The sequence below is a fragment of the Elephas maximus genome, chromosome 8 (genome assembly GCF_024166365.1).
Source record: "Elephas maximus indicus isolate mEleMax1 chromosome 8, mEleMax1 primary haplotype, whole genome shotgun sequence".
Taxonomy (NCBI): domain Eukaryota; kingdom Metazoa; phylum Chordata; class Mammalia; order Proboscidea; family Elephantidae; genus Elephas; species Elephas maximus.
Window position 1 is genome coordinate 21,359,887 of NC_064826.1, and position 1,153,433 is coordinate 22,513,319.

The 1,153,433-nt window shown below is 44.6% G+C and overlaps 13 protein-coding genes across 17 annotated transcripts; 7 read left to right on the forward strand and 6 right to left on the reverse strand.

Moving 5' to 3' along the window:
* Nucleotides 1–7,805: 7,805 nt before the first annotated feature.
* GARIN1A (golgi associated RAB2 interactor 1A) lies at nt 7,806–20,198 on the reverse strand. The gene is made up of 5 exons (XM_049894019.1): nt 20,046–20,198; nt 17,924–18,108; nt 16,519–16,768; nt 11,066–11,184; nt 7,806–8,004 (listed from the first exon to the last, which is right to left on the reverse strand). Exons 1-5 carry the CDS (start codon nt 20,196–20,198, stop codon nt 7,806–7,808), a joined length of 906 nt encoding a protein of 301 aa, XP_049749976.1.
* A 6,004-nt stretch (nt 20,199–26,202) lies between these two features.
* Nucleotides 26,203–28,373, reverse strand: HILPDA (hypoxia inducible lipid droplet associated). Its single transcript, XM_049894239.1, has 2 exons — nt 28,193–28,373; nt 26,203–27,125 (listed from the first exon to the last, which is right to left on the reverse strand). Exon 2 carries the CDS (start codon nt 27,065–27,067, stop codon nt 26,867–26,869), a length of 201 nt encoding a protein of 66 aa, XP_049750196.1. The 5' UTR covers nt 27,068–27,125; nt 28,193–28,373; the 3' UTR covers nt 26,203–26,866.
* A 49,520-nt stretch (nt 28,374–77,893) lies between these two features.
* IMPDH1 (inosine monophosphate dehydrogenase 1) lies at nt 77,894–96,042 on the forward strand. Of its 2 annotated transcripts, none has more exons than XM_049893951.1 (15): nt 77,894–78,139; nt 82,458–82,559; nt 84,607–84,655; nt 87,334–87,435; nt 87,575–87,649; nt 87,927–88,133; nt 88,285–88,372; nt 89,901–90,100; nt 90,894–90,984; nt 91,176–91,271; nt 93,117–93,260; nt 93,340–93,484; nt 93,782–93,925; nt 94,038–94,121; nt 95,294–96,042. In XM_049893951.1, the coding sequence occupies exons 1-15, from the start codon at nt 77,976–77,978 to the stop codon at nt 95,313–95,315; spliced, it is 1,713 nt and encodes a 570-aa protein (XP_049749908.1). In that variant the 5' UTR covers nt 77,894–77,975; the 3' UTR covers nt 95,316–96,042. The 2 variants fall into 2 exon arrangements, with proteins under 2 accessions (XP_049749908.1, XP_049749909.1); XM_049893952.1 differs by having other exon boundaries at nt 82,461–82,559.
* Nucleotides 96,043–125,352: 29,310 nt separating this feature from the next.
* On the forward strand, nt 125,353–134,272 carry PRRT4 (proline rich transmembrane protein 4). 2 transcript variants are annotated; one of them, XM_049893784.1, is made up of 5 exons: nt 125,353–126,004; nt 126,088–126,192; nt 126,861–126,972; nt 129,431–129,435; nt 131,926–134,272. In XM_049893784.1, exons 1-5 carry the CDS (start codon nt 125,353–125,355, stop codon nt 133,755–133,757), a joined length of 2,706 nt encoding a protein of 901 aa, XP_049749741.1. In that variant the 3' UTR covers nt 133,758–134,272. The 2 variants fall into 2 exon arrangements, with proteins under 2 accessions (XP_049749741.1, XP_049749740.1); XM_049893783.1 differs by lacking the exon at nt 129,431–129,435 and having other exon boundaries at nt 126,861–126,980; nt 131,926–132,161; nt 133,196–133,533.
* A 5,031-nt stretch (nt 134,273–139,303) lies between these two features.
* Nucleotides 139,304–173,769, forward strand: RBM28 (RNA binding motif protein 28). Of its 2 annotated transcripts, none has more exons than XM_049893811.1 (19): nt 139,304–139,544; nt 143,867–144,025; nt 144,332–144,426; nt 144,815–144,890; nt 145,478–145,570; nt 146,342–146,413; nt 147,236–147,413; nt 147,583–147,725; nt 149,142–149,214; nt 151,422–151,531; nt 154,655–154,728; nt 156,142–156,277; nt 157,179–157,243; nt 160,121–160,279; nt 162,070–162,219; nt 162,526–162,600; nt 163,751–164,007; nt 164,592–164,691; nt 166,536–173,768. In XM_049893811.1, the coding sequence occupies exons 1-19, from the start codon at nt 139,427–139,429 to the stop codon at nt 166,668–166,670; spliced, it is 2,268 nt and encodes a 755-aa protein (XP_049749768.1). In that variant the 5' UTR covers nt 139,304–139,426; the 3' UTR covers nt 166,671–173,768. The 2 variants fall into 2 exon arrangements, with proteins under 2 accessions (XP_049749768.1, XP_049749769.1); XM_049893812.1 differs by having other exon boundaries at nt 139,441–139,504; nt 166,536–173,769.
* A 30,993-nt stretch (nt 173,770–204,762) lies between these two features.
* On the reverse strand, nt 204,763–208,197 carry LEP (leptin). Its single transcript, XM_049894168.1, has 2 exons — nt 208,054–208,197; nt 204,763–205,122 (listed from the first exon to the last, which is right to left on the reverse strand). The coding sequence occupies exons 1-2, from the start codon at nt 208,195–208,197 to the stop codon at nt 204,763–204,765; spliced, it is 504 nt and encodes a 167-aa protein (XP_049750125.1).
* A 189,602-nt stretch (nt 208,198–397,799) lies between these two features.
* SND1 (staphylococcal nuclease and tudor domain containing 1) lies at nt 397,800–893,938 on the reverse strand. Its single transcript, XM_049894741.1, has 24 exons — nt 893,622–893,938; nt 864,780–864,929; nt 857,596–857,716; nt 850,375–850,453; nt 847,189–847,349; nt 845,680–845,771; nt 844,744–844,902; nt 843,149–843,255; nt 838,776–838,866; nt 825,797–825,910; nt 712,552–712,641; nt 669,639–669,739; nt 609,235–609,345; nt 591,925–591,997; nt 560,252–560,393; nt 500,161–500,270; nt 414,226–414,414; nt 408,234–408,375; nt 405,145–405,268; nt 404,238–404,307; nt 402,949–403,062; nt 401,192–401,395; nt 399,181–399,225; nt 397,800–399,095 (listed from the first exon to the last, which is right to left on the reverse strand). Exons 1-24 carry the CDS (start codon nt 893,697–893,699, stop codon nt 399,030–399,032), a joined length of 2,733 nt encoding a protein of 910 aa, XP_049750698.1. The 5' UTR covers nt 893,700–893,938; the 3' UTR covers nt 397,800–399,029.
* On the forward strand, nt 462,289–464,616 carry LRRC4 (leucine rich repeat containing 4). The gene is made up of 2 exons (XM_049894746.1): nt 462,289–462,375; nt 462,552–464,616. Exon 2 carries the CDS (start codon nt 462,652–462,654, stop codon nt 464,608–464,610), a length of 1,959 nt encoding a protein of 652 aa, XP_049750703.1. The 5' UTR covers nt 462,289–462,375; nt 462,552–462,651; the 3' UTR covers nt 464,611–464,616.
* Nucleotides 893,939–926,285: 32,347 nt separating the features above from the next.
* PAX4 (paired box 4) lies at nt 926,286–930,233 on the forward strand. Its single transcript, XM_049893534.1, is given in 10 exon segments — nt 926,286–926,408; nt 926,715–926,930; nt 927,459–927,534; nt 928,112–928,237; nt 928,456–928,538; nt 928,888–928,957; nt 929,322–929,377; nt 929,627–929,768; nt 930,102–930,172; nt 930,174–930,233. Coding segments are annotated over 10 exon segments (1,020 nt in total). The 5' UTR covers nt 926,286–926,288.
* Nucleotides 930,234–935,928: 5,695 nt separating this feature from the next.
* Nucleotides 935,929–942,006, reverse strand: FSCN3 (fascin actin-bundling protein 3). The gene is made up of 7 exons (XM_049893535.1): nt 941,980–942,006; nt 941,487–941,828; nt 939,799–940,495; nt 939,339–939,457; nt 937,087–937,246; nt 936,449–936,619; nt 935,929–936,134 (listed from the first exon to the last, which is right to left on the reverse strand). Exons 1-7 carry the CDS (start codon nt 942,004–942,006, stop codon nt 935,929–935,931), a joined length of 1,722 nt encoding a protein of 573 aa, XP_049749492.1.
* Nucleotides 942,007–942,187: 181 nt separating this feature from the next.
* On the reverse strand, nt 942,188–946,735 carry ARF5 (ADP ribosylation factor 5). Its single transcript, XM_049894747.1, has 6 exons — nt 946,598–946,735; nt 946,010–946,090; nt 945,564–945,673; nt 945,054–945,125; nt 944,204–944,329; nt 942,188–944,088 (listed from the first exon to the last, which is right to left on the reverse strand). Exons 1-6 carry the CDS (start codon nt 946,662–946,664, stop codon nt 944,002–944,004), a joined length of 543 nt encoding a protein of 180 aa, XP_049750704.1. The 5' UTR covers nt 946,665–946,735; the 3' UTR covers nt 942,188–944,001.
* A 7,695-nt stretch (nt 946,736–954,430) lies between these two features.
* On the forward strand, nt 954,431–962,007 carry GCC1 (GRIP and coiled-coil domain containing 1). Its single transcript, XM_049894742.1, has 2 exons — nt 954,431–955,842; nt 956,661–962,007. The coding sequence occupies exons 1-2, from the start codon at nt 954,811–954,813 to the stop codon at nt 957,954–957,956; spliced, it is 2,328 nt and encodes a 775-aa protein (XP_049750699.1). The 5' UTR covers nt 954,431–954,810; the 3' UTR covers nt 957,957–962,007.
* Nucleotides 962,008–1,100,992: 138,985 nt separating this feature from the next.
* ZNF800 (zinc finger protein 800) lies at nt 1,100,993–1,131,213 on the forward strand. Of its 2 annotated transcripts, XM_049894745.1 has the most exons (6): nt 1,100,993–1,101,627; nt 1,102,033–1,102,154; nt 1,107,454–1,107,549; nt 1,116,384–1,116,527; nt 1,118,660–1,120,349; nt 1,121,570–1,131,213. In XM_049894745.1, coding segments are annotated over exons 2-6 (1,992 nt in total). In that variant the 5' UTR covers nt 1,100,993–1,101,627; nt 1,102,033–1,102,093; the 3' UTR covers nt 1,121,571–1,131,213. The 2 variants fall into 2 exon arrangements, with proteins under 2 accessions (XP_049750702.1, XP_049750701.1); XM_049894744.1 differs by lacking the exon at nt 1,121,570–1,131,213 and having other exon boundaries at nt 1,118,660–1,121,199.
* The last annotated feature ends 22,220 nt before the right edge of the window (nt 1,131,214–1,153,433 follow it).

The window sequence follows — 1,153,433 nt, forward strand, 5'->3', positions numbered from 1 at the left end:
GCCTAACAAGGAAAGAGGTTATGTTTTGACCAAGGGGTTGGGAGAACAGACAATTTGGACATGGCCTGATGTGATGGTTAATTTTACATGTCAACTGGGCTAGGCTATGGTGCCCAGTTGTTTGGTCAAACACCTGTTTAGATGCTGAAGATGAAGTAGTTACATATGATGAAATCAGTTGGCCTTAAGTAGATTATGCTCTGTAAATGGATGGGCCTCATCCATTTAGTTGAAGGCCTTAAGAGCAAGAATAGAGTTTTTCTTAGGGTGTGTTCTTCTTCCAGACTATAAATAGACATCTTGCCAGAACTTCTTCACTCTCTTCCTATCACCTGACCTATGGATATGGGGACACACAACTGCAAGAGTCCCCGGCTTTTTGTCTAACCTACAGATTTTGCACTTGCCAGCCCTGTAGATAAGGCAGGACTATGGCAGGGGCTCAGCTGGCTGGAGCGGGAGGCTAGATCATGAGAGGTATTGGAACTTGATCCTGTAAACAGGAGAGGAATGTAGGCAAGAACTCTCACCTGGACAGATGGTCCATAAGAGATTGGAGATGAGGACCAAGTGGGGGGTGAGAATGGACGAGGCAGACTGTAGCTGGCTGGGGTGGGGCCGGATGGACTCTGGAGAGCCAGTGATAGCATGGCTGGGATTGTACTGGAAAGCAACTGATGCTGACAGGGACTTGTTGCCCTGAGAGCCAAGAAGAAGGTGAGAGAAGAGCAAAGGAGCCTAGAAGAACAGCCCTGTACGAGGTGGGACTAGGAGGTGGAGGTAGCAAAGGAAGCTAAAAAGAGGCTCTCTGTTATAGGGTCTCCAAAGCCAAGAGAAAAGTGTTAAGGACAAAGTCAGCGCTGCAACATGGGAGTTCTCAACCCTATCAAACTCAAGTCCCCTGTTCATGACGAACACTTTGTAACATCACTTCACCACCCTGAAATTAAAGTTCATAGTGGATATCATCTATTATACATATAATTTTTTAAAATCAATATGCTGCCCAGTTGTAATACAAACAAAAAAATTTATAGTAAAACATATATATTCCATTGTGTAAATGCACTTGCATGATCCCACTAGAAATACTAGAAGTGATAAAGAAATATAATCAGATGCTTGTACCCAGAATGCAACTGTAAAGGTATATGGAATTGGCCGCTCTAAAAACCGTAAAACCCCACGACAGATTACTAGATGGAGTCCAAAATACTCTGTTGGGTAATAAGGGAGATGGCATTATTGTAAAGTTAATGAATTGCCTGAGGTTAGCCTGCTCAGCTAAGCGGTCAGGAGGTGCAGATCCAATCCATTTGGGTCTCAGCCGTGGTGTGTGGTGCCACCTGGTGGAAGTTATCCACTCAGTGGCATTTAGATTTTGGGTCCTGTGGCTCTTTGTGATTTCCAGGACAGCGGCAGTGATTCCAGGAACTTCTGGTTACTGGGGGCCCATTTCCTCAGCCTGATCTGGGGAATATACTAAACCCAGAGGAGCGGTCCCCAACTTCCAAGATTAGTTGCCTGCCTTTCCCCTCCAAACCCCCATGCCTCAGGTGAGTCCCTACTAAGAAGGGGGTTTGGTAGGGGGTGGGAAACAACAGCCAATCTCATATTATCTGAATTTTCTGAGCCTGCAACAAAAGATCTCAGCGATGACAGCTGAAAGGAATGGGCCATCTGGTGGCTGATGCTGGAAGAAGAGGACCAGAGGCCATTGTCCCACTGCCCTGTGGAGTTTGAGAGACGCAAGCTGCCCAAAGCCCCTGCCTATCTATGTTCATGTTGTTGTTAGCTGCCTTGAACTCGTGGCCACCCATGCACGACGGTCCTACACCAACTCCATGGTCATACTGTTCTGATCCATAGGATCCACTGGGTTTTTTAATTGGTGGATTTTTTTGGAATCGAACCTGGGTCGACCGAATGGAAGGTGAGAATTCCACCACTGAACCACCAATGCCTCCCACCCCCCATACTCATGTTATTAGTTGCCTTCGAGTCAGTTTCAACTCCTGGCAACCCCTTATGGGCAGAGTAGAACTGCTCCATAGGGTTTTCACATTTTGGAAGCGATCGCCAGGCCTGTCTTCTGAGGTGCCTCTGGGTACATTTGAAAGGACAGTCTTTCCGCTAGCAGTCAAGCACTTAGCCATTTCCACCACCCAGGATTTGTGAATCACTTACACTGTTTTGGGCGGTACTTTCTCATTTGTGAAGTGTGGACAATAATAACAGCTATTTCAGACAATTATGAGGATTGCATTAGATTGTAGGTTTGGAGACACTTTACGAGTGCAAAACATTTACAGATGGAATGTCCTGCGTGAGTGCGTGTGTGTGAGAGAGAGACAAGCCCATATCACTAGTTGCCGCATTCTCCAGGGATGGATTACCCAATAAGCAAGGTACCCAGGGGCTTACTTGTGTTTACTTCCTAATCTGTAGTGCACAATTTCACATGGGTTTCACCACGTCTTTGAAAACCACGTGAAACTGTGCACTACAGATTAGTAAGCAAACTCAATTAAGCCCGTGCTTACCTTGCTTACTGTTAGCCCGTACGTACCATGCTTGCTGGTTAATCTGCCACTGCTTCTTGCCCTTCTAGATATGGCCCTTGATTGAATGAAGGCAGGAATGGGTATTTCAGAAATTCCTTTCCTTCTTTGTGCCAGACAATGTGCTTAATTGGAGACTTGATGGGGCTATAAAACCAATTTAAAAGAAACCATCTATGACTATTTCTTTGCATTTCCTGTGCACATGGTATGTTTCTGTCACTTCTGCAATTATTAAAATCGACAAGCATGTTTTGTGTGGGCATCATTAAGACTTTTAGTGTTACTTTAATAAAATTTATCCAGATACCCAATGGAGAAATTGAACTGATTTATTCTAAGTCAAGCAGGAATGGGAGAACTGCTCCTTCTCAGAACAGCTCTAGCTTATATTTCTGATTGTTTCAAGTTATAGTTCCTGTAAGTGGCCTCCACCTTAATAACCTTAAATGTTCCCTTTAAATTAGGAAGCATTACCATTCTCGGTGATTGTTTCCTCTTTCGAAGCCATGGCCTTGGATTTCTCGACACTGACCTCATGTGGCTTTTTGATGATTTCTAAATCGATTTTTTCGTGGTGCTAAGAGCTCTTTGGGAACCGTTGGTAGCCCCAGGATGCAGGTCGGAGCCACGTAACTCTACTTATTCCATTTCCCAGAGTCTCTGTTCCCCTAACCTGCCTTCTCATCAACACCAACAGAGTCTTAATTGACCAGCTGCTTATTACTTAAGACTTACAAGGGCAGTTGTGAAACGTTAGTCTCATTTCCATCACATTTTAAATGGGCCCATCTTGGTATTAGTCCTTGAAGACATTTTCTCTTTTCCCTTCTCCGAATTTCCTTTTGTTAGCTTTAAAATGCCTTTTATGTTATTTTGGGGGTTATTTCTGCAAGTGTCATGTCCTGGTGAGCCTTAATTGGCACTGGAAAACAATGTTCTGTTTCTTTTCTCTTTGAAATGGTTGTGTTTATTGGCCATTAAAAACTTTAACCATCCTGTATGCGGTACTCTGTTCATCTAAGAAATAGTCTCTGGGAAATCAATTTAGGTGATGAGGCTGTTCTGCAAAGGCTGTAGTTTCTTCCCTTATTTGGGGTGAGGCACCACATGGGCAGCCAAGGCTGGCTATGACAGAAATAGACTTAGTTAACAACTTTTAATTGAGTGTCCAGTAGGAACCAGGGACTTTGCCAGGTCTGGAAGATAAGAAAATGAATAAACACACAGATGGTTGGTACGTTTGTATACACAGCATCCACTTTTCTGGTAATAGCCCCACATCAATTAAACTTCATGGTTATGCGGTGGTAAGCACAGAAAGTGACCAGCTTAAGCCAAAGGGAATTTATTGGAAGACTCTTGGGGGCTCTCGATGCCAGCTGGAGGCTAAGGGAACCAGAGAGGGGAATAGGCAGGAACCGAAGTTCTCAAACTCCAGTAGAAACTGAGTCAACCTGGTGAAAGGCAGGGAAGGTCAGGACATCTCGGTGTCACCCACAGGAATATGGTTCATCCCAGACCATACCTGCTAAAGGCTGAAACACACAGGTACACATTGCCCTTGAGTGGATTGCCTGGAAACTAGGCTGGGCTGAGACTGCAACAAAAGTTCTCACTGATGACAGCAGAGAGAAATGAGCAGGCTGGGGCTGACGCTGGGGGAAGAGGACCAGAGGCTATCGCCCCACTGCTTGCTGGACTTTGAGAAGCACAACATGCCCAAAGCTCCTGCCTCTATTCATATTGTTGTTGTTGTTAACTGCCGTCGAGTAGGCCCCCAACTCATGGCAACTCCATGCACAAGGGGGTCAGACCTTCGTGATACATAGGGTTTTCTTTGACTAATTTTTTGGAAGCAGATCTCTAGCCCTTTCCTCCTAGTTTGTCTTAGTCTGGAAGCTCCACTGACACACGTTCAGCATCATGGCAACGCACAAGCCTCCATGAACAGATAGTTGGTGGCTGTGCGTGAGATGCATTGACCGGGAATCCAACCCAGGTCTCCCTCATGGAAGGCGAGAGTTCTACTACTAAACCACCATTTTACATTCCCGCCAATAATTCCAATTTCTCCACATCTCCACTAACCCTTGTTATTTTGCGTTTTTCTGATAATACCCATCCTAGTGGGTGAGAAGGGACAGGAACACTTTAGAGTGAATGGGTACCCAATTAATAATGATAGTTGGAGGACAGGCATGAATTGAGAAGTGTGGTCTGCCTTTGCATTAGTCCAAGTTCACCTTCTAAATCTCCCTCACTATTACCTACAACTCTCAGTTGGATTTTAATATGGCAAAAGGAAGTTTGTTTTGTTTTTATTTTTACTGGAGGCAGTAAGAAACCCACAAACACTAGGCATCCTCTCAGCTCAAATGTGTTATGCAACCCAACAGAGCTGGAATTGCCTGCTCAGCCCACCTGAGTGTGCACAGGGGAAGTCAGTCACATTCCTTCTTCCCATCCCACAATGTGTCAACTAGAGGAGAGTAGGCCCTCCAGCTCCTAATTGCAGACCGAAAGATTCAACCTCTCCTCAACCTTCGTGTCCTTCCTATGTCTTCAAAATAGGGCGTTGTATTAGTATGAGCTTCCTAGGGCTGCCATAACAAATTACCACAAACTAGGTGGTTTGGGGCAACAGAAATTTATTCTCTCACAGTTCTGGAGGCCAGAAGCCTGAAATCAAGGTGTCAGCAGGGTCATGCTCCCTCTGAAGGTTCCAGGGGAGAATCTGTTCCATGCTTTTGCTTTTAGTTTCTGATGTTGCCAGCAATCCTTGGCGTTCCTTGGCTCGTAGACAAATTACTACAATCTCTGCCTCGGTCATCACATGGTGTTCTCCCTGTGTGTCTCAGTCTGTGTTTCTTCTCCTCCCCTTATAAGGACACCAGTCATATTGGATTAGGGCCTACCCTAATGACCTCATCTTAACTTGATTACACTTGCAAAGACCGTATTTCCAAATAAGGTCACTGTCTTAGTCATCTAGTGCTGCCATAACAGCAATACCACGGTGGATGTCTTTAACAAAGAGAAATTTATTGTCTCACAGTCTAGTAGGTTACAAGTCCAAATTCAGGGTATCAGCTCCAGAGGAAGGCTTTCTTTCTTTGTCGGCTCTGGAGGAAGGTCCTTGTCCTCAATCTTCTCCTAGTCAAAGAGCTTCTCAGGCGCAGGGGCCCTAGGTCCAGAGGACATGCTCTGTTCCTGGTGCTGCTTTCTTGGTGGTATGAGGTCCCCCACTCTCTGCTTGCTTCCTTTTCCTTTTATCTCTTGAGAGATAAAAGGTGTTGCGGGCCACACAGCCCAGGGAAACTTCCTTTACCTTGGATCAGGGAGGTGACCTGAATGAGGGTGGTGTTACAATTCCACCCTAATCCTCTCAACATAAAATTACAATCACAAAATGGAGGACAATCATATAGTACCGGGAATCATGGCCTAACCAAGTTGATACACACATTTTTGGGGGGGACATAATTCAATCCATGACAGCCACATTCACAGGTTCTGGGGATTAGGACTTCAACGTATCTTTTGTGGGGACACAAATCAACCCCTAACGGTATTTTTCCCAAACCCTCCCTAAAACAGGTAAAGTGTCTCTCTGTCTTGCTCTCTCTATTATAACTGATATTAGCATGGTGTCTGGCACCCAACAGGCACTCAATAAAAACTTGTTGAATATTGTGGTGCTCAATACTGGGGGAAGCCAGCACAACCTGTACAAGGCAAGGTTATGGTAGCTCCACAGACACATCCAAACTCCCCGAGGGACTGAATTGCTGGGCTGAGGGCTGTGGGGATCATGGTCTCAGGGAACATCTAGCTCAATTGGCATAACATAGTTTATAAAGAAAATGTTCTACATTCTACTTTGGTGAGTAGTGTCTGGGGTCTTGAAAGCCTGTGAGCGGCTATCTAAGACACTCCACTGGTCTCATCCCTTTGGGAGCAAGGAATAATGAAGAAACCTAAAGACACAAGGGAAAGATTAGTCCAAAGGACTAATGGACCACATCTACCACAGCCTCCACCAGACTGAGTCCAGTACAACTAGATGGTGTGCGGCTACCACCACTGACTGTTCTGACAAGGATCACATTAGAGGGTCCTGGACAGAGCTGAAGAAAAATGTAGAACAAAATTCTAACTCAGAAAGAAAGACCAGACTTGCTGGCCTCACAGAGACTGGAGAAACCCTGAGAGTATGGCCCCCGGACAGCCTTTCAGTTCAGTAATGAAGTCATTCCTGAGGTTCACACTTCAACTAAAGATTGGACAGGCCCATAAAACAAAATAAGACTAAAGGGGCACGCCAGCCCAGGGACAGGGACTAGGAGGCAGGAGGAAACAGGAAAGCTGGTAAAAGGGAGCCCACGGTTGAGACGGGAGAGTGTTGACATGCCGTGGGGTTGTTAACTAATGCCATAGAACAATGTGTGTACTGGCTGTTTAATGAGAAACTAGTTTGTTCTATAAACCTTCATCTAAAGTACAAAAAAAAAAATTGTGGTGCTATTTTCCAAGTAAACATTCTCTGTTTGTCTAGAGGCTGCCCAAAGTTCCCATCCCCATCACCACCCCCAGTACACACAGACACCATGTCTTCCAGTTTGCTTCTGTTAGGCTCTGGGTAGGAACAGTCAAATCAATCAGGACTCCTGGCGGCAGGGTGGTCACTATCTTGCTTAGCAGAAGTCATCATTAGCAACCAAAGTTTGTATGACCCATAGTAAGCCTTCATAGCTTCTACACTAATACATGGAGTGGGGAGGTGAAGGTTCTACTTCTTGCTTAAGACAAATAGGGTAACACAAAGGTACCTCCTACTTGGTCTCACTATTTTTGGGCTTATAGCAACCCTGCCTCTGTTTTCTTGGGTACCCTCCCTCCCCTTGGAAACAGGAAAACAGTCCTTCCCACTGGACCGGATTTCTTGGTTTTGTTTGGCTGCTTTGGGGTTTCAATTGAGCACTTTTTTTAAAACTTATTTTCCCAAAGAGTGAGTTCCTTCTCCTAACCGCTCTTCACTCAGCCTCAAACCTCCCTACAGCATAACCTACTACAATGATGGATGGGCTCACTAGGAGGTTTATTGGTAGAAGTACAGAAGCACCTTGTTATAAACACCATCTTGCCTCTCCCAGGTCATTTGGCCCACAATGGGAAAGAGCAATGAAAGACTGTAGCATATGCACTGAAGCCAAGGGAAGGTCACTCTGGTTTAGCTGGGTCTCAGGGTCCCCAGAAGTTCTCTCCTAGGGAACTGGCTACAGGTGCCTCAAAGAAGTGCTCATTCGAGTTCTCTTGTTCCCAGAGGCTGTGGCTCAAGGTGGCTCTCATGGGTATGTTCGAAGTGACTGGAGTCACCACCGGGGAGGGTGTCTTGTCATTGCTGTTGAAATTGTCCATTTCAATGGTCATGTTGGTGTTGCTGTTGGAGCCCGGGGATTTCAGAGTCATTGAAAGCAACAGAAGAAAAATAAAACATTGTTAAAAATGTAATTTAAAAAGCTGTTTTCTAGTCTTTACCATCAGGAGTGCCTTGGATGTGAATATGGAAATGATGGGCAGTGATGATACTTACTTAAAGAACATAAGGTATGATAATTCTAAGATGCCTTGAGAGGAGAAAGCCAAGGAGGAAAGAGGCTGGCTCTGCTGATGTGTATGGAACAGACACCTCTCCAAACCTTAAGCATTGCTTTTATACATTGAGAGCCTAATGAACTATGACTCAAAAGCAAAATCTGAGTCCCCTGGAATCTGCCTGGTACCCATATAACCTGCCAGTCTAAGTAGAAAGAAAATCTTAAACCAGTTCTCTAAAATAATAACAGCTTTAAAAAAAAGTCACAATCACTTAGTGTGTCTAAAAACAAAACAAAATAACAACAACAACAGTGGGGCTAAAAACAAAAAATTCTGATTACAAATGGGACACATGTTTATATTTAAAAGAAAATATCAAAAACACCAAAAAGAAAATATCACTCACACTGTTACTATTCAGAGATAAATGCAGTAAGGGTTTTTTTTTTTTTTTTTTTAAGTGAAAATAATTTTAGCATATTGAGCTAGAGACTGGCAATATGGCTGAACAATCTAAAAACCTCCTTGCTACAAAACACTTAGGAATGCTAGGTCAAATATAAAAGACGTAATTTCAAATGCATTGCTGAGCTCACAAAAAGCAAAGGAAACTCTGAAGGGCCCAAAATTAAGAGTAACGTAGAGACCATAGAAGTGAGTGTGAGCTGAAGCTGGGGCTGCTCTGAGGGACTTGCCAGTCTTGGTAACCTAGGGCTTGGGTTTTCACAGCCACATGAGAAAGGAGGTAAAGTCTTCAGTCTGAGCTAGGTGGGGAATTGACTGAGATATTTGCATGCATTCAGGACTTCAAAGCTACACCCTCAGTAAAAAAAGTACACCAGAAAGAAATCCATCCAGTGCCACAAGGAAGCTCATCTGTATCTGCCTAGGCCCTGGGTTCTAAGGAGAGTCTCTCTAAAAAATTCTTATCTTTGGGCTTGTCCTCATGGTGGTTTGAGGTCTGAATTTACACATGGTCCTCAAACTCCCAAGCTAAGAAACTAATATAAATAATTTCTCCTGAGCTAGTAACATCCCTGAAGCATTTGACAGAAGCAAACCTAAAATGGTTCTGTGGGGTTACCCACCTCAAATCAGGCTAGCTTGAGTTCCACAGATGAAGACCTGTTTGAAATAAGCTCATGATCAAAAATTACAGCTATAAACAAATACCTACAAGACCCATAAGCATCAGTATCTGTGTGAGAAGAAGCAGATAGAAGCAAAAGAGTAGAATTCAGCCAAATATTATTCCTGAGGAATCTGTTAAAGCAAGAGCTTCAAATAACCAAAATAACTGGATAAACAGCACTATAAGAATTGGTGGTGAGCATTAAACACATCTTTGTGCAGAACTAAAGAGGAGAACTCCTAAATCTACAACAGCCAGCCAATGGAAGTTCGGCAGGCCAACTTGAGAAAAGCAACAGAAACTCTGAGGTGACAGCAAGGGGTTCTTGGAAAAGTCTGAAGGATCTGGGTCAGTGTGTGTTTTATGAACTCTGAAAACCTGCCAGAAACTCCCTGGCAGGACAAAGCCTTACACTAAGGAAAAATCACTGGAAGGGAATTCAAATTGAGCAGGAGAGGGACAATAGAAGCAAAGAGAAATTGGCAAGGGAAATACAGCTAGGAATCTCAGAAAGTATAAAGCCATAAACACTTTACAAAAACAACGCTAGAGGGAGCGCTAGAGCTAAGCTAGAAAAGCTAGCCTGACCCATCCCTTCTTCCCAAAAGTTGAGGGAAACCTAGTTCAGTGAAAATTAGGGTCAGAAAAAGATCACAATCAAATCACGTACAAAGTTTTGTAAGAAAGAAAGAAAATATGGAACATAATAAATTCTTACAATGAAAGCACACAAGGAAGATAATGAAAACTACAACCCGGCATTTCAAAATAGGCTAAAAGAAATTAAGAAAATGATAAAAGATACCAAAGAACAACATAAATTAGAATTTAAAAGATTTATAAATGAAGTGATAGAACTGAGAAAATAATTAGAAGTTGTTAAGAGATCAAAATTTTTACTAAAATGAAGTCTAAACTAGAAAGAACACAAGAGAAAACAAGCACAACACACAATGCCTTACGGGAAGTAGAAGATTAAAAGGACAAGAGTTTAAAAAATACAAAAAAGAGAAAGCGACAGGTAAAGTAGACAGGCAAAGATGATCCAACATACAAATAATAAGAGTATCCAAAGAAGAATTTGACTCGATGGCATACAATGACAACAACAAACAAGAAAAATTCAAAAATTTAATTCAAGAAAAGTATCTTGGACAAAAAAAGAGTTAGAGAGAGGCGTGAAGCCACATGTAAGGGCACGCCATGTACCTGGGAAAAAATGACCAATGCTGAGGCATATACTAGTGAAACTACTGTACTTTAAGGGAAAAAGGAGAGGGAAACAGAAAACTCCTTTGGCTATTCAGGCAAAAAGACCAAGTCACTTATAAACAAACAAACAAAAAAACAAACTCATTGCAGTATAGTCAATTCTGACTCATAGCAACCTTACAGGACAGAGTAGAACTGCCCCATAGTGTTTCCAAGGCTGTAATCTTTACTTAAAGGAATCTTGGTGGTACAGTGGTTAAAGTGCTTGACTGCTGCCGAAAAGTCGCTGGCTCAAAGCCACCAGCCACTCCATGGGAGAAAGATGTGGTGGTCTGCTTCCATAGTGATTTACAGCCTTGGAAATCCTATGAGGCCACTATGAGTTGGAATCGACTTGATGGCAACAGGTTGGTATGGGTAGTATATAGAGGTATTAGTATAAAGGTAACCATTTGTACAAACTTTCCTAAATACAAAAATAAATAGCGGCAACAAAAAAGAAAGGATAAACCATTAAAAAAAAATCTATGCTGTGGGAAGGGGTGCTTATAGTACACACATGGCTGCTGGGAGCTGGGACTGTTCTGAGAGGTGCAATGAACTTCCGCTGGTCTGTTCTGCTGTCAGCAGCCTGAGGTTTTCACTGGGCTGGGATGATGACAGGAGGCTGTTTTCAGGCTGTATGGAGAAATTCAGAGTCAGGTTACCAGGTTGGCTCACTCACGCTTCTTGGCCTCCCAGGAGCAGAACCTTGAAGGGATTCTTGGGATCACACCTGGGTGTTATGGACTGAATTGCCATCGCCCCCTTCTTCCCCACCCCACCCCCCACCCCATATGCTTTGAATTCCTGGCCGTTGTACCTGTGGATGTGATCCTGCCTGGAAATATGGTTTTGTTTGGAAATGGAAGTCCCTGGGTGGGCACAGATGGCTAAGTGCTCAACTACCTGAAAAGTTGGTGGTTTGAACCCAGCCAGAGGTGCCTCAGAAGAAAACCCTAGAAATCTGCTTCTGAAAGGTCATAACCTTGAAAGCCCTATGAAGTGCAGTTCTACACTACAACACATGGGGTCTCCATGAGTTGGAATTGACTTGACGGCAACTGATTTTGGTTTTGTACCTGTGGATGTAATCCTGTTTGAAAATAGGGGTTTTCTTTTGCTATGTTAATGAGGTCACACCAGTGTAGGGTGGGTCCTAAACCCAATAACGTCTCAGTTATGCAAAAGACCAGAACAGACTCAGAAACACAGACAAGGAGGAAGATAGACACCATGCGAGGATCATCTACAAGTCAAGGCATGCCAAGGAACCAAGGAACACCCTGGTTTACTGACAAGAAAGGAATCCACATTGCTGAGACCTGATTTGGACTTCTAGCCTCCAGAGCTGTGAGAAAATAAATTTCTGTTCTTTAAAGCCACCCACTTATGATATTTGTGTTACAGCAACACTAGGTAACTAAGACACTGGATTTCATAGCCTAGCCCTGGGAACCTGTTCCTTACGCATTAAGCCCCAGAATCATCAGACCAAAAACAGGGCCCCTGGCAGGATGACATCCTCTGTGTAACGGGCTGCTGGGGCTACTCTGTCCAGAGTACAAGAGCTGAACATTAAGAATCAGAGCAGCTGAGCTGTGAAATAGTGGTTAATCAATGTATCAGACTTTAAAAGTTGGTTGTAACATAACTAAAACATGTAACTTAAATGAAAGGATGGACATGTTTAGATTTTGAAATCTGAAGGTTTTAGGTAACCCAGTCTATCAAGCTCTTCCTTTCTGTCTTCTACACTGAGCAAGGCCTGGGAAGGCTTTCTATGCATCAAAAAATGCCTTACTTATACACTGCTGGTGGGAATGTAAATTGGTACAACCACTTTGGAAATCCATCTGGCGTTATCTTAAGCAGTTAGAAATAGAACTACCATACAACCCAGAAATCCCACTCCTCGGAATATACCCTAGAGATACAAGAGCCTTCACACAAACAGATATATGCACACCCATGTTTATTGCAGCTCTGTTTACAATAGCAAAAAGTTGGAAGCAACCAAGGTGTCCATCAACGGATGAATGGGTAAATAAATTGTGGTATATTCACACAATGGAATACTACGCATCGATAAAGAACAGTGACGAATCTCTGAAACATTTCATAACATGGAGGAACCTGGAAGGCATTATGCTGAGCGAAATTAGTCAGAGGCAAAAGGTCAAATATTGTATAAGACCACTATTACAAGATCTTGAGAAATAGTAAACCTGAGAAGAACACATACTTTTGTGGTTATGAGGTGGGGAGGGAGGGAGGATGGGAGAGGGTTTTTTATTGATTAATCAGTAGATAAGAACTGCTTTAGGTGAAGGGAAAGACAACACTCAATACATGGAAGGTCAGCTCAAATGGACTGGACCAAAAGCAAAGAAGTTTCCGGGATAAAATGAATGCTTCAAAGGTCAGCGGAGCAAGGGCGGGGGTCTGGGGAACATGGTTTGCAGGGACTTCTAAGTCAATTGGCAAAATAATTCTATTATGAAATCATTCTGCATCCCACTTTGAAATGTGGCATCTGGGGTCTTAAATGCTAACAAGCGGCCATCTAAGATACAGCAATTGGTCTCAACCCACCTGGAGCAAAGGAAAATGAAGAACACCAAGGCCACACGACAACTAAGAGCCCAAGAGACAGAAAGGGCCACATGAACCAGAGACCTACATCATCCTGAGACCAGAAGAACTAGTTGGTGCCTGGCCACAATAGATGACTGCCCTGATAGGGAGCACAGCAGAGGACCCCTGAGGGAGCAGGAGATCAGTGGGATGCAGACCCCAAATTCTCATAAAAAGACCAGACTTAATGGTCTGACTGAGACTAGAGGAATCCCGGCGGCCATGGTCCCCAGACCTTCTGTTGGCACAGGACAGGAACCATCCCCGAAGACAACTCATCAGACATGAAAGGGACTGGTCAGCGGGTGGGAGAGAGACGCTGATGAAGAGTGAGCTAATTATATCAGGTGGACACTTGAGATTGTGTTGGCAACTCTTGTCTGGAGGGGGGGATGGGAGGATAGAGAGAGAGGGAAGCCGGCAAAATCGTCACAAAAGAAGAGACTGAAAGGGCTGACTCAAGAGGGGGAGAGCAAGTGGGAGTACGGAGTAAGATGTATGTAAACTTATATGTGACAGACTGATTGGATTTGTAAACGTTCACTTGAAGCTTAATAAAAGTTAAAAAAAAAAATGCCTTAGATAAGCTGAAACCCAAACCCGTTGCCACTGAGTTGATTCTGACTCATAGCGACCCTATCGGACAGAATAGAACTTCCCCCATTCAGCTCCCGGCAGTAACGTTTACGGAAGCAGACTGCCACATCCCTCTCCCTCGGTGCAGCTGGTGGGTTGGAACCGCCAACTCTTTGGTTAGCAGCCGGGGTACTTAACCGCTGTGCCACCAGGGCTCCTTTAGATAAACTGAAGGCGAAAGCAAATTCTTGGGAAAATGTTTGCAAGAAAATTGCAATAAAGATTTATGCTCTTGATGTACAAGAGCTTTACTTTACAAATCAATTTAGGAAAACCTAAGAATGCCAATAGAAAAATGGTCAAAGAACACAGATAATGCAGAAAGAAATTATATGTAAATATATATGTAACAATGTTCAAATGCATTGGAAATCAAAGAGATGCCACTTCTTACCTATCATAATTAGGACATTTATCAAAAGCTTGTACTACTCAGTTATGGTAAGGATGTAGTTATACAGATACTCATTTTAACAGTCAGAGTACAATGTGGCATGACCTTTACAGCAAGCAATCTGCCAGTATGCATCAAGAGCCTTAAAAATGTTTATGCCTTTTGAACTACTAATTCTATTTCTAAAAATCTGACGCAAGAAAACCATGCTAAATGTGGACAATATATATAAATGCTTGTGTTAGCATTATTTATGATAAGGACAAATTATAAACAACTCTAAATGTCTAATATTAGGGGAATGGTTATGTACATTTTAATTCATTCACGCAATTGCGTAGTATGAGATTTACAAAGAGCTTTTAAAAGACAAAAAAATGCTTAAAATATAAAGTGGAAAAAGCAGGATTCATAAATGCCTATATACTTAATGTCCTCAAATATGCAAATTAAAATTAATTTAAAAAGAGAGGCTGGAAGGCGATATGCCAAAATGTTAAAAGTGATTGCTTCTGCCTGGATGGATGTGGGGCTGATTTTTCTGTGCTTTTCTGATTTTCTTCAGCGAGGGTTATTACTTTAATAGTACTGAAAAAGAAGACAGTAAGAACCTGAAAACAGTTTTTTAAGTGAGCTAAGTACTTCATAACTCTTTTTAAGAGAGCTAAATGAATTTGCTTTTTACTTTGTAGACCTCAGAAGTCCTGGTGGTGTAGTGGTTAAGAGCTACGACTGCTAGTTCGAATCCACCAGGCGCTCCTTGGAGAAACCCTAGGAGGCAGTTCTCTGTCCTCTAGGGTCACTATCGGCCCGACTCAAGGGCAACAGTTTTGTTTGTTTGTTTGTTTGTTTGTTTTGTAGACCTCAGTGTGGTGTGTGCATATCACTGACTTTTTTTTTTCTTAGTAATATTTCACTGTGTTTTTGGTACAAGTGTACACAGCAAATTAGATTCCCATTTGACAATTTCTATACAAATTGTTTAGTGACATTAGCTACATTTTTCACAATGTGTCAACATTTCTCTTTAATTGTGTTCTGGTTGTTCCGTTTCCAGGACTCTAGTTTCCGTGCCCCTCATCTTTGCTTTAGAATAATTGTTGACCTTTTGGTCTCTTACAGATGTTTTTTAAAATTATTATTTATTTATTGTGGTTTAGATGAGGCTTACAGAGCAAATTAGTTTCTCATTAAACAATACACGTATTGTTTTCATGACATTGGTTGCCAACCCTATGACATGTCAACACTCTCCCCTTCTCGACCTTGGGTTCCCAATTACCAGCTTTCCTGTCCCTTCCTACCTTATTGTCCTTGCCCCTGAGCTGGTGTGCCCATTTAGTCTCATTTTGTTTTATGGGCCTGTCTAATCTTTGGATGAAGGGTGAACCTCAGGAGTGAATTTGGTACTAAAGTTAAAAGAGCGTCCGGGGGCCATATTCTTGGGGTTTCTACAGCTTCTGTCAGACTGGTAAGTCTGGTCTTTTTTAGTGAGTTAGAATTTTGTTCTACATTTTTCCCCAGCTCTGTCTGGGACCTTCTATTGTGATCCCTGTCAGAATAGTTGATGGAGGTAGCTGGGCACCATCTAGTTGTGCTGGACTCAGTCTGGTGGAGACTGTGGTACTTGTGGTCCATTAGTCCTCATATAGATTGTTTTTTAATAGAACACTGTACTCATGGGTAACACCCTTTGTTTTGTGTGCCAATCTATTATTTCACTAAAAGGTGATCTCAGGGGATAGTTTTAAGATTTAAAGAGTATCTCAGGGCGATAATCTCAGGAAGTCCTCTAGTCTCAACTGGTCCACTAAATCTGGACTTTTTAAGAATTTGAGTTCTGTTCCATGTTTTTCTCCCATTCTGTCAGCATCCATCTATTGTGGCCCTGATCAGAACGGTCAGTAGTGGTAGCTGGGCACCATCTAGTTCTTCTGGTCTCAGGGTAGACGAGGCTGTGGTTTGTGTAGGCTATTAGCCTTGTAGGCTAGTTTCTTCTTTGAAACTTTGATTTCCTTCTTTCTCTTTTGCTCCTAACTAGTAGATACCAATAGTTGTATCTTGGATGGCTGCCCGTAAGCTTCTAAGACCCCAGATGCTAATCACCTCACAAGGATGCAGAACATGAACTTTGTGATGCCAGTTGACTGAATTGTCCCCTCAGAATATCACTGACACTTAAAACTAAGAAGTTTGTTCTTCCCCCCCACAGCACTGTACCTTAATACCCATCGGTCTTTACAGTATCATATGACCTCCCTTCCCATCGACCGTTTCTGCTAAAGATTATGGAGAGGCCCACTTACTATTGTCTCAGTGGAGCTGCTGGACACCTTGGGCACAAGGCAATGAGTGAATTGGATCCTGGGGTCTTTGGTGGTGATGGACAGGCCTTTCTGCAAAATTCTCACCAAGCGGGTCCAGAACTGAAACACGGCCTCAGGGTGTTTTTCGTGGAGCCTCAGGTAGTAGATCTTTTCAGTCACAGTCCTCACCCTCAGGATGCGCTGAAGCCGGTCACAGATCTGTAGCTCCACGTACTTCAGGGGCAGAATCCTGAACACAATTGGGAAATCCATAGCAGAGCCCAGGATTTTAATCAACTCTGTTGGCACCTACCTAGAGCCTGACTCTGCTCACAAGCCTCCCCTCTCTGCTTGGGAGACCCCAAGAAAGAACGCTCACAGGCTGAATTATTATTAATCTGTCTACATCAATAACAATGGCTAATATTTGATGTATAATACCTCACTGAATCCTCACAACAATCCTTTGATGAAGGAAGGATAGGTATTCATTCCATCTCACAGACTGTGAAACTGAGGCTTAGAGAAACTAAGTGATTTGCCCAAGTTTAGATCTCATTAAGTAGAAGCTGGATCTACAGTTTTCTGACTCCATTTCTGGGCTTCCTTCTGTCCTCTCAGGGCTTTTCTGGCAAAGATCACTGTATTGAAAGGGCCAGGAGAAGGATGGACTACCCGCCTCCTTTTCTCCTACCCAGTACCCAGTGCAGCTGAGTTGATTCCGACTCACAGAGACTCTACAGGACGGAGTAGAACTGCCCCATAGAGTTTCCAAGGAGCGCCTGGCGGATTCGAACTGCTGACTTTTTTGTTAGCAGCAGTAGCACTTAACCACTGCACCACCAGGGTTTCCACCTTGTCTCCTAGACCTCCGGTGTTTTTTTTGTTGTTGTTGGTCTCAATCTCAATACCTTGAAATCCAGTCTGACTTTCACAATCTTCTCCTTTTCTCTGGAAATTCTCTAGACTGTATTGATACAATAAATGTAAACAAAGGAAGCTAAGATCCTTGAAAACTAGGCCCCACCAGACGAGGACTGTGACCTGCAATAGCCCCAGCTCTAAGCACAATGCTGGGTAGATAAAACAAACAAACAAAAAAAACCAAACCCACTGCTGTTAAATCAATTCCGACTCATAGCAACACTATGGGACAGAGTAGAACTGCTCCACAGGGTTTCTAAGGAGCAGCTGGTGGATTTGAACCACCCACCACTGCGCCACCAGGGCTCCGCTCCGTACATAGTAGATGCTAAATAAATATTTGTTGAATGAATGAATTCTACATAGCGCATACACTAAAGAGCACTGTCCTTCCTTTTTATCTAAAACTCAGCTGCAAAACAATGCACAGACCTGTCAACCACCCCATCCTCTTCCTCCCGGCTTTCAAACCTTTCTTTACCTGCTGAGGGTGATGACTGGGGCATCCCCAGGTTTTCTCCAGGTGGAAAAAGGACCCCGGGGCCAGGTGACCTGGGCCATCAGGAGGACATTGGGGAGTGGCAGGGAGGGCACCGAGGAGGTCACCCCAAGGACCACAGTGGTAGATCCTCCAGAAACATTCATCCATTTCCCGGGCTTAGTGACCTGGAAATCAGCCCCCAGATACACAAGTCAGAGAGAAGAAAAGCCAAGGGTGAAAGGATACAGGTGCTGGGAAGGGGGACTACACTCTGGTGCCAGGTTTGGAGCATCTGCTTCTTGTCCCTGTGTGGCACACTGGGCTGGCCATGACCTATTAGCGATCCTTTCTGTAGGGCTCCCCAAATCGCCTCTAAGCTCACTGGCGACAGGAACCCTGTGCCAGATGTCTTTGTGTCCTCTCTATTACCTAACTGTAAATGGATGCACTAGCAAGAAAGAGCCGAGTGGCATTGAAATTTTATTCCCCCACCCTTGGGGAGAAGCCAGCATCAGTTTCTAATGGCCTGGAAGGAAAGTTGTGCGAAGAAAGTTGCAGACGGGGTGGAGAATGAGGTAAGAGCTGTTGAATGCGAAGGCCCAGATGGCCCTCCTGGAGTGAGATTTGGGAGCTTCCTCCAGGATGAGAGAGGGCCTGGGTCGTCACTGGGCTCTCTTTCTCCACCCCAGGGGCTGTGGCAGGACAGAGAGAGGGGACACAAGGTGCTGGGTACTCAGTCTTGGTTAAGACACCCCTCACTGTCCAGGCTGGCGGAGAAGCACTGGAGCTATGGTCTCTGAGGAACCACAGGGACGAGGGTAAGGAACTTACAGGGGGTGACTCCCTGTTCCCAAGACCAGAGAGCCATCCCCCCAATGTCCTAGACTTTGTGAGGCCATTGGGACCAGTACACGGCCCCTGGTGGGGCTGGGGGCAAGGGAAAGCCCCAGGAATGACTGTAATAGAATGGTCCACAAGTCCAACCAGACGGTGCGTCAAGAAAAGGAAATTTTGAAAAAAATTATATTTCTTAAAGCCCGTATTGTGGAATGAAATGCATATCCAGTATAAAACATAGAGAGTCCGACGGTGGTACAAACAGTTAAAGTGCTCATCTGCTCACCAAAACGTTGGAGGTGTGGGTCCATCCAGAGGTGCCTTGGAAGAAAGGCCTGGTGATCTACTTCTTAAAAATTAGCCATTGAAAACCCTACGAAGCACAGTTCTACTCTGACACAATGGGGTCGCCACGAATTGGAGTCAATTCAACAGCACATTTTTTTGTTTTGCAAAAGAGCACAGGTTCAGAAGTTCAAGCAGGACCACTAGAGGGAGGCAGGCAGCACCCTGGTAAGGCTGGATACGTATTAAAATGACCATGTCACACTTTCTGTGGCTCCATGCTTCTCCAGGCCACAAATGCTCACTTCCACCGGTCATGTCATCACTCTTCTGGGTGCTGGAAGAACCTAGGCGTGGCTGATTTACCCAGTGGCCCTGCTGTTACACAAGACTGTTTCCAAACCGTCTCGGAGAGTGGAGGTTGGATTTCAGAGCAGGGATTCAGGTAGCACCCTTCATTCCCTGTAACCATCCTGTTTGGACTAGTCCCAGGAAGGGTGCCTATGGACCCTACCCGGAGAGTAAGATCTGATTTCTTCTTTTACAAGGTATTGTTCTATTCCCTACCTGTACTTTTGGTGCAGGAGTCCCTGGGTAGCGCAATCAATTAAGTACTCAGCTACCAACTGAAAGGTTGGTGGCTTGAACCCACCTACAGGTGCCTCAGAAGAAAGGCCTGGCGATCTCTTTCCAAAAGGTCACAGCCTTGAAAACCCTGTGGAGTGCAGTTCTGCTCTGCACACATGGTGTCACCATGAGTCGGAATTGACTTGATGGCAAGTGGTTTGGGTTTTTTTGGTTTACCTTTGATGCAGGTAGCTCCATGATGCTGTAGACACAGACTGAAGTGACCGTGGGACCGAGACTGTCTGGTTTTCTCTAGCCTTAGTGGCTTCTTTTTCCTCCCCAGGGCTTTCAAAGGCCACACTATCTCTTGCTAACCCCTGGGAATAGGTTTTGGGAAGGGAAGGAGAGCTGGCCCTGAGCTACGCAAGGGTACCTGAATAAAGTTGCTTTCAAACACCATAGAGTCGGAGAACAAGTTGAATTCTGGAGAATGAATCAGTTGACAAAGAAGGCCATTTTCCACCCCAAGTTCCACTCCAGGGCCTGGTTCCCTGACCTCAGGCGGGAGGCCCCTGATCCTACTCATTTGTACTTGGGAAGAATAGGCTGCGGGACATCTCTAGGGCTCCATGTAGACCCAGCCCAACTTCAAGGTGTTGGTGTGACCACTGCTCCCCACCCCTCCACCGCCCAACTCCCTTCCTTACTCATGGGCTGCCCCCTCCCCAGGGAACGGCCTGTGGGCTCACAATGGCTTGAATGACATCAAGGAGTGTGATGCGTAACAAGAGGGAAGGGAAAAAAGAAGAGGAGAGGAGCGATTGAGGATAAGCAGGACTCTCCTCCTCCTTTCCCACTAGCTACAAACCAGCAGTCATGGAGCCTACCTCGCTTTTCAAACATGCAACCTTTCCCCAAACGCCAGCAAAATGGCTCCTCTGAGGTTGTGCCAAGATAGCAGGAAGCTGGCCAGAAAGGTAAGGTTCTCTAGGAAGGCTCTTGGGAATCTCACAGATTTTCACCCTCTCCCTTGCGGTAAAGCCTCCCAGAAACACTCTCTCTGGAAGCATGAATTGTTCACCCAAAGCCCGTCCCTGACTTGCCAGAGGAGTTAAGGGCAGGAGAGAGCCATTTATTCCAAATTTCCCTGCCCCATCTCATGATGAGCCCTTTTTATTTATTTTTTTAATACTAGACTGTTTTATTTATTTATTTATTTTAATACTAGACTGTTTTACTTATTTTTTTAATACTAGACTGTTAACAATGAAGAGGCTTGTTCATTTCAGAATAGTGAGAAAAGGAGAAAGTAGTGACACTGTTGTATGCTGGAAACACCTCAAAACAAGTCGTGACAGCCAATTGTTAAAGTTTTAAGAATTTTGTGAGCTAATTAAGTAAATATCTTTATTAAAAACAAAGGTAATAAATATCCCAAACTCATCACTTTCTAACTATTCTTCTGCTCTTGAGGTTATTTGCTTCTATTGTGTCTGCCTAGTAGAAATCGTATTGAATGGATTGCTATGGCACCCCTCTTCCCAGGATACGTTCAGTAACTCCATGTTGGTAGCTAGCTTGAAATCTGCTATGTGGGGAGTTACTTACGCCACGGAAATCAACAAATGTACAGATCAGGACTTGGTTTACTGTTTCATTGACTATCTAAAGTGATGAAGAAAATGTTAATGATACAGCTTCCACTTAAACATGTCTCTAGCTATTATAGTTCCCTGGGTGGTGCAAACAGTTGGCACTCAGCTACTACCTCGAAGTCTGGCAATTTGAATCCACCTAGCGGTGCTGCAGAAGAAAGGCCCGGCAATTTGCTTCCATAAAGATTACAGCCAAGAAAACCCTACAGAGCAGTTCTACTCTGTAACACATGAGGTTACCATGAGTTGGAATCAACCACAACAGGTTTGGGTTTTTCTGTAGCTATTACATATCGGGCACAAAAAATCTGAGGAAATAATTCATCCAATATTTGAAAACTATTATGTGATTTAGCAAAGATGTTGCCCGTGTCATCGATGAACAAATGAAGTTACAACATACATATTTGTTATTTCACTTTGGTCTTATCAATGTAAATATCAGCCAACATTCACATTGCTCTTCATGTAGCAACTTTTTCGTCAGTTGCAACCATAGGTTGTCTAGGAATACTTGAATTTGACAAAAATCAATAAAAACTTCCACTGAGAATCAGCTGACTGTATGAAATTTACAATAAAAAGTATTATATACCCCAGACAGCATTTTAACTCAGTACTGAAGACACTCCTAAGCCTCACCTTCAGCCATAGATTAGACAGATCCATAAAACAAAATGAGACTAAAGGGGCACATCAGTCTAAGGGCAAGGACTAGAAGCCAGGAGGGGACAGGAACCCAAGGTCGAGAAGGGGAGAGTGTTGACATGTCATGGGGTTGGCAACAAATGTCACAAAACAATATGTTTATTAACTATCTAATGAGAAACTAATTTGCTCTGTAAACCCTCATCTAAAGTACAATAAAAAAAAATCTAACAAAAAAGTATTATATGTACACATTGTATGTATAAATGTATTTTCCCTTGCAGAGCTGGTTGCTAAACACTTACTAGTACAACATTGTAGTGACACCAACTCCTCTCCTCCCCCAACTATCTCCTATCCTTGGTACCAGAGCCAGAAACTATCAGTAAGGACCTGTTCTTCAGGTTTCAGGTTTCATGAGGTTGGGGAGGAGTGAGGTGTTTGTTATCCCCCTCAGACTATGGCTGGACAGCTACCAGGCTCCCACCTTGTAACAGGTGTTCTTCTCATGGTCCAATTTTTCACATTTTTGTGCTTGCTGATGATCTGTTTCAAATGGTCCCCAAGCATAGTGCTGAAGTGCTGCCTAGTGTTCTTAATAGGAAGAAAGCTGTGATGTGCCTTACAGAGAAAACACGTGTGTTAGATAAGCTTCGTTCAGGCATAAGTTATAGTGCTGTTGACTGTGAGTTCAATGTTAATGAATCAAAAATATATATTAAGGAAAATGTTTTTAAACAAAAACCCATGTAAAATAAGGTTATGTATTAATTGGTCCCTGGGTACAAAACATGGGAAGCTTGAAATACCTGGTTTCTTGGTTATCTAGTGCTGCTACAACAGAAACACCAAAAGTGGATGGCTTTAACAAAGAGAAATCTATTCTCTCATAGTTTAGGAAGCTAGAAGTCCAAATTCATGGTTCCAGCTTTCTGTCTCTGTCAGTTCTGGGGCAAGGTCCTTGTCATCAATCTTCCCCTGGTCTAGGAGCTTCTCAGTGCAGGGACCCCAGACCCAAAGAATGAGCTATTCTCCTGGCTCTCCTTTCTTGGTGGTAATGAGGTCCCCCATCTTTCTGCTCACTTCTCTCTTTTATATCTGAAAAGAGGACTTAAGACACAACCTAATCTTGTAGATTGAGTCCTGGCTCATTAACATAACTACCTCTAATCCTGCCTCATTAACATTTTAGAGGTAGGATTTACAACACATAGGAAAATCATATCAGATGACAGAATGGTGGACAATCATACAATACTGGAAATCATGGCCTAGCCAAGTTGACATACATTTTGAGGGGACACAATTCAATCCATGACATTCCACCCCTTGCCCCCCAAAATTCATGTCCTTGCCACATGTAAAACATATTTACTTATAGCCAGTCTTAAATCAACTCTAAGTCCAATATCCAAAAAAATTCTTCATCTTTGAAATCCTGAATACAAGTAATCTGCTTTCAAAGTACAAATGTGGAACAGGCACAAGCTAGACATTTCCGTTACAAATGGGAGAAATTGGAGGGAAAAAAGGGGTAACAGGCAACAAGTAAGTCATCAGAACAGATTACATTACCTCTCAAGCCTTGAAAATAATCCTCTGTTCTCTGAGACCATTTAGGCAATGGCCCTGCCCTACAGACTCTGGGTGTTTGCCACTCTCTGGATTCTAGGTGGAGGCCTCTTAGCCCTGGGCTTTAGCTCTGTCTTCCCGGCCCACTGGAATGGCAACTCTGCTCCCTTGAATTTGGGTGGCCCCAGAGGCCATGGATCCAGCCTTTGAGACCCCAGATGTTGTGGCCCTGCCTTCTGAGACTGAGGCAGCTCTGCTTCCTGTGTTCCTTGTCTCTTCAGTTTCTGCTTCCTGGTTCCGTGGCCTCTCAGTCCCTCAGGACTTAGAGCCCACATCTGCCCTGCTGGAGCAAGTGTTCCAAAGCTCTGTAGCTCCACTGATAAGCACCTGGAGGCACCACACTCCGCCAGTAAACCTTGGCTGGAAGGCCCTCAGCTCTCTTGCTCTGTGGGTCAGCAAGCCTAGCTCCACCAGTAAGTGCCTGAAGTTACCCCACTCCACCAGGAGGTCTCCTGCCAAAGGCACCCATCTCTCTCTCCATGGGTCAGCTCTAGCACTGTCTTGCGCTGGTCTCCAGGTTTTGTTTGGTTCTTGCCATCTGTGCCATCTCCAGTGTAACAGCTGTCCTCATTTCCTTCTGAGTTCTCACCAGAATTGTCTTTGATATCCATAATTCTACCAAAAGTCTCTTCAAGGCAATCTAGGCTTTTACAATTAGGTACTTTAAAACTTTTCCAGCTTCTATCCATTCAGTTTCAAAACAGCTTCCACATTTTAGGTATCTGTCAGAGCAGCAGAAACACTGGTGGCATAGTGGTTAAGTGCCACAGCTGCTAACCAAAAGGTTGGCAGTATGAATCCACCAGGCACTCCTTGGAAACTCCATGGGGCAGTTCTACCCTGTCCTATAAGGTAGTTATGAGTTGGAACTGACTTGGCTCAAAGGCAGTGGGTTGTTGTTGTTTTTTTTTTTTTTTTTTTGGTCAGAGCAGCATCCCACTTTTCCAGTACCAAATTCTGTCTTAGTGATCTAGTGCTGCTATAACAGAAATACCACAAGTGGATGGCTTTAACGAACAAACTTATTCTCTCACAGTCTAGGAGGCTAGAAGTCCAAATTCAGGGTGCCAGCTCCAGGGGAAGGTTTCTCTGTCTGCTCCAGGACAAGGTCTTTGTCATTAATCTACCCCTCGTCTAGGAGTTCCTCAGCACAGGGACCCTGGGTCCAAAGGACACGCTCTGTTCCCAGCAGTTTTTTTTGGTGGTATGAGGTCCCCCTGTCTTTCTGCTCAGGTCTTTTATCTCAAGAGATTGATTTAAGACACAACCTAATCTTGTAGATTTGAGTCCTGTCTCATTAACATAACTGCCTCTAATCCTGCCTCATTAACATCATAGGGGTAGGATTCACAACACATTGGAAAATCCCATCAGATGACAAAACGGTGGACAAGCACACAATACTGGGAATCATGGCCTAGCCAGGCTGATAGATATTTTTTGGGGACACAACTCAATCCATGACACCTGGTAAACAGTATTAATGACTACCAGGGTGTGGAATAAATAAAAGTGATGCCCGAGCCACTGAGTTCTAGGATAGTGGCACCTAACTTTAAAAACATACACTGGAAGCAAAACTGGTTTAGCAGTAATACTTGTGGAAGAAGAGGACACTATGTTCCATTCTTACCCTCCAGCAAAAGCAAATCAAACTCATCATACATAAAATGACACACACACCAAGAGAAGAGTGCAGATACGTTTTAGTACAAGCAGAGGAGTAAATTTGTTTGCTTGGGTAGGGAATGGAGGAGTGGCAGATACAAGGAAACAAAAAGTTCATTTTTCAAAAATTTTTTGTGCTTTAGGTGAAAGTTTACAAATCATCTATCATACAAAAAGTTATACACACCTTGCTATGTACTCCTAGCTGCTCTCCCCCAATGAGACAGCACATTCCTCCTCTCTACGCTGTATTCCCTGTGTCCATTCAGCCCGCTCCTGTCCCCCTCTGCCTTCTCATCTCGCCTCTAGACAGAAGCTGCCCACAGTCTTATGCGTCTACTTGAGGCAAGAAACTCACTCACCAGTGTCATTGTCTATCTTATAGTCCAGTCCAATTTCTGTCTGTAGAGTTGACTTCGGGAATGGTTCCAATCTTAGGCTAACAAAGGTTCCGGGGGCCATGACAGTCAGGGTCCCTCCAGTCTCAGTCAGACCATTAAGCTTGGTCTAAAAAGGCTCATTTTTGAGTAAAGGCCAAACTGCTTAGATCTGAGGGAGAGAGCAGAAATAATCATGTGATGTATGGACATTTTACCAGTTGACGTTGAGAATAACCAGAATCAAGCAGTCAGTCAGGTGGGTAATTAAAAGGCATTTAAAAGTGAGAAGAAAAGGCAAGGGCCTACCGGATAGACAATCCTTTCCCCCAGAGATTGGGCTGGATGAGATCATCATTTCCTTCTTTAGAGATGGACAGGGTCATGAGAGGACTGTAATCATCCTGGTCTAGGCTCAGACACTGGTTGACACAGAATAGCCCTAACTGTCCCGCCCCTAAATCCAGAGGTTTATTGACTTTATGTTTTTTAAACAAAGTGTTGTAAGCTCTTTCCTGTTTAAAAGTTTTAAGATGTTAAAACTCATATCTAGGAATGAAGCTCATTCCCTACCACTAATTTCAAGGACAGAAGTCAACATGACACAGGGTGAAAACATGTTCAGCTTTATTGCATTAGAAAATTCATTTAAGCCACACGGTGGCCATTACGCCCATGTCTTCTGCAGGCTTTGTGTCACCCTACCACCCCCTTCAGACCAATACACACACGTACACACTATGTTGGAAGAAGGACTTAAAATGTAAACCATGAGAATGCTCCATCTCCCTGTCTTCATAGCTGACCCACATACCCCTCCAGCTGTCATCTAAACCCAGAGAAGTCCTCATGGAAGAGAGGCCCAACACCAAATCAACTGACCACAAGACACTCAAGTCCAAAGGCAGCTCCTGGACGATGTTTGAGAGTAGGGGGAAAACATCACCATCTCCCAACAGCTGAAGTTGCAGCACACACCCTCTGTGAGAGAAGTCGGAATCACACTGCCCAGGACAGCAAAACATACAGCAGACCCTGGGGAGAAGACTGAGATCACTCCACTCCACAGCCACAGGTAACCACTCAGATCTGTGGATCAAACGACTCTTTTCCAGGGCAAGGAACATCCAGACAGAGAGGTCATTCAAGGTGCTAGTCACAGTCAGTTCTCTAATAACACTGATACTCTGAGCTTGCCTCCTAGGAACTGGGACACCTGGTGGGATGAATTTAGACTAGTGTTGTTCCAAGGTTATGGTGGGTGGTGGGAGGGCTTACTGCAACCCCCTGGGCTGAGATGGATGGTCTGGAAGGCCTTTGCGGGGCTCTGGGCTGGCCAGTTGACCTCTGGTGGTCCAGGAGCTCCCAGGTGAGGGACCATCCAGTAAGGCCTCCAGTGACTCCACCAGTCCAAAGAAGATGGAAAGCAGGGTCAGCACCACACCCAAGAAGTAGAGGTTCAACATATGCTTCATGACTGAAAGGATCTCACTCCTTTACAGAGCTGCCAGAGCTGCCTTCTGCTTCTGGATCCTAAGGAAAGAGAGGAGAGGTTAATCTACAGCCGTTCGGGATACACAAGCATCTGGCCCTGACAGTTCTCTCCCTGTGGAGCTAAGGGAAAGGCTTGGTAGGCCAAGGAGGCAGGTGCCAGTAGGCGTTCCTCCACAGCAGAATCTCTGAGTATATTGACATGGTACACTCCAGGCTGTAGGGCCAGTCTTGCTTCTTGGATGAACTCAAGAGCATGCCTATGAAGTTTTACTTCTCCTGAAGACTTTGTTCTTGCCAGGAGCAATGCACAGTCAGGGAAGAGTAACCTTTCTGAAGAACAGACCCAGTCCTTTGGTTGGTGGGGAGGGGAGATAGAAGAACATGCTCTTGAGAAAGCAAGCTGCCTAGAAGTCTCCTACATCTCAGGCAGATCTGAGTTAACCAGAAACTTTTTTAAAATTGTGGCAAGAATACAGGTAACAGAACATTTGCCAGGTCTACAATCTTCACATGTGGCATTAGTTACGTTCATCATGCCGTTCAATCATCACCATTAACCGTTCTCAAAATTTTCCACCACCCTTAACAGAAGGTCAGTGTCCCCTACACATTGTGTCCTTCTTTAACCATAAACTTTTTGAAACTCAAAATAACCTTAAGAGGATCAAGTTCACTCACTCCACAAATATACCCCGAATACCCATAATGTGTTGGGCACCCTGGAAAGTTCGGGGTAAACTCTGTAGATATGAATCTTGCCCTCATGGAACTTACAGCCCAGAGGCGAGAGAGGCAAGAAAATAGGCGTGACCATACCACACAGCACGCTAAATGCAGTGACAAGGACACGTTAAGGGTGCTTTGGGAAGGCAGGACACGGACGCCCAGCACGAGCGAGGACGGGGTGGCCTATGTGGACCCACAGGCTCAGAACTCTAGTTAAGGCTCTCCCTGGAGAAAACGGGGGCGGGGCCCCTGGCTGACGGGGGACCCCGAGAGGAGCGGGTGCGAGGAGCGAGCTGCAGCCAGAGAAGGAGCGTGGCCGGACTGGCTTGCAGCCCGGGGGATGGGGGCCGGGAGCCGGGGAAACCCACAAAGCCGCTCACCTCGTGGGGGCAGGGCTCAGAGTGGCTCGTTCGCTGTAACAGCAGGTCGCGCAGGAGTCGGAAAGGAAGACGGCCAACGTGCAGGGCCGGATCTCTACCGAAGGAGCCCTGGGCACACAAAGGCACCGGCTGCAGGGAAGCCTCGTCCCAAGCTGCCCCGCTCCGCCCACTCGCTCCCGGCCCCGCCCCCGACATGCGCACGCGCACTGCAGCCCGCACGTAGGCAGCCCCGCCCAGAGGAGGGGACGGGCTGCGCCTGCGCGTGGCCGCCGGGGGCTCGTGGGCGGTGGGGTTTCTACGCGCGCTGGCGTTGCGCTCCTGAGTCACTGAGGTCTGGGGTGGGCGTGGGCGTGCGTGTTAACGTGCACGGCCGCTGCCTGCTCTGGGAAACGTTTGACGGAATCGGGAAGTACATTCACCCCAGGCCAAGTCGGTGGAAAGTACCCTGAAGTCAGATGAAGGCGGAGCAGCGAAGATGGTTTCTTCACCCACCAGAGGTTTCTTCACCCACCAGAGGTTTCTTCAGGGTACCAGTGGCCAGACCGCTACCACCCCCATGCTTACCCCGTTTCAGGAGCTGAAGAAACCGGAGCGGACTTTGTTTCACTTCTTCGGGGAGTCAACGTACCAGACACCACTCGCACGCCCTGTTCCAAGCCCCGACGTATAACTCCTCATGGACATTTCTGGAATGGTGAGGGAGGCCTCTGTGAGAGTTTGCCTTGCCTGCTGTTTAAGAAAACGTGAAATGGTCATCCAACCCTGGAGTCTGCTCCTAACTGCGTGTGGCAAGTCACTTGCCTTATTGGGCCTCAGTTTCCCCAACAAACGTGAGAGCATTGGCAACGCCATGATGTTTAAGGATGCTTTCAGCTTGAACTAAAGAGCTAGAAGGTCAGGGTCCAGCCTTATGCCCAGATTGGGGACTGGGAAGCCTTACTAAGCGCACTCATCACTGACACACATCCCCCCCTCTCCACGAAGGCAATGTAGAGGTCCCGTCGTGAGAGCACAAAAGGGGGATCTCAGAAAATAGGGTCCTGGGAAGACACTGGGGCTGGAGAGGCGCCCTGCAAAGGAACATCCACGCCGCGAAGGGAAGACTTGGTGGCTTCGCTGCCTTCCTCCTGGGGGGAGATGGGGACTCAAGGCAGGTCGCTGAGCTCTGGGACCAGCGGTGCCGCGCTAGGGCAAGGGCCTGGGCTGGATGGGAGAGAACCAGGCGTTCCCACCGCTCTGCAGTCTCTGGGCTGTGCAGAGAGGGACTGAACCTTCGGGAAGGGAGGAGCCAAATCGCCTCCACTGCGACCTTTTCCCTACATTCCCTGCTCTCCGAAGTCTGTAGAGGGAGGATTGGATGGGGACTTGCCAGCCAGCAGTCAGGCGCTCTGGAACTAGCTCTCTTGGTCAGCCTGCAGGAATTTTTCGTCTTTCATTATATCGGAGTTTTCTCTGTATTTTTGTTCTTGACTCTGTGACCCTTCTCTCGCACTATTAGGAGCGGTTCAGGCTCTGACATCACACTGCCAGGTGTCCCAAGCGCCGCCGCTTGCTAGCTGAGCACCTAGGGTGATTCCTTGAACCTCTCTGTACTTTGGTTCCCTCAAATGTTAAAAAAAAAAAAAAAAAAAAAGATGTTATATGGGATAGTAACAGTGCTTACGTGGAAATCCATATAAAGCACTGAGGATAGTGCCTTGCACATAGAAAACATTCCAGAGTGTTAACTTTGTATCATCTGCTACAACACTCCCAGAGGACAGACGTTGCTTATGATAGCTTATGTTCAGTGAATGAATTCAGGAATGCTACAGTAACTCTTTGGACTCTGCTTATTGTGAGCTCTAAATTTATATTTTCTCACAGTTGGAGGGAAGGAATGGGCATCTCTCCAATAATTCCCTATTCCCATAGTCACTGCCATTGTCTAAGCATCGTCCAGGTGGAGATAACCAGGGTTTGAGTGAGCGTACCCTTGTGCTTCCCCACCCATCAACCCACAAATACTGTCAGCTCTGGGTAAGCACTGACCCGTTTGGAATGGGATTCTAGCCTTGTTTCTACCACCTTGACCAAGTTAATTAACCCCTTTGAGCCTTAGTTTCCTTATCTGTAAAAGGGGGAAAATAATATGTAAAACAGAGAGTTGTGAGGAATTAGAAATAATGCATGTAAAGCATGTGCCACATAATAGATGTTCAATAAATAGTGGCTGTAGGGTCGTTATGAGTCGGAATTGACTGGACGGCAACAGGTTTGTTTGTTTAATTAATATACAGGTAGTGCCTGACTTTTGACAGGGTTTCATTCTGACATTTCCATCGTAACTTGGTTCTGATGTAAGTCAAGTACTTTTTTTTTTTAGTTTTAATTATTATTACCTTTTATAATCAGTATCTTTATAAATCTGATCTTTATTTACCTTTGGGGGTTGGAAGCATTACATATAAACTTACAGCTTCAACACTGGGGCTTCCTGCTTCTCCAGTAATATGCACATTATGTAAGCACACACACACAAAAAAGGACCACCTTAAGTGCGGCTCAAATATGTTGTAAGTCAGGGAATACCTGTACTAAGAAATACACAGGCAAGTTCTCATCCTTACCTGGTTGGGTAAGGAAGACCTAAAAAAGATAACAACCGAAGGCATTATAGGGTTATTGTTGTTTGTTGCCATCAAGCTGGCTCTAACTTCTAGTGACCTTATGTATAACAGAATGGAACAGCACCCAGTCCTACACCATCTAAGTGATTTTTAGTATGTTTGAGCTCATTGTGGCCGCTGTCTGAATCCATCTCTTTGAGGGTTTCCATTGGTTTTGCTGACCCTCAACTTTACCAAACATTTTGTCCTTTTCTAGTAATTGGCCTTTCTTCATAGTATATCCAAAGTAAGCAAGATGAAGTTTGCCATTCTTGCTTCCAAGGAGCATTCTGGTTTTATTTCTTCTAAGACTGATTTGTTCATTCTTCTGGCAGTCCATTGTATATTCAGTATTCTTTGCCAATACCACAATTAAGATGCATCAATTCTTCTGTCTTCTTTTTGACTCGATAGCAACGGGTTTTTTTAGCTTTAGAAATTAGTCGAACTTGAGTTTGAATCCTGCTCTGCAATTTTCTAGCTATTATCCTTGGACAGTTTAGGTTAACCTCTGATTGCCTCAGTTTCTTCATTTATAAAATAGGAGTAATAATAGTTCTTACCTACTAAGACTGTTATGAAGATTAAATTAAATAATATATATAAAGTACTTAGTGTATAAATAAGTGGTAGTTACTAATCCAATTAGCTCCTAAAGTAGACTATGATTAATGTACTACAGTGCTTGGGAGCCCAGAAACATGAGAAGAGAGAGAACTGAGTGGCAGATCCAAACCAAATCAAACTCGTTGCCATCGAGTGGATTTCAACTCATAGTGACCTTAAAGGACAAAGTAGAACTGCCCCAAGGGGTTTCCAAGGAGCACCTGGTGGATTTGAACTGCCAACCTTTTGGTTAGCAGCCATAGCTCTTAACCTCTATGCCACCAGGGTTTCCTGAGTGGCAGACATACAAAATAATAACATCACTGGGGTGACACTCCTTGGAATTCCTTGACCTGGAATTTTAGCATTAACCAGGATTATAAAGGAGAGTGGAAATGAAACAAGCATTTACCTAGCAACTGACATGTGGCAAACATTTTGCTAAATGCATTACATATATTATTTAACAATTCTAACAACCCCGTGAGATAGGTATTATTACCGCCTTTGTTAACCATGCTCTTTCCACCAAAGAAGAAAGACACTTGCTTCACCTAGTCTTTTACTCATCCTTCATATCTCAATTCAAATGTTTGCTCTGGAATCCTGTTCTGACTCTCAGACCCTTGTTACAGTTTCCAGTGTTGTTGTTGTGGGCTGTCAAGTCAATTCCGACTCATAGTGACCCCAGTGACAGAGTAGAACTCCTCCATAGGGTTTCCTGGGCTGTAATCTTTATGGGAGCAGATTGCCAGGTGTTTCTCCTGCGGAGCTGCCGGGGGCGGGGGGTGGAGTTTGAGCCTCCAACGTTTTGATTATCAACCAAGCACTTAACTGTTGCTCCATCCGGGCTCCTTACAGGTTCCAGTAGCATGATGCATGCACATTTCCCTCACAATTTGTTACGTTATCATTAGTTGTATTAACGTCTGCTTCTCAAAAGCTTGACAACTTTAATGAAAGTAGTGTCTGGGTCTGATTTTGTTTTCATTCCATCCCAGCAGCTACCACCATATAGTAGACTTAGTTTCATTAAATATTTGCCAGTGGAAGGAATAAATGAACAAATGATTATCTTATCCAGTGTCTTTAGTGAGTACTTATTGTACCACCAAGAGAGGATAGATGGGAGCCCAAGACAAACCCTCTTCAGGCCGCCTCCTTGGGAAATCCATACTAACAAAGAAAGATTCTTTATGAGCTACCCTGTCCCCAAACTCCTCAAGAGAAGTGGTTCCACAGTCAGTCCACAGCGGAGTACCACACTAAGAATGCACTATCTTCACAAACGTGACCTTACGATCCAGTGTCCCTTTAAAGAACGTCTCTACATTGCTGTTCAATGTAAAGTGGGATGCTCTCTATGGAAATCAATTTGGCAATATCTATAAATAGGATTCATATGGTCTTTAAGCCAGAATTCCACCCCTAGGAAATAGAAATTCCTCCATGTAGAGAACGAAGTATGTACAAGAAGCAGTCATTGCAGCTCTGTTTGTAATGGCAAAAGTTGGGGAAAGACAATAGCATGTTATGGACTGAATTGTTTTCACCTCCCGCCAAAAGATAGGTGGAAATGCTAACCTCTGGTACCTGTGAATGGGATCTTATTTGGAAATAGGGTCTTTGGAAATGTTATCCTTTAACCTGAGGTCATACTGGAGTAGGGTGGGTCCTAATCCTATGTGAGTGGTAGCCTTATAAAGGAGAAGACGCATAGACAAGATGGCCTTGCATCTGTAGGCCAAGGAACCCCAAGAAATACCTGGGGCTACCAGAAGCTGGAGAGACGACAAAGACTTCCCCTAGAGCCTTCTGAGAGAACATGGCCCTGCCAACACCCTGAATTCAGGTTACTAGCTTCCAAAATTGTGAGACAACAAATTTCTGTTCTTGTAAGCCTTCCCGTTTGTGATGCATTGTTACGGCAGCCCGAGGAAACTGTGTTGGTGAGGATGTGAGAAATCGGAACCCTCATAAATTATTGGTGGGGATGTAAACTTATGCAGCCACTATGGAAAACGGTTTGACAGTTCTTCAAAAAGCTAAACGTAGAGTTACCATATGGCCTATCAATTCCAGTCCTAAGTATATACCAAAGAGAATTGAAAACATATATCCACACAAAAAATTCTACACCAATGTTCGTATCAGCATTATTTGTAATAGGGAAAAAATGGAAACATTTAAAATGTCCATTAACTTATGAATGACTAAACAAAATGTGGTGCATCCATACAGTGGAATATTATTCAGCCATAAAAAGGAATGAAGCACTGATATATGCTACAACATAGATGAACCTTGAAAACATTATGTTCAGTGAAAGAAGCCAGACACAAAAGGATACATATTATATGGTTCCATTTATATGAAATGTTCAGAATAGGAAAATCCATAGAAACAAACAGATTAGTGGCTGTCAGAGGCTGGAGGTTGGGGATGATTTCTGAGTGACAGCTAATGAGTACGTGGCTTCTTTTTAAACCAAACCCATTGCTGTTGAGTTGATTCCAACTCATAGCAACCCTATAGGACAGAGTATAACTGCCCCATAGGGTTTCCAAGGCTGTAAATCTTTGCGAAAGCACACTGCCACATCTTTGTCGTGTGGAGTGGCTGGTGGGTTTGAACCGCCAACCTTTTGGTTAGCAGCTGAGCACTTTATCGCTGCGCACAACTCTGTGAATATACTAAAGAATACTGTATTATACACTTTAAAAGAGTGAATTTATGATATGTGAATTATATCTCAATAAAGCTGTTATTTTTAAAAAATGAGGGCAAGTTAAAGACATCGTCAGTTGGCAAACAAAAATAGAGAGTTAACCACCATAGACCACCTGAAGCAGTCCCAAGGAGGAAAGATGAACAAACATTTAGAAAACATATGGATAAATCTGAACAAATTATAACGATTCAAGAGTTTTTCATATTAATGATTAATTTGGGAAAGTAACCATAACAAGATGAACTTAAAAAAATTGGAAAACATTAAGATGGGAGCGGTGGTGCTCAGAGATAAAGTTGACGAAGTCCTTTTATTTGGGAGGAAGGTAGAGATTAATTAATTTTAGACTTCTTGAGTCTTCGTATTAAATTTTTAGCTATTCCTCTTCCCCTTCACTTGCTGAACAATTTGGTCTTCAGGCCATTAAGTAGAGCAGAGCGAGGTGTGTGTGGTGAAGGGGACAGTTTGAAGGGGAGGACTGGTGGCCTGGAGTGGACTAGACCCTCAATGGCTGAAACACATAGTGTATGCTCAGTAAATATTGGTTGAATGAATGAACGAATGGCTCACTCACCCACTTCCTTCTGGACCCTGACCAAATGTCATTTCTCAGGCAGCCTTCTTCATCATCGTATATAAAGCAACACACCACCCCAGCCCTTCCTATCCACACTCTCCCCATCCCCCTTACTCTTCTTCATTTTTCTTCATAGCACTCAATGCCACTGTCTTAGTTCTCTTGTGCTGCTATAACAGAAATACCACAAGTGGATGGCTTTAACAAAGAAATTTATTCTCTCACAGTCTAGGAGGTTGAAAGTTCAAATTCAGGGTGCCAGCTCCAGGGGCAGTCTTTCTCTCTCTGTCGGCTCTGGAAGAAGATCCTGTCATCAATCTTCCCTGGTCTGGGAGCTTCCCAGCTGAGGGACCCCGAGTCCAAAGGACTCGCTATTCTCCTGGCTGTTGTTTCTTGGTAGTATAAGTCCCCCTGTCTCTCTGATCGATTCTCTCTTTTATATCTCAAAAGAGATTGACTCAAGATACAACCTAATCTTGTAGATCGAGTCCTGCCTCATTAACATAACTACCTCTGATATTGCCTTATTAACATCAGAAAGGTAGGATTTACAACACAGGAAAATCACCTCAGATGACAAAATGGTAGACAGTCACACGATACTGGAAATCATGGCCTAGCCAAATTGACACACATTTTTGGGGGACGCGATTCAATCCATAACAAGCACCAAACCTATTTTATAATTACTTGCCTATTATCTAACTTTCCCTACTAGAATGTGGACAAGGACTTGGACTATTTAATCAATTACTGTATGTCTAAATCTAGAACAGCAGCTGACGTTTAGTAAGTAGGTGCTCAACAAACGTTTGTTAAATGAATGAATAATATTTTTGTATATCTGAAATATTTCATAATATTTTTTAAAAGAACAGAACAGTTGCCCAGTGACTGATTCTATGTATTTATATTTGTTGTGCAACAACATTCTAACATTGGTCATCTCTAGGGGATATGATTCTGAACTTTTTTCTTTATTTTTTAAATTTTCTCCCAAATGAATCTGTTACTTTTACAATCCGAGAAAACACCACTAACAGTTTATAAACTACAGAATTTACTAACATTTTATAAATTAATTACTTGAGCAACATTTTGACAACAACAGATGTGCAACAAAGGGGAAAGAGCCAAGCAAGTTGGGATGGGGAAATTGGGCCAGGAGCTGGGGGCAGTTCATGGGAGGTGTGAGTGGAGTGAGAGGGCTGTGGTATTGCAGGCACAAGAGGAACATGCCCCATAGAAGGCAGGGCCAGCCCTGAAAGATGGGCAAAGGGCACCCACTGTCCTGGGGCAAGTCACTTCTCCAGGCCTCAGCTTTCTCATCTGTGAAACGGGCTGAGGGATAGGAGCTGTCTTTAAGCTTTTCTGCTTCAGAGGTGTGTGGTTCCAGAATCCGCCCTAAGAAGCTGCGGCGTGGGCTGGGAGACTCCTAAAGGCACAGCAGGCCTCTGCCCCAAGGCCCATTTGGGAAAAGCCTGACGTAAAGTACAGGAAGACAGTATTCAAAACTATAAGTGACATGTAAATTAACCATGCCTGAGGTTGTTAGGTGTCACCTAGTCTATTCTGACTCATGGCAACCCATGTGACAGAGTAGAACTGCCCCATGAGGTTTTCTTGGCTGTAATCTTTACAGAAGCAGACTGCCAAGTCTTTCTCCCACAGAGCTACCGGGTGGGTTCAACCACCAACTTTTCAGTTAGCAGCCGAACACTTAGCCATTTGCGCCACTGGGGCTCCGTCTACGCGTGATAAGTAATATGTGGATACACATATGAGGCATTGGTGGTTCAGTGGTAGAGTCCTCACCTTCTGTCCAGGAGACCCAGGTTCAATTCCCAGCCGATATACCCGATGCACGGAAACCACCCATCTGTCAGTGGGGCCGTGTGTATTGCTATGATACTGAACAAGTTTCAGAGAAGCTTCCAGACTAAGACTAGGAAGAAAGGCGATCTACTTCCAAAAACCAGCCAATGCTCTCACAACTGTCAGACCTGCAACGGGTCATGGGGAAGGTTCAGGATCAGGCAGCGTCCGTTGTGTGTGGGGTTGCCATGAGTCAGGAGCGATGAGAAGGTTGCTAACAATAACACAACACACACACATGGATGTGGACTGACAGGACATACCTTTAAATATTAACATTTTTCTCTGGACAGAGCCCTTTTGTTCATTACCGTAGTCACAACAGGCACAGTATCTGGGGCTTACAGATTTTTCAAGGACTCTCAAAACTATTCAAGATATGGAAAACCAAATATATTGGCTCCAAAATTTAAAACAAGGCAAAAATAAAAATTAATAAACAGTTAATCAAAGGTCTACAAAATATGACATTATGTCAATTAAACAGTTGCTACTCAGTCACTTTTAGTGTGGGCTGTGGGTGCATTTCCACGTGATAGGGTCATCCTATCGTAGGTGTGTCTAGGGCCTGCAGAAATTCTTAAAGTGGCTCTGTCTGGCTGGTGGATTATGGCTTAGTTGTACAGTGTCTTGTAGTTTCAAATTTTCTACTATGAACATGTATTGTAAGAAAGAAAAACAACATTCACTTCCAGCTGGGTTGTGCTCAAAATGGGGTTACTCAAAATAATGGGCCTGCTGCGTACTTGGAAGTGTACAGCCCAGGAGGCTCTGGGTGTGTATGTTAGGGCAGGTGCGTGTACATTGGGACATGTGTGTACACTAGGAAACTTGGCACCTGTCAATGGCTCAGAGCTTGTTGATGTTCTCATTGTCTGCCTGGGCCTGGGCGTGGGTCTTTTGTGGCCTCCTGGTGCAGATCTCTTAAGCAAGGGGCATGTGACTGTTGACGTTTTCTGTAGCTGAGACTGTGCACTGGGCTCATCACTGCAGGAAGTTCAGGTGCTTTGGTTGGATTAATGAGTCACCCAGAAGTGGTGGACCTGAGCTGACTGCAGCTCCCCTAATTTTTCCAAGCCAGGAAAGGGAAGTCCCCCTCTGAGCTCAGAGCCTCGCACACCTGAACAGCCTCTCCCCACAAAGGGGTGCACTGTGAAAAGTCACCCTTATCTCCTGAGGATGAGGATTCATTATGAGATCCCTTTACCCCCATTGCCTTCATGCTGATTCCAGCTCATCCCAACTCATGGCAACCCCATACGTGCAGAGTAGAACTGCTCCATAGGGTTTTCAAGGCTGTGACCTTTGGAAGCAGATCACCAGGCCTGTCTTCTGAGGCACCTCTAGGTGGGCTCGAACTGCTGGCCTTTCAGCTAGTAGTTGAGTGCTTAACCATTTTTGCCAAAATCTGAAGGAAGTACATTCTCCATTCTCAAGCAGCCTAAATGTAATTTAAATAATTCCAGGCAAAATGAAATTACTTGGCATTTCAGATATCCTAGGAACCCTGTTGAGAAAGAGCATATGGTTTTCATCAGACTTTTTGAAATACTGAAAATATCCTGAAACCTCTAAGGGTCTGATGGCCTTTTTAATGTGGATAAGGGCTGATTTCCTAACTCTGAAGGGGAACAGAGGGCAGGGTCTGTGAGCTCCACATGAAGAACGCAAATTTGCAGATACCAGTAAAACAAAAGCAAGATTTAATGCCATTGCCCAAAGACCTTCAAATCCAGTGGCAATAAAAAGAGGATCGTGCCTCAGGAAAGTTGGGGAGTTACAGCTCTTACCATTGCAAGGAGGCAAGGTACAAAGCTGGTCATGTGAGTAAGGTGGTACTGGGAGCCAATGTAGGGGTCCCAGAAGCCAGCAGATCCCTGAGGAGACTGAGGCCCCTCATCTAGTCAAGGAGAGGAAGGAGCTGTGTTGGTGGCTTCCAGCAGGGGAACAGCAGTGGCACAGATTAGAGAGCATGTCTGTTATGTCAGGCTACCCAAAAGGGCCTTTTCTTTGTGGAGTTAACCGGGGGGGGGGGGGGTCCCTAGTTATCTAGTGCTATTATCATAGAAATACCACAGATGGGTGGCTTTAAAGAATAGGAATTTATTTTCTCACAGTTTAAACCCAAGCCAAACCCATTGCCATTGAGTTGATTCCAACTCATAGCAACCCTATAAGACAGAGTAGAACTGCCCCATAGGGTTTTCAAGGAGCAGCTGGTGGATTCCAACTGCCAAACTTTTGGTTAGCAGCAGAGCTCTTAACCCCTGCATCACCAGGGCCCCTCTCACAGTTTCAAACAAAAAAAAAAAACAAAAACCCATTGCCATCCAGCCAATTTCAACTCATAGCAACCCTATAGGACAGAGTAGAACTGCTCCATAGGGTTTCCAAGGAGCAGCTGTTAGATTTGAACTGCCAGCCTTTTGGTTAGCAGCCTGAGCTCTTAACCACTGCATCACTAGGGCTCCTCTCACAGTTTAAAAACCAAAACAACCAAACCACCTCACCACCAGGGCTCCAAATTCAGCGTGTGGCTCCAGGAGGAGGTTCTTGTCTAGTCTAGCTTCTAGTAGCCGGCAATCTTGGGAGTTCTTGGGGTTGTAGATTCATCGCCTCAGTGTCTTCAAGATGGCCTCTATCTTCCTTGGTATGTGTCTAATCTACTCTTTTTATAAGGCAGAAGTGATTAGGTTTAAGACACACCCTACACTGATATTGCCTCATTAACATAACAAAGGAAACCCTACTCCCAATTGGGATTGTCGTTGTTGTGTGCTGTCTATTACATTCCGACTCATAGCGACCCCATAGGACAGAGTACAACTGCCCAATAGGGTTTCATAGTCTGTAATCTTTATGCGAGCAGATTGAGGGGTTAGAATTTCAACACATATTTTGGGGGACACAATTCATTCCATAAGAGGGGCTAAGGTAGTTTGTCTGCAGTGATGGCCACCAACAATTCCCCCATCGCTGTACCTTAGTGCTGCTCCTCTCGTCAACGGAGGACTCTATTTTCCCTGCCCTTGAATTCAGACTGGCCTTGTGACTTTCTTAGATCAATACAACATGGGGGATGTGCTACTGTACTAGTTCCCAGCCTAGGCCTTAAGGGACCTGGCAGCTGCTGCTTTTGCTTTCTTGGACCCCTGTGTCACCACACGGAGAAGTCCAACTACTCTGCTGGAGAGAGAAAGAGGCTGAGCCAGCCCCCAGCTGTTCCAGCCATTCTGGCTGAAGTGCCAGACATGGGAGTAAAGCCATACTGGAACCTCCACCCCAGTCCAGCAGAGGCGAGCCCTACGTGCTGAGCCCAGCTTAAACTGCTGACCCACAGAATCATGAGCAATAAAACTGCTTGTTGTTTTAAGCCACTAAGTGATTTGTTTCTTATTACTAAGGCTGAAAACCCCGGTGGCGTAGTGCTTAAGTGCTATGGGTGCTAACCAAAAGGTCAGCACCAGGCGCTCCTTGGAAACTCTATGGGGCAGTTCTGTTCTGTCCTACAGGGTTGCTATGAGTCGGAATCGAAAAATTGAAGGCAACAGTTTTGGTTTGGGGGTTAATGCTTTTGCAAGCATCCAAACAGTGAGCAAGGGCCCCACACCCTTGCTCAAACCACGACTTCTTCAAAATTATACAAATTCAGCGTGGTTACGCTATTAAAATTCAAACACCATATGTCTATAACTTCAAACGACTACATTACAACAATTTAGCATCATCTTGCTTAGAACATTGGGCTTACTGGCTTCCACTAATTTAGGGATGGCCTAGTGATCAAAAGGAGAAAATTTGTCTTTGCTTGGGGGCAATTGTAGAGAGGATTTCCCCAGGGACAACTACAAATATAGATCCTTTAAGATGGAAACCACTGTCTTCAACTAATAAATTGGGGATATGCTCTTTTTTTTTCTTCAGATAGCCCATACACGCATATAGTACAAATTTGAAAAAGGTCAATGAGGTATAAGACAAAAGAGGCAGAGACAGGAGGAAGGTGGCTGCAGATATGAAATGACAACACCAGGGATCCTTGTGGTGTTCAGTGTCTTGATTGTGGTAGTGATAAACCTACATGAGTAATAAAATTGTATAGAATGTAATATATACACCTACACACACACACACACACACACACAGTACGAGTTAAAAGTGGGGGGAAATCTGAATAAGATCCATGAATTGTATCAATGTCAATATCTTAGTTGTGATATTATGCTCTAGTTTTTTTTAAAGTTACCATTGGGGGAAACTGGGAAAAGTGCCCAAGGAATCTTTCTGTATTATTTCTTACAATTGCATGTGAAACTACAATGATCTCAATAAAAAGTTCAATTAAAAAAGTAAGTTGACAACTGGATAGCCACATGCAAAACAATGAATTGGATCCCTACCTCATACCATATACAAAAATTAGCTCAAAGTGGAACAAAGATTTAAACGTAAGAGCTAACTATAAAACTCTTAAAACACAGGTGTAAAACCTCCTGATCTTGGATTAGGCGATAGGTTCTTAGATTTGACACAAAAAGTGCAAGAAACAACCAAAAAAATAGATAAATTTGACTTCATCGACATGTGCCTCAAAGGACACTATTAAGAAAATGAAATGACAACCCACAGAAAGGTAGAAAATATTTGTAAATTATGTGTCTGATGGAGCAATTGTATCCAGATTATATAAAGAACTCTTACAACTCATTAAAAATGGGCAAAGGATCTGAATAGACATTTATCCAAAGAAGATGTGAAAATGACCAATAAGCCCATGAAAAGATGTTCAAGATCATTAGTCATTACCCTTTGCCATTGAGTAGATTCCCACTCATAGTGACCCTATGAATTAGGGAAATGCAAATCAAAACTACAATCAGATGCCACGTCACATCCCTTAGGATGATTATAATAAAAAAAAGATAGACCAACAATTGTTGGCAATGATGCGGCAAAATTAGAACCCTCATACGTTGCTGCTGGGATTGTGAACGATGCAGTAGCTTTGAAAACAGTTTGACAATTCCTCAAATTAAACAGAGTTACAATATGATCTGGCAATTCTACTTCTAGGTATATGCCCATGAAAAATAAAAGCATATGTTCATATGAAAACTTCTTCATGTTTCTCAATTTTTCCTTCGTATGGTTCATCTCTTTGTCCCTCTCTGCTGCATTCTGTGTAATTTTTTAGATTTTCTTTTTTGGTTCACTAATTCTGTCTTCCATTTAACCAGCTCTTTATTTGCGCATTGACTTTTCAATTTTAATTATTATAGTTTTCATTTTTAGATGTTCTATTTGATTTATTTTTCAAATCTCCCTCATCTTTTTCAATAGTATATGATCCCTTTCTCATTTTTTTAGTTTTGTCTTGTTTTTCTTTAAACATTTTAAAAACTCCTACTTTTTACTTTATACCTAATAATTCTATTATCTGAGGATGAAAGGGGTCTAATGCTGCTGTTTACTGGGTGTCTTAGTTATCTGTGCTGCTATAACAGAAATACCACAAGTGGATGGCTTTAATCAAGAGAAATTTATTCTCTCACAGTCTGGGAGGCTAGAAGTCTGAATTCAGGGTGCCACCTCCAGGGGAAGGTTATCTCTCTGTCGGCTCTGGAGGAAGGTCCTTGTCATCAGTCTTGCCCCAGCCTAGGAGCTTCTCAGCACAGGGACCCCAGGCCCCGGACAGACTCGCCTCCTGCTTCTTCATTCTTGGTGGCATGAGGTCCCTTATCTCTCTGGTCACTTCTCCATTTTATATCTCAAAAGAGATTGACTTAAGATACAAAATAATCTTGTAGATTGAGTCCTGCCTCGTTAACATAACTACCTCTAATATTGCCTCATTAACATCAGAGAGGTAGGATTTACAACACATAGGAAAATCACATCAGATGACAAAATGGTGGGCAATCACACAATACTGGGAATCATGGCTGTCATGGATTGAATTGTGTCTCCCCAAAATATGTGTCAACTTGGTTAGGGTACGATTCTCAGTATTGTGTCATTGTCCTCCATTTTGTGATTGTAGTTTTATGTTAAAGAGGATTAGGGTGGGATTGTAACACCTTCACCCTGGGTCAGATCCCTGATCCAAAGTAAAGGGAGTTTCCCTGGTGTGTGGCCTGCACCACCTTTTATCTCTCAAGAGATAAAAAGGAAAGAGAAGTGAGCAGAGAGACATTGGGACCTCAGACCACCAAGAAAGCAACACTAGGAGCAGAGCTCATCTTTTTGACCTGGGGCTGCTGTGCTGAGAAGCTCCTAGACCAGGGGAAGATTGATGACACGACCTTCCTCCAGAACTGACAGAGAAAGCCTTCTCCTGGAAATGATGCCCTGAATTTGGACTTGTAGCCTGCTAGACTGTGAGAAAGGTGATCCAACCGAATGTGGAAATTATAGAACAATATCATTAATATCACACGCAAGCAAAATTCTGCTGAAGATCATTCAAAAATGGCTGCAGCAGTATATTGACAGGGAACTGCCAGAAATTCAGGCTGGTTTCAGAAGAGGATGTGGAACCAGGGATATCATCGCTGATGTCAGATGGATCCTGGCTGAAAGCAGAGAATACCACAAGGATGTTTACCTGTGTTTTATTGACTATGCAAAGGCATTTGACTGTGTGGATCATAACAAACTATGGATAACACTGCGAAGAATGGGAATTCCAGAACACTTCATTGTGCTCATGAGGAACCTTTACATAGGCCAAGAGGCAGTTGTTCAGACAGAACAAGGGGATACTGATTGGTTTAAAGTCAGGAAAGGTGTGTGTCAGGGTTGTATTCTTTCACCATACCTATTTAATCTGTATGCGGAACAAATAATCCGAGAAGCTGGACTATATGGAGAAGAACGGGGCATCAAGATTGGAGGAAGACTCATTAACAGCCTGCATTATGCAGATGACACAACCTTGCTTGCTGAAAGTGAAGAGGACTTGAAGCACTTACTAATAAAGATCAAAGACCAGTATGGATTACACCTCAACATAAAGAAAACAAAAATCCTCACAACTAGACCAATAAGCAACATCATGATAAACGGAGAAAATATTGAAGTTGTAAAGGATTTCATTTGACTTGGATCCACCATCAACAGCCATGGAAGCAGCAGTCAAGAAATCAAAAGATGCATTGCATTGGGCAAATCTGCTGCAGAGGACCTCTTCAAAGTGTTGAGGAGCAAGGATGTCACCCTGAAGACTAAGCTGTGCCTGACCCAAGCCATGGTATTTTCAATCGCATCATATGCATGTGAAAGCTGACAATGAATAAGGAAGACCGAAGAAGAGTTGACGCCTTTGAATTGTGGTGTTGACGAAGAATATTGAATATACCATGAACTGCCAAAAGAACGAACAAATCTGTCTGACAAGACGTACAACCAGAACGTTCCTTAGAAGCAAGGATGGTGAGACTGCATCTTAAATACTTTGGACATGTTGTCAGGAGGGATCAGTCCCTGGAGAAGGACATCATGCTTGGCAGAGTACAGGGTCAGCGGAAAAAAGGAAGACCCTCAACGAGGTGAATTGACACAGTGGCTGCAACAATGAGCTCAAGCATTAACAATTGTAAGGATGCCACAGGACCGGGCAGTGTTTCGTTCTGTTGTGCATAGGGTCGCTATGAGTCGGAACTGACTCGACGGCACCTAACAACAGCAACAACAGACTGTGAAAGAATAAACTTCTGTTGATTAAAGCCATCCACTTGTGGTATTTCTGTTACAGCATGTCTTAGTCATCTAGTGCTGCTATATGAGGCCCCCAGCTCTCTGCTTGCTTCCCGTTCCTTTTATCTCTTGCAAGATAAATGGTGGTGCAGGCCACCCCCCAGAGAAACTCTTTTTACATTGGATCAGGGATGTGACCTTAGTAAGGGTACTACAATCCCACACTAATCCCCTTAACATAAAATTACAATCACAAAATGGAGGACAACCACACAATACTGGGAATCATGGCCCAGCCAAATTGATACACACATTTTTGGAAGGACATAATTCAATCCATGGCACATCAGCACTAGATAACTAAGACAATGGCCTAGCCAAGTTGACACACATTTTTGGGGGACACAATTCAATCCATAGCATTCCACCCTTTGGCCCCCCAAAATTCATGTCCTTGCCACGTGTGAAACACATTCACCGCATTGTTTCACAGCAAAAGTCTTAAATCAACCCCAAGTCTAAAATAAAAAAAAATTCCTCTTCATCTGTGAAATCTAGAATACAAGTCATTTGCTTCTGAAGTACAAAGGTGGAACAGGAACAAGCTAGATATTTTCATTACAAGTGGGAGAAATTGAAGGAAAGAAGGGTTAATGGCACCAAGCAAGTCAGCAGAACGCATTACATTCACTCTCAAGGCTTGAAAATAATCCTCTATTCTCTGAAGCCATTTAGGCAATGGCCCTACCCTCCAGACTGTGGTTGTTGGCCACACTATCTGGATTCTGGGTGGAGGCCTCTCAGCCCGGGACTTCAGCTCCTTCTTCCAGGTCCAGTGGAATGGCAACTCCTCTCCCTCAGCTTTGGGGACCCCATTCTCCTAGACAACATGAGTGTTGACCCTATCTCCTCAGCCCCGGCAGTCCCTGTTCTACTGCCCCTTGGGCATGGCTGTCCCACCCCTTCAGCTTTGGGCAATGGATCTGGCCCCATCCCACTGGTGTTCCTGAAAGGTAGCCACACACTCTGGAACTGAGTTGGTGAAGATCTGACTCTTTGAAACCTAGGAGGCTATGGTCCCACCACTAGAAACTCCAGAGGCCATGGCTCCAGCCTTTGACACGCCAGAGGAGAGGTTATGGCCCTGCCCTTTGAGACTGAAGCAGCTCTGCTTCCTGTGTTTCTTGTCTTTTCAGCTCCTGCTGCCTGGTTCCTTGGGCTCTTAGCCCCTAGGGCCTCACTACCTGCATCTGTCCTGCTAGGGCAAGTGTTCCAAAGCTCTTTAGCTCCACCAATAAGTGCCTGGAGGCATCCTGCTCTGCCAGTAAACTTCGACTGGAAGGTACTCAGCTCTCTTGCTCTGTGGGTCAGCTCCAGTGCTGTCTAGTGCTGGTCTTCTGGTTCTGTTGCTGCCTTTTCTCCACTACTGCCATTTCTCTGCTGCTGCTTCTCACCATCTGTGCTGCCTCTAGTGTAACAGCTCTCCTTGCTTCCTTTAAAGTACTCACCAGAATTGTCTTTGATGTCATAATTCCAGCAACAGCCTCTTCAAGGCAATCTAGGCTTTCACTATTGGGCACTTTAAAATTCTTCCAGCCTCTATCCATTCACAGTTTCAAAAACTGTTTCCACATTTCAGGTATGTGTTAGAGCAGCACCCCACTCCTGGTACCAGAATCTGTCTTTGTGATCTACTGCTGCTATAACAGAAATACCTCAAGTGGATGGCTTTAACAAACAGACGTTTATTCTCTCACAGACTAGGAAGCTACAAATTTGAATTCAGGGTGCCAGTTCCAGGGGAAGGCTTTCTTTATCAGCTCTGGAGGAAGTTCCTTGTCATTAATCTTCCCCTGGTCTAGGAGCTTCTCAGCAGAGGGATCCCAGATCCAAAGGATGAGCTCCCCTCCTGGTTCTTCATTCTTAATGGCATGAGGTCCCCTGTCTCTCTGGCACTTCTCCCTTTTATATCTCAAAAGAGATTGACTTAAGATACAAAATAATCTTGTAGATTGAGTCCTGCCTCATTAATGTAATTGCCTCTAATATTGCCTCATTAACATCAGGGAGGCAGGATTTACAATGCATAGGAAAATTATATCAGATGACAAAATGGTGGACAATCACAATACCGGGAATTATGGCCTAGCCAAGTTGACACACTTTTGGGGGGGGCACAATTCAATCCCTAACACTGGGTATGCTGACATTTGCTCATGGAGGCTTGTTTTTATGTTTTTAACTTTTATTTATTTACTTTTGGGCTTCACTTATAATTTAATGTGGGAATCTTGTGCAGCCTAGTTTAAGGTGTAGCTCCTCCAGAGAGGTGTTGGGCAAAGCTTCTTCAAGGAACCATCAACCCCCTACTAATTTTTGTCGATGTGTTTTGTATTGTGTTTTCTCAGACCATGCATAGTATATACATTTTACTCTCAAATACACCTGAGATCTAGCGTTACTGATGTTAGATATCCAATAAGTGACCTCTCTGGGTAACCTAGAACCTTTACTCAATCAATACACATCATCTTTAAGAGGGGTTTAAAGAAGTGAAGTCAATGCTGAATCTTTCAAGTAGACAGGAAAAGAGATATTGGAGACAAAGTTTGGTCCTTCTGAGACCCTTAAATCAATCTCCCCAAATACCTCCATTTAATTCTCCTACATGGGGCTCTAGGAGAAGGCCTGTAGCATGTGGTAACATTTGCTGACTGAATGTTGAATAACTGAGTCACTGCAAGTCACAACTCCTTGATTTTTTGTAGTGAACTTCCCTCTATTTTGATGTGACCAATCCCCAATCCAAGGCTGGAGAATAAGTTCATGAAAACACTGATACAGAGAAATGAGGGTAGGTGAGAGTGTTGGGGTGGTATGCAATGGACAGTTCATTTCAGATTAATCAAAATGAGAGAATAAATAAGCAAAAGAACAATGGCCAGACCATATATGACAATAGAACTCTGACCCACAACCTGCAGTAACCAGCCCAGGAAGTCAAACAACAATTCCTGTAACATTGGGCCGAAATGGCCAGGGCTTGATTAATAACTGAGAGTTTCCCTAATTTTTGCCCCTGCTTCCAACATAGGACCAACTGGAGAAAGCCAAATATGCTCCCCAAGCAATCATACAGGATGCCCACTGCTAGTTATCCTGCCTCCAGCTTCCCCAGGTCAACAGCCTCCAATCAGGTCTTACCTGAAACCTTCCCCATTTTTCACTATAAAGCTTTCCCACTCTCCTGCCTGCCTTTGAATCTCTGCCAAACACAAGTGATGGTGGCTGACTCCCTTGTTACAGTAAGCTCGGAATAAATAGCCTTCCTCTGTTTCTCGTTTGGGTGTCCTTTGTTGATTTCCACAGAAGAAAGCTTTCTGTACAGGGTGTACTTGAGGTTGAATGGTGAAACAGGTGAGCTGATCCAAAGCTTACACAGAAATTGGGAAAAGTAATAGTTGACATTTATAGAATGCTTACTGTGTAACAGCACTGTTCTAAGTTCTCTCCATAGATCAACTCATTTCATCCCCCCAACAGCCCTGAGAAGTGTATACTATTATGATCCTATTTAAAAAACAAACAAAAAAACAGTTGCCTTAAATTCTGACTTATGGCAATCCCGTGCTGGAGTACAACTGTGCTCCAGATTGTTTTTTGGGAAGCAGATCACAGGCCTTTCTTCCGCGGCATCTGGACGTAAACTGCTAAACTTTTGGTTAGCAGCCAAGCGTGTTGACCATTTGCACCACCCAGGGACTCCACGATCCTATTGTACAAATGTGGAAATCAAAGCTCAGAAACAGTAACTAACTGGCTAATAAGTGATGGAGCTGGAATTCAAGCCCAGGCAGTCTAGCCCCTGAGTCCACGGGCTAAGTAAGCTATTATGCATCGTGCTTCAGTTGGACCTAGGTTCCTATACCCAGAACTGCATGTTGTTTTAAACCAGGTATTGCACATACACTGTGAGCCAGGCCCTGTGCTAAAAGTGTTCCATGTTTCGTCTCATTTAATCTTCAAAGTCATCCTAAGAAATAGTGTAGTAATAATAATTAAACACTTTACAGATGAGGAAACTGGGCTATGAGAAATGACAGGACTCACTGAGGGTAACACAGCTCAAGAAATGGCCCAGTCAGACTCAAACCCAAGGACCATCCATCCGTCCATCACCACTGAGTCTATTCCAACTCATAGTGAACCTATAGGTATGGGTGCAAAAATGGGTGCCAAAATCTCAATGCTTCCTCATACTCCCTGCCATACTTATACCTTACATGTATATATCCTGTCACCGTGCTTCTTAGGAGTGGAAGGGGGCCATCAAAGGAGAAAATTCCTTCTTGGCAATAAGCAATCATTTTATCAAGAAAGTCTTGAGCTGGGGAAGTATCCCATTTTCAGTGCAAGTACCTGGATGATACTGTTTGCCTCAGGAAGGAAGGAAAATCTAAGTGGGGCACTCCTCCCGCTTCAAACCCAGGTGTCCAACAATCCCTAGAGGAGGCCAGGACCCCAGCGTGGGTCTCACCATCTGCTCGCTGAGGCACCGTTCACCACTGTTCACAGATTGCCTGCCTGCTCTTTACTCCATCCCTGGTGGTACCTGCAGCCCCCGCCCCTCGTGCACGACCTGCCCGGGACAGGGGAGGTTGGTGTCACCACTCCAATGGACCTCCTGCCCTACCAGACCATGCAGAATCCTTAGCAATGTTTTTTGTACTATTGTTACTCACGAGTCATAATTCCCATATATCACTTCTTCTTTTCCATTAATTACTACTTCATTCTCAGAAAAGTTATTGATATAGGTTCATAAATACTAATTACCACAATAGTGTAGCTAAAACACCAGAAAATCTGACAAAATCCGTGGCTATAAAAATACTGGAAGCAAAGAAAACAACAACACGTGTTTGTAGTGCCTGCAGACGAAACCTTGATTCCAAGTGTCATTGTAATTGGGCAATAACGACAGCTCTGAACACAGAGCATTAGAAGGTTCAAAAGGTAAATTAGCATAGAGTTTTAGCCTTGTCGATGTTTTGATACATGTAAGCTGGGCTTACAAAAAATGTTTTTGTCGTTATAACCCACTACAGGGATATTTTTATTAAAAATAATAAATTCTGCTGAAATGCTGTGCGAAAATTTTATAGTGGTGTCACCCCCTCTGACAGTGTCGCCCAGTGCAGCCTGCACCCCCAAGCCTCCCTACGGATACCCCAAGAGGAAATGACTTGGTAATTGCCTGCTGGCGAGGCTGAGCCCCACCCTGGCCCAGAGCGATGCTCCTCCTTCCTGGCTGACTCAGCCGGAAACTGCCCTGGCTGCCCCTAAGGAGAAGGGGCTCGTCCTCACCTTTACCCTGGAGCTGAGACATCAAGGCAGGGAGGGCACTTGCAGGGCAGGAAAAGGCCAGCAAGTTTGGAGGTGATTTTTCTGTAGCAGGTCTACCCCGTCCCGTACACAAGGACAGACTCCAGTCTCCTTGGAAGCTTTCTTCTCAGGTCCTGGTCAATGGGGATGCGGGGTAGTCTTCCAGCGCCTACCGGTCCTTGTCTTAGACTATCCTCAGTGTGGAGGGGCTTCCAGAAGGTGACAGTCCCGGAACTCAGTGAGGCAGCCAGTCACTTTCCTGAGGATGGCTATAGGACAGCCCAAATCCTGGTACAGATTTTGGTAGTACAAGGTATATTTAATAAATTAGTTATCTAGTGCTGCTATGGAGCCCTGGTGGTATAGTGGTTAAGAGCTTGGCTTCTAACTAAAAGTTCGGCAGTTCAAATCCAGGTTTGTTTTATTTTGTTTTTTAAGTGCTGCTATAACTGAAATACCACAAGTGGGTGGCTTTAACAAACAGAAATTTATTTTCTCAAAGTTTTGGAGGCTAGAAGTCCAAATTCAGAGCACTGGCTCTAGGGAAAGGCTTTCTCTCTCTGTTGGCTCTGGAAGAAGGTTAGCTCCTTAGGGTAGCTAACCAAAAGTTCAGCAGTTTGAATCCACCAGTCACTCCTTGGAAACCCTATGAGGCAGTTCTACTGTCTTATAGGTTTGCTATGAGTCAAAATCGACTCGATGGCAACGGATTTGGTTTTTTTTTTTTTTTTTTTTTTTTGGTTTTAGAGTGGCAAGGGGCCCTGGTGGTCCAGTGGTTAAGAGCTCAGATGCTAACCAAAAGGTCAGCAGTTTAAATTTACCAGCCCCTCCTCAGAAACTCTATGGGACGTTCTACTCAGTCCTATACGGTCACTATGAGTTGGAATCAACTTGATGGCAACAGGTTTGGGTTTTTTTGTTTTTGGGTTTTGGGTTTAGGGTGGCAGAGCATAGCCCAACTTCTTGGGGTCAGAGGGAAGTCATCTATGCAACAGGTGTCCGCCTGGCCTGTGCGTGTACCCACCTACTCAGTCACAGGCTGCAACCAGGACGTGAGTGGTCAGGAAGGAGGTGAAAGGTCTCTGTTCGGCTAAGCCTACACTCATATCCATGAGATTAGCAAACCTGGGCTAGGCAGGTAGGGCCAAAGTGACTGGGTCTTTCCCAAAAGCAGAGCAGGGCAGAGGTCGTGCCCTGGTCACAAGCAGGTCAAAGACTGAGCAGCCAACTGAAGATTCCAGTGGCTTCTCTGGGGCAGTGTCTCTTTGTGGGACAACTTCCATCCTGACTAACTTTGCTTATAACAATTTTTTCAGAGGTGGTGGTGTTGGCAAATTAGGTAACTCAGTCCCCAGCATGAGGATAGGGATGGCATCAGAACTGGCCTGGAACATCACGTCAGAAGCCACCATGGGGCATTAGGAGTATGTTGGAACAGGCTGTTCTCACAACCCCCACGCTAGTCCCCTGTCTGGCACGTCTGGGAACTCCACGGTGTTCAATAAGCCACGTCATCTCCTCAGCCGTGGTCAGAATTCTGGTGTCGGGCCCTCAGGTAGAAACCAAATACCATCTTTCCTATCCTCCTCTACACTTAATTTTCTGATGGGGACAAAGTCTCCAAGCCTCTCAAACTCAGAACAGTAGCAGCGCCATGGTGCTGTGTCACCTCTGACCCACTGCCCCTGGCACTGAGAGGACAATACAGGTCCTGGCCCAAGCCAGACTTTCTCAACAGGGCTGCTGGAATCCAAAGTATGCCCCTGGCTAGTAGGACAACCAAGGCAAGGCTCCAGAAAGGTTGTCTTCTGAGTGGAACATGATGGGCGATTAGTGTGTGGCCCATACTGTCATGGTATACAGCTTCCCTCACACTCACACACCGCACACCAGGAAATGGTCTTTACACGTGGTGGGAGCTCAGTAACTATTAGTTAAATGAAATTTTTTGGCTAAGTTTTGGATGTGAAACCATGCCCTGAGCCTTCACACAATCATACCATCACCACCGCCAGTTGCTGTCAAGTCAGCTCTGACTCATGGCGACCTCATCTGTGTCAGAGTTGAAATATCCTCCATAGGGTTTTCAATGGCTGATTTTTTTTTGAATTAGAGTGCCAGGCCTTTCTTCTGGGACACCTCTGGGTGGACTCAAAACTTCAACCTTTGGGTTAGCAGCCAAGCTCATTAACTACTTGCATCACACAATTGTGAGGTGTGTCTAGTTCCCAAAATACAACATGCTCTTTCATTTCTGGACTTTTTCTTGGGCTCTCCTGTTTTCTCTACCTGGAATGCTCCCCACCTCCTTCACCTGGCCAACTCCTCCTCGTCCTTCAGGTTTCAGCCTAGATGCCACTTCTTCCAAGGAATCTTTGCTGACCTTCTAAGTTTGGGTTCTACGCCTCTCCTGTGTGTGTTCCCATAATACCTGTACTTTCTTCTTGTATTAGTGTATATCACATGGAATTTGTAATAGCCCCTGTTACAGGTTGAATTATGTCCTCCAAAAATACGTGTTGTAAATCCTAACCTCTATACCTATGGTTATAATCACATTTGGCAATGGGTTGTCTCTGCTGTGTTAATGAGACAGGATTAGTGTAGGGCGTATCTTGAGTCAATCTCTTTTGAAATATAAGAGAAATTTAACAAGCAAAGTGGTGGTGAGATGGGGTAAGATAGATGTCAAGACACATGGAGAGCTCAAAGGAACCAGAAAGCAGAAGCTGAAGAGACAAGGACCTTCCCCCAGAGCCAACAGAGAGAGAAAGCCTTTCCCTAGAGCCAGTGCTCTGAATTTGGACTTCTAGCCTCCGAAACTTTGAGAAAATAAATTTCTGTTTGTTAAAGCCACCCACTTGTGGTATTTCAGTTATAGCAGCACTTAAAAAACAAAATAAAACAAACCTGGATTTGAACTGCCGAACTTTTAGTTAGAAGCCAAGCTCTTAACCACTACACCACCAGGCCTCCATAGCAGCACTAGATAACTAATTTATTGAATATATCTTGTACTACCAAAAGAATGAACAAATCTGTCTTGGAAGAAGTACAGCCAGAATGTTCTGTAAAAGCGAGGATGGTGAGACTCTGTCTCACATACTTTGGACATGTTATCAGGAGGGACCAGTTCCTGGAGAAGAACATCATGCTTGGTAAGGTAGAGGGTTGGCGAAAGAGAGGAAGACCCTCAAGGAGATGGATTGACACAGTGGCTGCAACGATGGGCTCAAGCATAACAATGATTGTGAGGATGGTGCAGGAGAGTATTTTGTTCTGTTGTACACAGGTTAGCTATGAGTCGGAAGTGACTCAACGGCATCTAACAACAACAGATAACTTAGACAGCCTGTTTCCCAATCTTTATTAGTCCATAAGCCTTGAGGATAGTAGATGCTCACTATATATTTATGGGATGAATGTGTTAGGGACATTGCTTCGTTTTCACTTTCTCCCCAGAAGCTAACCTGGAGTTCACACACCTGCCAGATGAGTCATAAGACTTACCTCTTGCAGACAGAGTTCTATTTTATAACAGCCTTCAAGTCCAAAGAAGTTATTTTGAAGGGTGAAAGCTCAGACACCTTGACCGGTGTGGGGTCCTACCTCCTGCAAATAACACCTTGGGAAGGTGGCTTCTAGAACCAATGGCTGAGGCGAGATGAGACGAGATGATGGAGAACATTAGGCCCTGAGCATCCCTTTTGTCCAGCGGCGTTATGTCCAGTGATAAGATGGGCAACTGGGAAAGGAGGGGATGTAGGCCTATTGAGTCGGCACAATACTGTGGGGTGCAGAGGGCCTCTCAAGGGCTGTAGCTGTCCATGGAGGATATGCAGAGAAAGGAGAGTGAGTTATTCTCTTTGCTTTATTGTTCTGTCCGTTTATTTTGTGCTGATTTAATCAGTTGCGTTACTGTGATTGGTTATGTATGTATGTATGTATAACGTGCTTCAGGTTGAGGATTGAGCAGGGGCAGATGGTTAGATAGTGTGTGTGGTGTGTGCATATGTGCCTTACACCTTCAGTCTGTCATGGAAACGAAAGAAGAAGGCGAGTGAAGAGACACTGACTATCTGTTCTATACCAGGTGCTTTACAATTCTTATCTTGTTTAATCTTCACAACCCTGGAGTGCAGATTTTTCCTACCTTTTACGGATGAGGAAACTGAGACTCGGGAAGTTAAGTAACTTGCCGAAGGCCATTATAATAACTTGTGGTCCTGATAAAACCCAAACCCATTGCCATCGAGTCGATTCCAATTCATAGGGACCCTAAAGGACAGAGTAGAACCGCCCCATAGAGTTTCCAAGGAGCACCTGGTAGATTTGAACTGCCGACCTTTTGATCAGCAGCCATAGCTCTTAACCACACCACCACCAGGGTTTCCGTGGTCCTGATAGTAATGGTTACTTTATGTCCGCTCTGTCATTTCCAGATTGATCCCTAAGTGAGCGTTTAGGGTTTGGCATCTGGGACATGGCACGCAAGAGCTGCGCTGATTGAGCCCAGGTCAGAGGAGTGGTTAAGCATTCAGGTTCCGGGGTCAGATTGACCAAATTCCAGTCCAACTCTGCCCGTTTCTATGTGACTTTGGTATTAGGGTGGTGCCCTTAGTGTGTCAGTGACTTCTTTCAAAAATACAGTAAATTTCTGTTTATTAAGTGGGCAGGTCCAAACAACTTAATAAGTATGTTTTAACATAAATTAGGAAACCCTGGTGGAGTAGTGGTTAAGTGCTACGGCTGCTAACCAAAGGGTTGGCAGTTCAAATCCGCCAGGCGCTCCTTGGAAACTCTATGGGGCAGTTCTACTCTGTCCTATAGGGTCGCTATGAGTCAGAATCGACTTGACGGCACTGGGTTTTTTTTTTTTTTTTAACATAAATTAGCTGTTAAAATAAATAAACAAATTGAAAAAAAAAACGATTTTCTTTCTTTCTTATATTACCACAGTTACTTACTAAGGGCATATCTGCTCCTGTTGGACACAAGCTCTTTAACCTTGAAACCAGATTGGACACCACCACGCTCGTTTTCCCTTCCGGATGATTTTCATGTTGAAAATTCAGCTCTGCAAAGATATGACGTCATTGAAAGGAATGTAGCGCCATCTATTGTAGAAACGGTGAACTACCTTGAGCTAGTAATTCACTTGGTGTCCCATAGATGTCGATACTGACGTATTTCGCTAAAATTTTTCAAATATCTCGGGGAACCGCTATGAATTCACTATGACGACCTATATGCAGTTTGGGAACGGTAGAATTAGGGCCTATCCAAGGCCAGTTGGGCACTTTACTTATCCTTTCTCTGCCTTGGGTTCCTCACCTGTTCCTGTGTGCTGTGGAGTGGATTCCGACTCACAGCGACTGTATAGAACAGAATAGAATTGCCCCAAAGGGTTTCCTAGGCTGTAATCTTTTGGAGAGCAAATCTCCAGGTCTTTCCTCCCACAGAGACGCTGGTGGGTTCGAACCCCTGACCTTTTGGTTTGCAGTCAAGCACTTGGCCATTGCGCCTCCAGGGCTCCTTTCCTCACCTTTAATATATGGATAATAAACGCCTAGCTGATGAAGTTGAAATGAGTGGTGTTTATAAAGCCCCTACATAATGGCTCTGAACACTGTACATTAGAAACACCTGGATAATTAAAAACACATGTGCCTGGGACCCTCCATGCAGAGATTTGGATTTAGCTGGTTGGGGTGGGACCCAGGCACGGATGTTACTCTTTAAAATGGCCCAGGAGATTTTAACGTGAAGCCTGGGTTGAGAATCATGGACCTAACCCAGTGCCCAGTGCCATGGAGGTCGATTCCGACTGATAGCGACCCTATAGGACAGAGTAGAGCTGCCCTGTAGAGTTTCCAAGGAGCGTCTGGCGGATTCGAACTGCCGACCCTTTGGTTAGCAGCCATAGCACTTAACCACTACACCACCAGGGTTCCATATCTAGCACATGGTAAATAGACGATTTTTTTTAATGAAAAAAGTATTTTTATTACGATTAGGCAGAAAGAACACAAACCCAGGTATCTGAAGACCTGGGTTCTAGAACTTCTTTTCCATTTACTGGCTGTGTGATATTGGGCAAGTCATTTGTTGTTGTTAGTTGCTGTCAAGTCAGCTCCAACTCATGGCTACCTTATTATTACAGAATGAAACGTTGCCTGGTCCTGTGCCATCTTCATGATCATTGGTATGTTTGAGTCCATTGTTGTGGCTATGTGTCAGTTCATCTTATTGAGGGTTTCCCTCATTTTTGCTGACCCTCTACTTTACTAATATTTTTCTAGTGATTGGTCTTTCTTGATGACATGTCCAAGGTAACTGAGCCAAATCCTCACCATCTTCAATTCTAAGGAGCATTCTGTGTTAGCTGGGGGATTTTCACTGACTAATTTTCAGAAGTGGATCACAAGACTTCTTCCTAGTCTTTCTTAGTCTGGAAGTTCCGCTGAAACTGTCCACCATGGGGAACCCTGATGGCATAGCTTTCAGCATCATAACAACATGCAAGCCACCACAGTACAACAAACTGACAGATGGGTGGTAGGGGCAAGTCACTTACTATCTCTTAACCTGTATTCTTCCATGTGAAATGAGGATAATAACTTGTGTCCAGACTTAACTCACAGGGTTATCATGATTTATGAAGTAATGTCTGTGAAGCTGCTTTTTAAACTGTATGGCACTATACCACTATAAGGCATTATTGGGAAGTTGAATATACAGTCTCTTTCCTCAGAGTAATCCAGAAAGGCATCTCAAAACTCAGAACACTTGGAGGCCACTGCCCTTTGCTGGTCCGTGTACCATGGAGAGGCCCTGACACTCACAGCTGAGAAGGTGGAAAAGGAGGGCCCCCATTTACTCTCTACCCCTTCCCAGCCGCCAAAGGCCAAGAGCCGGCCTGCCTACGGAGTCACTGCTTGATGTTGTTAGGTATTGCCGAATAGGCCCGAGTCACAGAGAAGGTATGTATAACAGGATGACACCTTCTCAGTCCTGCGCTGCGCGATCCTCACAATCGTTGCTGTTTGAGCCCACTGTTGCAGCCACTGTGTCAATTCATCTCATTGACGGTCTCTCTATTTTTCGCTGACCCTCTACCAAGCATGATGTCTTTCTCCAGTTATTGACCCCTCCATGAAGACACATCCAACGAAAGCGAGATGAAGTCTTGAAACCCTTGCTTCTAGGGAGCATTCTGGCTGTACTTCATCCAAGACTGACTTGTTTTTGGCCGTATGGAGTCGCTGCAGTACTGGAAAGTTCCAGAAGGGGGCAGCCTTGTCTTAGCGCCAGACATGGGTTTGAGTCACGGCCCACCACCACTCACTGCCGTGGAGTCGATTTGGACTAACAGCGATCCCAGAGGATTAAATCTCTACGGAAGCGCACTGCCACATCCTCCTGCGGAGCCGCTGATGGTTTCGAACCGCTGACCTTTTGATTAGCAGACTATCGCTTTAACCATTGCGCCACCAGGGCTCCTTTATGGGTTTGAGGATAGCCATGTAAGGTCAATTTGCTTAAAAAAAAAAAAGTGAATATTTTTAGATTTTTATTAAAATTTTTGTTAGCCACTGCACCATAATACATAAATTCGTTATAAATGCTAGATTAAAGCCAGCTGAAATATTATTCAGCCACAGAAAAGAATGACACACTGCTGCAAGCTACAGCATGAATCACTAAAGCACTGTTAAGTGAAAGAAGTCAGATAGAAAAAGTCACATATTGTGTGATTCCATTTAAAAATATATATTCAGAACACAGATGGGTGGTTGCCAGAGCTGGGGAGAGGGGCCAAGGGGGAGAAACGGCTTAACCTAAGGAGTTAAATTTGGAGTAAGGGAAATGTTTTGGAACTAGAGGTGTGGTGGTTGTGCACCATTGTAAATGTACTAAATACCACTGAATGGCTCACTTTAACATGGTTAATTTTGGGTCCATAGTCTCAGGGGACATCAAGATCAATTGGCATAACATAGTTTATAAAGAATATGCTCTACATTCCACTTTGATGAGTAGCATCTGGGGTCCTAGAAGCCTGCGAGTGGCCATCTAAGATACATCTATTGGTCCCATCCTACCTAGAGCAAAGGAAAATGAAGAAAACCAAAGACACAAGGAAAATACTAGCCAAAAGGATTAAAAGACCACATGAACCAGAGACTCCATCAACCTGAGACCAGAAGAACTTAGATGGTGACCAGCTACCACCAACAACCATTCTGACAGGGATCACAACAGAGAGTTCTAGACAGAGCAGGAGAAAAATGTAGAACAGAATTCAAATTCACGTAAAAAGACCATACTAACTAATCTGACAGAGACTGGAAACTATGGCCCCCAGACACTCCGCTAACTCAGAACTGAAACGATTCCTGAAGTCCACTTTTCAAACAAAGATTAGACAGGCCCAAATAACACGCGTGAGGAATGTGCTTCTTAGTTCAATCAGATATATAAGACCAAATGGGCAGCTCCTGTCCAAAAGCAGGATGAGACGGCAGGAAGGGACAGGAACTGGACAAATGGACACAAGGAACCTGCGGTGGGAAGGGGGAGCATGGTGTCACATTGTGCGGATTGCAACCAATGCTACAAAACAGTATGTGTATAAATTTTTAAATGAGAAATTAGCTTGAGCTGTAAACTTTCACCTAAAGCACAATTTAAAAAATTAATAAAATGGTTAATTTTATGTTATGTGAATTTCACCTAATAAATTAAAAAAAAAAATTAAAACCAGAACCACAATGTAAAAAGTGTAAAAGACATTAAAGCCGATTTTTCTCTCTTAAGGTTCTTTGGCAGTAGATTTTAGCAAAAAGCTTCTCTAGATTTATTTTCACTCACCATTTTGACTTAATTATTACATCTAAATTCATACTTAGCTAATATTTCATCCACGCAAATCAGGGATGTGTGTGTAATGAAAACGATAACAATGAGTTACTTCAATAGTTAAAAGACAAAGCACTAGTTTTAACCAATTAGCAGTAACACTTCATCCTGAACATAGCCCAAGGTCAAGGGAAACCAATCCCCGGGCCCCCAGAGCTCACGCTCTGCTCTCTGTATTTCTGTTTAGCTGCAGGTATCATGATGAGGTGGTGCAGTGGTTAAGCCCTTGGCTGCTAACTGAAAGTTCGGTGGTTCTAGTTCACTAGCTGCTTCATGGAAGAAAGATGTGGCAAAAGATTAGAGCCCCTATGGGGCAGTTCTGCTCTGTCCTGTAGAGTCACCATGAGTTGGAATTGACTCCACAGTCATTTTTTTTTTTTTTAGTTTTATGATGATGGGAGGCTTTGGTGGTTCAGTGGTAGATTTCTCACCTTCCATACAGGAGGCCCCAGTTCAATTCCCAGCCAGTGCACCTCAAGTGCAGCTAACACTCATCTGTCAGTAGAAGCTTGAATTTTGCTGTGATGCTGACCAGGTTTTGGCAGAGCTTCCAGACTAGGACAAACTAGGAAAAAAGACCTGGTGATCTACTTCCAAAAAGCAGCCAGTGAAAACGTTATGGATCACAATGGTCCAATCCAAAGCTGATCGTGGGGACTGGACAGCATTTCACTCTGTTGTGCATGGGGTTGCCATGAGTTGGGGGCCGACTCAACAGCGGCTAACAACACCAGCATCATGATAATACTAGCTACCATTTTTAAGCTACTACTGTGTGCGAGGTACTTCATTTACAAACTGCCACTCTTCATAGCATGTTAACAGAGGTCATTATGGTCCTTATTTTCTGGATGAAAAACCAGCTCCAGAATGCCTGCCCATGGTTGCACAGCCGGTATGGGGAGAATCAAGTGTTTCAGCCAGGGCTTCTGCCTGCCAAGTTCATGGGTACTCACTCCCTGTGCTACTCAGCTTTCCTAGTTCCAGCTGAGACACTGTCTAAGGTCTAGTTCAAGGCCCAGGCAGGACTATGTAGAAGAGCTTTTCTAGAAGTCAATTCTGCAGCTCCCTGGCCCATACCCTATGACCTGCCCTATGGCTTTATGAACCTGAGGCTGGGTGGGGGGGCAGTTACTGGCACATCCTCACAGAGGTGACGGGCCTTGCTCGTAGTCACAAATCAAAGGGAATTAGGGCAGAGCTGGAATAAGACTACAAATCTAAGGAGTGGAGTAAGGGGCAGCAGAGCTGGGTTTTCAGTCAGTTGCTGGACCTTAGCCGGAGGTGCATTTATAATGTAGTTATACATTATAACCCCATGTGGGCTCTTCCTCAGTCCAGGAAAAAGGCAGCTGTGTGGCCTGTCTATGTAAGTGCTAGGCCTCTGTGACAAGGCTTCCTGTGGCAACTGTGAAGAAAATCAGAAAAACAAAAACAAAAAACCAACTTGTTGCCATCGAGTTGATTCTGGCTCGTATCAACCCTATAGAAGTGCCCCATAGGGTTTCTAAGGAGCAGCTGTGAAGGGGGGATTGAAAATCTGGGGCATGACTCATCCTTGGAATAATGCAAAGCTTAATATGGACTTTTTTACACTTAGTGTTGCCCTGCACCTTCTAAAATAATCAACAAGCATTTGTTATGCATACAGAAGACAGTACAACTGTTCACCGAATGTTTCCTCCTCTCTGCCTTGTGGCCATAAGGTAGGATTGCACTCTGTGGTCTCTGGTCCCTTGGTCCCTCTGGCTGGGTGTGGCCATGGGGCTAGTTGCAGCCAAAGAGATATAAATGGAAGCGGTGGTACCACTTCCAGGCTGGTCATCGAATTGCCTGTGTGAGACCTTTGAAGCTGTCTTTCCCTTTCCACAGGAACTGGCAGTGTTCCTGACAGTGGCTGCAACATCAGCCTGAGTCCTGGAATGAGAATGTGGAGCAGAAACCCCATCTGTCCCACAGTGGACATGCAGAACCAACGAGAAATAAACCTTGGTTATGTTAAGCCACTGAGAGTTGGGTTTTGTTGTTGTGGTTGTGCCTACTGCAACATAGCCTAGGCAGTCTTGCCCAAGACAGCATATCTATCAACCACCCAGCACTGAGTTGTTTCTGCTCATTCCAACTCCTAGTGACTTCATGTGACAGAGTAGAACTGCCCCATAGGGTTTTCCTGGCTGTAATCTTTACAGACGCAGATATCCAGGTCTTTCTCCTGCAGAGCTGCTTGGTGGGTTCGAACCGCCAACCTTCCGGTTAGCAGCCAAGCACTTAACCATTGTGCCACCAGGGTTCCTTGTGCTCTGAGTTAAGGCAGAATAAATGAATTGTTTGAGGAGCACAACGAGCAGAAGAAAAAGAATGGATTTTGACAACAGATAAATTACAATTAGATATCAGCTCCGTCACTTCCCGTCTGTATGACTTTAAGCAAATTTCAAAACCTTTTTCATACACACCCATTAAAAAAAAAATGGCAAAAAAGCAAACAGACAAAAAACTGACCAAATGCTGGCCAGGATGCAGAGCAGCCGGAACTCTCTACGTTGTTAGTTGGGATGAAAAATCACACAGTTACTCTGGAAAAATGTTTAGAAGTTTCTTACAAAGTTAAACATACATTTACCATATGACCCACCAATCCCACTCCTATTTATCTAAGAGAAATGAAAACCTATGTTTTCACAAAAACCTGAATGTGAGTGTTTATGGCAGATTTAGTTATAATTGCCCCAAACTGGAAACAACCCAAACATCCTTCAGTTGGTGAATGGATAAACAATCTGTGGTACATCTATATAATGGAATATTATTTGGCAATAAAAAGAAAGGAACTACCTTCCTGCCAAAAAATATTATTGAATCACAAATGTACTATGGTAAATGAAAGAAGTCAGACTCAAAAGGCTACATATTGTACGATTCCATTTGGAGGACACACTGGAAAAGGCAAAGTTATGGAAACAGAAAACAGATTGGGGTTTCCAGGGACTGGGCCGCCATGTGTCTTGTCAGTTTGCCATATCGTGGTGGCTTGTGTGTTGCTGTGATACTGGAAGCTTTGCCACCAGCACTTCAAATACCAGCAGAGTCATCCTTAGTGGACAGATTCCAGCAGACATTCCAGACTAAGACAGACTAGGAAGAAAGACCTGGTAGTCTATTTCTGAAAAAATTGGACAGTGAAGACCTTATGAATAGCAGTGAAACATGGTCTGATATAGTGCCAGGAGATGAGCCCTTCACAACTGGGGAAGAACTGCCTCCTCAAAGTAGAGTTGACCTTAGTGACGTGGATGGAAGCAAGCCTTCAGGACCTTCATTTGCTTATGTGGCATCACTCAAAATGAGAAGAAACAGCTGCAAACATCCATTGATAATTGGAACGTGGAATGTACAAAGTATGAATATAGGAAAATTGGAAGTCACCAAAAATGAAATGGAACGTGTAAAGATTGATATTCTAGGTGTTAGTGAGTTGAAATGGACTGGTATTGGCCATTTTGAATCAGACAATCATATGGTCTACTATGCTAGGAATGACAAATTGAAGAGGAATGGCGTCACATTCATCGTCAAAAAGAATACTTCAAGATATAACCTGAAGTACAACACTGTCAATGATAGGATAGTATCCATATGCCTACAAAAAAACTGTTGCCATGGAGTCAATTCCAACTCATAGCGACACTATAGGACAGAATAGAACTGCCCCACAGAGTTTCCAAGGAGTGCCTGGTGGGTTCGAATTGCTGACCTTTTGGTTAGCAGCCGTAGCATTTAACCACTATGCCAACAAGGCAGGCCAATTAATACAACTATTATTCAAATTTACATGCCAACCACTAAGGCCAAAGATGAAGAAATTAAAGATTTTTTACCAATTTCTGCAGCCTGAAATTGATCAAACATGCAATCAAGATGCATTGATAATTACTGGTGATTGGCTTGTGAAAGTTGGAAACAAAGAAGGATTGGTAGTTGGAAAATGTGGCCTTAGTGATAGAAACTATGATAGAGATTGAGTGATAGAATTTTGCAAGACCAATGACTTCATTGCAAATACCATTTTTCGACAACATAAATGGTGACTGTACACATGGCCCTCACCAGGTGAAATACACAGGTAGCAAATCAACTAAATCTGTGGAAACAGACAATGGAGAAGCTCAACATCATCAATCAGAACAAGGCCAGGGGCTGACTGTGGAACAGACCATGAGTTGATTTATAAATTCAAGTTGAAGGTGAAGAAAATTAGAGCAAGTCCACAAGAGCCAAATATGACCTTGAGTACATCCCACCTGAATTTAGAGACTATCTCAGGAATAGATTTGATGCATTGAACACTAAGGACTGAAGAACAGGCGAGTTGTGGAATGGCATCAAGACCATATACATAAAGAAAGCAAGAGGTCATTAAAAAGACAGGAAAGAAAAAAAAGACCAAAAAGGAAGTCAGAACAGACTCTGAAACTTGCTCTTGAACTCCGAGTAGCTAAAGTGAAAGCAAGAAATGATGAAGTAAAAGAGCTGAACAGAAGATTTCAAAGGGTGGCTCGAGAAGACTAAGTAAATTATTGTAATGAAATGCACAAAGACCTGGAGCACTGGTGGCACGGTGGTTAAGAGCTCAGGCTGCAAACCAAAAGGCCGGCAGTTTGAATCTACCCTGCTCTATAGGGTCACTAAGAGTTGGAATTGACTCGATGGCAATGAGTAGTAGGTAGTAGAAGTGCAAAGACCTGGAGATAGAAAACCAAAAGAGTAGAACACACAAGGTATTTCTCAAGCTGAAAGAATTGAAGAAAAAATTCAAGTTGCAATATTAAAGGATTCTACGGGGAAAATATTGAATGCTGCAGGAAGCATCAAAAGAAAATGGAAGGAATACCCGGAGTCACTGTACCAAAAAGAACTGGTTGACATTCAACCATTTCGGGAGGTAGCATATGACCAAGAACCAATGGTACTGAAGGAAGAAGTCCAAGCTGCACTGAAGGCATTGGCGAAAAACAAGGCTCCAGGAATTGACGAAATATCATTTGAGATGTCTTAACGAACAGATGCAGCGCTGGAGGTGCTCACTCGTCTGAGCCAAGAAATTTGCAGGACAGTTGTCTGGCCAACCGATTGGAAGAGATCCATATTTGTGCCCATTCCAAAGAAAGGTGATCCAACAGAATGTGGAAATGATCAAATAATGTTGATAACACAAGCAAGTAAAATTTTGCTGAAAATCATTCAAAAAGGTTTGCAGCAGTGCTTCAACAGGGAACTGCCAGAAATTCAATCCAGATTCAGAAGAGAAGGTGGAATGAAGGATATCGTTGCTGATGTCAGATGGATCTTGGCTGAAAGCAGAGAATACCAGTTTTACTGACTATGCAAAGACATTTGACCGTGTGGATCATAACAAATTATGGATAGCATTGTGAAGAGTGGGAATCCCGGAATACCTAATTGTGCTCATGAGGGACCTGTACATAGGCAGAGAGGCAGTCATCTGAACAGAACAAGGGGATACCATGTGGTTTGAAGTCAGGAAAACTCTGTGTCAGGGTTGTATCCTTTCACCATACTTATTCAATCTGTACGCTGAGCAAATAATCCAAGAAGCTGGACTATATGAAGCAGAATGTGCCATGAGGAATTGGAAGAAGACTCGTTAACAACCTACGAGATAGAGATGACATAACCTTACTTGCTGAAAGTGAAGAGGACTTGAAGTACTTACTGATGAGGGTCAAAGACTAAAGCCTTCACTATGGATTGCACCTCAACATAAAGAAAACAAAAATCTCACAACTGGACCAATAAGCAACATTGTGATAAATGAAGAAAATATTGAAGTTGTCAAGGATTTCATTTTATTTGGATCCACAATCAACGCCCATAGAAGCAGCACTTGAGAAATCAAAATACACATTGCACTGGGCAAATCTGCTGCAAAAGACCTCTTCAAAGTGTTGAAAAACAAAGAAGTTGCTTTGAGGACTAAGGTGAACCTGACCCAAGCCACAGTATGCATGCAAAAGTTGAACAATGAATAAGGAAGACCGAAGAAGGATTGATGCCTTTTAATTATGGTGTTGCCGAAGAATATTGAATATATCATGACTGCTAGAAGAACGAACAAATCTGTCTTGGAAGAAGTGCAGCCAGAATTCTCCTTGGAAGCAAGAATGGCAAGACTTTGTTTCACGTACTTTGGACATGTTACCAGGAGGGACCAGTCCCTGGAGAAGGACATCATGCTTGGTAAAGTAGAGGGTCAGCAAAAAAGAGGAAGACCCTCAAGGAGATGGATTGACACAGTGGCTGCAACAATGGCTTCAACCATAACAATGATGGTGAGGATGGCACAGGACCCGGCAGTGTTTCATTCTCTTGTGCATAGGGTCGCTATGAGTCGGAACCAACTCGAAGACATCTAACAAAGACAATCATGTAGAATAAAAATTTACATGTAAATAAAAATTTTAAAGATAACTAAAATACAGACACACAAAAAAAAAACAGGCCACATATTGTAAGATTCCATTTCTATGAACTGTCCAGAATTGGCAAATCCATAGAGACAGAAGATAGATTAGCGGTTGCCTAGGGGCTGGGTAAGGGGAGAACAGGGAGTGAGTGCTAATGGATATGAGGTTTCTTTCTGGGAGGAGGAAAATGTTCTGGGATTAGATAGTGGTGATGGTTGGTTGCATAACCTTGTGACTATACGAAATACCACTAAACTGTATACTTTAAAATGGTGAATTTTGTGGTATGTGAACTATATCTCAATTTAAAAAGTGAATTAAAACTTTTTTTTTCCAACCACAGCTTCCTCGTCTATAAAATTAATATTCCTACTTTGGAGGGTTGTTGTGTGAGATGAATTTAATAAAATAGAGAGCAGAGCACAATGTTCCTACTGGGTGCTCCATTAAGGCTGAGCTGTCTTCCCAGGATGCCAGCTCTGGCTTCATCACTCGTGCCACCTTGGAAAAGCCAGTTCACTTCACTGAGCCGCAAATTTTTCTTTTGCAAAATGAAGGCCTGGGACTAGATGAACCCCATGATGTCTTCTGATTCAGCAAGGACCTCTTTAGTGCTCCTTGATTTATAAAATCACCAGGAGTAATTGTTTGTGTTTGTGTCACTTGACATTTTTCAAAGCACTTTCAAGCAACTTACTTCATTTGTTACCTTGCATAGTGTTTAGTATACTCTATCAAAATGACCATCCAATCGCTATCACTAAATTGCACACCTTAAAAAAGTTGAATTGGCAAATGTTGTGTTATATATGGAGCCCCAGTGGCACAGTGGTTAAGCGTTTGGCTGCTAACCAAATGTTGGCAGTTTGAATCTACCAGCCGCTCCTTGGAAGCCCTATGGGGCAGTTCTACTCTATCCTAGAAGGTTGCTATGAGCTGGAATCAACTTGATGGCAATGGATTTTTTTTTTTGAGGAGGGGTTATGGATGTTACTACAATATATTTTACAAAAAATTTTTTTTTTGAATGACAATCAGTCTCCAGAGAAATGAGCAATAAACCACCAGGAAATGGGAACATCAGGTGCTGAGGTGTGTCGGGAGAGGAAGTGGACCGCACACCTGCACAGCACACCTGCACAGAGAGCTGCTGCAGAAGCCCCGCCTGTGCCAGACAGAGGAATGAGATCCCTGCCCCTCCCCCTCTAAGGCCCGGCCCAGGTGCCAGCACTTGGGGTGACAAAGGCACTCAGTGGCTCATCACAGACACCCGCCTGCCTTCTCCCCACCCCTGGCAGGCTCCAGTTTTTAGGGGTCACAGAAACCCACTCTTGCAGGTCACTGATGACATAAGCTTTCCAAACCCAGTCTGAAATCTCCTTCCAGGCTAAGGAGAGTTCTTGGTTTTGCTGGCTGAAAACTAAACAGGGCGGTGTATCCACGGCCTTTCAATCTGCAGGCGTGATGCTCTTTTTTCTTTTTTTCAGTGCGTGTAGGGAGAGGGAGGAGGCCCTGGGTGGCACAGTTAATGCACTGTGTTCCGCTGCTAACTGCAAGGATGGAGGTTCAAATCCACCCAGAGGCACCTTGGAAGAAAGCCCTGGTAAGCTACTTCCGAGATATCTCAGACACCGAACACTCTAGGGAGCATAGTTCTACTCTGACACACACGGGATCAGAACGAGGCGGGACTGACTAGACAGCTACTGGTTTGGTTTTTGGTTTAGCGAGACAGAGCCCTCGGGCACCTTCTGTCTCTTTCTCTCAGGCACACACACTCACTCACACACTCTCTCATAGGTCTGCCCGGCAGCTGGCAGCTGGCAGCTGGCAGCAGGGTGGGATTGACCAAGGCTTCTACAGCACTGGTGGGAGACAGTGGAGACTTTGTAGCCGCTATAGTGGAAGGTGGACAAGTGGGGAAAAGGTGCAATGACAGCGCACATCATCCCACAAGATCTCGCCCTGGCTTGGGGTTATCAGGCCTATCTCTGTACCTCCAGAGGTAGAGGAGTTGCTGTCCCATCCCCACCCCCACCACCAGAGTTGCTTTTTCCCCAACCTTTGTGCCTTGGCCCTCCCTGGTGTCTCCGGGGTGAGCTGCAGACAGACGCTCCTGAGGGAGAGAAAGAAGGCAGTGCTGTGGATACAGCTCCTGTCTGCAGGTAACCAGGAGGGGCCTGCGGCCAGCATGGGGCCCTGGGGACCGCCAAGAAATCCAAGGCTCCAGGCACTCACACAGACCTCAGGGCTGAGCGGGGGCCTGAGCCCCTGGGCCAGAAGGCTCAGCACAATTTAGTCTTGGCAGCGGGTCACCGAAGCTGACTCCTGCTGCCCTGCGGCCCTCCCGCTAGGGCTGCCAACAACCCTAATGGCAGGGTCCCCTGAGGGGTGCCACAAGGGTGGCAGGGGGAGATCCAACAGGGTGCGGGAACCAACAGGGTCTCAGCTGAGAGCAAGCCTTGGGGAGGTGGGAGGTGGCGCTCCCAGATGTGCCCTTGGACTGATGAGGCACATGGGAAGTGAAGCCTGGGGTGGAGAGAGGCTTGGGAGAGTGTGGTGGGCCAGGACCACCACTCCTGCAGCTGGGCCCCCACTCTTCTCCTCCCTCCCTCCAACATCAGGTCTTCATCCCTAGGAGGAAGCCCCTGCCCACCTAGTTCACCCCGCCCTCTGTTCTCACACACAGCACCTGCTTACGCCTACAACCTCTCACAGGGGCAGGAGGGGATGGGCTCTTTCCATATTTAGAGCCCAGCTGCCCCCCCACAACCTGAACAGAAACATCTTCCCCTTCCTGCCCTCATGGCACCTGGGGACTGAATAGCACCCGTGGCAGCAGCTCCGCCAGTCTGGGCAATGGAGTGACGAGGGTGGGGCCAGCCTAGTGCCCTGGGTCCACGTGGCAGCGCTAGAGCCCAGTGTTCCTGCTCTTAAGCTTGGGCAAAAGGCAAGAGTGGGTTGGGGTGAAGGCCGGGTTTGTTGTGGCTCTGATAATGTCAGGGCCTCCCAAGCAAGTGAAAAGTGTGCTTTGCACATTGCTTACATTTTTCTCCTGAGGCCAGGCTGGGAAACGACTAGAAAGAAAGGCAACGGAGGGTGGGCAGAGCTGTGAGACAGGCTTTTGGTGCCCTCTGTGCCCTAGGGGTGAGTGAGGGAAGGGCGTCTCAGCGGGGACCCAGGGTAGAGGCTTTGTGGTCATGGGCGGAAGGAGCCGTTTCCTGGACCGGGAATCCCCACCCTCCCACCCCATCTCTCCACCAACTGTGCTTGACACCCCCCACCCCCCACTCACCCGCTCTCAGTGAGCTGCAGAAGCAGACAGCAGCAGGGGGAAGCAAGGAAGCCTTCAGAGGTTGAAGCCCTGGAGGCCAGGGCTGGGAGAGGAGTGGAGAGGAGAAGAGTAAAGGGGCTCCTCCTGCTTCCTCTCTCCTGCCCCCATCACTTGGACATGGTGGCTAGTAGGGTGGGAGTGAGACCCACTTCTTCTCATCTGACCTCACCCACCTCCCCAGTGTTGAGGCACAGAGAGAAGAAGCCAGGGAGGCCCCAGGCAATCCTCCAAATCTCACCCCCCTTGTCAGCTCCTCTGGCCTGAAACATCTCCTTCTTTTTCTTTCTTTTGCCCCTCATTCTCCTCTTCACCTTTTCTAACCCTGCTCCAGGGGGATTGCGTTCTCCCAGTCCCTGTTTCCCTAAATGTAGACTGGAGAGGAGGGACACCAGTTGCCGAAACAGACTCTGAGCAACTGAATTTGTGTGTGAATTCCCCGTGGACTTGTCCCCGCTCTTTCTCAGATCTGCAGTAGCCAATCCCTTTGTCTCCTCAGAGTAGGACAGGGAACTCCCAGCTGTTCCTTTCACCCTGCCAGGTGAGAGCCTTCCCAGCATCCCCTGCACTCTCAACCCCCAAACACCGTCTTTCCGGCACTTCCTTCCCCTACTTCCTGTGCTGCTGGATTCCTGATTCACTACAATAAAAACAATGCGTCCAGAGCTATTCAACTTTCATTGTACAGCAAGGCTTTCTTACCCCGCTAGTCTGTTAAGGGATGTTCCCATATCAATTGTGTGTTTGTTCTCTTGAGAATCCGATTCCATTTTCTACTAGCCTCTCTCTCCATTTCTTGCTTGAGGGGACATGTGTGTTTAGGTTTCTACAGGGTGTTATTTCAAATACAGAGATAGTGATGTTCTGGAGCCCTAGGTGGTGCAAACGGATAACCTGCTCGGCTGATAACTGAAAGTTTGGTGGTTTGATTCCACCCAGAGGTACCTTGGAAGAAAGGCCTGGCAACCTTCTTCTGAAAAATTAGCCATTGAAAAACCTATGAAACACAGTTCTAATCTGTACACATGAGCTGCCATGGGTTGGAGTCGACTTGGTGGCAACTGGTTTTTTGGATGTTCTGGAATCGAAACAGCTGGATTCAGGGCAGAAGGAAGCTTTGGTTTGGGTGATGGCCCTGAAGGTGGTAGATATCACCACAAAGGGGGCAGGAGGTCCATGGCTCAGGTGAGATAGACTACCCTGGGGAAAGGCAGTGTCATGGATTGAATTGTGTCCCCCAAAATATCTGTCAGCTTGGCTAGGTCACAATTCCCAGTATTGTACAATTGTCAGTCATTTTGTCATCTGATGTGATTTCCCTATGTGTTGTGAATCCTATCACTATGATGTTAATGAGATGGATTAGCAGCAGTTACATTGATGAGACCTACAAGATTAGATAGTGTTTTAAGTCAGTCTCTTTTGAGATATAAAAGACAGAAGCGATCAGAGAGACATGGGGACCTCATACCACCAAGAAAGCAACGCCAGGAGCAGAGCTTGTCTTTGGACTCAGGATCGCTGCACCTGAGAAGCTCCTTGACCAGAGAAAGATTGATGACAAGGACCTTCCTCCAGAGCTGGCAGGGAGAGAAAGCCTTTCCCTGGAGCTGATACCCCGAATTTGGACTTTTAGCCTACTTTACTGTAAGGAAACAAATTCTCTTTGTTAAAGCTGCTCACTTGTTGCATTTCTGTTACAGCAGCACTAGATGACTAAGACAGGCAGGAGCCATCACAGGGACGTCTCCCAAGCTTTCTGTGCTCTAGTGTCCTCATCCATCACACGGAGATAAGAATACCTGCCTGAGCACCCCGCGGGCTTCACCCAGGAAGCCCTGCTCGTTGCCCCGAAACCTCCCCCCTCATTCCGCCTCAGCACATGGGAACCAAAAAAAACCAGCTGCAGCTGAGTCGACCCCAGCTTGCGGCAACCACACGTGTCAGAGTAAAACTATGTTTTAGGGTTTTCAGCGGCCGATTTTTCAGAAGTAGATCCCCAGGCCTTTCTTCTGAGGCACCTCTGGGTGGACTCAAACCTCCAGTCTTTAGATCACCAGCCACGCCCATTAACCATTCACGCCACCCAAGGACTCCTTCAGCACTTTCACCCAGGCTGGATCTCCTTATTGGAATGTCCTCTGTGGGCTCCCTTCCTGCCTAAATCCTGACTCTCCCTCAGAGGCCCGCTAGCCCTTCCTGCTTTGTGAAACCTCCCCTGGTGACCCCAGCTAATAACATTGGGCCTCTTCTTTCCACTTGTATAGCACTCACAGTGGCGCTAACCAAGGAGCACATAATTGTCGTGTACCAAGTGTTCCCAGCCTCGGCACTACTGACATCTTGGGCTGGTTAATTCTTTACGGTGGGGGTTGATCTCTGCATTTTCAGATGTTTAGCATTATCTCTGGCCTCTCCCCACTAGATGCTAGTAGCACCCTTCCAGTAGCGACAACCAAAAACTGTCTCCAGACATTGCAAATCAACCCTGGTTGAAGGAGGGGTATGAGTCAGAGTTGACCTGATGGCAGTGGATTTTTTGTTTGGGGGAGGGGTCGCAAACTTGCCCTCAGTTGAAAACCACTGCCTTATATTGTTCCTTAGCTTTTAATGTTTTGTTTTTCTGGCTGGATTCCTTTGTGGGACCTAACGTGCCTTGCACGTTGTGATACATGTCAGGTGCTCTGTAATTATCTGTTGAGCAAATCAATACATGATTTTGAACTTTGAAAGTACAAATAGAAGTTGTTATTATATCTACCTTTAGGCCCAAATTACTTTTATGGGGTCCAAGCCAAAAAAACCAAACCCATTGCCGTCTAGCTGATTCCGACTCATAGCGACCCTATAGGACAGAGTAGAACTGCCCCAGAGGGATTCCAAGGAGCAGCTGGTGGATTTGAACTGCCAAACTTTTGGTTAGCAGCTGTAGCTCTTAACCACTACACCACCAGGGTTTCCTTTTATGGCTTAGAGATATTCATATTTATTGCTAAAAGGTAGTCCATTCTCTTCCCACAATCAGATTTTGAGGAACAATATAATTGAGAGCAAGGAACCTTGCTATGTCCACTGCAGAAACAGTCCCATAACAAAAACTATGCAACAAAGGGCTCAAACATAACAACGATTGTGAGGATGGCACAGGACCAGGCAGTGTTTCCTTCTGTTGTTCTGGCCCCTATGATCCGGAACTGACTTGATGGCACCTAACACCAACAACAACAAAAACTATATTCAAGCTGAAACCTACTTATTTCAAATGATTTTTCTTTCTCTTGTGATCTGAATTACAAAAGAATTGGAACCATTCTTCGAAGGCCATTGCAATGGAGTGTTATTTGTATAGGCCTCTCTGCTAATGGTGTCAGGTCCTGTAAGAAGGAAGAGAAAAGCTACTGGGAAGATAATTTAAAAAAACGATTAAGTGTCTCCCCTACTCCAGGAAGCCTCACCTGCTTTCCTTCCAGGATGGAACATCTCCCTCCTTTTGACTTCTAGAGCTCTTTGTGCTCCTCATGCTAGCTTCCCAAGGCCGCTGTAACAAAGTATGGCAAAGCGGGTGGCTTGAAATGACAGAAACTTCCTGCCTCGAAGTTCTGGGAGATAGAAGTTCCAATTAAAGATGCTGGCAGACCCTTACTCTCTCCAAAGGCTCTAGGGGGAGATCCTTTCTGTCTTTCCCAGCTTCTGGTAGCCCCAGGCGTTCCTTGGCTTGCAGCTGCAGCTATCTCTGCCTGTATCTGTCACGTGGTCTCTTCCCTCTGTGTCTGCCTCTGTGTCTCTTTAATCAGTCTGATGAATTGCCTATGCATTGGCTTCTGGAAGTCTGGAAGATGAGGGTGTGCAGACAGGCTAGCAGCTAGACCCACCACCACCCCTTCATCCTACAGCCCCATGTTACTAAGTGGGCCCCGGGGTGATTCAGTGGCAGAGTTCTCACCTCCCATGCTGGACCTGAGTTTGATCCCCGGCCAGTACACCTCATGCTCAGACGCCACCCGACTGTCAGTGGAGCTGTGCATGTTGCTATGTTGTTGAGCAGGTTTCAGCAGAGCTTCCAGACTAAGATGGACTAGGAAGAAAAGCCTGGCAATCTACTTGCAAAAATCAGCCAAAGAAAACCCCGTGGATCACAATGGCTCAATCTGCAACCCGCCATGCGGATGGCGCAGAACTGGGCAATGTTTTGTTTCTTGTGTATGGGTTGCCACGAGTCAGGGCCAGCTTATGGCAGACAACAATGACAATCCTATATTTGAATCGTTTTTTTTTTTTCAAGCCAGAAAGGACCTTCTGCACCTTCTAATCCAATACCCTCATTTCTTAGATGAGGAAACTGAGGCCCAATGAGGACACATAGCTCTTTCATGGACAAAAGCCTGACATGGTTCATTGTCCTAACTTCCTTAGGAAAATTAAGTAGTTTTTTTTAGTTCTGGTTTCTTCAAATAGTGCGTCCAGATCAGGGTTTTTCAGCCTATTGACATTGGGACTGGATAATTCTGTGTTGCAAAGGGCTTCTTGCACAATGCAGCACATGTAGCAGCATCCCTGGCCTTTACCTACTGTTGTCGTCAGGTGCTCTAGACTCAGCTCTGACTCATAGCAGAACACACAGCAGAACTCATACAGCAGAACGAAACACCACCTGGTTCTGTACCATCCTCACAATTGTTGCTGTGCTTGAGCCCATTGTTGCAGCCACTGTGTCAACCCATCTCATTGAGGGCCTTCCTCTTTTTTGCTGACCCTCTACCAGGCATGATGTCCTTCTCCAGGGACTGGTCCCTCCTGATAACATGTCCAAAGTACGTGAGATGAAGTCTCACCATCCTTGCATCTAAGTATACCATTCTGGCTATATTTCTTTCAAGACAGATTTGTTCGTTCTTCTGGCAGTCGGTGGTATATTCAATATTCTTCGCGAATACCATAATTCAAAGACATCAATTCTTCTTTGGTCTTCCTTATTCATTGTCCAGCTTTCACATGCATATGAGGTGATTGAAAACACCATGACTTGGGTCAGGCGCATCTTAGTTTTCAAAGTGACATCTTTGCACTTTAACACTTGTAGTTGTTGTTGCTGTTAGGTGCCATCGAGTCAGTTCCGACTTATAGCGACCCTATGCACAACAGAACGAAACACTGCCCGGTCCTGCGCCATCCTTACAATCGTTGTTATGCTTGAGCTACTTTTTGCAGCCACTGTGTCAATCCACCTTGTTGAGGGTCTTCCTCTTTTCCGCTGACCCTGTACTCTGCCAAGCGTGATGTCCTTCTCCAGGGACTGATCCCTCCTGACAACATGTTGTGGTGACTCTGTACACAATGGAACACTTAACACTTAACAGGGGTCTTTTGCAGCAGATTTGCCCAACACAATATGTCGTTTGATTTCTTGACTGCTGTTTCTATGGGCATTGATTGTGGATCCAGTAACACCACCACATGCCTATCCCCTCCCATTTCTGTACCTTACCCTCCACTCCCCATACCACCTTGTAACAACCAACAATAACTCCAGACGTAGCTGTCCTTGGGGCAAGGGAGGGGGGTTGTTGCAAAATCGCCCCTGGTAAGAGGCACTGGTCTAGATATTAAAGGTAAGTAAAATCCCTTCATATAAGGCTGAGGCTCTTGAGTTATCCCATCTTAATGTGATTGTTTTAATGAATAGCTTCTAGCAATCTCATTTGTAGCCAACAAGCTCTGGAGAAAAGACAGAGCCACTCCAGTGAATTTGCAAGTGCTGGGTCTCGTCAGTACTTGGGCCCACTCATTACATATGTGTGTGTCATCTTTTTATTATACCCTACCTACTTCCAGAGGCCTTCGGAATGGTCCCTGACTCATTTCTTTTTCAGAACATATGAACATGTTCTGTGTATTGCCCAGAAGCTGGGCTCTTTCAGGTGGGGAGGGTGTCTTACTTGTCAGAGCCCTCCCCGTTGTATTCAGATTGTCTCTCTGCCTCACTGTGCATTAGGGCCCACAATAGCAGGGACAATGACAATCTTTTTCACCACTGTACTCCCAACATCAAGTACCCTGTTGGCACACGGGAGGGAACCAGTAAACACTTATGAAATGAACATACAATAGAAATGATAATATATTGTATTTAGCTGTGGGTCAAAAGTACAGAATGTAGCTATAGCTTACTTAGTTTACAATAATCATTGCTTCTGTTTATTAAGAACATATATCGGGAATTTTACATGTATTAGCTCACTGATCTCAGATAAATATTATTAATCCATCTGAAAGATGAGAACCCTGAGACTCAGAGTTTGTAACTTGAGTGATTGTACAGTAAAGCCCATATTTGGACCTAGGCCCACCTAACTGCAGGTCCTAGTCTTAGTCTGCCTTGATATACTGTTGGTGTTGTTAATTGCTGTTCAGTTGGCCCCCGACTCATGGCGACTCTGCACACAATGGAACAAAATGCCACCTCGTCCTGGACCATCCCCGTGATCAGCTGAGGATTGGACCATTGTGATACATAGGGTTTTCACTGGGTGATTTTCAGAAGTAGATCACCAGACCTTTCATTAGCACAAAAAACTCAAAACTAATACAATAGTTCTAAAACTGAGGTTATGGATTGAACTGTGTCCCCCCAAAATATGTGTCAACTTGGTTAGGCTACGATACCCAGTATTTGTGTGGTTGTCCTCCATTTTGTGATTATAATTTTATGTTAAAGAGGATTAGGGTGGGATTGTAACACTCTTACCCAGGTCACATCCCTGATCCAATGAAAAGGGAGTTTCCCTGTTGTCTTAGTCATTTATTGCTGCCGTAACAGAAATATCACAAGTAGGTGGCTTTAACAAAGGGAAGTTTATTCTCTTACAGTCCAGCAGGCTAGAAGTCTGAATTCGGGGCACTGGCTCCAGGGGAAGGTGTTCTCTCTCTGTCAGCTCTGGAGGAAGGTCCTTGTCATCATTATTCCCTTGGTCTGGGAGCATCTCAGCACAGGAATCTCAGGTCCAAAGAACGTATCTGCTCCCAGCACTGTTTTCTTGGTGGTATGAGGTCTCCATGTCTCTATGCTCGATTCTCTCTTTTATATCTCAAAATAAATTGGCTTAAGACACTATCCAATCTTGTATATCTCATCAGTATAACTGCCCCTAATCCATCTCATTTCATCATAGTGATAGGATTTACAACAAATAAGGAAATCACGCAAAATGATGGACAATCAATACTGGGACTCATGCCCCAGCTAAGTTGACAGATATTTTGGGGGGACATAATCCAATCCATGGCACCTGGGGTGTGGCCTGCACCACCTTTTATCTCTCAAGAGATAAAAAGGAAAGGGAATCAAGCAGAGAGGGGCAACCTCATACCACCAAGAAAGCAGTGCCAGGATCAGAGTGTGTCCTGTGGATCCAGGGTGCTAGTCTGGGGAAGACTGGTGAGAAAGTCGGCAGACAGCAGACAGAGAAAGGCTTCCCTTGGAGGTGATGCCCTGAATTTACACTTTTAGCTTACTTTACTGTGAAGAAATAAATTTCTCTTTGTTAAAGCCATCCACTTGTGGTATTTCTGTTCTAGCAGCACTAGATGACCAAGACATTTTCTTTTTTTTTTTTTTTCATTTTTCAAATGTAACACATGCTCATCTTAGAGAATTTAAAACATATAAAAAAAATAGGTAAGCAAAAACAAGAGGAATAAGATCACCTCTAATCCTACCGCAGAGATAATCACTGTTGCTATCAAGTTGACTCCAACCCATGGCAACCCCATGCGTGTCAGGGTAGTACTGTGCCCCATAGGGTTTTCAATGGCTCATTTTTTTTAAAAACTTTCCTGGTCCGTCTTAGTCTGGAAACTCTGCTAAAACCTCTTTGGCATCATAGTAACAGCCTCCACTGACGAAAAGCTGGTGGCTGGGAATCGAACCCCGGTCTCCTGCATGGAAAGGGAGAATTCTCCCTCCCCTGTTTACAGTCGTAAGCCTGCAGGTCAACTCTTTTCTTGTGTAGGAATGATTATTTCACCAACAGGGACCAGAAAAATGACTATTACTGTGCACAGTTTAAATCAGCCCACCCTTACCTCTTTGAGATTTCTGCAAGGACATAGAAATAATCTTATTACATAAAATCTTGTCCATCACAGCATTCACAGTGACAGAATTTCACTGGTGGCCGGGAGGCCAGAGAAACTGTTTTAACCTTGAATCTGGGGAGTGGGTGTGTATGCGTACAGGAAAACATTATCAGTGACATAAAGTCCAAGCTCTTATCATTGCATAAGTTCAGTTTCCTTTGATATTTGCTGAAAAGCCTGGCCCATAACTCTCCCTCCTTGGAATGCATGTCAGCAATCCCTAATCGTTCAGTGTTTACCATTTGTTCTGCAGATTGTCAGATTTAAAAAAAGTATAGGTCCAAAAAAACCCTTTGCGATCTAGTCGATTCCAACTCATAGGACCCTAAAGGACAGAGTAGAACTGCTCCATAGGGTTTTCCAAGGAGCGGCTGATGGATTGGAACTGCCACTGGTGTAGTGGTTAAGGGCTAAGGCTGCCAAGCAAAAGGTTGGCAGTTGGAATCCACCAGGCGCTCCTTGCAAACCCTATGGGGCAGTTCTACTGTCCTATGGGCTCGCTGTGAGTAGGAATCGACTGGACAGCAATTTTTTTTTTCTGTCCCCTAAAGTAGATTGCCTGAGGGTGAGGACTCTCACTTTTCCTTTCCACCTTTGCTAGTTCAGTCACTGCTCACAGTGATAATAACGATGATGAAATAGGAAAAGGCGTGCTTTCTCGTTAGCTGACAAACAAGTTAGAGCACGTTTAAGTATTCAGCAGCACTCCCTGGTTATGGGGTACTCCAGAAGAGGCGAGACAAGGCCCCGTCCCTTAAGGAGCCTACAGCCTTGTCTGTTACTTTCTCAGGTGGTGGCAGGAAAGAGCGGTGTAAAATCGGGAAGGTGGAGTCTGTGGAGGCCCCGAGAGGCAAAAGGAGAGATGGACGGTCCCCCCTCCGATCTGGCCCTAGTAAGGGAGGTTTGCGGCCGGCCGGTAGGAGGCGCTCCAGGGGACCATGCCACCGCTCGGACGCAGCCCCGGGATCGCACAGAACACAGCCTGCCCCTCGAGCCACTCTGCGCTCCTTTCCTCCCCTAGCTTTCCTCAGGCCGCGCCAGGAGAAGGTCCAGACGGCGGCGAAGGGGCGGGGGTCCTTCCCAGTTCCGCCGGCGGTGACGCCTTCCCACCTCCACCTCCAGGCATCCCCTCGGTGACTCGGAGACCGGTGAGGCGCGCCGCGCCCGGGAGGCCGCGTCGAGGGGCAGGGAGGAGCGACCGGCCCGGGCAGAGCCAGGTCGACTCCGGCTGGCCCACCCCCGGCTGCCCCGCCCCCGGCCCGCCCCGGCCCGCCCCGCCCCGACACGTAGGCCCCGCCCCCCGGGACAGGACTCGGCGGCAGTCACTCCCCAGCGGGGCCCGGGGAGCCTCCAGGCGGAGAGGCTCCCGCTCGCCCTGAGCGCGGCCTCCGCATGGAGGGGCCGCCGCCACGGGGGTCGGGGCCGCTCTCGCCGCCGCTGCAGGAAGGCGGAGCCGCCGCGGTTCCGGAGCCCGGAGCCCGGCAACACCCGGGACACGAGACGGCGGCGCAGCGGTACAGCGCCCGCCTGCTGCAGGCCGGCTACGAGCCCGAGAGGTGACGCCTAGGGCCGAGCGCGGGGCGCATCCGGGGCGGGCGGCGAGGAGAGCGCGGCGGCTCCCGGGCCACGGCGGAGGAGGGAGGGCAGGCCACGCACTCTTGCCCTCTCGCCGCTTCACCTCTAACTTCCTGAATCGGGGTTCAGACGCCACGCACCCGTCTTTGGTTGAGGCTGTAGGCGGGCACTAGGCAAAAGGCTTGGCGCTGCGTTGCACGGGGGTTGGAGGACAGGGAACAGGTCGTAAAAACTCTCCCAAAAATCTTAGCCCTGGGTGGCACCTCTACTACACACCCGACGACACCTGCTCCAAGTGGCCCCAACTCCTGAGGTTCCGGCAGTGCTTGGAGTCCCTGTCCAACTTTGCGTACTCCTTCTTAGCTGTTTGCTCACAGAACTGTCCTCAGTGTAGGTGTCCAGATGCTTCGCCTCCTCTGGGCTGAGTAAGGACACCACCCCCCTACCAGCGCCGCCCACCTCAGAGGCTCTCTGAGGCTCGGCACCCGCCCTGGGGTCTGTAAGGGAATGAGGGTCACTGGAGGAAGAGTAGGGGTATTGACCAGGGGCCCTGGGGGACTGGCTGAAAAGGAGACAGCGGCTAATCTCTAGATTGTCTCGCGGCCTGGAACGCAATCTACTGTCCCGGTCCAGAGGATTTGGACTTCTTTCGCTGGCCCATCTGCTGGTGCTCAGCAGCTCGGCGAGGTGACCTGACAGCTGGGCCTGGGGGTGGTCGGGGAGAATTAGCCAGCAGCTCGTGCTGGGGCTGGTGCTTATGTAAGAACTTTTAACGGCTTAGCGGGCTGCCTGGTGGACCTGGCCCCCCCCCACCGTCCCCCGCAGGCTGGCTCTCTAGAGTGGCCTAGGTTTCGCCACCCCTTATCCTTCCTGCCGTTCTAGAAATCCAGCTACCGTGACCTGGAGTGCTAGGGAGGCGGCCCCAGGAGCTGAGGGAGCAGCGGGGCACTTGAGGGTTGAGGAGGCAGTGGCTTGGTTCCAGCAGATATTGGAAAAATGTTATCCCAGAGTTCGTGCCGGGGCCACAGAGGGGCATCCTTCTCTAGATTCTACTTCTATATCAGTAGAGCTAACCTCTGTCCCCCACCCAGGCTCGGAAGAGCCCGTGTAAGACCCTGGCCCCAGCCAGGTGGTATAATGAGATTCAAACCTGCCAGCTAGGCCTCCACCTGCCTCCGCCAGCACAGAGCTGTGGGAGGGGGACAGTGTTCCATGATAAGTCCTGGGTTTGAGGCTAGTGCCATTGCTCCCTAGCTTGAACTTGGGTGACCTGTGTCCCCCAGATCAGCAACACCAATGTGATTGCCTCTTCTCCCTCAGCCCTGCCCCCATCCTCACCCCCCCCCCCCGAAATGTCTTGAAATCTTGTTCCTTCAAACATCCCCAGACCTGATACAGACCTCTAGGATCCCTGCCTGGACCTCCATGCCCCAGTAGAGCACTGCTCCCCGAGTACCTGGGGAAGGGTCTAGAAGGGGCCAGAAAGGGCTTAGGTCTGCCATCACCCACTACTGCCCTCACAGCAGCTAGGTGGGGAGCCTCAGGGGACTGGGCCTTCCCCTGGTTGCCTGGGTGTCTCCTCCCCAAGGAGGAAGCAGCTGGGAAAGATCAGGAAGAGGGAGGAGGAAAGCCGGGGGATGGATTAAGAGTCTCTGGAAAAGGACAGCCTAACCCTGGTCTGAGCCCACGGCTTAGGGTCAGGAGGATGCCCTGACATGGGCAAAGCAGGAGGGGGTGAGGAGGCAGGCAGAAGAGGAGGAGTGGGGCTATGAGGCCTGTAGTCACTAGGGAAGTGAGCCCCCAACTCAGCATGGCAACCTCCTTCCCCAGGCCCCAGAGTTCTAGGCTGGAGCAGATGTCACATTAAGGTCACCAGAGATGGCAGACTCAGCTCTGCCCTGGTGGAACCCTAGCCATTCCTGACCCACACTGTAGGGGAGAGTGACCCAGAGCAGGTACCTTGGGAGACCACAAAGGTTTGAGGGCAGCCATGCTCTGTCTGCAGTTGCCATCACAGCCCTGTCTTTCTATGGCCAGGAAGGTGCCCGGGGCAGCTCTGAATGGCCAGGGACTTCCACTGGCTGCTCTTGCTGCTCCAGCTCTGGGTGGCAGTGAGAGGTCCTAATGCTGGTCCCTCGAGATAACCCCGTAAGCACAGGCCCCTGGGTGGGTATATGTGCTGAGGAGTCAGCGGAGCTTCCCAGGTGTCCCTGGCAAGCTGCCCAGCCCCGCTTAGCAAGACCCTCACTTGGCCATCTCCCTCCGTTCCAAGGCCTCATCAGGAGCCTGCCTTTGGAGTCCACTGGTGGGGAGGGGAACTTGGACTCTGAAGGGCAGGTGGTGTCTGTGATGTCCCTGTCCCCCACAGTGATAGTGAAGCAGACCTCTGTGAGTGCCCTCTAACACTGTGCCTCACTTCCAGCTCTGTGGGAAACCTCCCCTCCCCTCTGCACACAAATGGAACGGTCTGTATTTTCCTGGCAGGGTCTCGGGGGCATCACCGAGGGAGGTTGGGCATCCCAGGGAGCCTCTTGGCTTGGAGGCCAAGGCTCCCCTGGGCCCAGCTGCCACCACACTGCTGAGAGGTAAACAAACCCAGCCTCCCAGAGCTGGGGAGGGAGGGAGTGAGCTCCACAGGCAGCCACCGTGCCAGGAGGCCTGTGTCCCTGCCCTCTCCTTCTGTCACCTCATCAGTGAGCAGTGGGAACCACAGGAGCACCGAGAGAGGAGTCCGTGGGGTCTGAGTAGGAGGTTGCTCTCTAGCTTTTGGTCAGGGTAGCATTAACAGACCTGGTCACAATGGGCAGAGTCTCCCCCAACACCCCACCTTGCCCCCATGTGAATCAATTTGCTCCCCAATCTTACCACCCCACGTACAGAGCTGGGTATTGCTGGGCACACAGACCACCAAACTTCTGCCTGGGGAAGTTTTCAAAAGTTCCCTTGCCTCGGTACTAACTTGCATGCATACCCATTAGTGTAAGCCAGGCCTGTGTCCATCCCGTCTTCCCATCACACTCACCTTCCAAATAAAGCTACACTTGCCTTTCTGGAAAGAGCCCTGGTGGCAAAATGGCTAAGCATTTGGCTGCTAACCAAAAGGTCAGTGGTTCCACCCCACCAGAACCGACCAGCTGCTCTGTGGGAGAAAGATGTAGCAGCCTGCTTCCGTAAGCATTACAGCCTTAGAAACCCTATGGGGCAGTCTGCTTTGTCCTATAGGGTCACCATGAGTAGAATGAACCCCATGGCAATGGGTTTGGTTTTTGGTTTTTGCCTCTCTGCGGTTAAAACCTCTGCCATCCACACTCCTTTGTGAGCTGAGGACAGGGCACCCGCAGGAAGCCCTGGACCAGGAGTCAGAAGCAGCAGCCCCTACTCCTCCTTATGAGCCCTAGGCTCTGTACCTGTAAAGTGGAGGGACCTAATAACTGGCATTTAATAGATTGTAAACGTGGAAACACTGATGGCTTAGTGATTAAGAGCTATGGCTGCTAACCAAAAGGTCAGCAGTTGGAATCCACCAGGCGCTCCTTTGAAACTCTATGGAGGCAGTTCTACTCTGTCTTATAGGGGGGTCACTATGAGCTGAAATCGACTCGATGGCAGTTTTTTTTTTTTTTTTAGTAAATGTGATCATTTATGAAAAATGCTTCGTAAACTTCACAGGGCTCCAAGGCCACCCAAAGGTCAGCGAGTGTCATCGCTGAGAATGCTAGCCCCCTAGGGATGATGGGTGGGGGGAGTGCCGGTGAGCGAGGCTGCAATGCCTGAGGGTCCACCCCTAGCTCCTCTTGGGAGGGGGGCTGGAAGCCCAGCCCAGGTCCTAAGGGCTGGTCCCTGAAAGGAGCCCGGGGATTATCTTGGGGAAAGGCAAACGCGCTAGAGGTACCCCTGCGGGCGGGGAGCCTCAGGTCGGCCGGCAGGATGCCTGGGACCGCCTGGGCTGGGAGAAAGCCTGGGGCGCGCTGCGGGGGCCCGGGAGGCGGGCCAGCAGGGTGGGGGCGTGTCCGTCTTGGCCCGGCCCCCTCCCCCGGGCCTGTGGGTCGCGGTGCCACTGCGGCCGGGCGTGCGCGCGGCAGGGCTCGCTGCCTTTGTGCGGGTAGCGCGGGCGGCGGCGGGCTCGGGGAGGGGCGGAGGAGGGCGGCGCCCGGCCCGCCCGTTGCCGCAGCCCCCGCCCCGGCCCGGCCGGCCCGCGGCGGCAGCGTGGCCGCGGCGTCAGCAGCAGCAGCAGCAACAGCAGCGGCGGCGGCGGGGCGGCCCGCGCGGAGGTTTATGTCGGGCCGCGGTGTCTCGCAGCAGCATGGCGGACTACCTGATCAGCGGCGGCACCGGCTACGTGCCCGAGGATGGGCTCACCGCGCAGCAGCTCTTCGCCAGTGCTGACGGCCTCACCTACAAGTAAGCACCGCGGCCTCGGCCCACCTGGGTGCGCGTACAGAGGCAGCGCGGTCCCCGGCCTGGCCCTGCACGTGCGCGCGCCCCTCGCCGTCCCTGCGAGACGCCGGCGGTCCCTGGCCCGACTCGAGTGGCTGGGCGGAGGGGGCTGGGCTGGGGAAGGAAGGCAGCTCACGCCGAGAGAGGGACGTGGCACAGTGACATCGTGGCCCACGGTGCCATGCGCTGTTCCCAGCCAGGTCCGCGCCCGGCCTGCCCCCTTCCTCCTCCTAGTGGGCATCTTGGCCGCATGGGGGGGGGCGTGAGGGGATAGGGGGCTTCGGGCGCGTGGGAACTCGAGGTGTGGGAGCTATGGGGAGATTTTTCCCAGACCTTCGTCCAAGGCACCTCTTGCTCCCAGTCGCCCCACGAGGGCAGAGGGGGCCCAGCAGCCCAGCCGAGGCTCGGGTGTTGCCCTCAGAAGAGGTCCAGCTGGGTGGATGGGATGGTACCCTTTTTTCTCTACCATCCAGACCAGCTCTCCACCTGTGCCCCTGGCTGCCCATAGTTTGGCACTGGTGCCCCCTTGGGCATGAGTATTCTGTGATTTCTACCGCTGAGCCCACCCCAGGTGGGATTTGGGAGGAGGGTGGGGACCTCCCGGTGTGCCTGTGGCTCAGCTCGCCCTTTCCCCGGGCCCTGGGCCAGTTGTCCTCCTGGCTGCAGGCCTGGCATCAGCCCTGCTCCTGGCTGCAGGACTGTGTCCATGCCAGGAAAGGGCGTCTGAGCCCAGGGCTGGGGCAGAGAGGGGATGCTGGGAACCCAGCGTCTCCTGCCCTGTCTCCTGCCAGTCCCTGACCCAGTCTTCCCAAATATCGGGGGTGCACAGCCACTCCTGAGAAGCATCTCCTTGCCTGCACATAGCTGGGCGTAGGCCAGGTGAGGGGTGGATAGAACACCTGGAAAATGACAAGAGGTCCAGAGGCCGAGCCCTGATGAGCCTGAGGCCTCTTGTAGACAGCAGAAGAAGGCTTGCTGAGGGGCAGGGGCCCTGGCCCAGAACTCTTCTTTCCTTGGGGGTCTTTGGTAATGGTATATTTTTCGTTGGAATCTGTTAGGGAAATGCCCTAGCGAAACCCTTGGGAGTTTCTCTAGGCCTTGGGGCAGATGAAAGACCTGACCCCTCCCGTCTGGGCTGTAGCCTCTCTAAGGAACCCTCCCTTTCAGCCCATCCACTCTGCGTGCTGGAGCTGGCTAGCTCAACGCCAGACCCAGCCTATCTTTTCCTGCCAGCACTGGGGGTGCCCGCACTTTGCTCGGCCTGGGTGGGAGGGTTCCACAGTGAGGGGCATTTGCCTCTGGGTGTATCTGTCCAATGGGGCAGTTCTCCTCTGTCCTATAGGGCTGCTCTGAGTCAGAAGTGACTCGATGGCAATGCGTGATATCTGTCCAAGGCTGTGATTTCAGGCAGGTGGAGCCCGTCAGGGCCCCTGGGCTCTGGTGCTGCACCCTGACACACCCATGTAGCCCTGTTCTCCCTGGATCCTGGGGTTCGCTGTGACCAGGGCTCGCCCTGGTGCTGGTAGTTACCTCACCTTGGCTGGGGCCCCAGTGTCTGGGTCCTAACTGTAAGGTCTTTTTCCTCCCTTCACCACCCCAGGCAGCGTCTGTTGGCTGCTCCAGTTCAGCTCAGCAGACGTTTCTGGGTGCCTGCCGTGTCCGCACATGCTGCACTCAGCCGCTGACTTGCGGTCCAGGCCATGCGGTGTCAGGCCACAGAGCCCGCCTCAGGTTCACCTGTGTTTACTCACCGTCTCCCCCATCAAGATTGGGAAGTTTGCAAGGGCAGGCCCTTGTCTGCTATGAGACTTCCACCCCCATGAGGGAACTTCTGTGTCCCTTGACAACACTGAGCCCTGAAGCAATGAATGTTTGGGGCCTTCTGCCGTGGTAGGTGCCCCAGGGCCACAGACCCTCTGCTGTCCCTGGAGGAGCACAGGAATCAGCTGCAGTTGGGGCCTCTCTGCCGGCTCCCTTCCCCACCCAGTAACACTTGTTCTTCTCTTGCCAGCGACTTCCTGATCCTCCCTGGCTTCATCGACTTCATAGCTGACGAGGTGGTGAGTGCCTCTTTCTCTGAGGGGTAGCGAGGGGCGGGTATAGGTGTGGAGGAGGTTGACTTCTCACTCGAGGGCAGTGTGTGGGGGAGACCTTTCTTGGAAATGCGGCAGATGCATTGGTTGCTGCCGGAGAAACAAGAGCAATGGCCTGAGCCTCATGGGGCAAGGCTGCAGTGCGCGTGTCCTGAGTGGGGGCGTCCGGCACAGGGCGGAAGAGCTCTCCGTCACTAAGGATCCCACAGTGGGGTCCCCCAGAGAGGGTGGGCTTGGGTGTGGCAGCCTTATAGAATAGACCAAAGAATTGGGTTTTGTCTGAAATCCTGAGCAAGGACATGATAGAAGCCAGTAAATTATGGAGATTTGTATAAGGTGCACAGACTTGTTCACTGAATCACAATGTACAAGAATGAGCACAGAGGTTTAAAGGAACTAGGGTAGCGCAAACCGTAAACATGCTCAGCTACTAACCAAAAGGTTCATGTTCACCCAGAGGTACTTTGGAAGAAAGGCCTGGTGATCTTCTTCTGAAAAATCAGCCATTGAAAACCCTATGGAGCCCAGTTGTATTCCTCTGACACATGTGGGGTCTTCATGAGTTGGAGCTGACACCGTGGCAACTGGTTGGGCTTTGGCTCTATGTGAGGAAACAGTGTCTTGCTTTGCAGGAGGGGCTTAGCAGTGAGCCAGATAGCAATTTCCTTTATACAGTGAAACCTGTGAGAGCTGGAACTCGACGAGACTGCCTTGTTTTTCAGGGTCTCACAAGTTTTCCATCTTCAACAGGGTGCAGTCTTATCACTTTTCTATTGCTTGTTTTTTAATGGCAAATACTTAATTTTCCTTCTCTGGCAGGTTTCCGCCCTTAGCAGGTTTTACTGTATAATTAACACATGATAAACTCAGAGAGGCAGAGGGCAGTACTGACAGGTATAATCACTTCAATCAATTCTATCATAAATTCATACACTTCTAAAAATAGTTCATTTCTTTCTGGTGGCTATTGTTGTTGGTATTTACTCCTGTCAGATTCTCATGGAAGGCTGGAGTGCCCATTTCTGTGCTGGGGAAGCTTATTTTCAGCCTCTGTACCCAGTACTGACAACAACCGATTTTTAGGGGGAAATTTGGGCTGTTCTAGATTTTTCCCTTAAGACAGCGATCAGGGAGCCTTCTTGGTTCAGCTGCTCAGTTCAATGAAGTTTACTGAGCATCCCGGCTTTGTGCTGGACACTGGGCTGGGTGCTGGGAGGAGAGGGAGAGACAAGATCCCTGCCTGGCCGCCGAGGGTCTGTCTGTCCTGTCAGCCTCTGTCAGGAAGGCTCTTCTGTGGGATGATAGGGGAGGAGAAGGTGGAGCTTTCTAGCCTATGGGGCCATGATTCTGAACAGGATCTGTGGATGGACTTCAGGGGCCTTCGAATCTCCAAAAATTATACAGGCAGTCCCCGACTTACAACAGGGCTCCGTTCCAATGACACCATCTTAAGTCGGTTCTGATGTAAGTCGAATGCCTCAATTTTTCTTTTAGTTTTTATTATTACCGCCTTTTATTATCAGTATCTTAATAAATCTGATCTTTGTGTTTAGGAGTTGGAAACATTGCCTATAAACTTAAATATGTTTTAATACATACATGCATTAAAAAATACATAATTCATAAAAAAAGAAAAGGATGGTCGTGAGTGCAGTTCATCGTAACTTGGATATAAGTCAGGGACTACCCGTATATCAAAGTCTGCATCAGAGTGTTTTTGGGGATAGGATCTACAGCTGTTGACCTGAATCACAGAGGGGACTGTGATCTGGCTTTACCTGCCACTCAGATGCAGAAAGAAAAAGAAAAGCCAGTTGCTGTCCAGTTGACTGACTCATGACAACACCATGTGCGTCGGAGTAGGACCGTGCTCCACAGGGTTTTCATTGCCAGGCCTTTTTCTGAGGCACCTCTGGGTGGACTCGAATCTCCAACCTTTCCATCAGCAGCCACACACTTAACCGTTTGTGCCACCCAGGGACCCCCTCAAATGCAGAGGACTCCCTCGTGTGTATTTGCAGTCCTGGCCTCTCCCTGGAGCTGCAGACTCTCATTCTGGGGATTTCCTGGATATCTACTAGGCTTACACCTTGGAGAGCTTTTCCTCCCCGCCTTCCTGCTCCCAGTCACCATCATCTCTCCTGGTCCGGTGTGGCAGCATCCTAAGTGGCCTCCCTGCCCCAGCTCTTGTCACCTACACTCGCTCTCCACAGCGAAGCCTGAGTGACCTTTTGAAAGCATAGATCAGATCATGTCACTCCTCTGCGTAAGACCCTTCAATGGCTCCTCAGCTCAGAAGAGAATAAGAGCCCCTCTCTGTGGCCCCTGCCTGCCTCTCACCCCTTGGCTCCCGCCTCCCTCCCTCCACTTTGCTTCCCAGCCTGTCTTTCTTTTAAAATCCACCAAGCTTGTTTCCACATTGGGGTGCTTGTATTCCCACTGCCTGGAGGACCCTCTTGTACAGGTGGTTCGTGTTTATCACCTTTCTTTTCTGTTACGTCAGCTCCGTTATAGAAACCAGGGACCTCAGGTGCCTGTCCACGGCTCTATCCCAGGGCCCACCTGTGCCTGATACATGTAGGAGCCTAATTAATGTTGTTAAGGGAAGGACAGAAGCTTTCACCAGGCTGTGCCTCCATCCGCAGGACCTGACGTCGGCCCTGACTCGGAAGATCACGCTGAAGACGCCACTCATCTCCTCGCCCATGGACACCGTTACGGAGGCTGACATGGCCATCGCGATGGCCGTGAGTCAGGGCCCGGAGGGGGCGCTGTGCTGAGTGGCTGGAAGAATTGGAATCATTGGCAGGGTCTGCAGGGTGACAGGGGAGGCATGAGATGGACTGGTTGGCACCCCGCCTCTGACCACACTTCCTTTCCCTGCAGCTGATGGGAGGTATTGGTTTCATCCATCACAACTGCACCCCAGAGTTCCAGGCCAATGAGGTGCGGAAGGTCAAGGCAAGTATGGGGCCCTGTCCCCAGAGAGAAGATGCCACCTGGTGGCCCCCATCTCACCAACCCCCTCCCTTGCCAGCCCTGCAGGTTGGCGCATTCCCTGGCTGATTGGTTGGGGGTACAGGGCTGAAGCCTCACCTGCCTACTGGCCCCTCACACTACTAAGGGGCTTGACTCTTGACTCCTCTCTGGCACAGCCAAGCACCCTCTGCCCTCTCTGTTCAGACCACATGCTCCTCTAGCTTCCTTCCAGCGTTTTCCTTCTCCTGTCTGCCCACAGAAGTTTGAACAGGGCTTCATCACAGACCCTGTGGTGCTGAGCCCCTCACACACCGTGGGTGACGTACTTGAGGCCAAGATCCGGCATGGCTTCTCTGGCATCCCCATCACGGAGACTGGCACCATGGGCAGCAAGCTGGTGGGCATCGTCACCTCCCGAGACATCGACTTCCTTGCTGAGAAGGACCACACCACCCTCCTTAGTGAGGTGCCCATGGGGCAGGGAGAGGGTGGCTGGGGCACAGCTAGGGCCCAACACCCTGGGGCCTTGGGCTGGTGCCTGTGACCAGGGACCAGAGGGAGGCCTGGCTCCCTTCTCTCACCTGCCAACCTGCAGGCAAATGTTCCTGGCCCCACAGGTGATGACACTGCGGAACGAGCTGGTGGTGGCCCTGTCGGGTGTGACGTTGAAAGAGGCAAATGAGATTCTGCAGCGCAGTAAGAAAGGTACAGGGGAGTGGTCAGAAGGCGCCCTGTATCCCGAGCCCCGTCTCTTCACAGCCCCATGGGCTGTCCCAGCAAACAGAGTGCACCTTGGGGAGGTTTGACAGGCCCAGGCTGGAGCACGATCCCTAAGATGCTTTTCCTGACCTAGGAAAACCTGCCCCTCATTCAACATTCTCACAGTATCTTTCCCAAAACACTAAAAAGGAAAAACAACCCATTGTCGTTGAGTCGATTGTGACTCGTAGCGACCCTACAGGACAGAGTAGAATTGCTCCACAGGGTTTCCAAGGCTGTAACCTTTACAGAGGAAACCCTGGTGGCATAGTTATTAAGAGCTACAGCTGCTAACCAAAAGGTCGGCAGTTCAAATCCACCAGGCGCTCCTTGGAAACCCTATGGGGCAGTTCTACTCTGTCCTATAGGGTAGCTATGAGCCAGAATTGACTCGATGACAACGGGTTTGGGTTTTTTTCGGAATCTTTATGGAAGCAGGCTGCCACATCTTTCTCCCTTGGAGTGGCTGGTGGGTTTGGACCTCAGACCTTTCGGTTAGCAGCCGAGTGCTTAACCGTTATGCCACCAGGGCTCCTTTCCCAAAACATTATCAAAAAAACAACCAAACCATTGCCATCAAGTCGATTCTGACTCATAGCGGCCCTATTGGACAGAGAACTGCCCCGTAGGGTTTCCAAGGAGCGGCTGGTGGATTTGAACTGCTGACCTTTTGGTTAGCAGCTGAGCTAAAAAAAAAAAAAAAACACTGCCACCGAGTCAATTCCAGCTCATAGTGATTCTATAGGACAGAGTAGAACTGGCCCATATGGTTTCCGAGGAGCGCCTGGCAGATTCAAACTGCCGACCTTTTGGTTAGGAGCCATAACTCTTAACCACTACGTCACCAGGGTTTCCTCCCAAAACATTGGTCCTGTGAAATGCTCATCATGAACAAAGGGTTCTGTGGTCTTAGAAGCCTAAGAAATGCTGCTTTGTCTGTCCCTTATCTTTTATAAAGAATTGTACTTAAGCTTATTAAAGGCTCTGAGAAGTCCTGCAGTTAAATGCATTTGACATTGGTGCTGTTTTCATCATATTTGTTAGGTCCCTGTGGGGTACTCTGGGAATGGGAATGCTCCCTGATCTATACTCGAGGGTTATTTGGAGGTGGCATCAGGCAAGGCACATGCTCCCCTCTGTGGGACAGCCTCACATTTGTGCCCTGGCTAGGAGTGTTCAGACCACTGTGGCCCAGCTGGTGGAAAAGAGGCAGGAAGAGCTCAGGAGCCCTCTTGGCTGGGAGGTTTCTTTGCTTCCTGTTCCTGGGAAGAGGTCCAGGTCCCTAGAAGTGCTTCCTCAGTGGGTGCTGTCACCTAGTGGCTGGTTTGGGCACTTCAGGGGAATCGTCAGCAGGGTCCATTTCATCCCCTGGCCCTCCTTCCCTTGCTCCTCCAAACAAATAATACTCCTGCCTTCCTGGAGGTAGGGGACAGAGAAGCCTGTGCCTTCATCTTGTCTCTGCCTTCCTCGGCAGGGAAACTGCCCATTGTCAATGACCGCGATGAGCTAGTAGCCATCATTGCCCGCACTGACCTGAAAAAGAACCGGGACTACCCTCTGGCCTCCAAGGACTCCCACAAACAGCTGCTGTGCGGGGCAGCTGTGGGCACCCGAGAGGACGACAAGTACCGCCTGGACCTGCTCACCCAGGCCGGTGCCGATGTCATAGTGCTGGTAGGGCGCCCCCTGGGGACGGCCATGGGGAAAGCCCAGAGGGGAGTCAGTCAGCAGAGTAGAGGCTTATGAAAACCCAGGTTTGCCTCTGAGCAGTCGAGGAGCCTCCCTCTGTTGCTCTCAAGTCAGAATTAGGAGGACCACCATCACTCTTGACAGCTCAGAACAAACGGGCCCCCCTGAGGGCCTTCCTCGCTCAAAAGCTGGCAGTAATACAGCTCCCGTTCAGTGTCTTAGGGAACTTACCACTGGCCAGGCACCAGGCTAAAATCTTTCTGTATTTTAACTCATTTAGTTCTCAGCCCCTTGAAAGGTACAATTATTAGTCATCCGATTTACGAGATGAAGAAACCGTCTCAAAAAGGTTAAGTCAGTTTCTTTAGTCAGTGAATGGGTGGAATCAGGGCATGACCCCAGGCGGTACTCCTGGCTGGGAAGGTGGATCCTTACAACAGGTGTGTCTGCTGCAGTTGTTTTGTGCCATCAAGTTGATTCAGACTCCTAGTGACCCCATGTGACAGAGTAGGACTGCACCTTAAGGATTCCAAGGCTGTAATCTTTTCGGAGGAGGGAGCCACTGCAGCTGAGTGCTTAACTGCTGTGCCACCAGGGCTCCTGCCACAGTTAGTGGTGCTTAACCCCCTCACTTTGAGAATCATCTGACAGCTATCCAGCATCTCCTCCCTGAAAACAAAGAGCATTGTCCTAAGAGTTTTCATGATTTCAGAGTCCCCGTCCACTAAAGGATCACCTCCCGCAGTGAGGCTCCTTAGCTTGCTGTCCCCTCTCCTAGGACTCGTCCCAAGGGAACTCGGTGTATCAGATTGCCATGGTGCACTACGTCAAGCAGAAGTACCCCCACCTCCAGGTGATTGGTGGGAATGGTGAGTCCACGCCCCTCTCACTCCTGTCCTTGCCTGTCACCGTGCCACTCCTCTTTGTCCTTCATATCCCTGCATGCTGGCATTGCCCTGGAGTTGGGGACAGGCTAGATGGGCTTTGGTCATTGTGGGGAGTGCTAGACTCGGGTCCCAGGGCATCCCATCCTCACATTGTTCCTCTCCCCCACTGACAGTGGTGACAGCAGCTCAGGCCAAGAACCTGATTGACGCCGGTGTGGACGGGCTGCGTGTGGGCATGGGCTGCGGCTCCATCTGCATCACCCAAGAAGGTAGGTGCCACTAGGAGAGCCAGTGGTGGCCAGTTTGAACACCCCTTCCGGCCTCTTATTCAACGAATTTGTATTAAGTGTGCACTCTGCAAGGTGACTTCCTGGAATGGTGGGCTCAGGGGGTGACCCAGGCATAGACCCTGCCCTGTGGACACCATGGGCCAGGCAAGGCAGGTGTGAACAGGTAAGGCTATTGTGGGTTTTGGGTGTATGCCAGCCTACTTCGCAGGGTCTGGTCCACGCGGCCCAGTTGGGAGGCCCCACGCCGGTGTGACTGCTTTTCTGAGTTGCTGGTTGGAAGCCAGCTGGGAGTTTGGATTGGATTTGTGGTAAGGTACATACTTAAGACATGCACATAGCATGGCCCTAAATCTATGAGGGTATTATATACCCATGTAGTGTGGTGGAGTCCCTGGGTGGCACAAATGTTAACATGATCGGCCACTCCGAAAGGCTAGAGGTTCGAGTCCCCCCAGAGGCACTTTGGATGAAAGGTCTGGCAATCTACATCTGAAAAAGCAGTCGTTGAAAAACATATGAGGCGTGGTTTTGCCCTGACACGCGTGGGGTTGCCGTGAATTGGAATCGATTTGACAGCACCTGGTTTTAGTGTGGTGGTTGAGGGGGGGTTCCCCTCCGGCATGAGGCCCTTCGCGGGGTGGGTCCTTGAGCATGGAATGGGGAGGGTGAGACCCTGACATGTGGCCCCCTCAGTAGCTAGGGGAACATACCCTGGAGGCTAGTGTCTGACGTGGGGGCTGGCTGCCTGGAAGAGGTAGGCCCTGGCTTGGCCCGCGGGGTGTGCCTGGCCCCTCTAGCGAGGGCCACTTCTCCAGAATGCTGAGTGACCCAGTGGGTCTTCTCTGTGCAAAATACCTGCTCTCCCGCTTGGGCTACAGAGCTTCTGCTTTTAGTCATTGCCGACCTGCCCGTTAGCTGACCTCTGTGGTGGAACGGGGCCCTCTCTCACTCGCTCACCAGATATTTGTGGAGTGCTGCTCTGTGTCAGTTACTGTTCTAAGCCTGGGGATCCAGGGAGGACAAAACAGACAAGAGGCACACCAGAGAAGGTCCCTTTTCGGGTTTATTCAGCTTTATATCCATCCCTAGATGTGTGCTGCTTCCTTAGAAGTTCCTCTTCAAACCTAACACTTAAGCATCTTAAACAGTTAAACGTAGAAAATGCAAACGTTCTGGGAAAACCAATATCCTTAACAGTCCTTAAGGGGACCATCAGTCCCTAACCCTAATAATGGTTTTTGCAAATGAAAGCCTTGAATAGGAATCTGTGCAGCTGAGAGCAGGTGAGGCTGGGGCTACCAGGCCTGAGCTGGTGCATTGGTCTGGGGACAGCTGTGCTACACTCTGAAGGGCAGCACTGATCCTGTTCGCGTCAGAACCCCTGTAGTGCTGTCATGGGTGGTGTGACCCAGGTTTCTGCGGTGACATTCACCTGGAGGCATTTGCTGTCATCTACCTATCTCCTAGGAGTCCCTGGGGGACACATCATTAAGCGCTCAGCTATTAACTGAAAGGTTTGGTGGTTTGAATCCACCCAGAGGCACCTTGGAAGAAAGGCCTGGCAACCTACTTCTGAAAGAAGTCAGTCATTGAAAACCCGCTGGAGCACAGTTCTATTCTGACACGCGTGGGGTTGCCATGAGTCAGAGTTGGCTCTGTGGCAACTGGTTTGGTACCTACCTTGTACCTCAGAAGCTTCATCCAGCCCTGCCCCTTTTCCCCAGGGTGAAAGTGGGACACGGGGACAGGGTTGACCTGGCCCTGTGCTGCTGTTGACGCATCTCTCTCTTGTGCCCTCCTTCTCTCCCTTCCCCCCACCACCAGTGATGGCCTGTGGCCGGCCCCAGGGCACTGCCGTCTACAAGGTGGCTGAGTACGCCCGGCGCTTTGGTGTACCGGTCATAGCCGATGGTGGCATCCAGACTGTGGGCCATGTGGTCAAGGCCCTGGCCCTTGGAGCTTCCACAGGTAGGTGGGGTGGGAGCTGGGAGTGGGCAGGCCAGGAGGAGGGCTCCAAGGCTGAGGCACTGACCCTCATCCACTCCAGTGATGATGGGCTCCCTGCTGGCTGCCACCACGGAGGCCCCCGGTGAGTACTTCTTCTCGGATGGGGTGCGGCTCAAGAAGTACCGGGGCATGGGCTCGCTAGACGCTATGGAGAAGAGCAGCAGCAGCCAGAAACGATACTTCAGGTACCTGCCCTGAGCCCCAGCCCAGGCTGATAAGCCCTCAACCCTCAGGGCCCACACAACATTGACTTTCTAAGGTGGCACCCAGTCCCCACTTTATAGATTGGCACAGGGCATAAGTAGCCGACCTCAGACCAGCACCTGGGTCCCTGACTCAGAATTCATGCTTTGTTTAACCCTGTAGTCCAGGGAGTGGCTGCTTTGGGGGAGCCTTCTGGGTAGTATCCCCTCTCTCCTTAAGAGGTGGGGAGGGGCCCTCTGAGCCATGGGCTCTGGCTCAGGGTCCCCGCCTTCCTGCAGTGAGGGGGACAAGGTGAAGATTGCGCAGGGTGTCTCTGGCTCCATCCAGGACAAAGGCTCCATCCAGAAGTTCGTGCCCTACCTCATCGCAGGTATCCAGCATGGCTGCCAGGACATTGGAGCCCGGAGCTTGTCTGTCCTGCGGTGAGTGCTAGGGAGGGGAGCACCTGGGAGGCTTGTGGAACCTTACTGCTTCCTCTCTGTCTCTCTTTTCCACCTTTGTGGCCCTGACCTGCTCCGCACACCTTCCTGCCAGGTCCATGATGTACTCAGGAGAGCTCAAGTTTGAGAAGCGGACCATGTCAGCCCAGATTGAGGGTGGTGTTCACGGCCTACACTCGTAAGTGGGTGGCACCCTTGCCCCAGCTGGCTGGGACTGAGTTGGGCAGGTGGGGTCGTGTCTCAGAGGCTACGCTGAGTTCCAGGAGCCCTATGCACCACCTCCTCCCAGGGTGGAGGCTGCTTCAGGGTGCCACACCCTCTCCTACAGGCCCCAGCCTACCCTTGAACCCTGGCCCTTAGCCCCATGCAGGCAAGGCCCCCCCCCTCCCCTCGGGCTTCTCCCCGAGCAGGGCACGGGAGTTGTGGCCACTAGCCCTACCAGGACTCAGGGCCCTTGCTTGCTCGGAAGCTTGGTGAGAGTGGAAGGGGGCTGTCAGTGCTGAACTCTTACTGGCGGTGGCACCAGGCAGGCAGCGGAGGCTGGGGGCCTGGGCCCTCTGGCGGGGAGCAGGGCAGAGAGACAGGAGCAGGGCCAGCGCCGGGGTGGCCGTGGTGGGGGGCAGAGCGAGCTGCAGCAGTAGTGACAGGCACGCGGCCCGCCCTGGCTGAGAGGGCCCGTCTCCCCGGCGTAGCGGGCGTCTAACCTGTGTCTCTTTCTGCCCCACCCTCTCATAGCTATACCCTTCTGCCGTGTAAGTAACCGCGCTGCCCGGGCCAAGCGTAGAGTAGAGCAGGGGCAGTGTGGGTGGGATCTGGGCATGGGCGGTGGGCTGGGGGCAGTGCTGGGATATAATCATGGGACGTGGACCCCAGGATCGGGGTCTCCCACCCCCGCTCCCAGCACCACGGTGGGGGATGCCAGCAGTGCCCCCTCGTCCAGGTGAAATGCAAATCCCCTTCCTTCTGGGGTGCAGAGAGGGGCCTGTCATCACAGGCTTGAAATGGCCTGTCTGGGACAGGACCCAGGACCACCGGAGGCCCAGGCAGCAGGGGGTGGGGAGACCCAGAGCAGCAGAGGCTTAGCTCCTGGGCCTGTGTGAGGCTGGACGTGCCTTCCTGAGCTGGCTCCACACTGGGCCCTGAGGCTGCTCAGCTCCATGTGCCTTTCTGCCCCGGCCCAGCTCCTCAGAGAGCCCTAGCCCTGGTGGGACAGAGGCACGGGGCCTGCTCTCTGCCCTCCCCCACCGCCCATGGCCCAGGCAGGGGCTTCTGTGGCCCTGGACAAGGGGATCTGGAAGGGAGCTGGGTCCGCATGCCCACACCTGATGTCCTGTTGCCTTGTTCCCACAGTTACGAGAAGCGGCTGTACTGAGGACGGCGGTGGAGGCCGAGGCAGCGGAGGGGGCATACCCCCCGGTCCCCCTTCGGGCCCAACCTCCCTCCATAACTGAGTGGCCCACAGATTTGCACTACAGGTTCCCCAGCTCCTGTCCAGGGAGAGAGGAGGGGACAAGGGGTCCCGAGGGGCTGGTGGTGCTCCCGGGGCACCCCCGCAGTCAAGATCGCTCCTAGGCCAGGCTGCCCTGGGAGCCCTTAGGGCCCCCGCTTCAGCACCCTAGGCCAGCTGCCAGGCTCTCAGGCCTTGTGCCTGCCTCAGGTCTTTCTCGCTGCAGCCTGCTCTGGCTGGCTCGCACCCCAGGCAGGTGGCCCCTCCTGGCTTCTCCTGTAGGGCACCCTCCCTTCCCAGGAAATGGTGCTGTCCTGGCCCTGCCTCTGGCCCATCCTGGGCTACCGCCCCCTCAGCCAGGTGGCACTTCTGGGCTCCTGGCCCAGGCCAGGGGGAGGTCTCTGCCCCCTTCCCCTGGCCCCCAGGCTATCCTGGGCCCTGCTCCTCAGGCCACTCCCCCATCCCTGGCCCTGGGGAGGAGGCCACCCTGACCATGGCCGCCTGCCTGTCATTCCTGCCCCCCACCATCCGCAGGTATACCATTCCTGCCCTCTCCTCTCAGCTGCAGTCGAAGGCTTTAACTTTGCACACTTTGGGGTCACGTTGGCGTCATTGTATATTAAATAATCTGAATAAATCAAGCAGGTCTCAATGCCTCAGCTGTCCTGTCTCTGTATCTGTCCTTGTGGGCCGTGATCTGGGCCTCATCAGAGTCGGGCTGAGGGAGGTGCCAGGCCCAGCCTCCCCAGGAAGGTGATGAGGGCATCCCGGGGTGGTAGTGCAGGTGGGTCACGTGGGGCGGGAGGCCTCCCAGGCCTGGGCACACATGAGCATCCCTGCCCATTGCCAGCCAGCCAGCAGCTCCTGCAGGTGGGTGGTGTTGCAGAGGGGGGTTGTCATGGCTGTAGGAGACAAGCAGGGGGCCCTCACAGGTGGCTGCCAGAAAGGCCCACTGCGGCTTCGTAACGCTAAATGGTGCAACTGGGGCACAGGTGGAAGCAGAGCAGGGCTGTGGCCCTGACCGTGGGGCCCAGGGCCTGAGGGCCCATCAGCTGAGACACCTGTGGCAGGAGGCAGAGGGGTGAGCCCCTGTTCATGTTCAGCGCAGTTCTGCTTTCTGGCCTTGGACCTCTCATGGCAGAACAGCACTGCCACCTGGGCTGCAGGGTACCCCTAGAGTTGGGGGTCCTGGGGCAGTGATACTACCTTCCTGTGCTTCTGTTGTTGTCATTGTGCAGTGGGCACAGAATGTCGTCATGAGGCACAGATACCACTCAAACAGCCATAAGCAAGGAGGATGGCCTGGGAGGCGCTGGCAGTAGGAATGAGCAGAGTGAAGAAGGCCCTGGTCTGGGGGGAGTGAAGAGTTAGGACATCCCCATGACTATGAGGAGGGGCTTCCGCAGCCCATTGTTGCACAAGCCATGCTGATACCACCCTCCCCCAGGCCCTTCCTGGTAGCACTTGGTCAGGGGCCACATATCTACAGACAGTGTCTGGGGCTAGCCTTTCATCATGGCGTCTGCCAGGGGTGGGAATGAAGGAGCTGGGAGGTGGGTTCAGAGCTGTTGCAAAGTGAATGAGTCATTGGGAGCCCTGGGAGGCCTTGAGCCCTGGCTGAGCACCTAAGGGCGGTGACCCACTGCGGGAAGAAGGAACCAGGATTCCAGTAGATGATCCCAGGGTATGAGAGGGGATGGACCACAAAGCGGCCATGTTTTGTGGTTTGTTTTGTACATCTGTTTACAAAGCCATACAGGAAGCAGCTTGACCACCAAGTGAGATGGAATAATCGAAGGTTTTAGACAACGCTAAGTCACTGCATCAAGGGTGTGAGCAGCTTGAGGGGAGAGCTACTAGCTGAAAGGTTGGAGGTTCAAACCCACCCAGCCGCTCCACGGGAGAAAGACCTGACTGTATGCTCCCATAAAGATTACAGCCCGTGGGGCAGTTCTACTGTCACATGGGGTAGCTATGAGCCCAGATCAACTTGACAGCACCTAACAAGTGGAATGGGTTACCATGTAAGTAGTAACAGCACCCCGTTCCTTGAGACATGTTAGCATTATCTGGCCCTTCTAAAAAAAAAAAAAAATTTTTTTTTTTTCTAGAGGGCATTTGAGCATTGCCCTCCTCTCACTTTCGCGTGTATCAGAATCACCTGGAGAGCTAATAACTCATCCAGAGGCCCAGGCTCACTGAGTAGGATGGGGCCTGGGCTGAATTTGGGCTCAGTCCCCCAGGTGCTGATACATAGCAGAGTCGGAGAATCCCTGCTTTAGAGGAAATTAGGGTTTTGAAAAGGGATCAGACTGGTTTGAACCCCTGCTGAGAATTTGCATTTCTAACAAGTTCCCAGGCAATGCTAATGCTGCTGGTTAGGGACCAATTCTAAAAACTACTTGTAGGTATGTGGTTCTCAACATTTAACCATACATAAGAAAAAAAAAAAAAAAAAGAATCACCTGGCCGGCAGTTCGACTGTGTCCTACAGGGTCTCTATGAGTCAGAATCCACTCGCCAACAGATATTCTGATTCTAGTCTCTTCTGGCTAATCTATTTGTCTAATCCTGCTCCTGTATCACTCTGTTTTAAATACTCTAGCTTTATAGTTCCATTACTTATTTGGGTGAGTTCACCCTCATTAATTCTTTTCAAAAACATTTTGGTTAATCTTGTACATTTAATATTCAGAACTTTAAAATCATCTTGCAATTTCTATTAAAAATTCTATTGAAATTTTGATTAGAAATGCAACAAACTTGTCTTTGAGAATCGTATCTTTAAAATACTGAGCGTTCACATGTAGGGACATATCTTTCCATTTATTCAGCTCTTCTGTAATGTCTATCAATAAAGTTCCTTTTTTAAAAAAATCACCTGGAGATCTTGTTAAAATGTATATTCTGACTCAGTATATCTGGGGGCAGAAATGCAGATTCTCAGCAGGGGTTCAACAAACTGGTTCAAAGCCCTGGAGGAAATCCAGGAATCCAATCCCATGATTTCTGAGGCTCTTTCCCAAGCTGCGCTCTAAAAATTTCAGGAGACACCATACCTAGCCCACCGCCTCCTTGTGAGGATTATGTGAGAGAAAAAGTGGAAAGTTACAGGTGTCGGAAACTGAGTCTCATCAGGTCCCATTTGCATCCCCATGGCACCAGGAATCAGGTCTGGAAATAAGTGCAGGTAGGGTTGAGCCTAGACAACACCTTACTCTGGGCTTAAGTCCAGCCACTGTTGGGAAGGCCCAGGTGGGACAAAGGGACAGATAATCTGGGTAGGAAGGCTACATCAGTTGGTCATTTGGGACAAACGCAGATCACAGGCTCTGTGGCCAGCAGAATGAAGGTCCCCCAGGCGTCCCCTCCCTTCACCCTGGCACACTCACCCAGCGCCCTGCAGTCCAGGCTGCCCACCACCAGGCTGTCCAAGCCATGGCCCGGCAGCCGCAGCATCCCGCTCCCCTGGTGCCCCAGGTCTCGGATCACCAGCAGCAGCATCTGTGTGAAGGTGTAGCCGCCCAGGGAAAGGGCGTGCGCCACCAGCGACCCACTGGCCAGCGGCCCAGGCGACTGCAGCAGCGCCAGGAGCAGGGCAGGGGGCCCCAGGCCCTGGTGCGAGCACAGGAAGTGCCCCAGAGCGCTCTCGGCCACCGGCATTTCGGAGCCGCGGGCCAAGTACAATTCCAGGTACTTGGCCTGGGCGGCTGGCCGTGCACCCAGCCAGGGCAGGAGCAGACGCAGTGGGGGCAGGAACGGGGGGGGGGGCTGGGTGGGCCTGGTGGGCCCGGCTTTCTGTACAGGCGGATGGAGCGGGAGAGGTGGGTCACTGTCACCTGTGGGGAGCAGCCAGGCCATCCTTATCTCTGGGGCTCTGGGGGCAGGGGGAGGACAGATGGGGAGGTGTGGCAAGTGGCCCTAGCCTCTGTTGGCTGAGAACAGGGGCTCTCAGATGGATCGGCGCCGGTAGTTAGGAGGGGCCGCACCAGCCTCCGGAGGCCCCTTTTAGCGTCTATGGTCTGGTGCCAATCAGGAAGTGGGCAGGCGGCCTGGAGGAGGGTCAACACCCGCTGGGTCTGATTCGGCTTCCCCCAGCCCTGTCTCCACCCCTTCTCTGCACTTCCAAACGTGGGGTTCAGAGAGGTCCAGCCATGAGGAGGGTGCCGTGGGCCTGAGTAAAGGGGTAAGTGGAGAAGTGCGGGGCGGGGGGTGCGGGGAAGGACGCTTCACTTCCCTTCTCCCTACTCCCAGCTTTTTGTTCTCTCAGGATCACTCCTGGCTTGCAAGGGCCTGATCTCACCCACAGCCTCTTTGGGTCCACCCCTGCCTCACACACAGGTGCCCTCGTTAAGGGACAGGATGGGGGCGGGGCACAAATTCAACCCCTTCTCTTTCCAGCTGAGGACAGTTTGGAGGCAGAGATCTGGTCAGATGTTCAGGGTCACAGCATCCAGCCCCCTGCAACCTACCTGAGGGCCAGCTGCTAGCCCTGGACACACCCTCAACCTCTCAGCTGACTCCTCATACCTGCGGTCCTCTGGACAGGCCCCGCCCTTCAGGTGCAGGAGTCACCGCCATCAACCGCCTCCTCTTGGTTTACCTTCAGGATCAGCTCAGTAGGGAAGGTGGCGGGGTCAGGAACCCAAGAGACCTCATCAGTCTCTGATCCACCCTTCTTAATCTCATTGGTGACATCAGCTTCTGGGCTGAGAGCCAGGGTGTCTGGCTCCGAGCCAGCCATGCCCCAGCCCAGCTACAGCTGAGAGAGTGCCTGGGTAACATGGTGCAGTATAGCTCCCACCCCTTGTGCCTCAGTTTCTCTTTTTGTGATCCTAAACAGGGAGAGAGTAGTGTCCCCCAGAGGCACCCCAACAGCCTGTTGCCCCACCTCAGAAGCTCAGCCCTCACCTTTCAGAATAGGTTGACCTCAGGGTAGCCAAGCCCAGCGGCTGTCTGGACAGGAATCAGACTCTGGAGTCCTGGTTCCCCAAAGGAGTACGTCTTTCTGCTTCTCCCTCCTCTGTCCAGTGGTTCTCTTTGGAGGATCCAGGGGGCTTGTTTGACAAGCTGCAGGCAGTCACTCTGGGTGGGTGCGGGGATAGGAAGACTCTCCCCAGAACAAGCCAGGAAGTCGGGTGAGGGGCATCGAGCCCAGAGGGAGGAGCGAGTCAGGAGGGGGTGTTGCATAAGGACCTTGGTGTGACCCCACCCTCCCACTCCCAACTTTAACCGCGGCATCCTCACTGCTCCCTCCCTGTGTCTGCACTGCGGAGCCTGAGCTTCAAGAAGCCCACACTGCCAGGAGTCCCGCCCCCTGTCCTCTTCCCTTCTGCGCGAGGAAGGACATTTGCTCCCACCCTCCCCGTGGTCAGCGTGCTTCCAGCTCCTTGCCATGTTGCTGATCTCGGGGAAACTCGAGGGATGAAAAGGAGTGAAGACCTTTTGTGGTGGAGATGCTGGGGAGAAGCGGGGTGGGCAGAGGGGTGATCTCCCTTCTCCAGTGCGGGCCTCTGTGTCTGCTGAGTGCCTTGGAAGCAGTGCCGCACTGCCTCCAGCAGATGGCGCCAGGGCACAGCGACCTGAGGGACCCCAGGGAGCCTGGAGTGGGGCAGTTTCCCGGGCAACAGGCTGCATTTCTGAAAGCCCTGCTATTAGCAATCATGGGTGCCCACATCCATAGTAAAATTGGCTTTTGGAGAAAAGGAGGAGCTTGAGGGTAAAATAATCCAAGTCTCAGAAAGGAAAAAGGTTGGCTGGGAGTGAGAATCTTCTTAAAGACCCCAGTTTTTCACTGCCATTTGTGACTACTCTGCACCAGCCTCTGATCTGGGCCATCTGTCCACAGCAACCCTATAAGGCAGTAAGAAGTGTCCCCAAATTACGGATGGGAAAAGTGCGGCTCCGAGATACAGAGTGATGTGCTCGGGTCGCCAGCTGGTAAAAGGCAGACCAGGTTAGGAACTGGCCAGCTTGGGTGTCCTCCCCTCCCTATCACTCCACCTCCTAGGTGCAAAGTGTCCAAGCCCTCCAAGTGCAGCTGACCACGACAGGAGCTGGGATGAGTCTTGTTGGTAAGCCAGGAGCAGTGGGAGTGGGTGAAGGGAAGTGAGCACAAACCCAGCCCCTCCCAGTTGAGTCCTTTCCTTGCCCAGCCTGGGCGGGGAACCCCGCTGAGCAGGATCTCCCCAGACCATGCTTTGGGGCTCCCCTCTGTCAAAGGACCACAGAATCAGAGGGAAGGAGGGTTAGGGATTCTGAAGGTTATGTGAGCCCCTGAAACTAAGAACAGGAAAGATCTCTAAGAAGGACACGAAGCTGGAGTCCAGGACTGGATTCTGGGAAGGGGAGAGGCGGGACAGGACTGGGTTTTAAGGATCGTCCAGAGAGGAGGCCGACTTCAGCTGGGCCAAGGGGCAGAGATTCAGAGGATTCAAATTCAGCTCAATTATCTAATTTCTATTTACTCAGTAGGAGTCCCTGGCTGGCGCAAACGGTTAATGTGTTTGGCTGCTAACCTAAAATTTGGTAGTTCACATCCACCCAGCAGCTACTCCGAACAAAGTCCTGGCGATCTACTGAAAAATCAGCCATTGAAAACCTCGTGGAGCATAGCTCTACTCTGACACACACGGTGTCAAGATGAGTCAGAATCGATTCAGTGACAAATGGGATCTCACCCACCTACTCAGCGTCTCCAGCTGGACATTGAACAGGAATCTCACACTTAATTACTACAGACTTCTGACTTCCCTGACCCACCTCCCAGACCTGCTCCTCCTGAGGTCTACCCCATCTCAAAACATAGCAATTCTATTCTTCTAGTTGCTCAGATGAAAACAAAACAAACTTGACGCCTCTTTCACACCCCGTGTTTAATTTTTCAGCAAATCTGTTGGCCCTGCCTTCGTAATACATCCCCCATCAGACCTCTTCCTCCATGTCTTCCCCAACAACCCAGCCCACGTCATCACCTCTCTGGCCTGGGTACTGTAAGCCTCCACTGTGTCCTCCCTCTAGAGTATTCTCCACAGGGCAGCCAGGGTGAGTCTTCTAAAATGTAAGTCAGAGCGTGTGATTCCTGTGCTCAGAATCCTCTAGTGGCTTCCCATCACGCTCAAAATGAAATTTAAAGTCTTGATGGTGGCCTCCTGGCCCTTCATGATCCAGCCCCCACTGTCTTGGACCTGATTTCCTGCCCCTCTGCTCTCACCTGTTCCCTTCTAGCCATGCTGGCCTCCTTGCTGTCCTTGAAGGCCCCTACCAAGCAGGTGCCCGGTGCTTCCCCCAGATACCCCTACTCTTCCTTGCTCACTTCCCTTAGGCCTCATTCCAGTGGCCTCTTGCTAGAGACTTTCCCTGCCACCCTGTACAAAGTAGCAAACATGCCTCTCTCTCACGCCCCCTCTTTGTACTCCCATTTCCTGCTTGATTGTTTTCCATGATGCATCGCAAACATACTCTCTGGTTATATGTATATTGTTTGTTTTTCTCCTTTTTTTTTTCCATTGCTTTGTCTTCATCCTCTAAAACTATGTCCCTCAATAGATACTTGTTGAATGACTGACTGACTGAATGGATACATCAAATACATGTTTGTCACCTAATAGGTACAGTAGGAGTCCCTGGCTAGTGCAAAGGGTTAAATGCTTAACTACTAACTGAAAGGTTGGTGGAAGAAAGCCCTGGCAATCTACTTCCAAAAAATCAGCCATCGAAAACCTTATGGAGCACAGTTCTACTCCGACACACTGGAGTCACCATGAGTCAGAATCAACTTGGCAACTGTTTTATTGTTATTTAATAGGTACAGTCAGTGTAGCAGTGCTGAGGGTGCAAAGGTAAATGGGACACACGTCCCCTTGGGAACTCAGCACCTGGTAAAGCAGATACCATTTCTTTTTGTTTGTCGGCAGTAGGTGAGGATACCACAAGACTGGCTGGCCTTTGAGTGTTTGCTATTGCTGGATGCCATGTTTCCATGGGTTCTCTCAGTTAAGGCAGCCCTGTGAAGTGGGGACGGTTAACATCCTCCTTCCCAGAGGAGAAAACAGACCCAGGGAGGCAAAGGTATTTCCCTAAGGTCGCCCGGCTACCCTCCTCACTGGCTCTCTAGCCCCTAAGTCCCTACTCCTCTCACTCTCCCAGGGCAGTCCAGAGAGCCAGGGTTGGAGAAGGAAAAAGAAGAGGTGGAAGACAGCCTTCCCAGGGTCACCTTCCTTGGGGGAGCTTCATGTCCAACAGGAGACGTAGTACAGGGCTGAGCTGGCAGGAGGCTGGGGACAGGGCACCTGGCCAACTCTGCTGGCCTCCGCCTTTTACTCGTATGTCCCTCCCCTCTGCTGCCTCGGGGGCTGGGAGGTGATTGCCCCCCCCAATCTCTCCCCCTCCCCCCCTCCAGCCTGACTACCCAGGGCTCCCTTTCTGGCTCAATCAGGCATGTAACCCCCAGGCTGACAGGCGTCCGGACGCCAGGGCAGCTGTGGCTGGCCAAGGGTGAGGTCACAGGCTGAGCACGCTGTGTGGCCCCTCTGCCCCATCCCAGGCTTGCTCCTTGATCTGCCAGCTGCAGGGTTCCCCTTAGCCCTCCCTTCTGCAGCCCTACTCCATCCCAGCAGTCTCCAGCCTCTTCTGGGGAGGCCCAGTGTATTGTTAGCCTCCCATTGCTGCTGTAACAAACAACCACAAACTTAGGGGCTCAGAACAACACAGATTTATTAGCTTACAGTTCCGGAGCTCGGAAGTCTCTACAGAGCACAGCTCTACTCTGATGCACAGAGGGCCGCTGTGAGTTGGGGCTGCCGTAAGTCTGGGTTGCCGCGAGTCAGGGTCAACTTGGCAGCAACTGGTATTCTTTCTCTCTCTTTTTTTAAACCCTCTGAGCATTTATTTACCTCTTTTTACAGCAACTGGTTTTTTAGAGGGCCTCGGCCCACCTTAGGAGCCCTGGTGGTGCAGTGGTTAGGTGCTCAGCTACAAACCAAAAGGTCGAACACACCAGCTGCTCTGTGGGAGAAAGATGTGGCAGTTTGCTTTCGTAAAGATTACAGCCTTAGAAACGCTATGGGCAGTTCTACTCTGTCCTATATATAGGGTCACTATGGAGGAAACCCTGGTGGCGTAGTGGTTAAGTGCTACAGCTGCTAACCAAGAGGTCAGCAGTTCGAATCCGCCAGGCGCTCCTTGGAAACTCTATGGGCCAGTTCTACTCTGTCCTATAGGGTCGCTAGGAGTCGGAATGGACTGGAATTGACAAGATGGCAGTGGGTTTGATTTGGCTTTTTATGAGTAGGAAGGAAACCCTGGTGGCATAGTGGGTAAGAGCTATAGCTGCTAACTGAAAGGTTCGCAGTTTGAATCCACCAGGTGCTCCTTGGAAACCCTGTGGGCAGACAGTTCTATTCTGTCCTTTAGGGTCACTATGAATTGCAATCAACTCAACGACAATAGTTGTTGTTTTTTTTTTTTTTTATGAGTAGGAATCGACTCGATGGCAGTGGGGTTTTTTGGGGGAGGTGCCCACTTTTGTCCCTTTCTCCTCCTCTGCACTCATTCAATGAGTCGATATTTGTTAAGCTCCTTCAGCAAGCCATTTTCTACTTTCCCTCTGCCCCCTTCATAGTCCACGAAGGGCTGGGCAGGAGCAGTGGCCCTTACTTCTCCCTGGCAAAACGCATCCCTCACCTGGTGCCAGGATGGAGTGGGCTGTCTTCCCCTCAGCTTCTCCACATCCACCTTGAGTTTCCTTACCACCTTCTCAGGTCCCACCCACCCTAAATCTCCGTGGTCCCACCCTCCAAGCTTCTCCTGTCTTTGACCCAGCAAATATGGCCTCACACCTTTCCCCAGAGGCCAAGCCAGGAAAGAATAAAGTGGGTCCTCTTCACAACTTTCCCCCAAGCAGTCTGATTCAGGTATGCCATTAGTATTCCAGGATTTGGGACGGAGTTCCATACACGGTTTATTTCACCTTGTAAAACAGGAAGCGTGTTTTAAGCAAGCTGCTCCCATAGCCCAAGGCACTGGTATTTCCTGTTGGCCCCCTTACCCATGCCCTTCTTCCTAGCTGGCTCCCCTACCAGGCAACCTGATCAGGGTCACACCTGTGGTGGCGGCAGGGCTCCGAGTGCAGAACGTAGCCTGCGCTCCCCATATCACACTTCCACCCGCTGCCCAGGAGAGAGGGCAAGAGAGGGTGGGGCGAGGAGGGTGAGAGCAAAGGGACCCAGGTCACTGGAAGGGCTTGCTTGCTTGGTTCCTCTCTCCGCCCAGACCCACCCAGGCACAGGGCATCCCCTGTGCACCAGAGCACAGATGTCCTCTGCATCTCCTCCCTGACCAGCCCCTCCTGAAGATGATAAATGTCAGCAGCCATTTAGTAACCCTGCTGTTTACATAATGAGGGCGGCAGAGCTCAGAGGAAACAGGGAAGAGGGCCAAGATGAGGGACCAGAGATTGCTACCGGGTTTTCTCTATTGGCTTTGGCAGCAGGGGGAGCAAGGCCTGCAGAGGGGAGCTGGTGGGGGGAGGGGGACCTGAGGTGGCTTCTCCGTGGACACCCTGACTTGGCCTGCTGAGGGGCTGACTTGGCACCTCTGTTGTCACCCTTGGCCTGCAGACTCTCAGCTGCTCCTCTCTCTGATCTCTGAGGACCTGAGGGGTGGACACCTCGCCAGGGAGGCGCGGGCTCCCTCCCAGTCAGAAGCACTCAGGGCAGCAGTTCGCAAGTCTCTGCTGTAGAACCAGTTGAGAGCCCCACACTTGTGGAAAACCTTCAGGCTGTCGAAAGCCAAAGTCCAGCTGGGGTTTGCTCCTGTGGGAGGAGGGGCGGGGATCAGGGTGTCCTCTGAGTCTGTGTATGGTGGTCTGGGGGGTCTGTGGCCCTGCTGGGAGGGGCAGGACTAGGGGCCTCTGCTCTAAGCAGGCTAGAGACTTTTCACAGGGACCTGGGAACCAGGACAGTCTTCCCTGAGGCCTTTTCTGCCCTAAAAAACTTAAAACAGCTTAGCCTTGCAGATGGCATCACAGCTCCTACCAGACACCAACCTCCTCATCTCTAGGTGCGGCTTAGAGTGCACCTTGTAGCCCATTTTCTGTAGGGAATCCTCCCTCAGCCACTTGCATCTCTGGCTTGTCCCCGCTCCTCCCCACCTACCCTGCTCAACCCCCTCCTATCCCCTCTGTTTCTGGCCCCCAAATTCTCCGTGGCCTCCATTCCCCCAAGTAGCTTAATTCCCCCCACCCCTCGGAATCATAATACCATAGTAATGATATTGGCATACACTTCGGTAGCATTTCTGTGTCCCAGGCACTGTTCAAAGCCCTTTGTTTATGTATTAACTCAATGGCCCTGATAACGCTGTTAAAACTGGTTACATCAAGTGGACTCCAAGTCCTGGTGGCCCGCAGAATAGAGCTGCGTCCCACAGGGTTTTCAATGGCTGATTATTCAGAAGTAAATTACCATGCCTTTCTCCTGAGGAGCTGCTGGGTGGACGTGAACTTCCAACCTTTAGGTTAGCAGTTGCGCGTGTTAATCATTTGCACCACCCAGGGACTCCGCAAGTCTATGAGGGAAATGAGGGAAGCACTATCATTATCCCCTTTTTGCAAGCCAGGAATCTGATGCACTGGGAAAAGGTAAGGCTGGGCTTGGTCTGAGGGCTGTAGAAACAAGGAGATAAAGACCCACAGAGCAGCTGTCCTTGTCAAAATACGACAATACTGTTCTTTTAATTACAAAGTAATGTGTGCAGCAGACACGCCTGACCCTTGCCCTGTCCAGCCCTGATCCCCAAGAGCTAAAGACACTGAGATGAAAAGCAAGAACGCACTGGAGGGACCCTCTGCTGGCCTTTGCCAGCTCCAAGCCCCAAGAACCAGCGGCAGAGGGAAGAAGGATGGGGGGCAGGGACAGGGCAGGAATCTGAGGTCCCAGTCTTTATTCCTCAAGCCCCACCCTTGCCCCTCACCACTCTGCTTCTCCTGATGCCTGTGTTTCTTCCTCTCTCTTGGGAAGCGTAGGCAGTCACCTGCAGGCATGGGCCCTCTGGGTGCTGGGGAAGGTGTTCCGACCTGCCTGGGAGGGCACAGCCCCACAGAGCTGAGCTGTCCTCACCCAAGGCCTGTCCTTTCTCCCCAGTTCCCGCCATGGCCCTTCTATCCTGTCTCTGCTCCTTCCCCTCCCCCCCAATTTTGTTTCCTCGTGCTGCTGTAACAGAAATACCACAAGGGGGTGGCTCTAAAGAACAGACATTTATTTTCTCATGGTGTAGGAGGCTCGAGGTCTGAATTCAGGGCACTAGCTCTAGGGGAAGGCTCTCTCTCTGTCAGCTCTCTGTAGCCCTGTCCTCAGTTCCTTGGTGATTCTCAAGTGCCATCTATCTTCCCGTTTGTGCTTTCTTGTCTCTATTTCTACACAGCTCCTTATAACTCAGAAGTGAATAGGTTTAAGACAAACGCTACACTGATCAGAGTCCATTAGCATAACAAAGAAATCCCTATTCCCAAACAGGTTTACATCCACAGGTAGAATTTAAACACATATTTTTGGGGACACAAGTCAGTCCTTAAGGAGTTCCTGAGTGGCACAATAGTTGACTACTAGCTGAACCACTCAGAGGTGCTTCAGAAGACAGGTCTGGTGATCTGCTTCTGAAATGCCACAGCCATGAAAACCCTATGGAGCAGTTCTACCCTGCACACACGAGATCACAATGAGTTGGAATTGACTTGAAGGCAACTAACAACAGCAATTCAATCCACAACATACACACAGACACCTACTGCCTCCCAGGCCCCAACCAAACTCCACTCTCTGGTGGCTGGTGCTGAGTTCCAAGCTGTTGCAGGAGAGGGCTCAGCCCTGGGGGTATCCCTGGAATGGACCCACCCTCTGCCTCATGAGAAGAGGCCGAAAGTCCCCTCTTGAAGTAGTGAAGGAGGAAAGCTGAGCTCAAAAGGCTAGAGGAGGGAAGTAGAAACCCGGAGGCCCTGTGGGGAAGAAGATGTTCACTTAGGGCCACCCAGGGAGTTGAGAGGACCTAGTCTGGGGCCAGGGAGATGACAGGATTCTTGGAGGACGGAAGCATTTAAGGTGTTGAGACACCCACCTGGGTGATTTGTTTCTAATCCAAATAAGACATTTTTTTTTTCTGATTAAAAAGTAATATATAGGGGTGGGAGGGAGACAGAAGTTTTTGTTTGTGGGGCATTGAGTTTATGTTAATGGTGGTAGAATATTTTGGAAAAGTATCACAATAATGGTGGCATGACATGGAAAATACAATCAATGTCGTTGAATTATAAATGTGGAAGTTGTGCCGGCCAATGTTTTGATGTGTATACTTTCACCACAATTAAAAACAAAAAGTAATGTATGTTCAGGCAAGAAAATTAAGAAAACATCGAAAAATATGAAGAAGGAAATAAAAACCATTCAGTATCTTAGCAACCTAAGATAACCAATATTAAAATTTTAGTGTATTTTCTTACTGTCTTTTTTCTAGGTATATACATATAAATATAACATATTTTATTTTGCTTGGATCCACAATCAACGCCAATGGAAGCAGCAGATAAGAAATCAAACGACGCATTGCACTGGGTAAATCTGCTGCAAAAGATCTCTTTAAAGTGTTAAAAAGCAGAGATGTCACTTTAAGGACTAAGGTGCACCTAATCCAATCCATGGTGCTTTCAATCGCCTCATATGCATGTGAAAGCTGGACAATGAACAAGGAAGACCAAAGAAGAATTGATGTCTTTGAATTATGGTGTTGGCAAAGAACATTAAATATACCATGGACTGCCAGAAGAACGAACAAATCTATCTTGGAAGAAGTACAGCCAGAATGCTCCTTAGAAGCAAGATTTTGTCTCATATATATTTTAGACATGTTCTCAGCAGGGACCAGTCCCTAGAGAAGGACATCATGCTTGGAAAAGTAAAGAGTCAGCAAAAAAGAGGAAGGCCCTCAATGAGATGGATTGACACAGTGGCTGCAACAATGGACTCAAGCGTAACAACAATTGGGAGGATGGCACGGGACTGGGCAGTGTTTCGTTCTGTTGTACATGGGGTTGCTGAGTTGGAAGTGACTCGACAGCACCTAACAACAACAACGTATAAATGTTTTTTTTTTTTTTTTTTGAGAGGTAAAAACTTTTTTTTTATTTTAATTTTTTATTGTACTTTAGGTGAAGGTTCACAGAGCAAACTAGTTTCTCATTAAACAATTAATACACATATTGTTCTGTGACATTGGTTGCCAACCTCACAATATGTTAACACTCTCCCCTTCTGGACCTTGAGTTTCCCATTACCAGCTCTCCTGTCCCCTCCTACCTTCTCGTCCTTGCCCCTGGGCTAGTGTGCCCATTTAGTTTTGTTTTGTTTTATCGGCCGTCTAATCTTTGGCTGAAGGGTGAATGAACCTCAGGAGTGACTTCATTACTAGCTCTAACGGTGTCTGGGGACCATACTCTCAGGGTTTCTCCAGCCTCTGTCAGAGCAGTAAGTCTGGCCTTTTTTGTGTGTGTGTGTGTGAGTTAGAATTTTGTTCTATGTTTTTCTCCAGCTCTGTCTGAGAATCTCTATTGTGATCCTTGTTAGAGCAGTCGGTGGTGGTAGCCGGGCACCATCTAGTTGTGCTGGATTCAGTCTGGTAGAGGCTGTGATAGTTGTGGTCTGTTAGTCCTTTGGACTAATCTTTCCCTTGTGTCTTTAGTTTTCTTCATTCTCCCTTGCTCCTGAAGGCGTGAGACCTGTGAAGTATCTTAGATGGCTGCTCACAGCTTTTAAGACCCCAGACACTACTCACCAAAGCAGAATGTAGAACATTTTCTTTATAAACTATGTTATGCCAATTGACCTAGATGTTCCCCAAAACCATAATCCCCATAGCCCTCAACCCAGCAATTTGGTCCCTCAGGGAGTTAGGACGTGTCTACGGAGCTTCCGTGACCTTGCCTTGGACAAGTTGTGCTGGCTTCCCCAGTATTGTATACTGTCTTACCCTTCACCAAAGTTACCACTTACCTATTGTCTATTTAGTGTTTTCCCTTCTACCACTTCCCCACCCGTAACCATCAAAGATAGTTTATTCTGTGTGTAAACCTTTTCATGAGTGTTTATGGTAATAGTATCGTACATATTTGTCCTTTAGTGATTAACTTATTCCACTCGGCATAATACCCTCCAGATTCATCCGTGTTAACAACATATAAATGTAACATAATTATGATACTATTATATATATGCTTTTATACCCTGCTTTTTCCTCATTATTATTTTTGATGTTGTCTATATTTTAGTTTCCCCTGGTTTGAAAAACCAACATTGTAACGTGAGTATTTTTCCATTACTATAAATCTCTGAAAACTTTATTTGTAATGGTTGCATTAGGGTTGTACCAAAGTTTATTTAGCTGTTTCCCTATTGTTGGACCACACCATACCATCCAGTGTTTTGGTATTATAAATAATGCTATTGTGAATATTCTTGTACATATATTTTTCCTGAATATCTGTTTTTTTTTTTTTACATAGGTTTGGTGGCTAGAAGAGAAATTATTACATCAAACATTAAGAACTTTTTAAGTTTCTGGTTGTTGTTGTTGTTAGGTGCCGTCGAGTCAGTTCCGACTCATAGCGACCCTGTGCACAACAGAACGAAACACTGCCCGGTCCTGCGCCTTCCTTACAATCGTTGTTATGCTTGAGCTCGTTGTTGCAGCCACTGTGTCAGTCCACTTCGTTGAGGGTCTTCCTCTTTTCCGCTGACCCTGTACCCTGCCAAGCATGAGGTCCTTCTCCAGGGACTGATCCCTCCTGACAACATGTCCAAAGTATGTAAGACACAGTCTCGCCATCCTTGCTTCTAAGGAGCATTCTGGTTGTACTTCTAAGACAGATTTGTTCGTTCTTTTGGCAGTCCATGGTATATTCAATATTCTCCGCCAACACCACAATTTAAAGGCGTCAACTCTTCTTCGGTCTTCTTTATTCCTTGTCAGCTTTCACATGCATATGATGTGATTGAAAATACCATGGCTTGGGTCAGGCGCACCTTAGTCTTCAGGGTGACATCTTTGCTCTTCAACACTTTGAAGAGGTCCTCTGCAGCAGATTTGCACAATGCAATGCGTCTTTTGATTTCTTGACTGCTGCTTCCATGGCTGTTGATTGTGGATCCAAGTAAAATGAAATCCTTGACAACTTCAATCATTTCTCCATTTATCATGATGTTGCTCATTGGTCCAGTTGTGAGGATTTTGTTTTCTTTATGTTGAGGTGCAATCCATACCGAAGGCTGTGGTCTTTGATCTTCATTAGTAAGTTCTTCAAGTCCTCTTCACTTTCAGCAAGCAAGGTTGTGTCATCTGCATAACGCAGGTTGTTAATGAGTCTTCTTCCAATCCTGATGCCACATTCTTCTTCATATAGTCCAGGTTCTCGGATTATCTGCTCAGCATACAGATTGAATAGGTATGGTGAAAGAATACAACCCTGACACACACCTTTCCTGACTTTAAACCAATCAATATCCCCTTGTTCTGTCTGAAAAACTGCCTCTTGATCTATGTAAGGGTTCCTCATGAGCACAATTAAGTGTTCTGGAAATGTTCTGGTGCCTGTTGTGAAATTACATTCCAAAAGTTTGTACCATTTTAAATTAAACTGCCCCAGCCATATATATAAATGCTCACTTCACACCTTTATTAGCACCAAGTACTATGGGAAGAGAGAAAAAAAGTTGCCAACTTGACAGGTGAAAATGGTGTCTAGTTCAATGCCCCTTCTTTGACTACCACTGAGGTTAAGAGTTTTTTGTTTTTTGGGTTTTTTTTTTTTTTCCATGCATTTACTGGCCATTGCTCTGTCTCTAGTGAATTGTCAGTTCATCTCTAAGCGATCTAAAGTCAGACTGCCTGGAGCCGAATCCTGGCTCTGCCACTTCTCAGCTATGGGAACTTCAACAAGGCACCTAACCCCAGTGCCTCAGTTTTCACGTCTAGCTGTAAAATGGGAACGATGTTGTGAGGATTAAATGGGTTAATGCAAATTGAAAAAACTATGCAGTTGCCATCAAGTTGATTCTGACTCATGGCGGCCCCATGTGTTACAGAATTGAACTGCGCTCCATGGGCTTTTCACGGCTGTGACCTTTTGGAAGCAGGTTGCCAGGCCTTTCTTCTGAGGCACCCCGGGTGGGTTTGAACAGCCAACCTTTCGATTAGTAGCCACATGCCTAACTGTTTGCACCACCCAGGGACTCTGATGCAAACTCAGCAGTCAGTAAATCTTGGTTATTTTTGTTAGTTTGATTGCAAGGAACAGAGCCTCAGTTAAGTTAACTCAGCTAAAGGACAGTTTGATGAAGGGACATACAAGGATAGGAACCGGAGCCTTGTGAGGAGCGGGGACAGCTCTGTCTGCTGTCTGTCCTTCTGTCTCTGTCTTTCTGTCTCCAGTGCTCTCTCCGCTAGTAGGCGTCCTCTACTAACTCAGATTTTCTGGCTTGCTCTTAGAGAATATGTACAGAACATGTTCTAGTACAAATAGGGGCAGAGAAGCTGGAAATAGATACATTTCAACAGGTTAAGTTTGAAGTGCCTATTAGAGCTCTAAGTGGAGACACCTAATGTCGATGAATGAATACATACTATCCAAAAGAGAAGTTTCCTCCCTGTAGCCTTCTTCTTTTTCAAAATGTTGAGTATTTTTGCCTGATATTCTCCCAGATGTGCCTCAATATTATTATCTTAAAACTAAAAGAAAATCTCATTAATATTTTGATTCACAGTACTAAACATGTAATCAAGTAGGCAAGAATTAATGACCTTATAAAATATTGAGTTCTATCCGGAAACAAAATTTGTTTCTTCATTCATTTTTATGGGTTGAATTCTGTCCCCCCAAAAAGATATGTTGAAATCCTAACCCCTGTACTTGTGAATGTCACCCTGTTTGGGAATAGAGTTTTTCTTTTGTTATGTTAATGAGGATATACCAGAGTAGGGTGAGTCCTAAACCTAATCGCTTCTGAGCCGTGACTTATAAAAGGGAATATAGACACAGAGAGACACACAGAGGGGAAGAGACCGTGTGAGGAACACTTTACAAGCCAAGGAATGCCAAGATTGCCTGGGACTACCAACAAGGAGGGACACCCACCCCTACAACAGCCAATGACCTGATTTGGAATTTTCGCCTCCAAAATTGTGGGACAATACATTTCTGTTCTGTAAAGCCATCTATTTGTGGTATTTTTGTTATGGCAGCACTAGCAACCTAAGACATTCATCAAGGCCTCTTTTATATCTCCCAATAAAGTTTTGTAGTTTTCTTCACATATGTTTATTTCATTTCTTAATAAGTTTATTCCTTTCTTAATGCATTTTTCCTATGTTGAATAGGATTTTTCTCATCAGCTTTATATAGGGAAGTTATTGATGGGAATATTTAGCTTTAATTCAATGATTTTTTTTTCCCTAATGGTTTTTCCAGCTGTTTTGCAAGATAAACACGTTTGGCTTCTGTTTTACTCATTTCCAGTATTTCATGTTGTTGCTTCGTGCCATCGAGTGGATTCCGACTCAAAGCGACCCCATAGAACAGGGTAGAACTTCCCCATAGGGTTTCCAAGGCTTTAATCTTTATGGAAGCACACTGCCACATCTGTCTCCCCAGGAGGGGATGGTAGATTTGAACCACGGATCTTTTGTTTACCAGCTGAGTGCTTAACCATTGCACCAACAGGGCTGCTTCTAAATATTTTATATTTATTATTGTTTCTCCCCCTGCACCTGCTACTTCTCTTTTTTTATTCCTCTTCATCCTTCTGCTTCTTTTATCTCCTGACTTATTGTATTGGCTACTACTTGCAAAACAAAGTCAAATGTCACCATTGATGGCAGAATCTTCCTTTGTTCCCAAATTTAATAGGAATTCCTCTTGTATTTCACCGTTAAGTATGAGGTTAGCTGCTCTTTTGAAATGAATTTTTATCCATGGAGACAATAGCCTTCCATTTTTAATTTTTGAAAGTTTAAGTTTTTATCCAAGATGAGAGTTAAATTTTACCAAATGCCTTAATTGACCTATAGACATAAGGAATTATATTAATGCATTTAAAATATTTTCTTGTGAAATGTATCATACATTCAGAAAAGTTCGTAGAAATATAAATTAAAAAAAAGCATATGTATTCTTTTAAAAAATAATAGAATGAACACCCAGGTATCCACCTTATCAAAACCTGTCACTGTCAGGTCGATTCCAACTCTTAGTAACCCTGTGGGACAGAGTAGAACTGCCACATATGGTTTCCAAGACTGTAACCTTTATGGAAGCAGGCTGCCACATCTTTCTCCTACAGAGAGGCTGATGGGCTCGAACTGCAGACGTTTTTGATTAGCAGCAGAGCACTTAAACCACTGCACCAAAGGGCACCTTATCTACCCCATAGGTTAAGACACAGAGCATGACCAGTATCTTAGAAGCTCCCAGAGTTCCCACCCCAGTCATAACCACTTCCTCTTTGTGTTCTCTATGCGAGGGACTGACTCTCTTGACTTTTAGGCTAATCCTTTCCTTGCTTTTGTTTATGGTTTCACCACATATTTGTGTATTCCTAAACAATACTAAGAAGCAAGCATATCCTGTGAAAAGAGAAGACAATTTTATACCACCAGCAAAAGAAACGCTGAACACAACTGCTGGCCTTGGGGTGGCTTTAGCTTCCCTGAGAGTTTGCAAGAGCCGTTTCTGGGCATGGCGGTGGGCAGGGACATGAGCAATCCTGGGAAACACAGAGCTCACTACAGTGAGGACATCTGGCAGGGCTGTAATGCTGATCAGAGCTCGAATGTCTGGCTGGAATATGGTCAGTGCAGTGGGTTGTTTTCTGTGTTTTCGGCTTTGGGACTCACTCCTAGCTCCCTCCCTCAGGGGTGAGTCAGAGCAGAACATTTCTGTAGGGTGAAGAATTTAGCTTTATCCAAAGTAAGGCGGACTTTGTCCTTGGTTCCTGAGAATAACCCTTGGAGTAATTGAGTTATCTGGTTCTGGGACTTCCAGGCCACACGGGAGGATTTGTGCTGGTGAGTAGGGGCTGGCCAAACCAGAAAAGACTCATCTGGGAGGCTGATATCGGCTAGGCTGAGGAAGCATGATTGAGCCTGTCATGAAAGACTGGCTGATAAAAGCCCTAAACACAAGACTCAGAGAGCTGCCTGGTTGGTGAAAGTCATTCACACATCTAGGAGGGTAGTGCGTTCTCTGAGGCATGGAAACTCTGTGTTGAGGACCCCCCCAGACCTTGCCTGTGCGTCTCTTCCTTATGATGACCCTGATTTGTAACCTTTTGCTATAATAAATCTGTAATGCTAAGTCTAGTACGCTCCTTGAGTTCCAGTGAATTATCAAACCCAAAGGAGAATGGGGAGCCAGCAGGTGAGAGTGAGGGTGTCATGTGGACTCCCAAACTTGCAACTGGTATCTGCCTATTTGGCAGCCTAAAAGGATGGTGAGATCCGCTCTAGCTCCAGGTGACTAGGGCCACAGAGAGAGAGTGCCACATGGGCATCTCGCATTAGAAATGATTGCAAAATGGGAAAGTGAGGACTGGATCAATCTCCACATTTTGGGGATGGGATTCATGCTAATTCTTACCCACGAAGTTATCCAGGAAACTTCTCAGGTCAGGCAGCAGGGATTGGAGGGGAGAACGGTAGCCTCATAGCACATGGTCAAGACAAGGCAAGTACAAATAAGAATCTGGGCCAACCTCACCCAGACATTCCAGCCTAAGGTCCCAAAGAAATACACTTGGATGTGGGAATCTTGGTGATGAGTCGTCAACATGTTCACCTAAATTAGTCACATTGCTCCAGTTTGGAGTGGTAGCCCTTTACATGTGGTGTGCAGCAGATGTCCTGGGACATCCCTTCACCATCTTCCAAGGAGCCTCCCTGGCCTCTCCTATGATGGATCTCCTGTTTCCTGAGTTCCATGTCTTCCACTTTCTTGATTTACTCTGGTTTTGGTGGAACATCTTCTCTAGTAGCTTCTTCAGAACTATGCATGGGAGATAATTTTGTTTTCCTAATTTCTTGATTGATAGCTTGGATGGCTATAAATTCTAGGTGAAAAGTCCTTTTTCTTAAGAATTTTGAAAGATTTGCTTTTTTTTTTTTTTTTGGCTTTTAGCTTCCAGTGTTACTGTTGAGAAACCAAAGCCTTTCTGATAGCTGATCCTTTGTCCATTACTTGTTCTTTCTCTCTGGAGGTTTGTAGATTCTTCTCTTTAATTTACCGTGGTGTGAGTTTGTTTTTATTTGTAGTGCTGGGGACTTGGTGGACCTACCCTTATGATCCAGCAGCTCACGTCGTTTAGTTACATTTTCTTGAATTAGTTCCTTGATGATTTCCTTTGTTTTCTCTTTTGGGAACTTCTATTCTTTTGGTGTCGAACTCCAGGAATTGTGCTCTAATGTTCCCTTTTGTTATTTTTTCTCTCCTAAAATGTCCAACTCTTAGTATGTTTGCTTTACTTCCTAGGGAGATTTAATCAAATTTATCTTCCAATCTTTCTGTTGAAGTTTTGTTTCTATTGTCATAATTTTATTTTCTAAGACGTCATTGTTGCTGTTGCTGTTGCTGTTCCCCAAATGTCCCTTTGCAAAGCATCCTGGTCTACTTTCATGAGTGCGGCATCTTCTCTTATCTCTCTAAGGATATTAACAATGTTCTTTTTGAAGCTTTCTTCTCTCTGCATAACCAATTAGTTACTTTTTCTGATTGTTGTGTCTCTCTCTTCAGTGTTAGGTTTTCTGGATGTCTGGTATCCTTGGCTGCCGGCTGTGATCAGAAACACTGAGCTCACAGGTTGGCTTTGCCACTCTAGGGTGATCTAACTGAGCTATTTGGGAGAATCCTTTATGTCAATAACTTTAGTTCTTTCCTCTTGGGCTGATGAAATACCCCAGAGTAGAGGCTTCCAGTCTCCTATCTGGAGGGCAAAGGTCTGGCTGCCAGCACTTTGGGAGCCCAGTGGCAAGAGAGCACCCAGAGCCTCTGCATTCAGCATTCCACATACTGTGGGCACTTAACCCCCATGTTTTCAATATTTCCAATATGGTACCTCCATTCACAACTGTGTCTGAAGCTTCCCTAAACCAGAAACCTTCTTCAGAGGAAAATTCTCCAAACTGGGGTATCGGAGGGGCAGTTACCCACTGACTTGGGGTTAAGGAACAGATCTAGGGATCTAATGCCCTTTCGTCAATAGATTCTAACTCACAGCCCCCCATGTGTTTTAGTTATCTAGTGCTGCTATAATAGAAATATCACAAGTGGATGGTTTTAACAAATAGGAATTTATTTCTCACAGTTTAAGAGGCTAGAAGTCTGAATTCAGGGCACCGGCTCTAGGGAAAGATGTTCACTCTCTGTCAGTTCTGGGGTAAAGTCCTTGTCTCTTCTGCTTCTGCTTCCTGGTTCCTTGGAGAGCTCAGTGTGGCTTGGGATCAATCTTCCCCCATCTCTTCCCTGATAGCTTGTTTAATCTCTTTTATATAGCAAAAGAGATTGACTCAAGATAACCCTACACTAATCCTGCCTCATTAACATAACAAAGACAACCCTTTCCCAAATGGGATAATAACCATAGGTTAGGATTTAAAACACATATCTTCAGGGGACACAATTCAACCCATAACATTCCACCGTTTTGCTCTCAAAAATTCATGTCTTTGCCACATCTAAAACACATTGATCCCATCACATCATCCCAAAAATCTTAAATCCACTCCAAGTCCAAAATCTTATTTCTGAAACATCTAAATCAAATAAGGGTGAGACTTTAGATGTATTCCACCCTGGGGCAAAATTCCTTTTCATCTGTGAACCTGTGAAATCTAAAATATAAGTTATCTGTTTCCAAGGCACAATGACAGAACAGGCACAAGATAGACATTTCCATTACAAATGGGAGAAATTGGAGGGAAAGAAGGAATAACAGGCACTAAGCAAGTTCGAAACCCAGCAGAACAAATTACATTAGCTTTCAAGGCTTAAAAATAGTCCTTTCTTCTTTGAGACTACCTGGGCAATGACCCCACCCTCCAGACTCTGGGTGTTGGTCACGCCCTCTGGACTCTGGGTGGAGGCCCCTCAGCCCTGGGCTTCGGCTCCACCTTCCAGGTCCTGTGGGATGGTAACTCAACTCCCTTGGTTTTAGGTAACCCCATTCTCCTAGTCTATCTTAATGGTGACCCCACCCTCTCAGCCCTGGTATGTCCCATTCTTTTGCCTTTTGGGCATGGCAGCCCTGCCCCCCTCAGCTTTGAGTGCAGACCCCACCCTCCTGGCACACCTTAACTGCAGCCCCACACTCCAGATTCTTTGAAACATAAGAGGCTGTTGCCCCCACCCTTTGAGATCCAGGAGACCATGGTCCCACCCTTTGAAATTGAGAAGGCCCTGCTTCCTATGCTCTTTCCAACTTTATGCTGATCTCTGAGCTGCTCCAGGGATGGTTCTTTTCTTTTCTTGGAGGACAACAGATGCAGCTCCTTTGATCTGTTTCCTGCCTCTAGAATTCCAAAAGGCAGACAGTGTTCTTTGCTTTCGTTCTTTTCTGTCCCCTTCAGTCTAAGCTGATGGGTTTTCTGCTGTGGTAGTTGGTTAGATCCATCAGTCACAGGTTTAATCTCTTTAAAAAAGCTCATGTAGCCACATTGTCATGAATTGAATTGTGTCCCCCCCCAAATTCAGGTCAACTTGGTTAGGCCATGATTCCCAGTATGGTGCGGTTGTCCTCCATTTTATGATCTGATGTAATTATATGTTGTAAATCCCAGCCTCTATGCCTGTGGTTATGGTCCCATTTGGAAGTGAGTTGTCCGTTACGTTAATGAAGCATGATTAGGTTATGTTAATAAGGATTAGGGTGGGATGTACCACTCTTGCTTGAGTCATACCTTTTATCTTACAAGAGATAAAAGGAGAGAGAAGTGAGCAGAGAGGAGGTACCTTCTACCACTAAGACAGAAGAGCCAGGAGTGGAGCACATGCTTTGGACCCAGAGTCCCTGTGCTGAGAAACTCCTAGACCCAGGGGAAGATTGATGCCAAGACCTTCCCCCAGAGATGGCAGAAAGAGAAACCTTCCCCTAGAGCTGACACCCTGAATTTGGACTTCTAGTTTCCTAAACTGTGAGAGAATAAATTTCTGTTTGCTAAAGCCACACACTTGTGGTATTTCTGTTACAGCAGCACTAGATAATGAAGACACATGTCCTTGGTGAGCATTCTAGGACAGGTGTCATTAGTTCCTACAGCAGAATTTTTCAGATCTTTATGTTCTATTTTCATTTTGCACGCTTCATATTTTAAGTCCATCTTTTTTCTCTCACATTTTACTATAAGCAGTAAGAAGAAACCATGTGGCCCCTTTAAGATCTTGCTTAGAAATCTCATGAGCTAGATATCCAGGTTCATCACATACAAGTTCCACCTTCCACCAAACATTTGAACATAACTCAGACAAGTTCTTTGCTACTGCATAAAAACCACCACCCTTCCTCCATTGCCCAATCACAGTTCATCATTTTCTTTTAAAACCTCATCAGAAGCACATTTAACATTCACATTTCTAGCAGCGTTCTGTTGCTGGCACCGTATGTCTTCTCTAAGACAATAATTTCTCTGTAGCTCTTCTCACTTCCTTCTGAGCCCTCACTAGAATTGCCTTTGAATCCATAATTGTACCTACAGTCTCTTCAAGGCAATCTAGGCTTTACTATTACTATTAGACACCTTAAAACTCTTCCAGCCTCTACCTATTACCCAACTCTAAAACCACTTCCACATTTTAGGTATCTGTTAGAGTAGCACCCCACTCTTCTGGGACCAAACTCTGGCTTAGTTATCTAGTGCTGCTGTAACAGAAATACCACAAGTAGATGGCTTGAACAAATGGAACTTTATTTTCTCACACTTTAGGAGGCTAGAAGTCTGAATATGGTGCACTGGCTCTTGGGAAAGGCTTCATTTCTCTGTTAGCTCTGGGAGAATGTCCTTGTTTCATCAGCTTCTGTTTCCTGGTTCCTTGAAGATCTCCATGTGGCTTGGCATCACTTTTCCCCCATCTCTGCTCTGCTGGCTTGTTTATTCTCTTTTATGTCTCAAAGGAGATTGACTCAAAATACACCCTATACTAATCCTGCCTCATTAACAAAACAAAGACAACCCTTTCCCAAACAGGATCGTAAACACAAGCACAGAGGCTAAGATTTAAAACACATGTTTGGGGGGACACAATTCAAATCATGACACCTGGGGACACAATTCAAATCATGACACCTGTGTCGGAGTAGAACTCTGTTCCATAGAGCTTTCAATGACTGATTTTTCAGAAGTATATTGCCAGGCCTTTCTTCTGAGGTGCCTCTGGGTGGACTTGAACCTCCAATCTTTCAGTTAACCGCCAAGTATGTTAACTATTTGCACCACCCATTAGAGACTGCTCTAATGCCCTAAAACCAAATCAAACCCATTGCCATTGAGTTGATTCTAACTCATAGCGATCCTACAGGACAGAGTAGAGCTGCCACATAGGATTTCCAAGGAGAGGCCGGTGGATTCAAACTGCTGACCTTTTGATTAGTAGCTGAGCTCTTAACCACTGCACCAGCAGGGCTCCTTTACTGCCCTAGTCCTCCTTATTTCAGCACCCTCTTCACCCACAGCTCCAGAGGTACCTTGGACTGTCATTTTCTGTGCTTCCTGATAACCTTGTGATGTAAATCAAGTTGGCTTTTGATTTTCTCCACTGCCATTTTGATATGTGTCTTTCCTTGGGGCTGCTAAGGCAGTGACCACATGGCTGTCTCAACAAGTCTGTCACTGTGGTCCCCTTTCTGTACTTCCCATACCTGTGGGCTTATATCTTGATTTAAAATATTCTTTACTGAAGTTTTGGGAAGGAGCAAAATTAGATGTATGTATTCCCTCACCATTTTAACCCAGAATCCTAACTTCCCTTTTCAATATATTTTTGAATATAATTCCTGGGATAAGCCCTACTTGGTCATGGAAGATTGCTGTTTTAATGCACTCGGGGTTGTTTTTTCCTCTTTCCATTTAGAAGTCTTTAGTGAACATAATTAGCAGGAAATGAACCTTTCTATGAGGAGGATTCAAGGAAAATGTCTCCAGCAGGATAACTTTAAGAAGTATATTAGAAAAAAACAGAGGCTAAATCACAGTATGCAGCCTCCAGGCAGCCCCTAAAGAGACCCTACAGTGATGCCTGAGGATGCAGACAGGGGTGCCCTTTGCAATGTTTTGCTTAGGGAACCAGAATAAGTTCCAGGCTGCACCACTGACATATCAGTTGGTGGCCTGATTTCATCTTACATCATTTGGGGCCTCTGTTATAAAACAGTGAGTCCTGCATGCCTTTATGAAATGCAACCCATTGCCCAAAATGGCCCCAAATCATTCATTCATTGATTATTTATTCATCAAATATTCATTGAGCAGCTACCATGGGCTAAGTGCTCAGCTAACCAAATAAAACCAAACCCATTGCTGTGGAGTAGATGCTGACTCATGGTGACCCCATGTGTATCCGAGTAGAACTGCACTCCTTATGTCTGACTCTTGATGACCTCATGTGTGTGAGAGCAGAGCTGCACTCCACAGAGTCTTCAATGGCTGTAATCTTACAGAAGTGGATTCCCACTGCCAGCCTTTCAGTTAGTAGCCAGTAAGAAGCCCATAGCAAACTGTTTGCGCTACCCAGGAAAGTGTTATGCTAGCTCTCGATAGTTGCTTTTATTCTCAGACAGAACCTGCCCATGGTAACTCTTTAATTGATCCCTCCACCCCAGAGAGCAGAAAGGGAAGGGTATAGATGAAAAGGGGGTTTTCAGGGCTACATCCAAGGCTGTAATGTGGTCTCAATAATTCCTCCCTCTCCAGCCTATGATGAGGAATAAACGAAAGACCTACAAAGAAGCCAGCACAGTGCTTACACACAGTAGGACGTCTGGTTTTTGAGGCCAGCTTTATATGGTGCATGGGGCCTCAGGTGTTTTATGTTCTGATATTTTTAAATACTAGCATCTTAGATGGAACACTTGAAGGGATTTAGGGACTCAAAACAACATAAATAAGCCAAAAACAAAACAAAAAACTCCAAACCATAGGGTTTCCGAGTAACAGCTGGTGGATTTGAACTGCCAACCTTTTGGTTTGCATCAGAGTTCTTAATCACTGTGCCATGGGGGCTCCATAAATGAGCCAGCACTCCTTAAATCAGCCACTACTACAGTATAACAGGGTCCATGAAATACCCAGTGACTGCCTGTTCTCTGCGTTGTGTTCAACTCCAGTCAGCCTTTGTTTGCCTGGCCGCTCACGTTCCCATGAGGCTGCAACTTGTCTTTGAGTTTGCTGTTCTCCTCGTAGGTCTTATTGGAAACAAGTTGTAATCTACCTCTCACCAGCACTTTCGCTCACCATTCATTCAGGCAGACATTTCAGAACCTGTATTTTTTCAGAGATCAGTCTAACGAAAGAACGAAAAGAAAGGTTACACACAGATTGACATTTGGCAGTTCACCTGTGAAGCCGTTGGAGGTGCCCTTGTGTAGCAGTACAACTGGTGATGGAAAGGGGAGGCAGAAGCTGGGTTCATACTCTGCCAAACTGTGTCATCCTGGCCTTATGTGTTAATTTCTGGAGTCTCCATTTTTCTACCTATAAAATGGGCATAATACCAGACATCTGCTGGCTTGTGGGGAGGACTAATGAGATAAGCGCCCGTTATGCTTCAACTCATGGTAACAAAAACAAACCTGAGGCTAACCAGTCGATTCTGACTCATGGCGACCCCATGTGTTCAGAGAGTAGAACTGCTCTATAGGGTCTTCTTGGCTTGTAAGCTTTACAGATCGCCAGGTCATTCTTCAGCGGTGGCTCTGGGTGGGTTCGAACTGCCAACCTTTAGGTTAGTAGACCAGCCAAAAGCGTTTACAAATGTAGTGAGTCTTATCGCTCAGGTGTCATCCTGGGGCAGGCTGGGGGGTGGGGTAGGGAGTGTGTGAGTGTGTGTGTGTGCGGTGCGCGCGCGCGCCTGCGGGTGAGCTTTCTGGGGAGCGTGCGTGTGGCTGTGCTCTGGGCGGCCCGAGCGTGTGTGGCTGCCGGTGCGGGCTGAGAGCGAGCGCCCGCGCCCGCAGCGGTGACCGGCGCGGCCGGGTGACTGAGCGCGGGGTTCCCGTGCGCGCGCGCCCGCCCTCCCGCCGCCGGGGTGTGGGGCGGACCGCGGGCGGCGGGCTGCGGGAGGAGGAGGGGATCGAGGGGGAGGGCCGCCAGCGCGCAGGGCCGCGGAGCGGGCGGGCGGCTCGGAGCCAGGAGGCGGCGCCGCGGGGAGGAGCGCGGCGCGGGAGAGCTCTGCGGGCCGGAGCCGGCCTGGCAGCTGCGCCAGCCGAGGGGCGTCGGGGACTGTGATCTGCAGTTGGGGCTCCAGAGAGGACAGCGAGACTCGGAGGAGCACTGCCCAGCCGGGCGCCAGGGCGCCACGGTCGCTCCTCCTCCGAGGACTCCGCCAGGAGCCGGCGGGAGGGCGCGAGCAAAGCAGGTCGGCGGGGCCGGGCTGGGGGCGTGTGTGTGTGTGTGCGTGTGTGTGCGTGTGTGTGTGTGTGCGCGCGCGAGCTTGTAGGGGCGTGCATGTGGAGATGACAGCGTGTGATGTGTGTCTGTACAGAGTGTGTGTAGGGGGTGTGTGCCTCTCTGTACATGCTGTATCGGTCTGCTGTGAGGCGTGTGTGTGTGTGTGTGTGTGTGTGTGAGAGAGAGAGAGAGGGAGAGAGACAGAGACACGAAGAGGGAGAGGAGGCTGGGTGGGAGCTCATGAGCTTGGATCTTAACCCAAGGAGGACAATGTGTGTGTGTGTGTGTGTGTGTGTGTGTGTGCGCACACGCGTGTGCACAGGGGTGTGTGAAGGGTGAGTGGGTGAGTGTGTCACCGGTGCTAGGTGTGGCTGTGTGTGTGATGTAAGGGTGCTGGGTGCGCGTGTGTCCCTGGCTTACTCTCCCCTTCCCCCACCAGATGTGTGTGCAAGGGGGATGCTGGAGGTTGTTAGGACAGTAGGGCAGCAGTCCCTGCTGGCTTACCCGCCTGGGCTTCCTCAGGGAACCTGAGATCTCCAAGCTGGCCTTCCCCAAATACTTCTAGGGTCTGGGGAGGGGAGGGGCTGAGGGGACAGGGCCCTACTTGCCTGGGGCACCTAGCTTCTCTGGTCAGAGTTTGGGCTGCGCACCCAGCTCTGCAGTCCCTCACCCCTACTCTGCCCCTCCCAGGGCCTGTATCCAGTGGTCTGAGAAAGTCCCAAGGCCAGGTCTCAGACTGGGACCGGAGTGTGGGTGCAGGAATAGGCTGAGCCCCATCATTGAGGGTTTGCTTGTTCGCAGTTGTAGTTCACAGGGTGCAGGGCACAGTCTGCTCCACCTCAATACAAATCTGAGGATGAAGGAAGGATGGGAGGAAGAGGGGAGGGAGTCAGTTGAGTAATGAGGGGAGCTGGGTGGAGTCAGGCCCCAGCACCCAGGCTGAGTAGGTAGGTGGCAGGGGTTTAAGGAGAGGGATCCTGACCTGGGCTGCAAGGCAGAGATCCATCCTGGGGTCTGAATGTAGAGTCAGCCTTTCACCCTCTCCTTGGGTGGAACTTTTCATCTTGTCCCCTCCTTCCCCTCCACACCCCAGCTCTCTGAGATCAGGAGCCCCTTTCTTTCTGGGGCACTCAACCCTGGAAAGGGATGAGGGTAGCAGCCAGGGCTCATGGGGCCTCTCCTTTCTCCAGGACCCTCGCGCTCAAAGGTGCTGAAGACCTGAGCCCCCTGCCCACTGAGGCCAGGACTGGCTGGCTCGCCCTGGAGGTGTGGGGCCATGGCAGGTCGTGGCTGCCTGGGGCTGGGGATCTTCTGCTGGGCCCTGCTGGCCGTCCCTGTGGGCCCCCAGCTTGCCTCTCCCGTCCCTGGTGTCCCTCTCACCACCCTGGGCCCCCCACCCCAGAGTGAGGTCTCAGTGCTGTCGCTCAACCTGGGACTTAACTTCAAATTCCACCTTCGGAGACCTGTTGCTGCCTGGGGCAGCCCTGTCACAGAGACCCAGCGGCTGTCCCCCAGGCTGGGCCAGGAGCTGGAGGAAGAGGTGGCCAGTGGGTTGAGGACGGACCCCCTCTGGGAACTTCTGGTGGGCTCCCCCAGGAACTCTCCCCCAGAGTGGGGCTCTGCTGAAGGCAGCTCTCTGCCCTGGGCCTCCTCCCTGCCGCTGGTGTCCAAGTCCCCCTTCTCTGGGCCCCCGGGCCGGCCCACGGCTCCCTATCAGCCCCGGATGGGCACTGTGACCTGGGGCACTGCCCTGACAGCGACGGCGCCTCCATTCAGTGCCCCCAGGCCCCACCAGAGTGAGCTGGAGTTGAAGTTTGACGTGGCACTGAGAGCGGGTGCAGCCCCCACACTCGGGCACCGGACGCTGCCCCTGCTGCCCAGCCTGCGGGCCAGCCTGGCGGAGATTGCTGGGCGCCTGGGTCCCTTTGGTGAGTACCGTCCGCTTCCAAGGGGAGCTCCTGCTGGACGGCCCTGGCAGCAGGTGGCAGCTTCAGCCGGGCTCCTTTTACAGGGTTCTTTGGCACTACTCAATCCCCACTCCGGAACTTCTCAGGCCCAAGCCCCCAGAACGCAGCTACACCCCTAAGCTTTGCCTCCGGAGTTTCAGAATCTCCAGGTGAGTGTTCATTTCAACAGACATTTATAGAGCACCTCTGCATGCCAGGGGGCAGTGATGGTTTAGTGGTAGAATCCTCACCTTCCATGTGGGAGCCCTGGACACCTGGCCAGTGCATCTCATGCGCCGCCACCATCCAGCTGTCAGTGGAGGCTTGTCTGTTGCTATGATGCTGAACAGGTTTCACTGGAGCTTCTAGATTAAGATAGACTAGGAAGAAAGGCCTGGTGATCTATTTCTGAAGATCAGTCAACGAAAACCCCATGGATCATGATGGTTCGATCCTGTTGTACATGGGGTCCTGAAACTTGACAGCAGCCAAAAACAACAGCAGCCAACAACTTGACAGCAGCCAACAACTGCATGCCAGTTCCTGTGCTAGGGGCCTAACCAGTACGTTCTTTCTTCCCTGACTCAGTGGAGGCCTGCATTGCTCTCCCAGGTTCTGGCACACTGGCCACTGCTCCGGTGGGAAGCCAGTCCTGTTTTCCATGCTCGGTCTGGTTTAGTTCTTGCTGATTTAGCTCATGGTGTGCATGCGGCTACTATTCCTGGGACAGTGACTTCCTTAGGTCCAGCTCTGGCAAAGGACTGGATGTTCTCTAAGGCCCCAGAGGCCCAGCCCAGCTGGAAGGATGGTATTCGAACCCCATGTGCTCCCTTTGTAGGGTCCTTTGGCACCTCTCTGTCCCCGTCCCTACACCCCCTGGAGAGGAAGCTCTCAAGCCCAAGCCTGCTAGACCCAGCTGCTTCCCTGAGCTCTGCTGCAATTGCAACAGAGTCCCTGGGTAAGTTTATTGCATTTGAACTCAACAATCATTTATTGAGCACCACGTACTACATGCTAGTCCATGATCGGCGTTCTGGGACCCTTTTATTTCACTGCCATCGTAATCCTAATCCCTGTTATCTTCCTCCTCACCATGGAAATGTATCTTCATGGTCTGAGAACAAGCGTGGCCAGGGGAGGTAGCCCGCAGAGTTAAGTCATGGTCCTCTGGGAGTTTTGCAGTCACAGGCAGAGCAGAGTGTAGAACATGGATCAGGGACACACAGCCACAGTGCTAACCCCACCCTCCCTCCAATCGGCCTGCCCTGCCTCTCCACTCCCATCCCAACCTGAGCGCTCTGTCCTTTGCTTCTGATCTGACATGACGTGCTATCAGCTAGAGGCAGAGCTGAGCCCCTCACTGGGAAGACATTGAAGAGGAGGCCGTGAGCAGACAGGTGCCACCCTCGTTCAAGGAAGGTGTCCAGAACATGCACGTAGACAGGCAGTGGTGCAGAGGATGCCATGGGCTTTGGAATCTTGCAGGCCTGGCTTTGAATCTTACTTACTAGCTGCCTGGCCCTGGGTAGGTTATTTAACCTTTCTGAGCCCAAGTCTTCTCATCTATGCAGTAACCCAATGGCTGTCAAGTTTACACCAACTCGCGGCACCCCGTGTGTGCCAGAGTAGAACTGTGCTCCACAGGGTTTTCAATGGCTGGTTTTTTAGAAGTAGATCACCAGGCCTTTCTTCTGAGGTGCCTCTGGGTGGACTTGAACTTCCAACCTGTCTGCTAGCAGCCAAGCTGTCTGCACCACACAGGGACCCCTTCTACACAATAGGGTTTAATAACAGCAGCAATTTTGCAGTTATGATAAAGCTTTCAGATCATGTAAGCAAACTCCTGGCATGATGCTGGACACAAATTAGAAGTTCACTAAATGGAGGCTGTTAACCTTGCTTTTTCTCCTACTAGTTCCAAGTACACTTCCGGACCCCACCTTTCAGACACCCCAACCCTGGGCCCCAGGATGCAGGGGAACATCTTGTCCCCACCAGAATACAACCCAAGGGGGAGAGGGCACAGCTGCTGTGGGAGAGCTTCTGACACGTGAGGCTGAGGGAGCCAGGCCGAGGGACTCCAGGCCCTGCTTTGCTTCTGCAAAAGGTGGCTGACTGTGGCTAGGAAACCTCTCAGGCACCCCACACTGGGAGCCAGCTCAGCAGAGGAAACCACTGGCACCCCAGCTCCAGATTTAACACAGCAATCCCACTGGCTCCAGCGTGGTCCTTGCAGCCCCTCTGCATGTGGCCAAGGAGCCTGCTGTCCCTGTGTTCCCCCAGTGAGCGGCAGTGGCAGGTTCTGCTGTTGGGGGGTGGGGGAGGCTCTATGCCTCAGGGGAAGGATGCCGGGGGCAGTCTGTCAGCCTGGGTGATAGCGCTGGCCAGGCAGGTTTAATGAGTCTGGACAGTGTCAGAGGCAGCCCAGTTCCACAGGCTGGCAGCCCCGCTCTCCCTCCCCTCCTCACTGGCAGCTGCAGGAACCCAGCCTCTTTCTGGCTGCTCCTCTTGGATCAACCCAGGAGAGCCTTGCTCAGTCAGCAGTGTGCATGTGGGGAGACGGAGGTATGCCACACAGTTAGGGGACAAAGGAAATCTCTCGGTGTCTCCTCCAGAATCTTTCCATAGTAGGTGAGGTTAACCTTTTGCCCCTGGGGCTTCGCTTGCTTTAGGGCCCCTTCTCCAGGTGCCTGTGAACAGAACTTGGATTCAGCCAGGACAGTTGTTAACGTATTGAGAGACTCCTAGACCAGTTGATGAGTACCCGCTGCCCTTGGCACTCTGATGCTCCCCTCCACTCCCCAACAACCACTGAGGCTGGCATGTGTTCTCATTGGCTGATGCTATGCCATTCCTGCTGTTAAATATTTCTCATTGGCTGATGCTATGCCATTCCTGCTGTTAAATATTTTACCCATCCTTTGATCTGGGTAGCTGGCGGATCTTCAGGCCTGGCTTTTTCACAGAGCGAGCCATCCCAGGCCCCGCCCCTCCCCAGTCAGCTCCTGCCTCACCAATTAGATTACTCACATTGACATCCCATCTCCGCCCTCGCCAGAGATCCTGGGGAAGGGGAACCAGAGATCACTATCTTCCAGGGGAAACTGAAGGCTCCTTCTAGCAATGTCTCAGATGGGGAGATGGGAAACAGATCAAGTGGACCCATCAAAGACAGAAACTGGAGTTTTTTTTCTCCCTGTCCCCACCCACACCTGGCCCAGACCTGGGCACTTGGGCCCATGCGCTGAGCCTTGGAAGCGGTGTTCCTCATCCAGAATGCTCTTCTCTGAGGCCTAGGCCCTGCCTGTGTTTTGTCTGGAGTCCCTGGGTGGTGCACATTGTTAAGCACTTGACTACTAACTGAAAGGCTGGTGGTTTGAATCCACCCAGAGGTGCACTGGGAGAAAGGCCCGGTGATCTGCTTCCAAAAGGTCACAGCATTGAAAACCCATGGATTGCAATTCTACTCTGCAACATGTTTTGTCTACTTTCGAGTTTTGATTCATTTCCTGGCTTCTTATGAATGTTGAAATTTGCTCTAGTTGCCAGAGTGCTTTGGGACAGAGATGAGAAATGGGGTTCCCTGTGGCCCGCTGGTGCAAAGTGGAGTTGGAAGAGGGCGAGTTGGGGCAGACCTCTGAGAACTACACTTGTCTGCAACCCATCATGGGGATGGTGCAGAACCTGGCAGGGCTTTGTTCCGTTGAGCATGAGTTTGCCATGAGTCAGGGGCCAACTTGACTGCAGCTAACAACAATAAAGAGGTCTTATCACAGACAGCAGTTTTTAGTTAGTTAAATCAAGAACAAGTTTGAGGCCAGACGTGGTCACACTCACACAAACACAAACTGATGATTGATCAGTGATGAACATTAGCCAATAGTAAGACTGTACCAAACCCATTGTTGTTGAGTTGATTCCAACTCATAGTGACCCTATAGGACAGAGCAGAACTGCCCCATAGAGTTTCCAAGGAACAGATGGTAGATTTAGACTGCAGACTTTTTGGTTAGCAGCTGAGCTCTGAACCACCACAGGGCTCCTGGCCAATGATAACGATGCCAGTAACAGTCATATATTGAACACTTATCATGCACCAGGCACTCCAAAAAGCTTTGTACAAGTTGTTTCATTTATCCTCCTAACAGCCCTATGCAGTAGGTCTCCTACCCATGTCAGATTTGAAGAATGTGATGGAGCTGGGACCATGGCACACACTGCCATTTTTGTGCAACTGGCAGTAAGCTGGCTGTATTTTAAATTTTTTGGCCCCACCTCCTCTGCCCTCCCCACGTGTCCAATTACATCCTCCCCTCCCCTCACTCCAGAGCTGCTTTCTGGTCCCTCATTCCTATTCCTTGTTCTCAGGACTGCTCTGTTAGGCATGACCCCAGCATGAGCTGACACTGCCTGGGGTGGGGGTGCTCCTGGAGTCTTCTTGTGTCCCGCTGAGGCATGCTGGGACATGGCCAACAGAGCAGGAGTCTAGTTGTCAGGAGACCCTCCCTCCCTCGGCCTGCATCTGCCTCTAATCCACCTTCCCATCCTTCCCAGGCTGTCCCCATCCCTCAGCTCTCTTTCTCCCTCCTTTCTTGCCTGCAGCTGCAGGTCTGCTGAGCCTGCAGGTAGGGTAGGTAGAGGTTCAGCTTCCAGCATCTTCCCTGGCTGCCTGGCTATGGGGAGAACTAACTCTTGGGTCTAACTCTCTCTCACTCCCCTCTTGCTCCAAGAGAGTAAAATCAGGGATCTTACTCCTCACCCTGTCTTAGTTGACTCTCATTTCCCCAAGGGAAAACATTAGAGCACAGAGTTGGGCTTGAGGCCTGAGTTAGCAAACCCCAGGGTATCTGAGGGGCTCACTTGGATGGCATTTTATCCCACTGTGATCTCCCCAGTTGCCCCTTCCTGGAATTCAAGGGGAGCCTCTTGGGAGGTTGTATTCAGTCCAGGGGAGTCTATCTCAACGTCGCCATCTGTAAAATGGGCTAAGGAACAAAGGGGTATCTATATAAACAGCCTTTGACCAATGGGTTTGTGGTTGAATCAGGATGGAGTCCACAGCCATGGGGAGGCCAAGGGGTTGAGAGTGTAGCAGTCAGGAAAGCCAGTGAATAAGGAGAAGTTGTACTCTCCTCTGAGTGCTGTGGACAGGAGTGGCTTACCTCTCCCCTGCTCTGTGTGTGTGTGTGTGTGTGTGTGTGTGTGTGTGTAGGGCCCATTCCTGGAAGAGACAGGGAGAAGGGGGAGCAGATGAAAAGGGCAAAGGAAGCTTCTCCTGTCAGTATGGTTGGAATTTAGGGGTACAGAACAAAAGGTAAGGAAACTAGAATGAAGAGGTTTTGGAATTGTGGAAAGGGGTTCAAACTGGTGCTCAGATCTAGTTGTGGCTCTGCCAATCTGTGACCCTGGACAAGCCACTTGGCCTCTTGAAACCTCAGTGCCTTCATCTGACAAATAAGAGGATTCATTTATTCAACTAATATCTGCTGAAGGTGCCGTTTTAGTCACAGAGGTTCAGAAGTGAACAAAACAAACACAAATCCTGGTTTTCATGAAGCTTCCCTTCTGGTGGGTGGATGGTAGAAGAGGGGGCTTCTACAGTTCCTTCCAGTTCTAGAACTCTTTGCCTTTTTCGGAAAAACTCTTCTCAGCAGAATCACAGAGTGATGCAGGGTAATGAACAATATATAGGGAGCTGAAGGGGGGTGGAGTGGGAGATAAAACTACAGCGTGAGTGGTCTGGACCAGGGAAGGAAAGGTGAGAAGTGGAGGGGTCAGGTGCATCATATTTAACAAATGGCTCCAGGATGCTGAGGGCTCCCTCTGATTGGCATACAGGCTACCTGATGAGGGCGGGCAGGGGGAGGGCTGCACAACTGCCTCAGCCGGTTCTTTGTCCACAGTCCCCACCATCCCCACCTCTGCCACCTCGGGCCCAGATGACTCCTCTCCCGCCAGCCTCGGGAACCCGTCGGTGCAGCCAGAGTGTGGGCCGGAGTCTTGCGGCATCAGAGGATCGCCTGGTCCGGAGGCGCAGCCCCCTGCAGCGCCGCTGCGGCTCTTCTTGCTGACTCTGGAGGCCGACTGGGCGGAAGCCAGGGCTCGTTGGGGGCTGGCCTGGGAGGCCCACGTGTACGGGGTGGGTGCGCTCTTCGGCCTGGTGGCTCTGCTGGCGCTGCTGGCTCTGGCCCTCTTGCCCTGGCGCTGCCCGCCCGGCGCGCCCTGCCTGGCGCTGCTCGACCTGCTCCTGCTCTCGGCTGGGACCACACGGGCCTTCCCGCTCTTCTACGACGCTTACGGGCACCGCGCCCGACTGCCTGCGCTCGCCTGGCTGCTGCTGCAGGACCTCCCGCTACCCTGCCTGGCCGCGGGCCTGGGGCTGGCCTGCCTGCTGCTGGCCCGGCCGCGTTCGCCCCGGTGCCCGGGCGGCTTAGCCGCGCTGCTGCTCCTGGGGCTAGGGCTGGCGGCCGCTGCCGCCCTGGGGAGCGCAGTGCACCGCCCACTGCGGCCCCTGAGGCTAGCTGCCCGCGGCTTGCACGCCCTCATGGCCGTCCTGCTCTCGGGGCTCCTGCTGGCGCTTTCCTGCTGGCGGGGCCGGCGGCGGCGGGCCGGGGCGCCCCTGGGGGGATCCGGCTTCAAGGGCGCCACCCCTCTGCGGCAGGCGCGTAGTCCTTTCGCCCCGCGGGAGTCCTGGCGGCGTGCGGCGCGCACCGCGCCGGTGGCGGGCACCTTCGGGCTGCTGAGCGGAGCCCTGCAGGGCTATGAGGTGCTGCACGCTCTGGGCTATGGCGGCCAGCCAGGCCTGGAGGGGCCCTGGCCCTGGTGGGCCTTCCAGCTGGGCTTGCGCCTGGGCGAGGTGGGCGTCGCGCTGCCCTTGGCTTTACTGGGCCTCTACCCCGCGCTCTGCAGCCCTCGCGTGCCCCCTCCCTGCTGGGCCAAGCTCTTCCGCCTGTCCCCGGGTCACGCGGCTCCGCTGCTGCCGCGTGGCTGGGGCACTGGGCTCCCGGACAAGGAGCTCCCGGGTAGCGGTATCGCGCGCGGCGAGGCGGAGCTGCTGCAGCTCTGCGCTCTGGCTGGCCCGGGCCCAGACCTCCTCCTCCAGGGAGGCGGCTGCCGGGGGTTCGAAGGCTCGGCCGCCCACCCGGCCCCTTCGCCCGCCTCTTCGCCCTGCAGCGACTGCACCGTGGACCTCCAGCCGCCCTCCCCGATCAACCTGCGGCGCAGCATCGAGGAGGCCCTCTGCAGCGAGGCCCTGCTGGCACCAGGCCTCTTCCAGGGCCCTGCCTTAGGGGAAGCTCTGCCTGGCCTCGACCTCTACCGCACGGTCTCGCTCGGTGCCAAGGCCGGAACCGCGCCCAGCGGAAGGCAGGAGGCTCCTGGATGCCCCGCATCCCCAGAGCCGCCCTCCCCCGGGGCCTGGCCTGCTGGTAGCAGTGTCTCCTCAGGCTCCCCGTACGGACTCTCACGGGACAGCTCGTCCATGCTGCTCTGCTCCAGCCCGGACAGGCCCCCTCGCTGTCCTCTCGTCTGCATCCTCGGCCCCCCGCGACCCTCAGCAAGCAGCCCCAGCCTCCCGGCCTCAGGGTCCTATCAGGCCCTGACTCCCCCCTCCCGCGACTCCCCAGAGCCTGTCCCTGAGCTGCAGGCTGAGGAAGCCTTGCTGCAGGAGCAATTCCTGGACGCCTGTCGACAGATCGACGAGCTTAGCGTCGGCAGCGACACCATAGACCTGTGAAGGGGCGGCCCCTCGCTGCCCCGCCGTGCGCCCCCTTCTGGCGCCGCCCCGCCCGAGACCTGCACACTGTAACCCTCTCCAGTCCCGCCTGGCTCGCTCTCCCCGCCTCCTTCCTCATCCAGGGGCCCTGGGTGGGCGATAGACGGGGCGGTCAGCAGCCAGGCTCTAGTGACTGGGGTTTAGTGCCACCTTCTCTGGAGCCCTGGGCGCGGATGCCCGAAGCTGCAATTCTGGGCTGGCAGGGGTCCCACTGTCCTTGGCATTCACCAGCAATAAATCTCCAAGGTGCTCCACTCCTGACCACCCCTCCCCACTCTGGTGCTGAGAGAGAGGGGCTGTCTTCAGAAGACCTCCTACCTGCCTCAGTTCCCACGCCCAACTCCACCTGTGTGAACGCAACTCCCTGTCCTCCAAGTGACCCCTCCCCACAGAGGGGCTTGTGGCCCACCTAGGAGACATTACAGCAGTTGGTGGGAGGGGAGTGCTTTCAGAGTTAATTTATCAATAAAATATTTTCAGAGGAGAAAGCTCTGACCTTCTTGGAAAGGCTTAGATGAGGTGACAGTGCCAAAGGTGGAAGAGAAGCTGCTTTTGGGTGGGTGGGTCCACCTCAGACCCTAGCAACCTGGACTCCTGACAGGACAAAGGACTCTTGTCCTGTGGCTGTGATTAGTGAGGGTCCTGGGAGAAGCCCTTGAAACACCCTTCTGACTCCCTGGAAAGTGGCTTTTTGTGGCAATGGAACACAGCCGCTGAGAGACAAGGCAGAAGCTCCAGCCCACAGTGGAAATGCCTGAGTTCATGGGAGCCTGGCTTCAGTTCCTGGTGGACAGCTGGTGAGGCACTAACCAGTTGCCATGGAGTTGACTCTGACTCGTGATGACCCCATGCGTGTCAAAGTAGAACTCTGCTCCACAGGGTTTTCAATGGCTGGTTTTTGGGAAGTAGATCTCCAGGCCTTTCTTCCGAGGTGCCTCTGGGTGGACTCAAAACTCCAAACTTTCAAACTTCAAAGCTTTGATTAGCAGCCAAGTGCTTTAACTGTTTGCGCTACCCCTCCCTGACTAGGGACTCCCAGAACCAGCCCACTAGTTAGTCCTTAATGGAGATGTTCAGCTGGGATCTCCAGCACCCCCCCTGCCAGCTTCCCACAGGTTGGGCTTTATAAAGAGAAAACTACCTTACTACCTTCTTCACCACCAACACGGTCTCTTTGAGGTCAGGCTAACCCCCCCGCCACAGCATTGCCCCCCATAGGCACAGGTCCTCCCTGGAGAAAGCCTGTCTCCCTCAGTCCCCAGTCTCCAGCCCCCAAAGCAGAGCTCACAGTGCAAAGACCACGAAGACATCAGCCACCATGTGCTTCGTAGCCCCTCCACTGCCCAGAGCATTTGGCTTTGAGCTCTGGAGCGTGCATTTGTCACCTGGAGAAAACAAGGTAAGTTCAGAGTGGCACAAAAGCAGGTGTAGGTGAGGGTTGAAAAGGAAAGCCTGGCAGGGCTTTGGCAGATGTCCTGCACATCACAGGGAACCCTGCAGGGCATACACACTAGGTCTGATGTGGAAAGACAGGAACTCAAGTAGGTTTTCTTCCAACTCTGCCCATCAGCTTGTCAGGCTTTGGGAAGGGAGCTGGGGAGCCTAGGGAAGCAGGCTGGGAGGCCTGGAAGGGGTGGGGCCTAGGCCAGAGCAGGTCCAGGCACCGGGTTAAGAATGAAGGCCCTGCTGTCTCTGTGGAAGAAGCTCTGCCTCGGCTGAGAGGAGCATCCAGGGCCTGGGGGATGGGAAGGACAGTCAGTCACGTTTGGGGGAGAGCGAGGGTCATAGTGCGGAAGAGAAATGAGAGGAGGGCAGTGCAGGCGTAGGCAGGCAGAGGGATGGGGCTGGAGGCTCCTCCATCACCTGGCTCGGCTTGCCTCAGAGATTCTTGCTGCATCGTCACTCTCGGCTGTGGCCCAGAGAACTGCCAGCCTCCTAATTACAGGCATTTCTCACTGGCGTAGTGGCTGCCTCAGCACTGCTTTGTGTCACACAAGGACTGCTTGCTGCTCTGAGAGGTCTCTCCTTTTCTTCCTCACTTGCCCTTCCATCTGCCTCTCATCCACCTCTCCTCACACTCAACTACTCTCTGCCATCTTGTCCTCAACCTGATCCTTGCCAGCTGCTCTCTCTTCTACGCTCTCCCCACCAGGTCCTTGGGTTCACTCACACACCTCTCCACAAAGCAGTTTAAGCCCCACCCCGCTCAGGACCAGCCTGTCTCTTTCTCTGTCTGTCTCTCTCTCACACACACTTCTTTTCTGTCTAGAAGCTCTGAATGGGGCTGGTTAGGGGGAGTGTGTGTGTGTGAGGGGGTATTATAGCTCTGTGTTCACCACTCCCAACACCCCTTTTGCGTTGAGCTCCAATTTCCCTTAGCACTTTGACTTCTTGAAGAGACCAAGACTTTGGTTAAACAACCCTTCCCTTTTGTCTCATGCCTTGTCCTATACCCAAAGCAGGTTTCCCAGAAGGCGCCCAGGTAGATTCTAAAGCACAAACTCCTCTGTTCCAATTCTTAGTGCCGTGGGTGGAACTGGGAGACAAACTCACATTAACTCATTCGATTTCTTAAAAAAATATTCGAGTGCTTAAAATGTGCTAGGTGCTGGGGACGGAGGGGCTGACACCAGCTCTGACCTTATGAAGTCAAAACAATCAATCACATAAGTAACTAATTACAGTAACACACATAATTAATTGCAGCTGTGAGAAGTGCTAAGGATTAGAAGTATGTGATGTTCTGAGAAATCTTGGCTTGAAAAGGGATGGGGCCTGGGAGAGGCCGGCTGAGAACAGCCCAGGCTTCCCTTTCTTCCCTGGCTCCTGTGCAGTGATGGATGAGGGGCAGCCGGCAGTTTATTTCCCCTGGAAGCCACGTTGCTGGTGTGGGCAGGGCACACTGGCTCCTGCTATTTAATAAAGAACGCTGCGTGTGTCCTGGGTAGATGGATGAGCAAATATTCCTGATTGAAGAACCACGGGCCCTCCTGGAGATGAACGGATGTGAAGGGGTGGAGCTGAGGTTGAGGCTGGAAGATTGAGATGGGGAGGCAGGCCTGAACCTTGAAGAGGGGAGGAAGGGTCAGCTACTCTGTGGTCCTCTCCTAGGAGCCTGAGCTCTGCATGGTGGATGGCTACTGCCCCCTGATGGGCACAGAGACGCAGTTTGGTTTTGTCCTTAGAAGTTTGGGTCCAAAGCATTTAGAGCTTATCATTGTGGGGGTGGGGGGGTGGGTGTCACAAAGGGGTGTTGAAACAGCCTTCTCAGGGTTCTTTTCCCTGTACGTGCTGTGCCAAAACTGGGCAGGCCTCGTCACAGCTAGGGCCCTGAGGCTTGCAGTTTAGCCTTTGGGGACGGAATTTTGATTCCTTGGGGTGGGGGGAAGGGAGTGAAGGGAGGAGAAAAAGGAAGGAGGAATGTGGAATCCCAAACCAAATTTATTCACATGATCTGTTCCATTTCTTTTGTCTATTTTTCTCTCTTTATCACTGGATAGGATTAACCCAGTGGCCTTAAAAATCTGTTTTTTTTATTTCAATGCTTCCACTTCTGAGCTATGCATTTAAAAATAACAGTAGTTTTTTTTTTTCTAAAGCATGTATTACTTAACTGGAGCTAGGGATTTACAAATCTGATGTTTAGCGTTCCCTGCCCATCCGCCCTAATTATTATCAACCAGTCAGACGAACAAAAAACCCCAAATCTGTTGCCGTCAAGTCTGACTCGTGGTGACCTTGTAGGACAGAGTAGAACTGCCCCATAGGATTTCAAAGGAGCAGCTGGTGGATTCAAACTGCTGACCTTTATGGTTAGTAGCCCTAGCTCTTAACCACTGCACCGGTAGGGCTCTAACAAGTCACTCATCCCTCTAAAATGTCTTGAAATTGAATGAGGTTTTGGGAAAAAGGGAAACTTAGGTTAAGAGCCACTGCTGCTAACCAAAAGGCCAGCAGTTCAAATCCACCAGCTGCTTCTTGGAAACCCTACAGGTGCTGTCCTGTCGGGTCGCTATGAGTTGGAATCGACTCAATGGCAACGGGTTTGGTTTTGAGTTTTATGTGCTCAAGCAATTACCATTTAAAGTAATTATTTCAGAAATGCAGTAGGTACTTTTAGACATTCTGCGGAGTTTGGCAATCTCCCACACAGATCGGTTCCTGAGCCTGATGTGATGGCAAACACTCTCTGTATTCCAGGACCACTGTACACCCAGATCCCAGCCAGTGGGACCCCTCAGTCTTGAGTCTGGGAAGCTGACCTGAGGGAAGATCTTCCCCTGTCCCCTGAAGAACCTGGGTGCTAGGTCTCTCTATGTGTATAAGCTGGATGTTTTGTGTTTGCTTTGAGTATGTCAGATGTAAAATCCTAGTGTGCACACTGTGATTTATTTATAAGATTCTTTTGGTTAATACAGAAACCCTGGTGGTGTAGTGGTTAAATGCTACAGCTGCTAACCAAAAGGCAGGCATTTCGAATCCACCAGGTACTCCTTGGAAACTCTACGGGGCAGTTCTACACTGTCCTATAGGGTCGCTATGAGTCGGAATCGACTCCACCGCAGTGGGTTTTGGGTTTTTTGGTTAATACCTGTCTCCCCCACTGGACTGTATTCTCCATGATGGCAGGGACCAGCTTTAGTTCATCAGTTTTCTCCCTTCAATGTCTGGCACATAGTAGGAGTAAATATTTACCAAAAGGATGATTGTGTCTGATCTATGTCTCTGTGTACTTTAGTGTCTAATTTTTTCCGTAAACTGTTATAGGCTGAGCGTGACAGATGTCTCATGTTCTCTGAGAAGAGGAGACTTGTCTGAATGATGTATATGGTATACTCGTGTCTATGTCTGTACCTTCTGGCTGCTTTTCCTGCCCTTAATCTGGGAACTACTACGAGTCGGAATCGACTGGAAGGCAATGGGTTTTTCAAGTCTGGGAGTCAGAGTTCAAATGGTTAACACGCTCAGCAGCTAATTGAAAGGTTGGAGGTTCAACTCCATCCAGAGGCACCTCGGAAGAAAGGACGGGTGGTCTGCTTCAGGAAAAGGCAGACATTGAGGTCCCTGGGGGGTACAAATGGTTTGCAATGGACTACTAAGCTAAGGGTTGGTGATTCGAACCCCCCCGGCGGCAGAAGAAAGGGCTGGAGATGTTTCTGTAAAGATTACAGCAAAGAAAACCCCTTGGAGCAGTTCTACTCTGTTAACGCGTGAGGCTGCCATGAGTCGGCAGGCGTTTTGGTTAATCTGGGAATCTGTGGAGACACTTCAGAAAATTTTTATTACTCGCCCTTTAATGAATGATTTCCTCTGCCCATCCTGGTGAATTGGTTCATCTCTTGCAGGTGAAGTTTAGAAACTAGCGACGCCAAGTTTTACCACGGAGACGCCGTCGGAGCGCGGACTGGAGGTGGAGCCTGGTCGGAGGAGCTCCGCCCCGGAGCGGCTTTATCTTTTTATTCCGGAACGTTTCTTCCGCATCCCACTACGTTTTCCTCCGGACTCTTGTGAGCAACGAGCACATGCACTTCCGGTGTCTGCGCGCACCGTGGCGTGGCTGGCCTGTGGCTTGACTCGCGGGCGCGGGCGTGTTTCCTTGCGGCCTCACGCGGCTCGGGTTGCCGAGTCTCATGGCGGGGCTGACCCTGTTCGTGGGCCGCCTCCCGCCTTCGGCCCGCAGTGAGCAGCTGGAGGAGCTCTTCAGTCAGGTGGGGCCAGTGAAGCAGTGCTTCGTGGTGACTGAGAAAGGTAGGGGGCGGCGGGGAGGCGGTCGAGGATAGGGCTGGGGTGGCCCGGGAGTGGGACGCGGGCGGAGACATCCCCCAAACTTCTGGGTGGGACGCGGGCGGAGACATCCCCCCAAACTTCTGGGAGTCCCTTCTCTCAGGGGCAGGTAATTATATGGTAATTATTTTCCTGCTCTAAATCTGAGAACTACTATGAGTCGGAATCGACTGGAGGGCAATGGGTTTGTTTTTTAAATCTGGGAATCAGAGTTTATTTGTTCCACAATTGAGTACCTACTATGTGCCAGGCACCGTTCTAGGCCCTGAGGATATACCAGCAAACAAAACCAAACCAAAAATCATTGCTATTATGTTTTCAAGGTGGGGAAAGCAGTCAATAAACAAAATAGTGATAATGGTGATAATTGCTAAGGAAAAAGAAATCAGGGAAGAAGGATAGGGAGTCTGCATTTGTATGTGTAGGTGCGAGGGTAGAGAGGGGGAAGAGTGACAGTATAGATTTTGTACAGAGAATATATGTGTGTACAGCATAGCCAGGGACGACCTGACTAAGGTGAGAGAGTGGGCATGCAGAGGAACCAGCAAGTTAAAGGATACCAGCAGGAGCGTGCCTCGTGTGTTGGAGGGATAGCAAGGAGGCCAGGATGATTGGAGTGGAGCGAATGAAGGGAAGAGAATTAGGTGAGTCAGAGGGGCAACAGCGTACTGGATCACGTAGGACCTTCTATGCCATTGCCAGGATGTTGGGTTTTACTCTTGAATTGGGAAACCATTGGAGGGTTTTGAGCAGAGAGTGGTATGATCCGACTTATGTTTTGAAAGATTCTCTTTAGCTGCTGTGTTGAGAATAGGCTGTTGGAAAATAGGACAGAAGCAGGGAGACCAGTTAGTAGGCTTTTGCAGTTATCCAAATGAGAGATCATGGTGGCTTGGACCAGGATGATAGCAATGGAGGTGGTAAAAAGTGGTTGAAATATGGATATTTTTGAAGGTAGAGCTGAGGGGATTTGCTGATGGATCAGATGTGGGGTATGAGGGAAAAAGGCTTTTGTCTTGAGCCACTGGAAATACTTGTGGAATACTCCTATGTGCTTTATATTCTCATCACATCACCATGAGGCAGGGTTGACATCTTTTAGAGCAAACGAGAATTGGAAGGGTTTTAATTGTAGAAGCGTTCCTTTCTCTTCCCAGGACTATCAAGGGGCACCCAAGATGGGAACCTGATGTGCCCAGACCATATGCATGGCTTCCTTTCACGTCTCCAGGCTGTCTCTGTAGGTGGCTGCCTCTTTGCCTCTCACCAAAACAAGTGGTAGGAACTGGCATCTCTTAGCCTCTGCATAACTCCCACGGTATCTGAGTATGTGAGTGGGCAGGCTAACCACCACCCCACCCACCCACCCACACACACACACACAAAAACCCACAGTATCTGAGTATGTGAGTAGGCAGGCTAACCACCACCGCCCCCCCCCCAAAAAAAAACCCACTGCCATTGAGTTGATACCAACTCATAGCTACCGTATAGGACAGGGTAGAACTGCCCCATAGGGTTTCCAAGGCTGTAAATCTTTATGGGAAGCAGACTGTCTCATCTTTCTCCCCAGAGCAGCTGGTAGTTTCGAACCACTGACCTTTTGGTAGCAGCTGATTACTTTAACCACTTCACCGCCAGGGCTCCAGCAGGTTGACAGCATGCTAATAATTACCCAATCCTTAGCTTCTATTTTGTTAGTTACAGAAGTTATAGTTAGGGCCATCAACATGGTTCAGATTACCATACAAGCTGTGGCACCTGCCTGTTTTTTTTTGGCATTTTAGGCATGTGTGAGAGAGTGGGAGTGCTTTACAGCAGTGCTCCTTAAACTGCCGATCGTTACCCATTAGTGGGTCATACATGGGCCATGGCTAGAAGTTTTTTTTTAATGAACTAGGGTAGAATAGAAGGGATACATCCACATATGGTAAGAGAGTAGTATTCTCAAAACATTTATTTCCGTTTTGTATAGGGAATATTTGTGTGTGCTGAGATTTAATGTAAATTCCATCCCTTCTTGTGGGCTCTGGTCAAATCAGTTTGTGAAACACTGCTGTATAGTGCCAGGTGGTTGTGTTCCAGGGAAGGACTGGGCATTGAGTGGGAACTCTGCTTTGGGTCCTCAGAATCCAGGCTGCGTGTAACCTTATACTTTGTACCTTGTCTAAATCCTTAACAAAACCCCTTATTCCCTTTTTATCAAACTCTCCACTTTCCTACCTAGACATTCCAAATGTTTTGGAAAGAGTGCTGTGTTTAGTGGGCTGGGAGGGAGGGAGGTGAGGGTGAGTTCTTACTCGGTAGTAGTGACTTGGGTATGTCATTAGCCTCTCTTTAAGTTGGGGTCATTTCCCAGGTTGTGAGCATTCAGATAATGCATGTGAGTGTGCTTTGTGCAGACACAAAATGCATGGTACTCATCGTGCGTATGTGCTTTCATTTAGACGTGGAACTTCTTCGCATTTCAGCTGCGTAATTTTTTGGTTATCTTGCTCGGGAGGGGCCTTGATTTTTATTATTCTTGTTTTCTGAAAGATGAGTGGGCAGGCTTTTGAGAGAAAAGAAACTGATCTCCGGACACCAGTATGCGCTCCTGGCGCCCAGGCCAACTCTAACCTGCCTACGTGGATCCGTGGCCTGTATTACAGAGCTTGCACCTGAAGCAGATTCCAGGGTAGTTGAACAAGCAGCCGAGCATATGAGCTCTGTTTCTTCAGGTAGCAGGCAGATTACAGTCTGTCCTTTTCCTTTTTGATAAGTTACTTAAGATTTTATTACACAGAAATGTTCAAAAGCATACCAAAAGAGACTGAAGGTGGATTACAGTTGGTACTTGCAGCTGTTCATCAGCTTGTTCCTAATTTCTTCTCTGCAGCCATTATATTTGTGGGGTCCTGGGGAAAGGGCAGAGGAGCCCTGGTGAAACGGTAGTTAAGCGCTTGGCTGCTAACCAAAAGGATGGTGGTTCAAACCCACCAGCTGTTCCGCAGGAGAAAGACATGGCGTCTACTTCCATAAAAGATTACAACCTAGGAAACCTTATGGGGCAGTTCTGCTCTGTCCTGTAGGGTTGCTATGACTTGGAATCCACTTGATGGTAACAGGTTTGGTTTTTTTTTTTTTGTTCGGTTTTGTTGTTGTTAGGTTCCAACTCATCATAGTGACCCTGTGCACAACAGAACGAAACACTGCCCAGTCCTGAGCCATCCTTACAATCGTTATGCTTGAGCTCATTGTTGCAGCCACTGTGTCAGTCCACCTCGTTGAGGGTCTTCCTCTTTTCCGCTGACCCTGCACTCTGCCAAGCATGATACCCTTCTCCAGGGACTGACCCCTCTTCACAACATATCCAAAGTATGTAAGACGCAATCTTGCCACCCTTGCTTCTAAGGAGCATTCTGGTTGTACTTCTTCCAAGACAGATTTGTTCTTTCTTTTGGCCGTCCATGGTATATTCAATATTCTTCACCAACACCACAATTCAAAGGGGTCAATTCTACTTTGGTCATTTCTTCTTCGGTCTTCCTTATTCATTGTTTGGTTTTAGAAAGGCTTAATTTGATGTTGATACCTGTTGGTAATATGGTCATAGCATTGGCAGACTCCTGAAACAGTGTTTATTGTTTGTTTTCTTTGGTCAGGGACTCAGGCATTCATTGCTGATCTGTTCTGAGGGGCAGCTGCTTTATTATATTCTAATTTTGAAGCTACTTTAGCTGTCTTTCCTACCTTCTTCTTTGATGTTGAATTCTTCTTTGGGGGCCTAATATATGTTATGGATCCTCCATGTTCTTGATGTTATCAGGAAATGGGCAACAAGAGCTAACATTGGAGGCACCAGATTAGAACAGAGAGGAAGCCAACAGTTTCTGAGCAAAGTGGGGAAGGGGACTCTGAGGTCAGCCTAGCTTCTTTCCCTCCTGAGAATTCTGGCAAACCAATAACAGGATGGCCTGTAGTATATCTGCTAGTTTGTCGTTAGCTGCCATCGAGTTGGACTGTTGTGATTCATAGGGTTTTCATCACCTGATTTTTGAAAGATCACCAGGCCTTTTTTCCTAGTCTGTCTTATTCTGGAATCGCCACTGAAACTGATTCAGCATCATAGCAACACTCAAACCTCCACTGACAGACAGGTGGTGGCCATGCTTAAGGTGTGTTGGCTGAGAATTGAATCCAGTGCTCCCTCTGCTAGCTTAGGCTTTGAGAATTTACTGGTGTGGGGCTCTTACTTCACTACTGGCTCTCCTTCTCCCCACCCTCTTCTGCCTGCACCGTTCTAGGGAGTAAGGCATGCCGAGGCTTTGGCTATGTCACTTTTTCAATGCTGGAAGATGTTCAGAGGGCCCTCAACGAGATTACCACCTTCGAAGGCTGCAAGATCAACGTGACTGTTGCCAAGAGAAAACTGAGGCACAAGTCCAAGGAAAAGGGGAAAAATGGTGAGTTTCTAGTAACTGAAACGGTCTTCCCCCAGGGTGAGACAGAGCAATAGGATAAAGAAGGGGTCACTCTGAGAACGTAAAGCTTCCCTAATTTCTTTTTTGCTGGCCCAAATCATCCAGTGTATTTTGTTCCTCATGTTAGTCCTTTGTTTACTTCTGAAGGCTGGAAAACCTGGTGCTCCTGGGTGTCGCCACACTGAACCCTGTGGTAAATGCCCTCTGTGGCTAGTAGCTTTCTCCCTGTGAGGCTGTAGTGGGTGGTTTTGAAACACAGACTTATTCCATTGTCCCTTTTTTTCTTAGAAAATTCGGAGTCCCCAAAGAAAGTGCCAAAGCCCAAAAAAGCCAAAATGGCAGATAAGAAAGCCAGATTAATTATTCGGAACCTGAGCTTTAAGGTAAGTGGTGGAAGAAGACTAACATGGGATGCTCGTTGGTGGCACTCCTCACCAGGATGACATAATGGGGCTTAATTCCTTCCAGGCATGAACCTTAGCCCTGCTGAGTTCAGAAAATGGACCTGTATAAACAAGAGTTAATTAATGACACTTAAGTGTAAAGATGGATTCCTTTTTTGGAGGGGGGCGTGATTTTGGAGAAAGGTAGGGGTAAAAGAGCTCTCTTAGATACAAAGTAAGATGTCCTCTTTCCAGAAATGTTTGGTGTCCTACTCTCAAAAGTAAAAAAGGAGTAAAAATATTCAGGTCCTTCCTAATGAGCTAACTTGGTAGTTGATGTTTCTGTTTGTTGGCTGTGATTATATCTTTCTTTCCCTTTTGGCTTCAGTGTTCAGAAGATGACTTGAAGACAATATTTGCTCAATTTGGAGCTGTCCTAGAAGTCAACATTCCCAGGAAGCCAGGTACTAGCAAACCTGCATTTGGTCTGGTTAGATTAAGGTTACTTAATAATGTCTTTTTCCACATTACCCTCAAACTAAGTGCCATGTGAAATAGAAATACAAGTGTAAGGGAACGTCCTTGTCGTAGTGAGGATATTGGGCTGGAGATATGAAATGGATGAGATTAAAAGGGTTATTTAGCATTATATTGTCCTTGAACTAAGCACCATTTGAAATAGAAATACAAGGCCCATGTCACTATCTTGGTGAGCCTGAGATGATATGTAAATATAAACTGTCTGGCACAGTGCTTGACAAGTAATAACAGCTCAAATAATTGTGCTTATTCCCCGATGGTAGTTTTAGTTAGATCAGAAGTAGTCTTAGAAGACTAGATGCAGTTTGAGGAAGTACATTCCTCTCCCCAGACCTGAGTCACTTGTACTCAGCAGGAGGACTAACCTATTGCTTTGTAAAGGGGCTGGCTGGTTGGCAGGACTTGGGCCATCTTGCCAGCCTGAGTGGCTGTAATTTCTTTCTAAGTCTTAGTGTTCTATTGGCTCCCCACCTGCTGACTCTAACTTCTTTGTATGTATGTCTGCACACAGATGGAAAGATGCGTGGCTTTGCTTTTGTTCAGTTCAAGAACCTCCTAGAAGCAGGAAAAGCTCTCAAAGGCATGAACATGAGAGAGATAAAAGGTAAGCTTTCTGTACGTGTATCACTGACCCAGATATTCCTGGGGTTTGGGTGAATTGGCACAGTAACCCACTTTGTACATTTTCAAAAGGTAAGTGTTTAGACTGTTGAGCCTCACTGCTAATGTTGAAGCTGTTGTAGTGTAGTGTTCCTGGTGCTTGATCTTAGGGTTACACTGGAAAGAACCTGTCCCAGTGTTCTCTTCCCTTTCTGTGGTGATGAGTGTTCTTTTAAGTTGCTGGTGAAAACTGTCCCTGAAATAGTCACTGATGATGCAGGTGGGTGTTTAGGGGATGTGGGATTGTACATTCCTCCTTCGTTATGCTCACTACTCAGCATCCACAGGCTATTAAATTAACTGTGAGGCTACTCTAGGTATTGATTTACCGTGTCTAATTAAGGGATTGGCTTAGAGACTTTAACTTCTGAGTAGGGTGCAGATTATTCCAGAATGCCTGTTTTGCTTCTTGCTTATGTAACTGAGAACTTGCTAATCTAACTGGAAGCACTGTTCTAATTCTTTGTTTTTGAGTCTGTCTGTCCCAGTTGTTACGGCTGTGTAGAAAGGCAGCATTTCTGTTCATTGATGAAGTGGTTAAGGGTTAAAAGGATAAGCAGCTACTGAGAGCTTTAAGGACCTACATTCCCTGAGTCGTCACTTCCCTTGTGTCCGCTGGTTCCATTACTGCATCTGGTGAATAGGAAGCCATTTGCGGGAGATAGGGACGTTAAAATGAGGAAATTCTTTCTGAGGCCACTTTTCTGTCTGACAGGGCGGACAGTGGCTGTGGATTGGGCCGTGGCAAAGGATAAGTATAAAGATACTCAGTCTGCTTCTGCCTCAGGTAAGATGTGGTGCGGGTGAGAGGAGTTGTATGCTGGGGCGAGGGTGTGGAATGTGTGAATACAACTTTTGTGTCTGTGCTGAAGGTGTAAGGGAACGTGCTTGTCAGTGAGGATATTGGGCTGGAGATGTCAAAAGCACAAGATTAACCAAAAGAATGAGACTCAGGAGTAGTAGAAACTCTGAATTTCTGTTGGCTCGGAAATGAGCCCGGGCTGTTTGTCAATTCATATGGTACTCTCTCGGTCTCCCGTCCCAGGATGTAGACTCCTCTGAGTCTAAGTGCGCTCCTGGGTGTGGGTGTGATGAGGAGTATGGCTGAGTTCATTGTTCCCGCAGCTTCCTGTCCTTTCCCAGCTTTTCCAAATAGGGAGTGATGGGACATTAAGAACAGGGAAACTTAAAACTTGAGTTTCATTAAGAAACCAATTGGCTTTTAAGTCGCCAGGATCTCAGAGCACACCTTGCTGAGATTCAAGATCATGGCTGGGCTCCAGGGTGGACGTCGTGCTGCCCTGTGTACAAGCTGTAGCTAATGGGGGAGGCTCAGTTGCTGCTCTCTCACTCTGAGCCAGATTGACCTTCAGAATTCCAGTGAATGGGACAGATTCCAAAGGGATCTGAGTGATGGGAGATTTTGTTGTTTATTTTTTGCTTTTATCCCACGTAATTACTCTTATATATATTATATATAGTAAGAAATATATGAGATTCTGTAAAACCAAAGGAACTAGGAACTTTTGTCTTTTGTTAAAGTATTTGTTAAAATAACCTTGTTTTGGACGCTAAGAGAATTCATTGCTTTCTTCACCTCCCTCTGTAGGTGAGGGGAAGAGCCCTGAGCCTGAACAGCAGGGATCAGGTAAAGAGAAGGGAAGAGAGGAAGAAGAAGATAATGATGATGAAGACGAAGGTGATGTTGAGGAGGAGGATGATGATGAAGATGAAGAAGATGCGGAAGAAGAATCCAGGGGGACCAAGCCTGTGCAGATTCAGAAGAGGTAAGCAGCTCAGCCTGTTCTGAAACAGTGGAAGATCCAGGATTGTCTCTGAGAGGGAAAATGATCACGCCGTTTCCCTGCCTTCCTCAGTGCAGAGTGACATGTGTAATGAAGTCCAGGGGGCCCCTCTGTCAGCCCAGGTCCTTAGCTGTGAACTGTGCCATTCCAGAGCTGTCAAGAGAGCAGCAGCTGCAGACAGCAGTGAAGAGAATCATTCCGACAAGGACAGTGACCTGGAGCAAAGAGATGGTATTGATGATGGAGAGGAGCTGGCTCAGAGTGACATGGACACTGAAGAGAGGGAGGATAAAGGTTTGCCTGCGGTCTTTGTAACTTCTTTAACCGTGTTGCGAGAAATGAGCACCAGTTCAGTATGAGCTCCTTTTTAAATAGGACCTGAGAGTGCTCTATTAAGTTTATGTTTCAGTGCTGAAAATGGAGCTGTGATATTCCTTTCTTCTAAAGGTTTTTTGTTTGTTTTTGTTTTTAAAATGAGTTCAGAGTGGTGTTTGAGGGTTAAGAGCCTTTCCTAGGGAATTGTAAACCTAGTTAAATGCTGAGCCACCACTTTCTCAGTTATCCAAGTTGAACGAATAACTGGATAAACAGGGTATTGCATCTTAACAGCAAAGGGATTTTAAAGTGTTTTGAGTTCAGATTGGGGATAAAGGACCTACTGGGGCATTTTGTAGAACTGTCACCAATTCCTATTGTTACCTTTACTGAGAATGTTAGGGGTAAACTCAACTCATTTATGGAGAAAGGCAGGTCATTACAGAAAAAGCAGTGGCCAATAGCTGGCCTTTTAGTTTGGGTGGAGATTTTTACTCAGCTGTCAAGTTGATTGCTGCTTCCATTTTTTTTTAAGAGTGGCATATGAGAAATCTGAGGAAATAAACTCACGCTGCCAGGAAGAAATGATACATACCTTAGAAGTGAAGATGCCTTGACACCGAAGGGACTATGAGACCTTGCATTGTAGAACCCAGATTTGGTTGTCTCTGAACCATTCTTTTCACTTAAAAAAAATTATGGAACTACTACATGATGATGAAAGAAAATTAATACAAAAAATAATCCCGTATGGAAAAGTAGTACAATACAGAAAGTAAAGGTTCCTTACCAGTCCCCCAACAACCTCCCAAAGTAACTTGTTTCTTAAGTATCCTAGAAATTTTCCTTGTGTATGTAAATATGTATCTCTTCTTAAAAAGAAACAAGCCTCCCTTACCTCCATCTGATCCTCACACATCACCTCCCCTCCCCAGAGACAACCAGTGTTACAAGTTTCTTGTGTATCTTTATATATATTAGCAAACACACACACACACATGCATACGTATATACAATGTAGTATATTTTGAATGAACCTGTGTATATTTTTTTCTCCTTAAAGACTACATGTTTTAAATTTCGAAAAAGTTTACACTCTCCCAGCAGTATATGGGAACGTCTTTTTCCCACACCTTTGCCATAGTGGATCTCATCAATCTTTTTAATTTTTGCCCATCTGTTAGTGAAAAATAATACCCCATTACTTGTGCAATGCTTCTCTAATTATGAGAGAGTTTGAGCCTCTTTTCATATGTTTAGTTGTATATTCTTTGTCCATTTAAAAAATTTTTTTTCTTATTGACTTAGGCAAGATCTGTAGAGACTTAAGAAGTTAGCCTTTGGCATATGGCCTGCACTATTTTATTTTATTCAGTTTGTTGTTTTTTACTTTAGATGCACAAATTGCAAAGCAAAAGAAGAGAAAATTACCATCTGATGTGAATGAAGGGAAAACCGTCTTCATTAGGTATGTTTTTCTACCCTGAGAGAACTGCTGTTTGGGTTGCCTACATAGGTTTCTTCATTTTTTTTTTTTTTTACACTAGTCTTGTGAACTACGCCAGAAAGTCAGATGCTTCTAAGACCATTAGCACATCTGATCCCAGGAACATTGCAAACAATGAGAAATGTAGGAGATTCAAAAGTATACACAAGAGAGAATTAGCAGGGGTCTGGATATCTTGTTCTCATTTAGACTTACCAGTTGGCCCCTCAGCTGTTAGAAACGTCTTACTTCCGGCCTTAGTTTTAGGAGGCTGCTGAGGAGGAGTGATGCTGCTTGTGCCAGACAGTGTTTCTCTTCATAACTAACCTGCCTTCTCTGTTATCTTCCAAAGCAGTGTGCAGAATGAAGTAAGGCACCCCCTCTGCTTCCGGGAAAGCTGGGGGTGGGAGTGGGGGCGGAGGCAGGTTTAATTTTGTGCTGCCATTGCTGTGTTAGTCCTATTGACTACCAGAGGTTGGTATTTTCATCGAGTCAGGGGATTGTCAGTTCACCTCAAGCATGCCTGTTCTTCCTTTTTTTTTGAGGACCAGTGTGCAATGTGTGTGTGTGTCATGGGGTCTTATCTTAAGAGGTTTGTATTTTACCCTGTTTTAAGGTAAAATTAAGATTATTTTATCATGCAAATAATTTTTGTTCATTATAGAAAATTTAGAAAATAATTGAGCAAAAGAGGAATGAATGAATAAATAAATACATTTTAAAAAATTAAAAAATCACCCTTAAGCACTACTCAGAGAATGCCCCCACACAGGCCCACAGCGTAAATACTTACAGGGATGAGTTTAGACTCTCCATGCTGTGCTTTAGACCGTTCTCTCAGCAGCAGGTCGTTCCCTACTCTTTTTACCGTGTTATTTGGAACTGCCATATAAATCACTTTGATTCATAGAGAATTCTGCCTAATAGGAAGGAAGAAATGTCACGCTCAGAAGCCTGTGACTGCAGTACCAAGGATCCCATTCCTTATACATCTTTATACTAAGAAAGAACATGGGGAAATAAAAGGGTGGGAGGGAGAGAACTACGTACATTAGGAGGCAAATTAGAAGGAAAAATGTAGCTAGGAAGCATCTTATTTCAGAAACCCTTTTTTCTGGATTACTCTGAGATAGAATGATTTATGGGGTTGTTAACTGAGTAAAAGGGATGTAAAAGGATAGCTATATATTAGGGACTGTTTTTCTTACTCCTGGAAGGATCTGCACAGCTGGAGAAATGAGGAATTTTGACCTTGTGCTGAAATTTAAAAGAACAAAATCTCCTTCCAACATTTCTTAATCCCATTGAGAGAAATACGTAGTTTTATTTTTTGTACGAAGCTAGTAAACTTTACCACGTTTGCCTATGAGTTTTTATTTTGAAGGATTTTTTGACTTTTGTAAAATGTTAATTGAGCTGCGGATTTCAGAGCAACACAGAGGAGAAGATGGCTAATCTTGAGAGAGAGAGAGACAGAAAGATAGGCAGATGTTTTTTACTTTTCTTACTAACCTGCTGTGAGTCTTTTGGTTGTAGTAAAAGAAACTAATTTTGGCCAGTTTAAATAAATAAGAAGGTTTGTTGGATGAATACTGGGTGGCTCACCAAATCAGAGGAATTGACAAAGGACGATCTTCAGGAAGGGGAGGAGAGGCTGGGCAGTTCTGCGACCCCAGCATAGGAGGCTGTGGGTCTTCTCTAGGGGGAAGGCCCCACCTTTTTAATTTTTCTTAAAGTTATAATATGTTCTGTAAAGTGCATTAATCTAAGTGCACAGCTCAGTGAAATTTTTCATAATGTGTATACCCACAAAACCCCCACCCAGATCAAGACAGAGACCAACATTTCCAGCACCCCAGAAGTTTCTTTCAGGTAGGGCACTGCTATTTTGAAGTAGATCTACGTCCATAACTTCTGGCCTCTCTAGATGTCTAAGTTTCAGATTCCTAGGAGAGAGAACTCTGATTTGCAAAAGAAGGCCAGTCACGTGGCCACAGAGCAGAGTCATGTAGCAGAGGCGTGGCCACTGAGAGCCACCCTATGTATTGGCGATGTTCCTGAGCAGTGGAGGGTGGTTTCGAGTAAGGGAGCCACGTCAGTTGATGTCTAACTCGCTTAACTTGTGCCGGAACCCAGGATCTCACTTTTTAAAATGACCTTTGTTGTGACTTTTTGGTTGTCTTCCATAGAAACCTGTCCTTCGACTCAGAGGAAGATGATCTTGGGGAGCTGCTCCAGCAGTTTGGGGATCTCAAATATGTCCGCATTGTCTTGCATCCAGACACAGAGCACTCTAAAGGTATTAACCATCAGCTGGTCAGACCCTAAAAGGGTAGGGGTCACTGCCATGGGCATTGACAGGGTTACGTGAATGTACTGTGCACTTCTGAGGGGCCCATAGTCCGTCTAGCCTAGGTCTCTGTGTTCCGCAGACGCACCAAGGACATTCTGAGGTTGTCTTCCATGGCGCTAAACTCAGATCTCTAATGGTGCTGTCAGCCCTAATTTTGTCTGAGCTTTGTAAGCTCTTGCTTATTTACTTTAGGGTAATGAATTCCATTTGTTCTTTGAATATCAAATGTGATAGCGTCTCATGGGTGTTAATCATTCCACGTTGCTTGAAATTACTGGGATCTTTTTCAGTTGCTTTTGTTAGAGATGGAAACTGACAGAGAAACTTGGTTGCAGTGGCAGTGGTCAGAAGGAAGACAGGGTAGCAGGAGTGCTTCCTTGTATTCCCCCTCTCCCAAGGCTCTTTCTCTTGAGCTTCAGGGGGTGACCACTCCTCAGTCTAGTGTAGCGTCTTTCAACCCCTTCGTAGTCTATGATCTCATCAACTCAGTTGTTTTTTTCCTAAAGCAGTGAGTCCTTAATTTTTCTGATTCTTGATTCCTTTGAGATCTAGCAAAAGCTATGAACCGTCTAGCTAAATGCCACTTCAGAGGGCTTGCGGGGTCTCTGGAGCCGTTCCATGGATTAAGAACCTCCATTCCAAAGCTGCTCATTTGCCCTTTGTTGAGACCTGGTTATATTGGTTTTTACCTCAGCCAACCAGGATGTAAATAAGGCTATATGATGGAAAGAGCACTGAACTGCTTCCTGGAGACTGGGGATCTAATCCAGCCACACCACAGACCAGCTGGGGGTTTATGCACATCGTTGGCCCACTGTGGGCTCCCGTTTCCTATCTGTAAAATGAGTGATTCAACTAGAGTAATAGCTAACGTGCCTTCAGCTCTAATATTCAGTTACACTCCTTGGACCTTCTCCATTTTCATTACGTTTTTCTAAAAATGGGCAACTTGAATTGCATAGAATCTCTAAGTAGTGGTAGTCTATTGCTTTACTTTGATGATACCCAGCATCTTTGGTCCTGTTCTGAGTGCTGTGGCATGTTGGGTTGATCTTCTCAGGATATAGTCTACAGTTGACTTGCTAAATCTCTTTCTTACTATCTTAATGTTAGCTGAGAGTTAATGCTCTTAATAAGCAGAGTTTTAATTGTTTTTTTCTTAAGGGATTGTCTTTCCCTAGCTCACATGAATTTTTTCTGACACTCTTTCTGCCTACTCACACAGCCTTGGGCTCCTCCTGCAGTTCATCCCTGTCATGGTGCCATTTCACTGCCTGGAAGAGCTAAATGTCAGCTGCAGACTTTTAGAGAAATACTAAGACTAAACCCAGTACTGACCCTGGAAATTCCAATGATAAAATTCTTACCCATCTTCACATTAGATAAGTGGTCTAGTTGGCCTGTTGGAAACATTTTTTCCCCCCATATTTCTTTCTTCATTATTGCTTTCCCCCTATTGAGTTAATGCCAGGCACTGTGGTAGGTGCTAGGAATACAGAAATAGCCAAGAAATAAGGTCTTCTTCCTGAGCCATGCAGTCTGTTTGGGAAGATGCCTCCTGATTAGTGCTATGATGGAGCTGTGAGCAAAGGACGATGGGACACAGACGTGGTAGCACTCGGGCCTGTCTGAGGAGGAGGGAGGGCTGCACAAGCTGGTGACCCTTGGGGTGGCCTGCCACGTGTGTCCTTTTATTAGTCCTCACTGTTCATTCTCAGAGGGCAGAAGAGTGATACCCCAGTAGCTCTGGGAATAATGGCATTGTTTTTGTATATGAGAGAATATTTAAAGTTTAAAGAGATACTGACAACATATGAAACTTGTATTTCTTATTTTGGAGTCTATTGTAAGATAAATGTCAAAACCTTTTTTTTTTTTTGCTTAAAATAGCTGCTTTATCTCAATAGCAGAGTTAGGATGCATTGATTGCCCTTGCATCTTACCAGCCAAGAGGTGAGCCTTCTGGAGATTCCAGAGCATGAGCCAAGTGCTGAGCTCCTGGCGTTTTGGGCCCTGCTGTGTTCATGTGATAGAGGCCAGGGACTTCACCCCAAGAGGCAGAGCTGCCCTTCTCTGATGACTCCACAGTGACTGTGGTGACAGTGAGGTCTGTAATTAATTTCAGGGTTGAGTGGTTCCTGCCTTAGCCCCCAGTAAGCACTCAGCAAAAGATACTGCTCTAAGTGCGGGGTTATAATGTGCTGTTTCCTGGGGATATCTTTTGTTAAGGAGAGAGATAGTGTCTTAGTTAACTAAAACCCTTTGCCATTGAGTTGATTCCAACTCACGGCGACTCTACAGGACAGAGTAGAACTGCCCTATAGGGTTTCCAAGGAGTGGCTGGTGGATTCAAACTACTGACCTTTTGGTTAACAGCCAAGTTCTTAACCACTGTGCCGCCAAGGCTCCAAAACCAAGTTGTCTTATCTCGTGCTGCTCTATCCAAAATACCACAAGCGGGTGGCTTTAACAAACAAATTTATTTTCACACAGTTTAGGAGGCTAGAATTCTGAATTCACAGCGCCAGCTCCAGGGGAAGACTTCTTCTCTGTTGGCCCTGGAGGAAGGTCCTTGTCTGTTTTCAGCTCCTTCCTTTGCAGTCTTCATGGGTTTTGGCATCTGTCTTCCCTCATCTCTGCTTGCTTGCTGCTTGCTTAGTCTGCCGTTTTATATCTCAGAAGAGATTGATTTAAGACACACCCTGTACTAATACTGTTTCATTAACATACAAAGACAACCCGTTTCCAAATGGGATCATAACGACAGGTACGGTAGGATTTACAACACATATCTGAGGGGGAGGGAGGGCACAATTTAATCCATAACAGATGGTGAGATTAAAGTTCTAAGAAACACTGGAAAAGATTAAGGAAGTAATAAGATTTCATTGAGAGCAGGTGTGGTATCTTAGTCTTTGAACCTTTAGGGCCTAGCATAGTGCCTGTCACATAGGCGTAATACAAGGAGCCTGCCTCTGTGTCAGGCGGCCACCATTTCTGTAGTATTATCTTCAGCTTCCTGGTGGGTCAGGGGAGTTTGGGATCTCACCTGTTTTTGTCTCTGTGCAGGTTGTGCGTTTGTTCAGTTCCTAACTCAGGAAGCAGCTCAGAAATGCCTTGCAGCTGCTTCTCCAGAGACTGAGGTAAGGAAGTACGACTTAGACGGTAATGGCTCCTAGAGGCAACAGCTGATGTTTATACAAAGCTTTATTATTATTATTACTGCCAGTAATAATAATAAAGCTAACGCTTATTGAGCACTTAGTGTGTGTGAGGCACTGAGCTAAGTGCTGTACTTGTATTACCTCGTTTAATCCTTACATCGGCCCTGTCAGGTGGCTACAAGTATCATCCCGGTTTTATAGATGAGGAAACAGGTGTAATAATAGTATCTACTATTTATTTGTCATTATCTGTGTGTCCGCATCTCTTCTGGGCAGATGATATGAAAGACTGGACGAGAAGGAATTAAGGCCATCTGTCAGGTGAAGTAAACGTTTGAGAGCAAAAGTGTGTGAGTGATGAGGAATTTTAGGGTACATTCTCTAAGATAAGATGTAAGTTGTTTTGGGATGATACATTATCCTTATTGCTGTTATTGCTTAAATTTTCTTGAGTAGAGTTAACACTCTACCATTTCATCAACTTTCTGAAGAATACTAAAGATTTGCGTGTTCACAGATGATTTTTCGGAATTTGGGCCTATTAGGAACTCCCATAAAATAAATTATTCACTGCTGACCACCTGTAAAAATGGTTTTGGGGCAGTGTCTGACCTCCTCCAACCCCACAAGGGGGAAGGAGAACCAAGATCAACAGTGCAAGGCTGACTTCCATGTGGTAGAGGCCAGACAGGCCTCCTCTCTCTGCCATCTTTACAAATTCTGACACCAACGGCCCCTTCGTCAGCACTCTCTGAGTTCAGTAATTTGTTGCAGTGGCCACAGAGAACTGGAAGACCATACTCAAAATTATGGGGTTTATTTATAAGGAAAGTAACAGTTACAATTTAGGCTCAGGAACACTCCAGATACAGTTTTTCCATGAGGACAGCCTCTTCCCAGCCATGCTTACAGGCATGCCAGTCCCTGGCCCTCAGTCTCTGCCCAGAGGCATTCAGCTTTCTCCCTCCATCTCCTGCTGCCCAGTCTCTCCTTCCTTGGTGGGTAGGCTCCTCCTCTCTGCTCAGGAATTGGCTCTCTTTTAAGGCAAAACTGACCAGTCCCCTTGGTGGGCCACAATTACCCTATCACACAGTTCTGCCCAGTCACCTGGGTGGGAGTTAACAAGACCATGGTTAGAAAGTCCACACAAAAGTAATCAAGCAGTTTTCTATTGCACCACACCACATGAGGTACATATGTGGCCGTTTGCACAGCTCTCCTAAATGTCATGAGGCTCAGTAACCCACTTGTGGCCAGCTGAGCTGAAACATCCTGGTGGCTGGGTTCCATAGCAAAATCGGGGTTTGCTGTGTTGTCCTTGGTGTTCTTTGTTAGGTGCTTAGTTTCTACTTGTTATGTATCTTAACACATGGGGTTTGCAATGTTTTGCAGGGTGGTGGGCTTAAACTGGATGGTCGTCAGCTCAAAGTTGATTTGGCAGTGACCCGTGATGAAGCTGCAAAGCTTCAGACGAAGAAGGTGAAGAAGCCAACTGGAACCCGGAATCTCTATCTGGCCAGAGAAGGCTGTGAGTAGTGGAGGGTGAAGTGAACCAGGCAGGCTTCTCAGCTGCTGGCCCCGAAACCCAAATGTCCTCTTCAACAATGCTGTATTGTTAATCCATGTTAGCCTTTCTTTTAGGAAACCATTACCTGGTTTGTGGATTAACCTGTCCTGATCTCATGTCTGCTGCTCACCTTCCAATCTTTTCATTAGCAGATTGGTGGGGCAAAAAGGGAGGACAAACTCAAATGATCTTTGCACGTTATCATTTCTAATCAGAGGTTTTCTGAAGGAGATGAAAATTGTGACTGAAATTACTCTTTGGTTTATTCGTGGATTTGAAATATGCACCCAATCTCCTTCCCTTAATGTCAGAAAAGTGGTGAGAAATTAGCTCTAAGCACCCAAAAAAAAAAAAAACCCCATCTCCTAGGTCACACCATATCTGTCAGCTCACCTCTGCACAGCAGCACTGGCCTTTGGTACTAGGCTTGTATGTGGGGATCTGGTTGTTTTCTAGGCTGGCTCCTCTCACCGCGTAGTAATGGCCCCAGGTGCATGATAAGCAGCCAAGGGCGGTTTTGGGTGAAACTATTGGCTCTCCAAATTCCTAAAATGCCCTTATTTTCCCAACCTCCTCTAGACCTTTCCATCTGACTCTGGGTATGTACATGAATCTTCTTTGAAGGGAGGAGAACAGAAGCTAAATCACAAAATGTTCAGAGTTACAGTCCTTGAGAGCAGCTCTGAGCCCAGAACTTAGCCCTGTAACCTATTTCTGGACCAACCCAAATGCCACCGTGTCCTGGCCAATATAGTCCTCTGGGCCCTGTGTGAAAGAGTTTGCGTCACTCAAATCACATTCCTTTTGTTGCTCAGTGGAAATTCCCTTGGTGATGTCTTGGCCTTTTTCCCACTTTCTGCAGTGATTCGTGCTGGGACGAAGGCTGCAGAGGGCGTGAGCGCTGCTGATATGGCCAAAAGAGAGCGGGTGAGTAGATTAGGCCCCAGCCTTCGGTTTCTGCACGCGATGGATAAAGAGTTCAGCTGCTAACCAAAAGGTCAGCAGTTCGAATCCACCAGCTGCTCCTTGGAAACCCTGTGGGGCAGTTCTGTTCTGTCCTGTAGGGTTGCTATGAGTTGGAATTGACTCGAGAGCAATGGGCTTTTATTATGAGTCAGTCAAAAGTAGTTATTGAATATGGGGTGCACTAAAAAGAAAAAAACTAAACCCATTGCCATCAAGTTGATTCCAACTCATAGCAACCCTGTAGAACAGAGTAGAACTGCCCCATAGAGTTTCCAGAGAGTGGCTGGTGGATTTGAACTGCTGTCCTTTTGGTCAGCAGCTGAGCTCTTAACCACTGTGCCACCAGGGCTCCATGGGGTGCGCTAGATGGTATGAAATACCAAAGAGCCAAGTATAAGCACAGATCCTATTTAAAGGCTTGTTAGACAGAAAAATGCATAGGTGATAACAACAGCTAATCCAACATTCCACGTAGCATTATCAGAGCATTATATGCCAAAATAAGAAGGAGGTCTTATTCTTTCTTTCCCTGATGCTCAGCAGTAAGTGTTCACCGAAGAGTATGCTGTTGGAGCGTGTCGTAAAGACTAGAGACATGGGCTGCGTGTAACCAGGTGTCAGTATACACGCAGAACAACATCAGAAAGTAAGATCAGTGTGGGCTGCAGTTATTTGGGAAGGAAGTAGATTTGGGCCTTGGAAGGTAGCTAAAATGTCAGTTTTTTTTTTTTTTTTTTTCGGTTGCAGGGTGGCTGGTATCTGGATTATAGGATCATTTTAGGAGAATCCTTATCATGAGAGTTTTCAATTCATGGCATCAAGCTGGAGTTTTTACTGTTACCTGATTGCATTAAGTTCCTTTGCTGTTTGGTAGTGTTAGTTCCCAGTAATTATTTTTACCATGTAGTTTACCTTGAAAAAGCTAAGCCAGTCTAGAATGGTAAAGATGCATAACCACGCGCAAAATTAGCTATGGAACCCTAAGGTGCAGAAGATGCTGTGCAGAGGTGAGACTGTGCTGACACCAAGAGACCATGAGTCTTTTTACACGTGCACAGGTTCTAGATGGATGTTCTCAGCCTTTTTGATAGTGTCTAGAAATCACGGTACTCGTGGGGCATTGCCTGGCCTTTTCTGATCACAGTGACATATTTCATTTTTTCACAGAAATAGTTTTGCTTGCAAAAGCTCACTAGATTGTTGATATGCATTGCAAATTCACAGCGGGCACAGATTTTCCTGTGTGGGATGTCAGACTGTTGAACTTCGGCACGATGGTCTCCACGTTTCTCTTTAATATTCATTTCCAGAGGAGTTGTGTATTCCGTGATAAGTTAGTACCTCTACCAAACAAGAAGCAACTGGGGTAACAAGACTTGATTAATAAAAAAAAAAAAGAGTTTTTTCTATTAACCTTATTTTTTAAAAATGAATCAATAGGAGAATTTGATCCTTTTGTCTCAGAGTCAGGTCGCCCGGGCCCAGGGTCTCGTGGCAGCACAGTTGAGGCGGTGCTCTGGGAGCAGAGTGCATTTCCGTGATCAGGGACGTTCCTTTGCCTCTGGGTGGCAGAGTGGAGATGAGACCATATCCTCTCAAATATTCTTTAAATAAACTCAGTTTCCTTATGGAAGGACTATATAATTGGTTTGAGTTGGTGGGTAAATAAAGGGTTGGATGTAGATGTTAACTATAGTGTTATTTACTGTTTGCCTGGGGCCAGGTTTTTTTTTTTTAATTAATTTTTATTGTGCTTTAAGTGAAAGGTTACAAATCAAGTCAGTCTCTCGTACAAAAATTTATATACACCTTGCTATACACTCCTAATTGCTCTCCCCCTAATGAGACAGCATACTCGTTCCCTCCACTCTCTCTCCTCGTGTCCATTCGGGCAGCTTCTGACCCTCTCTACCCTCTAATCTCCCCTCCAGACAGGAGATGCCAACATAATCTCACATATCTACTTGATACACAAAGTTCATTCTTCACCAGGATCATTTTCCATCCCATATTCCAGTGCAATCCCTGTCTAAAGAGTTGGCTTCAGGAATGGTTCCTGTCTTGGGCTAACAGAAGGTCTGGGGACCATGACCTCTGGGGTCCTTCTAGTCTGACCATTAAGTCTGGTCTTTTTATGAGAATTTGGGGTCTGCATCCCACTGCCCTCCTGCTCCCTCAGGGGTTCTCTGTTGTGTTCCCTGTCAGGGTAGTCATTGGTTGTAGCCAGGCACCATCTAATTCTTCTGGTCTCAGGCTGATGTAGTCTCTGGTTTATGTGGCCCTTTCTGTCTCTTGGGGTCATAATTACCTTGTATGTTTGGTGTTCTTCATTCTCCTTTGCTCCAGGTGGGTTGAGACCAATTGATGCATCTTAAACGGCCGCTTGCTAGTGTTTAAGACCCCAGATGCCACTCTCCAAAGTGGGACACAATGTTTTCTTATGGGGCCCGGTTTTGAGCTAGGGATTTCATGTATATGATCTCATTTAGGTCTCATGTCAGTGCCGAGAGATTGGCATTAATTACACTTGAATCTACGGTTCTATTTTGTAGATGAAAAATTGAGGCTGAAAAGTTTTTATGTAACTTGTGCAGTTAGGGCTGGATTTCTCATGCAGGGCTGACTGCTGAGCCCCTGATCTCACCGCCCGCCCCCACCATGCCTCCTTGAGCCTTTCCCTGTGTGGGCGCCCGCTGTGAGGCTGTAGGCTGGGCGAGTCCCTCCGTCGCCCGTGCGTCTGGTCGTTGGATGGGGGTCGTGGTTCTTTCCTTTTGGAGAATCAGGAGCCTCCCTTTTTCGAGGGTAGATCGTACTGTTAACCATTTGTTGTTCTTTCAGTTTGAGCTCCTGAAGCATCAGAAACTCAAGGACCAGAATATCTTTGTCTCCCAGACCAGGCTCTGCCTGCACAATCTCCCGAAGGCTGTGGATGACCAGCAGCTCAGGAAGCTGCTGCTGAGTGCCACGAGAGGGGAGAAGGGCGTGTGCATCAAGGAGGTGAGTCCTGCCACCCAGATCTCACACCCCCGTCCTGGGTCAGGCTGGCCATTTAGTCCAGCCTGCGGTGCCAGCAGTGGTGCCAGCATCTTGACAGTCAGTTCGGCTCTGGACACTGTCAGTGTGCAAGGCTGAGTTTGACGGGTTTCATCTTTTTGTTTTGTTTGTTTTAAGAACTGCCTTTCACATTTGATCATAATTCAGCAGAATGCTACAGCCTCTGCCCTTGGTGAATTAATTTAGCAGGCATTTATTGAATGCCTGCTGTGTGCTCAGCATTATACTAGGTGCTGTAATGTCAGTTTTCTTGCAAAGGAAATAATCTGTGTGCTCTGCTCTTTTGAAGAGCATTTTACACCAGTTAGGCTCTTACAGTATAGAAAGGCTCATCCGGGCCCCAGGGTGTTCACAGGGGGCCACACAGGTCTTCAGCAGTTGTCTGAGGAGAGCACTGGGTCCACGCAGAGGCTTAGCTTGACATAGCTCGTGCTACACCACACCCTCTGCACGCCTCCCTCTAGCACTCATATTACACTGTCACTGCCTGTCAGTCATTCCTTCCGGCCATACCCAGCCCTTTGAGGGCAGGTGTTGTCTCCGTGCCCCAATCACTATTTATTGAGAAAGTTACAGAGCCAGTCCTAGCAGTCAGCTTTGCCAGTCTCATCACCATAAACTTTTCCCAATCCCTGAAGCCTCTACAAAATGCTCGGTGTTGGTATTTGGGGAATTACGTGAGAGAATGTAAATGGAACAGCACATATCTGACACTCTTAGTTAACTGCCCAGAGTGTTCGTGGCATAAAGATCAGTTGTGTAATCTCTCGTATCGACATCCACAATACTTACTAGGTGGCTACACATTAAAATTAAAAACCTGTTGTAATTGAGATAAATTGATGTGCTTTTTACAATACTTGCATCATATTGAATTTTCTCTAGTTATTTCATATGTGTAAGATTAGTGTCTCAGCAAGGTAGTTAGCTCCTTGAGGGCAGGAGCCTCCCTCTCTGCTGCTCTTGATTCCCCCTCAGCACATGACACAGTTCGAGACCCAGAGCAGATCCCACAGACCCCAAATGCCACATCCACATGGCCCCCATACTTGGGCCTCTCCGTGATATGGAAACAGCAGCTCCCAGGAGTAATAGCCTATAAATGATCAGTTTTCCCAAGATATGCCACCATGCCTTGGGGCCCCAGGTTGCCCATCACATTAGGCTGAAAGACTTAGGGAAAATACCGCACCGGAGAGAATCTGAGCTCCGAGCAAAGATGGCTGAAACGTCTTTCTGCATTTCTGAGGCTGTGTGCTGTGCAGGTTCCTCCCCATGCCTGAAATGTGGTCCTTATCTAAAGCCATCAAGCCTCTTCCTCAGCAGCTTCTTCTCCAGGGCATGTCTTCAGTACTCCATCCTCAGAGAGAACTTGTTATACAGAGTAAGGTACCACGTACCTCTCAGCTCGTATGTATGTGAAAAGGTAGCTGTTACAATTTTCCCTTGGGAAGGTTATTTTCCTTGTATGCGTATTTGTAAGTCTGTGTTTATGTCTGTATTTGTAAGCTCTTTGAAAGCAAGACAATATCTATTGAATATGGCTGGTGCCCTCAGTCAGTGTATTGTTACGACGAGCACTAAGTGTCATTCCAGCACAGTTGTGGTGGTGACGATACAGATGAAGGTCCTGTTTCAGTGACCTGATTTCTTACTGAATCCACTGAAGCAGTTCACGCCCAGGCAGGCTTCTCGTTCTGTAATGATGGATTCTATTCTTCTTCTCCTCATAGTGTAGGGTGATGCGAGACCTGAAAGGTGCTCATGGGAAAGTGAAGGGCCAGTCCCTGGGCTATGCCTTTGCAGAGTTCCAGGCACACGAGCACGCGCTCACAGCCCTGCGTCACATCAACAATAATCCAGACGTCTTTGGGCCTCAGAAGGTGAGCCTCCTGCAGGGGGAGGAGAACTGTTCCCTAAGGGCAACTTGCAGAAAACTCCCTCCTTCCTATCGGGTGTCCCCTGACATCTGAGTGGTGGGAGAGGAGAGTACCAGGTCAATGGAGGGAAGGAGCAGGTGATTCAAGGTGATAAGATGATTAGAGGAAACTTTACACTGGAAGGACTGCTGGCGAACTGGCCTCTTCCTTCTGGGAGAGGAAGTGAACGTCGACTTCTGACTTGTAAAAGGGGGCAGTGGTGGGGACAGCTCATTGTCTAATGAGTGACGTTCCGTCTCCCTCTGACAGAGACCGATAGTGGAGTTCTCTCTGGAAGATCGAAGGAAGCTGAAAATGAAGGAACTAAGGATCCAGCGCAGCCTGGTACAGAACTGTAGCGTTGTTTGTTTTTTGAAGACCATCTAAACCCTTCTGTTTGGCTCAGTGTGTGGCTCTGCTCTCTTGGAGAAGGTCTCTGCCTCATTAGGTTCATTTGTTGCCCATTACTCCCAGTTCCCTAGGACTTTGCCAGCCACCCTCTCCTCTGTGGACCCATCTTGTGACAGCTCCACAGGAGAAGGCACAGGAAGGAGCCAGGAGAATCAGACTGATGGTATTACCCATCAGCAGTTCGCGTACAGTGTTTGGTGATGGCGCATGCCAAGATTAATGGCCAAGATGAAGGTTTTCTGTTGCCTGCCAGTTTTAGCTATCCATTCTGTAATTCTCTCTTCATCTTGGATGTCTCTAGAAGTGTGATGACCGATAGATTTGTACTGTTTTAATCTAGTGTGGTATAGAAGAAAGAGCAAGGACTTTGGGGACAGGCACGCTCATGTTCAAATTCTGGCTCTGCCCCTTTCTCGCTGCGTGTTCCTTGGCAAGTTTTACCTCTCTGCACTTCAGTTCCTGGTTTGTAAAATGGGATTAGCAGCCTCTGCCTCACATGATCGATGTGAGGATGAAGTGAGGTAATGTGTAAGGTGCATAACATACTGCGTGGTCAGCATGAAGTAGATACTCATTTGTTGACCCATCTTCCCCCAGGACATGTAGGACTAGATGATTCTGGATACCACACCGCTCTTACATTTATGACTCTCTTTGATAGTCTACCTTAACTTGGGTGCACAGCGACCTTTTGTAGTGTGTACTGGAGTGTGACCAGTAGAGGAACAGTTTCATTGGTTAATACAGTGGCCCTGGGGTGAAGAACCTGGATGTGGTCATTGTTCAAGGTGACTTTATTACACTAAACATCGAATCGTTTGCTGATTCTAAAGCTATCGGCTTTTGAGTCTTGGGCTATACTTCCCCATATTACTTACAGGGCGGGAGATGGCTGTCTTGTGTCCCCCAGCCTATAAGCATCAGTTGCTATGGCAGAGCTTGTGAATTGCTTGTAGTCACTTTCCTGTTTGGGGGAAGAATTCCCTTTCTATCACCAAGCTCACATGAAGCTCATCTTCTGCTTAGTGTTCCCATCAAAGAACCCTCGTGCAGAAAGCAGATGGCAGTCTCTTGTTTTATGCAGCAAAAAGTGAGATCCAAGTCCGCAACCAGTGAGCCCCAGGGGGAGCAACACAAGCCTGGAAAAGACCAGCAACAGAAGGCATCTCGAAACCACACACAGGGGCAAAGCAAAGCTTCCCCAGAGCAGAAGGGGAAGACAGGGCTGACCTCGTGGACGGGGTTCCAGACCAAGGCAGAAGTGGAGCAGGTGGAGCTGCCTGATGGAAAGAAGAGAAGGAAGGTCCTGGTGCTCCCCTCACACCGAGGTCCGAAGATCAGGTGAGTTGTGGCAGGACAGCACAGCACAGTGGGGGCTTCTGAATGGGGGCAATTGGCTTAGCCCCTCTCCTCTTTGTGGCATTCGTCCAGAGGAAAGCGATGCTTTAGTGCTGTGCCGGGCCTCCAGGAAGGGTTAATGCACATATGTCCTTCTCCCAGCACAGCTGTCACTCTGGGATCAGATGGAGGAGGGACGGGTGGTGAGGGGCCTCCAAGGAGCCTGCCAGGGCAGCTTTTGCCACCTTCTCTGTGAAGAACTTCTCCTAGTCAGACAGTCTGTCTGTCAGCTGAGTCCCTCCCATTAGAGCTTTCCCCACAGTTTCTGTTTGGGGCAGCAGGCTTGGGCTATGTACAGAAGTAGATCTTTAAAAAATATTTGTTAAATAAATGAAGGTTTTTGAGAATCCCTTGAGGTTTTAAGCCAGAAAACAAGGACACAAAGGTTGAGACTTAGGATGGCCTGTTGCAGTGTCTCTGTTTAGGACTCTTAGCTTCTCAGGACTTGGAGCCAGTAGGACACAAGAATTTCACCTTCTGGGCCAAGAGAACCTCAGAGTGAGCACTTAGTGACTGTCTTGTTTTAGGTTGCGGGACAAAGGCAAAGTGAAGCCTCTCCCTCCCGGTAAGCCAAAGCCCCAGAAAAACCAGAGGAAGCAAGAGAAACAGAAATTATCTTCCAAGCAGGTGAGTTCCATCGGCCACAGACTTTGGGTATGGCCAGGCTTCACCGGGGCTGGCAGCCGCCTCTGTACCGCGGTTAGCTGAGCAACAAGAAGGGGCTTCTGGCCGGAAGCCGCATGCAGCTCTGCAGCGTTGTAGAGGATGCCAAGGTCACAGTTAAGAGTAGAGAGAGCAGCAAAATGAACCTGCGTGTATCTGTTACTGTGCTTTGACGATTATCTTGTTTTACCTGCTTCCCATATGTGCTTCCCATCATAGAGTAAATTAACACAAATCCCACTTCATGTGTCAATACCCCAGAATGCATCTCTTAACTGATCAGGTCTTAGAAAGCTATTGTGCCATTATAATATATATAGATATTGATCATTAGAATTTGTACACAGGTCATATTCATTTTTCCTCAATGCCTCAAACTCAGGATTCAGACAAAGCCTACATATTACATTTGGCCGTTATTTCTCTTAAATCTTGTTTTATTTTATCCTATCCACCCTCACCCCTCCCCCATTTCCCTGCTTTAATTTGTTGGAGAAACCAAGTCATTTGCCGTTTAGAGTATTGTGTTTTCAATTGGCTGCTTGCTTCCTTGTGGTGTCACATAACTTGTCCCCATGACACCCCACGACCTGAGTCTAATCACACTGCTTGATTAGATTCAAGTTCAGTTTTCTCAGCCAGGATATTTCATAGGTGGTGCTGGGTGCTTTGCGTTGCATCATATCCTGAGGCATGAGATGTCCGGTTGCCCCTTTAATAGTGGTGCTAAGATTGATCAGTAGGCCTAGGGGTTGTCTACCTTATCCCTCCATTTATAGTTTCTACACCTACCTTTCTTCTGATAGTCTTAGCCACCATCAGTGATCGTTACCTGGATTCCTTACTGCATTGTGGGTTGCAGAGTAATGGCTTTCTAATTCTACCATTCCTTTTGCATTTTTTACTAGAATTCTAAATAGAAGAATTTCCCTTGTCAGCTATTTGGTTACCATGAAATATCATTTGCATAAGAAGGCAGGATAAATGCTTGATTCTTTCCCTTCTTCGGTTTTCAAAGTAATGATTTGGTGCCCTTCTCCTATGAGAACCAGTGAGATTTCTTTTTAGTGCTATGGATTCTTAAGTTTTTATAAACTTGATGTGTCTCAGTCAAATGTAGTCATTCTTCTTGCCCCATCCCAGGCTGGCAGGAACCCTTCAGGCTGGCTCCTGAGTCCTTCTGACATGACCCTATTTGTCACTGAAAGTGTCCTTGCTTTCTAGTATCATAAGATATACTAGAGTGGCTCAACTTATATAGTTCTTCCCAGTCCTGGAATCAGCCAGGTTTCCAAGGAGCCCTAGTTCCTCTCAGTAGAAAATGGTGGTCCTACATTATTGACTATTTGAGATAAATTTTCTTTCCCCTTCTCTAGGCTGTCTTTGAAAGGTCAAAGAAGCATTAGCTTCCCATCCTATCACAGGTTCTGTGTCTTGGAAGTTTCTGACCTCTGTTGTACCGTACAGCAGAGCTCTGTCTCTGAAATCGCGTGAGCAGTGCTTGGTGAGGGCAAAGGCAAACATGGATGTCCAAACACTGGGCCGACCAGTCTGCTGGTGAGGCTGAAGTGAGCATTTGGGAGGTGGAGGGGAGGCCTCTGGAACAGCCCAGCAGTGCTTTAGTGGGGCTTCTCCTGTGCATGCTGATCTGACTTCTCACCTGCAGATGATTCCTCTGGAGTCTTTGTCTGAGCATCGCTGCCTGGCAGTCCATCTCTTCCCGATGGACAAGATCTCTGTATCTGCTTGCAGGTGGGGTGATATTTAGTGCTTGAAATTGATTGCCTTATGTTTCCTTTCATTTGTAGGCACCTAAGAAAAAAGCTAAGGGAAATAAGACAGAAATCCGCTTCAACCAGCTGGTCGAACAGTATAAGCAGAAACTATTGGGACCTTCTAAAGGAGTTCCTCTTGCAAAGAGGAGCAAATGGTTTGATAGTTGATGATGCTAGCGGACTGGATAAGAAGCTGTGTTGTGTGCTTCCTGGTAAAGCTCCCAGCCGGCTCCCCTCCTTATGTCTCTGAGGGGAAGAAATCCCGAGTCCATGGCCGCTTTGTCAGGAGGCTCCCAGAGCTGTGCACACCTGAACTGCCACAGCTCCTCCGGCATGTGGTTAGTTAACCACAGAGAGGTGCCAGAGAAAGCCAGGATGCTTCTTGTGTATGGTCCAGTCGATGGTGTGGATCTGTGTGGAATAGGCCTATTTTATCCCTTGCCGCTCACATAGAAAGAATTGTAAAAAACATTCTTGAGGATGGAATTTGTAAGGTGTATATTTTGATAAGCATCTTCTCTGAAGGAAATATTTTGTGGTTTTTTGAATAATAGACTATCTCTCATTTCTAATATGTGTGAATCCTTTGTTACTTATGAACGTTTTTGACATTCTTAATTCTAATGTGGTTACATAGTCCTGTATGCGGTACCATAGGAACGAACTAAATAAGAACCCAGAACAATGATTTCCAACCTAATCTCTGAGGGTGGGAAACACATGGGAGGTAGTTGAGGGCAGTGGAGCCTTGCAGAGAGCAACACCTGATAATTGCTTGCCTGACGAGTGGGTAATTGTCAGTTGATGACTAGAAATCAGTTACAGTGGTCCACGGACAGTAGCCTGGCTGGTGGTGACCTGCCTTTTCCCTCGCAGAGCACCTTCTAGTGAGGGCATAGGTGGTGGCTGAACAAGCAGTGAGCACGGGGTCAGGGCTCCAGCCTGCTCTGCTGTTGCCTAGTGGGTGGCCTTGAGCCAGACCCAGTCTCTCCAGGCCTTGGTCTTTTCATCTGTAAAGGGTTTGACTAAATGTTTTCACAGGTTCTTCCCAGCTCTAAGGAGCCCAGGTGGCACAGTGGTTAAGAGCTCAGCTGCTAACCAAGAGGTCGCCAGTTGGAATCCACCAGCCACCCCTTGGAAACCCTATGGAGCAGTTCTCCTCTGTCCTATAGTGTCACTATAAGTTGAAATAGACCCGACGGTAATGGATTCCCAGTTGTAAATTTTTTCCTAATTCATTCTTACTCCGTTTCTTTCGCTTTTTAACATTAGAAAGGGTAGAGGTGGCATTCTTTGCTTTTGACAACTTCAGAGATGTCACAGAAGCTGGGAGGGATGGTGAATGAATGAGAGTCAGGGTCTAAAATGATCATGGTAGCCTGGAGGAGTGGGCTGAATCTGATGAGATGAAAATCACTGGGAACAAATATAAATTCCTGCACTTGGAGCCCACAACCTACCGCACAAGTTCTGGTGGGAGAGTCTGTGTTGGTCAAAGTCACAATATGAAGCAACAGCCTGACCGCCACCAATGTCATAGGAGTGTTAGCCTATATTAGTAGAGATGTGATGTCACCAGTGAGTGAGCTGCAGGGGCTCTGAGCCAGCAGCCCACACCTGTAAGACAAGTGGTGTGACCAGGTGAGCAAAGGAAGTGAAAACCATGTCACCAGATACAAAGCTGGTCATGGGTTGCCCATTGTTGAAGCTGGTTGTGGTCATGCTATACTCTTCTCTCTGCTTTTGTGAACATAGGGAGCTTTCCATAATAAAAGGTTGAGAAAGAAAAGTCAGATGAGTAACTGAAGGAAACTGGTGCTGACTCCCTGAGCAGGGAACTCTTGGAGTGTAATAGCTGTTGGTAGAGCCTAGAAGGTTTTATGGAGGCGGATGAATAAATGCCACAGGAATCAGATTTGGCTCAGTAAAAGGAAGAACTTGTGAGTGTAGATGCCAGAGGGGCATGAGTCTCATCTCAGGAACAGTTCAAGTATGGGTGTGGGGAGTCCGTGGTATTTTCCAGGGGATTTCAATACCAGGGATTGGGCTGGAGGACAAGGTAAGGTTTGCCAATTCATTAACTCTTGTCCCCAAGATAATCCTAAAGTTGTGCCTCATATCCCACCCTAGTCCCTGGGGCCCCTTTCTGGAGAATATCTGACCATCATTCTCTGTGCATTGTCCTTCATTAAGTCAGCCCCTTGGCTGAGATGGCTAAGCTCCTGGTTAAAACCTCCAGTGGCTTCTTTTCTCACTTTGATGGAAATTTAGCCCATTTCACATATCATGCAGTGCGCTAGGTTCCCCAACCCTCATCCACCTCTCCTACCTTGTCCTCACCCGCTCTGCCCTCCATTCATTTTGGCCAGGTAGGGCTTCCTTCAGCTCTTCAGATGCTTTACCACCTCAGAGCCTTTGTATGTGTTCCCTCTACACCGACCACCTCCTTGTCACTGAGCTCTCCAACGAGCTGGCTCATGCCCCTGCAGCCTTCCCTGACTAAAGCTGGGCTTTTCTTCCCCTCCCCTGTCCTCCCTATCACAAATCCTGTTACCCTATTTGTTTTCCTTGTGGCACTAGTCTCTATCTGAAATGATCTGTTTGGGTCCGTCCCTAGTTGGAACGTATGCTTTGTGAGAGGGACTTAGCACTTTTGTTCATGGCACCCAGTACTGAGCCTGAGTAGGCATGAAGTAAATATTTGTTGACTGAAAAAGAATAAGACAGAGAAGGAAGAAACAATACTTTCTGGGAAATCAGTAAATGCTCAAAAATGCCCTCGGTCAGTTTAGAGAGAAAGGAAAGACGATGAAAATATTTAAACCTTTTGGAGAGGAGGGAGCTATTGGGCAGGGCTGTATCTCCGGGGTCACCTCGAGAGGGAAGGGTGACTTGGGGAGTTTCAGACATTCTTTTGATAGCCTACAGCACATCTGTCCTGCGTGGCCTCTACAACAGGAGGAAGAGTCTTCACTAAGATGACAGGACATCCACACCCTGCCTGTCAGTTGATCTCTTTTCCCTGGGCCCACTGTGTTCACCAGACCAGACATTTTTTCCCCTAGTTTATACAAATGTATTTAATCGAATGTTCAAACAACTATCTTGAGAACAGGTAATAGTTAATGTTCACTCAGATTGCTTTGGCAGTCTCTTAGATCCAGCTATCAAATTTCTTCTCACATTCATCAATTGGTCTCAACCCACCTGAAGCAAAGGAGAATGAAGAAAACCAAAGACACAAGGTAATTATGAGCCCAAGAGACAGAAAGGGCCACGTAAATCAGAGACTACCTCAGCCTGAGACCAGAAGAACTAGATGGTGCCTGGCTACAACCGACTACTGCTGACAGGGAACACAGCAGAGAACCCCTGAGGGAGCCGGAGAGCAGTGGGATGCAGACCTCAAATTCTTATAAAAAGACCAGACTTAATGGTCTGACTGAGACTAGAAGGACCCCAAAGATCATGATCCCCAGACCTTCTGTTAGCCCAAGACTGGAACCATTCCCAAAGCCAACTCTTCAGACGGGAATTGGACTGGACTATAGGAGAGAAAATGATATTGGTGAGTAGTGAGCTTCTTGGCCTAAGTAGACACATGAGACTATGTGGGCAGCTCCTGTCTGGAGGGGAGATGAGAAGCTGGCTGAATGAGCATGGGAAATACAGGGTGGAGAGAAGGAGTGTGCTTTCTCATTAGGGGGAGAGCAACTAGGAATATATAGCAAGGCATATATAAGTTTTATATGAGATACTTGGCTTGATTTGTAAACTTTCACTTAAAGTGCACACACAAAAAAAATGCCTTCTGACAGCATTAACAATCTAGGATGTTAAAACAGCATTCAATCACTTGGGAAGTTAATGCCCAGTTCTTTAAAAGAATAACATGAGGACAAGTCGTCCTCTTTCTCAACAACCAGCTTACCGATGTGGTGTCTTCCTAGGGGAGACCTTACCGTGGGTTCTTTATTGATGTAATGAGAGTTGTGCTCACTTCTAGTTCACTTCAGAGCCTCATGTTCCATGAAATGGGGTTTTTTGAAAGAGCGTGAAGTTTGAGGTACAGAGTGCTGGGTTAAACAACAATGAAAAATGCCTTTAACATCCAAGACTGAAGGCCATCAGTCCAAAGCATCTCCAGTAACATTTTCCTCTTAGATTGGCCAGTAGCTTGACTCAGAGATAGTTCCTTTCAATAAAAAACCTTAAGATTGTGCGCTGGCTGTTCCTGTGCTTTTCTTGGCTACTTGGTAGTTGTGAAGAACCTGCTTGGATCCAGGATCTACAATCCCACCTCCTGTAGTCAGTCAGCCCCAAGGTTTGTGCTTCAGCTCCAGAAATGATCATCATGGCTTCCTTTGTTACAAAGTTAGGGCCTAGGAATTCATCCTTCAAAATACTTCCAAAAGTTGTTTGATAAGTGTTTGCTTTGAGAAGAGGCTTCTCAACTAAAAGATCAGAGCCTAGAACCTCAGGGCTCCAGGGAGCCCCTTTTCTTCATGTATTTGGCCTTCAGTGTCTGAGAGGCAAGAAGTCAATCGTGCTGCCATGAGTGCTGACCACCGGGAACCTGCAGTCTTAAGCTGTTCAGCTGACCTAGTAGTCAGTTCTCTCACATAAATAGCAACTCTGCCTGTGCAGTTTGGGAAATTCCTGAAATTCTCCCTTGACTGCTCCCTCATGGAAATACGGTATAATCAGATGAGGTGGTGCCCCAGATGAGTTTGTATTGTGGCTCATCTCTGGTGATGCTCAACTCCTGCTTCCTCTGACTCAGCCTTACCTGGCTCTTTGCGGGTCAGCATGAGGTGTCTCTCTCAGGAAAAGATTTCAAGCTTTCCTTTGCCCAAGGTTGATTGGTTTGGAAGATATCCACGTGTTGCTTTTTATGGTTCTTTCATTTTTGTCCTGGTACCTCTTCCTCTGCAGTGTTATTTAGTGTCAGTGGCCTGAACGTGGGGTGAGTTACAAGTACGGTTTGTAGTTACTTTGGCTACTGATTTCTGAACTGGGTAGCACGGTAGCCATCAGTCACCAGGGGGCCAAGAACTTGTCCCACCCTCACATAACACCATCTAGCAGAGTTCTGGGGAGCAAAGCCGGCCTCCTCAAAAACCCAGCCCCCCACCCAGCAAGCAAAACAAAACCCTGTGCCTTCATGACGTTAAGTTGTCTGGGAGAGGATTGGCTTACGGCAGGCAGGGAGTTCTAGAGAACCGGCATTCCCCTTGGAGCAAGCACGGTGGTGGGCACTGAGCACATGGCTACCAAACTGTGGTGTGCTGGAGCCTGGTCATAACAGCTCACAAGTGCCAATTGCTGAATTTTCAGGACCTTTGCAAGCTGGTTGTTAAACACAGCCATAGTATATAATTAAATTACAGAAACGTATAATCAAATCAATTATATTAAAAACAGTTAAGACCGAGTTATTGGGGCTGAATACTGGGGACCATGGTCTCTGGGAACATTTAGGTCAATTGGCATAACAGGTCATAAGGAGGATGTTCTATGTCCTTACTTTGGTGAGTAGCGTCTGGGGTCCTAAAAGCTTGCAAATGGCCACCTGAAATACGTCTGTTGGTCCTATCATGTTTGGAGCAAAGGAAAACGAAGAAAACTAATGACACAAAATATCAGTTCAAAGGAATAATGGACCACGTGAACCACAGTCTCCAGCAGCCTGAGCCCAGAAGAACTAGATGGTGCCCGGGGTGCCACCACTGACCTCTATGACAGGGATCACAATAGAGGGTTCCAGACAGCAGGAGAAAAATACAGAAAAAATTCAAATTCACCAAAAAAAGCCCAAAAACCAGACCTACTAGTCTGACAGACTGGAGGAACTGCGTAGACTGTGGCCCGTTGACACTGCTAACTCAGAACTGAAGCCACTCCTGAAGTCCACCCTTCGGCCAAAGATTACACAGTCCTATAAAACAAACAGTAACACATGTGAGGAATGTGCTGCTTAGTTCAATCAAATATGTAAGACCAAATGGCCAACTGCTGCCCAAAAGCAAAGAAGAGAAGGCAGGAAGGGACAGGAAACCTGGGTGAATGGACACGGGAACCTGGGGTGTGAAGGGAAAGGGGGAGAGTGTTGACACATAGCAGGGATTGCAACTAATGTCACGGAACAATTTGTGTATAGATTTTTGAATAAGAAACTAATTTGTGCTGTAAACTTTCACCTAACACACACACAAGGTAATAAATACTCATTACTTCCTAATGTATTTCTCTGACTTAACCGTTATCAATGCTTTGAGGTTACGTCTGTTGTGTTTACATGATGGAAATGCTGTACAACATGTGCTACTTCACATCTCTTCCCAACTCTGTTCAGTGCCAGTCACCCTGGTAGCTTGAAATCAGCCATGGAGAGAATATTTACACCACAGAAATTGGCAAACACTACAAATCGGGGTTTGATTTATTGTTTTGTCAATTGTCTGGACTTAAGAAAGTGATGAAGAAAATGTTAGCTGTGTAGACTAAAACATCTGACGTGTCTGTAGCCTATGTTATAAATAACAAAAATAAAATTGAGGTATTCTTCCAGAATTTAAAAACTCTTAACTGATTTTGCCAAGTTGCTCACATTAGTGATGAGCAAGTGAAGTTGTAACCTATGCCTTTGTTGTTTTATTGTCTTACTCGTTGAGTAAATGAAAATGTCAACCAAATCCATGTCAGAACCCCACTCATTTGTCAATGATACGAGCAACTTCTTTGCTGAATCAGATAATAGTCAAACATTTATTTGTATTCTGATTTTGTCAAAACATGGTTGGACTGCAACCCTCGGTTCCTTATCACTACAAAAGTTGGCGAAAATCAACAAAACCATTCTGTAAGAATCAGTTGGTTATACAGCATTACAATAAAGAGAATTGTATATTATAATTGGTAAACTGAGGGCTGCAACCCTTTTTATTGGTAACGTTTATAATAAACGACATGGATGCATATGTGTTGTTGTTAGGTGCTATTGAGTGTTTTTTTCAACTCATAGCAACCCCATATGACAGAGTAGAAGTGCCCCATAGGATTTTCTTGGCTGTAATTTTTATGGAAGCAGATCACCAGGTCTTTTCTCCCACGGAGCAACTTCGTGGGTTGGAATTGCCAACCTTTCGGTTAGCAGCCAAGCTCTTGACCAGTTGCACCACCAGGGCCCCACTTGTTAAACACTGACACACACACACAGCTTTATCACAAGCCCTTTGCCTCCTCCTCACACAATCTTTGGCTGGCAAAACCTTTTTAAACTGCTTCCTGTAATCGGTAATGCCCAATTTTTACCATAAACTATAATTTAAAAATGAAGCCCTTTCCTTACCCAGCTCCTTTCCCTCCTGCCCCAGGGCACAAGAAACCAGTCATCACATTTTGTAGTTGGTTTTTTTTCCTTCTCTCTTTGTGTTAAATAAAAAGCCAAATACGCTCATATGTATATAAATAGGTGAAAAGAAAGTTAAAGCAGCAAATACATTTGTGATTTCCTTGGCAATAGCCAGGGCTCGATATCGTGGCTTTGCGTTGGGGTTGCCAACACTGAAAGGGTGTGTTGGCTCCACATGGTTTTATAACAGCCTTTCCTGGAATCCTGCAGACATCTTCATTCCCCAGAGGTCAGATAATGGCTATTTATTTTCCATAGTCATGAAAATCCCTGGGGAGAGCCATGGCAATTTCAGGAGGGCTATTAAAGGGACATTAGGATTGAAGTGGCTGCTCAGGAAATCACATACCCGCGATCCCCTGTCTGCAGGGACAGCTGCCAGCAGGAGCGGTCCTCTAGCTGAATGTGGTTGTGGCCAGCGCCCACTCACTGGAGCGGGGGGCACAGGGAAGGGGACAGGTCCTTGGAAGAGCTGTTTGCTTCTGCTGCCTTACTCTCTGCAGGGGGGTGGGCTCTCTTAACAACAATAGATAATAATTGTAGCTGTATTAGTCTCCTAAACGAGTTACCACTGAGTCAACTCCAACTCTTGGTGACACCATGTGTGTCAGAGAAGTGTGCTCCATAGGGTTTTCTTTTTTAGTAATATTTTGTTGTGTTTTCGGAGAAGGTTTACACAGCCATTTAGGTTTGTATTCAACAATTTCTACATAAATTGCTCTGTAACACTGGCTACATTCTTCACAATGCATGAACATTTTCAATATGTCTGTTCTGGTTGTTCCATTTTCCTTAGGGTTTTCAATGGCTGATTTTTTTGGAAGTTGCCAAGCCTTTCTTCCGAGGTACCTCAGGATAGACTTGAACTGCCAATCTTTTAGTTAGCAGCTAAGCATGTTAACCATTTGCACCATTGAGGAACTCGGTCACTAGTAAGCACTTCATAGTGAAGGCAGTGAGCTGGGAGAGCCCTAGTTTCAGGAAATACATGTGCTTCTGGGGCAACAGCTCTGTGGTGATGACTTCCAGCCCCCCAGCAGCTTACACACTTGGGAGGCAGTTGCTGCACACAGGGGACAGGCAGGGGCACAGGGGGTCCCAGCGTCCTGCTGTAGCGCCTCTGGGGTTTGAGCCCCTAGGTGAGATTTAGCAATCCAACAAAACAATAGTGGGGTCTTAATAAGGGACCAGTGTCCTTCCTTCCGTGGAAACCCTGGTGGCATAGTGGTTAAGAGCTACAGCTGCTAATCAAAAGGTAGGCAGTTAGAATCCATGAGGCACTCCTTGGAAACCCTATAGGGTTGCTATGAGTTGCAATCGACTCAATGGCAATGGGTTTGGTTTGGTTTGGTTTGGTTCTTCCTTCCCAGGGAGGCAGTGAACGAATCTGACAAAACGGGGAAAGGGAGAGAAAGGCCAAGGCTGCTTTAGAGGGATTCCAAGTTCTGGAGGGCAGGAAGCGCAGAGTTGGCTGGGCCAGCTGCTGTCTCAGTCGGTGCTGATGAGCAAGGAGGAGAGAGGGACTGTCTATTCGGCACCCCCCTGAGGCTGAACTCACCCCTGCCCACCTTCCAATCCACCTTCTCCAGGAGCTGCAGAGAGGCAGGACAAAGGTCAAGGGACAAAGATGTGGCCTTGGACAAATCACTTGGACCCTCTGGTGTTCTTTTTGTTCATCTGTAAATGGAGGGGATAAGGCCCACTTCGCGGAATTGTTACTTAAAAAAAAAAAATCTTAAAACTAAACCAGTTGCTGCCAAGTTGGGTCTGACTCACGGTGGCCACTATAGGGCTGTCAGTGCCTGATTTTTCGGAAGTATATCACCAGACCCTTCTTCTGAGGTGCCTCTGGGTGGACTGGAACTGCCAACTTTCTGGTTAACAGCTGAGGGTGTTAGCTGTTTGCCAACACCCAGGGATGCCATAATTTATTTAGCCAGCCCCGTATTGGAAGGAAATTTTGTTGGTTTCCAATCTTTTGTTATTACAATCTGTTGTAAAGAAAAAGCTTGCTCATATGTCACCTTGTGCACGTACAGCCCTTACTCTCAGTTAAGGGGAAAATAATGAGAAATCCTTGCTTGGCTCCAAGGGAGCAGTGCTTTATTGTGGAGAGAAGAAAGAAAAGCAATGGGTGGCATTAAGAAATAAAAAAAGAAATAAAGGCATTCATTTTTTCCTGATTATGAAAATAATAATACATGCTCAGTAGAGAAAATCTGAAAAATGCAGAAGAAAATGTTTTAAATATTAAAACCACCCATAAATCAAACTCCAGAGGAAAAGATAAAGATTTGACATGCCCTTTTCCCCTGCAGGTAAGTGTTTTTATAAGGTTAGGGTTATGATATGCAGGTAATGGTGTGCCTTTTCTCTTTACGTATTTATTGCAAATATTTTCCATGTCATTAACTATTTTGAAACTGCCACCTTTAATGGTTACATAATTTAACATTACATGGACGTACCATGATTCTCTTGCCGTTGGACACTGAGACAGTTTCTAATCTTTCATTATTATAAGTAATACAGCGATGGACATCTTTGTAGATAAACATTCGTCTACATTTCTAATAGGTTCAAGACAGATTTCTAGGAAAAGAATTATTGAGTCAAAGGTTATGGATTTTTGAAAGTCTACATAGCACCAAACTGCATTCTAAAAAATGTACAAATTTATACTTTCCACAGCACTATGGGGGGAGTAAAATTTTTACTGCACCCTTGTCAATGTTGAGCACTAGCATATAAAATATTGTTAATTTAAAAGGCAAACCTTGCCATCTTTTATTCTGAATCGATTCGATTTCTAGTGAAGTCGAACATTTTTTACATTTACAGTCATGTGTATTCTGTGAATTCTCTGTCCGTGTTCTTCACCCCATTTTCTGCTGGGGTTTTAGGGTTCTCCTTAAATGTGAAGAATAGTGGCTAGGTGTCTTTTTGTGGCTATATATTTTTTTTTTATATGCCCCAGTTTGCTGTTTACCTTTTTGTTTCCGTAGAAGTGTTTCTGATACAAGTTTAAAATTTTTATGTATGAAAATTATTGATTTTCCTTTTGGATTTTTCCATTGCCTTTATGCGTATAAAGCCCTTACTGTTTTGGAAAGCATATACCTTTTTTATCCATATTTTCTTTGAGTTTTTAAAATGATCGTAAGCTTTACAGTCAGCATCTCTGGGTGGCACAAATGGCTAAGCACTGGACTACTAGCTGATAGGTCGGCAGTTCGAACCCAGCCAGAAGCGCCTCGGAAGACAGGCAGGCAATCCGCTTCTGAAAGGCCACAAGCCTTGAAAACCCCTTGGAGCAGTACTACTCTGCATGCATGTGGTCTCCATGAGTTGATATAGATTTGACAACTAATAAGCTCTACACTTAAGTCTTCCGTTTACCTGGAATTTATTTATTTGATTACGTGGTATGAGAGAGAGTATAATTCCCCCCCCCGCCCAAGAGTTAACCTATTGTCTCCATATCATTGATATGGAGACAATAGGTTAACTCTTGGGCGGGGGGGGGAATTATACTCTCTTCTCCCGGGATTGGGCACGAGATTCTTGCCCATTAAGGTCCATCTGTGTGTATGACCCACCAATGTGCTTGTCAATCCTTGCTTCAGTGCTAGACTATTTTCAACTATTTTAAGATCTGACAGGGCAAAATTCCTCCTCATTCATTGTGTTTTCTTCCTAGTGCTGCCGTAACAAAATACCACCAAGTGGTGGCTTTAAAATACAGAGATTTATTTTCTTACAGTTTTGGAGGCTAGAAGTTTGAATTCAGAACGTCAGCAGAGCTATGCTCTTCTCTCTCTCTGGGCTTTAGGGGGACGATTCTTGCTTGTCTCTTTAAACTTCTGGTAGCCTCAGGGGTTTCTTGACGTTCCTTGGTTCTAGAGGAATCCTCACATGGTGTCTTCCCACTGTGTGTGAATCTGCTTGTGTCTGTCCTTTTTATAAGATGCCACTCAGAAGGGATTAGGACCTTAACTGATAACAAAGGAAATACCCTATTTCCAAACAACTCGCATTCACAGGTACAGGAGTTAGGATGCCAACTTGTCTTTTTGGGGGACAAAATTCAATCTGTAACATTTGTCTTCAAATTTTTGTCTTAACTCTTCTTGCCTATGTATTTCTTCTGAATAAACTGTAGGATAACTATGGCATGCTTACCAACAACAACACAACAGATCTCCTTGGACTTTTACTTGGAACTGCACTGGAATCTCCAAGTTAACGCTTCAGCACGTTCAGTCTTCCCAGTTAGAAATGTGGCATGCCTTTCTATGTAATCACATATTTTAGGTGTTTTAGTAAAGCTTTTAATTTTTAAAACATACCTTCCCCACATTTGTTGGTGAAGTTAATCCTGGGTATTTTTGTCGTTGCTGCCGATGTGGCTGAGTGGATGGCTTCCCCATCATCCCACCCCTATTATATTTCCTAACTGGTTATTCCTAGTTGATGAGGAAGCTATTGGATTTTGCATCCAGCTACTTTATTCAATTCTCCTGTTAGTTCTAATAGCTTTTCAATTTATTCTTGTGGGCTCTCTGGAGCCCTTTGCACAAACCAATTGAAATGAATAATTAACTCTCCAGCTGAATTAATGGCCTTCCCTCAATCAGACCTCTTGTGAACTTGGCTGACAGAGAAAAATGTGTAAATGCAATGTGAAAAGGGGTCTTGGAAAGTGGTGGTAGCCTCAAGAATGTTCGTATTCTCTAACTCACTCCTAGAAATCCATCCTAGGAAAAGCGATCAGATCTGTGGACAAAAGAATTGAGGTATCAAGACATGTATTGCAATGTTTATTGGTAACAATGAAAACTGGAGACAACTCAGATGACTAACATAGGTAGGTTGGTTAAGTAATGTTGGAACTTCCATACATTGTTTTTACCTCCTAGGGAAACTTAGGACATGTTATCAGCAGGGACCAGTCCCCAGAGAAGGACATCATACTTGGTAGAGGGTCAGTGAAAAAGAGGAAGACCTTCAATGAGATGGACTGACACAGTGGCTACAACAATGGGCTCGACGGTGGCGCAGGACCGGGTGGTGTTTTGTTCTGTTGTACACAGGGTTGTACGAGTCAGAACGGACTTGATGGTGCCTAACAACAACAGAGAGTCTCACTCTGCCCATTCTAGCTCAGGCCCAGACCTCTCCCTCACACTTCAGCCTCACAAATCCAGCTGCCTGCAGACAGCTCATACAGCATCTCAGAGGCCATCTTAACCTCTCTGTGCCCTGCTGGGGCTCATCCTCTTCTTCTTGGGGAAACAGACTCGGAGACAGATTTGTGTGAGGAGTTTATTGGGTCGGGGGTGCTCTTGGGAACAGCACCTGTAAGGGGAAGCAGGATTGGGCAGGAGGAGACATTGAGCTGTGATGCAGTCACAACAGAGGCCTCAGCAGGTCCTGCAGGGAGCCCTAGAGGTGGGATGGCCCTTCAGAGTTGTGCTTGTACCCCGTCCCCCAATCCACCAGTTGTTGGATGAGGCTGCTGTGGAGAGGGGGCATAGTTTTGGGGGAGGAAAATTCCTGAAAAAGGACCCAGCTGTGAGTAGCCAAGACCCCCCTCAGGGATACGGATGCCTCTATCCTGAAGGGGGCCTGGGTGGTGCACCGCAGCATTAACTACCCTCCTGGAGGTGGATTAAAGATGGCTGCGATTAACTGAAACACCTCTCAATTTACTGCTTGTCCCACATTGTCTGTCCTGGGTGGTGGCACCACAATCCACCCATTGTTCAAGGTAGAAACCTCGAGGTAGACCCAGGCTCCTCCCTCACCAAGCCTGCCAACTCTACCTCCTGAATAAGTCTTGAGACTGCCCTCTCCTCTCCCTTCCTGTTGCGACCACCATGTTAGCTCAGACCCTCCATCTCTTTACTCTGACAGGTTCCGTGGTTTCCAGACTGGCCATCTCAAGCTCCATCCTTGGCCAGGGAGAATGAGGATGCATGCCACTAACATGCATGTCACCCTCTCCCTTGCTTAAACCCTCATGGTGGCTCTCCATCAGCTGTAGGATAAAGGCCCAGCCTTAGCCTGAGGCACTAAGGGCTCTTCCTAGTTGGGGCCATGCTTACTTGGCCAGACTTTTCCTGCTCTTTTAACACACTTCAGACCTCAGCAATATAGAATTCTTGTAGCTTTACCACTCATGGGGATGTTTTCCCTTTCCACACCTTCTCTCCAGAAAGCCCCCTTCCTCCTGCCTCCTCCCAGATTCTCATCTCAGATATCACCTCTTCCTGGAAGCCTTTCTCCCCCCTCAACCCCAGCACCTACCACACATGCTGGACTGGGCGTCCTTGAGGGTGTTCATTGCTGTCATTATACTTATATAATTAGGTGTTCTGCGTTGTCTATTTTCTCACCCACACCAGGAGCTCCTGGAAGGAAGATATTATCTAAACCCTCTTTGTGACTCCAGTAGAGTGGTATTTTAAAAATAATAGTGATAATAAAATTGATAATAATAATAGCAGCTAATACTTTCTGAGTGCTTGGTATGTGCCAAACCACTGTTCTAAATCCTTTCACATGTGTTAGTTTGTTTAATCCTCACTCTAAGAGAGAAATTCTATCATTATCCTCTATGCTTAGTACAGATGAGGAACCTGAAGAGGTTAAGTCACCTACCCAAGGCATCTCAAGGTAAATAGGAGAGGTAGGATTTGGGCCCAGCAGTCTGCTGCATAGTCTGGGTGCTTAAGACTATGCTAACAAGGTAGTGGTCGGTCAATGGTAGAATTCTCTCCTTCCATGAAGGAGACCCAAGTTTGATTCCCAGGCAATACACCTCATGCACCCACCACTCATCTGTCAGGGGAGGCTGACATGTTGCTGTGATGCTGAACAGGTTTCAGCAGCGCTTCCGGACTGAGATGGACTAGGAAGAAAGGCCTCGTGATCTACTTCTGAAAATCAGCCAGTGAAAACCCTGTGGATCACAGTGGTCCAATCTGCACTCGATCTTGGGGATGGCACAGTGCCAGCAGTGTTTTGTTCTGTTGTGCATGAGTCAGGGGCCAGCTCAGTGGCCACTGACAACAACATTGGCTCAACGTATGTGGATAGATGTGGCATGGTCTTTAAAACAATAATAATGAAGCATTTACCATCACAGGGAATGGCTTATCATACACTGTTAAGAAAAAAACAGCACTAGACAAAGTAAAAAGTACAGTGTTATTTCAACAGTCTAAAGAAAAAGAAAGCTGAGAAGACTGGAAGATGATATGGTAAATATTATTAGCGGTTGCCTCTGGTAATGGGCTCAGGCATGGCAACGATTGTGAGCATGGTGCAGGACCGGGCAGCGTTTCGTTTGTGGGGCACAGGGTGGCTATGAGCCGGAACTGATTCAACGGCACCTGACAACAACAGCTGGGTCATGGACCATCAGTAATTGTTTTTCTGTTTCCTTATATTTTCCTGCAGTTTTCATATTTTCTCCTATGAGTACTATCATTGTGATAAGGAGAAGGCTTAAAACAAACCCTGAGGGCTGGGACGCTACTGCAATCTCTTTGCTGCCCAGAAGAGCCAGGCCAGGGGGTCTCTTCCCGGGAACACTCAGTTGGGGCAGTGCCACACCTCCCCTCGGTATGTCACACCCCACTAAACGGGGAGGGATAAAGCTGCCGCAGGGCCAGAGTTCTGCTGGGACTGGGGTGCTGGGCGTCCTCCATGACCCACCCCAGGTGCACTGGACAAGGTAAAAAGGGAGGGGGGAAAGGCAGGTGAGTGGCTGATCTTGGCTCATCCTGCACCACCTCCCCTCTGCTCTTCTCTGTGCCCCAGCCCGGCATGTGCCAGGTCCCCTTCTGTGTAGCACAGGGGATACAGGGAGGGGACACAGCCGGTCCCATCCTCCTCCAGTGGGAGGCTAGGGGAGATCAGAGAGCCAGGGGACAGGAATGTCTGACTTTGCAGGGGTGCCGCAAGCAGCACAGGAGGCCTGGCTGACACCCCTTCTTCTCCAGGAGGCTTCCCTGCGAGGCCCTGCCAGGGTGAGCTCCCTCGGCCACCTCATTACTGCCCAGCCTCTCTGGCCTCCTGGAGTCTAGTAGCTGAGGCGAGCCAGTGGGGTAAACCACCAGGAGGAAGTCAACAGATAAGTCACTTTAATAAAGTCGATACGAAATAAGGCCCATGCCCCTCCTTCCACATCACCAAACGTAGTGAAAGACCAAATGTCTCTTAAGCACAAACATCTGCTTGGCAGAAACAACGCCCAGGCACTTTTGGGGTTCCCTGGCCCCCGGTGAGTAAGTGTGGAGATGGTTTTGTGAGCTCAAGGAACAGCCAGACTGGAAGGGAATTTAGCCCCCAAACTAGACTGGTGGTGCAGGCTAGGGCAAGTCCTTTCTTGGTTCAGTTCCAGCCCCTGGTGCTGGGGAAGTGTGATCCTTAAGGGTGTGGGTCCGCTTGGTGGGCCATGATTCTCAGCGGTTTGGCAGTTATGATGTAGTTTGGCAGTCATATAATGATGTGATCACCTCCATGATGAGATTTGATATAATGTGATCACCTCCATGATGGGATCTGCTGTGAGTAGCCAATCAGTTGAAAGAGATTTTCCTTCGGGGTGTGGCCTGCATCCAATATAGGTGGACTTTCTGGCAAGGCTCAGAGGCTTTTGCTTGCTGTGGATCCTATAGCTGGATCTTGTTCATGTGACCATCGGTTCTTGGGACTTGAGCCAGCAACTTACGTGCTGTCTTGCGTGCTGATCTTGGAATTCATCGGTCTTCAGAGCCTGTGAACCAGAGGCCTGCTGTCTGACCTGCCTATCTTGGGTTTGCCAGCCCCTGTGGCTATGTGAATCAGGAGACGCCTCCAGCCTGAGTCACGGGCTTGGGACGTTCCAGCCTCTACAACCATGTGAACCATTTCCTTGATATATATATATATGTATCTTTATTTATACACTTTACTGGTTTTACTTCTCTAGAGAACTCAGCCTAAGACGAGAAGAGTGGGGGCTTCCAGGTCCTGAAGGAGACCTCACACCAGAGGAAGGATTGCTGGGCTTACTCTAGGCCAGGAAGGGGAGGGGGGGCTCTGGTGTACAGGGAAGTGAAGTAATACCCCCCAGGCCCAACCTGCCATTGACCTTTATCATTTACCTTGACTACCCAGACCACAGGGAGCCCTGGTGGCACAGTAGTTAAAGCACTTGGCTACTAACTGAAAGATTGGCAGTTTGAACCCACCTGCCACTCCATGGGAGAAAGATGTGTCAGTTTGTTTCCATAAAGATTACAGCCTTGGAAACCCAAAGAGGCAGTTCTACTCTGTCCTATAGGGTCACTATGAGTTGGAATCAACTGGATGGCAATGGGTTTAGTTTTGGTTTTACTCAGACCGTGGGGCCAAACAGGGGGATTCGGGGCCCCAAGGCTGTTATTCTTCTAACAAACATTATTGGTCTTCCTTAGGCCCAGTTGATTAGAGTAATACTAGTATTGTGTCTGAGGTATAGTGTTTGGTGGCTATAACATTAGTGGCTGCAGTATTAGTGTGTTTAGTATTTAGTGCCTGTAGTGCTCAGTGGTTGTAGTACTCAGTGGCTGTAGTATTTCGTGCCTGTAGTATTTACTGCCTGCAGTATTTAGTTCCTATAGTATTTAGTGCCAGTGGCATTTAGTAACTATAGTATTTAGTGTCTGTCACATTTAGGGCCTGTTGTATTTAGTGGCCATAGCATTTAGTGGCTGTAGTGTTCAGTGGCTGTAGTATTGCCTGTCGCATTTAGTTCCTGTAGCACTTAGTGCCAATAGTATTTAGAATCTCTAGTATTTAGTGGCTGCGGTGGTTAGTGGCTGTTGGATTCAATGCCACCGTATTTAGCGGGCATATTATTTCATGGCTGTAGAATTTAGTGACCTTCTGGAACTCTGTGATGAAGAATGTGCTCTGAATTTCCTTTGTTGCCTCTGAACAAACTGTCCTCCCAGCAGTCCTTCTGTCTGCCCTGTCAGTCGAGCTGCTCCCTTAGCTGGTGTCCTTGGCTCATAAGCAATTTTTCAGTCCCTTGGCACAGCTTCATTTAAAAATGCACTTCTTTGCAGCACCCGAGAGATTTTTCTTCAGGTTTTCAAAGTTCAGCTGTTTCTGAATCATTTCATATAATTCTCTCCCCCTCCACCCCCTTTGCTCCCAAACTGAAGTTCTTTTGAAAGTGGAATCTGTGGATTTTTCCATTCCCTGCCTCTGTCTACAGAACACAAGAAGTGATTTGGCACAAGCTTTGTGACCAGATGTGGCAAGTGCTTGTCAGAGGGGTCACTGGGAGTGGCTCTGAGCAGGTGAGAAGAGGGCAGCCAGCTGTGACTTCAGCCCCAGGAGGTGGCAAGAAGGTGTGGTCATGGGCTCAGGTCTGGCCCTGGCAAGCAGGGTTACCCTGGGGTCTCTCTGAGCCCTAAGGTCCTGACTTAACTCTGGAGACACCAATAGTCCCCGCCTCTGAGGGCTGTGGTGAAGCTGAAAGGTGGTCGGCTATGGGAACATGCTGGGCGCAGTGCCCAGCCCTTCCTAGATGCTCAGTTAGCTGATGGGGGACTAGCCGTGCTCACTGGGGGAGCAGGCCTGTGCCCTGGTGTAATCTGAGAAGCCAAAGGAAGCCTCTTGCCACCTATTCTCCACCAACAAGAAAGCCACCCACTGACAGCTGAAATTCCACCGTTAGGGAGTTGATTGCGAGAATATCTTCTTCCTTCTCTTACCTTAAATTAAAAATCTGGCTGGAAGGGGGCCATATCAAGTCCCCAACTCACTGGCTGAAGCTCTTTTTATCAATTCCATTTAATTCTACAAACATTTCCTGAGCACCTACTACCTGCCAGGCCCTAGGCTGGCTACAGCTAATCTGCATTTGAGTAAGAGAGACATGGTTTCTGCAGCTTGAACTTCCCACTGTCCTTTCACTCCATTGGCCCCAGCAGGGGAATTTCCTGGGTCCCCATTTGGGTCCTTGGAGGAATCAGACTTTTTTCCATTTGAGATCTGGTTGGGCCTCCTCTTTTTTGGTGAAAGCGGCCTTTGAAGCCTCCTGCCTCAGATTAGCCCAGTTGCTGTGGACAGCTGCTACAGAACAGCGAGGGCTGGTCCCACTGAACCAAGAAGGCCGTCCTGGCTGCTCCCCATTTTCCTGGTTTCCCTTTGCCCTGTGATTTGGGACATGGTCTGCAGGTTCTGACAATTTCAGAGTCTTATGACAACTTAGGAATTGCAAGGGCAGCAATCGAGCCTGGTTCCTGGAGTGGTTTAGATTCTCGATCAAACCCTTTAGCCGTTTTGATTAAAATAGAGACGTTTAACATCACTGCCCCACAGCACCCTCCAGCTTGACACATTAGTCACCCTTTCTTGCCTCCCCTAAGAATTCATGCTTTGCTTTCTTTTCTCTGGTGCCCTCTTCTCCCTCTCTCCCTCCTTCCTCCATTCCCCTTTCTCCTCTGCTCCACATCTTGCCACAATCCCAGGAGGCCCCAGCCTCCATGGAAATGACCCGTCCCACCCCTGGCCTCTCAGATCCTTGGCCTCCTGTTCTCAGGGCCTCTACCCCAGCCCCCCAACTCCAGCCCTCATCCCCATGGCTGTGCTGTGGGCGCTAGCCTCCCAGGCCCCTGCCCACTGCTGGAATGCTTTAGTCTTGGTGCTCTCTGACCACATCCCACTCTTGCTCACCAGTTCGTTCACCTGTAACACACCCATCCCGCAGTCTCTTTGGAACCTCTACCCCATGGACGTCCTCACTCTGTCCCCATCCCTCAGTTCCCACTGCCCCATGGACATCCCCACTTTGTCCTCATCCCTCATTTCCCTCCCTTGCCAGCTCAGGTTCCATGCTACAGCTCCAAACACTAGGTACTCAGATCCTAAATTCCCTCTGCCCACTGTCCTTTCCTTATAGGCACCTGGCAAAAGCCCGAACCGGGACAAACACAGCCAAGGGCTTTCCGATAGTACAAGGCAGGCCGCGTCACTGTAGCATCACTGCCTCCATCCGGCCCATAGCTGTGCCCAGCAATCCTACCACGCCCGTTTCTCCAGTCAGCTCTCACTGTCCTCCTCAGACTCTCATTGTAACAGGATGAGCTGGGCGTCGTTATCCCCATTTGGCTGATGAAGAAACTGGGATTCTGAACGTTCGAAATTGCCTGGGAACACAGAGCTGGGGGCAGAATCGAGGTTTCTAGACTCAAGTCTTCTTTGACTATGAGAAGTAGCGAATGTCCATTTCAGGCAAGACCCCTTATTTCCCTGGTGGGACAAGGAAGGGTGTTTGGCAAAAAGGAGCCCCTGAGTAAGTTCACACTGGTGGGATCAGCTCCATCAGCCCCCTTGCCAGGAAGTTACCCTTTGCAGCATCCCAAATTGCCACCGTGGGGCAAGTTGCTCACCATAGGGGGTGGGCTGCTGAACTTGGGAACATTCTGGAATGCTGGAAAAGGAGGCAGAAGAAGATATCTTGGGTAGGTGCACTCACTGGAAAGGAGCAGAAGTGGGGCCACTCGGCGGGGGGGGGCCCATACCTGGGGTCTCTGTAGTGGGCCCTCTGCAGGTCACTGCTGGCTGGGCCTCCAGCTCCAGCCCACCGGCTCTGAGGACCATCATGCTTCAGCAGGAAGCCCAGATGTTCCTCCAGGGTCATGTCAGGTCTGAAGAGGGGGCAGATCCCTGACGGTGGCTCTCGGGCAGCTGTTCTGACCTGCCAGCACCTACCAAGAGGTTGATGGCTGGCTACACCTCAGAGACTCAATGTGGGGGCACAAGCAGAGGCTTTGTGCCAACATCTACAGACGCCGAGCCTGGACAGGCTGGCCCCAGTGTTTCAGGCTCCATTCTCCAAAGGCCTCCCCTTCCCTACAGGATAAAATCGGAACCCCTCGGCAGAGCTCACAGGGCTAGGGGTTTAGCAAACAAAAATACAGAACACCCAGTTACATCTGAATTTCAGGTAAACAAGAGATTACTTTTTATGTCCCAGATAAACAACAGTTTTTTTTTTTTAGTATAGGTAGGTCAAATATTGCATGAGACACACTCAAAGTTCAGACAGCTAGACTTCTCTGCCCATGTCTGAGGGAGGACAGCAATTCATTCAAAGGAAAGAGTTATTAATGGTAGATTTTTAGCCCTGAGTGTAGGGTAATCTTTTTGTGGCTATAGGGTCACTATGAGGCAGAATCAACTCGATGGCAATGGGTTTTTGTTACAGGTAGGGTAATCTTTTTGTGGCAGAGATCTTTCAATGATCCCTTTCAAATCTTACTGCTCAAGTGAAGAAGATGGTTTGCTGTATTCTGTCATTTTATCATTATTCCTTGGTGTGGCAGCTGACAATGACAGTCCGTAACAGTAACAGGACCTGCTCACAGAGACAGAGTGAGAACCAAATGAGTTAAATGTAAAGCTGGGGACCTGGGGGTGCCTGGTATGCCTCTCCCCCTTCACCCCATCTGCTCTGCTGGGGCATTGCTGACTCAAGGGAAGAGGCAAAAGAGAAAGGAGGAAAAAGGCAACAGACAGCAGGACTACAATAAAGGGCAATGTGCTGAGTGGTTGGAATTGTTTTCCCTAAGCCTTTAAACCAGTTCACTCTGGCTTGAGCCCCTGCTGAAAATTTGCATTTCTACCCTCAAATGCACCGAATCAGAATCTACCTGGGGATCTTGTTTAAAATACAGATTCTGATTCAGTATATCTGGGGGCAGAAACGCAAATTCTTGGCAGAGGGTTGAACCAGAATGAACGGGTTCAAAAACCCTGCTTTCCCCAAATCCAGTAAGAAACAGCACAGCGCTGTGCCAACCAGCCCAGAGGCGGCACAGAGTGCAGAGAAACAACAGTGGGGCACCGACCCAGGAGATGGCACCAGAGAGAAGCCAGAGCCCACTGGGTGGGGACAGAGCAGGGGTGACTGTGACCCCTGAGGAAGGGGCCATAGGCATGTCCTGCAATGATAAATCCCCAAAGGACAAAAAGGAAAGGACTAGGAGCAGCTAACGATGTCACGATGATTTGGGGGTGGGGTGGCCCCTCTTCAGAGGCCTTTAGTCCAACTTGAGTCCGTCCTTGTGAGACTCTGAACGGTCTTTTCTGGGAGAACAGGGCGGAATGACCCTGTGTTCTCCAAAATGAGATAACGTGGGCAGGAAGGCCCCCCCACCACGAACCACCTCCCCACTCTCCAGAGGCAACTTGGCTAATAACCCTTATCGTTTGGGAGGCTGAGGAAGCTCCAGGCCCTGTGCTGAGGTTTTATGGGCGTGACCTCACTTCATTCTTAACCAACCCTGAGAAGCAGGCACTAGCACCATCCCTTACCGCAGCCCAGAGAGGATGAGTAACTTGCCCAAGAACACACAGCTGTTAAGTAGCCCAGCTGGCACTTGAACCCAGGCATCTGGCTATTGAGTCCAGCTTTTAACCCTATACCAACCTGTCTCTTGCGGCTCAGATATGGCTTCAGACTCCTTCTCAACACAACACTCCAGATAGCCATCACCCATAGACTTCAGTTGGCACATGAAACAAAATTTGTGTTAAAAACTTGTCATATTGGCTGTTGGCTCCAAGGCAAGGTATTGTGGCTGCTCTGTGATTTACCTGGGTATCTTCCGATTGAATACACTTACTTCTGGCATCACAGAACATGAGATCTAGAATAGACCTAAGAAACGCAGTCCAGCATATTGATTTTTCAGATGAGGAAACTGAGGTCCAGAGAAGTTAATATGTTTGCCCAGGGGCACACAGCAAGTAAAGTGTCAGGATTAGGATCTGGGTGTCTGGCGCCCCAGTGGGGGACACTGGTGCGCTCTCCCGCATCGCTGTACTCCTCCCCCGAGCCCAGGAAGAAGGCCCTGATCTTGACGTCATCATCTGGCTTGGCCCCAGGCCGTTCCCAGGCCCAAATCTTGCTCCCTGCCCACCTGCTTCAGCCGCGCTTGGGAATCCAGAGGTAGCAATTCCGGTGGCCGCGGTTCCAGGGCTGGGCGGCAGGGGGCAGCAGAGCCGCTGGAGAAGTTCGCGTCCGGAGCGTGGAGCCTGTGAAGGAGGGAGAGGCTCAGGGACCCGGAAAGAGCGAGGGGTTCACGGGCCCGGTGGGTCAGTCCTGCCGGAGACATCTTGGCGTAGGCGCCCAGGTTTGGGGAGAGGATGGGCCAGCGTCTGTTTGGCAGCCACCAAACACAAACTGTTCCCTGGTTCCCATCTAGCTCTGTTTGGGCGAGCCCTCAAGCTGCCTTCTCAGACCCTTGGCCCTTTAGGGCGTAGGGCCACGAGTGTGACAGTCACAAAAATCCCTCCCCTCCCAGACCCTGCTTTTGTTTATAAGAACAAACCAGTTGCCCCTGGAGTCGCCTCTGACTCATGGCTGCCCCATGTGTGTTAGAGTAGATCTGTGCTCCATAGGATTTTCAATGGCTGATTTTTCAGAAGCAGATTGCCAGGACTTTCTTCTGAGGCATCTCTGGGTGGACTCGAACCGCCAACCCTTCGGTTAGCAGCCGAGCTCATTAATTGCAGTACTCAGGAACAGCAACTGGTTTTAATACTGTAAAAGGATTATGGCACCTTCAGAGAAGATGTGTATTTTGGGCAGCGGGAGGGGAGACAGGGGCACCAGGACAGTGAAGACCACCTTCCTGTTTCTCTCACAGGAAGAAGCCTCCTCTTGCCTCTGTGCCTCCGACTGCCCACCGGGCTATGAGCTCCTCCTTTTTGTTTCTCTGGAGCCTGGCACAGTGCCTGACACACTGTATGTGCTTAAGAAACGTTTGCTAAACAACTGTCTTCACCCCAGCTTCTCCCATACCATAATTACTCTGCCTGACACAGAACCTGCCAGGACTGGCCAAAGGGCTGCCGTTTGCACCCCTCCCCCCCAGCACCCCCACCTCCTGGCAGCCCAAGGTTGACCAGAGTACGGGGCGGGGGGGGGAGCGGGGGGCACAGGATTCCACTAGAAGCGTTTGTTTTTCGTAATCCCGGTTCCAGCTAGGGATTTGGGAATTCCTTAACACCCAATGCACGTCTGGGGTGTAAACATTAGGCCTGCCAGCTTCCCAGCATGTCTTTTAAAGACATGTATCACCTAGCACTACTGGCCTGGGCTGTGCAGGGCGGCCCCAGACCTCCAGGCTGCTCGACGGAACCCTTGGGGCTGCCGGTTCTGGGCCAAGGCTTCATTCCCCTCCCAGGGCTCCTTGCAGGTCTCAGGTGGCCCCTGACGCAGCAGCTGCTTGTCCTCCCTCCTGGGCTGGAGACTCATCTGCATTCGCCAGTGCCCAGATTAATCCCTATTACCCTCCCCACTGACTGTGCAGGAGCTGAGCAATTTCTCCGGCCCCTGCCCCATCCCCGGGGAAAACACAGCTGAATGTTCCCGAAGCCAATGTCCTCACTAAGCAAGATTACGGCTGTGGCGGGTTCTAGGAAAAGCGAGGCCAGCGTATATTCTTTGGAGGGCAGGACAGCACCGAGGGATCCCACAGCTCTCCAAACAGGGCAGCTAGAGTGAGGCCTGCGAGACAGCGATGCCGTTTGAACAAGCAGAGACTGGCAAAGTATTGGGCGGGAGGGTCGAGGAAGAAGGAGAGCCTTTTTTGCTGGAGATTTTATTGATTTCTCTTCTCTTTGAAGTTAGACTTCAAGTGGAATCAGGAGGGAAATGCGATAAAGAGGAAGGGAAGGAAAAAAGTGGAAACATCAGGTGAAATGGAAGGTGTGTGCTTTAGAGATCTGCAGTAGGACCTGCTCCATGCCCAAGCCCACACCAATCGCAGGAGGCCAGGGACCACCTCACCCTTAGGGACATGTTTTGCTAGAAGACAGTAACATCCTGGCAGGTGGGGACCATGACTGCTGTATCCTGGTGCCTCATACAGACTCTGGCATGCAGTAGGTGCTCAATAACTACATGCTAGGAAACTCAGGTGGCGTAGTGGCTAAGTGCTACAGCTGCTAACCAAAAGGTTGGCACTTCAAATCCACCAGGCGCTCCTTGGAAACTATGGGGCAGTTCTACTCTATGAGTTGGAATCGACTCGACGGCAATGGGTTTGGTTTATTTTTTTAGGAGCTATTCAGGAGTCTGTGGATGGTACAATGCATTCAGTTTTTAACCAAAAGGTTGGTGGTTCAAGTCCACCCAGAGGCACCTTGGAAGAAAGGCCTGGAGATCTACTTGTAAAATATGGGCCATTGAAAGCCCTATGGAGCACATTTCTACTCTGACACACAGGGTTGCCATGAGTTGAAATCAATCTGAGCACTACTGGAATCAATTTTTAGGAGCTAGTCAAAGCACTTTGTGCATATTAATTATCTTATCCTTTCACAAGTCTATGAAATAGATACTATCATCACCCCCATTTAACAGATGAGGACATGAATGTACAGAGAGGTTAAGTTTTTTGTCCATGGTCACACAGCTGGAAAGCAGCAGAACTGGGATTCCAACAGCAGCACGCCGATTTGAAAAACTATGCTCTTATTCACCATGCACCTGAGAAAGACAGAGTGAAAAGAAAGAAAAATGGGTTAGAGACCCTGGATACCATTTAAATCCAACTCCTTGTTTTATCACCTAATGGCTAGAGAAGGGAAGGGACTCACCCAAGACCCCTGGCACGAGACAGCTCCTAGCAGAGCTTGGATTATAACCCACATTTCCAGACTTCCAGTCCCAGGAGCTTTCTACTCCACCAGCTGGTCTTGGAAGAGAACATCCCGTGCCTTTCAGGGTTTGTAAACTAGCTGTCTTAGTTATCTAGTGCTGCTATAACAGTAATACCACAAGTGGATGGGGTCAACAAACAGAAGTTTATTCTCTCACAGTCTAGTAGGCTAGAAGTCCAAATTCAGGGTGTCAGCTCCAGGAGAAGGCTCTCTCTCTCTTTCAGCTATGGAAAAAGGTCCTTGTCATCATCCTTCCTCTGGACGAGGAGCTTCTCAGTGCAGAGACGCCAGGTCCAAAGGACATGCTGTTCTCCGGGCTCTTGTTTCTTGGTGGTATGAGATCCTCTTGTCTTTCTGCTCACTTCTCTCCTTTATATCTCAAAAGAGATTGTTTTAAGACACAATCTAATCTTGTAGATTAAGTCCCACCTCATTAACATAACTGCCACTAATCCCATCTCATTAACTTCATAGAAGTAGGATTTACAACACATAGGAAAATGGTAGACAATCACACAATACTGGGAATCATGGCCTAGCCAAATTGATACACTTATTTTTTTGAGACACAATTCAATCCATGGCACTGGCTTTCTAACTGTATTAGCGTCCCTCATGCTTGAGAAACCAGTGGAAACTGCCTCTTTTCTCCTTCCCCTCCCATTCCCTTGCTCTGGCCAGGCAGGTTCCACAGGGAAGACCAAGTAAATTCTTCAGGCCTTGGCAACTCAGTCCCGCAGGAAGATGTTGAAGCTGCAGGTCCCTGGGGATGGTGGGCAGGGGGTATCCCTGAGGGCAGCAGCTGAACCTACCCCCAGGAACCAGGGGTCTGTCTGAGGCCCTGTCCTGGGCGGCCCAGGCTGGGATATGTGGGTGTCCAGTGCAGATTTTCTGGGGTTGGATTGTGGCATAAACTCCCAGTTCTTTGACAACCCGCATACTTAACGTTTACTGGGTAATTTTTCTCCCAAGGTATTTATTCTGGACCCTAATCTCTGGTATACATCAGTTTTGATTCAACGTATTTAAAACTCATTTTTCCCCTAAAAAAAAAACAAGACAAATTGAATCTGTTGCTTTCCATATGGGGCTTTTTGAAAAGATTGGCGCTGGGATGCCCTGGGGTCCTAGAATGATGACACTTGATTAGTCCTGGCCTTCTTTCCCACTTAATGGGGGTGGGTAACTGCAGATATTCCAGCTGGGAGAAGGTGTGATTGGGTTTTTCTTCTATAGGGGAAAAACAAATCCTATCAGATGGATGATTTTCTGGAGTCTTTTTTTTTTCTCCGCTGCCTGGCAGGGCTTTCCAGAAGCCTCCCACAGCACACACACTGCCTGCTTGCTCAAGGAGGGAAGCTGGTAGTCTTTCCCCAGGAGGGAGTGCAGGGTGCGCTGACCACCCCTTCTCTTCTGGCTCAAGTTGGCATTAATAGGTCCTGCCCCGTTCACCTTAGACCACAAAGCTGGGAAGGCACACTGACCTACTCAAAGCCCAGCATGGGGTCCGGGGTCTCATGCACACAGTAGGTTTCGCAGAGCGCCGCTGGGGCTGGGTCACTTCCGGTCTAGCCTATCTGGTCATCATACATCCCAGGACGTCCACCATGAGTCCTAGGGCCAGAGGGGCGGTGCCAAAGCCGGAAGGGTGGGACCGGGTCCGCTCTTTGTTACCAATGGTGCCCTAGGGACATAGGCGGAGCGCCCAGTTGAGAGAGGGTTCCCTGGAGGCTTCTAGGGGCAGGGCAAAGAATGGGAGGGATTGCCCATTTTCCCAAAGCCTTTTCCTCCACAACAGCGGGGACAGCTGACACAATGACTTCTCTGGCCACTTGGGCTTTCTTTTTTTTTTTTTTTTTTTGTTGGTAGAGTTCGTGAGTTGCGTGGAAAGCAAGGAGGACCACCAGCTCTCTCTGTGAGGCTTCTTCAGTGCAGGCAACCGACACAGACACAAGGGGTGGTGGGGAAGAGGATGGTCCTCAGAGGGGAAGCCCCCAGCATTCCAGGCTGTAGTTTCCATCCGGGTTTTGAGATGAGGCCTGAGGATGGGAAGATTTCCCCAGCACTCCAGGCCTTACCAGACTAGCCTCTTCCTCTCTGTGACCAAAGCCCAGCCCCTTTGAGAATTGTTCCACAGAGTTTGAACCATGGGTGTGGGCCCCTAGGCACTTGCACTAAGGCAAGTACTGCTCTCCAGGGAGCCGGGCTGGGCTGTACCTCACGGATCTGCTTGTGGGTGAGTCCAAGTGCCGGTCCACTGGGCTGGGCTCGAGTCATGCTCTTGGCCGCCCTGTATTTGTGTTTTGGTCCTTCCAAGCTACTGTAATTTGGGTACTGCAGTAATGAGAAGTGGAGCTGGAGAGCTAGACCTGATTAGCTTTCAGCAGTGAAGCTTGATCTTGTTCGACAAAGTCTTGAATAAATGCTTGCTATTTTTTTTATTATTTTCCCGCTACCCAAGGCAACTGACCTTTAGCCAGTCGTTTAACCTCTTTGAGTCTATTTCCATATCTATAGAAAGTGAGTATAATACTATTTGTCCTTCTCCACCCTGGTTGTTGTGGGGCTCAAATACAATAACGTGTGAAAGCCTTTTATAGAGGGTAAGGTGGTGTTCTACAATAAGGGATCATTATTACCCTCATGGTTATTGTAAAGCGACCAAAACGGTCATCCCTTATGACATAAAGTATCGGCAACATGAGCTCCATTATAAGGAAGAAAAAAAAACCAAATAAACGGCACAGTTTTCTCAGTGGAAAACAGTGACCCCAGACAAGGCAAAGAGACCAATAAAAAAAACCGCAATGAGAGCAATGGCCATTTGGATGATTTAATATCAAGGTCTGATCCAGTACAACCAATAACCAAAATGTTACCCATTCTTATAAGAAGCAGTTCTCAGAGTCAGGGATAATCACTCTACCCTTTTCTAAGCCTGGTGTCAAAAATGATTTTTTGTTTGATGCTGTGTGGCTGAGGGTAAGAGCCAGCCAGAGCTGGTGTTGATCCTCAATATGAAAGTAAAGGGTCAAAGATGAGTCTCCTCTTTCCCTCTCTCAGAAAGACATCCAGATCAAACAGGGCTCTGGAAAGCTGCCAGGAACCAGAGATATCAGAACAGAGAAACTTAGAGCATTCCTGGAGAGGTTGTTTCTGCCCTTCCAGAATCCGTTCCTCCCTCTTTTTGGTAATAGAACCTTCTTTTTCTTTGGGAAACTACGCCTTCCCCATTCTCATTTCAGTTGAGTCAATCACTTCCCCAGTTTTTGGGACAACTCAGATCTGACCAAGTTAAGTACTGCATCCTTCTGGCCACAGTGATTGGTTCAACAAGAGGCATGTGATCCAAGCCAGGCCAATGAGACTTAGCTCTGGGACTTTTGTTGGGATAATTAGGCATTTTCAAGCTGGTAGGTATAAACCTGGAGCTTCTAGTGGTCACCTTTTCCATCACCTAAGAATGTGTGGTCCTTTGGTGGTAGCAGGACCTGCCATATGGGAGACTCAGGTTTGATTTCCAGCCAGTGTACCTCAAATGTAGCTACCACCTGCCTGTCAGTGGAGGCTTGCATGTTGCTATGATACCAAACAGGTTTCAGTGGAGCATCCAGACTAAGACTAGGAAGAAAGGCCTGGCAATCTACTTCCCAAAAGTCAGCCATTGAAAATCCTGTGGATCATCATGGTCTGTTCCTATTGTGTATGGGGTAGTCATGAGCAGGGGTGGGGGGGGTCCACTTGAAGGCAGTCAACAACAACAATGAAGCCAATGTTGAAGGAAGTTTAATTCAGGTTTCTATCACTTGCAAATGAAAGAGTCATGATCAGTACAATCCCTAACTGGTAGGCATCAGGCTCTGCTTGAATGTCTCCAGTGATGAGGAGCTCACTGCCTAACAAGACAGCTTGTATTAGTTAGCTTTTCCTGCATACCGAAATGTACCCAAACTCAATGGCTTAATATAACAATCATTTATTATTTCTCCCAATTCGGTAGGTTTGCTGGGTGGTTCTTCTAGTTTTAGCTGGATTGGCTGGGGGTGGATGGTTTAGGATGGTCTCACATGACTAGGCCCTCTGCTGGATGGCTGGATCCTGTCTCCACATTGTCTCTATCCTCTGGGCTTGGTCCAGTCGGGGCTTGGTCGCATGTTGACCAAAGGGTTCCCAGCAGCAAGAGAAGCCAAGCCTCAGTGTGCAAGCACTTTTCCAGCCTCTGCCTGTGTGCCATGTTTGCCATTGTCCCCTTGGGCAGTCCAGTCCCATGGCCAAGCCCAGAGCCACTGTGGAAGGGGACCATCTAGAGGATGGATACCAGAAGGCGTGGTTCATGAGTGCCATCACTGCCACAATCCACCTCTGACCCTTCTCCTGTTAGGCAGCTCTCGATGTGAGATTAAGCAAAAATTTGCCTTCTGCTTAATTCCCCCCGTTGATCCCATTCCTCCTCCAATCTTGTCCACGTGACAAAACTTTAGCAGCTGGAGTTGGTTTGTGTTCATCTAAGTGGGCAGACTGTCCAGGATCCTGCCTCCCCTTTTTTGTTCCTAAAATTTACAGCCCAAATGCAAAGCAGATGTGGTGGTTCAGCTCTTAAGTTGGGCACCGATTCAGTTAACAAATATTTGTTTTATACCTACTGTGTGCTGAAGTTCGTGAGGGGCACAAGTGGTTAAGCACTGGGCTACTAGCCAAAAGTTTGGTGGTTCAAACCCACCCAGAGATGCCTCAGAAGACAGGCCTGGCAATCTGTTTTCAAAAGATCACAGCCATAAAAACCCTACGGAGCACAGTTCTCATGGGGTTGCCAGGAGTCTGAATCAACTTGACGGCAACTGGTAATGGTATGTACCAGAATTTGGCCCAGGTGCTGGGCACACAGTACTAAACAAAACAGACCAAAAGGAAGATCACTGCCTGCCTGGATTGGGGCGGGGGAGGGAACTATCAATAAACATATTTACAAGCAAAGGGCAGGTGAGGGAGGGCAGATGGGTGGGATTGAAAGAGCTCTTCACCCAAGAGAAGTAGCAGGACAGGTGACTAACAGAGGGAGCTTCAGGTGAGGTGCGGGAAGGCAGGCAGGACTCTAGGTGAACCCTGGAGTCACTGTCCAGACCACTCCTTACGTTGCGTGTGTGTGTGTGTGTGTGTGTGTGTGCAACCAACCCAGGCTGCAAGCTCCTTGGCATGAGGGCAGTGATATAGGCAGCAAGTGCTTTTCCTAATGGCTGCCCCTCTGATGGGGAGGGGCAGGGTGGGATGGCAAACCGAAGGCAGCTGGAAATATATGTGTGTGTGCGTTTGGGGGCAGGGATGGGGTGATAAAGACAGGTATGTATAATGCCTGGGTATTGCAAGCCTGAAGGCCCACATTCTAATCCTTGGATGTGAGTCTTTGGGCAAGTCTTTCAAGGCCTCTAAGCCTCAGTACCCTCATCCAATAAATGGGATGAATAGTAAATACCTTACCGTGCTTCACCAAGGGTGGGAAGGATCATAAACTGCTCCATCCCGAAGTATGGAGCAGGGTTTCTGTATTGTTTCCATGAGCTCCAAGTAATTACTGGGCTGGAAAGACCAGTTGCAGATTTGGGGTTAGATGCCAAGTCGAAGGCCAAATGAGGAAGAGAAGAGGGGGCTCCCAATCTGTGTCTTAGGCCTGTGGGGGTCAGGGTTGGGGAACAGACTCTCCTTTCTGTGGCTCACACTGTACCTGCTAGTTAGCCCAAAAAAACCAAACCCGTTGCCATTGAGTCAATTCCAACTCCTAACGACCCTTATAGGACAGAGTAGACTTGCCCCCATAGGATTTCTAAGGCTGTAATCTTTATGGGAGTAGACTGCCACATCTTTCTCCCGTGGAGTGGCTGGTGGGTTCGAACCTTTAGGTTTGCAGTTGAGTGCTTACCACTGCACCACCAGAGATCCTTAAAAACAAAATTGCCATCTAGTCAATTTTGATTCATAGTGACTGTATAGGACAGAGTAGAACTGCCCCATAGGGTTTCCAAGGAGCAGCTGGTGGATTCGAACTGCTGACCTTTTTGGTTAGCAGCTGTAGCACTTAGTCACTGTGCCACTGGGACTCTGAGTCCTCAGATAAATCCACACATTTTTTAAACAGAGAAGATTGAGCTGTGAGGGTTGGTGCTTCCTTGGGAATCAAAGCCAAAAAGTGGGGGGAGGGTGTCAGTCATCACAACTTCAGGGTTGGTTTTCTGATTCGTGATACCTCTTGGGGACATTTTAAAAATATATATAATTTATTTTATTTTGGTCATTGAGAGTACATACAGCAGAACATACACCAAGTCAACAGTTTCTACATGTACAATTCAGTAACATTGCTTTCATTAGTTGAGTTGTGTAACCATTCTCACCCTCCTTTTCTGAGTCATCCCTCCCCCCTTAACAAAAACTCACAGCTCTCTGGGTTTCCTATCTCATCTTTTGAGTTGCTGTTGTCAGTTTGATCCCATACAGATAGATCTTAAAAGGCCACAATGTTCAAGGCAGACATTCTTTATTATCTGAGCTAAACTACTGTTTGGTTTTACGAAGACTTCAGGAGATACTGTTGGTTTAAGGTTTAAAGGTTATCTCAGGGCAATAGTTTCAGGGATTCTTCCACCCTCCATGGCTCCAGAAAGTCTGTAGTCTGTGAGAATTTGAAATTCTTTTCTACATTTCCCCCCTTTTGATCAGGATTCTTCTCTAGAGTCTTTGATCAAAATGTTCAGTAATGGTAGCTGGGCTCCATCCAGTTCTGGTCTCGAGGCAAAGGAGACAGTTGTTCTTGGAGGTGATTAGCCACACCTTCCATATCCTCCTCCTATTCCTAACTTTCCTTCTTCTGTTGCTGCAGGTGAACAGACACCAATTGTTGTACCTTGAATGGTCACTTTCAAGCATTTAAGACTCCTTCTTGGTGACATTGCCTGAGATGAGAACTGGCCTTAGACAGGAAGTCCCTGTCTATGTTCAACAGCATTCAGCGCTCTGGGGCCTGGCTTGAACTGAGAGCCCAAAGGTGGGAGCTCTTGTGCCTTCTGAGCGGGTCTCTTGGCCTGCCTCCCTCCCAGTTCAATCCTGCATGCACCGAACTTCCTGGAGCTTGTCTATAGGGTGTGTGCGGGGCGGGCGGGGGGGGGGGGTCGGGGGAGGGAGGTAGGAGGTGAATAGTGGTTTGCTCCTGGCCCTGGGGGAGTCCCTGGGCTGGTGCAAATGGTTAATGTGCTCAGTTGTTAACCAAAAGGTTGGAAATTAGAGTCCACCCAGAGGTGCCTTTGAAGAAAGGCCTGGCAGTCTACTTCCAAAACATCAGCCATTGAAAACCCTATGGAGCACAGTTCTACTCTGACACACATGAGGTCTCCAAGGGTGGGAGGGTGCCGAAAGCCTGCTCCGGACTGCTGCCAGATCCGAGACCTCGGGGGCAGAGTTCAGAAGGTGAGGATAGGGGTCCTGTTTTACAATACCTGAAAGGGGGAAAAGAGACAGGTATCCAAGTTTCCTTCAAAAATGGTCCCAGAGCTTCTCTCCCTCCACCGTCTATCTACTGGGGGGACAGCTGCAAAGCCGCAGCACCACCAGGGCCCCCTGGGGAGGAGGTGAGGGGTGGGGGGAGTTGGTGTCCAATCAGCCCCTTGGGGCTTATCAGAGAGGGACAGAGCTGGAGCCCTGGTTTCTGCTCCTTGGGCTTTTCCTGGGAGCCTCAGGACTCGCCTCCCTGCATCTTGTAGCTGGCTAGTGCTGTGCTCCCCTCGTTTAATCTGTTAAGTCTCTGTTTTAATTCATTGTTTCACACCCACATCAACAGTCGGCTGTCCTCCCAAGGCCCTGGGACATCTGCCAGACAGTGAAATCAAACGTGAAGTTAAATACATCTCAGCTCCACATCTTTGTCTCCTCTCCCGCTTCCCTCCGCCGCCTCCTTCCTTCCCAAGGATAGGGACGCCCAGGCAGTGAAGGGGGTAGGCCCAACCCTGCTTCCCTGAAAATGCTTAATGTGAAAATTTTCTCCCCAAGTAGAGGGCTCGTATAATGAGCTCTTGTGTTCCCATTGCCCGGCTCTCACATTTATCAACAGTTTGCTGCTCTGGTTTATCTAACCTTTCGCATCTTTTATTTTTTGGCTGAAGTATTTTAAGTGAATCCCAGACATTATGCCTTTTCACCCTAAAATTCTTCCGTTTGTACCTCTAACAAATCAGGAAGTGTTTACAAATAATTCACTATTCTGCCAACATCACACATAAAATCAACAATAATTCATTATCATCATCTAATATGGAATCCATATTCAGATTTTCTTCATTGTCTCAATGTTGTATTTTAGAATTGGTTTGGGTCTATATCTTTGAATTGAAAAAGAAGGGGGTTTGCTGAGAGAACGAAACTTCCAATAGAAAGTTTAACATTTTAAAGATTGACATTGTCTGTAGGTTTCCTGTAGCACTTGCTTACGTGTAAATAACGGGCTTGTTATGCAACAGTCTCAATTCTTTTGGCTGCTGGTATGGATTGAGTTGTGTTCCCCACAAAGATATGTTGAAGTCCTAATCCCTGTACCTGTGAATATGACCTTGTTTGGGAAAAGAGGGTTTTCCCTTGTAAATACTACCAGTTAACAAAGTCATACTGGAATAGTGTGGGACCCAATCCTGATTCCTTGGTTATTTGGCTGCTCAAGGAAGTGGCTGGCATTTATAAAAGAGGACAGATGAAGGAAGAGAGTCACACGCACAAGGGGAAGACAGCCTATGAGGATCTGTCTACAAGCCAACGAACGCCAAGGATCACCAGCAGCCATGAGAACCAGGAGAACGGCATAGAACAGTTCTGCTCTCTAAGCGCCCAGAAGGAATCAACATGACTGAGACCCTGGTTTGGACTTCTAGCCTCCAGAACTGTGAGAAAATGCATTTCTGTTCTTATAAGCCACGTACTTTGTGGTATTTTGTTATGGCAGCTCTAGGAAGCTAAGACAATCACCAGACAATAACGGGAGTCTGAATGGTGCTGGCCACTGCAACCAGGTCTCAAGGACTCAAGGTCTTCCCAAGCTAAGTTGTAAACTTCATGGGCCCCCTGAGAGCATGGGATGTTGTGGTGGGTATAAAAATGTTTATTTTTTTAATTGTTTGTTTTATTCTATTTATTTATTTTGTTAGGCATCTCTCTGCAGGACTATTGTTCCCCCATTCTTTCCCCATGTGGTTCACATGGGGCTGTCCCATCCATGGCGACAGGGGTGGCCATGTAACCTAGGCCTGGCCAATAAGAGCTTTCCTTGAAACTTTTGCTAGAACTACTAGGAAAGAAATGCTTTCTCTTGTGACCATGGGCACCAGCCAAGGACCCCATAAGTGTGGAGATGCTGGAGGACATCTTTTGCACCCCATGGAGACAGAGAGGCTGCCTGGGAAAGAAATAAGTGCAGAGGAAAGCAAAACTATGAGATGGACCAGGTCTGACTTCTTAGCAACGTGGGCCAATAAACTCTCTCACTTTTTAAAGTGAGGTTGCCTGTGTTTTTGTCACTTGCAGCTAAAGGTGTCCCAACTGGTATGGCAGCCAGCCTCTTCCTTGAGCTTGCAAGTAATTAATTTAGGCTGTACCTCTGAGTGCCCCCTTCTGCAATCTCATCTCATTCAGGAGCTTGGTGGCCCTCCCCTTCCCCATCCAAGCTTGTCTGCAGGAAAGGACCCACAGCTGTCATCTAAACCAAAGGGGAACTTATGTGCTCCTGGTCCAGGACCAGACCTTAAAGCCATTTCTAATTGTGATGTGAAGGGAAGGAAGGAAGGTTACTCTGCTGGGTAACTGTCTCATTTAATCCTCAAAGCAGCCAACAACCCTGGGGGTGGGCTCTTTCTTTTTCTTTTCTCTTTTGATTAATCAATTTTTTTTTTCAATTCCATTTTTCTTGTATTAGTTTGGTCTCTTTCTCTATATGTATATTTTACTGTATTATAGAAATTATAACATCTTTGATTTGTTGTTATTGTTGCTCAGTGCTATTTAGTCACTTCCGACTCATAGCAACCCCATGTAACAGAGTAGAACTGCCCTACAGGGTTTCTTTATGGAAGCGGACAGCCACATCTTTCTCCCACAGAGCAGCTGATGGGTTCAAACTGCCGACCTTTCGGTTAGCAGCCGAGCTCTTAACCACTGCATTACCACGTCCCTGATAATGCTAGAAGCTTGGATCACTTTAACTCCATTTACCCCTCTTACTTTTGAGTTATAGTTGAGATGTAATTTATATAAAGTGGGGGTTGGTTCTTGAAACCGCCCATGGAAATGACTGCTTTTGTAGAGTTGTGGCTTTGCCAGCCACCCATGTCCCCCCGAACCCCACTGGCCCAGGGACTTGTGTTGAAAGAATCATGTCCTAACTGCACTGAGAGACAATTTTCTGTGTTCTGTGCCCACAACAAGAGAAGCTGTCTTTTTGACTCTATGCACCTGGCTAAGTCTGTTAATGGGCTGTGTGGTTTTTTTTTGTTTGCTTGCTTTCTGTTTTTAAACAATCTTGCATCTCAAGGCCAGTTTGTAGAACTCCGTGGATTCCAGTGCAGAATGTGCTCACGTCTCCAGCTCTGTGCTTTGGGGGTGATCCTTTCGCCTGAATAACTGGCCGCTGGCTGTGGCCAAGCCTGGGGCGGAGCTGACCCCAGCGGCAGATGGAGGGGAGCCAAGCTGAGCCCTGTCACACACAATCGGCTCCTCTGAAGCCCCTCCACAACAGCGACAGAAAACAAAGCCTGGGGGCAAAGTTAATTTATTTGGATTTTTTTTTAACAAACAAAAAATACATATATTTATGTATTTTTAAGTTACAAAATGAGAGAACCATTTACATTTGTGAAGTTTCACACTATGAGAATGATCCATGGTGGCAGGTTTTGTGAGAAAAAGGCTTAAAACACCTCAGCCTGACTTGGTGGCCACAGTGATTTAGGTCACGTTTACCAGAGCAGGCCTGAACCCGTCTGTCATGTGAGTCTCTGTTCTAGAACTTTCCACTTGACATTCTTTCAACATGCAAATTCTTTGTCTCTCAAGCCTTCTTCAACATGCCCCCTTTCCTCTCATCTCTCCTACGTCTGTAAGTCACTCTTCACACCTTCATGTTCATAGCTTAATACACCAAAGTTTCCAACAGAATAACCTTCTTCCTCCAGGCAATTCACAATGCTCACCTCCTCCAAAACCTGCCTCAAAACTCTTCTTTTCCAGAAAGCACTTCTGGTCTCTCCTGCTACAACCCTGTTTGTGCCACTAGAGAGCATTTCTGGGGGTCAGAGCACCTGGGTTCTAGTCTTGCTTCTGCCACCTGTGGGCTGTTACAGTTTTAGATGTTTTGTTATGTTTAAATTTTCAGTTATCCGGCTTCAAACGGATGTGGCTACACAGTAATAGATGTGAACGTGCCTTGAAAAGTAAAAATGCTAAGATGTGCAAGCGGGGTTGGTCTGTGGGCCCCTGGGCACTGCCTCCTCAGTTCATACCTTTCCCATCTGCTGCTGAGGGCACTGTGCTTCCGCTGTTTTGGTTGCCAGCATTTGCAGACCCGTGAAGTGGGTTTACCGTGTACAGTGCAGGTCCCTGAGGGCAGGACTGGCTCATCGGGGCTATATATTGTGAGCTTCTCTCGCCCATAGCACCAGTTAGGGCTGAGCACACTGGAGGTGCCCAGTCAAAGTTTATTGCTTTGATTCAAATTTCTTTGGAAAGGTCCACCACCCCATGTGATGGCAACATCACCGTGGATGGTGGAAAAACTCACGTCCATCCCTCTGGAGCCAACCCCGCTGTGGGATTGTGATCCTGGCGGCCCGGCCTGGGGTTACGGCTCAGCCAGCAGCGCTGGCCCAGGTCTTCAGACCACAGACCCGCTATGTGTGTCTCCTTCCCACTGGATCAAAATCCTTCCAGAATGGGTGGGAAACATGTCCTTGCTTTGGATGAGCCAATCAGATGAGAACCACAACGTGGAATGCAAATCCCAATAGGAACACTGCCATGTCTAACCCCGGTGTGGCTCTAACATGACCATTCAGAGGGCTACACTGAGGGCCCCAGCTCTGGGGACCACTATTTTGAGTGTGGGACCCTGACTCCCTGATAAGAAAGACCACTCACTCTTGCTGGCAGTTGGGGAAGGCCAGAGCTCACCACTGCCCCAACAAACAGCCTCTGCTTCGGCTCTGCCCCTCCAAGGACACCTGGCAAAACACCACACCCCCTTTGAAGGGTCATCTCCTTTGTTATTTCCATGGAAACTACCCTCCTATGTGGCTGCAGACCATGAGAAACTGACCTCACCCCATCCCAAGAGCCCACCACACAAACTTACTCAGAAAACACGTGTTCCACCTTGTGCACACAGCTGCATATCACATTTGACAAAGTCCATGTTCTCCTTTTTAAAATAACCTGGCCTTAGAGATTCGCTCGAGGCGATGCCATTACAAACACTTGGTATCAGTCACAGTAGAAACAAAGCCAGTTGTGAGACACTAACTTGAGTGCCACCTTCAGCTGGCTCTTGCTTGGCAGATTATCCCGAGCCCTGGCTAACCCCAGACAGTCTCGGTCCTATCCCATCCACAATAAAATGCATAAATAAATAAATAAACGCTTCCAACTTGTGCTGTTGAGGAGTTTCCAGCTGAGAGGGTATCCAGAGGGTGCTCCCAGAATTCTCAAACGGAACCTCCATCCAATTGCCCAGAGGCTCTGGACCCCCCGCCCCCCGCAATCCCCTGGGTCACTGAAGCAAGCAGTGAGAGGAGAGATGGACTGAGGAGGGGACAGGATGACTCCTGCTGATGGCTGAAGACTTTGGTGAGAAGCACAGATAAAGCCCATGGTTTGCTGGATGGGCCTCCCTTCCCAGTGAGCATGGGATCATGTATATATATCTTTGGTTTCAAGCAACATACCTTGGAGTCTTATGCCTTTGGCAGGGTAGCTTAGAGGAGTGAGAGAGAATGGACTAGAGTCCTAGATCAGGGAAGTCCACACAAGCTTGCTTCTCCTGGAGACACATGGGAGCTGGGGCTTCTCCCCTTGATGCTAGCCCTTGGGGGAAGAGAGGCCAACTGCGTTTCAGCACCCAGGGCTGAGGTCCAGCTGCCGCAGCATGTCCTGCAGAGACCCCTGCAGCCGGCTCAGGGCCACCACCTCTGTGGAGTAGAGTGAGGCCTCCAGGACACCACCCAGGCTCTCCAAGGTCTCCAGGCCACTGGCCCTGGGGAAGGGGCAGCTCTTGGATGCAGCCAGCAGGTGGAGAAGGTCCCGGAGGTTCTCCAGGTCGTTGGCTATTTGGATCACATTTCTGGAAGGCAGACTGGTGAGGATCTGCTGGTAGATTGCCAATGTCTGGTCCATCTTGGACAAATTCAGGACAGGGTGGAGCCCAGGAATGAAGTCCAATCCGGTGACCCTGTGTTTGGAGGAGACGGACTGCTGTGCAGAAGGAAGAGGGAGGGTGAGAGCTCAGCAAGGAGGGGAGAAATCAATCCTGCCGGGCCCTAGGGCCTTTCCCACGAGGTAGAGGGTCATACCTCCTTCCCCTTCCTTGTCAACCCAGATCCTGATTTCCTGAGCCCAGGTGACTGCTGAGCCTCTGGCCAGCCTCACAGACTCCTGTCTTCCTGCCCTTCCCAAACCACCCTGCCCTTCACTCACAGGCCAACCTTCTTAAGTCCTTCCCTTCTCTGAGTGGTCTCTGCTGAAGAACCCCCAGGAGTCCCTGTTTCTTATTTAGCTCCAAACCAGTTGCCGTCAAGTCAATTCTGACTTATGGCAACCCCATATGCTACAGAGTAGAACTGCTCCATAGAATTTTCTTGGCTGGATTCTACTGAAGCAGAACGCCAGGCTTTTCTTCCACGGTGCCACTAGGTAGGCTTGAACCACCAACCTTTAGGTTTATAGTTGAGCACAAACCATTTGCACCAGCCAGGGACCTTTATTTAGCTCCAAGGTCCTCCTTAAACCCCCACGCTACCACCTTCATCCCCGGTCATCCTCATTCCCTTCCACCCTGTGCAGACTCCTCCCTCCCAGTCAGGTTCTCTCTGCCCAGATCTCCATGCAGTTTCACCTCATTAGGGATCAAAGCTGTACCCCCTGCAAGTGCCCTGCCTCCCCTTCTCTGCTCCCATAACTCCAGGTACCAGGAGAGCTTCTCCCTTCCTAACTGCCCACAAGTGACATACTCTGGATCCATCATGAGCAGCCTTGATGAAGGACTGTTCTGAAAGCAAGGAGACTTAGGAGTTCTTCTCTATGAAATGTCCAAAACTGTATTTGCTTCTGAGCTGTCCCTGCTTCTGGACATCTAGCTTCTCCTGGGCTTCCCAAGGCAACTGTTGGACACCCACAGTGGCCAGGAGATGCAGAGGCCTTCGGATGGCTCCATGCAAGATGAACAAGCTGGGGGCCACCAAAACCCACAAGTGCAAACTCTGCTGAGGGCACACACTGTTCTGGGCCCCATGCGGGTGGGGTGTTCTCACCTGCTTTACCTAACTTAGGAGTCCCTGGCACAAATGGTTAACATGGCTGCTAACCAGAAGGTTGGAAATTTGAGTCCATCCAGAAGTGCCTCAGAAGAATGGCCTGGTGATCTATTTTTGAAAAATTAGCCTTTGAAAACCCTACAGAGTGCAGTTCTACTCTGATACACACGGGGTCTCCATGAGTCACAGTTGACTCAATGGCCACTGGTTGGTCTGCTTATCTAACTTAAGTCTCCTAGCAACTTTGTGAAAACTGTATTATATTTCCATTTTCTCAGTGATGAAACTAGGGCTTTGAACTGGTTGTGCCCGGTTCAGTCATGACCATTGCAGTGAAGCCTGAATGGATCCGAATTTTTAAAATGTGGGTGAAGCAGAACAATAAGTAGAAGGGGAAAAATTATGCGGTAAAGCCCTCCTAGAAACTTAATCTTCCTTTTAGAAAACAAGGGTAGTATGCGCATTGCATCGTAACCAAATCTCTTCCCGCAGAGTCTGACACAGCAGTGCCCTGCTCAAAGATGGTGGCTGAGGCGGCTGACTGTGCCATTTTGAACGTGTGTTGCTCTTCACAATCCTGGCAATAATCCAGTCTCCTGCACTGGGCTCCTGAAAGGGCTCACTACGCCTCTTCTGAGTCTCCCATTCCAGGGCTTCGACCCATAATTTTTCTGGTTCTGCTTATTGTGGGCGCTTCACCCAAATTTTAAAAATTCAGGTCTGTTCCGATTTTACTTTGTCGGCCGTGACTGAGCCAGTTCAAGCCGGTTTGAAGCCCTGGATGAAACCAAGGCTTAAAGACATCAAGAAACTAGTTTAAGATCTCGCAGACAGAGAACAGAAGTATGAAGATTCACACTTAGCCACTGGCGTCGAGTCGATCCTGACTCATAGCGACACTGTAGGACAGAGTAGAACTGCCCCACAGGGTTTCCAAGGCTGTAAATCTTTACAGAAGCAGACTGCCACATCTTTCTCCCCCATCCCACCATCCACTGGTGGCTTCAGACTGCCAACCTTTTGGTTAGCAGCTGAGCACTTAACCACTATGCCGCTAGGGCTCCTCTCATGCTTAGTCTTCTTAATTCCAAATATAGACTTTATCTGGGAAATGGCTGAAGGTTTAGGCCTGTTGACCCCAGAGAAAACACCGTTGTAGGGGAAAGAGCTCAAAAGCTGTTTGCAAATACGTAGAGGGTAGCAGATGAGAGAGGTAGGCCCCTTCTTTTCTGTGACCTTGGAAGCCAGCACTAGCAGTAATGGGAAAAGGTTTGTAGGGCCAGAGTTCAGCTAAAACTAGGAGAAACGGCCAATGACAAGTGTACTCTAGAGACGGGATGGGGGGTGCATGGTGAGGTCCAGGGAGGATGCTGCTGGGGGCCACCCATGGGAAGTAGGACCTTTATGGCTCCCTCTGGTTTGGCCACTAGGATTCAAGGAAACCAAATCAGAGAGAAGAGGAGTGAAAAGGCAGGAGACAAAGGGGGGAGGAGGTTATTGATGAAGCAGTGAGGTGTCAAGGCCACCACAGACTTTACGTGTCACTGTGCCTGCCTCTGCTAACCTCTGAGTGCAAACAAGCACGTGTGGCCCATGATGTCAGAGAGTCGTGTGATTTTTAACGGAAACGTGGCAAAGTTAAATGCTTTCAGGGTGGCTTAAAATGATGACCGCTTACACCTGAATCCCAGCAGGCAAACAGCTGAGAGGACAACCAGAAAGAGCGGAGCCTTGTGCTTCCAGCAGGTGCCTGGCATTTAGGAGGTGCTCAATAGATATTTCTTGAACAATCTGGTTCCAGCCCTGCTGGGAGCCAGTGCTGGGCTGGGGTAACTCAAGATCATTGGGCGTGGGACCCCCAGACTGTCCCTACCGTGTGTGAAATGTCACTGATCCTGGTGACAATGGTCTTGATGAGGGTTTTGGTGTCATCTTGGACTTTTCGGATGGGCACAGCTTGAATGTAGGCCAGAGAAGGCCAAAGCCACAGGAGGTGGCACAGGGCTCCACACCGCATTTTCCTCCCCAGGATGTGCTTCTTGGGCCTGAAAATAGAAGGAACCAGACATTGCAAGGGCTGGCATCTCAGAACACACCCATGTGCTCTGTCAGCAACCACATGACTGGATGTGGATAACACGAGATTCGCGTTCTGTCCTGGCTACCTTCTCCTCAAAGCCAAAGACAATTCATTATCTAGAAATACGTCAATGAAATGCTTCCTCTTGGAAAGAGGCAAGGCCTGATCAATAAAACCACAGGCAGTATCCTGTAGACTACAGAGCAGTAAGCCAGGGCGCGATCAGGTGGAAGCTGTGGTGACGATGTGGACTTGATTGCATGGCTCAAGGTAAAGAAAAGAGGCTTTTAAGGTCTGGTCTGAATCCAGTCATTTTTTAGCTGTGTGGTTTTAAGTGTATGATGTAACAACTAACCACTCCACCTCATCCCCTGTAATATACCCATCTTCCAGATTTATGAGGACCAAATTAGATAATGCACGTGAGAGAGCTTTAAAAGGTGTGAAAGTTACCCAATTATTACCCTATTGTTAAAGATTATGTTTCTTGGCTTCTCCATTCCTCTCTCACTGCAGCTGCCAATAGGTCCATGACTGCTTTCACCACTTGCTTTATTGCTCCCTTTCTGTCCCACTGGGAGCAATCTGAATTCAACCAGCATTTATGGAGGGTCCAGTGATATGTCAAAAACAGTGGCAAACCAAAAAGAAAAAAACCCATTGCTGTTGAGTTGATTCTGACTCATAGCAACACTATAGGACAGAGTAGAACTGCCCTATAGGGTTGCCAAGGGGCGACTGGTGGACTTGAACTGCTGACCTTTTGATTAGCAGCTGTAGCTCTTAACCACTATGCCACCAGGGCTCCGATACAGTGGTTGGTACCAAGAATATAATGGGGAACAACATTACAAGTGGCTTACAGTTTAATAGGAGAGACAAGTCAACGGACAATTCCAATACAGGAAGAGAGAGCTTTACTAGAATTACAAGTATGAGATATCATGGGAGTACAAAGGGGGCTCCTTGGAAAAGGTGTCACCTGAGTTGGGTATTAAAGACCGAGTAGGCATTAATAAGAGTAGAAAGGGAGCAGCCATAGGCGGCAAAGAGTTTAAGTAAAGGCGTGGGGGCAGAAAGAACATAACATGCCCACTCAGAATGTGTGAAATTTTCAAAGTCATGGAACCATGAATTCTAAAATTAACAATATGCAGATCCTTGATTAAACAAAAAAGTTTTAATGAGATACATGAGGCAAGTGGCAATAAAGTGAAATGTATGTGAGTCTATAGCCAATGGTCCATGTTAAATATGTGTGCATGAGTCTGAAATAATAACAAAATGTAAGTAAATATTAGGATGAAGTCTCTTGAGATGGTAAAAAACTAATCTCTGCTTTTTGTGCTCATCTTTATTTGGGGCTTGATAGAAACAGGTAATATATTTTCTGTCCGAAAGTATAATTCATTTTCTGGCAAATCATTAAAAAAATAAGCAGTTTGTTTACATAATATTTATAACCCTTGATCAAGGGTACTTTTTTTTTTTTTTTGGTGTGAATTTTATAGAAGAGGAAAAAATGAGGCTCAGGAAAATAAATTAACTTACCCAAAGTCAAACACATAAGTCATCCCCAGGGCTGCCTGACCCAGGAAGGCTGGGTTTTCCACTCCACCCCACCCACCAGTTTCTTCAGCCTTTCAAGAGAGCCTGGATTCCCAGTCAAGGGCAGCTCCTGGGAACATGGCACTGGAAACAGATACCCTGCTCCAGGATGCAGCTGTGGAACTGTGTCCCCATCTAAACTTCAAATATGAAAAATACTAAGTGTCTTTGTTATCTAGTGCTGCTATAACAGAAATGCCACAAGTGGATGGCTTTAATAAAACAGAGATCTCTACTTTCGCAGTCTAGAAGTCTGAATTCAGGGGACCAGCTCTGGGGGAAGGCTTCCTCTCCCTGTCGGCTCTGGGGTAAGGTCCTTGTCATCAGTCTTCCCCTGGCCTAGGAGCTTCTAAGCGTAGGGACCCTGGGTCCAAAGACATGCTCTGCTCCTGGTGCTTCTTTCTTAGTAGTATGAGGCCCCTCTCCTCTTTGTTTGCTTCTTTCTTTCTTTCATATCTCAAAAGAGACTGACTCAAAATGCAATCTAATCCTGTAGATTGAGCCCTGCCTCATTAACATAACTGCCTCTGATCCTGCCTCATTAACATAACTGCCTGTGACCCTGCCTCATTAACATCATAGAGGTAGGATTTACAGCATGTAGGAGAATCACATCAGATCACAGAATGGTGAACAAACACACAGCACTGGGAATAATGACCCAGTCAAGTTGACATGTATTTTTTGGGGACACAACTTAATCCATGACACTAAGTTTCGGGAGGGGGGGATACTCAAAATGTTTTTGTGCTTGTTTTCTCTCTTAAAAAAATTAAAACTCCCTCTAAGCCAACCAGCAGCTTGCTGTCGATTCCAAGTCACGGCGACCCCGTGTGCGTGAGAGCAGAACAGTGCTCCGCAGGGTTGTCCGTGGCTGATTTTTCAGAACTAGATCACCAGGTCTTTCTTGTGAAGCACCTTTGAATGGATTAAAATCTCCAGCCTACTGGTAGGAAGTTAACCGCATTAGCCATTTGCATCACCCAGGGACTCCAAAACTTCCTCTATTAACTACTCGTTACTGACCCCACAGGACAGAGTAGAAATGCCCCATAGAGTTTCCAAGGAGCGCCTGGTGGATTTGAACTGCTGACCTTCTGGTTACCAACAGCTGATCTTTTAACCACTGCACCACCAGGGTTCCAAGTAAAAATGCCACTTTAAGGACTAGAGTGCCCCGATCCAAGCTCTGATGTTTTCAATTGCCTCATATGCGTGTGAAAGCTGGATCGTGAGTAAGGAAGACGGAAGAAGAACTGATGCGTTTACATTACGGTGTTATTGAGAAATATCGACTGTTCCTGGACTGCCAGAAGAAGGAATAAATCTGTCTTGGAAGAAGTATAGCCAGAATGCTCATTAGAGGCAAGGATGGGGAGGCTTCATCTCACATACTGTGGACATGTTATCAGGAGGGACCAGTCCCTGTGAGATGGATTGACACAGTGGCTGCAACAGTGGGCTCAAGCGTAATAACAATTGTGAGGATGGCACAGGACAGAGCTGTGTTTCGTTTTATTGTGCATAGGGTCCCTATGAGTCTGAAGCACATGATGCACACACACACACACACACACACACACCCCTAAGTAATACACCAAATGTTTGCAGAATGAAGTTCAATAGTACAATCTTAAAATTCCGTGAAACTTTAGCAGAGGTGGGTGAGCGCAGTGGTTAGGCCCTGAGGCTTCAGCAGCTGGCCTCTGTCTTCATTAGCTGCCTGCCTCTGGGCAAGTTACTGAACTTCCATAAAACATCAATTCCTAGCTGTAAAATGGAGCTAATAGGAACATCAGGCTCAAAAGGGTAAGTAAGATGAAGCCAGTAAAACCCCTGCCCACTGTATGTGTATGTGTGTGCGTGTACATGCATGCATGCGTGAGTGCACACAAGCAGGGGAAATGGGCAGCAAATGTCGGCTGTTTTTATTGTAATTACTGGGCAGGGCTTGGGAAGCTTAGGCAACACTACCTGTAGCCGCCACTGAAACAAGCATTAGGCCCATTGCCTCCCGTGGGCCATCTCAGCAGGGCACCCGGTGTGTCTGGGTCGCTACGCTGCGGCCCAAGATTGAGTTGGTGTACTTTTCTAGGATTCACCTGTTAGTGACACAAGAATTTATTCCCAGATTAGCTCTAGTCGTGGTCACTCTCACACAGTGGCCACCCTCTAATACCTGAACTGGAAAGCGGTTTTACAGGCCCCTCTATCTCCTCTGATTGTGTGTTTCAGTGGGTGCTGACAATAAATGCAGCTCACTGAAACATGGAATTGAGAAGCTGCTGCCAAGTCAGTCTGCATAAGGGGTAAGGAGAGCATCGGTTTGGCGGGACCCACGGAGAACCACCCATGGGTTGCCCTGGTGGCGCAGTGGTTAAGAACTCAACTGCTAACCAAAAGGCTGGCAGTTTGAATCCACCAGTCGCTCCTTGGAAAACTTAGGGGGCAGTTCTGCTCTGTCCTATAGGGCTGTTGTGAGTCAGAATCGACTCAACGGCATCGGGTTTGGTTTTTTTTGTTGTTGTTTTATGGGGGACCACCAGAGTGGGCAGAGGGAATTGATAACAGGTCCATCTGAGAGCAAACTGATGGGGAGAATCTGCCCACCAACACACAAAACACCTAACACGCATACTCATACTCACATTCACACACAATACATACAACACGACACACACACACATAACCTTTGTCATAGATGCTGCTAGTTGTCCCCAATATCTACTCTTCCTTTCTTTCCCAGTACCAGAACTTTCAAGTTTTAGATGGAGATGTGGCCATTCAACAGGAATGCTACATTTCCCAGCTTCTCCCAACTAGGTATGGCCGTGCGGCTCAATTTTGACCAATGAAATATAAGCGTAAGTGTCACATGGCAGCTTTCAGGCTGCTGCTGTGAGCCTTTGCTACTCCTTTCCACTCTTTCCTCCACCCTGATACTTGGTGGCATGTGGTAGCCAGAGTTCTAGTGCCATCTTGGAGCAGGAGGACAAGGGTCTCATTCTGAATGGTGGAGTAAGGAGCTGAAGGAGCCAAGGGCCCTGAGGACTTTGTGGGTCAAAGATGCCATCCCAGCCTTGAACTACCTATCTTGGGACCACTGTTATTTTGGGTCTCTGCTAAATGCAGCCAAACATAATGCTAACTAATTTAGCACGCCACATGGGCATCAGAACAGAGCAGATGTCAAGTCTTTTTGGTTCTCCGGGGAGATTATCTTGCCACAAACTGAGTCTCCAAACTTTCACCTGAGTTGCGGTACCTGGATGGGGCCTGGCCATGCCCCAGAAGGGGAAGGGGATAGTTGGGAAGAACAGGGTTTAGGGCCTGGAAAGGGAGGGATAATTCAAGATAACAAATACAATTTAATCTAGCATTATGCTTGACACATCACAGTTATACTCAAAATATATTTGATAATTGACAGCTAAATGTATTTACCACCCATTGTGGGCGAGGTACAGAGATGCAAAAAGACATGGAAATAGGAAAGGAACTCAGGAGTGGGAAGGGATGGGATAGGAGGCTGGTGGTTTTCCCAGGAAGCCTGAGAGCATATCAAGTATATCAAATCAGTGCAGTGGATCCTCGGTATAAGCGGAGAATTGGTTCCTCCTCCTGTACGAAAACCCCTGAATGCTCAAGTCCCTTATATAAAACAGTGTAGTATTTGCATATAACCTACAAACACCCTCCCATATACTTTAAATCTCTGTAGATTACTTATAATACCTGATACAATGTAAATACTATGTAAATAGTTGTTACACAGTATTGTATTATTTAGGGGATAATGACAAGACTTAAGTCTAACAAAGCTCAAACAATGAGTGCTGGAGAGAGACTGATGCTTGTGAAATGGCTACGCCTACTCATCGCTTCATTCGCATGGATTCAGCGTAGTGTTCAGCACGTAGCAAATTCAAGTGTTGCTTTTTTGGAACTTTCTTTCCCCCCCACCCCAGAATATCCATGTTTTGGTTGAATCTGCAGGGCCGGCTTTGATTTTGTCAATTACTTACACTATTTGTAAGATAAAATAAAGATTTTACATATACTACTTGTAAAATAAAATAAATATTTTCTTTGAGTATTTGTATTAAATAAAATATAGAATAAAACTGTGCTCTCAAGGAACTGGTTTGAGAAGCAGATATTTATATAATTAATTACAGTGCAAGGTAAACGTTTAAACAGGTGAGATGCCTTGGGTAACCCAGAGGAGGGAGTCACAGTGCTTAAAATGATGAATGGTAGAGTTAAGCAGATCTATGTCTGAGCTGGAAACCCTGGTGGCATAGTGGTTAAGTGCTACAGCTGCTAACCAAAGGGTTGGCAGTTCGAATCTGCCAGGCGTTCCCTGGAAACTCTATGGGGCAGTTCTACTCTGTCCTACAGGGCCGACAATGAGTTGGAATTGACGGCACTGAGTTTGGTTTTTTGGTTTATGTCTGAGTTTGGAGTCCCTGGGTGGTACAAACAGCACATTTAGCTGCTAAAGGAAAGGTTGGAGATTCAAGTCCACCCAGAGGCACCTTGGAAGAAAGGCCTGGTGATCTACTTCCAAAATATCACAGCAATTAAAAACCCTGTGGAGCACAGTTCTACTCTGACACACATGGGGTCACCATGAGTTGAAATCAACTGGACAGCAACTTGTTTTGTGTTTGAGTTAGAGTATAGGACCTTGGGAAAGTTAGCCAACTTCTTTGAGATTTAGTTTTCTTAGCTGTAAAATGGGGATGATAGGAATCTTAATTCCCACCAAAACCAAAACCAAACCCATTGCTGTTGAGTCAATTTGGACTCATAGTGTCCCTATAAGACAGAGTAGTACTACCCCATAAGATTTCCAAGGAGCGGCTGGTGGATTTGAACTGCCGACCTTTTGGTTAGCAGCCATAGCTCTTAACCAGCGCCTCACCAGGGCTCCACAATTCCCACATGCGGCTGTTACATGGATGAAATGAGACAATGCATGGAAAATGTTACCTCTGTGTCTGGTCTGAGGAGTCCTGGTGGCACAGTGGTTAAGCACTCGGTTGCTAATTGAAAGGTTGGTGGTTCAACTCACTAGCCGCTCTGAGTGAGGAAGATGTGGCAGTCTGCTCCCATAAAGATTACAGCTTTGGAAACCCTATGCAGCAGTTCTACTCTGTCCTATAGGGTCACTAAGAGTCAGAATCAACTTGATAGCAATGGGTTCTGGGTTTGGTGCCTGGTCCATAACCAACCCCAGTGAATGTTAGCTGTTACCACCGTGATTTCCAGTTAAGGAACCAGGGAGGCTTCGTGGAGGAGGCAGCATTTGATAAGGGCCCTGAGAGTGGGTAGGGGTTGGGGCAGCCCTGGCAGACGGTGCAGAGGCAGAAGAACATAGTTGGGTCCAGGGCCAGGCAGCTCACAGTTGGCATGAGAGGTGTGCTGGGCACTGAAGCTAGAGAATTGTTGGGTTGGGGTTGTTGAGGGCTGTGAGTACCAGGTAAGAAGTGAGACCTCCTCTGTGGAAGCGAGAAGCACAGATGTCTCCCAAGCTGATGGTTTCAGCCTGGCTGACAAGAAGGCTGGAGACAGAAATTGGGAGAGACAGGAGAGGTTTGGGAATGAGAAGGCTTTGGGCATGCTGACTGGCTGCACTGGAGAGACCTGCAGGGGGACAGCTGAATCTGGACTCTGAGTTCAGAAAGAAAGGGCTGTAGAGATGGTCCCCGGGCGCCCTGGTAGGACCTGCCAGCAGGAGACAGTGGAGAGGGCAGAGGGGGAGAGCAGAAAAGGATGCTGTTGGTGGTCAACCTGAGCCGTGTAGCCTTTTCTTCAGGAAGTTCCCCAAAAGGTTTTGAACATTTAGGAGTTGTCATTTCCTACGAGTTAAAAGATAAACTGCTGAAATGTTGGTTCAACATCCTGTCTCTTATTTTTTCTGTCCCTTGTTCAAGCAGAGCCTGGAGGGGGCAAGGGAGCCCTGGTCAGGGGAGGCTGCAGAGTGGGTGGACGGTGTGTATGGCAGGGGGAGGGACTCAGGCTGCTGGTGTCCACCCTGCAGCCCCCCCTCACCACGCACTCTCCTCTGTTGTCCCTCAGGGACACCTCGCTCACTAGCTCTTGCCTCAGGTGTCTCCCGTCTCCTCTAATGGAGACTCCTGCCATCCCCACCATCTCTGCCATCATTCCCCACCACGGACTAACCAGAGAAGAAAAGAGAAAATCCACAAAATGGAACCCCCAGGACAGCAATGGATAATGAAATGTAATTGCAGAAATGAGGCTCATGGCCTGCGGAAGAGGCTCCTATAATGGTGACACCACCCATCCATTACAGTTTCATACTTTCCGATTCAGCTGGGCCCTGGGTGCTGGCCACACTTTTGCTCAGGTTTAGCTGCCTTCCCTCCCCTCCCCAATGCAAACTTCTGCCTATAGGCCCGCCCCACCGCTGCCTCCTCACTCACTCTCTACAGACCAGCTGGCTTCCTGCTTCCTCAAGAAGCTGGTGGCTCTCAAAGTTGAGCTTCCTCACCTTCCCACCGCTCTGACACTTCTCTCTCCCACCCCAGAAGCTGAGGCAGATGAGATAGGGCATCTTTGCAAAGTTGGGGCTGTGACAGAGCTGTCTGGATGCTTGTTTAGATCCAGGCTAGAGGGTCTGCTGAGTATAGGCCAGGCCCACCCACAGCCTTCCGGTGATGGTGGGGGAGGAGGGGTCTCTGGGTCACAGAGGTGTTCGCTGGTGCGGGCTGCTCGCCTGAGCTGTCCAAACTCCTCTGACAATCTTCTCCTAGTGGAAAGGACTGAGGTTAGCAAGGCTCCCACCGTACTCTCCGTCCTCTTCTCTAGGCATCAGATTTTCTAAACCCCTCTCTCTCTGGTAGCCTTTTGCATGCTAGTATTTTTATGAATTAAATTCAGGTAATATGGTTATTTGCCATTAATTACAAGGAAAAAGCTTTGGATGGTCTAAGACCTCTTGCTATAGAAATTCTTCCTGTGGGCTACCCTCCCAACCTACCTTCTCACCCTTCCTTCCTTCCTTCCTTCCTTCCTTCCTTCCTTCCTTCCTTCCTTCCTTCCTTCCTTCCTTCCTTCCTTCCTTCCTTCCTTCCTTCCTTCCTTCCTTCCTTCCTTCCTTCCTTCCTTCCTTCCTTCCTTCCTTCCTTCCTTCCTTCCTTCCTTCCTTCCTTCCTTCCTTCCTTCCTTCCTTCCTTCCTTCCTTCCTTCCTTCCTTCCTTCCTTCCTTCCTTCCTTCCTTCCTTCCTTCCTTCCTTCCTTCTTCCTTCCTTCCTTCCTTCCTTCCTTCCTTCTCTCCCTTCCTCCCTCCTTCCTTTCTTCCTTCCTTCCTTCTCTCCCTTCCTCCCTCCTTCCCTCCCTCCTCCCTTCCTTTTCTTCATACCTCCAAGATGAAAGGGATATGGGGATGAGGAAAGGACACTGCCTGGTTCCAAACCTTCTCTTTGATTCCTGACTTTTGGATTCTGGGCCCTCATGAGGCACAGCTTTCTAACCTCAGGCTACAGTGTGCCATACTCTTTTCCACTTAGCCTCAATTGGGTAGCTTTTGACTTTCTGAATGTTTTTCACCCAAGAGACATAAAGATACACACACGTAAGTGAAACAAAACCCATTGTCTTCTAATCAGTTCCAATTTACGGCAACTGCATGTGTTACATAGTAGAACTGAGCCTACGAGGTTTTCTTGGTGTTGCTGGGTGGGTTCAAACCTCTAAGCTTTCAGTTAATAGTAAAATGCAAACTGTTTGCACCACCCAGGGACCTTAAATGAAACAAGCGTCAGTTACAAACTTCACCCTTACTATGGGTGGTGCATTCCGAGAGTCTTGATTCTTTCTTTCTTTTTATTTATGTTAGTCTCAATACACATTTTTGAAAAACACTAGGCTAGCGTGAGTGGTTTCTCTTATTTTCAACCAAGGGCCTAATTTGAGAAATCATGTTAACATACCTAACTGGTAGCTAGAGTGTGGGCATGAGGATTATATTCTTCCTGTCCACCAGAAACTACGCCTAGATCTGACCCATCGGGGATAGCAAATAAGTTTCAATTTCTGTGTCAATCTGGTCAACTGGCAGTGGCTCCCTGAGAGCTGTGTGGAGGGGAATCTGAAGCTCTATCCAGACCCAGAGGGACAGGGTGCCATGATCCACTAGTGAGGTCTGCCTGGGGCAGCGTGGTCCCTGGTGGTACAAACAGTGAACACGCTTGGCTGCTAACCAAAAGTTTACCCAGAGGCACCTTAGAAGAAAAGTCTGGTGACCTACTTCCAGAAAATCAGCCCTTGAAAATCCTGTGGAGCACAGTTCCACTCTGACACATATGGGGTCGCCATGAGTTGGACCTGACTTGATGGCAACAGGTGGCCAGGTGCCGGAGAGGTGGGTATGCCATTCATTCCACCATCCACCAAGGGCCTGGCATGGAGCAAGTGCTCACCAAAGACTTGTTGAGTGAATAAATGAAATATTTTCCACCTCCCGTCCTCATACTCTAGCCAGGTCAACCTGCATGATGGCTCTCCTACTCCCACCCTAGAATTCATGTTTGCCCAGAAAGAATTCTTAAGAAGCTTTTAAAATAAAGAGATGAGATACTTCAGTGTCCAGGTTTCCCAGGGACCTTGGTATTCTTCCTGAGCCCCTCTGTATCTTCCAGCACCCACATGGGCCCTGATCCCCTTCAGCTTCCCAGGCTCTGCTCCATCTTTGCTGTCACCCCCAGGGGCTCCCTGCCTTGGACCTGTTCCCAAACCTGGCTCCTGCTCCTGTGCTGTGGGTCTCCTGACTTCTAGGAGACCTCTGCTCTGCCCTGTGGCTTCTCTCCTCATCCTTGGCATCCCAACCTGGAGCACCCTAGAGAATAAGCACATGCACACAGATGGGGCCTCCATCTTACATGGTATCAGTGAAATGTTGGCATCAACACTGTGCAGTTCAATGGATGGCATTTATAAGGCCTTTCTAGCCATGGTCTTGTAATTCCCACCAAAAGATTGGGTGGGACTATGCAAATAAGGTGCTGTGGCCCACCAAAAGGATCAGATAGCTTGCTAATAATACAAATAAGGGGCATAGCACACTTGTGGGGTGGGACCATGCAAATAAGGTGTATGAAACCCTAACCAGGGGATTGGTCAGTTTTACCACCCGGCTAGGCTTAAAATGAGCCATCCCAGATGCAGAAGGGGGGAACCTGAATACCACCCAAAAGAAGAGACAGGAGCGGAACGCATCCTTTGAACCCGGGATCCCTGTCCTAAGAACCTCCTAGACCCAGGAAACAGAGAGCTGTAACACCGCAGATGGTGCAAGACAGTGAGAAGCGGCAGTAACCGAGGCAGAGGACCAGCAGCAGCTGAACCGGAAGACCAGTGTGGACTAGCCCACCCATACAGTGAAGCGGCTATGGTTGGGATGCGGACCTGTGGAGTGAGACAGCTGAGTGTCTTCAAGCCGAGGCTTACTTGTGGAGTGCGGTGCCCCCAGGGACTTATTGGTGGAGCTAAAGAAATTTGTAACACTTGCCTGAGCAGGGCAGAGGCCCTGCTGAGGGGCGGAGGGCTGGAAAGAGAGGCCTACCTGTAGGCAGGGCTGAGAAGAGGCTGTCCTGATCAAAGAACTACCCTGAGTCATTTCTGATTCTGAATTGTAACCTGCTACTTCCCTAACAAACCCTATAATCGTGAGGATTGTCTGTGAATTCTGTGTGACCATTGCAACGAATTATTGAAGCCAACAGAGAAGCAGAGAGTGCCGTGGTAGGGATGGCTGGTGTCAGAATTGGTAAAAAAGTTAGTGAGAGGTGGTCTATCAGGCCTCCGCTTCATAGGAATCCACCTTGGGCTGTTGATGCTGATAGATTCTCCTCCCTCTTTGTGAAGTTAGAGGAGGAGGTCAGGAAACGTCTCTGCCACACCACCATTTTCACATGCTGAGTATAGATTCCATCCCGGGGGGCTAACAAACGGAGCAGGGAAGACTATAAAGGCAGTTTTCACATGTCTCCACACACATCATGAGTGCCGTATTCTGGAGCTCAGGGGCCAAAGTGTTGATTGTAAGGAGAAGGGAAAGAGGGCAGCCACCTCTCTTGCTGTTTCAGAGGCAACTGTGCGGACATGAATGTCAAGGCTCTCTGCTCAGGCCAGGACGGAGCTGCAGCCACTGGAATTCTGCCCCTGATGGGACAGGGCCTACTGTCTGCCTGCCTGCCAGAGAATTTGGCTCAATTTTCCATGAAATCACACGCAAACCATTCAAGGATGCACACACCACAGGTCTTTACCTCCCTGGAGTCCCTTTCTCTCTCCCTGATCCCCACGCTCCCCTGGGTGACATTTAGCCTGAGGGGAGTGGTGGACAATGACCAGGGTTCTATGAGGACAGCTCTCCCAGGCAGCCACCTTCGAGCCTGCATGGGCCACTCAGCCATGCAAGGCATCTGCCTGGGGCCGATGGGCAGGAATTCGCTGCAATCTCCCTGGCTCTTTCCTTGGCACTTGGAGCCATTTCCTGGAACAGAGGGGGAGGAAAATATTTCTCCAAAATACCAAGAAGAGTTATTTTGGGCATAAGATGTACAAAATACGAGGACGCTCCTTTGGCCAACATGGACATGTTCCCCTCACCCCAGTGTCCTCAATATGCTTGAAAAGGAAAGAACCTATATGCATCCGCTGTTTTTCACTCCTGGCTGGAGTCCCTGGATGGTGCAAACAGTTAACATACCGGGCTGCTAACTGAGAGGTTGGCTGTTTGAGTCTACGCAGAAGCATCTCGGAAGAAAAACCTGGCAATCTACTTCCAAAACTCAGCCACTAAAAACCTTATGAAGCACAGTTCTACTCTGACCCACACGAGCTTGTCATGAGTTGGAGCCAACTCAATGGCAGCTGGTTTTCTTTCTACCTACAAGAGATAAGTGGTCAGCCTGGCCTTTCCATTCATGGGTGGAATGGGACAGGCTGGGCTGTTACAAACCACCCTCCTTGGATGTTTGGTTCTGCAAACCCTCCTGGTAGGAAAGAAATGGGGTGCCCCTTCCCCCACCAGTCCCGGCAAACCACTGCCCATCTCAGAACTCTATTGAAGGAACCCACCAGAGGCAGCAGAGGTCAGTTTCTACTCTGCAAAGGGCAGTCCGCGAGCCCGTGCTCTTGGGTGGCTCCGCCAGTCCCCTGCCTGCCCAGCTTCTCATGGACAGCACATGACCTGGTCCCTGCCCTGTCTCCCCTGACTACCAGCTTGTCAGCAGGAATGAACCTCATCCTCTCAAAGCTGTTATTCTCAAACGACAACCAGGCCACTTGTCTCTCTCAGAGGAATGCATATAAGGAATCCAAAGTTCCCCCATCTTTAAACTGTTAGAACAGGAGGGTAAAGGCTACCATTGGGAAAACAAACAAACAAACAAAAACCCAACCAATTGCTGTCCAGTTGATTCCAACTCACCGTGGGCGACCCCATGTGTGTCAAAGTAGAACTGCACTCCATAGGGTTTTCAACGGCTATGACTTTTTAGAAACAGATTGCCAGTTCTTTCTTTTGAGGAGCCTCTGGGTGGGTTAGAAGAACCAACTTTTCGATTAGTAGTCCAGGACTCCCGATGGTGCGTGGTTAAGTGCTCAGCTGCTAACAAAAGGTTGGTGGTTCAAATCTACCAGCCCTTGCACAGGAGGAAAATGTGGCAGTCTACCTCTGTAAAGATTACAGCCTTGGAAAACCTAGGGGGCAGTTTTACCCTGTCCTGTAGGGTCACTGCGAGCCCGATTCGACTTGGCAGCAATGGATTTGGATTTGGTTTTGGACTGGACTGCTTAAAAGTCTGTACCACCCAGGGACTCCAAAGCAAGCCCCTAAGGGGAGGAAGACTCACCTGGAGCCCACAGGCTAGAGAGGAGGTAACAGTGAGGAACTTGTGGGGAACAGGCCTTTCCCATGAGCCGCTGCTCTGTCGCCTCAAGAGGAGCCCCATTTCAGAAGAAACCCCATTTTATCCATCCTGAAGAAGGCAATTTGCACAGCTGAGGGCAGCCTTGGGGAGTCCAGGCTCAATTGCACTGGGACATTTGGGTTCTTCCTACACTTTTTCTTCCCCCTCTGCTCTGTCTTCATCCTTGTCCTCAGGCTCTAACAGCCTCTCTGCGTTCAGAGGTCGGAGGTCAGACCCCGCTAGAAACTGAGTCCTGAATTCTGATCCACAGAGCAAAGCTATGTCTAGTGCTCAGAAACCGAAGCTGGTACCCGCGACCCCCTCCAGAGTCGAGGGAGGGTCCCTGATCTTTGAAGATGTGCTCAAAGCAATTTCCAAAGCATCTCAGCTCTGCGGCAACAGCGACGCTGGCGACTCGACAGTCTCCTGGGGCTCAGCTGACCCTGCGCTGCCCCAATCCAGCCCAGCCCTGAATCCAACTCTCCCACTTCCCGCCGCCTTGCCTCTGGTGGAACTCGGGGCAAAGTTACCATAGTCCACAACCAAGCCATCGCCCTGCTCCCAGCCTGCCTCTGTTTCCCCAGGTGGGGTGGGGGTGCCGCGTCCTGCCCAGAAGGGAAGGGAGCACGCGCCGGCCTTACCTCGCAGCCTCCAGCTCCGCTATTCCTCCGGGCTCCATGCCTTCCCGCAGCTCTTATAGCCGCCCGCGCGCCACTTGCGCAACCGCCTCGCCGGCCCGCACCCAGTGCCAGCGTCTGCCCCGCCCCGGGACCGCAGAGGACCGGCCGGTGCGCGCCGTGGGTGAGTGGTGGCCTCAGGGAAGGACCCGGAGGCGCCCAAGCCCCTCGCACCCTCGAATACGTCCCGGAGGACTGGGGACCCCTGGCAGGAACGAGAAGTCCTCGAGGTCCGGTCAAAGGTGCTGCGATGTTGTGGCGCCGGGATAGGCTGGTGCCTTCGAGCGGCGCGGGCAAGAATTGATCTTCTGGGGGCTCGGGCTGCTGCCCCTGGACACTCGCGCCCTCGGGTGTCTTGGCGCTTCCACGCGCTTAACTCCGACGGGCGCGACACTGGGGAGCGGGGGACTGGAGAGGGTGGCTCGCCGCTCGCCCAGCTCCCACACCCGGGATGGGGGCGCTCCTACCCGCACCCCCGCCCTGGCGCGCAGGGAACTGGGGACCCAAGGCTCAGGGCATGTGGCCTCCCATTGGCACCGCCAGAGACATGAGTTTCCAAGTTAGGAGTCCGCTCCAAGGCCACACGCAGGTCGCCCTCTCCGGAGGCTGGAAGGAGCACCGGGCACTGAGGCTTTGGGGGCGCTCCGAACGCCCCTCGAGCCTTCATGCTGAACGCGCTATTCCGTGTGTCTGCCTGTGTGCCAGACGCGTGATATTGCCACACCACGACCTGTGAGTAGGTGTTATCCTGTAGCTTCAGGGATGAGGAAACTGAGGTGCAGGGAGGTTAAGTGACTTCCCCCAGGTCCCCCAGCTGGTAAGGGATAGAGATGGGCCAGAAACCCAGACACGAACAACGAAATCAGGCCCAGTCCCGTCGCGTCACCACAGCGAAGAGCAGCTCCGAGAACAAACCGGTCCTTTAAGAACCAGAACATCCCTTCAGGTTATATCAGCTACCCCTTGCTCTGGGGCCGACTACAATTCATGGCGAACCCATGTGTTTTAGAGTCGAACTGCCCCATAGGGTTTTCAATGCCCTGGTGGCACAAGGGTTAAGCCTTCCACGGCTAAGCTAAAGGTTGGCGGTTCAAGGCAACCCAGCGGCTCCGAGGGAAAAAGACCTGGCGATCTGCTCCTGTAAAGATTACAGCCTAAAAAACCCTATGGGGCACATTTACTCTGTCACATGGGGCCAATATGAGTTGAAATCGATCCCGCGGGCACCTAACATAACAAGTCTTTTTTTTTTGCTAAAATATTTTAAAGTAAATCACACATGCTGTAACATTTAATCCCTAAATATTTCGGTATGCCTCTCTAAAGAATAAGGAAGAATTTCTACAAAACCACAAGACCATTGTCACACAACAGTAATTTCTTAACACTGTGAAGAAGCTAATCTACATTCAATTTTCCCTAAATGTCTCATAAAGGTCTTTTATACTTACTCCGTGTGAATCCAGTTGTTATTAAACACTTAATAAGTATTTACTGAAGGAAGGGAGGAGGAAGGAAAGGAAATTGAGCTATATATTTAAGAAAATCAGACATTTTTAACATTGAATATAATTCATAATTATACCACTACCAAAAAGGGAGAAGCCAACTGAATATCCAACATAGAAAATTAGTATAATTATTGAAAAGCCACATTAGGGCAATCCACAGGCATTAAAAATATGTTGTAAAATAATATTTAATGATACAAGAAACATAATTATATTTTGTAAATTGGAAAGAATCATACCCACACAGATACACACACTCATATCAAAATAAAAGGTAAGTAGGATTAAGAATGATTTTTAATCTCTTCTTTTTGCTTTTCTGCTTTTAAGAAAATGTCTACAGTGGAATTAGTTTATAAAGAAAATTTTTTTACATCTCACAGAAATGGTGGTTTTTCTTCTTCATTTTTTCCCTCCGTGTACAGGCTGTAGCACTCACTTGGTGCTGATGCTGAATGTAACCAAGCCTTTCCTTATCCCCAGCATCTTTGTAGCATTAAGCAAGGCAACAAAAGCCAGTTGCCATCAAGTGGATTCTGACTCATGGTGATCCCATGTCTGTGACAGTAGAACTGTGCTCTATAGGGTTTTCAGTGGCTGATCTTTCAGAAGTAGATTGCCAGGCCTTTCTTCCAAGGTGCCCCTGGGTGGACATGAACTTCCAACCTTTCAGTTAGCAGCCAAGTAGTTTAACCATTTACACTTATTTGGAGGGGCTTTGGCTTCCTTGTCTTAACATCACCTTCTTTGGGACCATGGGGTGGGCTGGGTCCTGGGGCTACTGCCCCAACACTAAGCAGCGCTTGAGACCATATTGCGAAGGTATGGACTGCTGTCTGTCCATCCATCACCTATTTTTTGCATTTGGTGTATTTTTAAAATATTATTTTATTTTTAAATAAATAATAGATGAGGGGGGTTAAAAAAATTCAAAAGGGGCAAAAAGATATGAAAACTCAGTGTTCCCCCAGTCCTCCTTCTCACCCTAGAAGTAACTGTTGTTACCAGTTTCTGGTGTATTCTTCTAGAGGTATTATTTTTCTATTCTTCATAAGTATATATATTTTCTTCCAAAAAAAAAAAAAAAAAACCCTACACAAATGATGTCATGCTATTCACATTATTGTTCCTATACCTTCCCTTTAATTTTTTTTTTTTTTTGGAAAATTTCAAATATCTATAATATACTTACGAGAAAAAAATGGCGTAGGGCTGCATAGCCAATTATTGTAAGTACTGTCAATAAGTTGTACACCAGTAAAAAGTTGAATTGTCAAAAGTTCTGTGATATATTTACAACAAAGGCAAAAAAAGTAACTGTTGAGGCTGCTTATGTATAACCAAACACCTCATGGGATTTGGTTCCTTGGTTTGGAGGTTTAGGGTCATGATTTCATGGGACATTCCAGTTAATTGGCCTAATAACGTGTTTAGTGCTTCTGTTCTACCTCCTAGTTCATTGTATAGTGCCTGGAATCTTAAAAGCTTGCAAGGGGCCATCTAAGACACAACAGTTGGTCTTTATTTGTCTAGAGCAACAGAGGAATAAGGAGAGTCAGGAACGGGAAGAGGTGTGCAGTATATGGCTAATTGTCTCCATGAATAACTTCCTCCTTTGCCATGAGACCAGAAGAACTAGATGGTGCCCGGCTACTATTACTGAACATTTGACTGAAGATTCTATAGAAGAATGTTGACCAAAAGGGGGAAAACGCAGAAGAGAATTTCAAATTCTCATGGACTCCAGGCTTACTAGAGCCATGAAGGCTGGATAAACCCCTGAAACTATTGCCCCGGGATAATCTTTAAACCTTAAACCAAAAATATCCCCCGAAGTCTTCTGAACCAAACAATAATTTAGCTTAACTAGTAAAAAATGTCTGCCTTGAGCATTATGCTCTTTCAAGAACTATCTGTATGGGAGCAAACTGACACCAGCAACTCACAAGATAAAACAGGAACCTTAGGGCACGCTGAGTTTATATTAATGGAGGAGGAACAACTCAGAAAAGCAGGGTGAGAATGGCTGCACAACTCCAAGAATGTAATCGACACAGCTGAATTGTACACATAGAAACTCCTGAACTGGTGTATATTTTGCTGTGTATATTCACAACTATAACAACAAAATAAATAAAATTTTTTAAAAAGTTGAAAAAAATGGCAAAACAAATCTCTATGTACCTGTCACCTAGCTTCAACCATTATTAATCTCTTTTTGTTTGCTTAATGTATCTAGAATATCATTTCTTAACAGTATGCGTATAGTCAGCATAGATTCCATTTTATGGATACACCATAATCTATCTAACCATATTGTTGCAGACATACTATTGTAATTAATATATTTGAGTATATTTATTGGAGCTCTGTGTGAGTATATCTGTGGGAGAAATTCTGATAAGTAGAATTGTTTCGTCAAAGGCTGTGTGAATTCAAAATAGGACTATATTGCTAACTCTCATTTCTTCGGGATTGTAGCAATTTACATTTGCAATTGGCTGCAGGTAACAGTGACTTAAGCAACAATAGCATTTATTATCTCTTAAAACCAGAAGTCTGGAGGTGGGCAGGTGCCTTTGCTCAGTGAGATCATCAAGAATTCTGCTCCTGAATCTCAAATTCTCATGGATTCCAAACTTTCTGGAGCTATGGAGGCTGAATGAACCCCCGAAACTATTGCTCTGATAATCTTTAAACCAAAAATATCCCCTGAAGTCTTCTTAACCAGAAGATAGTTTACCTTCACTAGTAAAGAATGTCTGCCTTGAGCATTATGGTCTTTCGAGATTTATCTATATGGGATCAAATTCACAAGAGTAACTCAAAAGGTTAGTTAAGAACCTTAGGGGGCAGTGAATTTGTGTTAATGGGGGAGGAACAACTCAGAAAAGCAGGGTGAGAGTGGTTGTACAACTCGAAGAATGTAATCAATGTGGTTGAATTGCACGAGCAGAAACTGTTGAATGGGTGTATGCTTTGCTGTGTGTATTCTCAATAACAACAAAAAATAAAATAACAAACAAAACTCAGTACTGCTCTGACACACATGGATTGCCATATTGTCACTGGTAGCGTGCAGTAGAGGGTGGGAGAGGCGCGAGTGAAGATGGGAATTTGCTGGTGAGAAGATGGGAAGGAGCTCTGAGAAAGTCATAGGAAATAGCAGGTGCCTTGGAGTTTGGCAGACTGCACAAGGTTGAGGAAAGAGGCCTACAAGGAATGGAGCAAGAACAGTGACTTTTCCCTCCCTCTAATTATTTAATTACCCAAATAATCATGTTCATTGCAAAAAATTAGAAAATGCAGAGAAGCAGAGCCATGACAAAAAAGTCATCCCTAATTCCTCCACGCAGAGGTAACCCCTGCTAATATTTTGCACTGTTTTGCCCAGACTTTAGAAACATCTGACATCCTGGCTTGGAACTCAGCCTGGAAACCCTGAAGGAAGAGCTGACAGCCAAGAGGTTGCTCCAGTAGGCTCCTGCCCTAGGCTGCACACTTTCTCTCACCTGATCTCCTGTTGGAGGGGAAGGACTTGGCATGATCCTTGGTACAGCTGGACCCTCTCCAGGTACCGGGGCTGAACAGGCATTTGGGAAGATACTGTGGACATGCAACCAGAAGCCTCGAGCCCTGCTGAAGCCTGAGCTTTGTTAGACATCACCCAGCCCAACATTTGTCCCTAAAGATGGGTTTTACCAGGCTGGTTGCATAATCGCTGATAGGCAGCTAGAGTACAGCTTGGTGAGGATATACCTCTTTTCCTGAAGTTAGAGAAGAAGGAGGGCTTCAGGTGCAGACCATAAGTCAATGAGAAGGCGTGTGTACCCGCCTTGTATAGGGCACTGTGCATTAGTATAAGGCACAGTTTACACCCTCGAGGAATTCAGTCTTCCAGGAAAACGTGGAAACAACTCCATGGACTCCTGACTGTGGCAGCAATGTCTACCACACAGGTTATAAGGCATGGTGTTCATGAGGGCTGGCCCTGTTGTTGTCAGTTGCCGTCGAGTCAATTCCAACTCATGGTGACCCACCTGTGCAGAGCAGACCTGCTCCATAGTGTTTTCAAGGCTGTGACCTTTTGGAAGCAAATCACCAGGCCTGTCTTCTGAGGCACCTCTGGGTGGGTTTGAGCTGCCAACCTTTTGGCTAGTAGTTGAACACTTAACTGTTTGCCACCCAGAGATTCCTGGGGCCTCTTATTAGTGTGCGAGTTACTTATATCCTCTCTGCCTCAGTTTCTTCATTTGCAACAATAGCATCACAATGCCACCTCATGGGGTTACTTTGAGGATCATATGGGTTACAAGTAAACCACTGGGTAGGCACTCTATAAATATTCATGATTAGTTAGAGCAGGGCCACTCCAAGCACTCTGCCCAGTCGGGGGAGTCCAGGGGGCTCCCTGGAAAAATTTGCCTGGGCTGAGCACTTCGGGGGGAAGGAGTCCATTTGTGCTGCTCAGCGTTGAGAAATGCAGGGACTGGAAAGCCCATCTGTCCTGCTTTTACACAACCACCAGGCTGGGTCCTGCTTTGTCCCATCATGGCCCGTGACGGGGCTGCAAAGTTGGAAGATCTGTTTGCCCAGGGCGGGGGACAGGCCACCAGGAGCGTTTCTCCTGTCACACATTACTTAAGCGGGTTGCTGCACTGTGCCCTGCAGAGGAGGCATGGCTGAGCAGCGTGCCTGTCAACCCAGCTCAGGAGACCCTTCTGAGCTGGGCTTGCTCCTGGTGGTGCAGCTTCCACCTGAGCATGTCTTATGTGAGAGTCGCTGTCCTGTGCTTGGAGGTGTTCTGTGTCACTTAAAAAAAGTGTCACTGTCCTGTGCTTGGAGGTGTCACTTAAAAAAAAAAAGTATCATTTATTCTGATTATGCCAGGAATGAACATTGCTTGTGGAAAACATCCAGAGGAGATAATTTTAAATTTCTTATAATTTCACTACCCTAAAATCACCAATGTTTATATTTTTGGCATATAACTTTTTTCTTTCTTCTTTGTGTCTGTCATTGTTGTTAGGTGCCTTCATGTTGGTTCCTACCACAGTGATCTTACGGGACAGAGTACAACTGCCCCATAGGGTTTCTAAGGAGCAGCTGGTGGATTCGAACTGCTGATCTTTTGGTTAGCAGACGAGCTCTTAATCACTGCTCCACCATGGCATACATATATATTTTTCTTATCTATCAGAAATAGGACCATACAGTACGTATGGTTTTGTTGTTGTTGTTAGGTGCCGTGGGGCCAGTTCTGACTCATAGAGACCCTAAGTACAACAAAACAAAACACCACCTGGTCCTACGCCATCCTCACAATAGCTGTTATGCTTGAGCCCATTGTTGCAGCCACTGTGTCAATCCATCTTGTTGAGGGTCTTCCTCTTTTTTGCTGGCCCTCTACTTTACCACCCATGATGTCCTTCTCCAGGGACTGATCCTTCCTGCTAACATGTCCAAAGTCTGTGAGATGTACTCAACATCCTTGCTTCTAAGGAACATTCTGGTTGTACTTCTTCCAAGACAGATTCGTTCGTTCTTTTGGTGGTCCATGGAATATTCAATATTCTTCGCCAACACCACAATTCAAAGGTGTCAATTCTTTTTCGGTCTTCCTTTTCATCATCCAGCTTCTGTGTTTGTTTGAGGCTATTGAAAACACTATGGCTTGGGTCAGGCTCATGTTAGTCTTCAAGATGAGATCTTTGCTTTTCAATACTTTAAAGAGCTCTTTTGCAGCACATTTGCCCAACGTGATGAATCTTTTGATTTCTGGACTACTGTTTCCGTGGGTGTTGATTGTGGATACAAGTAAAATGAAATCCTTGAAAACTTCAGTCTTTTCCCCATTTATCATGATGTTGCTTGAATTTCTGACAGTTCCCTGTTGATACACTGCTGCAATTGATTTTGAATGATCTTCAGCAAAATTTTACTTGCATGTGATATTAATGATATTGTTTGATAATTTCGGCATTCACTTGGATCACCTTCCTTGGGAATAGGCATAAATATGGATCTTCCAAATGTCTTGGCATAGATGAATGAGCACTTCCAGAGCTGTATCCATTTGTTGAAACATCTCATTTAGTATCCCGTCAATTCCTGGAGCCTTGTTTTCTGCCAAGGTCTTCAGTGCAGCTTGGATTTCTTCCTTCAGCACCTTTGGTTCCTGATCATAGACTACCTCCTAAAATAGTTGAAAGTTGACCAATTCTTTTTGGCATAGTGACTCTGCATATTCCTCCCATCTTCTTTTGATGCTTCCTGTGTCATTTAATATTTTCCCCGTAGAATCTTTCAATATCGAACTTGAGGCTTGAATCTTTGCTTCAGTTCTTTTAGCTTGAGAAATGCCAAGCATGTTCTTCCCTTTTGGTTTTCTAACTCCAGGTCTTTGCACATGTCATTATAATACTTTACTTTGTCTCCTCGAGCTGCCCTTTGAAGTTTCTGTTCACATCTTTTACTTCATCATTTCTTTCATTTGCTTTAGCTACTTGACATTCAAGAGCAAGTGTCAGAGTCTCTTCTGACATCCATTTTGGTCTTTTCTTTCTTTTCTGTCTTTTTAATGACCTCTTGGTTTCTTCACGTATGATGTCCATGATGTCCTTCCACCCTTGTCTGGTCTTTGGTCATTAGTGTTCAATAAGTCAAATCTATTCTTGAGATGGTCTCTAAATTCAGGTGGGATATGCTCGAGGTCATACTTTGGCTCATAGGCTTTTTCTAATTTTCTTCAATTTCACCTTGAACTTTCATATGAGCAATTGATGGTTTGTTCCACAATCGGCCCCTGGCCTTGTTCTGACTGATGATATTGAGCTTTTCCATCATCTCTTTCCACAGATGTAGTTGATTTAATTCCTGTGTATTCCATCTGGTGAGGTCCACATGTATAGTTGCTGTTTATGTTGGTGAAAAAAGGTATTTGCAATAAAGAAGTCATTGGTCTCACAAAATTCTATCATGCAATCTCCGGCATCATTTCTATTACCGAGGCCATATTTTCCAACTATCAATCCTTCTTCTTTGTTTCCAACTTTCACGTTCCAATCACCAGTAATTATCAACGCATCCTGATTGCATGTTCGATCAATTTCAGACTGCAGAAGTTTGTAAAAATCTTCAATTTCTTCATCTTGGGCCTTAGTGGTTGGTGCGTAAATTTGAATAATAGTCGTATTAGTTGGTCTTCTTTGTAGGCATATGGATATTATCCTATCACTGACAGCATTGTACTTCGGGATAGATCATGAAATGTTCTTTTTTGATGATGAATGCAATGCTATTCCTCTTCAATTTGTCATACCCAGCATAGAAGACCATATGATTGTCTGATTCAAAATGGGCAATACTAGTCCATTTCAGCTCACTAATGCCTAGGATGTCAATGTTTATGAGTTCCATTTCCTTTTTGACGATTTTCGATTTTCCTAGATTCACACTTCCTACATTCCACATTCCTATTATTAATGGATGTTGCAGCTGTTTCTTCTCGTTTTGAGTCATGCCACATCAGCAAATGAGGGTCCCGAAAGCTTGACTCCATCCACATCATTAAGGTCGACTCTACTTTGAGGAGGCAGCTCTTCCCCAGTCATCTTTTGAGTGCCTTCCAACCTGGGGAGCTCATCTTCCGGCACTATATTAGACAATGTTCCGCTGCTATTCATAAGGTTTTCACTGGCTAATTCTTTTCAGAAGTAGACTGCCGGGTCCTTCTTCCTAGTCTGTCTTAGTCTGGAAGCTCAGCTGAAACCTGTCTGCTATGGGCGATCCTGCTGGTATTTGAATACCACTGGCATAGCTTCCAGCAGCGCAGCAACACAAAAGCCCCCACAGTACAACAAACTGACAGATTCATTTGGGACATAGTGTTTTACAAGGTGATATTTCCAATTGTCTTAAACTTTCTTTTCATGTCATTAAATATTCCGCTGTGATATAATTTAGAATGGCTGCAGTGTGTGGCTATCCCATAAATTATTTAACCAATTCCCTATTGTTGAACACGTAGCTCACTTTCGATGATTTTTTCCTCTCATAAACAATGCTTATACACATAATCTTGGAGATAAATATCTGCAAATATCCATGCTTATTTCTTAAGGATCATTTTAAAAGCTGAGTCGGTGGGTATGCAGATGGTTAAGGCCTTGGATAGCTATATCACAAGGGCTTCCTGGAGGAGAGCCATAATTATCACTCTCCTATGTGTGGCTCAGAAACCCTGGTAGCGTAATGGTTAAGAGCTATGGCTGCTAACTAAAAGGTCGGCAGTTCGAATCCACCAGGCGCTCCTTGGAAACTGTACGGGGCAGTTCTACTCTGTCCTGTAGGGTCAGCTATGAGTCGGAATCGACTCGACAGCACTGGGTTTGGTTTTTTTTTGTTACGTGTGGATCAGAGTCCCTGGGTGGTGAAAAAGGTTAATGTGCTCAGCTGTTAACTGAAAATTTAGAGGCTCTAGTCCACTCAGAGGTGCCTTGGAAGAAAGACCTGGTGACCTACCTCCTAAAACCAGCCATTGAAAACTCTAAGGAGCACAGTTCTACTCTGACACACGTAAGGTCCCCATGAATTGGAACTGCCTTTTTCCCCCGCCCCTGGCAATTGGTTTGCCTTCAGACGTGAGAAGGCACAGCCACACTAGTTGGAGGGAGGTGGGCAGGTCCCACCAAGCACCTTGGAAATTTCTCCAGAGCTGAAGGAAAGTAGCTGGGACAAGAAATATGCTAGAAAATGGAGTCAGCCAATGGGCAACCAAGAAATTGATCGCACTTTGGAGAGTCAGGACAGTGAGTGCACCCACCTGTGAGTAGGAACCCTAGGAGGGCTGATGGAACCACGTGAATGTGAATTTCCAGCTCAGAAACCTGTTTGTAGCTTTCAAGGGAGCCCAGAGTTTCCCTAGGTGAGGAGCTGGGGAAATCCATGCCTTCTGCTGGGCTGTGGTCTGTCTCTCCCAGCAGACTGGGCTTCCCAAGGGCATGAATGAGTCTCGTTCATCTCTGCATCCCCACATCCAGCCCAGTGATCAGTAGATAATTGTTGAGCTGAAATGATAGACTCCACCCACACCTGCGGCCCCTGCACCTCTTCCTCCTGCATTTCCAGATCCAGGCAATGACATCTTACTGCCTGGCGAAGTGAACGTTGGAGCAACTTTTCTGAAGGACATCTGGGCGATGTGCACCAAAGGCCTGAAACTGCACACACCTTTGGACCAGTGATTTCACCTCTAGAAAGACTCTAAAAGCAATCCAAATCCTCCATGCACTTACCGCTGCCTGCCTTTCCTGCATATTTCCCATCTTTTCCTTTACGGCCTGTCACTAGAACCACTTCCTTCTCCCTCACATCCTGGGCTCCCTGGCACCCTTGACTTTGGGAGGAAGGCTATTCCTCCCCTCACTACCCAGACTCCACTCCTGGAGGACAGTGAGGGTACCATCGCCTTTAGAGAGCCTGCCCTGCCCCGTTTATGTACTTGACTTATCAGAACTTCCAAACCACCATCTACCTGAGGGCAGCAGTCAGAATCCACACTCGTTTCATCTTCAGCCCTCTCTATATCTAGCAGAGTGCAGAACAAATAGCAGGTGTTGAATGTTTGATGGGCAGGCACACTTGGCAAAAGGAAGTTCTTCTAAAGCCTCTAAGTCACACCCTGCAGCACTGTGGAAACTCGTTCTTCTGCCTGCTGATGTTGGCATCAACCGTGGGCTATGGAATGACACACCTGTGGTGCTAGTAGTAATAGTAGTAGTAATAGTGGTGGTACTACTAGTAGTAGTGACAGGAGTAGTAGTCGCAGCAGCAGTGGTATTTTCAATCCCACCTTTTAGAATCTGTCTAAAATTTAGATGAGAGGATGGAATTTGGGAGTGTTGAAGGGCATTGGCCAAAGGCACGAAATGGTCTAGAACTCGTGATCTGATTGTAAGTTCAAGGCTCATTCCCTGAGCCATATTGCTTCATATTTATGTTGTGTTACAAATGTGATTCTTTCCTACACAAAAGAATTTATTTCTTTACAGTAAGATCTAGTATGCGTGACTTTCAAGACATGCAAAGAGGTCCCCTGGTGCGTTTTGGGCAGGGCTTCAGACTGGTTCCTTTCTGGTTTGAACCCCTGCAGATAATTTGCATTTCCAACAAGTTGCCAGACGATGCTAATGCTTCTGGTTAGGGACCAGTTCTGAGAACCACTAGTAGAGCAGTGGTTCTCAAAATTTATTACAACGAAAACCACCTGGGGATCTTATGAAAAGGTAGATTCTGATTCAGTGTATCTGGGGTAGAAATGCAAATTCTCAGCAGGGGTTCAAACCAGAATGAACCAGTTTGAAGTACTGGTTTTGGACAGGTATTCCCATAACCCGTTGCCATCGAGTCGATTCCAACTCATAGCAACCCTGTAGGACAGAGTAGAACTGCCCCATAGAGTTTCCAAGGAGTGCCTGGTGGATTTGAACTGCTGACCTTCTGGTTAGCAGCCACAGCACTTTACTACGCCACCAGGGTTTCCAGATAGGGATTAATGAACTGAAATTTGACTCAGAAGTGCCAGCACCCTGAAATGGGATTTGATACACTAAAGGGAAGAAACTGCAGTCCTGATACCTCCCTAAGCCTGGGGGAATAGGCAGGCCCTTGCACCCTCTTTTTCATGCTCCTCAAAGCAGCATCATTTTTATTTATAAGAACTGAATTTTTGCTGGTAGCATAGTTAATTACTGATGGCCAGTTTGCCCTTTTGACAAGGGACAGTCATTGAGACAGTTAACCTAGGCTGAGCAAAGAGGGTGGCAGAAGACCCTGGGAGCACAGGTGCAGCCAATACTGCCAGATGGGTCACGTCATCCCGATGTTGGAAATGAGAACGCTGAGGCTGGGAGAGCTTAATTAATCTGCTCAAAGTCACCCATGAGAGCCCTGATTCTAGTCCTGGTCAGCCTGACTGCGAAGTCAGGGCACATTCCTTGTCATGGGGCTTCTTACCTGGCTGCACCTAGAGATTCCTGGCGCCCGAAGCCCAGCCTAACCCAGCCCAGCCCAGCCCAGCCCAATTCAATCAGAACTGCAGGGCTTGGGCCGGGAGCAGTATCTCTTAAACGCTTCTAGCTGCTTTAAGGAGCAGCCAAGGTGGAGAGCCCCTGACCTGAGCAGCCCTTGTCTCCACTCAGCTCACAGGGACCTCACAGAAGTGGCAGGGGCTCTCCACCCTACCCCTATTAAAACCACCCTAGACCAATGAGGTAGAACCTCTAAGATGGAGCCTGAGTATTAGCTTATATACGTTTAAAGCTCCCCCATTAAAAACAAACTCGTTGCCATCTGACTCATAGCAACCCTGTAGGACAGAGTAGAACTGCCCCATAGGGTTTCCAAAGAGAGGCTGGTAGATTCGAACTGCCGACTTTTTGTTAGCAGCTGAACGCTTAACCACTGGCCACCAGTTCTCCCCAGGAGATTTTAAAGTTAGCTACTGTCTTAGTTATCTAGTGCTGCTATAACAGAAATACCACAAGTGGGTGGTTTTAACAAAGGGAAATTTATTTTCTCACAGTCTAGTAGGTTATAAGTCCAAATTCAGGACGTCACCTCCAGGGGAAGGCTTTCTTTCTTTGTCAGCTCTGGAGGAAGATCCTTGTCCTCAATCATCCCCTGGTTGAGGAGCTTCTCAGGCACAGGGACCCCAGGTCCAAAGGATGCACTCTGCTCCCGGTGCTGCTTTCTTTGCGGTATGAGGTCCCCAACTCTCTGCTTGCTTCCCTTTCCTTTTATCTCTTGAGTAAGGGTGGTGTTACAATCTCACCCTAATCCTCTCAACATAAAATTACATTCACAAAATGGAGGACAGCCACACAATACTGGGAATCATGGCCTAACCAAGTTGATACACACATTTTGGGGGGACATAATTCAATCCATGATAGCTACTGTTGGGAGCGGGAGTTCGAAAGTTCAGCCTCATCCCCTCTCTGGGCCATCCTCACAGGCAGCCAAGCAGGCCCTCAGCATTAAGGGCGAGACAAGGGCCACAGGGTCCTGCCCACTGAGGATTGCCCGTTTAGCTGTGGGGAGGAAGGACGCAGGAAGAAAACAATCAACACTCACCCACCCAGCCTGCAGAAAATGCCGTCATAGGCTCAGCGAGAATGCCTACTCTCACGGCACTGAAATGTTTCCCGGCAAACTCGGGGACAAGTTTACTTGACATAATCTTTCTTCACAGATAAAGCAAAGCACGCAGGTTTTTAGAATGACATGAATGGGGTCCAGATGAATGAGGCTCACATGGGAACAAAGGGGACCTGGCAGACAGCAGTGCGCAGAGCCTGCACCTCCACCTTGAGCCTATTGTGCAGGGCTTTGTATGCAGGGCAGAAAAGAACTGCTGAATGGAATTACTGTTCTGCAGGGAAAACAAAGGAAGTTTGACACTCAATGCATTAAAGTGAGCAGGTGAACCCGGAGCAGGTGAACCTGCAGCAGGTGAACTCAGGGCCAAGAGCCCAAAGAGGGAGGCAGGCTGGGGGCTGGAGCATGGGGGCTGTGAGGCGCCTCAGTCCAGGGTGCTGAGCCTGTTTCTCCAGGTGCCACCAGGCTCCTGGAGGAACTGACCTTGGTTGACCTTCTCAGGACCAATGCTTCTCCACCCTCCATTCCCACCCCTGCTGAATGTGCCTCCTGGACCACCCTCCTGATGGGCCTGGGCGGGGCCTGAGAGCCTGGGAATTTCAGCTTTGGCCCTCCTGTAGTGCCTGCTGGATAAAGCCAAAAAACCAAACCCATTGCCAGATAGTCGATTCCAACTCATGGTGACCCCATGTGTTTCAGAATGCAGCTGTACTCCACAGGGTTTTCTTGGCTGCAATCTTTACAGAAGCAGATAGCCAAGCCTTTCTTCCGTGATTTGAACCACCAAACTTGAGGTTAATAGCCTAGTCACAAACCACCTGGGAATGTGACTGTTTGACCCCAGGGCTGATCTTCAGGCCCACAACAGAAGATCTGAGAGATGAGTAGACTTAAGCTGGATTTGATGTTGTGACCCTGGCAGAAATCCAAGGGTGGATGGTGATCTTTTAGGAACCTGCAGTGCTTGGGTATTTTCCTGGGCTGGGCTAGGCTCTTAGCAATGATTGGTGGTCACTCCAACCACAGAGCCCCTGATGCCTCTGTCTTCCTGCCCTTCCGGGGCCTCATCCTGTATCACCCCTGCCTTCACACACGCGCACACACACACACACACACACACACACGCTCTGGGTGTCCTCTCTCAGCTCCCTCATGGGGAGGAAGGCTGTTCTGGGACCCTGGCCTGGCATGGCTCCAGCCTGCAGCTTTTTCCCTCCCCCACCCTCCGAGCCTGGCTCATGGCTTCTGCTCCGCTCCGATTAGACTCTAACCCACTGGAAGCTGCAGCCAATTCTGCAGAAAGTTCAAATCTTTAGGGACTTCATAAATTAGCCTTTACTGCTAAGTGTTCTCCAGAAGAAAGAATTGGGGGGTGGGAAGGTTGCGAAGCCCAGCCCAAACTAAAACCCACAGCAGTGGAGTCGGATTCATAGCAACCCTACAGGGCTGAGTAGAACTGTCCCACAGGATTTCCAAGGTTGTAATATTTACGGAAGCAGACTGCTACATCTTTCTCCTGGGGAACTAGTGGGTTTGAACCATTGACCTTTTGGTTAGCAGCTGCGCGCTTTAACCACTGCGCCACCACCGCTCCTGTAAGCCCAGTTGCTGCTTACTCTTCCCCAGCTGAGTGTTCATGTTGCAAATAAGGGCAGAGCCATCCTGGGAGGGTGGTAATGGGGTGAGGGGTTGATTTGGGAGAGCCGATTGGCTGAGGGGGCGCCGGGTGACTGGCAGGTGGGGGTACAGGAGGGGGCAGGGACAGTTCAGAGGTGCATGTGCTGTGACAGCCCTTGTTTTGCGTTAACAGATCCTGAGCAGGACCTTGAGCTTTTACTGTGTGTTTGTAAATGTGTGGGTGCGCTTTATTATATTTATGATAGGAAGCTCAGGGCAGGGTCATAAATTTCCGCACAGGCGTCTGTCTCTGAGCATGTTCTGTGACCCTGTCTGAGTGTCTTGCACATGTGTGTGTTATTGCACCTGGTGTAGGTGTCATATACCAGTTGCCGATGGTAGATTCCAACTCCTGGCTATCCCGTGGGTGTCTGAGTAGATTGCCAGGCCTTTCTTCTGAGGTGCCTTGGGGTGCCAAACTGTCCTTCATCAGCCATGCGCATTAAGTGTTAACCATTTGCACCACCCATTTGCAGAGGGGACAGGAGCCCTAGTGGCACAGTGGTTAAGTGTTCAGCTGCTGTCTTAGTCATCTAGTGCTGCTATAACAGAAATACCACAGTGGATGGCTTTCACAAAGAGGAGTTTATTTTCTCACAGTAAAGTAGGCTAAAAGTCTAAATTCAGGGTGTCAGCTCCAGGTGAAGGGTTTCTCTCTCTCTCAGCCTTCTCATCAATCTTCCCCTGGACTAGGAGCCTCTTTGCGCAGGAACCCCGGGTCCAGCGCTCTGCTCCTGGCACTGCTTTCTTGGCAGTATGAGGTCCCTTGTCTCTCTGTTTGCTTCTTTCTTTTATGTCTCAAGAGAGATTGCCTCAAGACACAATCCAGCCTTGTAGATTGAGTCCTGCCTCACTAACACAACTGCTGCCCATCCTCCCTCGTTAACATCATAGAGGCAGGATTTACAGCATATAGGAAAGTCACACAATACCGGGAATCATGGCACAGCCCAATTGATACACATTTTTGGGGAGACATAATTCAATCCACGACAGCTGCTAACACAAAGGTTGGCGGTTCGAACCCACCAACCGCTCAGTAAAGATTATAACCTTGGAAACCACATGGGGCGGTTCTACCCTGTCCTATAGGGTCCCTAGGAGCTGGAATCGACTCAAGGGCAATGGACTTGTTTTTTTTGTTTGATGAAGAGGGGAGGAGTGTCTGCAGGCCCCACCTAGTGTGCAGAGGCCAGGGTGAGTTCAACTGGTTGATATCCCAGGGAGCACAGAGGGAGAGGACACTGAAGCAGGAAAGGTGCATTCACAGAGGCTGGTTCTCTTGGAAGCAGGGAGCAGGCCCCACTTCTTCCCCATACCCATCCCCTTCTCATTCAGGCTGGACCCTTGTTCACTACTCATCCTTCTGGATGCTGTGGCTGCAAGCCTGAGCTCTGAATGTGCTATACACCCCCTCCCCGCCCCCCCACACCACCACCCATGCCTTTCTTTTGCAGGTCTCTCTGCCTGGAGCACCCCACCCACTCCTTTTTCATCTGTCAAATTTCTTTCATCCCCAGGGATGGCGCCCCCTGCAGGAAGCCTTCCCCAGCCCTCCAGGAAAAGGGAATCCCTCCTCAGCTTGCCCCAGCATGCCTCTGTCACAGTGCTTACTGCACCCCATTATAATCACTCAGTCTCTGTCTCACCATTTGGACCGAGATCTCCTTGAGAACAGATTGCAGCTTTCCTGCCTGTCTTCCCACCTCTTGCACAGCTGTTGGCAGAAAGTGTGCTTGTGAAATAAAAGACCGTTGGGTAACAGCACCTCCTATCTGCATAGGACTTTTCCTTTCACCAAGCACTTTTGCATACATTGTTCTTGCCCATCCCCCCAGCCACCCAGTGGGGCGGGAGAGACAGATGTTCTTATTCCCATTTTACTGGTGAGGATCCTGAGGTTGGAATGGTTAGGGGCTTGCACAGGTCTCCTGACTCCTAAGTCCCTTGCTACCACACCAACTCTGGCTGCATTCTGGCCCAGGGGAGGTCTCCCCACCTTGGGGTCAGGGTCTACAGAGCTAAGGTAGCTGTGGCCTGGGGCAAGCAGGCTGGGGGCAGGGTTGAGGGGCATTACCCTAAAGCCCAAGTCCCAAACAGTTGGCTGTTAGAAGGTATGTGTCAGGGGCAGGAGGGTGGTGTAGGTTATGTTGTAGAAAGTAGATGGAGGGGGGTGCTCATGGTCCTGGGGTTCTAGGCTCCTGCTCCCTTTGATACCTTGGATTGGCTTGCATGTCCTCTCCACATTCAAGCTCAGGGATCCACTTTACTTTTCCCTGGACAAGGGATAGCTGGGATCCTTGGGAGCCTCCTCAAGACACAGGAAAGGGAGGCAAACTGCTCAGTCCCAAACACTGTTTCAGCTGCCCCAGGTCCCTTTGGAATGATACAGGAGTAAAATGGATGGGAATATGTGTGGGAAGATGGATGAATGAGAGAATGGGTGGATGGGAGGATGGATAAATGGGAAAATGGGTGGATGGATGGGTGGGTGGATGGGAGGATATATGAATCAGTGGATGGATGGATGGATGGGAGGATGTATGATTGGGTGGATGGATGGATGGGAGGGTGGCTGGATGGGTGGATGGATGGATGGGAGGGTGGCTGGCTGGCTGGCTGGCTGGCTGGCTGGATGGATGGATGGATGGGAGGATGGTTGGATAATTAAATGTGAATGTGTGGATGGGTAGATGGGTGGATGGAGAAGTAGCTAGGTAGATAAATACAGATATAAAGACATTAATCCTGGCAACTAGTAACTTTTTAGTCAGTACCAGGCTGAAATATTAAAAAATACAGAATGACAAAGCCAAAGGCAAACTTTTCCAACTCTAAATTTCCATACGTGGAAAATGAAACCCAGAGAAGAATGACTTCCTCAAGATCACACAGTGGGTTACTGGTAGAGGTTCTATTGCCTCCCAGTCTGATGGCTGAGATGGACACAGGTATGAGGTATGTCTACACTAGATGAGGTGAGGCTAAGCTGCAGGAGCCAACTAACTCTGAAACCTCAGAGGCTTTACCCTCTGACGCTTATTGTATATTCATGCAATTTTTTCAACTCAGGTTGAAAAACTCAGGAGCCCTACTGACGTCCTGCACTCAACAGGCAGCCTTCACAGCCCCGAGGTAGGAGAAGAGAGTGTTGTGCATCCGTGCCGACTCTATACATGTTTCAGCCCAGAAGCAACATCTGTCTCTTCTAACAGAGAGGGCCGGAAATGAGACTGAGCACAGGGATATTTGGTAGGAAAGAAGTGTTTCTTTGTGAGGATCTCAGTGTTTCCTTTTCTACATCTTTGAATCAAAAGAGTCCTTGAGGATATCTTGGAACCCCAAGGATCTCCCTTTGGCCCTTGGACTCTCCAAGTGGAATGACCTCTTTGCATGGAATGCCACCATCCTTCGCTGTGGCCGAACTTGGAAGTGCTTTTCTCTGTGTGAGGATTTGGAAGAGCCTTCCTTTCATCACTTCCACCTAAACAAATGAAGCCAGTAGAGAGGTCAACAGGAGCCTGAGCCCTCCTCTGGCCATACTGCCTGAGCCATTTAACCCCACTTTTGCTTTAAGCACAGCAGCATCACTCCAGAGAAATGCCATGTCTGCTTCCCACCCTCTCACTGTTACTCATCTTAGGACGTTGGCTTTCTATATGTTCAGGCTTTTAACACTTGTTCCTTCCAGGCTGTGGTTTGTTAATAGATATTGATCAAGTGTTATGACAGATAGATGACCTTTATATGTTTGCATCATTTATATTTATATATAAACACAGACTGTTTCCTTCAAGGCTCCGTGTCTGTAATTAGAACAAACTGTTACCAGGTAGTCAGCTGGGTTTGAATGGCTTGACTCCCCAAAGGCATTAGTAATTGACACACACTTTTTTAGTGGCACCGTGTTATTTAAATACATTAAGATAGGAATCTTTATTAAAATAACCAAGGACGAAGAATAACACACTCATTTAAAATAGGATATGTAGTTGGAGCTAGACCTGAAGAAATATGAGCACCTAGGCACAGACTAATATTTTTGATATTACGGCTTGTCCATCCTTTGCTTGGTTTAATCCTGGTTATACCTTAGGCTTAGGTAGAATTAATTGGCTCTAAATCTTTTGGTTTTCTTAGATAGGTGCCAAATCTGGTTGGTTTTGTCAAGAGTCCTGGTGGGCAGCTTCTCTCCAGCGTTGATATCCGGTGTCTAATTAAGGACCTTCTCCTGACCCCTCCAGCTCCTCTGAAGAAGGCTTTGGTTCCTTTATAATCTGCAGAGAGGAAGAGAAAGGAAAGTATAGTGAGTGTGATGTCTGCAGAATGTTTGAAACTTGGGAACACCTTTTTCTGAATCAGCAGAATTTTCTTTCCCTGAACTCCTTTCTCAGCCTGAGCTCTTTGCTGAGTTTGTTATCACTAATCTCCATTGAAAGTCCCTTAACAACCAGGTCCCTGATAAGATGAGATTGTAAACTGACCCCTAATGTCATCTGACTCTGCAAAGTCTGCTCTTTTGTAGGTACAAAGCAGGCCATCCCAGAACATGACTTTGTAAGTACTTTTAACCCAAAGATGACGCAGAGGCACAAAGGGACTTCGACCTGAGCATCCCCGTGTGCCCAACAAGATCCCAGGGGATGAGGGAATAGAACAGTGCCGAAGGATCTTGCAGTCAATTTAGGGGTGGACTCACCAGGAGTCAGGTGCAAGGCACCCTAAATGTCACAGAGCTAACTCAGTGTGGCAAGATCCCAGCGTGACACGGTTCCTCGTTCCTGGTACAGACCACCTGTGAGTGAAGCCTTGTTCTCTGCGGTTTAAGCCCATGCTCAAGTCCAAACTCCCTGTCAGAATCCAGAGCAGGTGTTAGCTCCTGTTCCCTCGCAGGTCACCCAGTGCTCCTGCTCAGTGGGGAGCAAAAAGACCGGGAGGGGAGGGGGTTGGAGTTGAGTAAAGCGTGGAGCTGAGCCCACTTTCTGCAGACATGGTGAGGAGGATTGGGGGTCAGGAGATGAGACACTACCCTTCTGGGTTTTGCTGTGTTCTTGCGTGGTGTCATTCTTGGGAGAGTCCAGCCGGTTGAATCCTGGGCATTTGGGAAGCTGTTGGAGCGGTCTTTGGCAGGAATGAAGCTCTTCTCCCTAGTAAAGCTGAACCAAGTTGGTTAATAAAGTTACCCAATGCTGTTCCTATCAAAAGTGTCCAAATTACACCTCAACTCTGTGGCTGCAGCTGCACTGGGTGGTAGGGTAGAAACTGCTTGTGAGAGCTGGATATGTAGAAGGTGTTAACATGTAGTGAGTGCTTGCTAAGAGCCAGCTCTCTCCTAAACCTTACTGTACTTCATCAGGGAGCACAATGTTCTCCAGAGAAAGAAGGGCTCACCCTGTCTGGGAACAATCAGGAGGGAGAAGAAGACAACTGAAAGGCAGGCCTCAGCGCCAAGAGGCACTCATCCACAGTGCAGGTCACCTGACGAAGGAAGACTCTGCCCCTTCAAGTACCACTGACCCTGCCCCCTAGGCCTTCTACCTCCACTAGAGCCAGGCAAGCAGATCTATCGCCAACCAGGATGGGCCCAGACTGGCTTTCCTTCAGGAGGGATTGTACACTGAGCACTGTGCCACGTGCTTCTCATTATATTTTCTTGTTTTATCCTCACCATAATCCTACGAGAAAGGGTGTTACAGATTTAATTGTGTCTTCCCAAAATCCGTGCTGAAATCCTAACTCTTATGCCTGTAAATTCAACCCATTTGAAAATAGTTTTTGTTACGTTAACGTGACCATGCCAGTATAGGGTGGATCCTAAACCTAATCACTTCCAAGTTATAAAAGACCAGAATGGACACAGAGACACACACAGGAGGGTGGGGGCTGGGGGGAGGGAGGACACATGCCGAGGATCACCGGCAGTCACCAGAAACTAAGAGAGGCCCATAGAAGGAATTGACATGGCTGAGACCCTGATGTGGTCTTTCAGCTCCCAGAAGTGTAAGAAAATACATCTCTGTTCTTTAAAGCCACCCACTTGTAAGCACTAAAAAACTATGTTGTTGTTAGGTGCTGTCAAGTCGGTTCCGAAACAGTGATCCTACATGCAACAGAAGGAAACACTGCTCAGTCCTACGACTTCCTCACAATCGTTTCTATGTTTCAGCCCATTGTTGCAGCCACTGTGTCAATCCATCTCCTTGAGGGTCTTCCTCTTTTTTGCTGACCCTCTACATTACCAAGCATGGTGTCCTTCTCCAGTGATTGATCCCTCCTGATAACATGTCCAAAGTACATGAGATGAAGTCTTGCCATTCTTGCTACTAAGGAGCATTCTGGCTATACATCTGCTGAGACGGATTTGTTCGTTCTTCTGGCAGTCCATGGCATATTTAGTATTCTTCGCCAACACCGTAATTCAAAGGCATCAATTCTTTGTTCTTCCTTATTCTTTGTCCATCTTTCTCATACATATGATGTGGTTGAAAATATCATGGTACGGATCAGGCGCACCTTAATCCTTAAAGTGACATCTTTGCTTTTTAATGTTTTAAAGAGGTCTTTTGCAGCAGATTTGCCCAATGAAATACGTCATTTGATTCTTGACTGATGCTTCAATGGGCATTGATTGTGAATCCAAATAAAATGAAATCTTTGACAACATCAATATTTTATCCACTTATCATGATGTTGCTCATTGGTCCAGTTGTGAGGATTTTTGTTTTCTTTATGTTGAGGTGTAATCCATAATGAAGGCTATGGTCTTTGATCTTCATCAGTAAATGCTTCAAGTCCTGCTCATTAACAGCCTGTGATATGCAGATGACACACCTTTCAGCAAGCAAGGTGTGTCATCTGCATATCACAGGCTGTTAATGAGTCTTTCTCCAATCTTCATGCAGCATTCTTCTTTATACAGTACACCTTCTCAGATTATTTGCTCAGCATACAGATTGAATAAGTATAGTGAAAGGATATAACCCTGGCACACACGTTTCCTGATTTTAAACCACACATTATCCTCTTGTTCTGTTCAGATGACTGCCTCTTGATCTATGTACAGGTTCTGCATGAGCACAAGTAAGTGTCCTGGGATTTCCATTCTTTACAATGTTATCCATTATTTGTTATGATTCACACAGTTGAACGCCTGTGCATAGTCAATAAAATACAGGTAAACATCTTTCTCATATTCTTTGCTTTCAGCCAGGATCCATCTGACATCAGCAGTGATATCCCTTGTTCCACAGCCTCTTCTGAATCTGGCTTGAATTTCTGGCAGTTCCCTGTCAATGTACTTGCGCAACCCCCTCTTTTTTTTTTTTTTTTTTCTGTGCTCTAAGTGAAAGTTTACACATCAAGTCAGTCTCTCATACACCTTGCTATGTAACCGTAGCTGCTCTCCCCCTAAGGTGACAGCACACTCCTCCTCTCCACCCCATATTCCCTGTGTCCATTCAACCAGCTCCTGTCCCCCTCTGCCTTCTCATCTCGCCTCCAGGCAGGAGTGGCCCACACAGTCTCGTGTGCCTACTTGAGCCGAGAAGCTCACTCCTCATTCAGTTTCATTTTCTGTCTTATAGTCCAGTACAATCCCTGTTTGAAGAGTTGGCTTCGGGAATGGTGCAACCATTTTTTAATCATGTTCAGCAAATTTTACTTGCGTGTGATATTAATGACATTCAATAATTTCCACATTCTGTTGGATCACCTTTCTTGGAATGGGCACAAATTTGGATCTTTTCCAGTCTTCCAAATTTCTTGGCATAGACAAGCGAGCACTTCCAGAGCTGCATCTGTTCGTTGAAACATCTCAACTGGTATTCCATCAGTTCCTGGAACCTTGTATTTTACCAGTGCTTGGACTTCTTCCACCAATACCATTGGTTTCTGATCAGATACTATCTCTTGAAACAGTTGAACATCGACCAATTCTTTTTGGTACGGTAGCTGTATGTATTCTTTCCACCTTCTTTTGATGCTTCCTACATCGTTCAATAGCTTGCCCACAGAATCCTTCAATATTGTAAATTGGTCCTTGAATTTTTTCTTCAGTTCCTTCAGCTTGAGGAATGCTGAGTGTGTTCTTCCCTTTTGGTTTTCAAACTCCAGGTTTTTGCACATTTCATTATAATCCTTTGCTTTGTCTTCTCAAGCCACCTTTTGAAATCTTTTGTTCAGCTCTTTTGTGTCATCATTTCTTCCATTTACTTTAGCTACTCTACATTCAAGAACAAGCTTCTGAGTCTCTTCTGACATCCATTTTGGTCTTTTCTTTCTTTCCTGTCTTTTTAATGACCTTTTGCTTTATTCATGTATGATGTCCTTGATGTCATCCCACAACTCTTCTGATCTTCCATCATTAGTGTTTAATGAGTCAAATCTATTCTTGAGATGTTCTCTAAGCTCAGATTGGGATATACTCAAGGCTGTACTTTGGCTCTTGTGAACTTGTTTTAATTTTCTTCAGCTTCAGCTTGAACTTGCATATAAGCAATTAATGGTCTGTTCCACAGTCCGCCCCAATGTTGTTCTGACTGATGATATTGAGCTTCCCCATCATCTCTTTTCATAGATGTAGTCGATTTGATTCCTGTATATCCCACCTGGCAACGTCCTCATATATAGTCACCATTTATGTTGTTGAAAAAAGGATTTGCAGAGAAGAAATCACTGGTCTTGCAAAATTCTATCATGTGATCTCTGATGTTGTTTCTATCACCAAGGCCCTATTTTCCAACTACCAATCCTTACTTTCACATTCCAATCACCGGTAATTATCAACGCATCTTGATTGCATGTTTGATCAATTTCAGACTGCTGAAGTTGGTAAAAATCTTCAATTTCTTTGTCTTTTGCTTTAGTGGTTGGTGTGTAAATTTGAATAATAGTCGTATTAACTGGTCTTCATTGTAAGCCTATAGATACTATTTTATCACTGACAGCATTGTACTTCAGGATAGATCTTGAAATATCCTTTTTGACAGTGAACGTGACGCCACTCCTCTTCAATTTGTCATTCCTGGCATAGTAGACCATATGATTGTCTGATTCAAAATGGCCAATACCAGTCCATTTCAGCTCACTAACACCTAAGCTATTCATCTTCAAGCATTCCATTTTATTTTTAACAACTTCCAATTTTCTTAGATTCATACTTGTATGTTTTCCATTCTGATTATTAATGGATGTTTGCAGTTGTTTCTTCTCATTTTGAGTCATGCCATATTAGCAAATGAATGTCCTGAAATCTTTACTCCATCCACATCATTAAGGTCAACTCTACTTTGAGGAGTCAGCTTTTCCTCAGTCATATTTTGAGTGACTTCCAACCTGAGAGGCTCATTCTCCAGCACTATATAAGAAATGTTCCGCTGCTGTTCATCAGGTTTTCACTGGCCAATTTTTTTTTAAGAAGTAGATCATCAGTTCCTTCTTCCTAGTCTGTCTTAGTCTGGAAGCTCCACTGAAACCTGTCCACCAAGGGTGACCCTGCTAGTATTTGAAATACCAGTGACATAGCTTCCAGCATCACAGCAACATACAAGCACGACAAACTGACCAATGAGTGGTGATGCAAACTAAGACAGAGGGTAATATTTTTACCCCCATTTTACAGATGAGAACACTAAAGCACAGAAAGAATGATAATTTGCCCATGCTTCCACAGCCAGAAGGTGGTAGAGCCATGTTCTACACATGTTCAATCTGACTGCAAGGCCCTGGTCCTCCCCTGCCAAGGTTCTAGCCTCACAGCTAGATGACTGTGCACATCTGGGCTCAGAGGGTCTTAAGAATTATGGATGGTTGTCAATCGTCCTGCGGAACTGATCGATAAATGGACAAGAGCAAGAAACTGGAGTGAAGATCACTCAAGGGTGAAGCCTCTGTGTCCTGCCCGCAGCAGCCCCACTGCATGGGCAGCATGCAATCTCAGCCCTTCTGCAAGTTTTTGGAGCAGAGACACCTTCCCTGGGAAGCTACATCAGTGAGAAACCACTGCTCCACTGATTATCCAATAAAGGCCTTTTCCAGAACATTGCTACAGATTCCTGCAGCTCTATACAGCCTTACACCTACATGTCATTTTCACTTCAGCTAAAGCTTTTAAATTTACAGTCTCGGCATGGGGACTGAATTCACATCTATCTCGTCAAATTTCTGTCAATGTTAGAGGTTTTTTTGTTTTTCTTTTAAAGAGTCCTTGAAGCTGTCTAAGGCTCCAGAGGGCCCCATTCTTCCCACATACAAAACCGATTCCTCTGATCTCATCCCCAGAATATTTTTTTTCAATGAAGGGAATGGCTTTGCAAGAAGCCATGCATATCTGGGTAGATAAACAAACACTCTTATTTGTAGGGTTTGCCAATTTCCATGGTGTAAACACTTCTACCATAGTAGATTTCAAGCTACTAATGGTTTAGCAACTGGCTGACAAAATTCCTGAATAGTTTATACTTGATTCTCAGGAGCCAGTTTGATTCTGATCCAACACACAGAAGCCCATTTCATAGATTTTACTCTGGGGCAGGAGTACAGTCTGGGATCTTAATCAAAATGATATTGATTGGCCTTTCCAAGGCTCAATCCCACCATCTTCTTTCCATTCTCATCATGCTGTAATCTCCTGAGCACAGGCCACAAATCCAAGTGCATCTAACTCATGCTTCTGCTAAACCTTACCAACTTAGAAGACTTACCCATTTGGTGAAAATCAGTTACCACGTTGGCCATGTGAGTTCTCATGTGGCCTGGGTCTGCATGGGAAAGGTCAAAAGTTAATCAAGAGCAAGTCAGCGTCAGGTGGGCAGCAGGTATTAGAGTTGTCCAAGCATGTGGTACTTTGTCCAAAATTGGACATCTCTTCATTTTTTATTCAATGAAGGCTGTGGAGGCCCCCAACCTATGGTCAAGGTGGAGGTCAAGGGTTTGCTCTCCATGTCGTGACTATATGTGAGGAGGCTCCATCCCAGAGGTAGAATTGAGAAGATGGCACAGGTCCAGGCAGTGCTGCCTTCTGCTATATCTAAGGTTGCTGACTCTCTGGCAACTGACAATAATGATAACAACATGGTAGGCCATTGAATATTCATAATCCCAAGTCCATGGCCAGGATGTGGCATTTCAGAGGACAACAGATCTGGGAGCAAATCTTGGAGAAAACTGGGCTTGGATGTGACATACTCCAACAAATTAAATGTTAAGTGGGAATTGAAGCAAACCTTGGCCCTGGAACCTGACAGTTTCCAGCATGGTGAAGGGAAGGAACTCTCAGAATTGGAATGGTTTCCTTACCTCCTTCCCTATTGTGCCCCCTGTATCAGGCCAAGCTTGGTAGGGAAGGAAGAAGACACAGTGGGAAGCAGGAGGAGGTGAAGGACCCCCACTCCTCTGCCCCATGCACGTTCCTGTCATCTTCTCTCCTTTGCTGTCCCCTCCCCTCTCCAGGTTATTCCCATGTCCTGAAGAGCCAGGTGAAATGGTCACAATAATGCTGATAATATTTATTAGAGCTGATTTAAGAAAAGAGTTTAGCTCATTGGACCTTTGGGAAAGACCTGAGCTGGCTCTTTGTTTGGTAGGATAACAAGCTTCAGTGAAACTAGCAGGAAGGCTTAGCCCACTCCACTGCCATCTTTTTATTTTATGTACTAAAGATGTCGATAATAATAATAATAATAGCTCCAGTAGTGGAATTCACCTTTTCTCTGGCACTAGAAGGCCTAAATGGTATCCTCAGGACCTCCTCTCCCTTCTAGGGCTTCTCTGAGCTCAGGAAAGCTCAGGAAAGCACAAGACAACCTCACACATTCACTTATCCTTGGGTTCTTAGACTAGTGTTCTCCCTAACGTATGATGGCATTCATCAATGAATTCAATAATGAGTTATCTTTCCTTTCACTCATGATTTCGCTTTACCCATAGGCCTATTGGTAGGCATAAATAAAATTAAAATAATTATAGCTTAACATCTACTATGTGCCAAATCCAAAAAAAAAAAAAATTTTTTTTTCAAAGCACTTAGTATTTTATAGATATTATTTCCAAAACTAATAACAACATTACAAGTGGGAATTACAACTGCCTTTTTGTAGACGAGGAAGCCGAGACTCAGAGAAGTTATGGGATTTGCCCATGGTCAGTAAGGGTTATCCAGGTTATTTGGATGCTAAAGCTCACATTTGTCTACTTTGTTATTATGTTATGTAAAACATTGCATCAGTCAGCACTAATTAGGTCGTGCTGCAGTAACAAACAACCCCAAAGTCTTAGTGGCTTATAACAATGAATTTTGATTTCATCCTCACATGTGCTATATTACCCACATGTATCACACGGTGGTGGGAAGCTCTGATCCACAGTGTCTGAGGACTCAGGCTGATGGTGGAATAGCCACCTGGCTGTTGCTGGGCCCCATGGGAGAAGGAGAGGGAGCTCTGGAGGGTCTAAAACTAGCAATTAAATACCCCGTCATTGAATTGACACATGTGGCTTTTACTTACAACTTACCAGCCAGAACACTACATGGCTCTTCCAAACCACAAGAGGGAAGGAAGTGAAATCCTACCAGACCACAGAGAACAGAAGGTAAACCGTGAGTAGCATTAAAATTGGCCGTGAGTATTTGGCACAGGGCTTAGGCTTAGGTGCTCCAAACCCCAAACCCACTGCCGTTGAGTCGATTCTGACTCATAGCGGCTCTATAGGACAGAGTAGAACTACCCCACAGGGTTTCAAGGCTGTAAATCTTTATGAAGGAGACTGCCACATCTTTCTCCTGTGGAGCGGCTGATGGATTCAAACCACTGACGTTTTGGTTAGCGATGGAGTGCTTTAACCACTGTCCCACCAGGGCTCCTTTCTTAGATGCTTGGTAAACACTGTTTTACACTTCCTGCTTTTCCCCAGCTATGATCAGATTTTGGTGAAACCATTCTTTTTGGGCCCAAAAACAGGAAACGCTGAATGAGCCCTTCATCTTGTCCTCTGTTGAGCACTCTCTTCACTAGCTTGCAATTGGATCATAGGATGCTGGCAGAAGCCCACATCTGGATCAGCTTATTCCAGAGCCTGGGCCTCCAGTGCTTGATGTCCGACCACGTATCTAGCAAATGCTGTTGCAGATGATGGGTGACATTCACATGTAAGTCACATGACACCTCCCATGGGCATCCCTAATGGGTCTAGGGCTACGGGCTGTAACTCCACAGCTTTTTCTTCGGTACAGGGAGGCCTCAGAAGGCAAGGGAGTGACAGAGGCAATCTGTAGGGATATGGCAAGTCTGCTCTAATTGATAAACAAGCCATCAATCATTTGAAACCTCAGTAGTTTATCATCAATAGCAAATTGCCTATGACACACCTCATAAGTGCTCCAGGCATGCAGTGTGTCAGGACACTACACTGAAGAGCTGCTGGTCAAGACGATGCCAGAGACACCAGCTGTGAAATGAACAGTCATGGCAATTAACTGGTGGTTTTTTGACATGGTGCCAAAAAATTGATTGGAGAGAACATTTTGTCCATCCTGGCTGATTTGGCCAGTAGTGTTGGCATTGTGTGGACCTTGCCTCGGTATTAAGAATGTGAGCGTAGCATCAAGTGTCTGACCACAGAGTGCTAACACTGGAAGGAATCTCCCCAGATCTTATTTATACATTCCCCCCATGTTACAGATGAGGAAACCAAAGAGCAGCCAGGTTAGAAGATTCGCTGCAGCACACACAGCACGATGGTTGACTATTGTTTCAGAAAAGAGGTAATGTGGGCATGTCTTCACCCACAACATTTTTAACATTTTCTGGGGTGATTTCAGAATCAACAGGCCCACTGAATAGCATTGCATACTTTCTAAAAGTAGACAAAAATTTGAGAAACACCCCATGGTGCAATTACTCGTTGCTTAAACTTGCTGCTGACTCATTTGCCCTCCTCCACTTCTTTACCAACAATGGACTGGGCATCCTCTTTTACACTGGCTCTTCCCCAGCTTGTCCCAGCCTCCTATGCCTGGCTGGGAAAAAGGATGTGGTGATGTCATCTCTGTGCGCCCTCATTGGATGGTGGGTGGGCCTCAGGGGAGGTCTGGGTGGGACGCCCTTGGCACACGTCTGCACCTCCTGCCCTCTAGCTGAAGGAAGCCACCTGGGCCCAAAGGAATCTGTGGAACAAGGCAGCCCAGGGCTTAGGGTTTTATCCCTTTGAGAAAACAAATGCCTCTACAAACAAACAAATCCGCTAGCCACACTAAGGGTGTTGGGAAAAATAGTCCTGTCCAAAAATAGTCCTTGGATCAGGATTCTCTGTGCTTCCACTCGACTGTGATTTATCCTTTTCCATTCATTTCAGGTTCCTGTTTCTTGAAATGTCTTTCAATTGAGACAGGCGATTTTGTGGTGGTCCCCTTCCTCTGGCCCTTTTCTCATGTCCAGTCTCATTTCTCATGTTCCAGAGACCTTAAAGACCCCCTGCTTCTGGGCCTGTGAGGGAAGGAAATCCAGAACAGTTTTGTATGGCCCTGGGCTGACAGACAAAGACTGTGGCCAAGATCTAGGCTCTCTACGGTCATTGCCCAGTCTAGGATTTGGGCAGCTATCCCAGACCCACAGGCCCAGATGCAGGCGGCAGCCCTTGGCGTGGACAGAGAGCTCTTAGGATCCAGGCCAAAAAGTCAGCCCTTTGCCCCAGATGAAGCACATGAGACTGTCCCTCCCCAACACAACACACCTCTTTTCATCTCCCATGGGCTTACACAGCCAAAGATGAAGAAATTGAAGATTTTTACCAACTTCTGCAGTCTGAAGTTGATTGAACATGCAATCAGGATGCATTGATAATTACTGATAATTAGAATGCAAAAGCTGGAACCTAAGAACAAGGATCGGTAACTGGAAAATACGGCCTTGGTGATGGAAATGATGTCGAAGATTGCATGATGGAATTTTGCAAGAACAACAACTCCTTCATTGCAAATACCAAATTTTTTTTCAACAAGATAAATGGTGACTATACACGTGGACCTCACCAGATGGAATACCAAGGAATCAAATCGACTGTATCTGTGGAAAGAGATGATGGAAAGCTCAACATCATCATTCAGAACAAGGCCAGGGGCAGATTGCAGAACAGACCATCAATTGCTCATACGCAAGTTCAAGTTGAAGCTGAAGATAACTAGAACAAGTCCATGAAAGCCAAAATCAGCCTTGAGTATATCCCACTTGAATTTAGAGACCATCTCAAGAACAGATTTTTCCCACTGAACACTAATGACCAAAGACCAGATAAGTTGTGGAATGACATCAAAGACATCATACATGAAGAAAGCAAGAGGTCATTAAAAAGGCATGAAAGAAAGAAAAGACCAAAATGGATGTCAGAAGAGACTCTGAAACTTGCTCTTGAAAGTTGAGTAGCTAAAACGAGTGAAAGAAATGAAGTAAAAGAGCCGAAGAGAAGATTTCAAAGAGCAGCTCGAGAAGACAAAGTAAAGTATTTTAATGACTCATGCAAAGACCTGGAGTTAGAAAACCAGAAGGGAAGAACACTCTCTGCATTTCCCAAGCTTTGGAAGAACTGAAGAAAAAATTCAAAACTTGCGTTGCATTAATGAAGAATTCTGTGGGCAAAATATTGAACAACGCAGGAAGCATCAAAAGAAGATGGAAGGAATACACAGAGTCACTATACCAAAAAGAATTGGTCGATGTTCAGTCATTTCAAGAGGTAGCATATGATCAAGAACCAGTGGTTTTGAAGAAAGAAGTCCAAGCTGCACTGAAGACATTCATGAAAAACAAGGCTCCAGGAGTTGACGGAATACCAACTGAGATGTTTCAACAAACGAATGCAGAGCTAGAAGTGCTCACTCATCTATACCAAGAAATTTGGAAGACAGCTACCTGGCCAACTGACTGGAAGAAATCCATATTTATGCCTATTCCAAAGAAAGGTGATCCAACTGAATGTGAATATTATCAAACAATATCATTAATATCACATGCAAGTAAAATTTTGTTGAAGATCATTCAAAAGCAGCTGCATCAGTACTTCGACAGGGAACTGCCAGAAATTCAAACCAGGTTCAGAAAAGGATGTGGAGCTAGGGATATCATTGCTGATGTCAGACAGATTCTGGCTGAAACAGAGAAGACCAGAAAGATGTTTACCTGCGTTTTATTGACTATGCAAAGGCATTCAACTATGTGGATCATAACAAATTATGGATAACATTACGAAGAATGGGAATTCCAGAACACTTAATTGTGCTCATGAGGAAGCTGTACACAGATCAAAAGGCAGTCATTTGAACAGAACAAGGGGATACTGCATGGTTTAAAATCAGGGAAGATGTGTGTCAGGGTTGTATCCTCTCACCATACTTATTCAATCTGTATGCTGAGCAAATAATCCAAGATGCTGGACTGTGTAAAGAAGAACAGGGCATTGAGATTGAAGGAAGACTCATTAGCAACCTGAGTTATGCAGATGACACAACCTTGTTTACTGAAAGTGAAGAGGACTTGAAGAACTTACTGATGAAGATCAAAGACTACAGCCTTCAGTACGGATTACACCTCAACATAAAGAAAGCAAAAATCCTCACAACTGGACCAATGAGCAACATCACGATAATGGAGAAAAGATTGAAGTTGTCAAGGATTTCATTTTACTTGCATCGACAATCAACACCCATGGAGCAATAGTTGAGAAATCAAATGATGCATTGCATTGGGCAAAACTGCTGCAAAAGACCTCTTTAAAGTGTTAAAAAGCAAAAATATCATTTTAAGGGCTAAGATGTGCCTGACTCAGGGCCTGGTGTTTTCAATCACCTCACACGCATGTGAAAGCTGGACAATGAATAAGGAAGACCGAAGAGTTGATGCCTCTGAATTATAACACTGGCAAAGGATAGTGAATAAACCATGGGCTGCCAAAAGAACAAACAAATCTGTCTTGGAAAAAGTACTACCAGAATGCTCCTTAGAAGCAAGGATGGAGAGACTTCATCTCACATATGTTGAACATGTTATCAGGAGGGATCAGTCCCTGGAGAAGGACATCATGCTTGGTAAAGTAAAGGGTCAGTGAAAAAGAGGAAGACCCTCAATGAGATGGATTGACACAGTGGCTGCAACAATGGGCCAAAGCATAACAAGGATTGTGAGCGTGGCGCAGGACCGGGCAGTGTTTCATTCTGTTTACATAGGGTTGCTTTGAGTAGGAACCAACTCCATGGCATCTAACTACAAGAACAACAACAGAGAAGTATTTGGAGTTTGGTGAGGGTAGGGGAGGAGGGGGAATGGAACAGTAGGGTGATTTCTTGGGACAACTCTACCCCCACACCCACACCAAATAAGAGAAGGGGAGGAAAGGCCTACACTGAGAGCATGGGTTCTGGGTCAGTCTGAGTACCCTCCCTTCCCTGGCTTTGATGCACTGTTGAAAATATTTTGTGAAAAGTCTTGCTCTTCCCAGTCCTTTTTTTCATGGGCTTTGGTACAAAGGTACAAACACACGTGCATACTGGCTCATGCATACACACATGTTCATACACACATGCACATATGTGCATATCACTCTACCATATGATACACATACCAGTCGCCCCTTCTTTCTTGGCCACTAGGTTTGGATTTTGGAAAACACTAATGGTAGAAGAAATCACAGTTGAGGAGTTTAAGACTTTAGGGAAAAGTAGAGTTTGGGGAACAAAGATTGGGAATGAACTAGAGAAAATCTTTACAACTGGTTTTACATTCAGGAAAGAAAACAATCCAGGAACACACTGAATAAAAAACATTTTTGGATTTATCATATGCTGCTGGTGGAAGTGTGAACTGGTGTGGCCAAGCTGGTGGGCAACTTGGCAATGTGCATACCTAGGATCTTGTTAGAAATGCAAATTCTTAGGTCCCAGAGCAGAAAAATATAAGGAGTCATATAATGAAAGTCTTGCACTCACCATCCAGAAATAGCATAGACTATTATTTTGTTGGAGGGCAATGGTGGTTCAGGGGTAGAATTCTTGCCTTCCACGTGGGAGACCTGGGATCAATTCCTGGCCAGTGCACCTCATGGGAACCCACCACCCATTTGCAGTGTCGATGTGAGTGTTGCTGTGATGCTGTACAGGTTTAAGTGGAGCTTCTAGACTGAGATGAACAGGGCAATCTACTCCCAAAACCCAGTCAATAAAAACTCTATGGAGCACAACGGTTCAATCCACAACCAACCTTGGGAATGGCACAGGACTAAGTAGCATTTAATCTCATTGTGCGTGGAGTCACCAAGAGTCGGGGGCCAACTCAACAGTAGCTAACAACAGCAATATTTTGCCACATTTATGTCAGATTATTTTTGAAAAGAAATAAAACCTGAAGTCCCCTTTACACACCTTTTTCTCCCTCCAAAGATAAAACAATTATCCTAAAATTGGTGAGTGTTCTTCCTATGCTACATGTATTCATCCTTTACCAAATACGTATTACCCGTCCGTTATAGCTGGCAATGCTTTGAGTGTTTAATTTACACAAATGTCACACTGGAACTTGCTTTTGTTCACCTAACATTATGTTCCCAAGATCTATCCATGTTGATGGATGTAGATCTAGCTCATTCCTTTTAACTGCTGAATAGTATTAAACTGAACACATGTCATTGTTGTTGTTAGGTGCCATTGAGTGGAACTGAACACATAGACCACAATTTATCTACTCACCTACTGATGAACGTTTAAGCTGGTTGCAATTTTTTACTGTCACACATGATTCTGCAGTGAACATCCTTGAACATATTTTCTCTAGGGGGTACCCCTAGAAACAGCGTTGGGGAGGTGATGTGCACAATTGCAGACCATCTCCTCCAGTACACCCCTGGCTCTGGGACCTGGGAATCTGCATTTCTAACAAGATCCCAGATGATGCCGATGGTGTTGGTCCAGGGGCCACACTTGCAGAACCACTGCCCTAGGAGACTGAACTGAACACAGAAGCCTGGAGTTTGGGGAGGGATTCCTGAACTGTGTGAATGACCTGCAACCTTGACCTCAAAAATCCACCTCCTTAAAAGGAGCTCCCCAGCTAAGGAGGACAGTCCAACAGGGTGGGACACACTATTCCCTGGAGTCTCTTGAGGGAAACGATCATGTCTTGGGGGGAGCTGTTAAGGACTGAATTGTGTACCTCCAAAAGATATGATAAAGTCCTAACCCCTGCACTGGTGAATATGACCTTGTTTGGAGAAATAGAGTTTTTCTTTGCAGATGTTATCAGTTAACTTAACAAAGTCGTACGAAGCAGCAGGGTGGGTCCTAGTCCCAATCCCTTCTAAGTGGTGTTTCATCAAAGGGGAGAAGAGGCACTGAAGGGAAGTCACACACAGGGAAGATGGCATGTGAGGATCCACGTGTAAGCCAGGGGACCTCTGCGGCTACAGAAGCTGAAAGAGACAAGGGAGGCTCTTCCCTTAGAGCTGACAGAGGGAGGGAGCCTCACCCTGCCAATGCCTGGAATTCAGACTCCTAGCCTCCAGAACTGTGAGAGAATAAACTCCTATTCTTTAAAGCCACCCGGTTTGTGGCTCATGTTTGTTCGTTAGTTTGTTATGGCAACCCCCAGGAAAGAAATAAGGGATGGAAACGGGAAAGGAGAAGTGAGAGAGAAGGGAAGGATAGAGAGGGCGGGAGGGAAAGAAGAGACAGTGGGAAACAGAGAATGTTGACGGTGGGGGTCGGCATCTTCCAGGGCTCTTAGGTTTAATGCCAGACTGGGCAAAAGTGAAGGCATCAAATGATAAGTGTCTATTCCCCTATGATTGACATGGTGGCTTTTTTTCTGGGAGCTCTTTGGTACCCCCATCTTCACCTTCCTCAGGGCCTGCCCCGATAAGGCCAGCTCTGGAGAGAATGGCGGAGGCTCTGCAGACCCTGCTGGGATATGAAAGATTATCCTCAAGGAGAAAGGCAGGATTAACACGAGGCAGTATTGCCATACACACTGGTGATATTATCGCGTTGGTATATAGGCTTATATGTCATTAGGATTATAGGGTGGTAATAAACCCAGGTGTGTTTGACATTTCCATTCAAATTGTACTTTGAGGAAACCTATAGGTTTTCCTTGCTGGTAATTTCTCTGACTTCATACTCCCAGAGCCTGGGATTCCATCTCAGGCTGTTGCCTTCCCCACTTGGCTGCCACACCCAGGAGCTTTTTCCCATACCCTCAGTGGCTCCGCCATTCAGAGACGCCTGAAGAGCCCCAGTCCTTGCCTGCCTTTGAGTGGGAGGTGATGTTGGGAGAGGGGCTTGTAGCTGAGAGAGAACGTTAGAGATAGAAGGAATCCAGAACATTCCTTCATTTGACAAATGCAGACACCGAGATGCAGAGAAGGAAAGAGACAGCACAAGGACACTCCATTAGCATGGCCCAGCTTGAGTCAGACCGGGAGTCAGCTACCAGCAACAGAAGACGCCTTGCCCAGGTTCTGCTGCCGACAACCTGAGCAGTCAGGGGGTGGGCATCAGCCATCTGGAGACATTTCACATTTTGCCCCACTCTCTCCCCCTCTTCCCTTTCTCCATGGACTTTCTGTTGACTCTCTGTGCCACCTCCATCTCTTTCATCCCTGCCGCAAAGGCCCAGATGCTGCACAGGTGAGCACAGAGGGCAGCGATGGGAGCATGATAGCCCCATCTGCCTTGGCTGCTCTATCTTGGCCAGCTCTGCCCCTTCCTGCCCCAATCTTGTTGGAAAGACCTTGGCTTCAACTCTCCCTGCCAGGTCCTTCCTGCACAGGTGTGGGAGAATGTGGGGGTGGGGGGCTGGCGGCTGCCCTTTCCCACTGCAGACGCACGCTCAGGTTCTCAGCACACCTGTTCTCTGTTGGGAGGGGGCAAGCAACTATGGCTGATTTCAATACAATACCTCATTGATCCAGTCGGACAGCTTCGTTAACTGAGCTGATAAGTTAACACATGCTCACAAATGTAGAAACACCCGGCGATGTACAGACCACCAAGCAGGTATGCCCACGGCTCACAGTCCCCAGACGGAGCCAGAGTCTTCCTCTCTATGCTCGGCGCCATTCATTGCACTTGCACTGTTTCCTTGGCTTCTCTCCACCACCCTGGAAGGTGGATGTTATCACCACCGTTTTACAGATAAGGCCACGGAAGCACAGAGCGGGTGAAGGATTTTCCCAAGGTCGTACAGCTAGTAAGGGAGCAGCTGCGATTTGAATTGAGATCTGAACAATTCCGAACTCTTTGCATTAACAATGGTAAAGAGAACCTTTTCTGAATAATGAAATAATAGGTCCCTGGGAGGGGAGGATTTCAGTTGCAGCTTGAGGGATGTGAGGGGCTCAAGAGAAGGGCTAAGGGAAGTCAAATGCCTGGGACATGCCCCCAGTGACTCTCTTTGAAAGGTGTACTAGACCCAGGAGAGCTGCCTGGGGTGTTGATACCCTCACTCTCCCCTCCTCCCCGCCACCCTCTCAGGCTCTGCACTCCTCAGGCTTTCTTGGACTCCAACTTTGTGGGGAAACATCTGCAGAGCTTGTTCTCCCGCTTCAGCGTCCGGCCCAGAATCAGACTCAAGCCTCCCAGTGACAGCTTGAATGGATTTCTTGGGGGTGGTGGGGTGCACTACCCATCATGACCACACGGTGTCACTCTTGAGCTGCACGCACATTCCCAACCCACATGCTGGCTTACAAGGCAAGCCAAGACCTGCTCTGCGGCTTGGTGGGCGTGGGAGGGACGCTGGTGACAGTAGGGTAGCACCAGGGCAGAGGCTCCAGGTCACAGATGTCATCAGCCCTGAAGCTGCTGTCTGTCGCCATTCTGCCTGCTTGCTTGCGTTACCTCACACCCCACAGTACTGCTCCGGGGGGGACTCAGGGCACCCGGCTCTCTGTCCCGAACTCTGTGGACTACGCCAGCTCACTGCTGCCTTAGCGTTGTCTCCTGTGGCTTCCGCAGGGGGAAAGGCCCTACCAGCCACCTTGTTCCTTGGGGCTGGGGCTCTGGAGTGGCAAGAGCCTGATGCCAAGGCCTCTAACAGGTAAAGGGCTTGGGGAGGCCTGACACTGCCCCTCACCCTGGGTCTCAGGCTCAATGAGCCACTAGGGTCAAGCCAGAGGATTCCAGACTGGGAGGGGTGCTGGGCCAAAAGCACGGAGATGCTTGCCACCTCTCTCAGAGACAGAAAATGAGATGGGGTCCATCTGCCCCTCCCTGACCTGTCCTGTCCTCACTGCAGCTGCCAGCAGTGATCCCACCCCCACCACCAGCCACTCAGCACCCGGCAGGAGGGACAAGTAATCCACACGACCTGTGGCTGTCATAACCACCCCTTCCCCTCTTAGAAAATGAGGCCCCATTTTCCTCTAGTTTGAGTCTCTCCATATTGTCTAGATCCCCTCTGTCCTTCATTCTCACCTTTGGAAAATGTGCCTTGAGTAGGAACCCTGCCCTTGTATGGGACCCTGCCCTCTACTCTGTCCCCTGCCCCCCTGGGGGCCTCTCCCTGGGGTGACAGCTCAGACTTTCCTCTAGGCAGGCGCCTTGCCCTGTCTTCTCTGGGGTTAGCAATCCCACCAGCTCTCCTTAATGGGCTCTGAATCTGAGGCAAGCAATAGAACAGGCTCTGCTGATCTTAAACAATAAAGGAATTTATTTGAAGGATTTAGTTCACAGGATGAAGGGGCAGTGGAAAGCCAGGCCAGGGAAGGGCAGACGCCAGGCAATTGAGGGGACGTGGTGGCGGAAGCTCGTCAGCAGCTCGTCAGCACAGCTGCCAGGAACAATCAGCATCAGTCCCTTTGTTCCCAATCTTGTAAGCCTCTGGCGCAGGACTCCAGCTCCAGGGCTGTCTTGGGGTCTTGTGTCTGCCCAGTGGGTAGCGGAGGCCAATACACCTTGAGTGACAATTCCACCAGGAGCTCAGGGCAGGCCCATCCATGGATGGAGGACAGGATGCAGGAGAACCAGTCCCCCCATGGTGGTCTCCCCTGGTTTTATTGAGCCACCCCTTCCTTTTCTACTTACCTGTGGGGTCTCCCACTGGACATTGCCCCCAGTAAATGGTTACAAATGTGGGCTTAACACTCTGAGACACAGAAAGGTTCAGCACTTTATTAAAGGGCACCCAGCAACTCTGAGGGAAAGCCAGGAAGTTCCAGTTTCACCCATTGCTCTTGGGTTTGGTGTGTGACTCTTCTGCAGCCCTCGTGGTCTCCCCGTGGACAAGGCCTCCCGCGGATACTTTTTGGGGTAAGGGCTTCCTGACTACTGTTGAGAGGAACAGCAAGCCCAGACCGCAAAAAGACCCAAAGGAGACAGCTGCCCTGCTCAGAATGGAGAGCCCAATGGTCAGGGAGGCGGAGCCAGGACCTGGGAGAAGAGAGGAGAGAGATGAGAGCCCAGGAAACTTCTACATCAGGAATTCTAGCTGTAGTCCCTCCCTCCACCCACCCAAAGTCACAACCTGTCCTAATCTGGTCCAGGTGGTAAAGGGGAAGCCAGAAGAACAGGGACAACTTAAGGTGCCCAGCTTAAGGGGCTACTGGAATCTATGTGTCTCCTATTTCTCAAGTCTTCCCACATTCTCTCTTACCTTAGAAAATTTTCCAGTCTCCTGCTGGGGCTGGGGCTCAGTTACACAGCCTCAACTGGGGAGTCTTTCCGATGCCTTGGTGCTTGCCGAGGGAGGGTACACATGGACCCAGACAACATCCTTGGCACCTCAGCTCCCACTGGGGACTCTTCCAGAGTGACAGCATACCCAGAGCCCTGTTGTGGGTTGAATTCTGTCCTCCCAAGAGGTATGTTGAAGTCCTAACCCCCCGTACCTGTGAATGTGACATTATTTGGAAAGAGAGTCTTCGCTGATATCACTAGATAACTTATACTCATACTGGAATGTAGCATGAGTGGTGTCCTTATAAGAAGAGAAGAGAAACACACAGAGGGAAGACGGCCATGTGAAGATGGAGGCAAAGACTGAGTGGTGCTGCCATAAGCCAAAGAATGCCAGACCTTCATCCCCACCTGTCTGCTGGAACCACTCAGTCAAGGTCACCATCATGTCCATGTTGCTAAGCCCAGTGGTTGATTATCAGACCTCCTTTCACTTGACCTGTCAACAGCAGTGGGCACAATTGGTCATCCTCTCCCCAGAAATGCCTTCTTCCCTTGGCTCCAGGAATGCCTCCTCCCTGTTCCCTTCCAACCCTGCTGGCCATTCCTTGTCAGGCTGGATCTTGAGTGTGGGACCCTGCTCACCTCCTTGACCCCTTGAACCTCCTCTCTTCTCCCTGTACATTCAGTCCTTGGTGATCTCATCCAATCCATGGCCTTGAACCCCTTCTCTGTTCACACGACCTTCAAAGGTACACCTCCAGCCTTGCCCCTCCTGAGCCCCGGACCCATGACTGGTGCCTCCATGACATATTTGTTGGGATGGCTCGTGGACATCTCAAATTCAACACTTGCAAACCAAGATCTTGATTCTCCCTCAAACCATGCTAAACCTGTTGCCACTGAGTTGATTCTGACTCATAGCGACCCTATGGGACAGAAGAGAACTGCCTCATAGGGTCTCTAAGGAGCGGCTGATGGATTTGAACTGCCAACCTTTTGATGAGCAGCCAAGCTCTTAACCACTGGGCAACCAGGACTTCTCAAACCATGCTACCCCTCCAAAATCTCCACGTCAGGAAATGGAAGATCCTTCGCTCAGCTTTAGGGCAAAAACTTGAGTCCTCCTTGATTCCTTTCTCTCATACTTCACATCTAGTCCATCAGCAAACGTTGTTGAGTTGATCCTTAAAAAGGCTCTAACCCTCTTCTTACCCCCTCTACATGGCCACCCTAATCCAAGTCACCATCTCACCTGCTTCCACTCCTGCTCTTTACAGTCTAGTTCCACATAGCAGCAAGGGTGATCCTTTAAGAAGACACAAGATCAGTCTTGTCTCTCCTTGAAGCCCCTCCCCAATATGTTCCCATCTCACTCAGGATAGAACCCACACTTCCCACCGTGGCTGATAAAACTGGACCTGCCCTACCCTGTCCTGTTCCCACCCCTGCTACTTTCCACCTCATTCCCCCACCCGCCTCACTCACTTCTCTCCAGACACACTGGCCTCCTTGAGGCCCACATGCCATCGATGCCTCTGCCTCAAGACCTTTGCACTCGCTGTTCCCTTTATCTGGAGGCTCTTCCTCCCAAACCAGCAACACTCTAGAACTTTCCTGGCCAACCTGTCCCAGTCTGGGCATTCATGGCTAGAGGGGGTCACCATAGGAGGGGTTCATTTCCTCTCCACCCCCAACTCCTACTCTTCCAAACTCTCCCCTCCCACTTCAATGGGAGCAAAATTTCCCTGAAAAGGGAACAGGAACCCAGAGTCTGAAGCACTCTCCCGCTGAGGTGTAAATGGCTGATATCTGGGCACTTCCTCCAAGCTCACTATGTTTTCCTGAAGAGGAACTGAGGAAGGGGAAACAGGACTTGGAGCCCTGAAGTGGAGGGTGGGGATGGGCCAGCCATGCAGGAGGAATAGAGGGCCGGGGGAGGCCACAGGGACCTGGGCTCCAGGAGCAGAGCTGCACTAACCCAAACAGAGCCTTTGTGCAAATTAGAGAAAGGGATTCCTGCTCCCAGATGGGCGTGCTTGGCCAGAGCCCACAGCTAAGAGCAGTTCCAGCCCCTACCACTCCTTGGCTGGCAACCCTGTCCGAGGCTGAGCAGACCTAGCCAGTACCTGTGTCCTGCCTGAGTCAACTGGGACGCCCCCCCACTTCTGGTCAGTCCCCAGCCTCTGCCTCCAAAGGCCTCTCAGATTCCTTCTTCAGGCCCTACCAGAAGCCTAACTGGCACAAGGTCCTGGTCCCCGCCTGCACCCTCTGTGATAAGCAGTGTACTTTGCTGAAATTCTCCCCATCTTAATGTCCGAGGCCTGGGCAGAGGTCTTCAGCCTCCTCTGGCTCCAGCTCACCCCACACAGGCTCTGGGAGCAGGGTCTGGAAAGTTTTCCTCAGGCGGCTCCCAGCTGATGGGGAGAGGGGGACCCTGTGCAGCATCTATGGTCCATTAGGAGGGGGGACAGGGGAGGGGTTCTCCCTGGTTCAAATGTCTGCCTGGCCCTGTCCTCCCAGCTCTTCTGCCAGGCACCCTCTGCTCAGACAGGACCAAGCCCACTAGGCCCCCAGACCCCACACCCTCCTCCAAGTCCAACCGCAGCCCCTCTGCTTGTCCCAGGAAGGCAGTCTCCTCCCCCTCTTCAGGAGTCCTCTCCTCTCCCTGTCCTAGGATCTCCTTATCATCACCCTCCTCCCTCCCCTCCTTATCCAGCCCCAACCTGCTCCATCTCCACCCACTCCTCATCTTTCCCAGAACTGCCCTTGGAGACCTGAGTCTGCCTGCAGAGGGACCTCTGGGCCGTTCCTTTGCTCCATGAGTTGTTCACCTGGCAGACGCGGACTCAGTGCCTGCCACACGCACACGCCACAGGTGCCACTATGTGCTGCGGAGGCAGTGGTGAGCCCACCTTGGACCCTGCACTCCCTCCAGTTCTCAACTTAGCAGTGAATGTGGTCATGTCCCGTGGGAGCCCCAGCCCCTCACACACAACTTGTCGGCAGGGAGCTCATGGACCTCTCTGTAAGGCCGACTCCTTCCCGGCAGCCTCTGCGGCACAAACAAGGTTGTGGGGGTGCCTTGGTGCGAGGAAGGCAGGGGACTCCTCCAGGCAGGGTGGGTGAGGCAGGGACACTGCACTGTGGAGTATGGGTGGGTTTGGATTTCTGGGCTGGGAGGAGAGAGACAGAACAAAGCCCCAGGCGGACACATGCTGGGTGGGGGGCTGCTGTGTAGGTGCAGGAAGTGGAGAAGCAGAGAACAGGTGGAAAAGAGTCTAGGGTGGTAGCTTGGTCTTGGGTGCCGGTGAAGAGTTTGCATTCCCCTGTAGGCCACTGGGCCTCTGAATGGTTTTCGAGGAGGGAGAGGCTTTCAATGAATCTGAGAGGCAGCGGGCCTGACCCAGGAGGATGCAAGGAGGAGACAGCAAACACAAGGACTTCATATACTGGCAGTTCCCCTCCAGGAACAGGGACTGGGTCCCAGCGCTGAGAACGACAGAGGTGCGGCCACCGGGAAAGTGAGGCAGGTGGGCCACACCCCAGGGCAGACCAATTTCATAAGCTGATGTTGACAGCCCACCACCTACACAGGACTTCCCAGGTGTGGAGTGTGATCATGACGTCGGTGTGTGAAGGGGGAAGGGACAGGGGAGCAGACACAGAAGAGGGAGGTCCCCGTATTGACGGTCTTGCTGCCCAGAGCAACCTCCACTGTGCCCTGGCACTACTGAAGCAACCCTGTCCGGGCGGAGGGGTCAGCAGGGCAGGCCGGCAGGAGGGCGATGTGGGTTGTTCAGACCCACTCACGTGTGGCTCGGGCCACGCCCACTCCAGCGGCTAACCGTGTGGCCTCCAGCGGCCAGGAGCACAGGTAGAGGCTGGCACAGGTACAGCACCTGGGCAGCAGTCTCAACTCTGCCAGCCGGGTGGGTGACCTTGGGCAGATCACTACGTCTATCTCAAAGGGCTGCCCTACCGCCCCTCAACTGTAGGATAGGAGAGTTCCAGACACTCAAAGGGGAACGTGTCCCTACCATGCTGAATGGAGCCTCCATCCTCCCAGCCCTTCCTGCCCAAAACTTAAGGGTCACCCAGGCACCCCCACTTCCTCACCCATTTCTAATCGGCCTCAAGTTCAAACTCCTAAGTGTCTTTTCAGTCGACTTGTCTCCCCCTCCACTAGCCCTGCCCTATATAAGGCCACCCTGCACCGTGACCTGGTTGCTCACACTGGCCTCCTTCCTGCTCACTCCGTCCTCATTCGCCCCTCCAATCCACTGGCCCCCTGCAGCCACATCCATTTTTAAAAACGCAAATCTGCTCATGTCCCTCCGCTGCTTAAAAAAATCCTTAAGTGGTTTCTTATCACTCTTAAAAGTAAATCCAGGCATGACCACCTGTTCCTGCCTGGCTCCCTAGGCGTGTCCCCACCTACTGTCCTCCTTCTCATGGTGCTTCCAACTCCTTGGCCATGCTAAGTTGGCCTCAGGGGCTTTGCCCTTCGCCTCTGCCAGGGGCACTGTCCCTCCCACTGCTCCTGGATAACCCCCTGGCAGCATGCAGCACAGAGCTTCATTATCACCCCAAGAGGCCTTCCCCAGCACTCAAATTTAACCCACCCAAATTTGACCCAAATTGCTCCTCTGTTGCAAAGCAGCACCCTGTGCTTCTCAGCACTTACTCTCCTTCTGTGAATATTTTTTGTTTCATTTCTATCTGTCCCACTGGACATGACATGAGGACAAAAATCTTGTCTGTCTTGCTAAGAGCAACACCCATAGTTAGTGTTGAGGGAATGAGGAAAGAAGGGATTGAGGCAGGAAGGAAAGGCCGGAGGAAGGAAGGTGGGAAAAGGAGAGGGAGGGAAGGGCTGGAGGCAGGAAGCTGGAGGTCATCTTTGGGACCAGGGGCTGTAATGATTCCAGGATTCAGGTCACCAGGAAGGGTGATTCATCAGCCGCCACAGGGAAACCCATCCTACACAGCCAGTCCTTCACCACCTGGGGACAGGGGCAGGGCAGAGACACAGGCCCCAGGCTTCTTGGCTGCCAGTAATGAACTCTGGACTCTCTGTCCCCTGAGTCCTGGTCTTGCTGCGGGGGTAGGGACAGAGGAGGACAGGGATTCTTCATGCAGAGGGAAGCTGGAGGGTGACCAGAAATGTGACCGAGAGGGGAGCTACGCAAAGGTGGCTAAACCTCAGGCAGGACCAACAAGCAGGGGTCCAGTGAGGCGTTTCGGCTCCCACCTCAGAGCCAAATGGGCAGATTGGGGCAGGGTAGCTGGCAGAGGCCCTATCACAAGTGCTGATTTTGGCCTCATGTCTCCTTCAAAGAGCCATGTTGCTGCCACTCACAGAGGTTGCTTCTCCCTGGCCCTCATATGTGGCAGTGGGTGCTGCCAGCAGCAATTGGCAGCTGGGCCTTCCCTTTAAGGGCCATGTGTTCCCCTTGTAACTGCTAATACCCCAGATGACCATCTGTTCCCGGAAAGCTCCTGTAGGGGGGCTCTTCAAATGCTCCTCCAGTCTGTTCCTGTGTGTACAGAACTCCTGCTAAGTGGTCAGTGTTTTTATATTGTGACCACATCACTTGATGAATCACCTTTTATACCATATTTCTTGATTTGTCACCTACTTGAAAACAAGTTGGATGCCTGATGGTGCAGTGGTTAAGAACTCGCTGCTAACCAAAAGATCAGCAGTTTGAATCCACCAGCTGCTCCTTGGAAATCCTATGGGGCAGTTGTACTTTGTCCTATAGGGTCGTTATGAGTTGGAATCTACTAGAAGGCAATGGGTTTGGTTTTGTTGGATTTTTTTGGTGACAACAAGTTGTCCTTTTCTCCATTTAGCATTTATTTTTTCCATAGTTCGTAGCAAATAGAAATAACTCCTATTCAAGTTTTATTCATTAATCTGTAGACCAGTATTTATATTCTTTGTATCAGCTGGATAATAATATTTTCCAGATCTCTTGTAACTTCTTATTGTCCTCCCAGTTTCATTAGCCATAAAATGAAACCAAATAGAGTAACAGTTGTTCAATTTAACATCTGAATCTTATTCTTGTTCAGGAAATAATTTAGATAAAAATAACTATTGTACATCCTGGTATGTGAATTGGGATATTGCTGTTTATAGAATTTCATTCTATTAATAATTTTGGAGTTTCCAGACTTCTTTCTTTCTGACGCTAATAGAAATTCAACCACCCACTCCCACTCCACCCATCTGAACTTGCTAAATCTGGGAATTTAGATTCTGAGGTGAGGGGCTTCCGAATCTGACAGCTGCCACGCTTCACTGGGGCTCTCCAGGACCTAAGCTCAGGGAAAAAGAACCTTTTCCCAAAGGTCAAATATTCACGTGTGCAAAGAACCATCTCTCCCCTAAGTCGGGACCAGACCTTGGAGAGAAGAAGAATCAACACAAAAACTTGTACGTGAATGTTCATGGCAGCACTATTTCCAATAGCTAAAAGGTGGAAATAACCCAACTGTCCATCAGCCAATGAATGGATATCCGTACAATGGAATATTATTCAGCTATAAAAAGGAAAAAGAGCCCTGGTGGCTCAGTGATTAAGTGCTCAACTGTTAACCAAAAGGTCAGTGGTTCAAACCCACCAGCCACTCCACAGGAGAAAGATGTGGCAGTCTGCTTCTCTAAAGATTAAAAAAAAAAACCGAACCAAACCAAACTTGTTGCCGTGGAGTCAATTCTGAATCATAGCTACCCTATAGGACAGGGTAGACCCGCCTTACAGCCTTGGAAACTCTATGGGGCAGTTCTACTCTGTCCTACAGGGTTGCTATAAGCCAGAACTGTCTTGACAGCAATGGCTTTGGGGTTTTTTTTTGGTTATAAGAAGGAATGAAATACAATACATACTACAACATGAATGAACCTTGAAAACGTTACATTGAGCGCAAGAAGTCAGTCATAAAAGTCCACATATTATATATGATTCCATTTATAAGAAATGTCCATAATAGGCAAATCCATGGAGACAGAAAGTAGATTAGTGGATGCTTAGAGCAGAGGGGATGGCATAGAGGGCGGTGACAGCTAAAAGGTACAGCGTTTCTTTTTGAGGTGATGAAAATGTTCTAAAATTGATTGTGGTGATAGTTGCACATAACTGTGAATATACTAAAAACCATTGAATTTGTAAAAAAAAAAAAAAAATTTTTTTTTACATGGGTGAATTGTATGATATGTAAATTGTATATCAATAAAGCTGTTGTAAAAAAAAAAAAAAGGAAAGAATCAACACAAAATGTTACAGACATTGAGCGTAATCCACCCTCAGTGTTGTCCAGGTGGACCCTCTGGGAGTGGTACACAGTTGCTATGCATAGGGCAAGAATCTGCAAAGCCATGCAGAGAGTTGTAGGGTAAGAGCTGAGCAGAGTTAGCAGAGGTCACCAGGGCTGGGAGGCAGAGTTCCAGTCCAGCAAAAAGTAGTGAGACTTTGCTAAGCACTTCCAGCATTGAGGTGTGACCCCAGAAAGCCCATACCTTAGGACTAATGACCATGTCCTTGGGTAAATGCCATACTCTAGACCAGAAAAAACAACAACAGCAAAACCACCAGTCTTAACAAAGAAAAACAAAAAAAAAAACAACTAAGCTTGACAGGATCAAGATGACCCACCTGTAATTTCACTGTCCACTAAAGCAAAACTCCAAGGTGTCACCTTGAAGACTAAGGTGTGCCTGACCCAAACCATGGCGTTTTTAATCACCTCATATGCATGTGAAAGCTGGACAGGGAATAAGGAAGAGGGAAGAAGAATTGACACCTTTGAGTTATGGTGTTGGTGAAGAATATTGAATATACCATGGATCTGACAGAAGAACGAACAAACCTGTCTTGGAAGAAGTACAGCTAGAATGTCCCTTAGAAGCAAGGATGGAAAGACTATGTCTCACATACTTTGGACATGTTATCAGGAGATTTCAGTCCCTGGAGGAGGACATCATGCTTGTTAAAGTAGAGGGTCAGCGAAAAAGAGGAAGACCTTCAACGAGAGGGGTTGACACAGTGGCTGCCACAATTTGTTGTTCATCCTCACAATTGTTGCTGTGCTTAAGCCCATTGTTCCAGCCACTGTTTCAATCCATCTCGTGGGGCTTGGACTTCTGCAACAATGGGCTGAAGCATAATACAGATTGTGAGGATGGCGCAGGACTGGGCTATGTTTTGGTCTGTTGTACATAGGGTCACGATGAGTCAGAACCAACTTGACAGCACCTAACAACGAAAGAACAAAACTTAACAGTCTTTAAGTTGTTGTTGTTGTTAGGTGCTGTTGAGTCGATTTCAACACCCTTTATATGAAGAAAATATAAACTAGACTTCCTACAATGGATCATCCATAATGTCCAACATACAATAAAAAATTATTAGACATTAGAAGCAGGAAAATGTGAGCCATAATCAAGAAAAAAAAAAAGGCCAATAGAAACAGGCCCCCAAATAACAGAGATGTTAGGATTAGTAATTAAGGACTCTCAGTCAGCTATTATGATGTCCAAGGATGTAAGAGGAAAAGACAGACATGTGAGTGAAGAGATGGAGGAATTTCAGCTGGAAAAAAGAATTTCAGCTGGAAAAATTAATAGTAATAATAAAAAAAAGGTCCAAATGGAAATTATAGAACTGAATGGTACAAGATCTAAAATTAATAGTTCACTGGATAAGCTTAATACCACATTAGAGTCTACAGAGTCAGTGAACTTGAAAGGAGATCAGTAGAAATTATTTAATCTGAAGACCACAGAGGAAAAATGATTTTTAAAAATGAACAGAGACTCACTGACCCATGGGCCAATATCAAGCGGTGGAGTGTGTTGCAGATATTTTCTCCCACTTTGTGACTTTTTATTTTTTCACTCTTATGATTCATTGGATGACCAGAAGTCCTTCCTTAATTTAATAGTTTAATTTGCCAATCCCCTATTGTTTGTGCTTTTTTGTATCTTGTTTAGAAAATCCTTCTCTACCCAAGGTCATAAAGATAGTTTCCTACATTCTAAAAGTTTTATAATTTTTTCTTTTACATTTAAGTGTTTAATATATCTGGAATTTTTGTGAAGGATGTGAGGTTGAGGCATGGATCCAATTTCATCTTTTTTCATATAATCAACTGTCCCCACACCATTTATGGAATAGTCCAATCTGCCCCTACTATTCTGCAGGACCAATCCTCATCATAAATCAGGTTTCCAGGTATTCAGTGTTTGTTTTTGGGCTTTTCCTTCTGTTCCCGTGATCTCTTTGTCTATTCCTGCACCATACCACACTGTCTTAACTACAGTAGCATTATAATAAGCCTTGACATCTGCTAGGGCAAATCTTTCCTGACCAGTTCATTTCCTACCTATGGTGTGTTTTAAAGTTTTTAGCCAACACATAAATTGCTTATATATTTTATAAATAAATATAAATTAAAGGTAAAAAATATAGCTAGAGTAAAATATTCAGCTACATGGAAATGTTCAGGAAACATAGGTTTAAAAATCAGGCTATATCCAGGGAAAACTGTGAGAGACAGAACTTGATGGGACTGCCATGTTTTTCCAGGTCTCCTAAGTTTTCTGTCTTTGATAGAGTCCAGTCTTATCACTTTTGTATCTCTCCTTTTAGTGGAAAATATTTGAGTTTTCCTCCTCTGATAGGTTTCCACTTTATACAGGTCCTGGCTTTCACAGGTTTTACTGTGTGTGTATATACATATGGGCAGGATATATTTCCAAATATTAACAATGATATTTTCATAAGTGCTTCTTTGCCAGTTTTTTTTTACATGTTGCTATAAAAAATTAGCATAGTGTGCTTATGAAAATACTTCTTGGGGGAGAGGGCGAAGTTGGCAAACAAACTAGAAGGCATGCGTTATTTTAATAAAATACAGTATATACATGTGTATATACAAAAGATATACATATGAAATACGTATATTTTCACATATATATAAATATTTGGATATATTTCCAAATATTAACTATGCTTATCTCTTGTTGGTTAAATTGTGGATTTTTTTTCTTTATTTCTTAATCTCTATTTGTCAAATTTTCTACTATGACCTCGTATTATTTGCTCAGAAATGAACGCACTCTATGATCATTTTTAGGTACTGATGGAGTAGCAGTTGGGACAATAGGAGAGCTAAGGAGATGCCCTGTGAAGAGAGGGGCAGGACTTGTCCAGGTTGGGTGGTGGGCCGTGAGGGACAGGCCGGAGGCCGAAAGCTTGAGATTCCACAGCCGGGCCTGGGAGAACAGAGCCAGCAACAGAAAAAGCAATCAGGAAGAGGAGCTAGATTTTGGGTGAGGTTAAGCAATGTCATATTAGGATTCCAACTCATAGCAACCCCATGTGACAGAGTAGAGCTGCCCCATAGGGTTTCCTTGGCTGTAATCTTTACAGAAGCAGATGGCCAGGTCTTTCTCCCGCAGAGCCGCTGGGTGGGTCCAACCTCCAACTATGGGTTGGCAGCTGAGTTCTTAAGCTAGACATGGTGAATCTGAGGGCCCAGTGGGCCATGAGACTGCAGTCACGGAGTGTCTGAGTTGGAGTTGGAGGGTTCTAGTGGCACTGGGTTGGGTTAGTGGCCTTCCAGAGAGGAGAGGCAGGACGCCCCCAAGGGAAGAGGGATAGGGAGGGCGCAAGGAAAGCCGACCAGTGCTCTGCTAGGGGCCTGGGAGGAAGAGCGGCCTGGGGAGGAGCCAGTGGGTAATCCGGAAGTCAGGTTCAGAGTGTGTCAGGGTGCCAGGCTGAGCCCCGTCAGAGAGGAAGAGGAGGAGAGGAGGAGCCCTGCCACTGCACGTCGGGAGTGCAATACCGTGGGCTCCTGAGAAAGGACAGGAGCAGCCATTCAGAACCCCAAGAGAGCCAAATCCACAGTCAGGGCTTGAATCCAGCAGAATCCACAGTCAGGAGTGGGGGTAGGGGGGAAGGAAGGGGAAAATAAAGCCCAAGGTGTTTCTTTTCTCTTTAGCTTACCAGTCACGGTCACGGGAAGGAGAGCAGAAAGAAGGGGGCAACAGCTGAGGAGGGTGGTGGTTGAGAAGAGCTGCATTATTGTTGGGAAGGAGGCGATGTAAGGGGAAGTGATTAAAGGTGGAAGAAAAAGCAAATACGATTTTTAAAACGAGTCAAGGGGGCAGGAGACCACGAAGGCAGGTGAAGCCGCTTGGAAGCCCTTTGAAAGCACGGGTACATTTTGAGGATAGTGAGTGAAGTTCCCAGAGGCTGAGAGGGGAGGTTTCTGCAGCTAATACCGCACCACACAAAGCATACCGCACCACACAAAGCTCACACCACAGCGGACACCGTTCTTGGTACTGTGCGCTTGTTCCCACAACAGCCTGAGGCTGCAACTCCTCTCTCCCCATTGTTACAGAAGAAAGTGAGGCACAGAGAGGTGAAGGAAAACGCCCAAGGCTGTACTGCTAGAAACCGGCAGAGCCAGGTCGGCTCCAAAGTCTTGTTGGTAACCGCTACACTATGGCATCCACGCAAGAATTTAGCTTTCCCACATACTAGCTGGAGTCTCTGGGTGGTGCAAAAGGTTAATATGTTCAGCTGCTAATCAACAGGTTGGTTGTTCAAGTCTGCCCAGAGGTACCTTGGAAGAAAGGCCTGGCAATCTACTTCTGAAAAATCAGCCACTGAAAACCCTATGGAGCACAGTTCTGCTCTGACACACATGGGGTCGTCAGTCGGACTGACTAGAAGGCAACTGATCTGATCTGGTCTTGTCTGGTCTGGACACACTAGCTCCTTGATCTTGGAAAGGTGAACTTGCCTCGAGGACTGTAGTCCCGCCGGTGTGAAGTGGAGAAGCAACCTGTGTCCTGCCCTGCCCACCATGTCACCGTGCTACCAGGGCGGACAGGAAGGCCTCTGAGTGCTAAATGTGAGTCAGAGGTAACTGGGGGTTCTTCTGATCACGTGTCTTCTCGAGAACCTAGGAGGATGTTAACCGCTGTGGGTTGGAGCCTGTCTGTGAGGTCTGCGAGTTGGGGGACAGAGCAGGGACCCCGGGCTTTGAGCCATCTGGCTTGGTGCCTTATGCAGTTATGCTCAGGTGTGCCAGGAGAGGCAGACAAGAAAGAGGAAGTGCAAGGAAATCTCAGAGAGAAAATGACTTGGTTTATGAAGCACCTGCTGATCCAGGCATGTGAAGGGCACTTCCCTAAACCCGCTCATTTCCTCCATCCTTAAAATACAGCTGTCGGTGGTTCCCATTTCACAGGTGACGAACCCAAAACTAAGGCTCATGGAAGAAACTAGCCTAAGGCCACATAGATAGCAGTGAGTCTCAGGGGCAGGGTTTAACCCCAGATGTTCGAGGCCAAAAGGAGCCCTGGTGGCTCAGTGGTTAAGTGTTCCGCTGCTAACCAAAAGGTTGGTGGATCAAGCCCACCCGTGGCTTTGTGGGAGAAAGTTGTGACAGTCTGCTTCCATAAAGATTGCAACCTTGGAAACCCTACGGGCCAGTTCTACCCTGTCCTACAGGGTGGCTATGAGTTGGAATAGATTCGACAGAAAGGGGTTTAGTTCAACACCAAAGCCCACGCCCTTCTCAGTCTTCCCCTTGGCCTCTTAGGTTAGGACTAGTGGGATTACAGAGGGTTTGGAGGAGGGGGCTGGTGGGTAAGGGGATCTTAGAGGTCCAGAGGCAGCTTCCCTGACATGACCAGTTGGGAAGAGGCAGACTGAGAAGTGGGGGGCACATTCTCCACTTTGATTGTGGCCCTAAAACAAGGGTTCCTCAACACTGGGATCACAGACCCCTTTGGCAAGCGAATAAAAACTGGACTGTCATCTGGAAGGACATCCAAAGTTTTCCATATGATATAATCAACCAGTCCATGCAGGGACTGAGCCAGGGACTGGCTCTGACAGTGATACTCTGTGAGCCCCCCGAGTCCGGCTCGTGTCTGCCTGAAGCCACCCTGGTAATAATATCGTTCGCTTAATGCTCAGCACGTGTGAGTGATTCGTGCCTGAGCACACGCTGTAGGCGGCCCCGACAACTTCACCGCTGAAGGACTTCTCCCCCGGCTGCTGGGGGCTCCGCTGACAGATTCATCCTTCCCAGAAATCGTCCTTGAATGAACAGTCACCTCATCCAAGGTCATGTCTCCTTCAAGAGCAGCCCAAATCTGTGAGCGCCCTGGCCCCTACCCCGGACAGCTTGGGAGGGCCTCAGCCTCAGCGCTCCTGTGAGGTTGGCTGAGGTCTTCGTGGGCCTGCTCTGTAGCTCCATTTCTTCTGCTGCTTCTTCCCTTCCCTTCCCTCCCATGGTACCCATGCTGGGGGCCTCCCTAGTAAACCTCCTGCATGTCCAGCTCCCTCTCCAAATCAGCTTCCTGGCACACACACTCTACCTCAATCAAGACAGCCTGGCAAGGGAAATATAATCTGAGTATTGCCATTCCCATCTTGCAGGTGAGAAAACTGAGGCTCAGAGAGATGGACACTTGCCCAAGGTCACATGATAGCAATGGCTCTGTCAGGATTCAAAGCAAACCCCATATTCACTGCACCCCTTCATCATCTGTGAGGGGGCCACCCCAAGTGAACCTGCCAGGAAGGGTAGGGGAGGGCGTGGGTCTCTGAAATGGAGGCAAGCCCAGTGGTCCTGGAAGGGCTGGACCACCTCTGGGCTCCCCTGTGGTGTGGGTGCCTTCAGGGTTGGACTCGTTTCCAAGCTGCCCGAGTCCAGCTGATAGAGGAAGGGCAGATGGAGGCCTCAGGATGGAGCTCTGACAGGACAGGAAGGGGGTGCCCACAGGTCACGCCTAGCCCAGAGAGGCCCCTCCCCCGGAAGGCAGCCTGCTGTTCCCCATGGTGCCCAGACCTGGGTGTGTGCCCTGACCCCGCTGCTTGCTAGCTGCTGGTCACTGCTCCACACTGGGCCTCATTTCCCTCAGGAGGGTGTCTCAGGTTTGGCCACAGGGCCCTGCTGAGTCAGCATTCTCTTCCTCCTTGCTGCCACCTCCTGAGAAAGCCTTCCCCCTCTGAAGCCCTGCCTTCCAGCCTTCGCATCCCACCCTCCCAGTGCTGCCCCCTCCTAGACACTTCTCACACTCACAGAGACTCGAGCCCTGGCTCATTCACTGTCTCCCGTCCACTCTGTGCCCTGGCTTCATTTAGGGTGACCTCAACATCCATCACTCATCCATCAATTTGTCATGCTGTGGTGGCTTGTGCATTGCTGTGGTGCTGGAAGCTATGCCACTAGTATTTCAAATACCTGCAGGGTCACCCATAGTGGACAGGCTTCAGCAGAGCTTCCAGACTAAGACAGACTAGGAAGAAAGGCTTGGCAACCCACTTCCAAAAATCAGCCATTGAAAACCCTACGGATCACAAGAGAATACAGTGCTGGAAGATGACCCCCTAGGCTGGAAGACATCCAAAATACACAGTGGCTGCAACAATAGATCCCAGCATACCATGGGGGTGAGGATGGCACAGGACCGGGCAATGTTTCCTTCTGTTGTACGTGGGGTCCCCTACGTGGGGTCCCCATGAGTCAGAGTAACTAACAACGATAAGATCCACAATGAAGGCTCATTCATCAGGCAGTCTCCTTGGCCCTGGACCCCCTCATCGCCAGCCCCTCACCTCCAGCTCTCCTCGGCTGCCCATACCCATGGCCCTCCCCCAGCCGGTCCCCCCACTCTCCTTTCTCCCAGGCACCCAGGCCAGCGCCTCCCTGCACCCCACATGCCTCATCACCTGACCACCCTCCTGTCAGCTCTCTAAATGCCCTAAGTGGGGAGCAGGGCTGAGGCCCCCACCACAGCTCAGCATTGTTCCCACATTAGAACATACTTCTTGTTGTCCCAACATAATGTCCCAGCAGCCCAGAACACAGATTTTTGTAACCATCAGAAACGTGGCAGAGCATGAAATCAGTTACATAAGCTATGGAGCTTCAGCCAGTGTGCCTTCTGTTTGTTTTGTGACAAAAATGGAGAATTTTGCCTAGAGGTAGAAATTTAAAACAAACTCTGGTTGCCATCCCTTGGAGAGACCTGAGTGTTGGGGCAAGTTGGGGTGTGTTGGATTGTGTCTGGGCGTGTCAGAGCATGTCAGGGCGTGTCCTCCCCCACGGCTTTCCCACAGCATGGCCCACACCTAGGACCTGCTCAACTCCTGCCTCACTGTCTGCCTACCACACCCATCCATCAAAACCCCCACCCCACCGCCCCGTTCCACCCCACAACACTCCTAGAAAAAATAATTACATAATCGCCAAACTGATGCCACAAGAAATCAAGGTCTTTAATCTCAGCCAGGTCTTAGCACCCTGTGACAATCCTCCCATGTGTCCTCAGTTCTCTCAGCAACGGTTTTGAACTTCCACAACTCACACCCCCTCCCACCAATTTTACCAGACAGCCTGACTTCCTTGACCCTGTGAAAAGCCAGGCTTCCAGGCATGGCCCGCTGTGTCCCCCTGCCCTCAGCTGATTTGGCAGCATCTCACCCACCCCTACCCCTTCCCTCTGGTCACAGACCGTGGGCTGTCCCTCTGCCTGCTCACAGCCACTGGAGATTGATCCCCACTTCCTTTCTCCCTGGGACCTTGTCCCATCAGTAATGCCCTCTTGCTGTGCTCATATCCTCAAGTTCTCCCTCTCTCCTGGCCAAGTCCCTGGAGCCTATTAATATGCTTGGAACACACACTTCCTTCACTCCCAGTCTCTCTAGGGCTTCAGGCTCTCTTTCCTCCCCTTCTCAGCTAAGTTTTTTGAAGGAGTAATTTGTAGTCTCACATACTAACACTAACGGAGGAAAAAAAAATGATACAAATCAAATCCAGCAGAAGAGTAATTAAAAACAACAATATAAATGACAAAGTGAAGTTTATTCCGGGGATGTGAAGACTGTCAATGTTAAGAAATGAATTAATGCAGTTTATTTCATGAATACATTAAAGGAGAAAAATCATATACAGGTAGTCCCCGACTTGTGATGTATTCGAGCACTTAGGACTGTCTGTTTTTCTTTTTTGTACATCTTATTGTTAGTAAAGGATCCCTGGTGGTGCAGTGGTTAAAGCGCTCGGCTGCTAACTGAAAGGTCAGTGGTTTGAACCCACCATCTGCTCCTGGGGAGAAAGATGTGGCAGTTTGCCTAGGTAAAGATTTACAGCCTTGGAAACCCTATAGAGCAGTCCTACTCTGTCCTAGAGGGTCGCTATGAGTCAGAACCGACTCCACGGCAGTGGGTTTGGTTTTCGGTTTTTTATCGGTGCAGCGTGCAATTTGCTGATGTTATCATTCTCAGGTGTTGAGTCACAGGTGTTCAGTGTTATGATTTACTGTTCAAAACACTGCCATATAGCAGGTTATGACAATAATAATGACTATCAAAAAGAAAAAAAGTGAGGTATTGAAATTATGTCAGAATCAACTTAGGACAGAGGTGTCGGAACGGAACCCTGTCCTAAGTCAGGGACTACCTGTAGTCATTTGATAAATACCAAAAAGGCAGTGGATAAAGTCCAACAGACATTAAAAAAAAAAAAAAAACAAAAAACCCCTCTTAGTTGACTCATTCCAAAATGAGACAGAGAGCAAATCTAAGCCAGGAGCTAGTGCCATATTTAAAGATGAAACCCTAACCTATAAATGCACAAGGGTGTCCTCGATTAGAGCTATCATGAAGTATCATTTTGGAAATAAGTTCTAGCCAATGCAATCACAAAAGAAAAATTAAGTGATATAATCATTCAAAAGAGAGAGTAAAAAATCTGATTGAATCCATAGAAGCTCCAGGAGGATCAAGTGAAAATTAGTATAATTCATAAGAAGCTTTAATAAGGCAGGTGGTTACAAAAGAAATATGAAAACTTTAATAGCTTATTCTATATAGTGGCAATTACCAGGGAAAACGGGCTGCAGTCGCAAAAGCAACCAAAATATAAAACATCTGGGAAGAATCTTAACAAAAGGAATGCAGGACCTCATAAAGAAAAGCTATAGTACTTCACTGGATAACCTGAATGAATGGACAGTCATGGTGGGTTTCAAGACAAGAAGGCTCAGTATTGTAAAAATGTCAGTTTTCCCCAAGCTAATCTATGCATTTCTCATAATTGCAATCAAAATCTCAATTTTGAGTTTATGGGTAGAATTTGGTAAAAATGAATCTAATATTAATCTGGATGAATAAATTTGGGGGAATCCACAAGAAAATTGGGGGAAAAAACCTGAATGAGATCGGGGACACTCGCCATATTAAATATGAAAAAATGTATCTTAATCCTATAGTAACGGCAGCAGTAAGGAACTGGTGTCAGAGCAAGCAGACGGATCAAAGGAACAGAACAGAAAATCCAACTGGCATTTCAAGTCAGTGGGGGAAAAAGTGTGCTATTCAAAAAACTGAGGCTCAGAGGGATGGACAATTGCCCAGGTTCACATGAGAGCAATGATATGATAACATGAAGACTGTTTTCTTCTGATTTGACTTACTGAAACATAAAAATTTTCCATATAGCTAAACTGCATATAACTGAAATATTTACAGATAAAATGATATGATATCTGGGATTTGCTTCGAAACAATAGGGAGGAATTGAGAGGGGTATAGACGAAACAAGATTGATGTGTGCTGATAATGGTTGAAGCTGGATGACAGATACTTGGGAGTTTACTAGACTATTTTGGAGCCCCTGGGTAGTGCAAATGGTTAACTTGCTTGGCTGCTAACCAAAAGGTTGGCAGTTGAAGTCCACCCAGAGGAACCTCCAAAGAAAGTCCTTGCAATCTAGAAAATCCAGCCACTGAAAGCCCTGTGGAGCACAGTTCGACCCTGACACTCATGGGGTTGCCACAAATCAGAATTGACTCCGTGGCAACTGGCATTACACTGTTCTTCCTTCTTTTATATATACTTGAAATTTTCCATAATAAAAAGTTTTTTAAATTATATAAATTAAACATTAAAAACTGGGAAAACATTTACAATGTGACACACAAAGGTCAATGTCCTTAATATATAAATTGTTCTTAAAAAGCAAGACCAATTTTGACCATCCCAGTAGGAAAATAGGCAAGGTTTACAAATAGTCAATGATTGTATAAAAAGATGTTTAGTCTTGAAAATAGTCCCGATCATTAGCCATTAGAGAAATGCAAATTAAAACTACGATGAGATTCCATCTCACACCAACTAGACTGGCATTAATCCAAAAAACACAAAATAATAAATGTTGGAGAGGCTGCGGAGAGATTGGAACTCTCATACACTGCTGGTGGGAATGTAAAATGGTACAACCACTTTGGAAATCTATCTGGCGTTATCTTAAACAGTTAGAAATAGAACTACCATACAACCCAGAAATCCCACTCCTCGGAATATACCCTAGAGATTCAAGAGCCTTCACACAAACAGATATGTGCACACCCATGTTTATTGCAGCTCTGTTTACAAGAGCAAAAAGCTGGAAGCAACCAAGGTGTCCGTCAACGGATGAATGGGTAAATAAATTGTGGTATATTCACACAATGGAATACTACGCATCGATAAAGAACAGTCACGAATCTGTGAAACATTTCATAACATGGAGGAACCTGGAAGGCATTATGCTGAGCGAAATTCGTCAGAGGCAAAAGGACAAATATTGTATAAGACCACTATTATAAGATCTTGAGAAATAGAAAAAACGGAGAAGAACACATACTTTTGTGGTTACAAAGGGGGGAGGGAGGGAGGGAGGGAGAGGGCTTTTTATTGATCAATCAGTAGATAAGAACTGCTTTGGGTGAAGGGAAAGACAACACTCAATACAAGGAAGGTCAGCCTAATTGGACTGGACTAAAAGCAAAGAGGTATCTGGGATAAAATGAAAGCTTCAAAGGTCAGCGGAGCAGGGGCTGGGGTCTGGGGAACTTGGTTTGAGGGGACTTCTAAGTCAACGGGCAAAATAATTCTATTATGAAAACATTCTGCATCCCACTTTGAATTGTGGCGCCTGGGGTCCTAAATGCCAACAAGCGGCCATCTAAGATACATCAATTGGTCTCAACCCACCTGGAGCAAAGGCAAAGGAAGAACACCAAGGTCACACGGCAACTAAGAACCCAAGAGACAGAAAGGGCCACATGAACCAGAGACCTACATTATCCTGAGACCAGAAGAACTAGTTGGTGCCTGGCCACAATCGATGTCTGCCCTGTCAGGGAGCACAACAGACAACTCCTGAGGGAGCAGGAGAACAATGGGATACAGACTCCAAATTCTCATAAAAAGACCATACCTAATGGTATGACTGCGACTAGAGGAATCCCGGAGACAATGCTCCCCAGAACTTCTGATGACACAGGACAGGAACCATCCCCGAAGACAACTCATCAGGGATGAAAAGGACTGGTCAGTGGGGGGGAGAGAGATGCTGCTGAAGAGTGAGCTAATTAAATCAGGTGGACACTGGAGAGTGTGTTGGCAACTCTTGACTGGAGGGGGGATGGGAAGATAGAGAGAGAGGGAAGATGGCAAAATCGGCATGAAACGAGAGACTGAAAGGGCTGACTCAATAGGGGGAGAGCAAGTGGGAGAAGGGAGTAAGATGTATGTAAACCTACATGTGACAGACTGATTGGAATGGTAAATGTTCACTTGAAGCTAAATAAAAATTAATTAAAAAAAAAATCAGCATAGAGTTTTAGCCTTGTAGGTGCACTGATGCATTTAAGCTGGGCTTAAAAAAATGTTTTTGTTGTTATCGTTAACTACAGGGATATTTTTATAAAAAATAATAAATTTCTGCTGAAACACTGCAAAAAAAAAAAAAAAAGATGTTTAGTCTCACTAGTAACCAAAGAAACGTGACTCTTTCCTTAAAAAATGAGATTTAATTTTCAACCTACACAAATAACAAAGATTAAAAAGGATGACGATGCTTACAGCAGGTGACGCACCCAACCCACTGCCGTCGAGTCGATTAGAGTAGGTCAAAGTGGGGGGAAATGGGCCCACTCATGCATTGATGGGGGAAGAGGCAATAAACTGTTTCAGCTTCTCTAGAGGTATTTTGGCCATGTATTATCAGAAGCCTTTGGAGCCCTGGTGCTGCAGTGGTTAAGAGCTTGACTGCTAACCAGAAGGTTGGCAGTTCGAATCCACCAGGTGCTCCCTGGAGAAACTCTATGGGCCAGTTCTACTCTGTCCTATCGAGTCAAGATTTACTCAACGGCAATGGGTTTTATCAGGAGGCTTTAAAATATGCTTACACTTTGACTCAGCAATTCAATTTTTAAGAATTTTACCTATAGAAATACTCCAACAAGTGTGCAAAGATGCTTATACCTGTGTTTCATACAGGGAGGGAGGGATGGAGGGAGGGAAGGAAGAGGAATTCGTACATGTGGGATTGGACTCTGCTCTATCACCCCTCAGTGCACTGAAACCTGGCTTCCTCCCTGGATGCTCCCTTAAACCTCCTCCCACCAAGGTCACCACTGACTCTACTATACACCAAAAGCAAGGGACTCTTTTCAGCTTCTCCCTCTCTAGCAGACCAGACCCTTTCTGATACCCACTTCCTGGTAGCCATGACAACAGTCCTGTCCTGGTTCTCCTCCACCCTCCGTGACCAGTGTTTGTTTCCTTCGTAGATGCCTTCTATTTGTCTACCCTTAAAGACAAGCATTCTCACTACTCATTTATTTGAATATGTAAATATTTACACTTGGTACAGAACTCAACATGCAAAAAGCCATGTGACAAAAAGCAAGTCTCCTTCCCTTCATTGTCCCTCAGTTTCCAGTTTTTATTCCCTGAGGCAAGTATCGATATCTTTATCTTGTGTGTTCTTCCAAAGATAGTCTGTATCTATACAAAACATACGTTCTTATATTTTTTTAAATGCAAATTGTCATCGTATGCTACACACTGTTCTATCCGCCTTTTCCACTTGACAATAGCTCTTGGCCATGCCAATAACGTATGAGTGCCCCCAGCCTTGCCAATGTGCTTTATTCAACTTCATCTTTGCCTAGCTAATCACAAAAAATGACATCTCACTGTAGTTTTAATCTGCATTTCCTTCATTATAATTGAGGCCGAATATCTTTTCATTTTTCACATCCTTTGCCCATTTTTCAATTGGGTTTTTTCAATTTTTTATATCGATTTGTAGTGATTCTTTATATAGAAAAAGTAGGCATTTTTCTGCTATACGTGTTGCAAATATCTTTTCACAATTTATCGTTTGTTGTTTGATTTTGTTTATATGTGCTTTTTTTTTCAGTGCAGAAGTATTTTGTGTTTACTTAGTTAATTTCTTTTTCTTCTACAGTTTCATGAATAGAGAGACCTTCCCTACTCCAAGATTACACTATATTTTTTTTTTAATAAGTTTTATTAAGCTTCAAGTGAACGTTTACAAATCCAATCCGTCTGTCACATATAAGTTTACATACATCTCACTCCCTACTCCCACTTGCTCTCCCCCTCTTGAGTCAGCCCTTTCAGTCTCTCCTTTCTTGACAATTTTGCCGGCTTCCCTCTCTCTCTATCCTCCCTTCCCCCCTCCAGACAAGAGTTGCCAACACAATCTCAAGTGTCCACCTGATATAATTAGCTCATTCTTCATCAGCATCTCTCTCCCACCCGATGACCAGTCCCTTTCATTTCTGATGAGTTGTCTTCGGGGATGGTTCCTGTCCTGTGTCAACTGAAGGTCTGGGGAGCATGGCCGCCGGGATTCCTCCAGTCTCAGTCAGACCATTAAGTTTGGTCTTTTTATGAGAATTTGGGGTCTGTATCCCACTGATCTCCTGCTCCCTCAGGGGTCCTCTGCTGTGCTCCCTGTCAGGGCAGTCATCGATTGTGGTCGGGCACCAACTAGTTCTTCTGGTCTCAGGATGATGTAGGTCTCTGGTTCATGTGGCCCTTTCTGTCTCTTGGGCTCTTAGTTGTCGTGTGGCCTTGGTGTTCTTCATTCTCCTTTGCTCCAGGTGGGTTGAGACCAATTGCTGCATCTTAGATGGCCGCTTGTTAGCATTTAAGACCCCAGACGCCACAATTCAAAGTGGGATGCAGAATGATTTCATAATAGAATTATTTTGCCAATTGACTTAGAAGTCCCCGCAAACCATGTTCCCCAGACTCCCGCACTTGCTCCGCTGACCTTCGAAGCATTCATTTTATCCCGGAAATTTCTTTGCTTTTGGTGCAGTCCAATTGAGCTGACCTTCCATGTATTGAGTGTTGTCTTTCCCTTCACCTAAAGCAGTTCTTATCTACTGATTAATCAATAAATCAATAAAAAACCCTCTCCCACCCTCCCTCCCTCCCCCCCTCGTAGCCACAAAAGTATGTGTTCTTCTCAGGTTTACTATTTCTCAAGATCTTATAATAGTGGTCTTATACAATATTTGTCCTTTTGCCTCTGACTCATTTCGCTCAGCATAATGCCTTCCAGGTTCCTCCATGTTATGAAATGTTTCACAGATTCGTCACTGTTCTTTATCGATGTGTAGTATTCCATTGTGTGAATATACCACAATTTATTTACCCATTCATCCGTTGATGGACACCTTGGTTGCTTCCAACTTTTTGCTATTGTAAACAGAGCTGCAATAAACATGGGTGTGCATGTATCTGTTTGTATGAAGGCTCTTGTATCTCTAGGGTATATTCCTAGGAGTGGGATTTCTGGGTTGTATGGTAGTTCTATTTCTAACTGTTTAAGATAACGCCAGATAGATTCCAAAGTGGTTGTACCATTTTACATTCCCACCAGCAGTGTATGAGAGTTCCAGTCTCTCCGCAGTCTCTCCAACATTTATTATTTTGTGTTTTTTGGATTAATGCCAGCCTTGCTGGTGTGAGATGGAATCTCATCGTAGTTTTAATTTGCATTTCTCTAATGGCTAATGATCGAGAGCATTTTCTCATGTATCTGTTGGCTGCCTGAATATCTTCTTCAGTGAAATGTGTGTTCATATACTTTGCCCACTTCTTGATTGGGTTGTTTGTCTTTTTGTGGTTGAGTTTTGACAGAATCATGTAGATTTTAGAGATCAGGCGCTGGTCGGAGATGTCATAGCTGAAAATTCTTTCCCAGTCTGGAGGTGGTCTTTTTACTCTTTTGGTGAAGTCTTTAGATGAGCATAGGTGTTTGATTTTTAGGAGCTCCCGGTTATCGGGTTTCTCTTCGTCATTTTTGGTAATGTTTTGTATTCTGTTTATGCCTTGTATTAGGGCTCCTAGGGTTGTCTCTATTTTTTCTTCCATGATCTTTATCGTTTTAGTCTTTATGTTTAGGTCTTTGATCCACTTGGAGTTAGTTTTTGTGCATGGTGTGAGGTATGAGTCCTGTTTCATTTTTTTGCAAAGGGATATCCAGTTATGCCAGCACCATTTGTTAAAAAGACTATCTTTTCCCCAGTTAATTGACACTGGTCCTTTGTCAAATATCAGCTGCTCGTACGTGGATGGATCTATGTCTGGGTTCTCAATTCTGTTCCATTGGTCTATGTGTCTGTTGTTGTACCAATACCAGGCTGTTTTGACTACTGTGGCTGTATAATAGGTTCTGAAGTCAGGTAAGGTGAGGCCTCCCACTTTCTTCTTCTTTTTCAGTAGTGCTTTGCTTATCCGGGGGTTCTTTCCCTTCCATATGAAATTGGTGATTTGTTTCTCTATCCCCTTAAAATATGACATTGGAATTTGGATCGGAAGTGCGTTAAATGTATAAATGGCTTTTGGTAGAATAGACATTTTTACTATGTTAAGTCTTCCTATCCATGAGCAGGGTACGTTTTTCCACTTAAGTATGTCCTTTTGAATTTCTTGTAGTAGAGCTTTGTAGTTTTCTTTGTATAGGTCTTTTACATCCTTGGTAAGATTTATTCCTAAGTATCTTATCTTCTTGGGGGCTACTGTGAATGGTATTGATTTGGTTATTTCCTCTTCGGTGTTCTTTTTGTTGATGTAGAGGAATCCAAGTGATTTTTGTATGTTTATTTTATAACCTGAGACTCTGCCAAACTCTTCTATTAGTTTCAATAGTTTTCTGGAGGATTCCTTAGGGTTTTCTGTGTATATAATCATGTCATCTGCAAATAGTGATAACTTTACTTCTTCCTTGCCAATCCGGATACCTTTTATTTCTTTGTCTAGCCTAATTGCCCTGGCTAAGACTTCCAACACGATGTTGAATAAGAGCGGTGATAAAGGGCATCCTTGTCTGGTTCCCGTTCTCAAGGGAAATGCTTTCAGGTTCTCTCCATTTAGAGTGATATTGGCTGTTGGCTTTGCATAGATGCCCTTTATTATGTTGAGGAATTTTCCTTCAATTCCTATTTTGGTAAGAGTTTTTATCATAAATGGGTGTTGGACTTTGTCAAATGCCTTTTCTGCATCAATTGATAAGATCATGTGGTTTTTGTCTTTTGTTTTATTTATGTGATGGATTACATTAATGGTTTTTCTGATATTAAACCAGCCTTGCATACCTGGTATAAATCCCACTTGATCAGGGTGAATTATTTTTTTGATGTGTTGTTGGATTCTATTGGCTAGAATTTTGTTGAGGATTTTTGCATCAATGTTCATGAGGGATATAGGTCTATAATTTTCTTTTTTTGTAATGTCTTTACCTGGTTTTGGTATCAGGGAGATGGTGGCTTCATAGAATGAGTTGGGTAGTATTCCGTCATTTTCTATGCTTTGGAATACCTTTAGTAGTAGTGGTGTTAACTCTTCTCTGAAAGTTTGGTAGAACTCTGCAGTGAAGCCGTCCGGGCCAGGGCTTTTTTATGTTGGGAGTTTTTTGATTACCGTTTCAATCTCTTTTTTTGTTATGGGTCTATTTAGTTGTTCTACTTCTGAATGTGTTAGTTTAGGTAGGTAGTGTTTTTCCAGGAATTCATCCATTTCTTCTAGGTTTTCAAGTTTGTTAGAGTACAATTTTTCATAATAATCTGAAATGATTCTTTTAATTTCATTTGGTTCTGTTGTGATGTGGTTCTTCTCATTTCTTATTCGGGTTATTTGTTTCCTTTCCTGTATTTCTTTAGTCAGTCTAGCCAATGGTTTATCAATTTTGTTAATTTTTTCAAAGAACCAGCTTTTGGCTTTGTTAATTCTTTCAATTGCTTTTCTGTTCTCTAATTCATTTAGTTCAGCTCTAATTTTTATTATTTGTTTTCTTCTGGTGCCTGATGGATTCTTTTGTTGCTCAGTTTCTATTTGTTCAAGTTGTAGGGACAGTTCTCTGCTTTTGGCTCTTTCTTCTTTTTGTATGTGTGCATTTATTGATATAAATTGGCCTCTGAGCACTGCTTTTGCTGTGTCCCAGAGGTTTTGATAGGAAGTGTTTTCATTCTCGTTGCTTTCTATGAATTTCCTTATTCCCTCCTTAATGTCTTCTATAACCCAGTCTTTTTTCAGAAGGGTGTTGTTCATTTTCCAAGTATTTGATTTCTTTTCCCTAGTTTTTCTGTTATTGATCTCTAGTTTTATTGCCTTGTGGTCTTAGAAGATGCTTTGTAATATTTCGATGTTTTGGACTCTGCAAAGGTTTGTTTTATGACCTAATATGTGGTCTATTCTAGAGAATGTTCCATGTGCGCTAGAAAAAAAAGTATATTTTGCAGCAGTTGGGTGGAGAGTTCTGTATAAGTCAATGAGGTCAAGTTGGTTGATTGTTGTAATTAGATCTTCCGTGTCTCTGTTGAGCTTCTTACTGGATGTCCTGTCCTTCTCCGAAAGTGGTGTGTTGAAGTCTCCTACTATAATTGTGGAGGTATCTATCTCGCTTTTCAATTCTGTTAAAATTTGATTTATGTATCTTGCAGCCCTGTCATTGGGTGCATAAATATTTAGTATGGTTATGTCTTCCTGATCAATTGTCCCTTTTATCATTATATAGTGTCCTTCTTTATCCTTTGTGGTGGATTTAAGTCTAAAGTCTATTTTGTCAGAAATTAATATCGCTACTCCTCTTCTTTTTTGCTTATTGTTTGCTTGATATACTTTTTTCCATCCTTTGAGTTTTAGTTTGTTTGTGTCTCTAAGTCTAAGGTGTGTCTCTTGTAGGCAGCATATAGATGGATCGTGTTTCTTTATCCAGTCTGAGACTCTCTGTCTCTTTATTGGTGCATTTAGTCCATTTACATTCAGGGTAATTATAGATAAATAAGTTTTTAGTGCTGTCATTTTGATGCCTTTTTATGTGTGTTGTTGACAATTTCATTTTTCCACATACTTTTTTGTGCTGAGGCGTTTTTCTTAGTAAATTGTGAGATCCTCATTTTCATAGTGCTTGACTTTATGTTAGCTGAGTCGTTACGTTTTTCTTGGTTTTTATCTTGAGTTATAGAGTTGTTATACCTTTTTGTGGTTACCTTATTATTTACCCCTATTTTTCTAAGTAAAAACCTAACTTGTATTGTTCTATATCGCCTTGTATCACTCTCCATATGGCCGTTCAATGCCTCCTGTATTTAGTCCCTCTTTTTGATTATTGTGATCTTTTACCTATTGACTTCCATGATTCCCTGTTATGTGTATTTTTTTTTTTAATTAATCTTAATTTGTTTTTGTGATTTCCCTATTTGAGTTGATATCAGGACGTTCTGTTTTGTGACCTTGTGTTGTGCTGATATCTGATATTATTGGTTCTCTGACCAAACAATATCCTTTAGTATTTCTTGTAGCTTTGGTTTGGTTTTTGCAAATTCTCTAAACTTGTGTTTGTCTGTAAATATCTTAATTTCTCCTTCATATTTCAGAGAGAGTTTTGCTGGATATATGATCCTTGGCTGGCAGTTTTTCTCCTTCAGTGTTCTGTATATGTCGTCCCATTCCCGTCTTGCCTGCATGGTTTCTGCTGAGTAGTCAGAACATATTCTTACTGATTCTCCCTTGAAGGAAACCTTTCTTTTCTCCCTGGCTGCTTTTAAAATTTTCTCTTTATCTTTGGTTTTGATGAGTTTAATGATAATATGTCTTGGTGTTTTTCTTTTTGGATCAATCTTAAATGGGGTTCGATGAGCATCTTGGATAGATATCCTTTCGTCTTTCATGATGTCAGGGAAGTTTTCTGTCAGGAGTTCTTCAACTATTTTCTCTGTGTTTTCTGTCCCCCCTCCCTGTTCTGGGACTCCAATCACCCGCAGGTTATCCTTCTTGATAGAGTCCCACATAATTCTTAGGGTTTCTTCATTTTTTTAAATTCTTTTATCTGATTTTTTTCCAGCTATGTTGGTGTCGATTCCCTGGTCCTCCAGATGTCCCAGTCTGTATTCTAATTGCTCAAGTCTGCTCCTCTGACTTCCTAGTGCGTTGTCTAATTCTGTTATTTTATTGTTAATCTTTTGGATTTCTACATGTTGTCTCTCTATGGATTCTTGCAACTTATTAATTTTTCCAGTATGTTCTTGAATAATCTTTTTGAGTTCTTCAACAGTTTTATCAGTGTGTTCCTTGGCTTTTTCTGCAGTTATCCTAATTTCATTTGTGATATCATTAAGCATTCTGTAAATTAGTTTTTTATATTCTGTATCTGATAATTCCAAGATTGTATCTTCTTTTCGGAAAGATTTTGATTCTTTTGTTTGGGGGGTTGGAGAAGCTGTCATGGTCTGCTTCTTTAAGTGGTTTGATATGGATTGTTGTCTCCGAGCCATCACTGGGAAACTAGTTTTTCCAGAATATCCGCTGCGTCCAGTCCAAATCCCTGCGGGACGGTTCCCCAGCTCGGATGCTGCTCTTTCTGCTCCAAGACCAGTCACTGCCTCCCGGGGACTTCTCCTACCGGCTGCGTCCCACACCGCCCGTGGAACCGGCTGGTCCCCCTCCCGGGGTTAGTTCAGGGGGGTGGAGCCGCTCTCTGTGCTTGTGCCGTACCTGACTGGTACGCTGGCTCCAGGCTCTGGAAACAATCGCTGCTTCCCCGTATTAGTTCGTTCTCCGTCTCTAAATCTGTGTTTGTTGTTCAGGGTTCGTAGATTGTTATGTATGTGATCGATTCACTTGTTTTTCCGTGTCTTTGTTGTAAGAGGGATCCGAGGTAGCGTCTGCCTCGTCCGCCATCTTGGCTTCGCCCCTCTACACATATATTTTTAAATGCCTCATTTTTTTTTTTTTCCTAGTACTTTTATCTTCAGTTTTAACTTATATTTGCTCCATGTGAATTTATTTTGACGTAAAGAGTGAGGTAAGGATCAACTTTCTCCCCAGATATGTCCCCAGCAGTCCCAGCCCTATTTGTTGAACAGTTTTTTCTCCTCTGATATGAAAAGCCATTTCAAATACTAAATTCCTGGATGAATTCGGGCCCATTTCTGAGCTCTTTATTCTGTTCCATTGATCTGACTGGATATTCTCCAGTACCTCTCCATTTTAGTTAGGTTTTCACAGATGGTAGAGCTGGTCTTTATGAGAATTTTCCAGCTATTCATGCATGTTTATTTTTCCATTATGAACTTGGGAATAAACTCTTCTGGTTTCAAGAAAAAAATCAGGTATTTTTATTGGGTGGATGTTAAGTGTAAAGCATAATTAAGGAAGAATTTACATCTTTTAACACTTAGAGTCAACATCTTCCAATCCAAGAACAAAGTTTTTTATTCCCATGTGGTCAGTTCTTGTACTGTAGCCCTCAATAATGTTGTAAAATTCTTCAAATGGGCCTTGTAGTTTTATTGCTATTTCAATTTTTTTTCCTTTCCATCGTATTTTTAAACTTCTGTATATATATGTATATAAACCAAACCCATTGCCGTCTTGTTGATTCCGACTCATAGCAACCCTGTGGGACAGAGTAGAACTGCTCATAGTGTTTCCAAGGAGCGACTGGTGGATTCGAACCGCTGACCTTTTGGCTAGCAGCCAAGCTCTTAACCATTGCACCACCACCAGGGCTCTATATATAACTGGTTTGTTACCTATGTGTGTGTGTGAGTGTGTGTATACACACATACACATATATAACAAACCAATTGCTGTTGAGTCAATTCCAACTCACAACAACCCCATGTGTGTCAGAGTGGAACTGTGCCCCAGAGGGTTTTCAGTGGCTGACCTTTCAAAGGTAGATCACCAGGCCTGTCTTCTCAGGTGCCTCTGGGTGGTAGAAGCAGTATAAGTATACAAGAATACTACTTATTTGTCATATTAATTTTGTATCAGCAACGTTATAGAATTCTTACTATTTGCAATTTTTCTTTTCAGTCTCTTGGGTTTTCAAGTTATGCAATCAGATCACTTCACATTAATGATAAAATTTTACTTTCTGTTTTCGAATTTGGTACTTTATTTCTCTCTTGTTTAACTACTTTAGTTAATACTTCATCTAACTGCTCCTCACTCTAATGGGAATCCTTCTATGGTTTTATCATTAAACTCGATGACAGCTTTGGTTTGCAGTAAGTAGAAATAGAAAAATTATCAAAACACATGGATAGGTATATCACAGAAGATGAAACAGAAATGGCTTATAAGTGTATGAAAAGAAGCCCAACTTTATCTGGACCATTATCAGCTTTCCCTTTAAATGCTAAAATCCAGATTTTTGTCCTCGCTCCACTGACTTTCCCAACGGATGCCCTTTCTGGACCATCGCTCCAGGATTATCTTTTCCCTAGAGCGTCTGATTTGTATATTCAGTAGCCTCCTAGACAATCCCACTGTGTTTCCTGCAAACATCTCAATCTCAACACATTCTAAACTGAGCCAATCATCAAACCTCTACCCCGTCTTAGTGAAAGACATTGTCCCTTTTTCAGGAAGACCCCTGCCATGAGCCCTCTGCCTTGGGCTCCAAGCTGGATGGCTCTCTGGGCTCTGCCAAGCTGTCAGCCTGGGACTTCTCCCCACTGCTCTCCAGGTCGGAGCCACTGTTTCTGGATTTTCCATCTGCGTTTCTTACCTTCCTCCTTCATTCTGGAGGAGCACATCATTAGTAACTCCCTTAAAGGAAGTGCTGAGTCCTTATGTATCTGAAAATGTCTTTATTCTACGCTAATACTTGATGATGCAATCCCTGGGTGGGGCAAACACTTAGCGGGCTCAGCTACTAACCAAAAGATGGGAGATTCAAGTCCACCCAGAGGATGCTCTGGAAGAAAGGCCTGGCAATCCACTTCAGAAAAATCAGCCATTGAAAACCCTGTGGAGCACAGTTCTACTCTGCCACACACAGGGTCGCCCTAGTCGGAGTCAACTCAACAGCCACTGGTGTTTTCGTTTTCGCTTTTATTTTTTTTGTTAAATCCCTTTCCCTCAGAATTTAGAAGGCCTGGTTTCTCTACTTTCTAAGATCTGGCATTGCCACCAAGAATTCTCATGGCACTGTAATATTAACGCGAATGTTCTATTTTCTCAGGATGTTTTTTGGGTGTTCTCTTTGGCCCTGATATAATGATGTTTTATGCTGTGGGTCTATTCTTATTCTTTGTGCTGGGCACTTGGGAGACTCCAGTCTAAAGACTTCAAACCTTTAGGGTTGAGCAGTTTTCTTGTATTATTTGTGTAATAGATTCCTCCCCTCGATTTTCTCTTGTTCTCACCTCCCAGAACTTCTATCAATCCAATACGAACCTACTGAATTGATTCCCTTTTCATTTTGATTGTCTTTTCCATCTCTGCCTTGTTATTCTACTTTCTGGGAGATTTCCTCAGCTTTATCTTCCAATTCTATTGAATTTTGATCTTCTGCTTTCTGAGAGATTTGCTTAACTTTATCTTCAATTCAATTGAATGCTTTATTTTGACAGCGGTTTAAAAAATGCTTTCATTTCTAAGAGCTCATTCTTGTCCCCTGAGTTTCCTTTTTAGTACTCACTGCCTCTGAGTGGACATTAATTAGAGGCTTTTTTTGGTTTGTTTTTAGTTCTTTCCTATTTCTTACATTATTCCCATTCCCTCCGGGGTCTTCTTTTCTCTTTGTTTCTCTCAGGCTCAGTCATGTTGGAGACTCTCCTTGGGGGTAGATCACCCTTATCTATTCATGTGTTTAAGAATAAGACACTGAAAAGTCACGTGGGTGCTGTGTGTACATGGGTGGGATTCTTAGTGGCTAAGCTTGGCTTTTGGGTGCTCACAGGAGCTGGGGACTGCCACCTGCCTGTTTTCTGGGACTACTCAATTTTCTTGAGGCGAAACCTCCAATCTCCTGGCCTCCCTGACTCTGAATATTTTCTGTCGGTGGGGTGGGGGAGTCAGCTGTTACAGAAGTGGACTCACAAATCATCCCCTTATTCTGGAACCAGGTCATTCTTGCCTTCTGCCACACCCTGCCCCTTGGGAACCACCTCTCAGAGTTTCTGCAGAGGCAAATAAGCCCTTTCTTTTCCACAAAGTGAGTAAGTGCTCTTTTTGAGCACTCTAAGCTGATGCTTCCTCCCCTCTTCTACATAGCCATTCCATACTCCTCCCTACTCTTCTAGAACTCTGGAAACTTGCCATCTGCTGGTGGCCTCTCTCATGTTTTCTTCATCCTTGTGTGTTTATAGTTTCATTTGTTTTTAATTCTGTTTCTAATTTAGAAGGATGTTGGGAGAGAAGGAGATAAGAACATGTTCAGTCTGCCATTTCATCTGTTTCTCTGTTGGGTGAGCTCCCACATCATCTTTGTGTGCCCAGGACTGAACACAGTGAAGGCACAGGTCAGTGGTCTGTAAAATAGCCATTGCACGGAATTGAACCTACTGGCCTCCCTGAGTCCCTCATGCTTACTACAGTGCCTAGATTGGCTAGGATCACAAGGGGCACAAAGATCATGCCACACACAGACCAGGGGAAGGGCTGGGAGATATCCTGTCTGGAGAAGAGAAGGTGGTGGTGGAGTAGGGGAAGGTACATGGGGCTTATGGCCATCTTCACATATCAGAGAGTCCAGTCCCTGGGTGCTGCAAGCAGTTAACAGGCTGGGCTCCTAACTGAAAAGTTGGAGGTTCAAGTATATCCAGAGATGCCTTGGAAGAAAGGCCTGGTGTTCTACTTCCAAAAAATCAGCCATGAAAACCCTTTAGAGACAGTTCTACTCTGACACACATGGGGTTGCCATGAGTAGGAATCGACTCAAAGGCAACTTAATTTTTTTACTGGTGCACATACCAGAGAGATCTCATGTAGAAAAAGATCCACACTTTCAGTGAGGGAGGATGAAGGATAGGAGGGTGGAGGAGGAGAGGGTAGAAGACACTCAAGGAGAGATTTAGCTCCTTCTGTGTGTTCACGTGTTAACAGCCAGCTCCCTGATGGTGGAACAGCCTACCTGGAGAGGTCATGAGTTCCCTGCCCTGGAAACACTCAAACAAAGCTGGACAACCAGCTATTAGAGTTTCTGTAGAAGAAATTCAACTCATTGGTTGAGCTCTTTTTTCTTTTTTGACTCTACCAGAGTTAAAACACTCTCTTTTATAGCAAATATTTATAATATCCCCATACTACCCTGAAAGAAAGCAATAGGATAGAGACTACTTTTTTAAAAGTATATGTACATATTTAATCAATATAATTCCCTAATTGTTATATAAAATAAAAACAACGTAACGTACAATATAAAGATCTGTGCTTCCATGGTTAAATGGTCAGGCATGATCATGGCTGCTAGGATGAGACTGTCAGATGCTGGCCCTCCACGTACGTAGAATCATCACTAACACAACTGTGCAGATGCAGACTTACATAGGCATGTTGTTTCAGTGGCTCAATTACCATGGGGAGCTTTGCTTCCAGGTGTGATTTTCCAAAATAGCAAACATCTCTTAGTAGAGTTCTGAAGTACAATCGCCCTTGATTTACATGCAGAAACATTCCTAGAAAGTTCAATTGTGTTTATGTGTAAACCAGAGTTCAAAGATAATTATGAACAAGTTTTCTATGTTTGGCTAGACATTTGGAAGTCGTGGGAGATGCAGGACATGTGTTGGCTATACAGAACTCTTTCATGTCTTGCACAAGGGCAGGCATACCTGGTCACCACTTACTGAATGTCAGTAGCACTCCCCCAGTCATTGTGACCATCAAAAGTGCCTCCACATATTTCCAAAATGCTCCAGGGTCACTATTGCCCTTGCTGAGAGCTGCTGCACTAGATGTTCACTGACGTCTCTTCAGGATCTCGATTCTTTTAGGAACTAGCAGGAGGGCAGATGTGCTTGCCATTCCCCAGTCTCTAGAACTGTCTGGTCTGGTGCACAGAGCAGCAACTGCCACTGAGGGCATGTGTGGGGGCTTCCTTCTTCCAAGCCAATCCAGAACAGCCAAGGTACCAACGGCCCCATTACCCATCATTCCCCAGTCTTCCTAGCTACCCCTACACCCTTGAAGGAGGTTTCCTTCATGGGTATAATGGCCCCTGCATTTGACTTTCCTGAGAACAAGGGCATGAGATCTTGACCCCAAAAGGATGGCATCACTGGCGCTCTCCACACTACCCTTGATGTCCTTTAGCTGGCCAACCCCTAAACCTGAAGGAGACCAGACACCTTCATTCTCCTTGTCTCCTGGGCCAATGAAGCTGGAAAAATGTAAGCTGTGCAGGGTGCTGGAGCCACTGCAGATGGGGCTCCCCTGCTGCCTTACCGCCCCTTTCCACTCCCAGAACCTCCCTGTCTCCTCAGACTGCCCATCCCATGTCCTCCTCCTCACTCTCAGCAGACGACCTTGCCTTTTGCACACAGACAAAGTCGATGAGAAGGACTTAATGCCCTTTCCTCTGGGAGATTAATTCCTCACTCTGTGCTCTGAATCACATCTCTTCCCAGTGCCTCTGAGGTGCTCCGTAGTTTTCCTCACCCCCTCTGCATCTTTAGCCACTTTTAACTCCGTCCTCTCAACTCAGACACTTGCTCATCTCCTCAACCTGAAAAAGGAAACACAACCCCCTTTGTCCTAACTCTGTTTCAAACCACCTTGTCTCCTCCTGTCTGTCCCAACAATATTGTAGATTAATCTGTACTTCCTGTGTCCTCTTTCTCAACACCCTTGACACCCTGCAATCTGGTCCCTCTCCCCACCACGACACTGAAGCCCCCCAGGTCGCTAATGACCTAATTATCAAATCCTGTTTTCCATCTTCATCTCCTACTTAAATTCTCTGCGGCATTTTCCTCCATGAACCAAGCTTGTGCCCTATGCTCTTCACACGCCTATAGGTGCTGGCATTGCCCTTACGGTAGACTGACAGCTGTGTTCTTGCCTCACCCCTCAGCCTTATTTAGCTTTGTATGCTCAGTGCCCAGCACGATGTGGGCAAGTACTCGATGATTATCAGTAAAATGAATGAATAAAGGAACGAGCAGATGGATTGATTAAAAAAATCATGCCCTCATCCACCTCTGATCATTCCCTGGGCCAAGTTTCTCAAATCTTAGTGTGCATACAAATTATCTGGAGATCTTGTTAAAATTTAGATTCCGATTCAATTTAGGTCCAGGGTGAAGCCTGAGAGTCTACATTTCTAACAAACTCCAAGGTGATGTCAATGCCGCTGGTCTGTGGGCCACACTTGGAGAGGTAAGGCTCTCTGCTATGCCAATGGTGTCTAAACTTTGCTGAATATTACTCACCTGGGGGCTTTACAAATCCCACGCGCAGGTTTCACTCCCCACTAATTAAATCTGATATCTGGGGCCAGGCAACGGTATTCTTTAAAGATGCCCAGATGGTTCCAACGTGCAGCAAAGGCTGGGAGCCGCTGCCTCTGCCACCTCTCATTACATCAGCAGTTCTCCACCCTGGCTGCACATTAGAATTGCCTGGGAGATTTTAATACCGACTGGTGCTGGGGGCCCCACCCCAGATCAATTAGAGCGGAATCTCTGCAGTTGGGCCTGAGCACTTGTTTAAGCTCTCCATAACCAAACCAAAAACCAAACACAGTGCCGTCGAATCGATTCTGACTTATAGTGACCCTATTCGGCACAGCAGAACTGCCCCATAGAGTTTCCAAGGAGCGCCTGGTGGATTTGAACTGCTGACCCTTTGGTTAGCAGCTGTAGCACTTAATCACTACGCCACCAGGGTTTCCAAGCTCTCCATAGGATTCTAACATGAGCCGGGGATGCAAGCCATTGTTTCTAGGCTTCTCCTCCAAGAGGTGGCTGCACGTTAGAGGGACCACTCATCCAGAATTCTGAAAGATATTCAGAGCATAAAGAGTAGGTGTAACGTCAGACTGAGTCCTTGTTCTCTAGTTATGTGTTTGTTGTATAATCTTGGAGAAGTTAATTTAGCCTCATCTCTAAAATGAGATTAAAAAGACATTTAAAATTACTCCAATTTTAGTGGAACTTTCTGGAAATCAAGACCCAAGTGGAATTTGGAAGAGCACCCCCACAGGAGCCTGTCCTCATCTCTCTGATATATGGGGACCACCTGTGTCCACACCCATCAGCTTGGCTTCATAGGCCCAGTCCCCTCCAGAAGTGGGAGGAAGCCTCTCACACATGTGAGCTCCCTGACACAGGCCCAGCTGGGAGCAGATGACTCAGTTACAGCTAAGCCCACAAGGGGAAGCCAGAAGAACTTCCACTCACAGGCACAGCGAGAGGTGGCGTCAAACCAGACCCTGCAAAGCAGCCTGGCCTGCAGCCTGGATGCCACATAGCCAGCCCTTTGCAGGGACAAGGGACACCTGCTGTTTCCAGCACACACGCAGTGCTGCCACCTGACCCTCGCAGTGAGCCTGCGTGTTTGCACCAGACTCCTCTACTGTAGCTGACTCTGTACATCTCCAAGGCACTGTGGGAGAGCACAGAGTGAACATGCAAAACTTAGGTTCAAATCCCAGCTTACTCTTGTGGCATCTTTATATTAAAAATTGTTTGTTACTTATCTGAAATCAAAATTTAGCTGGGCATCCTAAATATTTATTTGTTAAATCTGGCAAACCTATAAACCAAAAAAACCAAACCTATCGCCATCAAGCCGATTCTGACTCATAGCGACCCTATAGGACAGAGTAAAACTGCCCCATAGGGTTTCCAAAGAGCAGCTGGTGGATTCAAACTGCTGACCTTTTGATTAGCAGCCACAGCTCTTAACCACCGCACCACCAAATGCTCAGGCCTGGTGGGGGCAGGTCCTGGAGGGGTGAGGGCCTGCCTGGCTGAATTGGGATCTGAAAAACAGATGGCAAAATTATACAAAGGCTTTGGTCCCTAGGGCAACTTCTAGAAATGCTATTATCTGCATGTTTCTCCCATGGAGCGGCTGGTCAGTTCGAACTGCTGACTTTTCGTTAGCAGCTAAGCGCTTAACCATTGCTCCACGGGGGCTCCTTTTTCTAGAAATAGGCTTTGGCAAAGCGCAGCCAATTCCTGGAGCCAGGTAAAGGTTGGGGCTGGGCTGGGGGCTGCGGGAGGGTCCTGACTCCCACTCCCTGCATCCCACCCCTACTCACCCCAGAGGAGCTAAGTCTGCTTGACTCTTCCTGCCTCTCCAGGAATGAAAATGCCCTCCCACCACCTGCCTGCGATGTCTGGACCTACACCGATGGAGCCTCTTCCTATCATCCTGCAGCTGGAATCTGTGAATGCTCACAAAGCTGAGTCTTAGAGCTCATCTACCTTCTCTTACTGCTGAGAAGTCTGAGCTCAGAGATGTACATGCTTGTCCAAAGCCACACAGCGAATGAGGGGCTGGGCTGGAACCCAGGTCTCCCCTGCTCAACCCCATGCTTTGGTCCTCACCTTGATCTTCAGAATAGAAATGCAAATGGCTTAATGTACAAATCCATTCACCAGCCCCACAATCCGGGATTAAATCTGAGAGGGCCTTAGGTTCTTGCCAGGTACATCCCCACCTCCACAGAGAAGCAAAGCTGCAGAGAATCCCACCCTGGTGGGGGGAAAGGCTTTCCAGGTCTTCTGGAAGACAGCGTTGCTAGGGCCACCCTGCTCCCAGAGCCTGCCTTTTGGAAAAGGAGCAGCTGTTGGAGGTACCCTCACTGAGGGGCAGCACGCAGGGGAAGGAGAGTGAGCCATGGAGTCTGGAGTCTGGGCTCCACGCCTGATCTGGAAGGTCTTGGCAAATTACCTAGCCTCAGTTTCCTCGTCTGACACGTACCTGCCTCAAGAGCTCTGTGAAATGAAATGAGGTCAGGCACAGGTGGCTCAGTGAGATTGTGGGCTCTGCTACCCCACAAACACCCACGTCTCTGTCCACCTAGAGTGGGGCCGGGCCCTCCTTGTGCTCTTGAATGGTTTGCTCTTCTACTCCCCCTACCCCCTTGCTCTCCCTGCCCCCCAGGCTGACACCTGGCTGCGGGGGAGCTTGGCCAGGAGGTAAGGGCATTTGGGTTCTTCTCGGCCTCCCAAGGGTCAACAGTGACACCCTTCACTTTGTCTCACCAGACTCCTTCCCACAGCCCCTGAGGGGCCCTGGCAGACCCTTCATTTCTATTTTCCTGTCTTGAGGAGAAATGACCAGTCCAAAGTCACACACCAGTAAGAGGTAGACTGGGTCAGCCTCATCTTCCTCTGGCTCCAGCCCTGCGACTGGAGCCCCTGGGGATGCAGAGGCACTGCCACAGGGTTCCCCTCGTGCTGAAGCAATGCCCTCCAGTTGCCCCAACATCACTTTCAGAAAAGCGGCTAGAGGACACCTCCTAACAAGAATACCCGTGAGGCTGCAGAACCCAGGCTGCCCTCAGGCATGTGGTCCCCGGCTGGCTCATGTGCCCTGGGACTCCACCTGGGCAAGAGGGCACAGTGACCTTTTCCTCTCTCACTCCAACCTTGGAGGAGCTCAGTCCCCTCTGGGCCCGGGTTGGGAAGACCACGGGCAGTGAGTGGACAGGAGTCTCTGCAGGACTCTTTGCAGGTGGGAATACCTGCACTTCTTGGCCCCAAGAGTCAACTTTAGGATGGTTTCCATTTTGCCACAGACCTTCTGTCCTTCGTTTGAGAACACAGGGCTGCCAGCTATGGGCCTGAGCTGAGGGTGAAGATTGGGTGGCCTTGGCCATGGGGAGCTAGCTGTTCGTTACACACGCCTCCCATGGGCCTCTCACTGAGAGTGGTGAGCCCCTGATTCTTGACGGTTGAGGGCCTGAGACCCTGGCAGCAGGATACCCTGGCCAGAAGGCAGTAAAGTTTCCACCTGGACCTGAGGTCAACCTTTCCCAGGCCCCAGAGCACCCCTGAGTCTCCCATGAACCCGGGTATTTCAGTGAACAAAGCAGCCACTCTCCTGGCTATCTCTGATTTCAGATGCTAATGTAAGGTTGAAGGAGCCCTGGTGGTGCAGTGGTTAAGCACTGGGCTGCTAACCGAAGGTCTGCAAGCCACCAGCCACACCTCAGGAGAAAGAAGTGGCAATCTCCTTCCATAAAGATTTACAGGCTTGGAAACCCTATGGGGCAGTTCCGCTCTGTCCTCTAGGGTCGTTATGAGTTGGAATCGACTTTACAGCAATGGTGTATTTTTTTTTTTTTGTTTGGTTAAAGTTTCCAGTACCCTCAGAACAAGCAGACTCCTGTAGGGAAGACCATATCAGCTTCAGCCGATCCCCATTATGCAGATGGGGAAACTGAGGCTCATCTTGCTTTAGCAATCAGCATGGGTGATGTGAGAATTTGGTCCTTGTGCTGGGAATGGTGCTGCGTCAGTTGGCTCCCTGCTGAACACCTGAGCCCTAGGACCAGGAGAACCTCTGGTCCCTGAGGCCTGCATTTAGGCAAGGACAACTGCAGAGGACTGGGCTCTCCCCTACCCCAGTACAATGTCATATGCAGGCTTCCCACCTCCCCTGGCCCCCACCTTCCCTTGCTGTCCTCCCTAGGGTCCCTGCTGGCATAGTCAGGGGAGAAGCCTGGCTCAGATCTACAGGGTAAACGTTTCTGTACCTGTGTGACCTTGGCCAGCCATCCCCTGAGGCTGCAGCCAGATATTTTTACCCAGCTGAGCACTGAGGGAGCCCCAGGGGCAACAGACTCTAGGGAAATGAACAGGAGTGGGCCAAGAGGATGGCAGTAAGATTGTAGCTCCCAAAGAACCAAATTTTGGCTGCAAAGACCCTGGGGAGGCTACTTTCCTTGAGTGGAAGGCACACCCCTTGCCGTTTGCATGTTTTGCCCACACTACCACCTCCTTCACCGGGTCACACACAGCTCTGCTTGTCATGGAAATGAACTCATTTGGGAGAACAGCTGTGCTGACTCCCCTTGAGACCCATGGAAACTCAGAATATCATAGGACCTGGGCTTAGGATTCCACACTGTAAGAAGAGAGTGCCACCTGTCTGGGATGGTTGGCCCTCCATTCTTTGTCCCCAGCCTGGGGGTTCTTTGTCTCCTTTCTCTGGAAACTCATCAGCAGACAGACCAATGGCTGCTTCAGAGAAAAGGCCATTTCCTGCTGACGTGTGCCTGCCTTCTCCAGGCCCCAGGGCTTCTGCTGAGAGGCACCCCCCTCCCTAAGCCCAGACCCCCTCTAGGACCCTGGGGTCAGGAAGACAAAGACAACACCTGGCTTTGCCCTGGGCCAGCTATGACAAGGTCCAGCTGATCTCCACTGCCTGGGGGAGAGTATGGCTAAGAGAACGGTGTCTGCATCCCAGGTAGGGGAAGGGGCTCAAGGCTCAGTGTGCCAGGGGTCTACAAAGCAGGGTGGGGTGGATGAGAGAGGTGATGTCTTCTTGGCTTCCTTCACCCATCCCTGAGTCAGCTGGACACCACACAGGCCCTTTCTGCTCTTCCTGCAAGGGTTGGGATGACAAGGAGACACCTGAGCCAGGGGGAGAGAGCTATCTAGGGCAATATTCGAGCACCATGGCTAAAGGAGCACAGGAGTGGAGAGACCCACAGGTTGGTTTGCTGTATGTGAATTCCAGCTGTGGTGGAGGTTCAGGGTGGGGGTTCTTTCAGAGGTCTCAGTGTGGCCACAGCCCATGGAGTGAGTCTATAGGGAGCTCTGTCATCGCAAAAATCACTTCTGGGGCCTTTTGGGCAGCCCAGGCCAGGCAGCAGCCCTAGCGAGAACTCACCTACCCTTCACACCCAGAGCCCCTGCAGTCGGGAGGGCAGACATTATCTGTGCCCCCTGGCTGTGCAGAGGTGCCCAGAGGGGAGCAGGATTCATCCATCCGCTTCCCCCGCCATGCACAGCACTGGATTCAGGGAAAGAGAGGAAGGGGGCTTTGTGGGTGTCCAGAAGGGGAGGTTAGCCTTTTGGGGAGGGAATCTGGCTTTATTCACTTTAATGAGCTGAGATGGGGAAGGGAAGCTTGAGGCAGGGCCCTAGCAGTCTGGCTTCAGAGCCGATGCCCCTTGAAGGAAGCCAGGCTCACGGGTGACGCCAGTCAGCCTCGGAGATTTTGCAGGCTGGTCTCGCCCCTCCTCGCTTCCGGCCAAAGGACAGAGGTCCGGGATGCGGAGGCGAGCACCGGACTTGTGTTGGGGAGGGAGTGGGGAGGGGCGAGGGGTGGTCTATGGTCAGGTTCTGAAGCTAGTTAGGAGCAGGAAAGGCCGGGGTGGGATGCTGACTCTCAGAACCCGGCTCAGCGCTGGCAAGGAAAGAGGCCAAGCGGGGCGGGCATGGAGCTGTCCGGACCCTGGTGCTGAAAACGGAGAGAGGCCACGGAGGAGGCAGAGAGCAGCCGGCAGAGTCCGAGCTCGCCCCGGAGCGAGAGGGGGCGGATGGAAAGGGATTTCCCAAGGACCCCCCTTTCTACTGACGCTTCAAGGAGATAAGGGCACAGGGAATGGGGGCAAGAAGATGGCCTGAGCTTTGCGAAGTGTGTAGCTGCCCAAAGCTGCGGCCGGCATGGCGAAGGCCGGCCACAGCCAGGATGGGGGTAGCTCGCAATCTGAGCAAATTGTGGGGGATGGGGGTGCAGGGAAGAGACCCTGGGCTAGGCCCGTCCATCCCCTTCCGTCCACACTCAGGAAAAGGACCCCGGGTGCACGTAGAGAAGGGGTGCACGGGTGTTCTCACGCCTATGGCACAGACGCGCGCACAGCGGGCTCCCGTGGGCGCATACAAACCCCATGGACACACGGGGCGCGCTCCCAGAACCGGCACACACCAAGCACATGCAAGCAGTACCGAAACGCGCCCCACACACGGGAACCTGCTTCCCCCGGCTGCCGAAGCTCCCGCTCCAGGCTCGCACCCGCACAGCCCGTCTGACCTGAACGTCCCTCGGGTTTTGACTTCCCGGCTTCAGATGGCGTCCCCAAGGGAGGCATGGCCGATGGGAAGCCCCTGGGTCTGATCTGCAACCCCCGAAAGGTGTTGGAAAGGGGCAGACAGGGAGCTCCTGCTCCCAGAAATAGAAGGCCGAAATAGACAGAGTGGGTAGGTCTCAGACATCCCCGTCCCTCGTCCCAAACTAGTTCTGGTACCGGAACATGCCAGGAGTATAGACCGGAGTGTGAGCGTGCGTGTCCCTCCCCCAAACCGAGGACACCCGGAGGACCAGCACGTACCTGTGCTTGGCGCGTCCCGCGTGGAACCCCTCAGCAAATCCGGACCTGCTGGCTTCTCTCGGCGAAGGTGGGTGGGAGTGGGGGTTACCCCACCTGCCCTCCACTTTGTCTCTGCAGGTTTGCGGCCGGCGGAGAAACTCCTTCACTGTCGGCGGGAAGTTGCCGGTGTTGTGGATCAGGGAGGGAGCGCCCCACGTTCTGGGGTCTCGCGGGGGCTCCACGCCCCCGCGTTCTCCTGCCTCGCCACCTGGCCGGCGCCCTCCCTCCGGCAGACTAAGCTGAGCCAGCGCGGAGAGCCCGCCCGGCCGCCCGGAGAGTCTGCCGCTGACCTGCATTGACGTCATTGCGTCATTAGGTTTCCCCTGGAAACACTGGCGCGCCCGAAATAGTAACACATTAATTCAGGCCGCGGAGGCAGGAGACTGTTTGTAACCCTGCGGCTCACTCCGCGCGAGTGAGGGCAGCGGCGGCCGCGCACGGCTACTATTTTGAGAACAAAGGCAGGCAAAATATAGACGCCCGGAGAGGGTGCGGGGGACGCCGAGCCCCTCTGTTCGCACGAACGCACACCCACCCGCACACACATGTGCACACCATACCTGGGTCTGTCTATGCCGGCGGGCGTACCCCGCACTCAGGCATTTACAGGGACCTGCGGCGGTGTGTGCGCCCAGATCCCAGGCGCAAGGACCTGGCCAGGTCACGGCCCTTGCCCTGCTTGGGCAGAAGGACGAGCCGCACCCACCACCCTGCCTGGCCCCGCAGGCCGGGCGGCCAGGCACCTTCCTCCATACTCCTATCCCCACCTACAGGAGGCTGCGGGTCGCCCAGGGGGCTTGTCTCCCTGTCGCGGGAGCACGAGCCCTTTTCGGGCCCCGTCCGGAGTCCGCGCAGGGGATCTTGCAGGGCTCCAGCCGCGGCTGTGACATCCACGAAAAGCGGGCTGGCCAGGCCCCAGTCAGCGCCCAGCGCTCCGTGGCTTCGAGGGAAGAAGGCTGATTCTGGACGGAAAGACCAAGGGTTGGAGTGGCTGTCGCTGGCTCCGGGATTGCTTGGGCTGGGGAGCTGCCGACTTTTCTACTCTGCACCTCTTTCCCGCTTGCGGCCACAGCCTGGGGCCGCAGGTAGGCGCTGGAAGGGGTCCGCCAAGCAGAACACCTGGCTTCGGAGGCTCCTGACTAGCTAGCTCCCCATCTTCCCTGATCCGGCCAGGACTCAGTCTCTGGCAGGGGAGGAGAGCACGCCTCGAATAAAAATAGCCAGCTCTGCAAGGTGGGCTGGCCCGGGAGGGAGGCGCAGAGCCGCAGAGCGGTGAAGGGAACTCCTAGGACTCAGAGGGCGCGTCCCGTGGCTGAGCGGCTCCCTGCGCGCCCTGGGTGTTGGAGGGGACGCGGAGGGGGTCACCTGAGAGGGGCAGACTCGCCTTCATCCCAGACGCCGCGCAGGACCCAAGGAATCCGGGGAAGGGCGCAGAGGGTTCTATGTTTCGTCCACCCTGGGCTGGCATCGCCTCTACTCTCTCTGGCCCGAGGATGGGTGTATGTGGGATTTGAGGACACGTCACCCATGTTTTTTGTCTCTGCCTGTGCCAGCGCGCACACTTCAAGGCCGTGACTCGGCTCACAGACACCCCTAACTCCAGGTATCCTCCTCTTGGTCTTTGTTCCTTGTTGACCACAGAGATGATGAGTAGGCAAGCGCACTGGCCTTCACGGACAAGCCCAGATCTGGACAGGTAGGAGCCAGTCCCAAAGCGCAAGCTCTGGGAGGACAGCCTGGCCCTGCCCCTGTGGGCTGCGGGGTGTTGTCTCCGCAGGCACCTGTCCCTCCTCAAGCTGCAGTGGCCTCATCTGTGAAATGGGGCCACGAAGCCCATCCCACAGGGCTGTCCTGAACGTTCCACGAACGTGCGGGAGAAACGGCATATCCTACTCTGACCCCTGTGCCTTTGGATGGTTTTCTCTGCAGTGAGTGAACCTATACTCCCACCATATACACACTCCCTGGGGACGTATTTGGGGGAAACTGAGCAAAGAACACTTGGAGAACAGTGACATCTGACATCAAATGCCGTGGCCCACAAACAGATGTCATATGTGCCCTTTCCCCCCACATTCTCAGCTTCTGATCTATTCCCCCCCCCCAAAAAAAGCTGCCCTGGACCCATTCCTGCTCGCATGAGTCAGTAGAACTGTGCTCCACAGGGTTTTCAATGGCTAATTTTTTGAAGTAGATTGCCAGACCTTTCTTCCAAAGCAACTGTGAGTGGACTCCAATCTCCAATCTTTCAGTTGGGAGCCAAGCCTGTTAATCATTAACCAACTGTTAACTCTCTGCACCACCCAACCTCCCCCCACCAAAAAATTCCAACCCCCCCCCAAAATAGAAAAAAACCCACCACCGTCAAGTTGATTCTGACTCACAGCAAACCTAGGGCTCCAAAACTCAAAAGTAGCTCCTTAAAGCTTCCAGATTCAAGTCCTGCTGTGGTGGGGTGGGCCGGGGGAGGGGGTGTCCTGGCTCCCTTTTTGTTCAGGCTTATTTCCTAGCAGGACATGCATCAAGACCCACCCACAGCTCCTGTCACATTCAGTGGCCACGGTCATCATTACTTGTGGGTTGCCCTGCTGGACCTTGGCCTTGACCACGTGGCACTGGCCTCTATTCCCCAGCTAAGCGCCTCCTGACACAGTGCCTGACACAGCAGCTGACATTAATGTTGGGGACCCAAAGATTGATAGTCCCTCTTTTGGGGGCCCAGACCCACTGCTTCCATCAACCTCCCCATGTCAAAGTCTGCCCAGCCACATGGACCAGGTCAAATGCCACCCCCTCCATGAAGGTCTCACTGCTTCTGGGGTTATGTGCTCACCATTCTTCAGACCCCAAGTCGCCGAGAACTGCTCCCAGGGCTTCAAGCACGTTCTGCCTGGAATTTTCATCCTCTGTATGAGCAGTATATTTCCTTGCTCAGAGGAAGAACTGGGTCTTACCCATCTCGTGTGCCCGATGTGGGCTCAGCTCTGCCCAGCACAGCACACAGTAGGTGCTCAGGAGCTGTTTCCCTACCTAATCACCAGGTCTGCTCGTTCTCTCAGCCGAGGGCCTGGACCAAGCTACAGAGTGAACTCTGATGGTGATATCATTGCAGACCTGGGCTAAGAGAGACCCCTGCCCTGACCCAGACCACCCAGCCCCAAGTATGGAGGCTCTGGAGAAGTGTTCTTCCTACCTTTTTCTACCTGGGAGAAAGTGCCCAAAGGTTCACATCCACACAGCAGCTCCTCAGACGAAAGTCCTGGCAATCTACTTCTGAAAAACCAGCCACTGAGTCCCTATGTATGGAGCACAGTCTTACTCTGATACACATGGGGTCACCATGAGTCAGAATTGACTTGAACGGCAACTGGTTTTTTGGTTTGGGGGGAAAGTGCGGTGTGTTCCTGGCAACCTAGGAGGATGAGGGGGACAAAGAGGCTCACCAGGGTCAAGGCTACAAAGCTCCAGATCCACTGTTTGGCAACAAAGCCTGTGTCTTGCAACCATAGGACAGACCCCAGCTTCACTGGGGTCCACAGCAGTGTCTGCTACTCAGTGAACAATAATGAACTGGAGACCTGGAGCGAGGCAAGCAAGGGGCTCTGGGCCAGCCAGGGAATGTGTGGGGGCCAGCCAGGGAATGTGTGGGAGCCATCCTGAGCTCTGGAATATGGAACACACCAGGCCCTGAAAAACTATTCCTTGCACACTCTGCTCCTTCTATGGGCCTGCTCTCTCTGTGGCCCAGCCCCATCCTGGACACATCCTCCCCAGACTGTCTCAGCCCCCCTCAAAGGGACTCTGTTTCACTCTCTGCTTCATATATTGGTGGAAAGAGATCATTAGGCAGGGTTATTAGCCCAGACACAGAGATCCGGCAATACCCTCAACTTAGGCAGAAATTGGCCCCACCAACAGGAGTCCTGTGCCCCTCAAACCTGGAGCTGCTGGTGGGCAGATGGCAGAGTGGGCTGCTGTCTTGGGATTTGACCTCTGGCTGGCTGGACCTTGGTGGCCACTGGCCCTCTCCTCCCAGCAGGCCTCTGATGACCTCATAGCCTCTCTAGCTGCTGTACCAAGCAAGAGTGCTACGGTCCCTATGTAACAACATCTTTCATTTGGCCATTCACAACCTTCATTGGTCCAGTTCCACTTTTCCCAAATCGTTCCTCTCCCAGTTCCTGTTCCCTGACCACTGAATGTTGCCCCAGGCCCCGGTCAGGCTCTGCTCTAACATTTCCCACCTCGTGGGTCCAACCTGCCCCTTAGAGGCACCACAGCCCCATCAAGTGCTCCCCAGTCTCCAGACCTGCATCTGCAAGGCCTCACCATCCTTACTCCTGCCCACTTTCCACCACACTGGTGCCCCCGCCCCTCAGCCATGATCTGCCTTCTCAGTTCCCCGCTTCTAGTGCCTGGGAGGGAGTTAAGGATTCCACTCTGCAGGACCTTGGTTCAGGTCCTGCTTTCTGACGCAGGCATGATTGCGCTTGCCGCTCTTTGGAGCAGAGGTGGAGGTAGCTGGGCAGCAAATGATCACATTTGGAAAACCTGCCAAGGATCCAGTGGCACAAAGTCAAGGACTAGATTCAAACTGAGGGTAGCATGGTGCCAGCTCAGCTGGTGTGGTCAAGTTTTTGCAACCGGCATTCAGAGGAGGGAGTGCTCTGGCAGGCTGCAGAAAGGCAGTGTCACTAGCATGAACCCCAAAAGACAAGTAGGACCTGGGTTGGGAGAAGGGAAAGACAGGCTGCCCATCACCATGCAGTCAATTTTGACTCATAGTGACCCTATAGAACAGAGTAGAACTGCCCCATAGGGTTTCCAAGGAGCAGCAGGGAGATTTGAACTGCCGGGCTTTTGGTTAGCAGCCACGCACTTAACCGCTGTACCACCAGGGCTCTAGTGGGTTACCAGGGCTCCTTAAAAGACAGTCCAGGTAGGAGCAATTATATAAAGTAGGCTTTTAGCCTGGCTGCACATTAGAATCACCTGGGAGTAAACCTGGGGCTCAACCTAAAGAGAACGTAAAGATTACTCTCAAGAAATTCAGATTTAATTGATCAGGAGTGAGGCCCAGTATTACGGATTTAATTGTATCCCCCCAAAATTTGTTTTGGAATCCTAACCCCTATACCCGGGGATGTAACCGTTTGGAAATAGGGTTAATAAGACTGTTAACCAGTGTAGGGTGTTGTCAGGGATTGAATTGTGTCCCCCCAAAATCTATGCCTGCGTTTATAATCCATTTGGGAATGGGTTGTCTTTATGTCAAGGAGGAAGGATTAGTGTAGGGTGTGATTTGAGTCAATCTCTTTTAAGACATAAAAGAGATTAAAACAAGCAAGCCAGCAAGCCGAGATGGGGGAAGAGCCATGCCAAGACACCCGGAGATCTCCAAGGAATCAGGAAGCAGAAGCTGAAGAGATAAGGACCTTCCTCCAGAGCCAACAGAGAGAGAAAACCTTCCCCTAGAGCCGGTGGCCTGAATTCGGACTTCTAGCCTCCAAAATCGTGAGAAAATGAAACTCCGTTTGTCAAAGCCATCTACCTGTGGCACTTCTGCTATAGCAGCACTAGATAACCAAGACAGGGGTGCTCTAAACCTAGTCACTCAGGAGTCACAAAAAGAGCAAATTAGCCACAGACACATCCTTGGGCGCACACACACATACACACCCCCCCCAAGACAGATGCCAAGTGAGGATTGCAAAGGAATGGCTACTGACAAAAACCGAACTGACACAGCTGAGGCCTTGATTTGGACTTTTACCCTCCAGAACTGTGAGAAAATAAATTCCTGTTCTCTAAAGCGACCTACTTGTGGTCTTTCTGTTACAGCAGCAGCGGGAAGTGATGACGCCCAGGCACTGGTACTTTTTAAACTTGCATTTGTACTTTGTGACATATTGACAATGAGGTACCATGCTATCAGAAATAATTTTCAATTTGTTGTATTGTTCAGGGAACTGCAGAGTTATGGCTTAGAGGGAAGGCTCTGGAGTGCTCGCAGCTGGATTCCTGGCTCCTCACTCACTGACCATCTGACTCAGAATGATTTCCTGAACTCCCCACGTTTCTTGCTTCCTCATCTGCTGGCTGGTGACAGTAATAGGTCCCACATCTCACAGGGGGCTTTGTGGGTCACATGAGATAGGGTGTTTGTGTACTGAGCACTAACATGCTGGGCACTGGCAATGGTTAACGGCTCCCAGACGGTGTTAACGTGCAGCAGAGGTTGGGAGACTCCAGCATAAAGCAAAGGCAAAAACAAAACAAAAGACTGTGTGGAAACTCTCCTGGGTGTCAGGGAAAATCCACATCAGAGGGAGATGAAGCTGAAAAGTTAGGTCAGAGCTATATTAAGGAATGGTTTAATGACAGGGTGAAATGTCAGGACTTCACCTATTAAGCAAAATAGGAGCCCACAGGTTGCGGTTTGAGGACAAGGAGTGACATGAGGAATGGAATACCTTGGGAATCTGGGTGTGCAGCCTGGCTTGATGGAGGAAGATGGAGCCAAGGCTGGGATCAGGAGGGCGGAGAGCAGTCAGTGGAACCTGCAAAGAAGGGATGAGAATGAGATGAAGCGTGAAGCCAGAGTCAACAGGATTCGGAACCTTCGTGGTGTAAGAGCTTAGAGAGATTGAGGGAAGAAAAATAAATATAAGTTTTTAAGTCCAGGAGAATAAGAAAATAACCCCTGTGTCAGTTAGGATTATATTTAGCTGTGAGTGTCAGACAATTCAAATCATCAGTGCCTAACAAAGAAGTATATTTCTCTACTAGAGATATCAAGCCTGGGCAGGTTTGATAGCTGTCCCACAAAGTCCTCAGAAATCCCGGTTCCTTCCAGCTTTCTCATCCACCATCTCGTTTCAACTCTACCCAGCTCTCCTCACCTGCTGTTCTCACCCCTGCATTACCTGCGACGTCCTTCACTCGCTCCACTTTTGTGTGGTTACCTCCCACTCAACCTCCCAAACGCAGCTCAGACATCACAACTTAACAGGAAGCCTTCCCTAGCCCACAGATCAATTAGGTGTCTCTCCACGGCACACCCACCATGCCCTGAGCCTAGCTCCCTTCCTGAATGTATCACATTTTTAGAGTTTTACAGTTGTTTTGGGGTTTGTAAGGAGCCCTGGTGGAGCAGTGGTTAAGTGCTTGGCTGCTAACTGAGAGGTTGGAGGTATGAACTCACCAGCCACTCTGGGAGAGAAAGATGTTACAGTCGACTTCTGTAAAGATTGTTGTTGTTGTTGTTAGGTGTCATTGAGTTGGTTCCAACTCATAGCAACCCTATGTACAACAGAACGAAACACTGCCCAGTCCTGCACCATCCTCACAGTCGTTGTTATGCTTGAGCCCATTGTTGCAGCCACTGTGTCGTTCCTTCTCGTTGAGGGTCTTCCTCTTTTTTGCTAACCCTCTTCTTCACCAAGCATGATGTCCTCCACCAGGGACTTATTCCTCCTGATAACCTGCGTCCAAAGTATGTGAGACATAGTCTTGCCATCCTTGCTTCTAAGGAGCACAGCTTTGGAAACCCTGTGGGGCAGTTCTACTCCATCCTAGAAAGCTGCTGTGAGTTGGAATTGTCTCGATGGCAAGGGGGTTGGTTTTATGAATTGTCTCCCCAGTGAGCTCCTGGAAGGCAAGCACAGAGCGGATTGCTTTGTAGCCACAGTATGTAGCACAGTTCCTAGGGTACAATTAGCACCCAAATAAGTGGGCAGCACGTAAATGAAGGGGTCGGGGAAGATGAGACCAGAGGCATTTATTCCTCTGAGACTGGAGGACAGGACAAGAGAAAAGAGGTGGAGCTGGATACTTTCAATGAGGTTTTATGGAGTCAGGTTCCCACTGAGGCTGTTTCTTGGCATTTTTAATTATCAAGCTCTAGTGAGGGGTGGTTTAACAAAAAAAAAAAAAGGGAGTTATAAATGGGATCTTGGTAACAAGACAGGGTGGGAGGGTGCAGGTGAGATTAGAATGTCTCTTTCCAAAGCCAAAAGCCAAAAAACCAAACTGGTTTCCACTGAGTCAACCCCAACTCATGGTGACCCCATGTGTGTCAGAGTAGAGCTGTGCTCCATAGGGTTTTCAATGGCCGATTCTTCAGAAGTAGATTGCCAGGCCTACCTTCTGAGACACCTCTGGGTAGACTAAAACCTCCAACATTTTGGTTAGCAGCAGAGTACTTCACCCGTTTGCATCACTGAGGGAACATCCTAACCGATAGGAGGAAGTGGAGGAGGGAGAAGCAACAATAAAGCCAGCATTCAATCTACAAATTAACTACAAATCTCAGCTGGAATAAAAATGGGGGCTGTCAAATTTTGAGTAGGGCCTCAGGGCTTTTTCTTCCTCCCTCCCCAATGGAATCAGCTGTCAAGAAATCAAACATATTGCAACGGGAAAATCTGCTACAAAAGACCTCTTTAAGGTTTTAAAAAGCAAAGATATCACTTTGATAACTAAGGTACGCCTGACCTAAGTCATGGTCTTTTCAATTACTTCGTATACATGTGAAAGCTGGACAATGAAAAGGGAAGACCAAAGAAAAATTGACACATTTGAGTTGTGGTGTTGGTGCATGGACTGCCAGAAGAACGAACAAATCAGTTTTGGAAGAAGTACAGTCAGAATGCTCCTTAAGAGCAAGGAGGGAAAGGTTTTGTCTTGCTTACTTTGGACACGTCATCAGGAATAACCAATCGCTAGAGAATGACATCACGTTTGGTAGAGTAGAGGGTCATAGAAAATGAGAAAAACCCTCAATGAGATGTGTTAGCACAATAGCCTCAACAATGGGCTCAAACATGGAGATGGTGCAGGAACAGGCAACGTTTTGCTCTGTTACCCAAAAGGTCGCTATGAGTAGGAGCTGATTAGATGTCAACTAACGAACAACAACTCCCAATTCAAGTCAATCCAATTGAGCAAGTATCGGCTGATCACCTATCGTGTGCTAGAGTATTCTCTGCTGCAGTAGCCTCGGTATTGGGGGTGCAGCTATGGATAAGATGAGCACCGACCCTGTGCTCTTGGGTGAAGGAAGACAAACATGGAGTAGGCTCAGTAACTGCAGTATGATAAAGATGGTTTCAGGAGACCTCTTGGTCTCCTGGGTCCTGCCTTCTGTCCATCTCTGATCTCAGCCACAGCTGTGGTGGTCTTCTTGTTCTGTGTGAGCCGACTCACCCCTTGCTGGCAGCATCCCCCTTGAAGTCTGCCCTGTCAGCTTTTCCTTTTCTGCCTCAGGCTCTTTTCTAGCTCTGTGAAAGCCCACTCGGGAATGTGGAAGGAGGGTCGTGGAGGAGTCAGCCTCCTTAGAACCCTGGCGACGTCAATAATAGTCCTTCTACTGGCTTTTTTTTTTTTTTCTCTAAAACTTGCTTTTTATTGCTCAACATTGTACTTTTTAGATTCAACCATGTTCATGTGGGTAGCCTTATTGTATTCCATCATATGACTATGTCATAATTAATTTACACATTTGCCTACTTCTGGATGTTTGGATTGTTTTGCTCTAGAAAGCAGTGCTCTATGAATATTCTTACAGAATCACCTGGTAGACAGGGGTGTTTTTCTCTCGGCTATATCTGGGAGTGAAATTGCTGAGTTGTAGGGTGTGTGCCTGGTCAATGTTGCTAAAAAAAAAAAATGTTACTAGGTGATGCTAAACTGTATTCCAAAGTGGGAGTAACAATTTTGTTCCTACCATCTTACGAAGACTTGATAATTGTCAGACTTAAAATGTTTATCTACCTGGTGGGAGTAAATGGTATCTCATTGTGGTTTCATTATGCACGTCCTCCTCTGTTTCTCTCTCCTCATTGCTTTACTCTTGGTTTATGGGATCACATCCCAAATACAAGGAGCCTTGATGGTGCAATGATTAAGTGCTAGGCTGCTAATTGAAAAGTTGGCGGTTCAAACCCACCTTACGGCTCTGCAGGAGAAAGACCTGGAAATCCTCTTCCACAAAAATTACAGCCAAGAAAACCCTATGGGGCGGTTCTACTCTGTCACATGGGGTCACTATGAATTGAAATCAACTTAATGGCAACCAAGAATAACAGCAATCCCAAATACACGAACTGCTCCCATGTCCTTGACTCAGGCTTTGCTTCTGGGGGAACCCAAACTAAGACGAAGCAGTGGTAAGGTGCTCAGAGAGGATATAACAAGGGGATTTAACCTGATTGATGGGTCAGAAAAGGCCTCCTTATGAAGTGATAGGTAGGAGACCCCCAGAGAAGGGGTGGAGGGTGGGATGGGCACAGAGACTAGCATGTGCAAAGGCCCATAACCTGTACTAAGCCTGATGTCTTTGAAGGGCTGAGCAAAGACCACTTGGCTGGAGTGGCCTATGCAACAGAAAAGTGAGATGAGGTGAGACTTGGCTGGATGGGCATATGTTGGAGAACGTTGCAGACATGGTAAGGATCTTGGACTTCATCCTAGAGCAACGGAAAGATTTTAAGACTTTAAGTAGTCATGAGACATAGACAAGGATCATGTTGGCTGCAATGTGAAGAATGGATGGGGGCAGGAGAGACACGGAGACAGCAAATAGTTCAGAGGCTGATAAAATAAACCAGGGGAGAATGGACACAGTTCATGACAGAGGATGGAGAGAAGTGGGCAGACTCAAGAAGTAGGACTTGAAGCTCTGGTGTTTAATTAGCTGTGGGTGGTGAAAGGGATGAGTCAGGGATGAGTCTTGGGTTTCTGACTCAAAAAACCAGGGATTCAATGTGTGATGGTTAAGATTGTGTGTCAACTTGGCTGGGCCATGATTCTGAGTGTTTTGGCAGTCGTACAGTGTTGTGATCACTTCCCTATTGAGATTTGATATGTGATCACCCCCATGATAGGATCTGGTGTAGGTAGCCAACCAGTTGAAAGGGAGTTTCCTTGGGTGTGTGGCCTGCATCGAATATAAGAGGACATTCTGGCAAGGCGTAAGGCCGTTTTTCAACTGGCTCCTGTTCATCTGACCTCCAGTTCTTGGAACTTGAGCTAGCTGCTTACCTGCAGTCTTACCTGCTGATCTTCGGATTCATTAATCTTAGAAGCCTGTGAACAAGTGACCTGCTCTCTGACCTGCCAATCTTGGGTTCACCAGCCCCTGTGGCTACGTGAATCAGGAGAACCCTCTATCCTGACCCATGGACTTGGCATGTTCCAGCCTCTACAACCACGTGAGCCATTTCCTTTGTATAAATCTCTCTCTCTCTATATATATATTTATACGCTTCTCTGGTTTTGCTTCTCTAGAGAAGCCAGCCCAAGCAAGATACAATGGAAAACACTGGCTAAAGCATGAATCTGGAAGAAGGCGAGTTTGGATTTTATTGTGTCTGAGGTGTTCCTGAGAATACCAAGTGGAGAGATTGTGGAGACAGTTGGAATTCCCAAAGGGATGGTAAGTGACAAATCCTAGTGGCTTTGAAGGATCTTTCCTCCCTCTCTTAGTTTCCCAGGGCTACCATAATGAAATATAACAAAGTGGGTGGCTTTGAAGAACAGATGTTTATTCTCATAGTTCAAGAGGCTAGAAGGTCAAATTCAGGGCTATGCTCTCTCTCTCTGTCAGTTCTAGGGGAAGATCCTTCTTTGTCTCCGCTTCTGGTAGCTTGAGGCATTTCTTGTCATTCCTTGGGTCCCCACATGGTGTCTTCCTCTTGTGTATGACTCTGTTTCCATGTCTGTCCTTCTATTTTATAAGATGCCACTCAGAAAGGATCAAGTCTACTCCATCTTACTTCAGTATGACTTAACTGATAACATCTTCAAAGAAATACCCCATGTCCCCAGACAATGCCACATTTACAGGTATAGGAGTTAGGACTTCAACATCTTTTTTTAGGGACACAACTCAATCCACAACACTCTCTTTTTGTAAATTAGCAGCTTGATGGCTCAGCAGGTCTCCATAAGCTCATGGGAAGACCAGGCTCAGCTGGCTATTGAGCTCAGAGGTGGTCCTTTCTAACCTGACCACTTCCTGGACCAGGGAGCTGCCACAGTTACATGTGCACAGATGTTCCTGCCCCCACTCCCATAAACAGGAAGTGGTAAAGGAGCAGAGTCCTTCTCGACCAAATGGTTCCAGCATTGTCTTTAGATGCATCTCCATCAGTATCTGTGAAATCTGTGAAGCCGACTCTAGGAAGAAGACTAAAAAAGGGATCTTTATTTAGCCTGGGAAGAGAGGGAGTGAGAGCTGCGATGTTGCTAGGAATAAATTGCTGCTCTTATCTTTTCCTCCTCCAGGAGGCCAGAGGAGGTGAACTGGGGATACAGTTAGAGTACTGGCTCTCAATGGGGTGGGGGGAGTGGTGGGGAAGCTGATGATTTTGCCCCCGAGGGACATTTGGCAATGTTTGGAGGCATTTGGGGGGGGGGAGGTGTTACTGTCATCTAGTGGGTCAAGGCCAGGGATTCTTCTAAACATCCCACAATGTACAAGGCAGCTCCCACAACAAAGAATTATCTTGCTCAGAAATTCAACAGTGCTGAGGTTGAGAAAGTCTGAGTTAGGAGGATTTTAGTTACTTAATTTCTTTCAAAGAGCTCTGGTGGTACAGTGGTTAAGAGTTTGGCTGCTAACCAAATGGCTGGCAGTTCAAATCCATCGGCCACTCCCTGAAAACCCTATGGGGCAGTTCTACTCTGTCCTATAGAGTTACTATGAGTGGGAATGGACTCAAGGGCAACGGTTTTTGTTTTTCTTTTGAAGCAAAGAACAAATAGTCACTCAGTCCACTTTTTAAGGGGGGGAAAAAAAAACAAGTTGCTATGGAGTAGACTGCGACTCATGTTGGCCCACCTGTTTGCTTGTTTGTTACGGGTATATATGATTGGGAACAGGAATTGGAACCAGACAGCTGTCAGGACCCCAACTTTTTATCCCATAAAGTCTTTGCTTCTCTCTATTTGCCTGCTCCCGCCTCCTCTCACTGCTGATTGGCCAAAGCTTTTTAAGTTCCAAGGGAGGAGCTTCATAGGCTTGGCCAATCTCCACTGCTTCTGCAGAGACAGCATATAGACCACCTTCTGGGGCTCTGCCCAGGCTGTAGATGGAATGCCCCCTCGGTCAGCAGGCCCCCACCCCCCACCTCCATTCAATTACAGGCCATTATTGTACAGGGAATAGTCTAGACATTTTCCCTGGATAGGAAGCTATGAGTAGGGTAGTATGAGTTAGAAGGAGATATTGGAATCAAAGGCATCATGATGGATTTTGACATTATATTGATCTTTCTATATTGATCTTTTTGTCAGCTTAGCAAAAATAGGGGCTGAATACAAAGTATGGCTTTACTTTTTACTCCAAACTTGCACTGTACAATATGGTAGCCACTAGCCATACCTTGGAGTCCCTGGGTAGTGCAGTTAACATGCTCAGCTGCTAGCCAAAAGGGTGGAGGTTTGAGTCCACCCAGAGGTGCTTGGAAAGAAAGGCCTGGTGATCTACTTCCAAAAAATCAGTCATTGAAAACCCTATGGAGGCCCCAAAACAGTGAAATGGGGAAAAGATAGTCTTTTTAACAAATAGTACTGGCATAACTGGATGTCCATCTGCAAAAAAATGAAACAAGACCCATACCTCACTGCATGCACCAGAACGAGCTCAAAATGAATAAAAGACCTAAATATAAAATCTAAAACGATAAAGATCTTGGAAGGCAAAATAGGGACAACATTAGGAGCCCTAATACATGTCATAGACAGTATACAAAACATTACTAACAATGCAGAAGAAAAAGTAGATAACTGGGAGCTCCTAAAAATCAAACACCTATGCTCATCCAAAGACTTCACCAAAAGAGTAAAAAGATTACCTACAGACTGGGAAAAAAAGTTTTTAGCCATGACATTTCTGATCAGCACCTGGTCTCTAAAATCTACATGATACTGCAAAAACTCAACTGCAAAAAGACAAATAACCCAATTAAAAAAATGGACAAAAGATATGAACAGACACTTCACTAAAGAAGACATTCAGGTACCTAACAGACATATCAGGAAATGTTCACAATCATTAGCCATTAGAGAAATGCAGATCAAAGCTACAATGAAATTTCATCTCATTCCAACAAGGCTGGCATTAATCCAAAAAACACAAAAGAATAAATGTTGGAGAGGCTGTGGAGAGATTGGAACACGTATACACTGCTGGTGGGAATGTAAAATGGCACAACCACTTTGGAAATTGATTTGGCGCTTCCTTAAAAAGCTAGAAATAGAACTACCATATGATCCAGCAATTCCACTCCTTGGAATATATCCTAGAGAAATAAGAGCCTTTACACGAACAGATATATACACACCCATGTCCATTGCAGCACTGTTTATAATACCAAAAAAGGTGGAAGCAACCAAGGTGCCCATCAATGGATGAGTAGATAAATAAATTATGGTGTATTCACACAATGGAATACTATGCATCGATAAAGAACAGTGATGAATCTAATCTGTAAAACATTTCATAACATGAAGGAATCTGGAAGGCATTATGCTGAGTGAAATTAGTCAGTTGCCAAAGGACAAATATTGCATAAGACCACTATTATAAGAAATCGAGAAATAGTTTAAACAGAGAAGAAAATATTCTTTGATGGTTATGAGGTGGGGGGGGATGGAGGGTGGGAGAGGGGTATTCATTAATTAGATAGTAGATAAGAACTACTTTAGGTGATGGAAAAGACAACACACACTACAGGCAAGGCCAGCACAACTGGACTAAACCAAAAGCTGTTTCCTGAAAAAACTGAATACTTCGAAGGCCAGCATAGCAGGGGTGGGGGTTTGGGGACCATGGTTTCAGGGGACATCTAAGTCAATTGGCCTAACAAAATCTATTTAGAAAACATCCTGCATCCCACTTTGGAGAGTGGCGTCTGGGGTCTTAAACGCTACCAAGCAGCCATCTATGATGCATTAATTGGTCTCAACGCACCTGGATCAAAGGAGAATGAAGAACACCAAGGACACAAGGTACTTACAAGCCCAAGAGACAGAAAGGGCCACATAAACCAGAGACTACATCAGCCTGAGAGCTAGACGGTGCCCGGTTACAATTGATGACTGCCCTGACAGGGAACACAGCAGAGAACCCCTGAAAGAGAGCAGGATAGCATTGGGATGCAGACTCCAAATTCTCGTAAAAAGACCAGACTTAATGGTCTGACTGAGACTAGAAGGACCCCAGTGGTCATGGCCCCCAGACCTTCTGTTGGGCCAGGACAGGAACCATCCCCAAAGCCAACTCTTCAGACAGGGATTGGACTGGACAATGGGTTGGAGAGGAATGCTGGTGAAAAGTGAGCTTCTTGGAACAGGTGGACACTTGAGACTATGCTGGCATCTCCTGCCTGGAGGGGTGATGAGAGGGTGGGGGGGCTAGAAGCTGGCAAAATGGACACGAAAAGAGAGAGTGGTGGGCTGTCTCATTAGGGGGAGAGCAATTGGGAGTACATAGCAAGGTGCTCACTTGTCTATGCCAAGAAATATGGAAGACAGCTTCCTGGCCAACTGACTGGAAGAGATCCATATTTATGCCTACTCCCAAGAAAGATGATCCAACTGAATGTGGAAATTATAGAACAATATCATTAATATCACACGCAAGCAAAATTTTGCTGAAAATCATTCAAAAACAGCTACAGCAGTATATCGACAGGGAACTGCCAGAAATTCAGGCTGGTTTCAGAAGAGGACGTGGAACCAGGGATATCATTGCTGATGTCAGATGGATCCTGGCTGAAAGCAGAGAATACCAGAAGGATGTTTACCTGTGTTTTATCAACTATGCAAAGGCATTCGGCTGTGTGGATCGTAACAAACTCTGGATAACACTGTGAAGAATGGGAATTCCAGAACACTTAATTATGCCCTTGAGAAGCTTTTACATAGATCAAGAGGCAGTTGTTCGGACAGAACAAGGGGATACTGACTGGTTTAAAGTCAGAAAAGGTGTGCGTCAAGATTGTATTCTTTCACCATACCTATTTAATCTGTATGCTGAATAATCCGAGAAGCTGGACTATATGAAGAAGAACGGGGCATCAGGATTAGAGGAAGACTCATTAACAACCTGCGTTATGCAGATGACACAACCTTGCTTGCTGAAAGTGAAGAGGACTTGAAGCACTTACTGATGAAGATCTAAGACCACAGCCTGCAGTATGGATTACACCTCAACATAAAGAAAACAAAAATCCTCACAACTGGACCAGTGAGCAACATCATGATAAATGGAGAAAAGATTGAAGTTGTCAAGGATTTCATTTGACTTGGATCCACAATCAACAGCCATGGAAGCAGCAGTCAAGAAATCAAAAGACGCATTGCGTTGGGCAAATCTGCTGCAAAGGACCTCTTCAAAGTGTTGAAGAGCAAAGATATTGCCGTGAAGACTAAGGTGCGCCTGACCCAGGCCATGGTATTTTCAAGCACATCATATGCATGTGAACGCTGGACAAAGAATAAAGAAGACTGAAGTAGAGTTGATGCCTTTGAATTGTGGTGTTGGTGAAGAATATTGAATTTACCATGGACTGCCAAAAGAACAAACAAATCTGTCTTGGAAGAAGTGTGGCCAGAACTCTCCTTAGAGGCAAGGGTGGCAAGACTGCCTCTTACATACTTTGGACATGTTGTCAGGAGGGATCAGTCCCTGGAGAAGGACATCATGCTTGGCAGAGTACAGGGTCAGTGGAAAAGAGGAAGACCCTCAACGAGGTGGATTGACACAGTGGCTGCAACAAAGGGCTCAAGCATAACGACGATTGTAAGGATGGCGCAGGATGGGGCAGTGTTTCGTTCTGTTGTGCATAGGGTCGCTATGAGTCGGAACCGACTCGACAGCACCTAACAACAACAACAGCAAGATGTATATAAGTTTTTGTGTGAGAGACTGAATTGATTTGTAAACTTTCACTTAAAGCACAATAAAAATTAAAAGAAAGAAAGAAAACCCTATGGAGCACAGTTCTACTCTGACACACATGGGGTTGCCATGAGATGGAAATCATCTTGACAGCAACGAAAAAAACTGGAAAGCCATTTTTTTTATTAACTTTTATTGAGCTTCAAGTGAACGTTTACAAATCACGTCAGACTGTCACATGTAAGTTTACATACATCTTATTCCGTACTCCCACTTGCTCTCCCCCTAATGAGTCAGCCCTTCCAGTCTCTCCTTTCGTGACAATTTTGCCAGCTTCCCACTCTCTCTATCCTCCCATCCCCCCTCCAGACATGAGATGCCAACACAATCTCACGTGTCCACCTGATATAATTAGCTCACTCTTCATCAGCATCTCTCTCCCACCCACTGTCCAGTTCCTTTCGTGTCTGATGAGTTGTCTTCGGGGATGGTTCCTGTCCTGTGCCAACAGAAGGTCTGGGGACCATGGCCGCCAGGATTTCTCTAGTCTCAGTCAGACCATTAAGTATGGTCTTTTTATGGGAATATGGGGTCTGTATCCCACTGATCTCCTGCTCCCTCAGGGGTTCTCTGTTGTGCTCCCTGTCAGGGCAGTCATCGATTGTGGCCGGGCACCAACTAGTTCTTCTGGTCTCAGGATGATGTAGGTCTCTACTTCATGTGGCCCTTTCTGTCTCTTGGGCTCTTAGTTGTCGTGTGACCTTGATGTTCTTCATTCTCCTTTGATCCAGGTGGGTTGAGACCAACTGATGCATCTTAGATGGCCGCTTGTTAGCATTTAAGACCCCAGACACCACATTTCAAAGTGGGATGCAGAATGTTTTCATAATAGAATAATTTTGCCAATTGACTTAGAAGTCGCCTTAAACCATGGTCCCCAAACCCCCGCCCTTGCTCCGCTGACCTTTGAAGCATTCATTTTATCCCGGAAACTGCTTTTGGTCCAGTCCAATTGAGCTGACCTTCCATGTATTGAGTGTTGTCTTTCCCTTCACCTAAAGCAGTTCTTATCTACTAATTAATCAGTAAAAAACCTTCTCCCTCCCTCCCTCCCCCCTCGTAACCACAAAAGTACGTGTTCTTCTCAGTTTATACTATTTCTCAAGATCTTATAATAGTGGTCTTAAACAATATTTGTCCTTTTGCCTCTGACTAATTTCGCTCAGCATAATGCCTTCCAGGTTCCTCCATGTTATGAAATGTTTCACAGATTCGTCACTGTTCTTTATCGATGCGTAGTATTCCATTGTGTGAATATACCACAATTTATTTACCCATTCATCCGTTGATGGACACCTTGGTTGCTTCCAGCTTTTTGCTATTGTAAACAGAGCTGCAATAAACATGGGTGTCATATATCTGTTTGTGTGAAGGCTCTTGTTTCTCTAGGGTATATTCCGAGGAGTGGGATTTCTGGGTTGTATGGTAGTTCTATTTCTAACTGTTTAAGATAATGCCAGATAGATTTCCAAAGTGGTTGTACCATTTTACATTCCCACCAGCAGTGTATAAGAGTTCCGATCTCTCCGCAGCCTCTCCAACATTTATTGTTTTGTGTTTTTTGGATTAATGCCAGCCTTGTTGGAGTGAGATGGAATCTCATCGTAGTTTTAATTTGCATTTCTCTAATGGCTAATGATCGAGAGCATTTTCTCATGTATCTGTTAGCTGCCTGAATATCTTCTTTAGTGAAGTGTGTGTTCATATCATTTGCCCACTTCTTGATTGGGTTGTTTGTCTTTTTGTGGTTGAGTTTTGACAGAATCATGTAGATTTTAGAGATCAGGCGCTGGTCGGAGATGTCATAGCTGAAAATTCTTTCCCAGTCTGTAGGTGTTCTTTTTACTCTTTTGGTGAAGTCTTTAGATGAGCATAGGTGTTTGACTTTTAGGAGCTCCCAGTTATCGGGTTTCTCTTCGTCATTTTTGGTAATGTTTTGTATTCTGTTTATGCCTTGTATTAGGGCTCCTAGGGTTGTCTCTATTTTTTCTTCCATGATCTTTATCGTTTTAGTCTTTATGTTTAGGTCTTTGATCCACTTGGAGTTAGTTTTTGTGCTTGGCGTGAGGTATGGGTCCTGTTTCATTTTTTTGCAAATGGATATCCAGTTATGCCAGCACCATTTGTTAAAAAGACTATCTTTTCCCCAATTAACTGACACTGGGCCTTTGTCAAATATCAGCTGCTCATACGTGGATGGATTTATATCTGGGTTCTCAATTCTGTTCCATTGGTCTATGTGCCTGTTGTTGTACCAGTACCAGGCTGTTTTGACTACTGTGGCTGTATAATAGCTTCTGAAATCAGGTAGAGTGAGGCCTCCCACTTTCTTCTTCTTTTTCAGTAATGCTTTGCTTATCCGAGGCTTCTTTCCCTTCCATATGAAATTGGTGATTTGTTTCTCTATCACCTTAAAAAATGACATTGGAGTTTGGATCGTAAGTGCATTGTATGTATAGATGGCTTTTGGTAGAATAGAAATTTTTACTATGTTAAGTGTTCCTATCCATGAGCAAGGTATGTTTTTCCACTTAAGTATGTCCTTTTTAATTTCTTGTAGTAGAGCTTTGTAGCTTTCTTTGTATAGGTCTTTTACATCCTTGGTAAGATTTATTCCTAAGTATTTTATCTTCTTGGGGGCTACTGTGAATGGTATTGATTTGGTTATTTCCTCTTCGGTGTTCTTTTTGTTGATGTAGAGGAATCCAAGTGATTTTTGTATGTTTATCTTATAACCTGAGACTCTGCCAAACTCTTCTATTAGTTTCAGTAGTTTTCTGGAGGATTCCTTAGGGTTTTCTGTGTATAAGATCCTGTCATCTGCAAATAGAAATAATTTTACTTCCTCCTTGCCAATCCGGATGCCTTTTATTTCTTTGTCTAGCCTAATTGCCCTGGCTAGGACTTCTAGCACGATGTTGAATAAGAGCGGTGATAAAGGGCATCCTTGTCTGGTTCCCGTTCTCAAGGGAAATGCTTTCAGGTTCTCTCCATTTAGAGTGATATTGGCTGTTGGCTTTGCATAGATGCCCTTTATTATGTTAAGGAATTTTCCTTCAATTCCTATTTTGGTGAGAGTTTTTATCATAAATGGGTGTTGGACTTTGTCAAATGCCTTTTCTGCATCAATTGATAAGATCATGTGGTTTTTGTCTTTTGTTTTATTTATGTGATGGATTACATTAACGGTTTTTCTGATATTAAACCAGCCTTGCATACCTGGTATAAATCCCACTTGATCGTGGTGAATTGTTTTTTTGATATGTTGTTGAATTGTATTGGCTAGAATTTTGTTGAGGATTTTTGCATCTATGTTCATGAGGGATATAGGTCTGTAATTTTCTTTTTTTGTAATGTCTTTACCTGGTTTTGGTATCAGGGAGATGGTGGCTTCATAGAATGAGTCGGGTAGTATTCCGTCATTTTCTATGCTTTGAAATACCTTCAGTAGTAGTGGGGTTAACTCTTCTCTGAAAGTTTGGTAGAACTCTGCAGTGAAGCCATCCGGGCCAGGGCTTTTTTTTCTTGGGAGTTTTTTGATTACCGTTTCAATCTCTTTTTTTGTTATGGGTCTATTTAGTTGTTCTACTTCTGAATGTGTTAGTTTAGGTAGGTAGTGTTTTTCCAGGAGTTCATCCATTTCTTCTAGGTTTGCATATTTGATAGAGTACAATTTTTCGTAATAATCTGATATGATTCTTTTAATTTCAGTTGGGTTTGTTGTGATGTGGCCCTTCTCGTTTCTTATTCGGGTTATTTGTTGCCTTTCCTGTATTTCTTTAGTCAGTCTAGCCAATGGTTTATCAATTTTGTTAATTTTTTCAAAGAACCAGCTTTTGGCTTTGTTAATTCTTTCAATTGTTTTTCTGTTCTCTAATTCATTTAGTTCAGCTCTAATTTTTATTATTTGTTTTCTTCTGGTGCCTGATGGATTCTTTTGTTGCTCACTTTCTATTTGTTCAAGTTGTAGGGACAGTTCTCTGATTTTGGCTCTTTCTTCTTTTTGTATGTGTGTATTTATCGATATAAATTGGCCTCTGAGCACTGCTTTTGCTGTGTCCCAGAGGTTTTGATAGGAAGTATTTTCATTCTCGTTGCATTCTATGAATTTCCTTATTCCCTCCTTGATGTCTTCTATAACCCAGTGTTTTTTCGAGAGGGTGTTGTTCATTTTCCAAGTATTTGATTTCTTTTCCCTAGTTTTTCTGTTATTGATCTCTAGTTTTATTGCCTTGTGGTCTGAGAAGATGCTTTATAATATTTCGATGTTTTGGATTCTGCAAAGGTTTGTTTTATGACCTAATATGTGGTCTATTCTAGAGAATGTTCCATGTGCGCTAGAAAAAAAAGTATACTTTGCAGCAGTTGGGTGGAGAGTTCTGTATAAGTCAATGAAGTCAAGTTGGTTGATTGTTGTAATTAGGTCTTCCGTGTCTCTATTGAGCTTCTTACTGGATGTCCTGTCCTTCTCCGAAAGTGGTGTGTTGAAGTCTCCTACTATAATTGTGGAGGTGTCTATCTCACTTTTCAGTTCTGTTAAAATTTGATTTATGTATCTTGCAGCCCTGTCACTGGGTGCATAAATATTTAGTATGGTTATGTCTTCCTGATCAATTGTCCCTTTTATCATTATATAGTGTCCTTCTTTATCCTTTGTGGTAGATTTAAGTCTAAAGTCTATTTTGTCAGAAATTAATATTGCTACTCCTCTTCTTTTTTGGTTATTGTTTGCTTGATATATTTTTTTTTCCATCCTTTGAGTTGTAGTTTGTTTGTGTCTCTAAGTCTAAGGTGTGTCTCTTGTAGGCAGCATATAGACGGATCGTGTTTCTTTATCCAGTCTGAGACTCTCTGTCTCTTTATTGGTGCATTTAGTCCATTTACATTCAGCGTAATTATAGATAAATAAGTGTTTAGTGTTGTCATTTTGATGCCTTTTTATGTGTGTTGTTGACAATTTCATTTTTCCACATACTTTTTTGTGCTGAGACGTTTTTCTTAGTAAATTGTGAGATCCTCATTTTCGTAGTGTTTGACTTTATGTTTGTTGAGTCGTTACGTTTTTCTTGGCTTTTATCTTGAGTTATGGAGTTGTTATACCTTTTTGTGGTTACCTTAATATTTACCCCTATTTTTCTAAGTAAAAACCTAACTTGTATTGTTCTATATTTCCTTGTATCACTCTCCATATGGCAGTTCTATGCCACCCGTATTTAGTCCCTCTTTTTGATTATTGTGATCTTTTACATATTGACTTCAGTGATTCCCTGTTATGAGTATTTTTTTTTAATTAATCTTAATTTGTTTTTGTGATTTCCCTATTTGAGTTGATATCAGGATGTTCTGTTCTGTGACCTTGTGTTGTGCTGGTGTCTGATATTATTGGTTTTCTGACCAAACAATATCCTTTAGTATTTCTTGTAGCTTTGGTTTGGTTTTTGCAAATTCTCTAAGCTTGTGTTTATCTGTAAATATCTTAATTTTGCCTTCATATTTCAGACAGAGTTTTGCTGGATATGTGATCCTTGGCTGGCAGTTTTTCTCCTTCAGTGCTCTGTATATGTCGTCCCATTCCCTTCTTGCCTGCATGGTTTCTGCTGAGTGGTCTGAACTTATTCTTATTGATTCTCCCTTGAAGGAGACCTTTCTTTTCTCCCTGGCTGCTTTTAAAATTTTCTCTTTATCTTTGGTTTTGGCAAGTTTGATGATAATATGTCTTGGTATTTTTCTTTTTGGATCAATCTTAAATGGGGTTCGATGAGCATCTTGGATAGATATCCTTTCGTCTTTCATGATGTCAGGGAAGTTTTCTGTCAGGAGATCTTCAACTATTTTCTCTGTGTTTTCTGTCCTCCCTCCCTGTTCTGGGACTCCAATTACACGCAAATTATCCTTCTTGATAGAGTCCCACATGATTCTTAGGGTTTCTTCATTTTTTTAAATTCTTTTATCTGATTTTTTTTCAGCTATGTTGGCGTTAATTCCCTGGTCCTCCAGATTTCCCAGTCTGCATTCTAATTGCTCGGGTCTGCTCCTCTGACTTCCTATTGCGTTGTCTAATTCTGTAATTTTATTGTTAATCTTTTGGATTTCTACACGCTGTCTCTCTATGGATTCTTGCAACTTATTAATTTTTCCACTATGTTCTTGAATAATCTTTTTGAGTTCTTCAACTGTTTTATCAGTGTGTTCCTTGGTTTTTTCTGCAGTTTGCCTTATTTCTTTTCTGATGTCTTGAAGCATTCTGTAAAGTAGTTTTTTATATTCTGTATCTGATAATTCCAGGATCGTATCTTCATTTGGGAAAGATTTGATTCTTTTGTTTGGGGGGTTGTAGAAGCTGTCATGGTCTGCTTCTTTATGTGGTTTGATATCGACTGCTGTCTCCGAGCCATCACTGGGAAACTTGTTTTTCCAGAAAATCCGCAAAAAAAAAAATGCAGTCGGATCCCTATCAGAACTGCCTTTGGATTATAACCACCACCTTGTTCCCTGTAAGGATGAAAGTCTGAGATTTGGATCATATATGCTTGGCTGTAGCTGGTTCTGTGTTTTTAGTCCAATTAGGGATGGATTTTTGGTCCCTGGGTTTTTTGTGGTTCCTTCTCTCAGGCCGGAAGAATGGGTTAGGAAAAGACCAAAAGAAAAAAAAAAGGGGGGGGGGAAGCAAAGCTGCCGCGGAGCCGGAGCCATTCTCCCTCTGGCTCAGGAAATTCCAATGTTAATGAAGCCGCCTGGGAAGGGTGGGGGAGGGATCAGAGAGATGGGAGAGTAGCACCTCAGAATATAGCCAGAGTTGCTTGTCTTGCTTGGAATGACTATTTTATCTGAGATTCCCAAGGGGCGTGTCGCCTATGTGTGCTGGCTGTGTGGAGATTGCCCCTGGGGGTCTGGCCCACTGAAGCCACGGTCAGATCCTCCGCTGCCAGTCCAAAGCCCAGCATCAAGGTTCCCCTGCTGGGATGCTACACTCCCGGCTCCAAAATCAGTCACTGCCTCCCGGGGACTTCTCCTACCACCAGCCGTGTCGCCGTGCTGCTGCCGTGGACCGGCTGGGCCCCCTCCCGGGGTTAGTTCAGGGGAGTAGAGCTGCGCCCTGTGCTTGCACGGTGACAGCGCCCAGTCAAAAGCCCGGCGCCAAGTTTCCCTGCCTGGGACGCTGCACTCCCGGCTCCAAAACCAGTCACTGCCTCCCGGGGACTTCTCCCACCAGCCGCGTTGCCACGCCGCCAGAGCTGACCGGCTGGGCCCCCTCCCGGGTTCAGTTCAGGGGGGTAGCGCTGCGCCCCTTGTTTGCGCCATCACAAGATTTATGAGTTCAGTTCCCCTGGGCCCAGAAGCCCGGCGCCAAGGTTACCTGACTGGGACACTGGCTCCAGGCTCCGAAAACAGTTGCTGCTTCCCCGTATTTGTTCGTTCTCTGTCTCTAAATCTGTGTTTGTTGTTCAGCGTTTGTAGATTGTTATGTATGTGATCGATTCACTTGTTTTTCCGAGTCTTTGTTGCAAGAGGGATCTGAGGTAGCATCTACCTAGTCCGCCATCTTGGCCCCGCCTCCTGGAAAGCCATATTTAAATAATTTAAAATTAAATACAATTAAAAACTCAGTGTCTCAACTGCACTAGCCACCTTTCCAGTGCTCCGTAGCCACGTGTAGCTCGCGGCTACCATATTGCACAGATATAGAATATTTCCATCATTGCAGGAAGTTCTATTGGACAGCACTGCTCCAGAGGAAGATACTGACCAAACTGGAAAGGTCAGACATGAATGGAAAACATAGTTTAGGGTCACCCCTAAAGAGAAATCTGAGTCTCCTTTCATTCCTTCGGAGCACTTACTGCTACATAGGTGTGAAATACTGTGAGCAACTGTGTTTGTTCCAGAGTTCATGCTTCTGTTTTGCCTGTTCGCTAGGGATTAGATGACTCTGCTCACTGAAGCAAGAGCTTAGAGAATAATTTTACCTGAGGAGGATTGCTGTAACTCACCCATTCGGAAGAGTGCTATAAATGTTTAAGAGTAAAGAGTAGTTGAAGAGCTGTGAATAGTGCATAATCAGCTTTGCAAACACCATAATAGTAGATGACACACAGAAATTTACAGCTCAGGGGAACAAGAGAGTGTGACCAGGTTGTTTGCTTCACTGACATGCCTTTAAGAACTGATGAGGCCTTTTTTTCTCAGCTTCCAGCTCTCTCTCCCCCTCCTCTTCTACCCTCTTCTCCCTCTGTGGTCATTAGTGCTGTTCCTAGCAGGGGGTAGAACTTCACTTCCTGTCCCTTGGGATTGGATGAGCCCATGTGGCTAGTTCTGGCTGGGGAGTGCAAGGGCCTTGTGCACTTCTGGGTCAGAGCATTTAAATGCTGTTAGGAGACCATCTAGAGGCCTCTTTCTGGCACATCAATCAGCAACATTCAGGATGGTGGCTGCTCCACCATCCTGGAGCCCTGAGTGACACCAGTCTCAAGGCCCCTGTCAACCCCTGGTGGAGGTGTACCCTGAGCTTGAAATAAACCTGTTTTTAGACACTGAGATTTTGGGATTGTTTTGTACTGCAGCGTAATCTAGCCAATCCAGCCTGGTGCTTTTCACATATTCATACTCCCACTCTAACATCTATGACGTTGCAATTGTTTGTTTTCATTTCATTTGCTTCCTGTTACTTAGAAAAACAAGGGAGTTGAAACGTTTCATACTTGTGCCAGTCACCAAACTTGGATGTTTACTTGACTAATCTTTTTTTTAAATCTCTTGGGGCTCTTGATAGAAGAAGAAGGGGCCATTCACTTGCTGAAAAGGAGACATTTCCTCCACAACCTGGTTAAGTACCAGCTGTATACTTGGTTCCTTGCAGAAAGACTTGCAGGCTGACAATGTCTTTAGAAAAGAGACTCATAGTGGTTAATGACAGCAGTGGGTCCAAGATGAAGAATAAGACACTCACGTTAGCCCAGGAGGCAGAAGTAGCCCTTCTAGGGAAAGGACATGCAGCCACTTGGCCAAGAAAGGCTACATTCATTCCTTTATTAGTAACCATTCATTGAGCACCTGATATTGCTCTGTCCAGAGGGAGCTTATATCCTGGTGGGGGTGACAGACAATAAACAAGTAAACAAAATCTAATAATGAATAATAATTATAGTGAATAATAATGAAGGAAAGGAACTGGAAATGAGATGGAGTAACTGGGGGAAGGAGCAGACAGGGAAGGTCTCTTGAGTGAGACTTGGAGAGAAGGGAGCCAATCATGCAAAGAGCAGAAGAGTCTTCTAGGCAGAGAAACTCCTAGAAGCAAAGGGCTTAGCATACACACTGAATGGGGGTGGGGTGAGATGGGAGCCAGCACAGCCTGAGAGTTCGATGGGGGGAAAAGTGAGGGGAGATGAGTCAGAGAGGTGGGCAGGGCCAATCAAACCCATGTAAGGACCTTGGGTTTCATTCTGAGAACAGGAAGCCGTTGGAGGAGACTGAGTGGGGGATGATGTCAGGAAACTTTTTCCATAAATGGCCAGATTGTTGTTGTTAATTGCCATCTCAGCATACAGATTGAATAGGTATGGTGAAAGAATACAACCCTGACAACACCTTTCCTGACTTTAAAATAATCAGTATCCCCTTGCTCTACCCGAACAACTGCCTCTTGATCTATGTAAAGGTTCCTCACGAGCACAATGAAGTGTTCTGGAATTCCCATTCTTCAAAATGTTATCCATAATTTGTTATGATCCACACAGTCGAATGTCTTTGCATAGTCCATAAAACACAGGAAAACATCCTTCTGGTATTCTCTGCTTTCAGCCAGGATCCATCTGACATCAGTGATGATATTCCTGGCTCCACGTCCTCTTCTGAAACCAGCCTGAATTTCTGGCAGTTCCCTGTCGATATACTCCTGTAGCTGTTTTTGAATGATCTTCAGCAAAATTTTGCTTGTGTGTGATATTAATGATATTGTTCTATAATTTCCACATTTGGTTGGATCATCTTTCTTGGGAGTAGGCATAAATATGGATCTCTTCCAGTCAGTTAACCAGGAACCTGTCTTCCATATTTGTTGGCATAGACAAGTGAGCACCTCTAGCGCTGCATCTGTTTGTTGAAACATCTCAATTGATATTCCATCAATTCCTGGAGCCTTGTTTTTTGCCAATGCCTTCAGAGCAGTTTGGACTTCTTCCTTCAGTACCATCAGTTCCTGATCAGATGCCACCTCTTGAAATGGTTGAACATCGACTAATTCTTTTTGGTATAATGCCTCTGTGCATTCCTTCCATCTTCTTTTGATGCTTCCTGCATCATTTAATATTTTCCCCATGGAATCCTTCACTATTGCAACTCGAGGCTTGAATTTTTTCTTCAGTTCTTTCAGCTTGAGAAACACAGAGTGTGTTCTTCCCTTTTGGTTTTCCATCTCCAGCTCTTCACACGTGTCATTATAATACTTTATTTTGTCTTCTTGAGAGGCCCTTTGAAATCTTCTGTTCAGTTCTTTTACATCACCAATTCTTCCTTTTGCTTTAGGTGCTTGACTTTCGAGAGCAGGTTGCAGAGTTTCCTCTGACATCCATCTTGGTCTTTTCTTTCTTTCCTCTCTGTTCAATGACCTCTTGCTTTCTTCATGTATGATGTCCTTGATGTCATTAGAAAACTCGTCTGGTCTTCGGTCACTAGTGTTCAATGCGTCAAATCTATTCTTCAAATGGTCTCTAAATTCAGGTGGGATATACTCAAGGTCATGTTTGGCTCTCATGGACTTGCTCTGATTTTCTTCAGTTTCAGCTTGAACTTGCATATGAGCAATTGATGGTCTGTTCCACAGTCGGCCCCTGGCCTTGTTCAGACTGATGACATTGAGCTTTTCCATCATCTCTTTCCACAGATGTAGTCAATTTGATTTCTGTGTGTTCCATCTGACGAGGTCCATGTGTATAGTCGCCGTTTATGTTGGTGAAAGAAGGTCTTTGCAATGAAGAAGTCGTTGGTCTTGCAAAATTCTGTCATTCGATCTCCGGCATTGTTTCTATCACCAAGGCCATATTTTCCAACTACTGATCCTTCTTCTTTGTTTCCAGCTTTTGCATTCCAATCGCCAGTAATTATCAATGCATCGTGATTGCATGTTTGATCAATTTCAGATCGCAGCAGCTGATAAAAATCTCCAATTTCTTTATCTTTGGCACTAGTGGTTGGTGTGTATATTTGAATAATAGTTGTATTAACTAGTCTTCCTTGTAGGCATATGGATATTATCCTAACACTGACAGCGTTGTACTTCAGGATAGATCTTGAAACGTTCTTTTTGACTATGAATGCAACATCATTCCTCTTCAAGTTGCCATTCCCAGCATATTAAACTATGCATTGCATTGGGTAAATTCTGCTGCAAAGGTGTGCCTGACCCAAGCCATGGTATTTTCAATTGTATCATATACATATGAAAGCTGGACAATGAATAAGGAAGACCAAAGAAGAATTGATGCCTTTGAATTGTGGTGTTGGAGAAGAATATTGAATATACCATGGAGTGCCAAAAGAATGAACAAATCTGCCTTAGAAGAAGTACAGCCAGAATGCCCCTTAGAAGCAAGGATGGAGAGACTTCATCTCACATATATTGGACACATTATCAGGAGGGACCAGTCCCTGGAGAAGGACATCATACTTGGTAAAGTAAAGGGTTAGTGAAAAAGAGGAAGACCCTCAACGAGGTGGATTGACACAGTGGCTGCAACAATGAGCTCAAGCATAACAACGATTGTAAGGATGGCGCAGGACCGGGCAGTGTTTCATCGTTCTCTTGTTCGTAGGGTCCCTATGAGATGGAACCGACTCGACAGCACCTAACAACAACAACAATTGCCATCTAGTTAATTCAAACTCATGTGTGCAGAATAGAACTGCTCCGTAGGGTTTTCAAGGCTTTGATCTTTGGGAAGCAAATCAGCAAGACTGTCTCCTGAGGTGCCTCTGGGTGAGTTCAAACCACCAACTTTTCAGCTAGTAGTTGGGTGCATAACCATTTGTGCTACCCAGGGACTCCTGAATGGCCAGATGTATAGATATTTTAAGCTTTGTGGGACCAATGGTCTCTGTTGAAACTACTCAACTTTGTGAAAGTAGCACAGACAATACACAAACAAATGAGCGTGGCTGTGTTCCAATAAAGCTTTATTTGTGGACAATAAAATTTGAATTTCATATTTTCACATCTCACCAGATATTATCCTGTACACTTTTCCCCTGGCCATCTAATAATATAAAAATAAGTTTTAGTTCACAGACTGTACACAAACAGGCAGCAGACCAGATTTGGCCCACAGATTATAGTTTGCCAGCTCTTGGTTGAATTACTTGTGCAGGATGACAGTTGAAGAAATCATTTAGGACACTTTTGCAAAATAACCCATCAAGAGGTGATGAAGGCTTGACTTACGTGGTTGCAGGGGAGATGATGAAAAAGTTTGGGGATGTATTTTGGGGCTGAGACACAGGACATGCTGATGTATAAGATGTGGGGGTGAGAGAAGGAGAGGAATCAGAGTGCCCCAGTGGTGCTGCTGTTTACCAGATGGGACTCCTAGGAAGGAGTAGAGGGGTCTGTGGAGGTCCAAGGACTGGAGAGAAGACTTTGGACTTGACTATATTTTCTTTCAAGGCTTCTTGATGGTGCAAATGCACAGGACTCATGCATTTTTTGCTCCATATCTGCTCTCTCCCCTACTCCCAGTGGGGTGGGGTAGAGGTGCCCCACTTTTACAGCACACCATAATGAGTAAGGATTCCTAACAGTTAGAAGATAGAAGGACCCTGGGCTCTCTATTTAAGGGTGACCACATTCACTCACATAACCCAGGTCCAGCATTCTGGTTCGGGGGTTCATAATCTTTTGCTCTATCATTCATCTTTAATTTTGTTGTACTGTGGTGGCTTGCATGTTGCTAGGTCTGGCAATCTATTTCCAAAAATTAGCCAGTGAAAACCCTATGGATCACAATAGAATATTGTCTAATATAGAGCTCAAAGATAAAACACTTAGGCTGGAAGGCATTCAAAATACACAGTGGCCATAACAATGAGCTCAGGCATATTAATGATTATGAAGATGACGCAGGACCGGGCAACGTTTCATTCTATTGTACATGGAGTTGCCATGAGTTGGAGCTGACTCAACAGCAGTTAACAACAACAGCAATCTTTTGCTGCACCTTAGTAACAATCACTTTCCCATTTTATTCCATGTTGCACCATGGGCCCTACTCCAGATTTCTAAGCATAGGCCTGGCAAAGACCTAAGGCAGGTAACATAGGATTCCAGCCTATGTATGTACTATGGTCTATTTGTCCTCCTTCTTTGGAGGAACATTTAGATTGTTGCTGCACTGAATGCCGGTGAAGGCGTCTCCCCGTACATGGGTTGGCCAGCTGTGGAGCTGCTACCAAATTGCCAACAAAGCTATTGGACTAGTTTATACTCTGGCTAGCACTGTGTGAGGGCACTATTTCTTCACACCAATGGCAACATGTGATTGTTAAAATTGTGTGTCAGCTTGGCTGGGCCATGATTCTCAGTGTTTATATGTGATCACCCCCATGATGGAATCTGCTGTGAGTAGCCATGCAGTTGAAAGGCAGTTTCCTTGGGCGTGTGGCCTACATTCAAATATAAGTGGACATTCTGGCTTTTGCCCTTTCTGGATCCTGCACGTGCCTCCCGTTCATCTCACCTCCTGTGCTTGGGACTTGAGCTAGTAGCTTATCTGCCCATCTTGGGATTCATCGATTTTCACAGCCTGTGAACAAGAGCCCTGCTCTCCGACCTGCTGATCTTGGGTTTGCCAACCCCTGCAGCTACATGAATCACGAGAAGCCACTATCCTGATCCTTGGGAACATTCCAGCGTCTACAATTGAATGAGCCATTTCCTTGATGTAAATTTTTCTGTATATACGCTTTACTGGTTTTGCTTCTCTAGAGAACCCAGTCTAAGACACTGCCCTTGAAACTGCCAGACTTTAAAATTTTTACGTAGCCTCCCCTATCCACATGGCTGTTCAGACAAAACCAAACAACATCAAAATCCACATTCAATTCATGCGCAAGACCAAATCTAAAATTCATTGCCCCCTCCCCTCTTCCCTACTACCATCCTTTCACCCCACCGCACCCCCCAAAAAAACATTTCTGTCCAGTTGATTCTGACTCCTGGTGACCTCAAGTGTTACAGAGTAGATCTGAGCTCCTTTGGGTTTTCTTAGCAGTAATCTCTGTAGAAGGAGATTGCCAGGTCTTTCTTTTGCAGTGCCACTCGGTGGGTTCAAACTGCCAACCTTTTGGTTAGTAATCAAGTACAAACATTTTGCACAGGGACCCTTTCTCTCACCCAGGCCACAGCAAAAGCCACCAACAGGTCTTGCTCCCTTTTAATCCATACTCCACACAGAAGTGGAGTGCTTTCTGAAAATGACACATTTCAGAAATTGAAACAAGAGAATAATGTAATAAAACACCCACGTGCCCACTCTATCAAATACTCAGCTTTATCAATTTTTTTAAGCACCTTCTTGAATTTACTTCCCATTCACGTTTTTATACCTTCCCTACAAATTTATGTAGTAATGTAATTATAAATAATACATAGAATTGTTTTGCATATTTTAAAACTTTTTATAAACAGCATCATATAGTAGTATGCATTCTTCTGCAACTTGCTTTATTTAGACATTGTGGTTTTAGATGCTTCCACATTGATATATGTAGCTCTTATTCATTTGCTCTAACTGCTGCAGTGGCTTCTGTTAGGTGGATGCATCCTGATTTATCCATTCTCGTGTGATTCTGCTTACTCATTATTACAGTGTGGGGTGAGTGTTCCTGTACACCGGCTCCTTACGCACATGTATAATAACTTCTCTAGGAAATACACCTGTGAGGGGAATTTCTGAGTGTAGCGATATACTGCTTGGCTCTGCTAGGTTTTGTTGAATTGTTCTGGAAGGTGCCTATAAAGGTTGACATTCCTACCAGCAGTGTATGAGACATACCATTGTTCCACATCCTCATCAACATTTAATATTAATATTAAATACTTGACAATACAACCTTGATGTGTATTTAATACGTAATTTCCTGATTATTGTTGATGTTAAGCAGTTTTTCAGATGCTTATTGGCTATTTGAGCTTCTACTTCTATGAAATGCCTGTTTGTATCATTTGCTTTTTTTTTCTTTTCTAATTGTGTCTTTAAAAAAAATTGATTTGTAGGACTTTTTAATATTTTCTGGATGCTCGCTTGCTGTTGGTTATTTGTATTGCAAAAATTTTCTCCCAATTTGTGTCTTGTCTTTAACTGCCTTCATAAGATCTTTGGTTGTAGAAAAGTTCAGATGTTAACAAGGTCAAATTTATCAATAATTTTCTATAGTTGAGAGGTTTTGCATCTTGTTTGATAACTCCTTCCCTTCCCAACTAGAGCTCACAAAGATGCTCTACTATGTTTTTTTCTAAAAATTATAAAGTTTTGCTTTTCACATTAAAGTCTTTGAGCCACATAGAATTTTTATATGGCATCTATGGAGATTGATTATCCCATAAAGATTATCCTTTATCCCAGCATCATTTATTAAACAGTCCTCTTTTTTCCCACTAATGTAACACCACCTCTCTCATAGATCAAGTTTCCAAATACGAGTAGGCTTTTTTCTGGACTATATTCTAATCCATGGGGCTATATTTCTGGCCCTGGATCTATATCACACTGTCTTAGTATAACTTCATAATGAAACTTCTTATCTGGTATGGAAAGTCCCCCTTGTTATGCCTCTTCCCAATTGCCTTAGCTGTCTTTTTCCTTTTGTTCTTCTACATTAATATTAGAATAGGCTTGTCAAGTCCCACAAAAAAATCTGCAAAAAATTTTCATTTGTATTGCATTGAATTTATCGATTAAATTGAGAGGAGCTGACACCTTTAAGATAGTATCTTCCAGCCCATGAATATTATTCATGAACATTTAAAAATTTCCATTTATTCAGAGCTTCCTTCATGTCCTTCAATAATATTTTGTGATTTTTCCCCTGTAAAAATCCTGTATATCTTTTGGTAAATTTATTTCTAAGTATCTTAAAGCTTACTGTAGTTGTGAATAAGATGTTCACTTTTTCTATTATATTTTCTAATTAGTTATGACTTGTATGTAGAAATTGTATAAGGCTTTCTGTGTTGACCTTTTTCAGCCATCTTGCTGAATTCTCTTGCTAGTTCTGTTTGTTTTTCTGAATATTTTCGTGGTAAAGAATTCCTGAGACTTCCACTTCTGGAAGCAGTGTCCTAAATACTCTGATGAGTCTTACTGCCACAATTATGTGTATCCTGCTGACAACATAATTCTTACTGCACAGCTGAGATTGCACATAATAAGTGAAATCTCCAAGGATCAAAGTGAGCTGAAACCAAAGTGCAAAGTTTAAGCACACAAGAAAGATGGGTTGCCTTGAGTGCAGGTGTCCATACATACAAGTGTGGCAAGATAAACTTTGCAAGACTAAACTTGGGGCCAACAGCAAGGGGGAGCCAAACACAAGACTTCTACAATAAACTGGGACCCTGGAAGATAGCTAAAGAGGCCCCACGTTGGTGCATCCTTTGGAATCCAGAAACAATAAGTAAAATATTCTCTGGAGAAAACAATCCTCAGTTAAAGCTCACAAGATTCCCACAGATTAATATCTGTCAATGTGAACTCAGAATCAAAAACCACCAAACACACAAGGAAACAAACTCCCATGAGTGAGAGTCAGGGGAAACAGCTTACAACAGAGTTAGGTCCCCAGGGATATCAGATTTTTGAATCATCAGATAGAAAGCATAAAAAAAAACTATGTAAGGAACATATAATAAAAGATTAAATTTTAAAAATGGGTTAGCAACAAAAGATTATCAAAGTTGACTGTGAATAACTGACAAACACATAGAACTTTTAGAAATAACAAAATTTTTTTTTAATAAAAAGGTCAGGATGGGGTGAATAGTAGATTGGACCCAATTGAAGGCTTAGTTGAAGAGAGAATTAGTGAACTGGAAGATAAATCTGCAGGTATTACCAATAGTTCTGTACAGACTAGGACATAATCCAATCAATCTATCCACTGCCGTCGAGTCTATTCTGACCCATAGCAACCCTATAGGACAGAGTAGAACTGCCCCACAGAGTTTCCAAGGAGCACCTGGTGGATTCAAACTGCTGATCTTTTGGCTAGCAGCTATAGCTGTTAACCACTACACCGCCAGGGTTTCCGACTATGACATAGAAACTATGAAAAAGGTTAAAAGATATGAGATAATTTGGTATATGTCTAATAAAAGTCCCCAGAAACCCCATTGCCGTTGAGTTGATTCCAACTCACAGTGACCCTATAAGACAGATTAGAACTGCCCCATAGAGTTTCCAAGGAGTGGCTGGTGGATTTGCACTGCTGACCTTTTGGTTAGCAGTGGAGCTCTTAACCACTGCAATACCAGGGCCCCAATAAGAGCCCCAGAGGAAAAAATAGAGAGAATGGAGGAGAGACAGTAATTTAAGAGATAATGGCTAAGAACTTTTTTTAACTGATAAAGACATCAATCCTCATCTATCCCAAGCAGGATACATTAAAATATATCCAAGAATTCTTCTACACTTTTCCATTCGAAAGATACAGCCTAATTCCTCCCCCTTGCCCTGCTTTGATTATGGAATTGACTCAACGACTTCCTGTCTCTTAGTTTTTCTTTTCTATTTCCTATTTCTTTGTTTTCTCCTTCTTCCTTCTTACAGATTTCCTCAATCTGACCCTCTAAGTCACTCCTTGAGCCTATGATTATTCTCTTTTGCTGTTTATTTTAACTATTATATTTTGCATATCTAATATTTTATTTGAATTATTATATTTTTCATACCTAATACTATGTTTCTACTTGGTTTTTAAAATATATTTTCTTATTTTATTTCATATTGCTAACACACTCCTTTAACTTTCTATGCTATTAGGTGAACTACAAAATTTTGGTCCATCAATTCTAATATTTCTGCTTCTGATGGAATTTGAAGTCCAATATGTTGTTTTTCTTTTGATATATTTATGCTCCTCAGTTTTCATTTTCCCCTGGGGCACTGGCTAATCTGTCAGGCTACGCAGAAGGCCGGCCCCCTGTGATTGTCAACGCCAAATAGCTCTGTGGGTATGGAGTGTGGGGCAGATGGGATTTAGGATGGGGAGCCCCAGATATCAGGAAACTTGAGTCCTCACCCCACAAAATAATTTCTTGTGTCAGGGCATTACTTTTGTGACCCCTCTCCAAAGGAAAGCAGCGTCAGGAAGCAACACTTTTAGATAATAATCCACCAGCCCTGGGGGTTTGAAGAGTAAGGGCTGGGGAAGAGAACCCAAAAACAGATAGTCCCTGTTTTTCTCAGCTCCTCACAAGTGTAGGGCATCTGGTTTTATTCCGGAGGATCCCCAGATGAGGGGTCTGAGTCACAGCAGATGTGCACAGAACAGGTACATTTTCCCTAAAGTAGCAGCAGAGAAGAACACCACTGGTTCCAAGGGGTTCCTCAGAACTTTCTTGGTGTTCATATAGTTCATATAGTTCCTCTGGCATTGTCCCTAGGAAAGGAGCCAGAAGTTGTGCTAGTTCAGCATTCTGGTAAGAAACAGAATTGCATCCTGTTCTCTTTTCATGGATGAAATAACTTCTGTTTTGCCTCTGAGTGTATTTATGATACATCTTTTTTTTTTTTTTTAAGTTTCCTTTTGCTTTCATAGTCTCTGTCTCTGCCAGCTTGCTTTTAAATGTTGTTTCAGTCCTTATCTCTCATGTTAGAGGCTTTCTTCAGCCCTTGATCATCCTTGGTTGTCTGTTCATGGTCAACAGTAAGAGGCCACAAAACGATTGGAATCTCTGAGCATATGGGGGGTCGGGGAGGCTTGTCGACTTTGAGCTTCTTCGTGGAGTCATCTGCACGGACTGCATCAGTGTCTTTATGTCTTTCTTCTCGGGCGCCTCGTAGGGGAGGCTAGGCAGTTTCAACATTCATGAAACATACATTAACTTAAAATATATATATATAATCTTCATACTCTCATTCTTGGTTTCCTCAGTCCAGAAAATAATCCCCTGATTTCTGCTAGGATGGGAAGGTTATTGCTCAGTAGTGTGGGATAGGGGGAGGGCTGAGATCTAGGGTCTAACCACTTCCTAAACAGCTTTCAATCACCCCTAGTTACCCCACCCTTCATGCCAGTCCCAGCAGTACCAGGGCTGGCATTTCCTGCACCTTTTGAGGGTGCTGAAGGGTAGCTCAGGTGGTGCCCCACTTAATCATTGTTGATTTGGGATATGGCTTTCTCAGATCTGCGAAGTCAGGAACTTCTTGACCATCTGCTTCTGAGGCTCTAAAATTTTACTGATGTTAACTCCTTTTTCATTTTTCTTGTCTTTGTGGGTTTATGTCTAGTTTTTAAAGCCCTTTACCATAGCTTCAATGGCATTTCAGGAGGGAGCAAAATTAGATGCATGTGTTCAATCCATCATCTTTACCTGGGGCCTAAATTTTCTATGTAAAATATCATACCATCTACACCCAAGAGCAGCTCGTTTCTTCTCTTTTCAGTTCTTACACTCCCCTCCCCCCCTTTTTTTTCTTGTCGTTTTTGTATAGATCCTCTAGTTCAATGCTCCATAGAAGGGATGGAATGCTTCCAAGGTGCTCCCTGTGTTGTGTTTGCTGTAGGTTTTGATGGATTCCCTCAATCAGATTAAGAAAGTTTTCATTTTTTTATTACACGTGACGGAAAATCCCACAAAAGAGCAGGTTAAACAAGTTGGAAGTTATTTTTCTCTCATATAAACAGAATTTGGGTCAACAGTCCAAAGCTGCTGTTGTGGATTGAATGTGTCCCCCCAAAAGCTATGTTGAAGTCCTAACCCCTCATTTGAATACAACCTCATTTGAAAATAGGGTCTTTGAAGATGGTCTTAGTTAACATGAGGTCCTACTGGCATAGTAAGGGGTCCTAATCCAACATGACTGGTATCCTTATAAAAAGGGAAGAGACTCAGGGAAAACAGCCATGTGATGATGGAGACAGTTACAGGAATGATGAATCTACGAGCCAAGGAACACCAAGGATTGTCAGGAACCACCAGAAGCTAAGAAGAGGCAAGGAAGGATCTTCTCCTAGAGCCTTTGGAAGGAGCATGGCCCTACTGACACTTTGAATTTGGACTTCTACCCTCCAGAACTACAAGACAATATATTTCTTTTGTTTTAAGCCGCCCACTTTATGGTACTTTGTTGCAGCAGCCCTCAGGAAATTGCAGCTCCAAAGTCCTCAGAAACCTGGGCTCCTTCCATTCCTTTCTCCTCCATCTTCACTGTGTGCCTCACATCTCATGGCCCAAGATGGCTGCTTTAGCTCTAGACATCAAGTCTGCATTCCAGGAAGGAGGAAAGAAAAAAAAAAAAAGGGAATACTTCCTTCCTTTAAGGCTGTTTGTCAGAAGTTGTACAAACCATTTCTATTTACATCCCATTGGCCAGAACTGACTCATGTGGCCACACCTAGTGAGTCTGGGAAATGTAGCTCTTTATTTTAGACTGTTACGTGCTCAGCTAATCTGATTAGTTTCTAGTCTTTTCTATATCTGTAATAATACTAATATCACTGTTCATTCATAGTATAATTTGTGCCTTTTCTCATTTCTCAACCAGACTTTATTTTGTTGATCCGCTCTATTATTTTGTTTTCTACTCTTGACTTTATTGTTTTCTACTCTTGACTTTATTGTTTTCTTCCATTTTTTAAAGTTCTTTATTTTTTTGTTGTTGAGGATATACATAACAAAACATACACCGATTCAACAGTTTCTATGTGTAAAATTCAGTAATACTGACTACATTCTTCGAGTTGTGCAACCCTTCTCACGTCCTTTTCTTAGTTGTTCCTCCCCCATTAACATAATCTCACTGCCCCCTAAGGTTCCTATCTAATCTTTCCAGTTGCTGTTGCCAATTTGACCCCATATGGGTAGTTCTTAAAAAAGAATAATGCTCAAGGCAGACACTTTCTACTATTTAAGCTAAACAATTGCTTGGTTTTGAGATTTCACGGGATATTTTTGGTTTAAATTTAAAGATTATCTCAGGGCAATAGTTCCAGAATTCCATCTAGCCTCCATGGCTCCAATTTCCATTTGTTTTTTCATTGTTGTTTTTTTCTTTTTCTTAGCTCTTTGAAGTAAACACTTAACTCTTTTAGTATTAATCTTTTTTGCTTCTTAATGAAGTCATTTAAGGCTATAAATTTATCATTAAGTACCACTTTAGCTTCATCCCATACGTTCTGATATCTAATACTGTTATTATTATTCAGTTATAAATACTTTCTAGTTTCTATCTGATTCTCGTGTCAAACCAAAGTTACTTAACAGCATGTTTTTAAGTTTTCAAAAATGTGAAGGTAGTATTTGTTCATTTGGTTTATTTTTACTATTTTTTTGATCTTTTTTTAATTTCACTGCATTTTTTTCAGGGAAAATGGTTTGTAAGATATTAAATTTTTGAAATTCATTTAGAATGTTTCTTGTGTTCTTGGAAAGAATGTATATTCTCATTTTGTTTGGTACAGTGTTCTAAATGTATCTATTGAATATATTATTGACTATCTTATCTATCAGTTTCTACAAGAAATATGTTTAAATATCTCCATATGATTATGGTTTCATCAACTCCTCCTTGTAATTGTAGTTTTGACTTTATATATCTTAGCCTATGTTGCAAGACACACATAAGTAGGTGAATTTTAAATCTTTGTGGATTGCTCCTTTTATTGTTACATGATATCCTTCTTTATCCCTATCAATACCTCTGCATTGAAATCTACTTTGTCTGATATTAGCTTTGCTATACCAACTTCTTTGGTGAGTATTTTCATGACAAACCTTTTTTCATATCTAATTTCAGTCTTTCTGTATGGTCTTGTTTTAAGTGGTCACTCAGAAGCAGCACAGAGTTGGACCTGTAAAAATTAAATATAGTAAAATTAATCATTTACATTTGATTTTAATTGTTGTTGTTGCTATTGTTAGGTGCCGTTGAGTCAGTTCAGACTCACAGTGACCCTATGTACCACAAAATAAAACACTGCCTGGTCCTGCACCAAGCACACAATCGTTATGCTTCAGCCCATTGTTGCAGCCACTGTGTCAATCCATCTCATTGAGCGTCTTCCTCTTTTCCACTGACCCTGTACTTTACCAAGCATGATGTCCTTCTCCAGGGACTGATCCCTTCCAACAACATGTCCAAAGTATGTAAGACGCAGTCTCGCCATCCTTGTTTCTAAGGAGCATTCTGGCTGTACTTCCTCCAAGAGACATTTGTTCGTTCTTTTGGCAGTCCATGGTATATTCAATATTCTTTGCCAGCACCACAATTCAAAGGTGTCAATTCTCCTTGGGTCTTCCTTATTCATTGTCCAGCTTTTGCATGCAGATGATTCAGTTGAAAATACCATGGTTTGGGCCAGGTGCACCTTAGTCTTCCAGGCGACATCTTTGCTTTCCAACACTTTAAAGAGGTCCTTTGCAGCAGGTTTGCCCAATGCAACGCGTCTTTTGATTTTTTGACTACAGCTTCCATGGCTGTTGATTGTGGATCCAAGTAAAATGAAATCCTTGACAACTTCAAACTTTTTCCATTTATCATGATGTTTCTTATTGGTCCAGTTGTGAGGATTTTTGTTTTCTTTATGTTGAGATGTAATCCATACTGAAGGCTGTGGTTTTTGCTCTTCATCAGTAAGTACTTCAAGTCCTCTTCACTTTCAGCAAGCAAGTTTTCATCACCTGCATCTTGCAGGTTGTTAATGAGTCTTCCTCCAATCCTGATGCACTGTTCTTCTTCACATAGTCCAGCTTCTGGGATCATTTGCTCAGCATACAGATTGAATAGGCGTAGTGAAAAGATACAGCCTTGACACATACCTTTCCTGACTTTAAACCATGCAGTATCCCCTTGTTCTGTTGTTTTAATATTGAACTTAATCTGAATATTTAATTTGAACTCATTTCTACCACCTTATTTTGCAATTTCTGTTTTCTTTGCTATTTTTCCCCTTCTTTATTGCCTTCCGGTGGATTGATAATGTTTCCTATGTTTCTTCTGCTGGTCTGGAAGATAAGAATTGTATTCCTCTTAATAACTGCCATTGCATTTTTAATATGCATGCTTAACTATAAATTATTCAAGCAATGTCAAAAATTTAGTATTTCTATTCTTCTTCCAAACACAAGCCCATTAGTTTATTTTAAAACCAACCGAACTCCACACCATCCTATATTTTTATTGTCTTTTTAGAGTTTATGTTTCACTCTTTTAAGACAAAAAAACTTTCTTTTTAAGGTCTGTACTTAATTACATCTGCTGACATATTTTATCAATGTCTATACTCACCAGAGTTTATTGCATCCCACGCCTTCCTTCTGGATTCATTTCTTGTTGAATTACTTTTTCTTGTAGCGAGCATCTGTGGGAGGTAAACCCTCTTAGTCTTTGTATGTCTGAAATATCTTTATTTTGTCTTTGCTTATGAATGATAATGTGGTTGCATATAAAACTCAGGGCTCGGAAGATATTACTTCATTGTTTGTAGCAGATTTTGTTGCTGATGAGGTCTGCCAACAGTCTAATGGACGTGCTTTTTGAGGAGTATTTTACCTTTTCTCTCTGATAGCTTTTCCAGTTGTTGTGTTATCCGTCATGTTCTGCAGATTCAGGTATAGACTTACTTTTATTTGCCTTGCTTGGCACCTTGAGTATACTTTTAATCAAAGAATTCATGTCTTTTTCACTCTGGAAAATTTTCGGTTATTATTTCTCCAAATATTTCTTCTCTCTACCTTCATGTTCTTTTGGGACTCCTATTTGACATATGTTGGGACCTCTCTCAATCAGTCATCAAAACATATCTTACTTTTATGTCTTCTTTTCTCTGTGCTGCATTCTAGGCCAAGTCTTTTTTACTATCCTCAAGTTCACTAATTTACTCTTAGCTTTGATTCTGGAGTTTATCCTGTTGCATTTTTTGAATGGCTTGCCCCCTGCCCCTGCCCCTGCCCCAAGTTATCTACTTCTTGGTTGATTTCTGCCTATTTTAATATCTTGTTTTCTTTTTTTTAAATAAAAGGTATTCTTTTGGTCATCTCCATAAGCCTCTTAAACACGTTTATTTTAAAAGATTTATCAAACTGTTTTATAAAATTAATGTTATCTCCAGTGACTTCATTTTTTGGTTGTAGACTTTGTTGTCTGTCTTCCTTAGCGCTGGAATTCCTCATGTTGTTGTTGTTAGGTACTGTCAAGTTGATTTTTCGATTTAATCTCCCCATAGGATTTTCCGTAAAGATTACAGGAGAAGATGGCCAAGTCTTTCTCCCATGAAGCAGAGAAGCTGGGTGGATTCTAACTGCCAATCTTTCAGTTAGCAGCCAAGAATTTAGCCATTGTACCATCAGGGCTCCTTAGAATTTTTCATCTGTCTTATAATTCCAGTGGGATGTTTTGTTATTGTTGTTATTTCTTTTCTTTCTGTTTATGTTCACCTAGCCCTCTCTTTGGCATATTGTGTTGTTGGTGTAGTCTCTGCCTGGCACTCTGGGGACTCCCAGTCGAGAACTAGATTATTTAATAAATCAATGTCCTTGCCTTTATGAGACTTGAATATTAATGGGGAAGATCAGACAAGAAACAAATATGTCAAGTGATCATAAGTGCTATGGAGAAAAATAAAGCAGGGTAAGGGAGCCAAGGATTGCAAGGATGGAGGCACATCTGAACAGAGACCTGAAGGAAGTTACAGAGCCACGTAGCTATCTTGGGGGGTGGGCATACAAGGCAGAGGACAGATGAGTCAGAAATTCTCTTGGTGAAAGTGATAGAAGGGAAGGTCCAAGATGTAAGAGGCCAGGGAAGACCCCACAAAATGTGACAGAGCATTGGAAGGACTTTGGATTTTACTCAGAGGAAGATGTGAGCTCATTTGGCATTTTAAGCAGAAGAGTGAAAGACCTGACTTATGTTTGAAAAGGATCAGATCATGTCATTGGCCCCAGTGGCTCCCATCTTTCTTACAATGGCCAGCATGTCCCTACATGATCAATTCCTGTTTACTTCTCCAATCCCATCTCCTGTCCCTTTCTCCATCCCCACTCTGCTCTGGCCACACTGGTCTCCTTGCTATGTCTTGAATACCTCTAACGCTTTTTCACCTCAGGGCTTTTGCACTTGTCTGCAGAGTCTTCCTGGACCACCCTATTATCCTCTTCCACCAAAACAAACAAACAAACAAAAACCAAACCCGTTGCCATCGAGTTGGTTCTGACTCATAGTGACCCTATAGGACAGAGTAGAAGTGCCCCATAGGGTTTCCAAGGAGTGGCTCTTGGATCCGAAGTGCTGACCTTTTGGTTAGCAGCTGAGCTCTTAACCACTGTGGCACCAGGACTGCATCCTTTTCCACAGCACCCTTTACATTTCCTCTAGCACTTAGCACAATCGGTTCTAGTGTTTTCTTTATCTGTTTGTTTATTGTCCATCTGCCCCCACTAAACAAAGCTCTTGGTTGGCAGAAGTCAGCTGTGTTTTATTCATTTTTGTAGCCACAGCATTTAGCAACTGCCTGGGACATATTGAAGCCCTGGTAGTGCAGTGGTTAAGAGCTCAGCTGCTAACCCAAAGGTTGACAGTTTGAATCCACCAGCAGCTCCTTGGAAAACCTATGGGGCAGTTCTTCTCTGTCCTATAGAGTTTCTATGAGTCAGAATCGACTCAACAGCAACGGGTTTTTTTTTGGGGGCGGGGACATAACAACTGACCTATAGACATGTGCTAAATGGTTGAAAGAACACAGAAGAGGAGCCTCTAAGAATTGGATTCTGCGTGACATTTATTCATGGCTGAAGTTCATGACCCAGAGTATGGACGACCCTCCAAGAGGCAACGCAGGGCCCTCACAGGGCTGGTGCCACCTCATACTCAAACCAATGCCTGGCAGCTGTGAAGAGGCCATCACTCTATTGGAGGCTACACCTGGCTCAAAGCACTGTCAGCTAGAAGAGTGTAGCACCCTGAGAGGCCAGGCCAGGCCAGCTCTTACACCAGAGGAGTCTGACACCCCAGATTGAACCCCCAGGCCCAGCTGGTTCATTTCCTTCAAGAACTTTAGGTGTAGACAGGGCTTTCTCTTCCCAGCTACCTCACCAGGTGCATCCTTGGCCTCCAGGTCATGGTGCCCAGTGGGATGGTCCAGAGACTCTGGAGAAGGCACTGGGCAGAGGCAGCAATGGCTGGGTCTCAACGTGTCTGTTTGTAAAGCTCCCTGAGGATGCTCGGGGCTGACCTGAGTGCTGTGGCTGAACTGTTGATGTGGCCATAGCTCTCCTAGGAGGTAGACTGAAGGCAGGAGGCAAGGGCACTAATGATTATGGTCCATTCTAAAGGGCCTGCTCATCCCTCCCCGCCTCCCACCCCTCCACTTAGCCCTCCCCTACTCATGGTTACAAACCTCTGGCTTCAGCCAAGAACCTCGTGAACCCAGAGCACACAGGGAGCAGAAAGCCGAGGGCTCCACAGGGTCCTCTCTTCAAGTGGAGCCTGCATGAGGTGAGGCCGGTGATGAGGGAGCCTTCCCTGTGGGTGTTGGTCACCTGCTGGGACTGTCTGATGCACAAGGAGCTGCTTGCAAGGCTGGAACGCAAGTGCCTTAGGGAGACAAATTTGCCCCTGGGGGAAAGAAAGAGAGGGGCGAAGGGAGGGGCTGTTGCTAGGGCCTCATTGTTGTTGTTTTGTTGTTGTCAGCTACCGTCAATTCGGTTCCGACTCATAGTGACCCCACGTACAACTGAACGAAACACTGCCTGGTCTAGTGCCATCCTCACAATCATTGTTACTTTTGAGCCCATTGTTGCAGCCTCTGTGTCAACCCACCTGGCTGAGAGTCTTCCTCTTTTTTGCTGACCCTCTGCTTTACCAAGCATGATGTCCTTCTCCAAGGACTGATCCCTCCTGATAACATGTTCAAAATACAAGATTCGAGGTCTTGCTATCCTTGCTTCTATGGACCATTCTGGCTTACTTCTTCCAAGACAGATTTGTTCATTCTTCTGGGAGTCCATGGTACATTCAATATTCTTTGTCAACACCATAATTCAAAGGTTTCAATTCTTCTTCAGTTTTCTTTATTCATTGTCCAGCTTTTGCATGCATATGAGGCAATTGAAAACACCTAGGCTTGGGTCACACACATCTTAGTCCTTAAAGCGACATCTTTGCCTTTTAACACTTCAAAGAGGTCTTTTGCAGCAGATTTGCCCAATGCAAAACGTCTTTTGATTTCTTGACTGCCGTTTCCATGGGCATTGATTATGGATCCAAGTAAAATGAAATCCTTAACAACTTCAATCTTTTCTCCATTTATCATGATGTTGCTCATTGGTCCAGTTGTGAGGATTTTTGTTTTCTTTATGTTGGGGTGTAATCCATACTGAAGGCTGTGGTCTTTGATCTTCATCAGTAAGTGCTTCAAGTTCTCTTCACTTTCAGCAAGCAAGGTTGGGTCATCTGCATATTGCAGGTCATTAATGAGTCTTCTGCCAATCCTGATGCCCTGCTCATCTTCATATAGTCTAGTTTCTAGAATTACTTGCCCAGCATACAGATTGGATAAGTATGGTGAAAGGATACAACCCCAACGCACACCTTTCCTGACTTTAAAGCACGCAGTATCCCCTTGTTCTGTTTGGACAACTGCCTCTTGATCTATGTAAATGTTCCTCATGAGCACAATGAAGTGTTCTGGAATTCTCATTCTTCTCAATGCTATCCATAATTTGTTATGCTCCACACACTCGGATGCCTTTGCATAGTCAATAAAACACAGGTAAACATCTTTCTGGTATTTTCTGCTTTCAGCTAAGATTTGTCTGACATCAGCAAGGATATCCCTGGTTCCACGTCCTCTTCTGAATCCGGCTTGAATTTCTGGCATTTCCCTGTTGAGGTACTGCTACAGCTCCTTTTGAATGATCTTGAGCAAAATTTTACCTGTGTGTGATATTAATGAAATTTTTCAATAATATCTGCATTCGACTGAATCGCCTTTCTTGGAATGAGCACAAACATGGATTTCTTCCAGTTGATTGGCCAGGTAGCTGTCCTCCAAATTTCTTGGCATAGACCTCTATTTGTTGAAACAAGTCAATTGGTGTTCCGTCAATTCCTGAAGCCTTGTTTTTTGCCAGTGCCTTCAGTGCAGCTTGGATTTCTTCCTTCAGTACCACTGGTTTCTGATCATATACTACCTCCTGAAATGGTTGAACGTCGACCCGCTCTTTTTGGTACAGTGACTGTGTATTCCTTCCATCTTCTTTTGATACTTCCTGTATCGTTTAATATTTTCCCTGTAGAATCCGTCAATATTGTAACTTGAGGCTTGAATTTTTCCTTCAGTTCTTCCAGCTTGAGAAATGCCGAGCGTGTTCTTTCCTTTTGGTTTTATAATTCCATGTCTTTGCACATGTCATTATAATACTTTACTTTGTCTTTTCCAGCTCCACTTTGAAATCTTCTGTTCAGCTCTTTTACTTCATCATTTCTTCCTTTTGCTTTAGCTATTCTACATTCAAGAACAAGTTTGAGAGTCTCTTCTGACATCCATTTTGGTCTTTTCTTTCCTTCTTTCTTTCCTAGGGCCTCAGGAGTGACCAAAAAGCCTGTGAGGGAGAGGAGTGCACGGGAGCTGTGGGAGGACTGGCCCCATGGGGCACCGAGTCTCAGGTAAGTCTCAGGTAAGCAGGCACTGGGTGGCGGCACTGCTGCAGTTGAAGAGCACAGTCCTGCCTGCCCTCAGGGGCTCACTATCCCCTGGGAGATCAGTCAGGGAACAGTGGCCTATGTACTGTGGTGGAAGCACTATAACGCTCCCAGCTGAGGTTGGTCCTGAGCCTGATGTGTACGGTCAGCTCTAAAGTCTTAACAGAGCATCACATTTAATCCTGAGACTACTCTGCGGTAGGTGCCTTAATGAGTCCTGTCTTAAGGAGGAAGAGAAAAGGCTTGGAGGGATAAGTTGTTAGACGCATTGAGTCTCTTGTTCCAAATCACCCAGCGGGTTAACAGGGGTTGGAGGGACCCTAACCCATATGAGGTGAGCGTAACTGGTTCTGAAGGCCTCCTGTGTCTCAGCCAGGGTGGGAGCAGAGGCCCTGGGAGGGCTTGAAGCAATCTGCCCTGTCCAGGTGCCACCTCACCTTCCATTTGGCCCTGAGGTGCCCTGCTTAACCTGAAACATTCCCTGGAAGCCCGCCCAGGGTAAGGAAATACCCGCGGCTTGGGTAAGAGCTCACCTGCTAATCAAAAGGTCTGTAGTTTGAATCCACCGGCCACTCCTTGGAATTCCTATGGGGCATTTCTACTCAGTCCTGTAGGGTCACTATGAGTTGGAATCAACTCCACCACAACGGGTTTGGTTTGTTTGTTTGGGTTCATCTTAGCTGAGCCTTAAAGCAGAACCAGGAACCCCAGGGCCTGTGGGCACAGCTGCCCACCCCCGAGGATACCCTTCAATCGTTCCTCGTGTAAACTGCACGGAAGCTGGTTGCTCCTCCGAAATGCACGGGCCTCTTTCACTCTGTGACTGTGTAAATATCCGGGGACGCAATGGGGTGGGGTGATGACAAGTCCAATCTCGAATTTCTCGGTATAACTGGGTTTATAGCCCATTCGTTCCGTCAGCAGAGGCGTGCTAAGGGGCTCCTGTGCTTCAGAAGTAAAACCACTCCTCCCAGGCGTGTGTTTGTACCGGGGCGCGGGTGAGGTCCCCAGCAGTCCTCCGCCCCGCGGTGGCCCGCGAGGCAGACGCTGAGCACGCTCGCCCCCTCGTGGGGCCTCCGGGCACTGCGGTGAGCCCTGGAGCCAAGTTAATGGGGGGCGGCCGCCGCAAAGCCCTGGTGGAGGGGGACTGAGGCACCCTCAGAGTGGCGTGGGATGACCCCATTCCAAGAAAGCATCTCACAGTCTGCTCCTGGCTTGAGGAAGTTCCAGGAGGAGCTTGTGTGGCCGCTGAAGGCAGACTCTTGGAAGGAGGGGCCTTTCCAAATAGGACCCCCAAATTATGTTCCTGCTTTCAGGATCTCCCTCTCTCTCACATACACACACACTCTCTCTAATGTTTATGAGAGAAGCTTTCCCTTCTAAAGACTACAAAAACGAGAGCAGAGTGATTAATGACGGACTACACTCAGAGAAGGTGTGCTCTCCTAGCGATGGTTCCACAATATGGTGAATGTAAGTAGTATCACTGACCTGTACACTTAAAAATAGTTGAAATGACACATTTTATATGTATTTTGTTGTTGTGGTTACCCATTGCCCTGGAGTCGATTCTGACTCATCGATGCTACAGGACAGAGTAGAACTGCCCCATAGGGTTTCTAAGCAGCTGGCTGGTGGATTGGAACTGATCTTTTGATTAGCAGCTGAGCTCTTAACCAGGTGCCATCAAGTCCACTCGGATGCCTAGCTAGCCCGTGTGATAGAGCAGAGCTGCCCCATAGGGTTTTCTAGGCTGTAACCTTCTTTTTTTTTTTTTTAACCGTCAAGGCAGTAGTGTTCCAGGTCTTTGTCCCACAGAGTCACTGGGTGGGTTTGAACAGCCAGTCTTTAAGTTAGCAATTGAACATCTAACCGTTGGCATCACCAGAGCTCCTTATATATACTTTACCAAAATAAAAATAAAAGCAACAAAAACTTTATAGATATGATGATGTTTTCATACAACAATATTTCTGGGATACCTTTTCTCATGTGTGATGACAGAAGTAAAACTCTATTGTTGCTTTGTTATTAGCAAACCAGTAGAAGAAGCACTCACAAGACATTTTCATTTCCAACCACTAAAAAAAAAAGAATGGGAAGTGGGGCATAGCTACAAATGCGGCTGAGAGATTAAAAAAGCTAATTAGAGAATGTCAACAACTTAATGCAATGAATTTGAAAACATAGGCAAAATGAATAAATTCAAAGAAAAATGAAGCACCGAAAGTGAGTTAAGAAAAAAAAAAAAAAACCAAATGGCCTTATAACCATTAAATAAATTGAATCAGTAATTTAAATTTTTTCCAATAAATGAAACCTCAGGCCCAGACAATTTTGTGGGGGAGGTCTACCAGACATTTAAGGTGAGATAATTCCAAGCTTTCATAAATTCCTCCAGGAATGGAAAAAACAAAACACTCCCTAAGTCATTTCGTAAAACTTAATACAATCCTAACACCAGATGAGGCATGCCCTAGAAAGGAAAACTATAAACTAATCTCATGCGTAAGCATAAATGCAAAAATTCTAAACAAAATACCAGCAAACTAAATCCAGCAATGTTTTAAGAAAGATAATTCACCATGAAAAAAAAAAAAAAAACCCTGCCATACCTCAGAAATAACTTAGTTTAGAAGAAGAAATACAAATGAGTAATAGACGTGAAAAGCTGCTCAACCTCAATCGGGGAAGTGCAAATTAAACCCACAATGACTTACATTTCACACCCACCAGATTGGCCAAAATTAAGATCCGACAATTCCAAACACCTGGAAGAATTCCAAACACAGGGTCTCTGCTGACTGGTCTCAGTTTAAATTCATGAACCAAAAAACCAAACCCATTGCTCTCAGAGTCAGTTCTGACTCATGGAGACCCCATGTATGACAGAGTAGAACGGTGCTCCATAAGGTTTTCTTGGCTGTAATCTGCAAATCACCTGGCCTTTCTTCTGTGGTGCCATTGGGTGGATTCCAGCTGCCAACCTTTAGGTTAACAGTCCCTCGAACACCGTTTACACCACCCATGGACTGTTTTTGGTTTTACCAAAAACCAAACCCGTTGCTATCGAGTCGATTCTGAGTATGATTGTGGAGTTTGCAATTAACTTTACCCAAAGAATTCAGTCTTGTCCTTAGTTCCTGAGACACACATATACCCATTGCCACCGAGTTGATTCTGACTCATACCAACACTATAGGACAGAGTAGAACTGCCCCATAGGGTTTCCAAGGAGCAGCTGATGGATTCCAACTACTGACCTAGCAAACTGAGCTCTTAACCACAGCACCACCAGGGCTCCTTTTTTATTTTTATCTTGGAGGGGGTTGACTCACTTTAAATTCATGAACACAGCCCTCAAATGGGGGTGCACTAATTCCGCCCTTCCTCCTACATGTGCCTCTTCAGTTTGCTGTCCACTGTCCTAGCCCAACAGCTCACACCTTCCCTCCTAACACCTCCAACACTTCCTCATCTTAACTGAAGAGTGCCGGCCATCAGTCATTTCACCGAGGACTACAATCCACTGGAAGAGGGCTTCCACACTCCTACGGCCACATCTACCGAGGCACTCGCAGCTGCTGCCCGCTGTAGTCTGCCTTTCTCCCCGCACAGGAGACAGGCAGCACCTCCACTTGTACCTAAATTCCATGCCCTCTTGCCAAATCAAGGACATCCACCTGCAACTACTCTCCCCCCCTCCCCCCACTCTCTCCTTCATCGCTAAATAGAATCAGTCAATCCAATTCTGTTCATTTCTGTTCTGACACTAACTGCAAATGCAGTGCTTCTTTCTCTGGCCCTAACTCACAGAGCAAAGTCAGAGCTCACAAGTTAAAGGGCAGTCCTTCAGGTTCCCAAGTCAGCCCAAGAATGTAGACACCAGCTGCAAGCTTAGGGGTCCCCATGACACCCTCACGTCTGACCTGCTGGCTCCCGCTACTCCTGCAGGTTTCATAATTCGCTAGAACTACTCACAGAATGCAGGAAATCACTAAACGTATGATTACAGTTTTATTAGAGCAAAAAGGATACAGATGAAGAGACACATAGGGCAAAGCCTGGGAGGGTCCCTGATGCAGAGCTTCCATATCCCTAAAAAGGATATATTACTCTCCCAAGCACTGATACATTTTACCAACAAGGTGGTTCGTGGAGATTCAGTGTCCAGAGCGTTTATACTGGGGTCTCACATGTAGGCATGGTTGAGTAAATCATTGCCCACATGGTTGAACTCAATCTCTAGCCCCCTCCCCTGAGGTGGGGTGGGGCTTTCTAGCCTGGCCAGCCCCCACTCAAGTGTCCCCCCGACTAGCATAAACCCTCGGGCCTGGAGCCTTCATAGATAACAGACTCCAACCACTGGGGAAATTCTAATGAACTCTGGTAGTATAGTGGTTAAGAGCTAAGGCTGCTAACCAAAAGATCGGCAGTTCAAATCCACCAGGCGCTCCTTGGAAACTCTACGAGGCAGTTCTATTCTGTTCTATAGGGTCACTATGAGTTAGAGCTGACTTGATGGCAATGGGTGTGGGTGTGTGTCTCAGGAATGAAGGACAAGATTGAATTCTTTGGGTAAAGTTAATTGTAAGCTCCACAATCATACATAAAATCTTTTCTCTACTGGATCCTTTCTACTAGCATACAAATATGCCATAATAATGGTCATTAAAAAACAAAACAAAAACACCACCTTAACCCTGTAACCCGTCCTTAGGCATGGCCCTTCTCTGATGCCTTCTGCAGCAAAAGACTCATCTATAGTGGCTATCTCCACTTTATTCTTCTTTTTCCTTTTATTATGAAAAAACTGAAACATTCACAAAAGGGAGAAAATGATGTAATAAACTCCCATATGCCTGTCACGAAGATTCAGTAACAGAGGTTTTTCTCTACTTGAACCGTCTATCCTTCCCTTTCTTTCTGAAGTATTTTACAGCCAGTTCCAAACGTCATGTCATTTTATTCCCCTGTGCTTAACTATGCATCTAAAAATTGCATATTTTCTTACATAAGCACAATGGCTTAGTCACGCTTAGAATATTAGCAAGGATTACTTGGTAATATCTAGTACTCAGTTCATATGCAGATTTCCCTGATAGTCTTTGAAGCGTCTTTTCAGAGCCGGTTTGTTGGAATCAGGATCCACATTGGTTTGTTTCGTCTCTAAGTCTCTTTTAGTCTAGAGCAGTGCCCCACTCCTTCCTGCCCTTTTATTTCTCATCTCACCACCATATTGAATGTCCCACTTTCTGTATTTGTCTCTTGGCTTCCTCATCCATGTATTCTTCTTGTGGTTGTTTTTTTGTTTTTTTCTGCTTGTTTTCTCTTTCTTTTCAAACTTGAAGAAAAGTTGTAAGAACAGCATAAAAAGCTTTCTTTTTCTTGAACTATTTGAGTCTAAGTTGTTGACATGATGCTGTGTCACCCAAATGCTTCAGTGAGCCTTGCCTACCAATGAAGTCGTTCTTCTACACAATCGCAGTACACCAGCCAACGGAGGAAATTAACATTGATACATCACTCCTGTACGATTTGTACATTCAATTTTTGCCAGAATGGCTGAATAATATCTTTTCTAAAGATCCAATCCAGGATCGTATGTTTCACTTAACTGTGATGTTTCCTTCAGTGTAGAACAGTTCCTCAGTCTTTCTTTGACTTCAGGACCTTGACAATTTTGAAGATCACAGGCAGTTATTTTGCAGACCAAAAAACTCATTGCCGGGGAGTCAATTCCAACGTATAGGGACCCTATAGTACAGAGTACAGCGGCTCCATGGAGTTTCCAATGCTGCAATCTTTACGGAAGCAGATGGCCACGTCTTTCTCCCTCGGGGTGGCTAACCTTTCTGTTAGCAGCCAAGTGCTTAACCACTGCACCATCAAGGTTCCTTTATTTATTTTTTGTAGAGTGTGCCTCAGTTTGGGTTTGTCTGATGCTTCCTCATGATTAGATTCAGGTTATGCTTCTTTGGTAGGAGTATCACAGAAGTGATGCTTCTTGTCGAATCCTGGCAGGTGATGTGTGGTTTCCATTTATCCCAATACTGATGATATTAACCTCGATTAGTTGATTAAGTATAGACTCATGGACTCCTATTTTATTCACTAGGTTATCATTGCTATTGTTATTTACTCTGATGCTCAAATAGCCTCAGATTTGACCAGTGAGAACCATCCAGCTGGCTTCTGTGTCCTTTTGACATGTTCTGGTCATTCTTTGAGCATGTCCTTACTTCCTGGTACAATAAGATGTTCCAGGCTTACCATGTACTTTGCCTGCCCCAGCCTTGGAATCAGTCCTTTCTCCAAAGAATCCTGCCTCCTTCTGGGGACAATGGTATTTAGAAACCAAGATCTGGGCCCTTGGTGCACTCTTTGCTGTTAGATGTTACTGTTCCCAGGCCCTCTCAGTGGACAGAGTTAGAAAATAAATCTCTCTACAAATTTTCATCTGTATTTATTTCTGTATCTATCTCTATATACTGGAAACCATTATTTCACACTGATATGTCCAATTCCAAACCAATATCATAGGGTTCGTTTTAGTTTTCTCATTTTCCTAACTCCTTTCTCCATCAGTGAAAATCCTGAATCCCGTTGTCCTCAATATACCTGCTTACGTGATCAGTCCCCATATGAACCCAACCTCCTATTGATGCTGCCACTACAGTCCCTGCACAGATGCCGTCCAACCCCACTCTGTCCTATCACCTGCACTAGCTGTCCCTCGCTTCCCAACCATGGACACCTACGTGGCCCAGTCACACCTGATGGCTTCTGGACTGGATAATTCAGGAAGGAAGGAAGGAAAAAAAGAGAAAGAGATGAAGAGACAGACGGGGGCAGGGGGGAGGGAGGACGAAAGGAAGGAAGGGAGGAAGTAAGGAGGAAAAAGGCAAGCAAGGATCCATTGATCCTTGAATCCACTCTAATCAGGAACCAATACAAGGCCACTGTCTTAGGCTGGGTTCTCTAAAGGGGCAAAACCAGTGACGCGTGTGTATATACATATATATATATATAGAGAGAGAGATTTATCTCAAGGAAATGGCTCACACAGTTGTGGAGGCTGGCAAGTCCCAAATCCATAGCTCAGGCATCAGGCTGGAGGCTTCTCCAGGCTGGGGCTGATGAACCCAAAATTGACAGGTCGGGTGGAAGGCTGCTGGCTCATGGAGTTGTGGGAACTGGCCAATCCAAGTTCTACAGGTCAAGTGGCAGACTGCTGGCTCACATCCCAAGAACAAGAGGTCAGAGGATGACGAGTCAGATGCAGGATCAGTAGTGTGCAAGCTTTGTCAGAATATTGGTATATATTGGATGCAGGCCACATGCCAAGGAAACTCCCTTTTTAACTGATTGGGTGCTCACATCAGATCACAAAATGGAGGATGATTACATCATTACATAACTGCCAGATTACATCATTATGTAACTGCCAAACTACATCATTACATAACTGCCAAACCACTGAGAATCATGGCCTAGTCAAGATGACATATAACCTTAACCATCACAGCCACCAACGACTTTCCCATGGTCAGTTCTCTCAGTCCTCATCCTCCTTGCTCTCTCTGCAACATTTGATATGTTTGTCTCCACATTCTTGATTCTCCTTCTACTTCATTGACATCTCCTCATCTTCATGACTTCTAAATGATGGAGGGTCCAGGGCTCAAACTTTGACCTCTTGTCTTCTCTTCCCTCACCTGGAGCTTATTTCTCCCAGTCCCAAGCATACCATAGGCTGAAGTCCTCCAAATGTTTATCTCCAACCTCAACCCCTCCCCTAACTCCAGACTCAAATATCCAATTGCCTTCTTTCCGATAGAATATCTAACATATCCAAAGCCAAACTCCCCATTTTTTCTCTCAGCTCTCTAACATATCTAAAACTAAAACCAAACTCCTCGTTTTTTCCTCCCAAAGCAGCTCTCTTCCCAGTGCTTCCTGTTTAAGAAAGTAACATCTTCATCTACCTGGTGGCTCAGTTCCTTGATTTCTTTCTCTAGTCATATCTAATCCAACAGTGTATTCTGTCAGTAAAGCTTATATAATAGCTTTAAAATATAGCCCCAGACCAATCCTTCTCACCATATCCATCTCTACCCTACAGTTCACACCACCACCTCTCCCTGGGACCTCTGCAGTAGTCTCCCAGTTGACTCCCTGCTTCCTCCCTTGATCCTCCATGGTCCCTTCTTCACACAGCAGCTAGGAGGATCCTGTTAACATGTAAATCCCACTGCCAGTTCCCATGATAGGAGAAAACAAACCATTTCAGACATTTAAGACTGAAAGACAAAGAGCACACAGGAGAATAGATGCCATGTCAATGAGAAAAGATAACAAAATAAAACGGAAACAGAGAAAGTGATTTTAAAAATCAGAACAAAAATGACAAATGTATAAGACAGGCACAGGTGGTCCAAATCATGTAATTATAGTTCCCAGAAAAGAAAACCAAAACAATGGAACAGAAAAAAATATTTTAAAATACAATTAAAGAAAAAAAAAATACTTGAAATAGGAGAAGCCTTAACTCTATATGGAATCCCTGGGTGGTACGACAAGTTAAAGTACTCAGCCACAAACCAAAAGGTTGGAGTTCAAGTCCTCCTCTAGGTGCCTCCCAGAGGTGCCTTGGAAGAAAGGTCTGGAGATGTAATTCTAAAAAACCAGCCATCGAAAACCCTACAGAGCACAGTTCTACTCCGATACACATGGGGTCACCATGGGTTGGGGTTGACTTGGCGAAAACTGGTATTCAAAAGGGTTGAGGCAGTGGTGTTCAGTGGTAAGATTCTCGTCTCTGACACAGGAGACTGGGCCAATATATCTCAAGTGCAGCCATCCCCCGTCTGTCAGTGGTGGTTTACATGTTACTGTGATTCTGGACAGCTTTCAGCAGAGCTTCCAGACTAAGACAGACTAGGAAGGAAGGCCTGGTAATCTACTTCCAAAAATCAGGCAACGGAAACCCTGTGGATCACAATGGTATGATCTTCAGTCAACTATGGGGATGGTGCAGGACTGTGCAGTGTTTTGCTCCATTGTGCATGGGGTGGTCTTGAGTCTGCGGCCTACTCGATGGCAGCTAACAACAACCACTATAGCCTAGTGGTTATGACTCTCAGTGTCAGAGCTAGAGAAACACGTGTGAGTACATGGAGGCACTCACAGCATTCTTTCCATTCATTGCAGTATTTTTGAAATAGCAAAAAATGGAAATGGATAAATAAAATGTGGTATATTCTCAGGATAGATGAAATGAACCTAGTTTAAATGTATCAATGCACTGTGAGTGGATGTAAAAAATACCATTCAGTGGAAAAGACATTGCAAAATATACATGATACCATTTATATTTTTTAGAAGACCACATACCCCAACCAATACTATGTATTTTCTGTGGTATTGTTGTTGTTGTTAGGTGCCATCGAGTGGGTTCTGATTCATAGCGACCCTATGTACAGCAGAACATACTCACAGTCGTTGTTATGTTTGAGCCCATTGTTGCAGCCACTGTGTCAATCCATCTCATTGAGGGTCTTCTTCCTCTTTGCTGACCCTCTGCTTTACCAAGGGTGATATTCTTCTCCATGGACTGATCCTTCCTGATAACATGTCCAAAGTAAGTGAGACAAAGTCTCACCATCCTTACTTCAAGGGAGCATTCTGGCTGTACTAATTCCAAGATAGATTTGTTTGTTCTTTCGGCAGTCTATATTGTTGTTGTTGAGTCAGTTCCGACTCATAGTGACCCTATGCACAGCAGAACAAAACACTGCCTGGTCCTGAGCCATCCTCACAATCGTTGTTATGCTTGAGCTCATTGCAGCAGCCACTGTGTCAATCCACCTCGTTGAGGGTCTTCCTGTTTTCCGCTGACCCTGTACTCTGCCAAGCATGATGTCCTTCTCCAGGGACTGATCCCTCCTGACAACATGTCCAAAGTGTCTAAGACACAGTCTCGCCATCCTTGCTTCTAAGGAGCATTCTGGTTGTACTTCGTCTGAGACAGATTTGTTCGTTCTTTTGGCAGCCCATGGTATATTCAATATTCTTCTCCAGCACCACAATTCAAAGGCATCAATTCTTCTTTGGTCTTCCTTATTCATTGTCCAGCTTTCACATGCATATGATGCGATTGAAAATACCATAGCTTGGGTCAGGCGCACCTTAGTCTTCAAGGTGACATCGTTGCTCTTCAACACTCTGAAGAGGTCCTTTGTAGCAGATTTGCCCAATGCAATGTGTCTTTTGATTTCTTGACTGCTGCTTCCATGGCCGTTGATTGTGGATCCAAGTAAAATGAAATCCTTGACAACTTCAATCATTTCTCCATTTATCACGATGTTGCTCATTGGTCCAGTTGTGAGGATTTTTACTTTCTTTATGTTGAGGTGCAATCCATACTGAAGGCTGTGGTCTTTGATCTTCATTAGTAAGTGCTTCAAGTCCTCTTCACTTTCAGCAAGCAAGGTTGTGTCATCTGCATAACGCGGGTTGTTGATAAGTCTTCCTCCAATCCTGATGCCCCGTTCTTCTTCATATAGTCCAGCTTCTCAGATTATTTGCTCAGCATACAGATTGAATAGGTATGGTGAAAGGATACAACCCTGCTGCACACCTTTCCTGACTTTAAACTAATCAGTATCCCCTTGTTCTGTCCGAGCAACTGCCTCTTGATCTATGTAAAGGCTCCTCATGAGCACAATTAAGTGTTCTGGAATTCCCATTCTTTGCAATGTTGTCCATAGTTTGTTATGATCCACACAGTCAAATGCCTTTGCATAGTCAATAAAACACAGGTAGACATCCTTCTGGTATTCTCTGCTTTCAGCCAGGATCCATCTGACATCAGCAATGATATCCCTGGCTCCACATCCTCTTCTGAAACCGGCCTGAATTTCTGGCAGTTCCCTGTCAATATACTGCAGCAGCCATTTTTGAATGATCTTCAGCAGAATTTTACTTGTGTCTGTTTTTTCTGATACTAATGATACTGTTTGATAATTTTTACATCCGATTGGATCACCTTCTTGGGAATAGGCATAAATATGGATCTCTTCCAGGTGGCTGGCCAGGTAGCTGTCTTCTAAATTTCTTGGCAGAGACAAGTGAGCACTTTCAGCACTGCATTCATTTGTTGAAACATCTCAATTGGTATTCTGTCAATTCCTGAAGCCTTGTTTTTTGCCAATGCCTTCAGTGCATCTTGGACTTCTTCCTTCAGTATCATCGGTTCCTGATCACATGCTATCTCCTGAGATGGTTGAACATAGGCCAGTTCTTTTTGGTACAGTGACTGTGTGTATTTCTTCCATCTTCTTTTAATGCTGCCTCGGTGGTTTAATATTTTCCCTGTAGAATCCTTCAATATTGCAACTCGAGGCTTGTATTTTTTCCTTCTGTTCTTTCAGGATGTTCTTCCCTTTTGGTTTTCTATTCCAGGTCTTGTACATGTCATTATACTTTGTCTTCTCGAGCCACCCTTTGAAATCTTCTCTTCAGCTCTTTCACTTCATTGTTTTTTCGCTTCACTTTAGCTACTTGACGTTCAAGAGCAAGTTACAAGGTCTCTTCTGACATCCATTTTGATCTTTTCTTTCTTTCCTTTCTTTTTAATGACCTCTTGCTTTCTTCATGTATGATGTCCTTTATGTCATTCCACAACTTATCAGGTCTTCAGTCATTAGCGTTCAGTGCATTAAATCTATTCTTGAAATGGTCTCTAAATTCAGGTGGAGTATACTCAAGGTCGTACATTGGCTCTCGTGGACTTTTTCTAATTTTCTTCAGTTTCAGCTTCAATTTGCATACGAGCAATTGATGGTCTGATCTGTAGTCGGCCCCGGCCTTGTTCTGACGATATTGAGCTTCTCCATCATCTCTTTCCACAGATGTAGTTGATTTGATTCTTGTGTGTTCCATTTGGTGAGGTCCACATGTATTGTCGCCTTTTATGTCGTAGAAAAAAGGTATTTGCTAGGAAGAAGTCATTGGTCTCGCAAAATTCTGTCATTTGATCTCCAGCATTGCTTCTATCACCAAGGCCATATTTTCCAACTACTGATCCTTCTTTGTTTCCAACTTTCTCATTCCAATCACTAATAATTACCAATGCATTCTGATTGCATGTTCGATGAATTTCATACTGCAGAAGTTGGTAAAAATCATCAATATTTTCATCTTTGGCCTTAATGGTTTGTGTGTAAATTTGAATAATACTCATAGTAACTGGTCTTCCTTGTAGGCATATGGATATTATCCTATCACTGACAGGATACTTCAGCATAGATCTTGAAATGTTCTTTTTGACAATGAATGCAACACCATTCCTCTTCAAGTTGTCATTCCCGACATAGTAGACCATATGATTGTCTTTATTCAAAATGGCCAATATCAGTCCATTTCGGCTCACTAATGCCTAGGATATCAATGTTTATGCGTTCCATTTCATTTTTGACCATTTCCAGTTTTCCTGGATTCATGCTTTGTATATTCCATGTTCCAATTATTAATGGATGTTTGCAGCTGTTTCTTCTTATTTTGACTTGTGCCAAATCAGCAAATGAAGGTCCCAAAAGCTTGACTCCATTCACGTCCTTAAGGTTGACCCTACTCTGAGGAACCAGCTTGTGATGGATTGAATTTCATCCCCCAAAACATGTGTCAACTTGGTTAGGCCATGATTCCAGTGTTGTATGGCTCTCCTCTACTTTGTGATTGTAATTTTACGTTAAGGAGGATTAGGGTGGGATTTAACACCCTTACTAAGGTCACATCTCTGATCCAACAAAAAGGGAGTTTTCCTGGAGTGTGGCCTGCACTACCTCTTATCTTACAAGAGATAAAAAGAAAGGAAAGCAAGCAGAGAGTTGGGGACCTCGTACCACCAAGAAAGCAGTTCCAGGAGCAGAGTGCACCCTTTGTACTTGGGGTCCCTGCACAGAGAAACTCCTAGTCCTGGGGAAGACTGGTGATAAAGACCTTCCTCCACAGCCGACAGAGAAAGCCTTCCCCTGGAGCTGACACTCTGAACCTGGACTTCTAGCCTCCAAGACCATGAGAAAATAAATTTATCTTTGTTAAACCATCCACTTGTATTTCTGTTACAGCAGCACTAGATGACTAAGACACAGCTCTTCCCCAGTCGTATTTTGAGTGCCTTCCAACCTGAGGGGCTTATCTTCCGGCACTATATCAGATAATCAAATTACTGATTGATTTTAAAAAGACTTCAGGGAATATTTGTGGTTTAAGGTTTAAAGATTATCTCAGGGCAATAGTTTCAGGGGTTCATCCAGCTCCATGGCTCCAGAAAGGCTGGATTCCATGAGACTTTAAAGTACTGTTCTACATTTTCCCCCTTTTGATCAGGAGTCTTTTATAGTATCTTTAGCCAAAATGTTCAGTAGTGGTAGCAGGGCACCATCCAATTCTTATGATCTCATGGCAAAGGAGGCAGTTGTTCATAGAGGGAATTAGCCACACATTCCATTTCCTCCCCCTGTTCCAGATTCCCCTTCTTCCTTTTTTCTCCAGGTGAATAGAGACCAATCGTGGTGCCTTGAATGGCCTCACAGATCGACATTTTAAGATTCTTCTCCACCGTGGCAAGAAGATATATGCTCATGTGCTTCCGGATCCCACATATACACCTCTGCTCAACATTTTGTTGTTTTCATTTTAGTTCTTCTTCCTGAGGCTTTGAGTTAAAATAGTTTTAGGCCCTGGGTTTCGAAATCAGAATTTTCCCACCTTGTAGGATTCCAGCCTGGGGTGAGGGGGTAGGGGTAGGTCAATAGTGGGGGAGGGATGGAGCCGCCATGGATAGTGAGTTCCCATGCAGGGGCTGCCAGGCCTGTGCCAGGGAAGATCAAGGATAAAGGGACCCAGCCTCCAGGCATGTCAGTTTTACTCATTGGCGAATATTGTAAAATATTATGCATGAAAATAAATACCCATATATTATAGAATAGAATGCAAAACACACATGAATTTTTCACTCAAAACCGAGACTTGAAAGAAATTCTGTACTCATGGCATATTTTCTTCCACCCTCTGCCTCTAGGGGCATTTGATGGGAAGTTAAAAGAAGCATAAGCCCAGGAGCCATGGGCCTGGCCCAGAATCTGGTTGGCTTTGGTGGAGGTTCTGGCGCAGCCTGAGAGGGAAGCCCTGGGAGCCAAGGGGCCTGTGTGTGTCCTGCAGGGCAACTATACCCCTCACCCCCACAAACATACACTTCAAATTAGGCATGGGGAAATTCAAGGCGTTAAATTATTGTGCACCTAGTTTTTAGTAGATGGTGCACATGGTTTGTGCTCCTCAACTAACCTAAAGGTTGTCGGTCTAACCCCTCCAACAGCACTGAGGAAGAAAGGCCTGGTGATCTGCTTTTCGACTAGCCAAGGAAACCTAATGGAGCCGTTCTACTCTGTAGCCATGGGGTCACCATGAGTTGGAATCGACTGGACAGTAACAGATTTTTTTGTTTGTTTTGGTGGGTCCTCCAAGTCCCACACTGCCAAGAGACCTGGAGCTGGGGATGGTCTGCCTTGGGTTCAAATCTCACCGTTCCCTGGGACCTAATGGCGGAAGTGCAGGCAGGGCAAGGAGGCAGAGGTGGGCGCAGCAGCTTTGAACCTCTGACCACAGCGCTCCCCACAGCCGGTCCCCCAGGCAGGGAAATTTGACGGAGCCCCTCGAGGCCACCCCAGTGCTGGCCTCCGAGGAGCTGCCAGAAGCGCCAGAGCCGGTACCCAGCCCGGCTCCTCCGCAGCCAGCAGCTCTCCGCAGTAATTTGGCCTGAGAGATGAGCGCCGGAAAGTTGCCGGTTTAATTTAATTATTTCAATTTAATTTTAATTTAAGCTATTCCACATTTGCTCCCCCAGCTATTTTTTTTCGCTCCCGAGGTTGTTAAATTATTGCAGCTTGTGAAGACAGGAAAATGGAAAATGGTCAGAGGGCCCGGAGGAGCCCAGCCTGACCCTAGGTCCCTGCGGCCCCAGGGTATCCCTTCTGGACTCTCAGACACAGGCTGAGGTGGGGGGACAGTCAGTTCTGTCAGACCCAGACTCTTCACCCTGCAGTGAAAATAATACTAAAGTTTACTGAGCATGTGCTATGAGTCCAGCCTCCTCAGCTCATTTATTCTTTACTACAATGCCCTGCAGGGGGCATTATTCCCATTTCTCAGATGAGCAGCCTGAGGCTCTGAGGCCGAGTAGCTTCCAAGTGCAAGTATTGGCTCCAGGCACCCACATGTGCTGTGGCCCTTGCTCGCCCTTGGCCTGGTCCTCGTGACCACACCCCAGTGGGCGGGGCTGGTGCCCGGGGACAGGATGTGTGAACAGCAGGCGTCGGGGCGCAGGGCAGGCGCTCCTTCCACCCCGCGGGCGCCCCCGCCCCGCAGCATGCCAACTTCCCTATCTTTCACCCGCTCCTGGCTGTGTGTTTTTAACTGATTTAATAAGCCCTGTAATTTCAGCATCTTCATGTGGTCTGGAAGCCTTCAGTTCCCTGACCTCAGGCAGGGGGCTGGCTGGTCGCGTACAGCACTCTCCTGTGTCCAGGTCATTTCCACACGACCATGTGACATAGACAGCATCTTAGGGACATTTGCAGAGATACCTGGAGGAGGGCATTTGGGGCCTCCCATTGTGATAGTCTGGATATGAAAGGAAGGGTCAGCCCTGTACCTTCCAGGACGGCTCAGCAACACCTCTGCCCTGCGCTCTTCTTCAGTGAGGCCTTGACCTCTGTAAGCAGAGGCCCACGTGGCACTGGGTGAGGGCAGCGGAGTGACCTTCTGTGACTTCCGAGGCTCTGTCATACAAGGCGATGCCTCTTCTGCCTTGCTCACTGAAACCAGCTCTTGCTCTGGAAGCCTGTCAGTCGACAGGCAAGCTGTCCCACCACCTGAGGACGCCATCCTGTGAAGAAGCCACAGTGACCCACATGGAGAGACCACAGAGAACGGGTGTTTCAGTGACAGCCAGCACCAATGGCAGCCTGGAAGGAATGAGTCTCGGATGGTCCCAGCTCCCCCTTCCAGTCCAGTGAGGCCAGTACACCTGGCTACAAGGTGACAGTGCTCAGGTGTCTGGTGGTCCTGTGCTGCCCTCCTCCCCCTGTCTCCCTTGACCCCTGCCCCCACCCACCTCCTCCTGTCTCGCCCTGTGTCCTGCCTGCCTCCCCCTTCACTCCTCCACCCTCTTCCTCCCCTGTCTACCCCCATCTCCCCTGCCTCCCCCTGCTCCCTGCCTCCGCATGCCCCCTCTGCCTCCCCCTCCCCCTCCCCCTGCCCCCTGTCTCCCCTGCCTCCCCCTGTGCTCTGCCCCCCACCTCCCCTCCAGCCCCAGCACTGCATTGTGAGAAAGGCCCTCTCATCCAGCTCACTCAGCTAAGGGTTCCTTCTCTCAGGAGCCCCTCGAGAGGCCTCTCAAGGCTGGAGGGGGATGCTGGTTGAGGACAGCTATGCCAGGCCTCCCTTGTTTAAGGCCCCCACCCAGGGCAGGAGCATTTTAGTCCAGGTGATTCAAATCCCTCTCAAAGCTGGTCCCAGAGCTGGCTCCATGGGTTCTGACAGGAGGAGGCAGTGGGGGTCCAGGGTGCAAGTGGCAGTTGAACCCCCATGTCTCAGGCCCAGCCAGCACCACAGAGCCTTAGGTCTGCACAGCGGGTGCCAGCTGTCTGACCAGGACAGGGCTCTTAAGGACCCACCTGACAGGACATGTCCTCCAGGCCCTCAAGCCTGGTCCTCCTGGGGACAGCTAAGAGCTCCATGAGCTGAAAGCTGCAGCCTTGCTCCTTCCTGTAGATCTGACTCTGCAATGTCCTTCCCTCCCCTCCCTCAAACCACTTCAAAGGGTCAGTCCTCCTACTCCAGCACAGCCCGCCCCCTCCTTGGTGCTCAATCTCCCATTCTCTTGCTTTCAGTCCATTTAGTCGGCCTTGGCCTGGAAGAAGGTGTTTCTTCGTCCTTGTTCCCGAGTGTCTCTTAGTCCTCCCCACAAGCCACTCACAGGATTCGACTGAGCACCATGATAGAAAAGTGCTTAGGGGCGACTCGGGGCCTGATTACCAAGGTCTGGGCTACAGAGCTGTCCAGACGACCTCAGAACTTACGGAGTAATTACCGCAGGGCGAGATCTGCTCAGAGAACTGTTGTGAGCCTGGCCTCCAGCCAGACTGCCAGGTCCAAACCCAGCCTCACCCCTCTCAGCTGTGTGGCCCTGGACAAGTGACTTACCCTGTCTGTGCTTCAGTCTCCTCATCTGCAAAATGGGTTGCAATGGAGCCTATGTCACAGGTAAATGAGTAAATGGATATGAAGTGTTTAGAGCAGGCCCCCGCACCTAGTGAACACAATAGTGTTTGCTCTAATTATTATGACGCCAACCTCTGTGCTGCCAGTGTGGGGGATACAGACGGGGAGGGTCTTGCTTTCCACTGGAGGGGGCTATGAGTCTGGAGTTCTTTCTAGAAGAGGAAGAGGGTCCCCTGCCTTACTGTTCACCACAAGAAAACCTCCAACTCTCTCTCTTCCATTGCTTTAGCCTTGCTAGTCCTCGAACCCCGACATCCTCACCACCGTCCCCTCCTGTGGGGGCTGGAGTCCAGGGAGCTATAAGGCCGCCCATCTGTGCCAGGCCGGGGCCTGGAGACACCAGATATTGACAGGAGTTGATCACTCCCTCCCTCATTTCTGGCTCTGGGGTGCTGGGAACCCTGGGAGATGGCAGCCCAGAAAAAGCTCCCTGTGTGAGGATCATTTCCAGGCTGGCCCAGAAGGAGGCTGTTCCGAGGTTAGGCCCTCCCTCGCATAGCCAGGTGTTGCTTCCTACACAGGGTGGGCGGTTTGGGGAGGGGCAGTGGTGAGCCCAGGATGCCTCAGCCTCACTGTCTTCTGCATCTGTCCAAGCCCTAGCCATCATCCTTGCCCTTCTCAGGTATTCCCTGGAAAATTCTGGCCTCCCTTCCTCACGGAATCTGATGCTGTGACTTGCTCAGCTATTTCCTGTGCCCCTCTGGCCATCCCTACCAGACCAGAAACTTCCAGAAGGTAGGACCAAAGTCACCCCTGGCTCTGAACAGTCCCTGCTTCCTGGGGATATGGTGGAATGACTGTCTACCAATGGTGACCAACAAGGAGGTGGTCCCCTGTCCATCTCTAGCGGCTGGCGGTGCTGGTAGTGGGTCTACATGACCCACAAGAGCCTGGACAATGTCAAGGCCCTCCTCTCTGAACTGTGACTCCTCTCTCCATCCTCCACGGGGAAGAACCAGAGCCACACTTCGTACACCTCAGGGGAAACAGGGCCCTGCGTGAAATATCAATCTTAGAAGGGCATGGGCCATAGAAAATGAACCATGAATGAGGCCTTCCTCACTCTGAACGACTCTGGACACAGCGCAGGGCAGTGAGCCGGTGAGCGGCAGGAGAAGCCGAGGGCAATCACTCAACCATCAACAGCGAAGGCTGGTGTGCCTGCACCAAGTGCCAGGCCTGCACCTGGCATTCTCTCAGGAACTTCTCCGAACAGCCCCTCAAGGCAGGGCTATTATCACTCCTGTCTTATAGATGAGGAAAATGAGTCACCGAGAGACTGAGTAACTTGCCAGAGTCACATACAGAGTGAGCAAGCGGCAGAGCCAGGACTTGAACCTGGGTGGTCTCACACAATGTCAGCTCTCCTCACAGGACACCAGAGCATCCTGCCCCCGCAACTAACAGCAGCATTTCGTCACTCGCCATGTCTCTGAGATGGCTTTCTGCCAAGGCCACTTGCTCAGCCCCATACTGCTCCTGTCTCCCTGGACCTATTTGTCTCAGTCAGCTACCTGCACAAGAATGCTGTGTAACAACCACCCTCAAATCTCAGTGGCCTACAGTAAAAAGCATTTATGTTCAAGGCCGGGGGGTTTCCAGGTCATCTGCAATTTGGCAGCATTCATTAGACATCTATTATGTGCACCACTAGCTGTCTGTCAGCTTTTGCTGTGGTGGCTTGTGTATTGCTGTGATGCTGGAAGCTATGCCACCGCTATTTCAAATACCAGCATGATCACCCATGATGGACAGCTTTAGCAGAGCTTCCAGACTAAGACAGACTAGGAAGAAAGGCCTGGAGATCTACTTCCAAAAATTAGTCAGTGAAAACCCTGTAGATCACAACAGAATATTGTCCAACATAGTGCTGGAGGCTGAGCCCCTTTCCAACCTAGGGGCTCAGGCGCTTAAAATACACAGTGGCCACAACAATGAGCTCCAGCATACCAATGATTGTGAAGATGGTGCAGGACCGGGCAACGTTTTATTCCGTTGTACATGTGGCAGCCATGAGTCAGAGCTGACTCAAAAACAACTAACATTATGTGCCAGGCATGGTTCTGTTCTTGATCAGACCCTCAGGAGCCGGCCACCAGCAGGGGAGATGTACAAGAAGCTAACTGTTAGGAGAAGTGCCAGCACTATGACAGAATGTTGGGGGACACCAGCAGAGAGGGGTGACCAGTCCTTCCCTCAGGAGAACTGGGGATAGAGGGTAACATGTGAGCCGTACTTCAAAAAATTAGTAGGGTTTTAGGAGACAGAGAAGTTGGAAAGGGTATTCCAGGAATCGAGAGCAGCCCTTCACCAAGGCTCAGAGGTGTGGAGAGACAGACAGGGAGCCCTCGGGGGACGGTGCGCAGCCTAGGTTGCTGGAGCCATTGGGGAAGGAGGATGTTGGCCCCAGACTGCAAAGAGTCAGGCTGAGCTGTTCAAGAAGCCCTTGAAAGGTTTAAAGCTGCAGAGTGGCGTGGTTTGCTCTTGAGGGAGGACACAGAGTGGAGGGCAGGAAGATGCCTGGAGGCTGGAGGCATTAGTAGCTCTCCAGGTGAGAGATGCTGTGAGCAGGGCCGGCTGGACACAGCTCGTGGGGCAGGTGGAGTTGGCTGAGTGTACAGAGGACGGAAGGGCTCCCTGAGGGGGTCCATGCAGTGAATGACCCCAGCAACGGAAAGATTGTGTCTGTGAGCAGCTCACGTTTTCAGCACTGGCATCTAATTGAGATAAATCCTCCTCCCATCCCTCTCCAAAGTGGATACTTTGCAGAGCCATCACTCACCCAATTCCTTACTAAAATGTTTGTTCTTTGCTTAAAAAGCCTCCTGCTTCTAGAGGCACTCACACATGGCCCTGGGGAGGGTGGAGGCCCAGCACTGGCAACTGGCCCACGTTCCTTCTCTGTGGATCCCAGACCTGCTCAGAGAGAACCCGCTGAGGTGGGGTCTGCAGGTAACCCCAGCCAGGTGCAGACAGGTGGGTCCTGCGGGCTTTCTCTTTGGGCTTCTAAGGCGCCAGCTCCAGCGTGGGTGCTCAGAAAGGGTCCCCGCCAGTGATAGTTGGATACTCAGTGCTGACATGAGGCCCCTGGGTCTGGCAACCAGCCAGCAGGAGTTCTAGGACCCTCCGCGCCCTCCCACTTCTCTCTGCTGGCGTGCCCCCCCATTCTGGCTCCCCTCCCCCGCCCAAGCCTGGCTGAGGTGAGGCTGGAGAGCAGACAGCTGCTGCAGGGACAGGAGAGACCCATGTCGCCAGCTCAAGCCTGGGAAGGAGGGCGAGGTGGCAGCAGGACAGGTGCTTATTTTTAGCCCAATTATTGGCTGAGGCTTTGCAGACCAAGCTGCTCCTCACTGATACTGCTCCTTCTCCCCTCAGGGCTGGGAATTGCTTTCTTTTCCAGGAGCCACCTCAGCAGGGCCCACTGCGGTGGCAGACCTCTGGCAGGCTGGGGTGTCTATTATTTTTGATTGGGTCTTATGGGGCATGAAATCACAGTGGGGGGGCACAGGCTAACCAGACGGGTGGCCCAGGGTAGCTCCACCCAAGGGCTGGGCCGACTCTGGCCCTGGGACGGGCATTGTGGACTGCAGCTGGGGGGCAGGCCTGGCCCTGGCTGGTGCTCTGGGCCAGGCCCTTCAGGCCCGAAGAGAGCTGAGGCGGTTGGTGCCTCAGCTGCTCTTTTCTGCCAAAGGCCTAACTGAGGTGTGAAGAAGAACTGAGTCAGCTGCAACAAATTAAGCACAGTTTGGGGGCTCAGGACAACAGATTTTTATTCTCTCACAGTCCTGGAGGCTAAAAGTCCTAAATCAAGGTGCAGCAGGGCTCATTCCCTCTGAAGGTTCTAGGGGAGAATCCTTTCTTGCCTCTTCCTGCTTCTGGAGACTCCTGGCATTCCTTGGCTTGTGACAGCATCACTCCAATCTCAGCCTCTCGTCCTGCCTTCTTCGTGTGGCCTTTTCCCCTACGTCCCTGTGTCTCAAATCTCCCTTTCCTTTCTCTTATTAGACAGCAGCCATTGGATTGAGGGCCCCCTAAATCCAGGATGACCTCATCCCGTGACCCTTAACCTAGTCACATCTGTAAAGACCTTATTTCTAAATGAAGTCACATTCTCAGGAACTGGGGGGGGGGTTGAGACTTGGATGTGTCTTTTTAGGGAAACACTGTTCAGTGCACTACAGCCAGGCTTCTGTGGTCATGCCGCTGCTTAGATCTCCACTTTTGCTGCAGAGCCACAGGTCAGAGGGCAGCAAGGTCACAGGGCACCAGGCTGCTGGAAGATGCTGTTGCAAAGACTGCTTCCAGGCTTGGCTGGGCACTTACCTCCTCGTCCTGGTGTAAAGGAGGACTGCGTCTGAGGCCTGAGCACAGAGGAATGGCTGATATCAAGGGCCAGGAAATGCGAAGAAAGGCTTCCACCCATCTGTCAGTTTGTTGTATTGTGGTGGCTTGTGTGTTGCTGTGAAGCTGGAAGCTATGCCACTGGTACTTCAAATACCAGCACGGCCAGCCATGGTGGACAGGTTTCAGCAGAGCTGAAAGATTAAGACAGCCTAGGAAGAAAGGCCTGGTGATCGGCTCCCAAAAATCAGCCAGTTGAAAACCCTATGGACCACAACAGAGTATTGTCTGATATAGAGCTGGAAGCTGAGCTCCCTAGGTTGGAAGGCACTCAAAATACACGTGGCCGCATCAATGGATTGGAGCATACCAACAATCATGAAGACGGTACAAGACCAGGCAATGTTTTGTTCTGTTATGCATAGGGTCACCGAGAGTCAGAGTTGACTCAACGGTAACTAACAACGACAATGAAGAAAGCGGACTGAAGCAAAGAAATCTGAGCCCTACAGAATGTGCTGTACCTGGGCAGAGAAGGAAAGAAAATTAACAAGGGACCCCATACCCATTGCTGTTGAGTTAATTCTGACTCATAGCAACCCTATAGGACAGAGTAGAACCCTGCCCCATAGGGTTTCCAAAGAGCGGTTGGTGATTCAAACTGCTGACCCAGCAGTCATAGTTCTTAACTACTGTGCCGCCAGGGCTCCTAACAAGGAGCAGCCAGGCCTAAAACCCACTGAGATGCTGCAGCCCCCACCCCCAGGCCTCCCTGCACCAGGACCTGGAGGGCTTGGTGTGAGCTGACATCCCAGGACCCCTGGGTAGCTCCTGGAAAACACTCAGATGCTTGTCTTCACCTCTCCTGCCTCCACCTCGGACCCCTTTTCAAATTGAGGTACCTTGCTTTGAGAGCTCAGCCCCTGCCAGCATCCCGCACCGCACGTGGTCCCCGCACCTCCCCAACTCACACATCCCATCAGCTCCTCTGTCCTCCCATCAGAATGCACCAGACACATCTCATTCCCTTAGGCTTCTTTCTCAGCTTTTCAGGTGATACCGAGCTAATTCTATAAACAAATTTAAACCAACTTGGGAGCTAATGAGTGAAACTGTTAATGACTACTGACAACAAAAAGGGCTGGGGAGGGATAGAGTTTGCATTGTTGTTGAGAAGAGGTTTTACCGCAAAGAAAGTAATCCCTAACAGTGGGTGGGTTTCTGTCCGTTGACAGGGGGTGAGAGGAATTTTGGGGTCGAGGGGGCTTGTCAGCGACCTGGAGGTCACTCCGTGGGAAGTGACCACATCATCTGCCGCTGTGCCATGCCACCTGCACCTGTGGGGCCCTAAGGCCCCACCTGGGACAGGTCTCATTGGGTCAGAGATTCAGGCAGGCCTAAGATACATAAACATGCTTCCAAAAAAAAATCTCAAACTAGTTGCCATCAAATTGGTTCCAACTCATGGTGACCCCATGTGTGTATAACTGAGCTCCATAGGGTGTTCAAGGCTGTGACCTTTGGGAAGTAGATTACCAGGCCTGTGTCCTAAGGAGCTACGGGGTGAGTTCGAACACCAACCTTTTGGTTAGTAATCAAACACTTAACCACTTGTACCACCCAGGGATTCTTAAACATGCTTCAGGATTTGCTCACTACTGTAACCTCCTAACCTACAGGTGTAGCAAATGAGAATAAGCCCAGGGCCACACAGCAGAGCTGCTTGGATCTGAGCCTGGGTGTTTGGTCTCCCAAATCCACGCTTGCTCTCTTTTTAACATTTACCGGGTTGTTTATTTATTTATTCCCTTGGGACGCCATTTACCTCCTGTCCCTCTCCTCTCAAAAGCCACACATTCCAAAGTATGGGGGTTTGTAAGAATGCTTGCAAAATGCTCTCTGTGTGCAGATGTGTCCTTTTAGTCTCTGCAGGTGGCTCAGACCTAGGGCTTTCATTCTCTTTCTTCCTCTTTCCACTCAGCACTGTTTTTAAGACTCCCCCAGTCTCTGTGTGCACAGGTATGTCCTGACTTCTAGCAGCTGTGGGGTGTTCCATGGTTTTTTTCCACTGCATTTGATTGTCCAGACTCCCAGGAATGGGCCCTCCATTCCCTGCCACCACAAGGAAATGGCCATAAACGCCCTCACGCCCTCATACTGACGAGCATGTGTGTGTGTGTGGACTTCTTTGGGGCCCACTACTAGAGCAGGTATGCTGGACTCCAGGGTAGGCAGGCCCCGAATGTGTCTCAGAACCGCATTCCTGTAGGGTAATGAGATTCAGCTATATGCATCCCCTCCCTAATGGAATCAGCTTTGCTCTTCCCCGAAGCATGCTGGGGATGAATTCGGGATGGACTTGGGCTAAGGTACAAGGCCAGGAGTGGCATGACTGGGCCAGCGGCTGAGGCCGAGGAATGCCTTAGCAACAAGAAAGAAAACATCTGGGCCTGGACGTGAAGTCCCTGGGAACACTGACTGCCCAAGGACATGGGAGAAAAACAATGAGCTTTGGTCCCAGCTGGAATGGTATATATGCTTGGGTCCCTTGCTAGGTGGTTGCGGAAAAAACTCTTAGCCAGCTGCCACTGCAGAGCAGCTGCTTCCTTGTGTCAGTAAGTTTCCCTGAACAAACTCATGAATCTGGAAAGCGCTACGTGTCAGTTCTTCGGATTATCTGCCAGGATGCAGTGAGGGTCTTGCCTTGCTGGGGCTGTCCCCTGACAATTGCATTCTCCAGAATGGCCACTTTGGTCCATACCCCATCCATCCCTATCCACACTGGCTATGGAAGCCCCCAGCCGTGAAACAGTGCACGGTGTCAAGGCTGACGTGAAGTTCAAGTTCTGGTGAACCAAAAACGTGAGAAGAGAAAAACTGAGTCGTTTTCACTGTCTAGATATTCATCACCATTGTTGACGTGCTGATATGTTGTTGTCTAATGACCGACCTGCCCCACAATTCCCACAATGTGCCTGGGCTTATTTCTCACACACTCCACCCCTCTTACCCTGATCTGCCTGGTTGCTGGTCTCCCTGGACACCACCAACAGGATGCTCCCTCTCTGGCTTCTGGCTGGGCATGGCATTGAGAGACTGGCAGGAGAGAGGGCAGGAGGAGAGTGAAGTGGGGTTTAGTTACACCTCTGGCTCCTTTCTCTCATGAAAATGTATCTGACACATGTCGCCTCCCCTTTGGCCTTCTTTTCTCAGCTTTTCAGGCTGGCCTTCTTCACACAGGTACTTCCTCAGAGCTGCGTTAACTACCCCGCCTGAGCCCCTCCAGGCCTAGTGGAGGTAACAGTTCCCCTCTCTCGCTAGTCCTGGGGTACTGCATCAGCTCTTGTTGATTTCCGAAAACTCTGCCTTACACCTTCATGAATATTTCTTTATTGAACACGCCTCAACTACTAGTTTGAAGGTGTTCTGTTTCCTGCTGGGACCCTGACTGGTACAACATCTCATATTTTAAGGAATAAAATATATATAGTGTTGAGTTGCTTATCGGTCCAGTTGTGGGGACTTTTGTTTTCTTTATGTCGATGTGTAACCCATACTGAAGGCTGTGATCTTCGATACTCATCAGTAAATGCTTCAAGTCCTCTTCACTTCCAGCAAGCAAAGTTGTGTTGTCTGCATAACGCAGGTTGTTAATGAGCCTTCCTCCGATCCTGATGCCCCATTCTTCTTCATATAGTTCAACTTCTCAGATTATTTGCTCAGCATACAGATTAAATAGGTTTGGTGGAAAGCTACAACCCTGACACACACCTTTCCTGATTTTAAACCATACGGTATACTTCTGTTCTGTTCTAACGACTGCCTCTTGATTTATGTAGTTTCCTCATGAACACAGTAAAGTGTTCTGAAACTCCCATTCTTCTCAAAATTATCCATAATCTATCATGATCCACACAGTCGAATGCCTTTGTATAGTCAATAAAACATAAGTAAACGTCTTTCTGGTATTCTCTGCTTTCAGCCCTGATCCATCTGACGTGATATCTGCAATGATATTCCTTGCTCCACATCCTCTTCTGAATCTGGCTTGGATTTCTGGCAGTTCCTTGATGAGGGGCTGCTGTGATTGCTTTTGAATGATCTTCAGCAAAATTTTACTTGTGTGTGATATTAATGATATTGTTCAATAATTTCCTCATTCTGTTGGGTCACCTTTCTTAGGAATGGGTACAAATATGGATCTCTTCCAGCCAGTTGGCCACGTAGCCGTCTTCCAAATTCTTTGTATAGATGAGCGAGCACTTTCAGCGCTGCATCTGCTCGGTGTAACATCTCAGTTGGTATTCCGTCAATTCCGGGAGCCTTGATTTTTGCCAATGCCTTCAGTGCATCTTGGACTTCTTCCTTTAATACTGTAATGGATTGAATTGTGTCCCCCCAAAATATGTGTCAGCTTGGTTAGGCCATGTGTGGTTGTCTTCTATTTTGTGATTTTCCTGTGTATTATAAATCATAATCTCTGCCTGTAGTTAAAGAGTATTAGGATGGGATTGTAATGCCCTTACTAAGATCATATCCCAGATCCAATGTAAAGGGAGTTTCTCTGGGGTGTGGCCTGCACCACCTTTTATCTTATAAGAGAGAAAAGGAAAGGGAAGCAAGCAGAGAGTTGGGGACCTCATACCACCACGAAAGCAGTGCCGGGAGCAGAGTGTGTCCTTTGGACCCGGGGTCCCTGTGCAGAGAAGGTCCTAGTCCAGGGGAAGATTGATGAGTAGGCCTATAGAGAGAGAAAGCCTTCCCCTGGAGCTGATGCTCTGATTTTGGACTTTCAACCTACTTTATTGTGAAGAAACAAATTTCTCTTTGTGAAAGCCACCCACTTGTGGTATTTCTGTTATAGCAGCACTAGACGACTAAGACAAGTGACATTGGTTCCTGATCATCTGCTACCTCCTGAAATGGTTGAATGTCAAACAATTCTTTTTGGTACAGGGACTTTGTGTATCATTCCATCTTCCTTTGATACTTCCTGTGTTGTTTAATATTTTCCCCATAGAATCCTTCAATATTGCAACTAGTGCCTTGAATTTTTTCTTCAGTTCTTTCAGCTTGAGAAATGCCCAGCATGTTCTTTCCTTCTGTTTTCTAACTCTGGGTGTTTGCACATATCATTATAATACTTTACTTTGTTTTCTTGAGCTGCCCTTTGAAGTCTTCTGTTCAGCTCTTTTACTTCATCATTTCTTCAATTTGCTTTAGCTACTCGACATTCAAGAGCAAGTTTCAGTCTCATCTGAAATCCGTTTTGGTCTTTCTTTCTTTCCTGTCTTTTTAATGACCTCTTGCTTTCTTCATGTATGATGTCCTTGATGTCATTCCACAACTCGCCTGGTCTTCCGTCATTAGTGTTCAATGTGTCAAATCTATTCTTGAGATGGTTTCTAAATTCAGGTGGGATATACTCAAGGTTGTCTTTTTTTTCTTATTTATTTTTTATTGTGCTTTAAGTGAAAGTGCACAGTTTAAGTTAGTTTCTCATACAAAAATTTATACACACATTGTTGTTACCCTACTTGCTCTCCCTATAATGTGACAGTACACTCCTGCTTTCTGGCCTGTATTTCCTGTGTTCAATTTTTTTAACTTCAACTTGAACCACAGTCAGCCCCTGGCCTTGTTCTGACTGATGATACTGAGCTTTTCCATCATCCCTTTCCACAGATGTAGTCAGTTTTATCCCTGTGTATCCCATCTGGCGAAGTCCATGCGTATAGTCATCATTTTTTTTTTTTTTAATTTATTGTGGTTTAGGGGAAAGTTTACAAATCAAGTCAGTCTCTCATACAAAAAGTTATACACGCCTTGCTGCGTACTCCTAGCTGCTCCCCGCTTAATGAGACGGCACATTCCTCCTCTACACCCTGTATTCTCTGTGTCTATTCAATCAGCTCCTGTCCCCCTCTTCCTTCTCATCTTGCCACCAGACAGGAGTCACCCACATAGTCTCATACCATTTATGTTTTTGAAGAAAGGTATTTGCAATGAAGAAGTCATTGGTCTTGCAAAATTCTATCATATGATCTCTGGTGTCGTTTCTATCACCGAGACCATACTTTCCTACTACCAATCCTTCTTTGTTTCCAAATTTTGTATTTCAATTGCCAGTAATTATCAATGCATCTTGAGTAAGACTGATATTTAAGGACAGTTTCAGCACTACGATTCTGCATTTGAGGACAGGCATTGGTGGTTCAGTGTTCTTGTTGTCGTTAGGTGTCGTCAAGTCGGTTCTGACTCATAGCAACACTGTGTACCACAGAACGAAACACTGCCCAGTCCTGTGCCATCCTTACAATCATTGTTATGCTTGGGCCTGTTGTTGCAGCCACTGTGTCAATGCATCTTGTCAAGGGTCTTCCTCTTTTCTGCTGACCCTGTACTTTACCCTGATCCCTCTTGATAACATATCCAGACTATGTAATATGCAGTCTCACAATCCTTGCTTCTAAGGAGAATTCTGGTTGTACTTCTTCCAAGACAGATTTGTTCATTCTTTTGGCAGTCTATGCTATATTCAATATTCTTCACCAACACCACAATTCAAAGGTGTCATTTCTTCTTGGGTCTTCCTTGTTCATCGTCCAGCTTTTGCATGCATATGATACAATTGAAAATACCAAGGCTTGGATCAGGCACGCCTTAGTCTTTAAGGTGACATCTGTGCTTTTCAACACTTTAAAGAGGTCCTTTGCAGCAGATTTGCCCAATGCAATGCATTTTTTGATTTCTTGACTGTTGCTTTTATGGGTGTTGATTGTGGATCCAAGTAAAATGAAATCCTTGACAACTTCAATCTTTTATCCATTTATCATGATGTGGCTTATTGGTCCAGTTGTGAGGATTTTTGTTTTCTTTATGTTGAGGTGTAATCCATACTGAAGGCTGTGGTCTTTGATCTTCATTAGTAAGTGCTTCAAGTCCTCTTCACTTTCAGCAAACAAGGTTGTGTCATCTGTATAACGCAGGTTATTAATGTCTTCCTTCAATCCTGATGCCCCGTTCTTCTTCATATAGTCCAGCTTCTCGGATTATTTGCTAAGCATACAGATTGAATAGGTATGGTGAAAGGATACAACCCTGACGCACACCTTCCTTGACTTAAACCACTCATTATCTATCTTTTTCTATTCAAACAACTGCCTCTTGATCTATGTACAGATTCCTCATGAGCACAATTAAGTGATCTGGATTTCCCACTCTTGCCAATGTTATCCACAATTTGTTATGATCCATACAGCTGAATGCCTTTGCATAGTCAATAAAACACAGGTAAACATCCTTCCGGTATTCTCTGCTTTCAGCCAAGATCCATCTGACATCAGCAATAACACCCCTGGTTCCATGTCCTCTTCTGAATCCGGCCTGAATTTCTGGGAGTTTCCTGTCGATATAATGCTACAGCTGCTTTTCAATGATCTTCAGCAAAATTTTGCTTAGGTGTGATATTAATGATATTGTTTGATAATTTCTGCATATGGTTAAATCACCTTTCTTGGGAATAGGCATAAATATGGATCTCTTCCGGTTGGTTGGCCAGGTAGCTGTCTTCCAAATCTCTAGGCATAGATGAGTGAGCAGCACTTCCAGCACTGCATCCATTTGTTGAAACATCTCAATTGATATTCCATCAATTCCTGGAGCCTTGTGTCTCGCCAGTGCCTCCAGCGCAGCTTGGACTTCCTCCCTCAGCACCCTCGGTTCCTGATCAAATGCTACCTCCTGAAATGGTTGAACGTCGACTAATTGTTTTTTGTATAATGACTCTGTGTATTCCTTTCATCTTCTTTTGATGCTTCCTGCATCATTTAATATTTTCCTCACAGACTCCTTCACAATTGCAACTTGACGCTTGATTTTTTTCTTCAGTTCTTTCAGCTTGAGAAATGCAGAGTGTGTTTTTCCCTTTTGGTTTTCTATCTCCAGCTCTTTGCACATGCCATTATAATACTTTACTTTGTCTTCTCGAGCTGCCCTTTGAAATCTTATGTTCAGTTATTTTACGTCATCATTTCTTTCTTTTGCTTTAGTTGCTTGACGTTCAACAGCAAGTTTCAGAGTCTCCTCTGACATTCATCTTGGTCTTTTCTTTCTTTCTTATCTTTCCAATGACCTCTTGCTTTCTTCATGTATGATGTCCTTGATGTCATTCCACAACTCATCTGGTCTTTGGTCATTAGTGTTCAAAGGGTCAAATCTATTCTTGAGATGGTCTCTAAATTCAGGTGGGTTATATTCAAGGTCGTGTTTTGGCTCTTGTGGACTTGCTCTGATTTTCTTCAGTTTCAGCTTGAACTTGCATATGAGCGATTGATGGTCTGTTCTACGGTTGGCCCCTGGCCTTGTTCTAACTGAAGATACTGAGCTTTTCTGTCGTCTTTTTCCACAGATGTAGTCGATTTGATCCCTGTGTATTCCATCTGGCAAGGTCCAGGTGTATAGACGCCATTTTGTTGGTGAAAAAAGGTATTTGCAATGACGAAGTCGTTGGTCTTGCAGAATTCTATCATTTGATCTCAGCATTGTTTCTATCACCAAGGCAATATTTTCCAACTACTGATCCTTCTTCTTTATTTCCAACTTTTGCATTCCAATCACCAGTAATTATCAATGCATCTTGACTGCACATTTGATCAATTTCGGACTGCAGGAGCTGATAAAAATCTTCAATTTCTTCATCTTTGGCCTTAGTGGTTGGTGCATAAATTTGAATAAAAGTTGTATTAACTGGTCTTCCTTGTAGGTGTATGGATATTATCCTATCACTGACAGCGTTGTACTTCAGGATAGATCTTGAAATGTTCTTTTTGATGATGAATGCAACACCAATCCTCTTCAAGTTGTCATTCCTGGCATAGTAGACGATATGATTTTCTGATTCAAAATGGCCAATACCAGTCCATTTCAGCTCAGTAATGCCTAGGATATCAATGTTTATGTGTTCCATTTCATTTTTGACGACTTCCTCTTTTCCTAGGTTCATACTTGGTACATTCCAGGTTCTGATTATTAATGGTTGTTTGCAGCTGTTTTTTCTCTTTTTGAGTCATGCCACCTCAGCAAATGAAGCCCAAAAGCTTTACTCCATCCATATATCATTAAGGTCGATTCTGCTTTGAGGAGGCAGCTCTTCCCCAGTCATCTTTTGAGTGCCTTCCAAACTGGGGGACTCATCTTCCGGCACTGTATCAGACAGTGTTCCGCTGCTATTCATAAGGTTTTCACTGGCTAGTGCTTTTCAGAAGTAAACTGCTTGGTCCTTCTTCCTAGTCTGTCTTAGTCCGGAAGCTCAGCTGAAACCTGTCTTCCACAGGTGACCTTGCTCGTATCTGAATACTGGTGGCATAGCTTCCAGCATCACAGCAACACACAAGCCCCACAGTATGACAAACTGACAGACACGTGGGGGTGTGGTTCAGTGGTGGTTCAGAATTCTCACCTTCCATGCTCGAGACCTGGGTTCAATTCCCAGCCGATGCACCTCATGTGCGGCCACCACCTGTCTGTCATTGGAGGTTTGCGCACTGCTATGATGCTGAGCAGGATTCAGCAGAACTTACAGACTAAGACAGACCAGGAAAAAGGGCCTGGCCACCCACTTCCAAAAATCAGCCAGTGAAAACCCTATGGGTCACAACGGTCCAATTCACAACTGATCATGGGGATGGCACAGGACCTGGCAGTGTTTCGTTCTGTTGTGCACAAGGTTGCTTTGAGTTAGAGGTCATCATGAGTTGGACACTGACTCAACAGCAGCTGACAACAGCAACAACCACGTCCTGTAATATGCCTGTCTCATTGCCCCAATCAGACATGACCTGGTTACTCTTTGAGGACACACTTTGTTTTCATATTGGATTCAGATCCCACCTCCTTCAACCACCTCACTTGTCCCCTCTCCAATAGAAGCCCCAGGTCAGTGCTTCTCCCATCCTGCCCCTAGGCTCTTCCTTTGTGTCTCTTCAGCTCCCTGGCTTGTCCTCTATCATGGCTTTAACGTCCCTGCCTGCAACACCACTGTCAGGGGTGATAACTCTGGAACCAGGCACCAACCCCGGGCGCTGAGCACAGTGCCTGGCTGGCAGTGGCCCTCAGTGTTTGTGGAGTGCTTGTTGGCCCTGTGCCACTGAGCCCATAGGAGGCCTCCCTGACCCAGTGGGGACGGCAGTCAGCATTGGCCTGACCCCTTACCACCCTGTCCTGGAGCCATGGCCTGTCTGACCTTGGGGAAGGAGCCGATGATAAAAGCTGGAAGATGTGGTTGGGAGAACTCATCGGGGCAGAGGGCTGGCACTTTAATTGCATAATGATTTCCTCGGAAATGATGGTGCTGGAAGATAAGGCCTGCTGCCTGCAGGATGGATGGTGTGAGGACGGGTGAGTTATATTTTCCCAGATAAAAGCGCCGATTGCCTATAAACTCTGATTCTGCCTGATGTAAAAGCCACTTTATTGCACACCCAGAAATTACTACCCATATAAAAGCACATTCTCGTGATGTAAAAATAGATTTTCATATAATTTTTTCACGCCGCCACCTTGTAATTCCTCCTTTCTGAGCACCCTGAGACGGCACCGAGGTTTATTTTTCTCTTTTAATTGTTTGCCATGGCATGCCAATTTATGATGAGATATTCTCCCTGAGATCAGAGCAGGGCCACGGTATAAATATCAGCCCTCACTTCATAGCAGGCAGGGCCCTGGGCACCCAAAATGCCACCAGCAACATCAGGTCCCATGGTGAAACTATAATTTGGGGGTGGGAGGGCGTGTGGTTTCATCCTCACCTGATGCTTTTCAGCAGGGCAGGAAAGGGGGTGGGGCTCCACCTGACCCAGGGAGGGCAATATAGCCCCACCTTTTGTTTTGGTGGTGGGGGGGCCCTGTCAGCCTGAAGGCAGTCCAGAAAGCTGTGTGCCCTGCGGAGGCCTAAGCCCCACTGGTCTGACCCATCTGACTTCTGGAGCTGCTCCTCTCCCATGCCCTTATTGTCTGGAAAATCTCGCACCCCAGAAAGCCGCCTTTCAGAACTGTGACCTTACCCACGTGACTCCTTTCCTTGGGTTTCCGCCCAGGTGCACAGCTCAGAGCCCTTACTTTGGGAAAGATGAATGAATGAATGCCTGGTACCCCCCAGCCCCTTGCAGAAAAACCTACCTCTCAGTTCCCATCCATCCAGGTTGTCTACCCCCTGCAAACGGCAAAGACTTCTGACCCCTAGAAACTCTGTCCCAACTACCAGGGCAGAGGAGGGTCTTTACAGCTATGGTGATGGGAGCTGTGAGCCAAGGGCGGCACCAGGGTAACCTGGGCAGTGTCTCCCCACTCCCCACCCCAGGGGAGCCCTCTGCAGCCATCCCCCACCCTGCCCCCGCTCCCGACCTGGGCCTCCTTCCAAGCTCCTGATTCCCAGGCATGCACTGGACTAAGCCAGACTCCCTGAGTTCGTCTGTCCCCATCCAAAATCTGCGACAGGGCCAGACAGGGTCTTCCAGATGGTCAGCCGGCCCCGCCAGGCTTTGAGGTGCCCCTCCTCCTCTGGCAGAGCTGGCCAGGTCGGTGGTGAATGAATGAATGGATGTTATATCAGTGCTTCTCAAACTTTGGTGTGTATCAGAATCACCTGCTGGGCCCCACCCCGAGCTTCTGATTCTGTTGATCTAGGGTGAGCCTGAGAATTTGTTTTTTTTTTTTTAATTTAATAATTTTTATTGTGCTTTAAGTGAAGTGAAAGTTTACAAATCAAGTCAGTCTCTCACATATAACCTTATACTCCCAATCACTCACCCCCTAATGAGACAGCCCGCTCCCTCCTTCCAGTATCTCTTTTCGTGACCATTTTGCCAGCTTCTAACCCCCTCTACCATCCTATCTCCCCTCCAGACAGGAGATGCCAACATAGTCTCAAGTGTCCACCTGATGCAAGTAGCTCACTCCTCATCAGCATCCCTCTCCAACCCGTTGTCCAGTCTAATCCATGTCTAATGAGTTGGCTTTGGGAATGGTTCCTGTCCTGGGCCTACAGAAGGTCTGGGGACCATGACCACCGGGGTCCTTCTAGTCTCAGTCAGACCATTAAGTCTGGTCTTTCTATAAGAATTTGGGGTCTGCATCCCACCGTTCTCCCGCTCCCTCAGGGGTTTTCTGTTGTGTTCCCTGTCAGGGCAGTCATTGGTTGTGGCTGGGCACCATCTAGTTCTTCTGGTCTCAGGATGACGTAGTCTCTAGTTCATGTAGTCCCTTCTGTCTCCTGGGCTCGTAATCACCTTGTGTTCTTGGTGTTCTTCATTCTCCTCTGATCCAGGCAGCTTGAGACTCATTGATGCATCTTAGATGGCCACTTGGTAGCATTTAAGACCCCAGACACCACTCTTCAAAGTGGGATGCAGAATGTTTTCTTAATAGATTTTAATTTGCCATTTGACTTACATGTCCCCTGAAACCATGATCTCCAAACCCCTGCCCCTGCTTCATTGACCTTCGAAGCATTCAGTTTATTCAGGAAACTTCTTTGCTTTTGGTTTAGCCCAGTTGTGCTGACCTCCCCTCTATTGATTGCTGTCCTTCCCTTCACCTAAAGTAGTTCTTATCTATTATCTAATTAGTAAGTACCCCTCTCCCACCCTCCTTCCCTCCCCCCTCTCGTAACCACAAAAGAATGTGTTCTCAGTTTAAACTATTTCTCAAGGTCTTATAATAGTGATCTTATACAATATCTGTCCTTTTGCAACTGACTAATTTCACTCAGCATAACGCCTTCTAGGTTCCTCCATGTTATGAAATGTTTCACAGATTCATCACTGTTCTTTATCGATGCGTAGTATTCCATTGTGTGAATATACCACAGTTTATTTATCCATTCATCCATTGATGGGCACCTTGGTTGCTCCCTTCTTTTGCTATTGTAAACAGTGCTGCAATAAACATGGGAGTGCATATATCTGTTCGGGTAAACGTTCTTATTTCTCTAGGATATATTCCGAGGAGTGCGATTGCTGGGTCGTGTGGTAGTTGTATTTCTAGCTTTTTAAGGAAGCGCCAAATCGATTTCCTAAGTGGTTATACCATTTTACATTCCCACCAGCAGTGTATAAGTGTTCCAATCTCTCCACAGCCTCTCCAACATTTATTATTTTGTGTTTTTTGGATTAGTGCCAGCCTTGTTGGAGTGAGATGGAATCTCATTGTAGTTTTGATTTGCATTTCTCTAATGGCTAATGATCGAGAGCATTTCCTTATGTATCTGTTAGCCGCCTGAATGTCTGCTTTAGTGAAGTGCCTGTTCATATCCTTTGCCCATTTTTTAACTGGGTTGTTTGTCTTTTTGTGGTTAAGTTTTAGCAGAGTCATGTAGCTTTTAGAGATCAGGCACTGGTCAGAGATGTCATAGCTGAAAAATTTTTCCCAGTCTGTAGGTGGTCTTTTTACTCTTGGCGAAGTCTTTAGATGAGCACAGTTGTTTGATTTTTAGGAGCTTCCACTTATCTGGTTTCTCTTCGGCATTTTTAGTAATGTTTTGTATTCTCTTTATGCCATGTATTAGGGCTCCTAATGTCCCTATTTTTTCTTCCATGATCTTTATTGTTTTAGATTTTATGTTTAGGTCTTTGATCCATTTTGAGCTCGTTTTTGTGCATGGTGTGAGGTATGGGTCCTGTTTCATTTTTTTGCAGATGGATATCCAGTTATGCCAGCACCATTTGTTAAAAAGACTATATTTTCCCCAATTAACTGACACTGGGCCTTTGTCAAATATCAGCTGCTTATATGTGGATGGGTTTATATCTGGATTCTCAATTCTGTTCCATTGGTCTATGTTTCCGTTGTTGTATCAGTACCACTCCGTTTTGACTACTGTGGCAGTATAATAGGTTCTAAAATCACGTAGAGTGAGGCCTCCCACTTTGTTCTTCTTTTTTAGTAATGCTTTATTTATCCAGGGTTTCTTTCCCCTCCACATGAAGTTGGTGATTTGTTTCTCTACCTCATTAAAAAATGTCATTGGAATTTGGATCGGAAGTGCATTGTATACATAAATGGCTTTTGGTAGAATAGACATTTTTACAATGTTAAGTCTTCCTATCCAAGAGCTAGGTATGTTTTTCCACTTATGTAGGTCCCTTTTGGTTTCTTGCAGTAGTACCTTGCAGTTTTCTTTGTATAGGTCTTTTACATCTTTGGTAAGATTTATTCCTAAGTATTTTATCTTCTTGGGGGCTACTGTGAACGGTATTGATTTGGTGATTTCCTCTTCGATGTTTTTTGTTGACGTAGAGGAATCCAACTGATTTTTGTGTGTTTATCTTGTAACCTGATACTCTGCTGAACTCTTCTATTAGTTTCAGTAGTTTTCTGGAGGATTCCTTAGGGTTTTCTGTGTATAAGATCATGTCGTCTGCAAATAGAGATAATTTTACTTCTTCCTTGCCAATCTGGATGCCGTTTATTTCTTTGTCTAGCCTAATTGCTCTGGCTAGGACCTCCAGCACAATGTTGAATAAGAGCAGTGATAAAGGGCATCCTTGTCTGGTTCCCGTTCTCAGGGGAAGAGCTTTCAGGCTCTCTCCATTTAGGATGATTTTGGCTGTTGGCTTTGTATAAATGCCCTTTATTATGTTGAGGAATTTTCCTTCAATTCCTATTTTGCTGAGAGTTTTTATCATGAATGGGTGTTGGACTTTGTCAAATGCCTTTTCTGCATCAATTGATAAGATCATGTGGTTTTTGTCTTTTGTTTTATTTATATGGTGGATTACATTAATTGTTTTTCTAATATTGAGCCAACCTTGCATAAAAAAAAATTTTTTTTTTTTTTGGTATAAATCCCACTTGGTCATGGTGGATTATTTTTTTGATATGTTGTTGAATTCTATTGGCTAGAATTTTGTTGAGGATTTTTGCATCTATGTTCATGAGGGATATAGGTCTGTAATGTTCTTTTTTTTTGTGCTGTCTTTAGCTGGTTTTGGTATCAGGGATATGCTGGCTTCATAGAATGAGTTAGGTAGCATTCCATCCTTTTCTATGCTTTAAAATACCTTTAGTATTAGTGGTGTTAACTCTTCTCTGAAAGTTTGGTAGAACTCTGCAGTGAAGCCATCCAGGCCAGGGCTTTTTTTTTGTTGGGAGTTTTTTGATTACCTTTTCGATGTCTTTTTTCGTTACGGGTCTATTTAGTTTTTCTACTTGTTTGTTAGTTTAGGTAGGTAGTGTGTTTCTAAGAATTCATCCATTTCTTCTAGGTTTTCAAGTTTTTTAGAGTACAATTTTTCATAGTAATCTGATATAATTCTTTTAATTTCAGTTGGGTCTGTTGTGATATGGCCCATCTCGTTTCTTATTTGGGTTATTTGTTTCCTTTCCTGTATTTCTTTAGTCAGTCTGGCCAATGGTTTATCAATTCTTTCAATTGTTTTTCTGTTCTCCAATTCATTTAATTCTGCTCTAATTTTTATTATTTGTTTTCTTCTGGTGCCTGATGGATTCTTTTGTTGCTCTCTACTTGTTCAAGTTGTAGGGACAGTTCTCTGATTTTGGCTCTTCTTTATGTATGTGTATTTATTGAAATAAATTGACCTCTGAGCACTGCTTTCGCTGTGTCCCAGAGGTTTTGATAGGAAGTGTTTTCAGTCTCGTTGCATGCTATGAATTTCTTTATTCCCTCCTTAATATCATCTATAACCCAGTCTTTTTTTGAGCAGGGTATTGTTCACTTTCCAAGTATTTGATTTCTTTTCCCTGATTTTTCTTTTATTGGTTTCTACTTCTATGGTCTTAAGGTCTGATAAGATGCTTTGTAATATTTCTATGTTTTGGATTCTGCAAAGGTTTGTTCTATGACCTAATATGTGATCTATTCTAGAGAATGTTCCATGTGCGCTAGAAAAAAAAGTATACTTTGCAGCTGTTGGGTGGAGTAGAACTTGGGTTTTTAACAGGTTTCCAAGTGCTGCTGTTGCTGCTGGTCCAGGGACCACACTTTGAGAACCACCAGCTAGGATCCCTCCTAGTGGTTGGGGGTTATGGAAAGCTGTCTGTAGTGTGGACCAACGGGAGATGCGGAGTCACCGCGTGACCCCATCACAGTTCTTGGAACAAGGATGGGGGAGGGGGGAGTAGGTAAGAACAAGTGGTGGAAAGTCCCCAGAGACCTCCAGGCCCTGCTGGGGAGGTGCTGGTGGAGGGACCTGGGGTCTAAGTCTCAGGGTAGTCAGGTCTGGTGGCCTAGAAGCTGTGGGCGGGCTGCCAGCGCCCTGTGGCTCCCAGTTGCCCAGGACCATGCGGAAGCTGTAAAGAGGCCCAGCCTCCCGCCCCCGCCCGCGCCGGGACCTGTGGGCTCAGGCCAATCCGCGCAGAGCCCCCGCTGAGAGGCCCGATCTGCGGCCACCTTCCGGGTTGGACCTGCGCAGGGCTGCCCTAACGCCCGCGCCGGGTGTGTGGCCGGCCTGGTGCCTCCGGCTCCCCGCGCTCCCCCGCGGCCCCGCGGCGCGCCACACACCACCGCGAGTCACTTCTCGCGGGGTCCCTCTCTGGCCCTGCAGCCAATGGGCTCTGCGACCTGGCCCCGTCGCTTCCCCTTCGCGGTGCTCAGGTTCTTCACCTGTAAAATGGGGGCACGACGCTTTCCGGTTCTGAGCTCTGCGGGGTCAGGGTGGGGGTGACAGACAGCGCCGCACAAACCAAGCCAGGCAACCCCCACTTGTGCTCGCAGCGGGGTCCCTGGAAGAGCCCTCACTCGTGGCCCCCTCTCGGCTGCTCACCAAACCGCAGGGCACGACCAGCGCGCCCTTCGCTCCGCCAGGCTGCCCTTCTCGCGTCTCGCGTGGCCTCTAAGGGGCGCTGTCCCCAGGGCATGGGCGTGGCCGGAGGGGCCGAAGTACCACCTCCGTCTGCGACCTTGGACCAGCGTTCGCTCCAAGGTGGCTGTGGGAGGCAGGCAAGCAGAGGAAGAGCCACGTGTGTAAGGCCATTCGGACAACCGGGCCTTGACCAGCCTCAAACTTTGCCAGGTCCTCCTCATCTCCCTCTTCCCCTCCAGTAGGTCTAGAATTTCCCAAAAGGAAGTAGAGAAGCATCAACCTGGAGCAATACAGGGCTTAGGGAGTTCTCGTCTTCCAAAATTTCAGGGCTGGCTACATGTTCCCAGGCCACCCTGTTCACTTCCAGTGTACCCAGGCCTGATGGGGGGACCATGGAATCCTGAGGGTCTCCTTTTCTCTCTGGGCTTCGCACCATGTAATACCCTCCTGGGCTGAGCTACACTTTAGTTGTTCCTTCATTCATTCATTCATTCAGAAATCACTTGTTGAAACTGTGTGGGGTACAGATATAAATCAACAAGAGGTGGTTTATCTTTTGGAGACCATAACATGGGGGCAAAAAGGCCTTCCCTCACACCAAAAGAAATAAACCTGTTACCACTGAGTTGATTCCGATTCATGGTGACCCCATGTATTACAGAGTAGAACTGCTCCATAGAGTTTTGGTTGTAACCCTTATGGAAGTAAATCACCAGGCCTTGCTTTGGGAGTCAATGGGTGGGTCTGAACCACCAACCTTTAGGTTGGTAAACCAAAAACCCATTGTCTTCAGTGGATTCCAACTTAAACAGCGATCCTAGAGAACACAGTAGAACTATCCATAGGGTTTCCAAGGAGCAGCTGGTGGATTTGAACTGCTAACCTTTTGGTTAGCAGCCAAATCCTTAAGTCAAGCGCAAACCATCTGCACAATCCAGGGATCGTTTCCTCATAGGCTGGCCCATTAAGTGCTTTAGGGCAGGGGGACTCAGATTCTAAAGAGCCTGCCTTCCGTGGTGCAGCCTGGCCAGCACTCAGCATTGTCCCTGGCACTCCCAGGGAGATTCTTAGCCAGCCCAGTCCCTCCCTGAGGCCAGGTCGGCCAGCAGGGCTTACTGGTTCCGGGTAGCTGCAGCGTGTTCTCCCTAACTCTAAACTCAGGCCAAGGTCAGACCTCACAGGTGCCCTTCGTGGGATCCAGAGCTTCTCTGCCTACCTCCTCCGAGTAGCTTCTGGCCTGAAAAGGGGTGTAGGGCTTGTGCCTAACACTGATCCAGTGCCCAAGCACCTCCGGGGAGCTTGCTAGAAAGGCAGATTCTTGGCCTCACCTATGAAACCCTGGTGGCATAGTACTTAAGAGTTATGTCTGCTACACAAAAGGTCAGCAGTTCGAATCCACCAGGCACTCCTTGGAAATTCTATGGGGCAGTTCTACTCTGACCTATAGGGTCGCTATCAGTTGGAATTGATTCGACAGCAATGGTTTTTGGTTTTTTCGTTTTTGGCCCCACCTCAGACCTAACGAGTAAGAATCTGCATTTTAACCAGGTCCCCAGATGTCTCAGAAGCACACTGAAAGTGTGAGAAGCATTGCTCCAGGCCCTGCTCACCTGACAGTTCCGTCTCCACCAGAGGAAAATGGAAGGTGGTTCTTCAGGAAGTGGCCACAGCCCAAGCAGCTCAGACACTGCCAGGTTCAGGGCCTCAGTGCCTCCTCCTTCTTCTGGAGAATTTCATGTCTCTACCTTTAGGGGCCTCTCCCTCTACAAGAAAATTGGTCCTTCTAAAGTTTATCCCCCCCCCCAAAAAAAAATTGCCATCGAGTCGATTTGGACTCATAGCGACCCTATAGTTTACTAAGTTCAAATACCTACACGTGACATCCACAGACAGTGTCTTGGAAGGCTTTGGCTGGCTCAGCAGAGGGTCTTTCTGGCCCAGCTCAGAGTGGCTGGTTCATTCTCATTTATTAAACTGCCACACATTTGCAATTTCAACATAGTAGCAGTGACAGGGTGACAGTGGACTTTGGCACCAGGGCCTGGAGAGGAAGTTTCCACTTGTCAGGGATGCTGTGGATGTGACCCGCTCTGATGGGGTTAGGGAGTCCCTGCACCCCTTTTCCATGAAAACACCAAGGATAGCAGATATCAGGACCCACATTCCCATCCCTTTTCCCAAGCTCTTGGCAGACATCAATAATTGATTTCCGCTGACTTTCCGGCATGACCTTCAAGTCCTTTCCTACATGGAGCCCCAGGGACCACTCTCATTGATCTGGTGTGGCTCTATTTGTGACCTCTGTCTCAGGTCTCTCCCTGGGAGTTGTCCTCTCCAGGTCAGGCCAGTCGAGACAACGAGGCCAGGCTTGTTTCCAGGGACCCCATTGCTGCCTTCCATTCCCACTACATGCCTTAAGTATGGGTGCTGCTGCCCTGGGTGAGCCTCCTTTTAAATTGTCTCCACAGATGCTCACAGCTGCCACGGTGAGGTCCCACCAGCCTCTTCACTATTGGGTCTGGATCACAGAGTGGCTCACTGTGGTGCCCCTCCACACAGCTTCAGGCCAGTCAAGCCTCAAGTCCCTCATACCCTGGTAACTTTGTATGTGGCACCGCCTCTCCTGGCCTCCATGACCCTCTGTCGATAGGAGTGCCCTAGCAGTCATGATGGGGGACCCGAGTGTGCCCCTCAGGGCTGCGGCAGACATGAGAAGGGTCTAGGAGATGCCCCCACAGAGGCGTTAGTGTGCCCCATCTGGTATGGTGCCCTCGGCTTGTGCCCAGAGGGCATATTCCACACAACCCAGCTCCGGCTCTGCTCCCCTCGGTGGTGGGCCTGAGACCCCCCACTCCCTTTTCACAGCCAGCAGGGGCCTGTGTGCTGGAGTCCGGAAGCAGGCCCTGCCAAGGCTGAGAAGCCCAACGGAACCCAACTGGTGACTCTGCTGGCTGCCAAGGCAGAACGGAGGTCTGGGGCCAGCTGCCTCCCCCACTCCCCATGTGAGGCCCTGGTGCGCCCAGTGCTGGGCTTCCTGTGGGGCTGGGGTGCACTGCATCACCCGTCAGTGCTGTAGCACCCGCTTTCCTGGCACTGCCCCACTCCCCACTCTTCTGGCAACCCCACCGCTGCCTACCACAGGACTTTCTTGGGAGCTATCCCCACCGACTTCAGGGGTGAATTCATTTTCTATTAGTTATCAGGTCTGCTAATCAGATCAGTGCTGCCAGAGACTTTCTCTCTCTCTCTCTCACACACACACCACACTCCAGTCCTACCACTAACAGCTCCTTCTGTCTGCAGATGACATCATGGACAGACTGTCAGTATCTTGAGGGGAGGGCCTCACGGGCTCAGCTGTGGGTTTTTTGTGCCCAGAGGAGTAACTGGTTCACTCAGGTTTATGAAATTGCAACATTCTTTGTGACTGAACATAGTAGCAGTGAAAGGGTGAGAGGTGACTAGGTTTGGCACTGGGGCCAAACTCTGCCAGGACACTCGGCTAGGACATGGCCAGCTGGGACTGAACTCAGCCTGTCCTCAACCACTCCACTGCACTGACCCTTTGAGATGTATCCCATTGCCAAATTCTCTGCCTGCAACAGCTCAGTCTGATAATTACTAATCTGGTTGACATCTATTGACTCAGCTTCTGAATGCAGCTGAAGGCCCAGCAAGGAATTCTTTGAAACCCAAATTCTGAACCAGCCTCTGTAGGACTGTCTGGGGAGAAGGCAGCCCAGGAGCCACCTCAGGCCAGGGCTGCCTGTGGGGGTGGGAGGAGGGGCTACCCAGCACCCTGGCCCCTGGACATCACATTCTCCACTGAGACACTCCTGAGCAGAGGCAAGCTGAAGGTCGGACACAACCCATAGCCAAACACAAATCCCTGTAGGCAGCTTTGGCTTCTCCTCCCTCAAGGCAGACAATTGAGAACCCAAGTGTGAATACGGAAGGCTGACCACTCCCCCCCCCCGCCGCCCACACATACTCACCTGGCAGGACCTGTGCACCTGGACCCCTGTGAAAAGGCTGGGAGCTGCCCCAGGGCAGAGGGGCAGTGGGTGAGAGGCCTGGGCCCTGATGACTCCATGGGTGGGGCCTCCTCACTCCTGTGCCTGGGGCCTGGAACAGTGACTCTATAGGCTCCGCTGATGGATCTGCCCTGTCAGCCTGACTCAATGGGACTTGTCCTCAGGCCTCAGGTCCTGCTGGCCTTGTCCAAGGTCCTGAGGCAGCCACGGTGGGCTTGTCAATTCTAGACCCAAGCTGTGTGAGCCCCTCATGTCCCCAGGACTGCTTTGGGGGAAAATGCCTTTAAAAAAATGCCGGCACCACCAAGAATGCCAAAACTGCAGTGACTAAGGTCTAAACAGAGGTTCTGCTTTGGGGAGTCTCAGGGAGCCTTCTGTGACGCCGATGTTCTGTACCTTGATCTGAGTGGTAGTTTCATGGATGTAAGGTTGTAAAAATCCCCAATCTGTACCCTGAAGTGAAGTGAGGTCCTGTGCAGCCTTGCTCAGCTCTCCCCACTCCCACGGGCCAAGGGGGAGGGTGCTGCCAGCAGGTTAGCGGCCAGGGCTGGTGAGGACGAGGCCTGGGTTCTGGTCTTTAGTTCTGTGCCCACACACAACACAGGAACTGTGGGTGGCCTTCTCAAGAGTCCCACCAGCCAGGAGGGCTTTGTCCATGTGTTCCTTCAACTAGGCCCATTCTCCATCTGGCAAGCACCTGTGGACGTTGTCACTTTGTCCACAAAACCTTCTACAACTTTCTCTGGGCCAACCAAGTGCTTCCGTTTGAAGATTCTCTGACCATCGCCCCCACCTAACTCCATAGACAAATCCGTTTTTCTCTCCGTTGAACTCTCACACCACTTTGATAATACAGTAAACCTCTATGGGCCACCTCCCACCCAGACCAAGACCCAGATCACTACCAGTAACCTCCATCTCCCCGATACCTTCCTACCCCCTCACCACCCCCACCCTGCCTGGAGGTGACCCTGATCCTGGTTCTCCTGTACCTTGTAACATCTATTTAGGGTGCCCACACGTCCCAGCTGGCTCAAGAGTGTCCAAGTGTAATGACTCGTGTCCCTTTTCACTCTCAAAAACACCCAGTTCGGACAATAAACTATATGCTCGTTCAACACATGAGTATATCTAAGCAACGTATTACTTGGTTTTGAACTTCATAATGGTATGCTGTATGACATCCTGAGGCATGCTTTTAGTCACTCAGGGTTGTCACTAAGATGTCCTTGTGTTGTTCTGGTTGGCCTTAACTCTTTCGTTTTCATTGCTGAATAATATTCCATTGTGTGGATACCCCTGTGGCATCTGAATTCTGTCATTTTTGTCATTAGGAACAAACCTGCTATGGACATTCTTGCATGTGCTCCCGGAGGTGTGTTCCTACATGTGTGAGTGGCCACAGAGCCAGGAGGGGAGCTGCTGGCCCTGGTGCTGGTACACCAACTTGACGAGCTGACACCACAGCACTTGCACATGACCTTCAGGGTGAAGTTCATCATGTTTTTCTATGATTAGTAGCTGTTCTCCTCAGTGGACTGTGAGCCCCAGGAGGGCTGGGGTTACGAAGCTTTTTACGCCAGCCCTCAGAACGGTGCCTGGAACTAGGAGGAGCTCATTGTTCTTCTGTGCTGTCTAGTTGACTCTGACTCACAGCAACCCTGTGTGACAGAGTAGAACTACCCGAGGCTGTGATCTTTACGGGAACAGATAGCCAGGTTTTTCTTCCATGGAATATCTGGTGGGTTCAGACTGCTAACGTTTTGTTGCTTAACTGTTTTGGCACCAGCGGTCCTCGTAGGAACTGAAACCAAAAGACCAAACCAAACCCACTGCTGTCGAGTCGATTCCAACTTATAGTGACCCTATGGGGCAGAGGAGAATTGCCCCCCAGTTTCCAAGGAGCACTTGGTGGATTTGAAATGCCGACCTTTCGGTTAGCAGCTGTAGCTCTTAACCACTATGCTACCAGGGTTTCCAGTAGCTCAGTCCATGCTCAGGGCAGACCTCATCCCACTCTGTGGAAACAATCAAAGGCAGCAGGAGCAGCTCAGCTTTGCACAGCCTGTAATGACTCTACAGGCAGCCCAAGTGTCACAAACTGTGCGTCCAAGTGGTCTGTTCATGGGGGTTCTGGACCAGTGGGTGGAGGGCCACCTCCCTGGGACAAGGGTGCCCTAACCCCCCTCAACTTACTTTGGTCCCAGTTCACCCCTGAGATCCCCAAGGGCCAGGCCCATCGAGGCAGACACCCACTAAAGTGAAAGCCATGATGAAGAGAAAAAAAATCACAGGCCTGGGGCCAGGAGACCAGCTTTCTATTCCTGGCCCTGCCATTAATAAGCCGAGTGACCTTGGGCCAGTCACTTCATCTCCTTCCTCCTCTTGCAGAATGAGTCTGGACCCCCCCCCCAAAACCAAACCCACTGCTGTTGAGTCAATTCCAACTCACAGTGACCTTATAGGACAGAGTAGAACTGCCCCCATATGGTTTCCAAGGAGTGCCTGGTAGGTTCAAACTCCTGACCTTTTGGTTAACAAAAAAAAAAAAAAAAAAAAAAAAACTGCTGTAGCTAATTCCTTAACTTGAGAATTCATTAGAACCACCTAGGAAAAAAAGGCTTGTTTAAATATAGATTCCCAGGCCCCACCCAACAGATATTCAGAGGTAGTTGGTTTGGAGAGGGACCTAGATATATACACATTTACTTGCTAATAAATAATAATAATAAAAACTTCAGAAACGCCCACGTGCGGTTAAAAAATTAGAGTACACAGCGAATTACAATACAAAGCAGCACTCCCCACCTCCGGGTGTGCTACCTACCAGCAAGCACCTTTAATCATCCGTTATAGATCTTTGGTGGTTACCAATTTATTGCTAAATAATAGGCTAATTCTTGTTTTATCAACTTCAAACATTACCCATTGTCTTCCTGCTATGATAGCTGAGGAGTTAGCTCACTGCCCCCACCCCCACACATGATATAGTTCCGGCACTATTTTTGGAAGCTGCATTTTAACAAGCACTCCAGGTGATTCTGATGTAGCTGGTCTGCCGAGTGCAGTTAGAGAGGCACTGGCCTGGTGACACTTCTTGGCAGAGACACTTAAGTCCCTTCACACCATCTCTTTAGCCAGGCTCCTCTGCCTGGCTTCTAGGACTTGAAAGGCCCTTTCCCCATCTCTGTAGGCTCTGGAAGGCTGGGCTTGGGAGCCATGCTGGCAACCATGCTGTTCCTGGTCTGTTGTGGGTGGAACTGCCCTGCCACCTTGCTACCCTTGCTCATACAGTGTTCTCTCTGCCCCCTAGTTGGACCCACTGCACCATTAGGCTGAGTAGCTTTCTCCTTAGGGACTGGCATGCCTGCTCTGGCTCCATCTAGCACAGGCTGTTGGGCACCTGACTTCTTTCCAACAGCCAAGGGGTGGTGCAGTCATACAATGGGACACACAGACACAAGATGCAGACTAAAGCCACTGTCAACAGCATGGCGGGATCTCAGCACTACGTTGAGTGAAAGAACCAGACACACAAGAACACACACACTGTGTGAACCCATTTATGTAAAATTCAAGACCAGGCAAAACACACATACAACCCGAAAAAACAGGCAAAATGAATCTATTGAGATCAAAGTCAAGGGGGGGTTGCCTTTTGGGGGGTAACAGAGACTTGGGAGGGGACTTACGAGGTGCTGGTATGTTTACACAGGTGTGTGCTTACATGGGCATGTTCACTTTGCCAAAATGGGCTGTACCCTTAAAATTTGTGTATTCTTCAGAATATATCTTTCTTTACAAATGTTAAAAAAAAAAACTGACAAGATGAAAAACCAAGCTGCTCTCATTCTTCAGCTCCCCGTTAAAGGAGCTCCCCTGGATGGACCTTGGTAGGCAGCAAGCCTGCCCTCATCTGTGTGGTATGGGGAGCGGGGAGCACAGACAGCCGATCCTGCTGTGTGTGATGCAGCTAAGAGGCCAGCCTGGCACCCCGCAGAGCGAAAAGGCCTGCTGGGTCAAGGAAGTGGCGGGAAACAAGGCCCAGGCATGTTCCCTGGGAAGGCGGACAAGATACTAGGCAACCAAGACTCATGTGCCATCTTCCCCACCTGCTAGCAGCCAAGCTGTCCAGGGGGAGGGTGACTGTGGGCCCCCAGCCTGCCTCCCCAGGCTGCTGGCCAACCTAGTGTAAATATTATTACACTCCTACACATCTGAAGAATGTTAATTATTAAAACACATGCCACCCAGGGTAGTGCACTGTAATTAGGTTCAAATTAAATTAGCATCCTCTTGTAATTAGGACATCAATAACCACTCTTGAGGCACCAACTCTCCAGCCCCTCCCCATTGCTTCCCAGCATGGGCTCATGTTAGAAAAGGGGTCCACTGACTCTCTCCCCAGGACACGGAAATAATCAAACCAGTAAATAACGTGAGGCAGCCTCCACTGTCCGCCTTCTCCTACTGGTCCTGACACTGGCAGGGGTGAGAGGGGTGAGGGCCACTGGGCTGAAGCCTCGGGCCTCAGTGTGCCCCTGGTGGCCATGCAAAACCCTGGGCTCTGCTGCACTGGTCCCCCAAGACTGGGAGATGCCCAGCGACTCCCTCCCACCATCCGTTAGCCCCAACTCATCCCTTTTCCTGTGTGAAGTCTTCCCAGCCACCCAGGCCAGGGCCTTTGCCCTTGTCGTGGATCTTGTGGCCAATGGCTGCCTGCTCCATTCCTAGGCCACAGATGGATAGCAGAGCCTAGAGCGGGTGCCTAGGGCCCTCACTATGTCCAACACTGCTCAGTACTACCTGGGCGGATGGGTGGGTAGGTGGATGGATAATCCATGGTCAAAAGACATTGCTGACCAACCAGGATGGGCAGCAGAGATTTTGAGGTCCAGGAGCATGTTTCATAACTTGAGCTCTTTGCAGAGCTGCTTTCTGTGCTACTTCCAGGCCTGTGCAAGTGCCGATGCTGACTGGCCTCAACCACGGATAAAAATAAAATGTGCCGATGCACCTGCACACAGGGCATGAGTGTCTCCTTCAATCCCGCACCCTTGGTGCCTCGCTGCAGCCCCAGCCCCGCCTGGGACAAAGCTCAGGAAAGGAACAGATGCAGCAAGGACAGAAACACCAAGCTGGGGCCAAAACGGACAAGGAGAAGCAGCGCCTTCCTGCCCTGGCAAACGCTTTGACCTTTGTCCAAACCAGCCTTGGAAGAGAAAGAAAATAAAAAGTGGGAAGGTTCAGACGTAATTTTCATTGGAGCACAAAGGAGGGTTTATCCTTGGGCGCAGATGTAACCAAGGCAACTGGTAAGACAGTGAGATGATTTCAGGCCCTTTAACAAAGCAATAGGAATCCTGGTGGTGCGGTGGTTACATGCTTGACTGCTAACCGAAAGGCTGGCAGTTTGAACCCATCAGCCTCTCTGAGGGAGAAAGATGTGGCAGTCTGCTTCTATAAAGATTTACAGCCTTGGAAACCCCATGGAGCAGTTCTACTCTGTCCTCCAGGGTCGCTATGAGTCAGAATTGACTTGATGGTAGGCAGCGGGTTGGGTTTTGGAACAAAGGAGGGGGCTGGCATCTTGCCCCTCTGCCAAATATGCTCACAGTCAATGCACAACCAGCCTCGTGGCTCTACCAGGAGCACTGTGGAGTGAGAAACAAGTGGGATGAGCATTCTCCATGCTGGCTCCACTATGAATGAAAGTTAAGACAAGACCCTGTGTAAGACTGGGCCTGCCGACTGGGTCAGGACAACTTCTCCAGGCAGGGAGACTGCGGTAGACTCACTGGGATTCCTCACTGTACTGACTGCTGGGTCCCCTTCACGTGTTGCAGAGGTGGGGGAAACAGGTTACTAGGCCCTAAATGGTCTGACTCGAGGAGCACAGCACCTGCTCTCAACATTTCTCCCCTCACCAGACCCTCTCACTCTTGCCATCCCCTAACGAGCCACCCTGGGCACAGGAAGCACCCAGCTCACTCTGTCTACAGATAGATTCCTGGTGGAGCCCCATAGAAACCCTGGGCCAGAGCAAGTGTAGGGGAGTGTAAGTGCCAGGGGCCCAGAACCTCTGGCTGAGCTGGTCACCCTAGCCACACGGTCTCCCTGATCTCCACCAAGATGGAAGACCAGTCTTAGAAGGTAAGCTGAGTGTCACTGCAGGCCAGGGTGCAGGTGGAACCTGGGGCAGAGTGGGAGGGGTCGCAGGAAGGCGGCCACAGTGTCTTAGCAGAGAATACGCCTGGGAAGGGCAGGGCCACGCAGACGATGCTGTGTAGAAGAACGAGGGCTAGGGTCCCCTGAGGACACCGGGGGTGGTGTCTGCCCTACTGTACACACACTTGCGTGCCCCCCTTCCCCTTCCCCTTCCAGCCCCTGAGCTGTGTAACAGGCTCCTCTTCACACCCTGCCTGTCTGCTCTGGGGGTCCCTCCCTTTCCCCACGGGCTATAAGTAGCCTAAGGTGTCTGAGCCCTGGGGCCAGCTCGACCTTGGGGACACTGAGGCGAACACCTTGTAAAGTCAAACAGAGCAAGGGTGGACCCTCCCAGCTCCTTTCTCACCAGCCCGTGCCACCTACCTAGCTTCAGCCTTTATTCCTGTGCAGCAGGAAGTAGGGACATCATGCACTTCCCTCAGCTGATTCCTGCGGGTTCCCTGTCGGGGCTCTGGCTGAGCTTGTGAGGGCCTCGGCTTGCCTCAGGACAGGCTCATATGGGTCCCTGCCCAGTCTGTCGGGGCCACACCCGGTCCAGCATGCTGGGTACACACGCATAGTCCGTCTACCTCTTGGGCATCACAGCCCAGCTGCTGCAAGCCTGTAAGTCCCTGAGGGCACCCACATGCGAAGGGTCCTGACTGACGAGTCAGAAGATCTCCAGCCTTCTGCATGATGGGCACAGTGCCCAGTGACGCCAGGCTGGGCTCGCCTGGAAGGCTGAGGGGCTGCCCGGCTTCCCCTCAACTGGCGACGTTTTCAGGGGACATGGCCAGACATTTGGACGACTACTTAGGGGGTCACTCGAGTGCCCAGATTCCCTCCCAGTTGGGGCTGCAGAGATCCCAGGCGCTGGGCACCACTGTGACCAATGAAGGCTGCAGAGAGCATGGACTATTTTATTGGGCCTTGAAAGCTTTAAATACAGAATGGGGGAGGGCTGGTGAGGAGGCAGATGTGGACACGCTGGCATTTGAGAATGGTATCAGAGAACTCACATAATCAATAGGTGGACAGAAAGCTGGGGTAGAAGGGTGGTCTGAGGTGGTGGGGAGGCACCCACAGGTGGGTACCCTGGGCTGCTGGGATCACCCCTCCACTTTTGCTCTTTCATGTTGCTTCCTGATTTGAGCACAGTTTAAAAAACCACCAACTCCCAATAAAACACAATTAGCTGGGAGAGACAGGAGGGCAATGCCTGTCACCCTGGAGAACAAGACCCTGCCCTCAGAAAGCCTTGGCTGCCCACTGCCCACCCCGACTCCACCCGATGAGATACTTCCATACACTGAAGCAAAGCTGGACCCAATCTACGCCCCCTGTCTGGGTTCTGGACCTGAGGCCCCCCGCCCCAGCAGAGGGTGAGGCGTTGGCATGAGTGGTGCTGGGGCCAGACCCGAGTTCTCCCTAGCGGCTGTAGCCAAACTCATCTGCGTCATCGGCTCGGAAGTCTCCGTAGCGCCACAAGTTCAGCTGGAAGAGAGAACAGAAAGTGGATCTTTAGAGACCCCCGGAGCCCCTCTCTCAGCACCCTCTGGGCTCCCAGGCAACAGCTCACCCTGGCACTCTTGGCCGACTCCTGGGCATTCAGGTATTCTGTGATCTGGAGAGACAAGAGGAGAAAGGGTGGCGTCAGGAAAGGACTCTCACCCAACCCTCTCAGGCCTCAGGTCAGGGCCCAGTCATGCCTCTGCTCAAACCCCCTCCCCAAGGGGCCCCCAAGTCCCCTCGGGGAAATCTAAAGGGCACAGCCACACTGGTGTCCTTGGTGGCCCCACTCTGCACTGGCTGTTCCATCTCCTGAAACATCCTCCCGCCACTCCAGCTAACCATCCCAGCCCTCTAAGTTTTGACAAAGTGTCCCCTTCTTAATGAGGCCTGAAACGACCCCATTTAGAATTATACCCATCCCCCCATTCCCTTTATTCTGTTTGTATTTTTTTCTGTCTCCATTATACTTATCATCTTCCAGCATTCAATTTAGTTTACTTATTTACTGTATTTATTTTTACTGTTTGTCTCCTCATGCTTGGATGTAAGCACTACGGGGCAAAGGTCTCTCTCTGTTGCTCCCTAATATATGCCAGGCCCTCAACAAATGTCTGCCGAGAAAATGAATAAATGAATGGATGAACAAAGGGTAGGTGTGTATCTCAGGGATTGGTGCGAAAGGAATTTTCTAGACTCCAGAGACATTAGAGGTAGCTTCATATGTGGGTCACTGTTGTCGCTAGGTGCTGTCAATTCTGACTCCTGGCATCCCCCTGTGACAGAGCAGAGCTACCTCACAGGGCTCCTAGGCTGTAATCACCAGGTCCTTCTCCTGTGGAGTGACTAGGTAGATTCCAACCACCAGCCTTTCGGTCAGCAGCCAGCACTTAACCGCTGTGCACCACTGCTCCGTGTGTGGGCACTAGGTCTCCATTCTGCTGGGAGCTTCAGCTGACCCACTAGGAAAATTCAGGAAACGGGGGGCCTCCAACGGGAGGACTAGGGCTCAGGCCTCTCTCTTGAGAGGACAGATGGTGGCAGTCCACACTGGTGCCTTGTCCAAGTGAAGTATCAAGGTGCACAGCCAATGCTGCTGACTCACGAACCACCAATACATCACGTGGCCCTGAAGTGTTAGTGGGCGAGAGGACATGCAGAAAGGGCCAGGAAAAGGGAACACAACGGACAGAATGAAGGGAGAAGGAGGAAAGGAGGACAGGTTCCCGTTTTCACAGCCTGCCTTCCTGCCTCTCTCCCTGGTAGGGGAGGAAGTGGGCACTGCCTGCCAACCTCTGCTCGGTGACTGCCTGGAGGAGGCTGCATTGCTTCCTGCCAGCCTGTCCAGGAGGCATTCCTGTCCTGACACCTGGTCACAGGGCAGATCTGCAGTGGGGCCTCCTCTGTTGCTAGGTGAGAGGCCAGGAGGGGCTGAGGTGTGTGTGGGGCTGGCCAGAGGGGTGGCCTGGTGCACAGTGCCCAGTCCTGAGGGTCAACACTGAACATGCCAGGTGGTAACAGGGACCAGCTGTCCTGATGCTCCAATCAGCCCAGTAGGGCAGCAAGGCATGTCATGCCCTCACACTCCATGAAAGGGGAGACCTGAGCTTCGACATGTGACTGCCCTGAGGCCAGATGGCTCCAGCACCCCCACCCTAGGGTCTCTTCACACAGGCTGCAGGGGTGCTATCTCTGGACCCTCTGGCACCTGGGCGCCAGGAGCGGGTTATGGACTTGGAGGTTTTGTGTTAGAGAAAAGGAGGAGAGAATGGGCAGGAGAGAGCAGGCCAGGCTTCAACCCTCTCCCTCCCACCCTGGCACAACTGCTCCAGGCCAGCATCACCTGGGGGCATGTGCAAAGGCAAACTTTCCGCTCTAGTTTGCAGCTGTGCTCTCAGCCAAACCCGCAGCCAATTAATTTGAGATGTAATTAGCTTTATTTTTTTTTAAGCCCCAACAAACCCAAACCCATTATCTTTCCCCAGCAGGCATGGTGGGACAGTAGGTCCCTGCCCCCTCACTGCTCCTGGTACGTTCCCCAGGCGGCGTGTGTGATAGGTGGCCGTCTGCATGTCACATACCACTTTCTGGAACTGCTTCTCCTTTCGCACCTCCACCATCACCAGCCCCTCCTTCACCAAGCCCAGCCCCACGTCGCCCTTGGAGTCAGCAAACTGCAGGGTAACATGGGGGCAGCCGGCGCTCAGGTGCTCCACGTTGAGCAGGCACTGGGTGTTCTGGATGTCCCGGACCACGCTGTCCACGGCGTCTGTGCGTGCGTCCTCCTGCAGCAGGGACACGCCAGGTTGGGGGAGAGGTGAGCCCAGACTGGGTCCTAGCAGGACCTCCACCTCACGGGCCCTTCGGGTCCTCATTAGGGCAGGAAGCGTCCCCTTTCCTTTCTCTCCCTGCCCCTCACCCCAAGCCCATCTGCACACAAACCTGTCCTTCTCTTACCCACCTGTGTCTCCGAGAAAAGTGGCCTGTCCCCACCAGAACTGCTCTCGCATTTGCTGCCCCAGCCCTGTCACCTCCCACTCTGTGGGGACTTGGGCAGCAGAGCCCCATCAGGCTCAGGCTCTCAGTCTTTACTGGTGCTGTTGGCTCAGGCTCTTCAGGCTCATCTCCCCCATCCTCAGAGCTCTCCCTTCTGCCTAAGGTGGGACACTTGCCCTCAACGTCTTCTGTTTCTCTTCTTCCCTTCACTGAATTTTGTGAAAACGTAGAAAATATTGTCTGGTGCCACTTTCTACCCTACCACTGATTCTTAGCACTTGTATGGGGGTCAGCTCTAGCCACACTGGTTATCTGGCTCTGACCTCAATGCTGAAGCCAAGGGTGTCGCCTGGAGCCTTAGCCTGCCTAGCCTTCCTGGGCCTCCCCTTCTAGAAACTAGAGGGTCTGTAAGCCCCTCCTCCGTGGTTGCATGTTCTGCCTTGGGCTCATCCCGTGGGCATGCTAGGACCTCCTGAGATCTATCTCCTCTCCACCACACCTTCCACATACTCACTCCACGCAATCGCAGCTGTTAAGTCCACGATTCTAGGTCTTCTCTTGCTTCCAAGCTGACAGTAAGTCACCCAGGGCCCTGAATCTGCTCCTTCTCCTTCCCCCATCTTGGCCAACAGCAACATGCCCAACTCGTCACCCTCATAAGAAACCCAGTGCCATCTTGGATCCCTCCTCTCCCTCACCCATCCCCTCTGATGTTGCCTCAGTGTCTAAGCCCTGTCCCTCTCATCCCGCCCCCACTCACATGGTCCTGGCCTGGCCACCATTGTCTCTAGCCTAAACTGTTAAGATGGTCTCCCAGCCATTCCTTCCAGGTTCCCCCCTCCCAATTTCCCTTCCACAATGCCACTAGAACTAACTTCCAAAAACCCACTTGACCATGTCACACCTTTGCTGAAAACTGGCTATCACCCCTCCTTCCTACAGCACAAGAAACACACTCCTTGCCAAGACAGACAAGGCCGTGGCACCCAGGCCCAGACTTACTTTCCCTCCTCATTTCCCGACACTGCCCACAAGCCCCCAGGATCCAACTGTGTCGGAAGTGTCTCTCACTGAGCACACCCTGGATTGCCAGGCCTGCCCATTCCTCAGGAACTAGTTCAGGTGCTCTAAGGCCACCTTCTCTGTGGTGACTTCCCTCAACGTCCACAGTGGAAGCCTTGCACTCCCACTGTCAGAGCACTCTGGCTCTTAACAGAACACCGTCCATTGTTCCCATCTTCTCCCACCAGTCTGCGAGGGCCTCACAGGGGCTGAGTGTCAATGGAGAGGCCCCTATGGGTGGAAACAGGCTACTAGAAGGAAGGAGGATGTCTAGACTCACATCTTGGGGCACTTGGATGAAGGCAAAGGCGTACTCCGTGGCTTGAGCTGGCAGCACTCGAGTGCTGAAGGCAGGTGGCAGGGTTCCCAGGCGGCTGGATGGCAGGACCTCTCTCTGCAAGAAGAAGCACCGAGCAGAAGGCATCACACACCCAATGCCCTCTGGCTCTCATATGACAGCGCTTTGTGGCCAGGCCTTTGGGATCTTAACTCTGGCCCCCTCGCTTGCCCTGCACCTCGGTTCCACTGAGCCATGTGCACAGGCTCTTCAGTGAGCAAAGCTTTAGGAGAATGGTGCCCGTGCCTTCCAACCCTCTCACCTCGGCCTGGTGCTGGCACATTAAAACAATCATGGTGATAACTCAACTCTAATCGCCGTTTACATTTCCTTCTAACTCCCTTCCCTCTGGGACATGGTTCCCTGGATACTTTCCCACAGGCCAGGGTGCACTCCAGCTGCCGCCTGGGAGCACAGACCAAGCCTGCTGGTGGTTCCACCTGGGGTGTGGGGTAACCCCAGCCTGAAGCCTTCCTGTGGTTCTGCCCAGGGTGTGGGGTAAGCCCAGCCTGGAAAGCTCTCTTCTGTGCATTCCCAGGTGAGAAGTTGGGGGCAAGGCCTCACTCTGAGCTTTCTGCTAACAGATCCTCAATCATCGCACTGGAGGAGGGAAGGAAAGAGAGAGGACAACCAGGGCCACACCTCAAGAGCATCACTGTTTCTTGACTATTGTGTACAGTGCTGTGCCTATAGGGACTCTTTCAGGACTGCCAACAGTCTCCCAGGCCCAACCTGAGACACTCTGTCCCAAGGCGACCAGTTACTCTCCCCCGGTGATTGTCCTTTCCCAGCTTGTGCTGAGGTGCGATGTGCTGGGGATTGGCAGGTGGAACAAATACCAGTCCTGGCATGAGGCCCAGGAGGGTGGGGTGTAAAGGACTTTCATGGGCTATAGGCGCCCTGGGGCCAGTTTTCCAGAGAGGTGACACAGAAGAGAAGGAACTGTGGCCGTGGCTGGGCATACGTTCCTGAGGTTGGGACACAAAACATGTCATGTTCCCAGGCTTCTGGCCAGAGACCCCAGTTGTGCCTGTAACTCAGGGGCCTGGCCTGTTATACAGAGGCTAGCAGAGATGCCCACACGCTCACCGTTCTGCCAGTAAAGGAGTCCAGAGCTCAGAGGCACCTTTGAGAGCAGAACTTGACCTAGGGTGCTACTGTGTCTACTGGTCCCTGCAGCCATGCAGGGCCCTCCCGTGCCTGTTCCTCCACCTCTAGGCCCCCAAACTCACGTTGCCGTAATCAATGTAGAAGACGTGGACTTTGGCAGGCGACTCTACTTTCTCTACTCGGGCGCGGTACCTGCAACAGCATTGGGCCTGAGATCAGGGACAACCCAGAGGAGTCTGGCTCTCTGGGGCCTTTGGGATGGCAGGCCAGGGGCCCAGCATGCTCTGCCTGTGTTCAGGGTGAACACTATGGGTGCTACAGAGGGCAGATCCCGGGATCCAGCAGGGCCCAGCCCAAGGACTCTGTGGCCACCCTCACACGCAATCAGAGCACAGCTGGGAGCAGAGGGAGGGAGAAGAGAGCAGCAGATGAATGTGTCCTTGGGGCATAAAGCAACAAGACTAATGACTAGATCGATATCTGCTGTTTAACGCAGCGCACTCAACAGCAGCTGGAATTAGCTGGCAGATCTGTCTGGGAGCCTGCAGCTGGAAACACATCCAAGTTACTTCGTCACCTAGGAAGGCCACAGGCCCCACCCTTGGTAGATCAGACATGAGTGACCTTCTCTGGCCTGTGAGTACTGCTGCTTATGTCCCAGACAGGTGGGCCGAGGTTGGGGCAGCTGGTCTGCACTCACCGTGAGCAGTCTCTGCCCTCACTCTCTGTGACATCATCTTTGATATGGGGATGAGAGGTGCACTGGGGAACCCCAGCCAGTCAGGACACCACTTCTGGACCGCAGGGGGCTCATGGGCCAGAGTGCAGGCCCTGGGTGGGCTGTGGGCAGCCAAGGGGGCACTATGGAGAGCTGGCTGAGGCTGCCATCAACTGCCCAGTGGAAGGCAGACTGCTAAGGAACCTGCCCCAGAAGCCAGCGGGCAGTTTTGCAGGCCTGAGGCCTGGGGACAGACCTGGTATTGACAGCTTCTGCTTATCTCTCTGCCCTGCAGGGTCCAGGCGGCTTACCACTCTCCATCTACGAATTTGGCAATGCAGAACTCTCCCCGCCGGGGGGCGTAGGAGCCCTCCACAGGGGGGTGGCTGGCGATGTCATTGCGCATATTCTCCATCAGCTTCTCCAGCTGGGTGCCTGCAGGGGGAGGGGGCAGTGAGACCTGGAGCCCTGTTCATGGAGCCTTCTCTCCAGATGGGGCTGGGGCAGCCCACAAGCCTGGGAAGCCAGCAAAATGCGAAAGTCTGTAGGGACTCTGCAGCACTGCTGTTCCCAGCCCTTGTCAAGGCTTCCTCACCCATCCTCAGAAGCAGGCGTGGTGGCTTGCTGACACTCAAGGCCCTGCTTGCCCGCCTCCAGGCCCGGCTAGGGAAGCCCCTGGAATGCACGTGGCTCTGGTTATGGAGGCAGAGAAGTAAGTGGACCTGCTCCAGCTGAGCCCAATGAGATTGCCAGCCTGTACCCCATTCCCGCAAAGGTTACTGAGGTGGTGATGGGTGGCAGCCACTCTTTCCTGAAGGAGAGATCCATACAACCTGGGACAAGGCACAGGACTCAGGAGCTGACATATGTAAGGTGGGGGAGCTGGGCCCAGAGGCTGTGGATATTCAAACTCGGCCACTCTGATCCTTGCCTCTGGAAGACACAGCCCAGCTCAGTGCCTTTTCTCAGTCAGGGGGTTCTTCCCTGTCCTGTCTTTTCCTAATGATTCTGGCCTGGGGTCAGCAGTCCCTGCTGCTCATCTTCCTGGTTTCCCATTGTAGAGCAGGCCCTGTGGTGTCTCCTTTCTGGCCCAAAATCTAGTTGAGCATCAAACCTTTTTGCTCCCTCCCCTCTCAGACCTGTGAGGAGGGTGGCTATGGGGTCAAGCTGGGGTTCCTCTCCATAGCTCCAGGGCCCAACGCCGCCCTGTAACAGGTATGCGATACATTTGTGGAGGTCACGCTTGCCAGGCGGCCTTACATGGTCCTTGTCTGTGTTTTTGTTTCTGCCACTACACCACTCTTCAGGGCACAGACCACTGCTCACCGGGTCTGTCTACGCTCTCACGGCCAAGGAAAATCCCTGAGGCATATGGGGGCTTAACAACTGGATTGTGTTGAAAACGAGCTCTGTATATGCACCCGAGGTTGTGTGCACCAGATCTCTGTGTGGCCGTGGCCCCCACACTCACAGGACTCATAACAGGACCTGTCGGGTAACAGCTGGACTTCCCCCTGCCTGGCGGTAGACTATAGTCTCCTTAAGAATTTTCCTTGCCCGCAGACAGTAAAATTCCAGGGAGCAAGGAGAAGTTACTACACAGACACACTCCTCCCTTACTTGGTCTGCTTTTCTTATTCCCCTCCTCCAAGGGAGGAGAAGCAGGACTTTGCCTCCTGTGAACGGGCAAAGCCTTCTGGGAGGGCCTTCCACATGCCTGGCTGGTCATCTGCTGCTAATAGCCATGTTCCTGAAAGCAGGCTTTAATAGAGGAGGGGACAGGGTGAGAGGATGCCCCAAAGGGGACAAGTGGTTTCAGAAGAGGGCGGCTGTGGCTGCTCAGCATTGCTTTCAGGATTCGATGGCGCTGCCTAAGGGCAGGGCTCTCTGGAGCCCACTACCCTCTCCAGGTGGCTGCCAGGCAGCTCCTCACCCCCTCCTTCTGCAGTGTTCCAAGAACACGTGTTTCTCTTTCTTCATTCTCTGCCTACCAGACACTCTCCCAGGGCTGCTAGGGACAGCCAGTTGGGGTTCGGGGCAGTCAGCAGACTTTGAGGTTACAGAGACATACGGTCCCTCCATTTCAAAGGCCTTGAGCCCTGGAGTTTTGCCCCTGGAGACATCAGGGCCTGTCCTATTCAAGGCAGGTCCTCCCCAGCAGGCCCAGTAGCCAGTGGGAGCCCACCTGGGAGTCACTAGACCCCGGCAGGGACATCCTGCCTGGCTCTGCTCAGCAGCAGCTCTTGTCCCTGTGTAGTCAGCCACCACAGGACTCCTTCTCTGTCATACACCCCAGACCCAGGAGATGGCTGCCCCGAGTTCATTCCAAGGCAGCTTTCACGAGGGATGTGGCCTCAAGAGAACCTGATCCTGAAGGCCTATCAGCTCTGCCCCTCCCATCCCCAGCAGAGCCAGAGCCAGCCCAGGGCCAGGAGTGCTCAGCTTTTCCTGGTGCAATGACACTGCCACAAAAGCAGCTGCTGGGGAAACAGCATTAGCAAGGAAGTGGCTGGGACAAGGCTGTTGGCAGCCTGGAGGTGGGCAGAGCCACATCCTGTGATCATGGGGCAGCCTTGAGTGCCAGCAACATCTCGGGGCCTTATTCCTCACAACGATTTACCTCCTTGGACCCAGAGGCTGTGCTAAGGGCATTTTCCTCTGCCTCTACCTAAACTGCTTCCGGGCCCAGGGGGCCCTGAGAGAAGGGAGTTCAGGGGAGAGGGGGAGGACAGAGAGTAAAGGGGGAGAGGTGGAAGGGGGCCAAGGTACCCACAGTGCAGGGCTGAGAGCTATCCACCCTCAGACACCCTGCCTGGAGGACACCGGCCACAGGAGGAAGGAGGAGAACAGAGAGGAGAGGGTCCTCAGAAAGACTGCCCGTGGGGTGACTTCCCTGCATGTGTGGCCTGTTTCCATGGAGATTGGCTACCACTCAGGGCTGTGTTAACCTCTGGAGGAGGAGAAAGCCCAGCAGAGACAAGCCTAGGCTCTCCCTCCTTTTCGTGCTTCCCAAGGATACCAAGGGCTGAGGGGTTCGTGCTTCCTGATCACACACAGACAATCCATTTGTCGATTCCTAAGAGACTCTGAGGGTCACAGGTCCTCTGATGAGCCCAGCCATGGTGTCTGGGAACAAAACAATTACCCAAGGGTCTCAAAGTGGCAGCTAGACAAAATCTGTTATCTTCCCAGTCCTTGGAGGACCTGCCCTGCTGCACCCACATGCCTCGGTGCCTTGGGACTCACTGCAGGTTCACGACATGACCCTGGAGTCCAGAGAGCAGGACAGTGGGGCTTGTGGGTAGAGAGCAGCTGTGAGTTTCTGGGGAGGCTCCTGAACCCCTAAGCCCTGGGCCTTCTCCCACTGAATAGCCTCAGGGTGGGGGTGGGGGAGCCTCACCAGTCTCCACATCCTGCACATAGAAGTGCAGGTCGTCGGTGATCTCGGTTACAAACACCGGCTTGTAGCTGGCCGACCGCTCCTTCTCCTCCAGCATCGGCACCACCTCCTCCACGGGCTGCTCCTCATAGTGGGCCCAGACCTGCAGACAGGACAGGGAGGAGTAGGAATTGGAATCAGACAGGGCCTGGGAAAGGGGCACCGAGTGGGTGTGGGGGTCACTGCATAGCATGCGCGGCCTGCTGGACTGAGCCCTGCGCCCTCTTGTCTCTGAGGGGGAAGGAGGCTTCTGAAGATCTTTTGGCATCGGGAACAACCGGAGAGCTTATTACAAACGCACTTCCCTGAGTCACAGCCCAGGCTCAGTGAATCACAGTCTCAGTTATGAGGGTCCCAGAAGGATGTAAGACAGAGACAGGCCAGGCTGTGGAGAGGCCCTCCTATGGTGCAAGAACACCTCTCCTCAGCAACTTTTCTTTCCTGCCCTCCTCACTTCACCTCGAGCGGCACCACTTCCCCTCCCTGGCCCTCTCTCCCTTCCCCCCAGCCCTGGGCTGTCAGGGCGACAGGCGCTCAGAAGCTGATTCAGCGTGACAGCTCGTGACAGCTCGTCAAGTCCAATCCCGAGGCCAGATTATCCCGAGTGGCAGTGGCCTGTCAGAGCAGGGGAGGGAGGTGGCTTCCCAGCTGAGCAGCAGGAAGGGGTGGCAGAGGGGTGGGACAGGACCACACATAGGGTCTCACAGACACAGCACAGGCATGGGCTGGTAACAGTAGTAGCCCAAACCTTACCAGGTGCCAGGCACCATTCTAAACATCCTCCACATAGTAATTCATTTAATCCTCACAACAGTTGTTGAGCAGGTATTGTTATTGTTAGCTGCCACTGAGTAGGCTCCAACTCATGGTGACCTTATGTAAAACAGAACGAAACACTGCCTGGTCCTGTGCCATCTTCATGACATTGTTATCTTTAAGCCCATTGTTGCGGTTACTGTGTCAATCTGTCTCATGGAGGGTTTCCCTTATTTTTGCTGACCCTCTACTAAACTATGTACTAAACTAGTAGAGTGTGTCTTGCTACAGTATTATCCCTGTTTCACAAATGGGGAAACTGAGGCACACAGGCCTGCTCAAGTCATGCAGCTAGAAGTCGTGGAGCCAGGATTTAAACACGGCAGCCTGGCTCTCATCTCTGAGGGGCCTCCTGGGGACAAAAGGCAGCACTGAGTAGTGGGAGAAGCTGTCACTGGGGAGATACTGTCCCTCATTGCCCTTTAATTTGCTCTTTGCCTTTGCTCAAGCCAGGTACCATCTTTGTGTACAATGAGGTGGTTAGTTTGATTCAGTCACTGAGATCCTGCCTCTCGGGTGATATGCAGGTTCCTGGGTGGCCCAGGATGCAGCTGAAGAGTAGGAATACTGGGATTACCAACTGCCTTGGGTCACCCACAGAGCTAGAGTGAGTGCCCAAGGCTCCTGCACCTGGGGAGGCTGTAAGTGCTAGTGGATAGACAACAGGGATGAAAACAGCTCCTTGGCTAAACCATCCCACCATTCCACAGTACAGGGGTCTAACCCAACAGTTCCTGACCCCATTCACCTTCCAAGCTCCAGTCACCCTGATCCCTGTCCCACCACCACTGCCCTTGACCCTAGTACCCAGAGGCCTGTGCCCACACCATGCCCAGCCCTGGTGGCCAGAAGACAAGAGGCAGGGGCAGAGCTCAACTCAGCTTCTGCCTCCAGACAGACTGCAGGCTCTTGGCCTCACTCCTTGAGGGACCACCTACACACACAGGAATAGTGGGCCTGACCTTTCGGACTTCCCCGTGAAAGGGCCTCTCTAATCAAAGGCACTCTGGGGACATCCACAGATGATGCTAATCCTGAGGCCTCAGTTTCCTGGGTCTCTCTGGCTGGAAGCCCCTAGCAAGTGTCTATTCAGCCAGTCATTTCCACCGATGCTCTGGGCTCCCAACCCTTGGGGATCCTCGCAGCTCCGAGGATCAGTGGAACTCTGGCTGCTCCGAAAGACTGTCAGCATGACCTCACAGGAGCTGGAGCTGTGCCTGTCACCTCCCCGCAGCGGCCTCCTGGCCCAGAGAGGCTGGCCCCCTCACCCCCCAAGCAGCATAACCCTCCCAACCTCAAGCTGCCAACATACCTTCCTCTCTCCTCTGCCCCCCGCCACCCTCTTCCTCCTTGCTCCCTCCCTTCCCAATCCCAGACCCTCCTGTGCTGGTCGCCCCTCAGTCTAGAGAGCCTGGGAGCCTTTTGGTGCTCCACTGTGAAGCACACTCAGCTTTCCGTGGCTGTGGGGGGAGGTGGCTCCTCAGCCTTGTTGATGAACTGGGAAGAGACTGACAGGGTGAGAGCAGAAACCGCTAATGACTCTTCAAGTAAGAGTGCCTTAGGCGACACCATTAGGCCTCCTCCTCAGGGAGAGGGGGTGGAGCTTCCTTTCTGGCAGGCTCAGGTTGGGGAGGAGGCAAACAAGGGCCTGGGGATGGCCTTAGCCCCTTGCTCCCACCAGGAGGGCAGCAACAGGCGCTCCATGCCCAGGCCCACAGCTCACTGAGGGGAGGCAAGAAGCAGTGAGGTGTACACTGGTACCTGCACTGAGAGAGCAAGAGAAGCCAGGCCTCTCCACACAAGGAGCCTGGCGCCTGAGGTGGCCAAGAGGCAATCACAGAGTAGAGAGGGAATGCTGCCCCTCCGATAAAGGCACTCGCCTCCAGTGGACGCACCTGGCCATTGTGAACAGTGGAGTCATGATGGAAGCCGGTTCCCTAGTCCGGCCAGGGGGCTTCTTGGTGGGAAAGAGTCACGCTGCCTGTGCTCCCATCCTGACCACACTGATTTATGTTGCCCCACTGCAGAACCAGGGTGGGGAAGAGACACACTCGTTGGTGAGACAATGGCCCAGCCACTTCCCTACAGCCCCCAAATCCTCTCACAGCCCAGAGCCCCGACAAGAATCCCCATAGCTGATGCCGCTCCTCCTGGCCTCTGGGGACACAATGAGGACAGCCCAAAGACCCCTTCCAGGAGGAACAGTAAATACGCACAGACAACAGCGTTGGTGCCTTACTGCTTGACCCCAGGCTCTGGAAGACGGAGAACCCCCACAGCCAATATGCTGGGGAGAGGACAGGGGTCCTGACCTGTAATTCTCTGAGCCTTTTGGGGAGAACAGCCTGAGTCTGTTTTAAACAGCCAACCTGGGGATGCTGGGGGGCTCACCATGAGGGGTCTGCTCTGCTCTCAGATCAGATCCAGGGGGCTGAGGGAAGAGGCTCACCTGGCAACTCTCTCACTTACGGCCAGCTTGTGGCCAGTCTGGGGAAGGGCCTCCATCCTGCTTCAAGGCTGGGGCCACGATGGGGATCCATCCTGGGTAGAGTCCCTCGATAGCCCCTGCTACAGATTAGGGTGGGCAATGGGTAGGGGACACACCTCTCCCCGGTCTCATTGGCTCTGGGCTGCTCTGGTCTCAAGCTCCCGCCTCAAGCTCCCGCCTCATTCAGGAAACCAGCCCGCCAGGCAGGCTGTCTCTCCTCTGTCCTCTCCCTGCCCGGCCCTCCCTCTCTCCTGCCTTTCCTCCCCGGGGAGCACCAGGTCCTCCCTGGCTGGAGGTGGGAGTATGCTCTGGGGGTCCACTGGCTGGAAACTTTTCTCTCTAAATCGGATTTAATGTTGAGGCTTCTGGGGGCGTGGCTGGCCAGGGTGGTGCACGCCTTCAAGCCCGCAGCAGGGAAGGCAAGCTCAATAAAACCCAATCAATGGCCAATCCAGCCTGTTCAGGGCCCGCTGTGCCACGGGAGGAGTGGGGCAGCCCAGGCGCCTGCCATCTGTGGCTGGCCTCAGTCCTCAGATCGGCCTGTATCCCTGAAGGGAGCACAGAGGGAGCTCACCCTTCTGCAGAGAGGAGATCCCCGCAGCCTCTTTACCCAGTACTCCACAGGGTGTAGGGGAAATACCATGGCTGGGAGACCAGTACCGCCAGCCCCCCCCGAAAGGCACGTGCATGCACCGTCACTCCGCACTCTCCTCCCACAAAATCTCCCGGTGTCACCTCCCCTTGGACATCATACACCCTGACCCCACCATGTTCTCTTAACCCGGATGTGCCTGTCACTCCACGGTTAAGGCAGCCCTCCCAGGGTCACAAGTAGGGAGGCTGAGGACACTCGGGACTTGCCCAGCTGGCCACTAAATTCTCTCAACCATCTAGGCAGCTCTGTTCACAGTGCTCCTGGGAACTAGCCCCAAGAGGAAGTGGAAGATGAAGGCCACTGAAGCTCCCCACTGGGGGGAAGCCCTCCCACCTCCCTTGAAAAGGGCAGGGGTTTGCAGGAGAGGTGCCCAGGGGGCAGGAGGCCCCACACTGAGACTTGTGCCTGGAATGGGACCAGGCAGGCGGCGTGGGTAATGATCACTGGTCGTGATTTTGAGGCACCAGCAAATGGGCTCTTTGGGACAAATCAACTGGACTGCAAATAAACGGCCCTACCCTCCATCTCAGGTCCCCTTGGGGTCTCTGCTCTCTGAGGGAGGAGGACTACCCAGAACTGAAAAGATGGCTTCTAGGCTCATTTGTTGAGCAGCCAGGGCCCGGGGTGGGAGTGGGAGGCGGGGGGGGGGGGGGGGGGGGCGGGGGGGCGGCACCAAGATGCCTTCAGAACCTGGGCTTTCAAGCTGGTGCTTGCCACTCTAAGCCCATTGCTAACTCTTCTGGAAGGTCCAGGCCTGTGCACGCCAGGCCTGGGCACCATCTCTCCTGTCCCCCTGAAGCAGACAGGGGGCCCAGAGGCTGTCTTCTTGGATGCTGCTACAGACAGGAAACCCAAGGGGAAGCTGTACAGCCCCTTCCTGTAGGAGCTGAGGCGCTTCCCCTGCTGCTCCAGGAAGGCAGGCTTTGCCGTGAGCAGGAGCAGAGTAAGAAAAAGGCTTCTGAGGATTTGTGCTGGCTGCTCCTCAAGGCAGGGACACTCCCTCCCCCCCCCGAGTCCCCCCACCACCAAAGGGTTGGTGGCCTGTGCTAATTTCCAGGGATGGGAAGGGAAGATACCGAGAGAGCCAAGAGGGCAAGTGGAGTATAAGTGGGAGCAGAGAGGCCCAGAGGGAGGCAGTGAAGTTCTCTAGCCCGGAAGCCCCCCACTCATTTTGGCAGGTGTCTGGGCCTCGGCTTGCGGAGGCAAGTTGCGAGCCAGATGGCTGCCCCATGGGGAAGGAAATGTTTATTCCTGGAACAAATTTACGGCTCCACACGGCTGTCCCACGAAATCCTCCTCAAGCTCCGAAGAGCCATGACAAATTGGTGGCCGGCTGATTTATCCCTGTCATCGGGGCTGGACCCTAAGTCAGTGGCGACAGGCTGAGGGTTGGGGTGCTCAGGCTGCCTCCCACCACCAAGCCACTGGGTTCCTTAATTGTGCATTTGTTTCCAAAAGCTGCTTTCCGACCCACCCCCTTGTCTCCTCAGTGCAGCGTCTGCAGAGGCTGATGGGCAGTAAATCTGCTGTGCTAACAGCTTTATTCGTCTCCTGGGGCAGCTTCCAGAACAGGCTTCCCTGTAGGGCCATGTGAGGGAAATTCAGACCTTCCAGTCCTGAGGCCCCGAGGGAAGAGTCTGGCTGGGGAGGAGAGACTCCCCAGTACTCTCCCACTAGGGGCTCCCCTGTAGCTCCTTACTGCTCCAATGTCACCTTCTAGGTCCACCTGAGCAGGCCTGACAGTGGTGCTTAGCCGCTCTGGGGAGAAATGGAGCTGCAGCCCACCTCAGCTCTGCAAGAGACTACGACGGAGGGGCCTAACCGGGCAGCCCCTCCCTCCAGCGTGTGCATCTCCTGGTCTGGGGTCTGAGACTACCACCACCTCAGCCACTCAGTGGGGAGACCACAGCAAGGTTAGTGTGAAGTAGGGTGAAGGCCTGAGCTGGGGGACTGGCACCCATGTCCCCCTGCACCAGGCCAGCTTCCACCCGCACCTTCTCCTTCTTCTGCTTGGCGGCCTCCTCGGCGGATAGCAGGGACTTGTAGTAGGAGCTGCGTTCGGCGGTGAAGTGGACCTTGGAGAGTGCGTGCTCCACCAGCAAGACAGACAGGTTCGCTCCCTCGATATGCAGCCAGCCGATGAAGTTGCCAGCCTTGTCCATGCTCTCCACCTCCACCTCCACCTGGGGAACAGAGAGAGGGGTGTCAGCCTCCAGGGGGCTGGGCATGCAGGGAGGAGAGCAGCTCCAAGGCCCGGAAGGCTTCCATGAGGGCCCTGGGCAGCCCCAACCACCCTCACTCCATGCGACAGCAGCAGCTGGAACCAGGAGAGGGAAGGGACGCCTGACGTAGAACAGTGGGTGTTCGTGGGAGCCCTACACTGCCAGCCCCTCTCAGGACCCTTCGCTTCAGGTCTGGAAGTTGGGTCTAAGCTTTTTAGCCTCTCACATTCCAGAACCACTCTGAATAGATTTGTCAATGACTTTGAGACTCCCCTCCCCTTACAGATCCCCTTCTCTCTCTTTTAACAGAGATCTTCTGGGGTAAACTCTGACTCTCCTCAGTGTTGGCGAGGGAGCCCATGTTGGCTGTGTGCCCATGCATGTGTGTGGCTGGGGTCGGCAGGGAGGTAGGAGCAGTGCTAGCTCCCCCAGCTCTGTGCTAGGAAGACAGGGGGCCCTGAGGGAGCCAGGCAATCTCGGGGGAGAGGTGCCTGTGTTCCCGCCCGAAGAGCTGAACGAATTAATATTTAACGAAGGTAACGCAAGAGGCTGCCCTGAACGCCAGGCAGGAACTGCACCCACACGGTGGGGCAGGTATGGGTGACCCAGCAGAAGGCTGATTTGGAGAATGAGCAACTGGAAGGAGGTGGTCACTTCCATAAGCCTGGACTGTGGGCCAGGTCAGTGGGCTAAACCCAGGAGCCCTCAGGAATCCCCACAGGGCTCCGCGGCTCCTTGGGGGGCCATCTCCATGATGGGCTTCCTCCCAGACCTCGGACCCCAGCCCTGACTGCTGACTGCTCCCCTGAGAGGAAAACCACACTGATGTGCCCTGGCGGTGGCCTATCAGCTCCCACCTCCCCTGCGTTCCCACGAAGGCAATGGCCCATGATAAATTTTTTCTTTAATTCTCTCCTGGCCTCTCTCTTCCCCTGCTAAAGGGGACTATAAATGCCTTTGCTGCCAAATGTAAAAACTTGTATTAATTTAAATGGCTTCAAGCTCGATTAAGCAATAAAATGAATGTCTAAATACCTGGGAATTTGATAGAGGCTTGGCTGGAGGCAATAGCAGCGGCCAGTGCAAGGTGCTAGGGAGGTGGTGTGGTGGTGAGCAGCCCACCCGCCTGGCAGAGCTGATTTGGCAGGGTGATGTCAGGGGACAGGACTCTCCAGGAGTGGACAGAGGTGTTTGGGTGTGCAGGGCGAAAAAGGGGGCCAGGGCCAGGGCAGCAGGCCTCTGGTTTTCCCCACCCCCAGCACCCTCTTCCTACTTGAGGCCCACAGTTAACCCTTCGAGTGGAGGTGCAAGTTCAACAATCACTGAAGTTTGAGGGCGGTACGTGGTACAGAAGGGATACACAGAGTCTGCCAGAGCTAGAAAAATGATTATAGATCCAGCTCAGCTTATTTTGTAGATGAGGAAACTGAGGCACAGAGAAAGGAAGTAGAGTCAGTAAGGGGCAGAGGTGAGAACAGAATCCAGGTTTGCCAATTTGCTGCTACAGGAGTCCCTGGGTGGCACAAGCAGTTAACACGCTGGGCTGCTAATGGAGGTTTGAGTCCGCCCACAGGCACCTTGGAAGAAAGGCCTGGTAATCTACTTCTGAGTCAAAAATTGACTCAACAGCAACTAACAACAACAGCAGTAACAAAACGGAAAGAAGCACAGTTCTACTCTGACACACATGGGGTCACCATGAGTCAGAATCGATTTGCTGGCTGGTACCTGGCTCAGTTTTGGTTTGCCTTCTCTACACTGCCTCCTAGCAGAGAGGCAGAGAACACCCTTCCCTCACCCCGCCCCCTTTTCCACAGCTTTGTGTTTCCCCCTGGGTCCTTCCTTCCCTCAGACATACCTCTGACCTCCCACTGGGCTAATGCCAGCTCCTCCAAGATCTGGGACCTGGGACCCGGGACCCAGTGGCTCAGTGGTAGAACCTGGTCCAAGTGTTGGGACGCTGGGTTCTTGCTGACCCTCTGCTGGTTTGGGCCTACTCAACCCACCACCAGCTACTGTGGGGCAGAAGCAGGGGGAACCAGCATCTAGTACCTGTAGATGATCACATGTTCCCCTTTCTCTAAGTCTGGCAACTAACTTACTAGAAGGCCTACCTCTGTGGGGCAGGTGGGCAAAATGGTGCTCAGGGAGCAACACCTTTGATAAGGTAGGTGCTCAGACAGCTCAACAGCTGGGGAGGTGACTACATCCACCAAGGAGAGTGATGGACCCCCAAAGGACCTTTGGCCACCTTCAAATGCCCAGGGCCTGGGGCCAAGGGGAAGCTCAGCCACTGAAGGTCTGGGCGGTCCTCCAGTGGGAGGGCAAGGCTGTCTGGTTGTGGAGGTGGGACAAAGCAGGGTATGGGCAGTGATACACAGGAAGAGCACCTCTTATTTCTCTTCATGTGCCAAGCTCTCTCAAACACACTCAGGGCCCAAAGGAATCCTGGGAGGCAGAGAGAAGCCTCCTGCCTTGTCTGGGGCTCACAAGATGATAGGCTGAGTGTGTGAGTGCTGAGGCTGGCTCCCACCACCAAACTGCTGGGTCCCTTGTGCTTGGTGGCTAACAAGATGCTTCCTATTCCCCAGGTGAAAGCCAATGAATCTGGTACAGTCCCCGGGCCCCATCTAGCTCCTGCTCCCTGACCTCGTCTGCCACAGGGTCAGCAGCCAGTGTCCTGTCCCTAAAACTGAGGGTGACTGTCCTACTTGGGCACAAGGCCTCCCCCTGGTGGTGTGGGGTGGGCCAGTGTGACTGTGGCATGGGGCTTATGGGCAACCTCGTCGCTCTTCTTGGCACTGGATTGCTGGGATTGATGCATGAAGCCTCAGCGATAGTTGCAGAGGCACCCAGGCAGGTAAGCTCCTCTCTTCTCCCGTGCGAGCCCCACTCTCAGGCCTCACTCCACATGGTGAGCCCTAAGTTCACACCTCACCCTGAGGCCAGAATGAAGAAGCTCGCCTTTCTTGAGAGCTCACGTTAAAGACAAGGGGCCAGCAGCCACATCTAGGAGCAATGCTGCCAGGAGCAGCCGAGGCCTCTCAGGCAGAGGAAGGCTGGCTTCACACTTACCCAGTCTCTCCCGCCTGCAACTGATACGCTAACTTGGGCTTGACAAATCCCTGGGCCCAGCCAGCCACAGAGTAAAAAAATCTTTGGCCTTGGACGCTGTGCTGCCGCAGAATTCATCTCGGGTTATAGAGGGAGATAAAGCTGTCCCCCGTGGGCCTCTGCTTCCCCTTTTATTACAGCTGCCATTGCTACAGTAATTTCTCAATCAAATCAAGGCACTCAGGGGAAGGTGAGCGGGGCTTAGTGGGAGGCTGGGGCCTGGCTACTGCTCCTGCGTCCCCAGCTCACCCCTGTGCTGTGGCTACCTGCTGGACACACCTCAGCCTAGGTGAGTACACGGAAATGAAGTGGAAGTCAAAGTCTGAACACTTCTCAGCTCTGGGAGTTATGGGAAGACACGCAGAGGGTCAAGCAGGGAGCACCCAGGTTTGAGGGTGTTCATCCTCCATTGCCACCAATGGCCTCAACTGAGTACCTATTGAGTGAGGGCTTCGTGATGGATAAGCCTGGAATGTCCAGGAGCTTACGATATGGAAGGGGAGTGACATACATATGTAATCGCCAGGATACAAGGCAAAGATCATCAGTTAGCTAAGAATATGTTTTCCCTAAAATTGGTCTAATAAAACCAACTCTGTTCTTTTTTACATTGACTGTGAGGAATCTGTGGATTAACTATGCTCTTACATGGGTCCAGGTTGGTTCAAGCTCTATTTTTCCATTTGACTTTAAAATAAAATTTCTCTGATATTTCTCCTCAATTCCTAATATTTCCCATGAGGTGCCTCAATCTGAAGATAGGAGCTGGGGAGGGAAGCTCATTCCTGTCAAGTACACAAGAGGTGTCTCTTTGACCCACTGGTTTCTGCCAGCACCCAATGAGGTACCACACATGGGGTATTGTGTAAACCGTGACATGCTCTATATACAATATTGCTGCTTGTCTCTTCTGCAGCCTGGAGTGTTTCAGGAAGAGACCTGGACTCAATGGCTTCCCTAGGAGGTCTCTGACAATGGCATGTGGCACGAGGGAGTTCAGGCCTTGGGTGAAGGCCAGGGGCTGCCGGCTGGCTGGGAGTGGGCTTCACATGTGGCTGGGCACCTGTGTGTGTGCATGTGGGCTGAGAGGGCCCTCAGGGTACCACAGAGGATGAGTGTGCATGTACATGGTGGCACCAGCAATGCACAGATGGTGGCTCTTTTCCTCATCCTCCCTGCTGAAGCTGAGACCTAGAAAGACATAGCTCTGGGGAAGGGCAAAACCTCCTGAGAGACTAGAAGGTGGCTGGTGGAGCCACACCCAGAAAGCTGCTTGGTGATAACTGATTCAGACAGAGGTGGGTGGTCAACTGCCCCTTGGGCACTGAAGGATACAGCAGTGTGGCCTCACTGTGGCCCTGCTGGTTTGGGGGTCCACTGCTCTTGATGCTGGTAGTCTGTGTGCAGATTTTGTGACAAGTCCTTGCGAGCTTCAGCACCACCTCCTGTGTGAAAGCTCCCCTGGCCCCCAGCCTACAGTGGACCACCTTGTGAATGCCTATGGGCCCACCCACCCCTGGGCATTCTGGGCATTATAGGGGACAGTATCTGCACAATGAAGTCTTTGAATAGTACAGTTAACACACTCAGCTGCTGAGAGGCTGGTGGTTTGAGTCTACCCAGAGGTATCTCGGAAAAAAAGCCTGGTGACCTACTTCTAAAAAGTCACGGCCTTGAAAATCCTATGGATCAGACTTATTGGTCTGAAGAGACTAAGAGAGTATGGCCCTTGGACACCCTTTTAACTCAGTACTGAAGTTCACCCTTCAGCCAAAGATTAGACAGGCCCATAAAACAAAACAAGACTAAATGGACACACTGGCCCAGGGGCAAGGATGAGAACGCAGGAAGGGGCAGGAAAGCTGGCAATGGGGAACCCAAGATCGAGAAGGGAAGAGTGTTGACACATCATGGGGTTGGCAACCAATGTCACAAAACAATACATATTGTTTAATGAGAAACTAATTTGCTCTGTAAACCTTCATCTAAAGCACAATTAAAAAAAAAAAAAAACAAACCCTATGGAGCACAGTTCTACTCTGAAGTACGTGGGGTCACCATGAGTTAGAATTGACCCAATTGCAACTTTTTTTTTTTAAATACTGCAGAGAGTAAGAGCGCTGCGCTGCCTGAGTTTCTCTACCTACCACCGATGTGAACTTTGGTGAGTCACCTAAATTCTTTGTGCCTCTGTTTACTGTTCTGTAAAACTGGGGTTGAAGGAGTATCCACCTCATAGGATTTGTCACGACGACTAAGCGAGCTAATGTAAGTATGTTAAGTACTCAGAAGAGTGCACATAAATGCTTTATCATCATCATCAATTATTTACTTCCTAGTAGGAGCAGTTATTTCATTTTCAAATATCTTCATTTTCCAACTAGACTGTAAACTCCATGACTGGGTCACGACATGGCAGTAAAGAACATGGATTGTGGAGTCTGACAGACTTGGGTTCAAATCCTGGCTCTAGGATTTGATCTCTCCCAGCCTGTTTCCTCGACTGTGAAATGAGGAGACCAATCCTTATCCTGAAGCGTTCTTCATATTAAACGAGGCAATGCAGGAGTGCTTCCTCTTCCCTTTAACAAATGACAGTGGACTTGCTGGCCTGGTCCTGCATCCCCAGGATAGTACACCCAGCAGCAGTCCTGCTCAGCCAGGCTGTATACTAGAATCTTCTTATCCTTGTTTAATAATTCCTGCCATCACCTCCACCCCCTGAAAGCTTTGGGCTTCTTACACCCTGGGGTCTTCACACTGAATGCAGGAGTGGGAGATGGGGCAAGTGGGAGTTGCCTGGAAGAGCTAATGTGTGACGGTCCCCACCTCCACCCAAATATAGACAGGTGCCTTTCTGCTGATTGGGGAGGAAGTGGAGAGGGTGTCTTTGTCCACCACAGTGCCAGAGTAAGGGGGTAGGCCACCCAGTCAGCCTCACACAGGACCTGCCTGTCTGTGGCCGGGGCAGCCAGCGGGCTCTGTTGCCTCACAGTAGGACACGTCCTCCTGCTCCCAACCGCATTAATGTGCCACTAATGAAATTGTTCTGGCTTATTTACCAAATTAATACAAACAGAACAAGCTGTTAATCTGCATGTCTCCTAATTGCCAAGGAAGAGCTCTCCATGCCCAGGCAACCCTTACATCTCAGTGCCCACCCAGCCAGGCTGTGGGCTCACCCTCCGAGGTGAGAGTGGGTGGGGAAGGGGAGGAATGGGGGAAGGGACTGAGGAAAGAAGAGAACTGGAGCTTCCTCAGCTCTCCATAGCTGAGAGGGAAAGAAGAGGGTGGGCAGGCGGTGGCCATGAATTTGATTCATTCTCAGTGGCACAAATTCTCTGAGCTTCAAAAATACAGACTCAGCCCTGTCCCTGCCCCAACAGTGCTCCCCTGCTTCCCCTTGTCTGGCTCTGTCCAGATCCTCGAAACAGGAACGATTTCAATCAAACAGGCCATAGGGGCTGTACCATTTCCTCCTCTTGGCACAGAGGCACATTCTCTGCCTGGGGTGAGACATTCTTTGCCTGGGGTGTGACAGGGCCTCGAGGCACAGGGCTGGTTGGGGTGTGAGGGAAGGAAGAGCTGTGAGAGCTGCCAAGGGCCCAGGGTTTATAAACATTACTAGTCAATGTGTCCTGTCCTTCCCCGGCCCACTCTCAGTCAGATTCTGAAACCTTCTGTGAAATATAACTTCCTGTGTGTGTGAGGTGAGGAGCTAATGAACTCATAGAGGCAGTGTTGGCTGCCCTAGGTGTTCATTCAGCTGTCTGACCTAACTCTCTGGCCCAGGAACCAAGCTGCGTACCTAACAGTTCTGCTGAAAAGACCTCACACAGAAACCCCCCCGCCCCACCAACCTCCTCTGGGTCATGCTGCTGCTGCTGCTGGTGGGGGCTGCTGCACGGGAGGCTGCCTCCACCAAAAAAAAAAAAAAAAAAGGGCGAGCTTAAATAAGGCAGCTAGGGCACTGAGGGCCAAAGCATTTTCTAGTGAGAACAGTTGCAGGGGCCACAGGCTCTGGTGATGGCTGAGGCTGGCCTAAGGAAGGGTTCCACCTGGGGGGCTATTGGCAATGGGGGCACACACACCAGCCTTCCCTTTTGACTTACTGGGAGGATAGAGAAGAGGCCCTGGCTCCCCAGGGCACTGGCACTGTCGTTTTGCTCAGCGCCTGAGGCAGCACAGGAAATCACTGCTGCTCAGCCAGCATCAGCTGGAAGCTGCTAAATGTGCAGAATGCCTGGAAAATGGCTCCCGCCCCCAGGGGAGGTGGGCCGCCTCAGGCACGCGAGGTTGTCCCAGGTGAGGAAGAGTTGCAGCACAGGACACCCCTGCCCTGGGGCCCTTGGAAAGGAAGACTTCTGACACCAGGGTGGGGGAGGCTGCAAACACCTCAGCTGAAGAGCAGGAGCCACGGAGCTCCCTCTGTGGAGGTGAACTCAGGGGCCCCAAGACAGTGCTCGTAGGCCCACATCTCTATCAGCAACAAGCACACAGCAGGAAGCCTGTAGCTGGGAGCAGGACAGGCAGCCTAAAGGGGAGAAGTCACTGGGTTGTGGAGAGGAAGGCTCCAGCTCCACCTCCTCCAGGCTGGCCCATCACAACCCTCTGGGCTCAGTTTCTTCATCTGTAAAATGAGAGCTGAACCAAGTTTCTAAGCGGCTTCTCTCTCTGAATTGTACAAGATTAGAGGTTGTGGGAGGTAGGTATGAGGGGGAGGCTATGACGGGGAGAAGGGGCAGTGGGTTCCCTGGGAGAGGAGGGCAGGGGGAAACCCTGGCTCTGAGGTTTCATGTGTGAATGTGAGAACCATGTAGAGAAGCAGCTGAGCCAGGTAGGAGAACTTCAGAGAGGGATGGCGGAAAACGGAGGGAGGAACTGAACACTACTGCTGGGCTCAAGGCACTTGGGCCTCTTCCCAGCCTTCTCAGTACCGCCACCCCCCCACCCCCTCCCCCTGCCACCGCAAGAGCATGAGGAACCACCCAGGGCAACAGAGTGCAACTGAGGGGCTGTTCATGCCATGGCGAGCTAGCTGTGCAGGGCGTGGGGTTTCCCACCATCGTTACTGTAATTCTGCACAGGGCGGTAGCCGCTGCCACTGCCAGAGCTGCAAACTTGAAGAGACACTTCACTTTAACACAGCAGCAGCTTAACAAGTGAACTCGGCCCTCCACTCACAGCCACACACAGACTCACCGGCTTCATTCAGAGGCAATGAGCATTAACACAGTGCAGTTAATAATGCCGCGCTCTGGGGACTGCGAGGCACGGGCCTCCTGGGCCTCACTACCGCCAGCCTGGCGGGGACTGGGCAGGTGGGGGTGGGCGGCAGGAGGCAGGCAGCGATGTCAGTCTTCCCCTTCCCCGGCTACCTTCCCTCCAGTGTCTTCGCTCCTAGTGTCCCTTACCCCTAGACCAGAGGACCCTTTCAAGCCCAATCCACAGGTCTGACTGCTTCTCCAGAAAACCTCTTTACTGACATCCATCCATGCTCTGGCCCAAGCCAAAGCCCTAGGAATGTCTGGAAGTCAGGCTTGGCTTGGCAGCCTGACAAGAGGGGCCTGGAAGCTCCTGGAGATGGAGGGAAGGTGTGGGCAACAAGAGAGATGATTGCTAGAAGCTTGGGGCTTTCTTCCTCCCCTCGACTGCCTTCTCCCTACTTCAGGGCTGAGGGGTGGGATGTGGGGGTGGCGGGTGAGCGCTGGTCCAGCCTGAGGCTGAGCGACACAGCCAAGCACTGCCTGAGTCTGCCGGGAAATGCAAACCTGCTGACTCCAGGCCTCTGCAAGCGGTAACACAGTTTACAAACTGACGCAATCTGTTCCTTTGGTGCAGACAGTAAGGAAGGCAGGCTGTTCATCTTCCCAGGAAAACCTGGGGCTGGAGGCTAGAGGGAGATGTAACTCTCTTTTTGCCGAGGTTCGGAAACCCTGGTGGCGTAGTGGTTAAGTGCTACGGCTGCTAACCAAAGGGTCCGCAGTTGGAATCCGCCAGGTGCTCCTTGGAAACTCAATGGGACAGTTCTACTCTGTCCTGTAGGGTCGCTATGAGTCAGAATCGACTCGATGGCACTGTGTTTGGTTTTTGGTTTGGTTTTGCTGAGGTTCATGCAGGGAACGTGGCTGAACCCGGAGCCCTTGTTCTGCCCCAGTCCCTGTCTATGGCACCCTCTTGGCCTCCTTCCCCAAAATCTTCTTGAGCCTGAGGCCAGCTCTGGAATGGCTTTTGAAAGCTGGGCACACTTGAGGGGCCCAGCTTCTTCTCTGACTCCCTGGCTGCCAGGGAGAAGAGCAGATCTCGCCAAGTAGATGAGGGAAGATGGCTTTCCCTCAGGTGGCTCCAGACAGTATGTTTTGTCCCAGCCCCAGTAGTCTTCGCCCGTGCCTGGCCAGTGTACCTCTCAGGCTTCAGCAGTGAACCAGGGCCCTACAGGGAATGACTTAGGGGTGAGGAGATGGGTAGCCTCTTTCGCTGAGGAAGGGGGGATGTAGTAATTGTATGCGGCTATCCAATCTCTGATCTGGTCTGAAAACAACCAAATATTGTCCAATTGGTTCAAGTTCAAGTGCCAGTTTCCCTTTGCAGGTACCCATACCTGCATCGCACTGACCTCAAGGGCTGCTTCTGGGGACAGGTGGAGACCCCTGTCCTGTGCACTCTGACCTCGACTCTCTAGCTTCTTTACCTTGACCACTGTGGGTTTCTACAGGGACCCACACTTTCGTTTCCTCTGTCTTTATAAAGCACTTACGCTGCCATCCATAATTATGTCTTTCCCTGCCAGTTGGGAGAAAAAGAAACTAACCCGGACCTAGATCACGCCATCTTCTGCTTCCTTGGGAACCGATCTCTATCAGTTATCTTCTCTTCTACTATTGCCTTTCCAATTTCTTTCTCTACTGGTGTCTACCTCTTCACCTACAAATACATTGCCCATCTGAGAAAACCTTGCTTTGGCCTCACAGCCCATCAAGTCCACCTCTTCTTCTTTACCCAAACAGTATTCCGCACATACTCAACTTTCTTTCATCCAGTGCAGCTGGGTGTCACGGTCAACACTCCAATATAACTACCATTCCAAAGGTCACTGAAGACCTCTAAATCGGCAGTCTTAATAATTTCTCCCCAGATTCCATTACTTTTGACATTTCAAATGATCTGACAAAGCTAAGCACCCCCTTTCTTTGTGGAAAATCTTATTCTAGGCTTCTGTGATTCCCAGTCTCGGCTTCGTCTCTCTGTTCTTTCTTGGTTTCAATTGTGAATTCTTCCCCAACAACATGGATATTCCCCAGGGTGCCATTTTAAGCTGTAGACGCTCCCCAGGCCATCTCGTCCTATCCTGTATTTCACTACCATCTGAGGTACATGACACCAAAACTTACATCTCCCGTCCAGACCTCTCTTCAGAATTCAGCACCACTCGATAAACCTCAAAAGTAGCAAGTCCAATACTGAATCTATTACCTTCACTATAAAACCTGCACTTCTACCTGCATTTTGTACCCCAACTGGTAGCAAGAGCAGCTTAGGAATCATCCTTGAATCCTTTTACATTCACCATCAATCTCCAAGCTACAGCGATTCGACTTCATAAATGCCTCTTGAATTCTTCCCCTCTTCCTTATCCTTGGAGTCTCCTGGTGGTGCAAACAGTTCATATAAAAGGCTAGAGGTTCAAGTCCACCAAGAGGCACCTCGGAAGAAAAGCATGGCTATCTATTTCTGAAAAATCAGCCACTGAAAACCCTGTGGAGCACAGTTCTACTTCTGATACATGCGGGGTTGCTATGAGAATCAACTTCAGGGGCAACTGGGAACTGGTTGGTCTTTAGTCTTATTGCCCCTCTCTGAGCTCAGAGTCCTGGCTCTGGGTAAGTCTCCTCGCTGGTGCCCCTGCCAACAGTTTCACCTCTCTCTAATGACTCCTCCACAATCCTGCAGAGTGGGGCACATCACAGGCAGCACAGCAGTGTGGTGAGAAGGGGGCTCTAGGGACAGACTACCAGGTTCAAATATTGGTCTACTAGCTGGAAATCCCGGTGGCATAGTGGTTTAGAGCTATGGCTGCTAACCAAAAGGTCAGCAGTTTGAGTCCATTAGACACTCCTTGGAAACCCTGAGGGGCAGTTCCACTCCATCCTATAGGGTCACTATGAGTCGGAATCGACTCAATGGCTAAAGGACTTACTAGCTACCTGACCTTGGGTGAGTTGTTTAACCTTGCTGGGCCCACGTTTTCCTATTTGTCACATGGGTACAATAATAGTACCTACGTCAAAACGCTTTTGTAAAGAGTAAGTGAATTAAGTTAAATACTTGGGAGTCTAGCATATAGTAGGCACTCAATAAATGCTGTTACCTTTGGGGAAAAAATCCAAATCTGATCACTTCACCCTTCTGCTGAAATCTTTTCCTTGTTCTCTGCTAAAGTTCCAACTCCTCAGCACAGTATACACATCTCATACTCGGCTCTCCCCGGTCTCAAGTTCCACCCCTAACCCTCGTTACTTTGCTCTTGTCATGCCGACGACATCTTGTCATGCCACACGCTGTGCTGTTCCAGGCCTCTGCACATGCTGTTCTCTGTGGCTGGATCGTTTGTTTCTACTTCACCCACAGACTCCGACCTACCCCATCCATTAACCATAATAACCACAGGTGTGATTTCACTTGCATCATTCCATCAGTTGTTGCTGTTGTGTGCGATCGAGTTGATTCCAACTCACAGTAACCTCATGTGACAGAGTAGACCTGCCCCATAGGCTTTTCTAGGCCGACATCTTTATAATAGCAGATTGCCAGTCTTTCTCCCAGGGAGCTGTTGGTAGGTTTGAACCGCCAACCTCTAGGTTAGCAGCTGGGTTCTTAACCATTGCACCACCAGGGTTCCTTATCATTTACTTAGGTAATGCTTTCCTCCCTAGCATTGTGGTCATACCACTATTACACAGTATTATCATGAGCATTTACGCATGGCACCTTACTAATGGCAGATGGCAGGCATTCAGCAAATAGACACGAAAGGTGAAAGGTCTGAGCTTCCCCAGGTCACCAGCAGTGAACCAGGAGAGGGAAAGTTCCTGGGACGGAAAACGGTCTTTGGGGAAGCCCAGTGGCACCAAATTGATTGCTCTAAGGGGCAGAGACTAGCTCTGGTCAGTGCAGCCAGCAATGATGCCTCAGAGTTGCCTAGGCACCGTGGGCAGCTGGCTTTGCCTATACTGGATCTGACCGAGCGAGGATGGGTTCCTCTCCTCACCCAGGCCTGAGTACCTGGGCCTCACCCAGGCTGTGTCTGCTCCATCTCGTCTCCTATACACCTACCACCCCTGGCCACCAAGCCCTCAGCAAGGAAGGGTGGAAAGCAAAAGGACATGGGACAGCTAGAGGAAGAGCTATGAGGACACGACAGGAGAGAACAAGACGGAGCAGCGGCTGGGGTGAGGCCAGAGATGCCATGAAGCCCGAGGCCCTGGGTCCCAGACACTCCAGAGTGCTAACTCCTCTGTGCAAAGGGGCTGGGTGGTGCTGGTCAGGCCACAGGCGCCTTTGGGGCCACCTGAGCCCATTGGCTGAGAAAGCCTGAAACTACAAGTCCCTGCCAGATGCTAGAAGGCCTCAGGCCCTGCGAGAGGGCACAGAAACCTTACAGGAGAGGCAACTGCTGCTGAGTGGTTGGAGGCAGCCTGGGCTTGGACTGGGAAGCCAAGCCCTGGCTCTGAACATGGCCATGGGAGCCACTTAGAAGATGTCCTGAGTGGGCAGGAGTGGAGGAACGGGGGACAGAAAGATCCTCCTCCCTCACCTGGTCTCTAGAAAAAGGGACACAGACACCAAGCCTGCTTACAGCTCAGAAAAAGCACTGAGAGAGAAGAATCAAGCAATTTCCTTGTTTCATTAAACTGAATACAGCAAATGGCAAACAATTTCTATACAAAGGCACAGAATGTTCCCCACCCCTCCATCACCACCAATGCAGACCAACCCACTGAAGGGGTAGTCCAAGCACTGGGTGGGGGGTGGGGGAGGTGGAAGGAGCATGGTCATGGGGACTCCTTGCCCCCCTCTTCCTTTCACCTCATGCCTCCCTTGTCATCAAGCTGGTTAAGAAGGCCGGGTCCCCTGTGACATATCTCTTACGAAGTCCCTGCCCCTTTGCTCACCCTCCCCTTCCTTAAACCTATCAAAGAGGAAGCCGGACCTGGATGTGCACCTCAGTGGGGGCCTGGGTCTGCATGTGCTGTGTGACTACCCAGGCTGGGCACCTTCTTCTGGTTTATACAGAGGCACTGTCTCAGGCTGCCCATAGACAGGACACAAAGAAAAAGTGTCTTGGCCTTCCCTCCCACCCCAGTGAGGCAAGGCCTTAGTTCCAGTACAGAAGACATTGGGCATTTGGGGGACGTGGACTGTGTCGGACACACACTCCCAAACTCTGCTTCAAACTATTATAACACAGCGAGGAGAATGTCACATCTTTTGAGGGGATGCTGCACCCTGGAACTGTGGCCTTTGAGCTCCATGAGTGCCTGCAGGGCGGGGCTACAGTGTGCTCAGGCTCCCTTGCATGGCAAATAGGCTTCTTGGTTGTATGACCTGAGGGCAAGGAGCTTTGTGGCTTCTCAGTAATGCAAAGAGAAACCCATGGTAAGAGCCACCCATTAGAAGGTTTGAGCATGTACACAGGAGACGTGGAGAAACACAGCATGCCGGGGGGCCAGCTTCTGCTGGTGAATGACCCCCGCCCCTGCCCGCTTCTGTGTGTTGAGGCTGGGTTTCCTCACTGATGACTTTTTACTGCTAGTAGCAATTAAAGTATGGCATCTCTCACATTGTCCCAGTGGAGCTCCTAGTGCAGCAGTGGGGTCTGCATTTGGAGACATCTGGGTGAAGTCAGCAGCCTTGCTCCCCTCCCCCAGTCTCTGCCCCACCCCCCAGAGCATTCTGACCCCCAGCTCCTCCATCAAGGCCTCCTCTTCCTCCTGCACTTGCCCTGCTGTCCCTGACATGGGCTCTTGATGCTCTTTTGGGCCTTGTGATCAGCTCCGAGCTGAACATGCCCCAAGTCACTGGCGTGAGATCAGGGGCACCAAAAGGGAGAGCGTCAGTGGCAGGAAAGGACACACAGGATGGCACAGCCGCGTGGTTGTTGACACCACTCTGTGCATCCTGCTGACAGGAGCCAGGGGCCCATTAATCCCCATTATTTCTCTCTCTCCCATTTCAACCAAATGTCCCAAATATGACTCTGCTTAACAAGGTCCCAGGACACTTTTTGCCTGGGCTGATTGTGCCTGTTCTCCGGCAGGAGCTGTCCTGGGCTCCCTCAAATGGGGCAGGGCAGCCTTACTTGCCCTTGGTCGCCTCATAGCTTTGTCGTGCTAAGGAGAATTCCACTGACACCTGCTCTCCTCTTCACGTGGGGTGCGACCCCCCCCCAAGGTGGGCGTGTTCTAAAATTGAGATGCTCAGGGTCTCTGGCTAGGACCTCCTAGAAGTCATCATCAGGCTGACTCTGGAGGAAGAACAGAGAGCCTGGCCCTTGCAGACTCCCAGTGTCCTGTTTACGGCTCCTCTGCCAGCCGAACACTTGGGCTGCTCCTGCAGCCAATGCAGCTCTTCCCACCCTGTGCTTCCTGCCACAGTGCCCTCCGAAAAGGCTCTGAGACTCTCACCACCACCCCACCACTCAATGTAAATACCATTTAAGCAATTTGGTTTCTTTTATGCTATTTGAAGGTGCTCTTAATTGCCCAATGGTCCTGAGCTGCTGCTTGGAGCCAGTGGGCATGAAAATGCTGAGAGGGAAGGTCAGGAGCAGCAAGAAGGATGGGAAAGGCCAGCCCCATCTCGATCTCAAGTGGGTGCTCCCAGAGATGGTGCAGGGAAGAAGAGGGAAAAAGAAGGGCTAAGAGGAGTTCCCAACATGTTGTATCTTCTCAAAGAGGAAATGCAGTGAATGGTGCTCACCCCAACAACCTCATTGTCTCTGACTCCCTTCAAGGAACCTCTGGTCCTGGGTTGGCCAAGCGCTTGCGTGTGCTCTGCAGACCACCTCCTGTGGCCCTGCCTGTCTGATGTCACCAGCTGCATCCCAACCCGACCAGACCGAGATCTGTTTATTTGCAAATAAAGGACCAGGAGGCAACCCCTGTTAGGAAGTTTCTGCGCAAAAGTGTAAAATGGAAATGTGTGAAGCTGTGTGTGTTGGGCATCCCCACACCAAGCTTGTCCTCCAGGAAGCCGACCCAGATTCGCACTTCCCAACAATTCACTCCACCTGAGTGTCATGCTCCTCCCGTATCCACTTGCTTTTCTGAATACACTGTCCTTTACACAGTGTGACCTCTCAATGAAGCTCCTTTCCTGTGTCTTTTAAAGCCTCCTCCCCCAGCCTCAGCCCCCACAGCCTGTCCAGGTTCAGCAGGATTCAGTGCTGGGAGGTGCCTGATGGAGGAGGATCAGGGTTCTGGGAAGTGCCTGATAGGAGAATCAGGGTTCTGGGCAGTGCTGGGGGTGTCTGATGGAGGAGGATCAGGATTCTGGGCATTGTTGGGGGGGGGGTGCCTGATGGAGGAGGATCAGGGTTCTGGGCAGTGCTGGGAGGTGCCTGACAGGAGAATCCGGGTTCTGGGCAGTGCTGGGGGGGTGCCTGATGGAGGAGGATCAGGGTTCTGGGCAGTGCTGGGGGGGTGCCTGATGGAGGAGGATCAGGGTTCTGGGCAGTGCTGGGGGGGTGCCTGATGGAGGAGGATCAGGGTTCTGGGCAGTGCTGGGGGGTGCCTGATGGAGGAGGATCAGGGTTCTGGGCAGCGCTGGGGGGCGGGGTGCCTGATGGAGGAGGATCAGGGTTCTGGGCAGCGCTGGGGGTGGTGCCTGATGGAGGAGGATCAGGGTTCTGGGCAGCGCTGGGGGCGGTGCCTGATGGAGGAGGATCAGGGTTCTGGGCAGTGCTGGGGGGTGCCTGATGGAAGAGGATTAGGGTTCTGGGCAGTGCTGGGGGTGCCTGATGGAAGAGGATTGAGGGTATTTGGTAGGGCTCTTTTGTTTCTGGGCAGCACCTTCCCCGTGGCTATATCCTTAGCTGCTGTTTAGAGCTTTCCTAACAAAGACAGCTTTGAAGGCCGGGTGAGCAGCAGAAAATGCAGGTTAACATTACAGTGGAGTTCAATGTACACTGTGAGAGAAGACTGCTGTGATTCAGAACAGCAGCTCCAGAAAGATCCAGCAGGGTTGAGAAGGAACAGGGATGCCCAGTTGAACTGATTAAAGAGATGAGAACAACCAAAAATGATTAGGGTTCTTCAGAAGTGGAAGAGAAATGGGGAGGGAATGGAAGCATATAAAGGTCACTGAGGACATGTAAGGAGACTAGGACTTACTGTGACAAACAACCAGGAGATAGTTATCTGGCATCTGCTAAGTAGGAAAGCACTGCTTTGGGCACCGCAGCAGATCCAAAAGGAGAAAAACTGAACTTCTGTTTTCAAAAAGCTTGAGGTTTAGTTGAGAAGACATGATGAAATCACATCATGTCTGTTGGTGACAAAATCCCACTTAAAACCCATGACCCTCGAGTGGTACAGGCAGCAAGTACTAGGGGGATTCAAAGGAAGGAGCCACATCTAAGGGCTGGTAAGTCGGGACACTCTTTAGGAAGGCGCTGGGCCTTAAGGACAGGTGGGACATGCCAGGTGGGCAGAAAGGTAGGGTAGGAGAAGGAGACTCATAGCGACCCTATAAGACAGAGTAGAACCGCCCCGTACTGTTTCCAAGGAGTGACTGGTGGATTCGAACTGCTGATCTTTTGGTTAGTAGCCGTAGTTCTCAACAGCTATGCCACCAGGGTTTCCAGAGGAGGAAAGGGGGTAGAATTTTAGGAACAAAGGAGGCTAAGGTCAGTGGAGGGGCGAGAAGATATTAGAGAAAGAGGCCATGACCGTGAGAACAGAGGCCAGGTAGAGGCATGGTGGCTCAAAAGGAAAGCTACAGGGGCTGACCCTGAGGGATGGAGTGACAGACAAGTCAGAGGCCAGCCCTTTCTGATACAGATCTGGGATAGATGACCTAGAGGATGGAGTCTGGACACACATAGGAAGAAAGGGAAGGAGGGAAGAAGGAAGGAAGGAAGGAAAGATAGGGGCCTGAATAAGATGTGTGAATCCTGTACAATCATGATGGCGGGAGGCAGAAATGGGAAGAAACTGAAAACCACAGTGGTATTTTTTTAACGGACTGCGCTGAATGAGCACCAGTGTGCAGAGAGAGCAAAGGAGTCAGTAAGAGGAGGAAAAGGCTGAAGGCCCAGCTAGCCTCTCACCAGGCTTGGGCAGGTAGCGTGTGTCTTCACACTTCCATGCATGAGAGACTGGTGGGACCCTTTGGTTGAGTCCTACCTTCACCTACCTGCCTCTAGTCCAACATTCTCCTCCTGATCAGGGGAGGGGGACACATCCATTGGCAGAATAGCACAGTGGTCACCACTGAGGGCTCTGGGGCCAGACTGAAAAAAAAAACCTGCTGCCATCAAGTCAATTCCGACTCATAGTGACTACCTGGGTTCAAATCTACCCCTGCCGTTGAGTAACCCTAAAGCCTCTGTGCTTTAGTTTCTTTAAGTTATAACACGGGAGTACCTCCCTCACAAGAAAATGTGAGGCTTAAATGAGTTAATACACGTAAAGAACAATGTCTCTTCTCTGAGACAGTAAGAATACACATCTTCGAACAACAGTACATAGTAAGCACTCAGTAAGTGTTGCCTTAACTACAGGGTTAAGCACACAGAGCGAGAACAGAAACATAATGTGAGTGTACCTAGGGCACAAGGCCTAAGTAACTTCTAGAACCACACGGGAACTTTCCTTTGAGAGAGCGGAGGGTCTGAACTGGAGGTGTGGGATCCTGGCCTGAGCACTGGCCACTGCAGTGTTTGGCTTACCCAGCAGCAGCTTTCGGTACCTAGAGGGAAGTATGGAGTTGCTCCCCTAGTTTCATTTCCCTCCATTTCCCACCCTTTTACCCTACAAGGGCTCTTTGATCTGGGCAGACTAAACTATGTGCTCCCTAAACAACAAAAAAGTCTCTGTGCCTTTGAACATGTGTTTATGGCAGAGATGGCCCAATATCAACTCTCTCCTTCTTCCTCAGTAACAGTACCCTTTTCTTCCAGGCCATCAATCTGGTCCGCAAGAAGACTACATTTCCCAATCTCCGCCTCTCACTGGCCCCACCAATGAGAGCAGAAATTTTGGGGTATGACTTCTAGGAAAGCATTTGTGGTCTTTGTACTCTCTCTCTCTTTTTTTTTTAATTTTTATTGTACATTATGTGAAAGTTTACAAATCAAGTTGGACTCTCTTACAAAACTTTGTAAATGCCTTGCTATATACTCTTAATTGCTCTCCCCCTAATGAGACAGCATCCTCCTTCCCTCCTCTATTTCTTTTCGCGTCCATTTAGCCAGCTTCAGACCCACTCTACGCTCTTATCTCCCCTTCAGACAGGAGATGCCAACATAGTCTCATATGTCTACTTGATCCAAGAAGCTCATTCTTCACCAGTATCATTGTCTATCCCATAGTTAGTCCAATCCCTGTCTGAAGAGTTAGCTGTAGGAATGGTTCCTGTCTTAGGCTAACAGAAGGTCTGGGGACCATGACCTCTGGGGTCATTCTAGTCTCAGTCAGACCATTAAGTCTGGTCTTCTCACCAGAATTTGGGGTCTGCATCCCACTGCTCTCCTGCCCCCTCAGGGGTTCTCTGTTGTGTTCTCTGTCAGGGCAGTCATCGGTTGTAGCCAGGCACCATCTAGTTTTTCTGTTCTCAGGCTGATATAGTCTCTGGTTTATGTGGACCTTTCTGTCTCTTGGGCTCATATTTACCCTGTGTCTTTGGTGTTCTTCTCCTTCGCTCCAGGTGAAGGACTATGATTTTTTTTTTTTTAGTTTTTATTGTGCTTTAAATGAAAGTTTACAAATCAAGTCAGTCTCTCACACAAAAACTTATATACACCTTGCTACATACTCCTAATTGCTCTCCCTCTAATGAGATAGACTGCTCCCTCTCTCTACTCTCTCTTTTTGTGTCCATTTCGCCAGCTTCTAACCCCCTCTACCCTCTCATCTCCCCTCCAGGCAGGAGATACCAACATAGTCTCAAGTGTCCACCTGATCGAAGAAGCTCACTCCTCACCAGCATCCCTCCCCAACCCATTGTCCAGTCCAATTCCTGTCTGAAGAGTTGGCTTTGGGAATGGTTCCTGTCCTGGATGAACAGAAGGTCTGGGGGCCATGACCCACGGAGTCCTTGTAGTCTCAGTCAGACTCAATTGAGTCTGGTCTTATGAGAATTTGGGGTCTGCATCCCACTGCTTTCCTGCTCCCTCAGGGGTTCTCTGTTGTGTTCCCTGTCAGGGCAGTCATCGGTTGTAGCCGGGCACCATCTAGTTCTTCTGGTCTCAGGCTGATGTAGTCTCTGGTTTACCTCCCTTTCTTTTGGCTTCCTGACTGCAAGGAAATTGTGAATGGCTAGAGCTCCAGCAGCCATCTTGGACCTTGAGAACAGAAACCATGTGCTAAGAATAGCTGAACAGGAGGATGAAGGGGTTTGGATTCCTGCTGACATTGGAAGTCACTGTACCAGTTCTGGACTGCCTACCTTTGGACTTATTTTATGAGACAAAAGTAACCTTTAGTCTTGTTTAAGCAACTGTTGCTTCTGGTCTACATTATTAGCAAATGAATGCAACCCTTAACTGCTACTGATACATCACTACATTTCTCTGGAATGCATACCCTTTGTTTAGCTGATGCCTAAACCCACTGCCTTCAAGTTGATTCCAATTCATGGTGACCAGGTGCTACGGGGTAGAATTGCTCCATAGCAGTTTCTTGGCTGTAATCTTTATGGAAGGAGCCCTGGTGGCAGAACAGTTAAGCACTCAACTGCTAACTGAAAGGTTGGTGGTTCGAACCTACCCAATGGCTCTGAGGGAGAAAGACCTGGCGATCTGCTTCCATAAATATTACTGCCAAGAAAAACCTATGGGGCAGTTCTACGTCACATGGTGTCACTGAGTCAAAAACTGACTCAATGGCACCCAGCAACAATAATATTCATGGAAGCAGATAGCTAGGCCTCTTTTCCATGGCACTGCTGGGCAGGTTTGAACCCCCAACTTTTCGGTTAGTAGTTGAGTGCAAACTGTGCCACCCAGGGACCGTGGCTGATGCCTGCTCATCCTTAAAAACTCAGAAGTCTTCCCTGTTGGGTGGGATACCATCCCCAGCGTGCTGTGAGAGAATCCTGGGCAGCCTCTTCAGGGCACAGATCACCCTGGACTGATTGTGGATGAGTCTCAAGCCTGCAAACTTCTCAGCGACAGAGAACACAGTGTACCCGACGTGGTGGTCCTGACTCCGAGCACGGTGCCTGACACACGGTGGACGGTTAATACATGTTTGCTGAATGAACTGAGTGAAAAGGAAACACAGATGCCAATCACTGGCACTTAATCTATTGATCTGTCTTTGCTTTTAAGAATGTTTAAGAATATAAAAGCAAGATAATCTCAGAGAAACAGGGCCTTTTTCTCTTTTATTACTGATCTAAGCATGGTCCCTAGGTCTCAAGGTTGATGCACAAGGTTAGGCGCTTAACTACTAAGGTTGGCGGCTCAAACCCACCCAGAGGTGCCTCAGAAGAAAGGCCTGGTGATTTGCTTCTGGAGTGTACACATGGGGTTGCCATGAGTAGGAATCAATTCGACAGCAAGTGGTTTGGTTTTTGATTTTAAGCACATCCTGGGGGCACAGGTCTGCTCTGAGGACCTGCCCCACAATGGCTGTACCCTTCGAGCTGCTTCCCTGAACGCAGGTCCTGTCCAACAGCCAGCCTCAACAGGAGTGGATCACAGGTGCTCCGGGAAAGGAGATTTCTGTGGTCCGATTCCAGGTTTGAAGGAAGTCCTACAGCTCCTTGTTGTAGGGATGCGGGAGGGAAGCACCTGCTGTGTGCTGTGCCCTGAATCAGGTGCGCAGATACGCAGGTGCCTTAGTGAACCCTCACAACCATCTTGTGAAGTGCTTATTATTAGTTCCACTTTACTGGTTAGAGAACTTGCCCAACGCCACTGGGAAGCAGAAAAGCCAGAATTTGAACTCAGTCTGCTCTAATTCCAGAGCCTGGCTCTTTTCAGCATGCAGCGGGCAGAGCAATTCTGCTGACACCTGGGACAGTCATACTCCCAGATGTCTTTGAGTTTTCTGAGGCAGCCAAGGTGGAGAATGTGGCCCAGAGAGGAAGGGGCCCGCTTGGGGCTGGGAGTTGGGGGTGAAAGCTGTTGAAAAAGGCCAGGAAGAGGGCTGGGGGTGGGAAGGAGAGGTGGCTGTCTTTCCGTTGGCCCTGGCTGCTCTGTTCTTGGGCTGAGGGGTGACGTGTCACAAGAAAGGAAAAAAGTCATTAAGCAAGCTGCGATTCCCTCGCACAGATTTGCCTGAGCTCGTTCCCCAATGAGCCCACGCTGAGCTTGTCAGTTAGCAGTGTTCTGGGCTCACTACCCTCTGGGACTCGAGCATCTACTCTCCGCTGGTTGCTCAGCAGGAGCCCGGCCCTGAGAGGGCATCCTCACCTCCTCGGCTGCAGCCCTTCTCCTGGGTCCTCACTGGAGGCGGCTGGGCTCGGCACCTCCTTCCGCATGCCCAGTGGGTTCTCCCCACTCCTGCCCTATCTTCCCTGCTTCACTTGACTGGGAGGAAGGCTCTGGCAGCCACCCATGGAGGGGCTCGAACTTCTGAAGTCCAAGACTCTGAAGCTACAGGGCTCCTTTAGATTCCCATGGTGGGAATATCTGCCACACAGGGATGACAAGAACGAGCTGCCTGGGGAGGGGCGAGGCTGTGGTGAAGGTAAAGTGGAAGGCCGAGGACACTGGCTGCACCTGCCTCCCCACCTCCCACCCCCTGGCTGCACCTGCCTTTTTGATCCTTTCACCAAAAAACAAAAATAAAAACATTCCACTTCCCCACTGAAAATTAAGTTTATAATTGAAAAGCCCAGAGAATTTATGGCTGTAGAGATGAGGACATTTAAAACTCATAACCGTCCTGCAGGCCAATAGATCGGGCAGAGAGCCACCCCATTAGATTAACCCTATCCCACAGATCGCCATCTTACCAAGCTAAATGGGGAAGAAAGCCTTTCCCCACATCTGCGATGCTGTGTCTGGGGCTCTGCTCACTTTCTGCGGTGCACTCATCAGCTCGTTTGGTTTCCTCGGATGAGCTCGGCCTCAGAATTACAAACTGCTGAGAAGCAGCAGAAGTTTTAAATTAAGCATTCATGGGCGTAGGTGAGCCCGGGAAATGATGGTGGGTCGCCAGACTGGCAGGGAAGATTTAGAGCCTCCTGTGTGGGGGAAGAGTCAGGCTCATCAACAAGTCTTCATCCAGGCAGGGGATGGAGGGGCTGGAAAACGGAGAGGCGGAGGAGGCTGGGGAGGAGGAATTTAAAAGCTCTCTGGTCAAAAGGCCAGACACGCCGCATGACAAAATGAAAATTATTGGAGACTCTGAACCACTGCTAATGCCAACCTCCGTGCAAGGCATAAGTATCTGCTGTGCAGAGCAGTGTGCGTGTGGGGTGGGGACCCTGCTAGGACAGTTGGCCAGGTGCTTGTGCCTCACTCAGCTTCCCTTTGGGCACTTACAGGCCCACGGCACCACCTCTTCCACTAGTTTGGTGTGGCCTACACTATGGGATGGCACTCGGCATGGCCAAGGTGGTGCTATAAAGGCACGTCTTCAAGGAGGACACTCTGGGAAGTCTCCTCCTGCCCTCCCATGCCAGTCTGCCTCAGGACCTTGCCTTATCACCACTGGGGGCCTCCCCTGGAGACGGCACCTAGGCCACTGGTCTGCGGAGCACTGAACAAGCCTGTTGCTGCACATGTTGCTACTGCCCCAGCTGACCACCGCGTGTCACTAGCTCAGCCCAGGGGACCACAGACGACTTGATAGAGGCCTTAGCAGTGATCAGTGGTGTTGAGAAGCCCAGCAACTGACTCCCTGGGGGCCCGCCCCCTGCACCAGCCGTTCACAGGGCCTTGTTTTATTCCTTTTATTGCAGAGCAGCTCCTGTGCATAGACAAAAAACCTTGGCTGCCGTGCTCCACAGGCCTGGGCTGGGGGCTCAGACTGCTGAAGCAGGGCAGGAGAGCTGGCCCGATTAGGGGCTCATTCCAGCAGAGCTTCCCCAGGGAGCAACACCGAGGATCCAGGCCTGGTCTGAAAGGCCCTGTGAGGACCAGTGGGAAAGAGGAGCCACTCAGAAGCTAGCCTCTCAAGCCTCTGCCAGCCCTGGAGACCTCATCTCTCTCGACTGCTGCGTTCCACCCTCCTGGGCTGATCCCTGCCACTGCCAGCTGCCCAGATAGCCCACTTCTGTCTTGTGAACAATTTCATGTTCCACAGTCTTCCAGCTCGTGAAAAAGAGATCAGCTTCCAAAGTGGCTGGCCTCCTGCAATCTTTTTCTTTGACACCCGAGAGTCATTGAGAAGCCCTGATGGGAGGAAAGGCAGAGGGGAGGGAATCACCTGGCACAGCTTCTGACAGGCGGGAAGGCAGCAGAACCCTCCACTTAGGAGCCAGCTGCCCGGGGAAACGGAAGAGCTGGGGTGGCTGAGGCTAGAGAGGGTCTTCTTGAAATCTTAGGCACAGGCTTGTATGGGATAAAAGAGGCTTTAGGAAGAGGAAAAAGCAGCAGCTACTGGCTTACTGCCAAGACCCAGGGTGACAGAGCTTCCGGCAGCCCCAACTGGTTTATAAACATAGAATCTTTGCCAAAATGTGTTCCTGTCAATTCTGAAAGCCTTAAAACACCATAATTGCCACATAGTCCATTTCTGCTAATGAGACCCTTCCCCACCAATGGCCATAACACATTCAATCTGGCCACTCCCTATTCAAAAGACATTTGCAAATTGTGTGTATTAATGTCATTTGATTCACGCTCCATTTTATATCTTAACATCATACTACCTTACTATCAATGTAAGGTGCTGGGTGTCAATGCCGTGTACCCTAGGCCTCTGCTGTCCACACAGCAGCCACTCGCACTCAACCGGAAGGTCCTAAAGAAGAGGGGCTGTGTCGTGGTCTGTTGACATCGTTTTACTGACTCTAATCCTCCTGCCCCAGGGGACCCGTCACACCTATGTAACCCAGAAACCCCAGGGGGAATGACGTCCAGGGCACCAAAGCAGATTGGGCACAAGAATGCTCATCCCAGGCACAGCCTATGGGGCCAGGCCATGGACAAGAGGTGGATCTCGTCTGATTTCCCCTGACGGATGAGTGTGTTCAGCAAACAGCCTGGTATGCAGCTGTCACTCAATGCTGAGCGCTGACAGCCATCGATCAGGCTGCGGTGTGAGCATGCAGACACACATGGGCCTCGTCAACATTGCTGTGTGAGACAGCTCTGTCTGGGGCCAGGATGGCTGCACTCCCATTGGTGGGCGGTGGCTGCTGAGAGGGAGACTACAGGGATGGGGAAAGGAGGCAGGCGGAAGCTTCTCCAAATGCCCTCTCACTGGGCTGCAGACAAGCATGGCAATGGGTGTGGAGTCCAAAAGAGGAGAAGAGCCAGAGCCAACAAGAGCGACAAGCTGCCAGGACATAGGAGCCTGCTCTGAGGACTGAGATAAGCAGCTAGGGGCGTGAGGCTAAAACCAGGCAGAAGTGTCCTGTAATCTGTGCACCTGAGCAGAAGAAAGGGCCAGCTGGAGGATCTAGCCAACCCCCCGAGATGCTCTCAGGAAGCCCAAGGGAATGACAACACCTTGCCGGAACCAAAGGTCATTTTTCTCCTACTTCCCACTGTGGGGGTCCTCCTCACACCCCGTGAGAGATGATCAGCTGCTATTAGAACACTCCAGTGACAGGGAGCCCTCCGCAGCAAGAAGCACCCATCTCGCTTTTAGCCAAGTCTCGTATCAAGCTCAAACCCAGCACCTTGGACTTCTTCCTGCTGGTCTAGGTTTTGTAAACTGGAGCAGTTTGGAATAGATCAGATCCCTTTTCCTATTTACCAGCAGCGTTGGTTCAGTGGTAGATTTATTGTCTTTCATGAGGGAGACCCGAGTTCAATTCCAGCCCAGTGCACCTCATGCATAGCTGCCACCTATCTATCAGTGGCAAGCTGTGATGCTGAACAGGTTTTGGCAGAGCTGCCAGACTAAGACAGAGTAGGAAGACAGGCCTGCCCATCTATTTCTGGAAATCAGCCAATGAAAATCCTATGGATCACAGAAGTCTGACCAGCAACTGATCACGTACTGGGCAGCCATTAGTTCCACTGTGCATGGTGTTGCCATGAGTCAGGGCCAACTCGACGGCTAACAACAACAACTTTGGGCAAGTTCTGAGTCCCAGATATTACTTAGTTCAGAGGGCTGCTCTGAGGATTAAATAAGAAAACATTCATCAAGTGACGAGCATCATGTTTGGTGCCAGCAATACACAAAGTGTCAGTTCCTCGCCTCCTTCCACATAACAACCATTCGAATTATTTACAGATGTTTACTCCGCCCTTTCTCCTCCAACCCTAATGGTTTCCAGTACTCACTGGACCTGGGGCCCACACTCTTAACCATCCTGGGCCCTTCCTAAGATTGCTCCTCAGTTTATCAAGGGCCCTCTAAAAAATGCAGTGCTCACAGCTGAACACCACATCCCAGATGTTGTTTAAGCAGAGTAATTACCTCCTTCAATCCATACTATTTCTCTATTAACGCAATTTCTACCAGTCACTTCACACTGTTGTTAGCATAGAGTATGCAATAAACAAAGCCCCCTGGGGTAATTTGCAAATGAATTGCTGCCAAGCTAGGTCACCTTCAACTCGTAATTGTGTAACTGATTTTTTGAACTTAATACAGAACTGTGCATTTGTTACAGCTGGTAAATTACAACTCACACTGGAAGCCGCAGCCTATCTCTTGCCACACTTTAAGACATTTTGAGCCTTGATTTTCTGTTCGAGCATACTTCGTAGTTTTGTTCATCTCGAATGTGACAAGTGTGCCTTCTGGGCCTCCACTTAGAAATATAAACATGCACTGTGGCTCCTAGTGCCCCACGTGGGAAGGGCTTAGTGAGCACTGACGTGAAACAGTCCCCAGGTGGTGTGAACGGTTAACTCGCTCAGCTGGTAACCAAAGGGCTGTTGGTTGAAGTGGGCTGGAAGAAAGGCCTGGTGACCTGCTTCTGCCAACTCAGTCACTGGAAACCCTGTGGGCACAGTTCTACTCTGACACACATGGGGCTGCCACGAGTCGGAGTAGACTTGATGGTAGCTGGTTTGGGCCATGAAGGAAAATACCTGTGCTGTGAGCTGAGGGAGGCCCCCAAGGCCGAGCACCCTGGGCAGAACCAGAGAAGGACAAGGCTCCAATTCTGCCCTCAGGAAACTCTGGCCCTGCCTTCAAATTTACTGGACCTGAGGCTTTCTGAGCTGGCCTCTCCGTGGAGCCAGGGATGGATTTGGGGGAAAAGTCTACATTAAAAAAGGGGATGAGAGAGAGAAGAGCTTAGCATTAAGGAGGAAATGGTGCTCTCCCTCAACGTGGTGGTGGTGGTGGTGGGGTCTGACTTGGCTCTCTCTGTCCCCTCCTGGAGCCCCTTGTCTTAGCAGCTCTGCCTATCATCTTGGAACAATGGTTCTCTCAAATAATTATAGAAATTCTCTGGGGAAGCCTGGCTGGGTCACAGGTAGACAGCTGCAGGAATGGAGAAAAGGATCTTGGCAGAAGCACACAAAGTGGATTTGCAGGCAACATGATAAATGGGAGAGGGATTTGGGCCCAAAGACCAGGGGAAAACTGTATGAGGGAAGACCAGAAAAGCAGCCAGGAACTTGAGGCTGAACGGAGCCTTTCTCAGAGATGCTCCAATGGCAAAACCACAGGGACGTGAGGGACAAATGGGACTCACGGGGTCTAATTCCCTAGGATCTTAGACGGCAGTAAGGTTCCCTTTCTGTGTGGGTCGGTAGCAACCATTTCCTTGCTCCAGGGCAGGAACTGAACTATTTTAATCAGTGAGGATAAAACTCCAGCGGCTTTCTTTGCAGCGAGTTGATGCTGCAAAGGTGTGGTATCTGGGGAGAAGGTGTGAGGAGAACGATGAGGTGCAGGACCCTCACCCTGCTTTGTTCAAGACCTGTTGGGCTACATGGATTCAACTGTCTGTAAATAATGGAAGAGTAGAATCAAGGTGGCCAGAAAACCTGGATACAACGGTCTTTACAAAAACTCTTTGTCTCCATGGGGCATTCAAAGAGATGGTTACAGATGAAGGGTCCGTGTGTAAAAAAGCGGAGGGTGAGAACAAAGAAGGTGAACTGGGTACACTGAGGGCCCTGGGCCTCTCTCTGATAACTACAGACAGACAGACAGACAGACAGACACATACACACACAACCACACACACACACACAACCACACACACACACACACACCCACACGCCCACGCTGGTGCAACCAGAAGGGATCAACCACGCTGTCCTGGAGGCTGTCTGCCTAGGACAGTGGGTGTTGAGGTCAAATCTTCTCTATACAGCAGGCAGTGCCCGTGGGAAAGCTTTCCTATGCTAGTATTGACTCTGGCCATTCCAGGTTCTGCTGAGCTTTCGTCTGATGACCCTCAGACATTGGCTGAGGACCACTTTCACCCTCACATCCCATGCTCCCCTGACCTCGCCCTTCTCTCCCTGCTTGCACTCTGGGGTTCTCGGACAACTTTGCTCCCATGACTCTACTTACTAGTATCACCCCATTTTACAGATGAGGGAACTGAAGGTTAAAGGGTTAAGCGTCTTAGAGCTAAGGCCATGCAGATAGTTAAGCGCCAGGGCCAGAATTCAGAGCCCGGTCTGTCTGCTGCCCAGGGCCCCGATGCTCACTGCATGGCACCTGCTGGGCTGACAAGTCACTCCACTAGAAGTGCCTCAAGTCTCCTGGGCTTGCCAACACCTGAGAGATGGTGGTTGGGGGCTGAATATTCTCAGACCCAGGGTGGACCAGAGGGGGAAGGGAAGGAAGTGGGGGACTGGTGGGCTGTGTCAGGATGGCAGCTGAAGAGGAAACCGTCTTCCTTCAGAGGCCGTGGGGATGGGGTGGCCTGGGAAGTGAGGGAAGGGAGGACTAGGAGCCTGAGGGCTGGGAGACAGGAGCGCGGAGGAGCTGGGCCTTGTTTCCTTTATCCACAGTGGAAAGCGAACCTTCTGGGGAACGTGGCAGAGTGACATAATTAACCATCAAGCCCTTCCCAATATTCTGAAACTCAGATCTGGATAGACCGAGAAGAAAAAATTCTGGGGGTTGCAATGAAGCTGGTTTTGCTTCTGTTAGGGTGGCAAAGATAAAGGGATGATAGACAGGGAAGACTGGGGAGCAGATTTTCAAGGGCCAAGCCTCTGACCCCACATCTCCCCCCAGGAACGGCTACAGGGCCAAAGCATCTGAGACTGCTCGAAAGGAGCTCTGACAGGCAGGGAGGGACATAGTAAAAGGGCTCCACAACTCTGCTGACCTGCTTTCTGGGAGACAGACCGAGGGACACCCAGGTGAACAGTCAGAAGAAGGAACTGACTACCAGAGACAGGACTCCATCTCTGATTGTGCCCGGCACGAGGTGGTGGGGTGGAAGAGCACAGGGGCAACCAATACTTGATTTGGAGAACTGAGGCTCTTACAGCAGCAGGGATGATACAGATACACCCCGTGTCTCTTGAGAATGCGATACTACCTCTCTCCTACTAGCTTTCTCCTCTCTCGTCTCAAGAAACCAAAACTAGTCTTAGCAGCTCTCTCCCCAGCCATGCAGCTGGCCAGGCCCCCCTGAGAAGCTCCCCCCCCACACCCAGCAACACCTTCGCCAGCCCCCTCAGTTCTCCCCAAGCTGTTACCAAACAGGCTGCCATGTTTCCCCAGTTCATCCCACTCTTTCCAATCAGTGCTAATTGAGCACTTAACTCAAAGACAATAACATTTGTCGTTTCAAACCATGAAGGGAAGCGTCTCAGCTGAGGCGTTATGCAGGAGGCACACTCTGTGTTAGCAGTCCACACTCAGCACAAACATGCACATGAATGCCCACAAGGCATGCTCTGCGCGTGAACACACACGGCTCACAGAGCTCACGGAGGGATTCTGCAAAGGCATAGTCAGCAAGTGTCAGCTTGTCTTTCTCAACAGGGGTTCCTGAATTAAAAAAAAAAAAAAATCTTGCCAGTTCTAACTCAGGGACTGGAAATTGCAGCTGTAGTCTGATGGCCCCCAGGTGGTTCCCTCACTTTCTGAGGTCCAGAGGCCAGTCCAGAGAGTGGGCGGGAGGAATGGTGCAGAGCCTTGGATCCCACCACACTCGGTGACTAGAATCTTTATGGGGTGGGGGAGGGGGAGTACGCCCTCCAAACCTGCTTGAGCAGTGTTTCCTTCTCGTTCTGCCCCACCATAAAGGGTGCCCGTAAACTGTAGCCATTACCTCAAGGAAAGGCCCACAGAACACAAAGCTTTACTCTTTCCAGAAAGAACACCCTCCCTTCCAGAAGGCCCTGCAAGACCGAAAGGAGACGCCCAGGAGAAGCAGGGCTGCAGGTGTGTGGCTGCTCTGTCCTCACAGCTGTGGTGAGGAAAGATGAGAGGGGAACAGCAAAAAGGAAGAGGGAGGCAATGATCAGTGAGGAAAGGGAAAGAAGAGAAGAGCGTAGGAGGGGGAGGTGGGAGCGGACCCCTGACTGTAATTCTGGGTTTCAACACCATGGGCAGAAGGAAGAGAACATATTTCTCCCCTGAGAATGACATAATATAATGAGTAGACACAGCTTAAGGCAGGAGGTGGGCCTCTGGATTCTAGTCTTAGCTTTGCCACTGTGACTTCAAGGTAGCTACTTCCCTACTCGGAGTTTGGTTTCCTCATCTCTAGACTGAGGGTGGGCTTAGATCCCTGATGCAGCCCTTCGCTCTGTTCCCTAAGGTGGCCTGCTCCATTCCACCTGCTCCCAGATGCACTTCTGCTGGGACCACGGCCCGAGCTGCTCCTTGCGGCCCCTCTGGTCTGACTTTAGGGCCTCTGTTTGTGCAGTTTGCCTTGTCTGAGCTCTGGGCTGGGCCAAGCGGGGCTGCCCCTTCTGCCTTGGGTTCCAAGGTTGATTCCTTCCCCATCAAAGTCCCACTGAGTAACAATAGCCCAATCAGTCAACCGATAGCTCCTGAATCACAGCCTGAACGCTTTCAGGAGTTGCAGAAAACAGAAGAGATTCCATTAGAATGCAGACAGGCAAATGCTAGTCTGACCTTTAAAAGAGGGGAAAAAAAGGAGTAAAGAAAGGGAAAGATGGGGAATCCCATGAACCACAGACAGGGGAGCATGAAATCCGACCTGGATAAAACTCCAGGGCCAGTCCTTGAAACGTGGCTTGTGAGCCCTCAGAAGATGAAAGCAGTTATCGCTAAGAGACGATACATGTTCACCAAAAATAAGTCATATTAACCTCATTTTCTTTTTAGGACCGGCCGCTAGTCTGTAAGATGAGGAAGCTATCACCAATCATGATTTCCAAGGGGCTGTGACGATTTTAGGCAGGCCAGTGACAGGGCACAGAATGGCTCTGAGCACACGCTGAGTTACTCCCTTTTCAATGATGTCTCAGCTCCTCGGATTATGTGAAGGAGAATGTCTCTGTTTTCTGCTAATCTGTCCTTCTTGTTGTGTGCCACTGAGTTGATTTAGGCTCTTAGTGACCCCATGTGACAGAGTAGAAACACCCCAGAGGGTTTCCTAGGCTGTAATCTTTATGGGAACAGATTGCCAGGTCTTTTCTCGTGTAGAGCCGTTGGGTGAGTATGAACCGACAACCTTTTGGTTAGCAGCTGAGTGCTTAACCATTGTGCCAGCAGGGCTCCTAAATCTGTCCTTAGCATCTCTTTAACAAGAAAGGGGGGATCCCAGGCTCAGAGCCTTGCAGGCTAATAGGCATTAGCCAGAATTCAGTAACACCGTTCTGTATCCTCTGTATTTATTTTTATGGTTTCCTTTCATTTATGGTAAGTTATACATTTCCATTTAAGTACGTTCCCTTTAGAAAAATTAATTTCAGCAAGAACAGAGTGATTTAAAGACAAATCTTTAGGAAATAATCTCATAGGGTATATGTAGACTTGGCGATGGTGTAAGAATGCCTGAAGCATGGGAGGCCACGGCTGTCAATTAAATGCAGCTGGGCAGAGGCAGGCACAGGACTGCTGGTGGCACTCAGGCTGCCCGAAGCTGTGGGCATTCACTGTGGAAAGGCCCACTAGTGCCCATTCAACAGCCACTCCCCCCCACCTCCCTGTAAGGAGTACCCCATCGTTATTCTTTTGGATATCTGTATGTGACTCAGGCAAATGCTGAAAGCCCTAAGTTACTTTTCTTTTGTGCCATGGGCCCCTTCGGCAGTCTCGTAAAGCCTATGGACTCCTTCACAGAATAATGTATTTAAATACCTAAAATCAAATACACAGGATTGCAAAGGAAACTGGTTATACTGAATACCGTTATTACATTATTTTTTCAAACCCACCCAAATTGGGTTATAGTAAAAACACGTGCTTCTTTATCAATGCACTAAGTAACAAGATCTAGTAGTGGGTCTAAGGACTCTTGGTGGCACAGTGGTTAAAGTGCTCAGCTGCTAACCAAAAGGTTGGCGGTTTGAACCCACCAGTTGCTCCTCAGGAGAAAGATGTGGCAGTCTGCTTCCTTAAACATTTACAGCCTTGGAAACCCTAAGGGCCATTCTACTAGGTCGTATCGGGTTGCTATGAACTGGAATCAACTCGCTGGCAACTGGATTTTTGGTTATAGTAACAGATCTAAAAACTACTGTAATCTCAAAGTAGTGATAAGAGTAAACAATACGTTGAAATTCATTCCTGCAATTACTGTAATGTGAAATGAAAATATTTGAGTCTACTGGTGATAAAGTCATAAACCCCAGTGCTGTCGAGTCGATTCCTAGGTATGCTAATTTTACTACGATTTGTTGCTTATATTCACATTCAAAGGAAAATGCTAAATTCTGGTTAGAGATTAAGCAAAGTAAGGATGCAATTGTTTTTTCCCCATCCAAATTCACAAACCCTATGAGTCCCTGGTCTCAGCCAATCATTGGGGTGAGGGAGGAACGTTCTCTTTCTTGGTCCCATAAATTGGTTTAGAAGTGGGGATGCCATCCAAGTCTGGACAACAAGATGGAAAGGGAAGTCAGCCAGGAGGCTTGTGGGAAAGGCTTTTTTGCTTTTAAAAAGAGATGTGTAAAAAACAGAAACAGTGCTCTTCTGCCTTTGAGACTGGTGTATGAGCAGGCAAAGCCTGGAGCTAAGGCAACCACTCTGCAACCAAGAAAGGCACAGTGGTCATGCCGAGAGAATAGCAGACAGAAAGATGGAAAGATTCAAGTGCCTGATTCTGACCTGGGGCCGCAACTCATTAAACCAGACTATCCTGGAGGTGTTCCACCTTTCAACTGATTTCTTGGGTGAGATGATAAATCTCATTATTTATGCTGCTTAGATTTTCTGTTACTTGCAACATAAAACATACCTATAGCTTAAACGTGACTGTGAGCCTTTACCACAGTTACCCATGTTTTTTTGGCCCTCCACAACAAAACCAACTGGATCCCTCAATATTTCAGAGTCACAGAGTAGGAGTGGCCGCCCATCTTTGACCCTTTTTCAGCCTCTTTGGCTCCTCAATGTTGAGCAGAAGAGCTGCCTAATGAGAACTGACCAGATGGAGGCCAGAGACTCCTGATGACAGCAGTGCTCCTGGCAAAGGGTGCCGCCCAGAGAGTCTGAGTATGGCTTAGGCTCCATTCTTGGTGCAAGGACTGGGATGGGGACGAGAAAGAGGCAATGACTCCGGGCCCCTGGAAAGTCATTCTAGAAAGGAGGACAGCCAGCCCAGCACAGGTGTGAGCCCAGAGAGAATCAGAAAGCCCAGGTTTCCAGGTTCTTAGCTAATTCCAATCCAACCTCACGGCGGATACCACCTCAGCTCTTTACGAGTGATCACTTTTTCCCCGTCAGCCCACATCTGCCTTTAGTTTCCATTCTATCAATGTGCAAATTCCTCATTTCATAGTCACAAATCTGATAGAAAGCTTGGAGAGGACATCGGACAAACCCTATAATCTCTGCTAATCCTGTATCGGGAGCTAAACCCAGGACACAAGTGGATTTGCAAAATAAGGATTTTAGAAATGCCAATGGCATTAGCAGGCCACAGAGACAAATGCACTGAGACCATCGATGTAAAAAACAGATATGTTCTTTCTACTCCATATGAACTGTCTGGAAAAAGAGAGGGCTGAGAAGTAAAAGGCTATTAGGCTAGTATACCTCCAAGCGTGACAGCAAAGCCCTCTTCCTGAAAGTTCTCTAAGATTTGTGTGTTGGGAGTAGAACCAAATGGAGGGATAAAAGGTTGGGGAGGGGAGGAAAAAAGGAAGATAGAGTCCCTGTCTTTATTCTAAATCCCTCTTATTACCTTCTTTGGGGCAAAAACAATGAATGATTTCAGTAAGGTGACAGCAAAGCAGGGAAAGTTTTTTAAAAATAAGCTTGTTGTGCATACGAGGGACCTGTGGAGAAAATCCCGTGGCAACCAGCTTTCCAATCACTGGTTTCAGTTTCTGCCCACCTGACCTCCTCCAGGGACAAAGGTCTCTGTGAAGCAAGCAGGGCTGCGCTGTCCACTGAGCCTGCCTGTCCCTTTGTAGACAGGGCCTGAGCTACTTTTTCTGTGCCACTTGTCAGGGCTGCGAGCTCCCCGGTTGCGCTTAGTGTAGAAGTGAATGACACACAAACACCAGGGCCACTGACCCAAGTGTGGTGACTGGGCACTGGATATTGGGGTGGGTCCGGGAAGAACTCTCTTTTCTTCAGCCAAAATGGAAATATTTCCTTGGTTTTTGCTTTCCCCCAAGTATCTACACGTGAAGGCCTGAGTCTGGAGGTGGGTCCCTGACTGGAGAAATGGAGGACAGGCCAGTGCAGGAGACACTCCTCTGCCACCCTTCTGGCCTCAGGCACAGCCTCTCACAGACAGGCTCCGTAAACCTTCCCCTCTATACCAACCCTCTTAAAAAATCAAAACCAAACCTGTTGCCATCGAGTCTCATAGTGACCCTATAGGACAGAGTAGAACTGCCCCATAGAGTATCCAAGGAGCACCTGGTGGATTCGAACTGCCGACTTTTTGGTTAGCAGCTATAGCACTTAACCACTACGCCACCAGGGTTCCCTAAACCCTCTTAGAGGCCTCTAAAATAAAACGGAAAAACAAAACAATAAAAGGATTTCTCTGGTTAAAATGTTGTCCTATTTAATGGACACTTTTTAGACAATTTTGCAATGTATAAACTGTTGCTGTCAGCTGCCATCAGGTTGGTCCCCGACTCACGGTAACCCCATGCACAATGGGACAAAATGCTGCCCAGTCTTGTGCCATCCTATGATTGGTTGAGGATCAGGCTGTTGTGATCCAGAGTGTTCACTGGCTGATTTTCAGAGATTGTGAGGCCTTTCTTCCTAGTCAGCCTTAGTCTAGAAGCGCCACTGAAGCTTGTTTAGCATCACAGCAACATGCAAGCCTCCACTGATAGAATGGGTGATGGCTATCCATGAAGCACAAGTGGCCAGGAATTGAACCAGGGTCTCCCGCACCGATGGCCAGAATTCTACCACTAAACTGCAGTGTATAGTACAGGTAGATTATTTACAATGATAACATATGGCCAACCATATATTTTGGTCATATTTTTCGTCCAAAGATTGGACACCAGGCCCTTGATCAAAATATTCAAAATAATTAGGGCAAATGAGATACAAAAGTGGTTTTAATCTAGAAAAGGTGAAGCCGGCCTGAGAAACCCAGCGGCACTGGAATGTGAGAGGGGCAGGGAATTGGTACCACCTGAGGTCGGCTACCCGATTAGACAAAATTCAGCCCACCTCTGACCTGGCTGTGGTGAGTCACACCTACAAGCAGCTTCTCTCACAAAGAGATGTGGCCTCAGATTGACATGTTCAGGGGACAAAGACTAGGACCAAACCCCACTTCGCCTGCCTGTGCTACCGTCCTCTAGGGTCACATGTGGGGCCTTAGAAAATTCTTCAACACCCACTTAATTCTTTTCCTTCCTAGAAAACAGTACTCTTAATCAGAATGGTCTTTTCACCTAGGCAAGTAAGTCAAAGTTATGTGCTTAGAAAACTCATTAATAACAAATAACAATTTAAAGACAGACTCAAAGAAATAGACAGGAGCTGGCAGAGAGCCATCTCCTTAAGAGGTATTGAAAATGGGGTGGGGTTGTTAATGGTGGTACTGAAGGCCTCCTACAAGAGCGAGAGCTCCTGTGGGTCTTCAATTTGATAAGGAATTTTACCCTGCAGCTGCCAGGTGTGCAGGGGCAGAGAGCCTTATATCTGTCTCTTCTCAGCATCAGGAGCAAAAGACTGCCTAAATGGGAGGAAATTGAAAAGGACCAGGCCAACAATGTGAGAGGGAGAGCGGGGAGAGAGAGATAGAGCGGGACAGAGACAGGGAGAGGGAGAGAGAGAGAGAGAAAGGGAGGGAGGGAGGGAGAGAGAGAGAAAGGGAGGGAGGGAGAGGGAGAGAAAGGGAGGGAGGGAGAGGGAGAGAAAGGGAGGGAGGGAGAGGGAGAGAAAGGGAGGGAGGGAGAGGGAGAGAAAGGGAGGGAGGGAGAGGGAGAGAGAAGGAGGGAGGGAGAGGGAGAGAGAAAGAGGGAGGGAGAGGGAGAGAGAGAGAGAGAGAGACGGTTGCAGCCAGCAGGACCAGCGAGAGCAGAGTGTTGAACACAGGCCATATCTTTCTTAGGCCTTGGAGATTTTCACTGGTGAGAACAATTAGAATGTCCCCAACTTGTTGGTTGGTCTGCTCAAATTCTCTTCACTTACTGTTTCTTGCATGCACGCACACGCGTGCGCACACATACGCACATACACACACACACGGTCTTGAATGGATCCTACTGACTGGCATTTGAGCAGGTTGGCAGAAGCCAGGGCAGTAAGGGCTGAGCTTAAGCTGCTCCTTGTGTTTGGGACACCAAGATGGTCTCCTCTTGGGGAGGGATCCCCAGTGGCTCAGTGACAGCTCCTCCAAGTTGCAGGGCCAGAGAGGCCACTTGGGGGCCAGGGAGAGAGCCCTGGCCCAGCCCAGTGGCTCAATCACACAAAGAATCCTTTCAGAGTTATTGGCTGGCAGGACTCCTCACAAATGTTTTTTTCAGGGCTTGTGCCCTGCATACAAATCAAGCAGCCTCCCTGGCTGCTACACAAACTGGCCCCAGTCACCAAGAAAATGATACAGAGCAAGGCTCCTCTGGCCAGGCCGCCAGCCATGTCCAGGCAACACGACAGGAAAGCCCCAGCTGGTAGCCCACAGCCTGGGGCTTCAGCACTCCTCCTCAGAAGCAGAACCATTTTAGTCTTGTGTCCTTCAGAGAAACACTTTGACACCGATACAACAGGTTCTGGAGAGCACACTGCTTAGCATTCCTGGCTGGCAGGGAGGCAAAAACCAAAGGATGGGGATTCATGGCCAACGGTGGTATTCCAGGTAGTCATATTACCCTTGGTTAAAAACAAACAAATCAGATCAAATCGACTCACCAATTCTGGCCAAATTCACCACTGTGTGTAAGAGAAAACTGTGTGAGAAAGAAAGAACATGAATATGAACAGGCCAACCAACCAACCAATTAGGGATGTTCTAATTCTTCCCTCTAAACCTGATATAGAAGCTGAGGGTACCAGCTCCTTTATTTCATGCTCACCCACCCCAAATTCCTCTAGATGTAAAGTGATTCCCACTGAAGTATTTACGGATAGAGTTGCATCTAAAGCCACGGACCCAGAGCAGGCTGGAGGCTGGGTTGGTCTAACTTCTCAAGAGGCTTATGCCATTTTGAAGCATTCAGGAACCTGGGTGTCAGCCACCCACCTCTCCCATCAGTCACTGGTGACTCATGGAGAAGCCAGTGGTGTGAGCCTTGGGCTAGTCTTCTCCTGGCATTTCCAGTGCTGTGTTCCCTCTACTGCTGAAGGTTATGAGCAGGGCTGGATTTCCCAGTGAGTAAGGTATGCACGGGCTGATTTGTGTGTACTTACTAATCTATAGTGAACGATTTCATGTTCAAAGATGTGGTGAAACCCATGTGAAATCATTCACTACAGATTGGTAAGTAAGCACAAATCAGCCCTGTGTACCCTGCTTACTGGTTAATCTGTCCCTTGTAATGAGTTTGTCCTTTTGCACAAGGATGGTGTTGGGTAAGGATGGTTCCACCAACAATTGAGAGAAAAAATTCAAGCCCACGTTTCCATCCTGGGTCCTCTAATTCTCCCCCTGAAACTTACTAAAACTAGATAAGACAAATGAACACTCTGAGGAGTCCAAATAACTAGGCCAGTACTGAATGATGAACTAAGGTCATACCAACTGGAGCTGGGGAAACCCTACCCATAGCTAAAGGCTGGCAGCATCCAACTGGAAACAATGAACAAACTGTGAGGCAGCCTGAGGGCCACAAATGCTGATCCACAAAGAAACTGAACAGATAGAGAAGGCTGGAGAGAAGTGAGAAGGCAGTGCCAACATGGCACCACTCTATAAACCAAGGGGAGCAGAATGGCTTGGAGGTCATGGAAGAGAGATGCAAGAAGAAACTGCAGACAGGGTCACAACGGGTTGGAAGCCAAAATGAACCAATTAAAAACATGCAAGAAGTTCCAAGTTGCGTCTACTTCTTAAATTTTGTCAGATATTCTCTTTAGGGTAGGTAGAAAAGGTATGCCCCCATCTTGTTCAGACTTTCTAAACTGTTTTTCTCTGGACCACTGAGTTGCTCAGTAAGGGTCCTTAGACCATTTCCAGACTTAGGGGCCCTACGCCATATGACTTTTTAAAAAGTTCTGTGCCGTCCCCGTCGCTGAGAGAAATGGAGCCCGGCATGGAGAAACATCTTTCGTCAAGATCAAAGGGAAGGAAAGTCAAGGACAAGCTGGAGAAGGACTCAGGTGGTCTGGGCTCCCAACCAAGACTTACCACACAACTGTTTGCTTCCTCTCACCGAGTGTTTTAAATTAACAGTTTGGTAATGGAATTGTTTGTTCTTTAGACATGCAAAATTTAAGGGCTGACAGCTAACAGAGATGAAGCCCCTGGACAGAGGGGGACAGAAGCCCAGAGCTCCTCTCACTGCCCAGCCCGCCCACTGGCCCGCCCACTGTGCTATAGCTCAGACACTCAGTGGGATATTTATAGCTGCCTTTAAATTTTTACCCAGCTCTCTTTTTTTTCTCCATAAAGGGAGGTAATGGGGCGCCCTTTACTGCTGCTAGTGGCGATTGTCCTAACATTCTTTAATTAGCAAAAAGCGTTGGCACAGTCACTTTCAAAGCATTTGATCTTACTGTCCTGGTATTCCCTATTTCAGGCTCAACAGCCCCCACGCCCTTTGGAGAAAATGCACTTCAGCAAATTTGAAAATGACAGACATACGTGCACATGAGCCAGAGATGTACGCTGCTGGGCCCCTACTCACTCTTCTGCTTACTCCTCACATATTCACAGCTGCTAAGAACCTGAGTCCCTACAATACCTGCACAAAACTCACCTTCGTACATCTGTCTGCAAGTGGCTGGAAAGTCTAAAAATTGAGGACAGGAGAAAAGTTAGGATTACTAAAACTTTTCCTAGTATTAAAAAAAAGGAATAAGAAGCAGCTGTAATTTTTCACCTACCTTTTCAAAGACCTGTAGAGCAGGGCTAGGGCTACCGATACACACTAGAGATCTGTACTCTTAAGCACCTGGGCCATTTAAGAACCACCTGCTTTTCTCTGAAATAATTCATACAACAGATACTAGACTACCACGACCTAGGCATTAGAAACCAAACAAGAAAGACCTCTGCTGTCATGGGAGTGTGCAGGCAGTACACGAGTAAACAGATAAATGAAACAAGAAAATTTCAGAGAATGGTGATTGCTATAGAGAAAATAAAGCTAGGAGATGTGATCGTGATTGGTGAGGCTATTTTAGACTGGGTAGTCATTTTTTTTTTTTTTTAGTCATAGAACCCTGATCCCCCCCCGCCAAAAAAGAAAAGGGTAGTCATGGAACCAAAAAAAAAAAAAAAAAAACTGGTGGCACAGTGTTTAAGTGCTCAGCTGCTAACCAAAAGGCTGGCGGCTTGAACCCACCAGCCATTCTGTGGGAGAAAGATGTGGTGGTCTCCTTCCATAGAGATTTACAGCCTTGGAAACCCTATAGGGCAGTTCTACTCTGTCCTATATGGTCAATGGCAATGGTTTTTTTTTTTTTTTTTTTTTGGTTTAGTCATTGAATGCCTTTCTGAGGTGACCTGCTGAAGAAGGAGCCAGCCACTTGAAGATGCGGGGGAAGAACATTACAGGCAGAGGAGAGAACAAAGGCCCTTATGGGAAGAACCAGCTTAGATATTCCAGGAGAAGAAACAAGACCAGTGCACCTGATGGGTAAGAAATGAAGAGGAAGACTAGAAATATGAGCTCAAAGATGTAGGCGGGGTGTGATGATTTAGGGCCCACAGGCCATGTGGTAGTTTGGTTGTTATTTGAATCATGAAGTGATGACATCGGAGCATTTTAAACAAATAACGTAATCTGAGAGAAATGCCCCAAAGATCAATCTTGTTCCTGTGGAGAATAGATTGTAGGGAGCAAGACTAAAAACCTACGCCCTGAATAGGGTAATTTCCATCAATGTTCTGTGGTTATATAAGATGTTAACACAAGGGAAAGCTGGGTAAAGGGTATACAGGAATTCCACTATTTTTGCAACTCTTCTGTAAACCTAAGATCATCTCAAAATTAAAATCAAAAATTAACTGTTAAAAACACACAACAATGACAGATACCTTATTACCCTGAATGAAGAATTACAGGTTCTAATTTAGGTCCAGTACTGATGGGAGATGAGTCCAGAAAACAAACAAAAAGCAGATTCTCTCAATAACTAACTCTGGACAAAACACTTTCTTTCTAGTTTCCGTATCAGAAGATAATAGCTAAAACTACTTGCTAGGATTGACTGTGATTTCCCCTCCTTGCTTCTAGCCCAACAATAATGTCACAAAATAAGTACAGTTATTAACCCTGCTTTATCCATGAAGAATCCGAGACTTAAAGAAGAAGATAAATTACATACACAGTACGTAAGAGGCTGAACTAGGACTTGAACCTAGGCTTGTGTGACTCCAGAGATGCTTTCGTAAGCACTATGCTATACTGTCCAATAGCATACACTAATGAGAGAAGATTTAAGAGGCTCTTAGAGAACACATTTTGTAGAACTCAGGTTGGAGAAAAATGTTTGGGTTTTTTTTAACCAAAACATGAATGAATGTATACACACATAGTGAGAGAATGTATGTGTGGATGCATAAAAAAAGTTAATTACAGGCACAGACCCCTGAATAAAGATCAGATTTACATTTGAGGTGCTTGAAAACCCTATCCGCAACTCTCAGTTTCGCATCTGTACTCCTGCCTGTGATCTTGAAGTGATCCTTAATCTCCAATGAACAAGAAGCTGAACATTTCTGTTACTTGGTTATGGATGAGCCAAATTTTGTAGCAACGCCAAGAGGTACTTTTAGTATGACTGGCAAATGTTTAACGCTTCAGTATCTTTGGGATAAAATCTAGATGTCCTGCAAAGAAAGAATAAGAACACTATTTAGAAATGGAGTCAAGAAAAAGAAAATAAGAGGCAGATTTCCCATTTGTCCTGTTGGCTTGCTCCTCTCGGCGCATGCTCTGGTTCTTTTTGAACTGACTGTTGTTCCTCTCCCTTCCCACTGGAAAGACCCAACAGCAGAACAGCTCACACTCTACCCTCACAAGCACAGGCATGTGCCACGGTCACCTAATGGTTGTCAGATGTCCTTTCCTTTCCTCTTAGATGGCACATTACAGGCATCAGTGGCTTAGGGTTTGTACTCTGGACGGATTCCAGATTGAAATTTGTCACTGTAGTGGGATGAATGGTGGTCCCCCAAAAGATATGTCCACCTTCTAATCCTTGGAACCTGTGTGTCTTTGCAGATGTGATTAAGAACGTTGAGATGAGCAGATCGTCCTGGGGCACCCGGGTCGGGCCTAAATTCAATGACAAGTGTCATTGTAACAGACACACAGAAAGAGAGTTGGACAGAACAGAAGGAGGCAACTGGCCAGAGAGGCAGAGATTGGAGTGATGTGGTCACAAGTCAAGGAATGCTGATAGTCACCTGGACTTCCCCCTGGAGCTCCTGGAGGGAGCATGGCTCTGCTACATTTTGGGTTTTTAGCCCCAGAACTTCGAGGGACTAAGCTTCTGTTGTTTTAAGCCACCAGCTATGTGGTAATTTGTTACAGCAGACTGAGGACACGAATACAGTCATTCACTAGTTCTGTGACCCTGGGAGAGCTTCTTAAATCCATCTGCGAAATGGAGGACCTAGTGGAACTCACTTCACAGAGCTGTTGTGCAGATTAAATACATGTAATTTGCTTAACGCTGTGCCAAGCACCTATCGACACCCCAATATGTGTTGCTATTAACGTCATTATTATTGCCCTTATATGCAGGTAACTTGAGAAGGATAAGCCCACAGGCCTGTGATGGGCCAGCGCTGCTGCAGGGGTGAACCTTTCAAGGCTCCTGACCAGGCCTCTCCAGCCTCCTGTATGAGGAGATTGTGGCTAGACTGGGCACCAAACTATTCCAAAAGAGGAGGCAATGGGACAGTTGGGAGGTTTCTTTTTTCACTCAGGCCTGGCAGCTCACAATGAAACTGCAAGGCCTGGGAAACTAGCCTCAGAGGAGTGGGAAAGGCCCTTTCACTCTATAGCTCTTTGCTACTCTTCTTAAGCATCTCATCCTTTCTTTTTTTTTTTTTTCCTTTCTTAGCCAAGGTTTTTAGAAACTGCTCTGGATAGGACCTGCAGGGAGAGTGCCTTTTTGTCCAATCCCTTCTGACTTCCTTAAAGAGTAGAATCCTGGTGGGTAAAGCACAGCAGATTCTGAGGGCACCAGGAAGATGGGTGACTCTAGAACAGCTGTGTTGCCTGGACCCATGGGGCTGAGGAAGAAAATCCATTCTCTTTGTGACTACAGGGAGTAATGGCGCAGCGACATCCTCACTGTGGGATCCCAGGCAGGAAAAACAATCCTCCTTTTGTAATGGTGATTTTAGCCATGGAACAGAAATTTCATGACCAGCTGACACTGGAGGGGTATTTGTACATTTGGATGAAAGTGAGTGAGAGATGGAAATGCCACACGTACACACACACAATGTGTTCACTGCCTTAGTAGGAGAAAGTGACTATTTCATCATTACTAACTTCCCCATCAACTGGTATCTCTCCTTCTCTCTGAGAAGGATATTTCCATACAATTTTTCTTTTTCTTTCTTCCCATTTCTATAATCCGTTTTTCTTCTTTGCTCCTGTTCTGCTCTTACCTCAAAGAGCAGCATAAGAATATAAAAACGGGCAAGGTGCTTGAGTGGGCTTTGGCAACCCAAGAGTGTTGAGATGGGATCTAGAGCTCCAGGGAACACGTGATCCTCCTGCTACGGAGGGACCCACCTGAAGGGGCCCTCAAGCCTACTGGAGGCAAAAAAGTACACTGCCCAAGACTGCTTACTCCGGGCAAGCCCTGTGAGGCACCACAGACATCTAGTGGCTGCTCAGGATAATGTTTCATGGATGGATACCAGAATGAGGAGTGGTCTAGCTTGGGCTTTACCAGGAGCCCCATTATCCTGGCTGGTTCAGGCAATCCTGAATCCTTAGTCAGCCCCTGGATGACTATTTTTTCCACTCCCTATTAGGGGTCCAAAGACACTTAGAATGACAGGCTGGCTCTATTGAAGACCCATCTTTATCAAAGTATGATTACAGTACCTGCATACAAGACCACAAAAGACAGGCATTTGGAAACATCTTCAAGCCTCAGGTTTAAATGCTAGTTGTACATACACTGTCATCTTGACCTAGGGCTGAGCTCAGAAGAGACAGGCTCCAATATTAGTTATGTGGCTTTAGGTAAGTCACTCTGACTCTCTGGGCTTCATTAATGACATCTGCAAAATGAGAGGTTAAGTCCAGATGATCTCCACGGTCCCTTTTAGCTTTAACGTTCTGTGATGTATGAGTCTTTTCAGTAGCTAGAAAAACAGCCGGATCTGATCTGCTCTGGCACTAGGGAGCTCTGAGATTAAACTGAAGGAAGCATTCTCTCCTCAACTTCATGGCTTACTTCCAAGGCATGGCTGTAACTCCAAAGAATCAACCTTCTTCACAGCGCCACATATCTGAGAACTGGGAATTATGGACTACGAGAGCTGGAAAGAACTTTCTAGTTCCTCTTCTGAATTTTACAGATGAAGAAACTGATGTTTACAGCTGTTCTAAGATGTGTCACACGTCTACTCAGTGGCAGAAAGGGGACCAGAACTCAGGTTTCCCCACCTTAGTGCAGGGCTCATTCTGTAATACCAAGCTGCCAACACCAGTCTTGCCCAATCTCTGCTGACTTTTTCTACTCTCTCTGGCTTTATCACAGCACTCTCTCTGGGCATAGGAAGTGAAGACACTCTCAACTCAGCGTTTCTTCCTTCTCTTCCTCTTTTTTTGTTTCTCACTGGCACCACTCCAAAGCAAGGAAGTAATCAGAACCAGGGGGCTGAGAAGAGCTCTGGACCACGTCCAGGTGGTACTTAGGTTACAGAGCCACTTTTAGTTCACAAGGCCTGTGCACTGCCATGGCCCCAGTCTCCTCTTTAACCCAGTTTGTAGCTTCATGGGTGCTCTCCTAGCTCAGATGGCCCATGGAGGGCAGAGTAGCCCCACCTAGAGCCCTGGGGACTGTGCAGGGCTTGGGTATCTTCAGCTTCATCAGTGTTAGCCACAAATATTCTCTGAGACACCACATCATTTTAAGCACTGCTTTGACCCAAGTCAGTCCACCTTTCTACCCACCTTCACAGTTCGGGGGCAGAACCTTTCATTTGCTGGGTCTGGAGCTGAACAGATGGCGCCTGAGTTTGCCTACACCAGCAGGAAACCAGCCCAGGCAGAGTCCCTCTTTGGCTCAAGGAAGCGCAGGCCAGCCCTACTCCAGTGTGCCAGCCAGACCCTGGCTGTGTCTTCTCTGGCACCAGACCACTCTACCAGCTCAGTGGCAGGTGTGGTAAGGAGGGGAACCACTCGCCAGCAAGCTTCTGAATCCTCTTCCACAAATCCCTGTCAGGCTAGGTCCACATTTCCTGGGTCTACCAGAGGGTAATAGCCTGCTTGAAATTGAGGACCTATGGATGCTTTCTTTAGTTAAGAAAGCAAAAAGAGCTGCTCCAGAGCCCAGGCAGAACTAGAGCCTAGTATCAGGGTTTGACTTACCTCCATCTTTCTCACTCTTGTTCTTGATTAGTTATGATAACAGAAACAGGTTAAATCAATCTATTTTCTCAGTCCCACCTCTCCCATCCTTGATTTTATTTCCCTTAAGCCCTTCACTGAACTTTCATGCAGTCTTTCCCCCACCTTGCCTCCATTTACTCTATGCAGAGTAGAGCATTAGGTGTTTTTGTTAAAGTGATGCAAAGCTGGGCTCCGGGTCTGAAGACATGGATTGAAAGGCTGGATTTGTCGTGTTCTGAGAATATGACCTTTAGCAAGCCAAGCTTCAGCGCCTTCATCTGTAAAATGGAGACCATACTGATAATTACTTCTTCTACATGAAGATTAAATAAGTACAGATACTTAAATTCCTAGTATGTGGACAGCCACAGAATGGATAAACATCCCAATACATGACTGGTGAAGAAGTGGATGAATGAAACAGGAGTTCTCATTCCACTAGGAGAAACTCAGGGGAATCAATTCCATGCTCAAGTTTCTAGACATCTGAGCACTGCTAGCGTTCAAAGCCAGGTTCTACCACCTACTATGTGACTTTAGACAACGTATTTAATCTATTTATAAATTGGATAAGTGGTATACACAGACTAACAGTTCAATAAATATTTGGCTGCAAATGCATAATAAAAAAGGTCTTGGTAAAAATGGAGACTCCAACTTGCCTACAATGGAATTGTTTCCAGGACTTCAAGAATTTCATGGCATATTTAGCAAGGTTTAGGTTACTTGACAATGGGTGGAAGAATCCAGCGAGCTGAGAAATACAGGACCTCCTTGTTCTTAAGCAATATCCCATGTGTGGGTGATGGCGGTTTAACAAACAACCTTGCCAGAGACTGAAGGGCGGGGGTGGAGTGGAGGGGGATGGAAGCAGCCTTTGAGCAAGGAAAGTCTCCTAAACTGGTGCCCTATTCCAGGGACTGACTTCCCAGGGCTTGGCTACAGACCACCCCACCCCCGCTCAGTAGGGACAGGAGCAGACTTTCTGGGGGGTGGCAAAAGGCTGACCTTGTCCGCTTCTACCTCACTGCCCTGTCAAATGCCCCAGGGTCCCCTCTAGCCAGAAATAGGGACAGGAACTCCCTTCTCAGCAAATTGCTACTCCAGATAGCTATATACTTGTTCTCAAAGAGTCTCACAAAGAGAGAGGAAGCAGGTGAAGCTTCGGGGCAGCAGGCTTAAGACCCCTCCAGATTCTCTGGGCAAGGGGAAAGGAGCGACACGAGGCTGCGAAGAGAGCAAGAGAGCAAGACTGCGGCTCCAGCACCATGAAAGAGCAAGAGGCTGGGCCGAGGACTCCAGGAGGGACTTCACCTCCATCCTTCCTACTGGCCGCTGTGCGGTCCCAGGCTGTCATTCCCCCGGCTGCTCACATTTGGTCTTTCTTTCTACTAATTCCCTCCCCTGTAACCCTCATTAAGAAAACTAGTATTTAAAGCCTAGTTAACGCCGAAAAGGGGTGGGGAAATCTGTAGGGAAGGGGGAGGGAAGACAGGAGGCCAAGAAGACAGGTAGCTGTGTCGTCGCGTCCTGGGCTGCGCCCCTACCCCGAGTCCCCACCATGCCGCTCCGAACTCTGCGTGGGCTAGCCATGCCGCGCGGCCAGGAGCGCCGTCATCAGGCGGCAGGGTGCGGTGACGCGGTCCGGCAGGCGGCCGGCCAACTGCAGCCGCCCGGCCGCGGTCCTCCGCGCCTAGAGGCCCCGGCCTGAGCCCACCGCTCGCGGAGCCGGAGCGGGGCGGAGGGCGGGGGCCCCGGGCCTGCACCAGCCCGCGCCGCTCCAGCCTATCAGCGGCCGCCCAGCGGCTCCCTCCGACCGGACCAAAATAGCTGCGAACGCCTGCGACTTGCGCGTCCCTCACTCTCTGCGCGCCCGGCCCGCTGCGCGCCTCGAGGGGGCGGAGGGCCGGCGGGGGGTGGGGCGGCCGCGGAGGCCGGCAGCGCGGAGGCGCGGGATCGGCGGGCGCGCTGGCCGCCCCGCGTTAACCCCTCGAGGGCAGGCGGCGGCGGGAGCGGCGTTCATACATAAGAGCACTGCATCACGCTAATCTTCTCCCAGAACAGTATGCGTCAGCAGTACATTCACGTTCTGACTGAAGGACAAAAGGATGAGAGAGCAGTCTGCGCGGCTGCCGCCTGCACCACCGCGAGCCCGGCGCGAGGAGGAGACGGTGGGCGCCGCGCACAGGGGGTCCGCTGCTGCCCCCGCCGCTAGCCGCCGGGGACCATGTTCCCGGGCTCCGAAGCGCTCCCCGCCGCCGCGACCCCCGCTGCTCACGCCGCCGCAGCCTGCGCGCAGCCCTGTCTCTGAAGGCGCCGCGCTCGGACGCCGCGAGCTCGCTCTTTCGGTACAGAGGCCAGGCGGGCGGCGCGCCGGGGCCCGGCCGCGGCGGGGGGCGGCGGGTGGCTGCGCGCCCTCGGGGGCCGCCGCCGGCCCCGCGCCTGCCTCCGGACTCCCTGAAGGGCCTGCGGTATCGGCGCGCCCCGACACGCGCTTCCCAGCGCGGACCCGGTGAGGTGCATCCTCCCGCCGGTGCCCCTCGGGGCCGCACTGACTGCTGCTCCCCGCGCCCGGAACCAGGACTGGAAACTCCGCCAGTTTCCCTTTTTAACCCTTGCGCGCAGGAAAAGGCGAGGAAGGGGGGGTGTGTCTGGGGAAGGCGCGGAGCCGGACACCTCCTCTTAACCCTCGCGGCCCCGCGCGCCGACGACTGCAATCCGCGGTGCCAGCCCGAGCGGCCGACAAAGGAGAGCGCAGCGCAGCGGTGGCCGGGCGGCTCGGGCCCTCGCTCCCTCCGGCAGCGCGGAGCCGCGGGCTGGGGGCGCCGGAGGCACACTTTGGCGATGAAGCGGCTCTCCCCTAGGCTGGCGCGAGCCGGTGCCAGGGTCCAAGGACAAAGCAGGGAAGCGCTGGTGGCGCCGCTCCCCGGGCGGAGGGGGGGGCATGCACCTGCATAGCCCACCGGGCCTCGGCTCTCCCGGGTGCGCCTCAACTCCGCGGCTTCGCCCGATCTGGCTCCGGATTGACTAGAAGCCATTTTGTCTCCCCCACCCCTCCCTTCTCCTTTCCCCTCCCCTCCCCTCTGCCCTCCCAGCCCCCACCACTTCCCCCCTTTTGTTAATTAAAACTAAGAAGTGAGAATGGGAACGATGTGCCCAGCTCCCGTGGAGAAAGCTTAAAGACACCACGCCAATTCCTTCCTTCCAAGGTAGGTGACAGCGAATTGGGTGGGGAGGGTTGCAATCTGGGAGCAAAGTCCGAGCTTTTGGAGGGCTGGCTGCAGGGTGGGGGCTGGCCGGTGAGGAGCCGCTCTTCAGTTTGGCGTGGTGTTTGTTGGCCGATCTGCTCCGTCTCTAATCGCCCCCTCCCCACCTCTTTCTCCAGATGGAAAGAGGAGCTCCTAGCTCACTTAAGCCGGGGTAGGGCTGGTTCTCCTTTCCGAGCCAAAATCCCAGGCGCTGGTGAATTATGAACGTGCCACACCATGAAGCTCTTGTGGCAGGTAACTGTGCACCACACCTGGAATGCCGTCCTGCTCCCCGTCGTCTACCTCACGGCGCAAGTGTGGATTCTGTGTGCAGCCATTACTGCTGCCGCCTCGGCCGGGCCCCAGAACTGCCCCTCCGTCTGCTCTTGCAGTAACCAGTTCAGCAAGGTGGTGTGCACCCGCCGGGGCCTCTCTGAGGTCCCTCAGGGCATTCCCTCCAACACCCGGTACCTCAACCTCATGGAAAACAATATTCAGATGATCCAGGCTGACACCTTTCGACACCTCCACCATCTGGAGGTCCTGCAGCTGGGTAGGAACTCCATCCGGCAGATTGAGGTGGGGGCCTTCAACGGCCTGGCCAGCCTCAACACCCTGGAGCTGTTTGACAACTGGCTGACAGTCATCCCCAGCGGGGCCTTTGAGTACCTGTCCAAGCTGCGAGAACTCTGGCTTCGCAACAACCCCATCGAGAGCATCCCCTCTTACGCCTTCAACCGGGTGCCCTCCCTCATGCGCCTGGACTTGGGGGAGCTAAAGAAACTGGAATATATCTCTGAGGGAGCTTTTGAGGGACTGTTCAACCTCAAGTACCTGAACTTGGGCATGTGCAACATTAAAGATATGCCCAATCTCACCCCCCTGGTGGGGCTGGAGGAGCTGGAGATGTCAGGGAACCACTTCCCTGAAATCAGGCCTGGCTCCTTCCATGGCCTAAGCTCCCTCAAGAAGCTCTGGGTCATGAACTCACAGGTCAGCTTGATTGAGCGGAATGCTTTTGATGGGCTGGCCTCGCTTGTGGAACTCAACTTGGCCCACAATAACCTGTCTTCTTTGCCCCATGACCTCTTCACCCCATTGAGGTACCTGGTGGAGTTGCACCTACACCATAATCCTTGGAACTGTGATTGTGACATTCTTTGGCTAGCCTGGTGGCTTCGGGAGTACATACCCACCAACTCCACCTGCTGTGGCCGCTGTCATGCTCCCATGCACATGCGAGGCCGCTACCTGGTGGAGGTAGACCAGGCCTCCTTCCAGTGCTCTGCCCCCTTCATTATGGATGCCCCTCGGGACCTCAATATCTCTGAGGGTCGGATGGCAGAACTTAAGTGTCGGACTCCCCCTATGTCCTCTGTGAAGTGGTTGCTGCCCAATGGGACAGTGCTCAGCCATGCCTCCCGCCACCCACGGATCTCTGTCCTCAACGATGGCACCTTGAACTTTTCCCATGTGCTGCTCTCAGACACTGGGGTATACACATGCATGGTGACCAACGTGGCAGGCAACTCCAATGCCTCGGCTTACCTCAATGTGAGCACGGCCGAGCTCAACACCTCCAACTATAGCTTCTTTACCACAGTCACAGTGGAGACCACTGAGATCTCACCTGAGGACACTACACGCAAGTATAAGCCTGTTCCTACCACGTCCACTGGTTACCAGCCGGCATATACCACCTCTACCACGGTGCTCATTCAGACCACCCGTGTACCCAAGCAGGTGGTGGTACCCACGGCAGACACCAATGACAAGATGCAGACCAGCCTGGATGAGGTCATGAAGACCACCAAGATCATCATTGGCTGCTTTGTGGCAGTGACTCTGCTAGCTGCCGCCATGTTGATTGTCTTCTATAAACTTCGTAAGCGGCACCAGCAGCGGAGTACAGTCACAGCCGCCCGGACAGTTGAGATTATCCAGGTGGATGAAGATATCCCGGCGGCAGCATCCGCGGCAGCAACAGCGGCTCCATCCGGTGTATCAGGTGAGGGGGCAGTGGTGCTGCCCACAATTCATGACCATATTAACTACAACACCTACAAACCAGCACATGGGGCCCACTGGACAGAAAACAGCCTGGGGAACTCTCTGCACCCCACAGTCACCACTATCTCTGAACCTTATATAATTCAGACCCACACCAAGGACAAGGTACAGGAAACTCAAATATGACCCCCCCTTCCCCCCAAAACTTACAAAATGCAACAGAATGCGCACACACACACACACACACACAAAAAAAAGACAGCAACTTTTGTACAGAGTGGGGAGAGACTTTTTCTTGTATATGCTTATATATTAAATCTATGGGCTGGTAAAAGAAACAGATTATATTAAAATTTAAGAACAAAAAATTAAAACAAAACTATTTTCTAACTTGTAAGTTCTATTTAAAGGGGGAGGGAGAAGGGGATCTTGGGAACATTGCGGGATAGAAACCACAGGTCAACTTGCTATGCTGCCAGGAGGGATTTCTGGTATAAGGTTGAAACTGCTAAGACAAAATCAACTCAAACAACAACATATGTCCCTGAAGAGGGAGAGTGTAGGCTGCTGAGGAGGTAGGAGGGATAGACAGAATCTGTCATTTTTTAGAAGATGCTTCATAGGATATAGGAAATACCCGTTTCTACAGACATCTTCCTTAAGCTGAGAGCCGTCTTTGCAGGTTTATCTTCTTTAAAAAAAAAAAAAAAAAATATATATATATATATATATACAAAAAAAGCACCAAGAATTTGTATTGTGCCAAAATGTTGAGAGGCAATAATTCTTTTTTTCTTCAGAGACCATGGGGAAGTCAGACCTGTCAGCTTACTTTAGACAGGAAAACCACTACAGTTCCAATGAATCCTTAAAGGGGTTGAGTCTGTAGGTCTACGTGCCCAGGTCTCCGGCTTGCGCACTGGGCACTGGGACATGCGTGTGCCTTGCCTGACGGCGCTTCAGGAAGGAGAAGGGAGGGAAGGAGCTGGCTTAGCTCCGTCAGATGCTTTCACACTGCACCAGATCCTGCAGCTTGGCTTAACCCCCTCTGTGCAAGTCACGTGTGTAGTCAGGGTTTCCCAAGAGGCAGTGGCCCCTGAGGGGGGTGCGGCAGCAGGGAGAGGGTGGGAAGGGAGGGTAGGAGCCAAGGACGTATTCACAGGAGGCCATCAGTTAGCACGGGGCCATGTCCACCTGTTGTTCTGGGTATCTGACAAATGATTCTAGACAATGATTGCATTTTACGATTTTTTAAACAGGTCTTATTTGTTTTAGGGTGGCGAGGGAAGAGAGGCTGGGTGTGGGGAGCTTGGGGGAGTGGAAGCTTTTCTCATACCTGCGATTTGGTGACTATTCTAAATGCTGATTCATTAGGGATTATTCCTGCTGATGTCAACTGGTTGTGGGGACAGGGAGGGGGCACACCACAAGTACAGACAAAAAAAGAGAGACGGAAAGGGCACAGGCTCGTTCAAAGTAATGAAGCCTTTCCCAACTAGGATGGTCCACAAAAAAGACGTGAAATCCACAGTTCAAAGTGTCACACGTGCTCACAAGCGAGTCCTGCGTTGGTGTCCTGTTGAAGGGGCACAGTAAGGGGAAGGCTTCCCTCTCCCAGGCCTGCCTCGGTAGGAGGGGGCACAGACGGGGCGGACGGGGCTGGGGAAGGCAGAGCTCTCTGTTGTTCTGGTCCATTTAATGATGTAACTTCTTTCATTTATTTTAGCTTTAAAACGAAATAAAGCATTCAGTTTTGAAAGGGGGTGGGATGGGTGGGGGGGAATGCCAACAAAAGAACACTGATTGTAATGTGAGAAAAGTGTATTTTTGTATTTTAATAAATATTGTTCGATTTGTAATTCAGTGTCCCCAAAGGGTTAAATTGAATAAGACCCTGAATCTATAGGTTCTCATGAACAATCAAGTCATTTCTATTTAAAGGGGTGCAGGGGGGCAGGGAGAAAGAGAGAGGAAGGGGAGGGGAGAGAGAAGGTGTGAGAGAAAAAATGTTAATTTTTTTTTTAAGTAAGGGAAAATGCTAAAGCTGTCAACACCCTTTCCTTAGCTTAAATAAAACCACCCCACTCTAGCGTACCTTCCATGAGCTGAGTGTGTTAGTCCCTGCCTTTGCTGAGGGGTGGGGGGTATAACCACATTCCCTCTGCCCTGGAAGAGCAGGGGAAATGGGTCAGCCTCAGCTCCTGGGGACTGGCCAGAAGTTAAATGCCACCTCAGCAGAAGCTGCTGGCCAGGCAGCACCAGCTCTACTGAAGGACCCTGGGGGACCTGGATTTGAGAGGTCTGCAATAACCTTGTTTGGCTGAAATTTCCCATAGGAAGTGTTGCTTTGGTTATCTGAGTGCTAAACAGTGAACCTTGTCTTGGTGGTGGTGGGTGTCTGTCTCCTGACACTGCGTACTGACGTCCAGGGAGGCTGCAGGCACCGAGACCCTGGGTTGCTTCAGTGCTCGTATTTACACTAATGCAGGGACTCAGGACTGAGTGGGTGTGAGCTGGCACTGAAGATGGAGAGAGGCAGGCAGCACTCTGCAGCAGTTAAAGAATGGCTAAGAAAGGGCCAAGTCTTGATCCTCAGGGGGTATATGTATAGTTTCTGGGTAAACCCAGTAAAAATGGGCAGTCTGAGATACGTGGGCACACACTTATAAAATGCTGCTCAGGTTTCCAGGCTCCCAGTCCTAGTCCTCTCTGTGCTCCATTCCTGCCCTCTCCCCAATAAAAAGAAAGAAAACAGCAGCAGAGTAAAAGGTGGGACTTGTCTGGGACCAGCTGAAAAACCTAGAAATTGTCCATTTTCCTACTGCCGCAAGACTAACTCAAGCTCTTTAGAACAACTTTCTGGACCCGCATTCAGAGGCGACTGTGGGAGTCAGGAAGCTGCTGCTTCAGAAATGAGATGGGGAGCCAATTTCCTAATACCCCTCCTTTTTTGATAGCCATCCGGGCGACCAGGGCACTACGTGGCAGCTCTGGAATGATTTGCGTCTGCAGTGAACAAGGTCTGAGGAGAGAGGTAAAAGGCCTAAAACAGAAAGAGGGAGAGTACCAGAACAGGGCTGGTTCCCACCCATTTGTCCTGGGGGCTGCGCTTATTCAGGTCTTGGGATGGAGGCAGAACTGCTCTCCAGAAGGACCCTCAAAGGAGCTGGAAACCTGAGAATATGGCTCCTAGGTATAAGAATCCTCAGAGCCGCAGGGTAATTTCTTTCCCCGTGGGGCCGACCCTCTGACCTGGGGCACTGTTTCAGCTTTTGAAGCAGGTCTGCTTTGCTATAATATTGGGCCTGTCCTCCCCTGTAAAAGCACTTGGGACAGCTTTTCAGGGAGGAGTCCCATGGACACCTAAGTGCAGCCTTTAATGCTGTGGGCGACTCATTACTAGGGCCTGGCCAAGCTGTAGTTTGTTACCTGGGAAGGGAATTTGGGCTGTAGCTCTTCAGGGGGGTAGTTACAGCAACACGTCAAAGAGAAAGACTTTGCTGCTGATTATATGGAGTTAGAGAATTTCCCTTCTAGAGTTTTTTAAAGGCTGTGAAAAATAATTTAGTCTAATCCCTTCGCATTTTATGGTCAAGGAAACTGAGCCCCAGAGAAACGGAAAGACATATCCAAGGTCATACGGCCAGTTAGTAGAAGAGGTGGGAGCCAGATTAGGCCTCTTAACTCCCAAGTCAAACGTATGTTCTCACTCAGGCCCTTACTGGCTCTCCAGAACATATTTCTTTCCTTGCCAATATGCAGTTAAAATAGGACCTTCCTACAGATACCTTTTGTGTTCTATCTGCTTCCTCTTGGGGCTGTTCAATCTCCTTCAGAACCAGCTAGACTGCCCTTCAGGGCCTGACCGGAGCTTGACCACAGGGGCCCTGCATTGGTTAGGGGCCACTTGTGCTCATTGAGGGGTTAGATTCTCAGGCTGCACACAATAGCTTCCTGGTTTTTAGGCCCAATGGCAGACAAACGAAGGGGGAAGGGGAAGGAGATCAGGCAGGGCGTTCCCATAGCAAAAGTGGCCTGGCCTTCCTGCAACCTTGGAAGCTTTGCAGAGAAGAGGATTGACTGTGGTCTTAAAGTACCTACTGGAGCAAGTTCTCCATAGTGGGGTGGTTTCTGCTGATTTGGCTCCACCGTGTACCCCAGCTCTTTCAATGCCATGCTGTGGCTGCCACTCCCATACTCTGCACCAGGCCCTTCAGTGTAATGCTGCATCCTACTGTCATGAAGGCAAAGGCAGACAGGCTAGTTTCTAAGGTCTTGAGACATTAGCTTTTTCTTGGCTGTTTAGCATATATTGGGGCCAATTGCTTGGGATATGCTGTGTGGGACAACACAGCTGAGTCTCTGCAAGACAATTTCTGTTGGTGGTGGAGAAGAGGGCCAGAGGCCATCGCCACTAGTTGAGACCCTGGCTTCCTTCAGTGGTGATGGGTAGAGACTAGGAGAGTGCTAAGCGGACCTCTCGCCCCAGGCTTCTACCTCAGGGGTCCAGAGCCCATAATGAAGGCTAACACTTTACTGCAACAAAGCAGCAGGGGCTTAAAATTAGAGAAAAGAGAGAGAGAGAGAGAACATTTATATCCAAACATATGTCTGATTTTATCTCCTCTGCTGGCACTCAGCACTCCATGCCATTGGCTAACGCTGGCACCTTTCACGCCATTTCTAATCCTGCCTCAGCTAAACTGGAAGGGAGCTTTTGGCTCAAAGTGCCTCTCTCGGTCTCCATCCATTCAGAAAGCACCCTGTCCCCTTGCAGGGGGAAAGAATGATTTGAGCAGTGGATTGAGGTTATTTTCATCTTTGCTTTAAATGAAAATGAAGTAAATTACTTCTTGAAGAAGGGATAAAGCCTTCAGGAAGTAGATCAGTGAAACACAGATATCCGCAGAGCAATGTAGCCTAGTGCTCACAAGTATAGACTCTGGAGCCAGTCTCCTGCATGGAACCCCAGCTCTATCGCTTATTAGCTGTGTTAACTTTGGGCAAATACTTAACCTCTCAGTGCCTCAGTTTCTTCATCTGTAAAATGGAGATAAAATTAGCATCTGCCTCACTACTTCATAGATTGTTGGGAGAATTGAAAGTTTCTATATATATATATATCTTCATGCCTAGAACAATGCCTGGCATACAGTGAGTGCTATATAGGTCATAGCTCTCATTACTTGACTATATACACAAGGGTACACCCCCAGTCACCACTTCTATCGTTGAACCTCATTGTCTGTGTCAAAAAGAACATGCCTATTGAGCTATTCTGGAGAAGGAAGATGGTTTATCCAGAAGTCAGGGGCAGCACCATCTGTAAGTCCAAGCACTGTAATAAAGGGTTGTACTTTCTTTCACAGGAAAACCCTATCTTAATGCTCTGATCCCTAGATCAGCTCTACAATTGGCCCAAGGTACTATCTTTGTCTAGCAATAGACACCTATCCTTGGGGTGAGCCAGAAGAAATTCAGTGTGCTGCTGCAGCTGCTGTGGCACAGGCCAAGGGCTGGGACAAGACATAGCTACCTGGGAAGCCTTGGTCCTTTACCAAGAAGGCAGTCTTTCTTAGAGGCCTCTCCACCTAGCCCTGCATCTACTGCAATTAAGCAACATTATCTGGAAGTCAGTGATGAAATCCTCCCCGACTGTGAAGCCTTATCAGGGGCAGGAATTGGCAGGGGGCGCCTAGAGGGAGATGGTAGCACAGAGAGGATTGCTGGGAGCTTCCAAGCAGTATTAAGACAACCTGGAGAAAAGGGCAGAAAAAAGCACCATAATTTGAGGAAGTGCAAGAAGAATGGAGCTATATGGCTAACGGTCTGCAATGCACTTGAGGAGGGAAGCCAGGGAGATCCCTCTGCTTAGCAGGCAGGAGGCTGGCTGGACCCTGGATGGAGGAGGACTGGTGGCGTGAAATTCATGCCAATGCAAAGGAAGAGAAGGTGGGGAGATCAGCTTTCCAAGAGAAGCCTAAGAAAGAATGCATTTTGATTTCCTAATGAGAGGCTTGAATTAGATTTTAGGATGATCGCAGGTTTTATTCTCTGGTACATGCCAGCTGTGCCATCAGTACCCAGGCCAAACCACCTACCACAACAGTCCTGCTTCCAATCCTAGAGGCTGGCCACTGCTTGGGGATGCAACCCATCCCTCAGGGCTGTAATCTAATTCTGACCCTACCAGGCTCACTCAGGGGTCTGCTCTGAACCTGTGTCTTCATTTCTACAGAGGCATAGTCATGGGGAGAGATGTGAGGAGGGGATACTTGCTGTTTATACATGAAAAGCGTACTACTGCAGAAGGAGGGTGTTATATAAATCAGGTTTTCCCATAAAAATAATGATGGCTGTGAGTTCAGTGCACATGAACTCTGACTGTGAGTCAGAGAGATTAGGCCTAAGTCTGTGGGGGATACCCCTGGGAGAAGCTGTCTTGTCAAAGGAAGTTAGGATTTTAAAGGGTGGTCTTGTCTTCCCTAGCTTAACCCATTAAGAAGATTTCTGAACCTACACTAAGGAAGCATTGAGCTTCAAGGCTACTCTAATGCTAGGTGTGGGGGCTCCGTGAGATCAAAGTAATATTTAGCCTTTCAGGTCCATTCATTCTGTGCACCTAGGAACAATACTAACGCAAGTGGTGATGTTTAGATCAGTTACCACATACCAAAGGAGCAGTCCTTGAGCCACTTGTTTCTTTAATATCCTACCCTTTTAGACCCCCACTAATCAAAAAAAAAATTTAAATCTCATACCAAGTTTTCTCTCCCATAATCCCCATTTCATGACAGGACCTAGGACATCCTGTAAGATCCCTGCATTCTAGAAGAATGATGGCCCTTTCTTCCTTCTAACAGTTCCCATGCTGTTTTGTCTCCAAGGCTCTCCCCTTAATCTGTAGTCTCTTACAGTTCCTTTAAGGTCTCTTCTCAGCCCTGGTTTCTCAGTGTCTCTGAGCTGGTACTGATTTAGTCACTAGATAAGTCATTCTACCTGCTCAGTGAGTCAGCAAGGATGACTGAGAAGAGCTTTCACACACTAACTGTTCCTTGGGCAAAGTTTGGTTTCCTGCCCTGGGGCTACTTCTTCCCAGTCTTCAAGGCCTGGCTTCTTCCCTCTACCTACCCACTCACCCCAGGTTCATTAAGATCATTCAGACAGCTTCTCCTACTCAGGTTTCTTCTTTTGGTGAAGTGAATGAGTTACAGGCAGCACACCATAGAGGCAGGTCCCTGCCTGGCGCAGCCTGTGTTTGTAGGAATGCTGGCGCATTCTCACATTAGGCCTAGCACAGACCCAGAAATGGAGCTGAGGCCTGAGATACCAACAGCCTGCCAACCACAGTAGTTACAAGTTATAATCTATTACCATTGCAAGAAGACTTAATTTCTGGACTTAAAGGAAGTCGGCTAATACCTTATCCTATTAGCGTCTGGCCTGTGTGAATTGACAATGGTTTCCTTCTGACATGACAGCATATTCTTCCAATTCATCTCTTTAAGGCTGAGGAAGGGGAAGTCTGGAGGAAGAAAGGAGGGAGGAAAAGAAAAGCCTAAGGAAGAGACTGCTAAAGGCACCAGGGAAAGGGAAGCTTATTTTACTTGTCTGTTTTGCTATTAGAAATGGAGAGAGGGGCCTTGGAGAGAGACATGGCCAGTCTGAGCTATCTCAGATGATGTTTGCATTGCATTTCCATTCTCTCGTGAGGACAGTGATTGCAACTGCTGGGTGTGCTGTGTCCAAGTGGGTCAGAAACAAGTTCCTGGAGCTATAGAGGAAGCACGGATACAACCAGAATAAAGAATGGGTCTCTTCTGTGCTCTTCTTGTCTCAGTCCATTGTGCCTGCTGGGGAGCTTTCTCTTTCCTTGATCTCTCTTCCCCACTCTAATGGGGAAGTCCACATCTGCTCTGACCAGCGGTACATGTCAGCTGAAGGCACCTTCTCATCTGGGTGTTGTCAAGGCTGGCTGACCTTTTACCAGCAATGAACACAGAATAGAATGAGTGAGGGTCTATTTGTGGCTTCTAACTTCGGGGTGGAGCCCTGGTGGTGCAGTGCTTAAGAGCTACGGCTGCTAACCAAAAGGTCAGCAGTTCAAATCCACCAGCCGCTCCCTGGAAACCCTATGGGGCAGTTCTACTTTGTCCTATAGAGTTGTTATGATTTCAAATTGGCATGACGGCAATGGGTTAACTTCAGAGATGTGGGGACAGTGAAGAGAACTCCCAAGTTAATTCAGAAAATCTACATGAATCCTCTCTTTTTGTTTACGAAGAAAGGGAAGCCCAGGGAGATGTGCCTTGTCTAGTACCACACAGCTGGTGAGGCTGACACCAGAACTCCAGTCTCTGGGTTCCCAGCCCAGCACTATCCCCAAACACCAGCAAGGCCACTTACAACTCCAGGGGGTGCCATTTACAGAAATGGTCATGTGATTAGTGCCCCCTGGAACTTTCAGTTTGGTGCAGCCCCTTACAATTTGCTTCTACGAAGGGAGAAAGAGAAGGGAAAGGCCTTTCAAACCAGTACTTTTTCTGTGCTTAAAACTCTGAGGCAGATGGCGCCCACTCATGATTGCATCCAAACAGCTACAGCTGAGAAATCAGGCAACGTTCCTTTCTCTTCAACCACAAGTGTTTCCAGGGCAGGTGGGTTCTGATGGCAGCCCAGACAGCTGATAAATTAAAAGGGGTATTTGTTACTTACACTGTTCTCCCCTTCTAAGAGTGAAGCGGTGTAAGGTAAACAACATCTATCCCTTGTGGGGAGGGCTTGCAGAAACTGAGTCATGCTAGAGGTTTGTTGAAGGTCATGAAGACCACTGGCAACTCAGAGAAGCCTGGAGTCCCGCTCCCCACCCACCCGGCCTTCCTGGTGTTGTCAGGGGTCTCTAACAGGCTGCTTTGGCCACCTAGGCTGTCTCAAGGGCCTGCTTTGAAACAGGGTTCAAAAGAGCTAAGTACGTTGTCTCCTGTCCTCCCATCTCAATAAATCCTCTCTTGGGAAATGGAGTGGCCCCGGCTATAATTTTATCGCATACATTTAATTAGAATCTGTCTCCTTCATGGTGGTTTCAAGCGAAGTCCCAATAGAAACATTCTAAGAGAACAGCCACTTTCAGCCAAGGATCTCTTTTAACCAAGTTAATTTAGCAGAAATTTGCCATCTTGGATCCGGTGGTGTTACCTCCCTTTTCAACTTCAAAGCTGGGAAGAGGAAGGTGGTGGGGAATGCAGGGAAATAAAGAGGAGGGCGGGGGCTTCATGCAAATGAGTTTCCATCTATTCAGCAGTGGTAATTTCTGCTAGCTCCCCTAGAGACCGGTCCCCTCCAATAATGGCCTGGCTCTAATGATTCCCACTCCTAAGCAACAGCCTGTGTTCTGCTGGGGTTGAGATGAACCGTGCCAGAGAAATTCCCTTTCTCCCGGAGGTGCTGCTGTCATTACGCAGGAGAGATTAGCTAGCCAGGAGGATGTGCTCTTGGTGGGGAAACAACCCTAGCAGGAGAGAATGCTCTTCTCTAGCAGGTATGGTGCTGCTGACCTGAGACATAGGAGGCTGAGAGAGGTTGGAGGTGAGCGGTAAGATGGAAGGGCGGACACTCTGGACAAGGAGAAGAGACAGGAGAAAGGAAATGCCCAGGTGCCTCCTGGTGAGCTGGAGGAGCAGGCTCGCTGGCTGGAAGGCAGGGGGAGCCTGGGGTGTGCAGTGTGGTAATGGGTTAAGCCTAGGCATAAGGGGCCATAACAGATGTGCCTCTGAGACAGGAACATGGTAACAAGTTTACTGGAAGCCAGGGCTGGGGAGTCACTCTCAGGTCCCTAAATAGTGCTCATTCCCAGGGGAGAAGCACAGGGTTATGGGCTAATCCTGAAAATGGGGCCCTGGCTAGTACTGAGGCTGCAGTCAGTAGAGGGTGGGTGTTCCTCTCATTCTGTCCCTCCCTTCTATTATGCTGCAGTGTTGGGGGGAGGCTAACAGTGTGGCAATAGTTACTGCTGGGGCTGCTGCCAGTAGGTCTTTGAGTAGGGGGTAGGGTGTCCCCTGGTTTTACCCCTGGTGGCTTCCGTGAGATAGAGATGGGCTGCTTCCAGAGGCTGCCTGGCCAGATGTGCCAGCAGGCAGCCCCGCCAGAGCCTGCAGTGCAGACAGATGCCCTGTGCCCTACTCGGGATGGCAAGACCCTTTATGGCACTGCGGCTCGGCTCTGGGGCTGTGCCAGAGCGGCAGGGTAATGTTCCTCAGCCAGATTTATTCTCCCCAGACCTCTTCAAAAATGTGGGCCATGGAGGGAGGCACATCTAATTAAATTACTGTGTCGTGGGCTGCCCTGCCTGGGCAAGGGCTAAAAATGGGCTCGTGCTGACATGCAAACTCATCTGTGTACACAGAGCAGGCGTTTGTGTTTGGCGGTCAGCAGCTGGATGGCGTTGGCAGTGCCCAGTGCTGGCCCAGTGAGCTAGACTCTGGGCCGCAGCAAGTCAGAGTCAACAATAATCCAACCCAGGCCCCTACGGCTCCGATGACCTTTTCCTTTCTACTTAAAAGATGACTGAGTGGCATTCCCCCTTCTGACATCAATTCCTTTCTCTTCAGATGCCTCTCTTCCTGACACCCAGGACTTTTCCATAAGGTGGTGCCCTGTGGCATGCTGAGGAGAAAGAAACAAAGCTGCAGTGAGTGAGTCAGATAGCACCTGTAGCTTGGCAGGGGACAGAAGGGTCTCCCTGGTGATTCTCTAGAGTGCAACCTCAGTAGTTCTCCACTGGAGCGCAAAGTACTGGATAGAGAACTGTTTTCAGGTGCCAGAGTGAAGAGACAACGCTGCTTCGCCCTCTCCCAGCCTGAATACCACATGGATCTAGGACCGGACCATCCATCAGAGACAAGAAGTTTAGTGGCAACCAGAGCCATTGAACATGTGGAAAGTACCAACCTAAGCAAACGCTGGCCAGGCCAAACTTGTCAGCTCCACTAGGGCATTTCATTTCCTTCCTGGAAGCTCAGGCCTCACTGCGCCAGTTTACAAAATGCCATGAGGGTAGCGATTTGGCCCTGAGTAGTGCTGCTGCAGGAGCCAGAGGACAGGGCTGCCTCCCTGCTTGCATGAACTGGTCTGGGGAGGGGTCAGGTGTACTATGCGGAACAGGAAACATGACGGCTGCGCGGTGGGAGCTGAGATCAGGCAAGAGTCTGCTAGGGGTCTTTTCCTTACTTGTTCCTGGAGAAGACAGAGCCGTTTCCACATGTCTAAAACTTTAGTGAGTGTACTACGTGGCGCCTGGGAGGCAGCCCCGCCTAGAGCATGAGGAGCCACCTTCCTGGGCGGTTAGCAGTTGTACTGATGCAGCCTCCTTGTGTGTGGAGCGCCTCATTACCAGGCAGACACCCGGATGATGCGAGCAGTGAGTTCAGGCAGCCCTGCTGGCTGTGGCAGCCTTTAGTAGGCCCCTATCTAGGCAGGTTGAAGGCAATGCCCCAGGGAGTAGAGAGGGCAGAAGTGCGCAGCAGGCATCGCACCTGGAGCCCTGCTGTCCTCCAGACACTGCACTGAGCAGCTCTGGGCCGTTCTCCTGCATAACCAGAGGTGGAGGCTGGTGTCTCTGCCACCTGTTCTTGCTGGCTGTTTTTGGCTATAAATCTTTGGTGGCTCCTTTAAGGGCTAAGACAAATATAGTCGATTCAGGTCCTTGGGACTCACCTTGAGAACTTAAGACTGTGCCTGAGGGTCACTTCCAAGTGGCTAGAATTTATGGGTCCAAAACCAAAAGAGGCAGATCACTAAGATCTGATCAGACACAAGGAGAAGAGAGTGGAGCCGAGACTCTTGCCTGTGGCTGAGAGGTTAGGCAGCACTGAAGGCAGACAGATAATGCTAGAAAGAGGCCCGGCAGGGCAGCCAGGAAGAACGTGAAATTGATCACTTTGGCAAGCTCTAAAACGGTTCCTGGGTGCTACATTCTGGTAAAGAATCCCTCCTTCCTTCCTTTCTACAGCAGATGGAAGAAAGCAGGCCCCACACTCCTGGGCTGTAGGTAACCATGACATCTGGAGTGGAGTAAGTCCCCCAACCCAATCCTACTCCATCCACACGGCACCATGCCCACTAGGACATGAGAGTTCACCAAGTGACTGGTTTCTAGGGCAAAAGGAGATCCTCTTCAGGCAGCCTCTGTCTTCTTTAGTTGGTATGTTATTGGTCCTTGGGTGCCAATTAGGATATTTTATCAAAGATTAGAAATATCTTTATCCTGAGGAAAATATCCCTAGCTGTATAAAGAGAGGATAATATATCTCAATCCTGATATAGGGTTGCTCTGAGGTAGAGGTGACTCTACAGCACTGGGTTTGGTTTTGGGATAAGTGACCTTGTAGGACAGAGTACAGTTCTGTAAATCTTTCTCCCTTGGAGTGGCTGGTGGGTTCAAACTGCTGACCTTTTGGTTAGCAGTTGAGCACCTTAACCATTGTACCACCAGGGCTCCTCGGTTTGGAGAAAGTCCCCTATAAAACAAGTATTCACTTTTGGTACTTAGGTTCCCTCCTGTTTGAGCAGCCTAGCACTGAGACAACTTTCTGCAGTGGAGAGACAGCCTTAAAATCATGTGTGTAACAGCTAACTCAGCATCAGGGAGGAACGATTTGAACACTGGTATGGCAGTACCAATGGCATTCTGGCTGCTGGGCCCCTTGGACCCAAATGATCAATGCCCCCGTGGTCATACCAGGTTAGTGAGAGTCTGTATGCTGCCACTGGACACCCTCCCTTCTGCATGCTGTCTCCAGGGCATGGCTGTGGCTCTCTCAGGCAGGGCCTGCTGGATGGGACATCCCAGTTCCTGTGCCTGCCTGCAGCTCCGTGCTGCTGCTGCTCAGCAGGAGGCTGGCATGAGGAAGAGCAGGGGGGTGCCCGAGGGCAGGAGGGCTGTGGTACCGTATCTTTCACCTATGACCCTGCTCATACTTGCTGTCAGTCACTCTGTTTCTCTCGGAGGGACAAGGCGAAGGGCAACTGACGTACTGCAGTGCTGTGACAGGGCGCCACCTTTCAGCACCTGAAACCCAGCTGAGAAACTGAGGCGTAGAGTCTGCATTAAAAAGAGGAAGGGGCAGGAAAAGGATGAAAGCAGGAGATTCGGACACCTGCTTTTTCCTCTGGTTGTTTCTCAGTGATTACTTAGGAAGCAGAGTAGGTGGGACTAAGGCCATTTACAAACATAGTGCTGATACAGACTGCAAAGTGTTTTCTGCACGACATGATGTTAAACCTTGCTGTGCCCTGTCCTCTGTGGTCCAGGAAAGTGCTTCTATCATGTCACTTAGGTTAATATGCCAGGGCATGAACTAAGAATGGCCTTCCCCTCAGCCCCAGGTTGGTATGTAGGAGGCCTGGCCCAGCCTTGCATCTTGGGAAAGCAGGGTAGGAGAGGGGATGGGAGTGGCAGACGTCACTGGATAAGGCTGGGGCCATCTGCACTGCTGTGAATCAAGGTTGGCTCAGACAGAAGGCGCGAGGGAGGAGGTGCAGCTGCTGATGGCTCAGACAGCTTGGACCTGTCCAGGCAAACAAGCCGCTCAAGTGCAAGAACAGCCAGCCAAGTAGGCAGAGCCCGAATAAGGACTTCAAGCTTGAAATATCTGAAAAGATATGGAGGGAGGAGAGGATGCTGTCTGGGATTTCAACTGGTGTCTAGCCTGGCCTCTCCCTGCTGAGGCAGCTCTCTGCAACCCACGGGCAGGGTGTGATGCTGGGGAGCTGGTGGGCTGCAGGAGCCTTGCGTTCCTTAAGCTAGAATTTCTTAAAAGAGCTTCATCTTTGGTAACAAATTACAGAGAGGGCTCTGGATTATTCTCCCTCACTAATGCCCCCAAACAAAAGTGAACATCTTTCTAGAGATCTCTGTCTCCCCTCCACTCACCTATCCAAGGTTAAGAAGCGGGAAGCTGTTTGTGTTTGTGTGTGTGCACGTGCATGCGTGTGCATTGGGAGTGGGCAGGCTGCACCATCAGTCACAGGGTGTGGGAGCCCAACTGGCTTAGGAGGCCAGCACAGGGGCGCCTGGAATAGGCAGAGCCTGCCTGCTCTCCCAGCCTCCTGGAGGGGAAGGGCCTGCAGAGTGGGCATCGGGGGGACAAGTGCTGCCAAGGCTCTTCTAGTGAAGGCCCAGGCTGGTTCTCTGCCCCAGGGCATGGCTTCAGCACCAGATCAGGCATGTGGGAGTTTCTAGGGGTGTGGGCTGGACTTCAACATTTTAGAAAAGTATCCGAGTGATTCTAGGGCACACCCAGGATGAGAGCTTCTGTTCGATTCTGGGGTCTAAAGGAAGGCAGGGAGGAGACTCAGCGGTGGCCGGATTGGCTCCTGATAGCGGGGGACAGTCCTGTCTCCAACTTCAGAAGTGTTTCTTGTACTTGGTTTTGTGGAAGCTGAGCTAATGCCCCAGAGGTGTCATTTGGTTCAGGAGTAACTTCCAGGATTGCTGGCCAGGTTTCACCGACTGGCTGCCCTGGGAAACAGTGGCTGGTCCTCGTTGTGCCCAGAAGAAAGCGAAACTCCGACAGGGCTCTGGATCTTATCATGGTTTAGGTTCATAAGCCCAAACGAATGAGAAACCAATCTTCAAAACGTGAGGCTGTGACTCTTGCTTAGTGGCACGCGCCGCGGGGGCCCCTCTCAGGCTCACTGATTTACTCGTGCTTATTTAGAACCAGGACAGTGACTGGCATGCACCAGGTGCTAGCCAACATGGAGATGCCAGACTGGCTCCTTGCCCCTGAGGAGGTCGGCACACGAGAAAAGGATGACCTTGGATGGTTTACAGGCAGCAGCAGCACAGATACGTACTGGGGGAGCATGGCAGGAGCAAGCGGGCATCAGGGCCTGCCTCCTCCCACCCCTATAGTTCCGTGAAGTGCAGAGGAGGCCATGTGCCTCTGAGGCTGCTGCTCTTGGACTTGGCTGGGGGAGGAACTCCCGGTTAGCATTCTGGATGCAGGCACTGGACAGGGCAGTCCCAGGACTGACTCAGACCCTTAGGGAGAAGACCGAGATGCTGTAGGCCTGCTAACAGAGGTGCCGCTGGCACCTGCTGACATAACGGTCTCAGGGTTCCCTGAGGGAGTGGGAAGCTCTCAGTAAACACTGCTGGTAGCAAAACTCTGGGCTAGGCGAGTGACCTCGGGTGTCTGTAGTCCTCCCTCTCCCTTAACTTCCTTCAGCAACACACAGAGTCGCTCAATGTTCAGTTACTGTGAAGAGTAATAAATCACAAAGCCTCTACAGAAAGACCCAGCAGCTTGCCCCTGATGAAGAGGGCTAAGCCAGGTCCTAAGCAAGGCTACAGTGTGTAAATGTAGCATGGAGGCTTCCAGCCCAAGCTCCAGAGCTCCATTTAGTCTGACTGCAGCAAGCTGCTGTTCTCCTCACTTGCCGAGCAGCCAGAGCAAAACACTGCTTGGGAATTGGAACAGTCCCTGAGGGCGAGGGCGCGCGCGTGCGTGCCGCGTGCACACGCACGCACGCACGCACACGCATGCAAAAGGAGCTGAGAGCACATGAACTCCTGGGAAGGGGAGGGAGGGACAAGTTTCAGACCCTAGATGTGGGAAAATCCGCGTGGTAGTGTCAAACACTCTTGAGGGCATCAGGGCTTTCCTGGGTCACACTGTAGCTGTCTTCTGTTTCCCTGGTATAAGTGTCGGGGTGGCAAGAGAGGGCCTCGGGGTAGTGCATGCAAGTCTGGCAGGGGAACTCCCAGGTAAAACAGCTTTCAGGGCTGGTGGAAAAGAAGGCTGGCTAGCTGACCACTCCTGATTTTGACTCCAGACACAGGCTTAGTTTGTTCTTTGTGCCACTCCTGTCCCCCACCTACCCAAGAGGTTACAGTCCAGATTACTCATGGGAACTTATCCTGAAGATCAGTCTTGGGTTATACAGAGTTCAAAATCAAAGCTGATTCTTTTAGGGTGTGGGGATCCAAGTGTACCCCCTAAACCACTGGTTCTCAGCCTTGGCTGTACTTTAGAATCACCTGGTGAGTATGTACAATTAAAAAAAAAAATATTAAAAAGTTTTTAATAGAAAACCTTTCAAACACTGAAAACAACAGTAATGACGTCGCGATTCAACAATGACCAAGACTGTCCTATTTGCTTCACTGCCCCTTTTTCCTTTGCGAAGGTATTTTAAAGCATATCCCAGACATGAGGTCATTTCACCCTTCCATACTTCAGTATCCACCTCTAAAAAATATAGTCATTTCTTACATAACCACACTGCCATTATCACACCTAACAAAATTTACAGTTATTCCTTGTGTCATCTAATATACCCGGGGAACTTGAAATAAAACCTGGTGCTCAGCAAAGTGGGCATCTTGAGTGAGGCCCGTGTTCTATTCTCTTTTCTAAGCTGCCTCCTCCCACTTCTTTAAGCTTCCCCCCTACCCCAGGTAACTCCAACGTGCGGCCAGGGCTGAGAGCCACTGTCCATCAATCCAGGATTTGCCATGGGCTCTGGAGTGTGGATGTCTGCGAGCCCCTGATCACGTGGCACACAATGAAAAAGCCAAGGAAAAGGTGACAAGTCACAGAACAGGATGAAGGAAAAGGCAAGCACTGAGAAGTCAGCAAGCCACAGGGCTGGACCCCTTGTCCTTGGCAAGGCTGCCCTACCCTCAGGGGTCTGGCCCAATCACGGGGTCTACCAAGTCCTGAGGGGCTGCGAGGCCCATAGGGAAATAGTTCCCTGTTGCCCATGCTGCCTCCAAGGGTCCTTGGCACCTCATACCAGACGAGTCACATTATCCCTTTCTAGCCCTTCTTGCTTCTGTACATACTGTCTCTCAGGCCAAATATTCTGGCAAACTCTGAGCCTTAGCCTCAGCACCTGTCTTAGAGAGGATTAATTATATAGGTCTGTGGTGATGGGGTGTGCCAAAACTTCTTGGGTGTTGGCATTGGGGTGTAAGGACCATGGTCTTCAATTTTACTTATTTATTTCATTTAAAAAATAACATCCTGCAAAGATGAGGCTGTATCATTGCAGCTAAAAATACCTCTCCTGAGGGTGTCCGCTCACCAGCTCCTCAATTAGAGATGCTACAGGGCCCTTTGTGAGCTGTGCAGTGTTGGCAGCTCTGCAGGGGCTCTGGGTGGCTAGGGACAATCCCTGGAGCAGTGACTAGTGACTGCTGGGTGGAGGGAGGCTGGCAAACAACCACTGAGCCGGCAATGGAGAGCTGCACGTATCAGGTAACTCCCAGACCCCTCTGCTTTATGGACCCGCCATCCAAGCCGAGAAGCCTCTGCCTTGTTCTGGAACAGGCCAAAATACCATCTCCAAAGATGACTCATAGTGATCAGGGACTGTTGGTGACTTCTCGGAAGTTCACATGAATGTGTAATGATAACCAGAGGTGGCCGTGCCATCCAGTAGGCTCACGGTGTGTCTGTGATGCTGGCCAGCAACTTCCAGGTGTGGCTTAGTGGTAACTAGACTAAGCGAAGCCTCTTGGTGGCCTCTGCTTTAAGTATAGGCTTGCCATCTGAAGAGGAAGCTAAGTGGAGGTTCAGGGCATAACGGCAATCAGGGTCCCTGCCTTTTGATCTGTTTTCTAAGTTCTCTCAGTACCTAAAGGTCATTTAGCCTAACACTCATTTTTACTGGTGAAGATAAAGCCTCACGGAGGTTAAATGATTTTGTCAAGGTCACGGAGTTTAGAAATGGAGGAGCCAGGACTTAAACATGGGACTTCTGATGTCATCTCAATGAATGGATTCACTCTAAGCACTCAGCAAGTGTTCAAAAGCTATGGGAAAAAAATAGTTGCAGTTCAGGTGCCAAAGGGACTAAAGAATGCAGGTGAGTGTTCCCTGGATGACCTGGGAATTCTGCAGCCCTGCAGGTTCTGGGGAACTCAAAGGTCAGACTAGCAACTAAATCAGATGCTCAGTGGGGACAGTGACGACTCCGCAGATCTTTAGCCCGAGATCCAAAGCTATTCCTTTCCTTTCTGCCTGAAATAGTGGGAAACACCTGGTGTTAGCCTGACTAGGGCTATCAGGAGAAAAGGGGGCAAGGGCAAGGCCAAGGCTATCTGGTTTGATTCAGGTACTGATCCCCTTTCTTATTTTTTGGCATTCTGTGTGACCCTCATGAAAGAATGTGGAAGCTTAGGAGCATGGGGGCATATAGGTCAAAGGAAAGGTATTATGAAAAGACACGCAGAGGTATATGGGGGAAGGTGCATATTTGTTCAGGAAAAAGACCAATGCAAACCAAACATTTTCTAAGTGCTTAATGTGGGCAAGGGACTGTCTTGAGTCCTGTGTTGCCCAGTATGGTGGCCACTAGCCACATGTAGCTACTTAAATTAACTAAATTGTATTAAAATTTCTGTTTCTTAGTTGCACTAACCACATTTCAAGTGCTCAATACCCATATGTGGCCAGTGACTACTGTATTGGACAGTGCAGACAAAGAACATTTCCAGCACTGGGGAAGTTCCACTGGACAGCGCTGGGTAGACTCTGGTTGCCTTCTCTCTCTTCTTGCTGGCTACAGTGAGTAACTTCTGAGACCCCTCTGAGGAAGAACTCAACTTGGGAAAGCTAGAGGGTACTATTATTTGCTCTCCAGCAAACCCACTAAACCTGGGGTCTCAAAGAAGTAAGAGCAACCAGAACATGAATCCACAGGGCATTAGGCTCAGCCAGGTCCTAACCCTTCTTTCCCCAGGGCCTTTCTGCTGGTTCACAGTCATTCTGACCTTTGCAGATTTTATTCAGTTTCTATTTTCCACTGTTTTAATTGATGTTTAACATAGCTTAACTCTGCATGGTGTTCCAAGCCCCTCACCAGGGGGCCGTTCACAGGCAGAAGCACAGTTAATAGCAATCCCCAGAAAATTATGCCCTGTATCAAAGTTGTCATTGCACCATATAAATGCTTATTATTACTATTGAATTCTCCAGCCCTAACACCTCCCTGTTTACTAGGTAGCAGATAAACCTCTGTGTTTGTGCCTCTCCACTCTTCCACCCCATCAGAGCTAAATATAGTCCTTGTGTGTAAGTTTAGCTCCATTTAGCTGTGCTTTGGAAGGGGGGAGGGGAGGAAATCAGGGTTAATAAAATTAAATTGCCGGAAAATGTGATTTCTTCCTCCCCCACTTGACAACCCCTTAAAAGACCAAGAGACATCACTGCTAACAAGATGGGTAACCAGCCTCGGTTACAGGGTAGGGGAGACTAAGCAGTGGGGCGCAGACTCTGACGACATGGCGTGGCTTTTGGACCAGCCTCTCGTGAAGGGGGAAGCGGGTCTAAGAGCACAGGATGCTGGCGGCAGGAAAGGGAGTCCTGCCCAGGGAGCCTGAGGGCAGCCCCAGTTAGCAAATTTGACCTCCTGTCCACTCTCTCAGTATAAAAACAAAACAGTGTGACCGCTCCTCTCACCAAAACAAAAACAGAAACAAATGGCGGTGGGGGGGTGGTCCCTCATGTAACTTGTAACAGTTTAGCACTCCTTAGTTGTTTTGTTTGAGCTTTTCTGAAGCGTAATTGTTGCCTGAAAAGACGGCAGGTTTTCTAGCACCTCCTATCAGGAAAAGCCGTGGAAAATTCCAGGTCTGTCAGACACCTGCATGCTCTCTGCTCTGGCATGCCTTCTCAACCTGGGTGCAGTCATTTTTGCACCGCTGGTCCGGGAAGAGCCTCCCTTATAGCATGCCTAGGCCTGGGTGCTTCCTCCCTGCCTTAGCCTCCTGTCCTTGTCTCATGAAAACAATGCAGTCTAAGAGAATACCCTTGTTTACCTCTTCTGTCTGCTTCCATCACAGACACCTACTGTCTTTTAGAGGCCACTACCATAGTTTCCAATTATTACGTGTACTTCTAGTGGACGATTAGCTGGTGGTGGCTGTGGTCTGTGCGGCACTGTAGGGGTTAAAGGTAAGATCAAAACAGTGGGAATGTGAAGACCTGAATACTCGCTCTTCCCTTAGTTTGCTAAGTGAACGTGCCCCAGTAATGAACTTCTTCATGCCTCAGCTTTCTCAGCTACTGCGAAACGTTTGGATTGGGATATATAACCTCTAGAGCTCTAATGGTGATAAAATGCTGTAATTCAGTATTATGGAGCTGTACACTCAAGTCCTTAGAAACTGAATGGGTCATGCTCATTTCTATTTATAATCAGTTTTTTTTTTTTTGCACTCAACGCTCTATGGAGAAATGTAGATTTCTATTCTAAAATCTTCTAGTCAACAAAGGAAAAGCTCTATTTTAGGTTATCTGACAGGAAAATGTGTCTAACTAGATCGAGTTTCCTGTATTACATTTGCTTTGCTTTCCTCCGTCTTTGCCTAAAAAAGAAGTTTCTGAAAAACCAGAAGTGCTTTCTGTACTCGGGCTGAGCAGGAGTGAGCTGCCTCAGCTGAGGGAGGAAGATGGTGCCATCGGGCCCCAGCGGAATGGGACTGTTTGCCATCTGCCGCACTAGCTGCCTCGTCGCCAAATCAGGCCTGGTCTGGACTTTGCTGCAAATATTAGGAGCTGAGCCACTAGTCCTTCCCATCCATGGCCAGCCTTGAACCCTTTGCACTCTGGCTGCCAAGCTGATCTGAAAGAAGGGGGCCACTTTCCAGCTGAGGAGAAAAATACATGCATTAGATGGAAATAGATGCTTCTTTCCCCTGTCTCCTCACACCTGGCCATTTTTAACGCTGTGGACTGAAAAGAAGGAAGAACTGCCCAGCAAAGCCAGGGAAGGTGGTGGAATTGTCGGAGACTTCACTTCCCCTTTGCCACCTATGCAGGTCAGAATGGTTTATTAATGATCCATGGGAAAAGAACAATTGTCCTGCTGGCAGCTTCATGTGTAATTAACCAGCTTCACAGAGAGCCAGCTGCCTTCTCCAGGTCTGGCATCTGCAGGCCACAGAGCTACCTGACATGGTGACGCTGGGTTTCTGGTGAAACCTCCCTACTGGGAGAGGGGCATCCAAAATAGTGACCTCAACCCACTGGGTGCAGAGGACGCATGCACTGGGACGGCAGTGCTTCTGTGCAGAGTCTGGCTGTGTGCTAGGTTCACACGCTGACTGCGACCTCCCTGAGGGCATAGGGAGCTCTGGGAGCCACCATTAACTACCTGCTCACTCAGGTAAGTGGCTCCCTCTGCTGGGAGGAGAGGTCACCGAGCAGGGTCATCTTCCACGTGGCCCTCCAAGGCCACAAACCAGGGCACTCAGGAGGGGCTGAGTGGGCTGACGGACATTGCTGGACTCGCTGGAGAACAGCTGCTTTTGCGTAAGTGTGTGCGTTACAGAACCAACAAAATTCAAAACAGGATACATAGGCAAGAAGCAGCAGCTGGGTTAACCAAGCTTTAGCTTTGCAGTCACTGCTCATTTTTCTTCTAAAAGCCCTGGGGTTCACCAGGTGAGTGAAGTAATAAGTATTTGGCATTCAAGAAGGCAAAGATGGAGGGAGAAATAACGTGGAGAAGAGGTTTAGATGAAGAGATGCAGAGTCTTAAAAATGTGATCTTTGGTGTGTAGAAGCTGAAATGTCATAATGCGGGTGGGGTAGTGGGGAGGAGGTTCCCATCACCTTTCAAGTGAGAGTCACAGGGTGTTCCCACTGGTAGAGATGGAGAGACAAAACACACACAGACACACACACACAGACACACACCCCCCCCCATGGTCCTTGTTTCTAGAACAGAAGAGGCTGGCAAGAACTATCTCCATTCCTCACCCCTTGGTGGATATGGACCACCCCACAAGCACAAACCCTTCGTTTACCCTCCACTCAGGCCCAACCCTGGGTACCCCAAATCCCCCCAGGGTGAGCCAAGGTTACTGAAGGCTCACTGGGAATGACAAGCTTCTGGACCTTCAGCAAAAGTGGAGCCAGTTCACAGGGGTCATGGACTTTTCACTCACCACACTGAACTTAACATTCTGTGAGAAACCACATAATAAAGGGAGGATGTGAACTTCAGAGAAACAGGGAGGGAAGTGCTGAGGGAGACAGCAACATCCACAGGCTGATGCCATGTTGCCTCCTCGTGACAGTGCAGCACATGTGACGGCCCCTCACAGAAAGCCCCAGAGTCAAGGAATGGGCTCCATAGCAATTTTCTTGCAGTCTCCTTCCCCTCCTAGCTCTGATGATAGTGTTCTCTCGTTCCCATTAAAACACAGTGGTTCTCTCATTCCCATTAAAACAGCCTGGAAGCTGGAGTAATCCCAACTGCAGATCCACACCAGAAGAGGCAAAGGGAGCGCTCACTGTTGGCCTGGTGGGAAATGACTATCTCATGATAAAGGAATTGGTGCTGCCTGCCATTTTTCCTTGCCGTTGCTTTAATCAATAATGGAAAAGGTGATTTGCTATTGATCTCTTCAACACCTCTCAATGATATGGTACAAATTACAGAAACACATAGGGGAGGGGAAAAGAATGAACGAGGAAGGGCCAATGAGAGGAAGTCTGGGCAGTATGAGGAGAGGGTATGTCCCTGGAGCCAGTCTTCCAGGCACTGGGTGGCAGGCAGGCTTGGGTGCACATGTGACGGTGTCATGAAGAGCCCTTTCTCATACCTTGGGGGGCTGGCTGGGGAGCACTCTCAGTGCCTCCCACTGCACCTCAGGCATTTGGTCCTCAGAGGTACAGGGCAGGTAAAGCCATGTGACATTTCTTAATGCAAGTCTAGAAGCCTGCATACTGAGGTGCTGTGGATCCCAAGGCCTCATGAGTTTCTGGAGTTGCCACACTGTAGTGGAATTGGGCTGGGCTACAGCAACAACTGACTCATTCTGGATGGGAAAGTGAGAATCATAAGCTTCATGGCGGATCTCCAGCTACGCCTTACTAGCCTCATCCCCACATCATACGCCAAGAAAAGCTAGACAGGCAGCAGATAGGATGAAACAATCTTGCTTCATACTTGATTGTAACAAAGATCGTGGCTCTGGGGCTGAGGCCTGCCCTCTGAAGAGACAGCGCATGAAGACCTGAGGCCTGGGTCAGAGTGAGAGAGGTCTGATCTTAACTCTAGAGCAAAAGGGACAATGACCACACTCGGGCAGACGAGATGACCAATAGCATACGTAAATACTGTCTTATCAAGAGAATCAGGAAATAGGACACAGCTCCTTTCTCCAGGAAGGCATAATATTCAGTACCGGATCTTCAGCTTCACCTCAGGGCTTAGTCCAGCCAGTTGGCTACCAGGCAGACAGAGTGAGAGAGCCCCTCAGCCCTTCTTCTTGGGATATGCTGCTCATCAGAAACCAAAGCCAGTACCCCTGCTCAGGTCAAAAAAAAAAAAAAAAAAAAGGCAATGTGACAGACAGATTCTATGGCAGAGACCAAAGAGAAGAATAGCCAAAGTTAGCCCAACAGGGTAAGAATGGTCAGCTCTCAGGCCCAGGACTAACAGTTCTCCTAGTACTTAAAAAAATTTTTTTTTTACTTGGGCCTAATTATTCAGATGCTGGTGAGAGAAAAACCTGTCTGGCCAGAGGTCTGTCTCCAGGTCACCAGCACCCTCAGCCTGTGTATGGTTAGGACCCATCTGGCGCTTGGCAACCCTTCTCTACTTAAGTGGGAACAACTGGGGTCTCCTCAGGAACCTCACACCACACCTGAGTATTTGCCAAATTTCACCAAGTCTAGAGGCTTTTCTAGACAATCCTTTCAGCATTCTGAAGCAGAACAGGGCTTTGTATGCCCATTTTGCAGATGGTGAAACCAAGGCAGGCAGTCACATATAAAATATGAAACCCAATCCAACTTTAAGAACCCATGTGTGCAAACAGCGAAAGCTGTTCAAGATGCTCCTGGCATTCCTGCTCAAATGATCCTCCAGAGACAATGACTCAGGGTGTAATTGTATAATCCTGAAACCAGTGACAACATAGCTCGCTAGTCTCTTCTTCCCACAAATACCTGAAGGGTCAAAACATACAGCAAAATAAAATGCAAGTTATAAAGCTGCTGATGTGTTTAGAGTGGAATTGCTGAGATTAGAAGTAGGAAGCGGCTAAGTGCACCCTGGGCATTTGGAAATGGCCACGTCTGCAGCCCTGTAAGCTGATGACAGATGAGCTCTGGCTGTCTCTGCCAGGCAGACCAAGAGACTGGCCCTACACTCACTCAGGAGGTAGGGAGCATGGCTGTGAGAAGAGATGACAAGAGGAAACAACTACTGAGCAAACACCAGTACCCTCCTACAAGGAGGCTTCCAATTCCAAAAGTGACCCTATTCTAAAATTACCAAGTGGCAGGTGGCCAGCTCAAAAATCCATATCCAATCAGTGGTAATGGATTATTTGTTGCATTTCCTCATAAGGTTGTAGCACTGCTATAAAAGCCCTGGGTCAGTGGTTTTAGATTGATTTAGCTGGAGAGGTAACAGCACTCTAGCCCTGCAAGCACTGGAGAGGCTTCTGAAGAAGCGGTGTATGCAGGCCTCGTGGAGGGATACAGGGACCTGCTGGTTTTATCTGCGTGATCTTCCACCTCTATCTGTATGTCCAGTGCCAAGATCAAGAAAAGGGAGAGAGAAGAAGGGGGCATTATCCTAACCTAGGAGGAAAAAAATGACACATAGAAGTGGTTTCCAGCTTAACTTTTCATTCCTGGCTCAATGGATTGCTTTCGTTCCTGCTGTAGTGACCATCCCAAAGGATTCTTCTCGGGGAACCCTGATTAATACCTAGATCTTTCTTTTGGGTTCCTGCCTGGCACTCACTATCCTCTAACCCTCCAATTCAACAGAGACCAAGGAAAAACCTATGGCAATCTTGGGCTGCTCTGGTCGTGGTTTCTCCATTAGAGGATTAGGAAGCCTGGGCCTGCTGGATAAGCCACCCCCACCTCCTTCATTCTGAAGTCACAGTGGCACTGGGAATGAGCAAGGTCGGAGGCCCTGTGTAAACAGAGAGAAAGCACAGAGCCCTCGGTGTTGGCATATCATTTTCCCAGATACCCCATGGCAGTTCCAGTATATGCGTGGCAAAGATACTCAGCCCTTATTTCTTAGATGTCTATGAGGTGTCTGTGGGGTCCTGGCTCCCTGCCGTTGGTGATAGTTGGCCTCCTCAGTCCATAATCAAGCCTAGAAAAGCTCCTTGTACAGGTTAAGGCTCTGGGGCATTGTCTCCAGACCTTTGCTTTTCCATTGCACATGATACAGCCTAGGAAGAAGTGGTTCTACTGCGTAGTGGATCCATGCAGAATCAGCGGCAGTGAGACTTTATCTTTTAACTTACTTGGTAGAGACTGGCTAAACCCTGATGGGACTTAAACAAATGCACTTGTGAGAACTCAGATCAAGATGGCAAATAGGTTTCAACACAAGTGCCAAATCCATTCACTTGCTAGCAGCTTCTGGGAACCCTGCTTTGAGAAGGATCTGAGCCCCAAGTCAAAGCAGTGCTGAGTGGCAATGTCTGTAAGACTGGTCGGGGGTGGGGTGGGGGATACACGTGCTTTGTGGACACTGGCTTAACAGATAGGCTTGGGGAGTGAACAGCCTAGCAGCAGAGGTCTGTGTATTGTTTTTTCTTGATTCCACTATGAATACTGCCCCCAACACTCATCCTATATCCAGCCCACCTCTCTACTCTGGGATAGTGTTTTACTCCACACTGAAGTTCTAATCCTAGATTTTAGCTAAACCCTGACAGAATTTTCATTAAGAATAAAAATGGTGATACAAGGTGCTGTTTACTGAGTGTTTAATATTGACCGGGTTCTGTGTTGGGCAATTTATGTGTGTATGTGTGTGTGTATTACCTTCATAATAACCCTATAGAGAATGCTCCCTTTAGACTGGGGAGGCAGCTGAGGTTTGGCAGGACTGCTGTACTTCACAACCCGGGGTTCCGTTCACACTAAATTCTGTCATGCACAGATTGCCCTGGGTTTGGAGGCTAAGGAGCTTGTCCAAGGTCACACAGGTAATGGAGAAACTGGAAATGAGAACCCAGGCTGACTCTTCACAAGTTACTGACAGTTTTTGTTAAGTGACTAGGAAGGGAAAGACGCCCTAAACTGCTCTGGAGATGGGTCTAAGAATGAGCTAATTCTTCTGGAACATGTGACACATGTTGTCTAGTCCAGATTAGGGTATCTATGCTGTTAATTCTCAAGCTTGTTCATAATCTTATTTCACGCACTACAGCATTTCATAACAGACTATTGGTCATTTTCATTTTCAAAATCCATTTAAGCTCAGCTGACCAGAAACTGTTACGGGTGGAGTAGCAAGTGGGAAGTCCGTCAATAAAGCCAGGTTTGGAACACAGAGATTCTCTCCAAGTCCTTGGCAACAGACACGGGGAGTGGGCGTGCTAGTGGCAAGACGAGGGCAGGGTTAAGGTCAACTCACCCACCAGCACAGTCATTCCTGTGTCCTTGGGAGAGTCATATGTGAGACACCAGGAGAATGTTAGCATTACCTGGAGGTCATGTGCAATCTACAAGCTGCTCACTCTCTGTCCGAGGCTCGGGCAGCACTATTGCATAGTACCAGCTGTGTTCTAAAAAGCTATCAGTTCAATTATTAACATTCAGGCAGTAGGCGTGGCTAGGAATGGTTAGGACAAACACAACAGGGAGAACAAGGTCTGAAGATACCCCAAACATGCCAGCATGAAAGCTCATGGCTCACAACATGAAAGCCTACATGTGTGTTGGCCAGTGTGTTGGGGTCCTGTTTGTGAAGCTCTTCTGGAAATAGATATTGGGCAGGTCTTTATGAAGTCATTTTTAGACTGGAAAGTAAATACAATCTGTATGTCAGAAGGCATTAATGAAATAGAGAACTATTTTTTCCAAATTCAGCTCCTAGAAGGAAGAGGACAGACTTCTTAATAAATTAATTCACCTGAAAGACAAAAATTCCAAGCTGATTTTCTTTAGCCCTTTGTTATTTATATTATAAATATTAGCTTCCATTCCTTTTAGAGAATCCTCACCAAAGCTCAAGAAACAGTGACTATTCAGGATGATTAAGGAGGTAAGAGAAATGAGGAACTGTTATTACTAGGGGCGTCTGATATATCAAAATGAAAATAAATGGCTCCCAGCTCTCCTAGCACAACCCTCACCTCTGAGAGTCCAGCAGTTTCTTCCTCCTGATAGCATTTCTCCATTTGTTTTGGGCCACAGGGCGGGTATAGCTACAAGGGGAGTAGACCAGGAGGCTGAACTGCCTGACAATAGCTGTCTTCTACAAGGATGGCTCATAAAGAATACCACTTCATGTCAGATAGGTAGACAGCATCAAATCCCATGGGTGGTAGGTTTCTGTTTAAGCAAGGCTCTGTTTGAAAGATTTCCATGACCTTGTGTTTGTAATGATAATTGTATAGTGAACCAGTAAATACATTTTTCACTGGCAACCACTGCCCACTATCCTCACCCCCAGGCTTCAGTTTAGATGAGGTTCAAAGTAAGTACTGTGGACCATTCTAGTATAAAGATGCAAGAGGAAATCGGGTGTGAGCCTTTCAGATCTCTACGTGGGTACTGATCTGGGTCACGACAAAAGCTGGAGAGGAACAATAAGTGCCAGGGGCAGCACTGGCACTGTCCAGTCTTCTACTGCTTCTACTCGGGAGAAGAAACTGAAATTGTTGGGTCCAAGGACTATACTTGTCATTTTCTTTTACTGAAAGGAACAGCAGTCAGAAAAACAAATTGACCTGGCAGAGAAACACGAACATTTCTTAAGGAAGAGTTTACAATAGTATGGACCAATTCCCCAGGGAAGGAAGGAGATATGTTCTTCCCTGGGGTGGAATTAACATCCTTGAGGCCTTATTACTTGTCCCAAGGAGGCCAAATTGGTTATGGTCCCAAACCATGCCTTATTCTGCCCCAACCCCAACAGCCAGCCTGGGCTGTGAATGCTGGCCTCGGAGGACAGTGAGGCCTATCAAACCTATACCAGTCAGCCTGGATGACATAATTGCAGGTAATACGATCTTGGCCAAGCCAATGAAAAATTAGGTCCAACAGCTATTTCAGAGGAATGGATGCAATTCTATGCTTGACTGGCTATGAAAGTTCCAAGCAGAAGAATAGGGAAATAGACAACAGCCTAGCTGAGCCGGCAGCTTTGAGAAAGGAATCCCACAGGAGCCAGCAGGCTCTTGGCACCCATCAGCACATGCTGCTGAGTGTGCTTGCTGAAGGCCACCAGTGAGTGGAGACCAAGCTGTCTTAGGACTTTAGAAGCTGATAGGGGAGACCCAGCATCCAGGGGAAGGAAAAACAAGGTGGTGGCGGGGTGGCAATGAGACAGTATCCCCCTGTTCTTTATTTTTATCTCATCTCTTCTCAATGTGATGCCATTTTCATTTAGGGGCTGAAATAGGATTTGAGGGCCCTCCTTCCAGGTCTTTAGGTACCTGGCAAGGACCAGGAGCCCTATAAGTGAAAAGGCTGTTAAGTGGGTAGAGAGCTACCTGGTATTCACATGGTACTTATAACCCATCTCCCAGTAGGAATTTGTTGACCTGAATAAACTCAAAATAAACCCTTCACCTCAGTTAATAGTCTAAGCCAAGAAAGCACAGAGTACGGGAAACACAGCCAGTGAGGGAGACAGATGAGTAGCCCGCATTAGGATATCAGGTGACGGGGCACCAAAGCCTTCTATTTGAACACTGGGATTTAAAAAAAATAAAACAAAACACTCATACATCATTACCTCATCACTTTTAAGTATCTTGGCTGGACAGGTACGGAAACACAGGGGAGTGGGGTCACATAGTAAGTGCACAGTCAGGTCTTGGTTCTGGACTTTTTCAGTGAGAAGATCCTGAATCAGCAGCTGTGTGTCCAGCCTCAATACTCCAGAGCCCTTTGCCTTCCACCACAAAGGCTGAGCTTACAGAACTTCCCCACAGAACTATAAAGGGCAACAGAAGTATAGGTCTTCTCTCAATCTCTTGAGGTAGGTCACAGGAATCAATTAGTTGATTTAATAAATGTTTATTGGGTATCTCTTATATACAGGGTACTGGGAACACACAAGAGAACCATGATTATGTCCTTGAGGAGTTTACAATCTAGGGAGGAAATACCAGCACATAGACACACCCCTTCAATACAGCTGGTAAGTGCATGATAGCTGTACACACGGGGTGCTGTGGGGGCCAACGGAAGGGCATCTTACCAGGCTGGGAGAACAAGGGAAGGCTTCTTGGAAAAGAAGATGGATCTTTAAAGTCAGGTAGGAACAGGCCAAGCAAGGATGGGAGACGGTTGATGGACTGGGTGGAGAGCACAAGTTGACCTAATGGATGGAAAAGGTGAAATGGGATGATATACCGGAACTGCCAGTGTAACAGGCCAGTTCTGATGAAGAACAAGTGATGAATGGAGGAGTAGTGAGAGAAGAGATTGGAGAAGTAATCAAGGATAAATGTATACGAAGGAGATTAAACTTTATCCCAGAGGCAATGGGAAGTTATACAGTTTTAAAGAATGCGCTTAAAGATTAGAAATAGAAATATCGATATACATGATCAGACCGAAAACGAAGCAAGACAGGTTAGAAAGGAGTCACTGCACTCAAGGTGAAGACTCAAAGGTCAAATAGGAGATGAAGGGACTGGGCAGTCAAAAGATCTAAGGTCTGTGACATGAGCAGAGTGAATATTTACAAGAGGCATGGCCACAGCAAATCCCTCAATCTCCTTGCAGCCTTGTGAACATCCAGAATCAGAACCAATGGTTCCTTATGGATGAAGAACTACTCTTCCTCAATGGTAGACCTTCAGTGAGGCCCCTGACAAATTAACTATACCAGATACTCCTGGGCTGAGAAATGATGAAATAAGGCTAAAATAACGATAACTTTCTAGTAGCAAATTGGCAGAATGTGAGAAGAGCCCCTGATTTGGAATGCAGACATCTGTCCTACAGCTGGCTCTGTGGGAGGGCAGGTGGGTCAATGTCTCTGTGCCGCTCAGCCCCCGGAATTGTAAAATTGGGATCATATTTTTCTTATAGGTTTGCTGTGATATGAAAATGGAATCTTGTATATGAAAGCACTTTTCAGCTAGAAAATGCTATATAAAAATAAGGTTTGATTATGATTAAGACAGTTCTTTACCTGAAGCCCCTTCAAAGGAAACAGCTGCAAACCAAGCTATCTGAGCGCGGAGACCACTGGTGGGTGATGAACTGCCGTGAGAGTACGTATGGGGGGGGTGAGAAAAGCCTCACCCCCAAATGGCTTTGACAGCCCCCTGGGATAAGAGAACTGTTTAGGAGGCTGGCCATAATGTATTCCCTTCTTCCTGGGCAGTGGCTGAGATAATCTAGAATAAGATGCCTATGCAGACAAATTACAGACAGCCTGCTTGCTTTTCCAGCAGGTTCTTCCTAGTGGTTCAGCGAGAGTTACCCCGGGAAAGGCAGCCAGGAAGAGTCAGAGCAGAGGCTCCCTGCCTTCACCCACACCAGGTATCCCGTGCCCTCTTGGGTCTCCCTGGGGCTTGAAGGATCCTCATCACTGTGACCCAGGGAGAGCGCTTTGCTGCTGTTCCTCCTCCTGTGCGTCTCCTTGACAGGGAAGGGGGCTCACCTGACACACGGATACACGGAAGAGCTGAGAGGCCGCATACCGCAGTGCTTGTGGGCAAATGCGGGGAGAAGACGGGGTAGGGGAAACACAGGCTTAGATCCCCTTTGAACTGCTTAGGATGGTTTATCTTTTTCAAACAGGATGCTGTGTACCTGGTGCTATAATGAAGGAGAGAGCCACTTTCCTTTTACTCTTAAGTTTTCTTCCCCAGCACCCCATAAATACATACCTGCTAAAACATAAAATACATTTTCTTCAAACAGCACAGTTGCTTGTAATACTTTTCTGTATTCTGGGTTTTTGAAAGCAGGGCAGTGGGAGTGAGAGAGAATCCTGGACTGTGCCCTGGCCAGGGCCGCCTGCAGAGTGAGCTTCCAGGGGGATGGCCTCCCTTTGGATGCCAGAAGGAAGAAGGGAAATAGGTCAGGGCAGCAGCCTGGGTGCTCAGCGGGGCTATCCAACATGAGGACACCGTTTTCCAGGCAGCAACAAAGGGCAACTTCTGAGTTCTCGGAGAGGACAAAGGGTCATTGAGAAAAGGCCTTGAAAATGATGACCAAGCTCCCCCACTCCCTCCCAAGAACTGCACCTCTTACAGCCTGAAACTGTGAAGAAGGTTCAGTTGTGGCACTGATCTCTTTTACTAATACCTACAGACCCAGTTCTAAAAGTTCAGGTTTTCCTAACACAGCAGCCATCATGGTGCTGGACACGTGGTAGCTGCTCAGCAAGTGTGTGTGGGCTAGCTGGCCTTCTGGCAAAATGGTGTGACAACATCCCAAGTGGCTCTGTTTTATTCATAAGAAGGGCCCCAAAAGGAGAGGATGGCTTGGGATGTTGGTTTAATGTTTTACACAGGCATTCCAAGGCAGGAAAGACGCCCTTATCTAGGACCACATGAGAACTGGAGTGTGAAAACCTAGGAGCTGTCACTTTTAAGCCGGTGGCCTACCCATTAGCTAATGCTGTCTCTCGCCATGACTTCTGGGAAGATGCTAGCTAAAGGGCACAATTCCTCATCTGGGAAATGACACCGGATCTTCCTGTCCTTGGCAGCATGGCAGGGAATTGCCTGAAAGAGGCAGCTGGATGCAGGGGGCGAGGGAGGTGTCATGAAGCTCACTGTATCCAGTGGGACACGGTGCTCACAGCTTGCCATCACGCTGTGGCAACAGATCCAGTGATCTCATGTGAAGCAGCGCAGCCTCAACGGCAGGGGACATGTGAGCCAACTCTCATTTGCAGGGCTATAACAAGTCTGAGCCTGTTGTATTCTTATTTAAACTCAACTCAGCAAACCCTACACAGCAGGGGTCAGCAAACTTTTTTGGTAAAGGGACAGATAGCAAATACTTAAGGCTTTGTGGCCATATGGTCTCTGCTGCAACTACTCAACTCTGCTGTTGTAGTGCAAAGGCAGCCATAGATAAATACATTAAAGAGTTAGTGTGGCTGTTTCAATAAAACCTTACTTATTAAAACAGGCAGTGAGCCAAATATGCCTACCCATGCTATACACCAGCCGAGTCAGGCTGGGAAGAAATATACAGCATACTGGGTATACTTTGAGTACAAGTAAACCCTAAGTCCCTGGGCTGCTTTGGGCTTCAAGGTCACAAAGAGACTCAGGTAATGATATGGCGTCTATTTGTTCTTCTTGCCCTGGGGCTGGCAGCACCACTAGAATGCCCAGACCTCGGAAGAACCCTCCCGGGCCCCCAACTCAAGAGATGGAACAAAAGGCAACAGGAATCAATGGCTGAGGAGAAGCGCCATGTAGAAAGCTGGAGAAAAAGCAGAAATGCAATGAAAGGTAACAGGAGAGAAACTTAGGAACACGGAGCTGAGTGATGGCCAGAAATGGTGTAGCTCAGCGCTAACTAGTGTCATTGTAAACAAATTTAAGGAAAGCAGGGCTATGGTCTCAAGATAATGGGGGCCATTTCTACCCTAAACTTAGCTGCCGAAAACGTTGAGAAAAGAGTTGCCTGACACTGTGCAGGCTCCACATGAGAATATGGGAAAGAATACAATTCTCTCTTTACCCGAAACGGAGAAAGACCCAGCCAGGAACTCCTGACTTGGCTACCCAAAGCGAAGACAATGCACTTAATAAACATGGCGTCACTTTTCAGCACCAGGCGCCTTGCCTGCCAGCTTTCTGTCCTCCTCTTGGCAGGGGGCTGACACAGTCCCCTACCCTGCTCTAGATCGTTCTCAAGTCTGTCTATGGCTCATGCGTGAGAGTCCAACTCAACTCCCATGCCTCTGTGGGATCATGAAGTATGTGTGCTTCTCCTTCCCCAAGTGATAATGTAGATTTACAGTAACTGGAAAGGCATGCAGGTGGTGCAGAAATTCTGACCAAGAATAAAATCATATAAACAAAAATTTAAGAAGGATGGATGGGCAGGGTCAAAGACAGTCACATCCTCACAATACCTGGTTATTCGAGCCAAATCTGGTTATCAAAGGGATAGATATAAGGTACCAACACCCAGCTCGACTGTGGCCATCACAGCAGTGGCGTGGCTCCTGAAGAGTTCCTAAAGTGGAACATGGTACAGGGAGGCCTGCCTAAAGGTAAGCGCACACGGGGTGGGAGGCTGTGGGCCCACACTCAGGTATCCCTGTAATCACATAATGCTGTCCTCTAAGGATGGGAGGGACCTCTGCATCTAGGATTACTGACGCATTAGACTCTTCTCCTTTTCTAGATCCTTGTCGGGTGGGGAGGGCAGGGCAAACTTAGAGAATAAAAATGAAAGTACTATGGAAGGAAAAGTAAACCAATAAACCTGTAACAAAACAAAAACCTCTCTTCATTCCTGTACTGTTCAGAAAAGTTTTCATATATTATGTGAAGGGAAATACCCAGTAGAGTAGGTTGCAACTGGTTCCTTTAGTCAAAAATCCCAAATTATCCTTAGTTTAGGCCACACTCTTCTTTCTTCTGGATGAAGACCTTTCAAAACAGCCAGCCCAAGTAATCATGTAAGCCACTAAGAAAATCAGAAAGGTTCTTCATCTTGAAACTCCCAATATAGGGCTATGAAAGACTGGGCCACTACAAACAAGAAAGTTAAATACCAACTTTTGACTGGAGTAAGGCCCTGCAAACTCACCCACATGCTAGGGGCATCAAAGAAGATGGGAATTTTTTTTTTTTTTTTTAATCTTTTTCAACAGTCAAATATCAGCAAATATACGGACAAAGGTAAGGTCACAGTAACCAAGGGCAAGTGAAAGAGCTGTGGGCCACTCACTCCTTTCAGTGGTTAGTATTCTCTTTGCCCTCTTATACTTCTGGATATCACCAGTGGGCCAGAAACATAATCAGGAAGAAAAATGGCTGGGAGAATGAGAGTTGAAGAAGAAAGGGAAAGAAAGCTTAGGAGATGCAAAACGACACAAGGATGACTACGGTGAGAAATAGGAGGCAAAACAGGAATGTGATCTAGATAGAAAGTGATGAGAACACTACCAGCAAACACCGTAGACAGTCCAATGAGGGCGCTTCCTCCCTCTACGTATAGCATAACAAACAAACATAACCAAAAAAATGTGCTGCAGTGTCTTTAAGTCATGAACTGGAGTGGACTCAACCTGTCTTCTCCAACATGGCCACTCATTATCCAAAGGACCACATCTTCAGAGGAGAATTCTCCAACATTTGTCCCTTCCACCCAATCCGTGCACCACTTCCAAAACTACAACAACCACTGATGGACAACTGGAGATTTGGATTCTTGAAATATTTCTCTAGCAGGAGGCTACCTTTAATTGATAAAAAGTCAAGCTACATTATGTAGTTACAAAATGGAGGGGGACGGATTTAGGTACCTTGAATACCAATATACCATTTCACAAACATGAATGCATCGTAACAAAAATAAAACAGAGAGGAAGGTAAAGGTGACAATATGATTAAGGGTTTAGCCCTCCCCCCGCCCTCACCATTCTACAACTGTACATTTGGTCGTCAACAAAGGAGATACAATACCCAGGGGAAGGTTGGGAACTGAAAGTCAACGTCTGTTGAAGTGAGAATTCAGAATCTGTTTTGCCATACCACTTGCTTTCACAAAATGAAAAGGCCAGTGCTAGGGAAATCCCAAAGAGGTAGTGGCCAAAAGCAATACAACTGCTTGGTCAGAAGTGAAAGCAGTGTCTCTCCTGAGGCCAGGGCTGTCCAACACAAGCATCTTGGGCTGGCTTGTCCTCCTGTACCTCTCACACCTAATACAATCGCTGGTGATCCAATCAAGTCGAGAGATGCTGCAGATTCTAAGTAAGTACTTGTATTGCTTAGCACCCCAGAGAAGCCCACACATCCGATCTCTCATGACAGAGATGACCTCTAGGTCCCCATAATCCTGAAGCTCAGGGCATGTTATGATATTGCATGGAGGTTGAAGGTACTCTGTGGATTCAAATGGAAAAGAAACAAGGACAAAAGCCAATCCAAAGCCCTAGGCCTGAGCCCAGCACCACCCCCGCACTGCTCCTTTCTTGCGTTCACCCAGCGGGCTGAATGGCTAGCCCACTCCTGGAAGGAAGACGGATCTGGTGACTACGACTTGAGAATAATGATCAGGTAGAAGGATACCAGAGCAGCTGAGAGCCTAACTTCTGCCTGCAAGAGCCAGCCCAACAGGCAGAAACAGAAATACAATTAAATTAAGTCAGAAAACCCGCTACAGAAAATGCAATTACTCAAAGATACAAATAAATGTTCAAAGAAAATTGGCCCCTGACAGGGTTAGTCAAGCTTCTAAATCCAGCTGGAGGCAGGCAGCTCCAGCTAATTCGCCAAGGAGGAGGGCTGCAAAGCCATAAGCTCTCTGCATTAGGATTCTGGCAGGGCGGGCCTGGTATTCACCACACATCCCAGGCCACCAATGGTGAGCAGTGGTTTGGGGATGGCTGGCCAACAATGCAGGGCTCAAGGAAATGAGATGCAGGCAGACGCAAGAATGGATCCTGGCTGTGCGAGGCCAAGCCCCAGGATGCGTGGCAGACTGGTCTCTGACGTGGCAGAATGGTACCGAGTGAGCCCCGTGTTCTCACTCCTCCCCAGACAAAGAGCAACAGGAAGAATCCTACCTCTCGCTGTAGCACCAGCTCCTTGGTGAATAGCGTAGCTTCCTCACTGAAGGGCTCTCCCTCTTGCACCAAGCCTGGGAGGTTTCGTGCTCCTCTGGGGCATTCGATGCCTGTGTCAGAGAAAAGGAGTGTTTGTGACCAAAAGGGGCCCACCAGGCCTGCTGTCCAGCAAGGACAGTCCCCTGCCACTTGCAGCAGGGCAGGTGGGAGATGTGGAGGAGGGAAGCAGGTCCCCCTAGGTGGAGAAAACCCACGCTATCATCATCAGCAGTGGAGAGGGGCTCTCAGCTACAGCATCTGGGAATTACTGAGAGTACCTGGTGGAGTGGGGTGTCCCAAATGAGACATGTAGGAAAGGCACACCCTGAGGTTTGGGATGATTCCTCATCGTGATCTCCTTTCTGCTCTAACCATCACTTACATAAACACCTCCCTTGTCTGAGTTACACTCATCTCCCCACCATTCTGCTTCTGAGAGCCATTACAGCCGACACCTAGACACTGTCTCTTTACTGTCTGACTTTCACATCAAATTTAAAAGTGTTAACTCAGTGTCAACTTCCTTTCTAAAGTGTCCCCCTCTGTCCTCTGGCTTTACTTTGGACAGTAGTACTATCATTTTTTTCATTCAGAAGAGAGACAGCAAAAATAGAACATTGGGGAAACATCGGAAGTCTGGAGTCAGACAGACCTGCACTCACATCCTATCTGTCACTTACTAGCTTTGTGCCCTTGGCTATGGAACCAATCAAAGCCTCAGTTTCCCTATGTGTAAGACAGGTATAATAATGATATCTACTTCTTATGGCTGTTGTGGGAACTAAGGGAGATTATGTACGTAGAATACTTCGCACAGTGCTTTGTATATGGAGAGGTCCAGTGCATTGTTAGCTATCACCATCATCATCATCACCCTTAGGAATTACACACGGTCCAAACCTCTGTCACCTTTGACTCCACAACTAGCTCATGCGATCCCGGAGGACACAGATCCCACTCTTCACACGTCTTTGTATCCAAGGGCAGTTCTGTCCAAAATAGGATGTTCACCAGCCAAGTTAGATGGCCTTTTCTTTCATTCAATCACTCATTTCACAAATATTTATCATTAATAGCTGTCATCTGTATAGGCCATGATACATGTTGTGTTTTGATGTCTGAATAAAACTTATAAATATTCCAAAGAAATCTGTACTGCAATCAGAAGGCAAAAAGACGCAGGGCTAGAGACATAGGAAAAGAAAATGGTCAAAATATGGGGAGGATAAATTTAGTGCCCATGAACCTGAACCACTGCCGGTCTCTCCTGCAATAAGGTGGAATTGAGAGGAGTCCCTCAGTGGTACAAATGGTTAAGCACTCGACCACTAGGTGAAAGACTGGAGGGCCAAACCCACCCAGGGGCGCCTCGGAAGACAGGCCTGGTGATCTGTTTCTGAAAGGTCACGGCCTTCAAAACCCTATGGAGCAGTTCTACCCTGCACACATGAGGCTGCCATGAGTTGGAATCAAGACAGCCACTAAAAACAATAACCACCTATACCTACTCCTCACTTATTGGCAATCTTGTTATCTGACATTTTGCATTTAATAGTAAAAAATCTACTATCCAACTACTTTGCTCATTAACAAGGTGGTGGGCATGGTGGCAATGGCTTTGGAGCATCCCCTCCTTTGCGGAGGATCTCCAGGTGGCCTCTGGGAGGCTGGGTCGAGCTGCCCTCCGCTCTGGGTGCGGTGTCCAGCTGCCGTGAAGGCTAGCATACTCCAGGCGGACACGCAGCAGCACTGAGCCAGCGGGTGCCTGTGCTGGGTTCCCAGCTCCTATGCAGCCTGAAGCCCTGCAGCTCAAAACTGCTGTGGGGTAGGAAGGCAAGAAAGAAAGAGGCTTCGGAGAGGGAGTATGGAAGGAGTGCATGTGAGTTTAATGACTTCCCAAAGTAAGCCGAACTAAGCCTGAAGCCTCTGCCTCCGTGGGGCCAGCGGCCAGGCTCCCAGCACCCTCAAAAGAAGCCCAGAGCTAGGCCCAGAGGGCAGAACAGGCTTGCGGGGGTGGGAGTGGAGCCCATGGAGGTGGCTCCGTGAGGGAAGCTCTGACCCAGCACAGGAGGAAGGTGAAGTGGTTAAGCTGTGGGCCGTCTGGTCACACTGCCTGGCTTTATCCAGCTTTTGTCTCTTCCAAGCCTCCTTCTCCGCCGAGGAATGATCCATAACTGGACTTGTCACACTGATAAGCACATCAGTAAATCTTAGCTGTCATTATCTCTAAGATCATATTTTCTTAAAAAAAAAGAAAAAATCACAAATGGATGGTCTGAAAACAGGAGGGAAAAAAAATTCTCCATTTTTGCATAACGCCAATTTTCACATAAGGACCTGGTCTTTGGAGTCTACCAGGCTGGTGAGTGAGGAGTAGGTGTATTTACCAACAGCCACACGTGAAGGTACAGGAAGGAGACATGATGAGAGATCCGGCACAAGGAGGCACAGCAGCAGGGCAGCCGGGCTACTGCCATCAACTGCTGGGGAGCCTCTGGGAAAAGGGGGCCTACACCACGGCGGGATGGACAGTCCACTGCTCACGGGTGAAGCTGGGTGGCTGCTCCTGTTTCTGGCCACAGCACAGATTCAAGGCCGTAAAGTTCAGAGTAAAGGGAATAGCCTGTTTCTCGGGTCTGAGGAGATCAAGAGCAGAGGATTCTCACCGAGCTTCAAGGCCTCACAAATGGAGTACATTGTATCAAATGGAATGCTGCACTTGACCTCTGCACCAGGAGACAAGCTGTACAACATGGGAGCAGCCAGAGCTGGTGGCCATGGCCACTGCCCCACCCCTGCAGAAGCTCACCAGGGCCGTGGTGCCAGGCTGCAGAGGAGGAATGGAATGTATTTTTGTAAAAGACAGCAGTAAACTCACAGAGCCAAAGAGCCTGCAGTTAACCCCAAAGCGAGGGATGGGGCTAAAGCAGAAGAGAAGAGAGCTCATGATTTTCATAACATCAACAGCCAAAAGCACTTTTCATTTCATATCTGCAAACTAAGCAGTAATAGAACTGTCAGCAAAATGAACAATGCTACTCAACTGCTTTGCCATATAACCATTGATAAAGTGTTTTAAAAAGTTGTTTGTTTCTGACCCTCAACATTGATTTGGGTGGAACAGAACATCAGCCCCCCTAACCTGGGGAGGCCGTGGTGCTGCTATGAACTGGGGATAGAACTGGGATGAGGCTAGGACAATGTGCTGGGCAGCGGGAACCAGGAACGAAGAACGGACAGTACAGAAACAAGTTTCACTGATGGGGACGAAAGATTTCTGGGTCTTGCTGGTTGAGCAGAAGTCCCTACCCGACCCCGCTGTCACTTTCTTGGTATTCTGAGATCTCAAGAGGTCCGTCTAGCAGCAGAGGTCCCCGGTGGCTCTTGGAATTCTGGAAGACCACCAGTATTGCTCAGTGGGCCCAGGGATTAAAACCAGTCAGCTGAAATTTACTCATAACACCTGTCAGGAGAGGGTGTTTTAGACCTGGTACCCAAAAAACCAAGCCCATTGCCATCGAGTCGATTCCAACTCATAGCGAACCTATAGGACAGAGTAGAACTAACTGCCCCATAGGGTTCCCAAGGAGGGGCTGGTGGATTTGAACTGCCAACCTTTTGGTTAGCGGTCAAGCTCTCAACCACTGTGCCACCAGGACTCCTTGGACCTGGTAGTCTAGCCCAATTAACCTATGTAGACCAAAAGGCACAGCAGGGCCTTTGTTAGGTTGCTCCTTCGTTTCCAGCAACTGAGTTCCAGCTCTTCAAAAGGAAGAAGCTGCAGCAGGCTGCTTCCCTGCCCTTGTTTACACGGAAATAAGTAAACACACCCATATATATCAATTTCTGTCAGGCAGGTGGATAAGAGAAAGACACGGGAATAGAAAAGTTGCTTGAGAACAAGAGTATTATCTATGCTCTGATCAATTATTTCCTTTTCTCCTGGGATGACTCTTACTTCTTTTTGACCTGTTTCCTCTGGTTACCTCTTCCCAGTTAAAATCTGTCTGTCATAGCTCACCTAGCACTTATTAGGGCAGACAGCAACAGACTCAGCAGGAACAGGCATCAAAGGGTTAAAGCCAGGTATAAGTGTCAGCAGAAAACAGGGGGAAAAATGACTATTTACTGAGTACCCACAACTGTCTGTGGATTGACATTTTGATTTTACAGATGAAAATTGAAAGGCTCCAATCCAAATCACAAAGCTACTAAATGGCATATTTGAACTGTGGGGGAGTCAGGTGCTAAAGCATTGAGAAGTCCAGTTTTGAAGGTTGAACATTGTAACCAGAGGGTGTTATGCCCTATAAAAAAGATTAGGTAAGAGTCCAGACCCCTGGGGCACCCAATTTCTTGTTCAGCAGGTGAGCAGAGTCAGGGAACCCAAGCACAGCTGCTGCTCAGAGGGCAAAGCTGACAGGAGCTTGGCACTGGGGTTGGTCATCACAGGGATGGGGTAGCAGAATCTCAGTCACTGTCCTGGGGTTCAGAGGCCAGACCATAGTCTCTGGGCAGGGGAATTGCTAGTTACAACATGGGGAGCCCTAGGCATGATACCAAAACAGACACTTGGAAATAGGGAACAGGGAATTCTATTACCAGACCAGGGTTCAAAATCAGGACGAGGCTGGCATGAAAGGTTCTGTGATGCTGAGTGTGTCAGGGTCGGAGGTGTGGGAGAAAAGGCGTGGAGGGATGGCGTAGTCCCTGCTGGCTGCCTTGGACATTCAAAGGCTGCTCTAACCACAGGCTCATCAGCTTCCAGGCCTCTTTTGCCAAGTCTCAGGGCAAGAAATATGCTGTCCACTAACAGAGAGGAGACCACACAAACGTTAACACCCTAGCCAGAAAGACAGCTGTTGACGCTGAAGACACACTCTGTCAAGGAGAAGATGTGTTCTGCTGGGCCCTCCTTTCCCTGCAGGTTCCAGCAAGCCGGAAGCCCAGTCCGGGCTGCACCTTCACTCAAACGAGGACTGCACTCCTGTGCTGGTGCCCCTGGTGTTCCGCTCTGTTATCAATAAAATCGACTTTAAGAAAAAGGACAGGAAAAGAAAACAGATAAAGGGAAAGAAAGTTGGGCTCTCAGAAGTGAGGCCGAGGTGGCTGCAGCTGTGCTGGGAGAGCTGGCAGGCGGCGACGAAGAGCTCCCAAAGCACGCTGGGCTGTAAATATGAAGTGAGATGTCACGGGAGCTTAAGAAGCTCTCCCCAGTCAGTTGAGGAAGTGCCCGTAATTCTGGAGCGTGCATATTACCTCTAATAGCTGTCTTTTCTGATAAGGCACTGCGCAGTGCTGCCAGCCGATAAGGACGTCTTAACTCTGCTGTGCTTCAAACGCCACAGATGCAGGTTAAGTGCCAAGCTTACCCCTGACACTTACGAGCCATTCAAAAGCAAAAATAAAAAAATTTTCATTAAAAAAACAAAAAACAAAAAACTACACCTCAGCCTCCTCTACCATTCTTGAGCATTTCCCTTCGCTGTTACAGGGTGTGCCAGAATGAAGACAGAGTCCCGCTGTGGGGTCTTCGCAGCTGAATTCCAACCAGGCAGATACGGAGGCAGCAGGCCAGACACCTGCCCTCTCTGAGGCTCCACGGGGCTCCCTGGCCTCTTTAAAGCCCCACCGGACTCATATTCTGGTTGGCAAAAGCTCATTCATTTCCATACCTTTTCTAGGCTTTCTGGGATGTGAATAGTTGACCAAGCCTACTTCAAAAAAAAAAAAAAAAACCCAAAACTGGTCAGCCACTGTGGTTGTGCTTCGGGTTTCCGCGCTGCCCCTTGACAACGCATCAAGCCTCTCTGGTCTCCTGTACTCTATCTATAAAGAGGAGGCTCTCTAAAAAGGCTCCCTTGCCATAAAATCCTACAATTTCAGTTATGCCCTTCTGAGATTCCTCGCCCAAGGCGTGACTCCTCGGGTCCAGGGTGCTTCTTTCAAACTGAAAATGTGGGATTGTGGAGCAATCATTCTATTAAAAAAATTATGCATTTAGAGACATTGACTAACTAGGTCAATTACCACCAACACTTAGGTCAGTCAGCTTTGGAGGCAAGAAGTACAAATTCTTGTTAATGACACGCTAATGGCTACATAAGAGATTCTATTGATGGCTGTGTGAGAGTTATGTATGGCTCTGTTTCACACCGTATGTTGAGCTTTACGATAAAGAAGTCTCCAAACTCAAGTGTGCTTGCCTTTTCCTTCATCAGGCAGTGGGAGTGAAGCAGATCTGCCTGGGCTACAAGTGACAGCCTGCCTCCCCATGGCACTCAGTCCTGCAAGCGAGCAACCAGGCATTAGCCAAAGGAAATAAAACCTTAGCGGAAACAAAAACCAACCTGGTGCTTACCGCGTGTCCACTGTGTTCCAATGACTGTGTTCAACGTTACAGAGGGAAGGCAGAGTAGACAGCATCTTTGCCTTCTGCCTCCAAGGACACTTAAGAATACCACATGCCCACAGCTGACGCTCCCTCGCCATCTCACAGATGCTCAGCAGTGCCTACCCTGGGCTAGACGTGCTAGAAGGTGGGGATTCAATGACAAAAAAGCCTTGGTGCTCATGAAGCTTAATTACCAGCTTGAAAATATTATTGTCATCTGCTATTGCATGAAGTGTGCTACTGGTGAGTGAATTTACCATTTAGTTTGTAGGACAGGCAACAAGATGTGGTAACTAGATTAATGATGCAGAGCCGACTTGATGGCACCTAACACCACCACCACCACCCATTTACCCTACTGGACTTTAAACTGGCACACTTGGGGAATGGAGATTAAACAGAGATGAAGTGGTTCACGCTGACCAACAAGGTCAGAGAGACCCAAAGCTGGGGCACAGCGAGGGTAGTTTCCACTGCAACAAAGGAGGAAAACAGTTCCCACTTGTGAACCCACAGACAGCTCTGGGAAGCTGGGTGGCCACACGGAAGTACAGAAAACTGGAGCACATTTAAAGAGGTGCAGGGGCGGGGAGGCCTGCCTTTAAAGGAAAGATAAAAGGTGCTAAATCTGTACAGCTCAGCTAAGCGGTGACTAAGTGGATGACATGATAACAATCTGCAAATATTTGAAAGGTGTAAACACAAGAAAGGAAGGGAAAGGCTTAGCCTGAAAACAGGGGGTGTAATTATTAAGGAAAAGAAAATCTGGACTAAATATCAGAAAAACTGAGCGTGGGGATGACTAGTGGGTTAAAAATAGGCTCCCCAGTAGAAATGAGAATGTTGTTATTTGATCCTAAAGCTGAGAGGCGGTCACTAAGCCCACCCCTCTGCTTACAGTGAAAGCTGCCCAGACCAGTGAACTGTGGTTTTATTTTCTGTATTTTGGGAAAGACCTCTTTAGACTCAAATCTAAATAGCTCTGCTCTCTGACATTTCAGCAGTTTTTGTTGATTAAACCATAGGGGAGAAAATATGGCAGTTCTGGTGGGACTTTCAGAACAAAATCAGACTTTACCAGCTAGCCACACGCCTAGTTGGCAGACAAAATGGGGCTGAGGGTAGACCCAGGAACAAGTGCCTAGAAGAGGACAGGGACCAGACAATCTTGTTGAGTGGGTCAGCTTCATCCCTGGTCTCTCAGACCCTACGCACAAATGTTGTACAAAGTTCCCCAGATGGGGACGTATGGGTACCTCTCCCTGCTGTCTGTGCGCACGATCCCCTGGAGCAGACGTTAAGGACAAGGCAAGGCCCAAAAGGAACACCAAAATCAGCTTCTCGTCACACTGCCTGCACTCCAATACCTTTTCCGGAGTTCCCGCTGCTGCAGCTTTCCAATTTACAACCCACAGACTCTCAGCAGAGTTTTACTCCCAGATTCCATTAGTTCCATTTCTATACTTTCCCTCCCTAGACTCCCCACACCAAAAGACAAACCAAAACAAAATTTAAAAAACTCACTACATACAGACACTTCGACTCTGCATGTAGTTCAAGAAAAAGAATATTTTTAATGTTGTCCAAGCAGATTTCAAAATGTCTTTCTCTTGAACCATCTATAGCTCTTCTCTCTATAAGCACCAAGGACAAAAGCATACACCATATGCAGAAGTGCAGAAGGCAGACATTCCATCTGCCTAAATTTTAAGGGATGTGGTTATCACCTGAATAAATATGCAAAGCCAAGTCAGTTCACATTGTTGGTTCTCAGAACCGTAAGACAACTCCAAAACCTTGCTCTCAGTTCTCTCACAAGCTTTGAAGCTAAGAAAGAATTTGAGGGTCTCAAGTTGCAAATGAGGTCAATGAATCAGTTAGCAATGGGGAACTGCAAACCATCCCACTTAGGACCAGCTGGTTCTAAGTTGTCATGTTCCCAAAATGGTCCAAACAGCAAGACAAATGGTAGGCCAGTTGGTTCCTAAGAGTTAGTTCTACATGGTAGGGGGCTGTGACTTGTATTAAAAGGTACAGAGATAAAAAAAAAGGATTCTGCATTGTCTCAAATCTTTTCTTTTTGCCCTTGTTCTCTAGACCTCTACTCTGTTACCTCGGGGGAGGTAGCATCTTGTAGGCCAATTTTGGAACATGTCACTGCTCAAGCTCTTTCAGTGATCAGAATAAAGGGATAAAAGAATGAAGAGATTCTAATTAAGGGGATCAAACTCCTCAGGTAATTGTAGTCAGGGGAGTTAGAACTGGGCAGGAGCTGAGATGGAAGCTGTTTTTAGTTTAGCGTTCCAATTTTTTAGGGAAACCTTTATAGGCTGCTCTGATTTTTGTAACGTTTGATGCATTCACTGAAAGACTGAAGTTAATTGGGAATAGGGGCAATAAGAGGGAGTCTTCACAATGGGATGGGAACTGCAGCTCCCTTTGAAGAAAGGAAGAGGGGAGGGGAGGCAACCAGGAAGGAAGTGCAGTGCTTGGCTTTAGACAGGCCTTGTATTTCTCAGCTACAAGTCATGACAACACTATCACGAGGACAGGGGTGAGTTTTCATGTCCCATCTCCCTGGGTGCTGTTAGCTTGTTAGGAGATCACTAGTCTGCGGTCCCTGGAGCACAGGGCTGTGTCAGTTCTCTCTGTATTCCGGTATCTGGCAAGGAGAGATGCTCAGTAGTTGTTAGTGATAAGAATGTCAGGGAGAAGAAAACCAATCAGGAACAGGTCAAACAAACTTGTTACAACAATCTCTTATTCTGAGCTCCTTATGAATACTTGGTTAATGCTTTTGGTGAGTTTATGAAGAATTCTAGAAATTCTTACTTTCAGAAGTTTAAGGTCAGTGAGTGTTAAATGCTAAATCACTAGTGTACTATCCCAGGAAGAGACAAGGAAGCTTGGAGGCTTTACGCTGGACTTCTTCCTCTCGGTCCAGCCAGGCAGTATGCAGAACCCGCTTCACCAAGCTTGATTTTTCATTGGCTTTAGACACCAAACAACCACTCCCCAAAGGGAGAAACACTTTTTCAGATGGAGCAGATAACAGTCAGGCTGGGATGGGAATAACCTTTTATAATTCTCTCCATAGCAGAGCAAGATCTAAAAATAAGGATTTTTTTAAAGGGAGAAAAAAAACTCTTGCAGATTAACGAGGCCTCTCCCCTCCTGTTGCATCCCAAGAACATGGCCATAAAAAATCCAGGCAGGCTGCCTTTGGAGGGTGTTTGGGAAGGGGGTTGGAAGTGGCAGGCTGTCTGCTTCCCAATACACGTTTGCTGCAATAATTTCAACTGGTCGCAGAGTGAAGCAACTGGGCACAGGAAAGACGAGTGCCCTCCAAATATTGTCCCCTTGGAAATAATATCCTGGTCATTATCCATAGCAAAACATCATCATTGTACCTTCATTAACAAATTCACAGAAAAGACAGCATGTGCGGTCACAAGCTAGGGCCACCATGGTCTTCTGAGTGACAAGAAAGCATGGCTCAAGCTTTTATGTAACCCAGCAGCACCGTGGAGACAGTGCCTACCAGGAACAAACCCTATATCTCAGCAACGAGGAGGACTTGGTTTCTATGAGAACCTCAACTTCTGCTTTTTCTGACTTATTTTAAACATGTAACTTTATCTTTGAATCAGATAAACTTAGATTTATTTACCCTCCCTTTTTCATTTTTGGCACCGAAGGACTCCCAATCTTGGTTTTTTGATACCATGTTGATGGATAAAGAGAAAAATGTGAACCTGAAGTTGTTAAGAGATCATCTTCAAGGTGGGGAGAAAGCCACAGGAAATACCCACGTGGATCCTGCAAGTACAAGCTTCCAGAAGGTATTCTGGCATGCACCTGGCAGCCAAATGTAAAAGCTACTTAGTTGCATAAACTTAGAGTGACTTTTTCTAAACCAAGCTATGCTGTGTTATTTGAACAAAATAGTTCTGAGATGTGTAGACAGTACTTCCAAACTACTGCCTTTCTTGAACTTTCTCTCATAGAAAACCACTCTGTGCTTCTCTTCCTGGGGCAAGTGAAATCCAAATGCCTAGAGATTAGTCTACTCAGCTAGGAGAACTGAGGAGGAAACTAGCTAGTGTCAGGAATACTTGGTCTCAAGAACCAGAGAATGAATAAAAAAAATCTGTCCACCGAGAAACTCTTAGTAAGCGCCCTTCACCTCACTAACTTTTCTTTTAAAAAAAAAAAAAAAAGAGCCAGCCAGCAAAAAAAGGAAAGAAATTCTGAAAAGCCAAGGTTCTCCAAGAGCACAGGCCGCTTTTGGGCACATAAATACATTGTCATAATGCGTAGACTGAGTTCTGGGCATTCTTTTTTTTTTTTTTGGTTATCATGCTCTAAAGCAGGGGCCAGCAAACCACTTCCAGTGCGCTGTCTGTTTTTATAGTACCCATGAGCCAAGAACGGTCTTTACATTTTTAAATGGCTGGGGTGGGGGGAACCGAAACGAGAGTGATATTTTGTGGCATATGAAATTCAAATTTCAGTGTCCAGAAATAAAGTTGCGTTAGAACACAGCCATGCTCATTCATTTACATACGGTCTATGGCTGCTTTCACACAATGGCTGTACTTGCAACAGAGACAATCCTGCCCACAAAGCCTAAAATATTTACTATCTGGCCCTTTACAGGAAAAGTTTACTGACCCTTGTTTCATGTTGGTTAAAAAATGAATTAAAAAAAAAAAAATACAGGTAGAGAATTCCACTTCTTATAACTGGAACAGAGCCCTGGTGGCATAGTGGTTAAGAGCTACGGCCGCCAACCCAAAGGTTGAATCCACCAGCTGCTCCTTAGAAACTGTACGGGGGCAGTTCTGCTCTGTCCTATATGGTCGCTATGAGCTAGAATCAACTCGATGGCAATGGGTTTGGTTTTTTTTATGTAACTGGAACATCAGTATAGGTGACAGCTTAAGAATATCTTAAATAGTAATAATACTAAACAAGCCTAGGTTAGGTAAGCTAGAAGGTAAAAAGGAACAGGGTTCACAGGAAAGCGCCTGCAGCAGGTGACACCAGCCACAGGTGCGTGCCCTCAATCCTCCTCTCCTGGATCTAGTCTGTGGATTCCTTCCTGTACTCTCTTCCCTTTAGGCCTGCCATCTCCCACAGACTTGGATTCTCCCATTCAAAACATACACCCTGTAAGTTCCAACCCTGAAGGCCCTAGAGCGGTAATTCCTTGTTTCTCCCGCTAACTGCTTCCTTCCAAGCCCCGGCGGTATCCTCTCACTATCCTACTGGGTGTCCATAAGTGCTTCGCTCCTAACATTCTGCCTTCATCCTTCCACTGAAAGGCAACCTCTTCGCTGACAAATCTCATCATCTCTTCGCAATCAGCGCCCAACGAGGGCTCTACGTGGCACTCAGCACTGCATCCACCCCTTACTGCAATTCCTTCCTCCCTTTGTTTCTCTCTCCTGTTTCTTGGAACTGCTTGTTCTGTGTCTTTTGTCGTCACAGTTATGTTCTAGATCCCCTCTGCCCCATCAGTTTTTATTGTGGTAATTATACATATAACAAAACATTTTCCATTTCAACAATCTTCGCACATACAGCTCAATGACATCAGTTATGTTCACCATGTTCAGCCAACACCCTTAACTGTTCCCGAATTTCTCCATCACCCGTAACAAAAGCTCCGGGTCCCCTAAGTACTGTGTCTTCCTTTCCCCCTCGCTCCCCACTGCCCCTGGTAACCACTAATAAACTTTGATTTTTATACACTTGCCAATTCTAGATATTTCATATAAGTGGGATTATACAGTATTTGTGTTTTTGTGGCTGACTTATTTTCCTCAGCATGTTTTCAAGGTTCACCCATGTCATGGCTTGTACCAGGACTTCATTTATGATTCTGAGTAGTACTCCACTGCATGTATGGACCACATTTCGTTTATCCATTCATCTGCGCCCCTTTCTTCTACTCTGTACTATCCCCTGGCTAGCTCACCCATTCTCATGTTTCCCATCACCGTGATCATGTAGAACCCGTCATCTCAGACTCTCTTCTAAGCTCTAGATCCAATTTCTAAATGTCTGCCAGACATTTCCCCTTGGATGTCCTGCCGATACCTCAAACTCAACATGTCTAAAACCAAACTCTTCTCTTCCTAAATTTCCTACTTCTCCTTCTGCATCCCCTATTTCTGATGTCAGCACTACCTTCCTTCCTCTTAGTCTACAAAACCTCACTTATCTTTGACTCCTCCTTATTCACATAACTCAATGATTGCTACATCCAATCAATTCCACTAATTTCACCTTCATAAATGTTCTTATAATCCATTAAATCCTCTCAATCTTCAATGCAACTCTGCTTGTTCAGGGCTGTAATTATTCTGGTTGAGAATCTTCTAACGGATCTGCCTGCCTGCCCTCCATTTCCCGGTCTTGTTCTTCATCCTACACACAGCTAACCCCACACACAGATACCAGATTAATATTCCTAAGGCACCATATCCTGCTCAAAACCCCTCAGTGGCTTCCTGTAGTTTACCAAATAAAACCACAACTCCACAATCTGACATCTAGGCCTCTGAGATCACGCCCAACTTCTTGGGACCAGAGAAAACATCTATTACCCACCTGACAGCCCTTCAAATATTTGAAGACAGTTACAACAGCTATTTTCTCTCATTCTCATGTCCTCTTTTCTCCAGGCTAAACATTCCCAGGCCCTCATGAGACATGGGTTTTGATCTATCATTCCACTCTTTTCCCTCTTTAAACCTAGGTACTATGAAGGGTATCTTTAAATTGGGAATCTCTTTCTAGCTGATTAATTTAAAAGGTCTGACAGGGGTGGTGGGTTGCAATGGGGAACATGCCTTCTGGTACACTGTCAGGAGCCAACCTTGGGAGCTCGGGTAGTGAAATGTGCTGCCTTGATGGAGATCTGGGGAGAACTGTGCAGAGACTGTATAACCAGCTCTCTCTCCTGGGGATGAGGCAAGACACTGCAGCAGAGAGACAGACAGCTCTATTAGTATGGGAGGAGGAATCCCCGGGTGGAGGGAAATGGGAAACCCTCAAGGGGGACTGTGGGGGAGGTGGAGCCTGTCCCATCCCAGGCTCCTGCCACCATGGCCTCCATTTCAGCCCATTTCCACTCTGGTCTCTCTGCAGCAGCCCCAGGCATTGTGGAGAACCTGGTGGTGTTGTGACAAGCGGTCTATTCATTTCCTTCCCCCATTCACTGGGCTTTTGGGAATAAAAAGGAACAGCAAACCCAAGCCACTGCCTACAACCCACTTTGCAGCATTCAGGGAAAGACTGCTCTGTTGAAGTGATTTTTTTCCCGTTTGGGAGACCTGAGGGAAAGAAAAGGATTTCTGCATCCTTCACTTTCTATTGATGCAACATCACAGAAAAGGGTAATCCCAGTCATCACGGTGGCCAGGGGGACAGCAGAGTCCCGGCTGGCACCTAACAGTGTGGCACAGGGCACCAGAGCACCAGGATCTGAACTGTGATGCTGAGTACAAAGCTCTCGTTGAAAAAGGGAAGAGAAGGGAAGACAGTGAGGGAGAAAATCAGGTACCTAACAGATAAACTTTCGTACGGAAGATAGTAACCTGTCTCACCAGGCTGTGCCTGTCTTCAAGTGAGGGGAGAGCTGCTCTCGGGTGCTTCTCACTGCACAGTGGAAGGAGAACAGTAGGCACAGTCCCTGGGTGAGAAGCTGGCCGAAAGTCATGATTTCTAATAAGGGTGTGACAGGTGACTATGTGATTAGGGAGGGTAGGGGGGGTAACTCCCAGCTCTCAGATAAGCACACAGCCTGATGACGATTTCGGCTGTGACAACCAAGGGGCACCATGTGTGGGTGGCATACACTTGTATGTGCTTATTCACTCAAAGGAGGGTGAGAAGAGGAAGAGGAGGAAGAGTGAGGAGGGGAGGAAGAAGCAGCTGAGGAAACCACAGCAGCAGTCTCTGAGGGCTGCAGTCACATGTGCCAGCCTATGGCAGGGAACCAGCAGCTGCCATAATGACCCAAATCAGAAACCTATATCTGTGGGGAGAATGGTGCCAGGGCCATGCCTACCCATCAGTGGGTACAAACACACTCAGTGTGAGGGTCTGGAGTGAAAAATGTCAGAGATGAGAGTTGGTAAATCCCCAAGCACCGAGTACACGTGAATAAAGGCTCGTTCCAGAGGAAGGGAGAGGACAGCCACCTTTCTTTTGCGAGTGATTTGCCTTAAACCCTTTGCATCTCTTCCAAAGCCCCAGGCTGTCTGCCTGCTCCCTTTTACCATACCGAACACTTTGGTAGATCCCATCTGTTTTGCGCCTCTCAACCCACTTTTGTTCCTTCTTCACATTCCACCACATCCCAGCCCCACTCCCCATCAGCTTCTTGTCCAGTATCACACACACACACAAAAAACACAAGCAGATAGAAATTCCACCAGCTGACGCCTTTTACACTGCAGTTATTGCAGCCCCAAGGGTACACGTGCGCATACACATGCAATGCTTCTCAGGAAGCATGTTCCATCCACATCTTCCTAGTCTGCCCAGTGCTGGAGTATATGAGGCCTGTGACAAAAAACCTAAATTACAAGAAAAATGTAGGGCTGCACGTCCTTGTGGGACACTTTGGAGAATCTGGGAAGATGCATGCTCTATGGTCTCCTGTTTCATATAAGGATATTTGTTTCCATAGCTTTTGCCATTAAAGTAATCATATATCCTCTTGCAGTGCAGTGAATTGCTTTAATAAGGCCCTTCTAGCCATGGTCTTGTGACTCCACAAGATAACTGGGTGGGACTATGCCAATAAGGTGCTTGAACAGTCTTGGGGATTGGGCAGTTTTGCTAATGCAAATTACATGCAACATTTGGGGGGGCGGGACCATGCAAATAAGGTACATGGAACCCTTGTAGGGGATTGGTCAGTTTTGCCATCCTGCTAGGCTTACAGGGAGCCAACCCCAGAGGCTGGAGAGGGACTTTACCACCACCAAGAAGAGCCAGTACCAGAGTACATATTTTGGACCTAGAGTCCCTGTGCTGAGAACCTCCTAGATCCAGGAACTATAGAGAACTGTAGTGCTGGGGACAGCACAAGACAGCAAGAAGCAGTGGCAAGCACGGCAGAGTCCAGTGACATCTGAAGCAGGAGACCAGTTTGAGACAGCTCAGTGAGCTTCCTTGCCCAAAGAACAAAGCGGCTACAGTGGGTATTCTGAAACTTGGAGCAAGAGAGCTGAGCACCTTTGGGCAGGAAACTGGCTGGAAGAGTGCAGTGCCTCCAGGCACTCATCTGCGAGCTAAAGAGTTCTAATGCCTGCCTGAGAACACGACCGAAGCAGCAGTCCTGGCTGAACAACTGTATGTACCCTGAGTTGTTCCTGTCACTTCTAAGTTGATCCTGATTCTGAACCGTAACCTGTTAGAACTAAACCAAACCCATTCCTGTCAAGTTGATTCCGACTCATAGCAACCGTATAGGACAGAGAACTGATCTAGGGAGTTTTCAAGGAGCTGCTGGTGGATTCGAGCTGCTGACCTTGCCCATTGTGCCACCAGGGATCCTGTAATTCCCTAATTAAGTCCATAACCATGAGTATGGTCTGTGAGTTCTGTGTGGCCACTGCAATGATTTACTGAACCCAGGAGAGAAGTCAAGAGTGCTGTGGGAGGACAGCCAGTGCCAGAATTGATGAAAAGATCAGAGAGTGGAGGTATGTCTGACCTCTACCTCAAAGGAACCAGCTTTGGGCTGATGCGGGTCTTGATGATTCTCCTCCCCACTCCTGAAGTTAGATGAAGAGGCCTGATGCCATTTTTATACCTCTAAAAATATAAAATGAAATAAAATGGGCAGTAGGTAGGGTTCTTTCTTTCTGGGCTCCATAGACTAGCAAGTGCCTGGAAACCCTCTGGCCCACACAGATCACTAGGGTCAGATGGCCATTAGATCTCCTGTCTCGGGACCTCTTCAGCTCTACAACTGTGGGCCCAGGGAGACAAAGAAAGAAGCCTTTCCATCCCAGAGAGCCACCCTGGGGAGGCACTAGCACTAAATGGCTAGGAGGACAGCTGTCAGCGAGAGGGCTAGGGTATGGGGAGGCCAATTTCACAGCATAACAGCCAAGAGAAAAACGACAGGAGTGTTTCATACGGAGGCTGTCTCTTCTAATGTCACTGGGGAATCCAAGATTTAGAAATTCACCCATCCTTCGCCAACAGTTTGGCTTGAGCTGGGAGAAAAGGTGAATGCTTCGGAAGGGGAGGGAGGGATTTCTCCTTGCCAGTTTGGAACCTCAGCCTGGAACAATGACAGGGTTTCAGGCTGCCGTGGAAAGTAGGCACACCTCTTATCCACTGTGATCCCAACCTGCTACCTATATGAGCTAGGAATCATCCATGGCTCTGCAGGGAGCCCAGGCCAGCCCCACAAAGGAATCTCACTCATTCACTTCGCTTCATACCTCAGAGCAGTCAGGACAAGAGTGAGCACGGGAGAATCTTGAGGCATCAAGTTCATCCAAGCCACTGAAATCACCCTGGGTGGACTAAAGAACTGGCATTTCTAATTTGACAGGCCCCAACATTCTCGTTTCCCTTTTACCAATGTTCTGGCGGAGAAGCTGTAATGTATTAATCTTTGTAGATGACTGATGCAGTCTAAAATACTGCAGGGTTTGGCTGCCATTCCCTCCCCTGGGGTCTCAAAATAACTCCACACAAATCATTTTTGCTAAACACTCAGGCGCCCTTCCCTGCCAGAACACACACATCTTATGTAAGCGGAAGAAGCCACCAAGCTTGCAGGAGGAGGAGGGCGTTCCCAGAGATGCCGGGCCCTGGAGGCTCTGCAGAGCTGGGTTTTAAATGCATCCCTGTCCCCTAGCAGAGGTGGCAAGCAATCGAGCAGCTGTGCCCGGGCTTCCTCCACAGGAGAGCCCCAAAGGAAATCAGGGAAGGTCATCCGGTTCAGGCTGCCTCAGGGGCAAAGGTGACTCGGACATCTACTGACCACTTGCTCTGTCAGAGGTGCACAGGGCCAGAGTTTGGAAAGGAAGGAGGAGAGGAAATAACATGGCCTCTCTCCTTTCATTGTGCTTGGTAAAGCATAAGGTCAGTGAAAAAGAGGAAGACCCTCAATGAGATGGACTGACACAGTGGCTGCAATAATGGGCTCATACATAACAGCTGTGATGATGGTGCAGGATCAGGCAGTGTTTTGTCTGTTGTACATAGGGTTGCTATGAGTCGGAACCGACTTGATGGCACCTAATGACAACAACCCTCCTTGAAGGACTCACACAGTTCAGTGTGCAAGATGGGCACATATATATAGATGGACCCAACAGAAAGCTACAGGAGGGGAACCAAAAGAATAAAGCCAGAGAGCAGGAACAGTGAATGGGGGCCCGGGGAGAGGAGAGGGTTACAAAGCGCCTCACTGTAGGCACCTTTGAACCTCCTCTCTAAGGACACTTACAGCCCTTCTGTGACAGACTACCCCCTCCCCAGCTTCACTCCTATGTTAACCCTTTCTCCTGGTGCTTCTTCTACCCTGTGACTAAGTCTCTGCTATCAGATCTTGTTCTCCTAATGGCTTCACAGTGGCCTGTTCTTGGCTGCCTCCTACTCCAAACTCAATCTCTAGGCAATCATGTTGGCTCTCTGTGCTTCAAATTCCACCAGAAACTGATGAATCTCAGTTTTAATTTCCATTTCTGACCTTTCTCTTGAATTCATCTACACCAGCACAGGCACCCAACAATCAAGGTGTCAAAATGTGACCTCATTAGCTTCTCCATGCAAATCTATTATTTACAAGACAGAAAACTGACCCCACTCTCCCTCATCCTGTTATTGAATAAATGACAGAGTCCTCCTAGAGATTTAAAACCCTCCTAAACAGTTCAGATCTGTTTTGTCCCCTTACTCAGCTTCCACATCCTGTCAGGTCAACTGCCACCACCTCCCGACCACCTATCGACTTCACTTTGGACCCTTTCCAGTCTATTCTCCATATCTCGGTCAAAAGGGATCTTTCAAAAACACGTAACGCAATCAAAACGGAGGAACTTCTGCTATATCCCATACCACGGATGAACCTCACAGATAAAAGTGGAGTAAAAGAAGATTATGATTCCATCTATGAAGTTTAAAAACAGGCAAAACGAATCAGTGGTGGTAGAGGTCAGAACATTGGTTCTCCCTGGCGGGTAGTCCATGAGGGCTCTTGCTGGAGTGCTTGAAATGTTCCATACTTGGATCTGGGTGGTGGTCACTTCGGCGTCTACACATATAAAAGTTCATCGTGCTATATACTGAATCTGTGCACTTTATTGCATATAAGTCAATCCTAACACAAAGAAAAACAAAATTTAAAAAATGCCTAACGTGTCACCCCCTCTTACATTGCTTCCTCTAACCTGATTAGGAATTCCTAGCCTGGAGGTCAAGGATGGGCTTGTGGGGAGGGCTAGTGCTTGTGAACACAAGATAACACAACAAAAAAGAAAAGGGACACCAAGGGCTCAAAAGAAGATGGGGATGGTTAACATGGTTTAATACAAGTTCACATATAAAGGCCTAGAAAATATATGTCTGCATATGGGTTTTCTTTTCCCATCACCTTCTTTGCATTCATTATTCACTAACCATATCCATGACTCAAAAAAAAAAAAAAAAAGTCACCAACAACTGATCTATAAGGTACAATTGAAGCAACCTCACATAGATACAAGGCCCTTCGAAGACTGGGGTACTATCTGACTTTCCAAACAAATCTTTAACCACTGTCCCTCTTGCAGTGAACACGCTAGCCATATTGAAAGTTGTGTCCTTTTGAATATAATGCTTTCTCCCGACCCTCTCTTTCCTCTGCCTTTCTTTTACTCTCTTCATTTAGCTGGCATTTTCTCGGAAGAAGGCCTACAGCTTTCTAAGATTTGTAAAAAGGCCGGTGACCACTCCAAATAGCACAGAATTGAGCGGCAGGGTAAAGTGATATCTAAACAACTCAGAGCAGAGCACCAGCAAAACAATCTGTCTGCAAAAGGATGCAAAGGGTGGCTTGCGGCTGGGCGGAAGCTCAGTAACGATTTGTTGAAGGTATGCATCTGAGCACTTGCACCCACTGGCCTTGTGGTCCTGTGAAAATGACCAAGTGATGATAGTGCAGGTTTGGACCTCATCAGCATTTTTACTAGCGACTGAGATGGAGGTACTCGCTGAAGGCCTACTTACATACATCAGATGACAGAACAGTCACAAAGATTTAAATAAGCAAGAATCAGGGGTCAAGGTTAACAAGATAAAATTGAAAAGGGATTAACACCAAGAGCACAATAGAAGATGGGGTAGGAGTGACATGGTTTGATACAAGCCTAGAAAATCCACACATTGGACTCCAATTCTACAACATGTAGAACCTAAAGGAAAGCTTGGGAAAGAAAATGACATTGCCTAACTTTCCTAGGTTCTCCAGCTACAAGAGAGAAGGAATCATATTAAAGGCATCTACATATATCACCTGAGCATACAGAGAACACAAAATTTTATATCTGGAAAGAAATTCAGAGATGACTGAGCCTAAATGCTGTATTTTTACTGAGGTGGGAAGTGGAAATCAGAGAAGTTAAATGACCGACACAAGGTCATATGGCAACTTGCCAATGAAGTCCAGAATAGAGGCCATAACCTTTGACAGTCATTGTAGCTTATCCGTTCAGGATAAATGCACGCATCTCACTCAGGCTGTCCAGTGTCCTTGTTTACAAGATTCTGGGTTTTGGATGTCTTTTCCAAATGGACAGAAAATCTGATAAGCTATGCTAGGCTACTTCTAAACATATTAGGGAATAGCTGGTATTATCATAAGAAGGCTTACATATAATTAAAAGGTTTTGAAGCATATCAAGAGAACATATAGGCTGATCATGAAAAAATAAGCATAACAATAGCTACTATGATTTGAGTGCTAACTTCTGTTGTGCTGGGCATGGGGCCAAGCATTTCTTTTCAAAATATGAATGATACTACTTCACACTTAAAGCATCCTTATTTTACAGATGAGAAGACTAAGGCAAAGACAGGTTAAATAACTTGTCCTATATCACAAGGTTTGTAAATGGCAGATCTAGGACTAGATTCCTTTAATTCTAAAACCCACATTCGTAATAAATACACTAAAATTTCTTCCTCAAAAAGACACGTATCACAGAATCTCTAAACAGAGAGTTATAAGAGACCCTTAAGATTATCTTGGTCCAACTTTCTCATTTTATATGTGAGGAAGTAGAACCTGAACAGACATCTAGTATCCTGTCTCTTAAATCATTTACTTTTATTTATATACTCTAGTGCTGCACAAGTCCGAAAGAGGGACACCAAGCAAGTGTGCCGGTCTGGACGTGTGGTGGAAGAGGAGGAACAAGCTCAGCACACCCTCTTCGCTTCCTTGGTCTAAACAACCCACAAAGACTGACAAGGGAAATGGTCACTCTATGATGCTCTCCCTCAGGACTCAATGGTTGGGGAGGTTGATCAGCAGATGACCAACACACTCATCCACCAACTATTTGCTGAGTTTCTATTATGTGCCAAGTGTCAAAAGGCATAGTTGTGAGGTAGTGAAACCCTGCAATAATAGAGGCAGCAGAGAAGGCCATGTGAGCCGAGGGGGTGGAGAAAGACACGTACAGGAGTCAGCCGTGGTGTTCAATCTCAAAGAATGAATGATAACCAAACAGAGCAACACGCATCGAGGCCAACCGTAGAGGTGCCTTACTGATGCTCTCCAGGTTCACAATGACACAAGGTGCTGAGGCATTTGGGAGGGGTAGCAAGCAGAGCAAGGCAGAGCACAGGCCCTGGAGGGCACTTCAAGCTCCTTCTGAGAACCACAGTCCAGTTCAGGAGAGACAACAGCTGACAGGTTGCCCTGGTGAGACCACAACCAAACCTTCCTGTGACACTGTCATTTCCAAATCAGAAAAGGAACTGGTTAGTAAAACACAACTGTTTCCTATGCGTTCTTTCTCTCAACAAATTTTGTTATAATTTCATAGATATCCAAAAAGGTAATTAATTATTCAAACTCTCTGTACATGTAACTACTATCTGAACACAGTTTTTCATGTTATCAGCCAGGTTTCGTTTTAATTAAAATTGTGATCTATGTGAGAAGCATTATCATAGCTTTCTTCTTTCCTCTGTCAATGTCTAATCATCAAACCTTCTGCACAAATTCAAAGGGGGCTGAAAGAGTGAAAAACTGAATATTTTATAATTCTTCCTCACTTTACAAAAATCTTTAATTTTTTACAACTACAGAAATGCTTTTCCCAACATTACATACGTTTATCAGGCAACACTGACTGCAGGTCTGTCTTACTGAGACAAGTTTCAAAAACCAGAGCAGAATGGGTTAAAGGAGGAGAGAGATATTTTGATTGACAGGAGGTCACAATTCTCTGGCAGAAGAATAAAGAACTTGTCTCAATGCAGGATCAGAATTGAAAAGCTTAAAATATTCTTTTAAAAAAAGAAACATTGTCTGACATCCAAAGAGGACAAACCAAATTGGTTTCCTCCCTCAGTCCCTGAAAAGGAGAGGGAGGAAATGGGGAGTAAGTGCCAGTTACATCTTTAATTAAGCCGTGTGACCTTGGCCAAGTAACAACTTTTCTGAGCCTCGATGTTTTCCCTTTTTTAAAGGTGATAATGTCAGCCTTCCCTACCTCATAACGTGTCGTTCTAAGCACCCTGGGGGCGGGGGACCTATGTGAAGACACCCTGAAAAGTATGTGTTGTTACACAAATTAATACTTTTAGAGGGTAATCGTCCTGATAGGTTTAGCATATTTAACCTCGGTCCAGGCAACAGCTTGAAAATACCACATCAGTGATGGGAGACCCAGTGATCCCACTAACTTCATAAGCTACCTCTTGGACTTCTTGGAAATATTTTTGGGAATGTTAGTTTCCTGGCAGATGCAGAGTAACCACACTATAGTGTGAAAGCAGGTTGCTACAATGAAAATTTAATACGGATCAAAGCAGTAAAATTACCTCTGATCCTAAAGAGCATAGCAGGAGTACGGATAAGCCAGGAGGGCTGGGATGCTGAAGAGGAAAAAAGGGTATGGCTCTCTGAGATGCCAGGACTTGGTTCTGACTGCGCTTTGTGAAGCATGAAGAACAGACAACAGCTGGGAAATTAAGAAGGGAGTCAATCAGGTGGCTGTTATTCACGCTTCCAGAAAGATACAGCATGGAGAGCAACAGGCGAAGAGTTACACGGATGTAGAAACTACATTCCTTGTTGAATTCTCCCAGTGCGATTTCGGCAAACATGCGTTTGTTTTTGACACCACCAGCCCTGCTGCTAACCTGTGCATGAGGCCTCAGGTCGCACGGGCGTTTTCTTTCTCTGGGTGCCACTGTAAAGAAACAGTGATCCTACAAAGGAGATTGCCAACTCCTAGGCCAGGAGAACAATTTTTCAGCGTTTCCTCAGTTTCTACCTTCTCCAACATGGCTACCCACCAACAGATCCAATGGTTCACACTTGAGGAAGTACAACGCCCCCAGAGCGTGTCTGAAAAACTATGGGGGTGGTTTATTGACACTCGCAATGTTGACAATGGCAGAAGGTGCTATGGCTAAGATGCTAAACATCCTGCAATTCATGGAAAGTCCTGCATGAGGAAGACATGTTCCACCCAAGATGCCAATATTACCCCTGTTGAGAAATAACTGTAACTCCAGTCTTACCCCCAGGCCTCCCCCAACCTCATCTACACTCCATCCACAGCGAACAACTTCCTGCATCCTGTCCATGCTTTGCACTTTCACACAGCTTTCAATACAGCTGCCCCATCTCCTTGTTCAGGTCAGAACATAATGATTTTGGCCTAAGGCTGTTGAAAGTCTTAGAGAAAAACAGATCAAATAGAACGCAATCGTCAAAACAAACCATAAAGTAATTGTTGATTTGGCTTGAGGTTCTAAGAAGGGGAATATGTTCTACTCCAAAGTTTTCCATAGACTCCAAAAGATCACAGTGTCATCTGGACTGATGCATAAAGTAGTTCTGGCTCTGAGTTCGGAGCAATGTGTTCATAAAAGGCAAGTCTGTGAGTTAGAACATGTTTATCCCAGAACGCAAGCTGTAGAACCACAGGATGAAGCCACTGCTATGTCACTAACACCGTCTGTGACCATGACAATGCCACTCAGTTTCCTTGAACCTCTGTTTTCTCATTTGTAAAAGAAGAAGGTTAGACAGTTTTCAACATTTGCTCCAGAAAGACAATCCGAAGCTGTGGGGCTGGAGAATAAACAGGCTGGACTTGATCGCGTGATCCACAAGACCTAACCTTTCAGGATTTATATACGCTAGTCAAAATAATGTTAACAAACAAAACTCAAATATTAAAAAAAAAAAATTACACATAGGAAATTTGGGGATCTTTAAAGCTAGAGAAGCCACACAAAACCTGACTTATGTTTGCCAAAAGGCTTGTGTATGTTTGGTAAAGATTAGCCTTTGCCATTGAGGAATCTGCTCTTCCTGTTTCTTCTTCATGGATAGATGACACTGTTTCCAGAGAAGTCCCCTCTCCCAAGGGAGCAGAAATGCAACAGCTCTTTGCACATGTCAAGAGAAATACACACATATGTACAGAAAGACTGGTTTTGTTCAACCTCAACTAAGATCATGTATTCTTTAGCAAACACTTCTCTGTTTGCTTTGCAGTCAGCTTGCTTACACAGCACTATTTGGGTTTCAAGGCTTAATTTATTTGACTATGTTTATTTTCTTTCCCCATCTTCCTTCCAGCACAGCAATTCCAAGTAGTGAGAGAATCCACCATACTCCTTTATACAAAGAGTACTTCAGCTTTACACTAGAACTCTCCAGAATTACTTAAAAAAAAAAAAAGTCATAAATTATGTGCACCAATGTAGTTATCCCACCTTTATACTCTCTTAATAATTTCTAAGTTATGCAATATGATCTTAATATGCTTATAGGGTCGGCTCACTGCAACTCATAGGCACCGAAAATGGTCAGGCCAATCAGCTCTCAAAGCTAGTGGGAAGATGCCCTTCTGCTGCCAAAGGGCAACACTGTTGTTGCAGGAAGGTGTCCTCTTTGTTGATTTTATACCTAGGTTGATAAGATGTACTCTTTTTCTTCTAAGTAGAACTCGAAGGATTGGCAAGGGAGCATCCACTGGCATTTGCATTGATTTATTGTGGTTGAGAATGGACACGTAAGAAATGGTAGAGAAGCTTGTTCCAATCCAGGCGATCCATCTGCTTTTGTAAGCCAACAAAGACACTAAAAAGCAAGCGTCAGAACAAAGAGAGCTGATGATGGCAACAAAAGAAAATGAGGCCGATTAGACAACTTCACAGGGCAAAGTGGCATTCAAATTTTGGTTGCTTTGGTTTTAGGTTCTGCTTTCTTTCCTCCTTTCTTGAAAATGAGTGCCTTTTGCACATGTTTGGTACAGTGGCAAACACTCAAAGAATTTAATTTGTTTTGCTATCACCCCAAGGTTTCTTCTATTTCCAAGTTTCAGCTTGTTTTTCAAGCAGCTCCAAATGAAGATGCCTGAATCTAGATTACACCATCACGTGACCTCATTCATAACAAAGAAAATACATTCATAAGTAAGCACCATTTGTGGTTAACCCAGTGCCGTCGAGTCGATTCCGACTCATAGCAACCCTAAAGGACAGAGTAGAACTGCCCCATAGAGTTTCCAAGGAGCGCCTGGCAGATTCGAACTGCCAACCATTTGGTTAGATAATGTGTGAAAAAATTGTCGTTGACTGAGTATAAAAAGATTATTTTAGAAATATGCTTGGTTAATTTTATGGATTGAATTGCGCCCCCCCCCCACAAAATGTGTGTTGTAAATCCTGAGCAAACGTATGCTGAACAAAAATCCAAGAAGCTGGATGATGTGAAGAAGAACGCGGCCTCAGGATTGGTGGAGGGCTCATTAACAACCTGAGATATGCAGATGACATAACCTTGATGAAATCAAAGAAGACTTGAAGCACTTACTGATGAAGATCAAAGACTACAGCCTTCAGTATGGATTGCAGCTCAGCATAAAGCAAACCAAAATCCTCACAACTAGACCAATAAGCAACATCACGATAAATGGAGAAGATTGATGTTGTCAAGGGTTTCATTTTCCTTGGGTCCACAATAAACACCCATGGAAGCAGCAGTCAAGAAATCAAACAATGTGTTGCACTGGGCAAACCTGTCGCAAAAGACCTCTTTAAAATGTTCAAAAGCAAAGATGTCACTTTGAAGACTAAGGTGCGACTGAAGGAAGAAGTGGTACTTTTGAATTACGGTGTTGGCTGAAGAATATTGAATATACCATGGACTGCCAGAAGAAGAAACAAATCTGCCTTGAAAGAAGTACAGCCAGAATGCCCCTTAGCAGCAAGGATGGTGAGACTTCATCTCACGTACTTTGGACAGCGAAAAAGAGGAAGACTCTCAGTGAGATGAACTGACACAGTGGCTCCAACAATGGGCTCGAACGTACCAAGAATTGTGGGGATGGTGAAGAACTGAGCAGTGTTTCGTTCGGTTATGTGTAGGGTTAATATGAGTTGAAACTGACTTGAGGGCACCTAACAACAAATGCCTCAGGTTAGAAGCCCATTTGGGAATGGGTTTTATTATGTTAATGAGGCAGCATTAAAGCAGGGTGTGTCTTAAGCCGACTGCTTTGAGATATAAACACAGATTGAGCCAGCAGCAAAAAAAGCATAGATGGGAGAAGAGAGATGCCAAGCCACATGAAGACTGCCAAGGAAGAGAAGCTCAAAAGAGACAAGGACCTTCCTACAGAGCTGACACAGAAAAAACCTTCCCCTGGAGCCGACACCCCGAATTTAGACTTCCAGCTTCCTAAACTGTGAGAAAATAAATTTCTGTTTGTTAAAGCCACCCACTTGTGGTATTCCTGTTACAGCAGCACTAGATAACTAAGACAGTTAATATACTAAAACATTATGTGCCTAAATTAAGCAAATAGCTTCAATTCTATAAGGTAGGTGTGTACATATTTTACATTACCTACAAATTTAATAACTATCTGGACAAAATGCTTTGGCCATAGAAAACTCTACGTAAGGCTCATATATGAATGGGTTGATATGGTCTGAAGGAGTCCCTCGGCGGCACAAATGGTTAAGCGCCTGACTACTAGCTGAAAGGCTGGCGGTTTGAACCTACCCAGAGATGCCTTGGAAGATACGCCTGGTGATCTGCTTCTGAAAGGCCATAGCCTTGAAAGCCCTATGGAGCAGCTCTACTCTGCACACACAGGGTCTCCATGAGTCGCAATCAACTCAATAGCAACTAACAACATCAATAGGCTCTGAAAGGACAGGGATGCGTTTAACCAATGACCTTTCTTGCCAGGAAAAGAAAACCATTTTTATGGCTTGGGGCATTCCCCTGCCAGGGACCTGCCTAAGTCTCCCAAATCCAGCTGAGAAAAATAGTTTGGCACTATAAAACTCTTCTCCCAAGACCTAACTTCCCTTGGGATTCGCCAGCCTCATCCCAGGATGTTCCTGGGCAGCTGGCAGGGCAATGCTGAATCTCACAGAGATTGAGTTTTCATTCCAATTTCACTGTACACTGCAGCATCTGATATAATCCCTTAAAGGCTCTCAGAGTCTGGCCCTAATCTCCCTCCTAAGATACAACTCGGAGAAGATCTGAATATAGATGGTAGCCTAGCCCATTTTTCTGCACGTGTCAACACAGAAGGATCATGGTGAATACAGGTTTAATGTCTATTTTCTCAGCTACTGATGCCCCTGGGGCTGTAGAACATAGCTAAATGGAAGAAGTCATACAATCAGGCTTTGACTTTATTATTAATTCATCCTTACTTAACCTCAGCTGGCGCCTCACTGCTGCTCAGCAAAACTTCTGCACCCCATCCCACTTTCTAATTGATTGTATTAAAATAACTGCTCTCTTCTTCTACTAGAGATTAGTGGTTCTCAACCAGGAGTGGTATCAACCCCTAAAAGGGCATTTGCGGTTGCTGCAATGACTGGGGGTGGGGAGGCTGGGGTGCTTTTACTGGCATTTGGGAAAAAAGAACCATAATTCCAATGGGGGCGGTCCCGCCTAATGAACTTACTACCTCGCTGAGGTACTGCCTATTGTCCCCATCCAGTATGGCTAGCAATCAAAAATGAGGATCTATTCTAGAAAACGGAGAAACTAAAACAAGGCGAAAGTGATAGAACCCCAAATGAGAGGTAGGATAAGTCAGAAGAACCAGGGTATCTCTGCCAGCAAGTGTGATGCTGGCCCAGGTGACGTCATATGGTGCTGGGAAAGGAGAAGATAATAGAAGGAGAGGTACTGTTTGCCTCATCTTCCCACCTGGTCAGTTCCAGGGGACAAATGGACAGCAGCTAGGACAGCAGATCTGTTCTACTTTTCTATTTCCCTCTCCCTCTGAGTGAAAACAGATAATAGATGAGATGGGGGCAGGGGAAGAGAGAGAATGAGAGAGAAGACAGACATGAAGGAACAAGAACAAACTCTTGTGTCTGGTGTGCCCCTGCCCCAACTCAAGTGAGTAAAGTCTCACAGCAGCAGTTGTTGCCCCGTAGTTAATGCTCGCCAAGTACTAAGGATGAAGTGGAAAGCTACACTTATAACACGACTGTAAACATACCTTTCTAGATCTCCACATCATAGGCAAATACTGGGGCTTTTACTCTATTAGTCAGAATTTATTCATTCAACAAATATTCACTACGTGCCTACTATGCGCCAAATACATCTAGCAATGGATAAAAGACAGAAACTCTTACCTTCTTGGAACTTAACATTTTAGTGGAGGGAGATAGACAAACAATGAGTGAATTGTGTAGTATGCAGACAGTGATAAGGCTATGGAGGAAAAGGAAGCATGTAGAGGAACAGGACATGTGGGAGGCTTTGTAATTTTAAAGAGGAGGGTCTGGGAAAACCTTTTGGGAAGGTGGCATCTGATCAAAGATCTGCAGAAACTGAAGGACTGAGCCATGGGGATACGTGAGAGAAGAGGGTACAAAGGCCCCAAGACAGGAATGGAGAGAGTGAAGTGGGAATGAGGTAGAGAGTGGAAGAAGGGGTATGGTAGCTGGCCACACATGTAGGCCACGATGAGAACTCCGGTTTTTACTGGGAGTAAAATGGAAAGCCACTGGAGAAGGACATCTAGAGATGAACGAATGTACAGACAGAGACATGTGTGGGAATGTATATATAAAAATGATTGCAATGTCATCTCACAGGGACAAACTCCTAAGTGGTGGCCCCATGGCCCATGCAAACCTGGCTGGCATGCTACAGAGTCCCCAGGCCACTGCCATCTAGGTACTGTTTATCCCATTTCCTCAGAGAGTAAAGACCCAGGGCATGCAGCACTCTCTGGGAAGCTCTGGCGGGATCACCCCCACTTTCTCTTGAACTTGTGGGCTGCTGCTATTATGATCACTACCATTCTAGGATGGTGTTAAATTAGTCAATTTAACAACAACAAAAAGCCCCACACAAATGTAGCTTCCAAGGGTATATTCATTTTTATTAATTGGTTAATTTAACACCACCTTAGAACTGCAAGAAGGGTGGCAGTCAGTGAACACAGCAGCATGCCACAGGCGCTCCCTCACCAGCCCTGGACCCCACCTCATCTCAGGTCACACGTCCTGTGTGTGAAGAGCACCTAGGTGGCAGCGAGGTCACCGTTCCGGGCCAGCATCCACTGCGAATGCCTGTGAAGGGCCGTCCACTGGCCTGCTCTCCCGCACCTTCCCTCTCTGTATTCCACAGTGGCCTGGGGAAGGCAGGACAGGCTCGTGCAGACACGGGGACAGAGGAGGAGCGCTCACGGAGAAGGAGCAGGTGCTCTGCACACACACATATGGGCGAACTGAGTGTGCAGCCACAGGGGAGTCCAGGGAGCACCCCTAAGCCTGATAATCTTTCCCTGTGTAAAGTCTAGGATTTTATCTTAAAAAATAATATGAATACTAAATTTGATTCTATTTTTTTACATAGATGTTTTTCCTCCAAAAATCTTCAGCTAAAATTGTCCAAGACGTTCTATACGTATCCAGTGGCTTCCCTTTCTCCCTTCAGCCTCTAAGGCGAGCCTTGACCCTGGTCTTACAGGACCCTATCCTTGTCATGAACTTCCACAGATGCTGTCACCTCATCCTTATCTTGATTCAGACACTTGTGGCCTTGACTATTTAATTTGATTCAACAATGATACCAGGCCACCAACAGACTGGCAGCTCCTGGGGATGGGCATCCACCCTGTCACACATGACACAGTCCTACTGTACACGGCAGGGCAATCACGGTGAGCGGGGGGTACCGGCTTCTGGCTTCAGGGGGCATGTACGGGTCAAGGAGGAAGGAGACGGGAGCAGAGACCTAGAAGGTGGTGACTACATGACAGTCTTGTGTGCTGTTTAATTTTCAGCACACATGAACTGTGGCCTGCTATGTGCCAGGCACTGTGCTAAGGACTGACATACAGAGATAAAAAAGGGACATGCAGGCAAGTGGAAATGACAGACAAGCACATGACTGTCAGAATGCAAAACAGAGGCTCTTTTGGGAGCACATGGTAGAGTACCAAAGCCAGCTCCTGGGGATAAAGGGGGCAATAGAGGGAGAAAGGGGACTGGGACCCTCTAAACTGAAGGAGCAGAATGGGGGAAAACCCTGAGGCCAGCATTGCTGGTTCTGGACACTTCAGTTGCTTTTGCTCAGGAAGTGGCTTGGTGGGAGTGCAGGGAGGGACAGCTAGAAAGGTGAACAAGGCCCAGGTCATGAGGGGCCTTGCGTGCCTTATTTTGAAGGCAAAGGAATGACAGGTTCTAGGCAGGAGAATGACACGTGCAGATACGCATTTTAGGAAGGTCTCGCTGTGCACAGAAGACAGACTAGAGACGTCAGGAGAACTGAAGCAGGAAGAGAGAAAGTTAAGAGATAGAAATCCTGTCCCGGAAGAAACATTGGAAAAAATGATTCTATACACATTTATGGATTACTGGCTACACTGCTAAGAAATAGGGTGGGTGTTGTCCCTAAAAGGCCAGGTCTCACGATGTTGAAAGAAAGCCCTAAATTTCTCCTCACTCACAGATTCCAACAGCCAGTACACCAAGCACAATATAACAACAGAACTCAGCCTATCTTCTATCCAGCTCTCCCTCTATTCACTTTCTATTTTTACATTTCCTTTCAATTTACCAGTCCTATATTTTCAGGGCAGAGAAACAGACAAGTTAATCCAAGTTGCTGAGGGCCCCTACATAAGATTTGGAGACCAAACGAGGCCTCTCCCGGTTCTCAGAGGGGTGGAGGTTTAGGCTGAGAACAGGAAAGGAGGTAGAGTAACATGTTGATGGAGGTGGTTTGTATGACGTGACTGTAAATTATTCGCTCTGTGTTTTCCTGAACATTCAATATATTCTTTAGCAAGAATTTTTTCATTGAAGACAGAAAGAAAATAAAACCACTCAAGCTTTTAAGAGTCAATGTATACAGGAAAAAAAAAATAAAGGAAGGGGGGACATGCCAGGAAGCAGGTTAAAGCATGTCACCCAGAGGAACGCTCTTCAGGAGCTGTATTTTCCCTCTTTCCCATTTTCAATTCTGGATAACTTCACTACCGATGTCTTTCTGGTTCGTATAATCATGTCCCTCTGCCTCACGGCCCCTGCTGGTTCGTGGGGGTGAGCAGCCCCCACATTGACAGCTTGGTGCTGGGGTAGGATGAGTTATAGGTACACTCTCATCTCTCTCGTAAGATAAGGTGCAGCTCTCCATGGGAGGCGCAGGCAGATATATGTCAGGGCCCTAACCAACAGAGATAAATGTCGTAACTCCAGCCCCTGTCCATAAATACACGCGGCAGGGACAGCCTTCAACAGCCCACTGTGCCCAGAAGAGGCAGGATTTAGTGGGCTTCGTTACTTGCTCATGTGCTGAAAAGCTCGTTCAGGAGGCAGTTAAATAGGCACATTACGCAAGCTCATGGACCAAAAATAAATAAGGCACTCTCGTTCTGTGGCCATCGCCCACACAGAGGGGCTGCATGTGCCCGGCTCCACAGGAAGGGAGACCTACAGACTTCCAGGGCTGCGCTCCTAAGCCAGTGTCCCGCAGACCAGCGCCTGCTGGGGCAGCCAGAGGGCATGGAAGGCACATCTTTCATGAGCATGAGACACTGCAGAGATGGGGTGCTTACGCTGCACATTTTGGGAGACTGTCTTCTTAAGCTCCTGGCAGCACCTAGAGGTCTGCGATCTCTGGAGGTGCAACACCCTCTATGATGATGGTGGTACAATGTAGTCACCTCCCACCCCTGGCTCCTTGCCCTTAAGTTGGGCCATCAATTTGGCTTTTCATACAAAGTTCTGCTCCTAAACAAGCAACTGGCTCATCTCTTCAAATCAGTGAAGCTCTCCAGCTCCCTGGAGAGGGATATATTAAGTATCAATCATGCGTATTATTTTACAATATAATTACTTTGGCAATTAATCCATAAGAAGCACTGCTCTCCAGATCCTAACTTCTGCCAACACAAATACAAAACTCTTGGAGAGTGGTCACATGGACGGAGACTGAGTTGGGGGGTGGGGGTGGGGGATGGCTGCTACACACAAAGCTGAAGACATAAGAGATTAAAGGGTGAGATTAATATCCCCAGAGTTTCTTTCAACTCTTACTTCAAGGAATCAGTACAGCCATTGTTTAATCATGCCGAAGAGGGAATCAAACAGAGAGGGCGTAGGGACTGACCTGAGTGGGTAATAACAAAGGCTCCTGCCCTCATGAGCCTTACCATCTACAGGTTGGCGGAAATGAAGACACACACTTCTACACATAAGATCTTCAGTATGGCATTTCCATACTGACATGGCAAAAACCCAATGCTAGCTCCATAGAGTGGGGCCTTTGTCTTATCTACTGCTGTATCTCCAGAACACACTATATACTCAATGGTATTTGCTAAGGAAGGGAGGAAAGGATGAAAGACGGGTTCTGCAGGCTCACTTCACCAAGAGGCGTTCACCAAGCTGCCCTGTGTACTCTCTTGTCACCATCAATCAGCCAGTCCATCTTTGCCTGCAATGCCAGAAGGTGCTAATGAGATAGCCCTCCTAATAATCAGCTGATTGTTTTAAGAGGAATATAATGAATTAAAAAAAAATTAGTCCCACTCCCCAAACTTAATTGTTGTCAGTTTTTACATATTGCCTCACGATAATTCTATCAAATTAAAAAAATAAGTAGCAGCATTTACTGTTTAAATTTTATTTCCCTCCCTTCTCCTTCCCTATGGAGAAGGAGGAACAGTGAAAAGGCTAAGATAAAAGGAGCAGCAGGAGAGAGCAGAGAAGGAAGTGATAATTGCCAAATTGGATAAGCAGCTTCTGAATAACTGAAAATTAATGAGACTTGTTTTCCAATAGCTTCAAATCTCACGGAAAAGGATTCGCTGACAGGGATGCATAGATGAGGGGAAAAAAAAAATTTATCAAAAGCATTTAAAACTTTTCCTTTTACTTGGTATTTCTTTTACTGTCCCAGTTAGTACAATTATGACACCAAATTAAATAAGGGGCAGATTGAGAGAGTTAGGGAGAAGCACTGAGCCCAGGGATGGCTCACAGTCCACACAAAACGAATGCTTTCTTCTGGGCTGCCCCCTTCCCTATTAGAAGGACAGAGAGGGGAAAAAAATGAGGCACAGGAAAAATAAAAGTGGGATAAATAAAGAGGAAAAAAGGATCGAAACTAAAAAGGATTGGCTGTGACCCTACAGGACAGAGTAGAACTGCCCCATAGAGTTTCCGAGGAGCAGCTGGTGGACTTTAACTGCTGACCTTTTGGTTAGCAGCGGAGCTCTTAACCACTGCACCACCAGGGCTCGTGGGTGGTGAAGTAGGAGAGAGGAAAAGTCCAACTGGAGGGAATTCCAGCACATGGCCTTTCTGCTCTGATTAGCAGACCTCAGTGGGCAGGAGCTGAGGAAACGCTCGAGCAGGTCAAACACCTTATTGCAGAATGCCTTCACCTCTTCTAACCATGCTTTTCTTACTTGTGCTACAATCGCCCACAGTAGGAAAAATGCCTGAGATTGTATCAGTAAAGGAAAGATATTTTTCACACATCTACTTAAGTAAAAATGTTTCGGTTAATTACTGGACTCAAAATATTGGGTATCTGACATTTTCAAATTTTGAAAAGCAGCTTCAGAAAAAAATCTGGATTGTTGTCGAATGTCATGTCAAAAACGAGTTACTAGCATAGAAAGCTAAATCAAACAGCCATAAAACCTAACATAGCTACTTTCCTTGGTGGCTGATGGATCTGCTCAGGAATCTCCAGAGGCTGCTAAGGCCACGACGTCTGAAAAAAAAAAATACAGGAAAGCTACGAGTTCTTAATTTTCAGCCTAGAGCTAACAGTTTCTCAGTGAAGTGTGCTCCTCCTGTTCCCTGAGCTTGTTGCATCAATTTGCACCCCGGTGGCTGTTGCCTGTTCTTTGGAAATCAGTGATGATCTCTATTTATGTACAGTCCTGGTTCCTGGAGGTAGAATATGCTCTCAAGAGACTCTTCGAAATACATGTTCATACCATAAATATGACTACAGAACAAAAATCCACGAGTACCTTGGAAATGATACCCAAAAGAAATAAGTGGCTAAAGCTGCTATGTTCCACTGCTACCCATAAGGTTTTCACTGGCTAATTCTTTTTGGAAGTAGATTGCCAGGTCTTCCTTCCTAGTCTATCTTAGTCTGGAAGCTTAGCCGAAACCTGTCTGCCATGGGTGACACTGCTGGTATTTGAATACTGGTGGCATAGCTTCCAGCATCACAGCAACACACAAGCCCCACAGTACGACAAACTGATAGACGTGAGGTGGAATCTTATGAATAGCAGTGGAGCGCTGTCTGATACAGTGCTGGAAGATGAGCCCCTCAGGTTGGAAGGCACTCAAAAGATGACTGGGGAAGGGATGCCTCCTCAATGTAGAGTTGACTTTAATGACGTGGATGGAGAGTAAAGCTTTCGGGACCTTCATTTGCTGATGTGGCATGACTCAAAGTGAGAAGAAATAGCTGCAAATATCCATTAATAATCAGAACCTGGAATGTATGAAGTAGGAATCTAGGAAAATTGGAAATGGGCAAAAAGGAAATGGAACACATAAAGATTGACATCCTAGGTATTAGTGAGCTGAAATGGACTGGTATTGGTCATTCTGAATTGGATAATCATACGGTCTACTATGCTGAGAGTGACAAATTGAAGAGGAAAGGCGATGTATTCATCATCAAAAAGAACATTTCAAGATCTATCCTGAAGTACAAAGCTATCAGTGATAGGATAATATCCATATGCCTACAAGGAAGACCAGTTTATACAACTACTATTCAAATTTATGCACCCACCACTAAGGCCAAAGATGAAGAAATTGAAGATTTTTACCAACTTCTGCAGTCTGAAATTGATCGTACATGCAATCAGGATGCACTGATAATTACTGGTGATTGGAATGAGAAAGCTGGAAACAAAGAGGAAGGATTGGTAGTTGGAAAATATGGCCTCGGTGACAGAAACAATGCCAGAGATCTCATGATTGAATTTTGCAAGACTAACAACTTCTTCAATGCAAACACTTTTTTTCAACAACATAAACGGCGACTATACACATGGAACTCATCAGATGGAATACACAGGAATCAAATCAACTAATTTGTGGAAAGAGACGATGGAAAAGCTCGATATCATCAGTCAGAACAAGGCCAGGGGCTGACTGCAGATCAGACGATTAATTGCTCACTTGCAAGTTCAAGTTGAAACTGAAGAAAATTAGAACAAGTCCACAAAAGCCAAAGCACGACCATGAGTATATCCCACCTGCATTTACAGACCATCTCGAGAACAGATTTGACCCACTGAACACTAATGACTGAAGACCAGATGAGCCATAGAATGGCATCAAGGACATTATACATGAAGAAGGTAAGAAGTCATTAAAAAGAGAGGAGAGAAGGACCTGAATAGATGTCATAAGAGACTCTGAAACTTGCTCTTGAATGTAGAGTAGCTAAAGCAAAAAGAAAAAAATGATGAAGTAAAAGAGCTGAACAGAAGATTTCAAAGGGCGGCTCAAGAAGACAAAGTATGATGATGACACGCAAAGACCTGGAGATAGAAAATCAAAAGGGAAGAACACACTCAGCATTTCTCAGGTTGAAAGAACTGAAAAAAAAAATTCATGCCTCGAGTTGCAATAGTGAAGGATTCTACAGGGAAGATATTAAATAACGAAGGAAGCATTAAAAGAAGACGGAAGGAATACAGGGTCACTATACCAAAATGAATTGGTTGACATTCAAACATTTTAGGAGGTAACATATGATCAGGAACTGATGGTACTGAAGGAAGAAGTCCAAGCTGCACTGAAGGCATTGGTAAAAAACAAGGCTCCAGGAATTGATGGAGCCTTGAGATGTTTGAGATGTTTCAACAAATGGATGCAGTGCTAGAAGTGCTCACTTGTCTATGCCAAGAAATCCGGAAGACAGCTACCTGGCCAACCGACTGGAGGACAGCCATATTTATACCTATTCCCAAGAAAGCTGATTCCACTGAATGCGGAAGTTATCGGACAATATCATTAAAATCACATGTAAATAAAATTTTGCTGAAGATCATTCAAAAGTGACTGCAGCAGTATACAGACAGGGAACTGCCAGAAATTCAACCCATATTGAGGAGAGGACGTGGAAACAGGGGTATCATTGCTGATGTCGGATGGATCCTGGCTAAAAGCAGAGAATACCAGAAAGATGTTTACCTGTGTTTGACTATGCTAAGGCATTCGACTGTATGGATCATAACAAATTGTGGATAACACTGTGGAGAATGGAAATTCTGGAAGTAATTATACTCATGAGGATTAAGAGGCAGTCATTCAGTCATTCGAACAGAACAAGGGGATACTGCATTGTTTAAAGTCAGGAAACGTGTGTGCCAGGGTTGCATCCTTGCACCACATCTATTTGATCTGTATGCTGAAAAAATAATCTGAAAATATGAACTATACGAGAAGAATGGGGCATCAGGATTGGAGGAAGACTCATTAATAACCTGTGATATGCAGATGACACAACCTTGCTTGCTGAAAGTGCAATGGACTTGAAGCACTTACTGATGAAGATCAAAGACCACAGCCTTCAGTATGGATTACATCTCAACATTAAGAAAAGAAAAATCCTTACAACTGGACCAATAAGCAACATCATGATAAATGGAGAAATCATTGAAGTTGTCAAAGATTTCTTTTTACTTGGATCCACAATCAGTGCCCATGGAGGCAGCAGTTAAGAAATCAAAAGACACATTGCACTGGGCAAATTTGCTGCAAAAGACCTCTTCGAAGTGTTGAAGAGCAAAGATGTCGCCTTGAAGACTAAGGTGCGCCTGACCCAGGCCATGGTGTTTTCAATCGCTTCATATGCATGCAAAAGCTGGACAATGAATAAGTAAGACTCGAGAAGAATCAACGACTTTGAATTGTGGTGTTGGTGAAGAACATTGAATACACCATGGACTACCAAAAGAACGAACAAGTCTATCTTGGAAGAAGTGCAGCCAGAATGCTCCTTAGGAGCAAGGATGTTGAGACTACATCTCACATACTTTGGACATGTGGGATCAGTCCCTGGAGAAGAGAAGGACATCATGCTTGGTAAAATAGAGGGTTGGTGAAAAAGAGGAAGACCCTCAAAGAGATGGACTGACACAGTGGCTTCAACAATGGGCTCAAACATAGCAACAATTGTGGGGATGGCGCAGGACCAGGCAGTGTATTCTGTTATGCACAGGGTCGCTCTGAGTCAGAACTGACTCTATGGCACCTAACAACAACAACAGAGCTGCTATGCAGTGCATGTGTATGTAAGAATAAACACACAAGGAAGCATAAGGCAGAGGAACTATGGGAACACACAGTGAGGAAGGGGCACGTACTCTAGGCGTCAGCAAAGTTCTCAGGGAAAAAGTGGTGCTTAAGCTGAAGGATGAGCAGGAACAGAGCTACTGCCTTCAATGTGACAAATGTGGATTTTCCAAAATATAGTCTCAAATAGGGCCTGGAAAAGAACCAAAGGATTTTCACCTAGAGAAAGTAGCCTTTCTGCTTTTTCAGTGAGAAAAGGTAAGACTGAAGGTCATTTGCTGAGGATCCCATACTGACCATGAGGGAGGTAGGGGCAGGGTTAGTGAAAGGCCCGATTTCAGGCACGCTCTACACCCAGTTCAAGCCCACATTTCCATTTCCCCCTTTGAACCACTGTCTTCTGTTCCAAACAAATTAGCTTCATCGCCTAAAAGGAATTCATTTTCAGAAGTACAATCACTCCGCTTTAGGGGCCTGTAACCTAAAACACATCTGAGATTGAATCAGCAACTACCACTGCTACTGAAACCATTGCTTGGGTACCCTTCAGTGGGCCAGGCTAACTGCCCCACTTTGCAGAATCAGAGTACCTGACTACAGGCATCAAGGCAGGAAACAACCATTACAGCCCAGAAAGATGAGGACCAGCTGAGGCTGCTCCACTGAGGGGCCCAGCACCTCTGAGCATGCAAGGGGCTAGCCTTAGCAGTAGGGAGGAAGCAGAAGAGAAGACCGTAATTTTAGCTGGATGGGTGGGAGGGGAAGCCAGCTGCAGCATCGGCTCAAGGGCATGCTCTAAAATGCCATAAGGCTGGGGCCCCTCCAGACGATGGCATCTATGTGGACAGAGTTCAAATCCTGCATCAAGTTATGGTTCAAAATGTTTACCTAGGGTTTTGCCTGCATAATGCAAATGCTGTGCCACTGGACAAGAGGGTGAAAGCTTCTACAGGATACAGAGGGCAAAGTCTGTGGAACTTGTAACTAAGCTGGCAGCTGGAATTTATGAACTCTGTACTCCAGAGCCTGGAGGTGTTTGAGAGGGTGAGGTGCCCCCCTCTCCCCCTCTGCTTCGCAGCCAGCACTGAGCTTGCCCAACACTTCCCAGACCGTTTCTAGGACAGTGTCTTTTATCATCGTCTCCTTTCCACCCATCATTAGGAACTAAGCAATCGGATACACTCCTGGGGAAGGAAGCCGCAACAGAAGCACAAGCCTCAGAGCCTTAAAAGAAGAAGAAAAAAAGCAGCTACAATTTATGGATACTTGCAGGTGGAAGGCACCTTGACACTGCTTACCTGCTGATCACAATGACACTGTTTCATTCCCAGTTCTTTATGGGGAAACTGAGGGTGTCACAGAGCTAACAAGTGGGGAAGGAACCCTGGTGAAGCAATGGTTAAGCGCTTAGTTACTAACTGCAAGGTTGGCAGTTTGAATCCACCTGGCGGCAGTGTGGGAGAAAGACCAGGCAATCTTTTCATGTAAAGATCATGGCCTAGAAAACCCTGTGGGACAGTTCTGCTCTGTCACGTGGGTTGCTAAGAGTCGAAAACCAGCTCGTTCATACCTCACAAGCACGTGCGGAAGTCTAAACTTATCAGAAAAAAAAAAAAAAATCAGACTAGCTCTCAAACCTGTTCTCTTAACCACTGAGGCTTTGTGTGTGCAATGGATATTTCATACTTCCTCAATCTAGAAAAAGATAAAAAGGGGAAAGGAAGTCTAAACCCTCCCTAATAAAAGGTGTGGTCTGCAGATGATCACCTGGAAACGAGTGAGACATGCAAACTCTTGGGCCCTGCTCCAGGCCCACTGAAAAAGGTGGAGGAGAACTATCCTGGAATTCCCTGGGAGTGATGTGCTTGCAGGCAACAGTCACCTGGAAATGCCAGGGAGCCATCTGGGACTCTAAGGATACATTACTGCCCAGCCTGCAAGTAGTCCAGTCACACTGGGGTCTGGTGACCATAATCCCTCTAAAACATCAGTAGATGTCCGACCCAGTACCCAAATTTTCTTTCATGTACAGTGAGGGGAGAAGGAGGCAGAGGGAGCTGGGGGGAGGAGGCCCATAAGCACTCTGCTTCTATTCAGCGTAAAACCAGGACCACCAATGAGGGAAAGAAAAAACAAAGTGATACAGCATTCAACACAGCTGGGGATTAGCGCTGAGGAAGGCTGAGGGATGCACCTTTTCCTTCTTCAGAGACTCTAACCCACACTTAACCTTGTGCTGGGGTCAAGTCCGGAGCAGGGAGGGGGTGAGGCAGAAGGGGAAGGAGCTCGGTTGGGAAGGGGAATTTCTTTCTGGAGGAAGTTCAAAACAAGTAAAGATGACTTCTGAGCTACAGAGGACAGGGTGTCTTTTGTTTTTTAATTCAAGATTCCACACTCAAGCACATGCTGCAGATGAGATGCTTTTTGCCCAAAAAACAAAACAACAACAAAAAAGAAACCCACGTGGTTTTTTGTTCTTAAATGCTGCTGGGAGAGTGATTCAGTTTTGAATATAACAGTTAAAGCTGTAAACTCACCTTCTCACTGTGCATGTACATCTCCTCTCCTTCCAAACATTAAGAGATTAAAATCCACCTCCTCCAAACTTGGCTCATTAAAGGCAATCTTCCTGCTAAGTATTGAACTTGAACTGCTTTTAAGCTTGATGCAAATAAAGGTCAAACTATTTTATTTTCCTTCTTAAAGACTGAGGGAAAACAAACTTTCATGGTGGGGGGGCTCAAGGTGGAAGAAAGGAATGAGCGCTGAGACCTCACCATTCAAAGTGATTGAAGAGGCAACAGGGTTTCATTTATATGCCAGCTCCTCTTCTCATCCCTCCCCTTCAAATCACTCCACATTTGCATTGTTCAAGTAAAATGAGTCAGAGGATGCAGAAGTGAAGGCTCTCAAAGCAACTGTTAACAATCCCACTCCATACACAGGCAGTATTGGCAATTACTAATTGGGCTGTTGCTGAAGGTGAACCCTTAATATACAGCATGTGTGAAGTGGGCGAACCAGCATTCCAACAGAACTCTAATCTATGTCTTTCTCAGTTTATGTGTTTAAATCTGTAGCCTTAGAAATGGGCACATGACAAAGAAAAACAAATCCCAGATAAAATGAGTACTTAGCACAAAGAACCTACAATCCCATCAGGAACAGAAAGAACTAGGAGCATAAGGGGTTTAGGCTGTGTCAGGATCTGGGCCCTGCATGAACAACTGGGAAACAGGAGCAAGGAGGCGCCCCAAACAAGTAGGTAAGATGGTTCCTCAAAGCGCCTTGACTTTTCTCTGCAACCATCCCAGAAGCCAAGGGCCCCCATCTCATTAGGGTGCTAATTGCTCTGAGAACTAGATCCAAGGTGTTAGCATTAGCCCTTGGCTAGCTCACCTTTGAGCTCAGGATACTTTAAAACTGAGCTCCATCATCCAAATAGAGTGTTTTTCTAATGAACTGAGGGAAGATACAGGCTGCCTCCTAAACTGCCATCCCCTACTCATACAGATTACATTTACATCAGGGTGAAAATTCAACCAACTCCATTTACTGGGTCAAATGACTTGATTTCAAACTCAAAATCTAAGAGTAAGGGGAAGTGGTGACAAAGTCATGGCATTTTAGAACTGGAAAGAATGTCAGCCACCACTTAATATAACCTAAGGCCTCATAGTAGGACTATAACTGGAAGTTAATGACCCTGAGGGTGGAGCCTATACAAGTACAGACAATGAGATCAGAGAAATGGGAGCATAAACCCATGTGAGCCTTGCTTCAGGGCATCCAGTAAGCAGCAGTCAAGATGAGAAATGAGGTCTCCAATTTCTTGTTCAATGAACTTTCTATCCTCAACTTTCCTTTAAATTATTTCATACTCTTCTTTCACCTATTTTATTCCCTTAGAATTAGGCTTCCTACCCCCATTCTCCCCAATGTGTCTGTCAGTTTGTTGTACTGTGGGGGCTTGTGTGTTGCTGTGATGCTGGAAGCTATGCCACCGAGATTCAGATACCAGCAGGGTCACCCATAGCAGACAGGGTTCAGCTGAACTTCCAGACTAAGACAGACTAGGAAGAAGGACCCGGCAGTCTACTTCTGAAAAGTATTAGCCAGTGAAAACCTTATGAATAGCAGCCGAACACTGTCTGGTACAGTGCTGGAAGATGAGCTCCCCAGGTTGGAAGGCACTCAAAAGATGACTGGGGAAGAGCTGCCTCCTCAAAGTAGAGTCGACCTCAATGACGTGGATGGAGTAAAGCTTTCAGGACCTTAATTTGCTAATGTGGCAAGACTCAAAATGAGAAGAAACAGCTGCAAACATACATTAATAATCGGAACCTGGAATGTATGAAGTATGAATCTAGGAAAATTAGAAATCGTCAAAAATGAAATGGAACGCATAAACATCTATATCCTAGGCATTAGTGAGCTGAAATGGACTGGTCTTGGCCATTTTGAATCGGATAATCATATAGTCTACTATGCTGGCAATGACAACTTGAAGAGGAATGGTGTTGCATTCATCGTCAAAAGGAACATTTCAAGGTCTATCCTGAAGTACAATGCTGTCAGTGATAGGATAATATCCATACGCCTATAAGGAAACTTTTATAAGGAAGACCAGTTAATACGACTATTCAAATATACGCACCAATCATTAAGGCCAAAGATGAAGAAACAGAAGATTGTTATCAGCTGCTGCAGTCTGAAATTGGTTGAACACGCAATCAAGATGCATTGATAATTACTGGCAACTGGAATGTGAAAGTTGGAAAGAAAGAAGAAGGATCAGTAGTTGGAAAATATGGCCTTGGTGACAGAAACGATGCTGGGGATCCAATGATAGAATTCTGCAAGACCAACGACTTCTTCATTGCAAAGACCTTCTTTCAGCAACATAAACGGCAACTATACACATGGACCTCTCCAGGTGGAACACACAGAAATCAAATTGACTACATCTGTGGAAAGACATGATGGAAAAGCTCAATATCATCAGTCAGAACAAGGCCAGGGGCCGACTGTGGAACAGACTATCAATTCCTCATATGCAAGTTCAAGTTGAAACTGAAGAAAATCAGAGCAAGTCCACGAGAGCCAAAATATGACCTTGAGTATATCCCACCTGAATTTAGAGACCATCTGAAGAACGGATTTGATGCATTGAACACTAGTGACCGAAGACCAGACGAGTTGTGGAGTGACATCAAGGACATCATCCTTGAAGAAAGCAAAAGGTCATTGAAAAGACAGGAAAGAAAGAAAAGACCAAGATGGATGTCAGAGGAGACTCTGAAACTTGCTCTCAAACGTCGAGCAGCTAAAGCAAAAGGAAGAATTGATGAAGTAAAAGTACTGAACAGAAGATTTCAATGGGCCTCTGGAGAAGACAAAGTAAAGTATTACAATGACATGTGCAAAGAGCTGGAGATGGAAAACCAAAAGGGCACACTCGGTGTTTCTCAAGCTAAAAGAACTGAAGAAAAAATTCAAGCCTTGAGTTGCAATAGTGAAGGATTCCATAGGGAAAATATTAAATGAGTCAGGAAGCATCAAAAGAAGATGGAAGGAACACAGAGTCATTAAACCAAAAAGAGTTAGTCGATATTCAACCATTTCAAGAGGTGGCATATGATCAGGAACCGATGGTACTGAAGGAGGAAGTCCAAGCTGCTCTGAAGGCGTTGGTGAAAACCAAGGTTCCAGGAATTGATGGAATATCAATTGAGACGTTTCAACAAACACATGCAGTGCTGGAGGTGCTCACTCATCTATGCCAGGAAATATGGAAGACAGCTTCCTGGCCAACTGATTGAAAGAGATCCATATTTATGCCTATTCCCAAGAAAGGTGATCCAACCGAATGTGGAAATTATAGAACAATATCGTTAATATCACACACAAGCAAAATTTTGCTGAAGATCATTCAAAAATGGCTGCAGCAGTACATCGACAGGGAACTGCCAGAAATTCAGGCCGGTTTCAGAAGAGGATGTGGAACCAGGAATATCACTGCTCATGTCAGATGGATGCTGGCTGAAAGCAGAGAATACCAGAAGGATGTTTACCTGTGTTTTATTGACTATGCAAAGGCATTCAACTGTGTGGATCATAACAAACTATGGATAACACTGAGAAGAATGGGAATTCCAGAACACTTAATTGTGCTCAGGAGGAACCTTTACATAGATTAAGAGGCAGTTGTTTGGACAGAATAAGGGGATACTGATTGGTTTAAAGTCAGGAAAGGTATGTGTCAGGGTTGTATTCTTTCACCGTATCTATTTAATCTGTATGCCGAAAAAATAATCCGAGAAGCTGGACTATATGAAGAAGAACAGGGCATCAGGATTGGAGGAAGACTCATTTACAACCTGCAACTTGCAGATGACACAACCTTGCTTGCTGAAAGTGAAGAGGACTTGAAGCAATTACTAATGAAGATCAAAGACCACAGCCTTTAATATGGATTACACCTCAACATAAAGAAAACAAAAATCCTCACAACTGGACCAATGAGCGACATCATGATAAACAGAGAAAAGATTGAAGTTGTCAAGGATTTCATTTTACTTGGATCCACAATCAACAGCCATGGAAGCAGCAGTCGAGAAATCAAAAGACGCAGTGCATTGGGCAAATCTGCTGCAAAGGACCCCTTCAAAGTGTTGAAGAGCAAAGATGTCACCCTGAAGACTAAGGTGCGCCTGACGCAAGCCATGGTATTTTCAGTCCCATCATATGCATATGAAAGGTGGACAATGAATAAGGAAGACCAAAGAAGAGTTGACGCCTTTGAATTGTGGTGCTGGTGAAGAATATTCACTATACCATGGACTGCCAAAAGAACGGACCAATCTGTCTTGGAAAAAGTGTGGCCAGAATGCTCCTTAGAGGCAAGGATGGGGAGACTGAGTCTTACATACTTTGGACATATTGTCAGGAAGGATTAGTCTCTGGAGAAGGATGTTATGCTTGGCAAAGTACAGGGTCAGCGGAAAAGAGGAAGACCCTCAACGAGGTGGACTGACACAGTGGCTGCAACAATGGGCTCAAGCATAACAATGATTGTAAAGATGACGCAGGACTGGGCAGTATTTCATTCTGTTGTACATAGGGTCGCTATGAGTCGGAACTGACTCGAAGGCACCTAACAACAACAACATCCCCATTCTGGAAACCCTGGTGGCATAGTGTTTAAGAGCTATAGCTGCTAACCTAAAAGGTCAGCAGTTCACATCCAACATGCACTCCTTGGATACTCTATGGGGCAGTTCTACTCTGTCCTATCAGATCGCTATGAGTTGCAACAGACTTGATGGCAATGGGTTTTTTTTTTTTTTTTATCCCCATTCTGGAGCCCTGGTGGCGTAGTAGTTACCTGTTGGGCTGCTAACCAAAAGGTCGGCAGTTTGAATCCACCAGCTGCTCCTTGGAAACCCTATTGGCCGGTTCTACTCTTGTCCTACAGGATTGCTGGGAGTCAGAATTGACTCGACAGTAACTTTTTTTTTTTTTAAATCCCCATTCTGCTAAACTGAATATTTCCCAGTGTAATGATAGTAGCAACCTCTTTGCAGTCCTCTGTAGGGTCATGGAAAGCAGTAGGGGCAAAATACTGAGATTATGAGGTACAAATGCTAATAATGGTAGTATTGTTATTGTGACAATCCCTGTTGGTAAAAATCAAGACCATTCACCAACCAATGAGAAAAAAAATCTAGTGAAACTGAAAGTGACACAATCAATGAGGACAAGGATATACGCCCCTTGCCACTGAGTCAATTCCAACTCACAGTGACCCTATAGGTCAGAGTTGAGGTACCCCACAGGGTTTCCAAGGCTGTAATCTTTATGGAAGTGGACTGACACATCTATCTCCCTTGGAGAATCTGGTGGGTTTGAACCGATTCATTTTAATGAAAATTCAGGGCGATACAAGACAGGGAATGAATGCAGAAGGGCAAATGCAAAGAGTAAGAGAATGCAAAGTTAAAGAAAAAAGGTGCTCTCTTTAACGTCCTGTGCCACGAAAGGAGAGGCAAGCACTAGGTGTCACGCTTTCTAGTTGGCATGGTGGGAGCAGCAGCTTTGAGTCTTCTTCCTTGGTGTCTCACAGGGTTCAGCTAACATGTATAGTTCATCAAGAAATAACTGATATTCTCAGAGCACACTGAAATAATAGAACCCAAACATGCCTGGAGGTGACTGTGAATAAATTGCTTTGCTATGCTTCTGACCCATTATTAACTGAAACCTGAAATAAGATTATATAGCTCCTACCATTTCTAAGAGCAGCATGAAAAATGTGGACAGAAAACACGCAGCTATACTGGGATTTGCACATTCCCAGTGGCTGCCAGATAGGGCCTCTCTCACTCCTGGAAACATCTGGGCCAACAGAAGCCCCAAAATTGCTACAATGAAATCTTTTGAACCAGAAAGCCTCATGGCCTGACACCCGAACAGAGGACTTGAGAGCAGGGTTTCCCTGAAAAGTCTGGATGCACAATTGCCACAACTCGCCTTCAAAATTGGGGCAATTTCAGGGTTTCTGCCATGCAACAGGGATGGTGATCACATGAACTTTAAAAAAAAAAAAAAGCATGTTCTATATGGGGTAAAAAAAAAAAATGATTTTACACTGTTTATAGATGTGAGAAGCAATCTGGCAAAAATCTTCTGGTGCTAAAAATACACAGAGAGATGTAAAGCAAATAAATGGGGCAATATGTCGGCAATTCCAACGGTAAATAGGAGATCTTTGTCCTATCCTTGCACCTTTTTTGTAAATTTGAAATTTAATCAAAATAAAAAGTTATAAGAAAGAGTAAAACAAAACACCAGCCAACTTATGCTGCTTCACTGTTGGTTCTCTGGACACATTCACTCACCACAATCATGGCCCTCTGAAGGCCGATCATATACAACAGGCTGGGACCTGCGTGGGCATCCCCTCTGAGGGAGACCCTTTGTTAGCCTACAGTGTGAACACTTCTGCACTGATTTTCTGCATTGTCTCTGAAAAGTCTGCTACTCAAGCTCACCAGTTGAACCCCCTCACCCCAAATTAGAAGGGAGGTTCCTTGGTGTTCAAGCAAATAGTCTGTCCCTCTAACCTGTTCTCCCTGAGCTATATACCTAAGTATCACCAGGACTAGGCAAGTTGTTTGGCCTTTTATTAGTAAAGCAGCTGAATAATTTATAAGGGCTGCATAGGGCCCATTAGAAGTGCCAAGGCAATAATAATTGGCTTAGGACTTTGCTTACTCAGGACTAAAGTTCAATTTGTCCATAAATGCCCCAGCTTGTAAACGTGTCCCACAGGTCTGACCTGAGCTCTCCTCCACAATCATACGTCCTAGCCACGCTCTCAGCTTCGACATGTTCCTATGGGCGTCATCTCTGGGGCCCAAACCCAAATGCAACAACTAAAAACTCACCCCACCATCGAAACCACATTTCCTCCAGAGGGCCGCTGCTGCTTCTTAAGCTTTGCTTTGGTCATCCCAAGAGAAAGGCAGTGCCAGGTTTATTCCTAGCCAGGGACACAGCATAGGTACATGCAGTGAACTGAGGGAACACCGGAAAGCTCCTCTGTTATCTAGAGAAATGTTTGAGGTAAGACCTTGGGGACAATATTTCAGAATTTCTGATGCATGGCAACCACACGTGTCAGAGTAGAACTGTGCTCCATAGGGTTTTCAACGGCTGATTTTTCAGCAAATCACCAGGCCTTTCTTTGAAGGTACCTCTGAGTGGGATCAAATCTTCAACCTTTCGGTTAGCAGCCAAGAGCATTAACTGTTTGCACCACCCAGGAATTCATTAGAATAAATACTTACTAAGGAAAAGCTATTATTTAAAACTCAGATGTGGAATTAACCCAGAGAAACTTAATCTAGCCTCCTCAATGCATAAAGAACACTGAGGCCCAGAGAAATGATGTAACTTGTTTAAGGCTCCATGGCTTTTGGGGCAGATCCGAGCCTTAATTCAGGTCCCCTAACAGACCCCAGTTTGGGGCTCCGTTGGCAACTTCAGGGCTGCTGTGGCTCCAGAGTTCATTCTTTATGAGAACAGTGAAGTTATTTTGCTTTCTGAATTTTAAAATAATCCAAGTGTTGGCCCAGAAACATCAGTGCTGATTCATTCATTCAGGAATGACTTACTGATTGGCTCTAGGGCACTCTAGGCACTGTCACAGTGGGTTCCATGGTGACAAGACACACAAGGTCCCTGCCCTCAAGCATCTTGCATTCTGGCAATAGAGTCAATAAAGAAGCCAATAAATAAGTAAATAAAACAGATAATTTCAGACAGTGGAGGTGTTATAAAGAAAACAAAAGGAGAGTGATGGCAGGGTTGCAGTTGGGAGGGTAGAGGAAGCCTTTTAATAGAGGTCATTCATTCCCGTTTCTTTTCAGCTTAATCTCTAGAAAGATGGCACTGTGACACTGGTTTCGGCATATGCATATATGAATATGTATGGTATATGTGATAAGAAGAAATTATACAAAGTGGTATCACCCTCTAAACATTTTACTCTTGGGCAACCATATCAGAAATAAACACACTAACCATTAATGACTTTATCAGAATCAACCATTCCTGGTCTTTGGTCTTACTTCCCTAGCCTTTCTAGTCCACATGGGTGGATTAAGGCAGAAAGGCACCAGGGTATGCAAACCAGGGTGAAGTTCACGTCTCTACCCTCTCGAGGTAGATTCTTGGCCGTTGGCATCTGTGCGAAGCACCACCAAATTCCTGGCCCAAAGGCCAGCTCAGGGGATCAAAGAGCTATTATTCACGTCTCCGTTTAGGCCAACTGAGGGAGGGACTAGTGGTAGAGGCAGGCCACTCACTCCTCCATTCAGCCGCCCTCCTCTACAACAGGGCCATTGAGTAGGAGCCACAATAGAGGGCTGAGAAGAGAAGGCCAAAGGAAAGCCGAAGAGGCCCCTCGCACAGACTCAGTCATTCATCACCAGGCAAGTGCCAATATCTGGGAACAGCAATCTCAATTTCTGCAAATCCTCCAACCTGCAACAGCTGCTAGTGACTCTGGTGGGCGGCTTTGCTGCTTACGCGAGTTTCCAATACCAACTGCTGGCCCGGAGCCAAGAAGACATCACTTAGGTTAGAGACACGCTGGCTGCAGAGAGCAGTACAATGGGCTCACAGCCTATAATGCAGCTTACAAAGGGCTCACGTGTATTCCAAAAAGCACTTCAGATAGCTGGTGAGAGAAGCTATCTGCACAAGCATTCAAGCAGTTTATTCCTAACCCACTTAATTCAAGGTTTCTGTCAGAAGCCAACGACATAGTGGAGGTAGATGCAGAGAGCCGAGAGAGGGCTGGCGGGCCTGGCAGCTGGGGGAAGGCAGGGAAGCCAAGCCCCTTCCTCTGGAGCGCCAGCCTAGTGGGGCAGGGAGTGGCTGGCTGCAATCAGCGCTTCACCTGGATAACAAACATGATGAAAACATGAAATACAGTCTGTGGGTTTCCTCAGCTCTTTAGTGAGCTGTATGTCTCAGCTGCTTTCATCAACACTGTTAAGTAGCATTTATAAATGTTACTGAATGAACACTCGGAGTGCCATCGAGATGCCCACCACCACACAACCCAGATGAACCTTCATCTAACAGCACAGCGAGGCAGCTCACTGCACCTCCTGCTCGGCCTTCCCACTCCAACATCATCATGGACCCCTCATCTCCTCTGCAATCACCAGGCTTGCCTTGTTAAGCACAGCTTAGTTTCTGGAGAACAATTTTGCCAGGTAACAGGCAGAGACCAAAAGAAACAAAAGACTAGAGGGAAAGGCTGAGGCTCAAGGCCTGTGTTTGGAGCCTGGAGCTCACGGAAGACACAAACCTGCACCAAGTACACCAAAACTCGAGACCATCTCCATGGAAAAGAAGAAATACAGAGGTAGGTAACAATTCCTTATCAATTCTGTCTTTCCCAGCAACTTTACAAAAGAACTTCATGAGTGTTTTGGTTTATGGAAAATGAACCAATGTGTGGACGTAAGATAGGAAGTAGCCCTGAATTCTTAGACATTTAAGTAGAGTAGAAGGCCACTTGCATGACTTTGTGTTGGGTTTCTGAGAGAACTCAGAATCAGCAGAGATTCCGGATAAGAAATGAATACAAGAATAATTAATAAAATCAAAGGAAATATACAGAGCTGTACCAAATGTGAAGTTGAATTTGGAACTGCTCATTGCTGCAGTGTTGAAGGAACAAGAGTTACATATTCCCCAGCACTCATTCCAATGAGTAAGAACTGTACTCTAAGGGAGTGAGGAGTGAGTGGAATTTGGAAGTTTTACTGTGAGGTCAGCCTTGCATGAAACAAGCATGAGAGTAGGCTCAGAATGCTATTTTTCGTACCACGTAATTTTGTTTATTTTGTATGAAATGCCCTGATGGCAATACTAGTTGTGGCCAGTCAACTCCAATAATGGTGACCCTGTCTGTAACATAGTAAAACTGTGCTCCATAGGTTTTTCTGTGGCTGATTTTTCTTCTGAGGTGTTTCTGAGTGGACTGAGCCTCCAACTTCTTAGTTAGCAGCAGAGCACGTTAACTGTTTGTGGCCTGGGAGCAAGGAGACATCTTAAAGGGATCTGGCCTTGAACTAACTAATCATCTGCCTCAAAGGGAACTCTTCACTCCTTGGTTCCTCCAGAAGCTACTCAGCAGCATGAGATGACACGGAGGACCACATATAGTGAGGAGGTAGGGAAACAAAAATGGTTTCTATCGATTGCAGAGTTTTTGCTTTCCTACCTAGAACGTACATCTACTATTTCCAGTGTAAAGTCCCTGGATTTTTCGTATGTTTTACATGCTAGACTTCACCAAGAGGAAGTGTCCCTAAGAGAGAACTCGGCAAACCAAAGTTAGAGATCACACAAAAGCAGCACAATGACATGAAAGTAGACTAATCTACCAGAGCTGTTTTTTGCCCCAATCTACTTTCACAAACAAGCCAAGGACCTGGGCCAGCAGAGCTGGACAAGATTAGGAAGGCTCCGTTCCCAGGTACCTGACCCATGACTGAGCATTTCTGATGGGGTTCTTGTGATCCAGGAGCAACAGCTCTCCCAAGAGGACTTAACTACTGGCAACTCTCACTTAAGAAGCTCACCTCTAACCTGGTATTTTACAATCTAATATTTCTATGCTGTAATGTAGAGCAATCTGTATGTGTCTTGTCAAAAACAAGCTCCTCGAAGGCAAACCACTAGTTCTTTTTCTCCTCCTCACAGTGCCAAGCAGTAACAGGTGTTAACAAATAACCACTGACTAATCAGCTCTAAAAAAGAGGGAGTACAAGCAAGAACCAGTAGCTGTTCTCATGTCTTCCCACCCTGCAGACTGTGCAGGAGCAAACTCCCTCCTCCCTAACCAAGCAGGCTGCTGACAGGGAGCACCATGTGAGAAGGGAAAGATGGCCACACTACGCAATATGCCTATTTTGATACGAAGGGTTGGTCTGCCGTTAGCACTTCCCAATCAGCAGTACTCACAAACAGGTCTAAACTTGGAAAAGAATTAAAAAAAAAATTCCTATCAAACAATGAGAATCAAGAGTAAAAAAGAAACAGCAGTTTGCTGGAAAAGAGACTAAAACACATCAAGGCCTTGAGGAGTTATTTCTGCATTCCCTGCACATACAACATCATTCATGAAGAAGGCAATGGTACAAATATAGCATTAATGTCGTCTGCTACAGCTTGTAATTTAAAATGCAAATGCTAATGAGCACACTGGTATATCAGTGGAGTTAATAACTGCATGCCTAGCACAGGGGCTGCATCCAAAACACACACAGAGAAGAGACAGACACCATGTTCCAATTTAAAAATAAAAACACCCAAATTAACCCTAGAAAAATCACTAGCAGATGTACATGCTCAGGAAAAGGAGGCACACAAGGGCAGGGAAATGGGAACTTCTCCACTGTTGCAGACTGGCTAGTCGATTTAAGTACCTGCCTACGTACAGTAAAGGTCAAGTGTGGAAGTTACTAGGGTGTCTTCAGGAATGTGATTACAAAGCAAGAGTACGACAAGGGAAGACTAAAAGAAACCCAGAAAGCTTGAACAGAAAGTTTTCTCTGAAGCCCACTTAGAAGCCTATCAGCCAAACTTGCAGGAAGCCATAGGCCAATGAAGAGAGATGCAGATCTCATTTACCTTAACATGGGCAAAGGGTGATAAAGCTTTGGATAAAAAACCAACCAACCAACCAGTCAAAACTGAGGAGATGTGGATTAAGCCAGTAATTTAATAAATGGGGAAAAACGCTCTGGTGATGAAAAACTACAACAGAGAGAATGGGGTTGTGTCTCAGATGCCTTCCAAATATGAAAAGAACTTCTGTGGATTGTTTTTGCTCCTACAAGGTCCCATGCTTGGCAAGCCTGCATCAGAATCTGGGAGCAACCCCAAGGCAGAGAGGCACGAGAAGCTTCTGGGGCTTCCTCAGAGCGCCCCCCCGACCCACCAAGCGCGGAGTGTGAGGAAGAGCGTTGTGTGGTCAGTGGTCGTATCCAGTTCCTTGAATAAAAATCTATAGTCCCCTCTCAAGGTCAACAGGAGAGTATAATTAGGCTGGCTGCCCACACTGGGCACGTTAAACCAACAAATAAACCAGATGCCATTGAGTTAACTCTAACTCGGGATGACCCCATGTGTGTCAGAGTAGAACTGTGCTCTACAGGGGTTTCAATGGCTGCTTTTTTAAGAAGTAGCTTGCCAGCCTGTCCTTCTGAGGTGACTCTAAAGTGGATTTGAACTTCCAACCTTTCGGTTAGCGGCCATGCACGGTAAATGTTTGTACCACCCAGGGACTCCTCTGGACACCTTAGTTGTTAGTGCCATTCATTCGCATTTTATACAAAGGGCCAGGTACAAACTCAGGCAATCCTGCTTATTGGTTTGGGGGAGGACTGATGAAAACTTTCTAGAAGGAATCCAAGGTAAGCACTAACTGGGGGGTCTGGGGAAGGGGGCACAGTTTTTTAATGATAAGAACTATTTTGTATTTCTTTTTTTAAAACCAAGTCAAACCTTTGTTTGAAGGGGGGCTGTGAGAGGTGGCTCCCATGGCAACCAGGATTAAGTCTTACAGGCAGTGTGCACTGCTCACCCTGGGGCTGCCCATTACCAGATTTCAAAGCACTTCCCTTTAATTTCAAATTACTAAGCCATTTACACCCTCTCCTGCATCTATATCCTGCCATTTTCTACTATTAGACTGGGCAAATTATACCTCCATACAGGGCAGGGCAGGTGGGAGGCAGCCCAGATCCTGCCGCCGCTGCCTGCCACCATGACAACTAAGTAGCTGGTGGGGAATGCCAAAAGGTTGACAAGATGGAGTTGAAAAATCCATTCATCTGGGAAAGCCACAAGAATGGGACTAGAATGGAGGCATCTGGCCACAACCAAAGAGACAGGTGTTGGTGTTGGAGATGCTCCAATGGAGAAAAGGCATCAGATTTTCGTCAGCTTCCCATTCCTTCCCCCATGCATACTAGGTGGAAGGCTGCCTCGAAGGCCCTAACAGACTCACACAATCTTACCATTCTGTACCCACTGGACTGACTCTCATTAGCTCTGCAGAGGACAGGTCTTAGGAGCGATATCTTATTCTGTCTGGGATATTCTTTTCCTTGCCCAAAAGGCATAAGCGAAGAAAAACTCTGTCCTTATCTCATCTATATTAAAACTCAAAAGCAATGTGAGTGAAGGCAGAAGGCAGAGAATTTTGGAGGAATGGCTTCTTTTCACTCATCTTTGACTGGTCCGGAGGCAGTCAATGGGCCTGTTCCCAATAGGATAAACCAACATCTTTCTTTATTTGGCACACAAAACCCAACTGAGATGGGGAGGGTGACTGACTCCATAGAAGATGGTACTACCATTAGGTCTACCTTTCCCTCAGCCATAGGAGCCTGGCACAGAACCGCCATCTGGCCTTGCTGTCTTCATCATCTCCAGTTGCCAGCACCACACCAAGATAAGCAAGCCCATCTGATGGAAATAATTAACCAGGAAGCAGGAGAGCACGGATTTGTCTTCAAGTGTTTTAGCTTCAAGGTCTGTGACTGCCATTAAACCATGCTGAACAAATCTTATTTTTATTGATGACTTTATTTATTACTCTGTCTCTCAACCAAAAAAAAAATATTTGAAATGGCTACTGAACAAATCAGATCCCTTCCTCTTTTATCCCGATACATGCCACCATGTCCTGGAAGTCACGCCTTTGTTTCCTACTACTAGTAGAGGGCCAGCAAAGGTGAGGAAAACCTTAAATGAGGTGGATTAACACAACGCTGCAACAATGGACTGAAGCATACCACTGATCGGGAAGATGGCACAGGGCTGGGTAGTGTTCCATTCTGTTATACATATGGTCGCCATGAGTAGAGACCAACTGGACAGTACCTAACAACAACAACAATAGCAGTTCTCAGGTCCTGGCAGTTTTAGGTCTCCCTTCACCCTGGTCACTCTCCTCTGATCCTCCTGCAGTTTGCTGATGTCCTTGCTAAAAGAAGTGTCCCCAGATGGAATATCCTCCTCTAGCCTGCACTGCCCTGGGCTGAGCTGGTCGCTCTGTGCCACCATTCTGGGTCCTATACTTCTTGGTTAGTGACCAGGACTGCCTTGGCCTTTTTGACAGTCTCACATTTACTCTTACTGTTTTATAAAATGTCTAAGTTGTTTTCATTTGTATGGTGTTTAAGGCATGTTTTCCTTATGCTTATTCTTTTTAAAAATATTTTTTTCATGTCTATACATTCTTCACTTCAGTAGACGTTAACTACTTTCTTGAAGGCAGGAACTGTATCTTAGGCTTTTCTACACTCCTAGCATAGTGCCTGCAGATATAAAAAACATGTTAAATAACCATGCAATTGAATGACCCACAAGTATGATGAGGCTCACTCCGGGGATGATTCATGATCCAAAGATGGGAGATAATCAGGCTATAATCGAAGCCTTATGCTTCCATCCACGTGACCAGGGGTGACGGTATGCCTGCAGAGCCTGGGAGCTGAGGGCAGAGCACTGAGTGCTCAGTGGCAGGGGAGCTAAGGAGACAGATATGCCAATACGAAAGCAGAGAGGAAAGTGATTGATGAGTACATCCATTTCTTTTAGGCAACTCTTCCTGCGAACTAATGATACAGGCAAAGTTGTTTGGTCAAGGTGAATCGCATCCAACCGGCCAAAAGAAAATGTTCCCAATCTTCTTAGAGGCTCAAATGCCACCTCCCCTAGGAAGTCTTTTCCATTCCCCAATTAACTGTTCTTTCCTCTGCATTGTCATGTTGTGTTGCCTATATGTTGGATAATTCTTATTTTGCTACTCCTTGTTTCAGTTTTTCATGTGGCTATCTCTACTTGACTAAAAGCTACTCAAGAGCAGCAGCATCGTATTAATTTATGTACCATCCGCAAGCTTTCTATCAAGAATTGCCTTTCATAGAGTGGGCTTGCAAAAATCCTGGCCACACTAAAAAAATGTTCTCCAAAACTGTTTATCGGGCTAATGCTTTTCTACAGGTGATCCTCCAGACCTCCTGAAATAAATATAATTCTTACCAGTCATGTAATTCATATAATGGCACCTATCTTTAAAGGTGAAGAGTGAGGGCAGCCCCAAAAAGTCTCAAGTCAAGCTGCTCATTTCCAGTAATGGGGCCCAACTGAAAGCAAGTCTGCAGTGGAGACAGAATCAAACTGGGAAGTCCCAAGAGAAAGGATACCCCCCACTTGACAAATATCCATTAAGTTGCAATTCAATTAAAGCATTTGAAAGGAATTCATAAGTATCAGTAGACCCTGTAATTGCTTAATTAAGGATAGAAGCCCAGCAAACACAACCACAACAACAGCCTAATTCATTAGCACCTCTGTTATTGCAGTATGGGATTTCTCACTTAAACATGCATTGGCTTTAATTGTGTAATTTGGTAAGGCACTGGTAATCAATGGGAACCCACCAATCCTGGGGCCAGGAGATGAGGAGGCTATTCCTGCTCACCTTCCCTCCGCTCCTATCCTCTTATTACGAGTTTTTGGTCTACTGAAATAGGCAGTTGGTATTCCTATTGCGATTGGCTGGAGAAGAGATGTTAAAGAGAAACAAGGAAAGGAGGCCCTTTATTCAAAGGCATTCAGGATGGAAGGATGCACAGCCAAACCTTTATTTAGCTCACCATGCACACTCACCAACACTGATCAAATCCCAGACACCTAGGACTTTTCTCAATGCCTCCCTTGCCATAATGCAAGGGAGGGGAGTTGTAATCAGGGAGAGAGAGAGAAAAAAAGAAAAATGCCAAAGGGCAGGCAAAGGAAGCCTCATTTTCTAGACTTGTTTCATATGACTAGGTAACTGGTTGATTATAGGTCACCTGCTGTGATCCACATGGGAACCCCCTGCCAGCTGGCTGCTCCCTTTATGGAGTTTGTACTCTGAGTTCCATCCAAGGTGAATGACATCCACTGCTTCTCCAGCCTGTAGTTCTCAGACATACTGCCATGTACCTTGCAGAACATGGAACTACAAAGAGGGGTGGACTACTCACGAGGTGGTAGAAGACCCCACATATCTGACATAAGACTCTTTAGATTACTTTCCATTAAACTTCAAATGATTATTCTCTTCCGATTCAGGGGGAAGCATTTGGTTTGCAGGCCTGACTTGATATCTGCTACGCTTGGCCAGCAGGACAACTTCCTGAACTGTGCCCTCAGCATGACCCTTATCGCCAAAAGCTAAGAAAGCAATTCAAATTATGTAAACATAATATAAACGTAACGAGCCCTGCTGGCAAAAGGGTTAAGTGCTTGGCTGCTAACCACCCAGCAGCTCCATGGGAAAAAGACCTGGTGATCTGGTCCCAGAAAAATTATAGCCTAGGAAACCTTATGGGGCAGTTCTACTCTGTCACATGGGGTCGCTAGGAGTCGAAAAAGACTCAACGGCACCTAAAAACAACAACAACAACAATATAAAGCTCATAGCAATAGGAGAGCACATACTCCATGCCCATTGGTGCCATTAAATGAAAATGTGGATTGTGGGCTAAGTGATTTGCAAATATGTGCCTCAGTCTTCCTTAAGACAAGATACTAAAGTAAAATGTGACACACATGACAAGTGAAAATAAACTGAAATAAAGACTGCGGGCAAACTGCTTTTGTTCTGATGGAAGGAAATGTATGGGGCTCACTGAAGGCTAGATGAGGAAAAAAGAAGCTTTTAAACAAAGCAGGCTGCCTGGGGATCTTGGCTTCCCTGCTCACTCAGGACAAGAAGTGACTGTGATTGCCTCCAAGACTGAAATAAGTATGCACAGGAGGCGGCCACAGCAGCAGGCGAGACCTTGAACAGTCTCCGTTCTGACGGCATAAGGTCACCTGTTCACCAACCAAACCTGAGCCAGGTGCTCAAAGTACTAAATGGCAAGTGCTTTCAGGAGGCACTGACCTGTTAGCTACAGCTGACTTTTCCCAGCCCCACCTGCTATCCCATCTGACCGAGCAATCATTCCACATACAGGGGTGCAGGAACCATGACAAAGAGGCCAGCTGGCTCGGGCCAAATGCCACTCCCTATCAAGCTGTGGGGCCGTCTGCCCAAAAAAGGCCACATAAAAATGGAAAGTGTCCACCCCATCTTGAAGTCCAGAGGGCTCTCCGAAGGCTGGGATTAATGAGAGCAGCACATAAGGGGCAGCTCGCCACAATTATTCTGACTTTCCCCTCAAGGATCACAGCCCCACTCCCTCCTTCCTGCAAAGAAGTAGCACTTCTGGTAGAATGCCAGTTTTCCATGGTGTGAACAGCATTCTTCAGATATTTGCAAAGCTGTACCAAGAGGGTCATTGTCCTGGCGAACAAACCCACAATAGGAATATCCGGGTTTTGCTAGGTACTCACAGAAAAACATCTACACTGGCCAGCCACCCAGCTTTTTTACACGGGAATTAGGAGTTTCTGAAAATCTTCTTTGGACATTTCAAACACAAAATGGTCAAGAGCTAAAACTAATAGCCAAGTAGCAGCCCTGTGAGTTTAGGATGCTCTCCCTGACAGGGACTGCGGAAGGAAAACTGAATAAAGGAAACCCAGATACCTGTGGTCATTTTCAGAACTACTTTCTTCTCTTGGCCCAGTGGAGCTGAGTCATTACTGGGAAGGAAGGCTCTGCTCAAACAAATCCACAGCTTTGTAGCAGAGGCCATCCCCCCATCCCACCTCCCCCCGCAAAAAAAACCCAAACCTGTTGCCGTCAAGTCGATTCCGACTCATAGCGGCTCTAAAAGGACAGAGTAGAATTGCCCCAAAGAGTTTAGAGGAGCGCCTGGTGGATTCCAGCTGCTGACCTTTTGGTTAACACCCGTAGTACAGCAGGAACAAATTCTGCCCAGCTACTCATGGGCTCTCTACCAGCTATGCCCAAAGGCCTGATAAAGAATGGAGACCCATGGTCCTACACAGACATGAGTGTCCATAGAATCCCACTGCCCTTCAAGTCTATCCTGTTTGGATGAAAACTCCATCTATAGCATTAGGAAAGAAAAGCAAGAATTAGCTTAGTAGTTAAGTTAAAACTTAAGAACAAAACCTTAAAAAGATCCTCAGACTAGCCATCACCCCAACAGTGAAAAAATGACAGAAGCCACTTCCAGGCCCACCACTACCCAAGAGCAAATGCTTAATATGTTCCTCTTTTTCGACTTCTTGTCCTGGGCAAGTGGGACATAAACACACAGAAACAAACTTCCTGTAAATCTTAACCTTTCCACAGAACACTTCCTCCCCGTAACTATCTTAACGGACACCCTAAACTACAAAGACTGTAGGGGTGGGTGTCATTATCTCCTGGCTCGTTACAAATATCGACCCTCTATGTGTGTGTAAAAACCCAACCTCTCACAAATCCTGTCACCTGGTTTTATTATCTTCTACTTCTCCTTGTCTCTGTTTTTTCGTGGTCTCCTAGGTCACTCCTTTAAGGAGCCCTGGTGGCACAATGGTTAAGCGCTTGGCTGTTAATAAAAGGTCGGCAGTTCGAACCCACTAGCGGTTCCACGGGAGAAAAGACTTGGAGATCTGCTCCTGTAAAGATTACAGCCTAGGAAACCCTATGGGACAGTTCTACTCTGTCCTATTGGAGTCACCGTGAATCAACTCGATGGCACACAACAACAGGTCACTCCTTTATACTTGGCATAGACTTCTTCCTCACCTTCCATCCAAACTGGATTATTTCAAGATCCATGTGGAAAATTCATCCAAATTTATAACAGTAGAGTAACAGCTATCATTTATTGAGCATCTACAGTATATCAGGCACTGTGGTAAGCATTACACATGCATTATCTTTAATCTCAGTATCTTTGGCAAGATATGTGTCATTATGCCCAATTCACAGATGAGAGAATTGAGATTCATGGGAACTCTTCCAGATGAAATATTAAGCTCTAACTAAAGCTTCTATCCTGCCAGTTCCCTGCTGCCCACACTCCTATCAGAAATGCGCCTCTGGCTCCCCTATTTCATCCTTGTTTATCTAGACCTTCTCGGGCCTCACTTTATTCCCTAGCCTGGGTGGAGCCCACAGCCGATGACTCAGCAGCCCCCTCAATACCTGTGACCTGTTAGCCTTCTTCAAACCTCTCAGCCTGGATCCATCTTCCTGACTCCCACACATGATCAGCAGAGCACTGAGAAGACACACACTGTTGATAATTTATGCTGCAAGATTCAAGATTCCTAATCTCAGGAGGCTCTTCAACCAGTCAGTACCTCTACTGGCCCCAGCCCGGTTCCTACACTCATGCCCCCTGGCAGCTTTTCCAACCCTTGCCGTCACTATTCTCAAACCACCAGCCCTCATAGTGCAAATCAAAGTCATTAGTCAAAGCCATCGTGTCTGTACTTAACACTCATTTTCAGCTTTGTAGTTGTATATTCAGTGGGCAAAGAGAGAAGGAAGGCTGGCCCTAGGATGCCAACCTTAGTGCCACAGAGAAATACTGTAGAGGCAGGAGCCTGTGAATGTATCATCATGGCTGGGGTTTCATAAAGGATTTGGATCCTAATGACACTGGATACAAATAAAAGAGACAAACGGCACTGCCTGAGGAGCTACAAGGGTGGGGTGTCTTTGCTTCCTTGAGGCCTGCCCATGACTAAGATGGCAGGGGCATCTATCTTTAGTGCGTAATGCCAACTATGAGAATTTCACCGTTAACATTCTTCTATGTCTGGAACTCCCTTCGTTCAAGCTGTCTGGGGCTTGTCCTTAAAGCTACTTTCCTCCTACATCCTGTGGCTGTTGGGACTGAAGAGCAGGAAGAGGGTTCATGGTTGGGTCAGCAGTAACAAGGGGATCAAATTGAGAAATTCTGAGTTCATACCCCAACTAGAGATGAAAGATACTAAACGGGTTCCAGGTCCTACCCAAAACACACGGGAAAGGAGGGCATGTGACCAGCAGGAAGAATTTTCAGAGTAACACATACAACACATAAGATTTACCTGCAAGCAAGAAGGTGATAAGGCAAGTTTCCTTTGGCAAATAGAGTTTGAGACGAGAACCACTGAAGACATATTCCACCACAGCTTCAGAACGACCTGCTCGCTGAAGAAAGGGCAGGAACTGCTTTGCTTTTTGGGTATCCTGTTGGGGAAAAGAAGAAAAGAATGATTAGAAAAGTAATGGAACCCAGGTAGACGTTTCTTTCGCTTTGGCCTATCACATAAAGTCTAGCAGAACACCGGAAGCTAAGCAGATAACCCCATAAAAGCAAACAGTTCTGAAACCATCACATAGACATGATGCCCACCTGACTTTGTTAGGAGAAATACAGTTCTAGTCAACAGTTTCCAGAACATTCTCACTGACTTTCTGCTCCCCTCTGCACCCACTGAACGTACGAGTTAGGAAGGTGCTTTAAAAATGAGAATTTCCCTCCTTCTCTAGGACAGGAAGAGGGAAGCTCATTTTCCCTCAATGTAAAACTGAGGTCAGAAGACCAATATTAACCTTCTATGGAGGTTAATTCAAAAAGTGGCTCCCAAGCTGTGTCATACAGCTTTCAAAACTCTTTCCCACGAAATCAAAGGTAGCTCACTTTAAATCTTGAGCAAGTTGTATATGGTCAGAGCTCACTGTTTCTGAACCCAGCAATCAGTGCAGCTTTCCTAAGGCACAGATACAGCAACTCCTGCTCTACGTGCCTTCCTGGGATGGGGCAGTACTTCAGGCATACATACTGTTCCAGTTTCCACGGGGCAACGTGGAGCAGCAGGACGTGCTCCCGGAGACAAACACCACATCATGGCAGCATGAAGAATTATTAGAAAACAAACAAACAAACAAAAAAAAAAACAAAAAGAACCCACTGCCATCGATTAGATTTCAACTAACAATGGCCCCACAGGACAGAGTAGAAATGCCCCCACAGGGTTTCAACGCTGTAATATTTATGGAGGCAGGCTGCCACTCTTTTTGGAGTGGCTGGTGGGTTTAAAATGTGGATCTTTCACTTAGCAGCTGAGTGCTTAACTACTGCGCTACCAGGGCTCCTCGAATAATTATAGAAGCCATAAAAATACATAAAAGGGCAGAGCACTTTTAAAACTTTTCTCGTCCATCAGCACAAAGCCCATGCGTTCTCCCCTCAAGAGCACCATAGAGAGGACGTTTCCAACCTGAGAGCTCACCACCACAGAGCCTTCTCATCCTTTCAGCCCCTCACGCTGATTAAACAGATGATAGAGTAAGCAAGCATCAAAATATCACATCACAGGTGCTGGGGGGATAGTTACTGGCTGTCGGAATTTCCAAGGTTTTCGGTCCAGCCAGGAGAACTGTAAACTCCTGAGGATGGCAAGTTCTGTGCCCTTTCCTGACTCCTGTAACACAGGAGTCCGCCTAGCTCTTCCTCTCTAATTCTACTCCTAACAACCAGGCTATTGTGTCTAAATTAATGCACATTAGATAACGAAAATTTAACAAGTCATCAAGTACTTGAGAGTTTCCATGGGAGCCAAAGGGGCTCCTCTCATTCAGAAGCAGTGAGGTAGGCTGCGATGAAAACAGTATTTATAGTAAGGAGATTCATCGTTCCCTTCAAACAGCTTCTCAGAGAAAAGGAGAGACAGTCATCCATTCTGGGTGCCTCTAATGGCCCACTGGTAACAGGTAAGGTAACAATGAGCTTTAAAAAAAAAAAAAAAAAAATTAGTGGGCCAGAAACTCCCCTAATGCATACTTAAGCAACACATACTCTACTATATGCATATACAGTAGGAAAATGCCTCTCTGGCAGTTGGCTGAAGTCCAGAACAGTCAAGCAAGACAAATGCTCCATGGGAAAGAAAGCACTACCTGATTAAAATCGTTTTGCCATACTAGTCTAAATCTGGGACATTATTCACGAACTGAGCCAGTAAGTCAACAACAATTATCAAATTGATTATTGCGAATCATGAGGCAACTTAATGTCTCTGAAGAGAAGGCCTTTTCCCCTCAAGACTAAAGTAATTCATATTTTTCAGTAATAAACTTTTGCTCGTCATTGTCTTGTTGGATGTATTTATCTGAAAAAAAAAAAGTTTATAGGAAAAACAACTACATGCACACCCACACCAAGGTATGCTTTAATGTGAACAGCAACAAGGAAGTCTTTACTCCGGCAGAAATACACACTATAAAGAATGGATCAACTTCCTGCAGCAGACTCTTGGTTCCTTTTTGCTACTTAAATGCTTTATCGAGAGAGATACCTACTCAGACTGAGAATCAAGGATAAGCAAAGGGATCTTACCATTACCCATGTAATAAAATCAATAGGTGTTCCTGACTCTTCCTAAGCCTCAACCCACAACTCAACAGCCCTATTCCAGAAAAGACATATGGAAGGTAGCAGAGAGAATGCGACATGCCATGTACTATGGCAAAGATGACAATAAAAGCCAACTATGACAAGTGAAGGCATGAAAGCACATATTAAAAGCCATGTTTATTTCCAGAGATAAAATTACAAGACACGACAGGGAGCTCCCATCTTCTCTTGAGCCAAGTGTTTCAAAGGCTGGGATGAGAGGATATGCCTATGGACCACCCACTAAGGGAAACTATGGCAATGGGGTCCATGCTGATAGGCTTTAGGAATGGAAAATTCTTATAAAGTGAATTATACTGAATCAGCTCTTTCAAAACTCAGTCACACCTTCACAATGGTATCTGTCTTTCTAGTGCTTCTATTGCTTGGTGTGCTCCTTTTCAATACAAAAATTCTCAAAGCCTTTAACATTTGTTTCAGTGGCTCAAATGAAAAGATGGGTAAGGCAAACTGACAAGTTCCTGAAGTGACAGATGTAGCCATAAATCATTCTTTGCTAATTTAGTTATGGAAATTATTTACTTTAGGAATTCTGATTATATTAGCATCAAATGGACTAAATGTGGTTCAACAATCTGCCTTCCAAAGAGCCTGTTCAAGTACACCAATGAGCTTCAGTCTCTTACACTTATTTCCAAGGTTCCAGCAAAAGGTAAATAAGAGAAAACTTGACCATGAGAAACAGTATACTGGAGACCAGGTTAGGCTCTCCTGAGGGGAACACACACAAACCTGGATATCCTAGGCATTAGTGAGCTGAAATGGACTGGTATTGGCCATTCTGAATTGGACAATCATATGGTCTTACTATGTTGGGAATGACAAATTGAAGAGGAATCGCGTGGTGTTCATTGTCAAAAAGAACATTTCAAGATCTACCCTGAAGTGCGATGCTGTCAGTAACAGGAAAATATCAATATGGCTGCAAGGATGATCAGTTAATATGACTATTCAAATTTACAAACCAACTACTAAGGCCAAAGATGAAGAAACTGAAGATTTTTACTAACTTTCTGCAGTCTGATATTAATCAAAAATGCAATCAAGATGCACTGATAATTACTGATGGTTAGAATGCAAAAAGTTGGAAACAAAGAAGGATCAGTAGTTGGAAAATACAGCCTTGATGAAAGAAACGATGCCAGAGATCGCATGATAGAATTTTGCAAGACCAACGACTTCTTCATTGGAAATACCTTTTTTCAACAACATAAACAGAGGCTATACATGTTTTTTTTTTTTACCTCACCGGATGGACTACACAGGAATCAAACTGACTACATCTGTGGAAAGAGACAATGGAAAAGCTCAATATGAACAGTCAGAACAAGACTAGGAGCTGACTGCAGACCATCAATTGCTTATATTCAAGTTTCCGTTGAAGCTGAAGAAAATTAGAACAAGTCCACAAGGGCCAAAGTACAACCTTGAGTATATCCCAACTGAATTTAGAGGCTGCCTCAAAAAAAAAAATTTTTTTTTTCAAGAATAGGTTTGACGCACTGAATACTAATGACCAAAGACCAGACGAGCTGTGGAATGATATCAGGGACATCATAAATGAAGAAAGCAAGAGGTCATTAAAAAGACAGGAAAGAAAAGACCAAAATAGATGTCAGAAGAGACTCTGAAACTTGCTCTTGAATGCAGAATAGCTAAGGCGAAAGGAAGAAATGATGAAGTAAAAGAGACGAACAGAAGATTTCAAAGGGCGGCTAAGAAGACAAAGTATTATAATGAAATGTGCAAAGACCCGGAGATGGAAAATGAAAAGGGAAGAATACATTCAGCATTTCTCAAACTGAAAAAGCTGGAGAAAAAATTCAAGCCTCTAGTTTTAATACTGAAGGATTCTATGGGGGAAAATATTAAACGATCCAGGAAGCATGAAAAGAAGACGGAAGAAATACAGAGATTCACTGTACCAGAAAGAATTGGTTGACATTCAACCATTTCTGGAGGTAGCATATAATCGAGAACCAATAGTCCTACAAGAAGTCCAAGCTTCCCTGAAGGCATTGGTGAAAAACATGCTCCAGGAACTGACGCAATACTAACTGAGATGTTTTAACAAACAGAAGCAGTGCTGGAAGTGCTCACTCCTTTCTGCCAAGAAATTTGGAAGAGAGCTACACGGCCAACCAACTGGAAGAGATCCATACTTCTGCCCATTCCAAAGAAAGGTGATCCAACAGAATGCAGAAATTATCAAAAAATATCACTAATATCACATACAAGTAAAACTTTGCTGAAGATTATTCAAAAGTGGTTGCAGCAGTACCTCAACAGGGAACTACCAGAAATTCAAGCTGGATTCTGAAGAGGACAGGGAATGAGGGATATCATTGCTGATGTCAGATGGATCTTGGCTGAAACCAGAGAATACCAGAAAGATGTTCACCTGTGTTTTATTGACTATCCAAAGCTACTTGACTCTGTGGATCATAACAAGTTATGGCTAACATTGAGAAGAATGGGAATTCCATGACACTTAATTGTGCTCAGAAGGAACCTGTACATAGACCAAGAGGCAGTTGTTTGAACAAAGCAAGGGTACACTGTGTGTTTTAAAATCAGGAGAGGTGTGTGTCAAGGTTGCATCCTTTCACCGTACTTATTCCATCTGTATGCTGAGCAAATCATCTGAGAAGGTGGGCTACATGAAGAAGGATGTAGCATCAGGACTGGAGGAAGAGTCATTAACAACCTGCATTATGCAGATGACATAACCTTGCTTGCTGAAAGTGAAGAGGATGTGACACACTTGCTGACAAAGATCAAAAGACTATAGCCTTCAGTATGGATTACACCTCAACAAAAGAAGAAAAAAATCCTCACAACTGGACCAATAAGTAACATCATGATAAATGGAGAAATCACTGAAGTTGTCAAGGATTTCATTTTACCTGGATCCACAATCAATGCCCATGGAGGCAGAAGTCAAGAAATTAAATGACCAGTATTGCATCAGGCAAATCTGCTGCAAAAGACCTCTTCAAAACATTAAAAAGTAAAGATGTCACTTTAAGGACTAAGGGGCACCTGACTCAAGCCATGGTGTTTTCAATTGCCTTACATGCATGTGAAAGTTGGACAATGAATAAGGAACACCAAAGAACTGATACCTTCGAATTATGGTGTTGGTGAAGAATACTGACTATTCCATGGACTGCCAGAAGAAGGAACAAATCTGTCTTAGAAGCAAAGATGGTGAGACTTCATCTCACATACTTTGGACATGTTATCAGGAGCGACCAGTCCCTGGAGAAGGAAATCATGCTTGGTAAAGCAGATGGTTAGTGAAAAAGAGGAAGACCCTCAACGAGATGGAGTGACAAAATAGCTGCAACAGGGCGCTGCTCAAGCATAACAAAGATTGTGAGGATGGAACAGGACCAGGCTGCGCTTCTTTCTGTTGTATATAGGGTCGCTATGAGTCAGAGCTGACTCAAAAGCATCTATCGACAACAAGGGTTTGAAGATGCCATGTGGATCTTGTTGCTATTGTTGTTGGTTGCCATCAACTTGATTTTGACCCCATGTGACAGAGTAGAACTGCACTGTGGGGCGTTCCTGGCTGTAATCTTTACAGACAGTGTTCTGCTGCTATTCATAAGGTTTTCACTGGCTAATGCTTTTCAGAAGTAGACTGCCAGGTCCTTCTTCCTAGTCTTAGTCCAGAAGCTCAGCTGAAACCTGTCCTCCATGGGTTGCCCTGCTGGTATCTGAACACCGGTGACACAGCTTGCAGCATCACAGCAACATGGAAGACTCTACAGTTTGACAAACTGACAGATACGTGGGGGGAGCATTGTTCACGAGAGCCAAAATATAACCTTGAGTATATCCCACCTGAATCTAGAGACCATCTGAAGAATAGATTTGACGCATTGAACACTACTGACCAAAGACCAGATGAGTTGTGGAATGACATCAAGGACATCATACATGAAGAAAGAGGTCACTGAAAAGACAGGAAAGAAAGAAAAGAATAAGATGGATGTCAGAGGAGACTCTGAAACTTGCTCTCAAATGTCGAGCAGCTAAAGCAAAAGGTAGAATTAATGAAGCAAAAGAAGTGAACAGAAGATTTCAAAGGGTGGCTCGAGAAGACAAAGTAAAGTATTATAATGACATGTGCAAAGAGCTGGAGATGGAAAACCAAAAGGGAAGAACATGCTCGGCGTTTCTCAAGCTGAAAGAACTAAAGAAAAAATTCAAGCCTCGAGTTGCAATAGTGAAGGATTCCACAGGGAAAATATTAAACGATGCAGGAAGCATCAAAAGAAAATGGAAGGAATACACAGAGTCATTATACCAAAGACAATTAGTCAATGTTCAACCATTTCAAGAGGTGGCATATGATCAGGAACCAATGGTACTGAAGGAAGAAGTCCAAGCTGCTCTGAAGGCATTGGCAAAAAACAAGGCTCCAGGAATTGATGGAATATCAATTGAGATGTTTCAACAAACAGATGCAGAGCTGGAGGTGCTCACTCGTCTATGCCAAGAAATATGGAAGACAGCTTCCCAGCCAACTGACTGGAAGAAATCCATATTTATGCCTATTCCCAAGAAAGATGATCCAACCGAATGTGGAAATTATAGAACAATATCGTTAATATCACACACAAGCAAAATTGTGCCGAAGATCATTCAAAAACGGCTGTAGCGGTATGTCGACAGGGAACTGCCAGAAATTCAGGCTGGTTTCAGAAGAGGACGTGGAACCAGGAATATCATTGCTGATGTCAGATGGATCCTGGCTGAAAGCAGAGAATACCAGAAGGATGTTTACCTGTGTTTTATTGACTATGCAAAGGCATTCAACTGTGTGGATCATAACAAACTATGGATAACACTGCAAAGAATGGGAATTCCAGAACACTTCATTGTGCTCATGAGGAACCTTTACATAGATCAAGGGGCAGTTGTTCAGACAGAACAAGGGGATACTGATTGGTTTAACGACAGGAAAGGTGTGCGTCAGAGTTGTATTTTTCACCATACCTATTCAATCTGTATGCTGAGCAAATAATACGAGAAGATGGACTATATGAAGAATAATGGGGCATCAGGATTGAAGGAAGACTCATTAACAACCTGTGTTATGCAGATGACATAACCCTGCTTGCTGAAAGTGAAGAGGACTTGAAGGACTTACTAATGTTCAACGACCACCGCTTTCAGTATGGATTACACCTCAACATAAAGAAAACAAAAATCCTCACAACTGGGCCAATGAGCACCATCACGATAACCAGAGAAACGACTGAAGTTGTCAAGGATTTCATTTTACTTGGATCCACAATCAACAGCCATGGAAGCTGCAGTCAAGAAATCAAAAGACACATTGCATTGGGCAAATCTGCTGCAAAGGACCTCTTCAAAGTGTTGAAGAGCAAAGATGTCACCTTGAAGACTAAGGTGCACCTGATCCAAGCCATGGTATTTTCAATCTCATCAAATGCATGTGAAAGCTGGACAATGAGTAAGGAAGACCGAAGAACTGATGCCTCTGAATTGCAGTGTTGGCGAAGAATATTGAATATACCATGGACTGCCAAAAGAACAAACAAATATGTCTTAGAAGAGATACAACCAGAATGCCCCTTAGAAGCATGGATGGCAAGACTGCGTCTTACATACTTTGGACATGTTGTCAAGAGGGAACAGTCCCTGGAGAAGGATATCACGCTTGGGAGAGTACAGGGTCAGTGGAAAAGAAGAAGACCCTCAAAGAGGCGGATTGACACAGTGGCTGCAACAATGAGCTCGAGCATAACACTGATTTTAAGGATGGCTCAGGACGGGCCAGTGTTTAGTTCTGTTGTGCACAGGGTCGCTATGAGTCGGAACCGACTCGACGGCACCTAACAACAACAGCAACAATCTTTACAGAAGCAGAGACCCAGACCTTTCTCCCATGGGGCCTCCGGGTGGGTTCAAACCACCAATCTTTCGGTTAGTGGCTGAGCCCTTAACCATTTTTGTCACCAGGGCTCCTTAAGGGTATCATTAACATGACATTTTAAATTCTCCTTCGATAATCCTGAAGCAGGGCCCACTGAGATTTAGTGAAATTAAAGTTTCTTTAGAACTTAACTACCAAATATATTTTTGAAAATAAAGATTATAGGCCTCAGATTTAGAGATAACACTAGGACTTGTGACACAAAAGTTCGTTTAAATGTAAGACTACTAAGTAATCAGACATTTCTGCTTAGCAGTCTATATGTAGACACTCTCAGCCTCAGTTTGTCTATGTTGTGGCTTATTTACATGAGGCCTCAGAATCTATTTGCCACAGTTTTCTGGTGCTACACAGGTGTTAGGGTTTGAGCATCTGAGTAGATAAATTAGCTATGGTTTTCTGTCATCTGTATCAATATTCTTCTCCATTGGTGTAAATAATCAAGAAGCTACTGAATTTTGAACGGAGAAGTCTTTTTTGTTACACTGGTAGTTTTCACATTACCTCTGCTCCAAAACAAACCATACCGAAGCATTTTTCTGTACTCTTAGGAAAGCTAATTTAAGGTTGCATTAGCTACATTTAACCTGCTATTGTGGATGGCATCTCTTTAAGAAATGTTTCTGCCTCCTCGATGTACCTTGAAATTGAGAAAGTAATGATGCAACAAATGTGCCTGGGGTGACTTCATTTCAAAGAATGTTAATATCTATACCACGACCTTATAGGAGCAGGGTTATGAATGACTGTGAAGAAAAGCAGGGTGATCCTTAGAGAAAGGGAAGGATTTTAAAGACACCTTAATGATACACCCCCACTCGGCCCCCACTTCTGGCTTGTCAGGCCAAACCCCTTCCGAATGTGGATCATCTGTCCCTGCCTGTAAGAAATCCCCTTCAGCCAGCAGACTGCAACTTCTCCCCACAAAGAACCTCGCTGTGTATACAAATAATGTCTGAAATAATTTTGTACAGTGCACCACCAGGTTTAGGGGAGTGGGGATGCTGGGGGTAGGGGGCAGCAGGTGAAGGTGAAACCCAACATGGCAGGCACAAGACAGCTGTGGTCGAGAGAACACCACTCAGACACCCAGGCATCCTAGAAGAGCAGGACTTACATAATTCAAGGGTCTGTGAATTCTGCAAAACCCTGGAAAAGCTGCCAGCTTGCACTAGATAGTAGTAAAATGAATTCTATGATTTTTCCACTGAAAATTCGCATGGAGCAGGCATTAAAATAGAGCTGGTGAGAGGCAAACATCCTAAAACACAGAATAGCACAGGGAAAGGGAACTCAGAGTAAATCCAGTAGTTGACAATTAACGACTCAGGATTATCATGTGCAAGCAAGTCTCAGATGGGAACTGTTAATACTGAAGCTCACTAATTAGTTCCCATCACCACAATCACTCTTTGATTAACATCATAGGGAAAAGAACTAGAAACAAACAGTCATGCCTCCCTTAACATCCACGATACAGTTCTATGAAATAGGACATTATGTGATTTGGACGTTGCGTGAACACTATATTACATGCAGACAGTCCCTGGGTTACGAATATCTGACTTTACATACAACCTGTAGTTACAAACTGCCCCCATAAATTCTATTACATATAACCTTAAGGGACCATGAATGTCTATGCAGTTGGATGTTGCCTGAATGGATGTTATGTGCTACATTACTATATACGCAGCACTTAGTATGGTACCATCGGGGTACCACACCAGCACTTGAGAAACTGAACTCAGAAGACGTCCTTCCAACCTGACAAGCCTTCCTGGAGGTACAGCTGGGTACTGTGCAGCCCAACTCAGCATGCTTCTTCCCTATAAGGGCTGAATGTAGCGCCACGTCCTGTGGGTTCGACCCAGGATGAAGGACTCCAGACAATGCTGTTTGGGTCCAATCAATCTTAATACGGAAGTGGCAAAATCTTGTGAACAAGAAGGCAGATACAGATCCCAGAGCCTGGAGATCAGAACTAACTGCTAAGGATACTGAAGCAAACGTGCTCTCATTTCAGGGTGCTTTGTCATAACCCATCGCCACAGTTATCTATCTCTCCTGGGCTGTGCAGATCAGGAGAATTACTTTTGCAGCTGTGTGGAGGACAGCATAACTATGTCCCCTACCAGAAAAAGCAAAAAGTCATTCATCATGCCACGTTCTTCCTCCTTTCCATTTCCTGGGCTCTACGCCCCAAGTGGCATTTTAATTCACAGAATAGGTTATGATTCTCTGTGAGGAGCCAGCCACACAGCAAGATAATCTCTTGAAATAAATGGGACCCCGGGGGGAGACAATGGGGATATCCTCCAGCTCCAGCACTACCACAAAGCACTTACAATTTTAAAATGACCTTCCCTGGCTGGTTATCAATGTTTCATGGTGAGGTGTGTGGAGCGGGGGACCTGAGAAGCAGAAGGATAAACTTCAGTGAGTTACAAGTTTAGCAGGAGTAAAGTGAACATAGGAGAGACCCCCAGAGAAAAACACTCTGACTAAAAAAACATTAAAAAGAAGGCTAAAAAAAAAAAAAAAAAGGCACTGACGCTGGGGCATCAATAATTTTTCATTAAGTGCTGTCTGTCGTTCACAGTTTCTCACATTGTTTACTTAGCTGGCACAGCACCTCGCTCAGGTCTCCAACGTGTCAGAGAAAGGAGAAAGCACAGTTAAGGCTCTGGGCTCCACTCCTGGGGACTTGAATCAAGAGGACATTGGTAGGTGCACTAAGCTGGATGAAAGTCTTCAGCTTGCAGACTGGAATTCTAACCTGCGGCGCCGTCAACAAAGAACGCACCTTACGTTTTCTTCTCTGGCTCTACTCCTTTATCAATTTTTAAGGGAGATGGACTGGCTAACAAACGTTTCCAAAAGGGAACTTGCTAGATAAGGACGGATTCAAGGGAGAATGACTGGAACAGTATGCTTAGCAAATTGGAAGACGGACGCTGCCAGGGTCTGCTAGTACAAATGTGGCTAGCTTCCAAATAAGAAAAAATCAAGTTTTTACTCTTCAATCAGAGTTGTAAAAAACTAAATCTTCCACAGCTTTAGGAATACGTCCACCCTCGGGAGCCCTAAGGAGGACAGCCTTCTATAAGTATTTTTGTCAAGGCAGTTCAACTAAAAGAACGTCAATCATGTTATACAAACAGGTCGTTATTGTTTGGTGCTGTTGAGTTGATTTTGACACACAGTGACCCCATGTGACAGAATAGAACTGCCCCACAGAATTTTCTTGGCTATATTCTTTATGGGAGCAGATTACCAGGTCTTTCTCCCGTGGAGCTGTGGAGTAGGTCCAAACTGAACTTTTTGGTTAGCAGCCAAGTGCTTAACTGTTGTGCCACCAGGGCTCCTTAGGAATAGGTTAAAAAAACCTGTTGCTGCTGAGTCGATTCTGACTCATAGCAACCCTACAGGGCAGAATAGAACTGTCTCATAGAGTTCCTAGGGAGTGCCTGATGGATTCAAACTGCCGACGTTTTATTTTTGGTTAGCAGCTGTAGCACTTAACCACTATACCACCAGGTTTCTAGGAGTAGGGTAGGTACCCCAAAAATACAGCCTAGGTTTCATTTGTAACTACCCCAAACTGGAAACAACCCAACTATCCTTCAACTGGGGAATAGATAAACTGTGGTACATAAACACATGAGGAATAATATTCTACAATAAAAAAGAAACAGCCAACAACATGAATGAATCACAAATGCGTGATTCCATTTATTCTTGCAAAGGTTAAAGTACAGGGACAGAAAACAGATCAGTGGTTGCAGGAATTGGGGGTAGGAATAGAGGCAGGCTCCAAAGGGGACAAAAGAATTATTTGGGATGATGAAACAGTTCTATATCTTTACTCTGATGGTGGTTATATGTGTACATGTTTGTCAAAATGTACACGTTTGTCAAAACTTATAGAACTACACACTGAAGTTGGTAAATTTTACTGTTGGTAAATTATACCTTAATTTTAAAAACAAACAAAAAAATAAAGCCCAAGTAAATAGAATATGCAATATTTTAACTCAAGATAACTTTTTTTTCCAGTCAGCTAGCTTGAAAGTAGCTCAGAGAGAAAAACAAGTTCAAAATTAAACAAAAATTCTGTTAGATAAACTGCTCTAATGTAATAAGCATTAAAGTACTTCAAAAATTTTAAGCAGAAAACAGCTTAGAAGAGAAAGCAAGGAGTTAAAAGATATGAAAATATTCCACCTGTTTTTGAAAAGCAGCATAAGGGAGTATTAATTCTTAGGCAATGGCTAAAGGAAAACCTCAGAAGCATGATGCCCCTGTCAATTAGTCTAAACAGAAGAAACGTTTTGCTTAAATAAAGAAAAAAAAGTACTGTCTCAGGGGACATCTAGGTCAGTTGGCATAACATAGTTCATAAAATAAAAATGTTCTACATTTTACTCTGGTGAGTAGTGTCTGGGGTCTTAAAAGCCTGCATGCAGCCATCTAAGATAAAATTATTGGTCTCAATCTGTCTGGAGCAAAGGAGAGTGAAGAGCGCCAAAGACTCAAGGAAACAATTTGTCCAAAGGCCTAATGGACCACAGGAACCACAGCTTCCACTAGCCTGAGATGAGATGAACTAGATGGTACCTGGGTACCACTACCAACTGCTTTGACCAAGTTCACAATAGAAGGTCCCGGTTAGAGTGGGAGGAAAATGTAAAACAAAATTCAAATTCATAAAAAAGACCAGAAGTACTGGTCTGAGAGAGACTGGAGGAACCCCGGAGACCACAGCCCTTGGATACCCTTCTAACTCATTCTTAGAGATCATCTTTCAGCCAAACAATAGGCCTACAAATAAACAATAACACCCATGAGGAAAATGCTCCTTAGAGCAATCACCTACATGAGAACAAAGGACAACGTATGCCCAAAAGCAAAGATGAGAAGGCCGGAAGGGGCAGGAAAACTGGAAGAATGGAAATGGGGAACTCAGGGTGGTAATGGGGAGAATGCTGACACATTGCAGGGATTTGGGGAACTGAGGGTAGTAGCGGGGAGCTTGATGACACATTACGGGGATTACACCCAATGTCATGGAACAATTTGTATATAAACTACTGTATGGGAAACTAATTTGCTCTGTAAACCTTCACCTAAAGCACAACCAGGAAATCAAAAAAAAAAAAAAAAAAAAAAAGCAAAGCCAAGAAAAAAGCGCTACCAAGTCTCTATACCTATTGACATTTCTACCTTGAAACAAAATCAGGTGATATGGTTTAAAGTGAATAAAATAATATCCAATTCTCAATCGAATGGAAATTCTAAATAGGCTCAGAGGTTATTCTTTTATTGAATGACTTTCAGCTCCCCAAACTTAAAAAAAAAAAAAAAAAACTTAACCAGCTGAAATTATGCTGTGAGAACTATTCAATTTAACCTTTAGAAATGAATTGTCTTTTAGTGTGAAAATATGCATTTTATCATCAACATGAAATACAATGCCCTTGGCTTATTCTATAAGACTGTTTTTTTGTGCTGTAAATTTAGCATAGAAAGTGCAGATTATGGTATATCTGTGCCTTATATAAAAAGGGTGGAAGTATATACTTAGAATAATATTAAAGTCTCAACTATATAAGCTTGCTTTCTTCCTATCTTATATAGTTCAGTCCTCTTTCTCATCAACGCAATACCAAAGGTGCAAGTGATGTTCCTCGACAGGTCTGCCAATCCACAGGACTATCTGAAAGTTAATGGCTCAGAATTTATGTTGTCCAGAAATGTTTTCACAAATAAACCCCACTTCGTTTCTTCCCCCACTTCACCCTAAGCTACCCCTTTCCGCAACTTTTGACTTCCCAATAGATTACAACTTTTTGTCAAATCGGTATTCAGTGTTTATGATATTATGACTTCGTAAATACTGAGGCACAGAACATACCATAACAGACTTGCCTCAGACTCTCCTCAACACTGTCACACACACATCAAGTAATCCACTGGTTCCATGCAAACCCCCTCACAACTCCCAACCTTCCAGAATTCTCTTCCGGGGCTCACCCATCCTGCTGTTGACTTCTGCACTATGGATCATTCGGCCTAATGCACAACAGATATCCTGGGCTGTCCCTGCACACAGACTCTGGAAGTTCCCTTTGCCTCCTTTCCTGATTGTATTTCCTGGGCCCATTAAAAAAAAAAAAAAATTTTTTTTTTTTATGGCCCATACCTCCTTCTTTTTTGGTGTACTTTCTTTTCCTTTAAAAAAAAAAAAAAGGCCTCATTCTTCTTTCATGAAGGCAATGACTTACCTCTCTGATGTCAGGTAAGTAAATATAGGATTGTTTCTGTAGTTTTATTCATGAGAACTCAATCAACAGATGAGTTCCTTTCATTATCCATCAGCACAGCAATAAACTATAATTTTGATACCACTGGCTTCAACAGTTATAATGTAAAGAAAACTTGTCTTATTAGGAAACTTGATTTTAACTACTCAAAAATACAATAATAAAAGAAACTGAAAAAACCAAACCCGTTTCCTTCGAGTCATTCCGACTCACAGCGACCCTGTAAGACAGAGGAGAACTACCCCACAGGGTTTCCAAGAAGAGCTGGTGGATTCAAATTGCTGATCTCTTGGTTAGCAGCTGAGCTCTTAACCACGGTGCCACCAGGGCTCCATAATAAAAGATGGTGCTTCGAACATACCAGTCTGTGCTTACAAAGTAGCTACAATAGGCTGACGGCACTGGGAGACGTACCTCCCAATTATTTTGAGGTTAAATATTTCTCTAAAAAACATGTCGCTTATTCAAATTATAAACATCCTATTTATACGGAATAAACCATTAAATTGATAAGAAAATAATTAAAGGTAGCATTTCTACTTGGAGCCGGTGAAGATGAACATAACCAATGTGGGTATGAGAAAAAGGCCATTTAACTTTAACAACTCTGAGGCTACTTTTCTAAGTATCAAATGACAATGAATGTTTACACCACAATAAATATCTTGGACATTTTCAGAAATGAGACATGAGACTAGTCTAAAAACATAGCTTACAGATGATATCTGGAGCGAGAATACGGAATAAGGCACACCAATCAGGTTTTACAATTCTGGATATCAGTACAAGGCAAGGATTAAAAAATGCCTTACAGGTTTCAAATACTCTTTTTTCTTTAAAACTTTATATCAATTTTTATCACTTCCAAAGTCTCTAGAGGCAAGAGGTAAGAATTTATTGCAGAATCAGAAAATAGCTTGAGAGATAATTAAAATAATATGTACAGAGTAAAGGATTTAAAAGACGGTCTAATGAAGCACAAGTTTTCATTTCATGGGCAAATCAAGAACTTGGGGGCAAGGCAATTGATGTCATGCTAAACCCTGTCCAACCCGAGACAAGCATGAGACTTCAGAAAAGGATGGAGAATGAAAAATCAGCAAGCAAAGTATACGGCAGAAAGTAACAAATCAAAATAAACGTTAACAAAGTGAGAGATGGCAAAAATAGGTTCAACACCCCCTAAAAGTACTTCAAACTTTCATTTCTGCCTGCAGATATAACAATTTAGATCCAATATAAAAACTTAAGTAAAAGTGCATTATATCTAATTAGTCTTTTTAAAGCCCTACATTTTTAAAGATAGTTAATAAATACAAAATTTAGAAAAATTGGAAGAGAAAGTTTTACTCAATACAAATTTATAGAACTATAATGTTAAAAAGTATATGATATCTTCTGGCCCAACATTCTACTTTATAGAGCTGTTCAAAGAAAATAATTACAGGCTATGAAATGATTTAGCTAAAGGGAACAATGCTGTTTATGACACGAAAAAACCCATCCAAATAACCCAAGTACCAACAACAGGGAGTGATATAATCAACCACGGTCCAGCTAAATACCCGAATACTAGGCAGACGTTAAAGCTGAGGTTAAAGAAACATAGTTAACTATAAGGAAAGACATCTATAATTATGTGGAAAAGGTAATTTATAATATTCATTGACCTAACAATAGTTATGGAGAAGGTCCCTGTCTTAAAAAGCTTTCATCAATTAAAATAAAAAAAAAAAAGGAGGGGGAAGAAAAAATATCACATTTTGGCAAATATCTGGTGTAATAGTACAGGTGATTTTTATCTTCCTCCTTTGGTTTATTTATACTTGATGCAATTAAAACCAAAAATTTTGAAGAAAAAAAAATAAGTTTCTGTGTTTAAAAGAAGAAAATATGTTGACATTCAGGGCTGATTCAGCTTTGCCCGGAGAAACGTACACATTATTCAGGTCAGGGAACCATCTCAGCTTTTTAGAGCCAGCATTCAACATTCTCTAGAGTGATCAGTTCTTTATAATTCTTCCATATATTGTGAGACAAATAAATATTATTGACACTGTAATAAAGTCTGTAAACTGATTTGGAAAACATCTTGACCTAAAACTGCATATGAAATCTGTCCAGAATTCCATCAAAACCAGCATGTTAGCACTGTGCTTTACGACACTGTTGACATCAAACTAAGTAGACCTTTTCCTAAGGACTAAAGGTTTAAGACATATAATTCCAACCCAGAGTAAAAAAAAAAGTGTAGACAGTAAGAAGAAAAACAAACAAAACTCACATATCAGCAGGAAGTGAGAATAAAAAATGTGTCCCTCGTGAAACTCAGAATGCAGTGAAAAGCCCCTACAGTGAGGCTCAGAAACAGATTTAAAAAAAAAAAATAGAGTACTCCAAAATTCCACACATGTATGAAAAATCTGTGATCATCAGCTTAAACAATAGTGAAACTACTCTTGCAAAACTGTATCTTCAGTGTTGCTAGAAACGTAGTATTCTGAGTGTATTGGGAATTCTATTTCTTCCTGCAGAAAAATATAAAATTAATGCCCCCTCCTCCCACTGACTTCACAATTCGGTATGATGTAATCACATGTGGATATTTGTTTGGGGTCCTAGAATTGAGGCTCTAAGGAGCTAGCCTATCACTGGGAAGCCATGTACCCCAAGTGCATGAGTGAGAATTAAGGTGAGGAGTTTTGGCCAAGATAATAGAAGTTTGGTTGCTTTTTCAACCAGACATCTCAAATCATTGGTTTCTTTCTCCATCAGTGCATATGTAAGTATAGATGCTCTTAAAACTTCTCACTCACTCAAAACTATATAGACACTATCATTACAAACATTTTCTTGTTTTCCTATGGGTAAGAAACTCCTAAAACTACAGACATAGATGTAAGATAAGGTCCTTGCTTATAATCCAGTCGGGAAAACATCTAACTTTCACCCCCCTCCCTTCATTCCACAGAAGCTGCTCTGAGGTCACCAGTAACCCACATCGCTAAGTCCACCGACAGTTCTGTCTTCACGATGACCTTGCAGCAGCCTAGCTGACTGTTGGCACATGAAGCCCTCTCTCCTTTCAATGTCTATATCACACATGTCTTGTTTTCCTCCTACAGCTGGGGGAGCTCCTCTTTAAGTTTCTTTGGCCAGTGACTCCCCACCCATATACAATCCTTAAATTCTGGAGATAAAGGGCTTGGCCTAGAGACTCTTCTCTCTTCATATTTTCTGGACAAAATTTGTTCACTCACATCTGCATGCCTCATAGTCCTAAATTCATCCACAATGTCCAAGCCACTCTTGGGCTCCCAGACCAATATATCATTTAATGGCTCACAGGGGTCAATTTGAACATATGCCAGAATTCTTCATTTTCCCCCTAAACCTACTCTTCCAGTTTTTACCATACTGGTAAAGTAGCTCCATTATCAACCACTTACTTGAGCCAGACACTTAGGATGCTCATGTCTGACACATAATTTCACCCATCTTACCTGACAGCTGATCCAATCACCAAATTCTACCAGTTCTACCAAACTAAATCGAAACTTTAGCTTTTGACCTCCACTGCGGTGATCCTAGTTCCAGCCACCAGACAGTCCTTACTAGTTCGCTGCAATGTCCTTCCTAACCAGTATCCTGTAGCCACTCTTGCCTCAAAGTCTATCCCCACACAACAGCTAAAATGGAAAAAAAAAGTTATATATATATGTATATACTTCTTCCTTCAGTGCCATAGGTTCCTGATCACATGTTACCTCTTGAAATGGTTGAATATTGACTAATTCTTTTTGGTATAATGACTCTGTGTATTCCTTCCATCTATGTAACTCGAGGCTTGAATTTTTTCTTAAGTTCTTTCAGCTTGAGAAATGCCAAGCGTGTTCCTCCCTTTTGATTTTCCATCTCCAGCTCTTTGCACATGTCATTATAATACTTTACTTTGTCTTCTCGAGAGGCCCTTTGAAATCTTCTGTTCAGTTTTTACTTCATCAATTCTTCCTTTTGCTTTAGCTGCTTGACGCTCAAGAGCAAGTTTCAGAGTCTCCTCTGATATCCATCTTGGTCTTTTCTTTCTTTCCTGTCTTTTCAGTGACCTCTTGCTTTCTTCATGGGTGATGTCCTTGATATCATTCCACAACTCGTCTGGTCTCCAGTCACTAGTGTTCAATGCATCAAATCTATTTCTTCAGATGGTCTCTAAATTCAGGTGGGATATACTCAAGGTCATATTTTGGCTCTTGTGGACTTGCTCTGATTTTCTTCAGCTTCAGCTTGAACTTGCATATGAGCAATTGATGGTCTGTTCCACAGTCAGCCCCTGGCCTTGTTCTGACTGATGATATTGAGCTTTTCCATCGTCTCTTTCCACAGATGTAGCCAATTTGATTTCTGTGTGTTCCATCTGGCGAGGTCCATGTGCATAGTCACCGTTTATGTTGCTGAAAGAAGGTATTTGGAATGAAGAAGTCGTTGGTCTTGCAAAATATTCAGCCATTTCAAGAGGTAGCATATGATCAGGAACCAATGGTACTGGAGGAAGAAGTCCAAGCTGCTCTGAAGGCATTGGTAAAAAACAAGGCTCCAGGAATTGATGGAATATCAATTGAGATGTTTCAACAAACAGATGCAGAGCTGGAGGTGCTCACTCGTCTATGCCAAGAAATATGGAAGACAGCTTCCCAGCCAACTGACTGGAAGAAATCCATATTTATGCCTATTCCCAAGAAAGGATATCCAACCGAATGAGGAAATTATAGAACAATATCGTTAATATCACACACAAGCAAAATTGTGCCGAAGATCATTCAAAAACGGCTGTAGCGGTATGTCAACAGGGAACTGCCAGAAATTCAGGCCGGTTTCAGAAGAGGACGTGGAACCAGGAATATCATTGCTGATGTCAGATGGATCCTGGCTGAAAGCAGAGAATACCAGAAGGATGTTTACCTGTGTTTTATTGACTATGCAAAGGCATTCAACTGTGTGGATCATAACAAACTATGGATAACACTGCAAAGAATGGGAATTCCAGAACACTTCATTGTGCTCATGAGGAACCTTTACATAGATCAAGGGGCAGTTGTTCAGACAGAACAAGGGGATACTGATTGGTTTAACGACAGGAAAGGTGTGCGTCAGAGTTGTATTTTTCACCATACCTATTCAATCTGTATGCTGAGCAAATAATACGAGAAGATGGACTATATGAAGAATAATGGGGCATCAGGATTGAAGGAAGACTCATTAACAACCTGTGTTATGCAGATGACATAACCCTGCTTGCTGAAAGTGAAGAGGACTTGAAGCAATTACTAATGAAGATCAAAGACCACAGCTTTCAGTATGGATTGCACCTCAACATAAAGAAAAGAAAAATCCTCACAACTGGGCCAATGAGCACCATCATGATGACCGGAGAAACGACTGAAGTTGTCAAGGATTTCATTTTACTTGGATCCACAATCAACAGCCATGGAAGCTGCAGTCAAGAAATCAAAAGACACATTGCATTGGGCAAATCTGCTGCAAAGGACCTCTTCAAAGTGTTGAAGAGCAAAGACGTCACCCTGAAGACTAAGGTGCAACCTGATCCAAGCCATGGTATTTTCAATCACATCATATACATGTGAACGCTGGACAATGAATAAAGAAGACCGAAGAAGAGTTGACACCTTTGAATTGTGGTGTTGGCGAAGAATATTGAATATACCATGGGCTGCCAAAAGAACGAACAAATCTGTCTTGGAAGAAGTGCGGCCAGAATGCTCCTTAGAGCCAAGGATGGCGAGACTGCGTCTTACATACTTTGCACATGTTGTCGGGAGGGATCAGTCCCTGGAGAAGGACATCATGCTTGGCAAAGTACAGGGTCAATGGAAAAGAGGAAGACCCTCAACGAGGTGTACTGACACAGTGGCTGCAACAATGAGCTCAAGCATAACGACTGTAAGGATGGCGCAGGACCGGGCAGTGTTTCATTCTGTTGTGCGTAGGGTCACTATGAGTCGGAACCGACACAACGGCACCTAACAACAACAATATGTGTATAATCCTAACCCGATTATTCCACTCCCATTTCAACAATTTCTCATTGTACTTAGGGCAAAATTAAAAATACTGAAATAATGAGAAAGTTGACACGCTGCATAAAATGTACCAATGTCACTGAACAAATTGAGTAGACATTGTTAAATGGGAGCCTAATTTGCTGTGTAAACTTTTACTGAATACACAATAAAGTATTATTTAAAAAAAATCCTTATCATGGATAACAAAGTCCAAATGACTCAATCACTCATTGTTTTATCTTCTGTTACTACCCTCACGTTCCAGCAACACTGGCCTTCCATGTTGAACCCAGGTGCCTTTCTTCCATAGGACCTTCCTTCCTGTATATGGTTTTATCCTTCAGCCCTGAACAAGATCTTGTCCTAACTTCTCCTTAGGCCTCATTTTAAAATCACAGCCATTCTCTTACCACCTAGAATAGGCCATGGCCATCAGTATACACTCTCACAGGACTCTATACTTCTGTCACAATTTCAATTATATAACTAATTGTGTATGCTCTAAAGACTATATCTATCTTGTTTAATATTATATCCTCAACACCCTGTGTCTGACATATAACAGCCTCTTGATAAATACTTATTGTTTGATCATTCATTCACTCATTCAATGAGGCAGATGCATTAAAAAAACAAAGAAAAAAACAAGCCAGAAATGGCACACATGAAACGTCCAATGAGATAAACAGGTGGTAAAAGAATTCAGGAGAGGGATGAGTATGATTAGAAACTTTAACTGGATAAAGAGTCTGGAATACAAATGCTACTGATGATGATGAGGAGGAGGACTTTCTGTATATGTTTCTATAATGATCTCAAATCCCATAAGGTGTAAGTCACTATTATGCTTTCAAAATACATATGTATAAGCACTCATAATGTGAACTTAGAAATATGTATACCTTTGTGAGGCTCTCTAACAATAACTCATTAGAAACCTGTTAAGTCATGAGAAAATTATTTAGAAAATTTCCAAACTTAGACATACAAACGTAGAAGTATGTGAAGAATGTGGTAAACAACCTTTAAGTTGACTTTGACCTGACACGCTTTGATTAAAAAAAGATATAACATACTTAATCTTTGTAAACTAGCCTTGAAAAGTAAGTCTGAACAACCTCCCTAATCTCTAACCTCGAAGAAAAGATGCGTCATTTGGCTATCTCTAACCCTGGAGAGGAGACATACTAGTCTTTGATGTCATGTCACACTTGCCCTTGTGTGGAGACAAAGTGTCAAATTTCTGCTCACTCAGGGAGAGAAGGCAGAGGCAAACATCAAGAGCCTGCTGAGGCTCTCTGCCCACCACCACGACCTTGGACCCTAGCTACCAGGATCTCTGCTGACTTTGAGCTGTGGTTAGGCCTTCTTCTCCAGACTCTAATTGAACACAAAAGCCTGAAGTCTAAAGATTTGGACTTTAACCATTGAACTAACATTGTAATTGCAAATTCTGACTCTCCGGTTCCAAATGACAGTTGTGAGTCTTATTTGTGTGCCTTGTCATAATTACCTTGCGATAAACTAAATGAGCATGGCAAAACTGAATATCTATTAATTTTCTAAGATAAAATCCTGCAGAATAGCATTCTAGGCAGAATGCTAAGCAACTTAACTAATCACTATCACCATGTATGTGAACCACTGCTCTCTGCTGAATTCTTATTACATCAACTGTTCTAAATACTCTTCAGGTATTAAGTCACTGAATCCCTGCCACACCTAATGAGGTAAGTACCATTATGATACCCATTTTATAGATGGGAAAACTGAGGCACAGAGAGATTAAGTAACTTTCTCAAGGTGACAAAATAATAAGCAATGGAGCCAGGACTTAAACTTGAACACCCTATATTCTAGAAAACATGCACCCTTTCTGCTGCATCCTCTTAGCCTGCCCACTTCTAGATACTAACCAATAGAGTCAATTCTGTGCCTAGCAACCAAGGCAATTTCCTTCCAAACACAATTTTATCGTTTTTACCTCATCACCTGGTAAAATTAAATCTAAACTAGGCACTAGATGTTGTGTCCCATCAAGCTGATTCTGACTCATAGCGACTCTACAGGACACAGTGCCACCAGGGCTCCTTAGACAGAGATAGAAAAAAGATCTTTCTTTCTTAGGAGTTTAGAAACCAGTGAGGAAAACCACCGTACACATCAAACAACTTGAGAACATTTACCAAATCAATATGGGGTCACCATGAGTCAGAATTGGCTGGATCAGAACACCAATAAATACCAACAAGTGCAAAACTGATTATGTAAATATTGAAGAAAAGCTGATCAGAAGGCATGGGGATAAGGGTAGGGGGCGGCCGCCAGGAAGAGAGATGTGCTGGAGGAGACGAGGTGGCATGGCCAGGAGAGAAGGGAGCACTCCAAGGAGAAGAAATGCCACTCAACAAGCGCTCCTTAGCAAGGTAACTGGGGTAAGCGACTGCGAACCTTCAACAGTGGAACAGACTGGATTTTATATAATAGAAAATAAATAGGGTCTACTGTGGGTAAAGTATACTGGCATGCTGCAGGAATGCACGGTCAAGAGAATATGGATATTCTGTGAAGCCTGGGTAGTAACTTTAAAAAAAAAAACAAAAAAAAAAATTCTCAAGCACCTTCCAAATCTGATACTGTATTGGAGTTCTGTCATTTCTTCCTGACAACACCATTTCCTCTGGAACTGAGGCACAAACTAATAGGGGATTCCAAAGCCACCCTCAGCTCCAAACAGGAATATCTATCTGGACATCAACATTTTAAGGGGCATCCAAAATTCTGTACGACATATTCTGTAGGGAATATGTTGCAAGCATGCTAAATAAAGCCTCAAACTATAAGTAAGCAGAATGTCTGTTAGTAAAATGACTTACTTTGAGATGTTTACATAAGCAATCGCCACAGGACAAAATGAGTTCAACCTAGGGCTAAGAAGTATTATGATGGTGAGGTGGAGAGCGAAGCCGCGGCTGGGCAGAAATATTTCAACTTTTATCACATCACTCGGCAGCCATGAAGACAGATCAGACAGCCCAATCACACACCTCAGCCTGGGAATCAGGAATTTTATCAAGTGCCTTCAAAATACCCTTACATTCATTTAGCGGAGCCCGTATGGGCTCATTTAACCAATTTGGACCCATGAAATAGAATCACAGAGCAATATCCACACGTACACAGAGAATGGGAAAGAGAACAGAAGAGCATGAAACAGCTAGCAGAATCTATGCTAACGGCAACTCTCTTTGGAAAGCGATGCCACTTTGGGAAAAAAGGCTCCTGGACTTCCTCGATTTCCTTTCTTTGAATGAACAAAGGAAGAAAGGCAAAAATTGTTATAGCTCAGTACACTTAAATGAAAGCTAGGATCCTGCTTTCTAAGGAGCTCATTTACTTGCATTCCGGTATGTGAAGTCATAGTTAAACAAGTACTAAGAAGGAACCCAGAAAAATACATAGCAGCAAACATTCTGAAAATGGAATTCACTGCAGTGACATATCAAGTCTACTGATTATGTTGGGAGGGAGATGTTCTGTTGTGAGAAGCAACATATAAAAGAAGCCCTGTCTCATGGTTCCACCCACAGGAAAGCCATCTGATCAAACATGCCTTCACGTGTGCCGAGTTGCAGGGCTGACACATGCCCATCAAAAGACACGGTGCCCTGTCTTCAATGTCCATCTCCCTACAGCAAGGTTGTCTGCCATGGTGCCTGGATTTTCCCAACAAAAGCCTGTCAGTGGACAAAATGGCAGCCCAAGTAAGGTACAGGCAGGGAACCAAGCACTCTGCAGGTGAAAGATAACATATTCACTTTAGAACTTTTAGATAGAACTTTTTTGTTTAAAAAAAAAAAAACCCCTTTCAACCAAATTACTCTTCACATTTTGGGGTACAAAATAGGCAATAAAACAAAAATTTCCAAAGCACATAATTCTGTGGTCTCTTATTGCCCACTGTTGTAAGTGGTTTTGTATTTCTCTCGTTTCTGAAATTGCTTCCCTATTAAAGAACTATTTTCAAAAAAGTAAAATCATAACTCATATAAAGCAAACGTGTCAAAAATTTTAATTGACTAATTAATGAGGGAACCAGAAAGATAATTACAAATGATTCAAAGTAGAACCTGAAGCGCGTGCGCGCACACACGTGGCAACCAGGAATGCTGAAGAGAATCTGCTGAAGATACAAAACTGTAGAGTAAAATTAGAGAGTAAAACGTAAAGTCTGAAACCATTTCTTTTACAGGATGGAAATCAACCATCTCTCTACAGGATCACATTTCTAGAACAGGAATCATTTGCATCACCATCACAAGTTAAATTCTAGCTTTACAGAGATGTAAAAGAGCCCAGCCCAAAACCAAGCAGCAGGCCTCTAAAGAATCAGAGAACTCCAAATGGTTTACTAGACAGCACCCAGCATTCCACTGGAAGATACTCAGTAATCTTCTTACCCATTTCAAAGTCTCTTAAAGTTTCTCCTGATGTCCCCAACTAAATAGAAGAGGTGAGATACTATGTCCTAAATCAATGCCTTACAAGTGCTCAAAGAACACAAAAGGAACTGAACTCAGTGGAAGAGTGGATTGAAGTCTGTAAAAGAAGGTGCTTAAAGATAACCACCACTGATTGTGTTAAATGCCAACTTGAAAATATCCTGGCATTTCTTTCTAATTTTCATTCAGAAACTTGTTCAACCTGGGAAAAATAAAATTCTCTCCTATTCCCATGGAAAAGAGAAATGCTTTTAGATTTCTTTAGAGGGAGAAAGAGAGGCCCCTGCAGTTTTGGGGAGTTTGAGTAAGAGCTTTAAGAAACAAAAATTGGCCACACAGGACTTAGTGGACAAGAGCCAAGAAAGCAATGACCTCAGCCCTTGGGGTGAGGATAACTGGCTGAAGAACACTCTGGTACAATCAAGGTCTCCTTAACAACATCCAACACTTTTGTATAGATAAAGTTTTAGAAGAAGTTAAAAAAAAAAAAAAAAAGTGAGAGAGAGAAGAAGGAAGAAACAAAAAGAAAAGAAGCTGACCTTCGTACCAGCCTGGGAGCGCTAAATTTTTTAAACTGGTTGCCACTCTGGCATCATAGACGCTGTGTGCGGCCAGACTGCAGAGCACGATTCTGTACTGAGAATCCAGGTACATCAGCTGTACATGTCAGTCCAACGGAGGTCAAGAAACTTTGGGTGGGATGGAGGAAAAGCAAACAGAGCAATACCTTCCAGTAAATAAGCAACCACTAGAGCTACCAAATGCAGCAGAGGTGCAAGAAAGCGACTCTGAGAAACCAGCGTTCCCACCATCCACGGCTTCCCCTCAAGGAGACGACTGCATTATGTTCTGCAGACAGTGAGACGCTGCACTTTGCTCTTTCAGAGCTCCTTCTGGATTCTCTAAGGGCAGACCCAGCAGTAGGTAGGGCCCAGCGGCTTGGATGCATGGAGTTCCAGCTCACAGAAACCCACCAGGAAGGATCATGGGCCTGGACCTTGGGCCATATGTACAACTCACACTTCGGGAAGCACTAAAGAGACAGTATAATATGGTGTGGAGCGTAATGGCAATGGATTATTGAAAAACAAACAAAGAAGCAAAACCAAACAAGAAAGGCACGTTTGTGCTATCAAACTCCCAGTGATCAGAAAGAACAGAAAGGTGGTCAAAAGAAACTTTAGAATCACCTGAGAATAAGAAGAAAATCTAAGCTCAGCAGCCAGAAGACAAACAAAAGAAACTGAAACTTAACACAGACCTAACTTACAAAGCCCCTGAGTGATTCTGCTACTTTTAACTTCTTCAGACTTACTGGGCAAACCAATTTTTCCTTCTCTTTAGTCAAAAAGAATATTCTTTTAAAACTTAATTTTTCAGTCAGTGAGGCCTGACTCCCTGTGAAACTAAGTTAAGAGAATTCTGCAAAGGTCCCTAAGGCTCTTACGGAAAGGGGCCTACTTCAAATACCCCAAGGAGAAGGGGTCAGAAAGTGAAGGGAGAGGTCAGGGGGAGGTGATAAGAAAATTGAGACCTTATGCTTTTTATTTTTTTATGAAATATTTCTACCTTTTATATTTGCAAGTTAGAATTTCACTGGTCAGCTCTTCAACGCTTCAAGGTAAAACAGAGTAACCTAAAACACAGGTACCCAAATACCTCATCTTCCCCACCCCAAACCCCCAGAGCTAGTTTTTGGATCATTGCAGGTCATGACGAAAGTGTATTCTTATTAGTGCTACTATGCATCGCCATAAAAATTACAGCCTATATGGTAGTTCTACTCTGTCACATGGGGTCGCTATGAGTTGAAAATCAATTTAACAGCAAACAACAATGAGGCAAATTCAACAAAATCAACCATGGATACAGGAGGTTACAAAAACAGTATGTAACATGAATAAGAAACCAAGTCACAAAGTGATCAATGCCCAAGTAAGCACAGCTGCTGCTAAGACAAGGGGAGGGCAGGGAAGACAAGGATTTCTAAAAGGGAGAAGAGAGAGACAGGCAGGGCAAACAACAGTGAAATCACCATCACCTGGCCAGTGGTCAGGACTACAGAACAGAAGAAGGTAAAAGACATTCGAAGGAGACAACTTCCATTCTGACAACCTGTCCCCATTCTGGGACTCATAGGTAATGACTGATGAGGATGCCAGTCTGGGCTCTTTCCTCTAGTAACGCTATCCACAGATATGCAACAAGGCCGGAGAGGAAAGAACAGAGACAACAGGACACGGAGGAGTTCAAATGTGTACCTACACATGCACTCTGGCTCACCAGACTCCTGAGTACTGCTCATGCACTCATGGGAGAGGAAGGAGGCCTGGAGGTAAGGAAAAAATCCATTCGTGGTGGCTGCAACCTGACGGGTGGGGAGCCCTCTCTCACCCCAGAACCCTAATTGATTTGTCTGATTTACCAGAACAACAGTTAGCTATGCACCAGCTCCAGTTTATTGCCTGTTTCACACTTTGTATCTGCAGGAGATCATATTTATTACAGAGCAGGCTACAGCAAAAACAATAATAAACCTAAGATAAAAACAGCCTTATATTCATTCCACTGACATGCACATTCCAACTTTCTGTATATGGACGACCAAGGGAATTGAGACGGCATCAGGGAAGAAGAGAAGCCACAAATAAAGAAAAGGTGGATGCATGAAGTGAAACTATCACCACAGAACCATCCTCCAAATCAAATCAGGTCTGTTACCAAGTTAGTCAATTCTCAGGTGGCTTTACAGTCACAAGGGGAAACACTCTGGCTGGAGAGGAAATCAGATTATCACAGAAAGGACAACGGCCATCCCTATCCCACTTCATTCACCTTGAAAAGGCAACAAGTAACTTCTTCAGGATTAGGATCGAAGCTACCAACTTGGCAGTTAAGTATCTTTTTACCCTGAGTGGTCACTCTGCAAAAAGGTGTAAAAATTGCAGATGGGCCAAGTGCATCAAAGCCCTAGCCAAGACATGGGGTTCATTCACTTGGTGCAACATGAGGTGTCTGTCCACCTTCTGAAAAACACACTACTTGGTTGACATTAATGTCAAAAATCATCTGTATTAACAACAAAAAACAAAGCGAGAGCTCAGAAGTTGGAAGCTATCACAGAATTTTTGAGAAGTCAGAAAACTATAACCAATTCTCAATTGGGAAGAGAGGCAAGAAGTTCAGTTGGTGTTACGGACTGAGTTGTGTTCCCCAAACCTATGTGATGTAAATCCTAAGCCCCTATATATGTGCATACACTCCCATCTGGGAATAGGGTATTCTTTGTTATGTCTTAGGCCAATCATTTCTGACATTATAAAAGGAGCGGCTCAGGCACAGAAGCCAGCAAGCATAGATTGGGGAAGACAGATGCCACACCACGCAAAGATCGCCAAAGAACCAAGGAACAGAAATCGAAAAGCAACGAGGACTTTCCCCAGAGCCGACAGAGAAAGACAGCCTTCCCCTAGAACTGGCACCCTGAATTTGGACTTCTGGCCTCCTACACTGTGAGAAAAAAAATTTCTGTTCACTAAAGCCACCCACTGGTGGTATTTCTGTTACAGCAGCACTAGGGACTTAGATAGCTGGGATAGCAGACGAACACATAGGTAGAAGAAGCCTGTTTCGTGGCTCAGCCCCGATCAGCTCCAGCCCCAGGGAAGTGGATGAGTGCACAGAAGAGGCCGCTTGTCAGCACCATGGAGACTTGAGTCTCCCTTGCCAAGAGGACAGTCAGCCTCTACTCCTGTGTGAAGCTCACTTAATTCCTACCACGTGACATCAGCCAAGCAGGTCCCACCCTTGTTCCGTCTCCAGATGAAGGCATTTTCAATGCCTTCTGACCCCGGCCCTGTGAAATGGTTATTGAGAATGCAAGAGAAGAGATATGCACAGTGGGTGGAAACTCAGCCCCAAAAGCTGGAGGCAGTTCTGACTAGTCTGAAATGACAGGTTTTTCACCAGAGTCACGATATAACTTCTTCCCGGCAGCACGTTTCTTGAATGTGTTTAGGAGACCAAATGTGAGCGTGTGCACGTCTTTTTTTGGCCAAGGATGTGTTGGGACAGGAAGGGGCGAGAGGTATTATGCACAAATACCAGTTCGCAGTAAATTATTTTGGCAGCATATTGCAAATACTGTCAGTTCAACAAAAACTTTCATCTATCATGACCTGCAACTAAGAGGAAGATCAATCCAGGGACGACAACAACAAAAAAGCCAGATTAAATAAACATTAAGAAAACTTTATGAGACCATTAGGTATGTATATATTACATCACCTCTATTCCACGTGTTTCTTTTCTTTGTCAAGCTGTCGGCTGTTTGCCTGTCTGACCCTGCATGCCTACTCGTCCCTCAGACAGCCAAATCCCCAGCATGCTTCAGGAGCAGAAAAACCCATACATCTCACAGAAATGGCACAAGGGCACCCACCACACACGTGTACTTAACACAATGCTGTAAAGGAAAGAATGAAGGTTAACAGGAGAAAAAGACAAAACTCCTCTATTATAGAGGCTCACACGAAAAGTATAATCTAAGCTGAATAATGTGTGATCCAGGCAGACAAGGTCACACCTGACATCTATGTAAATTGAATAGCTTTTTCACTTCTCGTTTCCCACTTGGTCATGCTTTCCTTTTTTATTTATGTGGTAACTGAGGGAAATTTAACTGGCATTTATTTTTAAATAACTTAAAAGCAAACCAATTCTCCAACAATCCAGACAGAAAAGAGAATAAAGACATGGATGAAACAAAGCTACAGTTTAAAAGGGGGGGAGGGGAATAAAAAGGGAAGGGAAAAAACAAAACAAGTTTCACAAGACCCCTTGCTACCAAAAACAGAAACAGAGGAATAAGAAAACACCAAAAAGCACCAGGTAGAAGGCAGCATAAAGCTCAAAGACAGCAATAAAAGACATTTACTAGGAGACAGGCGTCACTGGGTGGTACACACAGTCAATGCACTTGGCTGCTAACCTAAAGGTCGGTGGTTTGACTCCACCCACAGGTGCCTCAGAAGAAAGACCTGGCAGTCTACTTCCAAAAGATCAGCCATTGAAAACCCTGCGGAGCACACTTCTACTCTGACACACATGGGGCTGCCACTGAGTCAGAACCAAATCAGCGGCAACTGGTTACCAGGACCTAACACTGTCAGGTGCCAAAAGGACAGCCCAAAGCAGGTGTGTCTCCACCTCAGAAACAGTTTCACCTGTAATCTGCAGTGACTGGCTGTTGAGAAAGAAAAATAACAGAGTTCCACTGCTTAAAACAAACAGGCTACTACTACGCCTAGGTGAGGGTGAGCTGGCTGAATGCTTTCGTAATAAGCAATCACAAAGAACAAAAGGTAAACAGATCTGGGAAAACGACCTAATAAGAAGATAATATACTCTAATTCATCACGACTGTGGCCTAGGCAAATTCTAGAAGCTTTTGTTTCTAGTAGTACTTTCTCCTTGGTACCCAAGACAAATCACCTGAGTGTCCAAGGTAAGGTTTACTAGCTCTTCCCCCTTCATCTCCTCTGGGCTAGAGGTCCTCCTTACACATGGCACAGACCTAGATGATGGGTGTCCCAGGAGCAGAGGGTGAATGGATGGGAGCCTTCCCTGGCCAAGTGATCAAAATCAGCACTTGGCACTTCTCACTCTCCCTTTTAGCCAGTTTTATTTCTCTTCATAGCAGTTATGACTACCTGACATTGCTCTTCTGTCTCTTTCTCTCTCGCACTTGACTGAAGGGACTTTATCAGTTTTGTTCAGTGTCATATTCTTAGTGTGTAGAGCAGTTCCTGGTACAACTAAATAAATATTCATTGGATAAATGAATAAATAAACCCTCTCAACTAGCAAAGGGATCTATTCAGCCCAAAGAGATCTTAAATGTGAAAGGGTAAAGTTCTTATCACGAAATAGTCATTTGGACATGGCCTTTTGGGAGCTCAAAAGTCTTTGTGTCATTCGTTCTTCTGTAGTCTCTCTATTATCGTGAAGGATGCTTGCATATTTCTCCATTCCCTCCCACTTATAGGGAACCAAGGGAAAAGGTCACCATAAAATCACAATCCATTCTTACACTTGTCCTAAAGCCTATCTGTGACCTTCTTCCTCTTAGGCATCCCACTCATAGATAAAATTAAACAGGGATTGGGAAAAAAAAAAAAAAAGTAACTTTAATATAGCTGGGGAGAAAGTCTAACTCTTAATAATTAAAAATTGAAACATTTTGGGTAAAGAGACAGAATGAGGTCTTATGCCCTAGTTTGAATTCTGCTTTTCCAGTTGCATTCGGGGCCTGAAAACATACAAGCTACAGGAGACACACACAAGCTGAAGACGTCAGCAAGTGAGCACAGTTCTTGATGCCTCTGAGCCACTCAGCTCTGTTCAGGGACATGACTCACCCCAGATATGTCTGCAACACGGTGGATGGGTACTTCCTTCTTGCTGTGCAACCCTTTGCCATTCTTAATAGCTCTGTGAAGGAAGAAGAAAAAACTGATGAAAATAAAAACCACAAGGGGAAGGGGTAGGAGGGTGAGAATATGGAGGCAAGAAGAGAGGGTCGTTAAAATGGTGACCTATACCTACACGTTTCACACTGGACACTGCTGAAGTTGCCAGTCTTGCCAAGAGTGTTTGGTGGAGGGGAAAACATAAGCCCGCTTTTCTTCTAAGCCCAGTTACTGATACTTGGCTGCTAGTTTCAGCTAACAGTGTGCCTGGTAATCAGAGAGACCTCAGTACTTGTTTCCAAATTAAAGGCATTGTTCCAGGCACAAAAGAAGAATCAGTTGGGAGAGCACACTCAAAAGAAACAGAAGTAATGTTTCTTTCAGGGTTTAATCACGTAAAACATTTTAAATGCAAAATATGTAGCCAGTGTTCCAATTCTAATGGAAATAAGTTCCTCCCAGGTAAAAAGATAAGTTGCCCTGAATGAAGCAATATTGTATAGAAAAGTCATTTAACAGTAGGGAAAAAATTAGCAAATGCTGCATAACTGACATTAAGCCTCATTTTCAATTGGTCTTGGGTTGTAACAACACTGGATTGAACAGGGGACACTGGGATGATGCCACACACCTGACCACTGGTTGGTTCGCTCTATCTAATCTCCCACCTTTTCTCTCCTAATCCCTAGAGTGACGGCATGAGGGACAGATGTCACAAGTAGGTTTCACTCATGAGACTATGAAGGCCCACAGGATAAACACTGATGGCAAACCACCACGCCACTGCACTAGTAGGTAAGTCCTTTGCGCATCCTGCCAGCCATGCAGACCCCAGCAGGGAACAGTTTTGAGTTTAGAGGCAGACTAGCCTTTCCCAGGGTTTCTGAGTTCCAGAGGAAGCGCAGAGAAGCACCCAGGCTGGGTCAGTGCATGAGGCTGTCACACTGGCAGCCACACTTCTCCCTTCTCCCCAGGCCAGCTCACACGGGAACCACCAGGAAGAGGGACACTGCTCTTCAGGGGTTTCTTTCAGGGTCATAGCTTCCTAAATCAAACTCACATAAACAAAACTGGGTGAAAAGTAGAACAGTCATATTTCTTTCACATTTGGGCCTTTATCGCTCACTCTCCCCACTTCCTCCATCCTGGGGTCTGTCTCTCAACTAATATGAAATGCCTTTGGTTTAGAAATGACAAACAAATGCTTTCCTCACTATCTAGTTTCCATTTCACAATGAGGGTAAGAAATGATAGTACAGAATTAACAAGGAAAAAAAGCATTTACTCACTTAACTCGGATCTGAACTGCTAACTGAAAGGATTTTCAAGTTCCTTGAATCTCATGGTTCTTCCTTAAATTCAATCAAGGGCTTCAGCTTTATAAATTGCAGACTGGGTCAGAATACTTCCTACTATAATATAATCTACTGATTTACTACCCAGGGATCCTGTTAATCATTGACTTGGGCTGATTCTCAAAGCTTGTCTTCGGTTGCTTGGGATTTCCAAGCTAACGACAAAGATGGTTTTCATGGGAAACTAACGGCTAGAAGGAGTCCCTGGGTGGTGCAAATGGTTAATATGCTCGGCTGTTAACTGAAAGGCTGGAAGTTTGAGTCCATACAGAGGCACCCTGAAAAAAAGGCCTGGTGATCTACTTCTGAAAAGTGAGCTGTTGAAAACTCTGTGGAGCACATTTTTATTTTGACACATGTGGGGTCACCATGAGTTGGAATCGACTTGATGGCAACTGGTTTAATGGCTAGAAGCCAACAAATAATCCAACTCTCTCACCTTCCTTTCTCACCTTCCTGCTTACCTATTACCTGTGTCCTACCTATTACCTGTGTCCTCTTTCTACAACCTCCTCTGCCATAGAGGGGCTCTCCTGGTTTGCTACCCTAAGCTGTAGGGAACAGCCTTAAGAAGGAAGCCTCTGTGAGGCAAGGCAGCTTACTCCCATCTGACTGTAATTCACCCTCCTCCAAGGCCTGCCTGCTAAGCTCTCTGCAGGTCCTCTGGGGCACACACTGCCTACAGCCTTGTCCTCCTTTAACAACGAGAACAACCAAAACAAATGGATCTGCCCTGTACACAGACAAGTTCACATTACAGCACTGCTGAACTCATGGCCTTTCCTGGGGCTGCGAGCATCTGATACACTGTGAGGGAAAAAGAGCAGGGCCTCACTCCACGGGAAGTTAGAAATCACAGGCTCTCGAGGCAAGAACAAGATGGTGGTAAACTCATCAAATTCTGCTTTCTTTTAATGACCCGAAGTGGCTCTTTGCCATAAGCAGAAATCCAGAACTTAACCAAGACTAAGGATGCTACCAAAGGGAAAAATATTACACCCAAAACTGAAAATGTAGCTGACAGTGTACACACGACATTAAAAAACAAAGCAGGATTTTTAAAAAATTAAGTCTTTACATAAAAACAAAACAAAACTTTTTTATGCTCTGCCTTCTTTCTAAAAAGGGTAGTAATGGATCCTTATTTGCATTCAGGAATTAATTTTAGAAAACCCTTCAAAGACAGTTTTTTTCATATTTAAGATATGGTTGTTAAATTAGATCCGTTTCAGGCACATTCAAGAGGCCCCTAGAGAGTAGCATTGTAATGTCATACATAAACTGAGACATAGTTCTTATTTTGTTAGTTCTGAACAAAATAGAAGCAAAATTGCAAGTTAATAATAGGTTTAAACACTGCCCACCTAGGAAGCACTCTAAAGTCTAAGTGGTCTATAGTCCCAGGCTACAAAAGATGAGGATGGCTGAGAAATTAGCTCAATGGTCTCATTCAGCATGAGTCTCCTTTCCTGTGCTAAGCTGGCTTGGGTTTGCATTCCCACACTGCTGAGGAAATGGCTCAGGGGGGCCATCACCAGAAAGGCTCTCTCAGCCTGCAGGAAAGCTAATGCCACAAGAGCTTGTCCCCAAAATAGCATCTGGGGGAAGCGCCCCAACACAGATGTTCACACATGTATCAAAGAAGTAAGGAGCAAAAACTGAGAGCAGTGGCTTCGTACAGTTTTTTGCAGAAGGGAATATAGACCTTTTTTGTTCCAGGACTATGGGAAAGTACCACATGGCTGCCTAAGAGCCACAAAGACGGAAAACAAAAATGTGGAGAGCCACGGTGTGCTGCAAACAGTGAGCTACCTTGTTGTCACTTCTCAGGGAGGCTTTCCCCCACATCTTATACAACCCAGCTCACCTGGGGTCTGTTGGTGGGGCTGAGTCTTTGAGGTATGGGAGTCTAGTCAGGTAGCCAGGCTTACTGCCACTGCCACCTGCTCCCAGAGGGAGCACTAAACTTCCCTCCCCACACTGTCTCTCTCTGCAGGCTGAAGCCACAGCTATGCGGCCCTTTTCATTAGGCAAGGCATGAAAACTCCTGACTTCTCAATTTGTCCTGCTGCGTCTGCTTAATAGCGGCTTCCTAACAAAGGCAGGTGAGCCCTCGGGCCGACCAGGAGAAGGGAAGCAGCGGGAAGAACACAGCCTGCTCCTTTCAGAAGCTGTCTTTTCCAAGAAGCAGCAGCACAAAGACCAGTACGTCCATAATGGACCCAATCACCACTAGTCAGGAAAAGCTAGTCCACAACCACGTACATACACAGAGGTAACGGACCAGCAGACGGATGGAAACTCAGCTGCCTACGTTGCTGTAGGGTGGTATGGTGTAGGAGAGGAACCCCATTCAGGTCACTGGAAAAACACTTCTGTTAAATGGCAAAGTCTGAAATTCTCACATGTGAGCTGCTCCTGTCTTCTTACTAGAAGAGAAAACCTGTAATTTTGCAAAGGCATATGAGATCCTTGTTGAAGCAAAATCAGCCCACTGCCTCAGCACAACAAGACTAGAAGAATCTGAGCACATTCTTCAACTCTGGGCAAATGAACAGAGTTTGCTCCCAGGTTCTGTAATCTCTGCCCCAGGAAGACTACCAGGACACCGAGTAAGCCTCAGACAAGCTACCCCAGGGCTGGCCGGTGGCTGCACTAGGAGTGAACAGGATATAAAAAGGAAGAAGTCAGGAAACGCAACAGTGGCATAAATATCTTAAAAAACAGAATTTCAAACTTCCCAGAAAAAATTAATTTCCTAATAATCTAACCTGAATTTCTGAATTTCATGAATTAGACAGTGGAACAAAATAAAGAGCTCTGAAGGCGTTTTAACAGTTCCTAGAAAGAGCCCAGGTAGTGCAGTGGTTAAGCACTTGGCTGCAAACCAAAAGGCTGGTGGTTCAAACTCACCCAGTGGCTCTGCGGGAGAAAGGCCTGGTGATCTGTTTCCATAAAGACTATGGCCAAGAAAAGCCTATGGGTTTTGCTGTGCGTATTCTCAGTAACAAAAATAAATAAATAAAAAACAAATAAAATGTAAAAACAAACCAACCTATGGGGCAGTTCTACTCTGTTACATGGGGTCGCTATGGGTTAAAATAGAAAATTGGCTCAACGGCACCTAACAACAATAGAAGAGTAAGAGTTGCTTCTGACAACAATAGAAAACTAAGAGTTACTTCTAAAGTTATCTAAGTAAAGAGCTGGATAATTGATAGCCAGAGGCAGAAAGTGGGAATACGGAAAGTTGGATCCTTTAAGGGCCTGAAAAAATACAACCAAATGACCAGCCTTCTCTGGAGGCCTTGTCACCACTGACATACAACAACAGTCCATCTTGGGCCGACAAACAGGCCACGGTTCTAAGCCCCATTCAGTGACAGTAGACTGTTATACTCTAGAAATATTTTTGTGAGTTCACAAAGGAAGCCAAAAGAAAAAAGTTGGATCCAGCCTGGCCATAATCATAAGACAGGCGTCACATTAGGAATTCTTCAGCTGGGGTCCTGAGTGAGTTTCAGGTGGAATGCTGGGAGTATCTACGAACCACCTTGAGATGGTACTAGAATTACATATGTGAATTTTCCTGGGAGTGGAATCTTTCATCAGATTCTCAGAAAAAGAACTACTGTTGTATATAAAAGGGATCTAAACAAAATAAAGTGATGCGAAGCAGAGATGGCGTACAACAGAGAGGTGGACGGGGAGATGATGGGGCCAGGGCAGAGGCCACAGAGCAAGGAGTCCCTGAATACGTCTCCTCATTCCTAATTTCCCTTTAACAATGTTTTCCTAGTAACCAGAGATCAAAATTTCCTTGACCTCGGCTTCTGCTTTCTCCCCTACCCCCAATACTTGTTTCCTTCCTAATAGTACTCACTTGGCCCTTTTGTAAGCATCCTGGTCCAGGCCCTCACTATTTATTCCAAGATGACTTCGGGAATATTTTAACTAAATTCATTCGATCCCTTTTGATACTGCACATTGATCTGATTTGACAGTGCACACCAATGCCACATGACTTCTTCACAAAAATTGATTTCATCATGTGCTCCTCTACTTAGATCCCAAAGACCACTAGCTTGTTGCATCAAGCTGAAATTCTTATGCTTGGTTTTCATGGGCCTCCACAATGTGACCTCAGTTATGTCTTCATATAATTTCCACATTACTCTCTCTAATCCAACTAGGCCCACATTTTCTCCAACCCTGCTCCCCAACATAAAAATTGTTTATTATGTGTGATCCCCAGGCTCCTGCTCCCTCCTTGATCCTCTGTTCTTTCAGGTCTGGCTATAGAACGGAAAGAGTTTTGCCTATCTGGAGATGGGTAGCAAGCAATACTAGATGTGTGCCACTTAGTTCAGCATGTAATTATAAACGGCAATGTATTACCTTCAAATTGCTTCATGTGTTAATCTTTATTTCTATAGCTAGACTATAGCCCCTTTGAGGGTTAGGATTCTGTCCTTAATATTTGTTATGGTATTTAACACAGAGCTATATTTACATAATTATATAAACTCAGGGTCATCTGTTCAATTACTGTGTGCCTAGTAACGCTGAGCAAATGCCTGAGTACTGATAACCTAACACAAAATGCTGAAAATATTTCAAATTGGAGACATGGGTAAAGCCAAAGTGACTGCTGGGCAAGAGACTCAGGCATGCTGGTTCTCCTAGACTCAAAGGCACATGATATATACTCTGGGTCTTGGGTATACTGGCTTTCCTACTTGTGATGGCACCAGGTGGAAGAGGTTAAAGGCTGGCTTTTTTAACCTCTCCCTTGAGCACAGAAGCATCAAGAACATAAAGCATCAAATGTCCTCCGTCAAGTCTCCTTGAACTAGAGGAGCAAACAATATGAACTGACCACAAGAAACAATAAAACATAACCAAGCGGCAGGATAGTAAGGAACTCCTACTAGAGAAGAAAAATGACTGAGGAGAAAGGAAAATAATTCCCACAGAAAAGGTTTAAAAGGCAGAAGAGTAACTTGTTAAATTTCTAAAAACATTTCTCACCGTGTTTCAGGGGAGACTGACAAATGCAGCATTTCACTGTGAACCAAATACACGTATGAATGAAACATAGCAGCACTAAACAAGTCCTCTGGTGTTTCTACTGGTGCCTTGGCAGTGGAGGAAGAAACAGGGTCTCCTCACTCACAGAACAGTCACAGGTGCAGAGTGGTAGGTGGGGGGGCTGAGACTATGCAGCTGCATTTTCAATGAAAATGAGAATTACTGATAAGAAAGACAAAATAGATGGAGAGCACATAGACCGAAGATGAGGAAATTGAGCCCTACAGTCAAGGGCAGGTGGGTGGACTAATGAGTCAGCAGGTATTAGGAGGCAGCGAAGCAAATAAAAAACTCTAGGCCATCATCTTGTCTAAAACTAATACAAGGAAGAAATGACGATGCCTGCTATTGTGGCAGACATGACAATGGATTGCAGTAGTCAGGTAAGAGCCAAAACCAAAACCAAACCCACTGCCGTCAAGTCGATTCCGACACATAGCTACCACATAGGGCACAGCAGCACTGCCTCAGTGTTTCCAAGGAGCAGCTGGTGGATTCAAATGCTGGCCTTTTGGTTAGCAGCCAAAGGCTTTAACCACTACACCAGCAGGGCTCCTAGGTAAGAGAGAAGGTCAAAAACAAAGCAAAAACCCATGGGCTCTATGGCAGAGAATAACAACAGAAGCACCATCCCAATGCTGAAGACAATGGGAAACACAGTTACAAAAGATATGCAAACTCCACCGTCCCAGATTAGGATCAAAGGAATAGCAGGGATAGGAAGTTGATTATTAGCAGTCTACAGTCTTCTTGAGAGGACCAAGTCTCGGCAAAGTGAGATTAGATCCAACGGTAATCAAAAACTGCCTCACTGACACTGATTTTCTAGTTTGTGACGTCCTGATTAGAAAGGCAATATAAGTCCATCAAAGACAATTTTTAGGAAACAATGATCCATGATTCTATTCCAACTTCTAAGCACCGTCAACATATTTTCTGAGTGCTTATGCACCCCGTACCCATGTTACACCTTAAAAAAAACTGCTTCACAGTGGAAAACATTTTGTAGCCTTCCTTTTTTCCCCAGAAACAAGTAAACGAATACTTTCCTATGTCATTAATTTTTTTACATCATGTTTAACAGCTACACAATAAACTCATCATATAGATGTATGTCCCATAATTTAATCAATCTACTATTGCTAGCTATTTAGGTGAATATAGTTTCTTCCAGTATTATAAATAATGCCAAGAAGAATAACTTCTAGATAAACTGTTGGGCACCTCTCTAATTACTTCTTTAGGATAAATTCATAGAAGTGGAACTACTGGGTCATAGGGCAAGGAAGCAGTATTTCTGTTTTCCATCTCCTTTTCCCAAGGCGAGCCAGACAGAACATGGCCTCGCCTCGTGGACTCTATTTGTGGATGACCCTTCGATTCAGGGGCTCATTTCCTTATGCATCCTTGCGACCCGTGTATCACTCCACTCTTGCCATTATATCTGCAATTATTTACTTGCTCACCCAAATCCTTTCTAGACCTTGCACTTTTCGTTTTTATTCCCAGTGCACTTGATGAAATATTTGTTGCTGTAATATGAACAATTAGCAACAGAAAATTTTAATGTGCCTTTTGACCAAGCAAAAAACAACACGGTTTGGAAAATGGTTTTCCAGTGTGAGCAGCATTTACTAGGACCCACCAGAAAAGATTCACTGTCAGCCCCCTCAGGATTTGGCTCTCTGAATGTGATGCCAAAGCAAGAGGAATGGGAAGTACTCCTTCTCAACTTCCGGGTCCAAAGCTGGAGGGGGGATCAGAGACAATTTAAGACAAAAAGGAAATGCACAAGGGAATTTACTAGAAATTCAGATGCAAAGGATCCTACAAATGACAGAAAACTAGGCGTGGATTTCCCCTTCACAAGGATTAATAAAATTCTGTGCACTGATGTATCAGTGATTAATTATTTGGACTACAGGCCTCCTGAGAGATTTCCAAGGATTAGAGCAAAAGTCAGGTAGGGCGATACCTAATGGAGACTCAGCTCTCCAACCCACTCACCCACCTGACATTGCAGATGAGCCAAATCAAGCAAGCACAGCAGCACTCAAGATGATTTCACATTAAATTAGCCAAGAGCTGGTGGAGGCTACTCAGGAGAAATCGAATTAAGGAACCATGAACGCAGAGTCTGAGGAAGGGGAAAGAGATGGGAGTCAAGGGAAATAAAGAGCTATTCAACTGGCTTGGTGGGAACAAGATGGCTGTGATCACAGGGAAGACACTACCATGACATACTACAGAAACACAAGGCTTGTCCATTCCATGCCCTGTTCTCTATTACTTCTCACCATGATTTTAACTCCAATTATAACATTCAAGTATTCATCTGCCATAAAAGGATACACACTTTGATTGGGTGGTGGTGGTCCTGACCATTTACAGAGGTCAGGAACTATTTAGGGCAGGTTCTTAAATTTTAGGGCATTATCAGAATCATCTGAAAGTCTTGTGAAGTGATCACAGGCAACCAACCCTAGAGTTTCTGATTTAGTAGGTGGGAAAGGGGGTGCAGAGAGCTTAAAAATTCTAATTTCTAACAAACTGCCGAGTAACAATGATGTTGCTGGTCTAACAACCACACTTTGAGAACTACTGGTTTAGGGCATGATTATAAGACATGTAAGAAAGTGTGTTATTACCTTATTGTTACATTTATTTTGGACTGAAATTACTATTCCCCAGCACGATAATCTTCAAACATATTGAATATTTTGGATTGTGTAAAGGTGTAAGAGTCTCTTGGCCAAGAGAACAGTGAGATGGAGAGAATGGACGAGATGCCCTGGACAAACGGTCAATAGCTGAACATATGGAGGAAACCAAACCATCTAGGAAGGTTAGTCTGGAACAGTTTCCTCTGAAGGAACACAACCAAGAGTTGCAAACTAACGATTACAGGAGAGACTGGGCAGGGAGAACACCTTACCACCAGTCTACCATCTGACCATGTCCTGTACAACCACCCACAGCTTTGCACACAAGATGGCAGATAAACCTAATGGGTCAAACTTTACTCCAACTTCCTCACGTCAGTCATCAAGAGAAGTCTCACAGCTTGAGTTATCTCAGAAGGAACTAGGGGTGGGGTGAGGGAAGAGAAGGATAGGATAAAGAGCATGAACAGATCCTCTTAATATCCTGAAGGAGAAAACTATTTGGAAATGGAGACATTATACAGCTCTCCAGAAGTGGCCATTTGTGCTGCCTTAAATGCAGATTGATTACTGCTATTTGGATGTTGAGTGCATCATCTTTTCTGAAGAAAGGGAAAAGCTAAATTTCCCCACATTCAGCTGTATCGTCAAATCACTTCCCTACACCAGCTCTTTAGATGCATTTTCCTGTTATCACATCCACTTGCAATAGCTGCTCTACCCTACTCCCCAACAGTGAAACCCCCCACACTGAATCCTGCTGGATTCCATTAGCAACCTCATGACATGAGCCCAAAATGCAGTAGGGGGTGCAGTTCCAGAGTTAAAGAAGAAAGACAGCCATTAGATATGTAAGGGAAAGACCAGTCTCTCTCTCTGTCGGTTTCCACCTGCACTGGCATGATGTAATGCAGCTGGGTGAAGAGGGCAGATGAGCATTCACCCAACTCCTGCCTCTCTATGATGCTGGAGCTAAAAACCCAACAGTATTCTGGTGTTCAACAGGCATTCGCGATTCAACAGTGAGGGAAAGAGAAAAACTTCAAAGCTCTGTTTTCACAGTAATCCATAGGTTCTAGTTATAGTCAAAGAATTTTCACTTGTTGAGGTCATTAGAGTGAAAGTGAGAAATCTTGGTTTATTTAAAGCTGCACCATTAAACTATTGAGAAGATAAGAACAGAGGCTGGATGGAAGAGGTGGCTCTCAGAGAGATGCTCTCATTGGAAAATTTAAAAGAAAGGAGAGCTGGGATAAAAGGTGAGGCAGGCAGTGTTAATAGTGCAGCGGGACAAAGGAGGAGGGGCCAAGAAAACAGGTAAGAAGAGAACAAACAGCAACATTACAATTATTTAGTGCCTGTTCCTCCAGGATCGCAAGCTTTGTGAGGGCTGAGTCTATTATCTTTTTTGTTCACCATTATTATCCCCAGTGTCTGGGATCCCGGACACACTCAAAAAATGACAATGAGAAAAAAACTGAGCGCACAGCCATCACATGGCAGGCAAACCAGGCTTGAACAACTGTTCTTGATACTCAGAGGAATGATTTGTTTTCCTGGAGCACTGGTTAACCCACGTAATCTTTACCCTGTTGTAGGATATATCTGAGGAGCCCTGGTGGCACAACAGTTAAGCGACCAGCTGCTAATGTCAAGGCTGGCAGTTTGAACCCACCCAGCGTGTCCACAGGAGAAAGATCTGGTGACTTTCTGCCATAAAGATTACAGTCTAGGAAACCCTATGGGGACAGTTTTATTCTGTCACATGGGTCACTGTAAGTCGGGATCAACTCAGTGGCACCCAACAACAAGAAGAATATAACAGGATATATCAGGTTTAAAATTTCAAGGTACACACCCTCAAATTCAACACCAATCTTCTCACTGGACTGACATGGAAATGAAATTTGCTGCTTTATCAAGACAGTCAACAAACCTGAATGGTGTTAAGAACCAGTGGTGCTGACCCCTTCCACTTTAAAAGCCCTGAAGTCGTACGTTTTCACTTAGAAAGTGCTAGCAAGTATCTCCGCACATTTCATTTATAATCAGTATTATAAACGCCAACAAAATTGAAAAACACAGACAGGAAGAATCCTATTAAAAAGTGTTTGTTTTTACTTAAAAGCCTAAGTCTGTTTTGTTTTTTTCTTTTTCTATTGAAATTTTACGGAAAAATCCCTCTATAAACCAGGAAAAAAGTGGAGCTGCTCTCACTAAATAAAGAATGGAAGACCGACAGCACTTCTTTGCCGGTGATACTGAATGAGCTTGAGTGGAGCTGCAGAATATAATTGTCACTGCTCTAAGTGCATGGAAGTTGGTAAACCCACCATGGCCCCCAGTAACTGCACCATCCAGAGAGATTCTTTATTAAAACTGTTTCTTAAATGGAATGCATAGCTGATTGCCTCCATGAACAACTGGCTCCTTTGCCAGGAGACCAGAAGAATTGGATGGTGTCCGGCTAAATATTTTGACCAGAGATTCTATAAAAGAGTCCTGATCAAAAGGGGAAAAAAGGAAGAACAGAATTTCAACTCTCATGGAATCTAGACTTTCTGGAGCTGTTAAGGCTAGATGAACCCCTGAAGCTACTGCCCTGAGATAGTCTAAACCCCTGAAGCCTTCTTTAAACCAAACAACAGTCTAACTTAACTAGTAAAGAATGTCTGCCAGGCACACTGTACTTTTTTAGAGAACTTTTTATATGGGATCGAATTGATAACAGCAACTTGAAAGGTTAGACAGGAAGCTTGGAAGAAGTGAATGTATATCAATAAGGGAGGAAAAAACTGGAGAGGAGGGTGAGAATGGCTGCACAATTTGAAGAATGTAATCAATGTCACTGTACTGTACATGTAGAAATTGTTGAATTGGTGTATGTTAAAAAAAACATACAAGAAAAGAAAACAAAAAAACTGTTTCCCTTTTAACAGCGACTATGGGCCCCTAATAGGATAGAAAGAGTCACCAACAAGTTTAGAGCCTTTTTATCAAAGTCTGTGATGGAGGTGCCAGTACAGGTTGCCGAGAGGTTCCAGCAGAGACACACTTACAACAGGAAGGTGCTGTCAACCACGCTGGGGGAAAAAAAAAAAGCCAGAGCTATTTGATAGGATTTTCATCGAGCACTGGTGCTTATGAGGTATGGAGATTTGAGATGTAGGAGTCATCCAGACAGGAGCACTAGTTTGGGTTTTTTCTTTAAAGAAAGGGGATGTTGAAAGGCTTGCTCTGTCAGAAAAAAGAGTCCTTAAGGGAACTGGGAAGAGAGGGTGCCAAGGCAGAGCTCAGATATGGGCAGGTTCATGCTTGCCTCCCCAAGACAGAGGACAATACCACAGTTTTCTGAATCTGCAGTGTGCTGAGCAAGAAATAGAATACATATAAAGAGATAAGAGAGAGCCTGCCCTTTTCTCTTCTCCCGAGATAACCCTAACCTCATTATGTATGTCCAGAATGAATCTAAATTCATTTAAATCTGCTCAGACACTAGACTGTTCGATACAATTGCTTTCCCACAGTCAAGCTGGGGCGTCAATTTCTTTCCTGAATATATACATCCCTACATTGAAATCACAAAATCTTAGAATTAGAAGGTGCCTTAAAGGAATAACGCTCCAATTTCTGAACTAACACCACCGTGAATATGTTTTCCAGCAATAAGCCACAGATTCTAACAGTTTCTAGGAATTCTTAAAATATTACCGTTTTAGATAAGCCTAGGGTTGCTATGAGTTGGAATCGACTTGATGGCAATGAGTTTGGTTTTGGTTTTATTGGTCGCTTCAGAAGGCACACAGATGATATGGCCCATGTTTCCGCACCCAAGGCAAACACAACACACAACCATCACTCACTAGTCTTCAGTGTCTACAATATGCACAACAAAAGCCCCCTCGGAAGACACCTGGCAGGCTGAAGGATTCACATTGTTTCTTTTCAAAATTAAGTTGGGTATATTATGACAAATATGGAAGATTTTATAAAAATCTTAAAAAATAAGAATGGTCCAATAATGACTCAGTATCTTGGAAACACCTCAGAAGGATATGAGATATTCCTCACCTTAAGTTTAGTACACTCACCAAAGCTAGCAATGTGGCAGGCTAACTAATGGAGAAATATTAGGGTGAAGTGAGAATTGGAAACGTTAGAAAGCAAACAAGGGAATGAACGATAAGGATGGTAAAGAAATGATGTGGCACACTATCTTAGGAGTCCATATGATGAAAGGGGGACCAACTCAGGAGTGCCTCCAATACGTGTAGGCAGGGACGGGTAACCCAATAAGTAGCATATATGTGGGCTCACTTGTGCTTACTTACTAATTTGTAGTGCACAATTTCACCCGTTTTGTTTTTCACTACATGTGAAAATTGTTTACCGCAGATTAGTAAGTAAACACAATTAAGCCCGTGCTGCCTTGTTCACTGGTTAATCTGCCCCTGAGTGTGGGTCAGTTGCACCTCAGCCCTTTTCACTAAAAATACAGGGGACACATACTGGAGCTCTCAAAACCCTGGGACAAAATCAAGGGCTTTTCAACTGAGCGCCCGAGAGAAGCGAGGCCTGAGAGCATATGCAAAAATGCCAAAACCTTATCTCGCCAGGACACAAGGTGATGAGGGAGGAAGCAGCTGATGACAGACAACTGAACTAGAAAGGAAGGCCACCTTTTGGGAATTTGGGGTATATTTATTCTTCAAATAAAAGAGATGTGGCCTGCTCTAGATGTGCCCTGCACTGGAGGTATAATAAGGGCTGCCCAAAAGCAGATGGGCGTTGGGGTGAAGGCACCTTGAATGGTGAGCAAACTGCACAGAGCTGCTGAAGGGTCCAAGCTCGCTTCTAGCAGGCAGGCAGACATGCCTGAAAGCAATGGGCCCACTGCAAATTGGTATTCTTCTCCTCTTTTCTGTCTCACCTGGGCTCCCAATCAGTGCCCACCGCATCCCCCCCGAGCTCCCATCGGAGGCACCTGAGAAAGGTTGGCAGATGATACCCCTTCGCAGAAGAAGCAGAGCCTGCAGAACCCTGAGAAAGCTCATCAGCTCCTGGGCAGGCAGCTGCACTGACCCGAGAAGTCAGACAAGTTAACAGGCTGCCCTTTCCCCAAAGCTTACGATGTTTCTCTAAAAGGATTAATGGCCAAGCAGTGCTCTGGAAAGCAAAGTCAATGGAAGAGCCCTGTGCACCACTGCAGGTAGCACCAGTGATAGCCACACAGAAAATCAGGTACACCCAAGGGGCAAGGACAAAGACATCTGGTGGAATCGATACCCTGGTGGGGAGGGCCTAAGGAGAATGGCCTTGCAACGTTACCTTCACCCACCTATTATTTGCCTAACGAGTTGGAGGAATGACTGATATGAACACAGCAGATGGTATTAATTTGGCCTTTGCTAAAGCATTAGATACAGCAACTCAAGAAATTTTACTTGGGAAATTAATTCAAATTGGCTTGGTTCAGTACACAAACACTGAAGATTAAAAAGTAGCTGGAGGATGATAAACAAAAGACAGTTAAGTGACAGCCCAGGCAGTGAGAGGCTTGGGGTCAACACCAAAGCCACTCTTGTTTAGGGACTCTATTCAGGGCCCAGGAAAGGAGTAAACAGCTCACTAATGAGATCTGCAGAGGACACTTAGCTGGGAGGTGGAGGAGCCGCATCGATAGTGGCATAAAATTACCAGAGTTCAACCAGAAAAAACACAGCTAATTTATCTAGGGGAAAACAACCCCAAACTCAGATAATATCCAAGAGATAGGCAGAGGAGGGGGCAGAAGCAGCATGTAAAAGGAGCTCTGACATGCTGTAATGGTGACAAAAGTCAGTAGAAGGCTGAGGAAGCAGGGGGAGTGGGCCATGAGGGAAGCGAGCTTCAAACTAAAGGCAAACCAAATGAAACAGGGTCAGAAAAAAAGTGATCTTGAAAAGAGGCCAACTTCATCATTCTCCAAAATGGATTCTGCACTAGTTAATATTTTTTGATGACTATGAGACCACCATTCCTATCTGGCAGGTATTCTGCGTCTTTCTGGCTCTTGCTTCACGGCTCTGGGTTTAGGTTCTAGAAGATGGCACGAGGCCACCATCCTGGGGCTCGCAGACAATACTGCTCCCCAGGAAAACCCACTGACACTTCACGTTGGCAGTTCCTCCCAATCCGTTGTGCGGTCTGTGCAGCCTATGGCGGTGCCTCCCAGGCTCGGGGAAGTGGTTCATTTCCCTTCCTTTATTCAACCTGCAACTGGGCAATGACCCTGCAGCCAATTCTTCCACCATCAGCCTGAAAGCAATGGCTAAACACAATTATCTCAAGGCAGCTCACTGCGTTAGCAGGCAAGCATCTTTTGACATTCCTCCTGTTCAAAATGAGCACTAGACAAAAGAGGCTGTTTTCTTCTTAAAAACTAAAACTTAAAAAATTCCAGTATCTATGCATACTTATTACACATTATAGCACAACACAGCTATTTCTAACAGCGTAATAAAAAAGCATATTCTGGTCTCACTTTCCAGAGCAGTTTTGCAAATTACTTCCATGCTTACCTGCCTGTCAGAATTAAATACTCACCTGCGGCAGAGGGAACTCAGGGCGGAAAATATGAGTACATATCCCACTGTACTGCTGAGGGCTCCTGCATCCTGTGAATGCGTAACCCACCCTTCAAGCTACCATCAGCTCAGCCTGAACATGCCCACCATGCACCCAACTCCCTGAATCTCACCTAAAGTAGAGTTTAATAATTGTGTCCATTTCCTAGAGCTGCCGGATGATCAAACAGTACAAGATGGGAAACACCATTCCCCACTATGGGTTCTTCCTGCCCACCTGGCTTAGTGATAATATAGGCTAGCCTCCCTGTCCGGAAGAGAGGAATGAGGAAGTGAGGAGCGATGATGAGAACCACCAATTACAAACTATATATCACATCACTGTTTTACTGGCCATTAATGAGCCTAGAGCAGCCCGTGACAGTATTTTCCCCGAACTCTCTGTGCTCAAGGATCAGATGCCGGACAGAGCCTATTGGGAAAAGCACACGAGAAAGAGTCCAAAAAGCCACAGCAGCCTGACAGGCTGATTTCTCAGCTGACATTCTGTGTGACATTCTACAGATGCTCTATCCCTCAGGATGTGACATGGTGTTAGAGGTAAATGTCATATATCAGGGCAATGTTCTGGGCCAAAGAGCAAGAGAAGTGATCTCAATGACAGAGTCTAAAGCCAAGTTTAGATAACATGTGCCCAAGCTTATTCCTCCTCTAACTGTAGAGCATAACCCAGTAATTACTAAACGTCTAGAACTCAATGGGCCTGGGCCACAGACGATCCATTGAGTGAGGCAAGCCCTGCAACCACTACCCAACCCACCACTATGAGGATGTATTTTGGTTGGGCCCAAGTGGTATGCTGGGCTATGCAAGTCAGTTCAGCAACAACAGCTCGGCTCTGGCTCTGTTTCCCAGGAAGTCTGGGAATCACTCAACTCCAGTGTGGCCCAGTGACAGAAGTCTCCCCGAGTAAGAGCCATGAGGAATGTCAATGGCAAATAATACTGCTGAGCAGTATGCATGTCCTTAGGGCAGCCTGCCACAGGGATGAAGGACAAAAGTAAAATGTCACAGGGCTTCTCAAATGCTCTCCTGCCAGCTGCCAGAAGTGCAAAACCAAACTCATTTCCTAATAAATGTTTTCATTTCCTTTGTACACAACAAAAGGTCAAGAGGTAGCAAATGGGAGGGGCTGGACAACAGCGGCTTCTGGAGGTAAGAAGCGGAGGTAAGGGTGCGGCATACAGCAGCAGGCTTCCCTGTGAGTTCCTGGGATGACGATAGTGATGGTGAGAAAGAAGGCCTCCCATCTACAATTCATAACACTGACATAGAAAGATAACATAAACCTATTTTACAAATTTTAAAAAATGGAGGCCCAAGTGTACTTAATCAAGGCTGGAGAGCAAGTTCAAAGGTGTGCCTCCTCATCTATTCCTGGGGGAAAGCTGGAATAACAAAAGGGTACAAGCTTCCTGGATGGATTATTTTCCCACACGCTATTCAGGGATAGGCAGGCTAGGGGGAAAGAACCAAGTGGGGTATGGGTCCCCGTGTGTTCCCTGAAGTAGTGACTCGTCTCACCTGGCCTCAGCAGCAAGCAGCTCATCATAGTGTGAGGATCTCTGGTCGTCATCCTGCCGGTATCTGATCACTGTGGCTAGACCTTTGCTGACAAGAGCCTCTGCGATGTTTCTGCAACAGAAAAGATAGGTCAGTGAGCACCAGAGATGCATATGGGGCTCAGTCAACAGAAATCATAACAGTTAGCACCTGGAGGTCTTAACGTGTTCTGGCAGAGGGAGGCGGAGACAAGGATTTCAAGACCAATGAGTTGCTAAGCTAGAAATCCGAATAAAAGGGTGAATAACCAAGTTCCCTGGCTCAGCATTTTTCTTGTTAGTACAGTCAGATGCTATATCAATCTATACATAAAACCTAGCAGAAAATCTGTAAAAAGCCCACATTAGGCCAGGCTATTTACAGAATGTTATAAACAAACCACTACCCTCAAGAAAAGTCTGCTCTAAAATATCAAGGCACACAGATAAAAACTAAACACATAAAAGCATGACCTAAATTTCTCAAAATCTCCTTTCTAGCCTATACTATGACGAGAAAATGCCTTGTTCTGGTTTGGCAATGTGAAAACATTGGTTTAACATAACCCTCAAAGCGCTTCTCTTCCCATCAGAACTCCTGACAGTGAGTCTCCTACTCAGAAGGGGCATGGAGAAGGTAAGAGCCCTGAATAAACGGATGATATGGGGGGGGGGGGGACGACAACACACAATTCTGATGGAAAGGTAGTTCTCTATGAAAGATGTGAGCCAGGTGGGGGACAAGTAAATAAAAGCATTGACTCTGAGAGAGATGACCAGTTTTAGAGCAAAAAGACTACAGAAAAATCTCAGATTGGATTCCTGCTTAAAGCAATCCTCAAACATGCTGAGTCTTCTTTCAACACTGCAATAAGAAAATGCTCCCACTTGGGAAAGTGAGAGGTACCACACCTACCAAACTAGACAGTGCATTGGAAATGGCTAATGAAACATATTGCATGGTTCTCTCTGAACTTGGAAAAGGACCTATAATATGAAGCAAAATGCAAATATAAATTTTCAAAATTTAACTGTAGCAAATACTAGAAAACAAGAGGCATGATATGATAGGGGAAGAGTGGTGGTTATGTCTTTCTTTGTGTCTGTCATAATTACACCAAAGGCCCCACTCAAACCATCTGGTTAGCTGCCCTTCAGGGAGGGGGAACAGTAAGCAATAGGCTACTGTACCATATGCTATGATTTAGTGTTGCTGGAAAATGTGCTTAACTCTTAACACACTAGTGATCCTTTGAGACTAGTACTTCGGAGATGCTGGGAGCTGAACTAACCAGTCTATGTGCATGTGTAAGCCACTTTAGGGTTCTAGTTAACAAAACGCAGGAGGATGTAGTTTTTTTTTTTTTTTTAAGAAGAAGGAAAAAGTATGTGCAGGTAGGGAAAGGAGGAAAAGACGCTGTGGTTGATTCCCTTCTCATTATATGCCCCTCTGCCGCCTGTTTATCTGCTGCCAGCATGATATTAATATCTCCAAACCACCACAGAATTAGCACTTCTCAAAATCCACTCCCACAAAGAGGCTGCTTTGCTGGCCATCCTGTCTCCTGAGTCACCGCAGAAGTGTGCTGGCAAACACTGTCATTATCACAGAGTTGGGTTTGCCAGCACAGAGAAGGCAACAGCCACAAAGCAGCAGATGTATATACTGATGCATGGGGAGGATTTAACAACGGGTATCACCAAGGGGCTGTAACAGGGAAGGTGAGAGGCTCCATCCACCAAGGAGCTAGAGAGAAGACTGGGGAGTGGTTAAGATGTCTCGGTGATTTGAAATGCCAAACGAACAAAGACATATTTGCTATTGCATTTTGAATTACTGAACATTGACATTTGATAGTTAATACATGGGAGAAAGCTGGAATGGCAGAGCAGGTATAGAAAATGCACACAAAAAGCTTCTAAATGAAAAGCCAGAGAATACCAAGCAAACAGCACAAATGCCTCAATGATTCACTCCTGTTAATGCTACTCAAATCAATTCACAGACTTTAGTAAGTATCTACTGGGCCAAGGGCCCAGTCCTTCCCATGGCATTCTTCGTTCTTTCCCTCTTTAGCCTATCAGCAAATGTCTACGAACTGGCTGAGGCCTGCCATCATGGAGTTCCTAAGGTCTGAGGTTCCCAACTCACTCCACCTCCACCCACTACCTTCCTTTCTCATCCCTCTAAAGCTTGGAGTCTGAACATCATTCTGTTTGCTGTGCTATCCCTAATTATAGGTTCCCCTAGAAGAACAGTTATGGTGCTGGTGCTCAGCAGTAAGGCTAGTAAAAATACATGAAATAATAATGGCCGTCATTTATTGGACATTACTAAGTCCCAGGCACATGAAAATCACATGTGTTTTCCTCTTGTTGCGTGCCCCCATGACAAGTCCTCACACTGTAATGTAGCGACTGATTCACGGCCTACCTTCCCTGATAAGTTATGAGCTCTGAGAGCACAAGGGCCATGTTCCTTTTGCTCTCCACCCCAGTGCCTAGCACAGTTCTAGGCACAAAAAAGACACTTCATTAAAAAAAAAAAAAAAAAGACATTTATTGAAACGTTTAGCTCATTTAAAAAATTGTCAAGATTACAGTACGTTCTATTAATATGTCCTGAAAATTTTGAGACACTTTGCAGCATCAAAAAAACACCTAAGTGTTTGGGAATACAGTGTTGGAATGTCATTTATTATCTTAAGCATATATTAGCCAAGCTTGCCCAGCACAGAATTAAGGTCAAAAATCTTCTGCATGGTTTACAAGCTTTTGTCTTTCTCCTTCCCATTAACCAAGGCTTGAGTTTAAAAGGAGAATGAGGCGGAGCCAAGATGGCGGACTAGGCAGACGCTACCTCGGATCCCTCTTACAACAAAGACACGGAAAAACAAGTGAATCGATCACATACATAACAATCTACGAACCCTGAACAACAAACACAGATTTAGAGACGGAGAATGAACTAATACGGGGAAGCAGCGATTGTTTCAAGAGCCTGGAGCCAGCGTACCAGTCTGGTACGGCACAAGCACAGAGACCTGCTCCACCCCCCTGAACTAACCCCGGGAGGGGGACTAGCCGGTTCCACGGGCGGCGTGGGACGCAGCCGTTAGGAGAAGTCCCTGGGAGGCAGTGACTGATCTTGGAGCAGAAAGAGCACCATCCGAGCCAGGGAACCGTCCCGCAGGGATTTGGACTGCACGCAGGTACGCCATAAACACGGAGAGTTGCTCCACCCCCTGAACTAACCCCGGGAAGGTGACCAGCCGGGTCGCGCGGGCGGCGTGGGACGCAGCCGGTAGGAGAAGTCCCCGGGAGGCAGCAGCTGGTATTGGAGCGGGGAGAACAGCGTTCCAGCCGGGACACTCGGTCGCGGCACAAGCACGGGGAGCTACTCCACCCATCTGAACTAACCCCGGGAGGGGGCCCACCTGGTTCACGGGGGCGGCACGGCCACGCGGCTGGAGGGACGAGAAGTCCCCAGGAGGCAGCGACTGATTTTGGAGTCGAGAGTGCACCGTCCCAGTAGGGGAGCCTTGACGCTGGGCGTGGGGCTGGAAGCGGAGGATCTGACCGTGACTCCAGCGGGCCAGACCCCCTGGGGGCAATCTCCACACAGCCAGCACACATAGGCGACGCGCCCGCGGGAATCTCAGATATAATAGTCATTCCAAGCAAGACAAGCAACTCTGGCTATATTCTGAGGTGCTACTCTCCTATCTCTCTGTTCCCTCCCCCACCCTCCCCAGGCGGCTTCATTAACATCTGAATAGCCTGAGCCAGAGGGAGAAGTCTGATAGGGATCTGACTGCTGTTTTTTTTTAGCGGATTTTCTGGAAAAACTAGTTTCCCAGTGATGGCTCGGAGACAACAATCCATATCAAACCACTTAAAGAAGCAGACCATGACAGCTTCTCCAACCCCCCAAACAAAAGAATCAAAATCTTTCCCAAATGAAGATACAATTTTGGAATTATCAGATACAGAATACAAAAAACTAATTTACAGAATGCTTAATGATATCACAAATGAAATTAGGATATCTGCAGAAAAAGCCAAGGAACACACTGATAAAACTGTTGAAGAACTCAAAAAGATTATTCAAGAACATACTGGAAAAATTAATAAGTTGCAAGAATCCATAGAGAGACAACATGTAGAAATCCAAAAGATTAACAATAAAATCACAGAATTAGACAACACACTAGGAAGTCAGAGGAGCAGACTCGAGCAATTAGAATGCAGACTGGGACATCTGGAGGACCAGGGAATCAACACCAACATAGCTGAAAAAAAATCAGATAAAAGAATTAAAAAAAATGAAGAAACCCTAAGAATTATGTGGGACTCTATCAAGAAGGATAACCTGCGGGTGATTGGAGTCCCAGAACAGGGAGGGGGGACAGAAAACACAGAGAAAATAGTTGAAGAACTTCTGACAGAAAACTTCCCTGACATCATGAAAGACGAAAGGATATCTATCCAAGATGCTCATCGAACCCCATTTAAGATTGATACAAAAAGAAAAACACCAAGACATATTATCATCAAACTCACCAAAACCAAAGATAAACAGAAAATTTTAAAAGCAGCCAGGGAGAAAAGAAAGGTTTCCTTCAAGGGAGAATCAGTAAGAATATGTTCTGACTACTCAGCAGAAACCATGCAGGCAAGAAGGGAATGGGACCACATATACAGAACACTGAAGGAGAAAAACTGCCAACCAAGGATCATATATCCAGCAAAACTCTCTCTGAAATATGAAGGCGAAATTAAGATATTTACAGACAAACACAAGTTTAGAGAATTTGCAAAAACCAAACCAAAGCTACAAGAAATACTAAAGGATATTGTTTGGTCAGAGAACCAATAATATCAGATATCAGCACAACACAAGGTCACAAAACAGAACGTCCTGATATCAACTCAAATAGGGAAATCACAAAAACAAACAAATTAAGATTAATTAAAAAAAAAAAAAAAATACACATAACAGGGAATCATGGAAGTCAATAGGTAAAAGATCACAATAATCAAAAAGAGGGACTAAATACAGGAGGCATTGAACTGCCATATGGAGAGTGATACAAGGCGATATAGAACAATACAAGTTAGGTTTTTACTTAGAAAAATAGGGGTATATAATGAGGTAACCACAAAAAGGTATAACAACTCTATAACTCAAGACAAAAACCAAGAAAAACGTAACGACTCAACTAACATAAAGTCAAACACTATGAAAGTGAGGATCTCACAATTTACTAAGAAAAACGCCTCAGCACAAAAAAGTATGTGGAAAAATGAAATTGTCAACAACACACATAAAAAGGCATCAAAATGACAGCACTAAAAACTTATTTATCTATAATTACCCTGAATGTAAATGGACTAAATGCACCAACAAAGAGACAGAGAGTCACAGACTGGATAAAGAAACACGATCCATCTATATGCTGCCTACAAGAGACACACCTTAGACTTAGAGACACAAACAAACTAAAACTCAAAGGATGGAAAAAAGTATATCAAGCAAACAATAAGCAAAAAAGAAGAGGAGTAGCAATATTAATTTCTGACAAAATAGACTTTAGACTTAAATCCGCCACAAAGGATAAAGAAGGACACTATATAATGATAAAAGGGACAATTGATCAGGAAGACATAACCATATTAAATATTTACGCACCCAATGACAGGGCTGCAAGATATATAAATCAAATTTTAACAGAACTGAAAAGCAAGATAGATACCTCCACAATTATAGTAGGAGACTTCAACACACCACTTTCGGAGAAGGACAGGACATCCAGTAAGAAGCTCAATAGAGACACGGAAGATCTAATTACAACAATCAACCAACTTGACCTCATTGACTTATACAGAACTCTCCACCCAACTGCTGCAAAATATACTTTTTTTTCTAGCGCACATGGAACATTCTCTAGAATAGACCACATATTAGGTCATAAAACAAACCTTTGCAGAGTCCAAAACATCGAAATATTACAAAGCATCTTCTCAGACCACAAGGCAATAAAACTAGAGATCAATAACAGAAAAACGAGGGAAAAGAAATCAAATACTTGGAAAATGAACAATACCCTCCTGAAAAAAGACTGGGTTATAGAAGACATCAAGGAGGGAATAAGGAAATTCATAGAAAGCAACGAGAATGAAAATACTTCCTATCAAAACCTCTGGGACACAGCAAAAGCAGTGCTCAGAGGTCAATTTATATCAATAAATGCACACATACAAAAAGAAGAAAGAGCCAAAATCAGAGAACTGTCCCTACAACTTGAACAAATAGAAAGTGAGCAACAAAAGAATCCATCAGGCACCAGAAGAAAACAAATAATAAAAATTAGAGCTGAACTAAATGAATTAGAGAACAGAAAAACAATCGAAAGAATTAACAAAGCCAAAAGCTGGTTCTTTGAAAAAATTAACAAAATTGATAAACCATTGGCTAGACTGACTAAAGAAATACAGGAAAGGAAACAAATAACCCGAATAAGAAATGAGAAGGACCACATCACAACAGAACCAAATGAAATTAAAAGAATCATTTCAGATTATTATGAAAAATTGTACTCTAACAAATTTGAAAACCTAGAAGAAATGGATGAATTCCTGGAAAAACACTACCTACCTAAACTAACACATTCAGATGTAGAACAACTAAATAGACCCATAACAAAAAAAGAGATTGAAACGGTAATCAAAAAACTCCCAACAAAAAAAAGTCCTGGCCCGGACGGCTTCACTGCAGAGTTCTACCAAATTTTCAGAGAAGAGTTAACACCACTACTACTAAAGGTATTCCAAAGCATAGAAAATGACGGAATACTACCCAACTCATTCTATGAAGCCACCATCTCCCTGATACCAAAACCAGGTAAAGACATTACAAAAAAAGAAAATTATAGACCTATATCCCTCATGAACATTGATGCAAAAATCCTCAACAAAATTCTAGCCAATAGAATCCAACGACACATCAAAAAAATAATTCACCCGGATCAAGTGGGATTTATACCAGGTATGCAAGGCTGGTTTAATATCAGAAAAACCATTAATGTAATCCATCACATAAATAAAACAAAAGACAAAAACCACATGATCTTATCAATTGATGCAGAAAAGGCATTTGACAAAGTCCAACACCCATTCATGATAAAAACTCTCACCAAAATAGGAATTGAAGGAAAATTCCTCAACATAATAAAGGGCATCTATGCAAAGCCAACAGCCAATATCACTCTAAATGGAGAGAACCTGAAAGCATTTCCCTTGAGAACGGGAACCAGACAAGGATGCCCTTTATCACCGCTCTTATTCAACATCGTGTTGGAAGTCTTAGCCAGGGCAATCAGGCTAGACAAAGAAATAAAAGGTATCCGGATTGGCAAGGAAGAAGTAAAGTTATCACTATTTGCAGATGACATGATTATATACACAGAAAACCCTAAGGAATCCTCCAGAAAACTACTGAAACTAATAGAAGAGTTTGGCAGAGTCTCAGGTTATAAAATAAACATACAAAAATCACTTGGATTCCTCTACATCAACAAAAAGAACACCGAAGAGGAAATAACCAAATCAATACCATTCACAGTAGCCCCCAAGAAGATAAGATACTTAGGAATAAATCTTACCAAGGATGTAAAAGACCTATACAAAGAAAACTACAAAGCTCTACTACAAGAAATTCAAAAGGACATACTTAAGTGGAAAAACATACCTTGCTCATGGATAGGAAGACTTAACATAGTAAAAATGTCTATTCTACCAAAAGCCATCTATACATTTAACGCACTTCCGATCCAAATTCCAATGTCATATTTTAAGGGGATAGAGAAACAAATCACCAATTTCATATGGAAGGGAAAGAAGCCCCGGATAAGCAAAGCACTACTGAAAAAGAAGAAGAAAGTGGGAGGCCTCACTTTACCTGACTTCAGAACCTATTATACAGCCACAGTAGTCAAAACAGCCTGGTATTGGTACAACAACAGACACATAGACCAATGGAACAGAATTGAGAACCCAGACATAGATCCATCCACGTATGAGCAGCTGATATTTGACAAAGGACCAGTGTCAATTAACTGGGGAAAAGACAGCCTTTTTAACAAATGGTGCTGGCATAACTGGATATCCATTTGCAAAAAAATGAAACAGGACCCATACCTCACACCATGCACAAAAACTAACTCCAAGTGGATCAAAGACCTAAACATAAAGACTAAAACGATAAAGATCATGGAAGAAAAAATTGGGACAACCCTAGGAGCCCTAATACAAGGTATAAACAGAATACAAAACATTACCAAAAATGATGAAGAGAAACCCGATAACTGGGAGCTCCTAAAAATCAAACACCTATGCTCATCTAAAGACTTCACCAAAAGAGTAAAAAGACCACCTACAGATTGGGAAAGAATTTTCAGCTATGACATCTCCGACCAGCGCCTGATCTCTAAAATCTACATGATTCTGTCAAAACTCAACCACAAAAAGACAAACAACCCAATCAAGAAGTGGGCAAAGGATATGAACACACATTTCTCTAAAGAAGATATTCAGGTAGCCAACAGATACATGAGAAAATGCTCTCGATCATTAGCCATTAGAGAAATGCAAATTAAAACTACGATGAGATTCCATTTCACACCAGCAAGGCTGGCATTAATCCAAAAAACACAAAAGAATAAATGTTGGAGAGGCTGTGGAGAGATTGGAACTCTCATACACTGCTGGTGGGAATGTAAAATGGTACAACCACTTTGGAAATCTATCTGGCGTTATCTTAAACAGTTAGAAATAGAACTACCATACAACCCAGAAATCCCACTCCTCGGAATATACCCTAGAGATACAAGAGCCTTCATACAAACAGATATATGCACACCCATGTTTATTGCAGCTCTGTTTACAATAGCAAAAAGTTGGAAGCAACCAAGGTGTCCATCAACGGATGAATGGGTAAATAAATTGTGGTATATTCACACAATGGAATACTACGCATCGATAAAGAACAGTGACGAATCTCTGAAACATTTCATAACATGGAGGAACCTGGAAGGCATTATGCTGAGCGAAATGAGTCAGAGGCAAAAGGACAAATATTGTATAAGACCTCTATTATAAGATCTTGAGAAATAGTAAACCTGAGAAGAACACATACTTTTGTGGTTACGAGGGGGGGAGGGAGGGAGGGTGGGAGAGGGTTTTTTATTGATTAATCAGTAGATAAGAACTGCTTTAGGTGAAGGGAAAGACAACACTCAATACATGGAAGGTCAGCTCAATTGGACTGGACCAAAAGCAAAGAAGTTTCCGGGATAAAATGAATGCTTCAAAGCTCAGCGGAGCAAGTGCGGGGGTCTGGGGAACATGGTTTGTGGGGACTTCTAAGTCAATTGGCAAAATAATTCTATTATGAAATCATTCTGCATCCCACTTTGAAATGTGGCGTCTGGGGTCTTAAATGCTAACAAGCAGCCATCTAAGATGCATCAATTGGTCTCAACCCACCTGGAGCAAAGGAAAATGAAGAACACCAAGCCCACATGACAACTAAGAGCCCAAGAGACAGAAAGGGCCACATGAACTAGAGACCTACATCATCCTGAGACCAGAAGAACTAGTTGGTGCCCGGCCACAATCGATGACTGCCCTGACAGGGAGCACAGCAGAGGACCCCTGAGGGAGCAGGCGAGCAGTGGGATGCAGACCCCAAATTCTCATAAGAAGACCAAACTTAATGGTCTGACTGAGACTGGAGGAATCCCGGCGGTCATGCTCTCCAGACCTTCTGTTGACACAGGACAGGAACCATCCCTGAAGACAACTCATCAGACATGAAAGGGACTGGTCAGCGGGTGGGAGAGAGACGCTGATGAAGAGTGAGCTAATTATATCAGGTGTACACTTGAGATTGTGTTGGCAACTCTTGTCTGGAGGGGGGATGGGAGGATAGAGAGAGAGGGAAGCCGGCAAAATTGTCAAGAAAGGAGAGACTGAAAGGGCTGACTCAAGACGGGGAGAGTAAGTGGGAGTAGGGAGTGAGATGTATGTAAACTTATATGTGACAGACTGATTGGATTTGTAAACGTTCACTTGAAGCTTAATAAAAGTTATTATAAAAAAAAAAAAAAAAAAAAAAGGAGAATGAAAGGGAGAGAGAATGGAATTAGACTAGATCCATGTGCTTGGCTGCACATGGCTGCACAGGCGATCTTTCCCCTTGGTCAAAGAATGCTCAGAACCTGACACTGGTGTGCTGATCAGTTGCTCAGTAGACAGCATTAAATTGTGTGCCATGGCATTATGTTGCTTTAAACAAATTTGTGAGTTCTGCTTTCTTGAGTGTATCAGTAAGTCTACTCCAATTATACATGTCTGGCACGAATGGATAATTCACAATCAGCATATAAAAAGGGACCTAACAGAATTGGAAGTCTCAACAGGAAGTCATCTCTCTCTGTATCAGCTAGAAACATGAATAGAATTTGTGCTGGGAATGAAACAGCTTCTCCAAACTCAAAGAGAAATTTAGGGTTCTATCAGAAGAGACCGTTTCCATTAAGGCATCATCAAGTGTTCCTGACAGAAACAAGAGACATAGGTCTCACATATAGGCATTTTCTAAAGATCCACGAGAGGTTGCCACCTCCCAGTCCCAACTCCTTTCCACAGAGAGCAGGTTGTAATAAGCTCATTAAAAAACAAAACAAAACACCAAACTCACTGCCACTGAGTAGATTCTGGCTCACAGTGATCCTATAGGACAGAGTAGAACCGGCCCATAGGGTTTGCAAGGAGCGGCTGGTGGATTTTTTTGGTTAGCTCTCGACCACTGTGCCACCAGGGCTCCAAATAAGCTCATACTTCCTCATTATAAGATACTATTGAAATCATGGGGCTCTATATTCGGCCAACATGGATAAAAGGTGTTCTCCATACAAGGAAGTAAGAATAGATGTAAGGAATAGGAGCAGATTTCAATTTCATTAGGCTGTAACTGTCTGATCACATTTTTGTGGGCCTTTCTGGACACCCTATTCACCCCAAGATTGGAAGTACAAGCAATATATTGATAAGTTAGTGTCACGGATTGAATTGTGTCCCCCAAAATATGTGTCAACTTAGTTAGGCCATGATTCCCAGTATTGTGTGGTTATCTACCATTTTGTCATCTGATGTGATTTTCCTATGTGTTGTAAATCCTAACTTCTATGATGTTAACGAGGCAGGATGAGAGGCAGTTATGTTAATGAGGCAGGAAGCAATCTACAGCATTAGGTTATATCTTGAGTCAATCTCTTTTTGAGATATAAAAGAGAGAGGCACGCAGAGAGGAAAGGTACCTCATTACCACTAAGCAAGAAGAGCCAGGAGTGTGCATGTTCTTTGGACCTGGGATCCCCGCGCTGAGAAGTTCCTAGACTAGGGGAAGATTGATGACAAGGACTTTCCCCCAAAGTTGACAGAGAGAGAAAGCCTTCCCCTGGAGCTGGCACACTAAATTCAGACTTCTGGCCTCTTAGACTGCGTGGGAGAGAATAAATCTCTGTTAAACTCATCCACTTACGGTATTTCTGTTATAGCAGCACTAGACACCTAAAATAACTAAGACGGTTAGATAAGGGCATTTTCTAAAATTGCTCAGATTACTGTGTGTGTGTGTGTGTGTGTGTGTGTCTGTGTTTAATTTTGAAACAATCTAAACTTACAGAGAAGTTGCACATACTGTACAAAGAACATCCCCCCTCTTGAATCACTTGAGAGTAAGTAGTCAGTTTGTTGTAATTGTTGTAGTCAATTCCAAATACTTTAGTGTACATGTCCTACCAGGATATTCTCCTATATAATCAAACAACAGCCATCAGAACCAGGATATTAACATGAATGCATTGCTACCATCTAATTCAAAAACTGAGATTTTGTCTTGCTTACTTTGCATATGTCATCAGGAAAGACCAATTGATAGAAAAGGATATCACGGTTGCGAAAGCAGAGTGTCAGTGAAAAGGGAAACCCTCTATGAGATGGATTGATACAGTAGCCTCAACAATGGGCTCAAACATACCAACAATATGAGGATGGTGCAGGACTGGGCAACACTTTGTTCTGTAATACAGAAGGTCACTGAGTCAGAGCAGAACAAATCCTACTCATATTTTGTCAGCTGTCCCAATAAGGCCAGGGTCAGAATCAGGCACTCCATTTAGCTGCTATGTCTCTTTAGTCTGGAATAGTTCTTCAAGCTTTCTTTGACTATCATGGCCTCGGCATGTTTGAAGAGCAAAGGCCAGTTATTTTGTAGACTGTCTCTCAGTTTTGGTTTGTCTGGTGTTTCTTAGAGACGAGATTCAAATTAGGAATCTTTGGCAGGAATAGCACATAGTGATGCTGCCTTGTTCCTTTTGCCTCCTATAAAATGAGGCATAATTTAATGATGATGACGTTTATTTCGATCACTCGATTAGGGTGGTGGTCGGGCTTCTCCACTGGGTGACATCCACCCTTCTCCACTGTAAAGTTACTCTTTTCCTCTTTGTAATGAATAGGTATTTTGTGAGGAGACACTTTGAAATATGAACGTTCATCCCTCATCAAATTCCCAAGTCATTCATGTATTTATTTATATCAGTATGAACTCACGGATTCTCATTTTATTCAAAGCGTTATAATCCACTATCCTTATTTATGTGGATGCTCAAATCATTCCCAATTTTGCCAGTGGGAGCTCCGTCAAGTTGGCTCCTGTGTCCTTTGGACATATCCCCATCATTCTGTGAGCACTTCCTTACTTTCTGGCACAAGATGTTTCAGGCTTATCTTGGACTGTCTTCCACAGCTCTGGGGAATTAGTTATTCACCTAGGAGCCCTGGCTCCTTTTAGACTAAAATGATATTTAGAAGCCAAGATCTGGCTGCTAAGTATGCTCATTGCTATTAGGGTGCTGCTGCTACCTAGCCTTCTCAGTAGACAGGGGTAGAAAACACATGCATGTAATATATTACATACGGTATACACACATAGACACATATGCATTCACACATTTACATTTATTTTTATATCCAGCTGTAACTAACACAAACCATGTGTGGCAGCCAATGAAAATGTGCCTCTCTGATCTGTGGCTGCAGGAAGCATAACTGACTGATCGGCCCAGAGGTTGTGCTCTGAAATCCATCAATGCTGTCTTGGGCCAGGCTACGATTCCCACGTTGAGTGCAGCAGAGATGCTACGGCAGGCCTGTTGCTGGGAGACAAGGGACTCCTCTGATGGGTAACTCTGGCTCAAGGACTCCTTATCAGCTTTGCAGCAACTTCCTTAGAACTACCACACTGTTTAAAATTTTCCTATCCAGTCTTCCTTCCCGTTCTCCCTTCTCCACAGGGTTAGACCGGCATAGCAGCCTCAGGGATCTCCAGCCTCCTCCAGCTCCCTTCCCATTTTCCTTGGAAGAATTTTTCCCAATTAATCTCTTGCATGTCTAATCCTATCTTGACATCTGCTTCTTAGAGAACATGAACTAACATACCATGAGCTCACACAGATACCTACAATTCCAACCCAACACTACAAGGTTCATTCTAGTTTTCTTCCTTTCCATTTATGTAACTTCCTTCTCTGGCAGAGAAAAACCTGGCTCCCCCTGTCCTTAATACTTTCACTTACATGACCAATCACCCTGTGTGTAACCAATAGTGCATGGCTGCTGCCTCACCCTCCTGAGTGGATGGTCAGGTTCCAACACCCTGTCACTGAGCCACCGTCCCACGTGGATGCTCTTCTCAGCAGGTCTGGGATCTGATATACCACACCAGGCTAAGCCCTCTGGATCGATGCCCACTTTGCTCTGTTCTAACAGCTTGAAGACTGAATAGTTTTCACTTGTCCCCAAACATCAACCACCACTATTTTCCATAGAGCCAAACTATGAAGAGGTAGAGAGCTTCTCCAGGATGATCTAGCCTCTCTTCATGAGAGACCAGACTATAGGTTATGCACTTGTCTGTCCAGTTCTACTCACAGCAAAGGTAACAAACATTTCAACAATGACAATAAAAACAATACCCTCCCCATACACACACGCTCTCTCTACTCAATCACTTATACACTCAGTGACTTCCATGATTTCATGCCTATCAATAGAGCTACTTCATAAAATAGAACTTGGGTTAGATGAAAAAAGACATTAAAAGAGGGGGCATAGAGAATAATACTGTTACACACACATCCTCATTCTCTATCTGAAAAAGGATAACAGCTGTCAGTGGCTCTGGCTCATTGATCTCTTTTATCTTGCTGTTTGAGCTTAACGTTTTCCACTTAAAAACCAACTACATTTTATCATCGCCGAGGTGTCCACGGAGACTACCAAAGCAGAATTTTTTCCTTAAGGCAAACACACACGTGGGTACAAATTCAGTATAAAGTAAACCCATAAGAAATGCCTCTGCAATATATTTTAGTCAATGTTTAAAGGGCTGAAAGATAATTAATGGCTCCATTCATAATAGTCATAGCATCAATAGTAGAGGCCTGTATGTCACACGTGTACATGCATACACATAGACACACAGCACACACTCACTCCTCATGCACCTTCCTTATAATAACCTCAAGATCAAATTCCATACACTAAGCACAAAAGGCAACCTATGACCATTATCTGTGAGGAAACAAGACACACGCAGCCTGGGCCTCTGTCATCCTTGACCCTCCAGGGCTCTAACGTCTTATGCTGGAAAACTGCCCTCGCTCCCTTGCGACATTTGCTGCACCTTCACTCCAAGGACAGGCATCCTCACAAGGGCTGGATGGAGACCCCCAGCTGCCAAGGTTTCAGTACTGATTGCTAAGATACCAGATGGCTGATCTCACTTCTGGCCAGCTATACAGGGGGTGTTCTACTGTGGACTGAACCACGAGGGGAGCTACAGGGTACTGATGTTTTTCTTTGCAACTAGGTTAGAGACAAATAAGGAGGGAAAGGTCACCACAGGATTTGCTAAGAGGATAGAAAGCTCAGAGGATTAGAAAATGATCTTTTTCAGAGAATGTGGTCTACCCAGACGGAAAGATAGCAAGCAAGTGAGGAGAAATGCTCAGTGGCTAACAGGCCCCAAAGCCAGGCTCCCTTCAATCTTCTCTAGAAGTTTACACTGTTCTTGATGTTGATGCCATTAAGTTGGTTCTGACTCATGGCGACCCTATGTACAACAGAAAGAAACACTGCCTGGTCCTGCACTATCCTCACAGTTGTTATGCTTGAACCCACTGTTGCAGCTGCTGTGTCAATCCACCTCACTGAGGGTCCTCCTCTTTTTTTGCTGACCCTCTACAAAGCATGATGTCCTTCTCCAGGGACTGGTCCTTCCTGATAACATACATGTCCAAAGTGAAGCTCACAGGCAGGTACCTGGCAATTTCAGGTTTGAGATAGTCTTGGCTTTTATAGGCTGATAAAAAAAACAAAAACAAAAAACAAACCTGTAAAGGGCAAGAGAGAAATTCTAGATGGAAGAGATTTAGAGATAAAGGGCAATGAACAAATACCTTTTATTCAGTTACTGTTTTTCAGTCAGGCCTCAAACGAGGAAGAAGTCCTACAAAACAGTAAGTAGTTTCCAAACACTAATATGACCACGAGTGACCACCCTCTACCTGCCCCACCCAGTCTCTCCCCCACCCACCCCCCCCCCCCCCGCCAACAATTACCACTAGTTGAATTCTTGTGAATCTGGAACACTGATTTCCCCCTTCAAATGCATACAGGTGGCATTTCCCACATAACTAAGCAGCCTCTGTAGACATGAAATGCAGCTCTGGAGGCATAAATAATGGAAACATCAGAGGGCCACAACATCCTTTATAGATTTACCATATCTCTCTCCCGCTGTCTGGCCTTCTTTTTTCGCTTTGCGTTGAATCTATGCAATTCTAGAAATGACTCAAATTGATTTTTTAAAAATCTTTTTACACTGAACGTCTCCTTTTTCTAATCAACAAGCTCTGTCACCAGGGGGGCCACCAAAGGATCTGAACAGTGGCTAGAGCCATTCCCAGCATTCACTATACAGACAGAACACAAAGAGGAAGATTCAAATGCTTCTATGTGCCCAGCCAGCCTTAGCAACTGGGGTGAAGGAGGGGAAAATCAAGGCTCATCAAATCAAAGGCTGTATGAAGGTACTTGGTGTTTTAGGGCAGCACATCCCTGCTCCAGGCTCTGAGAGGCCAGGGTAACTACCTCTGACAACCCACCAACCCAGCGGTGGTCATGGCAACACACGGCCTAGCATGACCCACAGAAAAGCAGCCAGCCAGACTCCCAGATGGGCAAGTGTGGAATGGGGCTGATCTGAATAGCCTAGAAACAAATCAAGTTATAAAGCGCTCTCCCAAACAAGACTCTGCAGTAAGTTTTAGCTCCTCTTTAACGAGCATTCAGAATATGTACAAGTCTGTGATTGTAAACACAACTATTCTGCCAGCAAGGGCATTTTCTAGAGATGACAGCTGAGATCTGAAAAATCAAGAATTGGGAACAATGACTCCTAGTATTCTCTTTGTGCTTTAATGAATCCTAATCATTCTTCCTCATGTCAAGAGGAAGTGGAAAGAAAAATAATAAAGATTGAGATGGACTTAGTTCAATTTTAAGAACCTAGAGACACATAAACAAGATGGGTAGATAGACCTGAAAGACGGAAAAGGGGGAAAGGAGATGGCAAAGAGGAGACAGACAAAGAAAAGAGAAAAAAATCATTCTGAGAAAATATCACTGTTTTGGAGACAGAGAGATCCCTGCCTCCCTACAACACATACCGATCCCAAGTTCATTACTAACAACAGGCCTCCTCCTGCACACTGGTCCCACAGAGCCTCAGCAGCGCGCCCTTTAGTTTCAGAAGAAGAGAAAGAAAACCAAAGACATCTAGGGGCCGGGGTTTTAGGAGTGGTGATGGAAAGATGTTACTTCATATTCAATCTCCTAAGAATAGCCAATTCCAGACTCCAAGGTGACTCTGAACCATGTCATGCCCATTACCTTATTTCTACTTGCGCCCTACACATGGGCATACCTACACTGGATCTCCCGAGAGGACAACTTAGAAGGTAGAGGAAAATAAGATGCAAATATACTTGGAAGTGGTAGAATCAAACACTTAGCCACTTCATAAATCTGGCTAGTGGAGAGTATAGCATTGAAAATATGCATCAAAGTGATATGGGGTGGGGGGGGTGTGTGCATAATATCAAGTAGTTCTAGCAAATAGCTATGCTTACTAAACAGACAATTTTATTCTGCCCCCAGGGTTTCTTCAGTACCGTGATCTTACTGCCACCTCTTCTTTGCTAGTTTCATTATTTCAGGAATAGCATGGTTATGGCTTTATAAGACAGGTAGAACTGTGGCAATATGCTCCATTAGGCCAGCTCCTCTCTGAGTAACACTGCACTGCCAAGTCAGCAAAATATTTGGGGTTGTTAGGACAGTGATGAACCCTGGCTGAAGGATGAGAGGCGTATTAAATATAAGTAGCAATAAAACAATGTAGACTTCAAATATATAATATCTTCCCAAAGCCCAAACCCTCAAAATGAGACAGGTGTAAAATAGTGAAGGCAGAAAAAAAAAAAACTTTCATAGGAGGAAACTGCATGGACTTATCTGAATCTCCCATGTACTATATGATAGATGTGGACTGTGTCTGTGAAGTGACACTCTCTCTACAAGACAAACCAACTTCTTTCCCAGAAGACATATCAAAACAAAACAAAAAACCAACCTCACTGTCATCTGGTTGATTCTGACTCTTAGCAACCCTATAGGAAAAGGAAAACTAACCCCTAGGGTTTCCAAGGCTATAAATCTTTACAGGAGCAGACTGCCACATCTTTCTCTTGTAAGCAGCTGGTGGGTCTGAACTACCAGCCTTTTTGTTAGCAGCCAAGTGCTTTGGCCACTATGCTACCAGTGCTCCTTGGGAGAAGGATCTATTTGCTTTTTAGGAAACAAACAGATCCTTCATAACCAATGACGGTAACCAATTAAATATGAGATCTAGTTTGAAGAAATTAAACTAACAAATATGCACCTGCAACCCAGCCAAACTGGTCCACTCATGGCTAAACACACCCTGCATTCACATTGACGACTACCTGCAGGACATGTGAGTTTCTATGACTGACCATCACGCAAACCTCGGCATCTCAAACAAAACTTGCTTCCCTAGATTATGCTTTTCTCCCAGTAATCCTAACTGTAGGGCTATCATACTACCAGTCACCTAGGCCTGACATCTCTCTTGTCTTTGAAAATGTTTCAACTCTCATATAAAATTCACTGTCAAAACCTTCTAACTCAAATCTGCAGTGTTTCTCCCATGATTGTTTTCTTTTCTATTCTTTCTCTCTACCCCAAGTGAGGTTTCCACCACCTCTCACCTGGACCACAACCTCCCCTTCCTGGTCTCTTTGCAACACCAACCAATCCCAAACACTGTCAGTTTAATCATCTTAAAGTGCAGGCCTAGCTTTAACCCTCATTCACAAACCCACCAAGATCATGGGCCACTTGTCTGAAATTTTACAATATGGAGGCAAACGTTAACTTACTACCTGATAATGGGGGCTGGGGGGAGAAGGAGAAGGGGGAGAACAATTGAGTGGGAAAGTGAGGGTAAGGGGAAAAAGGGGTAAAGGAAGTGGCAAAGGAAGGGAAAAGAGGGGGCAGAGGAGGAAGACTAATATTTATTGAGTAACATTTTAAATGCTTTATATTTATTAACCATCTAATCTTCACAACCACCACTTGTCTGTCAGTTGGTCATACTGTGGTGGCTTACGTGCTGCTGTGATGCTGGAAGCTACGCTACTGGTATTTCAAATACCAGCAGGGTCACTCATGGCGGACAGGTTTCAGTGGAGCTTTCAAATTAGAAGGGACTTGGAAGAAGGGCCTAGCAATCTACTTCTAAACAAATTGGCCAGTGGGAAACTTATGAATAACAGAACACTGTCTAATATAGTGGCGGAAGATGAGCCCCTCAGGTTGGAAAGCACTCAAAATATGACTGAGGAAGAGCTGCCTCATTAAAGTAAACCAAAAAAAAAAAAAAAAAAACCCCAAACCCAGTGCCGTCGAGTCGATTCCGACTCATAGCGACCCTACAGGATGGAGTAGAACTGCCCCATAGAGTTTCCAGGGAACACCTGGCAGATCCAAACTGCCAACCCTTTGGTTAGTAGCTGTAGCGCTTAACCACTACACCACCAGGGTTTCCCATCAAAGTAAAGTTGACCATAATGAGGTGGATGAAGTTCACCATGCTTGGTAAAGTAGTGGGTCAGAGAAAGAGAGGAAGACCCTCAACAAAATGGACTGACACAGTGGCTGCAACAATGGGCTCAAACACAACAATTATGAGAATGGCGCAGGACTGGGCAGTCAGAACTGACTCAATGGCGCTTAATGACAACAACAACAATCTTCACAAAATCCTGATAAGGCAGGAACTGTTATCCCTATTTTGCAGATGAGAAATCTGAGGCACAGAAAGACTACAAAGGTCATAAGTGGCAGAGCCGTAGCCAACAAGAAAGGCTACATAGAGGCTGGGGGTGAGACCTGGTGTTTCCAAGATGAAAAGGAACTCGCCAATCATTTTGTCTACCCCTAAATTTTTTTTAAACTGTAAACATCTGATGGAAGAGCTATGTTTCCCCTCTTCTCTCAAAGGATAACTTCAGATTTAATAGACTGGGTATCTACTACAGGACATGAACTTAATCCTAGCAATACAGAGGTGGTTAGAATATATGTCTTCTGAAATAAACAATTTCAGACTTGCCACAAGTAATACTGTTAGTAAGCGGCAGAGCCAAGATCCACCAGGTTTTCTGATTCCAAATCTGGTTTTCTTTCAACTAAAAAGTGCCACAAATTACCGGGTAGTAGACTATTCCACAATCTAGCCCCGATATACCTTCCTCCCCCAGCTGTCCCCCAAGACTATTGTCCTAAGCCTTCAAACCCAGTAAAACCAAACCCGTGAGGTATCTGGTTATGTCTAGGAAGTATCTACAACTGTGCCCTCATGTGCTTTATTATATATATTAATATATATACCACCCACTGCCGTCAAGTCGATTCCGACTCACAGCGACCCTATGGGACAGAGTAGAACTGCTCCACGGAGTTTTCAAGGAGTGCCTGGTGGATTCGAACTGTCACCCTTTTGGTTAACAGCCGTAGCTCTTACCTACTATGCCACCAGGGTTTCCAATACATATACAGCACACACATATGCATATTACATTTGCCTACAGATACACCTATACACACACACCCATATCCTCACATATGCCTTCCTATACACATATATGCATACATCTCTACCTATGTAGGAAACCCTGGTGGCATAGTGGTTAGGTGCTACAGCTGCTAACCAAAAGGTCGGCAGTTTGAATTCACCAGGCACTCCTTGGAAACTCTATGGGGCAGTTCTACTCTGTCCTATAGGGTGTCTCTATGAGTCAGAATTGACTTGATGACAACGGGTTTTTCCTCCCATTCCTGGTAACCATCAAAGAACATTGCTTTCTGGGTATATGCCTATTCTTGACTTTTTATATAAACGAGACCATGTAATATTTGTCCTTTTGTGATGGACTTATTTCACTCAGCACAATATCCTCCAGATTCATCCATGTTATAATATGTTTCAAGAACTCATCACTACTCTTTATAGCCGGTCTACTTCTTAATTACCAATCATGTCTTGCATCTCTTTATGCCTTTGGCTGCACAACTTGTTTAGCACTTTTCTTTTACTGCCGTATATTATCATCTTTCTCTGTGTACATATCTTGTCTTCCCAACTAGATCATATTCCCTACTGGTTTAAGAAGAGCCAAACACTTAGTAGGCACTCAATAAATATTTATTGGCTAGCTGATTGATTTTACTCACTGAGCTCTCAAGGGATTCTGTGGGCTGCTGGATGAAAACAAAGTAATAACTGAGTCACAGAATTTTTAAGCAAACAGACCACAGACATAAATTAATCAACATACAGATGAAGACAGACCCAGAGAGAACTCAGGAATTGTTTAAATGATCTGCCTGAAGAAAAACAGAGTGATAAAACTGATATCTACAAGCTTCCTGATTCTCAATTTCCTTTTATTACACTGCTTTCCATTTAAAATTCTATAAAGTAGGAATAAATATATTGTGCGTGAGTTACCTAAAATGCCCCATATATATTAAAAATGCATATGTGCATTAAAGATAACCTATTTTATTTTTTATCCACATCATACTGTAAGTGTGACTACTCTAATACTAATATGGATTCCCTTGATGGTGCAAATAGTTAATATACTTGGTTGCTAACTGAAAGGCTGGAGTGCAAATCCACCCAGAGGTGCCTCGGAAGAAAGGCCTGGCGATCTACTTCTGAAGCATCAGCCACTGAAAACCCTACGGAGCACAGTTCTAATCTGACACATATGGGGTCACCATCAGTCAAAATCAACTCAACGCCAAGTGGTTAGCACTAATATGTTAGCTAAAACAGACATTAAGCATTTAGTTACAATAGTATGCCAGCCTTCTAGGGACTCAGAGGACTTTTTCTGGGAGGCAGAGGAGAGGAGGAATGATTTGATATGTCTGATAATCTCCTTTCCTCTCAATATACATTCCAACACAAAATGAAAATGCTCACTGTAAACATAAATATGTTCTTCATTCCTTATTTTCTCTGTTCCTCTTTCTTATTACTGTCAAAGATAATGCTGAAAAATAAAACGTTACAAAAAAGCAGTGTGACGAGTGTAGACAGAGGTGAAAGGCGAGAACATCCTCAAACTTCTTCCATTGTGTGACCGTGGAGCTCAGAGGGTACACTGTCTTCCCTCCCACTATCATCTCTTGACTCCCGATTCAAGTCTCTGACCTAGGAGAGGTCTTGCTACAAAAGCTAACTATAGTCTTGTGCATAATAAGGTCTTGAAAGCCAAATATCCACATGTCAAACGATGGGTGTAATGGGCAACTGCCATTCCCCATTCTATGTAGGCTAGTGTTCCATTGTTGTAGCCTTAATGGGATGCAATGCTAAGCTGTATACATGAACAGGAAAATCTCAGATTCCCACCCTTCCCTGTGTCCCCAGCAGCCAGGGGACAGACACATGACAGAGGCTCTGTCTATTAGATGCTCCTGACTGCTGAGTGCTGCCCAGAGAGGGGTGGTCAGATTCATGTGCAGGGGCACTGTCCTACCCAGAGTGTTCCTAACTAAAGACAATTATTCTGCTTCTTGCTTCTTGGCACTTTGGAGCTGCCTTAGTTTCCACCTATTTTCCAAGCTTGATACCCCAGCCTCAAGTCAGTTCTATAACTCTTCCTAACTTCCCAATACATCTTCCTTTTGTTTAGGATAGCTAGAGTTGTTGCTGTTCCTTACAACTAAAATCATCTTCACTGATTTAATTAACTTATGAGGTTTCATTCCCAAGAGCTTAAAAAAAAAAAAAAACAAGATCCGGATGGTTCAACATTAGAAAATCAAAGTAATATACCATATCAAAAGAACAAAAGAAAACAACCACATGATCACCATTATTAAAAAAAAAAAAAAAATTTTTTTTTAACCTTTATGGGTGCAGAAAAAGTATTTGATAAAATCCAACATCGTTTCTTCATGAAAACCCTAAAGAAGGCTGGAATAGAAGGGAAATTCCTCAATACAATTCAGGCTATACGTGAAAAGCCAACAGCCAACATTATGCTTCATGGACAAAGATGGAACTTTACCCTTGAAATTGGGAACAAGACAAGGGTGCCCACTCTTATCATTTCTATTCAATATTGTATTAAAAGTCCTAGTCAGAGCAGTAACACAAGAAGAAGAAGTAAAAGTAAAAAGAAGGAAAAGAAGTAAAATTATCTCTATTTGTGGACGACATGATACTATGTATAGAAAATTCCAAAGAGTCCACAGGAATTTAGCAAAGTTGCAGGGTATGAAGTCAACAACAAAAATCAGCTGGGTTTCTACACATTAGCAATAAGAAATGTGAAAGGGAAATCAGGGAAACAATTTCATTTACAATAGCATCTAAGAGAATAAAATACCTAGGAATAAATCTAACCAAGGACGTGAAGTACTTATACAATGAATACTATAAAACTCTAATGAAAGAGATTAAAGATTAATTTTTTTCTTAAATAGAAAGGTGTTCAATGTTCATGAATTGGAAGACTTAATATTGTTAAGATGTTAATACTACGCAAAGCAATCTATAGATTCAACACAATTCTAATCAAAATTCCAACAGCTTTCTCTACAGAAATAGAAAAACCAATACTCAACTTTATATTGAACAGCTGAAAGAGATGGACGAAGTGTAAGGTCTCACACTTTCTGATTTTAAAATATACTATACAGCTACAGTACTCAAAACAGCCTGGTACTGGTAGAACAACAGACACACAGACCAATGGAGCAGAATTGACAGCCCAGAAATAAACCACACATCTGTGGGCAGCTGGTAAGTCCATTTGATGGGGGAGAGAAGAGTCTCTTCAATAAATGGTGCCGGGAATTTCCACGTGCAGAAAAATGAAACAGGATCCTTGTCTCACACCATACACAAAACCAAGTTCAAAACAGATTAAGGACCTAAATATGTAAACTAAAACCATAAAATTCTTAGAAGAACAAGCAGGGGCAATGCTCTCACACCTAGCTTTCAACAATGGACTGTCTAAATAATAATAAAAGCGCAAAAAGCAAAAGACAAAATAAATAAATGAGACATCATAAAAATTAAAAACTTTTGCTCACCAAAAGACCTTAACAAAAAAAGTGAAAAGACAAGCTACTGACTAGGAGAATATCTTCAGAAACCATTCATCTGACAAGAAACTAATAACCAAAATATATATAAAACTTCCACAACAACAGAAAGATAAATAGCCCACTCGTAAAATGGGTAAAGGACTTAAATAGACATTTCACCAAAGAGGACATCCAAACGGCCACCAAACACATGAATATATGCTCAGTGTCATTAGCCATCAGAGAGATGCAAATCAAAACCACAATGAGATACCATTACACTCCTACTAGGATGGCTAAAATTAAAAAAAAAGAAACAGAAAATAACAAATGTCGGCAAGGATGTGGGGAAATCAGAACCCTTATCCATTGACGGTAGGAATGCAAAATGGTAATGCTGCCGTGGCAAAACAGTGTGGCAGTTCCTCAAAAACTAAAAACAGAACTACCATTAAAAAAAAAAAAAACCAAACCCGTTGCCATCCAGCCTATTCCAACTCATAGTGACCCTTTAGGACAGAGTAGAACTGCCCCACAGAGTTTCCAAAGAATGCCTGGTGAATTCAAACTGCCGACCTTTTGGTTTGCAGCCATAGCACTTAACCACTATGCCACCAGTGTTTCCAGAACTACCATATGATCCAGAAATTCCACTCCTAGATATTTATCCTAAAGACGTGAAAGCAGAACTCAAAAAGAGACTTGCAAACCAATGTTCACTGCAGCACTATCCATAATAGCCCAAAGGTGGAAACAACAGATGAACGGATAAACAAAATGTGGTACATACATACAACGGAATACTGTTCAGCCAGTAGGAGAAATGAAGTCTTCATACATGCTATAGTATGGATGGAGCTTAAAGATATTATGCTGAATGAAATAAGCCAATTACAAAGGGATAAATATATGACCTCACTTACGTAAAAAAGACAAAAAAAGGTAAATGTATAGAGACTGTCATGGATTGAATTGCGTCTCCTCAAAATATCTGATAACCTGGCTAGGCCATGACTGCCAGTATTGTGTGACTGTCCACCATTTTGTCATCTGATGTAATTTTCCTATGTGTTGTAAATCCTACCTTTACAATGTTCAAGAGGTAGGAATATCCTCATTTATATTAATGAGGCAGGACTCAATCTACAAAATTAGGTTGCATTTTAAGTCAATGTCTTTTGAGATATAAAAAAGGGAGCAGAGAGACATGGAAACCTCATACCACCAACAAACAAGAGCCAGGAGAACAGGGCATCTTTTGGACCTAGGGTACTTATGCTGAGAGGCTCCTTGACTGGGGATGATTTATGACAAGGACCTTCCCCCAGAGCCAACAGAGAGAAAGCCTTCCCCTGGAGCTGACACCCTGAATTTGGACTTTTAGCCTCCTAGACTGTGAGAGAATAAATTTCTGTTTGTTAAAGCCAACCACTTGTGGCATTTCTGTTATAGCTAGATGACAGAGATCAAAGATTATTGGTGGCAGGAGGGAAGGGCAAAAACAGGGTTATCAGTGATGGAAAAATTGCAATGATTAAGGGTAGGGTCGCACAGCTGATTACTGCAAGTGCTGTCAGTAAATTGTACACCTGTAAAAAGTTGAACTGGCAAAAATTGTGTGATAGATGTATTAACGACGACGACCAAAAAAAAAAGTAGCTACTGAGGCTGCGTACGCACAACCAAATACCTCACGGGATTTGGTTCCTTGGTTTGCAGGTTTAGGGTTATGGGTTCATGGGACATTTCCATTAACTGGCCTAATAATGTGTTCAGTGCTTCTGTTCTACCTCTTTGTTCGTTGCATAGTACCTAGGGTCTTAAACGCTTGCAAGTGGCCATCCAAGGCACAAGGATCAGGGTCTATTCACCTGGAACAACAGAGGAAGAGAAGAGTCGGGAATAGCAGGAAGACAAGGAATGTCTGGCTAGTTGCCTCCGTGAACAACTGCCTCCTTTGCCATGAGACCAGAAGAACTGGATGGTGCCCAGCTATCACTACTGAACATTTTGACCAAAGACTCCATAGAAGAATCCTGATGAAAATGGGGAAAATGTAGAACACAATTTCAAATTCTCATGGACTCTAGGCTTTCTGGAGCCACAGAGGGTGGATGAACCCCTGAAACTACTGCCCTGAGATAATCTTTGAACCTGGAACCAAAATTATCCCCTGAAACCTTCTTAAAACTGAAAAATTGTTTTAAGTAGTAAAAAAGGCCTGCCTTGAGCATTATACTCTTTTAAGAACTATATGGGATCAAGTTGACAATAGCAACTCGAAAGGCTGGATGGGAATCTTTGGGTGCAGTGAATTTATGTTAATGAGGGAGGAACAACTCAGAAAACGGGGTGAGAATGGTTGCAGAACTTGAAGAATGTAATCAATGTCACTAAATTGCACACGCAGAAACTGTTGAATTGGTGTATGTTTTCTGGTGCATGTTCTCAACAAATACAAAATAAATAAAATTTAAAGGAAAAAAAAGATTCCTAAGCCTGAGTTACAAAGGCCACTTACTCCTCTAAAGTAGGAAGCTGGAAAGCCCAGGCCCAGGGTGAGGCAGGTGCCATACCAAGGTTCCCAGCAGTCTGCAGGCCCAGCAAAGGCCACACAGGGTTTTCCATTCCCAGGGTCCAACTGCACTACCCAAAACCCAGCCTGATCACAACAGGGTCAGGGCAGGTGGTCAGGCTGCACTTAATCTTTAACCCTCTGCTTAGGTACTTGAGTAAAGTAGAAGGCCTCTGCCACCTCACTATTAGCTGAGTAGGAACTCACTGGTATGCTCTTTACCCCAACACTTGACTCTCAGTCACATTCCCCAACCAACCTTAACCCAGCATTTCCAGGTACTCTGTATGGAAAAACAGAGGGACTGGAGAAGATCAGTGGTGAAGTGAGGTTGGCTTTGAGGATATTGCCTTTGGGTGAAGAATGGAAGCCACTTTAGGATTATCCATGAATGACATAGAATATACAAAAAGTGAACATCTTAAAGTCAAGAATTACCTATGGTTTTACAAAGATTTCACTATACACAAGCAAGATGATCAATTATGGGTATTTATAAGAACGGAAGAACAAGGTAAAATGTGAAGTGGATCTATTGTTGGTGAAAGTGATATTCTACTTATTTTACTTAAATTTCTAAGCAAAAATGATGTTCAACTATATTCATTTTCTTAATGGAGAAAACAAATCAGAGGTAGTGAACTGCTTACCATTTAAAACAATTTCACATCTTAAGGTACCAAAACTGGATAAGGTTTTAGTTTAGTTTGTTTGATTTGCTTTCCAAAATCCAAAGCAGTGAAAATCAACAAAATCAACATAGACATTTCACAGTGCAGCAGAGTTAAAAAAAATAAAAAAGGAGAGTCCAATAAAAGATATATCAGCACTTAAATCGGAAAAAAAAAAAAAAATCCTTGCCTAAATTATAAAAAATAAGTGAAGAGACAGGAAAACAGATGTATATGGTAAAATAGGGATGTTAAGAATAAAAGCTGATTGGTTCTCCATCCTCTAAACTGAAAGAGAGAGAAGTTACACACAGCATTTATAATTATTCCTCAGTGGTAAAAGCTACTTAACATTCCCCACTTCCCCCAGCCCTTGGTAGCCAGAGAGCAATTACGAGCTCGCATCAGGAAAGCTAGCCCGGCACAGTGCAGTGATTCAGGACGGAGGGTCTGGGTTCTTCCCCAGCTCTCTCTAGCTGTTCACATAATTGAGCAAGCCTGCACTAGTTTCCGTGCCTATCAAATGAAGGAGTAGATCTAAACGCTCTACAAGATACCTTCCAGCTCAGATATATTATAATCACATTTTTAAGTGAACTCAGATTTACTGATTGTTAGTCATGGAATACATATTTGGTGCATCTTCATCTTTCTGTCCACATCTGCATAGAGCACTTGCTGATAATATTCGTGGCCAACTAGACTGTGTATCATTTCAATGAGGATTAAGCATACCTTAAGGTCTATACAAATTTCTGGCTGTGGTTTGTAGAGCACTGTGGCAGCAGGAAGAATGTCTTCTAAGCTTCCACTAGGGGCTCTACGGACTCTATTCGCTCTGCGTACACACAGAGGTGGAAAAGGGCAGGAAGCTAGGCTACCGGGAAAATTTAGGTGAAAATATTTCTTCTCTTTAGCTCCCTAATGTCTACACTTTCCTTAAGATATGCTGTATAAATGAGGAATACCAAAGATGTAAGGAAAATACGACCCCAAGGGACAGAAAGGGCCACATAAACTAGAGACTCCATCAGCATGAGACCAGAAGAACTAGATAGTGTCCAGCTACCACCAATGACCATCCTGACAGGGAACACAACAGAGAGTTCCTGATGAAGCAGGAGAAACGTGGGGTGCAGAACCCAAATTCTAGTAAAGAGACCAGACTTGATGGTTTGAATGAGACTGGAGGGACCCCAGAAGACATGGCCCCTGGACTCTCTGTGAGCCCAGAACTAAAACCATTCCTGAAGCCAACTCTTCAGACAAAGATTAGGCTGGATTATAAGGCATAAAATGATACTGGTAAAGAAAGAGTGGGCTTCTTGGCTCAAGTAGATACATGAGACTAAATGGGCAGTTCCTGTCCAGAGGCAAGATGAGAAGGCAGAAGGGGACAGGAGCTGGCTGAATGGACACAGGAAACACAGGGTGGAGAGGAGGCGTGTGCTGTCACATTGTAGGGAGAGCAACTAGGGTCACATAACAATCTGTGCATAAGTTTTTGTATGAGAAACTGACTTGAATTGTAAACTTTCACTTAAAACACCATTAAAAAAAAAAAAAAAAGATACAGGATTATCCAAATGCTCTGGAGTTTAAAAAGAGGAGGGAGGGATAGGCAAATGAGAAAAAGAGTTGAGTGTATCTTCTACCAGAGAAACGAAAAGTCCAAATTTGGATTTTTCACTGGCTGGTTCCTTCTACTCTGCCTAAGTTCTTTTTTCATCTGCAAGAGACTGATGTTTACCTCATTAGTAGAAATGTGTTCAAGGAACTGTTTCACGAATGAGGAACTGATTCAAGAGTAGACTTGACATTTAACAGCAATTTGCTGTATTTCTTGTATCTCTGTAGCTCACTGTAGTATGCACACTAGGAAGCTTAGTTCTGTATCTTAGCACCGCAAAAAGTGAAAAATCAAAGACTCATCTTCCAATTTACATAGTTGGTCAAGTACTATTTTGGCCTACCAAGCTTATTATTTGAGAAATACAAGCAACAGTAACATGTCAATAAAACAATCATGAGATGTTTCTTGAGTGGTCATTATGAGCTTGACAGTATAGTAAGGTCTACAGGAGACTGTTGCACAGTAGGTATTAAGAAGGGAGGTGGACTTCATCTCTACAGCCAACAGAAATCGGAAAGACTTCATTGAGCCAAAAGGATCTTAGTGTTCTACTCCAATTCCCTCATTTTCCAGATGGCTGAACTGAAATCCACCGATGTTAAGTAACAGTGACTGGCCTGGACTAGAACTGAGGTTGCATGTCATGAAACAGGCATTCTCCTGTCACAACAACCTGCCTCTTGTTTCCACAAATAGACATGAAAAGTCTCTATGAACAAACTATTGATCCGTACAACAACTTAGATCTCAAAGGCATTATGCTGAATGAAAAAAAGGTAATCCCAAAAGATCACATACTGTACATACAAATTCATTTATATAGCATTCTTCAAAACGACAAAATTATAGATAGAAAACAGATTAGTGATTGCCAAGGATGATGGGTGGGGGAAAGGATAGAAGAATGGCATAAGGAAGGTCTTTGTGATGACTGAATAGTTCTGTTATCTTGTCATGGTGGTGGTTACAAGAATCTACACATGGGATAAAATGTCACAGAACTACACACACGCACTGTACCAATGTTAAATTTCTGATTCTGACACTGTACTATAATTAAGTAAAATATAATCCTTGGGGGAAACTAGGTGAAGGGTACATGGGACAGTCCTCTGTACTATTCATACAACTTCCAGTGAATCTATCATTATTCTGAATAAAAAGTTAAAAAAGAAAATCAATAGAATGTGAACTTATTAAGAGGAGAGAAGAACAGCATGGAAGATGAGCACTGCCCTTTCACCCACAACTCCATTCTTAACACATCAGCCAGAAGGATCCTTTGGAGATGCAACTCAACTGAGCTTGTCATCACTCCTCTGCTCAGCCTCTGCAACGGCTCCTGTCTCATTCAAAGGAAAAGCCAAGTACTTGCAATGGCCTATCAAAGTCTCTGTGGTCTCCTATCTCCCTTCCCTTACTTCCCTCCCACCCCACCTTATCTTCTGCCACCCTCACCCAAACCCCTCCAACCACACTGCCTTCTTTGCTATCCAAGCACATTTGCACCTGAAGACCTTGGTCTCTGGAGTTCCCTTTACCTTCCTACCACTTGCTCCTTCACCTCTTTCACATCTCTGCTCATGTCACCTTATCACTGAGGCCTCCTTGACTACCTTACTTAGATTTCCCCCCTCCCAACCCTGAAGGACTCCCCCTATCCTTTCTTCACTTTAGTTTTCTTTATACCACTTTTCGATATCTACATATTTTCTTTGTTTCTTTATCTGATCGCCCCCACTGGAATGTCAGCTCCACAATTAAACAGAGATTTCTGTTTAGTGTATTCACTGCTTAACCCCCAGTGCCAAGAAACAGTGCCCAGCACACCATGTACTCAATAAATAATCTGTTAAATAGACAAAAAAAGTAAGAACATAAGCAGGAAAGTAAAATGATTTACAGAAAAATAAAATGAACATGTTATGTTTATGTGGCCTGAGGAAAAGATGCAATCTGGGGATTACATGCAGATAAGGTTGAGCGACACTTGGATTTAGAATCATGAGACTAGAGTTTCAATTCTGGCTCTAATTAGATGAAACTTGAGACAAGACACATTTATCTCTTTAAGTTCTATTTTCCTGTTCTATCAAATCAAGGAGATTAAACTGAATGACCTTTAGGGTCCCAGACAAATCTAAAGTTCTAAATGATTCCACATGAGGCATCGTATATCCACACTCGAGGCCTAACTCAGCCAAGCCTGAAACACTGAGGTAACGTGGGGAGTCTCGGAGGGCTTCTGAGTATTTGTTAACTCAAAGACCCTCTACATAGTAGAATCTGTATTATGTCTGCTGATACAAAAGGAGATATTTGTGACCCAGTATCGTAAGTGCTATAAGCCTTACAAGTAAGCAAACCCAGGGTGCTGAGGAAGCACATACATAAGACACTCAACTCGGATCTTGGTTTGATGGGGTCCCTAAAGTAAAGCTCCCAGAAGATGATGGCAGGCCAAGAGAGCAATGAACTGACTTCAAGAATTGGGAGTGTAAGCTGTGTTTTACAGAAATGATGAATGAGAGCTGGGGAATGTTGAATTATAAACAGGAAGAGGTGGGCAGGGGCCAGATCGTGGGTTTGTACTAATCCTACAGGCTGGGGGATGATAAATATAGATTTTCAAGGAGGAGAATAGCAATCAGATTTGTGTTTCAGAAAGATAACTGTGGCAGCAATGTGGAAAATGGATTGGGTGAGAACAACAGTAGAAACAGGAAGGCCAGCAAGAGGCTGTTGCAGTGTTCGAGGGAAACATGTTGACAGCATAAATGAAGTGAGGATAGAAAGGATAGAAGATGCGTGAGATCTACCAGTAGGTGATCAGGTACGGTGAGCAAGAGAGGAAAAGGTGAATACGTGCACTTTACAAAGTAAATGGAGACACCATCAATCAAGATGAGATCATCCAAGTAAAGAAGCAGCCTTCAAAGGACAGGTCATGAACTCAGTTTTAGCCATACTGAGTTTCAATATCCAAGTGGTGAGATGTCCAGTTAGCAGTTGGATATACTGGTGGGGAGCTCAGTAGGAAGAACTGGACTAGAGACAAAGATTTGGGAATTGGCAGCATCTACACAAAAGCTGAAGCCGAGAGATGAATGAGATCACCCAAGAAGACTGAGTAACAAATACTCAGAAACTCTCTGTGACTCCCCACAGATTACCTCACTGTTTTAGGCTTGGCTGAGTTGGGCCTCGAGTGTGGATATACGATGCCTCACGCGGAATCAGTTAGAATTTTAGATTTGTCTGGGACCCTAAAGGTCATTCAGCTTAATCTCCTTGATTTGATTTGGGGAATAAGTCCATCCAGGGAGACTGAGTTGAGGTAAGAAGAGAAACAAGGACAGAAGGTTGTTGTTGTGGTTAGGTGCCTCAAGTCAATTTTTGACTCATAGTGACTCCATATTACAGAGCAGAACTGCCCCATAGGGTTTTCTAGGCTATAATCTTTACAGGAGCAGATTGCTAGGTCTTCCTTCCACAGAGCTATTGAGTGGGCTTGAACCGCCAATCTTTTAGTTAGCAGCTGCACGCTTAACCAATACGTCACCAAGGCTCCCAACAGAAGCCTAGGAAACACAAATATATAAAAATCAAAGCAGGCTGAGGAGAAGTAATTAGAGTTGTAAAAAGAAATTCAGGAAAGTATGGTGCACTGAAAGGAAAAAAGGGGGATAAAAAGCTTCAAAGAATATAGTGGTAAGAAAAATCAAGTTAAGGACCAAAAAGCAACCCTGGGGGAACCACTGGCCTTCTTGGTGAGCTCAATTTCAATGACATGGAAGGGTCAAAGGTGGAAAGTAGAGAACAGCAAATGGAGACAGAATTAAAATGTCTTTTAATTCTTTTAATTAACTTGCTTATGAAGAGAAGGCAAGAAAGAGAAAAGCAGATATAATAGAACAGAAAATTGGCAATTAAAAAAATTAGAAGTATTTAGGTAGAACATTAGTTTGGGAAGGAAGACAGCCAAATCTTCCACAGAAATGGGGAAGATGAAAGCCAGCAGAGGAAGACAAGTTTCAGGCTGACAGAAAAGAGTTAAAGACGTTTCCCTGATAGCCTATATTTTCTCCATAAAGTAGAAGATGAGATTGTCTGCTGAGAGTGAGGGGAGAAATAATAGAGTAGGGGGCTTGACTGAAGACAGTTGTGAAAGTCTGAAATAGCCATTGTGGTGGAATAACAGCATGAAAACAGCATTTATGGAAGATTAAGCCAGCAGCATTATGCGGGAGGAACTGGAGAGGGGAAGCCTGCAGTTAGAACAGGCACATGGAGAAGGCTATTGTGTTAATTTAGAGCTAAGTTGTTGAGTTTTTTGAGTACAGTGATGGCATTGGTAACAGGAAAGGACTGATGAGAGGATCCTTTAACATATCAACAACGAAACCACCTACCTTCCTAACTAAACTGCTTTCTCCCAACACCCCAAGGGTCACTGAGGCAGGACCAAACATCCTCAATTATTTCAGCTTCTGGTGGGAACCAGCATATCAATCAGTTATAGATGGGCCGTCCCCGGCTTCTAGACTTCCCAACCCAAAATATTTGTACTGCTTCTTGAATCATGGCTCATAATCCAACTTCCTGCCTTCATGACCCACGAAGCCTAAGTGACCACGCCTATTTGAGCCCACATATAGAACTATCTCTGAATAATCAGCAATCAATTCTGACAGCGGTCCAACTAACCTGGACAATTCTGCAAAATAACCCTTGTTTACATTCTTGGCTTGTCTCCAAACTCAACCATGCCATAGACTGACAGGAAAAGGAACAGAATCAGTTAAGAGAAGGTTGTAATTTAGAGAGTACTACAAAAGTTGATATGGATAACACTGCAAAGAATGGGAATTCTAGAACATTTAATCATGCTCAGGGAGAACCTAGACATAGACCAAGAGGCAGTCATTTGAACAGAATGAGGGGATACTGCGTGGTTTAAAGTCAAGAAAAGTGTGTGCTAGGGTTGTATCTGTTCACCATACTTATTCAATTCATATGCTGAGCAAATAATCCTAGAAGCTGGACTATATAAAAAAGAACGAGGCATTCGGCTTGAAGGAAGACTCGTTAACAACCAGCGATATGCAGATGACACAACCTTGCTTGGTGAAGGTAAAGAGGACTTGAAGTACTTACTGATGAAGATCAAAGACCACAGCCTTCTGTATAGATTACACCTCAACATAAAGAAAACAAAAATCCTCACAACTGGACTGATAAGCAACATCATGATAAATGGAAAAAAGTCTGAAGTTGTCATTGGATCCACAATCAGCGCCCACGGAAGCAGTGGCCAAGAAATCAAAAACATATTGCACTGAGTAAATCTGCTACAAAAGACCTCTTCAAAATGTTAAAAAAAAAACCAAAGATGTTGCTTTAAGGACTAAAGTGCGCCTGATCCAAGCCATGGTATTTTCAATTGCCTCATATGCATATGAAAGCTGGACGATTAATAAAGAAGACCAAAGAAGATATGGTGTTGGCGAAGAATACTGAATATACCATCGACTGCCAGAACAAACCAACCTATCTTGGATTAAGTACAGCCAGAATGCTCCCTAGAAGTGAGGCTGGCAAGACTTCCTTTCATGTACTTTGGACACCTTATCTGGAAGGACCAGTCCTTGCAGAAGGACATCATGCTCAGTAACACAGATGGTCAGCGAAAAAGAGGAAGACCCTCAAGGAGATGGACTGACACAGTGGCTGCAACAATGAGCTCAAGCATAACAACTGTGAGGATGGCACAGGACCGACTAGTGTTTCACTGTTCCACCTAGGGTTGCTATGAGTCAAAACCGACTACAGGCACCAAACAACAACAAAAGTTGGGCCCAGTCCACTGCCTGGGGTGCTGTTTAATAAGCTACACAGGTCCTGGGGCACACTTGAATTTGAAGGCCACAGTTTTTAAATCAACCCTAACTTAAGCATGTTGGCTTTGAGATAAGAGTGGGACAGACAAATGGAAATGAAAAGCAGGTATGTGGTAAGTCTGGAGTAGAAATAAGCAAAGAGAAATCAAAAGCTGACAATCAGCATACAGAGGATAGGTGAAACTATGAATTAATAAAATACAGAAAGTATTTACAGTGAAAAAATAGCAGGATCAAGGCTGACCCTTAGAGAATATGAGGCCCAAGGACTTAATTCTTTTTTTAATAAATTTTATATCTAAGGCAAGGTATGGCACTTAGAAAGATCATCCAGTTTCTGCTTCTCATTTTATCTCTGAAGCTCATTTCTAAAGACTGACAAACAACAATGTTTTTGATATCTGTATGGCATCTTTCCTTTGAAGAGGAAAACTATGGTACAGGAATGCTTTGAATCACACATATCTGATTTACTTCCAACTTTGACCTTCCTAAATTAATCAAATGGAGAGAAAGCACCTCAATTCTTTATAGATAGGAACAATCTGGTATTTAGAAAGGGCCATGGTCAAGGATTTGTAAACTATAGAGAAATTCAAGAAAGCCAGCATATGTGGGGATGTCCTCACAGGGACCCGCTAATGTAATCACCAGTTGTGTTTCTCTCTCAATGGAATTCCTGCCTGACTGCTGATCTGGGTGCAGGCTAATTTCCTCCATGGTGAAGACTGCTGTTGAGATGCAGAACTCACCACCATCTGTTACCCGGAATTAGCATAATGACAGATTATCTAATCCCTTACATTTAACAGATACAAATTGCATTCTCACCACACCAGTTCACTCATATCCTCATTCATATGGTCTATTCCTACCCTGTAAACACTGGTCCTCCCACCCTGCTGGTGATGAATCTGGCCTTGAATTTACCCTCAGTCTTGCCAAAGAGTCCAGGTGCTTTGCCGATGAGAAGCTTTCCCAACCCATTTTATTCAGGAGTGGGAATGCAGCTGTTACCCCAGTTGCATATGAAAAGGGACATGGCTAAAATATAGAACACTGGCTCTAGCAAAAGTAGCAAAATTCACAGTGCGAGGCGGTGCCATGTTAAACTAGAGCCCATCGAAAATGTCAACAGGGTAAGACAAGGAAAAAGTTGAGTCAGTACTGAGCCACTGAGAGTGACAGAATGGACAAAAACAAAAAAAGGAAATCAGAAAATTAGATGGGTAGTAAAGTGGTAAAATTCTCACAAGAGAGACTGCTGTTTTGCGGATTCAAAAGTGTCCCAGATAGCAAGACCTAGGACGCATTAAGTGAAGAATGAGTATCAGACACCCAGAAAACGAGGGACATGCCCACGGAATCAAACAACCAGGAATACACCATAATCACTAAGAAATGGATGGATTGCTGTCTGTGCCACCAACAGATCAAGTCATCAGTGACCCAATATGCCAAGCCTGTTGCCATCGAGTCAATTCTGACTCAGGGCAGCCCTATAGGGCAGAGCAGAACTGCCCCATAGGGTTTCCAAGGCTGTACTCTATACAGAAACTGACTGCTACAGCTTTCACCCACAGAGCGGCTGGTGGGTTCAAACCACCCACCTTTCGGTTAGCAGCTGAACACCTGACCACTACACCAACAGGACCCCTTTACCCAATATACAGACAATCAACAAAAAAGAAGGGAAAAACCCATCAGATTCCATTCAAAACGATTTCCCAAACCAGTCATTTCCTCATAATCTGAGTTTTTGGTAGGGGTCAAGGAGAAAGATTACAAGAAAATGTATATAAAATAATACCAGATTTCCTGATAAGACTTAGAAAAGTCAGCGTGATTTTTATTCATCTTAAATATATAAACTTTTTAGATATAAGTGAAATTGTCAAATATTTATATTTATTAATTTAAAAATATCATTTATTTCAACCATCAACATTTCAGAAAAAATTTACCCAACTAAACTCCTTATGAGTATCTTTAACATCAGAATATATATTATTAGAATTAGAGCCACTTTTTGAGACAGTTTTATCTCATCTCTTCCCGTCTTAAAAATTTTAGACGTAACTCTTTTGTTGTTATTCGTTGCCACTGAGTCAGCTCCAACTCATGGTGACCTTATGCATAACAGAACGAAATGCTGCCCAGTCCTGTGCCATCTTCACGGTCACTGGTATGCTTGAGTCCATTGTTGTGGACACTGTGTATTTTCAGGGCCTCCCAATCTAGGGAGATCATCTTCCAGCTCTACGTTAGACAATATTCTGTTGTGATCCATAGGGTTTTCACTGGCTACTTTTCAGAAGTAGATCCCCAGGCCTTTCTTCCTATGTTTGTCTTCATCTGGAAGTGCTGCTGAAATTTGTCTGCCAAGGGTAACCCTGTTAGTATTTGAAATAGTGACGGCATAGCTTTCAGCCTCATAGCAACATGCAAGCCACCACAGTAAGACAAACTGACAAACGGGTGGTGGAGACGATTTCAGAATCTGTGTATGATGCTGCCATCAGACATTCTTTCCTTGAGTGGCAAGGATTCATTTCCATAACGTCTGCATGGCTGCTTTTATCATTTGTTCAATAGATTAGATAGATAGATGACAGATGATCAGATAGATGATAGATAGATAGGTTAGACAGATTACGTAGATACATAGATAGATACTCGTGTATCTCCAGAACAGAGGTAGGCAAACTCACTCCTTGTTTTTAATAAAGACAGTTGGGAACAGTTGCCAGAGACTTATGGTCTGCAGAGCTGAAAATGTTTACTATATGGTCCTTTGCAGAAAAAGTTTGCCGACCCCTGCCTGAGAGCACTGGTCTTTAAGGTGAGCTTTTAAAAGTCACCTCCTATTTATAATAAGGAGCCCTGTTGTGCAGTGATTACAGGTTCTGCTGCTAACTAAAAGGTTGGTAGCTAAAACCCACCAGTTGCTCTGCAGAAGAAAAGACCTGGAGATCTGCTCCAATAAAGATTACAGCCTAGGAAACCCTATGAGGGCAGTTCTACTCTATCCTACAGGGCTGCCATGAGTTGAAATTGACTCCACGGCATACAACAACAGAAGTAATTAGTGGGAGGAAAAAAAAAACTTTGGCTCCTTTTTAACAAGTCTCTCATGTGACGTGCACATTGACTGAAGTTGTACGAGGCTAAGTGATGTGTTCAAATGAGAGCACTCTGTCAAATGTGAGCTTCTGTGAAGGCTCAACTCATGAGCAATATTTTTGAGGGAAAAAAAGAACCTGGCACCTCTTCAGGGTACTAATACTCTGTCCACAAGACTCGACAGTAAATAAGCTAGCTCCTCTCTTCCAAAGAATGTTCACAAAGCTTCCACTCTAAAACTGGGAGTGAGAAAAGCAGCCACCACTGTCATCTCTGTTTCTGACAGCAGCAGGGTATACAGAGGGAAGCTGTGTCGAATGCTGGACTTGCGGAACAATGTCACCGCGTACGACGCTGCTGTGAGGAAAAAGTGAGTTGCTATATTTAGAATATGGCCTGGCACGTAGTCAGCATTATCTGCATTGTGAGCACTGCTGTTGTTGTTAATGTTTATTATCGTGTTAACACTGACCTAGCTGTGTCACTCCTCCTGGACTCAGCTGTCTTGTTTGCAAAATGAGGGAGGTGGGCTAGAGAGTCTTTGAAATGTCTCTCTAAAAAATTCTACGACTTTATTGGAGGAAAAAAATGTCCAAAGCACAGACAGAGGTACAGGTTTTCAAAGAAGGCATTTTTTAGAAAATAGCTGAAAAAAAGGTGAAGGCTGACTTTACAAATCCAGAGATCTGTCTAGTAGGCAAAGCTATCAGTGCAAATTCTCACTTCAAACCCAGCCGTCCTGGCTAGAGGTCACCCTGAGCTGACAGAGAGAGCGCTCGGCTCAGTAGCAGTGCATGGCTTGGTAGAGCACCCATCCATCCGCAGCTCTCTAAATCATACATGCTGTTACAGAGGCAAGATTCATGGTACCGGCCACAGGCCAGTGTGATCCAATATGCATGGAATCAAAATTTTTATCATTTCCAATGGTCAGAGGCCAGTAAGTGTTAAATCCCAGAATACCAGAATTAATGAAGGGCTCATTAAAAACCCAGCATTAAATCACTTCTGTAGCCAATGCCAAGAACTATGTCTGTAATACATTACAAGGCTGATTACAAAGAAACAAGTTCCAATTTAGAAATGAATTACCTTTTTTTTTTTTTTAAACTGGTTGGATGGGAATCACAGCAATTTTGTTATTAGGGAAAAGGGAGAGTGGGTAACAGGTTAAGTTATGTCCTGAATGTGAAATGATCACTGGACACAGAATTCCAGGGTAAGTAAGTTCCTAAGACTTGTTAAGGGGGAGAAGGGAGTCCTCACAGTCTGGACAGATTTCACTTCTTCTCTATTTTAGTTTTTTATTGGAGAGGGGGGCTGTAAACACTTTGTGCCCAGGGAACAAGTTTGATCTAAAGAAGTTTCAGAATAATTTTTCTTAGTCCCACTATCCCTGTCTTTACCAGACTCTAGGAGAGGTGAACTCATTCTTTAGCTGCCATAAATAAAGTATAAATAAAGTATACACCCCAGAAAAAGACTGTTTAGCTAGTAAGTGGAAGATAAACTGCAGAGAGGGCTGGCTAAGGTGCTGAGGGATGCAGGTATATGTGCTTATTCTGACCCTAACGAACTATCTATCTCCTAACCCACAATGAGTACTGCCTTACTACTGGAGAGAATCTACCAATGTTAGAAACAAAAGCCCTCAACAAATGCATTATTATAGATAAAGCTTCTGGGAAAAACATGAAATCGACACCAGCAGGCATGGCTACGACCTACCTACACAATCCACTTTCCCTTTCAGTTTCTTGAAGGGAAAAATAAAGCCTCCAGAGACTTCTACTTACTGTTTTAGGCTCTGCGCTGGCATGGCACACTAGTTAGAAAAGCAAATGCCATGAAGTAGAAACTGAGGCTGAGAAAATCCCTTTATAGGCAACCAATTCTCAACCACATTCCATTACCTCAACAATGCAGGGCAAGGTAAAGAAAATGGTTCCAACTCAAAGGATCCAAACCAAAATGGGAAACGTCTTGCTCTTGACTCTTCCCTCTTTGCCAGCCCATTATCAGAACACGACTGACATCTCTTCCTAAAGACAAGCACTGAAGGACTTCCCAAGATCAGGTGATTTAATACTTAGATTCTACTGTTTATAACCAGAGACGATATTAAAAATATTTGACATATGGCATTGGTTGAACGTAAGCTTTTTTTTTTTAAATAAATACAAAGGTGTGAAAGAAAACAGCCTGGGTCATAAATGGAGTTATGGAATTCTATCCAAAGGGCATCAACATAAAACAGCAAATCTACTCCAGAATATTGGTTTAGACTAAAGGCTGCCAAACAATTATGCTTCAGTCATCAAAACACATGTTATTAATTTCAGAAACATCAGTCTACCCCAAAAATAGAACACAGTAAACTCTACAGCTTTTTAGATATTTAACTATTGACTACTGACTCAAGGCTTTAATAACCTGGCATTTACTGAGCGTGACAAACAAATAAGTTACCGCTGAACTTCTTTTGTGCCCTGAGTATTTATTACTTGGAGATAAGAGTTTTGGTTAGTTAGCAACAACAACAAAGACAACAAAAGATGCTAATACCTTTTATTGCCTAAAAGTTCCTGCTGAGGAGAAAAATTTTAAAACAGCAATAATACAACAGCTACTAACCGAACAAAACCTACTAATTTGATAATCAGTTACAGAGTTAAAAGGAACTTTTTCTTCTTCACTACACAATGTTCCCTCAAGTAAGCAATTCAGTTCATGGTCACACCAGTGGCTTACGGCAATGGGCCTTTGAGTCAACTGGGAGCGACCACTAAGAGTTAACACTTTGGGTGCAGTCTCATCATATTACCTAAGACCAAGCACCTTAAGCAGACTTTCACATATCCAAAGGCTTCCAAGTAACCCATTCAACTTTATGATCCAGAGTCTGGGGAAGAAATGCTACACATGAAAGAAAAACCCCAGGGCTAGACTTGGCAATGGGAAACTTTTGTCTTCAAGGATACTGCTTCTCTCACCCCCAAACACAACCCCTACTTATAGCCCCTCTCAAGAATCTGAGAAAAGGTTTAAAGGAATTTTACTAAAATTTTAAAATACTAAAGAGATATTTTAAGGAAGTATAATACTTTTTTTTTTTTTTTTATAATACTAGCAGCATAGCTTCCGCCACTTTCTCCTTCAGAAAAGGACAGATAAGGGCATTGGCAAGGTCACACTATAAGCTGGAGGCAGAGCTAGAAATAACCATCACTCTCTCAGCCCCTACACTGCTCGGCCATCCTGTACTTTTTCTAAACAGAGTTGGTATGGGAGCAATTAGGGAAGGGAAAAGGCTGTGCTTGGAGACTGAAAACGATCTGAGAAAACACATATTTGCAAGACTTTTTTTCTTCTTTCTATTATCTATATCTATACTATAGGCCTCTGAGAATAAAGGAGAATGTCAATTTTGTTTGGTGGGTTTTATAGGCCTCTGAGAATAAAGGAGAATGTCAGTTTTTGAGCCTGCTGTTTCCTCTAGTCATCCTTTGACAGTGGTTACCAACATGGGCTGCACATTAAAAAAAAAATCACCATTCAAAAGCACAAATGCCAGACCCTACACCAGACCTCTTAAACCAGAATCCCTAAGAGGTAAAGATCAATAATTTTAAAACACCAGATGACAGTACTTAGGTTTTAAATATGGGGTACTCTTATTTTTTGTTAAGTGCCCAGTTTTGTGACAAACTGCCCAGACAGAAGACTTCGACTACATATTCTCTTTCTCAAAAATTCAAATGGCCAAGAATGACCTAACAACAACCTAAACAAACAAACAAACAAAAAACCAAACCCAGTGCCGTCAAGTTGATTCCGACTCAGACCGACCCTACAGAGTAGAACTGCCCCATAGAGTTTCCAAGGAGCGCCTGGTGGATTTGAACTGCTGACCCTTTGGTTAGCAGCCGTAGCATTTAACCACTATGCCACCAGGGTTTCCAAAACATAACCTAAGGCCCCCAAAATCATAAATGTGACACATAAATGTGTCAAAGAACCTCGCCTCCCCAAGAACAAGAACCTAAGAATAGTGGGCAGGGAAGAGATAGAACTCTGGAATTCTGTCTCAAGAACAGCAAATTCATTCCTATCAGTTCTATTTAGGTTGCAGGAAGCCAAGTAATCTGTGGTGGTAGCAACCAGAAGATTCCTCATCTTTGTCACTTCAGAATAGAGCTGCCAGCTGCCATACTGCACTTCCTATTCCTAGGCAGCTGTGATGACAAGAGCCCCCTCCAAACTGTAGGCATCAGTTGCGGGGGGGGTGGTTCTCCACCTCTCAGTGGCCATTATGACAAAATCAGGCCTATGTACCCAGTTTATTATTAGCCTGACATTAAACACCACTTAAAAACAAAACAAAACCACCCGCCCACACAAACACACACCCCAAGACAGAAAATTACATAATGGCATCTGGAATGATCTGCTCTGACAGTGAAAGTAGAGCCAGCCAAACCGGTGAGGTCTATCAAAGACCAAAATGGAGATGGGGTAGCCCCAGAGAGTCGTCTTCAAATAACCTATCATTTATGTAAATGCCCACGTACATAAACCATGCTGTGTTTAGAGGAAGAAACTCACCCAAAGCAAGAGTCTAGATTCTAGAAGGCTGCCATTCTGATAAATACCAAGCTACTACCAACTAGATGATAACTATGTTCTTCTACCAAGTCCAATCATTTTAGATAAGTTAGAAGAAAATTGTTTTCGCATAAGCTTGCATCTTAGGGTGGAGGCTTAAGAGAAGTTTTGTCTCATATGGGTCAGAAAAAAAAAAAGAGGCCCAATATGACAAATTCTGCTACCTGCTCTGTTACAGCTTATAGCCCACACCGCAGCCAGCTGGCAGGCACCACAGGAATAGGAGAGGTGTTTCTGTTCCCTAGAATCCATTAGCAACTGGACCAAGCCCAATGTCAGCGTTACAGAGGTCTAGAATACGGCAACTGCTTAAACAAAGTATAGAACTTCTACAGGTAAAAGCTCTAGAACTAGTCCCTACCTACAAAATAACTAAGCCAAAGCAAAAATGTTTTCTGGTAGAAAATACAGTCAACACTTTTCCTAAGAAATGGAGGCCAGGATATTTCATCACTTTAATGATTCTCAGCTCTAGTGCAAGCAACAAATAAACCAAGCAAAAGACTTAGGGTTTTGAAATTTCCTAGTCTCTCTCTCCCTTTGTGGAGGAAGAGGTTGTTTTGGTTCCTTGCTCTGAAATGCAATCACCCACTACGGAGACACCGTAGTCAACCCTCACTCAATGGTCTCATCTTTCCATAACCATGGGCTGTGCTAAGTGACATGTGAAGGAACAAAAACATTTCAGAGGGAGTTTCGGAGGAAGTGGTGACAGGGATAAATGTTTTGCATAGTTGTCTCTTAGCTTTAAAAAAAAAAAAAAGTGATTTTGCAGTCAATGCCAAGATGATTTTTTTTTTTTTAGGGGGAGGAAGGAGGAGGGATGGTAATAAAAACTGCAATATAGTTCCCTTGCTACTGACCTCATATGTGATGGCTTATAAATCACAATTTTCCATGATAGAAGCCCACGTTAAGATGACAGCCTGCTGAATGACAGTTTACATGTAAGCAGATGTACCACAAAGCCAAAAGGCTCCATGTAAAACACGCACTGGCAACCAGATAGAAATCAACCCCAAGTTTCCTAAACCTTTACGAACCTTAAGCTCTTAAATTCTCCAAATTCTACCATGCATACTCATCTCTAAAGTCCAAATATCTGCTAAATCCTTCCAAGTTCCATTTGTTTCTGTTGTAAAGACACATTTTCAATGAAGGCACAGAAATTCACAAAGGCATCACAGGCAAGAGGGTCATGCTAAAAGCTCCCCAGAATGTGATGTTTAGTGAGCTTTTCAAGGTGGGGCTAGAGATAAATGCTGTTTAAAACACCAAGCCTGTAGCCCTTTGCCATTTCATCAGTTCAGAAACGAGTAGGAAGCAAACAGCTAGATAATGAGCTAGAGCAAGCATACCGAGGTAGGCTGCTGGCTAACACGCTCCTTGTATTCAAAGATATTATCCAATAAATTGCTTTTAGTAAGAAATAAACTGTGTGCCTACTTAAATAGTGAATGTGTATTAAGCTTCTTGGAATATTAAGAATTACTCATGAATATCTATTACTTCTACCTGTATGCATATAACCTATCGGTCATTACTGTCTTAAGCAAACACAGTATACATTCAATATTTTAAGTGGAAAATGGATATAACTTAGCCATCATGACAACTGAAAAAAATGAGAGAAGAGATAAGTCCAAAACAAAGTACCTGCTGTTGGAACAGTAAAAATGGGCTAGTATGACAAAATCTAAACCATACTACAATGGCGCTTTCTATTTTGTTTTCTAATTAACCTTTGGGCAACTAATACATACCAGGCACTTTCTATACCTTATGTTATCCAATCCTTAGATCAACTGTGAGGTAGCAGTATTATTAAGTCTGTACTATAAAAGAAAAAGCTGAAGGATTAAAGGAGTCAGTTCCATGTAAATCAAGATGCATTAGATGTGCTTGCCAGCCAAACCAATTAGCCACCAAACAAAGGATAAACTGGAAGCTTCCTGAATTGAGCTTGGGAATAGAAATACCGTCAAGCTCTGAAAGCCAAATTATAAGCATAAAGATTAAAAAAAAATTATATTAGAAATTTAAGTTGGGTATGGAATATAGTTTCCGCTACTTGTATACTGAGAAAGTTTTCAATTTTAAAATTAAGTTTCCCATTGTGTTCTTATTAATAAAACTCCCATCAACTATCCCTATAAAAATCTGTCAAATATAATAAACTATATACAAATTAAAATCTCAGACACATCAAAATCTCCATAAACAAAACAAAAAGTGTTAGTGAAGATGTTGGCGAATTTAGAACCCTCATCCATTGTAAAATGGGATTGTAAAATGATCCAGGTACTGTGAAAAACAGTTCAGCAGTTCCTCAAAAAGTTAAACACAGATTTACCATATGACCCAACAATCTCACTCCTAGGTATATAACCAAAAGACATGAAGCAGGGATGCGAACAGATACATGTTTATCAATGTTCACTGTAACAGTATTCACAATAGCTAAAAGGTGGGAACAACCTATATGTCCATCAACAGATGACCAGATAAACAAAACATGGTATATCTATACCAAAAAAAAAAAAAAAAAAAAAACCCAGTGCCGTCGAGTAGATTCCGACTCAGAGCGACCCTATAGGACAGAGTAGAACTGCCCCATAAAGTTTCCAAGGAGTGCCTGGTGGATTCGAACTGCCAACCTTTTGGTTAGCAGGCGTAGAACTTAACCACTACACCACCAGGGTTTCCGTATATCTATACAATGGCATATTATTCAGCCATAAAGAGAAACGAAGTTCTGATATATGCATGACATGGGTGAACCTTCAACATATTATGCTAAGTGAAATAAGTCACAAAAGAACATATGTTGTATGATCCCACTAGAAGAGGCAAACGCATACAGACCGAAGTTTATTAGTGGTTACCAGAGGTGGGTGGGAGGGGAAAATGGGGAGTTATTGCTGAAGGACACTAAGTTTAAGGATGATGAAAAATTCAGAAATAGATAATGGTGATAGTTTCACAACATGGTGAATCTAATTAATTGTACACATGAAAATGCCTGAAATGTTATATATAATTTCACCACAATAAAAAAAAAATTTACAAAAAACCTCCATAAACAATGTATAAGAGAAACTGAAAATCTGGAGATCTACCATCTTTACAACAAATTATTTATAAGCTTAAGCTATATGAATTCTGAAAAAGCAAAAAAAAAATCACTGCCATAGTGCAGTAACTGGTACTGGACTAGTACTCCCGTCACAGTCACTTACTAAACTAGACAAAATATGTATAAAAAACCTGTTTTCAGACACTGGACAAGAGGTAGCTATTGTGATACACGGGAGAAGAGAAAAAAATGAGGTGAGCCCCACCACTGTCCCACTTTTCTCCTGGGGACACACCTGGCACAGGGACGCAGATCAGAAGTGGAATGTGGCAGTCTTGCTGAGCTGACTAGAGTTTGAGGAGACAGAGGCAGTTAAATTTGCAGGGCATAATCATGGAGAAGAGGAAACTATACTGAGCAAGAACTCTAGAAATCTGTATAGTATTCCACTCATATTTGGAATACTAAGTTGAATATGCTAGAGTAAGACTCTGCTAGGGTGGAGGAGGAGAGAGAAACACTTCCAGAACCTGAAGACAGATGGGAGATGTTTGAGTTCTGACCAATACCAAGGGAAAGATCTTACTGAACATTAGGAGCATTCAGTAGAGACCCCAGAAAGGCCAAACCTTAGAAGTAGGTCTTTACTAGCCACAGAACAACAGCTACTCAGAGAAACAGCAGTATGACAAAATAGCAGTTACTAGAAATAAAAGAGAGGATGCAATTAGAAGACAAGAACGTTAAAATGGCTATTATAAATATGTTGAAGGACTTAAAGAAAAACATGGATATGATGAATAAAAAAGAAGAAAGAAACTATAAAATAAGAACCGAATGGGACTTCTGGAGCTGAAAAATACAATATTTAAGTAAAAAAATTCACTAGATGGGCTTAACAGCAGAATAGACACTCCAGATGAGAAGATCAGTGAGCTTGAAGACAGAACAGTAGAAGTTACCCAAACAGAAGCACAAAGAGAAAAAAGGCTAAAACCAAAAAACCGCAATAGAAAAACAAGCAAAACCAGATAATTCACAAAATAAATAGGAATAATCGATAAGCCTATGAATAAGTATTGTCTCAATAGTATTTAAAAGAGATAAACTTACATGTGACTACCTGTCACCTATTAGCTTGGAAACTTTTTTTTTTTAATGTTAACATCCATTACTGTTGAGGACTCTGGAAAACTAGTACTCTAACACTTTTTGGAGAACAACTTGGCAATACATTATCCGAAGCCTTAAAATCTGCATGCCTTTGCCCCAGCAATTCCAATTTTAGAAATTTACCCTACAGATAACCTAAAAATGAATATGGCAAGAGCATAAATTAATTTTGCACTGATTTTTGCATACGAATAGAGATATTCACTATAGGATTGCTTATAATGCCAAATGATTGTAAATAAGCAAAAATGGCAATATTAAAAAAAAAATAGGCTACTACTGAATTACATAATGACCTGAAGGATGCTCATAATTTTCAAAGTTTAAAAAACAAACAGGAAACTAAACAATATGCACAGCATCATCCAATTTAAGATGCAAATACATGCCTATACTCACAGAAATAAGATTGTAGGAATATACATCAAAGTGTTAACAGTGTTTCCTTAAGTGGTGGGAAAGTATTTTATTTTTCGTACTTCTTAAAAAAGGAAAAAGTTTACCCAGAAAGAAGTGGCCAGAGACATAGGAGAGACGAGGGAGACAGGAGAAAACGAGCAAGGGCAGAAGAGGACACTAGATTGGAAATTAGGTAAACAGTGACCAGTTCAGTGGAGAGGCTCAGTTACATGTTTGGTGGTTAAGCCTTATGCGCTATGCTAAATATTTTAAATTCATTATCTTATTTAATAGACAAAATAGTCCTATGAGGTGTACTTTTACTATCTCCAAATTACAGAAGAAGAAACTAAGGTGCAAGATTACACAGCTACAAAAAAGTAGAGCTGAGATTTTGTCCCAAGTCTGTTTCCCTTCAATGCCTACTTTTTAAAAAAGATCCAAAGAATCTTAAGATCCAAACAAAAACTTGCCTTAGACTTCATCTCAGTACTATACCAAGTGATCACTGTTTTCCTGTTCTCAAACTCTTAAGAAATAACCAGCACATAAAAGGAGTTATCTCCAAAATACTAGTTACTAATACTGGGATGATGAAATAATGGATAATTTCCTCATTTTCTATACCTTTAAAAGATGTTACTACGGTTTTTATTACCTTTTAAAAGACTACTCAGTATGAACAAAAGCACATCCCTATTATGTGGCATCACTATTGGAAGATGGGAAAATCTATAAAAATTCCATTCCTATTCCTCTAGGAAAATTGGAAACTGTTAAAAATGAAGTGGAACACATAAACATCGATATCCTAGGCATTAGTGAGCTGAAATGGACTGGTATTGGCCATTTTGAATCGGACAATCATATAGTCTATTATGCTGGCAATGACAACTTGAAGAGGAATGGTGTTGCATACATCGTCAAAAAGAACATTTCAAGATCTATTCTGAAGTACAGTGCTGTCAGTGATAGGTTAATATCCATACGCCTAAAAGGAAAACCAGTTAATACGACTATTATTCAAATTTACACACCAACCACTAGGGCCAAAGATGAAGAAACAGAATATTTTTATCAGCTGCTGCAATCTGAAATTGATCGAACATGCAATCAAGATGCATTGATAATTACTGGCGATTGGAACACGAAAGTTGGAAACAAAGAAGGAGGATCAGCAGTTGGAAAATATGGCCTTGGCGACAGAAACAATGCTGGAGATCGAATGATAGAATTTTGCAAGACCAACGACTCTTTCATTGCTAATACCTTCTTTCACCAACATAAACAGTGACTATAAACATGGATCTCACCAGACGGAACACACAGAAATCAAATTTGACTACATCTGTGGAAAGAGACAATGGAAAAGCTCCATATCATCAGTCAGAACAAGCCCAGGGGCCGACTGTGGAACAGACCATCAATTGCTCATATGCAAGTTCAAGCTGAAACTGAAGAAAATCAGAGCAAGTCCACAAGAGCCAAAATATGACCTTGAGTACATCCCATCTGAATTTAGAGACCATCTGAAGAACAGATTTAACGCACTGAACGCTAGTGACCCAAGGCCAGACGAGTTGTGGAATGACATCAAGGACATCATCCATGAAGAAAGCAAGAGGTCACTGAAAAGACAGGAAAGAAAGAAAAGACCAAGATGGATGTCAGAGGAGACTCTGAAACTTGCTCTCGAACGTCGAGCAGCTAAAGCAAAAGGAAGAATCTATGAAGTAAAAGAACTGAATGGAAGATTTCAAAGGGCGTCTTGAGAAAAAATATAAAGTATTATAATGACATGTGCAAAGAGCTGGAGATGGAAAACCAAAAGGGAAGAACACGCTCGGCGTTTCTCAAGCTAAAAGAACTGAAGAAAAAATCAAGCCTCGAGTTGCAATAGTGAAGGATTCTATGGGGAAAATATTAAACGATGCAGGAAGCATCAAAAGAAGATGGAAGGAATACACAGAGTCATTACACCAAAAAGAATTGGTTGATGTTCAACCATTTCAAGAGGTGGCATATGATCAGGAACCGATGGTACTGAAGGAAGGAGTCCAAGCTGCTCTGAAGGCATTGGCAAAAAACAAGGCTCCAGGAATTGATGGAATATCAACTGAGATGTTTCAACAAACAGATGCAGAGCTGGAGGTGCTCACTCGTCTCTGCCAAGAAATATGGAAGACAGCTTCCTGGCCAAATGACTGGAAGAGATCCATATTTATGCCTTTTCCCAAGAAAGGTGACCCAACCGAATGTGGAAATTATAGAACAATATCATTAATTTCACACACAAGCAAAATTTTGCTGAAGATCATTCAAAAAAAAAAAAAAAAAAGGCTGCAGCAGTATGTTGACAGGGAACTGCCAGAAATTCAGGCCGGTTTCAAAAGAGGACATGGAACCAGGGATATCACTGCTGATGTCAGATGGATCCTGGATTAAAGCTGAGAATACCAGAAGGATGTTTACCTGTATTTTATTGACCATGCAAAGGCATTCGACTGTGTGGATCATTAACAAATTGTGGATAACATTGTGAAGAACGGGAATTCCAGAGCACTTCACTGTGCTCATGAGAAACCTTTACATAGATCAAGAGGCAGTTGTTCAGGTAGAACAAGGGGATTTTGATTGGTTTAAAGTCAGGAAAGGCAGGCATCAGGGTTGTATTCTTTCACCATACCTATTCAATCTGTATGCTGAGCAAACAAGAAGCTGGACTATATGAAGAAGAACGGGGCATCAGGATTGGAGGAAGACTCATTAACAACCTGCGTTATGCAGATGACACAACCTTGCTTGCTGAAAGTGAGGAGGACTTGAAGCACTTACTAATGAAGATCAAAGACCACAGCCTTCAGTATGGATTGCACCTCAACATAAAGAAAACAAAAATCCTTGCAACTGGACCAATGAGCAACATCATGATAAACGGAGAAAAGATTGAAGTTGTCAAGGATTTCATTTTACTTGGATCCACAATCAATAGCCAGGGAAGCAGCAGTCAAGAAATCAAAAGACACATTGCATTGGGCAAATCTGCTGCAAAGGACCTCTTTAAAGTGTTGAAGAGCAAAGATGTCACCTTAAAGACTAAGGTGCGCCTGACCCAAGCCACGGTATTTTCAATTGCATCATATGCATGTGAAAGCTGGACAATGAATAAAGAAGACCGAAGAAGAATTGATGCCTTTGAATTGTGGTGTTGGAGAAGAATATTGAACACACCATGGACTGCCAAAGGAACGAACAAATCTGTCTTAGAAGAAGTACAACCAGAGCGCTCCTTAGAAGCAAGGATGGCAAGACTGCGTCTTACATACTTTGGACATGTTGTCAGGAGGGATCAGTCCCTGGAGAAGGACATCATGCTTGGCAGAGTACAGGGTCAGCGGAAAAGAAGAAGGCCCTCAACGAGGTGGACTGACACAGTGGCTGCAAGAATGAGCTCAAGGATAATAATGATTGCACGGATGGCTCAGGATTGGGCAGTGTTTCGTTCTGTTGTGCACAGGGTCACTATGAGTCGGAACTGACTCGAAGGCACCTAACAACAACAATTTCTCTTACCCCTTTGTACTGTGCTGACCATGTGAAATGTAAAGAAAAAGAGGTGAGAAATGACATATAAAAGACTCACGATTTGTGATTATTGGTAATCGTGTCAAACGTCTCTGCTCCTTATGCCAACTGCACTCGCCAAAAGGTCAGAATGGGAGACTAAGAACATATGTCCACATCCCATCCTTTATAAGAGCCCATTGAAATGACAGAAAAAACAGAAATGAGAAAAAAATAAAGCCCTAATGGGACTGGAAAGCAAGAAAGGATGTTAACGGCATATAAGAAAATTTGTACAAACCCTGAAGGACAGAAAGCAGAGGGGATCAGGTAGCGGGTGAAAACCGTAGCACAAACACTAAGGAAGGGCCTTTACTGACAAGTACAAAAGACTTGAGTAGGTAGGCTTTAGGGGCTTCATTGAAGCAATTCATCAGGAACCACATTTGGAAGAGCTGGGCCGGCCAGCCTCTCCCACTACCCCAATGTCCAGGAAACTGCCAAGAGCAGAGAATTTTGACCCCTAGCTAAAGCCCAAGAAATACTGTTACAAGATAGTACAGGAATTTCTGCTACGGCATACTTACTTGTAGGTGTGTTCCTGAAAATCTCACATTCCACAAAATTGCACCCACCACCAACCCCCCCCTCCCCGCCCAAAAACAAAGAAACAAAAAAAAAACAATCAAACAAACAGGGCTTGTGGGAAAAATAGGGTTATGGGCAGATCGCTTAATCCCTATGAAGCTCTGTAGCCCAGGCTCTGGCAAAAAGGATCTTACTAAAAATACAAAAAATACAGGCACAGTTAAATCTCTACTGCCCGAGCAGTCTAACTCCTGGGGCTCTCATGCTTCCTCCTTCTAGATCAGGTAGCAGGGGGTTTGCTTCTAGCAGAGACCATCTTAATCACAATTTAAAATCGGATCCAGGGTGTAGCCTTCTTTCTCATTCATTGTTTTAATACTGGAGGAAATGTCTTCACAGCTTCTCCAACTGCACTTGCACCTTGCTACTGAGCTTAACGTGGCAGAAAGCCATGAGGTTCTTGAAGCCACTAAAGCAGTCACAACTTACCCGAAGTGAAGTTACCGCTACAGGTTTTTCAACCTCAGATTTCCAGAGTTTTAAGCGCTTTCTCTTAAACGTCAGAAAGCACATCCCTTATTATTCAATACTTTCAAGTTCTTGGGAATACTGCTTATGAACCACCACAACTTCTACTTTATACCAACGACACTGCCCAATTTACCAACGCCATTGAGATAATTCGCTTCAAAGAAACATGTGTTATAATAGATGAGACGGCAGGGGATTTCCCAGGGAAGGACCTTAGATGGATGCTGCAGCCTGAGAGGAAAGCAGAGGCCTCAGGTCTGAGACAGTTTTAGCCGAGCACATCAGAACCCCACCCATGAAGCACACCACTAAAGCTCACTACCAGTAGAGGAAAGCCACCTGGCTTTAACAGCTCATTGGGGTCTGCAACTCACTTGCTTCTTCTGCTCCAGGCCTAGACACTGTCAGGCACCCTGCCCACTCAGGCCTTTCCTGACAGAGAGCCCCTGGGGACAATGACCCATGCAACCACAGAGGAACGCCACACCAAAAACATGTATGAAGCAGCCTCATCCTTCCTTCATAAATATACATCAAAGCTCACACAAGAGTGAAGGACTTACGAAAAGAAAAGGAACAAAATGAACACAATGAACATCTAACCATGGGGGAAACAGAAAACATAGGTAACAGAGATTTTTGTTTTGTTTTAAAATTTAAACAATAACCTCAGAGATATCAGAGAAAATATTGTATTTATAAACTATGAATGGGATGCTATTAAGACAAAACAATTTGAGATCAAGAAGTTTAAATACGAGTGTTAAAATGAAAACAACACAAACCAGGACAGATTAAGGGAACGGCCTCTAAAAATTTTATAAGTGTGGAAACCTCTTCCATTTTGAAACTATCAACATATACCTGATGCCTAACACAGTGTTTTCTACATACTAAGCATTACATAAATACCTGCAAATGAACTAATGAATGGGTGAGTAAATGAATGATGGATAAATAAGCAAGAGAGAGGGAATGAATGAGAATGCGTCAATATGCATGGCTGGCTGGCTAAGCAAATAATCTTGAAGAACAAGTTGAAGAGAGTTTTTTTTTTTTAAATGAGAGAAAAGTTTCCAGAGACATGAAGCATAAGGTACAGTTTCCAGAAGCAGAGGGCAGAGACAAAAGAAAATAATACAAGAAAGAACAGAAAAAAATCTCCTTGAGCTGAAGACATTGGTGTTCAGATTTAAAAGACCCACTGAGTACGCAGCAGAAAAAATAAGATTCACCTAGAAATATTTTAATAAAACTTCAGAAAACTAAAGATAAACAGGGCATCATAAGAGCTTCCAGGGGCATAAAAAGTAAGTTACAATCATAAGTAAGCATTGATGAAATAATAGAAGACAATGCCTTTAGAGTTCTCTGGAAAAAAATGAATTTTAGAGTAAAATTAACAACCAAGAATACAGGCAAAATTAAGGTATTTTCAGACATACAAGGATTCATAAAGTTTACCAACCACACATGAACAGTTGCTCAAGGTTCTTCATTGAAATGAAATGAAATACCACAAAAAGGATGACCTGAGATATAAGCGGCAGCTACACATGAAGAAGAGCAAATAGGATAAGGGAGAGAGAACTCATTTAACATCTCTTAGAGGGCCTGGGTGGTGCAAGTGGTTTGTAAAATCGATTGCTAACCTAAAGGTTGGTGGTTAGAACCCATCCAGCCGTTGCAAAGAAGGAAGGCCTGCTGAACTACTTCCATAAAGATTACAGCCGAGAAATTCCCATTGAACAGTTCTACCCTTTACCATGGAGTCACCATTTATTGGAATTGACTCAATAGCAACAAGTTTGTTTTTTAGTTTGGGGCATTTTGCAACATAGAACTGTGTCTTTTGCTACAGGGCTAATCACAGTATCATACTTCTTAGTCTAGCAGTAAGACTTAACCAATTATCTATTGCTATTTTGGTGGGGAGTGATTTTAGGATCAACTTATACACAAAGCTTAGAAGATAACTACAATGACAGAGGAGAAGTGCAGTAAATGCTATAAATCTTGGTAATAGAAAAATAATAATAAAACTTTTTTAAAAGGAGGGAGAAGTGCTCCAATTTCCTTATCTTTCAGAGTGGAAAATACATAAATACTACAAAAATACTTGAAAGATTTATTAGAAACTCAGTAGTATTTTCCTGACTCCAAGCCTGAATCCTGTGCAACAGCCAAGTTCCTTCTCATAGTGTTTTATGAGATGAGTCCATGAAAACAACTGCTATACTTGAAATACCAGGAGATAGGTCCAGTTACTCAGCTATTTGTAGACTAAATGCCACAGATGCTTCCAATGTCCTCAGCATGGTAGATAAGTGTCCTTCTATGCATAGCAGAAGTAGCCTAGTTACACAACCAACCAGGTCACAACTTCCAAAAGCAACCTAAGCTGCTCTTTTTAGATGTGGAAGAGTTGACTAGATGGTTCTCATCTAAGAAAAAGTTCTTCATTCTGGTATTGTCTTTTTCTTTCAAATTAAAAAAAAGTATAAGAAAAAAATTAAATTTGATTAAATACGATGAAGTGTAAGCAATAAATCTGTGGAGAAAAGGGTTGGCAGCTTAGATCCTACCCCGTGACCAAGAGACTGACATGAATGCTGCCACTGCACTTCCTCAGACACTGGAGGGGACTTCAGGATGATGTGGGCCTCACTGAGTAAGAATGCTAGGACCAAAAATAGGGTTTTAAGAGGCCACTCACTTTCTTCCTCAATTTAGCTTGAAAGTCATATATTAGTATGTTCAAAAGATTTGAAAACTCCAAGAGATGGACCGTTTGGCCTCACAGTGAAAGCCTTAAAGCTACAGAACTCGAGCCAGGAAAGCTGGGGACTGTATGACACTTATTCCTACTGTGGCTGAGAAAAATGCAACTAGGATTAGAAAAGGAATTTTCTAGTGGACCAAGGACAAGACCTAATCTAATGCCTCAGTCACTAATAGAACAGCTGAAGAAAAAAAGTATCCTTGCAAATTGGAACCAAGGGGGAAAACAAGCCAAAGGAAGTCATATTCCTTGCACATTTCATAGTCTGATTCATATGCATAAAGCCAAGTTCTATTATGAAGAATCCAAGAAGATACAAAGGAAGTTCCTAAGGACAGCTTTGAGTCTGCTGGTGATGACCATTAGAGCAAAGGAGTCACCTAAGACCTCCCATGCCAGCAGATCTCCAACAACATCTCTAGTAGTACGGCCTCATCCTCCCACAGGCATCAAGGGGAATAAGAGAGGCTACACGTGCATCATGGAGGGGCTGAGGGGGGAGATACTATAGGGAAGCAGTGGAGTGAAACTGCCTGAAGGGTTAACACTCCTACCAAAACCAAACTGCCTCTCCAAAGACTGTAACCCCGTGCGGAAAATTGACTGGCATTTTCCAATTGTTCCTATTCCATAGTTCCATCTCTATGTCATTCTTCCACTTTCCCACAATGCACCCTGTCTATTATCTCCTACCACTGTAAGATATGTCATATAATACGAAAGAATGGGGGAAATATTTAAGTGGCATCATACCTTCTGGACAGGTGACAATTTTCCAGGGACGAAGTGGGGAGGGGTAGTGGTGAGTGTGTATGTGGGATGCCTGACTCTAAGCTTTATTGAAGGTTGACCCTAAGGTACAGCTTTTAGATGGCTCTTTCTAAATGTGAACAAATTTTATTCTAAAACTTTTCTTTGAAAATGTGATATGCAGAAAGAAATGAATAACTAGTTAACAGATGACAGGGGTTTGCCAAATTGAAGCTCAAAGTAATTGGGAAGTCCAACACAGGGAAAGGTCACCCCAGAAAAATCTCACTCTTCACAAAGCTCTGGCAATAGCAAAAGAACGAGATTTTAATCACTGAAGCTAATTACACAGAAGACTAAATCACAAGAAGAGTTATTTAAGTGTCTTAAATACAATAAAAAGTAATTAACAGGAAGCACCATCTTGACAGCTTCATGTCACAAACCAGGCCTGAAAGGATCAGCTAATTCCCAACCCGGGAGTCAGAGAATGAGAAACCACTCAAAGTTTGATGTTTTTATTTTTTATTTAAACTGTTTTGATTAACAGATAACAACTCTTGCCAACTCCACAGTGAAGTTAATCAAGGAAAAAATTTTGATCTACTACAGGAACTATGAACCTTGTTCTCATTGATTCCCCTGCGGGCAGGAGATGGCAAGCTAAAGCCTGCATCACACCAGGGAAGCCGCTCCAGGATCTTGTGACTCGACTCCCTCCCACACATCAAGAGGAGGAACAGAGGGATCAGCTTGAATCCTATTGAGGACATAGACATTCACCCACTTTGACATGTGAAATACATCTAAAAATCTGTATTGAAATAGCCCAGTAAGAGACTCCATCTCATCTGCCTCTTTCTTCTCATTTCCCTGGTATCACCAGCTTCACAGAAGCTGTTCCACAGTCAGAGAAGCCCAGCTGACAACTTAAATGACTGGAAAGCCAGTAGGTGCTATGAAGACCTACATAACAGGAACTCACAGTATGTGTGTACATCCATATATCATGGCAGATATTACCTGGATCGGATCTCTTCTTAATTCTGCAACATTTCTACAAGCTCAAACAAAGCCTGCCTTTCAGAGAGGCAATGCAGACCATAGAAGCTCTTATAACTAGCTTCCCTCAGCAAAACCTACTGGTTATTGCTCACCGACAAGGGCCTCACTAACACACCTGTGCACCTCTGTCTGAACCAGTGAAGTCATTTGTTTTTGGTTGTTCCTTAATTATGTACTTCATTAAGTATTGTATTAATTATTGAAATATGAGTACACAAAGAAAGAACTTGTGTTTAGGAAAATAGCTGAATGCTTTAAAAAGATTCAATAAAGAGGAATGGCTCAAAATAAACGAGCAAGAGAACTGTGACAAATGAGGGGATCTAAATCACAAAAATCTAGGGTTCTGTGATTACTGACTTTAAGCCCTCATCCAAACAGGAACGTACCAGAAAAATGAAACAGCTGTCATACTGCCCATACTAACAGCTGACCTATACTGCCCATATAACAATGATTTGAAAAGGTGTGTACATTATAAACGAAAATAAAATATTTGAGAAGTATTTTTTGAAATAATTCCCTTCTTTGCCTTCTAAGCCAAAAAACCAAACCTACTGCCATTGGGTTGATTCTGACGCACAGCAGCTCTGTAGGAGAGTGGAACTGCTCCATAGGGTTTCCAAGGCTGTAATTTTTATGGAAGCAGACTGCCACATCTTTCTCCTGCTGAGTGGCTGGTAGGTTTGAACCGCCGACTTTTTGGTTAACAGCCAAGCATTTAACCACTGTACCACCAGAGATCCTTAGAAGGCTTCCAGTATACCTTAATTCTGAATGTAAGCTGAGTGATTTGGATTTTCTTATTTATTAATGCCTCAACTTTTCTACAATATTATTTGAAGTGATTTGCAAAGTATAAAAAGTTCAGGAAAAAGGCAAATAAAAATAAAAGCATGGCAAAGGGAAAAAAAGAGAAGCTAAGAGTAAGGTTACAGTGCAAAAAGTATGCTGCTATTAGAGATGTTCTATCTTTGGCACTGGGCTTCCAGTAACCAAACTAAAGAGGAAAACTATCAGTTACGAGTTTCATAGTATTGATGAGATCAAAGTAAACCTGTAGCTCAAGACAAACAGCCATCCCAGGTAAGGAGCCATCTAAGGACTCCCTAGCATTCTTCATAAAGGAACACTGTGCAATACAGTCAACAAATCATTCAACAAATTTACTGAGCTGCTACTATCCACTAGATACTGGGGCTACCACAGGGAATAAAAGACAAAAATCACTGTCTTTAGGGAGCGTACTTTATAGGGAGAGATGGCCTCAACAATACCAGCAATTTCTGTATTTCTCCTGACTGCAGCCCAGCGTTTAACCACAAGGTGAAGCTCAGTAAAAATAATTCTATGAGGAAATGCATAAAGCTTTCCAGATAGCCTGCCAGGCCAGTCTAATCCAAGAAGACAAGTTAAGTATCTCGATACACTGTATAGAAATCAAACAAAAATAGTATTTCTTCCCATCCGATTACAGAAACTGGAAAGCAGAAAGGTCAAGGTTATCATCCCTGTCATGAACGTAGAGTACAGATATTTTATGCTGTCAATTTAGACCAACCAGCTTGTATTGTTAACTGACCCAACAGAATACGGGGTTGACACCTTCTTCCAAAAATTCAGGAATCTAATCAAAATTAGGTGAAAGAGAGTCACCTCACCTCTGCAGAGAGTCAGGATGAAGGAGTAATCTCAGTCAAGGTCAGGATCAACACAGCTGAGACCCTGAGGTTTTATGCCACAGAGGCCGCCACAAATCCTGCTCCAGAAAAAATTTAAGCCAGCTGCCTCAAATTGTCCATTAAAACATAATCCCTATGGAACACTCCCAGAATACCTCATCTTAAGCAGTGTAAACTTATTTTAACTAAACGAGCCGATCTACTCTAATGGATTGTTAGGTAAACACTGGTGGAGACCAAAAATAAAGATGTGCATCTTTACAGAAGTGCTGTCGTTTTTGTCAGTAATTAGGTACAACAGGAGCCATTACCTATTGGCTGCTCCTTGTTTGCGACAGCAAAATTTTTCATATAGGGAACTATAAACTTTTCAGCTTTCCATAGTTGGGAAGTATGGATCTGGTTCTAAAAAAGTGACAACAAATTGGTAATAAATCATTAGTGCAAGTTATATAGATAGAAGAATAACCAAAATGGGTCCTAGTTTTTCCCTATTTCAAAAGTTTATCTGATCTGCCTTCAACCTGCTTCTAACAAAACCTGACCCTGTGATGGTCTTCAGGGAACGGCATCAAAAGCCTATATCGCACTCCCTCTAACAAACATAAGATCTATGCTTGTTGTGTGGACATCAACAACATTAAGAAATACCGCAGTGGTTAACAGTGGCTAAAAAGAGTCATTTCCAAAGGTGACAGTGAGAATGAGGGGAAAGAGGCTGTTTGATGGGAGAGCTTCTACCAAGGAAGTCACTGGAAGAGTCTCATTCCTTTTAGAGGCGTGCTGCAGTTAGAGGTGTTGCTCCTAACAGGCTTCGCTGTACTTTCAATAAGACAATCCCTGTTTTGATGAGAAGCCTATTCTTCCCCTCCACTATGCCCCTTTTGAAGAAAAGAAAAACACCAGTTTGGTAACAAACAGCATTTAAGATCGTTAAATAGAGAAGGAAACAATTACCATGCTGGTATATTTTATGCAGAGTGAGAACTGCTATTGGGGACTGACTGATCGTTCTAATATTTATTGTGGAAGCATGGCCCAGCAGGGTTCCTCCTTCCCTACCAGATACCGCACTTGAAAGACTCTGTTCGTCAGCTAGGCTGCAAGAGACCTGGGAATATATCCAGAATACAGGCAGCAGAGTAGAGGAGGGAGACCTGTCACCTAGTGATTACATCTCTATACAAAGAAAACATCCGATTAGCCTCCCTTATTCTTCCTTTTTTTGGGTGTGTGTGTGTGTGTCTCTACAACTGAACCCAACATAAAGAGACTTTTTCTAACTAAATCTTGGATAGTTTGGGTGTGTGTGTGTGTGTATCTACAACTGAACCCAACATGCAGAGACTTTTTCTAACTAAATCTTGGATAGTTTGGGGGTGTGGGTGTGGGTGTGTGTGTATCTACAACTGAACCCAACATGCAGAGACTTTTTCTAACTAAATCTTGGATAGTTTGGGGGTGTGTGTGTGTGTGTGTGTGTGTGTGTGTGTGTGTATCTACAACTGAACCCAACATGCAGAGACTTTTTCTAACTAAATCTTGGATAGTTTGGGTGTGTGGGTGTGGGTGTGTGTATGTATCTACAACTGAACCCAAGATGCAGAGACTTTTCTAACTAAATCTTGGATAGTACCTACAGTCTGGTTGACATTCAATAAATGGCATTATTAATAGTAATAATGTGTACTACATTGGCCAAGTACGTAAATCCCAAACCCACTGCCATCGAGTTGATTCCAACTCACAGAGACCCTATAAAAACACATTGCCATTGAGTCGATTCTGACTCATAGCAACCCTATAGGACAGAGTAGAACTTCCCCATAGAGTTTCCAAGGAGCACCCATTGGATTTGAACTGCTGACCTTTTCGTTAGCAGCCGTAGCACTTAACCACTACACCACTAGGATTTCCAGAGACCAGATAAAACCAAACCAAACTCAGTGCCGTTGAGTCAATTCTGACTTATAGCGACCCTATAGGACAGAGTAAAACTGCCCCATAGAGTTTCCATGGAGCACCTGGCAGATTCAAACTGCCGACCCTTATGGTTAGCAGCCGTAGCACCTAACCACTATGCCACCAGGATTTCCAGAGACCCTATAAAAAAAATAGAGCCCAATAAATCATAAATAAAAACAATAAAAGTAAATAATTAGCTAATGAGCAATTATATAGTACTTTGCAAATTTAAAGTGGTACTGGCACATAAACTATTATAAACCACTGTGTTGAGAGAATCAGCAAGAGAAAGCAAAGCAGGGAGAAAGGAAGAAGAGACTCATATCAGCCAAGTCCCTGCCGGCTTGAACACTCACATTCCTCCAATGGTGACAGTGGCACAGGTCCGCTCAGAAAAGGCGGGCACCGTCTCTGTGGCTGGGCTGGCTGGTCTAATGTAGTCCACAGTCACGTTGACCTGGAAACGAAGAATTGACGGTGTTAGGGTTGGGCCACATATGCCTGTACAATTGTAAGAGAGGAACTCACTCATGGCTTGATTTTCTGGGCCTAAGATTAAAAAGCAACAATTAAAAGACAGCTGATACCAATAGAGACAACTAGCTGGGCATTTAATGGCCCCACAGATACAAGAATTGACAAAGATTTGTAAATCTGCACAAAAAGGATTCCTAGACATGGTAAAGCCATTCTTTAACTTTTTCTGGGTCAGAATCCTTTGAAAATCTGTTTGTTTTTTTTTTGTTTTCTTTAATGAATTGACTCCAAAGAAAAACTGTATATAATTTCAGTGTGTCTTAAGTTCTCCAGGACAAGGTTAAGAACAATCAAGAGGAACCAACAAGAGGACAATCACAAAGATGCTTGCCACTGGTACCACAATGCTTGAATCAAAGCAGCACTGCTAGCTCGGCCCAATACTAACACAGTTGGAGTCAGAAGGTTTTGAAAAAAGACAAGCATAGAACCAGAAGAGCCTTTAGGTTTTGAATTTACAAGCCGCATTTCCCCTCCGCTCAAATCTCCTGCAACCAAACGCAGACTGCTGTTCATCCTTCTTCAGGAGATAGTCTTAGATTGGGAAGAACTGAGGAAAAAAAGGAGAAAGTGAACTAAAGAGTCTACTGCCCAAAGAGCTGGAAGAAGAAAGACTAATGTTTATCTCACATGAAGTAGGATGTTCCTCAAGGAACTAACACTCTAGAGGAAGGCTATGCATACTAAGATAAACATGGCTATGTGTCAAAAGAAACAAGTATGTGGTATCTGTTAGCAAACATACAGGGTCTATCTTTACAGAATGAAGGTGTATCCTTGGCTAGGTCACAGCCAAGGCTTACATACCTACACCTAAGAGATACATTGGGTCAGCAGCCTGAAAGCATCTTTGCAGTCTCAGAGTCGAGAATCCCCATTTCCAAACACCTCTTCGGCTCCCACTGATGAGTTTAAAAACAGCATGTTGTACAGACATAAAGTTCAGTCACACTGCCAGGGAGCACCATTAAAATCCTTTCAAACGGTCTGCTCCTCAAAAACTCATTTTAAAACTGAATATGGAAATTTGATAAAGGACAGCTGCCTCAAAATTCCAACTGTCAGATCACTTGAACATTCTAGCTAATAATGTTTTAGAAGCAACAAAAAGGAGTCATATTGGAAACAAAGCCAATTAAGGGCTGAGGTTAAGGTAAATTGTTCTCAGAAAAGTATTGTCATAACCATAACAACATATAAAAACAGGGGGAAAAAAAAAAGACGACTCTGCACCGGGTTGAAAAGTGTCCCTCCAAAATCCATGTCCACCCAGAAATGTGTGAATGTGACCTTATTTGAAAACACAATCTTTGCAGATGAACTGATGCCTCTGAATTGTGGTGTTGGGGAATATTTAGTATACCATGGACTGCCCAAAGAACGAACAAATCTGTCTTGGAAGAAGTACAATTAGAATGCTCCTTAGAAGCAAAGACTGCGAGACAATGTATCACATACTTGGACGTGTTACCAGGAGGGATCAGTCCTTGGAGAAGGACATCAGGCTTGGTGAAGTAGAGGGTCAGGGAAAAAGAGGAACTCTCAACAAAATGGACTGACACAGTAGCTATAAGCATAAAAACAATTGTGAGGATGGTGCAGGATTGGGCAGTGTTTCCTTCTGTTGTATAAAGGGACACTATGAGTCAGAGCTGACTCAACAACACCTAACAACAACAACAGATGTAATAAAGTCAAGATGAGATCATGCTGGATTGAGGGTGGGGGTGGGTCTTAAGTCCAATAAGTCCTTATAAGAAAAGGGAAATACGGGCACAGAGATAGACAGAGACCATATGAAGGCAGAGGCAGAGAGTGGAGTTACGCTGGCCATAAGCCAAGACCTCCAAGAATTGAAGGTAACCACCAGAAGCTAGAAAAGGTAAAGGATTCTTCCCTACAGCCCTTGGAAGGAGCTTCTGGAAGTGTTAAGAGAATAAATCTCTGATATTTTAAACTACCTGGTTTGTGATACTTTGTTACAGCAGCCCTAGGAAACTAATACTGACTCCTGAAGTCAGGTGTCCACAATGAAATTATTGCCAGGTCTTATCAGCTACTCTAAAGCTAAGCAATAAACCAAACCCATTGCCGTTGAGTCGATTCTGACTCATAGCGACCCTATACGACAGGGTAGAACTGCCCCACAGAGTTTCCAGGGAGCACCTGGTGGACTCAAACTGCCAGCCTTTGGGTTAGCAGCCGTAGCACTTAACCACTATGCCACCAGGGTTTAAATATAAGGAAATTGATCAGATGTGGGTGGGATGGGGTTGAACAACTGGTACCTGCAACAAAGAGGTTTAGTTTCCCTGTAAACAGGTGGCCAGAGTTATATAGGCCAAAGACAAGGTAAGGAGTAGGAGGGCTGACTCATATTCCTGGGAGGGGTAGAAGTACCCTATATGTGCTCTAAGTTGATGCCCCCTGGACCTCTCCTCAGGCAAGGCCCTACAACAAGTCAATTGCTTTTAGAAAGCCTCAGTTTCCTGCCCCAAGGCAACTAACCTACAGCTTCAGAAGCATGGAGACAGCCAGGAAATCACTTGGAAATCTGCTGGAATCATGGTAAAATCACTTAGGAAATCAGATGTGTACAGAAGCTAAACCTCAAGGGTAGCCCACACCATGGAATGTAAAGTATCTCAAGGCCAAGTTTAAAAAGGGCATAGGCACAGGGTATGGTACAATCTGGAGTATTTGGTGGGAAGTCAATAAATACCTGGCGAAGAGGAAAGAGGTCCATATCCCTTGTGTTTTCACCTAATCCATCTAACAAGCTGAGGTCCCCAATTCTACTAACAGGAAAAAAAAAAAAAAAAAATCAGCCCAGCTTAAAAATAAACTAAGTGCATCTCAAGATTACTTTGCACTTGCCAATACCAAGCCTCCGGCTCAGCAGGCGGACGGGGTGGGACAGCAGCCTTTCAGTACAGACACATTGAGCAGCACCATGAGCTCTCAGCCTAGAAGGATGCCAGTCCATCCAGAAGGCCACATGGGTCACGGTGGTAGGGACGGAGAAGGAGGGGTCCACATGAACAACCACCAAAAGTGAACACCTGTGCATCTTCCAGACCAGAAGTCCGCAGTGAGGCGATGTCCCCAGACTATCTTTCAGGAAAATCAATGGGAAGAAAAAAAAAATTTAATCTTCGCTAACATTTTTTTTTTTTTTTTTAACAAAGAGAGCCAACAACCACGTTCATCTGCCAACTAAATTTTTCCTATATCTAGAGAAAGAGAACAGAAAATAACTCAGAGATTAAAGAGCTCTGAGCAGAAGCAACATTATTAAAGAAAATCTCAAATACGAATGAGGCCCTGAGAATAGAGCCACAGCCAAGGTACACACCTGCAAGCAGCTACGACAAACCAGGAATTAAGTCAATGTATAATTAGCATTTATATCGCTCTCCTGTGGATTCTGAGATCTACTTCCCTATCTTGGAGGTTTTCATCTGTAGATACTCATCACTGACCCATCAATCACTTGAATAAGAACTGAAGTTTAAACAGTTTCCGTTAAAACAACTGCAAACCTTGGCAATGTCTCTGAGTAAACGATAACCTGAATTTTGCGCTTGTGGGTAAACGCATATGGAATGACATAGGTTAAAGAGAAGAAATGAATTAATACAGATTTGTTCTTCATTCTCCAAGCAGAAGTATTCCTAAGGTGTTTGGCACACATCATTTTACATATATATGACACAAAGGCTAAGTAAGTGACCCAGGGCTGGATCCCTGCTTACAGCAATGACCACAAGGAACCTCGGGCTCCTGCTTGGTTCCACCTGTCACTCCCTTCTAAATAAGTCACCTCACAGCTTTGGGTTACAGTTTCTTCGCCTGGAAAATGAGAGCAGTAGACTAGAACTCCAGGGCATTGCCTTAGTCTAAAATTTGAAAAGCTACTTAGACAGACCTGGTTTACTATATACTGGTTTCTTACTGTTGTTAGTCACGGTCTAGTGATTCTGGTTCATGGAGATCCCAGGTGTGCAGAGCAGAACTGCTCCATAGGGTTTTCAAGGCTGTGATTTTTGGGAAGCAGACTGCCAGGCCTGTTTTCTGAGGCACCTCTGGGGTGGGTTCAAATCACCAACCTTTTGGCTAGTAGCCACACACTTAACTGTTTGCATTACCAGGGACTCCAGTGGTTTCTTTTTGTTGCTGTGTGCTGTTGAGTCGATTCCGACTCACAGTGACCCTACAGGACAGAATAGAACTGCCCTGTAGGGTTTCCTAGGCTGTAATCTTTACAGAAGCAGACTGACAGGTCTCTTCTCCCATGGAGCAACTGGTGGGTTAAAACTGCCAACCTTTTGGTTGGCAGTCAAGCGCTTAACCACTGCACCATCAGGGCTCCTCAGTGGTTTGTTAGACCTTCGTAATTTCCACCTTACGCTACACTCACTACAATAAGCTGGAATGTATAGGCTGTAAGCTCCACTAGAGACATGTCTTTTATGCACTGAAACAGCTGGCACAGGGCCTGCAAAACGGTAGGAGGGTATGCAGGAAGTATTTGTTGTATGAACGAATATGTGAATCAGAAAGCCTTCATCAGACAAAGTCTGAAAGACACCTTTGAAATGAGATGGTTAGGCATTCTGAGGAGCACTTTGTCAAGGTGTTGACCATTCTGCTGTTTTACACAACAAAAATGTATTTATTTCAACCATGTGTGTGATGTGTTGGGCCGGGGAGGGAGGGACAGTATCTTGAAGTTGGGCTAAAGTGCTAAATGAGAACTGCTTTAATCAAAGCCATCCCCACGACAGATTTAGCAAGCAATTTATAAATAATTTATCATATTTATTTCTCAAAGAGTTTCCTGAAGATAAGAAAAGGTAGCATGCAATATGATTCATCCTTGGTCCATTAGATAATGGAATTTTCCTTGAAAGCAATTTTAGGAACCCTTCACAGGAACAAAGATGAGAACTTAAATAAGCCCAAATTTACATTTCGATCTTTAATAAAGTCCAGAAGTAGTTTGGTACAATAGAATAATGGAAACTCTGGGCCACACCTAAGGAATTCTAAGGATTCTCCATATGACTACTCACAGGAAAAATATCAACCCACCACAGGCACTTCACAGACGTTATGATGCTCCTGCTGATAATGAAATGGCAAACGTGAACTACCTGTGCATAAAAGATGAGGTAAGAAGAAAAAACAACCACATATTCACGTTTCCACGTCATAGCCTGAGTTTAGTTTTAATATGACTGGGACAGTTAGTTATGTGTGGCTCTTTTGCATAACCACCACATAATCCCACCTCTATTCCACACAGCCAATCACAAACAGCTGTACTAAGGTCACAGCAGCGGTAATAAGCGCCCTGCCTCTCAACCACTCGCTCTTATGACAGAATTTCCAGGAAGCTATGAGAAGCCTCTAAGAACCCCTGATACAGAGAAGACTACTTCATCTGGTGTAAATCCGACTAACGCAGCCTAGAACAAACTAACAAAGTAACAGTTAGCCTCAATAAGAACATGGACTGTGGTGCAGCCAGACTGCCGGGTTTGGTTCCCAAGTCTACATTACAAGCTGTGTAAACTTGGATGGGTTACTTAACTTTTCTGGGCTTCAGTTTAACATGAGAGCTGTATCTTCCTCACAGAGCTGTTATGAGAAGAAATGCATTAATATACATAAGGCATTTAGAACAGAGCCTGACTCATAGTAAATTCTATATAAGTGACAGTTATTTTTAGATAAGCGGATACTGATTTTCTTAGAACAGTGCCTGGCAATAAGTAAGTGCTAAATTAGTATTCGTGAAACAAGTCAATAAACAGATACATACATGCATATATGCATAAATAGACACATGTTGACTTAAATCATTAGACTATTGAAATTAGGCAAAAAGATGCAAATATACTTTCTCCTTAAGGAGCCACACAAACAAGAATATGCTTACCTCATACATTTTTATCCCAATTTAGAGAAGACTTATTTTAAAGAATGATACACTATTTAGTATTTATTTAGTCATTTTCCTGATTAATTTTGCAGGTACCAGTTATTGGATATTTTATTTACCAGAGATAATTGAAGCAGAGTGTCGTGAACCATATCAATTACTACATTAATGACAAATATTTTGGGCAGGAAATGTCCTACCTTACCAAATTAGGAAGGCAATGAACATCAAAGAGAGACAAGTCTCCATTTGCTTTAGACTTAATAGGACCTTCCCTAATACTCCTCAATAATTAAATTATGCATTCTTGATCTTTTTTCCTCCATTTTTCATTATTGTTGATTTTTTACATAAAGCATATTATGTAATTATTCTAAGAATATAAGAGTAGTACTGCATATATTTTTAAAACTTTCTAAACACATTTCAATCACCCATTTATCTAGGTAAAGGAAGAGCTTCCAAATAGCTTGCTAGGGAGCCCCCGATCCTGCCTCTGGGTCCACTCTTAGCTACCTCCCAGCTTAGTGACAAGCAGACACAGCACTGGAGGAGGACATCAAACTTACCTCCTCCTAGACCAGCACTGTCTAATAGAAATAGAATAAGAGTCACAAATGCGAACCACATAAGGACACTTAAATTTTCTAGTAGGAACATTGAAAAAGTAAAAAGAAACAGGTGAGATAACTTTTAATATTTCTTCTTTAACTCAAAATATCCAAAACATTATCATTTCAACATGTTATCAATATAAAAAAAAATAACGAGATATTTTCTCCTTTTTTTTTTTTTTTAATACTAAGTCCTTGAAACCTAGTGTGTATTTTATACTCACAGCACATCTTAATTTGGACCAGCTACATTTCAAGAGCTCAGTAGCAACACATGGCCTGCAGCTACCATCTTAGACTGTGTCAGCCCACACTATCTGCTAAGGCACAGTGACTCTTAGCCTCATTCTTCCATTATATGGTTCTAACTCTCCACCTTTATTTTCCCCTGTGAGCTTTTGTTATTTTATGAATCCTTGTAAACATTCAAACCAGGTACGCAAATATGTGGTATGAAAAGCCAGGTATATTAAAAAAAAAAAAAGTTTCTCCTTCATTCCCTTTTTAAAAATTTATTACCCAACTAGACTAGAAAGGGAGTTCCTGAGTGGTATAAATGGTTAACATGCTAGGCTGCTAACCGAAAGGTTGGAGGTTCAAGTCCACCTAGAGGCTGTGTCATAGACTGAATTGTGTCCCCTCAAAATACGTGTCAACTTGGTTAGGCCATGATTCCCAGTATTGTGTAGTTGTTCTCCATTTTGTGATTTTCCTGTGTGTTATAAATCATAATAATCTCTGGTGTCTGGGGTCTTAAACGATACCAAGCGGCCATCTAAGATGCATAACTGGTCTCAACCCACCTGGATCAAAGGTAAATGAAGACCACCAAGGACACAAGGTAATTACGAGCCCAAGAGACAGAAAGGGCCCCATAAACCAGAGACTACATCAGCCTGAGACCAGAACTAGATAGTGCCCGGCTACCACCGATGACTGCCCTGACAGGGAACACAACAGAGAACCCCTGAGGGAGCAGGAGAGCAGTGGGATGCAGACCTCAAATTCTTGTAAAAAGACCAGACTTAATGGTCTGACTGAGACTAGAGGGACCCCAGTGGTCATGGCCCCCAGACCTTCTGTTCGCCCAGGACAGGAACCATTCCCAAAGCCTACTCCTCAGACAGGGATTGGGCTGGGCAATGGCTTGGAGAGGGATCCTGGTGAGGAGTGAGCTTCTTGGATCACGTGGACACTTGAGACTATGCTGGCATCTCCTCCCTGGAGGGGAGATGAGAGGGTACAGGGGGTTAGAAGCTGGCAAAATGGACAGGAAAAGAGAAAGCAGAGGGAGGGAGCGGGCTGTCTCATTAGGGGGAGAGCAATTGGGAGTGTGTAGCAAGGTGTATATGGGTTTTTGTGTGAGAGACTGACTTGATTTGTAAACTTTCACTTAAAGCACAATAAAAAAGCACAATAAAAAAAAATCATAATCTCTGCCCATGGCTACAGAGGATTAGGGTGGGATGTAACACCCTCGCTCAGGTCACATCTCTGGTCCAGTGGAAAAGGAGTTTTCCTGGGGTGTGACCTGCACCACCTTTTATCTTACAAAAGATAAAAAAAAAAAAAAAGGGCAGCGAGCAGAGAGTTGGGGACCTCATCCCACCAAGAAAGCAGTGCCAGGAGCAGAGCGCATCCTTTGGACCCATGGCTCCTGTGTGGGGAAGCTCCTAGTTCAGGGGAAGATTGATGACAAGGACCTTCTTCCAGGGCCAAGAGAAAAAGCCCTCTCCTGGAGCTAACACCTTGAATTTGGACTTCTAGCCTACTAGGCTGTGAGAAAATAAATTTCTCTTTGTTAAAGCTATCCACTTTTGGTATTTCTATTACAGCAACGGTAGATGACTAAGACAGGCTCCTTGGAAGAAAGGTTGGGCAATCTATTTCTAAAGAAATCAGCCACTGAAAACCCTATAGAGCACAGTTCTCTGATACACGTGGGGTCACCATCAGTCAGCAATAACTCGACAGCAACTGAAAGTGCATAAAGATAGTAATATGCTTTTTTTTTTCCCAGTTCCAAAAGACAATTTTGGGTTTGAAAATAAATTTGTATAAAGGAAAAAAAATCCTGTAACCTATAACTATCATTGTAAAATATATTCTCTTCAATAGTTTGGTAAATCAAGATACTTTTCTACTTCTACCAACTCAATGGCCAGATTTCATTAACTCTTGATTTGTCACCGTAATTCCAGAATTGTTTACCTTAGTGTCTGAAATTTATTCTAACAGATGGATAGTGACTGGGTGGCTGGAAACCCCTGTTAAAAAAGTCTGCTCTCGTAGTTAATGACTAGGGCTTCTGTTGAGTATTGATATTATTATAAAGATAATGAGCAACTGGTAGATGCAAACTATTTTTATAACCACAACCAAAAGCTGAAATTTATATGTTCCATTAGTACATCTCTGAGCTTCACTGTATCTTAAACTAAAACAAGTTTTACAGATACATTCACAAACAATTCTATATTTGTCTTTGCTACATCGCAAAGATAAAGAGACATAGCCAGTGCTCCCTCCCTACCTCTCCAATCCAGCCAAGATACATTCTGAAACACCCCCTTCCAAATCATTGTAATTAGGTGCTAAGGCTGGTTGTTTATTCACATGTATTTATGCTGTTCTCTCCCATCTACAATCACCCTTCTCACTCCCCCACACACAGTCAGAACTATTTCGAGCACATTTTATTTTCATCAATGGAACCTTAACCTATAGCGCTTACAAACCTTGCTAAGCACGGAGTCAAGCAGCTAGCTTACACCATTGGATGCATTTCTGACAAAATGGACCTCCAACTCCCCGCTCCCTGCTGGATGGGCAGGCGTTTTGATCTGTTTTGAGGGAGGAGGTAAAATCCAGCGTAGTACAGGGCCCATGGAGATGCTAAGAGTCTCTAAGTGACATTAAGCATTCCTTTAAGTGGACATCACTGCTCCCAATAAACAGTCAGTTTGGTAAATATTTAATTAGAAGCATACACAGGAGCAAGGAGCCACAAATACACGTGAAAACATTTTACATAAGGGGCCATGAGAGATTGGCAGATTTCTAGAAGCAGTGATAACAGCCTTTCAACAAGCACAGCATTAAAATGGTCTGAAAATGTACTGTACAGTTTATTTATGGAGGTAAATTATAGGCACAAAGAAAAGTCATTAGTGAAATACAGTTTAGCTGACTGAAAATGTTTCCAATAAACCTGATGGAAATCTTAGAGAAAAAGAGGGAGATCACTATTTGAAAATAAACTCTCAGCTGCCAGCATTTCCTTTAAACCTCTTGGTTCTAAAGTTCTTATGAACCTATGGATACATCTAAAAAGTGTCATCTGTGTTTGCGCTAATGTTCTGACCATTATCTTCCTCATTAGTAAATTGAGGGCGTAACTCACCCCAATACCTGATTTTAATCCAGCATTGCATGTCCCTAAGAAGAAATGCCAGAGGGCCCCAGGGGCACTACTGGCAACTGTCCTTGAGTTCCCTACACGTGGCTTCTTACTCCTCAACAGAGCTACCATTTCCCCTGCCTTCCTTTAGAGGCTGGAGTTGAGTGTGGGTCGGGTTTCTCCTCTGTACAAGTGTCAATCACAGTGTCCAAAATTTCCAAGGGTAGCAGTCAGGGGAAATTAAATCACTTCATCAGGAACTCGCCCTGGAGGAGTTCCAGCCACATGGGCAGCACAAATACACAGAGATACTTATCCTTTGTGTAGAATACACACAATGTCACCCAGTCTTTAAAATAACAGCAGAGATAAAATGAAGACAGGAGCAAAGAGATATGAAGGAAGGGGATTTGCTTAATGGCCTCTAAGAAGAAATGCTGTAAAAGAGGGATATTCTCTAAAACTGGGTAAAAACAAAAGTTTACATAGCATTTTCTCTACAAATATACACCAGGCTATGAAGGGAGTATCTCCACTCACCAAAATGCCAAACTGGGAAACCTAAGTAATAAAAGTAGGGACTGGAGCAGAATTCAAATAAATTCCCATTGCTCAGGGGGCTAGGTACTGCTTAGGTGAGCAAAGCCAGCATAGAAAGGCCATTCTGCCTTCACTAGGGTTCAGAGAGCACCCGTGTCTACAGCTTGCCATGAGCTGGCATTCAGAAGTCACTCAGATCCGGTAAGGTAACTAAAGGCCAAAGTTAGAACAGGGAATTGACCTGAAGGAAGTCTATCATGAGCCGGGAGGAGAATGAAGAAGAAAAACATAATCATTCTTAAGGAATGCCTGGCAATGGCACAAACAGAAATTGCCCAAGGATACAGCACTTACAGTGTCATATAAATTATTTTCAGTTTTGTTGCTAAGAAGATTCCAATATAAAAAAAAAAAAAAAGCGAGTGTCAATATCACAGGCCTTTTTTCCTACAGACATACCACCCTCTCCCTCTACTTCACAAAGACAGAGACCTACCAACTGAGATAAAGTTCCTTGATCAAAGGTCCAGTGTGCACAGAGCAATAACACCTAAGGTCAATGACTGAAACCACACACAAGCACTGATCAAAGATCACCCTGTACCGCATCTGTGTCCACCTCCAAATTCCTGTCTCTTGACTTGTGGCCACTGTTCTGAAGGCAGTATATATGCACACTGACAATCCCCAGCCCGCCACACACATGCATACTCGGAAATGAGGTGGTTAGCACTGGACCACAGGCTGAGAGCAAACACTGCTTTGGTACCCTAAATTCATGAAGTCAGCTAACTCTGGCATCCATATAGACAAGGAGGCTTCTCACAGTCTCACTGCTCTTCAGTTTGCACTCCTACTGGAACTTGTGGCACTCATAAGTTATCAGAGACATGAGCAAAATTATTTCTCAGGCTGTTCCACCCACACACAACAATTTAGCAGCATAAGCTGGGGAGAACAGAGGCAACTCTCTAACTCCAAACCCAGGCAACTCCTGAATCTCTTGGTTACTTAAAGAGGACACTTCCATCACATTCCTAGGAAAACAGATGGTTCCACAAAGGTAATAATAATTAGAAGTCATGTTCAGTAGCCCGTTAATAAAAGAAGGCCCAGATAGCATGCAGAACAAGTTAGTCTACCTTTCTCAGGATATGAAATGCTTCTGTCTATTCTCCTGCTTTCTAAAATGAGGAGCCAGCTTTCTAAGCAGCAAGCTGCATGTCTAGGCACCACAGGACTAACTAACTAAATGTACCTTCTTCCCCGTTTCTCAGAGGCAGCCGTAGAAGGGGAATAAGGAGCGCCTACGAGTCAAAATCGACTTGACGGCTGGGGGTTTGGTTGGTTTCGGGTGGTGCAAGTGGTTAAGTGCTGAACTAGTAACTGAAAGTCTGGCGGTTCAAACCCACCCAGAGGCGCCCTGGAAGTAATCTCCTTTTGAAAGGTCACAACCTTGAAAAGCCTACGGAGTGCAATTCTACTCTGCACACTTGGGTTCGCCATGAGTCAGAATCAACTTGACGGCAACTACCACCACCACTGCACTCAACCTCAGCTCATCTACATCCTATAAACGTGACAAATTATTAGGAGTGTCTTGTGCTCTGACACATTCCCTCTGTAAGGAACAGGCCCCCTTCTTGGAGATCTGTCACCCACATATTTACACTTTTGGGGAATTCCCACTGCTTCCCACCATAATTTTCCCACCTTTATCTAGTTCGGAATCGACTCGACGGCAGTGGGTTATCTAGTTCTCTGATTGATGAATTTAATAACTGTTGTCCATGCTTTTGTGTAACGAACATTCAATTTTCAATGTGCTTTTATTTTTCACTGTTGGCAGGAACCTAAATCGGTGCACCTTTGGAGGTTAAACTGGCATTTTTACTAATATTTAATACGTGGATTATCTTTTGAGCCAGCAGTCCCACATCTAGGAATCAATCTATAGAAACAGAGATGTACGTATTCACACCCTGTCCTTTGTATTCGTGATTGTTAACATAAATGCATAATTACAAGTTGTGCTCTCACTCTCACAATGGACTGTGAGAGCCAAGCTGGCAGAGATCATGTCTATTTTTTCCTCCAAAGTATTACCAGCACTTTCAATAAAGATGACGTAGCTGTTGAAAACATGGAGAGCTATACATTCTGCTATGGAAAGGTGTCCAAATAAAAAAAACAAGACGCACAATGGTACATCTAATCCTACTTGGGGAACAAAACCATGAACACGTACAGAAAAAGCATCTGGAGCACCAAACCCAGCATGTTGGAAGGACTTACCTTTGAAAGTGCAATTACAGGAAACTTTCAATTTTTCACGCCATATATTTCTGCTGAGGTTAAAATTTTACTACATTTGGAAGGGGAAAAAATGAGATGCATCTTAAGAAAAATAAATGATATGGTCAGTTGGAGTACAATCCACCTCTATAAAAACCATCTACCTCCACACACACACAAAAAAAAACAAAACACAAAAATTGGCCTGCTGACAAGCAGGGTTTTCAATGTGGAGTACATATTTCATCTCACTGGTTCACTGAGCCCAGGGTCACCAGTCAATAGTGTTCTGCCAACCCGTAAGAACTACGCAGGGCAGCCTAAACACTGTGAGAAGGACACAATCACGAGGGCTTCTGGGCACCCAGTGGTGCACTGTTGCCATGGCAGGTGGGTATCGCTATCTGCAAATGAACTGCCAATCTCACTGTGAGCTGATAATGATGCTGCCACCACCACCTGCCTGCCGTATGTTTCCTCTACTTGTCACATAACAAGGAGTTGCATTTTGGCCTGCTGATCACTGACAGTCTGATACGACTGGTTGATGTTTGTTATACCTAGCTGCAGCCCTCCATAGGGCTGGGGAAGAGCGGATAAAGGATATCAAATATTCCTTTGCCAAGTGACCATTCACTAAGCCCCAGCATTCTGGAGTACATTAGTCTGTAGCCTTTGTTCTAGCTCCAAGGCCAAAAGCTGCTAATGGCAGAGGGCTATGCCCATCCCCCACTTATGGCCCCGTGATCCCATGAGAAGAGCAGGAGGGAGCCCTACTTCCCATTGCCACACACTGGACTCACTCTGTCCCGGAATCACCACGATATTGTCAATAAACACTGATTCAAACCCCAGGGGTCTCCTTTTTGACTCTAAGGTCATGCCCAAGTAAGTGAAGGGCGTGGCTCTGGGAGTCAAGAAAAGGTGGTGGTGGAGCCCTGTGTCAGAGCAGCAGGTGGCCTAGGAAAGAGACCACAACACACTAAAACACGTTTGGTGTGCCAACAAACTGCCTCCACACTCACTGCCCATATTCGCAGGACTCATGCTACTTAAACATTCCTATCGGTGTATGCCAACAAACTAGGAACTAGTTTCTGAAAAGAGGGAGAGCAGATTCTCCAAACAACCTTTAGGTAAAACAGAGTGAACAGACAGGGAATTATAAAAGGGATTGACTGGAATCAAGTATGCTAACCAAACCCTGCATAAGTTATAAGAACTTAAGGGTGATTATCCATCTGCACTTTCCATGAATTTGCAAGTCACTGGACAAGTACCTGCTTCTGTTAATGAGGGGACTTCCGGTGCATTTCAGGGGCCACCATCCCTACTCTCACCACCACTTATCTCACTGGATAAAATGTCAACCAGTACCAAGAAAGAAACACCAAGCATTTTGTGTCCTTCATTCAGCAGCCATTCACCAACATGCAGAGGTACTTTTTAAATTTACTTTTTAACAAATTCAGATAAAATTCACATAACATATAACTTACCACTTTAATCATTTTAAAAGGTACAACTCAATGGATTTTAATATATTCACAGTGCTTGCAACAATCATCGCATTATCTAATACCAGAGCATCTTCATCAGTCTCAAAAGAAGCCCTGTACCCATTTAAGCAGGTATTCCCCACTTCCCCCTCCTGCCAGCCCCTGGCAACCACCAATCTACTTTCTGTCTCTGTGGATTTGCCTAGTCTGGAGATTTCATAAAAATAGAATCATACGATATATGGCCTTTTGTGTTCTGGCTTGTTTTACTTAGCATAATGTTGTCAAGGTTCACTATGCGTGTGGCTAGCAGAGTAGCAAGGATCAGTACTCCATTCCTTTTTATGGCCGAGTGTATGGGCTGTGTGGATATGCCACATTTTGTTTATCTATGAAGAGGTACTTTTGAGACCACAGGCATAATAACGGAAAGTGAGTTTATGTACGTAAAGGTAAATCCAAGTGTAGCACCAATTCTCAAAAGGTCAAGGGTCACAAGGAGATGAGGAAAGTGTGTAAAATCCCACACAAAGCCTGTAGGAAGTATATAAAACAAAGGAGCTCCTCAGATTTAAGTCATAGCAAGTTGCCAAAAAAAGAAAAAGAAAAAAATCCACTGCCAACGAGTCAATTCTGGCTCATAGCAACCCTTGTTGGACAGAACAGGACTGCCCCATAGGGTTTTATACCATGACCAGCCAGTAAACTCCAGCATATTCCCATCTGCGGCACAAAACCAGAATGCTTTCTGTCCTTATGCTACAAAGTTAAAACTGAGGATGACCTAGGTGTACTATCAAAAGTGGTACTTCTTCAGTATGGTATAGTTTGAGAATCACGGCTTTAAAGAAAGCAATTGACAGCAAATGAAAAAGAGTTATCATTAACAAACACAAACTAAGCCTTCAGTGTCAAATATGTAACAGGAATATATTAATCCCCTGATTTGTCAGAGGAAACCCTGGTGGCATAGTGGTTAAGTGCTACAGCTGCTAACCAAAAGGTCAGCAGTTCAAATCTACCAGGCGCTCCTTGGGGAAGTTCTAATTTGTCCTAAGGGTCGCCATGAGTCGGAATTGACACAACGGCAACTGGTTTGGTTTTGGGAATCTTGTCAGAGAACCTCAAACAAACTCGCATCATGAGAAAGAAATCTTTCAGTGCCTACGTCTCTAGGAATGGTCCAAATAATCAACCCATCAACCAGGCCCTTGAGAGGAAAGCAAACTTCTTCGTAGCGGGTACTTTGTTCAAGGTAAACAGCACAGCCACTGCTTTGGATGCAGATAATATAAAATTCAGAAAAATCCTGTTAAAATTATTTTAGGGGATAGGAGACAACATCTACAGACTTTGACCATCACTTTGCACACTCACTCACTTAAAATGAAACAGACTGTAATTCCACTTTCAAGGACTCTCCTATCTTGGTTCCTTAGCCAGTTTGAACATAACCCTGGTATACATGGCAATGAATCTCTCCCTGACGTGTCACCTGTGGTCATTTCTCTGCGACGCTCTTCACGTCAGCTGACCTGGCTCCTCTCCTGGCCCCACCTCAAATAGTCCCAGGGGAAAACCTAATGCTAAATTCTTCTACGATGCTGGAACACATGCATAAACAGAAAAGATCCAATGAACTCTGCTCCATAATTTAAAAGGTATGATACTGCTGGAAAAAAAGGGCAACCTTCCAGCAATTACTAACAGAATCATAATATGACCAGTGATTTCAATTTCCATATAAAATTTCTAAATGAAAGCAAACAAAACCTGCTGCCATTAAGTAAATTCCAACTCACAGAGACCCTATGGGATGGAGTAGAACTGCCCCACACGTTTCCAAGGCTATAAATCGTTACAGAAGCAGACTGTCACATCTTTCACCCATGGAGCAGCTGGTGGATTTGAACCACCAACATTTTTGGTTAGCAGCTGAGCGGTAAACCACTGGGCCACCGGGGTTCCTCTGAATAACAACAGGGCAAGAATTTTGATTCTTGTGTAATTAAAGAAAAGTCACCATGTCTTTTAGCAGTGAAGATAAGAAGTCAATATCTGAAGAGTAGGAAAATTGTGGTTTACTCTTTAGATAACTTTTTGGGCTATAAATTTATTATCCTGGTCATTAAATGATAAGCCTAAGGGGAAAATGATGCTATTTAACAATATTCTGCCACTATAGAATTACCTGAGAAGTTTAGACAACTCTGTAGGGAAGAATGAAGAACAAAGACGCTTTAGAGGAAATGGGGACATGCCTAGGGACTGAGGGAGGTATCCGGATTCAACAACCGAGGTTATACAAAAGTCCTAACCTCCAAACACTAGGAAACTGGTAAGCGAGGTTCCCAACTACAAATAGGGGTTTTACAGCAATCAGTGGCCAAGATCTTCATGCAAACCACCCGAAGGAGAGATCTGCCAAACAATCTCAAAATGAAAAGTAAAAGAATGGTTTAAAGCCCCATCACTTAAATAGTGTGTCTCAGAACTACCAGTAGGTGTAGGAAATGGAAAGAAAACTTACTAAATTAGAGCAAGCAAAAATGTTAACTGTGCATACTGATTAAAGAAATAAACAGAAGGGTAAGGCAAAAAAAAAAAAAAATGTATTAAGGAACAACAACTAAATTTCAGGTTAATTATGTACTGAAATAAAAAGAATGGAGTCCATAATATACTGTCTCTGTTTTCTCTATGAAAGATAAACAAAGATGCATAGGCATGCTTAGATTAAATAAAATGATGCACTTATAAATAGAACCTGCACAATAAATGGTCATAACCGACAGAAGTTTATAAATTTAAACAGAATACAAAATGAGTATTCTGTTAGTGACACTGGATGTCTTTCCTGTGAATACTCACCAAGGTAAACATAAAAACACAGCAATTAAATCAATAAAATATTCAGTGATAAATAAGTATGAGGTTGGAGAGGAAAAACGAAACCATCTCATGGTTAAAAGGAATTTGTACATGTATCAGGGACATTCTGTGAACTGGAGCGAATGGGGAAAACAGAAGAATCAATTGGTATGGGTCTAATAAACAACTGCCGAACCTGAAAAGGGTGCACCTACACAATTTCAATAAGTACACAACAGACCAGCAGCCAGTGTTTATCTGTAAGCAAGAGACTTCTACCATCTTTTGTTTTACAGTTTTGCCTCTTTTGAACACTGGGAGAATATTGTTTTAACTGCTTAGGTGTGCTTGGGGCACGCAGCAGTGGAAGGCCACAATAATCCCTACAACAACAATCATAGTTATTAGTGGTTCAGAGAGCTTAAATAATGTACCCCAAAATTATGCAAGGGAGTCTTCTTCAATACAAAAGAGCTGAAATATAAATGGCAGAGTTATACAAATTGGAATTAGGCTAGCTTAAAAGACAGTGAAAGAAAAAATATATCTGTATAATAAAAACTACCTTTTAAATGATGAAGATTTAAATGTTTATTCAAAAATTTCATTTCTTATTCCAACTCTTAGCTAAGCTTTTATAGGATAAACTAAAATTAATAACTTCCATTTAAAACCAGAATAAAAGGGACTACAGCTATCACTTACGGCAAGCATATACTACTACAGAAAAGAAAACGGATTCAGAGAAGTTATGTGACTCCCCCAAATTTAAACGGCTAATGAAAGAGTTATGACTAGAATCCTAAATATCAGAGCAGCAGTAACTGAAGTAGAAGACTAGGAAACCACAGTGAAAGGGACAGACTCTACATCATTTCAGTAATCAAGTCTCTTACACGCCTGGAGAGAACTACAGCCTTGGAGCACAGTCTAGGAGGGTGAGTCCAAGGCTCTTCCAAGCCTGAGCCATTTTAGAAGCTACCCTTAAAATAAACAAGTGACACAATGCAGGTGGCTGAAGGGGGAGATCACAAGAAGGTTGACAGGCAGAGGCCTTCAACTTCTGTTACTGACTCTGGTGCTCTCAAAAACTACCCACCCTGTAGCCAAACCTCTTGCTGATGTTTATAAAAGCAAATCAAAAACAGAGAAAAATGAAGAAAGAGAGCATTTTCTTGCTATGTTGTTTTTAAATCATTAAAAGAACAATTAAATGCAGGTTAAGAAATTAAGCATCAAGAAAGACTGGGTATAAGTAAAATTTAAGATTAAAAAGGTATAAGATTGAAGTTTAAAATGAGAAAACTGAAATCCCAGGAAATAAAATACACAGGACTTAAATTGAAACCAAGAATATAGCACATTATGTTAAATGGTTAGGAAAAAAAATAACTACCTGTAAAATAGTTTGTAATTAACTAGATTAATTTCTTCAAAGGTGGGGGAGGGGCACTACTAAGTGTCTTTAAAGACCAAATCCTGTCTAAGAAAGTACTTAATACCGTCAATTAATAAACACAGACACCTTTTAGAACTACATTTCCCAGATCTAGTTTATGATTTGATAAAGGTCAGTGAATCTTGTTGATTCTATTATACAGTACAGCCTGTTCATTAAAACATAAAACAAAATCCCATCACCACAGTTCAAAAAATTAAGATTTATATATGCAAACCAAAACAAACCCACTGCCATCAAGTTGATTCTGACTCACAGTGACCCTACAGGACACAGCTGACCTGCCCCATAGGGTTTCCAAGGCTGTAAATATTTACAGAAGCAGACTGCCACATCTTCCTCCTGCAGAGCAGCTCGTGGGTTTGAACCACCAACTTTTGGTTAGCAGCCAAGAGCTTTAACCACTGTGCCACCATGCCTCCTAAGATGTACACAGGTTGATTACATGAATTATCGTACAATCATACATTAGCCCAAAAAAAAAAAAGCCCATTGCTGTCAAATTAGCGACCCTATAGGACAGAGTTGAACTACCCCTTTGGGTTTCCAAGGAGTAGCTGGTGGATTTGAACTGCTGATCTTTTGGTTTGCAGCCAAGCTGTTTTAACTACTGCACCACATACAGCCATTAAAATTATTACTTTTAAAAGTTCCTTTAAAGGTGTGAGAAAATGTTCATGCTATACTGTCAACTGAAAAAAAAAAAAAAAGAACATAGATTGATTCAACTATAAATATATAAAAGTAAAACACCTCAGAATGTTATCTGACTTGCTTTTATTTTTTTCCATTATACTTTTCAAACTTATTCTTAATGAGCATGTATTGCTTGTGTAAACCGGAAAAAAAAAAAAAAAGAACACAAAGATCATAGTTAAGGTGTGATCTAAGACAAAAGATAGTCACTCCTAAAAACCAGTGGTATCACTGACAATAGCAGAGATTAGATTCCCTAGGTGTGATCCTCCAAAAGGTTTGTCCCGGTACTATGTAATTAACCAACCGTTATTCAGTATGTGCATGCTCTTACTTCCTTATTTTAAGAATAATTTATAAAACTATTGTGTATACTGAAGTTCACTGCAGCACTATTCACAACAGCCAAAAGGTAAATGCAACCTAAATGTCCACAGATGAATGAGTAAACAAAATGTGGTCCATGACAATGGCATATTAGTCATAAAGAGAAATGATGTCCTGATACATGCTATGACACGAATGAACCTTGAAGACATTAGGTGATATAAGTCACTCACGAAAGGACAACTATTGTATGATCCCACTTATACAAAACAGGAAAATGTATAAAAACCAAAGCTTATTAGTGGTTACCACTGGTGGGAGGGTGGGGGACAGGGGGAATCACTGCTTAAGAGGCACTGAGTTTCTGTTATTGGGTGTGGGATAATTTGGAAAAGGATAGCAGTGATGGTTGCACAACATAATGAATGCAATCAATGTCACTGAATTATACATGTAAAAATTGTTGAACTGGCAAATGTGTGTTACGTATTTTTTTTACTACACACACACACAAGCCACTGTAGTTGTGTTCAACATTCCAAATAACAGATAGAAAATCTGGCAAACACACTACCTGAGGTGAAAGTCAAGAGTGTTATTTACAAAAGAGAAAGGTCGAGATTGTTGTTGTGTTGTTAGGTGCTGTCGAGCTGGTTCCAACTCAGAGTGACCCTATGTACAACAGAACTAAACACTGCCCAGTCCTGCGCCATCCTCACAAATGTTGCTATGCTTGAGCCCACTGTTGCAGCCACTGTGTCAATCCATCTCATTGAGGGTCTTCCTCTTTTACACCGACCCTCTGTTTTACCAAGAATGATGTCCTTCTCCAGGGACTGATCCCTCCTGATAACATGTCTAAAGTATGTCTTGCCATCCTTGCCCCTAAGGGGCATTCTGGCTGTACTTCTTCCAAGACAGATTTGTTCACTCTTTTGGCAGTCCATGGTATATTCGATATTCTTCACCAACACCACAATTCAAAGGCATCAATCCTTCAGGTGAAACCTGCCCGCCACAGGTGACCCTGCTGGTATTTGAATACCAGTGGTATAGCTTCCAGCATCACAGCAACAACACTCAAGCCCCCACAGTAAGATAAACTGACAGACTCATGGGGGAGGTCAAGATTAGAGGTTTGTAAAGCTTCCCAAAGTTGAGAACTAAGAAAGCTGGATGGTAAACAGTAGCAGGATGGTTAGAACTCCATTGCTTATCAATTATTTTTTAAAGCAATCTTAAAACAAAACAAAAAAATTTTTTAAAGGAATGCATAAGGAGACTTGTATCTGTGTGAATTGCAAAGAAATCTTCCTCGATCTTTTCCTAGAAATGGAAATGTTACCCACTGCCAGAGTGATGAGAACAGGTTAGCACAAGGAAAATGGATAAAGGTCAGAATTCACATTCTCCACTATACCGCTGAAGTACTAACGCTAAATTGGCTTAGTCCTTAAGAGAAATGGCTGATGAAGTTTCAAGCAACATGAAGGAAGATCAGAGGTGGTCTTGAACATTTGCTCTGTCTCCAATGAATAAGGAGAGAAAGTAGATTTAGTCTACATCAGGGAATTTGGTTTTGACATTTACAAAAACAAACAAAAAACCTCATTAAAAAAATCCCTTGCCATTGAGTCAACTCCGATTCATGGCAACTCCTGTGTTTCAGAGTAGAACCATGCTACATAGGGTTTTCAATGGCTGATTTTTTGGAAGCAGACTGCCATACCTTTCAAGGAATCTCTGGGTGGGCTCCAACTTCCAACCTTTCAGTTAGCGTGTAAACCACTTACACCCCCCCAGGATAAATGAATGAGCCACTGACTGCCTTTCTATAAAGATAATTTTTCTGGGATGACAAATCACAGGGGAGCTGAGGATGTATATAAAATCAGACCTTTGGTTTTAATTAAAATTTTGGTTAACGTGCACTTAATTTTTAATAGGCCAACAATTAAAATAAGCAGAAACATAAAATTAACACTGTGAGAAGAGGATAGTATAATCACGTAACACTGTGTCTGCACAATCAGTTGACCTACGTTTTTTAATGAAGTAGCATCTCTATTTCATTTTGTTTTCAACATACTCCGTTAATACAAGAGTAAATCCTTAATTATTGTTGACTATGATATTTGCAACCAATAATCATCACTCTGTAATATAAATCCTAACAATCTCTCACCTGAAGGACCAAGGTGAAGCATTTAAACAAAATATGCTGCCTTTGGTATCAGAAATAAATCCACTTAATAGTACTACCTCAGAATTAATGAACACCCAAATTCATCAATGACTCCTTAATTAACAGTCTAGCTTGTAAAAGCAAATGTGTACAACTGGCAAATAAAGAATATTTTCAAATGCTGGATTAATTAATTGGGCATTCATTTGGGGAGCTGAAGAGCAGAGGGTCCAGGTTTTTGTTTCTAACTGACAATCCAACAGCTCTGTTTGGAGAGGTAAGTTCAGGAGACTTAGAATCTTAAATTTTGAGATTTAAGTTTGAGACTTTCAGAGAGGCTAAGGTTTTAAAAAAACAAACTCCTGGATGGGGCACACTCTATCCTTTATTTAGCTGCCTTGGTCACAGTAAATTAAGTCCTCTTCAGATGCCCTGCCGGTTCCCATGGGAACTCTATCAGGCTCTGAGAGATGTACCTGGACTCTCAGAAGAGAAGGAAACCAAATGTGAAGAGCTCCCTCCCAACTCCCCCTTCTGAAGGTCCACTGAGCACCTGAGGATCAAGAAGACTTCCTTAAGAAGGATAAGCAACAGCCTGTCATCTTGTTAGATTGGCTCTGAAGGCAACAGGGGCGAAAGAAAAGAAAATGCTGACTGCTTTCCCCCCTCAAGACCTCACTCTACATGCCCCCCCACACAGTGCTCCTTTTACCCCTCCCTTTCTCTCTCTTACTCAACTTTATCAGGACATAAAACAGAGCTAGTTCATTTTATCTGTCATATTGTATACTGCTCCCTGTGCCTAATTTGTCCAAGTCCTGACTCAGTAGTTTGCTTTTATCGATTGAGCTTGAGCTTTTAGACTGTGCGGAGCCTTGTACGAAGTGCTTAACATGTATCATCACCTCACTTAATGGTCAGAGAACCCCAAGGTAGGAAATGGACCCCAGGGACTCACATTCATATCTGTTTGGTTCCAGAGCCCACCCTATACCACCACAAATAGCCAACAATAGGATACAGATAACACTCACTTGATATTAAAGGACACAAACACCTCATGCAGGAACTATCTGCTGACATGGGAAAATTGTCACACGGAAGGCTACCCAACAGCACCTACAGTACTACTCCTCGCTAACCTGAAAATGACCCAAATACCCAAGTTGGAACAATATACACTCAAGTATTCAAGGATGTTATGCTTGGGCAGTAGAGCTTTTTTTTTTTTTTTTTCCATTTATACTTCTCTTATCAAAAATAATTTTTAGAATAAACAAGTGTTGCTTTTGTGATTGATAAAGCAGGCAGTAAATGTTATTTATAACAAATGGCAAAAGCAACATACAGTAACATAAAGCTAGAACAAACAATATTACCAATATTAGCGGAACTCACAATTGTATTTTCAAGTACAGAAACTACGACCACAGAGAACACCAGGCTAAAATTTTGTAGGAAAAATGTAAGCTTTCCCAAACTTGTGCGGATCAACAGTGATGACCCTTTAGTACTTTTAAACACATAAAAATGAAATATAAGTGCAAAGAGATTATTTTTGGTTATATGTATGAAAGTCTAACTATATTTATGATGTTAACATTTGGGTAAAAAGAGAGAGTACCGTGCCACCCATAAACACACCTGCATGTATAAGACCCAAAAAGCCAAACACGTTGCCCTCGAGTGAATTCCGACTCATAGTGACCTTATAGGACAGAGCGGAATTGCCGCATAGGGTTTCTAAGGTTGTAAATATTTACAGAAGCAGACTTCCACATCTTTCTCCCATGGAGATCTTCCAGTTAACAGCTTAGTGCTTAACCACTGTGTGATCATGACTCTTTAAAAGACAAAGATATGTTAAATAAATGTTTGCCTATTTTACACAATAGTTTGTTAAAAAAAAAAAAAACCCTGTGTTTCTATATTGGCTTTCCTGCCAAATCACTTCAAAATGTCTGTTTCAGCAAATAAAACAGCAAAAGTCATTTAGTTGCTTGCTCTGGCCTCGAAACTTCTTAGGAGAAAATTTACAAAAAAAGAATCACTGCTTTAGTCATATATGTTCTTTCTAAAAATGATAACTACAGCTATTTTTAAAATGCAAAGAACATGTTATGTTCTATAAAACAAAAAGTTTAAAATTATGTCTTCCTGGCTGCTGAAAAATTAAAAAAAAAAAAAAAATCTGTAAGGAAAAGTCTCTGCCTGGCCACAGAAACCACACCGACGCAAAAAACAACCTGTGCAAGAAAAGGAAGAGACGGCCCAGACACATCAATCCTGCACTGCTACCCATCACCCTCGACACACAGGGTTCTAGGACCGAGATGATGACCTGGGGTCAGGGAAGAAACAAATCTAGATGTGAAGCCCTGGTGGTGCAACAGTTAAGCGCTCAGCTGCTAACAAAAAGACTGATGGTTTGAACCTACCTGGCAGCTCTGTGGGAGAAAGATCTGGTGGTCTGCTTCTGTAAAGATCACAGACTAGAAAACCCTATGGGGCAGTTCTACTCTGTCACATGGGGTCGCTATGAGTTGGAACTGACTGGACGACACATAACAACAGGTCACACAAGGAAGGCATACTTCCCACAGATTCTGAAGCAGGTCACAGCATCATGCAAATTGGTATTATTTTATTAGCTGACATCGTGTCCAAGCACCCCACGTGCTACTTGTGCCTGGGGCAACATCGAGCTGGCATGCCATTAGAGTACCCAGCAAGGAAACATACACCCGGGCCCTGGCCCATCAACTAGAATCCCTCAAGGGAAGGGAAATCCAGACTAAAAGCAGTGACTGACACAACTTCTTCCCCAAACATATTTTCTCTTTTCTAAAATCAGCAGGAAATGCCTGTCAAGGCAGGCAGAGGGTTTTAAATGCATCACAATATTATACAGCCTGGAGAATTCTATGTGTCCATCCAAAGGACCTAAGCCCCAAGGAAAAACTAGAACCATCAAGCAAACTAAGTGGACCTGGTTGAAAGAGAAGCGAATGCTGTCAACTTCAGGACTGAACCAAGTTTCATGCTGCTGGGAAGAAGCATAGAAACAAGAAAAAAAGGCATTTAGCAAATTACTTTCTTCCTCTTAAGGCCAGAAAGGTCCCAGGGATCCACTGCAACAGCCAAGTCAGACAGTAGGGCAGATGGGGGTACTGGAAAATGAGAGCTACTACAGGCTTAGCATTCTGAGGTTGTTTCATACTGAAGGTCTAAGAACTTTGAGGAGTAGGATGGAAAATGGAAGGCAGAGGGAAGGGAAGGGAAGGAAAAGCAAGGGCAAAGAGAGAGAAAGGAAGGAAGGTGATAGCACAGAGACAGAAAGGAAGGAAAGAGGATGTAAGAAACTATCAATACCACTTTCACTCTCTGAAAGGTGAAAAAGAGATGACACAGTTATCTGGGCTTAGTGTTCTTATTACCATTTCCCCCTTGGAAAGCTGCGCTTAGCTACCACCAAACCAGAGCAGCAACACAACCCAGCTTTCTCTTTTATCTTCAAAAACTCTCCCATGCTGTGGAGTTCAAACCACATGTTGGTTTCCTTCCCTTCTGCTGGCAGCAAGCAGGCTCCACCACTGGCAATGGGGAGAGCCTGGAGGACAATGTGAAAAAACATCTGGCTGACGTCAAAGAGTCAATCATTCTGATGGATTTCAGTTCCTAAAGCTACCATTTCAAAATTGAGGGAACAGATGGACGATGGAGCGAAACAAATGCCAGTCCTCAAATCGGGGAAAACCATTCAAGCCACAGGTCCTAGAGAAGTAGCCTGGATGGTAATCCTAACCAGAACAATTTAAACACTTGGGACGATAAGATATAAAAGATACTTTCTGGCCATAAATCAGTAACATAAGCAGAGATGGGGAAAGAATAAATTCAATCTCCTGGCTTTCAGGGGGCTGGAGGTCCCTGGGGGAGGGGGGAAGAGGAGCATGGTGGAGAGAAGATAATTAGAGCCACTCCTCAGAGGTGTAGGGATGTATTACACCCTTCAATAAACAGGCCTCCAATAGTCACTGCCCATGGTAAGTAAAAAGAACCACCCAGTGGTCACAGGGCTCAGTTGTGTGTGTGAGATAGACAGACAGACAGACACACACACATCAAACCTTGTCATTTCGGCTACCACAAGGTATTCACATTCACTGATATGTAAAATAAAACAAATTGCTGGTGTCAAAAAGATTAAACTTTTGGCACTGTAAAAGGGCCAACTAGGTCAGTCAAAGCAAAACAGGACAAAACATCTTCACTATAAGGATAACCAAGGGATGCTTAGAGACTGCCAGCTCACTCCCCTTTTACAGATAGGGAAACTACCAAAAAACCAACACCACTGTTGCTGTCAAGTCGATTCTGATTCACGGCAGCCCCATGTGTTACAGCGTAGAAATGCTCCATAGGGTTTTCTTGGCTATAATCTTCGTGGAAGTAGATCGCCAGGCCTTTCTTCTGCAGTGTCACTGGGTGGGTCTGAACCACCAATCTTCAGGTTAGTAGTTGAATGCAAACTGCTTGTGCCGCCCAAGGGGAAACTAAGGACTATAATAAAAGTGATTCATCCAAGGTCAGGGAGTTAGGTGAACGTCAAGGACTAGATGCACTTCAGGTCCCCAGCTCCAGGCTCCTGAGTTTTTCCACACCCAAAACATCCTCTGAGGTGGGGCCAGTGTCAGGCAATGGACATCTGCCTGTCTCTCCATGGTGGGGCCCTCCCCAGCATCACTACTAGGAAAACCACACATTTATCAGCAAGTCTTGTTACATCAGAGTCTGATTAGAGATACCAAGGTGGCTAATTGAGCCTTTCAGGATTCTTTAGAAAGGTCTTCTTTTTAGAAGATGGAAAAAAGCACCCTTTGGATTTTACAAATTAAGAAAATAAGACACGTTGAAAGAAAGGAATTCACCCCAAGTGTAAGAATCTGAACATTTACAATCCTCAGCTGCACATCTTCCTGCCCCTGAGATCGTGGGGCTGTCCTGCCTCTTCATTTTAACACGGGCTGCCAAACTGCGGACTAGGCTGCAGGTCTGCATCCGAGGTGCTGGTGCCTGTTTCCATCCTGAGAGCATAAACTGTTCCATCCTGCCTGCCCTGCCCTGAATGGATTCCTGATGCAGTTGTCCACTGCGATTCCACCCCTATGCTATTACACTGAAAGAATCACAGCTGTCGAAACACTATGCCCATTTTACAAGTAAAGAAACAGAGGCTTTAAGAAGCTATAGACTATACACTTAAGATGACACTTCTCAGCTGCTGACAGTCAACTTACCAAGAAAACTGAAGAATTCTACCCAGCCCTCCAACTGCAGGTGGCATCATTTCACCAAGACCTGGTCACCTAACCTCTCATCAGTGCCCAGGTCGCCTCTGTGATTCTCTGCCTTCCATCTCCTTATTTTCCTTGTCTTCCCTTCCCTTCTATGTGTTTTTTAAATAAAGGAGGGCTAGAGACTTTTTTTTTTTTTTTTTAGACTTAGAGGTGGCAGAAGCCTGGCCTGGTGGGAAAAGTCAGGTGTTAAGCTAGCCACTCCTTCCTCGGTGCTCCAGCACGCATCAAAGTCTAGCCTGAGGGGCCCGGGGGAGCTGTGTTTAGCAGCAACCTGCCAGCAAAAAGGTACGCCATATAATGCAGGAATGGCAAACTGACTCCACACTGACTTATTTACTCCCAGTTCACTTGGACTATTACCAGGGAAAAGGGACATTATGAATCCCAAGAAAGAGGGGAGATGGGAACAGCAGGGGGTAGCCAGGGTCTGCCAAGCATCTGCTAGGTACAGCTTTAAAATAATAATGGAGAATTCAAGCCAAAAGTATTAACTTACTGCCTACTAGCTGAGTAAATCCCTCTGTCAAATCATTTTTAAAGAAAACAAATTACAAATGCTGCACATTCTCAATTATGAAGACAAGACAGAGAAATTACCCCAAACCAGACCTGTAGCGTGAGGATTAAGGGCACAGGCTGCCGCATGAAGGCCTTAAACGGCAGCCTAAGGATGAGGCGTTGGTTGCCTAATGGCATCAAGCATGTTGTCACCAATTGGATGAAATGGTAACGTAATAAATACAATCCATACACAGAAGAACAAAAGAAATACATAGTTACTCTACCTATTTTTAAGGCCTTCATTTGTGCTATGTCTGAAGTCTCACTTGTGGTATGGCCCAAACTCTACAGTAAATTGAAACCATATCCCCAGCTTAGAACTACATGATGGATTTCCCATACCATTTCTCCATATCCAAATACATCCCACCTTCCTTGCGATCCCCAAGGCACAGGGCAAATCCCACTTCTGTACAGGCTACTGAGGAGCCTAGCCTGATTCCCAACACAGGCACAGTCTCAAACGCTGTGGCTTAACAAAAAGACAGGGTGCTTGCCTTATAGTTATGTGGCATTGGGAACAGGGAGGGGAGGCAGGTCAGAGCTGGGAGCTGGTACTACAGAAACGGGCAAAGAAGTATTATGGGAGGATAGACAGCATCAGTCTCCATGGGGAGCCAGGGATGCATCACTACAAAGCCACTGAAAAGAGCCATCAGGTTTATGGCTAGGGGAGGATTCTGGAGAGAAAAATAAGTTTGAAGGCAAGGAGCTGTGCAAGGGCTTGGCATGTGCATGGAATGGCGACAAGTTCTTTGTGACATACCAGAGGGTGGGATATGAGCCGAGGCTGGAAAGGGAAGCAGAATCCTTATAATATATGAAATTACAATATTTCATATACAGCAGGCTTGCTTTGCTTTTAGGGCCACTGAAGGTGCTAGTTGCTTTTCTGCAGGCAGCTGGTATCACCAGGGTCTGTGACATGACCACGACTGCACACACAGAAAACAAGTCTGACAGCAGCGTGAGAGATGGCACAGACTAGGAGGAGCAGTCAAACAACTAAGAGACAGATACAAATAATCAAAATGAGAAACCATGAGCACATAGATTAAATGAGAGGCACTGGAAATAGCATGGAAAGGAGGCTTTGGGAGCAATAACAGGCTGAATCAGGAGAGCCTGGTTACTGAGAAGACTGGGGTGAGGGCGTGGAGGTTGCTGATTCTAAAGTCCCTAGTTTGGAACAATGGGTGGGAGACGACCGACAACAAAGGTGGCTAAGGCAGTTTGTGTATAGGGCGGAAAAGCACATGGGAACCACAAGCTGCATTTTGGACATAACAGATGTCAGCTATCTTCTGGAATCTGTATTTGGGAATCCAGTAGTCAGGAGCTGGAAACAGAGATCCGTAGGCAGAAGGAGAAATCAAGAGTGGACATATGCAGAAGAGTCAGCAGTCCATGCAGAACCTGAGGCCATTAGAAGGCATGGGGTCACTCAGAGGTGAGACTTCTCCCATCTCTGAAAGACAGTTAAAATCCTTACAATTCATATTCATATCAATCCAATACTGCCCAGAGACAGGTCCCTGTTATCTGGGCAGTTATTCAAATCTGTTCTTTTTCAACTTCACTTGTGTGTATGTAATCCTACCCCCATCAGACTGTAAGCATGTGTGACAGAGATATTTTGTTCATTTTACTTTACCTGCCAAAAGGTGCCTTGGACCAAAATATCCAACAACTATATGTGCCTTTCCTAAAATAAGGGTTCCATTAGAGTAAGTGTTTGTAAGGCTCTATCTTCGATGCATAGGGCAAGGTTTGGCACAGAGTGATCCTCAGTAAGTATTTCCTTAACAAAAATGAAAAATGAAAATAAATTGGTTTCACTAGGCTACCACTTACGGACTTCTTAGCGTATCAATTGATTATACATGACCAAAGCTTCCAGGACTGGGTCTAAAGGGATTAACTTATCAACTACTTGATCTTTATCGACCTGTTCATCAGCCCAGCCCAGCCTGGTCCAACTCACTTACTGAAGCCAGAAGAGGTAAGAGAGCAAAGTTGCAGAAGAATACCTTGCCCAAAAGGCTAAAGTAAGGACAAAACCTTGTATTTCTACAGTTTTCGAAGAAAATTCCTGCATATCTCAGCATATCTTGGCATGGTGCTCCCTCCAAGCAGGCAAAATGTTAGGGAGAGATGGTGCTCCAGGAGACAGGTCTGTGCTAATTATTCCTAATGTTCTATTCATCAACCTCGAATGGGTGGAGCATGGCTCATCAAGAGCTACGGCCAGGAACGATTCCTCCCAGGGTGCATCATATCTCTAAATGCTGCTAACTATCCAAGTGGAAGCAATGGAGGCACTGTGACTTAGGATGCCCCAGAGACAGGGCAACATTTTCAAATGGACAACACCACTCATTCTTCAAAGAAGTGGAACAGGAAAAAGTCTAGGGGTGAGCCCACTGACAAATGTGGAAATGTGCTCTAAAGACTCAATTACTCTATACCAATTGTCAGCTGGTCTGGAGAAGAGAGGGCATCACTACCATCCAGGAAGAGTAATGGCAAAACGAATAAACACGAATAAAGGATGCAAGACAACTGAGCACATCTGCATCCAGTCTGGCTTCACACTCTCCTACAACATAAGACACTGTGCATGCTATCACTGGGCCCAAGCTCAAAAGAATCTATTCTCTGTAAATCAGCAGGTATACAAAGTTCGAGAAGTCCAGGCAAGAGTCAAGTAGGGAAAGTGACCAGATAGCAAAGAAGCTACAAAGATGCTTTCCTACTGTCACCTCCATACATGAAACCATTGCTGTCCAAGCCAGCAATCCTCATGGGACAGAAATGCAGCATTTTAGGAAGACCTGAAAATCTGCCAGAGAAACAGTACAGTAAAAACAGAGAAAGCAATTCAGGTATCAATAAAAGAATTTGTTTCAGATAAGAGTGAAAAGTTTAGCTTGGATCTTAAACACATTACAACAAGGAGCTCTTATTTTCTGAACTTACAACTGCATAACCCCAATTATGAAGTTATAGCCGTTAAATATCAGTTCCATTAACCAGCTATAAAGAGCGGGCAAGGTTTCAACTTTAGAGCCAGCATACACTTGTCCCACATGCACAACTTATTCGAACCCTTCAGAGAGAAATACTGGAGAAACTTCAGCTCCCAGACTAACTTAAATGAGTATAATAAAAACAGCACAAAGAAGGAAACCATGCAAATTCTGTGCTCTCAAACTGGACTTATAACTTCTAAGCGATATGTGTTACTTTGCAATTATATACAAACTATTGGTCTTAGCCTGGGTTCTCTTAGAGAAGCAAAACCAGTGAAGTGCATGTGTGTCTATGTATACATAGAGAGACACAACACAGAGAGAGAGAGAGAGAGGGGGATTTAACTCAAGAAAATGGCTCATGAGGTGGCAGAGGCTGGCAAGTGCCAAGCCCACATGTGAGATGTTAGGCTCCTTCTGATTCACATAGCTGCAGCGGCTGATGAATCTAAGACTGGCAAGTAAGACAGCAGGCTGCTGGCTCACAAGCTGTAGAGGCTGATGAATCCCAAGATCGGCAGGCAATACAGCAGGCAACTGGCTCAAGTTCCAAGAACCGGAGGTCTGATGATGATGAGCTCAATGCAGGATTCAGAGAAAGCAAGCAAGCTTTGCCAGAACATCCATATACATATTGGATGCATGCCACACCCCTGAGGAAACTCTCCTTACAAATGATCACATCAGATCATATCATGGTAGATGATTACATCATTACATAACTGCCAAACAACTGAGAATCATGGCCCAGCTAAGTTGACACACAAACCTTAATCATTACAGGTTTTAAAATTTTTCCTTATGAGAAAAGTGATACATACTACTACCTCTATATAAACCCTTACAAGGAGCCCTGGTGGTTCAGTGGTTAAGTGCTTGGCTTCTAGCTGAAAGGCTGGTGGTTCAAAGCCACCAGCCACTCTGCAGAAGAAAGATATAGCAGTCTGCTTCTGTAAAGAATACAGCCTTGGAAACCCTATGGGGCAGTTCTACTCTGTCCTATAGGGTCATTAGTGGTCAGAATTGACTCAAGAGCAGTGGGGTTTTTTGGGGCTTTACAACATAAGATATTCTACACAGTATCATCCAGCCTGAGCTCAAAATAATCTATTCTCTATAAACTAGGAGGTATAGAAAGTCAGAAGATTTACAATTTAGCACATTTTATAGGGTTTTGGGCACAAAAGGGTTATTTTTACCAAAAAAAAAAAAAAAAATAGTGCTATCGTCCTCTCCCTACCCCCAAACACAGCTGAGCTGATTCAGCACAAGTTTCCCCTTAAAATAAAATCCTGGTTTGCAGAGAATAAGCATGGAAAGTTCCAGCCCCAAGGACGACATTTCAGAAGCCTAGCTGAAAAGATCAGGAGTGGGTGGCTGAAGACAAGTTGACCACAAATCATGTTATAAATGCAAGAACTTTCACCAGAAAACTATGAGCAACCCAGGAGTTGAGGGAGGGAAGTCTTTAATAATAAGCAAAGTAATAAAAGAGTATTACCAGAGATATTGGAATCCCGAGGATTCTGGTAGCTAATAAATCATTTCCCACAGGTGACCATATATCAGAAATTTCCAGGAATGCCACTGAATGTTCTAGTTTCTTCATTTAACTTGGAGAGGCTCTCTGAAGAGGGTATTAGAATATACGTCACACAAATACCACACTTCACCAAAGAGCTGTGTGTTCTGCTCAAAATCCTGATGGCCACCAAAGCACAGAGGTACTTATCACAAACTGAAAAAAAAAAAAAAGCAAACCCAAAACAGAAGAACTCATGATCAAAAAGAACATTTAGGTGGCGGCAGGAAGAAAGCCTCCTTGCTGAGAACAACCAAGCTTCCAGAAATAGGCAGCTCCACAGCCACTTCTGTTAATCACCTTCACCAGACAAGGGAGCTAAAGGCTTGAAGGTAAAAGATAAGGACCATTCCTGAAACCAAATGGTAAAAGGCATCTACGGTGGCCCTTTGGTTTTCAGTTCATGTTGGACACATTCCTATCGCTTCCAAGTGGGAGAACTCTTACTAGAAAAAGGCCTGGTCCAAAATTATAAGTCATTCAAAACATCCCTCATTTTGGTGAATATCTTCAGTCATTTATTCAAAAAATTTATAGCCACAATTGATGGTAACAGCTGGCACTGAGAAGGCAAGGACAAGCAGCCTCATATAAACCTGTCAATTTATATCACAATGCATTCACAACCTCTAGGGCCTGTTTTGGTCATAAATGTAAGGGAGTTTTCCACAGTGTGAGTGAATCAAACTAATATGAAGTAAAAAATGTGGAAATGACAACATGTTCATAAAAACCAAACCAAAATACAGTCCACAACACATTCTGTGAAATAGGACATTACGTGATTTGTATGTTGTGCAAACAACAAGTTATATACAGGCAGTCCCCAGATGATGAAAGTCCAATCTACATACAACCTGTTGTTATGAACCAACATTCCCATAAAGCCTATTATATTAAAAACTCGAGGTACATACAGTGGTTCATAATAACAAACGGGTGTTACTTTGCAACATGCATCAAAACATTACTGTTGTTGTTAGGTGCCATCAAGTCAGTCCTTATGCACAACAGAACGAAACACTCCCCGGTCCTACGCCATCCTCACAATCGTTGCTATGCTTGAACCCATGATTGCAGACACTGTGTCAATCCATCTCATCGAGGGTCTTCCTCTCTTTCGCTGACCCTCTACGTTACCAAGCATGATGTCCTTTCTCTAGGGACTGGTCTCTGCTGATAACACGTCCTAAGTACACAAATGAAGTCTCACCATCCTCACTTCTAAGGAGCATTCTGCCTGTACTTCTTCCAAGATACATTTGTTTGTTCTTCTGGCAGTCCATGGTATAGTCAGTATTCTTCCCCAATACCATAATTCAAAGACATCAATTCTTCTTCCGACTTCTGTTTTTTTCACTGTCCAGCTTTTGCATGCATACGAAAAAAAGAGGCAACTGAAAATACCATGGCTTGGGTCAGGCACACCTTAGCCCTCAAAATGGTATTTTTATTACTATCATGCTATTATTATTCTAATCAAGATTTCTGAACTCTATTATAATCTTATGGGACCACGGACATATACATGATTGGACGTTGCCCAAATGGACGTTATGCAGCGCATGACTGTACATCAGAGGTAATTAAGAACAAGAATCCCCAGACTGTCAGCTTTGTACTTAACGCAGCAGATTAAGCAACACACTGCAAAAGACAGAACCTAGAAGTGTTTTGAAAGAAGAGGACAACCCTGTTAAACAGCCAGGGAAAAGGGTGGAGAAGTCCTCCTCAAGAAAGATCTGCACCCTTGAAGAGCTCTCAGGAGCTGAGTGAAAAACTGCTCATGCTCAGGAATGTTACTCCTTACCTTCCAAGGTCTGTCCCATACAAGAAAACAAGCACCTCGAGTGCATTCTGGGCACACAAGATAAAAAAGCAACACCTGTCCTTTCCTTTCTCCCAGACTCGCATAGAAGAGTCTCACCTATCCCAAGAGATTGACAAGGAGGGAAAATCAAGTTTCAACATTGGCTTAGCAATGTTACCTATGACCTCACATTGTCCGTGTATCTAAGAGCAGAACATGTAATCTGACACTGGTTTCTCTGAAGAACAATTTGATGAAACAGCACTTCACGGGGACATCTCAAAGACTAATGAGATAATGTCTAGAAGGCTCAGAGTGCTCAGAAGCCTGATATATGGTAGTATTACCACTCCCTGCTATCTGTAAACTAGGATAAGACAGCTGGAAAAAAAGCCATTTTTTGTAACATGTAAGGTCTATGCTATATACAAAAACTGACAGAACCCCCAAAAGTGCCATGACCCTGGCTATCCACATATGACTCAGTGTACGCAACAGGGAAGCAGACCTTTCCAGATGGTCTTTAATTTAGCAAAGCAATTAAAAATATAGGCATCTGGGTAAAATGATTAATTTTTATGAGTTTCAGTTTCTTCATCTATAAAAGGAGCCCTGGTGGCTCAGTGGTTAAGAGCTCGGCTGCTCACCAAAAGTTCAGCAGTTTGAATCCATCAGCTCCTCCTTGGAAACCCTGAGGCAGTTTTACTCTGTTCTATAGGGTCGCTATGAGTGGGAATCGACTCAACAGCAACGGGTTTGGTTTGGTTTTATCTACAAAAATAGATACGTACATAATACACACATCTTGCAAGATGAGGTGAAAATTAAGGAAAAGTGAAAACAAAGCCCTTAACAAGTTCAGTGTCTACCACCTAGAGAGAACTCAATAAATGACAGCTCCAGCCCTTTAAGATAGAATGGACATTATACAAAGTGCCCTAAAAAAAAATTAGTCTAGCAACTTCACAACAAATTTGACTGATAGGAAAATCATACAAAGGCAGCTACTAAATTAGAAATGAGCCACATCTCCCAAAGTCTGTTTAGAAATTCAGAATGTTTTATTCCCCAGAAACAAGACGATAAACAGTCATGGAGCTGCCAACCTGGCTCACAAGAGCACTTTAACCCAGAATAGGGACCATATTGTTGTTCCATATACTATCCACCATTTCCAGACAGAGTACAGTCCCAAAAGAAGAAGGCAAGCTCATTCTGCTTCTTGCATATATGCCTAACTTGGCAAATCTGGTGGGCTCTATTTCCACCTCCTTTTCTGCATTCTTACCTGTTGCACAGGCTTGTTCATAGTCTTCAACAGAGCCCCTTTCCCCCCTAAAGTTAATTAATTTATTAAAAATTCATTGAGCACCTACTATGTACCATAAACTTTACTCAGCCCTGGGGCAGTGAACAAAATAGATGTGGGCCCTAATCCATGGAATAAATCTAACAAGGGAGATAGATATTAAACATATAAGCACTCAAATATATTATTACAAGTTGTGGAAAAGATGTATAGGGTAAGTTATTGGAAGGGGGTGGTCACGGGAGTCTTCCTTCAAGAAGTCACATTTAACTTGGGTCTGAAGGATAAACAGATGGTAAACAGGTGAACAGAAATGAGGATGATAGAGGGTATTCCAAGAAGAAGACGCTGTAATTGCAAAAGCCCTGCAGTGAGTAGAAAACAGTAAGTGTTGGTGAGGATGTGGAGAAATTGGAACCCTCATCCATTGCTGGTAAGAATATAAAAAGATGGAAGCAACCAAGGTGCCCATCAACAGATGAATGGATAAATTATGGTATATTCACACAATGGAATACTATGCATCAAAAAAGAACAACAATGAATCTGTGAAACATTTCATAACATGGAGGAACCTGGAAGGCATTATGCTGAGTGAAATTAGTCAGTTGCAAAAGGACAAATATTGTATGAAACCACTATTACAAGAACTCAAATAGTTTAAAGAGAGGAGAAAATATTCTTTGATGGTTACGAGAGGGGTCATTAATAAGATAGTAGACAAGAACTAATTTAGGTGAAGGGATGGACAACACACAATACAGGAGAGGTCAGCAGAACTGGACTAAACCAAAAGCAGTTTCCTGAATAAACTGAATACATTGAAGGCCAGAGTAGCAGGGGCAAGGGTTTGGGGACCATGGTTTCAGGCGACATCTAGGTCAATTGGCATACTAAAAACTGTTAAGAAAACATTCTGCATCCCATTTTGGAGAGTGGTATCTGGGGTCTTAAACACTAGCAAGTGGCCATCTAAGATGCAACAACTGGTCTCAACCCACCTGGAGCAAAGCAGAATGAACACCAAAGACACAAGGTAAGTATGAGCCCAAGAGTCAGAATGGGACACATAAATTAAAGACTCCATCAGCCTGAGGCCAGAAGAACTAGATGGGGCCCAGCTACAACCGATTACTGCCATGACAGGGAGCACAACAGAGAATCCCTGAAGGAGCAGAGCAGTGGGATGCAGACCCCAAACTCTAGTAAAAAGACCAGACTTATTGGTCTGACTGAGACCAGAGGGACCCCAGAGGTCATGGTCTCCAGACCTTCTGTTAACCCAAGACTGAAGCCATTCCCGAAGCCAACTCTTCAGACAGGGATTGAACTGGACTACAAAACAGAAAATGATACTGGTGAGGAATGGGCTTCTTGGATCAAGAAGACACATGAGACTATGCAGGTACCTCCTGTCTGGAGGGGAGATATGAAGGCTGAGAGGGACAGAAGCTGGCTGAATGGGCATGGAAACACACGGTGGAGAGAAGGAATGTGCTGTCTCATTAGGGGGAGAGCAACTAGGAGTATATAGCAAGGTTCATATAAGGTTTTGTATGAGAGACTGACTTGATTTGTAAACTTTCACTTAAAGCACAATAAAAAAAAAAAAAGATGCAGTCACTATGGAAAAGGTTGGCGGTTCTTCAGAAAGTTAAACATAGAATTACCATGTGACTGTGCAATTCTATTCCTGGGTATATACCCCAAAGATCTGAAAGCAGGGAGTCAAACAGATACTTGTACACAAACGTTCATTGCTGCACTATTTACAGAAGCCAAAAGTTGAAAACAACCCAAGTATCCATACACAGATAAATGGACAATGGAATACTACCCAGCCATAAGGAGAAATGAAGTCCTGACACACACTGCAACATGCATGAACCTATAAAACAGTATGCTAAGTGAATTAAGTCAGTCACAAAAGGACAAATATTGTATGATCACACTCATGGGAAATACCTAGAAGAGGCAAATGGATAGAGACAAAAATTTAGTAGTGGTTACCAGAGGCTGGGAGGAGGAATGAATGTGGAGTTATTGCTGAAGGGGTGCTTTGTTTCTGTTTAAGGTGATGCAAAACTTTTGGAAATACTGGTGATGGTTGTACAACATGGTAAATGTAATTAATGTCACTGAATTGTATGCTTAAAAATGGCAAAATGTATGTTATATGTATTTAACTGCAATAAGATTATTAAAAAAAAAAAAAGAAGAAGAAGAAGAAGCCCTCAGGTGAGATGGGGAGCATAATGCATAATGAAGGCCAAAATGCTGGTCAGGAGGACAGTGAGGGAAGGGATGGGGGTTATACCTGAGAAGCAGGAAGAAACCAGGTTATGCTGGGCTTTGTAGGCTCAGGAAGCAAGGGGAAGCCAAGAATCTCAGTCAAAGGAGGAGCATGATATGATTTGCATTTGTGAAGCTCCCTTTAGGCACAGGGTGGAGAACGGACTAGAGTGGAAAGAATGGCTGTGGGGAAAACAGTAAGAAAGCTACAGAAGGAGTCCAGGCTAGAGGAGAGAAGGCAAGGCAGCAGTTGTTCCATGGGAAGAAGGGGAGAACTTTGAGAGAGAGAGCTACAGCAGGACTTGGTGAAGGATTGGAATAGAGGCATAAAGGAAAGAGGTGTTGTCTGGTGGCATTGATAGTGCTGTGACTCTAGAACATTGGAGGAAACCAAGCTTTCTGATGGAAGATATTGAGTTCCATATGGATTGGATGTGCTGGATTTATAAATCTGGTGCACGTTAACAATCATTCCCTTCTGCCCCCACGTGCTCCACACCCCAAAAGTACATACCTCAGGAATGACAGATTTTGAAAAGAACAATGTGAAGCAATCATGATTTGAAATAACTCACCAAATGATGTGTAGCCCCATAACTTCCCAACTGTCTGCATTTATTAAGAAAACTGCCCAATATTAAGTGCCAAAAAAAATGCCAGCCTAGTACACAAATCAAACTGAAAGATGTGAAAACCATACAAAGGTAGCTACTTGCTTACAAATAAGTTACATCCCATGAAAGTTTGCTTTTTGAGCAAAAATGGTGGAAAAACACGCTAGGGAAGTCAGAGATAAGACAGCTTGGCCTACATATCTATTCCCAGGGTTTGTGAAGTTTCTACGCACTCTGGCTTCTTGCAATTTCATCTCTTCCAACACTTTTGACCCTTCAGTTGTCCAAACAAATTCCAACTTTGAACACAATGGTTTCCATGGTGATAGACATCATGCAATTAAGGGACAAGAGATTTAGGAGTGATATATTTGTCTTTTATAAATGCTGTATTATACGGATAAAAAAATATTCTGAGACCTTACTTTTGATATTATAGGAGATAGCTGGGAAAAATTTCAATAAAGATCTCAGGTATTATTACTTTATTCCACCGACAGCAAAATGATTTAAGCTCACAGACTTGCTTCCCATGGGTTGAACTCTAAACATTAAAAAAAAAAAAAAAACCCACAGAAAGAATTTATTCCAGCTATCAGAAGAGGACTGTAGCTCTTGTTGGAACCCTGGTGGTGCAGTGGTCAAGAGTTTGGGTGCTAACCAAAGGTTGGGAGTTCGAATCCACCAGCTGCTTCTTGGAAACCCTAGGGGGCAGTTCTACTCTGTCCTATAGGGTCACTGTGAGTCAGAATCAACTCAACAGCAATGGGTTTTATGGGTTTGGTAGCCCTTGTTAAAAGAAGCCCTGGTGGTGCAGTGGTTAAGCGCTTGGCTGCTAACCCATAAGTTGGTGGTTAGAACCCACCAGCTGCTTGGCAGGATAAAGATGTGGCAGACTGCTTCCATAAAGATTTACAGCTTTGGAAACCCTATGGTAGCAGTTCTACCCTGTCCTACAGGGTTGCTATGTGTCAGAAGTGACTTCATGGCATTGGGTTTGGTTTGCTTGGGTAGCCCTTATTCTTTTAGGAGGGCATCAATCTCATATATCTCTTTAACACAAGTTCTGGAAAACTGAAAGACATGATAAGCCATTTCTTTACTACACTAGGGCCATGAAGAACACCAGAAGAAACTAGCAAGAAAATTCTTTACCAAGAATACCCCTTCATCAAGACTTCAGTGAAAGAATAGATGGCAGATGAAGGGGAGAGTATTCTACCAGGCAGGATGGCAATTCAGGCAGCTTTTGAAACGTTTGCAGTGTTCACAGGTATGAGCACGTGTGTACACACACCGGTTAGCAAGAGCACGTCCTCATTCTGTGGAAGCTGAAGCCCCCTGGTGACACATCTAACCAGCTACCACCCAAACCCGTGCAATTGGTTGAACAAGCAGTAATGTCTGCAGAACTAACATGAAGGCTACGGAAAAATACCCTAGTTCTGATGCCAGTCCGATTAATTGCACACTGATTTACTTGTCTTGACCTCAGAGCCTGTAATGAATCATAACAGAAAAAGCAGAGCCATGTAGAGTCTATACAAAAACAGTACTATGAGAAAAAAACCAAACCACACACCTCCCTGGCACCTGGAAAAACACAACAGAGTACCATCATCCTGGATCTGCTAGCCACCCCAGGAGAGAGGGCAGACACCTAATATTCCCATTTCACAAACAAGGAAACAAAGGCTGAGGGCAGTGTGTGGCTACTCTCATTAAGGGATTTAGGCAGAATTAAATCTTGGGAGTGAATCAATTTCCACAAACTGGACTAGAGACTGCCAAGTCCAACAAAGCAACTGTGCGATTTACTTTCAATCTTATTTCTCTGTATTCTAGAAGCCCCTCAAAACTGTCATATTATGGAGTTTCTGGGAAGGTCAAATAAGAGTCTGGGCCGAGAAGGTGATTTTACCTCCATTCTCTTCCCTACGCTGTGGCAGGCTGCGCTAATCAGCTTCTGTGCACACAGGCACACAGGCAAACAGGCGCACGCACTCCCTCTTGGTGCCTCTTAATCACCACGTGCCACGCTCTACAGCTGCAGAGGTCTGAAGGGAATTGGCAGAAATGTGCGCTGATGTGCTAGCCACACCCCTGAGGCAGCAACTGCCCCGCCTGCTCCCCAACGCCAGAGCACATGGGTGTTCACTGTCAGAGCTGATGGGCCCAGAAAACAGTCAAGTGGTTTCAGGTGGTGAGTCAGGGAAAGCAGTTTGCACCAGGAATGTTCCAGCCCAGCAGAGCTGAGCTGCGTCCTACTCCTGACTCAGAGAGATGGTATTCATCATTTACACAATGTCACCATGGGGGACAAAACCAGGGCTCAGCACAAATAGAATCCAATCAACTTCGATGCAGAGGAACCAGTAAACGAGGCTTCTCCCACTAAGCAGGAGCCTAATTGCTTCGGAATGGCCACCGTACTCGATACCTGAGGTCAGTCCTTTTATCCTGACATGGTGGGCTTTGCAAAGGCCTGGCACACAGTTTGTGGGAGCAGGGCCCTGGGCTAACCTTCTAGGACCATTTAGCAGCTGCAGCAATAACCTGTGATCTATGTTCTGGAGATGAAAGAGAATCAGGGTAGGGCACTATTCGAGGAAGCCAGGTGGCTGCCGTAACACATGCCACAGAACTGTGTGCACACCTATCAAGCCAGTGGTACCACTTCTTTCAAAGTGATGCTCGATGGATTTCAACAGAAATCTACACTTGGGAGGGAATTTCTTGTTTGTCTATATGCTATTGTTTATGAGCCAGTGAGTGAGTGATATGATGCCAACTTGGCGAAATAGAGATGTCAGACATTAGATCAGATAACAGGAGATCCAGAAATTGAAAGAGGCTTAAAACCATCATTCGCGCTACACTTCATGAATGAATACAGCATTCTGTCAACTTTTATACGATGACAAATGAGCCTATTCTCTGAAGGAAACTGAGGAGATGTAATACTCATTTTAGGGAATCCAGTTTGCTTTCTCTACCTCAAAATTAGTAATTTCATCTTATGCCAAACTTCAAAACCTTTTGCTACAATTTATCATCCTAGTGACTGTGATATATAATAAAATTGGTTACACTTATATTTATGATATACTGGAAGTCCTGGTGGGGTAGCGGTTAAGTGCTATGGCTGCTAACCAAAAGGTCAGCAGTTCAAATCCACCAGGAGCTCCTTGAAAACTCTATGGGGCAGTTCTACTCTGTCCTATAGGGTTGCTGAGTTGGAACCGACTCGACGGCAATGGGTTTGGTTTGGTTTATGATATACTACTTTGGCATTAGTTCAAAAGCCAGAGCCTTATCAAACCTGTCATGTCACTAACCATTTAAAACTCTGTATTTATGTAAAGAACTCTAAGATGGCTTTAATGTGTTATGACAGACATACAGGCGAATGGTCCTACCTTTTTGAAGATACAGTAAAAATTGACTCAAAACCCTAGAATCCCCACTAAAGTCAAGTAAACATGAGATGACTCGTAGTCCCTCCCTGAACAGATTTTCCTCAATTACTATCAAGGAACCATCTCATTCATTTCCTTTGTCATTCAAGACACAGAGAACCACTCAGGACGATTAGGGCGAGGAGGTCAGGAAGAATAAGGGGATGCTCAGAGGCTCATAACCATCCTCTCAGAGTGGCAAATTCTGCAGCTGGCCATAGAATATTCTGCTATGCCCAAGAGCACAAAGAAATGCACTCTGGGGCCTCCGAACTGTTGCACCAGACTAGAAAGTCAATGTGCTACACAAAAAACCTCCCATGCACCGCTTCCCCACAAAAGGCTCCACAGCACCTGCCGTATAGGCTGTGGGTGAATTTTACAAGCCAGAAGTATAGAGGTGGCACACACACTGAGCAAGCATGCTCCTCTTCTAGGAGAGCCCCCTTCCCTTACAGCCAGCTTAGTCCTCAGAAGTAAGGGAAGCAGAAAACAGCAGCAACCTTCCCTCTCTAGCAAATCCCATCGCACCACACTTTTAATGGAGGTGGCTGGAGAGAAGAAAGCCAAGCAGATGGAGCTCAGAGCAACATGCAATTATTGAAACTGGAATTGAACCTGGGCCCTGGAAAGAACATGCCATCAGAGGTCTGGCAATCACACTGTGGTCAGGCCCCCAATTTTAAACCTGTCCCAAGGGACACCACTTTCTGATACACAGGTAGGTATGCCTTGCTTCATATCAACGTAATCCTGCCAGGCTCAGTGCAGGACTGCCATGTGCTGGGCCCTGGGATTCCATCAAGCGTAAAGGGCCCAGCTTAAAAAAACCCTCCACAGGAGGAGCTGAAGCTTGCAAATATGTCTCTGTCATCACTTACCTTCTTCCCAATTAGCTTCTTTCGAAGGAATTCCCGGGCTTCAAACATATAGGGAATGTCATACAGGGGACGTAGCTTCTTGTTCTTATCCTAAAAGGAAAATAAAATACTACATCAAGAATGAGAAAAGCCAAATGAACACCCCCAGCTGCACAAGCCACTGGGATGTCTCTCAAGCCTGTTCTCTATCTCCCAGTATCACAGACACTAAAGAAGTGCTGGAGTAATAAACGAGCAATAAAATAATAAACATTTGGCTGAAATGCTTTACAGGGAATAGGATTATTTTTTTCACATGACAGACTTAAAAATAAGCAATAGAATGTTTATAATTACCGAAGCTGGAAACAACCTAAATGTTCATCAACAAGGAAATGGCTACACAAACTGTGGTACAGAAGAAGCTTAAGGAGCCCCGGTGGCACCGTGGTTAGGTGCTTAGCTGCTAAACAAAAGGTCAGCGGTTCAAACCTACCAGCGGCTCTGTGGAAGAAGGATGTGGCAATCTGCTTCCATAAAGATTATAGCCTTGGAAACCCTAAGGGGCAGTTCCACACTGTCTTATAGGCTATGAGTTGGAATTGACAGCAATGGGTTAGGACAGCAGAAGCTTAATAAGTAGTAGGGCCCTTCTGATATTTATAGATAGTCTATGAATCTAAATTCTATTACTCTGTAAGCATTTAATGAACAATGAACACCTACCAATTATTAGCCCCATAAAAAGCACTCTATAAATATATAGGTTATAATCCTGGACTAAAAAGTCTTGCAACCTAACATATGAATAGAAGAAATCCTACAAATATGAAATAGTTAGCAACACAAAGCAGTCTTCATAAGTGGTAAATTATGTGATATAGTCTGGGGCTTAAGTGCTGTAAGAGTTCAGGGAAGTTCAAGGAAAGAAGTAATCAGGAAATGTTTCACTGACAAGGTGGCACTTAACATGAGGGTTGCTGGACAAAAAAGAACTAGGAAGAAAATCAGAGTTAGAGAAAAAAACAAAACACGCAAAAGGAGAGAGGCAGGAATAAACAGTATTTGGACACCCATAGACACACACTTCCTTAACTGTCTCGTGGGCCCCTGACTCCTCCCAAAACACGTTACTGCTGAGACAGGGTCTAGATGAAAAAGATTGGAAAGACAATGGGTAGGAACTTAAGGGATAAGCAATGAATTAATAGGAACTGACAACAGAGTGGATAGAGGGGATAAAAGAGAAGGAATCCAAGATTCTGAGTCACGATGACAGGCATATGAAGTCAAGAGAGTTTGCTCATTGGTGGGGGATGTAGAGGTTGGAGGATGTGTATAGGAAATAAGGAGAACTTGGCTACTTTAATGTCCCTCTCCCACTAAACTGTAAGTTCTATGAGAATAGAGACCCTGACTATTTTTTTCTGTGTGCCCAGAACCAAGCACAGTACCTCCCTCAAAGCGCATGTTCAATAATAGTTGAAGTAACTGCAAAAAAAAAAAAAAAAAAAGCATGCAACGAAGATCAAGTATGCTGCGAGAAGAGGACTTGATTTACTGATATGGGTCTCTCCGGTATGCACGTAACATTTGGAAAAAATACAGAAAAGAGGCCATTGAGGACTAACTCCTAACCTAGATGGACGCCATTCCCTCCCCATCCTGTGATTAGCCTGCCTAGCCTCATCTTTACCATCTATTACAGTACCTGACAAAATATCTCTATATAATCCAATCTATACTCAAAAAAAAAGATCATTTTTTTTAAAATAGCCAACTACTTCCAAATAAAGAACCTTCATCATTTGAATATCCCCCCCTTTTTTTAATCCTAAATGGCAATAATGAGACCAAAGGACTCAAAACAGATGTTTTCCTCCCAGACCCTAACTAAGCCTTGGTGTCCAGAAAACAGCATTTAAACATTTCAGTTCACTGATATTGCCAAGTTCTCTCATGAGTGTAGATAATCCTTCAGTTAGAATGAAATTTAAGCTTCACATTAATCATTACCTGTCTTCCACTTCCTCTGGTTTAAAACAAAACAAAACAGCATCATTCCAATGCTCTTAAAGGAAGCCAAGGCACTTACAGAAATGAAGGGGAGTCTCCACTCCTTCTCCCAGATGATATGCATTTGGGAATCCACATATTCTAGGGAACATTTGGGTGGTCAGACTCTCTCCCCACTCCTGGGGTTCCAACTCATAGCGATCCTACATACCACAGAAAGAAACACTGCCCGCTCCTGTGCCATCCTTATAATCGTTCTTACGCTTGAGCCCATTTGTACAGCCACTGTGTCAATCCATCTCCTTGAGGGTCTTCCTTTTTTCTGCTGACCCTGTACTTTACTAAGCATGATGTCCTTCTCCAGGGATTGATCCCTCCTGACAACATGTCCAAAGTATGTAAGACTCAGTCTCGCCATCCTTGCTTCTAACCTTGCTTCTAAGGAGCGTTCTGGTTGTACTTCTTCCAAGACATATTTGTTCGTTCTTTTAGCAGTCCACGGTATATTCAATATTCTTCACCAACACCACAATTCAAAGGCGTCAACTCTTCTTCATTCTTCCTTATTCACTGTCCAGCATTCACATGCATATGATGCAACTGAAAATACCATGGCTTGGGTCAGGCGCACCTTAGTCTTTAATGTGATATCTTTGCTTCTCAACACTTTAAAAAGGTCTTTTGCAGCATATTTACCCAATGCAATGCATCTTGTGATTTCTTGACTGCTCCTTCCATGGGTGTTGGTTGTGGGTCCAAGTAAAATGAAATCCTTAACAACTTCAATCTTTTCTCCGTTTACCATGATGTTGCTTATTGGCCCAGTTGTGAGGATTTTTGTTTTCTTTATGTTGAGGTGTAATCCATACTGAAGGCTGTGCTCTTTGATGTTCATTAGTAAGTACTTCAAGTCCTCTTCACTTTCAGCAAGCAAGGTTGTGTCATCTGCATAACACAGGTTGTTAATGAGTATTCCTGCAATCTTGATGACCCATTCTTCTTCATATAGTCCAGGTTCTCAGATTATTTGCTCAGTGTACAGATTGAATAGGTATGATGAAAGGATACAACCCTGACACACACCTTTCCTGACTTTAAACCACTCATTAACCCCTTGTTCTGTCCGAATGAGCACAACTAAGTGTTCTGCATTTCCCATTTTTGCAATGTTATCCATAATTTGTTATGTTCCACACAGTCAAATGCTTTTGCGTAGTCAATAAAACACAGGTAAATATCCTTCTGGGATTCTCTGCTTTCAGCCAGGATCCTTCTTCCTAGTCTGTCCCAGTCTGGAAGCTCAGCTGAAACCTGTCCTCCATGGGTGACCCTGCTGGTATCTGAATACTGGTGGCATAGCTTCCAGCATCATAGCAACACACAAGCCCCCACACTACCACAAACTGACAGACACGTGGGGGGCCCTAAACATAAAAATCTTTAAAGGAACAATAACACTAAGGTTTTCTTATTAAAGGAGATAATAAGGTAAATGGAATATATGAGAATTGCCAGAGTCAGAGGGAGGGCTGGGCAACTCAAAGGACAGATGTACAGGATCATGGATTTAATAAATACCCTGGAAGCCAAATGACAATAGTGTATCACAAGTTAGAGGTTTATTGAAGAGCCAACTGTAGCCTATAAGCCCTAAAATTGAGTTTATGATGACACTCGATAAAGTAAGAACGCTTGCTGGATAGAAGTTACTAGGTGGCAGTAATGAACGGATTTTTAATAAACACAAAATCAATAGTTAACAGCATCAGCCCTCAGGAATAAAGTACCAATGTATTCATATCCACCAAGCAACAGAAGACAATCCATTTACAAAGTAGCTGTGTGATTACACAAGCCTAAGTGAACATTTTTTAAATGAACTGAACAAAGTATCACCATTTACTTTATATAGCCTTGTAATTTGCCACAGAATCTGAGTTTCTGAATCTTACCCCACTTACTATGAAACACCACAGAGGTACAGGGAATGTCAGTTGCTTGGGGCTCCGATACTATGAAAGGGAAGAAAAACAGTTCAACAAACATTCCAATGAAGCACAAGGGACAAAGAATACCTGAATGTGTGGACATGCGCATCTAAACCAGGGCTTGGAACCCTTTGTTCTGTATGAGCCCCTGCTGAGAATGTGCATTTCTAACAAGTTCCCAGGTGATGCTAATGCTGCTGGTTAGGGACCACTTCTGAGAACCACTAGTACAGCCCAAACGAAAACCAAATCCACCACCCCATCGAGTTGATTCCGACTCACAGTGACCCTATAAGACAGAGTAGAACTACCCCACAGGGTTTCCAAGGAGCACCTGGTGGATTCCTACTGCTGACCTTTTGATTAGCACCCAAGGTCTTAACCACTGCGCCACCAGGGTTTCTACTAGTGCAGCAGCGGTTCTCAAAATTTATTGTACGTAAGAATCACCTGGGGATCTTGTTAAAATGTAGATTCTGATTCTGTACATCTGGGGTGGAAAGGCAGACATACTGAATTAGAACCAGGACAAATTGGTTGGAAGCCCTGGTCTAAACAAGAATCTGTTCTTACAGCACTCCCACAGGACTGGGCCATGCCATAATATCCTCAAAAGAATGAAAGAAAATAAACAGTACACTAACAACCCACTAAAAAACAGGCTAACGTCAGAGTCTGCTTGTGTGTCTCTCCTGAAGCTGAAAAAGAGCTAATAGCAAAAGCAGAAAACAAGACCTCACAAGTGAAAACAAAAAGGATCTTGTTACTCTAACCCTTCAGAACTAGTAGCTATTGACATCTGCAAACATCTTACGAGAGACATATTAGAAGTCCCTAAGAAACCACAAAATAAAAGCAATTCCTCCAAATTACCAGGTACATAAAAGTCTTGGAAATCTCTAAGAGGCAATTGAGGTATGGAATGTATTCTGAGAAAATAGGACTTTAGTTGAATCTTGCCTGCTAAAAGAGACTGTCTAGTTTAGATTCTAATTTACATGGAAATATTTTTAAAAAAATAAAAATAGAAAAGAATGCTTGCTTTATCTGGTGGGCAGATAATACACAAACCAATATGTGCTGTAATCACTGTTCATCCTGAGAGATGACACTGTATGCAGGCCCTGCAATGACGCATGTTAGAGACGGGAGAGAGAACCCCAGTCATCTGTACCTCTCTCTCACCAGCCTGAGAGAGGGCCCCAACTCCCACATCTCAGCATCTGAAGACACTCTTGGCATTGTAACAGAAGTTGTTTATGGTTGGTCGTACTTCACAATGGAGACTGGTCCATGCTCTTGTAGACAGAATGGAAGGGACCTCCAGTCAGGTCCTTTTTCTCAACTCCTGTTCAGGACTACTTTTATCTAGCTTATCCTTAAAAGCTTTAGCGAAAGAAATTTAATGACCTTGGGATAGTGCAGAGCTTCTGAAACCAGGCTGAATAAACACAAAATATGAAAGATTGATGAATTTTAAAAGCTCTCCACTGAAAAGACACCATGAACAAAGTGAAAAGTCAAAGCACGGGCTCTTGGCAGGTGACAGATGAAATAAATAAACAAACAGAGCAGGCTAAGAGGGAACTGGGGTGTGGACCACAGTACTAAACATGATCACAGAGCTGCCACTGAGAAATGTATATTCTAGAAAACACTCAAAGTTATTATGGGATGTAGTGATGTGAAGAAAGGCAGAGAGAACAGTCTGTGTGAAGGCTTATTTAGAGCGTGCCTGGTAAGTTCAAGGAACAGCAAAGACACCATTGTGGCTAGTGCAGAGCCTAGGAAGGACTGGTAGGTGATAAAGACAGAGACCTGAATTACATTTAAAAGAATTACTTTGGCTGCTGTGTTGAGAACAGACACTGTAGCAAGGAAAAGTGTGGAAGAAGGGAGACCAAATGACATTGAGTAGGCAGTTGGATATACAAGTGTGGAGTTTGGAAGAACTGGAATATATACTTGGAAATGATTGGCATACAGGTGGTATTTAAAGCCAAAAGATTGGAAAGGAGCAAGGACTGAGTCCTGAGGTATCCTAACGTTAAAAGGTATGGAAGCAGAGAAGGAATCTGCAAAGGACACTGAGGAGGAGCAACTGGTGAGCTGGGTAGGAGGAAACCAGAACATTGTGTCCGGGAAGCTAAGGCAAGAAAGTGAACTCAGGAGGGAATATTCAGCTGAGTCATATGCCGCAGAAAAAGCAAACCATTGGTCACTGGTAACTTGACAAGAATAGTTTTGGTGTAGCACTAGGAACAAAAGCCTGACTGTAACTTGGAATGGGTACACAAGAGAATGGAAGAGAAGAACTGGAGAAAGTGGTTGGATTATATCAATCAAAAGCTGTGCCACAAAGGAGTGCCCAAGAGATTATGTGATAGCTGACAAGGAAAGCAGGGTGAAAAGGTGTTTTTGTTTTTTAATTTTAGATGGGAGAAATAACGGGCAATGATCCAGTGGTGAGTAAATAATGTAGAAGAGAAGGAAGAAAGACCTACTAGAGCAACGTCCTTAAATAGGAACAGAGGGAGTAGCTTTCAATAGGGGCAATACCTTTAGCTCATCTGGTAACCCTGGAGCTGGAAACCCTGGCGGCATAGTGATAGGAGCTATGCCTACTAACTAAAAGGTTGGCAGTAAGAATCCACCAGGTGCTCCTTGGAAACTCTACGGGGCAGTTCTACTCTGTTCTATAGGGTCACTATGAGTCGGAATCGATTTGACAGCAACAGGTTTGGTTTGGTACGGAGCCCTGGTGGCACAGCGGTTAAAGGACTTGGCTGCTAATCGAAAGGTCAGTGGCTTGAACCTACCAGCTGCTCTGTGGGAGAAAGATAAGACAGTCTCCTTCTTTAAAGATTTACAGCCTTGGAAACACTATGGGGCAGTTTTACCTTGTCCTATACGGTCACTAGGAGTCGGAATCAACTCGACAGCAACAGGTTTGGTTTTTCAGTTTATAGCTCATTTGGAGTCCTGGTGTTGCAATGGTTAAGTGCTTGGTTGCCAACTGAAAGGTTGGCAGTTAGAACCCACCAGTCGCTTTGTGGGAGAAAAGACCTGGCAATCTGTTCCCATAAAGACACAACTTAGGAAATCCTATAAGGAAGTTCTAATCTGTCCTATAAGGTCACTGTGAGTCAGAATCCACCTGATGGCACACAACAACAACATCCCTCATCTATTGGTTCAAACCCACCTAGAGGCACCTTGAAGATAGGCCTGGTGATTTGCTTCTAGATGGTCACAGCCCTGAAAACCCTACGGAGTGCAGTTCTACTCCGCACACACAGGATCACCATGATTTGGAATCAACTCAATGGCAACTGGTATAGCTCATATACAGGTAAGTGGATAGAGACAGTGTTAGGTGGGGGAATGCTGTAAGGGGAGTCGGTGGAAGGTCTCTTCTATTTCCATTTATTCTGTGAAGAAAATAAAGAACCTCTACAAATCAAAAAGAAAAAATAGGAATAATCTAACAGAAGAATGGGCAAAAGGCATGAACATGCACTTCACAAGAGAGCTCCAATTAGACATTAAAACTTGCTGCTATCAGAAGAACTAGTTGGTGCCCGGCTATAATTGGTGACAGGATACACAACAGAGAACCCCTGAGGGAGCAGGAGAGCAGTGGGATGCAGATCTCAAATTCTCATCAAAAGACCAGACTTAATGGTCCGACTGAGACTAGAAGGACCCCGGAGGACATGGTTCCTAGACCTTCTGTTAGCCCAAGACAGGAACCATTCCCAACGCCAACTTCAGACAGGGATTGGGCTGGACTATATGATAGAAAATGATACTGGTGAGGAGTGAGCTTCTTGGATCAAGCAGACACATGAGACTATGTGGGCAGCTCTTGTTTGGAGGGGAGATGAGAAGGCAGAGGGGGAAAGCTGGCTGAATGGACACGGAAATACAGGGTGGAGAGAAGGAGCATGCTGTCTCATTAAGGGGAAAGCGACTAGGAGTATATAGCAAGGTGTATATAAATTTTTGTATGAGAGACTGACTTGATTTGTAAACTTTCACTTAAAGCACAATAAAAATTAAAAAACAAAACAAAACAACTTGTTGCTATTCATAACAACCCTATAGGACAGAGTAGAACTTCCCCACAAGGTTTCCAAGGCTTTAACCTTTAGGGAAGCAGACTGCCACATCTTTTTCCTGTGGAGCCACTGGTGGACTTGAACCATTGCCCTTTTGCTTAGCAGCTCAGTGCTTAACCACTGCACCACCAGGGCTCCTTAATTAGACATTAAGTGCATAAAAATAAAAATGTAACTTCATTAATATTCAGGGAAATATAAATTGAGATATTACGTGATACCCATCATACTGGAAAAAATGAAAATGATGAGAATGTGGAGAAATGGGACTACAAATTATTTCAACTACTTTGGCACTTTGGCATATGCCACTTGGTATCACCCAGTTAAAACAGGTAATACACATCCCTATAATTAAGAGACTCCACTTACAGGTAAGTATACACCCTAGAAAATTCTCCCATGTGTACGACAGGCATAAGAATATTCATGATAATGCCATTTATGGTATAGTCATACAATGGAACAGTACACAGCAGTTAAGTTGAATGACAGCAGCATAACAACAAATTTGAAAAACGATATTGAGCAGGAACAGCAGGTTGCAAAATGATATAGTAAAACCCCACTTAAATACAGACTAAAAACAGACACAAGCAATATTATATTATTTATACGGCTATGTAAGCTGCAAAAGTATAAAAATGCACAGAAAAGAAAGACAAGGTGATCATGGTTACTGATGTGGAATGCGTAGAAGGAAAAAGAAGTGGGGAGAGAGAAATGGGGTTGAGGACGAGTACTCAGAGCTTCCAACTGTATCTGTAATGCTTTATCTCTCAAAAGGAAAAAAAAAAAGGATCTGAAGGAAATATGGTATGATATCAGGGCTGAAAAAGGAGGCTAGAGGTTTATTATATTATTGTATAAATTTGGATTTTTTTTTTAAGCCAAAAATATTTAGGGAAAGAAAACCCCCAAACCTCGTGTGGTCACCTTTTCCCATTCCTCAATGTCATATATATTTATTCCTCTCTGCAGTAGAATAATTGGTCATTCTTTTCTTCATAAGAAACATATTAAATTCCATTCTTTATCCTCCCCCCACCCAAAAAAAAATATATATCCTTTCACAGATGTAGCCTTCTGTGAGGCAGAGGGAATAATTTAACTATAAACGTGCCCTCAAATAAACAGGGTCAAAAACTACTTTGATTTTTGTTTTTTAAAGGAGATTCAAACTATAATACAGTAATTAATGTAGCCAAGTAGAATTACACTCCATGAAGATCTTAGAACTGACTGTTGAATTAAAATAAGAACCAACAGACATGATCAGATTAAAATGGATAAGATTTCAAACAGTAAATAATGGAATAGTCCCAGTTGCCCTGCCAGGAATGGCATTTTAATAAATAAAGGCTGCGATTTCCATTTGAATTATAGACTTAAAATAGGAACACTACCACATGCCCCAGGCATATTTACAATCAAGGACCTTTCAGTTCCCTTGGCAGCCAGGAGAGAGAACCCAGGGGGACAGCTACTATTTTATGGTCCTTAACACAGACAGTAGCACATTTCTATAAAAGGCAGTTCTTTTCTAGTTAACAAAGCAAGTCAGCAGCAAGGGAAGGGTTCAAACTTGAAACCACCTTGGCCAAATGGAAGAACTCTTGTATCACTAAACCCAATGGATCATACCTGGAAGCTCCAATATCCAAACCCCTCCCTGCAAGGGTTACTTCAAAAAAAAGCATCTATCTCCCTTACTAGCTCCATTTCATTCTCCCTGCTCAAAATTCCTCTTAAAGGTAAACCCACCAGTTGCTGTGGAGTAGATGCTGATTCTTGGCAACCCAGGTGTGTCAGAGTAGAGCTGTGGGTTTTCAATGGCTGATTTTTCAGACCTAGATTCAGCCCTTTCTTCTGAGGTGCCTCTGGGTGAACTCGAACCTCCAACCTTTTGGTTGGCAGTTGAGCACATTCACCATTTGCACTACCCAAGAACTCCTTTTTAAAGGTAAATAGAGTCCATTACAGAGACACAGTCTGGGTAAGTACCAAATGCACAATCCACTACATTTCATATACATCTCCAGGAAGCAAAGAAGAAATGATAAAAAACTAAAAATCAAATTTTATGAAATTGAAATTTGATTTTTAGAATGTACAGATGTGGGATTAGAATGGGGTGATTATACAAGATATCAGCTCCCTAAATGACTGATTGCTTTTCCACGACCCTCAAATTTCTTGATTTTCCTGACCACCATATATGATCCTGCTGATCCCATAATAACACACAAGAAAAGCACTGGAATTTAAGGTATAATAATAATAGCTATCGATAACAACCCTGTCAAGCAGGCTGAATACAAACAGCAGTCCTATCTGGTAAGGATCATTACTGCCTTTTATAGTAAGGAAAGTAAGGCTTAGATGTTAAGTAACTTGCGCAACACCACATAACTAATAACGGTAGAGCTGGGGTGTGGATCCCAGCTACACCAGAGGCCTAGGCTCACCCCTCGTGGGCCAGGCGATCTGTCAGGGGTTGTCCCTGAGAATCACCTGGGAGCTTATAAACATGCAGATACCCAGGCCATAGCCAGATATTCTGATTCAATAGGTCTGGTATGATTCCCGCGAATATGTGCTTTTAGTAAGTAGCCAGGAGGTCTGTGGGCCACACTTCGAGAAACGCTCCTATATATACCTTGGGCATCTGGCCCTATTTAAATCAACGGCAATAAAGAGAAGGGGATCAAAGGTTTTAAAAGGCAGAAAGTGACAGTGAGGGGTTCCAGTCATGTCAAAACAGTTAAATAAAAATAAGTAGATAGGTAAACAAATAACAGCTGGGTAACTCAGGTGTCTCTCAATACGTGTAGCTAGCACTCCCAGAACTTCCACACAGATAATTTGGAACATTCTAGAACACTGGCAAAACAAGACTTCCAAATTTTCCTCAAGTCCAACTCTTGGAAAACTGGATGTGGAATCTGAGGAGCTGAGGGAACCCACCTGACTGTGCCAGGGGAGAGCTGGAGCAGGCACATCTGCTCCCCCACCCAAACACCCAGTGGTCAGGACCCAGACTAGCCGTGGTGACAGCAGAAAAGCAGAGGAAGTGGCAATTCCAAGAAACAGTCCCAGTTACAAATGTCTCCTGGTGACCTGCCAGCATGAGAACAGCTTCACAGGATCAAAAGACCAAAAGAAGCGAAGCCAATGCAGGCAGCTTCATGTCCTTGAAGGGACTCACCAATTATCTCCAGAGCACAGCATCTGATTATATTCCACGGGAACTTGCACATACCAAAATTAAAGGACCATTTTCAAGACCATCATGCAAGGAAAAAAAAAAAAATCTGCCTCTAGAGACTGCTGTTCTACTCAATTACATTAGCCAACTAAGAGCATTTTCAGAAGGACTTACTATTTATTGCTCAGATGCAGTAAAGATGGTGGAGGGAAAACAGAGGAGGTAAAAGAGGTCAACCGTTGGGTCTCTGCCCCCTAACAGTATGTCAAGACTTTAAGAATAAATAGTTTAAAGGCTCTACAGGCTCCAAAACCATTATCCAAGTGGCAAACCATATGCAGTCCCTTCACTTAGCTACAAATACTTCTGCAGGCATAGGAGAAAGTAGAATAAAAGAACAGCACTACCCCCTCACGGACCTAACTGCCAAAGAAAGCAAGGCTTGCAAGTAAGAAGCTGTGCAACCAGCAGCAAAGCAGCTCCTAGACCCCATGAAGAAAACTGAAAATACAGAAGACTCTGGGGTCCTGCCCCATCTTCCCTTCCCTTGTCCAGAGATGACTTCCAACAGGTAACAGGGCAAAAACTTTTTCCTGCCCCCGGAATGCTCTGAAAATAAAAATCTGTTCCAACTGGCAAGCGAAGTCTGCACCACCTTTCCCAGCTGGCAAGGCTGGGATAATGAGACAGAAAAGACATTGGATTCTTGAAGAGAACAAAGCTCAGGTTCAGTACTCCTGAAGTCACAGATGAAAAGAGCTGTCCTGGACCTTGAAATCAAACATTCCTCAAGCATTTGATGGCATCAAATGATCAGGAGCCAGTGGGCTGCATGGTGCTGAACAATGGAAGCCTGGGCTCTTACAGTCATTCTTGCACAGCTGTGGGCCTCCTAGCTAGTGGCTTGCCTCAGTTTCCTCTTAAGAATCAGCAGTCTAAGAATATTTTGGCATTGTATGTGACTTTGAAGTGAAAAGCCAAGCAAATTTATTTCAAAACCTTGTAAAAAGCAGAAATGGCCTAAATCTATTAGCGCAAATTATAGCAACTCTAACTTAACAGTCAAGGAACATTTCGGCAATATTAACTCCATTGGAAAAACCAAATCTACACTTCTAGTGTTGCTAAGAGGCAAAGCTACTTAGTTGAGTTTTACAACGGTAAATCTAACATGGAAGTTAACAAGAGCTAAAACATCAAGAGACAGAAGAAAAGATAAAGCAAAGTCGCAACACTAATCACGTTCTGCCTTGTATCACCTTAATTACTTACATACAGGTCTTATCTCCTCTAGCAGACCACGGGAGAGAAGAGCTATGTGAGAGAAAAACGGGCTTTACAGTCCCCAGAAAGTCCCACCTAAAAGATGTATTTTTTTTGAAAACTCAAACAGCAGCTCTGATATTATGGGAATAAATGGAACTGGTTAGTAACCTAGAAGTGAATGGGGGGCGGTGAGGGCAATATCGCTGTAGCTGCCTTCCACTGTAAGCAGATGCAGCAAATGGGTGGTATTTCTACAGCACAAGCCTTCCCAGTGTCTCCACCTTCTGCCTACTATCCCCAAGTATGATTCTATACAAAGGTAAGGATATTAGTGAAAGAAGATGAGAAGCTTCTAGACTAGGAATCTCCCTGTGCAACTATAAACTCTGGGCTGTCTGTAAGCACTAATGCAACAGCAGCAGTCTTGGCAGTTTCACTGTGTCACGTCACAAGACCCAGATAATCAGTACGCTCTTTTCTGACCTGGCTAAAACTTCAAAGCAATCTTCTATTACCTCTACAACTGTAAGTTTGACGAAATGAACTTTATTACTTGTAATCTTTGAAAACACACAACCTCAAATCTATTAATAGCTAATAGTTAGAACACGTATAATACCACTCAGAGTTCAGGCAGAGTTGACCTCATATACTGAAAATACCTCAAGTGTGACAGTTTAACACTAAAATAAATACACTATTAAGCTGCAGTACAAAAGAGGGTCATTTCCTAATAGACTTGCTGGGCGGTGCAGTTAACACACTCAGCTGTCAACCAAAAGGTTGGAGGTTTGAGTCCACCCAGAAGTGACTTGACAGAAAGGCCTGGCAATCTGCTTCAGAAAAATCAACCACTGAAAACCCTAGAAACACAGTTCTACTTTCCGGCACACACGGGATTGCCACAAGTTAGGGTCAACTTGACAGGAACGATTTTTTTCTTTTTAATATCCTAATGTGGAATCAAGAGTATCAGCTTTTTCTGGCACACATGGGGTCGCCATGAGTTAGGGTCAATTCGACAGGAACAATTTTTTTTTTTTTTTTAATTTCCTAATGTGGGATCAAGAGTATCAGCTTCCCCGTCCCCCCAAACTCATCTGATATTAAACTAAGCCTAAGTAAGGGCATTTGCTTTGTATTTTGAGGGTTTAAGCTGGGGAAAAAAGGAAGAAAAGGAAAGAATTATAAAAGATTGTAGGCCCTTCCCTTTCTTCTAGAAAGGCTAATCTACAACGGGCCCTGAAGCTTTGCTGAATGAAGCCTACTCTTCATATGCAGTTCAAGAGCAAATGGTGCTGAGAAGAAATACAAAATAATTCATTCTCCGTAGAGGGCCTCTTTCCATGCAGCGAACAGTTCTGAAGATCAACTGCAAATGTGTATCGATGTTAAAATGGCAAAGTCCTTCATTGAAAAGGACACACATACAAAATCTACAAATAAGAAACCTGAGTTTAAAAGCTGAGAGAAAAGGGAGCGGGGAGAAAAGAATCCCCCAAAGACAAAGGCGGGCCTGGAGGTCTGCGAGGTAATGGAAAGCAGTGTGGCAGGCGCGGTACACCGCAACTGGCTCTGCCCTTCTGGCACTTCTTCCCTTTTCTCTGGAAGCTCGTAATTAACCAGTTGGCCCCAAATCATGTTTTCTAGTAATGGAGAAATCTTCCCCCACATCTCTTACCCTTCATACCCAGGCTAAAAATGGAGAGCCGATGCCCTCGGAAGAGACAACCCCGTTACTTAAAGTACAGGCTACCAGCCAGATGAAACCCGTCCAGCAGTGATGTCCCACAAGCCTTCCCACAGCTCTCAAGGAGGAGGAGGCAGGAATGGGAGGAAAAGAAAATAAATCTCTTACAATAGGAAACCAATTTTCTCTTTTAACAGACAGCAGGATCGGGCGAGCCAGTTCAGAAGATATCATTTTGCTACAGAAATGCTTCTTTGTGAGCGTCTTCCTTTCTTCACCATATTAAAATATAATAATAATTATTAAAGTTTCTTCCTGGAACAACGCAGAAAGGAAAATGATGCTGGGTATGACACCATTATTTAGCTGGTGCCAGTGGAGCCTTCAACTGAGCCAGGTTTCCAGTCAAATCTGTGCAATAAATTGTTATGTGTTTCAAAAACCGAGACTGAGTTATCTAAGTGTACAGCCGAAAGGTCTTCCCTTCAGACACTGAGCTGCTTCTCCCTTGCTGCTGCACCACTCCGCAGTCTCAAACCAGGCTGCCGAGTCTAGGGCCACATATTTTATCCCAACATTCACATACTCTCAGCCTGTACTTAGATCTCCAGGCCTGTCCCTACCCAGGACAGACACAGCTCTAACCTACTGAACGAAGACGTCTTTCTTTTACTGTACTTACACTTGTCATCAATCAGAAAGCTACCACATTTATCACTCAGCACTACCATGGAGAAACAGGGGCAAATGAAGTTACAAGGACTGTGAACAGCACCGACATCCGGATTCCACACCCAGCTGGCACAGCTACCGTATTACACGGACACAGGCTGCTCTGCCCTCCTGCAGGAAGGGGCCTCTGGGACCCGCAGCCAGACCTGCCGGAGGCTGCTCCTGGGAAACCCATGGTCACTTTACCCAATATGCAGGCAACTACTCAGGAATGCATTCTGTACCAGTTGTCTGCACCCAGGAGGTGAGCAGGCAAGTAGCCAGAGTCCCCAGAACAGTCAGGTGGGGTCAGGGGCAGGAGGACATGAAGAGGGAGCCTCTCGCTCAAAACCAATGGCTGTGACCACAGCTGTTTGTGCCTGTGGGGATGACCGGAGACTGAGGCTGGTGTCTTGCTCTGGATGCAGTTTTATCTGCTGCTTTATAGAATGTCACCCTACATTTCCTTATTCTTACAGCCATAAGAGAAACCCTACATCCTTTAGTTGTGCCTGTTTAACAAGATTTTGATGTCAATCACACACCCACCTGTGGTGCGATGGATCACTTTTATATGGCTTTTCTCACCAAGGTCTTCTAATTCCCACCAAGTGATTGGGTGGGACTATGTAAATAAGGTGCTTGTGATCCATAATGGGGATTGGACAGCTTTCTAATAATGCAAATAAGGTACATGGAACCCTTGTGGGGGGGGCGGGCAGGACCATGCAAATAAGGTGTATGGAACACTAACTAGGAGATTAATCAGTTTTGCCATCCCACTAGGCTTAAAATGAGGCATCCAAGAGGCAGAAAGGGGGGACCTCACTACCACCAAGAAAGAAGAGCTGCGAACAGGATGCATCCTTTAGACCCGGGGTCCCTGCACTGAGAACCTCCTGACCCAGGTCAGGTGCCTCCGTCAAGACATTTTTACACCACCCCACTGTGACATCCACACACTTCCCTTTCCTACTGCTGGCTTTCCAACTTAACCCCTTAACACAGAGGGCTGGCTCCACTCTAAATTGCTACAGCATTTCAGTGAAAACAAAGTAAACTCCACTAATCTTCTGACTGCCCACTATATACTTGGCATGTTAAATATATTAATTCCAATCACCCAAACAACCCAACAAACCTGGAAGTATTAACTTTACTTCACAGAGAACAAAGTAAGGATCTGAGAAGTTAGGTGCCCAGAGAAACAACATGCCCAAAATCACATATTTCAGAGCAAAAGATACCAAAAAAGACCTGTCTGACTCGAGAACCCAAGCTAGTTTCTCTGTATCGTCTGCCTCCCAACCATAGTGGCAGCAAGAACTGGCAGGTTACCCATTGGTTTTTCACTCGCATTTGGCTCCACACACAATCCCCTAGAGACTTGGAAAGGTCGCTTAATGTCAACATGGAATGTATGCCCGCCCAAAGCTATCAGCTCCTGGGAAGCTCACTGTGCTTAAATAAGTTGGACACACTAGTTGTGCCACTCAGAGAAGCTACTGCCACTCAGTTCCACACCTAACCTTTTTTTTTTTTTTTTTTAATGCTACTTTGTGATGCTGGGGTGGGGATTCTGAAAACCACATTTCTGCTTTCCCAGCTGGTTCCCTGTTTAAAGGGGGGAAAAAAAAGTTGCCGTTGAGTCAATTCCGACTCATAGTGACTCTATAAGACAGAGTAGAACTGCCCCATAGAGTTTCCAAGGAGCACCTGGTGGATTCGAACTGCCAACCTTTTGGTTAGCAGCCATAGCTCTTAGCCACTACGCCACCAGGGTTTCCGGTTCCCTGTTAGGCTCTGCCAATAGGGGTGCTAGAGGGAGAGTGGACAGCTAGAGGAGGGAGGGAGAAATTCTTCCTATTCCTGCCAGCTTCTCCACAGCAATACGTCTTGCCCTCCAGGAATGGTGGTTTGTTTCCGCAGTACCAGTCAATTCCAGTCTGCAACTTCCGCAACACTCCCAGAAACAGCCCCCTCGTACCTCCTCAGATTCACCAGACCCAGCCGACTGCCATCCCCTCCTGGGAGGTCTGGGTACCAGCTCACTGGAGTTACTCCTCAGAGCTTAGGGACACAAACATCAATGCAACAGAGGGCTGAGTCCCAGTTCCAAGGAGTCCATGCTCCAAGTTTCTAAATTTTCATATTTTCAATCTATTTTCTTTGTTCCTCTAGCCCTAACTGTGGTAGCTGCTTCTTACAGTTAATACCCCCATGTGAGCCTAGGGTTCTCTTTTGGCCTTTTTTTTAGTATCCTCATACTTGGTTAATAATCCCTTATGTTAAATTCTCTGTTAAAATAACTGGTGTGGATGCTGCCTACTGACTATATCCTGAGACACTGGCCAAGCATCCTCTCTATAGAACTGGACAAAGAAAACTGCAACCATCAGGTAGTAGCAGTCCAACTCTTGATAACTAATGTTCTCTTAAGAGAAGGCTGCCTCTTACCCACTCCAGACCACCTCGACCTGGCCTGCCCCATATAACATGACCATCTTCAATGTGTACATGTGCACAAAAGACCCAACAAAACAGGGAAGAGTATACACAGTTTCCACTGTTAAAACATGTGACGGCAGAAAAGTGTCATAAAGTTTTAACAACTGATAACACAAACACCATACAAGAGTAAACAGAAGATTTTCAAGCCAGTATGTGTCTAATCCATGGATTCTAAAGGATATAAAATCTAGACAATAAGAGAACAAGGTGCCCTATAATATTTTTTTTCTACCTCAAATATGTTATTGAACATTTTCATGGGTGGCGAATCATTTTGCGGGTTCTACGTTCATGTGATTCTTAAACCAAGATTACAGTAAAAATGAGAAGTTAGCATCACTGTGCCAAGGTGGTTACTATATTGCATAAACCCAAACCAAACCAAACTCGTTGCCATCAAGTCAATTTCAACTCACAGTGACCCTGGAGGACAGAGTACAACTGCCCCACAGGGTTTCCAGGAAGTGGCCGGTGGATTTGAACTGCCGGCCTTCTTATTAGCAGCCGAGCTCTTAGCCCTGTGCCACCAGGGCTCCATAGTGCATAAAGAGGAACGTAAATAAAGGGAGGACTAGTAGGGATGGCAAAACTCACAGGATGCCTGTAACACCAACAAAATGTCATTTTTCTACTTTAGCAAGATGGAATAACAGAAAAAATTACCCCAGGTTTGCTATCACATATTTTATCATACAATGTTACCCTAATGGACTCCAGAAACTTTAATTATGTCAGCTGTCCAAAAAAAAGTAGGACCCATGCAAAATAGTATCATGATTTCTTTAACATGGGAGATGCATCAGGCATACTATCAAATTCAAATTCCAAGGTAACATGAGAATTTTAGGATATGATCGTGATCTTTTGTTGACTGCAAAAAGTGATTACTTGGTCACTACTTCTGGATATAAACAAACATGCTAACCCAGTTCTGGTCCCAACAACTAAATTCCGATCCAACTGATCCCCAAACAAGCGCCATGACTCAATCTTCCAGTCCTTTTTTAACGGTATTTCCTCTGCCTGGATGTGACTGCTGTCCCAGTGTTAACGATTTTGTGTACTAAAATGCCCAACCTTCTGCAAGGCCATGCTCCAATGCCACCCCCTCTAACCTTCTCTGAGCTCTCTTATCAAATAGTCTCCCTCCTCTCATGGCACATCTGACCCAGGTCAGTACCACAGGCAGCTGGAAGCTATTTGAGATGAGAAACAGCATCTTACGTGCCTTTTAGATCCCACTGTACCCATTTAATCCTCAAAACAATTCAAGAGAGTCAGCAAGTATTATCTTTTCTCTTACAGGTGACGACAAAGAGGCTCTAAGGTTAAGTAATTTAGACCTAGGTCACACCAGTAGAAAATGACAGGGCTGAAAGCTGAACGCTCATCTACCTTACTCCAAAATCTATGGCCCCTGGATTCTGTTACAAGGCATCTCACTGTGCTGTGACGCCTCCCCAACAGCTTAGAGCAAGAGGAAAGTCGTCATTTTCCTTTTTTCCAAGCACTGAACTCCTCTCAGATGCGAAAAGGCAGGGGAAATCGAAGTCCTGAGCACTCCCCAAAAAGCATCACCCTCTGGGGAGGATAAGCACAAGGTGACCTCCTCCCCTAGAACCCGAGCTCTGCCTCACCACTTGGTGACAAGGGAGCAGGCAGCTCCTAACAAATGTTGCTGAATGTGAGAAAGCTACCCAGGGTCACTGCTAACGAGAAGCCAGAACATCTTGCCACCTAGCTACAAGATGTTCACCTAATGAATCTTACAGATTTGAACACAACCCAAGACCAGGAGGTTACAAGAAAAAACAAACAAAAAATTCAGAACCATCAGCCTAAAAATCCACATCGCCACCTCCACACTACCAAAAATAACGTATAACCCATCAGACTTTTTATCAGTATTAATCGGAAATAAAAAGAAATAATAGAAAAGGCTACAAGAAGTAAAAAAACAAAACAAAAAAACTAATACTTCTGAACAGTTTAACACATGGTCACTTATTCTTCTGAGAATATTCCTCTTTTTACCTTGATTTAGTTTTACTGATCTAATTTTGATCAAAGAGAAGTGTACAGCAAAGGATGAAGGGTCAACAACTTAAATGAAATGGGAAATCAAGAGAAAAACACTCTAGCTCAGCAAATGGATCAGCAAGATATCAGGCCCAAGAGAAGTAACGTGGCCATGTAACAAGTAGACAACACATCAGGGAAAACCAACCGGCATGCCTTTTTTTATTGCAGTACCCTGTGTTTCCCTAAAAGCAGAAACTGCCTTTTGCATGTTGGGGGTGCTGCCCAGCACACTAAGGACCACAAATGTTTATAGTATAATTAAGTATGGAAACCACTACTCCTTATAAATACCATTATGGAGGCTATTCTTCACCATAGTGAGAACTGTAAAGTCCCTCGATTTTCGCTGGAAAATTTTTCTATTATTTGCCTCACACTAATTATGAACTCAGATTTAATCAGACAAGGCTAGGCTCAAGTTTATGCATGTATAATTTATGAATTTTTCAAAAGGTTTGCCAATCGATTTGAGTGTAACTAAGGATTGTGTTTAAGCTTCTTAACTGAATTAATATACTGACAGACAATTGATAGAACTATAAATCTACCATTAACAGCGAATCACCATGGGCTTACTTCTTGGCAGCAATCTCCTGGCCAAGCTCACATGACCCAATAGAGAGAGGAGAGACAAAGGGATGGACTGTTGGGGAGGGGCCGGGGAGAACAAAGAGGCCTTCACCCAGGTTTGCCTAGCAAGAATGAAGTCATTCTGGATAAAACCATATTATTAAAAGCATTATTATATGCCAGTCACTGGGGGAAAAAAAAAAAAACTGTCCCTGTTCTCAAGCAAGGAAAAGGTTCAAGGGAGAATCTTACTATACAGACCGAAACATTACAGGACTAAGAAATATATAGAAGATGCTGTAAGAGCAGAGAGAAGTGCCCCAGTTCTTGATCAGGTCAGATACGCATCATGAAAAGATGTTATTTGAGCTAGGTCTTGTATCACTGGTCAGCTGCTACAGAGGTGTGCAAAAGTGTGGCCCAGCTGCAGAATAAGTGGGCAGCTAAAGCTCTAAGGGCAACTGAAAAGGAGAAAAAGGTAAGAGAATCACGGCACCAGTGATTCAAGGGAGAAAGGATTTTAAGAAGGAAGGTGTGACAACACAGTCAAAACATTCAAAGAGGTCACGGTAAGGACTGAAACGTGCCCACCCAGGTGGTAATCACTTCAGCAAGAAGAGTTTCAGCCAGATTTTGGCTGGCTGAACGGCTGATAAAATGTCAATGGCTAACATATACTAATCTTTCAAGAAAGAGAGGTAGCCAAAAGGGGATACTGAGGCCAAGGGGGAGCACTGGATTTGTTTTTTAAAAAACAGGAGAAAAAAACATCTTTTTTGAGTGAATGAATAAACTAAAACATGAGGAGCATGACAGAAGGTGAGGTTATTTTTGTCAAATTAATATAGAATGACTTGATTATGGATGGTTCATAAATATTCTACTCCCTGCCCTGCTAATTATAAACCACATGATCTGGGAACTATGCAATTGTCTACAATAGGGACTTAAACTTATAGCCCGCAGCACCTAGTACTGGGTCTGACATATGGTACACGCTCAATTAATGTCTGTTGAATAAAATTACTTAATCTCTCTGGGCTTCAATTTTCTCCTCTGTTTAAAAAAAAAAAAATGGCTAAATGTAAATGTTGTTCCTTCTAGCTCTAAATGTCCATCAGTCTGCAAATGTTACATAAAATGGGTCAATTCCCTATGATCCCTTGAAAATGTGCCATGTTGTAATGCTGACATTCAACCAAGGGCATGAGAACATGAAAGCTGCATCGTGAGAACACATGGTATGCTCAAGAGCCTCCTTTGAGGGGGAAATATCATCATTAAATCAGGTGACAGGAAACAGAAGACAGATCTCTCCAGAAAATGTTTTGATGAGTGTAACTCTTTTTCCCTCCCCTCCCCCCATATAATCATCAGTCTGCATGGATTTTGGCACTGCTTGGAAACCTTAAAAATGTAAAAGAAGCCTTTAAAAGTTCATTTTTAAAAATTCAAAGGTAATAAATGTGCAACTGTGAAAATGTCTCATGTCTTCTAGGCCTAAGCTGTTTAAGTTTTAATCCAAATTGGGAGCTACAGGCAGGAAGGAAGAACAGAGAGAAGGGAAAGAAACAAAAGACCCAAATTTCAAAAATACAGATGTCCCCTATCATCCTCAGGGAGCCAACAGGAAGAAAGTATCTGGAAGACACTAAGACACCAGTGCTAATCAACAGGATCACAAAGCAATCAAACGAAGAACCAACTGGTCATTGTCATCATCAAGAAAGCCACACAGCCTTAAAATCAGAAGGCAACTGTGCGCAGTATTACTGTGAAAACTAGAAATGCCGGATAGAAGCAGTCACTGACATGAAGCTGTGCCCCTCCACCACCAAAATTAACTACCTTAGGGGAAAAAGAAAAAAAAAAAATCCGGAAATAGCAGTAGTTGTTTTAAATTTCAGAGTCAAAGCTGTGGACTCATCACCGCAAAAAGCTCCCCACCCCTATTACCTTCATTGGCCCCTCAAATCTTTCGGACCTGTTCTAGAACTTCTATTCACCTGCAAAATCAGAATTTAATAATAAAATAATTCGGTTCCATCCAAATGGATTTTAAACAGATGGGATGGATATCAACGGTTTTATCTAATTTAATCCACAGGAAATATCTAAGTTACCAGATCTCAGCAGCAAAGTTTCTGCTTGGGATCATTTTCTAAGAATATAGATTTAATTCTCAAATGGCACTGTGTTCATACTTGGTAAATCATCACTTTGTTCTGTCTATTTTCTTCTTACAGTGATCAAGCAAACATTTAGGTGACCATAATGCCAATCAATTCAAAGTGAATGAGAGTAGCATTATTTAAAACCTACTGCAGAAAAAAAAAACCCAATTGAACAGAAAAGTATCACACTGATTATTTATGTTATAAAAAGGTTTTTCTCTACATAGGAACTCTAAAAATCATTTCTTTACAGTTATTTTCCCAGTGCATCTAAAACATGAATTGATTTACCAACAGTCAGTTTTGTTTACAGCATTCCAGGAACACTACAGTAAGAAGCTATACCTTTTCCCTTTGCGTTTTCAATGCCTTTAAAATGTATCTTTGTAAATTCAACATATTATCATTATTTAATTTAGAGCAAATAAAACTAAAGTGTTCAAGAGGAAAGAGGATATAAAGGATGAAGAAACAATGACGGTTTTGCTTCTTTTTCATCCCATTTTTCAGCAGCTTTCCAGTGTTCAATGATTACAGATATTATCCCTGCCCATTTCACATCAAGATTATTACCTAGAATTGTAAGTGGTAGGACCAGGGGAGTAGGCAGAAAGTGGCCCAATGAGCACATGGCTGCATGGCAATGATAGGAAGTTCAAGGTGTGTACCAGAGGCTTCCTCCAAAAGAAATGGTGGAGAAACTGGAAGCAAATATGCAATTGTGGGCCTACCATACACGGAGGGCATCTTATTCAGGCAACCAGTATGGTTATACACGTATCATGATATATCCATTCAATAATTCCAAAAGTCCTTGTGGTTTAACACATATGCTCTTTTCTTAGGGAAAAAAAGCAAGCAGCTATCTACAGCAAAGGACCAAGGAAAACCAGCAACAGATCAAAGAAAAAGCAGAGAAGAAACAGATGCACAGATCTTGTCTTGACAAAGGGGCTGTTACCCTGAACCCTGATCTCTAACATTTGTTTTACTCTTGGGAAAGTTCCAGTACTACAAACCAGCAGGATATATGGTTAACAAAGGGTGGGCAGAGAGACTGTTCCAGATGAGGTTTGAAGTGAGTCATTTTCAGTAACCAGACGATTTCATTTACTTATCTAACTGAACAGTGTGTTTTTTCCAAGAAGCCATTAAGAAGGCATTGCATATGCCTAAAATACATAGTGATCTATTTAAAATGAAACTCAAGAGAAAATGCTGAGTATGAAACACACCATCCTCTTCAGAGCTCTAGATTTACCAAATTTAGTCCCAAAGTTTGAGGACAAAATACGGTAAAACCCTGCATCTTGATGTATAATCAAAGATGGCAAGCGGGGGGGGGGGGGGGGGAATCAACAGATCGCATAAAACTAGTCTGTTCCAGGCTCCAAGTATCCTGAAAATGTTCTTTATACATATATTTTTTTTAAACACATCTTTCCCAATGCAAGTAGATGTGAAGGTAGAAACCAAAATTGTTTTATTTTCTTCTGTACCTGCTTAGAAAGCAGAAAGGCACAGGGAGGTCCAGGGACTAAATAAACATGTGGCATAGCTTGGTTATTAAGGCAGCCGTATCTTCTGCAATCTCAGTACAACTTAAATTCAATGATCTGTGCCAAGAGTCAGATAATAGAAAAATTTAAGTATCCAATACATACTGTCCTTAAACACTCCCCTGTCAGCCGCCATTAAATACCATTTTGCTGGCCTGTAAAATTGATATTTCATATCTAGGGAGTGTACAATGGATAACTCTGGGAAAGCATTCAAGGCTTTGGACACACATTTGAGGTTTTAAAAATAAACATTAGAAATCAATTCAATGGCAAGAATGCTAACTAAATTTCATGACTATCGAACATCTAGCAATTACAGTCACCCAGAAAGATAGTGAATTGTTAAATTACTTTCAGGCCAAAAGGCTTAAATGGCTCAAGTTCCCCAGCGGCCACCATGGATGATATTTCTTAAGGAATGTCATCTCACTGCTAATAAACGTGTACAGAGAATATGCTTTCTTCCCTTCTTTGAATAGCATGCATCAGAAGGCACAAGATGCATCAATAGCATGTCTGTCTCCATGTAATCAGGCAACAGCTCACAAAGCTCAAGCAGTCACCAAGCAACCTTAGAGGAGGGCTTCATGTCTCACCCACTCTTTTCTATGAAGCTGTTTATAGTCCAGTTAACTTCTGGTTTGACTTCCCTTTCCTCTCCTTCCAGCTCGTCCATTAAAATGCCCTCCTCTAAGTCAGCCCCCATCCATGATCACCAGGTTTCATTAGGTCGTTTGGCTCTCACACTGCTTGTGGCTTTCTTCAGAAATGATTCTCTTCCAATACTCCACATTTCAATATCCACAGCCTTTTTTCTTTTTTTGTTGTTGTTGTTCACATCCTTATATTTGCAAGCTCTCTGTCAATTTCACTACCTACACAAGAGGTTCAAAAACACAAGGCTGTGAACTAGGGCCAGCCTGTGATGAAGTCTTCCCCAGTTCTCAAAAAATGAAAAAGAAAACGAGAACAATGTGTTAAGTCTGGGCTTGAATAAATTTATTGTAAATTACTCCAAACTGAAGGACTATTTTCTGAAATTATATCTTTTTACGTTTTGGGGATTAGTTCTGTTCTTTTAGGCAATAATGATGGCAGACGATCGAGAGGGGCAGGGGTACTTCCCTGAAGCTTTCAAACTTGAAGGATGAGTTAGAGTTTTCCAGAGGGAGGGATAAGAAAGAGGTAGTCAAGCAGTAGCAAAGGATGGAAAGTTCGAGAATAAGCATGACAAGAGGTAACAGTGGATAGGGAGCTAGGGAACAGACCATCAAGGGACTTGCGATGTTTGCCAGGCAGAGAAATTAATGTGTAGGATATTTAAATGAATAAAACTTTTTGGGAAAAAGAGTGATGTGATTTGAATTTTACAAAGAGCAGCAGTGTGAGGTGATAGATTAGAGTGATACTTAAAACAGGGAGGCAACAAGTTTTTGCAATAAACGAGACAAGAGATGAAGGCTTCAATTATCATATCACCAGTGGAGGGGACGATCTGTGAGACAATATTCTGAAGCTTAGATCAGTTATTAAAGCACCTATCACAACATGACCCACATGCAGAAACTCACCAAAGGTCAGCATCTCTCTATTCTCTGTTTTCTTTATATTCTAGGAATATCCATCTGGCTGCAGTCAGATTAAGCCATAAATATCAAAGAACTCAAAGGTTTCGATTTAACAAGTTTCCTATAAGCACATGGAAAAGGTCAAAATAAAATAACCAATGTATGTCCCCACCTTAATAACCAGTAATTCTCCAAGCCCAAACTATATTATTTTAAACCCAGCTAAAGTCACAACCACACTAGAGGAAATGCAGATCTAGGTACAGCAGGTGCTCAATAAATACTTGCTGATTAAAAAGAAATTCTTTCTCTCTCATGAAATGTCACATGAAGCAAAAGAACAAAGAGAAGTTCAGTCTAAACCCCAGGTACAGCTTTTACAAGGGTCCCCAGGACCCTAACAAGTGTACTTGGCATACAACCATCCCCTTTAGCTTTGGCAACCTCAATTATCAACATGTTAAGAGCACCCAACCTCTCTAATAATACAAAACCACAGAAGCAAGCATATAAATGCTAAAAATGGAAGGAAATCCATCTCCCTATGACACCCAATGATTCTGCTGTAGCATTACGCTGCTGTTAGTATGTTAATACAATATTCTTCAGGGGAGAACGAGAACCACAGCATCCTGCTAATCACTGTCTGCTGACCAGGATCTGGTCAGTCACCAGGGAGAGGAAGCCTGTTCCCTTGGGCGAAAATTGTTCATATCTAATAAGGCTTCAAAAACCTAAAAAAGCAGAGGTAGATAGAACTGGGATATTAAGGAGGTTAGGTAACAGCTGTCAGACTTCACTTCTGTAATAAAAGGCACATCTGGCTCAACATCTGCTGGGAACAGTAATCATAGCACTACACATCCAATTGAAAAGGGGTTCCACACTGGAAGGTGACTCATGCATGCCTCAGAAGGTGAAGAGATAACCACCTTTTAAAATGAATACAGCCAGAGTTGATTTCCCTCCGCAGTTCCCTAGGAGCAGGTTCTTACCATGAGTTCCCACCCTCCTGCAATATTTTTGTTGAATTAAACAGGAAATCACATGGCTGGACCTTGCTGACATGGATGAACCTTAAAAACATTATACTGAGTGAAATAAGTCAGTCACAGAAGGACAAATATTGTATGATCTCACTTAAATGAAATACGCAGATTCACAGAAATCAAAAACTATTAATGGTTACCAGGGGTGGCGGGGAAGGAAAAAGGGGGAGTTTCTGTTTGAGGTGCAATGTATTTATACTGGAAACCCTGGTGGCACAGTAGTTAAGAGCTACGGCTGCTTACCAAAAGGTCAGCAGTTCAAATTCACCAGGTGCTCCTTGGAAATCCTATGGGGCAGTTCTACTCTGACCTGTGGGGTCGCTATGAGTCAGAATCCACTCAACGGCAACGGTTTTGGTTTGGTTTTTGAATTTATATTGATGGCAGTTGAATATTTTGGAAAGGGATGGTGATAACAGTAGCACAACATGAAAAATGTAATCAATGTCATTGAATTGTAAATGTGGACGTTGTTGTATTGGCCAATGTTTTGGCGTGTACATATTTTTACCACATTAAAAAGGCCGGGGGGGGGGGGGAATCACCACAACAACACCTTCAAAATAAGTCTCTTTCCTATTTAGAAAAATGGGGAGAACCTAAAATCAGCAAGGGAAAGATACTGCCTCATCTGCTGGGTAGCTCCAAGCTTAGGCTCTCACAGAGAAAATAAAATGTAGGGCAGTTGAAAAACTGAGTCCAAGCCAGTGAATAAGTTCAGCTGGAGCTCCTCGGAGGTAGGGCCGCTCCCCTTCACCTCACTGCCCCCAGTAATGGCCAGAAGCTCCAGCATGTACATCCCACGATCACACAGGTGTCACAGCCCTGGTCTGCAGTGGAAGGAGCCAAGTGTTACAAGTGGTGTTTTAGTCACTTTCTCTAACTTCCATACAATTTTAAAGGCCTAATAGGCTGATTGAATTATGACTCTCCCGCCAAATTAAAAATCATTACTCTGTACAGTAGCCAATTAAAGTCTATTTTCAGCAAACTAACAGCCCATATCTGCCCCCAAAGGATCGTAACCTATGACAGAATGAGGTTTGAAAAGAAAAATAAGCTCCCCAGGCAGTTTAAATGTCTTAACCTCCAAGGGATTACACTTCTCCTCTGAAGACCAATATCTTATCTGAGTCCCTGGCAAGAGACAGTGCTGGCCAATGTCAGAATATTAAAAAACCCAGTGCCGTTGAGTGTAGGACCCCGCTATTGGTTTCCAAACACATACACATATCAAACAAACCACCATTCTGGTTAAGATCTTTTTAAATTAGCTTCCCATTCCCCCCTGGAAAACAATCAGACCTAAACTGTGATCATCTTCAACAATCACAAAGTTCGTCAGTGTGTTTAAATTAATCTCCATTGCCTGGCAGAGGCAATCAAGGAACCACAGAAAACCAGACAGGTAAGTAAGGTCCTGGACTAAGAACAGTGACTGAGGCCCCCACGGGGCAGATGTGAGCCTTGAGGAGGATCACAGACACGACATCGTGATCACAGAGGCACCAAAAGCAACTGATCACCCCTTGGATCGACGGTACACAACCAGGCTAAAGAATCTGGACCAGGTTCTGCAAATGGCTACCTCCAATTTTAGTACCTTGGGTTTTCCTCTCTGTGAAATAATCATTGTGAATAATCCAGGTAATTATTTTCATGTGCTGAAAGACTACAAATCAGAACATGCTTTGGAATGTATTAGTACTGGAATGGCATTCCATTATGATTGCTTTTACTGTTAAGTATTAATAAGAGATGGGAAGCTCTGTCAAATATATAAGCATCTGGCTAATTTGGACTAAGGTAAGTGAAAAGATATTCCTGGGATAAATGGTAGGGCTTATACATCAAACCACGAAATAATGTTCAGACGCTGATTTCTATTCCACGAAAAATCAAAAGAGCAAAAAAGTTTTCTTGTTCCTTTCTTAATTCTTGTTGTAGTTGTTAACTGCTGTCAAGACAGCTCTGACTAATGAGTCCACATACAACATAATGAGACGTTGTCCAGTCCTGCACCATATTCATGATCATTGGTATGCTCATGCCTACTGTTGTGACTCTCATGGATTCCAAAGTTTCTGGAGCCAAGGGAGCTAGATGAACCCCTGAAAATATTGTCCTGGGATAATCTTTAAAACTTAAACCAAAAATATCCCAATGTCTTCCTTAAACCACACGGCAGTTTAGTTTAACCAGTAAAAAATGTCTGCCTGGAGCATTATGCTCTTTTAAGAACTATCTATATGGGATCAAAGCAACATCAACAACTCAAGAAGATTAGACAGGAATCATATGGGGTAGTGAGTTTATGTTAATAAAAAATTTATAGGGAGGAACAACTCAGAAAAGGAAGGAGAGAATGGTGCGCAACTCCAAGAATGTAATCGATGCCACTAAATGGTACACGTAGAACTAGTACAGGGTTTTTTCATTGGCTAATTTTTAGAAGTAGATCACCAGGCCTTTCTTCCTACTCTGTCTTAATCTCAAAGTTCCACTGAAGCCTACCTACCACGGGTGACCCTGCTGGTATTTGCAGTAATGCTGGCATAGCTTCCAGCATCATAGTAACACGCAAGCCACCACAGTAAGACAAACTGACAGGTGGTGGTTGTAATTCCTAAGGATCTACAAATGCAACTTGGCACACTGGGAAGAGTTACAACTACAAAGGAAATTCAATACCAGAGACAATAAATTAGTTTCTATTTTTCTTGACGAATTTCACAGCTTAAATCATTTTAATTACTGTGATTGAAAAAAAGAAAAAGCCAGGCTCATCACCATGGTGGACGCAGCTTCAACAAGAATCAGCTAAGTCGCTTGTAATGAGTATATGGAAAGATGGGTGTAAATACATTATTTCTGTGGTGAATTAATCAGTCTTTTGCGAACATGTTACTTTGAGGACTAAGGTGCGCCTTACCCAAACCACAGTATTTTCAATTGCTTCATGTGCCATGTGAAAGTTGGACGATGAATAAGGAAGACCAAAGAAAAATTGATGCCTTTGAGTTATGGTGCTGGCGGGGACACTGAATATACCATGGACTGCCAGAAAAACAAACAAATCTGTCTTGAAAGAAGTACAGACAGAATGCTCCTTGCAAGCGAGGATGGCGAGACTTCATCTCACGTACTTTGGACATTTATCAGGAGGGATCAGTCCCTGGAGAAGGACATCATGCTTGATAAACTAGGCGGTTAGCGAAAAAGACCCTCAACGAGATGGACTGACACAGTGGCTGCAATGATGGGCTCAAGCATAACAACGATTTGTGAGGATGGCACAGGACCAGACAGTGTTTCGCTGTTGTACATAAGGTCGCTATGTGTCGGAATTGACTCGGGGAGACCTAACAACAACAAACATTATTTTCATGTAAAGGCCACAGAATGCAGGGTCTGTGGGTCGGAGAGGAACTCCAAAATCTTCTGACTCCAGCCTCCCACTAACTGCTCAAATTCCCTCCACAGCATTCCAACCATCTAATTATTCAGCCATGTTGTTATTGAGTTGGTTCCAACTCACAGCGAACATATGTATTATTAGTGGATGTTTGCAGCTGTTTCTTCTCATTTTGAGTCATGTCATTTCAGCAAGTGAAGGTCCCAAAAGCTTGACTCCATCCATGTCATTAAAGTCTATTCTACTTTGAGGAGGCAGCTCTTCCCCAGTTGTCTTTTGAGTGCCTTCCAACCTGAGGGGCTCATCTTCTGGCACTGTATCAGACAATGTTCTGCTGCTATTCATAAGGTTTTCACTGGATAATTCTTCTCAGAAGTAGGCCGCTGGGTCCTTCTTCCTAGTCTGTCTTGGTCTGGAAGCTCAGCTGAAACCTGTCCACCATGGGTGACCCTGCTATCATTTGAATACTGGTGGCTTAGCTTCGAGCATTACAGCAACACGCAAGCTCCCACAGTGACAAACCGACAGATGTGTGGGAGTATTCTGCTATGCTCACCTTCAGTAAAAGGAAGCTATAACTTCCTTGGGCAGCCCTCTCTCACTGGACACCTGTCTTAGAAGGTTTTTATTCTTATTAAGCGGAAATATGTTCCCCTTTTACTTGTATACACTGATTCTAGATTTACCCTTTGATGTCCTGCAGAATAAACCTAGTGTCACGGATTGGATCGTGTTCCCCCAAAATACATGATAACTTGGTTAGGCCATGATTCCCAGTATTGTGTGGTTGTCCTCCATTTTATGATTATAATTTTATGTTACAGAGGATTAGGGTGGGATTGTAACACCCTTGCCCAGGTCACATTCCTGACCTAATGTAAAGGGGGTTTCCCTGGAGTATGGCCCACACCACCTTTTATATCTCAAGAGATGAAAAGGAAAAGGAAGGGAGCAGAGAGGTGGGACCTCAAACCACCAAGAAGGCTGCGCCAGGAGCAATGCTGGGAGCAGAGGGGTCCTTTGGACCAGGGTCCCTGAACAGAAAAGCTCCTAGTCCGGGGGAAGAATGATGAGAATGCCAGCAGAGAGAGAAAGCCTTCCCCTGGAGCTGATGCCTGGAATTTGGACTTTTAGCCTTCTTTACTGTGATGAAATGAATTTTTCTTTGTTAAAGCCATCCACTTGTGGTAGTTCTGTTATAGAGGCACTAGGTGGCTAAGACACCTAGTAAAAGATCTTACTCATTAGGCAATATTATGGTTTCTCTGCAGCACAGCCTAACAACGGGTTATAAAACTTGAGTTTTCTGTAGCTCATTAGAATTCTAAATGCTGCCGGAATCAGAAAGAACTTTCCTTTAAACCACAGGACAGCTTAGGCTACTAAATCCCCAGTGCATTGTGAAACCTATTCTTCATGAACTAGACGGCCTTTTGCTCTGATCTTCTAAATGGCCAAGCTGGACTGGATAAAAAGGGATCTAAAATTAAGAATTTCTTCTTCTCATTGTTTAATCTGCCAGCTAAGGCACTGAAATAATTGCAGCAAAAGAGATCAGAAAGACCAATGGCGTCATTATGATTAGTGAATTAAACCCTATACAGAAAATACTGGGATAGGCTTTCGTTATGTCAAGAAAGAAAATTATAAAGGAAGTCATCTTAGAAGCACAGGTGATTTTATGCCTAGATCTGAGATGTCAAAGAAAACAGATATATGATAATGCAAAAACTCTGTCCACTGGGATTCATATAGTCGCCATGAAAATTCAGCCTTACTGGGCCTCAAACGGTATCTGTAACATCAGGAGATTGGACCCATGCACTTTAAAAGGAACTGACAACGTTGATACTCCATCGTCCTAACTGGTGAAAGGTAATCTGCTTCAGACACCTATCCTACTACTTACTCCAAAGACTACAGACCTCCTCACCAGGAAATCTTCTCGTTCACATTGGATAGATTTCACAAAGAGAAGATGTGACATGTTAGTCATGAATGCCAATGTCATGTCAGAGGAACTGCAAACACGTGAGCAGCCAAAACTACCACAGAATAACTCAGCCCCTTTAGTAAACAGCAATTCCTGAACTCCATTGCTTCAGGGCAGGAACAGATCTCTTCATCCCCTCAAATAAAACAACATGTTGCACACTGGGGGCACAAAAATGAATCAAACCTGAATCCTACCTTCAAAGGAGCTAAAAATCTAGTAATAGAGATGAGCCATGTGACTACAATGCCAAAGACAAAAATGAACGCATAAAAAAGAAATGAATGAAGTACTATGGCAGCTTGGCAGGAGAGGTTAATTCTAACACGGAGGATCTGAGGAAGCTTCATGGTTGCTCGCATCCATCTAAACATTGAAGAGTGGGTAATTCTTGTACCCAGATAGGGAAAAAGAGCAGTCCAGGCTGGAGGCAGGTTAGAAACAGTATAAAGGAGAGAAGGCTTCATGAAGTACATATGGAAAGCCACAATCTAATTTGGTAAAACCGTGCTGTATTGCTCAATGGGTGCCATTTTGGTTTAGGTCAAATTTTCAGTAGGCACAACTGTGCCATTTAGTACTTTTGTCCCCCCCCCCCTCCAAATTACACATACACAAAAGTATCCCAAACATTTTCTGACTCCCCCTGTTAAGAACCACTGTACAAGCAAATAGTACATAAAAGGGGGATCATAAGAAATACGTTTAGAAAGGAAGTTTAGGGCACATTATGGGGACCTTTGGAGTTTGGCCCTTATCCTCTATGAAATGGGAAGCTTTTACACGTTTAGGACAAGGAGAGTGGCAGAATCAGAAATACATTTACAGAAGATTAATCTAACAGCCATACATTGAACTGGATTAGAGGGGGAACAACTAGAAATAAGGAGGCCAATTATGAGGTTATTATAGTGGTAGAGGAAAGGCGTAATTAGGACCAGAACTACTCAAAAGGTGTACTGTTCAACAGCACACAGTCCAAACCAATTTCAAACGACTCCAACAACCATGTATCCCCAGTTTTCATGAATTACTCTAGTGTAATATGTCACTACTATTCATGTCAGAGAGAGAATAGATTTCTTCACGTGGTACCACGATCCCCCCATGGTGTAAAGCTGAGCTAAGGGTTTTCTGCACAGAAAATTGTGCACCCAAGTATGCAGGTGGGTACCTCGCCTTATTACATACGGGCTAATTAGGAAGCACATTATTTGTTAAGTCATTAGCATAACAAATCAACTTAAAATGACACATGAGAATAGACCATTCAAAATGAAAGCCAAGATTATTAGTGTAAGTCTTTCGCCAGGAAAAAAAACCCACCAGACCTAAGGGAAGCAGCTCTCAGCTCTTGGCCTGGTGAGATGGATGTGCAGTAATGAGAAGTTTGGGGCTGCTTTTAGCCATGTACTTATTTAGGGATCCAAACTGAGTCAGGGCTGCTAAATAAGCTCGACTGACAATAACAATTGTTAAATAACTACATAAAATTTCAATGCCTAACATGCAGGGCACAATGTGAGAGTCATTTAATCTTTACGAAGACCAAGAATTCAACAATATCGCCATTTTACACGTAAGGAAATCAGAGCTGAGAGATCTTAAATAACCACGCCAAGGTTAGTCAGCTACTGAGTCAGAGAGCTCGGCTTCAAACACAGGTCAGTCTGACTCAAAATCTCTTTTAACTGTACTCAATTCAGAAATTATTATAATGACAAAGCAAGTATTTTGAAGACACACATAAATGGGACTGGTGAGGGGGCAGACACTCATGAGCAGTAAGGGTCAAGAAACCCCAGATGGATGGGAAGGGTCATAATATAAAGCCCCACCGAGACACTAGGCTTAAAATGTGGCTGTGAGGAAAGGAGGCACCTCATTTTACCAAGGCATCTGGGTCCTCTTCAAGGTAAAAGGCAGAGTAACAGAAAATGGACAACGGAAAACAAAGCCTTTCAGTGCCTTTCTCCTCTTATTCATGAAACGTCTGAAGGCTTATTACGTGTTCTGCCATAGTCAATAATTTCTATGATGTAATATAAAAATCTCAAAAGTCAACTGCTTTTCTTATATAAGCTGACAAATATGTTGGGCTTTCCCTTTCCACACCTTGAAATACTGCTACTCGAGAGCACAGAGGTAGTCCCCAACTTAGGACGGGGTTCTGTCCCAATGACTCCATCCTAAGTTGGTTCTGATGTAAGTCAAGTAGTTCATTTTTTTGTTTGCTTAAATTATTATTGCTTTTTTTCATCAGTATCTTTATAAATCCAGCAGTTTTGAACAGTAAATCGTAAAACTGAACATCTGTGAGTAAACATCTGAGAATGATGACATCAGCAAATCATGTGCTGCAACGTATTACTAAGGAAGATACCAAAACAACCAAACCCACTGCCGTCGAGTCGATTCCGACTCATAGCGACCCTACAGGACAGAGTAGAACTGCCCCAGAGAGTTTCCAAGGAGTGCCTGGCAGATTCGAATTGCCGACCTTTTGGTTAGCAGCCGTACCACTTAACCACTATGCCACCAGGGTTTCCTATAAGATACACACAAAAAAAGGAAGGTCATAGGGGTGGTTCACTGTCATTTGAATACAGCCTAAGTTGGGGCCTACCTCTACTGGGTCCCGTGGTTTTGAAATCTACAACATCGCATCCAGTCTGGACCAAAGTGGTAGCTATCCATTCCCTACTGCCCACTCCTGACTCAGGTTACATCCCCAAATGTGCACAACCAAACCTCTCCCTCTAATCCGAGTGAGCAGGGGGAGCAGACATCCAAGTCTATGCCACAAGGCCAAAAGCAACCTTCTCTACCAAAAATGCCCTAAAGTTGAACAGCTTTAACAACTGTTCTTGAGAGTCTTTCAACGTTCCTGCCAGCTTGAACATAGTTATTTTGTACATAATGTTAAGATACCAGCGTAAAAACAACATACCTTTACCGAAATTCAATCCTTGTTGGCATCCAAAAGCTCCACTTCATCTCTATCCTCCATCATTTTGGGGAGGGTGGGCAGGAGACTGCAATAAGCAGCTTGACCATAAGACGAAGCTGCAAAAACTGTGACTTTCCTCATAATACACACAACTTCGTAATCAAATAGTTGTAAACATCATTACTTGCAAATGATGATAAAAAGGGCCCTAAAACCAAAAAATCAAACCCGTTGTCGTTGAGTCGATTCCTACTCATAGCAACCCTATAGAAATGTGCAGAATTACCCCACAGCATTTCCAAGAAGGGACTGATGGATTTGAACTGCCGACCTTCTGGTTAGCAGCTAAGCTCTTAACCACTACACCACCAGGGCTCCAAAAAAGGGCCCTAGTGACTAAAAGGAAACCCTGGTGGCACAATGATTAAGAACTACCACCGATACCCAAAAGGTTGGCAGTTCGAATTCACCAGGCGCTCTTGGAAACTCTATGGGGCAGTTCTATCCTGTTCTACAGGATCGATATGAGTCAGAATTGACTTGACAGCAACGGGTTTGGGTTTGGACTTTTGTAGTTGTTGGTGCTGTTAGGTGCAGTCGAGTCAGTTCTGACCCACAGTGACCCTATGTACCACAGAATGAAATACTGCCCAGTCCTGCGCTATGCGTACAATCATTTTTATGCTTGAGCCCATTGTTGCAGCCGCTGAGTAAATACATCTAGTTGAGGGTCTTCCTCATTTCCACCAGCCCTGTACTCTACCGAGCATAATGTCCTTCTCTAGGGACTGATCCTCCTGATAATATGTCCAAGTATGTAAAACACAGTCTTGCCATCCTTGCTTCTAAGAAGCATTCTGGTTGTACTTCTAAGACAAATCTGTCTGTTCTCTTGGCAGTCATGATACATCCAATATTCTTTGCCAACACCACAATTACAAAGGTGTCAATTCTTCAGTCTTCCAGATTCATTTTCCAGCTTTCCCACCTGTATGATGTGACTGAAAATACCATGACTTGGGTCAGGCACACCTTAGTCTTCAAGGTGACATCTTTGCTTTTCAACACTTTAAAGAGGTCCTTTGCTACAGATTCACCCAATGCAATGTGTCTTTTGATTTCTTCACTGCTGCTTCCATGAGTGTCGATTGTGGATCCAAGCAAAATGAAACCCTTGACAACATCAACCTTCTCTGTGTTTATCATGATGTTGCTTACTGATCCAGTTATGACGATTTTTGTTTTATGTTGAGGTATAATCCATACTGAAGGCTGTGCTCTTTGATCTTCAAGTCCTCTTCACCTTCATCAAGCAAGGTTGTGCCATCTGTATAACGCAGGTTGTTAATGAGTCTTCCTGCAATCCTGATGCCCCATTCTTCTTCATATAGTCCAGATTTTCAGAATATTTGCTCAGTGTACAGACTGAATAAAAAAAAAAAATTTTTTAATACGTATGGTGAAAGGACACAACTCTGATGCACACTTTTCCAGACTTTAAACCATATGTTAACCCGTTGTTCTGTCCAAATGACTGCCTCCTGATCTATGTACAGGTTCCTCACGAGCACAATTAAGTGTTCTAGAATTCCCATCTTTGCAATATCATCCATAATTTTTTCTGATCCACACAGTCGATGCCTTTGCATAGTCAATAAAAACATAGGTAAACATCCTTCTGGTATTCTCTGCTTTCAGCCAGGATCTATTTGACATGAGCAATGATAACCCTGGTTCCATGTCCTCTTCTCAATCCGGTCGGAATTTCTGGCAGTTCCCTGCTGATATACTACTGCAGTTGCTTTTGAATGATCTTCAGCAAAATTTTCCTTGCATGAAATATTAATGATATTGTTAGATAATTTCCACATTCGGTTGGATCAATCTTCTTGGGAACAGGCATAAATATGGATCTCTTCCAGTCAGTTGGCCAGGTAGCTGTCTTCCAAATTTCTTGGCGCAGACAAGTGAAGACTTCCAGCACTGCATCTGTTTTTTGAAACATTTTGGTTGATATTCTGTCAATTCCTGGTGCCCGGTTTTTCACTGATGCCTTCAGTGCAGCTTGGGCTTCTTCCTTCAGTACCATCAGTTCCTGATCATATGCTACCTTCTGAAATGGTTGAATGTTGACCAATTCTTCTTGATGTAGTGACTGTATGTATTCTTTCCATCTTCTTTTGATGCTTTCTGTGTCACTTAATATTTTCCCCATAAAATCCTTCAATATTGCAACTCGAGGCTTGAATTTTTTCTTCAGTTCCTTCAGCTTGAGAAATACCAAGCTTGCTCTTCCTCTTTGGTTTTCTATTTCCAGCTCTTTGCATATATCATTATGATACTCTACTTTGTCTTCTTGAAATCTTTGAAATCTTCTGTTCAGCTCTTTTACTTCATTTCTTCCTTTTGCTTTGCTACTCAACGTTAAACAACAAGTTTCAGAGTCTCTGCTGACATTGTTCTAATTTTCTTCAATTTCAAGTGGAACTTGCATATGAGCAATTGATAGTCTGTTCCACAGTCGGCCCCTGGCCTTGTTCTGACTGATGATATTAAGCTTTTCCATCATCCCTTTCCACAGATGTACTCTATTCGATTCCTGTGTATTCCACCTGGGAAGGTCCATGTGTACAATCACTGTTTATGTTGGTGGAAAAAGTATTTGCAATGAAGAAGTTGTTGGTCCTGCAAAATTCTACCATGCGATCTCCATCATCATTCCTATCACCAAGGCCATGTTTTCAAACTACAGATCCTTTTTCTTTTCTTCTAACTTTCACATTCCAATCACCAATCACTAGTAATTATCAATGTATCCTGATATGTTCGACCAATTTCACACTGCAGAAGCTGGTAAAAATCTTCAATTTCTTCATCTCTGGCCTTAGTGGTTGGTGCGTAAATTTTTTTTTTTTTTTTTAAATTTTTACTGTGCTTTAAGTGAAGTTTACAAATCAAGTCAGACTCTCACACAAAAACTTATATACACCTTGCTATACACTCCCAATTGCTCTCAATGAGACAGTCCGCTCCCTCCCTCCACTCTCTCTTTCTGTGTCCTTTTCGCCAGCTTCTAACCCCCTATACCCTCTCATCTCCCCTCCAGGCAGGAGATGCCAACATAGTCTCAAGTGTCCACCTGATCCAAGAAGCTCACTCCTCACCACCATCCCTCTCTAGCCCATTCTCCAGTCCAATCCCTGTGTGAAGAATTGGCTTTGGGAATGGTTCCTGTCCTGGGCCAACAGAAGCTCTGGGGGCCATGACGACTGGGGTCCTTCTAGTCTCAATCAGACCATTAAATCTGGTCTTTTTTTTTTTTAACAAGAATTTGGGGTCTGCATCCTACTGCTCTCCTGCTCCCTCAGGGGTTCTCTGTTGTGTTCCCTGTCAGGGCAGTCACTGGTCGTAGCCAGGCACCATCTAGCTCTTCTGGTCTCAGGCTGATGTAGTCTCTAGTTTGTGTGGCCCCTTCTGTCTCTTGGGCTCGTAATTACCTTGTGTCCTTGGTTTTCTTCATTCTCCTCCGATCCAGGTAGGTTGAGACAAATTGATGCATCTTACATGGCCGCTTGGTAGCGTTTAAGACCCCAGACGCCTCTCTCCAAGGTGGGAAGCAGAAGGTTTTCTTAATAGATTTTATTATGCCAATTTACTTAGATGTCCCCTGAAACCATGATTCCCAAACCCCCAGCCCTGCTATGCTGGCCTTTGAAGCATCCAGATTATTCCGAAAACTTTGCTTTTGGTTTAGTCCAGTTGTGCTGACCTCGTCTGTATTGTGTGCCGTCTTTCCCGTCACCTAAAGTAGTTCTTTCTACTATCTAATTAGTGAATACTCCTCTCCCACCCTCCCTCCCTTGCATAGCCATCAAAGAATATTTTCTTCTCTGTTTAAACTATTTCTTGAGTTCTTATAATAGTGGTCTTATATAATATTTGTCCTTTGGCAACTGACTAACTTCACTCAGCATAACGCCCTCCAGATTCCTCCATGTTATGAAATGTTTCACAGATTCATCACTGTTCTTTATTGGTGCGTAGTATTCCATTATGCAAATATACCATAATTTATTTATCCATTCATCCGTTGTCAGGCACCTTGTTTGGTTCCATCTTTTTGCTATCGTAAACAGTGCTGCAATGGACATGGGTGTGCATATATCTGTTCATGTAAGGGCTCTTATTCCTCTAGGATATATTCCAAGGAGTGGGATTGCTGGATCGTATGGTAGATCTATTTCTAGTTTTTTAAGGAAGTACCAAAGTGACTGCGCCATTTGACATTCGTACCAGCAGCGAATAAGTGTTCTAATCTCTCCACAACCTCTCCAACATTTATTGTTCTGTGTTTTCTGGATTAATGCCAACCTTGCTGGAATGAGATGAAATCTCATTGTAGTTTTGATTTGCATTTCTCTAATGGCTAATTATCCTGAGCATTTCCTCATGTATCTGTTAGCTACCTGAATGTCTTCTTTAGAAGTGTCTGTTCATATCTTTTGCCCATTTTTTAATTGGGTTATTTGTCTTTTTGCAGTAGAGTTTTTGCAGTATCATGTAGATTTTAGAGATCAGGTGCTGATCGGAAATGACATAGCTAAAAACTTTTTCCCAGTCTGTAGGTAATCTTTTTACTCTTTTGGTGAAGTCTTTGGATGAGTGCAGGTGTCTGATTTTTAGGAGCTCCCAGTTATCTAGTTTTTCTTCTGTATTGTTAGTAATGTTTTGTATACTGTTTATGCCATGTATTAGGGCTCCTAATGTCCCTATTTTTTCTTCCATGATCTTTATCATTTTAGATTTTATATTTAGGTCTTTGATCCATTTTGAGCTCGTTTTTGTGCATGGTGTGGGGTATGGATCTTGTTTCATTTTTTTGCAGATAGATATCCAGTTATGCCAGCACTATTTATTAAAAAGACTGTCTTTTCCCCATTTAACTGTTTTGGGGCCTTTGTCAAATATCAATTGCTCATATGGGGATGGATTTATGTCTAGATTCTTGATTCTGTTTCACTGGTCTATGTATCTGTTGTTGTACCAATACCAGGCTGTTCTGACTACTGTGGCAGTACAACAGGTTCTAAAATCAGGTAGAGTGAGGCCTCCCACTTTGTTCTTCTTCTTCAGTAATGCTTTGCTTTTCTGAGGACTCTTTCCCTTCCATATGAAGTTGGTGCTTTGTTTCTCCATTTCATTAAAGAACGTCGTTGGACTTTGGATCGGAATTGCATTAAATGTATAGATTGCTTTTGGTAGAATAGATATTTTTATAATGTTACGTCTTCCTATCCATGAGCAAGGTATGTTTTTCCACTTATGTAGTCTCTTTTGGTTTCTTGCAGAAGTGTATCATAGTTTTCTTTGTATAAATGTTCTACAACTCTGGTAAGATTTATTCCTAAGTATTTTATCTTCTTGGAGACTACTGTAAATGGTATTGATTTGGTGATTTCCTCTTCGATGTTCTTTTTCTTGGTGTAGAGGAATCGAACTGATCTTTGTATGTTTATATTGTATCCTGATACTCCGCTGAACTCTTCTATTAGTTTCAGTAGTTTACTTGAGGATTCCTTAGGGTTTTCTGTGTATAAGATCATGTCATCTGCAAATAGAGGTAATTTTACTTCTTCCTTGCCAATCTGGGTGCCCTTTATTTCTTTATCTAGCCTAACTGCTCTGGCTAGGACCTCCAGCACAAAGTTGAATAAGAGTGGTGATAAAGGGCATCCTTGTCTGGTTCCCGATCTCAACGGGAATGTTTTCAGACTCTCTCCATTTAGGATGATTTTGGCTGTTGCTTTGTATAAATGACCTTTATTATGTTGAGGAATTTTCCTTCTATTCCTATTTTGCTCAGACTTGGTGTGTAAATCTGAATAATGGTTGTATTAATTGGTCTTCCTTATAGGCATAAGGATATTATCCTATCCTTGACAGTGTTGTACTCCAGGATAGACCTTGAAATGTTCTTTTTGACGATGAATGCAACACCATCCCTCTTTAAGTTATCATTCCCAGCATAGTAGACTATATGATTGTCCGATTCAAAATGGCCAGTGCCAGCCCATTTCAGCTAATTTCTAGGATATCGATGTTTATGCATTCCATTTAATTTTTGACAATTTCCAATTTTCCTAGATTCATACTTCGTACATTCTAGGTTCTGATTATTAATGGACATTTACAGCTGTTTCTTCTCATTTTGTAAATAGCTTTCTTTTAATGACTAAAAATTAGGAGGTGAGCATACAGCAGATTACAGAAGAAATGCATCACAATTCTGTGGATCACTACAGGAGCAAGGAGGAATATGCCTTCTCCGAATCCACAAGATCACAAAGGGTAAATGGACAGCACTTTCTTAAAATGGATCAGGCCCTAAACAGAAATCTGTATTCGGAGCTGGAGTCAAATGGAGCATCGTTTGCATGAGTGCTAGCCTAGGAAAGTGAATACAACCTGGACACCCTTACTCCTGTTGCTGGCCAGTACCATAAATGTCTTGAACCTTTGGACTCAAGAAACAGGCAGTATGTCATACCATCCCCTGCACTTGGATGTCTAAATGACAAACTATGTGGAACCACACACATACAAAATCTCTCTCCTTCATTTGTTTACTGCACCCATATACATACAGATACTAAAAAAAAATATAAAACTCATTGCTGTCAAGTCGATTCTGACTCATAGTGACCCTACAGGACAGAACAGAACAGAACTGGCCCATAGGGTTTCCAAGGAGCAGGTGTTGGATTTGAACCGTCAACCTTTTATTTAGCAGCCAAGCTCTTAACCACTGTGCCACCAGGGCTCCAACATTTAGTACAATACTTAGAACTCTCTGCCTTTGCTACAGTAACCCTGAGAAAGGCCTAGAGAATGGGGAGGAGGGGGATCGTTTGCTGGGTAATAAAAATATTTTATAAAAATGTATGTTTTTTATTTCATAACATGGAGGAACCTGGAAGGCATTATGCTGAGTGAAATTTGTCACAGGCAAAAGGACAAATATTATATAAGACCACTATTATAAGATCTTGAGAAACAGTATAAACTGAGAAGAACACATACTTTTGTGGTTACGAGGGAGAGAGGGAGGGAGGGTGGGAGAGGGTTATTTACTGATCAGTTAGTAGATAAGAACTACTTTAGGTGAAGGGAAGGACAATGCTCAATACACAGAAGGTCAGCTCAAACGGACTGAACTAAAAGCAAAGAAGTTTCCGGGATAAACTGAATGCTTCAAAGGTCAGCAGAGCAAGGGCGGGGGTTTGGGGACTATGGCTTAAGGGGACTTCTAAGTCAATTGGCAAAATAATTCTATTACGAAAACATTCTGCATTCCACTTTGAAATGTGACGTCTGGGGTCTTAAATGCTAACGAGCGGCCATCTAAGATGCATCAATTGGTCTCAACCCACCAGGATCAAACAAGAATGAAAAACACCAAGGTCACACGATAACTATGAGCCCAAGAGACAGAAAGGGCCACATGAACCAGAGATTTAAATCATCCTGAGACCAGAAAAACTAGATGGTGCCCGGCCACAACCGATGACTGCCCTGACAGGGAGCACAACAGAGAATCCCTGAGGGAGCAGAAGATCAGTGGGATGCAGACCCCAAATTCTCATAAAAAGACCAGACTTAATGGTCTGACTGAGACTAGAGGAATCCTGGTGGTCATGGTTCCCAAACCTTCTGTTGGCCCAGGACAGGAACTGTTCCCGAAGACAACTCATCAGACATGGAAGGGACTGGACAATGGGTTGGAGAGAGATGCTGACGAAGAGTGAGCTACTTGTATCAGGTAGACTCTAGAGACTGTGTTGGCATCTCCTGTCTGGAGGGGAGATAGGAGGGTAGAGAGGGTTAGAAACTGGCAAAATTGTCACGAAAGGAGAGACTGGAAGGGCTGACTCATTAGGGGGAGAGTAAGTGGGAGTATGGACTAAGGTGTATATAAGCTTATATGTGACAGACTGACTTGATTTGTAAACCTTCACTTAAAGCTCAATAAAAATTATTAAAATATATATATATATACATGTTTTTTGTTTTGCCCAGAAAACCGCATACAACTGGTCTAGCCTCCGTTAATATAAACTTCACCAAGCATATTCATCTTCTAACTTAAAGCTTCCCTGTCCCATAATTTCTCATCTTCCCAAAACAAAAGAGACAAATAACAAAAACAAAAAAAAACACTGGCTCTTAAATGAAAAAAGAAAACTTACGTAATTTTATTTCAAAAGATAATCAAAGTTGGCACATTAAAACCATGAGGAAAACTGGCAGCTCCTTTTATTAGAGCAATTTCAAGAGCTCTGACATGTGTTGAAGGTCAACTCAAACAAATGAGTTACTCAGACTCCAGCAGGACAGGAGCCAGTGAGAGGAGGACTTCATGCTATTTGGGCAAAAGATGAAAAGGTCAATAGAAATCCATGTGCTGATTAGAAAGCAGAGTGAGAAGGACCTGATCATTATGTAGGCTGATACATTTCTATTACACAGACCAGTAAATTTCCATTAAACTGATACAGATCATAACCCTAACAATGTCCAGTTTACTCTGAACTATCTCCAGCCTCAAAAGACAACCCAATCAGCTTGGGGCAACTGTAGAGCAGGGTATCAACAGCATCTTCTTCATATCTGATGGTCAGAGCATGCAACAGAGTACCCTACCTGATTATGCAGGAGCACTGGTGCAGCAATGGTTAAGCGCTGAGCTGCTAACTGAAAGGTCAGTGGATCGAACCCACCAGCAACCCTGTGGAGAAAAGGCCTGGAGATCTGCTCCCATAAGGGTTATGGGAAATCCTATGGGGCAGTTCTACTCTGTCACACAGGGTCGCTATAAGTCAAAATCGACTCAAGGGCACACAACAACAACATCTGCTTAAAGTCATGGCACCTGTGTCTTGTTACTACTGTGAATTTTTATAACTTTTTTCCAAGTTTGACAAATATATGGTTTTCTAACTATTCATCTTCTCTTAGTTCTACACCATAGTAAAACTAAATGGGGTACAATGTCGGGGAATATTTTTTTCTTCAAACTTTACTAAAAAAAAAAAACCCTGCCATCGAGTCGATTTCGACTCATAGCGACCCTACAGGCCAGAGTAGAACTGCCCCATAGCGTTTCCAAGGAGCGTCTGGCGGATTCGAACTGCTGACTCTTTGGTTGGCAGCCCTAGCACTTAACCACTACGCCACCAGGGTTTCAAACTTTAGGTGCTACTTATTAGCAGGGTTGGGCAAGTATACTAACTATCTGTGCCTCAGTTACCTCCTCAGTTACTTGGGATAATAAATCCTTTCAATCACATTCTGCTATTAAGATCAAATCTATGAATTTGTGTCAAGCGCTCAGAAGCAGCGTCTGGTACCCAGGGAGCCATCAATAAATGTTGCTTACTGCTGTTCAATCCTAAGCCACTCAGGTGTTGTAAGAAGTAGCAGTTATCGACTTGGGGAAATGTCCACAGGCTCTCTGCCTACGCAGTCATACATACATCAACATGGGGGCATGTCCACAGGCTCTCTTTCTATGCAGTCATACATACATGAACATGGGGAAATGTCCACACGCTCTCTGCCTACGCAGTCATACATACATCAACATGGGGAAATGTCCACACGCTCTCTGCCTACACAGTCATACATACATCAACATGGGGAAATGTCCACACGCTCTCTGCCTACACAGTCATACATACATCAACATGGGGAAATGTCCACAGGCTCTCTGCCTATGCAGTCATACATACATCAACATGGGGAAATGTCCACACGCTCTCTGCCTACGCAGTCATACATACATGAACAAGGCAGCCAACACTCAGGGGCAGATCCGCCAGAGCTTTCACACCCATGGAATCCCCACCAATGTCAATGTTAAAGCTGACTTTAATTGCAGAGAAAACTGAACTGCTTCACTAAAAACAACAGGCACTAAGTGTTTTGTAACTAAGGAGTCCTTAATGTTTAACAGGCATCCGGAATATGTGTACTATGACTGTTACAAGGAAGCTGACTGCTGAACGAAAGACAGGATTTCAACAAGTGGTCTTAAAGGGCTGGTTTGGGTGAGCTAGAATGAGATGGGGTACCAGTCACTAATGGATCAAGACAGTAGTTTCTAAAAAGAACTCTGCTTCTTTTACCAGGTATAGCAATAAACCAATAGCAAGGTGTGTCACAGAGTTAAACATTAAACAAATAAGTGGGGGATATGGAGGAGAAAAAGGAGAGCCCTCGTGGAACAATGACTAGCAATGATTAACTAACCAAAAGGTTGGCAGTTCAAGTCCATCCAGCAGATCTGCAGGGTAAAGACCTGGCGATCTACTCCTGTAAAAATTACAGCCTAGAAAACCTTTTGGGAAAGCTCTACCCTGTCACATGGGGTTGCTGTGTGTTGAAATTGACGCAACAGCATCTAAAACAACATATAGGAGAAAGAAATATTTAAAATAGATTTAAGCCTAGTTGTGGGAAGGCAGCAAATTTATGACAAAAAGTGGTATGTAACATCACAGATAAGATTAGTGTTCTCACACACAAAAATAAAGAAATTTTGCAAAATGAAATGCACTGAAAAAATTAAATACTCAAACACAGAAAAATAAACACCTAAACTCACCTAAAAAGCCACATAAGAAAGATACAAATATTAAGCCAATAAAATGATTCTTCTACTTTAAAAGTAATCAAACAGTCCACAAAGTGGTATAAAATGTGGTTAATGAAAAATGGACTTACTAGCAATATCATGTGCAAATTAAAACAAATCTAAAAAGAACCCAAAAAATCAGCTGTCACTGAACCTATTCCAACTCAAGGCAACGTAATGTCTTGTAGGGTAGGACTGTGCTCCACAGGGTTTTCAAGGCTATGACCTTTCAGAAGCATATGGCCAGGCCTTTCTTCCAAGGCTCCTCTAGGTAGGTTTGAACCCTCAACCTTTCAGTTAGTAGTCAGGCACTGAAACATTTGCGCCAGTCAGACTCCTAAAAACAAATCTAGGGTCTTCTTAATCTAAGAAAACTAACAAAAATAATGAGAAAATAAAACTGGGATACATGCAGGAATGTTTAAATATTTATGGGGTGCAATCTGAAAATCAATTCATACCCTTTGACCTATTAACCTACTGAATACATAGTCCTAAAAGAAAAAATCCCGAATAGAAAAAAGTGTACATTACACGCAATACTATTAAGAAAAACTGAAATCTGAATCAAAGGAGTAATCAGGAAACAGTATTTTAGCATGTTGTTGGCATTAGGCGCCTTCACGTCAATTCCAACTCATAGCAACCCTATGTACACCAGAAAGAAACACTGCCCGGTCCTGCACCAGCCTCATAATTGCTGCTATGTATGAGCCCATTATTTCAGACACTGTGTCAATCCATCTCGTTGAGAACTGTCCTCTTTTCCACTGACCTTCTACTTTACCAAGCATGAAGTCCTTCTCTAGTGATTGGACCCTCCTGATAACATGTCCAAAGCACATGAGACAAAGTCTCGTCGTCCTCGCTTCTATGGAGCATTCCAGCTGTACTTCTTTCAAGACAGGTTTGTTCATTCTTCTGGCAGCCCATGGTATATTCAATATTCTTTGTTAACACAATAATTTAACGGCATCAGTTCTTCTTTGGTCTTCCTTATTCATTATTCAGCTTTTGCGGGCATATGAGGTGACTGAAAATACCACGGCTTGTGTCAGGTGCACCTCAGTCCTTGTTATGGATTGAATTGTGTCCCCCCAAAATGTGTGTCAACTTGGCTAGGCTGTGATTCCCACTACTGTGTGGCTGTCCTCCGCACTGTGATCTGATCTAATTATCCTATGTGTTGTAAATCCTAATTTCTATGATGCTAATGAGGCAGGATTAGAGGCAGTTATGTTAATGAGGCAAGACACAATTACAGGATTAGGTTGTATATTGAGTCAATTTCTTTTGAGATATAAAAGGCAGAAGCCAGGAGAGAGGAGAGGGACCTCATTACCACCAAGAAAGAAGAGCCAGGAACACACTGTGTCCTTTGGACCCAGGGTCCCTGTGCTGAGAAACTCCTAGAACTGGAGACAGATTGATGGTAAGAACCTTCCCCCAAAGCCGACACAGAGACAAAGGTTTCACCTAGAGCTGGCGCCCTGAATTCAGACTTCTAGCCTCCTGAACTGTTAGAGAATAAATTCTTTTTTGTTAAAGCCATCCACTTGTGGTACTTCTGTTACAGCAGCACTAGATAACTAAGAAAGTCTTCAAAGTGACATCTTTGCTTTTTAACACTTTAAACAGGTCTTTTGCAGCAGATCTGTCTCAATGCAATACGTTGTTTGATTTCTTGACGGCTGCCTCCAGGAGCATTGATTATGGGACCAAGTAAAATGAGATCCTTGACAACTTCAATATTTTCTCTGTTTATCATGATGTTGCTTATTGATTCAGTTGTGAAGATTTCTGTTTTCTTTATGTTCAGGTATAGTCCATAGTAAAGGCATGATGTAATGCATATGTTAAAAAAAAAAAAAAAAAACTGAAACCAAGCCCTTTGCCATACAGTCGATTCCGACTCATAGCAAGCAGCCCTATAGCACAGAATAGAACTGCCCCATAGGGTTTCCAAGGAGCAGCTGGTGGATTTGAACCGCTGACCTTTTGTTTAGGAGCTATAGCTCCCTGGAGCTCACCAGGGCTCCAATATATATGTGTATGTATAATATTAAAAGTGCAGTAACTAAAAACAATGTGAAAAATAGAATACCAAGGACCAGATCTACCCTCATGACTAAACTATCAAAAATTTTAAAAAAAGAAAAAAATTTGAAGCATGGTTTTCAAGACACTGCACATCAGACAACAAAGGACAATGAACCTTGAAAGATGGAAAACAAATGAGGTGAGTCTTACAACTGTCATTAACACATATGTACAAACTACTGTTAGAATTTATTCTCAGTTCACTGACAGGTGAACCTCCCCCTTCAATGTCCCTCTGCATTGATTATATTTGTGAAGACTACGCTTCTGATACATTTAAATTAGACAGCATTTATCCATCACTGGCAATTCTCAAATATAACATAAAATCTTTGTGTCTAGGATGGTGGCTCAAACATTCTCCTCCACTCTAGGGTCTAACGGGTACCAATCAAAGAAGGTTAGTAATCTAGAAGACAATGAAAACCTGGATGCTGCCTGTCCCCCAGATATTCAAATGGAAAACAAGCTAAGTTTCATTATTAAACAGTGAAATACACTTATCAGCTGAAATTAAATAGCTAGGCCTATTATATCACTATGGAAGAAACTGATCAAAATATACATCGGCTGAGATTCAAATGAATTCTCAGAGACCGAGGGTTCATTCTGCTATAAAAGCAAATGTAGCAAACAAATGTCTCTGGTTCATATGATTTATTTGCCAGATAGTACCTGGAGATGTCTGTTTAGTATATGACTTGGTAATTAAAAAAAAAAGAACTACATGTTCATAATTTGTTTATTCTTATGCAGCACATAAACAATAGTGGCAAAATGGCCCTCTATAAAGTAAGACATATCCTTTTTACTTCCATCAGTAGATGAGAACTGGAGAGTATTTTTTGATTACTTCCAATAATGAATAAAAGATGGTTATATTTCAGGAGAGAATCTAGATCTGGCATAAGTGCCATATCTAAACTAATATGCTCTATTTTTTCCAAACCTAAACATCACAATCTATAAGAAAAAATAATCAAAGGCATTAGTCCAAAAGCATTTTTTTTTCTTTTAACCATAGTAAAGACGCATCTATCTAGAAATTTGGGCACAAAACCCACTATCCGCAGTAAGAAAATTTTCTTAGAGAACAGGTGAGGAAACACTAAACCTTCGTTCATGTGGAAAATAACCATTCACCTGAAATGCTTAAATCTAATTTTGACTAGTGAGAAAAGACACATATTTTTATAGTCTCCTCCAGGTCTACACCCCTACGATTCAAGCACATAGCTACTTTTCTTCCTTTATCTTGGTGAAGGTAAACAGCATTAAAATCAAATGAGTTTTCACTGAAACACATGTTTCACTCCTCTCTTTAATGTCTCTATGCATTGATTATATTTGTGAAGACTATGCTTCCAACACATTTAAATTAGACAGTGCTTTTCTATCACCCACAATTCTCAAATGTTACATAAACTCTGAAGTGTTACATAAATTATCCAATAGGTAGGAAAGTACCAATGATAAACTGTAAATAGAACGTCTTTTTCAATAACTGACCAGGGCAGTACCACAAGAACTCAGGAATTCCAAATAGACTGGACAATCTACCAAGGCGATAGAGATAGAGGAGTGTAGGGGTTAGAATCAAATAATGATACATAATGGAGCTATCATATTTAATTAAGTCCAAGATTTTGCTTATTATAAGGCATACAATTATTTTATATGCCACTAAAAATAACACTGTCAATGATGACAGTAAATTTCATCCCCAAATCAGAGATGTTAAAAATCCACGTTTTAAGAATTAAAGACAGTGAAGAACCAATATGGTGGACTAGTGAGACACACCATACCATCCCTCTACAGCAGACCCGAGAAACCAAGTAAGACATATGCAGATAACAATCCTGGAACCCTGAACATCAAAAAGAAAGGGTAAGAATTGAATCGAATACCAACTGGAAAAAAAAATTGAGTGAATTTAATGAAAGAGCAGCGAAACAGAGCAAAGGGGCTCTGCCAGCTATCCCTGCTCAGTGTGGCCATCTTAAGCAAAGCCAACAACGGCCTTCCTGCGAACAGCACAGGAAGGCAATTTCATGGCATGCCCATAAAAAGCAGAGACTATATAAACACACCTGGAGAGAAGCAAGCTGAGCAGATCATGATCTGAATCTAACCAAGGAAAACAGAGAAAAGAAGGCAAGAATTCCAAGGATCCTGCCATCCATACAGCAGAGACAGAGCCAGGATCCAGAGTCACTAACAAGCGGTGGTCCCTGACATCTAAGGTGGGTGGCGCACACAAGGTGATAAAACAGTGGAGTATCGTCAGGAGGCCCTCATCTGACCAGACCCTGGGCAGCCCCCTACTTCTCACACTCAGTCAGGGGCCGGCCCCGACTGCTGACTGCAATGGACAGGAAGTGCCCAGGCACCCACATCTGCAAGCAGAAGGGGCACACTCCCCCTTCTCACACCCTCCTGATCGGAAGCTGCAGAGGTCCCATAACCCAGGCACCCTGCTTGACCAGGGGACATAAAACAAGCCTCCCCTCTCCCCACTAAGCCAGCCCCGTCTGCCATCGCCCCCACCCACCCAAAAAGCAGAACTAAGCATACCCCAGTATGCTCACCCCCCCCACCATCCACACCCCCTTGAACCAACAAGCAGCAGCCACTGTACGACTGTGCAAGTGCCTGCCTGCCACCCACTCCCCTCTCCTAAACCAGCAGATGGTGGCAACCATGCAACCGATCGAGCACCCACGCCAACCCAGTGGGTGGCGGCAACTACAAGCACAACTGCCTGCCAGCCACTCCCTTCCCCCTAACCAGCAAGCAGTGGAGATCGCATGCCCATGCATGCATCCACCCACCCACCACCCAGGCCCTCAAATCCTGGCGAGTGGCAACAACTAAGCACCTGTGTATGCAGACATACACCACTCACTCTGCCTCTGCCTCTTCTTGTTTGGCGAGCAAGCAGCACCTGGTGAGCAGCAGCAAACACATGCATGCCTGCCTAACACACACTCCCCCCACCCACCCAGCAAGTACCCACTTGCCCGCCACCCCCCTCTATATCTGCCCCAGCATCCACTCAGCGAGTACCACTGTCTGCTCTTGCACCACTGGATCAGCCACAGGCGATAGCCAATGCCCGCGCAACCTGTCCTCAGCTGCCCCTCGTGACCAGCAAACAGACACCTATACACACACTCCCAGCCGCTGTTCCACCCACCCAGAAACAGGTGGTGACCACCCCAGTGCTGCCAGACTAGCAAACAGAGCAGCACGTCCACCCTGCCCGTCCAACTGGAAACATCAAAACAAGATATCCTAACTAAGCAAACAAACATCTAATGAATAAATATAATAATACCTTAATAACTTAAAGACAACAGACAATATCAAATCACATAAAGAAGCAGAAACAGATGGCTCAGCCAAGTGATTAAAATAAAGGGCCAGAAAACCTTCCTGAGGAGGAAATGGTAATGGAACTACCTGATAAGGAATCCAAAAGACTTATACAGAAGATCCTCTAAGAGATTAAGAAAGAATTCAAGGAAAGCACAGACAAAATCAAGGAAAACAGACAAAATTCTAGAAGAATTCAGGAGGACAATACAAAAACAAAATTTCAAAATAAATAGACAATTAGAAATCATACAAAAACAGCAACTAGAAAACCAGAAGATTAGCAACAAAATCTTAGATGGCTCAATGGAAGGACACGGGGCAGAAATGAATTTATGGAAGACAAAATCTGCAAAACAGAAGACACATCTCTTGATACTAATTTCTTTGAGGAATATTCTGAAAAAAGAATGAGGAAAAATGAAGAAAGCCTAAGAGTTATGTGGGACATTATCTAGAGGAATAATTTACATGTGACAGGAATTCCAGAAAATGAGATATTTAAAAAAAAAAAAGCACAGAAAAAAGCTTTTTGAAGATTTGGTGGCAGAAAACTTCCCTAATATCATGAAAGACAAGATACCCATCCAAGAACCTCAATGAACCCCATGCAGGACAGAGCCCAAAAGTTAGTCACCGAGACATATCATAATCAAACTTTTTAAAACCAAAGAGAAAGAAAGAATCCTGAGAGCAGCTCAGGAAAAATGAATTATCACCTACAAAGGGGAACCAAGAGACTGAACTCTGAGTTCTCGGCAAAAACCATGTTGGCAAGAAAGCAATAGATGACATACATAAAACCCTGGGGGGAAAAAAAAAACTGCCAACCAAGAATTATATACCCAGAAAAACTGTCTAAATAACCTGAGATTAAGGCACATGACAACATCACCCAGATACCAACAAAGACCAAGTACTCCCAAAGGTAAAATAAAGCTACAAGACTGAAAACAGGGAACCACAGACATCAATCTATAAACAACAACAACTTCTAAATAAAAAGGGGGATAAATGGTATAGCTACAGAACTTCCATAAGGAGAGGAAGTCAAGGTGATATCAAGATATAACAGACTGCTTTAAACTTAGGAAGATAAAGGTGGATTTCAGGGTAAAAACGAAGAAAATTAATAAACCTACTAACCAAAATAAAAAAGAAAATCACAAAGACTCAGCAAACACAAAATCAACAACGAAGGAAATGAAAAGAAAATCCACAAAAAGAATTCAGTACAGAGAAGTAAGCGGAACCAGAAAAAAAAAAAAAAAAAAAATGACAGTAAATAAATCCATACTTATAATCACACTGAATGTAAATGGGTTAAATGCACCAGTCAAGAAACAGACAGTAACAGAATGGGTAAAAGAACATGACCCATCAATATGTTGTCTACAAAAGAGACACTTTATACATAAAAATTAAAAAAAAAAAAAAGCTAAATATCAAAAGATGGAAAAAAACATATCAAGCAAACAGTAACCAGAAAGAGCAAGGGTGGCAATAGTAGTTTCTGATAAAATAGACTTCAAAGCAAAATCCAACCTGAGAGACAAGGAAGGACACTATATAATGACTAAAGGATCAATACACTAAGAGGACATAACCATAATATATATACACTCAATGACAGAGCTCCAAAATACATTAAAAAAGTTCTAACGAAACTGAAAAGAGGAATAGACAATTCCATAATAATAGCAGGAGACTTTAACACACCACTTTCCAGGGAGGACAGAACAACTGGAAGGAAACCTCACAATCAAGCAATTTGACCTCATAGACATATACAGAACATTCCATCCAACAACAGCACAGTACATATTCTTCTCCAATGCACATGGATCGTTATCCAGGATAGACCATATTCTAGGTCACAAAGCAAGCCTCGATAAATTCAAAAATATCGAAATAATACAAAATATCTTCTCAGATCACAATGCTATAAAGTTAGAAATAAACAGGAAAATAATCAACTACATGGAAACTGAACACCTTGTTTAAAAACTACTGGGTTAGAGAAGAAACTAAAAAAGAAATTTAAAAAATTCTTAGAAATCAAATGAGACTGAAAATACAACATAACCAAAACTCTGGAATACAGCAAAAGCAGTGCACAGAGGTCAATTTATAACAACAAAATCATACATCAAAGAAGAAGAAAAGGCCAAAATCAATGCTTTAACCCTACAACTCGAACAAATGGAAAAAGAACAGCAAAGGAAGCCCGCTCCCATCAGAAGAAAGGAAATAATAAAGATTAGGACAGAAATAAATGAACCAGAAAGCAACAACAACAACAAAAAAAATTTAAAAAGCCTAGAAGACGGCTCTTTGAAAAGATTAATAAAATCAATAAATCACTGGGCAAATTGACAAAAGACACAAATGACCTAAATAAAAAATGAGATGGGTGGTATTACAAAAGAACCAACCAAAACAAAAATTATCATAACTGAATTCTATGAAGAACTACAACAAATTTGAAAACCTAGAAGAAATGAACAAATTTCTAGCCACTAACTACCTAAAGTAACACAAACTGAGGTAGAAAATCTGAACAGATCCATAACGAAAGAAGCAACTGAAGAGGTCATTTAAAAAAAAACCTCCCAAACAACAAAAAAACAGCCCTGACCCAGACTGCTTCACTGGAGAATTGTACCAAGCGTTCAGAGAAGAGATGACACCAATTCTAGTCACAATATTCCAGAACACAGAAAAGAATGGAATACTCCGAATTCATTCTATGAAGCAAGCATAACCCTGATACCAAAACCAGGCAAAGATACCACTAAAAAGGAAAATTATAGACTAATATCTCTCATGAATATAAACACAAAAATTCTCAACAAAATTCTAGCTAACAGAATACAACAGCATATCAGAAAAATAATACATTATGACCAAGCGGGACTCATACTAGATATGCAAGGATGGTTCAACATTAGAAAAATCAATCAATGTAATCCACCACATAAATAAAACAAAGAACAAGAATCACATGATCACCTCAATCAATGCAAAGAAGGCATTTTATAAAGTCCAACACCCATTCTTAACAAAAACTCTCAACAAAATAGAAAAGGGAAATACCTCAACATAATTAAGGGCCTTTATACAAAACAAAGAGCCAACATTATTCTCAATGGAGAAAGACGGACAGCCCTTTGAGAACAGGAACCAGACAAGGATGTCCTTTATTGCCATTGTTATCCAACAGTGTACTGGAAGCACTAGCCAGAGCAATAAGGCAAGAAAGGGAAGTAAATGGCATACAAATTGGGAGGAAGAAGTAAAACTGTCCCTATTTGCAGATGATATGATCATATACATAGCAAATCCCAGAGATGCCGTAAGAAAGCTACCGAAACTAATACATGAATTCAACAAAGTGGCAGGGTACAAGATCAACATACAAAAATCAGCTGAATTACCATACACCAACAAAGAGAACTTCGAAAAGGAAATCAGCAAACAACACCATTTACAATAGATCTTAAAAAGATAAAATAATTAGGAATAAATCTAACTAGAGACGTAAAAGACTTATAAAAAGAAAAGCACAAAACACTACTGGCAAGAAACCAAAAAAGATCTACATAAACGGAAAAACATACCATGCTCATGGACAGGGAAACCGAAAAAGACCTACATAAAAGGAAAAACATACCATGCTCATGGATAGGAAGACTTATCATTGTGAAAATGTAAACATTAAAGCGATCTACAAATATAGTGTAATCCTGATCCAAATTGCAACATCATACTTTAATGAGATGGAAAAACTAATCAGTAACTTGATATAGAAAGGAAAGAGGCCCCAGATAAGCAAAGCATTATTGAAGAAGAACAAAGTATGAGGCCTCACACTCCCCAATCTCAGAACCTACTACACAGCCACGGTAGTCAGAACAGCCTGGTACTGGTACAACAAGAGACACATGGACCAATGGAACAGAATTGAGAACCCAGAAGTAAATCCATCTACCTATGGACAGTTGATCTTTGACAATGGATTGAAGTCTATTAAATATGGAAGGGATAGTCTCTTTAACAAATGGTGCTGGCAAAACTGGATATCCATTTGCAAAAACATGAAACAAGATCCACACCTCACACCATACACAAAAACTAACTCAAAATGAGTCAAAGACCTAAATGTAAAACCTAAAACTATGATGATCACAGAAAAAAAAAAAAATAGGAACCATGCTAGAGGCCCTAATATATTACATAAATAGACTACCCAACATAACTGAAAATGCACAAACAGCAGAAGATAAACTAGATAACCAGGATCTCCTAAAACTTAAACATTTACGCTCATCAAAAGACTTCACCAAAAGAGTAAAAAGAGAACCTATAGAATGGAAAAAAAATCTTTAGCTACAACATATTCAACAAGGGTCTAATCTCTAAAATCTATAGAAACCTTTAACACCCCAACAACAATTAAAAAATGGGCAAAGGGCATGAATAGACACTTCACCAAGGAAGATATTCAGGTGGCTAACAAAAACATGAAGAGATGCTTGCGATCATTAGCCATTAGAGAAAGGCAAATCAAAACTACAATGAGATACCATCTCAAGCCAGCAATAACGGCACTGATGGGAAGAAGAAAAAAAAAAAAAGAACGACAAATGCCGACAAGGTTGTGGGGAGATTAAAACTCTTTTACTTTGCTGGTGGGAATGTAAAATGGTGTAACCATATGGAAAAGGGTATAGTGTGTCCTTACAAAGCTAGAAACAGAATTACCACATGATCCAGAAATCCCACTCCTAAGGATATATCCTTGAGAACTAAGAGCCATGACAAGAACAGGCATATGCACACCCATGTTCACTGTAGCATCACTCAAAATAGAAAAAGATGGAAACAACCTAAGTGTCCATCAATGGATGAATGGGTAAACAAAATGTAGTATATACACACAATGGAATACTACGCAACGATAAAGAATAATGATGAATCCATGAAAAACCTCACAACACGGGTGAATCTGGAGGGCGTTACGCTGAGTGAAATAAATCAATCACAAAAGGACAAATACTGTATGAGACCACTATTATAAATAGTCAAGAAAAGGTTTACATACAGAAAGAAACATTTTTATTGGTTATCAGGGATGGGAGCAGGAGAGAGGGAAAGGCAGTACACGATATGGGGGAAGTCAGCGCAACATAACCAAGGCAAGGGAAGACACTGAGGGGTACACAAGAGTAAAAGGCAACAATGGTAAATGCTGCAACATATATAATCCTGCAATAACAGTAATAACGAAGAATAATTTATGAGTGGATATACAGGTAGATATATATGCTGTATAGGTGTGGGAGGGTGTATGGGAGTACACTCACGTTCATATATAGGTTTGGCTGTGGATATTTCTACACACGTTCATATATAGGTTTGGCTGTGGATATTTCTACATACATATTCATATGTACTGCACGTATATTCATATATACAATTGAGCACATGGGGGCACGGTCATGGGAACAACCTAGACATAACTAAACACCTTGTGGGACTGAGCTACTAGGCTTGAAGGCTAAGGACCACAGTCCCGGGGGACATCTAAGTCAATTGGCATAACATAATACATAAAGAAAAAGTTCTACATCCTACTTTGGTGACTGGCATATGGGGTCTTCAAAATTTGTGCACAGCCATTTAAGTTACAACTATTGGTCTCTTTGCAACTGGAGTAAAGGAAGGAGAGTAAAGAAAACCAAAGATTCAAGGAAACAATTAGTCCAAAGGGCTAATGGAACACAGGAACCAAAGCCACCACCAGCCTGAGACCAGAAGAACTATATGGTGTCCGGCTACCACTACCAACAGCTCTGACCAGGAAGATCCCAGTTCGTTGGGGCGGGGGCGGGGGGGGGGGGGAACAAAATTCAAATTCATAAAAAAAAAGACCAGATTTACTGGTCTGAGAGAGCCTGGAGGAACCCCTGAGACTATGGCCCTTGGACACTCTTCTAACTTGGATTTGAAGCCATTCCCAGAGGCTTTCAGCCAAATAATAGACAGGCCTATAAATAAACAATAACACACATGAGGAAAGTGCTTCTTAGAACAATCATCTGCATGAGACCAAAGGACAATATATGTCCAAAAGCAAAGATGAGAAGGCAGGAAGGGGCAGGAAAACTGTACACAGGAAACTCAGGGTGGTAAGGGGGAGGAGCACTGACATACTGCAGAGAGTGCAACCTGTGTAAAAAATAATTTGTGTATAAACTATTGGATGGGAAACTAATTTGTTCTGTAAACCTTCACCTAAAGCACCAAAAAATAAAAATAAAGAAACATGGTATATCTTCAATAAGGTCAAGCAGGTAGGATGTATTTCAAAAATGCAAAGTTTTTCTTTTTATGTACCACAGTTGAAAAAACTTATCAGCAAACACTACTTTTCAGTTCTTCTCACCCCTTATATTCATTGTTTATGATTCTTATCAAGCATAATCACACTACCTGCAAAAAAAAAAAAAAAAACACCGCCATTGAGTCAATTCCAACTCACAGCAACCCCATAAGACAGAGCAGAACTGCCCCATAGGGTTTCCAAGGAACAGCTGGTGGATTCAAACCGCCAACCTTTTGGTTAGCAACCATAGCTCTTAACGACTGCACTACCAGGGCTCCTCAAACGGTTAAGACCATGTTGGGCCAACCCCAGAAAAGCTGGAGCACAGAAGGCACCTGACTAACTTAGAGCTTGGCCACTTATCACCCATCCAAGTTACTTACACCAATCCAGGGAAAACAAAGAAACTTAAACGTCGTCCCTCGGGAAACCGATAGTATGTGTACGCCAAGCATTAGCCTGTGGTCCCCAAAGCTGATCATTTCCTTTGCATTAACTCAGGGTGAATAAGGATCAGAAGAAAATTGGCAGAGACACACAGCCCCCAGCTCTGTTTGATGTATGATCCTGTGACAATGCAATTAGCTAGAACCATCTCTCTTACACCAAAATCCTGAGTCTAGATGTCACCACAGCACCTGGAAAAGATGCTGCAGAGTGACAGCCGTTTGCTGCTTCCTTGCTGAATAGCTGCCCTCTGACCAGACACAAGCTTTGGCCAGGCATGAGCAGTGCACCCATAAAGAAATCACTACCCTAAAGAACTCTGGCCACCAAAATTAAAAATTAGCACTCCCTCTTTTTGGTCACAGTAAATAAGGGTCCATTTTGCAGAAAGATGATAAAGGGATTACTGCATTTGATGTAATTAAGCAATAAGCAGACAGAAGCAATTAAGTGTATGGCATGAAATAGCAATAAGCATTCCACACAACACAAATAACTCTGTACATTCATTTCACCACACTTTCTTTAACTGAAAGAACTGGTGACCTAGACAGAGCAATGAATTGAAAAAACGAGAGATTTTGAGCAGTAAGATGTAGTGGTTAGAAGTACAGCCAGGCCTGGGTTCGATTCCCAAGGATTTCACTTCCCAGCTGTCGGACTTTGTGCAGGTAACTTGATCTTTCCAAGCCTCAGTTTCCTTATGTACAAAATAAACATAATAAAACTTCACCAATCAATTAGATAGTGCAGGTAAAGCCCTTAGGTCAGTGCCTGGCACAGAGTAAATGTGTAATAAATGGTATGTGTCGTGTATTATAGTACCAGCTAGGAGACCCAGGTTTGAGTCCCAGCCAATGCACCTAACATGCAGCCACCACCCATCTGTCAATGGAGGCTTGCATGTTGGTATGCTGCTGAACAGGTTTCAGCAGGGCTTCTAGAGTAAAACACTGGGAAGAAAGGCCTGGCAATCTACTTCTGAAAATCAGCCAATGAAAATCCCATGAATTACAACGGTCTAACCCGCAACTGATCACAAAGATGATGTGGGAAGCATTTCGTCCCATTGTGCGTGGGGTTGCCGTGAGTGGCGGCTAACAACAATAGTGCTATCAAGATACACAATTTCTCCAACTTTTTTCTTCCTCTGAATTTCTTTGGTATTTTGCTTTTGTGCCCCTCTCCCCTAAAGCACTTTTATTCTACCTCACATTGTATTTATTTGTATCTTATCCTGACTCACCACCACCTCGATCTACTTTCTGAAATATCTTTGTGGCCTGTCAGTAACTAACATGGCACTGAAGACTACTTAAATTCTACAGAGGTCCTAAAGAAATGTCTGCTCAATGAATGAATGAAGCATGACTGGACGTAATACTACGGGTTTCAGACTCTGGTCTTCGCGGAATGGTGAGGGCAAGTGGCACAAAGCTGGAAGGCCAGGCCAGAGGTCCGGCCGAGGCCTTTCCGTTTCCTCCATTCACAAGGATGCCTCCGCAGAAAGGCGTCAACTTAAAGGAGACACTAATGTGCTTCTGTGGAGTTCTACCAGCCTGACCCATAAATATCCTTATCGGGAAGAGTCAAAAACTATTTAATTCATTACAGCTGAGAGTTTAAAAAGCAGGAGAGGATTAAGTAATGCACACTCCAGTAGTGGGCCACAAAAGGGCACTGTTCCAGTTAACAAAGCTGCTTCTGTAACGGAAAAGCAAGAAAGAAGATATACAGGTATGGAATTTCACATTAAAAATATATACACACACACAAAAAAAGTTTGGTTTTTTTTTTTTTTTTTAAAGACTCTGCCAGTATTATGCAAAGGAAAGAAAGGACACATTTCAATGAACCCTACTCAGGAACAAGATCCACAGACCTAGACAAAGAACTGGTCAGAATATACCTTACAGAAGAGACACCAGGGAAAGGACACCAGAAAAAGGTGTAACCCCACTTAATCGGACAAGTGTTAGAAACCAAAACAGCCCTCTGAATTCAGCAATCACTCAGTATGCTAGGTTGGAAAAGTCACCCTGTAATGGCACAATAGGGAACCCTGGTGACGCAGTGGTTAAAGCATTCGACTAGCTAACCAGAAGGTCAGCAGTCAGCTTCTGTAAAGATTTACAGCCTTGGAAACCATATGGGGTCGCTATGAGTCAGAACCGACTGGACAGCAGTGGGCTGGCTTGGTGGAATGGCACAAAGATTTCAGCAGAAGAGGGCAAGCATGTCGGCATCCAGGCCTAGGCAGAGAGCGTACCTCCCTGCCCTGTGGACAGACAGCCCAGGATTCTGATGAGTCCCCCACCCAAGAAAGCAGGGTTTAGTGGCACAGCACTGCTGCTTCTTCAAAACACTCTACCTAATGCTTCTAGGCCTCCAGAAACAACTTCAAGCTGCACGTGACACATTTGCACCAGCACAGCTTTTCTATCCCCAGTTCAATCTTTATACCTATATGAACCACAGGGGCAATTCACTATGAATTCCAAGAGCTATGATGATGACCAAAGAATGTGCCTCATACACATATTCAACTTTTTGGAATTTCACTATATTCTCTCAGAAAGAAGGATAGAGGAGCGGGAAGGGAGAGAAAAAGCGACTTGAAGAGGGAAGAAGGAATGGAAGGAGGGAGGGAAATAACTTTAAATATTGCTGGTGTTCTATCCAGCCCTGCCCCTCCCAATTCCTCTCCAAAGAGGTAGGACCTGACTTTAAACTGTTCCTGACCTTAGACTATACATCTGACCATCCTGAAGCACTTCAGTGTGAGCAAAATGACACTAAAGGGGCTTTCAAGGGTAATTTTCACTATATACAATTTTCATCTCATACTCTGACCTTAGACTCTAGTCCCCAGAAAGATACCACTCCACTATAATGTGTCATTCTGAATTTTAAATAAAAAACAACGCTCCTCTATTTGACTGGCTATAAAGAATATGAACACCATCTATTTCAGTTTGAAACCAGAGAAAAACGGCTCTTCTAAAGACAGGAACGCTCACACAAAGACAAGTCTCATCACCTCCATTTAAAAACATTCCTCAAACATCAAGATTATAGAAACCTTCTTTGCTCCATAATAGACCCCAGGGAATCCACACAGACGATTGTGCTGACAAGCCCAGAATCTTGAGACAAGAGACTACGAAGCTAAATCACAAAGCAAACATGGCGGCTACCGAGTGACTGAGCATACCCCAGATGGTTATCTGCCTCTCTGTGTCCTTGTAATCAGCCCCTACTAGAGAGGCATACTCTGCCTCACAAATCTGTCATAGCGGAAAAGTGACACAAAACAAACACATAGGCCCTCTGAGGATGAACAGTGAATGGGGTAGAAAAATAGACACTGAAAAGATAGACTTTTATTAAAATCAGAGAGACTACAAACACTGAACCTAATGAAGAAAGATGGAGGGTGACAGGGCTGCTAATGAGGTGCTGAGAGATAAACACGGCAGCTCACCCAACAACTATTCTAGCGCAACGTACGTCCCAGATTATGCTGGTTGAGGAGCTATAGCATATTCAATTATTTCACCCAGTTTTACCAGAAAATTCTCTTCTGTGCTGTTCTTCAGGCTGCCAGGTATATAGGAAGGAAAGGGCCTGACGAGACTTCACAAACTCTCAAGAAATTAGGGTTCAGATGCTACCTCCCAGAAAAATTACCCAGTCTGCAATTAATTCTGTGGAGGAGTTTATTCTGGCCCTGCGTTCACACACCAAAACCAACAATGCTAGGCCTCTAAGCTGCAGATTTTAAAGGCAATTCCAGACATAAACACTGATACATCATGTGTCTTGGTTATCTAGTGTTGCTGTAGCAGAAATACAAGTGGGTGGCTTTAACAAACAGAAATTTACTTTATCACAGTTTAGGTGCTAGAAGTACAAATGCAGGCCATTGGCTCCAGAGAATACTGAGTATACCATGGACAGCCAAAAGAACAAACAAATCTGTCTTTGAAGAAGTACAACCAGAATGCTCCTTAGAGATGTAGAGACTACGTCTCACACAATTTGGGCATGTTGTCAGGAGGGATCAGTCCCTGGAGAAAGACATCATCCTTGGTAAAGTAGAGGATCAGCAAAAAGAGGAAGACCCTCAGTGAGATGGACTGACACAGTGGCTTCAACAATGGGCTTAAGCATAACAACATCTGTGAGGATGTGTAGGGCCGGGCAGTGTTTCGTTCTGTTGTACATAAACGACTCGATGGCACCTAACAACAACAGCTCTAGAGAAAGGCTTTCTCTGACACCTCTAGGGAAAGTCCCCTGTCCCTTGGTTCCTTGGTGGTCCTCATGTGGCATGGCATCTATCTTCCCACATCTGTTTCTTTTGCTTGCTGTATAATTTCTCAAAAGAGACTGACTTAAGATACACCCTACACTAACACTGTCTCATTAACATAATGAAGAAAACTCACTCCCAAATTGGATTTTAACCACAGGTATAAAAACCAAAACCAAACCCATTGCTGTTGAGTCAATTCTGATTCATAGTGACCCTACAGGACAGAGTAGAACTACCCCAAAGGGTTCCAAAGAGCGGCTGGTAGAGTCAAACTGCTGACATTTTGGTTAGCAGCTGTAGCTCTTGGGTCAGGATTTATAACACATATTTTGGGGGGACACAATTCAATCCATAACACCTTTTATGTTTGGCTTTATGCAGACCTAGATATACCTGGAACCTATGGGTGGAACAAATGGTTAATACGTTCAACTGCTAACTGAAGGGTTGGGGGTTGAGTCTACCCAGAGATGCCCTGGAAGAGAGGCCTGGTGATCTACCTCTTAAAAAGCAGTCACTGAAAACCCTACAGAGCACAGTTCTACCCTGACACACATGGGGCCACCGTGAGTCACAGCTGACCCACTGGCAACTGGTTTAGGATATACCTGGATTACAGAATGGAAGGAAATAAACACTTACTCATGTTTAGTCCTTAGAATGAGGGAAAACAGGAGCTGTCTGGCATTAAGGACCCTATATGCCAATACAATTCAGAAACTGTGTTTTTCTTGGTCCCCAGCATTGATCACCGCAATGGAAGAGAACTAATAGATTTGTGAGAATCATTATTAGAACCTAAGAGTTATTAGAACCTCATTAGCAGAGTCCAATTACAGACAGTAAATCAAGCCATTTTAGCTGAACACTCATACCAAAGGAAAAAAAGGGAGCCTTTCTAATCACTTTCATTATCAAAACAGACTCCCTGCTGGAGCCTTTTAATTGGAAGTCTACCATTTTAGCGACATTTGCATTTTATCAAACTATATTGACAGGGCTAACAGAAATGCCTTCTAGTTCCTAGCTTCCCTTTTCCCAGACACAGTGTCTGTGTTGATGCACTGCCACAAAACAGGAAGCCGGATGGGAAGCTGGACCCCAAGCAGGCCAGCATCTGGCTGGAAACCATGCCATGCTATGAACCAGCCTTTCTCCCTTCATCTAGGCTACATTAAAAAAGGGGTGGGGGGGGCGGATATCATCACACTTAGTTTCAATATATAAAATGCCCCAAAGATAAAGGTATGTCATTTACCAAAAAGTGAACAAAAATCAGCAGCAGTTTGACGAGTATGAGGCAATGAAGAATTTTGCATGCTAGACACTTTGTAACCGAGATACATGACTCTCCCGTGCTCTTTCTCTCCAATGCATTCTCTCAGACATGTAGGGTGCCACACTGTTATTGCCATGAGCTATGTTTTGTTATTTATACAGGCTATAAAAGTACACAGCACTTTACAAAACACAGAACGTGGGCTCCAGAGCCCCGAGGAACTCGGCCTAAATTAGACATGGACAAAGTGGTGGGGAAATACTGAGTTGTACCAAATTCTCGGCCAGAATAATTCTGGGAGGCAGTAAGAAAGGGACTATTAAGTAGTGAGCTGAAGGTGGAGAGTTCCCACAAACCAGAATCACCCAAGAGTACGCCAAAGCCTCAACTCCTGGAACCCAGAGCTAATATCATCATAGCAATTCTATGGCAATTTCCACCTTTGGCACTGAACATAATTTTTTTTTTTTTTTAATTTTTACTGTGCTTTAAGTGGAAGTTTACAAATCAAGTCAGTCTCTCATACAAAAATTTACATACACCTTGCTATACACTCCTAATTGCTCTCCCCCGATGAGACAGCCTGCTCCTTCCCTCCACTCTCTCTTCATGTCCATTCTGCCAGCTTCTAACCCCCCTGCCCTCTCGTCACCCCTCCAGATAGGAGATGCCAACATGGTTTCAAGTGTCTACTTGATCCAAGAAGGTCATTCTTTACCACAATCATTTTCTATCCCATTGTCCAGTCCAATCCCTATCTGAAGAGCTGGCTTTGGGAATGGTTCCTGTCCTGGGCTAACAGAAGGTCTGGAGGCCATGACCACCAGGGTCCTTCTAGTCTCAGACTGAACATAAATTTTGACTTTCTAATCATATGATGCCAAGCTCATCCAAGTCAGACTAAAATGTGAATGCTGAGTAAACATCAAAATGCTTGTAGATGAAGAAGGAAGGAAAGAAAACTGGGTCAGAGGAAGATCTTCTGATGGGTCTGGGAGAGCAGCAAGCCTATGAATTATATTAAGTTCAGTCCTTACAAGGGCTGGCTACAGAATTCTCATCAGCTAAGGGAGTCATCAAGTCCTTTGTTGTCCTTGATGAATGAAAAATCTGGGAACCGTTTCCAGGAGACACTGAGAGGTAAAATATAAATAATTGTCTCCATTGCGAGAACACATAGAAACTTGTGTTCTCGGACATTTACAACGTACCCCATCAACTTATTGGACCATGGTTCAGAATGCCCCCATCCACAAAATCCTTATTTAAGTAAGGATTTAGGCTTGGTCTTTAATTCAGAGCTCTCTACACTTACTATCAGAGATTTACCATAATGGACAGACAGATGTTGTTAAGTTTAGTGTTTTACCAATTGCAAAGGACCTGATGTTATCACACAATTCTGTGATGCATTTGCAAAGAGTTTAAGTGACTTCCTCAAACAGTATGTGGTTAGGCCAGATATGACCCAAGTCATCAGAATACCAAACACAAATATTTTCTTGATGACTTCTATTCTAACATATCCTACAAACAGTTAAAAGTCATCCAAGCTCAGTTTTTCTAAATGCAAATAAAAAACGCTCAGTAGTGGATTGTTAAATAGAATTGAGAAACAACCTGGGTGACCACTCAACCTCTGGGCTCACCAAAGATTAAATGCCACAAAGTTTCTTGGTGCTACTTTTCTGATATAAACTACTAGACACTCCAGTGTTATCATGGTGTTCTTAGGTATAATTTGTAGCCAATATTGAAATGAATCACCTGATTCTAATGGTCTTTTCATAAATTTCTCTTAGCCTCCCAAAGAGCATTTCATCAATTCATTGCAAAAATCAGGCTTTAATATCCTCCCATTCATCAACAGGGACACCAGCCCCTTCTCTATTCAAGGGGAAAACCATCTGCAATAGTTCTGCCCAATTTCCCCTGAAATTTTAGCTTCGACTGCCTGGTTTCTGAACCCTCAGCAATGGGAGCAATTTACCTCGATCAACTTCACCAGTCACTGTTGCAATTTAGCTAAGACATTTCCCAGGGGTCCATTAGAAAAGGTTCCAATTTGAAAAACTCACATCTGATCCTACAAACCAGTCCTGGAAACATCATTTGGTGCCAACTTACAAATTATTCTTTTTCTGATCCCAAATCCTTTACTATGACACAGAAATGCAAACAGAAAATGAAAAAGACAGGATTTCTAAAAGTCAGCTCCAAGCCAAGTTCAAATACAAAAACATTAAAAGGCATTCTGACAACAGCCACAGTCTGTTACGTGCTTGTCAAGGTTCTGATTTGGCCTGGTTTTGTTATTCTACTCTACACCAAACGGACTGAAGATGGCGGCCCAGGGCAGAGGAAGCCATCAGCAGCTCCTGTAATATAGTAACATCAGAAATCTAATGAGGATGTGGACTCCTTCCAGAGTTAGGGACCATAAAAAGCCAGATCGCCCCATTAAAATACTTCACAGGCACATACATGTCTTACCTACTCAATGGAGCTAACCGGGAGAAATGTGAAACTACAAATTAGTAGGAAATGGGAGGTAAATCCGCTGGCAAAAGAAATTAAAAACTTTGTATTATCAATAGGTAGAAAGTCAGTGACAATCTTCAGACTACTGCTGTGAAAGCCATAATAGGCATATTGGAATTATATGCTACAAAATAAACAATTATACCATTATGTGAAATTGACTTAATACGTTTTGATGATATATTTCAGTAGTTCTCAAACTATGCTCTTCTAGAATACTACTCCTTCTGAAACATAATGTAGAAAATGTATCATCTCTACCTTAAAAAAATATAATAACAATGTTACCAAAAATTAAGTTAGTAAATAGAATATTCTTAGTTTGGGAATTTTGCCCATAGTTTTTTGTTTACTCAAAAAGAGTACCTGCTATCAAATGTCAATATATCAATGAACAAATACCAAGTTACTATTACTACTACAAATAACTGGAAACAAAAAAACATGCTTAATTTGACTAAAACTTGGTGTGTACATACGTATGCTTTATTTTATATAACACACATATATCTCCTACCAGGAGAATTATCCCAGATTAAAATGACAGCACTAAATATTTCTATGTGCCTTGAGTTCCAGGAGCTCTGTCACCTGGGCATGTTTCAGAACCAGTGCTGTACTTATAAAAATAATGGTGGAGAGTCCCAAATGTTCAGAAAAACAGCTCCCATTACATATTTAACAGGGAACTCACAAAACACACAATTCTAGATGCAGTATTTCTGTTTGCTGACAACAGGGCTGCGGGCTAGAAATTCCAGGGGTTTCTTATCTTTCCTAAGTATAATTAGAGACCACATTTGCTCTCTTTCAGGCTATTATCTTGTCTAAGTTTCCACTTAAGTGACCAAAATAACTGGAATGTCAGAAGATATCAATTTATAGAGGATATCTCTGGAGGAGCCCTGGTGGCGCAGTGGTTGAGCATTCAGCTGCTAACCAAAAGCTGGCCATTCAAATTCACCAGCCGCTCCTTGGAAATCCTATGGGGCTGTTCTACTCTGTCCCATAGGGTCACTATGAGTTTGGAATTGACTGGACAGCAATGTGTTTGGTTTGGTTTTGGTATCATTGCTTTGCCACAACAACTCCCACAATCTATAGCCCTATATACTTCAAGTCAAAAGATTTGTCTGGAATTCGGGTAACATAGTTCAAGGTGTTTCACAATGTCAACTGGGAAACACTGCTGTGTTACAGCAACAATTCTCAACTCATCAACCAAGTACTGGTCTGCCCTTTTCTCCCTTCTCCAACTACTTATATGCTTAAGGCCAGAATTTCTTCAAATACTTCAACCAAAATAACATATCAAAACAGGGATAATCCAGAAGGCAGATATGAGATTTCAGATGTCTTCTATTAAGCCGTAAATTAAACAGATTTGCCAAAAAATGTAGTACAGTGTCACTCTTCTCAACGCGTTTTCTGGGAAATATAGTTATTTTTTATTTAAAAAAACTTATTTATGTTAACATGCAATGGGCTTATTATTAAGAGAGTTAAATATTTTTGTTTTAATTTCTAAAACCATAAATATCAGAAGATATAACCATCACAAACAACAGCTCTCTGGGGTCCTTAATAACTTTTAAGAATAAACTAACTCACAAACCAAAAAGTTTGAGAACCAGTTTTAGAGGAATACAAAAGAGGGGCTGTTGTCACTGACAGGGTAAGAGAAACGCACTGCAGAAGAGGTTTAATGTGAAGCTTCCTCATTAAAAAATCACTTTTTCAGTAGAAGAGTTACTCATATAGCCAAATCCAGTAAAAAGAAAACCTTAAGGGAAATCAAAAAGAAAAAATATGCTCAACTTTTATACAAACATAATTATTTAACTCTGCCCTAGAAACAGTTCCCTTTGTCTGTTACCATATGCTCACATATTTTTACACAATTGTAACTGTAGTATAAATAAAATCATCTTTGCTTTTTTGATTACTTAGCATTGTATTCTAAATAGTAAGTTTTGAGAGCTACAGATTCAGAATGCACAGCTGAACACATATGTAAAAAACTCATCAAACTGTATACTTAAGATTTCTATACTTTACCAAGAGTTACAACTCAATTTAAAAAAAAAAAACAAAAAAAAAACACCTTACTAGGCCGCTAGTAGTCCGTAATTAACTATTCCCTTTGTCTGGCTATTTAGACTACTTTTACTTTTTCTGAGATACCAAGCATGAAACCTGGCTCTTCCTTTGAATTCTTTCCTTAGATAGTACCTGTCGTGGATTGAATTGTGTTCCCCCAAAAACATGTGTATTAACTTGGTTAGGCCATGATTCCCAATACTCTGTGATTGTCCTCCATTTTGAGATTGTAATTTTATGTTAAAGAGAAATAGGGTGCGATTGTAACATTCTTATCAGGTCACATCCCTGATCCAATGTAAAGGGAGTTTCCCTGGGTTGTGGCCTGCACCACCTTTCATCTCTCAAGAGATAAAAGGAAAGGGAAGCTAGCAGAGATGGGGGCCTCATGCTACCAAGAAAGCAGCGCCAGGCGCAGAGCGCGTCCTTTGGACCTGAGGTCCCTGTGCTGAGATGCTCCTAGACCAAGGGAAGACTGATGACAAGGACCTTCCTCCAGAGCCAACAGAGAAAGAAAGCCTTCATCTGGAGCTGACGACCTGAATTTGGACTTGTAGACTACCAGACAGTTCCAAAAACCAAACCCGTTGCCCATCGAGTCGATTCTGACTCATAATGACCCTATAGGACAGGGTAGAACTGCCCCCATAGAGTTTCCAAGGACCGCCTGGTGGATTCAAGCTATGAACCTTTTGGTTAGCAGCCGTAGCACTTAACCACTACACCACCAGGGTTTCCTACTAGACAGTAAGAGAATGAATTTCTCTTTGTTAAAGCTATCCACTTGTGGTATTTCTATTATAGCAGCACTAGATGACAAAAACAGTACCTTAAGAGGGTAACTACTCCAACAAAAACTATGCACGTTTTATGAGGCCACCCACATATTTAGCCAGTTTGACTACAGCAAAGGATATTAAGGCATTGCATATCCCATTTCTTTCATGATTATTCCTTGAAAAATAAAATAAGATTTTACTAAAGTCAGACAGCTATGAGTTCAGTTTAGAAGTTATTTAGTGTCAGGCCTTACTCAGACAAGAGTCAGCATCGTGTGTCAATCCTAACTTGGGGCTCAGTCATAGATAGTTCTAAACATAAAGGCTAGGGCAAAGCCTTCTCTCTTCTAGACTAGGCTGCCTAATACATGTAGATTATCAACCTGATCCCAGAGGACATTTCCATGTGCTCCTCCTGATCTAGCCTTCAGATAATGAAATCAAGCTCAAAGAGATTAGGCTTCTTATCTGGGACACCAGGCAAATGGAAGATAGAGGAAGAAAAGCTGTATCTCTTCCTCTCCCACCAAAGCGCTTTCCGCCATATTACAACTATAAATGAGAGCCCCAGACATTTCTGAGCATCAACATCAAAGACCAACAATTTAATCTGAAATCAATTAAATTCTGGGACACAATTCTTCAGGATGCTCATAAATAGCCAGTAGTTTTGAACAAAAATATATCAAGGCACAAGCCTTTGGAGAACACTATATAAATCATAGCTGCTCTACAAAAGTGCACCTTCAAAGATAAAGTAAGACAAAGTAACTTAAGAAATCACAAGAGCTTTAAACAATGAAGAGGAAGGCATTTGTTTTCGGCAGGGGGATAAAGCTAATTTTAACAGCTCCCAAAAAAAAGTTGGGTGTTAAAAATGAAGCCAAATGACCAATAAGACCAGATTGATGCTAGCATTGAACAATGGATAAAGAAATGTAGTCAAAACTAGAACTTTAAGATTCTCAAAGTTCAAGGCTTCTAGAAAAGGATAGAGATTGTTGAGTGTTACAAAACAGTTTATGACTATATGTTTGTTTTAAATGTCTACGTCTCGGTAAATCTACTTCTGTTCTTGATAGCAAGGCTTTTTTAAGCTTTCTGCCCTTAGTTGATACTTTCTCAGTTAATCAAGGAGGTAAAGTACCCCAATATGCCAGATGAGAGGGTGGCTACAGGCTTCCCACTTTGAAATTCCAAAACAACTCACAAAACTGCAGCTGGCCAGTGACAACCATGGGCAGTTTTAGTTATTAATTCCTTCAGGTCTAGGGATTTTCTTTATAAAGGAATTTAAATATAAATGTTAAAAATACTCCCCTCCAGGTGAATGGACAGACAAAATGTGGTATATTAGTCATAAGGAGAAACGAAGTTCTGATACATGCTATGACATGGATGAACCTTGAAAATATTATGCTAAGGAAAACCAATCAGACAAAAGGACAAACATCGTATGATCACACTCATACGAAATCTCTAGAATAGGTGAATGCATAGGGACAGAAAGTAGAATAGAAGTTACCAGAGGCCAGGAGGAGAAGGGAATAGGTATTATTGCTTAAGAGGTACTCAGATTCTGTCTGGGGAGGTATCAAACTTTTGGAAATGGATAGTGGTGGGGGTAGCACAGCACGGTGAAAGTAATGTCAATGAACTGTACACTTAAAAATGGCTAAAATGGCAAACTTTTTGTTATACATATTTTACCACAATAAAATTAAAATTTAAAAAAAGTAGTACTCCCCTTCTCAACATCTTCACAGCCCTCACACGAAAAGAAACATGTTTGGATTTCAGGATGATTAATTTAGTTGAAATCAGGAAAGGTGAACTGTAATTACATGCAGGCAAAATATATTCAAAATTCTTCAGCATGCTAATCTTTTACTTGATAGCCAAAACGATACAGGTAGGTGGCCTAGAAAACCAGATGGAGGTGCGTGCTTTCCAGAAGCCCTAGTTAAAGTATAAACCACTTGAAATCTATTTTTGAAATCCTCTTATACTGTTTAAATATGTTCTAAAAATTCTATTATGCTATAGATTGAAATTCTGATGACCTACAAATTTGTTCAAATATATTTTGAAATTATAACACAGTTTCCAGTTCAACAGATCCACTGCAATACCAGTAATGAGAAAATGCTTAGACACATAAGGGGGCCTCGATGCTTGACTGAATGAACGAATGAATGAAGGAACAAACGAATAAAGAAAAGGGAAGCTGTTAGACAAAAATGTAGCACTTAAAAGGACTAACAGATACAGAGATAACTGGGTTAAAACAAAGAGTCGGAAAGAGACTCTTCCTTTAAAATGGCAAAGAGAAGGCACAAAGACAAAACATGGTAAAAAGATATCTTTTGAGGCTCAGGAAATTACAGATTAACCTCATGACTAACTTTTCTTTTTGTCATCTACGCACATAGACGATTTTCCTAAAAAATTAGAAAAGTTCAAAATTAAGTGTCATTAAAGCCAAACAGATTTTTCCCCTTAACTGACTATGAGAAGGTGATCCGATTTCTCTACATACAAAAAGATATATTGTTCAGTGTCTTCTATGCTTCACACATATTATCTTATTCAACCTCATTTACTACATAGCAGCCATGAAAGATCAGCATTACTATGCCCATTTTACAGGTTCCAAAACAGATTTAAATTTAGTTATCCTCTCAATGTCTCAGAACTAGTGATGGAGCTGATTTCAGACATAACCTAGCCCAACCTTTAAAGTCCATTCATTTTCCATTGGTTATCCAGTCACTCGATAATAAATACGCAGAATAAATTAAAGAAGCTTTAAAATCAAAGAAGCGTAAATCCACCCATGCATGTGATTGGAATAGGGTGGCAAGTCTAGTCCACGTCTGGCATGTTAGTGCCAGAGCCCAAGTTGGTTGAGGAGAGCCTGGGGGGGACCAGACTGTCATAAGACAGAGCCCAAACAGGGTAGGGAGGATAGCCACACAGAGAAGCAACCTGGTGGGGGTATAGAAGGCCAAGTATGTTGAGCAGGGTGTTCACCTGTCGGGGGCAGGGGGGTGACTGGGATACCACAGGACATTTAACCAAGGGACTAGATGGAGCAGAAACGGGAGACTTGGTTACACACAGGAAGATTGATCAAATAAGTAAATAAACACAGGAAGACTGATCAAACAAAAGCCCAGTTTCTGACTGCTGGAGAAGAGAGTAACAAATACTGAAAGGGTGAACACAAGATCAACCCTTTGGTGTGGGAATGGAGTTAAAGGTGTTGATATGAACTCACTGTTTTCAACCTAAGTATAATCGTAGAAATAAATATAGATGTAAATATATTCTCTAGTTCTGTCAACTGAGAGCATCTGGGAACAGCAACACCCCACTAGCAAGGACTGCCATGGTCGTGACTCCTAACCACCATTTTCTACCAAAAGGAACGGACTCCTTAAAGAAAAAGCTGATCCTAGGGCTGAGATGTTTGACAAAGTGTAAGATAAGCCTGCAATATCTCATGCCGAAAAGCAAACAAGTGATCAAAGAATGATGGGGACACGTCAAAAAAAAAAAAAAAAAAAAAACAGGAGTCACCTTCAAAGAGCTCCTACTGGGCAAACCAGGGATATTCTGAGTATTAAAACAAAAAATAATAGCGATGGATTATAACTAATCCACACTGATATAGATAATAAAAAGTTTGATGAGAAATGAGAATTTACATAGTTTCAAAGTACCTCCCACAAAACATTTATTAGTCGCAAAGACAGAGTTATTTCACAGTAGAAAAGCCTGACGGACACCACCTTAAATCACATATGAAATCAGGCGATTCTTTTCTATTCATTAAAACTGGTTCTTCAGAAGTCTACCAAAAAAAAAAAAAAAACACGTTGCTGTCCAGTCATTTTCAACTCATAGTGACCCTACAGGACAGAGCAGAACTGCCCCATAGGGTCTCCAAGGCTGTAATCTTTATGGAAGCAGACTGCGCTATCTTTCTCCCTCGGAGCAGCTGATGAGTTTGAACCACTGACCTTTCGGTTAGCAATACCAACTGTTGATTGCCATCCAGTTAGTTCCACTTCATGACGATCCCCTCTTCTTACCCCTGTGTGTCAGGGTAGAACTATGCTACACAGGGTTTTCAGTGGCTGGTTTTTCAGATGTAGATTGCCAGTCCTTTCTGCTAAGGTGACCCTGGGTGACCTTAAACCTCCAACCTTTCCATTAGCAGCCATGCGAGTTAACAGTTTGCACCACCCACGGAATCCATTATTTTACAAATATGAAAATAACTGCATCTCCTTTTGAAAATGTCTTTTTTCAATTTTTTACTAAATCAAAATGGTTTTCAGAGTAATTAAAACATGTTAGGAAGGCTTTACTGTAAAAATGTCATTTCCATTTATCAAAACCACATGATCTGGTGGCAGTAAATGCGAAACCAAACCAAGGTTTCAACCCTGTTGCCAGGCATATCAAAAATTTGAAATAAAAAAATTAAAGAAAGAAAATACTTCTTTTCATGTACGTAAATTAAAAAAAAATAAACCCCTTGATATACCAACAACCCCTAATTTAAGAGTAGCAATTGACAGTAGGGACAAGACGTGAAATGTAAATTCCATGGGGTCAGGGGCTCTGTTTTCTTTTACAAATGTTTTCCTGCGATGTGCTCTGCACATAGTGACTGCTCACTAAGATAACTATGGGAGGAGAGAGGGAAGGAAGAAAGGCAGAAGAGAGGAAAGATACCCAGCTATGAGTGGAGTAAGAAGATGAAGTAGCAAGATCCCCTCAGTCTCAATCCCATGCTGAATATTATTGTCTCCACAGGGAGAGCAGGCAGAGCAGCTTGGACATCAAGCCCACCTGCTTCAAGTATGTGCGCTCCCATTTTCTTTAACTGACCTTAGACAAGTATTTTAACCTTTGTGAGATTTAACTGCCTCATCTGTCAAATGGGGAGAGTAACAGTACCTAATCAACAAGGCTATTTTGAGACTTAAATGAAAAAAATATATTTATATGATGAGCACCTGCAGAGTAAGTTCCCATTACATGGTGACTAGGGTTATTTCTATGTATCGAGGCTCATTTAACTTTCTCCACAGTGGATTTTGTGTGGATGCCTTACAAAGAAGCCCTGAGTTCGCCTGAGAAGCAAATACACTGCTTTTAGGTCAAGAGGATTTTGCTGCACAGTGATTCCTCCTCATTTGTATCATACCTATTCCACAGCCTGGCGAGAGCACCAACTGTAGGGAAGTTTCTCAAAAATAAAGTGAAGAGAGCAACAGGGAAAAATGAACAGCACCTTGAATATAAAAATAAGAAAGCAAGGACCTAGGAGACATCTCTGGAAACGTTTAAAGAATGGAAACGTTCAAAGAGTGAAAACGTAAGGCACAGACTAGGAAAAGGTACGTGCAATACACACCTGACCAAAGTGGCACATCCAGGATGTATAAAGAACTCCTACCAGTCCATGAGACCGAGAGGAACAACCCAACTTAAAATCTGAACTCATACAAAGACCAGGAGTACCACTTCACGAAGGATATTCGAATGTCCAATAACCTTATGAAAAGCTGCTCAACACGTTAGTCATCAGGAAAATGCAAATTAAAAGCCAAGATGAGGCTGCCACTATAAACACATCAGAATAGCAAACGTTAAAATTTATAAAAATATCAAGTGTCAGCATGGATGTGGAACGACTCAAGCAACCATACAGTGGACTCTGGAAAGTGGCCGTATGTACTGCAGCTAACGTTCACCTACCCACTGAGTCCATTCCAACTCACAGGGACCTTATGTGACAGAGCACAATTGCCCCCGTAGGGTTTCCTTGGCTGTAATCTTTACGGAAGCAGACTGCGCTGGGTGGGTTCGAATCGCCAACCTTTCAGTTGGCAGCCAAGTACTTAAATGTTTGTGCCACCAGGGCTCCTTTTATCTACCCTATCGCCCAGCAATACCATTCCTAGGTATAAGCCAAAAGAAAAGGATGCAAATATCCATCAAAAGACATAAAAGAATGTTAATGGCAGCTTTATCATAACAGACTCAAGCTGGAAACAATCTAAATGACCATGAACAGAACATGGATAAACAAACTGTAGTTTATTCATACAATGGAATACTATGTAGGAAAAAAAGGGGGGAGAGGGCAGGGGGAAGAACCACTAATGATGCACAAAACAACACAGATAAATCTCACAGACATTATATTGCATGAAAAAAGCAAGGTGCAAAAGGGTGCCTCTGTATGACTGCATTTATAAGAAGGTGAAGAATAAGCACAACTAATTGATGATGATAAATATCAGAAGAGTAACTACCTCAAGGCATGAAAATGCTGTCTGGGAATGGGCACAAAGGAACCTTTTGGGATGCTTCTAGATCTTGACCTGACGGTAGATAAGTGGACATGTACACGTTTAAAGGCTCATCGAGCTGCACACCTCAGCGCAATGCACCACATACGCAAGACTGGACGTTAGACCTGGGTAATTTTTTTCTTCAAGTTTTCAGAAAGTAACAAAGGTAGGCAGAGTAATACCATTTACATTTAAGTGGCGAATAACTTTTATTAATATTAGGAGAATTTGGAAATTGCTTAAAATTTGTAGCACTATGCAAGTAAGTATATTGTTACTCCTGCTAACTGCTGGCAATTCTACCTTTTAAAAATGAAGAGGCCGTATATCTAATTTGTTTGGGGGCAGGTATAAAGTCGAGGAAGCCTAGATTCTATGGTGCCACTGATCCTAGGAGAAAAGCCTGGAGGGAAAGAAATCCCAGAGAATGGCTAAAGCAGAAGCTGGCGGTATGGAGGACTGTAGACCTGAGGGAGGAAAACGCCAGGAGCAGGAGTGAGGGCTCTGGAAGGCCTAGAGTCTCAACATTCTGGAACACAGCTTCTGCTTCTGAAGAATTAAGACTATAACAGGAAACATACCCCCAAACAATTCTCTAGTTTGTGATTTTTTTTTAATTACACAAAATGCATCTATAGAACCGACCTACACCCTGTCCACCCACCCGCCCGGCCCCTGCATGCTTTAAAGCAGTACCCAGGTCTGAAGTACAGAAGTTGCTACTCAAGCAGATGCTGTGAGGGAGGTCCCAGGGAAAGAGAGGAAGGCCAGCAGGCTGCACATCACAACTGTTGGCGTGCTAAGAGAGAACGGTCCCAAAACACAGGGCACATAAAGCGGACACTACTAAAGCCGAGATCTAAATTACTCACTGACTTAGATGTACTAAAACCAATTTAAAAAAAAAAAAGTGACTTTTTATGCCAGTGGCCTAAATTCTTGATTGCCTGCCACATGGACTTGGCACAGTTTACAGCCTTTACTCTGTACATGGCTGCATGTTGGTGGGCTTACGCAAGGGACAAGAGCCTCCTGTAGTCCTTACCCAATGTCCAGAAAGGTGAAGTCTGCTGTTATTGTCTCTGAAGCTCTGAAATGTAACCATTCTGCTGAAATTACCCCAACATCTAACCAGTCGTCCAGGTTCTCAGACTCTCCGGTCCTTATGCTGAATCATTTTCCATGCAGGGAGCACACCCCTCAGATCCCAGAACCAGATTACACCAAGTTCACAGGAAACCTCTTTTCTTATCTACCTGGCCTACCCCAGCTTCTCCTGGATGATGAACTTCTTTCCTTAACATGGTTAGCCAATTCTAGTCAGCACGACAAGATTCAACTCCTTCAAATCGTCCAGTTCATATATAAAAGCATGAGATAATTTGAAATTAAAGTACCGTAGATCAGAGGCCATAAACTGAACATATAATTGTCCATTTACCCACAGGCCTGGCATTCTCCCAACTGAAGATCAAACTCTACACACATTTCAGACAAAAGCTCCTGTAGCTGTACTTGGTTTGTAAAAACTCTAAAGTTTATCTACTGCCCACCAGCATGAATCAGCTCTACTACTTCAAAGGCAGATACAACTGCTCGTTTCAGTTGAGCTCATAAATCCCCACTCAGCAGTATTTTCCAATTCAAATCAAAATGAATATTATTTTATTGAAGACGTTTAAAAAATTAATAGACTATTCCCATTACCCTGCCGGACTCTAGGTATTTGTGGGGTGGCACAGATAAAAAAAAAAAAAAAAAAATTTTTTTTTTTTTTAATGCTCCTGTATTTGTGTATACGGTAATACTCCTGCATTCCTATAGCACTGCAATCCCATTAGCAGCAAGCTTAAATTAATAAAATTGTTTGTCTTGTCAGCTTGTGTTACACGTTGTACAAACTTGTTAGATAATCAGCAGAGGCATGACAATTCATTATCCTACAGGGAGCCGGTCTGAAACCAGCAGCTTCCGCTTTCAACGGAGCCACCACATCAAATTAGACCATCATTTGCAGCCAGCTGTTGCACTCTCTGAAGGGCACAGACAGACACTCTGCATATACTCTACTGTTCCCCAGCAGCCAAAGCAAGTTTACATCTCACTGCCCAGTGCAAAGCACCTATGTCTGCCCAGCATCAGCAGCATTGTATTTTGAGAAGTCTTGGAAACAAGACAGATTCAACTTTTTCTGGTCCTCAGCTTGGCTATCAAGGGCAAAAAATACGGTCAAATTGTACACTGGGCTTTCCCATTAGCACTTGGCGTATATCAAACCACCAAGTCTGTTCTTCTCCAGTCAGAAGGTAACGGAAGGAAGAGAAATGCACCCTTTCTGAAGAGAACTGCCACTGCTTCTGCTTGCACACTAAAAATCCACAGAGGCCGGCATTTAGGTGCCACTTCGCTGGCTATGGAAGAACAAGATGTTACTCTCTTGGTTCCATGCTGCCCAATACAAGTAATGTCGCACTGAATTAAGTTAGCAGGAATTTACACAGATATTTCAGGTAACAGGAAATAATGCCACTTATGAAATGTATTTTTGGCATCATTTATCCAAAATACAAACTGGTGGCAGGTGGGAGACCATGTGCCAACTGTTCCCGTAGGTTACAGAGATCACCCGTACAATTCAGCTACAGAGCTAAGTAAACCCACTGCCGTCAAGTCGATTTCGACTCATAGCGACCCTACAGGACAGAGTAGAACTGCCCCATAGAGTTTCCAGGGAGCACCTGGCGGATGTGAACTGCCGACCTCTTGGTTAGCAGTTGTAGCACTTAACCACTACACCACATAGCCATGCAAATTAGAACGAGCCCATGGGCCCAAGCAGTTTTAGTTAGATCTCAAAGGGCTGGGAAAAGAAATGAAGCTTTTAGAAAAGTGAAAATGCTAATGAAAATCTAACCCACAACTTGAATACTATCCCCCTTAGGCATTTAATGCAAGGATCCCTGACCCACCAGAGCAATGGAATTTGTGCAGTCTTGCGTATTTGCAAATAGTTTTCAACTTTTCTCCCCGAGTTAAAGAATATGGGTTCTCCCTTTTGGGACTGAAAAACTCAGCCACCCATCAAGTCTGTGGTATACTGTATTGTTTCAAATATTGTCTTCCCCTCCTTGGGAAAGGATACTATTTCCCCACCCTCACTGAAGTCAGGCTTGGCCACGTGACTCACGATGCCCCTCCCTGAGGAAGGACTACAGATCCTTGCCCTGGTGTACTCTAGAAAGCCATGTCACTTGCGCTGGCCAGTAAAATGAAAAACAACCTGCGTCAGCTCTTGGTTGTCAAGCCTCTCTTGTCCTTCCAGTATTCAAATAAAATACGATCTGTAAGCCTGGTCCCCAAGGGAAGCCAACAGGAAGCAGAGCCACAGCATGCCTACGACGGACACATAAATGAGAATAAACCTTTATTGTTATAATACACTGAACTTCTGGCAACATAATTTAGCCAAACCTGACTGAATAAAGACTATAGGAAACTTGATGCCATCAAAGAGATTGATGCTATAGTGACAAGCAACAAAATGCCCAACCAGAGAGGCAGAATATGATCTTAAAAGCATGACAGCTCACTTTTAAGAAAGCAAAATCCTTTACTTTACCTAACCCCCTCAAACCTGAGCCCTATTTTCCATCATGAAGTTAATAAGCTATATAACTTCAACAGTGAAGTCATTTTCTATTCTCAAAACAAAAAATAGTGTGGTGTAAAATGGCACATACTCAGTCCAGTGCCTGCTTTATCCTTCTCTGCTTCCTATCTAATGTTCAGGCTGTTTGTTCCAATTCACTTCTAATTGATAGTCTACTTTGGGCTAACTGTGAACAAAATATGAATAAACAGGCTCTGAGTGTTCAAAGGAGCTCAAGTAAGAGGAATGCTAATTTTCAGGGACATACCTATTTTGGTTCTTATGGAGTCAAAAATTTACTTTCTCACCATGTTCTGGATAGGTGAGATGTGAGGAGGGGAGGTAACCGTTTCCTCTATAATCAACGGTGACAAAATGGTATTAGCTGTGCAGGGTTCGAGAGATAGGCAGTAATCAGAGTTGAAGCTTAGTTCAGTGCCAGGAAAATTCTTCCAAGTCCTAAGAAGCCGGGGCACAACAAACAATACTCATCAAACTCAATAAAGAGGGAAGGAAAATCCAGACCAGATTCCACCCTCCTTTATTTACACTTTCTAAATTTTTCTGCCAAAGCATCCACGATTTATCAGAAATTAGAGGTGCACCATGCACCTAGACACCTGGGGAGTCTCTCTTGCATCACCCTAGCTCTGGGCATGCTATGCAACCAAAAATCACAACAGAAAAAGCAAGGATTTGGTTGGGGGTTGGGATTGAGGGTGAGGGGTGGGAGAGAAGAGGGAATTTCAATTAAAAAAAAAAAAAAGTTTAGGAAAAATCAACCTCTCAATTTTCACCCCACACACCTACAAACAACATCTGGCTCCCAGCATCCAGGCTCTAACTGGCCTATTCTGCACAACCTCTGGTTCTCAAGAGATGAAAGTCTGGGTCAATACAATGTTCTGTCTCCATGTTGCCAAACCACACAAATGAAGAGTTCAGAAAAAACAATACCTGATCAACGCTAAGCAAGCAGCTGTCTTGGAAGAGACACTGGTGAAGCTACCCACCAACAGTGGAAGAAAAGCTGGCAGAAATGGATAAGGCGTCAATGCCCAACACTTATGTTAGAGGTTGACAAACTTCTGCCCACAGGCCAGATCTGGCTCACTGCCTGTTTTTCTGTGGCCTATGAGCTAAACCTGGTGGCACAGTGGTTAAGAGCTATGGCTGCTAACCAAAATGTCAGCAGTTTGAATCCACCAGGTGCTCCATGGAAACTCTATGGGGCAGTTCTACTCTGTCCTATAGGGTCACTATGAGTTGGAACTGACTCGACAGCAAAGGGTTTTTTTGGTTTTTATGAGCTAAAAAATTTTTTTTTACATTTTTTAATGGTTATAAAAAACTGAGAACAATATGTCATGACACATGAAATTCAGACTTCAGTGTCCATAAATGAAGTTTTATTGAAACACAGCCACACCCATTTGTTTAGGTAGTATGCACGGCTGCTTTCAGCTACCGTGGCAAAACTGAGTAGTTGTGTCAGAGACTGTGTGGTCTGCAAAGCTGAAAATTTACTTCAGTATTTACTGTTTGGCCTTTTACAGAAAAACGGTGCCAGCCCCCGCCTTGTACTTTCTAAATTCACCAAAGGAAAGAGAGTCTATGACCCCAGAGCTCACCACCAGCACCTCCAAGGAGCACAGCAGAGCAGCCTGCCAGCAGAGAGGCTGGGTCTCTAGAAGAAACCGGCAACATCATCTTTATCTTTTCCATGTTTGACACGCAGTTAAGCATTTAATAAATGTGTGCTGTTGAAAGGCTGGCTCCACAACACAACTCACCACCACAGGGTTTACTGACACCTCTAGCCCCTCCAAAGTCCCACAGACCATGTTAAGAAACCACAAGACACGGATGGGGAGCAGGATGAAAGCTACTCTCATTATTTACAGGGAGGCCAGCATGGCAAGTACAATTTCTGCTGCAATAAACTCTCCAGCTCCATGATGAAGACAATATCCCAGGATGCTGACAAAAAGGAAAAGGGGAGAAAGCAAGAGGGAAGGGGCGCTGAAATGCTACGAATGACAACGTGGCTGGCTTAGCTGGATCCCAGCCAACACAGGGCCCCACGATCAGATATTCACAGAGCAGCAAGCAGAAAGGAAGGGGAACAGGCCAACGCCAGCCTTACTCTCTGAAGCTACTTGTGATTCAGGCAACAGCTGCACACTGGGTAATGCTCCCGCGAGCAGTCAGCTGGGGAAGCGCTGCACCTTGTCCTCGCTTAGAGCCACGGCTGCAAACCCGCAAACGCTATTTGGACAGCCAATTGCCCATGACTAGGCCAGTGACCAGAGGGTGCTGAGTAACCAGGGAACACAAGAGGGTTATTTGTTCGCAGCAACAATCCTGGAAAACTGCAAGGACACTCCTTATTTTCCAAATCCTGCCCTGGCCGAGGATCTGCTCTAGCAGGAGTATTGCTGTGAGTCACACAGAATTCCACACCATTATCCTTCAAATGAAGGAGGACACTGAGGCCAGCCAGCCTCTCTAGAAAGAAGGTCCCTAGGCCAAATGTAGGCTGTAACCTATGGCTCCCTCCAGCCAAGTTCCTTCTTAAAAGAGTCCATTAGTCTGCCTTGGAAAGCCTTCCCCATTCTAGCCTCTCTCTCAATCATACCTGTAAAACCGGGGGAAGACTAGGGGTGGTACAGAGTTATCTGGGCAGTGCGTACACAGGCAAAAAGGAAGGCAAGCTTCCACTCCTCCCTGATATGCTGAACAATGCATTCCACTGGACCATGGAAATGGCCAGAACTCAGCCCTTTAAACAACATTGTCTTGTCTAATGGCTACAATACCAAATGTCACCTGTCCTCAGTGCCAAGCCAAAATCTGCACAAGCTCCCTAGAGAAGCTAAGGATTCTTCTTTTGAACCAAGTCTGGTTATCCATAACCTGAAGTCTAGCTAGGCCTCTACTCCCTTCAACAAGCAGAGAGATGAGACAGGCATTGAACAAAAAAAAAAAAAAAAAAACTGCCATGGAACATAAAACACCAACAACACTTAAAACAGGTTTATTTGCTTATACCATCTAATTTTTTAGAACCACTTGAATAATATCAATAAAGCTACTAGTATGTTCTACCTCTTCAGAGCCCCTGGTGAAACAGAAAAATTCCAAGATATCACCAAAACAGGCAAGGTACATATTACCATTACACACACCCCTGAATGAAGACTAGCTTAAACGGAAGGGAAGAAAGTTGTAAAGAATTACTTTCTCAAGTCCAAAGAGACTAGTACGAATTCATCTTTATAAAATAAAGTTCCTACATTTGACTTTCTGTATATAGATACCAGAAGCCCTGGTGGCACAGTGGTTAAGAGCTTGGCTGCTAACCAAAAGGTCCGCAGTTTGAATTCACCAGCTGCAGCTTGGTAACCCCACAGGGCAAATCTACCCTGTCCTATAGGGTTGCTGTTAGTCGGAATCGACTTGATGTTAACGGTTTGATTTTTTCTGTTTTTATATAGATATCAAGATAGATTGGGAGGGGAGGGGTGAGAGGAGTCCTTTGCTTATAAAGCTCTCTAGCAGAGTAGAGCCTCAAACTACAGGTCCACAATTCCTTATCCACAATTGTGAGATTCAAAAAGCTCTGAAAACCTGAAAATTGTTTTTGTAACATAACCTAACCTGAACTTACATGACCATAAAACCTCACGCGAACATATGTGAAGCTACTTTAAAGTCTGTATGTCTCTCATTTAGTGTGAATATTAATGTTTCACTGCAGAAATACTAATGTGTTTAATTATGAGGATGCTGTCCACAATGCCACTGGGGTGTTAAATAATTAATATTCCACACATGTACTATTAAACCTTTCTAAAATCCCAAAACTATCAGAAGCATCTGGCTATTTCTGACAGGGGATTGTAGACCTGTATTACCATAATCTTCCTCATCATTCCCACCTGTGGCCTAGCTTTCTGCTCATGGCAACCCACTAACTCCAAGGGCCTCCAAATCCTCCAACCCAACTCTCAAGCCTTCTGCATACTTATTCTTTGTCCCCTCTGAAGCACATGCGACCCTTTGCTGGATTACACATTAACCAATGAACCTCTAAGCAGCTGACTCAAAATCTTGTTGGCACATAAAGCCTCACTTGAACACTCCCACATATGAGTTGTGCTTCCAACTCACCATGTCCAAAGTTGAACTTCTTGGGGTTATCCAGTCTCCTGAAACAGCTCTGCCTCTACTTATCCACTTTAAGACTAAATTCCTATCCTCCTGGCTCAAAATCTTAAATCTTTATTGACAAATTCACATCTGTTACTCCTCAACTTGAGCAACCCCTCCTAACATATCAACAAATATATATTCCAAATATATCAACAAACCTTGCTGACTTTTCCCCGATGTGGGCTTTCTTCCATTATTTCCATGTCCGCTACCTAATTCAGACTCACCATACCTCGTTATGAACTCCATCCAAAGACTCCTCACTAGCGCCTCACCCAAGTGTCCTGTCCTTCCAACTGAACTGCACTGCACCACAAGATCACTGTTCCTAACACTTTGATCACATCAATCCCCTGCTCAAAAACCTTCAATGACTTCTCTATGCCCACAGAATGAAGCCCAAACTCCTTCAGGGTAGCTTCAAGACCTTTGAAGTTTGATTCCAAGCTACCTTTCCAAGGTTATCTTCCCAAGGCTAGCTGTACATCGAATAACATGGGAGCTTTTAGAAATATATCCATGTCTGTATGCCCCCCTCCCACCCCAGGTACTCTGATTTAATTGAAAGGGTAGAGGGTGTAGCATTAGGAATCTATTTTTGTGGTGGTTGTTTCTTTTTGTTTCTTAAAGCTCCTCCATGATTCCATCGCGTACGCATGCTTTGGGGACCACTGATATAAAACAACTTTTTACTCCTAGCACCCACATACACCTTGCACTTTCCATTCAATGGTGCCCTCAAGAGATCTAACCCTTCAAGACCTGCTCAAATGTCATTTCTTCTACTAAGCCATCCTGTTCTATCCCACCTTGAAACACTTCCTTCTGCCTCTTAACAACTACAGCAATTATTAAAAGACCAATCTATGTAGTCTTATAAAATTATTTTTTACTATGGTAGGAATATATTTTATAACACTTTCTATAACTTTGTGTGTGTTTAAACTTATCACTCAATTAGATTATAAATTCCTTTAGAGGAAGAGGACATACTTCATCTCTTTTCTACTTCCAACAGGTACCCAGAAGGAGGACAGCATGGTCTGGAAGTATAGTACCAAATACACCCGCCGCTTTGTTCACAGGGCACATCCTAAGAGAAGGTGCAAAGCAGTTATATTACCAAGTGTTATGGCCTCTGGCATGGGGTCAAAAGGCAGGAGACAAACTGTGAACCCAAAGATAAAGACCAGGACAAGGGAGCAAAACAAGAACCATGGGCACAGTCCAGTCAAGATGGAAAGACTTGCATGAGTGCCAGATTCTCCTTTGATATTCTGTTTTCATGCAAGCTTCTGTGTTTCCACTGGGCCAGAAACAGTATTTTCTATCAGAGGTCAAAGGAATAGGCTTGCACGACACTGACTCAGGTGGTTGAAAATCAAATACATAAGAAAGATATAAAAGACCAAGATGTTTCCTAACACAAAACAATAAAATACACACATAGAAATGGGTGTGGTGTTGCAGGTGGACAATAACTACATTTGGGATCATTCAGCTGTTTGATCATAAATCCAGTAAAACCCATACAAAAATATATTAATTCATTTGACAATTATCAAGATTCTCTGTTCTCTCCTGTTGTCTACTACAGCCTGTTTCTACGTTAATCAAACAAAAGGCAAAGAAAGGAGAGAAAACCCAAGTAAGTGACAATATAACATAGTGACACTGATAATGGAAAGGCACAGGTCACCTTTAGCTAAGCTACTCCTAAAAATCATTATAGCAGCATTTCCTAAAAAATTAGTTCCCATAAGAAAACACCATGTTGTGGGCCTATAAAAGCACGAGTCATTTCCTCAAACCATTCATGTTTGGTATTGTCAAATATGTCATAACCAGGCTGATAACTGCTGTCAGCTGAAAAAACATTTTTTGAAAGGACCTTCTGGGTTAGACATGAAGTTTTTGGATTATGACTTCAGTTTCAGACTCTAAGAGACTTCCAACTCCAAGGCTGTAGCTAATGAACCCATTCACATTCAGAGAACCCATTCTCACAGAAACGTCACTGAAAATTCCATGTTAAGAGAAGAATCTAGACTTTCTGGAGCCATGGAGGATAGATAAACCCCTGAAACTACTGCTCTGAGATGATCTTTAAGCCTTAAACCAAAAATACCCCTGAAGTCATCTTAAAACCGAACAACAGTTTAGCTTAACTAGTAAAAAAGGTCTGCCTTGAGTATTATGCTCTTTTAAGAACTATCTAGTGGGATCAAATTGACAACAGCAACTTGAAAAATTATATAGGAACCTTAGGGAGCAGTAAGTTTATGTTAATGAGGCAGGAGCAACTCAGAAAAGGAAGGTAAGAATGGTTGTACAACTCAAAGAATGTAATCAGCGTCACTAAATTGTGCATGGAGAAATTGCTGAGTTGGTACATCTTTTGCTGTGTAAATTCTCAACAACAATAAATAAATAAAATTTAGGAAAAAAAGAGAAGTAAAGAAAAACCATAACCATTCTAACCATCACATACTATGTTCCTGAGGCCAATCCTTGCCATACCATCTAAGCCTTGAACAGAAACAATGCATTATGGTAAACTGCTATGTTTGTGCAACTGTTGGTAATCTCCATGAGTGAAAAGCAGAAGCAAAAATTATTTGAACTACATGACTCCTCAGAGAGACAAGGGCGGAAATTGCCATAGGCAACCCTATACTGAATGGAGTCCTTTCTACAGCCACATGTGCTATTTATACCCAGAGCATAAGATACAGGGCCTTTGACAATTCATTTAACAATAGGGCACACCAGCATGTCTATAATTTTCAAAGGAACAGAGATGTTTGTCACTTTGATAAACTTGGCCAACCTGGAAAGCAGCCTTGAAAATCACATTTTTTCCTTCATTTCTATATATAAACTCTAACTTCGTCACTGAGCAACATTCTTGACACACACACACACGTGCGTGCATGCACAATCAAAACACACCTGATGTGACTGAATGCAAAGTCACTTATAAGATGTTTACTCAACTATTCCAACCTAAGTTTTTTAAAAATTGCTTTAGTAACAAACCACGAAGAACAACATGCACTAGCGAAGAAATACAGAGCATCTTACCTCCAACTCAAACATTACTAGCACAGGCTGACTCCTTGGATCCTAAGCCTTAGTCATATCTGCAACTCAGTGACAACGGGCTGAAATGGCCAGTCATTGCTATGGATTGAGGGAAACAGAAACTGGGCACAGGACATAAAGCCAGGGCATAAACAGGTACTTCTGTACTACCAAGGCCAGGCATTAGCTCTCTAGCCTAAGAAACCATCACGCTAAAATGAAATTTCAAGTTACCCACTTCAAAGGATATATGTTCACAGAGAGAAAGGAACAGCAAGAAAAAAGGGCAACCACATAGCCAAACAGAAGTATCTCCCAGTGAAACAAGACAGGGAAAACTGGGAAGGAGGGAGACTTTCATTCCACCAGCAGGCTGTCCGTGTCTCCATTCTGTCTTTCCATCCTTCATGTCCTCCTCTGATGAGTCTGTGATGTTACAAACAGGTTTCTCATTTAGGCATTCATTGGTTCCTGCTATTCACTCCCACCTCAAATCTAGAGTCTGAGGCACAACAACCATTGTTATGGACATGATGTAAGACCACAAGAACCAGGGCACAAAAAGCAGTGTAGCTGGCAAGAATGAGCCAAGAGAAACCTTAAACCGTGAACCTTGCTTCTATAAGAAAATAAAATTTAATTAAGACCTCTGATGACTTCTCAAAGACTGATATGGCCAAAGATTTTTTTTTTTTAAGTGCTTTTAAAATTATAGTGCATCATGATGGCAGGTAGAGTTCACACTGTGAAATAAAGCAAGAAAGCATTTCTAACGCACAATTCTCTCCCATGACCATTCCCTTCAGGTACTCCCTACTGTTTCCCCATTCCCCGTGGGTGCTTATGAGTAAAGGAACACACACAACATTGCCAAGCACAGTGCGCACACAAGTGCAACACACATGCACACACATATCACAGCCTCCTCAGGAGAGCGAAGTGCCGAGTAGTCCAAAATGGCCTCCAAGCCTTCTAATATCTGAGTAAGCAGTATAAGAGAGACCAGCCGGACAGTAGCTGAAGTCAGGTGCTCTGCTGCAGCCCCTTAGCCTGATACCTCTCTCAAACACTCAGACCCTTCAATGGCCTAGGCCAGCCCAGGATTACATAAGGCTTCATGAGTTGGGAGGGCTATCAAAGACTTACTAAGTAATGACGGAGGCATTCAGTGTTCAAAAGATAAAACCACTTTCAGGTAAGTTTGTGGCAGCCCTTGAAAGGAGAGAAGGAGGCTGGTGCCAATCATAACCTCACAGATATTGAAAGGTACCTAATGAGACCTTACTTTGTGCTAAGAAGATTTCTCCCTGCACCATCATGAGTTGTTGACGGCAGAGGCTTTGGTGACACACTGCTCAGAGAGGTTTCTGGTAACTGAAGTAGTAGAGCTCTGAAAATATGACATAGCAACATCCTTAAAGCTGCCTACAAATAGAAAAGCTGACACTATGGGACAAATCAAAGCCCTTGTTTCTATCTTTTCCCCATATCTCCACACAGTGGCATGAGTATTTCTTCCCAGAAGTATCCTTCCACTTAACAAAGGTGTTCAAAAGATTAGCAGTCCTGTTTTTATACAGTTTGAGGTTCTTAGAGTAATCAATTCCAGCTGTGGTTATCTCAGACTTTGCTCCAAGTGGCCGACTAAGCATTCAGGGGAATGGTAGGTTATGTCTTTATAAACAGAAGTATTTCTTGTATTTCCAAATTCTCTGTTCCAACTATCTATTTTGCACCTTTCAGAAATCATGTTTCTTTCTGCATCTGTACTTCTGAATTCGGGGAAAGGGAACCAAGATTAAAGTTTATCATCTGAAAAGGCTCTTTATCTAGTATATTATTTTCTTGACCACAAAAAAGGGAAAAGAGGATCAGACACAGATGATTCCTTTATGAGAAAAACAGAGGGCAACTAAGGTGAAACAAGCACCTTATCATTTACATATTCTCAGGGAAACCTGAGTGGTCCACTTTGTCCAGAAATGTTTCCTGTGCTATGCTCTTTGTATGACAGATAGGCCAAGAGACCTAGAAAGAAGTACCCAGTCAGGTGACATCATTACCTCACGCCCACTGTACATGCAACAACTGTAACTTTGGCAATGTGTGGGTGTGGAAGAATAAAAACCGTGGTTGCCTTAGCAAGTATTCCATAGAGAACATTGGTTTAAAAAAAATCATTTATATACACAAAGGGAAGTAATGGTAAGTGGGGAATATCTTTAAGTTCATTAATATCTCTAAGATCATTCAGTCTTTAATTCCACGACAAACTGAATTTAAAAAAAGCATAGAACAGGAAAGAAGAGCCTAAATATATTTAGCACACCTTCGCTATCTATTAATTATAAATATAGATCTTCCCTAAATCAGTGTTAATTGCAAAGGGAATATTCATGATCACTTTGCTAAATAAACAGATGTTTGACTAACTTACAACTTAATCATCATCATGAAAGATATATTATAATCTACTGTCATTAAAAATCATCACATACAAACTCAATTTGAAGGCATTTATGGCAACTCTAGGTTTTTCATTAGAACTAGCATCATTACACATCTGAAAAATATTTGTATTTACATGCAATTTACAGGCCAGTTGATAAAAAAACAGGTGCAAGACCTGGGAGATAAAATGAGACCCAAAGCAGTGAAGAATTCTACCACTAAAACCACCATGATCATTTTGGCCAATTCAATATAACAACGATATCCAAAATTACAATATGCTCAAGCTGTGAAATAATCTAAGAATGATAAGCATACAGGGCTCAAGTCGAAAACATCCCCTAAAAGAAAAAGAAAAATCGATAGTACTTTCTTCCAAGAGCCAGAAAACATAAATCATGAACTTCTTCCTAAGGAACAAGGTGACCATCTCAAGCTCACAACACCAACCTTCAGACTTACCGAAACCAATCTCTTTAAAGCATAGCTCCATTGCTTTTTACAAAGCAGCTTCCAGAAGGGACAGGTTATAAAGATGACAGTGAGGATAGAGGAGGCAAGAGAAAGACAGAGAGGGTGCTGACCTTTAAATGTAGTTCTACCAAAAGGCCAGTGGCTATTTTGCTAGAAAGTAAAGGCATCACGTCCTTCCCTGGCATCAGAGTAGTGACAGTAAATGCTTGCTGACATTCAGCAAAATGACAAGGGCTGCCTGAGGAGTGGCCTCTACAAAATGTCTAGGTAAAAAAGCAGAGATTCAAGGGAAATCACCTTGCAGACTGAGGTTCCTGAAGACTGCAGAGGAATCTCTACAAATTTAATATGGCCAACACCATGCAGGTACAGAGGGCTTTTGACCAGCTTGCTCCAATTCTACCCTTAATATCAAGCTCTCCACCAATCTGTGGGATCCTGCTTCCTTTTTGTTATCCCCAGGTGGAAAGTTAGGTAGTTATTTGTTTTAATATGAGGTCACCTCCTGCAACGCTCAGGATAACTGAAGAAAACAGAAACCCCTGAAGCAAGAAAAAAATGGGGGCGTGGGGTAGAAGGGTTAACATGTGGTACTACCTCCAACACCCTGCCCTAGTGATAACAGGTATCTGAATGCCCTGTGCTTTGGTTTCTATCTCACTGGAGGTACAACTAAGAACACCACCAGAACCACAAGGTAAAGGACGACAAATCAGATGAGATTTCTCTCTCTCTGAATCCCCATTCTCATGGCATGTATCATACACTGCCTTGTTTAACAGGCGTTTGAGTTATTCCCACTACCAGACTAAATTTCTGAGGGGAGGGGTCTTCATCTTGCATACCTTTGTACCCATTCTCATACTCAACACAATACATTGTTCTGAGTAAGGACTAAGCAACCACCTGAAGAACTAAGCTGCTAGATGACTAAACACTTAAAACATTCCTATGGCCCATTCTTTGTGTAGCACTTTCATACTAGCAAATGTGCATGGTGCTTGCTACACTCTTCCCCAATAACTTCTGCCCCCTTAAGTACAACAGAGAAGGGGTTAATATGAACTTCTTACTCCAACTTTTTTTTTTTTTTTAAATAGCATTGCAGGGAAACCAAGGTCAGGAAGAACAGGGTGCTGCAGAACTACAGTGATAGATAACTCTCCTAAGAAGTCCTTCAACTGAAGTTTCTTGTCTCTTCAGAATGTGAAACACTCACCAAGTTCCAACCCCTAGTTACCCTCAGGGAGAATGACAGTTCCAGAAGCTCAAAGCTGCTGAAAATGACACTAATTCCACCCTCTGGTGATACCACAATGAGAATGAGAATGAGAAATACCCTTTAATTTGATGCAATTTAAGCATCAGCCAAAGACACATCTTGGTGGCACATGTTGTCCTCTGGGCCCACTGATTCTGCCTTGGATCAAGTCTGTCTTCCATGCCCACTTTCACACACTAACCACAACATTACCCTTCATCTAAGACTACTCATGCCCTTCAAGTAGATCTCTTCACCAAAGGCTAAACAAGTATCTTTCTGAAGTCCTTCAGAGTTCACCTCTAGCTAAGAAAAGCTAGGAGGTAAATTTTTACTGCTTAGGTTACCAGAAAGGCATTCTGGGAACCTGTCCAACCCCAAAGGGGTTAGCATTCAAATTGAGAACAAGACAGCAGAGCCTGCCAACTTCAGGGTATTAGATTTAACAACAAAGAATCCCTTACCTGAATCTAGGGAAACACTGTACGGATTAATAACAAGGCTTTTAAAAAGACCTGAGCTCCCTCAAAAGAACACTAAATAAGCACACAGTGTTATCATTTATTAGAAGCAAAGTCGAAGAAGTAGAAGAATCTACCGTGCTCCATTCTAACAAGAGGGCCTTTTAAAGTCACCTGCAGGAGAGAAATTATTAGGTCTCTTTCCCAGGATCCATAACAGATAACATAGTTGAGTGCAATACTAGCGAAGAGTGAGGAAGAGGGAGTAAGGTCTGGTCAGGAAGCACAACACCAAGCAAAACTTTAACCCAGTGGTTTCGACCCTGTTTGAGATTTAGAATCATCTGTGGTACAACAATGCCTGCGCTCCACTCCTAGAGATTTTGATTTAATTATTCTAATCAACACCTGGGTTGTTTAATTTATTTAAAAGTTCCCCAGGGGAAGCCAGCACAACTTGTCCAAGGCAAGGTCATGGAATCTCCAGAGACACATCCAAATTCCCTGAGGGACGGAATTACTGGGCTGAGGGGTGTGGGGACCATGGTCTCGGGGAACAACTAGCTCAATTGGCATAACATAGTTTATAAAGAAAATGTTCTACATTCTGCTTTGGTGAGTGGTGTCTTGGGTCTTAAAAGCTTGTGAGCGGCCATCTCCACTGGTCTCACCCCGTCTGAAGCAAGGGAGAATGAAGGAAACCAAAGACACAAGGGAAAGATTAGTCCAAAGGACTAATGGACCACAACTACCACAGCCCCTACCAGACTGAGTCTAGCACAACTAGGTGGTGCCCAGCTACCACCACTGACTGCTTTGACAGAAATCAAAATAGAGAGTCCAAGACAGAGCGGAGAAAAATGGAGAACAGAATTCTAACTCTCAAAAAAAAAAAAGACCAGACTTACTGGCCTGACAGAGACTGGAGAAACTTCAAGAATATGACCCCCAGACACCCTTTTAGCTCAGTAATGAAGTCACTCCTTCAGCATTTAGCCAAAAGTTAGCAGGCCCATAAAACAAAACGAGACTAAAGGGGCACACCAGCCCAGAGGCAAGGACTATAAGGCAAGAGGGGACAGGAAAGCTGGTAATAGGGAACCCAAGGTTGAGAAGGGGAGAGTGCTGACATGTTGTGGGGTTGGTAACCATTGTCACAAAACAGCATGCGTACTAGTTGTTTAATGAGGAGCTAGTGTGCTCTGTAAACCTTCATCTGAAGTACAATAAAAAATAACAATTAGAAGAAAGTTAAAAAAAAAAGTTCCCCATATGATTTCAAGGTAATGCTCTAACAGTTAAACAACGCTAAATACAAAAAACAAAGATACAAAAAATAAACAAGTAAAGGATGAAGGGGCTTTCAAGGGGCCATCTTGTAAAAGAGGAAGCAAAAAGCCAATGGCATTCAATATTTTGAAGAGTCATTTTAGTTTTTATTTCTTGGAGAAAGTTAATTATCTACAGGACAAGTCAGGCCTGGGCTGAAACCAGAGCTTCAAACCAGTTTGTTCCAGTTCAAACCCCTGCTGAGAATTTGCCTTTCCATCCCAGATATACTGAATCAGAGTCTACAGTTTAACAAGATCCCAGGTGATTCTTACGTATAACAAATTTTGAGACCAGCTGCTCTACCAGTGGTTCTCAGAATTGGTCCCTAACCAGCAGCATTTAACCAGCATCATTAGCATCGCCTTGGGACTTGTTAGAAATGCAAATCCTCAGCAGGGGTTTGAACAGGAAGGACCTGGTTCCAAACCCTGGCTGAAACATCCACGTAAGCATCCTGACGATGCCACTGGCATTCTTAAGGGAGAATTTCCGCTCCATAAATCAAGCCGTATTATGGCTTTTAAGGCCCAAACCATAGGACAGGAAAGAAAAGTCAGGCACCATTACTATGATAATGGTTTTTTCTCCCTACCTCCAGAGGATGCAGAATAAGTACTAATGGTCTGTAAGGGAAGAACTTTCCAGGCAGGAAGCATTTAAACTCGTCATTTCAGAAATGAGTGGCTATGACATCCTTAGTATAGAATAAGCGAAAATTCCCCAAGGTGTAAAGAAAAAACATGATTATCTCATACAATTTTTTAAGGCAGGCTAAACATTTACTAGATTTTATTTGGGTTAGATGCTATCACTTTAAGTCACGAAATCCCACCCAGAATCAATCCATCATATATCTACTACCACAGCTACCCAAACCCCAAACCAAACCAGTTGCCATGGTCAATTCCTACCCATGGAAATCCCATGGATTACAGAGTAGAACTGTGCACCATAGGGTTTTCAAGGCTGTGACTTCTGAGAAGCAGATCGCCTGGCTTTTTTTCCAAGGCCCGTCTGGGTAGGTTCAAATCACCAACCTTTCAGTTAGTAGTCCAACACTTAACTGTGTTTGAGCCACCCAAGGGTTCCTCCACAACTATCCAGAACACACAAAAAGGTGGTTCTCAGCCCTGTTTGCACTTCAGAAACATCTGAGATGCTCTGGGGGAAAACAAGAAAAAGAAAACCACCTAGGACCCATCCTTGGAGATTCTGCTTCGGCGCACCTGGGGGGTGACCGGGCACAGATGCTTTTTACGACTCCTCGGTGGTTCTGATGTGCCTCAGAGGGGTGAAGACCTCTGCATTAAATGCATCAACATTGAACATCTGCACTGCTCCGCTGACTGAGCCACGCTGCCGTGGCGTCAAGCTGAAGCAGGCAATAATCGGCTCTGTTACGTGATCCACAGATGAGTGACTGATTCTTTGGAGCTTTAATTTACTGGAGTTGAGACACTGATGAGTTCATAGCTTTGTTTCTCATTAATCTTTCATTGCATTCCAAGTTGTGTGTGCTTTTCATTCTATGATTCCAAATTGCCAGATAAAAAAATAAATGTTTAAAAAATAACCAAGCTACTTGCTAGGAAAAGTGACTCCTCTGTTCTAGCCTTTTGGACTTAATAGCCACTAGGTGACTGAAGAGAATGATACTCCACTCAAAGCCAGGCATGTGTTGTAAAACTTAGAGTACGGAGCCTGGACCACCCCAACCTTAACACAACACCTGAGACCTGTGCTAGCAGGCAACACTGAAAACTCATTCATGGAGAATACCCTGGGCACGGGCTTACTAGGAGGGAATCGCCAGAGATGTCTAACTGCTTTAGGCTAGAAAACAGAAATGGGTGTGGGGGGGTTCATGGTGCACAGTGTCTCCCCACAGAGGTCTTTTCTGGCCCATCTTTTACTACCGTGATTTTAGAAATCAGGCCCCACGTGTTATCTATTTCCAGGACATCATCTCAGATGCTGTCCTCATCAACAGTTGCCCCATTTCCTGCCCAGAGGTGGGTGCTAACAGATTCCCAGGGCACTCCGGCCAGCCAAAACCCTTACCAGGGCAAGAAAGAGGCTCCCAGAATAAGAGAGCCGATGCCAATGTGATCCGTGGCATTTCTCTTTTATACTCTCCATGGCTGTCCCTGGGGCCTTATCCAATAATCTGCCACACACCCTAACGTGAGTTTCAGTTCCACCTGGGGCATTTCAGGTGGATTTATTGCCACCCACCCAAGGGAAAGGACAGCCAGAGGCTTCTGGGAAAGCTCAGAGGGGTCCCTGAGGATGCAGGCCGAGGGAGTGCAGACAGTTATCACCAGAGAAATCCAGGCAGGTCTTCTGAGCCTCAGAAAGCTCCCAGCACTAGTGAGAAGCAAGTTATTTAAAAAGGCAATAAAATAAATCTGCCTTCTGGGTTCACATAAATATTTCACTAATCAGTAAAAGGACAGTAAAGGGGACACAGAAAGAGTGCCTAACATTTCATGGAATTTGGGTAAAGTATTACACTTTCCAAAAGTTACTAAAGTATGGCAGGGAGTCTATGAGCTAAAATTACTTTTTTCAAATGACCAAGATACTAACTTCTTCAAAACTACAGGTTAGAATCTGTCCAAAGGACACAGTATCGCTAAATGGGCACCAGCCCTGAGCCCCTTCCTTCCCTTTCTGAAACTGCAGACACATTTCAGCACAAACCCACCACCCTCAGTGTCCTCAGATCGAACCAGAAGAAGTCGATGTCATGCCAAGCTACACACCTAGGCCCAAATTATTTCCACTCACACTCCCTGTGCAAACACAACCAGCCCTGCAAGTGGACTTTCAAAGCCCTCCACTGGCTCTTATAGCTAGCTCTCCATAGCACGAGAGAGGGGAATGTTGTTGGGTGCCGTCAAGTCGATTCCAACTCATAGCTACCCTTCAGGACAGAGTAGAACTGCCCCATAGGGTTTCCTAGGCTATAATCTTTATTGGAGCAGACCACCAGGTCTTTCTTCCACGGAGCTGCTGAGTAGGTTTGAAGAGCCAACCTTTCAGTTAGCAGCTGAGTGCTTAAGCCACTGCCCCACCAGGGCTCCTGGAGATGGTAACAGGGAGAAGGTATACCACATGGAGGCAGGAGGTAGGGGAACAGAGCAGGAGCCTACCTCTGGGGCATTCAGAGAGCCCTCCCTCAGTGGTAACCTGCAGCTCCCCCTGGCCTCCTAGGGTCCCTAGGACACGCTTATCTGGAGAGATGATTGTCTCTGAGGGAAGGCAGATCTGAAAAAGGTCCCCCAACTACCAGAGCCTCCACCAGACTGAGTCTAGCACAACTAGATGGTGCCCAGCTACCACTACCAACTCCTCTGACAGGGATCACAATACAGGGTCCCAGGGACAGCGGGAGAAAAATGGAGAACAAAATTCTAACTCACAAAAAAAGACCAGACTTACTGGTCTGACAGAGACTGGAGAAAACCCAAGAGTATGGCCCCCAGACACCCTTTTAACTCAGTAGTGAAGTCACTCCTGAGGTTCCCCCTTCAGCCAAAGATTAGACAGGTCCATAAAATGAAACAAGACTAAAGGGACACACCAGCCCAGTGGCAAGGACAAGAAGGCAGGTGGGGACAGGAAAGCTGGTAATAGGGAACCCAAGGTCAAGAAGGGGGGAGTGTTGACACCTCGTGGGGTTGGCAACCAATGCCACAAAACGATATGTGTATTCATTGTTTAATGAAAAACTAATTTGTTTTGTAAACTTTCACCTAAACCATGATAAAAAGATAAAAATAAATTTTAAAAGAATGTTAAAAAGGGTCCCCCAAGTAAAAAAAAGAGTCATTAGACAAAACTATCATCTGGGGCCCTCTCCCTCCTGCTGGAGTTCTCCCAGACAAGCAGCTGATTCTTAAAAGCCGCTGTCAGCGTGGCCAGAGTTAGGCTGCCGGGGGCTGAGAGCATGCTCTGGAGTGACCAATGTGCTAATCCTGAGCTGGGGGGAAGCACTGACCCTTAGACACACAGAGAAACCTCAGCGGGAAGAACGCAGAATCGTACGTGCGAACAATTTCAGGATCTCTGAGAGTGTCTTTGAATTATGCCATATGGATGTTAACTATATGAAGAGTTACCATCGCTTCTGGGTTAGGTTATTATCTTATGCTGTACACGTGCAGGGTCCCTGGGTGGTGCAAACAGTTTGCGCGTGGCTGGTAACAGAAAGGTTGGCGGCTCAAACCTACCTGGTGGCTCCGTGGGAAAAAGGCCTGGCAATCTGCTTCTGTAAAGATTACAACCAGGAAGACCCTACGGAGCACAGCTCTACTCTGTGACACAGGGTGCTGCCATCAGTCAGAATCGACTCAGTAACAACGGACTGGGTTTTGGTTTTCTATGCTCCCAAGGCACCAAACTTATGTTTTCAGCTCAACTGTTGAGTAACAGGAAGCACAGACAGCATACTCTACCTGGGTCTGCATTTCTCAACGGCAGCCTTTTTGCTTCAAGGTATATTTGAGACACTCAGCCCAGGTTATAGAGCCCTCAACAACTTGAGCCTTAACTCCCCGTAAATACCACACCTTTCCTGAGCTCAAACAAGACTATGTTGACAGTGCTCAGATTCCACCACAGACAGAGCAGCACCAGAGAACCCTCATTTGCCTCACGTCCTGCCAAACCTGAACTGGCAGCAACCTGATCCCAAAATCCTTCTCCTCAAGATGGGGGCATGGTGTAGCCCTTTAAACTAGCAATAGTAATTATAATATCCACCAGTCACTAATATGTGATACCGGAATTAAATATAATTGGGAGTGATTGTTTTTATGATGATAAGGTGCAATTTAATAACCTGCAGTGTAACTGCACAAACACAAGTGGTGGCCCGTGGCAGTCCCTGCCACAGCAGCACATGTGCCGGCACAAGTGAATCCTGCAGGGCGCACGCCTGAAGCTGCCACGGAAGCCTGTGTTCACATGACAGCGTCTCGCCATACTCCAGCTGGGGCAACAGACAAGAGTACTGCTCCGTGGGAGCAGATTTACCCATCTAGTCTACCCTTTATTTCAGGGGCAGCAGAGTTCGGGTGCTGGCGGGGCAGGGGTTGGGGGGGGGGCATCCTGGCTACAAAACACAAAGGGCCTGGATCACAGCCTGCTTCTAAATACCACAAACAGATAAGGAATTAGGTGATTAGAGAGTGTACTGCCAGCGGGACTAAATATCAGCCCCTGTGGGAACATGCATCTGTGATAAAAATTTCATACATTTGTACTACAGCACAACTCACCTAAGAGCTACCTCAGCTCTAAATGGATCTTTTCAGCTAAGAAAATAATGTATTTTCTGCTTTGAGGCAAATTTTGTCTTTCAAGAGTGAAGATATAATAATCATAAAAATTGGAAACTATTTACATATCCAAAAGTAGGAGGAAACGGGTTAAATAAATTACGATGCGTCCACATCATTATTAAAAACTACACAGCCATTAAGAAAAGTGTTTTAGAAAATTATTTAATGGCCGGGGAAACGCTCAGTTACCACACATGAACACTGAGAATCCAGTGCAAAGGCGGTGTGCTACTCACAGCGGCAATGTTGCCTCTGAATGGGCGGAGGGGGGGTAAGTAATCTATATTTTCTTCTTCATACTTCCATAAATTTATAAAAAGAACATTAGTTTTATAATCGGGAAAAATTTCTAGGGTAGGGAATGATGTGAAAATGAAATCCAAAGCCTAAGCCATCTATTTAATAGGGTTAGTGTATGAAAATGAAAAAAAAAGTTAAACCAATAATGAAGTACCTAGAAGCAGGTGCTCATGGGGCAAGGAAGCCCATACAAAAGTGACTAGTATTAAGACTCTTTATTAAGAAGGGAGAACTCAATCTCTTCACAGGGCTGGTTTGACTATCGCTAACAGGGAGATGACTGCCAGGAAAACTTCACACAGGAGACAAGGCAAGAGATTCAGTTCACCCACTTACTTGAAGTAAAACACATACCAGAAATATAAATCAGAGTCTCCCTTGATATAAATTAGGGTGCCTCCAAAATGGTTGCAAGAAACATTCTAATTTGTAAAAATATTTTGAAAAAAAAAAAAAAACTATTAAAATGACAGAAAAAAGGAAAAAAAAAAAAACCAGCTGCAGCTTTTGGTGGTTGTTTTTGGTGGTTAGGTTGCTGTTTCAGTGATTGTTGTGGAGTTGGTTCCGACTCATAGCGACCCCATGTACAAAAGAACAAAACACCGCCCGGTCCTGTGCCATCCTCACAATTGTTATCTTTGAGCCCACTGTTGTAGCCACTGTATCAATCCATCGCGTTGAGGGTCTTCCTTTTTTTTTGCTCACCCTCTATCTTACCAGCTTCTGATAACGGAAATTCTGAAAAACTGGAGCTTGGAGAAAAGACCAGCCAACACGGTCTGTCTAGGGGAGAGTTCACCAGCTTCTGCACCAAACAGGAAAGTCATGTGGCACATCTGGAGGCAGTAACAGATCTGGGTGAGACTCCAGGTTCCTCTGCTCAAGAGAGAAGTATCGAATCTTCTCAAGCCTGTTACCTCATCTACCTAAGAGAAAAGGACCCAGCCCTCCTCAGTATCCAGCAACCTCCTCTCCTTAGATTCTGTAAATAACAAGCACATTTTCTCCACAGGAAAGAAAACACCCTGACCCATTGTCTTAGTCATCTAGTGTCGCTATAACAGAAATATCACAAGTGGGTAGCTTTAACAAACAGAAATTTATTCTCTCACAATTCAGGAGGACAGAAGTCCGAATTCAGGTGCCAGCTGTAGGGAAAGCCTTGCTCTCTGTCTGCTCTTGAGGAAGGTCCTTGTCTCTTTGAACTTCTGCTCCTGGGAGATCTTTATGTGTCTTGGCATGTGTCTTCCCCCATCTCTGCTTCTTCTGCTTTCTTGTTTAATCTCTTTTATATCTCAAAAAGATTGATTTAAGACACAGCCTATACTAATCCTGTCTCATTAACATAACGAAGACAACCATTCCCAAAGGGAATTATAACCACAGGCAAAGAGGTTAGGATTTACAACAGATATTTTTGGGAAACACAATTTAATCTATAACACCCATCAAAACAGTCCGGCCTAAATAATAGAATGGCTTATAAAATGAACAATATCACCTATGAGTAATGTGCTCCCTTAAACAATTAACTATAATGAGACCAAATGGTCGACAGTTACCCAAAAGAAAAGAAGAGAAAGCAAGGAAGGGAAGAAAGCTAGATCAATGGAAACAGAACAAATATAATGGAAACAATAAGAATGCTTACATATTGTAAAAATTGTAACCAATGCCACGGAACAATCTGCATAAAAGTTGTTAGCCCAAAACCCATTGCCATCAAGTTGATTCCTGATTCTGACTCATACCGACCCTTTAGGACAGAGTAGAATTGCTGCTTAGGGTTCCTCTCCGAGGCTGTAAATCTTTACCGAAGCAGACTACCACATCTTTCTCCCTTGGAGTGGCTGGTGGCTTCAAACTGCCTACCTTCTGGTTTGCAGTGGACCACTTTAACCACTGTGCCACCAGGGCTTCTTAAAAATTGTTAAAGGGGAACCTAATTTCCTGTGTAAATTTTCACCTAAAACACAGTAAGATATTATTTACAAAAGAAAAAAAAACAGTCTGGCCTGCTTGGCAGACTTTGCATCACAAATTAATAAATCCACAGGCTGACTTCTAAATTCCATCTTCTTTAGTTCATTTAGCATAAATCAGTTAACCAAGCTAGCAATGTTTCTGAGACTGTCCAGCTGAGAGCTGAGCCCTGAAATGAGCAGAGGCCTACAATCAGGACTGAAAAGACAGACAGCTTCCTCCTCACTTCATCTCAATACACAGTCATCACCCAACACTAGGCCTACACAATGGTCGTTTGTGAGCTGTCACGATTCAGAAGGCACTTTAGGCCTTTGCTGTGCTCTATCCTGAGCTGCTGTCAAGCACACGGTTGCTCGGTACGTGCCGTAAAACACCTGTATTTTCTTCCAACCACAAAACGGCTTGCATAAGCCAGGGGCAAACATGTTTTCCAACCTGCATGCTTGTCCCTGCCTCACCAAGTTCAGTGAACATTAACGGTACCTGAGGTGTGAATCAGACCTAAGAAGGCACCACTTCATAAAACTTTTCCCTTTTTATCATGAAGTGAAATTCACCCTGAAACTGTAAGTAACAGGCCCCACCTAAACTAAACCTCAGCTTAAAAAACCTGAAGAAACTCCACTATTCCCTAGAGACCCCTGCTCTCTGAAGCAAATAAGTTTCGTCAGGCAGAGTTCTCATATCTCATCTCATTGGAATTCTCAGGAGATATTCTTAGCTAAGAAGGGACATGTCTGGTTAGCAGTTGGCTCCGAGACCTGGGGTGTGGGGGGAAGCTCATATAGGAAATAGCAGAGATATTACTGTACCTAGGTCTGGCTCAAAAGAGAAAAACTGTATCATCAGAGGCCAAATCCTGGAAAGACAGCCTTAGTAAAGTCCCAGTCTCCCGCTGTAGGAGGCAGCAAGCTGAAGTGCAAGAGAAACACCTGGTAACTGTGAAAGATGAGCATTCTGGGGCCCACCCATGAAGTTTCTAGCACAAGCAGCTTAAGAATTACATCTTAGAAAAACCGATCTCACCTCTCTTGTTCTTGTTCGGTGCTCTTGAGTCGATTTTGACTCATACCAACATCATGTGACAAAGGAGAACTATCACCAGGTCTTTTCTCCTGCAACACACTTAACCACTGTACCACCAGGGCTCCTTGATCTACTCTGGGGGAAAAGCTCTCACCTGGATTTCACTGTCAGTCTTTAGTGCACACAGCTTTGCATCTGAGCTGGGCTGGGAAGAAGGGAGGGAGGGACACCATGGAGAGAACGGCAATGGTTGTCAGGGGGTGGCAGACCCCTACACACACCACAACTCTGCTGCTCAATCAAAATATATAGCATCAACAGACAGCCACTTAATCATTGTCCTCAGAGCAGTCCTGTGCAAGCCCAGGAGGCCTCGAGCTCATCTGTAACAAATGAGAAGCAATAATGTTGGCAGCCATATTTGCAGTGACTAACAGTTAACAATCATATGATTTGCCCTTGTAGAACTTCCCATCGGGGGATACCTTAGAACTGTACACATGAGCATCATTTTCCTAGCACAGAAGAGGGCAGAAGGCGAAAAGAGAGTACCGAGGTCAAACAGCATAGCAAGGGCACAGGCAGAAATAGTAACAAGTCCCTACTTCCCAGTTTCTGAACTCCAAGTCACTTCAGCATCACCACAATGCTCTAAGATACATGAGCGCACGGATGGGAGGGTTAAAAGCTGCTTCCTTAGATTCCACTTCCCCCAAGTCTCCTGCTGCAGGAAGCTCAGTTACCCATCTACCATGAGGACCTCTGTATTCTCAAATTAGCTATGACAGTAGGTTACAGAAAAGATACAACCAGTGTCAAAGGGAAGTAAAACGCTTTCTTTCATTCTTCACCCCTTATTACTCCTGACCACCACCAAAGACAGTAACAATGAGGACCAAGCTAAGGAAAGGAAAAAGAGAGGGACGGGTGTGAAGATGGCAGTGGAAGAGGGCACGAGAGAGAAGTTGGGAAAAGGATTTTGAAGCTGCGATGACCCACCGGCACAGGAAGTGAGCCCACCAAGAACTGGAGTTCTGAAACCTTCCAGCATACTCACGAACACCGAGGGTGAAACTTCACATCATGAACCAGCCAGAAGGAGGGAAACTGCGCCTCACACACACACTGCACACGTGCAAGACCTCATTGAAAGGCAAAGACTCCACCTGCCATCAGTGAGGTGTCTTCTTCAAAGCCATATCTGAAATCTATGTTTAGAGATTTTACCAATTAAGGTATCAATTTATACAAATTCCAGGGGCAGAGGGATATTGGCCTTGCTTAACTGGTACAAATGTAGCTTTTCTAGAACATAAAATTATATTTAACAAGCAGCTTAAATGTGGTTGCCCAGGAAAACTAGAGCAATCCAGTTTCGTGGTTACTGTTTGAAGTAGCGAATTCGAGTTAAAGATCCCGATCCTGGCTGAACCTAAAGCAAGACAGCTAAAGGGTAACAGTGAACTTCAACGATGCTAAGCATTCATTTGCAGGCTCATGCAGCACCCAAAACATCCAGAACTGAAGAGCAACACTCAAGACAAGAAGGATACAGAGGACAGCAGCAAGCTCCTTTGTGAGGTCTGCAGTAACAAGTAACAGGCTGACGAGCTGTGCTGGCCAGGGGTGGCTTCAGCATTCAAAAGTTTACAAACTCTCTCTGTGTACTCCAGGAGGAAGTAGTGTAGCAGGCAGGCTGGAAGGAACCATGGTGGGGATGGGAGATCACTCAAAGAAATTCAAAAGAAAAACAAAGTAGCAGGAGCACAAACATATACTTTGACTGTTCAGATACTTCCAGAAATAATCTCATCAAAAAAAAAGAAAGAACTTGCATTTGCTTGCATAAAAACTTTTAAGAATGGGGAGGTAGGGAAGACAATGCTGTTGGGAAAAAGGCAGCAGAATCAGGCCAAACCCAGCAGCTCTGGGGTGGGCCCAGGAGCAAAGAGAACGCATGTTCCCACCCAGGTTTATTCAATTACATGCCCAGCCAGAGAGACAAGACAGAGATATTAAACACTATCAGCAGCTGCGCTCAGAATTCATTTCTTTGTGTGATGAGGGTGAGAGATGAAAGACTGTAGGATTTTATTACACTGAATTTTCAGATTGTCAGGTCCTATCTACCATGTCAGGTGCCCTGGGATCAATTTGTATCTTGTAGAATGGAGCCATATCTCTTCCACAGAGCCCTCATGCCGATTCTCTACTTGCTGTAGTTTAGGGATATCTAATAATACCAACAGGCCTAAATGCTGTTACAAACTGAAGGCACTTAATGGCTTCTCAGCTTAGGAGCTTGTATTTTCCTGAACTCTGATATTACAAGTTCAGGCATCTCTAGAATAACTATTACTCGGCATGCAAACAGGAGTGTCTCCTCTGAAATAACCACTCACTCCTGTGGGAGGAGAGGACTGGGAGAAGGTGAGGGAAGGAAGGATGAGGCCAAAATGCTCTTAAAGCGATGGGGGGGGCAACCACAGAGCAATCCGCAAAGGCGAGACAGAGCCTGGCGCTAACGGCAGGGAGGAACCCTGGAAAACACCATTAGTTTAATGCACTCTGAAAGGAACAGCAAAGGGCTGGGACAGTTTGGTTCCCCTTTACAAGAAACAAGAAATAAAACATGCTGCTTTGAGTGATGTCCAGTCTCCCTCCTCTAAAGTACAAACTGGCCTAATAATTCTGGCCGTCCCAATGGCCAGAGCAGCAAATGGAGCCGCCTGCCAATTCCTCCATGTGGAACATGGTAGCTGCAGTGAGGGGGAAGAGGGTCCGACAGGAACAGGGCGCAGGTACAGTCTGCCTCCCCACTCACAGGGACCAGGCCTCCAGCACATCAGCAGCCCCTCCAGAGAGATCCACCTACAGCCTGCCCAAGCCAGCAGTCGTGCTAAAACAAGCCCCTCCAGCTGGAGAAGCAGATGCCAAAGGCAGCTCCACATGAGTAAGAATGTAGCTTCCTCCTCATTCCCAACCACCTTACAAAACACAACAAGGAAATAGTCGAGCCTTCCGTCCATCCTCCCTAGTAATGACGAAAATGTCCTAAGGCTGATAGGATGGGAGAATCAGAAAGTTAAGTGTCCGGTGCGGGCTGCCCATCCCCCACCCCCAATTGTGAACAAACCATGAGTAAAGATGGCCAGTGAGGATGACAGCCAACAAGGATGACATGAGGCATTATGCAACAAACTCCTCAGCATCAGCTACAGGCAAGGCAGTGTGGGAGCAACAGATCTAAAGAAAAGAGTAATCTTCTTGACCCAGAAAATCAAACTGAGTAGGGAATGAAAAAGCAAAGGCAGGGGGAGGAAAAGGAAAAAGCATTTTAAAGCAGAAAATAAAAACTACAGCCATCCATTATGTGGGCTACCCAAAATCAGCAGGATGGCGAACGCAAGCAGATCCTGGGGACCAAGGCTTGCACACCAAGGTGCAGCAGACGCCCCACAAAAGGGGACCTTTCTGCTTAGCCTGACTAAATGCCCAATATAGTGAAACAGAGATGGTGGAGGTGGCATCAGCTGGCTTCCAGCAGAGAAATGAAAAAGGTAAGGAACACAAAGTTGCCAGAATGTCTTCACAGCTAAAGTGAATAGAAATTCCACTGTGAAACAGCAATCCGCCAAGGTAGCCACCAAACCAACACTGTACCAGGCAAAGGCGTTTGCAGCCAAAAAGAGGCTGGTATCATACTAGATGGTGAGGTTCAGGGATACAAAATGTGAAGGACCCATAAACTGACTGTAGGTTTTTTTTAAAGGAAGGATAAGATGAAAAGTGACATCGAAAATATGCCTAAGCAATAGGCCTATCATTTGCTAAGAAAAAAAAGCAGCATCGGTGTCCTTCAGCGTGCCTTCTAGTCTCAGTGCTGAAAAGCCACTTCTAAAGCAGTGACGTGAACTGATGCTGCTTCATCCATAATCCACCATCCAGTCTAAAGGCCACCTTGTGACCACAACACACACGTCCTTAGGATTAGAGTTCACTGCTAAAATTATAAACACTTTACTAATAAAAATAACTTCCCATGCCCATAGTGCCTATAATGCATGACGAACTTCAAATGTTTGGTTTGTGAACTGAACAAACTTTTCCCTGTACAAAGCTAATTAGCCCACCAAGGAATGAAACCTGTAGCCCTGGCCCTCCAAAGTGCATGGCACTGGCTGACTACGCCAAACTTGTCTGGAATATAAATGGTATGCAAAAGGAAAAAAAAAAGGTAATTTATCTAAACACAGTGTAGATAGCTCTGCAATCAGTATCTCATAAATAAAAAGAGAAAGATGAGGGGAAAGCTCTCTAATTGATTTTAAAATTAGTTCCAAGCAAAGAAATAATCTGACAACCAACAAGGTTGACAGCAGCAAAAGAATACAGCCCTTAGGAAAAAAGTGCACTGAAAAACTTCAATAAATCCAGATACCTGAACTGCTATGAAAGAAAGATACTCAGAAAAGCTGGAGTAAGAGTAGAGGTGTTAAAAGAAAGTCAACTGGGGACCCATCTTCAAAAGCACTTAAAATCCTGAAATTAAACCCCCTGATGAACCGAACTCAATCTCAGTGTGTAACAGAATACACATTGAGGGAAACCACCACATAGAGAGAAAGGGGGCTCACACACCCAGTGGCAGCAACTAGGCTGAAACTGGGAGGGGATAAGAGGAAGTGCCTACAGAAAACTAAGTCATGTGTGACCTAGCCATCAAAACAAGCAATCTAATTTGGAACAGGAAAAAAAAAAAAGAACACAAAAACTGCCTCCTGGGATGTTTAGACACCAGTACATTGGCTCAAGCTGGAATGGCTATCAGAAAAAACAGGAGACTGGCAATGGCTTTAGAGGTGGTAAAAGCAATTTATGGAGTTGGGTCTTATGCCTTAGCAATATACTGATTTAAACATATATTAAGTGCCTATTGTATTCACAGCAAGGTCCCTAGGTAGCACAAGTGGTTTGCAATCAGCTATTAACCTAAAGGTTGGAGGTTCAAACCCATCCAGTGGCTTTGCAGAAGAAAGTCCTGGCAATCGGTGGTAAAGACTACAGCAAAGAAGTCTCTCTGGAGCACAGTCCTACTGTAACACACTGAGTTACCGTGAGTCAGAATTAACACGACGGCAACAGGTTGGGCTCTGGTACTCACTGCTCGCTGCAAGATTCTGAAAGAGAACCCCATGCCATCCCCGCCCTCAGTAGAGCTGAGGCTTCACAATGGCAAGCCGGCTGTACATACGCAAACAGTCCAGGATGGTTGGGAGAAGGGAAAGACTTTGTGTATGGAAACTGCAGACGTAAACAGGCCCGGAAGAACCAGGTCAAGAAGGAGGGCTATCTTCAGCACAGCTGGTGTGTTCTACGGTCACAGGACAGTGATTAAGACGGAGCTGCCAACTCTGCAATCAACAGAGACGTGCAGCTCACAGGACTGAGCAGAGGCAAGACACAGGAACACACCCGCACTGAGGAGATTTAGAGAAACTGAAAAGAACAGAGAATTGTGTGATAGTGTTGATGAAACAAAGAGAAGATAGAGAGAGAGATGGATAAAAGAGGGAAATGCACGTAGTTCAGAGAATGATTATGTACCAAGACCCACCAGGAGACTGTTAAATCCCATATAGATTGTTTGAAGGGGACAGGCAGCTCATGGGAGAGGGGGTGCATTAACCAAAGGAAATGAAACAAAATACAATTTTTAGGAGGGAGAAGAAAGGAAACCAAAAGGCACTAAGACAGGAACACACTGTCTTCTCCAGATGAAAATAAGTTACAAAGTTCAGGAATATGCATTTTCAGAGAGTTTGCTATCTACCCAGGTTCAGAATGTTTTAACCTCATCACCAGCCATCAGGCTTGCCCTAGTGACCTCTAGTCACCTTCCCCAGCCCAGGGACAGGCCACAGCAATGGTACCTATACACTAGCTTTTGATCTCAAAAAATAGGACATATAATCCTGGGATCTTAAATAGAGGAGCTAAGACCCACCCACAGCCTCCTAATAGTAATATTTTTCAGCCCCCTAACAAGGGTGGTTTCACATACCCTTCTCCACACTGCCCTGAACAAACCTGAACCGGATGCAGAGTACTCCGGCCAGCGCTCCGACAGACACCGTCTTTTGACCACGTGGCTGCAGTCCCCCAGCCTCCCCCTAGAGTCCACGGAAATGCTATATCCATTTCAAAGTGCTTCTGCTTTTCTCCAAAGTCCTTGATGCTAAGCTGGGGTTCCCCTCTAGTCTGCTATTTGCCTTACGCTCCCTGTCACACTTGTGAGATTACAGGCAGTGGGTTTATCCATGTGCCCCCTCCTCACTTGGAGACTGCGTTCCCCCAGCATCCTGTCAGTCTGCATTGCAATGCCAGAGGGACCAGTCATTTTGCTTTTGGCAATCTAAACTGGAGGGAATAGGTGGAGAATGGCTTTTAATCATGTCTAAACGGCAAAGCACCCTCAGGCCCTGTACAAGGAATGGAGTTATTAGCACCTGAAGCTGCCCTGCCTCTGAGGAAGAGCCCTTAAGAATCTCTGCGCATCACTAATGATGTGCCTACCTGTACACCGACCCCACTGCCTGCAGGAGGCCCAGTGGGAAACTAGACCCCAGAACAAAGGAAGCAAGGATACTGGGCAATTTAGGCAGATACAGTTCCAACAAAACCAATCCTTTAGTATCCTCGTCTGAATATTTCAAGGCTCTGCTCTGAAGGAAGGTTTCTGTGGTAAATAAATTCCCAGGGAGGAGACTAAAGAGAAGATGATGGAAATGAATAGAAGTTGTGTGTGTGTGTGAGAGAGAGAGAGAGAGACAGGCAAAAACAGACAAGCTAAGGAAAGGAGTTTGAAGGAAAAATGCCCTGTAACCGAAAGCAAACTTTCTACACTTAACACCTAGGGTTTGGGTAAATTATATACCTGTTTTCAAGGTAAATTTCAACTCTGTATCTCTTTGCCACCTACAATAGCACTGCAAGAGAGGACTTCACGGGGAGAATAAGTCAGCCCCTTCATCGGATGCCCAGGGGCTTTATTTCCTTTGTCATTAACACTCCAAGTGTAACACAAAGCCCACAGCAGCCTTGGGTGATTGAACACTAGGTGATTGAACACTAGGCTTTCCAGTTTCAGATCAAAGCCAAGAGCTCTCTAGGAAGTCCTGAGATTGCACAATGTGTCACCTCCTTCAAGGCAGTAGCTCAGAAAACCCACAGCCTTTCTCCAAGACTTAACACTTGTTTCTTCACGGCAAGCAACTGGATTAAACAAACTCCACCTGCAGAGAAATGCTGATACATGTGACCATTAGTAAGAGCACCAAGCAGCAGTGTTCCACACTGGCTGTGGTTCTGAAGGAGTTAACATCTCCAAGAGGAAGTCTGGGTTCACCTAAGTCACCCAGAAGCACAAGGTCACAAAAAATGCTACCAAGCAACATCAGACGTCTCCAACCGGAACTTTCTGAGGGAAATATTACATGCCCCTGCCTTGAACTCTCCCGCTACACTTTCAGCAACCAACGCTGCCCTAACCACAACCCAGGAGCAATGGCTACCAAAGAACAGCCTGGGTAATACAGCAAAGCAGCTGTGAAAACAGCTCCTTTCATCACGCTGTTTTATCCAGAGCCCTTCCTTTGGCTGCAACTAGGAAGAGTAGCCCAAAAAGAGGAGTGGAAGCATACAGTTAGCCTTGGGCAAAACCTCCTAGTCTCTATATGTAATTTAAGTGGATGAATTTGTCATGGTGTAATGCAGTGTGCACTCCTATTCCCACACCACAGAGATCTCTCAGAAGATTTGAATTCATTAATGGCAGGTTATTAGCGTTTTGGGGGTATGGGGAAGATAAACATGAAAAGAACCTCCCCTTTCTTACTTGAAGGGCAAGCCCCATTGGGTGGACATCTGGGAACTCATAATGAGGCCCACCCTGCAGCAGCGTTCACCCACACCATCTGCCACCCTTGAGGAAGCTCATGCCAAAGACCTTCCCTCTCACCCAACTTCTCCAGTTCCTTAATATGCACTTCCTTCCACTTTGGTCTTTTATTTAGGACAAGTTCCAATGCCATAAGCTATCAGATTTCTTTTTTCTCCATTTCAAAGTCACTGACCTCCAGAAAGTGCCAAGCAATTAGACAGAAGGCCATTCTTTGAGCATGTCTTCAAGGTCTCCACAATTTGTCCAACACATACCTTCATCTCCAAACAATCCTCAAACACCTGATGTTTCAGCCAACGACAAGACTACTCCCCATTCCCAAAACATGCCTTCCTCATTGTCACTGGCAATTCTATCAGTGCACATATTCTCACACAAGTGGTGCCTTGCACAAGAGCACCTGGCCAAGGGAGAATGGGAGCTGAAATCCCGCCCCCACTCTGCTTGAGGAACAACAGAAGTTCTTATTCATCACACTGTCCCCACCCCCCGTCAACTGAGGCTCACCGAAAGAAAACCCAGAAGTCCTCGCTGCAGATCATTTTTTGTCTAGTATGATCTCTTCCAAATGCACCGTTACTTTTATGTCTTGTAAATGCAAATCACTAACACAGAAGTACTCAAATCTAAACATGCCATTCCTTCTTTTAAAATTCTTCAAGACAAATTCTAAAAAGCATGGCACACATGCCCTCAGCACCTGGCCCCTGCCTAACTCCAAGCCCATTTCTTGCCACTCCCTAGCATTTAACTATCCTCTATTCCAGTCCAGTTACTGGAGCCCTGGTGGCACAATGGTTAAGCGCATGCCTGCTAACCTAAAGGCTGGCAGTTCAAACCCACTAGCCACTCCATGGGAGAAAAGACCTGGCTATCTGCTCCCGTAAAGGCGTCAGCCTAGGAAACCCTATGGGGCAGTTCTACTCTGCCCTATGGGGTTGCTATGAGTCAGAATCGGCTTGATGGCCCATAACAACTCAGTCACACAAAGTCTGCAGTTCATCATGTGCCCCATATTCTCTCTCCCTTCACATGTATCCCCAGTTGTTCACAGGATACGCCACATATGGCCCTGCCTGTAGTTTCAGCTCACACAACCTTGTCCCCACTCATGCACCCTCCACAGTGGCCATCCATTTCTCTATTCCCCCAGACTACCCAATTCTGGTCACCGCTGCTCTCTGTGCCAGAAACATCTTCTGCCCACTTTCATCTCGCTAACTGCTAAGCAACTTTCAGCTTCAACTCACATGTTGCTTCTTCAAAGACACCTTCCCAAGTTAAATATGTATTCTAAATTCTAAACTTTTCTTTCATGGCATTTAACATAAATGAAATTACTTGCTTATTTCCCCTACTAGACCTTTAAGTTACATGTCATGGATTGAATTATGTCCCCCCCAAAAATGTGTGTATCAACTTGGTTAGGCCATGATTCCCAGTATTGTGTGGTTGTCCTCCATTTTGTGATTGTAATTTTATGTTAAGAGGATTATGGTGGAATTGTACCACCACCCTCACTCAGGTCACCTCCCTGATCCACTGTAAAGGGAGTTTCCCTGGGGTGTGGCCTGCACCATCTTTTATCTTAAGAGATAAAAGGAAAGAGAAGCAAGGGGGTGAGCAGGATAACCTCATACCACCAAGAATGTAGTACCTGGGGCAGAGCGTGTCCTTTGGACCCGGGGGTCCCTGCACCTGAAAAACTCCTTGACCATAGGAAGACTGAGGACAAGGACCTTCCTCCAGAGCCGACAGAGGAAAGCCTTCTCCTGGAGCTGACGCGCTGAATTTGGACTTTCAGCATACTTTACTGTGAGAAAATAAACTTCTCTTTGTTAAGGCCATCCAATTGTGGTCTTTCTGTTATAGCAGCACTAGGTGACTAAGACATCACACGAGGGTAGAGATGGTATCTGTTTATTCCCTGCTGCACCCCAGCACAGTGCCTGGCACAAAGCAGGCATTGAGTAAATATTCATCAATAACGACTGACCCATTCATTTGAATTTCTAGAGCGGGGCTGTCTGTTACGTTAGTCACCAGCCACCAGCAACTACTGAGCTCCTTCCTGAAATGTGCTAGAACGAACTGAGATGCACTGCAAATTTAAAACACGCACTGGATTTCAAAGACTTAGTACAAAAAAAAAAACAGATGTAAAATTCTTCATAAATTTTTTGTATTCATTATATATTGAAATGATAATATTTCAGATACATTAGGTTAAATAAAATACATTAAAATTAATGTTTCTCTTTACTTTTTTAATGTAGCTACTAGAAAATGTAACATAAATTCAGCTCACATTAGTGGCTTGCGTTCTCCCTCTCTTGGACGGTGGAAGCCTAGAGTGCCCTTCCTCTCATTTGCTAGCTTCTCCTCATCGTTGAACACTCAGGACATACAGGAGTTCTTCTGAGAAGACTTCCCTGACCACCCACTCCAACTAGGTTCTTCAGGGTGCCCTTTACCACTGCACTAAGGCCTATTATATTAACTTATTTCTTACGTGAACATCATTAAATTTTCAAAGGAATTTAATGAATAAATAAGAAATCATTCTTCATTTCACTCGGAAGCCATATGTTGTACACTGTCAGAGCTAAGCCTTACTCAGAGTTTTCTTAAAATGGAGCAGGATCACAGGAGTGAATGTAGTAACAAATAAGGCATCCTGCCTTGGTGAAAAACAGGAAATTCTATAAACAGGATCCTGCCTAACCAAAAAAAACCAAACCCAATGCCATCGAGTCGATTCCGACTCATAGCCACCCTATAGGACAGAATAGAACTGCCCCATAGAGTTTCCAAGGAGCACCTGGTGGATTCGAACGGCTGACCTCTTGGTTAGCAGCCGTAGCACTTAACCACTACACCACCAGGGTTTCCGGATCCTGCCTAGACTAGGAAATTTATTCAAACAGCTTCCCATTAGCCAATAGACTAAGGGAAGCCAAGCCCATCTTTTACCCCTTAGGAGTTCCAAAAAAGGATCTGGGAAAAACTAAAAATTCTCAGTGGTAGGTTAGTTCTTGCTCCAGGAAATCTGCTATCGTTCTACCCAAGCACTAACACCCCCACCCCCTTAAAACTGCTTAAAATTCAGCTACATAATCCATATTAACATAATGCCTTGGCTGATGATGCAGGCACAAAAATTAACGTTCAAGAATCTCAAAGTTGTGGTTGCTGTGGGAACCTTAATTCCAACTGTACAGCACAGATGCAGAACTGTGGACTCCTCCCAATACTGACAAAATTGGATATGGATATTTACTCTGCGCAATGAGGCAGAGCTAGAGTTACTGCGAAAACCTTATTCTGGCATTTCTAAGCTTTCATGCATTTAAATTCTCAACCTTACCACAATACAGTTTGCTGCATCAAATTGCCTCCTCTATGGGGAAAAATGGGAGAGAATGAGCTGATTGGTCAGACATCCAAATAACCCCTCCTGTAAGGGATTTTTATGCACGATCTGATTCAAAAGACAATTATGATATTTTTATTTTACTTACAGGCTGTCTATAAACTCTAACTCAAATAAAAACGGCATGAATTTCAACTTGTGAATGCACCAAGACATGTGTACATGTAAAACACCGGAAAAACAAATTTCACATCTTTTGAACTACAAAAGGGATAACTAAAAAACGTGGTAACACAGAGAGCTAACTTCAACCATGCTGCTTAATTTCTCAAACGTGTCCAAACACTTGCCTATGGCACTGGATCTCACTGAGGACCTAGTTCTATACCTAGTCAACAAAGATACACACTTTAATCATTCAAGGTCAAAAACAGGAGTCAGAAAGATGTCTATAATCAAGACATAACCAAACAAAAATAATGTTCAACCTCAACCCCTATTCCCAACCTCTCATAACTCGCAAAGATGGAAAGAAAACAAACACAAAATTTAAAACAAAAGCAAAACTGCCTATCTGCAGGCTGAAAACCTACTTCTGAAGCTCTCATCCAAAGCATAATTTTTCAAAATTGATGTAGCTGAATCATATACATGCTGGTCAAGTAACTACCTCTGCAACTGAAAGACCCAACAAATGGCTCAAGCAGTGTAACTAATAATGCTAGTTACCACTTGTAAAACCTAAGTAGATGACCCCAGGGAATATATACACCAGGTTTCATTCCTTCCTAGAACAGAGGTGTCTGAACTACTAATCAAAATGACCAGAAGAAACAGACCCTAGGACCATACATATGAGAGACAGGTCTTCTCATCTCCTTATTGCAAAGAAATAAGAGTTTCTTAATAGAAACTGCGGCTGGCCCAATGGTACCTATGCTGAGGAAATAATACTTGGGAGGTCTACAATACTTGTCCTTTTGCATTCCCATGTACTTGTACCATACTACACTAATTCTCCAGCTCCTTCCTTATGGTTTTCAAAAGAGGCTCTGCTTCCTCCTATCCTCACCTGTGTGTTCTCTCCCTCCAGCCTTGGTGGTCGGATGCTGGACAGGTGGATGGTCTTGTAGTCACCGGAGTTCAGCTTCACTACAATGGCATCAGCATTCAGCACCTGCATCACCTGTGGGCAAGAGGGTAGAGATGCTTAAACCTGCTGCGATGGCCCCCAGCCCACAGCAGATGCGTAAGGAGCCAGGCCCACTATGGTCACAGCCTAGAAGTGAGATTAACAGTCATTTGCGGTAGATCCAATGTCATCCTCCCTGGTACAACAATGTTGGAGAAAACTACGCTGTAATTTTCAGTTGCCAAAGACCTTATTATGTTCAACCTCAACCCCTATTCCCAACCTCTCAACGAGGCAGAATCTGTATCATTTACAAAGATGGTCGACCTTTTTTATCTTTTGTCCTGACCAAGACGTGACTAACTATGAAGCTTAAGAACTGGAAATCCAGTCTCTACATGCTACTAAAGATTTTCCTTGAAATAGGTTCTAAACTAAAATCAAAATCCCTATCTCAATGTGAATCTAGAGAAAAGAGGCAAGGGTTGGATTAGAAGAAGGTATCAACCCTAGATGAGAAAGAACCAAAATAGGATGCCCAACAGAGATCAGACAAACCAAAGGCAAGTGAAGGGCAAAAGGAATTGTTATCTCAGCCTGGGGAAGAAGATGTACAGCTGTTAATCTCACACACAGGAACATTAACTTGCTAAGACATTACTTCAGCTATTCTGAAAGCCACCTTTTCAGAGCGCTACTGTGGGCATCCTTCTTCTGAAACCCCAAATCAGTAACACTGGACGTCATTCTCAGTCAGAAAAGATTAACTTCCAGTCTGGGGTAATTTACAACGATATCTATTCATCTTAGTTACCCAGTGCTGCTATAACAAAAATAGCACAAGTGGATGGCTTTTACAAAGAGAAATTTATTCTCTCACAGTCTGCGAAGCTAGAAGTCCGAATTCAGGGCACCAGCTCCAGGGGAAGGTTTTCTCTGTCAGTTCTGGGGGAAGGTCCTAATCATCAATCTTCCCCTGGTCTAGGAGCTTCTCCACGCAGAAACCCCGGGTGGCACTCTGCTCCCGGCACTGCTTTCTTGGTGGTATGAGGTCCCCATGTCTCTCTGCTTGCTTCTCTCTTTTATAACTCAAAAGAGACTGACTCAAGACACAACCTAATCTCATAGATTGAGTCCCGCCTCATTAACCTAACTGCTGATAATCCCACCTCAATAACATCATAGAAATAGGATTTACAACACATAGGAAAATCACATCAGATGACAAAATGGTAAACAATCACAAAATACTGGGAATCATGGCCTAGCCAAGTTGACACATATTTTGGGGAGACACAATTCAATCCATGACACTAGTCAAAGGGCAAAAGCACAAATATTTCTCTGTGGAAGTTAACAGAACATTTCACCAATGTGTTCAGAGTAAAATTCCATTCAAACCAGGCTAGGACCATAACTCAGCCTGCAGTCCACAATTCACTCAGATTCACAATCTGTTGTCTGAAGGCTATTTGGGTTTTTGCAAGCAACACTTTGCTACAAGGTAACTGCTGACTACAAAATACTGTCACCACTGACTTCACCTGCAGAATAGAAATCAGCTTTTCTAGGCTTCAATCAGACCCCATCAGGAACCACCAGACAAGGGAACAAACTACCAGGTCAGCTGCCACGCAGTGCAGACAGACTGGCAAAATTCTCCTCCTCTTTTATGCTAAAACAAAAGAGGCTAGACTCCAGTCCTCAGCTTTACCAGGATGGTGATCATACTGACAGTATCGGAAAAGAGTCCTCATGTACTATTCCCTGAAGGTCCCAGATCTTTCAGCACTGAACATATCCATTTATCTGCAGGCTCCTCCAAAAATGGCTATTCTTTGCCCTTTCCAAAAAACCTGCCAACCACACACCAAAAAGAATAAAGAATGCTTTCAGCAGTAACCCGAAAGGAAGTGAGAAATTACACATCACGAAAGAGCAGCTGGTAAGCGCCATCAAACAGTGTTAGAATCAAGCTGTACGTCCGTGGAAGGCTGACCAGGCCTGGTGAGTAGGACAGCACCCCTGGGTTTCACCACCATACGTAACGGAAGCAGTGTAGGGCAGAACAGCCCAGTGACCAGAAAAGTAAGGAAAAGTCTGAGAAAGAATTGAGTAGGAGATAGGGAAAAATTAAATATAATTTTCCCACGTATGTAAGATTAGCTTGCAACCCTGAAAGCAATATAAAGCCAGTCTCAAATAACCATAGCAATTCTGCTAAAATCTTTTTTGACAAGCCTGAGAATCGTGAGGGTTAAATACTAAAACCCAGACAGCCAGACCCACAACTCATCTGGCCAGAGAAATCTGGCGAAGATCAAGGAGAGTTAAAGGCATGATCTGTGGTCACACCAGGACCAGGGTCACGGCTGGTTACCCAGCTATGGGTAGTACCAAAGGGTATAACCAGTAACCAGTTGCCATGAAGTCGATTTCGACTCACGGTGTCAGAGTAGAACTGTGTTCCACAGGGTTTTCAAAGGCTGATTTTTCAGACATACACTGCCCAGCCTTTATTCTAAGCCATCACTGGGTGGATTTGAACCACCCATCTTTTGATTGGCAGTGACCATGCTGACTGTTTCCACCTCCCAGAGACCCCACCAAAGGGTATAAACCAAGACCCAAACCAGATGCCATCAAGTTGATTCCAACTCATGGCGATTCCATGTTTTGGAGCAGAACTGTGCCCTACAGGGTTTTCAATGGCTGTGATCTTTTCGGAAGTAGATCTCCAGGTCCAGAGGGGTGGATTGGAACCAACGACCTTTAGATTAGTAGCCAAGCACTTAACCATTTGCACCACCCAGGACTTCACAAAAGGATATAAACCAAAAACTAAACCCAATGCAATCAAGTCGATTCCAACTCATTACAACCCTACAGGACAGAGCAGAACTGCCCCATAGGGTGTCCAAGGCTGTAATCTCTATGGGAACAGACTACCACATCTTTCTCCTGTGGAGCGGCTGGTGGGTTCAAACCACCAACCTTTTGATTAGCAGCCAGTGAATAACCACTGCGCCACTAGGGCTCATACAAAAGGGTATAAAAAACCACATCTTTCTCCTGTGGAGCGGCTGGTGGGTTCAAACCACCAACCTTTTGATTAGCAGCCAGTGAATAACCACTGCGCCACTAGGGCTCATACAAAAGGGTATAAAAAACCACATCTTTCTCCTGTGGAGCGGCTGGTGGGTTCAAACCACCAACCTTTTGATTAGCAGCCAGTGAATAACCACTGCGCCACTAGGGCTCATACAAAAGGGTATAGGACCCCCTAAATCAGACCTCTTTAAGCCATCCCAAGCACAAAAACATATCCATGAGTGTAGGACTTAAAAATTGGCCGAGAAGGTATAACCAAAAACACAGATTCTGTAATTGAAAAGAAAAAACAAAGAGTGAAAGGTCTAAATGGTATTCCCATTACTATCTAGACACAATAATGCTGTTAAAAAAAAAGAAAGAAAGATCTAAATGATACTCCCATTACTACCTAGACAATAATGCCAGGTAGAAATGCTCATCATAATGGAATCTCCCTTCTACTCCTTAAAAAAGACACCAGTATTCGTTTGGATAATTAATCAAAATAGAAAGACCGGGTTAATGATTTCTCTGTCCTTCAAAATCTCATATTTGGATGAGGAAAAGAATTACAGAATGGATGACAGAACATCCCAGGGGGAGGAGGTATCCACAGTACGTGCCATTGTGCTCTGCTATCTTCAAACCAAAGAGAAAATTCCACAATGCCATATCACACAAAATAGTTGGCATGGCAAATCAATACTGTTCCTCTCAAAAGGACAGGACCAATGCCCATAGGGTAAGCGGGTAATATAATAATAATAATCAGGCATTTCAAATGCACACATATCACAGTATTTCCTTGACCCCAGTGCTAGACAGATCTACACATTCCTCTCACAGCAAAATGAACTCTTATTAAATTGTCAGTCGCCAGAAACACAGGGAAGTATCTATAATCAAGACTTGAGAACTACCTAGACACTCTCCACTCCCGAGTCACACTGAGAGGAATAAAACCAGGGAGAGTATAACAGTGCTCGTGCTGTCACCCCGATTACAGAATGTGAAGATCTAAGCATAGCCTGTGACAAGTCACTGGCATTCGTCACCCCTTATAATGCATTAGCAGCAGCAGCAGCAGCAAGCGAATTTTTGTTGCTGTAAATTTTAGGCCACAGCAGCAGACTCTCTCTGCTCGACATCTCCCTGATTAGAAACCTCCTCTTCAGGAACTGCACGCTCTGACGCTGGCAGCTAAACGAGGTCCGGCTTTCTGGTGACGGAGTAGAAGGTGAGTGTGTATGCATGTGCGCGCACGTGTGTGTATCAGGAAGTGGGGTTTGTACAGAGGGGAAAAAATACTGTAAAGTGTGTCATTACTGTCCAGGGAACAAGAGGAGACACAGATTAAGCAGTAAAATGCTGGTTACGGTCCTATTCTGTGCAGTGAGGGGAATGCAGAGCGGATCACTCACCAGCTGGCTCCTCGGTACCATGAGACTACATTTACAGTAGCAGCATTTCTGAGGTACTTTCATGGGATAACTCGCAGTATGTCCACATCACCCACTTCTGCCACAAGCTACACTCCTGATCAATCCACCCCCCCCCCACACCCACCATACCACACACACCAAGAGATACTCTAAGGCACAAGTGCAGACATCTACGCAAAAAGAGTCACTGGCTAGACTCAAGGTACATGCACTCAATCCAAAGCCCACCCCATTTCTCTAAGCCCAACTGTAAAAGAAAATTGAGGGGATTAGTGATGACAATAACAAAGGCAGCCGACAGTCACAAGAACTGCAGAATCCTGTCGGGGACAAGGGATGCCCGTCCCTACTTCTGGCCTCCTGCCACACTCCCTCTCAGCAGAGCCCCTCCACCACGCTCATGGAGTGGTACAGGGCTGCTCCTGTCCAGCTTCTTAAAGGCCTTCAGTGTGCATAAAACAAATACAAAGTCTCACAACAGCCTCCTGAGCTAGAGACCCCAGAATAGCTCCCTAGACACAACTCCCCACAACAGTCCCCAAGCTGCCTGATTTATCCGTACAATAGGTACAAAAGGACCATGGCCCCAAGTGGGCTTCTCTGGCACCACCAGAGGAGTGACCTTGATGGGACGACTGGGAATGGGACACCGAATGCCCTTTCTATGCTTACACTATGACAGCCACGTGCTTTTCCTACAAGTCTAGTCTATAGCAGGTGACATCAGTAACACACAACTGTCACAGCAATGCCCTGTCCCCCAGCAAAGTGCAGCTGTCACCTGTGTCCTCAACATAAAACGCACCACTACATTTTGCTCAGGCAAGCACCCCTAGGCACCTAAGCACAATCAAAAGGCTAAACGTTATAACAAGCACTTAGAAAGAAGCCAGGCAGCAGGCAGGTTTTAACAGAGGGGCGTCCTCCAAAACACCCTGCCAGGGCCTCAAGGCTCTCAAGGTCATGAAAACAAGGATGACCAGAGAAACCGTCACAGCCAAGAGGAGTCTAAAGAGACAGGACGGCCAAATGTAATAAGGTCCTGGGTAGGACCCTGGAACTCAACAAGGGCATTAGGTAAAAGTTAAGGAAACTAACTTTTAATTAATAATGATGTATCAATATTAGTTTATTAATTGTAACAAATGTATCATAATAATACCAAAAACAAAACCCACTGTCGTCCGATTCATTGTGACCCTATAGGACAGACGAGAACTGCCCCACAGGGTTTCCAAGGTATGGCTGGTAGATTTGAACTGCTGACATTTTGGTCAGCAGCCGAGCTCTTAATCACTGCATCACCAGTATTAGATGTTAATAACAGAGGAAACCGTTTGGGAGGGGGTTTAATAAGGGAACACTCTGTACTATCTGTTCAATTTTTCTGTAAATTTAAAACTATCCTAAAAAATGAAGTCTAATAATAATAACTAAAAAAAATAACAAGGCCAGTTAAATATATTATAAATTTTTTTCTAATTCAATCATTTTTCTTTCATATCAGCAAATCGGTTTGCTGGCTTAAGCTGCAAACCAAGACTTGGCCACTTGTGGGTGCTGGCAGAAGCCCCCTTCCAAGCCAGACCATCCCCAGGACATCCTTTTCACATCAAAGTCATATAGACAAAAGTCAAGGGTATGGATAGTATTTTTTGGTTCTCTCTATATTTTTTTTTTTTTTTTTTTTTATGGAAATACACCGGAGCAATCTAGACAATGTCAAGAATATTAGAAAATATCCTTGCTTAAAAACCATCTCAGAGAGCCATGATACTGAACTCCGCTTGGAGCTAAGACTGGAAGCACAGCAAAGAGCAGGGCCAAACCAAATAAATTCTAGAATCTTCTGTGCCCATAGATAGCTTATAACCTGACCTCCAAAAGTGGATATGGCCTCCCATGCCAAACAACTAACTACTAAGACAAACTCCAGTATGAAGCCCCAGAGGGTAACCACCTTGAAGCCAGGAACCACTTCTAGCTCTTGTGCATCTTCTCCACGCACCCCACCTAGCACGGGGTTCTGTTTAAGTCCTCTAACAGAGAGCCAAGCTAGGCCATTCTAACGAGGCAGTACAGTGAGAAAATGGCCTCTCTTGAGGACACACTTCCATTCCACCCCTGACAGTGTTATTCAGGTCTGTGAAATCTGCAAGGCCCAAGGATCCAGCAGCAGGGACAGGGAAGCCAAGCCACGTGCTCAGGGGACCATATGGCTACAAACAGCACAGATCAGCTAAAACGCCACAGGGAAGGCAGGCAGGAAACTGGCAGACCACGACAGGCACAAAAGTCTCAAGCAGGCTCAGCTAATCACTGTGAAGTGAACACGCTTCTCAGGTAACCAGGAGAGACACGAGAGCCCTCCCCTGATTTCATTCCTTAAAAAGTAAAATGGCTTAAGCCAACAATGGAAACCAGTCTTTCAGTAGGCCGCATGTAGCAAGAGAATACACTGTTGAGTTTCAATCTGGGGTGAGCCTCTTGATAAACTATCTACAGCTTTGTAATAGCTCCAGAAACTAACTATAGGGCCCCAGAGGCACCCAGGTGAAGAGGTCAGAGGTCACCTTTTTCAGGTTTTTCAGGTTATTTGGGCTGTGCCCTATACAATTAAATCCTAAGAGACAGAGTGACAGCTAAAGAGAGAACCACTATTATTCAGGCCTTACAATCACATGACCCTCAGGGCAGACTCCTTCAGTGAAGACTTGCAGGACTGTCAGAGACTAAGTTCATGAGGGCCCAGGTTACCACAGGGTTGTTTTAGGTTTCCTTGAAAAAGTAGCTTGGTATTAAACGATGTTTTAAATCAGGTAAAATACTCACAAAACTGTAGTCGGGTTCTAGAGCATAAAACCCAAAACCAAAACCAAACCCAGTGCCGTCGAGTGGATTCCAAATCATAGCGACCCTATAGGACAGAGTAGAACCATCCCAAAGAGTTTCCAAGGAGCGCCTGGCGGATTTGAACTGCTGACCCTTTGGATAGCAGCCGTAGCACTTAACCACTACGCCACCAGGCTTTCCTAAACCCAGTGCCGTCAAGTCGATTCCGACTCATAGCGACCCTATAGGACAGAGTAGAATTGCCTCATAGAGTTTCCAAGGAGCGCCTGGCAGATTCGAACTGCCAACCCTTTGGTTAGCAGCCGTAGCACTTAACCACTACACCACCAGGGTATGAAAAGCGATGCAGATATTTGTTACCTTTTATATTTAATGCTGAATATAGCCAGTGTTCCACAACAAGGGTCAACAAATTATGGCCCAAGGGCCATCTACCCCGCTGCCCATTGTTATAAGTAAAGTTTCAAACACAGCCAAGTCCATTCACCCATGTTGTCTACAATACAATGGCAGAGTTGAATAGTTTCTACAGAGACCATATGGTCCACAATGCCTAAAATATTTATTACATGGCCCTTTAAGAAAAAGTTGACCAATCCTTGCTCTACAACACATGAGAAAACAAACATACTTACTGGTATACACTGATTAACATTCCTGAAGAACGATTTGGTAAATATGCTCCTAAACATTCCTAAGAAAATAAATGCCATTTACTTGGAGATTTAGGCAAAAGGATATTCCAAGAGGCATTTTCTAAGTAATGGAAAAGTTATCAACTATGGGAATATCAACCTACTGGGGTCCAGTTAAATAAATTATGACACACCCTTACAATGAAATATAAGTGGGAGTCCTGGTGGTGGTGCAGTGGTTAAGTGTTCAGCTGCTAACCAAAAGGTCAGCTGTTCGAATCCACCAGCTACTCTTTGGAACCCATATGGGGCAGTTCTACTCTGTTCTATAGATTCACTATGAGTCAAAATCAACTCTACAGCAACGGGTTTGGTTTATTAAGGAAATGAACTCAAATGTTTACCTTAGTTGTCTCCCTAAACCCCTGTAAAATGAAAATAAAGGGATTTATTTATTTTTGGAGACAGAAGCCCAAAAGGACAAAGATAATGGGAGAGGAGGGAACAATAATAAAATTTTGGAAGCTGGAAAGCAGATGGATGAACACTAAATGACTCCACAGGCTCACAAAAGCTGAATACTGAGCCAGTGGTAAGAAAACTCAATAACCGATTTGGTTTACACTGCAGACCATCAGCCCCAAAAGACTCAGAAATGGTCAACATCCAAGGTGTCAAGTGGCAGTGAAAATGAGGCCAAAAACTAGGCTGTGCTCAAGATCTGTGTAAGGAGCAGCTGCTTCTAATACAGTGTTTTAATGCCTCATACTTAAATAAGAGAAACAGCCAAGGATCACGAGACATCAGAGGAAAGCTTCTAACACGAGAGACAAGAGACCAAAATAACCAGAGAGAAAAGCAACTTGGAGAAGACGGAGACTATGTGGGGACAAAAGAACTTCAATAAAAATTAGAATTAATTCCTCAGAGAGCTAAAAGATGGTCATCATCTACGAAACAAGCGCAGAATGTCAGTTTTTTACTACTAATGAAAGAACATTCAGAGAATAGAAAAAGAACTTTTAGAAATTACAAATACAGTACCATAAATAAAAAACTCAATAGAAGGGCTAAAAAAATAAACACAAAGAAATCTAGAAAGTAGAACAAAAGACAGATGTGATATAGGAGGAAAAAATTAGAGGATGAGTCCATAAAGTCCAACATCCAAATGACAGGAATTCCAGTAAATGACAACAGTGAAATTGATGGAAATCAATACAAAATGGTTGAAGAAGTTGTTCCCAAAACTAAAGGATTAAAAACTGAAGCATAAAATGCTCACGCATGGATAAAAATGTGTATCACTGGGAAACTTCAGAATATAGGCATCAAAAAGAATTTGCTAAAAACTTCCAGAAAGAAAACACAAATCACGTAAGGATGAGAAATCAGTACGGCTTCAGACTTCTTTAAAAAAAAAAAAAAAGTGGGAGCCCTGGTGGCGCAATGGTTAAGCGCTCAACTGTTAACCAAAAGATTGGTAGTTAGAACCCATCTAGCAGGTCCATAAGAGAAAAGAACTGGCCATCTGCTCCCACAAAGATTTCAGCCCTAGGAAACCCTATGGGGCAATTCTATTCTGTCCTATAGGGTCACTATGAGTTGGAATCAACTAGACAGCACATAACAACATACACACATTAACACAAGTATATTTGCTAAAAGATAGCAGAGCAATCAATACCTTCACAATCCTAAAGGAAAATGGTTTCTAACTTACAATTCTATACCCAGCCAAACTATAAACCAAGTGACGAACAGAAATGAAACGTCTCAAAAATTTATCTCCCGGGCACTCTTTTCCCAGGAACCTAGAAAATGTGCGCTATCAAAGTGAAGCAGTAAACCATAAAGAGGAAGCCATGGGATTCTGACAACATAGTTCTTACCCAGAAATGAGGCAAAGCGAATCCCCAGCATAACGGTGGAGAGATTCAAAGAAAATAGCTGTATGTATAACAGGCAAAAAGGGGAACCAGTTCAGACTAGTGCTGGTCAAAAGACTCCAGGTAAGTATTATTGAAAAAGTATGTATTAACAGACTGAAAGAAGGTTTACACAGAAGATTTAGACAACATGCAGGAAGTCTAGGAATTGAATTAATAAGTATGTAGAAAAATGACTAAATTAAAAACTTATTAACTCCAAGGAAAGCAAAAAATTGTACAGGAAATGAAAAGTAATTATAATACCCTACATGGCTCAGTGGAGTTTAGCATTTACAAAGTTGTAAACACTGAATATTAATCTAACCAAAATTATGATATAATTAAATTGGAAGAATTGAGAAAGAGTAGATGTGCTAACGTATTATTTGTGTGAGTCAAAAAATTAAACCCTCCTCTTCCATGACATGAAGCAAAGAGATAATGCCTTAAACTGAAAAATCAAGGAACAACAATATAAAGATTTTATCAGAGATACGGATTAGCCAAGAGTCCAAAGTGGCTGCCTCAAGGGAAAGGGAAATCCAACTACTACATTTCTTATGAAGCCTTTAAAAATCCTTAAACTTGTTAGTATTAAAAATTAAAATTTACAACCTTAAAAACTATACACGAAAGAGTCCAGGTCAGTGCTACTCAGAGTAACTGCCAGTTTGCAGTGAGATAAGGAACTTGTACCAGAACATAAATCAACTTCATCACTAACCACACTGCTGATGTTTTTTTTTTCTGTAACAAGATATTCTTGATGAAGGGAGCAATGCCTTGACTTACATTCTGGCACAAGCTCTTTATCTCTTATCAAGGCACTTTAAGCAGGACTGGTATAGGTCAGAAGTCCATAAACTTTTATGCCAAGGGCCAGACAGAAAATATTTCAGGCTTTGCGGGTCATACAGTCTCTGTTGAAACTATTCAACTATGCCATGTCAGCACAAACGCAGCCGCTGACAATAGATAAATAAATAGGCATGTCAATGTTCCAATTTATTTATGACACGGAAATGTGAATTTCATATAATTTTCACATGCCAAAAAATAATGTTCTTCTTTTGCCTTTTTTTTAACGGTTTAAAAATGTAAAACCCACTCTGAACTCGCGGGCCATACAAAAACAAGTGGTGTGCTGGATGTGGCCCACGGACTGTACTTTGCTGATTCCTGTTTTAGGCAGCAGGATCAGCTTTGTAAAAAAAAAAAAAAAAAAAAGATCTACGCCATAATGGTTTCATCTGGCTGGTAAGTGTGACTGTTTCTGCTTGTCTGCTTTTTTTTTTTTTTCTATTTTAAAAAATAATGCTGAGGAATTTCAAAAGCTCAAGAAGTTTTAGAACCATTTATGCGTTTTTCTCTCTATCCTTTAAGCAAACCTATATTCAAATAGCCTACCTAAATTTTTGTTTAAGATTCTACAGAAGACAGGCTATTCCTCATAATCATAATTAGATGATTCCCATGGCAATCTTCTCTATTCTGGCACTATAATTAATAAAAGCCTCACTGTGTTTAAAAAAGAAATAAAAAACCAATTCTGGATTTTTAAAAAAACTACAGATAGGAAATGGCCTCCCAGCCAGCTCTCCCTTTTCCAGTCACCAGTAAAGTGACATTGCAGATCAAGGCAAAGGCACTTGCTTGATCATCTAATCCTCTGAATTTCTTTAGCAATGTCTTCATTTCCCAACCAGGAAAGGCCTGAAACCTTTCAAAAAAGCTTTTAAGTTTTTCTACAAACTGAATTTCAACTGAAGAGGGATTGGCAGGGACAGAGCAGGGCAGCAGGGCCCTCCCAAGCCCCATCTCGTCATTTATATTAGACCGTCACACTGTAAAAAGCAGAGGCCTGCTTCCCTCATTGGGTGAGTAATCACCCTTTCATTATGTAGCTACAATGTTGTAACACAGAGCAGATTACAGGACACATAACCACAACCAAGTGAGTTCCAAGTAGGTGGGGTAGCCCAAGTCTCCAAGCCAGTATAGTGCTCACAGGCAAGAAGCAGAGGACCATTTTGGCGGTCATCAAGACCAGGGACTGCTATCACTTGTGACCACTATAGGGGTGATGGTGGTTCACCTGACAGCTACTCAGAGACCCCCTCCTAAAAAGGGGAAGAGAGGCCACTTGAACACTGTTTGACCTACTGCTTTGGGCATGACAAAAAAAGAAAGTAAAGAAGAAATTCAGCCCGTTCCTCAGAGATTTTGCTTAAATGTTACCTTTCAAAGACAAAGTTTCAGGATTTCTCGGGGTGACATTGCCACCTAGTGGCTTTCCATCCAAACTCATGGTGAGCCATCTGGGCCAGCCACCACAGAAAACATGGATATTTTAACCACATTTAGCCCGTCAAGACAAAGCTTCTAGCATTTCTTGCCAAAAGTAAAAATAGTTGGAAAACGTTTCAGCATTTTGGGAAGGCAAGGAGAACAGTTTTACTACTCAAGGTACCAAACCCTGCAACTAAGAAAAAACATTTTACAACACCTCTCATACAACCAAGCAATCTATTCAGTAACTATTTCCTTCGGAAATCTACTGCAGGACACCTCAAGGGAGGAGAATTCACAGACAGAAATACCACATTAGAAAAGGTTCAAAACTACAAGAGTCCCGAAGCCGAAAGAAGAGAAACAGTCAGGTCATATAGCCTTGGGCATGGGCAATCACAGAGAATGCCGTCTGCTAAGAAGATAAAAGAACTCCTAGAAAATGGAAGAGATCTCAAAGTAGGAACATCCCCAGCTGTAGCCTACTAATTCTAAGGAAGTTAGTGCACAATGAGAAATTTAAAAGTTCTTATGGTTTCTAAGTCCCCCACAATAAACACAAACTAGCATGCCTTGAAATAATCAACAGCTAAAGCACTTCTGATTGCTCATATCCTTGTACTATCACTAGCCCAGCAATGTCTGTATGCATGTCAAGATGCTGAGAATGACTCACCTTGGCAACGAACTGCTTGTCCTTTTGGTCCAAATTAGCTGTGGGAGCCACATAATCTCTCCATATCCTCAGCTTGCGCTCCTTGGCAAACCTGACAACAAAGCAGGGTGAGGAATCATTCATTAAGACAGGCTACTTTGGTAAACGGAATCCACCATCACTATGGGAGCAAATAGTTAAGAATCCTACACTACCTCCTCACCAAGGCACCCAGGAGAAAAGCAAGTCAGAAAAAAGAATGAAAGCCACAAGATGCATATACACCACAAGCCCATGGCTCATAGATTGGGGTAGAGTGTGCAATTGGTTGAGCAAGGTCATTACAAGTCCACCTCGACAATTCGCCCTTTCGCTCATCCACTAGTTCCTGAGGGACTCCCATACGCTAGGCCCTCGGACTTTTATACACACAGCAACTACTCTACTAAACGGGAAGAGTGCATATATCTAAACAAATAAACATATTTTGAAAAAGGTACAGTCTGCCCAATTTCCATCTGAATTATAAAAAGGTCATCAGGCATCCAAATCCTAGGTGGAAGACAAGGACAAATATGTCATTGTACTGCAGCTAAAGAATGAGAAAACAGATACAAGCCCAATACAAGTTCACTGACAAGATTTTTTAAAAATCATGTAGGCAGTAAATTTTCTAAAAGTAGATATTTTCTGAGTCAGACTATGTGCAAGAAACAGGATATATGTGAAGATATTTAAAAAAATCAATGAACAGCTGCCTTAAAGTATTTACAAATGAGTGGAAAAACGTACAGGGGGGAAGAACTGATATTTCTGATAAATGTGTCTAAGCCCCTCTTTAAAGAAAAGCACTAAAATGAGAAAAAGAAAGTATACAGCAGTTGTAAAACACATGAAGAAGTACTTTCAAAGACAGGATGCAACAGAGTATTCTGTTCTACCAACAACGCAAGTTGCTCAAATCTACCATGCAAAGCCGGAGGCAAGTAGTTAGATATTACCGAAATACAATTTGCACTCTAAACCTGTTTTAAAACCTTCATCTTTAGGAGATGGTCACTGTCCAAAGAATCCGTAGAGTCTTCTATGTTGTTATTGTTGTTAGGTGCCCAGTCAGTTTCGACTCATAGTGACTCTATGTACAACAGAACGCAACACTGCCCGGTCCCGCACCATCCTCACAATCGTTGCTATGTTTGAGCCCATTGTTGCAGCCACTGTGTCACCCCATTTCGTTTAGAGGGCCTTCTATAGATGTTAAAAAACATGTACATACTACTTTTATTTTACCCATTTCTTCGAAGAGAGGCAGAAACTTAAAGAATGCAAAGAATGCAAAAGAAATTACCAAGTAAAATAATAATTTAGAATAGCAGAGACTTAGGTAGGGGCCCTGGTGGCACAGTGGTTAAGTGCTACTGCAGCTAACCAAAAGGTCAGCAGTTCGAATCCACCAGCTGCTCCTTGGAAACCCTATGGGGCAGTGAGTCAGAATCCAGACTTAGATGATTTTCTGAACAAAAAAACACTGAGCTACACAGAGCAGTCAGAATAATTTCGAACACTGAACACAAGGTTGCAACGGGCGGCTTGAGAAGACAAAGCAAAGTATTATAAGGAAATGTGCAAAGATCTGGAGTTAGGAATCCAAAAGGGAAGAACATGCTCAGCATTACTCAAGCTGAGAGAACTGAAGAAGAAATTCAAACCTCGATATTGAAGGATTCTATGAGAAAAAGATTGAATGACACAGGAAATATTAAAAGAAGATGGAAAGTCACTGTACCAAAAAGAATTGGTTGACATTCAACCACTTCAGGAGGTAGCATATGATCAAAAATCAATAGTACTGAAGAAAGAAGTCTAAGCTGCACTAAAGGCATTGGCGAAAAACAAGGCTCCAAGAATTGACAGAACATCAATTGAGATGTTTTAACAAACAGATGCAACACCAGAAGCACTCACTTGTCTACACCAAGAAATTTGGAAGACAGCAGCCTGGCCAACCGACTGGAAGAGATCCATATACATGTCGATTCCAAAGAAAGGTGATCCAAGAGAATGCAGAAATTATCGAATAATATCATTAATATCACACACGAGTTAAATTTTGCTGAAGATAATTCAAAAATGGTTGCAGTAGTACATTGAAAAGGAACTGCCAGAAATTCAAGGGGGATTCAGAAGAGGATATGGACAAGGGATATCATTGCTATCAGATCTTGTCTGAAAGAACAGAATACCAGAAAGATGTTTATCTGTATTTTATTGACTAAGCAAAGGCATTTGACTATGTGGATCACAACAAATTATGGATAACATCACGAAGAATGGGAACTCCAGAACACTTAAGCTCATGAGGAAACTGTACATAGACAAGAAGCAGTCATCCAAACAGAACAAGGGATACTTGTTCTTTTGGTTTAAAATCCGGAAAGGTGTGCATCAGGTTTGTGTCCTTTCACCATACTTGTTCAATTTGTATGCTGAGCAAATAATCCGAGAATCTGGACTATATGAAGAACACGGCATCAGGACTGAAGGAAGACTCATTAACAACCTACAATATGCAGGTGACACAACTTTGCCAGCTGAAAAAGACTTGAAGCATTTACTGATGAACAGTATGGATTACACCTTAACATGAAGAAAACAAAAATCCTCCTAACTGGACCAATAAGCAACATCATGATAAACACATTTTACTTGGATCCACACTCAACACCCACGGAAGCAGTAGTCAAGGAATCAAATGACATATTGCATCGGGCAAATCTGCTGCAAAAGACCTCTTTAAAGTGTTAAAAAACAAAGATGTCACTTTGAGGACTAAGGTGTACCTGACCCAAGCCACAGTGTTTTCAATTACCTCATATGTATGGCAAAGCTGGACAAGGAATGAGGCAGACCAAAGAAGATGCCTTTGAATTATGGTGTTGGCTAAGAATATCGACTATATGGACTGCCAGAAGAACAAACAAATGAGTCTTGGAAGAAGTACAGCCAGAATGCTCCTGAGAAGGGAGGATGGTGAGATTTTGTCTTCTGTACTTTGGACATGTAATCAGGAGACACCAGTCCCTGGAGAAGAACATCATGCTTGGTAAAGTAGAGGGTCAGCAAAAAAGAGGAAGATCCTCAATGAGACGGACCGACACAGTGGCTGCAACAATCGGCTAAAATTAGCAACAATTGCGAGGATGGCACAGGACTGGGCAATGTTTTGGTCTGTTGTACATAGGGTCACTATAAGTTGGAACTGATTTGAGGGCACCTAACAACAACACTTAAGAAAGGTACTATACCTTTCAAATTTAATTGAGGAACTACTTAAAAACTCTAGGTTTTGTTTTTTTGTGTAGTTGTTTGGTTTTGTTGTGAGCAATCATTGTGCTTTTAAATCAGACAGTATACCTTTGTCAGACATGCCACATCAAATGGGCCAAATTAAAATCTACTTTTATAAAAACTTCCAAGTATTTCTGTATAAGGTAGATAAGAATGTAAAAGATTTAAGAAAAGAGAAGGCTACAGTCATTTAATTCATGTTCCTGCTCATTTCTTCGATGTAAGTTTCAAATGAGAAAATATAAAAATGTTTAATATTTTATTTAAAAAGTATTATAAAGACCACTGCAATCTAGGAGGTCCTGAGTGGGACCTTCCATAGCATCACCTCTAATCATCTACTCGTTACCTGCTTCATATTCTTCCATCTACCCCATCACTGAAAGTAATTCACCTATGTCTAGAAATACTCGACCTTGACACCTGAAATAGCCACGAAGTTTTGGAATTTCCCCTGCCGTTTTTTCTGGAAATAAGTTATTTCTACATCTACTACATCATTGGGTGCCAAGCCAAAAACATGACTGCACCACCTCATATTTGTATGAACACTTACAGTTAAAACACCTTTTCAAATATACTAGAGCACAAGGCCTCACCCCAACACTAAATGGCCCTGATGTAGGACCCACACGCTCTGTTTCCATCACACCCCTGCTTCCCAATCCACACCCCTGCCTGTTTGGGAACAGCTGCTAAGTGATTTCATCACCCTCAAATAAATCTCGAGTTTATTTTATTGCAAATTCCTGAAACCCAAAACTTAAAGTGAGGGGCTTGGAAAAAAGTGACCGGAAAACATAAAAAAGCAAGTCATGTGAATAATCATGTCTGAGTAAAAACTGAAGTCTTCATCCAGCACTGAACTAGACAGACCCAGAAGACTAATAAGTGAGCCCCTCCTCTGAGAGATCCTGGCTTCCTCTGGAATTTCCCCAACACTTTACTGCAATACACAGACAATGACACAGATGGTGAGAGAAGGTCACTATTTCTTTCCCTAAAGATCCTTAACGTTAGGGAGAAAGCTCCCTGTTAGGCCTTACCTCTCAGCTGCCCTCAGCTTTTCTGCGCCCCGAGTGTAAACTGCAATTGACCAATCCACACAGCGTGCAAAACCTTCCTTCAAAAGGAGCTCCGTGATGTTGCCATTCTGAAAAGCAAGGCAAGTGGGAAGGCAGGCACAGATTATAGGCTCTGCTGCAAGAGAATTTCATGTCTCTAAACTTCTGGCACAATTAACATAGCCACAATCTCTTCTGCGATTAATTAAAAAAAAAAAAAAGGTAGAGTAGTTTTCTCATTAAATAACCACCCTCAAGATGGAAGACTTCATTCTGGGCCTCCTCTCAACAGCCTTGGCTTCGTATCCACCCAGCACCCAGCACAGTAACTCTCCCCTAATAGGAGGAGGATAAATGTTAGCGGCACTGAATGGAATTGACATTTCAATAGCTCTTCTTGTGGGCAGAGGAGAAAGTTAATCTTTAGTACAGATTATGCCTATTCTTCTGGTCCCTATGATCAGCATTCCTCCCCTTTTCATGAGTGGAAGGCTAAAGAACAGGCTGAGTAGGGAATAACTTAAGCTACATTTTGCCCAGTGAATTACAGTTCACTTTCTACTGTGACACCAAGCCATCTGGCAGGGCACAGGCAGAAAGCTAACACTCCAGAGCAGCAGACATGACCTTGGCACATTGTGCACCAAGCCTCCAAGCCTTCACACAACTGCCATCATGGAGTAATTCTCTAGCCAAAGAATACGTGACAGTAGTTTAACTCCATTATTAGACACAGGCTACAAGACAGGAAGTCCATTTACACTTGGGGGTTATAAAATAAGATCAATTCTTGCCCAAGGATAATCTACCTACCAAGATGCCAACACAGTAAAACTCTCTACGGTCAAAACTACAAGAACACAAGGAACCTACTTCCTGCTGAAAAGCAGAGTTAGGAGATAACTGGAAAAGGCTGGAATATAGAACACAATTTTTCCACAGAAAGGTTTCGTCATCATGGTTCTGACCATACTCCAGATAGGTGCTTCCAGACCTACATACAAACCCCACCAATCTCATCTGCAAGTTTCAGTGCCACTTCTACTACGTGTCACAGACTCCCAACCTTTCCTACAGGCAACCTCTAGGACAAACACTTGGGAAAATAAGGGACTGAGCTCCTCTTCCCTTATAAACCCAATAATATTTGAGAATAATTTTCTAAAGCTGAGAAGTTCCACAGATTTGCCAATTCTATCAGATAATTGATACCTCCCTACAAAACACCTCAAACGTCAGTGGGTCACTCTTCTGAAAACTTTAAATGGCTCTTAAATACAGAGGGGAGGGGAAGCAAACTTGTTTTTGTTAGCCAATTCCAACTCTTGACGATTCTGACTGATGGTGACCCTGTATGTGCAGAACAGAACTGCTCCACAGGGTTTTCAAGGCTGATTGAGGCCTTTTGGAAGCAAATCACCAGACTTTCCATCCAAGGCACCGCTGGGTGGATTCAAACCGCCAACCTTTCACCTAGTCGTCAAGTGCTTAACCATCTGCGGCACCCAGGTACAGCTCTCCAAACCCCAAATGGACTCCTTGTCCTCTTGCTCCTGACCCCTCGCAGACCCACTTACCGGATGAAGGATGGTACCCAGAATGTTCTGGTTGTGGCAGCTTTCCAGGATGATCTGAACATCTCTCTGCAGCAGTCGCGACTCGGTGAAAAACTTGGCTTCTGCAGCAAAAGGCTCTGGTGTTTCAGTGCCATCTGCTTCCCGTCGAAACGTTGGGCACTAAAGCAAAGTGAGCAGGGTGAGGAACGCAGCCTAAAGGTGAAGGCCGGCATTCTCATACCAGACCGACCCTTGCAGGAAACACAAACCCCACAATGCTAGGCTGAGGAAGGTCTCAAATCAGGGTCTCGAGTCAGGGCCTACTCATCTTCTTAAAACATGTTGGTAAAAACGAACTGGAAAGAGTACCACGTCAGACATCTTGGTAAATGAGGTAATACGGTCAAATTATCACGTGAAAAGTAATTTTAACTATAGCTGAGGATGACCCCTTGCCACGAAAAAATTCACCAATGTCTAGCTTTAAATCCCTGGTATTTTTAAAATCAAGATGGGTATTTTAAAATGGTTAAAATGGCAAATTTTATGAGTTGGAACGGATTTGAGAGCAACAGGTTTGGTTTTTGTTGTTGCTGTTCGTTTATATATTTTACCACAATAAAAAAAAATTTTTTTTTAAGTGGATATTTTATGTTATGACAAGACACATTCAGCAACTGTAGAGCCTCCTGTCCCTCCTTGCCAAGTCTACATTCTCAATCTCTTGGCACGGCCCACTGCAAACCTAGAGTACTGAAAACAAAAAGTTTTCTTGACCCAATTAGAACTGTCCACTGCAAAGTTTAAACCCAAACATGTATAGGGTACCCTAGGTAACGTCAATGGCCTTACTAGGAAGAAACAGGATGGTCCGAAGTACGCCAGTTTATTCTAGCTACCTATCATTGAACATCTCCATAAACCCTGAGTCCAGCCTGCAGTCCTGTGTGGTCTGACCTTGATCCCTGACAGCATGACCGTGACCAGGTAGTGATCTGGAAGGAGCAGGGCCCTGACCACACTGCCGTCCCGCACGTGCTCGATGATAGCTGCAGGACAGAAGAAACAGCTTAAGTCCTTAGCAAAAGGTGTCACAGATCTAAATATCACATCCAGTCTTTCACAAACACTCCCTCTGACACTCGATGGAATACTGGGGAATTCAGGTCAGACTTCTATGTCTTCTAAGTCTTCTGGAACCCTTTGGCTCATACCTAAACTATGTTATCCACAAGCAAGGTTTTGTACCCGAGTATCAGGTGGCTAGCAGGTAACCCCAGTATTTGGTACCGGAAGAATGGGATTGCCACTCACGTGGACTAGGAGAATGGGGCTGCCTAAAGCCAAGGGAGCAGAGCTGCCATCCCAAAGGGCCTGGAAGGCGGAGCTAAAGCCCAGAGTCAAGGGGCCTCCACCCACAATCCAGAGGGCAGGGCCATTGCCCAGGTGGTCTCAAACAAGACAGGATTATTTTCAAGCCTTAACAGCTAATGTAATTTGTTCTACTGGATTACAGACTTGCTTGGTGGCTGATATCCCTTCTTTTCCTCTAATTTCTCCCATTTGTAATGGAAATGAATATCTTGCGCCTGTTCCATCACCGTATTTTGGAAACAGATAACTTGTACTCTAGATTTTACAGGTTCACACATGAAGAAGAATTTTGCCCCAGGTTAGAAGACACCTAAAGTCTCACCCATATGTGATTTAGATGATTCAAAAGATGAGATTTTGGACTTGGAGTTGATTTGGCATTTCTGGGATGATGTGAATGTGTTTTACATGTGGCAAGGACATGAACAGGGAGGGGGCAAAGGGTGGGATGATATGGATTCAATTGTGTCCCCCAAAAATATGTGCTGTATATTCTAACCGCTACGCCTGTGGCTATAACCCCATTTGGGAGTGGGCTGTCTTTGTTATGTTAATGAGGCAGGGTTAGTGTAGGGTGTATCCTGAGTCAATATCTTTTGAGATATAAAAGAGACTGAAAGCCTTCTCCTAGAGTCAGCACCCTGAATTCAGATTTCTAGGCTCCTAAACTGTGAGAAAATAAATTTCTGTTTGTTAAAACCACCTACTTGTGGTATTGGCCAAAAACTATACAGCATATAAATATACATTTTTTTTTTTTTTAGTGTATAGTGTATACATGTATTTTACCTTCAGATTTCAGGGATGGTATTTAAGTAGCCATCTATTAGAGAACAGGACTATCCCCAATGTGCAAAATACCAGCAATGGTAAAGGACTAGCCTCTGCAAAGCACATGTAATGATACATCTACACCAGCTAAATACAAGTTCCCTTCCAAAATACCATGGTGTAGTATTACCCTTAACGATTCTCCTTGAATACTAAATGCATAAAAGAAAGGCTCACTAGACCTTATACATCTTAGGACACAAAGAACGCAAAGCAGAAAGAAACACCCGAGTCCCATCTGTCTGTTCCTGCCAGCCTCACCATTGACAGGCTTCTGGTGGTGGGAGTCCACAAAGTGCCTTGGGTTCTCAATGGTATATTTGAGGTCCCGGATTGTGTGTGAACCGTTGCCCTCACTCCACATCCCTTTCTTAGCTGCCTTTGCTTGTTCCTCACATTCTGAAAGCCGATTCTGTTCAGGACTAGGACATGAAAAACAAACAAGTGTGGTTAGTGAGTTCACGAACAGAAATATGAGGCTCTTCTTTGATGATGGGTTACTTCAGCATTTTCTCCCCTTGAAGAGACCAAAGCATTTGTTGCAGGTCTATGGCTGAGGACCCAAGCCTATAACCAGAAAATCACCATGAGTACAAATTCTAGATTCCACACTTGCTCCCTCAAACAACAGATTAAATCATAAGAGCATTTAATGAGATGATCCAAAGAACACCCGTCTCAGTACTGCCACCAACAGTGATTAAAAGAGAACAAGTCAGTGGCTCAGAGGGGAGTCACTCCAGGGGGTACAGCTTCATTTAACCACCCTAGATTCAGGAACTGGAATCCAGGCCCAGCTCAGCAGGACACAGTGCAAAAAGGTTACTATGAACCATCCTTACTCTCTGCCGTTCTACAGAACAAGGCTGGGGAATGCAGAGTGAATGCTGTTATTTCAGATGATGTCACCCCAAAACTGCTTACACACTCAATAATGCCAGCTAAGCAAAAGCCGTTTGAAAATGGAAGACTCTGCCTTCATCTGCCAGGAAACCAAACTAGGTACTAGAACAGCCTAAGAGCCAGTAGGTAGAACAAAGCAAGTTAAAAAAAAAAGTCAGAAATAGCTCTTACCTCTCTCCCTCTCCCCTCCCCCCACCACACACACCTGAGCTAATGTGAACTGTGAACTGCAAGGCCTTTGCACAATCACCTGGCACCATCTCAACACCTGGTTTCATCAACAGCTATATATATACACTGAATCTCCTACCTTCATCAGCAGGGATTTCTAAGTAGGAATGGCAGACAATTTCTCAAACCTGAAGTCTTCAACTACCACCCCCGACCCCACCAAAAAAATACTGCTATCAAAATTAGATGAAGAGGGACATCTAGGTCAACTGGCGTAACAAAGTTTATTAAGAAAACGTTCTGCATCCCAGTTTGGTGAGTGGCATCTGGGGTCTTAAAAGCTAGCAAGCAGCCATCTAATAAGATGCATCAATTGGCCCCAACCCACCTGAAGCAAAGCAGAATGAAGAACACCAAAGACACAAAGAAAATATGAGCCCAAGAGACAGAAAGGGCCACATAAACCAGAGATCCCATCAGCCTGAGACCAGAAGAACTAGATGGTATCCAGCTACCACCAATATCTGCCCTGACAGGGAACACAACAGACAGTCCCTGATGGAGCAGGAGAAAAGTGGGGTGCAGAATTCAAATTCTACTAAAAAGACCACACTTAATGGTCTGACTGAAACTGGAGGGACCCCAGGGGACACGGCCCCCAGACTCTATGTTAGCCCAAAACTGAAACCATTCCCAAAGCCAACTCTTGAGACAAAGATTAGACTGAACTGTAAGACATAAAACGATACTGGTGAGGAGTGTGCTTCTTAGGTCAAGTAGACACATGAGACTATGTGGACAACTCCTGTCCGGAGGCTAGATGAGAAGGCAAAGGGGGACAGGAGCTGGTTGAATGGACATGGGAAATACAGGGTGGAGAGAAGGAGTGTGCTGTCACATTATAGGGAGAGCAACTAGGGTCACATAACAATGTGTGTATGAGTTTTTGTATGAGACACTGACTTTAACTGTAAACTTTCACTTAAAAACAATAAAAAAAAGAATCAGATGAAGAAGTGTAGCTCAAGAGATAGAAGCAAACATAGAAACTGAGAAAAGGAGGCTTCAAGTCGAGACAACCTTGGAGAAGAGAACTGGTACTCCAGGGAAGATTTTTTTTGAGAGGGTACAACACTGCGGTGGAATTTTTTTATTCTTCATTCTGGTTGCAAAGTGTATTCCCAAAAAACATTGCAAAGGCAATCATGCCAGCAATTGCTCTTACGATAAAACATCAGCACGCTTCCAAACACCACGTAAAATAAATGTCTTAATTCCCCACGTACACACACCGCAGTTACAGGCTCACCAAATGTCCCCTTGCAGTCAGGAAGGACCACAGGAGTACTGGTGAATGGCCTGGGCCCAGAGTCTTTGCTCAGTCCCATCATTTGGCACAGTTCATACAAATACATATTTACAATCTTTTCTACAGCTACAGCACTCAAACAATGTAGCAAGGACTTAATGGTTTAAACAGCATCTTTAGCCTCCAAGTTACCGATGCAGCATATCCCTTTTCAGAGACTAACGTGTTAATTAAAGCCAGCTGCAATCCATCCTACTGAGAGCCCACACTGAACTTGACATAGATAGAAACTGTACATGACTAACGTACCTAACACTCATTGCTAACAAGTTCACATTGCCATTAAAGAAACAAATACACTTTTACTTAGGTATCTACAGATCCGTAAACCAAAACAGACTTAGAAGGTTTTGAAGAGATAACAAATTTTCCCTAAGCCTGACTTTCAAAACAAAGCAATTGAGGCCCGGTCAGTTTTCCCAGATTCTAAGCTGCAGATTTTGCTTTGCATTCTATATATTCACCCTGCTTTACCTTTCACTTACTTACTCCTCCCATCTGATATAATCCTGTATATCTATTTCTTTAATGGCTTATTATCTCCCCTTTACACTGTTGGCAGAGGCTAAGTCTGTTCACGGCTGTATTCTCAGTGCCTAGGACATAGCCTGGCACCTAGCAGGTGCTCAGTAAATATTCTGAAATGGATGGATGGGTGAATACTCTGCAAGTGAATATCGATGGTGTAAAATATAGCCCTGGTGAGTTTTAGGAACACGTAGAATAGAACCGACTGGGTCTCAAAGCCTGTTTTTGAAGGAGTCACAAGTGCCAAACACCACCCTTGAATGGTTAGTGACCCTCAGTCTCAGAATAATCCACACCTGGGCAGGAATGTCCTAGATGCCACGAGAACGCCTGAAGTTACCCATTTTATCTCAGGGGAAGGGGCGAAAGTGCAGCAAAGCCAATACACGGTTGACTACCCAGCCTCCCTTGAGTGACTCCAGCTCTCCCGGCTGACTAGAAGGAAACCAGAGGATCAGAGAATAATGAATACTTACTTATTGGCTCTCATGCCTTCTCGCCGAGTGGCCAAGCCCTCTGCAACCAAAGATTCTGCAATATTTTCCCCATTGATATCTATGGTAGGAAGCAGAAGAAGAAAAAAAAAAAAAAAGGGAATTAAATACAAGATTCAAACCTGCCTCCGAAAGCGAGAGAGCGCAGCTTGGACCACTTTTACCCTTAGCTTCTCAAGCAGAATGATGCTGCCAGACAATTGGACAAGGCAGAGATGAAGCACTGAGTTTCTCAGAAAATCTCTTCTCCCAAGATGTCCAGTCTCTAGGATCCAAAGGTCTATACATCTTCTTCTCAGGATATTGTTTCTAATTTTCTAGCATGTCTCTCAGGATATTGTTTCTAATTTTCTAGCGTGTCTCTCAGGCCAAAGGCAATCTCAGGAAATGCAGGAGACTGACAGGAGGGCGAGTCACATGAGGCAGCCCAGGAGTGTAAAGGGCACACTGGCCCAGGAGCAGAGGCCTGGAGCTGAATAAAATGCTGCTGCTTAACAGCTGGTGATCTCAGACAACATACTTAATTTCTCAGCATCTTAGGTTACTCATCTATAAAATGGGTACAGTACCTTGATTGGTTTTCATGAGAACTAAATAATAATGCATTTAAACCCCCAGGCACAGTGCCAAGCACATTTGTTGTTGTTGTTAGGTACCACTGAGCCTGTTCTGACTCACAGTGACCCTGTGTTCAATTGAATGAAACACAGCCTGATCCTGTGCCATCCTCACAATCATTGCTATGTTTGAGCCCACTGTTGCAGCCACTGTGTCAGTCCATCTTGTTGAGGGTCCTCCTCTTTTTCACTGACCCTCTATCAAGCATGATGTTCTTCTCCAGGGACTGATCCCTCTTGATTACATGTCCAAAGCACATGAGATGAAGTCTTGCCAACCTCATTTCCAAGGACCATTCTGGCTGTGCTTCTTCCAAGACAGACATGCTCCTTCTTCTGGTAGTCCAAGGTACATTCAATATTCTTCATCAACACCATAATTCAAAGGTATCAATTCTTCTTTGATCTTCCTTATTCATTGTCCAACTTTCACATACATATGAGGCAACTAAAAATATCATGGACTGAGTCAGACATACCTTAGTCCTCAAAGTGATATCTTTGTTTTCAACACTTTAAAAAGGTCTTTTGCAGCAGATTTGCCCAATGCAATATGCCGTTTGATCTCTTGACTGCTGCTCCCATGGGGATGACTGTGGATCCAAGTAAAATGAAATCCCTAACAATTTCAAACTTTAATTCAAGCACGAAACAGGAATGAAAAAAAAAAAAAAAAAGCTAGTGCCTACAGAATGTACGATCAAATGTGGTTGTTGTTCTTAGGTGCCGTCGAGTCAGTTGCGACTCTTAGCAACCCTATGTACAACAGAACAAAACACTGCCTGGTCCTGCACAATCTTGCTATGCTTGAGCCCATTGTTGCAGCCACTGTGTCAATCCATCTCGTTGAAGGTCTTCCTCTCTTTCACTGACTCTCTATTTTACCAAGCATGATGTCCTTCTTTAGGGACTGATCCCTCCTGATAATATGCCCAAAGTATGTGAGACATAGTCTTGCCATCGTTGCCTCTAAGGAGCATTCTGGCTGCACTTCTTCCAAGACAGACTTGTTCATTCTTTTGGCAGTCTACAGTATATTCGATATTCTTCACCAACACCACAATTCAAAGGTGTCAATTCTTTGGTCTTCCTTATTCATCATCCAGCTTTTGCATGCATATGAGGTGACTGAAAACACCATGGCTTGGGTCAGGTGCACCTTAGTCCTCAAGGTGCCATCTTTGCTTTTCAACACTTTAGAGAGGTCTTTTGCAAGAGATTTGCCCAATCCAATGTGTCTTTTGATTTCTTGACTGCTGCTTCCATGGGTGTTGATTGTGGATCCAAATAAAATGAAATCCTTGACAACTTCAATCTTTTCTCCATTTATCATGATGTTGCTCATTGGTCCAGTTGTGAGGATTTCTGTTTTCTTTATGATGAGGTGTAATCTATACTGAAGGCTGTGCTCTTTGATCTTTATCAGTAAGTGCTTCAAGTCCTCTTCAATTTCAGCAAGCAAGGTTGTGTCATCTCCATAATGCAGATTGTTAATGGGTCTTCCTCCAATCCTGATGCCCTGTTCTTCTTCATATAGTCCAGTTTCTCAAATTATCTGTTCAGCATACAGATTGAATAGGTATAGTGAAAAGATACAACCCTGACCCACACCTTTCCTGACTTTAAATCAATCAGTATCCCCTTGTTCTGTTTGAATGGCTGCCTCTTGACCCATGAACAGATACCTCATGAGCACAATTAAGTGTTCCAGAATTCCCATTCTTAACAATGTTATCCATAATTTGTTATGATCCACACAGTCAAACGTCTTTGCATAGTCAATAAAGCACAGGTAAACATCTTTCTGGTATTCTCTGCTTTCAGCCAGATCCATCTTACATCAGCAATGATATCCCTGGTTTCATATCCTCTTCTAAAACCTGCTTGAATTTCTGGCAGTTCCCCTGTCGATATACTGCTGCAGCTGCTTTTAAATGACCTTCAGCAAAATTTGCTTGCATGTGATATTAATAATATTGTTCCATAATTTCCCCATTCAGTCGGATCACCCATCTTGGGAATAGGCATAAGTATGGCTCTCTTCCAGTCAGCTGTCTTCCAAATTTCTTGGCATAGACGAGTAAGTACTTCCAGCACTCCATCCAATTGCTGAAACATCTCAATTGGTATTCTGTCAATTCCCGGAGCCTTGTTTTCTGCCAATGCCTTCAGTACCATCAGTTCCTGATCACATGCTACCTCTTGAAATGGTTGAACATTCTTTTTGGTATAGTGGCTCTGTGTACAATCAAATAGACACGTTAATTTAAACAGATGGCGGAGTTTGCCCTTTAATACTAATTGAAAGGTTGGTGGTTCAAACTCATCCAGCGGTCCCACGGAAGAAAGGCCTGGTGATCTGCTTTTGTAAAGTTTATAGCCGAGAAAACTCCGTGGAGCAGTTCTACTCTGTAACACATGGGGTCGCCATGAATCAGAACAGACTCGACAACAATGGATATATATATTTTTTTTTAATCACACTTTACACCAGGAAGTCCAACTCTCCCCAGAATGTCCTATTCTCTGCTCCCAGACCAGAGGACACCAAGACAAACTGTACCACCTGAAAGACTTTCGCCTGCTCTCAGAGAAACTGAGGAGACAACACACAGATTTCTACCTCAGACACAGCAGCCTTCAGAACCGGCAAGAAAAATGAAGTTAAACATAAAACCCAACCTGATTAGGTTCTACCCATGCACTTGAAACATTAATTGCATTTCCAAGCTATTGAAAAAGCGTTTAGGTTCTGTGTATTCTCTTAAACCTCTGCCTATCAGCCAAAGTGACAAAGGAAGACATCTATGAGGGAATCACCGCATAAAAGTCTTCAATACGGCAGAGGACAAGCTCCTTGACAACCTGTAACACAGCAGTCTAGCTGATGGGTAATGTCAGCACAGAATAAGATTCCGTTAAGATTTATATTCCATACACTATACACTTTACTTGTACAAGCAATAACAAGTGCACCGGCCACCCCACACCCACCCTAAATGCCTTGCCATTAGCACGCCCACATTTCTACAGAAGAGAATGGTAAGACTCTTTTCTCACCAAGAAATGGCACTGGGAGCCTCAAGATGAAAGATATTTATTCAAAAAAATGCTCAGGTTCTGAGGCTCAGAAAGGATCACATGACCTTTTCCACTGAGGTGATGGCTGAGGCCAGACACAGATACGCACTGCTGTCTAACATTGCTACTGTTGTTAGGTGCCGTGAAGTAGGTTCTGACTCATAGTGACCCTGACGCACACCTTTCCTGATTTTAAACTACACAGTATCCCCTTGTTCCATTTGAACGACTGCTTCTGGTCTACATACAGGTTCCACATGAGCACAATTAAGTGTTCTGGAATTTCCATTTTTCGCAATGTTATCCGTAATTTGTATGATCCACACAGTCAAATGCCTTTGCGTAGTCAATAACACAGGTAAACATCTTTCTAGCATTTTCTGCTTTCAGCCAAGATCCACCTGACATCAGCAGTGATATCCCTCATTCCATATTCTCTTCTGAATTCAGCTTGAATTTCGGGCAGTTCCCTGTCAATTTAGTGTTGCAACTGCTTTTGAATGATTTTCTGCAAAATTTTACTTGGAGAGTGGTATTAACGACATTGTTTGATAATTTCCGCGTTCTGTTGGGTCGCCTTCTTTGAAATGGGCGTGTATATGGAACTCTTCCGGTCAGTTGGCCAGGTAGCTGTCTTCCAAATTTCTTGTCATAGACAAGTGAGCACTTCCAGGGTTGCATCTGTTTGTTCAAACATCTGAATTGGTACTGTCAATTCCTGGGGCGTGTTTTTCACCGATGCCTTCAGTCCAGCTTGGACATCTTCTTTCAATACCATCAGTTCTTGATTATATGCCACCTCCTGAAATAGCTGAATGTCAACCAATTCTTTTTGGTACTGTCTTAACATTACCCAAAATCCAGTTACCGTCGAGTCAATTCTAAGTCATAGGGACCCTATGGGACAAAGCAGAACTGCGCTATAGGGTTTCCAAGGCTGCAATCTTTATGAAAGCCGACCGCCACATCTTTCTCCTGTGGAGTGGCTGGTGAGTTTGAACTGCTGACCCTTCGATTAACTGCTGAACACTTAACCACTGTACCACCAGAGCTCCTCCTGTCTAATATTAGTAAATATTAAATTGGGTCTTTCAAAGCAACAGGAATTCTAAGGAGTGGAAAAGTTAAAAGGAAGTATTCAACAAAAAGAAGGGAAAAATTGAATGGTAAGGTGCCAAGAGGTGGGGGTGGGTGGAGGGGATGAGGCCCTGGAACAAAGGTGAGCGGCCACAAAACCAGCCAATCAATAGCAGACCCGACAGTGCTCAGACATCTTGGCACAGAGCTCTCTTAAATGGCTGTCACCAGGGCCCACTTCTGAAAAGTGAGTTCTGACTGCTCCTTCAAAAAGGAGAAAATACATTCCCCTGGGCCAGTCTCTAAAGAGGAGGCAACAAAACGTGGAAAGACTACTGAAAAAGGAATTTATAGGCCAAGAATCCGACTCTTATTACTTACCAAGTTAAGAATCTGCTCAAGTCACAAGTATTTTTTCTCGCTCCTTCCCATATCGGGGATGGTACTCAGAGCAGGTGGGTAACTATATTTTCTCCACAAGTCAGACCACTAATCACCTCTTTTTTAACAAATTTTAGGTTACCACAAATTTTCAAATTCTATCATTCTCCCCCATCATAAAAAGTGTGAGTAGCCACACAATAGGATAAGCATATGAGCAACAATCACATGCCTAAGCCATGTCTTCCTTTCATTAGAACTGGTTTTGAGAGGTGATTAAAATACCTGAGTGAAAATATTAAATGTTAACATCTATTTCTTTAAAACTGAAAGAGGTAAGTAATTTCCGTCATCCCTTCAGTACATATTTATTGATCCCCTACTATGTATTATGTTTTTTTTTAAACATTATTATGGTAACATACCAAATCATATTTAATTTGTAATTCTGGTCAGTTTAAAAAACTAACTTTTTAAAAAACAACTTCAAAGATAATTTTAAATGTCAGCTTCTCTTAACATTTGTTCATTTTCATTGAAAAGCAAGGTTATTTAAGTGAACTCTTGGAGGTGGTCTCTTTACAGAAGTATCTGAGTCAGCAATTATCTGTGGTCCGACGAGGTCTCTTGCGGGGTAACAGAAGATTGGCCAGCTGTTATGCAACAGAGATTTTTTAGGTAATGAAATCCTTAAACATCTGCATTTTGGAGATGGTGCACTTCTATTTGTCTTACATTCTTTGTAAGCAGTGATCACTCAAAAATAATGTACCAGTGTTTCATAACCTATGCTTGTTGGAATTACAGGTAAAAGGTAAATTTATTTATTTTTTTATTTCCCTTTTTGAAAATATTCCATGGGTGCCTAGCATTTCCCTGCTAATTGAGAAGCAGATAGGCTTTTAATTGAGAAGCAGATAGGTGTTTCTCTGCTGGGTAGGAAACTAGATAAAACACCTCCAAGGTCATTCCCAACTTGCTTTCCTAAGACCTCTATAATCAGAGTCATAGAAGCAAAAGTGGATGCTATTAGTCCTGCCATTCTACCCTGCTTGCTTCCGTCTAACACTAACCACCCAAGTCAAACAGATTATTGAAAGCAGAAAAGTGACAGGAGCTATCAGGAAGGTGATTTTATCAAAGAATCATAGGAAACTTTACAAATTATCTGTTCCCAAAACCATTTCAGATGAACTTGACTTGTTCTTGCTCATCTGGCTGCTTTCTGGGGAACATTCTAACAATTCTTTCAATGTCCTATGTCTGGTCAAACTCTAGGACATTACCCTCCCCTCCACCTAACCCAAAAGACCAGAACCCACTAGCCATCCTGCCCAGCTAATAGGCATCTGCATGTGTGCACACATACAAATATTTTACTGAGTACAGACTCTGTCCTGGGGCGAGGTGCTTCACAGGTAAGATCTCATTAAACTCTCAACAACTTGTACAAAACAGATATAATTGTTTTCATCTCACAAATGAAGAAAACAGGGTTTAGAGAGGTTAAGGAAGGGTACACGGTAGGGGAGCCAGGGTTCCAATCCACATCTGTGCAACTCCAAAGCCTGTGTTTCTTCCATTCCACTACAAAACAGTTTGCAAAAAACCCAGGCTCTACACAAATCTTCTCTTCCTAAAAAGATTTCCCAGGAAGAGAAGAAAGGTTACAAGGTGGACAAAGAAAATTGAAGATGCAACGGGAAATCTACAGGAATTCAATTAGCATTATGACACAGAAGCACAGAGCCACTGATTTCCATGAGCTGATGGCCAAAATACAAGGAACACTGCACTCTGTACCTAAACTAAGCTAAGAAAGGGCACAGGAGGAAACACGAGGCAGGAGTCTGTGAGGCATTCCTCTGCACCTGTAGAAATGCATGTCCTGTGCTCCAGGACCCAAAGCACTTCCCACCACACTTGCAGCCAACTGTCCTAAGCCACCTCCATCAAAAGCCACACTGGCCTTCAGCCAGATGGAAACGGATCTTTAGAGCAACTTCAGACTCTGAGAAAAATGAGCCCTCTCCCTGCTGCCGCTCACCTTTTCCAAGGTAGATCATGCCATACTCTCGCCCCTGGGGAGTCTTGTTTTCTATCGTGAAACACACTTCCTTCCCAATCAGCTTCTTGCGAAGGAACTCTCGAGCAGGAAACGCCCAAGGCTGAAAGACAAAACAAATGTGTCACAGGAGAGCTGCCTGGTTCCAGGCCACAATCAGCGCTTCAGCAACTCGAATCCCTTCTGAGTACCAAGCACGTGCCCTGCACTGGGCCCTGAGGAGAAGATAAAAACAACACAAACACAAGGTAGATTCTGCACTTAGGGGGCTTACGCAGGGTGGGCTATGAGTCCGAATTGACTGGATGGCAGCAGGTCTGGGTTTTTTTGGTTCGGAAGTTGGTGTAATGAGCACGGGTCCTAAAAATAGGCCTGGCCATTTTCCAGACACTGGCAGTAGTATTTTCTCCCCATCACTGTCTGTTCAGAATTACAGCTTACCTCGTGAATAATAGTAACAGCCAACACTTTTTGTGTCAGCGACCACTTTAAATGTTTTACATGTATCAACCCACTTACTAAAATGGGAAGTTCAGGCTCCAGGAACCCACCTAGCCCCGGGAAAATCATAAAGAACAACTCACACCTCCATGTGCTCGCCTCTCTTCACTTTACAAGGTGTTTTCTCTATTAAACCAGCAAGAGTGTCTGGAATCCACTCAAGGCACTGTCCAGGTGGGGACAAAGTGCCATTATTATAGGGTGGGCCTCCTGCTCAAGAGAAAACCCTGTTCGTGCCATGTCTCCCAGCTTTTTCAAGAATAGCCACAAAGTTGAGAAGGATATGAACTATTTTCTCCAAAATGCCTCCGCCTCTTCTACAACTTCTACTTCTGCTCCAGCCTGAAGCCTGGGGATGACGTCAGTAGCTGCCCCTGGTGAGGGATCATCTTGACAATGGTGGTCCTTCCCTCTCAACCACCCAAGACACTGGCCCAAGAGGTGAGCCACATGGCCACACAATGGGAAGTAGAGTATCCATGTGATCAAGATAATGTGCACAGGGACGGTTCTGCCCTACCCCCGCCCATCACTTCTAAGAAGGTAGAGACAAAAGGGCTGTCTCCTGAAGAAGCCCTATCATAGTGGCCACTGGCATCTGACAGGCTTGACTTTATAGCCTAGAACTGGCTCAGTGACCTCAGTTCCCTTATAACAGAAATGGGGAGGAATGAGGGAATGCAAAGCATAAAATAAAATGAAAAGATTAAAAGGGAAAGGTGGTATAAGATATGCAGACACTGTCTGCTGTAATCTCTTGAAGCCATGGATCTTGGGATACCCATAGTAAAGCCAAACAGTAAACTGATATCCTGAAAAGGAAGCCTCTGCTAATATTCTCAGTCCACCAAGATGATTCCACTAGGTTAGTCAGCAAGCTTTTCTAGGAACGCCCACATGAGTTCCAGGAAATCAGAGGCCAATCACAAGGTGGCAAGTCTACCAACCCACTGGACGGTATTCACAAAAATGGTCTTGTTACACAACCTCAATTGTGAACAGTTCTAAGATGAACCGATCCAGAGTAAAGGCTTTCAACCACACAAAGATAAGTTTATACTCACTCACTCGTGCCCTCTGCTCAAAGCACCAACAAACAAAGAAGCCAATCACTCAATGGCAATATGGAGTTCATCATATTTTATGTTCCAGTTCTAGACCCTACCCCATTCCATAAAAATGAAAACAGATACCTATCACCAAAAAGAGTCTAATGGTTGATAAATGATTACCAGCTGTATCACAGAAATAGTACTGAACCATCCAACACAGCCTCCTACACTTTTATTACCTGAGTGATCAACTTATTCTGAAAACATCCCCCACTATTGATATGTTTAGGATCAGTCCTGAGAGCCACACTAATATCTAAAATCCAGTAACACTGTTTTCTCAAATACCTTGGAAAAGCTCTGGCAAGACAAGCATTCCTGAAGGAAGCTGAGACTCTGGTGAAAATGCACCTATCAACGGTCAGTTTACACCTAGCCCTTGAGGAGGAACTCTCTAGGTCCTACCAACCAGGCAGAACTTCTCTAAAAGCTTTAAAAGCTTGCTGAATGAACACTCTTCCCTTAAGGGCTCATGTTTTATAGCTGGTCAGTCACTGGGGCAATGAGAGAAAGCCAAACTGGACCCCTTAAAAGGACATACACCTAATACCTCTATCAGAAAAAGGAATCTAGTTTCTGTGATCTTCCTTTCCTAAATCAGCCTTCTCAAGTTGTTTTCCACCCAGGGTTCAGCAAATTTAGTTAACTGGACAAGGTATTAGCTAAGAAGGCAGGCAACTCAAAGACTCAGGGAGCCATGCAGCAAAGTAGTTGGCCCCATTAGCCTCACAAGAGCCACACCACAGAACCCTTGTGAAGGTGAGGCCAGTGCTATTCACGTGTCCACACAGAGGACAGCAGGCAGCAGCTGCCCCAGCGGAGCCTACCAGAGCAATTCCAAGAGGCAAGTATAGGGGATTCTGCTCAAAGCATTCAGAAACTAAGGTCCAGAAAGGCCCCAGAGCTCCGTCCAAGACGCAAGTGGCCTTTCAGTGAGTGGTTGAGACCCGGTTGCTTCTTCCCTTTAGAATATCTGACAGCAGGCAATCTGGCAGCTTCCCTCTGCTCCTAGACCCAAGCAAGGCTCTGATACCCACCAAGATGAAATGGAAATTTTTAGTTCCAATCTTCTCTTTGGCCCAGACAGACTACCAGAAACTACTGGGACAAGATTGGACACCAGAACTAAACAAACTACTTGTATACATGACCTAATGTGCAATGCTTCCTGTCCTTCCTTCTCTCCTACGCACTCCGCTGCGTTACCTGTAATATGTAACTAGCCCCTCTCTGCTGTCTCTTCCCTATCACCCCAACCCTCAAAAGTATGGGACTGTGACATTCATTTCTGTAATTCTCATGAAACCAACACAGAGTGACACACACAGCAGGAGCTCAATAAATCTGTGGAAAATAAATATATAATTCCCACAGTGCCCATCAATGCCGTATCCAGGCTGCCTATGAGTAGCTAGGCAACGCTGGGGATTAGACTGGAACAGGGCAGCGATGGCTAGGGACATGCAGCAGAGCTGGTTTTATTGCCACAGGACTTAGGAGAGAGCTGAGTTTCTTTGAAAGAAGACATCCTGAAGGAAGGCAAGGAATAATCAAGTGAATCAAATTTCGGACAGTGATGGAAAGGGAAGCAAATGAGCAATAATCTCCTGGATTCTACCTGACTATGAAAAAAACTAGACTAACACACTCTAAAACAACAGAAGCCAGAGAGAAAGGACAGTGCCAAACTGCACACTCCACCACACCCCTTAAAGGAGACTCTCAAGTTCTTGTCCTCATTATTCACTTAACTGTTTCTTCACTGTATACCTGCTTGGTGTCTGGCACAGACCAGGCACCAGGGGTGCAGATAAAGAGAGATACGCATCCTGCCCTTGAGGAGCTTATAACCTAGAAGAGAAAGACACATACACATGGAACAAAATGTCAGGAAAGCTATGACAACACCAAGATGGGTGTGAAGGGAGATGCCAGGTGTGACTTCTCAGGCTGAATCTTAAAATATAGTAGGTGCTCACCAGGCCACACAAGTGGGGAAGGAAATCCTGTGGCGGAAACAGCCTGAGTGAGGCGTGAGGAGGCAAGGTTGACACCTTAGCATGGTGAGGCTCAGCTCCCAAAGGGGCTCAGTAAGAGAGACTAAAAGTCAAGTCACAAATGGGCTTGCAACTCAGGGTCAGGCATTTATACTTATCACAGAGGCAATGGGGGACCATGGAAGAGTCTGGAACAACATTGAGCAAGAGAATAAATGAAATTATGTTTCAAAAAGATCTGGCCACATATGCAGGACTAGAGGGAAGGAGAATGAAGGCAAAGAGATTACGTCAACATTCGGAACACACAATCAGAGCTGAACAAAGAACAAGAACAGTAGTATATAGTAATCAAGTTTCATGGATGGATAAGATAAACTTTAAGGAGGCAAAATCTCTGGGTCTTGATAAGGACCTGGATTGAGTAGGTGTTTAAGACGAGAGAGAGTGAGGGAAATGAAGTTTCTGTTTTAGGTTACCAGTTGGTGGCACTGGTAACTTGCCTCCAAGCAGGTGTGATGGCATGGTGGGGAAAAAATGATGCCAGAGGGTGAGGAGAGACTGGGTTGTCAGGGAGGAGAACATGGCTGGGGAAGGGTGACGTCAGTAGCTATGAGATACTCCATGTCACGGAGACCTCTGGGGAGTTACTAGTAGAAACTTAGTGAGACTGAGTCCCTCAAGAAAAGAGACAAAAAGCACTACACTGTACAAATATATGGAGCTATAATGGAGTGCTGGGATCAGACTAGTATGTGCTATCCTTTCAGCTAAGATAGTTCTCGTGACGTTTTATTGTCCTGTTACGTGGGACGCAGTTATTTTAGAACAAGTTCCAACTGGCATTGTGTTTCTCTGCCCTAGATTCTCATCCATGAAATAGGAAATGAATACCCAACACTTCTTTCTTAGAGGTGACACTGCTTCTCAATTCTGGGGAAATGTCTCATGATCAGCACAAGCCAGCGCTTCTCCCTCAGAAGCAGTCAAGCTGTTACGCAACACACAAGTGAAAGTAAAAGAACTATTCAAAACGTTGGTTCAATAGAGATTCCATCAGCCTGAGACCAGAGGAACTAGATGGTGCCCGGCTACTACCAATGACCGCCCTGTCAGAGAACACAACAGAGAGTTCCTGATGGAGCTGGAGAAAAGGGTGCAGAACTCAAATTCTAGTAAAAAGACCACACTTAATTCTGACTTAGACTGGAGGGGCCCCAGAAGATATGGCCCCCAAACTCTGTTAGCCCAAGGCTTAGATCATTCCAGAAGCCAACTCTTGAGACAAAGATTAGAATGGACTATAAGACATAAAATGATACTGGTGAGGAGTGTGTTTCTTAGCTCAAGTAGACACATGACACTAAGTGGGCAGCTCCTGTCTGGAGGTGAGATGAGAAGGCAGAAGGGGACAGGAGCTGGTTGAATGGACATGGGAAATATAGGGTGGAGAGGAAGAGTGTGCTGTCACATTACAGGGATAACAACTAGGGTCACAAAACAATGTGTGTTTAAGTTTTTGTATGAGAAATTGACTTGAACTATAAACTTTCACTTACAGCACAATAAGAAAAAAAAACAAAATGTCGGTTCAGGAAAAGTTAGCATGCAAAGTCTGAAAAATGCTGAGAGGGGTTTAACCTTCAATGCATGGTCTACCAGCAGAAGTATTGGCAGTAGCAGTAACAGACATGTAGCAGTAGTGATTACCATAACTAACATTTACCAGGCATTTTAGAGGCACATGCTAAGCACATCACAATTTCCTATCTAATCCTCACTCAACAGCCCTGAAGTATACACTACTATTATTCCCAATATTAGTGGTCCCTGATGGAGAGCTAATGAAAAAAAACTGGTTTTGCTCTACTTAGTCATTATTCTGAGAATCTAATTGATCCCTATTGGTAGGAGAATTATGGGTCATTTTTCTCTGTTTTTCTAAATTTTCTATAATGTTGCTTGACTATCTTCTTAATGCAAACAAAATATCATTTATTACAGATGAATAAATGAAATGTTCTGCTTAAAGGAAAGGCCCCCATGAGCTCCTGCTTTTTCTTCTTTGACTTGCTGGCAGGGAATAGCAGAGGACAGCTGAGGAACCAACTTGGCCAACACTATCAAGTTGGGGCACAAGACAAATAATCAGAAGCCAGAAATTTCATTTCTGATATTTGCAGCACTACTAAAGGAGAGCCAAGAACTGATGCTTCAAAGTGTAGGAGCCAAGACAACTAAAGGGTGCCAAATCAGGAATCAGAGCAGCTGGCTGGAGAGGCAGGAACTTCAGGAGCCAGAGGCAGGCTACAAAGAAGGCAAGGTGGCCAGGCACAGGAGCAGGGAGGCAGGAAAGGGGGACGAAAGCTCAGAAGTAGTTTCTCAAATGCTTATAACACAATGGTTCTTAACTGAGTCTACTACTGAGTCATAAATTGCCTTGAGAAACTGATAAAAACTACCTCCCCTAAAAAACTCATGTTTACACAAAATTTTGCAAACAATTTCATGGGGTTCATAGATGCCTTTGAACAGGGATTGCAGTGACCCCACACAGACCTAACATTTATAGTAGGCTACCACCTGTAAAATGAAAGGGAGAGGGGCATGTACATGTGACCGCCTGTATAGGCAATGACTCTACACAGAGACATAAGACACTAGTAACGTCAGTTGCCTCTGGGAAGAAGAACTAGATTTTTCACTGCATGTCTTTTTGCATTTTGAACATGAATAAATAAATAACCTATGCAAAAAGTAAATTAATAAAAAAATAAAAGAAACCTTGTCAAAACCGATGGTGACTTCGAGTAGCTAAGACCACATAGGAGATGCTTCTAGGCTATTCTAAGAGGAGGAGTGACTACACCGACAAACCCAAGAGGGTCTCTCGGCCCACAGGGAAGAGAATGAGACAAAGCCTTGAGGCTTTACTGCTAAAGGAAGTGCATATATGAACAACAGGTGCAAGCCACCATGAGAACATACAGAATCACCAGTCCTATGATACAAAAAATACACAAAAAAGAAACAGTGCATCAAAAGTGTACCAGTCTGAATGGATAAACAAAATGTGGCACATACATACAATGGAATATTACTCAGCCATAAAGAGATTCATGCCACAGCATAGATAAACCTTGAAAACATTAGCTAAGTGAAATAACACGTCAGTCACAAAAGGACAAATATTCTATGATTCCACTTATATAAAATAGCTCGAGTAAGCAAGTGTATAAGACCAAAGTTAATTCGGGTTACCAGCAGTGGGAGGGTGGGAGGGGAAAGGGGAGACTCATTGCTCAGGGGAAACGGAGATTCTGTTAATGGTGACAGAAATACTTGGAGATGGTTAGCGATGATGGGCGAACAACACACTGAACGTGATTTAAGGTCACTGACTTCTACACGTAAAGAATGTTAAAATGGCAAATGTCCTGTTACATATGTATTTGTTGTTGTTGCTGTGTTTCAACTCAAAAAAAATTGCATCAGTTACGGAAGAGACTGGGTGTAAGAGGGCCCCAGCCACAGGACAACCACGGGAAACACCCACCTCATCAGGGGTATCTTTTGCATCGGGTTGTGCAGCAGCCGCCCGGCGAGCAAGGTTTCCAGCGCGAATGTTGCTAAGGTTGATCTGCCTCTCAGGAGGAGGCCCACCACGAGGCTGCCCTCGGACAATGATGGCACACCCAGAGAGGACCTAAAGGGGGCAAAACGAGCAAGAATTAGAGATCTAGAGGTAACACCACCATAATGCAGGCTGCTCACTGTTTCCCCAACGTTCAGAGCGCCACTTGGCACCTCGGAGGCAGTATTAGTTGAACAATTTGCTGAAAAAGAGCTAAATGGACAGTATGGTTTTTATTTTTATAAGAAAAATATCTACATAAAATCTTGCACCTGATTCTGAAAGGATGGACCCAGAAATACAAGTAAGAGTAAACAAATGATAGGAAGGTCATGAAACACACAGGCTGTCTGAGGTGAAGAGGCACATGAGGGAGGCATGGGGATTAATGATCTTTCTAATTTCATCCCAGCAAGAACTTGTGTTCTTTTCAGTCATCGAGACATTAACAATCTCCCTGGGTGGTACAAACGGTTAACGCGCTCGGCTAGTAACGGAAAGGCTGGAGGTTCAGATCAATCCAGAGGTGCCTTGGAAGCAAAGCCCAGTGATCTACTTCTAAAAAATCACCCACTGAAAACCCCAGGGAGCACAGCTCTACTCTGACACACATGGGGTCACCATGAATCAGAACTGACACAATGACAACTGGTTTTCTGGACCACACATTCCATCCTAGGACTGACACTAACAGCAGATGGCCTAAGCAAAGATTCAGCAGAATGAAGAAGCCCCTACACACCACCCAGGAAGAACTGAGCATGACCAGGACAAACGTGGAAGCTGCACAGTCAGAGCCCCGCGGTGACACTTCGTGTAGACAGCACTCACAGCCCAGGCTAAGAGAGAAATACAGAAGCAGAATGCCATGCCCAGGAGGATTACAAAGGAAGAAGCTGATCAGCACCTTAAAGCTCCCAAGTTCGGCAACTCTTTTCATCTCTCTAATCAAAGGTGCCAGGCACAGAAACCACTTGAACTGTGAAAACAGCTCTGAAGCTCAATGAGATTTCACTTTAAAATATTTGCAGGAGAGAAGAACAAAGATTTCAAGTGGGAGGAGGAACAAAGAGGTGTACAGAAAACTGATAAACCCCACCCAAGGTTTCAAATTGTCTGCTCAGCAAGACAAGATGCTATGAGCAGGTGGGCTCAAGCACTGGCTTCATTAGGCCTGAAGACTCAATTCCATGCTTCAAAACAAGGAAATGCTGAAAAGGGAGGAGATGGAAGGCTGGACGGTTCTGCCAACACAGAACTCTGGGGTGGACAAGACCATGAAGCTCTCTGTAAAGGCAGCTGAATCAAATGAGGAGAAGGAACACTAAGACACCACTCCCACATACATCCACTTAGCTACTCTCCACTTGAAATAATGCTTTAAATTATAAGATATTACTATAAATACATGTACTCATTTAAACCTATATGTACATGTTAAAGAACAAGAAAGGTAAACAATAGAGTAACCACCACCCGAGAACTCAATCACCGCCAGAACCCTGGATTCCTCTGTGCCCCTCTCCGCCTGCAGCCTTCTCCTCACCCTCAACACCATCTTGACCACTGCAATGAGCCCTCCTTTGCTTTTCTCTACACCCCTAAGCAACACGGTTTCGTTTTCCCTATTTCTGAACTCTACATAAATGGAGTTATACTACATGTACCACCAGTGACTTAAGTCTTTTGCCTTTTTTTTTTTTGATGAAACTCTTATTGAAGAGTTGAAATGAAGTGAAGCATGTCAAAGTGAAATACTACAGTTTATGCATGTTCACTGCTGTATAGTATTCCACTGTATGAATTTACCACAATTTATTTATCTATTCTACTACCTCTTTATGGAAACTGTCCAACAAATGCACACATTCCAATTTAAAAAACAGTAACTGGTGTTTTAATTAATGCCTCAGTAACCCCAGTATCTCAAACCCATATACCTTGGCCTAAACGGCTCCTCTTGGCTAGCCCATGACACACACACGAATTACTGTCTTCCTAACACAATTAAAGTCCTGCTCTTCATTTTTTTTCTGATAAAGTGTTACCAGCAACTTCCAACTTTCAACCAGTCTCCAGAGAACCCATGCCCTGGGCATCATCCCAGGGAACTGACATTCTAAGAAGACAGGCTCTCAAACAAAGCAAAGCTAGGGAAAGAGGCCTACCAGAGCGGAGGATGCTTGAAGTTCCTAAAATGAGAAGGGCCCAAGCAGCCTAAGAGGCTGTTTGCTTTACAGGAGAAAAGAAAAAGCGCTTGGATCTGACTCGTTTATAGTGAATTCTGAGTGACACAAAACACACAACAACAGTAGCAGACAACACTATAGAACAGCTGCCCTTAAACCACTCATGCCCACATTTCAAGCCGGGCAGAGGAGAGCAGGCTTGCAGAACTCCAACAGTGCAGCCCTCTCCAGTGCCTGCTCCTCCACATCAGTCAAGTTTTCATAAAGGGATACAGCACTCCCAGGAGACCTGGGACCTCCTGGTAAGCCCAGGTGGAAAAGCTAAGGCCTGTTTATAAAAAAACTCACCTTGGCTGACCAAGATAAACTCTGATAAGTGAGCAATGGCCCAACCCAGGAAACCAGCCTTATTCCTCAAGCTGAAAAGGGCCACTGATGGGCTCCAGAACAGAGTGACTGGTGTTCCCCCTAAACATCAGAAAGGTGGTAGCTCTAAGCCTCTGCCTAGTAAACCAGATCCCAAGTGAGGGGTGGGGGAACGGGTCTGTAACTATCACCCTGGCCCCATTAAGGGTGCTGGCAACACCTTGTGCATAGTAACTGTGCAGAAGTCTTTTGTACACTCTCCTCTCCCTGAGAGCTATTCTGAGGACCGCTGTCAGAAGTCCTTTGCATTATTGCACCAGATATGCCAGTCAGACAAGAGTCAATGCTTGAAAGAATGTTAGACAGAGGCAATTTTTACTTGCAGGCTGCTCTACGCCTTTTATACTATTGAGTATAAAAATTCAAGCCGCAGTCTCAATTCAGCCATGCAAGCAACAAGAAGAGACGTTCACTGTGGCAGGCACTACTGTGCCTGTTCCTCCAAGAAGACAAGGCTGCCATGTGTACATCTTTCCTCTGCAGCTCCCTCCCCCTCGTGTGGCCATGGTCTTAGAAGCTGTAGAGTAGAAAGGTAGGAAAGTACAATGGTTAAGCACTTGACAACTAACCAAAAGTTTGGCCCACTCAGAGGTGCCTTAAAAGAAAGGTCTGGTGAACTGCTCCCAAAAGGTCATAGCCTTGAAAATCCTATGGAGTAGTTCTCTCTGCACACATGGGGTCACCATGGGTTGGAACTGACTCAACAAAAACTAGTTTGGTTTATTGGTTTGGCAGACAGTTACAGAAGGAAGGGACCTGCTTCTATTAGGGAAGAACTAGTTTCCCTCCTATTTATAAAGAACTAGAACATTTCCAGACACACTACACCTCCTTTTTCCTATGTCCATTTCATCTTCGAAGCACTGTTAAACTCCCTCCCCCTGCCTTATGTGTGGGCAGTCTTCATTCCAAGACCCTCCTCAGTAATATTTTTAAGTGGCCTTTCCGTATCTAAGCTTCCCCATCAAACAAAGCCAAGAAAAAATAGCTTTGGGGGGAAAAATACTTAAAATGTCATTAGGTTAAATATGAAAAAGCTCCCCTGAGGGTCTATATACCAGACTTAACATATCTCATATCCATATCCTGGACAAGTCATTTTTCCTCTCTGAAAGACCTGCTCTTTAAGTTGATTATTTTTGTAATTTTATTCACTGATTGACTCATTCCCTCATTTTCTAATTCGAGGCAAATGTACTGAGTGCCTACTACATGCCAGGGACTGTCCTAGGCAATTAGCACACAAAAATTTCTGCTCTTAAGGAACTGGCATTCTAGCAGGAGGAGATAGACCAAAAATAAAAACAATAAGTAAGTAAAATACATGGCTTGTTTATCAGAATTTTAATTTCTGAAGAATAATGTTAAGATTGAGAGGAAACTGTCACAAGTAATTGTTCTGCCAAAGCTGTACTGATTCATGTTGCAAATTTTCATGGATGCAGTAATTATCCTTAATTGTTAATTTATAGGGCATAGAAAGCAAGTCGCACAGTAACTGCTTTATCCAATTATATTAATAAAATGACACGTTCTAGAAAAATGATCTTGGCCCTACCTGATACGGCAGGAGGTTTGTGAAAACAGCTGTCACAATGAGTCAGTCTGATTGAGGTTATGGATTAGATAGACATTGCTCAGTTCTGCCAATAAAGGTTGCAGAGGGACACATGTGATTCAGAGGTCCTGGCTTCAGGGCACAAGTCGGGTGGTAAGGAAGGCTAAAACAAGCCAGCTGAGAAGGAAAATGGGACTCATACTGTTTGAAACCCACTTACAGGTTTACCGGGAGATTTACCCTACAGTGAACACTTTATGGGCAGTCACTAAAATGTTGCCCAGCAATGGAAATACCATGTTAAATCTCCACTAGATTCTGATAAATGATTTGGTGTGTTTTAACTCTTAAACTCCCAGGCCACTGATACCAGGAGATAGAAGATTTCTTACCCCAAACCTAGCTTTACTATATTTAGGACAAAGAAACTAATGGTATAGAGATTCCCAAGTATGTCAACAGAGCCAGTATTCTTTCCCAGCCCAAAAGCAAAAATCATCTTTGCCTAAGACTGGAATCTTACTAGTTCTGCAAAAAGGAAGAGCTTAACAGGTAGAAAAACAGTATCTGCCAATACAAAGACCCAATATACTATTTAATATAAAGAATGAGGGCAACTATCAGATGAACACTAAAATATTACAAAAAGAAGACCCAAAATAAACCCACACATTATACTCAACTGATTTTCGATAAGGGTTCCAAGACAATTCAAAAGGGGACATAATACTCCTTTCAACAAAAGGTGCTAGGACAACTGAATAGCCACAAGCAGAAGAATGAAGTTACCCTATATACAGAAATGAACTTGAAATGGATCAGAGACCTAAATGTAAGCCCTACAACTATACAACTCTTAGAAGAAAACAGAGGTATAAATCGCTATGACCTTGGATTAGAGAATGCTCTCTTAGATATGATACCAAAAGCAAACAAAAATAAATACACTGGACTTCATCGAAATTAAAAACTTTGTGCTTTAAAGAACACCATCAAGAAAGTGAAAAGACAACCCACAGAGTAAGAAGAAATATTTGCAAAGCCTGTATCTGAGAAGACTATAGTGCCCAAAATAGACAAGGAACTATTATCATAATTTAGCAATAAAAAGACAAATAACCAGACTGAAAAATGGGCAAAAATTTGAATAGACACTTCTCCAAAGAAAATAAACAAATGGCTAATGAACGTGAAAAAAAGTTCAGCATCATCAGTCATCGAAAAATACAAATCAAAACCACAATGAGATACCATTTACATTCACTAGGATGGCTATAATCAGACATACAATAATAAGTGTTGGCAAGGAGGTGGAGAAATTGGAATACTCATATAAGCGTGTGGTACACACTGCTTTGGAAAACAGTCTGACAGCTTCTCAAAAAGTTAAACAAGGTACATTCCCCAGAGAAATGAAAACTCTGTCTACACAAGTACATGTACGTGAATGTTCACGGCAGCATTATTCATAATAGCCAAAAACTGGAAAAAACCCAAACAACCATCAATTAATAAACAGATAAACAAAATGTGACACGTTCACACAATGGAATATTATTCAGCCATATAAAGGAATAAACTACTGATATATGCTACAACACAGCTGAACTCTGAAAACATTGTTACGTGAAAGAGGCCAGACATGAAAGGTCACATATTGTATAATTCCATTTATATCAAGTGTCCGGAATACAAATATCCACAAACACAAAAAGTAGGTTAGTAATTGCCAGGGGCTAGGGTGAGGGGAGAGTGGGCCTTAGCTGCTAATAAGTACAGGGTTTCTTTTAGGGGTGATAAAAATGTTCTGGAATTAGATAATGATGGTGACTACCAATATAGTAAAAACCAATGAATTATACTCTTCAAATGGATAAATTTTATGGTTAATTATATCTCAATTTTAAAATAATTTTTTAAGGTCCAATACAGAAAAAAAATGGAGACATAAAATGTTTATTTCATTACAGAGGATTTCCATTCTTAGCAGAAGGATTAAATGCTTAGCTGAACAAAAACAAAAAAGTCAAAGGACTCGGAACAAAAAGTCAGGCTTAGTGTTTCACCACAGAATGATGGGCTAGTGTAAACTTTCAAGTCCTCTAGAAACAACAAGGTAGGAAATCACAGAGGAAGGAAGCACTACCTGAGTGAAATCCACAAAGCCGTAAGATGTTGAAAGGGCCGGAAACAACACAGGCTTTTTCTAAGAAACAATACAACCAACAATGAACTTTTTCTGCATGTCACAGAAAGGAGAAACCAGGCAAGTCACTGGGCTGAAGGGCCAGTTGTGCATGCCAACTGGAACCTTGCAAATGCCACAACCCAAAGTCTGCATGTGCAAGGACTACGTGGCAGAGTGGCAAGGAAGCAGGCCAGGCCCTCTTCCTTTTGCCAAAACACTTTCTATACCTAAAAATATCAGGGGATGGGGAAGGAGCTGCTGTGAAAAGGGCAGAAAAGGTTCAGACATATTAACTATACTTCGTTGCTGTTGTTAGGTGCACTTGAGTCAGTTTTTGACTCACAGTGATCCCATGTGACAGAGCAGATCTGCCCCATAGGGTTTTATAGGCTGTAATCTGTACAGGAGCAGATTTCCAGGCCTTTCTCCCTCAAAGAACCCACCGCTAGGTAGGTTCAAACCACCAACCTTTCGGTTAGCAGCCGATCACTTAACCCCTGCGCCACCAGGGCTCCTTAACTCTATACTTTAATGAAAAAAAAAACACTTTAATGAAGACAAAAAAAAAGAAAGAAAAACATCTAAAGAAACTGAATAAAGCAAGAGTAAGGAGTGAAACCAAATTGAGGGAAATTTCAGAAAGTCTATCAGGAAAAAGCTTCCTGGCAGCCAGAACCGTTGACACCACACAAGAGTCATCTCTTGAGAATTAAAAAGTCATTTAGACAAAGAGCAACCAATCCCAAAAGAATATCAGCTGTGTGGTCTGGGAGGTCTTTCCCAGAATATTCGCCAGCACCGCCAGCTTTTTTTTTTTTTTTTTCTTTTCGCTTTTGGCAAGAACAAGAGGCAAGCTTATGTTATATTTAGAGGGATCAAAATTCAAGAAAAATGAACTGAAGCTCTGTGACCTCAAGGCATGCCACCTTGCCTGCCCCGGGTACACAGGCACATCTACCAGAGACAAGCTGGCCCACAGACTAGGACTCCATTTGGGAACAGGGGTTTAGGTCTCAATGAAACAGTAATGATCACCTGCAGAGAGGGTCAGCTAAGAGAACATTTGATCTGGGTCCTTTTATTTCACAGATGAAAAACCTGAAAGCAAGACAGGTAAAGTGACTTTTGCCTAAGAGAACAGGTACTGATGATAGAGCATGGACCAGACCGGAAGTCTCCCAGGCCTGATGTTCCACCATGCCACATGTGGAAACAGGCATTTGGGGAGCTGGCTTCCCTGTTGGAACAGTATCTGAAACAACCTATTGATTAAATCGTTTTCCCAATTAAAATCTACATTTATATGTGCCAGCTAAGTAAATGTCAGAGACCAAATCACTAACCAAGTAAAGCTTCCATGAGCTGGCTGCCCCAAATCAAACCAGTATTTTTTAAACACTGCCACATGCAAGGCAACCAGAGATGTAGAGTCAATATTACAAAAGAACACATAAAAAGGAGACACAAAGGAAGGAAACTTACAGAATTGTAACAAACAGGGTCTCGTACACTAGGGGCCAACAGCCAACTCTGACCTGTTTGCTGCCTGTTTTTGTACAACCTGTGAGCTAACAATGGTTTTTAAAAACTAGTTAAAAATTATGAATGTGAAATTTTAGATTACTGTTGAAACAATTATACTAAGCATGCTTCCTGATGAACAACAACAACAAAAATGATTGGAAAAAAAATCAAAAGAATATTACATAACATTCGAGAAGTGTATAAAATTCAAATTTCAATGTCCATAAAGTTTTATTGGAAACTCGTGCTCACTTGTTTACATATTGTCTATGGCTGCTCTTAAGCAGCCCTGGTAGTGCAGTGGTTAAGGTGCTTGGCTGCTAACCAAAAGGTTAGCAGTTCAAACCAACCAGCAGCTCCTAGAGAGAAAGTCTGCTTCCATAAGGATGTACAGCCTTGGAAACCCTATGGGGCAGTTCTACTCTGTCTCTACAGGGACACTACGGGTCAGAATTGACCCAATGGCAATAGGTTTGGTTTGATGGTTGCTTTAGGGATGCATTACCCAATAAGTGAGGCAAGCACGTGCTTAGGGCATCAACAAAACAAGGGCACCAGTTGTCCAAAGCAAAGACTCACTGATGTCAAGCAGAGAGGATACAAGGAAAAACGAGTGCCACAGCAGAAGAGAACTGGCAGGGCACTAAATGAAAGTGATACCAGTTCCAGAGCATGAGACTGTGTCGGCTAGAAATAAAGTTGACGCAGGGTCCTGAGGGTGCCTACGTGCAAGGCTGTATAAGCTATGGGCCCCCACCACCTCAACACCTTCATTGACATCTGTCTATTGTCCCTTCCTGTGTAACTGAAACTCCCTGTCTCAGCGAGTCTCTTAAGAGTATACTATTTCTTTCTAATAAACAGGAGGTGGGGATGGGCTGTCTAGTCTAACTCTTGCTGCATTCATCCACTAAAAATGTTATAATCCAGTTCATCTGATTTTGCTAAAAGGGCATACACCACTTTTGCATTCAATCACTAATATTACAGTCACATTTAAAAAGAAGTTACATCATAGATAGCTAAGACACTCAAACACAAAACACGCACACACATACAGACACATGTATATTTATAACTCACATATTCTGTAGAAATGCATGAGTGAACAGAGGAGGGGGCACCACAGATTATCAAGGCTTAGGGCCCTCACATGCCTTAGTCCAGTCCTGATGGCTGCTTCTGCACCACAACAGCAGAGCTGAGTAGCTGTGACAGAGACCCAATGGTCTGCAAAACTTCAAATAGTATCTGGCCCTTTACAGAATAAGCTGATCAGTCTGACATAAAGCATTAAGACAAGAGGGTGAGATATCAATACTTTTTTAGTAGTCTTAGAGTCATTTAGCAAGTGAATAGTGAAAATAAACTGCGGACTACCACTTCAAGTTACACAAGCTGCTCGTTTTTATAATCAGAGAAGGAGCTGTGTCATGGCAATAAGAATTCCATTTCAACCAAAGATGACACAAGGAAGATATAAGCCCAAGAGACAAGGTCCACATAAGCCAGAGACTCCACCAGCCTGAGACCAGAAGAACTACTAGATGTTGTCCAGCTACCACTAATGTGACAGGGAATACAACAGAGAGTCCTGGATGGAGCAGGAGAAAAGTACAGAGCAGAACTCAAATTCACGTAAAAAGACCAGACTTAACGATCTGACAGAGACTGGAGGAATCCCTGGAACTGTGGCCCCCAGAAGTTGTTAACCCAGAACTAAAATCATTCCCAAAGCTCACTCTTCAAAGATTAGACTGGACTATAAAACAAAAAATAATAATCACGAGGAGTGCGCTTCTTAGTTCAGATACACGGGACCAAATGGGCGGATCCTGGCCAGAGGCAGGATCAGAAGGCAGCAAGAGACAGGAACTGGTTGAATGGGCACAAGAAACCCAGGGTGGAAAGGGGGAGTGTGCTGTCACATTGTGGAGATTGTAACTAATGTCACATAACAATGTGTGTGTAAATTTTTATATGAGAAATGAGCTTGAGCTGTAAACTTTCACCTAAAGCACAATTAAAAAAAAAAAAAAAAAGAATCCCATTTCAAAATCTAATCATTATCAGCAGTGACCTTTGAAGTTACTTAACTGGCTCTATTAGCCTCAGTTGCCTCACTTATAAATATTTAAGAATATTCCTAAGAGTTGTTATGAGACCTAAACAAGGGAATAAAGCACTAAGCACAGGGCCCACCCCAAAGGCACAAAAAATAATGGCCATTACTGTTGCTAAAGAAATGGCTCAAAGTGTGGTCTGAAGTAAGGATCGGAAGAGTACAATGTACAATAAAAAAAGATAAACATTTCCTTTGGGGGTACGGATTAAATATCAAAAGCATGGAACTTCTCCCACCACTGAATTCAGGTAGAAGGAATTAAATAAATCACCTGTAATCTAGTTTCTCTGATTTATCAACTAAGATACCTCACTTTCTAGGAAAGTGGGTTTTAGTGCCCATGCCAAATTTCCACCCTCAGAGGTAATGGAAATAAGTATCATCTAAGTCTGTTCTGAACTTCATACTTCACAAAGTGTCTCAGCAATCAAAGACTCAGATGGCCTAGTATAGTGGAACCCCACGAGCTCTGAAATGAGACAATCTTGAGTTTAAACACAACTCGAGCACTCATGGCCTGGGAGGCCTGGAGTGAAAACCATTCTGAGCACTATGATGTTCCCTCATCTATGTTGATGTTGTTTTGCTGTTGTTGTTGTTAGGTGCTGATGAGTCAATTCCAACTCATAGCTACCTCGCGTGACAGAGTAGAGCTGGGTTTCCTAGATTGTAATCTTTACAGGAGCAGACTGCCAGGTCTTTCTCCCACAGAGCCTCTGGGTGAGTTCGAACCATCAATCTTTCCGTTAGCAGCCAAGGACTTAAAGGTTGTACTAGCAGGGCTCCTTCCCTCATGTATAGCTGATAACAGTACTACACCTTCCCTGGGTTATGATTATACAGGTTCACTGTATCATCATTTTACAGATGAGAAAACTGATGTAGTTAGACAATGGCATCAGGGCTACAATACAGGTTCTCCCAGCAGACTTTCCAATAAACCCTAAATACTAAATATATGAGATGAGAACTATGGGCCAAAAAGTTGGTGACTTGCATAAAAGCACCCCACCAGGCCTGTGGCTCAGCTGCGGCACAAGTGCAGCCTCACTGCAGAGGAATTCACTCAATCTCCTCAAAGCCCGCATCAGGCCAGTCTCCAGGACGATGGTCCTCTGCAGAGCCAAGTCCTCACTACCCCACACGGAGCCACAGTGATGCCAAGGACCCCAGAGAACAAGACGTATTTACTCAGAAGTAAGAGAGGAGAACTAGCCATGGATAAGCAAGCAAATGTGAAGTCTCACTGCAGAGAAATCCAGCCCAGTTGCCAAAACTTCAAATTGGGCAACAGTCACATGGTGAATTATAAGTCAACCAAAATTAATTGACTCTAGGCTATAAGGATTTTAGAATATTACTACAGAGAGGGCTCTGAAGCCACTACCAAATGGTTAGGGTCAAGTCCTCAGACTATTTGAGGTAATGGAAAATTACTTCAGTCATCTTTACACTCCTCCCATGTTAAAAACAAAGTCCCTGGGTGGCACAAACGATTAAGCGCTGAACTACCAGATGAAAGGCTGGTGGTTCAGAAGACAGGCCTGGTGATCTGTTTCCAAAAGGTCACAGCCTTGAAAACCCTATGGAGTACAATTCTACTCTGACATACATGGGGTCGCTATGAGCCAGAACCAATTCGAAGGCAACTAACAACATGTTAAAAAAGGAAGCATTTCTGAATTCCCTTTAAAGTGTTATAATATGGGGGGGTAAAAGGTATAAAGAAAGAACAGAAAACCAAACCAAAACAGGCAATAAAAACTACATAGTATTTTCTTAGAGAATGGTGGTACAGGTCAGAGAAAGCAAAATGTGGAGGGTGTGTGTGTAAATGTAGATAACTAGGTGATGTTGACTCTGAATGGCCAGTGAGAACCTATGCTAAACAGTGGTCACGTGCCAAACTGAATATTCTGATAAGAGAAAGGAAGCAAATACATACTACACTATAAGGTTGCATGTATAAACTTTTGGTGAAGAAAGGTATTTTAATTAGGAAATTAAATTAGAAAGTACTTTATTTCAATTCCACACACATACTAAAAGCACATGGAATTTGGGGAGGTGAAAAAACAAGTAAATCCAGCTCAAGGATTATCTTACAGAAATTTAAAAGGAAGTTCAGGAGGTTTCAAAGAGGAGAAGCCTAAAAGTGAGGCATTTTTTTTTTCTTTGAACACTCTGTATTTCTTTCGCATAGAGCTCATCACAGTATTAAAAATGTAATTATACAATTAATTGTTCAATATCAGTCTTCCTTGCTATGCTGGGAGCTCCCTAAGGCCAAGGACCATGTCTATCATGCTCACCATTATAGTCCCAGAGCCCAGAACAACACCAGAGAAAAAGTAAGCATTCAACAATAATTTTTTGAATGAATGAATGGCCTGTTAGGTATCAAGCACAGCACTGGACTCTGGAGAGAAGACATAAAAACAATGAAGACACAGGCCTTGTCCTTAAGCAGCTCACAGCTTTGTGGACTGTGCTGAAGCTAACAAGATCCCTCTCACGTCTTTTCTGCGACTCTGCCAAGTGACAACAGGAAGCCTTCGACTCCTGCACCAAGACCCGGAGGCAAGCATTTTCAATTTCCTCACCTAGTCCTCCCCTCATCTAGGGAGTTTCCACCCTCAGAGTCTGATATCTGTCCAACCTTCTCTCGCTGCCGTCTCCGGTGCAACACCAACTTTCCTTGGCAACATTTCATTCTCCCCTAGGAAGTTTATGTTATTTGTGGCAACAGTTTCTCCCGTCTGCTGCCCTCATCAGTTCTCTTATTATGAGCTGTCGAATTTCCCTTCCATCTCCTTCAAGGATGTCTCACCTAACTCATTTCTAACCACTCGATTATTTCCTGTGAACTGTCAAGCCTACTCTATTCCTCAACAGAAACCACTTCAATCTATATCCCAGACCACTTCTGATGATGCTCCCAATTACCTGTTTGACAGTTAGTTGTCTTCCCACTTCCCTCTGTCACTTCTTGTATCCCCCAAAGGGATCCTCTGTGTCTGGACAAATGGTACCATCTCTTCTACCATTATATTCTCCATGATTCTTCTGTTTATTCTTGTTCAACAGACCAGAATCTCTTGGTGGATTCACACCTCTAAGCCTATATCCAAATATCATGCTGATAAAAACATACTGAGCACATAAACTGGCACCAATGAGAGAGAAACACCATTTCCTTTCATCTCTGAGAAAGGACCAGCTCCCCAAGACCTGTGAGTGGACAGGCCTATGCCCTGCAGAGAGCCCACGGGAGCTCTCACAAGAGAGGCTTTTAACAAGATAACTCAGCTTTCAAGTTGCAGAAGCAGCCTCCTGGCCTCTGGGCTGCGAAAGGGCTCACCTGCCAAGAGTAATAATACATGCAATTACTGCACACAGGATAATAGATCTCAGTGGGACTCCAGGACCCAGACACTCTAGAGAGCCTCCTTCCCCTCACACACACACACAGGAAACATGGGAGGGGCAGAGCCCTAATAGGTAAGCAGAAAACTTTCATTTGGCACCATGACTCGCTGTTTTGGGTTGTTGCCAAAAATAAAAATGTGCCTGGTATTAAAGGTGATAAAGCAATGGATTTTTACCCCGCCTTCCTGGAACATAATTCATAAGGTTTAAAAGTTCACAAATATCACACTAAGTGCATCCCAGAGACTGAATACAAAAATGTAGATACCTCATTTCTCTTTCCTGTCTCTACCACAAATTTCTAGCAACGCTTTGTCATCTTAGGCAAGATGCCTTAACCTGGCACGTTGAATCCAAATTGCTCGCCCCTGCTTTCTAGGACAGCCCTCAGTATTCTCACCTGTACATCACCATTCCTCCTGCCTTTTATCTCATCCTTTTTCATTCCTGTGACTCTGTCAATACCTGTCACCTTACTGTCACCTCAGAAAAGACTGTTAAAACAAATATATCTGATCTAAAAATATCACATCTGATTTTTCCAGCCCATGCATTCTCCAGGGAAGCCATCAGATTACATTCACAAGTTCCCTTCTCCACCCTAAAATAATGCTATTGACTTTGGTTAACAGCAACTTTATACAAGACGAACAATTATAACCCCATCGGCCCTCACATGAACCAGCAACTACACCATCCTGAGACCAGAAGAACTGGATGGTGCCCAGCTATAACCAATGACTGCCCTGACAGGGAACACAACAGAGAACCCCTGAGGGAGCAGGAGAGCAGTGGGATGCAGACCCCAATTCTCATAAGACCAGACTTAATGGTCTGACTGAGACTGGAAGGACCCTGGTAGTCATGGCCCCCAGACCTTCTGTTGCCCCAGGACAGGAACCATTCCTGAAGCCAACTCTTCAGACATGGATTAGAATGGGCAATGGGTTGGAGAGGGATGCTGGTGAGGAGTGAGCTTCTTGGATCAGGTGGACACTTGAGACTATGTTGGCATCTCCTGCCTGGAGGGGAGATGAGAGGGTGGAGGAGGTTAGAAGCTGACAAAAAGGACACGAAAAGAGAGAGTGGAGGGAGAGAGCAGGCTGTTTCATTAGGAGGAGAGTAATTGGGAGTGTGTAGCAAGGTGTATATGGGTTTTTGCGTGAGAGTCTGACTTGATTGGTAAACTTTCACTTAAAGCACAATAAAAATTATTTTTAAAAAAACCCCATCGGGTTTGCGGACCATGGTTTAAGGGGACTTCTAAGTCAATTGGCAAAATAATTCTATTATGAAAACATTCTGCATCCCACTTTGAAATGTGGCATCTGGGGTCTTAAATGCTAACAAGCGGCCATCTAAGATGCATTAATTGGTCTCAACCCACCTGGAGCAAAGAAGAATGAAGAACACCAAGGTCACACGACAACTAAGAGCCCAAGAGACAGAAAGGGCCACATGAACCAGAGACCTACATCATCCTGAGACCAGAAGAACTAGTTGGTGCCCGGCCACAATCGATGACTGCCCTGACAGGGAGCACAACAGAGAACCCCTGAGGGAGCAGGAGATCAGTGGGATGCAGACCCCAAATTCTCATAAAAAGACCATACTTAATGGTCTGACTGAGACTAGAGGAATCCCAGTGGCCATGGTCCCCAAACCTTCTGTTGGCACAGGACGGGAACCATCCCCGAAGAAAATTCATCAGACATGAAAGGGACTGGACAGTGGGTGGGAAAGAGATGCTGATGAAGAGTGAGCTAATAATATCAGGTGGACACTTGAGACTGTGTTGGCATCTCCTGTCTGGAGGGGGGATGGGAGGATAGAGAGAGTGGGAAGCTGGCAAAATTGTCACGAAAGGAGAGACTGGAAGGGGGAGAGCAAGTGGGAGTACGGAGTAAGATGTATGTAAACTTATACGTGACACACTGACTTGAATTGTAAATGTTCACTTGAAGCTCAATAAAAGTTAAAAAAAAAAAAAAAAACCCATCGGCCCAAAGCGTTGCCCAAAATCAGCTCACAACCTGGGGTCCCAAGTCGACGCCACCTACTTTCACCTCAGACATGAGCCCCTCCTGCTCTCAGCCATCCTGTAGAGAAATTTAAGGAGACTAACTACCTGCTCAGCTTTTAAGTAAAAAAAGCCATCTCCTGCCTCTGGGCTGTGAAAGGGTTCACCTGCCAGGAGTAATAAATACGTGCAATTACTGCACACAGTTTATATTTGACTGTTCTTACTAAGCCTCATTAAGCACACATTTTATCACCCAAATCGGGACACTCTGAAGAGCGAAAAGGGGCATAACTGATAATTATTCCAGAAGAACAGGTGTGACCCGCAACAGTCCTGGGCGGCTGGCATGTAAGTCGCCCTATCCTCAGGGTGATGCCAAGGCCAGGCAAGGGGTTCTTACTTGCAAAGGCTAATTTATAAAGCTGATTCTTTATGTTGTTCTTACCTCAGAGACTGGTGATTTGGGGAGACAGCAAGGAGGACCAGTAGACAAACCCCGAACAATCTAGATAACCTGGTCCTCCTTGGGGCAAAACAAAACCAAAACCAAACCCGCTGCCATCAAGTCGATTCCAACTCATAGCAACTCTATACGACAGAGGAGAACTGCCCCACAGGATTTCCAAGGAGCGACTGGTGGATTCGAACTGCTGACCTTTTGGTTAGCAGCTGAGCTCTTAACCACTGTGCCACACTGGGGCAAAATAAATAGGAAATGTTTTACATCGTGGGGAGAACTTTGTTGTAAATACATTAATCTCAAGTTTTGATAAGCGTTTTTCTTGTTGGTGGGGTGGGATAATGAGGGTGCTAAAGGTGGGGACATGAAATGCAGACCAACCCTAAAAGACCAGAAGCTAGAGGGGTGCTGGAGGATAAGGAAAGAGAGGGGACAGAAGAGAAATTTTGCCTGTTGGATTTTTGCCTGCCTGGTCACAACTGTGCCACTGAATACAACTACTATTCATACACAACTGTACTTTTATTTTTGTCAAAGACACTACAGAAAACAAGCACCACTATGACATTATTCATAAAAGATTTTTATACCCTCCCCAAAAAAAGGTTGGAAACCCTAGTGGCATAGTGGTTAAGAGCTACGGCTGCTAACCAAAAGGTCGGCCGTTCGAATTCACCAGGCACTCCCTGGAAACTCTGTGGGGTAGTTCTTCTCTGTCCTATAGGGTCACTATGAGTCGGAATTGACTCAACGGCAATGGGTTTGGTTTTTGGGTTTTAAAAGAAACCTAGAATGAATATAATTTCAAAACTAAAGCCAGTCCTTTAAATTGAATAACTTTACCACCACAAAGACTTACGCAACCTTACTCCTCTCGTTTCGCAGTAGCCAGTTCAATTTTCATCCCCATCTGAGTTGGGGCCTGTCTATTGGAACCGCTGGACCACTAATAACAGCTAATGGTTACCGAATACACGTGCCAGACACTGTGCTAAGCAACCACCCCAGGAGCCGAGTACTGTTACTTTCCTGGTTTTACAGTAAGGTTAGAAGTTGAAGGGGTAAAATTTCCACGCCCAAGGTTATACATCAATGGAGCTAATGATTTGAACCACAGCTGCCCTAGAAAATTAGTTCAGTTCTGCCCCAAAACACAGGTCACTGTTTCCCAAAGTGTGGGCCTGGTTTTCTGTTTAAAAAGAAAAAAAAAAAAAACTTTCAGGTGACACACGATCCCTGTATGTACCAGCATTTAGTAACAGAGGTTCATAAGAACCACTTCCTTTTCAATGCTCTTTCATGCCTTCCAATTAAATAAACCAAGAAAGTTTCATTTGGTGCTAGGACACCTTTAGTACCTCTCTGCACGTGTTACAGGATCCCTTGTGGCACAGTGGTGAAGCGCTATGGCTGCTAATCAAAAGGCTGGCAGTTCAAATCCACCAGCTGCTCCTTGGAACCACTATGGGGCAGTTAAACTCTCTCCTCTAGGGTCACTACGGGTCAGAATCAACTCAATGGCAACGGGTACACCTGCCAGACTTCCTGGTTAGAGAAAGCAAGTCTCAGGCTGGGAGGCCCCTGCAAAACAATAGAATCTGGCTAGAATTTAGTAATGTTTTTATCGTGGGGTTTTTTTTTTTTTAAGGTACTTTCTATTTATGGCAAATAATATGGGTTTTTCCATTTTCAATAGTGAAATTAGGTGTCCTTTCAAAATAATATTTAAATTTAAAAAACAATGGATTGTCAAAAGGATTTTCAAAAACTAGAAGCAGTGTTCAGATATGCCAAAACCACGGCAGTGAGACCCCCGTATCTGGGGCCTGCGGAACGTTGGATAAACCAGCACCAGGTTTGGGATCAGCACTTGGCTGCAAACCAGATTGCTCCAGTCCAGTGAAGTCTCTGCAAGCAATCTAAACCTGATTGTGTTTCCCCATGCAGGATGCTGCCATGCTGACTACCACTAGTACCCCACCTCCTTAGCCAAGAAGAGCAAGAAAAAGAGGAAACGCTACATGTCAGCTATAGGAAAAAGTCAGGTTTCTCTCACATGACTTTGCCTCTCGTCTCCTTCATGTCACCTGCACTTTGGCTAGCAGCAGATTTCCTCAGTCATGGAGCTCTCTGGAACCCAGGAAAAGGTGAAAAGGGCAAAACCAAAGGTAGAACCTATCCTACCTCTCAGTACTTTAACAGTCAAGACCTTAAAACACCTGGAGGCCATCAAGGAATTAAGAAGTAGTTCTTTACTAGGCCCCTGTCCTCCACAAAGAAGACAAGGCAGCTTTGTCTCTACTTTCAAGGGACACTCTTTGGGGGAAGTAAGACTACCAAATATGAAATAATCAATGAGTAATAAAGTATTAAGCTGTACTTTGCCCTAATTTTTACCTAAGGTGAGACCCAGAAGAAATAAGCCAGTGGAAGTATACATAAAGCCCCCCACCAAAAATATCTGACTACAAAGAATAGCAGCAATTGCACTTTGTAGGCATCTATCTTACAGTAATGCTAGCACAAGAACACAAAGATGTATATAAGAACGGCCAGACGGAGCAGCCGGGTTTAGAACAGTGAAAAACCAAAACAGCATACATGGATGGAAAAATGGGTAAGTGATAACACAGCTAAACTGTGGAACACTCCTCAACCATTAAAAAAGAATAAGGTAGATCTATAAATATGACATAGAAAAATAGCCATTATAGTTAATTAGAAAAAGAAAGTTGCAGGACGCTTAACACCCATTGCTGTCAAGTCAATTCCAACTCATTGTGACACTTACAGCATGACTCAATTTCTGTTTCTTTAAAAAAAAAGGGGGGGGTATGTATCGCAATGAAAAATGTTTTGGAAGCAAACATGCCAACTGTTAACTTAGGGGACTGAGAATGGTAGAAAACTGAGGGGTAGAAGGCAGAGACTTCCATATTTAACTTTACATACTTCTATACTATTTGAGGAGCCCTGGTGGCACAGTGGTTAAGAGCTCAGGCCTCTAACCAAAAGGTCGGCAGTTCAAATCCACCAGCCGCTCCTTGGAAACCCTATGGGGCGTGTCTACTCTGTCCTGTAAGGTCGCTATGAGTCGGAATCCACTCAATGGCAATGGATTTTATGCTATTTGAAGTTTCATAAGCAAAATCTGGAAACCCTGGTGGTGTACTGGTTAAGTGCTAAGGCTGCTAACCAAAAGGTTGGCAGTTCGAATCCACCAGGTGCTCCTTGGAAACTCTATGGGGCAGTTCTACTCTGTCCTATAGGGTGGCTATGAGTCGGAATCGACTTGAAGGCAAACAGGTTAAGCAAAATTTAAGTTCGAAATTTAAATATCAATAATTATTAAATGACTAAGACTGGAGACATCCATATGAATGTTTTGAAAGACTTCAGGGATGAACTGGAAAACTGTTGGCCAAAATGGGGAAAGGCCACCAAGGGAACTGTGAATGTGACCCCAATCACAAGGACTTTGAAGACCTGAGAACTACAAGGCAATTTTGTTTTCACATTAGACAAGCTAGTGGGATAAAAATAAATACTAAGACCACCAAGGAGGTCATTTTGGTTTTTTTTGTTGTTGTTAAGAATGGGGCTTATAAAAATGAAACAGGACAGATATAAACAGACAGTTCAACCAAAAGGCAAAAGTGTGTGGCTCCTTGGAACTACAAGAACAGAAAAAGAACTCAAATCTTCATGCTTCTAGATGACACTAGCGACTTGCACAGTCATGATGTGCCAAGTCACCAGTGCCAGGTCATAGGAAGATGTTGGGAATCCATGCAAATAGAAGGGGAAGTGGCTGATGAGTGGTGAAGTGAGCATATGGCCTAAATCAGACATTAAAACAACAACTTCTCAGCTGCCAGTTATGACCCAGCAACAGGATATCAGAGTCACTATAAATGGATCCCTGAGGACGTCAGCCAAATGTATCAAGCCGCAGATTAATAGCAAAGCAAAATGGCTTGGGATTTTGGTGTGTATGTTTTCACCACAATTAACAACAACAAAAATGTCCTGGGAAAGCATCAAAAGAGGGACCAAAGAAAAAAAAGAGAGAGAGAGCAGGAGAGAAACCACTATTCTCCCTTGGTATCAAACCTGGGAGCATCTGCCCCCGAACACACACTTCATGCATCATCTGTGTCCTGTCCTTTTAACTGCAGACAGTATAGGAGTTAAGCAAGGTCAGTGGGTCCCAAACTGACTTTTTCATAATCTCCTGCGGGGCGGGGGCGAGAAGGGAGGTTAAAATACAGATTCCCCAGTGCCAAACTCCAGGGATTTTAATTCAGTGCCTCTGAAAGGCCCTTCTAGGTGGTCCTGATGCAATGACCCATTTAGGAAATCTCTGGCCTCTTTCTCTAAACCTACTCCCACAAAAGATTTAAGAAGGTTTACAATAAAAACTAAACAAACTCAAAAGAAAAGAAATCATCTGAGGAACTACCAAGAATAGAATAAGATGATCCCTGTACTTGAGCATTAAATGGAAGTGGAAAGGGTCTGGGGAAAAAAAAGGAGGCTCTGGTTTCCAAGCATAGAACCCAGAACCCTATCACACCCCACACTCATGCAGAGCTGGGCACAGACTCTACCCAAGAGCTACAAGTTCCCGGAGTTCCCTCTTCATCCCTCCCCTTCTGGAGTCAGGACCTGCAGGTCCAGGAGAATGGCAGGCTGTTCTGAAGCAGAGGTGGGACTGGGCCATGAAATGTACTGGCACCATGTTCCCAGTCCAAAGTCACCACTCCCACTAATCTATCCTGATCCCACTATTGAAAAGAAACCAGGAACCTCCCTTACTTCTCTTCACCCTCTACTTCCTCCACCATCCAATCGCTTAGTCTAATTCAAAGCCCAACACTCTCTATTCTTCCACGCTAGAAAGCAAGATTTCAAAGAGTCTAACTAAAGAAAAACTAAACCAGTTGCTATCAAGTCATTCGGACTCATGGCGACCCCATGTGTTCAGAGTAGAACTGTGCTCCTTTCAACTGGTTTACCTTCTCCAAGAAACCAAGCAAGGGGAAGAGAAAACAAGCTTCCTGCAGAATAAGCACCAATTCACACTCAAGACTGTCATAATGTGTAAGATCTCCCAGCTTTGTTTCATCAGGCCTAATACACATTAATGTAGGGTTTCTTACCCAATCGCAGCCTTTCAGGACTGGAAGGAGCTTAGAGACTATGAGTCCAGTGACTTCATTTTAGAGAAAAGGAAAGAGGCTAACCCAACATCACCCAGATGGAGAATGGCAGTGCCTGGGCTAGGATTTGTGTCCCCTGACTCCCAGGCCAATGATCTCTCCTCCCTGGTAGCCTGCTCCCCAGTGACAACGGTAATAAATAAGATCTGTTAACCTTAAGCACAGGTTCCCCAAGTCTCTCCAACTCCTCTACTACATGTGAGGTTGGTGTTACAAGTCTGTCCCAAGCAGAGTACTTCCTTCCCATATAAACAGAATTTAAAGCACCTCAAAACTTGCTGAGGCATAATGAGAGGTGACGGTGCCTTCAAAGTCACTCTTCACAAGGACAGATATGGGGAAACTGTGCCAATTCAAAAATGACACTTGAAAATGACATCTAAACTTTCACTAGGTTTATTTTTCCTGTAAGTAGCTTCATAGAGGGTTAGCAAAAGAGAAGACAACCCTAATGAGACAGACTGACACAGTGGCTGTAACACTGGGCTCAAACATAGCAACGACTAATTGTGAGGGTGGCGCAGGACTGGACAGTGTTTCTTTCTGTTGCACATAGGGTCATTATGAGTCAGGACAGACTCGATGGCACCTAACAACAAAATTGCTTCACTTCCTTATTTTTTAAAAATGCCAACTGAAACCACTGTTCATTTTTTTCTTAAACATTAGCAGTAAGTGAGAAAAATATAACATTAGTTTATCATATTGCGCCTCGCTGGAAATAAGTGAAATCCCACAACACTCCATCTGTACCAAATGCTCACAACCTGTGATTCTGCATCAATTTCTGCTGTAAAAGCAAAAAGCATATGTCAGTCTCCCAAGAGAGGAAGTGGCAACAGAAACTGGGTGTGTATCCATCTCTCGGCAAGAAATAAAAAAAGCTACATAGCCCAGTAAGAGTTAGTCCCTTTATTTCATTCCTTTTCCCTGATAAGGCAAAGAACTTCCTATACTAATTTAGCTATGCTCTTCCTTGGAGCACAGGGTCACTGCGAGTCAAAAGTAACTGGACGGCAATGGATTTGATTTGTTTTTTTTCCTTGGAGAAATGAAATAAAATAAATCCAAAGGCCAAACCCTGAAATATATCCACTGCGCCCCCTGCTAGACCACACCTGTCATTTGGATAGCTAGTCCATGCCAAGAAATAAGTGCACCACAGGTCCTAGAATCTTCTTACCCAGATTCAAAAGCCTGGCCAATTTTCCCTTTTGAACCTAGAAACAGAAACTAAAATTTTCACCTATTTCCCAAATTTTACTTTCCAAGTAAACTGGAGCATAACCAAACCAGTTGCCGTCAAGCTGGCTCCAACTCAGGGCGACCCCACGGGTGTCACAGTAGGACTGTGCTTCACAGGGTCTTCAATGGATAATTTTTCAGAAGTAGATCACCAGGCCTTTCTTCCAAGGTGCTAACCTTTTGTATAGCAGCTGAGCACATTAACTGTTTGCACCACCCAGGGACTCCAAACTGGAGCATTTAAATCCAAGAACTCATTGCCGTAGAGTCAATTCCGACTCATGGTGATTCCCTAAGACAGGGCAGAACTGCCCCAGAGTTTCCAAGGCTGTAATTCTTTATGGAAGCAGACTGCCACATCTTCCTCCCACAGAGCAGCTGATGGGTTCGAACTGCCCACGTTTTGGTTAGCAGCTGAGCTCTTAACCACTGCTCCACATCACCAAATCATCAGTCTACTGTTACCAGCACTGGTCCGCCTGGCCTCAGGGGTTCCCACCCATGTTACCCAAGCCACTCTGTGTGTGGGCTAGTCCCTTCCTGACGGTTAGCTGAGTTCTGAAGCACGCTACTTTGCTTTTCCATCAACAATGTTAGCTAAAGCTTGCTAGGCTAAAAGTGTAGGCAGAGGCCAAAGTAGCAGTAAATTCCATGTGGTAACCAAATTCTAGCAGAAGTATCAACACTGACAAGTTCTAGACGCTAAAGCCGGCATTGAGCCTGCTCAGCATTTATCTTTTCATCCAGGTCCCTTAGGAATATACAGGACTGGCTGAAAGGAAGTCAGAAAACCTTAATCTTGGTAAGAAACATGAATATGGCTAAGAGAGTATTTTTTTTCTTACCAGTCACCCATTCTTTACTTTTATACAGTGTATTTATGTCAGCTACTGAGCTCACTAGAATATAATGACCACCTCCACTGCCTTTCTGCTCCTTATCATACTTATATGCAAATATTAATAACCCAGGTTAAACTCATACCATTTATGTGGGACACTGAATTTTTTAAGAAATTGAAGAGGTACTATAAAATCACTGAAGACTACTCATTAATGGAAACCTCAGGGACTTTGCACTTGCTGTTCCCTCTACCAAGAACACACCTCCCCTATGGTTGGCTCTTTGATGTCCATCAGATCTTAACTGAAATGCCACCTTCTGCGAGAAGCCTTTCCCAAACACTCTAAATAAAGGAGCCATCTCCTCTCCTACCCCAAACCACCCTATCTCACTACCCTACTTCAAATCAGTACCTTAAATTCTCATGCTCATGCTCTTTTCTTGTTTACTTGTTTACTGTCTGTCACCTCCACGAGCCGTGAGGGCAGGAATCTGGTCTTTTTTTAACCACTGTACCTCCAATGCCCAGAACAGAGCTTGACACATAGCAATCAATATTTATTGATTTATAATCAATTAATATTTGTTCAAGGAAAAAATGAAATGCAGCTGCTTCTCCTTCTACTTCATCAGTCAGTGTGTAGCAGCAGCCCCTGTTTGCATGACTAGAGCCAAATGGACTCTTCCTTTTCCCAGAAAAAACTGACAGAAAGCCTTTAAGACACAGTAACTTAGTGTTCCTTTACCTCCAATTGTGATTGAAAGCTAACATGCTTACCTGCTGGGAAGTGGGCAATTTTAAGACTGCAGGGAAAAGCCTTCCATCCTATCCTACCTATTTCTTTGCAAATGGCTCCACTAAAATATTGTTATTCAGCTACCTTGTTCTTGGAGTAACAGGATAAGGGGATTTTAAGTAGCTCAGGAAAGGGTTTTTGTTCCCCTTAACAGTCTGCATGTGCTAAGTGCACGAAGGAAAAAGCAGATCAACAGACTACTCTGTCTTCACTGTGCTGTTGAAAGACACATACTTCTGAGCTCAGAAACCTAAAAAACACTTAGCTACAATGAACTGAATTATAGGTAGCATTTCCTATGCCTGTGCACTGAGGAAATTTCCACTAAGCTACTCACCAGTAAGTCTACATCTCGCTTTATATCAACCTGGCAGCACAAGTCCTTTCAAAGGAGAAAGTTATGGCCGACTCCTCCTTCAGGCGCCCCTTTGCCTTAGTCACCGAGGGGGAACCATGGTTTTCAGCATAGAGCAGAAGCCTGGCAGAGGGAGTTTTTCCCCTTCTGTGGGGACTCAATAGGGCGGACACTGGGGTTTGGCAGCATCCTCCCTTTGGCCTTCCACACCATAGGCAGAAGATGAGCTGCCTCCATGGTTGTCTCTGATACAGAAGATTCAAGAACTGTGGCTGATTCACTGTGCTGTTGCGAAAGCAGCCAGCGTGCACCTGCTTGAAAAGACATGCAAACATATGGAGATAGAAGGAAGAAGGAAACATTAGGGTGAAAACAGATAGAAGAGGGCTCTCTCCCCAAAATAGAAAGTAACTAAAACCAATTGCTGCCGACTGATTCCAACTCATGGTGACCCCACAAGTTTTCCATAGGGCTTTCAATGGCTGATTTTTCAGAAGTAGATTACCAGGCCTTTCTTCCAAGGCACCTCTGGGAAGACTCAAACCACAACCTTTCCATTAGCAGCTGAGCTTGTTAACCATCTGTACCACCCATGACCTCCTAAAAAAGGTAAGCCAGGTCAGTAAAAGCAGGGGAAATGGCCATCTCCAACATGCTAAGTGGAGCGACTGAATTTCATAGTAAATACCCCAAGACTTCTCCCAACCTCATCTATTGAACTTCTGTTGACAATATTCTGCTATAGCCAAAGAAGGCCTAGCAAGCTATTCAAAGAAATCCAGTTTAAATCCTTCAGAGTTTACAGAAAATTAGATTTGACAGAAACAATTACCTACCCATGTTATATTTTGTCTGCCCACATACTTGCCAGTCTCATCTCAACTACAATAAATATAAACCCCCCTTCAGTTTTTGCATCATCCTCACTGCCTCTGCAGTAGGATAGCTCCAAAATACTTCTGTCGACTGACTGCCCACTTCCTCCTTAAACACACTGCAGAGCCAACTCTGTCCCTTCACCCCCACTCTCATTAGCAGACACAGCCTCTACCATCACCATCACTTTAAAAAAGAGGTGAAACGCAAAGATTTTTACAACTCGATCCCTAAGCTCTTTCTTCAATCTTAAAAAAAAGTAACACAGGGTATAGAGCATCAGACTTTTAATCTGAGGGTCCAGGGTTCATGTTCCTGTTCAAGTGCTCTTTCATTCCACAATAAACTGTTAAATAAATTAATAAAAACTAAGACACAGCCCCCCCACCAAAAAAGAAAAAAAAAAGTAGAGCAGGACTTAGTAGGATTGCATGGCAGAGACCAGAAGAAATCTGCACCTTCCATGGTGCCACAAGGAGTCCCTGGGTGGCACAAATGGTTAAGTGCTTGACTACTAGCTGAAAGGTAGGTGGTTCAAACCCACGCAGAAGATGGAGAGACAGGCCTGGAGATCTGCTTCCAAAAGGTCACAGCCTTGGAAATCCTATGGAACAGTTCTACTCTGCACACATGGGGTAGCCATGCATTGGAATCAACTCGGGGGCAACTAACAACAACAATGGCCCTACGACCATTTCTTCTGCCATCAAAAAAGGACTCTTCCTCCCCAATGCAGCAAACCTCAGCCCCAGACATGCCTGAGTCCAGACAACCCCGGAGGGCTCGTGATGAAAAGCACACCTGCTTAGTCCTGCTCCAGTTTCTGCCTTTCTCTCCCAGAGGGCAGAAAAGCAATGACTACTGTTTCCCTCGCCATCAAACTATTTCTTTCTCACTTTCCTCTGTCATAGAGCTCCATCTTCCTTTGTAGAGTTCTTACAAAGCAGTTCCTAGTACCACTGAAAACAATTACTCTCCAGGAAAATACAACTTTGCTTAGCAGAAGAGCTCTGCACAGAGCAATTTACCAGTGGCCGATTTTTCATTCCAGACAAGGCTTCTAAGCCTGGCACAAACCTGCCTGTCATTGTGCAGTTCACTGGGCTTCCCTCCTTCAATGCTCCCACTAATCCTTGCCTGTAACTCACCCACCCAACCCCCTGCAGTATGGTCACAGAAAAACAGCAGTACAAACTGCTCAAATCACTGAACTTGAAATGCCTCCTCCTAAACTCAAACGTCTTCCACACAACACTCCTATGCGCACAACACTACAAGCACCAAATGAAGTCACTTACCACAATAACAGCTCCTGGACAAGACAAGGAGTAACATCTAATCTCTTCTCAACTCAATTACAGTCAGCTTGACTTTCCTGCAATTCTGTGGCAGCATCATGGACCCCACCCTCCTCCATGTTATAAACTCATGTCCTGGAGTCAGAGGCAGCAGAATACGACAGTTACAAGCACGTGTTTTGGCAGACAGGCCAGGGGTTAAGACCAGCTCTGCCTCTTATTACTGATGAAAAGTGCCTGTCCTTGAGTAAGTGCCTTATTCTTTCTAAACCTCAGATCACAGATTCCAACTCGTAGTGGCTCCGAAGGGTTTCCAAAGCCACAAATCTCTACTGAATCAGACTGCCACATCTTTCTCCCATGGAGCCACTGGTGGTTCTGAACCACTGACCTTTCTATTAGCAGTTGATTGCTTTAACCACTGAGCCAAGGGGGCTCCTAAATTACACATCTGTAAAACATAGCCAACAATCTACTTGACGGTGTTATAAATGAGATAATATAACTAGAATACTCAGCCCAAGACATGACACAATAAACAAGCTGTTCATTTTTGTCAATATTCAGTATCTGTGGGGTAATCTGTGAGCAGCCACCATTACCTCATAGAATCTAGATGCCCCGGAAGCCTCCAGCATCTGGTAGAAGCAAAAATATGTGCAGCCTCATTCCACTCCCACCCTACAAATGAGAGGGGACTTTAAGGAAACTTCAAGCTCTGGCAAAGGAGAAAACTCTAAAAGATCCACTCAGCAATGCCAATCCCACCAACAGACAACCCAGCGATGTTTTGTTCCTATGGTGAAGGGAAAGATCAGTGCAAATAAAAAAGCGAACAAACGAGGAGCCACTTCAGGATAATCCTTTAAGGGGTCAGGTCAATATTTCAGAGGAAACCACACATGGACCTTGGAAATTCCCTTCTCATTCCGTTTCTGATAAATTCTGACTCTCCATTATGTGTAAATGAAGAAAAGGCAATATCAAAAGCCCCAAGGATCTCAGCTGGTGACAAAATATTACCTAAGAAATGAATATATGAAAGCTAGGGACAAAACACACCACGAAATCGAATTTGCACACACACAAGCTGCCGAACATTTTAATCCTTTGAAAGACAATAGGCAAAGATGTTTTTTAAACTTTCTACAACAGCAAAAATTGCAAAGCTTTGGGAGAAACGGCGTCATATGGGTATTTGCTGTTCCAGATGGAAAAGTCAGAACTGCAAAACTGAAATGAAATCTAGAAGTTTGTGGTCATCGCCACCAGAAAACCTGTTAACAACCAAAAAATGCCAGGTTCCAACACTTGGGACTGTTGGTGAGATGACACCAGGAGGTTAGTGAAAATTAGAGCTCATACTACAAAATTATCATGGTAATGAGGGTAACTTCTTAAAAGTGAACTTCATGAGGTTTTAAATTCTAAAGTCACAAATGCAGGGACTGGGGGAATATGAATCGGGCCCTGAACTGGGAGCCAGAACATTTGGGCTCTGGTCCTGGCTTCAACCCAAAGCACCATGTGATCTTAGACAAGTCACTTGCCCTCTTTTAAACTCTTTATCTGGGGTGTGGGGGGCGGGGGGGGGGGACAATAATGATCGCTAAGATTCCAGCTGGCCTAAATTCTAGGAAGAGGACCACGAGGGTCAGCTCTTAAAACTACAGACCTGACATGATCGGCGAAGGGAAAAAACGGACACACAGGGCCAGAAAGCAAGAAAACTTGAAGTTAACTGAGCGCAGGTGAGCAGAAAAGCTTCAGGATGTCCAAGTACTCCTAGGGCTCCAGGAAAGACCGGATGTCAGGGTTTGAGAAGCAAAAGCATCTTGAAAAACTACAAACTGCTCAGCAGATGTCAAAATAGACAGGGAGAATGGAAAGACAGATATCCACGAATTCTCTCCGCTAGTCAATCAGCAGTCGATCTGCCCCGGTAAACAGCCAGGAGATCGAGTGCGGCGACCACAGAAATCACTGTGACCCCTGATGCCAGGGTGTCCGCAAGACAAGGACCAAGGGGGCGTCCGTGTCGAGTTCCGTCTAGAGAGGGGGTTGGAAGAAGGAGTCCACAGTGGCAAAGGGGTACAGGAAAGGGGATCTGGGAGACCAAGTAGGCTAGCGGGAGGGGAAGAGAAGCCAGAGTCCGACCTCGCCCGGAGGCGGGCGGAGAGGACGGTGTCCAGGGCCCCGCTCTCACCATCTTGACGATGCCCCGCTGCACGGTGGGGACCGCGGGTCCCCCGGAGGAGCCGCCGGTCTGCACGGAGGAGGCCATGTGTGGAGATGGAAAGGTAGCGAGTGGGGCGGCCGACCGGACTGGAGGTGTCAGTGTGGGTGTCGGTGTTGGCGAAAGGCCGCCGCGGCGAGGGGCAGGCGGGCGACCGGCTGCGGGTGATGGACGGGACAGACGCGCTGGGCACTCACAGAGCAGCAGCGGGACTGGTAGCGAAAGAGGAGACGCGATCACCGCCGCCGCCGCCACACGTTCTACTCGCCGCGCAAGCGTGCCAGAGCACCGCTGCTCTCTGGCCAATAGGCGCCCAGAGCCTGCCGGACCTCAAGCCAATAGGCGCCCTGCTCGCTGAGCCCCGCCCCTTGGTCCTCAAACGAGTGGAGAACTCCGGGAAGCGCTGAGAGAACTGATTTGCGGTGACAGGCCAAGTATGGGGCGGGACTTCCGGGGCAGCCGAAGTAGGTACTGTCGGGAGGTGTAGTGGGAAGGAAAGGACACGTCAGCATCTGGCCGCTGGGCGCGAGGAGCCATGGGAGCCCCGGGGGCGGGATCGGCCGCGCCCTCCTGTCTGGCCTCGCCCATTGCGCCCCGCCCCGAGGGCAGCCAGGGAGTCCACGTGGACGCGGGCGCCCCAGGTGGATTTTCCCAGAGTGGAGGGTGGACTGAGAGGTCCACAGGGCCTTAGCTGGAAGCCTACGAGGCCGAGTTCTGGAGGGATCGCAGTGCTGGCTGCACGCCCAGTTCCGACATTTTCCCTCAGCTAAAAGTATGGGGAGACCTTGGGAAAGTTCTGTTGGCCTCGATGCGGATAGTGCCCAAGCGTCCTCTCTGCTGTCGGGAGCGGGTATCTCCCCGGCATTTGTGTCGCGCTTCTGAGCCCTCGATTGATGTTTGTTGATGAAAGGAATAAATTTCTCTCAGAGGGGTGACATGTCCTGTACACGGGGGAGAATGACCCTTGTTCTTTCACCCTTTCCCAGCTGCTGCAATGAAGTTAGGAAAAACCTGGCTCCCCGCTCACTCTCCCTGGATCTTGAGGAGGCAGGCCCTGACCGAGTGTGGTGAGTCCCGCTGCCTCCAACCGCCCGATGCAGCCCCAGCTGTTTGAGTAAAGGGATGGAGGCGGGCGGAGGGGGCGTGCAGGACCAGGGTACTCAAAAGTCGAAGCGAATGTTTAGAGAGGACTAATATTTGTTGGGTGCCCACTATGTGGAGCCAAGTAGTTTACAAGGACTATGTCATTTAACCTTAAAATCTGCCTCTAGACTGGGTAGAACAGATTGTTTTCTCCCTCTTCCACACCTGACATATCCTAGAGTCAAGTTTTGGGAGCAACATCTTCCTAGATTCCTGGTGCCCTTACCATACCATTAATTCGCCATCCTCTTGGGGAAAAAAAAAAACTCTGGAGGTGCATTCCATCTGTTTATACTACGCTCCATTTCTTTTCCCTGCCCCAGCTCCCACCCTGTCGTTCATTGAAATTGCTGACACCTGGTGCACTCTTCTTTTCCACCCAGTGATCCTGAGCTTGATTTGTCCAATACCCTAGTCTCTCAGCTCATTCTGCCCCAGTTCAGCCACTCTCTCCCACACAGATGAAGCTTTATAACTGCCTCCTGGCTGAAACTGTAAACTCAAACACCCCATTCTCTAATTATAACTGCTGTCCTTTCTTCCCCCTCATTCAGTTACTTCTCTTATACCCTGTATTAGTTCTCTGTTGCTACATAACGAATTACCCCAAAATATGAGGATTTTTTTTTTTTTTATGAGGATTAAACACAATGAGCACTTATTATCTCATAGTTAACTGTGCATCAGGAATCTAGGTATGGCTTAGCTGGGTGCCTCCACCTGAAGACCTGTCACAAAGCTGCAATCGAGTTGTCGGGGGTTGTGGTCACTTCTGACTGAGGGCAGATCTGCTTCCAAGCTCCCTCATGTAGTCTTTGGCAAGATTCATTTCCTCAAGGATGTTGGAGTGAGGTCCTCACTGGCTCAGTTCCTTGCGCTGCGGGCCTCTCCACAGGACAGCTCACAACATGGCTGCTGGCTTCCCTCAGATCAAGCCAGCAAGAGGGCAAGATAGGAGCCAAGTCTTTTTGTAACCTAATCTCAGGAGTGCCATCCCATCACTTTTGCCATAGTCTGTTAGTTCGAAATAAGTCACTGGGTCCCTTCAAGGGAGGGGGTTGCACAAGGTCAGGAGTACCAGGAGATGGGGATCACTGGAGGCTATCTTAGCAGATGCCTGCTACATACCATTCTTTGACTTTAACTAGAATTCAGTGTCTCTGAACAACTCTACCTCTCTTTGTTGGCTCCCTTCTGCCTTCTTCTGGATCCTGGCTAGACTCCATGCACCATGTATCATTCCCCTCTCCTACCAGTATCCTCCTCTCTAGTCCCCATTGTCTTCCATTGCAACTGCCTGTCGAAACCCCAACTCTAGCTCTCTCTGCCTTCTCCTAACCTATCCCTTAGCTAGAGAAAACACCCAGCTAGGCAGGTTGGTGCCACAGTGAATTCATGGGCTCTCACCCACTGTCTGGAATTTCTTCTGTTTCCTCAGTCACTTCAGTCTCCAATCCCTCTGGGTCTGTTTCAGACCTTCTCTGTTCTCTTAACTCCTATTCCACTGTCTTCCACGCTCTCAAATAGTGATAAAGTCTCCCGCTTTGGATAATAGACCTATCAAGAAGAATTCCCACCACCAAATCTAAAAACTTATCCTTCTTTCTTGTTACAAAGAAAAAAACTCCCTCCTGCTGCTTAGCCTAAACTTCCCGGCTATGTTGTGGATCTATCTCCTCCATCCTCAAGGACTCTAATAGATGATGCCCTCTCCTGTTATTGCAGCCTCTCAATTTATCCTGGGTTCTTCTTGTTAGCACTTAAAGAGTATCAAGTTTCTTACATTATAAAAATGATCAAATAAACCTTTCCTTTACTCCCAGCCTACGTCCATATCTCTTTCCTGTCTTCACAGGAAAGAGAGGTAGAGTTGTTCAGAGACATTGAATTCCAGTTAAAGTCAAAGAACAGTGTGTAACAGGCATCTGCTAAGATAGCCTCCAATGATCCCCATCTCCTGATACTCCTGACCTTGTGCAACCCCCTCCCTTGAAGGGACCCAGTGACTTATTTCGAACTAATAGACTATGGCAAAAGTGATGGGATGGCACTCCTGAGATTAGGTTACAAAAAGACTTGGCTCCTATCTTGCCCTCTTGCTGGCTTGATCTGAGGGAAGCCAGCGGCTATGTTGTGAGCTGTCCTGTGGAAAGGCCTGCATAGCAAGGAACTGAGCCAGTGAGGACCTCCCCACCCTCACCCCGCATTCAATCCTCAGCCCACTGCCCTCTGACTGTTACCTCTGTCAATTTACTGAAACCATTCTCTCTAAGGTCACTAATGACCCCCGTGTTACTACATCCAAGGGACACCTTCAGTCCTCACTTTACTTGACCTGTCTACAACATTTGACACCATTTGCTCCTTGAAATGCCTTTCTTCTTCTGAGATACACACACTCTGTATTCCTCCCACCTCTATAGCTGCTCCTTTTCATCTCCTTTGTGAATGAGTCTTCCTCTGCCTGCCCCTTAATGTTGATGTTCCTCAGAGTTCTTCTGAAGGTGTTTTCTGTTCTAATTCGAAACATCTTCCCCACTGTTATGGCTGCATGCCAATAACAACCAAATATATGGTGTTGGTGGGTGTCGGTCATTTAGTTGGCTCCAACTTATAGCAACCCCGTGTATGACAGCACAAAACACTGCCTGGTCCTGCACCATCCTCACAATCTTGTTATGCTCGAGCCCATTGCTGTAGCTGCTGTGTCAGTCCACCTCATTGAGGGCCTTCTTCTTTTTCACTGACCCTCCACTTTACCAAGCGTGATGTTCTTCTCCAGGAGCTGGTCCCTCCTGATAACATCTTCAAAGTACGTGAGACAGGGTCTCGCCATCCTCGCTTCTCAGGAGAATTTCAGTTGTACTTCTTCCAAGACAGATTTGCTCATTCTTCTGGTAGTCCATGGTATAGTCAGTGTTCTTCCCAAGAAGCTTAGTCAAGGTCTTTCAAGACATCATGTTCTTGTTTACCTCCAGGCCTTTGCACATACTCTTGGGTCTGCCTGGAGCAGTCCTTCCACCCCTCTGCCCTCTTCCCCACCCCACTACACATCACCTGGCTACCTTCTCCTCATCGTTCAACTTCCACTTAGATATCAGAATGGTGTCACTGGACCCCTCAAGATTGGATTAGGTATTTTTTCTCCCCAAACACCCTGTTCTTGGTCTATCAAAGCACTTATCAGATTATAATGGAGTCTGTTTGCCCTCCAAAACATCATCTGGACTGTGATTTGTTTACAGTGGAGTCCCCATCCCCTTGCCTGGCACATGGTCACTGCTTACAATCATTAGAGAAATGCAAATCAAAACTACAAAGAGATTCCATCTCACCCCAACAAGGGTGGCATTAATCCAAAAAAACACGAAATAATAAATGTTGGAGAGGTTGTGGAGAGACTGAAACCCTTATACACTACTGGTAGGAATGTAAAATGGTACAACCACTTTGGAAATCGATTTGGTGCTTCCTTAGAAAGCTAGAAGTAGAACTACTATACGATCCAGCAATCCTACTCCTTGGAATATATCCTAGAGAAATAACAGCCTTCACACAAATAGATATATGCACACGTATATTCATTGCAGCACTGTTTACAATAGCAAAAAAGATGGAAACAACCAAGGTGCCCATCAATGGATGAAAGGATAAACAAATTATGGTATGTTCACATAATGGAATACTATGCAACAATAAAGAACAACAATGAATCCATGAAACATCTCCTAACATGGAGGAATCTGGAAGGCATTATGCTGAGTGAAATTAGTCAGTTGTAAAAGGACAAATACTGTATGAGTCCACTACTATAAGAACTTGAGAAAAGGTTTAAACACAGAAGAAAACATTCTTTGATGGTTAGGAGGGTGGGAGGGAGGAAGGGAGAGAGATATTCACTAATTAGTTAGTAGACAAGAATTATTTTAGGTGAAGGGAAGGACAACACACAATACAGAGGAAGTCAGCACAACTAGACTAATCCAAAAACTAAGTTTCCTAAATACAACCAAATACTTCAAGGGACAGAGTGGCAGGGGTGAGGGTCTGGGGACCATGGTTTCAGGGACCACCTAGGTCAACTGGCATAAAATAGTGTATTAAGAAAACGTTCTGCATTCCACCTTGGTGAGTGGCATCTGGGGTCTTAAAAGCTAGTAAGTGGCCATCTAAGATGCATCAATTGGTCTCAACCAAGCCAGAGCAAAGGAGAATGAAGAACACCAAAGACACGAGGAAAATAAGAGCCCAAGAGAAAGGAAAGTCCACATAAACCAGAGACTCCATCAGCCAGAGACCAGAAGAACTAGACGGTGCCCAGCTACCACCAATGACTGCCCTAACAGGGAACACAACAGAGAATCCTTAATGGAGCAGGAGAAAAGTGGAATGCAGACCTCAAAGTCTAGTAATAAAACCAGACTTAATGGTCTGACTGAGACTGGAGGGACCCTAGAGGTCATGGCCCCCAGACTCTCTGTTAGCCCAAAACTAAAACCATTCTCGAAGCCAACTCCTCAGACAAAGATTAGACTGGACTATAAGACATAAAATGATACCGGTGAGTAGTGAGCTTCTTAGCTCAAGTAGACACATGGGACTAAGCGGGCAGTTCCTGTGTGGAGGCAAGATGAGAAGGCAGAGGGGGACAGGAGCTGGTTGCATCGACACAGGAAACACAGGGTGGGGGAGGAGTGTGCTGTCACATTATAGGGAGAGCAACTAGGGTTGCATAACAATGTGTGTATAAGTTTTTGCATGAGAAACTGACTTGAATCGTAAACTTTCACTTAAAGCACAATAAAAAAAAATTGAACTCAAAGCTTTTTAAAAAAAATAAAACAAAACTTATTCTGTGCTTGAGGGTTAGACATTATTTCTCAAACCTTACAACAGAAAAAAATTTATACCAAGCCAAGGAAGATAATGACAGTGTTCCCCATTTGCCCTACCCATATAGTAAGTGAATGTAAAGAAATAAAAGGTGTGATATGCATTTATATAGCTATCTGATTTAGACAATAGTTACAAAACTGTCAGTTAATGGATTGACTTCAAACCTGTCCTGCTGTCATTTCATGATGAGGCCAACCTTCATTCCATTCTCCAGAATGTCATTGATCAATGCCTCTGGGTTCACAGTAGGCTCAGATAATTGTATATTGATTTGCTTCTGCTACAGCCACCGGCTTTAATCACTGTTGAGTTTTGTCACCCTGGACCCTGCCTGCCTTACTCAAGTATCTAAGAAAAGGCATAAGGGAAGCTCTAGCCAGCTGCATCAGCTTTCTCATGGGGTACGGCTCTCTGGGTCTCTTGTTCCCCCTTGAAAACAGAGGGATGAGCGAGGTGGGAACCTGAGGTTTGCTTTCTGTCTATCCCCAGAATCCTTAAGTCAGTGGTTAACAAACTCAGAGTTAGGAATGTTGCATCAAGGAACAGCACACAAGATTAACTATAGAGCAAACATCTTTTTCTTTCATATATCAAGAAACTGGAAGTATTTTTTAGAGGCTGAACAATATCAGGGTGGCATCTCTGTAATTCTTTTGGCTTTTCTCTTGTTATTGCCAAATAGCTGCTTCAGCTCCAGACATCACCATAAGAAGAAAAGGACAAAACCAGTGCCAGAAACATCTGCCCTTTTTTATCAGGAAAGCAAATGCGTCCCCAGAAGTGTCTGTCATAAGGACTCACCTCGCTGCAGGGGAGGCTCACAAGGCTTTTAGCCTGGCCAGGGAGGTGGATCAGGAGTGGCTGCTGGGTTGGCCTGAGCACTGGGCCTCTTCTTTGGTTCTGCCCCATTCTGGCCTTCCAAGAACTCTGACTGTTCCCAAGCTCTATTCTCTCTCTCAAGGCAGGATCCTGGCCCCTTGATCTCTCTGGAATAAAAAAGCCAAAAGCAGTAAGCCCGAGTTTCATCTCCGCTGTCTCTGGATCAGTTCCTCACCTATCCGGGTACAGGCCAGAAAGCGTGGATGTCCTCCCACGTGTCTTACGTGTAGACAGGTCCCAGTCCCCTAAAGGACCCATTTCTGTGTTGACTTTCCCTGCATTGCCCATTGTGGCTCTAGCAACTCTGGCCACACCAGAAAACTCACCCAAATGCTTTATGCATTTTTCCTTGCCTGATTCCCTCCGCTTGGAATGGCCTTCTATAGCCCAGTTCAAAGCTTTTTACATAAATCTTACAAGATACTTCCAACCAGAAACGACTCCTCTCTCCCCTGTATTCCTAGACCCCTTGGTTTATACCTTTCTACTGGCATATACTGCACCCTCCTGTGTCATAGTTATCTGTGTAATAACTGGACTGGCCTGTAAACTTTTTAATAATAAGCTCCTACGAGTCTTGTTAATTTTTATGTTCCCCATACGCCTAGCACTACCTGATGAAGAATGAACACTAAGTGTAATTTGGAGGCCTGGTGGTGCGGTGATTAAGAGCTTGGCTGCTAACCAAAAGGCCGGCAGCTCAAATCCCCTAGTCACTCCTTGGTCACCCTAGGGGGCAATTCTACTCTGTCCTATAGAGTTGCTATGAGCCGGAATTGACTTGATGGCAACAGATTTGGTTTTTTTAAATGTATTTTGAATTAAATTGAAGTATTCCATCTGTTTGAATGACTGAGATGACTTATGTACCTTCGCTTTTCATCCCAAACGTATATCCATTGTATATCCTCTCTGTTTTCTGGAAATTGAACCTGAATATGTAGAAGAGGTTTCGAGTGGAAGTCGGGGACTATAGCGTAGGTTATTATCATTGGAAAGATTGAGAGAATAGTGCATCTGACGCATGACTTTTTATTTAACTCCTGCCAACAATTGTCTCTGTCTCCACGACTTACTGAACCCTGGGAACTGCACATACCTTAGTTTAGACCACCTCTACGGAAACAAAAGACCCTAAAATTAAGTGGTGACTTAAATAATATAGAAGTGTATTTTTATCTCATGTATAATAACCCCTCCCATTCACTATTAGGGATCCTAATAGGAGAACCGTTCTCATCTAAAGTCAAGAGCAAAGGAATAGAGATAGTGTAATGATACAGAACACCACCCGTCTGTCAGTTTGCCATACTGTGGAGCTTGACAGTTGCTGTGATGTTGGAAGCTGTGCCACCAGCATTTCAAATACCAGCAGTGTCAACCATGGTGGACAGGTTACAGCAGAACTTCCAGGAAGACTAAGATAAAGAAGTTCTGGTGATCTACTGCCAAAAATTAGCCAATGAAAACCATAAAGATCACAACAGAATTTTGCCCAGTATCGTGCTAAAAGATCAGCCCCCTAGGTGAGAAGGCACTACACAATGGCCAGAACAATGGGCTCAAACATGCCAATAATCATGAAGGTGGTGCAGGACCGGGCAACGTTTTGATATGTTGTATGTAGAATTGCTATGAGTTGGAGCTGACTCCATGGCAACTAGCAACAACAACAACGATACAGGAACATTTTGAGGAGGAGAGAAAAGACATTGAAATGCTCCCAATCTTTTAATGAAGTAGGGGGCAGGAGTCCTAATCAACTCGAAGGCAAAGAGTTCCCCCCCTGTTGGGGCAAGGACTTGTGAGTCAGACAGGATGAGTTCTTATGGAAGCAATGAGCCCAGGATTAAGGACAAGGCCCTTTCCAGGGAGGGTAGTGTCCTGGAATAGCCAGGAGCTGATCCAAACCAAGGCCAGGCCTCTGGGAAGGGTGGGCATGGTCCTCACCAGGACAGCTGGTGTCAGCTGTCAGGGCTGAAGGACTAGAACAATGAAGAGGAAGCAAAGCAAGAGATCAGGACCTGGGTGAGATGTGATGATCAGGGCAAGAAGTAGGGAAATGTGCCCTGTGCTTCATGAACACAGACGGGATAGCTAGAGTGCAGAGGGTGAGGCGGCCAGAGTTAAAGGACCAGAGTCCAGGCAGATGTGTCACTTGCTGGAAGTGGAAGTGGAAGGGCAGGGGAGGGGCTGAGGCAAGAAGCCAGGACTCAGACGACAGCTTGAAGAATGAGCACAGTTCACTGAGGGTGATTTTTAGGATAGGTAAGTTGTGTGCATTTTTTTTTTTTCCAGGTACCCTTCTCTGGATCTCCCTTAGCTTAAGTCACCCAAAGGATGAAGATCAAATAACACCCTGTTTCAGCCACATTCCACATCTTTCTTCCCTTTTCACTCCAAATCTTTGTTTCATGTGTTTGAGATTGGCATGAATTTAAATAATAAATGATTTTATGAAAAGGCAAGATAATTCTAAAGTTACACACCCTTGTTCAGTGGAGTACATAACAGTTTGTTCTCTGAAAAGAGCTGCAGAGGAGAGAATGCAACTTTGTGCTGTAATTGAAACAGGCTAAATGACCAGAGAGCTATGTGATGTGTATAGACTTTCACAAAATATTCCATCCCAACACAGGGCCTTTGCACACACTGTTTCTCTGTCTGGAGCTCTGTCCCTCCCATTGGCCTACTCATCCTGCAGATCTCAGCTGCCGGGTCAGTTCCTCAAACGTGCCTCCCCTCCCTAACCAGGGAAGATCTCTCATATCACCATGTTCTCCTTTCTATAGTTCTGGATGGTTGCAATTTTTATTTTATTTGTGGGGTTACGTTAGTGTATATGATTAATTGGGGCCTGTCTCCCCCTCTAGGCCAGTGCTTTCCGAGAGAAATATAATTCAAGCCACAGATGTAATTTTAAATTTTCAAGCAGCCACACTAAAAGAAGTAAAAAAAAAAGCAGTTGAAAATAATTATAATAACACGTGTTATTGAACCCAGTATATCCAAATGCTACCATTTCAACATGTCATCAATACAAAAAGTATTAATGAGATATTTTACACTGATGCTAAGTCTTTGGAACCCAGTGTGTATTTTAGGCTAAGTCTTTGGAATCCAGTGTGTGTTTTACGCTTACAGCAGACTTCATTTTGGGCTAGGTACACTTCAAGCGCTCGAAAGCACATGTGGCTAGTGGCTACTGCATTGAACAACGCAGTCTAGACTATAAGCTCCATGAGGGCAGCAGCCGCATCTGACTTGCAACTCTGACCCCGCACCACATAGTGGGCATTCTATAAACAGGAGCCAATAAATGAATGAAAGGATGGTGCTGTTCTCATATCCCCCATGAGTAAAAGTGAGACAAGGGCAATGGTGGTTCAGTGGTAGAATTCTTGCCTTCCATGCGGGAGACCCAAGTTCAATTCCTGGCCAATGCACCTCATGTACAGCCACCGCCCATCTGTTAACAGAAGCTTGCTTGCATGTTGCTGTGATGCTGAACAGGTTGCAGCAGAGTTTCTAGACTAAGATGGACTAGGAATAGGCCTGGCGATCTACTTCCAAAAATCAGCCAGTAAAAGCCCTATGGATCAAAAAAAAAAAAAAACCTTAGGCATCACGGTGATCTGATCCTGTTGTGCATGGGGTCACCATGAGTCTGGGGGCCAAAACAATGGTGGCTAACAACAACAACAACTAAAGTGAGGCATAGAGTGGATAAGTGGTTTGCCCAAGACTGCAGAACCACCAAGAAACAGAGTAAGTACTAGAGCCTAGGTCCTCTGCCTTCCAGTCATGTGGATAATTCTGAAACTCTTTTTAGGCTCCACACATCATGATTAGGGTCCTCTCATGTCAGTGCTCTGAACGTGCCTCCTGTCCTTGAAAGCTCCCCTGGCTTCCTCCAGAATGCTATGGCTTTAGTTTCCGAGTAGTCTCTGGATGGCAGTTCCCCAAAATGTGCAAGCGGGTGTATTTATTTATAAATTTTGCCATGCCTCCTTTCAGAAAGGAGCCACAGCATTTACCACAACTATGACGTGAGGATAAAACTAGCCACACAGGCCTAGGGGGAGAAGTAAATGAGTTCACATATAAACTAGCATGGGACGTTTTGGGGCCAAATAGATGGAAGTTCCCTTCCTGCCTGGGGTATGAGAAGCGAGGTTGTCTGAAAGTGGCTTTGGGAGTTCACTGGGGCTTGGTTGAACAACAAGCTAGCTGAGACTGGGGCACTTCCCTTCTCCAAGTGAGAGGCACCCACCCAAGCTCAAGTTTCCACGGGAGTCGCAGCTTCCTCCTGTTGGCAGGGAAGACTGCAATGTCCCATGAACCCCCAGATCTCCAGGTGCTGGGAAGCTGGTGTTCTTAGCCAACTCCAATAAACAGACAGTACCCCAAATCCAGGCTACCTAGCACCCAATGAGCCTGAATGAAGTCCTCTGATAAGATAGTTTTCTCATGCTTGCCATATAACAAGGGGCATAACAAGGAGACAGTGCCCCTCCAATGGAATCCACAATGCACCCTGGCCCCAGAATACCTGTCTAGAATGATGGGAAGATGAAAAAACTTTTCATGTGGGAGTCACAGGTTTGGTTCCCAGCCAGTGTACTTCAAGCACATCTACCACCTGTCTGTCAGTGGAGGCTTGCATGTTGCTATGATGCTGAACAGGTTTCAGCATAGCTTCCCTACTACGAGACTAAGAAGAAATGCCTGGAAATTTACTTCTGAAAATCAGCCAGTGAAAACCCTATGGATCAAAACAGTCTGATCCCATCTTGCACAGAGTTGCCGTAAGTTAGGAGCCAACTAAACAGCAGCTAACAACAGCAAGTATACCAACAAGAGTGAAATGCAGACAAGAGAAAATAAGTAGCCAGTAACAAGAAACAGTGCTGCATTTGTTCAGCAGATATTCATTGAGCACCTATTATGTGCTAGGGACTAAGCTCTAGAGATAGAACAAAGCAAAATGGACAAAAATCCCTGTCCTCAGGGAGCTTACATTCCAATATCAGAAACTCAGGATGTGATCATTAGGATAACTGAGCTTTAATTTTGGCTTACAGGTACTTAGAACCAAGTCCACACACACACACACACACACACACACACACACTCACACACAAAAACGAAGGTTATGTAACTCTCACTGTCTGATCAAAGGTAGCATGGGAAGAGACAAGTTTTTTCCTTGGCTTTGAATCCCAGAAGGCTCTCATTGCATGACTTTTATACAAAGAACAATCAGTAACATAATGGGCAATGTTTTTAACAGAGCTTTGCAAGAGATGCAGAAATGTAATCAATTCTTATAAGAAGCTCACGTAAAACCTAAAGAAATAATATTAGGTTGCAACTCAGTGCAAGTTCCCATGGTTGGACACATCAATCATTACAAAAGTAAAAAAATAAAAATAGTCAGAACAACTCTATGCCAACAAATTAGATAACCTAGATGAAATGGCAAATTCCTACAAAGACACAAACTATCAAAACTGACTCAAGAAAAAATAGAATATCGAACTAAACATAGACAAGTAAAGAAATTTAAATAGTAACCAAGAAATGGCCCACAAACTTAAAAACTTGTGAAAGGCCATCTAAGATGCTCCACTGGTCTCACCCCATCGGGAGCAAGGGAGAATGAAAAAAACGAAAGACACAAGGGAAAGATTAGTCCAAAGGACTAATGGATCAAAGCTACCACAGCCTCTACCAGACTGAGCCCAGCACAAGTAGATGATGCCTGGCTACTATCACCAACTGCTCTGACAAGGATCACAGTAGAGGGTCCCCAATAGAGTTGGAGAAAAATGTAGAACAAGATTCTAACTCACAAAAAAAAAGACCAGACTTACTGGAGAAACCGTAAGAGTTATGGTCCCCAGACACCATTTTAGCTCAGTTATGAAGTCACTCCTGAGGTTCACCCTTCAGCCCCATAAAACAAAAGGAGACGAAAGGGGCATATCAGTCCAGGGGCAAGGACTAGAAGGCAGGAGGGGATAGGAAAGCTGGCAAATGAGAAACCCAAGGTCGAGAAGAGAGAGTGTTGACATGTTGTGGGTTTGGTAACCAATGTCACAAAACAATTTATGTGTACTAACTGTTTAATAAGAAGCTAGTTTGTTCTGTAAACCTTCATCCAAAATACAATAATAAAAAGAAAGAAAGAAATGTCTCACAAATCAAAGCCCTGAAACAAACGACTTGCTTGGTGAATTCCACCAAATATATAAAGAATTAACACCAATTCTTCACAAACTCTTCCAAAAAATAGAAGAGAAGGAAAGGCTTTCCAACTCATTCTATGAGGCCAGTATTATCCTAATACCAAAACCAGAGAAAGACATCATAAAACTACAGACCAAAATCCCCCATGAATATAGACACAAAAATTCTCAACAAAATACTAGCAAACCAAATCCAGCAACACGTAAGATTATACACCATGACCAATGAGATTTATCCCAAGAATGCAAGGTTGGTTTAACATACAAAAATCAATCTGTTCAGTTGGATTTCCAGTCTGCTGTTCCTTAAAATGTGACACCAATTTCTTCTTCTTGGACAGGACAGATAGGAAAATCTTTTCAGTTATCCTAATGCCGCAAAGCCCTGGTGGTGCAGTGGTTAAGAGTTTGACTGCTAACCAAAAGGTCTGCAGTTTGAATCCACCAGCTGGTTTCCTTGGAAACCCTATGGGGCAGTTCTACTCTGTTCTTTAGGGTTGCTGTGAGTTGAAATCGACTCAACAGCAGTGGATTCTTTTTTTTTTTTTTTTTGGTTGAATGCTACAAAGAAACCAGTATTCATTTACTTCTTCTTCTCCATCCTTCATTCATCTTCCTTCTTGCATATGACTTTCCTGTATTCCTAGATGGCCTCATTTCTTCACCCAAACTAAAAATAAACAAATTATAATTAACACCCCCATAAAAAATCCATCCCCATGTATTTTTTTCTGGAAGGACTTCCAGCCTCCACTTCCTATCAGTGTAAAAACTTCCTAGAGCCAGGAAATGCAAAACACAGAAAAAAGGGTGAGAACATAACGGGAGCATAATAAATGTTCGCAGAGAAGGGTTGTAGCTGGTTGGGTGGTACTGATGAACTTTTCCCAACAAGACATCCCTGCAGTGTTTGGTACTCAGCAAGGCTGTCACTTCCCTCCCACCTCCAACCTCCCTGTTGTTGTTGGGCACCATGCAGTCGTGTAGACTCAGAGCGACACCATGTGACAGAGTAGACCTGCTCCATAGGGTTTTCTTGGCTGTAATCTTTATGAAAGCAGATCGCCTCCTTAGGGACAGCATTTCTCAGGGTCAGTTCCTGACAGGGGTCTCTGATTGTACAATGCTAGTGAAATGCCCAGAGTTTCCAAGTCAATTGCTCTTTCAGGGAATTGTGTTGCTACTATTCTTCAGGACTTGGTACCACCAACCCAGTCTACTGAACAACACAATCCAGAGTGCACCCCGGAAAAAGAGCAGATGGCTTCTCTTCAGTGACAGCATGAATGATAGTTACATCTTTCTAGCTTCCAGATAAAAATTCACCTAGATGAGAAAGAACGAATAGGAGTGAGTCCCATGTGGCCATAAACCAGTGACCCAGAAAAGCTGCAGAAGACTCCTATTGAGTTTTTGCTTAACCTTGTTTTGTTGTGCACCATTTCAGAGAATCTGTATACATCCACAAGCTTGTAATCTTTTATAGCTAAGAGGCTAAATATCTCTATTGGCACTTAGGTAAATTACAGTAACTACCACTTATTTGGTATCTCACAATCAATGCCCATGGAAGCAGCAGTGAAGAAATCAAACAACATATTGCATTGGGTAAATCTGCTGCAAAAGATCTCTTCAAAGTGTTAAAAAAACAAAGATGTCACCCTGAGGACTTAGATGAACCTGACCCAAGCCATGATTATTCAGCCGCCTCATATGCATAAATGTGAAAGCTGGACAATGAATAAGGAAGACCGAAGAAAAACTGATGCATTTGAATTATGGTGTTGGTGAAGAATATTGAATATACCATGGACTGTCAGAAGAACAAACAAGGCTGTCTTGGAAGGAGTACAACCAGAATGCTCCTTAGAAGTAAGGGCGGTGAGACATCATTTCATGTGCTTTGGACACGTTATCAGGAGTAGCCAGTCCCTGCAGAAGGACATCATGCTTGGTAAAGTAGAGGGTCAGTGAAAAAGAGGAAGACTCTCAAGGAGATGGATTGATACAGTGTCTGCAACAATGGGCTCAAACATAACAATGATTGTGAGTATGGCACAGGACAGGCAGCGTTTCCTTTTGTTGTTCATAGGGTGGCTATGAGTCAGAATCGACTTGACAGTACTTAATAACAGCATTCAGTATCTACGATTGGGTGGGTACAGTACCAGATGTTTTGTACCAAATGTACAGTACCAGATATAATAATATATTATGTAATTAGATGATATATCTATCTATATATAGATACATATATCTATAGATAGGTAGATAGGTAGGCAGGTTGGCAGGCAGGCAGGTAGATAGGTACGGAGGTAGGTAGATATGTAGGTGGGTAGGTAGGTTTTTTTTTTGTTGTTGTTAGGTAGGTAGATAGATAGGTAATCTCATGAAATTGCTACAATCATGCCATGGGAGAAGGTATTATTGTTTCCATTATAAAGACAATAAAACTGAAGCTCAGGGGAACAGGATTGCAACCCAAGTCTATTTGACTCCTGAATTCAAGCTCTAAGCACACACTTGTTAATCTGTTCATGGGGTGTTGTCTGGAAGTCTCTTAGAAATCATTCTATCCCACACAAATATTCCTAGAGGCTGATGTCAATGTCAAAGACCTCCGTATAATCACAGTCACTGTAGACACCCATTTATGTTTATCTTGCAAAGCTTCTTGTCCGTTCATCTTTTATTTTTTCCCACTTCTAGAAGAAAAAAGTGCTGGGCTAGATGAGTCATGGCTTCAAGCCACTGTGGCAGTTCTCTGTGTTCCTCCCACACACAAAGAGAAGGGAAGTGAAATCACCTATAAGAACACCAATATCAGCCCCCCAGCTTCCTCTAACAGTGCCAGTAACACCCAAGGATTTTACTCTGCAGGATTCCAGAGTCTGTAATTTCCAGTTCTGTCCCTAGAGAAGTCAGATGCAGCGTAGGCAAGGGGATGTTGGGGATAGGTTGTTGAAAGGGGAACCAGTGCCCTGAGCACTAGCTGCTGCCATGTCTGTTTCTCAACTGCATCTCCTTAACCTCTTCTGTCCTGGTGCTGACTTCCCTTCTGGTCTCTTACACTGCACAGGCTCTTGGGGAAGATGTGGAGAGAAGGGAGACCGAATTACTACCAAATTTAGTGTCCTCTACAAAACGCAGAGCCCTGAGCAGGCTGCAGGAGGAGCCCAAGAGCAGCCCCAGCAGGGGCCGCCTTAAGCTGCCAAACTGCCAAGTGACTGATTCAGGTGACTGGGGCAAGCAGCTCTAGCAGTTTCTCTCCCAACACTCGTTTGGTTGAAACAACTGTAATTTTACCTTAGACCTGAGAAATATAAAGAAAACTAAGAGAAAGAACTCAAAGTATGAGAAGGCTGAAGAGAAACCAGGAGGGTGGGCGGATAAAGTCACGGTTGCTGTGAAAGGCCTCAATGCTGGTAGTAGAAAGGAGACTCAGAAAGTGAACAGAGGCTCCTCTTAAACCTCTGTGTTGGGCTGTCTTCCAGGAAGAAAAATAATAATAATAAGAGAAATGTGTAGCACCCTAAAACCAAAAAAAGCAAACCCGTTGCAGCAAAGTCAATTCTGACTCACGGCAACCCCATGTGTTATGGAGTAGAACTGCTCCATATTGTTTTCTCGGCTGTAATGTTTATGGAAGCAGGTCGCCAGGCCTTTCTTTCATGGTTCCTCAGGGAGGGTTTGAACCACCAACGTTTCAGTTAATAGTCGAGCACAAATTGTTTGCACCATCCAGGAAGATAGGACTCCAGGGAGGCTGATGATGTTGATCTCAGGTAGTGGAGACTTCAGAGAGTAAGTACAGTTTTGATTTGGAACCAACAAGTAGACCTGAGGTCAGACAAAGAGGAATTAGGTGACCTGAGGATTAATTGTAAAGGTGATGCCAGCTGCGACAGTGGACCATTCAAAGCTCAATGTTGCCAAGCCAAAGGCCATATTGAAACTTGATTTGTAATTATCTGTTCTTACATAGCTTGTTCTCTGGTTGATGTAGTGACACCTGTTGGGACGAGCAGGTGTTGCTTTGGGGGCCTTTGGTGGAAATATAAATGTGAAGAGCTCTGGATTTCTGGGAAGGAGAAGGGATACTTAGGGGAGGAAGTTCTTTTTCCTATTTCCTTTGGGTATTTCTTGGCAGTGGAAGCTACCCAAGCTGGAGCACTGAGCTTTCCTACACGGGGCCTGTCACTGACTTATTTTCAGGGGTTGTTGCTGTTGTTGTTAGGCGCCGTCTGTTTCCGATTCATAGCGACCCCACAGAACAAAACACTGCCTGGTCCTGCACTATGCTTACAATTGTTGTTATGCTTGAGCCCATTGTTGCAGCCACTGTGTCAATCCATTTTCTTGAAGGTCTTCCCATTTTCGTTGACCCTTTACTTTACCAAGCATGATGTCCTTCTCCAGGGACTGATCCTTCCTGACAACATGTCTAAAGTATGTAAGATGCAGTCTCCCCATCCTTTTCAGGGATTTTATCCTTTTCAGGGATGGCTAGGGCAAATTAATACAGTCCCCTCTTACTTTAACCTAAGCCAGGCTATGACTCCACAACCTTCAGAAAGCTGCCAGGCAAAGACCTTGGATGCTCCTTTTTCCCTTCTCCTTCATAAACTAAAAAGTTTTGGTATATTTCAAAAGCAGCAGAAAGAAAGTCACCCAACTGTCTCCCAGGCAAGGCAGCTCTAGGCCAGAGAAGGTTTTATGGATTAAATCGTGTCCCCCCAAAATATGTACTGGAAACCTAACACACCTGTGGATGTAATCCTGTTTGGCAATAGGGTTTTCTTTGTTATGCTTATTAGATCATACCCAAGTAGGGTGGGTCCTAAGTCTAATCACTTCTGAATTATAAAATTATCAAATTAGACACAGAGATATATACACATGGGGGAAGACAGCTGCCATGTGAAAATCACCAAGGAACTAAGACATTCCCGGGGCTACGGACAAGAAAGGAGTCAACACATCTGATACCCTAATTTGGATTTTTAGCCACCAGAACTGTTAGAAAATAAATTTCTGCTCTTTAAAGCCACCCACTTGTTCTTTAATGCCACAGCAGTGTAAGAAGGGCTTAATGAGCCCAGAGGTCAAGGGCACACAACTGAAGAAGCAGAGAGATAGAAATGAGAGGGATGCAGAGTTAGCGCAGGGAGGGCAAGGCTGGGGATCTCCTAGACTGGAACTACTGAACACAGTCAATAATTAATAAATTAACTATTGGCACACAATAGAAGTAGTAACAATAATAATAACAGTAAACACACAGAGTGTGCTTTATATATACAAATGTCTATCTGATTCAAAACAATCCTATAAGGTAGGTACTATTTTATCATCCCCATTTTATAGATCTGGAAAACTGAAGCTCAGAAAGTGTAAAAAATGTAAGCTTAAGGAAAAAAGAATTCCAGCTTCAAGAGAGCATGGATTTCTGTCTTTTTAATTCACTGCTATAACCCCAGTGCCTAGCACATAGTCAAACCAAACCAAACCCGTTGCCATCGAGTTGATTCCAACTCATAGCGACCCTATAGGACAGAGTAGAACTGCCCCATAGGGTTTCCAAGGAGAGCCTGGTGGATTTGAACTGCCAACCTTTTGGTTGCAGCTGTAGCTCTTAACCACTACACCACCAGGATTTCCTAACACATAGTAGGTGTCCAATAATTATTTGTTGAAATAACAGTTAACTGGTGCAGGATCAAGCAGGTGGCATGGTGGGGCTGGGAAAAGAATTGGAGTTTGGTAGCTCTAGAAGTCCCACTGTTTAACGACTACACCATACTCTCCTGGATGCTATTGCAAGAGATGAGCTTTGAGCTTCTATCAGCCTAATCACATCTGCTTGATAAACCCCGGACTCATCTTCACAACTATGAGGTCAAAATTATCCTAATACCAAAAAAGAAAAGGACATTAAAATAAGAGAAAACTACAGACAAATCTCCCATGAAAGTAGATTGAGAAATACTCAACAAAAATACTAGTAAATTCAATCCAACAATGTATAGAAAGAATTACACACAATGAGAAAACGGATTTATTCCAGTCATGCAAGGCTGATCCAACATTCAAATATCAATTCATGTAATCTACCACATCAATAAGCTAAAGAAAAAAAATGTGTTCATAACTGATGCAGAAAAAGCATTAAACCAAATTCAGCATCCATCTGTAATAAAAAATAAGCTCTCAGAAAACTAGGAATAGAGGGGAAGTTCCTCAATTTAATAAAGAACATCTACAAGAAACCTAAAGCTAACATCATACTTAATGGTGAGAAACTGAATACTTTCCCCTTAAGATCAAGAACAGAGCAAGTGTGTCCACTCTTATCACTCCTATTCAACAACGTGCTGAAAGTTGTAGGTAGTGTAATGTGGCAATAAAATAAAATAAAACGTATACATATTGGGTAGGAAGAAAGAAAACTGTCTTGGTTTACAGTTGACATGATTATATGTATAGAAATCCCAAAGAATAAAAGAAAAAAGAAAGCTGGAACTAACAAGCAAGTACAGCAAGGTCACAGGACACAAAGTTAATATACGAAAGTTAATTGCTTTCCTTTATTCCAGCAACGAACAGTTGGAACTTGAAATTTACAATAGCACCCCACCCCCCAAAATGAAATTCTTAGGTATTAATCTAACAAAATATGTACAGGATCTACATAAGAGCTCCTATAAAACTTTGGTTAGTAGCCAACCTCTTAGCCACTGGGCCACCAGGGCTCCTATTAATGTCCTATGAGGGCAGTACTATTTTGTCATTCCCATTTTATAGATCTGGAAAACTGAGGATAGAAATTTGAAAAATGTAAAAGACCTCTTTAAAATGTTAAGAAACAAAGATTTCACCTTGAAGACTAAGGTGCACCTGACCCAAGTCGTGACGTTTTCAATCGCCTCATATGCATGTAAAAGCTGAACAATGAATAAGGAAGACTGAAGGAGAATTGAAGCCCTTGAGTTATGGTGTTGGCAAAGAATAATGAATATACCATGGGCTGCCAAAAGAACGAACAAATCTGTCTTGGAAGAAATACAACCAGAATGCTCCTTAGACACGAGAATGGTGAGACTTTGTCTCACATACTTTTGACATGTTATCAGGATGGATCAGTCCTTGGAGAAGGACATCATGTTTGGTAAAGTAGAGGGTCAGCAAACAGAGGAAGACTTTCAATGAGATGGATTGACACAGTGGCTGCAACAACGGGCTCAAGCATAACATTAATTGCGATGATGGCACAGGAGTGGGCAATGTTTAGTTCTGTTGTATATAGGGTCGTTATGAGTTGGAACTGACTTGACGGCAACTTACCTAACAACAACAACAACAAAGACACAGTGAGGAGAACCAAAAGACAAGCCATAGGCTGGGAGAAAACATTTGCAAAACATATATCTGATAAAGGACTTTTACTCAAAATATACAAAGAGCTCTTAAAACCCAATAATAAGAAAAGAAACAACCTAATTACAAAATGGGCAAAAGATCTGAACAGGCTCCCCACCAAAGAAGATATACAGATAGCAAGTAAACATATGAAAAATGCTCAACAGCATATGTCATTTGTCATTGTTGTTGTTGTTAGGTGCTGTCCAGTTGGTTCCAACTCACAGCTACCCCATGTACAACAGAGCAAAACCTGCCCAATCCTGCTACATCCTCAAACATTGTTATGTTTGAGCCAATTGTTTCAGCCACTGTGTCAATCTTTGTCATTGAGGGCCTTTCTTTTTTTCTCTGACCCTCTACTTTACCAAGCATGATGTCCATATCCAGGGATTGATGCCTTTTGTTAACGTGTCCAAAGCATGTGAGATGAAGTCTAGCCATCCTTGCTTCTAAGGAGGATTCTGGCTGTACTTCCGCCAAGACAGACTTGTTCATTCTTCTGGCAGACCATGGTATATTCAATATTTTTTGCCAACATCATAATTCAAAGGCATCAATTCATCTTCAGTCTTCATTATTCATTGTCTAGCTTTGCATGTGTATGAGGCAATTGAAAATACCAAGGTTTGGGTCAGGTGTATCTTAGTCCTCAAAGTGACATCTTTGCTTTTTAACACTTTTTAACATGTCATTAGGGGATTGCAAATTAAAACAACAATGAGATACCACTACGCACCAACTAGAATGACTAAAATTGAAAAAAAAAACCCTGACAAAACCAGTCGATGGTGAGGACACAGAGCAACAGGACCTCTCATACATTGCTGGTAGGAATGCAAAATGTTACAGCTACTTGGGAAGACAGTTTGACAATTTCTCAAAAACCTAAACATTGTCTTACCATCAAACCCCACTGCCTTCAAGTCGATTCTGACTCATAGAGACCCTATAGGACAGAGAAGGGCTGCCCCATAAGGTTTCCAAAGCTGTAAATTTTTAAGGAAGCAGGCTACCACATTTTTCACCCACGGAGTGGCTGGTGGGTTCAAACTGCCGAATTTTTGGTTAGCAGTTGAGCACTTTTTAAAAAAATTTTTATTGTGCTTTATATTTAAGTGAAAGCTTACAAACCAAGTCAGTCTCTCATGCAAAAACTTATATACACCTTGCTATACACTCCTAGTTGCTCTCCCTCTGATGAGACAGCACACTCCTTCCCTCCACTCTCTGTTTTCGTGTCCATTTGGCCAGCTTCTGTCCCCCTCTGCCCTCTTAACTCTTCTCCAGACAGGAGATGCCCACATAGTCTCATGTGTCTTCTTGATCCAAGGAGCTCACTCTTCACTAGTATCATTTTCTATCCCATAGTCTAGTCCAATCCCTGTCTAAAAAGTTGGCTTTGGGAATGTTTCCTGTCTTGGGCTAACAGAAGGTCTGGGGACCATGACCTCCGGGGTCCTTCTAGTCTCAGTCGGACCATTAAGTCTGGTCTTTTTACAAGAATTTGGGGTCTGCATCCCACTGCTCTCCTGCTCCCTCAGGGTTTCTCTGTTGTGTTCCCTGTCGGGTCAGTCATCGGTTGTAGCCAGGTACCATCTAGTTCTTCTGGTCTCAGACTGATGTAGTCTCTGGTTTATTTGGCCCTTTCTGTCTCTCGGGCTCATAATTACCTTGTGTCTTTGGTGTTCTTCATTCTCCTTTGCTCCAGGTGGGTTGAGACCAATTGATGCATCTTAGATGGCTGCTCGCTAGCGATTAAGACTCTAGCTGTCACTCTCCAAAGTGGGATGCAGAATGTTTTCTTAATAGATTTTAATTAATTGACTTAGATGTCCCCTGAAACCAATTGACTTAGATGTCCCCTGAAACCATGGTCTCCAAGCCTCTGCCCTGCTACGCTGGCCTTCGAAGCATTTGGTTTATTCAGGAAACTTCTGAGCTTTTGGTTTAGCACAGTTGTGTTGACCTCTCCTGTATTGTGTGTTGTTTTTCCCTTCACCTAAAATAATTCTTGTCTTTCTATCTAATTAGTGAAACCCCCTCTCCCTCTCTCCCTCCCCACTCTCATAATCATCAAAGAATATTTTCTTCTCTGTTTAAACTATTTTTTGAATTTTTATAATAGTGGTCTCATACAATATTTGTCCTTTTGCAACTGACTAATTTCATTCAGCATAATGCCTTCCAGATTTCTCCATGGTATAATGGAACCAACATAAGAACCACATTGTTCTTATCGATGTGTAGTATTCCATTGTGCGAATATACCATAATTTATTTATCCATTCATCTGTTGATGGGCACCTTGGTTGCTTCCATCTTTTTCCTATTGTAAACAATGCAGCGGTGAACATGGGTGTGGATATATCTGTTCATGTAAATGCTCTTATTTCTCTAGGATATGTTCCAAGGAGTGAGATTGCTGGATCATCTGGCGGTTCTATTTCTAGCTTTTTAAGGGAGTGCCAAATCGATTTCCAAAGTGGTTGTACCATTTTACATTCCCACCAGCAGTGTATAAATGTTCCAGTCTCTCCACAACCTCTCCAACATTTATTATTTTGTGTTTTTTTTGATTAATGCCAGCTTTGTTGGGGTGAGATGGAATCTCTTTGTAGTTTTGATTTGCATTTCTCCAATGGCTAATGATTGTGAGCATTTCCTCATGTATCTGTTAGCTACTTGAATGTCTTCTCTAGTGAAGTGCCTGTTCGTATCTTTCACCCATTTTTTTAGTTGGGTTATTTGTCTTTTTGTAGTTGAGTTTTTTAGTATCCCGTGGATTTTAGAGATCAGATACTGATCAGAAAAGTCATAGCTAAGAACTTTTTCCCAGTCTGTAGGTAATCTTTTTACTCTTTTGGTGAAGTCTTTGGATGAGCATAGGTATTTGATTTCTAGGAGCTCCCAGCTATCTAGTTTCTCTTCTGCATTGTTAGCAATGCTTTCTATAGTGTTTATGCCATGTATCAGGGCTCCTAGCATTGTCCCTATTTTTTCTTCCATGATATTTATCGTTTTAGCTTTTATATTTAGGCCTTTGATCCATTTTGAGTTAGTTTTTGTGCATGGTGTGAGGTATGGGTCTAGTTTCCTTCTTCTGCAGATGAGTATCCAGTTATGCGAGCACCATTTGTTAAAGAGACTGCCTTTTCCCCATTTAACTGACTTTGGGCCTTTGTCAAATATCAGCTGCTCATATGTGGAGCAGCCAATCACTTTTAACCACTGCACCACCAGGGTGCCAGTCTTATCATCAAAACAAGCAAACAAACAAACACATTGCCACTGAGTCAATTTCAACTCACAGCAACCCTATAAGACAGAGTAGAACTGCTCCATTTCCAAGGAGCTGTTGGTGGATTTGAAGTGCTGACATTTTGATTAGCAGCAGAGCTCTTAACCACTGCACCACCAGTCCTGCCATGCTACCCTGTCTTAGCTATCTAGTGCTGCTGTAATAGAATACCACAAGTGAATGGGTTCAACGAACAGAAGTTTATTCTCTCACAGTCTAGTAGGCTAAAAGTCTGAATTCAGGTGTCAGCTCCAGGGGAAGACTTTCTCTCTGTGTTGGCTTTGGAGGAAGATCCTTATCAATCTTCCCCTGGACTAGGAGCTTCTCAGAAGAGGGACCCCATGTCCAAAAGCACGCTCTGCTCCTGGCACTACTTTCTTGGTGATGTAAGGTCCCCACATCTCTCTGCTTGCTTCTCGCTTTCATATCTCAAAAGAGATTGACTTAAGATACAACCTAATCTTGTACATTGAGCCCTGCCTCATTAACATCATAAACCACAAAAAAACCCAAACCCATTGCAATTCAGTCGATTCCACTCATAGTGACACTATAGGCAGGATTTACAACACATAGGAAAATCACAACAGATGACAAAATGGTGGACAATCACACAATACTGGGAATCATGGCCTAGCCAAGCTGTCACATTTTGGGGGTGCACAATTCCATCCATAACAGACCTTGTAATTGTGTTCCTGGTATTTATGCAACTGATTTGAAAATGCTAGTCCGCACAAAATCCTGCACATGAATGTTTATAGCAACTTTATCCATAATCAACCAAAAGAGGAAGCAACCAAGATGTCCTTCAATAGTTGAATGGATTAACTGTGGTACATTCAAACAAGGTGATATTATTCAGCCATACAAAAGAAATAAACTCTTAAGCCATGAAAAGACATGGATGGTTCTTGGAGCGAGAGGTTATAGGTGAGCAAGGGGAGAATGCTAAAATGATTCATGAGATAATGGCTGCTAACCATCAGTCACTCTGCCTGAGAAAGATGTGGCAGCCTGTTTCAGTAAAGATTTACAGCCTGGGAAACCCCTGTGGGGCAGTTCTACTCTGTCGTATAGGACTGCTATGAATCAGAATCGACTGGATGACAGTGTGCTTTGTTTAATACATATACAGATGGCTGTTATGTATAGAAATATTTATAGACATGTGTATGTAAGTGGGTTAGTATACACACATATTTTCTCACTGTGTTAGCTGAGAGGGCTAGATGCAACAACACCCCAGTAGTAACACACACACCTAGCACCTGGATCTTGATTTCTGATACCATTTTCCAATAAAGGGAACCAGGGCCCTTTGTAGTAATGACAGAGTCTAGGACTGGGACAGGGACTGTACAAGGTGAATCTGGAACATCTTATAGTGCCAGGAAGTACAGAGGTGCTCAAAACAAAACTAAAACCCACAATGATGGGGTATGCCCAAGGGACAGAGGAGCCAACTGAAAAGATCCCAATGGTCAAACCTGGAACAATTTGAGCATAAATAAATATATTGGATTGTAATCTAAAGTGTAAAATACATATCCATGAGTCCATACTTATATAAATAAATGATTGAATAAATAAATAGGAGAATAGAGATGAGTCTCCCATGCAGAAGAAAACCAAATAATTTCTGTAAGTACTTTCCCCACAAAGAGGTGGAGCATAACTCCCACTTCTTAAGTGTAGGGCTGTGCACATTGATTTCCTTCAGAAGAGTACAGCATGGAAAAAGGAAAAAGTAATTTTGCAGTGGAGAAACCTAACAAATGCTCCCTCAGTCAGGTAATTAAGGTCAAAATCAACAGGGATAAGCCATATTGACAATATGTACCCCTGATATGATGTGACGAAAATGGCATTTTACCTCTGTGGGTCTTTCTCCCCAAAACCTGTAACCCTAGTCTAATGATGAAAAAAACAGCAGACACATCCCACTTGAGGGACATTCCGTAAAATACCTGACCAGCACACCTCAAAACTGTCAAGGTCATCAAAAACAAGTCTGAGAAACTGTCACTGGCTAACAGGAACCTAAGGAGACAGGATGACTAAATGTATTGTGAAGTCCTGGACGGGATCCTGAAACAGAAAAAGGTTATTATAGAACAAATGCGGAAATTTGAATGAAGTATGGGTAATAACAGTGTATCAATATTGGTTCATTAATGGTAACAAATGTCCCATATTAACATAAGATGTTAATAATATGGGAAACTGGGTGTGGAGTATATGGGAACTCTCTGTACTGTCTTTGCAATTTCTCTCTAAATCTAAAAGCGGTCCTAAAAAATAAAGCTTATTATTATTATTTAAAACTGGCCCTTTCTTTAGGTCTCCCACCCTATGTAAAGTGGGTGGGGACAGTTTTGGGGAGAACAGAACTGACAGTTCCTGGGGAGCAGGTTTAGGGCTTTCAGTGTGGGTCTGAGAAACCAGAGGCACCTTCCCCACACTGGCAGGCTCCATGCACAGGAGGACCCAAGGAGGCACTTTCCAAGAGTGGCTTGTGGAGAATCCCCTGACCGCCCCTGACCTCACTGCAGTCTGAGGCATGCAGTGCGCATCCTGGTGCCACTGGACTGGGCTCTTTCACAGCCTGCCCTTCACACCAGCACAGGATTCCTTGACTGGCTTCCTTAGGCTTTTGACTCCAGCTGCCTGAACTCCCCAGATCTTCTGGGAGTTGCATTATGGGGTGCAGACTCACCACCCACTCTATCTTGAGAGAAACAAGAGGCAGTATTGAGCTAAGAGGTTAGGAGCTCCCGGCAAAAAATGAGGGGAACATGGGCTTTTTCTGCACTTTCCAGTTCAAAGCCAAGGTTGGGAGGATGGGCTATTCACGCCCTTCCTAACGTGTTCTCAGGGAGGGAGCCGGATAGCCAGCCCTCTAGCTGCTGAGCAGAAAATACCGGGATTTGCATGCTGAGAGAGCTTCGATGTTAGAGCAGGGTCTGCTCTGGGATAGCAGGGTGATTGCGTGAGGTGGGGGCGGCGGGGGACGGTGCAACCAGGGTAGGTGCCCCAGTCTTAGGAATGTTCAGTGGACTTGAAGAATCTTCATGATCTTAGATTAAAGGAGCCTCTAGGACTTTAAACTGGGAGGCGCGCTCTGCCTTAGAACAGGTTTGGAGAGGTGACGCGGTGCGCTCTGGAAACCTGAAGCCTGGCGAGAGATGGGGCTCCCTGTAGACAGGGAATATGAGGGCCAGAACCCCATAGCCAACTCAAAGGAGCCTTGGGGAGGGGTGGGAACAGCTTGAAACTGGTTTCATCTCCCCCAGCGGGTGCCAAAAGCCAGAGGCGTCAGCCTAAACCTTGCCGGTCCCCTGCGCCCGCCGCGCCCTGCCCTCTCCAGCTTTACGCACGGGCTTGGCTTGGCTTCCAGCCCCGAGAGAACAGCAGGGGAACTCCAGCCGCCTCTCCGGAGGACAGACCTTCTTCTACTGCGGAGAGGCTTTATGCCAGGGGCTCCCAAGGGCAGAAGAAGCCAGAGGCCAGGGTATTACATGAGGGCAAGGGACAGGCTGGAATGGCAATGGCCAGGCCCGGAGAGGGGCGCGCAGCCTGGCTGGCGGGTGGCAAGACCTCTGAGTTAATGTATAATTGTGAGCAGATGGCAGGGGCTGGCGGCAGCCTGGGGCCTGAGCCCAGCTAATGAGGGACAATTAGCCCTGAACCCGGTGGGGGCGGTTGAGAGAGTTAGACAGTGAAGGCAGATATTTGCTCCTCAAACAGTCTGGCGCGCTGGGCAGAGGGCTGAGTGGCTGGGCCTTTGGGCTCCTAGGCCCCCCTTCCAGGACTCTTTCCTCGTTTTCCTACCCCCATCACCTTTGGGTCGAAAGCCTCTGTTTGTTCAGACCCGAGAGCGCGTTGTAAAGGCGGGGGGGAGGGGGTGGTTTATGGGGGAAATCGCTGCCACCACCATCTGCCAGGGCTTGTACCTTCTCCCCGCTACACCCCTATCCCCCACGCTTATGCAGCTGTCTATGGGAACAGTGGGTCAGGACAGGGCCAGGACTTGGAGCCTTGTGCCCCCAGATGCAGGAGTAGATCCAGGGGAGGGGGTGAGGCAGGGAAGGGAGACTAAGAGCAGGCTCCTGGGGTACCACATGCCTTTGTGTGGACCTCCTTTCCCCCAAGCATGGCTGGGAAGAGTGAGCAGCAGTGCCCAGCTGCCTGGGGTTGAATGGGCTCTGCAGTCACAGGAGCACCTGCTGTTCTGCCCAAGGTGCTGAAACCTGTAGCTTCTTGCCAGCATGAACTGAGGATGCTGCAAGAGGCAGGGAGAGGAGAGAGTATGTGCAGGGGAATATGTGCAGGGAAAGGCAGCAAACTCACTTCTTGGTGCATTTGGTCTTGTTCTGAGAACAAGAGTCCCCAACCCTAAGATCAAGCCGAATGTACAACACCCATCCCCCCCCCCCCCAAATTAAAGCATTTCCCAATGAAATCCTTTCTTCCCCCTTGTGACTTCTAGGTCTAATCTTATTGTCCCACACCCTCCAGCCTGACTCCCATGAGGTCTTCACAGAATATGAGGTATGAAATGAACTCAGAGGACTCTCATGTCTACTGTTTTATGCCCTCAAGGAATAGACCCAAGATGGTGTCAGCAACACAGCTTCCATGCACTGGGGCTGCATTTCCCTCCCAACATCTCTGCTGGAGCCACCTACCAAACTCCTGGAGTCCCTCGCTCCTCCTATGGCCTCAAAATAGTGACCCAGATAACCTTTGATGTCCTTTGTGGGAACAGGAGCATCACTAATGACTTAGAGACTAGCAGCATCAATCCCTGGAGAATTGAGCCTGCTAACATCTAGAGATGGGAGAAGTAAAAACAGCTTGCATAGCTGTTCACAAAAACCCCATATGCATCTCTAACTACCCTCAGTGGCTCATCCCACCCCTGCCACCACTGTCAATGCTACAAAGTCCAAGGCCCCCTACTCCCAGGCAAGAACGCACCTTCAGCATCACCTCCGTAAAGGAGCCAGTTGAAGAATTGGTGAGGACACCCTTTAGAGAGAACTGGTGCTATGCAACACATACTGTTATCCATGCACCCACATTCTCCCAGAGTTTTAGGGGCCACCATGGTCAGTATTTATGTCATTCTGTATGTGCATTTCTCTTTTGTAACAAGGCACACATGGCCCAGGAGTTGACCTAAATCCCATGCAAGTGCCTTCTGCCTGGAATCTCTGTCTGTGGGTCTGGAAGAAGCCTTTGTGCCCTATGTCATTCACAGCTTTGGGGACACATTCTGAAGTTCCCACCTTCCATGCTTCCCATTCCCCTCAGGAGTAATGGCACTTGAGTAGGTGAACTGTGGGTCTGGGGGACCTGCATAAGAGTGGCTCTGGAGTGATAGGTGGGCACAGGATGGACTCTGAGGACTTGCCATGGAAGGACACAGTGGGCCATTGGCTGTGGTTTGCCCTGCCTCAGGGCTAGTCTCAGCCAGCCCCGTGCACACCTCCCTCCTCCTCTCTCCTCTGCTCATGGCCTGTGACATCACTGGCTGCTCCCAGAAGGCTGCCCTCTGCTCTTGAGCACAGGCTGTCCTAGCTCTGGACCCCCTGGCAGGACGGAAGGAGGAGCAGAGAGTGGAAACTGTTACCAGGACCAGACCACCACCCCTAGATCCTGCAGGGGGGCTCAGGAGCCTGGCCAAAGAGACAGAGCCTGCCGCTGGAGCTCCCACCTGGTTGTCTCCACACAGGTAGCTTACCTACAGGCTCATTGTTCTGCTCCTATGCTGTCTACTAGTCTTTGTGTGGCCAAGCCCAGCTTCTCTCCTCTGTTCTTCCTGCTACCTGGCCTCCTGCCCCTCCACCCTCTGTCCTTCTTTCCCACCTTGTGAGCACCAGTTATTCATTAGGCAAGTTCACATGTCTGTTGGGGATTTTGTGTGATGATTGGGAGTGGGGCTTCTGTTTGTGAGTTGGGGCATGGAGAGGATTTAGATTTGGACCTGAGAGCCCACAGCTCTGGGCACTTAGGTGGACAGAGTCCTATCAAGGACTCAGGGTTTGACTGATATTCTGTACTCCTCCCCCTGTCCTGGCATAGCCCTGCACGTCCCAGCTTGACTGCCTTCTCTCCATGGCTTTGGTGGTAAACACACAAACATGAAGCAGGAGTAGGGGCAGAGAAAGAGAGCCCCAGGATTAGAAGCCAGAAATGTTGGCTTCTGGTGAGGAACTGACTCGTTTTACTCCCTGGCTGGTACCTGAATGGGGAACCCCGATTTGTGCCTCAGCTGCTTCCTTTGAAACACTGCTGCCTTCCTTCCTGACTTTCTGGAAAGATGAGAACTTCAGGGGGAGTGTATATACATCTACCTGCCAGGAAAGGAGTGAGGAAAAGCCAATTTAGCCACTGAACTTAGAAACAAAGCTCTGGCTTCCATACTCTTTGTGTACTTTCCATACTCTGTTGTTTGACCTCTGCTAGTCTCTTCTCCCCATTGCATTGTAATTTTTCGGTGTGCAAAGACCTTTTCCCTTTTCTTTTTACTTCCTTTCTTCTGAACAATCGGCAATATACTCACGACCTGGTGGCGTAGTGGTTAAGTGCTACAGCTGCTAACCAAATGGTCAGCAGTTCAAATCTGCCAGGTGCTCCTTGGAAACTCTATGGGGCAGTTCTACTGTGTCCTATAGGGTCGCTATGAATCGGAATCGACTCGACAGCAACGGGTATGGGTTTAATACCTTATTCACTTAACCCAGTGCTGTCGAGTCGATTCCAACTTAATACTTGCAAATTAGATAACTAAGCCAAGATAGCATGGTTATTGCAGGGAAGTTCTATGAATAAACTGCTCCCTGGGGTGACCTCCAGCCCTGCTAGGGCTCCAGGGGCCAAAGGAAGCAGCTTAGATTCCCATTAATTGCTGATGAAAACAAGAAAGACATGGTGGCCTGTGACCTGTGTCCTTGCTGCTCAGAGACTCTCTTGTGCTCATGATGGCTTCTGTGTCTGTCAGCAGACAGCTCTTTTCTGCTTCTCATGCCCTCCCTTCAATATGCCTTCAGTAAATGCTTGTTGAATGCAAGAATTTCAGAGAGGTAGTTCCTGAGAATGGAGACTCACTGAGAGATTTAGAACTTTTCGTAGTTAACGGGAAACAAAAACTGGAGCAAGTTAGAAGCAGCCAAGAGATGTGTCTTTCAGGGGAATCCAGGACTTCACCTGGTTCATCTCTACTTCCAGTATGTGGGACCAGAGCCTCACTGCCTGGGGCTAGAGCTGAGTCCCATGAGCCCCCTGAATTGCTCTGAAGGAAGTGGTTTGGAGAATCTACCTCAGGAGCTGCCTAATGGTGAAGGCAGAACCCTGAATTTGGGGTCTCCAGCCTCAAACCTGGGTGACTTTGGTCACTGATGCCCTCCCCTGGCTGGTTTTGGGTTTTGTCTCTATAGAGTCTGAACTCAGAAGGCAGGAACCCTGGTCCTAGTGTGCCAGCCAGGGCTGAGAAGAAGGTCTATGAAGGATCAGAGACAACAGTTATCCTTTTGGAAAAGGGAACGCCTGGGCATTTGGAAGCATCATTCCCTTTCCATCTCTCTGACCTCTTGTCATGGATGTGTGGGAAATGAGAGCCCTCCTAACCTCCCAGCCCTTTATCTGGATATCTAGAGTGATCTAGTCCTCGGCAGGCCCTGTGATGTTTAAGTTCATCACAGAAAATCTTAAGTAAAGCCAAGGCTAATTTTCTTTACTTAGATGATCGACTGGCAACTTTTAGAAACCTGACCCTGTATCACAAAACCCGATACCCCAAGACCATTCCAAGCCAGAGATTTCACCCAAATAACCTCCTATCATTGCAGGCTCAGCCTAAGGTGGAGAAGGGCTCCCATTCGCAGTCCTCCCGGGTAGCTCCCTGTGCTTGGGTGAGGTGGGTCGCTGGAGCATGCAGCAGGACGGTAAGAAGCCTGGGAGAAGTGGGAAGAACAGGGAGAAGTGGGGAGGGAGGAGGGACATCCTCCTAGGCTCCTCTTAGGAAGCCTTGGGATGTGGGAGAAGGAAAGAATATGGGGAGGGAGAAGGAAGAAGTAGATATTCTGAATGGGGGATGGGCTCATCTCTTCAAATTCTTTCCCCCTTTTGAAGGGCAGGGAATGGAATGATGATGGATTGGGGAGGGGCGGTGGAGGTGGGCATGTTTGTTTCGTTAAGCACCGGACTAGTAACCAAAAGGCTGGCAGTTCGAACTCACCCAGAGGCACCTAGGAAGACAGGCTTGGTGATCTGTTTCTGAAGGATCACAGCCTTGAAAACCATAGGGAGTAGTTCTACTCTGCACAGATGTAGTTCCCATGAGTCGCAACTGACTCAACAGCAACTAACAACAACAATAACAGCAGCAGCAACAACAACAACAACAACAGGAGATGCTTTCATTTCCACGGTTTCATCTGCCCTTGGCCAATGTTCTAGGGAAAGCTTTTCCCAGTCACCCCTTCCCTGCACCACCCTGCTTCCCCTCTTAGATCAGGAAGGCCAGCACATATGGCCAAGGAGCTAAGATTCACTCTATGCCAACATTCAAAGAAAATGGCATGTTTTGTGGACCCTGGAGGCAGACTTTCTGAACAGTGGAAAGCTAGCCTGGAGGAACTTGAGTAACCTTCTCCCAGGTGTGGTCCTCCATGCCACAGGCAGCGGGGAGTGGGGAGATGGGGTGTGGATGCCTCCTTTTCCTGCCCAGGGATCAGCAGCATGAATCAGCTTGGGGGGCTCTTTGTGAATGGTCGGCCCCTGCCCCTGGACACCCGGCAGCAGATTGTGCGACTAGCTGTCAGTGGAATGCGGCCCTGCGACATCTCACGGAGCCTTAAGGTAGTGTGCTGGGACCTTCTGCCAGTGATGAGGACAGGCAGACAGGAAGAAGGAGTCCCTCTTAAAGCCAAAGTATGGGGCTGTTCTGGACTCTGGGGGTCTCTGGGGCCTGGGCTACTTCCTAGAAGACCCTCTTGGATGTTGGGAAGGGGAACTGCAGGCAGGCATCCAAGGGTGAGGCTGAACTCCATAGTTCTGTGGTCTGTTCCAGTAAATCTGGCTTTGCCTTGTAGCTTCCTTCTGTCGTAGAAACACTCACCTTCTACCCATCCTGCCTTACCTATTCCTGTTTCTCACCTGACCCAGGTATCTAATGGCTGTGTGAGCAAGATCCTAGGGCGTTACTATCGCACAGGTGTCTTGGAGCCCAAGGGTATTGGGGGAAGCAAGCCCAGGCTGGCTACGCCCCCTGTGGTGGCTCGAATCGCCCAGCTGAAGGGTGAGTGTCCAGCTCTCTTTGCCTGGGAAATCCAACGCCAGCTGCGTGCTGAAGGGCTTTGCACCCAGGACAAAACTCCCAGTGTAAGTGCTCCTTCTGCCACAGGGGCTGGCAAATGGGCTGTCTGGGGAGAAAAAGGTCCCTGGGTGGTGCAAATGGTTTGCCCTTGGCTACTAACCTAAAGGCTAGTGGTTTGAACTTAGTGGTGCCATGGAAGAAAGGTCTGGTGATCTGCTTCTGAAAGAGATTATAGCCAAGAAAACCCTGCGGAGCAATTCTACTCTGCAACACATGGGGTCGCCATGAGTTGGAATTGACTCAATGGCAACGGGTTTGTTTGTTTTTTGTTGTTTTGGGGAAGAATAAAATTCCTTCTTACTTGGCACTGTGGGCAATCCAGGTTGGGAGTCAGGGCTACGGGGCTCTTTTTTGATCCAAAAGTTTCTCTCCTTAATAGTGGTGGTAAGAGAGGTAGAAGAAGAAAGCTTTAGGTGATAGAGGAGGCTGCCAGGAAAGATGTGCAGGTGGGGAGAAAGGATGGAGGAAAATATTCTCAGGATGCAACCCTGGCTGGTGCACTATCTCCTCACTCAACACCCCAACACCTCCAGGTCTCCTCCATCAACCGAGTCCTGCGAACACTACAGGAGGACCAGGGACTGCCCTGGGCACAGTATGGGCCGCCAGGTGGGTCTTGGAGCTGCCACTGAGATAAGCACAGTCAAATCTTCAGCATTTTGAGTCTTTGAAGCCCTTTATAGTCCTTTCTTGGACCATCCTCACAACATCCCAATAAGGCAGGCCTGGAAGGGAATCCTATTCTCTCTCAGTGGAAGAAAATTGAGGTTCAGAGAAGTGAAGGGACTTACCCAAGGTCACCAAGTAGAGGTTGCAGGTCCTAGAACAGAATTCTGGTCCCCAAACCTCCAAGTTCACAAGACAGGCTGAGGAAGAGTCAGGACTAGACTTTCCATGCCCTTCTTCTGCCTCATTCACAGCTTCTCAGAGCTTCCTTCAGGCTCTGTGGAGTCAGGCAACTGGGGTGAACCCTGCTACTTTGTCCCCCAAAGCACTAAGTATGTACCCCACCCTGATATTGATCATGTATCCCATCAAGTGCTCCTGCAGCCACCTCCAAGTACCTGTGAATGCTCCAGCCACTTGCCTCTGCTTTTATACCATGCTGTCCCCTAGCCCCGACCCCCATCCCAGGGGCTTGTGGATCACCACCACAAAGTATCACAAACCATTGCCCTCTTTGCAGTTGTTTTGGCTCCAGCTCCTCCTACTCTCCATAGTGGCTCCGAGGCTCCCCGGGGTCCTCACCCAGGGACTGGCCACCGGAATCGGACTATTTTCTCCCCAGGTCAAGCTGAGGCACTGGAAAAAGGTGCTGGGGCAGGGCACATGGTGGGTCAGAGGTGGATGTGACTGATGAAGGCAGTGACCCTGGGGCCTGGGCAAAGACTGAGAGATGGAGGCCATGGGAGGCCCTGCACTGGGGAGGAGGGCAGTTTAGGGCTGTAGCAGCTGGGGAGTGGGCCCTGAGGGGAGACCCATGACTGCTCTTCTCCCCATGCCCTCACTCTGTGAGCCCAATCCCTGCAGAGTTCCAGCGTGGGCAGTATCCTGATTCAGTGGCCCGCGGTAAGCTGGCTGCTGCCACCTCCCTGCCTGAGGACACGGTGAGGGTGAGTGAGCTTTGTGACACAGTGTGCACAAACCACAAGGAGAGTGAGCCCATGTCAGGCAGGGCTTTGGGTTCCCGTAAGGTGGACGGGGAAGCAAGAAGGTGGGAACAGACCATGCAGAAATCAGAGGTAAGGCCTTCCTTGCCCTCTTCTGCTATTTCTCTCTTCTCTCTCTCATCCCAAGCCTTAGAGTTGAGGGAAGGGACAGACAGCAAAGGCCAGAACAGGGAGATAGGACATCAGGTCAGGCCCAAGGAAGGGTCTTTGCTCAGAGTTCAGGCCAGAGACACCTGATGAGGGCTGGACAGCAGAGAGCACAGCCTACTCCATTGTCACTGACCTCCCTCAGGTATGGTTTTCCAACCGAAGAGCCAAATGGCGCCGGCAAGAGAAACTCAAGTGGGAAACACAGCTGCCAGGTGATTTCTCTGCACCCTTATCCATCCATCCATCCACCCACCCACCCACCCGTCCGTCCGTCCGTCCGTCCGTCCGTCCGTCCGTCCGTCCATCCATTCACCAAACATTTATTTCGCACCTCCCTTGTGCCAGGTGCAGTAGTAAGTACTGCACTGTCCCTACTCTTATGGGCTGCACTGTCCCCAATTTACCATCCCTGGAATTTAGTCCTTCCTTTTCTATAGTTTCCATCCATCTTTTCCCACCCCCGTAAGAAATTACTGCCTTTCCTAGACACTCCCTGTATCTGACCTCTCCGACTCACCATTACCCCTCCCCACCTGCCCCATCCTCTCTCTGAGTGGTTCCACTCTCATCTTCTAGGTGCTTCACAGGGTCTAACTGGACCAGGTGTTTCCCCAGGGATCATCACTGCACAGGTACCCAGGAGGAGATGGAGTTTGTGAGCTGGGGAGACTGAAGGACTCACTGTTTCCCCTATTCCTGGTGAAGGCCTGAGCTAGAATCCTCAACTGCCTAAGGCACCCACAATGCGCACTTCCAGAAAGAGCCATCCCTACAGCCTACTCAGGAGTTGCACAGATACAAACTGGGTTGCAGACAGATCTTGAGCCCATTCTGCTAAACAGAAGGCATCACTGGCAGCTGAGATCTCTTGATTTTTCTAGCAGTCCCCTGGAAGTGTGTCGACAGCAGCCCTGCCTACCCTGGAACCCCTTGGTCCCTCCTGCTATCAGCTGTACTGGGGGATAGCACCAGACAGGTGTTTGACTGACACCCCACCCGAAGCCAGGCTCGAGCCCTGCTGGGGTAAGAATCCAGGCCAGGCCTTCATCCTGCAAGATATGGGAAGGATGACTGATCTTTGACCCTCAAGAGGGCACAGATCTCTAGTTGGGATCATCAAATGAACCTTGATACAGCTCTTCTCACTCCTTGCATGGCCCTCAAAGTTGAGGAGACTGTACTCTTTGAGCAGACAGAACCACTGGCAGCCACAGAAGGAGAAAGGGGGTGGGATTGGGATTCGAGTATGTATATTCAGGGTAGGGAACCAACATCATGGCCACTCTCCCTCCAGTGGTGTTGAGGGGTGGGGGTGGGAACAACAAGTCCAGGCTCACCCTCTCTTTGTCCCTGCAGGTTGCTTGCCCACAGAGCTGAGTTCCCTGGGTTCAGTTCGGCTTTGCCATCCTTGCCCTTCCTTTCACTGCCCCTGCTGCCAGTCTTGGTGCCCCCCAAACTCTGCTCTGTCCTGGTCTCCCACCGCTGTAGCCCTGGAATGAGGGAAGAGTAGAAAGGAGAAAGGGAAGGTAGAATCTAATACTGCCTGCCCAAGCAGGTCGCTGCTCCTTCCTCCTGCCTGCCATCTCGTCCTCACCTGCAGACCTCACCTGGCCCTGCCTCACTGCCCCTCCCATGCATCACTTGAGGGAATGGGCTGGAGAAGCCATGCCTGCCCACCTCTTACACTGGATGCAAGAGGACTCCTCTCCTCAGTAATAAAACTTCTTTTTTAATTAGCAGAGTTCCTGTTGTCTACCAAGTGTTTCTCACAAGCACCCATACACCTACCCCTCTATTTCACATTTGTAAACAGTTTGCCACGTTGCACTCTGTCATCTATGTATCTATCTATGTATCTACGTATCTCTCTCTCTCTCTCTCTCTCTATCTATCTATCTACTGGAGCCCTCGTGGCGCAGTGGTTAAGAGCTTGGGTACTAACCAAAAAGGTCAGCAGTTCGAATCCACCAACTGCTCCTTGAAAACCCTAAGGGGCAGTCTACTCTGTCCTGTTGGGTCACTATGAGTAGGAACTGACTCAACAGCAACAGATTTGTTATTTTTTGTTTCAATCTACCTATCTGGAGTATCTATCTGGCTATCTATCTGGCTATCTATCTATCAGCTATCTATATACCACCTATCTATGAATCTATCTATCTACGAGCTATCTACTTTGGTGTGTGGGTGCTCATATACCCACACAAACATACACACTGACATTACATCATCCACTTCACCCCTAAGTCCTTCAGCATGCATCTCCAAAAATTAGGACTTTGTCATACATAATCACAATACCATTACAACATCTAAGAAAGTTTACAATAATGCCTTAATCTAAGAAAATAGACAATAATTCCATAATTGCGTATGCATTTTTCTGTAACAACAAATGCCATTTTCATATTCTTTTCAATTATGCATGCCCCTGGGGCATGTATTCTTGGTTATCCTTGGAAGCAAGTTTCATATCTTCTCAGTTGTGTCTCTTTGCAGAGAAAGCTCTAGACTCCTCCTAGGAAGTCTTGGGATATAAGAGCAGGGAGGAGTATGGAGAAAAGGGAATGAAGAAGAGGATATTCTGAATGAAGGATGGGCCCATCTCTCCAAATTCTTTCCTTCTTTTGAAGGGCAGGAGATGGAATGATGATGTGCAAGGTGCGGCGGGGGTAGACATGTTTGTTTTATTCCCATCGAGGGCAGGTACAGGAGCTCTGCGGGAGCAGTGGTTAAAAGCTGAGCTGCTAACCAAAAGGTCAGCAGTTTGAATCCACTGGCTGTTTCTTGGAAACCCTATGGGGCAGATCTACTCTGGCCTATAGGGTCAGAATTGACTTGACAGCAGTGGGTTTGGCTTTCTGTCCTTCAAAAAGTCTATCATCACATACTCTAGAGCTGTGCTGTTCAATAGAGTGGCCACCAACCACTGAGTCTATTTAAGCATATGAAACTGAATAAAATTAACAGGCCAGTTCCTCTTTCCCACTAGACACATTTTAAATGCTCAAAAATCGTGTGAGGTTGGTGGCTACTGTACTAAGAGCAGTAAAGATTATATAACATTTCCACCATCGCAGAAAATTCTAAGGGATGGGGCAGCTGTAGAGTGAAATTCCAAGGGTAATCAAGCACACCCAGCCCGTCCTGCCTTTTCTACTCCCAAACTGGAGGTCTTGCTAGAGAAATGGGTGAGGTTTTGTGAGGTGATTATCTGCACAGCGCCGTCTGATAATAAGCCAATCACTTCGGCAACAGGACTAATGCTGGCAACAGAAAGAGCTGTCTCAGCTGAGGCCCCCTGGCTGAGTACATTCAAGCAGAGGATGGATGGCCACGTGTGGGGGACAGGGCAAGTGTGAGCATGTGTGTGCAGCACCTGAGTGTGTGCATGTACTTATGGAATGCTGTGGAAAAGAGTCTGCATCAAATGACCCCTCTCCACCAGCTCCCATTTCCCTGCAGAATGTATTCCATCCCACGTTTGACCTGTTCTTAACATTCCCTAGCAAAGGAGATGCCCCAGTCTCTCATGTTTTCAATACTTACTTACTGGGTTAAAAAATCAATTCTTTTGTATCTACTTACAGAAACCTAAGGTCATTTTCCTCTATGCAAAATAAATCTCTAATGTTCTGGTCTCAACATTCTCTTTTCAACAGAATTAAAAACCAGGAATTCGTGGTATGGTGCAATTTTTCCAAAGTAGGGGACAGGCATCATGTTGGCATTTAAGAACATTTTAGGAGACTTGTGGAGACTGCTTTAAATAATGTTGAGTCAGAAGTGAGAAAATGATTCCCTTTCCTATGCCCTTTCAGTACTGATTGCATCAAGGAGAAAGCTTCATTTTGGTCCTAATCTTGAGCACCTCTGTAACAGATGTTAATCTCCTTTTTTAACAAACGGTAGAGGAGTTTCAGCCTCTGAACCTCGGGCAGGGAGGGAAAGTCTAACTAGAATTTGAGAATATATAGTCTTGTTCTCATTGTATTTATCATTGTAGTCAATTTCTATTAATGGTAAGTGGTTTTAGTTTTCCATTTATGAGAATGATAAAAATATTTATTTCTAAATAAATGCAGTTAAGAGTCTATGATGATAAAAATATTAATAGGGCAGATCCAAAAAATCCCAAACCCATTGCCATCTCATAGCAACCCTATGGGACAGAGTAGAACTGCCCCATAGGGTTTCCAAGGAGCGGCTGGTGGATTCGAACTGGCCTTTTTCTCTGACCTTTTGGTTGGCAGCCAAATGCTTAACTGCTGTGCCACCATGGCTCCTACTAGGTAGATAAAGGCCAGAGTCATAAAAATAGTGCAAGAATGACAGACATTTTGGAAGCTCTGCTTTGGTGGAAAGAATGGTGGATATAAGAGAAGAATTGAGTCAGAGGCCTAGCTTTGTTGTGACTAGTCATGGGACCTTGGGCAAATCACTTCAGCTCCCTGCAAAAGGTGGGAAGCAGTGGTAGGGGAAGTACCTGTCATACCCACCTTGCTAGGTCAAGGTAATGATATGGTGGGAATGTCTGGTAAACTGGGGGTGGAGGACCGTTCAGGCATAAGACATTATTACCATTACCCTATGCCCATACAATTACCAGTCCTTCATTCTTTCTAGACCAAATGGACACATTTAGAGTAATATCTGGATTCTGAATCCCTGAGGGCAAGGCTGGCTCCTAATGGGGTCACTGGAAATAGTCTAGTGGTGCAGCTGGGGATGGTGATGACTAATGGAAGCACTGGTTACCATCTGGTCTCTCCTCTTCTGGACAGAGCTTAGAGCAGTCTGGAACCCCATTTTCCACCCTCTTCTAGACCCTCTGTACTGAGTCAGATGCACACAAAGGTCTTGGGGGTGGCCCGCTGTGATGTATTGTTTCTCGAAACAGGTGTTCTGCTAAACTGGGTAGGAAAAGTTGTGTAACAGATAGTTTTCTCATGGATCTTGACTCTGGGGTTCCTGTTCTGTTTCATACAGTAGTTTCTCCTGGAGGTTGTGGATTTCGGCAGGTAGCATCCCATCGACCTGGGTACAGAACAGGAAATAGAAACCTTCTGTCAGTTATTGACTGACCTCTGGGTTATGGGAGAAAACTTGGTAAGATCCTGTAGGAGGAGAGAGAATAATGCAATTTTTCCATTCTTGATGAGGGATCAGGACCAGACATGTGAAGTTAATATATAGGGAAATGCATCAAAAATTAATTAAAATATCAAATGAATGGTGCAAAACCATCAGAGTTGGACTTCAGTCAACAGGTAAGATTTACTAAGAATTTTCTGATAGACAATGAGCCTATTGGAGGGTCCAGGCATTTGACATTCATTATCTCATGTCATGTTCACAACAACTGTCTGAGATAGACACTACATTCCCATTTAACTCATGAGAAAGTGGCCTTGTCGATGGTCAAACAACAAGTTTCACTGATGAAAATCTGATTAGAACCTTGGTCCCTCTGAATCCAGAGATTAGCTCTTCACTACTGTAATATACTGTCTCCTGGAAGGTCAGACATGAAGGAGCCTGAGAAATTTCATTCAATCCAAACGCTTCATGGAATAGTAAGAAACTCAAGTCTAGGGGGATTCATTTTGGCTACAATATGGCATTTATGCAGAAAACTGGTAGGAAATGGAGGAGAGGAGTGAACAGGTATGGGGGGGTCTATGTTCAGATTCGGATTGTCATCTAACCTTCACAATACCCTATTAAGTAGATATTATTACCATTTTACGGATAAGGAAACCAAGACCTAGAAATGTAAAGCAATTTGCTTAAGGTCACAGAACTAGTTAGGACTGAAGTCTTACTAGCTCTGGATTGTGGGTCTACGTGATAGCTAAGCTCAAGCTCTTTCTACAATGCCATTGTGATTCTCCAAGTCGGGAAAGTCAGATTGATTGGGAAGGGGCAGAAGTAAGAGCAATGAGATGCCCTAAAGAGTTGTGAACAAGGGAATGATGGGATGGAAGCAGCATTATAGGAAAGCTCAATTGGTACCATACAAGGGCAGTGGTGTTTCAGCGGGAGAATTCTCACCTTGCATGTGGGAGAGCTGGGTTCCATTCCCGGCCAAAGCCCCTTAAGTGCAGCCACCACCCATCTCTCAGTGGAGGCTTATGTGATGCTGAGTGGGGCTTCCAGGCTAAGACAGCCTAGAAAGAATGGCCTGGCAATCTACTTCTGAAAATCAGCCAATGAAAACCTATGGATCACAATGGTCCTCTCCCATGTGTATGGGCTTGCTGTGAGTTGGGGGCTGACTTGACGGCAGCTAACAACAACTAAGTGGGGTGGTGGAGTGGAGAAGAGATTGGATGGGAAGAGAACTGGTGGCAGGGAGTGCTACAGGGAGCGCTGGGAATGGTGTAGGCTCTTGGTGAAATGCCTGGAGTCCAGTGGTGGTAGTAGTCATTAAGAAGGAGTAAACACTCCAGAGGCAATGTCCAGGAAGTACCTGAGAATTTTCCAGGTGTGGTGAAGGGAATGAAAGGGAGAATGAACAATGATGCCGAGGTCTTGAGCCGGAATGTTTGAGAGGATGGCCATGCTCGATGACCATGGGAGGCCGGGAAGAAGCGAGTTACCAAGGGAGGGGAGCATGAGGTGTCCGACTTCAGCACTGCTGATTTTGAGGGGATGGCAAGATGCAGTCAAGTGAATTGCCTAACAGAAAGTTTTCAGGGAGCCATCAACGCCCCTAGAAATCCAGGAGGGGTAGGGGTAGATAGAACACATACACACAGGATAGATAGCACCCCCTGAAAGCACATCTTTTTGTATGTTCATACATTCTCAGAGTCACCCTCCTCACCTACAAATGGGGTAACACTCTACATCTTAATGACAGAAATAGATACCCAATTGCACCTCACCCTTCCCACCCTCCCCCCACCCCTGCCCCCAGGCTTGCTAGAAGCATTGTCACTGCGGCTTAAGTGAGAAGCCTAGATCTGATTTCTCTTCCTCGAGCAATCTAGGTTTACAAGCCCACAAGGAAAGGCACAGACTTGGAATCAATGTCTACAGCTGATCAGGTTGCAGACAGAAGTCATCCTAGGCGTGCATTTTAGTCTTCCTATCACACACACCTACCACCCACGTCCATTCTCCTCTTGCTCCTCAGCTCCTGCTCCCCACCTTCAGAGCCGTCCCCACTCGGCCTTACCTAAAATTCCCAGATACACTCTTTTGTAATGCCTTCGCTGTCTGCCAAGAGGGTGCCACTCCGGTCAGCTCTCAGGTAAAAGCCATTGGGCGCCAGGACTGTGAGCAAGTTGCTCCCCTGAAGCTCGATACAGAAGTTGAGGGCAAACTTTCCCCAAGGACGAAAGGTGCCAAAGGATGTAATTGACCAAAAGGATCCATCCTGTGCTGTGGAGGGAAGTGCTTTGGTTGGTGGGCCATTTGGAAGGGCGGTCCTCCAGCGCTGCAGCCTCTGGGGAGGGCTCCGTGGAGGCACATCACCCTACCTGGCTGCCCTGGGCTGGTGATGTGGGCAAGCCCCGCTATGGAAACGCAGAGGGCCAGTAAGGATCTTATTTTCATTCTTCTAACCCACTCTGGGGGCCTTAAACGGTGAAAACAAGCAGAAACCTGCTTTCTCTTTTGTAATGAGCAGGCCCTGAGGTCTGAATACAGCAGGGGCTGCATCATGCAGCCTGGGTCAGGGAAGAGGGGCTTCTCACCCTGGAAGTGGTAGATGCCCTGGCGACAGGGCAGCAGGTGGATGCAGTCAGGCTGGTCCAGGTTGCACCTCACAAGGTCGTGTTCTGACGAGGTGCCCACGTACCCATAGCGCCCTCGCAGTGCCAGGAAGGGGCGGTTGGCTAATCGGATCCCAAATTCCTCAGTAGGGCCTGAGAGAAATAGGAAGGAGTTACCAGGAGGGGTTGCCCCTAGATGTTTTCCGAGATGGAAGTAGGAGGGAGAAAACTAATTGTGAAAGGATGTCATCAACATTTTAACATGTGATGAGCACCTACTAGGTGCCAGGCCTTCTGCTAGGTGCTTGTGAAATGTTTGCAGAGGCACCTAGCACCTTGCTGAGCTCAACAAATGTTGAAGGCTTTCTTCCTTTGAAATATGTGATTGTATTTAATGCTCATGATAAGCCTGTGAGACAGGCAGGGTGGGTGTCATCTCCTTTTTTACAGACAAGGAAACTGAGGCTCAAAGGGGTGGCTTGTCCAAGTGACTACAGTATAGAGTGAGTACACAAATCCAGATCCTCTAACCCCAACTCCAATACTTTCCCTCTCATTCCCAGCTCCCTCTAGAAGCATTGCTGAGTTGGAATTGCCTGTAGGAGGGCTGCTCTGCTCACCTGGGATGGTGGCATTGGCCACCAGCAGGCCATTGGCCATGACACCCAGGAAGCGCCCATTGGAGGACTGCAGCATGATCCGGCCACAATTCCAGTGCATTCGGAAGAAGGTGTCAGACTCCAGGGGGTGCCCGTCAGCCATCACCGTCCTATGGTGCCGCTGGAGAGAATAACGGGAACAGGGTGGGGGAGCAGGACCGAACAGCTCAGCATTCTTCTCATCATTTTAATTTCTAGATCCTCTTCCTCATATCCCACCCAGCAGCCTTTTCATTCCCCAATGGGTGTGCCTTATGCTTTCAGATCCTTTATGGGAAACATGTTGTGCCGCTTGTTTCCCACTGCCAATCTGTGCTGTATCCCAGAGCCTAGCATCAAAGGGGCCCAGATATCCATGTGGAGAAAAAGGAAACTCGGCCCTTATGCCAACACATTGCTGTTGGGTCGATTCCGACTCATAGTGATCCTATAGGACAGAGTAGAACTGCCTATGGCACAGAGTAGAACTTGCCATAGGACAGAGTAGAATTGCCCCACAAGTTTCCAAGGAGTGCCTGGTGGATTCGAACTGCTGACCTTTTCATTAGCAGCTGTAGCTCTTAACCACTGCTGCCACCAGCGTTTCTCCTTATGCCAAAGTCATCTTGAAATATATCAAAGCCATGAAAGTGAAAGTGAAACTATAAAGCTCGTAGGAAAAAATCTTTGTGACTTTTGGGTAGGCAATGATTTCTTGTCTATTTTTTATGGAAAAAGCATGAACTATTTAAACAAAAACGGACGAATTGAACTTCATCAAAATTAAAAAATTTTGCTTTTCAAAAGGCACCATTAAGAAAATGAAAAGACGAGGGAAAAAATATTTATAATATGTATAGTTGGCGAAGGGCTTGACTTTAGAACATATGGAGAATCCTTACAATTCAATAATAAAACAAACAACCCAATTAAAAATAAGAAACAGATTTTAAAGAAGATATACAAATAGCCAATAAGCTCATGAAAAGATGCTCAAAATTATTAATTCTAAGGTTAATGCAAATTAAAGCCACAATAAGGTGTTACGACGGCACTGGGTTTCTGGGTTACACACCCACTAGAGTGGCTAAAATTAAAAGGACAGACAATACCAAGTGTTGACGCGGACTGTAGAGCAATTAGAACCTTCATACATTACTGGTGGGAATGTAAAATGATACAGTCACTTTAGAAAACAGTTTGGCACTTTCTTATAAAGTTAAACACACATTTATCATATGATCTAGTAATTCCATTTCTAGATATTTACCCTAGATAAATGAAAATACAGGCCCACAAAAAGACTTGTATAGAAATATTCACAGCAACTTTATTCATAACAACCCAAGTTGGAAACAAACCAAATGGTCACAGCAAGTGAACGGATAAACAAATCACGTTTGTTTTTATGAATAGTAAGAAGCTTGAGTGGCGCAGGCGGTTTGTGGTCCGCTGCTAACCCAAAGCCTGGTGGTTTGAACCCACCCACTGGCTCTGTGGAAGAAAGACCTGGCAATCTTCTTCTGTAAAGATTACAGTCAAGAGAACCTTATGGAGCAGTTCTACTCTGTTACACATGGGGTGGGGGGGGTAACAAATCAGTGGCAGGTGACAACAACAACATGGAATACCACTCAGCAACGAGAAAGAATGAACTACTGATATATGCAACATTATGAGTGAATCTCAAAAACTATGCTGAGCAAAAGAGCATACCTACTATACCCTCTAGTAGGCAAATCTGATCTATTAAAAAAAAAAAAAAAAAAACCAAACCCGCTGCCATCGAGTTGATTCTGACTCATAGCGACCCTCTAGGACAGAGTAGAACTGCCCCATATAGTTTCCAAGGATCGCCTATAGTGACAGAAAATAGATCAATAGTAGCCTGGGTCCAAAGGGGGAGGGGAACTGATTATAAACGGGCAAGGGGGAATTTGGGGAGTGATGGAAATATTTTCTAGCTTGATTGTCGTATGGCTACGTGAGTGTATACTTTTGTCAAAACTTATTGAATTGTATACTTTAAAATGGGTGCGTTTTATTGTACGTAAATTATGCCTCAATAAAGTTGATCTAAAAGAAGTAGGTCCCACTGGATACAAATGATGGTTTATCCACATGGCCATCCACAACTCCCTGTACCATTTGGTCATCTGCCTGAGGAAGGAGGAAGTGTGTTTAGAGAGGAAGCACTCAGGGCTGAAGGAGGATGACAGAAAGCATGGTCTCACCTGGACTAGGTAGTAGCCATTGGCTGAACGAAGCTGCAAGGTGGAGCTCTCCTTGTTACATTCAAACTGGAACAAGGACATTTGGGTTAAGCGCTCTGAGGCAGCATACACCTCAACATCTGCAGAGGAAGGACATGTCAGAGGAGGCCAGAGTCCTGGCCCCCCTGTCTCAGCACCTCCTGCCTGCCTTGTCACTGGGGCACACTTTGCTTTCCCTCTTCAGCCTGGAGCACCTTATGTTGGACTACACACTTACCAGCCTGAAGAAGATCCAAGTGACTTTCCACTAAAGCCCATGTCCCTGCTTTTCTGTCCTTCTCCATGGTACAAGAGACCCCATGGGACCCCAGGACCTTTCTTATCAGCTGGTTCAACAATCCTTGCTGTTACCAAACACCCTTCCCTCTTTTCTACAGCCAGCCCTCTCTCCCTCCCTGACTGTGCTGGGCCCAGCACTTGCCATAGAAGACTGAGATGAACTTCCGTGCCTTTGACTTGAGGCTGACCCAGGCTGGGCAGTGCTGCAAAATAAACCACTCCTCGCCCCGATGGGGACTGGAGCCCAGGCCCAGGAGCAGCCGTGCGCCCTGTGGGTATAACATGCCCCCTTCTCCATCACTCAGTGCCACCAGCCCTCCAGGCCGCACTTGCATGTGAAAAGCTGTCTGTGATGAGGGCTGGGAGGCCAGCCGGTCCAAGTGGGACAGGAAGAGGTGTGTTGAGGTCTCCACGTGGTAGCAGCCATCTTGGAAATGCAACAGGAAGCCACATTCCTCCAGGCAGGGAACTGGCGCGTCCACCCAGACACGGCCCACAGTGGGGTCAGCCCGGGCATAGCAATGGTTGAGAGGGCTGTAGAGGGTCACATGGACATGCAGGGCTGGCCGCGGGGCCCACATGTGGTAGGCTGAGAGGACCCTGGAGTTGCAGAACACATCCTCACCATCGGACTCCAAATAGCGCCCAGTGATTATGCACTGGAGGGTCCACTTCCCATTCCGGTGGAAACGCAGCAGGAAGCAGCCATGATGGCTGCTCCTCGGCTGCCCGTAGCCCACAGAGCCATCCCCTTCGGACAGTAAGTAGAGGCCCTGCAGGCTTCGAAGTCGAACCACAGCTTGTGACTCATGCTCATTGCTCACCAGGAGCTCCCAGGTCTGGTGCATCAGGAGGGAGAGGAGAGAGAGCAGTACCACCAGGTGACTAGACCAAGGAGCCCCAAAACCATCCCATCACCCCTGGCATCACCCAGCACCACCTTCCCTCCACATCAGCCCTGAGGTCCTCTGCTGTCAGCCCTTCCACCCTCCCAACCAGCAGCAAGCAGAAGGATCTCAGGGTACGTCCACCCCTGGAGGCATAGGGCTTCTCAAGATCCAAAGAAAAGTTCTAGATGCCCACCTCCTCCAAGTAACAGAAGGTAAACCTCTCTCTCCTTTTCTTGACCCACTTTTTTTAATACCTAATTTTCTAAGAAATGCTTTGGTTTCAGTCTTGCTTCTCTCCACTTCACTGGTAGAGACAGAGTGGATGGAGCACTCAGCTAATGCTTCTATCCCCAAGGCCACTTCCCCAATGCAGCTGGAGAAAAGCAAGACTCTTAGACGCGGGTCCAGGCTCCCCTGAGGGGCTCTCTCCAGAGATGAGAATGGGAGCACGACAGCTGAGTTGCGTTGTCAGGTCCAGCCTTGTTATAGCAGGCAGCCACCGCGGATGTGCCTATGTCCCTCTGTAAAATGAAGACCAACTCTCCCAGGGATGCTGAGTCCCCCATTCTCCCCAGACTGCAACCAAAACAGAACCATAGGCTGTGCAGTCACTCCACTGGTCCAGCTTCCCCTGGATGCCCTTGGTCCTGGACCCTCCAACTCTCCTCTATGATGACACAACCTCTCTGTGCTGGGATGGAGGGCAGGGACAGCCAGAGCAGAACAAGGCAGGAAGGCCAGGGCTGAGACTTCCTCTTATGGAACATGTTTAGCGAGGGGAGACAGAGCAATGGAGATACACCAAAAGCCTAGGGTGGAAGAGCCTTGGCCTGGTGATGACAGAGGTTAGGTGGAAGATTAGGTTAAGTACAACAGCCTACCCACAAAGGAGGCCTTGGCCACTTGTAAAGTTGGTTCCAGTCTAGGTTTGTTCTGTTACCTGTTTCTTGCCCAAACCCTTTGCAGCAGCAGTGACTGTATTCTTATATGCCTCAAAAGTGAGGTAGGTTCCTGCCCAGCTGATGAGGCCAATCCTTAGGTCCTCAGACTTGGGCCGCCTTTGCATCCACTCCATCTCCTCCACAGGGCCAGTGCTATAGGTGATGACTTGGTCTGGCCCAGCTTTCCCCCCAGTGGCGAGGTTCCACAGGCCATAGGGCCCGGAATGAGCCCTGTAGTACCCACCAGATGTCCCCAGAGGGAACTCCCAGGCAGAGGCTGGACCAGTACCCAGCACCTCTGTGACCCGGGAGCATTGTGACTGTGGGGGCTGCCTCTTATCCTGCCACAGTGGGGATAGGGTGCAGGTGCAGCATCAATCCATGGCCCAAAGGAAGTGGGTCCAGGGCCGCGGCCTCCACCTCCGCCCCCCACTCCAGGAGCAGAGGTCGGGTAAGACTGGAATCAGAACTGCAGCAGGGGTCAGTGCCTACCTGTGACTCCAGGCAAGTCCCTCGCATTCTTTATTTTTGATTCTCATTTTGGTAACAGGACAGAAATCAATCACTTTCCTCCCTAGGAAGTGGGTTCTGCCTGGCACCCTGGGGACTCAAGTGTTTTTGAAGTTCAAGGTATTCAAGAAAAATTCATTAAGTTTTAAGGCCCTGGGACGATGAGGCCAACATGTCTCAAAAGTTTTATTTTTTTATAATTTATTTTTGTTGTTGAGAATATACACAGCAGAACACAGACCACTTCAACAGTTCCTTTATGTACAATTCGGTGACATTGATTACATTCTAGTTCTGCAACCATTTTCACCCTCCTTTTCCAAGTTGTTCCCGTTAACATAAACAACATAAACTCACTGCCCCCTAAGATTAACAGTTGCTGTTGGCAATTTGATCACATGAAGATAAATCTTAAAAGAACATAATGCTTAAGGCAGACATTCTTTACTAGTTAAGCTAAACTATTGTTTAGAGAAGACTTCAGGGGATATTTTTGGTTTAAGGTTTAAAGATTATCTCAGGGCATGGTTTTCAGGGGTTTATCCAGAAAGTCTAAATTCCATGAGAATGTGAAATTCTGTTCTGCATTTTAGATGTTATTTTTCAGAGAGGGTGAGGAAACCTGAAATAGATACCCAGTGAGGACCAAATTACTCCTATTAATCAGCAAGGTGTGGCTCAGGGCCAGGGTAAGGAGAGTGGCCCGGGTGAAAGGAGCACCCTCATCAACACCCAGCAGCACTGCTGGTGGGTGGGTGGCTGGCAGGTAGCCAGCCAGAGCTGCCTTTAAGGATACCAACCCTTTTTTTCTATAGTCTCTATCGGCTAGTAGCCTTTGGGATTAACTTCCGGCAAAGTTCATGAAGAAAACCCAGCCCAGAACTGGAGAAACTGGTATATGAGGAAAAGGGGGAAAGGCCGGAAGAAGTGGTGGTGGTGGTAGTGGTGGTGATGCACTTTAAGCTTTGCTGGGACCCAAAGGGAAACGGGCAGAGTCAGTGAGACCGGAAGAGCCCATGCCCTAGGTCCTTACATGCCCTTTCCTATTCCCCAAAGGTGGGGTCTTCCCAGGTGGAGAGTCCCAGTGGTACCCAGCAGGGACCACCAACGTTTTTGTAAAGTAAGGTTAATAGACTACTAGTGCCAGGCTTGCCTGGGTGATCTTCAGGATGCATATTCCTGGGCTTCTGACCATCCTAATGAATCAGTTTCTGGCATATACAGCTCAAGGCCCTGCATTTTTAACACACATTCCCTCCCCCTCAAATTTTAATGTACACAGCAGTCAAGAGCCACCGCTCTAAGTAGCTGGGAGATGGATGGGAAGGGGGAGTTATGTGGTTTACAGAACTATGAAGGCAGCTCCTGTTGCCATCAGCAAAGGCCTCTTGGAGTTGGGGAAGGAAGGGGGTTTTCTCCACTGGAACCCCTAAAGTATCCCCAGCCTCAAGAATGAGGAGGGAGAAGCTGAGCTAGACAAGAACAACTATGTGGGAAGTGGTTGGCCTTAGTTGCTTTGAGTCTCTCTACCCCCATATTATCCCTTTGTACCCAATAACCCATCCCCCCATTTCTAGGCTTCAGACAACACCGTGTACAAACCACAGCCAATTTATTACTCAATATCCAGTGCCACATCATAGCACCACCTGGAGCCCTCACCTTCCCCCCTATCTGGCCCCAAGGGTACACCCAAAATGGAAAAAACAAAAGCAAACTCAGATGCCTGCTCCTCCTCTGGAAGTGGGGGCCTTGGCCCTGGGGCCCCTTGCACAGGTCCCAGCAGGCAAGAGTGGACCCCTCTGTGCCAGAGAGCGAAGCTCCAGGCTCCAACAACAGAGAGAACATGCAGGCAGGAGCAGGAGCAGGAGCGGGAGCAGAGGCCCGAGTAGGTGGGGGAGGAGGAGTAGGGGGGAAGGGCACTGCCTGAGGAGTCCGGGAGTCTGTCATCCCGGGAGGAATGCACGCGGAGCTTCCGGGCAGCAGGGGCCTGCCCCTGGCTGGTTAGCGCTTTGACAGCTCATGCGACAGCCAGTCCAGCCCATCGTACAGGCCTGTGCCTTGGGTGGCACAGGTGGCCTGGACGTACCACTGTGGGGAGAAGGAAAGAATGAGGTCAGCAGTGGGGAAGGACAGGGTGCGTCCTGATGTCCTCGCCACAGCCTATGGCTCCTCTGGGAGGCAGGGGAGCTGGGCAGGCCCTTACCGTGCGGCTGCGCAAGTGCTGTAGCCCCAGCTTGTCGGTCAGCTCGCTCACGGGCATGGCGTTGGGCATGTCCTGCTTGTTGGCAAAAACCAGCAGCACCGCATCCCGCAGCTCGTCCTCCTGCAGCTGAGAGGGAAGGAGAAGGGGTAGAACTGTGGTCTCGGAGGCGTCTCCAGGACCCTTCTCCTTGCTATGCAGGGGAGCCCTCCTTTCTGCCTTCTAGGTTATTCATATGAAAATAAAATATCATGTCATCTATTGCTGAATGCAAGAAGCAGTTTCCAATGAACTTAGGGCCTCCTAAAAATGGTTAATACGCTCAGCTGCTAACTCAAAGGGTGGAGGTTCAAGCCCATCCAGAGGCATCTTGGAAGAAAGGACTTACGATTTACTTCTCAAAGGTCGGCCACTGAAAATCCTATGGAGCATAGTCCTACGGACACACATGGGGTCGCCATGAGTCAGAAATGACTCGATGGCAACTGGTCTTGTCTGAGGCCACTGAGTCCTTAAGTCTAGGAAAAGCCTTCTCTAATTTGAGGATCTGCACTAGTCAAAATGACAAAACGTCCAATGGAAAAACCAAGTATGTAAGACAATGCTCCTCTCTACCGCGTATAATTCTCCCTCCCCACCAGCTTCTCAGATTGAGACATGAAGAGATGAGAACTCAAGGAAAAGGTCAGTTCTATGTTTTTTGCCTGTTCCAGACCCAAAGTGAGATATACGTGTTTGCGTCCACAGAGAAAAATGCATATTCCTGGCCCTCAAGGTGCTCCTGAGTCCCACCCCTGCACAGAGACCTCTCTGATCCCATGGAGGGCTCCATTCTAGGGCACTGGATGCTCACCATTTTCTGGAGTTCATCAGCAGATTCCTGGACTCGCTCCCGGTCGTTACTGTCCACCACGAAGATGAGGCCCTGGGAGAGAAGGAAGGAAGAAGGAAATAAATAAAGGTGCAGTCACTCCCGACTGGGACATGCCCTCCTCATCTGGTCCGTTCTCTTTTCTTTCCGTCTTCAATGTGTCTAAACCCTTCTCATCTAGTAAGCTTCCATTAAGGCTCTGTAGAAATCCTGGCACAAACTGAAGACATTAGAGCGAAGGAGGTGAGCCTGCCCTCAACGAGCAAGCAGGTCAGCTAACAGACATGCAAGGGATCGGGCAATGAAAGATATGTGGTGAGAGCTAAATCAGGCCTGTGGACCAAGAACCCTGCTTCTCCGAGAAGTCTAAGGTGGCTAAGTCTCGGAAGAAGGCTAGGCAGTTCTGAAGGGTAAGGAGAGGCTAGCTAACAAAAGGGGATGGAGGGGAGAAGGCCGGCACCTCAGCCTGGGGCTGGAGAGTCCCACACCCACCTGAGTGTTCTGGAAGTAGTGCCGCCACAGAGGTCGAATCTTGTCCTGGCCTCCCACATCCCAGACTGTGAAGCAGATGTTTTTATATTCTACTGTCTCCACATTGAAGCCTGATGGTCATTGGAAAAAAACAATATGAGAAAAAGTCCTGTAAGGAAGGAACTCACTAAAACTACTTGGATCTCAGCAGTGCCACAAAACCAGAAGGCAATAACCAAGGCCTGGGGACCAGACCCACAGAGGGCTGCCAGTCAACAGTTGGGCGGGGCTGGCTACAGCCACCCGCCTCCGACCCCATCCGGCAGGTAAAGATACTCTGACCCACTTCTCAAATGGCCATATCTGGTGTCTGCGTCAGCTCCCAGTGCAGAGATAAGGGCCTCGGGCACAGCCGGGTGCTCCCGCTCCTCCTGGCCTCCCCCACCCCCCACCCCGCCCGGGCTCACCTATGGTCGGGATGGTGGTGACAATCTCCCCCAACTTCAGTTTGTACAGGATTGTGGTCTTGCCAGCTGCATCCAAGCCAACTGCAACGGAGAGGGGCACAGGGATGGAGATGGGAGCGAGGGAGCCCCCTAGAGATCAGGGACAGGGAGCCGCTAGGACCACAAGCGGGTGATGGGGCGGGAGCCGGCGCCTCCAGGTGTGCGCTGTTCTCAGCCCTCCGGGCCTTGAGGACAGTCTGGATGGTGGGTGCCAACTCCTGGCGTGCAAGGGTGCTGGGGAGGGAGAGAACTGGGGGCACGGGGCAGGGGAGCAGGCCGCGTCCTTTGAAAAGTCGTCGCTAAGGGCGGAATCCTCCCTTCTCACCAGCCGGGCTGGAGCGGAGGTAGCTGCACCCCACCCACGTCCGCAGCCCCAGGGCCCCGGGGGCGGCGCTGCAGCCCGGACCCTCCCGAGAACAGCGGCCCGGCGCCTAGGAGGCGGGTGAGGTGGGATCGGAGCCCCGAGTGCGCCTGGTTGGAGGGCGCGGGGGCGGGAGGGCTGCTTGGGGCCCGCGCCCCGCTCCGGGCCGTGCGCTTGGGCTGCCTCACCCATGAGGATCCTCATCTGCTTCTTCCCGAAGATCCGCGAGAAGAGCGCGGACACGGTGAGGCCCATGGCGGGGCCCGGGGGCGCCGGGTACGGGCTGGAGCCGGCCGGCGGGGGAGGGGGGAGGGATGGGGCACAGCAGCAGAAGGAGGTGCCACCGCCGCCTCCGCGCGTCCCGGCCCGCCCTGCGTCACCGCGGCAGTCCTTCGCCGGGCCCCGCCCCCGGCCCGCCATGGTCCCGCCCCCAAAGCCCCCCCGGCCCGCCCCGCCCTGCGTCACCGCAGCCCTCCCCGGCGGGCCCCACCCCCGGTTCGCCACGGCCCCACCTCGCCTGTTTTAAGAGAAGCCGAGACCGTTAGCGTCGTGTGTCCTGCGCTGGCTTGGAAGAAGGAAAGGGTCTGGGTCTGCCTGTTCCCAGTGCGCCGGTCAGGGCTGTGGCTGTAGAGCCTGCAGCCCGAGCGGGCGGAGAGAAGCCGCCTTACTCCGGAGCAGCCCCTGCCCCAGCCCTCACTCGGTCTCAGTGGCCCGCGGCTGGGCCTTGAGTGCGTTGCGTCCCGCATCCCACATTGGACTCCGGTTTAGCCCTTGGCAACCAGCAGCACCGGCTGTGTGCACCACCCTCCTTCGGGGAGCGGAAACTCCCTGCGGGGATCTTGTTCCTCCTTTTGCCTTCTCAACTCCCAGTAAGGGGCTTTGCACGTAGAGGGTGGTTAGTGACTGTAGACTTGCTTGACGAATGTGCCGGAGGTGAGGGAAGAAGATGCCCGAGGGATAGCTAGTTGATTCCCTAAAACGCCTGCTTCATAGCTACCCCATCGGCAGCACCAGTGGAAGATTCCAGCCCGGACGACAGGACAATTCTGCCTTGGCCTCCAGCGCCTGGGAATGCTGGTCTTCAGCCGGGCCGTGGCAGCCCTTCTGAACTTCCTTCCTCACTTTGTCACAGACATGGGGAACTCATGCCTCCCTAGACCCAAAGAACTTCCCAAGTAATTCCCACCCCTCATCTTAGCATCTGAGGGGCATAACAACGCAAGAACTAGCTTCAATTTTTTTCTAAGGTGGAGGAGACTGGATCAATGTTGGTCTCCTAATCTATGTTCAACAGGTGCTTGTTGGGTTGAACTGGACTGGTTAGGAGCTCAGTGGAGCAAGGGCAGGAGTTATACTATTCTGGATTCCCAGTGGGCTTCTAGGATCTATTACTTATGGACTGGACATGGTAAGGCAGGCTGGGAATCAGAGAACCATCATTCATTCAACAAGTATTTATTGAGTGCCTGCTATGAGCTAATATCGACTTGATGGCACACAACAACTGTGAGCCAGCACTGTTCCAGGCTTTAGTTTAAATCTCAGTTCTGCCATTTTTTGAGGTTGTGCCTTGAACAATCCTTACAACCCTTCTGCTTTTTCTCATCTATGTTGTTGTTAGTTGCTGTCAAGTTGATTCCTATCATGGTGACCCCGTGTGTTACAGAGTAGAATTGCCCCATAGGGTTTTCTTGGCTATATATATTTTTTTTAATTGTCCTTTACGTCTAGGTTTACAGAACAAATTAGTTTCTCATTAAACAACTAATACACATATTGTTTTGTGACATTTGCTGCCAACCCCTTTTTGACCTTGGGTTCTCCATTTCCATACATCTAGCTTTCCTGTTCCCTCTGGCCTTCTTGACCTTGCCCCTGGGCTCACATGCCCATTTAGTCTTGTATACATGGTTGAACTATGTGTGTTACTGTTTGTTTTATAGGCATGTGTAATCTTAGGGCTGAAGGGTGAACCTCAGGAGTGACCTCAGTACTGAATTAAAAGGGTGTCCCGGGGCCATATTTTTAGGGTTTCTCCAGTCTCTGTCAGACCAGTAAGTCTGGTCTTGTGTGTGTGTGTTTGAATTTTGTTATACATTTTTCTCCATCTCTGTCCGGGGACCCTCTATTGTGATCCCTTTCAGAGCAGTTGGTGATGGTAGCTGGACACCATCTAGTTGTGCTGGACTCAGTCTGTTGGAGGCTGTAGTAGTTGTGGTCCATTAGTCCTTTGGACTTATCTTGCCCTTGTGTCTTTGGTTTTCTTCATTCTCTTGGCTATAATCTTAACAGAAGCAGATTGCCAGGCCTATCATCAAAGGTATTGCTGGGTGAGTTCTGCAGTGTGAGAGATCACTTTTATATGACCTTTCTCATCATGGTCTTGTTACTTCCACTCAAGTGACTGGGTTGAACTATACAAAGTAATTGTGGCCCATCAAGGGGATTGGATAGTGTTACAGATTGCATTGCGTCCCCCCAAAATGTGTGTCAACTTGGCTAGGCCATGATTCCTAGTATTGTGTTACTGTCTACCATTTTGTCATCTGATATGATTTTCCTATGTGTTGTAAAACCTACCTCTAAGATGTTAAGGATTAGAGGCAGTTATGTTAATGAAGCAGAACTCGATCTACAAGATCAGGTTGTATCTTGAGTCAATCTCTTTTGAGATATAAAAGAGAAAAGTGAGCAGAGAGATGAGGGGACGTCGTACCACTAAGAAACAAGAGCTAGGAGAATAGCGTATCCTTTGGATCCAGGGTTCCTGCACTGAAAGTCTCCTGGACTAGGGAAGATTGATGGCAAGGACTTTCCCCCAGAGCTGACAGAGAGAGAAAGCCTTCTCCTGGAGCTGGCACCCTGAATTTGGACTTCTAGCCTCCTAGCTTGTGAGAGAGTAAATGTCTGTTTGTTAAAGCCATCCACTTGTAGTATTTCTGCAGCAGCACTAGATGACTAAGACAGATAGCTTGTTAATAATGCAAATAAAGTTCAGGGCACCTGTGTGGGGGTAGAACCATGCAAATAAAATCTGTGGAATCCTAAAAAAGAGAATGGTCAGTTTTGCCATTCTGCTAGGCTTAATATGAACCATTCCAGAGGTGGGAAGAGAAGACCTCACCACCACCAAGAAAGAAGAGCTGGTGAAGTGTGTCCTTTGGACCTTGGATCCCTGTGCTGAGAAGCTCCTGGAACCACGAGACAGAGAGAGAAAGCGAGAGAGATGTAACACCAAAGACGAAGAGAAGCTGTGGCAGAGAAATGGTGGCAGCAGAGGCAGGAGACCAGCAGGAGATGGTGTGGTAGGCCTTCTGGCCCATGAAGTGAGAAAGCTGAGCACCTTCGGGCAGGAGGCTTGCTGGTGGTGTAGGGTGCCTCTGGGCACTTGGTGGAGCTAAGTTTCCTGACCCACAAAGGTAGAACTGAGCATCTTTGGGCTGAGGCTTGCTGATGGAGGAGGGTGCCTCCAGACACTTACTGGCAGAGCTAAAAGAGCTTTGTAACACTTGCCTGAGCAGGGTAGAGGCCAGGCCGAGGGGCTGAGGGCCAAAGAGAGGCCTCCCTGCAAGCAAGGCTGAGAAGAGGCTGTCCTGGTTGAAGAACTGTATCCTGAGCTTTCCTGAACCTGAATTGAAACCTGTTACTTCCCTAATAAACCCCATAACTCAAGTATGGTCTATGAGTTCTGTGTAGCCACTGCAACAAGTTGAACCCAGCAGAGAAGGAGAGAGTGCCGTGGGAGGGATGGATAGTGTTGGAACTGGTAAAGATGGTGGAAAGAGGAGGTACGTCTGACCTCTATCTCACAGCAATCAGCCTTGGGCTTTGTCGATCTTGATTCTCCTTCCCCCTTGTAAAGTTGCATGAGGAGGTCAGATGCTGCCCCCACATCATCATTTTTACAGGGTTCAACCTCCAACCACGACATTAATATCTGCCTTACCTATCTCAAGGGGCTATAGATTAAAGTGATGAGATAATGTATCTGAATGTTTTGTGTTATGCAGCTGGATGTTATCTGGGCCACTAACAAACTGGGTCTGAACAGACATCTAGGGCATGGGCATGCCCCATCTTGACCTACAAAGTCTGGAATGAGGACAGACTTTGGGAACCAGGTGTGAGTGAGTGCATGGCATTCTTTTGCTCTTCAGTCATAGGCTTCCATTCCCAAGAAGGATCCAAAGGTCAAAAAGTACATTTAGAAGAGTCCCAATATAATAACACAACTAGTGGTAATGGAGTATCTTAGTCTTCTAGTGCTGCTATAACAAATACCACAAGTAGAGGCTTCAACAAAGAGAAATTTATTCTCTCACAGTCTAGTAGGCCACAAGTCATCTCCAGGGGAAGGCTTACTCTCTCAGTTCTGGAGGAAGGTCCTTGTCGTCACTCTTCCCCTGGACTAAGAGCATCTCTGTGCAGGAACTCCAGGTCCAAAGGACGTACTCTGATCCTGGCACTGCTTTCTTGGTGGTATGAGATCCCCCACTCTCTGCTGGCTTCTCTCTTTTATATCTCAAAAGAGATTGACTTAGGACATTATCTAATCTTGTAGATCTCATCAATGTAACTGCTGCTAATCCATCTCATTAACATCATAGTGATAGGATTCACAACACATAGGGAAATCACATCAGATGACAAAACAGTAAACAATCATACAATACTGGGAATCATGACCTAGCCAAGCTGATAGATATTTTGGGGGGACACAATTCAATCCATGACACCAAGTCAGGTCAATTCTACATCTTTAGCTCTTTTATCAGCTTCTTTCTCTTCATGTTGCCACTGCCTGGTTTCACTATGATCTCTTTCCCATAACTGAAAAAGCCTCCTTACAGATCTTCTATGCCTTACTATTTCCACCCTGTTATGCAAGTCTTCATGATGTTACTCTTGAGATTAAAACCCTCTAGTGTCTTCCCTACTACCCAAGGTAAAATATAAATGCCTTAATTTGGGTACCCACCTGTTATGCCAAGGAGCCCTGGTGGCACAACAGTTAAGCACTTGACTGCTAACTGAAAGGTTGGTGGTTTGAACCCACCCAGCTGCTTCAAGGGAGAAAGACCTGGTGATCTGCTTACGTAAACATTAGAAGGTGCCTTGATGGCATAGTGGTTAAACCCTTTCAAAATTTTTTTCTTTAGAAAATTTTTTTCCTTAAAAAATTTTTTTGATACTATGTGCTTTCAATAATAGAAGGCATGCTGAATTAAGGAGTCGTTCAAAAAAAATTTTTTTTTCTGAATTTTTGTTATGAAATTTTGAGATTTATCATTTGGAGAAATATCATATGGGAATGCATTTTCCCACAAAATGCTGGCGATAGTCTGGTGCCTGTTTACTGAGCTCTGTCTGTCCCAAGGATCTCTGGAGGCAGGATTTTGGGTGATGCCTTCCGTTTGGCTACATTGGGCATCTCTGGTTTTCCAAAAATGACCAAAAAAAGAAAAGCCAACCCACCAGGGTTCCGACACAGGAAACCATAAATATACTTACAAGGCTTACTTAGCTGTACAAAAGCCAGAAGAGACATAAGTTTGATCCAATCGCACTTCCTGGAAGCACTGCCTCATACATAAGCCTCTTTACCTTAGTGAATTTTTCCCAAAGAACATTTTTTCATGTTTCACCATTACACAAGCCCCCCACTGGAGGGCAGCAAATACTTTTAGTGGGAAAAGTAGTCTCCCAAGAAACCTGAGAGCCCAAAAATGTTAGCGGACAGCTTCTGTGCCAAGATTCAAATGAAGGGTTAAAGCACTCAGCTGCTAACCCAAAGGTTGGTGGTTTGAACCCACCAACTACTCCATGGGAGAAAGATGTGGCAGTCTGCTTCTGTAAAGATTTATAGCCTTGGAAATCCTATGGGGCAGTTCCACTCTGCCCTATAGGATCCCACCGCATCCCCATTCAGCTTACCTATTTGGCCTGTGCAAAAAACAGGTGGATCTTGGAGAATGACAGTGGATTATCATAAACTTAACCAGGTGGTGACTCCAACTGCAGCTGCTGTTCCAGATGTGGTTTCATTGCTTGGGCACATTAATACATCTCCTGGTACCTGGTTTGCAGCTACTGATCTGGCCTATGCCTTTTCCCTTGGAAACTGTATGGGGCAGTTCTACTCTGTCCTATAGGGTCACTACGAGTTGGAATCAACTTGACGGCACTGGGTCTGGGGTATGCCTTTTTCTTGATTCTGGTTTTGAAGGAAGGCCAGAAGCAGTTTGCCTTCAGGTGGCAAGGCCAGCAATACACCTTCACTGTCTACTTCAGAGGTATATCAACTCTCCAGCCCTATGTCATAATTTAGTCCACAGGGACTTTGATCACCTTTTCCTTCCACAAGATACCACATTGGTCCATTACATCAGTGACATTATGCTGATTGGACCTAGTAAGGAAGCTGGTTAGTTGGTCCTACTTTCGCTAGACAAAGTGGTGTCTGTTATGCCTTCTTTCCCTCCGATTCTCCCATTTGTAATGGAAATATCTAGCTTGGGCCTGTTCTACCATTGTACTTTGGAAGCAGATAACCTGTTTTCTAGATTTCACAGATGAAGAGGAATTCTTTGGATTTTGGACTTGGAATTGATTTAAGGCTTTTGCTGATATGATGGGGTGAATACGTTTTACACATGGCAAGGACATGAATTTTGGGGGGCCAAAGGGTGGAACGTCATGGATTGAATTGTGTCCCCCAAAAATATGTGTACCAACTTGGCTAGGCCATGAGTCTCAGTATTGTGTGATTGTTCACCATTTTGTCATCTGTTATGATTTTCCTATGCATTGTAAACCTATCTCTATGATATTAATGAGATGGGATTAGTGGCAGTTACGTTACTGAGGCAGGACTCAATCTGCAAGACTAGATTCTGTCTTAAGCCAACCTCTTTTGGGATACAAAAGAGAGAAGCAAGCAGAGAGACATAGGGACCTCATACCACCAAGAAAGCAGCACTGGGAGCACAGCATGTCCTTTGGAAATGGGGCTCATGGGCTGAGAAAATCCTAGACCAGGGAAGATTGATGACAGTGACCTTCCTCCAGAGCAGACAGAGAGCTAAAGCCTTCCCCTGGAGCTTACACCCCGAATTTGGACTACTAGACTGTGAAAAAATAAACCTCTGTTTGTTAAAGCCATCTACTTGTGGTATTTCTGTTATTGCAGCCATGGATAACTAATACAGGCGCGTTACTTAACCTCTCTGTGCTCCGTGCTCCCATTATCTGTAAAATAATGCTAATAATACCCCCTAAGCTGAATTACTGTACAGACTAAATAACAAAACTTTTGTGAGGCTCCTGGTGTATAGCTGGCACTCAGGATAGAAATCATGGCTATAGAGTGCCCTCTATAAGCATAGTTGAATTAACTCAAAACTTATGAAAAGTGCTAGCAATTATTACGCTATATGTAGTGGTTAAGTGCTACCGCTGGTAACCAAAAGGTCAGCAGTTCGAATCCACCAGACGCTCCTTGAAAACTCTATGGGGCAGTCTTACTCTGTTCTATAGGGTCGCTATGAGTTGGAATTGACTCCACTGCAATGGGTTTGTTTTTTTGGTTTTCTTATGCCTACTAGGTGCCAAGCACTGTGTTAGACAGGGTTGCAGTTATCATGGTCTAAAAGGGAGTCTAACGGTTGCATTTTAGAGACATAGGTGCTGGTCCCCCAAAGAGTGGGGGTGTCGCCCATCTTTGTGCTTCGTAAGAACGCTGCGCAATGCTGCCCCCAGTCGCTTGCTGATCGAAGCCCAAGGACAAACTCAAGCACCCCGACCTCACCAAACAAATCAACATCACGCCTGAGTCCTCTTCTCTGCTTCCTCCATTCTTCCCAAGCCATGTCCTCAGGTCATACAGCCCCTAGGTTTTCCACAGGCGGCTCCCACCCACCGCCTGGAGTGGCCACGCCCACCTCGCACATGCTGGGGGCGGAGCCTGCGGCGGGGTGCTGTCGTCACTTCCTGAGGACCCGGCAGTGACGTTTGGGCCGGCCGCGGTAGTTAGGAAGTCCTGATGGAGCCGCGTTTGGTGTAAACCTTGGCCGACCGGGACCGCGGGGGCTGGCCGGGGCTGCAGGGATCCGGGCGAGCGGGGCGCGCGGCGCGGCTTTGTGGGCCTGGGCGGGCGAGCCCCGGCGGTGCGCTCCTCTCGTGCCGGCGTCGCTCCGCCTCCGGGACAGGACCCGGCCCGCCCTCTGGGCCCGGGACCAGGCGGGACCTCCTGCCAGGGTGTCCCGCCGCGCCTCATCCGGTCCGGGACTGCCGGGAGCAGCAGGTGTGCGGCCCGACAACTCTCTCCCCGACGCTTGCAGTCCGTGCCACGTCTTCGCGGGCTGCCGGAACGCTGACGTGGAGCTGCCAGTCCCGCACCCCTATGGAGAAGTTTGGGATGAATTTCGGGGGCGGCCCGAGCAAGAAGGACCTGCTGGAGACCATAGACACACAGAAGAAGCAGCTCCTGCAGTACCAGGCACGGCTCAAGGATGTGGTCCGCGCCTATAAAAGCCTACTGAAGGAGAAAGAGGCGCTGGAGGCCAGCATCAAGGTACTGTCGGTGTCCCACGAGGCGGATGTGGGCCTCGCAGGTGTCCAGCCCTCAGGTCTCACTTTTCCTGACTCCATTGATGACCGGTGCTCCACTCACAGCGGGGATAGCACGGGGACCGCCACCAGCTTGGATACTGCAGCCAGTCTCACCAGCACCAAGGGTGAGTTTGGGGTAGAAGATGAGAGACCGGCCCGTGGCCCACTACCTCTGAAGTCCGAAGAAGCCAGCGGTTCGGAGAGTGGCATTAGCAGCAGTAGTGGGGACGGTCCGTCGGGGGGCGTGGAGGCAGACAAACGACTGCACCAAATGAAGACTCAGTTGGCCACTTTGACCAGCTCTTTGGCTACAGTCACCCAGGAGAAGTCCCGTATGGAGGCTTCTTACCTGGCTGACAAGAAGAAGATGAAACAGGACTTAGAGGATGCCAGTAAGAAGGCAGAGGAGGAGAGGGGCCGTCTGGAGGGGGAATTGAAGGGGCTGCAGGAGCAAATAGCGGAAACCAAAGCTCGACTTATCACGCAGCAGCACGATCGGGCCCAAGAGCAGAGTGACCATGCCTTGATGCTGCGTGAGCTCCAGAAGCTGCTGCAGGAGGAGAGGACCCAGCGCCAGGACCTGGAGCTCCGTCTGGAGGAGACCCGAGAAGCCCTGGCAGGGCGGGCATATGCCATTGGTCAGATGGAAGGGTTTGAACTGCAGACCAAGCAGCTAACCAGGGAGGTAGAGGAGCTGAAGGGTGAGCTGCAGGCTCTTCGAAATGAGAAGAATCGGCCTGACCCCCGGCTGCAGGACCTTCAGGAAGAGGCCGCTGGCCTCAAGAGTCATTTCCAGGCTCAGTTGCAACAGGAAATAAGGAAGGTAATTATTCTCATTTCCTTCAAGCATTAGTCCTTTAATCTGAAGTGGGAAACATGAAGGCTTTTCCTCCTTTGGGAGTTAGCACTAAGTGGTCGCACTGGCATTTCTGATGCTACTGGAAAAGTCCCACTAGTGAGTCCTGGGAATTCCTGCTCTACACGGTGTTGACAGTCTCCACAGAGTGTGTGCCCAACAGGAAGTGGAGTTTCTGCGTGTAGGCTGGGTAGGAGCCAGACAGCTCCGAGTTCTGGGCATTGACATCTTCCCAGCCGGGCTCTACGAAGCGGTGTAGTCCCAGCTGCACAAGGAAGGGTGATGTGTGGGGCTGTGTTTGTAGGGAGATGAAGGGGGCGATGGGGATTTTCTCAGAAGAAACAATCTCTTGTAGTTGCTTTCAGTCAGAATTTGTATCCTTTCAGTGTGGAGAGAAATCTAACTCCGTTTTGAATTTCGAGGAATATCAGAAGAAAAAAAAAAACCGTATGATTTCTTAATAGGATTTGGGGAGGCATGTAATAAACAAGAGTAAAGCTTTATATGTGAGCTAGGTGTATGGTATGAGAAAGCAGAAGCACTAAAGCAGAACAGTAAGAAAATACACTAAGGTCTGGTGTAATATGTTTCTGGGAGCAGAACCCAAGCAGGTTACAGGAACTGTTGTTAGCACCTAAATCCACACAAAAACCCCCAGTTCCCATTCTTCCCAGGCCATCCTAGTCATGTGACACTTTTGCTCACCCTCTCGCTTTCTCAAAATTTGCCCTAGGGCATTGTGTGGCTTTCCTGGCTGCATTTCTGTCTGTTGCCTTGTTTTCCAGACAGCCCTTGCTGAGGAACAACTCCGACAGCAATCTCAGGTGGAAGAGCAGAGGGTGGCAGCCCTAGAGAACCAGATATCCGAGGTGTCTGAACTGCTGGGCATCTACGAGAAGGCCAAGCAGAAGGACCAGCTGGCTATCCAGAAGCTGAAGGAGCGTATTCTGCAGCTGGACCTGGAGAATAAGACACTGGCTCTCGCAGCCTCCAGCCGGTCCCCTCTGGACAGCCATGGTGAGGAGTCCAGTCTGGATGTTAATGTCCTGAAGGACAAGATGGAGAAGCTGAAGAGACTGTTGCAGGTTGCAGCCAGAAAAAGCCAGGTGGCCCTGGATGTGGAGAAGCTCTGCGACCCAGAGATAATGCCCACCTCGGAGGCTACTGATGGGGAGAAAGCCACTGCGCTGTACTACCAACAGGAGCTGAAACAGCTGAAGGAGGAGTTTGAGAGGTACAAGATGAGGGCCCAGGTTGTCCTCAAGAGCAAGAGCACCAAAGACAGCAATGTGTCAAAGGAGCTGGAGGAAGCCCAGGAGCAGCTGGCAGAGCTGAAGGAGAAGTACATCTCCCTGCGGCTGTCCTGCGAGGAGCTCGAGCGCCAGCACCAGCAGGAGGCTGAGGACTGGAAGCAGGAGCTGACCCGGCTGCAGCAGCTGCACCGGCAGGAGCTGGAGCGCAGTCAGCTGGACTTCAGGGACCGCACGCTGAAGCTGGAGGAGGAGCTGCACAAGCAGCGTGACCGGGCCCTGGCCGTGCTGGCTGAGAAAGACCTGGAGCTGGAGCAGTTGCGCTCTGTGGCCCTGTCCTCCAGCCTGCCAGGACGCAGAAGCCCAGTGGGGGCTGGAGGTCTTGGGGACCCAGTTGACACATCATCCCCAGATAGCCTGACCCAAGCCCTGCACCTTGCGGCACCCAACGAGCCCACTTTCTTCCTGTATGCTGAGCAGCTGGCCCGCAAGGAGGTGGAGATCACCTCGCTGCGGAAGCAGAAGAACAGGCTGGAGGCTGAGGTGCGTCAGCTGCAGGATCGGCTGCTGGAGGAGAGGGAGCGGCACCAGGAGGAGGTTGGAGCCCTGCAGAGCCACATTGAAAAGAACATCAGGGACCAGAGCAGGGAGGGAGCCAACCTGGAGTACCTCAAAAACATCATCTACCGCTTCCTGACCTTGCCAGACTCTCTGGGCCGTCAGCAGACGCTCACAGCCATACTGACGATCTTGCATTTCAGTCCCGAGGAGAAACAAGTGATAAAGCGGCTCCCAGCCAGTGGTAGCTGGTGGCCTTCGGGCAAGAGATGATGCTGTTTTCATTAACTCCTGAGATTCCTGTGCCTCTTTTCTGTGAGAAGGGGTGGGCTCTGGCTTCAACTGCCTCTTCTCTTCTCTAATGTTTCCTTCTTCACAGTGCTGAGCTCAGAGGAGTCTTCGATGTGGGATGGGATTTTCTGCCAAATGCCATTAATGCCACTTTATCCTTGGGCCTGGGGATATGGAGTGTGTTGGAACAGCATCTTCTAGTGGCGTGTGTGTATGGGGAGAGGTTAGGCCGGAGAGATGGAAAAGTTGGGGAAGTGGTGAGAGTCTCTTAAGGTACAATTTTGTTTTAATACTATGCTCCTAGCTCAGAGCTAGATATGACTCGCAAGGGAGTTCAGTGAACTAATTTCTACACATGTGGTGGAGTACTCATCCGGGGCATAATGACCAGCACCATACTCCATCTCATCAATTTGTGTCTGACCCACTGCTGCCCCAATTCTCTGGGGACGTCAGTCAGGCTGAAAAGCCACCAGGAAGTTTGAAATAGTGACAGATTGTCCACTAGTACAAAGGGCTAAGGAATAGTGAGTTCACCCTGGCATTGGGAAGCTTGGTTTAGTTAGGGCCGAGGGGCCACTAAAGCAGTCTAGACCAAACACACTGCTCGTGGCCAACCAAAAGATGGCTGATCTCGGAGAGTTCCTGAGTGACCTGTTTTTGGCCTGAATAGAGTTTAAATAGTTGCTCTCACACTTGCCCCAGCCTGAAACCATCTGCCTAAGGTTGGCCTGAACTTGTGAGTAAATGACGTTGCTATCTTCTCCTCAATGTTGAACTTTGACAAAGAAACAAATCTTAGCCTCTTACAGAGAGGAATCAGATCGGTAAGCTCTATTCCTGCCCGAATATAAGGATAGAACTCAGAGATTTGCTCCCGGCTGTCTCTGCCTTTGTATGGACAGGGAAGAGAAGAAGGGTTTGCGCAGAGGATTCCAGAAGGTTGCTGTGGCCCACTCAGCAAAGTTGTGGCTGTCCAGCTGAGGCTGACCTGGGGTGCTTTCTGTTCTGTGGCCAGCACTCTGGCTAAATCGCCAAGTCCCTGCCACCAGGGTATTGCTACTTGACTGTCAACAGGATATTTTGACCACTCCTTCAGGGAGGTAATAAGAGTTTAAATCTACAATCCTCATCTTCCCCACAGAGTGTCCTGCAGACCAAATAAAAGAGTAGATTCATTCTGCTTTTAAGGAAAGGTGGCTTGTTATCCAGGTGGCCTGGAAAGGAGGGACCCAAGAAATTCAGACAGTATCAGTGGCTCACCCTGTCCCCCACCTGCCCTTGCTGGTTAGAGATCTTTGAACCTTAAAGACCAAGGCTTTGCCACTAACTGGACTAACGACTATCTGTTATTTCATCATAGAGCTTTGTTTTATGAGGATTTGGGGTGCAGAAGACTGGGATTAAATGCTCCGAACGGGAGTTTAGGTGACCTGGAGTATCTACCAAGAGGAAATGGACTTAGCAGAAGTGCTGTGTTCACATGATAAAAACATAAACCGTGGGATCATTAAACCTGTATGACTTGACCTGTGTCTTTCCTTAATGGTACATATGCATCTAGACAAAAATGGAGTGTGAATGAAAGTGGAGAATAAAAAGGATAGAAATCATATTTCATTATATTAATCCATGAGCTTGAATGCAGGGAGGAAAAACCTCAGAGCTTTGACTGCCTGAGTTCACAACCCAGATGTCTTAGCCTGGACTCGTGTGTATGTGTATGTAGGCAGCTACACTTAGAAAACTCCCTTGTGGGTTCAGTGAATGGGCTTGAAACTTCCATGATTAACTACTTCAAGCTCCACAAGTAACCTACTTACGAATGCCAGATTATGCTTAACAGCAGACTCATGGTATCCTTGAAGAGTTTTCCAGAACACCAAGGTAAACTAATGTTAATAATAATAGACTTTCTTAATTTCCTTACCTTGATGCCCCTAAACGTAGGCTATTTTATCATTGTTGCTATTTCTAGCTGGTTGTGGACAAAACAGATCCACAATCACAGTTGTTTTCCTAGCACTGGTAACTGTTGTGCTTTTGACTTCCGAGAAGACACCAAGCAGGCAAAGAAGCAAGTCAATTTCTGATTCATTTTAAATATCTGGAGAAACTCAAGGCTGTGAATGCTCCCAACTGAAGTGTAAAGACTGGGCCCGTTCCTATCCTTACAGGCACTTAGAGCCTAGAAACCACGTTAATGCAGACACGCATAAATTAAAAATTCCTTCTGTCCCCACCCCTCCCGCCAAATAAGTTTTTTAGTCATTTGACTGGTTTGCCTGTGCTACTGTAAGAAAGGAAAGGAGAGAGAATGAAAGTAGACTTGAGATCAGAAACTAAATATTCCGTGGGCCCTGGTCCCAGAATTTCAGATGGTATACAAGTTGTGTCGATAAGGTAGTGAGACTGAGCCTTATTAACTATGACACACAGATGAGCGGGATCCATGTCAAGTAGAAGAGATGGAGGAAGGATGTGGCAGGAAGGCACTCTGACCACTCATGTAAGGGCTTCCTGCTCTCTTCCCCCCATCTTGGGTACCTTGGACCTGGGGGGTAAACATGCCTGTATGTCATGTCCTTGATGTCAGTCTCCATGTGTTATTCAGAACTCCAGGGCTCTCAGACCTTGTCTTGTGAAGCTACTACTGCAGGGTTTTTGTTTTGTGCCAGCAACTTTGAGCCACTTATGCTCATTATATCATTCATTCCTCAAGGTGCTATTATTATCCTATTTTACAGATGAGGAAACAGGCTGAGATGCTAAATTTTTCCTAAATCATGTCGTTGGCAGATGTTGAAAGCAGGTTTGACTGAGCAAAGCCCATTTAATGATGTGCTCCTGCCTCCTCAGGACCTGGGAGGGCTGGCATCTTTCAGGACCCATCCTCATCTCTAGGCTGAAGTGGGCTGGTTCAAATGGAGAGAAAGTCTCCAGATGTAAATTGCAGCCAAGCAAGGGTTGAACAAGCAAGAGTGGTTCTTTGTAAGAGTTTTAAAGTGCTGTGTCCAGCAGTTTCTAGATCGCTGCTGATTTTAGAATTTGGATCATTCTAGCAATATAAAAGGAGGGCTGGATGCTACCAATGGCTATAGCATGTTCCAGCTGTAACCTCTGGTAAAGCTGGGGAAGCAGCTTTGGGAATTGGAACTAGAACCCTAATGAATGGGTCACTTTGCCCAATCTTCACCACCTTTAATCCCCCCCACTTCTGTTTTCCCCCTCCCCCAGGCAGCCTGGCACTCCAGATTGATAGATTTTTTGGTGCAAGGAACTAGATTCAGACTCTTCTGGGTTGAAATCCCAATGCAGCCTCCTGACAGCTGTGTGACCTTGGCAAATTACATAATCTCTCCAAACTTAATTTTCTTATAATGGGGATCATAATGTTCATTTCAGTCTTATATCTTCAGATTAAAGAAAAAATAAGTACTTAAAGAGCCAGCAAAGCACCTGGAACAATGACAAACCAAACCCGCTGCCATTGAGTCGATGGTGCTAAAACACATTAGTTCCTTTTTCTCCAAGAATGTGAAGTGGCAGAATTGAATGTCAGACTGAGGTCGTTCGGATTTAAGTTGATGTTTCTTAATTACAAATGTTGCTGTAAACAAAAGGAAAAACAGAGCTAATCAAGTTAATCAAGTACCTACCATGAGACAGATGGCTAGCATTTTCCCTTTATCATTTTACTTCATTCTCATGACAATCCTGTGAAGCAGGCGTTACGTCTGTTTTGCAGATGAGGAAATTGAGGCTTGGCAAGATGAAGTGAATTGCCCAAGACCCAGAGCCAGTAATGGTAGAACCAGAGTTGCAACTCAGCTTGTCTGAACCGAATGGCCCAGGCCCTGCCTGCCATATGTCTGTGTTGTCACCCAGCAGATGTCAATGTGGGTTAATGAAAATGATGCTCATTGAGAAATCCAGGGGCTTTAAAAAAATTTTTTTTTATAGGCTTTATTTTTATAAAGCAGTTTTTAGGCTTATAATATTATGTAGAAAGTCATTAAAGAGAGTTCCCATGTACCCCCTTTCCTGGCTGTACACGCTCTTATTAACATTTCACTCGTGTTACATTTGCTACAACTGATAATCTAATAATGATACATTATTGTTAACCAATAGTCCACAGTTTAGTGTTGACTTCCTGTGCTGTGTACTATAGATTTTTAAAAATATATAAATTTTATTGAGATAATTTTTGGGGTGAAAATATACATGGTCATACACCAATTCAACAATTTCTATACATACAACTCATTGTCATTGGTTACATTTTTCAGATTGTGCAGACATTCTCACCATCCTCCAAATTGTTCTACCACCATTGACTTAGACTCACTGCCCACTAAGCTTCTCGTCTAACCTTTCGACTTGCTGTTGTTAATTTGATCTCACATAGAGAATTCTTTAAAAGAGCATGATGCTCAAGGCAGACATTAAGATAAACAATTTTTTGGTTCAGAGAAGGCTTTAGGGGATAGTTTTGGTTACAAGTTTAAAGATTATCTCAGGGTAATAGTTTAGGGGGTTCGTTCAGGCTCAATGGCTCTAGAACGTCTGGCTTCCATTGAGAATTTGAAATTCTGTTTTGAGTACTTCAGGGGCTGTATTTCTTGCGTGACCTGGAAGAAGGGATCCTGGTCCAGGTAGTACTCTCTTCAGTGGCAACTGATTTCTTTACGTTTGTTAGAAGGCTTCTGCTTTCCTAGCAGCAGAGCTATTTCATACTGCAAATTATGAAACGGGCTCTGATATTATATGAGTCAGTTTGGGTTGTAGTGGCCGGTTTTTCCCGGGGTTCAGATCTCTAGGATAAGCTAAATATCAAAGAGTCTAACAATCCCACAGTGCAGGCAGCTTATCAATATAGAAATCTGAATTCTTTCTACAAATGCTAGATGAGAGTGGCAGGACACCTACAAAAATAAAAATGTCTCTAGAAAAGTGGACCTTGTTTCTAGCACTCTGGGACCCAGGTACTTTGAAAGGGTGATCAGTGGAATGAAGATACAAGAGGCTGAGGACCACTCCTGAAAGGTGCTAGTTGCTCAAACCTTCTTTGTGACTTGTTTTTTATCTGTCACAAAGGGAAGCTAGGTGTTTACATCTCCTCAAAGACACTGTGATGATCAAATCAAACAATGTATTGAAAATTCTTGGGAAAGCGTAAAACCCTACAAAATGCAATTATTGTTGATGCCTGACATCATATGTATTAGATAACATAGCACAATGACAGCTGTTTGGTGAACTGTTGCCCAAGCCCACCCTGGTTTCTCCACCTCATTGTTTCCTCAAGAAGCAGGTTTACACTTTCAAAATAATGAAGTGAGGAAAAACATTAGTATATGTAGTAGGGAGCTCTGGTGGCCTAGTGATTTAGAGCTATGGCTGCTAACCAAAAGGTTGAGAACTTGCATCAACCAGCCTGTCTTTGGAAAACCTATGGGGCAGCTCTACTCTGTCCTGTAGGGATGCTGTGAGTGGGAATCAACTTGATGGCAATGTTTTTTTTTTTTTCTGTTATATGTAGTAGTTTCTATTTTTGCTATAACAAAGTACTACAAACTTCTTATTTTTGGTAGTTGCTGCCAAGTCGATTCTGACTCATGGTGACCCCGTGTATGCAGAATAAAACTACTCCATAAGGGGGGATCAGTCTGCCTACCACAGTATGTATTTTGGAAATTTTCTATCCGGAAAAATCTTTGGCCGAATTAAAAATGGAAAATAAAAATGCTTCCTAACTTCTTCATAATGAAGGCTTCAGGTACTGCTGAATGAATCCTAGCAATATTGGATTTTCATGGGAAGCGGGTAACAGTGTTCTTGTGGATGAATTAATGCACATGGGAGAATTGGTGTCTCTTTAAATATAAGTCAACAGAAAACTTATTTAAGGTGCCCCATAGTGAAAAGGCAGTTCTGCTTTGTCCTATAGGGTTGCTATGAGTCGGAATCGATTCGACGGCACTGGGTTTTGGGTAGTAAAAAGGTAGGTAGAAGTTGCAGTTCATGACTGGTGGTGAAAAAGGAAATTCTCACTGCTCACAGACGGAGGAGGCCAGTAATCCTCTCTTCTGTGTGTTCTTTAGACTTAGTCTGAGCTCTGTATCTGTATAGTCATCCAGAATAATTTAAATTAATCCTTTTTTGGCCATGGCACCTGGTGGACACTGCGGTAGATGCACAAAGATAGAACGTGATCCTTGTCCTCAAACTGCTTCCTGTCTTATTGGACAGATGAGATACACCTTGAAAAATTTTAAAACCACACTGAAGACTTAAGGGTCAAGTGTACCAATTATAATGAGGTTGGGTTGTACATATACCACAATGCAAAATAACAGTGGCTTAAGCAGAGTTTATTTCTTACTCTCGTGGAAGAATTCTGAATGTAGGCAGTCAAGGGCTCCAAAAAGAGGTCAGAGACCCAGTCTCCAATTTTCCTGCTCCCTATCTCCAGCATGCAACTTCTACATCATGGCTCAAGATGGCTACTGGAGATCCAGCCTTTACATTCATATTCCAGGAAGAAAAAAGTGGTGAAGAAGAGCATACACCCTCTCTTTAAGGGAACTTCTTAAACATCACATAAAACACATCAACTTATAGCTAATTACATACATCAAGTCACAAAGCCACTTTCACTGAAATCTAATTGCACAGAACTTAGTCACATGGCCAGCTCCAATGCTAGGAAGGCTGGGAAATGTAGTCTTTTAGCTGGGACAGAGGGAGCAATGTACCCACTAAAAGTCAGGTTTCTGTTGTCAGGAAAGAAGGGGAGAATGAGAATGGATATTGAAAGGCAACCAGGAGTCTCTGGCATACTAAATGCTGTGGGCAGAACATCCTTCTAGGGGTCAGGGCAGGAGAAGATCAGGGTGGGCTTGAGGAGTCCAAAGCCTCCTTGGAGAAGAACGGACCAGAGCTAGAGCTCAGAAGAGGATACGAGTTGGATGACCAGAGAGGAGGGGAGAGAGCATTACAGGTGAAAGGATGAATTTTCCACATTGTCAAATACCAGGAGAGGGATATGACACCAAAAGCACAAGAGACAAAATTAAAAAAAAAAAAATTAATTGGAGTATATTAAAATTAAAACTTTTGTGCAGCAAAGGTATCATCAAGAAAGACAAACCACAGAATGGGAGAAAATATTTGTAAATCATATGTATCCAATAAGGGTCTAAACCTATTGCCATTGAGTTGATTCTGACTCATAGCAACCCTATAAGACAGAGTAGAACTGCCCCATAGGGTTTCCAAGAAGCGGCTGGTGGATTCAAACTGCTGACCTTTTGGTTAGTGGTTGATTGCTTAACCACTGTGCCATCGGGGTTCCTGATAAGGGTTTAGTATCCAGAATATATAAAGTACTCTTATAATTCAGCAATAAAATGACAAATAACACAATTAAAAATGGGTAAAGAAATTGAATAGGCATTTCTCCAAAGAAGATACACTAATAGCCAACAAGTACATGAAAAAGTGCTCAATATCATTAGTCATTAGGGAAATGCAAATCAAAATCACCACAAGATACCACTTCATGCCCATTAGGATGGATATAATTAAAAAAGATAATACCAAGTGTTGACAAAGATGTGGAGAAATTGGAACCCTCATACATTGCTGGTCAAAAAAAAAAAAAAAACCAAACATTGCTGATGAGAAGGTAAAATGGTACAGCTGCTGTGGAAAACAATTTGACAATTGCTTAAAAGTCAGGCATAGCATTACCATCTGACCCAGGAATTTCATTCCTAGGCATATACCCAAAAGAAAGAAAACATATGCCCACACAAAAACTAGTACATAAGTGTTCATAGCAGCAGTATTCACAATAGCTAAAGAATGGAATCACCCAAATGTTCTTCAGTTGAAAAATAGATAATTTTTGGTATGTTTATACAATGGAATATTATTTATCCATAAAAACTAATGAAGTACTGATACATGCTATAACATAGGTGAACCTTGAAAACATTATACTGAGTGAAAGAAGCCGGACACAAAGGCCTCATATTGTATGATTCCTACTTGTATGAAATGTCTAGAAGAGGCAAATCCATATAGACAGAAAGCAGACTAGTGACTGCCAGGACCTGCTCCTGGTGGTGGTGGGGTGGAAAGGGAACATGGGGAGTGGCTGCTATGGGGCATGGGATTTCTTTTGAGGGTGAAGAAAATGTTCTGAAATTAGACAGTGGTGGTGGTTGCACAACTCTGAATACACTAAAAACTCTAAAAACTATTAAATCGTACACTCTAAATAGATGAACTTTGTACTATGTGAGTTGTATCTCAATACAGCTACTAAAAAAAGTACTAAGAAAAGACCAAGGAAGCAAAAATGGGTGGTGTACACTTAGAGGACGTGAAGAAGAGGCTAGAAAAGTACTTCCAGTTAGTCGTAATCCCTGGGCTCTTCTGCAGGCTGCAGTGGTCACCCATCTCTTTCCCATGTATGGGGTCTCTCCTCTCGCCCTCCCCCACTGCAATTAGCAGAATGTTCACTATATGAGGCCGGCCCTGACCCTGGACAAGGAGGGAGATGGCAGTTCTGTCCCCTACAGAGATGAAATGGAGAATGTGCTGATGGAAACAGAATGGACTAGAATTCACGCCCTTGAGTCCTGAGGCTGTACCTACACCAGAGGCACCTCTGGCCCTGGGGAACGAGTGTCTCTGGAAGACCCTGGTCCTGGTGGCATAGGAGAGGAGCTCTTCAGTCTGACCCATCCTGTAGCCCACCACACTTTACCCATTTGTTTGGAGAACAGGTCTTGGGGTAGGAATCCCACAGCTGCCTGTGTTCTTCATCTCCATGGGAACTAGTAGAATCCTCCCTGCTTCCCTTTCTGGATTGTGCTCTGAGCCATTGGGCTAGTCACCTCCCCTCTTGTCCCCTTTGATAGAGTAGTTCCTCATTAACACACACTCTGATGTCTCCTTTATAGCCATGTGACTTTATTCTTAATCTATTCCTCTTCTTTTCTTTTTTAAATTCTTTATTGTTGTTGAAAATATACATAGCAAAACATACACCAGTTCAACAATATCTGCATGTACAATTCAGTGACATTGATTAAAGTCTTCAAGTTGTACAACCATTCTCACCCTCCTTTTCCAAATTGTTCCTCTCCCATTAACATAAACTCAGTGCCCCCAAGCTTCCTATCTAACCTTTCGAGTTGCTGTTGTCAATTTGATCCCATGTACACCTACTCACCTATCAACTCTTTATCAGACTTTTCACATTTATGACCATAGAAAAAAATCTGCTATCTGACTGTTTTTTGCGTTAATGACATACGTCTGGCAGTAACCTTTTCATGACCAGTGGGACATATAGTGCCCACCTACTTTTCCCACCTCTCGGGTCCAGAGAGACAAATGTATTCCACATAATATTTTGTGATCTGTTGTGGTCATCCCCCGTTTTTGCATAATGCTGATCCTTGCCTGTTGATCTGGTCTTTGGAACTTACCCATGTTGGTAAGTGAGGAGTGGATATAGATAGTTCTTTAACAGCACAACGCTCAAGGCAGACATTCTTTACTAGTTAAGCTAAACTATTATTTGGTTTAAAGAAGACTTCAGGGGTTATTTTTGGCTTAAGGTTTAAAGATCATCTCAGAGCCATAGTTCTGGGGGTTCATCCAGCTTCAATGGTTCCAAAAAGTCTAGATTCCATGAGAATTTTAAATTGCATTCTTGATTTTTTTTTTTCTTTTTGATTAGGATTATTCTATAGAATCTTTGACTGTACTGCAGAAACCAAAGCACTGGGAATACCAGTTCTCACGCTGCTATAAGAATAAGAATAGGACTTGCTATTTCACCAGTTCTAATAGGTCTTTATAAACATTGCTGGTTGGATCAGACCCCCTGCATTACCCTGAGTGACTCATGTCTGCCCCTACAGCCCATGGTCATGGGTTCCTGGGGTCTAGTTAGTGGGAGATGCATGAGGTTGAGTCTGAGATGGCAGAGCCATTGAAAAACAAAAAGTGTCCCCACTGTCACAACCAAGAGGAGCCCAAGGAAACATGATGACCACATGTACCATGGATCCTGGATGGCATCCTGGGAAAGAAGAAAGGATGTTAGTAAAAACTAAGGATATCTGAATAAAGTATGGACTTTCACTAATAATAATGTGTCAATATTGTTGATTAATTGTGACACATGTACTGTATTAACCTAAGATATTCACAATAGTGAAAACTGGATGCCAGGTATACGGGAACTCTCTGTATTATCTTTGGGATTTTTCTGTAAAGCTAAAATTATTCTAAAATAAAAATTATTCAATGTGCTCTCCTCACAAAAAAAGATAGTTTTCCCATCCTCATCATAGTATTCAGCTCTGGCCTGGCGAACCATTTTAAAAGGAGAGTGTCACCCAATATGCCTCCTTTGAAGGGTAGTTATCAGATACCATTAGTCTCATCAGTATAGCATGGAAAAGTTACACTTACCTGTCTTTGAGGGATAGAGTTTTAAAGTCCGGGGTGGGAGAGAAAGATGAGAGGATTGGAGCAAGAGTGAGGCCTTAAAGGGCAGTAAGTGAGCCTGCAACCACCCTGGGCCATGTCCAAATGGCCGTTAGGGAAGGATCAATCCATGAAGACATTATCTCAGAGAGCTGAGGTAAATTTTGCAGCCAGGACTCAGAGCCAAAGGTCAGGAGCTGAAAGTGTAGTCAGTCTTTGCCCAAACGTGACAGTTTAGTCTGAGAATGAACAAGGGATGAGGATGTGCAAGCCAGAGAAACTGGGTAAATCAGGAGTGAATTTAGGATCCCGGGGACCCAGAGGAGCACTGACGGTGCAATATTTAAGAGCTCGGTTGTTAACCAAAAGGTCAGCAGTTCGAATCTACCAGTTGCTCCTTAGAAACCCTATGGAACAGTTTTACCCTGTCCTATAAGGTCGCCATGAGTCAGAATCAACTCAACAGCAATAGCTTTGATTTTTTTGGTTTTGGGGGCCCAGGACTCTGCACAAGAGGTAGCACATTTCATGTAGCCTACTGCTATATGAAGACAGCCAGGCTAGACAAGATGTCTCTGGAGCTCCTGCCCACCCCTCCAGGGAGCACTGTTGAGAAAAGAGAGGAATTGAAGAAGTGGAGGGAGGGGAGAGAAATGACTCAGTGACTAGTCCTACTTTTCAAGCTGTGACTTCGGTTTTCCCAGGGATGTGTTTACACATTCAGCGTAGTTGGGCGGATAGTTGTTGTTGTGTGCCATCAAGTCAATTTTGACTTACAGCGACCCTATAGGACAAAGTAGAAACTTTATGGAGTTAGTGTCTTAGTTATCCATCTAGTGCTGCTATAGCAGAAATACCACAAATGGATGGCTTTAACAAAGAGAAATTTATTGTCTCAGCTTAGAAGGCTAGAAGTACAAATTCAGGGTGCCAGCTCCAGAGGAAGTCTTTCTCTCTCTGTCAGCTCTGGGGGAAGGTCCTTGTCATCAATCTTCCCCTGGTCTAGGGCCTCTCAATGCAGGGACCCTGGGTCCAAAGGACATGGCCCGCTCCTGGCTGTTCTTTTTATTCTCTCTCTCTCTTTATTATACTTTAGATGAAGGTTTATAAAACAAACTAGCTTCTCATTAAATAGTACACATATTGCTTTATGACATTGGGTAACAACCCCACGACATGTCAAGTCTCCCTTCTCGACCTTGAGTTCCCTATTACCAGCTTTGCTGTGCCCTTCTGCCATCTAGTCCTTGCCCCTGGGCTGTTGTGGCCCTTTAGTCTCGTTTTGTTTCATGGGCCTGTCTAATCATTGGCCGAAGGGTGAACCTAGGGAGTGACTTCATTACTGAGCTAAAAGGGTGTCCAGGGGCCATACACTTGGGGTTTCTCCAGTCTCTGTCAGACAGGTAAGTCTGGTCTTTTTTTGTGAGTTAGAATTTTTTTTTTTTTTTTTTTTTTTTTTTTTTTTTTATTGAGTGTTGTCTTTCCCTTCACCTAAAGCAGTTCTTATCTACTGATTAATCAATAAAAAACCCTCTCCCACCCTCCCTCCCTCCCCCCCTCGTAACCACAAAAGTATGTGTTCTTCTCAGGTTTACTATTTCTCAAGATCTTATAATAGTGGTCTTATACAATATTTGTCCTTTTGCCTCTGACTAATTTTGCTCAGCATAATGCCTTCCAGGTTCCTCCATGTTATGAAATGTTTCAGAGATTCGTCACTGTTCTTTATCGATGCGTAGTATTCCATTGTGTGAATATACCACAATTTATTTACCCATTCATCCGTTGATGGACACCTTGGTTGCTTCCAACTTTTTGCTATTGTAAACAGAGCTGCAATAAACATGGGTGTGCATATATCTGTTTGTATGAAGGCTCTTGTATCTCTAGGGTATATTCCTAGGAGTGGGATTTCTGGGTTGTATGGTAGTTCTATTTCTAACTGTTTAAGATAACGCCAGATAGATTTCCAAAGTGGTTGTACCATTTTACATTCCCACCAGCAGTGTATGAGAGTTCCAATCTCTCCGCAGCCTCTCCAACATTTATTATTTTGTGTTTTTTGGATTAATGCCAGCCTTGCTGGTGTGAGATGGAATCTCATCGTAGTTTTAATTTGCATTTCTCTAATGGCTAATGATCGAGAGCATTTTCTCATGTATCTGTTGGCTGCCTGAATATCTTCTTTAGTGAAATGTGTGTTCATATCCTTTGCCCACTTCTTGATTGGGTTGTTTTTCTTTTTGTGGTTGAGTTTTGACAGAATCATGTAGATTTTAGAGATCAGGCGCTGGTCGGAGATGTCATAGCTGAAAATTCTTTCCCAATCTGTAGGTGGTCTTTTTACTCTTTTGGTGAAGTCTTTAGATGAGCATAGGTGTTTGATTTTTAGGAGCTCCCAGTTATCGGGTTTCTCTTCATCATTTTTGGTAATGTTTTGTATTCTGTTTATACCTTGTATTAGGGCTCCTAGGGTTGTCCCAATTTTTTCTTCCATGATCTTTATCGTTTTAGTCTTTATGTTTAGGTCTTTGATCCACTTGGAGTTAGTTTTTGTGCATGGTGTGAGGTATGGGTCCTGTTTCATTTTTTTGCAAATGGATATCCAGTTATGCCAGCACCATTTGTTAAAAAGGCTATCTTTTCCCCAGTTAATTGACACTGGTCCTTTGTCAAATATCAGCTGCTCATACGTGGATGGATCTATGTCTGGGTTCTCAATTCTGTTCCATTGGTCTATGTGTCTGTTGTTGTACCAATACCAGGCTGTTTTGACTACTGTGGCTGTATAATAGTTTCTGAAGTCAGGTAAGGTGAGGCCTCCCACTTTCTTCTTCTTTTTCAGTAGTGCTTTGCTTATCCGGGGCTTCTTTCCGTTCCATATGAAATTGGTGATTTGTTTCTCTATCCCCTTAAAATATGACATTGGAATTTGGATCGGAAGTGCGTTAAATGTATAGATGGCTTTTGGTAGAATAGACATTTTTACTATGTTAAGTCTTCCTATCCATGAGCAAGGTATGTTTTTCCACTTAAGTATGTCCTTTTGAATTTCTTGTAGTAGAGCTTTGTAGTTTTCTTTGTATAGGTCTTTTACATCCTTGGTAAGATTTATTCCTAAGTATCTTATCTTCTTGGGGGCTATTGTGAATGGTATTGATTTGGTTATTTCCTCTTCGGTGTTCTTTTTGTTGATGTAGAGGAATCCAAGTGATTTTTGTATGTTTATTTTATAACCTGAGACTCTGCCAAACTCTTCTATTAGTTTCAGTAGTTTTCTGGAGGATTCCTTAGGGTTTTCTGTGTATATAATCATGTCATCTGCAAATAGTGATAACTTTACTTCTTCCTTGCCAATCCGGATACCTTTTATTTCTTTGTCTAGCCTGATTGCCCTGGCTAAGACTTCCAACACGATGTTGAATAAGAGCGGTGATAAAGGGCATCCTTGTCTGGTTCCCGTTCTCAAGGGAAATGCTTTCAGGTTCTCTCCATTTAGAGTGACATTGGCTGTTGGCTTTGCATAGATGCCCTTTATTATGTTGAGGAATTTTCCTTCAATTCCTATTTTGGTAAGAGTTTTTATCATGAATGGGTGTTGGACTTTGTCAAATGCCTTTTCTGCATCAATTGATAAGATCATGTGGTTTTTGTCTTTTGTTTTATTTATGTGATGGATTACATTAATGGTTTTTCTGATATTAAACCAGCCTTGCATACCTGGTATAAATCCCACTTGATCAGGGTGAATTATTTTTTTGATGTGTTGTTGGATTCTATTGGCTAGAATTTTGTTGAGGATTTTTGCATCAATGTTCATGAGGGATATAGGTCTATAATTTTCTTTTTTTGTAATGTCTTTACCTGGTTTTGGTATCAGGGAGATGGTGGCTTCATAGAATGAGTTGGGTAGTATTCCGTCATTTTCTATGCTTTGGAATACCTTTAGTAGTAGTGGTGTTAACTCTTCTCTGAAAATTTGGTAGAACTCTGCAGTGAAGCCGTCCGGGCCGGGACTTTTTTTTGTTGGGAGTTTTTTGATTACCGTTTCAATCTCTTTTTTTGTTATGGGTCTATTTAGTTGTTCTACTTCTGAATGTGTTAGTTTAGGTAGGTAGTGTTTTTCCAGGAATTCATCCATTTCTTCTAGGTTTTCAAATTTGTTAGAGTACAATTTTTCATAATAATCTGAAATGATTCTTTTAATTTCATTTGGTTCTGTTGTGATGTGGTCCTTCTCATTTCTTATTCGGGTTATTTGTTTCCTTTCCTGTATTTCTTTAGTCAGTCTAGCCAATGGTTTATCAATTTTGTTAATTTTTTCAAAGAACCAGCTTTTGGCTTTGTTAATTCTTTCAATTGTTTTTCTGTTCTCTAATTCATTTAGTTCAGCTCTAATTTTTATTATTTGTTTTCTTCTGGTGCCTGATGGATTCTTTTGTTGCTCACTTTCTATTTGTTCAAGTTGTAGGGACAGTTCTCTGATTTTGGCTCTTTCTTCTTTTTGTATGTGTGCATTTATTGATATAAATTGGCCTCTGAGCACTGCTTTTGCTGTGTCCCAGAGGTTTTGATAGGAAGTATTTTCATTCTCGTTGCTTTCTATGAATTTCCTTATTCCCTCCTTGATGTCTTCTATAACCCAGTCTTTTTTCAGGAGGGTATTGTTCATTTTCCAAGTATTTGATTTCTTTTCCCTCGTTTTTCTGTTATTGATCTCTAGTTTTATTGCCTTGTGATCTGAGAAGATGCTTTGTAATATTTCGATGTTTTGGACTCTGCAAAGGTTTGTTTTATGTCCTAATATGTGGTCTATTCTAGAGAATGTTCCATGTGCGCTGGAAAAAAAAGTATATTTTGCAGCAGTTGGGTGGAGAGTTCTGTATAAGTCAATGAGGTCAAGTTGGTTGATTGTTGTAATTAGATCTTCCGTGTCTCTGTTGAGCTTCTTGCTGGATGTCCTGTCCTTCTCCGAAAGTGGTGTGTTGAAGTCTCCTACTATAATTGTGGAGGTATCTATCTCGCTTTTCAGTTCTGTTAAAATTTGATTTATGTATCTTGCAGCCCTGTCATTGGGTGCGTAAATATTTAATATGGTTATGTCTTCCTGATCAATTGTCCCTTTTATCATTATATAGTGTCCTTCTTTATCCTTTGTGGTGGATTTAAGTCTAAAGTCTATTTTGTCAGAAATTAATATTGCTACTCCTCTTCTTTTTTGCTTATTGTTTGCTTGATATACTTTTTTCCATCCTTTGAGTTTTAGTTTATTTGAGTCTCTAAGTCTAAGGTGTGTCTCTTGTAGGCAGCATATAGATGGATCGTGTTTCTTTATCCAGTCTGTGACTCTCTGTCTCTTTATTGGTGCATTTAGTCCATTTACATTCAGGGTAATTATAGATAAATAAGTTTTTAGTGCTGTCATTTTGATGCCTTTTTATGTGTGTTGTTGACAATTTCATTTTTCCACATACTTTTTTGTGCTGAGGCGTTTTTCTTAGTAAATTGTGAGATCCTCATTTTCATAGTGTTTGACTTTATGTTAGTTGAGTCGTTACGTTTTTCTTGGTTTTTGTCTTGAGTTATAGAGTTGTTATACCTTTTTGTGGTTACCTCATTATATACCCCTATTTTTCTAAGTAAAAACCTAACTTGTATTGTTCTATATCGCCTTGTATCACTCTCCATATGGCAGTTCAATGCCTCCTGTATTTAGTCCCTCTTTTTGATTATTGTGATCTTTTACCTATTGACTTCCATGATTCCCTGTTATGTGTATTTTTTTTTTTAATTAATCTTAATTTGTTTGTTTTTGTGATTTCCCTATTTGAGTTGATATCAGGACGTTCTGTTTTGTGACCTTGTGTTGTGCTGATATCTGATATTATTGGTTCTCTGACCAAACAATATCCTTTAGTATTTCTTGTAGCTTTGGTTTGGTTTTTGCAAATTCTCTAAACTTGTGTTTGTCTGTAAATATCTTAATTTCGCCTTCATATTTCAGAGAGAGTTTTGCTGGATATATGATCCTTGGCTGGCAGTTTTTCTCCTTCAGTGTTCTGTATATGTCGTCCCATTCCCTTCTTGCCTGCATGGTTTCTGCTGAGTAGTCAGAACATATTCTTATTGATTCTCCCTTGAAGGAAACCTTTCTTTTCTCCCTGGCTGCTTTTAAAATTTTCTGTTTATCTTTGGTTTTGGTGAGTTTGATGATAATATGTCTTGGTGTTTTTCTTTTTGGATCAATCTTAAATGGGGTTCGATGAGCATCTTGGATAGATATCCTTTCGTCTTTCATGATGTCAGGGAAGTTTTCTGTCAGAAGTTCTTCAACTATTTTCTCTGTGTTTTCTGTCCCTCCTCCCTGTTCTGGGACTCCAATCACCCGCAGGTTATCCTTCTTGATAGAGTCCCACATAATTCTTAGGGTTTCTTCATTTTTTTTAATTCTTTTATCTGATTTTTTTTCAGCTATGTTGGTGTTAATTCCCTGGTCCTCCAGATGTCCCAGTCTGCATTCTAATTGCTCGAGTCTGCTCCTCTGACTTCCTATTACGTTGTCTAATTCTGTTATTTTATTGTTAATCTTTTGGATTTCTACATGTTGTCTCTCTATGGATTCTTGCAACTTATTAATTTTTCCAGTATGTTCTTGAATAATCTTTTTGAGTTCTTCAACAGTTTTATCAGTGTGTTCCTTGGCTTTTTCTGCAGATATCCTAATTTCATTTGTGATATCATTAAGCATTCTGTAAATTAGTTTTTTATATTCTGTATCTGATAATTCCAAAATTGTATCTTCATTTGGGAAAGATTTTGATTCTTTTGTTTGGGGGGTTGGAGAAGCTGTCCCGGTCTGCTTCTTTAAGTGGTTTGATATGGATTGTTGTCTCCGAGCCATCACTGGGAAACTAGTTTTTCCAGAAAATCCGCTAAAAAAAAAACTGCAGTCAGATCCCTATCAGAGTTCTCCCTTTGGCTCAGGCTATTCAGATGTTAATGAAGCCGCCTGCGTGCAGTCCTAATCCCTGCGGGACGGTTCCCCGGCTCGGATGCTGCTCTTTCTGCTCCAAGATCAGTCACTGCCTCCCGGGGACTTCTCCTACCGGCTGCGTCCCACGCCGCCCGTGGAACCAGCTGGTCCCCCTCCCGGGGTTAGTTCAAGGGGGTGGAGCAGGTCTCTGTGCTTGTGCCGTACCTGACTGGTACGCTGGCTCCAGGCTCTGGAAACAATCGCTGCTTCCCCGTATTAGTTCGTTCTCCGTCTCTAAATCTGTGTTTGTTGTTCAGGGTTCGTAGATTGTTATGTATGTGATCGATTCACTTGTTTTTCCGTGTCTTTGTTGTAAGAGGGATCCGAGGTAGCGTCTGCCTAGTCCGCCATCTTGGCTCCGCCCCTTGTGAGTTAGAATTTTGTTCTACATTTTTTTCCGGCTCTACCTGGGACCCTCTATTGTAATCTCTGTCAGAGCAGTCAGTGGTGGTAGCTGGGCACCATCTAGTTGTACTGGACTCAGTCTGGTGGAGGCCATTGTAGGTGTGGTCCATTAGTCCTTTGGACTAATCTTCCCCTTGTATCTTTAGTTTTCTTCATTCTTCCTTGCTCCCAAAGGGGTAAGACCAGTGGAGTATCTTAGATGGTTGTTCACAGGCTTTTAAGACCCCAGATGCTACTCACCCAAGTAGTCCTGGCTGTTCTTGCTTAGTGGTAATGAGGTCCCTCTCCTCTCTGCTCACTTCTCTATTTTATATCTTGAAAGAGATTGGCTCAAGATACAAAGTAATTCTGTACATTGATTCCTGCCTCATTAATGTTACTGTCTCTAATCCCATCTCATTAACATCATAGAGGTCAGGATTTACAACACATAGGAAAATCACATGAGATTACAAAATAGTGGACAACCACATAATACTGGGAATCATGGTCTAGCCAAGTTGACACACGTTTTTTGGGGACACAATTCAACCCATAACATATAGTGCACCACCAAAATTTATGTCCACCCGAAACCTCAGAATGTAACCTGGTACCCACGGTCCCTGCACTGAGAAACTCCTAGACCCAGGACACAGAGAGAGCTGTAACACTGGAGATGGCCTGAGATGGTACCAGGTAGCGCAAGTGGCAAGAACCAGGAGCCTGACATGTGATGGCTGTGATGGGCTTACCAACCCATGGAGCAAGAAAGCTGAGTGCCTTCTGGCAGGAGGCTTGCTGGTGGAATGGGGTGCTTTTGGGCACTTGAAGGCAGAGCCAAAAAAGCTGTAGCACTTTTCTGAGCAGGTCTGGCAGCAGAGGCCAGGCCCGAGGGGGTGGTTGTGGGGGGGTGGTTAGCTGCAGAGGCTGAGCATGACCTACCAGTCAGCATGGCCAAAAACAAGCTGAAAGCTGTCTTGGTTGGAAGCTGTCCTGATTGACTAACTGTATCCTGAGTAGTTCCTGTTACTTCCGAGTTGATCCTGAACCCAGAAGTGCAGATTCTTTTTCCCAGATTGCTCCACCGTTCCATGGGATGTGCTCAATCTCTCTTCTCTAGCAGTTTACCTTTCTTGCATCTCCAAACAGAGGAGCCTCTTTGCGGATCCTTGTCCTGCCTGATTACTGTGGCATTGGCACTCTTAACCACTCCTTCCTGAAACTTCTCTCCTGTTTGCTCCCTCTTTTCTTAGTTTTTTTACTTAATTGTCTCTTCTTCCTCTATGCCACTAAAAAAATGTTGCTGTTCACTTGGGTTCTGTATTTGGTCTTCTCTTATTGTTGTTGTTAGTTGCTGTCAAGTCAATTCTGACTCATAGTGACCCCACATGTATAGAGTAGAACTGCTCCATAGGATTTTCAAGGCTGTGACCTTTTGGAATGAAATTGCCAGGCCTATCTTCTGAGGTGCCTCTGGGTGTGTTTGAACTGCCAACCTTCTGGCAAACACTTAACCGTTTGCCTTCTCTTACCACTCTACAAATTTCTTGGGTAGCCATCCAATTTCCTTCCTTTGTCACCCTCCTGTGTGATGCCCAAATCCACATCCCCACTGATGCCTCTCCCTTGAGCCCAGCCTCGTATAGCTAAGACCATGTTTCCATCCGGGGTACCAGGCACTTCAGACTCAGTGTGCCCCAAGCTCTGTGTTGATTTATCTCTTCCCTCAGCTACAATCTCACTCACTTCCCTCCTTCAAAATGAAGAATTCATGCAGCATTTTTATGAGGATTTGAAAGATAGATATTGAACAATTTTGGAGGAAGTAAAAAAAAAACCCAAAGAATTATGGCTGGTGGCAGTGCAGGAATAACTCAAGCACTAGATTAACAAAGCTCGTCTACACTAACTTTTAGTATGATACAAGGCGAGCTTAGGGCATGAAATTTGAGGACCTCCTAAGCAAAAGTATAATGTATTTAGTAGCTTCCTCCAGATCCTTTAGTCTCTCCCCTTTTGTTCTCAGTCCTGATTTAGGGGTTACTCTTCTTGTTGATCTTGTTTCACCCTTGCACCAGACAGTGCTTTGGAGTCTCTTAAGTGGACAAATATGTCCCTGGGTGGAGCACATGGTTAACACGCTCAGCTGCTAACTAAAAAGTTGGAGGTTCAAGCTCACCCAGAGGGACCTTGGAGAAAAGATCTGGTAATCTACTTAGGGAAAAAAAATCAGCCACTGAAACTCTATGGAATACAGTTCTGCTCTGACACTCATGGAGTCGCCATTAGTTGATGTCGGCTCAATGGCAACTGATTTTAAGCAAACAGAAATGCACAGTCTTTCCCTAACCCCCTCCTCAAGTCTGCAGCTAGGTTTTGCCCTTCTTCCCTCTACTGATACCCTTTGGCCTTGCTCTTGGTCCTCCAGCTGACTATGAGCCCAGAACTTCCTATCTAACCTACCATCCAGAATCCTGTGCCTTATGGCCATCACACTTGTACCTCTACCCTTGGCTGCTTGCATTAACTCACTTGGGTCAGAGTCCAGACTAGTGGACACATCCATGATCTCATAAGAATGGTCAAAGAGAACCCCTGAGGGAGCAGGAGAGCTGTGGGATGCAGACCCCAAACTCTTGTAAAAAGACCAGGCTTAATGGTATGACTGAGACTAGAAGGACCCTGGTGGTCATGGCAGTGGCCCTCAGAGCTTCTGTTGGCCCAGGATAGGAACCATTCCCAAAGCCAACTCTTCAGACATGGATTGGACTGGACAATGGGTTGAAGAGGGATGCTGGTGAGGAGTGAGCTTCTTGGATCAGGTGGACACTTGACACTGTGTTGGCATCTCCTGCCTGGAGGGGAGATGAGAGGGTAGAGGGGGTTAGAAGCTGGAAAAATGGACACGAAAAGAGAGAGTGGAGGGAGGGAACGGGTTATCTCATTAGGGGGAGAGCAATTGGGAGTAAGTAGCAAGGTGTATATAAGCTTTTGTGTGAGAGATTGACTTGATTTGTAAACTTTTACTTAAAGGACAATAAAAATTAAAAAAAAAAAGAATGGTCAAAAGTCTGCAATGGACTAAGAAACCACTTTTTTTTTTTTTTTACACATTTTATTGTTGAGAATATACACAGCAAAACATACTTCAAGTCAACCGTTTCTGCATGTACAATTTTTGAGTTGTGCAGCCGTTCTCATGCTCCTTTTCCGAGTTTTTCCTCCACATTAACATAAACTCACTACCCCCTAAGGTTCTTAACTAACCTTTCAAGTCGCTGCTGTCAGTTTGATCCCAGACAGATAAATCTTAAAAGAGCATAATGCTCAAGGCCGATATTTTTTACTAGTTAATCTAAACTATTGTTTGGTTTTAAGAAGATTTCAGATGATATTTTTGGTTTAAGATTTGCAAATTATCTCAGGGCATTCCCAGAGACCACCTTTCAGCCAAACAATACACGGGCCTACAAAATATACACTAACACCAAGAGGAACGAGCTCGTTAGAATGGTTAATTACATGACATCAAAAGGGCGAGATGTGCCCAAAGCAAAGACAAGAAGGCAGGAAGGGGTAGGAAAACAGGATGAAAGGCAGAAACGGGCACAGTGCTGACACATCGAGGGGACTGTGACCAATGCCTTGGAACATTCTGTGTACAAATTGTTGAACAGGAAACCATTTTGGTCTTTAAACCTTCACCTAAAACACAATAAAATAATGAAAAAAATTATCTCAGGGCAATAGTTTCAGAGTCTTTTTTTTTTTTTTTTTAATTAAAGTGTTTATGGATGCAGAAGTGGACTGGGAACTTGAGAGGTGGGATGAGAACACACTAAGATTTACCTCCAAATGAGGGGTAAAAAGATCTCGTTCCAGGATTCCATTGCTAAAGATGCTAAAGTCCAGAGGCTCAGGAATGACTGATGAAGGTGCTTGGCTGGATAATACTGGCTATTTTCCCAGGTATTAACACACAGTTTGTTTTTGAGATATCCCATAATGGTTAGAAATGTGTCCCTAAGCAGCTCGGGGCTCAGGTCTGGCACTCTGTCTTAATTAGATGGATTTTTACTCATCGTTATTTCATTGACCATTTTTCCTCAACATAGCGCATTAGTTGTTTATGCAGTTAGGAAGAGGACACTCTTCAAAGCCACCACATTACAGAAATAATATGACAGAAAAGACCATTAACTCGCTCTTACTGTACAAATCCCAGCAGTAATTAGGGCCTTACGTAAACAGCACAGCTTAAATTATTGAGTTGACAATCTCTAATAACAACGCCAGCCGTATGGTGCACTTTTATCCTTCATAAAAACAAAAGCGATTAGTCTGATAAAATAGACAACCTAATCATCTGAAAAATATAATTCCCAGAACAACGTTTGTGATTACTGCCTTGTCAAAGGGCAGATTAAACACATACTTCTGACACATCAAGTTGAACCGCAGCATGAAAAGCCAGCAAGAGTAAGTGCTTCCTCCACTAGAGGGCTGGCTGGTGACCCCTTCTCTGTGCTGCTTGAGTGGCCGCCTGTGACCGAGCTGGGGCAGAACCTAATTTTCAGTGAATTCTCAGTTTTTCCCTACTTAGATGGATCTTAGGAATAAATGCTGCATAAGTTAATTCTTTTGGAAACCCTGGTGGCGTAGTGGTTAAGTGCTACGGCTGCTAACCAAAAGGTTGGCAATTCGAATCCACCAGGTGCTCCTTGGACACTCTGTGCGGCAGTTCTACTCTGTCCTATAGGGTTGCTATGAGTCGTAATCGACTCGAAGGCAGTGGATTTGGTTTTGGTTCACGTTAATTCTTTTGGGGGAGGAGTAATTCTAGAATGATTATTCAGGTTCACGTGAAGGATTTGGGGGTGTTTGTAAACTTCCATTTAACAAACAATTCAACTTAACATTTATTGGGCTCCTTGGCTGGGTAAAGATGGCTCTCAGATGCTAGAAACAAAGCTACTTAGATTGCTCTTGCCCTCAAGGAGCTCCTTTCTAACCCTGAACTATTAGTCACCAAACGAAGTCCCTGGGTTGCGCAAACAGTTAAGTACTTGGCTACTAACCAAAACGTTGGCAGTTCGAATCTACCCAGAGGTACCTCAGAAGTAAGGCCTGGTCATCTATGGAGCACAGTTCTACTCTGAAACACATGGGGTCCCCAGGAGTTGGAACTGACCTGGGGGCAACTGGTTTAGTTTGGTTTATTAGTCACTAAATAATTTTCTTTTTTTTTTTTTTTAATGTTCCCAGTTCTCCTCCTGGGCACCTGGCCACCTGCGTGGTCACTTGCGTGGATTCGATCTATAGAAACCCATGTATGATTCCCCTTCTTCCCTCTCCCGTCCTAAAACATGACCATCGAGTTTTCTTTTTAACCGCCATCAAATCTACCTCACCCTACCTATTGAGGAAAGGAAGTTAGACTCCCCACCACACCTTGTGGCGGACAGTCACTGTGACAGCTCATGCAAGGGCCCAGTGTCTGGTACACTGCAGGACTCACTGAAGGGTATTTTTCTTCCCCCCTTTTCCTTTTATGATCTCATGAAAAATGTGAATTCTTATTTCTCGCAAGAAAGCTGAATCCTTGTGTATTTTTTTTACAGCAATGTAGAGAAATATTTACACAAGAGATTTTTTAATTTTAGGGTTGAATAACTGCAGGTATGATTTCACAGCTCCAATAAGTTGTTGTTGTTGTGTGCCTGTTGTGTCAACCCCAACTCATGGCAACCCTGTAGGACAGAGTAGAACTGCCCCTTAGGGTGTCCTATGCTATATTGGCACAGTGGTTAAGCGTGCTCAGGTGCTAACTGATAGGTCAGTGGTTCGAACCCATCAGCTGCTCCTCAGGAGAAAGATGTAATAGTCTGCTTCTGTAAAGAGTTACAGCCTTGGAAACCGTGTGGGACAGTTCCACTCTGTTCTATAGGGCCTCTACGAGTTGGAATTGACTTGACAGCAATGGATAATCTTTATGGAAGCAGATCACCAGGTCTTTTCTCCCACTGCTAGTGGGTTTGAACTGCTAGCCTCTCAGTTAGCAGCGATGTGCTTAATATTTTCACCACCAGGGCCTTAAAATATGTGATAGAGTTTCCTAATTGTCTCCCACTGTTTATTCTCCTCTTCTCCCTTAATAATAGCATCCCAATAGCATATTGCTGCCTCAAGCTAAAGGACATTTGCCATGGTCCCTTTTAGACGATGAGATAGGAAAAGGAAGCGTTGTAAGAGATTTCCGTGAAGGCTCTTTCTACGGGAGTAGGTGCCTCCTGTCTCTTCCTGTGCTCCATTCTGCTGTCTAGGATGTGGATGCAGTGACTGAAGCTCTAACAGCCCTTTTGGACAATACTATGTACGGTGGAGGAGCCCTTGTGGTGCAGTGGTTAAGTGTTTGGCTGCTAACCAAAAGGTCGGGGGTTTGAACCCACCAGCCACTCCACGGAAGAAAGATAGTGGCAGCCTGCTTCTGTAAAGATTTACGACCTTGGAAACCTTGTGGGAGCAGTTTTACTCTGTCCTGTAGGGTCACTGCGACTTAACAGCAATGGTTTATTTTTATTTTTTTTGAATGGGTGGTGGAGAGTGAGCCTGAAGGTACATGGATCCTGGGTCACTTAGTGGAGTGCCATGTAAACCATGGACTCTCCACTTCTTGATTTCTTCTAGATGAAAGAGAAATTTCTCACTTGTTTATGGTACTGTTGTATTGAGTTTTTTTGTTTATGTGACCCTGAACCTAATCAACTCATTTAACTGACTTTCAATTAACTAACTTGTTAAATTAATGACATTCCCCACTTTCTCAGTAAAGTCTACTAATCACTGGATGCTCCTGACTCCTAAACGTTCTCCAGGGGAGTTAGTCTCACACTCACCCAGAGGGCTTGTTAAACCCGAGATTACTGGGCCTCACCCCTAGAGTTTCTGATTATGTCTGGGGTGGGACCTGAGAATTTTGCATTTCTAACAAGTTCCCAGAGGTTGCTGATGATACTGGCCTGGGGACACACTTTGAGAACCACTGATCTAGTACACCACATTCTCCTGTTTTTTTTTGTTACCAGCTGAGCTGAATGTTACCAACAATCGTGTTCGTTCTCAAACCCGTTTATATGTATTGCACTTGTGATTGCCATTATGTAATTTAATTAAATGCTACATAAACCTATGAAAAATCAGTTGGAAAGGGAGTTTTTCTAAGGAAAACTAAGTTGAATCTTATGTGGACGGTCGATCGACTTTGATGGAGCTAATATAGGTACTCATAAAAAACTACTGCCAAGTTGGGTTTGGTGAGATAACTTGCAGGTCAGAAAAAAAGAGTCTGTAAAATTCTAGAGAGACTACCCATTCATGTTGCTTTAAAAAGGTTTTTAAATTATCGTTTTAATTTAAATAAGTCAAGTCTGTAAATTGTAAATGTTCTATGGCTATGATCTACTCATATAGAACTTCAAGAGTTGGTTTCAGGTTTTTTTTTTTTTTTTTAAAGCTTTAGATCTACACTAGAAAATTGGGAAACCAAGGTATGCTTAAATATTTTAAACTAAAGTGACAGTCTAAATTAAAATAAAATGTTGAAATCAAAATTATTTAAAGTATGTGTTGTGAATTGAATTGTGTCCCTCAAAAATGTGTCAACTTGGCTAGACCACAATTCCCAGTATTGTGTGGTTGTCTACCATTTTGTGATCTGATGTGATTATCCTATGTGTTATAAATCCTACCTCTATGATATTAGTGAGGCAGGATTAGAGCCAGTTATGTTAATGAAGCAGGACTCAATCTATAGAATTAGGTTGTATCTTGAGTCAATCTCTTTTGAGATATAAAAGAGAGAAGTCAGCAGAAAGGAGGGGGACCTCATATCACCAAGAAAGAAGAGCCAGGAATGAGTGCATCCTTTGGACCCAGGGCCCCTGTGCTAAGAAGCTCCTAGACCTGGGGAAGATTGGTGACAAGGGCCTTCTCCCAGGCTGACAGATACAGAAAGTCTTCCCCTGGAGCTAGCACGCTGAATTTGGACTTCTAGCCTCCTAGGCTGTGAGAGAATAAATTTCTATTTGTTAAAGCCATCCATTTGTGGTATTTTGGTTGTAGCAGCTCTAGGTAACTAAGGGAGCCCTGGTGCTGCAGTGGTTAAGAGCTACTGCTGCTTAACAGAAGGTCGGCAGTTCCAACCTACAGTCGCTCCTTGGAAACCCTATGGGGCAGTTCTACTCTGTCCTATAGGGTTGTGATGAGTCAGAATCAACTCCACGGCAAAGGATTGTGTTGTAGGTAACTAAGACAATGTGGTTCCTTGCTTTCTTGCTTTGGCTTCCTTTTTCAGTGAATTGATTGAGCTTGGGTTTCCTCAAACGCAGAGCCTGGGGGAATGGCTTCCCTGCTATTACTTTAGTAGGGAATGTAATCCAAGGAGGTTGAGGAAAAGTGGAGTGAGGAAGGAAGGAAGGAGAGATAACATGGGAATACCACATGGAGCTGGCCTGCACTTGGAATCTCATGTGACTGATTTCTTGATCTTACAGGACCATTTTCTGAGAGGCTATATCAATGACTGCTTTTCAGCATGGTATGTCTAATGAAAGGAGCCCTGGTAGTGCAACAGTTAAGCGCTTGGCTGCTAACCAAAAGGTTGGTGGTTTGAATCCATCCAGTGGCTCTGCAGGAGAAGGACCTGGTGATTATAGCCAAGAAAACCCTATGGGGCAGTTCTGCTCTGTCACATAGAGGTCACTAGGAGTAGGAATTGACTTGATGACACCCAACCACAATATAGCTAAGGGAGAAGGGAGAGGAATTTACTTGCTCTTTCTCATCTCCCACTGGTTTAAAGTTTGCTCCATGGGTGTAAGCAGGGGCAGATTAGCCAATAGGCAAGGTAAGCATGGTGTTTACCTTGCTTACCAGGTCATCTGGCGAGAATAATTTCACCGCAACAAAGGTTCTGCTTCTAGGTATGGCTGGCATCTTTCTCTCTCTCAACCTCACAGCACCTTCTTACGGAATCAAAACCTCTTTTCAAATTTACAAATGCTGACAGGGACGGATGACCCAGTAGGCAAGGTAAACACAAGCCTTACTTGTGCTTGCTTACTAATCTGTAGTGAAGAATTTCACGTTTTTCACCACATCAAAGATATAATCTTTATGGGAGCAGATCAGCAGGTCTTTCTCCTATGCATGGGCTTGAACTGCCAATCTTTTGGTTAGCAGCCTAGGGCTTAACTGTTGCGCCACCAGGATAACCATAATTTCTGAAAAGATGTAAGGTGAGAGTGTTAGCAAAATGAACTACAGTCCCTAATAGAGTTCCTTGGCTGTAGTAGAAAATCATTATCTCCCTCCTTCACCACTAATTCTAGATTTTTCTCTCCCTTGGTCAACATTTTTGCTGGCCTGGGTTTCTTTAATAGTGGAGTAACCCAGACCTTCATCCTTGAAGAAACTGAATGCCTAGTTGCCTTAGCCTTGTCAGGCACGGGTTGCTCAATTGTCCATTCACTGTTATCACTGGAATGGAAGCACCAAGAGATCCTTCAGTGAACCTCCTGGTTTCAGACATACTCCTTCCCACCCACATTGTGTAGTATCAACCTTCACTTTTCATGGTAATTAGAAATAAACTCCTGTATTTGCCTGTTGGTCTACTGGCATGAGGAGGTGAAAGTGACCAGGTAGGAGTTGAGGCTTCAAGGTCAGTAGAACACATACTCTGCTCCCTGGTAGAAGCATCCTCCTCCCTCTCATCCCACTCAGGACCAGAATCCCTAACATGGCAGAGCTCAAGGTTAAGGGAATGGGAAGCACCAATTCTGTGAGTGGTCACTGGGAGTGATGGTGAGAGAAGTTAATCCTACTTCTATTCACTGGTTCTTGGACTTGGGTGTTCTAGCTATTAGAGACGCAGAATCGTATATTCTGTTGGTTCAGTGTCTATACTATATACAGGAAAAGAGTGCAATAACCTTGTACAGTGCTATTCCAGCCCCTTAGACAAGCTTTAACAGGCCATTACGTTGTTCTATTAGGCTAGATGTTTCAGATGGAGCTGAAGGAGTAATCTTTTAAAAATATCCTGTTTAAAGGAGCCTGTTATGGATTGAATTGTGTCCCCCCAAAATAATGTGTGCTGACTTGGCTACTCCGTGATTCCCAGTATTGTGTGATTGTTCACCATTTTGTCATCTGTTGTGATTTTCCTATGTGTTGTAAATTCTACCTCCATGATGTTCATGAGGTGGAATAAGTGACAGTTTTGTTAATGAGGCAGAACTCAATTTACAAGATTAGGTTGCATCTTAAATCAGTTTTTTGGGGGATACAAAAGAGAGAAGCCATCAGAAAGACAGGGAACCTCATACCACCAAGAGAGCAATACCGGGAGCAGAGCATGTCCTTTGGACTTGAGGTTCCTGCACTGAGAAGTTCCTAGACCAGGGGAAGATTGATGACAAGGACCTTCCTCCAGAGCCGACAGAGAGAGAAAGCCTTCCCCCGGAGCTGACACCCTGAATTTGGACTTCTAGCCCACTAGACTGTGAGAGAATAAATTTCCATTTGTTAACTCCATCCATTTGTGGCATTTCTGTTATAGAAAAAAATAGAAACACTAGATAAATAAGACAGAGTCCAAGGAGCCCTGGTGGCACAGTGGTTAAAGCACTAGGCCGCTAACTGAAAGGTGGGGGCTGGAACCTGCCAGTCGCTCTTCAGGAGAAAGAGGTCACAGTCTGCTTCTGTAAAGGTTACAGCCTTGGAAACCCTATGGAGAAGTTCTACTCTGTTCTGTAGAGTTGCTAGGAGCTGGAATCGACTCAATGGCAGCGGGTTTGGTTTGGTTTTGGTTTTAAAGGAGCCCTGGTGGCACAACAGTTAAATGCTCACCTGCTAACTGAAAGGCTGGCAGTTCAAACCCTCCCAGCAGCTTCATGGGAGAAAGACCTGGAGATCTGCTTCCGTAAAGATTACAGCCAAGACAAGCCTATGGGGCAGTTCTACTCTGTCACTTGAGGTTACTATGAGTTGGAATTGACTCAACAGCACCCAACAACAACAAGCCTGCTTAAAATTCTCCAATATCTTCTCTTCTGTAATTAGCATACGATCCAATGCTGTCCATCAACTGTTCCTGCTCACATTTTCAACTTTCTCTCATACCGCTCACCTCCTCCACCACTGCTAGATTCAAGCCACACTGGCTTCTTTCTGTTCTTTGAACCCCTCCAGTATTGAGGGCTTTGCACTAGCTGATCCCTCTGCCCAGAATAGTCTTCTCCCTGATTTATGCACAGCTGATTCTTCTTGTGAGTGATACCTCAGCCTAAATGCCCTCTCCAAGAGTCCTTCCCTGACCACCCCATCTAATGCAGCCCATCCAGTATCTAGCATATTACCCTATTTCTAGTTTTATTTCTGCTTGTTTATTGTCTCTTCTGGCCCCCATTAGAGTGTGAGCTTCATGAGAGCTGAGACTTTGCCTGTCTCATTCACTCTTGTATTTCCTGTACCTAAAATAGTGCTTGGCACACATTGGGCATTCAATACAGATTTCTTGAATAAATGCATGGATATTGATGCTTGTAATGGAGGTATTTACAACTAAAGCAAGACTTCTTCTTCATAAATACAAAATTCCTAAGAGATATACTTGTGAGTTATTAAAAAAAAAAAAAGTATACTGTTTTCCCATTTGACCAAAGGAAACAAAGGCTATTTTAGAGGACTAACAATCTGGGGCCAGGGCACAAAGAGGTAACCTAGGCTTCCTTATAGAGAGTCAGGTTTTTGGATTGTTTGGCTCAGTTAAGGGCCAAAAACTTCATGGCTAGCACGGCTAAACCTTTCAAAATGAGCACATTGAGGTTGATTCATTTGTGTAGCATAGAGATGATCGAATCCTCTGGGAGGCTAAGGGAAAACCTTCCAAGCCTGTCCTCTGCCAAGAAAGTAATTTCATTATGCAGAAAGCACACAACATTAGATAAATGTCTCAGAGTCATTGTATTACGATTACATACATTCTCCAGAAGAATGCTATCATCACTCTTTGATGTTACCTCTGGGATGGGCCTTGGAAATTGTTTAGTTTAACCTTCTCATTTCATAGACGATGAAAGAAAGTTCAGGAGAGGGAAAGTGGCTAGCTCAATGTTGTTCTGCCAGTGAGAAGCAGAGCCAGGATTAGAATTCAGATCTCTGAGCAAAGAGTCAGGAGGTTTACAGCATATCATGGCATCTTTTCTCTCATTTCTCCTCCCCTACATAAACAACGACAAACAAATCCACTTGGATTTGCCTTAAACAATGTCTTTGTGATTCCTGGTGCAATCATCCTGGGTCTCTGAAGCCTGGCATTGGTGGTAAGGTGAAGGTGTGATGGTCCTTTTTTATTTTGCTTAGAATGTTCTCAACTTATCAAACAATTATTTATCATCGAAAGGAGGTACTATATTCTAAGACTCCAGAGAGACCACACTTGGATAAAAAGCCACAGGAAACATTCTAATTCCAAATCACTTTGGGTGTACTTTCTCAAGTGACAAAGTTTGTCTCAGAATGCATTAACAGATGCGGTTGTCTTTCTCCTTCACTTTCTAGGTTTAGGTTCACAGATGGAAATTTAGGGACATTTATACAGGTCTCAAAAAATCAGAACCATTTTGCTTTGTACTATGTTGATATAGTTTGGGCCGTTACTGAAAGGCTCCAAATGACTTATGCAGATTTGGGGGAAATTGAATGTTTCCTTCACTGCAAACAATTCGGTTCTCTATTCTCTTCCCTGTTAAGTGTGTTCACCACTTACTTCTTCCCTGGCCATTAGGAGGTCAGGGGTGATTATGGGGTAACATTTCCAATCTGCAGCGTATTGCTCTCCATGTTTGTTTATTTGTTTTCTCTGGAAATCTGCTTCTGTAAGGATTACAGCCAACAAACCCTACCGGGCAGTTCTACTCTGTCACATGGGGTCGCCATCAGTCGAAATCTACTCAGCAGCACCTAACATTTTCAGGATGATCACAGGGGTTTGGTTGTTGAGGGTGGTGAACACCTACGTGCAGGTTGATGACCTTATGAGTACTGTAAGTTTCCAGTTAAGCATGTGGCCCAGAAGTCCAGGACCAGTGTTTGGTGTATGGGGCCCCTTGGTAAGCGTGCCCGTTGTAAACATTACACGGGACCTGAGGAGAGCAGCATGGTGCTCTTTGGTTTCCAGGGTGGGTTAACCCAGGACTTGGATGGAGTTCATCCTCCCGCAGCAGATGATTGAGCTGCAGCAGCTGAACCCCTGGTTCCTCCCTCCTGCAGAGGCATTTCGTATTCGCTGCAGCCGCCTGTGTTTTCAGCACCTTCCTGGCCCTGCTCGGTTCCTGAACAGGCAATTGCACATCTTGCCGCACACGCCCTGTCTCCCTACCTTTGTGCAGCTGTTCCCTCCTCAGTAAAATATTCTCAGTGCACAAAAGCGGCTGCTGAAGGGAACAGCTCCCGGCAGAGAGTGTGGGGAGCCGGCCGGCTGCAGGGGCGGCCGCACCATCTCCCGTGGAGACAGACTGAATCTGCTTACCCTGGAGTGGCCCCAAGAAACCCAAATTCCAGCTTGGCTTACCCCAGCCTTCTCCCCCACCTCCAGACCCCCAGGTGAGACTAAAACCAACCAACCAACCAACCACGCGACCGCCCACCCACCGACAGCCAGCCTGCCTGTATAACATGGGCCTGCAGCACCCTTGTAATCCCGGAATTCAACCTGCATCTTAGCCTGTTTTGTTTTGGGAAAAGAAATGCTGGCCTCTCCGCTTTCCTTTGTCTTCCAGCACTTTTTTCTCGGGGTAATTTAAAGTATCTCCTCTGGGGCGGGGGTGTACAAGGGCAGATATACATTTTGACAAGTGTGAAGTACTTTGGCTGAATTCCCTGTGTGCAATTTGAGAAATGCCCACTGCTAACTGGGCAGGCGTCGAACTGCCTTCTAAGAATGGTGGCTGGCAGCCAAGAGTGCAAGTGAGATGCTATAATTTGTGGGGGTCTGTTTGAGCATTTATATTTAAATCTATTTCCCGCTAAGAATTTTTAATTGGCGATTTCGCTTCGAGATGCTCCAATAAATCAGAGAGGGAGCCAAACCTAGTTATTTCGCTTCGTGACCAAGCTTTATTCCAGGGCTTTCTTTCCCCTGCAGTTCTTGCCCCGAAGCGATCTGTAAAGCGAACCCACTCTGATACAGTTTGAAAAGTGCATTTTGTACTTGCCTCTTTCTTTGATCGAATTAATCTGGGCTTTTTTGTAGTTCTAAATGAGGCCTATGGGCTGACAATGTAGCTGTTTAAAGGGGATTTTAGGGGATAATAGCCAATGCAAATAGTGCCATGAGAATGGCAACTTGCTTTTGCACTTTCAATCACATAATAACAGCAAAGAAAGCTTTTAAAATGAATTGAAATTTTGTGGCATGCCATCTGGGATTATTTGGGGGAAACAGCCCTGAATACTGCAGTTGTGCAAAAGAATGGCGGTGCGGTTTACCCTTAAGCTGATGTGTTTCAGATGGCAACCTTACGCTTAACTGGTGCAAAGTTGGCTAGCATTTTTTTCTCCTTATTATTTTCGTTCTCTTGGATTATCTGCAAAAATTCTCTTTGATTGCTGGTATTTGGGTCTGAAAAACTTTCCTATTGTTGAAGAATTCAATTCAACCCCTTGCAGCTGCTGATTCCTTATTGTTCCCCTGGTTATGTGTACGCGTCTGGGATGAATGTAGCCAAGCCTTTTAGTGACTTAATAGGTGTCTACATAAAGGTCATTTATTCTGCCATACTTGTTTTAACAAAAGTTTATACATAAACAACAACCACGGCTAAAACATTCACATTAATCGATTTCCTCCCGAAGCAGGATGCAGAAACTGCCTCCAGCCACGGCCAAGGCGTGAAAAATGTTTTCCACGTATGATGCTGGAAAGCAGGAAAGAGTTGAAGCAGCTTCATCCAGGGCCAAGCGCAATAGTTTCAACACGGTTTCTAGCTTAGATCAGGACTTCTGTGTCAATGTGGTCTAATCAGGTTAAGGGGGAGGGCAGAGAGGGGCTTAGGATGGAGGGAGCTGAGGTTTTAGCCCATCCCTTGATGTTGACCCGGGGTATTTGCAGCGGTTCTCCGTGAACTCCTGGTGGTGTCAGGGATCGCTTCTCAAGGATAGGCTGCGTAGGTGATACCAGAATTTGGAGAAAATTGTATAAAGGTGTGCAATCTAGGTATCTAGAATTTGTAAAAAAAAAAAAAAAAAAGTATTTCTTTGAAGGTGGAGGTGCTCCTGTGACACAAAAGGAAATGTGACCACAGTCGTCCTGGTCCATCCTCAAACCCCACAGAAAGGTCTTAGGATGAAAATAACAGCCGCCAAATGTGAGGGTGGTGACACAATAGTGAAAATACTAGGAGGAGGAAAGTCGGCAACGGTTTCTGAGGGCCTTGGTGCAGTTCATTGGTGCTGAGGGGATGGCCCACCATGGAGGACGTCACGTGGAAATTACAGAACTCTGGCCACGTGGGGAAGGGATGAGGTGGCCCACCCGCCCCGCCTCCGTGGCAGCCTGCTGGGTGATGCAGAGAGCCGGCCACAGCCTGGAATCCATCTAGGAGGGCGCTTGGTACCCGCTCCTGGCCCTGTCTTCACCCAAAGCCTCCTGGAAGCACAAGTAAGCACACTATCTGGAAACTAGGTTATTCGTCTCGGCAGTGTCAGTTTGCCTGCTCATTCATCTTTCAAGTTCAAGGCTTAGACTTGAGAGGTTAAGGATTCAAGTCCTTAGATGCTTTGGGGATTTTGTGAAGGCGGGAAAGCTCTGGGATTTGGCCTCTGTGTGTGGCTCCGCCCCCCCCAACCTCATCTCAGGACCTGGGGATGGGGTGTAGGGTCCCAGCTCTCCCACGTATTGAGAAATCCTTTCCATGGAGCTACCTGAGTCTCTCCACAATGACTGCTTAGCCATGGGCTTGGACCCATGCTTCTCAACGTCTAATGACAATCTTGTCAGCCTGGAGATTCTGATTGCGTGGCTCTGGGGTGGGGCCTGAGAATCTGCATTTCCAACAAGCTCCCTGGTGATGCCAAGGCTGCTGGGGGATCTAGATTCTAACTTTCCTGGAGATGAGGTCCAGCTACCACTGTCTCAGAGCCAAAGTATCTATTTGGAAAATGGAGGGAATAAAAATGTGCGTTAATGCAATCAGGGATTCTTTGACTTTTCAACTCTGGTAAGCTTTTTGGGAGATAGAAAATGGCTTGGTAGAGTCAGGTTTTATGGAAACTTATCTTTCAGTTTATCTGGCACCTGATTTGATTTTTCAGTTCCAGGCAGGAGAGACAAAGTAAAGGATATTTGGTCCTGACCTTCTATCATTTTTATACTATGTGCTCATTATCCCATTATTAAGTGTATATTGAATGCCTACTCCATGCAGGCACTGTGCTAGGTGCTAGGTGCTGTGGGTATGTTGTTGTTAGGGGCCATCAAGTTGATTTCAGCTCACAGTGACCCCACGTGACAGAGTAAAACTGCCCCATAGGGCTTTCTAAACTGTAACCTTTACGTGAGCAACTCCCAAGGTCTTTTTCCTGAGGAGCCTCTGGGTGGGTTCAAACTGCTGACCTCTCTGTTAGCAGCTGAGTGGTTAACTGTTGTGTCGCCAGGGCTGCTTGCTGTGGGTATAAACCCATTGCTGTTAAGTCAATTCCAATTCATAGCAACCCTACAGGACAGAGTAGAGCTGCCGCATAGGGTTTTCAAGGAGTGGGTGGTGGATTCGAAACTGCCAACATTTTGGTTAGCTGAGCTCTTAACCGCTATGCCACTAGGGCTCTCTGCTGTGGGTATAGTGGTGAAAAAACATCTCATCCCTGCCCCTATGAGGTTTACGTCTTTAGAGCTTAGAGCAGTGGGTCTCAACCCTGGCTGCACATCGGAATTGCCTGGGAAGATTTTACAACTAAAAGATGCCTGGGCCCTGCTCTTGGACAATCAAATTTAATTTCTTTGGGATGGGGCCCAGACATCAGCATTTTTGAAGAGCTCATCTGTGGATTCTAGTGTGCAGCTAGGGCTGAGGACCTCTGGTCCAGAGGATTTAACTAGGCATGCAACACTGTTGGATCTTGAGGTACTTTTTGAATTATCAAAAAAGTTTTATAAATATTATAGGTAGACTCTACTGGATCCCAGTTTTCTGTAAAAGAGTTACCCAGAATGGTCTCCATATGGCATCTCTAAGCTAATTCATGTTTGCTGATCCACGGCGTGTTCCTCCCCACCTCTGGATGCCCAGAGGATGAGGTACCTGGAGACCTTCGGAAAACAGTATCATGAGCTATATTACATTGCTAGCAGAACACAGAAGGGCTCATCCGTTGGCCATAATGGTTAGTCAGGTTGGGTCTTCGAGCCCAAGCACCCTGAAATGTCAAGTCCAGGGGTTCATCTGTGCTGACCCTGCTAAAATAGCAGCCTACTGGAGGCCCCACCTTTAGTACCATTGAAATAATAACAACTGACTCCTGTACAGCACTTACTATGTGCTGGGTACTGTTCTAAGTGTTTACACATGTTAACTCATTTAATTCTCTGTATAACCCTACGAGATAGGTATTATTCCTAGCCCCACTTTACGGATGAGAAAACGGATGCACAGAGAGGGTCATACAGTTTGGCAGAACCAAAATTCAAACCCAGCCAATCTGGTTCTGGAGTCCACACTCTTTCAAAAAGTATAGGCTTTTTGCAATAGGTCATCTATTTGAGTGACATATTTTAATTTTAATATGCTACATAGCTCTTTCCCAACATTTTCTGGAATTTGTTTTGGTTCCCTTTTCTGAATTGATTTATCTGTTAAGTGTGTACATCACAAAGTCTGCACAGCTACATGCAATATTTTGGTTTGACAAAATGGTAGGTCACGGTAGGATGCATTAATTGTGGAGTCTTGCAGATGGCAAAACAAGATTAAGACAGAGTCATGTTCTAAATGTCACTGTGCATGTCAGCTGTCTTCATGAGACCTGCATAATTTACTTGGTATTATGGGATAATTTGTTGAATTGTATTGTTTTCATATATTTAAGATTATGGTTCAACAAAATGTGTCATTTGTTAGTGCTCACAGGTTATTTCCCCTGTGCACCTTCCAAGATGAAGGACAAGCTTGCTGCCGGAACCCTGACCAGTTTCAGAGGGATAATCTGAAGTGTGTACCTGCTTACCACCTTCCTCCCTTCCTGGGTTAGCAAATTCACTACAGATGGGCTGAGCTGTGAACACCAGAATGGTTCTTATTTTATGGTACGTTCACAGGCTTAGAGGGATTTGAACGGCTCTAGATTTTATCACAGGTTACTGTTTCTTGTGTCATGTATTCATTTAAAAATGAAATAAGGCCTCATTATTTCACAACTAGGTCAAAGGACGTCATCTGGCAGGAATTTATCAGTATTATTGCTGTTGTTGTGTGCTGTTGAGTGGATTCCGACTCGCAGTGACCATGTATGATAGCAGAACTGCCCCGTAGAGTTTTCTAGGCTGTAATCTGTGTGGGAATAGACTGCCATGTCTTTTCTCCCTCAGAGTGGCTTTTGGGCTCAAACTGCCAACCTTTCAGTTAGCAGCCAAACGCTTAACTGTTGCATCACCAAACCAAAAAATCAAATCCATTGTCATTGAGTTGATTCTGACTTATATCGACCCCATAGGACAGAGTAGAACTGCCCCATAGGGTTTCCAAGGAGTGGCTGGTGGATTTGAACTGCCAACCTTTTGGTTAGCAGCTGAGCTCTTAACTACTCCACCACCAGGGCTCCTTGTTATTATTATTATATTACTATTATTACAGAGTCCCCGGATGGTGCAAACAGTTAATGCACCGGGCTGCTAAGTGAAAGGTTGGTGGTTTGAGTCCACCCAGAGGCACCTCAGAAGAAAAGCCGGGTTTACTTCTGAAAAATCAGCCATTGCAAACCCTGTTGAGGACAGTTCAACTCTGACATACATGAAGTTGCCATGAGTTGAAATTGACTTGATGGCAACTGGTTTTAAAAATTTTTTACTACAGAAACTCTCTTTTAGTCTTATTTCTGAGAAAAATCAGTGGCGGCATTGAGGGTATTTCCTAGCTTTCAACTCAGACAGCTGGGCTAGTTCCATGGGGGAACTAATGACTGGTAATTAACTTTTAGATAAATTATTGCTTGAAGAAAAGGGAAGACACCTTGAGAGCTAGAAAGTCCATCGAAATAGTCAGTCGGTACATCCCTGTAATTTTGTCATTTTGCAAATGATGGCAATAACGGTTACTTGGCGATCTAAGAAATAGCATCTCAAAATACTGGGCATCAAAATTAGCAGGAGCCATCATCAAAGTGTCTGTTCTCTGACTCAGAACACAAAGGGCAGAGAGAACACTGTCACGGTGATTCTTAGAGACTTACATGGGCACATCCGTCAGCTTTGTGACCCATCTAGCGCAACCTTAAGTATGATGAGAAAATCATGGCCCAGACTCCAGCCAGATTATGGAAAGAAAATGTCTGTGGCTCAGCAACAGCTGAACTACCACACTGAACCTTACTGGGCCGCTTAATTTTGTCTGAGAAATCAGGCCACTGCAGAAGATGGGAAAAAAGCACTTGAGCACATACAGTGGTAATGGCGGTGTCTACGCAGAATGGCCGGAGGACTTCTTCACCTTTTTCTTATTCTTTCAGCTCTATGTCATGTCTACTTAGTCTGTTCTTTTGTGTTAGTTACTATTTTTTATAGCATATACAGAGAGCCCCGGTGACACAGTGGTTAAAGCATGTGGCTGCTATCCTAAAGGTCAGCTGTTCGAACACAGCAGCCACTGTGCGGGAGAAAGATGTGGCAGCCTGCTTCTGCAAAGACTACAACCTTGGAAACCCTTAGGGGGAGTTCTCTATCCTACAGGGTTGCTGTGAGTTGGAATCGACTCAACGGCAGTGGATTTGGTTTGGGTTTTAATAGCATGTGCTACTTAAATTGTGATTCTATTAGACATTTCATAGAATGTTAGAACTGGAAGGGGCCTTCGAGATAATACTAGCTGCAGTTTCCAGTGCTTAGTCCCTGCAGGGACCCCAATAAGTGCATGTATATTATTTCAGCCTCTACAATCTGCCAGGTGGGTGTAATTATGCCTACTTTATTGTGAGGATAAATGAGGCTCGGCAAGGTTCAAAAACTTGTCCAAAATCTTCCAGCTAGAAGAGGTGGGATTAAAATCATAAGCCTCACTAACTCCAATGTGCACTTAACTTCTAGGTTATGATCCCTCAGGTGAAAGTATTCTATCAGATGTGTGCTTTGCAAATATTTCATCGTATTCTGTAGGTTGTCTTTTCATTTTGATGATGATGTCCTACGTGAAAGCGTGAAGTTCTAAGTTTTGATGAATTCTAATTTACTTCTTTTTTTCTTTTGTCACTTGTGCGTTTGATGTCATAGCTAAGAAACCATTGCCTAATCCAAGGTCACAAAACTTTACATCTATGTTTTCTCCTAAGATTTATATAATTTTGGTTCTTACATTTAGGTCTGTGGTATATTTTGAGTTAATTTTTATATATGGTGTGAGCTAATAAGCATTTTTTCTGTGTAAATTTACTGGAGTTAATCAAGTTGGCAGATATCATCACTCTGATTACTAAACTAATGCATATGAGAAAAATTATAGCCAATTCCTTGAAATTATGTTAATATAATAAGCTGATTATGAAGAAATATTAGATTTTTTTGGCTCCAAAATTAAGACTGATCCTAGCCCTATCTTTTCTAACTTTAAACTACCTAAAGCTAATAATATTAAATGTTCTAAGATTCTTTGATTCACATCCATTAAGCCATTGTACTGGGGGTAGGAAATAATTTTCTACTAAGCATCTCTTGCTGACTCATAGAAAAACAGCAATTCACAAATTGCAAAAGTAAACTGTGGCTTCAATTATTTTAAAGAAAATCATAAAATTAAAAAAAAGTTTCTAATAATCTGATTCTTACTTTAGGAGTAGCCCGTTGAAAAACCAAATCCACTGCTCTTGAGTCAATTCTGACTCATGGCGACCCTATAGGACAGAGTAGAACTGCCCCATAGGGTTTCCAAGGAATGGCTGGTGGATTTGAACTGCCAACCTTTTGGTTGGCAGCCATAGCTCACCGTAGCTGTTAACCACTGTGCCACCAGAGTTCCGCATTAGGAGTAGGCAACTAAAATCACTAATAAATACTCTGTAGCTCTTGAAGTTCCGGCGGCGCATCATATGAGTTTCTGGGTGGCACAAACTGTTATGCACTTGCCTACTAACAGAAAGGCTGGTGTTTTGAACCCACCCAGAGGCACCTCTGTAGAAAGGCCTGGTGACTGACTTCCAAAAAATCGGCCATTTGAAAATGCTATGGAGCACAGTTTTACTCTAACACAAATGGGGTTGCCCTGAGTTGGAATCAACTTGATGGCAACAGGTTTATTTCTAAACATCGACCAACTGCTGGGGAAAAGAAGAAGACAGCAGAACTTGGGAAGAAAGGTGAAATGAAGACAGGAGAGAGATGAAAGATCAGGAAAGGCACACCCAGCTGCCTACTGTGGCCAGGCAGTTTCCTTGCTTGGGAGGCAAAGAAGTGTGAACAATAGGAAGTGGCAGAGTGGAGAAGACCCGTCCACATGAATGGCACTTAATTGCAAACATCTAAACATTCTTATGCCGTCAGAAATACAAGGGTAGACAGAATAAAAGAGGAAAGAAAGACACTGGAGTAAACATAGGAATTACACATAACCATGAAAATACACACACATAAACATAAACATAGACACATCAGGCTTCATGAAGTAGTAAGCATTTTGGACGCTGTGATCAAGCCATTTTAAAAGAAGGTTCCCTTTATACAATCAAAAGCACAATTAAAGATATCCTGTCTTGGTACCGGAAACCCTGGTGGTGTAGCGGTTAAGAGGTATGGCTGTTAACCAAAAGGCTGGCAGTTCGAATCCACCAGGAGCTCCTTGGAAACACTATGGGGCAGTTCTACTCTGTCCTGTAGGGTTGGTATGAATCGGAATCTACTTGATGGCAAGAGGTTTTTTTTTTTTCTTGGTACTGTCCCCTGGGTAGGACAACATTAAGTTAAGAGCCAGATTCAGCTCCACAGCCTTTGATCCTGAGAGGGTCTCTCTACTGCATCGCAGCTAGACCACAGTGCAGGAAGGATGAAATTTTTTCTAGTGAGTTCACAGGCATCGCTGATGCATGTTGTTCTGCTTGTTTAATGTACTTCATGCAGCCTTAGTACACCAGACACTTATTAACAACAACAACAACAACACAAAACCCAAACCGATCGCCGGAGAGTCGATTCCAACTCATGGCAACCCCACGTTACACAGCAGAACTACCCCATAGGGGTTTTTTTTGGCTGTGATCTTAATGGAAGCAGATCACCAGGTTTTTCTTCTGTGGTACCACTGGGTGGAGTCAAACCACCAACCTTGAACTTAGCAGTTGAGCACAAACCGTTTGTGCTACCTAAGGATCTCAGGCAATTTTTATATAAATGACACCTTTTTTTCTTTCAAGGAACTCACAGCTATAATGCAGGTCAGTAGGCAAAAGGTTCTAGATCACCAACACAGCATTAACCGTGTAATATTACCATTGCAAACACTAGCTCAGATCGTAAACTTACTAGAGTTTGGTTGTGTAACGTGATAAAGGAATTTGTGATGATTAGAATGAAATGTTGATAAATGTTCAGTGACGTGAGACTCTACCAGAGTGTGACATCTTTTTAATTTAAGAACATTGCATACCTTTGTATAACGTCCTTTGATAATATTAATTTTCAAGAACATTAAATTCTGTCTGAAGCTGGCAATTACGATGCATAAAAATAGCTGAATAACCAGGGCTGTGCCAATTACCCTGTCACTCATGAGTAATTATTTTTGTGCAGCACAGTATATATGATGCTTGCACACAGAGTAATAATCTATGGTGTGTAAATGAAAAAACAGTTTTTCAAAAGCAGGGTGAGAACCTCCTGAAAGCTTTAATAAATTTATTTGAGAGCTGGGTTATGTCTCTTTGAGGAGGGCTAAATCCAATGATTTTAAAGAGATTTGGGTCCTGGGCTGGCGTCACTACGTGTCAGCACCCCAGGTTAACATGACTGGTGACAGTTAGGCAGATTGGATGTTGGACGTTGGTGTATAGACTGTGTGATGTGGGGAGGATGCCGGGCGGGTGGATTATGGTGTGAAAATGGTGGCTGCTGTATTAGGTGGATTATGTTGGTGATAATGGCGACTGTATTAGGTGGATTACAGTGGTGACAATGGTGGCTGTAGTAGGAGAAGGTACTGCACCTCTGAAAGAGCCCTGGTGGCGCAGTGGTTAAGCATTTGGATGCTAACCGAAAGATCCGCAGTTCGAACTCACCAAATGCTCGGTGGGAGAAAGATGTGGCAGTTTGATTCTGTGATAATTTACAGCCTTGGAAAACTCTATGAGGCAGTTCTATCTACTCTGTCCTACAGGGTCGCTGTGCATCAGAATTGACTTAACTTGGCAGCGGAACTGCACCTCTAGGATTTCCCTGTGGCTTCCCGGAGGCCACCCTACGAAGACTGGAGTGTCTTCTCTGAGACTGGCTCCTGCTCCTCAGCCATATTCTGACATGCTCACTGAACACCTTGTTGGAAGCCCTTGGCACTGAGCCTTTCAGATGTCCCAGGTGCAGCCCCCTTCCCAGGTACAGCCCTCTTCCTCAGTTATGGGTTTTTTTTTTTTTTTTATTAACTTTTATTAAGCTTCAAGTGAACGTTTACAAATCCAATCAGTCTGTCACATATAAGTTTACATACATCTTACTCCGTACTCCCACTTGCTCTCCCCCTATTGAGTCAGCCCTTTCAGTCTCTCCTTTCGTGACAATTTTGCCAGCTTCCCTCTCTCTCTATCCTCCCATCCCCCCTCCAGACAAGAGTTGCCAACACAATCTCAAGTGTCTACCTGATATCATTAGCTCACTCTTCATCAGCATCTCTCTCCCACCCACTGACCAGTCCCTTTCATGTCTGATGAGTTGTCTTCGGGGATGGTTCCTGTCCTGTGCCAACAGAAGGTTTGGGGACCATGACCGCCGGGATTCCTCTAGTCTCAGTCAGACCATTAAGTATGGTCTTTTTATGAGAATTTGGGGTCTGCATCCCACTGATCTCCTGCTCCCTCAGGGGTTCTCTGTTGTGCTCCCTGTCAGGGCAGTCATCGATTGTGGCCAGGCACCAACTAGTTCTTCTGGTCTCAGGATGATGTACGTCTCTGGTTCACGTGGCCCTTTCTGTCTCTTGGGCTCTTAGTTGTCGTGTGGCCTTGGTGTTCTTCATTCTCCTTTGCTCCAGGTGGGTTGAGACCAATTGATGCAACTTAGATGGCCGCTTGTTAGCATTTAAGACCCCAGACGCCACATTTCAAAGTGGGATGCAGAATGTTTTCATAATAGAATTATTTTGCCAATTGACTTAGAAGTCCCCTCAAACCATGGTCCCCACACCCCCGCCCTTGCTCCGCTGACCTTTGAAGCACTCATTTTATCCCGGAAACTTCTTTGCTTTTGGTCCAGTCCAATTGAGCTGACCTTCCATGTATTGAGTGTTGTCTTTCCCTTCACCTACAGCAGTTCTTATCTACTGATTAATCAATAAAAATCCCTCTCCCTCCCTCCCTCCCTCCCCACTTCGTAACCACAAAAGTATGTGTTCTTCTCAGTTTTTACTATTTCTCAAGATCTTATAATAGTGGTCTTATACAATATTTGTCCTTTTGCCTCTGACTAATTTCGCTCAGCATAATGCCTTCCAGGTCCCTCCATGTTATGAAATGTTTCACAGATTCGTGACTGTTCTTTATCGATGCGTAGTATTCCATTGTGTGAATATACCACAATTTATTTACCCATTCATCCGTTGATGGACACCTTGGTTGCTTCCAGCTTTTTGCTCTTGTAAACAGAGCTGCAATAAACATGGGTGTGCATATATCTGTTTGTGTGAAGGCTCTTGTATCTCTAGGGAATATTCCGAGGAGTGGGATTTCTGGGTTGTATGGTAGTTCTATTTCTAACTGTTTAAAACAACGCCAGATAGATTTCCAAAGTGGTTGTACCATTTTACATTCCCACCAGCAGTGTACAAGAGTTCCAATCTCTCCGCAGCCTCTCCAACATTTATTGTTTTGTGTTTTTTGGATTAATGCCAGCCTTGTTGGTGTGAGATGGAATCTCATCGTAGTTTTAATTTGCATTTCTCTAATGGCTAATGATTGAGAGCATTTTCTCATGTATCTGTTGGCTGCCTGAATATCTTCTTTAGTGAAATGTGTGTTCATATCCTTTGCCCACTTCTTGATTGGGTTGTTTGTCTTTTTGTGGTTGAGTTTTGACAGAATCATATAGATTTTAGAGATCAGGCGCTGGTCGGAGATGTCATAGCTGAAAATTCTTTCCCAGTCTGTAGATGGTCTTTTTACTCTTTTGGTGAAGTCTTTAGATGAGCATAGGTGTTTGATTTTTAGGAGCTCCCAGTTATTGGGTTTCTCTTCATCATTTTTGGTAATGTTTTGTATTCTGTTTATGCCTTGTATTAGGACTCCTAGAGTTGTCCCTATTTTTTCTTCCATGAGCTTTATCGTTTCAGTCTTTATGTTTAGGTCTTTGATCCACTTGGAGTTAGTTTTTGTGCATGGTGTGAGGTATGGGTCCTGTTTCATTTTTTTGCAAATGGATATCCAGTTATGCCAGCACCATTTTTTAAAAAGACTATCTTTTCCCCAGTTAACTGACACTGGTCCCTTGTCAAATATCAGCTGCTCATACGTGGATGGATTTATATTTGGGTTCTCAATTCTGTTCCATTGGTCTACGTGCCTGTTGTTGTACCAGTACCAGGCTGTTTTGACTACTGTGGCTGTATAATAGGTTCTGAAATCAGGTAGAGTGAGGCCTCCCACTTTCTTCTTCTTTTTCAGTAATGCTTTGCTTATCCGGGGCTTCTTTCCCTTCCATATGAAATTGGTGATTTGTTTCTCTATCCCCTTAAAATATGACATTGGAATTTGGATCGGAAGTGCGTTATATGTATAGATGGCTTTTGGTAGAATAGACATTTTTACTATGTTAAGTGTTCCTATCCATGAGCAAGGTATGTTTTTCCACTTAAGTATATCCTTTTGAATTTCTTGTAGTAGAGCTTTGTAGTTTTATTTGTATAGGTCTTTTACATCCTTGGTAAGATTTATTCCTAAGTATTTTATCTTCTTGGGGGCTACTGTGAATGGTATTGATTTGGTTATTTCCTCTTCGGTGTTCTTTTTGTTGATGTAGAGGAATTCAAGTGATTTTTTTGTATGTTTATTTTATAACCTGAGACTCTGCCAAACTCTTCTATTAGTTTCAGTAGTTTTCTGGAGGATTCCTTAGGGTTTTCTGTGTATAAGATCATGTCATCTGCAAATAGTGATAACTTCCCTTCCTCCTTGCCAATCTGGATGCCTTTTATTTCTTTGTCTAGCCTAATTGCCCTGGCTGGGACTTCTAGCAGGATGTTGAATAAGAGCGGTGATAAAGGGCATCCTTGTCTGGTTCCCGTTCTCAAGGGAAATGCTTTCAGGTTCTCTCCATTTAGAGCGATATTGGCTGTTGGCTTTGCATAGATGCCCTTTATTATGTTGAGGAATTTTCCTTCAATTCCTATTTTGGTAAGAGTTTTTATCATAAATGGATGTTGGACTTTGTCAAATGCCTTTTCTGCATCAATTGATAAGATCATGTGGTTTTTGTCTTTTGTTTTATTTATGTGATGGATTACATTAATGGTTTTTCTGATATTAAACCAGCCTTGCATACCTGGTATAAATCCCACTTGATCATGGTGAATTATTCTTTTGATGTGTTGTTGGATTCTATTGGCTAGAATTTTATTGAGGATTTTTGCATCTATGTTCATGAGGGATATAGGTCTATAATTTTCTTTTTTTGTAATGTCTTTACCTGGTTTTGGTATCAGGGAGATGGTGGCTTCATAGAATAAGTTGGGTAGCATTCCGTCATTTTCTATGCTTTGAAATACCTTCAGTACTAGTGGTGTTAACTTTTCTCTGAAAGTTTGGTAGAACTCTGCAGTGAAGCCGTCCGGGCCAGGGCTTTTTTTTTGTTGGGAGTTTTTTGATTACCGTTTCAATCTCTTTTTTTGTTATGGGTCTATTTAGTTGTTCTACTTCTGAATGTGTTAGTTTAGGTAGGTAGTGTTTTTCCAGGAGTTCATCCATTTCTTCTAGGTTTTCAAATTTGTTAGAGTACAATTTTTCGTAGTAATCTGAAATGATTCTTTTAATTTCATTTGGTTCTGTTGTGATGTGGTCCTTCTCGTTTATTCGGGTTATTTGTTTCCTTTCCTGTATTTCTTTAGTCAGTCTAGCCAATGGTTTATCAATTTTGTTAATTTTTTCAAAGAACCAGCTTTTGGCTTTGTTAATTCTTTCAATTGTTTTTCTGTTCTCTAATTCATTTAGTTCAGCTCTAATTTTTATTATTTGTTTTCTTCTGGTGCCTGATAGATTCTTTTGTTGCTCACTTTCTATTTGTTCAAGTTGTAGGGACAGTTCTCTGATTTTGGTTCTTTCTTCTTTTTGTATGTGTGCATTTATCGATATAAATTGGCCTCTGAGCACTGCTTTTGCTGTGTCCCAGAGGTTTTGATAGGAAGTATTTTCATTCTCGTTGCATTCTATGAATTTCCTTATTCCCTCCTTGATGTCTTCTATAACCCAGTCTTTTTTCAGGAGGGTATTGTTCATTTTCCAAGTATTTGATTTCTTTTCCCTAGTTTTTCTGTTATTGATTTCTAGTTTTATTGCCTTGTGGTCTGAGAAGATGCTTTGTAATATTTCGATGTTTTGGACTCTGCAAAGGTTTGTTTTATGACCTAATATGTGGTCTATTCTAGAGAATGTTCCATGTGCACTAGAAAAAAAAGTATACTTTGTAGCAGTTGGGTGGAGAGTTCTGTATAAGTCAATGAGGTCAAGTTGGTTGATTGTTGTAATTAGGTCTTCCGTGTCTCTATTGAGCTTCTTACTGGATGTCCTGTCCTTCTCCGAAAGTGGTGTGTTGAAGTCTCCTACTATAATTGTGGAGGTGTCTATCTCACTTTTCAATTCTGTTAAAATTTGATTTATGTATCTTGCAGCCCTGTCATTGGGTGCATAAATATTTAATATGGTTATGTCTTCCTGATCAATTGTCCCTTTTATCTTTATATAGTGTCCTTCTTTATCCTTTGTGGTGGATTTAAGTCTAAAGTGTATTTTGTCAGAAATTAATATTGCTACTCCTCTTCTTTTTTGCTTATTGTTTGCTTGATATATTTTTTTCCATCCTTTGAGTTTTAGTTTGTTTGTGTCTCTAATTCTAAGGTGTGTCTCTTGTAGGCAGCATATAGATGGATCGTGTTTATTTATCCAGTCTGTGACTCTCTGTCTCTTTATTGGTGCATTTAGTCCATTTACATTCAGCGTAATTATAGATGAATAAGTGTTTACTGTTGTCATTTTGATGGCTTTTTACGTGTGTTGTTGACAATTTCATTTTTCCACATACTTTTTTGTGCTGAGACGTTTTTCTTAGTAAATTGTGAGATCCTCATTTTCATAGTGTTTGACTTTATGTTAGTTGAGTCGTTACATTTTTCTTGGCTTTTATCTTGAGTTATGGAGTTGTTATACCTTTTTGTGGTTACCTTATTATTTACCCCTATTTTTCTAAGTAAAAACCTAACTTGTATTGTTCTATATCGCCTTGTATCACTCTCCATATGGCAGTTCAATGCCTCCTGTATTTAGTCCCTCTTTTTGATTATTGTGATCTTTTACCTATTGACTTCCATGATTCCCTGTTATGTGTATTTTTTTTTAATTAATCTTAATTTGTTTGTTTTTGTGATTTCCCTATTTGAGTTGATATCAGGACGTTCTGTTTTGTGACCTTGTGTTGTGCTGGTATCTGATATTATTGGTTTTCTGACCAAACAATATCCTTTAGTATTTCTTGTAGCTTTGGTTTGGTTTTTGCAAATTCTCTAAACTTGTGTTTATCTGTAAGTATCTTAATTTCGCCTTCATATTTCAGAGAGAGTTTTGCTGGATATATGATCCTTGGCTGGCAGTTTTTCTCCTTCAGTGCTCTGTATATGTCGTCCCATTCCCGTCTTGCCTGCATGGTTTCTGCTGAGTAGTCTGAACTTATTCTTATTGATTCTCCCTTGAAGGATACCTTTCCTTTCTCCCTGGCTGCTTTTAAAATTTTCTGTTTATCTTTGGTTTTGGTGAGTTTGATGATAATATGTCTTGGTGTTTTTCTTTTTGGATCAATCTTAAATGGGGTTCGATGAGCATCTTGGATAGATATCCTTTCGTCTTTCATGATGTCAGGGAAGTTTTGTGTCAGGAGTTCTTCAACTATTGTCTCTGTATTTTCTGTCCCCCCTCCCTGTTCTGGGACTCCAATCACTCGCAGGTTATCCTTCTTGATAGAGTCCCACATGATTCTTAGGGTTTCTTCATTTCTTTAAATTCTTTTATCTGATTTTTTTTCAGCTATGTTGGTGTTGAGTCCCTGGTCCTCCAGATGTCCCAGTCTGCATTCTAATTGCTCGAGTCTGCTCCTCTGACTTCCTATTAAAAAAAAAAATTTTTTTTGACTTCCTATTGCGTTGTCTAATTCTGTAATTTTACTGTTAATCTTTTGGATTTCTACATGCTGTCTCTCTATGGATTCTTGCAACTTATTAATTTTTCCACTATGTTCTTGAATAATCTTTTTGAGTTCTTCAACAGTTTTATCAGTGTGTTCCTTGGCTTTTTCTGCAGTTTGCCTTATTTCGTTTGTGATGTCTTGAAGCATTCTGTAAATTAGTTTTTTATATTCTGTATCTGATAATTCCAGGATTGTATCTTCATTTGGGAAAGATTTTGATTCTTTTGTTTGGGGGGTTGGAGAAGCTGTCATGGTCTGCTTCTTTATGTGGTTTGATATGGACTGCTGTCTCCGAGCCATCACTGGGAAACTAGTTTTTCCAGAAAATCCACGAAAAAAAAAATGCAGTCAGATCCCTATCAGAGTTCTCCCTCTGGCTCAGGCAATTCAGATGTTAATGAAGCTTCCTGGGGAGGGTGGGGGAGGGATCAGCGAGATAGGAGAGTAGCACCTCAGAATATAGCCAGAGTTGCTTGTCTTGCTTGGAATGACTATTATATCTGAGATTCCCGTGGGCCGCGTCGCCTATGTGTGCTGGCTGTGTGGAGATTGCCCCCGGGGGGGGGGGGTCTGGCCCGCTGAAGTCACGGTCAGATCCTCCGCTGCCAGCCCCAAGCCCAACGTCAAGGTTCCCCTGCTGGGACGGTGCACTTTCGACTCCAAAATCAGTTGCTGCCTCCTGGGGACTTCTTGTCCTGCCAGCCGCGTCGCCGTGCCGCCCCTAAGAACCTGCTAGGCCCCCTCCTGGGGTTAGTTCAGGGAAGTGGAGCAGCTCCCCGTGCTTGTGCCGTGACCGTGTGTCCCAGCTGGGGCGCTGCTCTCCCCACTCCAAGACCAGTCGCTGCCTCCCAGGGACTTTTCCCACCAGCTGCGTTGCCACGCCGCCTGCGCGAACCGGCTGGGCCCCTTCCCGGGGTTATTTCAGGGGAGTGGAGCAGCTCTCCATGCTTATGCCGTGCCTGCGCCCAGTCAAAATCCCGGCGGGACGGTTCCCCGGCTGGGACGCTGCTCTCCCAGCTCCAAGACCAGTCACTGCCTCCCGGGGACTTCTCCCACTGGCTTCGTCACCACGCCGCCCGCGCGAACCAGCTGGGCCCCCTCCCGGGGTGAGTTCGGGGGCTAGGGCTGGGCCCCTTGTTTGTGCCTTCTGCTCCCCTGGGCTCTGCCCTAAATCGGGCGCCGAAGGTTACCTGACTGGTACGCTGGCTCCAGGCTCTGAAAACAATCGATGCTTCCCCGTATTTATTCGTTTTCCATCTCTAAATCTGTGTTTGTTGTTCAGGGTGCGTAGATTGTTATGTATGTGATCGATTCACTTGTTTTTCCAAGTCTTTGTTGCAAGAGGGATCCGAGGTAGCGTCTACCTAGTCTGCCATCTTGGCCCCGCCTCCAGGTATGGGTTTTTTTTAAAGAAGGTAATGTTTGATTCTGTCGCACATAGGGCCATTATGAGTCAGAGCTGACTCGAAGGTACCTTACAACAATTTGAACTGGAATTTACCTCACTTGCAACTCGAGAGTCCTAATTAATAGATTCATTTGTTTTTCATTTGAAAAATATTACTCAAATGCTTAGTATGGGCCAGGTGATTTTTTTTTTGTTGTGGTAAAATATATACAACAAAACATTTGTCATTTTAGCTATTTTTACATGTACGATTCAGTGATATTACATTCACCATGTTGTACAACCATCATCACTATCAATTTTCAAATGTTTTTCAGCACCCCAAACGGAAACTCAGTGCCACTTAAGCTGTAACTCCCACTCTTTCCCTCCCCTCAGCCCCTGGTAATCAGTAATAAACTCTGGTCTCTATGAAAAAAAAAAAAAAAAAGAAGGACACTCAGGAAAAGCTGATAAAATTAAGCAACAGTAAGAAGACCACTTTATGGGATTGTTGTTAGAATTAAATGAGATGTTTACAGAGCATTTACTATTTGTCAGACACTGATTTAATACACATTAAATTATATGATTATCGTTGTTATTAATGATAATTATAAATTAAGACCTAATTGCTTATTTCATGCTGTACCAATCTGTTTCCCCTTTATGGAAAACTACATAGTCACAAAGGAGCTAACACATACTTTTTTTAAAATGTCTAATTTTGTTTCAGACTTCTGAACAATTTCCATTAAAATCCCTCAAACTGAAGTATATTAACAACAACAACAACAAAAGTTGGATCCAGAGGTATCCCAGAAGGTACAGAATCTACATAGGAAACCATTGGATTCAGTGGTTGGCGTTTGTTGACCATTTACTGCAGAGATCTATAGAAGAGTAGACCTAGATTCTTCCCCTCGGGAGTGTGTAACATGGTGAGGAAGAAAGGAAGAACACCTGCCAGACAAAGGATTTCTGGCAAATGCAAGCAGACGTCTAGAATGAGGTTCAGAAGGCAGTGGAATAACTGTTAAGAGTAGTCAGTCTTACATGAAGGCAGGGAAAAATTTCATGGAAGCTGTGCTAGAAGCAAGGAGCCCTGATGGCTCAGTGGTTAAGTGCTTGGCTGCTAACCAAAAGGTCAGCAGTTCAAACCCACCGGCTGCCCTGTGGGAGAAAGATGTGGCTGTCTGCTTCCATAAAGATTACAGCACTGGCAACCCTACTGGGCAGTTCTACTGTGTCCTATGGAGTAGCTATGAGTCAGAACTGACTCAACAGCAATGGGTTACAGGTGCTAGAAGCAGCTCAGGAAGAGAGGAGGCCATTGTATGGAAGAATGGGAGGTGTGGGTTGTGGCAGAATCGCCAGCTTGAGGACTGGAAGGTGGGCTCAATCAAACTGTGTGAATATGTGCGTGTGTGTAAGAGATGGGGAGAGGGGCATTGTTGTTATCGTCAGTTACTGTCGAGTCAATTCCGACTCATGGAGACCCCATGTGTGCAAAGTAGAACTGCTCCACAGGGTTTTGAACGGCTATGACCTTTTGGAAGCAGATCGCCAGACCTGTCTTCTGAGGTGCCTCTGGCTGGGTTTGAATTAGGGCTTCCAAGTGGTTATTTTTAGTTTGACTCCCTGCTGAGAATTTGCATTTCCACCACTGGATATATTGAATCGGAACGTACTTTTTTTGGGTTAAAATATAGATTCTGATTCAGAATCTGGGGGTAGAAGTGCAAATTCTCAGCAGTGGGTCAAACTAGAAATAACTAGTTTGAAGCCCTGGTTTAAACCACCAATCTTTTGGCTACTAGTTGAGCACTTCTTTGGGTTACGCAAAGGGGCATTACATAGTAAAAACCAAGAGTGGAGGGCATGAGCTGGGGGATAATTGGGAAGAAAGGATCATAAAATATTAGGATTTTACATGAAAGGTATTTGGGAGCCCCCGGTGAGTTTCTGAAGCTCTGGAAGCGTACTGTTTAAGAGCTCGGCTGCTAACCAAAGGGTAGACAGTTTGAATCCACCAGCCACTCCTTGGAAACCCTATGGGGCAGTTCTACTCTGTCCTGTAGGGTCGCTATGAGTTGGAATTGACTTGACGGCACTGGGTTTTGGTCTCTGTAAGTTTCTGGTAAGAAGAATGGGGTGATCTAAATGATACTTAAAAAAGGATATGGTGTTAGTTGTGAGTGAGGATATCTTCGAAAAAGGGTAGACTAGAATAAGCCAGTGTGTGGGAGGCCTCCATGCCCTCCTTCGATAGATACTGAGTGACCACTTTACAGCACAGCATGTATTGTGTTGTGTAGTGGTTCAGAGTGAAGAATTGGCTTTCAGAGCCTGGGTTTGATCCTGCCTCTAGTTAGGTGCCTTGCACAGTAGGTACTCAATGAAGGATGATACTGGTACCTTCATCATAGGGTTATTTTGAGCATTAAATGTAAAGTGCTTAACACAGTGCCTGGCCTATAACAAGTATGGAACAGACGAAGCTATTTTTACTGTATCCTAGGCATTGTGGTAGTGACAAGGGTACAGTGTGGACAAGGCAGACCCAGCCTCTACCTTCATGGAGCTTACGGTCTAGCGGGCACACAGACAAGACAGGCTGGGAGTCACCTGCAGTACTCTGGGGGAGAAATGACGATGGCCTGAACTGTTAGTGTCAGAGGGTTTTTTAGTTACTGTAACAGATGAGCCCAGAATTCTCAGTGGCTTAACGCAATGGAAGTTTTTTCTTGCTTGTGCACAGGCCAATATGGATATTCCCAGTAGACAGCCTTCCAAGTGCCCATTTAGAGACCCAGGCTCTTTCCGTCTTGGGGCTTCTCATCCCCTAAGACCTCAGAGTCCACTCCATTGAGCTGGTGCATGAGGAAAAAGCCTGGGGAAGGCATACTTGCGTCTTCACAACTAAGTATTACAAGTCACAGCAGCTCACATTCCATGGGCAAGAATTACTGACATGGCTTCTTCCTCACTCCAAACCAAACCAAACCCGCAGCCACTGAGTTGATTCCAACTCCTAGCAACTCTGTAGGACAGAGTAGAACTGCCCCATAGGATTTCCAAGGCTATAATCTTTACAGAAGCAGACTGCCACATCTTTCTCTCACTGAGCGACTGGTGGGTTGAAACCACTGACCTTTCAGTTAGCAGCTGGGCAATTAACTACTGTGCCATCAGGGCTCCTGGTGTCATGGAAGAGGATGGAAACTCTGATGTCTTTGTTCAGATAAGAGGCAGTGGGGCTGGGGATCAGGACTCTTGCTGTGGGGATGGATAGTGAATGCTGTGGGGCAGAAGAGAGGCAGGACACCACATCCAACTGCAACAAAGGGACTGGGAGGATAATGTTGCATTTGATGGAAGTGGGGGAGTTGGAAAGGGGTGATGATTCAGAATGGAGGACAGTAGCTCAGTTTTTAGAAACTGAAACCTGGAGAATAAAATCGTAGCATCAAAGAAGGGACTTTGGAGGTAATCCCTCTCTTCTAAGTCTTTCAAACATCAGGAGATACAGCCTAGGAAAGAGGAGGAATGGTCAGGGCCAAAGACGTTGATTTGGAAGTTCTTATTATATGGGGAGTTAAACCATGTACTTGGTTCAATACTGAGTGTTAGAAGAAGACCTGGGGCGGGGGACCGGATAGTGTTTGTGGATCCCCATAGATAGTGTGCAGGGAAAAGAGGCACCCAGGATCAAAGAGAAGAGAAGAAGAGCAGTTGGGGGATGTTGTCAAAAAGGAGGATTAAAGGGAAATTGAGGTGAGAGTACTTAACAGTGTGAGTGCAGGCAGCATTGGTACAGGGATACCTGATATGTCAATAAACATGCTCATGTAATTTCCTCATAATTTACTTTTCACAAATATATCAGTAAAATGACAGTTCTCATTTGTATAGCTTGTCTTGGATTAGTGGGGCTGTTGCATGCATGGATTGTGGTTTTGGCTTAGAAAAGAATTCTAAAGGCATAAAATTGTGTTTCATACAAGAATTGAAGGCTAGTATAAGAAGCTGTGACCACGAGTTTGCAATCTATTAGGAATGAAGGACCTAACATACCTTAAATGGTTCAGTAAGTGATTTGGCTTAAAAGCAAGGACTAGACAACCAGGATCCAGGAAACTTGTAGCCAACAGATGTCAGTTTTGTGGTACGATTCATGGCAGGGCTTTGGCGACTCCTCTCCTGACATCCTTTAGGCTTTGATTTAATGTATGAATAGTAGCAGCTACCTACCCTTACCCCTTCAAACATGCCAGCACAGGTACATTATAATGAAAGCTTTTCTGTATAAAGAGGACAGCTTTTCATACCCTGAAGTTTCATGTAATCACCGGAATGGACGAGAGTTGATGTCAATTCAATGCGTCGCTTTGCAACAAACTGCAAAATGATAGCACTTGGGTGAAACTATCTGATAATGAATGTCTTGGAGTGAACAGGGAAATATTCAGTGGTGAATAATGAATTGGCTAAATGGTAGCACAGATCTTTTTTTGACACAATCCCTGACTATTAAGAGGGCCATTATTTACTTTTTCATCAGGCTCCATTGTATCCTTTGAAAAATTACACAGATTCGCGAGATGCAACAGCTATATAATATGTTCCATCCTTCTTGCCTTATGCCTAGGTGTTTTTGAGGCTGGAGCCCAGTAGTTTGATGGGGTACAGACAGCCCTGAGTGGATTAAGTGTGGGCTAAACAGTTGGAGTCCATGGGTGGTGCAACTGGTTAACACATTCGGCTGCTAACTGAAAGGTTGGAGGTTTGAGTCCACCAAGAAGTGCCTCAGAAGAAAGGTCTGGTCATCTACTTTGTAAAAATTGGCCATTGGAAACCTGTAGAGCACAGTTCTACTCTGACACACATGACGTTGCCGTGAGCTGGTGTAGACTCAATTGCAACTATTTGTCTTGTTTTTACTGGTCTAACTAGTTGATTCCTTCCTGTTCTTCAGAGAGCCTGATCCTATGACCTAAAGCCATATTGTTGGTTAGAGACCCAGCAGAGCTACCCATGTCATCAGACCGCTCCTTTCTAGACAATTACCCAGAATGGTGGCTGAGATGGTTACCTTTTAATTTAACGAGGGTGAGCTTGCAAACTGAATTCTTTTTGGCCCAGTTTAATATCTTTTGGAGCCCTTAGGCTTGTTTTCCCTGTGGACCTGACAGAGTTGGTGATGATGTGAGCAACTGTCTGGTGAAAGTATGGTGAGACGAGTGGATGGCACAGGGGTTAAGACCAAGGACAGAGAAGGTACACATCTGAGAACCTGCAGCTGTCCAGTCATCCTATATTCTTGCCTCTGTCTAGGGGTTTGGCCTTCCTTGTGTGACTTCCTAGTAAGACCAACTGTTCTTCTAGGTGAGTTCTGTCTGGAAGGAAGGAAACTTGGACTCAGATTTTTGGTACCAGAGAAAATAATCCTAATTTCCAGGACTCAGTTTCCAGGTTATAATATTAGAGATAATATTGGCTTGTTAGCAATTGGAAGGATTTGCACATGGTTACATCTTAGCCTTGATGAATATAAAATTGCTTCATGTAGTAGGAGGATCCACCATAGTGTGTAAGACAGCTACTTCCATGAACACACAAGGCGGTTGCTGAGGACACCATGGAGCATTCTGAGATGTTTTTCTGGATATAGGGTTGGGTCACAGTGTAGCATCCTCACTGTTCATGCTGAGCCTAAGATAGAAACCATAAGTCTGGCAGGTGGAGCCTGAGGATAGATCTTTAAGTTATAATAGCACATACTTGGCATCAGGAATTTTGCTGAAATAATACTGAAAAATCCAGTGACTTATCAGAAGTTGTGGAAGAAGTACCCACATTCTGATTGTGAGTCAGAAAGCCCAAACCAGGAGACACCAGGTAAAGAAAGCCCAAATTTGATCCCAGGAGCAAAGCTAGTTGTGAGTGGCAAAGCAATCAATATTGCCCTGTTCTCTTTTGAGCCCTAGTCAGTGGCTAGGGTTACTGGAATGGATTGTTCTGGGAAGCAGAAAGTAGACTAGGGTGAAGAACCAATAATCCTTTGCCCTTTGTTTCTGAGTATTGTCGTGTATCCAGGCTTGGGTCACAGTTGCAGCTGATGACTGTCATGGTTGCCTGAGCACCACAGTCATCGAATTTAACCATGAACTTTTTTTTTTTTAACTTTCATTACTTTATTTTGAACATCTTTTCATGTTATTAAGCACTATGCAGTCATATAATTTTTCATTAAATTCTTTTATTTCTGGTGAAAATATATACAATAAAACATACACCCATTCAACAACTTTTACATGTACAGTTTGCTGACAATGGTTGTAAACACTGTCGCCATTTTCCCCATCTCTGCCCATATTGTTTCACCACCGTTAACTTAGACTCTCTGCCCCTTAAATTTCTCATCTGTGCTTTAGTTACTGCTGTCATTTTGATCTCATATAGGTAAATCCACAAACCTTTAATTGATCTAAACTATTGTCAAGATTGTTCTAATATGGGTGGAAAATGGTGGGAGGGTGCAGGAAGTCCAGCTTGAGGGACCAGCATGAGTAGATTTTAGAGATCAGGCGCTGATCGGAAATGTCATAGCTAAAAACTTTTTCCCGGTCTGTAGGTAATCTTTTTCCTTTTTGGCGAAGTCTTTGGATGAGCATAGGTGTTTGATTTTTAGGAGCTCCCAGTTATCTAGTTTTTCTTCTGCATTGTTAGTAATGTTTTATATACTGTTTATGCCATGTATTAGGGCTCCTAACAGTGTCCCTGTTTTTTCTTCCATGATCTTTATTGTTTTAGATTTTATATTTGGGTCTTTGATCGATTTTGAACTCTTTTTTTGTGCACGGAGTGAGGTATGGGTCTTGTTTCATTTTTTTGCAGGTGGATATCCAGTTATGCCAGCACCATTTGTTAAAAAGGCTGTCTTTTCGCCATTTAACTGTTTTAGGGCCTTTGTCAAATATCAACTGCTCTATTGGATGTTTTATGTCTAGATTCTCAATTCTGTTCCGCTGGTCTATATAACTGTTGTTGTACCAGTACCAGGCTGTTTTGACTACTGTGTCAGTATAACAGGCTCTAAAATCAGGTAGAGTAAGGCCTCCCGTTTTGTTCTTCTTTTTCAGTAATGCTTTACTTATCCGGGGCCTCTTTCCCTTCCATATGCAGTTGGTGATTTGTTTCCCCATCTCATTAAAGAATGTCGTTGGAATTTGGATTGGAATTGCATTACATCTATAGATCTCTTTTGGTAGAATAGACATTTTTATAATGTTAAGTCTTCCTATCCATGAGCAAGGTATGTTTATCCACTTATGTAGGTCTCTTTTGGTTCCTTGCGGCAGTGTATTGTAGTTTTCTCTGTATAAGCCTTTTAGATCTCTGGTAAGGTTTATTTCTAAGTATTTTATCTTCTTAGGGGCTACTGTAAATGGTATTGATTTGGTGATTTCCTCTTTGATGTTCTTTTTGTTGGTGTTGAGGGACCAGCATGAGTAAGTGGGTGGTGCCTGGCTTGGGGGCAGACACATTGTCTAGCCTGGCAAGGTACATGGGAGGATATAGTGGAAGATGAGCCTCAAAGGGTAGCTTCAGTTCAGATCTCAGAAAAAAAAAAAAAAAATTTTTTTTTTTTTTTTTAGACCCTTGAAATTCATGCTAAGGAACCTGGGCTTGGCCATGTAGACAGACGGTGGGAGGTCATAGTCGTCTTTCCAGCAGGGGAATGATAGGAACAAATATGTCTTCCAGAAAGGAAATTAAAAAAAAAAAAAAAACTTTGTTGTTGAGAATATACACAGCAAAACATACCGCAATTCAACTGTTTCTACGTGTAGAATTCAGTGACGTTGATTACATTCTTTGAGTTGTTTAACCATTCTCTCACTCCTTTTCTGAGTTGTTCTTCCCCCAACATAAACTCACAGCTCCCTAAGGTTCCTATGTAATCTTTCCAATTGCTGTTGTCACTTTGAACATAATGCTCAAGGCAGACAACAGAAGTCTGATTGGAAGGAGGAAAGGATAGAGGCAGGGCTCCAGTTTAAAGGAGAAAGCCATGTAAGCAGTAATGTGGGGCCTGAACTTGGGCAATGGTAGTCGGATAAAGAGGAACAATGAGGCAAGAAAGGCACTTTTGGATAAAATTAGGTTTGGATTAGGACGTTTAGAGACCCTAAACACTGAACAAGCTAGTAATGTCCCCCCTACCCCTCATAGGTTGTTCAAAAATAAAAAGAACCCTCAACCTTAAAATAAGTGTAATAAAATCCAATAAATTTTAGATTTTTCCCGTAATAATTACTTTGAAGCATTTACGAAAACATCAAATATTAAGTTTTTTTTTTTCAGGTGTTGTTTTTGTGTTTTTGGAGCACCTGCTTCGCTGGTATCCTAGAAGGTGCTTCATCTTCTTGTTGGTTTACTCAGCCACGCGTGAAGTGGAGAGTATTTGGAAGCTGGTTGGAAATAGGAGGTGAAGAAGAGTGAGTTTCTGGCTTGGTCAATACTAAGTGAAGAGGAGAGCGAAGCTATTGGCAAAGACAGAACACAGAGTAGGTCCTGGGGTATAGCCCTGATAAGGTGTCCTAGGGGGCAGCAAAGAAAGCACTAGGTCACTGCCCCAGACCTTGGTGAACATGTATGCCATTCAGCCTGCTGACATCATCAACTAGAATCCTTATTGACTCATCGTCTTACAAAAAACATCTGCTCCTTTTTTATTTCTACCCAGAGAGTTATATCCTTTTGCCTTCTCTATTGTTGCAAACCCAAACAATCTCTTCCAAATTCCAAACAACCAAGCTATAAAAGAAATTTGGGAGCACAGCCTATTATTTCCTTGGGGATGGCCTGAATTCATCTTAACCAAAAAGACTGGTTTGTAACGTAGGAACATGGGGAATGGGCATTAAGAGAGGAAGGGAGAGAGAAGCATAAAGGAGATTTCCAGGAATTAGTCATTGACAGGCAAAAAGGGGTCACCAGAATGGATGCCCCCTTGTCATGGAACGGTCTGCATGCCTGGGTTTTTCACTTAGATTTGTGGATCCCATCTGTTTGCAATCATAGCATATACTCTGGTGGTCATAAAACAACATGACTAATGGTATGTAATATATCTACTGAGAGCTCGCGCCACCTTTATAGGCATACGTTAACTCATTTATTATTACAATGATCCTTTTAGATAAGTATTATCTTTCATCCCATTTTCTCATTTGAGGAACCTAAGCCACAGAGAACTTAAAGATACATAGATCATAAATGGTGAAGCTGGGATTTGACCCAGATAATCTGATTCTAGAGCCTGAGACTTTAGCCACCATTCTAGTGGAGAGGAAGGGTTTAGTAAAGAGTATGGCATTCAGATATACATGGCAAAAATAAAATTTTAGAGTTCTCAATCATATCTGACTTAAGAGTGTTTTTCCCTGTTACTCAATATTGTGTTGTCTGAATTAATAGATACAAATGTCTACAGTGTTTGGCTGTATGATGGCCATAAAATACCTTTAAAGAGTAAGATATTATTTTAGTACTGTTAGTAGTAAATGCCTTTTTTAAAGTGTAGATTCACATGCAGTTTTAAGAAGTAATACAGAGAAATTCCATGTACTCTTTACTCGATTTCTCCCAATGGTAGCATCTTAAAAAACTGTAGTACGATATCTCAACCAAGATATTGATATTAATATAATCTACTTATCTTATTCAGGTTTCCCCAGTTTTACTTGTACTTATTTGTGTGTGTGCATGTGTATTTAGTTCAATATAATTTTATTACATTGTAGGCTTGCGAATCCAGCACTACAGTCAAGACATTGAGCAGTTTCATCACCACAAGTATCCCTGACTTGCCCTTTTATAATAACACCCACTTCCTTCCCTCTTTCTCCACCTTCTGTCTCTAAGCCCTGGCAACCACCAATCTGTCCTTCATTTCTATAATTTTGTCATTCAAGAAGTCATTGTGATGGTTAATGTTACGTGTCAACTTGGCTAGGCCATGATTCTCAGTGATTTAGCATATATTATGTAATCATCCTCTATTTTGTAATCTGATATGAGCAGCCAAACAGAAGGGAAGTTTCCTTGGGGGTGTGGCCTGCATTCAATATATATGGATGTTATGGCAAAGCTTGCTCTCTCTTGATGCTGCATCTGTCTTGTCATCACCTGACCTCTGGTCCTTGGGATGTGAGCCACTAGCCTGCCACTTGACCTGCAGATTTTGGGTTCACCAGGCTCTGCAACCACATGAGTCAGGAGAAGCTTCCCGCCTGCTGCCTGGCAAATGGATTTGGAACTTGCCCGCCTCCCAATTGCATGAGCCTTTTCCTTGAAATAAATCTCTCTCTGTATATTTACAGGTATGCTTCATTGGCTTTGCTCCTCTAGAGAACCCAGTCTAAGACAGTTATATAATGGAATCACACAGTATATAACCTTTTGCGATTTTCACTCAGCATAATTCCCTTGAGATTCATTCAGGTTGTTGTATGTATCAATAGTTTATTCTTTATACTATTGAGTAGTGTTCTGTGGTGTTTATGTACTACCATTTGTTTACCAACACTCGCCTTGAAGTATCTCTGGGCTGTTTCTTCTTTTGGGCTATCATGAATAAAGCTGCTGTGAACATTTGTGTACAGATTTTTGTGTGAATGTAAATTTTCTCTGGAATAAATGTCCAAGAATGCAATTGCTAGGTCATACGGTAGTTGTGTGTTTAGTTTTATAAGAAACTGCTGTGTTAGTTTCCTATTCCTGCTACAAACTTAGTGACTTAAAATGACATGAAGGTCAGAAGTCTGAAAAAGCCTTTGTTGTTGTGTGCCATTGAGTTGATTCTGACTGATAGCGACTCTATAGGACAGAGTAGAATGGTCCCATAGAGCTTCCTAAGCTGTAATCTTTACGGGAAAAGATCTTCAGGTCTTTTCTCCTGTAGAGTGGCTGGTTCGTTCCAACCGCTGACCTTTCGGTTAGCAGCCAAGCGCTTAATTGTTGTGTCACCCAGGGCTCCTTGAAATGAATCTTAACAGGGCGAAAATCAAGTAGTTCCCAAGGCTGGTTCCTTCTGGAGGCTCCCAGTAGAGAATCCATTCTTTACCTCTTCCAGCTTCTAGAGCCTACTCGTGGACCCTTCTTACAATGTTTAAAGCTAGCTTTGTAGCATCTTCTCTTCTCTCTGACCTCCTCCCTCCCTCTTATAAGAACCTGTGTGACTTCATTGGACCCACCCAGATAATCCAGAATATTTTCCTCATTTCAACATCACTAACTTAATCACATCTACAATGTCTTTTCTCTCTTATAAGGTAACAGAGACACAGGTTCCAGAGATTAGGACATGGACATCTTTTGGGGCAGGGGCAAATTTACTCAGCCTATCACACAGCCAAACTGTTTTCCAGAGTTACTGCATCGTTTTACATTTCTACCAGTAATGCTGGAGAGATAGTTTTTCCACATCCTTCCCAGCGTTTGGTGTTATCACTATTTTTCACTTTAGCTATTTTGATAGGTGTGTAGTGATATCTTATTGTGGTTGGTTTTAATTTGTATTTTCTTGATGGCTAATGGTGTTGAAGGAGACATGGTTTCACACTGCTGCTAACCGAAAGGTTGGCAGTTTGAACCCACCTAGTGGCTCCCTGGGAGAAAGACCTGGTAATCGGCCTGCATTAAGATTACAGCTTAAAAAACCCTGTGGGGTTGTTCTACTCTATCACATGGAGAGGCTATGAGTTGAAATTGACTCGATGGCACCTAACAACGACAAGATGATGTTGAACAGCTTTTCATGTGTTCATTTGCCACGCGTATATCCTCTTCGTTGAAATACCTGTTCATGTCTTTTGATCATTTTCTAATGTATTGTTCATTTGTTTTTTACCATTGAGTTTTGAGAACTCTTTATGTGTTCTAGATACTAGTCCTTTGTTGGATATACGGTTTGGGAATATTCTCTCCTAGTCTGTAGCTTGTCTTGTTATTCTCTCTACACAGTCTTTCACGAGGCAAACATTTTTAATTTGATGAAGTCTAATTTATCAGTTTTCCCTTTTATGGATCATACTTTTTGTGTCAAGTCTCAGAAGTTTTTACCTAGCCCTAGAGCCTGAGGATTTTCTCCTATTATTTTTTTCTAAAACTTTTATAGTTTTACATTTAAATCCATACTCCATTTTGAGCTAATTTTTGTAGAAGGAATAAATGCTTTTAATAGGAAAAAACAAACAAACAAACAAACAAACAAACCAACCAGGTGACATCAGCTGATTTCAGTGTCTGTGGCTCCTAAGGATGGTATTTATGGTGTCATTAGAGTAGTAAGACTGTCAACCAGTGCCAAAATACACATCTACTTGGCTGATAAGCTCTGCCTGATGGCAGGTTTTAATGGCAGAAAGAAATCTAAAACAGTTCTGATTCCCCTGAGCATAGTTCTTGGCTCTTTTTCATATGTACATCAATTTAGGAATACCAGACCTTGTAATTCTTTTCTGAAGAAAAATAATGCGAAGTGATTCTATGACATCTGCCCAATTTGTCTTGCTATGGGATGGAGTAGTTTTAGCTGATGGTTTCTGTTCCTGCTTGTTTCATTACCTATTCTTTTGGTTTTGGAAGTGCCTTTTTCAGTGGTCGAGCATGTAATTAAGTTCCAGGTCATGTTGTTGGACTATGGCTACAGGGTGCTACTGAGACAAGTGGTGCAGGGAATTTTGAAAAGGGATTGAAGAGAAACTTGGAGAGCCTTAAAACCAGCATCTTGAAGGAATGGGATAGAAAACGTAAAGACTATCAGTATTGGTGCTGCGTAGTAATAAGAGACTAGAGGTTGGGGGAGGGGTTATACACTGAAGAAGTAAACATGAATTTCTATCTCCCTTTGAAATATTCAGGAGTATTCACTGTCATCATTTCAGATAAATCCTTGTGCTGGTTATTGTATATTGTGAATTTCCTGATGGATTTCATACTCTGAATATAGAAGAAACAAATCCAGTAGAATATAATGCATGCTGTCTGAGTTTCAAAAAGTCAGTGTGGCAAGTGAAGTGGCTTTTGTGATAACTCTAGCAACTGGGTTGGTAAAGATAACTGTGTAGTGATTCTACCCTTGACCTTTGAAGACAGATTCCATTAAAATCAATGAAATTATATGCACGGATCAAAGATAGAAGGCCGATTAATTTTCGCATGCCAAATTAAATCAGCTCACCAACTAGTAGTTACATGTGCTGGAAGAGCTATTTTAAAATATGTAATCAGATTGTTATACTTTTGCCAAAATTATTAGTTTTAAAAAGAATACTTTATACATGTTATTTTGTTGTCAAAAAATGTGATCCAATATGTGAATATTATTATTGCACACATAAGTTGAAAGTGATGAGTGCATAATTTCAAGGACTTCGGTGATGTATCATGTCACCACAATTGTAGATCATCAAACAAAGGGAATACGCCTCCAAAAATAAAGACTGATGGCACCATTCTGATTCTTTTCTTTCTTTCAAAGCAAAGAGGGAAATGAAGGCTGAAAACCTCTGTCTACTTGGGCTAGTGGTATAGTTTTCTCCATTCACTTTGTCTCAACTTATGTGCTAGTAGATCCTCATTCTCAGCGTGAGAGAGAACATGGAAACGCTGGGATGTTGGATGAGCACATGGACTCCTCCCTCACATTGCATTTCTAGATCTCATGTGACCAGATCACATCTTCTAAAATGTCTTATTTAAGACTTGGTTCTAGAGCTCAAGAGGCCCAGTATAAAATATCATGTGTGAGGCTCATTACTCTACCAGATGTCTTTCTTTTGCTTTTTTGGATAACCTGATCGTATTTTCTGACCTGTGTTATTCTCTGTTGCTTATAGACATTTTTTGTGATAGGTATACCCTTATTCCACCACCTGTCTGTCAGTTTGTTGTATTGTGGTGGCTCATATGTTGCTGTGATGCTGGAAGCTATGCCATGGTATTTCAAATACCAGCAGGCTTTTGAATGGTGGACAGGTTTCAGCAGAGCTTCCAGAATAAGACAGACTATGAAGAAAGAACTGGCGATCTATTTCAGATAATTGCCAGTGAAAATCCTATGGAGCACTATAGAATATTGTCCAATATAGTGTTTGAAGATAAACCTCCTAGGTTGAAAGGCACTTAAAATACACAGTGGCCACAACAATGGACTCAAGCATACCAATGATCATAAAGATGGTTCAGGACTGGGTAACATTTTGTTCTGTTGTATGTGGGGTTGCCATGATTTGGAACTGGCTTGATGGCAAATGACAACACTAATATCTTATTATTTTATTTTTGTGTGGTTTAGGTAAACAGAGGTTGTAGAAATGAAGCAGAACTACAGGACTATATTCCTGTCCAATGACTGAGTGGGACAAGTGTTCATGTTAGCCTGAGGTCCATGTGCTTGCATGACTTTACTTGGCCATACGCACTGTGATGGTTAAGATTGTGTGTCAACTTGGCTGGGCTGTGATTCTCAGTGTTTTGGCAGTGATATAACGTTGTGATCACTTCCCTGTTGAAATTTGATATATGGTCACCCCCAGGATAGAATCTGCTGAGTGATACAGTGGGGAGCAGAATACTTGCGGTAACTCACTGGCCCCTCAGCCTTCATCTCTCCACCCTCTGCCTCCTACTTACTTCCTGCTCACCTTGTCAAGGCTTTTGGCTTGTTCTGGATCCTGCAACTGCCTCTTGTTCACCTGACCTCTGGTTCTTGGGACTTGAGCTAGTAGCTCGCCTGCTGATCTTGGGTTCGCCAACTACTGCAGCTACATGAATCAAGGGAAGCCTTGTGGTCTTGCCTGCTGATCTTGGGATTTGTCAATCTTCACAGCCTGTGAGCAAGAGCCCTGCTCTCCGACCTGCTGATCTTGGGTTTGCCAGCACCTGCGGCTATGTGAATCAGGAAAAGCCTGTATCCTGATCCACGAACTTGGGACGTTCCAGCTTCTACAATCACGTGAGCTGTTTCCTTGATATAACTCTCTCTCTGTACATACATTTATATGCTTTACTGGTTTTGCTTCTCTAGAGAACCCAGCCTAAGACATGTGCAAAAGTGATGTTTGCCTCCCCATATCTCTCCTCCTGCAAAAGATCTCTTTAAAGTGTTAAAACAGCAAAGATGTCACTGTGAGGACTAAGGTGCACCTGACCCAAGCCATGGTGTTTTCAATCACATCATATGCATATGAAAGCTGGACAATGCATAAGGAAGACCAAAAAAGAATTAAAGCCTTTGAGTTGTGGTGTTGGCAAAGAATACTGACTATACCATGGGCTGCCAAATGAACAAACAAATATGTCTTGGAAGAAGTACAGCCAGAATGCTCCTTAGAAACAAGGATGATGAGAGTATGTCTCACACACTTCGGAAATGTTCTCAGGAGGAACTAGTTCCCAGAGATATCATGCCTGGTAAAATAGAAGGTCAGTGAAAAAGAGGAAGACCCTCAATGAGATGGATTGACACAGTGGCTGCAACAATGGGCTCAAGCATAACATCGATCATGAGGATGGTGCAGGACTGGGCAGTGTTTCATTCTGTTGTATGTAGGGTTGCTATGAGTACGAACCAACTCGACAGCACTAACAACATCTCTCCTTGCAGAAGTAATAGCTTCCTTCTCAGAATTTTTTCATCCTTTTGTCTGATTCTCTCTTAGGGACTTTCTAACACTTTCCCTTGATGGACAGTTACTTATGCATCAGTCACCTCTGTCATTGGGCTGGAAGCCTCTGGAGGGCACAGGCAGTGTCTTAGTTACCTGCATCGTCACATAGCCCAGGTGGGGCCCTGAGCAGACCAGGCACTGGTAACAGAGAACAGGCTGGGCTAACGTTTTCCACATACTCTGAAGTCCAAGGAAGGCATATGATAATACTTAGCTGAGCTGTGCATATTATAACACTTTAATGATACACTTTTGTTGGCCTGGATTATAGCTTTCAGGTCTGTGGGTCTGTTGTCCTTAAGACCAACTTGTTTGCAGTTCATGTCTTCAGAAGGAAAAGTGATGATCTTGTCTCTTTGCTTATAAACATATTCTTGCTAATCACTACCATGTGACTAATCAGCAGGGACTTTAAATTTAGAAGAAAACTGTCAAGTTCATGCTCTGAATTTGTTTTTAGGGAGTCAGTCGAGTATTTCCCTGAAAAAAGAAAATCACAGTTTGAATCCTTTTATTATTAATATTGGATGAACCTGAGAGTCAACTGTTTGTATAGGGAGCACAGGAAATAAGATGAGATTCTTACAGAGGAATTACTTTGCATAAAAGAATACCTCCAGTTTTCACCAAGAATTATTGTATAAATCCAGAGTACAACTTTTGTTATTTTATGTTTTTAATTATTATTAAAAGTGGATCTATAAAGCCAGAAAGATATGTGTCTTCCAAGAAAACAGAATACAGATCTGGTTTTACTTGGTCCTACCTAATAGAAAGCTATTAACTTTCTTCCCAGAATAAAATAGACTTGCAAGTGGGTGTTTAAAAAATGCATTAAAAAGGCAATGTGCACGTAATTTAAATGAGCCAAGAGCTGCTAATTATTCTGGCATGTATTCAGTTACTTTTGTATTATTTCTGCTTTAATGTAAACAAGAAAAACCCCCTTAATGGTCAAAAACACCTTTTAGTAGATGTCGTTTGCCTTTTCTATTTTTCTGTACAGTTTGCATATTTAAGAACCAGGTACAGAGTGTGATAATTTAGAATTTTTTTTTCTAAAACAAATGCACTATAACTTATATTTTTTAGTCTTTAAAATCAAATTAAGATACTAATTAAGCTACTCATTTACTAGAGTGGAAAATAATTACGCAATGTGTATCTGGAGGAATAAATGGCCCCACATGCATCCAAATGAGGTAGCAGTGGGCTCAGACATACTCATGTAACATGGTGCATGAAGTGAATTGCATAATAAAGGAGCCAGGCCCATCACTATAGTCTACCTGATAATTATTTTTCAGGAATGGCATTGATTTATGGGAGTGACTACACTATTCTTCACAGCTCAGGGTCTTCAGTGTATGACCAAATGCTGCAGCCTTATTATTTTTATTTTAAGGCGTTTTATCATATGTTTATGAAATTTAAGTGAGTTAATTCACACTAAGTTTATTAGAATGGGCTTTGACTTCCTCCAGTTTGGTGGACTAAATACTCAGATCTGGGACCAAACATACTTATGGATAAGTAACAGGATATTAGACTGAGATCCTTCCCCTTGAGTTTTGACTGAAATGCCAATATGATAGATGCCAAAAGAATGTGACAGTTCTGAGAATCAGCTCCCTGATTTAGGAGATCAAGGATATAAACAAGGGTTGGGGTGTAGAGGGAGGAAAAGGATTTAGAGAGGAGGGTGTCTTTGGAGAAATCTATACTTAAGTCTCTTGTGTCTCCCTATCTCCCACCCCCCACACAAGGGGAGATACTTTCTTCTTCACTTCAGGTCTAGTGAAGAGGGCTTCCATGGTACCATCTGGAGAATGTTTGTGTGCATGGGCTAGGGTTTGACACTGATGTGGGAAGTCTAGACGGCGAGAGAAGGGTTGAATAACCACTCTCATGGCAAAAGTGGGGAGGGATTGGCATTGAGTTGATTTGGGTAAAGGGTACATCATTGCTTCAAAGAGCCTTAATTTAGGTGGGCAGTTGAGAGAAAACACCGGGATGGTTTTTCTTAGAACCTGCTATCTGGGAGGTCTGAGAAGATCTCAGAAGGTAGAGGCTTGTCATAGGCCACTGGTGTATAAGGACTAAAGAAGGAAACATAAATGAGCATTCACATTAGAAATGCATCCACATGGGCTAGAAATTGGAAGCCTTGGTGGTGTAGTGGTTAAGAGCTATGGCTGCTAACCAAAAGGTCAGAAGTTCGAATCCACCAGGCGCTCCTTGGAAACTCTACAGGGCAGTTCTACTCTGTACTGTAGGGTCGCTGTGAGTCAGAATTGACTAGATGGCAATGGGCTTTTTGGGGCTAAAAATTGAAAGAGAAAGGTGTCCAGTGATCATAACCTATGAAGATCACGTTAACCCCCAGATCAAAATGACAGAGGAAAAAAGCCACCATGAGGAGAGCCAGCAGAAACAATAAACAAAGAATTTAGACACATAAATTCATATTTTGGAGTGATCAGATGTAGAATATCAACTGGTTATGTATGAAATGTTTAAAGAAATAAGATGTGCTCACAGAAATGAGAATGCAAAAAGAAACCATCCAAAAATAAGCAGGAATATCTGAAAAAGAACCGAATAGAACTTTCAAAATGGAAAATTGTAATTGTTGAAATTTTAAAAATTAGTTAAACAGTTAAACAATGGAAGAGAGAAATACTAATAGATTGAAAGAAATTACCAAGAATGCAGCACAGACAGCCAAGGAAATGGAAAATATAAAATAGAGTTTATCACCAATAGCCCCTCCATAAAGGAACCCCTAAAGTAAACTATTAATAGTCAAATGATCAAAAATTGGGTAGTGGTGGGGAGGAGGTGGGGAATAGGGTCCTGGGTTAGTAGGCTGGCTCCTGGGTATGAATAACCCGAAGCTGCCTGTAAAGGAGAATTCAGTGGTATAGCTTCATTGATTTGTACTATGTAAATATTTAGGGAAAGAAGTAATTTTGTAATTCCATGGTTCTACCTGTCATTTAGAATAAGGTTTCTTTCTTAAAGTTCATGTTCCTAGTAAATGTCAAGGTATAGCTGGCTGAAAACTAGTACAAATTTTGTAAGTGACCTTTTGCAAATTCTACTCTGGTTGGTGTAGCATTTTTCTCATCTGATCACATACTTAACAGAGCGGAACTCTGCGATGGAGCAGGAAAATAGCACTGCTGTCAAAGAAGCCTGGTTTGATTAAAATTGGAACTCTTAATATTTCAGTCATATCCACTGCTAGTAGGGGATCCATATGGTTTTGAAGACGGTGCAGGACTGGGCAGTGTTTTGTTCTGTTACACATAAGGTCCCCATGAGTTGGAGCTGACTCTTTGGCAACTAACAACAGCAACCACAAGGACAAGAACAACAGGGAATGCCTTTACAGGGAACAGTATATGACACCAGAAGCACGGGAGATGGACTTTGGGCAAGGAAGAATTGGGGAAAGAGAGGCTGGGCTACATAGTACTTAAAGATTTAAGAACCTGATGGAGGAAATCTTTCCTATAACTGTCTAATTCCATAAAACAGGGAATCTTTCCCTAAAATACATACTTTCCTCCTGCATGAAGGACCTGGATGGAATGGTTAAGCTCTGAATGTTTAGGAGTCCACCTGGGTTTCCGCATAGATATAACGGACCAAGTGAAACCAGGCTCTTTACAGCTCAAAGAATTCCTGCTTGGAGAATATAATTTGTTTGATGTTTCATTGTATTTGAGATTTCTAGACTTGGGAAGCAATTGCTTGGCAAGCTATGGCTCAGTTTAGGCTGAGATAATGTTTGATTCAAAATCTGTGATAGCTTCTCGATGATAATTGAATTTATTAGAGTTAAAGGGAGGAATGTAAACCACATGGGAACAAGTGGAAAAAGTTAACAGAAAGCTGTAAATATGGAGATAAATCTTTGTGGAAGTCATTGAAGTATTTTAAAAATTCCTTATATCCCTATATGAAGCCCTTGAGTGCTTCTCAACCTGTTCCCTACATCATTAACTTACAAGCTCCCCAAAGTGCACGGTGGTGGTCATACAAAGCCCTCTTGGTTTATCACTACCTTTGCTGTCTTGGGGAATTCATCCAGTCATTGATTCATGCACCAGCTTACAAGGATAAACTGTATTTCTACATCTCTTACCCTAATGTCTTATACTCTCTGCAGACCAGGAATTTTTTTTTTTTTTGTGATGAAAATATAAACAACAAAACATCTGCCAATTCAACAATTTCTACATCTATAATTCAGTGACATTGATTACATTCTTCATGTTGTGCAAACATTACTGCTGTCCTGGTAGCACAGTGGTTAACGTGCTCAGCTGCTAACCAAAAGGTTGGCGGTTTGAACCCACCAGCTGCTCCATGGGAGAAAGATGTGGCAGTCTGCTTCCTTAAAGATTAAACCAAACAAAAACCAAACCCAGTGCCGCCGAGTCGATTCCAACTCATAGCGACCCTATAGGACAGAGTAGAACTGCCCCGTAGAGTTTCCAAGGAGTGCCTGGCGGACTGGAACTGCCAACCCTTTGGTTAGCAGCCATAGCACTTAAGCACTACGCCACCAGGGTTTCCCCTTAAAGATCACAGCCTTGGAAATCCTATGGGGGCAGTTCTACTCTGTCCGATAGGGTAGCTCTGAGTAGGAATTGACTGGACAGTAGTGGGTTTGGTCTTGGGTTTACCAGATTATTCCATCGCCATGTCATAGGCTCAATACCCGGACCAGGGATTTTTGATCTCTAAAGGACATTTCTGATTGTTGAAATTCTGTTAACTAAAATAAACAGGCTGCTTGCCTTTTTCTGTTCTTTCTTCAAACCTGCTTCTCTTCCCAGGTTCTGCATCTCAGCAAATGGCACCCACCATCTACTAAGTTGCCCTATAAACTTACATATCTTTTACTACTCCTCTGTCTTCTTCACACCCATGTCCAAACAATCACCAATTCTGAGTCCCTAATGTCTCTTGAATCCATGTCCTCTTCATCCCAACTGCCCCGGCCTGCTCTGGGCTTCCATCCCTTCATGTGAGCATGATGACTGCATTGTCCCTTCCAGTCTTCCTGTCTCTAATCTTGCTCCTCTTTGATCTTTCCTCCACTCTGCCACTGGAATGATTTTCATTTTGTGAAAAGTGTAGTAAAATAGTACAAGTACACTAGCACATTTTTCACTATAAACCTTAACAACAACAACAACAGATGAATAAGAAGTGAAAGTGCCTTTTTCCCAACTCTATTCTCCTGTCCAGAGGTGGTGGTTGTTAGTTTCCATGGAGTTGGCTCCTACTCATGGCGACCTTATGTAAAACAGAACAAAGCATCTCCCAGTTCTGTGCCATCTTCATGAGTGTTAGCATGTTTGAGCCTATTGTGGTGGCTATTGTGTCAATCCATCTCTTTGAAGATTTCCCTCAGTTTCGTTGGCCCTCTACTTTATGAATCGGGATGTCCTTGTCTGGCGATTGGTCTTCTCAGATGATGTGTCCAGAGTAAGCAAGATGAAGTCTCACCAATCCTTGTTTTTAAGGAGTGCTCTGGTTGTATTTCTTCTAAGACTGACTTGTTCATTCTTTTGGCATCTCGTGGTATATTCGGTATTCATCATCAACACCACAATTTGAAGCCATCAGTTCTTCTGTTTTCCTTTTTCCTCGTTCAGCTGTCACACGCATCTGAGGCGATTGAAAAGACTGTGGCTTGGGTCAGGAGCACCTTACTCCTCGAAGTGACATCTTTGATTTTTAAACTTTGTAGAGGTCTTTTGCAGAACTCTTTCTAGTCTGTCTTATTCTGGAAGCTCCAATGAAAATTGCTCACCATGGGTGATCCTGCTGGTATTTGAAATACCAATAGTATACCTTCCAGCATCATAGCAACACTCAAGCCAACACAGTATCACAAGATAACAGACTGATAGTGGTCCCCAGAAGTGATTACCACTAAAGACTTGGTGTGCATCTTTCTAGCCTTTCCCCTACGTATTTAAGTGTACATGTAGGCTCATAAAAATATAGGATTACATTTTTACATACATTGGATCAGACCGTTCGCTCAAGTTCACCTTTTCACTTAATATGTCTTAGAAAACTTTCCATATCAGTATATATGTATCTACATAATTCTTTCAAACTGTTGCATAATTTTACATAGTATGGGTTTAGTTTTCCTTTCTCCTTCTAATAGGCATTTAAATTGTTTTCAGTCTTTGGCTATTACAAACAATGCTGCTATAAATATCTTTATACATATATTGTCTCATAATTGAGAGAGTATTTGTTGGATAGATACTTCATAGTGGGATTGCTAGGTCAAAGAGTACATCCACCTAAAATTTCAGGAGATACCATCTTTTGAAAAAACTGTTACCAATTTCCATCAAGACTGTTTTCTGCAACTCTTGTACCAACGCCGAACAGTTGTTGTTATTGTTGTTCTTAGGTGCCGTCGAGTTGATTCAGACCCATAGCGACCCAGAATGAAGTACTGCATGCTTCTGCACCATTCCCACAATCATTGCTATGTTTGAGCCCAGTTTTGCAGCCACTGTGTCAATCCATCTCATTGAGGGTCTTCCTGTCTTTCACTGACCCTTTGCTTTTACCAGGCATGATGTCTTTCTCCATGGAATGGTCCCTCCTCATTACATGTCCAAAGTACACGAGACCCTGTCTCGCCATCCTCGCTTCCAGGGAGCACTCTGGCTGTATTTCTTCCGAGACAGATTTGTTCATTCTTCTGGCAGTCCATGGTATATTCGATATTCTTCTCCAACACCATAATTCAAAGGCATCAATTCTTCTTCTGTCTTCCATATTCATTGTCCAGTTTTCCCACACATATGGGGTGATTGAAAATACCATGGCTTGGGTCGGGTGCACCTTCGTCCTCAAAGTGACATCTTTGCTTTTTAGCACTTTGAAGAGGTCTTTTGCAGCAGATTTGCCCAATGCGGTAAGTCGTTCGATTTCTTGACTGCTGCTTTCATAGGTGTTGACTGTGGATACAAGTAAAATGAATTCCTCGACAATTTCAAACTTTTCTCCCTTTACCATGATGTTGTTTACTGGTCTAGTTATGAGGATTTTTGTTTTCTTTATGTCCATGTGCAATCAATACTGAATGGTGTAGTCTTTGATCTTCATCGGTAAGTGCTTCAAGTCCTCTTTGCTTTCAGTAAGCAATGTGTGTCATCTGCGTATTGCAGGTTACTGATGAGTCTTCCCTTTGCTGTGGTGTCGACTCCAACTCATAGGAACCCTATGGGACAGAGTAGAACTGCCCCATGGGGTTCCCAAAGCTGTAATCTGGAGCCCTGGTGACACAGTGTTTGGAAGTTCTAATCCAACAGTTGTTCCTTGGAAATGTGATGGGGCAGTTCTACTCTGTCCTATAGGATTGCTATGAGTTGGAATTTACTCGACATCAATTTTTTTCTTTTTTAAAGGAGTCTTTCTCCAATCCTGATGCCCAATTCTCCACATAGTCCAGCTTCTTGGATTATTTGCTCAGCATACAGATTGAATAAGTATGGTGACAGGATACAAACCTGATGCATACCTTGTTTTGTTGGAATAACTGCTACTTGGTCTATGTACAGGTTCCTCATGAACACAATTAAGTGTTCTGGAGTTCCCACTCTTCACAATGTTATCCATAATTTGTTATGATCTACATAGTCGAATGCCTTTGCATAGTCAATAAAACACAGGTAAACATCCTTCTGGTATTCTCTGCTTTCAGCCAAGATCCATCTGACATCCATCATTCCACATCCTCTTCTGAATCTGGCTTAAATTTCTGGCAGTTTTCTGCCGATGTATTGTTGCAACTATTTTTGAATTATCTTCAGAAAATTTTACTTTCCTGTCATATTAATGATACTGTTCAGTAATTTCCACATTCTGTTGGAATGGGCACAAATATGGGCCTTTTCCCGTCTGTTGGCCAGGTAGCTGTCTTCCAGATTTCTTGGCATAGACGAGTGCTTCCAGCTCTGCATGCATTTGTTGAAACATCTCAATAGTATTTCATCAATTCATGGAGCCTTGTTTTTTGCCAGTGCCTTCGGTGCAGCTTGGATTTCTTCCTTCAGTACCATTGATTCTTGATCGTATGCTGAAATGTTTGAACATTGACCAGTTCTTTTAGGTACAGTGACTCACTGAGTATTTAACATCTGCAAATTTGATTGTAAAAAAATGCCCAATTGATGCTTTTATGTGCATTCTCATGACCAGTAGTAATAGTTAGCATCTTTTTACATGCTTAGTGTGAAATGTTTTGGTGAAATTCCTTTGCCTTTTTTTTTTTTCTTTGCCTATTGTTCAATTGGGTTGTCTTTTTCTTACTTGATTTGTAGGAGTTCTCCCTAAAATTTTCTTCCTGTCTTTTGCTTGTCTTACTTTGCTTAAGGTAACTTTTATTATGTAAAGAGTCTTTGATGATGCAAATGGATAATGTGCTCAGTAGTTAAGCAAAAGGCTGGTGGTTCGCATCTACCCAGAGGTGCCTTGGAAGAAAGACCTGGTGATCTACTTTAGAAAAATCAGCCCCCGAAAACCTTTTGGATCAGAGTTCTACTCTGACACACATGGGATTGCCATGAGTTGGACTCAACTCGATGGCAACTGGGTTTATTATATAGAAGTTTAAAATTTTTATGTAGTCAAATCTGTCAGCCTATGGCCTCTGGGTCTGATAAAGACCTTGCTTCCCAAGATTATGTAAAAGTTATCTGTATTAGGATGCTTTTATAGTTTTATTTTTACACTTAGCTCTTTAATCTATCTGGAATTTGTTTTTGTGCAACACAGAAAGTAGGGATATAATTTTATTTTCAAATGGTTAGCCAATCGTACCAGCTGCCATTGATATAAAATGCCAACTTTATCATATAAAAAATTATTACTATGTGGCTGTTTCTAGACTCTTGGCCTCTGTTGACGATAACACATGTTTTTATCATTATTGTTCTTTTTCAAATGTATTCTTACATAATTTCTCTTCTAGGTGAACTTTATAAACAGCTTCGGAATTTCATAAAGAATCATGTTTGGATTTTGATTTATAGATTCATTGGGCAGCTTTACAATTTTGAGTTTTTTCATCCTGAAGCATGGTATATCTGTCCATTTACTCTGACCTTCTTCACGGTATAGTTCAGAAAAAGTTTCATATTTTCATTTATCTGGGTTTTATGTATTTCTGTTAGGGTCGTCCCTCGGTAATCAATAGTGTTTGCTATTTTCCATAAATGGATTTTTTTGTTGTTGCATTTTCTAATTAGGTATTGCTGGTATATATTAACTTTATTGATTTTTTTTGTGTTGATTTTATATTCAGTCACCTTACTGAACTTGGATTAATTATAGTTAATAACATATTAATAATTTTTCAGTTGATTCTATTGAATTTTCTAGCTTGATAATTATATCATTTCTGAATGAAGAGTGTTTAATTTCTTCGTTTAAGGTCCTTACTGTTTATTTCATTTCCTTTTTTTTTCTTTTTTTTTTTGTCTTATTGCACTGGCTAGGATGTTGTGATAGAAATTTTCTTTTGGTTTCTAAGTATCCATTTCTCCTTCTAACAGCACTTTGATCATTTGTCCACTAGTTTTTCTGTAATTACCCCTCCCCTTTTGTTTTTAGTATTTGGTAGTCATGGAAGAATGGTACAATCAGGTACTCTGCTTTCTATGTGGAAGTAGGAGTCCTTGGATATTTCTTTCAGGAGCTCCTTCCTGTCAGCGCCCCTGCAGAGATGAAAGGCAGGCCCATGACTTAAGCTTAGCCAATTAGACTTACTGTCCTAGGACTAAAGTGACCTATGTGTAAGTAAGCCAGAAAAACTGGACTTCATCGATTCCAGAAACCAAGTAATTTCTCATCTGCGTCTGAGCTAGGTTCTTCAGGCTTCCGGTTGGTTTGTGAACTTTCGAAAAGCTTCCCAATAAACCCTCCCTCTCTTTTTGGATTAAGTTAGTTAGAATTGGTTTCTGTTGCCCACAACCCATGAACTCTTACCTGATACGGTTTCTTGGTCTTGTCTTTAGTTCAAATGCCTTTAAAATTTCTTCATCAACAGTGATTTGTGTGTTTTTGATGGTTGGTTTTTTTTAGAAGAAGGAAGTTTCCTTCTATTCCTACATCATAAAAGGTTTTCTAAAAATTAGAAAGGGAGTTTTATTTCAAGTGGCTGCTGTATTTTATCAAATGCATTTTTGATATCTGTTGAGAGAATTCTGATATTTTCTCCTTTGTTAATGAAATTTCCTAATGCTGAATCATCTTTGCATTCCTGAAATAAGCTTTACTCAGTCATGATATGATTTATTTTCTTTTAATGTACTGCTGTATTTGATTTACTAATATTTGATTTAGGATTTTTACATCTATAGTGTTGAATAATGGTAAATAATTCTCTTTTTTAAAATTTATTTTATTTTTATTGTTGTTGAGGACATACACAGCAGAACATACACCAATTCAAGAATTTCTGCCTCTACAATTCAGTTATGTTGATTACATTTTTCAAGATGTGCAACCATTCTCACTCTCCTTTTTTGATTTGTCTCTTCCTCATTAACATAAACTCAACACCCTCTAAGTTGTCTGTCTGGTCTTTGAAGTTTCAGTTGTCGATTTTATCCCATATAGATAACTCTTAAAAAAGCACAATGTTCAAGGAAGACATTCTTCACTAATTAAGCTAAATGATTGTTTGGTTTAAAGAAGACTTCCAGGGTTATTTTTGGTTTAAGGTTTAATAGTTTCAGGGGTTCATCCAGCCTCAATGGCTCCAGAAATCTGGATTCCATGAGAGTTTGAAATTCTGTTCGTCTTTTCTCCCTTTTAATCAGGCTTCTCCTATAGAATCTTTGATCAAAACATTCATTAGTGGTAGCCAAGCACTATCCATTCGTTCTGGTTTCTTTTTTGTGCTTTATTTTTGTCTGATTTTGGTAACAGGGTTATGCTTACATTGTGAAATGAACTGGAAAAACTTTCCACCTCTTCTATGATTGATCTGGAATTATTTGTGTAAAATAGAAATCATTTTTTTCCCTCAAAAAAAATTTTTTTTCTATGACTTGTAAAAGAATCTGGATATGCCTGGTACCTTCTTAGGGACAGATTTTAAAATTTACATTTCTTATTTATTCAGTGGTTACTGGTCTCTTTGTGTTTTCCACTTTCTCTTGAGTCAATTATTTTATATATTTCTTTAAAACACATCCATTTAATCTTTATTTTCAAATTTATTGATAGTAACCTGTATGTAGTATTATTTTAAAAAATAAAAACTCTGTCTATAGTTATACTGCCTTTTTTCTACTAAAGTTATTTTTCTCACCCCCCACCTCCCCGTTCTTCCTTCTTAATCTGGCAGGATAAAATTCCTCTACCATATTGGTCTCTTAAAAAACAGTCTATCTGATTTTTGTTTTCCATTGTATTAATTTTTATATTTGTCCTGATTAATTCATTGTTTTCTTTGGGAATATTTTGTTCTTGAGTTGATGAGTCTTGGTGGGAGACAAAGCCTGCCTTCTCTATAAAAGTTGAAGATGTCAGTTTCTTTGTGGCTAGGACACAGACACAGTCTAGGCTCCGATCATAGGTCTACTACCCAGGTTTTGAATTGAGAGTTAGCAGTGAACAGCAGGGACAGCAGTGGCATTTATAGCAAGATCAAGTTCTTGGACAGCAGTGATGGGCCTGCCAGGGCCAGTGTCCAGCATCTAGTGTTGGTAGGGCCATTGGTGCAGGAGGCAGCTGCTGGCACCTGGGGGCGGCAGTAGCACTGTCCTCTCCAGATTGTTCTGTGGACTTTGGAGGGCACTGTTCTATGTGTAGCTCTGAGTCTAGTTCAACTGCCAGGCTAGTGACTCTGTGAGCTAACCAATATCCTGGTAACAAATTCCTTTTCTGCTCAAGTCAGCTGAAGTTGGTTTCTATTACTTTCAACTAAGCATCTTGACTGAATACAGGCTTTTATTGTTATTTCTCTCTGTTTAGTGTGTAATGGCATGTTGATTTCCTCGTTATCCCAGGACATATTTAGAAGGATGTTTAAAAGTTTCCAAATAGGTATATATTTTGGTTCCCACTTTGTTGTTAATTTCTGTTTTGGTTGTGAGATGGTCAATAAGGCGGCTTGTGAAGTAGCTTGAAAGATTTCTGATTTTTGAAATTTGCTGAAATTTTATCTATAGCCTAATATATGTCACGTCTTGTTACTGATTCCAGGGCATATTTTTTATTTGTGGTTATGAAGTGTTCTCTCCAGTTATAGCCATTCACGAATTTGTCAATTTTATCATGTATTTCTAAGAGTTATCAACCTTCATGATTGATTGTATCTTTTATTAGTATACAATATTCTTTTTTTCCCCATTCAGTGTTTTTTTAAACCTTGAATCTATTTTGTTTGATATTAATATTGTTACATTTTCTTTCTGTTAGCAGTTGTATGTTTTCCATACCTTTATTTTTTAATTTTTCTTTTGTCTTCCTTTCTTCTTTCCTTTTGCCCAACTTACAAATCTCAGTCTTATAAAGGAGAGTTTGACATATTTATATTTATTGTGATTATTTAGATGGTTGATTTTTTTTCCCTGCCACTTTGTTTTGTATTTATCGTTATTTCTTGATTTTTTTTTTCTTTTTGGCCTTTTGTTGGCTTTATTATATTTTCTTCATTCACTTTTTGTTTCTTTATTAGTTTCAAAATTACTCATTTTACTTTTCTTTTTCTCAAACATTATCCATATACTTAAACTTAAAAATTGTCAACAACCCCTAGAGCAGCATGTCCAATAGACATTCCCGTGGTAAAGGAAATATTCTATATCTCTAGCACTGTCTAGTACAGCACCCACTAGCCAGATGTGGCTGTTGAATACTTGAAATGTGACTAGTGTGGCTATGCAACTGAAATTTTAGTTTTAATTAATGTAAATTTAAATAGCCGCATGTGGCTTGTGACTACTGTATCGGACAGCACAGGGCCAGAGTTTAATCTGTGTTTATTTCTTCTTTTCCAGTTACAATGCTGCTCACCTTAGGATGCTTTTCATGTTTCTCCTTCCCATTCCACACCACCATCTGCCATATTGTAGTCATCTGGGATTTTAGTTCCAATTTTTTTCTTGCATTCTGCATTAGCAATTATTAGAATTAACTCGGGGTCTAATGCCTTGTTAGATACTTAGTACTCAGTCAATAATTTATGTGACACCTTAGTGTAAAGAGGTTGTATTTGAACACAAATCTTCTCTTATAAATTTTTTTTCTTTCTTTATTATTCCTGGGTCATTTTATTTCCATAGCAACAGATTATCACAAAAGAAAGAGGATGGTTTGATCTTTACTTTGAACAATCAGAATGAGAAGAATTCTGAGAAGAAAACTTGTAATTATAAAATTACTGATAAAATGAATGAATCAAATAGAAGGGAAACAGCACAGAGAAGGATAAATAACTTTTAACAGAGTTAATAGTATTATTGTACTTGAAGATGACGCAGCTAGCTAGCCGGATCCAGAGGCTCAAACATCAGTAATGTGATAAACTTCAGAATCTGAAGGCAAAAGCATGAGGTCAGTCCCTGGGGTCTTTGGTGGCTTCAAAGCAGTGCTCTCTAATTGATCAGTGAGGGCAGTGATACAGAACCTAAGTTTTTTAATGATTTGCAGTATCATCAGGTCTCCAGTAAGCCTGTATTTGAGAGTTGCCTGAGGTGACTTTCTCTTTAATTTGCAGAAAGAGTTCAATATCCAAATTGTGTCAAGTTGAATCTGGCCCATAAAGAGAGGAGGAAATAATCTGGCACAAAACAAGCTGCTCTTTGGAGAACCTAACGAGAGTTCAGGACAATCTCCAGTGGCTGGAATTTGGTGGATATTTCTTTAGCTCTGGCTTTATGTGGGAAGATATTTAAATATATGCTAACTGGATGTTGCCGTACTGTCTTGTCCTTGAGCGTGCTCACCTCTTCTTGATATTTTGGTTGGAAGAAAGAACTGCTAGATGGACATGACCACACCTGAAGTTCAAAATTGAGCCAGTGTTGGGGATGCAGAGATTCAGAAAAGGACTCAATGTGATGTAGGACAAGACATGCTATGCTCCCTGGCCCTCAGTGTCTCCATCTGTGAAATAAGGGAATCAGGTTAGTTAGAATGACCACCCGTAAGGAACTTTGAGCTCAGCAACTCCACAATTCTAAATAAAAACCTAAGCTAGTATTATTCTTCTCTATATTTCTATTTGGATGAGATGCCTGGGTGGTGTACTCGACTACTAACCTAAAGAATGGTGGTTCTTATTCTCATTTTTCTTTGTGTAAACTATAAAACCAAAAACAAACCAAACCCGGTGCGGTCAAGTTGGTTCTGACTCATAGCGACTGCATAGGACAGAATAGAACGGCCTCATCGTATCCAAGGAGCAGCTAGTGAATTTGAATTGTCTACCTTTTGGTTAGCAGCCGAGTTCTTAGCCACTGTACCACAAGGACTCTGTGTAAACTAGTTCTTTATATATTCTGGATACTAGTCCTTTGCTGGTTTAACTTGTTGCAAATATTTTCTCCTGCTCTGTGGTGTATCTTTTTCTTTTTTGTTGTTGTTGCCTTTTGATGAATTGAAGTTCTTATTTCAGGTAGTATAACTTATCAATCCTTAGTGTTTATACTTTTTATGTCTTGTTTAAGGAGTACTTTTCTACCTTGAGGTGATAAATATATTCTCCTTTGTTATTTTGAAAAGTTTTTTTTTTTTCAAATCAAATTTAGGTCTTTGATCAATCTGGAATTGATTTTTATGTATGATTTGATATAGCAGTATAATTTAATTCTTTTCATTTGACTACCTAACTGTCCCAACACCATTTATTGAAGACCTGTTTATCTTTTCCTAGTTTATCTGGCATGCTACCTTACTTAAATACACATCGTGCATATACGGGTGTACCTTCTTCTGGACTCTTTCGTCTGTTCTTTATTTTATCTTGTTTTTATTTCGGCTTGTTGTTGTTATGTGCCGTCGAGTTGGTTCCGACTCATAGCGACCCTATGCACAACAGAACGAAACACTGCCTGGTCCTGTGCCATCCTTACAATTGTTGTTATGCTTGAGCTCATTGTTGCAGCCACTGTGTCAATCCACCTTCTTTCTGCTAACAAGACAATATTCTTATTAATTTATAAAGCCAGTGTTTATTTCATTTTATCCACATATTTACCACTTCATTCGTTGATCATTTATTTTTGCATCTTGGATCTTCCATGTCAGATCTGTTTTCTTTTGCATCCAGTATATCCTTTAGAATTTCCCTTAGTAAGGATCTCTGAGGCAGGCCCTCAGGATATTTTTGTTTGAAAATATTTTCATTTTGTCTCCTCTTTTGAAATATATTTTCATAGTGTATACACTTCTAGGTTATCTGTTATTTTTTCTCAGCCCCTTGAAATTGTTATTCTATGGTGCTCTGGTTTTCATTGTTGCTGTCTTTGTCCTTACTTTGAAGGGTTATCTGTCTTTTCTCTCTGGCTACTTTTAAGGTATTTTCTTTGTCTTTGTTATGCTACAGTTTCTCTATGAAGACGTGTTTAGACATGGGGTTCTTTGTATTAAAAAACTTGGGATTCATTGGGCTTCTTCAACCTGTGGGCAGTATTCCATCATTTCTGAAAAATGTCTCAGTCATCATTAATCCAAATATTCCCCCTTTTCTATTCATTTTCTCTGTTGTCCTTTGGAACTCTGATTTGACATCTGTTTTGGTCTCATAATTTCTGTTACTATCTCTCTGTGTTTTCTTCCCATTTCATGCTTCAGTTTTGTCTAATCTGTGTATGGTTTTCAATTTTGTTTATTTTATAGTTCTAGAAGTTATATATATATATATTTTCCCCAATCTGCTTCATCATGGCATTCGAACATGCCAAAACTAGTGTCAACTACAGCATCCTGGCCATGTGGTGTGGGTGTAAAAAAATCACCAGATGAAATATAGTTAATAATTATCTACTTAATTGAATACAATAAACTGGCTTGGATATGGAGAACCCTTATTTCAGTATTAAAAAATAGAAAAAACCAAACCTGTTGCCATCAAGTCTGTTCTGACTCATAGCAACCCTATAGAACACAGTAGAACTGCTCCATAGAGTTTCCAAGGAGTGCCTGGTGGATTTGAACTGCTGAACTTTTGGTTAGCAGCCATAGCTCTTAACCACTGGGCCACCAGGGTTCATGTGAATTCTGTACGGAGAAAATAAAATGGTATGAGAAAAGTCTCATGTGACTTGTATGTAAACAGGATTTGGAACCCTTGTACTATCCAGAAAAAGGGAATCATTATTCAGAAAACAGGAGGAAAAAAGAAACGATTGATTTATTATGGCTAACCTTGTGCATAAATCTTCATAAGCAGAGCTAAGTAAAATTTTGCAGAATTATTGTCATGAATGAGAATTAGAGGAATTCTTCTAGGATATAATTAAGCATGTGGTAAAAGCAAATTGCTTCATTTAAAGTCACCATGGGTAGCTTCAATTTAGCAAGTCAATTTTTCAAAATATCGTATTCTCATATGAGGACCCCAGACTAAGCACAATCACTTTTGCAAGCAGCCTATCCTTTCATTTCTGCCCCCTGTCAGCTCTTTTGTGTTTTAAAATGCCTTTGCTTTCATGTGAGATATCGGCAGCAGCTTCGTGGCTGGGGGTGGAATTGCCACTGCCACGCTGCCTTTTAAACTCTTCACCAGACACAAAGCAACCTGATATTTGCACAGCACTTTCAACTTTCCCAAAACTTATTAACATCCTTTATGCTTATAGCTTTGTCAAGTAGGAAGCATGAGTTTTTCTACCCACCTTTTACAGGCTAGAGCAATGTGCCATAGAGAGGTGAAACGATGAGATAGAGGCAGATGTTTCCCCCATTAGACCACATTGCCTTCCTATCCTGAGTGACAATTTGTGGGCACACAGTTCTCCTGGAACAAGCATGGAGTGAGGCCAACTGAAGATGCTTGATATACCTGTTTGATCACTTTCACTGTTGTGTGGATGAAAGGCTGCAGGAAAACTGATTCGTTCAGAGAAAGCAACTTCATGTTTTTATCTACTCTGTCAGTTAAACCCAGCAGATGAGCCAGTTTTCATAATGACTTCAGACCGTGACACTAAGAGTAAGTCTCTTTTGTCCTTAACCCCCAGTGGTGAATTGGCCTGAGCCACCTATAAGCCTCAAGGATTTTAGCTTCTCAAGACTAGGACCTCTTTATTCTATGTCAATACCATAATTTTGACCTCCAAGATTTCTCCAATTTGATGGTGAGAATAGACAAGGAAAGATGAACCCAAGGAAGAAAGGAAATCATCCGTAAAGCCTAGTGCTGATGATCTAATCTGTACTGTCCAATATGGTACACATATGACTATTTAAATTTGAATTAATTATAAAATAAAAAAAATTTAGTTACTCAGTTGACTAGCCACATATTAAGTGCCTAATAGCCACATGGAACCCTGGTGGCACAGCGGTTAAGAGCTATGGCTGCTAACCAAAAGGTCAGCAGTTTGAATTCATCAGCTGCTCCTTGGAAAAACTATGGGACAGTTCTACTTTGTCCTATAAGGTTACTGTGAGTTGGAATTGACTTGATAGCAATGGGTATCTTTTTTTTTTTTTTTTTTAATAGCCACATGTGACTAAAAAAAACACCTAGTGGCTACCATATTGGATAGTACAGAAATAGAACATTTCCGTCATTGCAAACAGTTCTGTTGGACGGTGCTGGCTAAAGCATTGCCTCCGTGCATCTTTTTCTTCAGACCACATCCCATCCTGGTTCTGCTAGGTCTTCCTGGCTTGGTGCCCCATCCCGGTCTTATCTCCTACTTCCCTGAGAAGCAACCTTAGTGTGCTTGATGGTTCAGGACCATGGACAACGGCACTCAAGGTCATCCTCCCTCCCCTCAAATCATTTTGGTCATGCTGTAATGAGAGGCTGAAGTAAGGAATCCAAGGCAGCAAGCCATGTTGGCACAAGAGTCTTTGACCTATACTGAAAACCTCACCCCATAATCCACTAGCCTAATGGTAATGACTTTGGCCTCTACCCAAATCAGCTTTGCTCTTCTGGGAGAAGTAGGGAGAAGACGACCATGAGCTGCTATTTACAATGTGCCACTAACATGTATATTGATACAGGGGAGTGAGGTAGGAGATAAGCTTAGAAAGAGTCAAGCAGAATTAAATTCTAGGCTGCCACTCATCTGTGGTACAGACACGGGGAAGTTAATCTCTCTAACTCTCGGTTAGCCTATCTATAAAATGGCTATAAAAAAATGATAAAATGCATGTAAATCACCTAACATAACATACTAGTACATAGTAGGCATTCAATAAATATTATTGCTATATCTTTTTTGGGATTTCCCTCCTTGGTAAATTGAACTTCGTATTCTCTACTGAGGCCTTCCCCAGTTTATAGTACAGACTGTTCTCTGGTGGTAGAGTCTCAATTTAGGGACAGAGGTGAGTGGGTAAACTAAAATTCTTTTTTGTCTGTCCCCAAGTAGGGTCTAGTAGAGCTACGTAAATCAAATGCCCAGAAAATTTGGGGGTGTCTCAAAGATCTGTGAACAGAATTCTAAACAGTCATCTGGAGCTAGAATATCACTGCAGAGCCTTCTCCTCTTCCCCTTCCCCCCTCACCTCTTCTTCTTCTTTATTTTACTTCTCCTTCCTCTCTTTCTTTTTCTTCCCAGTTCTTTCCCTTTCCTTATTTCTTTTTTTTCTTCTTCCTTCATTCTTTTCTTCTTTCTTATACCTCTTCCTTCTGCTGTTGCTGTGAAAATTCCAGTATATAGAGAATCACAATGTTGTTATCCACTGGAGTTTAGTGAGTTGTGTCAATAGAGTGTTTTTCAAATTTTCAAACTGTAATGGGCTGGTCCATTTGAGGACCTGGGTGGTCATAGCATTTCCCCAAGATGTATCTTTTACATAAGGATCTGCTGGTTTAAACTCATCAAGTCAAGATCAGCTTGAAATTATGCTTCGATCCTTAGTGGATATGATATATACTTATTATATTTGCATTTCAGCTAACTGTAAGTGATAATACTTAGAAGTGCCTGCTAGTTCAGAACATTTGCCTCCCTCAACCTTTGTAATATCGTAATGGTGTTATAATGTATATATACAAAATTCAGGATGGAGCCATGTTCTAACAAAGTTTCAAATAACAGAAAAGCATCCCGTTAGAGTAGAACTTTTTTTTTAAATGATGGTGATTGGGAACATGGAAAATTGTTTCATCATAATAGATGTTGCTTATTAAAGTTATTATAATTCAAAAGCCATATATTGACCAAGATAAATATAAATATGCATAATAACATGGAAGCATGGAAGATCTGGATTCAAATCCCCATCCAGCCATTTACTATCAACGCAGTGCTGAGCAAGTTGCTCAACTTCTCTAAGCCTCAATGTTCTCATGTGTCAAATGGGGATGGTATCAACCTTGCACAGCTGTTGTAATGATCGGAGATACTATGCAATGCTTGATACAAAAATGATAGACTTGATTTCATATTACTTGTATTTCCTCTTCTCCAGGAAAAGATTTAGGGAATGTAGGGCTATATTAATAACAATAATGAGTATTACTAGGGAATCCTATTAAATGCAAACCCACATCATATAATCTTGATTTCATTCTTTGCCCTGAAGGTAGTTATTTTAAGCACATAAATAGAAGATGACATTCTGGAATTATTACTTGCAAAACTAAAAGGAAATGAAATATGTCAAACTACTAATTAAAAAAATAGTTATACAGTTTCACAACTGAGAAAATGACTTTCCTTTTCTTATGGCGTTGAAAGCCTGACTTTTCTTACAGGATGCATAACTTACTGGCTCATTTTAATCTAGTATAAATGTGCCCTCTAGAGAATGAATTTTAATTTTGCTTTGTTTTGACTTCACGTGTTACTTGTCAAAATAAAAAAAACTAGGAGTAAATCCTGGGCTTTGATATGAAGGGAGAAAGGATCATAGCTTGGTTCTTTTTTGCTTACTTATTTTGACATTAACTTATTGTTAAAGGAAAACAAACAAACGAAATCCCCTAGAAGTCTTTCTACTTTCTAGTTTGTATTAACGCCAACAAGCAGAAATAAAATATATTTCACTTTGATTTTTTAAACTTTTAATAACTTTTTATTTTTGTTGTTGTTGAGACAGCAAAACATACACCAGTTCAACAGTTTATACGTGTCCTGTTTAGTGACATTGATTGCGTTCTTCGAGTTGTGCACCCATTCTCACCCTCCTTTTCTGAGTCGTTCCTCCCCCATTAACGTAAATTCACTGCCCGCTAAGGTTCCTGTCTGACATTTCAAGTTTCTGTGGTTGATTTGATCCCATATAGATAGTTCTTAAAAGAACATAATGCCTAAGACAGGCATTTTTTACTAGTTAAGCTAAACTATTGTTTGGTTTTAAGATGTACAACTTATTGACAGCAATCACAATAATTGCCTGTGCAACCCTACCCTTAATCAATGCAATATTTCCATCACTGTTAACCTCCCCCTTCTCCCTCCCTCCCATTCCTGGTAATCATTAATAAACTTTATTTTCTATACATTGGGCTTCTTTTTTTTTAAATAAATGAGATCATAAAACATTTGTCTTTTTATGATCAATGTATTTCACTCAGCATAATATCTTCCAGCTCCATCCATATTGCAGCATGTATCAAGACTTCATTTCTCCTATACTGGCTAAGTAGTATTGCATTGTACGTATGTACCACATTTTGTTGCTCCATTTATCCGCTGATAAGCATTTAGGTTAGTTCCACCTTTTGGCTATTGTGAATAGTGCTACAATGAAAACTGGTGTTCAAGTCTGTGTTTGAGTGTCTGTTTTCAAGTCTTTTGGGTAGATACCTAGGACTGGAATTGCTAAGTCATATAGTAGTTCTATTTTTAGTTTTTTGAGGATTCACTTCAATTTTTACTGGTTATATCATTTATTTCCTTTGTGAATGTGGGAAATGTTGAGGATTTTAGAGATCTCTATTCTCTCCTGTGCTCTAACGTATCTATAGAGCAAAATAGAATGCATTATTTAAAAACAGTGCTTACTTTTCTAATGATCTCATTTTTCTACAGTGGAGAAGTGAAATTTTTCTTCCTCTTCCACTGCATCTACCTTCAGTAACAGGCTACAAACACATTTTAGCTGTCCTTTGAACACGGGCAAGCCCTAAGCATTTGTTTAGTGAAGAAGCACAGTTTCCCTCTGATTTATTCCAAACTATTTCAATTACAGGCAAATTTGCTCATGATGGAGACCATGGCAGCCTGTTCTGCAGAGGGATGATGAGTATTTTGTTTCTAAAGCAATACTTCTCACAGAGGCATGTGCTGGTGATTTAAAAAAATGAAATGCAAGGGAAATTTCAAGAATTGTACATTTTACTTTAATAAGTTAAATATAACAATGTTCTTTCAGGCAGATTCGTTAGGAAAGCAGTCATCCATCTTTTTGTGTAACAGGTTCTCAAACACTTAATAAAGCCACTTGGCCAGATGTCTTAATAGGCTTTCAGTGTGAGCTGGTCACTGGGGGAACAAGGACATCCATCAGGTTAGTTCGCCCTGCCCGGCCTTTTCGAGATGCATGATGGGAACAAAACCAACAGATAACTGCGTGTGGCAAACGAGCTGCGGGTATTGAAATGTGCTAGGAGGACAGCTGAGGTGGTTAGCTGTGTCAAGGATGCATTTTCAGTTAAAAGAAAAATAATAAAATGAACCGCCACCCAGGCGAAGAGAGGCCTTTTCCAAACTCTGGAAAAACTCCCATTCCTCCCAGATCACATCCCTCTCACTCCTGGCAGAATTTTGTGTTTTATGGCTTTATTTCTTCATAACTTTAATTAATAGGCTGTTCTGATTTTTTCTGTTTTTAGGCTTTATATAAATGGAATCACACTACAAGTTTGCATCTGTGACTTACTCCTTTGGCTCAACATTGGATTTTGTCCAATAGTGGTTTGTCCTTGTTGATGGGTGCTGCTTCAGGACATTCATTTTCACTATATGAACACCGTAACACTTAAGTATCCATTCTACCAGTGATCAAAGTTGGTGTTGTTTCCTGTTTCTTTAGTATTACAATGTGGTTATAAATATTCTTGTACACGTCTCCTCTTGTCCATGTGTTTCTCTAGAGCATTTATCCAATGACAGGAATTCTGAGGTAAACAATATATGCTTTCTAATAAGTGTGTTTCAAACTGGTTGTCATGACTGTGACAACTTACACTCTCACTAGTTGTGTATGAGAAGTTCTGTTGCTCCACATCCTTGCCAACACTTATTTCTCTTCTACATTTGTAATGCGACTGTAGTCTTTAGAGCTGTAGTGAAAACCAGTTGCCACTGAATTGATTCTGGCTCATAGCGACCCCATGTGTGTCGGAGGAGAACAGTGCTCCACAGGGTTTTCAATGGTTGTTTTTTGGAAGTAGATCACCAGGTCTTCCTTCTGGGCACATCTGGGTGGACTCAAATTGCCAACCCTTTGGTTAGCAGTCGAGAGTACATTACATTGTTTGCATGGCAATTATAGATGTATAAAATGGATCAATTTTGTGTCCTGTAGCCTGTCTGACCTAGCGTTGTATTGGGCTTGTAATTCAGAGCAAACCTTTGGGATGATGTGACGAGGCGCTCCCTTCCCAGTGATTGCAGGTATTCCCCAAATGACTTCTCATCAGCAAGAATCCTGAATGCCTGCCTAGCCTTTTCCTTTTCCTCTCCCCAGGGCATGGAACACTGTCTCTTGGATCCCCAGTTCCTTCCTGGGTTTCTAGTTCAAATAAAACAGGTCAGAACCGTGAGCCTGCATCCACTAGATTTGGGGCAGAGCCTCTGCCAGGTGATGCCTGCTAAACTCACCACTCAACCAGACCCAATCCTCTGGAGAGGCTCTTGGCACAGAATAATAAGTACCCCCAGTGATTTTACTGTCCACCCCATCCCTGAGTTGAAAATAACGAGTTTAGAGATTAAATTCAATTTCTTTTTACCCCTTATAGACCATGCTGGAGAGTCACAATGACGCCAGGTCAAGCTCAACTAAGTTAAGCCAGGTTTGTTTTAGTTCCCGTCCCCATGAAAAAAAAAAAAAACAAGCTTGTTGCCATCAAGTCAATTCTGACTCATAACAACCCTGTAAGACAGAGTAGAACTGCCACATAGTGTTTCCAAAGAGTAGCTGGTGAATTCAAACTGCCCACCTTTTGGTTAGTAACTGAACTCTTAACCACTGTGCCACCCCAGGAAACTTAAAAAAAAATCTTTATCATGAAAATGTTCAAACATACGCAAAAATAAAGGGAGCAGAATAGTAAACCTCTTGTATCTGTCATTCACCTTCAACAATTACCAACAAATGTCCAGACTTGTTTCGTCCATATCCCTAACCACTCCCGCCCCTGCCCTCTTCCCCAGCCCCACTGGATTATTTTAAAGCAAACCCCAGATACCGTATCACTTTATTTGTAAACGCTTCAGTGTTTTTCTCTAAAAGATAAAAACATTCTTTTTTAACCATAATACTACTTTAATACTTATAACTTATTGTTCTTGTTGTTAGCTACTACCCAGAGTGCCACTGACTCGTGGTGACCCCATGCACAACAGAATGAAACACTGCCCAGTCCTGCACCATCCCCATGACTGGCTGTGGATCAGACCATTGTGATCCAGAGGGTTTTCACTGGTTGATTTTTAGAAGTAAGTCACCAGGCCTTTCTTCCTAGTTTGTCTTAGTCTGGGAACTTTGTTGAAACCTGTTCAGCATCATAGCAACACACAATCCTCCAATAATGATCAATAATTTCAGGAAACAATTTGATGTGTCCCTGGAAAATAACTTAAGTCCCTAAAAAATTATTATTGGAGGTTTGAATTGCTTTTCCTAAAATGCATTACCTATCCTTATTCACGTGGTATGAAATCATGCAGCAATTCATCTTCATTCTCTTGGCATGCACTATTGAAAGAACTTTCAGGCTCATTTACAAACTCACCGTTCTATGCGGTAACCTTCTCTATATTAACATTAAATAAAATCAATTTCAGCACTAATTTCTGGGGGAAGAAACCATATTGTTGACACATCTCTACCAGGGAAGGGCATACAACAGCTACCCCTTTGTTTTCCATATTTCTGAAGCCAACTCCCCATCCACAAAAAATATTCCTTTCATCCTCTATTTTAAACATTGAAAAATAAGCTATTATTATAAAAAGAGGTCTTAGTCGACTTTATTGAGGTTAATTTACATAAAATAAAATTCACCTACTTCTGAGTGCAGAATTCAATGGATTTTGGAAAATGTATGCAATCATGTAACAGCCACCGAAATAAAGAGACAGAACAGTTGCCTCATCCCAAAATATTCCTACATGATTTTTTCAGTAAATATTCCACCTCCGGGTGCGTGGTAGTCACTAGTCAATTGCTATAGTTTTGCCTTTTCTGAATTTCATATAAATGGAATCTTTTTTGTCTGGTTTTTTGCACTTGGCACAATTTTTTTTTTTAAATGATCGGTTGCCTGTATCTGTAGTTATTGCCTAGTATTATTCCATCATATGAATATTCCAGAATGTATTTATCCATTCATGGGTTGATGGACATTTGGGTTGTTTCCAATTTTTAGCTATTATGAATAAAGCTTCTATGAACATTTGAGTATAAAATCTATGTTTTAATTTCTCTTGGGTAAATACCTAAGAGAGGAATTACTGGATTGTGTGGTAAGTATGGTAAGTCAATATTGCCATTGAGCCGCTCTGACCCATGACAACCCCATGTGTATCCGGGTAGAACTGTGCTCCACAGGGTTTTCAATGGCTGATCTTTCAGAAGTAGATCATCAGGCCTTTCTCCTGAGGGGCCTCTGGATGGATTCAAACTGTCAACCTTCGACTTCTAGCTGAAAGTTTGGCATTTCAAACCCTCCCGGAGGTACCTTGGAAGATGGGCCTGGTGATCGGTTTCCAAAAAGGTCACAGCTTTGATAAACATGTGCCATGAGTTGGAATTGATTCAACGGCACCTAACAATGACAACATGGTATGTATACTTTTATCTTTATAAGAAACTGCCAAACTAGTTTCCATAATGGCTGAACCTACTTGCATCCCCACCAGAAGAATACGGAAGTTCCAGTTGCTCCACGTCCTCTATAACTGTCAGTATTTAATTTAGCCATTCTGTGCACTGTGTAGTGATATATCATGATTTCCCTAATGGCAACTCAATAGCAACCTCAGGTGACAGGGCAGAATTGCCCCATAGGGCTTACTTGGCTGTAATCTACGGGAGAAGACCTCCAGGTCTTTCTCCCACAGAGCTGCTGGGTGGGTTCGAGCCACTGATCTTTTGGTTAGCAACTGAGCGCTTAACTCTTGCACCACCAGGGCTCATTTAATTAAAAGTGGGACCTTAAAAACTATTATACCTCTTAAATGAGTACTACCTCTTCTACGAATTTATCTGAAGAAATTAATCAGAGATGTCAAAAATTTATGTGTGAATGTTCATTATGCTATTATTTATAATAGGAAAATCTAGAAAAAATCTAAATATTTACAATGATGAGGGAATGATTAAATATCTTGTGATAGAACCATTTAATGAAATATTACGTAATTACTAATATTTTGTATTTTAAAAGACTGTAAGACTACAAAATGGGTATTTTAAAATGCAAAATTGTTTTCTGCTAAGGTTGAATCAAGTTACATGTCTACAGGCAATATCTAAGAGTATCCACCTAACCTTAACCTTGTTGCATGAGTACTTTAAAAAAGCAGGATGTGGTAAAATCCTAATTGCGTGTTTGTGTCTATAGCATATTGTTATACAGTAAAGCCAATTCGGATGATAAAAGTAGTATCCCATTTTAATTTACAATTCTTTGATTACCAGCAACACCGAATATTTTGTTCATCTGTTTGGGCTATTTTCATATTTCTTTTGTAAACTGTTTTTCTTTTTAAAGGAATTTGAATTCAAAGAGTTTAATTTGTTGAGAAGACACCAGGTTAGTGATGTTTTAAATTAAGAAATCTATTTATTGTGCCACAATGTGGTTTAAGAAATACTTTAAAGTTTTAAAGTATTCTTTAGGTTTACTGCGAAAGATAGTAACTTGCTTTATAATACGTCACATTGGAAAAAGCTCACAAACAATGAACTTGACCATTAAATATTCATCATTCTTTTCCCACATATTTTTGCTCTTTAAAAAAGCCCGTTACTATGTGGAGCATTAGTTGTTATGTTGTTGATTTTTCTTATTGCTTTATATTTATTCATTGACCTAATTCTTTATTTTTTAATAATTTATTTTATTTTTGTTGAGAAAATATACACAGCAGAACATACGCCGATTCAACAATTTCAGCGGGTACAATTAAATGACATTGATTACATTCTTTAAGTTGTGTAATAATTCTCACCCTCCTTTTCTGAGTTGTTCCTCCCCCATTAACATAAGCTCATTGCCCTCTAAATTTCCTACCTAATCTTTCGAGTTGCTGTTGCCAGTTTGATCCCATATAGGCAGATCTTAAAAAAGTACAATGTTCAAAGAAGACATTCTTTACTAGGTAAACTAAACTATTGTTTGGTTTTAAGAAGACTTCAGGGGATATTTTTGGTTTAAGGTTTAAAGATTATCTTCAGGGGTTCATCTAGCCTCCATTGATCCAGAAATTCTGGATTCCATGAGAATCTGAAATTCTGTTTTGAGTTTTCCCCCTTTTGATCAGTATTCCTTTATAGAATCTTTGATCAAACCATTTAGTAATGGTAGCTGGGCACTATCCAATTCTTCTGGTCTCATGGAAAAAGAGGCAGTTGTTCGAAGAGGCAATTAGCCACACATTCTATTTTCTCCTCCTATTCCTGACTCTACTTCTTTCTTTGTTGCTCCAGGTGAGTTAGAGACCAACTGTTGTACCCTGAATGTCTGCTTGTGAGCTTTGAGACCCCAGGCACTACATAATGAACTAGAAGGTAGAACAGAAGCACTAAACATGTTATTAGGCCAATTAACTGGGATGTCCCATGAAACCATGACCCTACACCTCTGTACCAAGGAACCAAATCCCATAAGGGGTTTGAGTGTACATAAGCAGCCTCAGCAGTTACTTTTTTTTTTTTTTTTTTGGCTATTGCTGTAAATATATCTAGCACACAACTTTTGCTATTTGAACTTTTTACAGGTGTACAACTTCTGACAGCAATTACGTTAATCAGCTGTGAAACTCTACTCTTAATCAATGTGATTTTTTCCATCACTGTAAACCGAAACTCAGTACTCTGTGTGCAAAAACCCTTCCTTTCCCCTCCCTCCTGCCCTTTGTAACCACTAAAGAGCTTTGGTCTCTATACATTTGCCTGTTCTTGTCTTTTTATGCAAGTAAGGTCTGTAATATGTTTGTCCTTTTGTGATTGCCTTATTTCATTCAGCATAGTGTCTTCGAGCTCCATATAATAGCATGTACCAAGGCTTCATTTCTCTTCTCGGCTGAGTTGTAGTCCATTGTGTGCATAAATCACTTTTTGTTTACCCATTCATCCGCTGATGGGCATTTAGGTTATTTCCACCTTTTGAATATTTTGAATAGTGCTGCTGTGAAAACTGGTGTACAAGTCTCTGCTTTCAAGTTTTCTGGATATATAACTATTAGTGGAACCCTGGGTTATATGATAGTTCTGTTTTTAGTTCTTTTGAGGAACAACCACACCGTTTTCCACAACAGCCGTACCACTTTACATTCCCACCAGCAATGGGTAAGTGTTCCAACTTTTTCACATCCTTGTCAACATTCACTATTTTCTGTTTTTTTTAGCCATCCTAGTGCGAGTGAAATGGTATCTCATTGTGGATTTGTTTGGCATCTCTCTAATTGCTAGTGACGTTGAGCATCTTTTTCTGTGTTTGGTGGCCATGTGAATGTCCTCTTTGGTGAAATGTCTATTCAAGTCTTTTGCCAGTTTTATGATTAGGTTATTTATCTTTTTGTTGTTATGTTATCAAAGCTTTGTATATATTTTAATTATTAGATTCTTATCAGATATATGATTTTGAGGGTATCCTCCCATTGGATAGGTTGTCTTTTCACTGTTTTGGTAAAGTCCTTTGATGAACAAAAGTTTTTAATTTTTATCAGATCCCATTTATTTATTTTGTCTTTTGCTCTTTGTGCTTTATATTACATTAGATAATCCATTGTTAAAAGCTAGGCCCAAGAGCATTGCCCTTGCATTTTCTTTTAAGAATTTTATGGTTTTAGTTTTTACATTTAGGCCTTTAATCCATTTCGAATTCCTTTTTTTGTATGGTTTGAGGCATGTATCCTGGTTCATTTTTCTGAATGTAGAAATCCAATTTCCCAAACACCATTTATTGAAGAGACTCTTCTTTCCCCAGCAAATGGACTTAGCACCCTTGTCAAAAATCTGTTGACCATAGATGTGTGGGTTTATATCTGGACTCTCAATTCTGTTCCTTTGGTCTGTATCTGTTCTTATACCAGTACGAAGCTGTTTTGATTACTGTTTTAAAATCAGGAAATTGTTCTTTTCTTTTAACATTCTTTAGCTATTTGGAACCCTATGCCATTCTGTATAAAGTTAAGGATTGGTTTTTCCATTTCTGTATAGAAGGCTGTTGCAATTTTGATCAGGATTGCATTGAATCTATGGGTGACTTTGGGTAGTATTGACATCTTAATAATATTAAGTCTTCTAATCCATGAACGTGGTATTTTGTATATTGTGAAATATGTATTTCTTGAATATTTTAATACTATGTACTTAAGTGTTCAACTTCTCTACCCTTCCTGTTTTTGGAAGCATCTGCTTCTATAACTTTTGACATTAAATTTTTAATTTGAATGATAAAAAATAAAAATAATAAGCTAGGGCCAAAAGAAAATTGTTAAGTGTACAACTAAGAAATGGAAAGCATTATACCATCTGTCACTAAATTGCTCCTCAAAAATATAATGACAGAATGTGGAAACATTCTACATTATTGTGTTCAAACCTGGGGTTTGAGGGTAGGTTCTTGACTTTGCAACTCAGTCATTTGCCAGGAACTTGAATTGGAACATAATTTGAAAAAGCAGAGTAAGGAAGAAGGGAAATCTGTATAGAGGGAGAAAAGGGCAAATAGCTCCAGCAAACACAAAGAGTTGGGAGTATGTATGACACATTTGGAAGATAGGAGAGATGGCTTGCAGGTGTAGGTATTGAAGAAAGGCGGGAAAAGCTGGATAGAAAAGGTAGGACCAGATCACCAGAGCCTTGGGTGTAGGCTGACAAGTTTGAAATTCTTTCTGTAGGTAATAGGTAACAATGGAGGATATGATTTTTAAAAAATCACACAATGAAAATGATAGTAAAAAAACATTTTGCTGGTGATTTTGACTCTATTCATAGCCTGGTGCTGAAGGGGTCCTTACCTTAGACTCTGAGCCACTCTCCCCCCTCCCCCCGACCACTTATATTTGTTCTAATGAGTTTGACCAAAGCAAACAGAATGATTCTGATCACCTGTCCCTTAAGCAAAAGGTGAGTTAATGCTTTAGAGAAAAAGGATGCCTGTCACAGTAAAAAGTATTACAGAGGCTAGCAAAGATGGGTCCTAATTTGTTGTAGCTTCAGTAGACCAAAAAAAAAAAAAATTATTTATTTATTTTTTTTACAGTAGACTGTCAATATCTAAGCCTTTATCACTCTAGACTTGACACAGCTGTCCAGTCCTTGATGGACCAGCATCCATCCCCAATGTTCATCCAAGGAAGGACTCAGAAGCTCCCCTCTGATGGTATGGGGACAAGGTCCCTATATACCCTTTCCTCAGTGACTCTGAGTATGTTTGTGTGAGTCATCAAAAATTAGTGTCTATAGAACTAGAAGGCTCGCAATTAAAGTAATAAGAGTTCAACCATGTGATATAATTGTCCTTATGAAGACAAGCAAGGAAGGGCCATTGAAATCTATTTTGGTTGTATTTTAGTCAGCAAGGAAAGGACTGGGATGGCCTGTCCCATTGCTATACAGGTTGGCACCATCTCTGTGAATAGGATGGGTAAAGTTAAGATGAAAGAACAGAGGGATGTAGGAAATCCTGTTGTCTATGCTTGGCTTATACATTTACATAATATTTTGCTGGACCGAGAAGCTGAGTCATCTCTCCAGTTTCAGAAGGCCACAGTTAAACAAAGGTGGGATGTTCTTGCAGAAATTTATAAGGTTAAGTGCAAAATTTGAGTGTATGTGAATGTTATTTAATCATTCAGCAAATTTTTATTAAGAGTATATTATGTCCCATGTACTGTTCTAAGTTGTTGAGTTATAGGATGAAACAAAACAGACAAAAATCCCTGTCCAAGTAGATTATATATTCTAGCTCTGTGGAGAACCATCGGATTATTAAATGGAAAAAGAGAATAAAAAGAAGAAGAAACCAGTGGGTAAAAACTTTTGTGCTTCAGTGGACATCATCAAGAAATGAAAAGACAGCCCACAGAATGGGAAAAAATATTTGCAAATCATATATTCAATAAGGGACTTGTATTAGAGTATGTAAAGGTATATAAACAGCTCAGTCAATAACAAAAAGACAACCCAATTAAAAAATGGTCAAAGGATTTGAATAGATATTTACCCAAAGAAGATACACAAATGGCCAATAAGCTCATGAAAGGATGTTCAATATCATTATCTAACAAGATTGTATTATCTACTTATTGTAGGTTGTTAATGAGTCTTCCTCCAATCCTTATGCCACATTCTTCTTCATATGGTCACTATCTATTATTCTCCATTAGGGAACTGAAAATCAAAAGCACAATGAGATACCACTTCACACCCACGAGGAAGACTGTAATATAAAAGGCAGACAATAACAACTGATGCCAAGGTATGGAGAAACTAGAATCCTCATACACTGCTAGTAAAAATGTAGCCCTTTGGAAAACAGTTTGGCATTTTCTCAAAAGATTAAACACAGAGTCACCATATGTCTTATCCACTCCATTCCTATTATATATCCAAGAGAAATTAAAATATATGTCCACACAAAAACTCGTACTTAAATGTTCGTAGTAGCATTATTCACAATATCCAAAATGAAGACAACCCAAATATTCATCAACTAATGAATGGATAAATAAAATGTGGTATATTCATATAATGGAATATTATTCAGCCATAAAAATGAATAAAGTATTGATACATGCTGCAACATGGATGAATCTTGAAAACATTTTGCTGTGTGAAAGAAGTCATTTATATGAAATGCCTAGAATAGGAAAGTTTATAGAGACAAAAAGTAAATTATGGGTTGTCTAGAGCCAGGGGACGGGTAGGGAGGTTGGGGAGAAATGGAGAATGACTATTAATGGGTAGGAGGTTTCTTTTTTGAGTGATGAAAATGTTCTAAAATTGATTGTGATGGTGGTTGCCCTACTCTATGAATATACTAAAAATAATTGAACAACAACAACTCTTAAGAGGGAAAAATAAGACCTAAGAAATCCGAGGAAGAACTTCAAGGAAGTGGATGATCAATTTCATTAAATGCTGCAGAAAAGTTAGGGAGAAGGACCTGAGACAGGGCCATTGGATTTTGTGATTAGGGAGTCCATTGTGGTCTTATCGAATGTGATTTGTTAGAGTGGTAGGGAAGCAGGTCAATTTTTAACCTTTCCCTGTCAGCTGAACCCTTGCCATAGTATTTAAATAAGCTCAAGTAGCACCTTTGACCTTTTCGTTCCCAAGGTGAAAAGTCATGTGTTGACCTGCATCTCTCCATAGCTGCTCTCTCTCTTCTTAACGTGACTGCCAAGCTTTCTGAATTTACACTTACTGCCTCCACTTACTCACTTAACATCCACTGTCCAGTTAGCAGAACTCGGGTTTCTGTACTGCTGCCCCAGTGAATCCACTTGAACCAGGGGCACTGATGACCTTTGTGTCACTAAATGCAGTAAATACTGTATTTTATGCAGATAACCCATGCCTTCTACAATTATTTGGCAACTGCTCCATCCCCCTAGGAGGTCTTTTCATAAGTGCTGCTATGCCAATTTTTTAAAATATATTGCTGTAAAAATAAATAAATAAACAAAAACTTCATTGGGGGAAGGGAGTAGTTGGCAAACAAACATAAAAGCCATGCTTTATTTGTGTAAAAATACACTGTTTATTAGCCCTAGTCACACCAGGGAAACCCTGGTGGAATAGTGGTTAAGAGCCACAGCTGCTAACCAAAAGGTTGGCAGTTCAAATCCGCCAGGTGCTCCTTGGAAACTCTATGAGGCAGTTCTACTCTGTCCTAAAGGGTCACTGTGAGTTGATGGCAATGGGTTTGACTTTTTTTTTTTTTTTTTTTGGCAGAAGGGAGACAGGACAGCAGGGAAGAGAAGAATGAAATGGCAGACAGTGACAAACACTGCAGAGATACCTCTGCCCCTGTTCTTCAGGTGACCCCTGCCCCTGTTTTTCAGGTAGCCCCGCCCCTGCCCTCTCCTTATGAGTCAATGTTCTCCCCAGTTCTGACTTTGCATTACTTGTCTTCTTACTCACAAACATTCTCATTCAACTATATCATTTGCTTCATGTACCTTTCATAAGCTGATGACTCCCAAGTCTCAATGTCTAGTACAGACAGCTCTGTGAAGCCCACATGCACTAAAATGTTGAGTAAGGAGTTACATGGTCAGAAAGGTGCTACGCAAGGGTCATGCTGAGATGAAGTGAGATCCTTTGGTTAAAATCTTTGCCAATTTAAATATGACGGTATAGCCCTGTGTTAGGTAAAATCCATAGTCATATGAAACTTTTCTCCTGAAAGCTCCGTGAATCATTTTTTTTAACCAAGTAATACATGAATACATTCTTGCGAAAATTCACCCCCAAATTCCACACAGTTTCTCAAAGATAAAAAATGTTGGCAATTTAATGTGGACCCTTCACAGCATTTTGTATGCATTTCCATTCTTCACATTGTATGTTATGCATTGTATGTATGCATTGAATTATATCGTTTCAGTTTGTATTCCCCTCCCCGCCCAAACATACATTATAAATGGTCATAGCTAGTTAAGGAGGATTCAAGCAGCAGCAGCTGCAGGTGAGACCCTGAAAGGTGTAGAGAGGTGGAGGAATATTTTCTTTCTTTTCCTCTTAGACTGGAGGGAAGGGTCAGAGGAGAGGAAGCAAAGGAGAGATGCTCTGTGGGGAAGACAGTAAGTGCAGGACCTCGCCCTGGATGGCTTCCTTCGGAGACCAGGTAACTGGTGAGACTGGAGGCTTGATGGGGGTAGAAGAGAAGTTAGAATAGTTGTGGCTGTGAAGTAGAGGGAGATTAATGATTGTTGATCAGCAAGAGCCCCACCCAGAGGTTCGAGTCCACCCAGAGGTGCCTCGGAAGAAATGCTTGGTGATCTACTTCGAAAAAAGCAGCCATTGAAAACCCTATGGAGTGCAGTTCTACTCTGATGCACATGGGGTCGCCAAGAGTTGGAATAAGCTCAATGGCAGCTGGTTGGTTTTTAAGGGCAGGAACACACAAAGTAGACTGTGGGAATAAGCGAGTTGGGAATTGACACCATAGGCATTGTAGTGCTTAAATCCAAGAACAGACATTTATGTTGGTGGAATGAAGTGTACTTAGAAACAGGCTTAAACATGAGGGAAAGGGAAACCCGGTTAAGGGAGAAGAAAACCTGGTCTGCTGCAGGGTGTGAGAGTGTAAGAAAGATGGTGATGTCCACAAGGGCAGCATTATCTGTGTCTTGGTCATTGCCACGTACCCAGTGCAGAGCATACAGCTGGATGAGTCCAATAACTGCTGGTTGCATAGATGAAGGAGAACAGGGAAGCATGCTGCTGTTTCAGGAGGACCCCAAGTCATTAGAGGTGTTTTAGTGCCATATGATGAGGAAGTCCAGGATGTCAATCACCTGGGGGTTGTAAGAGATGGGAAAATGGAGTCAAGGAGAGTAAGGAGCTGAGTTTAATGAGTCAGATGATTCACTGACATGGATACTGAAGTTGCTGAAGGTATTAGCAGCAAAAATAATATCCAAGTGCCACCAGAAGTAAACATAGATTATTTGGAAATGATGGTAAAAGTGATGTATGGCCTTCAAATGAAGAGGCTTAGAAATGGTGGTGGGTGACTGTATCAGCCTCAGCCCTGGGTCACTGGCAGCTACAAAAAAAGAGAGAGAACTGGAAGGGAAGTTCCATTCCATTTGTTTGATGGGTATGGAAGCTCCAAGTCAGACCTGCTGAGGTTTCTAAGAGCCTGAAGCCCTAAGATCTGTCCTCCACTTTCCAAAGAAAGATTATGACATGGCCATTTGTGAGAAACACTGGTCTTGCCCCTACCACAAATTTGCTATTGTTGTTGGAAGCCATGGAGTCAATTCTGACTCATAGCAACCCCATGTAACAGAGCAGAACTGCCCCATAGGGTTTTCCTGGCTGTAATCTTTAAGGGAGCAGATGTCCAGGTCTTTCTCCTATGGAGCTGCTGAGTGGATTCCAATCCCTGAGCTTTCGGTTAGCAGCCAAGTACTTAGGTAACTGGATATTCCTTCTCAATGGGACTATGGACAGGACCCTGGTCCTGCTGCAGCCAGAGATAGGCTGGTTGACCATGGATGGAAGCCGAGGAGGGTGAATCAGTTTTCTTATGATGAATGAAAGTATTTGAGAGAGAGGAAATAATCTTTGGCCTCTTGTATAGAATGCTGTTCTTGTTGTTAGGTGCCCTTGAGTCAGTTCTGACTCATAGCGGCTGTCGTGGATTGAATTATGTCCCCTAAAAGTATCTATCAACTTGGCTGGGCCATGATTCCCAGTATTGTGTGATTGTCCACCATTTTGTCATCAGATATGATTTTCCTATGTGTTGTAAATCCTGTATCTATGATATTGATGAGATGGGATTATCGGCAGTTAGGTTAATGAGGCAGCACTCACTCTACAAGACTGAATTGTGTCTTGAGTCAGTCTCTTTCAAGATATAGAAGAGAGAAACTAGCAGACGGACATAGGGACCCCATAACACCAAGAAATAAGAACCAGAAGAATAACACGTCCTTTGGACCCGAGGTTCCTGCACTGAGAATCTGTTCTACCAGAATGATTGATGACAAGGACCTTCCCCCAGAGCCATCACAGGAAGAAAGCCTTCCTCTAGAGTTGGCTCCCTGAATTTGGACTTTTGATTACTAGACTGTGAGAGAATAAACTTCTGTTTGTTGAAGCCATCCACCAGTGGTATTTCTGTTACAGTGGCACTAGATAACTAAGACAGTGACTCTATGTACAACAGAACAAAACACTGTCTGGTCCTGCAGCATCTTCACAATTGTTGCCAGGTATTGAGTCCATTGTTGCAGCCACTGTATCAATCCACCTCTCTGAGCGTCTTCCTCTTTTTCACTGACCATCTACCTTACCAAGCATGATGTCCTTCTCCAGGGACTGGTCTTTCCTGATAACATGTCAAAGCACATGAGATGAAGTCTCACCATCCTTGCTTCTAAGGAGCATTCTGGCTGTACTTCTCCCAAGACACATTTGTTCGTTCTTCTGTCAGTCCATGGTATATTCGATATTCTTTGCCAGCACCCTAATTCAAAAGCACCAATTCTTCTTCAGTCTTCCTTATTCGTTGTCCAGCTTTCACATGCATATGAGGCGATTGAAAATACCATGGCTTGGGTCAGGTGTAACTTAGTCCTCAAAGTGACATCTTTGCTTTTTAACACTTTAAAGAGGTCTGTTGCAACAGATTTGCCGAGTGCAGTATGTCATTTGATTTCTTGACTGCTGCTTCCATGAGCATTGATTGTGGACCCAAGTAAAATGAAATCCTTGACAACCTCAATATTTTCTCTGTTTATCACGATGTTGCTTATTGGTCCAGTTGTGAGGATTCTGTTGTTGTTGTTGTTGAGGTGTAATCCGTAGTGAAGGCTGTGGTCTTTAATCTTCATCAGCAAGTGCTTCAAGTCCTCCTTGATTTCACCAAGCAAGGTTGTGTCATCTGTATGTCGCAGATTGTTAATGAGTCTTTCTCTAATCCTGATGCATAAGTTGTAAATTTGATTTGAAAAACCAAATTCAATATAATTTATTATATGCTTTTCAAGTTGCTTCTAAATTTATACACTTAGATCACTTCATGTATTTAAAGAAATTACGGTGACTCAAAAACCCTTCCAAACTATTATGCGGGGTGATATTAATAAGTACTGTATTAGAAAAAAAATTCAAAATGAATGTGATAATCTGAGTTAAAACCAACATTGGTTAGGGATGAAAAACTGATGCAATTGGCTTCAAGTGGTAACAATATATAGACTCTTGCTTTGTATCCATAAAACTGGGGTGAAAAAAAGTTTATTTTCAGATAGTACAGAAAATTAGTCATTACAACATTCCAACAAGGACCACCAGCAAGCCAAATCTGTGGCGCAATTCACTGGCTTCCACTCTTGGTCCACTCTCAGCTCTGTATTTTTGCTGGCAGTGCAGTGGTTAAGTGCTCAGCTGCTAACCAAAAGGCCGGTGGTTTGAACCCACCATTGGCTCCACAGGAGAAAGCTGTGGCAGTCTGCTTTCATAAAGATTATAGCCTTGGAAACCCTATGGGGCAGTTCTACTCTGTCCTACAGGTTGCTATGAGTCTCAGTGGCTTGATGGCAGTGGGCTTGGTTATTGTGGTTTTATAGTATCATAATTCTTGCTTCTCCCTATGTTGAAGCTGAATGACTTGACTGGTCCGTTATCACTTGTGAGGTAGGTTTCTCTTAAAATATTTTAATCAGCGTGGATTCCATAATCAATACAGCTGGCAGCATTTGCCTTTTCACGCTGTACCCAAACTTGACTGCACATTGGAATCTCTTGGTGATCTTAAGATATACTGATGCTTTAGCTCCTACTCCCAGACATTTGATCTGATTGGTATGGGATGTGACCTAAGCAACAGGACTCTTAAAAGCCCCCAGGCAATTCTCTTGTGCAGCAAGATTTGGACACCACTGCACTTTTATTTAGGGGGCAATGGAGGCTTTTTTTTTTTTTTTAGAGGCTTAGTGGTAGAATTCTTGCCTTCCATGCTAGAGATCCAGGTGTGATTCCTGGACAATGTACCTCAAATGCAGGCACTACCCTCTCTCAGTGGAGGTTTATGTGTTGCTATGATGCTGAACAGGTTTCCACAGAGCTTCCAGGCTAAGATGGACTAGGAAGAAAGGCCTGGTGATCTATTGCCAAAAATCAGCCAATGAAAACCTTATAGATCACAATGGTCTGATTCTGTTGTGCATAGGGTTGTCATGAGTTGGGGGCCAACTTGACAGCAGCTAACAACAGCAGCACTATTACTTAAGGAATTTTAGCTCAAGTTACTCCCTGACTAAGGCCCTTGAGGAAGAAGATTAATGTGGTACCATGCATCACTTTTTTGTGGCCTTTCTCAGCATGGTCTTGTAACTCCCATCAAATGATTGGGTGGGACTGTACAAATAAGGTAATTGTGGCCCACCAAGGGGATTGGTCAGTTTTGCCGTCCTGATTGGTTTAAAAGAGAGCCAATTCCAGAGCAAGAAGGGGCTCTCACTACCACCGAAGAAGGAAGGCCAGGAGCTGAGAACATCCTTTAGAACCGGGATCCCTGTGCTGAGACCCTCCTGGAGCCAGGAAGCAGACAGATGGAGCTGTAACACCAAAGACAGTGAGAAATGACAGCAGAGAAACCAAGTCACTGGCAGGAGACAGGTAGTGCACTTCCCAGCCCTCAGAGTGGGAAAGCAGCTGAGCGCCTTCGGGCAGGAGGCTTGCTGGTGGAGTAGGGTGCCTCTGGGCACTTGGTGGACCTAGGTTTGCTGACCCATGGAGTTAGAGCTGAGCTCCTTTGGGCTGAGCTTTAATGATGGATGAGTGGGATGGCTCGGCGTATTTATTGGCAGAGATAAACGTATCCTGAGAGTTGTCCTGAGTTATCACTGACTTGTCACTGCATTCTGAGTGTTTCTGATCCTGAATTGTAACTTGTTACTTCCCTACTAAGCCCTATAATGAGTATTGCCTGTGAGTTTTGTATGGCCATTGCAATGAATTATCAAACTCAGCAGAGAAGTAGAGAGTGCCGTGGGAGGGACAGTTGGTGTCAGAATTGGTAAAGATGGAGGAGAGAGGAGGCTTGTCTCCCTTCCACCTCACAGGAATCAGCCTTGGGCTGTTGATCTTTGATTCTCCTTCCCCCTTGTGCGTGATGTGGAAGGCAATCAGACACCACCCTATGTAATTTTTTTTACAATTAACCCATGTAAGTCACTGGAACAGGGAAAATATGGCTTTTAAAGTGTGCAGTATCATGTAAAGGCAAGTGGTAAGATGTTCTGATGGTACCAGTTAAATAATTTTTACTGTAATTTTTTTCCAGTTCTTAATTTTGTTCAATCTTATTATTCTTAGCTCTGGGCAAAATGCCTTCTCTTTCCTCTTGGGCTTAATACCTTTTACATGTTTTTGTAACTTTTCTCCCTGTCATCTCTTGGAAGGTTCTGCATATTTAATTTTCTGCCCTTTTTCGGTGAACGAATCCCTGAAGGCTCCCATTTATATGCTTTTCTAGATTTACCATTCACGGTGTACCTGTGTCCCCAGTTTGAACGTTACGTAGGACTAGATGGTCCCAGTGAGCAGTGAGGAAAGGCAGTCTTTTGCCTCGATGCCCAGTTCAAATCAGCACTGACTTGTTTTTCACTTACGTCACTGGAAACTAATCTCTGATTCGTTTTCCATTATTATCCCAAGATCTACTCCATTTCTCTACTGCCATTCTTCTTGCCATTTGCTCCTTACCAGGCTTCCCTATGTGTTCAATAACTATGCAGAAAATTTTCTCAGAGGGATTGGATTTGATTTTTTCAAGGTTTAAAAAATGTTCTATTTATTAATAACTTATGTGGGCAGTTTTCATCTGGGTTGGTCTGTTTTTGTAGCCCTCCCTATTGCTTTGCCAAGATACTATTTGAAATGCGGCTTAATATGCCTTGTGCTTCCTCTTGGAAACTATTAATATATTAAAGCCAGAACCAAAGAAACACTAGCCCATATCACAGTTGCCTTAAATGCATAGTCTTACGGCTTTTTATTTTTTCATATAAGATTTTACCCAACGCTTGCATTTCTCTTACTTCCTTTTTCTGAGTATAAAAATAATACATGATCATTAAGAAAAAAATTGAAATGACAGAAAATTATTTTTAAAATCAGGAGGGAAATTTCCTATAATTATGCTGAAGTAACTACTGTTAATATTTTGGCATTTTTCTTCTTAGTCTTTTTGTCTGTACATGTTTTTCAACTTTTTATGGCAAAAATTTTAAATATGTGGAAAAATTGAAAGACTAGCACAGAGAATACCCGTATATCTACCATCTAGTTATTAAGATTTTGCAATAGATAATTTATCTTTCTGACTCTGTCTCTGTTTCTCTGTCTGTCTTTTACAGAGCTTTGAACCAGTCTGGTCGACCCCCTGCCGAGAATTTGCATTTCCACCCAGATGTACTGAATCAAAATCTACATTTTAACAAGGACCTGGGTGGTTCTTGTGTGTATATAATCTCCCACGGAGCCATAAGAATCATCTGAGATCCTGTTAAAATGTAGATTCTGATTCAGTATGTCTGGGATGGAAATGCAAATTCTCAGCAGGGTTTGAACTGAAACGAACTGGTTTCAAAGTCCTGCTCTTTTAGGAGGATGAATCATGCCTCTCTTTCCAAAAAATAAGACATTTTCTTATATAACCACAATAACATTATCATCCAAGTTAGTAAGAACTCCCAAATATAGTAGGATATCACTTTGATGATTAAGGTGTGCCTGACCCAAGCCATGGTTTTTTCATTGCCTCACATGCATGCAAAAGTTGAAAAAGGAAAACAGAAGGACTGATCTGTTCATACTGTCGTGTTAGTGAAGAATGTTGAATATACCATGGACTGCCAGAAAAACAAACCAGTCTTATAAGAAATATAGCCAGAATGTTCCTTAGAAGTGAGAATGGCAAAACCTTAGCTTGCTTGCTTTGGACATACTGTCATGAAATACTAATTGTTAGAAAAGACCGGTGAAAATGAGGAAACCCCTCAGTGTGATGGATTGACATAACAGCCTCAACAATGGACTCAGATATACCAGCGGTCATGAAACTGGTGTGGGACAAGGCAATGTTTCGGTTTGATACACATAAAAGGTCGCCATGAGTCAGAACTAACTCAATGGTAACTAACAATGACATTTAAAATACCTCTGATTTCCCCAAAAATCTTTTATAATTACTCTTTTTCTTTCAAACCAGGTTACTATCACGGATGGCCATTGGGTGGTTTATTCTTTAGTCTCTTTCTATGACATTGCCTTTTGAAGAGACCAGTCTTGTAGAATGTTCCATATTCAGGTGGGTAATTGTTTCCTCAAGATAACATTTAGCTTGTTCTTCTGTTCCCTGTACACTGGAAGTTAGATCTAAGTCCTTGGTGAGATTTAGGGTAACATTTTTGGCAGGACTTTTTATAGGTGTTGCTGTGTAGTTTATACTGGTCCAGGTCAGGGGGCACATAAATAAATGTAGGTTGTCTCACTAGGAGTGATGCCGTTTGATGCCCTAGCTTGGTGCAGCCATTTCTCTGTCCCCGCACCGCCCCTTTGTGATTGGCAAGTAATCTGTGGAGTGAAATTTTGGCACATTCGAATATCCAATTTCCCATTGCCTTTTCACCTAATGGTTTTAGCATCTGTTTAAATTCTTGCCTGAATTAATTATTTCATTGCTGTTGTTGTTGTTAGGTGCTGTTGATTCAATTCTGACTCATAACGACCCTATGTACAACAGAATGAAACACAGCCTGGTCCTGTGCCCTCCTCATGATTGTTGTTATACTCGAACCCACTGTTTTAATCCACTTCCTTGAGGTCTTCCTCTTTTTTACTGACCCTCTGCTTTACCAAGCATGATGTCCTTCTCTAGGGACTGGTCCCTCCTGATCACATGTCCAAAATACATGAGACAAAGTCTCACCATCTTTGCTTCTAAGGAGCGTTCTGGCTGTACTTCATCCGAGACAGATTTGTTCTTTCTTTTGGCAGTATATTCAATATTCTTTGCTAAAGCCACATTTCAAAGGCATCAGCTATGTCATTTGAGGTTGCCAAATGGCGATTATCTAATTCTATTCTTTCTGTAGTCATTAGCCTGCATTATTCTGTAAAGAAAAGCTTTCCCTCTTAAACTTTGGTTTCTCCTAAAAAGGCAGGGTACATACTTTGTTTTTTCCCTTTTCAAAGTAAATAATTAGTATAATATTGCATAGTTTTTTTTTAAGCCACAAAGTTGAAATCATAATGCACATACTGTCTCTACGCTCCTTTTTAATTAATATCCTAGAGTTAACATTTTCTCATACCTGAGAAATACTGACTTAGAATGATTTTGTAAATAGCTCCTTTTACGGCTACATACAATTTTTTTTTTTCTGTGTGGTTGTATCAAAATTTCTTTCCTATTAAATATTTGGATTGTTTCCAGTTATTCACGGTCACAATGTTGTGGAACATCTTGTGCCTCAATCTTTGCTTACATTTTGAGTTATTTCTTTGGGGTAGAGTCTGCATGTAACTTTGTAAAGCACTGGTTAGTGGCTGTCTCGGAGGCATATAAACCAAAAAGCCTACTGCTGTCAAACCGATTCCAACTCATAGCTACCCTATGGGACAGAGTAGAACTGCTCCATAGTGTTTCCAAGACTGTAATCTTTATGGAAGCAGACTGCCACATCTTTCTTCTGCGGAGCAGCTAGCAGGTTCGAACCACAGACCTTTCAGTTAGCAGCTGAGTGCTTAACCACTGTGCCACCAGGGCTCCTTAGTTAAATGCTGGCTCCACTTTATCTATATCGTGCACTCAGCTAGTGCTGTAGTTTGCCTCATGATACCCTGTATTTTGGTTCTCTTTTTTATTTGTATGTTTTCTTTCTCAACTACCTTATAAGCCCTTTCAGGTCAGATAGTGTGTTTTATTTCTCTGTGTATTTTTGTTGTTGTTGGATTCCTGAAGGGCTTGTTGTATGCTCTTGAGTTGATTCGGACTCATACTGACCCCATGTGACAGAGTAGAACTGCCCCATAGAGTTTCCTAGGCTGCAATCTTTACAGGAGCCAAGTCTTTCTCTCGTGGAGCTGTGGGGTGGTTTCGAACCTTCAACCTTTCTGTTAGCCAGCGAGCGCTTAACCATTGCACTACCAGGGCTCTCTCTGTGTATCCTTAGCATCATGAATTATATTTTACTTGTTATAGACACTAAGGAAATGTTTGTTGATGATGGTGGTTTCATGCCATTTTGCCATACTGTGGCAGTTAGTGCCTTAATGCGATTAGAACGGTCTCTGATTTGGAGACTTAATGGAATTAGTGGATTTCAGAGTTCTAATGGAAGGCTTACTTAGGTCTGTTCTCACTTAGGTCTGTTCCTCCTATTAAAAGGCTCCCTCCATCATTTTGTGTGTGTATGTAGCATGGGATTGGCGAGAGTGCTGATGATGTGTTTCCTAAATTATTTCCATGTGCTGTACAGCACGCTGTAACCTCAGCAGTGGCGAGTCTTTTATTTTAACCCACAGTCTATGGCATCTCTGTAGTATGCTGCTGAGATGCTCTAGCTGGATGTCACCCTCATAGTTTGGCAGATTTTTGACAGAAGACTCTGCTTAAAAGCAGGGTGGGATGAGGAGGGGGAGGTGTTAATGTTCATCTTGGGACTGTCATGTTAGGGGAGATAAAACCTTTATTACCTAGACTCATTATTTATTTACTATTGGTAGACATCAATAAAGGAACCCTGGTGGTACAGTAGTTAAGCGCTTGGCTGTTAACCTAAAGGTCAGCAGTTCAAACCCACCAGCCACTGCAGGGGAGAAAATGGGGCAAAGATTACAGCCTTGGAAACTGTATGGGGCTGTTCTATTCGGTCCTATAGGGTCAACATTAGCCTGAATCAACTCAACTGCAACAGATTTAGACATCAATGATGCCCTCTAAAGAACTATTTCTTAATGCCTTATTTTCATGAAATGAGAGCTGACCCAAGGCAAAACTTTCTCCTTGGGAGTATTTTGGTGTTCTTTCAATGGAATTAAAGTCGATATTTCATTCAACATTATTACTTATAACCTACCAAACAATCTTTCTTGGTTGTACTTTACATCTATCCTTTTTAAAAAATTCACACTTTTTTAAAAATAATTTTTTAAAAAGTTTGAAACACTTTATATTCAGGACTGTTTAGCCCTGGAATTATGAATTATCTTTTAAACTATAACTGGCAGGCAGAATCATTTTTCCTCATAGCAAGCTACATCTCTGTTGCGTAGATCACAGAATAAACTTGGAAATGAAAGATTTTATTTTATTTTTGTATCGTTTTAAAGTGGAGGACAATTTTTTAAAATAGACTTTATATTCAGGATGGGAATTATGTGTTGTTGTTGTTGTTAGGTGCTGTCAAATCGGTTCCGACTCATAGCGACCCCATGTACAACAGAACGAAACACTGCCAGGTCCTGCGCCATCCTTACAATCGTTGTTATGCTCGATCTCATTGTTGCAGCCACTGTGTCAATCCACCTCGTTGAGTGTCTTCCTCTTTTCCGCTGACCCTGTACTATGCCAAGCATGATGTCCTTCTCCAGGGACTGATCCCTCCTGACAACATGTCCAAAGTATGTAAGACGTAGTCTCGCCATTCTTGGCTCTAAGAAGCATCCTGGCTGCACTTCTTCCAAGACAGATTTGTTCGTTCTTTTGGCAGTCCATGGTATATTCAATATTCTTCGCTAGCACCACAATTCAAACGCATCAACTCTTCTTCGGTCTTCCTTATTCATTGTCCACCTTTCACATGCATATGATGTGATTGAATATACCATGGCTTGAGTCAGGCGCACCTCAGTCTTCAGGGTGACATCTTTGTTCTTCAACACTTTGGAGAGGTCCTTTGCAGCAGATTTGCCCAATGCAATGCCTCATTTGATTTCTTGACTGCTGCTTCCATGGCTGTTGATTGTGGATCCGAGTAAAATGAAATCCTTGGCAACTTCAATCTTTTCTCCGTTTATCATGGTGTTGCTCATTGGTCCAGTTGTGAGGATATTTGTTTTCTTTATGTTGAGGTGTAATCTATACTGAAGGCTGTGGTCTTTGACTTCATTAGTAAATGCTTCAAGTCTTTTTCACTTTCAGCAAGCAAGGTTGTGTCATCTGCATAGTGCAGGTTGTTAACGACCCTTCCTTCAATCCTGATGCCAAATTCTTCTTCATATAGTCCAGTTTCTCTGATTATTTGCTCAGCTTACACATTGAATAAGTATGGTGAAAGAATACAACCCTGACACACACCTTTCCTGATTTTAAACCATGCAGTGTCCCCTTCTTATGTTCGATCAACTGCCTCTTGGTCTGTGTACAGGTTCCTCGTGAGCACAATTACCTGTTCTGGAATTCCCATTCTTTGCAACATTATCTATAATTTGTTATGATCCACACAGTTGATTGCCTTCGCATAGTTAATGGACACAGGTAAACACCTTTCTGGTATTCTCTGCTTTCAGCTAAGATCCATCTTGCATTAGCAAAGATATCTCTCATTTCATGCCCTCAAATTTTTTTTTTTTCCTGAATCCGACCTGAATCTGTGGCGTTCCCCGTTGATGTACTATGGCAACCACTTCTGAATTATCTTCAGAAAATTTTACTTGTGTGTGATATTAACGATATTGCTTGATAATTTCTGCATTCTGTTGGACCACCTTTCTTTGAAATGAGCACAAATATGGATTTCTTCCAGCTGATTGGACAGGTAGCTGTCTTCAAAATTTCTTGGCATAGGTGACTGAGCACTTCCAGTGTAGCATCTGTTTGTTGAAAGATCTCAATTGGTATTCCTTCCATTCCTGATGCCTTCTGTACAGCTGGGACTTCTTGCTTCAATACCATTGGTTCTTGAGTATATGCTACCTCCAGAAATGATTGAATGTCAATCAATTCTTTTTGGCACAGTAACTCTGTATATTCCTTCCATCTTCTTTAGATGCTTCCTGCATCATTCAAAATTTGCCCATAGAACCCTTCAATATTGCAACTCAAGGCTTAAATTTTCTCTTCAGTTCTGTCAGCTTTGAAATGCCGAGCATATTCTTCCCTTTTGGTTTTTTAATTCCAGGTCTTTGCACGTGTCATTATAATACTTTATTTTGTCTTCTTGAGCAACCCTTTGAAATCTTCTTTTCATCTCTTTTACTTCATCATTTCTTCCATTCACTTTAGCTACTCTATGTTCAAGAGTATATAGTAGGTGCTCAATAAGTATTTCTTGAGCCAATGAATGATTTTTTCTCTGTTATTGTCAGGGCCTAATCAAAGAACAGCCAGTCTATGAATAATGTAAAACCCCTTTGCAGTCCTTAGAAGAGATGATAATAATGCCTCCTTTTGACATGAAGTAAAGAAATATGCACTTTAATCTCTGTCTTTTTGGGCAACAAAATGGATATTATCATTTTTTCTTTTCAAGGTAAGATATGTTTACAAAATGATTTAAAAAATTCATCATGGAAAAACACATAAAAATTGGTTAACCTTTCATAGTTTTATTGTTTCATAAGATTTATCACCCTTCAGCATCATATCGTCTTTATAGAAATATGTATTGCTATATGTTATGTTCTGCACATAGGTGAATAAATTGAGAAACCTTGTCTGCAGTGATTGTGTTGAATTAATTAATGTCGTAAGAGTTTTCTCATTCTTATATCAGGTACACAGAATCTATACTTTTGATAGAATGTCATTTTCCATTATTATCAATTGTAGTTAGTGTATGAGTCGGAATCGACTCGACGGCAGTGGGTTTAGTTAGTGTAAAACAATTCCTTAGTACTGAAATAGGCCAAACATGTATTTTTTTTAAGGTAATAGGAAGCAAATGAAGTATCCTCTAATGGAAAAATTCTTTAATTATCAAGGAAAACACCACAATGAGATAAGAGACTAACCACTAAATTTCATTCCTTCCTGTATTTTCACTTCAACATCAATCAACCTGTCACTGTCAAACCCATTTCAAATTCCCATATTTGTGGCCTATAAGTATCAGTTATGTTCCCTTTTTCTAGTTGCCCTAAGATTTGAACCTCCCTACAGAGCTGTTGGAGCCCTGGTAGCACAGTGGTTAAGAGCTACCACTGCTATCCGAAGGCTGGCGGTTTGAATCCACCAAGCGCTCCTTGGAAACTCTATTGGGCAGTTCTACTCTGTCTTATAGGGTTTCCTGTTGCTGTCTGACTTGTCAAACTCCTAGAGGTTTCTCTGTGACTGTTTTTACTACACATTTCGTACAGTTCATTTGTTCCTTACCTTCTAATACTCTCATTTATCTCCATGAAACTACCGATCCAACCAGTTGCCATTTAGTCAGTTCTGACCCAATGGCAACCCCATGTGTGCCAGAGTAGACCTGTGCTCTATGGAGTTTTCAACGGCTGTTTTTTTGGGAAGCAGATCACCAGGCCTTTCCTCCAAGGCATCTCTGGGTAGACTCCAATCTCCAACTTTTCAGTTAGGATCCAAGTGTGTATTAACTGTACCACTAAAGGATTCCTCCATGAGACTAAATGACCCTGTTGTTGTTGTTACTAGATGCTGTCGAGTTGGTTCCGACTCATAGTGACCCTGTGCACAACAGAACGAAAGACTGCCTGGTCCTGAGCCATCCTACAATTGTTGTTATGCTCGAGCTCATTGTTGCAGCCACTGTGTCGATCCACCTTGTTGAGGGTCTTCCTCTTTTCTGCTGACCCTGTACTATGCCAAGCATGATGTCCTTCTCCAGGGACTGATCCCTCCTGACAACATGTCTAAAGTATGTAAGACACAGTCTCGCCATCCTTGCCTCTCGGGAGCATTGTGGCTCCTATATATGCCTAAATAGACCTCTGCAGAGCCGCCCATTTATTTTTATCCCTATATCAGAATTTCTACCTGTCCCTAAACTGATTTGAGGGAAGGATGTGGCAATTATTTCTGGAGGATGAACTATGTAGTTTGGAAATATGGTTGCAGAGCTAGAGGACGGTTTAGATTTTGTTTTCTCTAGGAGCTTTACCGCCCCTTCCAACCTCCCACTTCCCTCTCGTCTTTGAGCTCTGTAAATTCACTGCACCATCTCACAGAACTCATGAACCATGTCAAGCAAATGGCTCTTGAGGTTATGGAGGCTAGCAAGTCCCAAATTTGTGGGTCAGGCATAGGCTTCTCCTGACCTGCATGGCTGCAGGGGCTGATGAACTCAAACTGGCAGGTTGGACCACAGGCTGCTGGCTCACAAGGCTGCGGAAACTGGTGAATCAGGTTAGATGATAGGCTGCCAGCTCTCAGTGTTGCGGAGGCCTGCAAATCCCAGAATAAGCAGGTCACACTGCAGGCTTCTGGCTCAAGTCCCAAGAACCACAGGTTAGACAATCATGAACTGGATTTGGGATCCAGATGCAGAGGGACAGAGCCTTACCAAGGTACCCACATATTTACCTTGGATGTAGGCCATACCCCAGGGAACGGTGTAACTTGAGTAAGGGTGGGACTTGAGTCACACCTTCCTTGAAGGCTATGACTCAGGGTACACCCCATACCAATCCTGTCTCATTAACATGTAGAAGTTAAGATTATAACACATAAAATGGAGGACAACTATACAATACTGGAAATCGTGGCATAGCCAAGTTGACACATAACCTCAACCATCACAGTTTCCATATATCTTATTTGCATAGTCCCACTCAATCATTGTGTGTGAGTCACAAAGACCCTGGCTAGAAGGGCCATATTAAGTAATTCATTGCACCACATCGCTCTAGAATCTCTTTCAGTATAAGAACTCTTCCCGGGCCTGATTAAAAACCTCCCCAACCAAACCATCAGTAACAGATTGTAGGCTGAATAAAGATATGGAGTATGGAAGTGAAAGGTGTGTATAGGGCAGTAGGAATGTGACGAGGACAAGTCCTAGGCTCCATTCTGAAGGCAAATTTTATTTTCTTTGAATTATACTCTCTCCTTTCCCTTCTTTAGTTAGTTCATGCTACCGGGGGCACTTGATTCAGGATAGAAAACAAAAGAATTACTCTAAAACTGTATGACATCAGGATTATATTATTTTTTATAACCCCTGTGATGTACTTAATATTATTCCCATTTTACAGATGAGAAAAGTAAAATTCAAAGAAGTTAAGTGATACACAGGATCAGTAAGTGGCAGAACTTGGATTTAATCCAGGGCGTTTGATTCTAATTCTGTGCTTCCTTTGCTAAACCTCAGTAAGGGAAGAACAATAGCACAGTACATGGGAAATGACAGAAACGAACCTAAAAGAGACCATATTTAGTATTTCAAAAAAGTTAATCTATCAGCACTACAGTCAGAGGCATTGCTTGGGTAGGAAATTGTAGAGGAATAGAATGCCAAACGTTCTTCTAGCTCACTAGTTGCTACAAGTCAACCCTATAAAAGACTATGCTTCACTGATTTCAGAAATGACAACTGCAGCCATAATAAGAATGGAGACCCATAAAGTTCATAGGAAGTGCCTAAAAGAAATCTAAATGAAAAACATTCGAAAATGAAAACAATAGATCTATGATAAAGAAACACATCTTGAGGAATCAAAGTGAGGAAAATAAGAAATTTCAATCTCAGTTGCTGCAATAAACTGTGAGTAGCTAAAGTATGAATTCCTTTTTCATTACAATGTAACTGTCAATCAACCAAAGGCAGTAACAGTCCCTGCGGCTGAGGCCTGCTAAGCACGACAAGGGATTCTATACAGTGGCTCTATCTATGTATTATAAACAGAGTTTTTTTTTTTGGAGATTATAAAGCATATTCAGTGTTCAGAGTAGGAAATATTTCAACGTTCTTAAAACTGTTACAATGAGAATAAAACCATTTGGGCTTCTTTCCTAGAATAATTCCCATCTTTTTTTTTTTTTTAATACAGTCAGTCCATCTGCGACATGTTAGAAGGAAAAGAAAAAACGTAATGGGAAAAATGCCTCTGCTCAATCCTGTTTACTGAGAATGCTTTCTATCTCAATTTTTAAAAAAGCATTTCTTCTCCTGCAAATAGTAGATCTGGGTACAGGCATTATAGCTGATAAATTTCTTTTGGGCTTAATGTGCTTTAAAGCTTATATGCTTACCTAACCTTACCTTAAAATTTTTAAGAAAAAAAACTGATACAAAAATATAAAGACAAGAATAAAATTATCCATCATTCCTGCACCCAGGGAATAACCACTGTTAACATTTTGGTATATTCTTTATTTAGATTTCAGAATGCTAAATGGAATAGGTAATGCTTCAGAAGGATTTTTCATAGAAACGGCATTTTTTTCCAAGAGAATGGAAAAATCAAAACTTTGAAAATAATTTAGGGGCCAATTATTTGTAATTACATAATTCTTCAGTCAAAAGGTTGTTCTCCCTATGCTCACAGCCTCTTGGCGGTGAAAGGTATCTAAGAGACCAAAATATAGGCATCACTTCAACAGATGGCAGTTGAGTGTTAGATATGAAATGACTTAATAATTGGGTTGGACCATTTTGACAACTTTTTCTTTTAAATCATTCGAAGATTTTGGAATTCAGTAAACATTTATTCATTTTTTTTTTTGAACACAGACTAAAGCAATGTTTCTCAAACACGTGTATGAATAGGATCACCCGGAGGGCTTGTCAAAGCACAGATTGCTGCATTTCTGATTTAGTAGATCTGAGGTGGGGCCTCAGGTGTTGCGTTTGTAACAAGTCCCCAGGTGATGCTCATATTGCTGATTTGGGGACCCTACTTTGAGAACCACTGATATAGTGCATCCTTATATGAAAGCAGCTCAGAAGAGGCAATTTTCCCTAACTCTGCAAAAAATAATTCCGTGTTTACACTTTAGCATTTCTCCACTGGAATATTTAACATCACAGTGATAAACTGTAGGTTTTATTTAGGACTTTTAAAGCAATTTTTTACAGTCTGATTTGAATGAGAATGTTAAGAACAAGCTTGAGTGTGGACAATAGGAGTTCAACTTAAAGCTCTAGAACATAAGACAGGAAAAGCAAATCCTTCAAAAGAAAAACTCCTAAATTCCAGAATTTCCTATTTTTGTCCAGATTGTCTATGCAAAGGTGCCCTGGTGGTGCAGTGGTCAAGGTGCCCTGGTGGTGCAGTGGTCAAGAGCTAAGACTGCTAACCAAAAGGTTGGTAGTTCAAACCCACCAGCTATTCCCTGGAAATCCTACGAGGCAGCTCTACTCTGTCCTGTAGGGTTGCTATGAGCTGGAATCATCTCAATGGGCAATGGGTTTGGTTTTTTGGTTTGTATCTATACAAACATTTAGGAGTGTGTGCCAGCTTATGAATCTGCAGCTATGGTGAACACTTTCTGTTTCCCACGTTCTAAATCCCTACTTTTTGAGCTTTTCTTTTCAAACCCTAAAACGTATCAAGCTCTGAACCTTATCAGCGTGGCCTCTTCCCCTTCTTGTGCTCATGGTCCATATCCAGCCACTCTCACTGATCTCCTTTATCCTCACATATCTTCTTAAAGTGCTCAGATCCTCTGATGCTTTGTAAAACATGTTCAGAGCACGAGGCGGAGCAAGAGACCCAGTGAGTCTCAGAGCTTCACCAGGCAACCACCAGCAGGGCACTGATTTGATCAAACTTTAAATTTAAAATATCTGTACAGTAACTGAGGCAGATATTACCTTGGGAGTCAGGTGACCTCCATCCTAGCTCCAGTATTGCTGTGACTCAGTTGTCAACTTTAGGCAAATCGTTTGATCTCACTCTGGATGTAGTGTTTAAGAATTCAAGATTTTGGTGTTAAGCAGACCTGGGGTGCATTTCCAGCTTCCGGGATACACTGGCTCTGGGAATCATAAGAAGTTACTTAACTCCCCTAAGTTTCTGTCTCCCTCTGTATAAAAATGGAAATAATAAACACATAGCAGGTTGATCTAAATATCAATGTGTGTGTGAGTGTGTGTGCATTTGTGTGTGTGTGTGCCCCTTAGTGTCTGCCGCACATTAAAACCAAAGCAAACCTGTTGCTTGTTGAGTTGATTCTGACTCAGCGACCCTTTAGGAGAGAGTAGAACTGTTCTACAAGGTTTCCAAGGAGCGGCTAGTGGATTCAAACTGCTGACATTTTGGCTGGCAGCTGTAGCTCTTAACCACTGTGCCACCAGGGCTCCCAGCCACACATTAGGCACTCAGTAATGCTAGTTATTATTACAGTACATAAAATGATAGGGCTAGGCTGGATAAATGATGCTAGGGTGCTTAGTACCTCTAAAATGCTATGATTTTTAAGTGAAGGATATGGCTGAAAAAGAAAGATGGCTAAATATGCTATTTTGGCCTTTTTTTTTAAATCCCCTTACTGGATTTGATGAAGAATTATGATGAATTTGTACTCAATTTTTGGTTTTCAGTTTCTGTTTTGGCAAGTCATTTCATGGTGAATTTTTGGCTATCCGTAAAACAAAAACAAAAAAACAAACTCACTACCACAACCACCACAACCAACAAAATCCAGAGGGAAGTAGTGGCATCATAACATAGAACAAAATAATTTTGAAACCACAATTTTGAACATGGGTTTTATGTGGTAAAAGATTTCCTTAATCAAATCTTGTTCCATAAGAATTACTGGCATGACTCCATAAGGTTTGGCTCTTTAAATGGTGTTAAAATTGGTTGTAACTTTGTTTTTGGTTGTTGTTAGGTGTTGTTGAGTTGGTTCTGACTCATAGTGACCCCATGCACAACAGAACAAAACACTACGTGGTCCTGTGCCATCCTCATAATCGTTGCTGTGTTTGAGCCCATTATTGCAGCCACTGCATCAATCCATCTCATTGAGGGTCTTCCTCTTTTTTGTTGACCCTCTACTTTACCAAGCATGATGTCCTTCTCCAGGGACTGGTCCCTCCTGATAACATGTCCAAAGTACATGAGGCAAAGTCTCTCCATACATGCTTCTAAGGAGCATTCTAGCTGTAGTTCCAAGACAAATTTGTTCATTCTTCTGGCCATGGTACATTGAATATTCTTTGCCAACACCGTAATTCAAAGGCTTTTGGTGCTGACATATATGTCTCAGAACTGATGTCCTCGCTTTCTGCAAACAAATACTGATCATGTACAAATTAAATATGTTCACGGCAAGAAACAATGTTCACACTCCATGTTTTCTGCTAGGTGGGCATTCATTAGCCAACCAGTTAATGCCCAAGTGGGTAGCTGGGTGGTGAAGCTCTGACACCACTGGGCCTCTTGTTCCTGTCTCATGCTGTCAATTCATGGGGCACTAATGATTGCCAGACCAGTAGGTATAGTTGTTAAGAGGAATTTAAATATAGTTTACTAGTAAACCAATAATTTTGCCATTGGAGTTTGGAAGAACACGTCAGATCACCTTGGCATGAAGCTATTTTAGCAAGAACATTCTCCTAGGTGTGAATGAAATGGTGGATTAAAAATGCCAAACCTAGTGCTTGTGCTCAATGACTATCAATTTATCATTCATTCTATTAAAAAAAAAATCATTCTATTATTCATTCTATTAGAGAGGCTCAATTCACTGGGGATATAAACATGAAGTTGTTTTATTCATAATGACCCTATAGGACAGAGTAGAATTGCCCCACAGGGCTTCCAAGGAGTGGCTGGTGGATTCAAACTGCCAGCATTTAGGTTAGCAGGCAAGCTCTTAAACCGCTGCACCACCAGGGCTCCTCCTTTGAGGTATCACAGTGCAATTGCACAACTCTGAAGGCACACCAATTATCAAACAATTTCTTAACCCTGTTTTAAGATTCAGTAATATTCATTTTCAAATATTAAATTTATGCTTGGTCCAAAGCTCTACCCCCTCCTCCCATGCAGTTAAGACCTTTGGCTTTGTGGTAGTGGTGGTAGGAGGCGATGGTGGCAGGAGGTGGAGCAATGGTTTTTGGCCTGGCTGACTGGGGTGGGGATAGATACAGCACACCTTGGGTATTACCTGAGGTCCATCTGCTCACCCTGTCTTCTCACTGCTTCCCCTCTGGTGCTGGCATGGGAAGGATGAAGGAAAGGCAGAGGAGAGGTCTCCTCACAGAGTAGCGTATGGTGAGGTAGCAGTTACTCTTCTGTTAGTTGTGACTGAGTTACTCACTCTCTAACACTGCCTGACCTTACACATTCACACTTTGTGTTGGCAACCAAATGCCAGCTCTCTTTCAGGCATATTTGCTTATTCTTCAGAGGTTGTGAATAGAAATCTCCTCTTGGTGTAGTCTCTGGCATGAGAGATATGACTTGGACCCGACACCCACTGTGGCTTCAGCCCCTGCCAGATGGTTTGCTCCACTGACCTCTTGCTGTTGGGGTCCCATCAAGGCTGGGTGGTCATTCAGTGCAGTAGCAGCACAATGGCTCAGGTCCAGACTCCTTCAGCAGTTCATCTGGACCCACAACACTCAAGAATCCTTTTTGTGCCAAAGAGTGGAAATACAGGTGTCTCTCCCAGGCAAGCCTTCTCTCAGATCTATCATTATTCTCTGAGACAGCATCAGGCACCTGACTAACCTAGGCCCTGGTCTACTCTTAGACAAGATTCTATTACTAGTTCTCAGTTTAGTTGGGGGGGAGAGTTTGGAAACCCTCAGTCTTTTTGATTGACTTTCTTAGGCCTTCAGGAGATAAAGGAAGAGAATAGCCTCATTTCCGTAAAACAGGAGCCTTCCAAGCTGTGGCCTTCTCTCTCCCAGTCCTTCCTTCCATAGCTCTACCTGAATGGTGGCTCTCCACAACCACTCGCCCTAAACAGCTTGTGGCTTTGACTCAGAAAGTAGGGATTCTCTGAGCCTTAGTTAACTATTTTGCCACTCAGAAACTAAAGCTATGCTATTACTTTCATTTTGTTCCTCTAAACAGAAATAGAAAATAAAGTATTGGACCAGCTGGTCTTGAACTTTCCATTCAACTCTGAGATTTGAAAATCACTTGATAAAAAAGAAGATCTATATTTTAAGAGACAGTTTTGCTAAGGAAGGTATAATACTCTGTTTGCTAGAGCTGGAACTACAGATACAATAGGTAGTAGTGTCCTAAACACAATCAGAGTAGGTGACTACTTAAATAACATTTCTTCGTTTACTGGTTACACTTGGCTAAGATTTATATAGTCTTTCGCCTTCACCAAATATTGCAAGGGGGGTATTATTAATTACATCCTATGGGTAAGAAAATTGAAGTTCAGATAAGTGATTGTTCAAATTACACAAATCTTAAAGTAGCACCATCAGGATTGAACGTGACTATCTTCATCCCAGCGTTTGTGTTGTGTTTTACAGTTTAACGAGCACTTGCCTTAAATGTGTTAAGGTAAGCTAAGCTTCAGCAACTAATGGGCCCAAGCACATGGACTCAAGACCATAGAAGTTTGTTTTTCTCTTACATAACAGCCCCAGGCAGTTGTTTAGGTCAATAGTATGGCTCTTGTCCAGGTTGCAATGCAGGCTTCTCTCATCTTATGAACCTAGTAGGGTTCTTTTTTTTTAAGTTAGTTTCATTTAGGTATAATTTATACATAGTAAAATTTTACCCTTTTAGGTGTGCCATTCAATGACAAATGTTCACAGTTGTGTAAGCATCACATTCAAGATATAGAAACGTGGATAGATAGCTGCTGTCGAGTTGACTCCAACTCATGATGACCTTATGTACAACAGAGCAAAATGTTACCTATTCCTGCATTATCTTCATGATCACCAGTGTATTTGAGTCCATCGCTGTGACTATCGTGCCAACCCATCTCACTGAGGGCCTCCTTTGCCCTTGCTGGCCCTCTACTTCACCGAACATGATGTTCTTCTCCAGTGATGGATCTTTCCTGATGACATATCTAAAGCAAGCAAATTGGACAATGTTCTGTTGTGATCCATAAGGTTTTCATTGGCTAATTTTCAAAAGTAAATCTCTGGGCTTTTCCTCCTAGTCTTAGTCCGGAAGCTCTGCTGAAACCTGCCTGCCATGGATACCCTACTGGTATTTGAAATGTCAGGGCATAGCTTCCAGTATCATAGCAACACACAAGCCAGTATAGTACAACAAACTGACAAACAGGTGATGGTCAAGGTGGTCAAGCATTTCCATTACTCCAAAAAGCACCTATGTACCACTTTGTAGCCAACTCCCATCTCTCCCTTCCCTGATTTCTGTTCTCATAAGTTCATGTTTTCTAGAATATCATATAAGTAAATCATATATGATCATACAGTAACTGCCTTTTGTGTGTAGCGTTTCCCTCCTTAGCATAATCCTAACTAATCTTTTTTACCTAATCTTTTTTGTGTCACAGTCTGCCTGGCTAAGCCTATGGCTTCCTTCTTTGAATAATGTTTAAAAATGCATAAAATTAAATATATAGGGTACAGCAAGAATTACAGAAATGGAAAGTGTTAACAAATTTGTGATACAGTAGTATATGTGTCTCCTATTGATGCATTAAGTAAAAGACCCAGCAATGGGTCTAATTACTGTAACATCAAGGTAGCAATGAGCACACATTGTATTTTGAGATATCTCGACAACATAAAATAGGACAATACTGGTGATTTAGTAGGTAAAAGAGTTAGTTATTGCTCTCTTGTACTTGGTTGCCCCATTAATAATGAAAGAAAATGCCACACCTCAATTAGAGGTTAGTAAAATAAAGCTGTAATAATTTTTCTCACTACATCATAGACTCTCTGAATTCTATTCATAGATCCCTTGGGACTCCATGTACCCCAGGTTAGGAATTCCTGCTCTTAGGGCCTCTTCATTATCTGTATAATCTAAATGATAATACAATTTAATTAACAAGTTGGATGCTAAAAGTCATCATGGACATTTACAATTGTCCAAGACTTCTGATATTTCCCTTCTTCAACATCAGAAAGAAAATAAGTGAGAGGACTTTGCCTACAGAATCACCTCCAGAGTGGGAAGTGCATAGAGAAGCAGCTGTCGGGGGTTCTCTGCACCTGGCTGTGACTGCACAGTCTCTTCTCACTTTCTGTTGGAGAGAACTTAGTCACGTGGCCCAGTTAACTGCAGGAAAGGCTACTAGGAAAGCTACGTTATCTGTGCACCCAAAGATGGGAAGAGTGGATTTTGGTGGATAGCTAATGGTCTCGCACTTGTTTTTGTGTGCTGTTGAGTTGATCCCGATTCATAGTGACCCCATGTGACAGTAGAACTGCTCTATAGGGTTTTCCTTTTTTTAATCTTTACGGGAGCAGATCTCCAGGCCTTTCTCCCAGGGAGCCACTGGGTGGGTTTGAACTGCCAGCCTTTCCGTTAGTAGTTGAGCACTTAACCATTGTGCCACCAGGACTCCTTTTTCTGTCACGTTAGCCTTTTTTAATTAAAAAAAAAAATCTTTATAAGATACCATCTTTAAAGTGTTAAAAAGCAAAGATGTCACCTTGAAAACTAAGGTGCGCCTGACACAAACCATGATGTTTTCAATCGCCTAATAGGCATGCGAAAGCTGGACAGTGAATAAGGAAGCCTGAAGAAGAATTGACGCCTTTGAATTATGGTGTTGGTGAAGAATATTAAATATACCGTGGACTGCCAAAAGAATGAACAAATCTGTCTTGGAAGAAGTACAGCCAGAATGATTCCTTAGAAGTGAGGATGGTGAGGCTATGTCTCACATACTTTGGACATGTTGTCAGGAGGGACAGTACCTGGAGAAGGACACCATGCTTGGTAAAGTGGAGGGTCAATGAAAAAGAGCAAGACCCTCAACAAGATGGATTGACACAGTGGCTGCAACAATGAGCTCAAGCATAACAACGATTGTGACGATGGCGCAGGATCAGGCAGTGTTTTGTTCTGTTGTACATAGGGTCGCTATGAGTCAGAAACAACTCAACAGCACCCAACAACAACAACAAAGATACCATCACAGGTGATAAAGGCATGATTTTGAAAAGTTTAATGATAATATCATTTAGTTAGCAAGCCAGAAACTCAGGACACATACCTGGATCTTCTCACTGCAAATCGTACACTCGCTGTACTAAGTCTGGGTGTTTTTATGACGCAGGGTGACTGAAGGAGCACCCCACTTTTGAAGCCACTGTGCTTGGAGCTTAATGCTCTGCAGCTACTGTCTTGAAACTCTTAATAATTTCATCTTTGAATTTGTGTTTTGTAAGTGAAGTCTGATGGGACAGTGGGGCATTTGCTGGGGATGTGAAGTCTTGGCTCACATGAGTCTTGCCTCCCACTGCCCCCCACCTTCCCTGGACAGGTTCTTGGCTGCCTGTTCTCTGCCTCCTGGTACCTTGAGTTCACCTGGTCTTCTCCTTCTGACTCTCACTCCATGACCACTTCTACCCTCTGCTTGGGCCAGTGACCAGGTCGCCTCAGCAGAGAGGGGAGACTTGCATTCTATTGCCATGTTCCATGCATGGCAGAGGCCTGGGCACAGGCACAGGGAAGGTCAGAGTTGGGTTCACGCCCCGTGGTGTTTCAGGGTGGGGCAAGGTGGTAGCTGTCCCCACCCCAAGCTGGCAACACCACAGTATACTTGGTAGGTGACTCGGTGGGGGCCTCTTGCACACTCCCAATCCCGGTACTGAGTGTATACTGGCATGGTGGCTGCCATCTCTTGTGGGTCACCTGTCCCCCATGAGTTGAGGTGATGGGTCTGAGCCCTGCATTTTCATTTTGCACTGGGCTGTGCAAATTACGTAGCTGGTGCTGCCTGAGATTCCCAATAAAAGCCACATTGATGAATTATATAACAAAGGCACCAGCCATTGTTTCCAGATTTTTTTTCCAACACCTAGATCTACCTAGAATGGTTGGAAGAATCCTAGTTAACTCCCACTAACACATCAGCATGGATCAATTCATTAATTTTGCCAACTGTGATTAAAGAAGGCATCTTGGAGCATCTGATCCTGAGGAAATCCAGAACTGGCAGAATTCATAAGAACAAATCCTCAGTGGTAGAGGCAGGATGGGCCAAGCAGCAAGGTTACAGGCCCAGGCAGCATGTCCTATTGTTGTTAGTTGGTGTTAAGTCATATCCAACTCTTGGTGACCCCACGCACAGTAGAACCGCATGCACAATAAACCCCCTACTCCATCTTCACGATCTTTGGTATGTTTGAGTCCCTTGTTGCAGCCACTGCACATTTTGAATGTCTTTCAACCTAGAGGCTCATCTTCCAGCATTATATCAGATGATATTCTGTTGTGATCCATAGGATTCTCATTGGCTAATTTTTGGAAGTAGATTGCCAGGCCTTTCTTCCTAGTCTGTCTTAGTCTGGAAGCTCCACTGAAACCTGTCCACCATGGGTAGACATGGTGGTATTTGAAATTCTGGTGGCATAGCTTCCAGCATCATGGTAACACACAAGCCACCACAGTGTGACAAACTGATAGGTAGATGGTACCAGAAAAGGCAGAGAGCGAAGTGCCACAGGCAGCTGTGCCAGGGGAGGTAGCAAAGAAAAGAGTGGAAAGGGACAGCCAAAAGACAATTCTCCTTTACTGCATAATCTTGCTTGGGCTGGGGTTTGCTTTGCAGGCTCTTAGTCTTGTGTGAAATGGCAGCAGGGAGCTGAGGTGTCTATCAGCAGTGTTTATGTGCTCTAACTTGAAAGTAGCCATTTTTTGACACTTTAAAGTTTGACTGGTAATTTTACGTACTCTTATTTTTTTATATGACAAGTAGTTGTATCTCCATTGGTATTATAATGTCTGTCACAAAAAACATTCGGAGTGACTTATGGACGCTCTCTCCAAGACTTCAGGTATTTTTCTTCCTCAATATCAAGAAGAAAAATGAGTAGGCAGACTAGAAATTGAAACAAAAACTCATGGCTGCTATACCAGTATTCAAAGCCACTGTTTTACTTCCTTTTGCAGAGTCATAATTTCAGAGACAAAGCATTATTGCTTTAAGCAAAAAGATAAGCTTACCAAATTGCTGAATCTGTAAGAAGTCATATTTCAGAAAGATTCCTCATTTTATTAAGAAGTGACTGACTTAGACAAGAGAAAAGAAACAGTGTGAGAGTGAGCCAGCAATTTTGATCAAGCAATATGCAGGCAAATGAATCCTTCTGTTTTAGTTACAATTCTTAATGAATCACGGAATCATTTGTCTGAAAGGGGCGAGGAAATCCAGTGTATCCTGTTTGCTCTCTGCTTATTTCCTATATAAACAAATCCATTTTTTAACTGAATATTTCTCACGAAAAAGATACTTTGATCCTTGTTAGCAGTTTCTTCTTCTTGGTCATTCTGACTTCGTTATTCCATCCTCTACAATTTATGCCCATCACCTTCCGGAAATAGTTTGAGCCATTTGGTGACTCTCTACGTCTCTCTAGTCGGGAATATTATATATTGGTGGTTGGATCAATAATACAATGTTCGTTAAACTGTTCACATGGACCAGTAAGTCTCTCATTGATATAATAAAAAAAAAAGAAAAAAATTTTTTTTAATAATACCATGTGGTAATTACAAGAGATGCCATGATATTGGATCTAACTCAACTTTTTTAAATCATACATTAAAACTAAATTAAAATGGGAGGGTTTAGAGAGATAAGGCAAAGGAGCATAACCAAAAACAAAACAAAACAAAACCCAAACTCACTGCTGTTGAGTCAATGCCAATTCATGGGAACCCTATGTGCGACAGAGTAGAACTGCTCCATGGGGTTTTCTTGACTGTAAACTTTTTTTTTTTTTTTTTGTAATTTTTGTTGTGCTTTAAGTGGAAGTTTACAAATCAAATCAGTGTCTCACACAAAACCCCATATACACCTTGCTACACACTCCCTATTACTCTTCCCCTAGTGAGCCAGCAATTTTGATCAAGCAACCTCCACTCTCTCTCTTCATGTCCATTTTGCCAGCTTCTAACCCCCTCCACCCTCTCATCTGCCCTCGAGGCAGGAGATGTCCACCTGATCCAAGAAGCTCACTCCTCACCAGCATCCCTCTCCAACCCATTGTCCAGTCCAATCCATGTGAAGAGTTGGCTTCGGGAGTGGTTCCTGTCCTGGGGCAACAGAAGGTCTGGGGAACATGACCACCGGGGTCCTTCTAGTCTCAGTCAGACCATTAAGTCTGGTCTTATAAGAATTTGGGGTCTGCATCCCACTGCTCTCCTGCTCCCTCAGGGGTTCTCTGATGGGTTCCCTGTCTGGGCAGTCGTCGGTTGTTTGACTGTAATCTTTACAGAATCAAATTGCCAGGGCATTCTTTTGCAGAGCCTCTTGGTAGGTGTGAACTGTCAAGCTTTAGGTTAGTAATGGCTTGAAGACTCTTTGCATCACCCAGGGTGCATAAGACCTCCTTGTTTTCCAATTCATACAGCAGCATCTAGACTCTCATCCTATAAGGCTCCTAAGGCTACCCTCATTAGTTAGAAGCTGCAGAGACTCAGATCTCAGCTGAGCAACTATGTTACTTGAAGGCTTTATTTTTTTAATTTTTATTGTGCTTTAAGTGAAAGTTTACAAACCAAGTCAGTCTTTCACACAAAAACTTATATATACCTTGCTATATACTCCTAGTTACTCTCCCTCTAATGAGACAGCACATTCCTTCCCTCCACTCTCTATTTTCGTGTCCATTCAGCCAGCTTCTGATCCCCTCTGCCCTCTCATCTTCTCTCCAGACAGGAGCTGCTCAATCTTCATCGGTATCATTTTCTATCCCATAGTCCAGTCCAATCCCTGTCTGAAGAGTTGGCTTTGGGAATGGTTCCTATCTTGGGCTAACAGAAGGTCTGGGGACCGTGACCTCTGGGGTCCTTCTAGTCTCAGTCAGACCATTAAGTCTGGTCTTTTTACAAGAATTTGGGGTCTGCATCCCACTGCTCTCCTGCTCCCTCAGGGGTTCTCTGTTGTGTTCCCTGTCAGGGCAGTTATCAGTCATAGCCAGGCATCATTTAGTTCTTCTGGTCTCAGGCTGATGTAGTCTCTGGTTTATGTGGCCCTTTCTGTCTCTTGGGGTCATAATTACCTTGTATCTTTGGTATTCTTCATTCTCCTTTGCTCCAGGTGGGTTGAGACCAATTGATGCATCTTAGATGGCTGCTTGCTAGCATTTAAGACCCCAGATACCGCTCTCCAAAGTGGGATGCAGAATATTTTCTTTTTTTTTTAATTAATTTTTATTGTGCTTTAAGTGAAAGCTTACAAATCAGGTCAGTCTCTCATACGAAAATTTACATATACCTTGCTATACACTTGTAATCGCTCTCCTAATGAGACAGCATAGTTCTTCCCTCCACTCTCTCTCCTTGTGTCCATTCGGGTAGCTTCTGGCCCCTCTGCCCTCTCATCTTCCCTCCAGACAGGAGATGCCAACATAATCTCATGTGTCTACTTGATCCAAGAAGCTCATTCTACTTGAAGATCATTAATACATAAAGTCAGAGTATTGAGGAGTTAGATTCTTAAAATCGTTAAGCCACTCCCCAACTATATGTTCGATGTCTTTGTAAGTTATACTACTATGCTGTAATCCCTTAAGGTGCCAGTGATTTTAGTGATAAAAGTTTAATAATACTTGGGGAGCATGAAGTAATACCAGCCACGTTTCCACTGGACTTTGGAGAAAACCAGAAAGGAAGTTGTGTTTCTCTTGAGTCACCAGATGAGTCTCTCTACAGTCAATTCTGGGCACAGCAGTTGGACCTTATAGAACCCAAACATAATTGTGTTGTTGGCAGTTGCCTTCAGGTTGGCTCTGATTCATGGCAACCTTATGTACAGCAGAATGAAACATTGCTTGGTCCTGAGCCATCTTTACTAATGTTGGTACACTTGCGTCCATCATTGTGGCTCCTATGTATTTTAAGTGACTTCCAACCCATGATGCTCATCTTATAGGACAATATTCTCTTGTGGTCCACAGAGTTTTCATTGGCTAATTTTCAAAAGTAGATTTCCAGGCCTTTCTTCTTAGTCTGTCTCCATCTGAAGTTCTGCTAAAACCTGTCCACTGTGGGTGACCCTCATGGTATTTGAAACACCAGTGGCATAGCTTCCACCATCACAGCAACATGTAAGACACCACAGTCCTATAGATGGGTAGCAGATGATTATGTTACCATCCCTCAAACCCTACTTAAAATATTTATAGTTAACAATCATTAAAATAACACATTTTAATCTGTTCCTTAAATCACGATTTTTAGTCTTTCACCCTGAATATGAGCCTTGAGGCTACGGCTCTGGGGATGGGAGGGAAGTTACCTGACTTCTTTAGTCTGGAAACCAGGCTTGGTCTAAGAATGATTATCTAAGATCCTTCAGCATGTCACTAGTTACTTGAAATCTTAGAGCCTCCCATAGTGTAGAAAAGACACCACTTCCTCCCATGATATCCAGAAGTCTTAGTTATCTAGTGCCGCTATAACAGAAATACCACAAGTGGATGGCTTTAACAAAGAGCAATTTATTTTCTCAATGTCTAGTAGGCTACAAGTGCAAATTCAGGGCATCAGCTGCAGGAGAAGGCTTTCTCTCTCTGTTCGCTCTGGAGGAAGGTCCCTGTCATCAGCCTTCCCTTGGTCTGGGGGCATCTCAGCATAGGAACATCAGGTCCTCTGCTCCCGGCACTGCTTTCCTGGCGGTATGAGGTTCCCCCATCTCTCTGCTCACTTCTCTTTTTTATATCACAAAAGAGATTGGCTTAAGACACTATCTAATCTTGTAGGCCTCATCAGTATAACTGCCGCTAATCCATCTTGTTATAGCATAGTGATAGGATTTACAACACATAGGGAAATCACATCAGAAGACAACCATACAAGGGAATCATGACCTAGCCAAGTTGACAGATATTTTTGGGGGACTCAATTCAATCCATGACACCAGGCTATGAAGCTTGCTGCCTTTGGCAGAGGAGGACATGAGGTAAAGAAGTGCTGCTCAGCTCACCCAGGCCCAACCTCCCCTTGTCATAACTAATGTTTTATAATGGCCCCTTTATTATACTGAAATAAAAGTCAGAGATAATTCACATCATCTCCACATATAATTTCAAAAAATCAATATAATAACCTGAGCCTAATACAAAGAAGAAATAAAAGGAAAGTAATTTATTATAAAATAATGTCTTTCAATGTGTAAATGCCTGGGCATGTCTAGATTAGAAGATATAATGAAGGGTTCTAATGCTTGCATCTTGTTATAATAAAATAATTTGAATTTAAGGGAAGCCTGGAACTTCCATACAAGAAATACAGGAAAATGAAAGAGCAGAAATACAAGCAGAAAGGAAAATATAAACTAGAATTAGGATTTGTAATAACAGATCGAACTTATCAATATAAAATGAAAAAACAGGGAAATGACTATAATTAAAGTATGGATAACAACCAAGACAAAGTACAGACAGTTGAAGTGGAGAAAATGAAGAAGTATGATATTTACACAAATAAGCTTGGTTGTATTTTTTAGTATAATGTATAATAAATCCAGTTGCTGTCAGGTCGATTCTGACTCATGGCAACCCCGTGTGTGTTAGAGTAGAACTGTACTCCACAGGGTTTTCAATGGCTGATTTTTCTGAAGTGGATTGCCAAGCCTTTCTTCCAGAGTGTCCTCTGCGTGGACGTGAACCTCCAATCTTCCAGTTAGTAGCTGAGAGCATTAACCATTTGTACCCCCCAGGGACTCCACAATGTATAATAAGTCCCTACATTATGACATAGGACAGGTAGGGATGAAGCATCACAAAATCATGTATCTCCTGTCTTAAAATCCCACTGCATTTAATCTTTGATATTTAAAAAGATGTTGGATACCATCTCCTTTGATAGCCAAAGAAGAAGGGAGATTGGAAAATAAAACAAGAAGAGGGCCCCAAGAAGTTATCTCACAGATTTCTGGGGACAGAATCAAAGTAGGGTTGACAAACAACAGACCATTAAAAATTACATAATTTTAATATGTCATTTTCACAGCACAGATAACTTGTTATACAACATTAAAATATGTAAGTTAGAAGTAATAGAAAATGTTTTGAAAGCAACCTTTATTAGTAACATTCAATGAGATCTCTGTGTTTCTCAGTCTGTTAAAAGGAGTCTTGAATTCTCCCTGATATATAATTGTATGTCACAGCAAGAAACGCTGACTGATACAGAAAGTGTGTTGAATCATCGATCCAAATACCATGTGGGCAGTGCCACTGATGATGGGATGTTCTTGAATAGTGACCAAATCTTGCTAAGTTTCCAATCAAAACAAGGGGCAATCAACCCTCAATTAATACAGAAGTCGCACTCCTTGAAGTCATTGTATATCAAAACCATGCAAAAATACTTCGTGATTGTATGCAAACTGGAGGTAGGTGCTGGGCTTAGATAATTATAAGCAGATTTTTCACCTTCATGAAATTCTAGTCAGATAGTCAAAAGTCAAGAAGGACATCTCTCCAAAGGACACATACAAATGAAAATAAACACGTGAAAAGATGTTCAACGTCATTAGCTAACACAATGAGATACCACTTCACACCCACAAATTGAAACCAAATCCACTGCCTTCTATTCGATTCCGACTCATAGCAACCCTGTAAGACAGAGTAGAACTGCCCCATGGAGTTTCCAAGGAGCTCCTGGTAGATTCGAACTGCTGACCTTTTGGTTAGCAGCCGTAGTTCTTACCCACTATGCCACAGGGCTTCCTCACACCCACAAGGATGGAGATAATAAAAAAGATAGACATTAAAAGTGTTGGCAAGGACTGGAAAGACTGGAACCCTCATACACTATTAGTGGGATTGTAAAATGGTACAGCTCCTTTGGAAACCAGTCTGCCAGTTTCTCAAAAGGTTAAACATAGAGCTACCATATGATCCAGTAACTGCACTCCTAGGTACATACCAAGAGAAGTGAACACATATATCCATACACAAACTTGTACATGAATGTTCGTGGCAGCATTATTCATAATACCCAAATGTGAAAACAACACAAACGTCCATCAACTGATAAATGCTGGCCTATCTGTGCAGTGGGCTATTATCTGGCCATAAGAAGGAATGAAGTTCTGATACTTGCTACAACATGGATGAGCCTTAAAACATCATCCTAAGTGAAAGAAGCCAGACACAAAAGGCCACATATTGTATGCTTTCATTTATATGAAATGTCCAGAGGTGCAAATCCATAGAGACAGAAAATAGATTACTGGTTGGTTGCCAGTGGTTGGAGGGAGAGGGAAACAGAGAATGACTGCTAAAGGGTATGGAGATTTTTTTTGGGGGGGGGAGGTGATGAAATTATATAGTGGCAATGTTTACACAGCTGTGCAAATATATTAAAAACCACTCAATTGTACACTTTAAAAGGATGAATTTTATTATGCCTCAATAAAAACATATGTATGTATATAAAACCAACAAAACTCATTGCCGCTGAGTCAACTCTGTCTCATAGCGACCATATAGGACAGAGTAGAACTGCCCTATAGAATTTTCAAGGAGTGCCTGGTGGATTCGAACTGTTGACCTTTTGGTTAGCAGCCGTAGCTCTTAACCACTATGCCACCAGGGTTTCCATGTATGTATATATGTGTGTATATATAAGACACCACATTTTTGTGTGCATGGGAGAATATAGTGAGTAAATCTATAGCTTTGCTGTGCACTCTGATGGTTTCCCCTGCTGTTACAATAAAGGACCTTTTTAACACGCCCTGCAAGGGTCTTCCCACCCTCATTGCACACCACATGTCCTGTGCAGCAAGCACACCAGCCCTCATTCTTCCAGAGGCCTTTGCACTTTCTAGACCCTCTGTCTGGAACTCTTTTAAGCTCACTTCATCTGGGTAATTCCTTGTCGCTTCCTTAAGCCAGTCTTCCCTGACCTCTGGACAAGGTCAAATCCTATTCTGCCCTTTTTCAGCACCATATCTCTTCTTTCTGTTATCACTGTTATATTTGCATTTTAATGGATAATTTTTGGATTAATATCTGTCTCTAATTCATTTAGTTGTAAACTCCTTGAGGACTAGTACGATCATGTCTGGGTTTGATTACTGCTTACTCCTCCATCTCCTGGAAGGTACCTGACACAGAGTGCCTGATCTGTTCATACTAAAACACCAAACCTATTGCCGTTGGGTTGATTCTGACTCATGGTGACCCCATGTGCTACAGAGTAGAACTGCAGTCATAGCGTTTCCTTGGCTGTAGTCTTCTACCCAGGCCATGGTGTTTTTCGTCCCTTCATATGCATGCGGAAGCTGGACAATGAATAAGAAAGACTGCAGAAGAACTGATGCCTTTGAATTATGGTGTTGGTGAAGAATATTGAATATACCATGGCCTGCCAGTAGGATGAACAAATCTGTCTTTGAAGAAGTACAGCTAGAGTGCTCCTTAGAAGCAAGGATGGCAAGACTTTATCTCACATACTTTGGACAGGTTATCAGGAGGGACCAGTCCCTACAGAAGGACATCATGCTTAGTAAAGTAGACCCAAAAAGTCAGGGAAAAAGTGGAAGACCCTCAATGAGATGGATTGATGCAGTGGCTACAACAATGGGCTCAAGCATAACAACGATTGTGAGGAAGGCTCAGGACCGGCAGTCTTTCGCTCTGTTGTATATGGGGTCACTATGGGTCGGAACTGACTGAACGACACCTAACAACAACAACAACAACAGAAGTCTTTACAGAAGCAGATCCCCAGGACTTTCCTTTGCAGCACTACTGGGTGGGTTCAAGCTGCCAAATTTTTTCTTTTTCTTAATTTTGCTTTAGGTAAAAGTTTATAGCTCAATTTCGAAATAAATTTTTGAATGTAGATTCAAAAATTGATACACATATTATTTTGTGACATTGGTTGCAATCCCCACAATGTGACAGCACGCTCCCCCTTTCCATTCCGCGTTTCCAGTGTCTATTCATCTAGTTCCTTTCCCTTCCTGTGTTCTCTCCTCTTGCTTTTGGGGAGCAGTTGCCTATTTGGTCTTGTGTATTTGACTGAGCTAAGAAGCACATTCCTCATGTGTGTTATTGCTTGTTTTATAGGCCTGTCTAATCTTTGTTTGGATCCCTGGTGGTGCAGTGGTTAAGAGCTCAGGCTGCTAACCAAAAGTTTGGCAGTTTGAACCTACCAGCCGCTCCTTGAACACCCTATTGGGCAGTTCTACTCTGTCCTTTAGGGTCTCTTTGAGCCAGAATCGACTCCATGGCAATGGGTAATCTTTGTCTGAAAAGTGGACTTCAGGAGTGGTGTCAGTTCTAAGTTAGCAGAGTGTCCAGTGGCTGGAGTCTCAGGGGTTCCCCCAGTCTCTGTCAGACCAGTAACTCTGGTCTTTTTTGTGAATTTGAATTGTGTTCTAAATTTTTCTCCCGTTCTGTCCAGGGCTCTCTGTTGTGATCACTGTCAGAGTATTGAACCACCAACCTTTAGGCTAGTAGTTGAGTAGAAACCATTTGCACTACATCCTAGGGACCTTGATCTATTCATAACCAAAAAACCAAACCCAATGCCATCGAGTGGATTCCAACTCATGAATACCCTATGAGACCATGTTGTTGTTGTGTACTGTGGAGTTGATTCTGACTCATAGAGACCCTATAGCATGGGGTAGAAAGGCCCCCATAGGATTTCCAAGGCTGTGATACCTGCAGATGCAGACTACCACTTCTTTTTCCTGCAGAGCAACTGTTGAGTTCCAACTGCCAACCTTTCAGTTAGCCAAGTGCTTAACTACTGCACCACCAGGACTCCATCATGTGTTTATAAACCCAAAAACCAAACCCATTGCTGTGGAGTTGATTCCAACTCATAGTGACCCTATAGGACAGAACAGAACTGCTCCATACGGTTTCCAAGGAGCAGCTGGTAGATTCAAACTGCTAACCTTTTGGTTAACAGCCATTGCTCACTGTAGTTCTTAACCACTGCACCAAAGATTAGTAAATATTTGTTGAATGAGTTAATGAGTGAGTCACTTCCTCTTTAATCTTTGTATGCCATTTCTGAATTCACTTCCTCGCTGCCCATTTGTTGATCCATTAAAAAATGTTCATTGAGTGTCTACTATGTGCCAGACTGCATATGGCTTCTTAAATGATGGCTGGCTTAGTCAACTATGACTAGGGTGGCAGGACTTATTTTACCTACAAAGGATTCTGAATGAGTCCCAGCAGGAATACAGGAATTAATCTCCTCAGAAGGTGGTTGCATATATGGCAGGAACTTAAGGCTTCATAGACTTTCCCTTCTGATATTTCAATATATAATTCTTGGTAATGTCATTTAAGTAAATTACATAACTTTAATCTTGCAAGTTTTTATTTCTAGCTTTTAATATAATCCTACTACCAAACTTGCAGCTCAACTGCAAATTTAATGTTATAGCAAATCAAACTATTGGAGTACGTAAGAATTAGACATACTAACCACAAAGGTTTCTAATCCTCATCTAGACTCTTCTACCAAACCAAATCCATTGCCACTGAGTCAATGCCAACTCATAGCGACCCTATAGGACAGAGTAGAACTTCTTCATAGGGTTTCCAAGGCTGTAAATATTTACAGAAGCAGACTACCACATCTTTCTCCTGCAGAGCAGTTGGTGGGTTCGAACAGCTGACCTTTCCATTAGCAGCTGAGCACTTAACCACCACGCTACCAGGGTTCTTTGGTGTATTCCAAGGACCTAGTGTATAGGCAAGGAGCCCTGGTGGTGCAATGGTTAAGTGCTTGGCTGCTAACCGAAAGGTTAGTGGTTCAAACCCACGTAGTGGTTCTCTGAGGGAAAGACCTGGTGATCCTCTCCTATAAAGATTACAGCCAAGAAAACCCTATGGGGTGGTTTTACTCTGTCACATGGGTCACCATGAGCTGGAATCAACTTGACGGTACTGAACAGCAACAAATAGGCACTAAACAAATCTTTGTTGACTGAAGAGAAGAAACTTGGTCTTATTCATCTGTGCATTCTCAGGCTTTAGCATGGTGTCTGGAATATAATAGATACTCAGTAAATGTTAGTTGAATGCATTTATCCATAATAAATTAATGCCCAGTATATCTATAAGGTTTTTTTCCTAATTTCATGTCACCTAAGAGTGAACCAATAAGTTTCCAGTTGCCTAATTAATCATTCTAATTACAGACACAGTTCAATTAACTTTTGCTCTCTTATTTCTGCTTTGATAGTGATAATCTCTAAAATCTTAGTAGCATTATCAAGGTCATTAGTTAGAAGGAGTTTTTATAATGAAACCATTTTTATCTCCCCACAATTGACTTATTAATAACAAAAATAACAATAGTAACTATATAATGGAGAAACTAGATAACTCCCTAAATCAGTGTTCAGGATTAATATCAAACAGACATCACATGCCTGTGGTTGGGGTACCTGAGAAAGCCATCACATCACTTACGCAGTATTTCATTTAAAGAAATGGGTACCCTCAATCTAATCTTAAAGAAAGCTCTGACAAATCCAACTGACTCATTCTACAAAACAACTGGCTTATATTCTTTCAAGTGTCGTTGTCATGAAAGGCAAAGAAAGGTGAAGCTGTGATTATGTAGGAGCATAATATCCCGGTTTTCAGAAAATACATACTGAAGTATAAGGGGTGAAAGGGCGTGATGGATGCAGCCCACCCTCATATAGTACAAAAATATGCGTATATACACATACGAGAGAATGAAAATGAATGCTAAAGAAAATGACAAAATATTAAAAATTGGTGAATCTGGGTAAAGGGAGTGTGGGAATTATTTACCACTCCTGTAATTTTTTTTGAATTCGTAATTATTTCAAAATTAAAAGTTAAAAAATAAGAACAAAAAACCATTCCTCAAAACAACAACAACAAACACAAAATAAACAAAATCACACCCTTTACCTGATGAATGGGTCACACGGTCAGGGGTTTCAAGGGTCCAGCTACGGCAACTGTTGTGCAGCAAATATTCTATGGCAGATATTCTATAATTCTATAATAGTGGTTCCTTTGATTGTCCATGTATGATTGTTCTCTGTATTGAAAATGAGCAGTCATGTGCCATATTCAGCCAAAGGCCTAACTAAACCAAACCACTAAAACACTTGATTTTTCCCCACTAAGTTTTTGGTATATTAGTTGCAAAGAATAAATGTTGTCAATATTTCTTTTTTAGCCCAATAAAAATGGAAATTCATTCACTCAAGTCCAAACAGTAGACTTTCAATGATTGTCAATTATGTGCCAGGTAGTGTGCTTAAAAAAAAAAAAAAAAAAAAACCCATTGCTGTTGAGTTGATTCCAACTTATAGAACTAACTGCCCCATAGAGTTTCCAAGGAGTGGCTGGTAGATTTGAACTGTCAAGCTTTTGGTTTGCAGCTGTAGCTCTTAACCATTGCACCACCAGGGCTCTGAGATAACAGTGTACCAAAGAATAAGTTACAGTCTCTGTTCCTGAGGAATTCAGGTGAGTGGGAAAAGCAGGCACTTAATCAGAATAAAGTACTGTAGGAGCAGGAGAATGGAGGAGCAATTAATTGTGTGTGGAAGCTTGTTTCACAGAAGTGACACCTGAAGTGGGTCTTGAAGGATAAGTAAGAGTTTTCCAGGTGGAAGGAAAGGATATTTCCGGGTATGAGGAATTGCATGTACAAAAGGACAAAGCTTTGAAAAGTTCAATAATCATTTCAAATTTTACGCCAGATGTAGTTCAGAGGTATTAAAACCTAGTTCAACTACTTTAAAAATAGTTTTATTATGAAATATTACATTCATGAAATTATATAAAACATAACTGTACATCTTAATAAATTATTAAGAAAGCAAATATACATGTAACCATAAGGTTAAAAACTGTAAAATGGCCAATAATCCGAGAATCAGCACTCCCAACTCAGCACTACTTCCCAACCCTCTCCTCCCCACAAAGGTAAACACTCTTCTATTATTTTAATGGTTCCTTTAGGGTTTATTTTATACATCTTTACCTTATCACCTTCCAGGGATAAACCACTTCACATATAACACACTATTCTGTTTTAATTTTTTAAATTTATGTCTTTACTATTTAGAAATGCAGCCCTAAACACTATGTCGTTAAAAAAATCTTTCATAGAAGTATAATATACATGTAGAAAAAATGGCACAAATCATAAGTGACAGCTCAATGGTTTATCTTAAAAGTAACATGCACATATAACCATCACACAGCTAGTGAAATAGAACATCACCAACTACCCAGAAACCTTCCTTGTGCTCTTTTCCAATGACTGCTTCTTCCTCCCCAAAGGCAATTACAATTCTAACACTGTTACTCAGCTTTGGCTTTTGCCTGTTTTTGAATTGGAACCAGACAGTCTACATGTATTTTGTGTCTGGCTTCTTTTTATTCCACTTTATGCTTTCTGAGACTCAGTCTATGTTGTTGTGTGTGTAGCTAGAGTTCTCACAATTTCATGGGTAATATTCCATTATATAAATATACCATAATTTATTTGCCCACTCTGTTGATGGACACTTAAATTGTTATTAGTTTGTGGATTCCATGAATAAAGATGCTATGAACCTTCTTGTACCTGTCTTATGGTGTGTATGTGCATGTATCGCTGGTGGGATATATTTTAGGAAAAAAATTGCTGGGTCATAAGGTATGGACATCTTCATATTTAGCAGATAATATCAAACAGTTTTCCAAAATGATTATTTCAGTTTATGCTGCCACCAGCAGTATGGTGTTCCCATTACTCCAAGTCTTCTCAGTGGGAATTTCCACATCGATACTTGGAGTTGTCTTTTTAATGGTAGCCATTTTGGTGGATATGTAATGGTACCTCATTGTGATTTTAATTTGCATTTCTTTATAATAATAAAATTAAACACATTTTCATATTTTTAGGCTTATTATGGACTATTTTAAACATATACAAAGTAAACAGAAGTATAAAGAATCTTGTACCCATCGCTCAGCTTCAACTATCATCAACCTCCTGCCTTTCTTGTCTCAGCTTTAACAAACAAAAACAAAGCCACTGCTGTCGAGTCGATTCCGACTCATAGCGACCTTTAGGACAGAGTAGAACTGCCCCCATAGAGTTTCCAAGGAGCGCCTGGTGGATTTGAACTGCAGACCTCTTGGTTAGCAGCCATAGCACTTAACCACTACGCCACCAGGGTTTCCGTCTCATCTTTACCTCCACCCATATCCACCCCCCCTATTATTTTTTATACTTTTTAAGGTTAAATTTGCATACACTGAAACATTTTGGTGGTACAATTTGAAGAAATTGATACACCTGTGTAACCCATACCCTTATCATCTCGCTCCCAAATTCCCTATACCCTGCACCCCACCTACCCTCCCAATTTAGGTACATTTTGCGCTGCCGATTTCTGCAAAGGGTGAGAAGTCTGGTGGGTTTGGAGCTAGCGATGTTCTATTTCACTAGCTGTGTGATGGTTATATGTGCATGTTACTTTTAAGATAAACCATTGAGCTCACTTATGATTTGTGCCAATTTTTTCTACATGAAGTTGTGGGAGGGCTGTGTCCTGTGTGCTAGGTCCTGGTGAGTGCTTTATTCATTAACTGATTTCTCACAACCCTGAAAGTAATGTACAGCTGAGGAAATTGAGGCTCAAGAAAGGTTCTCACTTGTGTAGGGTCACAAAACTCATGAGTGACAGAGGCTTAATACTGAGATCTTTTTGACTCCAAACCCACGCTTTTTTTTTTTTTTAAACTAATTGTTATTGTCATTCATGTAGGCAATTGGCAGTCAGCAGGGGTTTTAATTTGGGGAGTAACATCAGATTGTTTGAACTATAATTCTGTTGATAGTGTGAAAACTGAAGTGGGGGAGAGATTGGTGGTGGGAGACCATGGAGGTGGTTACTGCAATAGTTCAGAGACTAGATTTTGGAGGAGAAAATTGATGGTGTATATGGAGAGAGGAAACTATTTCATAGACCTTTTTACATAGCTCGTGGTGCTAGGATGGAGTTGGGGATAGGTGAGATGCAGTTTTACATCCTAGCTCAGACTCTAAAGCGTTTCCCTATTTGTAAAATCGGATAATATCTAACTCAGGATCTTTGTAAGGAATTGAAGAAAAAATGTGAAGCACTTGGCACATTGTCTGAGCTCGGTAAGTGACACAATTATCATTAGCTAAAAAAAAAAAAAATTTTTTTTCTCTCTTTTTTTTTTTTATTATTAGATGACAATTCAGATGTTCTTAAGAAGAAACTCCACTACAACAAAACCATCTTTTCCCCATGGAATTCATTTAGCTGTTGGACACGAATTTAAACAGTAGGCCTGTAGGTATGGTTTGGTACCTACAAAGCAGGATGATGCATGCATCCTTAGGACCTAAGTGTGCTTTAGCACTAGGAATGGAAGATACAAGGCATGTCAGGGCCTACCCAGTAGGCAACTTGTGTCCAGGGCTGTGACCTAGTTACAATTTACTCCCTACCCTCCTTAAGATAAGCATTTTAGGGAAAGCGATATCTTCTTTTTTCACCTTATGCTGCTTGCACAATACTTTTGGGTGTTGAGTTCTAGATAATAATAAAACAACGGTTTTATATTTGTCCTTGTAAATCGATTTGCCCACAAAATAAATGACCTTTTCTATACACTTAGCCCCTATTTTGGCCCATAATTTCATTTGGTACATAACTGGACTTAATTGTGTTGTAAAATGGCAGATGATAATCAAAGCTAGCAAGACCTGGACCAGAGTACATAGTAACTCTGACTGCTTCTACTTGATATTAGCTTCTTACCCTGTTTAAGTAGTAGGCTCTGTCTACAGCAGATGGGAAATCAAGAATGGATCTTAAAAAAGCAACAAAATGATAAGAAAAACCGGCCCAGTGAAGAAAGTTAAAGAGGGGCCAAGGTTCATCTATGTAAGGCCACCAAATTGATTTGTTTGGTTGGTTTGAAAAATAGGTTTGACTAGTGTTTTCCTGTTTTGCTGGTCTTAACGGCCTCGCCTAGCATTAATAAATAAATGAACCAGCAGTATTAATTAGCTAGCACCATTCTTCAAATACTTACGTACTCTGATAGATTGCACGCGAAGAGCGGCACAGTAATTCTTTCCATTCCTATAAGCACACTCCTTTGCGATATGACTTGCTGCTCCTCCCATTAAGAGAAGGAGTCTATCTCCCCACTTCCTGCATCCGTGCTGGCCTTTTGACTTGCTTTGACTAACAGAATGTGGTGGAAGTAAGATCGTACAACTTCCGAGGGCAGGGCCTCAAGAGATCTGGGAGCTTCTGTTCTCTAGTCTCTTGCCATGCTGCCACGATATGAAAAAGCTCAGGCTAGACACCTTGGGGATGAAAGGCTACAAGGAGAGAGAGGTCCAGCTAACAGTCAATACCAGCTGCCAGCCATGTGAGTGAGCTCCAGTTGAGCCATCAGATGAATGCAGTAGCTGCACGAGTGACCCAGGCAGGCCAGCCCCAATTACTGACCTACATGACTGAGAGCACGTAAAATGGTTCTGAACCACTGATTTTGGGGTGGTTTGTTATGCAGCAATAATGTCTGTCTACCCATCTGTCTGTCCATCCGTCCATCCGTATTTACATATGGTAGTGTTCCCCCACCTTGAAGATAACAGAAAATGATTTTAAACTGTAAAAGGGGCTTAGATAATCATTAGGGTGTACTTTCAGACTTTAAAACCAAAAAACTAAACCTGTTGCATGGATTCCAACTCAGAGACCGTACAGGACAGAGTAGAACTGCCCCATAGAGTTTGCAAGGAGCACCTGGTAGAGTCAAACTGCTGACCTTTTGGTTAGCAGCTGTAGCTCTTAACTACTACGCCACCTGGGTTTCCTCAGACTTTAAGGATCAAAAAATAATGCTGTAATAATGTGTTGCTTAGGTTGCTGTGGTGAAAGAAAAGGCTGATGACTTTCTGGGATGGTTTGTGTGTCGTATTTTTAAGAGGTAGGTCAATTCTAGATGACGTTCAAAGTCTCTTTGAACTCTAGAATCCTGTGAAGTTTCAATTAAATTTTTGTAATGTAGCAACTCCATTTCTACTTCATGAACTTGTACATAGCATTTTAATATCTTTGTCAACTGGTAGGATCTACTGGCTCATCTTTCTCTTACAATGTGACAACGCAGATCTAAAACAGCTATGGTATAACAAAACAGTGTAGGAAATACAGCATAATAGCTAATTGTTCCAGAGCCATGCTGCTTGTGTCAGAGGCTGGCTCTTGGCTGTGTACCAGCTGTAACCTTGATGAATTATCTAGCCCCTTTGCCTCAGTTTTCCTCATTTGTAAAGTGAGAGGATAAAAAACTTTATTGGACTGATAGGATTAAATGAGTTAATACTTGAGTTTAAAACATATTAACTAACCAATACATGTTAAACATTAGTATGATTATTAAAAACCTGTTGCTGTAGAATTGATTCCAACTCAAAGCAACCCTAAAGAACAGAGTGGAACTGCCCCATAGGGTTTCCAAGGGGGTGACTCGTGGATTCGAACTGCCAGCTTTTTGGTTAGCAGCCAAGCTCTTAACCATTGTGCCATCAGGGCTTCATTGTTATTATAGTAGGGAGTAACCTGGGACCTGGACCCAATTCTGTGACTGACTGACCTTGGGCAAATCACTTAACCTCTCTGGGTCTCAGTTTCCTCACCTATAAAACAAGGTTTTCTAGATAACCCCCAAGGTTTCTTTTCAGGTTTAAAATTCTCTGATTCAATGTTTACTATGTGTGTTTCCCCACATGCACAGTCTAATCTTGTCTCTGATTTTTCAAAGATTGTCTAAAACGTTTTAGCAAGCAATTTGAGGACCCTCAAGTAATGGCCACCTTGGAGTATAAATAATAGTGCATTTACTCACAAAAGATTTCTAAAGAAATTTTACTCACATCTTGTAAGCAAACATTCATAACTCTCACATACCTGGAGCAAAGCCTTTTCAGGTTTATGAAAATTTATAACTGTACATTTACCTTTACCTGTGATAAATATGCTATTATATAAAAGTTAGAAAGAGGCTCCAAAAATGAAGAAAATATTTCCCTTCAAATTTTACCACACAGAGATGTCCACTGTTAATATTTGGTATGTTTCCTTTCAGTCTTTTTTTCACTCTACTGTTTGGAGTGGCATTCATACTGTATATTTAAATTTTGTATCCAACTTTTGTACAATATTATTCTATATTCATTTTCACATTACAGCCTTGACTTTTAAAATTAATGCTTATTTTTTCTGCTTATTAAAATTTTTAGAAATTTCAAAAAGTACACAAGCATAAAGAAAATATTCATCACATATAATCATTCCCTGAACCAACACCCTGCTGTTGTTACATCACAAAAAAAAATTTTTTTTGTTTTTGCGGAAGCATGCTGTGCAGTTAAATATTAAAAGTGATTTGTATTGGGTGCGTAACAAACAGCATCGTATGGATGCGTCGTAATTTATTTTACATCGGTTTATAAACTGGCAGCATTTCATTATATCTTAGTTTGATGTTGGGTGAAGCTTGTTGACAACGGGGCAGATAAAAACTATCACATATTTTAGTTATGTGACTGGTTAACGTGTGTTGAATGTACCGCACGTGGAATTCTTTAAAAAGTCGATCAGTTTTCTATCCCTTTCCTGTCACCCCATAATCTAGCTGCTACAATCCCCAAGGCCTATGCGAAAGTGCCATTCAATATTTTTATAACGACAAATTAATCAATTTATGGCACTGTTTTTTTTTTTTTACTACAAACTTTCCTTCGAATTTTGAAAATGGATGCCGGTCACTCTTTTTTTTCTCTTCCAAAATACATACAGAGCTTATCTACTCAAGGAGACCACTAGGACCCCACAGGCTGGTAGCTTAAGTGGGACTACTGCGGAAGTTTTCAGTGAATCTAGGGGCAGATAAACCGGAGAACGGCGTTTTTTCCCCTTCAAACGTGCAGACCGACAGTGGCCACATGTGCTTCGGGTGCCGGGAGGAAGAATTCCGTGCAGGTAGCCGGGGAGAAGACCGGGAGGTGGCTCCCGGCGCCGCACAGGGGGCGCGCGGCTCGCAGGGTTTGACAGACGCCTGCGATCGTCGCCGATTTCCCAAGCCAGACCAGAGGAGGGAAAGTGCCTGCCGCCCGCGTGACCCAAGTTCACTTTCAGGTTTCAAAAACAGCGCTGCTGGAATAAACAGGTCTACATCTTTCCTCCCAAGGGCCGGATAAGAAACTTGGAAAAACGTTCTTCTTTCACCATTTATTAATGCACTGACCACCTTTATTGGAATGACCACTGCTTAGGGCTTACAAAGTGGCCCAGTCAACCCCCACAGCGCTTCCCCAACCCTCCAACGAGGCCCAGTCCCACCCACAGAACGGCCAGAGCAACAGTTTGGTTGCTGAGCAGCAAGTTTCCCAGACGCACGGCCGCAGAGGCCCTCACACCTCTCCGCGCGCGCAACCCCGGGCTCGGCTCCCCAGCGGCCGGCCCGAGACCCCCGGCCCCCGCCCCCCGCCCGCCCCGGAGCCTCCTCTCCTCACAAGCTGGGGGGGCACCAGCAGGGCGCATGCGCGCGGCGCTCCCGGGCGTGCCGGCCACACTCCCCCCACCCACTCGGTGAGCTTGTCACTTCCTGCCCTCGCCCCATCTCCGTCCGGGGTCAGTCAGTCGCTCCCTGTCGCTGCCGGAGAGTCTCTGCTTCCCCCTTCCTCCCCGCGCCGCAGCGGTAGCTCGGGCTCTTTGGGGAGGGGGCGACAGAGAAGGAGAGAGAGGGACTTAATAAAGTTTCCTGAAACAACAACTGCTACCACAAGCGGCCCAAGGGGGGCGACCCCCGGCCGTCTGCGCTCCTCAAGCCTGAGGGACCGTTGCAGGTGGAGCAGCGCCGAGGGGAGCCGCGCTCGGAGACAGCCGTTGCCGGGCGAGGGGCGCCTCAGGGTCCTGCCCGCTCGGGTTCCGGCCCCACCGGCGGCGGCCGCGGCTACTGCGGGGCGGTTCCTCCTGTCAACTGCCTGCGCCCGCGCGCCGCCAGCCCGCTCTCCGCGCGGAGGGACGCCGTGAGCTGCCGCCGTCGCTCGGGCCCGAGGGCCGCGCTGAGCTGCGGCGCTTCCGCGTCCGTGCCGGCGGGGACTCTGGGAGCGCGTCTGGCCCGAGCGCCGGGTCCCTCGCGTGGTCCGCGGAGGCTGCGCCAGGTGGGGCCCGGAGCCGCCTCCTCGCCACCCGGCCCCGCGGCCCCGGCCTGCCTTCCTTCCGCCCGCCGCCGGCCCGCCTTCGGAGTTGAGTAAGTTGGGCGCACTTGGTGTGGAGACGGGGCTCGGCCTGGCGACCCCGACGCACGTGCGCGGCGGGAGAGCGGCGCGGGCCGGCCGAGCGGGAGCCCACCTCGGCCCGCCGCGCCCCGCGCCGTCTCCTCGCGCGCGCCCGTCCGCCCGGGAGGGCCAGGCCGTCGCCGCCCGCCGGGCCCTGGCCGTGCGCGCCGGAGCCTGCGTTTCCGGGTAGGGCAGGACCTGTGCGGGAGCGGGGACGGGAGGAAGCTTCGTGCGTTGCCTTGTCTGGCCTTTCCTCAGAGCCAGGTGCGGGTCGGTGGAGGGAAGGCGGGGGCCGGGTGAAGGGGTCGATTCTGGGAAATGCAGCCAGAGCCCCCCCAGGAAGTTCAGGGCCAGTGACGGGTGTGTGCTTCTTTCAGCAGCCGAGCCGCAATGAAGAGCTTCTTACAGTGAAAGCAAAGTAGGTCGCGCCCACTGAAAATGCCTTTAAGGGACAAATACTGTCAGACTGACCACCATCATCACGGATGCTGTGAACCAGGTACACCCCTCCCTTCCTTCAGTTGCCTTGCCCTCCGTCATGGCCACTCTTCCTTCTGTTTCCTTCCAGCTTTCTTTTCCTCCTGCCCAAGAAGTCGTTCCTAAGGAAGCAGGCTGTAATTTTCCCCAGCCTAAAACCAGCTATGAAGCTAAAAGCTTGTACAAACAGGAGGTCTCCTCTGCTGGATCCCTTAAAAAAAGGACTGCGAGCGTCACCTTAAATCTTTTCCACCAGATCAGTCACTCAGCCCTTTTTCCTTTTCTTTGGAGGCAGCCTGCAGTTAGTAGTATACCCCCATGTTCTTCGGATGTTCAGAATTTTAAAGAAAGAGAAAAGTAGGTAATAGAAGCCTAGCATTTATCTCCGTGAGGCTGGTCTCATTGAAACTTAAAAACAGGAAAAGTTTCTCATGCGTTTTTTCAGAAACTATGTCTTAATGGCTAAAAACGAGTGTGGTTGGGGTTAAAAAAACGTTTTTTTTGAACTCCTTGGGAGGATGAGGTTTTGTTAAGTGCAACCTTTTTAAAGTTTTCTTGGACAGAATGTGTTGTATTGCAAAACGAAAAATCTACTTGAAATACCTCAGTAAGGGTATTTTGTTCAGGGGAACTTTTTTTTTTTGAGTCAAATTTATGAAATGAAAAAAATTTGATTTTTAGGAGTCTTAGAGTATTAGCAAACTTTACTTTGAGGAATGTGATATATAAACTTCTGAGAGTTTGTCTACTTATTAGAACTTTCATGTGCTTTGTCACGAACATTTAAAGGTACACCTTAAAAGTGTTACTGAATACATCCTGTCACTAAAATAAATAAGGGCTTTTCTAGTTCAAAAGGAGGTGTTTGCTTATTTTGACCTAAAGTTATTAGGGCTTTTTATACTTTTGCTTGCTTTTTGTAGGACTGTTTAACTGCACTGATACACTAGGTGTTATCACCGTAGAGTTCATTTTAAGTAATTTTTTGATTAATAGGGAAAAATGGCAGCAGTAAAGGGGAAAAACTTCCATTTTCAGAGGTCTTTGGTACACGTGAGAATAAAATTCTTATTATGACTCTGTCCCACCACACATTGCTGGGATCAGTAATAACTCACCTCAGCTGATAAGACAGGGAATCCCAGGATGGAATCCAGCTTCCTTTCAACCGCACCCTGTCCCGTCTAGCTTTCGGAATGATCTCACACTGCATGTTTTGTGTATTTGAAATGGAGATATATTATTTATGTTTTACCAAGTTTCAAACAGTTTGCTAGTTTTTAAGTACAAAGTGCTAGCTTTGAAGTACAAAGATGTGAATGCGTTTTATACTTGTGTTCTACTGAACTTCATTCCAGTTATCTTTTTTCTGAGAACATTTCATTCAAGCCATTTCTGTAAGTTGAATTAGTGTATGAGATCATCTTATCTAGGAAGCAATTGATTTGTTCATGTATTCATTTTTTTTAAACGAATTATCATTGAGCACTTACTGGTGCTGCACAGGCAAGGTCCAAGGCATTGAGGATATAAATGGTGAACAAGACAAAGTCTTCTCTCACAGATCTTGTGGCTGGGAAGACATAGACATAACTAAATAAATAAACGAGATAATTCGTGACCTTACCTTAATTGGTATATTCTAGTGGTGGCACAGTGGTTAAGAGCTATGGCTGCTAACCAGAAGGTTGGCAGTTCGAATCTACCACCTGCTCCTTGGAAATCCTTTGGGGCAGTTTTACTCTGTTTTATAGGAACCCTGGTGGCGTAGTGGTTAAGTGCTATGGCTGCTAACCAAGAGGTCAGCAGTTCAAACCCACCAGGCGCTCCTTGGAAACTCTATGGGGCAGTTCTACTCTGTCCTATAGGGTCGCTAGGAGTTGGAATCGACTCAACAGCACTGGGTTGTTACTGGGCTATAGGATCTCTATGAATTGGAATCAACTCGAAGGCCACAGGTAGTGATTATAGTTTTCTATGGACTTTAATGCCTTTTAAAAGAGAGTTTCCTGAACTTTTTAATACGTACTGGAACTTTTTTTTTTTCTTTTTACTCCTCCATTAGCAAGAAATCAAATGAATTGCATTAATTTAAAATTTTCATTTTCCTTTTGCCAGAAACTTTTTCCATGAGGTTTGCTTTCCAAATTTTCAAGTCAAAAATAGTTCCTCTTTGCTTTCTTAGCTAGACTTAAACACCCTCTAAGGCTCTGGTCCTGTCCTAACTTCACTGGAAAGCCAGAAGTTCGTTAACGTACAAAATGGTCATTATTACAGAGGAAGGCACGCGTTGAGGGGGGGGATGTGTCCAGGACTTGAATGTGTTATGGTATGATAGTTTTAAAAAGAAGTGCCCTCAGATTGAGGGAAGAAGAAGAAATGATATTTGAGGAATTCTTTTAATGGACTCTGATGAGAGGCGATTGTCTTTTGAATTGTGGACGGTGCTTTTGAATTATGGACTGTGGTTGGTTCCTTGGATGAGGGTGGTATATTCCTGAGGAGGGTGTTGTGTCTTAATGGGGTGGGACAGCTTGTAGTTAAGCGTGGTGTTATAAGCCTGTGAGTGTATATAAAGTATCTTCTTCTTATGCTTTAGGAATGTATTTTATTATAGGAATTTTCAAACATTCAAAAGTAGAGAATGGCATAAGGAACCTGAGGTAGCCATCACACTGCTTCATCAGTTGTCAGTGCATGAACAATCTCTTTTCGTCTGTGTTCCTCCTTCCTCACGATTTTCTTCTCCACCCTCCAATTGTCATAAATAGAAGAATCTTCTAAGGGGTTTGTTTTAAGGTAGGAGAGACTCTTAACAAAAGTAGGTGTTTTATTCTGGGAAATGTGTTTTTGGAAGAATGTAAGGAAAGATATTAACCTCTGATGGCTTGGGTGTTTTTGATTGGAGGAAGGTGTTGTCCACTTTCTCAGTGGTAATGTAACCTAGATGGGTCTGAACTTGGGAGGGATGATAGAATATATGAGGGGAATATATGAGAGCAAACTAGCTTCTCATTAAACAATTAATACACATATTGTTTTGTGACATTGGTTGCCAACCCACGACATGTCAGCACTCTCTTTCTTGACCTTAGGTTCCCCATTACTAGCTTTCCTGTCCTTAGACTTCAAAAAAAAAAATGTGTGTGTATATATATATATATATATATATATATATATATGGTTTTCTAGTTGAGAGTATGTTTTCGGATGAAGAAAGAATCATCTCTTACAGTGAGGGCTACATGTTAAGCTAACTTTACATGTAATTGATTTTTACAGTGGGCCACAGTTAAGCTAATGTTGAAGCTATTTTGAATGTTGTCCCACGATACATGTGTGTTCTGGTGGTAGCATTGTTCTGTGGGTGATGGGTAAGACAGTTTTGCTCTAGCTCATGCATAGGTGTTGCCATGTGAAAATGGAAGTTGGTGTACCGTAGAAGGTTTTCTGAAGCATGTACTTAAATGAGAAAAGGGCACTAAGGAGAAGGCCCCGTTTTTTCCTTATATCCCTCCCTTATTTATTACTGTTTTTTTTTTTTTAGTTCTCCCTTTTCAGAATGCTTGCCACTTACAGAGCCGGACCTTGAAGTTTTTAGTTCTTATAATTGTGTGGGTTCCCTCCCTCTCTTTTGTAGGTTTTCTTTTTTTTTTTTTTTTGATAAACAGTTGTCAGTGCTGTAGTGTACAAATACTAAAAAGAGATCCGTCTAACACAAATAAACAGTATCAATATATTCACAAACTTCTGTTTTTGTTTCTCTGAAGGACTGAATTCTACTTCTCTTAGATTTAGACAAATAATGTTCAGGTTTTGGTGTCAAGAAAGCAATTGATTTGTACACGTTGATGATGATGATGATGATGATGATAGAGTGTTTATTGAGCACTTACTGTATTCCAGGTGTTGTTTTAAGCAGTTCACCCACATTAGCTCATGTAATCTTCTCACAGCCCTGTAATCTAGGTACTCTCATTATCCCCATTTTAGAGATGAGAAAAGAGAGGTCAGAGAGTTTAATGTACTCTAGTTGCATCTAATGAGTGGCAGAAAAGACATTTCAGTGCAGGCCGTCCTGGTCCGAAATCTGTGTTCTTAATCAGTGCAGTGTAATGTCGATAACAGATGTTCTCAAAATGAGTTGTGTGTGTGCATGATCTTAATTCATTTAAAATATCTCTAAAGTATCTCCTAAAATTGGGAAAATTTGCTTAATAAAATAAATTGATCCTGAAACATAGTTCTTCCCATTTGTGTACTCTGAGTACAAAACTTGAGGCTTAAAGGGGGAATCTAAGGCTGTGTCTCTTTACCTGCACAGCAGCCTTGAGCCCCTTCAAGCCAAGGCTGGGAAGCAATAGCAACACACGTTTCTGAAGTAACCCTCCCTGTCTCCTCACACAGAGGAGGTGGTTTTGGATCTGGTGGGCAGAATATTACAGCATATTTAAAAAAAGAGGTCATTAAAATAGTCAGAGTGTCTCCACCACAACTTTCCTTCCTTATCTGATAACTGATGGAAAAACTCAATTTTCCTTTTTTACCTTGTTTCATACTTACCATAATCTAATTTACCATATATTTATACTACTAATCTGATGATTTGTGTTTATATTAGCATCTGTACATACACACACTTATACAAATAAACTTCGGTTTTTCTGGGTCTGTCTAAATATGTGTTAATATAAATGGCATCATACCATTCTGTAATATGTTTTTACTGCTTAACAATCTAGTCTGGCCCCTACTGGGAGACTTCTAAATTGTTTGAAATTGTTCTCAGTTATATACAGTGCTACAGTGAACATTCTGTCACATCCATCATTGTGCACTTGTCCACTTGTTTCTTCAGTTGTTTCTGAGTTTTGTCATAGTTGCTCAGAGAGCTGCACCCGATTGTCCAGGGAGTTTTGGAATAGTTTATGAGGTGCAGCTAGGCCACCATTGCCCTAGGATTTTAGTAAATACAGTGGTTCCTCTTCCAGGGGAATGAAAAGGCAAACATGGAGAGTATGTGCTAGATGATACTAAAGCAGTAAGGCCTTTGCATCCGAACTGCCTCTCTAGTCTTAAGTAGCTTTAATTTGCCTTGAGTTGGGAATCATTTTGTCTTATTTTCTCCGATTGCTTCATTTTGCATTACAAAGATGATGGTGCATATTTCATACATATATGTGTGTGTATGTATATATATATACACAGGCGTAATTATCATTAACGTAATTGCTAGCAAACCATTGTTTTACTTCAGTAGTAAATGATTTAAATAACGCTGTTTTTGTGGGGATTGGGGCGGGTGTTTGTCTTCCATATAGTTTATATCCTGGAACCTGGAGATCCTCCTTTATTACAGCAACCACTACAGACATCGAAATCTGGCATTCAGCAAATAATTGAGTGCTTTCGATCAGGTATGAATGTTTCAGAATATATTTTTAAATCTTCACATAGTAGTTTAAAAACTACCTAGAAGTCCTTAGACACTTTTTAAAAACTATTAAAATGTATACCTTGGTTTCCTTTATAGAATATATTCAATTGTCACTTTTAAAAAATAGATGAATAAATATTGCCTTGGTCTAGAGATTCTCTTTTAGGGTTTTTTATATATATGTTAATTTAAAGATAAATGTATTCAGCATAAATCGAAAAACCAAACTTGTTGCCCAGCCGAATCCGGCTCTGTAGTTTAAAGAAATATGTTATATGGTATATTTGGTGGTAAAATGCCTCTTCTTTTTTGAAGATCTTTTGTTATCTTTTGGCGTTTTTGTAATAAACTCTCAAATAACAGTTAGAAGGCAGTTGGCATGAGTCTTTATATCTGGCTCAGTAGATTATTTACTCAGAATGTCTGAGATGTCACTTGTTCTCGATTAATTACCTTATTTCTTTATGTGACTCACCTTCTCCTGCCTAACCCTGGAGTTTCTGGAGTTTCAATATCTTTAATGGAGCACAAGATAGAAAAAACTTATTCCTGCCTTGATATTTTCAGATATATTTGTTTAGCTTTTCTTTCTGTTATGTTCTTACAAGAATTGGATGTAATATTTGTATAGTCACAGTCCAGTGCTTTAAAATAGGCATCGCTTACTTACTACATGTAAATGATTGAGAACTGTTAGAGCTCCTGTGTTACCAGTAAGGTCTTAGGTGGCTGTGATTCTTACAGATTTGGCTTCTCTGACGTTATAAACTATTGCGTCAGGTATGAACAAGGGACACACATGGTTTGTAAATACCTAACTGATTTTTTAAAGCTTACCGTCTTAACGAAAAATTTCTGAGATTCAAAGAAAAAGATGATTTATATGTACTCATTCATTTTGTATTGATGAGAAACATTTTGAGGTACTTGCTTGTTTTAAATCATTGTAAAGGGGAATGGCGTATATGGTATTTGCTTTATTTTAGGATTCTAAGAAATAGGATATCCCTTAATCTAAATTAAAAAGATTTTTTTTCTTCTGAATTTCAAGATCTATTTCTTAGACTTTCCATCATGATCCAGTAAGTATTTAGTGTGTATCATGTGCCTGTCCTTACGTTGGATTGTGGTGTAACCTACTTTAGTGTGTTTTTGTTGTTGCTCGTTTTTTACTTGTAGTAATTGCCCTTGGTTAACAGAAATAACAAAAGGACAAATTCTCCCATGATAAATTCTTGGGGGCAATATTTAAATATAATACATTTCTAGCATAGCAGAAGAATGCTGTAGTAAGAGTTTGTTTTAGCTGCTTTTAGAATAGAGATACGAGTTCTTTTTGTGCTTTTATACCAGGGAATTTTTCACATCTAGTAATATGCCTTTTTTTTTTTTTTTTTTTTAGTAATATGCCTTGTTATAGTTTTCTTTTTTTAAAACGTATAATTTGGAATTAGTAGGTTTATTTTATACTGCTTCGATTTATTATTTAGTGTCGTTTGATCAAGAAGGTTAGAATTTGCTAATTCATAAAGAATGTCTTTTCAACAAGATCCCGTCCCCAAAATATGTGTTTTTTTAACTTTGGAAGGTAACTGTTTAAAAATTGAGTTTACTGTTTTCCTTATTAAACCTGTTGCTTCGATTCCAACTCATAGTGACCCTGTAGGACTGGGTAGAACTGCTCCACAGGGTTTCCAGGGAGCGGCTGGTGGATTCGAACTGTCAGTCTTTTGGGCTTGCAGACGAGCTTTAACCACTACACCACCAGGGCTCCATTTTCTTATACACTGTGGTCATACCGCAGACCCTGGTGGCATAGTGGTTGAGAGCTGTGCCTGCTAACCAGAAACGGTCAGTAGTTCGAATCCACCAGGCGCTCCTTGGAAACTGTAAGAGGCGGTTCTGCTCTGTCCTGTAGGGTCGCTATGAGTTGGAATGGACTCATCAGCAGCTGGTGGTCATACCTGTTTTCTCTGTTTGCCGTTTCTTTACTATCTGAATTAAAGAAGAGGGACTATAGAATGGTTGATCTGAAATGGTATAATTCCAAAGCTACTTATGATCTTTTGAAATATGTTAGTTTAAAAAATATTCCAAGCAGATCTACCATCTGAGTTATTTTTTATTTAGGCAAATATTGGAAAAAAAACTATAATTTTAGTTTTTTAAGTACCCAGTGGAGTCCCTGGGTGGTGTAGATGGTTAATGCGCTTGGCTGCTAATTGAAAGGTTGGAGGTTTGAGCCCACCCAGAGGCACCTTGGAAGAAAGGCCCGGCGATCAACTTCTGAAAAATCAGCCATTGAAAACCCTACAGAGCGCAGTTAACGCTCTGACGCACCTGGGTCGCCATGAGTCTGAATGGTCTCTACTGCAACTGTGTGTTTTTGTTTTTGTTTTTTTTAAAGTACCTCATAGTTTAAATGAGAGTTGATTTAGAAATATGCTGAGTGGTTCAATTTTGGATTAAAAAAAGAATTACTACATTAACGTTTCATAACTAAGAAATTTTAATTTTTTCAAGATACTGAGGCCCTTTAGCACTGAGGTATATTCAAGCCACAGCTAACTGAAACCTCAGGGAGGATGAGATGGAGGTTTAGGTCAGATGACCTAGGGGCTAAGATCCCTTCTAACCCTGAGACTGTTGGCTCCTTTATGTCCCATCCTACTCCCAAGCAACATGCTCAATGACTCATCTCTTTCCTGACACTTCCCATTGCAACTGGGTCACACACATTAACATCTCAAGTACTACGCTGGTGGTACTATATATCTTTGTTAGGTATTTGAAGATTTAACTCTGAAGTCCATGCTTTCACTCTTGTTAACCTACACAGGATAAGTCTGGTTGAACAGTAAATGTGTTAGGATATCTACCTTTATCTTCAAACTAAGGTAGTTAGCTTCAACTACTACTGCATTATCTCTGTTTAAGTGATTCATCTTCCCTCACCTACCCTGGGATGTCCATGACCTGGTATTAATTCCGACCCAATCTGGGAGTTCATTAAAGGCTTCTGTCTGTGAAAGGAGTTGACTCATTCAAGGTCCACCAGCCCCTTGTGTGTGCTGTACTGATAGCTTGATCAATTTTGACCCATTCTCATTGCCTCACACATCAGCTTTTACTTTGGGCTGTTTTCTGGCTTTAAGTTACAAACCCATCTTGACCTCTTTATTTCTGGCTACGTATACATTAACTTGAATAGATTTTTATCTTTGGAATAAGTAATTCATGCTCGTGGTACAAAAAAAAGGAAAAAAAAAGTACTAAAGGGTATAATGTGAAAAGTAAGTTTCTTTACTGTTCCGTCCCCTAGTTCCCTGTGCTCAGGCAACCATGCCACATGCTTGGCATATCTTCTTCCAGAGGCCTTCTATACATACGCAAGCAACTATTCCTCGTTTTCTTCCCAATACAAATGGTGGCAGACTCTACACACTGTCCTGCATTTTTGCTTTATTGACAGTAGATTCTGCAATCGTTTGACATCAGTCCATGGATAGATGCCTCATTTTTTTAGAAAGCTACCTGTTTTGTCCTGACCTACAGATTTTGTGCTCTGAAATCCCTGGTGTTTGCTAACTTGAGACCTGCCATTTGATCTGAATGCCCGGTATCCTGTACTTGCTGACTGGTTCCTACCCTTTGCTGGAGCCCTTGCCTTGGCTGTGTTAGTCGTCCTAGGATCACATCTGTGACTGTGTGTCTTCAAGTGTTCTTCTTTTATGTTAACAGTTTCAGTTCATCTTCCTTCTCCCTGACCTCACTCTTGCCTTCCCTAAATTAATACAAAAGTTTAGATAATAAAAGAAAGGGATACTGCCATTAGATATTTATTAAAATTTATTTGAGTTTAATATTCTTAGTCTCATAGTTTTCTGGTTAGAGGCACAAGGAGCTGCGGAATGACCTTAGAAGCAAAAATGGTGGAAAAGAGAAAAATAATCACTTCATCTAATCTTTAATGTGAAGTTGACATCTTTTAAAGTCACAAAATATATATTATAAAAAGAGATAATTTCTACAAAATTATTTTTGCAATATAATATAAAAAAAGATTGTACCTTTAGACTACAGTAGACTACTATGTGCAATGAACTGTGTCTCCTTTGAATGTTAGTAAGGAATAAATTGTGAGTTTTCTTTTATAGTAGTGAAAAATGAGACTTAGCTTTTTAGTGGTGAAAAAGTGTGATATTTGCTGTTGTCGTTAGCTTCATAAATTTACGTTTGGTTGTTTAACTTTTTAGAAGTTTTTTTAAAAAAAATATTTTTTTAAACTGCTTAAAGCAGTTTGAATTGCAGTTTAGGGGAAGCCCTGACTGGGTGCTAATGGTGGTGCCTCCGTCATGACTCTTCAGGCAGAGTCTATGATGGAAGTAGGACTTATCTGCATGCATTTGAGAGTGCCATACTATTGAATGGGGTTTTTGTTTGTTTGTTTTTGGCTGTTATATAGTGATTATAAGAAATTTAAAATGGGCTTAGATATTAGTTGGATGAGTAAGTAAAATGTAGATTTATTTTTTTGATTTGTTCTTATGTTCAATTTCAGAGCATGTCATGCTGGGCTGTGTTTCTAGGAGAGTGGCCATTTATATTAGTCTACAGATTTTTCAAGGGTGCAAATAGTATCTGTCACTTTCATATCTCTAGTGAATAACATCATACCTGGTATTTAATAAGTTCTCAATAAATGTTTATTAGACTGAACTAAAAGATTCACCAAGTAGGCACTGGCCTAAAATAATTCTGTTTATAAATTTATTGTAGTGTGTGGCAGGGCTCCATAATTAACATAACTTTTTAACCAGTCCTTCTACATTGTAGTTTTCAGATAATAATTTCAGTTTTCTTAAATTTTCCTACTTTTTATTGCTTCGTGTATTTATGCTAAGGGATAATTGCTTAGAAATTTCCTTCATCTTGGTCTTGAACTTCATTTGGGGAGATTTGCCAGGGATCATAGATTCACTTGCAATCTCTGTTGGGGTGGTATTGCCGTTAAACAGTCATCCTGAAGAAGACCGACTCGTGTGAGCCAATGGTAGGCAAGCGGTGTACCACTGAAAAATCATTACTAGTGAAGCTTAAAATTGTCATTGACCAAAATGTCACTGTATTAAAGAAAAAATGAAAGCTGTCTTTGTCTAGCACAGAAGTGTTAGAATTAATATTATGTCGTGTTATAGATTGGCTGTCTTCCAACCTAATGTAAAATTGAATACTGGATTCCTTTTGAAAAAATCTTTCAAACATTGTCATTAGTACATACAGTGCACCTACTAGTAATGAATAGCACAAGATAAACCTTTGATGATGTTTAATTTTTACTGAGCACCTGTTATGTATGAGAATCTGAGATATGCACTGATTAATCTTTAGGCACCAAAGCCTTACTCTTTGGAGGGCTGTGTTTTTGAAACATACTGATTGATAATCTATTTAAGCAGTAAGTGAGTTCTAAGACCTAAGGCAAGAAACAGAATGATCAGTGTAGGGTAAGGAATAATTGGGAGCGAAGCAGCGTGGCTTTCCGTTTCTCAGCATCAAGAGTTGTGGAGGAACTTTGAAGTTGCTATCTAGTGACCAATTCTGTTGTTGCCTCAGGTGACAGAAAGTTTGGCCATTGTCAGAGGGGCAGTTGGGTAATTGTTAGTGAGCAAAGCAGTCAGGTGGCTAATTTTGAAGAAAGTGATTATGTCCCCATGAGAAAAACATAACAAAACCTTAAATGGTGACTGGAACTAATTCAGGGAAAAACTTTTCATTGTTTATGTTTATAGAATGGGACATACCTTTTTTTTTACTGTTTGTAAAATGTGTAAATAGAATTAGGAAATGGTTAAGGTCCATTTTCTGACTCCCCAGTCACCGTCACATAGATTAAAACATCTTATTAGTAGCGAAAGTTCTGCTGTATGTAGAGAGGGCTCTCCCAGGATGTCATTCAGTAATGTCAGACATTGTCCTGAGGCTTGGGAGAGGATGAGGCGGTGAGCATCAAAGATATCATCTGTGTCCTCTTAGAGCTGTCAGTTTAATGGGGGTACAGAGAAGTAACTAATTACAAGATAGTGGGATAAACTAGTGTAGGAGAAGTATAGGGTACCATGGGAATATAGGTGAAGAGTTCTTAACAAAAAACAAGAGAGGTCAGAGAAGAGGTCCTGGAGGAAGTGTCATTTGACCGGGATCTGAAGGATTACTAGAAGTGAGCCAGACCAGGTGGTGGGAGAATGTTACAGACAGAACAGCGTAGGTGGAGGCCTGAAAAGTGAGAGTGAGTGAGGCAGCGTGCTAGAGAGAGCACACAAGAGTGAGCGCTTGCAGGCTCATGCACATTTGGTATATTTGTGGAACTGAGAGAAAATTGGTATGCCTGGATCAATAATAACTAACTGTGTGTGTGTGTATGGTGGGGTGTAGATTAGTGATTGATAATTAAGAGTGATTAGTCAAGCTTAGAGGCAGATGCTTTTTGGGAACAAGTATATACTCTGTACTGAATATAACTCTGTAACTAGGACTCAATAAGAAATTGAATGTAGTTTTTGTTTTTTATGTTCGAGAGAACCTGAAGGGTGCAGTCTTAACGTTTTTACAATTAAATGTTTCTTATGTATAACCTTGTGTTATTTACAGATTATTTTATGCTTTAAATTTGCCATTGCGTACTTTCTTTTTAGACTTTCAGTTGAATTAAATTCTTAACTTAAACCTAGTTCAGATTATTTCTGTGTTCCTCTTCAGTTTTTTTTTTTGACTGTCTTTAAATACAGAGTTGAATCTTTATTGGTATGGGTCTAGCAAGTCTTTTAAAGTGTACATAAATTTCCTGTTTTCTTCCTGCTGACATTTGATTCTCAGCTACACTTTTAGAGGACTATGTGTAGATCAATCAGAGAGGTTTGTCCAAAGCATTTCTGTCTTCAGTCTACCTCTCATGGTTTGTCTGTCACTTGTGAGGTTAACTGTGAACTAAATATATTAGCAGCCTTTTGCCAAGATAATTTGTAATGTAAAATGGAATCTATGTATCTGTACACACACAGGAGTTTACTTTCATAGAAAGATAACATATGCTATTCTTTGGATCTTTCTACATTTCTGTTTTGTGACTTTGTGGTCGTGTGGTTTAGTGGCATAAACATAGATTTAAATGGGAAATGGTAGAAATTATTTCACTGTATGTTTTCCCCAATAGAATAATTTATACTTAAATTTTTAAAATAGTTTTTTTTTTGGGTGCATAATTTCATTTTCCTGGAATTTAGGTTCATGTTTTCCTTTGTAATTCTCCAAGATAGGTCTAGTTTGCTTTTTGTTTTGTTTTACAAGGTGGAGAAGTCAAAGTGCAAAGATTATTTAGCTCCTTAATGTCACACAACTACATACAATCAGAATTGGAAACTCTAAAGACTTGGTAAAGTTCTGATAATCTGGTAGTCAGTCTGTTTGCAGGAGAATTTTGAGTACTGACCTGTCTTCAAAATGATGATGAAATATACTTTGAAAATCAAGTGTTAACAGGTTTTAAAAGATTGAATCAGAAATTAACGTTTATAGACTTTATAATATTATTTATGATACTGATATTGTTTATACTCTTTAGTAGCCCCAGAGCTTAATAGTCAATAAATGTTTATTGAATGATGGAACACTTTGTGCATAGAGTCTTGAGAGCTTTTCACAGGGCGTGCTGGTTTTTTTCTCTTTAATTTAAGTCAGCATCATATCACTTTTATATATGAGGAAACTACAGGCACATTAATTAGTAAAGCACTGCGGATCAGTTTTGTCAGTTTACCTGTGTCAAAGACCTGGGAAGTGGTGACAGAAGACCTTCCATTTGGGTATTATTCCTGGTGGATGTTCTTATTTTAAAGATTGGATGCTTATTGCCATTTATTTTGCGTCTGCCTTTTGATTTTCTATCCTGATACTTATATTCCCTAAGATGAGTGGTTCCCAAGTCTGACTGATTATTTCTTCAACAAATGCTTAGAGAGCATTGCTAGAGCTGAACACTGTAGTTTTAGATAAAACAGGCTTTGTCTTGGCCGCTCTGGAGCTTATAATCTAGTGGAGAAGACAGGCGTTAAACGAGTAATTATGTTAGTATTGATTGCAATTGGGTTAAGTGTTTTGAAGAAGAAAAACTTTGAATAATAGTGGTATCAAGAGACTAAGCACAATTCAAAATTACCTCTCGTATGGACAAGGATTCTCTACATCACACTAAACGGCTGTCATACCCATATTGGTCCCCAACCTGAAGTAATTCGGGCTGAATTTAAAAAGAACAGTCACAGGCAATCTTGTGATACAGTGTGGACCTTCTTTAAGGAATCCTGCTTTAAGGACTGTTTTGTAAAACTCCATATTTCCTTCCTAATGAAGAAACAACTGGATGAATCAGCCAAAAAATTTGGTGGGGAGTGGTGGAGGAATGTTTGATTTTTCTTCCTTATTCTAGGTCTGTTGAATCAGAATCTGTAGGGATGGTTCAGATACGTCTTTATTCTCAGGTCATTGTGGTGATCAACCAGATTTTGGAGCCTCTACCTTGGGATATCCTAAGAATTGATTGGCAGAACAAGGGCATCAGTTTTAGCTGACCTAACAACCAAGTGATAGTAGGGTTTTGCTTAGCACTTACTTAGTTTTAAATATACTGCAGTAGAAGTTGGCAATGCCTAGATTTTGTTTTCAAAGAGTAACAGCACTTTTGGATTGTCAATAGTGGTTTCCCAGTTTAAAGGTGCATGTTAAAGCTTTCTTTTGCATTTTCTTTTTTTCCCTCAGGAACTAAACAACTTAAACATATTTTATTAAAAGATGTGGACACTATTTTTGAGTGTAAATTATGTCGCAGTCTCTTCAGAGGATTACCAAATTTAATTACCCATAAAAAATTCTACTGCCCACCAAGTCTCCAGATGGATGACAGTAAGTTTTATTCATATATTCAGTAATGTGTATTGCAGTTAAGTATTCTTACGCTACAGTTACATATTTGCATTAAAATGGTTATCAATATCTAGTTATAGGTAATTTAATGATGGAGAATAAATTAAATACTTGACTCAGTGTTACGTTTAGTTTTCTACATAAGTACTTTAAAAAGTCGGTTCTTTCCACTTACATTTTCCTAAGGATATCATATAGAGGTTTTAGAGGTTAGACTTTGGAGTGTACTTATTTAAAATATTGAGTATTATTTTTGATTGTTTATATGGGCTATATACACTTTATATTCAGGATATTTGTAAGTTAAAAATATTAATGCTGTCTTGAAGGGGCAGTTTCTTGTATTTTTCGTCTTTAATTCTTTAACAAGTTGGATGAGTGATTTCTTGGGAATGATGGAGAGTATTAAACAATCTTTATATTTTTCTAGTGTTATCTGGATCTTTCTTGATTTGAAGATCACTTTTCTCAGTGAAATTTATTTAGATCAGTCATGATATAAGATACAGAATTGTGTCACGGGCTAACTTGAGATCCAAAATAGCTTACGTGATGAAGGCAGGTTGTAGGTCAATAAAGTCTTTGTTGACTCAGGTGTTCGCTTAATTAGGTGTATTTATTGTATTGTATATGTATGTTTAAGTTTGCAGTATATGTAATGATATTACCCTCTTGCTTTAGAGATCCTAAGAATTGATTAAGAATATGAATTTGTTTAAATATTTTAATAGCTAACAGGTTACTTTCATTATTTCTTGTCCTGGAATTTAACTCTTTGTGGACCTACAAAATACACAACTTATTTTGTCAGTTTGATACCGTAGTTGCATTGTGGATTTTGTAACTTAACTTTTTTAGGATGGGGAGGAAATGCCAACTCCAAATATCAAAAATACTGCTTTAATTATTAGTGTGAAAGTGGTGTAAAGTATGTTATAGAAAAAACAAAAAAGTCTTATTTGTCTGGAAGCTTTTCCTACTGCTATACTTTGTTTTATCATTGAGTTGTAAATTTAAAGGCAGTCTGTAGAGATTAATTTCAAATCTAACCTTTTAATTAAAGTATTGCTAGAAAATTAGTTTATTTTTTAGTAGTTATTCTTTGTTATCTTTTAGTTATAGAATTGTCTTATAAAGGGAAATAGATAAGTAGGTTGCTGGATTATTGTGCACTTTTCTTAGCAGTACTCATTGTAGAAATATTCTGCGACAGTGCTATGCTGCTCATAGATAACGCCTTTATCCATTTTAGAAAAAGAAAGGTTAGTTGACTCTAAGAACTATAAGGATTCATTTCTGTCAGATTTGGTGCTGTATTTGTAGTTAGATTTTAGAGTTGTATGTGTAATCGTAACTGGTGTCAGACAACTTTGTTACAATGGGAATATTTGTCTATAAAGGGTGTAATAATTGCATAGGTAAATAAAGCAAGCTCTATTTTTGGAATAAATTTAGTTTTTCATTAATCATTTGTTTAATAGAATTGTGTCATGTTAAGAAGGCATGTATAGAAGTGAGTTTAGCGAATAATTTCTGTACATCATTCTATTGATGTTTATATATTCTCTTACAAATCTTTTAATCTTTTTATGCTCTTTCATTTATCTAAGGTGTTCAACTTGTCCTTACTCAATTATGCTAGCTTATTATTATGGGTAAAATTAATAAGAATGTTAAGTTCCCTCTCCTCCCAAAACAGTTTTTATTTATAAAGTAACATTCTTCGTGCTGTTTCATCTATTCTGGGTAATGAGAACTTGGGGTTGCCTTTGCTAGTTTAAAACTTTTAGACTAAAAATATGAATTTTTTTTTTATCGTTCAGGATACCTTTGTACTTTTTGTTTTCTATTAAGAGCACTTAGAAATTAAAGTAGCTCTCCAGGTTGCATCTGTTTGTTAACATTTGCATACTATGATGAGAATTTCAGTTAGAACAAATTTTAGTTTAGTTACCACTATTTTTATCTTCATAAGATACTAAAAAATAGGCAATGCTCTTATAAAAATAAATATGAACCAGTAATAGACTTTAAGGTAGAGATTCATAAAATATTAGTGGGCTAGAGCAGGCCAATTATTTCAGATTAAAATGTTGTTTTTTCCTTAACAGACCTTCCTGATGTAAATGATAAACAAAGCCAAGCCATAAGCGATCTCCTAGAAGCCATATATCCAAGTGTGGACAAGCGAGAATATATTATTAAGCTAGAACCCATAGAAACTAATCAAAATGCAGTGTTTCAGTATATCTCAAGGACTGATAATCCTACTGAAGTCACAGAGTCAAGCAGCACTCCTGAGCAAACGGACGTTCAAATGCAGGAAACTAGCGCTGAACAGTCTAAAGGAGTACCAGTTCCGGATGCAGAGGTGGACACCATAGAGCCACCTCCTGTTGAGATTGTTACAGATGAAGTTGTACCTCCACCTGACGAACAACCTCAGGAATCACAGGCTGACTTGGAAACTTCTGACAGTTCTGATTTTGGTCACCAGTTGATATGTTGTCTTTGTAGAAAAGAATTCAATTCCAGACGAGGTGTTCGTCGTCATATTCGAAAAGTACACAAGAAAAAGATGGAAGAACTAAAAAAGTACATTGAAACACGAAAGAATCCAAACCAGTCCTCTAAAGGACGCAGTACTGTTCTAGTTCCATTAAGTAGGAGTTGTCCAGTATGCTGTAAATCATTTGCTACAAAAGCGAATGTAAGGAGGCATTTTGATGAAGTTCATAGAGGACTGAGGAGGGATTCAATTACTCCTGATATAGCAACAAAGCCTGGGCAACCTTTGTTCCTGGATTCTGTTTCTCCTAAAAAATCTTTTAAGACTCGAAAACAAAAGTCGTCTTCAAAGGCTGAATACAATTTAACTGCATGCAAATGCCTCCTTTGCAAGAGGAAATATAGTTCACAAATAATGCTTAAAAGACATATGCAAATTGTACACAAGATAACTCTTTCTGGAACAAACTCTAAAAGAGAGAAAGGCCCTAATAATACTGCCAGCAGTACAGAAATAAAAGTTAAAGTTGAACCAGCAGATTCTGTAGAATCTTCACCCCCTTCCATTACCCATTCTCCACAGAATGAATTAAAGGGAACAAATCATTCAAATGAAAAAAAGAACACACCGGCAGCACAGAAAAATAAAGTTAAACAAGACTCTGAAAGCCCTAAATCAACTAGTCCGTCTGCTGCAGGTGGCCAGCAAAAAACCAGAAAACCAAAACTTTCAGCTGGCTTTGACTTTAAGCAACTTTACTGTAAACTTTGTAAACGTCAGTTTACTTCCAAACAGAACTTGACTAAACACATCGAATTGCACACAGATGGAAATAACATTTATGTTAAATTCTACAAGTGTCCTCTTTGCACTTACGAAACTCGTCGGAAGCGTGATGTGATACGACATATAACTGTGGTTCATAAAAAGTCTTCCCGCTACCTTGGGAAAATAACAGCCAGTTTAGAGATCAGAGCTATAAAAAAGCCCATTGATTTTGTTCTAAATAAAGTGGCAAAAAGAGGCCCTTCGAGGGACGAAGCAAAACATAGTGATTCAAAACATGATGGCACTTCTAACTCTCCTAGTAAAAAGTATGAAGTAGCTGACGTTGGTATTGAAGTCAAAGTCACAAAAAACTTTTCTCTTCACAGATGCAATAAATGTGGAAAGGCATTTGCCAAAAAGACTTACCTTGAACATCATAAGAAAACTCATAAGGCAAATGCTTCCAATTCACCCGAAGGAAACAAAACCAAAGGCCGAAGTACAAGATCTAAGGCTCTTGTCTGGTGAGGAACAGTTACAGAGTTTTGCTTTTTCCCCCATCGAACTAAAAAAAAAAAAAAAAATCATTTGATCATAATTTATAGCTGGTTCCATTTTAACACATGTTTGCTTCCATATATCTTATGGCAGTGGGAACTGGAAGAGTAATGTGCATATTGCATTTACCTCTTCAGTGACCTTTATTCCAGTGGCTTGGGAACAAAAGTTAACTTCTGAACTTACCTTCCACAGGACAATGCAATATAGTTATAGGTAGAATGGCACAGGGTCAGTGCTTTCCTCTTAATATTGTACGATATATATATTTACATTGGCTTATGTTTACAATAGAAGCCTTCTGTTTAAGTAACTTTGCACAGGTTTAATTTGATTCAGCAACTTAGTCTACTAATTAATGCATTGTAGGAAAGTTAAATATATTAGGATGAATGTGTGAAGGCGATAATTATAGGAGAACTCTTGGGGCACTGTAATTACTGTAAAAATCTTTGATGGCTAAATAAAGTGCTGCACTCAGAAAAAAAAAAAAATACCCAAATTGAATTTAGAATGATTAGCCTTATTGTTTATGTTTAACATAGCGCTTCTAGGCAAAGGGGGAAACTTGGTAAACAAAAGTCAGGTTTTTTTTTTTTCTTCTCCTTGGGAGTGTGTGTTAGTTTTACTGTTTTTTAGTTTTGATCTATGAAAAAAATGATTATTTAGGCCCCAAAGCCTCGTAGTTTTTCCTTTTTTGTTTAAACAAACTTTGGTGATCATTTCAGCATAGTTAATATTGTTAAGTAGGACTTTTTTGTGGTTGTTGTTGCAAGAAAAGTATAATCTCTACAGGGAAGAAAGAAAAATATTTTTTAGAAAGTTTGGAACAAATGTAGATTTAAAAAATGCAATATAAAATAAGGAGTAGATTCCTTATACTTGTTTTTACAAGTTTATATATATTTTTAAAGTTTACCTTCAAAAACTGTCCCTTGTATTAAGACATTTAGTGTATATCTAAAAAAAAAATGAGTATTAAATTAGTTTTGGATTCAGATTCTAAAGCAGAGTACTTAGTTTGAGTGCTGAGTAGGTTAAATGTGGTTTCATAATCACAGGCTTTCATTTGTGGGAAAACTTGAGATGAAACCATCCTTTAGAAGTCATTTACTGTTGTATACTTTTAAAAACAAGGTTTTATTGATAAACTCAAAAGTGATCATTTATTCCCATTTCTCCTCAGATAACTTCAAGTGATGTACGAAAAGGTTTGGAGTTCATTTTTGTGGAAAGACTTTAAATTGGTGTTAGAACCACTAAACGTCTTCAAATGGTACTATGAGGAAAAAAGAGAAAACCATTTTCATAAATATTCAACTGTAACTGCTGTTTTTGACTAAATAACCATCTGACCACTTGTCTCTCAGGCCCTCTCTGCCTCTTCCAGCATTTTCAAGTAGCTGTGACATTACATATCATCATCACAGTCCATCAGCTAACTACCCTTGACCTTGTGCATTTGGCCTACCATTTCTAACAAAAATACTTAAAAGCTTGTTGTCCAAACAGTTTGTTGAGTAAAATAATCAACAACCTGAAGAAAATATCACCACTGGTGGTTTTTAATTGGCATAGACTTTCTATCATAAGGATTTTAGCTTTGTTCCACTTTATTTGACAAAATTTTCATCTGGATTGTACAGATATATATATTTTCTAGTTAGTATATGACAAGAACAAAAGGCAAATTAGTCTCAACACATTATGAATATTTAGCTTACTAAATATTTGTAATTATTTTCACATCAATTTATTCCTAACTTATTCTCCAGCACTTAAGCGTTTGAAAGTTTCATTCTAGAAAAGATACAAGAAAGTTCCAGTTCATTTTCATGCGTGGATCATTACATTTTTCATTTGTTAACATCTGAGCTTTTTGTGAAAATTAAGCATTCCCCTATTTTTCTTTAAATTTTATACACAAGCACTTTAATGATAGATGCAACTTAATTTTTCCAGTTTCTTTTTTTTTTAAAGACCACACATTTACTAATGTTAATATGAAGGTAATAAATAACTTACTTATGTTTTATAGATGCAGACAATCCATGCACAACCACTTCTTATAATACTAGTTTATTTCCTTAAATATTGCTAAAAAAAGATGGGGTAGAAACCCTGATTTTTTTTTTTTTTCTCCTAAGAAAAATCTTAAATGACCACTTTAATATTTGATTCCTACTGTAAAACTTGGAGAATAATGAATTCTTGTCCATTTTTATAATCAAGATTTTAGGAAAAACAGAAGTCCATCTATCTTTATGAAATTTTGGGCAGGTTTTTGTGTGTTAATATTTTGTACTTTTTAGGGAATATTTTATTTTTTAGAATTTGTGTCAAATTATAATTTTAAAAGGTACAGCAGAAAATATAGCATGTTTTTATATAGGTTCATTCCTGTATTTAGGAGGGACTCTGTCCATCTTATATACTTTTTGTATAAAATTTTAAAATGTTGAAGATCCACAAGGTCATAATAAAATGCTTTTATAGCTAGAAAAACATTTACCCTTCCTAGTGCTTTGCACTAAAATATACTGTGAAAGGAAACTAGAAGGACTGTAACTTAACTGTTGCTGGAAATGTTCTCTATTGAATGTACATGCTCTTGTTGGAAAAATGTGCTATATGTGATGGAAATAAACCAGACTCGAAGTTATTTCAGCTAAATGTGCTTCCACAAAGGTGCATTGGTTGAAACTTAAATGTTTTATTGTCAAATTTAAACTTATTCAGTGACTCTGAGCAGCTACACTTGAATTATATTCTGATAGTTTTATTTTTAAGAATTAGAGTAATAATTTCTCTTTAATTTAAAAGCAGATTTACTTTTCCACATATGGAAAACTTGTACTTATATAGGTCTAACTTTAATGATGAATAGCGTAATATATTTAGGGAAGTAAATGTGTAGGTGGTATTCCATTTATAAACCATCTTCATCAGTTGCACATTATTAAACCTGTATGTTTGACTTTCGCAAGGTGTTATCTTTTATGCATTCCTACACACAGACATATTCCAGAGAAATTTTCCAGGTTAAGTACCTATAACCAGTGAAAAGGTAGGATTCCTTAGATGTTTGGGGGAGCTCTTTGCTGCATCCTCTCATCTGTATGTCAACCTTTTCCTCTCTGCTTTACTTGTTAAATATTGTGGGAAAGAAAGAAAACTGGTCTGCTAATGGAGGAGGGGAGCCCAGTTGCTGGAATTCTCTTATTCCCCTCATCTTTTTCCACAGGGCTGTTCAAAGCGTATCTCCCCTGTAATAACTCTAGGGCCCCACAGATCAGGAATTTAGAGGGAGGAAATGAGCGTTCCAGAGACTGTCAAAAGATTTCATCTGGGTCATATAGAAAAAAATAGCACTTTGTCAGGACTTGCCTAAATTAGAAGTAGTTATAGAAGTTAGGAATATTTTTTCGTAATAGCCAGATTAATGGATCACGGCAGACAAGAGTTAGAGGCAGTGGCATTACACTGGGACTAGTTTAGGAAGGTAAACAAGTGATTATTTGTTCTGCCTGTTCCTTTCTGGTCTTCATCCTTACTTTTTGGTTTTATTTTGGCTCTTGAGCACTGTCAGTCATCTCAAAGGCTCAGGTTTGAGGCCTGAGAAATTTGTGCCAGCAGGTTTTCTGCGTGTAGGCTAGGTAAGCAAATGTTTATATGCCTTTTTGTTGTTGTTGTAAGGAGGGGTAGTTAATCACATAAAGAGCCATCGCAAGTTGCTTATTTGTATTAAGACCTATTTGTGGTTATAAATTATATCCACCCTTACTGCGGTTTGGTCTAGTGAGAATTTTCTTTATGGAATTCACCTTAATCTAATAGACTCTCCACTCTTAAATGTGATGAAAGAGGAGAAACAACAGGTATAGCTTGCACTTCATAAGTTTAGATAGTATAAGTGAGAACTGGGTGAGATACGGCTGACATTGGATAGGTGTTCATTAGAACACACCAAGTGCTTGAATACCCAACAACTACTTTTTTGGTTCATAACCTCTTTTTTCCTCTTTACTCCTGGCTTTAAAAAAGAAAATCTTTGAAGAATGTGCAGATTACAAATCCTTAATATTTAGCCTGGTTTTGTATAGATGAGCGAATTTTTTAGTTGACAGATTGCTTTTATTGTTGAAAATACCTCCTCATTTTTAGGAAAATGTGTTTGTTATACTGCTTTCTGGTTAATAGGCTGTTCTACTCAGTTTGCTTTAAAGACCCTGTGGAGGCGTAGTGGGGAGCTTTGTGGTTTTACTATGACTTTAGGCTTTGGGATAAAAAGAGGCATTACCCCATAGGTATTAGGGCATGTAGGTATGGCGATAGTCACAGTAGATATCAATTCCCGTTGTGAAGTTGCAAAAGGTCTTTTCAGAGAGCATGGCCATTGAAAATGATAGAGACATGCTTCTAAAAATTTACAGATTTGGCCTCCAGGTTTCCTCTGGCACAAGGCCTTAGTTTGATTTGTGTAAGTTACTTTTCTAATGGAACCCATATTCTAAAAGGATTATGGTTTAGCCGTGACTCTTATAGTTGATCTGAAGCCTAGTTCTCAGGTATGTCAAGTATGACGTTGGCTGCAGTGTTAGAATACTGTACTCTGCTAGTTTTCTCCCTCTCTCAAGGAAACCTTAGGATTGAAAGGAGTAAGGATTTGCAATGTTAGTTGTTTCCTGAACTATTAGGCACATGGTAGAATGCAGGATAAAACAAATTTCCATTAACTTTTGGCCTTCCTAATTTTCTGAATTCATTTTTCCTCTCTTTTATAGTTTGTTTCTGCACCCGTTTCTTCTGACTTCTGAGCTTCCAGCTCTTATCTTACCCTGTTTTCTCTTCTGGTTAATTAATAGAGATCATTAGCACCAAGATAACTAAAAACTTGTTTTAGGAGGAGAGCGAGAGGGTAGAAAATGGCTAATTTCCTCCTGAACCTTTATTGCTGCGTGCTGGATTTGGCAGGTTTATTACTCGAGCGTCCTTTTCTACATGTTGCCACCACTACCACACAACAAGGAGAGGGGAACTTAATAAAAGACCTTAGGTGCATCTCGTGGGGCAATGCCCAGAGTTGGAGTTTTGCTGTTTGTGTGCACTTAGCAGAATTAATTTGCTTGGTTGTATATTTTTGAGGTCAGGGACTGTGTCTTGATAATTTTGTATAGTGCCTAGCACTCCTTGATGTATACACAGGCACTTTAAATAAATGTTTGATAATGACACTAAAGCAAGTAGTGGCCTTTTCCATCTCAGAATTGTGCTGTCACATACTTTGAGACATTGGGTCTTTATTTCATTGATACTGACAGATTTCACTTATTTTAGGAAATGCTACCAGTACCAGGATGAAAGTTTGTGAAATAAAGAGAATTCTTAGTAACAGCTAATAATAACGAACATCTGTGGTGTGCTTTTTGTATGCCAAGCCCTCTGCTAACCTTTACATGCATTATGCCCCTACTCTTACCAGCAATCTTCTGAAGGAAGAACGGTTACTTATCTCTATTGTGTAGAAGAGAAAATTGAAGTGAAAGAAGTTCAGCGATTTACTCAAATTTACGCAGCTAGTCAGTTACAGAACTGAGACTTGACACTAGGTCTGACTCCAAAGCCTGTGCCCTTAATTAGTACAACCTTCTGTTTTACCGTTTGCAAAGCGTGTTCGTGGCATTACCCTATTGGTAGCTTAGTGTAACGATCTGGGACTAGATTAGTTAGTGAGCATTTTTGGATTCACAAATTACTTCCTGTGTGATCTTGGACAAGTTACTTAAACATTCTGTACCTTAGTACTTTTATCTATTAAATGGGATATTTTGAACCTCAGAGGGTTGTTTGGAGAATAAAATGAAAAACTACGCGTAAAGCCCTTAGAACAGTGCCTGGCATGTGATGGTAAATGTTAAATATCCTTACTGTAAGTGATTGTGCATAGCATATTCAAACGTGGAACTTTATTACCTACTAAAGTTTAGATGGAAATTTGTACATTAAAATAGAGAACTTTATTGTTACACATCAGATTTTAACTGCTGCTTTTGCAGTTAATTGGGACAATGAAGACAACTATATGGTTATTTGCTACCAGTTCTCTTCTAATCCAGTATTAGTAGTTCATCATTCCTAACTCACGCTTTTCATTTATCTTGAAAAAGGCGTTAGGTGGCACATTCATTATAAGTTAGGCTTTGTTTTAATGGTTACTTACTAAAAACAGTGGGTAGGACCCCTGGTAGCACAGTAGTTAAGCACTCGGCTGCTAACCGAAAGTCAGTGGTTCAAACCCACCAGCTGCTCTGTGGAAGAAAGATGTGGCATGGCAGTGGGTTTTGGGTTCTTTGCCAGAACGACCCCTCTGTATCAAAATTCACATTGCTATTTGTCCTGCTGTAACACAAATATTGTGTTACTTTTGGTCATGTGTAAAGTATCTTCATGGGACAAATGTTATTTGAGTAATATTGCTGAAATATTTCTATAAAACAAAAGTAGACATGCAGCACTATTGAAAAGAAAGCATTCAGTTACGAAAAGAATGAATTCTTCAGGAACACGATTTAGGCAGAGTCGGGAGTTTCTTTGGTGAACGTGTTATGAAGAGATAAGAAAAAACAGCACTCATCACAAGTCGTGCCAGTGGTTTTCATTAGTGGCAGTACTCCAGATTTCAGCCGGGCCCACATGTGTTAGATTATCTGCCAGGGGAGCTTACCCACACACCGGGCTGTTCGTGATCTTGCTTTATAACGATAGGGTGATGATTTTTATTAACGATAGGGTGATTTTGGAAATTTTTGTGTTTAGGGACTGGTATAAATTGCAGCACCATAGAATCCTTGCGTCTGGGTTTGGATATCCTGGACTTCAGAGCTAGTGCTGAGGTCTCTACCTTGGTTGTGCGGTGTCTTCATGGTCCTGATACTCAGTTGCTTGTGTCAGGCGTGTGGAGCACATTCCTGGCATACAAAACATTTTACTGTTTAAGCAATAGAATGATGCAGTTAAAAAAAAAAAAAAAAACCAAAGTAACACACACAGACCTACTTTGGATGCTTGAGTAGCAAGAATTTGCCATCTACCTGGGTGTCCTGCTCGATATAATCTCCTAACACTTTCAGTACAGGAGCATGTAATAATGTTACATTCAGATGAGAAATTATTACACCAAAATGAACCCTGAGCGCATAGAACTTTCATTACAACTCAGGTGTTGAATATTGGTTTTAATCCCTTCTATCTATGGGATTATTTGGGAAATAAACTCTCAGAAATGGAACTGTGGCCTTAAAAAAAAAAAAAAAATTAAGTCAGGCTTTATTTCTCAGCTGTGCAGAAGTATTTTTTTTTTTAAAAAAGGTAAGATCTTTCTTGGGTAGATAGGTGCTTTGGGAGACCAGAATCCAAAAATGGCTGCCAGTTATGATTGGTAACTTTTATTTTGGATGAGAAGAAAAAGCAAGGGGTATGTTTCTTTTAGAAAAAAATAGTGAAGCACTAGGAACACAATGTGTGTAGTGGTTGGATTACATGGGAAAAAAATCAACTTTGAGGGATAAGGATTTTTATGTAGTTTCGTTCAATGTTTGACATCTAAGTTGTTAGAGAGAAAGGTAATAGTTTTATATAAGCTTCTATAGGAGAGCAGCCACGTCATTTTCATGCTCTTTGCTCATCGGATATTTATTGAGTTCCTTGGAATGCAGTGTACTGGGCTATTTGTAGATGTTTGGAGAATTTCTGAGCTGCATTCTCCTTTCCTTTGTATGGGCAGGCTTGGTGGTGATAAAATATAAGTCAGTGGAACTCTCATAAAGATAGACAACTCAGTGAAATTTATAAGTATTTTTCAAGATTTAGATCCTCAAGTTATACTATCTCAGAACATTTTCGTAATTTACCAACTTGCCAGTTCTTTCCCGGCCATCTTTATTGCTGTTGCTTCTTGTGATTCTAAGAACAAAATCACTTATATGCCAGCGAATTCAGATGCAAACAGTTTTACACACAAGAGGAAGAAACTTTTACAGGAGATGGTTTTGCTTTCTGTAACTGCCTTGGATCTCTTTGTCATCTCTAAGCGCACAGTTGTAAGGATACCGGAGTTGTTCATTTTTAAGGTTTAGGATTCTACTCTGAAGGCATTTCTCGAGAACACTTAATTACCCAACCCACTGCCGTCGAGTCGATTCCGACTCATAGCGACCCTATAGGACAGAGTAGAACTGCCCCCAAACAGAGCTTCCAAGGAGCACTGGGCGGATTTGAACTGCCAACCTCTTGGTTAGCAGCTGTAGCACTTAACCACTACGCAACCAGGGTTTCCAGAACAATTAGGGTGAAGTAATACGTTGTCTTTGAAGAACATGCTACAAGGTGGAAATAAGACCCACAATGCTTGGATTGCCAGTCACTACAGGCTTGCCATGTCAACTAATTGCATATGCACCCATGTGTATAAATATTTTGCAAGGCTTATTTTGTTGCAAGCAGAGTTGTACTTGGTCATTAGTGAGAGGAGGTTTATTATAAGGCTATATGTGGGGGAATAAGGGACATAGAAATGGCCAAGTCTCTGAGAATCCTGGTGTAATTGTTCAACCCGGCTTCACCATACAGATTTCAACTAGATGTCATGGAAACTGGGAAAAAGGGAACAAAAATCAATGCGATTCTAAGGACTGCTCTTAGCAGCTGGAGTACTGCTTCTCTGCTGCTGTTGGCCCTTCTCGGGTTTTGTTTTCACCTTTTTTTTTTTTTAAACCAGTTGCCACATGCTGTATCTTCTCCCTATGGCTGTAATTGCCTCATTGCTTTTACTGCCTGCTTCTCTGTGTCTTTCAGCTACTTGCCCTTCCCGTATAGCTTGAGTTCAGACTCTGTAAGAGAAGGTCTGATTGGGTCAGTTAGGGTACATTCCCTTTTGGTCATGGGTAGTCATGGTGGCAGAGTCCAGTGGCATAAAACATGATCCTGGACTCAACAGAAAAAAACCTTTTGATGGGGATCTTTTAAGAAGGGTGAGGAGCCCTGGTAGTGTAGTGGTTAAGTGCTCAGCAGGTAACAGTGTTTGGCAGTTTGAACCCCCCAGCCGCTCTGCAGGACAAAGATGTGGCAGTTTGCTTCCATAAAGATTATAGCCTTGAAAACCCTGTGGGGGCAGTTCTAATCTGTCCTTTAGGGTCACTATAGTTGGAATCGACTCAACGGCAATAGGCTATGAAGCCCTAGAATGTAATAATCTTTTCAGTAACACATTTGTCTTCATTTTTAAAGATGATAAAATTGAAGGCAACCTAGACGGTTAGCAGGCTAGACTGTTAATGCAGAAGCAATATTCCTTTCTGTACTGAGAAAAAGTGAGAAATAATGTTTCGTGATCAGCATCTGTGGTTCCTTTTCAAAATTGCCTGGCATCATTTTCATCTTTGGCTTTTTGTAGATTCTTAGCCTGAAGTTTTCCCTCAGAAAGAGCCATTCCATTTCCTGCAGCAGCACCTTAGACCATTCTGTCAGGTGCTGCTATTTCCGGACACCCAGAATTACGCTGCACAGTTTGAGATGGTGATTTAGCGCATCCTTAAAGTATTGCTCCTGCTTTTCTCCTTGGGCTTTCCATGTTTGGGCTTACTTTGCGGCAGTGCCTGAGATCCTGTCATTGACTCCTTCGGTGACAGGCACTTCAGTGTCCATCATGTGCTTGGCACCATCGCATTCTTAAGGGGAAGCAGAGTCACACAGCAGTTAAAGCAGGGAATTTTAAGTTACGCAGACCTGGATTCAAGTTCTGCCTCCTTTATTTATTAAATACGTGGTTTGGGGAACTTAATCTTTCTAAGATTCAGTTTTCTTGTCTGTAAATTGATATTAGAAACTACCTAATAAATAGGTTGTGGGAATTTTTAAAGATTTAATGATATATTGTATGTAATATACTTAGCACAATGTCTGGCTCAAGCAAGAGCTTAACGAGTGTTTATTACTACTGTTGTAGTGATCATTAAAGTTGGTTATCATTTTGCTGCTGAAGTACTTTCTTGAAAGCGCTTAGTTTCTGGTTATCTTGCTTTGCCATTTGATGTCTGTTGCCTTTTTGTTGGCATTAATACAGCCGTTAAATGGAAAGTCAGATGTAACATCTGTGATAAAGCCATGGTGCACACCAATTTATTAAGTTCGAGCATATCATTACTCTATGGGCCTTTAATCTATGCTGGAGTTTGATGCCATTTTTGACAGCATCTTTTGCTCCTTGTTTAAGAATTTGTTGATGGAGTTTTTTGATGTAATTTTTGCTAATTTGTGATTACTGTTTTATTGAACAGTATATCATTTTGAGTAGTGAAATTCAGATTTCAGTGTTTTTGTTGTTGTAAGCGTTAGGCTGTGGGTACATGGACACGTTCTGAGCACCTTACGAGCTTGAATTCTGTCTTCTTTTTGTATCAGCAATGCTTTGCAGTGTACCTAGCACGTAACAGGTGCTAAGAGAGTGTTGAAGGAAAGAAGGCAGGAACATGACATCAGTTAGCTTCAGCTTCACTAGCCCGTAATCTGTCTTTGCTTGCATTTCTTTTTCTGTTACCTTATCTTCTAATCTGTATAGCTTCGCTACCTGTGAGCTCCTCCTGGTTTCTTTTGACTCATGGCTTCTCTTTCCTGTCTGCCTCATGTGATGCTCCTGGTTTCTGCCATTGCTGCCAGGTAATGGCGATAAATGCAAACTCATGGGAGTGCTGTGTTGATGATATACCCTGAAAAGTACCTCATAATCAATCACACACTGTGTGGGTGTGCAGTGAGTGATTTTTGAATGATTCTTTCTAAGATTAAAAAAAAAAAAAAAAACTTACTGTGAAACACAGCTCACGTTACACTTCATGTTCTATTCGCAGATCCCAACAAAGCAAGCATGCAGTCGTCGATTGCCTCCTGTCATTTGTGTAATTGTAAGAATTGGAATTGGTTATTACTTCGTTTATCCCATTCCCACATTGCCTGCTTCAAACCTTTCGTCTCGTCCTCAAGCCTCCAACCCCATTTTTTTTTTTTTCTTGGTAAGAGATAACCTTGTCTATGTCATGGCAAAGGTAGAGGATATTTCTTCACGCTTCCCTTGCACATCAGGATTATTTTTTGTCTTTTGTTCCTTTTTTGGTTCTTTGGAGGAAGAGGTGTCCTTCTTTTCCAAGTCTAAGACTTCCTCCCTTGCCTGTCTGCTTCTCTGGACTTTGCTCAAACAACCAGTCCTACCACCACATCTAAAGTCTCCCCTTTGCACTCTCTCTCTCCCCCTCAGGCTCGAAACACTTTCAGATCCCTTTCAGCCAAAAAAAAACTTCCCCTCCATATTACCTCCAGTCTAGTTTCTGCCGTCTATTGCTCCTTTTACTGCTAAACTTCCACACAGTTCTCATACTCTGCATTGTAACAGTCCAGTTACTTGTCTTCTCCATTGGACTGTATGCTCTTCGGAGATCTGTATCTTGATCACCATTTATTTCCCAGGACCTAGAGCCTGACACCTAATAGACGTTCAGTATTTGTTGAATGAATGAATGGACAATATAGAGCCACTGCCTGCACTTTCCCCCTCCCATTCACTCCTGAACCATCTGCAATTCTTTTTTTTTCCTGCCCCTACATTTCTACTAAAAGCTTAAAGGTCATTAATGACCACATAAATGCTAAATCTAGTGGCGTCTCACTTTTTATCACACTTTAACCTCTCTGCAACCATAAATGTTTATAAATTTAGCATTCCCAGGGGTTCATGGTAACTTAGGTATAACTTAGTTACCTTGGGCCAGTCTGAGCATAGTATTGCGTCCGGAAGAAATAGACAAACACAGAAGAAGGTACAATAGTCCTCTTTACTGAAATCCTCTAAGAAGGTGGAAATGTGGAGTTATTAAAGCTCAGCAAACTTTTATTAGTCTTCTTTATCAATCTCTCTTCCCAAATCCTTATACAGCTTGGCAGCTCTCCCTCCCTAATCTTCTGTCTGTAGCACTTCCCCAAAAGTCTTCTGTAATCTTTCTTCCCCAAACCTTGTGCCCCCTTTTCCCATCTTCTGGATCTCTTATTTTCTTCCAAGGATAACTGCCTTTTCTAAATTGAAAGGTCCTGAAGGGTACAGATAGTTTGTGCTGACTGTTAAACTAATGGTTGGCAGTTCAAACACATCCAACAGCACTGTGGAAGAAAAGCCTGGCGATCTGCTTCTGTAAAAGTTACAGCCAAGAAAACCCTCTGGAGCAGCTCTACTATGTGACACATGGGTTGCCATGAATTGAAATCGAATTGGTGGCAGTGTTTCCAGTTTAAATCACTTTAGCCTCTCTTGGCTTCTTCTAGTCTTTTCTTTACCAATTACCCTGCTCAGCATTCTAAACACGCAGGAATATTCTCTTGATTTTTATCTGGTTTGCCGTTACCAACTGTCTTTGCCGGATTTTACTTAAGCTTAAAGCTTCAGATCAGACATTGCTTCTTCCAGTGAGCGTTACCTGACCTCCTAGGTTGGACTGGGTTTCCCCCATTGATGAAGTGCCCCATCAGTAGCTGTATTGAAATTAGTATTTGTGTCTCTGGTAGGCTGTACATGTCCTAAAGGTAGAAATCCTGCCTTCTCTTGTACTCCTAGCATCCTGCATAGTACCTGGAACATGGTGGGTGTTAATAAGAGTTGATAAATGTTTATTGAAGGGTTGCTACTGTGAACTTTCTCTGATAATTCTCTTGCCACTGGCCTTTGTTACTAGGCCTTTAAATATGGATTCAGGCTTCTTAACGGTATTTTTCTTTCTGATCTCCTCTGCTCCCACTTTTCACTTCTGTGAGGATGACCCTACACCTCTTTTCTAGCCCTGGCTTTTCTACTGATTATAAGACCATTTGTTTTCAAAGTTGCACATCACACACCTCCACATGGATGTTTCTTTAGTGTCTTAAATGCTGCTAAAACCCAATAAACTATACTAACCTTCCCTTGCTAGCTTGTTCTTCCCTCTGTGTTCCCTGTTTCAGCTACTCACACCCCTCACCTCCCTAGGCTAATGAGAAACCTGGGAAATACCTTAATCTCTTTCTCCCTCTTACATTCTTTATCTAATCAGTAATCCTTGCCTATCCATCTGCCTCTGAAGATTTCTCCCATTGGACTCCTCCTTGCCATCTCCACCTTTAATCCTCTTGTTTAGGCTCCTGTTTATCTCTTACCTACATTGTTTCCATAGTCTCTTAACTGACCTCCTCTCTAATTTGTCTTCCATGCTGGTGTCAGAACTGGCTCCCTAAACCACAGATCTGTTGTTACTGTATGTTTATTGCTTGACTAACCTATTCTCCTTCAGGTATCAGTTTTTAAATGTCGCTTTTAAAGACAATCTGAAATACATCTCCCTTGTAGTTCTGTTTCATGTTCCTTTCCTTATTGTCGTCTAATACAGTTTGTAAGATGCTTAGGTTTGTGCATTGACTTGTTGAGCATCTGTTTCCCCACTGGAGAGCTTTATGTAAGGGACAGGGGAGCTATATGTAGATCCTGTGGTTAGCACAATGCTTGGGACACAATAAACCAAAAAACCAAACCCACTGCCATAGAGTCGATTCCAACTCACAATAGTGCTTAAAAAATACTTGTTGAATGAACAGATGGACAAAAGCTTATCAGTGCAGGCAGACAGGAGACAGCACGGGCAGGGAAGTTTCAGGGTCCTGGAGTCTAAGTTCTCATGGTCTGTGGTCCATAGTTCTAGCTTTTTGGAGTAGTACATAAGCTTTTACCTTCTGCCTTTTGCATTTATTTCCCTGAAGATGGCAGTCAACAATTATGTTACCCCACAGTCACTCTTTATGCAGGTGCTGTGGATGCCTTCTTACCAGAAGATGGAACCAGGTTTGATGATGAATCAAAGCATTTTACTGTCATACTTGGTTCATGGAGTAGCTTGCATCTCTGAGGAAATTTTGTGGAGTAACAGGTCACTAGATCCTTTTTGTGGTCTAAAAATGATCTCTGGGCATTTTCTCCAGAAATCTTTTTGGGAAGGATAGGTCTTAAGCTGGGGCTTGGAATAATTATGGCTCTATAGGATTGGGCACTCCTTAAGGTCAGAGGCCTCATGTTATATGGAACCTTCAGTTTGTCATTTATCCGGCATCTTAGGAGCTCATCTATTTAAATTGATTTTTTTCAGTTAACAGCAATTGGCCCAAAAGTTCTAAAGCTTAAACAACAAATCAAAATTTGTTCACCCAGAGTCATCAGGAATGGGTTAAATTTGGATCATTTGGACTGAATAAATATAAATGAATGTCTTCATTTAGTTCACGGGCTAAATGTATTTGGCCTTTAAAATTTTTTTATCCATCCACTAACACACATTTATTTATCCATCCACATCTAAACAACCGTATGCCAAGGACTGTACCAGGTATTTAAGGAGTTAAAGAAAAATAAGACTTGTTTACTCTGAAGATATGTATTCTAGATTCTGTTTTATGTCTTCCACCTGAGCTGCATAGTCAACTGTCTATGGGATATTTTCATGTGAATTCTCATTCACTTGTGTCTAAAACTGAACTTGTCTTCCACTGAAACCTGTACTTCCTCTTAGAGTACCTTTCTCACCAAAAATGTATAGTCAGCTACCTGATTATTCAAGTCAGAAATACAAGAGGCATCTTTGGCTCCTCCCTCTCTTTGTACCTCTACCCTCAAGACACAATATTCATTCTTCCCTTAGCCTGCTATTTCTACTTCCTTAACATCTCTTGAATCTGCCTACTGCTTTTCACATCCACTGGCCCTTCCTGAGTTTAGTCACCTTTTCCTCACGCTTGTACTAATATAATAGATTTCTAACTGATCCTTCTTCCACTTTGCCCCTCCTGACCCAGAGTGATTTTTCTAAAGCCCAAAATCTTGAGCCATGCTTTGTCTTTCCCTATACCTGTTGCCTCAGCTTTGAATGTCCCTTGTATTATCCATTTGCCCCCCTTTCAGGGCTCACCTTCTCTTAGAAGCCTTCCGTGTTTCTTCAAGGCAAGATTAGATGTCTCTTCAGTGTACTTCATCTCTTTTTATCAGCTAATTACCATGTTTGTGATGGTCTGTTTATTTGGACCTCCCTACCTAAATGGAAAAGGTATTTACTGGCAGGGCTGTGTTGTATTCATCCTTGTATGCTCAATGTCCGGCAGTGCACCCAGTACGTAATATATTGTCAGTAGACGTTTTTGGAAGAAATGAGTTTTGGATCGACACTGTTGGTTAAGTGATCTGCAGAACTGGTTGAGGAACATGCCAGAATCAGTCTTCTTTGCCCATTATTTGGGAAGGCAATACTCATTTATGTATTTAACCCCTAATTTAATTTATCCTCTAAACACACACTTTCGTACTTGGAACACATGCCTGTAGTAATAACCAGTGATGTTGATAAAGTATTTTTTTCATATTTCAGTTCATATGTTTATGAATTCTTAGTTAACTTTGCTGCTAGTTGAACTGAGTATTTGAATGGCTGTTAATATGAATAAAGTTGGCCTCTGGGATGACTCTTGCCATATTAATTAAAAAAAAAAAATCATAGGCTTATGCTGGTGGTACTTAAATGTGTATTTTAGTCCCGAAAAAGAAGCGATTTGGATCTCTTTGGAGAAGGGAGTATTTTGGGGCTGGCCTTCTCAACTTTTCTGTAGAGAGAAGTTACTGAATTTCCTATAACATTATATGTACACATATAAATTGATATTTGTTTTACAAAATAAAGAAGTATCTGAAATGCTCTGAACACATCAAATCTTTTTTTAAATGTAACAGAGCCCTGTTGGCTCAATGGTTAAGAAATCAGCTGCTAACTGAAAGGGCAGCAGTTCGAGTCCACCAAGTCGTTCATTGGAAACTCTATGGGGCGGTTCTACTCTGTCCTGTAGGGTCGCTATGAGTCAGAATCGACTCGACGGCATTGGGGAGAGGGGTTTAGTATTTAGAGGAGTTGTGTAGTAAGTACTTTGGTAAAACCAAGACTTCTTTGGTTATTGTTGTTGTGTTGTTAGGTGCTGTTGAGTTGATTCTGACTCATAGCAACCCCATATATGACAGAGTAGATCTGTTCCTAGGGTTTTCTTGGCTTTTATCTTTATGGAAGGATCCCTGGTGGCGCGGTGGTTAAGTGCTCAGCTGCTCACTGAAAGTTAGGGGTTCAAACCCACCAGCCAGTCCACGGGAGAAAGATGTGGGAGTCTGCTTCCATAAAGATTACAGCCATGGAAACGCTTGGGCAGTTCTACTCTGTCCTGTAAGATCACTCTGACTCCACGGCAACAGGTTTTAATCTTTACAGAAGCAGATGTCCAGATCTTCTTCCTGTGGAGCTGCTGGTGGATTTGAACCATTAACCTTTCATTAGCAGTCAAGTGCTTAACCATTTGCACCATCATGCTCCTTCTTTGGTTATACTAGTGGTTTTTTAACTGGAAATATGAATTAGAGTCACCGGTGAAATTTTGGAAAACTATGGATGCCTAGGCTAAGTCCAGGTTTATATATCATAATTCCTGAGGGTAGGGTCTACGCTTTTATGTATTTGCTACAAATTCCCCCAGGTGATTTCTTGGGCAGTCAGAGCTACTTGGCTGTATAAGCCAGAGCATCTCAAACCTTACCATGCATAGTAGTCATATGGAATCTTATTAAAACAGATTTTGACTCAGTAGGACCAGGTGGGGTCTGAGATTTTTCAGTCCTAACAAGCTTCCATTTGGTGTCTCCACTGCTGATCTGTGGTCCAGACATGGAGCAATCACCCTGTAAATCATAACCCTCTACATTTTTTAAACTCCCCCCCCCCCCCCCGCCCTGCCCCAGTGGAGCATACCTTTCCCCTCTTCTGTTTATTTTGTAAGATGAATTTCTTGGGCTTCAGATCCAGTCTAAAATAGTTTTGTTTTGGATATTCTCTTTTATTAAAGTTTCAATACACAGAGGACCAGCCTTTGTCCTTCTCTTCCATGACCATCAAGTATAAGATAAGCGTGAATTTGAAAGTAATTTCTCATTTCCAATCTTCCTGTCAGCTGTAATCCTTTGAGGTCAAACAAAAGACAAATACAGGTAGAAGCAAATTCAGAGCAAATTGCCTCTTAAAAAAAAACAAAAACTCAACCCTCTGAAGATTGAAAATGCTTTATTTGTATGATGTGATATCGTTAGGAGTAAGCATGCTTCTCAGTTTTTAAAAGGCATTAACCGGCAAGTGGTTTTGTTTTTTTGTTAAATAATTTTTATTTTGCTTTAAGTGAAAGTTTACAAACAAGTCAGTCTCTTACACAAAAACCCATATACACCTTGCTCCCAGCCCAGTGCCGTCGAGTCGATTCCAACTCATAGCGACCCTATAGGACAGAGTAGAACTGCCCTGTAGAGTTTCCAAGGATCGCCTGGTAGATTTGAACTGCCGACCCTTGGGTTAGCAGCTGTAGCTACACACTCCCAATTACTCTCCCCCTAATGAGACAGCCTGCTCTCTCCCTCCAGTCTCTCTTTTCGTGTCCTTTTCGCCAGCTAACCCCCTCCACCCTCTCATCTCCCCTCCAGGCAGGAGATGCCAACATAGTCTCAAGTGTCCACCTGATCCAAGAAGCTCACTCCTCACCAGCATCCCTCTCCAACCCATTGCCCATTCCAATCTATGTCTGAAGAGTTGGCTTCGGGAATGGTTCCTGTCCTGGGGCAACAGAAGGTCTGGGGCCATGACCAACGGGGTTCTTCCAGTCTCAGTCAGACCATTAAGTCTGGTCTAATGAGAATTTGGGGTCTGCATCCCACTGCTCTCCTGCTTCCTCAGGGGTTCTCTGTTGTGGTCCCTGTCATGGCAGTCATCAGTTGTAGCCAGGCACCATCTAGTTCTTCTGGTCTCAGGATGATGTAGTCGCTGGTTCATGTGGCCCTTTCTGTCTCTCGGGCTCGTAATTACCTTGTGTCCTTGGTGTTCTTCATTCTCCTTTGATCCAGGTGGGTTGAGACCAATTGATGCATCTTAGGTGCTTGCTAGCGTTTAAGACCCCAGACGCCACTGTTCAATTGACTTAGATGTCCCCTGAAACCATGGTCCCCAGACCCCTGCCCTTGCTACGCTGGCCTTCAAAGCATTCAGTTTATTCAGGAAACTTCTTTGCTTTTGGTTTAGTCTAATTGTGCTGACCTCCCCTGTATTGCGTGCTGGCTTTCCCTTCACCTAAAGTAGTTCTTATCTACTATCTAATTAGTGAATACCCTTCTCCCACCCTCCGTCCCTCCCCCCTCTCGTAACCACAAAAGAATGTTTTCTTCTCAGTTTAAACTATTTCTCAAGTTCTTCTAATAGTGGTCTTATACAATATTTGTCCTTTTGCAGCTGACTAATTTCACTCAGCATAAGGCCTTCCAGGGTCCTCCATGTTATGAAATGTTTCACAGATTCCTCACTGTTCTTTATCGACGCATAGTATTCCATTTTGTGAATACCGTAATTTATCCATTCATCCGTTGATGGGCCACCTTGGTTGCTTTCATGTTTTTGCTGTTGTAAACAGTGCTGCAATAAACATGGGTGTGCACATATCTGTTCGTATAAAGGCTCTCATTTCTCTAGGATATATTCCAAGGAGTGGGATTGCTGGATCATATGGTAGTTCTATTTCTAACTTTTTAAGGAAGTGCCAAATCTATTTCCAAAGTGGTTGTACCATTTGACATTCCCACCAGCAGTGTATAAGTGTTCCAATCTCTCCACAGCCTCTCCAACATTTATTATTTTGTGTTTTTTGGGTTAATGCCAGCCTTGTTGGAGTGAGATGGAATCTCATTGTAGTTTTGATCCGCATTTCTCTAATGGCTAATGATCGTGAACATTTCCTCATATATCTATTAGCTACCTGAATATCTTCTTTAGTGAAGTGTCTATTCATGTCTTTTGCCCATTTTTTAATTGGGTAATTTGTCTTTTTGCAGTTGAGTTTTTGCAGTATCCTGTAGGTTTTAGAGATCAGGCGCTGATCAGAAATGTCATAGTTAAAAACTTTTTCCCAGTCTGTAAGTAGCCTTTTTACTCTTTTGGTGAAGTCTTTGGATGAGCATAAGTGTTTGATTTTTAGGAGCTCCCAGTTATCTAGTTTTTCTTCAGCATTCTTCATAATGTTTTCTATACTGTTTATGCCATGTATTAGGGCTCCTAACGTCCCTATTTTTTCTTCTGTGATCTTTACCGTTTTAGATTTTATATTTAGGTCTTTGATCCATTATGAGTTAGTTTTTGTGCATGGAGTGAGGTATGGGTCTTGTTTCATTTTTTTGCAACTGGATATCCAGTTATGCCAGTACTATTTGTTAAAAAGACTGTCTTTTCCCCATTTAACTGTTTTGGGGCCTTTGTCAAATATCAGCTGCTCATATGTGGATGGATTTATGTCTGGCTTCTCAATTCTGTTCCATTGGTCCATGTGTCTGTTGTTGTACCAGTACCAGCCTGTTTTGACTACTGTGGCGGTATAATAGGTTCTAAAATCAGGTAAAGTAAGGCCTCCCACTTTGTTCTTCTTTTTCAGTAATGCCTTATTTATCTGGGGCCTCTTTCCCTTCCATATGAAATTGGTGATGTGTTTCTCCATCTCATTAAAGAATGTCGTTGGGATTTGGATTGGAATTGCATTGAATGTATAGATCTCTTTTGGTAGAATAGACATTTTTATAATGTTAAGTCTTCCTATCCATGAGCAAGGTATGTTGTTCCACTTCTGTAAGTCTCTTTGGTTTCTTGCAGAAGTAGTAGTTTTGTTTTTGACAGACTCTAAAATGAAGCTTGGCTGGTGCATATGGTTAACGCACTTGGCAGCTATTTGAAAGGTTGGAGGTTTGAGTCCACCCAGCGTCACCTTGGAAGAAAGGTGCAGTGATCTACTTCTGAAAAATCAGCCATCGAAAATCCTGTGGAGCACAGGTCTACTCTGACACTCATGGGGTCACCATGGGTTGGAGTCAACTTCACAGCAACTGGTGTAGTGTTTAACGGCTCTCATCTGGTGGTTGGGTATTTTTTAAAGTAATTTTTTTTTCCAAAGCCTTCTTCATTGTGATTTTTAACTTGATATGTTCAGTATGTAGGTGGAAATAGTTTTATAGCCTTTAAGTAACTAAATTATCTTTGCTACTAAGAGTTAAGATTAATCTGCACCTTACTGGGGTTGATCATAGGACTCTAAAGGGATGCTGGGGATATGAGACATAACAAGAGGTTTGCTGATACTATAGTTGTTTTAGGGGCTGTGGGGTGGTAGCACCTAGATTTGTTTACCTGTTAACAGATGCATAGGTGGTGCCCTAGGCATGCAGGCAAACAGGTATTTGCTAAGGTTGAATTGACCCAGATCCCATTTTAGCCTTTTGAGTGATGCAAGCCTTTGTATCACATGTTAATTAAAGTGTTTATCACTTGTAGGACCTGTTGTGTTTGAAATGAGCTATGTATTTACCTTTTAAAGATTGAAGATTTCAATTGAACAAACTTTAATTGAAAAGAAGATGAAGTTGTTTAAAAGTATCATCTGGGGACAGATTGTAGCTTTGGCGGCTCAGTTGTTAAGAGCTACAGCTGCTAATCAAAAAGTTGGCAGTTGGAATCCACCAGGCACTCTTTGGAAACCCTATGGGGCAGTTCTGCTCTGTCTTATAGGTTCGCTATGAGTAGGAATTGACTCGACAGCAATGGTTTTGTTTGTTTGTTTTTTTGGTTTGGGGACAGATTAATAATAATCAAACATTTATTTATTTATTTATTTACTTCAGATTTCACCTGTCTTAGGTTGGCTTGCTTCATTCATTCAGCAGACATACTGAGCTCCTGCTTTGTGCTAAGGCCCTGAGTTAGGTGCTGGGGTTACAGAGATGAGCAACACAGTTCCTGCTCTCTCAAGTGCCCTGGAGAAAGAACACATAATGACACAGAAGTAGGATATTAAGGTACACGGAGAGGTTGGGGGAGGCTTCTCATAATTCCTAAAGTCATTATTGAGTTGACTTTGAAAAGAGCTAGGCAGGAAAAGTTTCTAGGTACAGAGACATGAAACCACATGTAGGTTAAGGGAAGGAATATGAGAAGACAATTGGCCAAATTAGGAAAGCTCTATGTACTGTCAGTCATTTGAGCCCTATTTTCAGCGTTAGGAGCAGATGTTGAAGGATTTTAAAAAGGACTGTCTGATAGCTTGCAAGAGATTGTATTGCGGGGTAGGGAGACTGATGGCAGGGAAATCAGTTAGGAGCCAGTTTGTAAGTGAAGAACGATACAGGCTTAAACCCAGGTAAGGACATTGAGACTATAGAGAAGGATATGATAGTTACTTCAAAAGTGGTATTTTCTGGACAGTGGAGATAAAGAAGAAATCTAGTTTGATTCCCAGGTTTGGGCATTCTGGCTGGGCAAGTGGGTGGTACCATTCTTCCAGATGGAAGATGAGAGGAGGAGTACTTTTCCAGGGGGAAATGTAGAATTTGAATTTAGACGTGTTGAGTTTGAGGTGCTTTTGGAACATCTCATTGGAGATACTCATCAGTAGGAGTAGGATATACAAGGATGGAAGTCAGGAGGGGTATTGCCCAGGGGCTAGAGGTTTAGGAGTCATTAGCATACAAGTGGTTGTTGAAGCTATAGATTTAGAGATTACCAGAAAGAGTAAATAGAGCCAACGTATTATACTACTACTCATATTCTTTTGGTTTATTGTGTAAGTTAGGGCAATGCATTCCTCTTTCCGTTTCTCATTTGGGAAATGATGCTGGCCAGCATTGATTCTCTGTGTGTGTGTGTGCATGTATAAAATATACAACATATATTTGATATTATCCTTAACTGAGAAGTGCTGGATAATTAAATTATAATTGGAATAGTATCAGGCAATATGAACTGATTTATGTGTCACAGAGACCTTTTGAGATGAAACCTATTTAAAAAGATTATTTCATTGTAATAGACCCAATCTAGGCAAGATTATAGGAGAAAGCCACCTGGATAAAATCCAGGTAGAACCTGATATAATCCATGTGGCAAACTCAAGTGATTTAGTGTCCATAACAAAATTCTAAGGGGAAAAAAAAGATGCTATTAAAGGTTGCACAGGTGAATGAAATATATTAATTTTAGCTTGCTGGGATGCAGTTTTTGGACTGGTGAATATTTAAAATAAGTTAATAAAAACATTTCCGTGGTCCTTGCTGATTTCTTCCAAGTTTTTTTAACCTCCTTTCTGGAGGGAGGGCCTAACAATTAAACTTTATCTTGCCATCAAGATAACCTTTAGAGTTCAAGTGGAAATTTTTGTAACCTAGAGGCTGAAACGAAGCAGCTTTTTCACCCTACCCAGGACAATGAATGCTTATGAGGGTATTCAGAATGATTTTTTAGAAGTTAGCCCTGTTTGGGATTGAAGTCGGCGATATGATGGAGAAAGCATAGGTCTGTATACCCTTTGAGCTATCCAGTTTTTTTTTATTGACTTTTAAAATCTGCCTTTAAAGGGAAGAATTCCCTGGGAGACTTTGTGTGTCAAGTTTCAGAAGAGTAAATTTTATGGATGAGTTATGAACCTCTAAAAACTGGAGTCAGTAAGAGAAATGCTGATAGACCTGAACTAGGAGAGCTATAATAAACCAACTTTGTGTTATTCCCTTTGTGATCTTGAGTAAAATGACCCCTCCCCAAAAGCTTTTAAAGTTTACATTCTAATGGTTTGAAAATGGTTTCTTTTCTTGTTATTTCATCTTTAACTTATGCAATAATAGGCATAAAAGACTAATATCTGCATCAAATAACACAAGACAACTCCTGTAGCGCTGAATTGTATTAAATCATAAATTTTAACCCATTTCAGATCTTCCCTTTTGAATAAATTTATTTAAGCACTGATTTTTTTTTTTTTTTTCCTAGCAAGCCACTATATACCCAGTCACACCTCAGTAAATTACTAAGAAATTATTGATAAAGGTATTTAGGCTTTTGACAGATGGATTAAAAACAGTAGAATGGAGTTTTGGAATATCTATTTTCTGCATTCAAGGTTTCATTTATTTAGTAGCTTTCTTTATAGTTGTTGATATTCTTTTTTGTCCAACATTTTAGAGATAAATTTTGTTTAGAAATTTCTTACAAGATTTATCACTACATTACCGGTCATTCCCCTGCCACATACACTCTTTATCCATGTAATAATGAATACTCTGAATTTATTTTATATATTTTGTTGAAAATCAGCAAGTGGTTATAAATTATTACTTTAGCTTTTGCAACATCACTAGATCACTGAGAGATAGAGAATGGGCTTTTTTTGTTTGTTTTAATTGATATTTTTTCAGGTGGTAAAACCACAGTACTCTGTCAGCTTGACCCAATTAACAGACTTAATTGATGGAAAAGTAAAACCAGCATCTCTTGATCTCCTGGTTTGGTGTTTTTCGGGTAGAGCCAACACCTAAGTATGAAGTTTGTGGTAGGAAATAATACTAGGTTCCTGTAAGCAAATATTGGAAGAAGGTTGCCAAGCATCCTGCATAAATATGATCTTCCCACACCGTGGGGCCCTGCCCTATTAAAATTTGTGTCTAGATAGATACAAATCAATCTTGTATTTGAACTTGGCCTAGTCGCTTTTGATAAACCACTAGCATGTCATCACTGCTGTGTAGTTTTATATGAATCAGCTTGGCAATGCAGTGTTTGAAAAGTAATTTCTAACCTTTTTAGCCGAGGTTTTTATTTAGAGTCAAGGTAGGGTTTGTATGTCTGTCTTTAAAATTCTCTAATTAGCTTTTACTATTACTTTCATATATATATAAAACATCCCTTTCATGTATTATCAACCCGTCATCCAACGTGTGTTTTTCAGATCTGATCTCTTCTTTGAGTTTTACTTGTCTATTTCCAGCTGCCCATGTAACACTTATATTTCCTTGTTTATTCATTCACTTATTATATTTGTTAAACACTTACTGTGTGCCAGACCCAGACAGCCTAAAACTTAATATGCCTAAGACTAAAACTAAATTCATTATCCTGCTTCATTTTGCCTATTAGACAGACTTCAGGGTCCCATGTCTTCTGTGAATCTGTTCTTGACAGCTCCAACCCACGGTACCTCCTTCTCTGATGAACTCAACACTATCTCGCCATTTACTTTTCATTCTTTGTGTCATTATTGCATTATTATTTTCTTACATTGTCCCTATGATTGGACTCTATGCCCTTTGAGACCAAAGGTGGATAGCATGTAGGGTGACGAGTGAATGGATAACCAAGCCCGTCCCTAGTCTCCCTAGCCTCTCAGTGCCCACCAGTTCTGCTTGCTTGCTCTACAGTGTTCTCTTCATGTCCTACTTTTACTGGTCTGGGAATTCTCTTGCTCTCCTCTTGACTCTTTCTGGTTTTATTAGTATCTTCTCTTTATGAATATTGTGTATGATTCTTAGAGACTTTTAGGCTAATTTTAGGGGCAGAAAGATGTGACTTTTCCACTTCTTTCCTACCTCAGGATCCATTTTTAAATTCTGTCTCTTTATAATTAATTTTTAACATTTATATTCATTTATGCACATATGTATTGAGAGTCTGTATCTTCAAAACAATAGTTTGGATAGATAAAAAAGGAATTAACCAGATTTGTACTTTTGATAGAGAATAAAAAGAAAGAAAAGAAACATTGTCAAGTTCACAAATCTGAATTATCTTCCAAGACTGTCTTTACCATGCTGCTTTGACAAGTGGGAATGGAGCAGGCAGAAGTGTAAATAATTCTTAACATCATGCTAGGTAATTCCCTGCAAATTAAGGCTTAGAGATTTCTTTCACCATTTACTTACTTCATTTCATCACCTGGCGTTTCGTATCTACCTTCTTTTGAGCCATAATCCTGTTCAATCATAGATGAAGACTCTAAAGACGTCGTGTAACCTCATTTTAAAATGGAGAGGATTGAGGTAAGTAATTGCACAAGGTCATACATGTAGTTAGTGAAGGAGTCAGGCATATTACTATTGTTATTTTTCGTAATCTATTTTATTGTTGTTGAGAATATACACAGCGAAACATACACCAAGTCAGCAGTTTCTGTACATGCAGAGCTCTGACATTGATTACATTCTTGAGTTGCACAGCCATCCTCACCTTCCTTTTCTGAGCTGTTCCTCCCCCATTAACATAAACTCACTGCCCCCTAGGGTTCCTAGGAATATTATTTTAATAGGTAATAACATGTACATATAAAAAAAAAAATTAAAGCAGTAGAAAAAGTTGTACTGTGAAAGGTAAGTTTTCTTCCTTCCCCATCTTGCAGCCTTTCCATTCCCTTCCTCACAGGTAACCAGTTATATTTCCTGTGCCTTCCAAAGTTGGGTTATTATATAACTGTATACGTTTCCCTTTCTTCTTTCTATTTACTACAGTGCCTGTCCTGTGGACAGTTGCTTTTTGTTAATGTGAATGAACAGAGTATTAAATTATTCTTATTTTCTGGGATATCATATTGTGTACCACATGTGCAAAATAATTTAGTTTTTCACATTTCAGAAAGAAAAGGATCATGGTCATTGATGATAAATGTTGAATTTAGAAAATAAGTGAAATGTATATAGTAACTTACAACTAGTTTAAAGACAAAAGACAAGCTGATTGGGATATTTTTTCCATTTGAGAAAGAAATAGCCAAGGAGATTTTCAGGGAAATCATTTACCTTTAGACTTATATAAAAATCTTTATGATCTGTACAAAATAGTTCAGTATCTCAGGACCAGTAAAAAGCAATGATGTTATAAATATTAAAACACAAATATTTATTTTCTAATTTTTTTATGCTCCATCCTCATTTGCAAATCACAGAAATAATCTTGCATTTGTTTCTCAAAACAGTTTGTAACCATATGTTTCAGTCTCCTTCAGATGACTGATGGTCATCTGTGTAAAAAACGTGCTCTCAGTTTTGACCATTCTACCTTTATTTTGGCCAAATTGTTTTTTAGCTACTAATGAGACCTATTAGAACTGCTTGATTTTAGGTATTATGTACCAGATTATATCGCAAAAGACAACCCCATTAAAAAAAAATGTCCCCTGCCAAAAGGCCATGATAGGACTTACAGAAGTTAAGTATTTATCTTTTATTTGTACTGTAGAAAATTAGTAATCCTTCGTTCTTCCTAAAGATGGCAGTACCTCTCAATGTATTATTTACTGGGTAATTCTGTTTGAAAATAATATCAATTATAACTCTAACCACTATTGGCTGGAGAAAAATAATCAGACTAAAAGTATTTTTTCGTAACACTCTCACAATAGTTAAAATTTAGTCGTAGAATGCTGAAGGTTGTATCCTTGCGGTTCCTAGCACTACTGCTGCTTTCGCGTTTTTTATCTTCAACCCTGGACACAGGGTTCTTACTGCATTCTGACTTTGGAATTCTTGAACTCATATTATGACCTTGCTGTATTTATAGTGATGTTATCAGAACACAAAAACTGACCAAAAAACCCCAAACAAAAACACCACCTCCAAATAATGACATAGTGTGTATATATGTGAATATCTGAAATGTTTTAGGATTTATTTTTTGGTAAAAGTTTGTATGTCCAAGTTCTAGTTGAACTTCTGTTTTTTGCTTAGGTGGCTAATTCTTTGAATAAGCACAATAAATACTTAGTAGTGCTGTTAAAAAAAAAAAAATCTTCACCCTTCTCTCCTGTAAAAACCGAGAAGCTCTAAATTCACAAGGTGTTACTTTGGAACGTGGAGAAACAGTGCTATACGTTGTTCCTCCTTTTTCCATCATTTTCATTTCTCATTAAATGGTTATGTCTCTGGGGTATGTGTGTGTATGTATAAAATCACATGGCACAGTAGTTCAAAGAAGGTGAATAGCCAGACGAGAGAGCAGGCTAATGTGGGCAGGCCTCTTGGGTGACTTTGACACGGCCACTACTTTCTGTGAATGGCCCTGATTATTGTTTCATCTAGAGAAGTGTCTGGGAGCTAGATCACCTAGAGAGGTGACTGACTGGGAGCTAGAGGACTGTGTCACCCTAACCAGCCTCATATAGATTCTGGTGTATAAATACCACAATGCCAGTTCTTTAATTTGTAAAGAGAAGTGGCTTCTGATGTTCCTGGTTCAGTGCATTTTCTCCCAGTAGGCAAATCTACATGGGAAACTAAATTATAATCATAAGACTGCAGGATGAGCATTGAATCAGCCCCCAGTGACCAACGCCAGCAAGTTGTGGTAGTGTGATGCATGTCTTTCCGTTGGAATGTACCTAACACTCAGATAGCCCTCAGTTTTCAGACGCACTCTACTTGTTCGCTTTTCTTACAGAGGTGTTATAGACAATCTCCTTTCTTTTTCATATCATTTTGTTTCAATTAAGGTTTAATAAAATTGATTTTTATTTAGCCCAGTGCCTGGTCGTTATTAGCAAGTGTAACTGGTGTTGAGCCCAGGCCACCTGGATACTTGTAGGTGTCAAAGATCATCTTTTGGACCATATCTATAGATGACATACCTCATTGTTGATTCACATTTTGAGTATTTAAAATTTCACTCTTGAAGGATAACCTTAACATTGAATTTGTGGACTAATAAAAACAATGCCTTTTGGCTTCAGATTTGCTATTTCATTTTTGAGGTTTTGGTTCGTTTTACATTTCAGTTTCTTGCTCTGAAATACACCTTTCTGCACTGTTCCCTGTCTCTAATGTGATTCTCTTAGAAGAGATGATCTTGAAGTTACCGTCCAGCTCTAGAATATATTTAATTTTATATTTTACTTCAGTATGTGGTGTCAGTTGTAGCCCTTTTCTGTCTAGTCATGCTTGCCTTCATTTCAAGCTCTGTTGAGTTATTTTGAAAATGGTAGCAGCATCTGAATCCTTAGAAGAAATAGTAAGATAGCCGTGAAGTTGGGGGTAATGGTTGAAAAATCCAGGGGGGCGGTGTTTGATGAATGTGAATTCAGCAGTCAACAGTGACAATACAGATCTGACAAATACATAATTGACAAATCAAAAACTTTGTGAAAATTCGTACAGAAAGGTCTGAGTCAGTCGGTCACTCCTGCAACAATAAGCATCAGGAGCCTTCTCTCCATCCATCTGGGCAATGAGTTATTCTTTGAGTGACAAGATAGGTTTCGGGAAACAATGGAAGAATTGACACAGTTCTTTCTGGAGTTTGTAAAAATACAGATGATGGCACGTGTTAGATGCTGGTGGTCTCAGCACCACACTTTGATCACACTGTCATAGATAGTAACTGTTGTAGAAGTTCAGAAGAGGGCTAGATCATTTCACGCTGCAGTAATCAGGGAAAAACTTAATGAAAGGACTGGGTTTGGTCTGGGTCTTGAGGGATGGGCAGCATCTGAATAGATGGAGAGGAGGGAGGGAAATGGTATGAACAAAAGCACAAAACGGGAAATAATGTGTAAGGGGAGTGGAGAGTCAAATTTTGGGGCTCAAACGTTCTTAAATGAGGTTCATTGAAGAAAACTGAGGCAGTGTGTCACCAACTCAGGAGTTGGAAAAATGGGCACCTTGCCATTTCTCTTCAGTGTGCAACTGGATGAAACTATTGATGTCTCCGTGCAGCCAGCTTCACCTTTTCATGTGTTCTTTGATGCCATCAAAGACGAATTCCATTTTAGAGCCCATTTTGGACACTGGAAAGACTGTCAACATCTTCAGAATAATCTCCCTCCGTCCCTCCTTGCTCTATCTCCCCCTCCCCACCCCCAAACAAATATTCGAATGAAAGGAAAAAAATCCTAGCCTTCTGAGGGCAGATGGTGCACCTGTGGTGTCAGGCAACACATTGTTTTCCTGCTTTGATGAGAAGGGATCGCCACGCGTCATTCTGCCTCATTACTTTCCATATCAGCAGCTGGCACCACCTTTCCAAGAGGTATTGCCAAGGCATAGGAACAGAATAGGACATTTTTCTCTACCAGACAGAAATGTGCTGGCTTTCCAGAGGTCCCTTAGTTGAACTCGAGGGCAGAGGAAATAATGTGACTTGACTCTAACTTAAAAATCTTGGAGGAATTTGGTGTTCCAGTACACAAGACTACTTCAGCTGACAAAGTATTCTAAGGAATTCTGAGTTGGTTCTTTGTACCTTTGTGAGTCGAAGATTTCAGCACTTTTTGCCATGGTTGCAGTGGGGAGGGGGCGTTGATTATTGAAGATGAAGTATGTGTTGCTCTGTCAAAGGGCATACCACAGTTTCAAGTCATTTAAGCCCAATATCATTCAGATTTATCATTGAGCAGTTAGATTTATTTAAAACTTTTTTTTCAGGAAGTGGTCGTTTTTCGTTCAAGGAAAAAACGTGAGGGAGGCATGATCTTTTATAAATATTGTTTTTCATATGCTGCTTACGTTCAGGAAATCAGTTTCCAGTGCTGCGAGTAAGTATATGGTGTATGCATTGCTGTGCATGTCTCTGGAGGTGGAAGTCATATCCATCAGAATCTCAGACTGGTGGTCTTTAGCTCTCCTGAAAGGTTAAGAACTTTTGATTTAGCTAGTGTGGAGATAAGAGAATCCTCTGGATAAATCTGAGGATAGGAATGACATCAAATTAGAAAGCTAACCTGAAGCATATGGGAAGGAGAACTTGGGTAGGACTGCAGGGTTGTTCAGGGGTTCAGGTTAGCCAAGGGTATGTAAGTCACTCTTACACTCTCAAGGTAATTTTCTAGACAGAGCTTCTCAAAGATTGGAACCAAGTATTTTCTTTTTTGTCCCTCGTGTCTAAGCACAGTGCTTTAGACGTAATCGTTGCTGTTAGGTGCTGTTGAGTAGGTTCCAACTCGTAGCGACCCTATATACAACTGCTAGGTCCTGTACCATCCTCACAATTGTAGCCGTGTTTGAGCCCATCATTGCAGCTACTGTGTCAATCCATCTGTTGAGGGTCTTCCTCTTTTTCACTGACACTGTACCAAGCATGTTGTCCTTCTCCAGTGACTGGTCCCTCCTGATAACATGTCCACAGTATGTGAGATGAAGTCATCATCCTTGCTGCTAAGAAGCATTCTGGCTATACTTCTGAGACAGAGTTGTTCTTTCTTCTGGCAGTCCATGGTACATTCAATATTCTTTGCCAACACCATAATTCAAATTCATCAAGACCAAAGAAGGCACTCCTAAAATGTCAAGTTCAACCGAAATCACTATTATGAATAATGAAAGCTGGATTATAGCACCAATAATAAGTGCTCTTCTGTCTCGTCTGTATTTAATCCTGCTAAGTTAAATCATTTGATGAACAATAAGGTTTTTAGCGAGATAGTTCTTCATAAAAAGCCCTTTTGTGTTCAGGAGCAGTTGGTTAACACAAAGTTTTGGTCTCTTAAGGTTTGTTTTCTTTGTAGATTTTATTTATTTCAGATAAGTTTTGCTAAAGGTATGCCTTCAGACATGATAATTTTATCCAATACCTTCAGAGGGACAAAAAATTGCAGGATGGCTGTGATTGATCGATTAGGTCATCATCTATGTAAGCAACATTCCAATAAACATCTAACTTTGTATTCACTCATCATTAAAATCCGCCTCACAAGTCAGTGGTCACTCTGGCTTAAAACATTTATGTAACTTAATATGCCCTTTCCTCACTTATTGACATGATTAGGTTCCAAAGACCAGGTCGTTATGTGAAATTGGAGTTTTGTGAAGATGGAGGATGACTACATCATTACATAACTGCCAAGTTATATCATTACATAACTGCCAAACCACTTGAGAATCATGGTCCAGGAAAGTTAACACGTAACCATGAAGGCAGGTGTTAACTCTTGCTTCTCACCTGGGTGTTCATTACTGCGAGACATATATTGTTAATGTACAAAATGGATAGTAGATTTTTTACCATTGTCATAAATGTGAAATGTTGGATAATGAGATATTAGATTAGTGAGGATGAGGTGTATTATAATGGATCGTGTTTATCAATTTAATAAAATCTTGGAACCCCTCCCATATGTAATATTAGTATAATTTTATTATCACCTTTATGCATTTTCCTGACAAAAGGTTTAGGAAAGCAGACTGCCTACATATTAATAACTGTTAACATTCAATATTTGTTATGATTGGAAGGCCAGGATTTTAAGTTCAGACTCTTTAGTTCCTTGTAATATCTTAGTTTTGCTCCCACTAAGTTCTTTCAAATTACAGTAAAGAGAAAATTGCTGAATTTTGTAAAACATTGGTAATAACCTTACCTAAAACATTTGTTCCAGAGTACGGTAAATTTTTCTGCTTGTTTTTAGCAAAATTTGTGTTCCCAGGTCTGTGGAGATTACAAATCAAAATTAGATATCTCAGAAGCCCAGAAATTTCTTTTTTCCTGAAATGGAAATGATTAATAGAGTAAAATAAGTTATAACTTCACTAGAGACAGTGATTTTGATTGACTGCATAATGTTTAAAGGATAAACTGCTCTATAATACTGTGGTTTACTCAGAACCTTTGAGGAAAATAAACTATTTCTGTGGATCATTCATTCATTCTTTAAAATCCTTTGAGGTCCTGCAGGTGTAAGGCACTTTCCACAATATGGAATACTAATTTGCATAAATTTGAATTGGGAGGATAGAATGGGTACATAAAAATGGAGTAAAATTCCTTTTATTTAAAAGTAGCTTGTATTTTGTTATAAAACTAAAATATGCTTACTGTATAAAATGCAGAAAACATTAATCATAATAATAATAAAAAAGATCCCCTGCAGCCTCATCACCTGGGGATAACCACTTGACATTTTGGTGGCTTCCCTTATTTTGTACATGTGTGGTGTGTTGTGTGTGTATACACATGTACACACATAATACTCAAGTATACACACCCACTCACACTAGAGATGGGATGAAACGGGTGAAACTAGTTTTATTATTGCATATAGTATAAATACTTTTCCATATTATTATTCTGCAGCATTTTAACAACACGTTAGTATCCACTATAAGAAAAGGCTATGTCTATTTAAGCAACAACTTATCGTTAGATATAATTTCCAATTTTTCTTTTTTCCTCTTCTGTCTTCCCCGTTTTAAAAAAATTTTGTTTCTGCTATTACAGATACTGCACTGAATACCCTGTATGAAAATTTTGTATGTATTCATGTTTATTCCTTGCGGGACATTTCTAAAACGGGGATTTCTGGATCTTGGAGTCAGTTCTGAGTCATAGCGACCCTAAGGGACAGAGTAGAACTGCCCCATAGGGCTCCCGAGAAGCAGCTGGCTGGTGGATTAGAACTGCCGACCTTTAGTTAGCAGCCGAACTCTTAACCACTATGCCACCTGGGTCAGAGTATGACAAAACATTAAGGGATTTGATTCATTTTCCAAGTTTCCTTAAAAAATTGTGTGAGATGTCAATTGATTGCTGTTTTCCTCACATGAACAGTGTTGTCTCAAATGTGCATCTGACGACCTGTTGGGTGAAAATGGCCTCGCACTGTCCTTTGGTTGCAGTTCTTTGATTAGCAAGGCGGCTCCGGCGCGTTTTCCTCTCGTTTCTAACCGGCGTGTCTTTGTCTTTCTCCCCTGGGGACCCTGCGCCCGTGCGGGCCGAAGCCTCGGGAAGCCGTCGCCCCGCAGCGCCGCCGCCCTGCGCCCGGCCGCCCCGGGGAGCCGCTGCCCGCCCGCGGGCGCCGTCACCACGCGCCAGGCCGCCGCCAGCTGCCGCGCCAAGCTCCGCGGCTGCGCCGCCCGGGAGCGCCAGCACGCGGCCCGGGGCCTGGGCCGGCCAGCAGCGCCGTGAGCGCCGCCACCCGGCCCCCGGCGGGACTGCGCCCACTCCGCACCGCCGGTGAACCTCAGGCGCAGCCAGCCGGGCGGAGCGCATGTCACCGCCTCTGTGCCCGGACCCCTCCAACCCTCACCGAGCGCTTGGAAGCCCACTCCGACTCAGCGAACTCCCTTATCCTACGCTTATTCTCACACTTTTTAC

Excerpts from the sequence above, each read along its gene's own strand:
- PRRT4 (XM_049893784.1), top strand. The coding sequence starts at position 125,353 with ATGGCAGGTCGTGGCTGCCTGGGGCTGGGGATCTTCTGCTGGGCCCTG. Across the intron at positions 126,005-126,087 it reads TGGGCGCCTGGGTCCCTTTG|GGTTCTTTGGCACTACTCAA; the intron begins GTGAGTACCGTC and ends CTCCTTTTACAG. Across the intron at positions 126,193-126,860 it reads CGGAGTTTCAGAATCTCCAG|GGTCCTTTGGCACCTCTCTG; the intron begins GTGAGTGTTCAT and ends CTCCCTTTGTAG.
- GARIN1A (XM_049894019.1), bottom strand. The coding sequence starts at position 20,198 with ATGAGTAGGATCAGGGGCCTCCCGCCTGAGGTCAGGGAACCAGGCCCT. Across the intron at positions 16,769-17,923 it reads CCAGTCATCACCCTCAGCAG|GATTCTGCCCCTGAAGTACG; the intron begins GTAAAGAAAGGT and ends AATTGTGTTCAG. Across the intron at positions 8,005-11,065 it reads TCCCAGCTCCCAGCAGCCAT|CAACACCAACATGACCATTG; the intron begins GTGTGTACTATA and ends GGGCTCCAACAG.
- SND1 (XM_049894741.1), bottom strand. The coding sequence starts at position 893,699 with ATGGCCTCCTCCGTGCAGACCGGCGGCTCCTCCGGGGGACCCGCGGTC. Across the intron at positions 712,642-825,796 it reads TGGAGGGAGAGAACACACAG|GATAAGAACAAGAAGCTACG; the intron begins GTGAGGATAGGA and ends TTTTCCTTTTAG. Across the intron at positions 669,740-712,551 it reads AGAAGCTAATTGGGAAGAAG|GTCAACGTGACTGTGGACTA; the intron begins GTAAGTGATGAC and ends CTTCGTTTCCAG.
- FSCN3 (XM_049893535.1), bottom strand. The coding sequence starts at position 942,006 with ATGCGAGGGACTTGCCTGGAGTCACAG. Across the intron at positions 940,496-941,486 it reads AGGGTTTGGGCAAGAAACAG|ACCTGGGAGCTCCTGGTGAG; the intron begins GTAACAGAACAA and ends CTGATGCACCAG. Across the intron at positions 936,620-937,086 it reads GGCCAATGCCACCATCCCAG|GCCCTACTGAGGAATTTGGG; the intron begins GTGAGCAGAGCA and ends TATTTCTCTCAG.
- RBM28 (XM_049893811.1), top strand. The coding sequence starts at position 139,427 with ATGGCGGGGCTGACCCTGTTCGTGGGCCGCCTCCCGCCTTCGGCCCGC. Across the intron at positions 139,545-143,866 it reads CTTCGTGGTGACTGAGAAAG|GGAGTAAGGCATGCCGAGGC; the intron begins GTAGGGGGCGGC and ends GCACCGTTCTAG. Across the intron at positions 160,280-162,069 it reads AGGGCGTGTGCATCAAGGAG|TGTAGGGTGATGCGAGACCT; the intron begins GTGAGTCCTGCC and ends TTCTCCTCATAG.
- ARF5 (XM_049894747.1), bottom strand. The coding sequence starts at position 946,664 with ATGGGCCTCACCGTGTCCGCGCTCTTCTCGCGGATCTTCGGGAAGAAG. Across the intron at positions 945,126-945,563 it reads ACTACTTCCAGAACACTCAG|GGCCTCATCTTCGTGGTGGA; the intron begins GTGGGTGTGGGA and ends CTTCTCTCCCAG. Across the intron at positions 944,089-944,203 it reads AGCACTTGCGCAGCCGCACG|TGGTACGTCCAGGCCACCTG; the intron begins GTAAGGGCCTGC and ends TTCTCCCCACAG.
- ZNF800 (XM_049894744.1), top strand. The coding sequence starts at position 1,102,094 with ATGCCTTTAAGGGACAAATACTGTCAGACTGACCACCATCATCACGGA. Across the intron at positions 1,102,155-1,107,453 it reads TCACGGATGCTGTGAACCAG|TTTATATCCTGGAACCTGGA; the intron begins GTACACCCCTCC and ends TCTTCCATATAG. Across the intron at positions 1,107,550-1,116,383 it reads AATTGAGTGCTTTCGATCAG|GAACTAAACAACTTAAACAT; the intron begins GTATGAATGTTT and ends TTTTTCCCTCAG.
- HILPDA (XM_049894239.1), bottom strand. The coding sequence starts at position 27,067 with ATGAAGCATATGTTGAACCTCTACTTCTTGGGTGTGGTGCTGACCCTG.
- IMPDH1 (XM_049893951.1), top strand. The coding sequence starts at position 77,976 with ATGGAGGGGCCGCCGCCACGGGGGTCGGGGCCGCTCTCGCCGCCGCTG. Across the intron at positions 82,560-84,606 it reads GCTGACGGCCTCACCTACAA|CGACTTCCTGATCCTCCCTG; the intron begins GTAAGCACCGCG and ends TTCTCTTGCCAG. Across the intron at positions 87,436-87,574 it reads ACATGGCCATCGCGATGGCC|CTGATGGGAGGTATTGGTTT; the intron begins GTGAGTCAGGGC and ends CTTTCCCTGCAG.
- GCC1 (XM_049894742.1), top strand. The coding sequence starts at position 954,811 with ATGGAGAAGTTTGGGATGAATTTCGGGGGCGGCCCGAGCAAGAAGGAC. Across the intron at positions 955,843-956,660 it reads TGCAACAGGAAATAAGGAAG|ACAGCCCTTGCTGAGGAACA; the intron begins GTAATTATTCTC and ends CTTGTTTTCCAG.
- LRRC4 (XM_049894746.1), top strand. The coding sequence starts at position 462,652 with ATGAAGCTCTTGTGGCAGGTAACTGTGCACCACACCTGGAATGCCGTC.
- LEP (XM_049894168.1), bottom strand. The coding sequence starts at position 208,197 with ATGCGGTGTGGAGCCCTGTGCCACCTCCTGTGGCTTTGGCCTTCTCTG. Across the intron at positions 205,123-208,053 it reads TCAGTGACATTTCACACACG|CAGTCCGTCTCCTCCAAACA; the intron begins GTAGGGACAGTC and ends CCTTCTGCACAG.